Source organism: Mobula birostris, chromosome 3 (genome assembly GCF_030028105.1).
Source record: "Mobula birostris isolate sMobBir1 chromosome 3, sMobBir1.hap1, whole genome shotgun sequence".
NCBI lineage: Eukaryota > Metazoa > Chordata > Chondrichthyes > Myliobatiformes > Myliobatidae > Mobula > Mobula birostris.
In genome coordinates, this window is record NC_092372.1 from 17028298 (window position 1) to 18122060 (window position 1093763).

The 1093763-nt window shown below is 42.9% G+C and overlaps 3 protein-coding genes and 1 long non-coding RNA gene across 5 annotated transcripts; 2 read left to right on the forward strand and 2 right to left on the reverse strand.

Annotated features, from left to right (window-relative positions):
• Window positions 1–29973: 29973 nt before the first annotated feature.
• On the forward strand, window positions 29974–62134 carry LOC140194538 (uncharacterized). The gene is made up of 3 exons (XR_011885236.1): window positions 29974–30070; window positions 30925–31165; window positions 60933–62134. It is a non-coding gene; the product is annotated as an uncharacterized lncRNA (long non-coding RNA).
• A 179844-nt stretch (window positions 62135–241978) lies between these two features.
• LOC140194909 (A disintegrin and metalloproteinase with thrombospondin motifs 12-like) lies at window positions 241979–930463 on the reverse strand. Of its 2 annotated transcripts, none has more exons than XM_072252276.1 (24): window positions 930178–930463; window positions 929665–930023; window positions 820357–820531; window positions 709589–709785; window positions 685599–685682; window positions 670270–670394; window positions 665098–665247; window positions 662134–662277; window positions 638367–638511; window positions 624754–624846; window positions 576361–576506; window positions 556809–556978; window positions 530352–530485; window positions 444599–444719; window positions 381983–382227; window positions 377456–377597; window positions 369056–369182; window positions 364032–364242; window positions 334748–335956; window positions 330070–330222; window positions 323674–323847; window positions 323428–323574; window positions 320149–320305; window positions 241979–242512 (listed from the first exon to the last, which is right to left on the reverse strand). In XM_072252276.1, the coding sequence occupies exons 1-24, from the start codon at window positions 930299–930301 to the stop codon at window positions 242331–242333; spliced, it is 4914 nt and encodes a 1637-aa protein (XP_072108377.1). In that variant the 5' UTR covers window positions 930302–930463; the 3' UTR covers window positions 241979–242330. The 2 variants fall into 2 exon arrangements, with proteins under 2 accessions (XP_072108377.1, XP_072108378.1); XM_072252277.1 differs by lacking the exon at window positions 241979–242512 and adding an exon at window positions 268143–268180.
• A 33943-nt stretch (window positions 930464–964406) lies between these two features.
• Window positions 964407–965957, forward strand: rxfp3 (relaxin family peptide receptor 3). Its single transcript, XM_072251757.1, has one exon. The coding sequence runs from the start codon at window positions 964407–964409 to the stop codon at window positions 965679–965681; it is 1275 nt and encodes a 424-aa protein (XP_072107858.1). The 3' UTR covers window positions 965682–965957.
• Window positions 965958–1002685: 36728 nt separating this feature from the next.
• slc45a2 (solute carrier family 45 member 2) lies at window positions 1002686–1046884 on the reverse strand. Its single transcript, XM_072251758.1, has 7 exons — window positions 1046488–1046884; window positions 1046000–1046176; window positions 1040170–1040516; window positions 1032538–1032681; window positions 1024727–1024850; window positions 1009787–1009992; window positions 1002686–1002910 (listed from the first exon to the last, which is right to left on the reverse strand). Exons 1-7 carry the CDS (start codon window positions 1046882–1046884, stop codon window positions 1002686–1002688), a joined length of 1620 nt encoding a protein of 539 aa, XP_072107859.1.
• Window positions 1046885–1093763: the final 46879 nt, after the last annotated feature.

Consider the following 1093763-nt stretch of genomic DNA (forward strand, 5'->3'; position numbering starts at 1 on the left):
GTGAAATTTATTGCTATGTGGCATCGCAATACATAATAATAAAAGTGGTAAATTTCAGTATGAAGTATATATGCAGCATATACTTTAAAAAGTTAAATTAAATAAGTAGTACTTCCCTCCCCCTCCTATCATTTTGGATCTCCCACTTTCAAATCTCTTATTAGCTCTTCTTTCAGTTTGTCCTGACGAAGGGTCTCGACCTGAAACGTCGACTGTACCTCTTCCTAGAGATGCTGCCTGGCCTGCTGCGTTCACCAGCATTTTGTGTGTGTTCCATAACATATGAACTCGTTTTCAATGACTTTGCAACTCATGTTCTCAGTATTATTTATTACTTACTTATTTATTATTATTTTTCTTTTTATTTGCACAGTTTGTCTTCTTTTGCACATTAGATGTTTTTCTGTCTTTGTTGATTCTATATTTCTTTTATTTCTATTGTATGTTTTCATTGATTCTATTGTAATTCTTTGTATCTATGGTAAATTCTCACAAGAAAATGAAGCAACACACATCAAAGTTGCTGGTGAACGCAGCAGGCCAGGCAGCATCTCTAGGAAGAGGTACAGTCAACGTTTTGGGCCGAGACCTTTCGTGTTAACAAGAAAATGAATCTTAGTGTAGTATATGTTCCTGCATATATGTACTTCAATAATAAATTTAATTTGAAATTTTCTGATTCAGCAAAGGGCACAAGCAAAGAAGGCACTGCACACGTGCTGAAAGCCACAAGAAACCACTTTATTAACATTATAGAAAACGTAATACAGAAAAATCTAATGATAAATGCGATAGAAGTAATACAGAAAACAACTTTTCCGTTGCCTCAGCACACCACCACATAGAAGATTGTATTGGCAGCAACAGACTGGTAGAACATGTGAAGGAGAGGCCTGCATACTCCAAAGCCCCTCGGTCTCCTCAGAAAGTGGAGGCAGCTCTGGCCCTTCTTGTACCCAGCCTCTGTGCTGCAGCTCCACTCAAGTCTGTTGTCAAGGTGTACCCCAGGTTCTCACCACATCCACATCCTTTCAATGGAAGAAATAGAAACCTAAGAAAACCTACAGCACAATACAGGCCCTTCGGCCCACAAAGCTGTGCCGAACATATCCTTACCTTAGAACTACCTAGGCTTACCCATTGCCCTCTATCTTTCATAGCTCCATGTACCTGTCCAGGAGTCTCTTAAAAGACCCTATCGTTTCCACCTCCACCACTGCTACCAGCAGCCCATTCCACACACTCACCACTCTCTGCCTAACAAAACTTACCCCTGACATCTCCTCTGTACCTACTTCCAGGCACCTTAAAACTATGTCCTCTCGTGCTAGCCATTTCAGCCCTGAGAAAAAGCCTCTGACTATCCACACAATCAATGCCTCTCATTGTCTTATACATCTCTATCAGGTCACCTCTCATCCTCCGTCAGTCCAAGGAGAAAAGGCTGAGTTCACTCAACCTATTCTCAAAAGGCATGCTCCCCAATCCAGGCAACATCCTTGTAAATCTCCTCTGCACCCTTTCTATGGTATCCACATCTTTCCTGTAGTGAAGTGACCAGAATTGAGCACAGTACTCCAAGTGGGGTCTGACCAGGGTCCTATATAGCTGCAACATTACCTCTCAGCTCTTAAACTCAATCCCACAGTTGATGAAGGCCAATGCACCTTTTGCCTTCTTAACCACAGAGTCAACCTGCATAGCAGCTTTGAGTGTCCTGTGGACTTAGACCCCAAGATCCCTCCAATCTTCCACACTGCCAAGAGACTTACCATTAATGATATATTCTGCTATCATACTTGACCTACCAAAATGAACAACCTTAAACTTATCTGGGTTGGACTCCATCTGCCACTCCTCAACCCAGTTTTGCATCCTATCAATGCCCCGCTGTAATCTCTGACAGCCCTCCACCCTATCCACAACACCCCCAACCTTTGTGACATCAGCAAATTTATTAACCCATCCCTCCACTTCCTCATCCAGATCATTTATAAAAATCATGAACAGAAGGGGTCCCTGAACAAATCCCTGAGGCACACCACTGGTCACCGACCTCCATGTAGAATGACCCATCAGCAACCACACTTCTGTAAGCAAGCCAATTCTGCATCCACAAAGCAAGATCCCCATGCCTCCTTGCTTTCTCAATAAGTCTTGCGTGGGATACCTTATCAAATGCCTTGTTGAAATCCATATACAATACATCTAGTACTCTACCTTCATCAATGTGCTTAGTCACATCCTCAAAAAATTCAATTAGGCTCGCAAGGCACGACCTGCCTTTGACAAAGCCATGCTGAATATTCCTAATCATATTATGCCTCTCCAAATGTTCATAAATCCTGCCTCTCAGGATCTTCTCCATCAACTTACCAACCATTGAGGTTAGACTCACTGGTCTACAATTTCCTGGGCTATCTCTACTTCCTTTCTTGAATAAGGGAACAACATCCACAACCCTTCAACCCTCCAGAACCTCTCCTGTCCTCATTGATGATGCAAAGATCATCGCCAGAGGTTCAGCATTCTCCGTTGCTTCCCACATTATCCTTGGGTATATCCCGTCCAGTCTCGGTGACTTATCCAACTTGATGCTTTCAAAAAGCTCCAGTACATCCTCTTCCTTAATATCTACATGCTGCAAGTCATCCCTACAATTACTAAGATCCTTTTCCGTACTAAATACTGAATTAAAGTATTCATTAAGTACCTCTGCTATCTCCTCCAGTTCCATACACACTTTTCCACTGTCACATTTGATTGATCCTATTCTCTCACATCTTATCCTCTTGTTCTTCACATACTTGTAGAACACCTTGGAGTTTTCCTTAATATTGCCCACCAAGGCCTTCTCATGGCTCCTTCTGGCTCTCCTAATTTCATTCTTAAGCTCCTTCCTGCTAGCCTTATAATCTTCTAGATCTCTATCATTACCTAGTTTTTTTGAACCTTTTGTAAGCTTTTCTTCTTAACTAGATTTTCAACAGCCTTTTGTATACCACAGTTCCTGTACCCTACTATCCTTTCCCTGTCTCATTGGAACGTACCTATGCAGAACTCCTCACAAATATCCCCTGAACATTTGTCACATTTCTTTCGTACATTTCCCTGAGAACATCTCTTTCCAATTTATGCTTCCAAGTTCCTGCCTGATAGCCTCATATTTCTCCTTACTCCAATTAAATGTTTCCTTGACTTTTCTGTTCCTATCCCTCTCCAATGCTATGGCAAAGGAGATGGAATTGTGATCACTATCTCCAAAATGCTCTCCCATTGGTTCATTTCCCAATACCAGATTAAGTACAGCCTCTCTTCTTGTAGGCTTATCTACATATTGTGTCAAGAAACTTTCCTGAACACACCTAACAAACTCAACCCCATCTACACCTTTCACTGTAGGCAGTTGCCAATCAATATTTGGGAAATTAAAATTTCCCACCACAACAACCCAGTTATTATTACACCTTCACAGAATCTGTCTCCCTATCTGCTCCTCGATGTCTCTGTTACTATTGGGTGGTCTATAAAAAACATCCAGTAGAGTTATTGACCCCTTCCTATTCCTAACTTCCACCCACAGAGACTCCGTTGACAACCCCTCCATGACTTCCTTCTTTTCTGCACCCGTGAAACTATCCCTGATCAACAGTGCCACGCCCCACCTCTTTTGCCTCCCTCTCTGTCCTTTCTGAAACATCTAAAGCCTGGCACTTGAAGTAGCCATTCCTGCCCCTGCATCATCCAAGTCTCTGTAATGGCCACAACATCAAGTTCCAAGTGCTGACCCACGCTCTAAGCTGATCCGCTTTGTTCATAATACTCCTGGAAGGAAGAAGGGAAATGAAGGGAGGTGACGTTCATGGAAGGAGAAAAGAGGGGATGAGCTGGTAACCAGAATGGAAAATGGAAGAAGAGAGGGAGGAAGACATTAGCGGAATTAACGACAAGCAAATTTTGTACTGGTCTGTTATTGCCCAGGCTTTATGCAAACAGGAGATATTTATTTCTGCAGTTTCCCTTGCATCAATGTGTATCCAGGGGCCTACTTGTAATTAGCGCAGTCATTAGGAAAAGTTACATGTATCACAAAGATGCTTCATAATCACAGAATTTGGCAAATTGCCACTGGAATTGGGACGGCAATGCCTATATTTCCAATCCACAGTAAACGTCCTGGAGATAGAGTGTTTAATTAGCATGAAAGTTCTAATGAAAGAACTTAAAGAAAAGGCGGAAGCAATAGAAGACATCAGTAATTTGAATAGGGCCCAGATGCCAGAATTCACAGTGGCTTGCCAAAAAATACTGATGAAATGACCCCATTCAAATGCAGATCTGTTGCCTTCCTCAGGAAGATTACATCCATGGAATACAGAGACATTGTGTCAACATCTCTTTCATTCCTCAGCAGCTATAAAATACAGTTCCACTGGGGAACAATGCAATGTCATTCTAGGATATTCCACTGTTCATCTGTTAAAAAGATTCCAAGAAGAGCTCATAGATATTTGAAGGCCGGTAGAAGGAGCTGACATAGGTTACCTTCCCTAATGTATTACTTCTGTATTGAAAGTTATTTTATAGACCAATTGGGATCTGAATAAAAATAAAGGCAAAGCAATGTAACTGTATCTTAAAATCTTTGAAAGAAACATAAATGTACAAAGAACATATGGAAATGTACAGTGCTGTGCAAAAGTCAGGTACATATACATAGCGAGGGTGCCTAAGACTTTTGTACAATACTGTATTGCACTGTACTGCTGCCACAAAAAAACCCAACAAATTTCATGACAGATGTGACTGATGATAAACCCGATTCTGATCGGGGTCTCTATTGTAGACTGAGAGTGGAAAGGGGTCAGGATGAGGATGATTATGGTTGGGAAAAGAAGAAGGGAGGGGGATGGGGTGGGAAGCACCAGACAGACATTCTGTGGTGATTAATAAACCAATTGTTTGGAATCAAGTGATCTTTCCTGATGAGTCGGGGTGGGTGAGTCTGTCCCTGCCTAACCCCCTAACCCTGGCACTCCTTCTCTTCCACCTTTCCCTCAACCTTCCCACGGCGCTCCACCCTCACCATTCGCAACATCCATTGTTCCCGCCAAATTTACAAACTCGCTTTCTGCTCCATGTTGACAAATACAGTGCTGTGCAGAGGTCTCAGGCATCCTAGCTATATGCTTCTATGTGCCGAAGACTTTTGCACAGTACTATATACATACTTTCGTAATAAATTTACTTTGACCTTTGAGCTTTGAAGAATGTGACAGCACTTTGAGAAGATACAGAGGGGATTTACAAGGGAGTTGCTGGAGCTGCAGGAGTTTAGGTATGAGGAGAATGTGCTTCATTCAAATTGTTTTTGCAACAGAGACAGCTGAAGAAGTATCTACTTTAATTCAGGGTGTGTAAAATAATAAGAAGCTTTAGCAGTGATTTAACAAGGAGGATTACTGAGACTGGAGCTGAAGAATATCCAAAAAGTATGTTGGGGATTTGGGACATTGCCTAAAAGTTTGGTGGAGGGAGAGATGCTCATCACATGACCATAATAGTACCATGTTGTGCAGTTACTGTGTAATATCTGACAACATAAAGGGTTTTAATTAAAACAGTGGGATTAATCTCAGTGACAATTTTTCAAGCAGTGTAGAAATAATGGAACATCTACTGTACTCTCCTTCTGTGCTTCATAATTTCACAATTCCCTGGCTACTTATTTGTAGTTGAGACTTTTGCACAGTATGTAGACACAAGAGGCTCCTCAGATGCTGGCAACCTTGAACAATATACACAAAATATGGGTTGTATGGTAGTGTAGCAGTTAGTGCAGATGCTTTATAGCGCCAGCTGTAAAGTCTGGGTTCAATTCCCCAGCTGCTGTCTGTAAGGAGTTGGTATGTTCTCCCCAAGACAACGTGCTCCAGTTTCCTGCCATATTCCAAAGATACACGGCGAGGGTTAGTGAGTTGTGAGTATGCTGTGTTAGTGCCAGAAGCATGGCAGTACTTGTGGGCTGCTCCCAGCACACTGCAAACAATGACGTAACTGACACACTTCACTCTATGTTTCAATGTACCTGAGGAAAATAAAGTTAATCTTTAATTTTTAAACAACCCGGGAGGGGATATGTGGGGGAGATAAAGAGCTGAAGAAGAAGGAATCTGAGGACAGTGGACCATGGAAGAAAGGGAAAGAAGAGAAGAACCAGGAGGAGGAGAAGGCTAGGTGAGGAGTAGAGAAAGAGCAGGTAACCAGAATGAACAATAGAAAAAGAGGGGAGGAGGGAGGGGGGAAGAAATTACTGGAATTATGGACAACAAATCTTTGCCTGGTCTGTTATTGCCCAAGTTTTTTGCAAAAATAAGCTATTTATTGCTGCAGTCTCCCTTGCATCAGTACGTAGCCAGGGGCTTACCTGTAATTAATGTAGACTATAGGAAAGGTCTCATATATCGCAAAGATGTTTCAAAATCATCGCAGAAATTGACAAGTTGCCACTGGATTTGGAATGGTAATGCATATACTTCCAATCCAACCTGAGTGTCCTAGGGAGTAAAGTGTTTAAGTCAGATGAAAGTTTCTCAGGAAAACAGGAAGCCCCAGAAAACATCAGTCATCAGATCTGTCCTGGGACTAACACGTTAGTCCATAACAAAGAAAGCACGGCAATATCTCTACTTTCTTAGATGTTTACTATTTATCATTATTATTTGAATTGTTTTTTTATATTTGCGCAGTTTGCTTTCTTTTGCACATCGGTTATTTGTCAGCTTTTGTTTCTACATAGATTCTATTGTATTTCTCAGTTCTACTATGAATGCCAAGAAGAAAATGAATCTCAGGGTCGTACATGGTGCCATATTGTATGTACTTTGATAATACATTTACTTTGAACTTTGAAGTTAGAATTTAATTTGAAGGTAATGGGGCCCGGGTGTCAGACATTCATGGTGTACTCTGAATAGATGACATCATCCTATTCAAATGCAGGTCACTTGCCTTCCTCAGGAAGATTACATTCATAGAATACTGAGACTTTTTTCTCCTTCGTTCCTCAGGAGCTATAAAACACAGATTCACTGGGGCACAATGCCATTTTATTTTACAGTATTCCACTGTTCATCTGTTAAAAAAAAATTATCAACGAGAGCACGTAGGTATTTGAAGTCTGGTAGAAAGAGCTGACATGGGTTACCTTTCCCAATGGATTACTTTTAGATTGAATGTTATTTTGTCGACCAATTTCCATCTGATAAAAAAAACAAAGACAAAGCAATGTAGCTGCACCTTCAAAACTTTGTAAGAAATATAAATATACAAAGAAAGAACATATGGAAATGTAGATATAAAAAATTCCACATCTGCTAGAAATCTTGATTGATATACACAAAATATGGGTTACACAGTACTGTAGTGGTTAGCACAGTTGCTTTACAGCACCATCTCTAAGATTGGGGTTTGATTCCCCTGCTGCTGCTTGTAAGGAGTTTATACGTGCTCCCTGCGACTATGTGGGTTTCCTCCCACATTCCAAAGACTTACGGGTTAGTAGGTTAATTGGTCACATGTGTATAATTGGGCAGCGTGGAATCATTGCTATCATCTTGTATGTCTAAATAAATAAATTGGAAAAAGTGAATACATAAGCTTTTACTGCAGTACAAAGTTTTTGTCTGCCTGTTCTAATATTTTAATAGTGTTTTGTCAAATATTGTCTGTTCAAACTTCTGTGAGTTTTTTTTAAAATTGTTTTTCTTTGAAGGGGTTCCATGGTTCTTCTTTGTTTTGTGTCTGTCTCTAGGAAGATAAATCTCAGGGATGTATACTGCATACGTATTTTGATAATAAATGTATTTTGAGGAGCTCCATCAATAGAATTTGTTAGATCTATCTTGTTTGTTACTTGTTACATACATCTGTTAGGATGCGTTCTCCAGTTACCTTATAAGGTAACCATAGCCTTCAGCCAGGAGCAGATGTAATCAGGTGGCTCCTAACCTTCACCGAGTGTTTCAACCCTTATCCACGACACTCTCCAGATGGTGGACCGGCAGTGGTGGCCAAATCACTGCCCATCTGCTCCTGTCTTCTCACCTACTCCAAATTCAACAAGAGGCTTGTTCTGCCTCTTCCCCCATCCTACGAGCTACTTGTTTTTTGCTCCTTTCGTCCAGGCCCAGATCTGACAACAACCACCATACTGATTTGGCTGGGAAACCGCTGCAGCTGATCTCCACAGGGAACAACCATGCCTGCCATCCCTTGTCTTTACACTCCTGCACTAAGGGCTGGTACTTCAAAGCCTTTCTCTCATGGGCCTCTTCCCATCCCTCCTCCCACAACACAGTCAGTTCAACCAGAATTATTTTCTCATCTTTGGTTGACCACAGTACAATGTCCGGGCGTAGGGTTGTGTGCACCACATCCGGGAACTGCAACCTCCCCACACTGACCCACATCTCCCAGGACCTGGCCGTTAGCAGCAGATTGGGCTTTGGTTTTTTGGTTACGAAAGGCCTAGCTCCCTCTTTGATGAAGGTGATGGCCTTCCTCAAATCTGTGCCAGCCGTCCTCTTCTTGCATCTCTCCCGCTCTTGTGTGTCAGCAAGAGCCAGAAGCAACTTATCGTGGCGCCACCTATACCGTCCTTGAGTTAGAGCTGTTTTACACCCGGACAGTATATGGGCCAGTGTCCCCTTTCGACCACAGAGCTTACAGTTCGGGTCTTCTCTCATCCCCCATGTGTACAGATGTAATGGTGAAGGAAGGGTGTCATACACGGATCGCAAGAGGAAGGAAATACGGAAGGGCTCCAGTCTCCATAACTCTGCCCATGAGATCTTGCGCTTAGGCAGATCCCATTTTGTCCAGGCACCCTGGGACCCTTGTTCCACTGCCTTTGAAATCCACTTCTCTTCCTCACGGATCCGTACTTCTGCCTGTATCATGTCTCGCCTGTTCCTTATGCTTGCGTTTCCCCACCTCTGGAAGTGAACTGAGCCGAGGCCTTTCCGCCCGACACAGGGGTTACCGATAATATCTCGCAGCTTCAGAGGACACACTGCCTCCTCCACAGCTACGTTGGCTGCCCACTTACGCCCAGATCTGGTTGTAACGCCTGCTTGCTTTACCAAGACGTCATTAGAATCTCTCAAGCTTAATAAGGCTCTGCATTTTGCCACCTTGAATTCCTCCACAACAGATGACAGGGGAAGCTGCAGCTGCCCAGATCGAATATAAAGGCCCACTGAAGAGAAGCTTGGGGGAACTCCAAACCATCTCTGCAGGTGCTTGTTGGTATTCCTCTCGATGCCCTCTACGGCAGTCATGGGGAACTCATAAAGTGTGAAGAGCCAGAGAAGCCTGGGCAGAATGCTGTATTGGTACAGCCAGGTCTTGAATTTACCCGGAAGTCCGGATTTGTCGATCTTCTTCAGCCATAAGCTTTTACTGCAGTACAAAGTTTTTGTCTGCCTGTTCTAATATTTTAATAGTGTTTTGTCAAATTTTGTCTGTTCAAACTTCTGTGAGTTTTTTTTTAACTGTTTTTCTTTGAAGGGGTTCCATGGTTTTTCTTTGTTTTGTGTCTGTCTCTAGGAAGATGAATCTCAGGGTTGTATACTGCATACATATTTTGATAATAAATGTATTTTGAGGAACTCCATAAATAGAATTTGTTAGATTCTATCAAAGAAACCTGAATAACTTTCCTAGACTGTTTCTATGACTCTGGAGTTTGACGTTTTATAGTCTGTGTTTTTTGCTCATTTTTGCTGTTTTTTATGATTTATTCTTTTTTTATGTGTTGTGTATTTGATGTCTTCTTTAAATGGGTTCCATTTGTTTCCTATCAGTCTGTCGGAAGAGGAATCTCAAGGTTGTATACAGCTTATGTATTTTGATAATAAATGCACTGTGAATCTTTGAAATTTGAACATTTATTATTGTTGGAGTTGACAGGACTGCTGGACTTAATAAATACATTCAGGGATACAAAGTTGGCAACTGATGTATTGTATTAATTATCCACGTTCTTCAAACCTCTATTTCTTCCTTACCTAACGGCGTTGACTCTTTCTGGAATGCATTACAAGTACATGGACAATCTCTAATAACTTATGCAGAGCACACACAGGAGCCTATTAATTGAATGAGAATAACAGGCAAGCCTGTTTATATCTCTATCTGGAGGCACAGAAAATGAACAAAACTGTAAACTCAGCTGAAATTTCGGTGTTTAGTCAAAGTCACTGGGTCAATTGCAATGATTCAATGGCATATTAGTTAACTGTGCAGGCTAAGGACAAATTCTAAAATCTGCTTGGTTCAATGGCATTTCCTCACCAGCAAAAGGAAAAACTTTGTTTTGGAGCTAAATAATTAATATTATTTAAAATATAAGGTTCCTGTAAAGTGGAAGAAATGCAATGGCTCCAAGAAGTCTGGAGATTTGGAGGAAAACCAGAACATCCATGATCTCCCTCATTGTTGAATCTGCATGGTTAATGGTGTGGGCTTATTATTGGCACATGTAGTAAGATATGTGTGGACACGTGGCCAAGTGGTTAAGGCATCGGACTAGCGACCTGAAGGGCGTGAGTTCGAGCCCCAGCCGAGGGAACGTGTTGTGTCCTTGAGCAAGGCACTTAATCACACATTGCTCTGTGATGACACTGGTGCAAAGCTGTATGGGTCCTAATGCCCTTCCCTTGGACAACATTGGTGTCGTGGAGATGGGAGACTTGCAGCATGGGCAACTGCTGGTCTTCCATACAACCTTGCCCAGGCTTGCGCCCTGGAGAGTGAAGACTTTTCAGGCGCAGATCCATGGTCTCACAAGACTAACAGATGCCTTTACTTACTTTTACTAAGATACAGTGAAAAGCTTGTTTTCCATACTGTCATACAGATCAAATCAATACATAATACATAAGGTAAAACAATAACAATATAGAATAAAGTGTAAAATGATGGTTTCTGTACCTCTCTCCTGATGGTTCTCATTGCTACCATCAGGGAGGAGGTACCGAAGCCTGAAGGCACACACTCAATGATTCAGGAACAGCTTCTTACCCTCTGCCATCCGATTTCTGAATGAACATGACCTCACTATTTTTATATTTCTGTTTTTGTTCTACTTATTTAGTCTAAATGTATCAATACTGTAATTCACTTTTTAAAATTTAAATATATTGCATTGTTCTGGTGCCACAAAGGCAACAGGTTTTGCGACATATGCCTGCGAATTAAGCCCACCCGAAGAAACTGGAGTGCAGGTAGATGATAAAATGCACAGTCATAATGAGGAGGATTGTAAGGCCCGTATTCCATTTTATCATATAACAATTACATTGAAGAGTCTAATAACAATGACATAGAAGCTATCCTTGGGCCTGGTGGTATGGGCTTTCAGACTTTTGTATCTTCTGCCTAGTTAAAGAGGGGAGAAGAGAGAATGGCTGGTTTTGATTATGTTAGTTGCTTTCTGAGGCAGTGAGAATTATAGACAAAGTTCATAGATGGGAGGCTGTTTCTGGTGATGTGCTGAGCCATGCCCGCAACTCAGCACCTGTGACTGAGCAATTCTCTATTCCTTCTGTGTGCAGAAAATCAATTTTCAGGATATTATGTGAATGAACAGCCATGCAAGTATTAAAACTGTAAAGGTAATTCAGTGCTGCTTTAGTAAAACAAATTGCTGTACTATACTGTGCAGTCTATCAAGTGTTACAAATACTCTGTCTTATTCGCCCAGTAATTTTGGCTTTAACTTTCACAATGAAAAATAACTTTGTAAACTAAATCAAACTTTAACTTTCTCACAACAGGCTAATATTTGAGGCTGTGTGTTTTAAAGCAAAAAACAGTAACTATGTGGGACTGACACAAATGTGGAACTTAACATTATTTTAGAAAATACTATTATAACTGAAAAACTCTTGAAAATAACTGTAAATGATAATTGAGCAAAATGTGAGGAGAAGTTCGAACCCAATTTCAGCCTTTCCTCACAATTGGTGAGAGAGTGGAGTAGTTAGTGATGGGTCTTTTTCATCTTTTTCCATCCTTTACCTCATTGTCTGCTTCCCTTTTAGTGACCAGCTGAGTTCCACAGGATCTATTCTTGGACCATGCACTTTGTGATTTTTGTAAATGATCTGGATGAGGAGGAGGATGAAAGGTGACCGTATAAGACATTAAGAGACATTGCTATTTGAGGGTTTGGCTCTAGTGGTGCAAGTATCAGCAGCAAATGACTCCCCAGACAACAAACAACCTCCAGGAGCACCACGGCTTACATTCACCTACTAGTGGCCACAACTTAACAGTAGGTGCATAATGGCCTCCTCACATTGCTTCTTTCAGTTTCTTTAACCTTAACCTTTATGCTGCTTTTCAATTAGTATTCCTTGCCTACCAGCCCCATTATTGGAATTCAGATCATCATTAAGTGCCATGTTGTATGACGTGGATAATCAGGTCTTGCTCTCGCTATCCATGACCATGATTGTTCTTGAAATTTTTTTAAAGAAGTGGTTTAGAACATAGAACATAGAATAGTACAGCACAGTACAGGCCCTTCAGCCCACAATGTTGTGCTGACCCTCAAACCCTGCCTCCCATATAAGCCCCCACCTTAGATTCCTCCATATACCTGTCTAGTAGTCTCTTAAACCTCATTAGTGTATCTGCCTCCACCACTGACTCAGGCAGTGCATTCCACGCACCAACCACTCTCTGAATAAAAAACCTTCCTCTAATATCCCCCTTGAACTTCCCACCCCTTACCTTAAAGCCATGCCTTCTTGTATTGAGCAGTGGTGCCCTGGGGAAGAGGCGCTGGCTATCCACTCTATCTATTCCTCTTATTATCTTGTACACCTCTATCATCTCTCCTCTCATCCTCCTTCTCTCCAAAGAGTAAAGCCCTAGCTCCCTTAATCTCTGATCATAATGCATAATTTCTAAACCAAGCAGCATCCTGGTAAATCTCCTCTGTACCCTTTCCAATGCTTCCACATCCTTCCTATAGTGAGGTGACCAGAACTGGACACAATACTCCAAGTGTGGCCTAATCAGAGTTTTATAGAGCTGCATCATTACATCACGACTCTTAAACTCTATCCCTCGACTTATGAAAGCTAACACCCCATAAGCTTTCTTAACTATCCTATCCACCTGTGAGGCAACTTTCAGGGATCTGTGGACATGTACCCCGAGATCCCTCTGCTCCTCCACACTACCAAGTATCCTGCCATTTACTTTGTACTCTGCCTTGGAGTTTGTCCTTCCAAAGTGTACCACCTCACACTTCTCCAGGTTGAACTCCATCTGCCACTTCTCAGCCCACTTCTGCATCCTATCAATGTCTCTCTGCAAACTTTGAAAATCCTCTACACTATCTACAACACCACCAACCTTTGTGTCGTCTGCAAACTTGCCAACCCACCCTTCTACCCCCACATCCCGGTTGTTAATAAAAATCACGAAAAGTAGAGGTCCCAGACCAGATCCTTGTGGGACACCACTAGTCACAATCCTCCAATCTGAATGTACTCCCTCCACCACCACCCTCTGCCTTCTGCAGGCAAGTCAATTCTGAATCCACCTGGCCAAACTTCCCTGGATCCCATGCCTTCTAACTTTCTGAATAAGCCTACCGTGTGGAACCTTGTCAAATGCCTTACTAAAATCCATATAGATCACATCCACTGCACTACCCTCATCTATGTGCCTGGTCACCTCCTCAAAGAACTCTATCAGGCTTGTTAGACACGATCTGCCCTTCACAAAGCCATGCTGACTGTCCCTGATCAGACCATGATTCTCTAAATGCCTATAGATCCTATCTCTAAGAATCTTTTCCAACAGCTTTCCCACCACAGACGTAAGGCTCACTGGTCTATAATTACCCGGACTATCCCTACTACCTTTTTTGAACAAGGGAACAACATTCGCCTCCCTCCAATCCTCCGGTACCTTTCCCGTGGACAACGAGGACATAAAGATCCTAGCCAGAGGCTCAGCAATCTCTTCTCTTGCCTCGTGGAGCAGCCTGGGGAATATTCCGTCAGGCCCCGGGGACTTATCTGTCCTAATGTATTTTAACAACTCCAACACCTCCTCTCCCTTAATATCAGCATGCTCCAGAACATCAACCTCACTCCTATTGTCCTCACCATCATCAAGTTCCCTCTCATTGGTGAATACCGAAGAGAAGTATTCATTGAGGACCTCACTCACTTCCACAGCCTCCAGGCACATCTTCCCACCTTTATCTCTAATCGGTCCTACCTTCACTCCTGTCATCCCTTTTTTCTTCACATAATTGAAGAATGCCTTGGGGTTTTCCTTTACCCTACTCGCCAAGGCCTTCTCATGCCCCCTTCTTGCTCTTCTCAGCCCCTTCTTAAGCTCCTTTCTTGCTTCCCTATATTCCTCAATAGACCCAGCTGATCCTTGCTTCCTAAACCTCATGTATGCTGCCTTCTTCCTCCTGACTAGATTTTCCACCTCACTTATCACCCATGGTTCCTTCACCCTACCATTCTTTATCTTCCTCACCGGGACAAATTTATCCCTAACATCCTGCAAGAGATCTCTAAACACCGACCATATGTCCATAGTACATTTCCCTGCAAAAACATCATCCCAATTCACACCCGCAAGTTCTAGCCTTATAGCCTCATAATTTGCCTTTCCCCAATTAAAAATTTTCCTGTCCTCTTTGATTTTATCCTTTTCCACGATAATTATAAAGGCCAGGCAGCGGTGGTCACTGTCCCCCAGATGCTCACCCACTGAGATATCTGTGACCTGACCTGGTTCATTACCTAATACTAGATCTAGTATGGCATTCCCCCTGGTCAGCCTGTCCACATACTGTGACAGGAATCCATCCTGGACACACTTAACAAATTCTGCCCCATCTAAACCCTTGGAATTAATCAGGTGCCAATCAATATTAGGGAAGTTAAAGTCACCCATGATAACAACCCTGTTATTTTTGCACCTTTCCAAAATCTGCCTCCCAATCTGCTCCTCTGTATCTCTGCTGCTACCAGGGGGCCTATAGAATACCCCCAGTAGAGTAACTGCTCCCTTCCTGTTCCTGACTTCCACCCATATTGACTCAAAAGAGGATCTTGCTACATTACCCACCCTTTCTGTAGCTGTAATAGTATCCCTAACCAGTAATGCCACCCCTCATCCCCTTTTTCCACCCTCTCTATCCCTTTCAAAGCACTGAAATCCAGGAATATTGAGAATCCATTCCTGCCCTGGTGCCAGCCAAGTCTCTGTAATGGCCACTACATCATAATTCCATGTATGTATCCAAGCTCTCAGTTCATCACCTTTGTTCCTGATGCTTCTTGCATTGAGGTACACACATTTCAGCCCTTCTACCTTACTGTCTCTACACCGTTTATTCTGCTTCTCTTTCCTCAAAGCCTCTCTGTATGTTAGATCTGGCTTTACTCCATGCACTTCTTTCACTGCTCTATCGCTCTGGGTCCCATCCCCCTCGCAAATTAGTTTAAACCCTCCCGAACCATGCTAGCAAACCTACCTGCAAGGATATTGCTCCCCCTCGAGTTCAGGTGCAACCCATCCATTGCCTTCTTCTGGGCAGTGTCTTTACAAGATGGGTGACCGCAGCCATTATCAATACTCTTCAGAAACGGTCTGCCTGGCGTCAGTGGTCGCACAACCAGGACTCGTGATATGCACCAACTGCTCATATGGCCATACATCATCTGCTCCCATGGTTTCACTTGACCTTGATCAGGGGGTGAGGAAGATGCTACACCTTGCCCAAGGGGGACCTGCTAGTGGATGGAAGGAATGCCCTACACCTCCTTTGGTTGAGAAGTATCTCCTCCCTGCTACCGTTTTATACTTACATTAAGTATTAAAGTTGGGAAATCATCACAGATTGCAGCTGTATAACACTTAGGTTAGATGGCATTTGAAGTTTTGAGTGTAGTCCTGCTCCTCCTACTACAGGAAGGAAATGGGTTTGGAGAGGGTGGGGTTGACATTCACCAAGCTGCTGCCTTGAATAGAGAGAGTTCTCCACAAGGGCAAAGGCTGAAAGGTAACCTGATAGGAATGTGTAAAATTATGAAAGTCACAGACGGGCACCCACTTTCTTTGTGTAGATGTGTCATGTCATCTAAACTTCGACAAGCTTCTATAAATGCACAGTATAATCCTGACTAGTTGCCTCATGGCCTGGTATGGAAACACCAATACCCAGGAATGGAAAAGTCTACAAAAGGTGGTTGATGCAGCCCAGTCCATCACAGACAAAGCCCTCCCCACCAGCACATTTACAAGGAGCACTGCCACAAGAGAGCAACATCCATCATCGAAGAACCCCACGTTCTCCAATCACTACTACCATCAGGTTCAGGAACAGTCATTACCCTTCCATCATCAGGTACCTGAACCAGTGTGGATAACGTCACGCACCTCAATGCTCGACTGATTCCAGAACCTAGAGGCTCACTTTCAAGGACTTTACAACTTGTTCTCAGTATTATTTATTTGCGCTTATTATTTGCACAATTTGTCTTTTTTGCATATTCATTATTTATCAGTCTTTATTTATGGATACTGTAGGTCTTCATAAATTACTTTGTATTTCTTGTAAATGCCTGCAAGAAAATGAATCTCAAGGTAGTAGATAGTGACATATTGTATAAGTACTTTGATAATAAATTTAGTTTTAAATTTGAAAGAGCACATAGTCATAGGCAGAGTCTCACCTGGACTGTAAACACCAGCTGGGTGGCAAAAAAAGCACAACAGTGTCTCTCCACCTCAAATAACCAAAGAAGTTTGGCATGTGCCCCCTTCTTACAGGGGCACCATTGAGAACATCCTGACTGGCTATATCACCACCTGGTACAGGTACTGTGCCAACCTTGATCGCTGGGCACTGCAGAGAGTGGTATGAGCAGCCCAGTGCATCTGGAGATGTGAACTTCCCTCCACTGAGGATACTTACAGCGGCAGGTGCGTAAAGAAGGTCTGGAAGATCATCGGGGGTCACCAGTCACTCCAACCATAAACTGTTTTGGCTGCTTCCAGCTGGCAAATGGTGCAGCAGCATAAAAACCAGGACCAACAGACGGTGGGACAGCTTCTTTCTACAAGCCACTAGACTTACAAATTCTCATGTCTGTACATTGCAACGGAGTCATAACGCAAAGATTTTTGCTCCCTCACATTGTGGGATGGATGTAAGATTTAAATAAATTCAAATGCTTAATACTCCACCATTTCATCATGGCAGAATTATTATCCCTCTGAACCCCATTCTCCTGTCTTCTCTCCATAATCTTTGACATTCTTGCTAATCAAGGATCTATTAACCTCTGCTTTAAAAATACCCAATGGCTTGGCCTCCACAGACGTCTGTAGAAATGAATTCCACAGAATCACTGCTCTCTGCCTAAAGAAATTCTTCCTCATCTACTGTACGTTCAGACGGGACATTCTTCTATTCTGAGAGAGTGCTATCCAGTCCAGGACTCCCCCACCATACCCTCCACCTGCACGCTACCTAGCCCTACAGTATTCAGTAGGTTTTCCCCTCATTCTTCTAAACTCCAGTGAGTACAGGCCCAGAGCCATTAAACACTCCTCATACGTTAACCCTTTTGTTCCCAGAAAAATTCTCGTGAATCTTCTCTGAACCCTCTCCGATGTCAGCACATTTTTTCTTAGATAAGGGGCCCAAAACTGCTCACAATACTCTAGGTGAGAGGGGAAAAGAGTAAAGGAGGTTCAAAAGGTTCAAAAGTTCATTTTATTATCAAAGTATGTATGCAGAATGCAACTCTGAGATTCCATGAAATACAGAAAAACAATGAAAGTTGTTGAAAGAAAAGATGTCAACCCTCCTCCTGCATGAAAAAGAAAAATAAACAGATCTCACAAACCACAAGCACCCCCCCACCCTCTCCCTTGCACAAAAACTAACAGATTGCCCACTCGGACACAGCAGCTAAAACATTAAATCCCTAACCCTCCAAGCCCCTCCCATGATAAAAACAGCAACAGTACATCAAACCCCAAACTCTCTCACACACAAATATCTAGCAGAATGCTCACATTGAAAAACACCAACAAGGTTCAAATCCCCAACCCCTCCCTCACCCAAAAAAGTAACACATTGCCCAACAAGCAAAAAAACCAGTAAAACTGAAGGAGACCAATATAAACTACCGTCCATATCTCGGATTTCTTAAACATCCTCCATCAGCATCGAGGAGTGTGACAGCTCAAACTTGGACTTTCCGTGGGGAACAACCACCAACCATGGCCTTCATCCACCAACCTATGGCCTCTCAACCTCTGGCCCTACCTGTGAAGAGAGCGATTGCCAACCTGGCATGGCCTCCTGATCTCCAGCCCGATGTGGCCCTTTGACCTCACCACTTCAACCTCCGACCGGCCGTACGTGACCTCTTGACATCTGATTGGATCGGTGAAGAATGACCACTGACCCAGCCCCCTCCACATTAGCCTCAATGGTTTCAATCTTCCTCGACTCTTCAATCAGCAAGGCAATCATAGCCTTGTGCCCCATCTCTGGTCTTCTGATCGGGACAATTCGTGCTTGTGGTCCTCTCCTGGAATTTTCTTGGGGACAGCAGAGCACTGAATCACTTGATTGAACTCTAAGCTGTAAGGCACAGTCTCCAACAGTTTCTGAAGCACAATCAAGATAAAAGAATAAGTAAAGGGTGTAGAAGTAATTGACTATCTAGAAGATGTCACCAGAGGAACCGTTGTTCATTGGCGCAAGCTTAACTGGACTTTGTGAGGTATAATGTTTACACCAAAAACTGTTGGTGTCTGGAACATGCTACCAGGGTAGATGATAAGGCAGATACAACAGCAACATTTAAGAGGCATTTAGACAGACAAATGAACAGGCAGGGAAAAGATGGGATCAAAAGTTCAAAGATCAAAGTAAATTTATTATCGAAGTACATATATGTCACTATATACAACTCCAAGATTCAATTTCTTGCACGTATGTTTAATAAATACATAATTGAACAATAACCAAAACAGAGTCAAAGAAAGACCGCAACAACTGAGGTGTTCAATCAAAGTGCAAAAGGCAACAAACTGTGCAAATACAAGAAGAAAGAAAGAATAATAATAAATAAATAAGAAATAAATATTGAGAATACGAGATGAAAGTGAGTCCATATGTTGTGGGAACATTTCTATAATGGGGCAAGTGAAGTTGAGTGAAGTTATCCCCTTTAGTACAACAGCCTGATCGTCGAGGGGGTATAACTGTTCCTGAATCCGATGTTGTGAGTCCTGAAGCTCCTGTACCTCCTTCCTTGTGGCAGCAGAGAGAAAAGAGCATGTCCAGGGTGGGGGATCCCTGATGATGGGTGCTGTTTTCCTGCGACAACACTTCGTGTAGAAGTGCTCAATGGTGGGGAGAGCTTTATCCGTAATAAAGTGGGCCACATCCACTACTTTTTGTAGGATTTTTTGTTCTGTTCCATGCCAGGCTATGATGCAGCCAGTCAATATACTCTCCACCACACATCCATAGAAGTTTTTCTAAGTTTTAGAAGTCATGCCGAATCTTCACAAACTCCTAAGGAAGCTGCCGTGCTTTCTTCGTAATTGCTCTTACCTGCTGGGCTCAGGCAGGTCCTCTGAAATAACAACACTGAGGAATTTAAGATTACTGACCTTCTTCACCTTTCCTCCTCTGATGAGGATTGGCTTCCTCCTCCTAAGATCAACAGTCAGCTCCTTGGTCTTGCTGACATTGAGTAAGAGGTTGTTGTAATGGTACTGCTCAGCCAGATTTTCAATCTCCCTCCTATATGCTGATTCACCACCTTCTTTAATTCAGCCAATGACAGTGATGTCATCAGCAAATTTAAATATGGCATTGGAGCTGTGCTTAGCGACACAATCATCAGTGTAAAGTGAGTAGAGCATGGGGCTAAGCACAAAGCTTTGTGGTGCACCTGTGCTGATGGAGATTGTGGAGGAGATGTTGTCAATCTGTACTGATTGGGGTCTGCAAATGAGGAAATCAAGGATCCAATTGCACAAGGAGGTATTGTCAGGGTCTTGAAGCTTATTGATTAGTTTTGAGGGGACAGATTGTATTGAATGTTGAGCTGTAGTCGACAAAGAGCATCCTGATGGATGCATCTTTGCTGCCCAGATATTCCAGGGCCGAGTGAATAGCCAAAAAGACTGCAGCTGCTGTGGGCCTAATGTTCTGGTAGGCAAATAGGAGTAGATCCAGGTTGCATCTCAGGCAGGATTTACTATGTTTCATCACCAATCTCTCAAAACACGTCCTCACTGTGGATGTACATGCTACTGGGTGATAGTCATTGAGGCAGGTTACTATGTTTGAAGCAGGTGTGTACCTCTGAATGCCAAAGTGAGACATTAAAGGTTTCATTGAACACTCCAGCCAGTTGATCAACCTTAGTCTTTAGTACTTGGCCTGGTAGCCCGTATGGGCTGAATACTTCTCATGGGGTCACCCTGCTCGCACGTCGACCTTAGAGACTGAAATCACAGGATCTTCCAGGGCTGTGGGAATTTGTGATGTTTTCTCCATGTTTTTATCGTCAAACCATTGAGCTCTACTGGAAGCAAAGCACAGTTGTTGCCTGTGTCACTTGATTTAACTTTATAAGAGATGATCGTATTCAAACCCTGCCACAATTGTAGAGCATCCTTTTTTGATTCAAGTTTGGTCTGGAATTGCCTCTTCATCCATGAGATGGCTTTCTGGAGAAGCTTCTTGTAATTTTCTTGATCACCAGACTTTAATGCCTCTGATCTGGCCTTCACTAGACTGCAGATCCTGTGATTCATCCAGAGCTTCTGACGGGGGAAGACTGTCAGTGATTTTATGGAAACAAACTTGTCTACAACTGTTTTAGAAAAGTCAGTGACAACCATAGTGTATTGATTCAGATCTACAGATGAGTCCAAATTCTCTGACTCAAAACAGTCCTGTAGCCACTCCTCTACCTCCCACAGCCACCTCTTGGTTGTCCTAATCTCCATAGCCTTGCTCTTCAGCTTCTTAATGAATGCAGGCGTGAGAAGGACAGTCACGTGATCGTATTTACCGAAAAGTGGTCTGGGCATGGAAGGGTAGGCATTCCTTTTCTCAGTATAACAGTGGTTTAGTTTGTTGTGACCTCTGGTGCTACAGGTTATAATTAGGTAGGGTTTTCTTCAAACAAACCTAGCTGAAGTGACTGACTATGATCTGAAGTGCATCGAGATGGACTGTTTCTTGTCTGGAGATGGCATCATGCATGGGTATTGGTGAGTCTGCACCTGGAGTACTCCGTGTAGTTCTGGTCTCCTTACTTGAGGATGGATAATACTGGCATTGGAGGTGGTGCAGAGGAGGATCACCGGGTTGAATCCAGAGATGAGGGGGTTAGACTATGAGGAGACATTGAGTCGCCTGGGACTGTACTCGCTGGAATTCAGAAGAATGAGCGGAGATCTTATAGAAACATATAAAATTATGAAAGGGATAGATAAGATAGAGGCAGGGAAGTTGTTTCCACTGGTAGGTGAGGCTAGAACTAGGGGACATAGTCTCAAGATTTGGGGGAGTAGATTTAGGACATAGATTAGGAGGAACCGCTTTTCCCAGAGAGTAGTGAATCTGTGGAATCCTCTGCCCAATGAATCATGGAGGCTACCTGAGTAAATATATTTAAGACAAGGTTGGATAGATTTTTGCATAGTAGGGGAATTAAGGGTTATGGGGAAAAGGCAGGTAGGTGGAGATAAGTCCATGGCCTACTTCTGTTCCTATTTCTTATGTTTTTATGCATCACAAGTGCATGATTATTATCTAGATTATAGATTAGTTTCGATTAGTCTCATGGTGGGCACATATATTGTGGGCTGAATAGTCTATTTCTATGCCGTGTTATGTTCGATGTTGTATCTCATTTTTGAGAGTATCTTGCAGGTTGCTCCATTTTGCTTTCCCTTTCATTTCAGCCGGCTCACTTCTCATCTTTCGATAACACGTGTAACAGTGTGATCTGAAGCTTCAGTAAGGCACCCTGCCGGTAACAAGGCAGTACAATTGGCATTTGAAGTACTGTATATTGTTCATGAAAAAATGGATCAATCATTATCCAGGCTGCTGTTCAATAGCAAGTCACATTACAAAGCATTTTGTTACAGAATATTGTATGTAGTGACTAAATTTAACAGTCCTTTGTTTATCTCAATTTTAATTTGCAATCTGTTAATCCTAATCTAAATATGCATTAATTTAGTGATCAAACTATTCATTTTCCTTTTGCACGATTTGCAGGTAACTCCTTCATTAAATTTTTCTTTCATCTCTGAAAATCAAGTGAAAGTACAAGGCACCTGCTGGGAACTTCTAGCGTTTGTGTTTTTGCTTTATCTTTTGCTTCTGTTTGACTGAACCATTGTAGTCTGCAGCTCTGTCCACTTCTCTCTATAATGGTGAACCAGGAGCAATAAATTGACTTTACTGTACGTGTCACTGCAGTTAATTTTTTGGTGCATTGGAATGGATGTGCTTGATGTCTAGTTTGATGTACAGTGTATTAATCCCTTGTATTGGATTAGGGTAATAAAAACATTTGTTTCATTGACAAATGTTGTGAATTTCCATTTTTTCAAAAGAATATTTTTTTCTCAGTATCTGAATTAGCTTGCCTTCTGCAAATTGTTTGTTTGGTCATTTTTGTTTTGTGTACTTTTTTTCATTGATTATATTGTTTTTTTGTATCTAGTGTGAATGCCCACCAGAAAATGAATCTCACAGTAGTACATGGTGACCTATTCTATAAGTACTTGATAATAACGTTATGTTGAGATTTAAACTTGAATCTTGAACTTGTCCTTGAATTGAGTGGCTAGCCATTCTGTTGTAGAAGGTATTTAATATTTGGTCATATCCTTCTTGCTCTAATAGAAGGATTCTTGCTGACAAGCACTTAAACCCTGAAGCATCTTCTCTCTACCTCTTTGTCTCTCTACCTCTCCTTTTCTTTACCTCTCTGTCTCTCAACCTTTCCATCTCTCTACAATTCTGTCTCCCTACCACTCCATCTCTTTGCCCCTGTTTTAGATTTTTAGCTGTTCCTTCAAATGTACTTCTTTGAAGCTTTTTGTCATCTGCCCTGATAATGAGGGTCAGCCTCTGGAGTTGGAGGACTGCCCGCGTGTGTGTGTGCTTGGGTTGAAGAGAGAGAGGAAAGAGGTTTGTTTTGCTGAAGAAGAGTCCTGAAGAGGTGTCTCGGCCTGAAATGTCGACAGTTCATTGATTTTCATCGATGCTGAGCTGCTGAGTTCCTCCAGCATTCAGTGTATGCAGCTCTGGATTTCCAGAACCTGCAGAATCGTTCATGGTTTTGTTTTGTTGTTGTTGTTGTGTTCTGAGTTGTTCTGCTCAGTAATATGGGCATGCTATGTGGGCACCAGAATGTGTGGTGACACTTGCCAGCTGCCCCCAGCAAATCATTAGGTTGTGCTGTCTGTTAGCACAAACGGCGCAATTCACTGTATGCTTTGATGTACATGTGATAAATAAACGAATCTGAATCTGATTCTTCATGAATGTTTATTTGATAATGCCCCAATTGAAGGGATCTGAAATGTTTTGCTATTTTAAGGACATTAACAAAATGCTCAGATTTCCTGCATCTGCAGTTGTTTGACTTTCATGACCTAAATAAAAGTTGCAGTTATTCATTTTCATTTATTTTTTCCTAATTAAAAAAATATTCAGGGACACAGCAAAGAACAGATCCTTCTGGCCCAACAATCCACTTCACTCAGCAATCTATCTATTTAAACCAAGCCTAATCACAGAACAATTTATAATGACCAATGAACCTACTAAGAGGTACAAATTTGGACTGTAGGAGGAAACCAGAGCACCCAGAGAACACTCGTACAGTTTACAAGGAAACGGACAAACTCCTTACAGATGGTGCCAGAATTGAACTCCGAAATGCCCCAAGCAGTAATGGCATCACACTAACTGCTACACTACTGTGGTGCCCGAACAGGGCATTTCAGTGTATGATTCAATGTACATGTGATAAATAAGTGAATCTGAATAAATGTTTATTTGATAATGCTCCCAGTGAACAGATTTGGGATCATTTGTAAAATTAAGGGTACTAACAAATTGCTCAGACTTCCTGCATCCTAAATGTTAGCTGCAGTTTTTTTTTCTTCTTTTATGTGGTATCGCAAAATGAATGCAGATGGGGTAATACCTGAATTAGAACCATAAAATGCTGTAAATACACTCAGAGGATGTTTTATTAGGTACACTTGGGTGCTTTATTAGGTACATTTGCTCATTAATGCAAATATCTAATCAGCCTATCATGTGACAGCAACTCATCACATAAACGTATGCAAACATGTTCAAGACATGTTGTTGAGACCAACCATCAGAGTCAGTGAAGAAAGTGACTTTGACCATGGTGCCAGATGGGGTGGTTTGAGTATCTATGAAACTGCTGATCTCTGGGAATTTCACGCACAATGGTATCTAAAGTTTGCTGAGAATGGTGTGAAAAACAAATAAAAATCCAGTGAGCAGTAGTTCTGTGGGTAGAAACACCTTGTTAATGAGAGAAGTCAGAGAAGAATAGCCAAATTGGTTCAAGCTGGCAGGAAGGCAACAGTAACTCAAATAACAAAATGTTACAGGAGTTGTGTTACAATTCCTGTACCTAATAAAGTGGCCCCCTAGCGTACGTAAGCAGAAGATCTGATAAAAGGTGATCGATGTTAAACATCACTATAATACTGCCTGAGCATTTCCAGAGCTTTCTGTTTTTGCTTAGGTTTGTAGTTTTGTTTCATTAATAATTGATATTTTCAGAGAATATTTTGTATGCTGCTGAAAAGTCTTCAGTAAAATCAAACAATTTTACTGCCAGTGGCAAGAACAGCATTTGAGTTTCTTTTCCTCAACTACATGCAGTGGTCCTCATTCCAAAGCCGCTCTGTCATCCCTGAATTTTTTCTCCTTTATATTCATGACCTCATTGGTGCTGCTTCCTGCACTAGCGTGGAATGTGTCAATTTGACCTTTATTGCTACTAACTTCTGTCCTGCTCTCAGATCCATCTGTAACATTTCTGATGCTACCACAAAAGATCCTGCAGATGTTGGAAATCCAGAGTAGCACCCATGGAGTTCCAGGGGGACTCAGCAGGTCAGGCTGCGACTACGGAAAGAAATAAACATCGACAGTTTGTTCCTCTCCATTGATGCAGCTGGACCTGCTGTGTTCTTCCAACATTTTGTACATTTCTAACACTTTATTTCATTTAGAGACAGAGTGTGAAGAGGTCTACTCAGCTGTGCGCCCAGCAACCCGTCCATTTAACCTTAGCGTCACCGCAGGACAATTTATAATGACCAGTTAATCTACTAACTGGCATATCTTTGGACTGGAGGAGGAAACCCACACAAATATGTTGAGAAGGAAGGCAAAAACCTGTTTACTGACGCACTGAGCTGTAAAATTCTTGCGCTAACTGCTACCTTACTGGGCCGCCTTCTTTCCCTTTTCATTCTCCATCACAGGAAATAAATTATCAATGGATATTTATGATAAATTCATTGATATCCACAACTATACAACTCCCCAACATACACAAAATGCTGGAAGTGGTAGGTGAGAACTAGGAAAGAAAACCTTTTTTCGAAGCAATCCTTCCCTTTATTTATGGTCTATTGTCCTTTCCATAGATGCTGCCTGACCTGATGAGGTCTCCAGCATTTGTATGTGTGTTGCTCCAGATTTCCAGCATTGGCAGAATCTCTTGTGTCTACATTTCTTCCTAACCTGCCTCTTGTAAGGGTGACACACATCAAAGTTGCTGGTGAACGCAGCAGGCCAAGCAGCATCTGTAGGAAGAGGTGAAGTCGACGCTTCAGGCCGAGACCCTTCGTCAGGACTAACTGAAGGAAGAGTGAGTAAGGATTTTGGATCTTCCCCTCCCCCTCTAACTTTCAAATCCCTTACTCACTCTTCCTTCAGTTTTGGATCTCCCCCTCCCCCTCTAACTTTCAAATCCCTTACTCACTCTTCCTTCAGTTAGTCCTGACGAAGGGTCTCGGCTTGAAACGTCGACTGCACCTCTTCCTACAGATGCTGCTTGGCCTGCTGCGTTCACCAGCAACTTTGATGTGTGTTGCTTGAATTTCCAGCATCTGCAGAATTCCTGTTGTTTCTTGTAAGGGTGCCCAGTTTCTACCAGCTTGCCCCCTTCCTGAAGTCAATACCCCTTCAGTTCACAGAGGTATACAGTAAATTTTTTAAAAAACAGAAAATATGCAGCAATTCAGGCGGGATCTGTGAAGAGAAAAATGAAATAAACACTCTAGGTTTCTGATCCTTCATTCAGGCTATGAAAAATCAGAAATCAAGCATTGTTTTTAAATTGCAGAGAAGGGAGGGGGACAAATGGAGCAAAACAAAATAGCTGTGATAGGGTGGAGACAAAAAGACAGAGAATTAAACAAGAAGTGGTGGTGCTGGGTATGAGAAGGTGATGAGGACATGTTGGTAAAATGTCGTCAACCTTTACCATGAACCCTCTTTACAAGGAATGTAGGATGTTGGATTCAGTGATTTTATAAGGAGTATAGAAATGGGCCTCAGTGAGTTTAATTGAGTGTGGTTTTGAATCTGTTTAACTCTTAGATTAGACTGTTTAATTGTTATTTTGTGTTTAACAATTAATTATCTGCTTGTATTTTATACAATTATTTATATACAAATAACTGCTTACTATGTTTCCTAGTGGTCACAATAGGTATATGATGCATATTTAATATGTTCCCTTGTGGCTATATTGGCATGATTCTGGGAGCTTCTCTCGGTACTGCTTTATTTGAATAGGGGCTATTTTATTGGTTAACCCTTATCTACAAATTTGAATGCAATTTTCCTTATCTATGGGTATAATGAGCTACACCGTGAGGTCTACATCATCTTAGATCTAAGTATCTTTTGACTGTCCCTCTCTTCAATTAGTAGACCACTATTTGTCCATTTTCAACTCCCTCGTTATTCTATTAAGGCTTAGTAAAACAATCATGAAACAACAGGTCTTGTGCCTCTTTTATGACTTCTGAAAACACCTTGGATTAAAACATCAGAATCCAACAGTGGGGATAGTCCCTGGTAAGTTGATATGACTTCTGGAAAACAGCCAGTGAGCCAGATGCTGAATCATCAGGATTTCATAACAACAGTATTGTTTTACTCTGCATTTTTTTAAATTTATCTTCCAACTTACAATTTCAAGTGATTCTTGGTTGTGAGGTCACTACAAACAGTAAAGAAGAAAAGTACAAAGCAAAAATATTCTCTAGTAAACTCCGCAGCAAGAAAGTACAAGATTAAAAACTGGAATGGAACTTAGAGGAAATTTTATTCAATGCCATTAGGTGCAGTAAAAGAAAACACACAGCTGAGATTTTCAGAGCAAAGGTAACATAAATAATCCTTGTGATATGATTCCACTAGAAATGTCATAAGGGGGCAATGGAAGTGGACCCAAATGCAAGACACAGACACTGAAGTACTAGGAGCTGGAGTATGTTTATTAAAAATGCTAGGGAAGCCAAGGAGCAAGGACAAAAAGATAACATGAAAGGGGAAATTTTGAGAGTGCAGAGTTTGTATGTTCCCGTCAGGATTAAAGGCAAATTGAATAGGAATAAGGAACCTTGGTTCTCAAGGGATATTGCAACTCTGATAAAGAAGAAGAGGGAGTTGTATGAAATGTATAGGAAACAGGGAGTAAATCAGGTGCTTGAGGAGTATAAGAAGTGCAAGAAAATACTTAAGAAAGTAATCAGGAGGGCTAAAAGAAGACATGAGGTTGCCTTGGCAGTCAAAGTGAAGGATAATCCAAAGAGCTTTTACAGGTATATTAAGAGCAAAAGGATTGTAAGGGATAAAATTGGTCCTCTTGAAGATCAGAGTGGTCGGCTTTGTGCGGAACCAAAGGAAATGGGGGAGATCTTAAATAGGTTTTTTGCGTCTGTATTTACTAAGGAAACTGGCATGAAGTCTTTGGAATTGAGGGAATCAAGTAGTGAGATCATGGAAGTTGTACAGATTGAAGAGGAGGTGCTTGCTGTCTTGAGGAAAATTAAAGTGGATAAATCCCCGGGACCTCACAGGGTGTTCCCTCGGACCTTGAAGGAGACTAGTGTTGAAATTGCGGGGGCCCTGGCAGAAATATTTAAAATGTCGCTGTCTACAGGTGAGGTGCCGGAGGATTGGAGAGTGGCTCATGTTGTTCCGTTGTTTAAAAAAGGATCGAAAAGTAATCCGGGAAATTATAGGCCAGTGAGTTTAACGTCGGTAGTAGGTAAGTTATTGGAGGGAGTACTAAGAGACAGAGTCTACAAGCATTTGGATAGACAGGGACTTATTAGGGAGAGTCAACATGGCTTTGTGCATGGTAGTTCATGTTTGACCAATCTATTGGAGTTTTTCGAGGAGGTTACCAGGAAAGTGGATGAAGGGAAGGCCGTGGATATTGTCTACATGGATTTCAGTAAGGCCTTTGACAAGGTCCCGCATGGGAGGTCAGTTAGGAAAATTCAGTCACTAAGTATACATGGAGAGGTGGTAAATTGGATTAGACATTGGCTCAATGGAAGAAGCCAAAGAGTGGTAGTGGAAGATTGCTTCTCTGAGTGGAGGCCTGTGACTAGTGGTGTGCCACAGGGATCAGTGCTGGGTCCATTGTTATTTGTCGTCTTTATCAATGATCTGGATGATAATGTGGTAAATTGGATCAGCAAATTTGCTGATGATACAAAGATTGGAGGTGTAGTAGACAGTGAGGAAGGTTTTCAGAGCCTGCAGAGGGACTTGGATCAGCTGGAAAAATGGGCTGAAAAATGGCAGATGGAGTTTAATATAGACAAGTGTGAGGTATTGCACGTTGGAAGGACAAACCATGGTAGAACATACAGGGTTAATGGTAAGGCACTGAGGAGTGCAGTAGAACAGAGGGATCTGGGAATACAGATACAAAATTCCCTAAAAGTGGCATCACAGGTAGACGTCACTTTTAGGGTCGTAAAGAGAGCTTTTGGTACATTGGCCTTTATTAATCAAAGTATTGAGTATAAGAGCTGGAATGTTATGATGAGGTTGTATAAGACATTGGTGAGGCCGAATCTGGAGTATTGTGTTCAGTTTTGGTCACCAAATTACAGGAAGGATATAAATAAGGTTGAAAGAGTGCAGAAAAGGTTTACAAGGATGTTGCCAGGACTTGAGAAACTCAGTTACAGAGGAAGGTTGAATAGGTTAGGACTTTATTTCCTGGAGCGTAGAAGAATGAGGGGAGATTTGATAGAGGTATATAAAATTATGATTTCAGAACTGAACAGCTTGTCTGAAGAGCATTTGATAGCTTTGGTCCTGTACTCACTCGAATTCAGAAAAATGAGGGATGACCTAATCGAATCCTATCAAACGGTGAAAGGTCTTGATAGAGTGGATGTGGAGATGTTTCCTATGGTGAGAGAGTCTAGGACCAGGGGACATAGAGGGACGTACTTTTAGAACGGAAACGTGGAGGAATTTCTTTAGCCAGAGAGTGGTGAATCTGTGCAAAATCTTTGCCACAGGGGACTGTGGAGGCCAAGACTTTATGTATATTTAAAGCAGAAGTTGATAGATGCTTGATTTGTCAGGGCATGAAGGGATACAGGAAGAAGGCAGGCATTTGGAGCTAGAGGGATATTGCATCAGCCATGATGAAATGACAGAGCGGACTCAATGGACCAAATTGCCTAATTCTGAATCTAAATCTTACAGTCTTATGGTCTTATGAAACATTAGTTAGGCCACTACTGGGTATTGAGTGCAGATCCGCTGTTGCCGAGGAAGGAGTGCTGCAGAAGTAAGGAGAGATTGGATAGACTGGGTTTATTTTCCTTGGACCAGAGAAGACCATTTGAGGTATAAAAAATAAGTAGCGGCGTTATCCCCTGATGAGAGATGCCTATAATCAGAGGGCTCTGGATAAGGGGAAAGGAGATTTAGTGCAGATTTCAGGAAGTATTTTTTCTTTCAACCAGAGAGGGCATGAATTGTAGAACGCACTGCCTGAGGAAGTGGTAAAGTTAGGTGTTGTGTATTTAATATTTCAGTAACATTTGAGTAATCTTGTAAATATGTTTTTGATTAAGTATTTGTTATTGAGTTGGAGCTTATAGCTAAGCAGCGACTGTGTATTTAATATTTCAGTAATATGTCTGTAATCTTGTAAATATGTTGTTGATTATGCATTTTGTTTAGATAATTAATTACAGATTATATGTAAAAATAAGCGAATTGCATATGTCATCACACTCCAACATGAAACACACGTGCCTCACTTTAAGTAAAGGACAAATAAAACTCTCATCTCTCTTTGTTCTTCATTTGAATTAGTTTAATGTTTTGGAGTTACAAAACATAACAGCAGGGACTTGAACAACATGAAGAATTAGTCAAATGAAATGTGTGTGGCACAGGCAGTTGCAAACTGAGTGCCTAAGTCTGAGATTAGTATAGACAGGTTATTGATGGCAACCTGGCTAATGTGCACTGAATGGATTTTACCATGTTGTGTGGTTATATAATTAAGTAGAATCAGGGCTTTGATGAAAATGATTCAAACTGGAATTGAACTAATTAATAGCTGCTCAGACGGAAAATCATTTGAAGTAAAAGAAAAGAACATTGATTCATTACACCAGCTGTTACTCTGAAAAATGAGGTATTGAGATTTATGTGTCAACCTGTCCTGCACTTACAGATTTGCTAATTAGATTCACTAGGTGATAATTTCAATGAGGCAATAGATTGCCTTACACAATGACAACTTATGGGCTGCAGCCACCAGTGGGCTCTGTGGACAACTCGATTCCTTGCCGGTCGCTAATTGGAACGTCGTGGAGATCAGAACTTCGGGACAGCAGGTGCGGATGTCAGAGCCCCCTGCACTCAAGGGATCTCCCTCTCTCCCTCCTGATAGGGGTGGAGGGGAAAGTCTGCCGGTTCTCGTGTCAGGTGAGTTTGAATAAGTGTCACTTGAGAGTGTAACATCGAAAGAGTGATATATTGATCTGTGGAAAAGGTGACATTAATGAGAGAGAGAGAGCCTGTGGCATGTTGTAGTGCTGGGGTATTGTCTGCAAATTACGAGGAATAAAGAAAATAAAGAAAAGAAAAATAAGAGGAATAGATAGAGTGGATAGCCAGTGCCTCTTCCCCAGGGCACCACTGCTCAATACAAGAGGACATGGCTTTAAGGTAAGGGGTGGGAAGTTCAAGGGGGATATTAGAGGAAGGTCTTTTACTCAGAGAGTGGTTGGTGTATGGAATGCACTGCCTGAGTCAGTGGTGGAGGCAGATACACTAGTGAAGTTTAAGAGACTATCAGACAAGTATATGGAGGAATTTAAGGTGAGGGCTTATATGGGAGGCAGGGTTTGAGGGTCGGCACAACATTGTGGGCCGAAGGGGCTGTACTGTGCTGCACTATTCTATGTTCTATGTTCTAAATTACAGGCTCTTTGGGGGCTTGGTTATAGCTTATATGGTGGGTGGTGTGTACTGATGTTTCCTACTGGAACAAGTGGGAAGACAGGGAGGGGGAGGGTTGATGCTTTGCTGCTGCTTGTGTGTGGGATAGGGACTGAGAGATTCAACCAACCATCTAAGATCTCCCAAGTTACACAAACTACAAACTGCAAAACCAAATATTCGACAAACAGCTACTTAGCTAAGAGGGCATGTGCCTTCTAAGTCTGCTGCATACCTTCCCAATGGTTCTTTGCGCTAGTCCCAGGAGACAAAGGAAAGATTCTGAGCCTCCCACTTTCCGCGCACTATCCTTATACCCCAGAGATGCCTGAAACCAGACACCAGAGCTGTGACACACAATGCGACCAATTGGAAAGAGCTGCTACAGATTGCAAAAGGGCCAAGCGATGACCGGCATGATGGAAGGGGCTTTACACTGGCAAATAAGCCAACCTCCCACACAATCGATACAGGAGAAGAATTAGCCCATTTAGATCATTGAGTCTTCTCTGCCATTCCATCATGGCTGATTTATTATCCCTCTCAGACCCATTCCCCTGCCTTCTCCCCATAACCTTTGGTGCCCTTACTAATCAAGAACTTATCAACCCCCACTTTAAATATACCCAATGATTTGGCCTGCACAGCATCTGTGGCAATAAATTCCACAGATTCGCCACCCTCTAGCTAAAGAAATTTCCCCATCATCTCTGTTCTATAGGGAAGTTCTGAGGCTGTGCCTCTGGTCCCCCACAATAGGAAACACCCTCTCCACATCCACTCTATCGAAGCCTTTCAGTGTTCAACGAGTTTCAAAGACATTTGCCCTCATTCTTCTAAACTCTAATGAGATTAACTGTTATAACCTCAATCAATTGCTGAATGCTATATTTCAGAACAGTCCAATCCTTCAATCAAACAATTCAAACTGAAGTATGGGAACACAACCATAATCAAACTTCCCAAAAATACAAGTTTTGTACATTAGGGTCCCATTGCCATAGAAAACATCAGCACAGTGGGTCACTCTTCTAATTTGGAGCATGTAAAATGTGAGAAACACTGGCTACCTAGACATACTACATGTCTACACAGTGTAAAATAAAATTAAAACCCCAGCCTATTTAAGACAAAGTTTATGAATTAAAAGATTCATGTGGATAACTAAAACATTTGTTTACCTGTCACAATGGGGGACGTTGATGGCAAACACAAATGCAAGACACAGACACTGAAGTACTAGGAACAGGACTTGACTAGAGTAGGGACGTGTCAGGATACAGACAAGGAGCAGGGACAAGAACGCAGACTTGGGCTAGGACATGGACAAGACAGGGAACCCGGACAAGGAAATATGCACTAGGAGCCTGGGCTTGGGCTCCGAGCCAGAGACTGGACAACGACCCAGAACCTGGGTCTTGCCTCGGGCTCAGGCCCCAGAACCAGGCAAAGACATGACATGACTACAGGACAGGACGTGGCTGGCACTAGAGGCTTGGGGCTTAAGCTTGGAGATGGGCTAGGGTCTTGAGTCTTGGAATGCGACGCTGATAACTCTGAGGCTGGAGCTCGGAGACAGACTAGGAACTGTATATCAACATAGAGCCGGGACTTATCTTTCGAAAAGCCAGGACTTAGCTTTAACATGATACTAACACGAGACTGGACAGAACATAGACATAGAGCCGGGACTTATACTTGGACAAGCCAGGACTCAACTTTATTTCCACACCAAGGTGGGACAGGTCCATCCATCGGATAACGGCAGAATGGCCAGACTGCCCAACAGAGGCAAGGACAAGACAAGACAGGTCCCCCAAAAAGGGCAACGGCAGAATGGCTTGACTTACCCCATGGAGGCGAGGACAAGACAAGACAGATCCCCCTGCAGGGCAACGGCAGAATGGCCTGACTTACCCCACAGAGGCGAGGACAAGACAAGACAAACACCGAAGAATGACAGACAGTTCCATCTCTGCATCGGGGTTGCTCCACTTCGCAGTTACGGCCAGCAACCTCGGCTGGCTATGGAAACAACCGGATCCCCACCTAGCTTGGAGTGGCTGACAGCCACTCAGCTGGCCTGGGAAACGGCGGAATCCATACTGCAAAGACAGCTCCAACTACTGACAGAAAGGCTCCATGAGGCAATGGTTCACCAATGCTGCCTAAAGTTGGCAAGTGGCCACTCAAGTCTTCCACCGGCAGGTTGCTCCCAGAAAACCTTGACAAGACAAACCAGCCACCCACACACAACCCCAAGGTCACTTATATTCCAAGCCCCAAGATGGGAATCAGGTGCCTATGATTAACTCAACCAAAACAAGGGACAGCTGGAAGACCTGGAGTCCTGAGTCCACGAACCAGACCGTGAACCGGAATGCGGACTTTACGGACCAGACCATGACATTACCCAGCATTTTTGCATCAAGAATCCTCATGCTACTGGCAACATTGTCTAAAAATATTAAGTGAATTTTATTTCAGGAGTTTTGCAAAATAAGCATAAAAACACATTTTTTAGTTTGTTGATGCTTATACATAAGGGCACTGTGGTTTGGGCTGATTAGCAGCAACTTCCTATTTAAGGGATGTGACATCATATAACAGTGAGTACAGTCTTTCATTTGAAACGTTTTTGCTCTATTTACATTAATGCTGTTTGGTCTTAAAACATGCAATCAATGGCCACTTTGTTAGGTAAGGTAAACCTGTACACCTGCTCGTTAAACCAAATATCCAAACAGCCAATCATATGGCAGCAACTCAGTGCATAAAAGCATGCAAACGTGGTCAGGTGGTTTCATTGTTGTTCAAACCAAACCTCAGAATGGGGAAGAAATGTGATCTAACTGACTTTGACTGTGGAATTATAGTTGGTGCCAGACAGGGTGGTTGGAGTATCTCAGAATCTGCTGATTTGCTGGGATTTTCAAACACAACTGTCTCTAGCATATACAGAGAATGGAACGAAAAACTAAAAAAATCCAGTGAGCTGCAGTTCTGTGGGCAAAAACACTTTGTTAATGAGAGAGATCAGAGGGGAATGGCCAGACTGGTTCAAGCTGACAGGAAAGTGACAATAACCCATATAACCAAGTGTCACAACAGTGATGTGCAGAAGTGCATGTCTGAATGCACAACACATCAAGCCTTGAAGTGGGCTATAGCAGCAGAAGACCATAAATATACACTCAGGGGCCACAGGAAATACCTAATTCTATGCACAGAATACTGGTGTTGGATATACAGTAATTGTCTTAAGCAATTCTAATGTAAATGGAAGCCTCCATTCCACACTGAATGTGGACAACTGAGCTGAGAGTGTATTTTATTACATCATGCAGGTTTGCAAAATTCAATCACTTACCAAAGAAGGTATTGGAGGAGCATTGTATCATGTTCTTTGCCATTCCAGACAAGGTACCTGGAAGAGCTTCTCCTAATTAAAGTGCATGGTTGATCTGGTATCACTGACATGCTATTACCTGGTGGGTTTGTAAATCTGAGGAGAATACGAAGGCTGGTTCAGGCTGTGGAAAGTTGTTGTCGTGGCGATCTCTTGAGGTCGAGGATGATGGTCTTCATTCCGTTGATCTACTCATGGGCTCTCAAGTGGCTTATGAGTCCAATCTTGGCTTTGAAAGCAGAGCGGGCTTTGGTTGTTGCTGCCTCTCTTTCCATTTTCTTCTCTTTTCTTCTAATTCTCCACATCTGTTGGTTTCGAAAGTTGCTGTTCCTTCTCGGATGATGGCATGCCAGAGTTTCTTTTCCTTGGCATTGGTTTCCCAATTGTTGATGTCGATGTCGATGTTACATTTCTTCATGTTGGCTTTTAAGACGTCTTTGAATCTCTTCTGTTGTCCACCTCTTTTACATTTGCCTTCTTTAAGCTGGGAGTAGAAGATTTATTTTGGCAGACATTCGTCTTTTATCCGAACAACATGACTGCTCCATCTTAGATGGTTCTTGATGACGTAGGCTTCAATGCTTGTTGTTTTTGCTTCATTTAGCACACTGACATTGGTTCTTCTATCTTCGCAGCTGATACCTAAGATGTTTTGAAGACAGTGTTGAAGGAACTTTTCAAGTGCCTTCAGATGTCGTCGGTATGTTGTCCAGGTTTCTGATGCATACAAGAGCGTTGGGATCACCACTGCTTTGTACACTAACATTTTAGTGTCTGTTTGGATGTCACGAGCATAAGACTCTTGTTTAGAGACGACCAAAAGCTGTTCCAGCGCACTTAAGACGATGTTGGATCTCATCATTAAGGTCGATATTGGAGGAGAGGTGACTTCCAAGATATGGAAAGTGGTCCACGTTTTCCAGGGTTGCTTCAACAAGTTCAATTGATGCTTCTATCCAATTTGTCTCAGTTGGTGACAGTTGGTAGATGATCTGGCTCTTCTTGGAATTGATGTTAAGTCCAAGTTTCGTGTGTGCACGGTGAAGGCAGTCAGAATCTGTTGTAGGTGGTTTTCTGAGAGAGCTACAACACTGTTGTCATCTGCATATTGGAACTCGATGAGGAAATTCGTGGATGTCTTGTTTTTAGACTTGAGACGGGCAAGATTGAAAAGTCTGCCATCTGTTCTGTAGACAATTTCGATTCCTGGGGATGGGTCATCCTTGATGACATGGATGATTGTCGCAATGAAGATGTGGATAGTATAGAAGGTATAGGAGGTTACAATGGGACATTGAGAGGATGCAGAGATAGGCTGAGAAGTTACAGATGACATTCAATCTAAAATGTATGAAGTGGAAGGTTGAATCTGAAGGCAGAATATAGGGTTAACAGCAGGATTCTTAGCAGTGTGTAGGGACGGAGGAATCTTGGGGTCAACATCCATAGATCCCTCAAAGTTGGCACACAATTTGGTAGGGTAGTTAGGAAGGTCTTTGGTGCATTGGCCTTTGTTACTCAGGAGATTGAGTTCAAGAGCCATGAGGTAATGTCGCAGTTCTTGAACTAATGTTGGTTTTTCTCTTTGGGGCGAAGGAGGATGAGAGGTGATTTGGTAGATTTGTATAAAATATACTGTAAAAGGCATAGATAGATTGGACATCCAGCGTAGAAAGAGCTAATATGAGGGGGATTTTTTTAATGTGGTTGGATGAAAGTTTTGGGGAGATGGCAGGTAGGTTTTTCACACAGAGTGGTGAGCATGTGTAACTCGCTGCCAGGGGTTGTGGTAGAGGCAGATGCATTAGGGACATTTAAAAGACTCTTAGGTAGGCAATGAATGAAGGAAAAATGGAGGGCTGTAGGAGGAAAGCATTAAATTGATCTTAGACTAAGTTAATAGGTCAGCAGCACATGACCTGTTGAAAGGCCTGTACTGTGCTCTATTCTGGAAGAAAATGGCTCCAGCAAACAATGTGGCCAAGGGTGACATCCTTCAGGTGGGTCACGAAACTACTTCTTTCACTTCAGTTACTTCAGCTTTTGCTTTCAGATGTGGTTCTGCTACTCTTGGAGCCTGTGATCCACATTTTGATGGTGTGTTTTTGGGCAGATTGAGTGATCCGGTGCTTTGCTGTCTCCAGGAGAATTTGGTGAAGTTTCAAGCACAGCATGCAGCCTGGGAGCCAAGAAGCCTGGAGACAGGGTGGGAGCCCACGATCGACTCCACTTCTCACTGACGAAAGTGTCGAGGAAGATTGAAATCAACGAGGACAACAGTAGAAGGCAGGCGGATGGTTAGCACTGTCTGCCGGCATGAGAATGGTCTCTCGCGCACTGCTCCTGGAGGAAGGTGCCTATGTACAAATGATTTCTCTCTCTCTCACGGTGCTGCTGGAGATGGTGCCAGAGTCCACAGGTCTTGGGCAAGGCTTAATCGATGCTACTTGTGGATTGGACTCTGGCGTTCACGTTATAATGTATTTCTGGCTTCTGGTTGCTCCTTTTTGTGTTGCTGGTTTTGTAGAATTTTGATCAGGGCAGATGTGATTATTGTTTTGTATTCTGTGTTTTTTGCTCTTTTTTTGTTGTTTGCACAACTTGTTTTTTTTTGCACATTGGGGGTTTGATTTTTTTTAATGGGCTCCATGAATTTCTTTGTTTCATGGTTGTCTGTGGGATGACAGAGCTCAGGGTTGTATACTGCATACAAGCATACTTTGATAGTAAACATACTTCGAATCTTTGTATTTTTCTATGTTCTATGTTAGCTCACGTCTGTATGAAGAGAAAGCGTTAATGCTTCAGGTTAAAGATCCTTTGTCAGAACACCATTAAAACCTGCAGGGTTCAATGGAGAATACTTTTATTAAAAGATTGAAGTGGTTTTAATGACAAAAACATCCATTTGCCCGGAAAAGCTACCAGTCCGGCACCAGGATGGTACTGAGCTTGATTAGATTGTTCGAGTGTTACTATACAGCTCTGAATCCCAACATTTCCACCACTTCATTTCAATCCTCTCTTTTCATTACAGGTCATCTCTCATTCCATTCAACTCTCCTTTAACAATATGTAATACTTCCTCTCATCCTCTAAATTATTGCTTGAAGGCATTATTCCAGCAACACAGGGTTTCTTGTTTAATTTGTTTCAGTGCTAGATCCATGGTACTCCTGATGATGTCTATTGTTCAGTAGCAAGCACATTGATCTTTTTACTTAGTTTGCATGCCAAGCATAAGTCTATGATATTAATCCATTGTGTTTGTTAATAGTTTTTTCGGTAATTTGAATTGAGAATTACAATTATTACAGAACATAGAAAGAAGAGGACATCGGCATTTAAACATGGAACGCCAACAGTCACTAAAATGACTGCAAATCTTGAAAAAGGCGCTTTTGCTTAGAGTTTCAGAGACTTAAAGGAAAAGAACTCCATCTTTCATATTACTTATTTATTCAGGAATACAGTGCAGAGTAAGCCTTTTGACCCTTCAGACCATGTTGCCCCAGCGACCCCTGACAAACCTGATTAACCCTAACCTAATCACAGGACAATTTTCAATGACCAATTAATCTATCTGGTATGTCTTTGAACTGTGAGAGGAAACCAGAGCACCCGGGGTAGATCCACATATTCCATGGGGAGGATGTACAGAGACTTCTTACAGAACGGCTCTGGAATTGAACTCCGAACTCCAGAACACCCTGAGCTGTAGTAGCATCATGCGAACCACTACACTAATTTGGAGGGAAGGCCTCAAGGTCCCCGGCTTTGCCTGCTGTTGGCGACCGAGATGGAGGTCGAATTGTTGGGATAGAGATGGCGCTCAGTACTCGGTGTCGGAGAGCTGATCAGAGCTCGAAGTTCTCGGATAACTCAGAGTCGGACTGTGGTCGGGTATGCCAGGGGGAGTTTTTCTTCCTTCTCCTGTCTGCGTGAGATGTGGGACATTGGAGAGACTTTGAACTTTTACTGTGCTCACGGACTTCTTCATCAAGTTACGGTATTGTTGCACTGTTGTAACTATATGTTGTGGCGACTCACTTTCTGGCACCCACGAACTGGCTCACAACAGCGCGCGCAGGCAGAGGGCCGGCCCCAAAAAGGGCGCCAGGCCATCTTCACCAGCAGGGGGAAAATCCCGCGCGCGGAAAGGGTCTGGGAATATGCATTCCCCACAGCAGTCCCGCCCCAGGGAGGGCGGGAATGGGAAGGCTTTAAAGCAGGCCGTGAAGTCTGAATAAATCTCTTTCATCGCAACTCTAACTCACCGACCCCGTGTGGTTATTCTAGCGCTGTGTGTAGCACACCGCTACAATTGGTGACCCCAATGGCCCAAATGATATTTGGACCAGAGATGACCGACGCTGCATCTGTTCACACAGTTTCGTTAAAACTGCCAAGCTTCTGGACGCTGCGACCCCAATTATGGTTCGAACAAGCAGAAGCACAATTCTACATTCGGCAGATAACCTCGGAGTCCACTCGCTACTACTACGTGCTGAGCTCACTCGACCAGGAGACAGCTGCACAAGTTGAGGAGTTTATACAGTCGCCCCCGGAGGACGGCAAATACACAGCATTCAAAGCCCTGCTCATAAGGACTTTCGGACTCTCACGGCGCGAACGAGCACGCCGCTTAATGCACCTGGATGGTTTGGAAGACAGGCCGCCGTCAGCATTAATAAACGAGATGCTGGCCCTGGCTGAAGGACACAAGCCCTGCCTCATGTTTGGGCAGGCGTTCCTGGAGCAACTGCCCGAGGACATATGCCTGCTGCTGTCTGATGCAGATTTCAGCAACCCCCGGGAGGTGGCGGCCCGGGCAGATGTGCTGTGGAATGCCAGGAAAGAGAGAGGGGCATCCGTCGCACAGATCACCAAGCCGCGTGCCCAACGACAGACCAGACCAGGCCCGGCAGCAGAGCCTACAAAACCCGGCGACGGAAGTGAGGAGCCCAACGAACAATGGTGTTTCTACCACCAGCGGTGGGGCACAGAGGCTCGCCGCTGCAGACCACCCTGCAAATTCCCGGGAAACGCCAGGGCCAGCCGCCGCTGATGGCTACGGCGGCTGGCCATCAGGACAGCCTCCTGTACGTCTGGGACAAGCAGTTGGGACACCGCTTTTTGGTCGACACCGGAGCGGAGATCAGCGTCTTACCTCCAACGAGTTATGATACCCGCAACAGAGAACCGGGACCCACCCCGAGGGCTGCAAATGGCAGCACAATACGAACCTACGGCACCGCACGGTGCAGCTACAGTTCAGCTCCAGCCGGTTCACGTGGGACTTCACACTGGCCGCCGTGACCCAACCACTCCTGGGGGCGGATTTTCTGCGAGTCCACAGCCTGCTGGTCGACCTGCAAGGGAAGCGATTAGTCCACGCCAAGTTCTCCCTGGGTGAAGCACAGTTGCCAGCCCCACACCTGGACTCCATCACGCTGTCCGACGACGAATTCACCAGGGTCCTGGCGGATTTCCCATCAGTACTGACACCGCAGTTCACGGCAGCCATGCCCAGACACGGAGTACAGCACCACATCCCGACCCAGGGACCACCCCTCCACGCCCATGCTCGAAGGCTTCTCCCGGACAAGCTTCGACTGGCGAAGGAGGAGTTCAAGAAGATGGAGGAATTGGGGATCATACAACGGTCCGACAGCCCATGGGCCTCCCCCCTTCACATGGTGCCCAAGGCAACGGGGGGCTGGAGACCATGCGGTGACTACCGCAGACTAAACGAGGCTACAATGCCAGATCGCTACCCTGTGCCGCACATTCAAGACTTCGCAGCAAACCTACACAGCGTAAGGATCTTTTTCAAGGTAGACCTCGTCCGGGGATACCATCAAATTTCGGTATATCCGGACGACATCCCCAAAACAGCACTTATCACCCTGTTCGGACTTTTCGAATTCCTCCGAATGCCGTTTGGTCTAAAGAATGCCGCACTGACTTTCCAGCGGCTAATGGACGCGGTGGGACGCGACCTGGACTTTGCATTCATCTATTTGGACAACATCCTCATAGCCAGCAGTAGTCGGCAGGAGCATCTGTCCCACCTCCGCCAGCTCTACTCCCGCCTGAGTGAATTCGGCCTTACAATCAACCCAGCCAAATGCCAGTTCGGACTCGACACCATCGACTTCCTGGGCCACAGGATTACTAAAGACGGGGCAACCCTGCTGCCCGCCAAGGTAGACGCGGTCCGCAACTTCCCCCGACCCAACACAATCAAAGGCCTGCAGGAATTCGTGGGTATGGTGAATTTCTACCACCGTTTCCTCCCCTCAGCAGCCCGAACCATGCGACCCCTGTTCACTCTAATGTCGGGTAAGGGCAAGGACATTACCTGGGACGAAGAGGCCGCAACCGCTTTCGTTAAAACCAAAGAGGCCTTGGCAAACGCCGCGATGCTAGTGCACCCCAGAACGGACGTTCCTACTGCCCTCACGGTGGACGCATCCAACACAGCAGTCAGCGGAGTGCTGGAACAACTCATCGAGGGCCGCTGGCAACCCCTGGCGTTCTTCAGCAAACACCTACGACCACCGGAACTCAAATACAGTGCTTTCGACCGGGAGCTATTGGCACTATACCTGGCAATCCGGCATTTCAGGTACTTCTTAGAAGGTAGGCCCTTCACCGCGTTCACAGACCACAAACCGCTTACCTTTGCATTCATGAAGGTGTCCAACCCCTGGTCGTCCCGCCAGCAGCGACATCTGTCCTACATCTCCGAGTACACGACAGACATCCGGCATGTCTCGGGAAAGGGCAACGTCGTGGCGGACGCACTTTCCAGACCTACCATACAGGCCCTGTTCCAGGGTTGGACTATGCAGCACTGGCAGAGGCACAGCAGGCAGACGCTGAGATCCCCAGTTACGGGACTGCAGTCTCCGGTTTGCAGCTCCAAGACCTCCCCGTAGGCCCAGATGAGAGGACCCTATTATGTCACGTAGCTACCGGCCAACCCCACCCCGTTGTCCCAGCAGCCTGGCGCCGGCGGGTTTTCGAGTCCATTCACAACTTAGCGCACCCCTCCATCAGGACAACCGTCCGGCTGGTCGCCAACAGGTTTGTGTGGCATGGACTGCGTAAACAGGTCAGTGAATGGGCCAAAACATGCATGCAGTGCCAAACGGCCAAGGTGCAGCGGCATACCAAGGCTCCGCCGCAGCGGTTCGAACCCACCCGCCGGAGGTTTGACCACATTCATGTGGATATCGTGGGGCCCCTGTCAGTGTCACGAGGAGCGCGGTACCTCCTAACTATGATAGACCGGTTCACTAGATGGCCAGAGGCAGTCCCGCTCACCGACACCACCTCCGAATCCTGCGCCCGAGCACTGATCGCAACCTGGGTAGCCCGCTTCGGGGTACCGGCCCACATTACCTCCGACAGGGGCGCCCAGTTCACCTCCAGCCTGTGGTCGGCTATGGCCAACCTTTTAGGATCTCAGCTACACCACACAACTGCCTACCACCCACAGTCGAACGGACTAGTGGAGCGTTTCCACTGTCACTTGAAATCGGCTCTCATGGCCCACCTGGAGAGGCCTAACTGGGTGGACGAGCTTCCCTGGGTCCTGCTCGGAATCCGCACAGCGCCCAAAGAGGATCTGCACACCTCGTCGGCCGAGTTGGTGTACGGCGCACCCCTGGTCGTCCCACGAGAGTTCATACCAGCCCCAAGGGGGCAAGAGGAAGAACCCACAGCAGTCCTGGACAGACTACGGGAGAGGCTCGGTAACCTGGCCCCCATCCCCACTTCACAGCACGGACAGAGCCCGACCTGCATACCCAAAGACCTGCAGAACTGTAAGTTTCTTTTTGTACGACGGGGCGGACACCGGGCACTGCTACAGCGGCCCTACAAGGGGCCGTTTAAGGTGATCAGGAACAATGGGTCCACGTTCGTGCTGGACATTGGGGGGAGAGAGGAGGTTTTCACGGTGGACCGACTGAAACCGGCCCATGTGGACTTGGCGCAGCCGGTCCAGGCTCAGGCACCGCGGCGCAGGGGCAGACCTCCCAAACAGAGGCCGATCCACACTGTGGACATTGGGGGAGGTATCGCTGGTTCTGGGGGGGGGTTATGTGGCGACCCACTTTCTGGCACCCACGAGCCGGCTCACAACAGCATGCGCAGGCAGAGGGCCGGCCCCAAAAAGGGCGCCAGGCCATCTTCACCAGCAGGGGGAAAATCCCGCACGCGGAAAGAGTCTGGGAATATGCATTCCCCACAGCAGTCCCGCCCCAGGGAGGGCGGGAACGGGAAGGCTTTAAAGCGGGCCGCGAAGTCTGAATAAATCTCTTTCATCGCAACTCTAACTCACCGACTCCGTGTGGTTATTCTAGCGCTGTGTGTAGCACACTGCTACAAAGTTATAATTATGTGGTTTTGTTAGTTTTTTTCAGTCTTGGTCTGTCCTGTGTTTTGTGATAACAGAGCAGAGGAAATATTGTATCATTTTTTGATGAATGCATTACTAAATGACAATAAAAGAGGACTGCGTGTCTTCATAATCTAATCTAATTCGCCCTAATTTTCATTGGTTTTTTCACATATATTTGTTTTGAGACAGCAGGTTGATAAGCCGTATAAAGTTCACATAAAAATGAAATATTAGCCAGTGCCCTATCTTGATGAAGAGTCTCAGCTCAGATCATTGACTGTCTATCCATTTCTATGGATATTTCCCGACCTGCTGAGATCCCACAGCATTTCGTGCCTTTGGATTTCCAGTATACATCTTTGGGATGTGGAAGGAAACTGGAGCACCTGCCGGAAACCCACATGGTCATGAGGAGAACATACAGGTGCCTTACAGACAGCAACCAGAGCAGAACCCCAGTGCTGGCATAGTGAAGCACTGTGCTCACCACTCTGGTACCAAGTCGTTCTTGTACATTCATCATTCCCTGTGACCCACTGATTCTAAATAAGTCCAGTCTTCTTACGTGAAAATCACTTTATATTGATCTTATAATTAACTGTGAAACAAACTGTGATAGGTTTTACACAAGAGGTTTACTGCCAGATGGGGCTTAGTCTAATTGTTTCGTAGTTCAAATACTACAATCCTAGTATATTGACAGAAGATATTTCCATATTTCATTCATGGAAGAGAGAAGCAAGACTGAACAAAGCAATAATATGAGAGTTCCTTAGCTTTGGTTAATATTTAGGAACTGTTGCTTAGAGATCTGAACCCTGAACCTGACTATTAAGATTCAAGGCTCATTTATTTATCCTGAATTTCATTGGAATAGGGTTGTTCATGAACCACAGTCCACCAGTGGGCAGTTATCAAGTAGCTGGGCCAAGAATTGGAGGCAAAATTTTATGTCCATAAGACATAGGAACAGAATTAGGCCATTTGGTCCATTAAGTCTTCTCCTCCATTCAAACATGGCTGATTTATTATCTCTCTCTCAACATTATTCTCCTGTCTTCTCCCTGTAAACTCTGCCTTAGATATACCCAGTTACTTGGCCTCCACGTACCATTGAATTACATAGATTCACCAACCTCTGGCTCAAGGAATTCCTCTCATCTCTTTTCTAAAGGAACATCCCTCAATTCTGAAACTGTGCCCTTTGGTCCTAGACTCCCCCAATATTGGAAACATCCACTCCACACCTGCTCTATCTAGGCCTTTCAATATTTGTTAGGCTTCAATGAAATCCACCCCTCATGCTTCTAAACTTCAGCGAGTACAGGCACAGAGCTACCTGGTAGAGATATGTCTTTACCAAAGGAGGTGTAAGGCTCTCCTCCTCTTCACTAGACTGCAGGTTATCCTTGGGCAAGGTGTAGCACCTACCTAACCCTCCGCCCTGCCCTCCACGATCAGGGTCTTGTGAAGCCATGGGAGCAGGTCGTGGATGGTCGTATGAGCAGCTGGTGCATATCATAATTCCTGATTTTACGACCACTGATGCTAGGCATACAATCGCTAAAGAGTATTGTTAATGACTGGAGTCACTCGTCTTGTAAAGACACTCCCTAGAAGAAGGCAATGCAAACCTCTTCTGTAGAAAAAATTGCCAAGAATAATCGCTGTCATGGAAAGACCAAGATCGTTCATGATCATATGAGATGGCACAGAAACAAACTGTGTAAATACAAAAAATAAAATAATAAAAAATATACATAATAAATAGATAGTTAAATATATAAGCAAACAATTAATAGAGAACATGAGATGAAGAGACTTTGAAAGTGAGTCCATAGATTGTGGGAACACTACGTGATGTGGTGAGTGAAGTTTGGTGAAGCTATCCCCTCTGGTTCCAAAGGTAATAACTGTTCCTGAAACCTGGTGGTCTGGGTCATGAGGCTTGACAGAATTTACTTCAAGGCTTAAGAAAATCCTACCAAACAGATAGTAAAATTATACCAAAGGCTTTAAACACTTTTGCTATACCCATATTAACATATTTTTCAGCTCTTTTGGCATAATATCTTGATCTGCAACCAATCTGGAAAATTTACAAAGAAAAAATAAGAAATAAAATGACAAATTTTAGAAAACACTATGTACACTTGAATGCACTTAAATTAACATGACCTAGAACAGAAGGAAGAGGAGGAATAACAGATATAAAAAGTTTTCACAACAGTCAGATAAAACTTCTAAGGATGTATTTTCATCAACAAAAAACAGCATTCAACACTCCATGTGAAGAAATGCAATTTGGATAAGAAGGACACACCACTAAATTTAAATGAAAACACAATCCAGAAAAATAAAGAAATTATCGCTATTATCACTATAGAAGAAAAAGTTAACCAGTGGAAGAGTATGACCTTCAATGGAATTCATCCCCATGATCTAAGCAGACTAAATGTCAAACACTTGGCTTAGAGCTGGAGACCTCTTCACAGAAACAGAGGAGCTCCTTGTGCAATACAGCACTAACTGATTAACACAAAAAATATCAAAAATACATAGGACTCACAAATTTAAGAAGATAAATGCAGAAAATGCTGCAAGAACCCAGAAAAAATCTAACACATTTCAGGATCCTGAAGCAGTTTAACTCAATCCTGTTTACTTACACAGGCAAGCATCATTCACCAAAATCTTGCTTTAAAATACAAACTCATAAAAGACACTTCACTTTATTATAAATAGAAGCCTGATCCAGTTTTAGAGTCACAGTCCGACAAATTATATTATAACCTATCCATTCAGGGTTAGGTTTTTCACACAGAGAGTGGTGAGTGCGTGGAATGTACTGCCGGCAATGATGGTGGAGGTGGATACGATAGGGTCATTTAAGTGATTCTTACATAGGTACATGGAGCTTAGAAAACTACAGGGCTATGCAGTAGGGTAATTCCAGGCAGTTTCTAGGGTAGGTTACATGGTCGGCACAACATTGTGGGCCGAAGGGCCTGTAATGTGCTGTAGGTTTCTATGGTCTATGTTCCACTATCACAGATAAGGCAATCCATCATGACCAGTCAAATATATTATTACAGAATAAACAAGCAAAACAACTTACTTAATAGATACTGTACAGCCATTCCTGCCACACGTAACATACAGGAGTCAACAAGTGAAGACCAGAAATATGCTGAATTAAAATAGGAAATTAAAAGACTATGAAGCATGAATAGGGTATACATTATCCCAGTAGTAATTTCTACAACTGGATTCATTCCAAAGTCACTACACAATAGCATTAAATAATTAGGGCTACACAGCAATATTTATGTAAATCTCCAGAAAGCCACAATACTAAACACCACTAGAATAATCCAAAAGTTCCTAGCCATTGAGAAATGAGTGTGCTTGGCTATGCCTGTACCTCATGCTTTACCAGCTTGACCTGAGAAAATAATAATAATAAATAAGTAAGAAATAAAGTTCGAGAACATGAGATGAGTCCTTGAAAGTGAGTACACAGTTGTGGGAACATTTCAGTGATGGGGCAAGTGAAGTTATCCCCTTTTGTTTAAGAGCCTGATGGCTGAGGGGTAATCACTGTTCCCGAACCTGGTAGTGTGAGCCCTGAAGCATTTATACCTTCTTTTTGATGGCAACAGTGGGAAGAGAGTATGACCAGGGTGGTGGGGGTCCTTGATGATGGATGTGCTTTCCTGCAACAGTGCTTTGTGTAGATGTGCCCAATGGTGGGGAGGGCTTTACCCGTCATGGACTGGGCTGTATCCATTACTCTTTGTGGGATTTTCCATTTCAGGGCATTGCTGTTTCCATACCAGGCCATGATGCAGTCATTTAATATACTGTCTACTACACATCTATAGAAGTTTTTCAAATTTTTAGATGTCATGCTGAATCTTTGCAAATTTCTAAGAACGTAGTAGCACTGTTGTGCTTTCTTCATAATGGCACTAAAGTACTGGACCCAGAACAGATCCTCTGAAATGATAGCACTGAGGAATTTAAAGTTGCTGACCCTCTCCATCTCCGATCTCCGGATGAGGACTCTGGTGTCCATGGGGGCTCATGGACCTCTGGTGTCCTCCTCCTGAAGTCAATAATCAGCTCCTTGGTCTTGCTGACATTGCTGTTGCAGCACCACTCAGCCAGATTTTCAATCTCCCTCCTCCCACCAAGCCAAGTGCTTCTTGTATCTGCTTCAACCACTTCTTGTGGCAGCTCATTCAAGATACCCATCAAGCTCTGCATGAAAACATTGCTCCTCAGATTCCCTTGAAGTCTTTTCCCTTTCACTATAAATCTGTGGCCCACATTTTGGACCTCTCTCTGCCCTGGGGAAAGGACTGTAACCATTCACTTGATCTATGTCTCTTCTAATTTTAAGTATTTTTAAAAAGTTCTGCCTTATTTTTACATTCCAAGTTTGAAAGCGTGCATCACCAGGATCAAAGGCAGCTTCTGTTCTGCTGATTTCACACTACTGAATGGTATTGGACCTCCCTAGTTGAGCTCTTAACCTCACAATCTATCTCAACTTGCATTTTATTGTCTACTGCACTGCACTTTCTCTGTAACTCCAATACTATATTCTGCATTCTGTTATTGCTTTTCTCGCTCTGCTCCTTCAATGTATTTATGTGTTGAAAAAATCTGAATGGATGGCATGCAAAACAAATATTTTCATTTTATTTCAGTATATTTGTCATTAGTAAACCCATTAACAATTACCAATTAGAGATCCCAATCTCTTAATTTTGGCAAAGATGTTAAGTACCTCCAATGGGCTCAGTCCTAGCCTAGTTAGTACTTTTGAAAATAGTGTTTATGGCTTCAGACACCCTCTCCTCCTCTTCCCCTTTCCATGCCCCACTTTCTCACACTCTTGTCCAGCAGCTCTGCAGTCAAATACTTCCTCTTGTGCCTCTTTCATGTGCACAGCACACTGTGTCTTCCTCTTTCTCGTGTCTGAAAGTATACTGCTTCAGTGTGGCAATGTATTGAGGGCCTCCATTGGCTGGGGTTGACCATGGATGTTACATCCCTTCTATCAATGTGATATGCAAGCCAGGGTAGTACGATATGGAGAGTAAGCTGTTGCCCACGAAGCAGGCTCCCTCTCTCCATGCAGTTGATGAATCCAAAGGAACGGCAGAAACCAGTATAGTCTGGCACCATTGGAATCGCAGGAGTTGCCAGTCAGCATTGATCTCAACATAGGACTGCCTTTTGGACTACAGCTCCAGATTTTTCCTCAGGGTTTACTTCTGAAGACTTCCCCTCGAGTGAGTATAACTACACAGCAGTGGAGGCTTGGAATTAGAGTTTTCCTGCTCCTAGATGAGCTGCCAGCCACACTGATGAGACCCATCAAAGCAACTAGTTTGAAGGCACCGGTAACCTGCATTTGCCCCTTTTCCTGTCAGTAGAAATGGTTCCACTGGACATGAAGGCCAGGAGTTGAACTTGGTTGGCAGAGGTGCACGCCATTGGAAGCATTTAATAGGCAGTGGGAGCTCATCCCGGCTATCATCCATGGTTATACCATCCTTAAGGAAATGGCAATGTGATGACACATATGAAAATGTGTGAATCACACTGCTATGTATTTAATATTTCAGTAGCAATTGAATAATATTGTAAATATATTGTTGATTAAGCATTTTTTGTTTAAATTATCCATTATAGGTTATATGTAAAAATAAGTAAATTGCATACCTCATCATGCACGAGATATCACGAGATATGTGCATGCCTTACTTAAAGTAAACACAAAGTTAGACTCACATTTTGGACTCCCATGGCTTTCTTTGAATTAGTTTAATGCTTTGAAGTTACAAAACGTAACAGTGGCAACAAGGTATTTTTACAATGAACCTAAGATGACTACTCTCCTGCTGAAGCACAGCAATACATTCGAACTGAAAAGGATGCAGGGAGGAACAGCAACTAAATAAAAACAGCGTGGCATGGCATATGCAGAGACAGTCAGGTTAAATAAAAAGCAGCACAGTACATGTTCTTTGGAAGGAAAGACATGATTGATTTTTTTAAAAAAGAAAACTGAAAAATTCACGGGTTCATGTAGAGAGACTACCAAGTGATGATAATCAGAAAAAAAAGAGCAGGTATGGCTGGTAACATTAAAAAAGTTGACCCATTTGATGCCACAAAAGATATCTGGCTCATGTATACTGAGCTCATTCAATACTATTTTGAAACTAATGAAATAGCCAGTGAGAAACAAATACTAATTTTACTAGTGCATTCAGTTTAAAGGCAGACAGTTTGCTTTGAAGGTTAACTGCTCCAACCAAACTAGCAGAAGTGAACTTTGCTGATATTGTCAAAGTAATGCAGGAACATTTACAACAAAAGCAATTGTTGATTGCAGGCAATTTATGTTTCATAAGCAGGATCAAGAAGAAGAAGAGTCCATTTCACCATACGTGCCTGAATTGAAGGGATTTTCTGAGCACTTTCAGTTCAGTAATGGGCTTAATGTTGCACTGAGTGACTACTTAGTTTGTGGAACCTTACACGAAAGCATTCAAAAATGGCTCCTAACTGAAGGACAACTTACATTTAAAAGAGTAGTTGAAATCTCTGTTTCAATGGAAACTGCAGACAGAGGCACCATTGAGTTACAGTCAGGAATAAACAGAATTGCAATATGTAAACAAAACCTAGCCTGGCTAAACAAATCGTGTTACGGTTGTGGCAGGGGCTCGCATTCACCAGATCAATGCTAGTTTAAATGTGAAACATGCAGAAAATGGAACAAAGCAGGACTCATACAAAGAGCATTTCAAACAGATAAAAATAAATGGACAGCATAGAGAAGAGAAAAGAGACAAAGGTCAAGTTATAGTTTCAAAGAGAGCACTAATCTGTATGCTGTTGATGAAAAATCTGATAATGATAGGAGAAATACATCTGCTTAATATGGTTCCAATGAACAATGTTTCCTCAGGTGACATCTTTCAGATAGTCCACAGAATAGTTGATTTCACTTTCTCTACATCTTCTTTTTATCTTACGTGTCTTCCGGGAACTGTTGGAGCTTGCAACTTACAGTTTGGAGATCCACTGCGTGATCTAGTGCTTTGCTATCTCCGAGAAAATTCCAGGAAGTATTCCAGGAAAATTGGTGCGTCCTCGAGGCAAAGAAGCTTAGAGACTGGGTGCAAGCTCATGACAAACCCCATTTCTCACCAATTAGCACGTAGAGGTAGATTGAAACATTGAGGTGAATGCAGAAGCAAGCAAGGATTCAGCACTGACTACCTGCCTCTTGCTCCCTGTTGCGATGGATCTCTTGCTATTGCCAGATTAGGTGTCTGTGCCTGATGGATCTTAGAAAGCCTCTACGTTCGAGTGGTCTCTCTCTCACCCTCGATGCTATCAGGGAATGTTACTGAAGCTCTGCAATTTATGAATCGGACTGTGGACTGCAAAATTGTTTAAATTTGTCTCTATCAGTTCTCTGTCTAGTTTGCATTTTGCGTTTTCACCTGTTCTTTTTGTTGCTGTTTGGCATGATTTGTTAGCTTTTTTGTGAGGGAGGAGGTTAGAATTTGGGTTTGATGTTCTTGTTGCCATTTTGATCAATAATTTTTTTGTGTGAGAGGGTTGGAGGTTTGGGGTTTAATGTTCTTGTCGCTGTTTGATGCAATTTGTTAGTTTTTTGTGCAAACAAGGGCGTTGGGGGTTGGTTTTTGATGTTCTTGTTGCCATTTGGCTCACTTTATGGTTTTTTGTGCAAGGGAAGGGTTTGGTGTTTGGGGTTTGATGTCCTTGTTTCTTTTTGTTGTAATTACAAGATTTTATTTTGTGCTGGGGGGGCGGAATTGACATTTTTCTTTGAACAACTCCATGATTTTCTTAGTTTCGTAGCTATCTGGAGAAGACAAATCTCAGAGTTGTATACTGCATACATACTTTGATTATAAATTATGAACCTTTGACACAGAACTGCGTAGCCTTGAGATTTAATTGTGAAAACTAGCAGTATGGCTTACACCAGAAGTGAATAGCACATTAATTAAAATGGAAATGATCAGTGGCTAAGCTGTTTCAGTCATTACACATAATTAGTTTAAAAGGCATTTCAAAGGTACTAAATTGAAGCCTACTATCCAACTAAGAATGTACTGGAGAAAAGATAACTCTTGAGGGAATAACACTTATAACAGTGAAATACAACAACTAAAAGCCATGGTTGGCTTGATGTGGTAAAAACGGGAGGGCCGGCATTGTGGGGTGTGTTTGACTGCAATAACTACAAATTGATTGGAGATCTATCCACAATTTGCATGCCACATCCCCTGCAACAGAGTCAACTGAAAGCAAATTCAGAAATGCACTGGGTGATGCCACAACTGTCTCCATGATGTACACCATGAACCATTGGCCAACAGAGGGCAAACAGGTGTTGGTGCCAACCTTTGTACCGCATGTTGGAATGAAAATTGGACCAAGGAAGGATCATGAAGCTCAGCAGAATCATGAAAGTGATGAAAGCTCTGGTCTGACTACAGCAATTTTTGTAGGCAGCATATCTGAGTAAGATTCTGATATGTTAATCAGGTAATAATCTGTGAAACGTGGCATGGGTTTAAGATGGAAGAGAGCTTCAGGAAATTTGGAAGCATTTGACATTTTGTGAGTGTAAAGATCCAGAAGCTATTCTGTATGCATTAAGGTTATTGCATGAACTTCAAAATGGGAGACAAAAAGCTGCTTGTAAAGATCTTTGAGGTGATCAAAGCCCAACTGGATGAATGGAACATGGAACATAGAATAGTACAGCACAGTACAGGCCCTTCGGCCCACAATGTTGTACCAACCCTCAAACCCTGTCTCCCATATAAGCCCCCACCTTAGATTCCTCCATATACCTGTCTAGTAGTCTCTTAAACTTCACTAGTGTATCTGCCTCCACCACTGACTCAGGCAGTGCATTCCACGCACCAACCACTCTCTGGGTAAAAAACTTTCCTCTAATATCCCCCTTGAATTTCCCACCCCTTACCTTAAAGCCATGTCCTCTTGTATTGAGCAGTGGTGCCCTGGGGAAGAGGCACTGGCTATCCACTCTATCTATTCCTCTTATTATCTTGTACACCTCTATCATGTGTCCTCTCATCCTCCTTCTCTCCAAAGAGTAAAGCCCTAGCTCCCTTAATCTCTGATCATAATGCATAATTTCTAAACCAGGCAGCATCCTGGTAAATCTCCTCTGTACCCTTTCCAATGCTTCCACATCCTTCCTATAGTGAGGTGACCAGAACTGGACACAATACTCCAAGTGTGGCCTAACCAGAGTTTTATAGAGCTGCATCATTACATCGCGACTCTCAAACTCTATCCCTTGACTTATGAAAGCTAACACCCCATAAGCTTTCTTAACTACCCTATCCACCTGTGAGGCAACTTTCAGGGATCTGTGGACATGTATCCCGAGATCCCTCTGCTCCTCCACACTACCAAGTATCCTGCCATTTACTTTGTACTCTGCCTTTGTACTCTGTTTGTCCTTCCAAAGTGTACCACCTCACACTTCTCCGGGTTGAACTCCATCTGCCACTTCTCAGCCCACTTCTGCATCCTATCAATGTCTCTCTGCAATCTTTGACGATCACGAAGAGTAGAGGTCCCAGAACAGATCCCTGTGGGACACCACTAGTCACAATCCTCCAATCTGAATGTACTCCCTCCACCACCACCCTCTGCCTTCTGCAGGCAAGCCAATTCCGAATCCACCTGGCCAAACTTCCCTGGATCTCATGCCTTCTAACTTTCTGAATAAGCCTACCGTGTGGAACCTTGTCAAATGCCTTAGTAAAATACATATAGATCACATCCACTGCACTACCCTCATCTATATGCCTGGTCACCTCCTCAAAGAACTGTATCAGGCTTGTTAGACACGATCTGCCCTTCACAAAGCCATGCTGACTGTCCCTGATCAGACCATGATTCTCTAAATGCCTATAGATCCTATCTCTAAGAATCTTTTCAACAGCTTTCCCACCACAGACGTAAGGCTCACTGGTCTATAATTACCCGGACTATCCCTACTACCTTTTTTGAACAAGGGAACAACATTCGCCTCCCTCCAATCCTCCGGTACCATTCCCGTGGACAACGAGGGCATAAAGATCCTAGCCAGAGGCTCAGCAATCTGAGCCAGAAAGGCCAGAAAGAAAGGAGTCAATGGAGATCTGAAAACAGAAGGTTTATCAGATGATGTGGATGAGGAAATCAAGAGGAGAGGTCGGATGGTAAAGGGAACAGCAGAAGGATTAATAAGAGAATACACAGATGAAGTAAATGTACCTTCCCAAGATCAAGATGCAGAAACTAGAAGAAGAAGAAAGTTGTCCAGAGCTGTCAGAACCACTTCCTGCAGTCTCAGAGCCAACTCCTACAGCTATTTCCTGAGGAGACTGAGGTCCTTTAACATCTGCCGGACGATGCTGAGAATGTTCTACGAGTCTGTGGTGGCCAGTGCTATCATGTTTGCTGTTTTGTGCTGGGGCAGCAGGCTGAGGGTAGCAGACACCAACAGAATCAAAAAACTCATTCGTAAGGCCATTGATGTTGTGGGGATGGAACTGGACTCTCTCACGGTGGTGTCTGAAAAGAGGATGCTGTCTAAGTTGTATGCCATCTTGGTCAATGTCTCCCATCCACTACATAATGTACTGGGTGGGCACAGGAGTACATTCAGCCAGAGACTCATTCCACCGAGATGCAGCACAGAGCATCATAGGATGTCATTCCTGCCTTTGGCCATCAAATTTTACAACTCCTCCCTTGGAAGGTCAGACACCCTGAGCCAATAGGCTGGTCGTGGACTTATTTCATAATTTACTGGCATAACTTACATATTACTATTTAACTATTTATGGTTCTATTACTATTTATTATTTATGGTGCAACTGTAACGAAAACCAATTTCCCCCGGGATCAATAGAGTATGACTATGACTATGTCTATAATGGGGGAGACCCCAGAACCTGTGATTGTTTCACAGCCGCAAGTCTCAGCTGAGTGATTCCCCCTTGTCAGGAAAGACGTTATCCCACAAGAGTAAGAAACCCTCCACAGCGATTAAATCTTTAGACCTAAATAGGACAATTTAAAAATTGATTATACTGTAGATTTCTGTATAGTAATTGTATTATACAGTATACTGTGTACATAGTTGAGATGTATTCTATATTGAGTTGGTTTATAGATAAGTAGGGAGGAATGTTGTGTATTTAATATTTTAGTAGCATTTGAATAATATTGTAAATATGTTGTTGATTAAGCATTCCTTGTTTGTTTAAGTAATTCATTATGTGTTATATGAAAAAATAAATGATTATGTCAGCACGCTACCATGTAATACATGGGCAGTTCACTTAAAGTAAACTGGAAGTTAGACTCACGTTTCAGACTCCCGTGTCTTCCTTTAAATTAGTTCAATGTTTTGAAGCTACAAAACAGAACATACGCCAACTGCAAATTAGCAATCCCGCAACAGAGCTCATCTTGGTAAAATAGACTCTGCTTTCAGCTGATAATGCTGCTTCAACTGTGCTGCTGTCTCTCTCTCGGTCTCTTCTTAAAGCAATTCATCATCTCTGAAATATTTACTTGCACTTCTCAGAGATTTATAAATGTTCCTGTTTCTGCTGGGTAGCAACACGTTTGGCAGAGTTGAGAACGAATGATCACTTCTACTTCATTGTAATCTGCACCTTCCAGATTATGACATGAACTTGAATAAAATGATTCTATTCAGGATGTAAGCCTATTTGTACCAGGAGACATATCAAGGCAGTGAGTTTGTCATGTACCATGCCAGGAAAAGTAAAAACTGTTTACTATTAATTGTTCCCATCATATTTTAGCACTGTCAAATTTTGCTATTACCACATATCCTTACAATCTAGGGATCAGTGGGCCAAATCCTCTCTGGCTCAATTACTCATCTTCACTAAATGACAATTGACACCGTTTTATTTTATTTAGAGAAACAGGATGGCAACAGGCAATTCTGGCCAAACAAGCCCTCACTGCCCAATTACTGATAAACCTACTAACCCCGTATATCTGTGAGGAAACCCATGCAGTCATGGGGGAATGTAGGATTCCCTACAGACAGTGGCAAGAATTGAACCCCGATTGCTGCCGCTATAATCGGGTTGCACTAACTGCTGTACCACAAACCAATGTACCAAGAGAGAGTTTAAGCGGCTACCTTTGATGTTCAGTCGGATCACCATCAACAAGTCCCCTCACCATCTGCATTCTGAAACATCACATAAGTGCTGTGGCTCCAGGGACAGCTATCCTGTGACATGAGATTAAGCTCTTGATTTTTAATAAAACATCCTATGAGGCACAATGGTGGCACGGTAGTGAGACACACTTTACAATCCTGCCGCTGTCCGTGGCTATGTAGATTTCCTCCGGGTGCTCCAGTGTTCCCCCACATTCCAAAGGTGTACAAGTCAGGGTTAGTAAGCTATGGGAATAGAGACAACAGCAGAATGGAACCCCAGTCACCGGTGTAGTAATAGATTTACACTGACTACCATGCTACCACGCCACACCTAAGGTGCTCGGCTGTAGGTGCCTTTACCTTCTGGCACTATGGGAAAGAGAATTATTTGGTAAGACTCGATAATGATGATCCAAACCAGCCAAGTGGAAAGAAGGTTGATCTTGGCTCAGATGTCTTGCAGGTCAAGTAGTATCGCTACATTTAGACTGTGCAGACATAAATGAAACAGAGGCAAAATGTGTGGCACCACAGCCTAGTAGGAGATGCAGCATTTGAGGCACAAAGGAAGGGGAAAAGGAAAGAAACAAACCAAATTCAAAGGAATAATTTAAACTTAGGGGACAGGGGGAAACTATTAGATTAAGTATATCAGGAACGGAGACACAGACGAAGTGCTGGAGGAACTCAGCAGGCCAGGCAGCATCTATGGAAAAGAGTAAACAGTAAATGTTTCGAGCCGAGCCCCTTCATCAGGACTGGAAAAAGGGATAAGAAGTCAGAATAAGAAGCTGGGAGGAGGGGAGTGGAAGAAGTACAAGTTGGAAGGTGATAGATGAAACCTGCAGAGGGGGAGGGGGAAGTAAAGAGCTGGGAAGCTGATTGGTGAAAGAGATAAAGGGCTGGAGAAGAGGGATCTATTAGGAGAGGGTGGAAGCCCATGGAAGAAAGGGAAGAAGGAGCACCAGAGGAAGGTGACAGGCAGGTAAGGAAATAAGTTGAGAGATGGAAACAGGGTGGGGAATGGGGAAGGAGAGTCGGGGGGGTGAGACATTAATGGAAGTTTGAGAAATCAATGTTCATGCCATCAGGTTGGAGGCTACACAGACAGAATGTAAGTTGTTGCTCCTCCATCCTGAGAGTGGCCTCATCATGGCAGTAGAGGAGGCCATGGACTGAAATGGCGGAATGGGAATGGGAAGTAGAATTGAAATGGGTGGTCACCAAGAAATCCTGTTTTTTGTGGCCGATGGAGCAAAGGTGCTCAATCTACCTTGGAACTCACTGATCTACCAGAGGCCACACCAGAAGCAGCAGATATAGTAGATGACCCCAACAGTCTCTGCCGCATCTGCTCCCAGGATGAGGCTTTTCGCTCCAGGACATCTCAAATGTCCTGTTTCTTTAAGGATTGTGGTTTCCCTTCTGCTGTCATCAATGATGCTCTCACCCACATTTCCTCCATTTCCCAAACTTCGGCCCTCACCCCATCCTCCCATTACCACAACAGGGACAGAGTTCCCCTTGTCCTCACCTACCACCCCACCAGCCTCCGGATCCAGCACATTATCCTCTGCAACTTCCGCCACCTCCAACAGGACCCCACCACTAAACACATCTTTCCCTCTCCACCCCTCTCTGCTTTGTACAGGGATCGTTCCCTCCATGACTCCCTGGTCCACATGTCCGTCCCCACGGATCTCCCACCCAGCACTTATCCCTATAAACGTAAGTGCTACACCTGTCCCTACACCTCCTCTCTTGCCACCATTCAGGGCCCCAAACAGTCCTTCCAGGTGAGGCGGCACTTCACTTGTGAGTCTGTTGGGGTCATCTATTGCATCCGGTGCTCGCGGTGCGGCCTCCACTACATCAGTGAAACCCGATGCAGATTGGGGGACCGCTTCGTCGAGCACCTCCGCTCCGTCCACCACAACAGACAGGATCTCCCAGTTGCCACCCGCTTCAACTCTGCTTCACATTCCCATTTGGATATGTCCATACATGGCCTCCTCTACTGCCATGATGAGGCTAAACTCAGGTTGGAGGAGCAACACCTCATATACCGTCTGGATAGTCTCCAGCCCCTGGGTATGAACATTGAATTCTCCAACTTCCAGTAATTCCCTCCCCCTCCCTTCCCCTATCCCTATATCACTCTGCCCCCTCCCCCAGCTGCCTATCACCTCCCTCATGGTTCTGCCTCCTTCTACTACCCATTGTGTTTTCCCCTATTCCTTCTTCACCTTTCCTGCCTATCACCTCCCTGCTTCCCCTCCTCCACCCCTTTATCTTTCCCTTTACTGGTTTTTCACCTGGAACCTACCAGCCTTCTCCTTCCCACCCTCCCCCCACCTTCGTTTTAGGGCCCCTGACCCCTCTCTCTTCAGTCCTGATGAAGGGTTCCGGTCTGAAACGTTGACTGATCGTTTCCACGGATGCTGCCCTACCTGCTGAGTTCCTCCAGCGTGTTGTGAGTGTTGCTTTGACCCCAACATCTGCAGAGTATTTTGTGTTAAGACTCACAGGTGAAGTGTCGCCTCACCTAGAAGGACTGTTTGGTGCCCTGGATGGTAGTGAGGGAGGAGGTGTAAGGGTAGGCGTGGCACTTGTTCTGCTTGCAAGGGTAAGTACCAGGAGAGAGATTAGTGTGGTGGGACAAGTAGACAAGGGAGACTTGTAGAGAGCAATCCTTGCAGAAAGTGGGAAAGTGGTGGGCGGGGGAGTGTAAGATATGCTTGGTGGTGGGATCCTGTTGGAGATAGCGGAAGATAGGGAGAATTATGTGCTGGACTCGGAGGCTGGTGGGGGGAGATGGTAGCTGAGGACAAGAGGAACCCTCTCCCTAGTGTGGCAGCAGAAGTGCACAAAATGGAGGATCTGCAGGTAAGGGCAGTGTCGTTGGTAGAGGAAAGGAAGTTCCTCTCTTTGAAGGGGGAGGATATCTCCATTGTTCGGGAATGAAAGGTCTCATCCTGAGAGCAGATGTGGTGAGAATGGAGGAAATGAAAGAAGGGAATGGTATTTTTACAAGCAACAGGGTGGGAAGAGGTATAGTTCAGCTAGCTGTGAGAGTCAGTGGGTTCAAAAGGACATCAGTAGATAAACTCTCTCCAGAGATAGAGACAGAGAGACTGAGAAAGAGGAGAGATGTGTCAGAAATGGGCCAAGTAAATTTGAGGGCTGGATGGAAGTTGGAGACAAAGTTGATGAAATCGATAAGCTCAGCATGGTTGCATGAAGCAGCACCAATGCAGTCATCGATGAGGCAAAGGAAAAGTTGGAGAGTGAAGTCCACACATCCCTCCCCACTGTTCTCCCTCCTGGTACTTATTCGCAAACAGAACAAGTGCCACACCAGCCCCTACACCTTCTCCCTTACTACCATTCAGGACCCCAAGCAATCATTGCAAGTGAGGCAACACTTCACCTGCAAATCTGTTGGGGTCATCTAATGTACTCTCCAACATGATGGCATGAACATTGATCTCTCGAAATTCTGGTAAATGTGCCCCCCGCCCGCCACTGCCTCTGCTTCATCACTCCCCATTCCTGTTCCCTTTCCCTTTCTCATCTTAAATCCTTACTAGCCCATCGCTTCCCTGAGGTGCTCCTCCCTCTTTCCATTCTTCCATGCTCCTGTCCTCTCCCTTCTCCAGTCCTTTATCTCTTTCACCAATCAACTTCTCAACTCTTTTCTTCACCCACTCCCCCTCCCAGTTTCACCTATCAGCTGCCATCTAGTACTGCTTCCTCCTCCCTCCACACCTTCTTCATCTGACTCCTTCCCCCTTCCTTTCCAGTCCTGATGAAGAATCTCAGCTCAAAACATCGACTGTTTACTCTTTTCCATTGGTGCTGCCTGACCTGCTGAGTTTCTCCAGCATTTTGTATGTGTTTCTTTTGATTTCCAGCATCTGAAGATTTCCTTGTGTTTGGTATATTAGGAATAGCTGTGCACTTCCTACTATTGCAAACTCAATTAGGGTCTTGGCCCAGAACATAGACTTTTTATCCCTCTCCATAGATGCTGCCTGACCTGCTGAGTTCCTCTAGTATTTTGTGTGTGTTACTCAGGATTTTCAGCATCTGCAATTTCCAAATCTGCCTCAGTTCTTTTATTAGCAAAGGAATTTACATCAAATATAGAAGGGCCTTTGGCCCACAATGTTCTGCTGACTTTTTAACCTACTCCAAGATCAATCTAACCCTTCCTTCTCACATAGCCCTCCATTTTCATCCATATGCCTATCTAGAGTGTCTTAAATGGCCCCATTGTATCTACATCTACCAGGCCCCTGGCAGTATGTTTCATGTACCTACCACTTTTTATTTAAAAAAATAACCTCCTGATACTTTCTTTCAATCACCTTAAAGTTATGCCCACTCATATTTACTAGTTCCACCCTGGGAAGGTGATATTGGATACTCTCTGTTGATCTTATCATCTTGTACACCTCTATCAAGTCATCTGTCATCCTCCTTTGCTCCAGAGAGAAGAGGCCTAGCTCGCTCAACCTATCCTCATAAGACATACAGTACTTTGTAATCCAGGCAGCATCCGGGGAAATCTCCTCTGCACCCTCTCTAAAGCTTCCATAGGCAACCAGAACTGAACACAGTTAAATACTTTGCATATCAAAGTGGCAACTTCAGCTAAGTTCTTGTAGTTTGATCTCCTTTGATCTGATTTCCTTAAGCCCTTTGTATTGACTGGAACTGACATCACTTTGATGTTGGCGGCACATTATCTCAAACTGTGAGTAAATTCTCATCCTGAATTGAGAACACATGCTAATTGGATAAGGATTAGATTTCTTCCTTTAGATGAAAGATAGAGAAAGATTAGCTTTATTTGTCACAATAGCACCAAAACATCAAAGCATGCTGTGAAATTTGTTGTTTTGCATTAATGATCAATGTAGACTGAGAATTGCGCTGAGGGCAGCCCACATTTGTTGCCACATGTCTGGTGCCGACAAAGCATGCTCACAACTCACTACACCTAACTCTATGCCTCTGGAATATGAGAGGAACCATAAAACCCATAAGATATAGGAGCAGAATTAAGCCATTTGGTCCATTGAGTTCCCTTTGCCATTTCCTCATGGCTCATACATTTCTCTTACAGCCCCTGTGCGGTCGGGAATCTTCCGGAGGGAAGGCCTCAAAATCCCCGGCTTTGCCTGCTGTTGGCAACCGAGATTGAGGTCGAATTGTTCGGACAGAGATGGCGCTCAGTACTCGGTGTCGGAGAGCTGATCAGAGCTCAAAGTTTTCGGATGACTCAGAGTCGGACTGTGGTCGGGCATGGCAGGGAGAGTTTTTCTTCCTTCTCCCGTCTATGTGAGATGTGGGACATTTGAGAGACTTTGAACTTTTTACTGTGCTCATGGACTTCTTCATCAAGTATTGTTGCACTGTAGTAACTATATGTTATAATTATGTGGTTTTGTCAGTTTTTTCAGTCTTGGTCTGTCCTGTGTTTTGTGATATCACACCGGAGGAAATATTGTATCATTTCTTAATGCATGCATTACTAAATGACAATGAAAGAGGACTGCGTGTCTTCATAATCTAAAAATCTTCTGCCTTCTCCCCATAAACCTTCATGTCCTGACTAATCGAGAACCTCTGTCTTAAATATACCCAAGGACCTGGCCTCCACAGCCTTTGTGGCCACAAATTCCACAGGTTCACCACTGTCTGGCAAAATAAATTCCTCCTTATCTCCATTCTAAATGGATGTCCATCTACTCTCAGGCTGTGCCCTCTGGTCCAACATTTCCCCACCATAGTGTAACACCCTGGTTACAAATTTTACTGCTATGCTGTAGGTATTTCATTTTAACAGTCTGTTCTGCTTTCAGCCTGTTTGAGTTTGAGCCGAGATAAAGGGCTTTGTTGTTCAATTTAGGAATGTCATATCAGACAATCAGGATGGTGGAATTGGGAGAAGGTTCTAGAGAACTCTGGGTTTTGTGAGGAACTGGTGTGGGTGAAGTTCTTTTTTTGACAGGAGCTTGGAGAAGACAGGAGGAAAGATGGCTGAGGATGATGCTCCTGTTGCACAAGGTGCTTTGTGCAGATGAACAGCTTCAAAGAGGAGGGACCAGTACTCCCGTGGGACAGCCTGTTTGCTCAAGATGGATTTCGAGTGACATTTGGAAGGAGGCGTGTGCTTTCACACAGACCGAGGCTCCAGCACATGAGTTACAGACAACTTCAGGATGAGCTCCAACTTATATGCACATTTGATTGTTTAATTATAATGGGTCCTTTTCATTTTTTCTTTCTTTAATAATTTAATGACTTTAATAATTCTTTGGTTAAGTTAACATACATAAATATAGTTCTTTTATAATTGTATAGAGTGTATAATCTGTTATTTCTTGCCAACGGGCAATGGCAGCTGGGCAGTAAATCACACAGCATTCAAATAAACCAGGATTTGGATGGGCGAGACATCCCATCCTCATGGGTTTGGTGGGACCAGAACAGAACACACCCCAGATGTACGGGGCCCGAGAAAGGTGGGTTTCTTGCTGCAGAGTCCAGTGGCTGTTAACAAAGGGCAAATGAACCGCATTTCCAGAGACACCCAGTAAAAAGAGGTTTCAGTAGGAAATGTCCTCTCCACATCCATTCTGTCGCGGCCTTTCAACGTTTGATAGGTTTCAATGAGATTCTCTCTCATCCTTCTGAATTCCAGGGAGTACAGGCCCAGAGCCATCAATCAGTCCTCGTATGGTAATGCTTTCAATCCTGGAATCATTCTTGTGAATCTCCTCTGAACCCTCTCCAACATTGGCATATCCTTTCTTAGATAAGGGACCCAAAACTGCACCATCACTCCCAGTGAGGCCTCTCCTGTGTCTTAAAAAGCCTCAACATTAGAACCTTACTTTCATATTCTAGTCCTCTCAAAATGAATACTAAGATTGCATTTGCCTTCCTCACCATGGTCTCAACCTGCAAATCAACCCTTAGGGAATCCTGCACAAGGACTCACAAGTGCCTTTGCACCTCAGATTTCTGAATTTTCTGTCCATTTAGAAAATAGTTGACCCTTTTTTCTTCTATCAAAGTGCATGACCATACACTTTCCGACACTGCAACCCATCTGCCGCTTCTTTGCCCATTCTCCTAATCTGTCTAGGTCCTTCTGCAGCCCTGCTGCTTCCTCAAAATTACCCACCTATTTCACGTCATCTGCAAACTTGGCCATAAAGCCATCAATTCTGTCAGCCAGATCGTTGACATATAACATAATAAAAAGCTGCTGGAACACAAACCCCTGTGAAACACCATTAGTTACTGGCAGCAAACAGAAAAGGCTCCCTTTATTTCCACCTTTTGCCTACTGCCAATCAGCTCATGCTTTATACATGATTGTATCTTTCCTGTAATCCCATGGGCTCTTAGCTAGTTAGGCAACCTCATGAGCAACACCTGCCATGCAATTGGTAAGAGGCTTACTGTTGTCACATGTAGTGAAAAACTTTGTTGTGTATGCCATTGATACAGATCCTTTCAAAACATAAGTATCTCAAGGTAATACAAGAAAAAAGCAGTAACAGAATAAGGATGTGGTGTGACAGAGAAAATGCAGTGCCATGATCAATAGGGTTCAAGATAGAATGTGAAGACAAGAGATTGTCTTTATTCTACAAGTGGTCCATTCAATAGTCTTTTAACAATGGGACAAGGTTGCCTTTGAGTCTACAGGCGCATGTTTTCAAGCTGTTGAATTTTCTACCTGATAGGAGAGAAGAGAGAATATCTGGAGTGAGAGGGTTCTTTGATTATAAAAGGAAAACACATTTAAAAGCAGTTTCCACACATGTTTTGCATGACCAGTCATTTTCAGGTCACTGTGTGTTCATCACAATACTAGCACAGGCAACTGCCAGTATAATTGCTCTCCGCATGCTGGACATTCATCTAGGGAAATGTGTTGCACACCGCTCATTTTTCCTGCTCTATGTAGAAGATGGAGTTCCATCCATCATGTCTCTCAATGCTACCCCTTTCTCTCCCCTACTGGCTCCATCCTTCATCTTTCCTCAGTCTAGCAGTTGCCCACTGGACTTGTCTCTCTTCTCTTCAGTCTGGTAAGCCACCGCTCTTAACCCTAATGCAGGGATTCAAGCTGAAACATCAGCCTTTTCTTCTCCCCCGCAGATACTGCTCAATGTCCAGTAACCACGAGGAAATCAGCAGATGCTAGAAATTCAAGCAACACACATCAAAGTTGCTGGTGAACGCAGCAGGCCAGGCAGCATCTCTAGGAAGAGGTACAGTCGACGTTTCGGGCCAAGACCCTTCTTCAGGACTAACTGAAAGAAGAGCTAGTAAGAGATTTGAAGGTGGGAGGGGGAGGGGGAGATCCAAAATGATAGGAGAAGACAGGGCTCCATCCCTCCCCCTCCTGTCTTCAGACAGGAGGGGGAGGGATGTAGCCCTCTCTTCTCCTATCATTCTGGATCTCCCCCTCCCACTTTCAAATCTCTTACTAGCTCTTCTTTCAGTTAGTCCTGAAGAAGGGTCTTGGCCCGAAACGTCGACTGTACCTCTTCCTAGAGATGCTGTCTGGCCTGCTGCGTTCACCAGCAACTTCGATGTGTGTTGCTTCAATGTCCAGTAAACTGTTTGGTGCTTCATTGACAACAACCCTCTTAAATCAATTCTACTTATTAATCAGCTGCACTTTGAAGCACATTGAATATGCTTTCAGGCTATTGTATCATCTGTGCAGTGGAAGGGGGAGATGGAAGGATCTCTGGAGTGGGTAAGACCTTTGATTATATGGCTTCTTTAATGAGAATTATATAGGGAGTCCATTGGGGGAAGCTGGCTTTTATGAAGTGCTGTGCTGCGTCCACAACTCTCTGCAGTTTTTTTACTGTCGTATGCAGAGCAGTTGTCATACCAACCATGAAGTATCTAGATAGGATGCTTCCTATGGTGCATTGTTAAAAATTGGAAATGTTCTTTGTGTCACATAATGAGGGAGACATAAATTATGGGATTCACATTGAATGGCTTAAGGAACTCTCCACAAACAGTCAATGTACCATTATAATGATGATGATTATAACAATAATAATAATACATGTACAAAGAAAATAAGAACAGAAATGACAAATTTTAGGAAACACAATTTCCACTCAAACACACTTAGATTAACAATACCTAGGACAGAAGGAAGAAAAGGAAAAATAGATGTTAAAAATTTACATAACAGTCAGATAAAACTTTTAAGGATATATTCTAAGGAGACGCAACATAAGGATTTTTACTCCCTCATGTTGTGAGATGGGTGTAAGAAATAAAATTCTAATTCTGATTCTAATTCATCAATTAGGAAACTTTGTCACATGGTGTGAGCAGAATTATCTGTAGCTTAATGTGAAAAAGACTAAGGAGCTGGTGGTAGACCTGAGGAGAGCTAAGGTACCGGTGACCCCTTTTTCCATCCAGGGGGTCAGTGTGAACATGGTGGAGGATTACAAATACCTGGGGATACGAATTGACAATGAACTGGACTGGTCAAAGAACACTGAGGCTGTCTACAAGAAGGGTCAGAGCCGTCTCTATTGCCTAAGGAGACTGAGGTCCTTTAACATCTACCTGTCAATGCTGAGGATGTTCTACGAGTCTGTGGTGGCCAGTGCTATCATGTTTGCTGTTGTGTGCTGGGGCAGCAGGCTGAGGGTAGTAGACACCAACAGAATCAACAAACTCATTCGTAAGGCCAGTGATGTGGTGGGGATGGAACTGGACTCGCTGACGGTGGTGTCTGAAAGGAGGATGCTGTCCAAGTTGCATGCCATCTTGGACAATGTCTCCCATCCACTACATAATGTACTGGTTGGGCACAGGAATACATTCAGCCAGAGACTCATTCCACCGAGATGCAGCACAGAGCGTCATAGGAAGTCATTCCTGCCTGTGGCCATCAAACTTTACAACTCCTCCCTTGGAGGGTCAGACACCCTGAGCCAATAGGCTGATCCTGGACTTATTTCCTGGCATAATTTACATATTACTATTTAACTATTTATGGTTCTATTACTATTTATTATTTATGGTGCAACTGTAACAAAAACCAATTTCCCCTGTGATCAATAAAGTATGACTATGACTATGACAATGAAAGCAGTATTCAGCACTCCACATGAGCATATGCAACTCTGATGAGAAGTATGCACCATTAAACTTAAATGAGAGCATGATCCAGAAAAATTAAGAAATTTTCCCTACTGAAGAAAAAGTTAACCAATGGAAGAGCATGACCCTCTGTGGAAGACATTCCCATGGTCTGAACAAACTGGATGTTGACAAGGAAGCAACAGACATCTGGCTCAGAGTTGGAGATCTCTTCCCAGAAACAGAAAGGTTCCTTGTGGCAATAACGGAGCAGCTGGTTAACACAAACAATGATCAAAAATACATATTAAAAGACCAACAAATTCAAAATAATAAATACAGAAAATGCCAAGAGAAATTAGAAACAATCCAACACATTACAGGGTCCTTTAGCATTTTAACTCCATTTGATTACCTACACAGGCACGATCAAGTGACAAACATCATTCACCAAAATCGTGTTTTAAAATACAAACTCATAAAAGACACCATACCTTACTATAAATACAAGCCTGATCCAGATTTAGAGTCAGAGTCTCCCAAATTATATTACAACCAATCTGTTTTACAGGTCGGTCAATCCATAATAACCGTTTGTATACAATATTAAGAGAAAAATACCAGAAATATTCTGAATTAAAAGAGGAAATTGAAAGATGATGGAACATGAACAAGGTATACTGTATATTGTCCCAATAGTAATATCTACAACTGGTATCATCCCAAAGCACTACACAACGGCATTAAACAATTAGGACTACACAGTGTAAATCTCCAGAAAGCCACAATTCTAAACACCGCCAGAGTAGTACAAAAGGTCCTAGCAATTGACAAATGAGCATACTTGGCTATGCCCATACCTCAGCTTTTTCCAGCTTGAGCTGAGAAAAATTCTAAAAATAATAACAATAATAACTTTATTTATATAGCACCATTCTTACATTAAGATGCAGGTTCAAGCTGCATTACATAAATCAATATAGTCATAAAATATGAGACAAAATTAAAAACCATAAGTAAATGTAAACATTATATAGAATAAAATATAATCAAATATACCAAAGTATATAAATATAATCAAAATCAGCAGGCATTAAGTAATCTTATAAGTAGGCCAAATTAAAATAGTAGGTTTTTAGAAATGTTTTGAAATGTTCCATAATACTAGGCTGATGTATCTCAGTTGGTAGAATATTCCAGATTTTTGGTGCATAATAGAGCAAAAGGCTGAATCGCTAGTTCATATATGCTTGGCTCTAGAAACACTAAGCATACCAGCATTTGCAGATGTAAGATTACAATTAAGGACGTAAGGGGATAGACACTCCAAAATAAATGGATATGGTGTACAAATAGTCAATGAGTGCAAATACTGAAGTTCCCAATAGGAACTCCACAGGTCTCATTTGTAAACAAACTCTGCTAAATTTGATTCTTACGTAGTTTTGTACAATTATGCAAACTTCTCTCTGGAACTCACTGTGGATGTTGGTGTAGGGCCTAGCTTGTGATCAGTGCAGCTAAAGTGAATAAATTCTGATTAAAACTGAGAGAAAGTGAGCAACTATTTGAATAAAAATGGACAAAAGAATGTCAACCATATATTGTTGAGGTGAAATTGTATCTAGCCTTGGTTAACATGAAGTTATGGATTTAATAAAATACTGTATATTTTATTAAAATATACTAATTTCTTACAGGCAGCAATGGGAATCAATCCCAATTAGTGATCACTGGTGCAGTTGAGTGACACAGGAAGCATGGTAACGAAGCATTTAGCATAATTGCTTTGTAATGCCAGCGATCATTGATCAGGGTTCGATTCTCACCATTGTTCTATGTTCTTCCTGTGTAATTACATGGATTTCTTCTGGGTGTTCCAGTTTTCTCCCATATTCCAAAGTCATATGCTCAGGGTCAGTAAGATGTGGCCATTCTACGTTTTGGCAACACTTGTGGTCTGCCACTAGGACAATCCTCACTGATTGGATTTGATACAGACAACACACTTCACTGTAATGTTCCAGTGTTTAATGTACATGTGACACAAAGCCAACCTCCATCTTCTTTAACCTTTATATAAGTTTTGTCAGCTCATGGGTTAAAAAAAGCAACTGCAGTTTGGAGATTAAATCTAAGAAAGTTTTAGAGTGACTGGTTATTTTTATGACTGAAGGGAGGTGCACAGTGAGTTTCCTCAGGTTAACTGCATGGACCACAGTTGCATTTGATATACTTATTTGATGTTCAAAGCTCAATCTCAAAACTTGGAAATGTCATGAAAATTGTAAGCACGGAAGATATGAATAGATGTAAGTGTGGACAGATTTATGGAATTGCTGGCAGTTGAAATGGAAGGCAAAAAAATAAAATCAGGTGATGCCCTTGGTATGAAAAGTGAGGAGCTAAATGTTAAACATAGAACATAGCACAGCAACAGCACCCTGAGGCCACTATGTTTTGTTGAACTAATTAGATTAGTAATCAAATGGCCAGCTAGACTAATTCCTTATGCCTAAACAATGTCCATATCCTTCCATTTTCCTGACATTCACTTGCCTATCTAAACGTCTCTTAAAAGTCCCTGATGTATCGGCACCTATGACCACCCCACAAAGCATGTTCCAGAGACCCGTTACTCTCTGTGTAAAAAAACTTGCCCCTTGCATGTCCTTTGAAACTTACCCTCTCACACTTTAAATACATGCCTTCTGGTGTTGGACATTTCAACGCCAGGAAAATGATACTGTCTGTCTACTCTATCTACACCTCTCATAATCGTCTAGACATCTATCAGATCTCCTATTAGCCTCTGCCACTCCTGAGAAAAGAATCTTGTTATAGAATCTTGTTTTAGCCCAGCATCTTGTTATAGAACATTCCCTCTAATCCAGGTAACCTCATCTACAACCTCTCCGAAACCTCAACATACTTCCTATAATGGGGTGACCAGAACTGTATGCAATACTCCAGAAGTGGAGCATTCCCTCGGCTCCTCCCACTTTCTCCAATCCCAAGCAGTAGCCTTCAGAACTCACTTGGGTCTAATCTGTGCCTGCCTCTTCATCGGCTAGGTAGAACAGTCTAGGTTTGAAGCCTTCCCGGGTTTTACTCCCCAACTCTTCCTTGTCTATATTAATGGCTGCATTGCTGCTGCTTCATGCACCCATGCTGAGCTCGTCAGCTTTATCAATTTGCCTCTAACTTCCACCCTGCCCTTAAATTCACTTGGTCCATCTTTGACTTCTCCCTACCCTTTATTGATCTTTCTGTCTCCATCTCTGGAAACAAACTGTTGAAAAATGAGGGAAGTGCAAGACAGATCAGTTCCAATTAAGAAGAAATTTTTGAATGGAAGAAGGACACTACCGTGGCTGACAAGTGAAGTCAGAGCCAAAGTAAAAGCAAAGGAGAAGGCATTCAAGGAAGCCAAGGCTATTGGGAAGATCGAGGATTGGGAAGCTTTTAAAAACTTGCAGAAAGAAACTAAGGAGGTCATCAGGAAGGAAAGGATGATCTATGAAAGGAAGCTGGTGACTAATATCAAAGAAGATACTGAAAGCTTTTTTTTAAGTATATAAAGAATAAAAGAGAGTTGAGGGTAGATAGAGGACCAATAGAAAATGATGCTGGAGATATTGTAATGAGAGACACAGAGGTGGCAAAGCAACTGAATGCGTATTTCGCATCAGTCTTCACAGTGGAAGACATCTGCAGTATACAGGACATTCAAGAGTGTCAGGAAAGTGAAGCATGTGCAGTGAAAATTACAACTGAGAAGGTGGTCAGGAAGCTTAATGGTCGGAAGGTGGATAAATCTCCTGGACCTGATGGAATGCACCCTCGGGTTCTGAAGGAAGTAGCTGGAGAGATTACGGAGGCATTAACAATGATCTTTCAAGAATCAATAGATTCTGGCATTGTACCAGATGACAAGAAAATTGCAAATATTACTCCGCTATTTAAGAAGGGAGGGAGGCAGCAGAAAGGAAACTTTAGACCTGCTAGCCTGACATCAGTGGATGAGAAGTTGTTGGAATCGATTGTTAGGGATGAGATTACAGAATACCTGGAGGCACATGACAAGATAAACCATAGCCAGCATGGTTTCCTAAAAGGAAAATCCTGCCTGACTATCCTACTGCAAATTTTTGAGGGAATTACTAGCAGGGTAGACAAAGGAGATGCAGTGGATGTGGTGTACTTGGATATTCAAAAGGCCTTTGACAAGGTGCTGCACAGGAGGCTGCTTAGCAAGATAAGAGCCCATGGAATTCCAGGGGAGTTACTAGCATGGGTGGAGCATTGGCTGATTGGCAGAAATCAGAGATTGGGAATAAAGGGATCCTATTCTGGCTGGCTGCCGGTTACCAGTGGAGTTCCACAGGGGTCGGTGTTGGGACCGCTGCTTTTTACGATGTATCTCAATAATTTGGCCTATTGTATTAATGAATTTGTTGCTAAATTTGCCAATGATACAAAGATAGGTGGAGGAGTAGGTAGTGTTGAGGAAACAGAGAGCCTGCAGAGAGAGTTAGATAGCTTAGGGGAATGGGCAAAGAAGAGGCAAATGAAATACAATGTTGGAAAGTGTATGGTCATGCACTTTAGAGGAAGAAGTAAACAAGCAGACTATTACTTAGATGGAGAGAGAATTTGAAATGCAGAGGTAGAAACATAGAAAACTTACAGCACAATACAGGCCCTTTGGCCCACAAAGCTATGTTGAACATGTCCTTACCTGAGAAATTACCTAGGGTTACCCATAGTCCTCTATTCTTCTGAGCTCTTTATACCTGTCCAGGAGTCTCCCAAAACAGGGGTCCCCAACCTTTTTTGCACCACAGACCAGTTCATTATTGTCAATATTCTTGCGGACCAGCCGACCCGGGGAGGGGGGGAGGGGGGGTGGGGGGGTGTAGGGTTGCCAACGGACAAGAGTAGCAGTCAAATACATTGTGTTTACCCCTAGAAAGACTACCAGGACAGGGGAGCTTGAAGTAAGTGTTGAACGAACTTCCAGTAGAAGTGGTAGAGGCAGGTTCGATATTATCATTTAAAGAAAAGTTGGATAGGTATATGGACAGGAGAGGAATGGAGGGTTATGGGCTGAGTGCAGGTTGGTGGGACTAGGTGAGAGTAAGCATTCGGCACAGACTAGAAGGGCCGAGATGGCCTGTTTCCGTGCTGTAATTGTTATATGGTTATATGATTATATAAGTCACTTATACGTCAATAGCACCATAACATTTTAAGTAATGTTTGGATATTAAACACACAGCACATATTTTCCCCGTATGAACATATAAAATCATTGCAACACACCAATATCGCTGAATCAGTTGGAGCCCTGGGCTTATTTCCCTGCAAAAGATGGTGCCATCGAAGGGTGACGGGAGACAGCGATACTCAAAGAGGATTCCTTATGTCCAGTCTATTTCGCAATTTAGTTTTCATTGCATTCATTGCAGAGATATGTTGGAAATGGAAGCAATGTTTTCAGTGCTTTCATGGCTATCTCAGGATATTTAGCCTTGACTTTGATCCAGAATGCCAGCAGAGATGTCAAACATACTTTTCAGCCTGCCGTCATTTGCAAGCTCAAGGAGTTGATCTCCTTCCCGCGCTGACATGGATGGCGCGCTGGTAATGACCTCACATGCGTTCAAGCTCAACAGTGTGTGACAGGGAATGGGGAAAGGTGCAGTTGGCTCATATCGCCAAATCATATCGTCTCCTCGCGGCCTGGTAGCACATGCTTTGTGGCCCGGTGGTTGAGGACCGCTGTAAGACCCTATTTTATCCGCCTCCTCCACAGTCACCGGCAGCCCATTCCATGTACTCACCACTTTCTGCGTAAAAAAATTTTAAAACAAATACACTTTTCAACTTTTTGACCACATTTTGACCTATCATTTCGGATCTCCCCCTCCCCCTCCCACTTTCAAATCTCTTACTAGCTCTTCTTTCAGTTAGTCTTGATGAAGGGTCTCAGCCCGAAACGTCGACTGTACCTCTTCCTAGAGATGCTGCCCGGCCTGCTACGTTCACCAGAAACTTTTATGAGTGTTGCTTGAAATTCCAACATCTGCAGATTTCCTCATGTTTGCATTTTTAAATTCACTACTGCGAAGCCTCTTCCGGTGATGCCTACACTGAAGAAGTTTAAATCTTCTCTTCGACGGGAGTTCAGTGAAACCATCTCTCACTGCTCCCCATCTATAATTTCTTCGGCTCTTCAACTTTTCGACCACATTTTGACCTATCATTTCAGATCTCCCCCTCCCTCTCCCACTTACAAATCTCTTACTGCTCTTCCTTCAGTTAGTCCTGACGAAGGGTCTCGGCCCGAAACGGCGACTGTACCTCTTCCTAGAGATGCTGCCTGGCCTGCTGCGTTCACCAGCAACTTTTATGTGTGTGGCTCAAAATGACAACTGTTTGCTGTTTTCCATGGATGCTGCCTGGCCTGCTGAGTTCCTCCAGCATTTTGTGTGTTTTGCTTTGGCATAACTAGAATTTCATAAAGCTGCACCATAATTTCTTCACTTTTGAGCTCAGTGCCTTGACTAAGAAAGGCAAGATGTCATAAGCCTTCCTAACCACCTTATCAACCTGTCTAGCCACTTTCAGGGAGCTGTGAACTTGAACCCCAATGTCCTTCTGCTCATTAACACTGTTAAAGGTCTTCCATTCGGCCGGGTTTAACTCCATCTGCCATTTCTCTGATCATATCTGCAACTGATCTGTATCCCATTCTATTTTTTGCCATTTTCTAATCTATCCATAACATCACCAATCTTCATATCATCTGCAAACTTACAACCCTATCCATCTACATTTTCATCCAGGTCATTGATGTACATCACAAACAGCAGATGTTCCATACAGAACCCTGCAGAGCACCTCCAGCTAGGATAAGTCTCTTCGCCTAATGCCCTCTGTTTTCAATGGGCAAGCGAGTTCTGAGTCCAAGTGGCCAATTCATGTATCTTAATCTTCTGAATCTTCTGGATGAGGATTGTGTGAAGGAACATGTCAAACCCATATAGGCAACATGAGCTACCAAGTGCTCATCAATCCCATCTTTAAGTATTCTCATCAGTAACTTCTTTACCACTGATGAGGGATTCACCAGTCTATAGTTTCCAGGATTATTCTTGATTCTCTTTTTGAAGAATGGAACAACATTAGCTACTTGCCAGTCCTCTAGGGCTAGAGAAGACACAATGATATTGGTTAAAGCCCCAGCAATCTCTTCAATTACCTCTCTCAATAACATAGAAACATAGAAAACCTACAGCACAATACAGGCTGTGTCAAACATGTAACCTGATAACTTGATAACCTGATAACCTGATGTATCCTTACCTTATAACCTGATGTATATATCCCATGAGAGCCCCAGGACCTATCCATCGTAATATTCTTTAAGAGACCTAATACTACCTCTTCCTTTACTTCAAAATACACTGGCATATTAATACTCTCGGCACTGATCTCCCTGTCCTCCACATTATTTTCCTTGGTACATTCTGATGTAAAGTACTCAATAAAGACCTCACTCACATCTTTCACATCCAAGCAAATGTTCTCTCCTTCATCTCCAAGTGGTCCCACCCTTTTCCTTGTTGTCTTTTTGCTTTTGATGTATATATAGGATACCTAGAGATTCTTCTTAATTCTACTTGCCAAGGTCTTTTCTTGGCCCCTCCTGGCTTTCCTAAAACCCTTCTAGAGTTCTTTTCCAGCTTCTTTATAATCCCCAATGGATAGTTAGAAAGGGAATGCAAAAGAAGAAAGATTTTGCTCTGCTTAAATGCAAATACATGTAGTAATAGGATAGATCAATAAAACAGTTACAAAAGCTTATGAGAATCTAAAAAATCTCAATAAGGCACAGATGTACAAAACCAGGAAATAATCCGACATTTATGTTCAACATTAGTAAGGCATGAGCTGAAATATTGTGTCTCACACCTCTACAGAATTCTAGTTAGACCACACTTGGTCTAATTATCGGAAGGATATGGAAGCTTTAGAGAAGGTCCAGATGAGATTGAGCAGGATGCTTCCTGTGTTAGAGAGTATGACTTATGAGGATAGGTTGAACAAGCTAGGACTTTTCTCTTTGGAGAGAAGGAGAAAGAGAGGCGACTTGATAGAGCTGCACAGGATGATGTAGATATATGTTGAGTGGAAACCCTGATATATCTTGCCGGGGGAGGGGGGGGCAAATGGTCTAACGGCAACTCCTTTGCTTGCATCTTTGGAAACAGCTCTATTTCTATCTTTAATATCTCTATTTTTCCCTTTCAAGGTTCTTTTGAAAATCCTGACCTGGAGTTACACGTTGACTTCAGTTCTTTGCGGGAATGGGTTCGGCTCTCGGGATCTCACGACTGGCCGTTATTCGACATGCCGAAGATGCGGCCAAGAAGACGAGCACGACTTCAGGGTTCCGGGATTTCTTGGCTCAAGAGTTGGGCGGACTCGAGTTCAGTCCCTCCACAGGAAACTGGTGTGTCGTGGGAGACGGAAGATCAAAAGCAGCAAGCTAGCTGTGTACCCAGAGACCCAGGTTCATTGGGCACAGAGGTCGGAAAAAGCGACGCAACAGACTTTTAACATCATAAATCTGTGAGTTGTTTGTTATACCTCCCCCTCACTGTGAGATGGGGGACACCTCTTTTTCCCTTATTAGGGAGAGAGAGAGAGCCTGTGGTATGTCGAATTACCAGGTGAACAAGTAGTCTTTGGGGTACTGCAAGTCTGTGTCTTTATTGATGCTTTGCTGCACACTTGAGTGCTCGGTGGGGAGGTGCTGATGCTTTTTTTGCTGGTGGGGGAGGGGGGATTGTTGCTTTGCTGCTGCTTATGCGTGGGGAGGAGCTGGGGGGGGCTTGGGAATTGTAGCATTTAACTGTCATTCATTCTTTGGGGCACTCCTCTGCTTTTGTGGATGGCTGCGAAGAAAAAGAATTTCAGGATGTATATTGTATACATTAAATAAAACCTTTGAACCTTCAAAAATAATTTTAAGGTGATTGGAGGGAAGTATAAGGGGATAGCAGAGGTAGGTGTTTTACATGGAGAATGGTGGGTGTTCATGCTGCTAAGGATGGTGATAGAGGCAGATACATTAGGGACATTTCAGCAACTCTTAAATGGAATCAGAATCAGGTTTATTGTCACTGGCACATGTCATGAAATTTGTTAACTTTGGAGCAGCAGTAAAATGCAATACGTAATATAGAAGTAAAGAAATGAATAAATAAGTTAATCGATTACAGTATATGTATGACTAGATTAAAAATCATGCGAAAACAAATAATATACATTGAAAAAGTGAGGTAGGGCTCATGGGTTCAATGTGCATTTAGGCATCGGATGGCAGAGGGGAAGAAGCTGTTCCTGAATCACTGAATGTGTGCCTTCAGGCTTCTGTATCCCCTTCCTGATTGTAACAGTGAGAAAAGGGCATGCCCTGGGTGCTGGGGGTCCTTAATAATGGAGACTGCCTTTCGGAGACACCGCTCCTCGGCAGCTTCTTTCAGTCCTGTGCAGTAGCCCCCCCACCCCCCATACCAGACAGTGATGCAGCCTGTCAGAATGCTCTCCACGGTATACCTATAGATGTTTTTGACTGTTTTTGTTGACATACCAAATCTCTTCAAATTCCTAATGAAGTATTGTCACTGTCTTGCCTTCTCTACAGCTGCATCAATATGTTGGGACCAGGTTAGGTTCTCAGAGATCTTGACACCAAGGAACTTGAAACTGCTCACTTTCTCCACTTTTGATCCCTCTATGAGAATTGGTCTGTGTTCCTTTGTCTTACCCTTCCTGAAGTCCACAATCAGCTCTTTTGTCTTGACGTTGAGTGCAAGTTTGTTGCTGTGGCACCACTCCACAAGTTGGTATATCTCGCTCCTGTACACCCTCTCGTCACCATCTGAGATTTTACCAACAATGGCTGTATCATCAGCAAATTTATAGATGGCATTTGAGCTATGCCTAGCCACATACTCAGGGGTATAGAGAGTAGAGCAATGGGTTAAGCACACACCCCTGAAGTACACCAGTAGTGATCGTCAGTGAGGAGGAGATATTATCACCAAGCCGCACAGATTGTGGTCTTCTGGTTAGGAAGCTGAGGATCCAACTGCAGAGGGAGGTACAGAGGTCCAGTTTCTGTAACTTCTCAATCAGGATTGTAGGAATGATGATGTTAAGTGCTGAGCTATAGTCAAGGAACAGCATCCTGACATAGATTTGTATTGTTCAGGTGGTCTAAGGCTGTGTGAAGAGCCATTGAGAATACATCTGCCATTGACCTTTTGTGATGATAGGCAAATTGCAATGGGTCCAGGTCCTTGCTGAGGCAGGAATTCAGGCTAGTCATGACCAATCTCTCAAAGCATTTGCTCACTGTCGATGTGAGTGCTACCGGGCAATAGTCATTAAGGTAGGTTACGTTATTCTTCTTAGGCACTGCTATAATTGTTGCCTTTTTGAAGCAAGTAGGAACTTCCGCCTGTAGCAGTGAGAGGTTGAAAATGTCCTTAAATATTCCCGCCAATTGGTTGGCACAAGTTTTCAGAACCTTACCAGGTACTCCGTTGGGACCTTTCGCCTTGTGAGAGTTTATCCTCTTTAAAGACAGCCTAATGTCGGCCTCCGAGACAGAGATCACAGGGTCACTGGGCGCAGCATGTGGATGATAAAAAAATGCAGGGCAATGTGGAAGGAAAAGGATTAGATTGATCTTAGAGTAGGTTTAACAGTCAGCACAACATCATGGGCCAAAGGCCATATATTCTGCTGTGATGGTCTACATTTATGTCTATGACTCTACTTACGTTGATCAGAAAGAATCAAAGTCTTGGCAGGTATGACAGGTAGATGTCCCAGAATCTTCCAGAGTTGAGTGATTAAAGTTGAGCTAGACTGGAAAAGCTGGGTTTATTTTCTACAGAGAAGGGAAAGTGAAATGGAGGTTGAACAAAGCTGCTGAAAGAAAAGAAGGGTTTGGATAGTGTACGTAAAGTGAAACTGTTCCTGATGGCTGAAGGTCAATTAAACATGGGGTCAGTCTAGCAAAAATAGCAGAGTAAGCATTGAGTGTGGGAATTGGGATGTTATCTTCAAATTGATTAAGACGGTGGTGAGGCCAAATGTGTAGTAACATACACAAAATGCTGGATGAGCTCAGCAGGCAAGGCAGCATCTACTGAAAAGAGTAAACAGTTGACATTTCGGGCTGAGACCCATCATCAGATCTGTCCTGATGAAAGGTTGCAGCCCAAAACATTGAATGTTTACTCGTTTCCATAGCTGCTGCCTGGCCTGGTGAGCTCCTCCAGCATTTTCTATGTATTACTTTGATTTCCACCATCTGCAGATATTCTCTTGGTTGTCTTGCAGATGTGTAGTAATGTGTGCACATAACACCAGGATTAGGGTGTAGTGGTCAACAAAGGCGGCTATCAAAGCTTGCAATGGGATCTGGACTAGCTGGAAAAATAGGTTGAAAAATTGAAGATGGAATTTAATGCAAATAAATTTGAAGTGTTGCACTTTGGGAGGACAAACCAGGGTAGGACTTTCATAGTGATGGTAGGGCACCGGTGAGTGTGGTAGAGCAGAAGGATTTGGGAATACAGATCCATAATTCCTGGAAAGTGGCATCACAGGTAGATAAGGTCATAAAGAAAGGTTTTACTTCATAAATCAAAGTATTGGGTACAGGAGTTGGGATGTTATTTTGAAAACGTATAGGATATTGTGAGGCCAAACTTGGAGTACTATTCACTGTTTTGGTCACCTATCCACAGAAAAGATTACAATAAGTTTGAAAGAGTGTAGGGAAAATTTACAAGGATGGTGCTGGAACTTGTAGGCCTGAGTTATAGGGAAGGATTGAATAATTCCGACTTTATTCCTTGGACCGTACAGAATGAGGGAAGATTTGATAGAGGTATTCTTTTAAAAAAATATGTGGGGTGTAGATGGGTGAATACATGTAGGCTTTTTCCATTGAGGTTGGGTGAGGCTATGGCAAGGTCATAGGTTTAAGGTGTAAGGTGAAAGGTTCAACAGGAATCTGATGGGGAACTTCTTCACTCAGAGGGTAGAAAGAGCTGCCAGCAGAAGTGATACATTGGATTGAACTATAACAGTTATGAGAAGTTTGGATAGGTACGTGGAAGGGAAAGGCAGTGGTCTGGGTGCAGGTAAATGGGAGAAGGCAGAAGATCAGTTTCGCATGACTAGATGGACTCTCTGACTCCATGAACAAAAACTCATCATATAAGCATTTAGAACACATAACCTTAAATTCAGATTGATTTGTAATATTTAAAGTGTTATTGGATACATTGAGGAGAAAAGAATTACAAGGGTAAGGGGAAATAGTGCAGTGGGACACTAATTAGATTGAACCTAGTAAAAATGTGACTTAGACAATACTGTATACTCAACCTTCTCATTCTGTGACATACCATTTCATGCTTCTATAAAGCTTTGATGAAAATACATTTCAGCAACAATTCTAACTGCTCAAAAACATTTTCTCTCTGTAATGCTTTTACATATATAAAATATATGCTATCTGTAAACAGCGCACTGAAACAGTACGCAACATTTTATCAGCTGATTCTAACACATCAATTAATGTGTAATACAGAACATGTATTGATTTAGTGCTATCCTAATCTTTAATAAATTTCCACAAAAGCCTTTCATTGATGTTGCATTGATTGTCAGATGGCTAAATATCCTCAGATTCCACCAATATTTTGAAGGAGTAGAGAGGCTACAGAAGGATTTAGATGGGGTAGGAGAATGGGTAAAGAAATGTCAGGAAGTCTATGGTCATGCACTTTGGTAGAAGAAATAACAGAATAGACTATTTTCTAAATGGAGAGACAATTCTAAAATCTGAGGTGCAAAGGGACTTGAGAGTCCTCGTGCAGGATTTCCTAAAGGTCAATTTGCAGGTTGATTCAGTGGCAAGAAAGCTAAATGTGATATTAGCATTCATTTCAAGAGGACTAGAATATAAAAGCATGATGTGATGTTGAAGTTTTATAAAGCACTGGTAAGGCCTCACTTGGAGTATTGTGAAGAGTTTTGGGCCCCTTATCTAAAACGGATGTGATGACATTGGAGAGGGTTCAAAGGAGGTTCACAAAGATGATTCCAGGCTTGAAAGGCTTGTCATATTGATGACTCTCAGTCTGTATTCACTAGAATTCAGAAGAATGAGGGGTAACCTCATTGAAATCTATCGAGTATTGAAAAGTCTCGACAGAGTGGATGTGGAGAGGATATTCCCTATGGTGGGTGCGTCTAAGACCAGAGAACACAGCCTCAGCAAAGAGGTGCATCCTTTTAGAACAGAGATGAGGAGGAATTTCTTTAGCCAGAATGTGGTGAATCTGTGGAATTGATTGCTACAGGTGGCTGTGGAGGCCAAACATTGGGTATATTTAAGGCAGAGGTTGATAGATTCTTGATTAATCAGGACATGAAGGGATACGAGGAGAAGGCATGAGATTGGGGCTGAGAGGGAAAATGGATCAGCCATGAGGAAATGGCAGAGCAGACTCGATGGGCCAAATGGCCTAATTCTGCTCCTAGATCTTATGGTCTTATGTTGCTAGCATTTCACGACTTATAAATAATCAAAAGAAATTTTATGACAATACATTTTCATGTAGTAGAATTACTAATTAAAGCATTATTGGTAATTCTCATTGGTAATTCTGATTACTCATTGTATAATCTCTCATGAGTATTTTAAATCATGCAGAATGCCAGTTTAATTGCAAAGCACTTAATAAAATGCTTTTAAGAAAACAAAATGTGCTAAAAAATAATGTCAACAAGGGCAGTGTCAGTTCAAAATAGCACTGAAACTATTTTTCAAATTCTGCAATATCTCCTAAACATGGTGTTGAAAATGAAAATAAATTACTGGAATAAAATATTACAGCAATTTTCAAAAGGTCAAAATCTAAATATATTTTTCTTGAGTTATTACTTGGGTAATAAACTGCTTACATTAAAAATAGCTTCTACCAAATCTTGAAGCAATGTTCTGCTGGCTACCTTTTCAGAGAATTGTCACTTGGAATTGATGTTAGCCACTGATTAGAATTTGACTTTTGGTCTTCATTGAATTCTAATTCTTCCAGCATACATTAATGGATCAGCCACAAAGAAATGTGATTAATAATGGAACCAAATCTACATTATATTTGTTTATGCAGACTGAAGATGAAAATCTGCTTTGTGTGCTTCCTGCCTGGATTCAACATTGAAACATACTTTAAAGTAAATTTGGAAATGGTCAGCAGGGTAAAGTGGTCTTAAAATTTTCATCAAAATCTCAACCTCTGATATCCCCCTATGAGGCCTTCCGCTGGTCGTGATTGAGCACAGATGTTGCATCTCAGCTGTCTACATGATATCCAAACCAAGGCAGTATGATATGTAGAGCAAGTTATTGCCTATGTAGTAGACTCTCCTCTCCACACAGCTGATGAACCTAAAAGAATGGCAGGACCAGGGTTTGCCAGTCAACATCAAACTTAACGTGGGACTGCCTTACGGATTCCAGCTTTTGATTTTTCCTCAGGATTTATTCCTGAAGCCTTCCCCATGAGTGGATATAGCTGCAAGGCAGAGGAAATTTGAGATCAGAGTTTTCCTTCGACTAGATAAGCTGCCAAGCATGGCTGACAGCTCCATCTGCCCAAAGTGACTGGTGTTAAGGTGCCAGTAACCCACCTCTGCGACTTCTCCTGCCAGTAGAAACGGTTCGGCTGGATCTAGTAGCTAAGCCACAAGAGAAGGCCAGGAGTTTGGATGTCAGAGGCTATTTGAGACGCATACCAACTAATCCTAACCCTATCACTAATGCATGGTCTCGGCCCTAAACGTCGATTGTACTTTTATCCATAGATGCTACCTGGCCTGCTGAGTTCCTCCAGCATTTTGTGTGGGCAACTTTTAATAGGTAGTGGAAGCTTATCCCGACTACCACAAATGTTTAGGAACCCATCCCCCTATACTTCACTCCAATCACTTTAAAAGTATGCCCTTTCATATTAGTCATTGCCACCTGGGAAAAAGTCTCTGGTTGTCCAGTCTATCTATGCCCCATTCCATCTCGTACATCTCTATCAAGTCTCTTTTCACCCTGTGATGGACCTTTACTTTTCATGGCCCTAAAGGCTTTTGCTAAGCTTAGCTTTTTAGGACAGTGTCATGAACTTTCCAAAGGATCACTTGTTGGTGATAAAGTTAAACGTTTTATAAATATTCTTTGCCCAGATTTTTGTTGCCTTGATAGAGTGGATGTGGAGAGGATATTTCCTATTGTGGGAGAGTCTAAGACCAGAGGACACAGCCTCAGAATGGAGGGGTGTGCTTTTAAAATGAAGATGAGGAGGGATTTCTTTAGCCAGAGAGTGGTAAATCTGTGGAATTGTTTGCCACAGACAGCTGTAGAGGCCAAGTCTCATGTATATTTAAGGCAGAGGTTGATAGATTCTTGATTGGTCAGGGCATGAAGGGATATGGGGAGAAGGCAGGAGATTGAGGCTGAGAGGAAAATAGGATCAGCCATGATGAAATAGTGGACCAGACTTGATGAGCCAAATGGCCTAATTCTGCTCCCACATCTCATGGTTTTATAAGAACCAATCTCCAACTCTGAATGTAAATTCCAAGCAGCAATCCGTTTGAAGTTGGAGGCACAGCTTTGCAAAGTGCCAGTTCATGCTGGACAAGAATAAATACTGAGCTATTATTCTGTTTCTTGTAGATATCTTTTTCTAAACTTTGACATTTTTTCACTACTTTCACTAACTTTCACTATCTGCGCCTAAAAAAAACAACCTTACACTAAATTGATAAGCGACTCCAGCCATTTTTTTTTGGTAAAACTAAAAGTCATAACCAACATTTTTTACAGGGAGAATGATAGAAGGGTGGGGTTACAGAAAGAAGAATTCATTTCTCAACCTTCAGTTTCTGTGACAAGCAACTCATTTATCTGCAACTCATTGGTGTGTGTTGGTTTAGAGGAATTGTACCTGTATCTGGAAATCTTGTATTTTGTAATTTGGAAATCTTTATAAATCAGAAATTCTCTGTGAGCGTTAAATGAGTGTTTTAAACTGTCCATCGAAACTTAAACAGGTGTCATTAAAAATCAAATAAACTGTTTAAACTACTTTGTTAGCTGGAAGTGCACCCTCCTTGGCAGGGTGTGGGAACCGAACAGTAAAGCAGTCTGGATTGGCAGCTAAAACTTCGCCAAAGACAGGGGAATAAGCTATTCATTGAAGAGTAGGTAGATACAGTATAATGTTCCTATAGTGAGGGTATTCATAGATATTTATATCAGGTAGGACATTTTTTTTACATCAGGGCTTTGCAGACAGTGAACCCAATAACATCACAGATCTCCATCGCTCCAAAAAGAAAAGTCCCAGCTCACCCAACCCAACCTGAGAAGATATGCTCTCTGTTTCAGCCAGTGTCCTGGTATATTTCATCTGCATTCTCTCCAAAGCTTCCACATGCTTCCTTTAATGAGGTGACTAGAACTGGACACGGTAATACATACAAAATGCCAGAGGAACTCAGCAGGCAACGCAGCATCTGCGGAAAAGAGTAAACAGTCATCGTTTTGGCTGAGACCGTTCATCAGGACTGGAAAAAAAATGATGAGAAGTCAGAGTAAGAAGTTGGGGGGGGGCGGGGCAGAGAGAGGAGGAGAAAGAAGTACAAGGTGGTAGGAGATAGGTGAAATCGGGAGGGGGAGGGGGAAGTAAAGAGCTGGGAAGTTGATGAGTGAATGTGATAAAGAGCCGGAGAAGGGAGAATCTAACAGGACAGTGCAGAAGACCATAGAAGAAAGGGAAGGGGGAGGAGCACCAGAGGGAGGTGATGGGTAGGTAAGGAGATAAGGTGAGAGAGGGAAACAGGAATGAGGAACGGTGATGGGAGGGGCAATTAATGGAAGTTTGAGAAATTGATGTTCATGCCATCAGACTGAAGGTTACTCAGAGGGAATATAAGTTGTTGCTCGTCCAACCTGAGTGTGGCCTCATCACGACAGTAGAGGAGGCTATGGAATGACATGTTGAAATGGGAATGGGAAGTAGAATTGAAATGGGTGGCCACTGGGTGATCTCATATTTTCTGACAGACAGAGCATAGGTGCTTGTTGAAGCAGTCTCCTAGTCTACGTTGGGTCTCATTGATATATAGGACGCCACACTGGGAGCACCAGAAACAGTAGGTGACCTCAACAGACTCACAGGTGAAATGCCACTTTTACCTGGAAAGATTCTTTGCAGCCCTGAATGGTAGTGAGGGAGGAAGTGTAGAGGCAGGTGTGGCACTTGTTCCACTTGCAAGGATAAGTGCCAGGAGGGAGATCACTGGGGAGGGCTGAATGAAGAAAGGAGTTGCGTAGGGAGCAGAAAGTTGGTGGGGGGGGGAGAGGGAAAGATGTGCTTGGTGGTAGGATCCCACTGGATTTGGCACAAGTTATGGAGAATTATGTGTGGGGTGGTAGGTGAGGAAAAGAGGAACCCTATCTCTGGTATGGCGGTGTGAGGGCAGACATTTTGAAAGGAAGAGATGCTGGTGAGAGTAGCATTGATGGAGGAAGGAGGAAAACCATTTTCTTTGAAGAAGGAGGACACCTTAATTGTTCTGGAATGAAAAGCCTCATCCTGAGAGCAAATGTGGTGGAGTCGGAGGAATTGAGAGAAGGAGATGACATTTTTACAAGTGACAGGCTGGGAAGAGATTTAGTCCAGGTAGCTATGGAAGACCGTAGCTTTATAAAAGGTACCTCCAGAGATAGAGACAGAGAGATTAAGAAAGGGGAGGGAGGTGTCAGAAATAGACCAGGTAAATTTGAGGGCAGGGTGGAATTTGGAGGTAAAGTTGATGAAGTTGATGATCTCAACATGGGTGCGGGAAGCAGCACCAATGCAGTCATCAATGTAGTGTAGAGAAAGTGCGGAGTGATACCAGTGCAGGCTTGGAACGTGGACTGTTCCATGCAGTCATGACTACACTTTTGGTTTGAAGGAAGTGCAAGGAGCCGAAAGAGAAATTATTGAGAGTGAGAACCAATTCTGCCAGACAGAGTAGAGTGGTGGTGAAGGGGAACTGGTTGGGTCTGTTGTCCAGAAAGAAGTGGAGGGCTTTAAGGCCCTCCTGATGGGGATTGATGTAGAGAGACTGGACATCTATAGTGAAAATGAGACAATTGAGGTCAGGGATCTTAAAGTCATTGAAAAGACTCAGAGCACGAGAAGAGTCAAGGATGTAGGTAGGAAGGGACTGAACCAGGTGGGATAAAACAGAGTCGAAATATGCAGATATAAGTTTGGTGGGGCAGGAACAAGCAGAAACGATGGGTCTACCTGGAGGTTTGTGGATTTTGGCAGGTTTGTGGATTTTGGGTGGGAAGTAGAAACGTGAGGTGCAAGGTAAAGGAACGATGAAGTTAGTGGCAGGGAATGGGAGATCCCCAGGGTTAATAAGGTCAGTGATGGTGAAGGTGACAATGGCCTGGTCTCCTGAGCGGGGTCCTGTTCAAGGGATAAGTAAGTGTCGGGGTCTAAGAGCATCCTGATGTAGGGTTACGGCCCGAAACATCGATTTTTTTTTCCCATATATGTTGCCTGGCCTGCTGAGTTCCTTTAGTACTTTGTGTGTGTTGCTTGGATTTCTAGCACCTGCAGATTTTCTCTTGTTTATGTCTGAGAGTTGTTCCCTGGCCTCAGCAAGGTAAAGGTCAGTCAGCCGGACTACTATAGCAACCCCCCCCCCATCTGTGAGTTTGATGGTGAGGTTAGGATTAGTGTGGAGAGAATGGCGGGCAGTGCATTTGGAAGGAGTGAGATTAGAATTGGAGAGAGGAGTGCTGACGTTAAGACAGTGATGTCTTGTTGGCAGTTAGCAATGAAAAGGTTCAGAGCAGGCAGAGACCAGGACGGGGTGTCCAGGAAGAAGGGGAGTGTTGAAGAGAGGAGAAGGGATCATCTGTGCGGTCTGGAGAGCCCTTGCCAAAGCAGTAGGCACGGAGATGGAGATGTCCTCCTTCTTCAAAGAGAAGGGCTTTTCCTCATCCGCCATCAACACTGCTCTCACCCGCACCTCGTCCATTTCACGTGTCTGCCTTCACCCTATCCTCCCAACACCTCATCAAGGATAGGGTTCCTCTTGTCCTCAGCTATCACCAAGCCCATCGTTTCCTCCTCCCCACCCCCCAACTTTCCGTTTTCTGCAGGCATCGCTCCCTACGTGATTCCCTTCTCTATTCGTCCCGCCTCACTGATCTCCTCCTGGAAATTATCCTTGCAAGTGGAACAAGTGCCACACCTGCACCTACACCTTCTCCCTCACTACCATTCAGGACCCCAAACAGTCCTTCGAATTGTGGTAACACTTCACCTGTGAGCTTGTTGGGGTCATTGACTGTATCCAGTTCTTCCAAAATGGCCTCCTGTATATCGGTGAGACCTGACATTGATTGGGAGACTGTTTCACCGAGCACCTACGCTCCATCCGCCAGCAAAAGCAGGATCACCTAGTGGCCACTTATTTCAATTCTTCTTCCCATTCCCATTATGACATGTGAGTCCAGGGCCTCCTCTACTGGTGCAAAGAGACCACACTCAGGTTGGAGAAGCGACACCTTATATTCTGTCTTGGTAGCCTCCAACCTGAGGGCATGAATATAGATTCCTCAAACTTCCGTTAATTACACCCCCCCTTCACCATTCATCATTCCCACTTCCCTTTCTCACCTTATCTACTTACCTGCCCATCACCTCACCTTGGTGCTCCTCCTCCATTCCCGTTCTTCTGTGTTTTTCTACAGTCTCCTATCAGATTTCCCCTTCTCCAGCCCTTTATCCCTTTCACCGATCAACTTCCCAGCTCTTCACATTACCCCTCACCTTCTCCCAGTTTCATCTATCACCTACCACCAGTACTTCTTCCTCCGTGATCCCCCAACCCCCGCTTCTCCCACCTTCCTTCTCTGACCTCATCTTTTTTTTCAGTCCTGATGAAGGGTCTTGGCCTGAATCTTCGATTGTTTACTCTTTTCCATGGATTCTGCCTGGCCTGCTGAGCTCCTCCAGCATTTTGTGTGAGTTATATACTGCTTACTGTATTTTACAGCTTTTTTTATTATTAAATATTGCAATGTACTACTGCCATGCAACAAGTATTGTATCATTTCTTAATGCATGCATTACTAAATGACAATAAAAGAGGACTGCGTGTCTTCATAATCTAATCTAATATGCCAGTGACCCGACGCAGACTGGGAGATCGTTTCGCTGAACACCTACGCTCTGTCCGCCAGAGAAAGCAGGATCTCCCAGTGGCCACACATTTTAATTCCATGTCCCATTCCCATTCTGATATGTCTATCCACGGCCTCCTCTACTGTAAAGATGAAGCCACACTCAGGTTGGAGAAACAACACCTTATATTCCGTCTGGGTAGCCTCCAACCTGATGGCATGAACATTGACTTCTCTAACTTCTGCTAATGCCCCACCTCCCCCTCGTACCCCATCCGTTATTTATTTATATACACACATTCTTTTTTACTCTCTCTCCTTTTTCTCCCTCTGTCCCTCTCACTATACCCCTTGCCCATCCTCTGGGTTCCCCCCCCCCCTTTTCTTTCACCCTAGGCCTCCTGTCTCATGATCCTCTCATATCCCTTTTGCCAATCAGCTGTCCAGCTCTTGGCTCCATCCCTCCCCCTCCTGTCTTCTCCTATCATTTCGGATCTCCCCCTCCCCCTCCCATTTTCAAATCTCTTACTAGCTCTTCTTTCAGTTAGTCCTGACGAAGGGTCTCGGCCTGAAACATCGACTGTACCTCTTCCTAGTGAAGGTGCCTGGCCTGCTACGTTCACCAGCAACTTTTAAGTGTTTTGCCAGTGATATTAAACCTGGTTCTGATACTGATTCTGAATTTGATATAATGTGACATATATTACTTTGATCAATAATTTGCTTTGAACTTTTTGAACACTGAAGGGATTCAGTTTTAGAGAAGAGAACAGGATCAGTAATCAGTGCTAGCTGATTGCCGTACTAATCCTCGTCAATTTTAAATGAGGAAAAGTACAAGATGCCAACTCAATCCAGCTATATCGATGGTTATAATGAAGTGAATGAGCCTTCAAGTTCTCATATAGAACAGACTGAAAAGTTCTCAGTCAGTGAGAGCATTATTCCAGTGTGGAAGTGGTCTACAAAGCCATTGCAATGTTAGTGCACAGACCCTTTCATGAAATGTACGGCTATTATTTGTTTATTTATTTATTTATTAAGGATTTTTTTTAGATTATGAGGATACTCAGTCCTTGTTTATTGTCATTTAGAAATGCATGCATTAAAAAATGATAAAATGTTCCTCCAGTGTGATATCACAGAAACACAAGACAGACCAAGACTAAAACTGACAAAAACCACATAATTATAACATATAATTACAACAGTGCAAAGCAATACCGTAATTTGATAAGAGCAGACCATGGGCACGGTAAAAAAAAGTCTCAAAGTCCCGATAGCCCCAACATCTCACGCAGACGGTTGAAGGGAGAAACTCTCCCTGCCATGAGCTTCCAGCGCCACAAACTTGCCGATGCAGCATCCTGGAAGCACCCGACAACAGTCCGACTCTGAGTCCATCCGGAAACTTTGAGCCTCCGTCCAGCCCTTCGACACCGAGCACCAAGCGCCATCTCTGCCGAGCGCTTCGACCCCGCCCTGGCCGCCAAGCAACAAGCGAAGCCGAGGATTCGGGGCCTTCCCCTCTGGAGATTTTGGATTACACATTAGCGGCGGCAGCGAAACAGGCATTTCAGAAGTTTCACCAGATGTTCCTCCGTGCTCTCACGTCTGTCTCCATCAAATCAGGATTGTGCACGGCATCCTACTTGACAGATAACAGATATCATCACTGGAGAGGCCGTGCGCGCACTGCGTCGTGCCACCATCTTCTCCTCCTCCCTTTGTCCTTTCTGTGATACAGTGTGGAATAGGCCCTTCTGCCGTTTCGATCCATGCCACTCCAGCAACCCCACAAGCCCAATTAACATGAATCTAATCACGGGACAGTCTACAATGACCAGTTAACCTAGCCGGTATGTCTTTGGACTGTGAGAGGAAGCCGGACCATCCGGGGTAAATCCACACATTCCACGGGGGAGGAGATACAGAGACTCCTTACAGACAGTGCTGGAATTGAACTCTGTACTCCGGAATGCCCCGTGCTGTAATAGCATCGTGCTAACCACTACACTACCTGCATTCCTAGTGTTGGCGGACACTTGCGTTGAATTGAGCCAATGCACACCACTAAAAATGTTATACAAAGAAAAACGTGCCCCCAGCACAGTGTCTTACTGAAGCACTTGCATCAGATAGGGACCTGCAAATTGTTTTTTTTTTAGTTTTAATCAACTAATGTAATTAGATCAAACATGCATCACATTTTTTACCATCCAAGCTGAAATGGAAAAATTTAGTCTGAATAGCTGAAAGCACACTACAGAAGCTATAGATCTTTCTAAGGAGCATCAGCTCACAGAATTTTGATTGATCTGCAGATCAGTGCTTTATAGTCCCAAGACAGGGTATTCTCAGGTGTAAGCGCTGATTCACACAAGATATTTCGGAGTTTGGTTCAGCTGCAGTGGAGAGGAGAGATGGAAGAAAGACAGCTGTAGCAAAGGAAACACGTATTAAATATTTCAACAATATTTGAGTAATATTGTAAATATATTGTTTGATTAAGCATTCTTGTTTGTTTAATTGATGCACTGCTGCTTATGTGGTGATTATCCGTTGTGTCTAACACTGACGAGAAACCTGTACAGGAGTGTTTTGTAAAGCAGAAAAGCCATTGTATTGGGGCAGTTCCACTCTCTCGACAGAAGTTCAGGTCCAATGGTACACACAAGTGTCACAAGCTGGGGTCTTCCTTGGATGCAGTGGATGTCTTCTGTGCTTTGTCATGCCCTTTGCTCTCCACTGAGCATTGTAGTACCATCTTCCTACCGTTTTCTTTCTTCCATTGGTTTTTGTCTCTTTAACCAATCAACCTCCCAGCTCTTTACTTCATCCCTCCCCTCCCTGTTACACCTATCACCTTGTGTTTCTCTCTTCCCTCCCCTTGCCTCTTAACTCTACTCCTCAGCTTTTGTCTCCAGTCCTGCTGAAGGATTTTGGCCCGAAACATCGCCTCTTTTCCTAGAAGCTGCCTGGCCTGTTGAGTCCCTCCAGCATTTTGTGTATGTTCCCAGCATTTGGATCTCGCTGTAGATCTCATCCACCCAGTCCACGGGAGCTGACTCCGCGTGCTGGGACAGGCATGTTCCTATCTCACCAGGGTATGAGGCCACCAGCTACCCTCACTTGGTTTAGCCCTCCCATCAAAGCGGTGTACTGGGGTCTGGATGTTGTTGCATGCAAGTAGCTAATTGGAGCTGCTGGTGAGAGCCAAGCATCTAGTGGGGATCAATGGTGTGTGAGCTGCCCTGGTAAGCCCCTTCAGCACTGGTGCTACCCCTTCGCAGATGCCCCACTTACCCCATGTAACTCAGGTTATATGTAAAAGTACGTAAATGGCAGACGTTATCACATCACCACATCAACAATATGTGCTTCGACTAAAGTAAAAACGAGGTTAGACTTACATTTCAGACTCTCCATCTTTTACTTTAAATTAGTTTTATGTTTTGGAGTTACAGAACGTAACAATATGGTACAAAATATAAAAGGAAGTGGTTCAGATTATAGATAGGGAAATGTATTTATACAACTTGGCAGCTTAAAGACTGAAAAATGAGATATCAGAGAAGTTATAACATAGCATTCCAGGAAACGTGTTGGATTGGGATGTAGAATAGTTTTTCTTATAGTTTTATTTTCCTATGCTTGTTTATAGTTTTGTAAGGTCATTGGAGAGAGTCCAGAGGAGGTTCACGAAGATTATATTGGGAATGAAGGGGTTAACATATGAGGAGTGTTTGGCAGCTTTGGGCCTATACTCACTGGAATTTAGAAGATTGCGGGGGATCTCATTGAAACCAACCGAATGTTGAAAGGAATAAATAAGGTGAATGTGGAAAGGATGTTTCCTATGGTGGAACTAGAGGGCACAGCCTCAAAATTGAGGAGCAACCCTTCAGAACAGAGGTAAGGAGGAATTTCTTTAGCAAAAGAGTAGTAAATCTGTAGAAGGCTCTGCTACAGACTGCAATGGAAGCCAAGTCCAGGCATATATTTAAGGTGAAAGTTGATCATTTCCTGATCAGTCAGGGCATCAAAGGATATGGTGAGACAGCAGGTGTATGGGGTTGAGTGGGATCTGCGATCAGCCATGATGAAATGGCAGAGCAGACTCAATGGGCTGAATGGCCTAATTCTGCTCCTATGTCTTATGGTCTTAATACACCTACAGGTATACGTGGGTAATTGTTCAGTGAATTTTCCATTAAATATGTTACATTTGCCTCAATATTTTTCTAGAAGCTTCTTATCACAGGTGTCACATGACTTGAATCAGGCTATTTTACTGGTTAATTGTTATCAATGGAATTTCTGTTATCTCTAGTCTGGTATGAGAAGACCATGACAACTTTTCAGTCTGGTCTTTCTTTTGTTCTCTTGTCACTTCTTCTTCATTTTTGTAACACACAGTAAAATGGCCATAAGCAACAAGTCTCATGCTTGACTTCTGAAGGATTGTTGGATTGCTAAAGCATCAGGATCCAACAAAGGCAGGAGATTCAGAATGATTCCCAAAGACAAATTGATCCAGGAGAATAATGGAAAAGAATTTGACTATACAAATGGAGTGAGCTGCACAGCCATGAAGAGTTCAAAGTCAAAGTCAAAGTTCAAAGGAAATTTATTATCAAAAGTATGTACATGTTACCATATACTACCCCGAGATTCATCGTTGTAGGAATTCACAGCAGAACAAAAAAAAACATAATAAAATAAAGAAAAAGCCACAAGCAAAAACTGAACAAACAGTCAATGTGCCAAAGAAGATAAACTGTGATATTACAAAAAAAACTAATAATAATACTTAAACAGGTAAATAAATACAGAGAACATGAGTTGTAGAGCCCTTGAAAGTGAGTCTGTACATTGTGGAATTAGATCAGTGTAGAGCTGAGTGAAGTTCTCCACACTGGTTCAGGAGCCTGATGGTTGAATTGTAATACATGTTCAGAGTTGTCAGAAAAATGTAGTAATAATGCCACCAAACCGTATGCCTTCTTAACCACAGAGTCAACCCGCGCAGCAGCTTTGAGTGTCCTATGGACCCTGACCCCAAGATCCCTCTGATCCTCCACACTGCCAAGAGTCTTGCCATTAATGCTATATTCTGCCATCATACTTGACCTAGCAAAATAAACCACGTCACACTTATCTGGGTTGAACTCTATCTGCCACTTCTCAGCCCAGTTTTGCATCCTATCAATGTCCCGCTGTAACCTCTGACAGCCCTCCACACTATTCACAACACCCCAACCTTTGTGTCATCAGCAAATTTACTAACCCATCCCTCCACTTCCTCATCCAGGTCATTTATAAAAATCACAAACATTAGGGGTCCCTGAACAGATCCCTGAGGCACACCACTGGTCACCAGCCTCCATGCAGAAAATGACCCATCTACAATCACTGTTTGCCATCCATGGGCAAATCAGTCCTTGGATCCCATGCCTCCTTACTTTCTCAATAAGCCTTGCATGAGGTACCTTATCAAATGCCTTGCTGAAATCCATATACACTACATCTACTGCTCTACCTTCATCAATGTGTGTAGTCACATCCTCAAAAAATTCAATCAGGCTCATAAGGCACGACCTGCCTTTGACAAAGCCATGCTGACTATTATGCCTTTCCAATTGTTCGTAAATCCTGCCTCCAGGATGTTCTCCATCAACTTAACAACCACTGAAGTGAGACTCACTGGCCTATAATCCCTGGGCTATCCCTACACCCTTTCTTGAATAAGAGAACAACACCCGCAACCCTCCAGTCCTCTGGAACCTCATTGGTGATGCAAAGATCATTGCCAGAAGCTCAGCAATCTCCTCCCTCACTTCCCACAGTAGCCTGGGGTACACCTCAGGCCACCAGGCAAAGCCTCAAGCTAATGCTTTCCTTTTGACCATGTCTAGATGATCAGCATGCACCTTCTCCAACACTTCAGCTGTCAGCTTGGATGGTCCAACTCTTACTCCCCATATAAGGCAACTGACCTCATGGGCAAGCTTATCCCAGTTCTGGCAAAGATGCAGGAACTGGAGCTTCTGCTGCACGTTCCAGCCATTTGTCTGCAGTGGGAAGGGAATGTGATGCAGAGGTATTGGTGTGTTCACTTCCATCCCACATAACGTAACATGACTGCACCTATACCGTATGGCAAGGACTCACAGGGAAGCTTCACGGGACAACCTGTGTCATAATGTGTGAGTACAGTGTCTGATGTCACCTTTTCCTTTGCCTTTTGGAAAGCCACCTCACACCGCTAAGTCTATTGCCATTTCTTCCTGATCTATAGTAATGAGTTCATAGGGTACAGCATCGTAGCCAGGTCTGGCAGGAACTTTTTTTTGTCTCAAAGTCTCTCGGAAGTCCCAACATCTCACGCAGACGGTAGAAGGAAGAAAACTCTCCCTGCCATGAGCTTCCAGCGCCGCAAACTTGCCGATGCAGCATCCAGGAAGCACCCGACCACGGCCGACTCTCAGTCCATCCGAAAACTTCGAGCCTCCGACCAGCCCTCCAACACCGAGCACCATCTCTACTGAGCGCTTCGACCCCAGCTCCGGCCGCCAGCAACAGGCAAGGCCGAGGATTTGGGGCCTTCCCCTCCGGAGATTCTGGATCACACAGTAGCAGGCGGCAGCGAACTGGGCATTTCAGAAGTTTCTCCAGATGTTCCTCCGTGCTTCTCACATCCGTCTCCATCAAACCAGGATTGTGCACGGCCCCTATTTAACAAATACGATATCATTTCACCGGAGAGGCCGTGCGCGCTGCGTCACGCCGCCATCTTCTCCTCCCTCCCTCCTTGTTATAGTAGTTGATGAATCCTAAAAAGGATCATCACTGTGACACATTGTTTGGCTTGAATTTTCTCTGCACACTTGTGTAATGCTTTGTGCATCAATGGTATGACCACAGTAAGCGGTGCTTGGTTTGAACAATTCACACCTGTCATTTTGTGCTCTGAGCCCATAATCTTGTTAACGCTGTCTTCAGATTTTGGAGATGTTCCTTGTCATTCTCAATGGTAACAATAATGTGCAGGTAACTCTGAGTGTCCACGCAGCCTTATAGCTCATGGTTCATCGCTCTTTTCCATAGTGCAGGTGCAGATGCTCCTCAGAAATAAGCCTGTTATAATGATAACGCCCTTTGGGGGCATCTATGGTGAGAATTACTTCGCACTCCTTTTCCATCTCCCTGTGTTGGTAGGCCTACAACTTGTTGAAGTGTTTTCCTCCAGAAAGGTTTGCAAAGATATCCTCTATCCTGGGCAGAAGGTATGACCTACTTTCAGTACTGGATTGATGGTGACCTTGAAATCACCACATATCCTGACAGACCCATTTTTCTCAGCTACTATGACCACTGGGCTCGCCTTTGGGCAACACTCAACCTTGGAAATAATTCCTTCAGCCTCCATGCAATCAGGTTCATTGGCTATTTGATCACAGATGGTACAAAGAACTTGATGGGCTTTGCAAAACATGGGTGTGGCATTTTCATTTGTCACTATTTTACCCTTGATATGTTTGAGTTTTCAGTGCCATCCTTGAAGATTGCTGTGTCATCATCCAGTACCTTTCTTAATTCACTTTCAGTTGCCTCTTGCAGGGGATGGGGCATGTAAATGGTGGAGGGATCTCCAATCAAGTTGCAATTGTCTCAGCCAATCACACCCCACAATGCTGGCCCTCCTGGTTTTACCACATACAAGCTCAATGTGGCTTGTTGCTTGTTGTATTTCACTATCATTCCCACAAGAATGATCTTTTCTCCAGTGTAGTTTCTTAATTGGATATCTACAGGCTTCAGTTCAGTATGTTTGAAATGCCACTCAAACTCATATTGTGGAATGACTAACGCAGCCGAGTCAGTGTTCAATTCCATTTTAATTAATTTGCCATTCACTTCTGGTGAAAGCCATATTGCGTGTCTATTGTTTGTTTTCATATTGTACTTCTCAAGGCTACTCAGTACTTAGTCAATAGCTTGTGAATTAGTGCTCTGTTTGGAACTGCAACCTGACTTAATCTGTTTCTCTTCCTGGTGCAGTCCATTTATGTTTGTTTGCCCTATATGCTCTCTGTTTGAGTCCGAATTGGTTGCATTTCCTGCAAGTTTCACCTTTAAACCTGCATTGGACTGGTGTATGTGAGCCCTTGATAAAACAGTAACTCAATTTGTTTGGCCTGGCTGGTTTCTGTTTAGGTGTTGCAATTTTCATCATGTTCACTTTCGTTCCTGATTGCAAATCAGTTGTGTCTGGCTGCTGTTTCCATTCTTACTATCAACCAGCCTAGGTGACAACAGGGCTTCGCTTCCAGATGAGCTCAATACTTTTTTATGCTCGCTTTGATCAAAATATGGAGGAACTTTCACAAATTCCCACAGTCCCTGAAGATCCTGTGATTTCAGTCTCTGAGGCTGACGTGCAAGTGGCATTCAAGAGGGTGAACCCTTATAAAGCATCTGGCCCTGCCAGGGTACCTGGTCAAGTAATAAAGATCAGTGCATATCAGCTGGCTAGAGTGTTCACTGAAATTTGTAACTTCTCAGTTCAGCAGTTGAAAGTACCCACCTGCTTCAAGCAGGCGTCACCTACACCAGTGCCTAAGAAGAACGTGGTAATCTGCCTCAATGATTATTATCCGGTAGCACTTACATCACAGTGATGAAGTGTCTTGAGAGACTGGTGATGAAACATATCAACTACTACCTGAGAATCGACTTGGATCTGCTCCAATTTGCCTACCGGCACAACAAATCCACAGCAGATACAATCTTACAAGCTTACCACTCGACCCTGGAACATCTGGACTGCAAAGATACATACAAAAGGATGCTCTTTATCGACTACAGCTCCGTATTGAATACCATCATCCTCTTAAAACTAACCAATAAGCTTTAAGAACCTGGCCTCAATGCGTCCGAAACAAGAATGGCAGAGAGGCTTCACTCCCAGATGAGATCAATTCCTTTTATGCATGCTGTGAAAGGCAGGATAAAAGCATCATGAGGATCCCTGTAGCACCCGGTGACACTGTGATCTTTGTCTCAGAGACCGACATCAGACTGTCTTTCAAGAAGGAGAACCATTGCAAGGTGACAGGCCCCAGTGGAGTACCTGGTGGGGCTCTGAAAATCTGTGCCTACCAACTGGCGGCTGTCTTCAAAGATATTTTCAATCTCTCATTGCAAAAGGCAGAAGTTCCCACCTGCTTCAAAAGGGCAAAAATCATATAAGTGCCCAATAAGAACAGAGTGAGCTGCCTTAACAACTGTCATCCAGTAGCACTCACTGCCAGGGTGATTAAGTGCTTTCAGAAGTTGATTATGGCTAGAATTAACTCTGGTCTCAGCAAGGACCTGAACACTGTAACTTGCCAATTGCCATAACAGGTTTATGCAATATCTTTGGCTCTCTATGTGACTTTGGATCACCTGGACAATATAATACTTATGTGAGGATGCTGTTTATTGACAACAGCTCAGCATTTAACACAATCATTCCCACGTTTCTAATCGAAAAGCTCCAAAAGCTGGGCCTTTGTACCTCCCTCTGCAACTGGATCCTCAACTTCTTTACTGGAAGACCACAATCTGTGTGGATCAGAAATAACATCTCCACCTCACTGACAATCAACACTGGCACACCTCAAGGATGTGCGCTTAGCCCACTGCTCTGTTCTCTCTACACCCTCGACTGTGTGGCTAGGCACAGCTCAAATGCTATCTCTAAATTTGCTGATGATCCAAACACTGTTGGCAGAACCTCAGATGGTGACAAGAAGGCGTACAGGAGTGAGATAGATCAGCTAGTTGGGTGGTGTCACAGCAACAACCTTACACTCAGCATTAGTAAGACCAAAGAACTTATTGTGGACTTCAGAAAAGGTGAGATGAGGGAAAAAACACCAGCCCTCATATAGGTGTTCAGAAGTGGAATGGGTGAGCAATTTCAAATTCCTGGGCATCAGCATCTTTGAGGATCTATCCTGGGCCCAACATATCGATGCAGCTGCAAAGAAGTCACAACAGTGGCTATATTTCATTAAGGGTTTGAGGTGATTTACGATGTCACTTAAGACACTCGCAGATTCATACAGATGTATGGTGGAGAGCCTTCTAACTGGCTGCATTACCATCTGGTATGGAAGGGGTGCGGGCTACTGCACTGATTGAAAGAAGCTGCAGAGGTTTTAAAGTTGTGATCTCAGTCAGCTCCATCATGGGCATCAAGGAGTGATGCCTCAAAAAGATGACATCTATAATTAAAGACCTCCATCACCCAGGGCATGCTTTCTTCTAATTGCTACCATAAGGAAGGAGATACAGGAGCCTTCTTGGAACAGATTCTTCACTTCTGCCACTTAATTTCTGAATGGACATTGAAGCCATAAACACTATCTCAGTATGGAAGGATCAAGTGCTTTCCCGGTGCAAAAGATCTAGTGCTTTCCAGCTAGGTACAAGGATCTATTTTAACCAACATTTTGATGACTAACTCTGGCACTCACATCAGGGATGATGCCAGAGCATATTTAGTCTGGTGTCCCCAGTCGCCCGTCGCTCCTGTTTGTTAGTCTTCATCCAATCAGATTTCCTCTCTCCCACCTTCGAATTCCAGTTCTTACTCAAAGCGAGACTTTCGTCAGAAGTCAGTGTTATCCTTTCACTCACTTAGAACTAACTTAGTTAAGATGACACAATTCAAACCTATTGACCTTAAAACTTCAGAAGAAATTGTTCTACACGTGAAATCCTCCTCCTGTTCACTTGACATTTTACCTACAACCTTTTTTAAAAATGTTTTTTAATTGCATGGCACCAGACATTCTGCAACACTTCTCTTCCACCAGGCTGCTTCCCAAAAACCCTGAGAACTGCAGTTATTAAGCCTTTTCTAAAAAAGAACCAAGATGCTTCAGTAATTAATAACCACAGGCCTTATATCAAACTTACCATGTTTAAGTAAAGTCATTGAAAAGGTTGTCTATCAGCAACTTAAGAGCTTTTTGGCACTAAGCAACTGGTTGGATGTTCTCCGGTCTGGATTTCGACAGCACCATAGCACTGAGACGGTTTTGGTCAAGGTTTTAAATGACATCCGCTTAAACCATGATGATGATAACATTTCAGTTTTGGTTTTACTGAATCTGACTGCTGCTTTTGACACAGTTGACCATGGCATCTTACTGGACAGACTGGAAAACTGGGTGGGGCTTTTTGGTACAGTCCTAAAGTGGTTTAAATCATATTTACAGTACAGGGACTACTTTGTATTGATTGGTAGCTGCATATCTGAGCAAACAAAAATGACATGTGGAGTGCTTCAAGGGTCCATACTAGAGCCTCCTCAGTTCAACATATACATGGTCTCTCTAGCTCAAACCATGGTCAGCAGGGTTCCGGTGATGTCATCACCCAAAATGGCTGTTTAAAATAATAGCTCCTCCGAAAAAACATTATTTTTCCCTGTTAAACCACCAAAAACAAAATCTCTCGATAATAATTGAAATGGTAAGGGGGACAAGAATGGGGGAAAAGGGATAGGAACAAAAAAAGCGCCATTACAGAGCCTGTAAACGAAGAAAATACAGAGAACAGCTCTCTCACACAGGCACATGATGGCGAAGTTAATGCTATCCCTCATTCAAACGAAGAAGCAAGTTCAGCAAAAGTTCTGGAGGAGATACGGGACTTTCATGAAGACATAAAACAACAACTAAACAATATTAAATCTGAGCTCGCCAACGTTAATCAAAAAATAGCAGAAGCAGAGACATGAATTGAAGAGATGGAAGATCGCATTCAAAATGTGGAACATATCCTAAGCAAGATGACAAAAGTGATGAGTCAACAAGAAAATAAACTACTTAACCGAGAAGGGAGGTCTCGACGGAAGAATATAAGGGTATATAATGTTCCCGGAGGAACGGAGGGGTTGTCTATGGTGGAGTTTGTAGAAAAATTACTACGGAACACGCTGGAGATTCCCCCGACTGTGGAACTTGACATCGAGAGAGCACATCGGGTGCTAGCCCTGAGACCCTCTGGGGATAGGGAAGACAAGCCACGGTCAATAATAATCAGATTCCTCTGCTACAAAACCAAAGCAGAGATTCTGCAGAAGGCCTGGGGAAAGAAGAAGGTATTTTTGAATGAGAGATTAATATATTTTGATCAAGATTACCCCCCAGCAGTCCTGCAGAAATGTAAGGAATATTCTGAAGCGAAGCAAGTGTTAGAGCAGAGAAAGATTAGCTTCCAGGCTCCGTACCCTGCTAAACTGCGAGTGTTCTGTGAGAACAGGATGCGGCTGTACCAGACAGTGGTGGGGGCGAGTGCAGAGATGAAGAACAGAGGACTGCCCGTCAATGCGATCACACCGAGGGAAGGCATGGCTGAGCAGCTATCCCGCTCTGCCTGGGAAATGGTGGGAGCACCGAGGAAGCAGGGGATGGGAGAAGAGCGAGAGAAGAATATCAGGGAGAGACTGCGAGTTTTCAGAAGACAGCCCTCACCCCCTCCAGAAGAGCTATAAGGTCTGACTAATCTCAGAAGTGTTGATAAACTAAACAGAAGCCAAATATAACGATACTATATTTATCTCAAGAAATACGTATTACAATGTGGATTTTCTATTTCTCTATTATTTTTTATTCATTCATTCACTCCTTTTTCCTCACCTAAATGGAAACATATATATGGCAGAAATACACAGGGAAGTCTTTTCTATGTAATGGACATAGATTTTTTCACTTATTTTTATGGGCGTTGCAGTGGGGGCCCTCAGCCCATAGGTAGGAGAGGCTATCCCCCCATGGCTAGACGTTTCCTCTAGCTCAGCCCACGGTCATCTACTAGAGAGCTCAGCCTTGGAATCACACCTTTGTTACCTTTTTTTCATTTGTGTTTCTTTGTTTTTACTTGTTCAGGGAGTAGATCGGCCAACTTCTTTTCTGCTAATTTCAGTGATATACTGACAGGTAAATACACATGATTGATGATAAAGTAAAATTCATTTCTTTTAATGTCAATGGGCTGTTGAATCCAATCAAACACAGTAAAATTCAATCTAAAAAGAACAAGCCCATGTAGTATATTTACAGAAAACTCGTTTAAATGATAATGAGCAAGGAAAACTAAAGAGAATGGGCTTCACTAATTTGTTTTTCTCGTCATATAAATCAGGACATAGGAGAGGAGTTGCTATTCTTATATCAAGCAAGCTAAATTTTGGAAAAGTATTGGAAATGGGAGATAAGGAGGGCAGATATATTCTAGTAAGGGGGAATATAGATGGAAATTCAGTTACTCTATTGAATATACATGCACCCCCAGGAAGTGATATTAGCTTCTTCCAGAAAATCACTAATATTATGGTAACGGAAACAGAAGGTCTCTTGATATGTGGGGGAGATTTAAATTTACAATTACGACCAAAGTTAGACTCTTCCAGTAGAAAAACCCATGAAACAAAGTCATTACATAAGAAAGTTAACACACTTTTTGAGGATGTTGGTCTAATTGATATATGGAGAGACCTTTTCCCCGACAGAAGGGATTACACTCATTATTCTGCCCTCCATTCTTTATAGACAAGAATAGACTATTTCGTAACATTGGGAAAAGATAAAGACAAAATAAACACTTGTGGAATTGGGACAATAGATGTAAGTGACCATGCACCTATATATTTATCTGATGATTTTGACCTGTAACCAAAGAATACTATATGGAAACTAAATTCAAGTCTACTCAATGATCCCTATTTTAAGGAACAAATTAAAAAAGAAATTGGTCTTTACTTAGAATTCAACGATAATGGAGAGGTTTCACCTCGCATTCTATGGGATACTCTGAAGGCTGTCTTAAGAGTGAAAATTATAGTGATATCTTCATATAAGAAAAAAATAAGAAATAAAACATTAGAGGAATTACAAAACAAGCTGAAGGAACTAGAAAAAAAATCACAAATTGTGTTTGGCGCAGGAGACATTGGAGGAAATTTTAAAAATTAAGAACAAGATTAATAGCTTGGCTACACAAGAAATCAGGAAAAATCTAATGTTTTTGAAACAGAGATCTAAATCTATGAAAATATTGGCATGGAAACTGAAAAAAAAGATAGCAGAAAATTCAACTCATAGAATTAGAGATCCAAGAACAAAAGTGATCAAAAATAAGCTAAGTGAAATTCAGGAAGATTTTGAAATGTTTTACAAAAACTCTATATTCTGAGGTTCCAGGGGGAAGCATAACCCAAACTGACACTGACTTGAATTCTCTGGAGTTACCCACTTTAAATGAAGAACAAAATAGAACGATGACTGCTGACATAACTGAAGCTGAACTAAAAACTGCAATTAGCAGGCTTAAAATAAGTAAGTCAGCAGGATCAGATCGTTATACGGCAGAGTGGTACAAAGGATTTAAAAATGAGTTAATTCCTGTTTTACTTCCCACGTTGAACTGGGCTCTAAAAAAGGCGCAAACGTCACCCAGCTGGAAGAAGAATATAATCTCAGCTATACCGAAAGAAGACAAGGATAAAATGGAATGTGGGTCATTTAGACCAATATCTGTTCTTAATGTAGATTATAGATTATTTACCTCCATCATGGCCAAACGATTAGAAGAGTTTCTACCTACACAGATACATAATGATCAGACAGGTTTTATACAACAACGCTAAACACAAGATGATATACGAAGGACACTTCACATTATGGATCATATACAAAAAAATAAGTGACTATGGTCCCATACAATCACTAAAAAACTGTATTAAACTAATCACTGTTTGGATGAGCCAAAATTTCCTCCAGTTAAACAAAGCGAAAACTGAAATGATTGTTTTTGGTGTCAAAAAAGAATGATTAAAAGTCAGTGCTCACTTAGAATCCCTGTCGTTACAGACCACAAGCCAAGCCAGAAACCTTGGTGTTGTGATGGAGTCTGTCTTAAAATTCAACTGTCGCATTATGACAATTATAAAGTTGGCCTACTACCATCTTAAAAATATAGCAAGAGTTAAAGGACTTAGGCCTCAGCAAAATCTAGAAAAACTCATCCATGCATTTACCTTCAGTAGGCTTGGCTACTGTAATGGCGTTTTCACAGATCTCTGTGGGGGTGGGGTGGTACAGAAACATAGAAAACCTACAGCACAGTACAGGCCCTTCAGCCCATCAAGCCTTGCCGAACATGTCCTTACCTTGGAAATTACCAAGGGTTACCCATAGCCCTATATTTTTCTAAGCTCCATGTACCTATCCAGGGTAAAAGACCCTATCACACCTGCCTCCACCACCGTCGCTGGCAGCCCATTCCATGCACTCACCACTCTCTGCGTAAAAAAAACTTACCCCTGACATCTCCTCGGTACCTGCTTCCAAGCGCCTTAAAACTGTGCCCTCTCGTGATAGCCATTTCAGCCCTAGGAAGAAGCCTCTGACTATCCACACGATCAATTCCTCTCATCATCTTATACACCTCTATCAGGTCACCTCTCATCCTTTGTTGCTCCAAGGAAAAAAGGTCGAGTTCGCTCAACCTATTCTCATAAGGCATGCTCCCCAATCCAGGCAACGTCCTTGTAAGTCTCCTCTGCACCCTTTCTATGGTTTCCACATCCTTCCTGTAGTGAGGTGACCAGAACTGAGCACAGTACTCCAAGTGGGGTCTGACCAGGGTCCTATATAGCTGCAAATCCCTGAGACATCCGCAGTTCATTCAGAACACTGCTACTGGGGTCCACACTAAGACCAATAAAGTAGAACATATCACTCCAGTTCTCAGATCGCTACACTGGCTTCCTGTCTATTAGAAGATTGACTTTAAAATATTGCTACTGGTTTATAAAACTCTGAATAGTCGAGGGCCAAAATACATCTCCGGTCTCTTGCTGCATTATGAACCTTCCTGAGCTCTCAGGTTGTCTGGAGCTGGTCTGCTTACTGCCCCCAGGTTCAAAACTAAACATGGTGAAGCAGCTTTTAATTACTATGCTCCATATATCTAGAATAATCTTCCAGATGATCTGAAGCCTGCCCCAACTTTAAGCTCCTTTAAATCGAGGTTTAAAACTTTTCTTTTCGCTGTAGCTTTTAAATTCGAAACCCCTGCACTGTAACTTCTATTTATCATATCTATTTTTGTGTGATTTTATTCTCACATATCGTGTGAAATTTGATGTTTGATTTTTATCTCTTGTTCTATGAATTGCCTTGTGTTTGAAAAGTGCTAAACAAATAAACTTGCTTGCTTGCCCCCTGGATATTAACTCATGGAATATCTACCAGTTCTGCTTTATCTGCTTGGAGTTATAGAGCTGCAGAGACAGACTCCACAGAAGTCAGAATCAGCATCAGGTATATTATCACTAACACACAGTATGTCATAAAATTTGTTGCTTTGAGGCAGCTGTACTGTGAAAGACATTTGAAAAATTACATAACTCACTAATCCTCACTGTACGTCTTTGGAATGTGCAGCTGAATTTCTAGATTCCTCTGTTCTATTACACTCCCTGGTGCCCTACCAATCATTGTACAAGGTCTACACTGGTTTAACTTGCCACAATGCATCACCTCACACTTATCTGTATTGAAATCCATTTGCCAATATTGGCCCACTTCTGATCAAGATCTCCCTGTACTGTATGATTATAAATAGACTTACAGTGTTCATTCTGGCTTTTAAGTAACTATACTAATCTCCATTTACCAGCTGTTTGTATATAGCCTTCAACTGCTTGTGTAGTTAATTCAAACACTGACAGATTCTCCAAGTGGTTATATCTGCACACACGTTTCTTTATTTTAAGTGGAAGATAACTAAATTGTTCAAAAATTGAAATATAATTCTGATAGGATCAAACTCGATGGGCCAAATGGCCTAATAAGCTCCTATGTCTTATGGTCTGAAAAATATCTGTAATCTTATAAAATATTCCGCAACAGCCTGCATGATGGGTTAAATGTGTTTGGTATGAGAAAGTAGGCACAATCTGTAGGATCATTGCAGATTAGCTGAAAAACTGGATCATTCTATCTCATGGATGGATAGTCTGTGTTGGAAGTACAGAACAAAGAGAAGGAACTTGGTTTTAATTTTGACCTTGACAGTAGAAAATCAGGAACAAAGTGGTCAATATAAATTTTGGGAAGGGGTGTACTTAGCTGAGGAGAGATAATAATTGAAAAAAATTAAATTAAACTAACAAAATATTGATGAGCATTATAATGAAATACCAGAAGTCAGAAAAGAAAGAAAATTGAAGAATCAGAAGACCTAAAGTAACTAACTTCCAGCATTAAATTATAAAATTGATTAAACTACACAATTGACAAATTTAAAATAAAATTCTAAATTCTCAGAGGGGAGAATTCAACACTAGCAGCCAATTTCCTGCTATTTGCATGACATGAAAGAATTACAGCTCTGATAAAACATCATGAGAATTAATGGGAGCAGAAGGCTTAAGATTAAGGTAAGGAGTGGGTAGGTGCTGCCAAAGTTTGAATGTGCTCAATTACATTGAGAAGAAAGAGGAAGCAAGAGGAGTGGATAAAACCTACTGTAGTTATCTCAGAATCAGAATAATATCACCAGCATCTGTCATGAAATTTGTTGTTTTGAGGCAGCAGTACATTGCAATATATTAGTAATAAAAACTATAAATTACTATATGAAGTATATGTATTAAAATACATTACTTAACTATTAAAAAGAGAAGGGAAAAATGCTGAGGAAGTGTACATGGTAAAATTGTCCGTTCGGACATCTGCTGGCAGAGGGGAAGAAGCTGTTCCTGACATGTTGAGTGTGAGTCGTCAGAAGCACACCCTTCTGATGGTTATTTCACACATATGTAGGCTCCCCAACCAATTTGACTTTGAATGGTCAGATTACTGACGTAGGTAAAGTGAACTCATTTAAAATGTTCAATGAAGAATAAATTTACAAAATGCTTATATCTAATTTGCGGTTTAAAAAATTAACCATTTACTTTGGTAAAACTAATCCTTACCTTAGTCTTCCCATTTTCAAATCTACTCATAATGTAATGTTATTTTTTATTAACTTCTACAAACTTTGAGATTCATTGAGTAATATTCATCAACTTTAGCATTGAAAATTACCATGCAATCAAATTTGCAAATGCTTAAATGATCATATGAAATATCTCGCTCCACAACTTTAATGAACGTATTGGCCTGGTTATTTAATCGTATCCATTAAACTACAAATGAAAGAATTTTATGAACTTATTAAATATTTATGTTACTATCCTACATGAACATTTCACTGACCTTACACATTTGATTATGTCATTTTGCTAAGGCTTTATATTTTTTATATTGTCTCTTAAGTCCATTTGGTTGTGGAATTAAAGTAATTTTTCTTTGCTTTTATTGCATTACTTTTCAAATTTATCTTGATGATCATTTATCTTGGTAATTTATCTTGTATTGGCACATGTCCAAGTGGTTAAGGCATTTGTCTAGTGACTTGAAGGTCGTGAGTTCAAGCCTTGGCTGAGGCAGCGTGTGTGTCCTTGAGCAAGGCACTTAACCACACAGTGCTCTGCGACGACACTGGTGCCAAGCTGTATGGGTCCTAATGCCCTTCCCTTGGACAACATTGGTGTCGTGGAGAGGGGAGACTTGCAGCATGGGCAACTGCTGGCCTTCTATACAACCTTACCCAGGCCTGCACCCTGGAAACCTTCCAAGGTGCAAATCCATGGTCTCACAAGACTAACGGATGCCTATATATGTGGTAATTTGGAGTAATCTTTATGCTCTATAACTCAAATAAATCAGACAAAATTTTCCCAATGCATTGTCTAAGAATATTAGAAGCAGTTTTGAACAAATCCCTATCAACGTTAATAGCATTGGTTTATTATTGTCACATATTGCAAGATACAGTGTAAAGCTTGTCTTGCATACTGTTAATACAAATATGTCATTAATCAGTGTGTTGAGCTGGAATAAGTTAAAGCAATAACAATGCAGAATAAAGTTTAAAAGCTATCAAAAATGCAACGGAGGTAAGACCTTGTATACTAAGGCTATGCCCTCTGTTCTGAGACTTCCCCACTATTGCGAACAGTCTATCAATGTCCACTCTATCTAGGCCTTTCTATATTCAATAGTGTTGAATGAAATGCCCCTTCATTCCTCTAAACCCAAGTGAATACAGGCAGGATAATTAGAAAATAGTCCGCACATTTATTTCGACTATCAAAGTGCATGACTGTGCATTTTCCAACATTGCATTTCATTTGCCACTTTATTGCCCATTCTCCTAATCTATCTAATTCCTTCTGCATCCTACCTTTTTCCTCAACACTATCTGCTCGTCCACCAATCTTGGTATCAAGTCAAGTCAAGTCAAGTTTATTGTCATTTCGACCATAAGCTGCTGGTACAGCACACAGTAGAAACGAAACATCGTCCGTCCAGGATCCTGGTGCTATATGAAACAACACAAAACTACACTAGACTATGTGAGACAGCAGAAGGCTACACTAGACTACGTAAAACAACATAAAGACTGCACTCGACTACAGACCTGCACAGGACTACATAAAGTGCACAAAACAGTGCAGAGCAGCACAATAATTAATAAACAAGACAATAGGCACAGTAGAGGACAAATTACAATATAATAATAAATGATGTAGATGTCAGTCTAGACTCTGAGTATTGAGGAGTCTGATGGCTTGGGGTAAGAAACTGTTGCACAGTCTGGTCGTGAGAGCCCGAATGCTTCGGTGCCTTTTGCCGGATGGCAGGAAGGAGAAGAGTTTGTGTGAGGGGTGTGAGGGGTGTGTGGGGTCCCTCACAATACTGCGGGTACAGCGTGTGGTGTAAATATCTGTAATAGCGGGAAGAGAGACCCCGATGATCTCAGTTGACCTCACTATCTGCTGCAGGGTCTTGCAATCTGAGATGGTGCAATTCCCGAACCAGGCAGTGATGCAGTTGCTCAGGATACTCTCGATACAACCTATGTAGAATGTGGTGAGGATGGGGGGGGGGGGGGTGGCAGTGAGAGATGGACTTTTCTCAGCCTTCACAGAAAGTAGAGACGCTGCTGGGCTTTCTTGGCTATAGAGCTGGTGTTGAGGGACCAGGTGAGATTCTCCGCCAGATGAACACTAAGAAATTTGGTGCTCTTAACGATCTCAACGGAGGAGCCCTTAATGTTCAGCGGAGAGTGGACGCTCCATAGTCTCCTGAAGTCAACAACCATCTCATTTGTTTTGTTCACATTCAGAGACAGGTTGTTGTCTCTGCACCAGTCCATTAGCCGCTGCACCTCCTCTCTGTATGCTGACTCGTCATTCTTGCTGATGAGACCCACCACGGTCGTGTCATCGGCGAGTTTGATGATGTGGTTCGAGCTGTGTATTGCAGCACAGTCGTGGGTCAGCAGAGTGAACAGCAGTGGACTGAGCACACAGCCCTGGGGGGCCCCCGTGCTCAGTGTGATAGTGTTGGAAATGCTGCTTCCAATCCGGACTGACTGAGGTCTCCCAGTCAGGAAGTCCAGGATCCAGTTGCAGAGGGAAGTGTTCAGGCCCAGCAATTTCAGCTTTCCAATCAGGTGCTGAGGAATAATTGTGTTGAATGCTGAACTGAAGTCTATGAACAGCATTCGAACATGTGTGTCTTTTTTGTTCAGGTGGGTGAGGGCCAGGTGGAGGGTGATGGCGATGGCGTCGTCTGTTGAGCGGTTGGGACAATACGCGAACTGCAGAGGGTCCAGTGAGGGGGGCAGCAGGGTCTTTATGTGCCTCATGACAAGCCTCTCAAAACACTTCATGATGATGGATGTGAGTGCGACAGGACGGTAGTCATTGAGGCAGGACACTGAAGACTTCTTTGGCACGAGGACGATGGTGGCAGCCTTGAAGCACGTTGGAACGGCGGTGCTGCTCAGGGAGATGTTGAAGATATCAGTGAGAACATCTGCCAGCTGGTCTGCACATCCTCTGAGCACTCTGTCAGGAATATTGTCTGGTCCAGCAGCCTTCCGTGGGTTGACCCTGCCTAGAGTTTTCCTAACACCGGCCACGGTAAGACACAGCACCTGGGTCATTGGGAGGAGGAGTGGTCTTCCTCGCCACCACATCATTTTCTGCAGACTTGGCAACAGAGCCACCTATTCCATCATTATTATATAAAGCATAAAAAAGAGTGGTCCCAACACCAACCCCTGCGGAACGCCACTAGTCACTGGCAGCCAACCAGAAAAGGATCCTTTTATTCCCACTTGCTGCCTCCTACCAATCAGCCAATGCTCTAACCATGTTAGTAACTTTCCTGTAATACCATGGGCTCTTAACTGGGTAACCAGCCCCATGTGTGGCACCTTGTCAAAGGCCTTATACTATGTCCACTACATCTCCTTTATCTATCCTACTTGTAACCTCCTCAAAGAATTCCAACAGGTTCGTCAGGCAGGATTTTCCCTGAAGGAAACCATGCTGACTTTGTACTATCTTGCCCTGTGTCACCAAGTACTCCATCACCGCATACTTAAAAATTGGTTCTAACATCTTCTCAACCACTGAGGTCAGGCTAACTGGTCTATAATTTCTGCTACCTTCCTCCTTTTTTAAAGAGTGGAGTAACATTTGCAATTTTCGAGTTCTCTAGCACCATGCCAGAGTCCAATGAATTTTAAAAGGTGTTTTCTAATGCCACCACAGTCTTTAATGCTACCTCTTTTAGAACCCCAGGGTGCAGTTCCTCTGGTCCGGGTGACTAATATACCTTTAGGTCTTTCAGCTTTTTGAGCACCTTCTCTCTTGTAATAGTAACTGCACCCACTCCTCTTCCTTCACACACTACAACATCAGGCATACCACTGCTGTTTTCTACAGTGAAGACTGATGTAAACTACTCATTTAGTTCATCAGCCATCTCCTTGTCCCGCGTTATTATTTCTCCTGCCTCATTTTCTAGCGGTCCTATATCCACTCTCATTTAAACATAGAAACATAGAAAACCTACAGCACAATACAGGCCCTTCAGCCCACTATGTTGTGCCAAACATGTACTCACTTTAGAAATTACCTAGAGTTACCCATAGCCCTCTAAGCTCCTCTATCCCTACTTCCAAGCTCCTTAAAACTGTGGCCTCTAGTGTTAGCCATTTCAGACCTAGGAAAAAGCCTCTGGCTATCCACACAATCAATGCCTCTCATCATCTTGTACACCTCTATCAGGTCACCTCTCATCCTCCGTCACTCCAAGCAGAAAGAGCCAAGTTCACTCAACATATTCTCATAAGGCATGCTCCCCAGTCCAGGCAATATCCTTATAAATCTCCTCTGCACCCTTTCTATAGTTTCTAATTCCTTCCTGTAGTGAGGTGACCAGTACTGAGCACAGTATCCAAATGAGGTCTGACCAGGCTCCTATATAGCTGTAACATTACTTCTCAGCTCTTAAACTCAATCCCATTTCTCTTCTATTTTTAACATACTTGAAAAAACTTTACTATCCACTTTGATATTATTTGCTAGCTTGCTTGCATATTTCATCTTTTCCCCTCTGATTACTTTTTAGTTGCTCTCTGTAGGTTTTTAAAAACTTCCCAATCCTCTATCTTCACACTAATTTTTGTTTCGTTTTATGCCCTTTATTTTGCTTTTACAATAGTTTTGACTTCCCTTGTCAGCCATGGTTGTATTATTTTACCATTTGAGTATTTCTTCATTCTTTGAATACATCGGTCCTGCACCGTCCTCATTTTTCTCAGAAATGCATGCCATTGCTACTCTGCTGACATCCCTGCCAGCAGCTCCTTCCAATTTACTTTGGCTAGCTCCTCTCTCATACCACTGTAATTTCCCATATTCCACTGAAATACTGCTACATCAAACTTTACTTTCTCCCTATCAAATTTCAAGTTGAACTCAGTCATATTGTGATCACTAGTTCCGAAGGGTTCATTTACCTTCAGCTCCCTCATCACCTCTGGTTCATTACATAACACCCAATCCAGTATAGCTGATCCCCTAGTAGGCTCAACGATACCTGCTCTAAAAAGCCATCTCATAGGCAGTCAACAAACTCACTCTCTTGAGATCCATTACCAACCTGATTTTCCCAATCGACCTGCATGTTAAAATCTCCCATGCCTACCATAACATTGCCCTTTTAACACGTTTATTGTTTGTTATGTTCTGTGTTGTTCTGCCAAGCACTGTGGGCAACTATGTTGGCGCTGGAATGCGTGGTGACAATTGCAGGCTGCCCCCAGCACATCCTTAAGCCAAACCCAGTCATTATTGGGGGTGTAGAAATTCCCTCGCACTACAAACATACTTAATCTCTCTCCATTGTGATCTGCCAATCAATCTCATTCTGACTCTCATTTTCTCTTTGAAATATTTATTCTCTTTTTCCTACTGCAGAAATGGCTAATATAATGGGGCATAATATTAAAATGATTGAAGGAAACTAGGGGTGATATATTAAGGAAATTTGAGATACTGGAGTATGGGCACATAGATTATAGAAACACGGAGGGCTAACAGGAGGAAAGAGTTAGATTGATCTTGGAGTAAGTTAAAAGATCAGCATAATCAGAAAACTGGGAGGAGAAGATGGTGGCGTGACACAGCGCGCGCGGCCTCTCCAGTGAAATGATATAGTATTTGTTAAATAGGGGCCGTGCACAGTTTTGATTTGATGGAGATGGACGTGAGAAGCACAGAGGAACATCCGGAGAAACTTCTAAAATGCCCGGTTCGCTGCTGCTGCTACTGTGCAATCGAGAATCTCCGGAGGGAAGGCCCTAAATCCTCGGCTTTGCTGGTTGCTGGCAGCCAGGGCTGGGGTCGAAGCGCTCGGCAGAGATGGTGCTCAGTGCCTGGTGTCGGAGAATTGGTCGGAGGCTCGAAGTTTTCGGACGGACTCAGAGTCGGACTGTGGTCGGGTGCTTCCAGGACGCTGCATCGGCAAGTTTGCGGTGCTGGAAGCTCATGGCAGGGAGAGTTTCTCCCTTCTACCATCTGCGTGAGATGTTGGGACTTTCAAGAGACTTTGAGACTTTGTTTTACCGTGCCCATGGTCTGTTCTTCATCAAATTACGGTATTGCTTGCACTGTTGTAACTATATGTTATAATTATGTAGTTTTTGTCAGTTTTTCAGTCTTGGTCTGTCTTGTGTTTCTGTAATATCACACTGGAGGAATGTTGTATCACGTCTTAATGCATGCATTACTAAATGACAATAAAAGAGGACTGCGTGTCCTCAAAATCTAAAAAAAAAACTAATATTCTGGGCTGAAGGTCTTGTACTGTACTGTAGCATTCCATGATCTATAAATTAAATGCTAAATATTTATTGTGTTATTACATACCTCAAGGAGATCTTGTGACTTTCTTGTGAGAATGATGTAATTGTCTTTTGGAGGTCACCTGATGTAATTTTCCCGCATATGTGAGGTCACGTGATGACATGTTCACCATGGGTATAAAAGGGAAGACCTCTGGTGACGCAGTTAGTTTTCCAGCTAGAACGTTAGTCAGTGTCTCTGTTCCGTTGCGTATTTGTTTTATGATGCAGTTTCATTTTGAAACAGAGTGTTACGTTCTATTGTAAGATACAATAGTGCTGGATTGGCAGTTTACCCATTTCTGCCAGATTTGTTGATGTACCTTTTCAGTAGTATTGGAGAGTGAAGACTTTATCGAAGTACAGGACCTGAAGGATTAAGAGAAGTTGGTATCGTTCGGCAGTTTAACAGTAACCTAAATGCTGCTTCTACAGAAAGACCATTACATGAAATACCCTACAACATTACCAGTAAAACCTTTACCAGGGGATTACATACATACTAATCAGAAAACTTTTCACGTCATGGCTGAAAACTGACATTAGAATAATGCATTACATAAGGGAGTTTGTTCTTATGTCTTTATTAGGGTGTTTTTGGGATTAGCATATATAACAAATAACTTCAGCAACGAACTTCAGCCACTAATCTTCAGATCTGAATATGGACTGTAGATTACATCTAACATGCAGCTCTGAACAACAAGTTAATTGTAAGACCAGACAATATTGATTCAAATCTCATTTGAGTGTCTGTAGTGTGGGTGCAGAGAGAGAGGTTTAAAAGAAGCATTGTGTGTAAATAAGGAATTGTCCTTTGATCTTTACCATAAAAAAATGTCGTGTCGTGCCATGTTGTGTCGAGCAGGTCTCTTCCTGCGAAAGGGTCTCAATATGATGCCTGCTGTGTCTCCGGTATATAAGCAAAAGGAAAGTGGATTCATCATTAGCACTCTACTGCTAAACTCAATCTATGGCTTCTTCAAGTTCCACTTGTTTATTTTGTATTTGTCTTCTTTTGCATTTTCATTATTTGTCCATGTACCTTTGCGTGTAATTTTTCATGTGTTCCAGGCGCCCACCAATCTGTAAAAATCTTGCTCTCCCATCTTGTTTGAAGTTACCCCCTCTCACCTTCTATGCATGCCCTCTGGTATTAGATATTTTTACCTTGGATAAAAGATACTCCCTTTCTATTCTATCTATGCTTCTCATAATTTTATAAATCTCTATTAGTTCTTCCCTCAGCCTCTGTCGTATCAGGGAAAACAGCCCAAGTTTGTCCAGCTTCTCATGATAACAAATTCCCTCCAAACCAGCCAACATCCTGTTAAACCTCTTCTGCACCCTCTCCAAAGCCTCAACAGTGGAGTGACTGGAACTGTGTGCAATAATATAAAGCAGCACGTTATGCTGAAAGCCTGCGTTAGCCAAAATAATCTTGGCAAGGTTAAACAGAAAGCACGAAAGGCCTAAAGCAACAATTAACAAATACAGGTGAGCAGGCCCAAATTTATGCATTGTTTGCAGCCTGCAAGTGTTGCTATGCTTCCAGCAGCATTGTAGCATGCCCACAGCTTACTAACCTGTGCATCTTTGGAATGTGGGAGGAAACCAGAGTACGCAGTGGAAACCTACGTGGTTACGGGGAGAATGTACAAACTCCATGCAAACAGCAGTGGGAATTGAATCCTGATCGCTGGCTCTGTGGAGTATTACACTAAACACTGCACTACTGTGCTGCCCATGAGCTGTAGTGACAGCAGAATGGGCTAGTAAGGAACTGTAGTTAAAGGCCTCAACCATTACAAAGCATTTGGCTGCCTTTCATCATTTGTCACTGTTATCCCAGCTGTAACATTAAACTGGAGGGTCCAGAATTCTGGAAGTAGTGCTGGAACTGATATTGATTTATTGTTGTGACATGCACCAGGATATAGTGAAAAGCTTGTCCTAGATTCATAGAGTCCTACAGCACTCTAGCAGAGAAACTGTCCTTTCAGCCCATCTAGTCCTTGCTGACCTGTTTTTCTGCCTAGTCTCAACTACCTGAACCCAGACCATAGCCCCCCCATATCAAACCCATCCACTTTTATATTAAATGAACCCACCTCCACCACCCTCATCACCCACTGGCAGCTCATTCTGTGCTCACACCATCCTCCGAGTGAAGAAGTTCCCCTCATATTCCTCTTAATTTTTTTTTATCTCTACCCTAAATCTATGACCTTTAGTTCTAGTTTGACCGAACCTCAGTGGAAAAAGTGTGCTTGCATTTACTCTATGTATATCCCCCATAACTTTGTGTACCTCTATCCAATCTCTCCTCATTCTTCTACACTCCAGGAATAAAGCCTTATCCTATTCAACCTGTCCATGTAGCTCAGGTCCTCAAGTTCCAGCAATATCTGTGCGATGGTTGAGGAACCACAGAGAAGGTCGAGGTGGTCGGCAAGGAATGTAACTTTCCCCTGTTGCCACTCTACGCCAGAAACATGGATGTGACGCTGAGGTTTTATAAGGTATTGGCCAGTCTGCACTGGACTATTCAGAGGAGGTTCACAAGAATGAAAGGGGTAACATATAAGGCGCATTTAATGGCTCTAGGCCTGTACTCTCTGAAATTTAGAAGAATGAGGGGGGTTCTCATTGAAGTCTATCAAATGTGGAAAGTCTTAGATAGAGTGGTATCAAGAGGATATTTTCTATATTGGGGGAGTCTAGGACCAGAGGGCAGCATGTTGGAATAGAGGATGTCCCTTTAAAACAGAGATGAGAAGGAATTTCTTCATCCAGAGAGTGGTGAATCTGTGGATTTTATTGCCACAGACAGCTGTGCGGGCCAAGTCACTGGGTATATTTAGAAGGGAAGTTGATAGCTTCTTGATTAGTCAAGGTGCCAAAGGTTATGGGGAGAAGGTAGGAGAATGGAGTTGAGAAGGATAATAAATCAGCCATGATGAAATGGCGGAGCAGACTCAATGGGCCGAATGGCCTAATTTCGCTCCTATGCATTATGGTCTAATGGTAACAAGTATTATTTTTTGGAAACTGTTGGTGGCCTTTCAGAGAAGAGCAGTTTCAGCAGCAGAGAGGTTCAGAATATGACTGGTCCTGAGCTACAACAGGGGAGGATGAGGACAAGGACAGAAATATTTCAAATGTCATTAGAAACAGGGATGGTGCCGGAGGATTGGCGTATTACTCATGTGGTTCCATTGTTTAAAAAGGGTTCTAAGAGCAAACCCAACAATTATCGGCCTGTGAGTTTGACGTCAGTGGTGGGTAAATTGATGGAGAGTATTCTTAGAGATGGTATATATAATTATCCGGATAGACAGGATCTGATTAGGAATAGTCAACATGGATTTGTGCGTGGAAGGTCAAATCTTATTGAATTTCTTGATGAGATTACTAGGAAAGTAGACAAGGGTAAAGCAGTGGATGTTGTTTATATGGACTTCAGTAAGGCCTTTGACAAGGTTCCACACGGAAGGTTAGTTAGGAAGGGTCAATCCTTAGGAATTAATATCGAAGTAGTAAAATGGATTCAGCAGTGGCTGGATGGGAGACGCCAGAGAGTGGTGGTGGATAACTGTTTGTCAGGTTGGAGGCTAGTGACTAGTGGTGTGCCTCAGGGATCTGTAATGGGTCCAATGTTGTTTGTCATATACATTAATGATCTGGATGATGGGGTGGTAAATTGGATTAGTAAGTATGCAGATGATACTAAGATAGGTGGCGTTGTGGATAATGAAATAGGTTTTCAAAGCTTGCAAAGAGATTTAGGCCAGTTAGAAGAGTGGGCTGAAAGATGGCAGATGGAGTTTAATGCTGATAAATGTGAGGTGCTACATTTTGGTAGGACTAATCAAAATAGGTAAATGGTAGGGCAATGTAGAATGCAGTAGAACAGAGGGATCTAGGAATAATGGTGCATAGTTCCCTGAAGGTGGAATCTCATGTGGATAGGGTGGTGAAGAAAGCTTTTGGTATGCTGGCCTTTATAAATCAGAGCATTGAGTACAGGAGTTGGGATGTAATGTTGAAATTGTATAAGGCATTTGGTAAGGCCAAATTTGGAGTATTGTGTACAGTTCTGGTCACCGACTTATAGGATAGATGTCAATAAAATTGAGTGAGTACAGAGGAGATTTACTAAAATGTTGCCTGGGTTTCATCTCCGAAGTTACAGAGAAAGGTTGAACAAGTTGGGTCTTTATTCTTTGGAGTGTAGAAGGTTGGGGGGTTCTTGATAGAGGTATTTAAAATTATGAGGGGAATAGATAGAGTTAACGGGGATAGGCTTTTTCAATTGAGAGTGGGGGAGATTCAAACAAGAGGACATGAGTTGAGAGTTAAAGGGCAAAAGTTTAGGGGTAACATGAGGGGGAACTTCTTTACTCAGAGAGTGGTAGCTGTGTGGAACGAGCTTCCAGCAGAAGTGGTTGAGGCAGGTTCGATGTTGTCGTTTAAAGTTAAATTGGATAGCTATATGGACAGGAAAGGAATGGAGGGTTATGGGCTGAGTGCAGGTCGGTGGGACTAGGTGAGAGTAAGAGTTCGGCATGGACTAGAAGGGCCGAGATGGCCTGTTTCCATGCTGTAATTGTTATATGGTTATATGGACTGCAGTCATGGGAAACTCAGTAGGCAGGGCAGACAGGAATAGGACAAGGAATGAGGAAGGTCTTTGAGACAAAGCTTTATTAATGCTACAGTATTTCAATGTAGAAAGCCTAACAGTTAAGGCAAATACTAGAGGTCTAATTAAGGGTATTGGCCCAAAATGTTGTCTGTTCATTCCCCTCCACTGGTTTGTGCAAATTGTAGAGTAATGGCACAATGACTGTTCTCTGACCTTGATATCAAAGACGCAAGTACAGGGAGCATTTTCCTTTTGTGTCTGAGAAATTTGGCAGAAATGGTCTTTCCAAAAGACCTGGGCAGCCAGTCTGTCTGTCTATCAAAGTATGCAGTGCTGAAGGATGCTATTTCACTGACTGTGAAGCAATTAATCATTCCTGGATAAAATTCACACTGCACATAAGAACACAAGTAATACAAGCCGGAGACAGAGAGGACCATCTGGCCTGTTGAGCTGCTCTGCCATTCTGTAAGATTATAGCTAATCTGGCCATGGACATCACCTTTTCCCCATTACCCTTAATTTCCCTGATATGCAAAAGTCTATCTGTGTCTTAAATATGTTTCATGAGGTCACCTCTACTGCTTCCCTGGACGGAGAATTGCACAGATTCACTACTCTTGGTGAAACAAGGCGATATCCCTTAACTCTAGTCTCATCTACCAATGGAAACAACTTCCCTGCCTTTATCTTCTCTTTTATTATCATAATTTTATATGTTTCTATAAAAGCCCCTCTCCAGCGAGCATAGTCCCAGGTCACTCAATTTTTCTTCATAGGCTAACCCCTGAATCAACTGAGTGAACTTCCAAAGCTGGTATATCTTTCTTCAAGTAGGAAGATTAAAACTGTATGCAGGTGTGGCCTAACCAGTACCCTGTACAATTGCAGCATAACCTTCTTGATCTTAAATTCAATCCTGCTGACAATAAAGGCCAAAGTTCACTTGCCTTCTTGATAACCTGTTCCACCTGCAAACAACCTTTTTGTGATTCATGAACAATCCCTCCGAAGTCCCCATGCACAACTTCATGCTGCAATCTTTAACATAACTTATTTTTTAAAATGATCTGATAGTCTATTTTTCTTTCCAAATGGATGACCTTGCATTTGCCAGCGTTGTATTCCATCTGCCAAGCTTTGCCTATCTATATCTCTCTGCAGACCCTCTACATTCTCTGCACAATTTGTTTTGCCACTGAATCTAGTGCATCAGCAAAATTTGATGCATTACACTTGTATCACATAGACACTTGACATGTGGCAAGTTTCTAGTGAGTACATTGACTGCACTTTTGAGCAACAATGCCGAAACAGCTCTTTGAAATATTGAAGTACTGTATTGGCGCATCTCGGAAGATTAATACACCAGCGCTAGCAATGATGGAAGCCAAATGTGGAAGAAAGACAGACCCCCCATGTAGAGATGGCAAACAGAGTTTATACATAGGAGTTCCTGTAGAACATTGGTGGCTCGAACAAGTGACACTGCAAGATGAAGCATTCGCCAAAGCTAGGACCTCGGAATAACTGGCTGCTGAAAAGTACAGGTGACCCAGTCGTCCTGAGCCTATCAAACTAAAGCTAACAAAATTAAACAATTAATGATATAAATTGAGAGCATTCTGACTGCCTGCATCACTGCCTGGTATGGGAACTGTACTTCCCTCAATCGCACAACTCTGCAGAGAGTGGTGCAGACAGCCCAGCACATCTGTAGATGTAAACTTACCACTATTGACATTTACAAAGACGTGTGTAAAAAGGACCCAAAGGATTATTGGAGACCCGAGTCACCCTAACCTCAAACTGTTCCAGCTGCTCCCATCCAGGAAACAGTACTGCAGCGTAAAAGCCAGGACCAACAGGCTCCAGGACAGCTTCTTCCACCAGGCCATCAGTCTGATTAATTCCTACTGACACAACTGCATTTCTATGTTGTATTGTTGTACATATAATGTATTATAAATTACTATAAATTGCACATTTAGATGGAGACCTAACATAAAGATTTTCACTCCTCATGTATATGAAGGATGTAAGTAATAAAGTCAATTCAAATCAAGTCAATTCAATTCATAAATTCAATTAAAGAACAATTAACCAATTAAGGTACTCACGAAGCCTCAAAGCAAAATGCTCTCTGGCTCCCCGTACAGGCCTGGAAAGCTCATTACAGTATTAGGTATTATGCCCATTTCCTTGTATGGCGCTGAGTTTAGAATTCACAATATGAGAGGATTGAATCTTAGAAACGTGGGATTCTCCAAATGGTGGGAATCTTGAGTTACATGCATAAAATGCTGGAGTAACTCAGTAAGTCAGGCAGCAACTATGGAGGGAAATAAACAGCCAACATTTCAGGCTGAGGCCCTTCATCAGGACTGGAAAGGAAGTGGGGAGAAGCCAGATTGAGAAGGTGGGGAGAAGCGAAGTAGTACAAGCTTCAGGTATGAACCCAGGTGAGGAGGAAGTTGGGTGGGTGGGGTGAGGGGGATGAAGTAGAAAGCTGAGAAGTGATGGAGGGGGAGTGGAAGAGGTAAGGGACTGAAGAAGAAGGAATTTCATATCAGGGGATGGTGGATCATAGAAGAAAGGGAAGGAGATGGGGCACCAGAGGGAGATGATGGGCAAGTGAGAAGAGAGGGGCTGAGAAGTGAACCAGAACTGGGAATGAAAAAAGAGAGAAGAGAGAGGGGAGATAAATTACCAGAAGTTAACAAAGTTGCTGTTCACTGCAACCTATGACACTGAAACTTGTGACATCTTGTATGCTGCTTCAGTAATATTAAACTCCGCAAGCACATGCAACTCCAAATCATAACTGGTAAAAGATGTTGTTGTTTACAGTGTATTCTTTGCATTAAACCGTACAGCAAACGTCTGTTAATCCTCTTATCCAGATTCTGGATATCCCAGTGGTTTAGCATCTTGACCATTGAGTGCTGATTGAAAGAGACAATCTGGATCTGTAGATAATGTGGGATATGGGATAATGGACTTCATTAGTTGGGGCATTGAGTACTAGAGTAGGGAGGTTATGCTCCAGCTTTATAAAATATTGGTCAGACCTCAGCTGGGGTACTGCTCAGGGTTGTGGGTACCGCTCCGTAGGAAAGATGTAATAATGGCAGAAAAGGTACAGAGGAGGTTCACCAGGATATAGCTTGGGATAGAGTGTTTTAGCTATGAGGAGAAGTTAGTGGGTTTTCCCAGAAGAGGAGATGGTTAAGAGGCTACATGATGCAGAATTGCCTCAACTGAGCCCAAGCCCATGAGTCCACTGAAGGCTGGAGGCCTGGAGACGGCCTATCCTGGGGTTGGAGGCCTGTGTATGTTTGTGAATTAATGGGTGGGTGGGTGAGAGAAGGAAAGGGGCTTGTCTTGCTGCCTTTGCTTTGTTTTATTTACTTGCATTATTTTTGCTGCTTTTGTGGAAATTTCAGCAAATGTGTTCTATCCGAACAGAGCGCAGGCACTTTGAACAGCCTTTCTACATGCCTGTCACATCAATAAAGTGACAGAGACAGTGTGCAGACCTAGTCCAATCACCCAGGCGGAACACAACAGTTAAAAGTTTAACTCTTGTATAGCCCTTCTGTTCAAGCCTGGGAACCATGATCACGAGCCTACCATGATAAAATAAAGATGCACTGGAAGGATTCTAGGACAACACTGATTATTGGACAGTTATATTACTAACTCTCAAGAATTATTGGCCTTTAACATGCAGATATAATTGGTTATTATCACCTGACATATGTATTATGATTGGTACTTAAAAATGCAAATGATGGGATTCAGAAGTGCACAAGGTTTCGATTGAATCAATATTTGTATGCAACCAGTCAAGTTCAATATAAAAATGACATTTCCGTGTTCAGACTTAAGAGCAGTGGGGTGATAGGGGCCATGCTGTTCTCCTTGTGCACAAGTAAATAAAGAGTGTTTGAGGAATGTGTGTGAGTTGTCAGAGTCCAGTTAATTGGCGCCAACACTTGTGTTGCTCTGCTTAACATCGCAGGCATGCTATGTTGGCGTTGGAATGCGTGGTGGTACTTGTGGGCTATCCCAAGTACAGTACATCAATAGGTTATGTTGCTTGTTAATGCTAACAATGTCGCTCACTGAATGTTTCCATGTACATGTGAATTTGAACCTGAATTTGAAGAATATACGTAGGCTAGGTTTCAGAAAGGAGCTGATAAGCTTCAACACCAGCCTCTCAAAACACTCCATCATTGTGGATATAAGTGCCACTGGGCGATAGTCATTTAGACAGGTTACCATACTCTTCTTGTGCACAGGTACGATTGAAGCCTGCTTGAAACAGGTGGGTACCACACACTGCTGGAGTGAGAGGTCGAAGAGGTTGGGACTAGCTCCAGTAAGTTACCTGGATGGTATGGTACAATGGGACTAGCTCAGGTAGGCTACCTGGATGGTGTAGTATAATAGGCTAAAGGGCCTATTTTTATACTGTTTTTTTCTGATGTAATTGGATGTTTTTCCTCTAAAGCTGGGGTTCCCAACCATTTTTTATGCCATGGACCTTTACCATTAACTGAGAGGTCTATGACCTCAGGTTGGGAACCCCTGCTCTAAAAGATAATCTTTGAGACAACTTGGCATCATTGCCCATTATTAGAAAATATAATTCCAGGTATATTAAATGGACATACAATTTGTTTCAGAGTTAATTGCAATGCCTAACTGGATTATGAATCAGGCACTAGTCTGACACCATGTTTGCAATATTGCAGCCTCGTGAGACATGAACACTCTTCTAATAGCAATTTACATGAAATATTATCATTTAACCTCTCTCCCTGCCAGTATATTATCATTTAATTTGTCATTTTCATAGTTTTCAAGATGTATTATTATACAGGACAATATTTGACTGGATTAATGATTTAGAAATTATGCAATGATACCCAAAAGCAACTAGCAGTGTTCAGTAGAAACAGCAGCTATTAGGGAAATTACAACTGAAAGCCATAACCATTTACCAATAGCAGACTAATTTGACTTGAACAAGGCTGCAGAAATTTGAAAACTGGGCCATCTCTGTCTTGGGCGCCATCCTCCCCAGCACTGATGACATCGTCAAAAGGCGAAGCCTCAAAAAGGCGGCATCCATTATTGAGGACCTGCAGCATCCAGGACATGCCCTCTTCTCATTGCTGCCATCTGGGAGGAGGTACTGGAGCCTGAAGACACACGCTCAACACTTCAAGAACAGCTTCTTCTCCTCCACCATCAGATTTATGAACAGGCAATGAACCAACCTAAGAACACTACCTCACTCTATTTTTCTGTCTCTTTACACTACTTACTTTAATTTAATTTCACACACACACACACACACACACATATATATCTCAATCATTGAGTTAAGGTTTCATCAGTTCTCTGCTACTTCACATATCACCATTTTTCCTGTGCTCACTGTAGCAGTATTGCAATATCTCCAGTCAAGTATAATTTCTCCTAAGGGATTGTCTATTGGTTGGTTTTCAGGTGGCTACAAACACTGATCTAGTTTCTAGTACTCTGTTACAGCATGTAAGGAAACCATTCAGCCTGGAGTCTCTGTGAATCTGTGTTGATCCCACACGGAGCAGTCCAGTAGACTCTGAGGGGAGATTTGATAGAAGTATACAAACTTATACCTAGAGGGGCATAAGTAGGGGAAATGCAAGCAGGCTTTTTCCACTGATGTTGGGTAAGACTAGAACTTGATGAAATTCCCTGGTTTCCTTGGCTGCACAAGTGTAGGGAAAACATTCTCTGGTTCCACCAATCTTGTGAGACTGAGACGGCACTCCCAGCCCAAACCCTGGTTTGTGTGGATGCTGTGTAACTTGCTGCCCCGTTACAAATTAGTGCCACGAAATAACAGACGGCACACTGCATACGATTAAAGGAGATATATTTATGAATCTCAACTTAACTAAAGAGTTAGTAAAGAAAAAGAAAAAGAAAAGGCACATTAGAGTTAAACAGTCAAATGTGCACAAGTTGGATCTCATCTTGAACTTCTCTGTCACTCACGCACTGGGTCGGTCAGCATGCAAGCAGACACCACCTTCTAAATGCCACTCACCATCCATCTGGAACAAATGGGTCTCCCACTGCGTCGTACTGTACGTCCAGTTCTCCCCAGCGTCTTCCCTCTTCATCTCCGGCTGAGCCAAATCTAAACCCCCAAGACCAAACTTAGGGTCCCTCACCAAGAAAGCCTCCCCCTAATTCTACCAACCTAATTGAATGACACACATTCCTCGTCATCCCTTATCTTCAACAATAACCCAAACAGGCTGACAGCAGAACAGACTGCTCTTACAGAGCTGCTAAATCAAATACCTACAGCATAGCAGTGAAAATATGAACCAGGGCATTACATAGAGATGATGAGTTTAGGGTGAAAGGAACATGAGAGAGAACTTATTCATTCTGAGGATGGTGAGAGTGTGGAACGAGCTGCCACTGAAAGTGATGGATGCAGGCTTGATTTTAACATTTAAGAGAAATTTGGCGGGAGGAGAAGATAGCAGCGTGCCGCGCACGCGCAGCTCTCCGGTGAAAATGATATCGTATCCATTAAATAGGGGCCGTGGACAACTCTGATTTGATGGAGACAGATGTGAAAGCACAGAGGAACATCTGGAGAAATTTCTGAAACACCGGTTCACTGCCGCTATTACTGGGCGATCGAGAATCTTCCGGAGGGAAGGCCCCAAAATCCCCGGCTTTGCCTGCTGCTGGCGACCGAGATTGAGGTCGAATCGTTCAGATAGAGATGGTGCTCGGTACTCGGTGTCGGAGAGCTGAACAGAGCTCGAAGTTTTCAGACGACTCTGAGTCGGGCTGTGGTCGGGCACGGCAGGGAGAGTTTTCTTCCTTCTCCCGTCTGCGTGAGATGTGGGACATTCGAAGAGACTTTGAACTTTTTTACTGTGCCATGGCCTGTTCTTCATCAAGTTATGGTATTGTTGCGCTGTTGTAACTATATGTTATAATTATGTGGTTTTGTTAGTTTTTTCAGTCTTGGTCTGTCCTGTGTTTTGTGATATCACACCAGAGGAATAGTGTATCATTTCTTAATGCATGCATTACTAAATGACATTAAAAGAGGATGTGTCCTCATAATCTAAATTTGAATAGGTACATGGGTGGGAGGGGCATGGAGGGCTATGGTCCAGGTGCAGGTTGATAGGACTTGGCAGTCGAATAGTTGGACATGGACTAGATGGGCTGTAGGTCCTATTTCTGACTCTATAGTTCTATGACAAGACTTATTTGCCTACTCTCTGCTGACACTTGCAAACTATTTCAGTTTAAAACCTATCCAGTGCCCATTAAATAGAAAAATTTAATCACCTTTACTACTATACCTGACAGAATTTGATCACGCAGTGTGGAAAGTACAGTAATGTATCAGTTGGCGTAAACTTTACAACTCTAGCGATCGGGGTTCAATTCCTGACTCTGTCTCTGAGGAGTGTGAACATTCTCCTCTGTGGGTTTCCTCTGGGTGCTCCTGTTTCCTCCTACATTGCATGACATACGGAGTAGCAAGGGTTTGTAAGTTGTGAGCATGTTATGATGGGGCTGGAAGCACAGCTACACTTGAAGGCTACACCCAGCATTTCCTCAAACTGTATTGGTCATTGAGGCAAACAATGCATTTTAATGTCTGTTTCAATGTTTCAACATACATGTGACAAAGATAGCTAACCTTTATTTTTAACTCTTTGTCAGTCACCTTCTTTGAATGATGTACAGATGAACCATGGAGAGCATTCTACCTGGCGGCATCACTATCTGGTATGGGCCACTGCACAGGATCAAAATAAGCTGCAGAAAGTTGGTAAGTCAGTCAGCCCTATCATGGGCACTAGCCTCCCAAGCATCCAGGTCATCTTTAAGAAGCGATGACTTAAAAAGGTGGCATCCATTATTAAGGACCCCTATTACCCAGTAAGATAAGATTATGAAGACACGCAGCCCTCTTTTGTTGTCATTTAGTAATGCATGCATTAAGAAATGATACAATATTTCCTCTGTTGTGATATCACAAAACACAGGACAGACCAAGACTGAAAAAACTAACAAAACCACATAATTATAACATATAGTTACAACAGTGCAACAATACCATAACTTGATGAAGAAGTCCAAGAGCACAGTAAAAAGTTCAAAGTCTCTCAAATGTCCCACATCTCACGCAGACGGGAGAAGGAAGAAAAACTCTCCCTGCCATGCCCGACCACAGTCCGACTCTGAGTCATCTGAAAACTTCGAGCCTCCGATCAGCTCTCTGACGCTGAGTACTGAGCGCCATCTCTGTCCGAACAATTCGACTTCAATCTCGATCGCCAACAGCAGGCAAATCCGGGGATTTTGAGGCCTTCCCGACCGCGCAGTAACAACAGCAGCGAACTGGCGTTTCAGAAATTTCTCCAGATGTTCCTCTGTGCTTTCACATCTGTCTCCATCAAATCAGAATTGTCCACGGCCCCTATTTAATGGATACGATATCATTTTTCACCGGAGGGCTGCGCACGTGCGGCGCACTGCTCTCTCTCCTCCCGCCTCCAATGTACATGCCCTCTTCTCAATGCTATCATCAGGAAAGAGGAGCCTGAAGGCACACACAGCTTCTTCCCCTCGACCATCCAATCCTTTAATTGACAATGAATCTATGAACACTACTGCACTACATTTATTTTCTCTGTTAGCACTACTTATTTATCTTCTAATATACTTCTTGCTGTAACTTACAATTTTTATTATGTATTGCAATGTACTGCTACCGGATGACAGCAAATATCATGACATACGCCTAAGATATTAAACCTGAAACTTGATCCCTTAGCCAATGCGAACAGTTCCTTTATCTAAAGTACTCTATCTATATCCTTCATGATGTGAAAAACTTGCATTAGAACTCTTTGCAAAATCCTCTGTGCAAAGGAGAAAACCCAAATTCAAAGTACATTTATTATCAAAGTATGCATGCAGTATACAACCCTGAGATTCTCCAGTCTATTCATGTTTTAAGGTTATACTTTCAGGGTAAATGAAACACTAAAAGACTGGCATATTAATAGAATTAACAGAATTCTGATCATTCTTGTGATGGATATGGTACATAAAAGTAGGAATGCTTTGATATAATGTTAAGGGTTCATCATAATTATCTTACTACTGTATTGATCCTTTAGTTTACAAAATACAGAATATGACTGGATTTTTGAACATCTTTAACCTGCCCTTCTATTTTCAATCAACACACAAGCGTTTCTGCAGCTGCAGGAAATCCAGAGCAACACATGCACACACGATGCTGGGAGAACCCAGCCAGTCAGGGAGCACAAATGAGAGAAATAAACAGTCAATGCTTCGGGCCAAGATCCTTCATCAACACTGGAAAGGAGGAGGGAGGGAGCCAGAGAAGGTGGGAAGAGGGGAAGGAGTACAAGCTGGGGAAGAGTTGAAGACCAACAGACTCCAGCAGAGAGAGAGAGAGCAGTGAGTGAGGTTCTCACTAAACCCCTGATGACGAGAAAATTTAAGCTTCTTCAGGATAGGCACCCCCTTGAAGAGACTTCGCAATGGAGCAGAAAATCATAATCACAAGTGATTCTGCAGATACTGGTAATCCAGATATGATGAATTCTTAACCTCACAATCTACCTTGTTATGACCTTTTACTTTATTATCTGCCTGAACTGCACTTTCTCTGTATCTGTTACACTTTATTCTGCATTGTTATTGTCTTAACTCGTTCTGCCTCAATGCCCTGTGTAATGAATTAATCTGCATGAACAGTATGCAAGACAGACTGTTCACTGTATCTCAGTACATGTGAGAACAATGAACGGATTTCATTTCCAATTCTAATTCCTGAAATCTCTCTGTTCTAGTGCTCTGAGCATTGATTTTGTCTCTTCTTGTCCTTCTACCAGAGTCCATTGTTCCAAATTTTTCAGCAATACATTTCATCTGCTTCTCTGCTCACTTCTTGTGTCCTGTGTCTTTTGCACACGGATTGAAGGCCTTTTATTGATTCTATTATGGATTTATTGGGTATGCCTGCATGAAAATGGATCTCAGGGTTTTATATGGTGATATACTGTAAATGTACTTTGATAATAAATTTACTTTGAATTTTAAACTTCATTCACCTTCCTGGGTCTCATTGAAATCTATTGTTATCATTCTCATAATTCAAGTCTCCAGCTTTTAGGGCACATGCAGATTTGGGAAATGTGCCCTGTATGTCTAAGGGCAAATCATTAAGACAATAAGAACATAAGACATGGGAGCAGAAGTAAACTATTCAGCCCATCGAGTCTGTCCCACTATTTGATTATGGCTGATTTGTTTTCTCTCTCAAGCCCATTCTCATAACTTCTCCCATAACCTTTGACACCCTTACTAATGAAGAATCTATAAACCTCTGATTTACCCAAGAATACCCAATGACTTGGCTTCCACAGCCATCTGTAGCAATAAATTTCACAGATTCACAAACCCTTGCTAAAAAAAAATTCCTCCTCATCTCTGTTCTAAAGAGACTCCCCCACTATAGGAAACATGTCCTCCATGTCCACTCTATCTCAGCATTTCAATATTCAGTCGGTAGCAATGAGATCCCCCCACCCCCATTTGTCTAAACACCAGTGAGTACAGACCTGTTGATAAAAGTACATTGATTATTGATTGTTACCAAGTATTTTTGGAAGTTGACATATACATTGGCTACATTTCCCTCTTACAATAAAAAACTATTAAATAGGACAGATACAAATTGCCTTTAACAAATACATGCTAGCTTTTCCTAATCAATCTAAACCTGTCCAAGTGGTTTTAAATTTTGTCCCTGAGCATTTCCCATGAATTACATTTAAAGTAATTGAAAGATCAGCAAAAAAAAATTGGAATTACTTTCAAGATTCTTAAATAAAACAGGTCAATTAAATGTTGTGACCTAATTCAGAGGATACATTGAAGTGAATTGGCTGCAATTGTTGTGAGAGATGACATTGAAGGAAAATCACAATGTATATGACCACAATCAACTTGCCAATATGACGTTGTTTGGAAATAGAATCTAATCAATAAAATATCTAATTCTTAAGAACATAGAATAGTACGGCACAGTACAAGCCCTTCGGCCCACAACGTTGTGCCGACCCTCAAACCTGCCTCCCATATAACGCCCCACCTTAAATTCCTCCATATACCTGTCTAGTAGTCTCTTAAATTTCACTAGTGTATCTGCCTCCACCACTGACTCAGGCAGTGCATTCCACGCACCAACCACTCTCTGAGTAAAAAACCTTCCTCTAATATCCCCCTTGAACTTCCCACCCCTTACCTTAAAGCCATGTCCTCTTGTATTGAGCAGTGGTGCCGTTGTAATATATTCTTGTAACATATTGTATTCATATTATTTATTTTCTTACATCACTTTTCTATTGACTATGCCAGCTCTCAGAATATCCCAGCAATTTCATCCTCCTCAACTCAACGTTTAAAAATTGGCTTCTTCCCTTCTGCCACAGATTTCTGAACAGTCAATGAACACCACCTTATTATTCTTCTTTGGTACAATTTATTTATTTTAGTAAATTATAACAATGTTTATGTCTTACACTGGATAATAAAACTGATTCTGATTCCTCTATAGTCTAGAGATTGTGAAGTCCTTTTGCACTTCTGAATTTTGAATTTTCTCTGTTTAGAAAATAGTCTGCACCTTTACTACCTCTGTCACAGTACGTTTATGACGTAAATATATTTCTCTACAATATATTCCATCTGCCACCCATTTTTCTGATCTGTCTATAACCTTCTATAGACTCCCTGCTTCCTCAGCACTATCTGCCCCTCCACCTATTTTTGTATTATTCACTAACTTGGCTACATTTGACAGAGGTATACAAAATTATGAGGAGTAAAGATAGGGGCAATGCAGGCAGGCTTTTTTCACTGAGGTTGGATCAGTTAAAGGTGTCGCCAGGACTTGAGGACGTGAGTTATAGGGAAAGTTTGAACAGGTTAGGACTTTATTCCTTGGAGAGTAGCAAAATGCAGGGAGATTTGGTAGAGGTATATAAAATTATAGATAGTGTAGATGCAAGCAGACCTTCTCCACTGAGTTTGGGTGAGACTAGAAATTGAGGTCATGGGTTAGGGGTGAACACTTCAAGGGGAACATGAGGGGAAATTTGGTAGAGGTATACAAAATTATGAGGGGTATAGAAGTTGGGTGAGACTAGAACTGGAGGTCATAGGTTAAGGGTGAGAGGTGAAATATCTAAAGAGAACATAAGGGGGAACTTCTTCACTCTGAGGGTAGTGAAACAAGCTGCCAGCAAAAGAGTGGTTTGGATAAATAACTGGATGGGAAAGGTGTGGGTCAATGGAACAAGGCAGTATTACAGATCAGCATGGGCTGGGTGGGTTAAATAGCCTGCCTCTGTGTCTAGTGCTCTATGAGTCGAGGGGCTATTTACTGATGTCTTTGGGATGCAGAAAGAATCTGGAGCACGGAAAACGAAAACCCAAATGATCACAGGAAGAATATGAAAGTCAGGATTGAGCCCAGTTCACAGGAGGTCTGACAAAGTTGCACTGTTACCAATTTGATATATCACAAATGCAATTAGCAAAACTTCTAAAATGAATAATTTCTGTAGTGAGAAGAACAGAATTAATTATATACAGTAAACACAGGAGATTCTAGAGTCTAGATGGTGAAAATCCAGAGCAATGCACAAAATGCTGGAGCAACACAGCAGTTCAGGCAGCATCTATGAAGAGGAAGTTGATGATTCAAGCTGAAAACTTTCATCAGGACTGGAACGGAAGGGGGCAGAAGCCAGAATTAGAAGTTGGGGGAAGAGAAGAGTTGAAGACCAGCAGATACCACAGAAGGGAGAGTCCTGAGTGAGGGGTCATTAAACTCCCATGATAGGTGAGCCCGGTTGAGTGGGGGAGGTGAGGTGAAATAAAAAGCTGGAAAAGGTAAAGGGCTGAAGAAGAAGGAATCTGATAGGAAAGGAAAAGAGGAAGGGCACCAGAAGATGGTAGTTAGCAGAAGAGAAGGGGTAAGAGGGTAGCCAGAATAAGGAATGGAAAAAGAGAGAAGAGGAAGGGAGGGGTGGAAGGAAATGCTGGAAGTTACAGAAATCAATGTTAATGTTGTCAGTTTAGAGGCTACTCAGATGGAATATGATGCATTGCAAATTAAGTACAAAATTGGCAAAGACAATTATGATTAATAAACTCTCCTTGGACTTCCAGATGGGTACAGGTATCAATGATAACTAATATTTCGATGACAACTCTGCCATCTTCAGGAAGAGGTGCAGTCGACGTTTCAGGCCGAGACCCTTCGTCAGGACTAACTGAAGGAAGAGTGAGTAAGGGATTGGAGGGGGAGGGGGAGATCCACAATGATAGGAGAAGACAGGAGGGGGAGGGATGGAGCCAAGAGCTGAACAGGTGATAGGCAAAAGGGATACGAGAGGATCATGGGACAGGAGGTCCGGGAAGAAGGACGGGGGAGGGGGGAACCCAGAGGATGGGCAAGGGGTATATTCAGAGGGACAGAGGGAGAAAAAGGAGAGTGAGAGAAAGAATGTGTGTATAAAAATAAATAACGGCTGGGGTACGAGGAGGAGGTGGGGCATTAGTGGAAGTTAGAGAAGTCGATGTTCATGCCATCAGGTTGGAGATGGGAATGGGATGTGGAATTAAAATGTGTGGCCACTGGGAGATCCTGCTTTCTCTGGCGGACAGGTTCCCATTCTGACATGTCTATCCACGGCCTCCTCTACTGTAAAGATGAAGCCACACTCAGGTTGGAGGAACAACACCTTATATTCCGTCTGGGTAGCCTCCAACCTGATGGCATGAACATCGACTTCTCTAACTTCCGCTAGGCCCCACCTTCCCCTCGTACCCCATCTGTTACTTATTGTTATGCACACATTCTTTCTCTCACTCTCCTTTTTCTCCCTCTGTCCCTCTGAATATACCTCTTGCCCATCCTCTGGGTCCCCCCCGCCTTGTCTTTCTTCCCGACCTCCTGTCCCATGATCCTTTCGTATCCCCTTTTGCCAATCACCTGTCCAGCTCTTGGCTCCATCCCTCCCCCTCCTGTCTTCTCCTATCATTTTGGATCTCCCCCTCCCCCTCCAACTTTCAAATCCCTTACTCACTCTTCCTTCAGTTAGTCCTGATGAAGGGTCTCGGCCTGAAACGTCGACTGTACCTCTTCCTAGAGATGCTGCCTGGCCTGCTGCGTTCACCAGCAACTTTGATGTGTGTTGCTTGAATTTCCAGCATCTGCAGAATTCCTGTTGTTTGATGCCTGTTTAATGCGGCTCTGGATGTCGTTGTCAGTGCCGCTATCCTCAGAGAGAATGATCCCCAGATATTTGAAAGATGGCACTACTGACAGCTTTTCATCACCAACGGTGACGGCAGGTAGGGTGGGTGGGGCACTGGTACTCCATTGGCAAACCACTTCTGTCTTGGTGGTATTGACAATCAGCCCCATCCTGCTGTACACTCTCACCGCCTCAGCAAGGACAGTCTGAAGATCTTATGGAGTATGGGCCACAAGAGCACAGTCGTCTGCATATTGCAGCTCCAGGACCCGCTCTTACTATGTGATAGTAAGCAATAAAAACCATAAAAGAGATATGATAAATTAAATAATGAGAATTAAATGAGTTCTGCAGGTTCGTAATGTGAAATAAATTACCTTATAGCGTTGACAAATTATTGTTTACACTGTAACTCCATAAGATAAATGGCATGAATCATCAAATGCATCAACCTGTGATCAAATTTAACAGAGTCTTCTCTCATCCCTTAGGGATATTTAAACATTTCTATTGAGAAGAAAAATCAATAAGGGGATGAATAATTAATATTATTCATTAACCCAGCAAGTGGAGAAGTCAAATGTAATACTTAGCTTTCATTCAGCGAAGGTGACTGCATAAACTGACTTGGGAGGAATGACAAGTCATTCTCATGGGAGTTTTGGCTGAAATGAAGCAAATGACAATCCTCATTCCTTTTTGAAGCCGCTGACCTAACGGTAAACTAAGGAAGTTAAATTATGGTCCAGATTAACAGTCAAAGCATGTATGATTCTGAATATCTTCTAATCAAAAATTATGGCCTGTCTACTAGGTTTTCCTTTTCTTTAATTCATTTTGCGATCTAGTTATTACGAGCAAGCCAGCAGTTACTGCATGCTGTAAATACATGAAAGATCATAAAACATAGAAAATTACAGTACACCACAGGCCATTTGGTCCACATATTTGTGTCAGCCTTTTAACCCACTCAAAAATCAATCTAATCCTTACATCCTACATAGCCCTCCATGGGTACCCCAGTAGCATAGCTGTTGGCACATAGCTATTACAATTTGGTGCATTCCGGTGTTTGGAGTTCAATTCCAGCGCCGTTCTGTAAGGAGTGTCCAAACATCGCCCTCCATGGAATACATGAGTTTTCTCTGGGTCCTCCTGTCTCGCCTGCAGCTCAAAGATATACTGGTTAGTTAATTGGTCCTTGTACAGTAAATTGTTCCATGGCTAGGTTAGCGTCAATCAGGTTTGTCAGGGGTTGCTTGGCAGCATGGATCGAAGGGCCAGAAAGGCCTATTCTGTGCTGTATCATTAAATAAATAAAAAGACTATTTTCTTCCATCCATGTGCCAATCTAAAAGGCTCTTAACTGCCCCTAATGTATCTGTCTCCACCACCACCCTGGGCAGGGAATACCACACATCCACCACTCTGTGTAAAACAAACAACCCCTGACATCCCACCTCTACCTTCCTCCAATCACTTTCAACTTATGCCCCGGTGTATTAGCATTTCTGCCCTGGGAAAAAAATCTCTGGATGTCCACTCATTCTATGCCTCATTATCTTGAACACCTCACTATCCTTCACTCCTGAGAATAGTCCCAGCTTGCTTAACCTGTCCTCATCCGACATGGTCTCTAATCCATACAGCATCAAACTAAATCTCCTCTCCACCCTCTCTAAAGCTTCCACATCCTTCCTATAATGAAGCAACCAGAACTGAACACAATACACCAAGGATGGTCTAATCAAAGTTTTATAGAGCTGAAACATCACCTCGCAGCTTTGGAATTCAATCAATCACCCGACTAATGAAGGCCAACACACCATACACCTTCTTAACCACCTTATCCACTTGTGCCATCTTTACTCCTAGTCCCCGAGATCTTTATGTTCCTCCACACTGCTAGAAATCCACCATTAACCCTGTATTCTGTCTGCAAGTTTGACCTTCTAAAGTGCATCACTTCACAATTTTCTGGATTGTACTCCATCTATCACTTCTCAGCCCAGCCCTGCATCCTATCAATGTCATTTTCTAATCTATGAAAATTGTCTACACTACCTACAACACCAGCAGCTTTCATGTCATCTGCAAACTTACTAACCCACCCTTGTACTTCCTCATCCACATCACTTAATAAAAATCTCTAAGAGCAGGAGTCCCAGAACTGATCCCTTTGGAAGACCACAGGTCACCAACCTCCAGGCAGGATATTCTCCAGCTACAACCACCTTCTGCTTTCTATAAGCAACCCGATTCTGAATCCACACAGCCTAGTTTCCCTGGATCCCATGCCGCCTGACGTTCTGAATGAGGCAACCTTGTCAAATGTCTTATTAAAGTCCGTATGCCCCACGTCCACTGCTCTGCTTTCATCGATTTGTTTTCTCACTTCCTGAGGGAGTACCATCAGGCCGATGAGCCCCGAGCTGCCATTCATAAAGCCATGCTGACTATCCCTCATCAAACAGTGTTTTTCCAAATCCTAAGAATCCTCCCCAATAGTTTGCCCACCAGTTACGTAAAACTCACTGGACAATTATACTCAGGATTATCTCTATTTACACTTGTTGAACAAAGGAATGACATTCGCAACCCTCTTATCTTCTGCCGCTGCTCCTGTTGCCAGTGAAGATGCCTTTATAGATGCATATATTCTATTCAGTCAAAGAAAACAATCCAGATAGACTACTCTTGCACATACACTAGGTACACCTGTATACCTGGTTATTATATAAATATCCAATCAGCCAATCATATAGCAGCAACTCAATGCATCAGGGCAAGCCAACATGGTCAGGGCACTCAGCTGTTTATCAGAACAAACATCAGAATGGGAGAAGAAATGTGATCTGAATAACTTTACTCTTGAGATGATTGTTGGTGCCAGAAAAGGTGGTTAGAGTATCTCATAAACTGCTGATCTTCTGCAATTTTCATGAACAACAGTCTCTAAAGTTTACAGAAAATGGTGTGAAAAACAAATAAAAAACATCCAGTGAGAGGCAGTTCTGTGGGTGAGAATGTCTTCTTAATGAGAGAGATCAGAGGAGAATGGCCTGGCTGGTTCAAGCTGACAGGAAGGCAATAGTAACTCAAATAACCACACATTACAACCATGGTGTGCAGAAGAGCATCTCTGAACACACAACATGTCAAAACTTGAAGAGGATGAGCTACAGCAGCAGAAGGCCACAAACATACACCCAGTAGCCACATTATTAGGTACAGGGTGTGCCTAATTGTAATGTATGGATCTACTTCTTTCAGAGCAATGATTCCCCTTAGCACTACACGTGGACTGTTGTCTACACATGCGTATTGATCCGTTGTCTGCACATGCGCTTTGCTCTCTTTCTGTCCCGCTGCAATGTGAATACACCAGTTAAAACCATCTGCCGCATGCGTGCTTTTATACAATTGATATCTAGCTGCACATACACAATAAATTAGTGATGAGTACAAGCATGAACATCAGAAAATCTCACGTACTGCACCGACAGTTCCAGGATGAAGCAGCGAGAGGAAAGAGTTAAACAGTACGGAGCGGGTCATCATGGACGTATGAGTACAACACAGTAAGCAGTGAAAGTGCTGAATTTAAAGCGAAAATAACATGGCAATGGCTTCAGTCGGGAAAGTAGATGAATTTGATAGCACTAATGAAGGCTGGGAGTCATATATTGAGAGGGTTGAACTGTATTGTAATGCGAACAATGTGGTTGAGCAAAAGGAAGTTCACACACTTCTTAGCTAAATGGGTGTAAGAACGTATAGTCTATTTACATAATTTAGCAACCTCTGAAAAGCCAGCAAGCAAGATATTCAGTGAAATTGTAACTATTTTACAAAATCACTTGAGCCCTAAACTGCTGGTAATAGCTGCGGGATTTTGATTTTACAAAAGAAATCAGTCAAAGGATGAAAACATTTCCGAATACATTACAGAACTGCGCAAACTTTCTCAGTGCTGTGACATTAGAGCTGGACTTTCTGATGCATAGAAACATAGAAACATAGAAAACCTACAGCACAATACAGGTACTTTGGACCACAAAGCTGTGCTGAACATGTCCTACCTAGGCTTACCCATAGCCCTCTATTTCTCGAAGCTCCATGTATCCATTCAGGAGTCTCTTAAAAGACCCTATCATTTGCACCTCCACCTTCGCCGCCGGCAGCCCATTCCACGCACTCCACACTCTCTGCGTAAAAAACTTACCCCTGACATCTCCTCTGTACCTACTTCCAAGCACCTTAAAACTATGCCTTCTCTGCTAGCCATTTCAGCCCTGGGAAAAAACCTCTGACTATCCTCACGATTAATGCCATCAGTCAATGCTTTAAGGGATAGGCTTGTATGTGGCATGCATACTCAAAGCACTCAAACTAGGCTACTGGCAGAAAGAGGCCTAACCTTATAATGGGTATTTAACATTGAAATATCATTAGAGACTGCAGCAAAGGATGCAGCAGAACAACAGGAAAAGGGTTTCGAATGTGAAAGGCAGAAAATATCCCTGAACGGTACAAAAAGCCAAAAATGTTATCGATGTGGCAAATCCTCCCATGTTGCAAATGACTTTTGGATCAAAGGAAAAGTTTGCAGGAAGTGGCACAGACAAGGTCACATAGAGACAATGTGCAAGGCAGCCAAAAAGCACTAGCAAAGAGAGAGACCACACTGAGTGAAAAGCCTCACACAAAAATAAGCAAATGCACAATGTAACCAAATGTGAATCAGACAACACAGAGTCTGACAAAGTTGAACTGACATGTCTAGAACTGTATAGTATCGCTGAAGCAGATCAGAAAATCATATGCACCATAATAGATGAGTCTGGTGTAAAACTGAAAATGGAGCCTGATACAGGCTCAGCTGGCTCCATAATTCCAGAGGGTGATTACAACAGACTGTTTTCTAAGATACCATTAGAGAAAACCTCACTGATACTAAAGACCTACACAGGTGAAAAGTGTCTCCCAAAGGCAAACTGAAAGTGAATGTGATTTCTGGAGGCCAAACACAGCAGTAGGCGCTTTAGCTGCTGAAAAGTGGAGGGCCAGCACTTTTGGGATGTGAGTGGTTGAGAAAAATCCAACTAGACTGGCACTCAATCAAAGCTCTCAGTGTGGCATCAACGAGCAACTGCAGCCCAAATGGTAGCACTAACAAGAGACTGTCACAGCTGTTTAATGCTAATGTTTGAGAAGGGTATTGGTAAACTCAAAGACATGAAGGTGAGAGTTGAACTGGATAAAGCAACAGCACCAATATTCCATAAAGCACATCCAGTGCCTTACTCACTATGTCCTAAAGTTGATGCTGAACTTCTGAGTTTGTAGACATTTCATAGATTAGAAAAACTACAGCACAATACAGGCCCTTCAGCCCATGATGCTGTGCCCAACATGTACTTACTTTAGAAATTACCTAAGGTTACCCATAGCCCTCTATTTTTCTAAGTTCTAAGTACCTATCCAGAAGTCCCTAAAAGACTCTGTCATATCCACTTCCACCACCATCACCGGCAGCCCATTCCATGCATTCGCCGCTCTGTGCGTAAAAAACTTACCCCTGACATCACCTCTGTACCTACGTCCAAGCACTTTAAAACTATGCCCTCTCTTGATAGCCATTTCAGCCCTGGGAAAAAGCCTCAGTCTATCCACACAATCAATGCGTCTCATCATCTTTTTCACTGCTAACAGGTCACCTCTTATCCTTCGTCACTCCAAGGAGGAAACGCCAAGTTCATTCAAGCTATTCTCATAAGGCATGCTCCCCAATCCAGGCAACATCCTTGTAAATCTCCTCTGAACCCTTTCTATAGTTTCCACATCCTTCTTGTACTGAGGTCACCAGAACTGGGCACAGTACTCGAAGTGGGATCTGACCAGGGTCCTATATAGCTGTAACATTACCTCTTGACTCTTAAACTCAATCCCACGGTTGATGAAGGCTAATGCACCGTACGGCTTCTTAACCACAGAGTCAACCTACGCAGCAGCTTTGAGTGTCCTATGGACTCGGAGCCCAAGATCCCTCTGATCCTCCACACTGCCAAGTGTCTTACCATTAATACTATATTCTGCCATCATGTTTGACCTACCAAAATGAACCACTTCACACTTATCTGGGTTGAACTCCATCTGCCACTTCTCAGCCCAGTTTTGTATCCTACCGATGTTCTTAGGGAAATGTATGGCAGAAATATGGCAAATGTTCAGGGGATATTTGCGTGGCATTCTGCATAGGTACATTCCAATGAGACAGGGAAAGGATGATAGGCTACAGGAACCGTGGTGTACAAAGGCTGTTGAAAATCTAGTCAAGAAGAAAAAAAAAGCTTAAAAAAAGGTTAAAAAAACTAGGTAATGACAGAGATCTAGAAGACTATAAGGCTAGCATGAAGGAGCTTAAGAATGTAATTAGGAGAGCCAGAAGCGACCATAAGAAGGCCTTGGCGAGCAGGATTACTTATTGTTTAGGAGGACAGCCACAGGGTACTCTCTAGTATCTGACCCTCGTCCTTCCCTCTCCTGACTGTTATCCACTTATCTGTCTCTCGAGGCCCCAGTGTGACTACTTGCCTGTAGCTCCTCTCTGTCACCTCCTCACTTTTCCTGACCAGACGAAGGTCATCGAGATGCATCTCCAGTTCTCTAACATAGTCCCTAAGGAGCTGCAGCTCGACGCACCTGGTGCAGATATCGCCATCCGGGAGGCCGGGAGGCTGGGAGTCTCCCACACTTCCCACATCTCAGTACAGAACACCAACCTCACAGACGTACTTCCTGTTTCTATTCCTCACAGCTAACCTACCTCGCCTTGACCCGTTATTGCCGAAGCCCGAATGAGCCAAAACTCTACCACTCTGCCTCAGATCACCCCGTCGATGACTGCTCCTTTGATGACTGCTCTGCTAGGCAGTGTCTGCATTTTATGCCTGAACCTTCCCTGCTATCTAACTCACGATTGGTGCTCCGGTTATAGCTGCTGATAGGCCACGTACAATGGACAAACACTTTCGGAGCTCCTTTTTTAAATAACCGCCGCCGACCTGCGAGAAATCGCTCTTGTTAAAATTAGAATTCTCTCCAAGGTTGAGTGGAGAAATTGTGATATACCTGTTGTCCCAGTGATCAAGAACGGGAAGGCCAGAGCCGTTTGCATGTGTGTGGATTTCAAAGTGAGCTTCAACCAGGTGTTGACATTTTTGCATCTTTGGCAGACAGGGAGAGGTTTGCAAACATTGACTTGTGAGAAGCCTATCTGCAAATGGAGATTGAGGAGTCAAGCTGGAAATTTCTCAAAATCAACACTCAGGAGGGACTGTTCCATTATAATTGTTTTGTCTTTGGTGTTGCATCAGCTCCAGCAATTTGGCAAAGAGCCAAAGATATCCCAGAAACACAATTTTACCTTGATGACATCATTGTGACTGGCAAAAATGATGAAGACCACCTCCAGAACCTTGGCAAGTGCATGCCAGTCTGAGTCAGTATAGACTGTGCGAAGAGAGAGAAATGTCAGCTTTTCAAGAACGGAATCTCATATTGTGGACATGTCATTGACAAGCATGGCTCACATAAGTCACAAGAGAAGACTCAATCTGTGCTGCAGGCACCCAAACTGGAAAATGTGTCACAACTCAGGTCAGTCTTGGGCCTTGTAAACTACCACCACTGATTTCTCCCTAACATTGCTACAGTGCTCAATCTATTGAATACACTATTGCAAACAGGGACCAAGTGAGAATGGTCAGAAAAAGGTAGAAGAGCATTCAAGGAAACAAAGAGAGTAATAATATCAAATGAACTGCTCACCCACTATGGCCCGTCGCTGGCTATCAGATGTGGACCTCGTGGTGTGGTTCCCTCTAAACTGCACACCAGAGTGTCAGAGAATCTGCATGAGGGACACCTAGGTACAGTCAAGATGAAGAGTCTTGCCCTGGCTGAGGATAGATAAACAGATGAAGACCTGGCCAAAAGCAGTTTGGGATGCCAAAATGTTCAAAATGCACTCCCACAGCCACCATTACACTCATAAGAATTGCTGTCGTCACCATGGCAAAGAGTACATATTGACTTTGCTGGGCCATTCATGCACTTCATGTTTCTGATTGCATTGACTGCTCATTCAAAGTGGCTGAATGTTATACCAATGAAGTCAGCCACATATGACAAATGTTATTTGTCATATACATTAACGATCTGGATGATGAGGTGGTAAATTGGGTGAGTAAGTATGCAGATGATACTAAGATAGGTGGAGTTGTGGATAATGAAGTAGGTTTTCAAAGCTTGCAGAGAGATTTAGGCCAGTTAGAAGAGTGGGCTGAAAGATGGCAGATGGAGTTTAATGCTGATAAATGTGAGGTGCTACATTTTGGTAGGTCTAATCAAAATAGGACATACATGGTAATTGGTAGGGCATTGAAGAATGCAGTTGAACAGAGGGATCTGGGAATAATCGTGCATAGTTCCCTGAAGATGGAATCTCATGTGGATAGGGTGGTGAAGAAAGCTTTTGGTATGCTGGCCTTTATAGATCAGAGCACTGAGTATAGGAGTTGGGATGTAATGTTGAAATTGTACAAGGCATTGGTGAGGCCAAACTTGGAGTATTGTGTACAGTTTTGGTCCCAAATTATAGGAAAGATGTCAACAAAATAGAGAGAGTACAGAGAAGGTTTACTAGAATGTTACCTGGGTTTCATCACCTAAGTTACAGAGAAAGGTTGAACAAGTTAGGTCTTTATTCTTTGGAACGTAGAAGGTTGAGGGGGGACTTGACAGAGGTATTTAAGATTATGAGAGGGATAGATAGAGTTGACGTGGATAGGCTTTTTCCATTGAGAGTGGGGGAGATTCAAACAAGAGGACATGAGTTGAGAGTTAAAGGGCAAAAGTTTAGGGGTAACGTGAGGGGGAACTTCTTTACTCAGAGAATGGTAGCTGTGTGGAACGAGCTTCCAGCAGAAATGGTTAAGGCAGGTTCGATGTTCTCGTTTAAAATTAAACTGGACAGCTATATGGACAGGAAAGGAATGGAGGGTTATGGGCTGAGTGCAGTTTGGTGGGACTAGGTGAGAGTAAGAGTTCGGCACGGACTAGAAGGGTTGAAATGGCCTGTTTCTGTGCTGTAATTGTTACGTGGTTATATGGTTATATCAGCAAAGGATATCTCAGCTTTGAGGACTATCTTCACAAAAACTGGCTTACCAGAACAAATGGTGAGTGACAGCAGACCACAGTATACATCAGAAGAATCCTGTTCATAAGGAAAAATGGCATCAGACATTTCAAGTCAGCTCCTCACCACCCAGCAACGAATGGGTTAGCTGAAAGGTTTATCCAAACCTTTAGGAAGTCCATTAAATCTATGGACAAGAAAAACATTTCCCTACAGCACAAGGTGGAAAATTTTCTTTTTGTGTATCAGAACCCTGTTCATGCGATGACAAATCAAACACCTGCAATGTTGTTCATGAGCAGGAATCTAAGATTTCACTCGGACCTCCTGAAATCAGATCTATGGAGGAAAATGCAGAATAGACAGTTCAGACAGTTGCCAAGTAAATCAACAAGGAAATTTGAAGTTGGACAGGAAGTCCTAGTGCGTGATTACCGAGAAGGTAAGTGGACATCGGGTAGCATAGCTACATAAACTGCACCACTGATGTACACAGGAGATGTTGGAGATCATACATGGAGATGTCATGTGGACCAGATACTGGATTCTCAAATGAAGAACACACCTGAGTCGATTTCATCCAGTAAGTTGGACACATTACAGCCACTGGACTTAGTTCTCAGTGATGATCATGTCAATAACAGCAACGTGACATGGAAAATTGAAAACGTTGTCTTAGACAAGACACCTACCAAACCTGATGCCATTCCACAGCACCAGAGGTTCAATCCTGAAAGAAACAGAGTGCCACTAGAAAGGCTGAAACTTTCGTATAGTGAAGTTAGTTATGGACCATCATTGTGAAAGCACATTTATTTGGAATATGGGTTATGAAAGGGAAATTGAATATTTTGAACATTCCAATTTTATGTTGCATTAAGTGTAAGTGGGAGAAAGTGTAATGTATGGATCTATTACTTTTAGGGCATTGTCATTTCATGGGGAAAGGGAATTGTAACTGGTTATTCTTGAAAGATTCCTTTGAATTTATACTTTAGGCAAAAGTTGCTGATGGTAGCAGAGGGCAGTTTTTACATTCACAGGGCATATAATCATTTGTAACAGAGTTTTGATTTAAATAAATTGAATATCTTCACAGGTAAATCCTGACTATGATTTCAGTCTGCACAGAAACCCTGCATTTTCAGCTTTGGCAGGGTAAAGATTCTTTTTGTTCAGTTTTTAAAATAGTGAAGGTGTTTTTGAGTTGAATGTCACTTTGCTGACAAGGAGAAAGAGGATGTTTGGTTTCTTCAAGTTTCAAGCAACCTCACATCACCTTCAATGGAGCAACCTTGAAAACACAGATTTCTGCATCACAGATCCAAGTGCAGAATTCTACAGGAAGAATTTCAAAGAAAAGTTGTTGGACAAACATGGGAAATAATGGATTGCACTTTTTGTGGATTTTTCACTCATTTTCTTTATGTAATGCCTTGGTTCATAATTTTTTCTCTGTTATGCTGTTCTGTTCTGTGGAAGCTGCTTCTCTGGGTTACTGTTGAAGATAAGAGATAGGAGAATTGTGTGTCTTCCAATTAGGATGGCCAGATTAAGAGCAGGTTTCTCTGGTGAGGATCACTAAGTGTGGGCTTGGGGCTTTTGCTGGGGAAGAAGCGAGAAGACACTGGAGAGGAGAGGTTGTAGGAGTCGACCCGGAGTGGCGCCATGATTTGACATAGACCAGGGTGAGATTGAAGGAGGATCAGCAAAGGGAAACCGTGAGCTCCAACTTGTGAACATTAGACTGTCGGCTGAGTAAGTCTAGGGGAGACAATCTCCGGCCCGGCAAACGTGCGAAATTGAAGCACAAGCCCCCAAATCACCCCGTTTGTGTGGATGCTGCGTGATCTGTTACCCTGTTACAAATCAGTACCACAAAACAACAGACAGTACACCACATACAAATAAAAGATTTAGCTTTATAATTCTTAATTTGACTAAAGGGTTAGTAAAGAAAAAGCAAGTAAGAAAAAGGCCATTTTAATGAAATAGTCTAATGTTCACACTGCTTTGATGAATTCCCCCTCTGAGTATGGCTTTGATGCAGCAGCTATTTTGCTGGCAATAATATAGCGGCTTTGACAGCTCCATCACGAGTCTCTCGACTTTTGGTGAACACTGATTGCTGTTTTTTCAGAGCTGCTTCAAGCTCATTTACCTTTTGCGTTCTGAATCATCCTGCGTACTTGTCATATTTTTCTCTGTGTTCATAGTGTCGTTTGATATTGTACTCTTTTGCCACAGCCACTTGTTGCGAGCATATCAGACACACAGGTTTGCCGTTGACCTCTCAGAAGAAAAAACGATCTTTCCAATTATTGTTGAATATCCGACCCTCAATATCAACTTTTCTTTTCTTGGAAAGCATTTTGAACCACAGCAGCAAACAGTCTCAGCCTTGCTACAGGTGTTACTTATCTGAGTACTCTGTGTGTTTATACTGTGTCTGACTACGTAAGTGGGGCCCTAGTGGTCTTCAGTGCAGGGTGGTAGGTGCTTGAGCACAGCGGGTGGTTAACTGCCGCTCATTGTTTTCTAAGTACACACAACAAGCTGCCGGCACAGCAGGAGGCACAGACAGCGGTGGGAGAGAGAGCGGCTGCCGTACAGATACATAATAAATGGTTGTGAATATACTTTTTTTTCCCCAAATCATCCCGCGGGCTGGATTGGACCCCTTTGGAGTCCGGTAGTTTGACACCCCTGGACTAAACCATACACCTTTGCATCGTGGGAGAAAACAAAAACACCAGAGGAGGCCCAAACTGCTCACAGACTGCGGAGAAATTGAACACAGGTTGCTAGCATTGTAAGTGTTACCGAGCCAAATCATTTTTGTATCTCAAGTCTCATTTTAAGACTGTAAAACTATAAGACATGGGAGCAGAATTAGGCCATTTGGCCCATTGAGTTTGTTCCACCATTCAATCATGGCTGATCCTTTTATCCCCTCCTCAACCTCGCTCCGCCAGCCTTCTCTTCGTAACTTTTGAAGCCATGTCCAACCAAGAATGCATCAAGCTCTGCCTTAAATACACACAACAACCTGGCCTCCACTGCTGCTTGTGGTAATAAATTCCACAAATTCCACCCTCTGGCTAAAGACATTTCTCCACATCTCTGTTTTAAATGGACACTCCTCTATCCTGAGGCTGTGCCCTCTTGTCCTTGACTCTTTCACCATGGGAAACATCCTTTCCACACCTACTCTGTTTAGGTCTTTCAATAATCGAAGGGTTTCAATGAGATCTCCTCTCATCCTTCTGAATTCCAGCGAGTACAGACACAAAGCCATCAAACCCTTTCATTCCCAGAATCGTCCTTGTGAACCTCCTCTGACCCCTCTCCAATGCCAGAACATCTTTTCTTAGATGGGAAGCCCAAAACAGATCACAATACTCAAGGTGAGGCTGCAGCAGTCCTTTATAAAGCCTCAGAATTACATCCTTGCTCTCGTATTCTAGACCTCCTGAAATGAATGCCAACATTGCATTTGCCTTCCTCACTACCTGCGAGTTAACTTTTAGGATGTTCTGCACAAGGTCTCTCAAGTCCCTTTGCATCTCATATTTTTGGATTTTCTCACTGTCTATAAAATAGTCTGCACATTTACTTACACCTCCAAAGTGCATGTCCATGCATTTTCCAACACTGTATTTCATTTGCCACTTTCTTGCCCACTTTCCTAATCTGTCTCAGTCCTTCTGCAGCCTACCTGTTTCCTCAACCCAACATGCCTCTCCACCAATCTTCATATCATCTACAAACTTGGCAACAAAACCATCTATTTCATCATTTAAATCATTGATATACAGCATAAAAAGAAGCAGACCCACACCAACCCCTGCAGAACACCACTAGTCACTGGCAGCCAACAAGATAAGGATCCTTTTATTCCCACTCACTGCATCCTACCAATCCGCCAATGTTCTAACCATGCCAGTAACTTTCTTGTAATACCATGAGCTCTTAACTTGTTAAGCAGCCTCATGTGTGGCACCTTCTGAACGCCCAAATACACAACATCCATTGCATTCTCTTTATCTATCCTATTTGTAATCTCCTCAAAGAATTCCAACAGGCTTATCAGGCAAGATTTTCACTTTAGGAAACTATGCTGACTTTGTCCTATCTTGTCCTTTGTCACCAAGTACTCCATAACCTCATCTTTAATAACTGACTCCAACATATTTCCAACCACTGAGGTCAGACTAACTGGTCTATAATTTCCTTTCTGCTGCCTTCCTTCTTTCTTAAAGAGTGGAGTGACATTTCTTCTTCTCAATCTATTTTGTCCATCATACATTTATCTGTTCGAGTTGTTCCGTGTCGTACGACATGGGCCATCATGGTCTTTACATGACCATGATTGTTCTTGGAAATTTTTTCTACAGAAGTAGTTTGGCATTGCCTTCTTCTGGGCAGTGTCTTTACAAGACAGGTGACCCCAGCCATTATCAATATCTTCCGAGATTACCTGCCTGGCATCAGTGGTCGACCAGGGTTTGTGAAATGCACCAGCTGCTCATAAGACCATCCACCATGACTTCATGTGATCCTGACTGGGGGCTAAGCAGGCACTTCACCTTGCCCAAGGCTGGCCTTCAGGCTAGGGGAATGAAGAAATGCCTTATACCTCCTTTGGCAGAGAGGTATCACCACCATGCCACTCCAAAGCGGGATATATACATAGAACATAGAACATAAAATAGTACCGCACAGTACAGGCCCTTCGGTCCACAATGTTGTGCTGACCCTCAAACCCTGCCTCCCATATAAGCCCACACCTTAAATTCCTCCATATACCTGTCTAGTAGTCTCTTAAACTTCACTAGTGTATCTGCCTCCACCACTGACTCAGGCAGTGCATTCCACGCACCAACCACTCTCTGAATAAAAAGCCTTCCTCTAATATCCCCCTTGAGCTTCACACCCTTTACCTTAAAGCCATGTCCTCTTGTATTGAGCAGTGGTGCCCTGGGGAAGAGGCGCTGGCTATCCACTCTATCTATTCCTCTTATTATCTTGTACACCTCTATCATGTCTCCTCTCATCCTCCTTCTCTCCAAAGAGTAAAGCCCTAGCTCCCTTATATGGTATATATGTTTTAAATTCATAATGGTGAGAAGGGCAAAAGGTAACAAAAGAGAAGATTTGTTCTCCATGAAGGGTGGCATGGCAGTTTAGTGGTTAACGTGACACTTTACAATGCTAGCAATTTGAAGCTGGGGGTTCAATTCCCATCACTGTCTATATGGAGTATGTACTTCTCCCTATGACTAGGTGAGTTTCCTCCAGATGCTCCCACATTCCAAAAGACATACAAGTTAGGGTTAGTAAGTTGTGGGTATGCTATGTTGCTGCCAGAAGTGAGGCAACATTTGCCAGCTGCCCCCAGCTGATCTCAGATTGTATTAGTCGTTGACATAACCAATTGATTTCACAGCCTGTTTCAATGTACATGTGACAAGTAAAGTTAATCCTTATAAAAAATTCTGGAGACACTGGAAGTTTTGTTTCAATGTTAATTTTTACATCAAGCAGTGCGCACCATTTAGAGATCCAGAAATATAATGCATCATGGGATCATAGCAAGAGGATTCGAGTACAGGAGCAGGGAGGTACTACTGCAGTTGTACAAGGCCTTGGTGAGACCAAACCTGGAGTATTGTGTGCAGTTTTGGTCCCTAATCTGAGGAAAGACATCCTTGCCATAGAGGGAGTACAAAGAAGGTTCACCAGATTGATTTCTGGGTTGGCAGGAATTTCATATGATGAAAGACTGGATCGACTAGGCTTATACTCGTTGGAATTTAGAAGATTGGTGGGGGGATCTTATTGAAACATATAAAATCCTAAAGGGATTGAACAGGCTAGATGCAAGAAGATTGTTCCCGATGTTGGAGAAGTCCAGAACGAGGGGTCACAGTTTGAGGATAAAGGGGAAGCCTTTTAGGACCAAGATTAGGAAAAACTTCTTCACACAGCGAGTGGTGAATCTGTGGAATTCACTGCCACAGGAAACAGTTGAGGCCAGTTCATTGGCTATATTTAAGAGGGAGTTAGATATGGCCCTTGTGGCTAAAGGGATCAGGGGGTATGGGGGGAAGGCTGGTACAGGGTTCTGAGTTGGATGATCAGCCATGATCGTACTGAATGGCGGTGCAGGTTCGAAGGGCCAAATGGCCTACTCCTGCACCTATTTTCTATGTTTCTATATAATTTAATTTATTGTCACAGGTAATCTTTAATGTAGTTAGATGTGTCTATTTGCTGAGTCTAACACCCAGTTATCTCCCTTACTTAATACATGCAGCAAATTCTTCAAAAGATTAATTGCTCCCTGCAATATGGAAAATAAAAGGGATTATTGATGAATGACAAAAGGATTATGGGTTCTTTGAGTCAATTGTCCTATCATAATAATGCAGAAACATTTTTTATAAATGCTTAATAATTAAGTAAATTGTTTTACTTATGCTTCAATATACATCAAATTCAAGAAAGGGACAGACATGTACTGTTCTTCAATTCAAAATTCCCTAAATTTTAGAGTCTGACTTATTCGGCCCAGCAAAGCTAGCACCTTGCTCTCTGCCACATCATTAAATTGCAGTCAGCAGTCTGAAATGAACGAATCTGGGAAGATAATTAAGTCCAAGCACATTTAAAATGATGTAAAGTAATCAATACAAAGAATTAGCCCCTCTGATACAGTAGATTAACTATTCTGAGCATGGAGTCACTTTGTCAATTTTTCTTCTTGTTACAGATATTCAAAATATCTAGTATATATAGTAATATGATTTCGATCTCTTTGTATTCATCTTTTGATCCTGATTTTCTTTCTCTCTACTTGATTTAGCAATCTCCTTTATATTTTCTTCTTAATCATCGTTTTGTTTATTTCATAATCCTTCAAAATGACTGGTTGAGGAGATAGACTCTAGCTTTAATTTTTCACCCCAGTCACGATGCCTGACTTTCAATGAAACTGCAATAAGTTTTGAAGGTTAAATCTGCCCAAGACAAGACAAGAGAAGGTGATGGAAACAGTCTGGACCATCAAAGATAAAAGCCTCCCCACCATTGAACACATTTACAAGAAAGCAGCATCCATCATCAAGGACTCCAACCATCTAGGACATGATCTCTTCTCATTTCAATTGGGCAGGAGGTACCCAAACCACCTGGTTCAGAAATAGTTATTACCCTGCAACCATCAGGCTCCTGAACCAACATTGATAACCTCTCAGCTCACCTCTGAGCTGATTCCACAACCTACAGACTCACTTCCAAAGACTCTGCAACTCACGTTAATAGTATTATTTATTTTTTATTTGCACAATTTGTCTTCTTTTGCACATTGGTTGTTTGTCAGTCATTGTATATAATTTTTCATAAATTCTATTGTATTGTACTGTGAATGCCTGCAAGAAAATTAACCTCGGGGTGCTATGTGGCGACATACATGTACTTTGATATTTACTTTGGACTTTGAACATGTAACTTTGATTTAATCCAAAGGTCAGATTTGACCCTCAAGAGTTAAAGAAAACATAGACTCACAAGCAGACAGAAAAGCATGAGCAGAGAGATTGAAAAGAGTTCCTGGCATGAAAAAAGAGACAGAGACAGTGAGGGGCAATGGCACCTCATATTGATAATGGCATCACATAGTGACATTAATTCATTGTGACAAGCACACCAGCTGAAGAGGTTAAAGAGTGACCTCACAAAGCAGGCTTCACATTCACCATGCAAACTCTAGTTGGATCTAACATCAGAATCAGATTTACTGTATTGTCACTGACGTAAGTCGTGAAATTGGTTGTTTTCTGGCAGCAGTACAATGCAGGCGTAACAGATTACTATAAGTTGCAATATTTAAAAAATATAAACAAATAGTTCAAGAAAGGGGTAATGAGGGGTAATGAGTTAGTGTTCATGAGTTCATGGACCATTTAGAAATCTTAATCACAAGAAATACTGCAGATGGTGGAAATCTGCAGATCGGAGATAACTTAATTAAATGGAGCAGTAATCTCTGGGTTATCGCCCGTGCCACGCAGCAGTGAGAGTAAGAATAGGATGACTTGACAGGCGAAAGCAACACACACAAAATGCTGGAGGAACTCAGCAGGTCAGGCCGCCTCTATGGAAATGAATAAATAGTTGAGATTTCAGGTCAAGAACCTTCTTTAGAACTAACTCAGTCCTGCCATCAGATTCCTGAATCAGTCTGAACTGATTCAGAAATCTGACAACAGAAAGGAAGACCTGTTCCTAAAACATTGAATGTGTGTCTTCGGGCTCCTGTAGCTCCTCTCTGATGGCAGGAATAAGGAGAGGGCATGTCCTGAATAGTGAGGGTCCTTCATGATGGATACCACCTTCTTGAGGCATCACCTCTTTAAGATATCCGCAATGACGGGGAGACTTTTCCCTGTGATGGAGCTGGCTGAAAGTGTAACCCCCTCAAACCTTCTTCAATCCTGTGCATTGGAGCCTCCATACCAGACAGTAATGCAACCAGTCAGAATGCTCTCCATGGTCCGTCTGTAGAAATTTGTAAGTCTTTGGAGACCCTAAATCTTATATGCCTTCACAACAGGACTGAAAATCTGGGAAGTTAGGTGGAAGTTCGGTTATAATTTAAGTTTAAAAGAAGGAAGATTGAACTCTACAGACCATGAATAACTGGCTGATCTGATTGACAGTATAGTGGTTGAGTAGAAAATCTGACTAGATTTACTTTATGAAAAGTATATAAATAATAGAAGTATAGGCAAATGGATTATATGGAAGATTGGAGACGTTAAAAGCTTTGTTATGTTTAATAGAAAAAGCCTTAAGAAGCAAAATTAAATTTTTAGAGGCAGAGTAGTCTCAGTACAGAGCATTCTGACACATCTGAACCTGCCATTATCAGATGACTATAATGACATTGCTTTTCGGTCAAGGAGCTGATCTGCCCACTGATCTGCACTTCTTTACTGATTTCACTCGGTATTTGCTGGTAATTCTTGAAGTGATTGCTTTGTACCTTATGTCATGAATATACATATCTGCTTAACATTGTTGTTTGATCTCCCGTGGTATTGAATGGGGTAATTTTAAAGATGGATGACGGCTGTGTTTACATTGTCGCACTCTGAAATCTGAAGCTGACATTTAATCCCTGGTTGAATCACGTTTAATAGGAATGATTCATATTCCATGCCCCTCTCCAAAGTGCTTGAAGGAGAAACTTTGTCAGAGATGAGAAAATAGAGTTGATAATAGATCGGAGATAATTTAATTAAATGGAGAAGTAATCTCTGGGTTATCGCCTGTGCCACGCAGCAGTGAGAGTAAGAATAGGAGGACTTGACAGGTGAATGCATGACTGAGGAACTGATATAGGGGCAGAGTTTCAGATTTCTGTATCATTGGGATCTTTTCTGGAGAAGGTATGACATCTGTACTTGAGGGAGACCAATAATCTTACAGGCAGGTTTGCAGGAGCTATTCAGGAGGGTTTAAACTAATTTGGCAGGCGAACATGAGGGGAAACTTCTTCACCCAGAGGGCCATGACAGCGTGGATTGAGCTGCCAGCACAAGTGGTGCACGTGAGCTTGATTTCAATGTATAAGAGCAGTTTGGATAGGTACATGGATAGAAGCGGTATGGAGGGCTATGGTGCTGGTGCAGGGCAATGGGAGAAGGCAGTTTGAATAGTTATGGCATGGACTAGATGGGCAAAAGGGCTGTACTCTATGACTCTGTGACTGTCAATGGGAATCGGAGTGAAAGGGCTGAGGATGAGAAAGGGTTGGTATGCAGTGTGGAGATGGACTGTGAGGAAGGACGGGCAGATGATAGGGCAAAATTGCAGTCAGTGGGTTGACAGGGGACCAAAATCAAAAAGGGTGATGAATACTGGACTGAAGGTGTTACATTTAAATGTAGATGACCTTGTAGTTAATTTAGAGATTGACAGGTATGATGCTGTGGGCATCTCTGAGTCGTGGGCTGAAAGAAGATAGTAGCTGGGAGCTTAACATCCAAGGATACGCATTGTATCAAAAGGATAGGCGGGTCAGCAGAGAGAGTGGGGTGGTTCTTTAGGTAAAAAATGAAATTAAATACTTGGAAAGAGGTGACATAGGATCAGAAGATGTAGAATCATTGTGGGTAGAGTTAAGAAACTGCAAGGATAAAGAGACCCTGATGGGAGTTTTACAGACCCCTGAACAGTAGCCACGACGTGGACTACAAGGTACAACAGCAGATAGAAAAGGCATGCCAAAATCGCCATGGGGGATTTCAATATACAGGTAAATTGGGAAAATCAGGTTGGTGTTGCATCCCACGAGAGGGAATCTTTTGAATGCCTTAGCGATGGATTTTTAGAACAGCTTGTGGTTAAGCCCACTAGTGTAAAGGTAATTCTGGATTGGATGTCATATAATGACCTAGATTTCATCAGGGAGCTTAAGGAATGAACTGTTAGGAAACAGTGATCATATTATGATAGCTTTCAGACTGTAGTTTGAGAGGGAGATGACAAAGTCAGATGTATTACAGCTGAGTGAAGGGAATTACAGAGGCAAGAGAGAGAAGTGGCACTTCACCCTCCTCATTCTCAATATCCTTTATTCCTGATAGATTTACAAACTCGCTCACCACTTCACGTTGACAACTGCAGTACTGTGCAAAAGTCTTAGGCACCCTAGCTATGTATAGTGTCAACACTGTGTCAGACACCTCTTTTTTCAGGTTTTTCTTTCATTCATCTAGAACGTGGAACATAGAGCACTACAACACAATAGAGGCTCTTTGGCTCACCAAGCACACTTAGAGCATTCGAACCTTCCCCCTGCCCGCAACAGAGCCCTCCAATTTTCTTTCATTCATTTGCCTTTATAAGAGCCTCTTAAATGTTCCTGATGTATCTGCCTCTACCACCACCCATGGCAGTGTGTTGCAATCTGTGTGTGGAAAACCTGCCTCTGAGGTGCTCCCTATATTTTCACCCAAATACCTTAAAGTTATTCCCCTTTGAGTTAGTCAGTTTCGACCGGGGAAAAAGTCTCTGGTTGTTCACCCTATCGATGCCACCTATCATCTTGTACACTTCTATCAAGTTATCCTCCTGTCTCCAAAGAGAAAAAGCCTAATCTATCCTGAATGTGGATAGCCAAGAACCTTTTCAACTACCTGATATACCTTTAGACTGAGATTCCCAGTCAGGGGAACCCTTGCTTTAAGTGATTGAGCCAAACTGACATCATAAAACCAGCCTCATTTTGTTACTTTTTGTGTCATAATGAGATCAGGTGTCATAATCGTGTAATAAACTGATTAAATTTGCGGGAGGAGATCAGTTGAGCTAAAGCTGGAGACAGCACTGCACTGACTGGTTCACTGGTTACCCTGTCTAGGTACAGTATTGTGGTCAGGCAGTGGAAAATTGAACTGAATAACGTTTTGGAAGAAGCTGAAATAATGGAAACATCAGCCTGCAGCTGAGGTGGAAGTCTGCAGATACTGGAAGATTCCTCTCGGTATTTTGTCTCATATTATTTGTTAAGGTCTTAGAGAATAAGGAATACTGTAGCGGATCCACGGTATTGTTGCTAGGTTGGTCAAATAGCTGAATTTGTCATCGCTAGTTCACCTTCCTTGACTATGGGTGTAGGCTAGAACAAGAGGCTGGACAAAACTTGGGTTTTCTCTGGAACATCGGAAGCTGAGGGGAGATCTGATACAGTAAGGGTTTATACAATTATGAGAGGTATAGACAGAGTACACAGATGGTATCTTTTTCTCAGGGTTGAAATGTCTAATATCAGAGGTATGCACTTAAGGTGAAAGGGAGGGATAAGTTTAAGGTAAGTTCAAAGGAGATGTGAGGGCAAGCTTTTACAGAGCAGTGGGCACCTGGAATGTGCTACCTAGGATGGTGGTAGAGGCAGATACATGTGGGACCTTTTGGAGGTATTTAGCTTGCCACCTGAATGTGAGGGAAATGGCAAGTTATGGACATTTTGTAGACAAAAGGAATTAGTTTAGTTGGCCATTTGATTGCTAATTTAATTGGTTTGGCACAACATTGCAGGTCAAAGGATTGTTCCTGTGCTGTACTGTTCTATCACCTTGCTTGAGAGCAGTGTGAGGCCTGAGGCCTGGTAACTGAGCCATACACCTGGGTGTCATATTGGGTCCCTTTTATGTCGGGCACTGCCAATAATATCCCTTTCTCAGGTCAGAGTGGTCTGGAATTGGAGAGGTGGAGGATGTTGTGGGGATGTTTCATTTGTAGCTGTGATTACAGCTTGTTGGAAGTCGGAGAAAAATAAATATCAGATATTGTGCCCTTTTATAATCAATAATTAGAAATTAAAACCTGTTGATAAATTGTTCATAATCGTGTTTTAAACAGAACCCTATCACAGTCCAGGGGAAAGCTGAGCTTGAACATATAAGTTAAATGAGAACAGCAAAGACTCGGGTAAAATGAAGACCAACAAGACAGACGCAGGTATCTGCGGTCCCAAAATCAACAGAATCTATTTTGCATTTTGTAACTTGCACAGAAAATGCAAACCGCAATGCCGCAGCCACAATGTTGCTCATTTTCAAAACTCATTCCTGCTGCTGTCTGTAAGGAGAACATAAGAAATAGGAGCAGGAGTAGACCACCTGGCCCATCGAGCCTGCTCCGCCATTCAATAAGATCATGGCTGATCTGGCCATGGACTCAGTTCCACCTACCTGCCTTTTCCGCACAACCCTTAATTCCCCTACTATGCAAAAATCTATCCAACCTTGTCTTAAATATATTTACTGAGATAGCCTCCACTGCTGAGTTTGTACATTCTCCTCATGAAAGTGTGGGTTTCCTCTGGGTGCTCTGGCTTCTGCCCACGTTCCAAGGATGTACTGTTTGGTCATTGTAAATTGGCTGGGATTATATTGGGTGTTGCTGTACTGGAAAGGCCTATTGCATGTTGTATCTCAATAGATAAATGTTTTTCATTTCCTTGGAGAACTGAATACAAGAGTTGATAAAGTCCTGAACTACCAAGGACAACATTCAGTGCAGACTCAGGAAAGCTAGAAACATCTTCAGATCAATGAACAACACATGGAGATCGAACAAGTACAGTGTCCACACCAAGGTGAAACTGTACCAGAGCTGTGCTCTGTCCACACTCGTGCACAGGTCAGAGTAGGCCACACACACACCCTACTCCTTCAGTGTTGCCAAGAGGACATGGCCACAATCATCACGAGGAAACACTGGAGATGGATTGGGCACGTGATGAGAAGAGAGGCCAAACTCCATCATCAAGACAGCACTTCATTGGAACTCTGAAGAGTGGATGAAACATAGGAGATCAAAGACAACTTGGCACCATATCATAGAGGCAGAAATTAGGACCCTGAACCACACCTGGGGCACAATAGAGAAGATGGCTGAGGACAGACAAACATGGAGGCCAGTAGCACAATGGGCATTTGATTGAAAATCCCAAACCAGCAGTGAAGAAGTCTTGCAGAAAGATCATTATCAGATTCAGAGCTGGAAATGTGTAACTGATAAAGAAAAATAAAAGAATTGAAGATGAAAAGAAAATTGAGAGAGCTCAGTGAGTGAAATGAGGAAAAAAAGTCTTTGCAAGTTGAAGACTCTCATGGATTAGTTGTGCCAAAAAGGAACCATTCCATTTCATCGGCACAAAAGATTCTGCAAATACTGGAAATCCAGAGTTACACACATAAAATGCCGGAGGAACTCAGCAGATAAGATGCATCTGTGGAGGAAATTAACTGTCAACATATTAAGCCAAGACTCTTCATCAGGATTGGAAAGGATAGGAAAGGAAAGAAGGTGGGGGGAGGGGAAGGAGTTCAAACTAGCAGGTGGTAGGTGAAGCCTAGTGAGGGGAGAAGTAGGTAAGTGGGAAAGAAGGGATGAAGAGAGAAGCTGGGAGGTGATAAGCCGGAGACGTAAAGGGCTGAAGAGGAAGGAATCTGATAAGAGAGGAGAGTGGACCATGGGAGAAAGAGAGGAAGTAGGTTGTCAGAAGAAGGTGATGGGCAGCTGAGGAGGCGAGAAGAAATAAGAGGGGAGCCAGAATGGTGGACAGTGGTGGCGCCAGAGATTTTTTCTTGCTGGTGCTACAGTGGGGCTGAATTATTCAGTGATGGTGCTGAGGGATGTATCTTATGGTAATATGTGTTTGCAAGGCCAGACGTTCAAAAGTCAGTTTCAAGCATTATGTGCCTACTATAAATGCTTCTGTTGATTCTCAAGCAACAGTAATTGATAAGTAAAATATAGAAGTGAACTGTGAGTGTTAACAGCATCAGAGACAACCTGGGCTACACAGAGCATAAACAAACAAACCAACAGAGCATCCGACCCACAGCGCACAACATAAATCACGCACCAATCCCGCAATCAGCGTCAAATGCGTGTTTTTCAACTGAAAAGCACAACACTAACCCACAATTTCCACTGCTATTTACGTTACATAGACAGAAAATGCCAAAAGATACACCATTATTAAAGTCAAATAAAGCAAACAACAGATGCAAGGCTTTACCAGGAGTTGGACAAATCATACTCTGACCATGCAATACCTCAATTAATTCGGCTACTGAATTTAAAACAAAAATCAACAGAATCACCACTTGGAAGTCTAAGCAAAACTAGTAGGCTTAATAGCAGTAAATGTAATAGTATAGGATTTGCAGGAAACATAAGGACTATGGGGTATCCACCACAAAATGATAATAATAATCAGCATTAGTCTTGGTCCAAATTTAAAAAAAAAATCAACTGCGCTCACCATTGATGTTTTCAGAGAAGCACAATCCGTCTGTTGTTGTGATTGGTGGCGAAAGCATCAATGATTTTCTGGATGTCAAGTGCTTTGGTCCTCTGGCTGTTTATGGCCAACAGGGCCAAGTTGCTGTTCCGAGCATCGCCGCTGCTATTCCTTAGGTAGTTTTTGAGGCATCTGAGGCAAGAGAAATTCCGTTCGCATGAGGCAGATGTCACAGATAGAGGTAGTGATATGCAGATTAGTTTGTATAAATCTATAAATGCTTCGCGGTAGGGTCTCATTGGAGCTAGAAATTCCATTGTGTCATTCACTGTCTGTCCTTGCTAGAGACTCAACCACAGCTCTCATATACTCACAATTTTCTTGGACAATCTTTGCATGTCCTTTGTCAAGCATATTTCCCAATCTTGAACCGTCTTGTTTTCTCAATCTGGATTCGGCCCATACCTCCATAGCAAACTTATGAGCAGCACTTACATGGTGGGTTTTGAAAGCTGTTGTAGCTTTCCGCCAGTTGCAGTAACCAGTGACAGTGAAGGTAGACTCAGAATGGAAAACATGTCCTCCACACAGGAAATGCCTGCATGCGAAGCAGAACGTAGTATCTTTCGTGATCGAATATTCCAGTCAGTCAAACCAGCCATGAATAAAACTCCTTTGCTGATTGCCAAACTTGTTGCGGGCAGCGAAGGGTACTTTTTCAATGTTGGCCGATGAGGTCCTTCCTCAGGCTGCTGGCTAACATCGCTAACAGTATTCCCACTAGCACGAGGAGCAGCTTCATTCACGTTCTCTTCCGAATCCCGCTCCATTTCTTGTTCCTCTACTTTACCCTCACACTCTTTCAATGAACTGCTGTCGTCCTCATCCCCACTTACTTCTTTCTGCAGTCACTTTTAAATAGAAAAATCTCAGGCTGACACGCCACTGATTCCTATGGATGAGGTTGTCTTCCCACTAAAAATCATTTATGCCACCAAAATAATGCATGTGCCAGGCCCACACTAGCTTGTAAAAGCACAATGTGTGTGCGGCATCCGTTAGTCTCGCGAGACCATGGATCTGCACCTAGATGTATACTATCAATCTCTCGCATGAGTGAGAGTGAGTGACATCACCACTTCAAATAATCTTAGATCAGCTTAACTGATCAGAGGACAGAAACGGCAAGACATTGACAACGAATGAATAAGCAGAAGTGTAGAGTGGACCTGACAGAGTTTATAACTTTATTGCTGCATGGGTGCTATGGTAATTGGGGGCGCTGTTTCACTAGATCAACTGGAGAAACAAGCTGTATTCAAAACTATACAGAGAAAGCAAAGCAGCTGCAATTTGTATTTGAAATTTCAGTAAATTTCTTGGTGGTGCTACGCTGGTGCTATTGCAATTTCTGCTGGGGCTATAGCACCAGCTAGGGCCACCTTAGCGCCGCCCCTGATGGTGGAATGAAAAAAGAGAGAAGCAGGAGGGGAGAGAAATTACCGGAAGTTAGAGAAATCAATGATCATGCTGTCAGGTTGGATACTACCCAGACAGAATATGAGGTGTTGCTCCTCCAATCCAAGAGAGGCTTTATTGTGGCCATGGACCAACATATCAGAATGTGAATAGAAAGTAAAATTAAAATGGGTGGTCACCAAGAACATCCAACTTGTGGCTGACAGAGCAAAGATGCTTGAGGAAGCAATCCCCCAATCTACGTCAGTTCTCACCAGTGAAGAGGAAGCCACACTCAGAGCATTACATATGGTAGATAACCCTGATAGACTCGCAGGTGAAGTGGTGAAGTGTCGCCTCATCTGGCCGTTTGTGGCTCTGAATGGAGGTGGGAGAGGAGGTGTAGGGCCAGGTTTAGCACTTGGCCTACTTTCAGGGATAAATGCCAGGAGGGAGATCAGCGGGGAGGAAGCGGTAGACAATGGAGTCATGGAGGGAGCAATCTCTGTGGAAAATGGAGAGTTGGGGAGGGAGAAGATGCAACTTGCTGGCAATATTTGGAATATATACAGTACTGTGCAAAAGCCATAGGTACCTTTGATATTTTATATGGTTTCAGATGGTATGGCCTCCACTGAGCCCTGGTCTCAACATCATCGAGCTGCCTGGGGTTACCTGGAGAGACAGAAGCAAATGAGACCGCCAAAGTTTGCAGAAGATCTGCGGCAAGTTCTCCAAGATGCTTGGAACAACCTACCAGCTGATTTTAGTGTACCTAAGAAAATTGATACAGTTTTAAAGGTCACACCAAATATTGATTTGATTTAGTTTTTTTACTGTTTATTGCTCTCTACAGTAATTTTTCAGATATTTAGGAACTTTACATTTCAATATTTTTGAAAGCATCTTCACTTTACAGAATTTTTTTACATGAGAGTGAAAGTGTGGAATGAACTGCCAATGAAAGTGGTCAATGTGAGCTCAATTTGAATGTTTAAGGGAAGTTTGAATAGGTACATAGATGGTAGGGGTATGGAGGGCTATGACCCCAGATCAGTGCCAGTCAATGGGAGTAGGTAGTTTAAATGTCTCTGCACAGAGTACGTGGGCCAAAAGGCCTGTTCCTGTGCTTTAATTTTCTATGAATCAGTCATTCTCTGTGCCTGAGACTTCTGCACAGTACTGTAGATAAAGTATTTTAGAAGTTACGAGGAGAGTGGTGCTTGAAGCGGTCTGTATTAGTGAACTTACAACAAATGAAACAAGTGCATGAATTTTGTACCCAGAAGTTTACCAGGCAAACAGAGAGAAAGTTTCAACACTGAACTCAAGGTTTCCTTAAAGGATTTCAGCACGTCTACTATCACTGGGAATGTCATGACTACTCAAAGTGAAGAAGTAGTACTCAGGATAGTCTTGAAAACCTCTGCCATGCAAAGGGAGCACATTAAGGCCTTAAATCTTGACGAAGCAGTGGAAAGAGAGCATTACTTCATTGTACCCTGGCACATCTTACCCCATCTGCAGAAGAATCTTCAAATGGCTTCTATCCCGACTGTTAAACCCACAAAACCAGAAGGCAAACAAGTTGGCATTGAATTGAAGGACTGCTGATGAAGAGGAAGGAAGTTGCCATTGAACCAGAAGAGTAAAGTGCATGCATTTGTACATTAAACACAAATAGAACATAGAACAACGCTGCACATACAGAGGCCCTTTGGCTGACGATGGCTGTGGTAAACACAATGCCACCTTAAATTCAATCTCTCTGCTTGCACATGATTCAAATCCCTCCAGGCCCTACATTGTCATGTGTCTATCGAAAAGGCACTATCACATCTGTTCCGATCACCATCTCTGGCAGCTATTTAAGGCAAAAAGGCTTGCCCCTCACACCACCTTTAAACTTTCTTCTCTTCACCTTAAGCATGTGTCCTCCAGCACCTGGGCATTTCTTACCTTTGAAGAAGAACCTGACTGTCAACCTCATCGAATTGAGTTGAATTGACTTCATTTCTTACATCTTTCACGTACATGAGGAATAAAAATCTTTATGTTACGTCTCCGTCTAAATGTGCCATGTGCAATCATAGTAATTGATCATAATTTATAATAGAACAGTCAATGCGTGAGTTAATCAGTCTGACGACCTGGTGGAAGAAGCTGTCCCAGAGCCTGTTGGACCTGGCTTTTATGCTGCGGTACCGTTTCCCAAGTGGTAGCAGCTGGAGTAGATTGTAGTGGGGATGGCTTGGGTCCCCAATGACCCTACAGGACCTTTTTACACACCCATCTTTGTAAATGTCCTGAATCATGGGAAGTTCCCAACTACAGGTGTGCTGGGCTATCCGCACCACTCTCTGCAGAGCCCTACAATTAAGGGAGGTACAGTTCCCATACCAGGCAGTGATGCAGCCAGTCAGAATGCTCTCAATTGTGCCCCTGTAGAAAGTTCTTAGGATTTGGGGGCCCATACTGAATTTCCTCAACCGTCTGAGGTGAAAGAGGCGCTGTTGTGTCTTTTTCACCACACAGCTGGTGTGTACAGATCATGTAAGGTCCTTGGTGATGCGGATGTCAAGGAACTTGAAGCTGTATACCCTCTCAACCCCAGATCCATTGATGTCAATGGGGGTTAGCCCGTCTCCATTCCTCCTGTAATCCACAACTAGCTCCTTTGTTTTTGCAATATTGAGGGAAAGGATGTTTTCTTGACACCACTGTGTGAGAGAAATGACTTCTTCCCTGTAGGCCACTTCATTATTGTTTGAGATAAGGCCAATTAATGTAGTGTCGTCAGCAAATTTAATTAGCAGATTGGAGCTGTGGGTGGCGACACAGTCATGAGTATACAGGGAGTAAAGGAGGGCCCTGAGGGGCTTCTGTATTGAGAGTCAGACGGTTGGAGGTGAGGGAGCCCACTCTTACAAGCTGCTGGCGATCTGACAGGTGGTACAGGATCCAGCTGCACAAGGCAGGGTCAAGGCCAAGGTCTCTGATCTTCTTGTCGAGCCTGGATGAAACTATGGAAATACTTAGAAACTTCTATCAGCCTCTGCCCCTCCAATAACTACAACCCAAGTTTCTCCAACCTCTCCTTTTAGTTTATATGCTCTAATCCGGGTTGCATCCTGGCAAACTAATTCTATAGGAAATAAAAGGAAATTGCCTTTTAAACTCACAAGCATAGGCCAACAACTTCTTGCTATTGATGTTTCTGTAGCAGGCAATTTCTTTTTTTACGAGGTTGAGTTGCTAACTCAATGCTCAACCCAGCATGGATGGAAAGCGTGCCTAGGGAGACGGCTGGGTTCGAACTTGGGAGCCTTTGCTCCGAAGTCCAGCGCTGATGCCACTATGCCACCAGCCGGCCAAACTAATTCTATATTCATCCACATTCTTCCTGTAATGGGATGACCAGAAATGTACATTATACTCTAAAACAAGGGTTCCGAACCTTTTTTTATGCCATGGATCAATACCATTAAGCAAGGGCTCTGTGGACCCCAGGTTGGGAACCGCTTGTAGAAAGTGCGGTGTAACCAAAGTTTTATATAGTGGCAATCTGACCTTGCCCTGACCAATGAAGGCAAGTATGATAAATGCCTTCTTTACTTCCTTAACTACTTGTATGGCAATATTGTGATGCTCTTCTGCACAATACTGGCAGGTTGAACCAGTCTGACCATTCTCCTCTGACCTCTCTCATTAACAAGGTGTTTTCACCCACTGAACTGCTGCTCACTGGATGCTTTTTTTTTGCTTTTCACACACATTCTCTGTAAACTCTAGAGACTACTGTGTGTGAAAATCCCAGGAGATCAGCAGTTTCCAAGATACTCAAAGCACCCTGTCTGACACTAATTCCATGGTCAAAGTCACTTAGATCGCATTCCTTCACCACTCTGATGTCTGGTCTGAACAGCAACCAAACCTCTAGACCATGTCTGAATGCTTTACTCCACTGAGTAGCGGCCATGTGATTGGCTGATTAGATATTTGCATCAATGAGCAGTTGCGCCTAATAAAATGGCCAATGAGTGTATATGTTAAGATGGCAGCACGCAGAGAGGCAGTGACTACTCTGGCCCCTAATGGTGTTAGCTTTAAATTCGTAGATAGTATTTCAAAGTTTCTAGTTAGGAATTTCAGTCAGCTAAAACTGAACTTTTAGACAAAATTACATTTAATCCGTCAGCTGCAGAGTTAATAGTGGTGCTCAGTGGACAAGGGTTTTCATGGATACCAAGCCTGGCGACTGTGACCAAGCCTAGGCAGTTCAGCTGAGGAAGCGACAGATGCAGGCAGCGCAAACAGAAGCAGAAACAGGACAGAAAGCTGAAGCACTGGCGAGGCTGAGAGCGAACCCAATCAGACTGGCAAGTACCATCACTTTTCCTGACCAACACCCACTTGCTAGATATAAAACGTATTTACTGGGACTGAGAATGAATACAGAAAGAGATGAGAAACTGCTACATTCTGGTTTGCACTGAAACGTGGCTAAACAATAACATGCCTGACTCAATATTTCAACTTGACTGATGAATCTGTTCCACGCAAACAGGAACTCCCTGTCGGGGAAATCCAAACAAGGTGGAATCTATATGTACATTAACAAAGGCTGGTGCACAAACTGATTTTAGTTAGCAGTCACTGTCCTGGGGCAATTGATTAAATGCCGACCGCATTACGTGTTCAGGGAGTTTAATGTTGTGTTCATCACTGTTGCCTTTTTTTCTGCATACCCCCCCCCCCACCACCCCCCGAGCATGAACATCAAGGAGGCACTGGGAGAGCTTTATAAAATCATCATCTCTCTACAAAATCAGCATCCAGATTTTCCCTTCATATTTGCAGGTGATTTCCGTCATGTTAACCTGCAGGACATTTACCCAAATTCCGCTAACACATCACCGTGGCCACCAGAGGAATAAGTAGACTCGACCATGTTTATGCCAACAGACATGGTAGTTACAAAGCCTTCCCACGCCCTCATCTTGGCCTCTCTGCCCACATAATCTCAATGCCAGCATACCAACCACTGCTGAAAAGAGAAGCCAATCAAGAGGACCATCACTGTATAGTGTAATGAGGCAATCTCTATGCTTTAGGTCTATGTTGAACGGATTAACAGGCAGATGTTCAATGAGAACGTCACAAACAGAGAAGACACAGACTTCAAGGAGTATGTAGCCATCTATATCAGTACATGCGTAGACGATGTTGGTACCTCAAGAACGGTTCTATCATGGCCCAACCAGAAGCCCTGGCTGAATGCAGAAGTGCACTCCCTATTAAAAGCCCGGGACCCTGCCTTCAAGCCTGGTGATAGAACAGCTCTCAGAACAGCCAGGAGAAACCTCATCTCAGGCAACAAGAGGGCAAAAGCTGCCTACGCACAGGAACTTCAGGAACACCTGTCCGATATGAGCCCTGACATATGAGGCTGGGCATCAAAGGCATGACTGACTGCTCAAGGAAAAACAGCATCGACTATACCAGTGACACCTCCCTCTCTGAGGCTCTGAACAACTTTTATGCATGTTTCAAGGCATGCAACACAATGCCAGGCATGGAAGTTTACCCTCTCTCAGGTGAGCAGCCACTGTCTGTCACAATAGTAGACTGGTAAGGTGGCTGGGCCAGACAACATCCTAGGCTGAGTACTCAGTGAGTGTGCACAGCAGCTCAATATGCTTCCTGACAGAATCACTCTTTAACAGATGTCTTAGCATCAGTCATGCACCTGGCCCTGACACACCTAGAAAACAAAGGTACTTAAGTCAAATGCTGTTTCTAGGTTTCAGTTCGGCATTCAACACTATTGCCACACAGAACCTGGTGAACAGACTTCTGTTCTAATTACACCACTGTGCAACTGGGTGTTGGACTTCTACTTTTGGGGTAGTGGAAGTATAATTTGTCCATCTGTGCTGATCACCCCATTCTTGACTAAGCTGTTCCACCGTGAACACGATCTGTTATGAGTCAACATGATGCTTTCAGATCAGGTCATGCATAGCACATACCTCCACCACACTGTTCAGGTGTGTTTCTGGGGTACAGGGGCTAGCGACTCTTGTGCCTGTTCTATCACTGAGCAGCAGTAAACCATCTGATTGGCCTATCAGAGTTCTCTTTGGGAACTAGTTGATTTGATCAGTATTTCTGATCTGGCTATTGTTCACAATTGCACTTAATAAAACGAGAAGAACAGACTTCAGATAGTCAAGATGTACAACCGTTTCTCTCTCCACATCATCCTCAACATGGTTGCCCCCCAGGGCTGTGTCCTGAGCCCTTTGCTGTGCACTCTGCTCATACATGACTGCACAGCTAAACACCTGAGCAATCATATAAATGCAGACACGAGGAAATCTGCAGATGCTGGAAATTCAAGCAACACACACAACATGCTGGTGAACGCAGCAGGCCAGGAAGCATCCATAGGAAGAGGTACAGTCAACGTTTCGGGCCGAGACTCTTCGTCAGGACTAACTGAAAGAAGAGATAGTAAGAGATTTGAAAGGGGGAGGGGGAGGGGGAGGGGGAGATCCGAAATGATAGGAGAAGACAGGAGGGGGAGGGATGAAACTGAGAGCTGGAAAGTTGATTGGCAAAAGGGATACAAGGCTGAAGAAGGGAGAGGATCATGGGACGGGAGGCCTAGGGAGAAAGAAAGAGGGAGGGGAGCCCAGAGGATGGGCAAGGAGTTATAGTGAGAGGGACAGAGGGAGAAAAAAGAGAGAGAAAGTAAGAGGAAAAAATAAAAATAAAAAAAAACTAAATAAGGGATGGGGTAAGAAGGGGAGGAGACCCCAAGCTGTTCCCCCACTGGGCCTCCACTACGTTTCCCAACACCTGTCTGATCAGCTGAACAGCTGAGGGAGGGGCTGATCCTCCTGGCACTGCAAGCAATTTAGCTGCCCCCCCCTAGACAGAGAAGATACACTGAAAGCTTTTCCCCAATCTTCTGACACTTGTATGGAAAGCCCCCCAGGCACTGCATTTTACTTCCAGTTGAACCAGATGCATTTTCCCCCGCTTTCAGATAACTGGCAGCTGTCACTATGGGGTAATTGACCATGACAGTTCTAACACCGTCACTAGCCCGCCTACTCAAACTTTCAAACAATCCCTGTCACTCTCCCTCAACCGAGCACTGCCACTCATCTAACAAAAGAGAGATCCATTTTGCCCACGTCTCATACACCTCCAGCCATTTAGGGGTGGACATATCCCAAAAACCAGGCGGAGCCTGCCATAGCTGGAACATTTATTCACAGACACTACCTCCGAATCAGACCACTCTTTCCCCTCTCTCCTAACAATATGGACAGTCCATGGTCCCGCCTCACCTGGGGCACCAATAGACACTGGCAGTCTCACCAGCATTTCGTCAGCGCTGGTCTGAACTCGAACAAAGACCTCTGGGGTACCAACAGCCAGCCCACCCAACACACATGCAGTAACAACCAGCAATTCCACAGAGGCACACCAGCTTTCTGTCCCCGCAGCATGCATAATTTAAAGAGGGCGATCACACAGCTTCCTACAAAAATCCATATCCCAGGTGAGCCCCCACAATGTAGCCCCCTGGGAAGCCTCAGGCTCGCTCAGCTCGCTTCTGTCTAGAGGGAGTAGCCTTCAGCCCCGCCAAACTGGGTAATCAAGTTTGTGTAGATGCTGTGTGATTTAACCCACCATGCCAAATAACAGACAATACACCATATGTGATTAAATGATTACACTTTATAGATCTTACTGGAACTATGTAATTAATAGAGATAAAATATAAAACAAAAGTAAAAGGCACCAAACTTATCAAAGTTCAACCACTTTGTGCACAACCGTTGGAGCTCAATTATCGGAATCTTATTTCCACCATTCGATCCCCTCTGACCTCCTCAACCCGCCACCTGGGACCAACTACGGTGGTCAACCAGACATTCCACACGAGTCTGACCTCGTCTCCTCTCCTCGCCAAAGACCCTGGGCCTCGGATTCCCGCTCGGGGTCCATCTCGTTGGCCAGCTTACAGCATCGCGTCGTCGCTCTCTGTCCCCATCGCTTCTTCTACCCCAAAGCCCACGAGAAACAATAGCTTACAGACACACAAGAAAGAATAACATCTACCCAATCGGTTAGCAAATGAATACAATTCTTGTTATCAGTAATTATAACCCAAAACAAGCTGCTATAGAGAACCACTGTCTCAGCAGTTAACAGTACAGAGAAGCCATTTTATTTATAACATAATAAAGAAGCTATTTTATTAGCCTTAGCAATAACATAAAAGAAGAAACTCCTTACACTTAATACTAACAGACAGACCAATATGGTTCTGGTCAGATGGCAGCAGGCTCAGATGCAGCAACCTTTCTGGGTCCAAAAGGTCCATTTGTTTGTCTTCTAAGTCTATTTTACAATCGCAAGTCACTGCTGGATACTAAGAACATTAAGTACTGCAGGGCTATCCCATCATTGATAGCAATGGACCTGGACTTACTGTGTAGCATTGCTGTGTTGTCACCTGGACTTGGTGTGTATCTTTGTGCTGAGACAGTGCACAAACCAACAAACCGAGTGAATGATTGTCCAGGATATTTTTATTTGGATCTTTAGACCCTGTTGGTCATTAGTAACGTAGAATACAGCAAGTCCAGCTTATTGGTTTAATTGGTGAGATCGACAGCATTGCTTTGGTTGTGGCGAGAACTAAGCCTAGTCCACGGGGTCTCCTGAGACACAGCAGCCTATTGCAATTGTCCAGAGGAAGAGAGCCAAGCCAGTGCGGGAGAGAGCAGGGGCCTTTACTGAGTGCTCTCGAGTCTGTGCTGTGTTAGGGGCTGCCCCCCACCCCGTCAGTGCTGCTCTCCAGTGTTCAATCAGCATTGCCCTCCGGGGTTCCCTTTACACTGACCCCAGTGTTCGCTTGGTACTGTTCCCCGGTGTTCACTCAATGTTCACTCGATACTGCTCTCCAGTGTTCACTTAGTGGAAAACAAACCAGACCAGAACAACCTACAGTCGTGCCACTCAGGGATTTGGGCTATGTTATTATTTTTTCTTCGTGACTATATGTTTTTCTGAAATTGTAACCACGCGTTCTATTTCTGCTCTGTGTAGTGTGCTGTGTGCTGCTTTGCAGCTTGACTCCAGAGGAACGCTCTCTTGTTCGGCTATTTTCATTTATGGTTGAAAGAGAAGTTAAATTGAACTTGAACTTAGTTCTATTCCTAAAACTGTTGGATCCTGATACTTTTATGATCCAAAGATTTTTTAGAAGTCAAGAGTGAGGCATAAAGCTTACTACTTACAATCATTTTATTTAGTGTTTCAAGAGCAGAAAATAAGAAGAAATAGAAGCTGGGAGAACCAAGACAAAGGAAGAAAGCAGTCATGGTCTTCTTCTCTTACTCAGACTAGAGATTACAAAATTCCAGTGATAACAGCGGATAAAATAGTCAGGTTCAAGGGCCATAACACTGGTACTGAAAACTAAGACATTTCCAGTAAAATCCAGAAGCAACTGGAAAATCCAGGAAATCAAGTAAAATACAGGAAATTTACTGAAAAAAATTACTTGTATAAAGGTGGTTATATAAAAATACAAGAAAATATTGGAAACTTAAACTACAAGAAAAATACAAGGAAAATAACTTTGATGGATTGTGGTTGCTATTCTAATAACAACTCCAATCTGTCAGAGCACTACAGCACCGAACTGTTATTCTGCCTTGTCCCATCAATCTACACCTGGACCATAGTTCTCCATACATCTCCTGTCCATGTACTTAGCCAAACTGCTCTTAAGTATTCCAGTCAAGACTGCATCCACTGCTTCCATTGGTGACTTGTGAGTACAAAAGGTCTACCTAGCTTATTACCAGGAGTTCCAGGGGTAAATAGTTACAGTACTATAAAAATGTCTTAGGTACATATACTAGGTGTCTAACGCACATATAGGGTGTCTAACGTTTTTGCCAATGTGGATCGGAGATCAAGTTTGTAAATCTGGCGGGAGCAAAGGATGTTGGTAATGGCGAGGGTGGAATGGCACAGGAGGGGTGTGGGACAGATGGCAGAGAAGGAGTGCTGGGGTGGGGTGAGTGCAGACTTACCCAGCCCTGAGACACCAGGCAAGGTCATTTGATTCTAAAAGGTTGGTTTATTGATCAATACAGAATGTCTCTCTGATGCTTTCCACTTCCTCGCCTCTCAGTTCTCTTTTTCCCAACCATGATTCCCCTTTCCCTGTCCCCTTCCCAGTCTCAATCCACAATAGAAATCCATATCAGAATCAGGTTTATCACCACTCCTGTGAAATGTCATGAAATGTGTTATGTTTTATTGTGGCAACAGTACTTTGCAATATATAAAATTGCTACAGGTTTCCCCCACCATCCAAAGGTAGAGCGTTCCTATGAAACGGTTCGTAAGCCGAAGTGTCGTAAAGCGAAGAAGTAGTTACCATTTATTTATATGGGAAAAATTTGTGAGCGTTCGCCAACCCAAAAATAACCTACCAAATCATGCCAAATAACACATAAAACCTAAAATAACAGTAACATATAGTAAAAGCAGGAATGATATGATAAATACACAGCCTATATAAAGTAGAAATACTTTTCCACAATCATTACTGCACTGTTCTCCGTAGCGAAAATCTCGCGCAAGCGCTGTCAGCAGAAAATCTCACGCAAGGGCTGTTGGCAAAAACACAGCACAAGCGCTCTCCAGTAACCTTTAAGCTATGAAGCTGCCAAATCATACCAAATAACATGTAAAAATATGCAGCCTATATAAAGTAGAAATAATGTGTGTACAGTGTAGTATTACTTACCGGATTTGGTTCAGCGCCGAGCACACTGATGATAGTGTGTTAGACTGAGTCGTCGGAGTTTGGGTGGTGCAGTGGCCCCCACCCTCCAGGCCGCCGACAGATACTGAACCGCGAAGCATGCAGGGGTGCAGTGGTAGCTGGGAGGCATCTAGCACATCTTTAAGAAAAAAGCCGAAATAAACATGCTAATTAATTACGTGTCAGGCGGCACCTAATTAATTAGCATGTTTATTTCAGCTTTTTTCTTAAAGATGTGCTGTGTGCCTCCCGGCTACCGCTGCATTCTCCACGAATTGCGGGGTTGTGGGACACTGGGGTGTCATCTCATCGTCTGTTTCCATTAGGGCAGGCAGCTCATCTTCTCCTATGACTGCCTGCCTCGATGTCGAAGGTCGAGGTTCATCGTCTGCTGTGGCTGATGCGGAAGGCTTGCTTGACTGCTGAGCGTCATGCATTTTTCTATCATACAGTTCTTTGTGAGGACTCAAACCATCCTGCAAATATCCCCTAAACCTACGTACCCTTTCAAAATTCAAGTCGTACTTTATCATTGCAGCGAAAATCTCACGCAGTTGCCTCACGTTCAGTTCCTGGATGACTTCACTTTGGGTCCGTTCGCTACTGTATTCAGTTTCAATTGTTACCCTTTCCTCTTTCAATTGCGTCAGCTCTTCATCTATCGGTTCTTGGTCATGGGATGCCAAAACCTCTTCAACATCATGTTCGTCAGCTTCCACAAGCTAAACTCACTTAGTCCTTACTTCGTTCACCACAATCGAAACGCTTAATTATGTCTAGTTTTATGCTAAGTGTGACACCCTTATGAGTTCTTTTGGGCTTTTCCAATAACTTAGAACCCATCTTGCAAACGGCTGCTCACAGGAACGTGTTTAAGCAATGCCAGCGAGAATGCAGTTCTGAATCCAGGGGAGAGTGGCTGCTCGGGGCGTGCGCTGCCTTTTATCGCGCGCTGATTTTCCCCGCGCGCTGATTTTTTTTCGTAACAGTGAAAACACCTTCTGAAAGCGAAAACAGGGTACTAATGTAGGTCTTTCGTAACAGTGAGGTTTCGTAAAGCAAACGTTCGAAAAGCGGGGGACACCTGTACTGTGCAAAAGTCTTAGGCTCCCTAGCTATATCTATGTGCCTAAGCCATTTGCATAGTACTGTATAATCAGTGGATACATATATTATTGGGAAGCCAGCAATATTTTCAGATCCCAACTGCTCCTCACTGAAACCCAACTAAACAAATCTATCATGAATGCAGAACTTGGCAAGTATGAACAGTAGAAAGGAGGTCTGGCAAAGGTCCAACAACAGCCACTTGGGACAATCCTGTGGTAAAGCAAAGTTCTGATCCAATTTTACCTTGACCTCCACAGAGGGCATAGTACAGGCACAATACTGATGACTGCCTTGGAAAACCTTAGCCTGTGAAAGTTTCATCTACTTTACAGATCATATCCCGGTTTTAGTTCTTTGAGTAAAAGAGCATCTAATGGCCCTTCTAAAGATCATGACCAGATGCCAAAACCACTTTCACCTCCTTTTCCTCCTTTGGACAACTGGTTTTCTGTGTACTTCTTTATCCATTAATGCCATGATGAGACCAAACACAAGTCGGAGGAGCAGCACCCCATATTCCTGCAAGATTGTGCTGGTGAACAATGGCGATGTTCTGTGCGCTATGGACAATACTTCCAAGTATACCTCTTTCAGATTACTCCTTCTGGGTAGTCTCCAACCTGATGGCATAAGCATTGATTTTTCTAACTTCTGATAACCACTCCCTTTTGTTTCATTCGCCTCATTGTTTTCCCCCATTCTGATGACCCTTTCACCTGTTCTCTTCCCTTCCCCTACCCTCACGACCCGTCTATCTCCTCCCTTTGGCTCCCCACCACCTTCCTTTGATTCCATGGTCCACTTTCCTCTACTATCAGGTTCTTTCTTCAGCTCTTTACTTCTTCTACCTACCACCTCCCAGTTTTTCATGTCACTCCCTGTCACAACAACTCTACCACTCCCCCCCCCCACCCCCTCACCTGGTCTCACCTATCACCTGCCAGCTTGAATTCCTCCCTCTCTCCCCATCTTCTTATCCTGGTTTCTATCACCTTCCTCACCAGTCCTGATGAAGGGTCTCGGTCTGAAATACCCGACCTGCATTTTGTGTGTGTTTCTCAAGATTTCTAGCATCTCCAAAATCTCCTGTGTCCCTGTGAAGACTGTGCCCAGCACAAACGTCCATATAGGATGTGGTTCCTTGGAGATTTCTGGGATCACTATCTTCACTGATTGCGGCCCTAAGATCACTTGCTCATACTGACTGACCTGATACACATAGATGACGGCATGTTCAGTTGTAGAGGCCTCTGCGGGTCAAAACAAAGGTGTAATTGTTCATCCTTTGTGTCTATCGTGCAATTGCAAGACACTGCTAGATATTGAGGAAATCAAAAGTTGCAGGTTTGTCCCTCCAGTGAGTCGCTCAGTGGTGGTGGAGCTGGACCCGTTGCGAACCATGTTGTCGCTGGCTACAGCCACCCAAGATGGAAGGTGTTAGAGGCAGTTTACGGTTCAACAAGTGCTGCAAATAATTGTCTTGGATGTCTTTTCTGGTGATTTCTGAACCCCGTTGGACATTGGTCATGTAGAATACTGCAAGTCCAGTTCGCTGCTTCATTGGCGAGGCAAACAGCAGGGGAGCTGCATGGCCTCGGTTGTTGTGCCGATCTGGCACTCCTGCTGCAGCCGCCCAGGGTGGGAGGCGCCGGAGCCTGTATAGGAGAGACCTGCTGGCTTGGGGACCAGCCAGTCCCGTTGGTGCTGCCCTCCAGTGGTCGCTCAGTGGCAGATGAGTTGGATTGCATTCATTTGTGGCTGAACTATGCAGGCTATAACACTCAGGACATGGGATATATGTATTGTTTGTGACTGTATGATTCTCTACTATCATAACTGTATGTGCTATGTGCTGTTTGTGACTATTGGTAATGTATTTTTCACCTTGGCCCCAGAGGGATGCCATTTTGTTTGGCTGTATTGATGTGTATGTTTGAATGACAATTAAGCTTAAATTTGAACTTGATCTTCTTCATACAGACTAAATTATTACACAGCGCATTTAGGTAGAACAAGGTAAAACAACAACAATGCACAACAGAGTGTAAAAGTACAGTGCATGTAAACAATAAGATGCAAGATCATAACAAGGTAGATTGTGAGAACCATAAAGCAACAGCAGCTCCGATGGATAGGTCATGTCATCCGGATGCCCAATTCACATCTCCCCAAACAGATCCTTTACTCCCAGACGAAGAAAAGTCAATGAACCCCTGGTAGGCAAAAGAAATGCTTCAAAGATAACATCAAAATCAGCTCAAAGAGAGCAAAGGAAATGCTTCAAAGACAACATCAAAATCAGCCTGAAGAGATTCAACATCATGTCTCAGTATCTGCTCTAGAGGGAGCTGTTCTCCATGAGCGCAACCTTTGTTGTGCCACAGAGAGCAAGTGAGAGCTGTGAAAGGAGAGAGTGAACAGCCAAAAGACCCAAACACTAACCGCAGCCACCACTTATTTGAGCCTACTCTGCACCAGAATATATGGATCCTGGATTGGCCTCTACAGCCACCTGAGAACCCATCAATAGACAATCCCTTCAGAAACCATCATACTTAACTCATGTCATCGCACCACTACTTGGTTGTGAGGTCAAGAGTCCACTTAATTGTACAAGAGCTCCATTCAGTCAAGTGTCTGATAGCAGTGGGACAGATGTCCTTGAGCCTGTTGGTATATATTTTCGGACTTTTGTATCTTCTATCCAATGGGAGAGGGAAGAAGAGAGAATGCCCAGGCTGGGTGGGTTGTTTGATTATGCTCTCTGCTTTACTGAAACGGTGAAAAGTATAGACAGAGTCCATAGAGGGGGGGCTGGTTTTGGAGATGTGCTGAGCTGTGCCCATAACCCTGTGAAGTTTCCAGCTGTCACGTGCAGAGCAATTGCCATACCAAGCCTTCGTGCATCCAGACAGAATGATTCCAGTGGCACATATGTAAAAATTGGCAAGGTTCAATGGGAAGATGCCAAATGTCTTTAGTCTCCTGAGAAAGTGAAGGCTTTCTCCACCATGACATCTGTGTGGTTTGACCAGGACAGGCTATTGGTGATGGTTACTCCTAGGAACTTGAAGCTCTCAATCTGCTAAACCTCAACACTGTTGATGTAGACAATTTCACATGCACCACCCCACTTCCTGAGTTGTGTGCCTGGGGTTGGAGGAGCCTTGGGCCAACTAATGTGAACAGTGCCCAGTCCAAAAAATGAACTGTGAGCCAGTTGCTAAGTTATAATGTTCACCTTTTTGAACCAGTTTCTAAGCTATAATGTTCGTCTTTTTAAAGCCTCAAGTCATTTCAGAATCAGAATCCCCACATTTTCTTTATTGAATTGTTAATTTAGGGTTTTATTTGAAGTGTGTTTTTTCACCTCTGCTATGTTCTCACATGGTTTAAGTTAGGATTAAGAATCTATATGTTACGATGGACAAGCAAAAATTGACCGGACCCCATCCCACTACACAGTGTCCCAATACACAATAACATGATCTTCATCAACCCACCGTACATAAGATAAAATTTATTTATTTATTGAGATACTGTACAAAATAGGCCCTTCCAGCCCTTTGAACTGCGCCGCCCAGCAACCCTCCGATTTTAATCCTAGCGTAATCACAGGACAATTTACAATGACCAATTCACCAACCAACTGGTACATCTTTAGACTGTGGGAGGAAACCGGAGCACCCGGAGGAAACCCTTGCGGTCACAAGGTGAACATGCAAACTCCTTAAAGGCAGCAGCAGGAACATCAAGATTGACTATGTTAGCTAATCTCAACAGAACACATTCGCAACTATATTAGCTGCATTTTATGGCTTTTTTCCGTTCCTTCTTATATTTGCTACGTAAATCTCCCCTACTTTCCTAAAATCATGGTGGAAGATTGATTGATAATGGTGGACAGCAGGAGTTACAGGTAAAGGCAGGAGGATGGAGACAGAACATAGAACCACACATGAATGGCCCTTCAGCCCACAATGCTGTGCTGAACCAAATACAATGTATATATCCTCCATTTATCTATCTAAACGGCTCTTAAAATCTCTCATGTATCTACCTCTACCACTACCCCAGGCAATGCATTCCAGGCACCCAATACTCTGTAAAAATCTTGCCTCGCACATCTCCTTTAACATTATCCCTTCTCAGCTCTGGTAACCCTGGGAAAAAGATACCATCTGTCTACCCTATCTAAGCGACTCATAATCTTATAAATCTCTATAAGATCTCCCCTCAGCCTCCCCTGCTCCAGAAATAAGAATCCAATTTTGTCCAATCTCTCTTTATAGCTCATGCCTTATAATCCAGGCAGCATCCTGATAAACCTCATCCACATCCTCTTCAAAGCCTCAACATCTTTCCCGTAATGTGGTGACCAGAACTGTATGCAATACTCCTGGTGTGGCCTAACTAGAGTTTTATAAAGATGCAACATAATTTCCTGACTTTTGAACTCATTGCCTCAACTAATAAAGACAAGCATGGCACATGCCTTCTTAACCAGCCTATCAACCTGTGTAGCTACTTTCAGCTATGAACTATGAGCTTGAACCCCAAGATCCCTCTGCTTATCAGCACTGTTAAGGGTCTTGCACTTAACAGTGTACTGTCTCTTTACATTTGACCTAACAAGGTGCAACCCTTCACATTTGGCCAGATAAACTACATCTGCCATTTCCCCACCCATATCTACAAATGATCTGCAAAGAACTGTATTCTCCGCCAGTTTTCTATGCTATTCACAACATTACCAATCTTCATATTATTAAAAATCAGCCACAATTGAATGGCAGATGAGATTCAGTGGGTAAGATGGCCAAATTTTGCTCCTGTATCTTATGGTCTTAAGGTCTAATAGAATTTTACTGATGATAGTTGCCCTCTGCTAAGTTGGCTTTTATGATCCGTTTAATTCTCTTTTGTTATTCAGCAGCAAAGAAGAATCAGCAATTTCAAATGAGTTCTGAACTGGGGACATTCACAAAATGCCACACCTGAGAACTGAAAACCTGAAATATAACATATTCTTGAGAAGGGAAAAGGCAAATGAATGGCCTTGAAATTGTTCAGTGCAAAAATTAACAGAGGAGTATCATACACAAGTGGATAAACTTTAATTAAATTAAAAGGCAGTCAAGCATAAACTAATTTAAGAGAAGTAAATTTAATTAAACTACTGAGCTAAATCTGTTGACTTATTGACAAGGGAGATGCATTATTATTTATTTACATTTCCAATTACCAATCCACAAGCTTCATAATAAATAGAATGACACAGCGAAATAGGAGAGCATCTGATTCCATTTCTAATTTCAGCTGGAATTATTTTTTTTTGCTCTTAAAATAACCTTCAGTAGGTCATAGTTGGATTTATTGTACAGTTTTGGATCACTGGTACAGACCTAGCCCTCAGCAGACTACAAATCTCTTGGTTCATCCATGGCTTTTGGCTTGGGTATGTCCACTATGTTCTTGAAGACGCACAGTTATCCGCACAGGTCAAAGATTAATCTCCGAATATTGTCCAGTCCACAGACTCAGAGTAGTCCTGGAAGCGCTCTACCACCTCCCCTGACCACTGGTGCTGTGGTCTTTAGTCTCTACCTGTAGGCCGGGAGTAAAAGTACAACCAGGTGATCGGACTTTCCAAAGGGAAGGCACAGGAAGCATTCTAGTTGGTGGTATAACAGTGGTCAAGTGTGTTGGTGCCTCTGGTTCCACAGGTGATATGTTGGTGGTAGTTACTCAGAGACTTCTTCAAGCTGGCCTGGTTGAAATACCCACAATGATAAGGAAGGCATCAGGATGCGCTGTTTTGTGACTGCTGATCAGGGTGTTCAGCTTCCCTAGTCCCTGTCTGACATTGACCCAATGTGGAATATACACCACTACCAGAATGATAGCAGAAAGCTCCCTTAACAGATAAAACGATGATACTTTGCCACCAGATGTTCCAGGTCAGGTGAGCAGGATTGAGATAGAAACGCTACATCTGTACACTATGATAGGTTACTGGTAAAGCATACTCCACCTCCTCTATCTTTAAAAGATTCAGATGTCCTGTCTTTGTGGTGAATGGTGAAACCCTTGAGTTGCAATACTGTTTCCAAAATGGCAAGGTGAGCCACGTATCTCTGAAGCAAAGAACGCAGCAATCCCTTATGTCGTTCTGGTACTGCAATCTTGCTCTGAGATCTTCAGTTTTATTTTCCAGGGATTGCAAATTCATTACCACAATTTGTTCGCGGCAATATTACTTTACGTGCTGTGTGTGAGTTATATGTACTGCGTTGTGCACCTTAAGGCTGATTTATACTTGTGCGTCAAATGTACGCCATAGGTACGGCGTAGCTGTGAACCCTACGCTGTATCTACGCTGAACCCTACGCCGTAGCCTAACGCGCACCTCTCCAAAAATGTAACTGCACGTCACGGCATTGAAGATCGCAACAACTGCGATTGGTCCGCTTGGTAGCATCACATTTCCTCCTACGCTGCAATAGCTTGCCATTGGGCGACTGAAGGGCAGGGAAGGAATTCTGGCTGCAATGCTTTCCATAAAGCTTTACAGACCTCCGAAATTACGGAGGACCCTGTGCTTGACGTCAGTTTGTAGCTAGCTGCTACAGCCTGTTGACTTCCACCTGAAGCTAAAACTCGAATGGTGATCGCCAGTCTCTGGGTACACTGTGCATATACTGATGTGAAATAAATGATTGGAGACGATGAACCAAATCGTCAAATCTACCTGCTGACATCCGAAAATATTTGAAGTGCATGTCTCTCAGTGGCCGGACAAGCACAGAAAATTCACCGTCCTTCAGTTTCAGTCGCCATTGTTTGAAGTTTGAGTTTCAACACAAAGAAACTCAACACAGTGGCATAGAAACCCCACCGCCAACTAGCGTTTTGGCGGTGAATTGCAGAGCGATACAGACACACCAATGCACAAGTATAAACACTCACAATGGCGTAGGCCTCTTGCGTAGGCTACGGCATAAACTAATACGCACAAGTATAAATCAGCCTTAACTGTTCAGCATGGACTAGATGGGCTGAGTGGCCAGTCTGAAGGTGGTGCAGCTTGATCTGGAGAACGCTGTTTCATTTGATGGTATACATGTATACAGTTAAGTGACAATAAACTTCAACTTCAATTAGCGGACTCTTTGACATGCACGCCTAGAGAGTCACCAGCTCTTGTGCCCTCTGCTCGCATAGGCATATGATCCAAGAACCCACTGCCCTGGGGAGACTCACTGACAAGATGGGCCACCAGCCCTCATCCTTGTTGATCGTCATCCACTGTGCTTGCTTTCACAACATGCATGGAATTCTTCGTCCTACATCTACATCACTGACACCAAGACAGGGGATGTAGTAGACAGCGAGAAAGCCTATGATGGCTTGCAGTAGGATCTGGACCAGCTGGAAAAGCAACATGACTAACTCTTGCCCTCAAAGGACAAAGTTCCTCAAAGTAGTTTTGTATCTTTGACACTCTTATTATTCATTATGTTTGTGCAGTAGAAAGTTTGCACTGTCTTAAGTTATTTCCTACTCTTAGATGAGTGATGCAGTATCCATGACAACTGGCTGGGCCCACAAGCTGCACCTTCAGTATAATCAGGATTCTGCCAGTGAATGAGCTGGCAAATGCACTGAGTATAATGTTTGCAGATCTCAGAATAGAGGAGCTGTGCTACAAGAAAATAAACTGACAAGAGAAGAAGTGATAAAACACGAGGCTCTTCTCCAATCTCTGCACTAAAATTGATGAGATCAAATCTGTTGATCTTGCTGAAACACTGCCACATCACCCAGAAGCAGGTTGGCAATGCATGTTAATTTTCCAGTCAAGATGACGTCAAACTGTGGGTTCCATCGAGGTCATAGTTCAGATTTAGTTATTTCTGTAAATCGACAGGGATGATTTTTTGACCGAGAAGAGGGTTAGTGGTCATGTTAGGATTTAGGGACTGTGATATAAGGGAGTTAGAGATCAGAGTAGAGTTTAGGAACAGGGATGTGAAGTAGTTAGAGGTCAGGCCAGAGTATAGGCATTTGCTCAGCAATCCATGTACCAAGGTTTATGATGTAGACATTGACGAAGGACATCTGAAGTCCAGGCCTCCACTCTGGGCTTGAAGGCCAGTGATGTGGACACAGAACAAAGGACATCTGGAGTCCATCAAGTCCACTCTGCCATTTCATCATGGCTGATTTTGGATCCCATTCAACCCCATACACCTGCCCTCTCACCATATCCCTTGTTGCCCCGACCAATCAAAAATCTATTAACTTCCACTTTAAATATGCCCATAGACTTGGCTTCTACCACAATCTGTGCAGAGCATTCCACAGATTCACCAGTGTTGGGCTAAAGCAATTCCTCCTTACCTCTGTTCTAAAACATCACCCCTCAACTTTGAGCCTGAGCCCTCTAGTTCTGGATACCCCCACTAGAGGAAACATCCTCTCCATATGCACCTTATCAAGTCCTTCCAACATTCGATAGGTTTCAATGAGATCCCCAAGCATTCTTCTGTATTCTAAAGCTGCCAAACGCTCATCATATGTTAACCCCTTCATTCCTGGAATTATCCTCGTGAACCTCCTCTGGACTCTCTCCAATGACAATACATCCTTTCTGAAATAACGGGCCCAAAACTGTTGATAATTCTCCAACTGCAGCTTGACTAGTGTCTTACAAAGGCTCAGCTTCATCTCTTTGTTTTTATATTCTATTCCCCTTGAAATAAATGCCAAAATTGCATTTGCATTCTTTACCACAGATTCACCCTGAAAATTAACCTCCTGGGAGTCATGTACAAGGACTCCTAAGTCCCTCTGCACCTCTGATGTTTGAATTTACTCCCCATTTAGATAATAGTCTGCACTATTGTTCCTTTACCAAAATGTGTTATCATACATATCCCAACACTGTATTCCATCTGCCACATTTTTGCCCAATCGTTCAATTTATCTAAGTCCTGTTGTAATCACTTTGCTTCCTCAGCGCTACCTACCCCTCCACCTATCTTCATATCATCCACAAACTTTGCCACAAAGCCATCAATTCCACTATTTGAATCATTGACAAACAATGTGATAAGTAGCCATCCATGTCTCATGGTCCAAGATGTCCAATCAAACATCTTCTGAATTCAATAGAAAAGCCATTTCTGAAATCTAGATATGAATGGTGTGCCTTTGTGAGCGAAGATTCCGATGTCTTTCAGACTTCACCCACTAATTCCATCCGTGCTTTGAATTTGGCTGGCCTGTTGTAACTCAGTCCGCTCCGTCACACTTTGTAAACACTGACACTAATTCAGCAGCTTCCGGTCCTCCGGCACCACACCTCTAGCAGAGGAGGACGGAAGTATAATCAGCAGACTCTCTGCTATTCCAACCCCCTTGTTTCTGAACAGCCCAGGCTTGTTTGCAGATCTGTCGACTTATTGGTTTGCAAAGATGCTGAACAAAATTTCTTCTCTCTGATAAGTTACTCTCATCCACTCCACCTGTTCCTTCTGTTCCTACTCAGTTCCCACCTCTCCCCAACCCCCCGTTCCTGCTGCACCATTCCACAATGTGACAGATGGTCTCTCCCTGAGCACCACTTTCCTGCACTAGTCTCAGATGCATGAACACTAAAAGAGTAACCGGAGACAATTGATTTCATCCTTGTTCATATTCAGCCACTGAACTCCAGCAATGCCTGCTAAAAATAATAAATATCAAGATTAACCACATCATAATAAAAATTACACAAATTCCTTCTCATCTTGCTCCTAAATGCCCAACCCTCATCGGGACTGTGACTCTTGGTGATAGAATCCTCAATCGGGGCAGGGCAGGGAGTGGGGAACATCCAGCATCCAGCCATTTTGTCATAACTCTTCTAATTTTGCAAGTCTCCATTGCATCTTAACTTAGGTGTCCTCATAGGAGTGGTCCCCTTCCACAGCCAAGCTGCCATACCAATAACCAGTTCAGTCAGTGTGCAGAACTCACTCGGGCAGAGATATGCTTCCTGAAGTACTTTGACCAGACCTGAACACAATACTCAACACTTGGTCAAGCCAGTGCCTGCTATAATCCCAGTGAGACCTTTCTGCATCTGTACTCCAGCTATCCTATATCGCAGCACAAAATACTGTTTGCCCCTCTAATTGCTTGCTGTACCTGCATATTAATTCGCAGTGATTTGTTTAAAAAGACACCCTGGTCCCTCTGAACATTTCAGTCTGCCCTCATGTAAAATGTGCTCTTCTTTTCTATTTTTCTTTTTAGGACATTTTCCCACGTTCTCTGCCATCTGTCACATCCTCATTCATTCAATTACCCTGTCTACATCCTGTCTAAATGTTCTCTACCAACTTTCACACCACTGACACTGCCATCCAGCTCTGTAACACCAACAGGTTTAGAGTCACAGGGTAATGCAGCATGACTGCCTTCTGTGGTAAAGAAGGCAAATACAATGTTGACATTTGCTTCAAGGGGAATAGAATATAAGAACAAGGAAATAATGCTGAAACTTTATAAGATACTAGTCAGGCCGCATTGGAGTATTGACAACAGCTTTGGGCCCCTTATCTCAGAAAGGATGTATTGTCATTGGAGAGAGTCCAGAGGAGTTTGTGAGGATGATTCTGGGAACGAAGGGGTTAACATATGAGGAGCGTTTGGCAGTTTTGGGCCTGTACTCACTGGAACTTAGAAGAATGCTTGGGGATCTCATTGAAACCTACTGAATGTTGGAAGGACTTGATAAGGAGGATGTTTCCTCTGATGGGGTATCCAGAACCAGAGGGCACAGCCTCAAAATTGAGGGTGATCTTTTAGAACAGGAGTAAGGAGGAATTGATTTCGCCAACGAGTGGTGAATCTGTGGAATGCTTTGCCACAGACTGCGATGGAGGCCAAGTCCGTGGATATATGTAAAGTGGAAGTTGATAGATTTCTGATTGGTCGAGGCATCAAGGGATATGGTGAGAGGGCGGGTGTATGGGGTTGAATGGGATCCAGGATCAGCCACGATGAAATGGCAAAGTAGACTCAATGAGCAGAATGGGCTAATTCTGCTCCTATGTCTTATGGTCCTATGGAATGTAGACCGGCCTGGGATGTGGACATATGATTAAGGACGTAAACACGAGGAATTCTGCAGATGCTGGAAATTCAAGCAACACACATCAAGGTTGCTGGTGAACACAGCAGGCCAGGCAGCATCTCTAGGAAGAGGTACAGTCGACATTTCGGGCCGAGACCCTTCAACAGGACTAACTGAAAGAAGAGCTAGTAAGAGATTTGAAAGTGGGAGGGGGAGGGGGAGATCCGAAATGATAGGAGATGCCCCCCTTCGCCCACACCTCAGCGAGTTCCGCGTTCGCCATGATGCGGAACTCTTCTTCCGCCGTCTCCGTCTCCGAGCCTACTTCTTCGGCAAGGACTCTTCCACCCCCACCGATGACCCCTTCTCCCGTCTTCATCCCTCCTCTTCTTCATGGACACCCCACTCTGGTCTTCTGCCTGCTCTGGATCTCTTTATTGCTAACTGCCGATGGGACATCATCCGTCTCAACTTCACCGCACCTTGTTCCCATTCCAACCTTATCCTTCTGAACACTCTGCTCTCCACTCCCTCTGCACTAATCCCCCCCTCCTGTCTTCTCCTATCATTTCGGATCTCCCCCTCCCCCTCCCACTTTCAAATCTCTTAGTATCTCTTCTTTCAGTTAGTCCTGACGAAGGGTCTCGGCCCGAAACGTCAACTGTACCTCTTCCTAGAGATGCTGCCTGGCCTGCTGCGTTCACCAGCAACTTTGATGTGTGTTATGTGATTAAGGACATATGGAGTCTGTGCTGGCATTCTGGGCAGGGAGCTTAGCAACGTGGACACAGGACGAAGGACATCTGGAGTCTGTGCCGGCTCTCTGGGCTCAAAGGCCAGTGATGCGGATATAGGACAAAGAATTCCATGCATGTCGGGAAGGTAAGCACAGTGGATGACGATCAGCAAGGATGAGGGCTGGTGGCTCATTGTGTCAGTGAGTCTCCCCAGGGCAGTGGGTCCTGGGATCATATGCCCATGCAAGCAGAGGGCACGAGAGCTGGTGATCCTCTAGGGGCGCATGTCAACAAGTCCACTAATTCTAGTTGAAGTTTATTGTCACTTAACCACTCACATGTATACCATCAAATGAAACAACATCCTCCAGACCAAGGTGCACTACCTCGGGACCAATGTACACAATGCAGTACATATAACTCACACACAACACATAAAGTAATATTACCACAAATAAATTGTGGCAATGAACTTACAGTCTCTGGAAAATAAAACTGAAGAGTTCAAATCAACATTGCAATACCACAGGGATATAAGGGATTGCTATGTACTTTGCTTCAGAGATATGTGGCTCACCCTGCCATTTCTGGGGTGTGGTAGACAGAGAGAAAGCCGATGATTGCTTACAGTGGGATCCAGACCTGCTGGAAAAGTGAGCTGAGAAATGACAGATGGAATTTAATGCAGACAAGTGCAAGGTTTTGCACTTTGGTAGTCCGAACCAGGGTAGGTCTTACATAGTCAACGGTAGGGCACTGAGGAGTATGGTGGAACAAAGAGACCTGGGAGTAGAGGTCCTAATTTGTTGAAAGTGGTGTCACTGGTAGATAGGGTCTTAATGAAAGCATTGGCCTTCATAAATCAATGTATTTGGCACAGGAGATGAGATGTTATGTTGAAGTTGTATAAGACATTGATGACGCTTAATTTGGATATTGTGTGCAGTTTTGGTCTCCTACCTACAGGAAAACGTCAACTCAGACCATGAGAGGCCTGCATCAGGCATTTTCATGCCTTACAAGACACAGATTGGAAGTCTGTGTGGGGCGCCACTCCTCGCACAGACTAGAGCAATGTGTGATTAAGTGGCTTGCTCAAGGGCACAAACACGCTGCCACAGCTGAGGCTCGAACTAGTGACCTTGAGGTAACTAGACGAACGCCTTAACCACTTGGCCACGTGCCCAACACAGGAAAGATGTAAATAAAGTTGAAACAGAAAGAATTTACAAGGGTGCTGCTGGAACTGGAGGAACTGATTTACAAGGAAATATTGAATAGGTAAGGACTTCATTTCTTGGAACATAAAAGGTTGAGAAGAGATTTGATGGAGGTATGGAAAATTATGAGTGGTATAGATAGGGTAAATGCAAGCAGGCTTTTTCCACTGAGTTTGGGTGGGACAACAACCAGCGGTCATGGCTTAAGGATGAAAGGTGAAAAGTTTAAGAGGAACTTGGGGAGAAACTTCTTCACTCAGAAGGTCATGAGAGTATGGAACAATCTGCCAGCACAAGTGGTGCATGCGAGCTCAATTTTAATGTTTAACAGGAGTTTGTATAGGTGCATGGATGGTAGGGGTATGGAGGACTGTGGACCCAGTGCAAGTCGATGGGAGTAAGCTGTTTAAAAGGTTTTAGTATGGACTAGATAGGCCAAAGGTCCGACCTCTTTTAGTTCTTTTATATGACTATGTGAGCCAGTAACAATAGATATGATACCTGATAGTTCCCAGTTCTAAACTGCCCAGAACAAAGAAGGAATACGTAAGTAATTCCTTAACTTTTACCATGCCCTCATTCACTTGACCAGCTACTATTCTCCACATAGTAAATGCACGACGCACGATACAATGCAGGTAGAGAACAGATGCATGCCTCCTACACTAACAATTATCACTACATACAGTACATCGAGCATAGAGTATCTCTGACAAAACAGTAAGTGTATATATAAAATAGATTCCAAATAAAACTTTTATAATAGTTACAAGTTTCTTTACTGTCACACTCAAAAATATAAGTCTGGCATGCCTTGAGCTGGGGTTATGTAATAACGCTAACGGAAATGTCAGAATTTGGACTTGTTCACAGCAGCCAGCTTAAACAAAAGGATATGCTGAAGCTAATGGACAGGGTAAATGCCAAGTCTTTGTACGTGATCACCTCAAAACTCATTGACAGAGCAATGTTCCTGGATCACCTTTCACCTTTCACTCTTAACCCATGATCTCTGTTGTACTCCCACCCCACTTCAGTGGAAAAAAACAGGCTTGCATTTACTCTATCTATACCCCTCATCTCACTGGCCTATGAGCGGACTTTATTATTTTTCAGAAATAAGCCACTGGCTAAGTGGGCAGCAAAAACTGAAGAGAACACACATATGCAAAAGTTGTTTTTATAATGATCCATATCTTATTTTTGAACAGTATTGGCTCCATAATGAGCAAAACTAATATTTTTCAGCATTTTGGCAGAGTCCAGAAAACGATAAAATCAAACTGTCACGAAGGAATATCCAATTCCCAAGGCCTACTATGCTTTGCAACTGGATCATGGGCAATCTGTACCTCACTTTCATTAGCTTTGTTTTTTATAGTTCAAGTTTAATTGTCGTTCAACCATACACGAATACCCATGAATACAGCCAAACAAAACAGTGTTACTCTGGGGCCAAGGCGCAAAACACTGTGCCAACATTCACAAGCCGAACAAGCCACATATAGCACACATAAGGTAGCAAGCACTTAGAAGATTTCAGTAAAATACATCACAAAAAAAATACTGAACAACACCCTGAGTCCATGAATGTTGCAACAGTCTGCAATCGAACACAATGTGGCTTGCCTACGACGAGCAAACACTGGGTCAACACCTACTCCAGAGATTGTGGGGAGGGTGGTAGGGATCCTCAACAATTCTTTGGGCCCTTCATCAGCAACGGTCCTGGTAAATGTCACAAATAGGAGGGAGAGAGAGTCCAATCATCCTCTGGACAGTTCTTACTCTAGGATCTTGAAGTCCGATGCCTTCCAACTTCTGTACCACACAATGATGCAACCCGACGGGACACTCTCGATGGCGCTCCTGTTGAAAATTGTTAGCATGGGGGTGGCAGTCCTTGCATGCCTCAGTCTCCTCAGAAGGATTAGATGTTGCTGTGCCTTCCTGCCTGGTGAGGAGGTGTTGTGGGTCCTGGTTAGATTGTGCATTATGTGCACACCGAGGAACTTTGTGCACTTCGCACTCTCCACGGCAGAGCCATTGACGTTTAATAGAGAATGGTTAATCTGTGCCTTCTTGAAGTCCACAATCATCTTCTTTTGTCTTGACCACATTGAGATTTAGGTTGTTAAAAAACTACCTCTGAACATCCCCCTATCTTTTCTCCAAACACCTGGGTATATCTAATTGTAGCTGTTTACAAATTTTAACTCAAATATAATTCATTGGGTGAGACTGCACCTAGAGGTCATGGATTAAGGGTGAAAGATGAAATGCTTAAGGGGAATATGAGGGGGAATTTCTTCACTTGCAGCATGGAACAAGCTGCCAGCTACAAATGTGACGATTTTGATTTCTACGTTGAAGAGAAGTTTGGATAGGTACATGGATTGGAGGGATATGGAGGACTATGGTTAGGTGCAGGTCCATGGGATGAGGCAGATTAATGGTTCAGCATGGACTAGATGGACTGAATGGCCTGTTTCTGTGCTGGAGTGTTCTATGATTCAGTAACTTATTTCAGAGGTGTAGTTCTGGACTAGCCTCACGGGGTGGCGGGGATATCAACATGCTGCTGGTTATCCACTACTGGTTAATTCCAACTCTGCTTGATCACTGACTTTGCACAATTGGGCAAAATCACCTGCCTGTGTAATACTGCAAAAGAGCAATAATTCATGTTTCACACTAAATAGGCTAACAGCTACTCAATGTTTCAGACCCCAGTTTGTACTAACATCCACTTGAGGTGATTGGATGAAAATTTAGTGGCGATGTCAGCAGAAGGTTTTGTTTAACACAGAGAGTGGGTGGGTGCCTAGAACACACTGTCAATCTGATACAGTAGGGACTATTGTGTCTGGGCAGCTACATATCAATTAGATCAAAGCATATACGCGGGGGGGAGGGACGCGAGGTCTGGGCCTGATGTCCCGCTCACCCAGGGAAAGTGAGCATGCAATACATCGCCTCTCCTTTCCCAGTGTAGTGACCACCACGTGGTCACTGTCTGGCCTGCTAGGCAGGAGGCCACTGCAAATGGCCTCTCCTATATTACTGTGTCCGTAGCAACACCTTCTCGCCGGTGCCCCCCGTTTCCACTGAGCTTGCTACGTCATGGCACGACCGAGTGTCCGGCGGTATAACTGGATGGGTAGGCTGGGCTCGTTAGCCTTGGTTGGCAGCCAGCCTAAGAGAAGGACAACTCTGAATCCAAACCCGGGCAGGTGGGGCTCGTTAGCCTTGTCAGGCCATCCACCTCGGAGAAGGACACTCCGACGTAAATCCTATGACCTGAGGACCTCGCTGTCACCGTCCCAGCTTGCTAGGCTATGGCAGATGAACCCCGGGTGTAAAGGGTGGGGCCAGTACCGCGCACACTGCACTCCACCTAAAATACCATTGCACAGGCCGAAGGACACACCCACATCTACGACCATCCTCCCCGACCATTCATCAAGCCCTGCAGCGACGGGAAAGGGGCGAAAACAGCAGGTGGAAGGTGACACTGGAAGCCGCAGTTCCGATCCCGTGCAGGTGGTTCAGGTGTATGGGTCGTCTGATGTTGACCCTGGAGACGACGATATCATTCGGCAGCACCCTGAACGACCAAGCAGCCTTCTCTAGGGACAGCACTGCTTGCTTCACATGGAGAGGGGCCTGGAAAAGGTGGCCTAACCAAAGCTCGTTTTCATTTCCCCCAGTTGGCTAGTTCCCCGCGGCCAACGGGCCTCCTCAAATGCGGTCGAACAACAACAAAAAAAGGAAAGGTACACACCTGCCTCACAAGGAGTGCAAGGACTAAAGCTCGCATGCTGGAACATCCGAACCATGCTCGATACAGCTGACAGTGGTCGCCCAGAACGACGATCCGCTCTAGTTGCGCATGAACTTTCAATGTCGACATCGCTGCTCTCAGTGAAGTCCACTTCCCAGAGGAAGGCAACCTTCAAGAACATGGCGCCAGCTACACCCTCTACTGGTCAGGCAAGCCAGAGACTGAGAGATGCTTTTCTGGCATTGGCTTTATGGTCAGGAACTCCATTGCCTCCAAACTTGAAAATCTGCCAACGGGTCACTCCGACCGCATCATCTCCATGCACCTCCCACTTCGAACCAAGCAGCACGCCAGCACTCTTCAAGCGGATCCTGCAGAAAAGGACAAGTTTTACACTGATCGGAAAAAAATCAGTGGTTGACAACCCAAACTGGCACTTAGCAGCGTTAATAATCAACATGTGCTGGCTTAAGTGCTCAAAGCATGCAGAGGTGAGATACGTGTTTGGATTTGGATGCACTAACGACAGGTATTTCATCCAGGTAAACAAAAAGAAAATCTAAGTCTTTTAGTACCGAGCCCGTCAGCTGTGGAAAGTCTGCGCTGCATTTTTCAGTTCATGCATGCAAACTCAATAAGCCAAACGGGGTTAACACAGCTGTTTCTAGAATATCCTCCGAGCACACAAGCAGCTGATAGTAGCCCCCAACTAGATAATTTTGGAAAAAATTAACTTTGCAGCTAAACGTGCCAAGAAATCTTGGATCTGTGGGATTGGGTAACGATCAGGGATGGTGGCCTTGTTAAAATGTCGGTAATCACCACATGGGCAGTAACCACTATCGGACTTAGGGACCACATGGAGTGGTGAAGCCCAGGGGCTAGTCAAACGACGTACAGTGCAGAGTCTTTCCCTGTCGGCAAACCCAGCCTTCGCGGTTGCCAGCTTTTCTGGATCCAGTCTACGCACGCGGGCATGGACTGGTGGGCCAGTTGTGGGCATGTTGTGCCCGACCCCGTGTTTTGTGACTGTAGTGGAGAATGTGGGATTGGTGAGGTCTGGGAATTCACCCAGCAGTCGAGTAAACTGACACGTGGTGGTGCGTCTGCTTGACAGGTTCCCTGTGTGCCCAAGAACTGTCGATCTTGAGAACTGCCAGCTTGTGAATGTCAAGGACTTTGGCTCATTACCCTGCTCCCCCAGTAATTTCCTCCATGTACGTCATTCGAATAGCCCCTGTGTGGTGCACTCAGACTCCGATAGTCCAAAAGTCAGTAAAAGGTGAGTTTTTAGTGATCAGTATTTATCTTGTTCAGTTGGGTGTTCAAGCAGACTCACCACTCTTGCAGCTGCGGAACTGCTGAGCGACGCTACCACATCGTAGGATTTTGCGTTATCGGTGGTGATTTCTCGCAGAGTGAACGGGCCTCAGCTTGTACAAGCCAAACGACAGCATTTTGCTCCCAAAACTCCACCAGTTTCAAAGTGATTCCATTGGCCGACGTGTTCAATAGCTCTGGAATTATCCGAGAGCATCAGTGTCACCAGTGTAGGTTTTCACAAATAAAACAAAGTGAGGCATTTTATGTTTAGTGAAACCCATAACACATTATATTGAACTTCAAAACCTAAACACAAAAGCATGCTAAAAATCCTTACATAACAACATCATCACATCAGACCTGCCTATTAAAGCAAAACCACAACTCAATGTCAGTGGTTATGAATTATGTACATTTCTCCTAATTACTTTACCCTACAAACCTACTAACCTAAATGTCTTTTGAATGTGAGAGGCAACGTGAGTCATCGAGAGGAAACCCATGTGCTTTACTACTCTGTGTTCTATGTGCTAATATATGAGAGCATATATTCCAATGCTGGATCCCCAATGTCAACTTCAGTCACCTCTTTATACTTATGGCAACGCAAAGGGAAGCCATCTTGGATCTTCTGTGGTTTACCGTTAGATTCAAAGGTTCAAAAGTACATTTATTATCAAAGTATGTATGTAGAATAGAACCCTTCCAACAGATAGTCACAAAACAAAGAAAACCATAGAACTGACCCATTCAAAGAAAAACATCGAACCTTCTCTCTCCATGTGCAAATAAAATATTGCACACAATTGGAACCAAAAAAAAGGGCAAAAACATAGAATATAAAACAGAATTTCAAAAGGCTTATTTCAGTACAGTTCAGCTCAATATTCAGTATCTACTGGGCATGCCAATACAAAAATCACCCAAAAGTAGTAGCAAAAAAGGGTGACCAGAACTAGAAATAGAAAATAGAATACATCATAAACCTGAATTGGAGTCTAAATCTACAATCTGTGTTGATTAAATCTTGCCCCAACACCATCTGCCAACAGCATTGAGGGAGAAAGAGATCACTCAAATCCAATGACCTTCCCTCAGGAGCAGTGAGCGAGAGATGACCATCGGCAGACACCTTGTCCGGCAGCAGTGAGTGAGGGAGAGTATGAGAGGTGATCATAGGCAGACACCTTCTCCAGGAGCAGTGAGTGAGAGAGAGTGTGAGAGATGATCATAAGCAAACACCTTGTCTGACAGCAGTGAGTGAGAGAGAATGTGAGAGATGATCACAGGCAGACACCTTCTCCAGGAGCAGTGAGTGAGAGAGTGTGAGAGATGATCACAGGCAGACACCTTGTCTGGCAGCAGTGAGTGAGAGAGTGTGAGATGACCATAGGCAGATACCTTCTCCTGCAGCAGTGAGTGAGAGAGTGTGAGAGGTGACCATAGGCAGACACCTTCTCCAGCAGCAGTGAGTGAGAGAGTGTGAGAGGTGACCATAGGCAGATACCTTGTCCAGCAGCAGTGAGTGAGAGAGAGTGTGAAATGGTCATAGGCAAACACCTTCTCCAGGAGCAGTGAGTGAGAGAGAGTGTGAGAGGTGACCATAGGCAGACATTTTGTCCAACAGCAGTGAGTGTGAGGCTGGGAGACGGCACTGAACACTCGTTTGCCTTTGCACCCACTTCAATGATTTCAATCTACCTCAGCGCTTTAAACAGAGAGAAGTGGAGTCACTCATGGGCTCATGCCCCATCTCCTGCTTCCTGGCCTACATGCCACATACTTCAGTCACATTCTCGGAGATAGCTAAGTGCCCGACCACCCAATCGGCCCAAAATCACGCCGCCAGAATGTAGATTACAGGCTCTAACAGTAGCAGCCATATTGGAAATAAAAAGATGTAAAAAAAAGTGAAAAGAATTGCTTTGTGGTCTGTCTTGAGGATATTGCCTTTGGTAGCATTGTTCACTGCTGCCATCTTCTCCCAGTTTGCTCTGCATCTTTTTGAAATTAAGAATAGTTTCAGTTTAAGCCTCTAGGTTGAAGCTGTGCCAAATGTTACGTGAATCTCCACAGTACCTCAGCTGCTCTTGGCAGCCATTTATTAATTTTATATCACACTTCATTCTGTGAAGAAACAGAAGCTGTGCCTCTCCTTGGCTTCCTACTTTGAAGGCCAAATATACATTCAGTTGATTTGCACTGCTCACCACATGCTGTGACAGCTCACGTATTACAAGAGGGCCCACTTTATCCTCCCTGGGAACGTGTGTTACTATCAACGTCAGCTTTTATTACCATCTCTAATTGCCTCTGAGAAGGTGATAGTGAACCACTTTTACTTACATATCAATGGGATGAAGTGTTGTCAAAATTGTGAATCTTGACAGTTTGGCCCTGTAGAGTGCTTTTCTGTTCAGATTCAGATGTCTTTCTCATATGTGCGTAGAAACAGGCAGTGAAATATGTCACTTGTGTCAACAGCCAATGCTGAGGGGACAGCCCACTAGTGTCTCCACACATTTCAGAGTCAACATAGCACACCTACAAAGCTTGGCAGAACAACACAGAACGCAACAAGCAACGAAACAAAGACGGAAAGACAAACCACTTTTCTATTTCCCACACACACAGGCAGTTCTCCAACTCCAGGACAGGCTTCTGGGCCGCCAGGATTCGGCCATTGGCCTTCAACTTCCAGATGTTTGATCAACCTTCAGGCCTCCATTTTCGGTACTGGCCACTGGACTAGCTGATAACGGGTCCGCAAATGCCAAGCTCAAACTCTCATGCATCCTGCTTGCAAGGACATCTGATTCCGGGACACTGAGCCACAGGCCTTCGAGCATGGAGCAGAGACCCGGACTGCGTATATCCTTTATCTTTTTGAATATGAAGCAGGGTCCTAGACTGCACATCCCCGTCCCTAAACTCTGTTTAGTGCTGTTGAAATTGGGAATCTCGACAGTTTGGTTCTGCAGAGTACCTTACTAGGGGTTTTCTGAGGCAGATAAGTGCCTACCACAATTTTGTTAGGCCAGAGCCACCAATCAGATGGACTAGAGAAACATCACATACCTTTACATACATTCAGTGGCCACTTAATTAGGTAATAAAGTTCCACTGCATATATGTTTGTCATCTTCTACTGCTGTAGCCCTTTCAATTCAAGGTGCAACATTTTGTGCATTCAGAGATGCTTATCTTCACAGCACTGCTGTAACACATTGTCATGTGAGTTACCATTGCATTCCTGTCAGCTTGAACCAGTCTGACCATTCCCCTCTGACCTCTCTCATTAACATTTTTACCCACAGACCTGCCGCCCACCGGATTTTTTTTTTTGTTTCTCGCACCACTCTGCAAACTCTAGAGACTGTTGTGTGTGAAAATCCCAGGAGACTTAACGAGAGTTTAAACTAGAATTTTTGGGAGTGAGAACCGAACTGAAGAGTCTGGACAAGAGGCGGTTGGCTCACAAATGGAGAAAGCTTGGAGACAGTGTGTGAGGGAGGATAGGCAGGTGATAGAGAAGGGACACGCTCAGACTGACGGTTTGAGATGTGTCTATTTTAATGTAAGGAGAATTGTGAACAAAGCAAATGAGCTTAGAGCGTGGATCAGTACTTGGAGCTATGATGTGGTGACCATTACAGAGACTTGGATGGCTCTGGGACAGGAATGGTTACTTCAAGTGCCAGGTTTTAGATATTTCAGAAAAGAACAGGGAGGGAGGAAAAGAGGTGGGGGGTGTGGCACTGTTGATAAGAGATAGTCATAGTCATACTTTATTGATCCCGGGGGAAATTGGTTTTCGCTACAGTTGCACCATAAATAATAAATAGTAATAGAACCATAAATAGTTAAATAGTAATATGTAAATTATGCCAGTAAATTATGAAATAAGTCCAGGACCAGCCTATTGGCTCAGGGTGTCTGACCCTCCAAGGGAGGAGTTGTAAAGTTTGATGGCCACAGGCAGGAATGACTTCCTATGACGCTCTGTGCTGCATCTCGGTGGAATGAGTCTCTGGCTGAATATACTCCTGTGCCCACCCATACATTATGTAGTGGGTGAGACATCAAGATGGCATGCAACTTAGACAGCATCCTCTTTTCAGACACCACAGTCAGAGAGTCCAGTTCCATCCCCACAATATCACTGGCCTTATGAATGAGTTTGTTGATTCTGTTGGTGTCTGCTACCCTCAGCCTGCTGCCCCAGCACACAACAGCAAACATGATAGCACTGGCCACCACAGACTCGTAGAACATCCTCAGCATCGTCCGGCAGATGTTAAAGGACCTCAGTCTCCTCAGGAAATAGAGACGGCTCTGACCCTTCTTGTAGACAGCCTCAGTGTTCTTTGACCAGTCCAGTTTATTGTCAATTCGTATCCCCAGGTATTTGTAATCCTCCATCATGTCCACACTGACTCCCTGGATGGAAACAGGGGTCACCGGTACCTTAGCTCTCCTCAGGTCTACCACCAGCTCCTTAGTCTTTTTCACATTAAGCTGCAGATAATTCTGCTCACACCATGTGACCAAGTTTCCTACTGTAGCCCTGTACTCAGCCTCATCTCCCTTGCTGATGCAATAGTGTCACGGCCACAGAAAAGGTGGACATCATGGAGCAATTGTCTACTCTGTGGGTGGAGGTTAGGAACAGGAAGGGGTCAATAACTCGACTAGGTGTTTTTTATAGGCCACAAAATAGTAACAGGGATATCGAGGAGCAGATAGGGAAAGAGATCCTGGAAAGGTGTAATAATAACAGAGTTCTCATGGTGGGAGATACTAATTTCCCAAATATTGATTGGCATCTCCCTAGAGTAAGAGGTTTAGATGAGGTGGAGTTTGTTATGTGTGTTCAGGAAGGTTTCTTGACACAATATGTAGATAAGCCTACAAGAGGAGAGACTGTACTTGATTTGGTGTTAGGAAATGAACCTGGTCAGGTGTCAGATCTCTCAGCGGGAGAGCATTTTTGAGATACTTATACTTTATACTTTATTGTCGCCAAACAATTGGTACTAGAACGTACGATCATCACAGCGATATTTGATTCTGTGCTTCACACTCCCTGGATTACAAATATTAAATAATAAAAATATTAAAAATAGTTAAAATTAGTAAATAGTAAAAATTTAAATTATAAATCATAAATAGAAAATAGAAAAATGGGAAGTAAGGTAGTGCAAAATTATGATAGTGATCATAATTCTATCTCCTTTACAATAGCATTGGAGAGAGATAGGAACAGACAAGTTAGAAAAGCGTTTAATTGGAGTAAGGGGAATTATGAGGCTATCAGGCAGGAAATTGGAAGCTTAAATTGGGAACAGATGTTCTCAGGGAAAAGTACAGAAGAAATGTAGCAAATGTTCAGGGGATATTTGTGTGGAGTTCTGCATAAGTACATTCCAATGAGACAGGGAAGTTATGGTAGGGTACAGGAACCGTGGTGTACAAAGGCTGTATTAAATCTAGCCAAGAAGAAAAGAAAAGCTTACAAAAAGTTCAGAGAGCTCGGTAATTTTAGAGATCTAGAAGATTATAAGACTAACAGGTGGAGCTTATGAGTGAAATTAGGAGAGCCAGAAGTTAGCATGAGTTACTGTTGTGCAACACTTTGTAAAAGCAAACCAATCACCGTCAGTGGCGGGAATCGAAACAGGATCAATGATCACTGATCAATTGCACAAACTATGCCAGTGTTACACTATTGAGCCATTCCTATGTTACCTACAGGAGTGTGTTCCACTGAATCTCAGGACGTGTGTGGGACAAGGGGCAGAGGAGTGCCGGGGCAGGGCTGGCCTGGGTGCAGACACACCCAGCTGGAGACACCAGGCAACTCCAAACAATTGGTCATTACAGAATGTCTCTTTGGTGTATCCCGCTCTCTCTCCCAACCATGATTCCCGTCTCCCTGCCCCCTTCCCACTTTCAATCCACAGTAGAGACCCATATCAGAAACAGGTTGATCATCACTCACGTGTCATGAAATTTATTTTATTTTGCGGCAGAGGTACTGTGCAATGCATAAAATGACTACAGTACTGTTCAGAGGTCTAAGGCACCCTGTATATATATTTACACAGTACTACACATAAGCTACAAGATACTGTATGTATTTGGGTTTGTAACAGCAGTAGGTGTATGATGGTGTGACAAAGCACACAAAAGCTAAATAGCAGTTTGTGGCTGATAGAGTTCACATATAAGGTGAATGTCAGGAATGTGTAGACCAGTGTGTTTGACTCCACTGATGGGTTGCTGAAGTGTGGGATTTCTTTGATGATCATGTTCCAAGAAGTGAAGTTGTCAGATTATTTATGGAGCTGTAGTCATGTTTTTGATGCTTTGTTTCTTATGTTCACCTCCTACTGTTGACACTTCTTCACTCCCCAGGAGGGATTGCTGGGCCCTCTGTGCTTATCAAACCACTCTCTTGATCAGTTTGCACCAACCAGCAAATCAGAAATTCAGGTTGAGTGCTAAATCTCTATCCTATTCTGTCATGGTGGGGTAGAACTAGGTTTTTTTATCAACAGGTCTCTGGTTCAAATTCAAGTGCCTTCTACCATGGATGGTTCTGTCTGTTTACGTGTTGGAGGCCAATGGTCCAGGTACAGTTCAATAGGAATGAGCAACTACTAGATGGCTAAAAGTCCTGTTTTGACACTGTAGTGCTTGATTTTATGCTTTATGCTTTGGCTCTTGGTAGGGTAACCCATGCCAAACAGTTCAGAGGGTAGAGGCCAGATGAGGAGTGGTCCACCAGTCCTCCAGGTTCAGAAGTTCAGCTCAGGACTGGCAACCCTGACGGGTAAAACAAACTTGTTACAGAAACAGCAATGAAGAATCCTTCTACACCTGAGTGCAATGATATTCTCGAGTTTTCACCTGGGACTTGCATGACTGACAGTAGTGAAAAGAGAGAGGAAGCTACTGATACGATGAAGGAAGCCCTGAACACCACCAGAGATCGAGGACCTTCACTGTGGCCCTGAAACTCAATGGCGGAATGGCCAGTAACGCACACACTTGTTGAGATTTTTATAGGGGCGGCATGGCAGCATAGCGGTTAGCATAATGCCAGTACAGCACCAGCAACCGGGATTCAGAATCAAGTTTAGTATCACCAGCATTTGCCGTGAAATTCATTGTTTTTGAGGTGGTAAGTAGATATAATAGTTAAATTTTAAGAAGTAGTGAGGTCGTGTTCATGGGATTAATTTCCATTCAGTAATCTGATGGCAGAGAGGAAGAAGCGGTTCCTGAATCATTGAGTGTGTGCCTTCAGGCTGCTGTACCTCCTTCCTGATGGTAGCAATGAGAAGAGGGCATGTTCTGGGTGATGGGGCTTGTTAATGATGGATGCCACCTTTGTGATGCATTTCTCCTTGCAGATGTTTTGGATACTATAGAGGTCAGTGCTCATGATAGTGCTGACTGAACTCATAATTTTCTGCAGCTTCTCTCGATCCTGTGCTGTCACACCCACACCCTCACCCTCCCACCTCCATATCAGATAATGATACAGCCAGTCAGAATGCTCTCCACAGTACATCTGTGGAAATTCTGAATTCCCACCATGACTGTAAGGAGGCTATATATTCTCTCTGTGATCACGTGGATTTTCTCCGAGTGCTCCGGTTTCCTCCCACATTCCAAAGACGTACAGGTTTGTCCTTTAATTGGTCATATGGGTTTAACTGGACAGCATGAGCTCCCCAGGCCAGAAGGACCTGTACTTCCAAACAAAGCTTTCCAAACCTGTGGAATATTTCCCATTAGCATTCGGAAGCAACGAGCTCCCTTCTTTTAGGAAGAATAAGCATGGCAATACTGAGCTAACATTCACATCGGCAAACAATAAACTGTGCAACTGAGGCTGCCTGGATGCTACAATCATGATGATCATGTGGGAGTACCTGCTTTATGAGAAATCTTTACCAGAACAAATTGGATTGTGTTTATCACTCATATTTCCAGCACTTCCCTGTTTCTCTTCTTTTTGTTGGTTATTTCACTCTTCATTCACATCATTTGACCTGGATTAGCAAATCCACAAATTTGCTAATCCAGTTACCAGTCTCCAATCTGAGAGGCAACCATCTACTACAACTCTCTGTCCTCTTACCCTCACACTACGAGTGGGCGTGGCAGGAATAATTTAGCTCTCTGCAATCCAATTATCATCAGAGAGTATCTGCCGAGTACATTTGACCATTGCTCCCTAAAAGTGAGAATTCACAGTCTGCTGGTGCATCAAATATTTTCCATATTTCTTTACAATGTAGGAGGAAGCCAATAAAATCTAACTGCAGGAGGACCTAATGAGGGTGAACAGTATCTGTGAAGAAAAAGAGACCGTCAATATTTTGGGTCTAGATGCTGTATCAGGATGGATACTATACATGGGCATTGGTAATGATAAATACAGTTCTGACCAATCTGGCAGACATCATGGCACTGAGGTGCTCAATACAGGGAATAGGAAGCGTGTGAACTGGCTATGGAACAGCAGAGTCTGCGGGGGAAAATATATTCCCATGGGGGCACCTTAGTTCATATCTGTTTGCTGATTTGCTGCAAGATTTACTCTTTATCTTGTGCTTACTGAGGGCAGTTCATAGCTTGCTCCTGAGCACGCCAACTTAGTTCGGTAACTATGGAGATCATTCCTGCATGTACAATGACATCTTTAGGTATGCAACTGACATAAGACAAACGTCAGCTGTGCTAAAGGAAAGCGTGCATGTCCATTTTTACTGTGCATGCAATGTGCTCTGGAAATGATTGTTAGCCCACTTAAATTGGAGGTCGTGGAATCAGGCACAACACGATTTCTACTGCTATGCTGTGAGGTATTTTATTTCAGCTGTTTTCTGTAAAAGCAGTGCCTTGCTGGTAAGAGTGTTTTGGCTTTGGCTAGAGATAAGGAGCCATGTTGTCCAACTTAGGAATGTTGTGACAGCTGATCAAGATTGCGGGAAGAGCTTTCTGAAGGACAGTGGTCTGGTTTAGGATCTTTTGGTGGGAGCTGTGGAGCGGGACACAAGGGAAGATGCCACAGAATGCCATTCGAAGCAGAGTCCCCATCGTAGGAAGTGCTTTGTGCAGATGAGTAGATCCATGGAGGAAGCGCCAATACTCCTGAGAGAGCCAGTTCATCAAGATGGTCTTTGAGGGAAGTTCAGGCTGAAGTTGGTGCTTTCACTCAGACCATGGGTCCAGCGCGTGAGTAAAGCAATACACCTCCAACTTCTCCCGAAATGAGCTCCAATGTTTATGTGCACATTGGAGTGGTTTAACTGTAATGGACCCTTTTGCGTTTCTTTCTGTAACAGTAAATTTGGTAAATATATTTCTTTATAATTTTATGCTGGTGTACAATCTGTTAATTTTCTGGGGAATGATAACTTTGCATGGAGCAATATTTACACAGCATTCTGTACAATTAATGTTCCTTAATCAGAACATCCCAACATTCCTGTTTGGTTGAACCCCAAATCATACCATAAGACCATAAGATTTAGGAGCAGAAGGCGGCTATTTGGCCCATCGAGTCTGCTCCACCATTCAATCATGGGCTGATCCACTTCATCCTGTTATCCCCACTCTCCTGCTTTCACCCCATACCCTTTCACGCCCTGGCTAATCAAGAACCTATCTATCTCTGCCTTAAATACACCCAATGACTTGGCCTCCACAGCCACTCCTGGCAACAAATTCCACAGATTTACCACCCTCTGACTAAAGTAATTTCTCCGCATCTCAGTTCTAAAAGGACGTCCTTCAATCCTGAAGTTGTGCCCTCTTGTTCTAGAATCCCCTACCATGGGAAATAACTTCACCATATCTAATATGTTCAGGCCTTTTAACATTTGGAATGTTTCTATGAGATCCCCTCTCATTCTCTGAACTCTAGGGAATACAGCCCAAGAGCTGCCAGACGTTCCTCATACGGTAACCCTCTCATTCCTGGAATCATTCCCGTGAATCTTCTCTGAACCCTCTCCAATGTCAGTATATCCTTTCTAAAATAAGGAGCACAAAACAACAAATATTGTTTATGAAAGGTGGCCTCCCCACCGCTGAGTCACGGCGGTGTTCACAGAGTTAGCTAACCAGCCCAGTGAGACGTTACACACACAGTATTACTAAAGGATACAAAGAAGTCTCAATCACTGGGTAACACTTTGTTATAGAATGTCTCTGTTCCTTTACTTATGCTAGTATTATTGATGCTTTTTAATATAATGTTTATGATGATGAGATTCCACAAATCTAAAGTGAACACACTTCATGTACATGGTTCATCTCTGGAATCCCACTGAAAATTGTGAAGTTTAACCCTTCTACATGAACCGAGTACAAATGTGACCACAGTATCAGATTTGCTCTGGAAGTTGGTGCACACAAGCACACGAGTCTTCCAACAAGTGTCTAAAATATAGTTAATGGTATGCAAGCAATAACATTTGCATCTCTGGGCAATCTAAATATTTCAGAGAAACTTGAATAGGTATGTTGGATTGGACTATATAATATTAACTTTCTTATTCTTATTTGTATATATATATATTACTGTACAAATTTTTAGGCATATATATGGAGCTAGGGTGCCTAAAACTTTTGCACAGTACTGTAGTAATTTTGTGCATTGCACTGTACTGCTGCCACAAAAAAAAAATACAAATTTCATGACATATATGAGTCATGATAAACCTCATTCTGATATGGGTCTCTATTGAGGACTGACAACGGGAAAGTGACAAGGAGAGAGGAATTCTGTTTGGGAAAAGGGGAAGGGAGAAATGAGGGACCAGGAAGCACCAGAGAGCCATTCTGTAATGGTCAATAAACCGATTGTTAGGAGTCAAATAACCTTGCCTGGTGTCTCAGAACTGGGTGTGACCGTAGCTACGCCGTGACACTGCCCCCCCCGCCCCCCCCCCCACCCCTGGCTCTCCTTCTCTGTTACCTGTGCCACACCTCTCTCATGGCACTCCACCCTCACTATTCCCAACTTCCTTTGCTCCTGCCAGATTTACCAACTCATTCTGTGCTCCACATTGATATATTCAGTACTGTGTAAAAGTCTTAGGCACCCTAGCTACATACAGTGTTTGTAAAAAGTATTCATGCCCCCTTGAAAGTTCTCATGTTTTATTATTTTATGACATTGAATCTCAGCGGATCTGATTCCGCTTTCTTGACACTAATCAACAGAAAAGACGTTTTCATGTCAAAGTGAAAACAAATTTCTACAAATTGGTCTAAACGTATTATAATTATTAAACACAAAATAATTGATTGCATAATTACTCACCACATTCGAGTCAGCATTTAGTAGATGCACCTTTGGCAGCAATTACAGCCCTGAGCCTGTGTGGATAGGTCTCTATCAGCTCTGCACATCTGGGCACTGCAATTTTTCCCCATTCTTCTTTAAAATACTGCACAATCTCTATCAGATTGCATGGGGATCATGAGCAAACAGTTCTTCTCAAGTCCAGCCACAAATTCTCAATTGGATTGAGGTCTGGACTCTGATTTGGCTACTCCAGGACATTAACTTTGTTGTTTTTAAGCCATTTCTGTGTAGTTTTGACTTTATGCTTGGGGTCAGTGTCTTGTTGGAAAATAAATCTTCTCCCAAGTAGCAGTTCTCTCCCGCAGGATGATGCTGCCACCACCATGCTTCATGGTAGGGATATTGTGTTTTTGATGATGTGTAGTGTTTGGCTTATGGCAAATATTATGTTTAGTCTGATGGCCAAGAAGTTCAGTTTTGATTTCATCAGACCATAGAACCTTCTTTCAGCTGACTCCCACATGACTTCTGGCAAACTCTAGTTGAGATTTCATGTGAGCTTTTTTCAACAGTGGCTTTCTCTTTACCACTCTCGCATAAAGCTGTGACTGGTGAAGCACCTGGGCAACAGTTGTTGTATACGCAGTCTCTCCCATCTCGGCCACTGAAGCTCACCCGGCTCACGTACATCTAGGGGAAAACAGCCTCTGCTCCTGCCAAACTGAGAAATCATGTTTGTGTGGATGCTGTGTAATGTACCGCCCACTTACAAACCCACAACACAAAATGTCAGACAGTACACCGTATGCAATTAAATGATTGAACTTTATGAATCTTAATCTGAATATAGTGTTAGTAATGAAACTAAAAGGAGCCCAATTCTAGGAAAAGTCAAAAGTGCATGTTGGAGCTCACTCATTCGCCATTCTTCCACCATCGATCTCCTCCGAGTGTCGCCGACCTTCGGGCCCTCAGATCCCAGTCCACTCCATCTCGTGGTCTACCAGCTCTCTCCACATGCGTCTTCCCTCTTCATCTCTCCTCGACAAAGACCGCGAGAAAACTTCCTTCCAGATTCACAAGACAGAGCAACAATCTCTGATTGGCTAACATGCATACCACAGTCCTGTTATCTCCAACCATAACCCAAACATTGCTGCTACAGAGAAACCGTTACCTCAACAGTGAACATTACAGAGAAGCCATTACATTAGTAGTGAATCCTTACAGCGTGTTACACTTGGAACTCCTCCAGAGTTGTCAAAGGTTTCTTGGTGGCCTCCCTCACTTGCACAGTCACTCAGTTTTTGAGGCCTGTTCTAGGCAAATTTACAGCTCTTTCCATATCTTGATAATTGACTTAACTGTACTCCAAAGGATGATCAGTGACTTGGAAATTTTCTTGTATCCATCTCCTGACTTGTGCTTTTCAATAACCTTTTCGTGGAGTTGCTTGGAGTGTCCTTTTTTGCTTCATGGTGTAGTTTTTGCCAGGATACTGACTCACTAATAGTTGGAACTTCCAGATACAGATGTATTTTTACCACAATCAATTGAAACACCTTGACTGCAGACAATAATTTCCATTTAACTAATTATGTGACTTCTAAAGCTATCTGGCTGCACCAGTGATGGTGTGTCATATTAAGGGGGTGAATGCTTATGCAATCTATTATTTTGTGCTTTATATCTGTAATTGACTTGTATCACTTCGTGGAGATCTGTTTTCACTTTGACACGAAAGGGTCTTTTTCTGTTGATCAGTGTCAAAAAAGCCAATTTAAATTCACTGTGATTCAATGTTGCAAAACAAGAAAACATGAAAACTTCCAAGAGTGGTGAATACTTTTTATAGGCACTCAATGTGTGCTAAGATTATGCACAGCACTGTAATTACGTATGTAATTGTTCAGCGAGCTTTTTAGTGATCACAGTTGCTTTTGTACCTTCTTGGTTTCAGTGCAAGTATTGAATTACTTGAATGGGGGCTATTTTATAGATTAATTGAAGCAAATTGGTGTAAGGCCCAACCACGCCGGTTCGCTCTTTGTCTTTTTTCTCTTTCCGCCTTCCCCTTCTCCTCACTACTAGCCTCTGCTTTTGCTATTCCCTTTCCTCATTCCTCAGATCTTTTAGTACTTAATAAACACAGCCATGAGCAACAAATTTTATGCTCATCCTTGACTTCCGACGAACCTCGGATCAAAAACATCAGGATATAACAGGTACATGGATGGGAGGGTTATGGATGGCTACAGTCAGGGTGCAGTTAAATGGTACTAGGCAGATATAATAGATCAGCTTGGACTAGATGGGCTGAATGGCCTGTTTCTGTGCTGTCCTATGCTGTAACGTTAAAAATTATACTGTATATGCACTTTGATCCCAAAAAGAGTCAGAATAGAAGAGATCACAGTGGCATCAGGAAAAAAAATGTATATGCTGTGAAGTGTTGTGCTTTGAGTAAACTGGTGACACAGCAATTTCTTTACTGCATTGATATTCCTGGGTTCAAATCCCACTGTGGCAGCTGTGGATTAGAAATTATGTTATTAATCCGGAGGCAGAGTTAAGATGGCGCTGAACGGCGGCTCCTTTGTTTGCATCTTCGGAAACAGCTCTATTTCCACCTTTAATATCTTTATTTTTCCCTTTCAGGGTTCTTTTGAAGACCTTGACCTGGAGTTACTCGTAGACTTTGGTTCTTTGCTGGAATGGGACCCATTCTTGGGGTTTCATAAACGGCCGTTATTGTTCGGCATGCCAAGGGTTCGGCCTGAGAGTCCGGTTCAAATTTGAAAGCCTAAGACCTCGGGGCTCTGGAGACGGGTGGGTTGTGTGTCAGTGTCACGGTAGGAGACTCGTGTGTCATCGGGGAGTCCGGAAAATCTTTCACTCTGGGCCAGAAGACCTGAGATCTTTGTGACCTTCAGGCGCAGAAGTCGTAAAAAGTGACAAAACGGACTTTTTAACATTGTAAATCAGCCAGTTGTTGTTATGTCTCCCACTCGCTGTGAAAATGGGGGCACCTCCCTCTCTCTTATTAGGGAGAGAGAGAACCTGTGGTTTGTCCAATGTTGAATGAAATGAGATAGTCTTTGGGGTAACTGCAAGGTTTGTGTCTTTGCTATCGCCTAGCTCACACTTGTGCTCGGTAGCGAGTGTGTTTTTGGGGGATTGTTGCTTCCTGCCGCTTGTGCACAGGAGAGGGGAGCTGGGGGGGGGGGGTGGACTTTGGAGTTCTCATGTTTAACTGTTGTTCATTCTTTGGGGCACTTCTCTATTTCCGTGGATATTTGCGAAGAAAAAGCATTTCAGGATGTATATTGTATACATTTCTCTGACACTAAATTGGACCTTTGAGTAAATGAAAATATTGCCGTTATTTAATGGTGAAGGGAGAGCTGTCAGATCGCGGCTAGAAACCCATCTGCTTCACTAATATTTTCAGGGTAAGCAGTCTGCTGTTCTTACCTGATCTGAATTATATGTAACCCCATACACAATTCTTAAGTGGCCAAGAAAACCATTCAACTTAAGGAGAATTGGGATAAGCAATATGAACAGGCCTTGCCAATGACGCCCAGGGCTCTGGAAAGCATATCAAATGAGAAGCTTGCTTTTCCTTTTTATAATGGTAACTTTCTGAATCAATGCCATTCCTTAATTTAGAAGATATAGTTAACACAAACTTCTGAAGTTCATAGACTAGCTGAAAGTCAAAAGCTATTCTTGCTGAGTGCTGTTTCCAAAATCGATCTCTCGAGGAGTCGAAATCTGTCTTGGTTATTTACAGCAGAATGAATCCCACTGCGCAGCACAGAATTAGTGTATTCGGCTGTATTCAGCTTAATTGATCATTTTGAAAAGACTTGACTGATAACAAAATAATTGATCAGCCTTTGCAAAATTGATCTGAGTATTTCCTTTCAATAAACTGCTTGGCAGGTTCGGAATTCTTCCACTGCAAGTGATGGTTTACGATCAATAGATTTCAATTAAATTTCTGTTGAAGCCAAGTTGTCTGCTTTGTGTATTTTAAGCATCAATTTTTCCTGTAAGGTCTTCTATTGTTACACTTTGGATTAGACTTCCACTGCTTACTGCGTTTGATTGTGCCAAAAAAAATTGCAACTTAGGCTATTTTCAATAAAGTTAAATGCAATGTAGCGGAAAGATTTTTTTTAAAATGTATTGAGATGTAGCGCGGAGTAGGTCCTGTCAAACCCTCGAGCCATGCCGCTCAGCAACTCCCAATTTAACCCTAACTTAATCACATGACCACTTCCACTGACCAATTAACCTACCCACCAGTACATCTTTGGACTGTGGGAGGAAACTGGAGCACCTAGAGGAAACTCATGCAGAAGGACAAACTCCTTACAGACAGCAGTGGGAATTGAACCCAGGCCAATGCAAATGTAAAGCATAGTTTAATGCGGCTCTGAATTTCGTTGTCAGTGCCGCTATCCTCAGAGAGAATGCTCCCCAGATATTTGAAAGATGGCACAACTGACAGCTTTTCATCACCAACAGTGAAGGCCGGTAGAGTGGGTGGGACACCGGTACTTCATTGGCAAACCACTTCTGTCTTGGTTGTATTGTCAGTCAGCCCCATCCTGCTGTACGCTCTCACCGCCACAGCAAGGACAGTCTGAAGATCCTCCGGAGTATGGGCCATACTCGTCTGCATACTGCAGCTCCAGGACCCGCTCTCTATGGAGTTTGGTGGTTGCATGGAGCCTCCTGATGTCAAAGAGGTTGCCATCTAATCTGACGTCCACTGCCACACCGCTGCTGTCTTCAATCTCGTTGTGGACAAGCTTGGTAACACACAAGAGGAAGATGTTAAGGAGCACTGGAACTAGCACACACACCTGTTTCACCCCTGAACAGGCATTAAACAGGCATCAGCTGCCTTTGGGAGACTTCGGCGTAGAGTCTTTCAGAACAGGAGTCTTCGTCCCTCCACAAAGGTCGCCATATACCAAGCGGTCTGTGTCTCCACCCTCCTTTATAGCTGTGAAACTTGGGTAATCTACAGCCGTCACATCAAGTCCTTGGAGCGCTTCCACATAAGCTACCTCCAGCGCATCCTGGGAATTACCTGGCGTGAGCGGGTGCCTCACACTGAAATACTCATAAATACCAACTGCAGGAGTATTGAGGCCATGATCACCCAGCGTCAGCTGCAGTGGCTGGAGCACGTGATAACGATGCCCCCATGTCGGCTACTCTGCAGAGTGTTATACGGCCAGCTACATCATGGTCAACGCTCAGCTGGAGGGCTGAAGAAACGCTATAAGGATCAGATGAAGAATGCTTTAAGGAAGTGCAAGATCAGACCCGAGGACCTGGAGGATGTTGCTGCTGACCGTACCACTTGGTTACAGCTATATAGGGATGGGTTTTGTATTCTGGAGGTGGAAAGAACAACCAGAAGACGGCAGAAGAGAGCCAGGAGAAATGCAGCCATGGTTGCCACCAGTACAGCATGTACATGTCCCATCTGCAATAGAGCTTGTGGGTCCAGGATAGGACTGTATAGTCATCAACGATCTCACTGTTAAAGGAGTGGACGTCGTCATCTGATTTCATTGGACAACAGAAGAGAGAGAGGGAGAAAGCACAGTGCTAACCACTACATTATCATTCTTCTCAATGGTGATTCTTAACTCACAATTTATTCTAAATTATTTACTTAATCCATTACTTTAAATTACTAATATTTTTATATTAATAGCATACACAGGCAAATGATGCAAAACCATTAACACAAGTGGTGTATTGAGGAAGCTAATCAATCTTCTGCCTGATTTATCACCTGATTATCAGCAAATGCCCTGAAGACCTTTAAAGTTATTAAACAAATGCAGCATGCACAAAATGCTGGAGGAACTCAGCAGGTCACAAGGGATCAAAAAAAGGAATAAAAAGTCAAGGATTCGGGCTGAGACCCTTCACGAGTGCAGTGATAGGTGTTGATTGCCAGGTTAGGTTTCAGGGACAGGGATGTGGGGGAATTAGTGGAGAGGTTGTGTCTGTTCATCTGCTCCGTGTTTGAAGGCCAGCGGTGAGGGTGTGGTTGGATGTCGGCCGGCAACCAGTGAGTTCGTTCAGGGTCCCTTCATCAGCGAGAATTCAGTTTGAGGCGTGGAGTTCGAGGTTCTCCTTCATCATCGTCTGCGAGCCCTTGGTCAATACCAATGATTGACGGCTGATTGGAGGTCCAAATCAAACCCCCAAAGTTGATCAGTGACCTAGGTTGAAGTCCAAAATTTGATTGCAGGTCCAGATCGAAAGGTGAAGATTGATTAGAAGTCCAGAAGTCAAGGCTCCATTTCAGAGCCCAATTCTGTGAATTACTGTGCATCTGCTGTGGAAGTTGGGGCCCAGTGTCTGCAAATCCATGAATCCACTGGAGACTGAAGATGGCCTGTCCTAGCATTAGAGCACTGTGTACGCAAACAGTTTGGTAGGTGGGAGGGAGGGACGAAAGGGGTTGTTTTAGCTGGCATTGCTTTGTTGTTTGTTGTGTTCTGCATTGTTCTGCAGAGCATTCTGAATATGCTATGGTGGCACTGAAATGGGTGGAGACATTTGCAGGCTGACCCCAGCACAGCCTTGGTTGTGTTGGTTGTTAACACAAATGATGCATTTCACTGTATGTTTCAATGCGCAAATTCTAGACTTTTAAAAACTGTTAATATTTAGATGTTATTCAGAATGAGAATCAAGTTTAACATCACTGACATATTTGTGAAATGTGTTGTTTTGCGGCAGCAGTTTAGTGCAATACATAAAAAATATTCTGATCATGTACAGTGGTCCCTCCATACAAGACAGTATTGTAACCAGGTAGAATGCTCTTCACTTTTAACTATTTAAATTTACAACTCTGACTTCCAGCTTAAAATTTTAACTTACGAATATTGCTGATTTTCTGAGTATGTATGGTATTCCTGGATTTTCCACACTGAGTTATTTACCCTTGAACTCCGGGCTTCCTTCTGCCTCCTCTCATTCCAAAAACTTTTCTCCACAATCTACTTATTTACGTGTTTGCACAAAATGAAACTGCACACAAATGAAGAACAATATTGTTACATGTTCTGTGATTCCTTCTGTCCTTTTGAGTATTTTCTGTCAAACATTACACCTATGGAGCCTATAAAAAGTATTCACCACCCTTGGAAGTTTTCATGTTTTATTGTTTTACAACATTGAATCGTGGATTTAATTTGGATTTTTTGACATTGATCAACAGAAAAAGACTTTTGTGTCAAAGTGAAAATGGATCTCTACAAAGTGATCAAAATAATTACAAATATAAAACACAACTTGATTGAAAATGTATTCACCCCTTTAATATGACACACCAAATCATTACTTGCGCAGCCAATTGGTTTTGGAAGTCATATGATTAGTTAAATGGACATCACCTGCATGCAGTCAAAGTGTTTCAATTGATTGTAGTAAAAATACAAATGTATCTGGAAGGTCCAACTGCTCGTGAATCAGTGTCCTGGCAAAAACTACACCATGAAGACAAACGAACACTCCAAGCAACTCTGGGGAAAGGATATTGAAAAGTACAAGTCAGGAGATGGAACAAAGAAATTTTCCAAGTCACAGAATATCCCTTGGAATACAGTTAGGTCAATCATCAAGAATGGAAGAATATGGCACAGCTGTAAATCTTTCTAGAGCAGGCTGTCCTCAAAAACTGAGTGACCATGCAAGAAGGGGACCTATGACAACTGTAGAGGAGTTACAAGCTTCAGTGGCTGAGATGGGAGAGACTTGTGCATACAACAAGTTTTGTCTGGATGCTTCACCAGTCACAGCTTTATGGGAGAGTGGCAAAGAGAAAGCCACTGTTTTGAAAAAAAAGAGTGAGCCAGAAGGCAAGTGGGAGACTCTTGAGTCATCTGGAAGAAGATTCTTTTGTCTGATGAAACCAAAATTGAGCTTTTTGGCCATCAGACTAAACACTGTTTGGCTTAAGCCAAACACCGCACATCATCAGAAACACACCATCCCTACCATGAAACATGGTGGAGGCTGCATCATGCAGTGGGGATGCTTCACTGCAGCTTCACTGGAAGGCTTGTGAAGATAAAAGGTAAAATGAATGCAACAAAATGCAGGGAAATCCTGGAGGAAAGCCTGATGCAGTCTGCAAGAGAACTGTGACTTGGGAGAAGATTTGTTTTCCAGCAAGACAATGACCCCAAGCATAAAACCAAAGCTACACAGGAATGGCTTCTCAGCAACAAAGTTAATGTCCTGGAGTGGCCATATCAGAGTCCAGACCTCAATCCAACTGAGAATTTGTGGCTGGACCTGAAAAGGGCTGTTCACTCACAATTCCCATGCAATCTGCCAGAACTTGAGCAGTTTTGTAAAGAAGAATGCAGAAAAATTGTGGTGTCCAGATGTGCAAAGCTGATAGAGACCGATCCACACAGACTCAAGGCTGTTTGTAATGGCCACTGAGCGTATGATGCAGGAGATGATGAAAAATTTGATTAATTTACAATTAATGCCAATTAAGTTGTTAGCTATTTCTGTGCAATACTGTAGAAACATCTTAAGCACATATACTCTATATATTAAAAGGTAGGGTGCATAAGAATTTGCATAGCACTATATTTGTCAACGTGAAGCAGAGAGCAAGTTTGTAAATCTGACAGGGCAAAGGATTTTGGGAATGGCAAGGGTGGAGCGCCACAGGAGTGGTGTGGGACAGGTAGCAAAGAAGGAGTGTCAGGGGCGAGGGATGGTGCGGGTGCAGTCACACCCAGCCCTGAGACACCAGGCAAGGTCACTTGATTCCAAATAATTGTTTATTGATCATTACAGAATGTCTTTCTAGTGTTTCTACCCTTCCCCTCTCCCTGCCCCCTTCCCACTCTCAATCCTCAATCGAGACCCGTATCAGAATCAGGATTATTTTCACTCACATATGTCATGAAATTTGGTTTTTTTTGCAGTGCAAGTACAGTGCAATACATAAAATTTCTACAGTGCTGAGTAAAAGTCTTGGGCTACGCGTGCACACACGCATGCACACGCATTCTGGCTGTCTACATATATGCAATCTAGTGTGTAAGCTAGGGCATTACATTTATAGAGAGCAAGCTGTTGCCAATATAGCAAGCTCCCCCTCTCCACACAATTCATGAATCTAAAGGAACGGCAGAGGACAATACAATTTGGCACCAGTGGTGTTGCAGGAGCTGGTGAGCTGTTAGTCAGCATTGATCTCAACGTAGTTCTCCCTTAGGGACTCCAGCTCTGATTTTTTTCCTTATGGATTACTCCTGAAGGCTTCCCTATGAGTGTCTATAGCCATAAGGCAATGGTGGTTTGAGATTAGAGTTTCCTTTCTCTTAGATGAGATGCCAACCACAGCCAGCGAGCCCCATCAAACCGAAGTGACTGATTTTAAAGTACCAGTAACCAGCTTTGCCCCTTCTCCTGTTAGTAAAGACAATTCAACTGAGCCTAGTAGCTAAGCCACATATGAAGGCCAGGAGCTGGACTTGGTTGTCAGAAGCTACTTGAGAAGCACGCCTTTGGGAGTGTTTAGTGGATAGTGGAGCTCATCCCCACTAAACCCACTCCCGGCTATGACAACATTAAGGAAACAGAACCTCACCAGAATTAAATATAACACCAAAAAAGCTTTCTTTCAAAGGGAAGTTTCTTCCTCAACTCAAAACCTATAGATGTTACAAATAAATCAGTAAATGCTTAAAAGATTGTTTGCCGGACCCTTCAACCGTGTTATCTCAATTTTACTTTCCGTAGGGACTGTTTGAAGTCCCAAATTTTTCCGACATTTTCTGTTTTAAATTGGTTTATTACTGCCACGTGCACCGAGGTACAGTGAAAAATTTTGTTTTGCATGCCATCCCTATAGATCATTTCATTACAACCATGTATTGTGGTAGCACAAGTTAAAACAATAATAGAGTGCAGAATAAAGTGCTACAGTACAGAGGAAGTGCAGTGCAGGTAGACACTAAGATGCAAGGTTGTAACGAGGTAGACCGAGAGATCAAGAATCCACCTTGTCACACGAGGGAAGCATGCGGTAGTCTGATAACAGTGCGGTAGAAGCTGCCCTCGCACCTGGTGGTACCGGCTCTCGGGAAGGTGAGTGGTTGTTCAGCACCATCTGCATTTGACCGGTCTCCCTCTCCCTGCTGCCAGAGGAATGTGCAGGAGACCTCGGTTCCACGCTGCAATATTTGATTGACACTGCTCGCGGCTGTGGACTCCGCTGGCCATGTTATATGGTTTTTTGGTTTCTGGTTACACCTTTTTTTTTGCTATTCTGCGCAATTTGCTTGGGGTGCTTTGGTGTGGACTGCTTCTGTGGCCTGCAGTCAATGAACGACACAATGCTGATCTGAAATGAACACTCTTAGAACGTTGCGAGGACTCTGCCACTCGGTGTGTAATATTCTGTGTATTATACACTCACTTTTTGCTGTTTGCGTGACTTGTTCTTTTTCTTGCGCGTGGGGAGTTCGGTGTTTTCTTTAAATGGGTTCTGTTGTGTTTTTCCTTGTCTTGTGACTGCCTGCAGGAGGACAAATTTCAGGGTTGTAAGCTATATATGTACTTTGTACTTTGAATCTTTCTGCCTGATGGTAGTGGGAATAAGAGGGAATCGTCCAGGTGGATCTTTGATTACTTTGGCTGCTTTACCGAGGCAGGAAGAAGTGTAGACAGTCCATAAATGGAGGGTGGTTTCTGTGATGTGCTGAATTGTGTCCACAACGTTCTGCAGTTTCTTGCAGTCATAAGCACAGGGGTTGTTTTTCTTGACCTCAGCACTGTTACTATAAACAGGACACGTGCACAGCGTACCCTATACCTCCCTCCCCACCCTCCATTTACTGAAGATATTGACCACCTCTTTTTGTTTTTCTGACCTTGAGAGAAAGGTGGTTGCTGTGACACCATGCTACTAGGCTCCCTATCTCCTTGCTGTACTCTGACTCATCATTGTTTGAGATACAGCCCATTATGATGGTATTATCTGCAAACTCATAGATCAGGTGCACAGAATCTTTGCTTAATAGTATTGGTCCATGGCGTAAGAAAGGTTGGGAACCCTGCTGGAGATGGAATTTGAGCAGAGACTGGCCATGCGATTATGAACGTATGGGAAAGAGGAGGCTGATGTCCCAGCCTCTCGGTGTACCAGTGTTGAGGATAAATTGAGGCAAAGGCCTTTCTCCCTATCCTCATCCATTACAGTTTGGCCAGGAAGTGAGGGATCCACTTGTAAAGGGAGGTGTTGATTCCCAGGTCTGGGAATTTGGTGATAAGTTTTGTGAAGATTATAATATTGAAGGTGGAGCTGTAGTCAATAAACATAGGTGGCTTTCCTGTCCAGATGCTTCAGAGGTAAACGTGTGGCCAGGGAGATGGCGTCTGCCATGGAACTGTTACGGCAGAAGGTGAATGACAGTGAATCGGGGTTGTCTGGCAGGCTGGAGGTGACATGAATGGCCCTTGTCAGAACCATTGGATGATAGCTATGAAGATGTGTACAGTGCCTTTATTTTCTTAGGTACCAGAATGATAGTGGCATAAAACCAGGGCAGAAACCACAGATTGAAGGAGGAGATTAAAAATGACTGCAAGTACTGACGCCAGCTGATCTGCTTGAGCACGTCTTCTAACTTACCCCTTGTAAAGGACTCCACTCCAGATCAGCAGACCACTGTCTCCTGCAACATCTCTAATTTCATCAAATCTGGAGAGCTCCCATCCAAGGCCACCAAACTCATTGTTCCCTCTGCTTATGACTGCTTGCTTCTACCACCTACCCAAGATCCACAAACTGATTATCCACGTAGGCCCACTGTCTCTGCCTGCTCCTGCCCCACTGAACTTGTGTCAGCATACCCCAACTCCATTCTATACCTTCCCACCTTCACCCCTGGTTCAATCCCTTCCAGCTACATCCTCAACACTTCACACTCTCTCAATCTCCTCAACAAATTTCGATAGCCTGGTCCTAATCATCTCATTTCCACCATGGATGCCCAGTCCCTATACACTTCTATACCCCATCAAGAAGGCCTTAAGGCTCTTTCTCGACAAAAGACCCAACCTGTTTCCCTTTCCACCCACCTCTACCTGGTAGAACTGGTCCTCACCCTCAACAACTTCTCTTTCACCTCCTCTCACTTTCTGCAAATTCAATGGGTAGACATGGGCACCCACGTGGGCCCCAGCTATGTCTGTCTTTTTGTTGACTACGTAGAACAGTCAATGCTCCAAGCCTTCCCTGGTAATGCTTTCCACTCTTTCTGTGCTACGTTGATGACTGGATTGGTGCTACGTCATGCTCCCATACCGAGCACCTCAATTTCATCAATTTTGCCTCCAACTTCCTCTCTGCTATATTCACTTTGTCCATTTCTGACTCTTCTCTTTTACTTCTTGATCATCTCTGGAAACAAACTGTCCACTGAAATCTTTCATAAACCTATCAATTTCCACAGCTATCTTGACTATACCTCTTCTCATTCTATCTCCTGTAAAAATGCTATTCCCTTTTCTCAATTCTTTTGCCTGTGCCAAATCTGTTCCCAAGTGAGGCTTTCCTTTCCAGGACATTAGAGATGCAATTTTTCTTCAACCAATGCGTGTCCATTCCTGCCCTCATCAGCATCTCCTCCATTGCTCAGGCATCTGTGCTCACCCAATATTCCTGCCACCTTAACAGGGATAGAATTCCTCTTGTCCTCACCTACCATCCCATGAGCCTCTGCATCCAGTACATCGTTCTCATCAATTTCCACCATCTTCAACAGGACTCTACCACCAAACATATGTTTATCTCTCCCCCACTCTGTTTTCTGCAGAGATCACACCCTCTGTGGTTCCCCTATCCATCCCTCCCCACTAATCCCTATAAGCAACAGAATGCTACACCTGCCAATTCACCTCCTCCCTCACCTCCATTCAGTGCCCAGAACTGTCTTGTATGTGAGGCAACACTTCAGCTGTGAATCTGCTGGGGTCATCTGTTGTATCCGGTGCTCCTGGTGTGGCTTTCTCTACATTGGTAAGGTGCGACAGAAACTGGGGTACTGCTTTGTTGAGCACCTTCAATCCGTCCACCAAAAGCAGAATTTTCCAGTGGCCAACCATTTAATTCTTATCCCCATTCTCATTCTTACTAGTCGGTCCATGGCCTCCTCTTCTGCCATCATCAGGCCACTCTCAGGGTGGAGGAGCAACACCTCATATTCGATCTAGGTAGCCTCCAATCTGATGGCATGAACATGGATTCCCCTTTCCAGAAATGTTTTTCTCTTTTGCTTTCCCCTGCACCTTCCCTTTTCCTCCGATTCCTATTCAAGCTTCTTGCATATTCTCCTCACCTCCTGCTCGTGCCCTCCTCCTTTCTCCTGGGGCTGATTCTCTTCTCTTATCAGATTCCTTCTTTCCAGTCTTTTATCTTTCCCACCCACCTGCCTTCACCTATCACCTTCTAGCTAGTCCTTCTTCCCCTCCCACAAAATATTTTTATTCTGTTTTTTCCCCCCCTTTCTTTCCAGTCCTGATGAAGGTTCTTGGCCTGAACCATTGACAGTTTATTCATTTCCATAGATGGTGCCTGACATGCAGAGTTTCTCCAGCAGTTTGTGTGTGTTTCTCTGCTTTGGATCTAAGGACACAGCTGGGCCAGAGGACTTTGCTTCAGATTTCCAGCATCTTTTTATTTTAAATTTTCATTCATTAGTAAAGTCACATCAGCATTTCTCCTCTTATTAAAAAGTCACACCTTTTCAAAGCAACTATGATGATCATCCTAAATGGATAAATTAAGAGCTGGTGCCTTATTTATTAGGCCTTCCTGGCCCAATGAACCCACGCTACCCAATTACACACATTTTACCTACAAACCCGCATATCTTTGGAATGTGTGAGGTTGATGCTCTGGAGCATGTTGATATTAAGGGAGAGGAGGTATTAGAGTTGTTAAAATACATTAGGGTGGATAACTGCCTGGGGCCTGGCAGAATATTCTATAGGCTGCTCCACGAGATGAGGGAAAAGATTGCTGAGCCTCTGGCAAAGATCTTTATGTTCTTGTTGTCCACGGGAATGGTACCGGAGGATTGGAGGGAGGCGAATGTTGTCCCCTTGTTCAAAAAAGGTAGTAGGGATATTCCGGGTAATTATAGACCAGTAAGCCTGACGTCTGTGGTGCGAAAGCTGTTGGAAAAGAATCTTAGATAGGATCTATGGGCATTTAGAGAATCATGGTCTGATCAGGGACAGTCAGCATGGCTTTGTGAAGAGCAGATCATGTCTAACAAAACTGATAGAGTTCTTTGAGGAGGTGATCAGGCATATAGATGAGGGTAGTGCAGTGGATGTGATCTATATGGATTTTAGTAAGGCACTTGACAAGGTTCCACATGGTAGGCTTATTCAGAGAGTCAGAAGGCATGGGATCCAGGGAAGTTTAGCCAGGTGGATTCAGAATTGGCTTGCCTGCAGAAGGCAGAGGGTCATGGTGGAGGGAGTACATTCAGATTGGAGGATTGTGACGTGGTGTCCCACAAGGATCTGTTCTGGGACCTCTACTTTTCGTGATTTTTATTAACAACCTGGATGTGGGGGTAGAAGGATGGGTTGGCAAGTTTGCAGACGACACAAAGATTGGTGGTGTTGTAGATAGTGTAGAGGATTGTGGAAGATTGCAGAGAGACATTGATAGGTTGCAGAAGTGGGCTGAGAAGTGGCAGATGGAGTTCAACCCAGAGAAATATGAGGTGGTACACTTTGGAAGGACAAACTCCAAGGCAGAGTACAAAGTAAATGGCAGGATACTTGGTAGTTGTGGAGGAGCAAAGGGATCTGAGGTTACATGTCCACAGATCCCGGAAAGTTGCCTCACAGGTAGATAGGGTAGTTAAGAAAGCTTATGGGTGTTAGCTTTCATAAGTCGTGGGATAGAGTTTGAGAGTCGTGATGTAATGATGCAGCTCTATAAAACTCTGGTTAGACCACATTTGGAGTACTGTGTCCAGTTCTGGTCGCCTCACTATAGGAAGGATGTGGAAGCATTGGAAAGGGTACAGAGAAGATTTACCAGGATGCTGCCTGGTTTAGACAGTATACATTATTATCAGAGATTAAGGGAGCTAGGGCTTTACTCTTTGGAGAGAAGGAAGATAAGAGGAGACATGATAGAGGTGCACAAGATAATAAGAAGAATAGATAGAGTGGACAGCCAGCACCTCTTCCCAGGGCAACACTGCTCAATACAAGAGGACATGGCTTTAAGGTAAGGGGTGGGAAGTTCAAGGGGGATATTAGAGGAAGGTTTTTTACTCTTTGAGTGGTTGGTACGTGGAATGCACTGCCTGAGTCAGTGGTGGAGGCAGGAACACTAGTGAAGTTTAAGAGACTACTAGACAGGTATATGGAGAAATTTAAGGTGGAGGCTTATATGGGAGGCAGGGTTTGAGGGTCGGCACACCATTGTGGCCAAAGGGCCTGTAATGTGCTGTACTATTCTATGTTCTATGAAACTGGAGCACCCAGAGGAATCCCAGCCTGTCATGTACACTACTGCACCACCCATATGTCATGATTCGATTACCATTCTCGATTCAAGTGCTCTGTGGCTTTAAACATGATAGTGGGTTTGACGTTTGCAATCCTTCAGATTAACATGCAAACAGTATTCATTTCAATAAGGAAAACACATCTTAAATAAATGCTTTGCTTCAGCACAAATTCATGTTATTATCAACATATTAGCCAAGCAGTTGAGGTGTACAAGATAATAGGAAGCATAGATTGTGTGGACAGCCAGAGACATTGCCGCTGGGCAGAAGTGGCTATAATGAGGTTGTCATTGTAAGGAGTTTTTTATTACACAGAGAACAGCGGGTGTGTGTAATGTGTTCTGAGGGGGCCATTGTAGAGGGAAATACATTAGGAATATGTACGAAACTTTTAGATACGCATACGGATGATAGAAAAATGGAGAACTATGTAGGAGGGAAGAGTTAGACTCATCTTAGAGTAAGTTAAAAGATCAGCATAACATTGTGGGATGAAGAGACTGTATTGTAGTGCTCTGTATTCCAATTCCTGCCAGTTACGCAAGATGAGCAATACGGCAATTATCATTCTACTGCTGAAATGGAATTAATACTTGGATAATTGATGTGGTGATTAAATGCACAGAAAACAAACTCACTGAATTGCAGTGGGGCTATACTGATTTCCCCCTTAAGGAGGAAGTAAATGTTAGAAAACTGAATTATTCATTTAAAAAGATTTTTATTTAAACAATCTTTCCACGAGTTTGGAGATTGATTCAATCTATTACCTCTCCACTTGCCAAAAAAAAATCACAAGCAAGGTAAATTAAGTAATAATTTTTAACATCTCAATAGAGAAGCAGCTGCAAACATGAAGCTCCTTTGATGAAGTCAGAGGTACTCAGCACTGCAGAACTGAAACTGGCCACTCAGCCCATCTAGTCCATGTTGAACAGTTAAGGCTATTTACACTTGTACATACTAGCTTATGCCTTTGTGAGCATTAATACCTGTGCGTTGTTGTGTCTGTGTCACTCTGCAATTCACCACCAAAATGCTAGTTGGCGCTGGGGTTTCTATGCCACTGGGTTGAGTTTCTTCGTGATGAAACTCAGCATAAAGAAACTCAAACTTCGAACAATGGCGACTGAAACTGAAGGAGAGTGAATTTTCTGTGCTTGTCCGGCCACTGAGAGACATGGACGAGGGAATGCATTTCAAATATTTTCGGATGTCGGCAGATAGATTTGACGATTTGGTTCATCGTCTCCAACCACTTATTTCACATCAGTGTACGCACAGTATACTCAGAGACTGGCAATCACCATTCGAGTTTTAGCTTCAGGTGGAAGTCAACAGGCTGTAGCAGCTAGCTACAAAATGTTGTCAAGCACAGGGTCCTCCATAATTTCGGAGGTCTGTAAAGCTTTATAGAAAGCATTGCAGCCAGAGTTCCTTCCCTGCCCTTCAGTCCCCCAATGGGAAGCTATTGCAGCGTAGGAGGAAATGCGATGCTACCAAGCGGACCAATCACAGTTGTTGCGGTCTGCGACGCCGCAACGCGTAGTTACATTTTGGGAGAGGTGCGCGTTAGGCTATGGCGTAGGGTTCAGCGTAGATACAGCGTAGGGTTTGCAGCTACGCCATGCCTACGGCATTCATTTAACGCACAAGTATAAATCAGGCTTTATTCTACCTAGTCTCATTGATGCACACATGGACTATAGCCCTCTCATCCATGTACTTATCCAAATTTATCTTAAATATTGAAATGAAACACACATCCAACACTTTCCCCTGGGAGCTCATTGTGCACTGGCTCCACCCTCTGTGTGACGTCGTCCCCCCTTGGGTTCCCCTTAAATATTTCCCCTTTCATCCTTAACTCTAGTTCTCGTCTCACCTAATTGGAAAAGCCTGATTGCATTTACCCTACCTATAACCCTCAAAGTTTTGTAAAAATACTCTGCAGATGCTGGGGTCAAAGCAACTCTCACAACACGCTGGAGGAACTCAGCAGGTCGGGCAGCATCCGTGGAATCGATCAGTCAACATTTCTTGCTGGAACCCTTCATCAGGACTGTGGAGGGAAGAGGCAGAGGCCCTATAAAGAAGGTGGGGGGAGGGTGGGAAGGAGAAGGCTGGTAGGTGCCAGGTGAAAAACCATAAGGGGAAAGATCAAGGGGTGGGGGAGGGGAAGCAGGGAGGTGATAGGCAGGACAGGTGAAGAAGGAATGGGGAAAACACAATGGGTAGTAGAAGGAGGCGGAACCATGAGGGAGGTGATAGGCAGCTGGGGGAGGTGGCAGAGTAAAATTGGGACAGGGGAGGGGAGGGGGAGGGAATTACTGGAAGGTGGAGAATCCTATGTTCATACCAAGGGGCTGGAGACTACCTAGACGGTATATGAGGTGTTGCTCCTCCAACCTGAGTTTAGCCTCATCATGGCAGTAGAGGAGGCCATGTATGGATATATCCGAATGGGAATGTGAATAAGAGTTGAAGTGGGTGGCAACTGGGAGATTCTGTCTGTTGTGGTGGACGGAGCGGAGGTGCTCGACGAAGCGGTCCCCCAATCTGTGTCGGGTTTCACCGATGTAGAGGAGGCCGCACCAGGAGCACCGGATGCAATAGATGATCCCAACAGACTCACAAGTGAAGTGTTGTCTCACCTGGAAGGACTGTTTGGGGCCCTGAATGGTGGCGAGAGGTGGTGTAGGGACAGGTGTAGCACTTACGCTTACAGGGATAAGTGCCGGGTGGGAGATCCATGGGGAGGGACATGTGGATCAGGGAGTCGCGGAAGGACAGATCCCGGCGGAAAGCGGAGAGGGGTGGAGAGGGAAAGATGTGTTTAGTGGTGGGGTCCTGTTGAAGGTGGCAGAAGTTGCGAAAGATAATGTGCTGGATTCGGAGGCTGGTGGGGTGGTAGGTGAGGGCAAGGGGAACTCTGTCCCTGTTGTGGTGGCGGGAGGATGGGGTGAGGGCCGAAGTGCAGGAAATGGAGGAGATGCGGGTGAGGACATCATTGATGATGACAGAAGGGAAACTACGATCCTTAAAGAAAGAGGACATTTGAGATGTCCTGGATTGGAAAGCCTCATCTTGGGAGCAGATGCGGCAGAGACGGAGGAACTGGGAATAGGTAATGGCATTTTTGCATGTGGCAGGGTGGGAAGAGGTATAGTCGAGGTAGTTATGAGAGTCAGTGGGCTTGTAGAAGATGTCAGTCTGTCTCAAGAGATGGAGACCGAGACATCGAGAAAGGGGAGAGAAGTGTCCGAGATAGACCAAGTGAATTTGAGGGCTGGGTGGAAGTTTGAAGTAAAGTCGATGAAATTGACGAGCTCAGCATGGGTGCAGGAAGCAGCACCAATGTAGTTGTCAATGTAGCGAAGGAATATTTGGGGAGCAGTACCAGAATAGGGCACCAGCCCCCGGCAGGCCATGGACTCACTCGCCTCCGACTCCGACCTCAGTTTTGGGGCCCTGAAGGCTACAGGCTCTGCCACCCCCAGCTCCAGATCCAGCTCGGACCGAATCCTGACCCTCTCCAAATTGGGACCCCTCTTACTGCCTCCTACCTCCTGTCTTATTCCCCCACTACCCTCTTTCCTCCCCACGACGCCCAACCTTCCCCCTACCCCTCATCACCTCCATTCCTCTGATCCCTCATCCACCCCAACCCCACTCTCCCTGAATATCCCAACCCCCCTCTCCCTCCTAAGACCTCCCACTCTTTACCCTCCTCTGACCCCAGCCCCAACCCTTGCCGTGTCTTCACCATCTCCTCTGACCTTCCCCTTTGAGGCAGAGTGTTCTGTCCTTAGCAAGGGCCTCACTTTTGTCCCCCTCCATCCACACCTCAATGAGTTCCGTTCCCGCCATGACGCTGAACTCTTCTTTCGTCGCCTACGTCTCCGAGCCTACTTCTTGGGCAAGGATTCCCCTCCCCCTACTGATGACCCCTTCTCCTGTCTTCAACTCTCCTCCTCCTGGACGCCCTGCCCGGGCCTTCTACCTGCACTCCATCTTTTCATCTCCAACTGTTGCCGAGACATCAACCGTCTCAAATTCACCACTCCTCTCTCCTGTTCTAACCTCACTCCCTCTGAACGCACTGCCCTCCACTCTCTCCGCACTAATCCCAACCTCACCATCAAACCCGCTGACAAAGGTGGTGCCGTAGTAGTCTGGCGGACGGACCTCTACCTCACTGAGGCCATACGGCAGCTCTCTGACACCTCCTCTTACTTACTCCTGGAACAGAACCCCACCAAAAAACATCAAACTGTTGTCTCCCGTACCATCACTGCCCTCATCAACTCTGGAGACCTTCCATCCTCAGCCGCTAAACTCATAATTCCCACACCCCGTACCGCTCGGTTTTACCTCCTCCCCAAAATCCACAAGCCTGACTGTCCTGGTAGACCCATAGTTTCTGCCTGCCCCTGTCCCACCGAACTTGTATCTGCCTACCTGGACTCCATTTTGTCACCCATAGTTCAGTCCCTCCCCACCTACATCCATGATACATCCCATGACCTCCACCTCTTCAATAACTTCCAGATCCCTGGTCCTGACCGCTTCATTTTCACTATGGATGTCCAATCCTTATACACCTCCATTCCCCATCAAGACCTCAAAGCCCTCCGCTACTTTCTGGGCAATAGACCTCACCAGTTCCCCACCACCACTGCCCTCCTTCGGTTGGCAGAACAGGTACTCACACTTAATAACTTCTCTTTTGGCTCTTCCCACTTTCTTCAGACCAAGGGTGTAGCTATGGGCACTCGCATGGGCCCCAGCTATGCCTGTCTCTTCTTTGGTTATGTGGAACAGTCTGTGCTCCAAACCTATACTGGTACTGCTCCCCAACTTTTCCTTCGGTACATTGACGACTACATTGGTGCTGCTCCCTGCACCCATGCTGAGCTCGTCAATTTCATTGACTTCAAACTTCCACCCAGCACTCAAATTCACTTGCTCTATCTCGGACACTTCTCTCCCCTTTCTCGATGTCTCAGTCTCCATCTCTGGAGACAGACTGTCCACTGACATCTTCTACAAGCCCACTGACTTTCATACCTACCTCGACTACACCTCTTCCCACTCTGCCACATGCAAAAATGCCATTACCTATTCCCAGTTCCTCTGTCTCTGCTGCACCTGCTCCGAGGATGAGACTTTCCCTTCCAGGACATCTCAAATGTCCTCTTTCTTTAAGGATCGTGGTTTCCCTTCTGCCATCATCAATGATGCCCTCACCCGCATCTCCTCCATTTCCCACACTTCGGCCCTCACCCCATCCTCCTGCCACCACAACAGGGACGGAGTTCCTCTTGTCCTCACCTACCACCCCACCGGCCTCCGGATCCAGCGCATTATCCTCCGTAACCTCCGCCACCTTCAACAGGACCCCACCACTAAACACATCTTTCCCTCTCCACCCCTCTCCGCTTTCCTCCAGGACCTGTCCCTCCACGACTCTGATCCACGCGTCCCTCCCAACAGATCTCCCACCCGGCACTTATCCCTGTAAGCGTAAGTGCTACACCTGTCCCTACACCTCCTCTCTTGCCACCATCCAGGGCCCCAGACAGTCCTTCCAGGTGAGGCATCGCCTCTGATCTGGGCCAACAATTACGTGTCGGCGGCACCTAGTTAATTAGCATGTTTATTTTGGCTTTTTTCTTAATGTGCTGTGTGCCTCCTCCATTGCATTCTCCACGAATCGGTATCTGTCCGTGGCCTGGGGGTTGAGGTGGTGGGACACTGGGGTGTCATCTCATCGTCTGTTTCCATTAGAGCAGGCAGCTCATCTTCTTCTATGACTGCCCACCTCGATGTCAAAGGTTGAGGTTCGTCATCTGCTGTGGCTGATGTGGAAGGCTTGCTTGACTGCTGAGCCTCGCGCATTTTTCTATCATACAGTTCTTTGTAAGTACTCAAACCATCCTGCAAATATCTCCTAAACCGACGTATCCTTTCAAAATTAAAGTCGTACTTCATCATTACTCACTTGGTTTGGATTGTTATCCTTTTTTTCTTCCAATTGCAGCAGCTCTTCATCTGTCAGTTCTTGGTCATGGGATGCCAAAACTTCTTCAACATCATCTTCGTCAGCTTCCACAAGCCAAACTCATGTTGTCCTTACTTGGTTCACCACGATCGAAACGCTTAATTATGTCTAGTTTTACGCTAAGTGTAACACCCTTACGAGCTCTTTCAGGGTTTTCCGATACCTTAGAACTCATCTTGCTAACGGCTGCTCATAGGCTCGTATTTAATCAATGCCGGCGAGAATCCAGGGGAGAGTGGCTGCTCGGGGCACGCGCTGCCATTCATCGCGCACTGATTTTTTATGGCGCGCTGCTTTATTTTTCATAACAGTGAAAACACCTTCTGAAAGCGAAAACACGGTACTAATGTAGGTCTTTTGTAACAGTGAGGTTTCGTAAAGCAAACTTTTGAAAAGCGGGGGACACCTGTATTACAATGGGATAAACGTCCTTTATTTAAGATTAACCAAGATTGGGAAAAGTTACTCAATTTGACTTTTATGACGGACGATTGGACACAGATTCTGAAGCTGGTTAACTCTTCTTCGATCTGTGCTAGTCATTCACTGATTCAACTTAAAATTGTACATCATTACCATTTGACGAAGGAGAGATTGTCCAAAATATCTCCTAATGTTGAAAGTTATTGTGATAGATGTAAAACTGAGACAGCTACACTGACATGTTTTGGTCTTGTTCTATACTGGAACAATTCTGGAAGTCAGTTTTTTCGACAATTTCTAAAGCACTTAAAATTAATTTACAACCTAACAAATTAACTGCTTTTTGGAATAATTCCTCAAAATCTCTGTGGTATCTGTGTCTGACCAACATGTTATTACATTTGTTACATTGATAGCTAGGAGGGCCATTTTGTTGAAGTGGAAGGATACGTCAGCTCCCATTTTGTCACAATGGTTCTCTCAAGTGATGCTATGTCTTAGTTTGGAGAAAATTAGAAGTCGAACCTTCGAACCTATGTTTGATTTTGAGAAAAGATCGGGTTCATTTGCTCGTTATCATTTCAGCTAATCGATGGATTCTCCATGATCTAATTGTAAATTTTTGATTTTTTTTTTCTTGCTGGCGGTTTGATGTTTATTTTTAGAAGCTTTTTGTATGACGCATGGCTCCAGGGTTAAACACCTAATGGGGTTTTTTCCCCCCTCACTTTTTCTTGCTTAGTAGGGTTTCCCCCCCATTATCACCAAAACTGTTTCAATCTTTTAAATAATGGTTTTTTTTTCTTGAGATATAGTAATGTTGCTTACTTCACTGTACTCATTAATTTTGGATAATAATAATAATAAAAATATCAGAAAAGAAAGGAACTTGTCTAATTAGCTGGAACAGGAAACGTAGTAATTAGGCCCATAGAATTGGTGTTATGTTGTTGTTTGTCTAGCAACACAAATCGACTAATGTTTTAATTCAAGCAACGTAGTTTGCAGATTCAAATTCAATGAATAAATAAATATCGGAAAGCTATTAATTTAGCAAATGAAAGAATGAAGCCATCAGCTTTGTGAGAATCGTGCTGGCTTCCTTTGAAAATGAACACAGTCTGACCTATGTATTCCTTTCAACCCATTGCATTATATCTGCTGAAAATGCCTAGAATATAGATGTATAACAGTGCTACAAGTAAAAAGCATTAGGAATAAAACCAGAGCATCTACCTAATTTTGATCTAGACATTCAATTTGGATACAAGTTCCTTTCACCCTGTAAAGTCATCGTCACTAACAAATGCAGATGTGTGTTAAGTTTCAGAGACTTGGCCAATAATAGCTGGATTCTTGGTGAAGGGGCCCATTATTGAAGCAGGTGAGAGGCATCATCACCATCATCATCATTATGTGCCATATCATATGATGTGGGCAATCATGGTCTCATGACTGATTGTTCTTGGAAAATGTTTTCTACGGAAGTGGTTTGCCATTGCATTCACCTTAACCTGATGGGTGACCCCAGCCATTATTAATACTCTTCAAAGATTATATGCCTGGCATCAGTGATGGCATGGTAGTGTAGTAGTTGAAATAACACTTTACTATACAAACAACATGGGTTCAGTTCCCGTCACTCGCTATAGGAAGTTTGTACATTCTCCCTGTCACTGAATGGGTTTCCTCTGGGTGCTCTGATTTACCCTCTCATTCCAAAGATGTACCAGTTGGTAGGTTACTTGGTCATTGTAAATTATCCCATGATTAGGCTACAATTAAAATAAACCAGGGGATTGCTGAGAGGTGTGGCTCTAAGGCCAGAGGGACATATTCCATGCTCTATCTCAACAAATAATGAAGACTTATGATATGCATCAGCTGCTCATATGACCATCAAGCTCCTGCTCCCATGGCTTCACATGACACTGATCTGGGGAGGGGGCTGAGCAGGTGCTACACCTTGCCTAGGGCGACCTGTAGGCTAGCGGAGGGAATGCTTTACAACTCTTCTAGTAGAGACGTATCTCCACCCTGCTACACACAGCTGACAAGCAAAGTGGTTACATGGCAGCATATCTGTAACATGGGGATGGAATAGCTCTGCCTTGAATCAGAATCAGGTTTATTATCGCTGAAAGACTGTATGATGTGACTTGCCTATCCAGGTAGGTCCACTGTTTCTGCCTGCTTCTGTCCCATTGGACTTGTCTCTGTATAGCTCGACTCCGTTTGATCCCACTTCTGTCTGTCCCTTCCCACAAACATCCACAACACTTCACATGCTCTCAATCTCTTTAACAATTTTGTTCCCTGGGTCTGATTGCCTTACTTTCATCATGGACATCCAGTCCCTATACACTTCTATCCCCCTTCAACAAGACCTTAAAGATCTGTTTTTCTCTTGATAAAAGCCCTTCCTCCACCACCCTCTTCCGTCTGGCAGAACTTGTCCCAACCCTCATCAATTTCTCCTTCGGCCCCTCCCACTTTCTCCAAACTCAAAGTGTAGCCATGGTTACCTGCATGGACTCCAGCTATGTTTGCCTTTTCATAGGCTACGCAGAACAGTCCAACTTTCAACTGTTCCCTGGTAACTCTTCCCAACTCTTTCTGCACTACATTGGTTTTACTTCATGCACCCATGCTGAGCTCATCAAATTTGCCTTGAGCTTCCACCCTGCCCTTAAATTCACTTGGTCCATTTCTGACACTCTTCTCTGGTAACAAACTGTCTACCAACATCTTTTATAAACCTACTGGCTCTCACAGCTACTTTGACTATACTTCTACTCATCCTGTCAGCTGTAAAAATGACATTCCCTTTTCTCAATTCATTTGCCTCTGCTACATCTGTTCCCAGGATGCAGCTTTCCTTTCCAGGACAACAGAGATATCCTCCGTCTTCAAAGAATAGGAGTTCAAAGAATAAGAGTAGGGGTTTCCCTACTCCACTATTGATGCTACCCTCACCTGCAACTCCTCCATTTTCCAGACTTTTCCCTCAACCCATCTTCCCCCCACCTTAATAGGGATAGCAGCCCTCTTGTCCTTAGCTACCACTGCATGTGCCTCCACATCCAGCACATCATTCTCTACAACTTCCGCCATTTTCAACCTGATCCTACTCTCAAATATGTCCTCTCCACTTTCCACAGGGGTCACTGTGTGATTCCCTCGTCAGTTCGTACCTCCTCACTAATCTCCCCTCTGGCACTTACCCTGCAAGCTACACATCCCCTTTCACCTCCTCCCACACCTCCATTCAGGGCCCCAAACAGTGCTTCCAGGTAGGGCAGCACTTCACCTGCAAATCTTTAGGGGTCGTCTACTGTATCTGGTGCTTCCACTATGGCCTCCTCCACATTGGTGAGACCCAATGAAGATTGGGAGGTTGCTTTGTCAAGCACCTTCACCCATCTGCAACAAGGAAGATTTTTAATTCCAATTCCCATTCCCGTTCTGACATGTAGCCCCCACCCAGATGTTCTTATTCAAGCTTCTTCACCCTTCCTTTCCAGTCCGAATGAAAGATCTAGGCCCAAATCGTCAACATTTTATTCCTTTCCATATATGCTGCCGGTCCTGCTGAGTTCCTCCAGCATCTTATATATGTTATGAAATGTGTTATTTTGTGGCAGGAGTACAATAGACATTTTTAAAAATCACTACAATTTATACATAAGTGGATAATGCAAAAGAGGAATTCTGAGGCAGTGATCATGGGTTCATGGACCATTCAGAAATCTATTGGAAGAGAGGAAGAAGTTGTTCCAAAAATATTGAGTGTAGGTATTTAGGTTCTTGTACCTCCTCGATGGTAGTAATGAAAAGATGGCATGTCCCGGGTGGCAAAACCATATCAGAATCAGGTTTATCATCACTCACATATGTCAAAGAAATTGATTTTTTTGTGGCAGCAGTACAGTGCAATAAATAAAATTACTACAGTACTGTGGAAAAGTCCTAGCCAGCTATATATATGCACCTAAGACCTTTGCACAGTATATTAAAACTGTACAATCCTGCCACATCCTGTCGTTAAAGTTGGTGAGCAATCAATTACAAGTAAGAGGCAAGAACAATTGACAAACATGTCTGTCCTCTGTGATGATGGCACCCAGCACGTGAGAACTTGGCCAGTAGGAATGAATGCTTTCTGGTTCACTCCTTTCAAGAAAGTGATAACCATTACTACCTTACTAAATAAATCTGAACTGACGTGATGTGGCATGTGGATGACTCCCTTAACTTGAAGCACTGGCTTAAAATGAGTTGGGAATAAATATGTAGTCAAAAATAGCAGTAACAAGCAAGGCTGACTCTTAGCTGGTTGCTCTCTGCAGTCAAATCCCCCAAGTTAAATATCAGGATTTTGTAAAAAGTATTTATTTCATCTACACGTTACACATTTTCCAATACATGAAGGGAATAGGAATGGCAATGAATGCAAATTTGTTTTGTATTTATTGCAATGGCTCAGATGTTGCTTACTTTTAAATTTAAGACATTTCTATTACTTTGCCTTAATGATGCCATTATTTTGTATTCAGTCACTAAATTCCAGATGTAAAATAGTCTTAGAGTAAATAAGTCTTTCCTTACACCACTTCTCTTACCTTACTTACTGCCCATTGTGCCTCTGGCATTTAGGGCAGCAATGAAGGTCCTCCATTTATGTTTGTCCTTGGCCATTTTCTCAGGTGTGGAGCGCAATAACTTCTCTCATCTTGTCATGGCCAGAATATTAAATTTTTGTCATGGGGCGGGGGGGGGGGGGGAGAGAAGAGAAGTATTGGTGGTGGACCCAGATGCAAGACACAGACACTGAAGTACTAGGAACAGGACTTGATTAGAGACCTGGGACAAGAACACAGACTTGGGCTAGGACATTGGCTTGGCAAGTGGGACCAGGACAAGGAACTAGGAACCTGGGCTTGGACTCCGAGCCAGAGACTGGACAAGGACCCAGAACCTGGGTCTTGACTCAGGCTCAGACCCCAGAACTAGGCAAGGATATGACATGACTACAGGATAGAACGAGAGACTCCTGGGCAAGACGAGGCACATGGTCAAGGGAGAAAAGGAACACAGGAGCCTTGGCCAAGGGAGAACAGGAACGCAGGAGCCTTGGCCAAGGGAGAACAGGAACATGGAACACCAAGCCAGGACCCCTCCTTGGGAACAGGATGTAGGGCCAGGACTCATACACAGAATGATGAACACAAAGAGACAGTTCCCAACACTAGGTAGCGGCAAACAGCTGGACCTATCTAGCAAAGGCATGGACACAGTCCTCAACACAAGGTAGCAGCAAACAGCCAGACCTACCTAGTGAAGGCATGGACACAGAGACAGTTCCAAACAATGAAAAACAGTTCCTTATCTAGACACAGCAAAGCTCTAGTCTTGCTCCAGCAGTAGAACTTGACAGCAATACAGGCAAGGACACAGGCAAGTCTTCAGGCCAAGGCCAAGGCAGAAGGTGAAGGGAAGGGCACAGTCCAGCAACTGAAGCTATCTGTCTGTATCTTGTTTTACAGCAGTTGGCATCCAGCTTAATGGTGCATTACCGCCACCCTCTGCTCCAGAATGTGCACTAGACATACATTCTAAATCCCTTCACCCTTGTGCTCTCTCACCCATGCCCAGCAACCCTTTTAATGTGAATTCCTGCATCCCCAACTCCCTTAATTTATTTCTCATCATCTCTCTCTGTATCCCATACTTCCTGCAACTCAGAACTACATGTTCTACTGACTCCTCTTCCTGACATTCCTCACACAATCCTGTCTGGTGTTTCCCTATCATTTTCAATGTTTTGTTTAATGCACAATGCCCCAGCCTTAACCTAGTCCACACAATTTCCTCTCTTCTGTTTCCATTACCTACCCTAGTAACTGCAACATTCTTTTGTATTTGATATAAATGCCTCCCTTTCCCCTCCCTGTCCCATCTTTCTTGCCACATTCGGTTGACTTTTTCCCAGATTACACACTTAACCTCTGCTTTACTGATACTAATGTGCATTTCCACATTTTCTTTCTTTAACGCCCTCTTTGTCAACTCATCCACCCTCTCATTCCCCTTCACCCCTACATGTGCTGGAACCCATAGAAATTTTACCTGACCTACCTGATTTGCAATTCTTGTAAGTAACTGAAGGACTTCATAAAGTACATCTTGCCGACTGTTTGTGTGAAAAGACCTTAAACTTGCTAGAACTGAGGATGAATCTGAACATATCAATGCTTTAACTTGTCTGGCTTTCTGCACCCATTGCAACGCAACCAACACTGCCAGCATCTCCACTGTAAACACCCCTAACTTATTAGATGTTCTTCTGCTGATTCCAATTTCTTTTGCTAGTATTACCACCCCAAACCCTGTCACTCCTGTTTCAGATTCCTTCGCACCATCCGTATAAATGTGAGTATAATCACTATACTTTTCCATCACATAACAGTTAAATGCATTTACCAAATCTGTTTTATATCTTTCTTTCCTTTTTACCTCTAACAAATGCCAGTCTATGTCAGGCCATACAAGCTTCCATGGAGCTACAACCGGATAAACTACTGAAGGACTTATCCTCAGATCAAATACTCCACATTCTTTCGCAATATCATTCCCTACCCGACTAAAGGTATCCCTCTGAAACCTCCCATTTTCCCAGCACTCCTGCAACACTCCTTTAGTAGGGTGAGAATCATTGTGCCCCTGCAAGTTAGCCCAGTAGTTTGCCATCAGTTGCATCCTTCTTAGTTCCAAAGGCATTATTCCCATTTCTACCTGTAGGGCTGACACTGGTGACGTTTTAAAAGCTCCACTGCACACTCTCAAGGCCTGAGCCTGAATCACATCCAATTTCCTTATAAGAGACCTAGCTGCTGATCCATATACTATATTTCCATAATCCAATACAGATCTCACTAAAGCCACATACATTCTCTTCAAAGCTGAACAACTTGCTCCCCATTCCCTATCAGTCAAACATCTCATCACATTTATTACTTTTTTTACATTCCTCCTCAACTTTCCTGATATGGTCTACCCATGTTAATCGTGAATCAAATACAACTCCCAGAAATTTAAATGATGCAACCCTTTCTAATTCAACCCCATACATTCTTAACTTCTTCCCTACCTCAACCCTTTTCCTGGTAGAAAATACAGTTTGAGTTTTATCTACTGAAAATCTACATCCCCAATCATAACCCCACTCCACCACTTCATCAATTGCTTCTTGTAGTTTCCTGATTATATGGTCCATGTTCCTGCCTCTTTTCCGCAAGGCCCCATCATCCGCAAACAGTGACCTACCTATATCCACTGGTACCTTTGTGAAGACATCATTGATCATAATGATGAAAAGTAACGGGCTAATCACACTACCTTGAGGTGTGCCATTTTCCACTATGTACTGTTTTCATAATTCTGATCCAATCTGAACTTGAATTTTTCTACCAAACAAAAAATCTTTAATTCAATTAAAAACTCTCCCACCAACCCCCATCTTGTGCAGTTTAATTAATAATCCTTCCTTCCACATCATATCATAGGCTTTTTCAATGTCAAAGACACTGCCACTTCTGACTCTCTATTTGCCTGAGCCTTCCTTATTTCAGTCTCTAACATAATCACTGAGTCCATGGAATTCCTTCCCTTTCTAAAACCACTCTGTTAACTTGCCAGCATTCCCCTTTTCTCAAGTTCATATGATAACCTTTGTGTTATCATCCTTTCCATTATCTTACATATACTTGATGTTAATGCAATTGGTCTGTAGCTAGTGGGTTTTGACAGATCCTTGCCAGGCTTCCTTATTGGAATTACTACTGCTTCTTTCCATGCACTTGGTAATCTTCCCTCCTCTCACACTCTGTTATAAAAATGCAGCAACTTCAAGAGCGCTCCTTCTCCTAGATTTTTTAGCATCACAGAGCATATCAGATCTTTCCCTGGGGAGGTTGGTCTCAATCTCTTTATTGCTCTCACCATTTCTGCTAATGTAAATGGATCATCAATTATATCATCTGTTCCTTCCCTCCTGCTTAACACACCTGGGTGTTGGCTCATTATTCTTTCCCTTCTTCTTCTCCCTTCTTCAGACAAATTTTCTGAACTGTGTATCAGTACAAATGACTTGGCCGTGACCTCAGCCTTAGCCCTACTAGAGACTGCAGTTTCCTCCTCAGATATCATTACTGGATGTTCCCATTCCCTTCTATCTCCTCCCATCCTCTTAATCATTCCTCATATCTCTCCCACAGGTGTTTTTCTTCCTACCTTGTCACAAAAACTCCTCCAACTTGCCCTTTTAGCTTGACGTAAGCAACTGCAGCTGACCCCAGGAGCTGTTTATGTAGCCAGCCCAAAATCAGAATCATGTGCCTCAATTAAGGCACACAAAAGGACAAAGGAAAACCGGAAAACCTGGAATATGGATCGATGGACCGGACCATGAACCGGAATGCAGAGTTCACGGACCGGACCATGACAAAATTTGTATTCCTCTGGTCATTGAATCTTTCATTGGAGGCAAATATTTTTCTCTGATTACCCTATCTAAACCAGGGATGATATTGTTTATCTCTACAGATCTGCTCATATTGATCTTTGCTTCACTGATAACAACCCCAGTTTCTCCAGTCCAACCTTACAGAAAAAAAGCTAAGCACTGACACTCCCCAAGGCTGTGTGTTCTGCCTGCTGCTGTTCACACTGCTGATGCATGACTGCGTCGCAGGATCCAGCTCAAACTGTGTCATCAAGTTTGCAGATGACACAAAAGTGGCTGGCCTCGGTGATGACGAGATGGAATACAGAGAGGAAGTGGAGCGGCTGGTGGATTGGCATAAGAAACCAACCTAAGCCTGAACGTGGAAAAGACCAAGGAAGTCATTGTGGACTTCAGGAAGTTGGACATGAACTGTCCCTCTCTGTGAATGTACAGCTCCTCTGTAGAGAGAGTTAAGTTCCTGGGAGTTCACATCATAAATGACCTTACCTGGTTCCTTAATATTACCTTCCTGAACAAGGAGACACAGCAGGATCTTCACTTCCTAAGAAGATTGAGGAAAGCAAGCCCCTCCCCCATCCCATCCTAATTGTGTTTTAATGACTGATGAAGTCCTGACGAAGGGTCCCGGCCCGAAACCTCGACTGTACCTCTTCCTAGAGATGCTACCTGGCCTGCTGCGTTCACCAGCAACTTTGATGTGTGTTGCTTGAATTTCCAGCATCTGCAGAATTCCTCATGTTTACTCTTCTTAGCATCTTCTTTTCCATCTCATTCTTTATTATTGTTTCCATTATCTTACGTACAATACATGTTAAGCTTACTGGTCTATAGTTACCAAGTTCAGTGCAGTCAGCCTTCATACAGTATATACTAGGACAATGGTAGCCCATTTCCAGTCTGTAGGGACTTCCCCAGTCTTCACTGACTTTTGAAAATTACATGTAAGGGGTCTGTACATCTCATCACAGAGCTTGCTAAGTTCCCTTGGATATATGTTCTCTGGCCCTGGAGATTTGTTAACTTTTATTAACTGAAGCAGGACCTAATTTTCTAAGATTTATAAGTCACTTAAAACAACTTTATTTTTCTCTACACTTACTAGCATATTGCTAACAACTTCACAGGTGAATACTTTAGCAAAATATGAGTTAAGAGTATCCTTTGAGTCCTTCTCTGTATTATGTATAACCCCACTATTATTCCAAATATACTTAACTTCCTCCTTGAGTTTTTGTTTACTACTAAAGTATTGTTAAAAAAATCTCTTGAGGTCAAATTTAGCATTATTATTAATATCCTTCTCAGCTTGCCTTTTGGCACTCTGAAATTCCCCATAGCTCTCATACTTTCATATGCCCTATGGTTAATGTCACTACTATTTTTTCTGAATTTCTTATATAGCTGTATAATGAATAATTTATTCATCCAAATAGTTGATATATTGTTTTTATTGTTTCTCCCAACCTTAAGTATGAACATTTCCTGCATTGCGTGTATTACCTCTTTAAATTGACGCCCATTGTTCCACAACTGACTCAACATCAAGCAGTTCCTTCCAGATTAACTTCTGAAGTTTCTGCTGCATCTACACATACTTTGCCTTTCTGAGATTTACTTTAATGGCTTTGGTTTTTACTGATAAACTCCTCCAAAAGAACTTTGAGACTTTACATTCTAGAGCAGAGTCCTTTTCATCTCCATAGATACTAGGGTTCAGCTCAAGTTTTGATATGACCCTGTAGTTTCCTGGTCAAGAATTCTGCCACTATGCTGTGAGATATTTCATTTTAGTAGTTTCTGTAAAAGCAGTGTGTCCTGCTAGGAACACACATAAAAGTTGCAGGTGAACGCAGCAGGCCAGGCAGCATCTCTAGGAAGAGGTACAGTCGATATTTTGGGCCCTTCGTCAGGTCTCGGCCCAAAACGTCGACTGTACCTCTTCCTAGAGATGCTGCCTGGCAACTTTTATGTGTGTTGCTTGAAATTCCAGCATCTGCAGATTTCCTTGTGTTTATGTCCTGCTGGGATAATGTTTTGGTTTCGGCTAGAGATAAGGGGCCACGTTGTTCAACTTTGGAACGTTGTGTCTGCCAATCAGGATGATGGGATCAGGAGAATTTTCTAGTGAGAGCTGGGTGGAGAGAGATTTGTGACAGCCAGTGGTCAGGTTCGTGGTCTTTTGGCAGGAATTGTGGAGAAGAGAAGATCAGTTAGACGACCGTAAGATTCGACCCGACAGGAAGACACTATTGCAAGGAGTGCTCTGCAAGATGAAGGAGTCCAAGATGGGAAGTTCTACCGATGATTGGTGTTGAGACTTTAGTGTCGTAACTGTTATATCCAGCGTTTGGAAAAGATGAGCTCCAACGTTCATGTGCACATTTAGACTGGTATAACTGTAATGGGTCCTATTATTTTTTTTACTTCCTTTAATTTCTATTAGTAACTGTTTGATAAAACTGAAATTGGTAAATATACTTGCTTTATAATTTTATGTTGGTGTATGATTTGTCATTTTTAGCGACCAGTACCTCTGTATTGGCAGTATTTACACAGCATTCACTCAAATTGAGCTTCTGTTAATGGGAACATCCCAAATTACCTGTTTGGTTGAACCCCAAATCATACTAGCCCTAGACATATATTGTTATAAAGGTGGCTTTCTCACCGCCAGGTCACGTGGCTGCTAGCCAAGTTGGCTATCAAGCCAAGTTTGTATACGAGTCCGGTGAGGGGGGTAACAATCTTTATTTGTGTTTCAAAAACACAGAGAACTTTGGCAACAACAGGGGCAGAATCTCCACCAATAATGGAATTGACAGTTCTAATGAAGTACTTTGGAGATGGAGTCACTAAGCGCCACAGCACAAAAACAAGACCTTTGGCCCATCTAGTCCATGCGTCCATTGACGCCCACCTGGACTATAGCCCTCCACAGCCTTCCTATCTACAGTGCTGTGCAAGTCTTTGGCACATATATATATATATATAGCTCGGGTGCCTAAGACTTCTGCACAGTACTGCATTTGACAATGTGGAACACTAAGCGATTTTGAAAGTCTGGCAGGAGCAAAGTATGTTGGGAATGGCAAGGGTGGAATGTGGGACAGGCGGCAGAGGACTGTCGAGGTGGGATGGCATGGGTGCAGGCACACCCAGCCCTGAGACACCAGGAATGGTCATTTGATTCCAAACAACTGGTTTATTGATCATTACAGAACGTCTCTCTGGTGCTTTGCACTCCCTCCCCTCTCCGTTCTCTTTCCCACAACCATGATTCCCCTCTCCCTGCCCCCTTCCCACTCTTAGTCCACAACAGTGACTCATGTCAGAATCACATTTATCATCACTCACTTATGTTTTTTTTCATGAGAGCAGTACAGTGCAATACATAAAATTATTACAATACTGAGCAAAAGTCTTAGACACCTCAGCTATATATGTGCCTAAGACTTCTGTATAGTGATGTATGTACCTATCCAAACTACTCTTTAGTATTGCAATTGAAGCCGTATCCATCATTTCTGCTGGCAGATGGTTCAACACTCTGAGTGAAGAAATTCCCTTTCAATTTTTCCTTAAATATTTCATCTTTCACCCTTGACCTGTGACCTCTAGCTCTTGTCTAACCCAACTTCAAATGACAGAACCTGCTTGCATTTACCCTGATAACTTTGTGTACCTCTATCGTATCTCCCCTCATTCCCTTATGCTCCAGAGAGAAAATAAAACATGCTTACCTCTTCAAACTTACCGTTTAATTCAGGTCCTCATGTCCTGTCAACAGCCTTGTAAATTTTCTCTGTAGTTCCATGTATGTGTGTATAATGTATTTATATATTTAGTGATATAGCGCAGAGTAACCCCTTTCAGCCCCTTTGAGCCACACTGCTCCAGCAACCACCAATACCCCTAATTAACCCTAACCCTAACCCTTTTACAATGACCAAATAATCTACCCAGTACAACTTCGGAGTGTGGGAGGATACTAGAACACCCAGAGAAAACCCACGCTTTCCACAGGGAGTACTTACAGAGACTCCTTACAGGACAGTGCCGGAATTGAACTCTGAACTCCATATCGCCCCGAGCTGTAATAGTATCCTGCTAACCATGATGCTACCATGGTGCTACTTTCAGTCTTTTTTGCTAGACCATAATAAATAATATTTATTTTGATATTCTGACCTCTGCAAGGGACTGGCAGCTGTTGGTGGACCTCGAAGGGCAGCTGAAGTTCCCCAACCATATCGCAGCCACCACCCTGCGACCAGACATTGTCCTAGTGTCTGAGTCTACTAAGCAAGTGGTGCTGCTGGAGCTGACAGTCCCATGGGAAGATAGCTTAGGAAGAGGCCTTTGAAAGGAAGCTCTCCAAGTACGCAGGACTGGTCAGCAGCTGTCAGCAGGCTGGATGGAGAGCGAGGTGTCTCCCAGTGGAGGTTGGTTGTAGGGGATTCGTAGCCCGTTCCTTAGTTAGAGCCTTCAGCATTTTGGGCATCGAGGGAGAGAGGAAGAGGAGAGCCATCCGCAGTACCACCGATGCAGCAGAGAGGGCCTCAAGATGGCTGTGGCTCAAAAGAGGGGAGCTATGGAGTCGTAAGTAGCTAGCCATCTGGACACAAGCTGGGGTCTGATCAGTCCCGGCTGAGTCACCTGTATGATGTTGAAAGACCCGAAACACCCGATGATTCCAGGAACATCACTGAAGATGTGTCCAGAAGCATCAGTAGATGTATGTACACAGCATAAGAAGCAAGGAAGTTTAAATGCAGTCCTTAAATGATACCTGGAGTTTCTGGCAGATTTTGTATAGCCCAGCACAATACAGAATACTGTAAATACTGTAAATCTCTTCTGTTTAATTACAGTTTGTGTAAGAACATAACTTATAAGAGAGGGAATGGGCTCCTCAATTCTACACTGCCATTCGAAAAGAACATGGCTGAACTTACCATTCAGTGGTTATTTTCCATCTCAACTTTGTTGATTACTTGAAAATTAAGGAAATAAACTTAGTTACTGAATTTCCTATGCCCTTTAGTGTAGAGCATTTGAAGAATTCACCACTTCTGAGTGGAGAGGTTTCAGACCCTTATTTCAATTCTAAATGGCTGTCTTATTCTGAGACTGTGACTTCCAGATCACCTTTCGTTCATATCTCAACACGTCTAATGCAGCTATTAACACAAGACTAAGGCTAGGATGAGTTCAGCTCCCTAAGTTCTGGTCACTTTGTTTTAGGAAGGATGTAGAAGCTTTACAGAGAGTACAGAGGAGATTTACCAGGATGCTGCCTGGGTTACAAGGCATGTTTGATAGGAATAGTTCAAAGTTGAAAGTACATTTATTACTAAAATATGTATATTATATACAGCCTTGAGATTCATCTCCTTACAGACAGCCACAAAATAAAGAAACACGAAAAAAACCTGTTTAAAAAAGACTGACGAACACCCAATGTGCAGGGAAATAAACACGTACCATGCAAGCAATATGAGTAAGCGAAAAGCATTCCGAACTGAAGTTCACAAAAGTGAGTTCACAGCCATGAAGCCAGTCATCCCTACTGCTGAACCAGGACACAGCCTCAGTGCAGTGCAGTGACGAGTAAACCTTGTGAGCAGTGAGCTGAACATTGGCCCATCCCTCTCCTCCATCTCCAACACTCTGACCTCTTCAATCTGGTCCGGAGCTTAAATCGGCCAAACTTCGGGTTGTTCCTCACTCTTGGATGCAGGCCCTGCCGCTTGGTTGGGTAAGCTAAGGCTTTTCTCTTTGAAGCGAAGAACGATGAGAGGTGAATTAATAGAGTAGTATAAGATAATAAGAGACATGGAGACAGTGAACAGAGACCTTTTCCCAGTGTGGAAATGAGGTACAATTTTATGGTGATTGGAGGAAAGTATAGGGGGGATGCCAGGGGTTGTTTTACAACAGTATGTGGCGAGTACATGTGGTGGGTGGAGGTGTAAGGTGCTCCTTCTCTCCGCTGGCCTGCAGGTCATCCTTGGGCAAGGTGTAGCATCTGCTTAGTCACCCCTTCCCCACCCCCCCCCACCCCTCGCCGATCAGGGTTATGCAAAGCAATGGGAGCAGGTGGTTGATGGTCAAATGAGCAGTTGATGCCTTTCACAAGTCCTGGTGATGTGACCACTGATGCCAGGCAGACAATCTCTGAAGAGTATTGATATTGGCTGGGGTCACCCGTCTTGTAAAGGCACTGCCCAGAAGAGGGCAATGGCAAACCACTTCCGTAGAACAAATTGGCAAGAGCAATCATAGACATAAGACCATGATCGCCTACGACATATGACACGGCACATGATGATGATGATGATAGGGCTATGTGGAACACTCTGCCAGAGGTGGCGGTAAAGGCATTAGAGATATTTAAGAGACTCCAAGTCAGGCACATTAATGAGATAAAATGATGGGCTATGTGGGGAGGGAAGCATAAAGTAGGTTCAAAGGTCAGCACCAATTCATGGACAATAGGGCCTGTGTTGTATTGTGCTGGTCTGTGTTCTAATTTCTGTTTTTTTTCCATGGGTGCTGTCTGATCATCTGAAAACACAGTAATACTGGAAATCTTCCACAGGTTGGGTAGCATCAGGTGAAATTGGCACAACATTGTGGGCTGAAGGGCCTGTACTGTACTATAATATTCTATCAAATTATGAGACCTTTAATCTGAAACACTGATTTTGCTTCTCTCTACACTGATTTACAGTGTTGGATAGTGCTAGAAGTTTGCCTAGATCCTCCCATCTCTTGAAATGGATTTAAGTTTCCACTAAAAACACACACAAAATGCTGGAAGAACTCAGCAGGCCAGGCAGAATCTACGGAAAAGAGAACATTCGACATTTTGCGCCATGACATTTCAGATTTCCAGATTCTGCAGATTTTCTCTTGTTTAAATTCCATACCCCTGTGTCCAGAGGTGGGGTCCAATCTTGCTGTGCTTTCCACAACCCCATTGATTTTAATAGAGATTCTGGTTCAGGTGACAAAGAGGAAATTTGTATCACTTTAAAAATATATATAATTTTTCCTTCAGTTTAATGTGGTTAATACTTTTTTTAAGTATTGTTGCTTTTTTTCCGATAATCCTTTTTAACTTTCTTCAGTTTTAATTGCTTTTGAATGCCTGGAAAGTCAGAGACATTGGAGAATCATTAGAGACAGTGAAAAAATTCCACCATCCTCTGTGAAGGACATCTTGGGGCAGGTTTCCAGTACTATGCCAGTTAAAACTCAGTCCTACACTAACCACACGTTCTGGCCTCTGGGCTGCAAAGACCAGTGATAAAAATTGCTCTACAACTAAGGTTTGAGAACAATGAGATTGGAGGCAGGAATTCAACGGGGGCTGTGGCCTCCTCTGGCTGCAGTGATGCCTGCCTTCCTGCCTTCTGTAAAACTTCAGTTCTGAATGCCATTTGCTTGCACTTTTGTTTAGTTTTCTCTCTGCAGATTGGATGTTTGACAGTCTTCTTTTTCCCCTATTTTAATGGGTTCTTTTGTTTTTTTTGTGTGTTGTGGCTGCCTGTAAGGAGACAAATCTCAAGGCTGTATAATGTATAGTTACTGTTTGTTACATAGCAGGTGTTTAAGGTGGGAATTAAGGTCCTCCACCTCTGTCTGTTCGTGGCCATCTTCTCTGTTGTGTGCCAGGTATGGTTCATGGTCGAATCCTGGTGGAGCCTCAGAGATACTGTCGCAAACAGATAAAAGATTCTTCAAGCAACACACATCAAAGTCACTGGTGAACGCAGCAGGCCAGGCAGCATTTCTAGGAAGAGGTACAGTTGACATTTCAGGCCGAGACCCTTCGTCAGGACTAACTGAAGGAAGAGTTAGTAAGAGATTTGAAAGATTCTTCATCTCTGTTTCCATAACAATTTTGTTTTCACCAGTCAGGCTGTTAGCACTGAGTTGAACTCGTGAATTGGGAGGATTAGTAGACCACTCTTAGTCTGGCCTCTCCCCTTGTGCTTTGGCTCTCGGCCCTGACCCTCATCAACATAACAGACATCCCACCCAGCAAAAACTCATCTCAGGGAGTAGCAATCATCAATTTGTGGGAGACTTCCAGGAGAGGTGGGATGTCTGCAATAGAGTAGCTCCTTAGCAGCTGGCCAGCTAGTTCAAATAATGTTAGCTATGCTAATGAACGAATGACACCTGTTAAACTCACCTCAACACATCTTTTACAGTCTTAACCCACCATTGGCAATAGAAAAGTCACTGTTGCAAACAGTGTAGCGAGCAACACTGTCATTATTTTGACCCCTATTTGGCAAAAGTACACTTTAGTGTAGTCTGGGGTGACGTATGTTTTATATTTTTTTTGGAACATTCTGCCATGGCGCACACTTGCTCGTGCTCTCTGTCTCGTGGTCGCTCGCGCGCTCTCGCTTGCTTGCTTGCTTGCTCTCACTCTCTCTCGCACTCACTCTCTCTCGCACTCACTCTCTCTCGGTCGCTCTCGTGCTCTTGCTTTCTCTCGCTCGCTCTCAAAAACATTGATTTCTGTGATATTGTGTATAATTTGCAGGCATCAGGGAGCCACTATTCATATGCGGGAGACTCCCGGAACTTCCAGGAGAGGTGGGATGTCTGACATAATTCTCTGGGTCATTGAAGCATGCAAGCTTCCAAACCCAACCACAAAAGGTTGTGGTCCTCTTGTTGGATAATATATACATACTATGATAATAAATGTACTTTGAACTTTGAAACTAGAAAGTATTGTTATTCAAACACGAGACAATCTACAGATGCTGGAAATCTAAAGCAACACACACAAAATGCCGGAGGAACTCAGCAGGCCAGGAAGCATCTATGGAAAAGAGTAAACAGTCGACGTTTCAGGCCGAGACCCTTCATCAGGACTCTTCATCAAGTATCTTATTTTGACTTTACTTCAGATCACACACACCTGCGGTATTATATTTATGTACATTTTGTGTATATTAAAGAATATGGATTAAGTGAATAAAAGTACTGACAAATGCATTCAATTCACCATTTTGCCTTTATAAAATTGAAAACATTGACATTATCAAAATGAATGATTATTGCACAGCACATAAATGTTTGCTTAATGTAATCAATAAAAGTACATTATGCATTACTTGAAATTCATATGGTCTTAAGGATATGTTACAAACATAACGTAAATAATTTCTTCCACAAAATCCTGAATTGATTGCATGTACTTTGAATTCATGCTGATCCTCTTTTGGCAAAAGAACAAGTTATAAATCAAAGCAGTGCACTTACAATCCTATTTCATTTTAATTCATTTTTGCAAATGCCATTTTTAAAATTGCACATAAATGAATGTGTTTTGGTGTTAAAACAGTGTGCTTTCTCTGTGCCCACAAAATTGCTTCCATCACCAGTAGCAAGACTTGTGACCACTCTGTTATCCTGATGTGTTTATGCAAGTTAGTCTCCAGTCAGAACCTTACTCCAGAAAATAACTTCTGCATTACTCTTGAAGTTCCTTTTTTTCTCTCTCTTAAGTTCAAGAGAGTTCAACTGGGTCACTATTCAGATCGTTCATAATGGATGGGAAAACATAATACAAGAGATTCTACTGATGCTGGAAATCCAGATGAACACACACAAAATGCTGGAGGAAGCCAACAGGCCAGGCAGCATCAACAGAAGGGAATAAAGAGTTGACATTTCAGGTGGAGACCATTCTTCAGGACTCATCGTCAAGAACCTTGGCTGGTAACGTCCACTCGTTATTCCTTTCTATAGATGCTGCCTGGTCTGCTAAGGGCCCCAAGCATTTTGTGTTACTCTGGATTTCTAGCATCTGCAAAATTTCTTGTGCTTTTGACTCTCCATTAGAAGCTTGATTTAGCAGAAAACTATTTGAATATGTTTGACACATAGGCCAATATGTTAATACTTGATAAAAAGTCAATTATCTTAAATATTACTTTTTTCTCTTCCACGGCAATGACTGATCCCCTGAAGGTTCCTACATTTTCTGTTGTTTTATTTCTGATTTCTAGCACTTTGCATTGCTTTTGTCCTTTACCTAAAATCCTGTTCACATCACTGTTCAGTACACACAAAATCTGCAGCGGGCGGCATAACTTTAAAATGCACAGTTTGAGTGTTGAACAGAAGACTTACGGAAATCCGTAAGGTGATATTGTGGTAAGATCTGAAAGAGTAAATAATCTTTAAAAGTCTATTTTTATTAATTGTTTTATTTAATAAGATTTTGCATTTATTTTCATCAGCAGACAAAATATACTAAAGACTTATGTGCTGCCCAGCAACACATTCATAGGGAAGGTAAGGCAAGCTGTTTATTGGGGGAGCACCATCATTCAATAGCACCATGTTGCAATTAGATAACTAAAACCGTATACCCTGAAGACTAGAACTGTCAACTGCTGACAGTCAGTCACAACAATAGCTATTAAAGAAATAATTTATCAAAATGAGGCATGCACCGTTGAACATAAAAGAGCAATGTAAAAGAGTTCAAAATTGCCTCTGAATATTTGTGCACCTTATTTATAAAGAACATTTTTATATGGAGTCATAGGAAAATATAGAACAGAAACAGGCCCTTCAGTCCATCTAGTTCATGCTGAACCATTTAAGCAAACTACTCCCATAAACCTGCACAGGGACCACAGCCCTCCATACCTCCTACCATCCATGTATCTATCCAAACTTCTCTTAAAAGTTGAAAGCAAGCTTGCATGCACACTTGTGCTGGCAGCTCGTTCCACACACTCTCACCACCCTCTGAGTGCTAAATGCATGATTTATTTCTTCAACTTATGCTGCAGTGCTTTCATCATCTCCTTGCAACATACGAGGGGTGATTGATGTTCGTGGCCTAAGGTAGAAGGAGTCAATTTTAGAAAACCTAGCACATTTATTTTTCCTACATTTACACACTTAGTCCAGCGGTCGTGGAGCATACGGATCCCTTCTTTGTAGAAGTCGGTGTCTTGGACCTCCAGAGGTGGTCCACAGCAGTTATTAACTTCAAACTTTCTGCATTTTCACTCAAAGAGTGGAACTGCACGTGCATGTAACAAGAGCTGTATAACTCATCTCCTTCTACCTAAGGCCACAAACTTATCAATCACCCCTGCTGTGGACCACTTCTACAAAGAATGGATCCGTATGCTCCACGACTGCTGGACTAAGTGTGTAAGTGTAGGAAGGGACTGTGTTGAAAAATAAATGTGCTAGGTTTTCTAAATCTGACTCCTTCTACCTTAGGCCACGAGCTTATCAATCACCCCTCATATGTTACAGGAGAGATTTTCTGCTTTCAGTCACTCATTTGCAGAAACATCTTTCATTTTCAAGCAAGAATTAGGCCAAGAGGGCTGGATGGTCTGTTCTTGCAGTGGGCAATTGCAGCATTCTTAATATGTGCTAATTTTAATTTCCTTGTTTCCCAACATAGAACACAGGCAAAACAAAGGAAGTAGGAGCAGCTATATAGAGCAGTACTGTCATCTTCAAGCAGTAAACATACGAACATAATTGTTTTTATATTAAAATGAGTAATTACATAATTTTCATTAACAATATAATGATGCTTCAAAGTTGGTTGACTTTTCAATTGAACACTACTGAAGGGATTCCTCAAACAGAGCTGTCATATTGATTTTGTACCATTAGTGTAAATAATTTTTAGTTATTTAATCTAATAGTTAATTAATGGGGTGTATGGGTTGTCCAGGGAAGGGTAGCACCTCTGGTGAAAGGGCTTGTCATGTCCAATCTGGAGCAGCTCACTCAACTTTGGGCCACCAGACACTCAGCTCTCAACTGTGGCTCCAAGTGGCCATTTGCATGCATCAGTGGCCACACCCCAGTACACCACTTTGATGTGCAGGCTAAACCAGGTGACCTCATACTCCAGAAAGTTACGGACATACGTGTACCAGCATGGGAAGTCGGCTCCGGTAGACGGGGTAGATGAAATTGACAGAGAGACCCAAAGGACAGGAAGACGATTTTGCAACGCTCCGTGGCGTGGAGAGCAAAGGGCATGACAAGGCACAGAAGATGTCATGGTCATCCACTGCAACCAAGGAAGAACCCAGTTTGTGACACTTGTTCGTACCACCGGACCTGGACTTCTAAGGTCGAGAGGATGGAACTGCCCCAGAAAAATGGCTTTTCCATTTTAAAAACTCTCCCGTACTGGTCTCCTGTCATTGTCAGCATGACGAACAACGACCATATTAATTAATATCATTCAGATGAGGGTCATTGATCTGAAATATTAGCACTTTGTTTCACTCTCCTCACGTATTTGCTCATCTGCTGAGCATTTCCAGCACTTATCACTTCTATTTTGTAAGAATAGGAGCAGAATAAAGCCATTCAACCCATTGATTCTGTTCCGCATTCTATCATGGCTGATTTATTTTCCCTCTGACTTCATCCTGTATTTTATGTTTTATAACCTATATTCCATATTTTACCATCTGTCCTGCCGGATTTCTAAGCATGGGATACAAGAGATTCTGCAGATGCTGGAAATCTTCAGCAACATACAAAAAGAAATGGGGGAACTCAGTGTGTCAGGCCGCTGCCCTCTATGGAGGGGAATAAACAGTTGATGTTTTAGGTCCAGACTCTTCATCAGGACTAGAATGGAAGAGGACAGACACCAGAAAAAGAAGGTGTGAAGAGGAAAAGGAGGACAAGCTGTTAGGTGGTAGATGAGACTGGGTGAGAGGGAAGGTGGGTGGATAGGTAGGGGAGGGCAGATGGATTAAGCAGCTGGTAGGCGATAGGTGGAAAATGTAAAGGATTGAAGAAGGAGGAATCTGATAGAAGAGTGGGCCGTGGAGAAAGGGAAGGAGGAGAGGCTGCAGAGGAAGGTGATGGGAAGGTGAGGAGAAGAGAAAGGGTGAGCGAGGAGCCCAATGGGAAATGGAAAAAGAGGAAAGTGAAGGGAGAGAAATTACTGGAAGTGTATCTTCCTCACTGAAGAAAATATGAGAAGCAGTATTTTGTTTTATAACGAAGTGTTTTTTAAAATACACATTATCTTTCATGAGCTGTTCCACATCTTAGCATGAACCTATACTTCTTCCCAGATAACAGTGATTATCCTGAAGTACTTTGTGTTGTATTTCAGGGAGATGATAATGTGTTATGCAACATTAATCCTGCTAATTCAAAATAAGTCAAAAAATAGCTGAACAGGAAATATTCTGATCGAATTTCTAAGTATTTTGCCATTGTAAAATTACAGTTGGCTCATTGTGTTCAGGAATCCCAGGGTATAAGGAAAGTGGCAGCAGTCAGCCTTTCAGTACATGAATGATATTCTCCAGTTATCTTCTGTCACTTTAATATGCATATCTGTGTAATCATAACCTCAGTATCTATTCACAAATTCAATTGAAGAAATGTTTCTTTTTAAACAGTAATTATACTTTTGTACTTTAACTCATTTTGTACTACTGTAACTTCTCATTATGTTTAAGTGATTTTTGCTGTTTGTATAGTTAATAATTGATTTCATTAATCAAACAAGCCAAATATTAATTATAACCCCTGTATCAGTAACAGCTCAGCACCCCAATTTAAAATGTACATTCACTGGCCACTTAATTAGGTACAGCTGTACACCTACTCATTAATGCAAATATCTAATCAGCCAATCAAGTGGTAGCAACTCAATGTATAAAAGCACTCTGACATCTTCAAGAGGTTCAGTTGTTGTTCAGCCCAAACATCAGTATGGGAAAGGAATGTGATCTAAGTGACTTTGATCATTTGATGATTGGTGCCAGACGGGGTGGTTTGAGTATCTCAGAAATTGTTGATCTCTTTGGATTTTCATGCAAAAGAGTCTTTAGAGTTTGCAGAGAATGGTGCGAAAAACAAAAAAACATCAAGTGAGTGGCAGGTCTGTGGGTGGAAATTTTTGTTAATGAGAGAGATTAGAAGAGAACGGTCAGACTGGTTCAGGCAGACAGGAAGGTGACAGTAACTCGAATAACCGTGTGTTACAATAGTGCTGTGTAGAAGAGTATCTCTGAATGCACAACACATTGAACCTTGAAGTGGATGGGCACAGCAGCAGAAGACCACTCCTGGTTCCACTCGTGTACCAAATAAAGTGGTAACTGAGTGTACTTTGTGCAACCTTAACTTCTCACTGTATGGAAGTGATTTTTGCTATTCTAAAGATTAAAAATAGAATTCATTAATTACAACAGCGAACAAGCCAAATAGTAGTCCTACCTTTTACTTCTAACCCCTGATCATACATATATGTTTGCATTGGCAACACTTGAGCAGCCCAATTTAAAATGTATTTTAATTAAACACAACAGCTGAAGATGAAATTCCAGAGGAAAGGTTGGGGCTGTCACATCTCTTGATATCAATGTAACTACTTTAGGGAGCTGAATCGTCGATATTGACTCAGAAGAAGGTTGAATTTATATCTTAATTTAGCAACAGCAAGACATTGCTGTATATAAATCCAAGAAAGGCTTATTAGGGAAAATGAAGGACAGCTGGGAATATATTTTTTTATTAAGTACAGTGGTATTGATACTTATTTTCCAGTGTTCTGATTTTAAGGTTGAAAAGGTAAACAAGTGAAACTAAAAAAATACCTTTTGCTCTTGTTGATAATTTTGTAATTAAGAGAGGAATCTGGTAAGCATGAGTGTAAGGAGTGGAGTTTTCGATGAAATTAACTAACTGAACTCACAATGATTAAGAGCTGACAAAGTAATGTGCATTCAGACTGCTTTTGTGCACCTGCGAAGCAAAATAGATATACTAATTTCTTTTTGTCAACCAAGCATTGAAAGATTTTAAAAGCATCCTGGCAATGCCAACAGAAGCATTCAAAAACCTCGTTTACAGAAGTCCATTCCTTGTATTTGAAGTGTAACAGCAAAACAGTCTTTCACGAGCCCGATGAGGCCCCTTGGCTAGTGCCCCGTGCGATTCCCTTTCTTCTAACTGTGGCATTCAATTTTAGGCAGGTTCGACAGCACTGGATTTTGATCGCCACCATGAAGCATCGGCCCAGTTTCTTCAAGGTGAGACAAAATTTTTCTGACATTCTGTCCTTCGTACAGATGTTGCCTGAAAGACAATGTTAACAGTGTTATTTAAACATCTGCAGCAACAACACCACCATCAAGTATCACCCCCTCCCTCCATCAGGTTTGGTTTGTACATCAGCAGAAGAATCACGTCCCAGCTTCTCACTTCACTTACCTTCCTCCTCCACCCACCATCTCTTCACCTGGTCTCACTTATCCCCTGCCAGCTGTACTCGTATCCCTCCCCATGTCATCTTATTCTGGCTTCTTCCCCCTTCCATTCCAATCCTAGTGAAGGACCTCAGCCCAAAACATCAACTGTTTATTCTTCTCCATAGATGCTGCCTGACTTGCTGATTTCCTCCGGTATTTTGTGGGTGTTGCTCTGGATTTCCAGCATCTGCAGAGGCTCTTGTGCACCAGTCTTTGGCTTGTTGTGATATAAACATATGCATGACACATGGGTGTTTGACCCAGCCATGTGAAATGCATATCAATTGAGCCTGGTCTTCCAATTAATGTGATCATGGCTGACGCTCAATCACAGTTAATTTGCATTAGCTTCAGTCTACATTACAACTCGTCACACCGGTAATGCAATGTTGATGCAAATCTTTGACTCAGTTCAGCCACTATGAGCACTGGGACTTTTGGATCACACTGATTAGAAGTTGTGACATATCCATCATCAAAGACCCCCATCATCCAGGCTCTCTTCTCGTTATTATCATTAGGAAGGAGGTACGGGGGCCTTAGGTCCACCAAGTTCAGGAACAGCTCAACCATCAGACTCCCAAACCAGCATGGAAAATTTCACTCACATCAACACTAAATTAACTCCACAACCTATGGACTCACTGTCAAGGACTCTGCAACTCGTGTCCTCAGTAATATTTAATTTTCATTTGTACACTTTGTCTTCTTTTGCACTGGATTGTCTGTGAGTCTTTGTTCATGCATAATTTTTTATGAATTCTACTGTTTTTCCGTGTTTTCTTGTAAATGCCTGCAAGAAATGAATCCCAGGGTAGCATATGATGATGTACAGTACTTTGAACTTTTGACACTGAGGGTAAGCCTCCAGAAGTCCTGACTAAACAGAAGAACGCAAGGAAATGAAGCTGGAGGAGGATATTTGGCCTTCTGTGACTGCTCAACCATTCATCATCGCTGATTTACCTTAGACCACACGACACAGGAGCAGAATTAGTTCATTCAGACTATTGAGCCTGCTCTGCTATTCCATCACGTTTGATTTCTTTTCCCTCTCAACACCATTCTCCTGCCTTCTCCCAGTAAACTTTGACACCCTTAAAAATTAAGTAATTATTAGCCTTCACTTTGAATGTACCCAATGACTTGACCGCTACAGCTGCCCGTGGCAATGAATTCCACTGATTCACTACTCTCTGGCTAAAAAAAAAAATCCTCCTCATCTCTGTTCTAAAGGGACGTCCTTCTAGTCTGAGACTGAGTGCTCTGTTTCTGGACCCTTCTAACGATAGGAAACATTCTCTCCAGGTCCACACTATCTAGTCCTTTCAATATTCAATAGGTTTCAATGAGATTCCCCCCCCCACCCCCATTCTTCCAAACTCCAGTGAATCCAGTGAATACAAGCCCAGAGCCACCAAACACATACCTAGTTGTTAACCTTTTCGTTCCCGGGATCATTCTTAGCAACACTCTTCTGCATCAACCCCATTTCCTTTAATCTCTCAAGTAGAAAAAATAGATCAAACGCTGTCTTGAATAAGAGAAAGTAAATAGACATGAGGCGTGAGTTGGCTGTGCCAGATTGGAAAACCAAATTAACAGGTATAATGGTGAAGCAGCAATTGTTAATGTGGAAAAAAAGCAGATCTAATAGAACAGTGCATCTCGGTGGAATGAGTCTCTGGCTGAATGTACTCCTGTGCCCACCCAGTAAATTATGTAGTGGATGGGCAACATTGGCCAAGATGGCATGCAACTTAGACAGCATCCTTTTTTCAGTCACCACCGTGAGAGAGTCTAGTTCCATCCCCACAACATCACTGGCCTTACAAATGAGTTTGTTGATTCTGTTGGTGTCTGCTACCCTCAGCCTGCTGCCCCAGCACACAACAGCAAACATGATAGCACTGGCCACCACAGACTTGTAGAACACCCTCAGCATCGTCAGGCAGATGTTAAAGGACCTCAGTCTCCTCAGGAAATAGAGACGGCTCTGACCCTTCTTGTAGACAGCCTCAGTGTTCTTTGACCAGTCCAGTTTATTGTCAATTCATATCCCCAGGTATTTGTAATTCTCCACTAAATCAGCAGGATGACACTATTAATGGTTGGAAATTCCACCCGTCAGCTGTTTCGCATAAAATTGGTTCAGATTAGAGAGGCATAGGGAAGGTGACAACAGATAGAATGTCTGTGATAGGGTCCAGAATTTAAAATAATTGGTACCTTGGCAACCAATCTGTCTGCTGCCTCTTACAAAAATGTTCCTCTGTATTTGCCACTCCAGCCCTCTCTGTACCTTGAAACAGGCTTTTCCTCTCTCTTTCTCATTTCTGATGAAAGGCTACAGGACAGACAGGTTAATTATCTATCTCTTCATGCAAGCTGATGGACCTGGTGAATGTTGGTAGCATTTTCTGCTTGTTTCAGATTTCCAGCATTTCCACTCTTTATTCAGATGTTGCAGAAAATTTCAGATAGTTTTAATCATCTTAATTATGTTTCAGAATTTCCTTAGGCAATACAAGAGAAAAGTAGTGAATAGCATAAAATCCAAGCAAGACCCACCCAGTTCCCCTCCACCACCACCCTCATCCGTCTGGCAGGACTGGTCCTCACCCTCAACAATTTCTCCTTCTACTCCTTCCACTTCAAGAGGTCGTCATGGTTCCCACATGGGCCCTAACTATGCCTGTGTTTTGGTTAACTGCATGGAACAGTCCGTATTCCAAGACTTCCCTCGTAATGGTCCTCAACTCCTTCTGTACTACATTGATGGCTGCAAAGGTGCTGTTTCATGCACCCATGCTGAGCACCTCAATCTCCTCAACTTTGCCTCCAACTTCCTCCCTGCCCTTAAATACACTTGGTCCATTTTTGACACCTCTCTCCCCTTTCAAGTTCAAGTTTAATTGTCACTCAACCACTGGGGGGCAGCACCAACTCCAGCTTGCACCCCGTGCCGGTGGAGTGCATAACTCTCCCGGGCAGCTGTAAAAAGGTGACACTGTGGCTTGAGGCCTAGTCCTGAGGCCACACAGCTCCACCACCGTGCCTCTCTCTCTCTCCATCTCTGCAGACAAACTTCTATCAACATCATTTATCAACTTGCTGATTCCCACCCTATCTTCTGTAAAAATAATATTCCCTTTTCCCAGTTCATAGTCTCCACTGCATCTACTCCCAGGATGAAGCTTCCTTTCCAGGACATCAGAGATGTCCTCCTCCTTCAAAGAACGGGGTTTCTCTTCCTCCACCACTGATGCTGCCCTCACCCACACCTCCATTTCTTGGACATTTTGTGCTCACCTTAAGAGGGTTAGAGTTCCCCTTGTCCTCACCTACCACCCCATGAGGTTCCATACCCAACACAACGTTCACAACTTCCACCATCTTCAAAGAGATCTTACCACCAAACACATCTCTACCTCCCCCTGTCCACTCTCTGCTTTCTGCAGGGGGCATTGTCTCTGTGATTCCCTTGTCCATTCGTCCCTCCCGAGTAATCCCTGCAAACGAGAGAAATTCTACACCTGCCCATTCACCTCCTCCATCCCAGCAAGGCAACACTTCATCTGAGAATCTGTTGGGGTGTCCTATTTTATCCTGTGCTCCCGTGCAATGGTGAGATGCAACGTAAACTGGAGGACAACTTTGTTGAGAACCTCTACTCCAACTGTCTGAAGTGGCATTTCCCAGTGGCCAATTATTTTAATTCCTATCCCCACTCTTGTTCTGACATGTTGGTTCATTGTCTCCTCATCTGCCGTGATGAGGGCACACTCAGTTTAGAGGAGCAACACCTCACATCCCATCTAGGTAGCCTCTATGCTGATGGCATGAGCATCGATTGCTCCTTCCTGTAATGTTTTTTTCTCTTTTTTTCTGCTACACCTTTTCTCTTCTATTCCAACTCTAGCCTCTTACCTCTTCTCCTCACCTGCTTATCACCTCCCCTGGTGCCCCTTCTTCCCGTTCTCCTTGGTCCACTCTCCTCTCCTATCAGATTCCTTTTTTTCCTAACTTTGCCTTTCCCACCCTACCTGGCTTCACCTGTCATCTTCTAGCTTGTCCTCCTTCCCCTTCTCCCCATCTTTTTATTTTGGCATCTTCCACCTTCCTTTCCAGTACTGATGAAGAGTCTCAGCCTGAAACATCAACTGTTTATTGATTTCCATAGTTGCTGCCTAACCTGCTGAGTTCCTTCAGCATTTTGTGTGTTGCTCTGGATTTCCATTGTCTGCAGAATCTCTTGTGTTTTTGAATAACATAAAAGTAGACTACTAAACCTTCCACAGAGATGTAAAATGGAAAAGTTAAGCAAAAGTGATCGTACTTTTAAAAATCTGAATTTCTCCCAAACTTGCTTCAATTGATCTTTAGACTCTCGGGCAATAAACTTGGATAAATCATGACATCTAATTTACAATTACAATGTAATAAAAAAATCAAAATATTCACTATTTTTCCCAGGCACTATGAGAAGTAGGTCAGCTGGCGGTGCTGGCTCGAAGGGCCAAATGGCCTACTCCTACACCTATTGTCTATTGTTTATTGTCTATGAGAACTCACACAGCCCTCCTCAGAGCTCCTGAACTTGGAAATATACTCATTGGCCACTTCATTAGTTACACCTGTACACCTGCTCGTAAATGTAAATATCTAATCAGCCAATCAGGTGGCAGCAACTCTAAGCACAAAAGCGTACAGATATGGTCAAGGGGGTCAGTTGTACAGACCAAACATCAGAATGGGGGAGAATGTAACTGACATGGTGCCAGATGGGGTGGTTTGAGTATCTCAGAAAATGCTGAACTCTTGGAATATTCACACATAACAGTCTCTGTAGATTAAAGACAACTGTGTGAAAAATAAAATACATTCAGTGAGCAGCAGTTCTGTGGGTAAAAATGGTTGTTAAAGAGAGAGGTCAGATGAGAATAGCCAGACTGGTTCAAGCTGACAGAAAAGAGAATGATAGCCACATGTTACAATAGTGGTGTGCAGATGAGCTATACATTGAACCTTGAAGGAGACAGGCTACAGCAGCGGAAGACCATGAACATGCATGCAGTGGCCACGTTATTAGTTACAGCAGTTACTAGTAAATTGGGCACAGAGTGTACCAATAAATTTACTTTCTAAGGTAGGATCAATCAAGAAAATACATATCTGGAGCAGCTTTAATTTCTCAGTTATTTCAATATTACAGCAAAAAGATCTGCTGAAATAAATATTCATATAAATTGCTAATTTAAATAAAGATCCTGAGGGATGTTCTCTCGGATTTTCCATGTTATGCACAGTAAATTTAGCAGAAATTAACAAGACTTTAATTATTCTAATCTCTTTTAGATGAGCTGGAAAGAAAATTGCATAGCTCATGCTGTTTTGTGACACCAGCACTGTATGATTGAGGGCCTTATTCTTTGTGTTATTAAACTGAACATATTTCCAAAACATCACCCACTGTAAGTACAAAGAATAATATAACAAATATGTTCTCCAGGAAGCACTGAAATATTTACCTATTGTAAACGGTGTTGTAATGAATAATGTGTCCATTAAAGTGTGCTCAGATAGCAGAGTTTGAATTCAATGTTGTGCTGTGGCGTGACTCTTAAATCATTTCGGTCTTTAGCAGGTAAGCAATTCTATGGAGTAATCCTATTAGTGGCAAGTAATTGCTCATGGACCCTCCATTGTAATATAGACACTTACCCATATAGTTCTTTTGAATATATTCACCAAGCGATTGAACAAAATATTGAGTACAGGTAAACAACAGGAATTCTGCAGATGCTGGAAATTCAAGCAACACACATCAAAGTTGCTGGTGAATGCAGCAGGCCAGGCAGCATCTCTAGGAAGAGGTACAGTCGACATTTCAGGCCAAGACCCCTCGTCAGGACTAACTGAAGGAAGAGTTAGTAAGAGATTTGAAAGTTGGAGGGGGAGGGGGAGATCCAAAATGATAGGAGAAGACAGGAGGGGGAGGGATGGAGCCAAGAGCTGGACAGGTGATTGGCAAAGGGGATATGAGAGGATCATGGGACAGGAGGCCCAGGGAGAAGGAAAAGGGTGGGGGGAACCCAGAGGATGGGCAAGGGGTATAGTCAGAGGGAGAAAAAGGAGAGAGAGAGAAAAAATGTGTGTATAAAAATAAATAATGGATGGGGTACAAGGGGGAGGTGGGGCATTAGCGGAAGTTGTACAGGTGTTGCGATGTTATGATGAAGTTGTATAAGATGATGGTGAGGACTAGTTTGGGGTATTGTGTGCGGTTCTGGTCACGTATCTACAGGAAAGTATTCAGAAAGATTCAAAGAGTCCAGAAAAAATATACAAGGATATTGCCAGGACCTGAGAACTTGAGTTATAGGGAAGGGTTGAATAGGTTAGAACTTTATTAGGGAGTAGGAGAATGAGAGGAGATTTGATAGAGGTATACAAAAGTTATGGGTGGTACAGATAGGGTAAGTTTTTTTCCACGAAGATTGGGTGAGTTTAGAACTAGTCATCGTCACAGTCATACTTTATTGATCCGGGGGAAATTGGTTTTCCTTACAGTTGCACCATAAATAATAAATAGTAATAGAACCATAAATAGTAAATAGTAATATGTAAATTATGCCAGGAAATTATGAAATAAATCCAGGACCAGCCTATTGTCTCAGGGTGTCTGACCCTCCAAGGGAGGAGTTGTAAAGTTTGATGGCCACAGGCAGGAATGACTTCCTATGACGCTCTGTGTTGCATCTCGGTGGAATGAGCCTCTGGCTGAACGTACTCCTGTGCCCAACCAGTACATTATGTAGTGGATGTGAAACATTGACCAAGATGGCATGCAACTTGGACAGCATCCTCTTTTCAGACACCACCGTGAGAGAGTCCAGTTCCATCCCCACAACATCACTGGCCTTACGAATGAGCCTGTTGATTCTGTTGGTGTCTGCTACCCTCAGCCTGCTGCCCCAGCACACAACAGCAAACATGATAACACTGGCTACCACAGACTCGTAGAACATCCTCAGCATCGTCCGGCAGATGTTAAAGGACCTCAGTCTCCTCAGGAAATAGAGACGGCTCTGACCCTCCTCGTAGACAGCCTCAGTGTTCTTTGACCAGTCCAGTTTATTGTCAATTCGTATCCCAGAGATCATGGGCGAAAAGTGAAATGTTTAAGGGATATATGAGGGGGAATTTCTTCACTCAGAGGGTGATGAGTGTGTGGAATGAACTGCCAGCCAGTGGTGGATACAGTTTTGATTTTAACATTTAAGAGATTTGCGTAGGTGTATGAAGGGGAGGAGGATGCAGAACTGCAGACATTGGAAAACCAAAGCAACACACACAAACTGCTGGAGAAACTCAGCAGGTCAAGCAGCGTCTATGGAAATGAATATACAGTCAATGTTTCAGTACTTCCTGAAGAAGGGTCTCAGCCAAAATGTTGACTGTTTATTCATTTCAATTGATGCTGCCTGACCTGCTGCATTCCTCCAGCATTTTGTGTGTGTTGTAGAACTATGGTCCCGGGGGCAGGTTGATGAGACGAGGCAGATCAATAGTTCAGCACAGAATAGCTGGTCTGAAGGGTTTGTTTCCATGCTGTAGTGTTCTATGACTCTAAATCTACCACTGATGCCGCTGTTGTTTTTCCTTTACAAGCTCTGTGGCGCATCAGGCTGCAACCTTGCTGTTTCTTTACCATTTTTGTCTGATTTTTACGAGGCTGAGTTGCTAGCTCGATGCTCAACCAATCACAGATGGAAAGTGTGTAAATAGCCGGCCAGACTCAAACCCAGGACTTCTTGCCTGGAAGTCCGGTGAGGGTGCCACTACACCACCAGCCAGCTCATTGGTGCTGTTAGTGAGAGGTAAAGCAAGGGTCAAATTTTACCATTTGATCAGCTAGGGTGAATGCGGTAAAATTTAACACTCGACCTGCCATTTCTATGCGATCCACAGAGCAGTTTCGTCAGGGTGGAATTAAATTAAAGATCACAGAAATCAGAATCAGAAACAGGTTCATTATCACTGCCAAATGTCGTGAAATGTGCTGTTCAGAGACAACAGTACAGTGCAGTACATAAAAATTACAGTAAATGAGTACACACCAGGAATTCTGCAGATGCTGGAAATTCAAGCATCACACATCAAAGTTGCTGGTGAACGCAGCAGGCCAGGCAGCATCTCTAGGAAGAGGTGCAGTCGACGTTTCAGGCCGAGACCCTTCGTCAGGACTAACTGAAGGAAGAGCTAGTAAGAGATTTGAAAGTAGGAGGGGGAGGGGGAGATCCAAAATGATAGGAGAAGACAGGAGGGGGAGGGATGGAGCCAAGAGCTGGACAGGTGATTGGCAAAAGGAATATGAGAGGATCATGGGACAGGAGGCCCAGGGAGAAGGAAAAGGGGGAGGGGTGGGAAAGCCCAGAGGATGGGCAAGGGGTATAGTGAGAGGGACAGAGGGAGAAAAAGGAGAGAGAGAGAAAGAATGTGTGTATATAAATAAATAACGGATGGGGTACAAGGGGCGGGTGGGGCATTAGCGGAAGTTTGAGAAATCAATGTTCATGCCATCAGGTTGGAGGCTACCCATACGGAATATAAGGTGTTGTTCCTCCAACCTGAGTGTAGCTTCATCTTGACAGTAGAGGAGGCCGTGGATAGACATATCAGAATGGGAATGGGGCGTGGAATTAAAATGTGTGGCCACTAAGTAAATGAGTAAGTAGGGCAGAAGAGGAATAGTAAGGTAATATTCATGAGTTCCAGGATGGTACAGGAATCTGATGGCAGAGGGAAGAAATTGTTCCTGAAACTTTAAGGGTGGGTCTTCAGGCTCCTGTACCTCCCCCTTCATGGTAATAATGAGAAGAGGCCATGTCACAGATGGTAAGGGTCTGGATGGGCACAGTAGTGTCGTGGACAGTGTAACACTGGCTGTAAGATTGGGGTTTCATTCCCATACTGTCTGTAAGGAGTTTGTACATTCTCCCCGTGAATGCATGGGTTCTGTCTGGGTGCTCTCACATTCCGAAAAAGATATACTGGCTAGGATTAGTGAGTTAGGACAACACAGGAGCACAGTGGTTAGCACAATGCTTTACAGTACCAGCGGGCCTGGGTTCAATTCCCGCTGCTGCCTATAAGGAATTTGCACGTTTTCCCTCTGTGGGTTTCCTCTGGGTGCTCTGGTTTCCTCCCACATTCCAAAGACATGGTAGGTTGGAAGGTTATTCAGTCATTGTAAATTGTCCCATGATTAGGCTAGGGTTAAATGAGGGTTGCTGGGTAGCATAGAAGGGCTGGAAGGGCCTATTCCATGATGAATCTTAATAAACAAATAAAACAATAAATAAAAGTTGTGGGCATGCTATGTTGGTGCTGGAAGCCTGGCGATACTTGTGGGCTGCTCCAAACACAATCCTCCGACTCTACTGGCCGTTGATGCAAACATTTCACTAGAAGTTATGATGTACGTCTGGCCTCTCATCTTTAATGATGTCCTCAATGACAGGGAAGGCTGTAGCCCTTTTATAACCAATATCTACATGCCTTGATGCGATTCAAACCCTACTTTACCCAGAGCAGTTGCCGGTCATGAAACAGCCGGAAGGTAAGTTTCAATGTTTTGCACCCAGATTGTTGTAGCTCAGGCATCCATGGACAAACAAATCCAGTGTTTACCTTAACCTGCAGTAGGTACAAGACCATTGTAGTTGTTGCTCCAAGTCTGTCTCTGTTGCCACAACAAAATTAAGGTTCGTCCATCGTCATCGATGAAGACCTCGATGCTCAACCCGGCATGGATGGAAGGCGTGCCCAGGAGCGGCCCAACTGGATTCGAACTCAGGAACCTTCGCTCCCGGAGTCCGGTGCTGATATCACTGCACCACCAGCTGGGATATGATGTTGCCGAGACTAGCACTTGATTTAGATTTAAGTGAGAAAGAGTTGCGCAGTGTCAGCCTCACTCTCTCTTCCCAAATCCCATCTGGATCCAGTGGCAAGAAAAGAGTTGAGACGGCTGGAGATGGGACTAGGTGCAGTGGATGACCAGGACATCTTCTGTGTCTTATCCTGCTCTACGCATTCTGTGACGATTGCAGAGACCGCCTTCTTGACCGTTGGACCTTCCATAGGTCTCGTCCGCTCAATCCGCCGGAGTCTGTCTCTTCACATGCTGGGATAGACAACTCCCTATCTCACCGAGGGTTTGAGACCCGTCGGCTACCCTCACCTGGTTTAGCCAACTTGTCGAAGCCGTTGCCCAGGGTGTAGCCGCTGTTGCATGTAAACAGCTACGGGGTGAGAGCTGAGTGCCAGGTGGGGACCAAAGGTGGACAAACCGCCCTGAAAGGGACGCGACATGTTCCCCCACCAGAGGTGTTTACCCCTCCCTGACACCCCATACATTCCCACAACAAAATATTACATTAAGGACAACGATTATATATCTCTGTTATCTACCTTGCTCTTTTTCCTTTGCACTTTTAATTTCTTTTTGAAACGACAACAAATTTCACAACATATGTCAGACATGATAAACCCAATTCCGATCATAATTTCTTTACCGAAAGGAAAATAACAAGATAACACGAACCTCTGGCATCAGATTGCTGAACAGCGCAATAACATATGAGCAGTACCTTGCTATTCCTCATTTGCACACTCTATATATCTACTTATTGTTAATTATAATCATTTTTTTGTCCAGCACTGTATTTGTGTCACAAAACAACAAATTTGATGACATATGTCGTGATAATAAAACTGATTCTAGTTATGATTCTGCTTATCTTTCCAGATGTCCTGTTTTCAGCATAGAACTGCATAAACTAAGTTTAGATGGAAACTTCTGCTTACTTGGTGACCTCGACTCCAACTCTGATGGTGTTTCTGATCCCCATTTTAAATCGTCACATCATAAGGGGACACTGGTAGGTTTGAGTTTTGAATTAACTCAAATGGTGGAATGGTATCATAGTGGTTAGCACAACGCATTATAATACCAGTGACCCAGGCTCAATTCCCACTGTTGTCTGTAAAGAGTTTGCACATTCTCCCCGTGACTGAGTCGGTTTCCTCTGGGTGCTCTGGTTTCCTCCCACAGTCCAAAGATGTACCATTTGGTTGGTTAATTGGTCATTGTAAATTGTCCCATGACCTGACTACGGTTAAATCTAGGGTTGCTGGGCAGCACAACTAGATGGGCTGGAAGGGACTATTCTGCGCTGTAGCTTAATAAATAAATAAATTACACGTATTCATTTATGCTTTTTGCTTGCGCTTTCACACAAGATTATACATTCAGACTTTTGTTAGTGGGCCTACAAGAATCCTCAAACCATACTTCACTTCAGAGTTGGCACAGAACTTTCCATATCCAAATTTTGTTAACGTTGATACCGGGTCATACATTCAAACCCTGAATCTAATGTAGTGGGGTCTGCTTGTGAAAAATCATCAGCAATGCGTCCAAGTGTACATCAAAGGCATGACTAAAATTTGGAATATTATCTCCATCTTACAGTCATAACAATAGAAATCAGTGCTTAAATGTGTAGAGTAGAATATTAAAGCAAAAAACAGATTACAGGAGCAATTCAGCAGTCAAGTAGCTTCTCTAAAGGGAAATGGACAGTTGCCATTTTGAGTCAAGACCAATTATTTGGACGGTCAGATGAAGGGTCCCGACCTGAAAATCAGATTGTCCATTTCCCTCTGTAGATGACATATGTTCCTGATAAATGTTTTTTTTTTTGCTTAAAATGTCTTATCTCCCCTTTCTGTAAGTATATATAGAGTTATAGAGCACTATAACGCAGAAAGAATCCCTACAGCCCATATAGTCTGCTGAACTGTTATTCTACCTAGTCCCATCTATCCACACCTGCACCACAGCCCATCACACTCCTCCTGTCCATATACATGTCCAAACTGCTCTTAAAATGTTACAACTAAATCGGTACCCACCACTTCTGCTGGCAGCTCATTCTATGCCCCCAGCTGAAGTGATGGATGCGGGTTCAATTTCCACATTTGGATTAGGACATAGATGGGACGTGCGGCTCAATGGAGCTAGGCAGAATACTTGTTAGGTATCCTCTGAATGGGCTTCTGCAATCTATGGGCAAGCGAGTCCATGGGTATGCTAAAGGTCAGGGAGTTATGGTTACTATCTCCAAACGTTCACCCATGGAATTATGTCTCCTGACTACAAGTTGGACAAATTTAGGTTGTTTTCTCTGGAGTGACAGAGAAGGAGGAAGAGGGAAAGAGAATGGGGTAGAGAGGGATAATAAATCAGCCATTATCAAATGGTGGAGCAGACTCGAAAGGCAGAATAGAAGAGGTTTTTTCCTCTTGTCTTCATAACTTTCAGCACGTCGCACAAAGTAAGGTTTGTCTTTCTAGGACCCATCATAAACAAATTCGTACTTCCTCATGTTCTAATTCCACTTCCTCCAGCTCTGCCTACTCAATAAATCTAGCAATGTCCTGCTGTATCATTCTGCTTTCATCTGTATTCTGACATACCTCAACAATAGATTAGTGTTAAATAGGGGGTTGCTGGGCAGTACAGCTCGAGGGGCCAGAAGAGCCTATTCCATGCTGTACTTCTATAAATAATCAATAAACATGTATAAATAATGGAAACAGATCAGATATTGACAGTGTAAGTTGTAGAATAGAGTTTGTAATCACTAACTGTATTTGCATACCAACCAACCTGTCTGTTAATGAGTTCTGTATTGTAGTACCAATTACCTATTTTTTGTCAGTAGAGATAATTCAGATTGCTTCCCCATCACAGAAATAAGAGCACAGACAATATAACAATGTTTCCTGATTGCATTAGCATACACATAAACATGAATCCTATGATTTGGAGTATATATTGCTGTAATAGCCTATATTTAAACGGATCCTTGTTAAGGCAATTGTTCTTGTTTGTCCTGAAGATAGTGTATCATGGCAGTGCAAGGCAAGGTGATTGGAGGAACGTATGGGGTGGGATGTCAAAGGTAATAGGTGGCGGAGTGGAGGTATGTCTCTCCCAAAGGAAGAGTAAGGCTCTCGTTCCCACTGCTAGCCTGCAGGTCACCCTTGGGCAAGGTTTAGCACCTGATTAGCCCCCTGATCAGAGTCACGTGAAACCATGGCGACAGGTGGTGGTAAATGCAGGTTCTTTTTTAACATTTAAGAATAAATTGGACATGGATGGGAGGTGTATGGAGGGATATGGTCCGTGTGCAGGTCAGTGGGACTAGGCAGTAAGTGGTTCGGCACAGCCAAGAAGGGCCAAAAGGCCTGTTTCTGTGCTGTAGTTTCTATGGTTTCTATGGTTCTGAGCTGCTGGTGCATATCACAAGTCCTGGATAAGCGACCACTGACGCCAGGCAGACAATCTCTGAAGAGTATCGATAATGTCTGGGGCGGGTGTGTAGGATGCGCTGCCAGAGGTGGCGGTAGAGGCAGATAAATTAGGGACATTAGATAGGTATATGGATGGTAGAAAAAGTGAGAGCAATGTATGAGGGAAGAGTTAATCTTAGAGTAGATTAAAAGGTCAGTACAGCTTTGTTGGCCAAAAGGCTTGCACTGTGCTGTAGTTCTATGTTCTATTACATCTAGCATCAGCGGCTGCCCAATCCCCTTTCCCACTCTTCAAATTATTGAGTACTGGTGGTTTATGAGTTTACCAGAGATAAATCTTGTCCTTACTTACAATCTCTCACTCATTTGGACCTTTGCTGAATAGCATTCGAAGGCCTCAAGCCCTGCCTCAGTTCCCACTCTTCCTGACCCTAACAGCATGGAAGGTACTTGAGTCCGGGGAAATACCCTCCCCATCATCGAGGACAGCTTTCAAAGGCAGAGCCGTAAGAAGTTGGCATTCATAATTAAGGACTCTCACCATCCAGCACGTGCTCTCTCCTCGTTACTACCACCAGGGAGAAGGTACCGAAATCTGAAGACGATCGTTCAACATTTCAGGAACAACTTTTACCCTCTGCACTCAGAATTCTGAATGGTCCATGAACCCAAGAACATTATCTTACTATTCCTCATACCCTTTTTATTTATTTATTATTTATAAGACAAAGGAGCAGATTTAGGCTATTCAACCCATCGAGTCTGCTTCTCCATTTGATCATGGCTGATTTATCTTCCCTAACAACTCCATTCTCCTGTCTCTTCCCTGAAACCTTTGATATCCTTACTAATCAAGAACCTATCAACCTCTGCTTTAAATATACCCAATGACTTGGCCTCCACATTGTAACTTATGGTAATTTTTATGTTGACGTTGCAGACTGAAACATTGAAACAGTGAGCTGTTGGTTTCCCCTTTGCTGTGGAAGGAGTGATAGCTCTCTCTTCCTCGTTAATGTGAGAGTGAGAGAGAGAGAGAGAGAGAGAGAGAGTGAGACTGAGGGATGTTGCACTGTTGGGAAGAACAGTGTTTGTTGATAGACTCTAGATCATGGTCTCTTTGGAGTCTTTGCTATTGGTTGCAAGTTGGGTGGTGGGGTGGGGGCTGATGCCTGTGCTGGAACAAGTGGGGGAGGGTTGATGCTTTGCTGCTGCTTGTGCATGGGAGGGGGGTTTGGGGTTCAAACACTTTTCTGTCATTCGTTCTTTGAGGTTTTCTGTTTCGTGGACATCTATGAGAGTAAGAGAGAGCATATCAGGTTGTATCCAAACCATTAGTGAAAAGGACAAAGAGTAGGGGTTCCAGAACAGATCCCTGTGGAACACCACAGGTCACTGACCTCCAAGCAAAATATGGTCCATCTACGACTACATTCTGCCATCTGTGGGCAAACCAGTCCATGGCTACGCTAAAGGTCAGGGAGTTGTGGTTACTATCTCCACAATGTTCCACCATGGAATCCTGTCTCCTGACCACAGGGAGGACAAATTTAGGTTGTTTTCTCTGGAGCAGCAGAGACTGGGGAAGAGTGCAGGAGATTCAATCCTGAGAGTCATTTTCTTGTGGGCATACTCAATAAATCAATAATAGAATAATAACCATAATAGAATCACTGAAAGACTGCAACAACTTGGGCATTCAACCCGTGTGCAAAAGACACGAACTGTGCAAATACATGAAGGAAAGAAATAATAATAAATAAATAAACAATAAATAATTGACAGCATGCGATGAAAAATCCTTGAAAATGAGTCCATAGGCTGTGGGAACATTTCAAAGATGGAGCAAGTAAAGTTGAGTGAAGTTATCCTCTTTGGTTCAAGAGCCTAATCATTAAGGGGTTCCTGAACCTGGTGGTATGAGTCCTGAGACTCTTGTACATTCTTCTTGGTGATAGCAGCGAGAAGAGAGCATGACCTGGGTGGTGGGGGTCCCTGAGGATGGAACCTGCTTTCCTGCAACAACTTTCTGTGTGGAGGAGTTGAATGGTGGGGAGGGCCTTATCTGTGACGAACTGGACCATACCCACTACTTTTCGTAGGATTTTCCAATCAAGGGCATCAGTGCTTTCATACCAGGGTGTGATAAAACCAGCCAATATACTTTCTACCACACACCTATAGGAGTTTGTCAAAGTTTTAGATGTCATGCTGAACCTTCACGAACTTTTGAGGAAGTTGCGGTGCTGTCGTGCTTCCTTCGTAATTACATGTAGGTGCTGTACCCAGGCTGAGCACTTATGTGGAAATCTAAACCCGGCACTTATAGCCCATTCCCACTGCCACACGGATTATACCCCATTACAGACTCCAGACCCCAAATCCTCGGCTTTACACACTTCTATTCTTTCCTGTTCAGTTGTGATGAAGTGCCTTCAACCTGAAATATTGCCCGACTCCATCCACACAGGTAGAACTTGATACAATGGGGATACAACAGCACAGAGACAAGCCATTTCTGTGAAACAAGAGGATGCTGAACTATTATTATTATTCTGCTTAGCTCCAGTGACCTGCACCTTAACCATAGCTCTCCGTACCCCTCCCACCATGTACTTATCCAAATTTCTCTTAAGTGGTGCAATCGAACCCGCATCCACCACTTGCGTTGACAGCTCGTTCCACAATCTCACCACCCTCTGAGGAAGAAGATCCCCCTCCTGCTTTCCCCTTTTCACCTTTTACCCTTAACACATGGCCTCTGGTTCTAATCTCATCCAACCTCAGCAGAAAAAAACATGCTTGTATTTACCCTATCTAATCCCCTCATATGTTCTGTTGAATATTTCCAAAAGTTTCTGTTTAGTTTTGTTTTAGATTTCCGGCGCCTGCGGTTGTTTTGATTTTATTTCTTTGTATCTTAGGTTGAGATACAGTGTGGAACAGGCCCTTCTGGGCCAACGAGCCGCACTGCCCAGAAAACCATCTGTTTAACCCTAGCTTAACCACTGGACAATTTACAATGATCAATTAACCTACTAACTGGTATGTCTTTGGACTGTGGGAGGAAACGGGAGCACCTGGAGGAAACCCACACATTCCTTACAGACGGTATCAGAATTGAACACCGAACTCTGACACCTCCAGATGTAATAACATCATGTTAACCACTGTGCTGCCATGGCAACCAATTTTCATTTTATTTGACACCTTATCCTACCTGCTCCATACATGGTAACAAAAGTGAGTGAATGGTAGAATAGGATAAGCAATAGGAAATCATTTACGGCTTGACAGAAACATACAAAGCAGAAAGTTATATTCAAAGGTGATAGCACGAGCTTGGCAAGCATGCAGCATTTTTGTGAGAGTTCAAAAAATCAGCCTCTGATTTATTAAACTCAAAGGTTTTTCAAGCTATTTCTCCCTTGACCATTTACTGACAAAACAGTGAACTCCATTCTAACGAGCAGGTGGATTATGATAATTACACAGCAATAACTTAAATATAGGATAGGTGTAAGTCACTGCAGGGCAAACTAGTTAACATTTTGGAATCATAATACATTTAAGATAGATCATATTAGGTTGCAGAGGAGATTTCATGTGAGCTTCATGAGAGCCGATGTTTAAAGAGCATTTCTTCGAGCCTATGTAAATGACATGGCAACAAGAAGGAAATGATCAGCAGTTCAGTTTTGCTGATGGAAGAGAATGCCACAGAAGCAAACTATGGTATTTGATTTGGTACATGAATGAACAAACACATGCTGAGTGAGCATAATTTTTCCAAAATTAAAAATAATACACTTTGGAAGAACTTCCTGGCAGATGCCAGACTGAGATGCCAAACAAAATAGCAGAAACAAAACGTAACTAAATCTTAGAGCAGGAAGATTAAGGAGATATTTTCTTTGAGGTTTCCTTCATCTTCTACTTCAGAGAAATGCAGCGGAACTGCTAAGGAAGTGCTTTGAATATCCATTCTTAGCTATTCACAGATACTCAAGGGATTCTGATGATCTAGGCCAACGAACAGTGCAAACATCAACCAGAGTGGAGAATGTCCTTTAGCGATGACCTCTTGTAGATATTTGCTCTTATGCGAGGCTTCATTGATGGTTAATTTATTGTCAAATTATATATATTATGTACAGCATATATAGTCTTCTAGGTTTAGAGGTTCAGCTCAGGGCTAACTACCCTGACTGGTAAAAACAATTTTTTTATGGAAACAACAATGAAGAACCCTTCTACATCTGTGTGAGATGGTACTCCTGAGTCTCCACCCAGGATTTGCAGGACTGACAGTAAAGAAAACCAAAAGAAAGCTACTAACGTGATGAAGTAAACCCTCTACACCACCAGAAATTGAGGACCTTTATTGCAGCCCTAAATGCCAGCGGTGTAACGGGCAGTAAGTACGTGTGTGTGTGTGTGTGTGTGTGTGTATATATATATAAAATTTCTGGATTTACTGGCTTATAGAGAAAGATAAATTGGCTAGTTGTCTCAGAAACAACCTGGTATTCAATGTCAGCAAGACTAAGAAACTGATTGTGGACCTCAGGAATGGGAATTCAGGAGAATGCACACCAGTCCTTAGTGAGGGGTTAGCAGTGAAAAGAGTGAGCAGATTTAAGTTCATGGGTGCCAACATCTCAAAAGATCTATCCTGTGCCTAATACATTGATGTATTAATACACCAGGTGTCTACTTCAATAGTTGGAGGAGATTTGTTATGTTACCAAAGACTTGTAAATTTGTACATATGTACAGTAGAGAGGACTCTGACTGGTTGCAGAGCTGGTCCGAGAAGCGGCAGATGGTGTTCAACACAGAAAGGTGTGAGGTCATTCATTTTGGAAGGTCAAACTTGAAGGCAGAGTACAAGGATAATGAAATGATTCTTGGCAGTGTGTAGGAACAGAGAAATCTTGGGTTTCATGTCCAAAAGTCCTTCGAAATCGCCATGCAAGTTGATAAGGTTGTTAAGAATGCATATGATATGTTGGCCTTCATTTGTCAGGTAATATTGCAACTCTATAAAGCCCAGGTTAGCCACACTTGGAATATTGTGTTCAGTTCTGGTTGCCTCATTTTAGGAAGGATGCAGAAGCTTTAGAGAGGGTGCAGAGGTGACTTACCAGCATGTTGTCAGGACTAGAGGGCATGTTTATAAAGATAGCTTGAGCAAGCTAGTGTTTTTCTCTTCAGAGCACAGGATGATGAGAGATGACTTGATAGAGGTGTACAAAATGGATAGATAGAGTGTATAGCCAGGGTGGAATTGGTTAATACCAGTGGGTCTAATTTTAAGGCTTTTGATATGTACACTTGGAATTTGTTTCTGTCATTATATTTCAATCAATTTAGCTATACATTATCAAACAATGGACCTGTTTATTAAAAATTGGGTCCAACAAACACTTGGCCACAATTTAGGTTCAAAGGCTTTTCACAAAGTGCAACCAACAGTGGGATAGGAAGGGGTGGAGATTTCATGAACCAATTATCACCTGTTGGCAATGGTTCGTACATGATAGAGATCAGAAAAATAGTTGGAATACAAATAACTAGCATGAAAAAGATGATAATGTATGTATTTATTTAGAAATTTGTTTAGCCAGAGGATGGCAAATTTGTGAAATTCATTGGAAGCAAAGTCATGGGATATGTTTAAAGCAGAGGTTGGTAGTTTCTTGATTGGTAAGGGTATCATGGGGATAAGGCAGGAGAAAGGGGTAGAGAGGGAAATATAAATCAGAGATAATTAAATGACAGAGCAGACTCAATGGGCCAAATGGCCTAATTCTGCTCCTATATCTTTTGGTCTTACAGTCCTGTGAATTAATTACTTCTTCAGAATTAAGATCTTTGTTCAAATCTATGTTCGAATAATATGATATTTAATGACTGTTCTGCAATAAATGCAAATGTCATTTAGATTTGCAAATATTGGGTCCATGAACAAATATTCCAATATCTCTGATAAAATCTAAGCAAATCCATGCTGAATCCAATTGAGATTTCTTTCTTTGAACTATTATAGTTGTGTGAACTTCTTATTGACCCATATCCATCAGTAATTCTCAGGTTCAATTCTGATGTGTAACATTACAGCTAAAGCCATTAAAATAATGCATGCTCACTTACTAACACATCAAACATCAGTTCTCTGACACAGTGGTGTCAAGAAAACAACCTCTCCCTCAGTATCACAATAACAAAGGGGCTGGTTGTGGATTACAGGAGGAATGGAGACAGGCTAACCCCTATTGATGTTAATGGATCTGGGGTTGAGAGGGTAAACAGCTTCAAGTTCCTTGGTATCCACATCACCGAGGACCTCACGTGGTCTGTACATGGCAGGTGTGTGGTGGAAAAGTCACAACGAAGCCCCTTTCACCTCAGACGGTTGAGGAAGTTTGATGTGGGCCCAGAAATCTTAAGAACTTTCTACAGGGGCACAATTGAGAGCATCCTGACTGGCTGCATCACTGCCTGGTATGGGAACTGTACCTCCCTTAATCGCAGGACTCTGCAGAGAGTGGTACGGACAGCCCAGCGCATCTGTAGATGTGAACTTTCCATGACTCAGGACATGTACAAGGACAGGTGTGTAAAAAGGGCCCATAGGATCACTGGGGACCCAAGTCACCCCAACCACAATCTATTCTAGCTGCTACCATCCGAGAAATAGTACTGCAGCATAAAAGCCAGGACCAACAGGTTCCGGGACAGCTTCTTCCACCAGGCCATCAGACTGTTAAACTCACGCTAATTTGAGTGTACTCCATATTACATTGACTGTTCTATTTACTATAAATTACTATGATTGCACATGGCACATTTAGATGGAGACGTAACATAAAGATTTTTACTCCTCATGTTTGTGAAGGCTGTAAGAAATAAAATCAATTCAATTCAAAACAGGCAACTGTTTGTGAGAAGTGAGGCAAATCTGCACATTGACGAAAAAGACTGGGAGGCAGAACGGAAAAGGATTGGTTAGACTAAGTGGCTTTTTTTTCCTTTTAAAACATTGTTGTGTATTTAATATTTCAGTAATATTTGAGTAATATTGTAAATCTATTGTTTGAGTAAGATTTCTTCATTTGTTTAAATAATTCATTATGGGAAATTAATTATGTGAATTGTATACCACATCACATCACATCAGATGTGGGTGCCTCATTTAAAGTAAAAACAAACTGAGACACTATTCCCAGCTCTGGGTTTTTGCTTTCAATTAATTTTATGTTTTGGAGTTACAAAAAATAACAAGTATAATCCTTGAATGTAAGGTTCTTGATTAGTCAGGGCATTAAAGGTTACGGGGAAAGGGGAAAGGCGGGAGAATGGGGTTGAGATGGATGATAAATTAGCCATGACGAAATGGCGAAGCAAACTCAAAGTTCAAAGTAAATGTTATTATCAAAGTACATAGACGTCACTATATACTACACGGAGATTCATTTTCCTATGGACATACTCAGCAAATCTACAGAACAGTAACTATAACAGAACCAATGAAAGATCAGCCAAAGTGCAGAAGCCAACAAACTGTGCAAATGCAAATATAAATAAATAGAAATAAATAACGAGAACATGAGCTAGTGAGATAGAGTCCTTAAAGTGAGACCATTGGTTGTAAGTACACCTAAATGATAGAGCAAACGAGTGTAGTTTTATTCAAGAGCCTGATGTTTGAGAGGTAGTAACTGTTTTTGAATCTGGTGGTGCAAGTCCTGAGTTTCTTGTACCTTCTAACTGATAGCAGCAATGAGAAGACAGCGTGGCCTGGGTGATGGGGATCACTGATGATACTAGGCCAAGATGCAGCTACTCAATACACTCTCCACTACACATCTGCAGAAGTTTGTCACAGTTTTAGATGTCACGTTGAATCTCCATAGACTCCTAAGGAAGTAGAGGCATTCCCAGGCTTTCTTTGTAATTGAACTTACATGCTGGGCCCAGCACAGGTCCTCTGAAATGGTAATAACCAGGAATTTTTAAGTTGTTAACCTTCTCCACCTCTAATTCTCCAATGAGGGCAGGCTCGTGGACCTCTGGTTTCCTTTCCCTGAAGTCTATAATCAGTTGCTGACATTGAGTGAGTGGTTGTTGTTAGGACACCACTCAGCCAGATTTTCAGTCTCCCTCCTGTGTGCTGATTCATCACCACCCTTGATTCCGCCACAACAGTGGTGCCATCAGCAAACTTGAATATGGTATTGGAGCTGTACATAGCCACACAGTCATGGGCGTAAAGCAAGCAGAGCAGGGGCAAAGCCCATGGATCTGTGGTGGAGCTGTTTTGATGAAAATCGTAGGGGAGATTTTGTTGGCAATCCAACCATGAACACAGACTCAGTGGCCACTTTATTAGGTACAGGAGATCCCCAATAAAGTGGTCACTGAGTGAATGATTGATTTAATCATAATAATTAATTAAAACATATGCACACACAAAATGCTGTAAGGCTCAACAGGTTAGACAGCATTTATACAGGGAGATGCATTTAGTTCAGAATCAGGTTTATTATCACCGACATTAAAGGCATCTTGCGAGATCATGGATCTGCGCCTGGAAAGTCTTCACTCTGCAGGGCACAGGCCTGGGCAAGGTTGAATGGAAGACCAGCAGTTGCCCATGCTGCAAGTCTCCCCTCTCCACGACACCGATGTTGTCCAAGGAAAGGGCATTAGGACCCATACAGCTTGGCATCAGTGTTGTCGCAGAGCACTGTGTGATTAAGTGCCTTGCTCAAGGACACAACACGTTGCCTCAGCTGGGGCTCAAACTCACGACCTTCAGGTCGCTAGTCCAATGCCTTAACCAAATGGCCACGTGCCCACACATCACCGACATACGTCGTGAATTTTAAACATGAGAAATTCTGAAAGTGCTGGAAATCCAAAGTAATACACACAAAATGCTGGTGAAACTCAGCAGGTCAGGCAGCATCTGTGGAAATGAATAAAAAGTCAACATTCGGGCTGAGACCCTTCTCCAGGACTGGAAAGGAAGGGGGAAGACGGCAGAATAAAAAGGTGGGGGAGGGAAAAGAAGATTGCTAGAAGGTGATCGGTGAAGCCTGGTGGGTAGGAAAGATAAAGGGCTGGAGAGGAAGGAATCTGATAGGAGAGGGGAGTGGACTATAGGAGAAAGGGAAGGAGGAGGAGACCTGGGGGAGATGATTGACAGGTGAGAAGAATTAAGGGACCAGAGTTTGGAATACAAGAAGAGGGGAGAGGGAGGGAGTTTTTTTTTAACTAGCAGGATAAACCAATATTCATGCCATCAAGTTGGAGGCTACCTAGAATTGTGTTGCTTTGTCGTGTCTTGAGGCAGTATATTCTTCTGATTGTATATAGTCTCTTCAGTTCAAAGTACATTTATTATCAAAGTATGTATACATTATACAGCCTTGAGATTCACCTCATTACAGGCAGCCTAAAAATTAAGAAACCCATAAGACCCCATTAAAAAATGAAGACTGTCAAACACCCAATATGCAGAGAAAAAAAAGCAATCTTGCTCTCAAGTTGAAACATATACTTTTATATTTTATACCTCTTGTAGTATAAACCAACCATTAATTGGCCTTCCTAATGACTTGCTGAACCTTCTGTGTTTCAAGACAAAGACTCCTAGGTACTTTAGTATCACATAATTCAATGTCTCACCTCCTTTAAATTATCACTTGCTTTTTCATTTGTCCTTTCAATGGAGATAATTACTTCTCAACATTATGCTCCATCTGATAATTTCTTCCCCACACAGTTAATCTATTTATATCCGTTTGTGTCTACATCACAACCTGTGAGCATCTTTGTACCATTTACACAGAAAGGCGGGATGACTGGAGATGGGAGTTGGGGCCAAGGCAGCAGAAGGGCTTGCCACTAATCACAGAGCAATGAAAATCAGGCATGCCCAAGAGGTTCGAACTGCTGCCTGCAGGAATATCAGATCATTGCAGAACTGAAAGAGGTTTAAAGGGCAAGGCGGACCTGGTTGCCAGTGACCTCAGAATTATTTGTTAAATGCAGCATCCATCATCAGAGATGCTCACCACCCAGGCCATGCTCTTTTCTCGCTGCTGCCATCCCCAGGTAGAAAGTATAAGAGCCTCAGGACTTGCACCAGCAGGTTTAAGAACAGTTACTACCCCTCAACCACCAGGCTCTTGAACAAAAGTGGATAACTTTACTCACTTGCCCATCCATTGAGATGTTTTCGCAACCAATGGTCTCACTTTAAGACTCTTTATCTTATTTCATGTTCTTGCTATTTATTGCTATTATTTATACTTGCATTTGCACAGTTTGTTGTCTTCTGAACATCTCACTGATGCTGTTGTAATCACTATTCTATAGATTTGCTGAGTATGCCCACAGGAAAATAAATAAATTACGTGGTGACACATATGTATTCTGATAATATTTTGAAATGCAACATGATGCAAACTAAAATATAGGTGGCTGAATTTTGGTTGCACTTTTACAGAGTCATAGTCACAGAGCGATACAGCGCAGAGCAGACCACGGCATTCACCCAGCTAGTCTCAATTTCCTGAATTCAGCCAGTATCCCTCTACAACCCTCCATGTACCCATCCTAGTGCTTCTTAAATGATACTATTGTACCTATCTAAAGCACGTCCTCTGGCAGCTCATTCCATATACTCACCACCCTCTCAAAGAATTGTCCCTCATCTTTCCCTTCTCACCCTAAATCTATGCCCCCTAGTTTTTGGCTCCTCTGCCCTGGGGAAAAGACGGTTACCTTACCTGTGCTTCTCATAAATTTAAATATTTCGAAAAGGTCATCCCTCATTCTCCGACGTTCCAGGCAATAGAAACATAGCCTAGCCAATCTCTCCCTATAACTCAGGCCCTCTATCCTCGGCAACATTTAAACATTTTCTGCATTCTATCCAGTTTACCCACATCTTTTCCACAACAAGGTGACCAAAACGGTAGACAATACTCAAAGTGCAGCCTTACCAGTGATTTACACCCCTGCAACATAATATCTCAACCCCTGTACTCCATACTCTAACATTGGTTCAGCGTGGGCAAGAGCAAGTAATGTCTATGGTTAGTGGTCAGGTCATTTGATTGTCCAGTCTCTCCTTTCGCAGCTGCTGTTTGTTCTCTGTGGCAGAGTCGAGGTCGTTCTCATCTACCACAGTTCCTTCTTGAATAAATTTTCTGCAGATTTATTTATTGAGTGCAATGTCTTTCGAATTTTTAGATGTTATTTTGAATTTCTTCATCCTGATGTCGATGTTATCTTTGAAGCATTTCCTTTGCCCAACAGGGGTTCGCTCACCTTCCTTCAACTGGGAGTAAAGGATCTGTCTGGGGAGACGTGAGTTAGGCATCAGAATGACATGACCTATACATCGGAGCTGGTGTTGCTCAATCCAGGTGGAGATGCTGTTCATTTTGGCCTCCTCCAGTATGCTGGTGTTGGTATGTCTGTCCTTCCAGCTGATCCTCAAAGTCTTTTGTAAGGTTTTTTGGTGTTAATGTTCCAGGGACTTTAGTTGTCTCCTGTGGGTGGTCCATAATTCAGCTCCATACAGTAACGTAGGAAGAATGACTGCCCTACAGACCAAAGGTTTTGGTTGAACCTGCAAGACACAGTCTTCACGGGCTCTTTTCCTTAGTCTTGCGTAGACTCCACATGCACTTCTCTGGCGATGGTTAATCTCTGAGTCGACGTCTGCTTTTGAGGAGAGAATGCCGCCAAAGTAGGGAGAGTGGGCTACATTTTCAAGAGTGATATTATCATCTTTTACGGAAGGCTGGATAAATGGCTGATTGGACAGTGGCTGATATACCTGGCTGATCAGCCACCTGGCATGTACCCCACCATGCTGCTATCTTTGAGCCTGGTGTATGTACTGGGTGCAGAAGTTATAAGGCTAGTGAGCATTCAACTACTATGGTAAGATAGATTTATCACCTCACAATCTGCTTTCTGGTGACCATGCACCTGGTTGCCCAACTGCACTGCAGCAACTTACCAGCAACTCTGATACTGTTTTCCTTTGCGTTACCTCAATGCACTGATGCGATGAAATGATCTGTATGGATGGCAGGCAAAACAAAATGTTTCACTCCACCACAGTTTTCGTGACAATAATAAGTCAATTTATCAATCTACCAATATTCCTTGTTCTAAAATTCAATGCCTGGTTCTGGGTATACTAAATTCTAAAAAAATGTTCAATTCTCGGTACTCGGGACTTTGAGACTTTTTTTTTTACTGTGCCTATGGTCTGTTCTTTATCAAATTACGGTATTGCTTTGCACTGCTGTAACTATATGTTATAATTATGTGGTTCTGTCAGTGTTAGTCTTTGGTCTGTCTTGTTTTCTGTGATATCACTCCGGAGAAACGTTGTATCATTTCTTAATGTATGTATGCATTTCTAAATGACAATAGAAGAGGACTGAGAGTTCTCATAATCTAAAAAAAAATGTAAACTGTGTTCCAAGAAGATTACACCACATTTATCTCACGGTAACTGATATAAAAGATATTAAAATTGACCATGAGAATGAGAGCATTTTAAGCTGGAAGGTAATTTCTGACATTTAGTTGAATTCTGAGAAAATGGAGATATTCAGGAGGGAAGGGAAACACATAGTGCAGAGCACCAGCAACACAGGCAGGACGCTGAAAACTCAAGAGCAGAGAGCTTCTGAAATGTTGCTATATTTTCAAAGCTTTTAGAAGAGAAGTGAGCCTGAGGCAGTCAGAATGGATGTATAAAATATGACATTTATATAGGCAGATTGACATTAATAGCGACATCATGCCATACATCTTCCTGACACTATTTCTTCTTTTCCCTGTAAATACCCTCAAGAAAATGAATCTCAATGTAACACACAGTGGCAAGCAAAAGTTTGGACACCCCCGGTCAAAATTTCTGTTACTGTGAATAGTTAAGTGAGTAGAAGATGAACTGATCTCCAAAAGTCATAAAGTTAAAGATGAAATGTTATTTTCAACATTTTAAACAAGATTAGTGTATTATTTTTGTTTCGTACAATTTTAGAGTGAGAAAAAGGAAAGGGGCCCCATGCAAAAGTGGGGGCACCCCAAAAGATTTCAGCTCTCAGATAACTTTTACCGAGGTCTCAGACCTTAATTAGCTTGTTAGGGCTATGGCTTGTTCACAATCATCATTAGGAAAGGCCAGGTGATGCAAATTTCAAAGCTTTATAAATACCCTGACTCTGCAAACCTTGTCCCAACAATCAGCAGACATGGGCTCCTCTAAGCAGCTGCCTAGCACTCTGAAAATTAAAATAAATGATGCCCACAAAGCAGGAGAAGGCTATAAGAAGATAGCAAAGCATTTTCAGGTAGCCGTTTCCTTAGTTCATAATGTAATTAAGAAATGGCAGTTAACAGGAACGGTGAAGGTCAAGCTGAGGTCTGGAAGACCAAGAAAACTTTCCAAGAGAACTGCTCGTAGGATTGCTTGAAAGGCAAATCAAATTTGACTGCAAAAGACCTTCAGGAAGATTTAGCAGCATGGAAGAGTCATCAGAAGAAAACCTTTCCTGTGTCCTCACCACAAAAATCAGCATCAGAAGTTTGCAAAGGAACCGATGAAGTTAAAGTAGAACTTTTTGGCCACAATGAGCAAAGGTATGTTTGGAGAAAAGAGGGTGCAGAATTTCAAGAAAAGAACACCTCTTCAACTGTTAAACACGGGGGTGGATCAATCATGCTTTGGGCTTGTGTTTCAGCCAGTGGCACGGGGAACACTTCACTGGTAGAGGGAAGAATAAATTCAATTAAATACCAGCAAATCCTGGAAGCAAACATCACACCATCTGTAAAAAAGCTGAAGATGAAAAGAGGATGGCTTCTACAACAGGATAATGATCCTAAACACACCTCAAAATCCACAATGGACTACCTCAAGAGTCGTAAGCTTAAGGTTTTGCCATGGCCCTCACAGTCCCCTGACCTAAACATCATCGAAAATCTGTACATAGACCTCAAAAGAGCAGTGCATGCAAGACAGCCCAAGAATCTCACAGAACTAGAAGCCTTTTGCAAGGAAGAATGGATGAAAATCCCCCAAATAAGAATTGAAAAACTCTTAGCTGGCTACAGAAAGCGTTTACAAGCTGTGATAATTGCCAAAGGGGATGTTACTAAGTACTGACCATGCAGGGTGCCCAAACTTTTGCTTCAGGCCCTTTTCCTTTTTTGTTATTTTGAAACTGTAAAAGATGGAAATAAGAAAGTAATCTTGCTTAAGATATTAAAGAAATGTGTCATCTTTAACTTCATGCTTTTTGGAAATCAGGTTGTCTTTTACTCTTAGCTATTCACAGTAACAGTAATTTTGACCAGGGGTGCCAAAACTTTTGCATGCCACTGTAAATGTACTTTGATGATAAATTTAACTTGAACTTTAGTATCATTTCTATCTATTGATAATGCTGATTTTAATTCATCATTAGCTTTGCTGCTGCACTGATACATGACTTTCTCAGGTAACAAATGAGTAAATAGTACGATAGGACTATTTGGTTCATGGCATAAAGCAGCTGATGTAAATAGCTTTGTTTTTGATAAAACTAATTATCAAAGTATTTTGGGTAAATTGAATGAGGTTATTTCTGTTGTGCATATAGGTTTTCACAGGGATCAGCAAAAAGTGTTCATTTAGACCATAGGACAGAAATAGGCCATTTGGCCCATTGAGTCTGCTTCACCATTCCGTTTAGTCATACAATAGTTACAGAACACTACTTTTCCCCTTTTCTATCATTATAATCCTTTCGACTTTTTAAACTATTCAGTTTTGTTATTCATTTAATTATGGTATATGAATACTGTATTGGAAATATAGGGTGGCTTCACATAACATTTTGTGCAGTATGTAATGGAAAACAGTCAGAAGACAAGGAATTTACAGCTCAGTTTGTTGCTGAGTTTGCTAAGTTAGTTTCTGATGGAAATTTTAAGTCCCGAGCAGGTCTGCTATGCAGACAAGACCACCTTATATTGGCATTGTACTCCAAGGCAAACACTGACTACAGAGGATGCATAATCACACACAGGTTCTAAAGCATCAAAAGATCATGTCACCGTGTTGGGCTGATCTAACGCTGCAGGAGCCCCCAGGCGCAAGTTGTTAGTCATTGTCAAAATTTACGTCTCAGAGCTTTCAAAGGTATGAAGCAGCTTCCAGTAATTTGCCAGTAAAGATGGATTACAACATGCATTACAATGTAATGGTTTGAACATTACTTTGTTCCAGAAGTGAGAGTTCATTATGACTCTGTTGGTCTGGACAAAAATTGTAAGATAATACTGACTTTAGATAACTGCTCTGCGCATCTAAAAGCAGAACACTTGATAAAGAATAATCTTTATGGTATCTGCCTGACACCTAACTGTATGTCATTAATTTAACCCCTGGATAATCGCACATTAGGCTCTTTGAATGCTAAATATCACTCATTGTTTATGAAGCGGCTACTGAGTGCAAATGAGTCTGGCAGACCAGTACAGGAATTTGCGAAAGAATTTGCCATTTCTTTTTTGTGCAAGGATGAGGTGAATCACCAAGCGGGTTAGAGGTGTTTATTTATTTAATCCTAACCTAAACACCTGTGATTCAGCAAAGTCACTAATCCGGCACTGCACAGGTCCCAATCATTCCGGATTTGTGGTAGTCACCCTGCACTAGTATTTATTCTCCATTTTTCAGTTTTCCAGACATGCAACAAGACATGAAAGAGTCATACAATACCATGCAAATGTCTTAGGCACGCTAGGTTTTTAATTTGTATGGTTTGCGATGGTATGGTCTCCACAAAGCCCTCATCTCAAAAACATCAGGGCCGTCTGGGATTATCTGGAGAGACGGAAGCAAGTGAGATAGCCAAAGTCTGCAGAAAAAAATCAGGGTTGTATTACGGTGATCTGCAGTATGTGCACTTTGATAATAAACTTAATTTGAACTTTAGGCTCTTGTTCTGGTCTCACCCAACTTGAAGAGAAAAAGCCTGCAAGCATTCACCCTATCAATATGTCTGATATACTCAGCAACCACTTTGTTAGATATACCTGTACACCTACTCATTAATACAAATATCTAATCAGCCAATCATGTGGCAGCAACTCAATGTATAAAAGCTTGCAGACATGTGTAATGTACTGTAAGGTTTCACTACTAATGTAATGGCCTCTGTAATGCTTCACTGCCAATGTAATGGTTTCTCTGTAGCAACAGTGTTTGGGTTGTGACTAGAGATAACGGGGCTTTTGGAATATGCACCATCCAATGAGAGGCGTGTTGTTTCTTTCTTGTGTGTCTGAGAGAAGGTATTAGCGGTCTTTGGTCGGCGAGAGAGAGGAAGAGAGAAGCTGCGAGTGGAGAGAGAGTTGGTAGACTGCAGGACGGAGTGGACTTGGAGTGAGGGTCCAGGGGTCGATGACGTTCGGAGGAGGTCGATGGGGAATTAATGGATGGAAAATCATGAGCTCTAACATGCACTTTAGACCGTTTCATTAAAATGAGCCCTTTTCTTTTGTTTTCTTTACTAACCCTATAGTCAAATTAAGAATTATAAAGCTCTATCCTTTAATTGCATATAGTGTGCTGTCTGATATTTTGTGGTATGGATTTGTAACTGGGCAACACATCACACAGCATCCATGCCAACAAGATTTCTCAAGTTTGGCTGGGCGGAGGTTGTCTTCCCCTAGACTAACGCGAGCTAGCCGAACTTGAGGGTTACACATGGTCAAGAGGTTTAGTTGTCGTTCAGACCAAACATCAGAATGGGAAAGAAATATGATATCAGTGACGTTGACAGTGGAATGATTGTTGGTGCCTGACAGGGTGCTTTGAGTATCTCAGAAACTACTGATCCCAAGGATTTTCACACACCACAGGTTCTGGAGTTTACTTATAATGGTGTGATAAAAATAAGACATCCTGAGAGCAGCTGTTCTGTGGGCAAAAACGCCTCGTTAATGAGAGATATCAGAGGACATTGGGCAGACTGATTCAAGCCGACAGTAACTCAAATAATCATGTGTTATGACAGTGGCAGAAGAGCACGTCACATCAAGCCCTGAAGTGGATGGGCTATATAATGGCAGAAGGCCATGAACATTTACTCAGACGACACTTTATTAGGTACAAGTGGTATCAAATGAAGTGGCCACTGAGTTAACTTCTAGCGACATAGAAACCTAGAAAACCTACAACACAATACAGGCCCTTTGGCCCACAATGCTGTGCTGAACATGTACTTATTTTAGAAATTGCCTAGAGTTACCCATAGCCCTTTATTTTTCTAAGCTCCATGTACCTATCCAGGAGCCTCTTAAAAGACCCTGTTGTATCGACCTCCACCACCGTTGCCAGCAGCTTATTCTACTCACTCACCACTCTCTTAAACTTACCCCTGACATCTCCTCTGTACCTACTCCCAAGCGCCTTAAAACTGTGCCCTCTCATGCAAGCCATTTTAGCCCTGGGAAAAAGCCTCTGACTATGCACATGATCAATGCCTCTCATCATCTTTTAAACTTCTGTATACTTCTGTAACACCTGCCCTCTTTCTCCTGAGCTCCGGGGAGTAAAGCCCTAACCTATTCGACCTTTCCCTATAACTCAGGTCCCCGAGTCCCACAAGGTCCTTGTAAATTTTTCCTGTACTCTTTCAAGCTTATTGATTTCTTCTTGTAGGTGGGGGATCAGGACTGCACACAATGCAGCAAATCTGGTATCACCAGCATCTTAAACAACTTCAACATCACACTCCAAGCCCTGTGCTCAGTGCCCTGATTTCTGAAAGCCCAAGCGCCAAAAGCTGTATTTATGACCTTATCTATCTATGATGTCACTTTCAACAAACTATGGATCTGTATTTCTTTTTATTCTGGCATCTTTCCCCCTTCCTTGCCAGTCCTGAAGAAGGGTCTCAGCCCGAAACATCGGCTGTTTATTCATTTCCATTGATGTTACCTGTCTAGCTGAGATCCTCCAGCATTTTGTGTGTGTTGTTCTGTGCCCCCAGGTCTCTTTGTTCTACTGCACGTCTCAGTGCGCTACCATTAACTGTGTAAGTCCTGCCCTGGTGTGTCTTCTCAAGGTGCAACACCTCACACTTGTCTACATTAAATTCCACCCACCATTTTCCCAGCTGGTCCCAATCCCACTGTAAACTTTCATATAATTCCTCACTGTCCACCACACCCCAAATTTGCTGATCCAGTTTACTACATTATCATCCTAATTTTTAACATAGATGACAAACAGAAATGAAACCAACACTGATCCCTAATCTGATCTAATATAATCTCATCTCCAAGGAATACAGACCAAACTGTCTAGACTTAATTAATACAACATCCCTCTCAAACCAGGGAGGGTTGTTTTTCCTCTCTGCATCTTGTAGCGCATCGGGCAGCAACCTTGCTGTTTCTTTGGCATTTTTTGTCTGTTTTCTTTTACGAATCTGAGTTGCTAACTCAATACCCAACCCATCATGGATGGAAAGTGTGCAAGGAGGCAGCCTAATTCGAACTCGAGATGACTTGCCTCGAAGTCCGGTGCTAATGATACTACAGCATCAGTCGGCATCCCAAGGATAGGCTTATTGAATCTACTTTTATTGATTCTTCATCATTCATATAATGGAAACGTGGACTGGATATATTGTACTTTATATACTTCTTATTCACCTATTTGACCAGTGGACTGAATGATAAGGAGAGCCTGAGGGGACTGGTGACCCACTCTTACTCCTGTTTCTTGTGCTCTTCTGTCGATGATCCTAAACCATAAGGCCATACAACGTAGGAGAAGAAATAAAACATTTAGTCCACTGTATCTGCTCCACCATTCCATCATGGCCGATTTATTATCCCTCTCAACCACATTCCCCTGCCTTCTCCTTTGACACCCTGACTAATCAAGAACCTATCAACTTCTATTTTAAATGTACCTAATGGCCTGGCCTCCACAGCCATCTGTGGCAATGAATTCCACAGATTCACCAGCTAAAGAAATTCCTCCTCATCACTGTTATAAAGGGACATCCTTCTAATCTGTGTACTCTGGTTCTACACCCCCCCCTCCCCAACTTAAAGCAACATCCTCTCTACATCCACACTAACAAGGCCTTTCAATGTTCGATAGGTTTCAATGAGATCCCTCCCTCATCATTGTAAACTCCAGTGAATACAGTCCCAGAGCCATCGAACAGGTCCTCATACGTTAAACCTTTCATTACCAGACTCATCCTTGTGAACATCCTCTGGACTCTCACCAATGTCAGTACATCCTTTCTTAAATGAGGAGCCCAAATCTGCTCACAATACTCCAAGTGCAGTCTGACCAACGTTTTATAAAGCCTCAGCATTACATCCCTGCTTTTATATTCTAGTCTTCTCGAGAAGAATGCTAATATTGCATTTCCCTTCCTTACCACCAAATCAATCTGCAAGTTAGCCTTCAGAGAATCCTGTACGAGGACTCCTAAGTCCCTTTGCACCTCAGTTTTGGACTTCCTTCCTGTTTAGAAAATTATCTATGCCTGTATTCCTTCTACCAAAATACATGACCATACACTTCCCTACACTATATTGCATCTGACATTTCTTTGCCCATTCTCCCAATCTGTCCAAGTCCTATTTCAGACTCCCTGCTTCCTCAACATTATTTGCTCTTCCACCTAAAACTTGGCTACAAAGCTGTCAATTCCATCATCAAAATCATTCACATATAATGTGAAAAGAAGAGGTCCCAGTACCAACCACTATGGAACAACATTAGTTACTGCCAGCCAACCAGAAAAGGCCCCCTTTATTTCCACTCTTTGCCTCCTGGCAGTCAGCCATTCTATCCAAACTAGTATATTTCCTGCAATATGTTGGGCTCTTAACTTGTTAAGCAGCCTCACATGCGGCACTTTGCCAAAGGTCTTCTGAAAATTCAAGTATACAGAATCCACTGATTCTCCTTTGTGTATCCTGCTTGTTATTTCCTCAAACAGTTCAAATAGATTTGTCAGGTAAGATTGCCCTTAAAGAAACAATTCTGACTTTGACCTGTTTTATCATGTGCCTCCAACTACCTGGAAACCTCATCCCTAATAATAGATTCCAACATCTTTCCAACCACTGAAGTCAGATTAACTGGCCTATAACTTACTTTCTTCTGCCTCCCTCCCTTCTTAGGGTGGAGTGACATTTGCAATTTTCCAGTCCCCCAGAACCAGGCCAGAATCTAGAGATTCTTGAAAAATAATTACTAATCCCTCCACAATCACTTCAGCCACCTCTTTCAGAACCCTGGGGTGTAGTCCACCTGGTCCAGGTGACTTATCTACTTCTAGACCTTTCAACTTCCAAGCACCTTCTCCTTAGTCACAGCAACGACACTCACTTCTGTCTGCTGACACTCTCAAAATTCTGGCGTACTTTTTGTGTCTTCCACAGTGAAGACTGGCTGCAAAATACTTAAGAAGTTTGATCGCCACTTCTTTCTCCTCTGTTGCTACCACTCCAGCATCACTTTCCAGGGGTATGATGTCCACTCTGGTCTCCCTTCTACTTTTTAAATAGCCAAATAAAGCTGTATTTTAAAATCCTATATTTTAACTTGTGGAGAAATGTTACATTATCACCCCTATGCACATTGTCATGTTCAGAATTTCTATGCAATCAAATAGCTCAATGCTGTTGCTCACTTCTTATCTGAATTCCTCACAATTTGATTAATTTAGCTCTATGAAAAACCGTGAGCGTTAGTATGAAGTATTTAATCTAGCTGTAATAATTAACAAAAATTATCTGAAAAGCATCCCAAATGAACAGTTCACCAGAAGAAATAAAATACTTGTAACAAATGGGAGTTAAAAATGTAAGAGATTTGACAAACATTGAACAAGAGAACTAAACAGTAGTATAATGATATGGATTTTATATGTCCTTATCACAAAACTGTTAATTAATTGGAATACAGCAGCATGTGTAATTATTCAACTTCACTCCTTTTTGTAAGAGATTTTGTTCTGAATTTTAATTTCCTTACTTTCAGGAATGATGAGTCAAAACTGAAATCACTACTTTCACAAACTAGGTCAGTAACTGCATTCATTTAAATGTAATTATTTATACATGCATATATTTTATATTTGACTCTTGTCAGCTTTTGGATTACTACTGGTAACTTGGCTCCCATTTCATTCTATTTTTGTCAATAATTAATATCATAGATTTTGTTTTAATTCCTTTCATTGTAGGAGAATGATATATGAAGATATTTCATGGATTCATGGAGACAGTCGTAGATTCTATTGGTAAGACCACAGATATAGCAGTAAAATTAGGCCTTTCGGACCACAATTCTGCTCTGCCATTCCATCATGGCTGACTTATTATCCCTCTTCACCGCATTTTCTTGCTTTCTCCTTGTCACCTTTGACACCCTTCCTAATCTGGAACCTATCAAACTGGACAAAGAGCACACCAATCTCCTGCTGCATACAAAAATCTGGTGGCTTAGGAGAGGAAGAGTTCTCAACAGGATGCTTGAGTTGAAAGGCGAATTGCAGGAGTACTTTCAAGAAAATCGTAGGCCAGATTTTGCTGAGTATTTTGAAGATGAAGAATGACTGCAGAAACTAGCCTACTTAGCAGACATTTTTTATCATATGAACCAGCTGAACAAGTTTCTGCAAGGCCCTGGGAAAAAAACTGTTTTGACTTCAAGTGACAAAATTCTTGGATTTAAAAGGAAACTGAATCTTTGGAAAAATCATGTTGCAAAAGGAAATCCTGAAACATTTCCACTGCTCCTTGGGCTTGAGATTGAGGAAGGATCAGAAAGTCTCCAGTCTTATTAGTGTAATGGCTTCTTTGTAATGTTTCACTGCTAATGCTAATGTAATGGCTTCTCTGTAATGTTCACTGCTAAGGTAATGGTTTCTCTGTAGCAGCAATGTTTGGGTTATGGCTAGGAGATAACGGGATTTGGTATGCAGGGGTAACCAATGGGGAAATGTTGTTCTTTCTAGTGTGTCTAGGAGCCGGGTTTTCGCGGTCTTTTGTCGAGGAGAGATAAAGAGAGAAGACGCGTGTGGAGAAAGCTAGTAGAACACCGGATGGAGTGGACTGGGATCTGAGGGTCCGAAGGTCGGCGACGATCGGAGAAGATCGATGGTGGAAGGATGACTACTGAGTGAGCTCGAATTGGGACTTTGACTTTGACCTGGGCCCTTTTTTTTGTTTTGTTTATTTTCATTACTAATCCTATATTCAGATCCAGATTCATAAAGATTCATAAAGTTAATTGCATATGGTGTACTGTCTGATATTTTGTGTTGCGGGTTTGTAACTGAGTGGTACATTACACAGCATCTACACAAACGTGATTACCCAGTTTGGCGGGGCCTAAGGCTGATTCCCCTAGACGAACGTGAGCTGGGCGAGCCTGAGGGTTACATTGAAAATGACCAGGAAGAACTGCAGAATGAAATTGAACAGTATTTTGTCACCCTTTCAATGCAAGTATATGATTGGGAGAGAGACCCTTTCTCTGAATCTTCTGCTCTGCCTGAGAACTTGACTTTGGAGAAGAGGAAGAACTTTGTAAGCTGTAGCTGATCATGCACTCAAGATGAGAATTATTGACTTGTCGTTGGGCAAGTTCTGGAAAGAAAAGTATCCTGCCATTCATAGGAAAGCAATGAACATTTTGTTGCAGTTTTCGACTTCTTACATCGGCGACCAAGCTTTTCCTTGTTAACAAGCATCAAAAACAAGGATAGAGGTCATCTTATTTCAATTCGAAGGTGAAATCCGTGTGTGCTTATCTCACATTCTATCCAGAATTGAGTATTTGTGCAGCAAAAAACAAGCAGAGGTTTCACATGCTAGGTCTATATTTGAGCCTGATCATGTCACATAGTAAGAAAATGTTTTTTCAAAGTCTTGTATAAAATTGTGTGTAACAGTCTTTGCCCCCCTGACTCCCGTTGCCTAGGGTGAACAGCGTCAACCCCGCTAAACAGTACAAATGCGTTGGTGTGGATAAGGTGTGAGTCGCCCAATGATCGGCCACGATACAAGTATGGAACAATATACAAAGTGCGAGTGAAGAATTATACTTTATAGCAAATTTTTGGTGATGGATTAGTAGCAACAACTAAAAGAAAAGGCGCCACATAAGTAACTTATCAGTCTTGTGCACATAATATTTTAATATGTTGGAGCTCATGCCTCCGATTCCATCTTAAGTTATATTTTCATTGATGTTGCTTTGGCTTATAGTTTTTAGTAACTTTACTATTCAACATTGTCAATAAATTTTCATGATGTAAATTGCATTAATTAAAATCAATTTCCAACATTTACTTAAGTTAAATCTACTGAATCTATCTTGAGAAAAATTAAATCCCATTTTGGCTTAAGCCAGTTATTTAACAAAAATTTATTATGTTTGCCTTAGGAGTTTTTAAAATTTATGAAAGGAAAAGAAAGAGATTAATTTCAAGAAAGGTGAGCTAAGATTAACTAACTCTTTTTTTCAAGAAAGGTTGGCTAAAAATTCATTCTCTACTCAAAAGAGCAACGACAATTATTTTTGGATTATGATATCTACAACTTCTTGACCAGGCTAATGAACTGTGAGCTGTAGGTATAATAATTTTTATACCGGGGTTCCCTGAGATTTGAAAACTATTTCAAGGGCTCCTCCAGGGTGATACGGTTGAGAAAAGCTGTTCTAGACCATGCGCCCTTCACACTGCTACTATAGGGTGGACAGCACAGAAACCTTAGGTCCCACATCAACTGGTTTAGGAACTGTTACTACCCTACAAACATCAAGCCTCTGAACCTTTGTGGATAATGTCATTCACCATTACTCTGACCTGATTCTACGCTTTGCATACTCAATTCCAAGGACTCTTCTGGTAAGATGGTAAAAAAACTCCTGGTAAGATGGTGGCGCATTTGAACACAGCGACCTCTTGGGGGCCAACCAAAGGAGCACTTTTCTTTTTAAAATGTGTTTTTTATGATTGTAAGACTATACTAGACTCCAAGAACAATGAGTACCGCATCAGTAGTTGTTTTGAGCTGCCGGCCGAGGTGTTGATGGAGCTGGCGGACGAGTCAGAGAAGGAGAAGCTGGCGTTCGGCTCGGAGAAGGGGAAGCTGGCAGATGGCCAGAAGAAGGGGAAGCCAGTGCTCGACCAGGTGAAGGAGAAATCTGCGCTCGGCTGGGAGAAGGAGAAGCTGGCGGATGGCTGGAAGAAGGGGAAGCCGGCGGAGGTTTGGAGGAGCTGATCTGGGTGTAGATCGTGCTGCTGCTACTTGAAGACATCAGAGTTGGTGCGTGAAAGAAGCATGCAGCTTAACCATGAGTGACTGTCTTGGAGGTTTTGCTTGCAATCGCAAGATCCTGTTGCTCTCTGACAACCTGAGATGCCGCAGGCCTGTTTCCCTTGTTTGGTGACAAGACAGGCGATGAGGCAGCAACGTGGTCTCAGCTGTAGTGAGAACTAGGTCTCAAGTGAGCTTGCCTGCCGCTGCAGTCCAGATGAGATATTACTGGAGGTGGTGTCACATGGAGTCTGTGCGTTGTTGGGAACTGGCCTCTCCCATCAGTGCTGCCCTCTAGTGTTTGACTGGTGGAAGGGCAGGCTGGACTGCCAGGAGCTGTACCATCAATTTGCATGTCGCTCAGCGACTTGGACTACACGTGTTTTCTTGCATAACAATGCGTGTGTTTTTTTTCACTCTCTCTCGCTGGCTTGAATGTTTGTTATACACCTAGGCCCCAGAGGAATGATGTCTCATTTGTCTGCATCCATGTATGGTCTGAATGATAATTAAACTTGATTTGACATGATTTGATTTACAACTCAAGTTTTTAGTAATATTCTTATTTGCACTGCCTGTCTTCTATTTCACTTTGGTGTTTGTCAATCTTAGTCTGCTCACATATAATTTTTCAAAAATTCATTTTTTTTCTTTTTTCCTGTAAATGCCTACTGGAAATGAATCTTGAAGTGGTATAATTAATAATTAATTATATTTAAGTTTCTGAGTAATCTGACTCTAATAATCTAGTATATTTTTCAGTACCTATCTCCTTACACCCCTAATCATAATCTTAGATCCACGAAACACACACAAAATGCTGGAGGAGCTCAGCAGGCCAGGCAGCATCTACGGAAAAGAGTCCAGTCAATGGTTCAGGCCAAGACCCTTCAGCAGTACTGCAGAAAAAAAAGATGATCTGTGAATACTGGTTTGCTTGGTGTTCCAAGAGCCAAGCACATAAGAACTGTAGGCAGCAGGCAGTTTAAATGGTTTGGCATGGACTAGAAGGGCCAATGGGTCTATTTATGTGTTGTACTTTTCTATGACTCCATAACTCTAACTGCTGATGCAGCCTTTTGCTCTCATGCAGTAAAAATCTGGAATACTCTACCAACTGAATTATGTCAGGCTAGTAGTGTGGAATATTTAAAAACATTTCTAAAATCCTACTTCTTTAAATTGGCCTACTTATAGGACTACTTAATGCTTGTTAATGTTAATTATATTTATATAATTTGGTATATTCAATTACATTTTATTCTACCTAATGTTTGCCTTTAATTATGATGTTTAATTTTGTCTCGTATTTTTAGGATGGTGTTGTTTTAACATTGCAACCTATTTAAAGCACATTGAAGCTGCATCTTAATGTTTGAAAGATGCTATTTAAATAAAGTTATTATTATAATTATATATGATAACATGTAAGCATATATATGCTTTGACAATAAATTTACTTCAAACTTTTATAATCAGAAGAGCAGAGTATATGTTGAACATCAAAGGAAACCAGCACTTTGTAGGGTTACAATACGACCCCTCTTGTTTACTGTATGCATAAAATGTTCTGAGCCTAACTTGTGTAATGTGATCTTCCCTTAATAATTTTTATGTAATATGCGACTGTAAAGTAGATTACAAATTTGCATTTATTAAGTTCATAATATTCAGCAAGATCTGTACCTCATGTTTGCAGTCTATTTTCTTGGAGCTAATAGATGCCATCTATTAACCCACCATAGTTGTGCCAAAGACCTAATTTGAAATTCTGAAATCATTCTGAATTACATATGCATGCTAATTCAAGTACTAAATCTATAAATATGAGAGCTCATACATACATTTACACAAATCATTTACAAAGACCCCCTAGAAAAAGTGATGTTAATCCTTTTACAAGATTATCTTATTTTGAGACTCAGTCTTTTGAAACTCTTCCTAGCCTACATAGAAACATAGAAAACCTACAGCACAATACAGGCCCTTCGGCCCACAATGCTGTGCCGAACATGTACTTACTTAGAAATTACCTAAGGTTACCCATAGTCCTCTATTTTTCTAAGCTCCATGTACACGACATGCTTTGACTGTTTCTGAAACATGGGCTCAATTTTATTGCAAAATTTCCCCACTATACCAAACTTTCAGTTTATTTCATAAACAATTATTTGTGGTCTTCTGCTGCTGTGGTCTATTCACTTCAAAGTTCAACATACAGAGATGCTCTTCTGCACACCACTGTTGTAACACATGGCTAATTGAGTTACTGTTGCCTTCCTGTTAACTTGAACCAGTTTGGCCATTCTCCTCTGAATTCTCTTAGTAACAAGGCATTTTCATCCATAGAACTGCCACTCACTGGATGTTATTTGATCCACCATCCCATCTGCCATCAACAATCATTCCAGTCAAAGTCACTCAGATCATATTTCTTCCCCATTTTGATGTTTGGTCTGAACAACAACTGAACCTCATGACCATGTCGGCATGCTTTTATGCATCGAGCTGCTGCCACATGATTGCCTGATTAGATTATTGTATTCATGAACAGGTCTGTCAAAACTTGGAGAAACTTCAATATATGTTTGATGGACAGTATATTGATTGGTTGAATCATGGCCTGGTATGGAAACACCAATGCCCTTGAATGATAATGCCTACAAAAAGTATTGGATGCAGCCCAGTCTATCACTCATTGTGATCTTGGTGAGGAGGTAAAGCCCTCCCCACCATTAAGCACATCTACATGCAGTGTAGTCACAAGAAAGCAGCATCCATCATCAAAGGCCCCCACCATCCCGGCCATGCTCTCTTCTCCCTGCTGTCATCAGGAAGAAGGTGTAAGAGCCTGAGGACACACACCACCAGGTTTAGGAACAGTTACTACCCCTCAACCATCAGGCTCCCGGACTGGATGGGATAACTTCATTCAATTTCACTCGCCCCATCACTGAGCTGTTCCCACAACCTATAGACATACTTTCAAGGACTCTTCATCTCATGTTCCCTATGTTTGTTGCTTATTTATAATAATAATTACTATTATTTCTTTGTTCCTTTCTGTTTGTATTGGTACAGTTCATTTTTTTTTTGCACATTGGTTTTTGTCTGTCCTGTTATAGAACATAGAACATAGAACAGTACAGCACAGGAACAGGCCATCTGACCCACAGTGTTGTGGCGAACCAGCTAGAAAGCAAATCAAAAACATCTAAGCACTAATCCCTCCTACCTACACAATGTCCATACCTCTCCATCTTCCTTGCATCCATATGCCTATCCAAACATCTCTTAAAAGCCTCTGAGGTATTTACCTCTACCACCGTACTAGGCAGTGCATTCCAGACATCTACAGTAAAAACACTTACCTCTCACATCCACTTTAAATCTACACCCCTCTCACCTTCCATGCACGCCTTCTGGTATTAGACATTTCAACCCTGAGAAGCAGATACTCTCTATCTATGCCTCTCAAAATCTTGTAAACCTCTAGCAGATCTCCCCTCAGCCTCCAATGCTCCGAGAAAACAACCCAAGTTTATCCTGCCTTTTGTGATAGCACATGCCCTTTAAATCGGGTAGCATCCTGGTAGACCTCTTCTACACCCTCTCCAAAGGTTGGCACACTTTCTATAGACGGGTGACCAGAATTGTACACATTACTCCAGATGTGGCCTAACCAAAGTTTTATAAAGTCACAACACAACTTCTGGACTAACAAAAGCAAGCATTCTATAAGTCTTCTTAACCAACGTATCATAGAAACATAGAAAATAGGTGCAGGAGTAGGCCATTTGGCCCTTTGAGCCTGCTCCGCCATTCAGTATGATCATGGCTGATCATCCAACTCAGAACCCTGTACCAGCCTTCCCTCCATACCCCCTGATCCCTTTAGCCACAAGGGCCATATCTAACTCCCTCTTAAATATAGCCAATGAACTGGCCTCAACTGTTTCCTGTGGCAGAGAATTCCACAGATTCACCACTCTCTGTGTTAAGGAGTTTTTCCTAATCTCGGTCCTAAAAGGCTTCCCCTTTGTCCTCAAACTGTGACCCCTGGTTCTGGACTTCCCCAACATCGGGAACAATCTTCCTGCATCTAGCCTGTCCAATCCCTTTAGGATTTTACACGTTTCAATAAGATCCCTCATCAATCTTCTAAATTCCAACGAGTATAAGCCTAGTCGATCCAGTCTTTCATCATATGAAAGTCCTGCCATCCCAGGAATCAATCTGGTGAACCTTCTTTGTACTCCCTCTATGGCAAGGATGTCTTTCCTCAGATTAGGGGACCAAAACTGCACACAATACTCCAGGTGTGGTCTCACCAAGGCCTTGTACAACTGCAGTAGTACCTCCCTGCTCCTGTACTCGAATCCTCTTGTTATGAATGCCAGCATACCATTCACCTTTTTCACCGCCTGCTGTACCTGCATGCCCACTTTCAATGACTGGTGTATAATGACACCCAAGTGTCGTTGCACCTCCCCTTTTCCTAATTGGCCACCATTCAGATAATAATCTGTTTTCCTGTTTTTGCCACCAAAGTGGATAACCTCACATTTATCCACATTAACTTGCATCTGCCATGAATTTGCCCACTCACCTAACCTATCCAAGTCACCCTGCATCCTCTTAGCATCCTCCTTACAGCTAACACTGCCGCCCAGCTTCGTGTCATCCGCAAACTTGGAGATGCTGCATTTAATTCCCTCATCTAATTCATTAATATATATTGTAAACAACTGGGGTCCCAGCACTGAGCCTTGCGGTACCCCACTAGTCACTGCCTGCCATTCTGTAAAGGTCCCGTTTATTCCCACTCTTTGCTTCCTGTCTGCAAACCAATTCTCTATCCACATCAATACCTTACCCCAAATACCGTGTGCTTTAAGTTTGCACACTAATCTCCTGTGTGGGACCTTGTCAAAAGCCTTTTGAAAATCCAAATATACCACATCCACTGTTTCTCCCCTATCCACTCTACTAGTTACATCCTCAAAAAATTCTATGAGATTCGTCAGACATGATTTTCCTTTCACAAATCCATGCTGACTTTGTCCGATGATTTCACCGCTTTCCAAATGTGCTGTTATCACATCTTTGATAACTGACTCTAGCATTTTCTCCACCGCCGATGTTAGGCTAACCGGTCTATAATTCCCCGGTTTCTCTCTCCCTCCTTTTTTAAAAAGTAGGGTTACATTAGCTACCCTCCAATCTTCAGGAACTAGTCCAGAATCTAAAGAGTTTTGAAAAATTATCACTAATGCATCCACTATTTCTTGGGCTACTTCCTTAAGCACTCTGGAATGCAGACCATCTGGCCCTGGGGATTTATCTGCCTTTAATCCCTTCAATTTACCTAACACCACTTCCCTACTAACATGTATTTCTCTCAGTTCCTCCATCCCACTGGACCCTCTGTCCCCTACTATTTCCAGGAGATTATTTATGTCCTCCTTAGTGAAGACAGAACCAAAGTAGTTATTCAATTGGTCTGCAATGTCCTTGCTCCCCATAATCAATTCACCCGTTTCTGTCTGTAGGGGACCTACATTTGTCTTAACCAATCTTTTTCTTTTCACATATCTTTAAAAGCTTTTACAGTCAGTTTTTATGTTCCCTGCCAGTTTTCTCTCATAATCTTTTTTTCCCTTTCTGAATTAAGCCCTTTGTCCTCCTCAGTGCGAGAGGGAGGATAGGCAGGTGATAGAGAAGGGACGTGCTCAGACCTAAGGTTTAAGATGCGTCTATTTTAACGCAAGGAGTGTTGTGAACAAAGTGGATGAGCTTAGAGCGTGGATCAGTACTTAGAGATATGATGTGTATGATGTGGTGGCCATTACGGAGACCTGGATGGCTCAGTGACAGGAATGCCAATTTCAAGTTCCGGGTTTTAGATGTTTCAGAAAGGACAGGGAGGGAGGCAAAAGAGGTGGGGGTATAGCACTGTTGATCAGAGATAGTGTCACGGCTGCAGAAAAGGTGGGCGTCATGGAGGGATTGTCTATGGAGTCTCTGTGGGTGGAGGTTAGGAACAGGAAGGGGTCAATAACTTTACTGGGTGATTTTTATAGGCTGCCGAACAGCAACAGGGATATCGAGGAACAGATAGGGGAACAGATCCTGGAAAGGTGTAATAATAAGAGTTGTCGTGATGGGAGATTTTCATTTCCCAAATATTAATTGGCATCTTCCGAGAGCAAGGGGTTCAGATGGGATGGAGTTTGTTAGGTGTGTTCAAGAAGGTTTCTTGACACAATATGTAGATAAGCCTACAAGAGGAGAGACTGTACTTGATTTGGTATTGGGAAATTAACCTGGTCAGGTGTCAGATCTCTCAGTGGGAGAGCATTTTGGAGATAGTGATCATAATCCTATCTCCTTTATAATAGCATTGGAGAGAGATAGGAACAGACCAGTTAGAAAAGCATTTAATTGGAGTAAAAGGAATTACCAGGTTATCAGGCAGGAAATTGGAAGCTTAAATTGGGAACAGCTGTTCTCAGGCAAAAGAAGGGAAAAGTAAATGTGGCAAATGTTCAGGGGATATTTGTGTGGAGTTCTGCATAGGTACATTCCAATGAGACAGCGCAGTTATGGTAGGGTACAGGAACTGTGGTATACAAAGGCTATAATAAAGCTAGTCAAGAAGAAAAGAAAAGCTTACAAAAGGTTTGGAAAACTAGGTAATGTTAGAGATCTAGAAGATTATAAGGCTAATAGGAAGGAGCTTAAGAAGGAAATTAGGACAGCCAGAAGGGGCCATGAGAAGGCCTTGGCGGGCAGGATTAAGGAAAACCCCAGGGCATTCTATAAGTATGTGAAGAGCAAGAGGATAAGACGTGAAAGAACAGGACCTATCAAGTGTGACAGTAGGAAAGTATGTATGGAACCAAAGGAGATGGCAGAGGTACTTAATGAATACTTTACTTCAGCATTCGCTGTGGAAAAGGATCTTGGTGATTGTAGTGATGACTTGAAGCAGACTGAAAAGCTTGAACATGAAGATATTAAGAAAGAGGATGTGCTGGAGCTTTTGGAAAGCAACAAGTTGGATAAGTCACCGGGACTGGATGAGATATACCCCAGGCGACTGTGGGAAGCGAGGGAGGAGATTGCTGAGCCTCTGGCGATAATCTTTGCATCATCAATAGGGACGGGAGAGGTTATGGAGGATTGGAGGGTTGCGGATGTTGTTCCTTTATTCAAGATAGGGAGTAGTGATAGCTCAGGAAATTATAGACCAGTGAGTCTTACCTCAGTGGTTGGTAAGTTGATGGAGAAGATACTCAGAGGCAGGACTTATGAACATTTGGAGAGGCATAATATGATTAGGAATTGTCAGCATGGCTTTGTCAAGGGCAGGTCGTGCCTTACAAGACTGATTGAACTTTTTGAGGATGTGACTAAACACATTGATGAAGGAAGAGCAGTGGATGTAGTGTATATGGATTTCAGCAAGGCATTTGATAAGGTATCCCATGCAAGGCTTATTAAGAAAGTAAGGAGGCATGGGATCCAAGGGGACATTGCTTTGTGGATCCAGAACTGGCTTGCCCACAGAAGGCAAAGAGTGGTTGTAGACGGGTTATATTCTGCATGGAGGTCGGTCACCAGTGGAGTGCCTCAGGGATCTGTTCTGGGACCCCTACTCTTTGTGATTTTTATAAATGATCTGGATGAGGAAGTGAAGGAATGGGTTAATAAGTTTGCTGATGACACAAAGGTTGGGGGTGTTGTGGATAGTGTGGAGGGCTGTCAGAGGTTACAGCAGGACATTGATAGGATGCAAAACTGGGCTGAGAAGTGGCAGATGGAGTTCAACCCAGATAAATGTGAAGTGGTTCATTTTTGTAGGTCAAATATGATGGCAGAATATAGTATTAATGGTAAGACTCTTGGTAGTGTGGAGGATCAGAGGGATCTTGGGGTCTGAGTCCATAGGACACTCAAAGCTGCTGCACAGGTTGACTAGGTGGTTAAGAAGGCGTACGGTGTATTGGCCTTCATCAATCGTAGGATTGAGTTTAGGAGCCGAGAGGTAATGTTGCAGCTATGTAGGAGACTGGTCAGACCCCATTTGGTGTACTGTGCTCAGTTCTGGTCGCCTCACTACAGGAAGGACGTGGAAGCCATAGAAAGTGTGCAGAGGAGATTTACAAGGATGTTGCCTGGATTGGGGAGCATGCCTTATGAGAATAGGTTGAGTGAACTCGGTCTTTTCTCCTTGGAGCAACAGAGGATGAGAGGTGACTTGATAGAGGTGTATAAGATGATGAGAGGCACTGATCGTGTGGATAGCAGAGGCTTTTTACCAGGGCTGAAATTGTTGCCACAAGAGGACACAGGTTTAAGGTGCTGGGGAGAAGGTACAGAGGAAATGTCAGGGTTAAGTTTTTTACTGAGAGAGTGGTGAGGGTGTGGAATGGGCTGCCGGCAACAGTGGTGGAGACGGATACGATAGGGGCTTTTAAGAGACTTCTGGTTAGGTACATAGAGCTTAGAAAAATAGAGGGCTATAGGTAAGCCTTGTAATTTCTAAGGTAGGGACATGTTTGGCACAACTTTGTGGGCCGAAGGGCCTGTATTGTGCTGTAGGTTATCGATGTTTCTATAAAATTACTTTGAAGTTTTGAACCTGGGTGTACAGGTGTAGTTAATAAATTACCAACACGCACTCAAGCCTCCCCACTGTCATACTTATTAATTCTTTGCCTACTTTCTCTGGATTCAGGCAAAAATTCCATCCTGTGCACTTAAGTGTTCTTAGCCTCTTCCTAGTTACAATCTTGTTTTAAAGGTAAAATGCCTTGGAATTCTATTTAATCTTGCTTGTCACAGTAATTTCAGGGCTTTATTTTAAAGCTTCCTGATTCCCTGTTTTCTTATATATTCATCACGGGCCCTTTCCAACATCAGCTTTCTAAACCTTACATTTACTTCTCCTTCTTTTTGACCAAAGTTGTAACACGTCTCATGATCCAAAGTTTCCAATCCCTGTTTTTCTCCCTCACAGGATTATGCTAATTCTGAATTCCAACCTGCTTGTCCTTGAATGGTCCCCTATGCCTGATTTGGACTTGTCCATTAACAGATGCTCTCTGCAGCTCCTGCCAAATGCTGTTACAATTAGCTTTTTTCCAAATTAACGTTTTCCCCAAGGACCCTTATCCATTAACTATTTGAAAACTTATAAAAGTATTATCAATGTTACCAACTTGCTCCCACTGAAGCTCTAGACATCTGGCTAGACTCAGTTCCCAACAGAAGGGAACATTCTACATATACTGCATCAATAACCCCTCCTGTGGCATCTATTTGGCGAAATTCTTCCCTATGTTAGCCTATGGCACCAAGGGAGTCCGAGTCAATATTGGGGAAATGGAAGTCATAAACTATATACAGTGTCTCATTGCTTTTGCATCTGTCTATGATGCAAGAACGTTGAGAAGGTTGTTAGATTGTAGAATGAGCTGCCAGCACAACTGGTGCGTGTGAGCTTGCTTTTGACTAAGTTTACGAGAAGTTTGGATAGGTACGAGGATAGTAGGGGTATGGAGGGCCATGGTCCTGGTACAGGTCTATGGAAGTAGGCAGTTTAAATAGTGTTCTGCAGAGACTAGATAGACTGAAGGGCCTATTTCTGTGCTGAACTTTTTCCATAATCTTAATGGCTTAATAAATTCCAATAGTTTACATGCTTCTTCTCATTAGAAGCATCCAAAAGTATTTTACGATCTTAACAATTATTTCACCTTGTTTATTTAAAGGGTTTAGTTCACTAACAAAGATTCTATTCAGTAATTTTGCAGATGGAGTTAATTTATTCCTTATTTCGAGATACAGCACGGTAACAGGGCCTTCCAGCCAATGCGTCCACACCATCCAATTACATTCATGTGACAAATTAACCTACTGACCCATACGCCTTTGGAATAAGAGAGGAAACCAGAGCATCCACAGTCACAAACGCCTTACAGACTGCAGCGGAACTGAACCTGGGTTGGTGGCACTGCAATAATGTTACACCGACCGCTACGCTGATGTCCCACCCTGAAGAAATTTGTTTTTTCTCTTTTTCCTCCAGCCCTCTCCCCCTTAAAAGTCCTAACTTTAGAAATCATAACGCACCTTTTCAAATAATTTCTAACTTGTATCTTCTGGTGGTGAATTTCAGAGTTATTATTCTCAATTATTTGTGAACAAATAGTTCCCAATCTTCAGTTTTATTTGATTAAAGTGCAATGAGGGGGCAGAATATTAACTCTAACTGAAATGCAAAATTTATGCATCAACATAGCCTTGGGAATTTATTATTTCCTCGGGAAAGGTGTGAAGAAGTGATTGGTTAATGATACATCCTGCGTTTTGTAACTGTAAGAACCACTAGTGTTTTAACTCTACTAATTAGCTTCTCACATGCATTATGAACCATACACTATTCTACGTCTGAACATAAAGCAGAAGCAAAATTTGGATTTGAATAACATTACATCTATTATGCATGAATACACAGAAAATATTCACTTTATAGTAGTCTTCATCTTCATGAAAAATCTTCATGAATAGAATATTCTGACCTCCTTTGTACCACACCCATTAATGCTATAGCCATGTACATTAATTCATAGTCATTGTTTGATCTCCATAAACTTATTTAAATTTCCAATCTGTTAAAGAATTCATGTTTTGACTACAAGGAGTTTTCAGTATTACATTTTGTAAAACAAATAGACTGGTTGGTATCCATTTTAGAGATGCATTTATATCTAAAATACGTCCCCAACATGTGACTAAAAGCCGTACTGGTGAGGTTATTAGGGCCACAGGAAGTATGGGTAGATCTTGGATTCACCAGGATGCTCCCTGGGTTAGAGATCATGTCTTAGGAAGAAAGGTTGAGTGAGCTGGGGCTTTTCTCTTTAGATCGAAGGAGGATGAGAGGTGGAGGTGTACAAGAAGATAACAGCCATAAATTGTGTGGATAGCCAGCATCTTTTTTCTTGGGCAGCAATGACTTCCCCTTCAGATGACTGGAGGGAAGTGCAGGGCGAGATGTCAGAGACAGGATATCTTACACAGAGAGTGGTGGGTGCATGGAATGCACTGCATGGGCTGGAGGTAGACGACGATGCATACAATATATATACAAGATTACTCCAATATTATTGACATATCAAGTACACAAGGATTACATTTGGTAATAAATTTACGTTGAGCTTTGAACATTTACCTTGCAGTAGGTTAAGAGGTCAGCACAATATTGTGGGCCAAAGGACCTGCACTTGTTTGCTACGTTAGCATTCACTTTGCGGTGAAAAATCAACAACTATTCTTCAACTTCTATTTGAAGACTAGACTCTACTTGAATAGGGTTGGGGTTCGCGTTCTTTCCATCATTTCCCACTATGGGTTAAATCTGATATTCAGGTATCTCTAGTTCATTAGACCAGATCTCTGGTAATTAACTTAGAGTCATCCTTTAGAGTTATCTATTTATTTTTTCTATACATTTACATCTCCTAATTGAACTCTCCAGCATGACTTTTACACTTTTTCCATATTAATGTGCCACGGTTCATTTAGCTGCTTTCTTGCTTTTGAAGATTTATGTATGTGAAGCTCTAAGTATTTCATTTATACAATACTGCCTGTGGGTTATTCCATGTTAATGGGCTCAAACTTCACTCCTTCACATTAGCTTTTATCTAGTTTTCATCAAGCTATAGTTCCCCTTTCATGTTGGCATCAGAAAATTAAAAATCCAGTCATGTCAATATTTTCAGAAGGACTTGTGTCAGACAGAAAATGCACTGCGATGAACCAAAGCTTGTTTGAATTTTTTTTGAAATCTGAGTTTTTACTATAAATAGTTCTTACAATGTGATGAGAGTTCAAAGTAACTTAATCATACTTCGTGTATGGATTCAGATCTGATTACTGGACTAACTACTGTAGATAGACGTGGGAGGACTGTGACTCATGTATGGTTATGGAAATGAATCTGGTAGTGCAGCAACATTACTCAACGGGCAGTAGGCAGTAAGAGGTCCTTTAAGTCACAGTTGAGAGGTCTATTCTACTGGGAAAGTTTAGAAGAGGGATAACTGGAATGATAAGCTTCAAAGTGGCAGTGTTTATGTCAGCACTGAACATGGAACATACACTCAGTGGCCACTTTATTAGGTACACCTGCTCGTTAATGCAAATATTTAATACGCTAATCATGTGACAGCAATTCAATGCCTGCTGACATAGTCGAGGGATTCAGTTGTTGATCAGTCCAATGTCGGAATGGGGAAACAAATGTGATCTAAGTGACTTCGACTGTGGAATAATCATTGGTGTCAGAAGGGGTGGTTTGATTATCTCAGAAACTGCTGATCTCCTGGGATTTTCAGATACAATGGCCTCTAGTGTTTACAGAGAATGGTGCAGAAAACAAAAAAAAAATTCAGTGAGTGACAGTTCTGTGGGCAAAAGTGCTTTGCTGATGAGAGAGGTCAGAGGAGAATGGCCAGGCTGGTTCAAGCTGACAGGAAGGCGACAGTATCTCACATGACCACATGTTACAACAGTGGTGTGCAGAACAGCAACTCTGAAGGCACAGCACGTTGAATCTCGAAGTTGATAGGCTGTACAGTTGCCCTTAGAATAGTACAGCAACTCAGACAGCAAGTCAAATGATAATGTTTAATTCATGCCTATCTCAGACAAATTATTTTTAGCAAGTAATTTAACTATCAGTGAGATCAATTCTTCAAATAGAATTTGAGGAATATTTGTTGACCTTTCACCAAGAAGTGAATGCAGTTCTCATTTGTAATCGGCTACAATAGAAAACATAAAATCGGAATGAGCTGCTTCTCTACATTTGATAGCTAAGCTTGTTTAACTCAAAAATCATGCTCCATCAATCTCTTTCTGAACCAGAGGGAATAACTTCACTCGCCCCATCACTGAACCATTACTGATTTGCTTTCACTTCATGGTATCTGTATTTATTGCCAACATGTTTATTATAAATGTTTGTATTTCTTTCTTTATTTGCACCATTTGTTGTCTTTGCACACTAGTTGCCCACCCTGTTGGCACAGTCTTTCATTGATTCTACTATGGTTATTGGAATTATTGAGCATGCTCGCAAGAAAATGACTCTCAAGATGGTATATGGTGACATATAGTATATTCATATTGATAACGTATCTACTTTGATGTGTATAAAGTATAAACGATAAGCTGTTTTTGCAGTACAGAATGTAATTAAATCATGCATTCATATTCTACCAAAATGATAAACAATCATGGGTTTCTTCAATCTAGCTTTCAGGTTTAATCCAGGATATTCCACATTGATAAATAAGCATTTCCTTACAGAATATTTGACCGATTTTCCTCCTTTCTCACAGATTCCACTATGAATTACCTCAAAAATTTCATAATAACCCCTCCTTTCAAACATTCTTCCTAATCTGCATGCACCACCGTTGTCAGGAACGATTGTCATGGTGGGATGTGACACAGTTACAATTGCAGATCATGCAATTTGAAGAATTACGACTGCAAGCAGGTTAACTTATCTGCCAGTTTTTTTCTTGACATATTCTCACAGGGTAGAAAAAAGTGATCTTTCCTACCTACCTGGCTTCACCTATCACCTTCTGGCTTGTCCTCCTTCCCCTCCCCACATCTTTGTATTCTGGAGTCTCCCCCCGCTTCCTTTCCAGTCCTGAAGAAGGACCTCATCCTGAAATGTTGACTCTTAATTCATTTCCATAGATGCTGTCCAACCTGCTGAGTTCCACCAGCATTTTGTGTGTGTTGCTTTGGATTTCCAGCATCTGCAGTCTTTCTTGTATTTAAAAGTTATATATTTCTAATAATGTTACATTAAAAAATTGTGTGCTATGGAACAGGCAGGTGTTAATTTTCATGAAGCAATTCTTGCCTGCCAGTTTATAGCTAAATTCATTGGTCTGGATCACTGATGCCATGATAATATTGGTGGGCAGGAATACATAAAAACAATTCTCTGCAGATTGCATGCTGTTTATCTAAGTGAAACATTTTGAATGGAAGCACGTAAATTTCTCAGCCATACATAGAATTAATTTAATCTATTTAATATAGTACTCTAAATGTTGCTACTCATTAAAATTCTTAATCAAGATTCAAGATTCAAAAAACTTTATTGTCATTTTAACCGTACATCAGCTCTGCAGGGCAGAATGAGACAGCGTTTCCCAGGAGCAGGGCAATCATAACATAACAAACACAACACTAAATAATAAACATAACAATAAATAGTAAAACATAACAGCCACATGTCATCTAAAATCAGTTATAAGTGTCCAGTGCAAGTTAAAAGTGTCCAAAGCAGAGTCAGGTGGAGCAGCTATTTAGCAGTCTGACTGCCTGCGGGAAGAAGCTGTTTAGTAGCCTTGTGGTTTTAGTTTTGATGCTCCTGTAACGTTTGCCTGATGGCAGAAGAACAAACAGTTCATGGAGAGGGTGTGAGGGGTCTTTAATGATGTACCATGTCTTCTGGAGGCATCGACTCTGAAAGAGGTCTTGGACAGAAGGTAGGGAGACCCCAGTAACCTTCTCTGCTCCCCTAACCACACTCTGCAAGGCTTTTTTGTCGACAGCACTGCAGCTGGAGTACTAGGTTGTGATGCAAGAGGTCAGTACACTCTCAACCACTGCTCTGTAGAATGTTGTTAAGATGTTAGTGGGGAGTGATGCTTGTTTAAGCTTCCTCAGAAAGTGCAATCTCTGCTGGGCCCGTTTCACAATCCCAGTGGTGTTCCTGGACCAGGTGAGATTGTCCGAGATCTGCACCCCAAGGAACTTGATGTTTTCCACTCTCTCCACTGTGGAGCCGCTGATGCTGAGGGGTGTGTGCTCAGGCTGAGACCGTCTGAAATCAACAATCACCTCCTTGGTTTTGGTGACATTAAGCATCAAGTTGTTGTCACTGCACCAGCTCTCAAGGTGTTTGACCTCCTCCCTGTAGATTGTTTCATCATTTTTGCTGATGAGCCCCACCAATCTTTCCATCTTCAATATATTGTCATATGACTTATCTCTTCTCTGCTAAATAAGCTAAAATTCTGCATTTCTATTATATCACAAGACTTCTTACATTGGCATTAGGCCCTATGTTTGATTGCCAGTGCTAATATGGCTCCAGTATTTTACTACACGAAAGAAGAACACGAGAAGCTCAATGAACTGGCTGGCCTCAGTTTTTTGGTGCAGCTTTTTAAAATAATTATTCATAATTTGTAATACAGCTTTCATCTTCTCTAGGAAGCTGTCCAAAGGGAACAGAACTTGAGCAGAGTGAGCTTCATGTCTTTTACTGGAGACTTTGATAAATCCTTTTGGAATCAACTTTCTTTACTGGGTAAGATAAATCTACACAGAAACTCCTGGGAGCTGCTTCACATCACAGTGGAATTCTCTGATGGTTAAGTGAGAAACTAAGTTTAATAAAGAAGTGATAAAGGGTATATTAAGTCAAATCAAGTCAAGTCACTTTTTATTGTCATTTCGACCATAATTGCTGGTACAGTACACAGTAAAAACGAAACAACGTTTTTCAGGACCATGGTGCTACATGAAACAATACAAAAACTACACTGAACTATGTAAAACAACACAAAAACTACACTAGACTACAGACCTACCCAGGGCTGCATAAAGTGCACAAAACAGTGCAGGCATTACCATAAATAATAAACAAGACAGTAGGCACAGTAGAGGGCAGTAGGTTGGTGTCAGTCCGGGCTCTGGGTATTGAGGAGTCTGATGGCTTGGGGAAAGAAACTGTTACATAGTCTGGTCGTGAGAGCCTGAATGCTTTGGTGCCTTTTGCCAGATGGCAGGAGGGAGAAGAGTTTTTATGAGGGGTGCGTGGGGTCCTTCATAATGCTGTTTGCTTTATGGATGCAGCGTGTAGTGTAAATGTTTGTAATGGTGGGAGGAGAGACCCCAATGATCTTCTCAGCTGACCTCACTATCCACTGCAGGGTCTTGCGATCCGAGATGGTGCAATTAACGAACCAGGCCGTGATGCAGCTGCTCAGGATGCTCTCAATACAACCTCTGTAGAATGTGGTGAGGATGGGGGTAGGAGATGGACTTTTCTCAGCCTTCACAGAAAGTAGAGACGCTGCTGGGCTTTCTTTACTATGGAGCTGGTGTTGAGGGACCAGGAGAGATTCTCCGCCAGGTGAATACCAAGAAATTTGGTGCTCTTAACGATCTCAACGGAGGAGCTGTCAATATCAGTGGAGAATGGTCGCTCTGTGCTCTCCTTAAGTCAATAACCATCTCTTTTTGTTTTGTTCACATTCAGAGACAGGTTGTTGGCTCTGCACCAGTCTGTTAGCCGCTGCACTTCCTTCGGGATGGTAATCGTTGAAGCAGGACAATGAACACTTCTTCGGCACAGGGACGATGGCGGCCTTGAAGCACGTAGGAACGAAGGCACTGCTCAGGGAGATGTTGAAGATGTCAGTAAGAATCTCTGCTAGCTGGTCTGCACATCCTGTACGCACTCTGCCAGGAATATTGTCTGGTCCAGCAGTCTTCCGTTGGTTGACCCTGCACAGGGTTCTCCTCACATTGGCCACGGTAAGACACAGCACCTGGTCGTTTGGAGAAGGGGTGGTCTTCCTCGCTGTCATGTCATTTTCTGCCTCAAAATGAGCGTAGAAATTGTTCAACGCATCTGGGAGGGAGGCATCACCAGCACAGGCAGGTGATGTTGTCTTGTAGTTGGTGATGTCCTGAATGCCCTTCCACATGTGCTGCGTGTTGCTGCTGTCCTGGAAATGGCTGTGGATTCATTGGGCGTGTGCATGCTTTGCCTCTCTGATGGCCCGGGACAGTTTGGCCCTCGTTGTTGTTAGGGCTGCCTTGTCGCCTGCTCTGAAGGTGGAGTCACGGGTTCTCAGCACTGCACGCACCCCCGTGGTCATCCATGGCTTCTGGTTAGCGCGTGTAGTGATGGTCCTGGCCACAGTGACGTCATCGATGCACTTGCTGATGTAGCTAGTCACTGATGCTGTGTACTCTAAATTGGTAGAGTTGCCATCGGTTGCAGCCTCCCTGAACATGTGCCAGTCAGTGTGCTCAAAGCAGTCTTGAAGAGCAGAGATGGCTCCTGCTGGCCAGGTTTTCACCTGCTTCTGAACTGGTCTGGAGCGCCTGACGAGCGGTCTGTATGCTGGGATTAGCATATCAGAGATGCGGTCTGAGTAACCGAGGTGGGGGTGGGGCTCCACCTGGTACGCATCGGGAATGTTTGTGTGAACAAAGTCCAATGCATTCTCCTCTCTCGTTGCAAAGTCCACGTTCTGCTGGAATCTGGGGAGCACTGACTTAAGGTTCGCATGGTTAAAATCTCCGGCGACAATAAACAGTCCATCAGGGTGTGCGTTCTGCATTGTTATAGCTGGAGGTGATAATATGGATAAGCTCCCACTACCTATCAATTGATCCTAGTGGCATGCGCCTCAAATAGCCTCTGACAACCAAGTCCAGCTCCTGGCCTTCATGTGGCTTAGCTATTAAGCCAGGTGGAACCATCTCTACTGACAGGAGAAGGGCAAAGGCATGCTACTGGCACCTTAAAACCAGTCACTTTGGGCAGATGGGCCTCATCAGTGGTGGTTAGCAGCTCACCCAGGAGCAGGAAAACTGATCTCAAACCTCTGCTGACTTGCACCTATACCCACTCATGGGGAAGGCTTTGAGAGTAAACCCCAAGGGAACAATCTGGAGCTGCAGTCCCTAAGGCAGTCCTACTTTTAGTTCAACGAGGACATGCAACCCCTGGACACCGCTGGTGTCAAACTGTATCGGTCTCTGCCATTCCTTTGGGTTCAACAGTTGCGTGGAGAAGGGGTGTTTGCTACACGGGCAACAGTTTGCTCTCCATGTTGTCCTGCCCTGACATGCATATTTCGACAGCTAGGATGCCACCTCCATGGTCGACCCTGACCAACAGAGGCCTCATTCTCATTAAATACAATATAGTGTAATGGAGAATAAACAACAATTTCTTCCCTATGGCTATCAGAATCACTTCTTTAACAGACTTGTCCCATTGGCGCTGATCTTATCTAATCCAATCTGATCTAATATAATCTGATCTGATCTGATCTAAACTAATCCGATCTGATCTAATCTACTCAAATCTAATCTGATCTAGTCTGATCTGATCAAATCTAGTCTGATCTAATCTAAAATTTAACCCAAACCTAAAAGATACAGTTTAGCTTTATTTGTCACATGTACATCAAAACATACAGTGGAATGTGTCACTTGCTTCAATAACCGACACGATCCAAGGATGTGCTGGCGGGACAGTCTGCAACTGTCGCCATGATCTTAGTGCCAATTTACTAACCCTAACCTATAGCTTTTAGAACGGAGATGAGGAGGAATTTCTTTATCCAGAGAGTGGTGAATCTGTGGAACTCTTTGCCACAGGCAGCTGTGGAGATCCAGTCTCGATGTATATTTAAGGCAGAGGTTGATAAATTCTTGATTCTTGATTGGTCAGGGAATAAGGGAACATAAGGAGAAGGCAGGAGATAGGGGCTGAGAGGAAAACTGGATCAGCTATGATAAAATGGTGGAGCAGACTCAACGGCCTAATTCTGCCCCTATACCTTACGGCCTTATGTTTTTGTGGTATGGGGGGAGTAAACTGGAGCACCCAGGGAAGCCCACGTGGTCACAGGGAGAATGTATAAACTCCTTACAGACAGCGGCTGAATGGAGCCCAGGTTGCTGGCACCGTATGGTGTTCCACTAACTGCTACACCATCGTGCAGCCTCAACCTAACCTAATCAATACATTAAAACCTTAAACAAATCGATGAAAAATATCATCACGTGACAAGACGTGGAGTTTTAACCTGTAGTTTGAATTTTCAAGGCACACATCATAGCACCATGTCAGAGGGTTTAGTTGACAGAAAACGTTTTGTGCACGTCTTGCATTTCACCCTCCTCACTTCATTCCCATGAGCTGCTTGATGTTATTTTTAGTCCTCTTCACTGGTATGAAGCACACAGCTCTTGTTCCCTTAAGGTACAGTTCAAATGCTTATACTTGTCCTGATTTTTAACTTCCACATTCCTTGTTTACATACTTCCCACAAAGACTTGGATGATACCCGGAGAATGGATTCCTCCTTTTCCGATGTCAGTGGCAGTCAGGTATCACTATAAAGGAAATCCTTGGCGATGAACATCAACGATTTCATCAAACTACAGCCTCCAAATCAACTTATTCATTGCCGCTGGGAAAGGCAGCTCTCTGGCACACCATTCTCACTGCATCGGCATATGTCAGTGATAAAAAACCTGATTCTTATTCTGATAGATGTTACCTTCTTGATGCATTACCTCAATCACTCCGGTCTTTGCATTTTAAGGTTGGAAAAATACCGACATTTCAATAAAAAGTTTAATAATACTTCTCATTAGCGAACCTGAAAGTGCCAAAGGTCCCTACTTGTGAGTTTATTACACGATGAACAGTTCCCAAGTACTAGAACTGCTGCAATGCATCAATTTAATATCAGAGAATGTACACAGTATACATCCTGAAATTTTACTGTTTGCAGCCATCCATGAAACAGAAGGCCCCCAAAGAATGATGGCAGAAAATGTTAGAACCCCAACCCCCCCAGCACAAGCAACAGCAGAAGCATCAACCCTCCCCCTTTCCCCTCCCCCCACTTGCTCCAGCAAAAGCATCAACCCCCCACCTCGCTTCCACCCCCCCCCCCCGGCCACTCACCATGCAAGCAACAGCAAATCCTTGATTTCTGATTTTTTTTGTTTTATGTGATATCTGAACCTCACTGGTAAGGCAAATATTTAGCTCCCACTCCTAACAGTCTCTGATCTGTGAGGCTTGTTGCTTATTGTCAGAGAGCAGATAAGATCTTTACTTCTGTGTGTCTGGAGAAAAAGAGGCGCAAGTCAGTAAAATGTCCTTTCCCTGAAGGTGGTACCTGAGAGTATACCAATGACTAAAAACATTTAATTATGCTTATTTTTGAGTCTTCACATAGAGTTAAAAATACACTTGGATTTAACTGTCCTGTGCTATCACCAGTGGGATCATCAGTTGATCTGCCACCTGTCTTCAGGAGTTTCGGCCCGCTTATGATTAAGCCTCCCTCGAGCTGGTGGGCCAGCAGTGCTAAAGCACCACCTCCCACTGGTGAGCTTAAAAACTTGGCATCTGCCTCGATCAGTCACTTCCATCCAACAGATAGTCTGCTCCTTCGGGTGTCTATGCAACTACTGAAGGGTTTGCAAGATATGTATACACTGTCTGACTATCTGCCCCTCTGGACATACTTGGTCCACACCCATGCTGATCCTTTCTCTGCTGCCTCAGCTACAGCCCTGCTGGTTGATTTGATCTCTAGTGGCCACTGACAGTATACCAATGACTAAAAACATTTAATTACGCTTATTTTTGAGTTTTCACATATAAACATCGTAAATGAAAAGAATTATTGTAAGATTAGTGAAAGTAGGTGGTTGGTGATAGGTGGAAACTCAGAGAACTGCAGGGTCTATTTCTGTGAGATATCTCTCCATCATTTTTTGATTCTAACGTACAGAACCTACATGAACAGTTGTAAATGGTGACACCCGCGTTTAAGATTTCAACCAAAAACAGCTCATATGACAATGTAGACCTCTCTTGGATATGCACTGTAATGTTAGCTCAGATCTCTGTACTCAGATGTCAGATGATGACCTTGAACTTCCAACCATCCAACTCAAGAAGGAAGATTGTTACCAACTAGGCTGTAACTGGCACAAGATAAGGTCAGCTTCCAAACCAAAGTATTTTAAGTTTGTACTGAAGGCCACAAAATCTCAATTGCCACATTCATTCAGAAACAGAAAATCTAAATATAGAAACGTAAGATGCTGCCATTCTGAAATAATCATCATCATTACCTGCTGTACAGTTTGACATAGGCAATCACTGTCTTTCCATGACTACGATTGTTCTTGGCAATCATTTCTACAGAAGTGGTTTCCCGTTGCCTTCTTCTGGACAGTGTCTTTACAAGATGAGTGACCCCAGCCATTATCAATACACTTCAGAGATTGTCTGCCTGGCGTCAGTGGTCGCATAACCAGGACGTGTGATGTGCACCAGCTGCTCATACGACCATCCACCACCTGCTCCCATGGTTTTACGTGACCCTGATCGGGGGCTAAGCAAGTGCTATAACTTGCTCAACGGTGACCTGCAGGCTAGCGGAGGGAAGAAGCGCCTTACACCTTGTTTGGTAGAGATGTTTTTCCATCCTGCCACTTAAGTGAAATGAAAACAGAAAAATACTGGAGATACACATCAGAGTATCTTTTAATAAAAGGTCATCAACCCGAAACGTTAATTGTTTCTCTCCCCAAAGCTGTTGCCTGACTTGTTGAGTATTTCTAATGTTTTTTTTGTCCTGTTGAAGATTCTTGACCTGAAACATTGATTGTTTATTCCTCTCCATTGATGCTGCCCAATTTGCTACCTCCAGTATTGTGGGTGTGTTGCTCAAAGCTTCCAGGTTTACAGAATCTCTGTGTTATAATTATTTATGTTTTTACTTTAGATGCAATATTTTATTTTTCCATAAGGATATAAGCAGCACTGAAATCTGTAACAATTTTAGACAAGACAAATCAAATTACCTCTTAGACAAGAAGTAATCAAAACAGATTAACAACAGATGCTGTTCCTGGACAACAGCTCAGCATTCTACACCATAATTGCCTCCAATCTTGACCGGAAGCTCAGAGACCTCAGCCTGCAACCCGCCTTGTATCATTTAATGTTAGAGGATTAAACTCTCCCTACAAGTGTTCAAAGGTTTTAGATTTCTTACGCAGAAAGAAAATAGGTATCGCGCTGTTACAGGAAATGCATCTTAAACCTAATGACATTCCCAGGGTTCAAAACCACTTTTATAAACCCGCTGCGGCATCAGCTGATGGTACTCGTACGAAAGGAGTTATGATATTAATGAGACATAGTATTAATGCATCAATTGAAAGGACTGTCTCCGACAATGAAGGACGTTTAACTTTTTGCTGTACATCTATTCAGGGTAAAAAAGTTGCATTCATTAGCTTATATGCCCCAACTATATTCGAGGTTGAATTTTTTCCCTCAATTACCTCACAATTACTGAAGTTAAGTGACTACCAACTATATGTTGGTTCGGACATGAATGCTTTGGTAAACATTAACCTCGATAAATCTTCTTCAACTATATCAAGCTCTCAAGAATCTGCTACCAAAGCACTTAACCTTTTTCTAACGGATTTAAATTTAACTGATGTGTGGAGGGTGCATAATCCATCTGCTAAAGACTATACCTTCTTCTCCACAAGACATAAAACCTTCTCTTGGATGGATTACATTCTTATATCCTCCGGTTTGCTGCCTTTGGTACACTCAATAGAATTTTTGCCCAGACATCTATCTGATCACAACCCAGTCATATCTATTTTTAATTATGGCAAAATTAAAAATAAGGCTACTAGGAAGAGGTTTAACTCCACCCTTCTAAAAAAAAATGACAAATTTCTAACACAACTGAGAACAAAACTGAGGGAATTTATAAATTTAAATAAAAATAGTGTCTCGGATGTGACAGTGATTTGGGCCTCCATCAAGAGTTTCTTACGAAATAACACTATATGGTTCAGTTCTCACTTACATAAAAGCTGGCTTCAAAAGATTTCCACCCTAGAAGAAGAATGTAAGGTTTTGGAGAATGATCTCAAAAGAAGATACACCATAACAAAAGAAAACGAGCTCAAAACAAAACAAGCAGAATTAAATGATTTATTAAGACGCAGGGCAGAATATATGATCCACATAACCAAACATACCTTTTACGCAGAAGGCAGCAGACCGAGCCATCTTTTGGCACTAACGCTCAAACAACAGGAAGCTAAAAGCTCTACACCAGCGATTAGATGTGCTAAACATGGAGTAGTATCTTCAACAGAGGAAATAAACGAGACATTCAAGAATTACTTTAAAGAACTGTATACAAGTGGCTCAGTTCTTTCTGAGAATAACTTCACTGATTTTTTTTAGTGTATTAGACCTCACTACGTTGTCATTAGAGGACATCAAAACTCTAGACTCTCCTATTACACTGGATGAGCTACTCAAAGCAGTCAAAGCTACAAATAAGGGCCGTACACCAAGTATAGATGGCATACCTGTGGAACTTTACCTGGCATTTTGGGATATTCTTGGACCAGTATGGTTAGAAACATTAAATTATGCTTTTGGAAATGGCGCTTTCCATAGAGATCTAGACACAGCCCTGATCACAGTTATACTTAAGTCCAGTAAGGACTCCTTGGAGTGTGCCAATTACCGTCCAATCTCCTTGATAAATGCCGACCTCAAGATATTTTCCAAAGTCTTAGCCAGTAGACTTGAGACAGTTGTTGGGAAAATAATTAGCCCAGATCAAACGGGCTTTATCAGGGGGCATCTCGCATCTGATAATATTTGCCGGCTCTTACACATACTGAGTGCAACACATAAAATCCCGCTTGCCTGTGGCCTGCTATTTCTAGATGCTGAAAAAGTGTTCGATTGTCTTGAATGGCCATATCTCTGGAGCGTTCTAAAAGAATTTAAGTTCGGCGATAAATTTATCAGTATGATTCAAACACTGTATGCTAATCCTTCAGCCTGGGTATGTGTAGGAGGAGGTTTCTCAGAGTTATTTGAAATAGGAAGGGGCACATGACAAGGGGACCCTTTGTCTCCTTTAATTTTTACTATATCTATTGAACCGCTTGCACATTTAATTAGAAACTCTCCTCAGATCTCCCCTATTACAATAGGTGCAATATCACATTCAATATCACTTTACGCGGACGACACATTAGTTTATATGGCTAATGTTCAACAAACTCTCTCCTACATTTTAAAAACACTGGAGCAATTTGGATTTCTTTCAGGATACAAAGTTAATCTGTCAAAATCAGCACTGATGCTGATTAATACAGATAAAAGTAAGAAGTCTCTCCCTCCCCAGATTAATGTTACAAATGAGGTCCTCTACTTGGGTGTTAAAGTTAATACTTCCCTATCGACTATGGCTAAAACAAATTACTCTTTAATTTTGAAAAAAATATAAGAAGATATTAATAGATGGAGACACCTGCCAGCATCAGTCCCAGCCCGTATATCGGTCATTAAAATGAACATCTTACCCCGCATTAATTTTATCATCTCAATGATCCCACTTGCACCTCCAGCAGGACATTGGCAAAACTGGACTCCTTACTACGATACTATGTTTGGAATGGTAAATGACCCAATATAAAATGGTCAGCTCTACAATTCAAAAAGTCAGATGGGGGAGTGGCGTGTCCAAATTTTAAATTGTATCACTGGGCATTTGTATTAAAAAGTCCTAGCTATTGGCTGGAGAAGGATAAAGTTTCATCATGGAAAAATATAGAACAAGAGCTAATAGTACCAATAAGGTTGAAGGACTTTCTCCTTATAGGTATGTCTACCAAAAAATGTGATTTGTATTATGGTCCAATTTTAACCCATATGTTACAAGTGTTTAGAGCAGCAGAAAAATTCCTAAAATTTAAAAGCCAATGGTGCAAATCATCTCCATTATGGAACAATAATTGTTTTCTATCTGGGGGGAAATCATTCACTAACAGAACTTGGGAGGATAAAGGTATTACTACTCTTCAAGATATAAAATGGGGTAAGTACTAACCTTAGCTTTCAAGAACTGATATCTCTTTATAATATTGATAAACACTCTCTTTTCTTCTACTTTAGAGTAAGATCAGCTTGTAAAGCCTACGGCGTTCCCTGGGGGTCAGGTTTAAAGGACCATCCCATTTTAAGTTGGATACAAAGTGCTTCAGGACAGGTAGTGTCATATATCTAATATATGCCCACATCAGGAATGAAAGCCTGGGATAGGGACATATCTGAACTGGGACAAGACTTAGACTGGGATGCAATTTGGGATAATGTTGTTGGTGCTTCGAAAAACCCAAATCATTGGTATATACAATTGAAATTTTGTCATATAGCATATTTAACACCGAGAATTAGTCATCAAATGGGACTGGTTCTTGACCCATATTGCTCATTTTGCCCCCACGGAACCCTTGGCTCTTTTATACATGTAGTATGGGAATATCCAGGGGTTTTTGGTTTGTCGGGGAAGGTTATCAGTACTCTTACAGAACTAACAGGGGTACAATTACCAATGGACCCCGCTGTACATCTTCTAATTGATGACTCACACCTTTCCCTTACGGAAAAAACACGCAAAGTCTGACTGGCAGGCCTGACTGCAGCTAAGAAGATTGTAGTCCAGCGTTGGAAACCTCCTCATGATATTTCAAATACTCACTCGCTTTTTGGACATTTCTTACCTGGAACTATCATCAGCAAGAGTAAATGATGCACGACCAAACACAAACTTAATGTTGACAAATTTGATATCTAACTTAAAAGATCTTTTGTAAAATAGGAATGCCTTGTCTGTGTCGTCAGTTGGTTGGTGGAGGGGAGAGGGATGGGGGGGGAGAGGGGTGGAGGGGTGATGGTGATGAAGGTTGGGGGGTGGCTGGGTTAAACAGTCAAAATGTAATTGGCAGTTGGTTGTACTGAATGTAATTTGTTGGTATTGCAGTAAAAAATTAGTAAAAATAAATAAAATAAAATTCTACTGTATATCCATCCAGTCCTGGAGCCTTAGCTGATTGGAGAGAGGATATAGCCCTTGCTATTTCCTCTTGTTTAATAGGTGCATCTAATGTATTCATATCTTGAATAGAGATTTTAGGTATATTCAATTTTTGCAAAAAACTATTCATAAAGGTAATATTATCTGAAAATTCAGACTCATAAAGATTAGAGTAGAAATCCATAAATATCTTATTAATTTCATAAGGATCTACCGTTTCGGTTCTATCAGGTCTCCGTATTTTCAGGATCTGTCTTCTAGCCATATGCGCTTTTAACTGACCAGCTAATAATTTGCCTGACTTGTCTCCATGTATATAAAATTGGCTTTTGGATTTAAGAAGTTGCTGTTCAATGGGAAAAGTCAAAAGCAAATCATGCTGTGTTTGGAGTTCCACTCTTTCCTTAAAGAGATCTTCACTAGGCATTAGTAAATAAACGTCATCTATTTTTTTAATCCTATTAGTAATCAGTAAAATTTCCACCTTAGTTTTCCTTCTTGAACCCACCGAATAGGAAATTATCTGTCCTCTAAGAAAAGATTTCATTGCATCCCAAATAACCAAAGTTGACATTCCCTGAGTTGTATTTAATTCAAAAAAGAGAAATTTGCTCTTTAATAAAATTTACAAAAGTTGAATCTTGTAACAATGAAATATTAAATCTCCACTGAGGTATGTGAATACTCTCAGAGAGCTCCAAAGTTAGCTTCATAGGTGCATGATCTGACAACGCAGTCACATCATGTGCACATTCAACAACAGAGGGCACCAATCGCGTATCCAACAAAAAATAATCAATTCTTAAATATTTATGGTATACATATGAAAAATGAGAAAAATCTTTTTCTTTAGGAAATTTAAATCTCCAAATGTCGACCAGACCATATTCTAATAAAAAAGAATTAATACAAGTTGCAGCTTTATTAGGAAGCAACGGATTGGTGGACAATCTGTCAATCGACGGATTGAGACAGCAGTTAAAGTCACTGCCCATAATCAACTTACATTCATTTAAATTCGGCAATACAGAAAATAGTTTCTTATAAAATTCAGGGCTATCTATATTAGGTGCACATACACACACCAAAGCCACCTTTTGACCACATAACAAACCAGTGACAATCAAATATCTGCCAACAGTATTAAAATGAACAAAGGGATTTTTAGAATTAATAAAAATAGATGCCCCTCTTATTTTATTTACTGATAAAGAATGAAATAAGGGTCCCTTCCAAAATTTGAAAAAGTGATTTTCATCCTGACTGCGGACATGAGTCTCCTGCACAAAAATAATATCTGCATGAAGTGTTTTTAATTTCTTAAAAATCTTTCTGCGCTTAATAGGTTGGCTCATACCATTTAAATTCTATGTTATATTAATTTTATTAAGATCCATATTTAAAGTTTAATTTTAAAATTTTATAAAGTAATCTAATGCGCAGGCGCAGCCTAAATTGGAAGAAAGGGCGAAGCATGACTCGATCAGAAAGAAAAGCAAAATGATTGACAAAGAAAAACCCCTCAGGATTGCCCAGTCAAAAAAAAAACTAACCTAATTGCCCTACTTAAAGAAAATGATTGACAACCAAAATTTCATTTTGAAATTGTTCTATCAGGGACCAGGCTCTGTGTTTTAGGGACAATCATCGAGGTAGTTAGAAAAAGCATTTTTGTTTTTTTGTGTGTGAAAAGTCTGAACTAGTCAATGCAGGCAGCAATCCTAGCCATTGGACTGTCCACCAATTACTATAAGCTTTGTGAATCCATGAGGCCATATGACTGTTAGACATAGGGGCAGAATTAAGCCATACGGCTCATCGAGTCTGCTCTGCCACTCCATATAGCTGATTTATTATGCCTCTGAATTCCACTCTCCTGCCTTCTCCCTGTAACCTTTGACACTCAAGAACATACCAACTTCTGCATTAAATATACCTAATGATTTGGCCTCCATAGCCATTTCTGGCAATGAATTCCACAGATTCACCACCCTCTGGATAAAGAAATTCCTCCTCATTTCTATTCTAAAGAGAATAAAAATGATAGAATACGTCTTGTATTCTAAGGCAGAGCTCTCTGGTCCTAGATACTCTCAATCTATTTTCCTCATCCACACATATTTGGTCGATTTCAATGACATTTCCCCCCCCCCCCCCATACTTCTAAACTCCACCAAGTGCAGGCCCAGAACCATAAAATTTTCTTCATACATTAACTTTTTCATTCCCATGATCCTCCTCTGGACACTATCCAAAGCCAGCACATCCCTTCTTAGATAAGGGACCAAAATTGCTCACAATACTCCAGTGCGAATCAGTCACAGCTTCCTTTTACTTCCTCCCAACAGCATGCTTCAAAGCGCCGACTTTGCATCAGGAAACAAGTTATTACGTCATGGGTAGCAATGCGCGAAACAGGCCTTTTGACCCATCTCATCCAAGCCTACCAAGATGCTATCAAGGCTAGTCCCATTTCCCTGTAAACCCAGACTCTCCAAGTTCTTATCTAAATACTTCAAGTATTATGGTATCGGCCTCAACCACTTCCTCTGGCAGCCTGTTCCTCATATGCACTACTCTCTGCATGAAGATGTTTTCCCTCAAGTATTGTTCAAACCTATTCCTCTCACCTTAAACTCATACCCTCATGAGAGGCATGAGTTTAAGGTGAGAGGGATAGGTTTGAACAGTACTTGAGGGGCAGCATCTTCGTTCAGAGGGTAATTTGATTCTCTTTTAATGGAAAAATGACCATGTTGTTACCTTGTACTTCATCTGTGAGTCTGTTGGGGTCATCTACTGCATTTGATGCTCCCGGTGTGGCCTCCTGTATATCAGTGAGACCCAATGTAGATTAGGAGACCACTTCGCTGAGCACCTGTGCTCCGTCTGCCAGAAAAAGTGGGATCTCCCAGTGGCCACCCATTTTAATTTCACTTTCCATTCTCATTCCTACATATCCATCCATTGCCTCCTCTACTGCCAAAATGAGGCCACAGTCAGGGTGGAGGAGCAATACATATTCCATCTGAGTAGCCTCCAAGCTGATGGCCTGACATCGATTTCTTGAACTTCTGGTAATGTACCCCCCCCCCCACTTCTCTATTCCCCATCCCCTTTCCCTCTCTTACCTGATTTCCATGCCTGCCCATCGCCTCCCTCTGCTGCTCCTCCCCCCTTTTCCTTCTTCCACAGCCTTCTGTCCTCTCCTATTAGATTCCCCCTTCTCCAGCCCTGTATCCCTTTCACTAATCAACTTCCCGGCTCTTTACTTCACCTCTCCCTCTTCCGAGTTTCACCTATCACCTTGTGTTTCTCCCTCCCCACCGCCCCCCCTCACCTTCTAACTCTGACTCCTCATCCTTTTTTCTTCAGTCCTGCTGGAGGATCTCAGCCCAAAACATTGACTGTACTCTTTTCCATAGATGCTGCCCGGCCTGCTGAGTTCCTCCAGCATTTTGTATGTGTTTCATGTTCTCATCTTATCTATGCCCCTCATGGTTTTATACATCTCTGTAGGGTGACTCAAGTCTCCTATGATTCAAGGAATAACAGAGTATTCCTTATTCACTGGATTTCAGAAGAATGAGGGGTGACCAAATTGAAACCTATCGAATGTGGAAAGGCCTCACAGACTGCATGTGGAGAAGATATTTCCTATCGTGGGAGAATCTAAGACCAGAGGGCACAGCCTCAGCATAGAAGGGTGTTCTTTTAGATCAGAGATGAGGAGGAATTTCTTTAGCCACAGAGTGGTAAATCTGTGGAATTTATTGCCACAAGCAGCTGTGGAGGTCGTCTTTATTTATATTTAAGACAGGGATTGATAGATTCTTGATTGTTCAGGGCATGAAGGATTGGGAGTGAGGGAGAAAATGATCAGCCATGATGAAATGGCGGAGCAGACTTGATGTTCCAAATGGCCTAATTCTTTTCCTTTATCTTATGGTCTTATGGAATACAGGTCTGCCCAACCTCTCCCCATAACTTAGGTCTTTGAGTCCTTGCAATATTCTTGTAAATACATACACAAGAATTTCTGTAGATGCTGGGAATCTTGAGCAACACACACACACACAAATCTGGTGGAACTCAGCAGGGCAGGAAGCTGCTTCATGGAAAGAAATAAACAGTCAATCTTTCATCATTCCATTTGGTTACCTCTCAAACAAACTCCAGAAGATATGTTGTCATGATTTCCTACACTGAAACCCATACGGAATATCCTATCCAACCCTTGTCTATCTAAATACATGTAGATCCTGTCCCTCAGAATCCTCTCCAGTAAGTTACCAACCACTGATATCAACGTAACTTGCATTTGATTCTCTGGCTTGTCATTGAGAGTACTACATTAGTCACCCTCCAATGTTCTTCCTGGGTTTTCTGCAAGGTCTGATGAAGATCGGGCTCTGGTGATTTATCCACCTTAAAGTGCTTTAAAACCAATTGTACCTCATGGGTGATGGGCAGGAGATATGTCTCCACCAAAGGGAAAAAGCGTGTGCGAGCAAGGAGGCCTACAAACCTGACTCAGTTACACCAGTTCTGTCTGGAGGAATGGAACAAAGTTCCAGCAACTTATTGTGAGAAGCTTGTGGAAGGCTACTCAAAATGTTTAACCCAAGTTAAACAATTTAAAGGCAATGCTACCAAATACTAAGAAAGTGTATATAAACTTCAGACCCACTGGGAAGTGATGAAAGAAATAAAAGCTGAAATAAATCATTCTCTCTACTATTATTCTGACATTTCACATTCTTAAAAAAAAGTAGTGTTCATAACTGACCTAAGACAGGGAATGTTTTCTAGGATTAAGTGTCAGGAATTGTGAAAAACTGAGTTTAAATGTATTTGGCTAAGGTGTATGTAAACTTCTGACTTCAACTGTTGAAAAATACAGAATGGTACAGGCCTCTCAACCTATGATGGTGTGCCTTTGAACCTACTCAGAGATTAAGCTAACCTAGCCCCTCATTTTTCTTTCATTCATGTGTCTTTCTGAAAGTCTCTTAAACCTTCCTGATGAACAGTCTTGGCCTGAAATGTCTACTGTTTATTCCCTTCCACAGATGCTGCCTGACCTGCTGAGTTCCTCCAGCATTCTGTGTGTGTTGCTCTGGACTCCAGCATCTGCAAAAGCTCAGCAGGCCAGGCTGCATATCTGGAGAGGTAAATAGGGTTAAGCTTTAACATCTGGAAATCCTTGTTTCTCCTATCAGTTAGTCAAGTGGTTGCAGTGGCTGCTGTTATCACAATCATGATAGATTTTTTATGTCTTCACCCACCCAATGCATCACTGAGGCAAAATTCAGACGTAACCTATCTGCCTGCACCAGGTAGTCTGGGCTGCTGGACCTATCACTGTAATCATCAGCAACATGGGAGTTTCACACCAAAAGCCCTATTTACCACCAAACCTGCTGGAAAAGGTTTGCAGGACATACAGTAGCAGGTTTGCCAGAGAAAACCATGAAAAATATTTGTAGTATTTACCTGAGCTAATGTTGTGGAGTGAGAGGAGTAAACGTTCTTTGTCACCACATTAGGTGAGTACTTAGATACTATTTTCACAGCTTCCATCATCTACCTTTTTATTATCCTGTTCTCACCTCTGCCTCGTCTTCCCCACTTCCACTTCCCAAACAAAGCATCAAGCCAGAAATTGTCTCTGGAATGGAGCAACATTTGGCTCTCTCCATATCCTTGCCACCTTCCATAAGCATTGACAATATTCTCACCAACTTTGGTTGGGAGATGTTTCATGTCTGTTCATGAAGCACCATGGGCCTTACGCTGCATTTTGTTATGGGGGTTGAACTCACGCCAGCAGATCACGTTGAACACATCCTAGTTACATTAGGGGCCGCCTTTGTCTTCTTGGGCATTAGCTTGTAACTGGATCACAGAGAAGAAGAACAGCTGGAACATAAGAGTGTATGTGTCTGTGCACAATCATTACCCTGTTTCAGTGATAAATAAAATACGAAGACAAAGAGTCACAGCACATAAAAGGCCCTTCAGCCTACCATTCCATGCTATCGGCAGCCAGAAAGGAAAATTGCACAGATTTCACTCTTTTTCTGCAGGGCATTAATACATTAATACATCGAAGAGACCAGTGATTCACAGTGTGATCCAACAGTGCTACCTGCACAGACAGTAATTTTAGAATTCTTCTTCAGGCCTACATAACATCCTGATGCCGTAGACAAGATTGTGCAGGTATAAATCTTGTGAAGTTTGTTTCAGAAGAAGTGACTTGCAGGTCATCCCATGGAAGTCCATTTTAGATAAGCTGCCTATCCATCGTTCACGTGGGCTTCTCCTCTACACATCTACTACCACAGCTTGCAAACCTCAGCAGATCCCGGACATGATTGCTTCTGAACACAGAACCCTTATCCTTCTAATGCCAGCCCAACCTGCACGCAACATGTCTCCTCAATCTTGGCCTAATCCGATCCTGACCAGACCCCTAACATTCCAATCATGGATTCATTTCTATAGTTCTGACCCCTGATTCTCTCCCAGTCTTCCCCTCATGCCCAAACTTCTCTTCCATTTGACCCTTCTCTGACCCATGTTTAGAATTCTCTGCCGGTGTGTAGAATTTCTGAAGAGAAGTCCAATCCTGAAGCAAAGCCCAACAACAGCTTCTCAAGTGGAGCAATTGTTGGTTTGATGCTTTGCTATTATTTAATGCACGTAAAAGGGCACTAAATCAACTTATGGGCAAATGCATTTAATTGAACATTTGATAGATGTATGCTATTGCTAGAGCAAAAGATTATATTGTGCATAATGCATAACAAATGCACTGTATTAAATACCTGTTTGACATTCTTGTACCTTTGGCATTCTACAAAGCATAGAACATATGCCATATTTAAGTTTGCTAATGACACCACTGTTGTGGGCTGAATCAAAGGTGCTGATGAATCATATGTAGAAGGGAGATTGAGAATCTGGCTGAACAGTGCCACAATGACAACCACTAATTCAATATCAGCAAGACCACAGCGCTGATTATTGACTACAGGAGGAGGTCCATGAGCCGGTCCTCATCAGGATATCAGAGGTGGAGAGGATATCCCTATAGCTTGAAAGAAAACCGGTGCTGCCCATGGATCACAGCACCATAACTTATGTGCTTGCACATTGCAAAGCAACACGCACTGAAGGTGTATTCCCAGTAAGTCCAGCACCAGTCCCAGGATTTCTGAGCTGCGGTGCGAGACGCACTTCATATCTGGCCTGTCAGAAGCTTCATCTTGCAAAGCTGGTCCAATGAGAATGCAGCCTAGGTGCAGATTCAACCTGAAACATCAGCAATTCCTTTCACTCCACAAAAATCTGCTCGACCCGCTGAGTTCCTCCAGCAGATTGTTTCTTGCTCCATATTACAGAGTGACTGCTGACCACTCTGTCTCAAAATGAAATTCAAAGTAACTTCAAAATAAATATTTTATGAAAGTACATAGATTACACCATTTACTCTCTTGAGGTTCATTTTCTGGCAGGATTCACAGTAGAACAAAGAAATCAGAATCAGAATTATGTTTAACACCACTGGCATATGTCATAAAATTTGTTGTTCTCTGCAGCAGTACTTCGCAATACATATTAATAAAAAATATAAATTACAGTAAGAGTACACATTAGAAATAGGTAGTGCAAATACTGAGGAAGTATTCATGGGTTTATTCTCCATTCAGTGATCTGATGGTGGAGGGGAAGAAGCTGTTCTTGATGCATTGAGCGTGTGTCCTCAGGTTCCTGTACCTCCTTCCTGATGGTAGCAATGAGAACAGGGCATGTGCTGGGTGATGGGGGTCCTTAATGATGGGTGTCGTCTTTTTGAGGCATCGCCTTCTGAAGGTGTCCTAGATGAGGGGGAGGCTAGCCCATGATGGAGCCGGCTAAGTTTACGACTTTCTGCAGCTTTTTCTGCCCCTCCATACCAGAATACAATGCAAAATCAGAATCAGAATCAGGATTAATATCACCCATATATGTCGTGAAATTTGTTAACTGAGTGGCAGCACGGCAATACGATACGTGATAATATAGATAATATACAGTATAGGTATATATATGGATATTAAATAGTTAAATTAAAAACAGTGCAATAACAGAAATAATAATAAAAGTGAGGTAGTGTTCAATGTCCATTTCGGAATCAGATGGGAGATGGGAAGAAGCTGTTCCTGTATCGCTGAGTGTGTGCCTTCAGGCTTCTGTACCTCCTTCCTGATGGTAACAGTGAGAAGAGGGCATGTTCTGGGTGCTGCTGCCTTTCTAAGAAACTGCTCCCTGAAGATGTCTTGGATACTACAGAGGCTAGTACCCATGAGGGAGCTGACTAATTTCAGAAATTTCTGTAGCTTCTTTCCATCCTGTGCAGTAGCCACCCACCCCCCCCAACCCCCAATACCAGACAGGGAAGCAGCTTGTCAGATTGTTTTTGAGTGTTTTAGGTGACAATCCAAGTCTACTCAAGCTCCTAAAGAAATATAGCCACTGTCTTGCCTTCTTTATAGCTGTATGAAGATATTGGGACCAGGTTAGATCCTCAGAGATCTTGACACCCAGGAACTTGAAACTGCTCACTTTCCCTTCTGATCCCTCTGGGAGGATTGGTATGTGTTCCGTCGTTTTACCCTTCCTGAAGTCCACAATCAGCTCTTTTGTCTTACTTACGTTGAGTGTAAGGTTGTTGCTGCAACGCCATTCCACTAGTTGGCATAGCTCTCTCCTGTACGCCCTGTTGTCACCACCTGAGAATCTACCAACAATGGTTGTATTGTCAGCAAATTCGTAAATGGTATTTGAGCTATCCTAGCCACACAGTCATGGGTATATAGAGAGTAAAGCAGTGGGATCTACTGGTGCACAAGAGATTCTGCAGATGCTGGAAATCCAGAGCAACACACACAAAATACTGGTGGAACTCAGTAGGTCAGGCAGCATCTATGGAGAGGAATAAACAGTTGATCTCTCAGGCTTGGATCCTTCATCAGGACTGGAATGGAAGGGAGAAGAGCCAGAATTAGACGCTACGGGGAGGGCTAGCTGCATCGATATGTTGGAATCAGGCTAGGTCCTCAGAGATCTTGACACCCAGGAACTTGAAACTGCTCACTCTCTCCACTTCTGATCCCTCTATGATGATTGATTCGTGCTCCCTCATCTTATCCTTTCTGAAGTCCACAGTCAGCTCCTTGGTCGTACCGATTTTGAGTGCAAGGTTGTTGCTGTGAGACGACTCAACTAGCTGGTATATCTTGCTCCTGTACGCCCTCTCGTCTCTATCTGAAATTCTAACAGTAATTGTATGTTGGCAAGCTTATGGATGGTATTTGAGCTGTGTCTAGCCACACAGTCGTGGGTGTAGGGAGAATGGGCTAGGTAAGGTGCCCCAACGAAGAGTATCAGGCAGGAAGAGATGTTATTTCTGACCTGCCCAGACTGTGGTCTCCATTGAGGAAGTCAAGGATCGAGTTGCAGAGGGAGGTACAGAGGCCCAAGTTTTGGAGCTTGTTAATTAGACTGGCAGGTATAATTGCATTGAACTTTGAGCTGTAGTCAATAAACAGCAACCTGATGTAAGTATTACTTTTGTCTAGTCATCCAAGGCCAAGAGGAGAGCCAGTGAGATTGCATCCACTGTAGACCAATTGCAGTGATTGGCAAATTGTACTGGGTCCACGTCCTCGCTTATGCAGGAGTTAAGTCTATCCATGACCCAACTAATCAAAGCACTTCATCACCATAGTCATTGTAAAACTATACGCACACAAAGACTGACAAACAGCCAATGTGTAAAAGAACACAACCTTTGCAAATAATAACAATAATAGATAGATAAATAAATTAATAAATTGACAGATAAACAGACAATAGGTAAATAGACAGACAGATAATAACTACTGAGAATATGAATTGTAGAGTCCTTGAAAGTTAGTCCATAGGTCATGGAATCAGTTCAGAGTTGAGGTGAGTGAAATTATTCACACTGGTTCAGGAGTGATGGTTGAAGGGTTGAAGAATTGATTGTTAATGTGGGTGGAGCAGATTGCTAATTTATTTAATATCTTATATTTTAATCAATATTTATTAAATATCAAATATAATATATTGATATGCATCTGATATTTAACCGATATTTATGTTAGTATGTTAAAGTAACATCGAAAATTTCTTTATTCATTTACATCCTGAACATGCCTTTTATTTTATCATTATTTTTGTGTTAAATAATTATTAATTTCTGTATATTCAACAGTTTTTGAACATCTCTAATTGAAAAGGCCTTTCCCATGACCTGCCCAAAGACCATCAAAGCAGCTCAGGTTGGCGGGTTCTCAGGATCACTCACCAGACTCAGATACCAACTGCCGATTATTGTTTTGCATAGGGCAGCCACAGGTTCAAAGTTCAAAGTTCAAAGTTATTAGTAAAGTGTACTATATACTATCTCAAAATTCAATTTCATGCAGGCACCTATGTGAAAAAGTAATACCACAGAGTTTATGAAAAATTATACATAAACAGACCAAGACTGACAAACAACCAATGTGCAAAAGGAGACGAACTGCCGACAGATGCAAAAACGTAATATAACCTTAAGAATGTAAGATGTAAATCAGGTCAAACATGAACTGACTCAATCCATAAGCTTAGAATGTGTTAAAGTAAATATAGCTTTAGAATGGTTTTAACCAGGAACTTCAAAGACTTCATCAAAATCACAATAAAAATGAATAATTGTTGATGAGAGTGTGGAAATATTATACAGGTCTCCTGGGGAAAATATTTGTTGTCCTACTGTTTTCTTGTAAATACAATATGTGGGCACGTGGGTTAAGGCATTGGAGTAGTAACCTGAAGGTTGTGAGCTCGAGCCCCAGCTGAGGGAACGTGTTGTGTCCTTGAGCCAGGCACTTAATCACACATTGCTCTGTGACGACACTGGTGCCAAGCTGTATGGGTCCTAATGCCCTTCCCTTGGACAACATCGGTGTCGTAGAGAGGGGAGACAGCAGCATGGGCAACTGCCGGTCTTCCATACAACCTTGCCCTGGAGAGTGAAGACTTTCCAGGCGCAGATCCATGGTCTCGCAAGACTAATGGATGCCTTAAAACAATCTTTTAACAGAGTTTCCCCTGTTTTGGGAATCCCCTAAGACAAGGGGTTCCAATCTGGGGTCCACGGACCCCTTGGTTAGTGGTAAGACATAAAAAAGATTGGTCTAAAAGGTTCAATTACAATCATTCACATACCATTGCACTTCAAAAGCACTTTGTTATAAAATATAACCTGAAAGATAATGTATAAATTATTTTGTTCTATTACTCTGCATTATTGTGCCTCACTATTTGATCTATTTGCATGTTCAGTCTCTAGGTACTCGAGTAAAATAGCTGCAGCCAGTGATTTACGAACATCTTCAACCTGGTTAATGGCAGTTTTCTTAGCTGTTGGGAGTAACGGATGGATTTTGAGATCCCTCAAAGTTGCTGTGCAAGTTGATAATGAGGTTAAAAGGCGTTTGGTGTGTTGGCTTTCATTAGTTGGGGGACTGATGAAGCATAACACACCATGTGCCTTCTTAACCATCCTATCTACTTGCACAGGAATGTTGAGCTCTATAAAATCCTGGTTAGACTAAACTTGGAGTATTGTGTTTAGTGTTATGGCTAACATGAGAGGGCACAGTTTTAAGGTGCTTGGAAGTAGGTGCAGAGGAGATGTCAGGGGTACGTTTTTACGCAGAGAGTGGTGAGGGTGTGGAGTGGACTGCCATCGACGGTGGTGGAGGTGCATATAGTCATAATTATAGTCATAGTCATACTTTATTGATCCCGAGGGAAATTGGTTTTCGTTACAGTTCCACCATAAATAATTAAATAGTAATAAATCCATAAATAATTAAATAGTAATATGTAAATTATGCCAGGAAATGTCCAGGACCAGCCTATTGGCTTAGGGTGTCTGACCCTCCAAGGGAGGAGTTGTAAAGTTTGATGGCCACAGGCAGGAATGACTTCCTATGACACTCAGTGTTGCATCTTGGTGGAATGAGTCTCTGGCTGAACGTACTCCTGTGCCCAACCAGTACATTATGTAGTGGATGGGAGACATTGACCAAGATGGCATGCAACTTAGACAGCATCCTCTTTTCAGACACCACCGTCAGAGAGTCCAGTTCCATCCCCACATTACTGGCCTTACGAATGAGTTTGTTGATTCTGTTGGTGTCTGCTACCCTCAGCCTGCTGCCCCAGCACACAACAGCAAACATGATAGCACTGGCCACCACAGACTCGTAGAACATCCTCAGCATCGTCCAGCAGATGTTAAAGGACCTCAGTCTCCTCAGGAAATAGAGACGGCTCTGACCCTTCTTGTAGACAGCCTCAGTGTTCTTTGACCAGTCCAGTTTATTGTCAATTCGTATCTCTGGGTATTTGTAATCCTCCACCATGTGCACACTGACCCCCTGGATGGAAACAGGGGTCACCGGTGCCTTAGCCTTCCTCAGGTCTACCACCAGCTCCTTAGTCTTTTTCACATTAAGCTGCAGATAATTCTGCTCACACCATGTGACAAAGTTTCCTACCGTAGCCCTGTACTCAGCCTCATCTCCCTTGCTGATGCATCCAACTATGGCAGAGTCATCAGAAAACTTCTGAAGATGACAAGACTCTGACTCCTGGATAGGTAAATGGAGCTTAGAAAAATAGAGAGCCATGGTAACCCTCAGTAATTTCTAAAGTAAGTACGTGTTCGGCACAGCAATGTGGGCCGAAAGGCCTGTATTGTGCTGTAGGTTTTTTATGTTTCTAAGTCTCATTATCAGAAGGATGTGGAAATCTTAGAGTGGGTGTCAAGGAGATTTACCAGGATGCTGCCTGGACTGGAGAACATATCTTATGTGGTAAAGTTGAGAGAGCCAGGGCTTTACTCTTTGGAGGGAAGGGGGATGAGAGGTGAATTGATATAGGCATACAAGGTCTTAAAAGGCATAGATCGCGTAGACAGCCAGAGACTTTTTCCCAGGGCGGAAATGACTAACACGAGGAGGCATAATTTTAAGGTGATTGGAAGGAAGTATAGAGGGATATCAGAGATCGTTTTTGTTTACACTGGTGGCTGCGTAGAACTCCCTGCCAGGGGGGTGGTAGAGACAGATACATTCGGGACATTTAAGAGTCTCTTTGGTAGGCACACAAATGAAAGTAAAATAGCGGGTTATGTAGGAGATAAGGGTTAGATTCTTCCTAGGTTGGCACATGGTACTGAGTTATAATGTTCTACGTTTTAAGGGATATGGTGTTAAGACAAGAAACTTTTTTAGAGGTTGGAGTTCTGGTCTGAAGAGCTGAATGTCTACTTTTCTCTTTCTATCCTTCGGTTTGTCTCAGATTTCACTCTCCTATTAAGGCGAGACTCGATTCAAGTGTCAAACTAAGGGTGGTGAATCTGTGGAATTCATTGCCACAGATAGTTGTGGAAGCCAAGTCATTGGGTATATTTAAAGCTGAGGTTGACAGGTTCTGGATTAGTCAGGCTGCCAAAAGTTAGAGGGAGAAGGCAGGAGAATGGGGATCAGAGGGAAAATAAATCAGCCATGAACAAACGGCAGAGCAGACTTGATGGGCTGAATGGCCTATTAATGCTCCAGTGTCTTAACGTCTAAAATTTTAGGGACGTATGTGCTTGAGCTTGCACCAATCCCTGCACAGGTTTACTGTTTCATTGTAAGGAGAGCTGACAGCATTTCCTGTAAGCTACAACACAAAACATTCAACTTCACTGACAGAAACGCTGCCTTACCCTTTTTATTGCCGCACCTTTGTTGGTTGCACACCTGTACCGCTCTGGGTGGTGGTTTCAGCTGACAGGTGCTGTTGTCTTCCTGTATCTCACTAGTTTCCATGTTCATACACCTCACCGTCCGGTGCTGTGACCCTCCTCCGCAGGATGCAGAGCACTGCAGTATTGAAACGAGTATCTATATAAATAATACTGATACAACAAATGATAAACACAATGCTGGAAATTCAGAGTAACATAGACACAAAATGTTGGAGGAACTCAGCAGGTCAGGGGGCATCAATGGAAATGAATAAACAGTCGATGTAGCGGGTGAAGACCCTTCATCGGGATTGGAAAGTAAGGGGGAAGGGTGAGGTAGGGAGGGGAAGGAGTACAAACTGGTAGGTGATAGTCAGACTAGGTGAGGGGGAAGATGAGTAGACGGGCCTCTTCCCCCTTCCCTTCCAGTCCTGATGAGGGGACTCGGCCCGAAATGTCAACTGTTTATTCCCTCCATAGATGCTGCCTGATCTGCTGAGATGCTCCAGCATTTTGTGTGTGTGTGTGTCACACTGATACAATAAAGCCTTCTCTCTTCACTCACATGAATGAAGTATTCCATTTGTCCTGGTGATAGAAGCACATTCATAACAAGAAATAAAAATGGAGACACAGCCAACGGCAGATGTCGAAATCTGAAACAAGAACAAGCTGCTGGAAGAGTTCGGTGAGGCAAGTTGCATCTGTGAAGAGGAAAAGGAAGGTTACTGTTTCAGCTCTAATTCAGGCAGGGTTAGGAAGAATGAGAGATGAAAAGGTTTTAAAATGGAGAAAAGTACAGAGAGGAAAATAGAATGATAAAATAAGCAGAAGGAGCATTGGAGAATGTTAGAGAGGTGTATAAAATCCTGAGGGGTATAGAGAGCGTGTACGAGCACAGTCATTTTCCCCAAGGTTGGGGAATCTAGAACTGACTGTGGAAATAATATTCACCATTTGTTCTAATTAGACCCACTAATTTTCTGTCTAATTTCTTTACAATCTAACAGATGGTTTCTCATTAGATAATGTTAGCTAATTAGAACAAATGGTGAATATTATTTCCACAGTCTGGTCCTGATGAGTCTGTGTTTAGTAGCTGCATGATCTGCCAGGTTCAGCAATGTGTTTCAGTGATGGAAAATCCGCTATCCTTATCTGGCCCGTCTTGTACGTGATCTCAGTTGTTGGCCCTGAAATGTTAACTAGTTCCTCTTCCCACAATGATGCTGACGTTCTGGGTTCCACCAGTGTTTCTGTTTTGATTTTAGATTCCAGCATCTGTAGACTTCCAAGTAAATCATTATGTTTGAAGCGGGGATGAACAACCAATGTTGGGCATCTTGACCCCAGCAAGAATGAAGGTAAATACCTAACTGTTCAAATCTCTCTCACCTAGAGTCAGAATGTGTATAAAATGTTTGAGGACATACTGGAGACCTAAAGAGACCATGACGTTATTGTAGTAGTATGAGGAGGGCCTCCGTTGGTCAGGGATGACCATGGATATTTCATCCTAGCTGTGCAGATACGCAAGCCTGGGCAGTATGATATGGAGAGCGAGCTGTTGCCCATGAAACAAGCTCCCCCTCCCCCTGCATGTGATGAACCCAAAGGAACAGCAGAGAATCAGAATCAGGTTTATTACCACCGGCATGTGATGTGAAATTTGTTAATTTAGTAGCAGCAGTTCAATGCAGTACGTTATAGAAAAAAAAAATCAATCAATCAATCAATCAATTACAGTATCTGTATATTGAATAGATTAAAAGAATGTGCAAAAAACAGAAATACCGTATATTAAAAAAAGTGAGGTAGTGTCCAAGGGTTCAATGTCCATTTAGGAATCAGATAGCAGAAGGGAAGAATCTGTTCCTGAATCACTGAGTGTGTGCCTTCAAGTTTCTGTACCTCCTGCCTGATGGTAACAGTGAGAAGAGGGCATGCCCTGGGTGTTGGAGGTCTTTAATAATGGACACTGCCTTCCTGAAGACGTCCTGGGTACTTTGTAGGCTAGTACCAAAGATGGAGCTGAGTAAATTTACGACCCTCTGCAGCTTTTTTCAGTCCTGTGCAGTAGCCCCCTCCCCCCCATACCAGACAATGATGCAGCCTGTCAGAATGCTCTCCACGGTACATCTATAGAAGTTTTTGAGTGCATCTGTTGACATGCCAAATCTCTTCAAACTCCTAATGAAGTATAGTATAGCCCCTGTCTTGCCTTCTTTATAACTACATCGATATGTTGGGACCAGGTTAGGTCCTCAGAGATCATGACACTCTCTCCACTTTTGATCCCTCTATGAGGATTGGTATGTGTTCCTTCGTCTTACCCTTCCTGAAGTCCACAATCAGCTCTTTTGTCTTACTGACATTGAGTGCCAGGTTGTTGCTGTGGCACCATTCCACTAGTTGGCATATCTCACTCCTGTACACACTCTCGTCACCACCTGAGATTCTGCCAACAATGGTTGTATCATCAGTGAATTTATAGATGGTATTTGAGCCACATAGTCATCTGTATATAGAGCACAGAGCAGTGGACTAAGCAGTTTGGTACCTGCAGTGTCGTAGCATTGAACTCAACGTAAGACTGCCTTAAGGACTCCCTTGGATTTTTCCCTCGGAGTTTACTCCCAAAAGCCTTCCCCATGAGTGGGTATAGCCACAAGGCAGCGGAGCTTTGAGATCAGAGTAGTGGTAAATCATTAGACATTTTCCATTGATCAGGATGATGCCTGAGAAATTCAGAAGTAGCACAATTTGGTGGACTTTCTTGTATGTAACTGCGTACTGTAAATTGGTAAAGACAAGAGATTCTGCAGATGTTGGAAAGTAATACATACAAAATGTTGGAGGAACTCAGCAAGTCAGGCCTCAAGGATTCTACACCTTCCAATTCAATGTTACAGCTTTCTAAGGGTTTAATTTTATTTTTTTACCAAGAGCCATGCCACCCCCCTCTGCCTACCTGCCTGTTCTTTCGTTACAATTTGTATCCTTGGATGTTAAGCTCCCAACTATAATCTTCTTTCAGCCATGGCTGACAACTATAATCTTCTTTCATCCACAGCCACGATGATTAACGTAACACACAAAATCCAGAAATTTTGTGTGTTATATGAGAAGTTCAAATATGAAGCAACGATGGGCCAAATAATAACCTTCACATCTTGAATTGCTTCAAGCATGTATTATCCCAATCACTGTCCTAAAGTCACAGAAAGTTAAGTGGCAAGCACTGAATGTTTCACCCACCTTGCTCCAGCTGCCAGCCACCCACTCAGCACATGGCTGAATATTGCAGGCTGCGGTTGTCTCAGGTTGAGCTTTAAGATGGCATTGCTTGTGTTCCGCACAATAAACTGACCGTTGTTGGATCCCAGTGCCACATGTCTTCGAACACTGGAGGCAAATGCATGTAAGAAAAAATTATATTTATTTTATCCATTTCAAAAATCAATTTCCATAGTATGATCAGAATAGAACAACTGATTCAGTCACCTCACTCCAAGCAGAAACGTTCCATTCACTGCAGGCCTTTACATTACAGTTGAGACTTGTGATTGGTTTGGCTCCTAGCAACTGGCAGTGGAAAGGTCGCAGGAGTCTTTTGTCTCGAGTGTCCAGACACTGAAGATCACGGGTTTTGATTCCACCTCCACAGTTCTCTGAGCACTGCAATGTACCAGTCAAAGAATAACAAATAAAAAAAGTTGATTAATAAGCTTGAAAGAATGCAGAGCAAACTTACGTAGATGTTGCCAGGACTAGAGTTATGGAGAAGGTTGCAATGGAATAGGACTTTCTTCCCTGGAGCACGGGACAATGAGGGGAGATCTTATAGAGGTATACAAAATGAAGAGGGTTATAGATAGGGTAAATGCAATGCAGTATTTTCCACTCAGATTGGGTGAGACTGAAACTAGAGGTCATGGGTTAAGGGTAAATGGATGTTAAGAGGAATCTGAGGGGGATCTTCTTCACTCAGAGGGTAGTACAAGTGTGGAACAAGCTGCTCGTGGAAATAGTAGAGGTGAATTAATTTGTAATACAAGAAAAATTAGTATCAAAGTCAAATTGAAAGTGCATTCATTATTAAAGTATGTGTACGGTATATGTCACCATCAATATTCTCTTTAATTTTTTTTTACCTTGCTCTGAGCAAGAAACTTTACATGGTCTGAAAACCGCACAGCATTTCAAATGTTTTTTTTTTGTAATATGCATACTATGAAGACTTAAAATAAAAATTTAAATCACATGGTTTTGATTTTATTTATTAATTGAAGGGTGTAATGAAATACAGTACAACAAAGAAAATCTTTCATGTTTTGTAAACTTCATTGCGTCTGTCTTTATAACAAGTCCATTGTCTATAAACACAATCCAGATTAGTTTTGCATCCAGATGAAAAATATGTCTTGATCCTTTTGAGATCATGCAAATGTTCCACTTCTAGTCTGCTTCTGGACTTACAGTTGATTGAATTTGTAAGACTGAATCCATGTTCGCAGTCAGCACTAGAAGCTTGAAGTGGTCCAACAATGTCAACAAGAATTGACAGTTCTTCAGACTATTCGTTTCTAAGGGCATTATAGCAGCCACTTAAAGAAACCAACACTGTTTAGAGACTACTGACAGGGGAGTGGTGGGGGGGGTGGGGAATGGGAGTTAATCCTGTATGACACGCCTTCCATCCAATGCAATAACAACAAGGCTCCAAAGTTGAAGAATATATTCGAGTTTTTATTAAGCAACTAGCAAAACAATATTGACGTGATAAAAATAATGGAACTAAAACTAGCGATGAACAAAATAAACATCTTAGTGTACTGTGCTTAAGCTTTTGTCAATGTAATTAAGCTAACTGAACTAGTTTTAATGTAATTAAGTGATGTTTAAGTGGTCAACAAAGAAGATATCACCCCGACTTACTCCCTTAGCTCTCGACTAAACTTCCAAAGACAAACGCATGAATATGTAACTAAAACTCTTCGCTTTTTCCACACCCCCACCCACGTAACTAACTACCATAATAAACATGCAACACAAAATTCAATGCAGATAGAAAATAGATACATGGCTACTACAAACATAATTCAACATATCAATGAACATCGTAAATGAACCAGTTTTAACTTTCTCAGAAAGGACAAATTTCAAATCAGAATCAGAATCAGGTTTAATACACGTTGTGAAATTTGTTAACTTGACGGCATCAGTACAATGCAATACATGATACATATAGATAAAAAACTGAATTGCAGTAAGTATATACATATGTACCGAGAGGAGGTCCTGAAGAAAGATTACTGGGAGCTAGGAAGAAAATTGAAAAGCCGGACCTCCAGAGTAATAATATTAGGATTGCTGCCTGAGCTGCGCGCTAATGATGGTAAGAATAGCAGAATTAAGCAGATGAATGTGTGGTTAAGTAACTGGTGTAGGGGGCAGGGCTTCAAATTCTTGAATCATTGGGATCTATTTTGGGGAAGGTATGACTTATACAAAAAAGATGGATTACACCTGAACCCAAAAGGTACTAATATCCTGGCGGGATTGTTTAATAATGCTGTTAGAGAGGGTTTAAACTAAGTTGGCAAGGGGAAGGAAACCAAGGTGTTAGGGTCAAGGAAGAGGAAAATAGAAATAAGTCAAAAATACTGTGCAGCAAAGATGGCAAGAAGGACAGGCCGAAGAATATGCAGGATAATTTGCTGCAAAGTAGAAATATAGCAAAATCAGCAATAGATACTGATCTAAATGTACTGTACTTAAATGCACGCAACATTAGAAATAAAGTGGATGACCTTGCTGCACAGCTGCAGGTTAAAAGATATGACACTGTGGCCATCACCGAGTCATGGCTAAATGATAGATGTGATTGGGAGCTGAATATCCCAGGATACACAGTGTACAGGAAGGATAGGAAGGTAGGTAAAGGGGGTGGCATGGCCCTGATGGTAAGTAACAATATCAAATCAATAGAAAGAAGGGACATAGGATCAGAAGAGGTAGAATCCTTATGGGTAGAATTAAGAAATGGCAAGGGTAAAAAGACACTAATAGCAGTTATATACAGGCCTCCAAACAGCAGCCAGGATAACTACAAGTTGCAGCTGGAAATAGAAAAAGCGTGTCAGAAGGAAAATGTCAAGATAATTATGGGAGATTTTAATATGAAAGTGGACTGGGAAAGTCAGGAAGGTAATGGATCTCAGGAGAGGGAGTTTGTAGAATGTCTACAGGATGGCTTTTTGGCAGCTTGTCCACCAGGGGACCGGCTGTTTTGGATTGGGTGCTGTGTAACGAACCTGAGGCGATTAGGGAACTGGAGGTAAAGGAACCTCTTGGAAGTAGTGATCATAATATGATTGAGTTCAGTTTCAAATTTGAAAAGGAGAAGCTGGTATCAGGTGTATCGATATTTCAGTGGAACAGGGGAAATTACAGTGGTATGAGAGAGGAACTGGCCCAAGTCGATTGGAAAAGTAAGCTAAATGGAGGGACGGCAGAGCAGAATTGGATGAAATTCCTACAAGAAATAAGGAAAATGCAGGAAAAATATATTCCAAGAAAAAAGAAAATCATAAATGGAAAAATGGCACAAATGTGGCTAACGAGAGAGGTTAAGGCAAAAATAAAAGCAAAAGAAATGGCGTACAAGGAAGCAAAAATTAGTGGGAAAAATGAGGACTAGAAGACTTTTAAAAACTTACAGAAGGAAACTAAGAAAGTCATTAGGAAAGAAAAGATGAATTATGAAAGGAAGTTAGCGATTAACATAAAAAAGGATACTAACGAGTTTTTTTAAATATATGAAGAGTAAAAGACTGACAAGGGTAGATATGGGACCGATTGAAAATGATGCTGGAGAAATTATAATGGATAACAAAGAGATGGTGGAGGAACTGAATGAGTATTTTGCATCAGTCTTCACAGTGGAAGACATGAGCAATATACCTGATAGCCAGAGGTATCAGGGAATAGAATTAGGTACAGTCAAGATTACTAGAGAGAAAGTGCTTGGGAAGCTAAGTGGACTAAGAATAGATAAGTCTCCCGGTCCGGATGAGGTGCACCCAAGGGTTCAGAAGGAGGTGCCTTTGGAGATTGTGGAAGCATTGGAAATGATCTTCCAGGAATCAATAGACTCTGGCATGGTTCCGGAGGACTGGAAGGTCGCAAATGTAGTTCCGTTTTTTAAGAAAGGAAGGAGGCAGCCAAAAGAAAATTACAGACCTATTAGTCCGATGTCGGAGTTGGAAAGGTATTGGAGTCAATCCTCAAGGACGAGGTTATGAAATACCTCAAGGTGCATGACAAGATAGGCCGAAGCCAGCACGGTTTCATGAAGGGAAGATCCTGTCTCACCAACCTATTGGAATTTTTTGAGGTAATCTCGAATAAGATTGACAAGGGAGAGGCTGTGGATGTTGTGTATTTGGATTTTCAAAAGGCCTTCAATAAGGTGCTGCATATGAGGCTGCTTAATAAGATGAGAGCCCATGGAATTATAGGAAAGAGATTGAAATGGGTGGAGCATTGGCTGATAGGCAGAAAGCAAAAGGTGGGAATAAAGGGATCCTATTCTGGTTGGTTGCCGGTTACTAGTGTTGTTCCGCAGGGGTCGGTGTTGGGGCCGCTTCTTTTTACAATGTATATCGATGACTTGGATTATGGATTAAATGGTTTTGTGGCTAAATTTGCGGATGACACCAAGATAGGTGGAGGAACAGGAAATGTTGAAGAAATGGAAAGGTTGCAGAGAGACTTAGTCAGTTTAGGAGAGTGGGCAAAGAAATGGCAGATGAGATACAACGTTGACAAATGTACGGTTGTACATTTCGGAAGAAGAAATAATAGGGCAGATTATTATTTAGATGGGGAGAAAATTCAAAAATCTGAAGTGCAAAGGCACTTGGGGGTCCTTGTGCAGGATACCCTAAAGGTTAACCACCAAGTTGGATCGGCGGTAAGGAAAGCGAATGCTATGTTGGCATTCATTTCAAGAGGAATAGTGTATAAGAGTAAGGAGGTGTTGATGAGGCTCTATGGGGCATTAGTGAGACCTCATTTGGAATACTGTGTGCAGTTTTGGGCCCCCTATCTTAGAAAGGATGTACTGATGTTGGAGAGAGTTCAGAGAAGATTTACGAGGATGATTCCTGGAATGCAGGGGCTAACATATGAGGAGCGTTTGTCGGCTCTTGGATTGTATTCATTAGAGTACAGAAGAATGAGAGGGGATCGCATAGAAACATTTCGAATGTTGAAAGGTTTGGACAGAATAGATGTGGAAAGGTTGTTTCCCTTGGTGGGTGAGTCCAGGACAGGAGGCCATAGTCTTAGAATTAGAGTTAAAACAGAGATGAGGAGAAATTTTTTTAGCCAGAGGGTCATGGATTTGTGGAATTCGTTGCCACATATGGCTCTGGAGGCCCGATCATTGAGGGTGTTTAAGGAGGAGATTGACAGATATCTAACTAGTCAGGGTATCAAGAGATATGGGGAAAAAGCCGGAAATTGGAACTAGATGGGTGAATAGTTTAGCTCATGGAGGAGCTGCGGAGCAGACTTGATGGGCCAAATGACCTACTTCTGCTCCTTTGTCTTGTGATCTTGTGATGTATATAAAGTAGTTAAATTAACTATTTTATATACATATAAAACAGAAATTGAAAAAAGTAGTGAGGTGGTGTTCATGGGTTCACTGTCCATTCAGAAATTGGATGGCAGAGGGGAAAAAGCTATTCCTGAATCGTTGAGTGTGTGCTTTATGGCTTCCTGATAGTAACAATGAGAACAATGCATGTCCTGGATATTGGGGGTCCTTAATGATGGACTTTCTGATGCACTGTTCCTTGAAGATCTCTTGGATACAATGGAAGCTCGTATCCATGATGGAGCTGACTAGTTTTACAACTCTCAAATATCGACATAGAAAAGAAAATGCCATCTGTGCAGTGATGAAGGCTATGTGCTTGGGAGCATTTCAGTTACTGTGCAGCTGCACGTGGTCATGATCTACAACCTTGAGATTAATTTTCTTGCAGGCATTTATAGGAAAATAAAGAAATGCAATAGAATTTATGAAAACCTAGTCAGAAACAAGGACTGACAAGCAACCAATGTGCAAAAGAAGACAAATTGTGCATTAAAAATAAATAGATAGATGTAAAATAATAATAAATAAATAGATAGATAAATATATAGATTATATACATAAATAAATAGACAAATATGTAAACACGAGAAAGTCTGCAGAGGCTGGAAATCCAAAGCAATGCACACAAAATGCTGGAGGAACTCAGCAGATCAGGCATTATCTGTAGAAATGAACAGATAGCTGAAGTTCAGGCCATGACCCTTCTTCAGGACTGGAAAAGAAGGGGGAGATGCTAGAATAAAAAGATGAGGGGAGGGGGATTGATTTTTTTTTAACCGGAAGGAGAAATTGATATTCATGCTTTCAAGTTGAAGCCTACCCAGATGAAATATAAGGTGTTGCTCTTCCAGCCTGAAGGTGGCCTCACCTGGGCACAAGAGGAGGCCACGGACCAACATGGTGGCATGGGAATGGGAATTGAAATCTTCAACCACTGGGAAGTTTCACTTTTGGGGGATGGAGAGAAGGTGCTCAATGATAAATAGGTACACGGATGGCAGATATTTGGAGTGCAGGTAGATGGGACTTGGCAGAAGAACAGGTCAGCATAAACAAGATGGCATGAAGGGCCTGTTTTTGTGATGTAGTACTCCGTGACTCTATGATTGCTTAAATGGATTTCAATGTCCTCTGGATAATGGGACAAACTGGGTCAGGTTGTGGGTGATGGTGATGGAGCAGATGTTAACACAAAAGCCTTGTTCTCTTTGCAATTTCCCCTGGCTCACCTTGCTCCAGTTACCTATTTTCCACATAGCGCATGGACGCACGAAGCATCTCCGAGCAGGGACCGGCTTCTTTGTCTCTTCACAGTCGGATTCTTCATTAGTACTGCACTCCACCTGCCTCCACACAGCCCCAACTCCACACGTGGTAGAGCACTGCACACAAAGTAGTAGAGAAATGAAGCACACAAAACCATGGCAACAGAAAATGGGCACAGCAGTTTGTTAAATGTTCAAGTACCATAAATATACTGTAAAAATTGGTCTTACATAATGAATCTGCAGTTGCAGCAGGAATCAATGTTCTACATCTGTGTATCAGGCACATTCTAAAGGTGTGTCTCACATAACCAAGCAATTCCACTACAAAACATCTGAGGATAGAAGCATACAGTTCTGTGGTATATGCACTTCAGCTTTGTCCTATGGTACAGAAATATTGTTCCATAATGCTACCTCCTGGGCAAACTGCTTCTTCCAAAAGCTCCCTTCTGGAAGAGCAAAAGTGCTATTAAAACAAAAACTGGAACCCATCTTAAAAGTTTCTTCCTCCAGGCAGTCAACCTGATCAACTACTCTGTTTAGACCCCAATGCCACCCCCACCTGTTACACCAGTCACAGCACTTTAAACCACTTTTCATAATGCATTGTAAATACATGCTGATATTTATGTATTTATACACATTTTATTCCCTATCCATACCTTATTTTTGTATAACTGTAATTTTATATTTTAGACAGTTCTTTATAATTATTGATTGTTGCTGTTTTTTGTTACCTGTTGTGCCAACACAGCACAGCAAATTCCTAATACATGGAAATGGCAAATAAGGTTAATCCTTGATCCTTATGATCTCTGTATCTTTCAAATCAGGTTTTCTTTTGACAATCTGTATAGAATTTTTAAATGTTTGCTGCTCAGTGGTTGCAACAGTATCCCATTCAATTTTCCCAATGCTACTAGCAGACTCCAGACAATTTGTGTTGATCATCACGAAGGGTAAAATGATGTGTACTGTATATACCCCGCTTGTATTTTCATCATCGTCATTATGTGCCACATCATATCACCTGGGCAAACATGGTCTCATGACCATAATTGTTCTTGGCAATTTTTTCTACACAAGTGGTTTGCCATTGCCTTCTTCTGGGCAGTGTCTTTACATGACAGGTGACCCCAGCCATTATCAATACTCTTTAGAGATTGTCTGCCTGGAGTCAGTGGTCACATAACTGTGACTTGTGATGTGCACCAGCTGCTCATACAACCACCCACCTCCTACTCCCATGGCTTCACGTGACCCTGATTGGGTGGGGTGGGGGGCTACACATTGCCCACAGATGACCTGCAGACTAGTGGAGGAAAGGAGCACCTCACACCTCCTTTGGAAGAGATGTATCTCCATCCTGCCATCTGAAATTGTATTTTACTCCCTTCAAAACCTACAAAGGTGACACTGATTGCAAACATTATTTGAAGTAGAGTGTGACCCCCCCCCCAGCCCAGAAGATTTAGTTGCAAGTACATTCAGTTGCCACTTTATTAGGTACATTAGGTATTTCTGTATGCTTATGCTCTTCTGCTGCCCATCCAATTCAAGATTCAAAAAGTTCTGCATTCAAAGATGCTCTTCTGCACACCGCTGTTGTAACACGTGGTTATTTGAGTTTCTATTGCCTTCCTGCCAGTTTGAACCAGCCTGGAAATTCTCTTCTGGCCTCTCTCATTAACAAGATATTTTTGTCCACAAAATCCTACACAGGGTTTTTTTGTTTTTGTTTTTCGCACCATTCTCTGTAAACTCTGGAGACTGTTGTGTGTTAAAATACTAGGGGGTCAAAAGCCTCTGAGATACTCAAACCATCCCATCTGGCACCAACAAACATTCCACAGTCAAAGCCACTTAGATCACATTTCTTCCCCATTTTGATGTTTGGTCTGAACAACAACTGAACCTCTTGACCATGTCTGCATGCTTTTATGCATTGAGTTGCTGTCACGTAACTGGCTGATAAGGTAACTGCATTAACAAGCAGCTGTACAGATGTACTTAATAAAGTGGCCATTGAGTATATAAATAAAGCTAACAAATTATTTGTCCTTGGGATTGATTAGCTTTTGCTTTGGCTGTTGAGCACTTCAACCAAACTCGCCCCACCTCCCAATCGGCAATGTGTTCAATGTGTTTAATGGTGGCTTCCATAGGGAAGTTTCCAGAGCTGCCTTCAGCCACAGTCCTTTATTATAAAGGAGGAAGTGAAAGGTATTCTCACTCTCTGCTCATGGAAACTTCCTTGCTTTCTTATCTAATACAGGGAGAAAGTTATTGACCTAAATTTCTGGTTGCCTCACTACAGGAAGGATGTGGAAGCCACAGAAAGAGTGCAGAGGAGATTTACAAGGATGTTGCCTGGATTGGGAAGCATGCTTTATGAGATCAGGTTGAGTGAACTCGGCCTTTTCTCCTTGGAGTGACAGAGGATGAGAGGTGACCTGATAGAGGTGTATCATATGATGAGAGGCATTGATCATGTGGAGAGTCAGAGGCTTTTTTCCCAGGGCTGAAATGGATGCCACAAGAGGACACAGGTTTAAGGTGCTGGGAAATAGATACAGCGGAGATGTCAGGGGTAAGTTTTTTACGCAGAGAGTGGTGAGTGCATGGAATGGGCTGTCGGCAACGGTGGTGGAGGTGGATATGATAGGGTCTTCTAAGAGACTTTTAGATAGGTACATGGAGCTTAGTAAAATAGAGGGCTATAGGTAAGCCTAGTAATTTCTAAGGTAAGGACATATTCGGCACAACTCTGTGGGCCGAAGGGCCTGTATTGTGCTGTAGGTTTTCTATGTTTCTATGTAAATTACAGATCAATAGTGAATAAAAAGATCATCCTCCCTATGATCTTCATTCCCAGAATTCACTAATCACATATATTTAACATTTTTATCTTTTATTTTTATTCTAAATATTCATATATTTAACATAGTATTATTAAAACCATTATATTTAGCTAGCATGAATTCAGCCTGATTAGGTTCATTTACACTTACAGTGCTCTTTGACAGAGTTATATTTATTTCACTTCCGAGATGGCTTAGTGTTAATTTGACTCGACAGCCACACATCCAGGGATGAATTTAATGTTAGAATTTAGTTTATCACTTGTATTACAAAAACATTCTGCCTAATACATTTTACAGTAGATGTAATTCCTCAGATTGAAATGTTTCTTTGCTGCAAGGAAAAGTCTATTACAGCTTTTGACAGCTAGTCTGTACTGCCCATTTAGAAGACAGTAATGGAAAGGCCGTTCATGATGCAAATTTCTTTTAATAATTACACTATAGAGAAATTTATCCGTCATAGTTGGAAGAACATCATGGGGAAATTCTGGATGTGCGGTTAAGAGTTGAGGATCAGTGATCCAGAAACTTCAGTTTTAATCTTATGACAAGAAATGCTTGAAATCTGGATCAATGCACGTGAAATGCTGGAGGAACTCAACAGGCCAGGCAGCATCAATGGAAGCGAGTGCAGTCGACATTTTGGGCCAAAACCCCTCAGCCCCAAAAGTCGACTGTACTCTTTTCCATAGGTGCTGCCTGGCCTGCTGAGTTCCTCTAGTATTTTGCGTGTGTTATTTGGATTTCCAGCATCTTGTTTGTCATACATTAAACACGTCATTTGCATCAAATCAAACCAGCCTGGATTGTGCTGAGCAGTGTGCAAGTGTTGCTACACCTCCAGTGCCAACACTGCATGCCCACAAATCACTAATCCTAATTCGTATATCTTTGGAATGTGAGAGGAAATTGGATAGTAAGTCTGGAGGTGGCAGCGGCAAGGATGAGAGTTGCAGGAAGCAGGAAGCCAGCAGTATTACAGAGGTAAGAGTAGCTTGCATCCCCATTGATCCAAATTATTACAGAAAGAATCCTGTTCCCCTTCACGCAGCCCAGGAGACAAATGAGATCTGGTTATAGTTGTGACAAAGTTTTATTTTCCTTCTCTCATTGTTTAGCTGGTGTGAACGAGTTGAGAGAGTGAAAGTAAAGTGGAAAGGCCCAGATAGGGTGGACATGGAGAGGATGTTTCCAGTAGTAGAAGAGTCCAGTACCAGAGGGCAGAACCTTGGAATACAAGGACAACCCTTTAGAACAGATGAGGAGGAACTTCTTTAAACAGAGGATGGTGAATCGGTGGAATTCATAGCCACAGGCAGCTGTGGAGGCCAAGTCACTGGGTATACTGAAAGTGGAGGTTGATAGGTTCTTAGTTCGTCAGGGTGTCAATGGCTATGGGAAAAAGGCAGGAGAATGTTGCTGAGAGGGATAATAAATCAGCTGTGAGGGAATGGTGAAGCAGATTTGATGGGTGGATGGCCTAAATCTGCCCCTATGCCTTATGGTCTTAAAAGTTCATTCAGATAGTTCAGGGAAGAAAATCTGGTGCCTTTGCCACAGCCTGTCTTGTTCTTGTTCTTATTCTGGACCCTTGACTGTCTTCTGACATCATCAGCGAATTCAAAGGGTAATAAATGATAGATGGTAAATGCTGGACTCTCCAGTCATGAGCTCATCCCAAAAACAAATAAATCAGAAGATATATAAGACTTTCAAAAGTATTAAAACTTGATGTATCCATAAACTATAACAGATTTATTTATATGAAGACCTACCTCACTCCAGTTCCCAACTTTCCAGAAAACAGTGCCTGTCCTAGTTAGGTTCTCAAAATCATCGTTATCTATTGTAACATTAGTCGATATTGTTGCAGGCACAGTATTCTTCAAGGGTGCTCTAGTGGTTGAGTCCGCTGTGGAGAACAGAAATGTATTTCCAAATGGTTTTGAGAGATTTACCCAAGATGAAGGTGTGGTACCAGCTACATTAGAAGTTGTAAGCTCAAAGGTGACCTGCGGCCTGTTGTCACCAGGAAGAGCTGGGTTATCAGTAGCACTGGAAAAGTGATTGGCATTCAGCATCTTCAGTAGTTTCAGTTTAAGTCGGTCAATAGTTGCTTTGACTTCTGGATCTACTTTAAATTTTGAAAGATTTATTTTTCTATGATTAAAACCTGGAGAAGCTGCTGTTGCATTTGGCTTGACGGCGTATGTCCTACTGGGTGTTACTGTAGTCATAAGTGTTTCCTGTGTAGCACTGAGCAATGTAGATTTATCACCATACACAGGGGCTGTTGGTGTTTTTGCAATTGTATCATCAGATCCATCTGTTACAATAGAAAGCTCAGGACCTTCTGTAAATGAGGGCAGGTAAGCAATCTCTTCAGTGGTGACTTGATCATCTGTAGAGATACCAACGTTTTCATCTGCGGTGTTTTGTGTAGCATTCACAGTTTGAGTTGTATGTGTGATCTTTCCGGGTTCAAGAAATCTCTTTCCAATGTTAGTATTACCCTTCCTGGTTAGATCCTGATGGCTGGGATTAAAGTCATTGTCATAGTGTTTATTGTACAACACTGTGTTGTTTTCCCCATTGGGCTCGAGTTTGTTTTCCAAATTCATCTGATCTCTTGTTGTGGTAGATGTAGAAGTCGCAGGATCCATGTCAATAGGTGGCTGCATAGTGATGTTGAAGAGAAGTGGTTGTTCGGTTGTGATAAGCATCTGTTCGTAGTTAGGTTGAACTTTACCATCTGAGTGATTTAGACCATATTTAGGCCACAGTTTGTTAGGGAAGACTTTGTTAAAAATCTTGCCGCCTTTGGGCTTCCATGGAGGAAGGAGATTTTTCTTATTGACAGGACAGCTCCTTAAACCACATAAGCCTTTAGTATTTGGCCTTTTGGATATATTACAGAGCTCCTTATTAATCAAGGTGCATATTACCGTCCGTGTGCGGAATCCACCCCCACATGTAGCTGAACACTGAAAAATAAATAGCAAAAATCAGAAGAGGCCTTCTAAATATATGGAAAACAGACTGAAATATAAACACAGCCAAAAATTAGCCCTTTTTGAACAATATTGTCATATAGATTAAAATTATTGAGGAAATAATACTCCTCTATGTCTGATTTCAATCATTTGTGTACCACTTCTTAGCTTTGTTTAGGCCTCTCTTTATTATCTATCTCTCTAGGTATATATGTATGTATCTATGTATTTATATTTTGAGATCATCAAGAACCTCTCAACCTCGACTTTGAGCCGCACCACCCAGCAATTCCTGGGATTTAATCCAAGACTAATCACGGGACAAATTAAAATGACCAATTAACTTATCAAATGGGTCATCTTTGGTCTGTGGGAGGAAACCCATGCAATCACGGGGAGAACGTACAAACGCCTTAGAGGCAGCCGTCTATTAATATTTCTAAGAATTTCTGAAATTATTCCCAAATACTTCCTTGATTTGTAAGGACATCAAAAGTTATGGGGAGAAAGCAGGAAAATTAGGCTAGGATTACATTGGGGGATTGTTGGGCAGCATGACTTGAAGTATTTGATTTTATCTCAATAAAATAAAATGAAAAAATAATGGGTTTGACAGGGATAATAATAATTCAGCCATGATGGAATGGCTGATTCATTGGGCCAAGTGGCTGAATTTTGTTCCTTTGCCTTTGTGTTGGGCACGTGGCCAAGTGGTTAAGGCGTTCATCTGGTTATCTCAAGGTCGCTAGTTCGAGCCTCAGCTGTGGCAGCATGTTTGTGCCCTTGAGCAAGGTGCTTAATCACACATTGTGCGAGGAGTGGCGCCCCACACAGATTTCCAATCTGCGACTTGTAAGGCATGAAAATGCCTGACACAGGCCTCTCATGGTCTGAGTCGGCGTTCCCTCCCCTCCCTCCTTATGGTCTAATAACAGAATATTAAACAAGCATTTCATTCTGCATGAACTGTTTGGTTGGCACATCTATTGTTTTGCTCAGTATGATTTACAGCAGTGCTTAGAATACACCTCACATTTCTGGTGCATTCGAGCAAAAAATGGATAAATGACTGTGGCGAACAAATGAAGGAGCAATGATCAGTACAGCTGACTCACATTAATATCATGAATTAACATTTCTAAATCAGTATTCAGTATCTCCAAGCCAATGAAATCCACAGACAACATGCAGCCAGAGTGTTCACTTCGTTGAGCTTTTATAAGGCATGAGTCAACCTGACACAGAGTATTGTGAACAGTTTTAGGCCCCTTATCTGAGAAAGGATGTACTGGCATTGGAAAGGAGCCAGAAGGGTTCACCAAAGGCCTGGATAGAACGGACATGGAGAGGATGTTTCCTGTAGTGGGGGAATCTAGGACCAGAGGGCACAGCCACAGAATAGAAGGATGTCCATTTGGAACAGAGATGAGGAAGAACTTCTTTAGCCAGAGTGCAGTGAACCTGAGGAATTTATTGCCACAGACGGCTATGGAGGCTAAGTCGTTGGGTATACTTAAAGCAGAGATTGATAGATTCTTAATTAGCAAGGCTGTCAAAGGTTACAGGGAGAAGGCAGGAGAATGGGGTTGAGAGGGATAATAAATCAGCCACGATGGAATGGCGGAGTAGACTCAATGGGCCCAATGGCCTAATACTACTCCTGTACCTTATGGTTTTATAGTCTAATGTTAGAGATACACTATGTTCTTTTATATCATTTAATTAATAATATATACTTACAATTTATTTGAAATAACTTTGAATGATGATAAGCATGAATTTTGTCAAGCAGATTTCAAATCAGTTGAATGGGATTGAAATGATGAAAAGATAAAAGTCATTAAAACAATCATTACCAAAGAATAGAGTTATTAGAACACATTTAGCTTGTATTTAACTGGGAGGAGGAAGGATGCAGCCCACAGAACTGCTGCCTAGCAGCACGGGAGATCCAGGTTCAGACCTTAGATGCTATTTGGGGGGATTTGATGCCCTCTATCTGACCACATGAGTTTCCTCTTACCACATCCCAAAAACATGCTTCTCAACTCTCTCCAATGTCAGCATATCCTTTCTAAAATATGGAGCACAAAACTGCACACAATACTCCAAGTGTGGTCTCATGAGTGCCTTATAGAGCCTCAACATCACATCCCTGCTATATTCTATATTTCTAGAAATGAATGCCAACATTGCATTCCCTTTCTTCACAATTGACTCAACCTGGTGGGTATCTTGCACAATGACTCCCAAATCCCTTTGCATCTCTGCATTTTGAATTCTCTCCCCATCTAAATAATAGTCTGACCATTTACTTCTTCCACCAAAGTGCATGACCATACACTTTCCAACATGGTATTTCATTTGCCACTTCTTTGTCCATTCCCCTAACCCCTAAACTATCTAAGTCTCTCTGCAGGCTCTCTGTTCCCTCAACACTACCCACTCCTCCACCTATCTTTGTATCATCATCAAATTTAGCCACAAATCCATTAATACCATAGTTCAAATCATTGACATACATCATAAAAAGCTGCTCTACAAAGCCATCTCGTAGACATTCAACAAATTCTCTCTCTTGTGATATGACACCATCCTGATTTTCCCAATCCCCTTGCATATTGAAGTTCCTCATGACAATTGTGGCATAACCGTACAGCTTGGCTACTATTTGGAGGCTTTTATATGACTTCCATAATGTGTTTTACCTTTGTACTTCCTTAACTCCATCCACAGAGATTCAACATTCTCTAACCCTATGTCACCTCTTTCTGAAGATGTAATTGCATCCCTTACCAACAGAGCCACACCACTGCCTATGCTTCCTACCTGTCCTTTCGATACAAAGTATGTCCTTTGATGTTGAGCTCCCAACTATGACCTTCTTTCAGCCATGACTCAGTGATGCCCACAACGTCATACTGACCAATCTCTAATTGCGCCATGAGTTTGTCCACCTTATACCAAATGCTACATCCATTTAAATACAGCACTTTCAGTCCTGCATTCTTTGCCCTTTTGAATTTTGCCTCTGTGGTACAATTTAACTCTGCTCTATCTGCATTTGTTCCAAACATTAGCTTGTCCTTCCTTACATTCATGTAACACCCATCGCCTATTTGTAAACCTGCTGGCTCATACTCAGCTCTATCATACTGGTTCCCATCCCCTTGCCATATTAAATTAGACCACTCCCAAGGGCTCTATTAAAACCTGCCCACAAGAATATAGGTTGCCCCCACTCAGATTCAAGTGCAACCGTCCCTTTTGTACAGGTCACACCTGCCCCAGAAGAGGTCCCAATTATCCAGAAATCTGAATCCCTGTCCCCTGCTCCAATTCTTCAACCACACATTTATCTTCTACCTCATTCTATTCCTATCCTCACTGTTGTGTGGCACAGGCAGCAATCCGGAGATTACTACCCTTCAGGTCCTGCTTCTCAGCTTCCTTCCTAACTCCCTGAATTCTGTTTTCAGGACCTCCTCCCTTTTTCTACCTATGTCATGGTACCAATATGTAGCACGACTCTGGCTGCTCACCCTCCCTTGTCAGAATATGGTGGACACATTCAGACAAATCGCGGGCCTGGCACCTGGGAGGCAAACTACTGTCCAAGTTTCTTTTTTGCGTCCACAGAATCGTCTATCTGCCCCCTGACTATAGAGTCCCCTATTACTGCTGCCATCCTCTTCAGTTCCCTACCTTTTTGAGCCACAGGGCCAGACTCAGTGCCAGAGATTCCCCCAGGTATGTTGTCCTCCCCAACAGTACTCAAAATGGAGTACTTATTGTTGAGGGGGACGGTCACAGCATTGCTCTCCACTATCTGACATTCTCCCTTCCCTCTCTTGACAGCCACCATTTATCTGTCTCTGGTATCCTCCTGTAGCTCCAGTCTATCACCCCTTCACTTTCCCTGACAAGCCAAAGGCCGTCAAGCTGCACCGAGCAATGCTAGCATTCATTCTGAGAGGATTAGAATATCAGATCAAGGATGTAGTGCGAGGTTTATAAGACATTGGTCAGATAACACTTGGAGTATTGTGAGCAATTTTAGGCCCTTCATCTAAGAAAAGATGTGCTGGCAATGGAGTGGATCCAGCGGACATTCACCAGAATGACCTGGAAATAAAAAGATGAACATATGAGAAGTGCTGATGGCTCTGAGCCTGTACTTGCTGGAGCCAGAGGGTGGTGAACCTGTTCAATTCATCGCTGCAGGTAGCTGTAGAGGTCAAGTTGTTGGCTATATTTAAAGTTGCGGTCAATTCATTGAGGCCAAGTCATTGAGGCCAGGGTATGGTGAACCTGTGCAATTCATCAGTGCAGACAGCTGCAGAAGTCATTGAGTATATTTAAAATGGAGGCTGATAAGTAAGTGTGTTAAAGGTTACTAGGAGTAGGCAAGAGGATTGGGTTAAGAGGGAAAATAAATTATCCATGATCAAATGGCTGAGCTGTCTCAGGCCAAATGGTCTAATTCTGCTGTGTTGTTTTATGTTCTTATGGGTTTACATGAATGCGAGGCACAATTCTGCCAATGGGGAGACCTGCAGAAGTGAAAAGTGCTAGCAAAGACCCAGAAGGGGAACATAAAGAGAAAACAATGTGAGAGGCAATGAAACCAACACAATATTTTCTAAAGATACTGAGATCCCACCACACCACCAGGTTCAGGAACAGTTACCATCAGGGTCTTGAACCAGAGGGGTAACTTCACTTGCCCTATTATTGAAATATTCTCACAACCTATGGACTCACTTTCAGGCACTCTTATCTCATTTTCCTGATATTTATTGCTTATTTATTTATTATTATTATCTCTTTCTTTTTTGTATTTGCACATTTCATTGTCTGGTTATATTAGCCCACTGGTTGAACACCCAAAATGGTGCGTTCTTTCATTGATTCTGTTATGGTTATTATTCTATAGATTTATTGAATAAGCCTGTAAGAAAATGAATCTCAGAGTTGTACATGGTGACATATATGTACTTTGAGAATAAATTTATTTAGAACTTCAGAAAGAGTAAGAAGTGGGAAATTGGGCCCATTCTGGATATATTCATTCATGACCACCATGCAAGTACAAAGCAAATTTGATTATATTTGTACTTTATACCCATTTTCATGTTATGGAAGGTTAAATCAATTATTAACCTATTGAAAATAATACATCATGAAGAATATCCAAGACCCGGTGGCTTCCATTCTGGAGCATGAAAAGAATTAAGAGAATGAGCTACAGGTGTGTAATGATGTCTTAATTATACAGAAAATGTTCTGAAATTTGCCAATGCTATTCCATTATTGAAGGTTGAGAGATAATGAATCAAATCAGTGTATCATTCCAGTTTGACATCACTTTTGTCACATTCAATCATGCTTCATTCAGTGGAGTATGACATTATACGAAGTGAAGATCATTCCTACAGTGGTATTTATAGAACCCGTATCCAGGAACAAACATTACCTATTAAAGTTAAAGATGTCCCTTTGTTTAGCTATGAATCAATTATCCAAAATTGGGTTAAAAATGAAAAAACGGTAAATAATGAAGAATCAATTCCATTGTTAAGATGGTTTGAGGTTAAAGCTAATTTTAACAGGATATGACTGGATAATAAATTGTTAGAAAGTCTCATGCAATTTGATGCTGGAAGATCAGACCTTTAAAGCCAGAATCTGAAAAAGTATTTTCAGAAAATATTAAAAGGAAATATGGAAATTGAGTTATAATGGATATTTCTTATTTCTTGGGACTGTAATAATGCTCAATCCTAAACTTTTATGCGTATGCCTAGATTGACGGTGAAATCTCAGATGCCACAGGCATAAAACACACTGGCATCATATGAATGCTAGTGTAAAAATAAGTAAATCAGCCATGATTGAATGGCAGAGCAGGCTCGATGGACCAAATGGCCTATGTCTTATAGTCTTCTGGTCTACTACACTGGTTAAAGTTGACACAGCTGCTTTGAGAGGCAGTAGCAATTATACACCCAGTGGCCATTTTATGAGGTGCCTCATCAAAGTTGCTGGTGAACGCAGCAGGCCAGGCAGCATCTCTAGGAAGAGGTACAGTCGACGCTTCAGGCCGAGACTCTTCGGGTCCTTTCGGGTCTCGGCCTGAAACGTCAACTGTACCTCTTCCTAGAGATGCTGCCTGGCCTGCTGCGTTCACCAGCAACTTTGATGTGTGTTGCTTGAATTTCCAGCATCTGCAGAATTCCTGTTGTTTATGAGGTGCCTCCTGTCCCTAAAAAAGTGGCCACTGAGTGCATGTTTGTGGTCCTCTGTAGCCCATCCACTTCAAGGATCAACACATTGTGCTTACAGAGATGCTCTTCTGCACACCAATGCTGTGATACGTGGTTATCTGAGCTACTGTCACCTCCCTGTCAACTTGAACTAGCCTGGCCATTTTCCTCTGATCTCTCGTCCACAGACTTGCCACTCACTGCATGCTTTTTTGTTTTTTGCGCCATTCTCTGTAAAATCTAGAGACTGCTGTGTGTGAAAATCCCAGGAGATCTGCAGTTTCTGAGATACACAAACCTCCCCATCTGGCATCAACAATCATTCCAAAGTCATAGTCACTTATATCATATTTCTTCCCCCATTGTAATAAGAGCTCAGCAGGTCAGGAAGCACATATGAATTGGAATAAACAGTCAACGTTTTGGGTTGGGACCCTCTTGGGCTGAGATGTTGACTGTTTACCTCCCATCCATAGATGCTGCCTGACCTGCTGAGCTCCTCCAGCACTTTGTGTGCATTGCTCTAGACGTCCAGCATCTACAGTAGCTGTTGTGTCTTCCCCTATTCTGATGTTTAATCTGAACAACCCCTTAACTATGTCTGCATGCTTTTATGCCTTGAGCTGTTACCATATGATTGGCTGATCAGATATTTGCATTAATGAGCAGGTGTACAGGTGTACCTAATAAAACGGCCACTGGGTGTGTATCACTACCTCCATTAGTGTGGCTTTCCACAGGCAGATTTTAGATGTTGTAAATAAAATCAATGGGCATTCTTTTATTGTTCAATTAATATTTTTGTAAATAATCACTGGAGAATATACTGATCTAAAAAAGTAGTATTCAAATACATTTATTCATTACATTTTGAAGCCTCTGCTAACAATCCATATTTCAATACAAACATTTGGAATGTATATGGTTTTTTTGGGACTCCTGAAGCGTTTTGGTGGCTCTTTGACAAATCTAAGGAAAATAATAACATCCCTTTGATACATCATACGCCACTGATGATGTTTTGAGTAGGAGGCCACAGATTCTTGTGGAATTAAAACTAAAATTAGATGCTATTCTGAAGGGCCACTTATGTTCTTTTTCCTGCTGAATAGGCTTTAAGACCGGTGGTTAAGCAGACTTGTAATATGATGTGAAGCAATTTGACTGTAAATGCATTCTATTTGGAAGAATGACATAAGCATTTCTTACTGATGAGAAAAACAAGTTATATATAATTACTGTTAGACCTGCTTCATAATTAGCTCACAAAAAGGATTCGGAAGTTCAAAATTCTGAATCCTGAAGTAGTTAGTCTCCTATAATTTGAATGAATGATGTACAGTGTAATCTCACCACAGCCTTGGCTGAATACTGCATATCAGCCCAATCAAGTTGTATTCGATTTTTGTTTCTTACCAATGTATGGCAATTGCCAAATAAATGCAATTATTTAAAGCAGTTAAGATTTACAACATTAAATTAGGGTTATTTACTTTTTATTTGACAGGTGATTATATGAAGCTTTTAATGGTAAGTGTAATTTACCCACACCCTTAATTTTGTGGATTAACTTTATTTGTTGAATTGATTAAAACAAGATATAATCTGCCAAATATACAATAAGGTTTGTATATTTGAAATAAATAATCCTTTTTATTTCTAGCTCCTTGCATTCCCTTCAAGCTCTTATGATTAAACAAGTTCTCCACTCAGTTCCCATCATATAATCTTTCCCTTGTGCCTTTTTGATACAAGATAATATGGAGCTATTGGACTAGGCAGAGTAACAGGTCGATATGGAATAGATGGGCTGAATGGCCTGTTTCAGTGTTATAGTGCTCTATGACTATGACTGTATTAAGATAGCAATATAAAGGCACATGGTCATGCAATCTTGCACTGATTGATACTAAATTAGGGGATCTTGATGAGCAGATAGAGCTGAAACTGGAGAGGGTTCAAAGGAGGAACACGGAAATTATTCCAGGATTGAATGGCATCTGAAGAGAGTTTGATGGCTGTACACCTGTATTCATTGGAATTCAGAAGAATGAGGGGTGACCCTATTGAATGGTGGAAGGCCTTGATAGAGTGTATGTGGAGAGAATGTTTCCTATGGTGGGAGAGTGTAAGACCAGAGGATACAGGGCATTCTTTTAGAATGGATATGAAGAGGAACTTCATTAGCCAGAGAGTGATGAATCTGTGGAATTTGTTGCCACGAGCAGCTGTGGAGGCCAAATCTTTATGGATATTTAAGGCAGAGATTGATAAATTCTTGATTGACCAGGGCATGAAGGGATATGGGGAGGAGGCAGGAGATTGAGGCTAGGAGGAAAATTGGATCAGCCTTGGCTTAATTCTGCTCCTACAGTATACCTATGGTCTTATGAAGCAGGTTACAATGAATTACAAAGGGATCTCCATCAGTTATGGAGAAAGGCCGAGGAATGGCAAATGGATTTCAACTGGATAAGTGTAGTGAAGCATGTTGAGCATTCAAACCAGGGTGGCGAGGTGGAGATACACCTCCTTTAGCCTGCAGGTCACCCTTAGGCAAGGTATAACACCTGCTTAGCTCCCCAATCAGGGTCATGTGAAGCCATGGGAGCAGGTGGCGGATGGTCGGATGAGCAGCTGGTGCAGATCACAAGTCCTAGTTATGCGACCACTGACGCCAGGCAGACAATCTCTGAAGAGTATGGATAATGGCTGGTGTTAGCCGTTTTGTAAAGACGCTGCCCAGAAGAAAGGAATGACAAACCACTTCTGTAGAAAAATTTGCCAAGAACAATCTTGGCCATGGAAAGACCATGATGCCCACGTCATACGATACCACACATCATGATGATGATGACATGTACAGTGAATGGGAGAGCACTGATAAGTATTATGGAACAGAGGGATCTGCGAGTACAAGTGCACAGTTCACTGAAAGAGGCTGCAAAATTAGACAGGGTGGTGAAGAAGGTGTTTAGCATGCTGGCCTTCATGAGTCAGGGCATCAAGTTTAGGAGCAGGGGCATTATGTTGCAGTTGTTGAAGTTATTGATGAGACGGAACTTGGAGTATTGTGTACAGTTTTAGTCACCCAGAACATTTGGTGCAATTCTACTCTGCCATTATAGAGAGCATCCTCACATTAACCATTACTGTCTAGTTTGGTGCAGCATTCTCTCAGCATATACAAATACTGTCAGGTCAGCAGAGAAGGTTATTGGCTGCAGTCTACCATCACTGCAGGACTTGTATGTGTTCAGGTCAAAGAAGTGGGCCGGAAAAAATCATTGCAGACACTTCCCACCTTGTAAATCGCCTTTTCCAAAAGCTCCTCTCCAGAAAGCACTAAAACAAAACTTCACACTACCTTAAAAGTTTCTTCCTCCAGCAGTTAACTGAATCAGCTATTCCAGTAGCTCCCTACCCCCTATATCTATTACTTCAGTCATGGCACTGCACTGAAAACAGTTTAAACCACTTTTATAATGTTCTTTCTCCCTTCCATCCGCTGAGGACATTTATTAGGAGAGCTGCTTTCTCTTTAACTTTCTACCATCATGCAGGAGATTGATGCATAAAAACAAAAACAGTCAAGATGGGAAATAGTTTCTTCGCCAGGCTTTTGGGCTTCATATTTGGCATCATTGATTAATCTGTTCTGTACCTTACAGTATTTAATTTATACACTTTAGTTCATTATTTATGCACGATGCATCTGCAGATTTTAGGCTTACCATCATGTATGTGTCTTATGTGTAATATTGTGCTTTACACCCTGGTTCAGAGAAACATTGTCTCCTTTCTATATACAGTCAATTATATGATTATATACATTAATAAACATATATATAGTTAAATGATGATAAGCTTGACTTGACTTACACTGTACATACGTATGATTCCTAAATGGACATGGAACCCGTGAACACCAACTCACTTTTTTTTTAATATACTGTATATTACTTCTGTGTTTGCACTATTTTTAATCTATTCAATACACATGACCCGGCTGGTGGCGTAGCAGCATCAGCGTCGGACTTCAGGACGAAAGGTCCCAAGTTTGAATCCAGCCGGCTCCCCTGCACGCTTTCCATCCGTGCTGGGTTACAAGCTGGTGATCTCTTTGGAAACTCACCCGGTAGAAGGCAATGGCAAACCACTGCGGTAACTTGCCTCGTACGCGGTTCCCCACTGCGTCAGAGAGGCATGGAGGGAAATTGTCTGCTAACCGGAGAAACTCCGGATGCGATGTATCTTTCCTTTTAATATATATACATTTATACTTACTGTAATTGATCTATTTATTTATTTAATTTCTATATTATCACGTATTGCATTGAACTGCTGCTGCTAAGTTAACAAATTTCGCAACACATGCTGGTGATAATAAACCTGATTCTGATTCTGACTCTGACAGTATCCCGGCCGTTGAAACATTGGTGAGACATTTTGCTATCATAAATACTCCTGAAAATACAATTACTTTATTACAATGAGTACACACAATATGCAATGCGTGTAGAGCTTGCACATTCACATGATCGCAAACTGATATACATGTAATTGCAATGCATGAAATGGTTTGTGTGTGATGCTTTTATAGCTGTTCTAAAACCTGGACAAACAAGATAGAAAACTTTTCAGCTTACATTGCAGGCAACAATAGTAATTGACTTGAACTATGAATTGAAATAATAAATATAAGTGATTATAAAATAATGGTGTGAGAGAAGGAAATTTCATCGTGATTTTCATGATCAACGGCCCAAAATCCATAAGATACACCCAAAAATATACAGGAAGCAAAATTTTTATTGTTATTGAACCATACATGAATATCCATAAATACAGCCAAACGAGACAGTGTTACTGTAGGGTCAAGGTTCAAAGCACAGTACCAACAGTCACACACAACACAAAGCACACATAACACACACAAGATAGCAAATACATGTAAGATACCAGTAAAATAGAGCCACACAAAATAATATCCAGATCCTGAGCCCATGAATACTGCAGAAACCTGCAGTCGACCACAATACAGCTTGTCTTCTGCCAAGCGAGCATTGGCGGGGGGGGGGGGGGGGGCGGTGAGCAGCACTGACTCTGACAACTCTTTCTTGGCAGCTGTAAGCAGGCAACACCACAGCTTGAGTCCTAGTCCTCACGACAACCAAGGCCATGTAGCTCCCCCACCATCCACCCTTGCTGTCCACCAGCATCAGCAAATTAGATTTGCAGCATTCCACATTAACAATATCCAAAAGGATCTTGAGATCACAAGAAAAGCGACTCAGACTGTTGTTTGCTATTAGACTGCATGCCTCCTTCTCGCACTGACTCCTCTGAAGTCTCTCTGATGTAAGCAGCAACACCATCTGCACCTTCCAGCTCCTTTAGGTTCTCCTCCAATTAGCAACTCACTGATGGGGTAGAACTCCAGCACTTTAAGTTCTTAATGTCTAGCTGGACCTTGCGGTCATAAAAATATGCTTAAAAAGGACAGCAACACCTTTTGTTGATCATGTAGGAGCCGCTGTGATCGAATGTGCTGCCATCTTATGAAAAGCCAGAAAACTAAGCTATGTGGCATTAGCCACTGATGTCGAACCTCCACTGCAGCGTAAACCGAAACCACCACATATCCTGACTAAGGATTCAGAGGCTTAGAGATCTGCCCGTGCAAGCTGTGACTGGAGCCATCACATTCCTGATTTATTTCATTCCTTTCTGGCTTTTCTCGACACCGTGGTACATTTGCTTGTCTATTTGCTCCGGGGCTGTGGGTGCTGTGGCAGCATAGTGACTGGTGTAATGCCTTACAGCACCAGAGACTGTGGTTCAATTCCCACCTCCGTCTGTGAGGGGTCTGTACATTCTCTCTGTGATCGCATGGGTTTCCTCCCGGTTTTCCGGATTCCTCCAGATTCTAAACACGTATGGATTAGTGAGTTTGTAAACTGTGGCTATACTACATTGGCACAGGAAGCCTGACCCAAGCCCCCCGGCACGTCCTCGCAATGTGTTAGTCATTATTGCAAACAGCAAATTTACAGTATGTTTCCGAGTACAAATTACAAAATAAAGCCAATCTTAATCCAATACTAATTAAAATTAATAGTCATAAAATCAAGATTTTTCTTTCCTCTCCCTTCACAGTCTACCTGATTTACCATCTCCGGTTTCTTAGTTTTATTTCAGATTTGCAGAACCAACCCACCTTGGATATCCTCGCTTCTCCCCTCTTCCACTGGGCAGAGCCTGAAAGTACATACCGCTAGGCTCAAGGACAGCTTCTACCCCACAGTTTGAAGAATATTATAGGGTTCCCTGGTACAATAAAAACCCTCTTGACCTCTTGCGTGGCTAACCTTCTTATATTCTTGCACTAAATTTTCTCTGTAGCTGTTAGACTATTCTGCATTGTTGCCTAGTTTCACCATGTTCTACAACAATGCACAGTGGAATGCTTTGCTTTGGATGAACAGTGTGAAAGGAAAGCTTTCACTGTTATCTTAGTATACATGACAGGAATAAATCAGATCCAAATCCATTTCACAAAATTCCACAATATTTGCATTTGTAAGTCTGCTCTCAGAATTACACTGAACCTGCTTCAGACTTGAGAGGAAGTTGGGATTGACATCTTTTGGTTACACAAACTGTGGCTTCCTAATCAGAACAGAGTCAGTGGTGTATATTACACCAAAAGGATGTTATTTTCTCTAGATATGTCAAAGGACCACTGAAATGCTTCGGGAGCCTCGAGTAATGAATATATAAGACCCTAAAAAAAGCAACAGAGTCAGGCCATTTGGCCCACCATTCTGCTCCACCATTTCATTCTGGCTGGTCCATTTTTCCTCCCCAATCTCCTGTCTTTTCTACGTACCCCTTCATGTCCACAAAACCATAAGACATAGGAGCAGAATTAGGCAAGTCAGCGCATTGAATTTGTTCTGTTATTCTATCATAGCTGATCCTGGATCCCACTCAACCCCATACATCTGCCTTCCCGCCATATCTTTGATGCCCTGACCAATCAGGAAATTATCAACTTCTGCTTAAGTATTTCCACGGACTTGACCTCCATAGGATCATCGAGGAAGTCAAGAAGAACAACCTACCAGCCGTGCTTACTTACATCGATTTTCGCAAAGCTTTTGACTCCATTCACCGAGGTAAAATGCTGAAGATCCTGAATGCTTATGGAGTGCCAGACCATCTACTGAGAGCAATAGAGTCCAGCTATACCAAAACCATGGCGAAAGTTGTATCACCAGACAGAGAAACAGCAGTGTTCGAGCTCCTAGCTGGTGTGCTGCTAGGAGACACTCTGGCACTCTACATCTTTATAATTGTCCTTGATTACGCTCTGCGTCAAGCTACCAAAGATCATGACAAGCTTGGTTTGACAATAAAACCAAAGCAAACCAAAAGGGTCAGACCAGTTACACTCACAGATCACGATTTTGCAGATGACATAGTCCTGCTCTCTGACCAGATGGAGGAAACACAGCAGCTACTGACAAAGGTGGAGATTGAATGCAATAAAGTTGGACTTCAGCTAAACGCTAAAAAGACAGAGTACATGCCGTTTAACTGCGACGAAAGTACTCTCAAGACTGTAGAGAATGATACCATTAAGAAAGTCTTTGACTACAGGTACCTTGGGTCAAGAATGATGAGTTCGGAGAAGGACATAAAGATACGGAAGGCGCTGGCGTGGAGGACTATGAACGACATGAAGGAAATCTGGAAGTCGAACCTGATCAGAGGGCTTAAAAAGAGGATTTTCATAGCAGTCATAGAGTCCATTCTCACATACGGATGCGAGACGTGGACACTCACCAAGATGATGCAAAAGTCTCTGGATGGTTGCAATACACGAATGCTCCAGACGGCTCTTGATGTGAGTTGGCAACAGCACATGACGAACCTCGAGCTCGGTGACAACCTACCGATGCTCACCACTAGAATCTAGGCGAGAAGATGCAACTAGCGGGGCATGTCTATGCCACCCCGAGCTACCTGCCAGCCTAGTCATCATGTGGGAGCCCAAGCACGGGAGGATGAATCCTGGACGCCCTCCCAAGACTATGGTCAACACGCTCCTAGAAGACAGCGGCGCGGCTAATGTAGATGAACTGAATACACCGATGAAGGGGAGGGAGAAGTGGAGAGTCCGTCATCGTGATCGACACCGGCCCCCTAGGCCTCAGTCGACGTAGTAGTAGTAGTAGACCTCCAGCACAGTCTGTGGCAGAGCATTCCACAGATTCACTACACTGTGGATAAATAAACTTCCTCCTTACCTTAGTTCAAAGGTTGCCCCACGATTTTGAGGCTGTGCCCTTTAGTTCTGGATGACCCACCCACCCCGTCCATCACCACCATAGGAAACATCCTCTCCACATCCCCCTAATCTAGTTCTTTCAACATGCAGTAGGTTTCTATGCGATTCCCCCTGCATTCTTATAAATTCCAGTGAGTATGAGCCCAAAGCTGCCAAACATGCCTCATATGTTAACCCCTTCGTTCCCGGAAACATACTCGTGAATCTCCTCTGGAGTTTCTCCAATGGCAACACTTCCTTCCTGAGATATGGGGCTCAAAACAGTTACCAATCCTCCAAGCGCGGCCTGACTAGTGTCTTATAAAGCCTCGGCAATATCTCCTTGGTTTTATATTCTATTCCCCTTGAAATAAAAGCCAACATCGCATTTGCCTTCTTTACCACAGAGTCAACCTGTAAACTAACCTTCTGGGAGTCTTGTATGAGAAATCCTAAGTCCTTCTGCACCTCTAATGTTTGAATTTTCTCCCCTTTTAGATAATAGTCTGTCTATTGTTCCTTCCATCAAAATGCGTTATCGAGTATTTTCCTACACTGTATTCCATCTGCCACTATTTTACCCTTTCTTCCAATTTGTTTAAGTCCTGCTGCAATCATATTGCATCCTCAGCACTACCTACCACTCCAGCCATCTTCATATCATCCGCAAACTTTGCCAAGACCCCGAAACGTCGACTGTACCTCTTCCTAGAGATGCTGCCTGGCCTGCTGCGTTCACCAGCAACTTTTATGTGTGTTGCTTGAAATTCCAGCATCTAAATCATTGACAAACAATGTGAAAAGTAGCGGTCCTAATATTGATGCCTGAGGAACACCAACAGTGTTGTAAATTTATTCAGCAGATCACTCTTGATCCAAAAATCTTTTTGAAACTGACTGAACCGACGATGTGCAGTTATATCATTCTGAAGATACCATAGAAACCATAGAAACTACAGCACAGAAACAGGCCTTTTGGCCCTTCTTGGCTGTGCCGAACCATTTTCTGCCTAGTCCCACTGACCTGCACATGGACCATATCCCTCCATACACCTCCCATCCATGTATCTGTCCAATTTATTCTTAAATGTTAAAAAAGAACCCGCATTTACCACCTCGTCTGGCAGCTCATTCCATACTCCCACCACTCTCTGTGTGAAGAAGCCCCCCCTAATGTTCCCTTTAAACTTTTCCCCCCTCACCCTTAACCCATGTCCTCTGGTTTTTTCTCCCCTTGCCTCAGTGGAAAAAGCCTGCTTGCATTCACTCTATCTATACCCATCATAATTTTATATACCTCTATCAAATCTCAACTCATTCTTCTACGCTCCAGGGAATAAAGTCCTAACCTATTCAACCTTTCTCTGTAACTGAGTTTCTCAAGTCCCGGCAACATCCTTGTAAACCTTCTCTGCACTCTTTCAACCTTATTTATATCCTTCCTATAATTTGGTGACCAAAACTGAACACAATACTCCAGATTCGGCCTCACTAATGCCTTATACAACCTCATCATAACATTCCAGCTCTTATACTCAATACTTGGATTAATAAAGGCCAATGTACCAAAAGCTCTCTTTACAACCCTATCTACCTGTGACGACACTTTTAGGGAATTTTGTATCTGTATTCCCAGATCCCTCTGTTCCACTGCACTCCTCAGTTCCTTACCATTAACCCTGTATGTTCTACGTTGGTTTGTCCTTCCAACGTGCAACACCTCACACTTGTCAGTATTAAACGCCATCTGCCATTTTTCAGCCCATTTTTCCAGATGGTCCAAGTCCCTCTGCAGGCTCTGAAAACCTCCCTCACTGTCTGCTACACCTCCAATCTTTGTATCATCAGCAAACCTGCTGATCCAATTTACCACATTATCATCCAGATCATTGATATAGATGACAAATAACAATGGACCCAGCACTGATCCCTGTGGCACACCACTAGTCACAGGCCTCCACTCAGAGAAGCAATTCTCTACCACCACTCTCTGGCTTCTTCCATCGAGCCAACGTCTAATCCAATTTACCACCTCTCCATGTATACCTAGCGACTGAATTTTCCTAACTAACCTTCCATGCGGGACCTTGTCAAAGGCCTTACTGAAGTCCATGTAGACAATATCCACTGCCTTCCCTTCATCCACTTTCCTGGTAACCTCCTCGAAAAACTCCAACAGATTGGTCAAACATGACCTACCACGCACAAAGCCATGTTGACTCTCCCTAATAAGCCCCTGTCTATCCAAATGCTTGTAGATTCTGTCTGTTAGTACTCCCTCCAATAACTTACCTACTACTGATGTTAAACTCATCGGCCTATAATTTCCCGGATTACTTTTCGATCCTTTTTTAAACAACGGAACAACATGAGCTACTCTCCAATCCTCCGGCACCTCACCCATAGACAGCGACATTTTAAATATTTCTGCCAGGGCCCCCGCAATTTCAACACTAGTCTCCTTCAAGGTCCAAGGGAACACCCTGTCAGGTCCCGGGGATTTATCTACTTTAATTTTCCTCAAGACAGCAAACACCTCCTTCTTTTCAATCTGTACAGTTTCCATGGTCTCACTACTTGATTCCCTCAATTCCATAGATTTCATGCCAGCTTCCTTAGTAAATACAGACACAAAAAACCTATTTAAGATCTCCCCCATTTCCTTTGGTTCCGCACAAAGCCGAACACTGTGATCTTCAAGAGGACCAATTTTATCCCTTACAATCCTTTTGCTCTTAATATACTTGTAAAAGCTCTTTGGATTATCCTTCACTTTGACTGCCAAAGCAACCTCATGTCTTCTTTTAGCCCTCCTGATTTCTTTCTTAAGTATTTTCTTGCACTTCTTATACTCCTCAAGCACCTGACTTACCCCCTGTTTCCTGTACATTTCATACAACTCCCTCTTCTTCTTTATCAGAGTTGCAATATCCCTTGAGAACCAAGGTTCCTTACTTCTATTCAATTTGCCTTTAATCCTGACCGGAACATACAAACTCTGCACTCTCAAAATTTCCCCTTTGAAGGCTTCCCACCTACCAATCACATCTTTGCCAGAGAACAACCTGTCCCAATCCACGCTTTTTAGATCCTTTCTCATTTCTTCAAATTTGGCCTTCTTCCAGTTCAGAACCTCAACCCTAGGACCAGATCTATCCTTGTCCATGATCAAATTGAAACTAATGGTGTTATGATCACTGGAACCAAAGTGCTCCCCTACACAGACTTCTGTCACTTGCCCTAATTCGTTTCCTAACAGGAGACCCAATATTGCATCCCCTCTAGTTGGTCCCTTTATATATTGATTTAGAAAACTTTCCTGAACATATTTTACAAACTCTAAACCATCTGGACCCCTAACAGTATGGGAGTCCCAATCAATGTATGGAAAATTAAAATCCCCTACCACCACAACTTTATGTTTCCTGCAGTTGCCTGCTATCTCTCTGCAGATTTGCTCTTCCAAGTCTCGTTGACTATTGGGTGGTCTGTAATACAATCCCACTAATGTGGCCATATCTTTCCTGTTTCTCAGCTCCACCCATAAGGACTCAGTAGACAAGCCCTCTAATCAATCAAACTCTCTTGAATTTCTGCCTCAACTTGGGTAGGTTGTACTTCAAATGGATTCAAATTCCAATCCGGGATACCGAGGTTTAACAGGTCATTAAATCTTTCTTGCATATCCTTGTGTATCTGCTTAAAATGTTTCACATAAATGGTAAGGTCATCGTCCTTCAGTGCCTCTGCGATCATCTTCAGGTTTGGAAATTGTAAAAATTCCCGACGTCCCATACTGTGGCAATAGACTTCGAGTATCTTAAGAAAAGAAACAATGGCTTCCTTACAATCTACGAGGTTACAGTTTTTGCCCTGTAAAGTTTTGTTTAACAAATTAAGTTTCTGAAAGATATCTGCCAGATAAAATATGTCCGCCTCAGCATCAATGAGTCTTTCTCCATGCTCTTTATCAGACATGAAGGAAACTGTGGTGTCCCAGAGTGTAACAAAACGTTGAAGACAGTTTCCCTTGGAAAGCCACCTCACCTTGGTATGCAGCAACAGCGTCCAGAAGTCTTCATCATTTTCTTCACACAGCTGCCGGAAAGGACGATCCTGAAGGGCATGGGATTTGATGAAGTTTACAGCCTTTATGACAACTGAAAGCGAAAGATAGAGACGTCCTCCTAAGTTTTTAGCTGCTAGGTGATCCTTGTGAATGATGCAATGCATAGTAAAGACAGAAGGTCTAACTCCTTTTAGATGGGCGATGAATCCTCTGTATCGACCAACCATAGGAGTGGCACCATCAGTTGTACAAGCAATTATATTCTCCATTGGAATATTGTTCTCGCTTGAGTAACTTCTGACTTCTTCAAAATTAGACAGTCCCTTATATCCGTTTTAATCCTCCTGGCAAACATCAGTTTGTTTCCATTCCAGAATCTCACATAAGCCATGAGAAGAGCATCGTTATCTTGTAAAGTAGTTTCATCTAATTTTAAAGAGAATTTCTTGCCATCTCATCAATCCTTCTGGCAACAGTAGAATTACTCAAAAGAATTGCCTGAATTGTTTCTTTGGCACTCAAATTCATGACATCAGATATTATTATGGACACTGAGGGCCGGATAAGTGACTCACCAACGTTCTGAGCATTTCCAGTTTTAGCAATCAGTTTACTGAATACAGCTGACACTTTTTTTTCACCAAGGAACTCATGGGTAGAATTATTTCTGAAAATAATAAGTGCGCGTGTAGCCCCCGCTGGCCACCCTCAGGGTCGCTTGGCTCGCTGTCATCTAGGGAAACAGCCTCGGCCCCGGCAAACTGGATAATTTGTTTGTGTGGATGCTGTGTGAGGTACCCCACCCTGCCCAAATAACAGACAATACACCAGATACGATTAAATGATTTACAGTTTATAGATATTACTGGAACTATATAATTAAAAGAGAATAAAATATAAAAGGAAAATAAAAGGCGCCACGCTTATCAAAGTTCAATCTCTTCGTGCACAAAAACCGTTGGAGCTCAAGGGCCTTCTTCTTCACCCTGTGACCCCCTCGGACCACCTCGACCGGCCGCCTGGGACCAACAACGGTGGTCGACCAGGGACGCTCCACACGAGTCTGTCTCCGTTTCCTCTCCTCGCCGAACGTCCCGCTCGGGGTCCGACTCAGTTAGCGGACTCACAGCACCTGGTCCATCCTCTGTCTCACTCTCCCGCCTTCTGCCCCAAAACCCTGCGCATACAGTATCTTCAAACACACCAAAACCATAACAACTATCCCAATTGGTTAATAGCACTCTCTTATCACACTCTAAAGGAAAAACAAACTGCTAGCGCAAACTTTCTCAGCGTTTAACACAACATAGCCGCATTCCCCAGATTAACATAACAAAGACGCCATTTTAATTAGCCTCTGCAGTAACATAAAAGTCGAAACCCCCTTACACGCGAAATACAGATACATTACTGACAAAAAATGCTGTCACCCGGAGCCAGGGATTTTTTTTTTCGGTGACTTCATATGCAGAAATAAACACTTTTCACAACTTACCTTAATGTATAATATATCCAAACACATATACTTTAAAGTTACTAGGCTAAAAAAGGCATAGCAAGACACACTGATCTTCTGAGAATGAAGTATGGCGATTATGGATGCGAGAACCCTTGATTGAATACGTTGACCTGGTGCAGTCTGATTCGCAACTGGCTCTGAAGTGAGGCTGTGTGGGAGAAGCTTAAGCAATAAATTTACCCGGTGCACCAAATTCAAACGGTGTGTTGGAAAGACATTATAAATAGGAGGGAAAGTATTGGCTCCAATGAAGGCTGCTGCTTGGGTATTTCATCAGTTCAGTTACCAGGGCCCCCATAAACCCTTGGGGCTCCCCTTCTCACAGTTTTCAGTTAGTGGTCCCCTTCAAGTGTGCCAGGGCCCCCAAGGGGGCCATATGGCCCCTGTTGAGTATGGCTGCTGTACACGATCCACAACACCCCCAACCTTTGTGTCATCAGCAAACTTACTAACCCATTCCTCCACTTCCTCATCCAGGTCATTTATAAAAATCACGAAGAGTAAGGGTCCCAGAACAGATCTCTGAGGCGGACCACTGGTCACTGACCTCCTGTCTACAACCACTCTTTGCCTTCTGTGGGCAAGCTAGTTCTGGATGCACAAAGTAATGTCCCCTTGGATCCCATGCCTCCTTACTTTCTCAATAAGCTTTGCATGGGGTACCTTATCAAATGCCCTGCTGAAATCCATATAGACTACATCTACTGCTCCTGCTTCATCAATGTGTTTAGTCACATCCTCAAAAAATTCAATCAGGCTCGTAAGGCATGACCTGCCCTTGACAAAGCCATGCTGACTATTCCTAATCATATTATACCTCTCCAAATGTTCATAAATCTTGCCTCTCAGGATCTTCTCCATCAACTTACCAACCACTGAAATAAGACTCACTGGTCTATAATTTCCTGGGCCATCTCTACTCCCTCTCTTGAATAAGGGAACAACAACCACAACCCTCCAATCCTCTGGAACCTCTCCCGTCCCCATTGATAATGCAAAGATCATTGCCAGAGGCTCAGCAATCTCCTCCCTCACCTCCGACAGTAGCCTGGGGTACATCTCATCTGGTCCCGGCAACTTATCCAACTTGATGCTTTCCAAAAGCTCCAGCACATCCTCTTCCTTAATATCTACATGCTCAAGCTTTTCAGTCTGCTGCAAGTCTGCACTACAATCACCAGGATCCTTTTCCATAGTGAATACTGAAGTAAAGTATTTATTAAGTACCTCTGCTATTTCCTCCGGTTCCATACTGATGCACTATCAATTACTCCAAAAGACTGGAAGTAGAGTAAATACTGAAAGGCTTTTATTAACAATGAAATGGATCCATGTCCATGCTGTATGTCTGTCCTGGGCTGTGGGAGGAGCAGTAACACAATTGTCTTTATTCAGGGGTCTGTGGGAGGAGCCACAGGATCAGTCAGCAGAGGGCCGTGTCCAGGCATGTCCAGACAGTTACAACCTATATATATATATATGGTTTACCACACATACACACTTTCCCACTGTCACACTTGATAAGTTCTATTCTTTCACGTCTTATCCTCTTGCTCTTCAGATACTTCATTCTACAAGTACTTGTAGAATGCCTTGGGGTTTTCCTTAATCCTGCCCACCAAGGCCTTCTCATGGCCCTTTCTGGCTCTCCCAATTTCCTTCTTAAGCTCCTTCCTGTTAGCCTTATAATCTTCCAGATCTCTAACATTACCTAGCTCTCTGAACCTTTCGTAAGCTTTTCTTTTCTTCTTGACTGGATTTACTACAGCCTTTGTACACCACGGTTACAGTACCCTACCATAACTTCCCTATTTCATTGGAACATACCTATGCAGAACTCCACACAAATATCCCCTTAACATTTGTCACATTTCTTCTGTACCTTTTCCTGAGAACATCTGTTCCCAATTTAAGCTTCCAAGTTCCTGCCTGATAGCCTCATAATTCCAATTACTCCAATTAAACGCTTTTCTAACTTGTCTGTTCCTATCTCTCTCCAAAGCTATTGTACAGGAGATAGAATTATGATCACTATCTCCAAAATGCTCTCCCACTGAGAGATCTGACACCTGATCAGGTTCATTTCCCAATACCAATTCAAGTACAGTCTCTCCTCTTGCAGGTTTATCTACATATTGTGTCAAGAAACCTTCCTGAACACACCGAACAAACTCCACCCCATCTAAACCCCTTGCTCTAGGGAGATGCCAATTGGTATTAGGAAAATTAAAATCTCCCACCACGACAACTCTGTTACTATTACATCTTTCCAGGATCTGTTTCCCTCTCTGCTCCCCGATGTCCCTGTTACTATTGGGCGGCCTATAAAAAACACCCAGTAGAGTTACTGACCCCTTCCTGTTTCTAACTTCCACACACAGAGACTCCGTAGATAACTGAAAAAAAAATTTTGGTATTCTACTTTATATTATTGGCTAGTCTGTCCTCGTATTTCATCTTTTCCCTTCTTATACACTTCTACTTGCCTTTTCTTGAATTTTAAAAGCTTCCCTATCATCCAACTTCCCACTCCCTTTTGCTACCTTATATGCCCTTTCCTTGACTTTTATGCAGTTCTTAACTTCTCTTGTCAGCCACGGTTGCCAACTCCTGCCATTTGAGAACAACTTCTTCTGTGGGACATATTTATCTTACATCTTATGAACTGTCCCCAGTAATTTCAGCCCCCTCTGTTCTACCGTCATCCCTGCCAGTATCCCCCGCCAATCCATCTGTGCAAGCTCCTCTCTCATGCCTCTGTAATTCCCTTTATTCCATTGCGATACTGTACATTTGACTTATGCTTCTCCCTCTCAAATTGCAGTATGAATTTAATCATATTATGATCACTGCCTCCTAAGGGTTCCTTTACGTTCAACTCCTTAATAAGATCTGGGTTATCACACAACACCCAATCCAAGGTAGCCTTTCTTCTAGTAGGATCAAGCACAAGCTGCTCTTTAAAACCCACTTGGTAGGCATTCAGCAAATTCCCTCTCTTGCGATCCAACACCAAGCTGATTTAAGTTCCCTCTCTTGCGATCCAACACCAAGCTGATTTTCCAAGTCCCCTTGCATATTGAAGTAATGTGGCATTACCTTTATTACATGCCTTTTCCAGCTCCCTTTGTAATCTCAATGCTATATCTTGGCTACTATTTGGAGGTCAATTTATGATTCCCATAATGGTTTCTTTACCCTTGTTGTTTCTTAACACCATTCACAAAGATTCAACATTTTCTGTCCCTATATCACCTCTTCTAAAGATGTAACTTGTCTCTGAGCAACAGAGCCACACCACTGCCTATGCCTTCCTGCCTGTCATTTTATTAGAAAGTATATTCTTTGATGTTAACCTCCCAATTCTGGCCTTCTTTCAGCCACAACTCAGTGATGCCCACAACATCATGAATGAATTGAATGAACGAATGGATTGATTTTATTACTTACATCCTTCACATATATGAGGAGTAAAAATCTTCTTGTTACGTCTCCGTCTAAATGTGAAATGTGCAATCATAGTAATTTATAATAAATAGAACAATCAATATAACACAGAATACACTCAAATCAGCATGAGTTAATCAGTCTGATGGCCTGGTGGAAGAAGCTGTCCTGGAGCCTGTTGGTCCTGGTTTTTATGCTGCAGTACCATTTCCCGGATGGTAGCAGCTGGAATAGATTGTGGTTGGGGTGACTCAGGTTCCTAATGACCCTACGGGTCCTTCTTACATACCTGTCTCTGTAAATGTCCTGAATCATGGGAAGTTCACCACTCTTCGCAGAGTCCTGCGTTTAAGGGAGGTACAGTTCCCATACCAGGTAGTGATGCAGCCAGTCAGGATGCTCTCAATTTTGCCCCTGTAGAAAGTTCTTAGGATTTGAGGGCCCATACCAAACTTCCTCAACCAAGGTGAAATAGACCATGAGTTTGTCCACCATATTCCAAATGCTATGCATATTTAAATACAGCACCTTCAGTCCTGCATTCTTCGCCCTTTTGAACTTTGCCTCTGTGGTACAATTTAGCTCTTTGCCCTGTCAGCAATTGTAGCCAATCATTGTCTTGTTCTTCCTTACATTCATGTTACACCCATCATCTACTTGTAAACCTGCTGGCTCATTCTCAGCTCTGTCATAATGATTGCCATCCCCCTGCCGTATTAGTTTAAGCTACTCCCAACCGTTCTAGTAAACTTGCCCCTAAGAATATTGTTCTCCTTTGGACTCAAGTGCAACCAGTCCCTTTTGTACAGGTCCCACCTTCCCCAGAAGAGGTCCCAATTATCCAAAAATCTAAATCCCTGCCCGCTGCTCCAATTCTTCAGCCACACATTTATCTGCCACCTTCTCTTTTCAGAGTATTCTGGATGTGTTCAGAAACATTACGGACCCTAGCACCTGGGAGGCTAACTACCATTCGTGATTCTTTTTTGTATCCACAGAATAGCCTATCTGTCCCCCTGGCTATAGAGTCCCCTATTACTGCCACCAGCCTCTTCAGCTCCTGACCCTTCTGAGCCACAGGGCCAGACTCAGCACCAAAGGCATGACCTCGCTTGCTTTCCCCAGGTAGGTCGTCTCCCCCAACATAACTCAAAATGGCCACAGGAGTGCTCTCCTCTAGCTGACGTTCTCCCTTCCCTCTGCTGGCAGTCACCCATTTTTCTGTCTCCTGTAGCCTTGGGGTGACTACCTCCCTGTAGTTCCAGTCTATCACATCTTCACTTTCTCTAACAAGCCGAAGGTCATCGGGCCGCATCTTCAGTTCCCTAACATGGTCTCTATGGAGCCGCATCTCAATGCACCTGGTGCAGATGTGGCCATCAGGGAGACTGGCAGTCTCCTGGAAACCCCACATCTCAACAGAACACTGGCCCAGCAGACATACCCCCTACTCTCTCAAGATAAGGAAAAAGAAGTAAGAAATTAGGAATGAACTTACCTACTTTGCCTCCGCCTGTTCTGGCCGAAGTCTTGTCGAACCAAAGCCTTACCACTCTGAATCAGACCACTCCCACAATTACCACTCTGCTCATCGTGTCCTGACCAATCAAGAACCTATCAATCTCTGCCTTAAATATACATAAAGACTTAGCCTCCACAGCTGCCTGTGGCAAAGAATTCCACAGATTCACCACTCTCTGACTAAAGAAATTCCTCCTCATCTCTATTCTAAAAGGATGCTCCTCTATTGTGAGACTGTGTCCTCTGGTTTTAGACACTCATACCATAGGATATACCCTCTCCATATCCACTCTATCAAGGCCTTTCACCATTTGATAGGATTTAACAAAGTCACCCCTCATTCTTCTGAAATTTGGCGAATAGAGGCTCAGAGCTATCATGCGCTTTTCATATGACAAGCCATTCAATCCCGGAATCATTTTCATGTAAATATCCATTCCAAATGTTTGTAACAAAATATGTATTGCTAACGGATGCTTCAAAATGTAATGAATAAATGTAACTGAATATAGTTTTTTGCTTTAGTATATTCCCCCGTGATTATTTATACAAAAATGAATGATAAAGGAGTAATCGTTGATGTTATTTAGAACACCTAAATCCCACCAGTGAAGAGAAGCCACTGACATATAATTGCTACCACCTCCCAAAGCAGCAATATTAACCATAGCCAGTGCAGTAGACCTTGAGAGTATTTGACATAGGAGAAAATTACGTCATATGGGCCTATTAAGTCTGTTTCGCCATTCAATCATGGCTGATTTATTTTCCCTCTTGATCTGTGTCAGATTCATCATAGGAATGGTGTAAATGTGCATGCAGCTGATTGACTGTGGGCCTTCCTACGTGCGGTGTGCTCTCTTTTTTGGCACTGGCTTTCAGGTACACGTTATTTTTATCTCAGCAGGCCTGGTTCGGCACTCTCACACTGCAAGTTGCTCAGCTTGTTGCTCAGCTTGTACTGTTACTAATGTGGCTCAGTCATAATGTTTAATTTTACTACTCTGTTGTCATTCTTGCTCCGTGCCTACATAACACATCTCAACCCTGTTCTCCTGTCTTTTCCCTGTGACGATTGACGTCCTTACAACCAACTCACTGTTTACAGCAGTCAATCCCCACGGTAAATGCTCTCAGTACAACTGCTGAGCAAACTTCAGTGAATTCACAGCTTTGATGTTTTGTTGTTTTACTTATGAGAAATGCTTTCTCAAAAAGCAGCAACTCAAAAATCAAACTAAAAGTAACCTGTAGTATTCAAAGTGACCCTTCCTGATTCAGTTTTATAAATCTCTAGTTAAGCTGCACCTGGAGTATTGCATACAGATCTGGTCATCCCACTATAGGAAGATATTGAGGCTTTGGTGAGGATGCAGAAGAGGTTTACCAGGATGTTGCTTGGATTAGAGGGCACGTGCTATAATGAGAGGTTGGAAAAACGCGGGTTGTTTTCTCTGGAGCAGCAGGGGCTGAGCAGAGATCTGATAGAGGTTTAAAAGATTATGAGAGGCATCATGTCTTTTTCCAAGAGTTGAACTATCTAATACCAGAGGGCGTGCATTTAAGGTGAGAGGGAGGAATTTTAAAGGAGATGTGAGGGGCAAGTTTTTTTTACACAGAGTGTAGGGTGCCTAGAAAGTACTGCCTGGGGTGGTGGTAGAGGCAGGTACATTATGGACTTAAAAGAAACACTTAGAGAGACACATGAGTGTCAGGAAAATGGAAGGATATGGACATTGTGTTGGCAGAGGGGATTAGTTTAGTTGGCCATTCGATTACTAATTTAATTGGTTCGGCACAACATTGTAGGCCGAAGGACCTGTTCCTGTGCTGTACTGTTCTATAATCCAACTATATTGGTAGGTATTGGAAATACTGTAAGATAAAGTAACTCATTTCCTGATTGATCAGAAATCGCCCATCCAAAACCCACCTTATTAGAGTTGAGGTTAAAAGTTAAATCAAAAGTATGGCTAATTGATGCAACAATTAGTGCATCAAAACATCCCAACTTTCTGAATTCATTATGAGGAAATGGTTGAATCAAAGCTTCACTAACGTGTATAACTTACTCTGTGGATACTATCGACCATGTTAAATTACGCATGAATTTACATTGTATTGCACATGAATTCACATTAAATTATGCATGAATTTACATTAAATTGCACATGAATTTCATCTCAATCTTTTGTGCTACATACCTAATGCAGACAGCTCATTAATTAAAGCACTTCAAGCCATTTTTACTAATGTTTTTCGATAAATTTATCCAAAATTGTATAAAAATAGGTAATGTCTTTTAGAGATACAGTATGATATAATAGGCCTTCTGGCCCAACAAGCTTCTGTTACCTAATTACATCTCTATGACAGGCAGCACGGTAATGTAATGGTTAGAACATTTTTACAGTTCCAGGGACCCAGGTTCAGTTCCTGCCATTGCCTGTACATTCTCCCTGTGATTGAGAGGATTTCCTCCAGGTGTTCTGGTTTCTCCCACAGTCCAAAGACCTACCAGTTGGTAGGTTAATTGATTATTGTAAATTGCCCTGTAATTAGGCTGGGATTAAAATAGGGGATTGCAGGTCGGTGAAGGGCAGGAAGGACCTATTCCTTGCTGTATCTCACTTAAAATTTTTTTTAAAAACTACTAACCTATTTGGAATCTGGGAAGTAACCCGGGTGTCTGGAGAAAACCCATATGGTCATGGGAAGGATGTATAAACTCCTTATACGCAGTAGCATGCAACTCCATATAGACTTACAGATAACCTGGGTCACTGGCGCGGTACACTGTGACGCTAACTGTGACGCCCTATGTATTATAATACACTTCACTTTTAATTTAGAAAGGATACATAAATGAAAGCATGAACATATTGTACTTGAGAAAAATTGTGCCTTACTTCACTCCAGTTGCCCACGGTCCAGTTTGAAGGGCACGAGATGTCTCTGTTGCACGGCATTTGAGTCCTTGGCTTTAGAAGTTGCTTGCACTCTGAATTGGGGAGAGCTTGCTCCTCTGTCCCCACGGTGCGAGTACAGAGAACTGTGCGTTTCTTGATGCCAGCGTTTCCACATGATGCTGAGCATTCCTGCCATTCACCAGTCCACCATCTGCACAGAATGAGGAGACAGATGCAAGAGACGTCACAGGTCCAAGATGGACTTCATCAGTTTAAAAGAAGGTTCAGTCTGAAATAATTTTGTGTATGACCTTCATTTTTTTTTATAAAGTCAGGATTTTACTGTAACTTTTTTAAGATGTGGCATTGAAGTGGCTTTTTGCTTAAAACTCCAGCCCAAATAAAATTGGTATTTATTTATTTATTTTTATTTAGCGATACTGCATGGAACAGGCCTTTCCAGTCCAACAAGCTGCACTGCCCAGCTTCCACTGGCGTTTAGGGCAGCAATGAAGGTCCTCCATCTCTGGAGGTGTTCAGAGCTTCCTTCATCATGTCAGTAGCGTCCTCTCAGTTTTCACTGCTTTCAGTCATGTGTCCTAGGTGGAGACTCAGGAATACTGTCACACTCAGATATAGAAGGATTTTCCGTTGCCATTTCTGTAACTATTTTGTTTTATCAGTCAAAGTTGTTGGCCCTGAGCTGGACCCCTGAACCTGGAGGACTGGTGGACCACTCCTAGTCTGGACATTCTACCCTTCAACCTGTTTGACATGGGTGACCCTACCAAGCGCCAAAGCATAAAGCCATATTCCAGCTGACATAGCTCTCCGGGTCATTGAAAACATCTAAACCCAATGACAATTTGTGGTCCTCTTGTGGTCCCATCTATTTAACACTAGCCTAATCACAGGACAACCCACAATGACCAATTAACCTACTATTTGGTACGACTTTGGAATGTGGGAGGAAACCGCAGCGGTCATGGGGAGAATGTAGAAGCTCCTTGTCGACAGCAATGGAATGGAGTCCAGACTCCAGACTGCCCTGAACTGTAATGGCAACGCACTAATTGCAACTCTACCGTGGCACCCAAAAGTGGATGCTGTAATAGACCTGAGCAGCCAAGGGGAAATCAATGTGGTTGCAAACACAACATACAGACAACCTCCGAGTTCAGGTCTCTGCCACTGTGAAACAACGGCTCCATATTTTAACCAAATATCACTGGATTTTCTGAGAATCCATAGTCACGGACTGGGAGGATCAGAAATTATTAATTTCTCCGGTATTTGGCTGCATTTTCTGCTTGTCTGTGAAAAAGTATCAATTTCATCATAACCTTGTTGATGCACCAAGAAATATAACCATGGTGGTAACTAGAGATGTATTTGACCATAAGGCTGTCATAGCCTGGGATGGTAATGGGGACAAGCTCCCACTACCTATTAAATGCTCCCAATGGTGTGCGTCCCAAATAGCCTCTGAGAACCAAGTCCAGCTCCTGGCCTTCATGTGTGGCTTAGCTACTAAGCCCAGCAAGACCATTTCTAATCTCAGAAGGAACAAATGCAAGTTACTGGTGCCTTGAAACCAACTGCTTATGAGAGATGGGGCTCATCAGCCACAATTGGCAGCTCACCTAGAGGGAAAACTCTGATCTCAAACCTCCACTAACTTGCAGCTGTACCCACTCATGGGGAAGGCTTCAAGTGTAAGCCCCAATGAAAAATCCAGAGTTGGAGTCCCTATGTTGAGTACAACACTGACCGGCAGCTCCTGCAATGCCACTGGTACCAAACTGTATCAGCCTTTGCCTTTGGTTTAGATTCATCAGCTGCATGGAGACGTCAATGGCTGTATGGTCAACAGCTTGCTCTCCATATTGCACTGCCCTGGCTTGCGTAGCACATAGACAGCTAGGACAAAACATCCACGGTCGACCCCCATGAAGCACCTCAGTATTTGACCATACAAGTTACAAGATCCGTGCCCATTTTTGAGGAGACACTTCTGACATTCAATGCCAGTGTTGCTGAAAGGTGGAAGTGGTGGATATAGCCTAGTCCATTACAGGCAAAGCCTTCTCCACCACTGAGCATATCTTCAAGGAACGCTGCCACAAGAAAGCAGCAACCATTATCCAGGCCATGCTCTCTTCACGCTACTACCGTCGGACAGGAGCTAGAGAAGCCTTAGGTCCCACATCAGCAGGTTCAAGAGCAGTTATTAGCAGTGTGGATAATTTCAGTCACTACAACTGTGAACTGATTTTACAACCCACAGACTCTTTCAAGGACTCTTTACAATTCATGTTCTCAGTATTTTTTTCTTATTTGTACAATCTTTCTTCTTTTACACATGGATCAGTCTTTTTTATGGATAGTTTTTCATAAATTCTATTGTATTTCTTTATTTTCCTGTAAATAACTGCTAGGAGAATACATTTCAAGGTAGTATATGTGACAGATGCATATGTACTTTGCTAATTAAACTCAGAACTCTAAAATCATCAAAGAAAGAGCACTCATTTAGTGGAAACAGCCACAGGTGAATGTACATAAAAGTTGCTGGTGAACGCAGCAGGCCAGGCAGCATCTCTAGGAAGAGGTGCAGTCGACGTAACCTGACGAAGGGTCTCGGCCTGAAACGTCGACTGCACCTCTTCCTAGAGATGCTGCCTGGCCTGCTGCATTCACCAGCAACTTTTATGTGTGTTGCTTGAATTTCCAGCATCTGCAGAATTCCTGTTGCTTACAGGTGAATGTACCCTTGTTTAATGGAACTAGCCCTACCTTCGAACATAGAATATAGAAATCTACAGCACATTACAGGCCCTTTGGCCCACAATGTTGTGCCGACCATGTAACCTGCCACCAATTCAGTGATTTATAGTGGAGAGTATATGCAATGCTGTTTTCAATACCTTATGGTGAGGTGGATGTACATTTCTAACGAATGAAATGCAAGATAATCCTTCCCTCTTCTATCCCTCAGGTCACCCTAGGGCAAGGTGTAGCACCCACTTAAGGCTGCTTTATACTTGTGCATGTTAGTCTACGCCGCAGCCTACGCCATTGTGAGCATTTATACTTGTGTGTTGGTGTGTCTGCGTCGCTCTGCAATTCACCGCCAAAACGCTCGTTGGCGGTGGGGTTTCTATGCCACTGTGTTGAATTTCTTCATGTTGAAACTCAACATGAAGAAACTCAAACTTCAAACAATGGTGACTGAAAATGAAGCAGGGTGAATTTTCTGTGCTTGTCTGGCCACTGAGAGACATGGACGAGGAAATACATTTCAAATATTTTTGGATGTCGGCAGGTAGATTTGACGATTTGGCTCATCGTCTCCAACCATTTATTTCGCATCAGTGTACGCACGGTATACTCTGAGACTGGCGATCACCATTCGAGTTTTAGCTTCAGGTGGAAGTCAACAGGCTGTAGCAGCTAGCTACAAAACGTTGTCAAGCACAGGGTCCTCCATAATTTTGGAGGTCTGTAAAGCTTTATGGAAAGCATTGCAGCCAGAGTTCCTTCCCTGCCGTTCAGTCCCCCAATGGGAAGCTATTGCAGCGTAGGAGGAAATGCAATGCTACCAAGCGGACCAATCACAGTTGTTGCGGTCTGCGTCACCACAACGTGTAGTTACATTTTTGGGGAGGTACTCGTCAGGCTACGGCGTAGGGTATGGCATAGGGTACGCAGCTACGCCGTACCTATGGTATCAATTTGACGCACAAGTATAAATTGGCCTTTAGCCCCCGATCAGAATCACTGGCTTAGCCCCCTTATCAGGATCACGGGAGCAGCTAGTGGAGATTTGTACCAGCAGCTGGTGGATAGTCGTATCAGCAGCTGGTGGATGTCCCGAGTCCTGGTTATGCGATCACTGACGCCAAGGGGACAAGCTCTGAAGAGTGTTTTACAATGGTCTGGGTCACCAACTTGTAAAGACACTGCCCAGGAGAAGGCAATGGCAAACCACTTCTGTGGAACAATTTGTCAAGCACAATCATGATCATGGATAAGGCCACGACAATACAACACAGCACATAATATTGACGGTGATACTTTATAAATACAAGTGTAATTGCACACAGCTTAGGTTCCACATAGTCAGGTAATAATGTAGACTCTAAGCTATGGGAGCACAATTAGGCCATTTAGCCCAGTAGGTCTACTTCACGCTATAGGCAATAATAATACATGTTAAACTATTATATCATATATCTTATATCACATGATATCCTATCACATATAAATTAATAATACATAATGTAATAAATATACAATAAGGGGCTTGGGAGTCCTTATGCAGGATTCCCTAAAGGTTGACTTGCAGGTTGAATCAGTGGTATGGAAGATAAATGCAATGTTAACACTCATATTCAGCATGGGTGTAATGCTGAGGCTTTAAAGGGCATTTCTCATACTTTATTTGGAGTATTGTGAAACAGCTTTTCAAAGAAAGGATATGCTAGCTTTGGAGAGGATCTAGAAGAGATTCACAAGAATGATTTTGGGAATGAAAGGTTAATGTATGAGAGCATTTGATGGCTCTGGGATTGTACTAGACAGTATTTAGAAGAATGTGGGGGGGGATCTCATTAAAACTTATTAAATACTGAGTGGTCTATATAGAGTGGAGGTGGAGAGATTGTTTCTTATAGTGGTGGAGTCTATGAGCACAGTCTAGGACTAGAGGACCACAGCCTCAGAAAAAAAAGGATGTCCCTTTAGAACAGAGATGAGGAAGATTTCTTCAGCCAGAGGGTGGTGAAATCTGTGAAATTCATTGCCACAGATGGCTGTGGAGGCCAAGTCATTCGGTATATTTAAGGCAGCAGTTGATAAGTTCTTGATTATTCAGGACATCAAAGGTTACAGGGAGAAGGCAGGTGAATGGGGTTGAGAGGAATAATAAATTAGCCAGGATGGAATGGTGCAGAAGACTCGATGGGCTGAATGGCCTAATTCTGCTCCTATGTCTTATGGTCTTATAATGTACAATTTATTACCTGGCAGGGCAATCCATTTTGTTGCATTTTCGTTGTCTGTCATCAGGGCGAGTCCTTGGATTGCAGAACCTGTCTTCCACAACTCTGGGTGTCTTTTCCACACATCGAACAATTTGGCGCTGAACTCCTGATATAACAATAAGTATATTGCATTAATTTATATCTTTATAAATGTCAGAGTCGCGCCCAACTCCAAGGACTTACAGAACAAGCAACACTGACATTTTGCAGTTTTGCTGTCAACTAACCAATCTTACATGAAGTAATGTCATAAGAAAACTGGTTTGCGCTGTAGCATTTTGAAGTTTCCCGGTGTTCTAACTCTCCATCTTTATTTGCTATTGTTCACATTATGTGCTGGCAGTGCAGAGGCTGGTGACAGAAGAGTATTGAGGTAGCACCTAGAGGAGCATAGAAATCAGAAAGTTTTTGTTGTTTTTTCTAGCAAGCTGAGACAGGAGCCTGTTAAAATTCTGAGCACCCAGGCAGCAGGATAATCAGGCAAAATATATTGGAATAATTGGAATTGGAATTGGTTTATTCCTGTCATATTTACTGGGTGGTGAGGTGGCGATACATCTCTACCAAAGGAAGTGTAAGGCGCTCCTTCCCTCCTCTAGCCTGTAGTCACCCTTGGGCACCTGCTTAGTGACCCTCCCCGGATCAGAGTCATGTGAAGCCATGGGAACAAGTGGTGGATGGTCGTACGAGCAGCTGGAGCATATAACAAGCCCCAGTTATGTGACCACTGAAGCCAGGCAGACAATCTCTGAAGAGTAGTGACAATGGCTGGGGTCACCGGTCTTGTAAAGACACTGCCCAGAAGAAGGCAATGGTAAACCACTTCTGTAGAAAAATTTGCCAAGAACAATCATGGTCATGATGGTCATAACTGCCCAAGTCAAAAGGCACGGCACATAATGATGATGATGATGATATCCACTGAGGTAACAGTGAAAAGCTTGTCTTCCCTATTGTTCATACAGATCAAATCATTACACAGTGCACTGAAATAGTACAAAGTAAAACAATTAAAAGGGCATACAAGAACAAACATTTGTCCTGACAATGGATGTTAATCATTGTTGCCTCAAGCTTGTGCACAATAAACATGGGGTGCGTGCTTAGTCTGCTGCTCAGCTCTCTACACTCATAACTGTGTGACTAGGCACAACACAAATGACATCTAAACACAAAATATTCTGTGGATGCTGGGGTCAAAGCAACATGCACAAAATGCTGGAGGAACTCAACAGGTCAGGCAGCATCCGTGGAAACGAACAGTCAACGTTTCGGGCTGAGATGTTGACTGTTCGTTTCTACAGATGCTGCCCGACCTGCTGAGTTCCTCCGGCGTTTTGTGTGTGTTACAAATGACATCTATAAATGTGCCAATACCCCTCTTGTTGTTGGCAGGATCTCACATGGTGAGCAGGAGGCATACAGGATTAAGTTAGATCATTGCAACAACAATCTTGCACCCAACATCAGTAAGACCAATGACTTGCTTGTAGATTTTGGGAAAGGGAAATGGAGGGAAGCCACACCAGTCCTCATCGAGGGATCAGCAGTGGAAAGGGTGAGTAGCTTTAAGTTTGTGGAGCCAACATCTTCCAAGACCTATCCTGGACCCAATATATTGAAGCAATTACGAAGACGGCAGACAAGCGGCTATATTTCAATAAGTAGAGTTCATGAGTTCATTGTCCATTCAGAAATCCGATGGTGAAGGGAGAGAAGCTGTTCCCACAATGTTGAGTGTTCGTCTTCAGGCTCCTGTACCACTTCTCTCTCCGCATAGACAGAGTGGATGTGGCAAAGTTGTTTCCCATGATGGGGGAGTCTAGTACGAGAGGGCATGACTTCAGAATTGAAGGGCACCCTTTCAGAACAGAAATGCGAAGAAATTTTTTTAGTCAGAGGGTGGTGAATCTATGGAATTTGTTGCCACGGACAGCAGTGGAGGCCAAGTCATTGGGTGTATTTAAGGCAGAGATTGATAGGTATCTGAGTAGCCAGGGCATCAAAGGTTATGGTGAGGAGGCAGGGCAGTGGGACTAAATAGGATAAAATGGATCAGCTCATGATAAAATGGTGGAGCAGACTCAATGGGCCAAATGGCCTACTTCTGCTCCTTTGTCTTATGGCCTTATGTACCACTTCTCTGATGGCAGTAATGAGAAGATGGCATGTCCTGTGTGGTGTTCCCTCGACTTCCCCTTCCTGAAGTCTACAAGCAATTTCTTGGTCCTACTGATGTTGAGTGCAAGATTGTTGTTGCAATGATCTAGCTTAATCCTGCATGCCTCCTGCTCATCAGGTGAGATTCTGCCAACAACAGCACTGTCACTGGCGATTTTATAGATGTCGTTTGCACTGCGCCTAGGAAAATTGGTATGGCATCAAAGGCTCTTGTAAATTTCCTAAAGAGGTACCGTGGAGAGAATTCTGACTGTGTTGTATCACCATCTGGTATGCAGAGGTTCGGAAAATGCTGCAGAGGGTTGTAAACTCAGCCAGCTCCCATTATGGACAATAGCCTCCCCACCATTATGGACATCTTCAAAAGGTGATGTCTCAAAAAGGCAGCATTCATCATTAAAGATCCCAACTACCTAGGATATGCCCTCTTCTCATTACTGCCATCAGAGAGGAGGTACAGGAGCCTGAAGACAAACGTTCAACATTTTTGGAACAGCTTCTTCCCCTCCACTATCAGATTTCTGAATGGACAATGAACCCATGAACACTACTTCACTATTATGCTTTTATAGGGTGGTGAATTTGTGGAATTTGTTGCCACAGGCGGCTGTGGAGGCCAGATTATTGGGTGTATTTAAGGCAGAGATTGTTAGGTCCTTGATTGGACATGGCATCAAAGGTTACGGGAAGAAGGTTGGGAACTGGGGTTGAGGAGGAGATAAAAAAAAAGAATCAGCCACGATTGTATGGTGGAGCAGACTTGATGGGCCAGACGGCCTAATTCTGCTCCTATGTCTTATGGTTTCATTTCATACTGTAAGTTATGGAATACTTTATGTATTGCTGCCACAATACAACAAATTTTATGACATATATCAGTCTTAATAAACCTGATTCTGACTGTGAAATCATACAGGTTTGCTCGTTTATTGTCCAAGCTTTCTGATAAAGATAACTCCAAAGTGCAAGTTATTAATTTGCATTACCATTGATTGAATAAAACTAAATTTTCTTTTCTGGCAATGCTAATTTCTGATTATTTTCTGATAAAACATTCTGACAAAATACTCAAAGGCTAACACAGCTAGAAAACAGGCTGTCTCCTAAACATTACCCATTCTGTCATCCGTGAGTCAGACAGTCTTGAATGAATTACATTGTGATAGATGTGGGTTTAGACCCAATGGCTTCCTGAAGGAAGCATTCAGACTTTTCTTCTGTCAAGTTTTATAATGAATATTTGTATTATCATAGTGTTCACAGCCAAAGCACATAAAGGAGTGCCAGTGTAGTCACAGCCAAGTTCTTCAAAGCCAGAAATCGCTGTCAATGGGTCTAGTACAAAAGGAACCTTTACAGAAATGAAGTGTGTAATATGATTTCTTGAACAACAGGAATTCTGCAGATGCTGGAAATTCAAGCAACACACATCAAAGTTGCTGGTGAACGATCAAAACGGCGATTGCATGTGTGTGTCTCTTACTCACTCTTCCTTCAGTTAGTCCTGACGAAGGGTCTCGGCCTGAAATGTTGACTGTACCTCTTCCTAGAGATGCTGCCTGGCCTGCTGCGTTCACCAGCAACTTTGAAATATGATTTCTTGAACAGCTTTGCATCTCCCTGGCTAAGCTTCCTAAGGATGGTTCATAAAGAGGTCTCTTCTCTCTCTCTCCCCTCACCTTTTTCTCTCTCTCTCTCTATCCTTTTATTTCTCTACCTCTATCTCTCCTCTGTCGCTCTCTCCACCCTCACCTTTCTCTTTCTCTCTGCCCTTTCACTTTTCTTTTCCTCTCTCATTCTCCCTCTCCTTTTTCTTTCCTTCTCCGCCTCTCACCTTTGTCTCTCTCTCTTTTTCTCCTCACTTTTGTCTCTCAACCCTCACCCTTTTCTTTCTCTCTCTCTCTCTCTCTCTCTCTCTCCATCTTATGAGGAACGTTTAACAGTGGATGACAAAAATTGCAGTCACCGCACTCTACATCATACAGTACAAACTTTTAACAGTTTTTATTATAAATGCAATCAACTAAATCGTAAAACCTATTTAAAACTAGAGTGACACACTCTAAATTCTGGAGGAACTCAGTAGGATGGGCAGCATCTATGGAAATGATTAAATAGTTAATGTTTTGGGCCGAAACCATTCTTCAGGACTGGAAAGGAAGGGGAAAGATGCCAGAATAAGTATGGGGGGAAGAGGGGTAGGAGGACAAGCTAGGAGGTGATTGATGAAGCCAGGTGCATGGGAGAGGGGAGATGAAGTAAGAAGATGGGAGGTAATAAGTGGAAAAAGAAAGGGCTGGAGAAGAAGGAAACTAAAAGGGAAGGAGAGTGGACCATGGCAGAAAGGAAAGAGGAGGAGCACAGGAGGAGACGATAGGCAGATGAGGAGAAGAGGTAAGAGACTAGGGTGGGGAAATGAAAAAGGGGAATGGGGTAGGGGAAGAAAAAAATTACAGGTTGGAGAAACTGATGCTCATGCTATCAGGTTGGAGGCTACCTAGATAGAATATTAAGCGTTGCTCTTCCAACATGGGAGTGGCCTCACCATGGTAGAAGAGGGGACTATGGACTGACATGTCAGAAGTGGAATGGGGATAGGAATTCAAATGGTTGGCCACTGGGAAATTCAGCTTTTTGCAGATGGAGGTGAGGTGCTCAACTAAGCTGTCCCCCAATTTACGATGGGTCTCACCAATGTAGAGGAGGCTGCACTGGGAGAACTGGATACAGTAGATGACCCTAACAGATTTGCAGGTGAAGTGTTGCCTCACCTGAAAGGACTGTTTGAGGCCTGAATAACAAAAGAGCAAAAATTCATTTAAAGAGAAGTGTGATGCAAGGGGGAATTAGTCGATGTCAATTAGTCAATGTTTCATAAAACAGAAAATATTGCGGTGTTACATCTGCCAGTTTAATTTTATCTAGCCTATACATTCATTCGAGCCAGCTGGTGGTGTAGTGGCCTCTGCTTTGGACTTCAAGAAGAAATGGTCCTGAGTTTGAATCTGGCTGATTCTTTTCACGCTTTCCACCTGTGCTGAGTTGTACGCCGAGCTAGCAACTCGTCTTCGTAAAAAAAAGTCAAATGCTACAGAAACGGCAAAGATGCCACCTAATGCGCCTCATGGCTTGAAAAGGGACAACAATAAAATACCCAGTGGCCATTTTATTAGGTACTCTTTTATGTCAATGTAAGTATCTAATCAGCCAATCATGTGATACCAACTCAATGCATGAAAGCATACAGTTGTTCAGACCAAACATCAGAATGGGGAAGAAATGTGATCTAAGTGATTTTGACTGTGGAATAATTGTTGGTACCAGATGGGGTGGTTTGAATATCTGAGAAACTGCTGAACTCCTGGGATTCTCTCACACAACAGTCACTAAAGTTTACAGAGAACGGCATGAAAAATAAAAGACATCCACTGGGCAGCAGTTCTGTGGACAAAAATGCCTTGTTAATGAGAGAGGTCAGAGGAGAATGGCCAGACTTGTTCAAGCTGACAGGAAGGTGACAGTAACTCAGATAACCAGGCATTACAACAGTGGTGTGCAGAAGAGCATCTCCGAATGCACAAATGTTCAAACCTTGAAGTGGATGGGCTACAGCCGCAGAAGACTGTGAACATACACTCAGAAGCCACTTTATTAGATACCTCCTGTACGTATCTCATATTTTTACTGAGAAGCAATGTGATACGTATGTGTTGGTCAATATGCTAGTTTAATAGATTAATATTGATAACTGCCAATTTCACCTCACACTGAAAACATACTGCTTTCATTATTAATCAAAAATCATCAATAGATTCATCATTTCAATCTTTTACATTTGAGTAAACAGAATTTGTTGCAAATGTTTTTCTTTTAAATATAATACACCAACAAAATGAACATCATTTAAAACAAAAATTATATTATATATTGACTCATATTTACTTCTAATATTTTGATAAGTAAATATATAGTGCTCTATCATTTTATGTAAATGCTGCCTATACATATCTAAGTTTTGCTTCAAATACAAACCTATAAAAATGAAAATAAATCTTGACAACTAAGGGTCAATAAAATCCATTGAAATGATTAAAAATATAAAATTTGAATGATTCCAAACACAGTTATGTAACGAAAGTTACAGAGGGACTTTGACAAACTAAGCAGAGATATCTATGGACATATTTCTTTGGGGGAACTTTGAAATTATTCACTTTGATTCTGAAAAAAGACATGATATATTTTTACTGCTTTGAGGACAGGAGGTGCAGAGGAGAAATGGATTACATATTCTTGTATGGAAATCACTAAAAGCACTTGCTCATCCATAAAGAATTACAAGGAAATCCAATAGAATGACTTTTCTTTCAAGAATCGAAATCAATTGTGTACAAATAACCTGTTATTCCTGAAAAATTTGTTCAGATCCCAGTGTAGCAGTGCTTGGAGGTGAGATTTTACAGAATTATTTGAATCATATCATATTTAAAGGATTAAATCATGAGTTAGGTTATAGAAACTGATTTGATTTCCCTTCAATTCAAAAAGATTAAAGGGGTAAAACAAAATAAAGGTGTAAAATGATTTGCTGAAGCAAGTTACGATAGATGCTGAAAATATAGGTAAGATATACAATGTTGAGAATACACAGCAGGTCAGGCAACACCAGTGAAGAAGGGGGAGTTAAAATTTCAGAGCAATCACCTGTCACCATGGATGCTGCTGAAGTGATTTGATTGAGTCATTGGAAATTATATCAAGCAGTGGGGGAATACAGAACAAGAGGGTATCGTGCTGATTGAGTCGGGGCAGTGAAATAATCGGATATCATTAACACCAGAGATTCTGAAGATGCTGGAAATCCAGAGCAACACTCACAAAATACTGGAGGAACTCAGCAGGTCAGGCAGCATCTACAGAGAGGAGTAAACAGCTGACGTTTTGGGCTGAGACTCTTCATCAGAATTGGAAAGGAAGGAGGGAAAAGCCAGAATAAGAAGGTGGGGGAAAGGGAAGGAGTACGAGCTGCAAGCCATAGGTAAAACCAGCTGAAGGGAAGGTGAGTGTGGATATCTTTCACTCACATGGATATCTAGAAAATGCCTCTCCGAATATAGGAGGATTTGCAAGACCGAGAACAATAGATATTTCTTGGCATCAATAGTCACAGAACAAAGATTGATAAATGAAGCTACAGGTCACATTAGCCCCAAATGATGGAACGGCATTGTGGGTTTCTATAGTTATTTCCGCCCATAAGATCCTACGCTGTTTTGTCAACGTAGTCACACGATTCTGATATGAAGTAATTTCCTGTATTTAGACCCAGTGAGAATTAATGATAATATCACATTTCAATCGCTATTTTAACCGCACTCAAAACATGCTTACAGAACCATCTGATGGAATTACTCACTGATCTGTAATATATAAAATAATTAATAATAAAAATTGATTCATAGTAATCCAAGGCTATGAAGGGGAAGAACTTCTTCTCTCAGAGGACTCTGGATAATAAAACAATACACTTAAGGTTGGGGTAGACTCCAGGGGCTTCAAACGTGAAGGGATTGGACAGGAAAATTGAGCTAATGTGAAAGATCAAATCATTATATTATTGTATACTGGAGCAGACATGGGTTGGGGCACATGGCCGGTTCCTTTCTTGTTTTGTCGGTTCTTAATAACAGGATGCTCCAAACCGACTAAGTCTGGGATACAGATAAAGTTCAAAGTTCAGAGTGAATTTTATTATCAAGGTACATACATGTCACCAAGTTTGCTGATGACACCACCATCGTGGGCCGAATTAAAGTGATAAAAGTGAAAGTTTTGTTTTAGGTTCTCTGAGACACTGGATGTGTAATGGATGAAACTTTGTTTCAAAAATTTGTAGAGTGACAACTCCCAGCTCCGTGCCCCCCCCCCACCCACTGGCACAGGATAAATCACCCAGGCACTGCATTGTGAGATATACACTCAGTGGCCGTTTCCCTCCCAGATAGTCCTCCATTTTTCTTTCATTAATGTGCCTATCTAAGAGTTCCTTGAAAATCCCTAAAGTATCTGCCTTTACTGCCACCCCGGCAGGTGTTACACATACCCACTACTTTCTGTTAAAAAACCTACCTCTGATATCCCCCCTATACTTTCCACCAATCACCAAAATTATGCCCCTCATACTTGTCAGTGTTTTACCTTGTCCACAAGGGGCGCTGCATGCTGTCCAAGCTCCATATTTCCAGAAGAACTCTGGCTGACTAATGGTGTTCTCTTCCTCTGTATGTTTCTTGATAGTGTACTCATATCGGACTCCAGGATTCGTTTCTTGGAACAGTAGCTACAATTTACCATTTTAGTGTTAGTGATAAGTTGCAATGAAAAACCAAACATCCACTTTGTAATATCCTGCACACTTGGAACAGTACTTTGCAAAAGTTTTGGGCTCATATATATAGCCAGGGTGCCCAAGACTTTTGCTCAGTACTGTACTAGTCAATGTGGAGCGCAGAGTGAGATTATAAATCTGGCGGGAGCAAAGTATATTAGGAATGGCGAGTGTAGAGAACCGTGGGTGGGGTGTGCGTCAAGTGGCAGAGAAAGAGTGCCGGGGGGTGGGGGAAGGGGATGTCACAGGTGCAGACGCACCCAGCGCTGAGATACCAGGTAGGGTTATTTGATTCCAAACAATTGGTTTGTTGATCTTTACAGAATGTCTCTCTGGTGCTTCCCACTTCCTCCTTTCCCAACCATGATTCCCCTCTCCCTGTCCTCTTCCCACTCTCAGTCCACAACAGAGACCCACATCAGAATCAAGTTTGTCATCACTCACGTATGTCATGAAATTCGTTTTGTTTTTTGCGACAGCAGCACATAAAGTGCAATACATAAATATGGTGGGGGGGGGGAGAGAGAGAGAGAGAGAGAGAGAGAGAGAAAGAGAGAGAGAATGAACAGAAACAGGCCCTTCAGCCCATAAAGTCCATTCCAAAACCATTTACATTCCTCCTCTCATTGACCAACACCATAGCCCTCATGCCCCTACCATCCAAACTTCTCTGAAATGCTGAAATCGAGCTCACATGCACCACTTGTGCTGGCAGCTCATTCCACACGCTCACAACCCTCTGAGTGAAGAAGTTTCCCTTCATGTTCCCCTTAAACTTCATACCTTTCACCCTAAACCCATGACCTTTGGTTGCAGTATCACCCAAACTCAATGAAAAAAACGCAAACACGAGGAAATCTGCAGATGCTGGAAATTCAAGCAACACACACAAAGTGCTGGTAGAATGCAGCAGGCCAGGCAGCATCTATAGGAAGAGGTACAGTCTTGACAACTAAGGGTTGTACGAAGACCTGATGAAGGGTCTCAGACCGAAATGTGGACTGTGACGCCACTTGAAACAAATTGTGTACAGTACCTGTATACCCAGATCTCTTTGTCCTGCCACATTCCTCAGTGCCCTACTGTTCATTGCATAAGACCTACCTTGGATGGTCCTACCGAAGTGTAAAACCTTGCACATGTCTGCACTAAATTCCATCTGCCATTTTCAGCCCATTTTTCCAGCTGATCTGCAAGCCATGGTAGCCTTCCTCACTGTCCACTCCACTGCCCCCGCCCCATTTTAATGTCACCCGCAAATTTGCTGATCCAGTTAATCACATTATCATCCAGATCACAGACATAGATAACAGACAAAAATGGACCTAACATTGATCCCTGAAGCACACCACCAGTCACAGGTCTCCAATCAGAGAGGCAATCCTCTACTAATACTCTCTGGCTTCTCCCACAAAGCCAATGTCTAATCCAATTTACTTCCTCATTTGGATTGCAAGCAACTAAACCTTCTTGACCAGCCTCCCATGCAGGACCCTGCCTTTCCTAAGACTTTTGCTCAGACCTGTACGTAAGAGTCTCTAAATGTCCCTAATGTATTTGCCTCTACAACCATGCCTGGCAGCAGGTTCCATGCACTCATTACTCTTTCTGTGAAGATCTTATCTCTGAGAACCAGCCAATACTTTCCTCCAAGTCACCTTAAAAATTATGCCCCCTCTAGAGACAAGGAGCGCAAGTATTTGAGAGAAGCCTTGAAAGCTTGCGGCTACCCTGACTGGGCCTTCTACAAGACAGCAAACAATAACCAGCAGGGACATCAGCCCAACAGACAGAGGTAAGGAGTAAAGCAGACAGAAAAACACAGTCATCCCAGACGTAGCTGGAGTTTCCGAGAAGCTCAGAAGGATTTCCAACAAACACCAAATTCCTGTGATTTTCAAACCTATAAACACACTCAGACAGAAACCCATCCACCCCAAGGATCCTACACCCGAACATAAAGAGAGCATAATTTATATGCTGTCCAATGCAATGAGAACCCACAGATCTGTATATCGGTGAGACAAAACAACCACTTCACAAACGGATGGCTCAACATAGGAGGGCTAACACCTCAGGTCAAGAATCGGCTGTATATCTACACCTACAGGACAGGGGACACTCCTTTGATGATAACATTGTGCACATTTTGGACAGGGAAGACAAGTGGTTTGAAAGAGGGATTAAAGAAGCCAAATTCATCAAACTGGAAAACCCGTCCCTGAACAGAGTGGGTGAGGTACACCACCAACTATCAGCTACTTACAATGCAGACCTAACATCTCTACCCTGGCGTCTCCACAACAGTTCACACCTTCATTCATGTAAAGGTAGGATTAATGATCCTCTCATTACCTCTATGACTCTTAACAACCCTCATGCAATCGCTATACAGTACCTTTAGACAACTCACTGAGTTTATAAGCCGGAAGACTACCCACCATGGATCAGAACTGAAGAAGCCAATGAGTGGCGAAACATCTTCTAGACAACACAACAAGCCCAGTTGCCTTGATTTACTACTGCTTGATAGACAATGACCTGGATGACTGAGAACCTTCATAGACATAGGCCCCCTTATATTAGCAATTTTACACCCTGAGAAAAGGTATTTGGTTGTCCACTAGAATTATGCCCCTTATCATCCTGTACACCTCTATCAAGTCACCTCTCATCCTCCTTCTCTCTAAAGAGAAAAGTCCTAGCTCCCTCAACCTATCCTCTTTGGACACGATCTCTAATCCAGGCAGCATTTTGGTAAATCTCTGCACCCTCTCTAAAACTTACACATCCTTCCTATAATGAGGCAACCAGAACTGAATACAATATTCTCATTGTGGTCTAACCATGGCTTTTTAAAGCTGTAACATTACCTTGTGGCTCTTAAATTCAATCGCCCGACTAATAAAGGACAACACACCATATGCCTTCTAACAATTATATCAACGTGAAGTTGATGCTAAGTAAAGGAAAGACAAAGATGGAAGGGAACAGCTTGATCATTTTGTTGGTGATGGTATACACTTTTCTGCAAATGTCTATCTGATAAGCAGCTTTCTACTTTGTGTATCGGAGAGTTTCACTTTTTATATAATCAATTTTAGATGTTCAATAGTTGTTTTAATCTCACATCATAAGCCTTTTTCTTAAATATTTCAAACAGAAAATTGCTTCTGACAAAACAATGATGACTCATCTCATTCACCTCATCTCTTATACTTCAGGAGATCTGAAGGTTCTGAAAGTCACTTCAGAATCTCCTTTTTCAAACAATTAAATACTAAATTGTTTGCAGCTATGGCTGTAATTTAAAAACCTGTCAGAATTTTGCACATAACTGGATATATACCGGAGCAACAAATGATCTATTGGAGGAACCCAGTGGATCATGCGACATCTGTGACAGGAAACATCAGGTTGGCTCAGTGGACCTCACCAAGCCAGGGGACAGTTGGAAAAGGAAAAGAGCTGAAGAAGAAAGAATGTAATTGGTGAGGACAGTGGATCATGGAAGAAAGGCAAGGAGGAGGAGAACCAGAGGGAGAAGATGGGCAGGTGAGGAATGAAAAAAGAGAGGAGGCAAATGGCTGTCCATCACTTCCTTCTGGCTCCCCACCAGCTTCCCATTATTTCATGGTTCACTCTCCTCTCCTATCAGATTTCTTCTTCTTCTCCAGTCCTTCTCCTCTTCCACCTATCCCCTCCAGCTTCATACTTCATTCCCCTCCTCCATCACCCATCCACCTTCTCTCTCATGTTCCCCTTCAACTGGTCTCACTACCAGCTCAAACTCCTCCCTCTCTCCCCCACCTTCCTATTCTGGCTTCCAACCCCTTCCTTTCCAGTCCTGATGAAGGGTCTCAGCACAAAACTTCCATTGTTTATTCCCCCCTGTAGATGTTGCCTGAACTACTGGATTCCTCCAGCATTCTGTTTGCATGTGTGTGTGTGTGTGTGTGTGTGTGTGTGTGTTACTCAACATCTTCAGCATCTGCAGAATCTCTTGTGTTAATGAACAGGTAGAAAGTTATTTTGTGCCCATGCACACTTCAGTCTATTAGGCACACTGTGTTCATTAACCAACAGATACTGTAAATACAGGATTCTGCAGATGCTGGAAATCCAGAGCAACACACACACAGCAGGTCAGGCAGCATCTACGGATGGGAATAAACAGTTGACGTTTTAGCCACGACCCTTCATCAGGACTTGTCTCCTGAACATCAGTACAATACACAGTAAATGCTGTAAAACTAAGATTATCTTGAATTAGCACTGGAAATTTACCAGTTTTGCCAGTTTGATTACTTTACAGCTTTTGCTCAAGCATGAATTACCTGTATCCAGACAGGTTCTTTTGTGGGTCCTGGTGCAGTTAGATTTTCAAGATTACCATTTCTTTCATATTTAAATATTGTCCCTGCTGCATTGTAGTCTCCATTCCACTGAATTATAAACCCTCCGTTGAGGAAATATTTCTCTGGATCTTCACTTCTCAAGGCTAAGAAATTGCCTGCTTCAGCTATCTCTTCCACCCGAATATCCCTCGCTCCCTCCGGAATCAGAGCCACGTCGACGTAACCTGTAATGAGAACAGAATGAGACTCCGGAGAATTTTGTTGAATCTTAAAAGCTGAATCTGCTTCTCCTTCTGCATAAATTATATTTAAACTGTATTAAGCTTCTGTTATTAGGGAAAGATATCACCGTGATGCAGTTAATTACTATTCTTCCTCATGGTACCAGAGACCTGCATTCAGTCCTGACCTCTGACATTGTCTAGGAAGAGGTACAGTTGGCGTTTTGGGCCGAGACCCTTCCTGGCCTGCGGCGTTCACCAGCAACTTTGATGTGTGTTGCTTGAACTTCCAGCATCTGCAGAATTCCTTGTGTTTACCTCTGACATTGTCTGTGTATCTGGTTGAGTTGGCATGGTTGTGTAACGCTATTACAGCACCAGCAGCCTGTTCAATTCCTGCTGCTGTCTGTAAGGAGTTTGCAAGTTTGCTCTGTGACCACATGGGTTTCCTCTGGCTGCTTTGGTTTCCATCTACATTTGAAGGTAGGTTAACTGGTCACATGGGTGTAATTGGGCATCACTGGACTGAAAGAGCCTGTTACCGTGCTGTATCCATAAATAAATATCTTTATTTTGTAAAAGATGTAATGTAGCTTCATTAAACTTGATTTTTTTTGTGCGTGGGGAGGGTTGATGTTTTCCTTAAATGGGTTCCATGGTTTTCTTTGTTTTGTGGTTCTCTGTGGAGAGGGTGATTCTCAAGGTTCTATACTGCATACATACTTCAATGATAAAAGTACTTTGAACTTTGAACACTATAGGCAGCTGTTGTTCCATGAAGGTTGGCTTACTCTGACTGGAAATTAAAATAATGTGAGGTAATGTTGCAGCTCTATAATCCCCGCTTGGACAACACTTGGAATATTGTGTTCAGTTCTGATCAACTCATTTTAGGGAGGATGTGGAGGAGATTTACTAGGATGCTGCCTGGGTTAGAGAGCATGACTTATGAGGATAGGTTGAGCGAGCTAGGTCATTTCCCTTTGGTGTGAAGGAGGATGACAGGCAATTTGATATGTGTACAAGAAGAGAAGGACATAGATTGAATGGACTTTCTGAGGACAGCAATGGCTAATACCAGAGGACATAACTCTGAAGTGATTGGAGGAAGGTATTTGGGGGGGGGAGGGGATGTCAGAGGTAGGTTTTACATTTTTTTTCGCCCTTAACTCCGAGTGGAGTCATCAGAACGCCGTCATGACGGCATAGAGAGTGGTAAGTGCTCTCTACATTCAAACATCAGTGGGACTTAGGAGGCCTGGTTCAAGACTCTCAGAAGGTTAATTGACAGATTACGTCTGTGGTAAAGAAGGCAAATGCAATGTTGGCATTTATTTCAAGGGGAAGAGAATATAAAAACAAGGAGATAATGTTGTGGCTTTATAAGACACTAGTCAGGCTGCACTTAGAGTATTGTCAACAGTTTTGGGCCCTATATCTCAGAAAGGATGTGTTGTCATTGGAGAAAGTCCAGAGGAGGTTCATGAGGATGGTTTTGGGAATGAAGGGGTTAACATTTGAGGAACATTTGGCAGCCTTGGGCCTGTACTCACTGGAACTTAAAAGAATGTGGTGGGATCTCATTGAAACCTACCAAAAGCTGAAAGGACTAGATCGGGTGGATGAGGAGAGGGTATTTCCTGTAGTGGGGGTATCCAGAACTAGAGGGCACAGCCTCAAAGTAGAGGGGTAACTCTTTAGAACAGAGGCAAGGAGGTTATTTTTTAGCCTGAGAGTAGTAAATCTGTGGAATGCTCTGCCAGAGACTGTGGTGGAGGCCAAGTCCACGCGTATACTTAACATGGAATTTGGCCTTTTCCTGATCGGTCAGGGCATCAAAGGATGTGGCGAGAAGGCAGGTGTTGAGTGGGATCTGGAATCAGCCATGATGGAATGGTGGAGCAGACTCGATGGGCTGAATGGCCTGATTCTGCTCCTATGTCTTATTATTTTATGGTCTTATGCCTGGAACACACTATCGGGGTGGTGATAAGAGACAGATACAGTCGGGACATTTAACAGACTGTTAGATAAGCATATTGATGAAAGAATAATGGAGGGCTATGTGGGAGGGATGGGTTAGACTGATCTTAGAGTAGTTTATAATGTTAGCACAACCTCACAAACCAAAAGGCCTCTTCTGTGCTTTAATGTTCTATGCTCTGTTCATTTCCTTTGCAAAAATTTCAACTTTTTTGTCGTTTCTTGTTAGATATTTTACATTACTTGTAACATTTTACATGATGTCACAGCAAGTGTTACTTAGTTTCAATAAACATATAAAAAGAGTTCTGTTGGGACAACTCAACAGTATTGTGGTTAGTGCAATTGCTTTACAGCACCAACAAGCACTGATAAGGGTTTGAATCCTACCACTGTCTGTTAGAGCTTATACGTTCTCCCTGTGTTAGCACGGGTTTCCAACAGATGCCCTGGTTTGCTCCCACATTCCACAGGCAAACTCCAGTGAGTACAGGCCCAGAGTCATCAAACTCTCCTCATTCCCAGACTTCACTCATTCTGGCAAACCTTTCCTACATCCTCTGAATGCCAGTACAACCTTTCTCAGCTAAGGGGTCCAAAATTGTTCTCAATACTCCAAGTGCGGTTTGACCAATTCTGTAACTACCCTCAGTATTACATCTTCGTTGTTATATTCCAGTCCTCTCAAAGTGAATGCTAAGATTTGCATTTGCCTTCCTCACCACCAACTCAACCTTTAAGTCTAACTTTAGGGTATCCTGCTCAAGAACTCCCAATTCTGTTTGCACCTCTGATTTCTGAACTTGCTCCCCAATTTGAAAGTAGTCGAATCCTTTATTCATTCTCCCAAAATGTAAGACCAAACACTTCCCTACACTGCTATTTCTTCACCCATTCTCCTAATCTGCCTAAGTCCTTCTGCAACACTATCCCTGCTTCCTCAACATTACCTGTCCCTCTACCTACCTTTGAGTTGTCTTTAAACTTGGCTACACAGCCATCAGCCCCAAAATATTGGAGAAGATTTGAATTTTTAAAGGAAACATAAAATGTAAAAGCGAAAGAATGACTTGTAAAAGGAAATGATTCACAGCTGCCAGAAAACAGCAGAAGCACATAAAGCTTCAGGACAGAATGTCATATTTACAAGATTGATGAATAAATTGGCAGAGATTAAATAGGAAAGGGAAACAGGGAAGGGAAAGACTGACAAAGGCATTGCACAAGAGAGATGGAATAATAGAAACACTCATCAAAAGATGATTACTGATTAAATAGAGTGATTGCAATAGAGTGGCAGGCCTGTCAGGACGGGAATGCAGAGGATTTTATCATAATTGTTTGAACTGTACTGTTCATAATCCTGAGCCACAAATAAGGAGAGAAACTTCTAAGACTTATTTAAAGATCAGATGGACCTTGACAGTATGTAGAAATAGAGTTAATTGGATAACTTCTTCAGGGGGAGTAAGCACTGTCACATCCCGGTGAATAAGTTTGCAAGATGAATTGAAGTTTTTCTACTATGCTAATTACATAAAATGGGAGACATTTCCAGGATGAGGAGAGCCAAAATCTATCAAATCAGATCATTTAAGGCACTTTACTGGGAAAAGTAATGCAGGTACCATTGAGGATATTAAATAGTGAAGAAAAGTAGTAAAATATAATCCTCAAATTTAGGGATCATTGAACATACAAACAGAATGAGAGACTGCGAAAGGGATGGATTGGTTGAAGACCATGGCCTGCTCTAGCTGCTCCAGGCTTCGTGTCTACAAGCTCAGCGATGGTTTGCTCCAGTCTCCGTTGCATTGAGGCTGAGACTGTAGCTAGGGCCTGCTCAGACTGCTCTGGGCTTCATGTCTATGGACTCGCTCTTGTTCTGCATGCTGTTGCTTGCTTTTATTGTCTGGACGATTTGTGTTCTTCTTTCCCTCTCTGCACACTGGGCGTTTTTTTGTCTTTTTTAAATGGGTTGTTTCAGGCTTTTTCTTTTGTGGCATCCTGTAAGGAGGTGAGTCTCAAGGTTGTATAATGTATACATACTTGGATAATAAATGTTCTTTGAGCTCTGAACTTTGGAAGTACCTTGCATCCAATGGGATACTCAAGAGTTAACGGTTTGTTTCTATCGTCCTTCCTACACATAGAAACAACATTGGCTATTCTTCAGCCCGCTGTGAATAATGAGGATACAAAGATCTCGGATCTAAAGTGTTTTAAATGATTCCCGGATGTTTTGTTGCCTCCCGAGTGCGAGGGTCAGAGATATCTCAGATCTAGTCCACAGCATTCTTAACTGGGGCGGTGAGCATCCAGAGGCCGTGGTCCTTGTCGGTACCGATGACGTGGGTAGGATGGGTGACAAGATCCGGCAAAGTGAGTTCAGGGAGTTAGGTGCCACGTTAAAGGACAGGACCTCCGGGGTTGTGCTCTCAGGATCGCTATTCACGCCACGTGCTAGTGAAGCCAGAACTAGGAAGGTCATACAGTTTAACATGTGACTAAGGAGTTGGTGCAGGAAAGACAGCTTCAGATGTTTGGATCATTTGACTCTCTTCCAGGGAATGTAGGATGTGTAGAGAAGGGTCAGTTTGCACCTGAACTGGATGAGGACTAGTATCGTACAGGGAGGGCTTTCTAGTGCTGAATGGGGGGATTTAAATGGCAGCTGCAGAGGATGGGAATCAGAGCACCTGAACAGGCAGTGGAGTGGTTGTGTAGGTTATTAAGCCTACATACAAGTTCAGGAATCAAAATGTTGAACATGCTGGGACTGAGGTTCTCAGCTGCGTATATTTCAATGGAAGGAGTATTATCGAAAAGGCGTATGAACTTAGGGCATGGATCAGCATGGAATTATGACATTGTAGCCATTAATGTGAGACTTGGTTGCAGGAGGGGCAGGACTGGTAGCTCAATGTTCGGGGGTTCCATTGTTTTAGGTCTGACAGAGTCTTGCGAGACCATGGACCATGGATCTGCGCCTGGAAAGTCTTCACTCTCCAGGGCACAGGCCTGGACAAGGTTGTATGGAAGACCTGCAGTTGCACATGCTGCAAGTCTCCCCTCTCCACAACACCAATGTTGTCCATGGGAAGGGCATTAGGACCCATACAGCTTGGCACCAGTGTCGTTGCAGAACAATGTGTGATTAAGTGCCCTGCTCAAGGACACAACACATTCCCTCAGCTGGGGCTCGAACTCATGACCTTCAGGTTACTAGTCCAATGCCTTAATCACTTGGCCACGTGTCAACGTCTGATAGAGTAGGAGTGATTAAAGGGGAGCGGTGGCATTACAAGTCAGGGAAAATGTCACGGCAGTGCTCAGTCAGGATCGACCGGAGAGCTCATCTAGTGAGGCTTTATAGATACAACTGAGGAATAAGAAAGGTACGAACACGCAAATGGGATTTTAATCCCACTACATAAATTACCTACTATTCCTCAGGGTTTAGAGGAGCAAATTTGTAGGGAGCTCACAGACTGTTGCAAGAAACATAAGGCTGTGATAGTAGGTGATTTTAACTTTCTATATATTGAGTGGGACTTCCATACTGTAAAAAGTCTGGATGGGAAAGAGTTTGTCAAATGTGTCCAGGATAGTTTCCTTAATCAGTACGTAGAAGTCCCAAAGAGAGAGATTATGACACTATCTCCTATTAGGGAATGAGACAGGACAGATTACAAAAGTTTGTGAAGGGGAACTCTGCATCTAGTGATCATTATGCCATTAGCTTCAAGGTAGTTATGGAAAAGAACAGGTCTGGGCATTGGGTAGAGGTTCTAAATTGGAGAAAGGCCAATTATGATGCTATCAGACAGGATCTGGGCAAGTGTGGATTGGGATAGGTTATTTTCTGGCAAAGGTATGCTTGGTAAGTGGGAGACCTTCAAAAGTGAAATTTTGAGAGTGCAGAATTTATATGTTCCTGTAAGGATAAAAGTCAAGGATAGCTGGATTTTGGAACCTTGGTTTCCGAGAGATATTGAGGCCCTGGTTAAGGAAAAGGAGGATATGCACAGTAAGCATAGGCAGGTAGTAAAAAAGGAAGTACTTGAGGAGTACTAGAAATGCAAGAGAACACTTAAAAAGAAAATCAGCAGGGATAAAAGAAGACATAAGGTTGCTCTAACGGACAAGGTGAAGGACCTTCTACAGATATATTAAAAGCAGAATGATAGCAGGGACAAAATTAGTCCTCTGATCAGAGTGGTCATCTATGTGTAGAGCTGGAAGAGATGTGGGAGATCCTCAATGGGCTTTTTACATTTAATTGGGAGGTGCACTCAGAAACTACAGAAGTGAGGCAATCCAACAGTGAGGTCATGCACATCATACAGACTACAGAGGAGGAGAGGTTTGCTGTCTTGGGGCAGGTTAGGGTGGGTAAATCCCCAGGAACTGACAAGGTGTTCCCTTGGACCCTGTGGTTCAAAGGTTCATTTATTATTGAAGTATACAACTCTGAAATTCTTCTTCTACAGGTAGCCATGAAACCAAGAAAGAGAACAAAGGCAGCACAATCAGCAACTCTCAAATACCTCTCACTGCACAAAAAAAACAAATAAAAATGGAACAGGCACAATCGAACCCCAAATCCCCCTCCCCGCACTAAAAAAACAAGAAAGATTGGGCAAAATACACATAACATAAATAACTATAAGACAAAAAAACTGTCTACAGTCCACGTCCACATCTAAAACACAGAAAACCTGGGAACACTCTCCAGGCCCAGTGGCAAACTTCTCCTCTCTATAGCAGAGCGATCAAGAGATAGGCAGTCAGCGTTCACCCTCCACATTCGCTTTGATTCTTTGATCTCCCTCATCACTTCAATCAGCGCACAATGGAAGCTTTCATTGGCGAAATGGAGTCAAACATTGGCTTGTGCCCCATTCCGCAGTCTGCCTGCCAGGAAGTTCACGCAGGCTGCCTCGGACTCCCGGAATCTTCTCAGAGACTGCAGAGCGCTGAAGCACCCAAACAATCTCCAAACTTCTGCATGCACTTTGATGTTTCAGTCTCCATTGTCACTTTAATTGGCGAACAACGGAAGCTTTAATCGGCGAAATGGAGTCAAGCATTGGCTCCTGCCCTGTGCCGCAGCCTGCCCATGCTCGTCACCTGTCTCCCAGAATCCTCTTGGAAACTACAGAACGGTGGAAAACTCGAACAATCTCTAAACAGCAAATCACAGGCTCCAACAGCTCCAGAATCACATCCAAGACAAAAACAAATGTAAAAGGCATAAAAGAAGTGAAATATACGGTTTCATAATCTATCCAGAAGATGTCGACTGAAGGAGTGTCGTATGCAGGTGCCATCTTGACCAGAAGGCTGTGGCAGACTAATGCAGAAACTGCAGGGGCCCTAGCAGAGATATTTCAAACATCCTTAGCCTCAGGTTAGGTGTTAGAGGACTGCAGTACGGCGAATGCTCTTCTACTGCTTAAGAAAAGCGCTTAGATTAAGCCAGGGAATTAGAGGCCAGTGAGCCTGACATAATTAGTGGGATAAGTTATTGGAAGGTATTCTGAGGGACCAGATATATAAGTATTTGGATAGAAATGGAATGATTAGGGATAGTCAACATGGCTTTGTGTGTGGTAAATCAACTTATAGAAACTTTTGAGGAAGTAACCAGGAAAGTTGATCAAGGCAAGGCAGTTGATGTTATCTACATGGACCTTAGCAAGACATTTGACAAGGTTCCACGTGGGAGGATGGTCAAGAGAGTTCAGTTACCCGGCATCCAAGATGAGGTAGTAAATCTAATTAGACGTTGGCTTTGTGGAATAAGCTAGAGAGTGGTGGTAGATGGTTGTTTTTCTGACTGGAGACCTGTGACTTGTGGTATGCCACAGGGATCGGTGCTGGGTCCACTGCTGCTTGGCATCTAGATCAATGATTTGGATGATAATGTAGTAACCTGAGATCAACAAATTTGCAGATGACACCAAGATTTGGGTGTAGTGGACAGCGAGGAATACTATCAAGGCTTGCAGCGGGCTCTGGGCCAGCTGGAAAATGGCAGATGGAATTTAATGCAGACAAGTGTGAGGTGTTGCTCTTCAGGAGGGCCAACCAGGGCATTGAGAGTGTGCTGGAACAGAGGGCTCTGAGAATAGGCCAGTCAGTTGATCAGTACAGGTCTTTAGTACTCAGCCCGCTACCCCGTCTGGACAGTTTGGTTTACGTGTGTTCACTCTCCTGAAGAATGCTCTCAGATCAGCCCCAGAGACTGAAATCATGGGGCCACAGGGGGCTGTGGGAGTTCATGAAAGTGCATCCGTGTTTTGACAGTCAAAGCAAAATTAAAAGGCATTGAGCTTATCTGGGAGTGAAAGCTTATTGTCACCTGTGTTGCTTGGTTTCACTTTGCCGGAGGTGACAACATTCAAGCCCCTGCTACAGCTGTTGAGCATCCTTCAGTGATTCACGTTTGGTCAAGGATTGTCACTTTGTAAGTGAGATGGCTTCCCAAGGATCAAACCCGTACCTCTTGCATTTTAATTGATCACCAGACCTGAATCCACTGATCCTCAGCAGATTGTGATGTCATGGTTCATCCTGGTTGGGGAAGACGCTGAATGATTTTGTGGGGACACACTCGTCTACGACTGGTCTATAAAACCCGTGGTGTATTTGTTTAGATCCTCTGATGAGTCCTTGAGCACGGCCCAGTCCACCTACTCAAAGCAATCCCATAGCCGCTCCTCTGTCTCCCGTGACCACGTTTTTGTTAGCCTTATCTCTGGAGCCTTGCTATTTAGCCTCTGCCTGTATAGAAGTAGGAGGAGGGCAGCCAAGTGTTCACATTTCCCAAAATGTGGTCTATGTTTCCAATAGTAGGCAATCCTTTCGGTAGTATAGCAGTGGTTAAGTGTGTTGGGACCCTTGCTGCAGAAGGCGATATGTTGATCTTAATTGGACAGATAGTTCTTCAAACAGGCTTGACTGACGTCTCCGACAATGACCTAAAAGGCTTTGCGGTAGACTCTTTGTTGTTTGCTGATGGCAGCACTCAGTACCTGCAGCGGCTGCTTAACATCAGTCTTTGAGTGGTAAACTGCAGTCAGGAACACGTGGCAGAACTCTCCTGATAAGCAGAATTGTCAGCACTTAATCATTAGATGTTCCAGGTCAGGGGAACCAGAGTGTGACAAGACTGCTGCATCTGAGCGTGACAGAGTTTATCATGAAACACAGACCCCAACCTTTTGCCTTCTTTGAAGCAGCAGTCCAGTCTATCCTACGTATCTGAGTTCCAAATCCGGCGTGAGCCATGTCTCCATGAAACACAGACCGCAGCAATTCCTCATTTCCCACTGATACAGAAATCTTGCCTTCCTGTTTTTAAAAAACTACCTCTAACATCTCCCCTCAACTTTCCTCCAGTCACCTTAAACAGATACCCTCCTCTGGTATATCCTCCATCTGGAAAAGGGTGCTGGCAATCCATAATATCTTATATACTTCTATCAGGTCACCTCTCATCCATTCCCTTGAACTTTCCAGATGAACCAAAGCTTGATAACATTCACAGAGCAGATCATCACAGGGGGGAGATCGTCGACTCAGACCATGAGAGGCCTGCGTTGGACATTTTTACGCCTTACAAGGCGCAGATTGGAAGTCCGTGTGGGGCGCCACTCCTCGCACAGACTAGAGCAATGTGTGATTAACTGCCTTGCTCAAGGGCACAAACATGCTCCCTCAGCTGAAGCTCAAACTAGCAACCTTGAGGTAACTAGACGAACGCCTCAGCCACTTGGCCACGTGCCCAACACTCTCTCATCACAGAGCTCTTTCTGTATCTTTATTGGAGCTATGTTATGTAATGTAAGATAAGACAAAGTGGGGCAGGATGGTAGTGTAATGGTTAGCACAATGATTTACGGCCCCAGCAACATGGATTCAATTCCTGCCACTGCCTGTAAGGAGTTCGTACATTCTCCTCATGACCTACAGGTTTATTCCTGGTGCTCTGGTTTCCACCCACATTCCAAAAAAAACTGTACAGGTTAGTATGTTGTGAGCATGCTATGTTGGCACTGGAAGAAAAATAGAGAGTTACGGAGTAGTGTGGGTTTAGTACTTTTTTTTAGTAATATATGGATCGGCACTACATCGAGGGCCAAAGGGCCTGTACTGTGCTGTAGAATTCTAGTGTCTAGAAGAGTGGTGACACTTGTGGGCTTCCCCAGCACAATCCTCAGACTGTGTTAGTCAGTGACGACAATGGCATATTCCACTGTATGTTTCAATGTGCATGTGACAAATAAAGCTCATCTTTAATAATATACAAATTAACAAATTACAAGAAAATATAACATATAATATGCATAGCTTTGTAATAGGTGTCTCAGATATTTTGAATATTCCCAGGCCAGAAGGTCCTCAAAGTATTGATGATATTACAATTTTTCAAGGGGACTTTGAGAACATCTTTGAAGTATTTTCTTTTGCTATGATGGAGCTCAGGAAGGTGCCAGAAAAGGGCCAGCAACATCATGAAGGATCCCATCTATCATGTTCATGGACTGTTTGTCCCACTCCCATCAAGGAGGAGGCTATGTAGCGTTCACACCAGGACGACCAGACTCAACAAAAGTTTCTTTCCTTAAGTAGTAAGACTGATCTACAGCTCCACCCACTAACCCACCCCGCCACACCCCCACCACTACTTTACATTTCCTGTCGGAGTCACCTAATGTGCGTCACCCTATGGATATACAATCTATATACACAAATTACCATTTGTGTGTGTATATATATATATATATATATATATACACGTATATATGTAAGGGGTTTCTTCTTTTGTGTTACTGCTAAGGTGAATAAAATGGCTTCTTTGTTATGTTAAAAATAAAATGGCTTCTCTGTGATGTTAACTGCTGAGACAGTGGTTCTCTCTCTAGCAGCTTGTTTGGGTTATATTACTGATAAGAAAATTGTATTCATTTGCTAACCGATTGGGATAGATGTTATTCTTTCTTGTGTGTCTGTCAGCTATTGTTTTCAGGGACTTTGGGTCAGAAGGCATGATGGGGACAGAGAGAGGAGACGCGATGCCGTAAGCTGGCCGATGGGACGGATTCCGAGCGGGAGTCCGAGGCCTAGGGTCTTCGGTGAGGAGAGGAGACGAGGACAGACTTGTGTGGAGCATCTGGTTGGTCCCAGACGGCAGGTCGAGGTGGTCAGAGGGGATCGAATGGTGGAAAGAGAACCCCGTTAATTGAGCTCCAACTGTTGTGCACGAAGTGGTTGAACTTTGATAAGTTTGGCACCTTTTACTTTCCTTTTATATTTTATCTCTATTAATTACATAGTTCCAGTAATATCTATAAATTGTAATCATTTAATCGCATATGGTGTATTGTCTGTTATTTGGGCAGGGTGGGGCACATCACACAGCATCCACACAAACTTGATTACCCAGTTTGGCAGGGCCGAAGGCTGCTCCCCTTAGACGGAAGCGAGCTGAGCCAGCCTGAGGCTTACCAGGGGGCTACATATATATATACATATAATTTATTTATTGATTGATTGATTGATTGTGTTCTTTATCTTCTTGTTTTTTTTTTGGTTTTTTGTGATACATCAGAATCAGAACCAGGTTTAATATCACCTGCATATACTGTGAAATTTGTTAATATACCGGCAGAAGTACAATGCAATACGTGACAAATATAGAGAAAAACTAAATAAATGTATTGCAGTAAGCATATTCAGATCAGATCCGGAGTAACAACTAATTTGCTCTCCTTTAGACTTAATGTACTGGAAATGGCAGTAATCAATCTCGAAATCTTGAATAGAAAGTGCCAGTTTCAGAAATTTTGTGCCAGGTAAGTGAACATTGTGGCCAACCAGATGGCTAAGAGCAATTTGAAGTTCAGTGGCTGGGATGCTGGACTTGAGAGAATGCAGGCGAATCTGCAGAGGATTTGCAGAATTTGAAAGTAAAGAACCCTGCTCAAAAGAAGAAAAATGACTCCACATCAGGGGCTCTGAACCTGGGGTCCACAGCCTCCTCGGTTAATGATCGTGGTCCATAGCGTAAAAATGGTTGGGAACCCCTGATCTAGATGCATTTTTTAAATTTATTCATTTACAGGATTTGGGTATTGTCAGCTAAGCCAGCATTTATTGCCCATCCCTAGTTGCCCTTGAGAAGGTGGTGATGAGCTGCCTTCTTGAACCGCTGCAGTCCCTGAGGTGTAGGTACACCCACAGTGCTGTTAGGGAGGGAATTCCATGATTTTGACCCAGCGACAATGAAAGAATGACAATAAGTGATCAGAGGGCGGAGCTTAGTCAAGATGGTGCTAAACAGCGACTCCTTTGTTTGCATATTCGGAAAGAGTTCTATTTCCACTTTTAATATCTCTGTTTTTCCATTTCAGGGTTCTTTTGAAGACCCTGACCTGGAGTTACACGCTGACTTCGGTTCTTTGCAGGAATGAGACCCCCTCTCAGGGTCTCACAACCGGCTGTTATCCGTCATGCCAAGGGCACCCCCTAAGTTCAGCTCACCTTTGGAGGCCTAGGATCTCTGGACTTGAGACGGGCAGATCGAAGGTCGGTGTCCCGGACCAGTGTGCTGTGGGAGCTGGAAGATCTTTGGCTGTGTGCCCAGAGACCTGAGATATTTGGGCACAGAGCTTGGAAAAAGCGACGCAACAGACGTTTAACATTGTAAACCAGCAAGTTGTTTGTTATGTCTCCCCTCTCGCAGTGAAATAGAGACATCCCTTTCTCCCATATTAGAGAGTGAGAGAACCTGTGGTACGCTGAGTACTGGGTGAACGCAAAGGCTTTGGAGTACTGCAAGTCTGTGTCTTTGCTGTTGCTTTTGCTGCACACTTGAGCGCTCGGTGGCGGGTGCTGACGCTTCTTTTTGCCGGTGGGGGGGGAAGAGGGGCTTGCTACTTGCTGCCGCTTATGCACGGGAGGGAGAGGAGCTGGGGTTCTAACGTTTAACAGTCATTCATTCTTTGGGGCACTCCTCTGTTTCATGGATAGTTGCGAAGGAAAAGCATTTCAGGATGTATATTGTACACATTTCTCTGACATTAAATGTGCCTTTGAAACCTTTGATGGAGGGATTGGATGCTTGTGGAAGCGGTACCAACCAAGTGGGCTACCTGGTACTGGATGGTGTCGAGCTTCTTGAGTGTTGATGGAGCTGCGCTCATTCAGGTGAGTGGCAAGTATTCCTTTACACTCCTGAACTGAGCTTTGTAGCTGGTGGACAGGCTTTGGGGAGGTGAGTTACTCGCTGCAGGATTCCTAGCCTTTGACCTGCTCTAGTAGCCAAGGTGCTTATATGGCTAGAAGTAATTAAATAGAGGGAAATCATTGCTTAGTAATGTGAATAGGAAAAGAAATAAAGAATTTAAGTATAAAAAGCTGCAATTTAATATTCTTTCAAATTCTGCATTTCAGTATGACTTGCTGACTCATAATATTTAACTTCTAAAACTTTGTTATTGTGTTTAATAAAGCTAACAGACATAACTTTACATGGGTTCATCCACTAGGTGGCAGTTAGGAGCAGCTCCTTTGATTACTTGATTCAGAACCAGATAACCAGATCAATGAGAACCAGGTTCCGATTTGTATGGCATATACCATGAAACTTATTGTTTTCTGGCACCAGTACAGGGCAAAGGCATAAAAATCTGTAAATTACAGAAATAAACAAAATAAATAAAGGAATAACGAGGTTGTGTTCATGGATTCATGGTCCATTCAGAAATCAATTGGTGTGAGGGTAGGAGCTGTTCCTAAAATGTTGAGTGTGGGTCTTCAGGCTCTTGTACCTCCTCCTTGATGGAAGTAATGGGAAAAGGGCATGTCCTGGATGATTAATAATAGATGCTACCTTCTTGAGGCAATGACTTTTGAGATGCTTGAGTTAGTGTCTTTGATGGGGCTGGTCGAGTCAACAACTGCCTGTAACTGCTTTCAGTCCTGTGATTTGGCGTCTCCACACCAGGCCGTGACACAGTCCACCCGGCAGAATCCTCTCCAAAGCACATCTGTAGAAACTTGCTACAGTCTTGGATGATATGCCAAATCTCCTCAAATTCCTAGTTAAGTAGAACCTCCAACACATTTGTGACGCAGACTACGCATTTCACTGGCTGTTTCGAAACTTTGATATACATGTGACAAATAAAGCTGTATCTTTATCTTAATAATAGTGTCCTAGCTTCTAAATTCTCTGCCCTGATCAGTGAAGGAAAATGTGCCATATACCTTCTTCACCACCTTGCCTGTCCGGGCATCACGACTGGTTTGGGTTTGGGTCTTTGCGTACTTTGAACGGGACACAACTACGGACACAGCAGAGAAAGAAAGAGCAGTTCTGTATTTGCAGTTCAGTCATATTGGAAATATTTGGATCGGAATGGAGGTAGCGAGGCATTTAATATAATGCCCGTGACCCAGGTTCAATTCCACCACTCTCTGTAAGCATTTCTTATGTCCCCCCCCCCCCCCGGTGACACTGTGGATTTCTTATGTCCCCCACCCCGGTGACACTGTGGGTTTCTTATGTCCCCACCCCGGTGACACTGTGGGTTTCTTATGGGTGCTCCGATTTCTTCCCACAGCACGCTAGTTTGGCACAGCCCTAGCACAATCCTAGGAATTTGTTGTTCGTTGACACAAATAAAGCATTTCACTGTATGCTTGACCTACATATGACAAAAGTTGTTAATCTTACACCTTGAAAATAACCCTTTTTTTTTATTTAGAGATACAACACAGTAACAGGCCCTGCTGGCCCAAGTAGATTAGATTAGATTAGGTTCAACTTTATTGTCATCGTGCCGAGTACAGATACAAAGCCAATGAAGTGCAGTTAGCATCTGACCAGAAATGCAAAGAATAGTGTTATTTACAAAATAACTGCAAATAAAAAGTAAGTGTTCACAACACGCTGGAGGAACTCAGCAGGTCGGGCAGCATCCGTGGAAAAGATTGGTCGACGTTTTGGGCCGCCCGAAATGTCGACCGATCTTTTCCACGGATGCTGCCCAACCTGCTGCGTTCCTCCAGCGTGTTGCGAGTGTTGCTTCACTCCCAGCATCTGCAGATTATTTTGAGTTTAAAAAGTAAGCGCTAGAGCACACAAATATAAAAGTACTGAGACAGTACAATGTGGGTGCAATACTGCGCTGCACTGCCCAATTACACACATGTGACGAGTGAACCTACTAACCTATACACTTTGAAATGTGGAACAAAACCAGAGCAACTGGATGAAATCCACATATCACCAGGAGAAGGTACAAGCTCCATACAGAATGCAGTGGAATTGAACGTAAGTTGCTCATTTCTGTAACAGCGCTAAAGGAATTGTTATACTAACTGCGACACTACGTGCCACCCCTAAATCCACCTGTGTGTATATGCAGAACAACTTGTGTGTACACTTGGCGGTCAAGATGAGGGCAAGAGGTACAGTACTGTGCAAAAGTCTTAGACACATTTATGCAGACAGGGTGACCAAGACTTTTGCACGGTACTTGTATTTGTCATCATGGAGTGGACAGCAAGTTTGTGAATCTGGCGGGAGCAAAGAATATTGGGAATGGTGAGGTGTGGGACAGGTGGCAGAGAGGGAGTGCCCGGACTGTGGTGGCATGGGTCCAAACACGCCCAGTCATGGGACACAGACCAAAGTCATTCAATTCCAAGCAATTAGTTCATTGATCATTACAGAATGTCTCTCTGGTGCCTCCCACTCCCTCCCCTCTCCCTTCCCCCTTTTCCCAACCACAATCTCCCTGCTCCTTTCCCACTCTCAGTCCACAATAGAGACCCATATCAGAATCAGGTTTATCATCACTCACATACGTCATGAATCTTGTTTTTATTTGCGGCAGCAGTACGGTGCAATATATAAAATTACTACAGTACTGTGCAAAAGTCTTAGGCACCCTTGCAATATATATGTGACTTTTGCAGAGCACTGTATGTCTTATGGTCTAATGAAAGAATCCAAGCCAAACAAATTGAAAGAGAGAGATAAATGTAAATAAGCACAGTAATTCAACATTATTCTCTGTGTACAGTAGCACAAAATTTGAGCAATGAGATGAGATACTGATGAGCTGCTAGTTTCTGTAGACTAATATTCTATAAATATCATTAAGGAAAAAGTATTCACACTTATGCACTTCTTGACCCTAAATGTCTAACAATAATACAAAGCCAATTAAACATCTTTTGAGTTATAGGCAACAGTTAAATCGAAACTGGTCTCCAAATTGCACCTAGCTAGATCTTACAAACAGTACAGTGCAATACATAAAATTACTACAGTAATATGCAACAGTCTTAGGCATCCTTGCTATATATATATATGTGCAGGAAAATTTTACACAGTACTGTGCTTAATTTCTCATGACTACAGAGCTAAACTGCACATACAGTACTTCTAAAAGTGGTTGCTTTTCGCATTGGATCTTTGTCAAATAAAAAGCATTGCAATCAAAGAAGGCTTTTAGACTGAAATGCAGATTATTATTTCAATGGCCATAACCTTCCACTGGGACTCTACATAATATGCTGGTGCTTCTTCTTCCCTTTGCTCCCATGCAAGCTCCAAGAATAAGATGAAGGACAATCTCACTAAATTCCTAATGGGCTCAATGTAGAAAACTGATCAGTTTCAAAAAAACTTTGGTTTTGAATAGCTTCGCCTTTCCTCGGAAAAAATGAAGAAAAGGAAATTGAAGGTAAATGTCAAAGAAGGGCTTAAAAGAAAACATGACGGCCACAGAGGAGCTTAGAAATTCACTAGCAAGCAAGGAGGATGAGAGGGGAAGCTGAAAACTGTACAGTGTGCGTACATGGAAATTCAGACTTAAAGGCAGAAAACCGCATGAAAGCCTTATCTACTGACAGAAGATCAAACAGAGTACACAAGGAATGACTTCAGAGGCTGATGGATAGAAACATGGCTAGTGACGCGCACTGTGTAAAGGGGAATTTTTCATGGGAGTCTCAGATCTGTTATGCATCCCAATCAATTAGATTACTGTTAAAATCCCACTGCTGCTGATTTATAATGTACAGTATATACAGAACTGTGCAAAAGACATAATCTCATATATGTTATTCTCTTGATGAAGGCCCAAGTTGAGCAGTTTTTAATTGATTCTATTATAGTTATTATTCTATAGATTTATTCCCACAAGACAATAAATCTTCGGGTTGTTTATGGTGTACTTTGTATTTTGCTAATAAATTTACTTTGATGTAGCGAAGGTGCCTTAGACATTTGCACAGTACTGTATTTGCCAGCATGGAGTGGACAGTGAGTTGGCAAATCTAGCAGGAGTAAAGGATGTTGGGAATGATGAGTGTGGAGCACCGCTGGAGGGCTGTGAGACCGCAGGCAGACAAGGAGTGCCAGGGCGGGGTGATGGGGTTGTTGTTGGCATGGGTGCAGATTCACCCAGCCCTGACACACCCGGAAAGGTAACTTGAAAACAAACAATTGGTTCATTGATTATTACCGAATATCTGTCTGGTGCTTCCCAATCCCACCCTTTTCCCAACCATAATTCCTCTCCCCCTGCCGCCTTCCCACTCTCAGTCCACAATACAGACCCATATCGGAATCAGGTTTATCATCACTCACATATGTCATGAAATTCATTTCTTTTTTGAGGCAGCAATGCAGTATAATACGTAAAATTACTACGGTATCATGCAGAAGTCTTAAGCACCTTAGCTATATATATGTGCTTAAGATTTTGATGGAATTATGATGTAGTGGCCATTACAGAGACTTGGCTGGCACCAGGGCAGGAATGGATTCTCATTATTCCTGGATCTCAGAGCTTTAAAAGGGATAGAGAGGGCAGAAAAAGGGGTGGAGGGGTGGCATTACTGGTCAGGGATACTATTACAGCTACAGAAAGGGTGGGTAATGTAGCAAGATCCTCTTATGGGTGGAAGTCAGGAACAGGAAGGGAGCAGTTACTCTACTGGGGGTATTCTATAAGCCCCCTGGTAGCAGCAGAGATACAGAGGAGCAGATTGGGAGGCAGATTTTGGAAAGGTGCAAAAATAACAGGGTTGTTATCATGGGTGACTTTAACTTCCCTAATATTGATTGGCACCTGATTAATTCCAAGGGTTTAGATGGGGCAGAGTTTGTTAAGTGTATCCAAGATGGATTCCTGTCACACTATGTGGACAGGCCGACCGGGGGAATGCCATACCAGATCTAGTACTAGGTAATGAATCGGGTCGGGTCACAGATCTCTCAGTGCGTGAGCATCTGGGGGACAGTGACCACCGCTCCCTGGCCTTTATAATTATCATGGAAAAGGATAGAATCAAAGAGGACAGGAAAATTTTTAATTGGGGAAAGGCAAATTATGAGGCTATAAGGCTAGAACCTGCGGGTGTGAATTGGGATGATGTTTTTGCAGGGAAATGTACTATGGAAATGTGGTCGATGTTTAGAGATCTCTTGCAGGATGTAAGGGATAAATTTGTCTCGGTGAGGAAGATAAAGAATGGTAGGGTGAAGGAACCATGGGTGACAAGTGAGGTGGAAAATCTAGTCAGGAAGAAGAAGGCAGCATTTCATGAGGTTTAGGAAGCAAGGATCAGATGGGTCTATTGAGGAATATAGGGAAGCAAGAGAGGAGCTTAAGAAGGGGCTGAGGAGAGCAAGAAGGGGGCATGAGAAGGCCTTGGTGAGTAGGGTAAAGGAAAACCCCAAGGCATTCTTCAATTATGTGAAGAAAAAAAGGATGACAGGAGTGAAGGTAGGACCGATTAGAGATAAAGGTGGGAAGATGTGCCTGGAGGCTGTGGAAGTGAGCGAGGTCCTCAATGAATACTTCTCTTCGGTATTCACCAATGAGAGGGAACTTGATGATGGTGAGGACAATATGAGTGAGGTTGATGTTCTGGAGCATGCTGATATTAAGGGAGAGGAGGTGTTGGAGTTGTTAAAATACATTAGGACAGATAAGTCCCCGGGGCCTGATGGAATATTCCCCAGGCTGCTCCACGAGGCAAGAGAAGAGATTGCTGAGCCTCTGGCTAGGATCTTTATGTCCTCGTTGTCCACGGGAAAGGTACCGGAGGATTGGAGGGAGGTGAATGTTGTTCCCTTGCTCAAAAAAGGTAGTAGGGATAGTCCGGGTAATTATAGACCAGTGAGCCTTACGTCTGTGGTGGGAAAGCTGTTGGAAAAGATTCTTAGAGATAGGAGCTATAGGCATTTAGAGAATCATGGTCTGATCAGGGACAATCAGCATGGCTTTGTGAAGGGCAGATCATGTCTAACAAGCCTGATAGAGTTCTTTGAGGAGGTGACCACGCATATAGATGAGGGTAGTGCAGTGGATGTGACCTATATGGATTTTAGTAAGGCATTTGACAAGGTTCCACGCTGTAGGCTTATTCAGAAAGTTAGATCCAGGGAAGTTTAGCCAGGTGGATTCAGAATTGGCTTGCCTGCAGAAGGCAGAGGGTGGTGGTGGAGGGAGTACATTCAGATTGGAGGATTGTGACTAGTGGTGTCCCACAAGGATCTGTTCTGGGACCTCTACTTTTCATGATTTTTATTAACGACCTGGATGTGGGGGTAGAAGGGTGGGTTGGCAAGTTTGCAGACGACACAAAGGTTGGTGGTGTTGTGGATAGTGTAGAGGATTGTCAAAGTTTGCAGAGAGACATTGATAGGATGCAGAAGTGGGCTGAAAAGTGGCAGATGGAGTTCAACCTGGAGAAGTGTGAGGTGGTACACTTTAGAAGGACAAACTCCAAGGCAGAGTACAAAATAAATGGCAGGATACTTGGTAGTGTGGGGGAGCAGAGGGATCTCGGGGTACATGTCCACAGATCCCTGAAAGTTGCCTCACAGGTGGATAGGGTAGTTAAGAAAGCTTATGGGGTGTTAGCTTTCATAAGTCGAGGGATAGAGTTTAAGAGTTGCGATGTAATGATGAAGCTCTATAAAACTGGTTAGGCCACACTTGGAGTATTGTGTCCAGTTCTGGTCACCTCACTATAGGAAGGATGTGGAAGCATTGAAAAGGGTACAGAAGAGATTTACCAGGATGCTGCCTGGTTTAGAAAGTATGCATTATGATCAGAGATTAAGTGAGCTAGGGCTTTATTCATTGGAGAGAAGGAGGATGAGAGGAGACATGATAGAGGTGTACAATAAGAGGAATAGATAGAGTAGTTAGCCAGTGCCTCTTCCCCAGGGCACCATTGCTCAATACAAGAGGACATGGCTTTAAGGTAAGGGGTGGGAAGTTTAAGGGGAATATTAGAGGAAGGTTTTTTACTCAGAGAGTGGTTGGTGCGTGGAATGCACTGCCTGAGTCAGTGGTGGAGGCAGATACACTAGTGAAGTTTAAGAGACTACTAGACAGGTATATGGAGGAATCTAAGGTGGGGTCTTATATGGGAGGCAGGGTTTGAAGGTCGGCACATTGTGGGCCGAAGGGCCTGTACTGTGCTGTACTATTCTATGTTCTATGCTCTATTTTTGCATGGTATTGTACTTGATATGACTAGAAATCTAAGTTCAGCATGATGGCTTCAGTAGGAAGGATGGTTTCCTCCTCCTGAAGTCAATAATCAGCCCCTTAGTCTTGCTGGCACAGAGTGAGTGGTTGTTACTGTGGCACCACTCAGCCTGATTTTCAGTCTCCCTCCTAGATGCTAATTAATCCCCACCTTTGACTCGGCCTATGACACAGTGGTGTCTTCAGCAAAGTGGAATATGGCACTGGATCTGTGTAAGTGGAGCGGGGGCTAAGCACTCAGCCTTGCGCTGCACCTGTGCTGATGGAGATTGTGGAGGAGATGTTGTCAATCTGTACTGACTGGGGTCTGCAAATGAGGAAATCAAGGATTTAATTGTACAAAGAGGTATTGAGACAAAGGACTTGAAGCTTATTGGTTGGTTTTGAGGGGATGATAGGATTGAATACCGAGCTGTAGTTGATGGAGATCATTCTGATGCATGCATCCTTACTGTCCAGTGTTCCAGGATTGAGTAAAGAACCAATGAGGTGGCATCTGCTGTGGACCTGTTGTGCTGGCAGGCAAATCTGCGAGGATTCAAGTCATTTCTCAGGCAGGACCTGATATGTTTCATCACTAACCTCTCAAAGCACTTAATCACTGTGGATGTAAGTTCTACTGGACAATCGCCCGAGCTGTAATAATGTCATCCTAACAGCTATGCTACCGTGGTTTAGCCATGTGGTATAATGCCCTCCCTCCCCCGTCCTCCTGACTCTGATCAGACAAAGGTTGTTTCCTGCCTGGAACTAGGCAGAATAACTAGCAGATGAGCTTGTGACAGGACGCACTGTTTGATCCAATCAATTCATTAGAGAGACAGTGTGGCAAACAATTGCATTGATTCTCAACAGCGCTACAGGGCTATTAAAACAAAAAATTCACACCATCTTAAAAGTTTATTCCCCAGGCAGTTAATCTGGATCAACCATTCAGTTAGCTTTCTTCACTCCTCCTCTATGTACTACCTCAGTCACTGCACTGTAAACACTTTCAACTACTTTTTATAATGCTGTTTACATTGTAAGTACATACTGGTATTCATGCACATTTTATTCCATATCCACACTTCAAACTTATATAATTCCCGCCGCTGCCCATAAGGAGTTCTCCCCGTAAACATGTGGGTTTCCTCCGGGTGCTCCAGTTTCCTCCCGTAGTCCAAAGACATACTGGTTGGTAGGTTAATTAATCATTGTAAATTGTCCCATTATTAAAGTAGGATTAAACGGGGGATTGCTGGGCAGCGTGGCTTCTAGTGCTTAAAGAGCCTGTTACACACGATATCTCAATAAATAAATAAATAAATAAAGCTTTATTCTTTACAGTTGTTGACTGTTTTTTTTTGTTGCATTTCAGGCCAACACAGCATAGCAAATTCTTAATGAATGTAAATGTATACGGTGTATAAAGTTGATCCGTGATTCAATAACATCTCAGACACAGATACAGAAAATTATTCAGGTACAAATAGGCTGAGATGCCATCTATTTAAAGTGTTAATTACTCGGGCCTTACTGATGACTTAAACTGATAAGAATGAAGGAGAATGCTAAGCGTTAAGGTGTTTGCCGCATTTCTGCCCTTAACAGTACCAAAGTTCAAAGTACATTTATTATCAAAGTATGCATATGTCAGCATGTACTATCCCGAGATACATTTTCTTCCAGAAATTCACAGTGGACCATAGAAATACAATAGAATAAATGAAAAACTACACAGGAAGACTAATAAGCAACAAATATGCAAAAGAAGTCAAACTGTGAAAATACAAAAAAAATGATAACAATCAATCAATCTAAGAGCACAACTTGTGGAGTCCTTGAAAGTGAGTTCCCAGGTTGTGTTCTGTAATCAGTTGAGTGTTGAGGAGAGTGAAGTTATCTGCACTGGTTCAGGAGCCTGATTGTTGATGGGCAATAACTGTTCCTGAACCTGGTGGTGTGGGGCCTAAAGCTCCTGTACAACCTTCCTAATTGTAGCAGCGACAGTGAGCTTGGCCTGGATAGAAGGATTCCTTGATGATGCATGCTGCTTTCATGTGGCAGAATTCTTTCTTGATGTGCTCTGTGGTGGAGAGAGCTTTTGCTGTGATGCACTGGGCTGTAACCACCGCTTCTTTAATGTTTTTCATTAATAGGCACAGGTGTTTCTTTACCAGACTGTGATGTAATTAATAAGGATACTCTCCACTGTGCATCTATAGAAGTTTGTCAATATTTTAGATAACAATTGACAATAGACAATAGGTGCAGGAGTAGGCCATTCAGCCCTTCAAGCCAGCACCGCCATTCACTGTGATCATGGCTGATCATCCACAATCAGTACCCTGTTCCTACCTTCTCTCTATATCCCTTGATTCTGCTATCTTTAAGAGCTCTATCTAACTCTTTCTTGAAAGAATCCCGAGAATTTGCCTCCACTACCTTCTGAGGCAGAGCATTCCACAGAACCACAACCCTCTGGGTGAAAAAGTTTTTCCTCAACTCCGTTCTAAATGGTCTACCCCTTATTCTTAAACTGTGGCCTCGGGTTCTGGACTCCGCCAACATCGGGAACATGTTTCCTGCCTCTAGCGTAACATAGCATACCAAATCTGCACAAATTTCCCTGAAAGCAGAAGCACTGTTCTGTGTTCTTTGAAATAGCAGTTACGTGCTCCTCTGATACGGTAACACCCAGGAATTTAAAGTTACTGACCATCACCAGCAAAAATTGTGTCCTTAACTGTGAGAATCTAGGTCAAATCCATTTACAATGAGGTGTAATTTTCATCAACATAGCGAGGAATGTTAGTTCAAGGACATTTACCTTGAAGTGTTGGTATCTCACACCACTACAGGAGTTTACCGGCACAACTTTTGACAACAGCTGAAAGTGTGAGCAGATTCAGAGACTAAAAAGTCTCGGCTGTGAGTAATGAGTTTAAGAGCTAAAATGTCAGTCTTGCCTGTGTTTATGCAAAAAGCACATCTTATACAAGAAATTGCCTTTTATAAGGAACAGCCTGTCAGAAGCATTACTAGAATTGTCATGTAAGCTGCCTTCTGGGGCTTATAATGGAAGCAAGCTGCTGGATAAAATTTATGAGATTTCTAATTGTGACTAGCTGATTGGAAGCTTGCTGAGAATTCTCCATTTAACATAGTGTTAATTTCATTTGAAGCCAATGACACATTTTACTGTATGTTCCGATGTACTTGTGACAAATAAAGCTAATCTTCAAGTCGTTAAGCAAAATCTTCAATATCTCTCTGGGGATCTTCCCAGGCAGACACTCAGTTGTCACATTAGTTAAGTTTCTATGTTTAAGAATTACACTGTAGTTTTTAAGTGAACACATGGACGGGAAATACAGGGAATATTCCAGTGGTTAGATAGCACTACTGACGACAGGAACAGAATTATGGAACGTTCATCAGTAACAATGACAATTTTGACCAACGATTAATAATCAGAAGTTCTATCTTTTTTTAAATATCAATTGTATGTCTCTAAGAATCACTAATAATGTTCTTTTCCCCGCACGACACTTCCTTTGTAGCAGTTGAACATTATTCTGCATTCTGCACTATTCAGCTCAATGCACTGTGTGATGATTTGATCTCTATGAAGAGGTTGCAAAGATAGGTATTTCACTGTACCTTGGTTTGTAGAACATAAAACATACAGTAAGTACAGGCTCTTCTGCCCATGATGTTACGTCGACCCTTTAACCTACTCCAACATCAGTCTAACCCTTCCTGCAAACATAGTGCTCCAGTTTTCTTTCAGCCATGGCCGTATCTAACTGTCTTTTAAGTTCCCCAAATGCATCTGCTTCTACAACCATGCCCAGCAGGTCATTCCACACACCCACCAATCTGTGTAAAATACCCACCACCGGATCAGCTCTTTACTTTCCTTCAACTACCTTAAAATTCTGTCTTTTTGTGTTAGCTGTATCTACCCTGGGAGAAAGTCGCTGGCTGTCTATGCCTCTTGTCATCGGAGTGATCTCTATCAAGTCACCTACTTTGCTCCAAAGAGAAAAACCCAAGCTCCCTCAATCTATCCTCATAAAACAAGCTCTCTAATTCAGGCAACATCCTGCTAAATCTCTTCTGCAGCCTAACACTTCCACATCTTTTCTATAATGAGGTGACCAGAAATGAGCACAATACTCCAAGTGTTGACTAACCAGGGTTTTATAGAGCTGCAACATTACCTAATGGCTCTTGAACTCAGTCCCCCTACTAATGAAGACCAGCACAGCATATACATTCTTAACCACTCTTATCAACTTGTGCAGCAATTTTGAGCGAGCTATGGACCCAAAGATACCTCTGTTCATCCACACTGCTAAGAAACCTTTCTGCCTTCAAGTTCAACCTTCCAAGTGCATCACTTCACACTTTCCTCACACTGTGTTTTGATTATGTGACAAATAAAGCTACTCTTATTCTTCTCTTCTTTACTCGCCTTTACCCATCACCAACAAATTCCTCTCGCTGGTTCCCCTTCACACCCCTAACCTTTATTCCATGGTCCACTGTCCTCAACTATCAGATTAGATCTTCTTTAGCCCTTTGTCACCTTCACCTATCACTTCTCAGCTTCGTAACTCATTCCCAGTAACCTAGGCCCAGTCTGCAAGTGTCACCATGCTTCTGGCACCAACATAGCATGACTACAACTCACTAACCCTAACTCTATGTCTTTAGAATGTGAGAGGAAACTGAAGCACGTGGAGGAAACCCCCATAGTCATGAAGAGAATGTACAACAGTGGCAGGAATTGAACGCTGATCAGTCATCACTGGCACTGTAAAGCGATGCAATAATTGCTTCACAAATATAAACATTTATAGTGAACAGTTATTACCCTACAACCGCCAGGCTCCTGAACCACTGTGAAGAACTTCATTCACCTCAACAATGACCTGATTCCATGACCTACAGACTCACTTTCAATGACTCTGCAACTCAGTGTTATTTATTTACTGCTGTTTATTACTTGCATGGTTTGCCTTCTTCTGCTCAGTGTCAGTCTTTGCTATTTATAGATTTTCATAAATTCTAATGCATTGCTTTATTTTTTCTGTGAATGCATACTAGAAAATGAAATTGGGCTTTCAGAAGTTTGAGAGGAGGGGTTTCACTCAGGCCCACTGTCAGTATCAGATCATGGCAGTGTAATTGAACTCTGACCAGAGACCGATCTGCATTTGGGATTGATTAGCAAAAGCAAATTAAAGGAAGGCAGGAGCAAGCGCAGTGGCCATCATCAGAGTGGTGATCTTGAAGGTTTAGCTATTCAAGGCTTCAGTCAGAGAAAACAAAGAAAAGAGAAGCTCTAGGTTAAGTTGTTTTTTCCTACCCTTCTTTATATCTGCTCAGCTAGGACAGTAGAGATGCCAGGCAGGATAGTAAAATGCTCCTCATTCAGGAAGTGGGAAGGCAGAGAGACCCACAGTGTCTGACGACTACAACTGTAAGAAGTGCATACAGTTGCAGCTTCTAAAAATTCACGTTAATAAGTTGGAGCTGGAACTGGATGAATTCCAGATCCAGTGATAGATAGGACATCTAGAGAGGTAGTTACACCCAAGGTGCAGGAAACTGGGTGACAGTCAGGAAGGAAAAGGGGTTAAGGAGTCGGTGCAGAGTACCCCTCAACATCACCTTCAACATCACCTTCAACAGCAGATATATCCCTTTGGATACTGTTGGGGTTTTAAACTAACAGAGGAAAGTCTCAGTGGTCAGGTCTCTGGCACTGAGTATGGCTCTGTGACTAAGAAGGGAAAGGGGGAGAAGAGGCACATGGTGCTGATATGGGGTTCGTTAGTTAGGGGAAAGGACAAGACATTCTGCCACATCCAGCATGAATGGTGGGGACAATCAAACAACTCACTGGAGGAGGAGGCTCCACAAATATCCCCATCCTCAATGACAGAGGAGCCCAGCACACCTGTGCAAAGATAAAGCTGGGACATTTGCAACAATCTTCAGTCAGAAGTGGCAAGTAGATGATCCAGCTTGGCCTCCACCAGAAGTCTCCAGCATCCTAGATGTTGGTCCGCTGCCAATCTGATTCACTCCACGTGACATCAAGAAATGGCTGAAAGCACTGGATACTGTGAAGACTACGGGCCCAGACAAAATTCCGGCAAAAGTCCTGAAGACTTGTACTCCAGAACTTGCTGCTCCACTCGCCAAGCTGTTCCAGCACAGCTACAACACTGGCATCTACCCGGCAATGTGGAAAATTAATCAGGTATGTCCTGTACAAAAGAAACAGGACAGGTCTAACCCAGCAAATTACCGCCCTATCAGCCTACTCTCAATCATCAGCGAAGTAATGGAAGGGGTCACCAACAGTGCTATCATGCAGCATCTGCTCGGCAATAACCTGCTTACGGATGCCCAGTTTGTGTTCCATCAAGGTCACTCAGCTCCTGAACTTCAACATCTCCTTCATCCAAACATGGACCAAAGAGCTAAATACCAAAGGTGAGGTGAGAGTGATAGCCCTCGACATCGAGACAGCATTTGACCAAGTATGGCAGCAAGGTGCCCTAGATAAAACGGAGTTGATGGGAATTAGTGGGGAAACTCTCCACTGTTTGGAATCATACCTGACAGAAAAGGAGATAGTTGTGCTGGTTGGAGGCCAGTCATCTCATCCTCAGGACATCGCTGCAGGAGTTCCTCAGGGAAGTGTCCTAGGACCAACCATCTTCAGCTGCTTCATCAATGACCTTTCTTCCATCATAAGGTCAGAAGCGGGGATATTCACAGACCATCGCACAATGTTCTGCACCATTCGTGACTCCTCAGATAGTGAAGCAGTTCATACCCAAATGCAGCAGGGCCTGGACAATATCCAACAAGTGGCATGTAACATCCAAGCTACGCAAGTATCAAGCAATGACCATCTCCATCATCTCTTGACATTTAGTGGCATCACCATCATTGAATCCCCTACTATCAACATCTTGGAGGTTACCATTGACAGGAAACTGAACTGGTCTAGCCATATTTATATTGTGGCTACCAGAGCAGGTCAAAAGCTAGGAATCCTGCAGTATGTAACTCACCTCCTGACTCCCCAAAGCCTGTTCACTATCTACAAGGTTCAGTTCAGGAGTGTAATGGAATACTTGCCACTCACCTGAATGAGTGCAGCACTATCAACACTCAGGAAGCTTGACACTATCCAGTACAAGACAGCCCTCTAGATTAGTGACACTTCCACAAGTAATCCAATCCCTCCACCACTGACGAACAGTTGCAGCAGTGTGTACTATCTACAAGATGTACTGCAACAACACACCAATATTCCTAAGACAGCACCTTCCAGACCCATGACCACTGCCATCTAGAAGGACGAGAACAGCAGATACCTGGGAACACCACCATTTGGAAACCCCCCTCCAAATCACTCACCATCCTGACTTGGAAACATATCGCCATTCCTTCATTGTCGCTGGGTCAAAATCATGAGATTCCCTCCCTAACAGCACTGTGGGTGTACCTACACCTCAGGGACTGCAGCGGTTCAAGAGGGCAGCTGATCACTACCTTCTCAAGGGCAACTAAGGGATGGGCAATAAATGCTGGTTTACCTGGCGATGCCCACATCCTGTAAATGAATAAATAAATAAAAACCTGTGTGCAAGAACGAGATTCTCAGATGGAAAGTTGCCTGGGTCAAGGGTCCAGGACATCTTAGATCGAATCCTGAACATTTTTAAGTGGCAGAGTGAACAGCCGGAGGTCGTGGTCCATGTAGGCATCAAAGACATGGGTAGGATGAGTGGTGAGGTTTTGCATAGAGAGTTCTGGGAGTTAGGTGCTAAGTTAATGGGAAGGTCCTCCAGGGTTGTGATTTCAGGATTGCTACTTGTGCCATGTGCTGGTGAGGCCAGATATAGGAAGATTATGTAGTTCAACATGCGGCTAAGGAGTTGGTGAAGGAGGGAGGGCATAAGAGCTTTGGATCATTAGGCTCTCTTGCAAGGAAGGTGGGACCTGTACAGAACGGACAGTTGCACCTGAACCGGAGGGGGTCTAATATCTGAGTGGGAAGTTTTGTAAATGCTGCATGGTGGGGTTTAAACTATAGTTGCAGGGGAGCAGGAACCAGGGTGCCAGAACAATTGGTAGAGAGATTGTGGAGGCAGATATAGATAAGAGTTCAGACAAAGTCAGGAATCAAAAGGTCGAACATGGTGTGACTACTATCTTGAGCTGCATATATTTCAATGCATGAAATATCATAGGAAAGATGGATAAGCTCAGGGAAATAATCAACACTAGAGGGCTGGTGTTACCAGTCAAGGAAAATGTCACGGCAGTTCTCCATCATGACAGACCAGAGAACTCAACTAGTGAGGCATTATGGGTGGAACTGAGCAATAAGAATGGTATGACCATGTTAATGGGACTATATTACAGACCACCCAACCATCCTCGGGATTCAGAGGAACAAACTTGTAAGGAGATCATAGTCTGTTGCAAGAAGCATAAGGTTGTTAGAGTAGGTGACTTTAACTTTCCACATGTTGACAGGGAATCCAATACTGTAAAAGGATTACTCTGTCAAATATGTTCAGGAAAGTTTTCTTCATCAGTACCTTGAAGTCCCACAAGACAGCCTGTGATATTGGATTTGCTATAGGGAATGAGACAGGGCAGGTGAAGTTTGTGTAGGGGAATACTTAGCATCCAGTGATCACAATGCCATCAGTTTCAAAGTAAATATGCTAAAAGATAGGTCTGGTCGCAGGTTGAGATTCTAAATTGGAGAAGGGCCAATTTTGATGGTATCGGAAATGACCTGACAAGTGTGGATTGGGACAGGCTATTTTCTGGCAAAGGCCTACTTGGAAAGTGGAAGGCCTTCAAAAACAAAATTTTGAAAGTACAAAACTTGTATGTGCCTGTCAGAATAAAAGGTAAAAATATAGAAACATAAAAGGTAGAAAACCTACAGCACAATACAGGCCCTCTACTGAACACGTACTTAAGATAAAACAAGTGTAGAGAACTTTGGTTTTCAAGAGATATTGAGGTCCTGGTTAAGAGAAATAAAAAGGTACATAGCAAGTAAGAACAAATGAGGTGCTTATTGGGTACAGGGAATGCAAGAGAACACTTAAAAAAAAAATCACGAAGGCAAAAAGAAGACATGAAGTTGCTCCAGCAAACAATGTGAAGGAGAAATGAATTGAATTGAATTGACTGTATTTTGTACGTCCTTCATATACAACAGGAGTAAAAATCTTTACGTGACGCCTCTATCTAAATGTGCAATCATAGTAATTTATAATAATTTATAATAAAATACAACAGTCAATGTAATATAGAGTACATTCAAATCAGTGTGAGTTCATCAGTCTGATGGCCTGGTGGACAGATATGTTAAGAGCAAAAGGATTGCAAGGGATAAAACTGGTCCTCTGAAAGAACCAGAATAGTAGCCATGTGTGGAGCCAAAACGGAGGGGCGGTCACGGAGAGAATGATCCCAGCGGAAACCGGAGAGGAGAGGGGAGAAGCAGATATTGCTCATGGTGTAATCCCATTGGAGATACTGTGGGTGGTGTAGTCGCATAATGGCTAGCATAACGTTTTACAGTATCAGCGACCCGGGTTCAATTCCTGCTGCTGTCTGTAAGGAGTTTAATCATTCTCCTGTGACCACATGGGTATCTTTCGGCCTGTATCCTTTGCTGTCTGTAAGGAGTTTAATCATTTCCCTGTGACCTTTGGATACTCCGGTTTCCTCTCATGGTCCAAGGACATGCCAGTTGTTAGGTTAATTGGTCATTGCAAATTGTCCTGTGATTAGGCTAGGGTTAAATTAGGGGTTGCTGGGCAGTGTGGCTTGAAGGGCCAGAAGGGCCTATTCCATTATGTATCTCAATAATACATTAATAAATAAATAAAATCCTCTTGGTGTTCCAGCTGAGTACAGGTATCGATTATAACCGGTGTTTCAATGAAAAACTCTGCCATCTTCATCAGGGACGATGCCTGGGCATGCCAGTAGTATTTATACCCCCATCATCCACCCCTCCTGATTGGTTAGTCCTCATCCAATCAGGTTTCCGCTGTCCAACCTTGTTTATAGTCAAATTCCAGTTCTTACTTAGAGCAAGACCTTTGTCTTTGTTAAAAATTTTTTCCCTAGTTTGATTTCAATGCTTCTTTCACCAGGTGGTCCCAAGAGCCATTAGTGTGGCACAATGGACGTGAGCAGCTGAGGGACCTTCATTCACAAAGTAGGGGAGATTTAAAAGTTTCAGCCCTTTTGCACTATTGAGGGTGGATCAACAGAATCCTTGAAAACTTTTAATCGATAAACTTTGGTCAGGCAATGATCACAAAGCGGGATCAGACTAGCCATTATCTAACTCAATGGTAGAAAGGTCTTGAAATTGGATAGTTTACTTCTCTCCCTGTAAAAGTGCAGCAGATCCCAGTTGTCTGCATTAAATTCCACCTGTCATTTTTCAAGCTGGTCCAGATCCTGCTGCAAGCCTTGATGGTATTCCTCACTATCCACTGCACCCTCAATCTTGGTGTCATCTGAAAACGTGCTGATTCAGTTAACCACATTATCATCCAGATCATTGATATGGATGACAAACAACAATGGATCCAGCAGCAAACCACTAGTCACAGGCCTCCAGTCCGAGAGGCAACCATCTACTACCACTCTCTGGCTTCTTCCACAAAGCCAATGTCTAACCAATTTACTACCTCGTCCCGAATGTTGGTAAATCCATCGGGATGAGAGTCGGATCAACACAGTAGGATCTGAATTACTTAGAAGAGGAACAGTCAGTCAGAAATATTCATCAAAAAGAATTAGTTGAGTAAACTAAGTATTCATACGGGAATATAAGGTACTTCCAGTGCAGATAGCTAAAAAGATATACTCCCAAGCCATAAACGAAGTGGAATGTAAGTATATGCATAAATCATGTCAGACTCTTTTATAAACTCTGTTGTTGTTAAAATGAGTCAAAATCTGCTAGAATGCACTGGCTGTTCTCGTTCTTCAAGGTCAAAGATGGATTCTGCTGAGGGCTGATGGACACGTGAACCGATGACAGGAAATCAGGGATCATGAGGAACGATGGAACTGATAGCCTGTTTCTTACACCAATGAGATTTAAGGTTTAAGAATGAAACAGATAAATAATGGAGAAGGGAAATTGATGAATTGGGGTCATAGAGGTATTGAACATGGATAATGACGTCAGAAAGTTGAACTTGAAGGCAGAATGGGTGGATGGTTAATGACTGGATTCTTAATAGTGTCGAGTCCACTTCAAAGACTCACACAAGTTGACCCTTGGCTACTGAAACATCAAATGAAAACCATTAAAGGTTTTATGATATAGAACACAGATACAACAACAACAACAATTTCCATGTGAGTGAGAGAGAGCAAGAGAGAAAGCCAAGGCAGAGAAAGAGAGAGGGGGAGGGAAGGAGGGAGAGAGAGAGATGGGAGAAAGAAAGAGGGAGAGAAAGAAGAGGGAGGGAGAGAGAGGAACACAAGAGGTTCTGCAGATCAACACACACAGGAGAAACTCAGCAAGTCAGGCAGCATCTATGCAAATGTACAAACAGTTAACATTTTGGGTTGAGACCCTTCTTCAGGACTGGCAAGGAAGGGGGAAGATGTCAGGGTAAAAAGGTGGAGGGAGGGGAAGTAAGATAGCTAGAAGGTGATAGGTGAAGCCAGGTGGCTAGGAAATATATAGAGCTGGAAAGGAATGAAACAGATAGGAGAAGAGAGTGGATCTTAGGAAAGGGAAGGAGAAGGGGACCCAAGGGTAGCTGGTTGGCGGGTGAGAAGAGGTGAGAAAGCAGAGTGGGTCATAGAAGAAGAGGGGAGGGAGAGGGTATTTTTTTACCGGAAGGAGAAATCAATGTTCATGCCATCGGGTTGGAGGCAACCCAGACAGTGTTGCTCCTCCAAACTGAGGGTGGCCTCATCATGGCACAGGAGGCCATGGACCGAAACGTCGGAACAGGAATGGAAAACTAAAATGTTTGGCCACTGGGAAGTTCCGGTGCATCTAGGACTTTCAATTTTCAATAAGTTCCTTTGAGATCTCCTCTTATTCTTCTGAATCTGGAGAGCACAAGACTAGAGCCATATCAGGTCTGACAAATGCCTTATAAAGCATTAGCAGTATGTCCATACTCACTACTGACTCAACCTGCAAGTTAACCTTTAGAGACTCCTGCACTAGGACTCCCAGGTCCATTTGCAGTAACATATAAAACCATTTTTATTTCCCATGTTCATTGTAACCTCTCATTCTAAAACTTGGATTAGTGTCTGAAAGAAATCTCATTTAGTGGTAACCATGATGCATAAGTCTAGTTTGATTGCATATTTATTTATTTCTGTTAAACAGAATTTTTTGTTATTGAATGCAACAAGCTCAATTATGGACTGAAAGGAACCGGAACTTTGTAGGAACGCAGAAGAGAACTGAATAAGGTTAAATCTTCTATATTATCAGCAAAGGGCATCTATGACTTTGTCCTATGCTTGACTCAAATTCACATCTGCTTTCTATTTGGAGAAAATGATGAATCTGCAAAAGTGACTCACACAAACTCCGATGTCACTTGGCACTTTAATGTGTCTTTTAGAGTGCAGTCCCTTTTGCAATTTAAGAAACACATTAGTGAAATTGCTCGCACCCTGTTCTCGCAGGAACCAATTTGATAATGACCGGGTAATCTGCTTTAGAATTCTCATTGAAGAATTAATATTGGCCAGGGCACTGCAGAAAATTCCCTGCTCATTTTCAAGTGGATCCACCCGATCTTTGACATCTCCTTGAGAGAAGTGTTGGGCTACAGTTCAGAATCAGAATCAGGTTTAAAATCACCAGCATAAGTTGTGAAATTTGATAACTTATCAGCAGCAGTACAATGCAATACATGATAATATAGAAAAAAAGGGAATTACATTAAGTATATGTATGTATATTATAGAGTTAAATTTAAAGTAGTACAGAAACAGAAATAGTGATTTTAAAAAAAAAGTGAGGTAGCGTTCATGGGTTCAATGCCCATTTAGAAATCAGATGGCAGAGGGAAGAAACTGTTCCTGAATATGTAGCATGTATCTGGTAGAAAATGTGGTCGACAGAGCAACATTCACTACAGTGTAACTCTGTCATCTTACTTCCGCAGAAAGTCATTGAGTCATAGAGCACAACAGCACAGAAACAATCCCCTTGGCCCATCTAGTTTTTGCTAAACCGTTATTCTGCCTAGTGTCATTGAACTGCACATGGACCATAACCATCCATGTCCCCCACCACCTCCATAAGTTTGAACTTATCCAAACTTCTCTTTGAAGTTCCAATTGAACTTGAGTAAAATTGAATTAAATATTTCACTTCTCGCTCTTAACCAATGACCTCTAGTTCTAGTCTCACCCAACCTCAATGGAAAAAGCCTGTATGCATTTACCCCATCTACACTTCTCATAAATTTGCATACCTCTATCAAATCTCCCCTCATTCTTCTAAGATCCAGGGAATAAAGTCCAAACCGATTCAACCATTTTCTGTAATTCAGGTTCTTAAGCCCTAGTAACATCCTTGTAAATTTTCTCTGTACTCTTTCAATATTATTGATCTCTGTTCTGCAGGTAGGTGACCAAAACTGCATAGAATACTCCAAATTAAGCCTCATCAACATCTTATATAACTTCAACTCCTATACTTAATATTTTGACACCACTTTCAAGGAACTATGGATCTATATCCCTAGATCCCTCTTTTTTTTACCGCACTCCTCAGGGCTCTACCGTTCACTGTGTAAGTACTACCCTGGTATGACCTCCCTAGGTACAACACCTCCCACTTGTCTGTATTAAATTCCATCAGCAACTTTTCAACTGACTTTTCCAGCTGGTTAGATCCAGTTACAATCTTTGATAGTCTTCCTCGCTGTCCAAAGTCCTTCAGATATCAGGTTGACTTTTACTCTGATTTTATTTGTTTGTGATTAATGTTGACTACTTAACAGATAGAGCAGGAGGTACCTGCTGGAACAGGGGGTAGAATAGCATGTAAAGATCACAGATAAATACTGCCTTTATTTGTCACGTGTGCATCGAAACATCAAAACACACAGTGAAATATGTCATTTACTTCAATCTGAATAAGTTCTGGGCCAGCCCACAAGGGTCACCAGGCTTCTGGTGCCAACACAGCAAGCCCACAACTTACTAACCCTAACACGTATGTCTTTGGAATTTGGGAGGTAACAGGAGCATGTGGAGGAACCAACACGGACATGGGAGGAACATACATAAAATTGAACTTCAATTGCAGATGTCAGGTGGACTACTGCTGCGTATGTAAGGCCTCAATGTGCTAATGATACATAACCTTAAGGTCCTTGATTTCATCTGCATGGTCCTTCTCCACTCTGAGGGACAGGGATTTCCAGGAGTTGGTGGGGATGCTGTATCCCTGGAAGAAGGCTTTGAATACACTCTGTAATATTTTCCTCTCTCATCCTAGTAATCTCTTTCCATCACAGAGACCAGAAAGCAGTGTGACAGCTTCAAAAGTCTAGCACATTGAGCTTGCCAATGGTATGGGCTCAGTAGTATATTTCTTTTAAAGGTTAGCTTTATTTGTCACATGTATATCACAACATCGAGTGAAAGGTGTTGCTTTTGCGCCAATGACCAACAGAACTCAAATATGTGTTGGGGGCAGTCCGCAGAAGTCGCCATGCCTCTGGCACCAGCAGATTATGCCCATAACTTACTAACCCTAATTTCTACATCTTTGGAATGTGGGAGAAAAGTGGAGCACCTGGAAGAAACCCATGCAGTCACAGGAAAAACGTACAAACTTCTTACAGAACTGAACCTCAATCTTACAGCTGCCACTACCATGCCACCAAATATCAATAGAAAGGATGCTGTCTAAATAGCTTTCTTCTGTACTTAGTAATTTAATACTATGATTGGCATGGAAGATGTCAGGGACCCTCCTTCCAGAGAACTTGGAAGGCTTCCAGGTGACAACATTGCTGGCAGTTTTCAGAGAGACCTTGAGATACCTTCTGAAGAAAGTCTACCTTTAAAAAAAAGTGTCAGAGTCACAGAGTGACCAAATGGGCCCTTTTGCCCACTACTAGTGTGCTGACCACAAAGTACCTATCCAGATTAAACTGTTTTTCCAAACCTCAATGAGTATTTTTCCATAGCATTTCAAGTGGTCATCAAAAGATTCCTAAACCTTGTATCTGCCTCCATGTTACATGGAGCTTAGAAAAATAGAGGGTTATGCATTAGGGAATTTCTAGGCAGTCTCTAGAGTAGGTTACATGGTCGGCACAACATTGGTGGGCCGAAGGGCCTGTAATGTACTGTAAATTTCTATGTTCTATGTCTCCCTCAGGCAGTGCATTGGTTGCTCAGCAGAAGACAAGCCATATTGTATTCAACTACAGACTGCTGCAACATTTATGGACACGGTGACTGGGACTATTTTTTTTCTTGTGTGACTTTGTACTTATATGTGCCTTGTACTGTGTATGACTGTTGTTATTGTGTTTTATACCTTGGCCCCGGAGGAACACGGTTTCGGTTGTCTGTATTTAAATATGGTGAATGACATACCTGAACTTGAACTTCAGCCTGAAATCACTCTTTAGAGTTAATTTTTCTTTCTATTAACTCACATGGCCGTTCACCTGTCATTACAAACTAAAACTACATGTAGTTACTGGTTACTACTTACTAAGTTTTAGGCCAATGCTGACTCACTTTGAAATCCTTGTCCCTAGTCGGACCAGTCTCCTGTTTCTGGAAATAATTCTCCCTTATTTAATTAAACTGCTTGTGGTTCATTGCTCTCCTAACTTGGAGAATTGCCAAGGTTACAGCAGTGTTAAATGAGTACAGATGTACTGCTAATCTATGTAATAGCTATTCATCTTCTAAAGTAATTAATTTGTAAACTGCTTTTATTTCAAGGTCAGGCGATGGCTTGTAAATTCAAGTTTAGTTATTCATAACTATAGAACATTTCTGCTTTCTGTCAAGCAAAAACAAATGTTCCTGTTGTTGAAATATTCATTCTGGCTCATTGGTAGAACATAGAAAATTACAGCACCACGCTTTGGCCCACAATATTGTGCTGTCTTGTAACCAACTCTGAGATCAATCTAATACTTCTCTCCTACACAGCGCTCCATTTTTCTTTCATCTGTATGTCTGAGAGTCTCTTAAATATCCCTAATGCATCTGCTTCCACCACTGCCCCTAATAATGCATTCCAGGCATCTACCATTCTTTGGAAAGATCATACCTCTGACATTCCTCTATACTTCCCTCCAATCACCTTAATATTTTGACCCCTTGTATTAAACATTTCCATCTTGACAAAAAAAGTCTCTGGCTGTTGATTCAATCTGTGTCTTTTATCATCTTGTACTCTATCAAGTCTTTCAGTCATAGTGATAGAAAAATACAGCACAGAAACAGGCCCTTCAGCCCACCTAGATCATGCCGAACCATTAATCTGCTTAATCCCATCAACCTGCGCCCAGACTGTAGCCCTCCATAACGCTCCCATCCATTTCTCTACCCAAATTTCTCTTAAGTGTTGAAGTCGGCCTTGCATTCACCACTAACGCTGGCAGCTCATTCCACACTCTCACCACCTTCTGAGTGAAGAAGCTTCCCCTCAAAGTTCCTTTAACATTTCACCTTTCATCCTTAACCCATCACCTTTAGTTTTAGTCTCAACCAACCTCAATGGAGAAAAAGCCTGCTTGCGTTTACGTATATATACTCCTAATAATTCTGTATACCTCTATCAAATCTCCCCACAATCTCCTACACTAGGGAATAAAGCCCCCAACTATTTACCCTTTCCCTGTAACTCGGGTACTCAAATTCAGGGAAAATCCTTGAAAATTTTCTCTGCACTTTTTTCAATCTTCGTTACATAGTGGCAAAAACTAGACACAATACTCCAAATTATGCCTCACCAACACCTTAGACAACTTCCACAATCCATCCCAACACTTGTACTCATGACATTCATTTATGAAGGCCAATGTGCCAAAGGAAGTCACCTCTCATCATCCTTCACTCCAAATTGAAATGCCCTAATTCACTCACTCTATCCTCATAAGACATAAATCAGAATCAGAATCAGGATTAATATCACTGGCAGATGCTGTGAAATTTGTTGTTTTGCAGCAGCAGTACATAGTAATAATAATGAAAAAAAAATTCTAAGTTACAATATGCAGCTCATATAAAAATATTATATTAAATAAGTAGTGCAAAAAGAAAGCAAAAAACCGTGAGGTGGTGTTCATGGGTTGGAGGGGAAGAAGCTGTTCCTGAAATGTTGAGTGTGTGTCTTCAGGCGCCTGTAACTCCTCCTTGATGGTAGCAAAGAGAAGATGGCATGTCCTGGGTGAGCGAGTCATTAATGATGGATGCTGCCCTTTTGAGGCATCATCTTTTTCCGATCCTGTGCAGTGGCCCCACCGTACCTCTCACAATGATGCAACCAATCAGAATGCTCTCCACGGTACATCCGTAGAAATTTAGCACAGTCTTCGGTGACTTAGCTGTACACCTCCGAGTAAACATCTGAAATTCTGCCAGCAACGGTTGTGTCATCAGCAAATTTATAGATGATGTTTGAGCTGTGCCTAGCTATATTGTCGTGGGTGTAGAGCAGGGGTCCCCAACCTTTTTTGCACTGCGGACTGGTTTATTATTGACAATATTCTTGCGGACCGGCCGACCTGCGGAGGGGTTGGGGGTGGGTAGGGTTGCCAACAGACAAGAGTAACCGTCAAATACGTTGTGTTTACCCCGAGAAGACTACCATGACTATGAAACCTTGCGTGGGCACCAGTGCGCATGCGTGAACATGCCGATTTTTTTCCTACATATCGTCTTTGGCGATTCTGTTCGGCGGGGGGGGGGGGGGTGTGAATCACAACCGGAATATAGGCGATAAGTGGCTAATAGACTCAATTTCATTTCTAAAAGGGTTTATCAAACAAATTTATTATTAAACACACAGTGCATATTTTCCCCGTATGAAGATATAAAATCATTGCAACACACCAATATTGCCGAATCAGTGGGAGCTCTGGGCTTGTTTCCCTGCAACAAGACGGTGCCATCGAAGGGTGACGGCAGACAGCGATACTCGAAGGGGGTTCCTTATGTCCAGTCTATTCCGCAATTTAGTTTTCGTTGCATTCATTGCAGAGGTATGTTGGAAATGGAAGCAACGTTTTCAGTGCTTTCATGGCTCTCAGGATATTTAGCCTTGACTTTGATCCAGAATGCCGGCAGAGATGTTATGTCAAACATACTTTTCAGCCTGCCGTCATTTGCAAGCTCGAGGAGTTGATCTCCTTCCCGCGCTGACATGGATGACGCGCGGGTAATGACCTCGCGTGCGTTCAAGCTCAACAGTGTATGACAGGAAATGAGGAAAGGTGCAGCTGACTCCTATCATCAAATCATATTGTTTCCTCACGGCCCGGTACCGGTCCACGGCCAGGTGGTTGGCGCCTGCTGGTGTAGAGAGTGTAGAGCAGTGGGCAAAGCACACATCCTTGAGGTGCGCCAGTGTTGATTGTCAGCTAGGAGGGGATGTTATTACCAATCCAGACAGACTGTGGTCTCCCGGTGAGGAAGTCAAGGATCTAGTTGCAGAGGGCAGTACAGAGGTCCAAGTTTTGAAGCTTATTGTTTAGAACTGAGGGTATGATGATGTTGAATGCTGAGTTGTAATCAACAAACAGCATTCTGATGTAAGTGTTGCCTAGTCCAGGTGATCCAAGGCCAAATAGAGAGCCATTGAGAATGCATCTGCTGTAGACCTTTTGTGGTGATCGGCAAAATGCAGCAAGTCTAGGTCCTACTGAGGCTGGAGTTGATTCTGGTCGTGACTAGCCTGTGGAATGACAGTGATTTAGTGTCACAGTGTGATACAAGTATGTGTTGGTGGTAGTTGCTCAGATACTTCTTGAAGCTGGCCTGGTTGAAATCCCTGCAATGATATGGAAGGCATCAGGATGTGCTGCTTGTGACTGCTGATTGTGGTGCACAGCTCCTCTAGTGCTTGCCTGATGTTGGTCAGAGGTAGAATGTACACCACTACCAGGATATGGCAGAAAACGCCTCGACAGATAAGACGGACAACACTTGGCTGTTGTGTGTTCCAGGCTGCGTGAGTTGGATTGATGAAGAACTGACACATCTGTGCACCACGATGAGTTAATCATAAAGCACAGTCCACTTCATCTACCTTTAAAAGAATGAGCTGTCCTGTCTGCAGAGAATGGTGAAGCCATCAGACTGAAGTGCTGCACCTGAAATGGTAGCAGTGAGCCTTGTTTTCGTGAAGCAAAGTACACAACAGTCCTTAATGTCCCTCTAGTTCAACAACCTTGCTCTTGGGTCTTCAGCTTTATTTTCCAGAGACTGTGCATTCAGCAGCAGGATTGTCGGAAGTGTGGGTCTAAGCCTCTGCATTTCAGTTTACCTATGGACTGACTCGTCCTTTGCACTTCCATTTTCTTAAAGGGGTACTGCACTCATGACCTGACTCTGTAGTCCAGGATTCACCACTTCTGAGTAGCAAAATATTTTTTAAACATCTTAAAATGAAGTCCTGCCGAAGGCTTTCGGCTCGAAACATCGACTGTACTCTTTTCCATAGATGCTACCTGTCCTGCTGAGTTCCTCCAGCATTTTGTGTGTGTTGATCTTAAAATGATTACTGAACTACCCAAGGCTATGATCGTGGATTTCAGCTGTAGTAGTACTAACTGGATTCTCTAATCCGGACCATCCTGATGAATCTCTGTTCCACCTCTTAAGCTTCCAAATCCTTATAGTTAGTTCTGAACAATGTTAATTTTCAGCTTGGATGCATATAAGGTCATCCAGTTTACTCAGAGTACCAACTTCTTACCAGTTCACATAAATTCAAAGTTCGAAGTTCAAAGTAAATTTATTATAAAAGTACAAATACGTCACCATGTACAACACTGTGATTAATTTTCTAGTGGGTATTCTCAATAAATCCATTATAGAATTATAACCATAATAGAGTCAGTGAAAGACCGCATCAACTTGTGTGTTTAACCAGTGTGCAAAAGACAACAAACTGTGCAAATAAAAAAGAAAAAAAAAATGATAATAAATAAATAAGCAATAAATATTGGCAACATGAGATGAAGAGGCTTTATAAGTGAGTCGATAGGTTGTGGCAACATTTCAATATTGGGGCAAGTGAAGGTGAGTGAAATTACCTCCTCTGATTCAAGAGTTACCCCCCCTTTGGTTATAGCAACACACATCAAAGTTGCTGGTGAACGCAGCAGGCCAGGCAGCATCTCTAGGAAGAGGTACAGTCGACATTTCGGGCCGAGACCCTTCGTCAGGACCCGTCCTGATGAAGGATCTCGGCCTGAAACGTGTCCTGACGAAGGGTCTCGGCCTGAAACGTCGACTATACCTCTTCCTAGAGATGCTGCCTGGCCTGCTGCGTTCACCAGCAACTTTGTTGTGTGTTGCTTGAATTTCCAGCATCTGCAGAATTCCTGTTGTTTCCCCTTTGGTTATATTCTGCTTTTCTACTAAAGTGGATCTCTTTAAATCTGTCTGCATTATATTCCATCTGCCACATTTCTACACTCTTATCTGAAAATGGCCTAGAAATACATCTGCAGCTGATGACACAAAATGCTTTCATATGTAATCACATTCATGCAGAATACTCTGCCCCCAAACCTCAAAGGTTTGACCTACATACAAATCCACCATCTCCCTGATGAACACTTTCCTCTCACTGATGCAGCTCTTCTTCAGAGTCTCACAGCTATTCACAGAAACATAGAAAAATCTGCAGCATACTACAGGCCCTTCGGCCCACAAAGCTGTGCCGAACATGTCCTTACCCTAGAAATTACCTAGGGTTACCCGTAGCCCTCTATTTTTCTGAGCTCCATGTCCCTGTCCAGGAGTCTCTTAAAAGACCTTTTATTTTCAAACACCAAATTGATAACCAGAGATAAAATATTAGGCATTTAACTTCTTGCAGCCTCCTTTCCATTCACTGAATAGATTACTTTCCCAACTAGCCTTAATTCATCCAAAACATTGTATACAGTATGCTTTATCCACTCATTAAAATCATTGATATTTACAATAAAGAGCTGATGCCCAAGATGCATTCCCTTTGGAACACAATATTAAATAGGTCACAGCACATCAACTTGATGTTACCAGTCTGAAAATTCTTTTGGTCATACAGTTAATTTCTGTATGCTGCAAGATTAATCAGAGTGCAGTTTAGAGAGTAATCCAGAGACTGCATTTTGTGAGCCTCTACATACTATCATACCAGTACAACGATATCTAGGTGTCCTTGTTCATCAGTCATTGAAAGTAAGCATGCAGGTACAGCAGGCAGTGAAGAAAGCAAATGGCATGTTGGCCTTCATAACAAGAGCAGTCGAGTATAGGAGCAAAGAGGTCCTTCTGCAGTTGTACAGGGCCCTGGTGAGACCACACCTGGAGTATTGTGTACAGTTTTGGTCTCCAAATTTGAGGAAAGACATTCTAGCTATTGAGGGAGCGCAGTATAGGTTCACGGGGTTAATTCCCGGGGTGGCGGGACTGTCATATGTTGAAAGATTAGAGCGACTGGGCTTGTATACACTGGAATTTAGAAGGATGAGAGGGGATTTGATTGAAACATATAAGATTATTAAGGGATTAGACACGCTAGAGGCAGGAAACATGTTCCCAATGTTGGGGGAGTCCAGAACCAGAGGCCATAGTTTAAGAATAAGGGGTAGACCATTTAGAACGGAGTTGAGGAAAAACTTTTTCACACAGAGGGTTGTGGTTCTGTGGAATGCTCTGCCTCAGAAGGCAGTGGAGGTCAATTCTCTGGATTCTTTCAAGAAAGAGTTAGGTAGAGCTCTTAAAGATAGCGGAGTCAAGGGATATGGGGAGAAGGCAGGAAAAGGGTACTGACTGTGGATAATCAGCCATGATCACAGTGAATGGTGGTGCTGGCTCGAAGGGCTGAATGGCCTACTCCTGCACCTATTATCTATTGTCTATTTTCAACCATAACCCAGCAGAACCTCCAAGAGGACCAGAACCTTGTTGTGGCTTGGAGGCTTGGGTGCCTCATTGATCCAGAGAGCTATGCTGGCTGGAGTCAGGGTTTTATGCTTTGGCTCTTGGTAGGATCACCCACGCCAAACCTGTCAAAGGGTAGAGGACAGATTAAGAGTGGTCCACTGGTCCTCCAGATTCAGGAGTTCAGCTCAGGACTAACAACCATGACTGGCAAAACAAAACATTTATGGAGACAGCAATGAAGAATCCTTCCACATCTGAGTGCAATCATATTCCTGAGTCTCCACCCAGGACCTGCATGACTAACATTCGTGAAAATCGGGAGAAGCTACTGACCATGATGAAGGAAGCCCTGAACACCGCCAGAGATGGAGGACCTTCATTGCTGCTCTAAACACCAATGGTGTAACAGGCAGTACGTGTAATTCAGCAGAATTGCAAGCTCATCAGAAGCCACTCCCTAGATTTACACCTGGATGAGCAATGCCAACCAGATGCTATGGATCTATACGTGGACGATGATAATTGATGCTATGAAATGATCCTTATGGATGGCATGTAAGGCAAAGTTTTTTATTCTATCTCAGTGCATGTTACAACAATGAATGAATTTACCAATTGATCCTCCCCAGGCCACCCCAATGTTTTCAATGGTGAGGGAACTTCCTCAACCTTAGCATTAGACAGGCAACATAACTGTTGGAAGTTACATTTGTGGCTACAATGAAAAACACCTATCACCTTATTAAATTTTCCTTTACACTGACCATATTCATTTCCTCTCAGATTGTTTGAGTAGAATAGAATTTATCATCATTGCTCAGGACGAGATTGCGGTGCTGCTCCAGTCCATGCAAAACACGTATTTACACTGCATGCGGTACGGTTTAATTAAATACGATAGGATGAGAAGCTGGGCTGAGAAGAGGCAGATGAGGTTCAACCCAGAAAAGTTTGAAATAATTCACTTTGGAAGGTCAACCTTGAAGGCAGTATACAGGGTTAGTGGCAGGATTCCTAGCAGTGTGGAGGAACAGAGGGATCGTAAGGTCCAGATCCATATATCCCTCAAAGTTGCCATGCTAATTAATAGGAACATAAGAAGGTCAGTGGTCTGGTGGTTTTCTATAGACCAGGGGTCCCCAACCTTTTTTGCACCACGGACCAGTTTAACATTGACAATATTCTTGCGGACTGGCCGGCCAACCGCGGGGGTGGGGGGGGAGGGGGAGAGGTGGGGGGGGGATGGGATAGAGTTGCCAACTTTTTCACTGTTTGCTCCCGAGAAAGACTACCATGACCATGAAGCCTTGCGCGGGCACCTGTGTGCACATACATGACATGCGCATCGGTGTACATGCCGATTTTTTTCTACAAATCGTTTTTGACAATTCTGTTCAGTGAAACTACACTGTACATACATTATTTCTACTTTATATAAGTTGTGTATTTATCATATCATTCCTGCTTTTACTATATGTTAGTGTTATTTTAGGTTTTATGTGTTATTTGGTATGATTTGGCAGGTTATTTTTTGGGTCTGGGAACGCTCAAAAATTTTTCCCATATAAGTTAATGGTAGTTGCTTTTTTGTTTTATGCCATTTCAGCACGAAAGGTTTCATAGGAACGCTCTACCTTAGCGGGGGAAATACGGGACAAGGGCGGTCCCGTATGGGACAAACCAATTTAGCCCAATATACGGGATGACCCGGCTAATACGGGACAGTTGGCAACCCTAGTGGGGGGGGGTGGTGTAAATCACGACCGGATTATAGGTGATAAATCAACTGTAAGTCACTTAAAAGTGGCTAATACACTCAATTTCGTTTCTAAAAGGGTTTATCTAACGAATTTAATATTAAACACACAGCACATATTTTCCTCACATGAATATAGAGATAAGTCAATTATAAGTCACTTATAAGTCAATAGCATCATGACATTTTAAGTAACATTTGGATATTAAACACACAGCGCATATTTTCCTCGTATGAACATATAAAATCATTGCAACACACCAATATGGCTGAATCAATGGGAGCCCTGGGCTTGTTTCCTGCAACAAGACGGTGTCATCGAGGGGTGATGGGAGACAGCGATACTCGAAGGGGGTTCCTTATGTCCAGTTTATTCCGCAATTTAGTTTTCAGAACACTGCTATAGTCGACGGATTACGTTCAAGAGCCAGGAAGTATTGTTGGAGCTGGTTAGATCATCCGTGAAGTATTGTGTTCAGTTCTGGTCACCGCATTATAAGAAAGATGTGGAAGCTTTGGAGAGGGGTGCAGAGGAGGCTTACCAGGGTTCTGACTGGATTAGAGAGAATTTCTTAGGAAGAGAATTTGAGTGAGCTGGAGCTTTTCTCTTTGATTTGATAGAGGTGTATAAGATGCTGAGGGATACAGGAAGAATAAATCGCCAGACATTTCCCCCCAAGATGGAAACGACTAATATGATGTGCATATTTTTAAGGTTATTGGAGGAAAGCATCGGGGGCGGGGGGTGTATTTCAGAGGTAGTTTTTTGAACACCAGAAGTGCTGGGCATGTGGAACACACTGCCAAGAATGGCGTTGCAGGCAGATACATTAGAGACATTTAGGAGACTCTTAGATAGATACATGGATGAAAGAGCAATAGAGGGCTATGAGGGAGGGAGGGGTAAGATTGATTTTGGAGTAGGACCTGAACTGTGCTACAGCTGTTCTATGATGTATGCTTCAGAGACTCCTAGACCACAGTGTTTGATGATTTTCCCATCTTCACACAGGATATCGGAACATCCCACCTGCTGGACATGGGCTAAGCCCGAAACTCCTCCAGAAATCCGTCTGACTGACCCTCAGTACCCTGACTATAAATCCAGCAGGTGCCACTTCCTCTGGGAACAACGAATTCAGGTAAATCTTTCCTTCTGACATTACAACGACAGCTGGAGCTAAGTGGATGCAAGAGGCTGCAAATGGATAAATAGCTACCAGTTTCACATCTGGTTGTCAGGCTAATGATTGAAGGTGATTGTGAGTGTCATGGGAGAGTCAGATAGCGTGAAGATGTTCAACAACTCAAAGCTGGGTTTTTCTGAAATATTGCAATTGCAATTGTCATTGTGGAATCACACTTCCCTCCATAAATTCTGCTCATCACCATCAATTCCTTCCTTGCTTGATAAGGAATGGCATGGCACAGTGAGGAAGGGAGGCAGAGTAGCATAGCAGTTTACAGCACCAGCGACTGAATGATCAGGGTTCAATTCCCACTGCGGTCAGTATGTACGTTCTCCCCATAACAGTGTGGTTTCTTCCGGGTGCTCTGGTTTCACCTCACATTTCAATAAGAAAAAAGAAGTACAGGTGAGGGTTAGTAAGCTGTGACCATGCTACATTGGCACGGGAAGAGTGGCACCCAGCATATCCTCAGACTTGACACAAATGACACAGTTGACTGTACGTTTTGATGTAAATGTGACAAATAAAACTAATCTTTTCAAAAATTTGTTTAACCATATGATGCAAGTGATAATAATAAACTAATCCCAAATCCAATTCTAACGCTTTTAACTAACGTTCGTATATTTAATTGTGTAGGTTTTCACTTTTACTTTCCAAATCTATTTTCAATGATTACATGTCATTTAATACTGCTGCCTTCTTGTGACATTGCCATGTAGGCTTGTGTCAATAAGCTTAGTAGTTTTTGCAGGCTGACAGTTCTGAACACCTATTGTCTGTCAGAAGCTGCAGGAAGCTCATAACACCCAGGCTCAGAATTTGAACTGACTCCATCTAAATCTGTTGCAGAAATACCTATGATCCCCTGCTTGCTTCGTCAAGGTGATGACTACAGTATTGAGATATACATTATATACATGTATGTAGTTAAATGACAATAAACCACTTGACTTGACACTTGATCTTGTTAGTGCCAAGACCCAATTAAGTGCCAAGGTGACTGATCATACAAGGTTAAAATCAGATGAACCAAACAGAGACTAAGTTATTGGTTTGTGGATCACCTGAGTTCAGTCCACAGGAGTGACTTTATCCACTTACCTCCATCCTGGTCCACATTGTTCGATCTGTCTGAAGCCTCCAGCATTATCACAACAAGTCCCAACAAAACCTCATCTCCTACCTAGGTATGCCACAGCATTCCAGACTCGATATCAAATTCTCCAACTTTAGGTAACTCATCCTTGCTTTCTATATTGCAACTGGCCTTGTTGCAAGTCATCTAACCTGTTGTTTTGGCTCAGATTTCCTCTCTCCATTGGATAGTCTTTAGGGCATGTCCCACATCATAACAAAGAAGTATAACTTGATTCAAAGTTCAAAGTAAAGTTAATATGGTATGTCACCTTATACTACCTTGAACCATAGACTCATAATAGAGCACAGAAACAAGTCCTTCGGTCCATTTAGTCCGTGCCAAACCACTTACCTGCTTAATCTCATTGACCTGCTCCAGGACTATACCCTGCCATCCATGTATCTATCCAAACTTCTCTTAAATGTTGAAATTAGGAGGAGAAGATGGCTACATGACGCAGCTTGCGCGGCCACTCCAGTGAATGATATCTGTAATCTGTCAAGTAGGGTGCCGTGCACAATCCTGATTTGATGGAGACAGACGTGAGAGAATGGAGGAACATCTGGAGAAACTTCTGAAATGCCTTTTTCGCTGTTACTGTGTGATCCTGAATCTCCGGAGGGGAAGGCCCCAAATCCTCTGCTTTGCTTGTTGCTCGGCGGCCGGGGCGGGGTCGAAGCGCTCGGCAGAGATGGTGCTCAGTGCTCAGTGTCGGAGGGCTGGTTGGAGGCTCGAAGTTTTCAGACGGACTCAGAGTTCGCTGGGGTCGGGTTCTTCCAATGAATCGACAGTTGTTGGTGCCTGGAGGTTTATGGCAGACAGAGTTTCTCCCTTCTGCTGCCTGCTATCGGGGACTATTGGGAGTTGATCGGAAGTTTGAGACTTTTTTTTTAACCGTTCCCATGGTCTGTTCTTTATCAAATTATGGTATTACTTTGCACTACTGTAACTATATGTTATAATTATGTTGTCTTGTCAGTGTTAGTCTTTGGTTTGTTCTGTTTTTTTTGTGATATAACTCTGGAGGAACATTGTATCATTTCTTAATGCATGCATGCATTTCTAAGTGACAATAAACGAGGACTGAGTATCCTCATAATCTAATCTAATCGAGTTTGCACACACCACGTGCCTGCAGTTCATTTCACATAAGGCTCCTCTGCTTGCAGGCATTTATAGGAAAAAATTGGAATACAATAGAATTTATGAAAATCTATAGAAACAACTAGTGTGCATAATGAAGACAAATCGTACAAATAATCAAAAATAGAAATAAATAATACTGAGTTATGGAGTCCTTAAAGTGCGCCTATAGATTGTGGATTCAGTTCAGTGTTGAGGGGAGTGAAGTTATCCACACAGGTTCAAGAGCCTGATGGTTGTAGGGTAATAACTACAACATTATCTTATTTTGTCCCACCCTAACAGAGATTTTCCCTTTGTTCTACCCATCCTTCACCTCCTTCTGTGCTAACCAATACCAAGCTGCAGTCTCTTTAGCCTAGTTGTAATGAAGTGTCTTGAAGCTGAAAAGTTAACACAGTTTCCCTCTCAATAGGTGTTTCCAACCCACCAAATCTCTTACTATCTCTTCTTTCATTTAGACCTGACAAAGAGTCTTGGCCCGAAACGTCGACTGTACCTCTTCTTATAGATGCTGCCTGGCCTGCTGCGTTCACCAGCAACTGTTATGTGTGTTGCTTTCCAACCCGCCAGTTGCATCTCAACATTTTCTGTTCTCATTACTGATAAGGACACTATCTCTTCTGCAAAACTTCTCATGTGCATTTGAATGTGTTTCTGAAAATGACTGACCCAGGTCACCTCTCCCTGTCATCTTGTGGACCCTCGTTACCAGCAAAAAATATCACTGGAACAACAATGTGAGAGAAACAAAACCATGCTGTGTTGAAGCAAATGAAGCTATCTACTCTCAGCCAGAGAAACAACAACAGTTTTTTTCAGTAGCTCAGTAACCTACAGTACTGTGCAAAAAAGTGCAAAATTTTCAGCCCATTTTTTCAGTTCATCCAAATCCCGCTGCAAGCTCTTTAGTCTTCCTTGCTGTCCACTAAACCCCCAATCTTGGAATTATCTGCAAAATTACTGATGCAGTTAGCTACATTATCATCCAGATCATTGATATAGACGACAAACAACAATGGACCCAGCACACCACTAGTCACAGGCCCCCAGTCCAAGAGGCAACCGTCTACTACCACTCTCTGGCTTCTCCAACAAAGCCAACGTCTAATCTAATTTATTACCTCATCCCAAATATTGGTAAATCCCTCAGGATGAGAGTTGGATCAACACAGTAGGACCTGGGGGGCATCATGTGATGACGTGGGATTGAGACGTGTAAATCCAGCGCTCCCATAAAAAATTAGCAAAGTATCGTTTAAACAAAACAAAGTTAATACTTTCCGAAAACTATTTATAAACTTTACAAGATTACTTTACGATATGCCTCCTAAACCGCAACAGAAGAAGTCTGTTGTTGCGAAGCCGCCGCGAGATGGGAAGAAAAAAGGGCCTACTGCAGCGATGGAGCCTCAGACTCAGGTTGGATCTCCTTTGGAGGAGATGCATTCTATCCCCACCGTAGAACAGGGAGCAATGGTCTCTCGGAAGAAGCTGCCGGAAATGCGCATGCGCAAAGAAGAGCACATGCGCAAATCGACACAACTCAAACTACAAGAACCGACAACCACTGCAACTGAAAGTGACTCAGAGTCAGAATCGGATACCGCAGAGAATACAGATGAAGAAGAGGAGGAAGAACTGGAAGAGATTGGAACTAAAGGAGATGATGGAGATGTTACGTACCCCGTAACTGGGTTGCCAAACCAGCAGAAATGGATCACTCAGTTGGAGTCTGGATTACTAGAACTGAGAAAGTTTTATTAAAGAAACAAGCAACACAGTACTCTAATCAAAAGAATAATGAATGCAACAGTTCAGCAATGATAAAGATACATGTACACAGAATTAAGATAACAGGATCAATCAAGCTCTATCGTTGTCTAGGGGTAAATGACCAGTTTCAAAGTGACGCAAAGTTCAGTTCAGTTCGCAGTAATCGCTGCCGTGGGAGATGGACAGTGTGGGGGGAAGGAGAGAGAGAGCAAAAACGAATGAATATTCAAAACGGTTTCCACACAGACCTTCGCAGTCAGCTTTCGGGCGAGTCCTTTGTGATGTCATCTGAGGTCACCGACCATGACCCCTCCGTTTCCAGATACGATCGTTTCTCTGCGGTGAACCCGGCACCCAGGCAAGGGTGGACACACACCAGGTTCCCACCGATCGTGCCTTTCCACCCTGTGCATCTATGGCCTGGTCCCGCAACCGGCCTTCCAAAAACTTCCCACCGACTTGTGAGAGACGCACCGCTTCCAGGGTCTCGTTACCTCGGGTGTCGTGTGTGTCCTGCCTTAGCGAACCTGTCCCTTTTTATCCCCCTGCTGGGGTATCGCCTGTCCATCACTTCAAACAGTTCAGGGTTCAAAGGGGGAGCCGATCTTGACAGCTCTCTCCTTCCGTTACTCTCTCCCGTCCCTTCATTAACATCTCCAAATGCTGCTCCATTGTTTTCCTTATCTCTCTCTCTCCTGAAGACAGGTGGCAGACCAACTGCTGATCCCACTGGTGCCAGCACAGGACAGCTAACATCTTAATCTATGTGTATTCTCATCACAGAGACATGAGAGGCTTTATTGCAATTAACGGCTGAACTAAGAAAAGTAAGAGCAGAGCTTAGAGACATGAAGGTGTGCTATAATAAAGCTATGAAAAGACAGGATAAAATGGATAAGAAGCTTCAGAAGATGGAAAGAAAAATGGAGCATATTAATGATAGAGTGGAAAAAACAGAAAATGATCGGCTTGTCTGGAACACGGAAAGAAATCGACTCTTGGAGAAAGTGGACATTTTGGAAAATTTTAGTAGATGTAATAATATTAAAATTGTTGGTCTTAAAAAAGGTATGGAGGGAGGAAATCCAATAAAATTTTTTCAAAGATGGATCCCGGAAGTTTTGCAAATGAAAGAGGACCGATCAATTGAAATTGAGCGGGCACATAGAGCTCTAAGACCAAAACCAAAAGATGACCAATATCCACGAGCAATTTTAATAAAATTCTTAAGATTTCAAGACAAGGAAAGGATTCTACAGGCAGCTGCCCAAGCTGCCAAGAATAGAAAAGGGCCATTGATGATTCAAGGGAACAAAATTTTTTTCTACCCTGACATAAGTTATGAACTTTTGAAGAGAAGGAAGAAATTTAATCCAGTGAAAAAAATCCTATGGGATCATGGTTATCAATTTATATTGCGTTATCCTGCAACCTTGAAGATTTTTTTGGCTGGTGGAGAAAAAAGATTTTTTGATGATTACCGGAAAGCGGAGCAGTTTGTGCAAGACTCTGAATATTCACCAGATATAAGAACAAAACTAGGGGAGCGAGATGGATTGAAGAAGAAGACTGGGTCAAAGAATGGACTTGTTGGATTTTTGAAGGCGGATGAATATATAAATATATTACTAATTATATGAGGGAGGGGAAGTAAGGTTAAAATTTGAGGAATACTAGTTAGGAATAGTAACATTAATTTTTTTATATATATATAATTTTTTTTGTTACGGGGGAGCTGGAAGAAGCACTGATCAGTTGCTATGCTAATCATGTGTGCAAGCGTGGCTCTAGCCACGACCCGCAAAATGGAGGGAGGTAGTGTTGTGTATCTTTTCATTCACAACATTAGTGGGGGGGTATTTTGTTTTTTCTTTTTTATATATCTCATCTACCTTCTTTTTTTCTTTTTGCCTGGATGATTGGGAGGGAAACACATAGCAACATGGTGAAGTTCAAAGAGATTCCCCAAAGAACTATGAGAGTTGAGAAGCTAAGTAATGTTTTAGATTGGAGTAACTTTGTTAAAAATAATGACTAATTTATTGAATTTTTTGAGTTTTAATGTTAATGGGCTTAATGGACCAGTGAAAAGAAAAAGAATCTTATCACATATTAAGAAAATGAAGATAGATTTACCCTTTTTACAGGAAACGCATTTAACAGAAACAGAATATTAGAAATTAAAGAGAGATTGGGTGAGTAGTGTTGTTGCAGCTTCATTTAATTCAAAAGCGAGGGGAGTAGCAATTGTTAAGTCAAAACAAAAATGGGAAACAGATCTGAATATTAATATTGATGAAACAAATTGGTCAAGACTGTGCCTTGACAGTATGACAAATACAATAAATGTTCGACTTAGATTAGTACAATATAAATTGTTACACCAATTATATATTACACCACAAAAAATAAATAGATTAAATTCAAACCTATCCGATAAATGCTTTCGGTGTAATCAAGAAATTGATACTTTTTTACATTCTACTTGATCTTGTTTCAAAATTCAACCCTTTTGGATAAATTTAAGAGTCCTATTGGAACAAATTACTGGAACTCAACTTCCACATAACCCTGTATTATTTCTACTAGGTGATATTGAAGGGATCAAGCCAAAACTTAAATTGAATAAGTATCAGAAAGAATTTATAAAAATTGCATTGGCAGTAGCTAAGAAGACTATAGCTGTTACTTGGAAATCTAATTCGTATTTAAGTATGAATCATTGGAACAATGAAATGGCTAGTTCTATTCCACTCAAAAAAATTACTTATAATTTAAGAGATAAATATGAAACATTTTTGAATATCTGGCGCCCTTATTTACAAAAGATAGGATGGCATATTTAATTGCTCCGATAAAGATCTTGGTCCCTTGGGGAAACTAACGAATAAGTATACTAAATTTATTTTGAATTCCATGGTGCATGTGGAAACCTTCCAATACCCAGGCGGTTCTTCTTTTTTTTCTTTCTTTTCTTTTTAGGTAGGACTACGTACGGGGGGGGGGGGGGCGGGGAGGGTTAAGGGGAGGGGGAAGGGTAGATATTATCTTTCTATGTATTCATTTTGAAAATTTAATAAAAATTATATTAAAACACAGTAGGACCTGAATTACTTTGTAGAAGAAGTCAGTCATAAATATTCATCAAAAAGAATCAGTTGAATGAACAAAGTATTTGTACAGAGAACAAAAGATAACTCCAAGCTGATAAACCAAGCAGGAGTCACAACAGGATTGAGCTGAAAGTGGGCCTCCAACTTGGCCATAGACCAGGCAGTGAGCTCCCTGCAATTGAGAGATTTCATCAGCAGCCCATGCCTGGGATGACTAGGCCTTGGCTCTACACATTTCCAATGATGGGGGAGAGCAAGTGCAAGGGACAGTCATGACATGGTCCAAGCAGGGGTATGCAACCACGAGAATGAAAGGTGGTTATCGAAGGTGGTGGAGTTGGGGATCACAGTGCGCCTGGGTGAAATAGTATCTTGCCAAGCGCAAGATCACTTGGGCAGAGCTTGAGAGACTGGAGCCCTTCCATATTTCTTTCCTCCTGCACTCCAAGTATGATGCTTAAAGAAGAGGAAGTACTGGCACTTTTAAGGAATATAAAAGTGGATAAATCTCCGGGTCATGACAGGATATTCCCTAGGACCTTGAGGGAAGTTACTGAGGAAATAGCAGGGGCTCTGACAGAAATACTTCAAATGTCATTAGATCGGGGATGGTGTCGGAGGATTGGCGAATTACTCCTCACGTTGTTCCATTGTTTAAAAAGGGTTCTAAGAGTAAACCTTGCAATTATCGGCCTGTGAATTTGACGTCAGTGGTGGGTAAATTGAAGGAAAGTATTCTTAGAGATAGTATATATAATTATCTGGATAGACAGGATCTGATTAGGAACAGTCAACATGGATTTGTGCGTGGAAGGTCATGTTTGACAAATCTTACTGAATTTTTTGAAGAGGTTACTAGGAAAGTTGATGAGGGTAAAGCGGTGGCTGTTGTCTACACGGACTTCAGTAAGGTCTTGAACAAGGTTCCACACGGAAGGTTAGTTAGGAAGGTTCAATCATTAGGTATTAATATTGAAGTAGTAAAATGGATTCAGCAGTGGCTGGATGGGAGACGCCAGAGAGTAGTAGTGGATAACTGTTTGTCAGATTGGAGGCCGGTGACTAGTGGTGTGCCTCAGGGATCTGTACTGGGTCCAATGTTGTTTGTCATATATATTAATGATCTGGATGATGAGGTGGTAAATTAGATTAGTAAGTATGCAGATGATACCAAGATCGGTAGAGTTGTGGATTATGAAGTAGGTTTTCAAAGCTTGCAGAGGGATTTAGGCCAGTTAGAAGAGTGGGCTGAAAGATGGCAGATGGAGTTTAATGCTGATAAATGTGAGGTGCTACATTTTGGTAGGACTAACCAAAATAGGACATACATGGTAAATGGTAGGGAATTGAAGAATGCTGTAGAACAGAGGGATCTAGGAATAATGGTGCATAGTTCCCTGAAGGTGGAATCTCATGTGGATAGGGTGGTGAAGAAATCTTTTGGTATGTTGGCCTTTATAAATCAGAGCATTGAGTATAGGAGTTGGGATGTAATGTTGAAATTGTATAAGGCATTGGTAAGGCCAAATTTGGAGTATTGTGTACAGTTTTGGTCACCGAATTATAGGAAAGGTGTCAACAAAATTGAGAGTACAGAGAAGATTTACTAGAATGTTACCTGGGTTTCATCTCCTAAGTTACAGAGAAAAGTTGAATAAGTTGGGTCTTTATTCTTTGGAGTGTAGAAGGTTGAGAGGGGACTTGATAGAGGTATTTAAAATTATGAGGGGGATAGATAGAGTTGACGTGGATAGGCATTTTCCATTGAGAGTGGGGAAGATTCAAACAAGACGACATGAGTTGAGAGTTAAAGGGAAAAAGTTTAGGGGTAACATGAAGTGGAACTTCTTTACTCAGAGAGTGGTAGCTGTGTGGAATGAGCTTCCAGCAGAAGTGGTTGAGGCAGGTTTGATGTTGTCATTTAAAGTTAAATTGGGTAGCTATATGGACAGGACAGGAATGGAGGGTTATGGGCTGAGTGCAGGTCGGTGGGACTAAGTGAGAGTAAGAGTTCGGCACGGACTAGAAGGGCTGAGATGGCCTGTTTCCGTGCTGTAATTGTTATATGGTTATATAACTAGGACGTGATATGTACCATCTGCTCATATGACCATCCACCATCAGCTCCAATGGCTTCATGTGACCCTGATTGAGGGGTTAAGCAGGGGCTACACCTTGCCCAAGGGTAAACTGCGGCTAGCGGAGGGAAGGAGCGCCTTATACCTCCTTTGGTAGAGACATATCTCCACCCCATCATCCAATTTACTACCTCATCTTGAATACCAAGCCACTGAACTTTCCAGATCAACCATCCATGCAGGACCTTATCAAATGTCTTGCTAAAGTCCATGTACACAACATCCACTGCCTTGCCTTCATCAACTTCCCTGGAAACTTCCTTGAAAAATTCTATAAGATTGGTTTGTTGTGATCTATCACACACAAAGCTCTGTTGACTGATTCCTAATCAGTCCCTGTCTAAACAAATATTCATATGTCCGGTCCCATAGAATATCTTCCAATAACTTTCCCACAATCAATGTCAAACTCAGCAGCCTATGAGTTCCTGGTTTACTTTTAGAGTCTTTCTCAAGCAGCTGTAAAAATAAACCAGGAAACTATAGGTTTACAGGAATTGTAGCTGAGTTTTGGAAATCCTTTGTCCTTTCTGTTTTAGAAGTGGTTTAAGATAGAAATCCTTGGTGTGTTTTATGAAAGTTGTGTGGATTTAAATGTGTATCCTTGAAAATAAACAAACTGTGTTTTTAACTACTTTGTTAGCTGTAAATCTCCTTGGTAAGGAGGAGGGACTCACTGTTCAAGTAGTGGGTATTGGCAGCTAAATTCGTTGTGGAGAATAAACAGGGAAGTGAACTAGTCTTTGAAGATTGGGTAGTTACAGTATAATCTTCCTTTAGTGAGAGTACTCATGGCTATTTAATCTGATTGGGATTAAAGTATTTACTTGTGTTTAGAATTTAGCGGTCAGCAAATCCAATATCATCACAAAGCACATTATTTTTCTGCAATGAAGCTATTTCTGAAAGATCACACAGTGATAAAAAGTAAGCACAAATATAAATTTCTATATTGTTTATTTAATCATTTAGAGACACAGCATGGTGTCAGGGCCTTCTGCACAATTACACACATGTGACCAATTAACATACCAATCCATAAGACCATAAGATATAGAAGCAGAATTAGGCCATTTGGCTCTATAGAGTTTGCTCCACCATTTTATCATGGCTGATCCTTTTTCCCTCTCAGCCCCAATCTCCTGCCTTCTCCCCGTATCCCTTCATGCCCTGATGCATCAAGAATCAACCTCTGCCTTAAATATATCCAATGACTTGGCCTCCACAGCTGCCTGTGGCAATGAATTCCACAGCTTCACTGCTCTCTGACTAAAGAAATTCCTCCTTATCTCCACTCTAAAAGGACGCCTCTCTATTCTGAGGTTGAGTCCTCTGCTGTGTCTTTGGAATGTAGGAGGAAGCCAGAGAACCTGGTGGAGACCCATATGGTCACAGGGAGAACATACAAATTCATGGATCTCAGGCCCTGGGTACTGTAATAGCATTACACTAACCACTATGCTACCATGCTGCCTGCAGATCGTGGGGCTACATTAATCTTCTGTCAGTACTACAACAAAAACTAGGAGAAATCCTGAACTTTTCTGTATCTAGTCTCAATTTTTCCAATCTAATCGACAAATAAGTCTGCAGCCAGATGTGATAATGCATTGAGATACAATTGTTTAATTTCCACCACTGCCTGTAAGGATTTTGTACATTCTCCCCATGACCACGGGGTTTCCTGGGTCGAAGGGCAGGTTCAAATCAAATCAAGTTTAATTGTCATTCAAACCATAAATGGATACAGCCAAACCAGACAGCATTTTTGAGGGGCCAAGGTACAAAAACATATATATGTAATCAGAATAATGAGAAAGGGGCAAAAAAGAACACAGTTGTGTACATTTTTAGACCAAGGTACAGAGGAAATATCAGGGGTAAGTTTTTTTACGCAGAGTGTGGTGACTGCGTGGAATGGGCTGCCAGCAACGATGGGGGAATCGGATATGATAGGGTCTTTTAAGAGACTGCTGGATAGGTACACGGAGCTTAGAAAAATAGAGGGCTATGGGTAACCCTAGGTAATTTCTAAAGTAAGGACATGCTCAGCACAGCTTTGTGAGCTGAAGGGCCTGTATTGTGCTGTAGGCTTTCTATGTTCTATGTTCTAAGCTCCTGAGCAACATCCCGCAAATTGGCGGATGGATCCTGGCAGTCCAGCCTGTAATCCATCCAACCGCCACTGGAAGGCTCCATGGTCAGGAGAGGCCACCACCCCCAACCGAGCCCAGACGCCGCCCTACAATGCAAGCCCGAGGACTGAGGCCTAGTCCTAGTTACAACTGCAGCGACACTACCTCCTTACTGCTTGCGCACCTCCACAGCACCATTCCTATACTGTGCTATTCTACATCCTAATTACAAGGAAGGCAAGCCAGCAGCTCTGCTTCATTAGTAGTTTGAGAAGATTTGTTATGTCACCAAAGACTCTAGGAAATCTCTACAGATGTACAGCGGAAAACATTCTGACTGATATGGAAGCTCCAATGTATAGGTCCTACCCTGCTTTAACCTACTAAAGTGTAACCTCACATTTGTCCAACTAAGATTCCATGTGTTACTTTTTGGTCCATTTACTTAACGTAATCTCTCGCTTTGCCCATGATGCCACCAACTTTGGTGTCACCCAAATGCGGCCCAGATGTGCTACGGACGAAGAACCCAAGACAGGTGTGAAAAAGCTGGTTGGGGTTCAGGACTGCGGGCCAGATGTGCAGCAGGATATGGGAGCTGGAAATGGGAGCCAGGCATGCGTTGGGGTTGAAAGTTAGGAACGTGGGCCTGATCAGCAGCCAGAGTTGAGAGCTGGGAAAGGAGACTGGAAAATCAGCCAGAACTGGGTTTTGGAATGTGGGCTGGAACTGAAGCAAGAGTAGGGGTCACCAGCAGGCTATCACTGATGGAAGAGAGGCAGGAGCCTGAGGACTCAGGGATTTAGGAACAGCTCATTCCTCTCTGCCATACATTTCCAAATGGTCCATGAACCCATGAGTTGTACCTCATGATTCTATCACTCTTGCACCATTAACTTTGTAATGTTATGCCTTTGCACTGTACTGCTGCTGCAAAACAGGAGATTTCACACTGGATACACTCAGTGGCCATTTTATTACCTTCCTGTACCTAATAAATTAGCTACTGAGTGCACTTTTATTATCTTCTGCTGTGGTAGGACATCCACTTCAAGGTTTGAAGTGTAGTGCATTCAGAGATGCTCTTCCGCACATGGTCATTTGAGATACTGTCACTTTCCTGTCAGCTTGTACCTGTCTGACCATTCTCCACTGACCTTTCTCACTAACAAGCTATTTTCAACCACAGAACTACCACTCACTAGATTTTTTTTTTGTGTTTTTCGCACCATTCTCTGTAAACTCTAGAGAATATTGTGTGTGAAAATACTAGGAGATCAAAAATCTCTGAGATACTCAAACCACCCCGTCTGGCACCAACAATCATTCCACAGTCAAAGTCACTTAGATCACATTTCTTCCTTATTCTCAAACAACAGGAATTCTGCAGATGCTGGAAATTCAAGCAACACACATCAAAGTTGCTGGTGAACGCAGCAGGCCAGGCAGCATCTCTAGGAAGAGGTGCAGTCGACGTTTCAGGCTGAGACCCTTCGTCAGGACTAACTGAAGGAAGAGTGAGTAAGGGATTTGAAAGTAGGAGGGGGAGGGGGAGATCCAAAATGATAGAAGAAGACAGGAGGGGGAGGGATAGAGCCAAGAGCTGGACAGGTGATAGGCAAAAGGGGATACGAAATGATCATGGAACAGGAGGTCCGGGAAGAAAGACAAGGGGGGGGGACCCAGAGGATGGGCAAGAGGTATATTCAGAGGGACAGAGGGAGAAAAAGGAGAGTGAGAGGAAGAATGTGTGCATAAAAATAAGTAACAGATGGGGTACGAGGGGGAGGTGGGGCTTTAGCGGAAGTTAGAGAAGTCGATGTTCATGCCATCAGGTTGGAGGCTACCCAGACGGAATATAAGGTGTTGTTCCTCCAACCTGAGTGTGGCTTCATCTTTACAGTAGAGGAGGCCGTGGATAGACATGTCAGAATGGGAATGGGATGTGGAATTAAAATGTGTGGCCACTGGGAGATCCTGCTTTCTCTGGCGGACAGAGCGCAGATGTTCAGCAAAGCAGTCTCCCAGTCTGCGTCGGGTCTCGCCAATATATAAAAGGCCACATCGGGAGCACCGGACGCAGTATATCACCCCAGTCGACTCACAGGTGAAGTGTTGCCTCACCTGGAAGGACTGTTTGGGGCCCTGAATGGTGGTAAGGGAGGAAGTGTAAGGGCATGTGTAGCACTTGTTCCGCTTACACGGATAAATGCCAGGAGGGAGATCAGTGGGGAGGGATGGGGGGGAACGAATGGACAAGGGAGTTGTGTAGGGAGCGATCCCTGCGGAATGCAGAGGTGGGGGGGAGGGAAAGATGTGCTCAGTGGTGGGATCCCGTTGGAGGTGGCGGAAGTTACGGAGAATAATATGTTGGACATGGAGGCTGGTGGGGTGGTAGGTGAGGACCAGGGGAACCCTATTCCTAGTGGGGTGGCGGGAGGATGGAGTGAGAGCAGATGTACGTGAAATGGGGGAGATGCGTTTAAGAGCAGAGTTCATAGTGGAGGTAGGGAAGCTCCTTTCTTTAAAAAAGGAAGACATCTCCCTCGTCCTAGAATGAAAAGCCTCATCCTGAGAGCAGATGTGGCGGAGACAGAGGAATTGCGAGAAGGTGATGGCGTTTTTGCAAGAGACAGGGTGAGAAGAGGAATAGTCCAGATAGCTGTGAGAGTCAGTAGGCTTATAGTAGACATCAGTGGATAAGCTGTCTCCAGAGACAGAGACAGAAAGATCTAGAAAGGGAAGGGAGGTGTCGGAAATGGACCAGGTAAACTTGAGGGCAGGGTGAAAGTTGGCAAAGTTAATAAAGTCAACGAGTTCTGCGTGCGTGCAGGAAGCAGCGCCAATGCAGTCGTCGATGTAGCGAAGGAAAAGTGGGGGACAGATACCAGAATAGGCACAGAACATAGATTGTCCCACAAACCCAACAAAAAGGCAGGCATAGCTAGGACCCATACGGGTGCCCATAGCTACACCTTTAGTTTGGAGGACTAATCTTCCTTATTCTGATGTTTGGTCTGAACAACAACTGAATCTCTTGAATTTGTCTGCATGCTTTTATGAATTGAGTTGCTGCCACATGATAGGATGATTAGGTATTTGCATTAACAAGCAGGAGTACAGGTGTACCTAATAATGTGTCCACTGAGTGTACCAATTATAACATATCTGATTCTGATTCTGAACGTGGAGCAAATATGCATTTGGTTGGAAATGTGGACCAGGTGTGTAAATGGAACCAGGGGTCAAATATGTGACCTCCAACCTGAAGGTAGGAACATTGGTTTCTCCTCCTCCCCCTTCTCTGTTTTTCCATTTCCCATTCTGGCTTCCTCATACCTTTCTTCTCACCTGTCCATCACCTCCCTCAGGTGCTCCTCCTCCTTCCCTTTCTCCCATGGTCCTCTCCTGTCAGATTCCTTCTTCAGCTCCTTACCTTGTTAATCTACCTTCCCCCAGCTCCTTACTTCAAACCCCTTCCCCCAGTCACCCACCTTCACCCTCCCCTGGTTTCATCTATCGCCTGCTAGTTTGTACTCCTCCCCCTCCTCCACCTTCATATTTTGGCTTCTTCCCACTTCCTTTCCGGTGCTGGTGAAGGGTCTCAGCCTGAAATATCACCTGTTTATTCCTCTCCATAGATTATTCCAGAATCACTGGGTTCCTCCAGCATCTCGTGAGTGTTGCCAGGGTTGTGAACTAGTTTTGTGGTGGGTGACGAGGATGGGAACCAGGTGTGTGGTCTGAGTCAAGGTCGGGAACGATGTGTGGCTGAGACCATGGGATTGTCATGTGGCCAAAGCTGTGGGTTCACTGCATCCATTAGTCTTGCAAGACCATGGATCAGCGCCTGGAAAGTCTTCACTCTCCAGGGCGCAGGCCTGGGCAAGGTTGTATGGAAGACCAGTAGTTGCCCATGCTGCGAGTTTCCGCTCTCAACGACACCAATGTTGTCCAAGGGAAGGGCATTAGGACCCATACAGCTTGGCATCAGTGTTGTCGCTGGGGCTCGAACTCATGACCTTCAGGTCGCTAGTCCAATGCCTTAACCACTTGGTCATGTGCCCACACTAGGCATTCGTCTAGTGATCTGAAGGTCGCTAGTTCGAGCCTCAGCTGTGGCAGTGTGTTTGTGCCCTTGAGCAAGGCACTTAACCACACATTGCTCTAGTCTGTGCGAGGAGTGGCGCCCCACACAGACTTCCAATCCACGCCTTGTAAGGCGTAAAAATGTCCAACGCAGGCCTCTCATGGTCTGAGTCGACGTTCCCTCCCTCCCTCCTACTATTTATACCCCTCATAATTTTGTATAACTCTATCAAATCCCCTCTCATTCTCCTATGCTTTAAGGAATAAAGCCATAACCTATCTAAATTTTCCCTATAACTCAGGTCCTCTTGTCCTGGCAACACAGAGTCATAGAAAGGTACAGCACAAAAAAAGGCCCTTTGACCCATCTAGTCTGTGCTGAACCATTTATACATCCTTAAAAATATTCTCTGTACATTTACACCTGTAGGTAGGTGATCAGAACTGCACACAATACTCCAAATTAGGCCTCACCAACGTCTTACACAACCTTAACAGAGCATCCTGGCTCCTGGAATCAATAAGCCTATTTACGTAGGCCAACATGCCGAAAGCTCTCTTTATGGCCCCATCTACCTGTGACTCCACGTTCAAGGAGTTATGGATCTTTATTCTTAGGGAGACAAACACAGGCAGCTCGAATAACCTCAGGTTTACAGAGAGGAGAATGGAAAATGGTAACCATTGTGATGATTGTCTCCAGGGTGGCGCAATAGCACAGCAGTTGGCACAGCGCTTTAAAGCGCCAGCTGTAATCTTGGGGGTCAATTCATCTCACGGTCTTTAAGAAGTTTGTCCTTTCTCCTCATGATCAGCCGGAATTCCCCCAGTTGCTCCAGTTACCTCCCATATTCCAAAGACGTACCAGCCAAGCCCGGCACATGATTTGATATTCAGCCAGTATAAACCAGACTTACAGTAGGAGCTGGTGGTGCTGGAAACCTGGGCTACATATTCACCAGTAACAAGTACCAGCAGAAAAGAATCTCTCAAGCCAATGTGAGAGTCAAATGGAAATATTCACAGAGCACAAAGTGCACAGGAAACTGTCCACATTCTCTTAAATATTAGCAATTGAACAGTCAAGAGATAAAATTGTTGATCAAATTTTTACCTAATCCTTCACTCTCTTCAAAGGTCTTCTTTACTGTCTGACAAGAAGAGCCATTCCCATGGCACACCCCACATTGATCTTCAGCTGCATTCGATTCTATTTCATAGTCACAGCCGACAGTCTGGAATAAACAGACATAAGTGATTTAATATATATTCAACATCACATCATAGATCTGTAAAGTCATTCAGCATTGAAGCAAGCCACTGGAGACACGCAGCTGGCAGTATAAAAGTCTTTATTCGGCACACACAAGCTGACAGCATTTGGAGTCACTCTGGAAAGAGGCTCCCTAACCCAACGTTACCACATTTTTATCTGCTAAAGATCAAAGGTAAAAGCAGGACAATTCTATATTTACAATGCATTCCATTATGCTTCCTTTGAGTTACATATAATTTTCAAACACCCAGATCTTCACACCAGCACATCTAAAATGTATGTTAATCACCGCTGTCTCTGAGCTGCATTCATGCATATTCAGATATCTCAGGTCCATGGGGTGTTTCCTGGTCTGCAATCAACCCCAGTCTTCAGCTTGAGATAGACCATTGTTTTAAGCTGCATTTTAAATTCATTGTACTATCCACATTCACATCTGCTATTTGCTATTTTCTATGACCCCAAAATACGTCCTAACACAGCCCATCGACATTGGCCATTACATGCATCATCATGCTCACTGGTTCTTTGGGTTAGATCAGTAACCATACTTCCCATTCAGATTCACTTACTTATCAGAACATACGGTGAAGTGCATTGTTCGTGTTACAACCAGTCAGCATCTGCTGGGGGAAGCCCATGAATGCCGCCACACATTCCAGTGCCCACATACCATATCCACATGGCAGAATGGCACAGAATACAACAACCAGCAAAACAGCGCGCACACAAGCTGCTGGAGGAACTCACTGGGCCAGGCAGCTTCTATGGAAAGGACTAAACACCTGACGTCCCAGGCCAACAAAACATGCCCACATGCTACTGTGTTGCTTTGGATTTCCAGCATCAGCAGATTTGCTTGTGTATGTGGAACAGTAAATCAAGCTCCCACCCACCCACACACGTGGACAGCCCTACAACTCAGCCTCCATCCAGGCTTCAGCCATTAACTGGTAACTGTCTTTGAAAAACTTAAGTTCACAGAATTTCAGGAATGTTTTCTTTCCTTTAGTTTTGTTAGCCGGTTTCATACTTATAAATTGATTGAAGCTCTTTTTCTCCTTTAGCTGTGTCAAGGGTTCTGACATGAAAATTATTTTGAAGTGATCACATCCTTATGGAAGCAATCACAAAACTGCCGAAAATTCCAAACAATTGTGACTAAATTGCTCAAGGAACTGTAAGATCGAGTTTAGAGGAGGTTACATGCATCGCTAAGCCTTTTAGAGTGTGCTCCTGAGGTTAAAATGTGCTGTTGGAGCTAAGTAATTGATTACTGCTCTATATTGGAAGCAGGCATTTCTCTTATTGTGACTGAACGAAGGAAATGAAATCTAGTTCATTCTTTAACACCTTATTGTGAAAAAGAATGACTATAAATTAATTAATATTTTTTTCAAAATCTGCCTCCATTGGTGATTTTCTGGGGTCTTGCTATAAAACAATGCGATAGCAGGAGTTAATACTCAATCTTTATAAAACGCTGCTTATGGCACACTTGGAATATTGTGTTCTGTTCTGGTCACTTCATTACAGGAAGAGTTTGACAGCTTTAGAGAGAGTGCAGAGGAGATTTACCAGGATGCTGCCTGGATTGGAGACGATGTCTTATGAGGATAATCTGAGTGAGCTAGGGCTTTTCTCTTTGGAGCAAAGGAGGATGAGAAATTTCTTCCAGTTTACGATGGCACTGGTGAGACACTGTGATGCCTTACTGGCAACAAACAAGTCTACTAACTATTAATCGAACGATTTCTGGACAATGATTACTGCAATCAATAGCCTGTAACTTCCATTTCAGAGTTGAGCTTTTGCAACTCCTTTATGACCTGACATTTTCATGGTGTGAACTGAAGTCTCAGAAGTACAGAAAGGTTGTAGCTTGGCATATAAGTCAAAGCAGTGGAGCCCAGGCCCGAGAGCAAGAAACGAGCCAATGTGTGGCCACGGTTAGAGTGAGGCAAGGTGAGCTGAGGTGAGGCAGAGGCGAGGCGGCAGGGTTTGGGCCAAGAGCGAGGAACAAGCCGATATTTGACCAATTTAAGCACCAGGCCAGATTGGAATGGTCGGGTTTGGGACGAAGTGAGGGGGCAGGGCCCATACCGGAGAGCGAGTAATGAGTCAATGTTTGGCTGAATTAAGCAGTGAACTCACTTTCATGAAGTTTAGTTCTGAATGTTTGCAAAATTTGTTCTTTTTTGCATATTAGGTGTTTGACAGTGTTCGTTTTTAAAGGGCTCTATTGGATTGCTCTCTCTTGAGGCTGCCTGTAAGGAGATGAATATCAAGGTTGTTTATCGTATGTATACTTAAATTAATGAATGTACTTTGAAATTTGGAGGTGACTTGAATATGGTGTACAAGATGATAAGGGGTATAGATCGAACCAGAGACTCTTTTCCAGGGTAGAAATGGCCAATATGAGGTGGTATGATTTTAAAGTGATTAGAGGAAAGTATATGGGGGTTGTCAGAGGTACGGCTGTTTCTAACACAAAGAGTGGTGGGTGCATGCAACACCCAGCCACAGGCAGTGATAAAGGCAGGTATATTAGGGACAGTTAAGAAATTCTTAGATAGGCATATAAATGAAGGAAAATGGAGGGCTGTGTGGGAGGGAAGGAGGGGTCAGATTGAATTTGAACTAGGTTAAAAGGTTGACACAACATTACTGTCCAAAGCTTATGCTGTCTTCTTGCTGCTGCCATCAGGAAGAAGGTACAGGAGCTTCAGAGCTCACACCATCAGGTATTACCCCAGAACCATCAGGATAATACCATAAAACCATGAGACATAGGAACAGAATTAGGCCATTCAGCCCATCAAGTCTGTTCCGCCATTCCATCATGGTTGATCCCAGATCCCACTCAACCCCATACACCTGCCTTCTCGCCATATCCTTTGATGCCCTGGCCGATCAGGAAACTATCAAGTTCCTCCTTAAATATACCCATGGCTTGGCCACAGATTCACTACTCTCTGGCTAAAAAAATTTCTCCTTACCTCTGTACTAAATAGTTGCCACTCAATTTTGTGGCTGTGCTCTCTACTTCTAGATACCCCTACCAGAGGAAAAGTCCTCTCCACATCCACCCTATCTAGTCCTTCTAACATTCGGTAGGTTTCAATGAGATACCCCAAATTCTTCTAAATTCCAGTGAGTACAGGCCCTAAACTGCCAAAGGCTCCTCATATGTCAACCTCTTCATTCCCAGAATCATCCTCGTGAACCTCCTCTGGGCTCTCTCCAATGACACTTCCTTTCTGAGATAAGGGGCCCAAAGATCCTGAACCAGAGAGGATAACTTCATTCAACTTCATCTCCCCATCACTGAAATGTTTGCTCAACCCATGGACTCACTTTGAAGGACACTTCATCTCATGTTCCCAATATTTGCTGCTTATTTATTGTTATTCATTCCCTCTTTTGATATTTGCAGTTTGTTGTCTTCTGCACTCTGGATGAATGCAAAGTTGGACAGTCTTTCACTGATTCTGTTATGGTTATCATTCTATAGATTTATTGAGCATTCCCACAAGAAAATGAATATCGGGATTGAATAGGGTGACATATATGTACTTTGATAATACATTGACTTTGAACTTTTGAACCAGACTGTGCTGTGGTGTTCTATGTTCCACGAAGCAGGTCTGTTAAGGAAGCATTGAGTAGTCTCAGGTCGATAAATGGGAGATCTCAGTAGCAGACTAGATAGTGCTGCTGTCACACTGTTCCACCAAACTAACTTTGACCTAATCCAGTGTGTTGTCCATACGCAATTTGCACTTTAACTACATGGGTTTCCCCCCACGTTACCAATCTCTTGTTCTTTGAAATGCTCATGGTTCTTCAGCCCACTCAGTCTCCACTAATCATGAACCAACCAGTCACCCAAACCACGTATTGATCACATCTTTATTTCACCATATTTTTATTGAACGCCCCCCCCCCCCCCCCCCAGATTTTACCACTCTCCCTCAATAGAGTGATTTACTGCGGCCAGTTAACCTATCAGCCTGCAGGTCATTGGGATGTGGGAGAGAACTGGCACAGAATCAGAATCAGGTTTATTCTCACCAGCATGTGCTGTGGAATTTGTTAACAGCAGCAGTACAATGCAATACATGATAATATAGAAAGAAAAGACTAAATAAGTAGATCAATTACATTAAGTATAAAGGCATCCGTTAGTCTTGCGAGAGCATGGATCTGCGCCTGGAAAGTCTTCACTCTCCAGGGCGCAGGCCTGGGCAAGGTTGTATGGAAGACCAGCAGTTGCCCATGCTACAAGTCTCCCCTCTCCACGACACCAATGTTGTCCAAGGGAAGGGCATTAAGACCCATACAGCTTGGCACCAGTGTCGTCACAGAGCAATGTGTGATTAAGTGCCTTGCTCAAGGACACAACACGTTCCCTCAGCTGGGGCTCGAACTCATGACCTTCAGGTAGCTAGTCCAATGCCTTAACCACTTGGCCGCGTGCCAAGTATATATATGTGTTTATTAAATAGTTAGATTAAAAATAGTGCAAACAGAAATAATATATCAAAAATCAGGGAGAAATCCGCGTGCTCAGAGTGATAACATGCTAAAACCACACAAAGAGAACCCTCAATCAGGAACTGAATCTTGGTCTCTGTATCTGCAGGGTATAAAGCCGTATGAGCCTGGAAACAGCTGATCTCATCCAATCTCAGCGTGACATAGGCTCAGGCATTGTGAGTGCTTGCATGGGAGCCCACCTGGGGATAGGCCTTTCAGGTGACACGATCGCATCATGGCTCAATGATTTACAGCACCAGTGATGAGTGTTCAATTCCCACAGCAGCCTGTGACGAGTTTCTACATTCTCACTGTGACTACATGCGCTTCCCCGGGTGCCCTGGAGTTCTCCCACATTCCAAAGCCATACAGTACCGTGCTAAAGTCTGAGGCACATATATACAGTATATAGCTGGGGTGCCTATTGACTTCAATGGATCTGGGGTTGAGAGGGTGAACAGCTTTTAAGTTCCTTGGTATACACACTACCAAGGTCTCACTTGGTCTCTACATACTGGCTGAAATAAAAGTGCCTCTTTCACCTCAGATGGTTGAAGAGGTTCGGCATAAGTCCCCAAATCCTAAGGACTTTCTACAGGGGCTCAATTGAGAGTATCCTGATTGGCTGCATCACCGCCTGGTATGAGAACTGTACTTACCTCAGTCAGAGAGTGGTGTGGACACCCAGTGTATCTGTAGATGCGAACTTCCCACTATGCAGGACATTTACAAAGAGAGGGGTGTAAAAAGGACCCAAAGGATCATTGGGGACCCAAGTCACCCCAACCACAAACTGTTCCAGCTGTTACCATTCGGGAAATGGTACCACAGCATTAAAGCCAGGACCAACACGATCCAGAACAGCTTCTTCCACCAGGCTAACAGACTGATTAATTCACACTGATACAATTGCATTTCTATGTTATATTGACTGTCCTGTTTTACAAACTATTTATTAGAAATTACTAAAACTTGTACATTGCCCATTCAGATGGAGGCATAATGTAAAGATTTTTACTCCTCACGTATGTGAAGGATGTAAGAAATAAAGTCAATTCAATTCAATACTGTATTTGTCAATGTGGAATGGAGAGCCAGTTTGTAAATCTGGCAGAAGCAAAGGATGTTGGGAATGGTGAGGGTGGAGTGCCGCAGGAGGGGTGTGGGACAGGTGGCAGAGAAGGAGTGCCAGGGGCGGAGGGTGGCACGGGTGCAGATACACCCAGCCCTGAGACAAAAGTACAAGTCATTTGATTCCAAACAGGTGGTTTATTGATCATTACAGAATGTCTCTCTGGTGCTTCCCACTCCCTTCCAAACCATGATTCCCCTCCCCTTCACAACAGAGACACATATCAGAGTCAGGTTTATCATCACTCACATGTTATGAAATTATTTTCTTTGCCACAGCAGTACAATGCAATACAGAAAATTATTACAGGGCTATGCAGAAGTTTAAGTCACCCGAGCAATATACTGTGCCTAAGACTTTTGCATGGTTATTGTGTGTCTTGTGATCTTAGGTTCATTAATTAAAATAGATTGCAGGGAATTAGTGACTATATAGTTCATGCTATCCCTTCCTTTTTAAGCAGTAACATTTGCAAAACTTGAAACACATCCAGCTCTCATTTCAACAATTGCTTCAATCTTACCTGTTGCCAAAGATAATATCGTAATTCAATTATTGCCAACTGTGCAATAAAAAGTTGCGAGCATGTAACCAGTTATGAAGTACGTTGCTCACGTCCTCTGACTTTCTGTCACATCTGTAACTTGTTTAGCCTATGCATTTGGATCAAATCTAATCTCATAATTCATTTAATCAAACCTCTGCAGTTTTATCCTTTATCGAATTGAAAGGAGACACTTCACAAGCCTGTCACTTCTCGCTCCAAGTTCAGTGAAAGCCATATTATAACTTTTCCAGTGTCTTCTCAGCACACAGGACTTGATATGCTTAAATTGCCAAAATCTCAAAACAATTTCTGCAGGACTTCACCAAAAAACAATCAACATGCTAAACCACTGACCTTATGACATCCATTACGACATGGATGGGAGCCAGCAGAAGAAGGGATTAGCTGATGCAAGATAGGGAAATATGCGTAGCTGATAGGGCGGTTCTGGGAATCTGCACAGGCTCAATGCACTAAAATGCCTCCTTATTCAGTACTAAAAATGAGATCTTAAACTCAACATGAGAGAAAAGCTGAAATATGCTCCATTCACGAGTCTCCAAATGGAAAGTGCTTTCGACTGGGTGATTACAATCATCCTTTTTTCTGAGCTGCAGGCTCTTGTTAACCATAAATTGAAAATGGATCATGCACAATAAATCCCAATTGTTACTGCTGGACCACTGGTAATGGAAAGCTAAGTATAAAGTTATTCCTTTAAATAAGCAATTGAGATATCAGTAATTCATTTCATTTCACTTCCTTCATTCATTCGTTCAGTTAATCAATAAATTATTTCACAATTCAAGATTGTTTAATACCATTTCCAGTATACAGCTATAAAGGAGAACAAAATGATTATTGTTCGGGATCTGCTGCAGCACAAAAACACAGTAAGATAAAGAACACAACAAAAGAAATATAAATACTTGAAATAGCTTATATAGATTGATTGTATGTCCATAAAGAAATGCTCGGCACAGGACTGTCTGTATATGAGGTGACCAACAAGAAATGATAAAGTAGTTGTGGTTGGGGGTGTGGTGGGGTGGCTTAGTGAGTGGAGGTGTTGATCAGCCTTACTGCTTGGGAAAGTAACTGTTTTTCATTATTTACTTATTAATTCATTCAGTAGCCATGAACTAAATTAACTTAGCAAGTTGTGAAATTGGTCCAACAGGTGAAAGAAAGGCAGATGATAAAATTAAACAGAGGTCATCTGCAATGTCTAGGTACTAAAAAATCTGCACATTACCGAGATTTGACTAGAAATAAAGGATCGCTATTGAGTTCTGACAGTGTTAGTAGAATCTGGTATTGGAACATCTAAGAATTGAAGAAATATATGGTAGACAATTGTTCTTGCAAAAGCAAAGTAAGTTTCAGAATTGCTGGGAAAGAAGTAGTGTTGAAACATTCTTCTTGGCAGAGTGGAATTTTAGATAATTATTTGAATCTCTCTTTATCCCAGCAAATGATTCTTAGTTCCCATTATATTTTACCATGTGATAGTGTCATATTCTGATGCTTTTTCATTAAAAGGTCATTTGGAAATTAAGAATGAGGTGCAAAACACGTTGCTTTTGACATTTTATTAAAAGTTACAAGATTAAAGAAGATGAAGAGAAAGGAATGTGGTAGGAGAATTAAGAAAGAGAAAGAGTAAAGGGGAAAAGAGAGTGAATAGAACTGGTCCGGTCTTCTTACACCAGATCACAGATAACAGAAGATTCTTAAGGTTGTTATAGCTGGGGATGGGGGTAGTGGAGATAGACTCCCACTGCCCATTAAATGCTCCCAATGGTCTGTGTCTCAAATAGTTTTGGACAACCAACTCCAGCTCCTGGCTTCCTTGTGTGGCTTCGCTTCTAAGCCTGACAGAATTGCTTCTACTGACAGGAGAAGGGACAAAGGTGGATTGCTGAGGCCTTAAAACCAGTCGTCCCAGGCAGATGGTACTTGTCAGCTGTGTTTGGGAGCTCATTTAGCAGAACGAAAACTGATTTCAAACCTCTGCCTTATGCCTATACCCACTCACGGGAAAGGCTTTGGAAATAAATCCCAAGGAAAAATTTGGATCAGGGATCCCTAAGGCAGTCCGATATTGAGCACAATGCTGACCGGCAACTCTTGCGACTGGTGCATGTATCGGGCTCTGTACTTCATCAGCTGCTTGGAGAGGGGGAGCCTGCTACACGGGCAACAGCCCTTGTTCTTCATACTGTACTGCCCTGGCTTGCATATCAACTATGTAGTTTGCTAGGACACACATCCATGGTTGACCTCAACCAACAGGGGGCCTTCTTAAATAACAGTAAATTCCATTGAAATTTCCACAGATTAAATCACCAGATTCAAGTAATGTGATATTGGCCACTTAAAGCAAGAAGTTTCCAAAAAACTACAAGGGCAATTTATAATGGGCTGGATTAATCAGACCCTATATTTCGAATGTCCAGGAGATGAGGTAACAAGCGTACAAGCATAGCAAAGTAACTTAAGCCTAATTTATTATCATAAAATAGAAAGCATGAATAAGCCACACAAAATACTAAGTAGCAAGTCAAAAAGATTTCCACAGATATTTCAGACCTCATGATTCGTAGTCACCACTTGCTTGTCGTTGCTGTCACGGAACTCTGAATTCTGATCCACTTGTGAAACCACCGCTGGGTCCTAGGCACTGACTGCGATTACTGGCCCTTGGTTGAAGTCCAACGAAAACCAGAAAGGCACCCCCATAAATACGAGTTTCACAAGCACAAGGAGATCCAGAAACACACAAACTCTTTCATATTTTGTTCACAACAGCCTGTCTTTTTTCAAACACATCCTGTGTCTATTAACACAGTGCTCATAAATGATCTGATGTTGTAATAATCACTCCTTGCACTATAATAGCAAACAACACTCCTTTGCTCTTACAGAAGTCCATGAATGTCTACACACATGCAATAAGCTTGAATGCAGACACTAAGAAAGAATCCTTCAACCTAGTTCTCAAAAGTTACAACAGACATTAACAGAGCTACAGTTTTTACCTTGTACGGTCACTTCATAAACATGACACACTAACAGACCCATGTGTTACAAGATCAGAAAGAGTTAAATTGTTATTTGACCTTCCAGACATTCAAAGTTTTACAAAATTTAATATAACTTTAAACACTAGAAAACTCACTGAACAGTCCTATGCATATAGGTGATTATATAAGAGCATGTATAAACACAGGGATGTTAAACTACAAGAAAATTAACAATTCTAAACAGCCTCCTACAAAAATAGTCTGTAACACCACCTAGATGAGAGTGCCAAAGTAAATACAAATATTGTGTGGGACATCAGTATAATACCAGAGTCTAAAAGGAAATCTTAGTTCAGATTCAGCTAGGGAAAAGTTGCAAGAAAATTTTAACAATGGAGTTATACTTTATTGTCGCCAAACAATTGATACTAGAATGTACAATCATCATAGCGATTTTTGATATATTCTACACGATAACGAGAGAAAAGGATAATAAAGGATATTGCGAGTCTGCCAGGGAAGTCAAAGGCTCAATGTAAGCAAAGCCATTGTTATTGTCTTGATTTGCTCTGTGTTACTGTTTGTATTGTTCTGTGTCATGTATTATGTTACAATGCTGTTCTGCTAAGCATTCTGGGCATCCTGTGTTGGTGCCGAAATTTGTGCCATCACTCATAAGGCTGCCCCCAGCACATGACTGGGTATTGGGATTGTTAATGCATATGATACATTTCACTGCATGTTTCCATGTACAGGTGATGAGTAAATCTAATTCTGAATCTAAATAAACAGTGAATATAATTCTTTGGAAGGCAGACTTTGTAATACTGACTTCCAAGAAGGTTACAATGTTGGTGCAAGTAGGAGGTCTGATTGCCAATGACATTACATAGAACATAGAATAGTACAGCACAGTACAGGCCCTTCGGCCCACAATATTGTGCCGACCATCAAACCCTGCCTCCCATATAACCCCCCACCTTAAATTCCTCCATATACCTGTCTAGTAGTCTCTTAAATTTCACTAGTGTATCTGCCTCCACCACTGACTCAGGCAGTGCATTCCACGCACCAACCACTCTCTGAGTAAAACAACTTTCTCTAATATCCCCCTTGAACTTCCCACCCCTTACCTTAAAGCCATGTCCTCTAGTATTGAGCAGTGGTGCCCTGGGGAAGAGGCGCTGGTTATCCACTCTATCTATTCCTCTTATTATCTTGTACACCTCCATCATGTCTCCTCTCATCCTCCTTCTCTCCAAAGAGTAAAGCCCTAGCTCCCTTCATCTCTGATCATAATGCATACTCTCTAAACCAGGCAGCCTCATGGTAAATCTCCTCTGTACCCTTTCCAATGCTTCCACATCCTTCCTATAGTGAGAGGACCAGAAATGGACACAGTACCCCAAATGTGGCCTAACCAGAGTTTTACAGAGCTGCATCAGTACATCGCGACTCTTAAACTCTATCCCTCGACTTACGAAAGCTAACACCCCATAAGCTTACGTAACTACCCTATCTAACTGTGATGCAACTTTCAGGGATCTGTGGACATGTACCCCCAGATCCCTCTGCTCCTCCACACTATGAAGTATCCTGCCATTTACTTTGTACTCTGCCTTGGAGTTTCTCCTTCCAAAGTGTACCACCTCACACTTCTCCGGGTTGAACTCCATCTGCCACTTCTCAGCCCACTTCTGCATCCTATCAATGTCTCTCTGCAATCTTCGATGATCCTCTACACTATCTAGACCACCACCAACCTTTGTGTCGCTTACAAACTTGCCAACCCACCCTTCTATCCCCACATCCAGGTCCTTAATAAAAATCACAAAAAGTAGAGGCCCCAGACCAAATCCTTGTGGGGCACTACGAGTCACAATCCTCCAATCCGAATGTACTCCCTCCACCACGACACTCTGCCTTCTGCAGGCAAGCCAATTCTGAATCTACCTAGCCAAACTGCCCTACCATGCCTTCTGACTTTCTGAATAAACCTACCGTGTGGATCCTTGTAAAATGCCTTACTAAAATCCATATAGATCACATCCACTGCACTACCCTCATCTATATGCCTGGTCACCTCCTCAAAGAACTCTATCAGGCTTGTTAGGCATGATCTGCCCTTCACAAAGCCATGCTGACTGTTCCTGATCAGACCATGATTCTCTAAATGCCCATAGATCCTATGTCTAAGAATCTTTTCCAACAGTTTTCCCACCACAGACATAAGGCTCACTGGCCTATAATTACACAAACTATCCCTACTAACTTTTTTGAACAAAGGGACAACATTCACCTCCCTCCAATCCTCCAGTACCATTCCCATAGTCAATGAGGACATAAAGATCCTAGCCAGAGGCTCAGCAATCGCTTCCCTCGCCTCATGGAGCAGCCTGGGGAATATTCCTTCAGGCCCCGGGGACTTATCCGTCCTAATATATTTTAACAACTCCAATACCTCCTCTCCCTTAATATCAGTAATGCTCCAGGTCATCAACCTCACTCATATTGTCCTCACCGTCATCAAGTTCCCTCTCATTGGTGAATACCGAAAAGAAGTATTCATTGAGGACCTCACTCACTTCCACAGCCTCCAGGCACATCTTCCCATCTTTATCTCTAATCGGTCCTATCTTCACTCCTGTCATCCTTTTGTTCTTCACATAATTGAAGAATGCCTTGGGGTTTTCCTTTGCCCTACTCAGCAAGGCCTTCTCATGTCCCCTTCTTGCTCTCCTCAGCCCCTTCTTAAGCTCCATTCCTGCTACCCTATATTCCTCAATATACCCATCTGATCCTGCTTTCTAAACCTCATGTATGCTGCCTTCTTCCAACTGATAGGTTCTCCACCTCACTTGTCCCATGGTTCCTTCACCCTACCACTCTTTATCTTCCTCACTGGGACAAATTTATCCCCAACATCCTGAAAGAGATCCCTAAACATTGACCACATGTCCGTAGTACATTTCCCTGTAAAAACATCATCCCAATTCACACCCGCAAGTTCTAGCCTTATAGCCTCATAATCTGCCCTTCCTCAATTAAAAATTTTCCTGTCCTCTCTGATTCTATCCTTTTCCATGATAATGCTAAAAGCCAGGGAGCGGCAGTCATTGTCCCCCAGATGCTCACCCACTGAGAGATCTGTGTCCTGACCCGGTTCATTACCTAGTACTAGATCTAGTATGTCATTCCCCCTGGTCGGCCTGTCCGCATACTGTGACAGGAATCCGTCCTGGACACACTTAAGAAACTCTGCCCCATCTAAACCCTTGGAACTAATCAGGTGCCAATCAATATTAGGGAAGTTAAAGTCACCCATGATAACAACCCTGTTATTTTTGCACCTTTCTAAAATCTGCCTCCCAATCTGCTCCTCGGTATCTCTGCTGCTACCAGGGGGCCTGTAGAATACCCCCAATAGAGTAACTGCTCCCTTCCTGTTCCTGACTTCCACCCAAACTGACTCAAAAAAAGCATCCTGCTACATTACCTACCCTTTCTGTAGCTGTAATTGTATCCCTGACCAGTAATGCTACCCCTCCTCTCCTTTTCCCCCCTCTCTATCCCTTTTAAAGCACTGAAATCCAGGAATATTGAGAATCCATTCCTGCCCTGGTGCCAGCCAAGTCTCTGTAATTCCATGTGTGTATCCAAGCTCTCAGTTCATCACCTTTGTTCCTCATGCTTCTTGCGTTGAAGTACATGAACTTTAGCTCTTCTACCTTACTACCTTTATTCTGCTTCTCTTTCCTCAAAGCCTCCCTATATGTTAAATCTGGCTTTACTCCATGCACTTCTTTCACTACTCTATTGCTCCAAGTCCCAACCCCCTCGTAAATCAGTTTAAACCCTCTCGAACCACGCTAGCAAACCTACCTGCAAGGATATTGCTCCCCCTCAAGTTCAGGTGCAACCCATCCAATCTGTACAGGTCCCACCTTCCCCAGAACAGATCCCAATGGTCCAAAAATCTAAAACCCTGCCCCCTGCACCAACTCCTCAGCTATGCATTCAACTGCCATCTCCTCTAATTCTTATCACTATCACGTAGCATTCTGGATTTTCAAACAATTTTGTCAAGATTTGACAAGTGAGATGATAGATTTGTTCACGTCTAGCGAGATTGGCAGGTGCAACTTTAGCTGAATTTGTAATAAGTTAGATTCTCACAGATAGGTGGCACAGTAGCGTACAGTGAGCACAACATTTGACAGTACAGGTAACTTGGGTTCAATTCCCACCGCTACCTGTTTGTATCTTCTCTCAGTGAGCTTGAGGGTTTCCTTCGGGTGCTCCAGTTTCCTCCCACAGTCTAAAGACATATCAGTTGGTAGATTAATTGGTCATTGTGAATTGTCCTGTAATTAGACTAGGACTGAATTAGAAGGATGCTGGATGGCACAGCTCGTAAGGCCAGAAGGGCCTGTTCTGTGTTGTATCCCAATAAAGATCAATATAATACAAATAAATATAGATGGAGGATGTCATAATATTAGTGGCTGAGCATAGTGATTGATTATTGTTGAAGTCCTGCAGGAATTGAGGCCATTGTGTTTTGAGGTCTTGGCACTTTAAGCATAACAAGTGCAGTCTGCAAAGAAGACCCTGGAAAAGATTTAATGGGTGTTCACTAAACTTGGAGCTCTGAGTGACAGGCTTAATGAGGTATCTCCTTTCAATCTGATAAACGATATAACTGCAGAGGTTTGATTAAAACAATTAGGAGATTAGATTCAATCCAAATGCATCGGCTAAACAAGTTACAGATGTGACAGAAAGTCAGAGGACATGCACAACATACTCCATAACTGGTTACATGCCAGCAACTTTTTTTATTGCATAGTTGGCAATAATTGAATTGCATTATCGTCTTTGGCAGCAGGCAAGATTGAAGCAATTGTTGAAATGGGAGCTGGATGTGTTTCAAGTTTTGCTAATGTAGTTGTTTAAAAAGGGAGGGGTAGCAATGGACCATACAGACATTAATTCTCCACAGCCTGTTTTAATCAATGACCATAAGACCACAAGATATACAGTACTTTGCAAAAGTCTTAAGCACGTGTATACAACTGGGATGCCTAAGACTTTTGTACAGTACTGTAGTAATTTTATGTATTGTACTGTACTGCTGCCACAAGAAAACAAATTGCATGACATATGTGAGTGAAGATAAACTTGATTTAGATTCTAATGTGGACTGAGAGTGGAAAGGAGGTAGGGAGAGGGGAATCACAGTTGGGAAAAGAGGAACAGAGAGGGGAGGGAGCAGGGAGCACCAGACAGACATTCAATAAATCAGTTGTTTGGTATCAAATGACCTTGCCTGGAGTCTCAAGGCTGGATATGATGGTAACCGCCCCACCCCTGGGACTCCTCTGCCACCTGTCCCAAACCCTCCGGCAGCATTCCACTTTTACCATTCCCAAATCCTTTGATCCTGCCAGATTTACAAACTCGTTCTCCACTCCACGTTGACAACTACAGCACAAACTTATACTATATTACGCACACAAAATATATATGTGCTGAAACCTTTGACCAATACTGGAGAAGCAGAATTAGGTGATTTAGCCTGTCGAGTCTGTTTCGGCATTCCATCATGACTGATTTATTCTCCCTTTCAGCTCCATTCTCCTGCCTTCTCCCTGTAACTCTTTTTTGCCCTGACTAACCAAGAACCTATCAAACTCTGCTTTAAATATACCCAATGACGTGGCATTTACAGCCATCCATGCCAATGAATTCCAGAGAATCACCGACCACTGGCTAAAGACGTGCCTCTATTCTGTGGTTCCAGACTCCTCCACAAAAGGAATCATCCTCTCCACATCCACTCTATCAAGGTCTTCCACCATTTGATGTCTTTCAATTAGCTCACCCCTCATTCTTCTGAATTCTTGTTAATACAGGCCCAGAGCCATCAAACACTCTTCATATGACAAGCCATTCAATCCTGGAAACATTTTTGTGAACCTCCTTTGAACCCTCTCCAGTTTCAGCACATCCTTTCTAAGATAAGGGGGCCAAACCTCCAAGTCAGGCCTCATCAGTGTTTTATAAAGTCTCAACATTACATCCATGCTTTTATATTCTAGTCCTCTTGAAATGAATGCTAACATCACACTTACGTTCCTCACCACAGACTCAACTTGTGTTAAATTAACCTTTAGGGAATCCTGTGCAAGGACTCCTAAGTCCCTTTACGTCACAGTATTTTGTATTTTCTCTCCATTTAGAAAACAGTCAACCATTTCACTTTTCTCTATGAAAGAGTATGATCATACATTTCCCGACACTGCATTCTGTCTGCCATTAGTTTGCCCATTCTCCTAATCTGTCTAAGTCCTTCTGTAGTCTCTCTACTTCCTCAAAACTACCTGTGTCTCCACATATCTTCATATCATCTGTAAACTTTGCAACAATGCCATTAATTCCATCATTCAAATCGTTGACATATAACATAAAAAGAATCGGTCCCAACACAGACCCCTGTGAAAACCACTAGTCACTGGCAGCCAACCAGGAAATGCTCCCTTTATTCCCACTCTTTACACCCTACCAATCAGCAACTGTTTATTCATGCTATAATCTTCTCTGTAACACCATGGGCTCATAGCTTAAGCAGCCTCATGTGTGGCACCTTGTCAAAGGCCTTCTGAAAATCTAAGTACACAACATTAACCAATTCTCCTTTGCATATCCTGCTTGTGATTTATTAAAAAGAATTCCAACAGATATGTCAGGCAAGATTTTCCCTTGAAGAAACCATACTGAATAATGTTTAAATAGAAATTTATTATGATAGTACGTACACATCACCACATACAACCTTGAGATTCTTTCTCTGAGGGTATACTTAGCAAATCTCTAGAACAGTAACTGTAAACAGGATCCGTAAACCGTAAACAAACTGCAAATAGAGATAAATAAATAGCAATATAAACAAGATAATAAAGTGTAGTTATCCCCTTTTGTTCAGGATCCTGACGGTTGCGGGGTATTAACTGTTCTTGAACCTGGTGGTGCAAGTCCTGAGGCTCTTGTACCTTCTAAATCAAGTCAAGTCACTTTTTATTCTCATTTTGACCATAACTGCTGGTACAGTACACAGTAAAAACGAGACAACGTTTTTCAGGACCATGGTGCTACATGAACAATACAAAAACTACACTGAACTACGTAAAACAACACAAAACTACACTAGACTACAGACCTAGCCAGGACTGCATAAAGTGCACAAAACAGTGCAGGGATTACAATAAATAATAGACAATAGACAATAGGTGCAGGAGTAGGCCATTCAGCCCTTCGAGCCAGCACCATCATTCACTGTGATCATGGCTGATCATCCACAATCAGTACCCTGTTCCTGCCTTATCCCCATATCCCTTCACTCTGCTATCTTAAACAGCTCTATCTAACTCTTTCTTGAAAGAATCCAGAGAATTGGCCTCCACTGCCTTCCTAGGCAGAGCATTCCACAGATCCACAACCCTCTGTGTGAAAAAGTTTTTCCTCAACTCCAATCTAAATGGTCTACCCCTTATTCTTAAACTGTGGCCTCTGGTTCTGGACTCCCCCAACATCGGGAACATGTTTCCTGCCTCTAGCGTGTCCAATCCCTTAATAATTTTATATGTTTCAATCAGATCCCCTCTCATCCTTCTAAATTACAGTGTACACAAGCCCAGTTGCTCCAGTCTTTCAACATTTGACATTCCCGCCATCCCTGGAATTAACCCACTGAACCTATGCTACACTCCCTCAATAGCAAGAATGTCCTTCCTCAAATTTGGAGACCAAAACTGCACACAATACTCCAGATGGGGTCTCACCAGGGCCCTGTACAACTGCAGAAGGACCTCTTTGCTCTTATACTCAACTCCCCTTGTTATGAAGGCCAACATGCCATTAGCTATCTTCACCGCCTGCTGTACCTGTATGCTTACTTCCAGTGACTGATGAACAAGGACTCCCAGATCTCGTTGTACTTCCCCTTTTCCCAGCTTGACACAATTCAGATAGTAATCTGCCTTCCTGTTCTTGCCACCAAAGTGGATAACCTCACATTTATCCACACTAAACTGCATCTGCCCACTCACCCAACCTGTCCAAGTCACCCTGTATTCTCATAACATCCTCTTCACATTTCACACTGTCACCCAGCTTTCTGTCATCTGCAAATTTGCTAATGTTACTTTTAATCCCTTCATCTAAATCATTAATGTATATTGTAAATAGCTGCAGTCCCAGCACTGAGCTTTGCAGTACCCCACTACTCACTGCCTGCCATTCTGAAAAGGACTCGTTAATCCCTACTCTTTGTTTCCTGTCTGCTAACCAATTTTCTATCCATGTCAGTACCCTACCCCTAATAACATGTGCTCTAATTTTGCCCACGAACCTCCAATGTGGGACCTTATCAAAGGCTTTCTGAAAGTCCAGGTACACTATATCCACTGGCTTTCCCATGTCCAATTTCATAGTTACACCCTCAAAAAATTCCAGAAGATTAGTCAAGCATGATTTCCCCTTCGTAAATCCATGCTGACTCGGACCTATCCTGCCACTGCTATCCAAATATGCCGCTATTTCATCTTTTATAATTGACTCCAGCATCTTCCCCAGCACTGATGTCAGACTAACTGGTCCATAATTGCCTGCTTTCTCTCTCCCTCCTTTCTTAAAAAGTGGGATAACATTAGCTACCCTCCAATCCGCAGGAACAGATCCTGAATCTATGGCACATTGGAAAATGATTACCAATGCATCCACGATTTCTAGAGCCACCCCCTTAAGTACCCTGGGATGCAGACCATCAGGCCCTGGGGATTTATCACCCTTCAGTCCCATCAGTTTACCCAACACCTGATGTGAATCTCCTTCAGTTCCTCCGTTACCCTAGGTCTTCTGGCCACTATTACATCTGGGAGATTGTTTGTGTCTTCCCTAGTGAAGACAGATCCAAAGTACCTGTTCAGCTCATCTGCCATTTCCTTGTTCCCCATAATAATTTCACCTGTTTCTGTCTTCAAGGGTCCAACTTTGGTCTTAACTAATTTTTTCCTCTTCACATACCTAAAGAAGCCTTTACTTTCCTCCTTTATATTCTTGGCTAGCTTATCTTCGTACCTCATCTTTTCGCCCCGTATTGCCTTTTTAGTTATCTTCTGTTGCTCTTTAAAAGTCTTCCAGTCCTCTGGCTTCCATCTCATCCTTACTATGTTATACTTCCTCTCTTTTATTTTTATACTGTCCTTGATTTCCCTTGTCATCCATAGTCGCCCCTTAAAATCTTTCTTCCTCTTTTGAATGAACTGATCCTGCAGCTTCTGTATTATTCCCAGAAATACCTGCCATTGTCATAATAAACAAGACAATAGGCACAGTAGAGGGCAGTAGGTTGGTGTCAGTCCAGGCTCTGGGTATTGAGGAGTCTGATGGCTTGGGGGAAGAAACTGTTACATAGTCTGGTCATGAGAGTCCAAATACTTCGGTGCCTTTTGCCAGATGGGAGGAGGGAGAAGAGTTTGTATGAGGGGTGCGTGGGGTCCTTCATAATGCTGTTTGCTTTATGAATGCAGCGTGTGGTGTAAATGTCTGTAATGGCGGGAAGAGAGACTCCAATGATCTTCTCAGTTGACCTCACTATCCGCTGTAGGGTCTTGCGATCCGAGATGGTGCAATTTTCGAACCAGGCAGTGATGCAGCTGCTCAGGATGCTCTCAATACAACCTCTGTAGAATGTGGTGAGGATGGGGGTGGGAGATGGACATTTCTCAGCCTTCGCAGAAAGTAGAGATGCTGCTGGGCTTTCTTTGCTATGGAGCTGGTGTTGAGGGACCAGGTGAGATTCTCCGCTAGGTGAACACCAAGAAATTTGGTGCTCTTAACGATCTCAGCAGAGGAGTCGTCAATGTTGAGTGGAGAGTGGTCGCTCCGTGCTCTCCTGAAGTCAACAACCATCTCTTTTTGTTTTGTTCACATTCAGAGACAGGTTGTTGGCTCTGCACCAGTCTGTTAGCCGCTGCACCTCCTCTCTGTATGCTGACTCGTCGTTCTTGCTGATGAGACCCACCATGGTCGTATCATCGGCGAACTTGATGATGTGGTTCGAGCTGTGTGTTGCAGCACAGTCGTGGGTCAGCAGAGTGAACAGCAGTGGACTGAGCACACAGCCCTGGGGGCCCCCGTGCTCAGTGTGATGGTGTTGGAGATGCTGCTTCCGATCCGAACTGACTGAGTCAGGAAGTCTAGGATCCAGCTGAAGAGGGAGGTGTCCAGGCCCAGTAGCCTCAGCTATCCAATCAGTTTCTGAGGAATGATTGTGTTGAATGCTGAACTGAAGTCTATGAACAGCGTTCGAACGTATGTGTCCTTTTTGTCTAGGTGGTTTAGGGCCAGGTGGAGGGTGATGACGATGGTGTCGTCTGTTGAACGGTTGGGACGGTACGCGAACTGCAGGGGGTCCAGTGAGGGGGGCAGCAGGGTCCTGATGTGCCTCATGACGAGCCTCTCGAAACACTTCATGATGGAAGTGAGTGTGACGGGACGGTAGTCGTTGAGGCAGGACACTGAAGACTTCTTCGGCACAGGGACGATGGTGGCAGCCTTGAAGCATGTAAGAACGATGGCGGAGATGTTGAAGATGCCAGTGAGAATCTCAGCTAGCTGGTCTGCACATCCTGTAAGTACTCTGCCAGGAACATTTTCTGGTCCAGCAGCCTTCCGTCGGTTGACCCTGCACAGGGTTCTCCTCACATCGGCCATGGTAAGACACAGTACCTGGTCATTTAGAGGAGTGGTGGTCTTCCTCGCCGTGACGTCATTATCCACCTCAAAACGAGCATAGAAGTTACTCAATGCATCTGGGAGGGAGGCATCACCAGCACAGGCAGGTGATGTTGTCCTGTAGTTGGTGATGTGCTGAATGCCCTTCCACATGCGCCGCGTGTCGCTGTCCTGGAAATGGCTGTGGATTCGCTGGGCATGTGCACGCTTTGCCTCTCTGATGGCCCGGGACAGTTTGGCCCTCGCTGTTGTTAGGGATGCCTTGTCGCCTGCTCTAAAGGCAGAGTCCTGCGTCTTCAGCAGTGCACGCACCTCCGCAGTCATCCATGGCTTCTGGTTAGCATGTGTTGTGATGGTCCTGGCCACAGTGACATCATTTATGCACTTGCTGATGTAGCTAGTCGCTGATGCCGTGTACTCCTCTAAGTTGGTAGAGTTGCCATCGGTTGCAGCCTCCCTGAACATGTGCCAGTCAGTGTGCTCAAAGCAGTCTTGAAGAGCAGAGATGGCTCCTGCTGGCCAGATTTTCACCTGCTTCTGAACTGGTCTAGAGCCCCTGACGAGCCGACTGTATGCTGGGATTAGCATATCAGAGATGCGGTCTGAGTAACCGAGGTGGCGGTGGGGCTCCGCCCGGTACACGTCGGGAATGTTTGTGTAAACAAGGCCCAACGTGTTCTCCCCTCTCGTTGCAAAGTCTGTATACTGATGGAACTTGGGGAGCACTGACTTAAGGTTCGCTGGTTAAAATCTCCGGTGACAATAAACAGTCCATCAGGGTGTGCGTTCTGCAGTTTGCTAATAGCCCCATACAGTTCACAGAGCGCCTCCTTAGCATTAGCGCTGGGGGGAATGTAGACACCGACTATAAAGACAGTGGTGAATTCCCGTGGCAAATAAAATGGTCTGCATCTAGCAGTCATAAACTCCACTAGCGATGAGCGGTATCTTGTAACCAGCACAGAGTTCTTGCACCATTCCGTATTGGTGTAAACACACAAGCCACCACCGCGCTGGCAACAGTGAGAAAAGAGCATGGCCTGGGTGGTGAGGATCTTTGATGATGGGTGCTGCTTTTCTGCAGTAACATTCATGTAGATGTGCTCAACGGTTGGGAGGGTTTTACCTGTAATGTACTGGGCCTAGATCCACTACCTTCTGTTGGATTTTCCACGCAAAGGCATCGGTTGCCATACCAGGCCGTAATGCAGCCAGTCAGCCCACTTTCCACCACACATCTGTAGAAGTTTGCCACGGTTTTTGATGACATGCCAAATCTAAGGAAGTAAAGGCCCTGATGTGCTTTCTTCCCAATTTTATTTCTGATGGGTCCAGTTCAGCTCCACTGAGATTGCAGCACCCAGGAATTTAAAGTTACTGACCCTCTCCACCTCTTATCCTCCGATGATTACTTCCTCATGGACCTCTGGTTTCCTCTCCTGAAGTCTACAATCAGTTCCTTGGTTTTATTGGCACTGAGTTAGAGGTTGCTGTTATTACACCACTCAGCTAAATTTTCAATCTCCCTCCTGTATGCTGATTCATCACCACCTTTCATATAGCTCTCAACAGATGTGTCATCAGCAAATCTGTATAATGTGTTGGAGTTGTATTTAGCCACACAATCATAGGTGTTATGTGACTGGAGTAGGGAGCAAGTACACAACCCTGCAGTACTTCTTGCTGATGGAGATTGTCGAGATGTTTTTGCAAATTCAAACAGACTGGGGACTGCAAATGAGGAAATCTAGGATTCAATTGCAAAAGCGGGTTTTGAGGCCCAGGTCTTGGAGTTTACTGATTAGTTTAGAGGGGATGACAGCATTAAGTGCCAAGTTGTAATCAATAAAGACCATCCTGATGTACGCATCCTTGCTGTCCAGATGTTCCAGGGCTGCGTGAAGAGCCGACGAGACAGCATCTGCTGTAGACTTGTTGCTGCGGTAGGTGAATTGCAGCCAATCCAAGTCGCCACTCAGACAGGAGCTGATTTGCTTCAACACTAGCCTCTCAAGACACTTCATCACGGTGGATGTAAGTGGCACTGGACGGTAGTCATTTATCCAGCTTACCACACTCTTCTTGCACACCGGTACTACTATGTCCTATTTTATCACATCTCCAGGTACCCCGAGACCTCATCCTTAATAACTGACTCCAACATCTTCCCAACCACTGAGGTCAGACTAACTGGCCTAGTATCTTTTCTTCTGCCTTTCTTGCTTCCTGAAGAGCGGAGTGATATTTGCAATTTTCCAGTCTTCCGGAACCATTCCACAATCAAGTGATTCTTGAAAGATCATTTCTAATGCCTCCGTAAACTCTTTGGCCCCCTCTTTCAGAACCCTGGGGTGTACACCATCTGGTCCAGGTGACTTATCTACCTTTTGACTTTTCAGTTTCCTGAGAATTTTCTCTCTAGTTATGATAACTTCACACACTTCATGCCCCCTGACAACTGGAACTTCAACTATACTGCCAGTGTCTTCCACAGTGAAGGTGGATGCAAAATACTTATTCAGTTTGTCTGGCATTTCGTTGACCCCACTACTCTCCAGCATCGTTTTTCAGCAGTCCAATATCCACCCTCGCCTCTCTTTTACACTTTACGTATCTGAAAAAACTTCTGGTATCCTCTTTAATATTATTGGCTAGCTTACTTTTGTATTCCATCTTTACTTTATTAATGACTTTTTTAGTTGCCTTCAGCTGGTTTATAAAAGCTTCCCAATCTTTTAACTTCCCACTAGTTTTTGCTCAATTATATGCACTCTCTCTCGCTTTTATGTTGGCTTTGACTTCTCATTAGCCACAGTTGTGTCATCTTGCCTTAAGAATACTTCTTTCTCTTTGGGATACATATTTTTCCCATGCCTTTCAAATTGCTTCGAGAAATTCCAGCTATTGCTACTCTGCCATCATACCTGCCAGTGTTCTTTTCCAATCAGTTCCGGCCAGCTCCTCTCTTATGCTTCTGTAATTCCCTTCACTGTAGTACTGATCCATCTGACATTAGCTTCACCTTCTCAAATTTAAAGGTGAATTTGATCATATTACGATCACTCGCCCTAAGAGTTCTTTTACCTTAAGCTCTCCCATCAGTTCTGGTTCATTGCACAACACCAAATCCATAATAGCTGATTTCACCCCTCCCCCCCTTGTGGGTTCAACCACAAGCTGCTCTAAATAGCCATCTTGTAGGTATTCTAGAAAAGCCCCCTCTTGGAATCGTGTACCAACCTGATTTTCCCAATCTACCTGCATATTGAAATCCCCTGTGATTATTCTAACTTTGCTCTTTTGGCATGCACTTTCCATCTCTCATTGTAATTTGTAGCCTACATCTTTACTACTGTTTCGGAGTCAGTATACAACTCTATACTAGTCAGTATACAATACGAAACTAGGCATGACAACCTGCCGCAGAGTACTGAAATGTTACGTTTATCCAGTTATGTTATATGGCTCAGAATGTTGGACAATATATAGAAACATGAGGAAACGAATTGTAGCAGCAGAAATGTGGTTTTTGAGGAGGATGTAAAGAATATCATGGACAAAAGGAATATCTAACAAGGATGTCATGAAATGTATTAGATCATGAAAAGGCAATGTAACTTGGACCTGTGATTAGGAAAGAGGAGTTAGAATGCACGGTAATTATGGGAAAGATTGAAGGGAAGAAAGCAAGAGGAAGGCAAAGACAAATGATGATGGAGACAGCAGCCAGAGAACTAGAAATGAATACCAATCAATGAGTTGATCCACTTGATCCGGAACAGGAGTGTGTGGGCCATGGCAGTCAAAGCTCAAACTGGGTATGGCACCTGATGATGATGAGGATGATACAACTCCCCTCAGGGACTTTTTATCCTTGCAGTTTCTTAGCTTTATCCACAATAATTCAACACCTTCCGACCCTATGTCATCTCTTTCTTATGATTTGATTTCAATTTTTAACCAACAGAGCAATGCCGCCCCCTCTGCCTTCCTGCCTGTCCTTTCAATACAATGTATCCTTGGACATTTAGCTCCCAGCTATAATTTTCTTTCAGCCGTGATTCAGTAATGCCTACAACATCATACATGCCAATCTGCAATTGTGCTACAAGTTCACCTACCTTATTTCATATGCTGCACGCATTCAAATGTAACACCTTCAGTCCTGTATTCACTCTTTTCAATTCTGCCTACCTTTTATGTTGCAACTCATCCTGTTGACTGCAGTTTTGCCCTATCAACAGCCTCCCCTCACTACACGTTGCATCTGTTTGTAAACCAGCTACCTCATCTTCAGCACTATCATCCGCCTTTCCTATACTTTGTACATTGAAATATACACAGCTCAGGACATTAGTCGCACTGTGCTCAATCTTCTGATTCATAACTTTGTCCGAGGTCTTACCAACACCTGCCTCCACAATCTCTCCACTCATTTTTCTAGCACCCTGGTTCCCATCTCCCTGCAACTCTAGTTTAAACCCCACCATACCAACATGTATTTTCTTTTATAAGGGACCCAAATCTGCTCACAATATTCCAAGTGTGGTTTGACCAATGCTTTATAAAGCCTCGGTGTTACATCCTTCCTTTCTTTATTCTCAAAATGAATGATAACATTCCATTTGCTTTCCGTAACAAGCACTCCATTTGCAAGTTCACCTTTTGGAAATCCAACACAAGGATTCCCAAGTACCTTTGCATTACCAATTTTTGAATTTTCTCCTCATTTAGAGAGTAGTCTTTATTGCTTCTTCACCATACACTTCCCTGCACTTTATTCCATCTGCCACTTCTTTGCCAATCTGTTTAAGTCCTTCTGCAGACATCCTGCTTCCTCAACACTAATTAGCCCTTCGCCCACATATCTTCATATCGTCCACAAACCTCGCCACAATCCCTTCATCCAAAATAGTTCAAAGTTCAAAGTAAACAAGAGGAATTCTGCAGATGCTGGAAATTCAAGCAACACACATCAAAGTAGCTGGTGAACGCAGCAGGCCAGGCAGCATCTCTAGGAAGAGGTACAGTCGACGTTTCAGGCCGAGACCCTTCGTCAGGACTAACTGAAGGAAGAGTTAGTAAGAGATTTGAAAGTGGGAGGGGGAGCGGGAGATCCGAAATGATAGGAGAAGACAGGAGGGGGAGGGATGGAGCCAAGAGCTGGACAGGTGATTGGCAAAAGGGATACGAGAGGATCATGGGACAGGAGGCCCAGGGAGAAGGAAAAGGTGGGGGGGGGGAACCCAGAGTAATGGATGGGGTACGAGGGGGAGGTGGGGCATTAGCGGAAGTTAGATAAGTCAATGTTCATGCCATCAGGTTGGAGGCTACCCAGACAGAATATAAGGTGTTGTTCCTCCAACCTGAGTGTGCCTTCTATATATTGGAGAGACCCGACGCAGACTGGGAGACCGCTTTGCTGAACACCTACGCTCTGTCCGCCAGAGAAAGCAGGATCTCCCAGTGGCCACACATTTTAATTCCACATCCCATTCCCATTCTGACATGTCTATCCACAGCCTCCTCTACTGTAAAGATGAAGCCACACTCAGGTTGGAGGAACAACACCTTATATTCCGTCTGGGTAGCCTCCAACCTGATGGCATGAACATTGACTTCTCTAAATTCCACTAATGCCCCATCTCCCCCTCGTACACCATCCGTTATTTATCTTTATACACACATTCTTTCTCTCACTCTCCTTTTTCTCCCTCTGTCCCTCTGACTATACCCCTTGCCCATCCTCTGGGCTCCCCCCCACCTTTTCCTTCTCCCTGGGCCTCCTGTCCCATGATCCTCTCATATCCCTTTTGCCAATCACCTGTCCAGCTCTTGGCTCCATCCCTCCCCCTCCTGTCTTCTCCTATCATTTTGGATCTCCCCCTCCTCCTCCCACTTTCAAATCTCTTACTAATTCTTCCTACAGTTAGTCCTGACGAAGGGTCTTGGCTTGAAATGTCGACTGTACCTCTTCCTAGAGATGCTGCCTGGCCTGCTGCATTCACCAGCAACTTCGATGAAAGTTCAAAGTAAACTTGTTATCAAAGTACTTATATGTCACCACATACAACTCTGAGATTAATGTTCCTGTGGGCATACTTAGTATATCTACGGAATAGTAAATATAACATGAATGAAGATCAATTGGAGTGCTGAAAACCTGTCATGGTCCGGATCGGGATCCCTTTAAATTTACTTTGTTTATGTTACGCTCCGGACCGTTGACTCCCTGTTTCCCTTTGGTTCCCTGTTTTCCCGTGTCCCTTGGCCTTGGTGATTAGAGGCAATTTACTCTCGGCTGAACCGATAGTTTATAGTCTCCGGCTTTCAGCTGTTCGGCGTGTGAGCGTTTGCAAAGTCACCAGAGGTATGGCGTGCCAATGCCATCTGGCCGGAGCAAGCCCAGTCCCCGCCCGAAGCGAGTGCCGGTAATTCGCCTTTCCTCACCGGAGCAACTCTGTCCAGTTACCTCGCCAAAGCGAGCCTGCAAAGTTTCCTCACCGAGGTGGGTCCGTCAGTTAACCCGCCGGAGGGAGTCAAGAACCGCTGTCTACTGTTCCCAGGCCGAGTCAAGAGCTCACCACTACCCGGAGGCTCCAAGTCAAGTCCTGGCTCCGGTGGCATCCAAGTTCCGAGTCAAGTTCTGGCCCTGGCAGTCTGTGATTCCTGTCCTACCCCGCTGTTTGAATCCCATCTCTGCCCCTCTCGCCTCTAGCCCTCGTCTGCAGCCCTCACCTGCACTTTGGTCTAGTTCTATTGCTGGAGCTAGATAGGTACTGTCTGGTGTTCTTTCGTGTTGGTCTTGTCTTGTCCTCGCCTCTGTGGGGTAAGTCAGGCCGTCTTGCCGTTGCCCCGCGGGGGGTCATGTCTTGTCGTGTCTTGTCCTTGTCTCCGTGGGGTAAGTCAGGCCGTCTTGCTGTTGCCCCGCAAGGGGTCATGAGTCCCAGCCCTATGTCCTGTACCCAAGGAGGGGTCCCGGCTCTCTGTTCTGTGTGTGAGTCCTGGCCCTATGTGCTGTACCCAAGGAGGGGTCCCGACTCTGTGCTCTGTGTATGTGTCCATGTTCCATGTACCTGCTCTCCCGAGATCGAGGCTCTGTTTTTCCATGTTCCTCCTGTCCCTAGCCCATGTCATGTCCATGCCTGGTTCTGGGGTCTGAGCCCGAGGCAAGACCCAGGTACTGGGTCCTTGCCCAGTCTCTGGCTCGGAGTCCATACCGTAGCCTCTTCATGTCGCCGCTAGTTCTGGGATCCTATTCCAAGTCCTAGCCCAGACCCCTAGCCCCAGCCTAGTCGTAGTCCTGAGTCCTTGTCCAGTTCGCTAAAAATGCAAATATAAATAAATGGTAATATATAATTACATGAAACAACAAGAAAAAGAGTCATTAAAGTGAGATCATTAGTTATAGGAGCGTCTCAATGGATGGACAAATGAGTGTAGTTATCGCCTTTGTTCAAGAGTCCAAAGGTTGTTGGGTAGTGACTGTTCTTGAACCTGGTGGCGCAAGTCCTGAGGCACTTGTGCCTTTTACCTGATGGCAGCAGCAAGAGAAGAGCACGGCCTGGGTGCTGAGGATCTCTGATGTAAGATACTGCTTTCCTACAACAGCGTTTCATGTCGATGTGCTCAATGGTTGGGAGGGCTTTACTCATGATGTAATGAGCCAAATCCACTACCTTTTGTAGGATTTCCTGTTCAATGGTTTTGGGGTTTCCAAACCAGGCCATGATGCCACCAGTCAATACATTCTCCAACACACATCTGTAGAAGTTTGTCATAATTTTTGATGCCATACTGAATCTATGCAGACTCCTAAGCAAGGAAAGTTGCTACTGTGCTTTCTTCACAATTGCATTTACGTGCTGGGTTCAGGACAGGTCCTCTGGCATAGTAACACCCAGGAATTTAAAGTTGCTAACCCTCTCCTTCTCTGATGCTCTGTTGAGGACTAGCTCATGGACCTCTGGTTTCTCTCTCTTGAAGTCTACAATCAGTTCCTTGGTCTTATTGACATTGAGGGAGAGGTTGTTACTATGACACCACTCAGCCTTATTTTCAACCCCCCCTCCTGTATGAACCACATTTGATTGGGTCCACATCAGTCACCTCTCAGGCAGGAGCCGATATATTTCATCACCAGCCTCTCAAAACATTTCATCACTGTGGATGTAAGTGCAACTGGATGACAATCACTGAGGCAGGTCATTACACTCTTCTTGAGCACCGGTATGGTTGAAACATGCTTGAAGTAAGGTTCAAAGATTAAAAGATTCAAAGTACATTTATCATCAATGTATGCAGTATCCAACCCTGAGATTCATCTTCCTGCTGGTACCGACGAAAAAAAGAAGCACCATGGAACCTGTTCAAAAAAAAGGTCAAACACCCAACATGTGAAAAAAAGAACAAACTGCACAAATGGCAAAAAGTAAGCAATATTACACATGAAACGGCAGAGTCCTTGAAATTAGCTAGGATTCTTCAGTTTCGCGCTGTGTATTTCACTGATTCAGGCCACAGAGCCAGTCCACGCTGAAACACTATGATCAAATCATACAATATACCAAAAAAAGAGTAATCAGAAGTCAGATACGCATGTAACATGAATCGCAGAGTCCTCCAGAAATCAGTCCACAGCCATGAACTGTGCAGATTAAGTTTTGCAGCCTGGCACCCAAAACTCCTGCATTAGTAAATGAGAGGGCAAGGAAGATCAGTCAACTGCAGGCGGACGGTGCTAAAAAAACGCTTGCCTTCCCCTCTAGTCCTTGTCCACTTCATTCCTGCTCGATGCCTTAATTAGTCAGGAGTAATGAAGCCTATCATGGGTTTGTGCTCTGCTTTTAGACTGCACACTCTGCTCTCAACCTTGCCAAATTCCCCCGGAGACAGCAGAAGTGTCAGATTGCTCAGTCAACCCAAAAACATATCATCAAAATGTAAATTACAGGCTTCAATTGTACACAGTTTAGTAGTAGAAGCATATTTAAAAGAAGAAGAAGAAGTAGTTGTGTTGTGAATTGTCTGCAGTAGCTTACATTGGTTGCTGGCACCATCTTGTCTCATTGACTTATAACGTGAAAAAAAGTGGTTCCAAAACTGACCCCTATGGAACAACACTAGTCACCTGAAGCCAACCAGAAAAGACCCCTCTTATTCACACTCTTTGCCTCCCTGTCAGTCAACCAATCTTCTATCCAGGCTAGCATCCTTCCTGTAATACCATGGGCCCTTAGCTTGTTAAGCAGGCTCCTGTGCAGCACCTTGTCAAATGCTTTCTGAAAATCCAAATAAGCAACATCCACTGACTCATCTTTATCTATCCTGTTTGTTATTTCCTCAAAGAATTACAACAGATTTGTCAGACAAGATTTCTCCTGAAGGAAACCATGCTGACATTGGCTTATTTTATCATGTGTCTCCAAGCACCCTGAAAGCTCATCATTGATGATAGTCTCCAACATCTTTCAAAACACACAGCCAGGCTAACCGGCTTAAGATTTCGTTTCTTCTGCCTCCCTCCCTTCTTAAAAGACTGGTGTGACCTTTGCAATTTCCAGTCCTCTGGAACCATTCCAGAATCTAGTGATTCTTAAAAGATGCCTCCACAATCTGTTCAGCTACCTCTTTCAGATCCTTGGGGTGTAGACCATCTGCTCAAGGTAATTTAATTACCTTTTGACTTTTCAGCCTTGTAAGCACCTTCTCTTTAGTAATAGTAATGGCACTCATCTCTCCCCCCCCCCAACACTCTCTCATTTCTGACATTCTGCTGGTGCCTTCCTCAGCGAAGACATTAGAAAAGATTTTAGAAAGTCTGTTCTTCGTCAAATGATAACGATGTACAATTTTAAATTGAATCATTGAATGGCTAGCACAAATTGAAGAAGAGTTAACCAACTTCAAAATCCACATCCAATCCTCCGTCATAAAAGTCAAATTGAGTTCCTTTTCCCAATCCTGTTTAATCTTAGATAAAGGATGCTTATTCCATTGTAATAACAAATTATAAATTAAAATTAATCTACAACCTAATAAATTAACTGTGCTTTTTGGAATAATTCCTCAAAATATTCATGGTATCTCTGTGTCTGACTAACACGTTACTGCATTTGTTACATTGATAGCTAGGAGGGCCATTTTGTTGAAGTGGAAGGATACATCAGCTCCCACTTTGTCACAATGGTTCTCTCAATGATGCTATGTCTTAGTTTGGAGAAAATTAGAAGTCGAACCTTTGAACCTTTATTTGATTTTGAGAAAGGATGCTCATTATTATCATTTGAGCTAATTGTTAGATTTTTTCCACGATCTAATTGTAAACTTATTGGTATATTTTCTTTTCTTGCTGGCGGTTTGATGTTTATTTTTAGAAGCTTTTTGTATGACGCATGGCTCCAGGATTGTACACCTAATGGGTTCCTTTTTTTTCCCCTCACTTTTCTGCTTAGTAGGTTTTTGTTGTTATCACAATTTGTTTTTCAATCTTTAAGATAATGTCTTTTTCGAGACAATGTAAGCATTGTTACTTTAATGTACTCGTGTTATATCTTTTGTATAACAATAAAAAGATTTGAAAAGAAGGAAAGAAATTCACATAGATCACATTTCTTCCCCATTCTGATGTTTTTTTAAACAACAGCTGAACCTCTTGACCATGCCTGCATGCTTTTATGCACTGAGTTACTGTCATATGATTGGCTGAGTAGATACTTGCATTAACAAGCAGAGGTACAGGTATACCTAATAAAATAGCCACTGAGTACTTGCGTGCCATCTGAGAAAATATATCGCCGTTGTCCAAGAAGGTGACTCACCTCCATATTTTTTAGAGAAATTAGTGAGACAGGGTGACAGAGGGAAACAGGAATGGGGAATAGTGAAGGGGGGCATTATTGGAAGTTCGAGAAATTGATGTTCATGCCATCAGCTTGGAGACTACCCAACTGCCCAGCTCTTTACTTCACCCCCTCCCCCTCCCAGTTATACCTATCAACTATCACCTTGCACTGCTTCCTCCCCTCTCCCCACCTTCTAACTCTGATCTCTCATCCCTTTTTCTTCCCAGTCCCCATGAAGGGTTTTGGCCCGAAACACTGAGTGCTTACTCTTTTCCACTGATGCTGCCTGACCTGCTGAGTTCCTCCAGCATTTTGTATGTGTTGTTTTGGATGTCCAGCACCCCAGATTTTCTCGTGTTTCTGATTAAGGGCCATTACCTTTCAGGACACGCCCTCTTTTTGTTACTGTCCTTAAAAAGGAGGTACAGGAGCCTGAAGACCTACATTCAATGTCTCAGGAACAGCTTCTTCCCCTCTGCCATCAAATCTCTTAATGGTCCATGAATCTAAGATTAGTGCCTCGATATTCCTCTTTTACACTATTTATTTCTTTCAATTTAGAACAATTTTTATGTCATGAACAACAACAAACTTCACAACACACTTGAGTGATAACAAACTTGATTCTGATTCATAACAGGGGTGAACTGAATTCTGTGATTGAGCACTGACATTGAACTGACTAACCTATATGTGGGCGTTCAGCCAGTGTTGAGACGCCTGAGTTGGGTACAGAGAGACAAATGATGGAAGAGGGTTTCTGCTACCTGCGAGATGATATAATCTGAATATTAGCTGATATAACCAGGCAGATAGGGCACAACAGCTGGTGGTTGGCAGCTCATCTAGGAGAGGGGAATCTCTGAACTCAAACCTCTGCTGTCTTGCAGGCATACCCACTCATGGGGAAGGCTTCAGGTGTAAACCCTGAGGAAAAATTCAGAGCAGGGGTCCCCAAGGCAGTCCTACATTGAGTTCGATGCTGAATGACAGCTCCTGCGATGACGCTGGTGCCAAAATGCAACGGTCTCTGCAGTTCGTTTGGATTCATCAGCTGTGTGGAGGGGGGAGTCTGCTACACGGGCGACAGCTTGCTCTGCGTATCACACTGCCCTGATTTGTGTATCTTTGTGCCTTTCTTCAAATGATTGTTGCTCCAGACTCTTTTGTACAGCCTGCCGAATGCCTTGTTTGCCTTTGCCAGTCTGCTGTCAATCTCTTTGTCAATCTTGGCATCTGACGAGATGGTGCACTGGTGGACTGTCCTCAGCTCTACCTCACCAATGGTGATGCAGGGAGGGTGGTAATCCTCCTGGGGTGCGGGCTGATGAAGAACTTCTGTCTTCTTCAAGCTGGCTTCCAGTCCGAAGAGCTCGGCAGCCTCTGCGAAGCAGGATGTTATACGCTGCAGGGCTGTCTCTGTGTGGACAAGGGCAGCATTGTCTGCACGCAGCAGCAGGTAAAGAGCCGTGGTACTGACCACCCTCCTGTACAGCTCCGAGTCGTGGGTCACCTACCGTCACTACCTACGACTCCTTGAGCATTTCCACCAGCACTGCCTCCGCACCATCCTCAACATCCACTGGAGTGACTTCGTCACCAACATTGAAGTCCTCGAACAGGCGGAGGTCACCAGCATTGAGGCCGTGCTGTTGAAGACGCAGCTGCGCTGGGCAGGGCACGTCTCCAGGATGGAGGATCATCGCCTGCCCGGGATTGTGCTGTATGGTGAACTCTCCACTGGCCACCATGACAAAGGGGCACTGAAGAAGAGGTACAAGGACTCTCTGAAGAAATCCCTTGGTGCCTGTCACATTGACCATCGCCAGTGATCTAATCTAGTCTCTGATCGCGAGGCCTGGTGACACACCATTCACCAGTCTGTCTCCTCCTTCGAGAACGCACGCAGGGCTGGCATTGAGGACAGAAGGAGAAGGAGGAAGAACCGTGACACAGCAGCACCAAACCCAGAACAGAATTTTCCTTGCAGCCGATGTGGTCAGGCCTGTCTGTCCCGTATTGGCCTCGTCAGCCACCAGCCAGCCTGCAGCAGACGTGGGCAGCCCCCCTCCTAAATCTTCATTCGCGAAGACAAGCCACGATGATGATTTGTGTATCAACTTAATCTGGGATTAAGTACCATCACATACTAAAGGGCCAGACAAATAATATACAGTTGTTTCTTAAATCAGAATTAAAATCAGGTTTATTATCACTGACATATGCCATGAAATTTGTTACTTTGCAGCAGAAGTACAGTGCAATACATAAAAAATTACATTACAATAAAAAATGGCACAGTAGGGTAGTGGTTGGCACAATGTTTTACAGTACAGGTGACCTGGGTTCAAATCCTGCTACTGTCTGTAAGGAGTTTGTACATCCTCCCTGTGACGGCATGGGTTTCCTCTGGGTGCTCCAGTTCCCAATTTCAACCTAAAGACGTACCAGTCCGTAGGTTAACTGGTCATTGTAAATTATCCTGTGATGAGACAAGGGTTAAGTCACAGGTTGCTGGGTCCCACAGCCAAAAGGGCCAGAAAGGCCTGCACTACGCTGTCTCTCAGTAAGTAATAGAGAAACAAACAAATAGTGCAAAAAGGAGAGCGAGAAAAACTCCATAGTGTTCATGATTCATGGATGTTCAGAAATCGGACGACAGAGGGGAAGAAATTGTGAAAATGTGAGTGTGGGTCTTCATGCTCCTGTACCTCCTCCCAGACAATGGTAATGAGAAGAGGGCTTGAACTGGATGCCGAGGGCCCTTAATGATGAATGATAACTTGTTGAGGCACCAACTTCCGAGAGCTCCTCGCTCGTGCCCAAGATGGTGCCGCTGATCCACCACTCTCTGTAGCCTCTTTCAATCCTCTACACCGGAGTCTCCACAGCGACAACCAGAATCAGGTTTAATATCACCGGCATTTGTCATGACATCTGTTGTGTGCAGCAACATATTGCAATACATAATAATAAAAAACCTGTAAGAGTGTGTGTGTGTGTGTGTGTGTGTGTGTGTGTAAGAATATATATTTTTAAAGTTAAATTAAATAAATGGTGCATTAAGCAGAAAAAAAGTAGTGAGGTAGTGTTCATGGGTTCAGTGTCCATTCAGAAAATTGATGGCGGAGGGGAAGAAGCTGTTCCTGAATCACTGAGTGTTTGTCTTCAGGCTCCTGTACCTCCTCCCTGATGATAGTGATGAGTACAGGACATTTCCTGGGTGATGGGGGTCCTTAATAATGGATACTGACTTCTTGAAGACATCCTGGATGCTGGGGAGGCTAGTGCCCATGATGGAGCTGACAAGAGTTCACAACTTTCTGTAGTTTATTTTGGCCTGTGCGGTGCCTCTCTCCCGCCCCAAATACTACACGGTGACGCAGCCAATTAGAATGCTCTCCACAGTACATCTGCAGAAATTTGAGAGTGTGTTTGGTGACGTACTTAATCACCTCAAACTCCAAATGAAATATAGCCGTTGATGTGTCTTTTTTGCAACTGTGTCAATATTCTGGGCCCAGGATAGATCCCCCAGAGAAGTTGACACCAGGAGTCAGTCAGAATCCTCCCCATGATACTCACCATCTGTGGAAATTAACGAGAGTCTTTATAACATGTGAAATCTTCTCAAAGTCCTAATGAAGTATAGCCACGAGTGTGCCTTCTTCCCAATTGCATCAATATGTTAGCCCCAGGACAAGACCTCTGAGGTATTAGAGAAATTCAGGTTTGAAGCTTATTGATCAGTGTGGTGGTGTTGATCCCTGGGCTGTAATCAATGAACAGGAGCCTGTCGTAGGTATTGTTGTTCAAGGTCCAGGGGAGAGTCACTGAGGTTGCATTCATTGCGGACTGGCTGTGGTGGTTTTCAAATTGCAGTGGGTCTAGCTCTTTGTTCAGGCAGGAGTCAATTCTAATCATGACTAAACTCTCAAAGCACTTCATCACAGTAGATATGAGTGCTACCTTCAAACCATTTATTTCCCTTTTATGCCTTCTCTTCCACCACCTAATTAGCTTATGTCCATCTGCTTAATACCATGAGGATGTTATAGCACTCATTAACATAATCCTCATTACTGTACATCCATCAGCTATCGCCTGCAGTGCTCATACTGAATTGTGAAGGTTCTCTCATTATGCTTAATGGAGCATGGGCATTGTTAGTCTTAAATAAATGTATTCTCTCCATTAGCTGCCATTTGAAAAATCAGTTAAATAGATTTGAGAAATTAATTACTCGAGGCTCTATGTCAGAGTGCTACAGAAACACCACAGTTTACATTGCTAAGTGCCCTGAAGATCCCCACTTACTCAGAAAAGTGGAAGAGTCAAATAATAGGTGTTTCAATCTCTCTTGCCCTGGCTGTGGATCATGGGACATAAAACTCTATCCACCTGCCAAAAGCGGAAATTCTCGGTGGTCAAATGTTTCTAGGTGGCCATTTTGATTTGCATTCCCATCCATGGCCTCCTCTTGTGTCACAATGAGGCCAACTTCACAGCGGAGAAACAACACTTTATATTCCGTCTTATCCTCCAACCTGATGGGCTGAGTATCGATTTCTCCCTCTGTTTTATCTATTCTTTTGTGACTAAACACATGGATGAAGGAACAGCGGTAGATGTAGTGTACATGGATTTCAGCAAGGCATTTGCTAAGATACCCCATGCATGGCTTATTGAGAAAGTAAGGAGGCACAGGATCCAAGGGGACATTGCTTTGTGGATCTAGAACTGGCTTGTCCACAGAAGGCAAAGAGTAGATGTAGTCGGGTCATATTCTGCATAGAGGCCGGTGACCAGTGGTGTGCCTCAGGGATCTGTTCTGGGACCCTTACTTTTTGTGATTTTTATAAATGACCTGGATGAGGAAGTGGAGGGATGGGTTAGTAAGTTTGCTGATGACACAAAGGTTGGAGGTGTGGATAGTGTGAAGGGCTGTCAGAGGTTAGAGCGGGACATTGAAAGGATGCAAAACTGGGCTGAGAAGTGGCAGATGGAGTTCAACCCAGATAAGCGTGAAGTGGTTCATTTTGGTAGGTCAAATATTATGGTAAGATATAGTATTAATGATAAGACTCTTGGCAGTGTGGTGGATCAGAGGGATCTTGGGGGCTGAGTCCATAGGACACTCAAAGCTGCTGCGCTGGTTGACTGTGTGGTTATATAGGACCCTGGTCAGACCACACTTGGAGTACTGTGCTTAGTTCTGGTCGCCTTTTCTGGTTGGCTGTCAATGACTGGCAGTGTTCCACTGGGGTCTGTGTTGGGACCACTTCATTTTACGTTGTGGCCAGGTTTGTAGACAATATGAAGATAGGTGGAGGGGCAGTTAGTTTTGAGGAAGTAGAGAGACTACAGAAGGACTTAAACAGATTAGGAGAATAGGAAAAAAATATGGCGGATCGAATAAAGTGATGGGAAGCGTATGGTCATGCACTGTGGTGAAAAATAAGAGTAGACTATTTTCTAAATGGAGAGAAAACTCAAAAATCTGAGGTGCGAGCGGACTATGGAGTCCTCATGGAGGATTCCCAAAGTGTTAATTTTCAGGTGAGTCCGTGGCATGGGAGGCAAATGCAATGTTAGCATTCATTTCAAGAGGACTACAATATAAAAGTGAGGATGTAATTTTGAGGCCTTATAAAGCACTGGTGAGGCCTCACTTGAAGTATTGTCATCAGTTTTGGGCCTCCTATCTGATAACGGATGTGTTGACATTGGAGAGGGTTCAAAGGAAATTCACAAAAATCATTCTAGGATTGAAAGGCTTATTATAAGAGGAGCATTTGATGACTTTGAGCCTGTGCTCACTGGAATTCAGAAGAATGAGGGGAGGATCTAATTGAAATATGTCAAATGGTGAAAGGTCTCAATAGAATGGATGCAGAGAGGGTGCTTCCTATAGTGGGACAGTAGAGGACCAGAGGCCACAGCCTCAGAACAGAAGGATGTCCCTTTAGAACACAGATAACAAATTTCTTTAGTCAGAGAGTGGTAAATCTGTGGAATTTGTTGCCACAAGCAGCTGTTAAGGCCAAGCCATTGGGTATATTTAAGGCAGAGGGAGATATATTCTTGATTAGTCACGATATAGAGGGGTATGGGGAGAAGGCAAGAGATTGAGGTGGAGAGGGGAAATGGACCAGCCATGACGAAATGGCGGAGCAAGCCTAATTCTGCTCCTATATCTTATAGCCTTAATGTCTTATTAATCCTGCTTTCTGCCTTCAGTATTGACCTTCAAAAATGATTCACTTCCCACACTCTTGAAATCTGCACTTACCTTTGTATCATCACTGAAGCTTTTGATTGTCTCCCACATCCATATCCAAGTTGTAAGACAATAACACCATAAGACATAGGGACATAATAAGGCCAAGAGGTCTGCTTCACCATGCACTTATGGCTGATTTATTTTCCCTCATAACCCCATTCTCCTGCCTTCACCCCATAACCTTTGATGCCCTTACCAATCAAGAACCTATCAACCTCCATTTTAAATTTACCCAATGACTTGGCTTTAGTAAGCCAAGCCATTGGCTGTCTGTGGCAATTAATTCCACCAATTCAGCACCCTCTGGCTAAAGAAATTCCTTTTCATCTCTGTTCTAAAGGGATGTTCATCTTTAGGAATCCTCATTATCTAGCTCATACACTCTTCCAATTACTACCATCAGAGAGTACATTACAAACTTATACAAACGTTTGTATATGTATGTAACATTAGTCCCAAGCCAATCCTTGTTGGTCACCACTAATTGCAAGCATCTAAGTGCAAAAACAGCCCTCTACCATCACCCTCCTTCTCCTAATTCCATCAATTTTGGACCCAGTTTACCAACTCATACAAGGTTCCAAGGGCTATAACCTTTTGAACCAGTCTTCCATGTGGAACCTTGCCTTACAAATGCCTCACCTCTCTCTTACGTCCTGCAACAATTGAACAACCTTGGTTAGAGCCCCAGCTAATCCTTTCTTTTGCCTCCTCGAGCAGCCTGGGATAAATATCATCCAGTTCTAGGAACTTATCAGCTCTAAGACCGTTAAGGCATTGAGTACCTGTTCTTTATTTATGGAAATCTGCATGGGACTTTCACCTACTCCTGTAATGAATTCTTGATCCAAAAGCATAGTAAAACAGTCGGGAAACAGGATCATCAGCCCATGATGTATGCACTGACCATGCCAACTTTAATCAATCTCACCTGCCTACACATGGTCCACATCTCTCTATTCCCTTCCTGTTTGTGTGCCTGTCTAACTGTCTTGTGAATGTTACCAACTTATCTGCTTCCATCACAACTGTGGCAGTACCCTCCAGACACCCACCGTTCCCTCTGTAAGAGGAACTTGCTTCATAAATCATCCTTAAACTTTCCTCCTCTCACCATACAGTTATGCCCTCTAGTATTTGAAATCTGCACCCTGGGAATACGACCATCTACCCTATCCATGTCTGTCATAATTTTGATTTAGTTTGCTCCTTAGCCTCCGAAGCTCCAAAGGAAATCTAATGTTTGTCCATCTGCCCCTTATAGCTGATACTCTCCCATCCAGGCAACATACTGGTGAATGTTTCCTGCTCTAATTGAGGTAACATACAGGTGAACCTTTCCTGCTCTGATCCAAGCAACAGACAGGTGAACCTTTCCTGCTGTAGTCCAGACAACATACTGGTGAATCTTTCCTGCACTGTTTCCAAAGCCTCTACTTCCTACCTGTAATGCAGAAATCAGAAATGAACACAATGCTCTAACTGGGGCCTAACCACAGTTTTATACAGTTGGAACACGACTTCCTGACTTTTACACTCAATACCCTAATTATTGAAAGCAAGCAAGCCATACACATTCTTTACCACCCTTACTAATATCTGTTTCCTTTTCCAAATCTGATGAAATGTTTAACTAGAAGCTCCCTTATCATTTCTGGCTCCATGCACAGATCACCTGTGTAGCCTCTAATGGGTTCTACATTTCACCTGGTTATCCTTTTGCCTTTAAAATCCTTATGGAATGTCTTCAGACTTACTTTAATCTCATCTGCCAGTGATATTTTATGACCCCTCTTAGTCTTCCTGATTTTCTTTTTAAATACTCCAGCACCCTGGAGATTTTTTACTCAGGGAGTGGTTGGTGCGTGGAATGCACTGCCTGAGTCAGTGGCGGAGGCAAATACACTCGTGAAGTTTAAGAGACTACCAGACAGGTATATGGAGAAATCTAAGGTGGGGGGTTATATGGGAGGCAGGGTTTGAGGGTCAGCACAACATTGTGGGCCGAAGGGCCTGTAATGTGCTGTACTATTCTATGTTCTATGTTCACCCTGTCCAACACTCTTCACCATCATTAGTTTTCCCTACTCATTATATGCTTTATTTTTTTCTCTTTGTCCAGTCCTTAATATCTCTCAAGATCCAGGTTTCACAATTCTTACTAGAGTACTGTGTAAAAGTCTTAGTTCATAAGACCATATGATATAGGAGCAGAATTACGCCATTTGGCCCATCAAGTCTGCTCCACCATTTCATCATGGCTGATGCATTTTGCTTCTCAGCCCCAATCTCCTGCCTTCTTCCCATAGCCCTTCATGACCTGACCCAATCAAGAACCTATCAACCTCTGTCTTAAATATACCCACTGACAGCCTCCATATATATATTTATATCTCTTTGGCATATATATATAGGCTGCCTAAGTCTTTTATACAGTACTGTTGTAATTTTATGTATTGCACTGTACTGCTACCACAAATAAAAACTAATTCATGACATACGTGAGTGATGATAAACCTGATTCTGATATGGGTCTCTATTGTGGATTGAGAGGGGGAAGGGGGCTGGGAGAGTGGAATCATGGTTGGGAAAAAAGGGAAAGGAGAGGGGAGGGAGCAGGAAGCACCAGAGAGATATTCCATAATGATCAGGAAACCAATTGTTTAGAATCAAGTGACCTTGCCTGGTGTCTCAACATCACCATGTCAACAGAAATTTGGATGAGCTTTAAGTACTGTCCTTGGCAGCGATTTGCATATCCCTGCAGAAGTCAGGGCTGCTGCTTTCAAGGGTAAGTGAATGATTACTGGGTTGTTATGGCCAAACAAGTTCCGTGACCTGGAAAACTGAACAAATATCCTGTCGGAATCAAATTATTGCTGTTGAAGTTTTTGAATGCCCTACTTTTATTTATCTTGCATCTCACCTAACTTCCTCCATCATTTTTGCTTGTTTACAGTAACATACATTGTAATCACTATTGTTGCTTCAAGGCTATCACACTTGCCAGGAGACCAACGAGCAATTAACTGTTATAATGTGTATATAAAGTTCCATTGATGATCTGCAAAGAATCTTTAAATAAAATTCATGTAATTCCTCATGTATCAAATTTACTGAAATTCCTGTTGGGTGAGGTCTTTCATTGATTCTATTATGGTTATTGGATTAGCAGAGTATGCCTGCAAGAAAACAAATACCAGGGTTGTATATGGTGACACACAGTGCCTATAAGAAGCACCCATCCTCCATGGAAGTTTTTGTGTTTTATTGTTTACATTGAATCACAGTGGATTTAATTTGGATTTTTTGACACTGAAAAACACTCTTTCGTGTCAAAGTGAAAACACATCCCTACAAAGTGATCTAAATTAATTACAAATATAAAACTCAAAATAATTGATTACAGAAGTACTCACCCCCACCTCCTTAATATGACACACCAATTTATCACTGGTGCAGCTAATTGGTTTTAGAAATCACATAATTAGTTAAATGGAGATCTGTTTTTGGAGGCCTGTATGCAGTCAATATGTTTCAATTGATTGTAGTAAAACTACACTTATATCTGGAAGGTCCAAATGCTGGTGAGTCAATATTCTGACAAAAACTACACCATGAAGACAAAAGAACATTCCAAGCAACTGCACAAAAAGGTTGTTGGAAAGCACAAGTCAGGAGATGGATAGAAGAAAATTTCCAAGTCACTGAATATGCTGAAAAATGTGAGGTGCTACATTTTGGTAGGACTAATCAAAATAGGACATACATGGTAAATGGTAGGGCATTGAAGAATGCTGTAGAACAGAGGATCTAGGAATAATGGTGCATAGTTCCCTGAAGGTGGAATCTCATGTGGATAGGGTGGTGAAGAAAGCTTTTGGTATGCTGGCCTTTATTAATCAGAGCATTGAGTATAGGAGTTGGGATGTAATGTTGAAATTGTATAAGGCATTGGTAAGGCCAAATTTGGAGTATTGTGTACAGTTCTGGTCACCAAATTATAGGAAAGATGTCAATAAAACTGAGAGATTACAGAGGATGTTTACTAAAATGTTGCCTGGGTTTCATCTCCTAAGTTACAGAGAAAGGTTGAACAAGTTAGGTCTTTATTCTTCGGAGCGTAGAAGGTTGAGAGGGGACTTGATAGAGGTGTTTAAAATTATGAGGGGGATTGACAGAGTTGACGTGGATAGGCTTTTTCCATTGAGAGTGGGGGAGATTCAAACAAGAGGACATGAGTTGAGAGTTAAAGGGCAAAAGTTTAGGGGTAACATGAGGGGGAACTTCTTTACTCAGAGAGTGATAGCTGTGTGGAACGAGCTTCCAGCAGAAGTGGTTGAGGCAAGTTCGATGTTGTCGTTTAAAGTTAAATTGGATAGATATATGGACAGGAAGGGAATGGAGGATTATGGACCGAGTGCAGGTCGGTGGGACTAGGTGAGAGTAGGAGTTCGGCACGGACTAGAAGGGTCGAGATGGCCTGTTTCCGTGCTGTAATTGTTATATGGTGATATGGTTATATCCCTTGGAGTACAGTTAAGTCAGTCATCAAGAAACGGAAAAATACGGCATAGCTGTATATCTCCCTAGAGTAGACTATCGTCAAAAACCGAGTGACCATGCAAGAATATCCATTGGGAGTACAGTTATGTCAATCATCAAGAAATGTAAAGAATATGGCATAGCTGTAAATCTGCCTACAGCAGGCCATCCTCAAAAACTGAGTGGCTGTGCAAGAAGGGGACTAGTGAGAGAAGCCACCAAGAGACCTATGACAACTCTGGAGGAGTTGCAAGCTTCAGTGGCTGAGAGGGGAGAGACTGCGCATACAACAACTGTTGCCCGGGTGTTTCACCAGTCGCAGCTTTATGGGAGAATTGCAAAGAGAAAGCCACTGTCGAAAAAAACTCACATGAAATCTCGGCCACAGTTTGCCAGAAGGCCTGTGGGGGATTCTGAAGTCAGCTGGAAGAAGGTTCCATGGTCTGATGAAACCAAAATTGAGCTTTTTGGCCATCAGACTAAATGCTATGATTGGCATAACCAACACTGCACATCATCAAAAACACACCATCCCAGCCATGAAACATGGTGGTGACTGCATCATGCTGTGGGGATGCTTCATTGCAGCAGGTCCTGGGAGGCTTATGAAGGTAGAGGGTAAAATAAATGCAGCAAAAGACAGGGAAATCCTGGAGGAAAACCTGATGCAGTCTGCAAGAGAACTGTGACTTGGGAGGAGATTTATTTCCCAGCAAGGCAATGACCCCTAGCATAAAGCCAAAGCTACAAAGGGATGGCTTAAAAACAACGAAGTTAATGTTATGGAGTTGCCAAGTCAGAGTCCAGACCTCAATCCAACTGAGAATTTGTAGCCGGAAGTAAAAAGCGCTGTTCACTCACAATCCCCATGCAATCTGAGCAGTTTTGTAAAGAAGAATAGGGAAAAATTGCAGTGCCCAGATGTGCAAAGCTGATAGAGACCTATCAACACAGACTCAAGGCTGTAATTGCTGCCAAAGGTGCACCTACTTAATACTGACTTGAGGGAGTGAAAAATTATGTAATCAATTATTTTGTGTTTTATATTTGTAATTAATTTAGATCACTATGTAGAGATCTGTTTTCACGTTGACACGGAAGAGTCTTTTTCCGTTGATCGGTGTCAAAAATAGTCAAATTAAATCAATAAAACATGAAAATTTCCAAGGAGGTGTGAATACATTGTATCAGCACTGTATATGAACTTTGGTAGTAAATGGACTTTGAACATTGATCTGCAGGAGGCCAACATGAACAGCTTCCCACCACAATAAAGCAACACCATCTCCAATGGATAGGTCATGCCATCAAAATGCCTATCTTGCATCTCCCCAAACAGATCCTTTACTCCCAGCTGAAGGAAGATTAGCAAACCCCTGGTGGGCTAAGGTAACACTTCAAACGTATCATCAAAATCAGTCTGAAGAAAATCAACACTGCGTCTAAAAACTGGGAAGACGTTGCACTCAATGGAGGAAATCTGTTCAAGAGAGAACTGCGCTACATGACAGTGACCTGCGCTGCGCTGCCGATAACAAACGGCAGCTGTGAAAGAAGAGAATGAGCATCCAAAAGACCCAGCAACCAGAGCCACCACTTGCTCTTGGCCTCACCAAGAATATGTGGATCCTGGATCAACCTTTACAGCCACCCGAGGACCCACCAACAGACAACCCCTTAGGAAAACAACTTACACAGCTCGAGTGATCATACTGCTACTACGTCCATATGACTTAAATCTAATAAATTCTGATGTATGCCTCAGTAAGGATTCTCTAATCTGACGAGTTGAAGAGCTTCACTGTTATCTGTACTGGATTAGACAGGTAGTCTCATTTAAAAACCCACATAATCTCTGTGGACAGTTCCTTCGCCACTAGCCATGAACTGGGACCAATGTGAAAAACATTCAAATGATTGCTGATCTTGTAGACATTAAAAATCTTGTCACCTTTCGAGACATCTATTTTCAAGGCACTACTTCCCTGTAGAGCATTTGAAGTTACACAGTCATGTGCCTGGTTAGATTTTAATATTCTTTTCAGAATGTGACTCTGTAGTGCTACTGCCTCAAAGTTTCAGGGATCCAAAGTTGATTTTGACCTTGGGTTCTATCAGGGTGAAATTTGTATGATCTCTCCATGATCCGAATACTCCTGTTTCTTTCCCACGTCTCACAGGCGTACTGGTAGCTTATCTGGAGGCTATATAAGACCTATTTCCGTCAGTTAATGGATCAAAACAGTAATGATGGGCATGCATGAAAAAGATTACACCTGTGACGGGCATTCTAATGAAGGGTCTTGGCCTGAACGTGGAGTGTTCTTTCCTCTCCATAGATGCTGCCCGACCTGCTGAATTCCTCCAGCATCTTGTGTGTATTGATCTGGACTTCCAGCAACTGCAGAATCTTTTGTGTGTATTCTCACTTCCTCCCCCCATCGACAAGAGGTACAAAACCCTAAAGTACAGATAACCCAGCCTTAAGGACAGCACCTTTCATGTTGTTATAAAACTATTGAACTAACCCTTTGATGGACTTTAATGGACTGGTGACCTTACTACCTCTTTCATCATGACCATGCAGCTTATTATTTTCCTAGACGCCAGTGGAGTATGAGATTTGTTATGTCACCAAACATTCGCAAATTTCTACAGATGTACCGTGGAGAGCTTTCAAACCGGCTTCGGGGGCGGGGGGGGGGTGTGGTTGCTACTGTGCAGGATTGAAATAAACTGCAGTTAGTTGTAAAATTAGTCAGCTCCATCCTGGGCACTAGCCTCCATAGTGTCCAAGACATCTTAGAGAAGTGGTGCCTCAAAAAGTTGGCATCCATCGTTAAGGACCCCCATCACCCAGGACATGCCCTCTTCTCATTGTTACCATCAGGGAGGAGGTACAGAGGCCTGAAGGTACACACTCAGTGACTCAGGGACAGCTTCTTCCCCTCTGCCATCTGATTTCTGAATAGACATTGAACTCATGGACACTACCTCACTTCTTTTTTTAGTTTTCTATTTTTGGCACTGCTTACTTAATCTTAACTATTTGATGTATTTACTTATTTAGTTAGTTAGTTTAGCTATATATGTATATTTACTGTAGTTCACAGTTTTTTCTCTATTATCCCATATTGAATTGCATTGTTGCTGCAAAGATAACAAATTACATGACATACTGTACGTCGGTGGTAGTAAACCTGATTCTGAACTGCACTTTTTATGTAACTCAAACAGTTCATTCTACATTCTGCCACTGGTTTTCCTTTGTACTTCCTCCATACATGAATGTTGCAAAAAACAAAGGAGCTCGTTGTTGATTATAGGAGGAATGGAGACAGGCTCACCCCTATTGACATCAATGGATCTGGGGTTGAGAGGGTGAACAGCTTTAAGTTCCTCGCCATACACATCACCAAGGATCTCACGCGGTCTGTACATACCAGCTGTGTGGTGAAAAAAATCATAACAGTGCCTCATTCACCTCAGATGGTTGAGGAAGTTTGGTATGGGCCCCCAAATCCAAACAGCTTTCTACAGGGGCACACTTGAGAGCATCCTGACTGGCTGATATGGGAATTGTACTTCCCTCAGCCGCAGGACTCTGCAGAGAGTGGTGCGGACAGCCCAGCGTACCTGTAGTTAAGAAATTTCCCATGATTCAGGACACTTACAGAGACAGGTGTGTAAAATGGGCCCAAAGGATCATTGGGGACCTGAGTCACTCCAAACATACACTCTTCCAGCTGCTACCATCCGGGAAACGGTACCTCAGCACAAAAGCCAGGACCAGGGAAGGCCATCAGACTGATTAATTCATGGTGATACAATTGTATTTCAATGCCATATTGACTGTCCTGTTTTACATACTATTTATTACAAATGACTATAGATTGCACATTTTTACCCCTCATGTATGTGAAGGATGTAAGAAATAAAATCAACTCAATTCAATGTGCTAAAACCATCCATATGGATGGCATGCAACATAAAGTTCATCACTGCAACTTGCTATAATAAACCATTTTACAATTTACAACTATGGTTCAGTGAAGTTTGCCCTGAGGTGGTATCAATTTCCTCCAGGTGCCGCAGTTATAGAGTCATAGAGCACTACATCACTGAAACAGGCCTTCACCTCATTTGGTCCAAGACAAACTATTAATCTGTCTCGTTCCATCGACTTGCACCTGGAATATAGCCCGCCATTCCCCTCCCATCCACACACTTACCCAAATGCTCTTAAATGTTGAAATTGAACCCACATCCGCCACTTGCACTGACACTTCACTCCACACTCTTACCACTCTCTGAGTGAAGATGTTTCCCCTTCATGTTCCCCTTAAAGATTTCACCTTTCATCCTTAATCTATGACCTTGAATTCTAGTCTCACCCAACCTCAGTGGAAAAAGCCCACTTCTATTTATCCTTGTATACCTGTCCTGAGGTTGTATATCTCTGTCAAATCTCCTCTCATTGTTCTAGGGAATAAAGTTCTCCAATCCTGGAAACATCCCTGTAAATTTTCTCTATACTCTTTCAATCTTATTTACATCTTTCTGCAGGTAGGTGACTGAACTGCACACAATTGTCTAAATTTGGCCTGACCAACATCTTATACAGCTTTAGCATAACATTCCAATTCCTGTACTGAGTACTTTGATTTATGAAGGCCAATATGCCAACAGCTCTCTTTATGACCCTATTGATCTGTGATGTGAATTTCAAGGAATTATACACCTGTACCCCAGATCCTTTGGTTCTGCCACATTCCTTAGTGCCCTAAACTCACCATATAACACCTACACTAGTTTGCCTTTCCAAAGTGCAACACTTCACACTTGTCTGCATTAAACTTCGTCTGCTATTTTCAGACCATTTTTCCATCTGGTCCAGATCCTGCTGCAAGCTTCGATAGCTTTCCTCACTGTCCACTTCTCCCAATCTTGGTGTCATCCGCAAATTTGCTGATCCAGTTAACCACAGTATCATCCAGATCATTGATATAAATGACAAACAACGATGAACCCAGTACCAATCGCTGCAGCACACCACCAGTCATAAGCCTCCAGTGAAAGAGGCAACAATCAACTAACACTCTCTGGCTTCTCCCTCGAAGCCTACAGTACGTATAATCTAATTCACTATCTCATCAGATGGCAGATGGCGTTCAATCAGGATAAGTGTGAGGTGATGCATTTTGGAAGGACAAACCAGAAGGCTGAGTACAAGGTTAATGGTCAGTTACTTAAGAGTGTGGATGAACAGAGGGCCCTTGGGTTTCAAATCCATACATCCCTCAAGGTCGCTGCACAGGTTGATAGGATAGTTGAGAAGGCCTATGGGATGCTAGGCTTCATTAATAGGGGGACTGAGTTCAAGAGTCGAGAGGTCATGTTGCAACTCTACAAATCTCTAGTGAGACCACACTTAGAGTATTGTCTTCAGTTCTGGTCACCTCACTATAGGATGGATGTGGAAGCTATGGAGAGGGTGCAGAGGAGATTTACCAGGATGTTGCCTGGATTGGAAAACAAGTCTTATGAGGCAAGATTAGCAGAGCTGGGACTTTTCTCTTTGAAGCATAGAAGGATGAGAGGGGACTTGATAGAGATCTACAAGATTATGAGAGGCATAGATAGGGTGGATAGCCAGTACCTGTTTCCCAGGGCACGAATAGCAAACACCAGAGGGCATATGTACAAAGTTAAGGGAGGAAAGTTTATAGGGGAGACATCAGGGGTAAGTTTTTTACATAGAGGGTTGTGGGTGCCTGGAATGACTTGCCAGGGATGGTGGTGGAGGCTAAAACATGAGGGGTATTTAAGAGCCTCTTGGACAGGCACATGGATGAAAGAAAAATAAAGGGTTACAGGGTAGTGTAGGTTTAGTACGTTTTTTTTAAGGAATATATGGGTCGGCACAGCATCGAGGGCCGAAGGGCCTGTACTGTGCTGTAGTATTCTAGTGCCTGGTGTCATCCTGAATACTGGGGGCAACCGAACATTCATGATCAACCTCCCATGCAGGACCTTGTCAAAGGTCTTGCTAAAATCCAGATAAACAACATTCACTGGCTTGCATTCATCAACCTTCTTGGTAGCTTCCTTGAAAAACTCCAAAAGATTGGTTAGACATGACCTACTAAGAAGTTGAGTATCCCTAATCAGTCCCTGTCTATCCAAATACTTACATAAATGGTCTCTAACAATAATTTCCAATAATTTACCCACTACTAGTGTCAGGCTCACCGGCCTATCATTTCCTGGCTTATTCTTAGAGCCTTTCTTAAGCAATAGAGCTATTCTTCAATCCTCTGGCAGCTCACACAAGGCTAAGGATGTTTTAAACATCTCTGCTAAGGCCCCTGCAATAGGTTTCGATCCACATCGCAAAGAAGTGTGGGTTGAGAGGATAATTGGCCATTGTAACATGCCCCTTTGTGTAAGTGAGTAGCAGAATCTGGGGGAGTTGACGGGCATGAGGGGAAAATCAGACAGGATTACTGTATGATGAGTGTTTGATGATCAGCCAGTCACTGGGCTGAAATGCCTGTGTATGTGCCTGGCAAATCAGAATCTATCACAGCTATAGCTTGACCAGGGGCACCAGAAAAATAATCTCATCAAGCCAGCTGTGAAATTAAAATATATGCAATCAACACATCTGGAATAAAACTCTCACATCAATGATTATTATTTCTTTCTTTTTGCACTTGCATATTTCTCCACTCTGGTTGAATACCCCAGTTGGGCAGTCTTTCATTGATTCTGTTATGAAACCATAGAAAAACTACAGCACAGAAACAGGCCTTTTGGCCCTTCTTGGCTGTGCCGAACTATTTTCTGCCTAGTCCCACTGACCTGCACACGGACCATATCCATCCTTACACCTCCCATCCATGTATCTGTCCAATTTATTCTTTAATGTTAAAAAAGAACCCGCATTTACCACCTTGTCTGGCAACTCATTCCATACTCCCACCACTCTCTGTGTGAAGAAGCCCCCCTTAATGTTCCCTTTAAACTTTTCCCCCTTCACCCTTAACCCACATCCTCTGGTTTTTTTCTCCCCTTGCCTCAGTGGAAAAAGCCTGCTTGCATTCACTCTATCTATACCCATCATAATTTTATATACCTCTATCAAATCTCCCCTCATTCTTCTACGCTCCAGGGAATAAAGTCCTAACCTATTCAACCTTTCTCTGTAACTGAGTTTCTCAAGTCCCGGCAACATCCTTGTAAACCTTCTCTGCACTCTTTCAACCTTATTAATATCCTTCCTGTAATTTGGTGACCAAAACTGAACACAATATTCCAGATTTGGCCTCACCAATGCCTTATACAACCTCATCATAACATTCCAGCTCTTATACTCAGTACTTTGATTAATAAAGGCCAATGTACCAAAAGCTCTCTTCACGACCCTATCTACCTGTGATGCTACTTTTAGGGAATTCTGTATCTGTATTCCCAGATCCCTCTGTTCTACTGCACTCCTCAGTGCCTTACCATTTACCCTGTATGTTCTAATTTAGTTTGTCCTTCCAAAGTGCAATACCTCACACTTGTCTGTATTAAACTCCATGTGCCAATTTTCAGCCCATTTTTCCAGCTGGTCCAAGTCCCTCTGCAGGCTCTGAAAACCTTCCTCACTGTCCACTACACTTCCAATCTTTGTATCATCAGCAAATTTGCTGATCCAATTTACCACATTATCATCCAGATCATTGATATAGATGACAAATAACAATGGACCCAGCACTGATCCCTGTGGCAGACCACTAGTCACAGGGCTCCACTCTGAGAAGCAGTCCTCTACTAGCACTCTTCGGCTTCTTCCATTGAGCCAGTGCCTAATCCAATTTACCACCTCTCCATGTATACCTAGTGTGATGCCAAACAAAGCTACCGGACGATTGATGCTAATGAGAGAGATAAGAGACACTGGAGAAACATTCAAAATGCTAATAAGAGAGGAGAGAGGGATTAACGGAAAAGAAACACAATTCAGAATATTGACAGATCGGTTGCTTTGAACCTGAACTGTTTGAAGTTTGATGGACAGGTGATACCCCAGCAGGGGGATAAAAAGAGCAGGTTCTCTAAGGCACGGGACACCACGAGACCACAAGACAATGAGACCCTGGAAAGAGCGGTGTGCCCCCACAAGTGGTGGGAATTTGGAGGTCTGGTTCGCGGGAACCGACCATAGGCTCACAGGGCGTAAAGGTATGATCGGTGGGAACCTGGTGTGTGTGTCCGCCCTTGCCTGGGCGCCGGGTTCACCGCGGAAGAACGATCGTATCCGGAACGGAGGGTTCACAGTCGGTGACCACAGCGGGATAGAAGACATCAAAGGTCTGCCTGAACCAAATTGCATCCCCCCGCCAACAGTACAACAGCGATAACTATGAACTGCACTAAGCTGAAATGAACTCTGTGTCACTGTAAGACTGATCATTTTACCCCTAGACTGCGATAGAGCTTGGTTGATTCCTATTACCCTAGTTCTGGGTATAAGTGTGTATTATCATTGCTAACCTGTTACATTTATATCCTTACGATTAGAGTACCGTATTATTTGTTTCTTTAATAAAACTTTATTAGTTCCTAGTAATCCAGACTCCAACGAGTGTTCCATTTCTGCTGGTTTGGCAACCCAGTTACGGGGTACGTAACACTAGCGGCTGAATTTTCCTAACTAACCTCCCATGCGGGACCTTGTCAAAGGCCTTACTTAAGTCCATGTAGACAACATCCACTGCCTTCCCTTCATCCACTTTCCTGGTAACTTCCTTGAAAAACTCCAATAGATTGGTCAAACATGACCTACCACGCACAAAGCCATGTTGACTCTCCCTAATAAGTCCCTGTCTATCCAAATAGTTGTAGATTCTGTCTCTTAGTACACCCTCCAATAACTTACCCACTACCGACCTCAAACTTACCGGCCTATAATTTCCCAGATTACTTTTCGATCCTTTTTTAAACAACGGAACAACATGAGTCACTCTCCAATCCTCCGGCACCTCAAGGGTAGACACTGACATTTTAAATGTATCTGCCAGGGCCCTTGCAATTTCAACACTAGTCTCCTTCAAGGTCTGAGGGAATACCCTGTCAGGTCCTGGGGATTTATCTACTTTAATTTGCCTCAAGATAGCAAGCACCTCCTCCTTTTCAATCTGTACAGTTTCCATGATCTCACTACTTGTTTCCTTTAATTCCATAGACTTCATGCCAGTTTCCTTAGTAAATATAGAAGCAAAAAGCCCATTTAAGATCTCCCCCATTTCTTTTGGTTCCGCACATAGCCGACCACTCTGATCTTCAAGAGGACCAATTTTATCCCTTACAATCCTTTTACTCCTAATATACCTGTAAAAGCTCTTTAGATTATCCTTCACTTTGACTGCCAAGGCAACCTCACATCTTCTTTTAGCCTTCCTGATTTCTTTCTTAAGTATTTTCTTGCACTTCTTATACTCCTCAAGCACCCCGTTTCCTATACATGTCATACAACTCTCTCTTCTTCTTTATCAGAGTTGCAATATCCCTTGAGAACCAAGGTTCCTTATTCTTATTCACTTTGCCTTTAATCCTGACAGGAACATACAAGTTCTGCACTCTCAAAATTTCTCCTTTGAAGGCTTCCCACTTACCGATCACATCCTTGCCAGAGAACAACCTGTCCCAATCCACGCTTTTTAGATCCTTTCTCATTTCTTCAAATTTGGCCTTCTTCCAGTTCAGAACCTCAACCCTAGGACCAGATCTATCCTTCTCCATGATCAAGTTGAAACTAATGGTGTTTAGATCACTGGAACCAAAGTGCTCCCCTACACACATTTCCTTCACTTGTCCTAACTCGTTTTCTAACAGGAGATCCAATATTACATCCCCTCTAGTTGGTACCTTTATATATTGATTTAGAAAACTTTTCTGAATACATTTTACAAACTCTAAACCATCTAGACTATGAAAGGAAGTTAGAAAATAATATCAAAGAGGATACTAAAAGCTCTTTCAAGTATATAAAGAGTAAAAGACAGGTGAGAGTAGATATACGACCAATAGAAAATGATGCTGGAGAAATTGTAATGGGAGATAAGGAGATGGCAGAGGAACTGAACGAGTATTTTGCATCAGTCTTCACTGAGGAAGACATCAGCAGTATACCGGACACTCAAGGGTGGCGGGGAAGAGAAGTGTGCGCAGTCACAATTACGACAGAGGATGTACTCAGGAAACTGAATAGTCTAAAGGTAGATAAATCACCCAGACCAGATGGAAAGCACCCGCGTGTTCTGAAGGAAGTGGAGATTGCGGAGGCATTAGCGGTGATCTTTCAAAAGTCGATAGATTCTGGCATGGTTCCGGAGGACTGGAAGATTGCAAATGTCACTCCGCTATTTAAGAAGGGGGCAAGGAAGCAAAAAGGAAATTATAGACCTGTTAGCTTGACATCGGAGGTTGGGAAGTTGTTGGAGTCGATTGTCAAGGATGAGGTTCCAGAGTACCTGGAGGCATATGACAAGATAGGCAGAACTCAGCATGGATTCCTTAAAGGAAAATCCTGCCTGACAAACCTATTACAATTTTTTGAGGAAATTACCAGTAGGCTAGACAAGGGAGATGCAGTGGATGTTGTAAATTTGGATTTTCAGAAGGCCTTTGACAAGGTGCCACACATGAGGCTACTTAACAAGATAAGAGCCCATGGAATTATGGAGAAGTTACATACGTGGATAGAGCATTGGCTGATTGGCAGGAAACAGAGAGTGGGAATAAAGGGATCCTATTCTGGTTGGCTGCCGGTTACCAGTGGTGTTCCGCAGAGGTCCGTGTTGGGGCCGCTTCTTTTTACATTGTACATCAACGATTTGGATTATGGAATAGATGGCTTTGTGGCCAAGTTTGCTGATGATACGAAGATAGGTGGAGGGGCCGGTAGTGCTGAGGAAATGGAGAGTCTGCAGAGAGACTTGGATAGATTGGAAGAATGGGCAAAGAAGTGGCAAATGAAGTACAATGTTGGAAAGTGTATGGTTATGCACTTTGGCAGAAGTAATAAACGGGCAGACTATTATTTTAAATGGGGAAAGAATTCAAAGTTCTGAGATGCAACGGGACTTGGGAGTCCTTGTACAGGATACCCTTAAGATTAACCTCCAGGTTGAGTTGGTAGTGAAGAAAGCGAATAGAGTATAGGAGCAGGGATGTGATGTTGAGGCTCTATAAGGCGCTGGTGAGACCTCACTTGGAGTACTGTGGGCAGTTTTGGTCTCCTTATTTAAGAAAGGATGTGCTGATGTTGGAGAGGGTACAGAGAAGATTCACTAGAATGAGAGGGTTAACATGAGGAACGTTTGTCCGCTCTTGGACTGTATTCCTTAGAGTTTCAAAGAATGAGGGGAGACTTTATAGAAACATTTCGAATGTTGAAAGGCATGAACCGAGTGGATGTGGCAAACTTGTTTCCCATGATGGGGGAGTCTAGTACAAGAGGGCATGACTTAAGGATTGAAGGGCGCCCATTCAGAACAGAAATGTGAAGGAATTTTTTTAGTCAGAGGGTGGTGAATCTATGGAATTTGTTGCCATGGGCAGCAGTAGAGGCCAAGTCATTGGGTGTATTTAAGGCAGAGATTGATAGGTATCTGAGTAGCCAGGGCATCAAAGGTTATGGTGAAAAGGTGGGGGAGTGGGACTAAATGGGAGAATGGATAAGACTCGATGGGCCGAATGGCCGACTTCTGCTCCTTTGTTTTATGGTCTTAGACCCCTAACAGTATGGGAGTCCCAATCAATATATGGAAAATTAAAATCCCCTACCACCACAACTTTATGTTTCCTGCAGTTGCCTGCTATCTCTCTGCAGATTTGCTCCTCCAATTCTCGCTGACTATTGGGTGGTCTATAATACAAACCTACTAATGTGGCCATACCTTTCCTATTTCTCAGCTCCACCCATAAGGACTCAGTAGACAAGCCCTCTAATCTGTCCTGCCTGAGCACTGCTGTAACATTTTCCCTGACAAGCAATGCTACCACCCCCGCCCCCCCCACCTTTCATTCCTCTGCCTCTATCACATCTGAAACATCGGAACCCTGGAATATTAAGCTGCCAGTCCTGCCCATCCTGTAACCAAGTTTCACTAATTGCTATAATGTCATAATTCCACGTGTCAATCACGCCCTCAACTCGTCCGCCTTCCCCGCAATACTCCTAGCATTGAAATGTATACACCTCAGAAGATTTTTACCACCACTCACAACCTTTCTATTTGTGGCTTTGCTTGAACTTTTAACATCATTTATTTTCACCCCAGCCACACTGTCAGCTCTGGCAGTCTGGTTCCCATCCCCCTGAAAATCTAGTTTAAAGCCTCCCCAACAGCACTAACAAACCTCCCTGAAAGGATATTGGTCCCCCTGTATGTAGTTCTAGTGTAACCCGTCTCTCTTGTACAGGTCCCACCTGCCCCAGAAGAGGTCCCAATGATCCTGAAATCTGAAACCCTGCCCCCTACACCAGCTCCTCAGCCACTTGTTCATCCTCCAGAGCATCCTATTCTTACCCTCACTGGCACGTAGCACAGGTAGCAATCCTGAGATTACCACCCTCAAAGTCCTGCTTTTCAACTTCCTACCAAGCTCTCTATACTCACTCTCCAGGACCTCCTCACTCTTCCTTGCTATGTCATTGGTACCGACATCTGGCTGATCACCCTCCCACTTCAGAATGTCATGCAAGTGATCAGAGACATCCTTGACCCTGGCACCCGGGAGGCAACAAACCATCCTGGATTCTCTGTCACAACCACAGAACCTCCTATCTGCACCTCTAACTATCGAGTCCCCTATCACTACCGCTCTCCTCTTTTTCCACCCTCCCTTCTGCACTGCAGAGCCAGACTCAGTGCCAGAGATCTGGCTGCTGCAGCTTGTCCCAGGTAAGTCATCCCCCGCAACAGTTTCCAATGCGGTATACTCGTTGTTGAGGGGAATTGCCACAGGGGAACCCTGCTCTGCCTGCCCTTTCCTCTTCTCTCGCCTGAGAGTGACCCAATTTCCTGTGCTCTGCTCCTTTGGCGTAACTACTTCCCTGTAGCTACGATCTATAATCTCCTCATTCTCCCAAATGATCCAGAGGTCATCCTGCTCCTGTTCCAGTTCCCTAACGCAGTTTGTTAGGAGCTGCAGCTGGATTCACTTCTTGCAGGTGTCATTGTCAGGGACACCGGAGGGCTCCCTGACTTCCCACATCCTGCAAGAGAAGCATTCCAACATCCTGCCTGGCATTCTCTCTACTCTATACAATCGGGACAAAAAACTTAGCGGAACCTACCCTGGCCTCTTCCCGTTCTCGCCGAAGCCTGTTGAGCCAAAGCTGTCCCGCTCTGACTCAGTCCACTCTGAGGATGGCTGCTACAACGATGGCCGCTGTATATGGTGGTTTGTTTTTACACCTTGGCGTGCTACGTCACGCGCCTGCGCAGTGCAGACCCTTCTCCCTGAGCAGAGTTTAAAAAAAACTTTTTCTACCTGATTTCTTCACACCCTTCCTCTCAGCTGCTTGCTTCGACTGGTTATTTTTCTGTAGTTTTATTAAATATGCTCGCAGAAAATGAAATGGTTGTATATGATGACATGTAAATACTTTGATAATAAACTTTACTTTGAACTTCGATCATGATTGTTATGAAATTCCATCCACTAAGTTAATGACCTTCAGGGAAGTAAATCTGCCACCCTTGTATGGTCAGGCCTATCAATGTCTCCACACCCGCTGATGTGATTAACTTAAAATAACCCAACAAACATTTCATTTTGGTGGTGGGGGGGGAGATTATGAATGCATAATAACTGCCCTCCTTGTCAGTAATGGCAACGTTCCTGGAAATGAGCATTAAAAACAAATCAAGGTTTAGGACATCATGTCAGGGCCCTGAGGCAACAGACAGCCATGGAATATTTCATCTGCAGTTCCCTGTGTTGCTGGAAGCAGCACTCGGGCTTGTCAGAGAGGGAACAATGCAGATAGGAGAAGAAAAACATAGAACAGCACAAGAACAAGCCATTCAGCCCACAATGTCTGCGCCAAATACAATGCCAAATTAAACTAAATCTCCTTTACCTGTTACATGAGAAATGACAGTGATCTTGAACCTAAATGGTCCAGGGATCTGCTGTGACACCCTACTGGCCTGTCAGTCATAAGATTCTTTCTGAAACGAAACCATAAGCCCATATGACATAGGAGGAGAATTAGGCTGTTCTGCTCCTTCTTTCAACCGTGGCTGACTTTACTTGCTCTCTCTGGCCCTTTCTCCTGCCATTGCACTACTCCCTGTTACTATTGATGCTGAGGACGTGGATGTGGTGAGGACCCATAAGTACCTGGGGGTGCACCTGGACAACAGACTTGAGTGGAGCACAAACACAGAGGCTGTGTACAAGAAGGGCCAGAGTTGTCTCTACTTCCTGAGGAGACTGAGGTCCTTGGAAGTATGCAGGCCTCTCCTTCACATGTTCCACCAGTCTGTTTTCACCAGTAGAACCTTCTACGTGGTGGTGTGCTGGAGCAATGGCATCAACGCGGATGATGCCAACAGGCTCAATAAACTGGTTAGAAAGGCTAGCTCTGTATAGGAGTCAAACAGGACACACCGGAGGCTGGGGTAGAGCAAAAGACCCTATGGAAAGTCTTGGCAATTCTGGACAATGTTTCTCACCCTCTGCGTAGCTGTACAAAGGCGCACTTTTAATAATAGACTAAGACAACTGCGCTTCTTCTAGGATTGCTCTACGAGGTCGTTCTTACCCTCGGCCATTAGACTCTATAATGAGTCAACCTATAGCCAGGGAAGAGATGACCCCCTTCTGATAGACTATTTGAAGTAACTTTTCTTTTATTCTTTCTTGCTCCTTTTCTAATATTTGCATATTTGTATACCTGTGCACCAGTAATGCTACTGTGACACTGTAATTTCCTTTGGGATCTATCTCTCTCTCTATCTAATCTTGACCTGACTAATCAAGATCTCATCAACTTCTGCTTTAAACGTACCCAATGATTTGACCTCCACAGCTGTCTGTGGCAATGAATTCCATAGAATCATCACCCTCTAGCTGAAGAAATTCCTCTTCATCTCTGTTTTAAAGGGATGCCCTTCCTTTCTGAGACTCCTCCATGATTGGAAACATCTTCTTCATGTCCACTTTATCCAGCCCTTTCAATATTTTGATCCTCCAGGACCTGGATCAACATTTTGACATCGGCTACAGGCTTGCATGCTTCAAGGACACAATCAAGCAATGTCAGCTCAGGGCAATCCAGGTTGTGGCTGTGGACAAGAGGCCAGACAAAGACTGATCCAACCCTGGCTCCCAAATGGACAAACTCGTGTCTGCCCCTCCCGGCCCCGACGTTATCATGCCATACCAAACAACAAATACTCTGTTCATATTTGAATGTGCATAGCCTATGGAATAAGATAGATGAACTTGTAGCACATTTGCAGATTGGCATGTATGACGTTGTAGGCACCAGTGAACTAAGGATGAAATAAAATTATAGTGCGGAGCTTAATGTTGAAGAATCACTAGATTCTGGAATGGTTCCAGAAGACTGGAAAATTGCAAATATCATCTACTCCATGACGGAAAAGAGGCAGAAGCAAGGAAATTATAGGCCAGTTAGTCTGACTTCAGTGGTTGTGAAGATGTTGGGCTCGATTGTTGAGGATGTGGTTTCGGGGTACTTGGAGGCACTTGATAAACTATGCAGTAGTCACCATGGTTTCCCCAAGGTAAAATCTGTTGTAATTCTTTGAAGAAAACAACAAGCAGGATAGACAAAGGAGAATCAGTTGATGCTGTTATTTAGATTTTCAGAAGCCTTTTACAAGGTGCTACACATGAGGTTGGTTAACAAGTTACGAGCTCACGGTACGACAGGGAAGATTCTAGCATAGATAAAGCAGTGGCTGGCTGGCAGGAAGCAAATAGTGGGAATCAAAGGAGCCAATGATTGTTGGCTGCCAGTGACTAGTGGTGTTCCACAGGGGTCTGTGTTGGAACTGATTCTTTTTATGTTATATATTAATGATTCGGATGATGGAATTGATGTTTTTGTTGCCAAATTTGGAAATTATACAAAGATAGGTGGAGGAGCAGGTAGTTTTGAAGAAGTCAAGAAGCTACAAAAAGACTTAGACAGATTAGGAGAATGGGCAAAGAAGTAATAGATGGAATACAGTGTCGGGAATTATATGGTTATAGTCATAGTCATAGTCATACTTTATTGATCCCGAGAGAAACTGGTTTTCATTACAGTTGCCCAACCAAGAATAGAGTATAAATATAGCAATATAAAACCATAAATAATTAAATACTAATATGTAAATTATGCCAGGAAATAAGTCCAGGACTAGCCTATTGGCTCAGGGTGTCTGACCCTCCAAGGGAGGAGTTGTAAAGTTTGATGGCCACAGGCAGGAATGACTTCCTATGACGCTCAGTGTTGCATCTCGGTGGAATGAGTCTCTGGCTGAATGTACTCCTGTGCCCAACCGGTTCATTATGTAGTGGATGGGAGACATTGCCCAAGATGGCATGCAACTTGGACAGCATCCTCTTTTCAGACACCACCGTGAGAGAGTCCAGTTCCATCCCTACAACATCACTGGCCTTGCGAATGAGTTTGTTGATTCTGTTGGTGTCTGCTACCCTCAGCCTGCTGCTCCAGCACACAACAGCAAACATGATAGCACTGGCTACCACAGACTCACCACAGTTATGCACTTTGGTAAAAGAAATGAAATGGTTGACTATTTTCTAAATGGAGAGGAAATATAAAAAAAAACTGAGACACAAAGGGACTTGGGAGTCCTTGTGCAGGATTCCCTTCATGTTAATTTGCAGGTTGAGTCTATGGTGAGGAAAGCAAATGTGATGTCAGTATTCATTTCAAGAGGATTAGATTATAGAAGCAAAGATGTAATGTTGAGACTTGATAAAGAACTGGTGTGGCCTCACAGAGTACTGTGATACCATTGGTGTGAAACTGTATTGGTCTCTGCTCTTCATTTGGCTTTATCAGCTGCATGGAGAGGGAGAGCCTGCTGCATAGGCTTGCTCTCCGTATTGTACTGTCCTAACCTGCATATCACATAGACAGCGGGGACACAACATCTATGGTCAACCCCAGCCAACGGAGGGTCTTTCTCAAAGGCTCACTGAGCAAATACTGATGCAGATAACTCTTATTAAGCACATATTTCAAATACCTGTGCTAGAAAAGCTCATGCAAACATGTCAGTAAAGAACAAAGCTGCAGCTAATGAAATACTTTGGTTCTGATTCAATTTGGGTTGTGACAATACTTGCAGATGCAAGTCATCAAATAAAGTTTTCATGATCGTTTTGCTGTAGATGGTGAGGTCATCTTTTTAAGCTTTTAAGACTATAAGACACTGTAAATCAGGCCATTTGGCCCATCAAGTGTGCTCCACCATTCGATCATGACTGATTTATTATCCCTCTCAAGCCAAATCTCCTGCCTTCTCCCTTATAATCTTTGATGCCCTTACTAATCAAGAACCTATCAAGTTCAAAAAGTTCAAAGTTTAAACTAAATTTATTATCGAAGTACATATACGTTACCATATACAACCTTGAGATTAATTTTCTTGTGGGCATACTCCATAAATCCAATAAGCAGAATGGAATCAATGAAAGACCACACCAACAGGGCAGACAACCAATGTGCAAAAGATTAAACCTATTAAGCTCTGCTTTAAATATACCTGACTTGGTCTCCATAAAGGAAATCCACGTAGTCACAAGGAGAATGTACAATCATTACAAACAGCAGCAGGAATCAAACCCCAATTAGTGACCGTTGTCACTGTAATGCATAACTGCTATACTACCATGTACCAGAGAGTATAAGAGGTGAGAGGGGAGACTGCAAAGGGGATTTATGAAGCAAGTTCTTTTTACAGGAAGAGGTGGGTGCCTGGAATACACTGCCATGGAAGTAATGGAGGAAGATACAATTTTAACATTAGACAGGCAAAGGAACAGTCTACGGCGACGATTTCCACAGATTCACCAACCTATTGATTCTATGAACACCTCCATGAATGAAAAAGATTGAAAAATTATTAAAGCATTCTCGCTATTAGATTTCTCCTGCTTCTGGATGTTTGATTTCATTCATCCTCTAAGAAGGCAAAGTTAATCAAGAGGCAAATTATACATGGCGTATGGTCCAAGCAGGTCTTACTGCTTGCCTTGGATTTTACAAAGTACTTGACAATGATATTTGCATTCATCTCAAATCAGAAAACATCTTTATCAAGCTGAGTGAGGTTTAACAAGTCATCGTATGTGAAAGCAGACATTTAGTATTTAACCTTTTACATCACAGCCATCAAGTTTAATCAAATTTAAACTATTAATCTAATCTTTCAGTTATTGGAGTTCTGTTCTGTATTTTTATGAGGCTGATATAATTTATTCTTGGAGATTGTCTGTATCCCTTACGGCTGGTTACGTGACAATATTTTTAATCTTAATATAGCAATTCAATAAGGCTGGATCACAGATTCACGGTGCCAGAACAACATCCATAGATCATTACTTCATATGAGATAAACTTTTCATTGTTTTGTAGATGTGAATCACTTCGCAACCATTTGCTGAAGACAGCAGGAATGACATAATGATGGTGCAGATTCATTACAAAAGACCAATAAAAAGAACAATAATATAAAAATAATTAAGCCAGACTCATTCATTCGTTATTGTGTCATGTTGTGTGACATAGGCGATCACGGTCTTTCCATGACCATGACTGTTCTTGGCAAATTACAGAAGTGATTTACCATTGCCTTCTTCAGGGCAGTGTCCTTACAAGATGGGTGACCCAACCCATTATCAATATTCTTCTGAGATTGTCTGCCTGGCATCAGTGGTCACATAACCAGGACTTGTGATATGCAGCAGCTGCTCATATGACCATCCTCCACCTGCTCTCATGGCTTCATGTGACCTTGATCAGGGGCCTAAGCTAGTGCTATACCTAGCCCAAGGGTGACCTGCTGGCCAGGGAGAGAAGGAGCACCTTAACTTTCTTTGGTAGAGACGTATCTCCACCCTGCCACCCTTATCCCATTACTAACCCGGGTCACCCAACCACAATCTATTCCGGTTGCTACCATCCGGGAAATGGTACTGCAGCATAAAAGCTGCAGGCTCCGGGACAGCTTCTTCCACCAGGCCATCAGACTGATTAACTCACGCTGATTTGAGTGTATTTCTATGTTACATTAGCTGTTCTATTTATTATAAATTATTATGAATTACTATGAATGCGCAGTTCACATTTAGAGACGTAACGTAAAGATTTTTACTCCTTATGTATGTGAAGGATGTAAGAAATGAAGTCAGTTCAATTCAAGTCAATATCTTTAAAGATGATAATGGGGAGAAGGCAGGAAACTGAGTTTGGAAGGGAAAATAAATCAGCCATGATGGAATGGCAGAGGAGAATCGATGGCTGGATATTCTAATCCTGTTCCTTGAACTTATGACATTCTGTCATAAAACAATCAATGCAAAAAAAATATATATATATACACACACACACACACACATATATACATATACATATACATACATACATATATACACACACACACACACATATATATACAGGGCTGATCATACATTTTAATCGGTAAAAGTATCAAGAACAAGCAAATAAAAAAAAACTGTAGTTAGTAATAATCGCAGAAGTTGTTGAGACCTAATTTAGAGTAATGTGTGTGGTTCTGGTCACCTATCTACAGCAAAGATATCAATAAAATTGAAAAAGTACAGAGAAAATTTAGCTTTTATTTATTTAGTAATACAGCATGGAGGAGGCCCTTCCAACCCTTTGAGCAGCACCACCCGGGTAACCCAATTTAATCCTAAACTCTATCCTAATCACTGGACAATTTGCTGCTAATTAACCTGCTAACTGGCACATCTTTGGACTGTGGGAGGAAACTGGAGCGCATGAGGAATGCCCTCGCATTCCATCGGGAGGATATAAAGAGACGTCTTTGTAAGGAGAGGATGCTGGGATTGAACTCTGAACTCCAATGCCTGAACTGTAGTAGCATTGAGCTAAACATGACGTTACCACGGTGCACAATTTACAAGAATGTTGGCGATAGTTGAGGACCTGAGTTATGGGAAAAGGTTGAATTTATTAAGGTTAGGACTTTATTCCTTGGAGTGTAGGAGACTGAGGGGTGATTTGATAGAGGTATGCAAAATTATGCAGGAATATTGAAGAGAAATTTGGATCAGTACGTAGATGAAAGGGGTGTGGAGGACTATGGTCTGGGTGCCAGTAAATGGGACTAGGCAGATTAATAGTTCAGCATGGACGTTATGAGCTTTAGACCCTTTTTCTGTGACTCCATGACTCTTTGACTCTATGTACACACATATATATATATATGCAGTACTGTGCAAAAGTCTTAGGCACATATATATAGCTAGGGTTTCTAAGACTTTTGCACTGTACTGTATTTGTCAATGTGGAGTGGATAGCAAGTTTGTAAGCCTGGCGGGAGCAAATGATGTTGGGAATGGTGAGGGTGGAGCGCCATGGGAGGGGTGTGGGACAGGTGACAGAGAAGGAGTGCTGGGGTGGGGGGTGGTGCGGGTGCAGACACACCAAGCCCTGAGACACCAGGCAAGGTCACTGGGTTCCAAATAATTGGTTTATTGATCATTTTAGAATTTCTCTCTGGCACTTCCCACTCCCTCCCCTCTTCCTTCCCCTTTTCCCAACCATGATTCCCCCCCTTCCCACCCCCTTCCCACTCTCAGTCCACAACAGAGACGCATTTCAGATTCAGGTTTATCATCACTCACGTGTGTCATGAAATTTGTTTCTTTTTGCAGTAGCAGTACAGTGCATTACATAAAATTACTACAGTACTGCAGTATTGTGCATAAGTCTCAGGCATCCTAGGTGTGTGTGTATATATATACACACACCTTATACACTACACTACTTTTGCACACTACTGTACATACATGCAGGGGAAATAATACATTTTAAATAATAACATGCATCACGGACTTGCAAATAGAAGAAAAAACACCTGTAGTTAGTAGTAATCACAAATATAAACTGAAAATCAATTCTGGAAATACTCAGCAGGCAGGCTTCCAAGTATGGAAGGATAACCAGAGCTAATATTTCAGGTCAAAGACGCTTTGCCACACTGGGAAGAGACACAAGAACGTGGGAGAGTGAAGTTGGGGATGGTACAAACAGTATAACCAAGGGTATAAGCTATAATATGTGTGACCATGGGCATCGGCTGTGAATAAGCTAAGAACAGGAGCAATCAGAGAGTGAGAACATACACAAATGAACACAGAACAAAAGAAATGCAAAGTGCAGAGGAGGAAGCCATGCTTGGCAGGTTAGACTGGGCATGTTCTCCACTCCCACAGGGAAAGGTAAGAGTAAAAAAACACAAAGTAGCTGAGCCAATATCACAAGTAGATGACTGATACAGACAGTGAAATAACGAGGAGTCATGGCGAACTGCAGAGGCAACACACAGAACACTGGAGGAACTCAGCATCTGTGGAAGGAAATGGACAATCAGCGATTTGGGTCAGGACCCTTCATTTGGAGGGTGTAGAGTTCAATGGGGATGGATTGGATAGGGCATTGTAGTCGGCGTAGACCCATTGGGCTGATGGACATGTTTCCTTGGTGTGGAACTCTCTCTATGTCTCTGTAGCTCAGTGGATCAAGCAGCGTCTGAGGAATCACAATTTTTGTCAATTTTTACAGGTCACTGGGCTGATGGACATGTTTCCTTGGTGTGGAACTCTCTCTATGTCTCTGTAGCTCAGTGGATCAAGCAGCGTCTGAGGAATCACAATTTTTGTCAATTTTTACAGGTCAAGACCTTGCAACAGGACTGAGAGACTAGACGGAAGATAGACAGTACATAGAATTGAGAGGGAGGGGTGACACCAAAGGCTGGTAGATGACTGGTGGAACCAGACTGGAGGGTTAGATGATGGAGAGATGGGAGGAGGTGGGGATGGTGGAAGAAGTGAGCTGAGGCAGAAGCTGATGGTGGCAGAACAAGAAAAGAAGTTGAGCAATGGATCTGTGGGGGAGAGAGGTAAACTGCAGGTATAGGTAACAGATTGATTAAAGAAGAATTGTGGCAATTCAAGTCAGTCTTTCACCAGTATCTTCCATTCTCTGTGCAAGACTTTTCCATTCTGCAAAACCTTTATACATGAAGAACATTTTATTCATGCTGGTGTCTGGAAGTATACACTCAGTAGTCACTTTATTAGGTACACCAGCTTGTCAATGCAAATATCTCATCAGCCAATCATGTGGCAAGAACTCAATACATAAATGCTCACAGACATGGTCTGGAGCTTCAGTTGTTGTTCAGACTAAACATCAGAATGGAGAAGAAATGTGATCTAAGTGGCCTTGACCGTGGAATGATTGTTGGTGCCAGACGGGGTGGTTTGAGTATCTCATGTGGGAGAATCTAGGACCAGAGGACACTGCTTCAGAATAATAGGGCATCCTTTGAGAACAGAGATGAGGAGGAACTTCTTTGGCCAGATAGTGGTGAGTCTGTCGAATTCATTGCTGTGGAGGCCAAGTCTTAACGTATATTTAAGATAGAGGTTGATAGATTCTTGCTTCGTCAGTGCACAAAGGGATACGAGGAGAAGGTAAGAGATTAGCGCTGAGAGGGAAAATAGGATCAGCCATGATGAAATGGCATAGCAGACGATGGGCCAAATAGCCTAATTCTGCTCCTGTATCTTATAGTCTTACGGAAACTGCTGATCTCCTGGGATTTTCATGCAGAACAGTCTCTACAGTTTACAGAGAATGTGCAATAAACAAAAAACGTCCAGTAGGCGTAAGCGATAAAACCTTGTTAATGAGAGAGCTCAGAAAAGAATGGCCAGGCTGGTTCAAGCTGACAGGAAGGTAACAGTAACTCAAATGACCATGGATTACATGAACCATGGTGTACAGGAGTGAGATATGCCAACTAGTGGAATGGTGCCACAGCAACAACCTGGCACTCAACGTCAGTAAGGTGAAAGAGCTGATTGTGGACTTCAGGAAGGGTAAGACGAAGGAGCACATACCAATCTTCATAGAGGGATCAGAAGTGGAGAGAGTGAGCGGCTTCAAGTTCCTCGGTGTCAAGATCTCTGAGGATCTAAACTGGTCCCAACATATCGATGTAGTTATAAAGAAGGCCAGATAGTTGCTATACTTTATTAGGAGTTTGAAGAGATTTGGTATGTCAACAAATACACTCAAGAACATCTATTGTTGTACCGTGGAGAGCATTCTGACAGGCTATACCACTGTCTGGTATGGAGGGGCTACTGCACAGGATTGAAAGAAGCTGCAGAGGGTTGTGTATCTAGTCAGTTCCATCTTGGATATTAACCAACAAAGTACCCAGGACATCTTTAGGGAGTGGTGTCTCAGAAAGGCAACATCCATCATTATAAACGGCTGCACCCAGGGCATGTCTTTTTCTCACTGTTACCATCAGTTAGGAGGTACAGAAGCCTGAAGGCACACACTCAGCGATTCAGGAACGGCTTCTTCCCCTCTGCCATCCGATTCCTAAATGGACATTGAAGCTTTGGACACTACCTCACTTTTTTTTAATATACAGTATTTCTGTTTTTCGCACATTTTTAAAAATCTATTCAATATACATCATTAATTGACTTGTTAATTATTATGCTTTTATTTTATTTATTATTATTTTTTTCTCTCTCTCTGCTAGATTATGTATTGTATTGAACGGCTGCTGCTAAGTTAACAAATTTCACATCACATGCCGGTGATAATAAACCTGATTCTGATTCTGATTACAATAGTAGTGTGTGGAAGATTACCTCTGAATGTAGAACCTCGTGGTCATTTGAATGTAGAACATGTAGAACCTTGAAATGGATGAAGTGGAAGAGGCAGAAGATGAAGAACATACATGCACAGGCCACTATATTAGGCATAGGAGGTACTTTATAATGTAGCTACTGAGTGTATATTTGCAATATGAACTTGAAATATTTGTGGAAACGGATAACATTACTGAACTAGTGTCAGTGTCAGAAGGCAGTGCAACAGTAGCACAGCGGTTACCGTGACACTATTACAGGTTTGTACATCCTGTCCCAATTTAGTGGCTTATTGTCCCATATACTGCAGGTGAAGGGAATCCCAGCTATTTTCTTGATTTGTTTTTGATCTTTGTGAGTTGTCCTACTGATTTAGTCTTACTGATTTAATCAATGACATTTATGAGACTGGAATAATACCAGAAGAGATGAAAAAAATCAATATTTATCACTCTTCCTAAGAAACCTGGAGCAATAGAATGTAAATTACATAGGACCATAAGTTTAATGAGTCATATCACCAAGATACTTCTAAGAATTTTGATGACAAGAGCTAAAAGTAAGATACGAGCTGAAATAGGTAAAGAACAATGTGGTTTTGTGAAAGACAAAGGAACAAGAAAGGCAATATTGACGTTATCAGAACGAGCTATTCAAGTGCAAAAAGATTTGTTTGTTTTATCGACTACACAAAAGCATTTGATGAAGTGAAGCACAATAAGTTATTTGAAATATTACAGAAAACTCTAGATCTAGATTCAAAAGACCTCCGCCTAATCAGAAATCAGTACTGGGAACAAATTACCGCTGTAAGAACAGACGGAGAATTGAATTGAATTCAATTCAATTGAATGACCTTTATTGTCATTATACATAGGTACAATGAAACTCTGTTTGGCTTCCTCTCAGGTAATTAAATAAAGCGGTAGATAAAAACAAGACAGTAATAGAAAAACAGTATTAAATAGATAAGTAGCAGAAAATAAGTTGCAGCAGCACCAGAATATCACAGTAATGCACAAAGTGCCGCTAGTGCAAGTATTTGAGTCCCTGTGTGTGCATGTGTGTGCTCACAGTTTCAATCATTGTTCTGTGGGAGTGGTGTGATGGAGGCCACAGAAGTGTGTCAGTTTATGAAAACCAAGAAAGGTGTTAGACAAGGGTGTGTTTTCTCCCCTGATTTGTTTAATGTGTACAGTGAAACAATATTACAAAAAATAAGGGACATCTTGGGAATCAAAGTTGGCGATGAAAACATCAGTAATTTCAGATATGCCGATGGCACTGTGTTAATTGCAAGTACGGAGGAAGAACTACAAAACTTAATTGATATAGTTGTTGAAGAAAGTGCAAAAATGGGTCTATCAATCAACTGCAAAAAGACAGAATGTATGGTGATATCCAAAAAGAAGGAGAATCCTATCTGCAGGCTGAGAATAAACGGGGAAGACATAAAACAAGTACAGAACTTTTGCTACTTAGGTAGCTGGGTGACATCAGATGGCAGGTGCGACACAGACATCTAAAGAAGAATAGGGATGGCAAAAGACACCTTTATGAGAATGAAGAGTATACTGACCAATACTAAACTAGGCATGACAACCCGCCTCAGAGTACTGAAATGTTACGTTTATCCAGTTATGTTATATGGCTTAGAATGTTGGACAATATCTAGAAAAGAACTGCAGCAGCAGAGATGTGGTTTTTGAGGAGGATGCAAAGAATATCATGGATGAAACGAATATCTAACATGGATGTCATGAACAGAGCAAACACAAAAAGAGGAATAATGTAAGAGATCATGAAAAGGCAACGTAACTTCATTGGACATGTGATTAGGAAAGAGGAGTTAGAATGCACGGTAATTATGGGAAAAATTGAAGGGAAGAAAGCAAGAGGAAGAGAAAGACAGATGATGATGGAGACAGCAGCCAGAGAACTGGAACTGAATACCAATGAAGTGATCCACTTGACCCGAAACAGGAGTGTGTGGGCCATGGTGGTCAAAGCTCAATCCGGGCATGGCACTTGATGATGATGATGATGAGTTGTCCTAAATAAGTGGCTGCCCCGATTAACCAATAACCCAATTAACTGGAATCCACTGTATATTTTTTGGATAATATTGTCACAATGTTTTGGGGAATGCAACATATTGTTTTATCAAACTAGAACATCATACAAACTGATTCAAATTCAAACTAATCTAGCTTCTCATATAGTGAGAAAACAAGCCCAAACTTTATCTAATGAGATATTCAGGCCTGTTCAGGGCACCAGAGAGTGCTGAGCTCTGAGATCTTTAGAGCATCTGTATAGGTTAATTGTTGTTTAATAAGAGTCATAATCGAGTTCCTTATGTTTTTTTCTCGAGCAACTCGTTCCTTGTAATGAGGTCTCCTGGTGCTTTCTGGATAAGCTTGTTAAATTTATCTTGACACACTTGGGGCTTCCATGTTAATTGTATTAATTAAGTGGACACCCAATTAGCGGGTCTCGGCCTGAAACGTCGACTGTACCTCTTCCTAGAGATGCTGCCTGGCCTGCTGCGTTCACCAGTAACTTTGATGTGTGTTGCACTAATCACGGGGACCTAGTTTTGAGAATACTACTTCTCACAAAGTTGCTTGGCTGATCCAGCAATGTTCTGTTGGAATTATTATGAATAAACTTCCCATCGCTGTCTCTCCTCTGCACTTGGGTTCTGATATTGGCAGTGCACATCATGACACATAGGCAAAGGATTCATACCGGGGGAAAGAACAAGTTTGACTCCCAGTGATGACTGCCCCTTAAAGCAGTCTTAAATTATTTAGTTTTTATTACATTAACACTTGGAGAGTATGGAGTTTGTACAAAAAATACTTACAATATTGATTAAAACCATAAACAGATTATACTATTTCTTACTTTTTATGAAGTATTTTTCAGAGACAGGCTCACTGATGTCAACAGGCCATCATTATTATTTCATAACAAACTAACGGTTGGTCTTGGTGATTTCCGCTCAAATTTCTTCAGAAATAAAACATTTATTTCAGAGTTTGCCATGTGAAAATATTTAGCTGCACCTTCATTTTTACTTCAAAAGGCATACACAATTATCTCTTACAATTGTTTTTTTTTAATAATTCATGTGGAATTCTAAAAAAAATGTTTGTGATATGGCTTGAAGGATAACTTTGCACACTTCCCACTTTTCAGAATCAGAATCAGGTTTATTATCACTGGCATATGACGTGATATTTGTTAACTTAGCAGCAGCGGCTCAATACAATACATAATCTAGCAAAGGGAGAAAAAAAACAATAAATAATCAAGTAAATCAATTACCTATATAGAATAGATTATTTAAAAATGTGCAAAAACAGAAATACTCTTCATTTAGGAATCGGATGGCAGAGGGGAAGAAGCTGTTCCTGAATCGCTGAGTGTGTGCCTTCAGGCTTCTGTACCTCCTCCCTGATGGTAACAGTGAGAAAAGGGCATGCCGTGGGTTCTGGAGGTCTTTAATAATGGATGCTGCCTTCCTGAGACACAGCTCCCTAAAGATGTCCTGGGTACTTTGTAGTCTAGTGCCCAAGATGGAGCTGACTAGACTTTCAACCTTCTGTAGCTTATTTCGGTCCTGTGCAGTAGCCCTGCTGGGTCAAAAAGACGACAAGCTAGAAAATGTTCATGCTACTCTTTTTTTTGGTGTCAAAATGATGCTGTGAGTTACCCTTTTCTGTTCAGGAAAGTAGCATTAAAAGTGTAAGGTACAGCTGTGAGATTTATTGAACAATTCCTGTGTGGTGCTGTGCCAAAAATGGCATGGCATTAATTGTAATGCTAGATGTGTTGCTAATAAGCACTGCTCTCAACATGTAGCACTGCTGGGGAAGTCTGTGCAGGCAGCTTTTGAAAGGGAGATGCCACAATGTTAGGAACACCCTACAAGCTACAATAAAGCTCTGCTACTGAATGAGTGGATGAAGGAGAGTGGGAGAGTAGTCTGAGGGATCAGAAAAACCTGACAATTGCTTATAAACTGATAGGGAGAATGCTCTGTGTTCAAAGGGGCAGTGGAGACTCCAAGTTTCCAACCAGACACTCCTGGCAAGGAATTGCCAGGGAAGTTCCTAAAGTGGAGTGCTGTTTATGAAAGCTTGCACCTTGAGGAAGCCTGAAATGCAGGGAAATCCCCGTGCTTGCGGGCTGAAGAGGATGCAGAGGAAATCTGGAAGCTGGGGGAGAGAGGGATAGAGAGAAAGAGGGGGAGAGAGATGGAGAGTCAGAGAAACAGAGAAATAGTGAGACAGAGGGTCAGATGTATAGAGGGTGCCAAATGCTTGACAATGATGGTAGGTCATAGGATGCAGAGGGAAAGCTGCAGGGAGAAGCAGTGAATGAATTGTGCACACAGGTGCTTCTGGCTGGAACCATAGACGGAGTTCTCTTGGGACAAAATAGCAACAGGCAGGAGTACCAAGGAAGTAAGTGTGCAGTACTGAAGATCCCTTCTGAAAGAGCAAAACAGAATAAACAACAGAAAGAGATTAGTGAGAGAGGGACACACTGAACACCCAAAAAGAGGAGGGGCTGCCATCAAAAAGAGAGGAGGAGAACTTCAAAGTCAGCTTGCCTTGAAAGGAATTGATAGCAGAGTCATAACATGGAGACTCAAGAGATGATGGATGTTGGAATATGCGGCAAAGAGACATCTGCTGGGAGAACTCAGTGGGTCGGCGGTCAGTGTTACCAACCTTGGTTTTTGTATTTTCTGCTTTAAGCTTATTTGTCTCTGCTCCTCTTACCTCAAGACAGCTTCTTAAATGAATCCTCAGAGCCGGATTTGGGAGTCCTCATGCAGGATTCCCTAAAGGCTAATTTGCAGGTTGAATCGGTGGTGGGGAAGACAAATGCAATGGTAGCATCCAATTCGAGAGGACTAGAGTATAAAAGCAAGGATGTAATGCTGAGGCTGTATAAGGCACTGGTGTCTTCACTTGGAGTATTGTGAGCAGCTTTGGGCCCCTTATTTCAGAAAGGATTTACTGACATTGGAGATGGTTCAGGGGAGGTTCACGAGAATTATTCCAGGAATGAGAGGGTTATCACATGACCAGTGATTGCAGGCTTTGGGCCTGTACTCGCTGGAACTTAGAAGAACGTGGGGAGGTCTCATTGAAATCGAATGTTGAAAAGCCTAGGGAGAGTGGATATGAAGAGGATGTTTCGTTTGGCGGGAGAGTACAGGGCCAGAGAGCACAGCCTTAAAATAGAGGGATGCTCATTTAAAATAGAGATGAAGGGGAATTTCTTTTTTAACTGGAGGATGGTGAATCTGTAGAATTCGTTGTAACAGGCAGCTATGGAGGCCAGTGGAGGTTGATAGGTTCTTAATTAATCAGAGCACCAAAGGTTAACGAGAGAAGACAGGGTTGAGAGGGAAATGGATCAGTCATGATGAAATGATGGAGCAGACTCAATCGTCCAAGTGCCGTAACTCTGCTCCTATCTCTGATGGTCAGCTCACTGTTCAGGCATTGTTATCAATTCAACTCCCTTTAAGCACGTCAAGCTAGAGCTTTTCTCTTTGGAGAGGAGGATGAGAGACGTCTTCATAGGTATTTATAAGATGATATGAAGCACAGACTTACAGCCAGCGACTTCTTCCCAGTGCAGAATTGATAAATGCAAGGGGGCACAATTTTAAGGTATACGGGGGGGCGGGGGGAGGAATGTCAGAGGTAAGTTTTTTTTTTACACAGAGTGGAGGGTGTGTGAAACTCCCTGCCACAGCTGGTGGTAAAGGCAGATATATTAGGTGCATACAAATAACTCTTAGATAAGCGCATGGATAATTGAAAAATAAAAGGCTGTGGGGGAGAAAATGGTTAGATTTATTTATTTATTGGGATACAGTGTGCAGTAAGCCCTTCCAGCCCTTTGAACTGTACCGCCCAGCAACCCCTGATTTAACCCTAGGCTAACCATAAGACAATTTTCAATGACCAATTAACCTACCAACCAGTACGTCTTTGGACTGTGGGAAGAAACCAGAGCACCCAGAGGAAACCTACGCGGTTGTGGGGAGAACATAGGATCTCCTTACAGGCAGTAGTGGGAATTGAACTCGGGTCACTGGTACTGTAAAGTATTGTGCTGACCACTACGCCACCGTGCTGCCCCAGTTGATTGGCCCCAATTTTGCCTATTTTGGGTGTGTTAGTGGGAAGATTGAACATCATAGGCCAAAGTGCATGTACTGTACTGTAGTGTTGTATGTTCTATGTCCTTCTATATAATGGTCTATGGCAATTCCTTTATAAAACTGTCTTTGTATGTCTTGCTTGGCTTCAAAGCTGAGCATTGTTGAAAAGGTTTGCCACTGGAAAACTCGCCAGTACATACCACTAAAAGTGGTGCGACATAGACTGCTGCGTCTTCCTTTACTCACTCTGTTGTGCTGCATTCCAGCTTCTGACCTTAACACTGGAGGACATTTTCTAACCTGCTTCTCTCAAGCATTTTCTTATCTTCTCTGCTACTTTGGCAAGACGTTGACTTATTTCACAACCACTGTTGCTTTCTGAGTGCATTTTCACTATCAGAATGTTGAATGCATATTATCCAGCATTTTGTGTTTGTTCCTCATCATTTTGCCTATGTGAGATGCTATTTGTGTTTGTGTAACATCCTTCTGCAACTCATTTAATGGGCTGTCATTGTTGATTTAATCATAGAATGGTATTGCACTATATAGGCTCTTTGGCTCATGATGTTGTATCAACCTACAGTACTGTCCAAAGGTCTTAGGCACATGTACAGTATGTGCTTTAGGGTACCTAAGACATTTGCACAGTACTGCAGTTGCTAATATGGAGAAGAGAGCAAATTTGTAATTCTGGAGGGAGCTAAAGATGTTGGGAATCGTGAGGGTGCAGTGCCACAGGAGGGATGTGGGGCAAGTGGCAGAGAACGAGTGCCAGGGACAGGGGGTGACCCAGGTGCAGACACACTCAGCCCTGAGACATCAGCCAAGGCCATGTGATTCCAAACAATTGGTTTATTGATCATTACACAATGTGTCTCTGGTGCTTCCCACTCCTTCCTCTCTCCCTGCCCCTTTTCCCAACCAGGATCCCCTTCTCTCTGTCCCCTTCCCACTCTCTCTCTACAAACGAGACCCACAGCAGAATCAGGTTTATCATCACTTACATGCAGTATGTCATGAAAGTTGTCCCTTTCCTCCTATCGGGGTGTATTCTGGAGATATGCAATATAGCAAATATTAATTTCAACAGCAACCAGTCTTCAGATCTGAATATGGATTGTGGGTTGAATTTAAAATGCAGCCAGGAGCAACAGTCTTCCTGGAACTGCATGTTAGAGTAAATTGCAGAGCAGGAAATATCCAATTGTCCTGAGATGTCTGCATATGCATGAATGTAATCAAGACCCCATTGCACGAATACACCTCAGAGACCACAGTAATTAACATTCATTTTGGGTGTGTTAGTGGGAAGATTGAGGTATTTCAAAAACTATATGTAACTTAAAAGAAGCATTATGAGGGCATTGTAACTATAGAAATTGTCCTATTACCTTTGTTCTATAACATATAAAAATGTGCAAAAATGTTGGGTCAAGTAGCCTCTCTCTCTCTCAAGTGAATCCAAAGACTGTTAACTTATGTGTAGCCTGAATAATGATTTTTTTTATCTACCAGCTGCATCTCTGGTGGCTTCGTTCAGTCAAAACATCTCCCACACACCCGATAATCCTCCATTTTTCTGGCATCCAATTGTATATTTAAAAGTCTCTTAAATGTTCTTAATGTGTCAGCAGTGAATTTCTGCTGATCTAAGAGTCTCCTGGACTCTGAGATTCTAAACGGCCAGAGGGCATAGCCTCAGAACCCAGGTCCCATTAGAACAGAAATAAGGAGGAATCTCTTTAGTGAATGGATGAAAAACTGTGGAATTCATTCCCACAGATGGCTGAGGAGACCAAGTCATTGGGTATATTTAAAGCAGAGATTGATAGATTCTTGATTAGGATGGACATCAAAGAAGATCTGGGTGTCAGAGGTGGGATTTCCAGGAGACTTCTAGGCTCACCAATAGCCACAATAGCACCAGCTGCATTGAGATGCAGCTCCTACAAGACTGGGTTAGGGAACTGGAGCTGCAGCTCAATGACGTTCGGCTTGTTAGGAAAGCGAAGCAGCGATGGATAGGAGCTACAGAGGGGTAGTCACCCCAAGGCTACTGGAGACAGATAAATAGGTGACTGTGAGGAGAGGGAAGGGAGAGCATCAGATATTCACTTTTGCTTCAGTTTCCACTACGGAAAAACTTTGCTTCAGCATTCACCATGGAAAAGTTTTGCTTCAGTATTCACTACGGAAAAGCTTTGCTTCAGTACTCACTACAGAAAAGGATCTTGCCAATTGTAGGGATGACTTGCAGTGGACTGAAAAGCTTCAAAATATAGATATTAAGAAAGAGGATGCGCTGGAGCTTTTGGAAAGCATTAAGTTGGATAAGTCACCAGGACCACACAGGATGTACCCAGGCTACTGTGGGAAGCGAGGGAGGAAATTGCTGAGCCTCTGGCAATGAACTTTGATTCATCAATGAGGACGGGAGAGGTTCCGGAGGATTGGAGGGTTGTGGATGTTGTTCCCTTATTCAAGAAAGGGAGTAGGGATAGCCCAGGAAATTATAGGCCAGTGAGTCTTACTTCAGTGGTTGGTAAGTTGATGGAGAAGATCCTGAGAGGCAGGATTTATGAACACTTGGAGAGGCATAATATGATTAGGAATAGTCAGCATGGCTTTGTCAAAAGGAAGTCGTGCCTTACGAGCCTGACTGAATGTTTTGAGGATGTGACTAAGCTCATCGATGAAGGCAGAGCCGAAGATGTAGTGTATATGGATTTTAGCAAGGCACTTGATAAGGTACCCCATGCAAGGCTTATTGAGAAAGTAAGGAGGCATGGAATCCAAGGGGACATTGCTTTGTGGATCCAGAACTGGCTTGCCCATAGAAGACAAAGAGTGGTTGTAGACTGGTCATATTCTGCATGGAGGCCAGTGACCAGTGATGTGCCTCAGAGATCTGTTCTGGAACCCCTACTCTTTGTGATTTTTATAAATGACCTGGATGAGGAAGTGGAGGGAGGAGTTAGTAAATTTGCTGATGACACAAAGGTTGGGGGTGTTGTGGATAGTGTGGAGGGCTGTCAGATGTTACAATGGGACATTGATAGGATGCAAAACTGGGCTGAGAAGTGGCAGATGGAGTTCAACCCAGATAAGTGTCAGGTAGTTCATTTTGGTAGGTCAAATATGATGGCAGAATATAGCATTAATGGTAAGACTCTTGGCAGTGTGGAGGCTCTTGGGGTCCAAGTCCATAGGACACTCAAGGCTGCTACACAGGTTGACTCTGTAGTTAAAAAGGCATACAGTGCATTGGCCTTCATCAATTGTGGGACTGAAATTAAGAGCCAAGAGGTAATGTTGCAGTTATATAGGACCCCGGTCAAACTCCACTTGGAGTACTGTGCTCAGTTCTGGTCAACTCACTGCAGGAAGGATGTGGAAACCATAGAAGGGGTGCAGAGGAGATTTACAAGGATGTTGCCTGGATTGGAGAACATGCCTAATGAAAATAGGTTCAGTGAACTCGGCCTTTTCTCCTTGGAGCGACGAAGGATGAGAGGTGACCTGATAGAGGTGTACAAGATAATGAAAGGCATTGATTGTGTGGATAGTCAGAGGCTTTTCCCCAGGGCTGAAATGGCTAGCACGAGAGGGCGTAGTTTGAAGGTGCTTGGAAGTAGGGGAGATATCAGGGGTAAGTTTTTTACGCAGAGATTGGTGAGTGTGTGGAATGCGCTGCCGGCGGTGGTGGTGGAGACAGAAACAATAGGGTCTTTTATGGGACTCCTGGATGGATACATGGAGCTTAGGAAAATAGAGGGCTATGGGTAAAGCCTAGGTAGTTCTAAGGTAGGGACACTTTCAGCACAGCTTTGTGGGCTGAAGGGCCTGTATTGTGCTCTATGTTTTCTATGTTCCTATAGTGGCTAGCACCCCTGTGGTCATTCCCCTCAGCAATAAGTACTCCATTTTCAGTACTGTTCGGGGGGGAGGGGGTGGGTGGAAACAACCTGCCTGTGGGAAGCAACAGTGGCCGTGCTTCTGGTACAGAGTCTATCAGAGTCTATCCCTGTGGCTCAGAAGGGTAGGGAACGGAAGAGGATGGCAGCAGTAATAGGGGACTCTGTAGTCAGGGGACAGATAGGCGATTCTGTGGATGCAAAAAGGTAACATGGATGGTAGTTTGCAGCCCCGGTGCCAGGGTCTGCAGTATCCTGAAAAGGAAAAGCGAGCAGTCAGAAGTCGTGGTACATATTGGTACCGACATAGGCAGAAAAAGGAAGGAGTTCCTGAAAAAATATATGGAGTTAGGAAGGAAGCTGAGAAGCAGGACCTGAAGGTTAGAAATCTTGGGATTACTGCCTGTGCCACGCAACAGTGAGGATAGGAATAGAACAAGGTAGCAAATAAATGTGTGGCTGAAGAATTGGGGCTGGGGGCAGGGATCCAGATTTCTGGATAATTGGGATCTTTTCCGGGCAGGTGGGACCTGTACAAAATGGACGGTTGCCCTTATCCGAGGGGGACCAATATCCTTTTGGGCAGGTTTTACGAGAGCTCTTGGGAATGGTCTAATTTAATATGGCAAGGGGATAGAAGCCAGTATGATAGAGCTGAGTATGAGCCAGCAGATTTACAAGTAGATGATGGGTGTTACATGAATGTCAGGAAGGACAACCCAACGACTGGGTACAAATGCAGACAGAGCAAAGAGTTAAATTGTACTACAGAGGCAAAATTCAAAAGGGCAAAGAATGCAGGACTGAAGGTGCTGTATTTATTTCATGTAGCATTCAGAATAACGTGGACGAACTCATGGCACAAATAGTGATTGGTCGGCAATCACTGTTATGGGTATCACTGAGTCATAGCTGAAAGCAGGTCATAGTTGGGAGTTCAACATCAAAGGTTATATTTTAAATTGAAAGGACAGACAGGAAGGAATAGGCGGTGGTGTGGCTCTGTTGGTAAGGGATGGTATTATATCTTTAGAAAGAGGTGACATAGGGTCAGAGAATATTGAATCTATGTGGGTGGAGTTAGGAAACTACGAGGGTAGAAAAACATTATGGGAATCATATACAGGCTCCAAATAGTAGCCAAGATGTGAGGTTGAGTTTGCAAAGGGAGCTGGAAAAGGCTTGTAATAAGGCTAACGACACAATTGTAATGGGGGACTTCAATATACAAATGGTGGCAAATCAGATTGCAAGAAAGGGAATTTGTTGAATGCCCATAAGATGGCTTTTTAGAGCAGTTTGTGCTTGAGCTTACTCAGGGAGGAGCTATCTTAGATTGGGTGTTGCATAACAACATAGATCTTATCATGTAAAGGAACACTTACGAGTCAGTGATCATGATATGGTTAAACTCATACTGCAGTTTGAGAGGGAGAAGCATAAGTCACAAGTATCAGTATCGGAATGGAATGGAATAAAGGGAATTACGGTGGAATGAGAGAGGAGCTGCCCAGGTGGATTGGAGGAGGATACCAGCGGGGATGACAGCAGGGCAGAGATGGCTGAAGTTTCTGGAAATAGTTCACAAGGCACAGGATAGATATGTTGCACAGAAACAGTAGTTCTCAAAAGGCAGAAGGAGGCAACCATGGCTGAAAATGGAAGTTAAGTACTGCATAAACGACAAGGAAAGGGCATATTAGGTAGTAAAAATGATTGAGAAGTTGGATGATTGGGAAGCTTTTAAAATCCAACAAAAGGCAACTAAAATGGTATAAGAAGGGAAAAGATGAAATATGAGGGCAGGCTAGTCAATAATATAAAGCATGATACCAGAAGTTTTTTCAGTTATATAAAGAGTAAATGGGAGATGAGATTTGATATTGGACCACTGAGAAATGACGCTGGTGAAGTAGTAATGGGTGACGAAGATATGGCAGGTGAACTTACTTAGCATCAATCTTCACTGTGGAAGACACGAGCAGTATGCCAGAGGTCTGGGAGTGTCAGGGAGCAGGAGTGAGTGCCGTTGCTATTAAAGGAAGAAGTACTAGGCAAACTCAAAGTTCTTAAGGTGGATAAGTCACTTGGACCAGATGGACTACATCCCAGAGTCCTGAGAGAGGTTGCTGAAGAGATAACGGATGCATTAGTCCATTAGTCAAGGACTGGAAAATTGCAAATGTCACTCTACTCTTTAAGAAGAAAAAAAAGAAAATTATAGGCTAGTTAGCCTAACAATGGTTAGGAAAGTGTTGGAGTCTATCATTAAGGATGAGGTTTCAGGGTATTTGGAGATTAATGATAAAATCAGTCAAAGTCAGCATGGATTCTGCAAAGGGTAATTTTCCCTGACAAATCTGTTAGAGTTCTTTGAGGATGTAACAAGCAGGGTGGATAAAGGCAAGGCAGTGGATGTTATTTATTGGATTTTCAGAAGGCATTTGATAAAGTGCTACACATGAAGCTGCTGAACAAGATAAAATCCAATAGCGATACAGGAAAGATACTGGCATGAATAGAGGAATGGCTGACAAGCAGGAGGCAGTGAGTGGGAATAAAAGGGGCCTTTCTGGTTGGTGCCCTGTGGCTAGTGGTGATCCTCAGGGACCACTACTCTTCAGATTGTTTGTCAATTATTTGGATAATGAAATTGATGGTTTTGTGGCAAAGTTTACAGATGACTTGAAGATAGGTAGAGAAGTAGGTAGTATGGTGGAAGCAATGCAATTGTAGCAGGACTTAGACAAATTGGAAGAATGGGCAAAGAAGTGGCAGATAGAATACAGTGTTGGGAAATGTATGATAATGCATTTTAGTAAAAGGAACAACAGTGCGGACTATTATCTAAATGGGGAGAAGGTTCAAACAACAGAGGTGCGAGACTCCCAGAAGACTAATTTACAAGTTGAATCTGTGGTAAAGAAGGCAAATGCAATATTGGCATTTTTTTTCAAGGGGAATAGAATATGAAAGCAAGGAGATAATGATGAGCCTTTATAGGACACTAGTCAGGCTGCACTTGGAGTATTGTCAACAGTTTTGGGCCCCATATCGCAGAAAGGATGTGTTGTCATTGGTGAGAGTCCAGAAGAGGTTCACAAGGATGCTTCAAGGAATGAAGGGGTTAACATATGGGGAGCATTTGGCAGCTTTGGGCCTTGTATTCACAGTAATTTAGAAGAATGTGTGGGGATTTCATTGAAGCCTACTGAATGTTGAAAGGACGAAATAGGGTGGATGTGGAGAGGATGTTTCCTGTGGTGGGAGTATCCAGAACTGGATGGCACAGCCTCAAAATTGAGGGGCAACCTTTAAGAATGGAGGTAAGCAGGAATTTTTGTTAGCCAGAGAGTAGTAATTCTGTGGAATGCTCTGTCACAGACTGCGGTAGAGGCTAAGTCCATGGCGGAAGTTGATTGTTTCCTGATTGGTAAGGACATCAAAGGATGTAGCGAGAAGGCAGGTGTTTAGGGTTGAGTGGAATCTGGGAGCAGCCATGATGGAACGGCGCAGCAGACTCGATGAGCTGAATGACCTAATTCTGCTCCTATGTCTTATGCTCTTATGTTCTAAGACAGGAGAATAGGGTTGAGGCGGATAATATATCAGCCATGCTCAAATTGTGCAGCAGGCTTGATGGGCTGAATGGCGTAATTTTGCTCCTATATATTGTGGTCAATTGGTCTTGTCAGAAGTGTAGTGCAAGCAATCATCAACAGTACTCTCAATGGTACTTTTGACAATAATCTGCTCATCAACCAGATCCCCCTCTGGACTCCTCTCGCTGCCTCTGTAGAGCAGCCAACGTAATCAAAGACCCCACCCAACCAGGACATTTTCTCTTCTCCCATCAGGCAAAAGATACAAAAGCTTGAAAGCACATACCAACAAGCTCAAGTATAGGTTCTACCCCACCATTATCAGACTCTTCGATCGACCTCTTGTATGATCAGATTCCTTCTCATTTCTGTTCTAAATGGGTGTCCCTCTATCCTGAGGCTGTGCTCTCTGGTCCTAGACTCACCCACTAGAGGAAACATCCTCCCCACCTCTACTCTATCTAGGTCACTCAACATTTGATAGGCTTCAATGGGATCTCCCCTCATTCTTCTAAACTCCAGTGAGTACAGCCCCACAGCCATCAAATGCTCCTTACAACTTAACCCTTTCATTTCAAAATCAATCTCGTGGACCTCTCTGGACCCTCTCCGATGCCAGCACATTTTTTCTTTTATGTAATAGGCCCAATATCTGCTCACAATACTCCCAGAGTCTGACCAATGCTCAGCATGACATCCTTGCTCTTATATTATAATCAACTCAAAATGAATGCTAGAACCCTGTACGAGGGCTCCTGAGTCCCTTAGCACTTCTGCTTTTGGAATGTTCTCCCCACTTAGAAAATAGTCTACGCTTCATTCCTTCGTCAAAGGTGCTTGGCCATACACTTTCCTACACTAGATTCCTACCTGCCACTTCTTTACCCGTTCCTACATGGGCACTAACCTCCCCACCATCAATAGGGAACTCTTCAAGAAGATGGCATGATCATTGAGGATCCTCACTCACCAGGACATGCCCTCTTCTTATTACTACCATCAGGGAGGAGGTTCAGGAGCCTTGGGACACACACTTTAGGAATAGCTTCTTCTCCTCCACTATCAGATTTTTGAACAGTCTATGAACCCATGAAAACTCTCTCATTATTTTGCTGTTTTTGCGTGGTTAATTTAATTTTTACATCTCTTCCTGTAATTTAGAGTTTTTAATGTATTACACTGTACTGCTGCTGCAAAACAGCAAATTTTACAAGATACGTCAATGATACGTCTGATTCCAAATTTGACAATCTATACCTCGTACCAGGGAAGCTTGATGTAGATTTTAATGAAAAACATATGCATCATGTAGGTTTTAAAAGTCCACCAATCTTCTTCAGCAGAGAATTCATGCAGAGTTCAAAACCAAAAACTTTGCCAAGCTATTTTTTCAGACAAGTACTATAATTGGTTTCCTGGGGAATACTAAACATTTCTTCTCATTGTGTCTTGCAGACTATATTAATATATTCTGTAAATAAAATAAGTATGCTTTGAAATTCTTTGCCATAACACATCATTAATTATAAGTTTTCATAAGAGCAAGATGACTTCTTGGATTGAGATGGTACCATTTTCTATAAAGAAAATAGAGATGTCAAGGTGAAGATCAAAGTCTAAGCAAAGAGTGTTTCCTAAATTTGTAAAGAAGGAATGAGATATGATATACAAAGGAGTAGACATTGCAGCCAACCCTCAAGATACTGAAGACTGAAGAAAGTTAAAATGGAGGAAGAAAGCCATTCCACAAAAGAAATCAAAAAATAAGATGAAGATTAGCTTTATGTGTCACTTGTACATCTAAACATACAGTGAACTAGATCATTTTCATCAGATCAACTCAGCAAGGATTGTGCTGGGAGTCTGCAAGTGTCATCACACCTCCTGTGCCAGCATTGCATGCCCACAACTTACCAACCACATCTGCATGTCTTTGGAATGTGGGAGAAAACTGCAGCAGGGAGGAAATGTATGCAGTCACAGGGTGTGCCTGGAGAGCACGGACAGTAGCGGGATTTGTACCCTGACCTTACAGCTGACACTGTAGAGCAATTGTGCTAACTGCTACACTGCTGTGCCAATGTATTTCCATCCAATGGTCAGCCAGCTGGCAGGGAAGACTAGCAGTCTTGGCAAAGGTCCACAGTAGTGAGGATGGGAGAACCGAATTATTACTGATTGGTATATAAAGGGATCAGTTGCTGGTATCAGAGGAACTGAGGAGACTGACCTTGGAGAGGAAACAAAATTAGTGCACCAAATGAAAATTTAAAAACTGGGTTAAAAGAGTGCAAATATTAGCACATAAAGAGTTGACTATATTGTAAAGATAGCAAGTTTCCAATTAGTTTGGTGTCTTACTTTTCCTTCACTTCAGGCAGATGGGACTAGGTGTGAGTAAGAGTTTGGCACAGACTAGAAGGGCCGAGATGGTCTGTTTCCATGCTGTAATTGTTATATGGTTATATGGTTATGAGTATTGCAAATAGCATAATGCTATTACAGCACCAGCAATGAGGGTTCAATTTCTGTCACTGTCTGTAGGGAGTTCGTACATTCACTTGGGCTTCCTCCCGGTGCTCCAGTTTCCTTTCACGTTCTAAGGACGTATGGGTTGTGGTTCGCAAGTTCTGGGCACAGGAAGCATGGCAACACTTGTGGGCTGCCCCCAGAACATCCCAAATGTGTCGGTCATTAACACAAATGATGCATTTCAGTGTATGTTTTGATGTTTCACTGTACGTGTGACAAATAGAGCTCATCTTTGTCTTTGCTGTCCTATATGAACACTAGAACATAAGAAATAGGAGCAGGAGTAGGTCAACCAGCCCATCGAGCCTGCCCCGCCATTCAATAAGATCATGGCTGATCTGTCTGTAAACTCAGCTCCATCTACCTGCCTTTTCCCCATAACCCTTAATTCCCTTACTATGTAAAAACCTATCTGTTTCTTAAATATACTTAGTGAGGAAGCCTCAACTGCTTCCCTGGGCAGAGAATTCCACAGATTCAGCACTCTCTGGGAAAAAGTTTCGCATCATCTCCGCCCTAAATCTTCTCCCCTGAATCTTGAGGCAATGTCCCCTAGTTCTAGTCTCACCTACCAATGGAAACAACTTTTCTACTTCTATCTTATCTATCCCTTTCAAAATTTTGTATGTTTCTATAAGATCCCCTCTCACTCTTCTGAACTCCAGAGAGTATAGTCCCAGGCGACTCAATCTCCTCATAGGTTAACCCCTTCATCTCTGGAATCAACCTGGTGAACCTCTTCTGCACTGCCTCCAAAGCCAGTATATCCTTCTGCAAGTATGGAGACCAGAACTGCACACAGTACTCCAGGTGTGGCCTCTCCAGTACCCTGTATAGTTGCAGCATGACCTCCCTGCTCTTGAATTCAATCCCTCTAGCAATGAAGGCCAACATTCCGTTTGCCTTCTTAATAACCTGTTGTACCTGCAAGCCAACATTCTGCGATTCATGCACAAGCACTCCCAAGTCCCTCTGCACAACAGCATGCTGCAATCTTTCACCATTTAAATAATAATCTGCTCTTCTAGTATTCCTTCCAAAGTGGATGATCTCGCATTTACCAATGTTGTATTCCATCTGTCAGACCTTGGCCCACTCACTTAACCTATCTATATCCCTCTGCAGACTCTCCACATCCTCTGTACAATTTGCTTTTCCACTCAGTTTAGTCATCAGCAAATTTTGCTGCGCTACACTCAGTCCCCTCTTCCAAATCATCAATGTAAATGGTAAATAGCTGCGAGCCCAGCACCGACCCCTGCGGCACCCCACTCACCACACACTGCCAACCAGAGAACCACCCATTTATACCAACTCTCTGTCTTCTATCAGTTAACCAATCCACTATCCATGCCAATACACTTCCTCCGACTCCATGCATCCGAATCTTATTTATAAGTCTCTTGTGCGGCACCTTATCGAAATCCAAGTATACAGCATTCAGCTGTTCCTCTCTATCCTCTGCACTCATTATGTCCTCAAAGAACTCCAGTGGTTTGTCAAACAGGACCTGCCCTTTCCGAATCCATGCTGCGTCTGACTAATGGAACCACTCCTTTCTAAATGTTTCGCAATTTCTTCCTTAATGACAGCTTCAAGCATTTTCCCGACTAGTCGTTAAACTAACTGGCCTATGGTTGCCTGTCTTTTGCCTCCATCCTTTTTTAAAAAGTGGCGTGACATTTGCTGTCTTCTAATCCACCAGGACCTGCCCAGAGTCTAGAGTGTTCTGATAAATAGTTACCAATGCGTCTACTATAACCTCCGCTAATTCCCTCAGCACCCTGGGATGGATCCCATCAGGACCTGGGGACTTATCTACCTTCAGGCCCTCTAGTTTGCTCATCACTATCTCTTTAGTGACAGTGATTTTATCGAGGTCCTCACCTCCCATTTCGTCCATAACATCCTTCTTCGGCATATTAGACATGTTGTCCACCGTGAATACCGACGCAAAATAGTCGTTCAATGTCTCAGACATTTCCTTATCACCCAATATCAATTTCCCCTTATCATCTTCCAAAGGACCTACATTGACTTTAGCCACCCTATTCCGCTTTATATATTTATAAAAACTTCTGCTGTCTGCTTTTATATTTTGTGCTAATCTACTTTCATACTCAGCTTCCCTTTCCTAATTTCTTGTTTAGTTGTTCAATAAGCACAGAATTTTCATCTTTTTCACAAATGGATCCAATTCCTCACTGAGAATATAGGTACTACTAGAAGAAAATAAATTGAAGTTATCCATTCATAATAAGATCCCATTAGATATGAAATAAACTGTATTCTTACAACTAGCTATGTACCACTGTAAATGAGAAATGGTTTTGCATTGTATTACCATTTTTCCAGGACCGACAGCACTGTGCAAAAGTCTTAGGCACCACAGATTTTCTTTTATATGGTTTCAGATGGTATAGCCTCCACACAGCCTTGATCTCAATGTCATCGAGACTGTCTGGATTACCTGGAGAGACAGAAGCAAGCGAGACAGGCAAACTCTGCAGAAGAACTACAGCAAGATCACCATGATTCTTGGAACAAACTACCATCCGATTTTCTTATAAAACTGCACGACAGTGTAACTAACAGAATTGAATCAGTTTTAAAGGAAAAGGGTGGTCACACCAAATATTGATTAGATTTAGTTCTTTTTACTGTTTACTGCTCTTTGTAGTATATTTTTTGATAGTTGAAAACTTTTTAATTGATTATTTCTGAAAGCATCTTTGCTTTACAGATGTTTTTATATATGCCTAAGACATTTGCACAGTACCGTGTGTGTAAAAATGGATCATCTGTGAACTTCAGTGAGATGTTCTCTAATGACCAGTGACGAAGAAGATACGTGTAGACAGCAATGACCTGTTTAGGATCTTGATCATTCAGGCAGGTCTGACACAGATTCGATCAGATTGTACCCAGCAAATGAATGAGAGAGAAAAAACAATACAGTGAGCATGAGAACAACTGAAAGGAATGTTCTGGTAATCTAACTTCAATCTGTGATAACTCACAGATCATTTTAATTCCAATTCTCATTCCCATTCAAACATGTCGATCTATAGCTCCTCTTATGCCAAGATGAGGTCATCCTCAGGGTGAAGCAACAACAGCTTATATTCCGTATGATTACCCTCCATCCTGATGGTATGAATGTCAACTTCTCCTTCTAGTGAACAAAATTTCCCCCCTCCTTACCTTTATTCTCCACTCTGACGTTTTATGTCTTTGCACCTCCCTATTACTTCCCTCTGGATCCCCTCCTCCTTCCCTTTCTCCTACTGTCCTCTTATCTTCTCCTCTCAGATTCTTTCTTCTCCAGCCCGATCTTTCCCACCCACCTGGCTTCACCAATCACCTTCCAACCAGCCTCCTTCCCCTCCCTCCATCATTTAATTCAAGCATCTTCCCCCTTCACTCTCAGTCCTGAAGAAGGGTCTCTGCCCAAAACGTCGACTGTTTACTCATTTCCTGCCTGTGTGGTTGAGTTTCTTCAGCGTTTTGTGTGTGTTGATTTGAATGTTAAGGATGACTAGGAGTTAAAATTTTACCACATTGTTTGTCACGTCACAGAGCTGAGGAAAAGTTTACATAAAGGAAACACACCCAACTATACCTTACATATGCCATTGATGCAGATATCCCTGCTGTTTATGGCTTCAGTGCATGATGTCCCATCAATCACTGTGTCAAGCATTTTCTCAGAGAACTGTTGATCAACGGGCCGACAATGCAGTTCACAGGGATTAGCTTAAAGAATGAGAAGATGTTGTTTATAAATCAGCTAGAAGAGTGGTTAGAGCTGTACGAGCAAAAACTGATGAAGTGATAAATAATTTATTGAGGTTGTTTGTTTCCCTCTCTTGTCATTCCTCTTTCAACAATATTTGTTTCTCTGTAATTTTGTCGCCTGATCAACAAAGCATATCATTCCCTGGGAAACCAAAAAGATAATGGAAAAATAAACACAAAGAGATTCTGCAGATGCTGGAAATCCAGAGTAACACACACAAAATACTGGAGAAATTCAGCAGGACGGGCCCAAACCGTCAGCTCTTAATTCCTCTTCAGATAAACATGAAACACTTTAGTATCAGTTTGTATAAAGCCAATTAAAGTTAATATAGACAATTATTTAACAAACACGGCATCTGCAGAATTTATTGTGGTTATCAATTACTTATTGAGTTCACTATAGTCAATGTCCAAATATAATATACAGTATCTCTTACTGTGGTGTTACTACCATTGGGGAGGAGGTACAGGAGCCTAAAGACTCACACTCCACTATCAGATTTCTAAATGGACCATGAATTCATGAGTACTTCCTCATTATTCCTTTTTATTTTACTAGATATTTTGTAATTTATTGTAATGTATAGTACTATGTATGTATATACATAGCTGAGCCCAACATATCCTTACCTGAGAAATTACCTAGGGTAATTAACCATAGCTCTCTATTTTTCTAAACACCATGTACCTATCCAAAAGTCCCTCAAAAGACCCTATCGTATCCACCTCCACCACCATTGCGGGCAGCCCATTCCACGCACTCACCACACTCTGCGTAAAAAAACTTACCCCTGACATCTCCTCTGTACCTACTTCCAAGCACCTTAAAACTGTGCCCTCTCGTGCTAGCCATTTCAGCCCTGGGAAAAAGCCTCTGACTATCCACATGATCAATGCTTCTCATCATCTTGTATACCTCTATCATGTCACCTCTCATCCTCCATCGCTCCAAGGAGAAAAGGCCAAGTTCACTCAACCTATTCTCATAAGGCATGCTCCCCAATCCAGGCAACATCCTTGTAAATCTCCTCTGCACCCTTTCTATGGTTTCCACATCCTTCCTGTAGTGAGATGACCAGAACTGAGCACAGTACTCCAACTGGGGTCTGACCAGGATCCTATATAGCTGCAACATTACCTCTCGGCTCTTAAACTCAATCCCACGGTTGATGAAGGCCAATGCACCGTATGCCTTCTTAACCACAGAGTCAACCTGCGCAGCTGCTTTCAGTGTTCTATGGACTCGGACCCCAAGATTCCTCTGATCCACCACACTGCTAAGAGTCTTACCATTAATACTATATTCTGCCATCATATTTGACCTACCATACCACTTCACACTTATCTGGGTTGAACTCCATCTGCCACTTCTCAGCCCAGTTTTGCACATCAATGTCCCGCTGTAACCTCTGACAGCCCTCCACACTTTCCACAATACCCCCAACTTTTGTGTCATCAGCAAATTTACTAATCCATCCCTCCACTTCCTCATCCAGGTCATTTATAAAAATCACGAAGAGTAGGGGTCCCAGAACAGATCCCTGAGGCACACCACTGGTCACCGACCTCTATTGTGGACTGAGAGTGGGAAGCAGGTAGGAAGAGGGGAATCATGGTTGAGGAAAGGAAAAGGGAAAGGGTAGGGAGCGGGAAGTATCAGATGGATATTCTGTAATAATCAATAAACCAGTTGTTTAGAATCACACGATCTTGCCTGGTGTCTCAGGGCTGTGTGTGTGTGCACCCACACCACCCCCGAACCCTGGCACCCCTTCTCTGCCACCCTCTCGCTGTGCTCCACCCTCCCCATACTGAACATCCTTTGGTCCCGACTGATTTACAAACTCACTCTCCGCTCCACATTGAAAAATACAGTATTGTGCAAAAATCATAGGCACCCTAACTATATATATATGCGTCCAAGATTTTTGCATAGTACTGTATGTCATTGCACTGTACTGCTGCTACAAAATGGCAAATTTCACACCAGATAAGACAGTGATAAGAAACCTGATTCTGATTACATAGATCAATACAGCACAGGAACAGATACTCAGGCCCACAATGTTGTGCCAAACCAGATTAAATTAATAAATTAGTAATCGAATGCTCAACTAAACTTACCTTTTTTGCCTATACAATCGCCATTCTGACATTGTTCATTATGTCTGAAATTATTAAGTGGCGTGTCATATGATTGTTTTTGGCAAATTTTTCTACAGAAGTGGTTTGCCACTACCTTCTGGGCAGTGTCTTTACAAGACGGGTGACCCCAGCCATTACCAATACTCTTCAGAGACTGTCAGCCTGCTGTCAGTGGTCGCATAACCGCGACTTGTGATATGCACCAGCGGTTCAACCAACCATCCACCACCTGCTTCCATGGCTTCACATGACCCTGATCAGGGGTATAAGCAGGTGCTACACCTTGCCCAAGGGTGAGCTTAAGGCTAGTGGTGGGCAGGAGTGACTTACACCTCCTTTGAGAGAGACCCTAATGTCTGGAATACAACATTGGAAAGAGTCCAACTTTAAATATCTTCCAATAAAAATATAGTTGAAGAATATAAATTAAGAAAGAAATAACAACTTCATAAATAATTACATTCATTGTGGATTTCACAAAGGGGAAGTTAGTCATACACACTCCAGTCCTCATTGACAGGTTGGTGGAAAGTGTAAGCAGGTTCAAGTTCCTAGGTGTTAACATCTCAGAGGATCAATTCTGGGCACAACATATTGCTACAGTCACCAAGAATGCCACAAGCAGCTCTACTTCATTAGGAATTTGAGGACATTTGGTAGGTTAGGAAGGACGCTTACAAATTTCTACAGAGGTACTATGTAGGGCATTCTGACTGGTCGTCTCGCAGCCTAACGTGGAGGCTCCAATGCACATGAATGCTCATCTCGCAGCCTAATGTGGAGGCTCCAACGCACATGACTGGTCGTCTCGCAGCCTAACGTGGAGGCTCCAACGCACATGACTGCTTGTCTCGCAGTCTAACGTGGAGGCTCCAATGCACACGACTGCAAGAGGCTGCACAGGGCTGTTGACTCAGCCATCTCCATCATGGGAACAAAGCTCTTCACCATCAAGGACATTTCTAGAGGAGATGCCCCAAGAAAGCATAACCAATACAAAGGACCCTTAACAACTGGGACATGCCCTCTTCTCATTACTACCATTTAGGAAGATGTACAGGAGCCCGAAAACACACATTCAATGATTCAAAGAAACCTTCTTTCTCTCCACCATCAGATTTCTGAATGGCACATGAACCCATAAATGCTATCTCATTATTCTTTTTTTGCACTACTTATTTTTGTTATTTATAGTAATTTTAAGACTTCATACTATACTGCTGCCACAAAATACAATGATCCTCTTCCTTCCCTTTCTTCCATTGTCTTCTCCTATCAGATTCCCCTTTCTCCAGCCCTTTATCTCTTTCACCAATCAGCTTCCTAGGGCTTTACTTCACCCCTCCCCTCCCGGTTTCACCAATCACCTGCTACATTGTACTTCATCCACCCCTCCCCCACCTTCTTACTCATCTTTTTTCTCCAGTCCCGATGAAGTGTTTCAGCCCAAAGCATCAACTGCTTACGCTTTTCCATAGATGTTACCCGGCCTGCTAAGTTCTTCCAGCAGTTTGTGTGTGTTGCTTTGGATTTCCAGCATCTGCAGATTTTCTTATGTTTACAATATATCAATCATAATTTGAGCAAACGATCATCAGAACTGTAAAGACCTGTCTTAGGGTCAGTCTTAAAATATATTCAGTGGCCACATTGTTAGGTACACCTTTACAACAGCTCATTAATGCAAATATCTAATCAGCCAATCATGTGGCAACAACTGGTTTAATGTGGCAGTTTAAATGGTTTAGCATGGACTAGATGGGCTGAAGGGACTGTTACTGTGCTGTACTTTCCTATGGCTCTAACTTAGTGCATTAAAGCATGCAGACATGGTTCAGATGTTCAGACCAAACATCAGAATGTGGAGGAAGCATGATCTTAATGACTTTGACCATGAAATGATTGTTGGTGCCAGATGGGGCGGTTTGAATATCTCAGAAACTGCTGATCTCCTGCAATTTTCACACACAACAGTCTCTAGAGTTTACAGAGCAAGGTGTGAAAGACAAAAAAAAAATCCAGTGAGTGGCAGTTCCATGGGCAAAAATGTCTTGTCAATGGGAGAGTTCAAAGTAAATTTATTGTCACTGTACATACAGTATCTGTCATAATATACAAACCTGAGATTTGTTTTCTTGCTGGCATACACAGTAAGTCCAAAATAATAGGCATCCGTTAGTCTCAAGAGACCATGGATTTGCACCTTGGAAAGTTTCCAGGATGCAGGCCTGGGCAAGGTTGTATGGAAGACCGGCAGTTGCCCATGCTGCAAATCTCCCCTCTCCACGCCACCGATGTTGTCCAAGGGAAGGGCATTAGGACCAACACAGCTTGGCACTGGTGTCGTCGCAGAGCAACGTGTGGTTAAGTACCTTGCTCAAGGGCACACACGCTGCCTCAGCCAAGGCTCGAACTAGTGACCTTCAAATCACTCAGCGAACGCCTTAACCACTTGGCCACACGCCAACCACAGTGGAATCAATGAAAGACCGCACCCAACACACGGACAATTACAGGTGACCAATGTGCAAAAGAAAACAAACTGAACAAATACAAAATTAAAAAATAATAATGATAAATAAGTAACCAATAAGATGCCAGAGGAGAATGGCCAGACTGGTTCAAGGTGACAGGAAGACAATAGTAACTCGAATAACCACATGCTACAAGAGTGATGTGCAGAAAAGCGTCTCTGAACATATCGAACCTTGAAGTGGACGGGCTACAGCAGCAGAAAACCACAAACATACACTCAGTGGCCAATTTATTAGTTACGGAGGGTACCTAATAAAGTGGCCACTGAATGCATGTACATCACACATGGCTTTAGCTGAACAACTAATGACAGTATAGATATAACAAGTTGAATGGCCTCATTTGTGCTATGGTTGCTTCTTTTCTATTTTCTAATATCACCCAATGGCATATCTTGGAGTAGGAGGCCTATGTGGGTGGGTGGGAAATAGGCCTGTTTGTCTGCCATTCTCTTGGTTTGTTGTTGGTGCTGCCTGTGCTATTCTGCTGAACATTACGGGCATGCTATGCTTGCGCTGGAATCTCTGACAAAACTATGTTGTGACTGTCAATGAAAGTCAGAAGTCACTGGAGACACACAGCTAGCAGTACGGAAGTCTTTACTCTGCACACACAAGCTGACAACATTATACCACATTTTTATATGCTAAAGATCAAAGGTAACGGTAGGACAATTCTATATGTACATTGCATTCATAATGCTTTATTTGAGTAACGTATAATTTTCAAACACCTAGATCTTCACACCAGTGCTCAAGACACCCTAAATTAATGTTAACACCACTGTCTCTGAGCTGTATTCATTCAAATGCAAACATCTCAGGTCAATGGAGTATTTCCTGGTCTGCAATGAACTCCAGTCTGCAGCTCCAGAAAGACCAATGCTCGAAACTGCATTTTAAATTCAATCTGCAATCAACATTCACATCTGAAGACTGGTTGCTGTTGAAATTAATGTTTGCTATCTTCCACAACTCCAGAATATGCCCTGGCAGCTGCCCCCAGCACATCCTTGGATCGTTAACGCAAAGTCACATTTTAAGTTAGGTTTCGATGTCCATGTGAAAAATAAATCAAAGCTGAGCAACAGCAATGGATAACAGTAATGAGGTCAAAGTGCTTTAGTTGCCACACTAGTTTATCTGTGCGTCAGTACTTATCAATATGTTATACACGCTCAGTAATGTTCAAAAATATTTTACAAATATCCACAGATGATATCCTTCAAAAGCTATGATAGTGGCTATACAGCTTTGATCTGTGTGAATAATTTAGACAGGAATGGAGATATAATTATTCAAATTACTCAAGGAAAGAACAACCAGAGCGCCCTTTGTAGCGTTTAAACGTGCAAAGGGAAAGCTTTCTTGTAAATCTGATATTCCTCCCTCCACCTCCCAAAAGCAGAACTTCCCAGTGGCAAGCACTTTAATTATCTTTCCTATTCCCGTTCCGACATGTTGGTGCCATGATGAGGCCACCCTCAGGGTGGAGGGGCAACTCTTTATATTCCATCTGGGTAGCCTCCAACCTGATGGCATGAATATCGTTTTCACTTTTCACCTCCCCTCTCCCTTCTTCTACTCCCCCTCTGGCCTTTTACCACTTCTCACCTGCCTAACACCTCCCCCTGGTTCTCCTCCTCCTTCCTTTTTCCCCTCTCCTATCAGATTCCTTCCTCTCCAGCTCTTTACCTTTCCGACCATTCTGGCATCTCCTACCACCTTGTACCTATTCCTCCCCTTCCCACACCTTTTTATTCTGTTGCCTTCCCCCTTCCTTTCCAGTCCTGAAAAGATGTCTCCGTAAGACACAGGAGCAGAATCGGGCCATTCAGCCCATCAAGTCTGCTCCGCCATACCATCATGGTTGATCCCCGATCCCACTCAACCCCATACACTTACCTCCTCGCCACATCCTTTGATGCCCTTGCCAATCAGGAAAAGATTAACATCCACCTTAAATATACCCTCAGACTTAGAATTCTACAGATTTACTACTGACTAAAAAAATTCCTCCTTACCTCTGTTCTAAAAGAACACTCCTCAATTTTGAGGCTGTGCCCTCTAGTTCTGGATACTCCCCCCCACAGGAAACATCCTCTCTGCATCCACCCTATCTAGTCATTTCAACATTGGTAAGTTTCAGTGAGATCCTCTAATTTCCAATGCCTATCGCTCCTCACGTGTTGACTCCTTCATTCCCAAAACCACCCTCATGAACCTCCTGTGGACTCTTTCCAATGACAACACATCCATTCTGAGATATGGGGCACAAAACTATTAACAAGACTCCAAGTGTGGCCTCACTAGTGTCTTATAAAGTCTCAGCATTATCTCCTTGTTTTTGTATTCTTTTTCCCTTGAAATAAATGCCAACATTGCATTTGCCTTCTTTACCACAGACTCAACCTGTAAATTAACCTTCTGAGAATCTTGCACGAGGACTCCTAAGGTCCTCTGTACCTCTGATGTTTGGAACTTCTCCCCACTTAGATAACAGTTCATACTCTTGTTCCTTTTACCAAAATGCATCATCATACATTTCCCAACACTGTATTCCATCTGCCACTTTTTTACCCATTCCTCCAATCTGTCAAAGTCCTGCTGCAATCACATTGCTTCTTCCTCAGCACTACCTACCCCTCCACCTATCTTTGTATCATCCACAAACTTTGCCAAAAAGCCATCAATTCCATTAACCAAACCATTGATAAACAATGTGAAAAGCAGCATTCCCAATACTGACCCCTGAGGAACACCACTAGTCATTGGCAGCCAACCGGAAAAGGGCCCTTTTATTCCCATTCACCTTTCCCTGCCAGTATCTTTCATGTAAAGCCAAGGGAGTTTAATCTTGTTAAACAGCCTCATGTGTGGCACCTTATCAAATGCCTTCTGAAAAGCTAAGTAAATGGCATCCACTGCCTCTTCTTTATCCACCCTTCTTGTTACTTCCTCGAAAAACTCTAACAGATTTGTCAGGCAAGATTTCCCTTCCCTTTATGTCTCGGCCTGAAACATTGAATGTTTATTCATTTCCATAGATGTTGCCTGACCTGCTGAGTTCCTCCAGTGGTTTGTGTGTATTTTTTTTTATTTAAGTTATACTAATATTATTATGGAAGATCATGTTGCATCAGCCCCACTGGCAAGGACTGCAATCTGTGGTCCACACTTGCCCACACTTAGGTATGTCAGCACCTATCTCTTTGGTCCTCAAAATCCAAAATTCCACAGCAAGCTGCAAGTCCAGACAGCGACCAGGCAACAACCCTTTTTTCGTGGAGAAATCCAGCCCACAGAACACTTTGAATAGAAGGCAAAGATTGGGACAGAGTTTTGTCTTCCAAGAAATTATATTAAGTGTTTTTAATGCTCTTAACATACTGAAGCATTTAATAAATAAAATTAAAGTTTTTTCTTAAAGATAAAGATTAGCTTTATTTGTCACATGTATATTAAAACATCAATTGAAATGTGCTGTTTGTGTTAAATCAAATCAGCAAGGATTGTACTGAGGGCAGCCGGCATGTGTACAAAATGGCTTTCAAGGATCTTCAAGGGTCAGCGGAGGTGAAATAATCGAAGCTTATTCTTCAGTCAAGTATTTTCCTCTTTTTGATTTAAATTCCTACTGCTTCCAAGACAGATTTTTTTTAATCATTAGTAAATCGTGGACGTAGGAACATAGCATGCCCACAATTTTCTAACCCTAACTGTACGTCTTTGGAAAGTGGGAGGAAACCACAGCACCTGGGGGAAACCCAGGCAGTCAGGGGCAGAATGTCCAAACTCATCACAGACAGCAGCGGGAATCAAACCCCGAGGAGTGAAAATAACAATTGTAAGAAAATGTAATCCGGAGAATACGTTTATCATGTTGCAAAATGTGTTGTTTCGTGACGGCAGCACAGTGAAAAATACCAAACTTTATGTTCATGGGAATTTGACGACGGAGGGGACGAAGCTGTTCCTAAAATGTTGACTTCTGTACCTCCTCTCCAGTGACAGTATTGAGAAGGGGGCATGTCACAGATGGTGAGGGTCCTTAATGATGGATGCCTTCTCTTGAGGTACTGCCATTTGATAATGTCCTCAATGACAGAGGGGGTTGTGCTGACTAAATCTACAACCCACTACAACCTCTTGCAGTTCTGTGCATTGAAGCCTCCATACTAAACTGTGATGCAAATAGACAGAAAGCTCTCCACGGTGCATCTGTAGAAATTCGCTAGAGTCTTTGGTGACATACCAAATTTCCTCAAACTCCTAATGAAATACAGCTGCTGGTATGCCTTTATATAATTATTAGTCCATGCGTTAAGTTTCAGTGAGCACACACAGTTAGGTACATACTTCAGTAAGGAACTACAGGCAGCTCTATCTGGCCCCTGTGGTTGAGCAAACACACACAGAGGTAGTGAATACAGTATCACAACAGAACAAACAATTATTTTCAGAGATTTGATTGTCTTACTACATTGTAGCTATTGACTTTCTCCAAGTGGACCACAATCTTGTCATAGTTTGGAGGCTTGTGTGCCTCAGTGACCTGGAGAGCTATGCTGGCTGGAGTCAGGGCTTTATGCTTTAGTATGGTCATCTGGTCGATTGGTCCTCCTGGTTCTGGGTTTCAGCTCAGGGCTAACAACCCTGAATGCTAAAACAAAACTGTTACGGAAACAGCAATGAAGAATCCTTCTACATCTGAGTATGACGGTATTCCTGAGTCTCTAACTGGGACTTGCATGACTGACAATAGTGAATACCGAGAGGAAGTTACGATCACGATGAAAGAAGCCCGAAACACTGCCAGAGATGGAGGAACTTCATTGTTGCCCTAAACACCAGTAGTGTAGTGGACAGTAAAGTAGAGATAGAGAACTGTTGATTTCAAAACTTTTAGCTGTGGAACAACTTACTTTTGAATTTTAATTTGATATCAAATTTTATTTTCTAATATCTGCTAATTTTCTAGTAATACCAAATTAAAAGAACATCTTTACCTCTGCTGCTCTGGTTACATATTACTTTTGCTAATTAATGCAAGTAATCTTTAGGATACAGATCTTTAGATAGCTAACTGGAGCAGTTTTGATGGGCTGAATGGCCTAATTCTGCTCCTACAGTCCTGTGCAGAAGTGTATAGCCTAAGACTTTTGCACAGTACTGTATTTGTCAACATGAAACAGAGAGTGAGTTTGTAAATCTTGTGGAAGCAAAGGATGTTGGAAATGGTGAGGGTGGAGCACCGCGGAAGGGGTGTAGGACAGGTGGCAGAGAAGGTGTGTCGGGGCACAGGGGTGATGCAGGTGCAAAGACACCCAGCCCTGAGACACCAGGTAAGATCATTTAGTTCCAAACAATTGTTTTATGGATTATTAACAGAATGTTTCTCTGGTGCTTTCTGCTCCCCCCCCCCACTTCCCTTTTTTCCAACCATGATTCCCCTCTCCCGGTCCCTTTCCCACTGCCAGTCCACAATAGAGACCCATATCAGAATCCGGTTTATCATCACTCATGTATGTCATGAAATTTGTTTTTTTTTTGCAGCAGTACAATGCAATACATAAAATTGGTAGGGTACTGTTCAAAAGTCTTAGGCACCCCAGCTATATATATGTGACTAAGATTTTTGCACGGCACTGTATGTCTTATGGCCCAATGAAAGGATTCTAGCCAAACAAATTGAAAGAGAGAGATGAAGAAAAATAAGCACAATAATTCAACATTATTCTCTGTATACAATAACACAAAATGAGATACTGATGAACTGCTACCTTCTGTAGAATCATATTCTATAAATATCATTAAGGAAAAAGTATTTACATTTTTGTACTTCTTGACTCTGAATGTCTTACAATGATTCAAAGCCAATTAAACATCTTTTGAGTTATAGGCAATAGTTACATCGAAACTGGTCTCCAAATTGCACCTCGCAAGGTCTTATAGACAGTAATGAGATAAAAATTTCTCAGAGGTTAATAGCAAAGGCAGCACTACAAATAATTAATGAATCTTAATGTGCAGCCAGCAAAACTGTATTTCAGAAGGGAAACAGAGTTCCCTCCTCCAGGAAAAAGACCATAAGACAGGGGCTCCCAAACCCCTTGCTTAATGGTATTGGTCTGAGGCATAAAACAAAGGTTGGGAACCCCTGCCATAAGACGTAGGGCAGAATTAGCCATTCAGCCCATCAAGCCTGCTCCACAATTCCATCATGGCTGATTAATTATTCCTCCCAACCCCATTCTCCTACCTTTTAGCTATAACTCTTGAGACCCTGACTAATCAAGAAGCTATCAACAACCTCTTTAAAAATACCCAATGACTTGGCTTCCACAGCCATCTGTGGCAATGAATTTCACAGATTCAACACTCTCTAGCTAAAGAAATTCCTCCTCAAATCTGTTCTAAGGGGATGTTCTCCTATTCTGAGGCTGTGCCCTATGGTCCTAGACCCACCCCAATACAGGAAACATCCTCTCCATGTCCAATCTATCTGGGCTTTCCAATATTCACTGAATTTCAATGAGATGCCCCTCTTTCCTCTAAATTCCAGTAAGTACAGGCCTTGAACGATCAAACACTCCATCAAAAAGTCTCTAACTGTCTTGTCTATGCCCCTCAAATTTTATAAACCTGAATACAGTCACCCTATATTCAAGTGAGAATAAAATGCAATGGAATTCCAGAAGAACAGTGAAGTGGAAAGAAAAAGAAGGTGGAAAACAAAACTAAGTTTCATCATAGAGGAAAACATTTTTGATTAGTTTTAAAGCTACACATCAGATACCCAAGGCACCTTTGTATATTATTCTCCAAATTCCAAAACTAATTTTGAATTGGATGCAGACTTTTAGCTGTTTTGTAATTTTTCATTCAGCGCTAGATAAAGATATGTACAGACCTTACAGGAGAATATTAAATTGGAGCAGGGCAGACTGCAGAGTTTTAGGCAGGAACTAGAGAGAGTTAACTACAACCTACTATTTTGGGTAAGTCCACACCTGACATGTGGAAGGTGATTAAGGAGCAACTACATTGGAGTTCACAACAAGTATGTTCCGGTAAGAAGGATGGATGAGGTAAGGCAACCTTGAATATTGAGAGAGGCAGTGAGTTTAGTCAAGAAAGAAAAAGAAACAATTGTAAAGTTTAGGAAAAGAAAATCAAACAGATCTCTTGAGGATTATAAAGAATCTAGAGAAGAAGATATACTGTTATATATGAAAGATACATGTTTCATGAATGATACTAATATTTTTGATAACATAAGACATGAAGAGCTTATGTCCTTCAGCAGTTGGACATTGATAGGAACGAGGGTGACACGGTAGTGTAGTTGTTAGCACAATGCTTTACAATACCAGTGACCCGAGTTCAATTCCCGCGGCTGCCTGTAAGGATTTTGTACGTTCTCCTCGTGACCGTGTGGGTTTCCTCCCACAGTCGAAAGACCTACTGGTTGGTAAATTAATTGGTCATTTGTAAATTGTCCTGCGAATAGACTCCGGTTAGACTGGGTATTGCTGGGCAGCATGGCTCGAAAGGCCGTTAGGGCCTCGGCTGCGTAGTATCTCAATGAAATAAATAAATGAATATTCAGAATCATCAGAAACATGTATTGGGAACAAAAAACAGGGAAAGAGTTGAAATTGTGACCGAGTGATTTTGTCCAGATTAAGAGGGGAGTCAGTCGTGATTGTGTTTTCTCGCCCGACCTATTCAAGAGAAAAGAGGAGATTCCAAGAGAAATTAACAGTATTGCAGGCATCATGATTGGGGGATACAATCTGAACCTATGGTACACAGACAACACAGTGCTGATAGCTACTTCTAAGGAGAACTCCAAGAAATACTAGATAAAGTTGTTGAAGAAAAGTGTAAAGAGAAGATTGACCACCAACTGCAAGAACACCAAATGTAAGGTTGTCACAAAAAAGGAAGAAATACAGAAATGTGAACTGAAAGTGGCCAACAAAACAATCAAACAAACATGGAAGCTCAGTTACTTAGGGAGCACGATAACATCTGACCGTAGGGCTCATGTTGAAATTAGAAATATTGGCATTGCCAAATGTACATTCAAGCATTTGAGCAGATACAGGTCTCCCCCGCTTTTCGAACTTTCGCTTTATGAAACCTTGCTGTTACGAAAGACCTACATTAGTTACCTGTTTTCGCTAACAGAAGGTGTTTTCACTGTTACAAAAAAAGCAGCGTGCAAAAAATGCAAAAGATGAAAAGTGCATGCCCCGAGCAGCCAAGCTCCTCCCCCAGAACTGCATTCTAGCCGGCATTGCTTAAACACGTGCCTGTGAGCAGCTGTTAGCAAGATGAGTTCTAAGGTATCGGAAAAGCCTGAAAGAGCTCGTAAGTGTGTTACACTTAGCGTAAAACTAGACATAATTAAGCTTTCGATCGTGGTGAACAAAGTAAGGACAAAGTGAGTTTGGCTTGTGGAAGTTGACGAAGATGATGTTGAAGAGGTTTTCGCATCCCATGACCAAGAATTGATAGATGAAGAGCTGATGCAATTGGAAGAGGAAAGGATAACAATCGAAACCGAATACAGTAGCGAATTGCCGATTGCGTCGCCTCTGATCTGGGCCGATCTGGCACCTAATTAATTAGCTTGTTTATTTCGGCTTTTTTCTTAAAGATGTGCTGGGTGCGTCCCGGCTACCACTGCATCCCTGCATGCTTTGTGGCAATGTATCGGTCGGCGGCCTGGAGGGTGGGGACCACTGCACCACCCCAGCCTCCAACGACTCAGCCTAACACACCATCATCACTGTACTCGGCACTGTCTTCCAGATTCTGGTAAGTGATACTACACTGTACATACATTATTTCAACCTCACATAGGCTGTGTATTTTTGTGTTATTTGATATGATTTGGCAGCTTCATAGCTTAAAGATTACTGGAGAGAGTGTTTCTGCCAAGAGCGCCTGCGTGAGATTTTCGTTACGGAGAACAGTGTGGCAATGATTGTAGAAAAGTGTTTCTACTTTATATAGGCTGTGCATTTATCATATCATTCCTGCTTTTACTATATGTTACTGTTATTTTAGGTTTATGTATTATTTGGCATGATTTGGTAGGTTATTTTTTGGGTCTGCGAACGCTCACAAATTTTTCCCACATAAAATAAATGGTAATTGCTTCTTCACTTTACGACATTCCGGCTTACGAACCATTTCCTAGAAACGCTCTACCTTCGGATGGCGGGTGAAACCTGTACTAAGGAATAACATAATCTCAATGGGTATGAAACTCAAGAGTGTTGTGGTGCTGCGTTCATTCCACACTAACATATGGAAGCAAATGTTGGGCAGTATCAAAGCAAAATGAGGGAAGAGCTGAAGTTGCAGAAATGTGGTTTTTGAGAAGAATGATGAAAATATTATAAAAGGACAGAGTACCAAATGAGGTAGGGTTGCGAAAGGTCAGAATAGGAAGGTTGCTGATATCATCAATCAGGAAACAGCAGCTGGAATTCCTGGGACACGTGCTGAGGAAAGAGAAACTCGAATATTTTGCAGTGACAGAAAAAATTACTGGAATACAAGTCACAGGCAACAGCGCATGACATTCATGAGTTGCATTATGGGATGGACAGGCAAAAGTTTTGAATAACTTATTAGAACTTCTCAGATTAAAGAGAGATGAAACACTATGATCACCCATATCATATGATGGGCAAATAATGATAATGATGAGAGAAGAAAAGAAGAGAATTAAGCAAGCCAGGAACGTCCATGCAAAGGTCTTGGCAAGTAGGAATAAAGAGTAAATAAGGCATCAAGGACATGAGAGTAAATAAGGAGAGAGGAGGACAATTCAAGGACATGCCATTGGAGGCATAATGTGGTTGAGGTTCTAAATGAGTAAATTGCATCAGAACTTTCCAAGGGGAAGGATATAGAGGATGTTGAGTTCAGTAAAAAGCATGTTAATATGCTGTGCATTTTGAGATAAAGAGATCATAAAACCATCAGTTACAAGAGCAGAATTTGGCCATTCAGCCTATCAAGGTGACTCCACCATTCCATCATGGCCAATTTATTATCCCTCTCAACTTGAATCTTCTGTCTTTTCCCTGTAACCTCTGACAACTTTACTAATCAAGAACCTATCAACCTCCACTTTAAATATACCCAATGACTTGGCATCCACAGTCATCTGTGGCAATGAATTCCACAGATTCACCACTCTCTGGTTAAAGAAATTCCTTCTCATTTCTGTTCTAAAGGATGCCCTTCTATGCTGAAATTGAGCCTTTGGTCTTAGACACCACCACGATAGGAAACATCCTCTCCACATCCACTCTAACTAGGATTTTCAATATTAGATAGGTTTCAATAAGATTCCACCTCATTCTTCTAAACTCCAGTGAATACAAACTCAGAATTATCAAACACTCCTCATATATTACAGTGAAAGGTTTTTGTTTGCAAGACATTCAGTTGTATTATGCCACATACAAGCACACAAAGGAAGTTAAAAGAAAAAAAATAACAGAATGCAGAATATATTTCCAGTAAGATGGTGATACGCTCAGATGCAGTGACCATTCCAGGTGCAATCAATTTGTTCCTTTGTTCATTTTGTACATCTTACTTTCGATCACAAGTCACTGCTGGACACTAAGAACATTGAGTACGGCAGGACTATCCCATCAGCGAGTTGCTCTACAGTGTTGGGGCTGGATTTATTGTGTACAGTTGTTGAGTTGTCACTTGGATTTGTTGCGTAGCATTGTGCCGAGATGGTGCGCAGTCCAACAAACAGAGCGAGTGATTGTCTTGGAGATTTTTATTGTTTTATGTTCTGTGTTCTGTAGCTAAATGCCCACATGGCTGTATGATCCACGATACATGCAGAAAACTTTGGATGTGAAGTTAAGCTGCAGCTGGGCAAGATATTAATGTCACATGCTGGTGACACTCACTGTCAGAATCCTATCTGGGACGATGTCAGCTTAGACACAGTGGCCCCTCTGGGTCCAACCAAAGGTCCTTTACATCTTCTTCACAATCACAAGGCACTACTGGATATTAAGAACACCACGTACTGCAGATCTATCCCACTAGGGAGTTGCTGGATAGCAGTGGATCTGGACTTGTTGCATACCATGTTGCAGTTGCTTCAACTACCCAGGGAAATGTCACTCCACCTTTTAAGAAAGAAGGAAAGCAGCAGAAAGGAAAGTATAAACCAGTTTGCCTGACCTCAGTGGTTGGGAAGATGTCGGAGTTAATTGTTAAGGATGAAGTTATGGAGCACTTTGCGACACAGGAGATGATAGGACAAAGTCAGCATGGTTTCCTCAAGGGAAAAATCTTAACTGATGAACCTGTTGGAATTCTTTGAGGTGATTGCATGTAGGATGGATAAAAGGGATACAGTGGATGTTGTATACTTGGACTTTCAGAAGGCCTTTGACAAGGTGCCATGCATGAGGCTGCTTACCAACTTAAGAGCCCATGTTATTATAAGAAAGATACTAGCATGGTTAGAGCATGGGCTGATTGGTAGGGGGCAGCGAGTGGGAATAAAAGGATCCATTTCTGGTTGGCTGCCAGTGATGTTCCACAGGGGTCGATGTTGGGACTGGTTCTTTTTTAAGGGGTATATAAATGATTTAGACGATGGAATAGATGGCTTTGTTGCCAATTTTGCAGATGACATGAAGATTGTTGGAGCAGCAGGTAGTGTTGAGAAACAGGAAGGCTGCAAAAGGACTTAAAACAGATTAGGAGAATGGGCAAGCAAGTGGCAAATGAAACACAATGCTGCAAAATGCATGGTCATGCACTTTGTTAGAAGAAATAAATGTGCAGACTGTTTCCTAAATGGGGAGAAAATCCTAAAATCCGTGATGCAAAGGAACTTGGAAGTCCTTGTGCAGAACAACCTAAAGGTTAACTTGCAGGTAGAGTCGGTGGTGAGGAAGGCAAATGCAATATAGCATTCATTTCAAGAGGTCTAGAATACAAGAGCAGGGATGTGATGCTGAGGCTTCATAAGGCACTGGTGAACCTTCACCTTGAGTACGGTGAACAATTTTGGGCTCCTTATCTAAGAAAAGATATGCTGGCATTGGAGAGGGTTCAGAGGAGGTTCACAAGGATGATTCCGGCAATATAAGGGTTATCATATGAGGAACGTTTGATGGCTCTGGGCCTGTACTCGCTGGAATTCAGAAGGATTGGGGGGGGGGGCCTCACTGAAACCTTTCAAATGTTGAAGGCCTTCACAGAGTAGATGTGGAAAGGAAGTTTCCCACGGTGGGGGAGTCTAGGACAAGAGGGCACAGCCTCAGCATAGAGGGGTTCCCTTTCAAAACAGAGATGCAGAGAAATTTCTTTAGCCAGAGGGTGCTGAATTTGTAGTATTTGTTGCCATGGGCAGCTGTGGAGGCCAGGTCATTGGGTGTACTTAAGGCGGAGATTGATAACTTTTTGATTGGCCACTGCTTCAGAGGTCATGGGGAGAAGGCTGGGGAGTGGGGCTGAGGCAAGGGAAAAAGGGAACAGCCATGATTGAATGGCAGAGCAGACTTGATGGGCCAAATGGCCTAATTCTGCTCCTACGTCTTGTGGTCTTATAGGAAGAAGGCGTCAGAGGTGGTGCACTATCCAATGGATTGTGTGGAACGTTTCTGATGTGATCGCAAGACCCTTCTTGCTACTGGTTAATCAAGAATACTAGGCCCTCACTCATGCCTCACGGTCACCTGTTGTGCCCGCGGAGGAAGAAGGCAGCAGAGCTGGCTGTGTACTGCTGGGTTGGTGGCTGGCCCCTCCCATCTGTGCTGCTCTCAAGCATTCACTCGGTGGGAGACAAGCTGGATTGTATTCACCTGCAGCTGCTCTGTGTGATATGAGGAACTGCTGTGTGCTTGTTCTTGCAGAAACATGGCTCCAGGACAACATCCATGCACCACCAATCTACAAGCCATGAAACGCAGAGACTTGGGCTTCATTATTTTACCTTTTAAATATTTATTTTGTAACTCTATGTTTTATTGCTATCATAATTATATTTGCCATATGTGCTGTGTGTGACAGGGTTCTGCGGTTTGCGCCTTGGTCCCAGATTAACGCCATTTCATTCTTGTGTAAGGCTGAGTGACAGTTGAACTTGCACTTCAACTTTCCTCGGATGGTTGTTATGGCAAAAGATAATACAAAGGTCCAAGTCACCACCTTCAGTGATTTGTGTTCAACATGTTTGTCACTAAAACTGAAAAAGAGCTTCTTCTGAGACAGCTGACAACGTTAGCTCTTGAAGGATCAGAAAAGGCTGCAGAAAGTTGTAAACTCAGCCAGCTCCACCATGGACACGAGCCCATCCCCAGCATCTGGGACATCTTCAAAAGGTGGTGCATCAAAAAGGCAGCATCCATCATTAGGGACCACCATCACCCAGGACAGGCCCTCCTCTCACTGCTACCCTCAAGGAGGAGGTCCAGAAGCCTGAAGACACACACTCAATGTTTCAGGAACAGCTTCATCTCCTCCACCATCAGGTATCTAAATGGACAATGAACCAATGAACATTTCCTCTGATTTTTTCCCCCTCTCTTTTTCCACTATTTATTTAAGTTACTTATTGTAACTTATATTTTTTTTATTACTACGTATTGCAATCTACTGCTGCCGCAAAACTGTGCAGTGTGCTGGGTGCCCACCTCCCACCCCCCCCCCCCAAATCAGCATTAGCCGGTGATATTAAACCCGATTCTGAAAGTACCATACATATTTCTAGACGAAGTGCTACAATTATATTGAGGGACTGCTTTCACATTCCTTGAATTACGACAGGCTCGAGATAAATTTTGAGTTCACCCTATGGAGTAATGCTGAAGGGAAAATGAGTTTCAAAATCATCTGTCTATAGCAGCTCAAAACATTCATGAACACGATGCACAATTTTCTCAAATGAAAGTGGGTCCTTGAAGGCTAAAATAAAATATACCCACATAGCTAACAGCGTCTGTCTGCTGTGAAAGAAAAGAGAATCCTTCAAACTCTCTCTGGAAGCAGGGCTCACTGCCCATTGTAATCAGGGGCAACGTTGAAATAGAACAGAGAACAGCATGGAAGAATCATTTTAATGTCAGGTATTAAAACTCTTATATTTAAAATACAGTGCATTTTTGTTCTCGTGAGTCCAATTTTAACAGATCAAGGCAAAGTGACCAACAGTTTTCAGACCATGCGATATAGGAGCAGTATTAGGCCATTTGACCTATCATGCATGCTCCATCATTCATCATGACTCATCCATTTCTTTCTCAGCCCCAATCTCCTGCCTTCTCTCCATATTCCTTCATGCCCTGACTAATCAAGAATCTATCAATCTCTGCCTTAAATATACCCAATGGCCTGGCCTCCAGAGATACCCGTGGCAACGAATTCCACAGATTCACCACTCTTTGGCTAAGGAAAGTCCTCCTCATCTCCGTTCTAAAGGGACGCCCCAATATTCTAAGGCTGTGTTTTCTAGTCTCCACCATAGGAATTATCCTCTCCACATCCTTTGATTCGAGGCCTTTGCTTCAGAGTTCAAAACTTCAAAGTAAATCTCTTATTGAAGTATGTATATGCCACCATATACAACCCTGAAATTCACTTCTTTGCAGACATTCACAGTAGAACAAAGGAATACAATAGAATCAATGAATAACTACACACAAAGACAGACAATCAACCATTGCTCCAAAGATTCAGAATCAGGTTTAATATCACCAACATATGCTGTGAAATTTGCTAACTTTGCGGCAGCAGTACAAAGCTAAATATACACGCTAAATATAATCAGAATGCCTTCCATGGTACATTTGTAGAAGCTTTTGAGTGTTTTAAGTCACAAACCCAATATCCTCAAACTTCTAATGCAATATAGCCGCTGTCTAGCCTTCTTTATAGCTGAATCAATACAAACACCGATCTCGATTTACAGCTGGACAATACAAACACCTATGTTAGGCTGCTGTTCATTGACTATAGCTCAGTGTTTAACACCCTCATTCCTATAGTCCTGAATGATAAGCTACAGAATTCAGGCCTCTGTACCTCCCCCTGCAATTGGATTCTCGACTCCTAATTGGAAAACCACAATCTGTGCGGATTGGTAAAAATACCTCCTCTTCGCTGACAATCAACACTGGTACACCTCAGCGTTCTGCACTTAGCCCACTGTTCTACTCTTTCTATGCTCATGACTGTGTGGCTCAGCACAGGTCAAATGACATCTCTGAATTTGCTGCTGATATTGTTGGTAGAATCTCAGATGGAGACAAGGGGGTGTACAGGAGTGAGATATACCAGCTGGTTGAGTCATGTTACAGCAACAACCTTGGACTCAACGTCAGTAAGATCAAAGAGCTGATTGTGGACTTCATAAAGGGTAGGACAAGGGAACATGAACCAATCCTCATAGAGGGATCAGAAGTGCACAGAGTGAGCAATTTCACATTCCTGGGTGTCAAGATCTCTGAGGATCTAACTTGGTCCCAATAATTTGATGCAGTTATAAAGAAGGTAAGACAGCAGCTATATTACATGTGAGTTATGCTTCTACCTCTCAAATTACAATATGAATTTAATCATATCATGATCACTGCCTCCTAAGTGTTCCTTTACATGAAGCTCCCTAATAACATCTGGGTTATTACACAACACCTGATCTAAGAGCCTTTCCCCAAGTAGACTCAAGCACAAGCTGCTCTAAAAAGCCCATCTATCAGGCACTCAACAAATTCCCTGTCTTGCGATCTGATACCAATCTGATTTTCCCAATCCCTTTGTGTATTGAAGTCCCCCATTACAATTGTGTCATTACCCTTATTACATGCCTTTTCCAGCTCCCTTTAGAATCTCAACTTCACATTTTGGCTACTATTTGGATGCCTTTTTATAATTCCCATAATGTCTCTTTTTTGTCTGTCAAGGTACCATATCCGATGCAGACGTTGGTGACCATGGTTTTCCATATAGATCTATCCCTCGTTCTTTGGATGACTTCCATTTCCTCGATGTGTAGCCACTTGGCTAGACTTCTGATGTACATAACCCGTGGTCTTCCTCTAGGTTTGCTCCCCACGATCTTTGCAGAGACTATGAGTTTTTCTAGTTCATCTTTCCGCATGATGTGTCCTAGGAATCTGAGTTGTCTTTCTCTTATTGTTGGTATGAGTGATCTAACTGCTTGGGCTCTTCTGAGAACTTCTTCATTTGAAGTGTGTGTGGTCCATGATATTTTTAACATTCTCCTGTAGAACCGTAATTCAGCTGCTTCTAGTCTCTTTTCCATTGCTGGGGAAATGGTCCAGTATTCACTTCCATAAGTCAGGATAGAATAAATGTAGCACTGCAGTATTCTGTTTTTAGTGTACGTGCTCATCCTTCTGTCTGTTAATATGGTCTTCATTTTTTGGAAAGCTTCTTTCGCCATTGCTATTCTGTATTTGATATCTGTGTCACACTTGCCATTACTTGTTATTAGGCTGCCAAGAAATTTGAATTTGTTGACTTGTTTGATGTTTGCATTTCCGATCTTGATCACACATTGTGGGATGTTTGTCTTTCTGGAGATGACCATGCTTTCTGTCTTCTTGGTGTTGATTGGGAGGCCTCTGCGATTACTTTCTGCTGCCACTATAGTGAGTAGTTCTTGAAGTTTTATTTCTGAGTCAGCTATTAGTACGATGACTCCTGGGTATGAGGATAAACTACCCAAATTTCTATATGTATTTCAATCGGTTCCAATTTTTATCCCAAAATCTTTTTTCGATAATGTTGATTCAAAAATTTCCTCATATATATGGCAGAACAAAAATCCTAGGTTAGGTAAAAGGTATTTACAGAAATCTAAAAAGGAGGGGGGGCTTGCCCTCCCGAATTTTAGATTCTATTATTGGGCAATTAATATCCGATATTTAAAATTTTGGCTACGACATTGGGTTAATCTTGAATGTAATTCATTACAAGGGTTTTCTTTGGGTTCGATTTTAGGAACTTCGCTTCCTTTTACTTCTTCTAAATTGTATAAACAAATGAATAATCCAATAGTTAAGCATACTTTACGTATATGGTTTCAATTTCGAAGACTTTTTTGGGTTTAATCAATTTATTTTAGCAAGTCCTATTATATCTAATTTCCTTTTTCAACCTTCCAGTATGGATCAAGCTTACTTTGATTGGAAAACCAAAGGTATAGTACGTTTCCATGATTTATTTTTGGATAATTGTTTCACGTCTTTTGATCAACTTTCTAATAAATATAACTTACCCAGATCTCATTTTTTTAGATATCTACAGATTAGAAACTTTTTAATTACTGTTTCTCCTAATTTTCCACACTCATATCCAATGGACACTTTGGAAAAAATTTTAGATCTAAATCTCTCTCAGAAAAGTATTGTAGCAATTATATATAATATAATTATGAATTTATGTCCTGATGTTTCCAATAAAATTAAAGCTGATTGGGAAAGAGAACTTAAAAAAATGGGGAAAAATTCTTCAATTGGTTAATTTATCTTCTATATGTGCTAAACACGTGTTGAAACAAAAGAACATCTCTATCATCCAAGTATATGCACCCACAATGGCAAGCTCAGAGGAAGAAATTGCTGCCTTCTACCACTTCCTAGACAAAGCACTAGAAGAATGCAAATCACAAGAAGCCATCATAGTCATGGGCGACTTCAATGCAAAAGTTGGTGAGGGAAGAAAAGACCATATTGTTGGAGACCAGGGTTTGGGAGAAAGAAATGAAAGAGGAGAAAAGCTTATATCATGGTTTTTTTTTACCCTTGCAGTTTCTTAACTGCACACACAAAGATTCATCATTCTCTGACCCTATGTCAACTCTTTCTAAAGATGTAATTCCATCTATTACCAATAGAGCCACACCTCCACCTATGCCTTTCTGCCTGTCCTTTCAATACAAAGTATAACCTTTGATGTTAAGCTCCCAGCTACGGCCTTCTTTCAGCCATGACTCAGTGATGCTCACAACATCATACTGACCAATCTCTAATTATGCCATGAGTTTGTACACGTTATTCAGAATGCTACGTGTATTTGAATATAGCACCTTCAGTCCTGAATTATTCACCCTTTTGGTTTTGCCTCTGTGGTACAATTTAACACTTTGCTCTGTCTGCATTTGTACCCAATCATTGGCTTGTCCTTCCTTACATTCATATTACATACCACCTCATTCTATTCCTACCCTCCCTGTCACATTATGGCACAGGCAGCAATCATGAGATTACTACCCTAAAATATCTTTTAGATTACTGCCCAAGACATCTTCCAGGAGCAGTTCCTCAGAAAGGTAGGGTCCATTATTAAGGACTCCCATCACCCAGGATATGCCCTCTTTTCATTGTTAGCATCAGGAAGGAGGTACAGAATCCTGAAGGCACACACTCAGCAATTCAGGAACAGCTTCTTCCCCTCTGCCATCAGATTTCTGAATGGACATTGAACCCATGAACACAACCTTTTTTATGATTTCTGTTCTTGCATTATTTTAAATTTAACTAATTAATGTACATATATATATATACTAACGGTAATTATTTACTTATTTTTTCTATATTTATCATGCATTGCATTGTACTACTGCACTAAGTTAATAAGTTTCACAACATACGTCAGGCGTATTAAACTTGATTCTAATTCTGTTCAATGTTGCGACCAGGTTAGGTCCTCGGAATCTGAGGTCCTTGAAAGTGAGTCCATAGGCTGTGGAATCAGCTCAGTGCTGAGCTGAGTGAAGCTACCCACAATGATTCAGGAGCCTGTTGGTCCTGAACATGGTGGTGTGGGACCCCAGCCTCCTATACCTCCTTCCCAATGGTAGTAGTGAGAAAAGAGCATGGCCTGAATGGTGGGGGTCCTTGATAATGGAAACATCATCATCAAAGATCCTCACTACCCAAGCCACGTTCTTTTCTCAATCCTGCCAGGTTGAAGATACAAGAGCCTCAGAACTCGCACCACCAGGTTTGAGAACTGTTACTACCCCTCAACCATCAGGGTCTTTTACAAAAGAGGGTAACTGCACACACCTATTAAGTTGCTCCCACAACCACTGATCTTTATCTTGCTACTTCATGCTTTCGTTATTTATTGCTGTTTACTTACAGTTACATTTGCACAGTTTGTTGACTTCTATGCTCTTGCTCTTTTGTTGATCCTCTTTACAGTTACTATTCTATAGATTTGCAGAGTATGCCCGCAGGAAAAAGAATCTCAGGGTTGTGTGTGGTGACATGTATGCACTCTGATAATAAATGTTACTTTGACTTTGATGATGATGGAACTAGGGATGGCAATTAAACGCCGGCTCAGTCTGTGAAGCCCACAGCACTTTTCTATTTTCCCTTTTCTATTTTCTATTTATGATTTATAATTTAAATTTTTTAATATTTACTATCGATTTGTACTCCAGGGAGCGCGAAGCGCAGAATCAAATATCGCTGTGATGATTGTACGCTCTAGTATCAATTGTTTGGCGACAGTAAAGTATAAAGTATAAGTATATGAAGTATAAAGTAAATGTGAACAGAAAGTAGAAATTCTGAAGTACAAAAGAATTTAACTTCTCAGGTGGCAACAAATCTATTAGATACTGACTGAAAAGGTTGACACAGGAGGTTTTTCTCAACTTGTGAATATAATGGAAGTGCACTCTGTAGGAATTTTCATCCGCCAGTGTCAATGGGTACAGCACAGCACTGACTTTTTCGTTATATGATCAGCCTTGACAAGAGGGGAGCTCTGTACGAGTCAGTGGTGGCTCCGCAGCTCTTCACTTTATACGTTAAATATCTGCATGAAGGAGTTGAAGGCATTGTGACCAAGTTTGCAGATGACACTGACTGGGTGGAAGAACAGCTATTGTCCGACAGACAGGGAGTCCACAGCTTCAAACGGTGGTAGAGGGAGTATAGCATAGGGCAGTATGGGTTAGATACTTTGGAAGGAAGAATAAAGATGTAGGCTGTTTTTAAATGGGGTGAAAATTAAAGATAAATAGGTAAAAAGATTATTTTTATTTGTTGCATATATATCGAAATGTATAGTGAAATGTATCATTTGCAACAATGACCAACACAGATTGAGGATGTGTTTGGAGCAGCCACGATTTCGGTACCAAAATAATCTTAACTTGTATATCTTCGGAACATGTGAGGAAACTGGAGCATCCAAAGGAAACCCACACAGTCACGGGGAAAATGTACAATATCCTTACAGGTAACAGTAGGAATTGAGCCCCAGTTGCTGATCGCAGGTGTTGTAAAATAGCATGCTATCCTCCATGTTACCACAACACTCATAATTCTGTAAGATTCAAGATTTTGAGGTGCAAAGGGACTTGGGAGACTTGGTTCAGGATTCCCTCAGGTCGAGTTGGTAGTAAAGAAGGAAAACACAATGTTAGCATTCAATCTGAGAGGACTAGAAAATAAAAGCGAGGATGTAGGTCGCACCACATTTGGAATATAGTGAACAATTTTGGGCCCCATATCTAAGCAAGGATTTGCTGGCATTGGAGAGGGTCCAGAAGCGGTTCACAGCAATAATCTTGGGATTGAAAGGGGTTACATATCACATGCGTTTTGCAGTGTGTCTCTGGACCTGTACTCAGAGATCAAAAGAACGGGGAGGGGGGAGGGGGAGAAATCGCATTGAAACCTACCCGACACTGAAAGGCCTTGATAGAGTGGACGTGGACAGGATGCTTCCCATAGTGGGGAGTCTAAGATCAGAGGGCACAGCCTCAGAATAAAGAGGAATCCCTTTAAAACAGAGATGAAGAGGAGTTTCTTTAGCCAGAAGGTGGTGAATCTGAGGAATTCATTACCACAGACGGCTGTGGGAGGTCAAGTCAATGGGTTTATTTAAGGCAGGGATTGATAGATTCTTGATTGGTCAGAGGATTAAGGGTTATGCGAAGAAGACAGCAATAAGAGTGGTAGGGTAGCATAGTGGTAAGTACAATCAATTTACAGCGTCAGCTGTAAGTTCGGGGTTCGATATCTAGCACTGTCTGCAAGGATTTTTCATGTATCCCCGTGATGACATGGGTTTCCTCCAGATGCTCCAGTTTCCTCTCACATTCCAATGATGTACAGGTTAAGGTTAGGGTCGGTGAGTTGTGGCCATGTTACGTGAGCACCAGACACATATGATACTTGTGGGCTGTCCAGCACAATTCTTGCTGATTTGATATGACATAAACAATGCATTTCACTGTATGTTTCGACGTACATGTGACAAATAAAGCTAATCTGTCAATATATCTTTCAAACAAGGTTTTTTAAAAAAATCAGCCCTGATTGAATGGTAATGCATGCACAATGGGTCAAATAGGATACATTTCAGTCCTTAAGATCGTAAGATATAGGAGTGCAAAACAGGCCATTTGGCCCATCGAGTCTGCTCCACCACTTCATCATGGCTGATCCATTTCCTTCTCAGTCCCAATCTCCCACCTTCACCCCATATCCCTTCATGTCTTCATGCATGCACTTTGGATGAAATCCATATAAAATACATACCAGGATTAAGGACTGGGATCCATGTGTAGAGTTCATTTTTGTAAAGAACTGTGTCAAACTCGCTGCACTGCATCTGACGGAACGTGGGTGTTTCGTGCTGACACGGAGTTACGTTACAGATACGGTATCGTTTGCGTTTTCCAGTACAGTACTTCCCTCCAAACTTTGGACTGAATGAAATAAAAATAACTTAGAAAGACAATAATGATGTAGAACAGAACAGTAATGCCCACAATGTTGTGCTGAACCAATTAAATTAGTAATTAAATGGCTAACTAAACTAATCTCATCTGCCTACCCAAGGTTGATAACCTTCCATTTTCCTCACTTTCTTGCGTGTACCTAAACATCTCTTAAAAGTCCCTCAAGTTATCTGTTTCTACCATCACCCCAGGAATTGCAATCCAGACATTCACCACTCACTGTGCAAAAAGACCTGCCCTCACATCTTGTTTAAAATTACCCCCTCTTACCTTAACTACATCTACTTTGGTACGCAACATTTCAACCCTGGGAAAAGATACTCCCTGTCTACTCTGCCTTGCCTCTCATAATCTTATAAACCTTTATCACATCTCCTCTCAGACTCCACCACGCCAGAGAAAACAACCCAAGTTTGTCCAACCTCTCGTTATAGCACGTGCTCTCCAATCCAGCCAGCATCCAGGTAAACCTTTTCTGCACCCCCTCCAAAACCTCATCCTTCCTTTAGTGGGGTGACCAGAACTTTATGTGATACTCTAGAGTTACATCTCTCAATTCTACACTTCGTTAACACTATCCTGGAGTACTTGTAGAAAGTTCTCCCCAACAAAAGCGTTTTCAAAGTTCAATGGTCAAAGCAAATATATTATCAAATTATGTATATGTCACCAGAGACTATCCCCGGGATTCAGTTCTTGTGGGCATTCACGGTAGAACAAAGAAATGCAACAGAATCAATGAAAAACTACACAGAAAGACTGACAACCAATCAAAGACAGACAAGCATCCTTTGCAATGAACAGTGAGAAATCTAAGCACACAAAATTCGCATTAATGTGACACCCCCTCATTCTCACAACATTTAAGGTGCATCAGGGCTGATTGATCTCCAAGAGGACCACAAACCTGTCATTGGGTTTCGAGGCTTGTGCGCCTCATAGACCCGGACGGCTATGCTGACTGGAGTCACGGTCTTGAGTTTTAGCTCTTGGTTTGGTCATCCATGTCAAACAAGTCAAGGGGTAGAGGCCAGACTAAGAAATGGTCCACCAGTCCTCCAGGTTTGGGGATATAGCTCATGGCTAACCACCCTGAATGGTCAATGAAGATTGTTACGGACCCAGTAATGAAGAATCCTTCTACATCTGAGTGCGAGGGTATGGAGAGGCAGAGATTGCGGCCCCAAACACCAGCAGCGTAACCGGTACTGAACGGGCTGATTACAGTTTCAGAGGAAGCAACAGAGTAATGAGATTCCACAAAATGCAATGACAAAAAATAATCAATGGCATGAATGACAGATTATCTACTTTGCTAATGCTGGATAAGAGATAAATACAGGCACTTGTGCTGGCCACTTTAGAGGAGCACATTAATCAGATATATTGTAAGCACCAATGCACACAGTCTTAATGTGGTTAAAGGGCCATTTCACTGCTAATCTCCAGTTTATTCTCTGACCTGCACCTTCCCTGTGGTAATTTTCCATCAATTTTCCAGGAAGGTCCAAAATTACCACAGAACAGAATTGAGGAGGAATTTCGCGAGCCAGAGGGTGGTGAATCTGTGGAATTCATTACCGCAGACAGCCATAGGGGTTAAGCCATTGAGTAGATTTAAAGCAGAGGTTGATAGGTTCTTGATTAATAAGGGCATCAAAGGTTATGGGGAGAAGGCAGAAGAATGGGGTTGAGAGAGAAAATAAATCAGCTTTGATCAAATGGTGGAGCAGACTTGATGAGAGGAAAAGCCTAATTCTGCTCCTTTGTCTTTTGGTCGTATGTCAGTACATCTGCCATAATAAACTAATATCAATACCCAATCCATCATTTCACAACCCCAGACTTTCTCATGATGTTTTACAAGCCTTTCTGATGAAAAGGCATCAACTTGAATCTTTGAACACCAGTTCTCTCTCAGCCCATGCTGCCTGACTTGGTGATTTAAGTTTTTGCTTTGCAGCCAAAATACTTTTCCAGTAGGCAGAGAAGGCTGGAGAAAAAAGAAAGGAAGCAATAAAGAGGGTCAGAAAGGAGGAAAGAAGAAAAAGAGGAAGAAATATGCATGAACTACTAATTCTGTCTTTCACTCCCTCCCACTGTGATCACCAAATCAGAAGATTCATGACTACGTCTTTGATCCTAATGAATGCTATTTGCATCCACAATCCAAGGAGATTTACTCATGACTTCACTATGCTTTCTTCCGAAAAGTTTATCCATCTAATTACTTTCTTCGTATCTACATTTAGAAAAGCACAATTACTGACTAAACCATAGTGACATTAGTTTATAAAGTAATGGATAAGCTTAAGCCACACAAATCCAGTCTTATGTCTTAAGCATTCATTTGTGAATCTTCATAAAACAATCTCATAAATTTTCATAATCCTTTCTCCTGCTCATGGTCACTGAAGGTGTAATTCCACTAATCCGATGGAACAATGCATAATAATTGTAAATATAAGAATTTATAAAAATGTTTGAAATGCCACTTACAAAGCACAACCTGCTTTGCATCATAACGCATTCTGTTTTATCCTGAGTATTGTCCAAAGCACAATCAGCACCAGCAGATGACACCATTACAGTCAAATTGTATTGTTTTCACAGGGAACTACAGGTGGATTATATTTAAAATTATATTTCAATCTAACGTTATATTTCATTTGACACTTTCTTGCCCATTCCAGTGCACAGGTTCAGAGGCATTGGTGGCAATGGAAGGCAGGTGGAGCACCACCAAACACAGTGAGTTCTTTCTCCAGTGTGGGGTATTTCTTATCTTTTATTTAAACCATAAAGGAGAGATAGGGTCTAGCGGAGCAGTCATAATCAGAGTGTAGGCTAGAGTCAGAGAAGGAACTTAGAGGCTTCGACGAGAAGAGGCTGAGACCAAAGAAACAGGTAAGAAGGTTAGGTTTTCCCTTTCATTATTGCTGATTTGGTCTTGGTTGCCCATCGTACTTTGCAGGCAAGATGGCAGATATGGCAGTGGAATGCTCCTCCTGTAGGATGTGGGATTTCATGGAACCTGATGGTCTCCCTGATGACTACACCTGAAGGAAGTGCAGCCAGCTCCAGCCTCTGAAAGACCGCATTAAGGAGCTGGAGCTGGAGCTGGATGAACTTAGGATCATCCTGGAGGCACAGCAATTGATAGATAAGACTTTTGAGCAGGTGGTTACGAGTGCAGAATTCAAGAAGTAGATGGGTAAAGGGAGAAAGTGCAGGGTCCCCCTGTAGCCAGTATCTTCAGCAACTGGTATACCCCTTTGAATACAGACAAGGGGGATGACCTATCTGGACAAGGCAGCAGCAGCCAGACCAATAGCATTATGGTCAGCTCTGAGCTTCAGAAGGGTATGGTGAAGTCTGGTGAAACAATACTCATAGGGGATGCATCAGTTAGAGAGACAGATAGGAGATTCTGTGGCAGCAAAAAGAGACGCTAGGGAAGTGTGTTGCCTACTGGGTGCTAGGGTCCAGGACGTCTCTGAGTGGTTGCAGAATATTCTTGAAGAGGAGAGTGAGCAGCCAGGTGCCACGGTACATATTGGTACCAATGACATAGGTAGGAAGGGTAAAGGTCCTGCACAATAAGTTTAAGGAGTTATGCAGGAGGCTGAAGAGCAGGACCTCCAAGGAGGTAATATCTAAATTACTCCAGTGCAACAAGTTAGGGAAGGTCAGCACAGAAAGATCGATGAATGAGTGGCTGAGAAGATGGAGCAGGGGGTGTGTTGCAGGGGAGGAGTGTGCTGGGCTTCAGATGTTTCAAAAAGGACAGGGAGGGAAGCAAAAGAGGTGGGGGTGTGGCATTGTTAAGCAAGGATAGTATCACAGCAGCAGAAAAGGAGGAAGTCATGGAGGGATTGTCTAGAGTCAGTGTGGGTGGAAATCAGAAACAGGATGGAGGTAATAACTCTACTGAGTATTTTTTATAGGCCCCCCAATACTAACAGAGACACCAAGAAATAGACAGAGAGGCTGATTCTGGAACAGTGCAATAATAATAGGGTTGTTGTGATGGTGACTTTAACTTTTCTAATATTCACTGGTATCTCCTTAGAGGAAGGTGCTTGGATGGGGTGGAGTTTGTTAGGTGTGTTCAGGAAAGTTTCCTGAAGGTTTATGTAGCTAAGCCTACAAGAGGGGAGGCTGTACTTGATCTGGTATAGGGAAATGAACCTGGTCAGGTGTCAGATCGCTCAGTGGGAGAGCATTTTGGAGGTAGTGATCACAACTCTATCTCCTTTACAATAGCGCAGACAATTTGGAAAAACATTTAATTAGGGTGGGGGAAATATGATGCTATTAGACAGAAACTTGGGAGCCTAAATTGGGAGCAGATTGTTTAAAATTTATTCATTTATGGCATGTGGATGTGGCAAGCTAAGCCAGCATTTATTGCCTGTCCCTAGTTGCCCTTGAGATGTTCCTGGCGAAGTGCATGGCAGGAATGTGGCAAATGTTCAGGGGACATCTGCATGGTGTTCTGCAGAGGCATGTTCCATTGAGGAAGGAAAGAACAGTAGGATAAAAAATCCATGGTGTACAAAGGATGTAGAAATCTAGTTAAGAAGTAAAGAAAACAAGTCTACGAGTTCTACGAGTCTGTGGTGGCCAGTGCTATCATGTTTGCTGTTGTGTGCTGGGGCAGCAGGCTGAGGGTAGCAGACACCAACAGAATCAAAAAACTCATTCGTAAGGCTAGTGATGTTGTGGGGATGGAACCGGACTCTCTGACGGTGGTGTCTGAAAAGAGGATGTTGTCTAAGTTGCATGCCATCTTGATGTCTCACCCACTACATAATGTACTGGGTGGGCACAGGAGTACATTCAGCCAGAGTCTCATTCCTCCGAGGTGCAGCACAGAGCGTCATAGGAAGTCATTCCTGCCTGTGGCCATCAAACTTTACAACTCCTCCTTTGGAGAGTCACACACCCTGAGCCAATAGGCTGGTCCTGGTCTTATTTCATAATTTACTGGCATAATTTACATATTACTATTTAACTATTTATGGTTCTATTACTATTTATTATTTATGGTGCAACTGTAACGAAAACCAATTTCCCCCGGGATCAATAAAGTATGACTATGACTATGACTAAAAGCTTATGAAATGGTCAAGAAACTCAGTACTGGTAGAGCTCAAGAAGATTACAAGGTTACCTCAAAACTGCTGCACAGGTTTACAGTGTTGTTAGGAAGGCGTATGGTGTGATGTAAGAATAGATGGAGAAGTGAGTCAGTTTAAGAAAATCAAGAGAGGCATTAGACAAGAGTGTGTTTTCTCCCCTGATTTGTGTACGGTGAAACAATATTACAAAAAATAAGAGAGATCTTGGGAATCAAAGTTGGCGGTGAAAACATCAATAATTTTAGATATGCGGATGACACTGTGTTAATTGCAAGTATGGAGGAAGAACTACAAAACTTAATTGACATAGTTGTTAAAGAAAGTGCAAATATGGTTCTATCTATCAACTGCAAAAAGACAGAATGTATGGTGATATCCAAAAAGAAGGAGAATCCTATCTGCAGGCTGAGAATAAATGAGGAAGACATAAAACAAGTACAGAACTCTTGCTACTTAGGAAGCTGGGTGATATCAGATGGTAGGTGCGATATGGACATCAAAAGAAGAATAGGGATGGCAAAAGACGCCTTTACTAGAATGAAGAGTATACTGACCAACACTAAACTAGGCATGACAACCCGCCTCAGAGCACTGAAATGTTACGTTTATCCAGTTATGTTATATGGCTCAGAATGTTGGACGATATCTAGTAACATGACGAAACAAACTGAAGCAGCAGAGACGAGGAATTCTGCAGATGTTGGAAGTTCAAGCAACACACACAAAAATGCTGGTAAATGCAGCAGGCCAGGAAGCATCTATAGGAAGAAGTACAGTCGACGTTTCAGGCTGTGTGTGAAGCAGCAGAGATGTGGTTTTTGAGGAGGATGCAAAGAATATCATGGACGAAACGAATATCGAATGAGGATGTCATGAACAGAGCAAGCACAAAAAGAGGAATAATGTATGAGATCATGAAAAGGCAATGTAACTTCATTGGACATGTGATTAGGAAAGAGGAGTTAGAATGCACGGTAATTATGGGAAAAACTGAAGGGAAGAAAGCAAGAGGAAGACAAAGACAAATGATGATGGAGACAGCAGCCAGAGAACTGGAAATGAATACCAATGAATTGATCCACTTGACCCAAAACAGGAGCGTGTGGGCCATGGTGGTCAAAGCTCAAACCGGGCATGGCACCTGATGATGATGGTGTGATGACCTTCATTAACCGTAGGATTGAGTTCAAGAGCCATGAAGTAATGTTACAGCTACATAAAAACTTACTTCAGAATCAGAATCAGAATCAGGTTTATTATCATCAGCATGTGTTGTGAAATTTTAGCAGCAGCAGTTCAATGCAATACATAATAAAACAGAAAAATAATAAATAAGTAAATCAATCACAGTATACGTATACTGAATACATAAAAATTGTGTAAAAACAGAAATAATATACATTAAAAAATTGAGGTACGGATCACAAGTTCAATGTCCATTTAGGAATCGGATGGCAGAGGGGAAGAAGCTGTTCTAGAATTGCTGAGTGTGTGCCTTCAGGCTTCTATACCTCCTACCTGATGGTATCAATGAGAAAAGGGCATGCCCTGGTTGTTGGGCGTCTTTAATAATGGACGCTGCCTTTCTGAGACACTACTCCTTGAAGATGTTCTGGGTACTTTGTAGCCTAGTACCCAAGACAGAGCTGACTAAATTTATGACCCTCTGCAGCTTCTTTTGGTCCTGTGCAGTAGCCCACCGCCCCCGCCCCAATACCAGACAGTGATGCAGCCTGTCAGAATACTCTCTGCGGTAAATCTATAGAAGTGTTTGAGTGTTTTTGTTGACATACCTAATCTCTTCAAACTCCTAATTAAGTATAATCGTTGTCTTGCCTTCTTTATAGCTGCACCAATATGTTGGGACCGGGTTAGGTCCTCAGAGATATTGACACCCAGGAACTTGAAACTGCTCACTCTCTCCACTTCTGATCCCTGTATGAGGATCAGACCCCACTAGGGAGTACTGTGCTCAGTACTGATCACCTAATTACAGGAAGGATGTGGAAACTATAGAAAGGTTATGAGAACAGGTTGAGTGAACTTGGCCTTTTCTCCTTGGAGTGACGGAGGATGAGAGGTGACCTGATAAAGGGGTATAAGATGATGAGAGGCATTGATCATATGGATAGCCAGAGTCCTTTTCCCAGGGCCGAAATGGCTAACATGATTGGACATAGTTTTCAGGTGCCTGGAAGTAGGTGCAGGGGGGTATGTCAGGGTAAGTTTTTCCACACAGAGAGTGATGGGTGCATAGAATGCATTGCCAATGATGGCGGTGGAGGTGAACACAATAGAGTCTTTTAAGAGACTCTTAGATAGGTACATGTATGGAGCTGTGAAAAATAGGGAGCTATGTGGTAGGGAAATTCTAGGCAGCTTCTAGAGTAGGTTACATGGTCAGCACAACATGGTGGGCCAAAAGGCCTGAATATGCTGGAGATTTCTATGTTTGATGTTTTATATTCTTCTAATCTGTCCAAAACCTTCTGCAGTCTACCTGTTTCCTCAACACTACCTGCTCCTCCACCAATCTTCATATCATCTGCAAACTGGGCAACACAGCTATCAACTGCACTGATCATTGAGCTACAGCATAAAAAGAAGTGGTCCTAACAGTGACACCTGCGGAACATCACCAGACACTGGCAGCCAAGCAGAAAAGGATCCTTTTATTTCCACCCAGTACCTTTTAACAATCAGCCAATGTCCCAATCGTGCCAATAACTCTCCAGTAATACAATGGGCTCTTAACTAATTTTTGCTTTGTTGTACGCCATGGCCTTTGCTTTTTCATTAGCTTTGGCTTCCCTTGTCAGCTACAGTTGTACTATTTGCGGGGAGCCTCGGTGCGACTCGACTAGCAGCAGTACTGTCAATGGATACGATTAAATATTCCTGTTTCAGCCTGTTACAGCTAAAAAGTACAACTGTTTCCAAGGTCAGTACAGTCAACAAAGATGTCTCAAAGAACTATCGCTGCTTAAAACCGACGGAAACAACACAGTTCATGGTCGGAAGGGCCCACGGAGTAAACCTCAGAGAAACCATGGGCGAAGATCAGGATTACAAGTGCATTTAAGGAAATGGGGTTTTAAACTCCCTACACTGACGATCTTGCTGGCGAACGTGCAGTCTCTGATGAATAAAATAGATGATCTCAGAGCCAGAGTGCTGAATCAGAGGGACATTAGAACCGCGTGTATCCTTTGTTTCACAGAATCCTGGTTAACCCCTTCCATACCGGACGCAGCGATTTAGATCAACGGGTTTACTGTACAGTCAGGAAAGATCTACAGAGTCTCACAAAAGCAGAGGTGGAGGTGTATGCCTCATGGTCAACTCTTCTTGGTGCACAAATATATCAGTGCTGTCCCAATTCTGCTCACCAGACCTGGAATATCTAGCAGTAAAGTGCTGTCCTTTTTACTTATAGCGGGAGTTCTCTGGGGTCATATTGGTAGCAGTTTACATTCCACCTCAGGCCAATATCAATCAGGCTTTAGATAATCTGAGCAATGGGATCAACATGCACAAAACAGCACACCCTAACGCCTTCACCATGGTTTTGAGAGATTTTAACAAGGCCAGTCCGAAAAAATCACTAACCAATTACCATCAACAGAGCACTTGCAATACCAGACGAAACAACACACTGGACCATTGTTACACCCCCATCAAGAATGCCTACCGTGCTATTCCACGCCCTCACTTCAGGAAGTCTGATCACCTGGCTGTACTTCTACTCCCTGAGTATAGGCAGAGACTGAAGACTGCAGCACCAGCAGTGAGGACCAAGAAGGTATGGACAAGGGAAGCACAGGAGCGCCTACAGGACTGCTTTGAATCAGTGGACTGGACTGTATTCAGGGATTCATTTTTGAATCTGGATGAGTATGTTGCTGTTGTTAACGACTTCATTAAAACCTGTGTGGATGAGTGTGTGCCTACAAAGACTTACTGTACATTCCCAAACCAAAAGCCGTGGATGAAACCAGGAGGTATGTCGTCTGCTGAAGGCTAGATCTGTGGCATTCAAGTCTGGCAACCCAGGCCTGTACCAGAAAACCAGGTATCATCTGCGGAGGGCTAATTCAAGGGCAAAGGGACAATTTCAGACGAGGTTGGAGGCAATATCAGATGCACGGCAACTCTGGCAGGGACTGCAAGACATTACTTCCTACAAAGCGAAACCCAATAGTATGATTGGCAGCGATGCTTCACTACCAGATGAACTCATAGATCATAGAACATAGAATAGTACAGCACAGTACAGGCCCTTCGGCCCACAATGTTGTGCCGACCCTCAAACCCTGCCTCCCATATAAGCCCCCACCTTAAATTCCTCCATATACCTGTCTAGTAGTCTCTTAAACTTCACTAGTGTATCTGCCTCCACCACTGACTCAGCAGTGCATTCCACACACCAACCACTCTCTGAGTAAAAAAACCTTCCTCTAATATCCCCCTTGAACTTCCCACCCCTTACCTTAAAACCATGTCCTCTTGTATTGAGCAGTGGTGCCCTGGGGAAGAGGCGCTGGCTATCCACTCTATCTATTCCTCTTATTATCTTGTACACTTCTATCATGTCTTCTCTCATCCTCCTTCTCTCCAAAGAGTAAAGCCCTAGCTCCCTTAATCTCAGATCATAATGCACACTTTCTAAACCAGGCAGCATCCTGGTAAATCTCCTCTGTACCCTTTCCAATGCTTCCACATCCTCCCTATAGTGAGGTGACCAGAACTGGACACAATACCCCAAGTGTGGCCTAACCAGAGTTTTATAGAGCTGCATCATTGCATCGCGACTCTTAAACTCTATCCCTCGACTTATGAAAGCTAACACCCCATAAGCTTTCTTAACTACCCTATCCACCTGTGAGGCAACTGTCAGGGATCTGTGGACATGTACCCCGAGATCCCTCTGCTCCTCCACACTACCAAGTATCCTGCCATTTACTTTGTACTCTGCCTTGGAGTTTGTCCTTCCAAAGTGTACCACCTCACACTTCTCCGGGTTGAATTCCATCTGCCTCTTCTCAGCCCACTTCTGCATCCTATCAATGTCTCTCTGCAATCTTTGACAATCCTCTACACTATCTACAACACCACCAACCTTTGTGTCGTCTGCAAACTTGCCAACCCACTCTTCTACCACCACACCCAGGTCGTTAATAAAAATCACGAAAAGCAAAGGTCCCAGAACAGATCCTTGTGGGACACCACTAGTCACAATCCTCCAATCTGAATGTACTCCCTCCACCACCACCCTCTGCCTTCTGCAGGCAAGCCAATTCTGAATCCACCTGGCCAAACTTCCCTGGATCCCATGCCTTCTAACTTTCTGAATAAGCCTACCATGTGGAACCTTGTCAGATGCCTTACTAAAATCCATATAGATCACATCCACTGCACTACCCTCATCTATATGCCTGGTCACCTCCTCAAAGAACTCTATCAGGCTTGTTAGACACGATCTGCCCTTCACAAAGCCATGCTGACTGTCCCTGATCAGACCATGATTCTCTAAATGCCCAGAGATCCTATCTCTAAGAATCTTTCCCAACAGCTTTCCCACCACAGACGTAAGGCTCACTGGTCTATAATTACCCGGACTATCCCTACTATCTTTTTTGAACAAGGGAACAACATTCGCCTCCCTCCAATCCTGCGGTACCATTCCCGTGGACAACGAGGACATAAAGATCCCAGCCGGAAGCTCAGCAATCTCTTCTCTTGCCTCGTGGAGCAGCCTGGGGAATATTCCGTCAGGCCCCGGGGACTTATCTGTCCTAATGTATTTTAACAACTCCAACACCTCCTCTTCCTTAATATCAGCATGCTCCAGAACATCAACCTCACTCATATTGTCCTCACCAGCATCAAGTTCCCTCTCATGGTGAATACCGAAGAGAAGTATTCATTGAGGACCTCGCTCACTTCCACAGCCTCCAGGCACATCTTCCCACCCTTATCTCTAATCGGTCCTATCTTCACTCCTGTCATCCTTTATTTCTTCACATAATTGAAGAATGCCTTGGGATTTTCCTTTACTCTACTCGCCAAGGCCTTCTCATGCCCCCTTCTTGCTCTTCGCAGCCCCTTCTTAAGCTCCTTTCTTGCTTCCCTATATTCCTCAATAGACCCAGCTGATCCTTGCTTCCTAAACCTCATGTATGCTGCCTTCTTCCTCCTGACTAGATTTTCCACCTCACGTCACCCATGGTTCCTTCACCCTACCATTCTTTATCTTCCTCACCGGGACAAATTTATCCCTTACATCCCGCAAGAGATCTCTAAACATCGACCACATGTCCATAGTACATTTCCCTGCAAAAACATCATCCCAATTCACACCCGCAAGTTCTAGACTTATAGCCTCATAATTTGCCCTTTCCCCAATTAAAAATTTTCCTGTCCTCTTTGATTCTATCCTTTTCCATGATAATTATAAAGGCCAGGGAGCGGTGGTCACTGTCCCCCAGATGCTCACCCACTGAGAGATCTGTGACCTGACCCGGTTCATTACCTAGTACTAGATCTAGTATGGCATTCCCCCTGGTCGGCCTGTCCACATACTGTGACAGGAATCCATCCTGGACACACTTAACAAATTCTGCCCCATCTCTACCCTTGGAACTAATCAGGTGCCAATCAATATTAGGGAAGTTAAAGTCACCCATGATAACAACCCTGTTATTTTTGCACCTTTCCAAAATCTGCCTCCCAATCTGCTCCTCTGTATCTCTGCTGCTACCAGGGGGCCTATAGAATACCCCCAGTAGAGTAACTGCTCCCTTCCTGTTCCTGATTTCCACCCATATTGACTCAAAAGAGGATCCTGCTACATCATCCACCCTTTCTGTTGCTGTAATAGTATCCCTGACCAGTAATGTCGCCCCTCCTCTCCTTTTTCCGCCCTCTCTATCCCTTTTAAAGCACTGAAATCCAGGAATATTGAGAATCCATTCCTGCCCTGGTGCCAGCCAAGTCTCTGTAATGGCCACTACATCATAATTCCATGTATGTATCCAAGCTCTCAGTTCATCACCTTTGTTCCTGATGCTTCTTGCATTGAGGTACACACATTTCAGCCCTTCTACCTTACTGTCTTTACACCGTTTATTCTGCTTCTCTTTCCTCAAAGCCTCTCTGTATGTTAGATCTGGCTTTACTCCATGCACTTCTTTCACTGCTCTATCGCTCTGGGTCCCATCCCCCTCACAAATTAGTTTAAACCCTCCCGAACCCTGCTAGCAAACCTACCTGCAAGGATATTGCTCCCCCTCGAGTTCAGGTGCAACCCATCCAATCTGTACAGGTCCCACCTTCCCCAGAAGAGATCCCAATGACATAAAAATCTAAAACCCTGCTCCCTGCACCAACTCCTCAGCCAGGCATTCAACTGCCATCTCCTCCAATTCTTACCATCTCTGTCACGTAGCACTGGCAGCAATCCTGAGAACGTCACCCTTGAGGTCCTGTTCTTCAGCCTTCTGCCTAATTCCCGAAACTCAACACCTTCTATGCACTCTTTGAAAGGGAGAACACAACTACAGCTGTGAAGATCCCTGCTACACCTGATGACACTGTGATCACTGTCTCAGAGGCCGATGGTAGACTCTCTTTAAAAAGAGTGAACCCCCGCAAGGGAAGAGGTCCCAATGGAGTATCTGGTAAGGCTCAGAAAACCTGTGCCAACCAACTAGCAGGAGTATTCATGGACATTTTCAACGTCTCACTGCTACGGGCAGAAGTTCCCACTTGCTTCAAAAAGGCAGCAATTATATCAGTGTCAAAGAAGAATAATGTGAGCTACCTTAATGACTATCACCCGGTAGCACTCACATCGACAGTGATGAAATGCTTTGAGAGTTTGGTTATGACTAGACTGAACTCCTGCCTCAGTGAGGACCTGAACCCATTGCAATTTGCCTATCGTCACAATAGGTCAACAGCAGATGCAATCTCCATGGCTCTTCATACAGCTTTAGATCACCTAGACAACACAAACGTCTACGTCAGGATACTTTTCATCAACTATCATTTTTTAGGCATCCGTTAGTCTCGTGAGACCATGGATTTGCGCCTTGGAAGGTTTCTAGGGCGCAGGCCTGGGCAAGGTTGTATGGAAGACCGGCAGTTGCCCATGCTGCAAGTCTCCCCTCTCCACGCCACCGATGTTGTCCAAGGGAAAGGCACAAGGGCTGATACAGCTTGGCACCGGTGTCGTCGCAGAGCAATGTGTGGTTAGTGCCTTGCTCAAGGACACAACACGCTGCCTCAGATGAGGCTCGAACTAGCGACCTTCAGATCACTAGACTGACGCCTTAACCACTTGGCCACACGCCAACACTCATCGACTGTAGCTCAGCATTTAATACCATCATTCCCACAATCCTGATAGAGAAGTTGCAGAACCTGGGCTTCTGTACCTCCCTCTGTAATTGGATCCTCAACTTCTTAACCAGAAGACCACAGTCTGTGTGGATTGTTGATAACATATCCTCCTCGCTGACAATCAACACTGCATCTCAGGGATGTGTACTTAGCCCACTGCTCTACTCGCTGTATACACATAACTGTGTGACTAGGCATAGCTCAAATACCATCTACAAATGTACTGACAATACAACCATTGTTGGTAGAATCTCAGGTGGTGATGAGATGGCGTACAGGAATGAGATATGCCAACTAGCGGAATGGTGCCGCAGCAACAACCTGGCACTCAACATCAGTAAGACGAAAGAGCGGATTGTGGACTTCAGGAAGGGTAAGACGAAGGAACACATACCAAACCTCATAGAGGGGTCAGAAGTGGAGAGAGTGAGCAGTTTCAAGTTCCTGGGTGTCAAGATCTCTGAGGATCTAACCTGGTCCCAACACATTGATGTAGTCATAAAAAAGGCAAGACAGCGGCTATACTTTATTCGGAGTTTGAAGCGATTTGACATGTCAACAAATCCACTCAAAAACTTCCATTGTTGTACTGTGGAGAGCATTCTGACAGGCTGCATCACTGTCTGGTATGGAGGGGCTACTGCGCAAGACTGAAAGAAGCTGCAGAGGGTTGTAAATCTAGTCAGCTCCATCCTGGGCACTAGCCTACAAAGTACCCAGGACATCTTTAGGGAGAAAGGCAGTGTCCATTATTAAGGACCTCCAGCACCCAGGGCATGCCCTTTTCTCACTGTTACCATCAGGTAGGAGGTACAGAAGCCTGAAGGCACACACTCAGCGAATCAGGAACAGCTTCTTCCCCTCTGCCATCCGATTCCTGAATAGACTTTGAAGCTTTGGACACTACCTCACTTTTTTTAATATGCAGTGTTTCTGTTTTTGCACATTTTTTAATAATCGATTCAACATACGTAATTGATTTACTTGTTTATTTATTTGAAGTATGTCGCTTCCAGAATTATTTCCAGTTAGCAGACGATTTCCTTCCACGCTTCTCTGACGTACTGGGAAATCGCGTATGAGGCAAATTACAACAATGGTTTGCGATTGCCTTCTGCCGGGCGAGTTTTTTTAAACAGATCACCATCTCTTACTGGAAGCCACTGGATTCGAACTCGGAACCTCTCAACCCGAAGTCCAGCACTGATGCCACTACACCATCAGCCGGCCTGTTTATTTATTATTATGTTTTATTTTATTTATCATTATTATTATTTTTTCTCTCTCTGCTAGATTATGTATTGTATTGAACTGCTGCTGCTAAGACAACAAATTTCACGTCACATGCCGGTGATAATAAACCTGATTCTGATTTTGACATTTGAGTATTTCATCACTTTTGGAATACATCTATCCTGCAATATCCTCACTTTTTCCAGTAACTCACACCATTGCTGCCCTGCTGTCATCCCTGCCTTCATCTCCTTCCAATTTACTTTGGCCATCTCCTTTCCCATACCACCATAATTTCCTTTACTCCACTGAAATAGTGCTATGTCAGACTTTACTTTCTCTCTATCAAATATCAAGTTAACTCAATCATATTGTGATCACTGGTTCCCAAGAGTTCTTTTGCCTTACGCTCCCTAATCAATTCCAGTTCATTACATAGCACGCAATCCAGTATAGCTGATACCCTCGCAGGCTCAACGACAAACTGCTCTAAAAAGCAATCTCTTAGGCGTTCAGCAAACTCACTCTCTTAAGAGTGACCATTACCAATCTGATTTTCCCAATTGACCCATATGTTAAAATCTCCCATGACTACCATACCATTGCCCTTTTGACTCACCTTTTCTATTTCCTGTTGTAATCTGTGGTCCACATCCCAGTCACCGATGGGAGGCCTGTACATAACTGCCATTGAGGGTCCTTTTACCCCTGCAGTTTCTTAACTCAACCCACAAGGATTCAACATCTTCTGATCCTGTGTCACATCTTTCTACCTATTTGATGCCATTCTTTACCAGTAGAGCCACGCCACTCCCTCTGCCTACCTTCCTATCCCTCCGATACAACGTGTAACCTTGGACATTCAGCTCCCAACTACAACCATCCTTCATCCATGATTCAGTGATGGCCACAACATCATACCTGACAATCTGTAATAGTGCAACAAGGTCATCCACCTTATTTCTTATACTCCACGCATTGAGATACAACACCTTAAGTACTGTATTTTCTACTCTTCTTGATTCTGTAACCTTGTTAGCTACAACTATATCCCATCACCTGCCTGTCCTTCCTGACAGTCTGACTGCACACTAACTTTGCTTTCTTACCATCTGTCCTATCCTGAGTCCCTTCACACCAGTTACCAATCCCCTGCCAAGTTAGTGTAAACCCTCCCCAACAGCTCTAACAATCCTGCCCATGAGATTATTGGTCTCCCTCAGGTTCAGGTGCAACCAGTCATACCTCCCCCAGAAGAGATCCCAATGATCCAAGAACCTGAAGCCCTGCCTCCTGCACCAGCTTCTCAGTCAAGCATTATTCTGCCAAATCATCCTGTTTCTACCCTCACTAGCATGTGGCACAAAGCAGCAATCCAGAGATTACTTACTCCCATGGAGTTCCTGCTTCTCAGCTTTCTAACTAGCTCGCTAAATTCTCTTTCCAGGATCTGTTTGCTCTTCCTTCCTGTGTCATCGGTACCAATATGTAACGAACAGAAGTTAAAGAAAATCAGAAAAACCCTACATAAAGAGAAAAATGAAGATCTCAACATGTATTGTTAGAGTGGATTCATCAGCATTGGAGGAACATATGCCACTTAATATTACGCTGATCATGAAACAAGCAAAAATCTGTCATGATAAATTGAAAATTGAAGGTTATTGTGAATCTTTAGCAGGCTGGTTGCAGAAATTAAAGAAAAGGCACAGCATTCAATTTTTAAAGCATCTGCTGATCACAAAGCAGCAGAGAAGTTCATTGATGAGTTTGCCGAGATCATCACTGTTGAAAACCTAACACCAGAACAAGCCTACAATGCTGATTGTTTTTCTCCCTTACATAAGTAAGATTCAGATACAGTGTACTGTAACCTTCTAATCTAAGACGGCATCGTAGGTGCAGACTGAAAGCCTGCCATTGTTTATTGTTGTTCAATAGCTGATTCAGCTATTCTCCAATGCTGTTGTACTGCTTTTGTTAGTCTGTATACATTATATTTTCATTATATTAATGGAATGGAATGGTTTTTGCTGTTAAGTACATATGAGTGATGAACAAGTGTAAGTCCAAGACTGCTTACCGGTAGCACGTAAATTCAGAGTCGGAAAAGATGCCAATCCCAAGCTCTCTCATTATGTGTTCCAAAATCCAAAACTTTAAGCACTTCTGGCCCCTGGCTTTTCAGAAAAGGGGTATTCAACCTGTATTAGGCCCTCTGAATGTTCATATAATTTGTCATTAGATTGAAAGCAAAGGGGCTTTGTTAGGAATGAACTGTCCTTTCAGCCGGACAATATCATGATAATCCAAAAATCAATTTCATTCATTTATCACAGAGTTTCTGGAGTTTTTAACTCCAGACAATCACCTGTCTCTCTATCTTCCACCATCGAGTTTATGGTGCATAAGAACTAGGAGCACAAGTAGTCCCTCTGGCCCATTGAGCTTGCTCTGCCAATCAAGAAGATTGTAAGTCTATAAGACATAGGAGCAGATTTGGCCATTCTGCCCATCGAGACTGCTCAACCATTCCATCATAATCAGTAAGATCATAGCTGATCTGGCCGTGATGGGAAAGGTGGCTTAATTCCGCTCCTGGGTCTTTTGCTCTAATAGTCGTTTTCTTTTTGCACATTGGTTGTTTGTCAGTCCTTGTTTGTGTGTAGTTGTTCATTGATTCTATTGTATTTCTTTGTTTTACTGTGAATTCCTGAAAGAAAATGAATCTCAAGGTAGTATAATGCTGACATACACATACTTTGATTCTAAATTTACTTTGAACTTTGAACTAATTTGCATCTTCACATTCTTTATAATCTTGTGAAATTATTCAAGAAATAAAGTCATAGAAAACAACAGCATAGAAACAGACCCTTCGACCCTTCTAGTCCATTAACATTTAAACTGCCTACTCCATCCACCTTCCCCCGACCCCTCCATACCCCTTCCATCCATGTATCGATCTAAACTCCCCTTAAATGTTAAACACAAAATCGCACCGACCACTTCCACTGGCCACTCGTTCCACACTCTCACCACCCTCTGAGAGAAGAAGTTTCCCCTTAAACATTTCAGCTTTCACCCTTAACTTATGACCTCTGGTTGCAGTCTCACTCAACCTCAGTGGAAAAAGCCTGCTTGTATTTACCCAATCGATAACCCTCATGATGTTGTATGCTTCTATCAAATCTCCACTTAACCTTCCACATTCTAGGGAATAAAGTTCTAACCTATGCAATCTTTCCTTGTAACTCGGGTCCTCCCATCTCAGCAAAAGCCTTGTAAATTTGCTTGGAACGCACCACTGGGGGCGGTGGCTGAGAACGAATCAAGAGAGATATTTATAAGACTCTTAGATTGGCACATGGATATAAGAAAAATGGAGGATTGTGGGATGTGTAGGAGGGAAGGGTTAGATTGATCATGGTGTAGGTTAAAAGATTGACACAACATTGTGGCCCGTCCTGTCCTGTACCATTCTATGTTCAATGAAATCATATGTGAAGCTATTAATAAAAAAAAGAGAAACTGGTGCAAAATTAGGTCATAGATACAAGAGATTCCACAGATCATAAACACGAGATAGTCTGCAGATGCCAGAAATCCAGAATAACACGCACAAGATGCTGGAAGAACTGTCCGACCTGCAGCATTTAGCAGGAGTAGGTCAATCGGCCTCTGTCCCACGTTTCTGTTTGTTTTCACCCTACTCTCTCACTCTGTTACTGTTCAAATGTCTGTCAATAACTTCCTTGAGAACATTCAATGACATCATTAAAAGTTCTCCGGGGTGGAGAATTACCATAAAGCGTGACACAGAGAAGGAACTCCTCAAAGGACTGTAATAAATTTGTCAACCATTTCCATCATAAAATCATGCTGAATATTTGTTGCATGATTATTTTTAAATGACCATTCATTATTAACTCCTTAATAATGGATGTCAGCTTTTCCCTCAAAGACATATATTGAGCTAATTGACATATAATTTCAAGCTTCTGTTACATTAGACTGAGTACTTGTGTTGAATCAGCAGTTAATCTTTTGGGAGCTCTGCAACATCTGCCATCAGATTCCTAAATAGATATGAACCCGTGAACATTACCTCACTTTTTAAATATATATCATTTCTGTTTTTGCACGATTTTTAATCTATTCGATATACATATACTGTAATTTATTTATTTGTTTATTTTTCTTCTAAATTATGAATTGCATTGAACTGCTGCTGCTAAGTTAACAAATTTCATGACACATACCGGTGATATTAAACCTGATATTGATTCTTTGGACAACAAGCAACACACATCAAAGTTGCTGGTGAACGCAGCGGGCCAGGCAGCATCTCTAGGAAGAGGTACAATCGACGTTTCAGGCCCAGACTCTTCGTCCGTCCTGACGAAGGGTCTCGGCCTGAAACGTCGACTGTACCTCTTCCTAGAGGTGCTGCCTGGTCTGCTGCATTCACCAGCAACTTTGATGTGTGTTGCTTGAATTTCCAGCATCTGTAGAATTCCTGTTGTTTGCGTTTCTGATTCTTTGGCCCTGATAAGCCGGCATACTCACACAGGATTGCTGCAATGTCTCTCTGCTGCTTGAACACCTGCTCCACAACTGCGTGTGCAATGCGACCAGGAGCCCCAGGACCCCCATCCTCCATCGACAGCCTCTGGCCGGTTTCCAACAGCCACACACTCACTGTTAAAGCACCACTGAAAGAGAAAACGATTGACCTTAAAATAAACTGAATTGCAAAGACTTTGTAATTCATGCCTTGAAAAGTAGGTTGCTCATTGTATTCATTGAACTAGCAAGGACACGTCTACAATTTTACATTCTGCAGTTTTTATCTTCACCTGTTTGTGCTTTGCGGCTAATTCCCCTCATTAATTTACCAGCTAGAAAACTTCATCAATAGTTTATTCCAGTAGAAATCCTGACCTTATCTTTTGATCTATCCATCCGTTCTCCATCAATTATGCAATATACAATTAACTTTTTCCAGACCTTTAGACATAGGAGTAGGATTAGGCCATTCAGTCCATCGAATCTGCTTCACCATTCCTTCATGGCTGATTTATAATCTCTCTCAATCCCATTCTCCTGCCTTCTCCCTGTAACCTTTGACACCCTGACCAATCAAGAACCTACCAAACTAATCAGAATCAGGTTTAAGATCACTGGTGTACATTGTGAAATTTGTTGTTATGTGGCAGCAGTAACATAATACATAATAAAGCAATATATAATAAAAACTGTAAGTTACAGTAAGTACATATACAGTATATATATTAGTTAAATTAAATAAGTAGTGCAAAAAAAGTACTGAGCTAGTGTTCATGGTAGCGATATCCATTCCGAAATACACCCAATAACTGGGCGTCCATAGGCGACGCTGGCAGTGAAATCCAGAGATTCATCATCATCTGGCTAAGGAAATTCCCCTTCATCTTTGTCAAAAGCAGGGGTCCATGGCCCTCTTGCTTAATGGCATTGGTCAATGGCATAAAGAAGGCTGAGGATCCCTGTTCCAAAGGGATGCTCTTCATTAAGTACCCTCACCATAATAAATCAGCCGTTATAGAATGGTGGAGGATACTTGATAGGCTGGATGGCCTAATTCTGCTCCCGTCTTATTGTCTCACTCTAGTGGGAAGCATTTTCCTTCTCCTCCTCAGTAGTCAACCAGCGCAGTCCAGTCAAGCCAACTGAGTTACCTGCGGTAAAGGAGCTACACAATTGCTTGGCAATCTTCATGGAGTACAACGTCAGCCTAAAGAAATTGTGTTCTGATGCTGGTGTATTATCTTTATGTAAGGGAGATGAAAATATATTTCAATACTGGTTTCTGAAAATTACCTTTAAGCTGATGCAGTCAGCCAGCAATGGTGCCCCTCCTCCTTCCCTTTTTCCCATGGTTCACAATCCTCTCCTATTAGATTCCTTCTTCTTCAGCCCCTTACCTCTTCCACATATCACCACTCAGGTTCTTAATTCACCCCCATCCCCATTCTCCCTCACATGGTTTCACCTATCACCTGCTACCTTGCAGCCTTCCCCTCCCTCCACCTTCCTAATCTGGCTTCTGCCTCCTTCCTTTCCAGTCCTGAAGAAGGGTCTCAGCTCAAGACGTCAACTGTTTACTCCCCTCCACAGATGCTGCTTGACATGCTGAGTTTCTCCAGTACTTCTTTTGTGTGTTGCTGAACATAGAACATAGAATAGTACAGCACAGTACAGGCCCTTCGGCCCACAATGTTGTGCCGACCCTCAAACCCTGCCTCCCATATAAGCCCCCACCTTATATTCCTCCATATACCAGTCTAGTAGTCTCTTAAACTTCACTAGTGTATCCGCCTCCACCACTGACTCAGGCAGTGCATTCCACGCACCAACCGCTCTCTGAGTAAAAAACCTTCCTCTAATATCCCCCTTGAACTTCCCACCCCTTATCTTAAAGCCATGTCCTCTTGTATTGAGCAGTGGTGCCCTGGGGAAGAGGCGCTGGCTATCCACTCTATCTATTCCTCTTATTATCTTGTACACCTCTATCATGTCTCCTGTCATCCTCCTTCTCTCCAAAGAGTAAAGCCCTAGCTCCCTTAATCTCTGATCATAATGCATACTTTCTAAACCAGGCAGCATCCCGGTAAATCTCCTCTGAACCCTTTCCAGTGCTTCCACATCCTTCCTATAGTGAGGCGAACAGAACTGGACACAGTACTCCAAGTGTGGCCTAACCAGAGTTTTATAGAGCTGCATCATTACATCGCGACTCTTAAACTCTATCCCTCGACTTATGAAAGCTAACACCCCATAAGCTTTCTTAACTACCCTATCCACCTGTGAGGCAACTTTCAAGGATCTGTGGACATGTACCCCCAGATCCCTCTGCTCCTCCACACTACCAAGTATCCTGCCATTTACTTTGTACTCTGCCTTGGAGTTTATCCTTCCAAAGTGTACCACCTCACACTTCTCCGGGTTGAACTCCATCTGCCACTTCTCAGCCCACTTCTGCATCCTATCAATGTCTCTCTGCAATCTTTGACAGTCCTCTACACTGTCTACAACTCCACCAACCTTTGTGTCGTCTACAAACTTGCCAACCCACCCTTCTACCCCCACATCCAGGTCATTAATAAAAATCATGAAAAGTAGAGGTTCCAGAACAGATCCTTGTGGGACACCACTAGTCACAATCCTCCAATCTGCATGTACTCCCTCCACCACCACCCTCTGCCTTCTGCAGGCAAGCCAATTCTGAATCCATCTGGCCAAACTTCCCTGGATCCCATGCCTTCTGATTTTCTTACTTTTTGGAACCTTGTCAAATGCCTTACTAAAATCCATATAGATCACATCCACTGCACTACCGTCGTCTATATGCCTGGTCACCTCCCCAAAGAACTCTATCAGGCTTGTTAGACACGATCTGCCCTTCACAAAGCCATGCTGACTGTCCCTGATTAGACCATGATTCTCTAAATGCCCAGAGATCCTATCTCTAAGAATCTTTCCCAACAGCTTTCCCACCACAGACGTAAGGCTCACTGGTCTATAATTACCCGGACTATCCCTACTACCTTTTTTGAACAAGGAGACAACATTCGCCTCCCTCCAATCCTCCGGTATCATTCCCGTGGACAACGAGGACATAAAGATCCTAGCCAGAGGCTCAGCAATCTCTTCCCTCGTCTCATGGAGCAGGCTGGGGAATATTCTGCCAGGACCCAGGGACTTATCCGTCCTAATGTATTTTAACAACTCCAACACCTCCTCTCCCTTAATATCAACATGCTCCAGAACATCAACCTCACTCATATTGTCCTCACCATCATCAAGTTCCCTCTCATTGGTGAATACCAAAGAGAAGTATTCATTGAGGACCTCGCTCACTTCCACAGCCTCCAGGCACATCTTCCCACCCTTATTTCTAATCGGTCCTACCTTCACTCCTGTCATCCTTTTTTTCTGCACATAATTGAAGAATGCCTTGGGGTTTTCCTTTACCCTACTCGCCAAGGCCTTCTCATACCCCCTTCTTGCTCTTCTCAGCCCCTTCTTAAGCTCCTTTCTTGCTTCCCTGTATTCAATAGACCCATCTGATCCTTGCTTCCTAAACCTCATGTATGCTGCCTTCTTCCACCTGACTAGATTTTCCACTTCACTTGTCACCCGTGGTTCCTTCACCCTACCATTCTTTATCTTCCTCACCAAGACAGATTTATTCCTAACATCCTGCAAGAGATCCCTAAACATCGACCACATGTCCATAGTACATTTCCCTGCAAAAACATCATCCCAATTCACACCTGCAAGTTCTAGCCTTATAGCCTCATAATTTGCCCTTCCCCAATTAAAAATTTTCCTGTCCTCTTTGATTCTATCCTTTTCCATGATAATGCTAAAGGCCAGGGAGCGGTGGTCACTGTCCCCCAGATGCTCACCCACTGAGAGATCTGTGACCTGACCCGGTTCATTACCAAGTACTAGATTTCCATCATCTGCAGAAGCTCTTGTAATTAGGTTTTGAGTGTTGGACGATTGGCTAATTTTGTTAATTCATTTAATTTTAATTTATTTAATTCATTTTATTGAAAATTTTAATTCATTTAATGGAGGTCACTGTCCGGGCTAGCTTAGGGATTTGAAGCCAAAAGAAACAGAAATGGAATTATCTATTTGACATCTTGTACCTGCTTAATCATTCAATTAGATCACTTTAATCTTTTATTTCAGCACCATATTATTTTACTAACCCCATTTTCCTGATTTTATTAGTATCAACAGATTAGATTCTCTCGACAGAACTTCCACACCACTTTGGGAGGGAGACTTCCAAAGATTTACTCATATCACAGTGAGGAAATTTCTTTGCATTCTAGTCTTGAATAGATGGTCCTTTATTAAGAATCAATGGCCTCTGTTCTAGACATTTCATTCATTGTGTATATGTCAGTGATTATAAACCATGATAAAATACATAAAACAGATAATACTCGTCCTGTGCCCAGCCGGGGGAGGGTGGTCTGTAGCTTCACAATCCCCATTCTCCCCGACATTTTACAGACGAAGTTTATCTACTCTGGCACCTGCTAATGAGATACAGCTGGACCATGTACTACGGGTGATATCCATCAATGGCCGTGATACAGGAAGAGGTGAGAAACATCCTTGGTATAGAGTCAAAGCTGCATACACAGAGTCCAGTCCAAAAAGTTGCCTGCTGTGCGGGAATCCATCAGAGCCTAATGTGTGCGTAGTGCCATCAGAGTGTGAAGGAGGGCAAAGACAGAGATTTGGGCTATGGTGCTGGAATGAGAGGGCAGGGCGAGCTTACCAGATAAAAGGCCCCTCCTCTCTACCTGGTGGTGCTGTTGTCCCAGACACAAGTGGGCGTTTGGAGCTTCGCTGACTGGCGGCTCTGTAGTAAGCGTATAAGTTGTTTCTCCACTGATGCTCACACTACTGGGGAGTTAAGGAAGCTCTACCTAACTGCCTGAGTTCCGGAGACGTCTGTGAGGAGGGTCTTGCAGGCTGAAATGGTCCTGGGAATGGAACTGGGGTTCTGGTTGATGATCTCGAGTAACGCTGTTTCGTTTGGTTGTATTCATGGGTACTCATGTATGGTTGAATGACAATTGAACTTGACTGAGCTGAACTGAAATTTGCTGTTTGGCGGCTGCATTACAGTGCAATACTAAAAAGCCCTGCAAATTACAACAAGAAATTGGTATTAACATAGAATATAGAAATCTACAGCATATTACAGGCCCTTCAGCCCACAATATTGTGCTGACCACGTAACCTACTCTAGAAACTGCCTAAAATTTCCCAACTGCATAGTCCTCTATTTTGCTAAACTCCATGTAGGGTCTTAAACGACCCTACTGTATCTGCCTTTACCACTGTCACTGGCAGTGCATTCCACACACCCACCACTCTCAGTGTGGAAAACTTATCCCTGACATCCCATTATACCTTCTTCCAAGCACCTTAAAACTATGCCCCCCTTGTGTTAGACATTTCAGCCCTGGGAAAAAGCCTCTGGCTATCAACATGATCAATTCTTCTCATCATCTTATACACCCCCATCAGGTCACTTCTCACCCTTCGGCACTTCAAGGAGAAAAGGCCAAGTTCACTCAATCTATTCTCATAAAGCTTGCTCTTCAATCCAGGCAAAACCCTTGTAAATCTCCTTGAACTTGGCCTTTTTCCCTTGGAGCGACCGAGGATGAGGGGTGACCTGATAGAGGTGTATAAGACGATGAGAGGCATTGATCGTGTGGATAGTCAGAGGCTTTCTCCCAGGGCTGAAATGGCTAAACACAAGAGGGCACAGTTTTAAGGTGCTTGAAAGTAGGTACAGAGGAGATGTCGGGGTAAGTTTTTTACGCAGAGAGTGGTAAGTGCGTGGAATGGGCTGCCGGCAACAGTGGTGGAGGCAGATACGATAGGGTCTTTTAAGAGGCTCCTGGATAGGTACATGGAGCTTAGAAAAATAGAGGGCAATAGATAACCCTAAAGTAAGTAAGTTCTCAAGTAAGTATATGCTTAGCACAGCATTGTGGGCCGAAGGGCCTGTTTTATGTTGTAGGTTTTCTACGTTTCAATGTCTCTATGTTATATGCTGTCGTCAACCTTGACATGCCAAAATGAACCACTTCACACTTATTTGGGTGCAACTCTGTCTGCTACTTCTCAGCCAGATGGTTTGAGATATGTCTATTTTAATGCAAGGAGTATCAGTAAAAACACAGATGAACGTAGACCATGGAGCAATACATGGAACTATGACGTTGTGGCCATTACAGAGACTTGGGTGTCTCAGAGGCAGGAATGGCTGCTGAGTGTGCCAGGCTTTAGATGTTTCAAAAAAGACAGGGAGGGGGGCAAAAGAGTTGGGGGAGTGGCATTGCTAATCAAGAATAGTATCACGGCTGCAGAAAAAAGGAAGTCATGGAGGGATTGTCTACTGAGTGACTGTGGGTGAAAATCAGAAACAGGAAGGGGGCAATAACCCCAATGGGTGTCTTTTACAGACCCGCAATAGTAACAGAGACATCAAGGTACAGATAGGGAGGCAGATTCTGGAACAATGCAATAATAATAGTTTTGTTGTGATGGGTGATTTTAACTTTCCTAATATTGACTGACATCTCCTTAGAGCAAGGGGTTCAGAAGGGTGTGTTAGGTGTGCTCAGGAAGGTTTCTTGACACAATATGTAGATAAGCTAGCTAGAGGAGAGGCTGTAGTTGATCTGCTATTGGGAAATGAACCTGGTCACGTGTCAGAACTCTCGGTGTGAGAGCATTTTGGAGGTAGTGATCACAACTCTATCTCCTTCACCATAGTGCCGGAGAGGGATAGGAGCAGACAATTTTAATGGGGTAGGGGAAATATGATGCTATTTGGCAGGAACTTGGGAACATAAATTGGTATTTTAAAAAATAATTTCATAAGTAGTGAAAAAGAGAAGTCATGTTCCCAAGTGAATAGTGAGCTGGTGTTCATTGTCCATTCAGAAACCTGATGGCAGAGGGGTAGGAGCTGTTCCTGGAATGTAACTGATAAATCAAATAATGTACATTGAGATACTGATGAAAAGAAAATGTTTACAATCCAGTTTTGAATAGGACAGCCTTTAATACATACAATTTATTTTTTATATTTATACTGTTTAGTTGCATCTAATTCTAATTTATTAGTCTGAGACGTTCTAATGGACTCTGACATTACTGGGAATTGTTACAGAATTAAGCACTCTGAGCATCGTTTTAGCATGATTTCCTGGCTTTGAACTTCAAAACTAACGAAGCTTGTTATAAACCTAATTTCCTGTATGTGTCTTTGGGCCATTGAGCTAAAAACTACTAAATGAACTGATGGTCAACCTGTGTTTACATCAGTAACTCTCAAATACTGTACACCATTGGGACGGTGGTACATTTAAAAGTGAATTGGTGAGATACCATGCAGTGTGAAGGATGGCAGTGGTGAGTAAAACCTTCTGAACAGAGACTGGGGAGAACATCAGTGACCATTTTTGCTCCTCTGGAGGCACTGTGGTGTACACAGTTGCTAATGCTGCTACCTCACAGTTCAAGGGACCACCAGTTCAATCCCAACCTTGTGTGCTACGTCGTGGAGCACTCCTCTGTAACTATGACAACTGGGATAAACACCGTAAATCATAAACACAGGAGATTCTGCAGATGCTGGAAATCCGCAGCACTACACACAAGATACTGGAGTAACTCAGCAGGTCAGGCAGCATCTATTGAGGGGAATAAGCAGTCGACATTTTGAGCAGAGACCTGACCTCCTACTGTCAGGCAGAAGGTACCGCAGCATAAGAACCAGAACCCTCAGGCTGGGTAACAGCTTCTTACCCCAGCCTGTAGGACTTCTTAACACCCTGCTTCCACCACCCCCAAACTTCCCAACTCACAGACACACCCTCACCTTGCACTGGTCAGTTTTCATCCGTTATTGCTGCTGTTTCACATATTTTTATGACTGTTTGTTTTATTATAATAGAGTCAGTAATATTACACTGGCTTACAGAAACATGGACCTCACACTTTAGGTCAACCTGTCGATCTCTGGGCCGTGCCACTCAGGGACTTGTGCTAATATTACTTGTGACTGTGTGTAATGGATCGTAACTACATGCACTGTGTTTGCACAATGGCCCCAGATGTTTTGTTCAGCTGTATTCCGTACATGTGTCCAGGTGGATAACAATAAACTTGAACCAAACTTGATGAAGAGACCTGATGAACGGTCTTGGCCCGAAACATCGACTAGTTATTTCCCACCATTGATGCTACCTGGCTTGATGGGTTTCATCAGCATTTGGTGAGGTGCCATACATTGCTACTTGGATAGGATAATGGCAAAAACTACGTGTAAGAAGAGTTGATGAACATGTGATGGGGAATACAACCTAGGGTTACAGGTAAATAAAGAGGGGTAAGTGGACGAATGACAGTGTTCTGTTAGCAGCTAGCATGCTACTATTCAGCTAAATAGTCTTCTTCAGTTTCACAATATGTATGTAGTTGTACTAAATCCTATCAAATCAGCTGTTAAGTTGTCTTAATATCTTACAATGAAAAATTTCTAATTATTTATCTGGCTCTTACAGAACTTCTTTAGTTCCTTAAGGTTATTTTAGTTGGGAATGCCTGTGGGGATAGGCTATTAAATGTTCTCAATGGCATGTGTCTCAAATAGCCTCTGACAATCAAGTCCACCTCCTGGCCTTCATGTGTGGCTTAGCTACTAAGCTCAGCGGAACCGTTTCTACTGATAGGAGAGAGAGGTGAAGGCGGGTTACTGACACGTTAAAACCAATTGCTTTTGGCAGATGGGCCTCATTAGCCATGGTCAGAAGCTCATCAAGGAGAGGGAAAATTCTGATCTCAAACCTCCAATGCCTGTGTCTATACCCACTCATGGGGAAGGCTTCAAGAGTAAATCCCATGGAAGAATCTGGAGCTGGAGTTCAACATTGACTGGAAACTCCTGCGACACTGCTGGTGCCAAATTGCATTGGTCTCTGCCGTTCCTTTCGACTCATCAGCTGCGTGGAGAGAGGAGCTGCTGCATAGACAACAGCTTGCTGTCCATATTCTACTGCCCTGGCTTGCATACTGACTTGTGCTTACAGCTAGGACGTAACTTCCATTGCGACCTTTTAGGGAACCGATTTTGACAGATGTGACGGATATTGATGTAAAAATTTTAAGTGTTGTAATTCAATTTGATGGCAGAGGAAAATGTAAATAACATGTATGATAGTCTGAGTGGTGAGTTGGTTACGGTAAATTGTGAAATTATATTAAAATGTACAGTATGCTCTAAGCAATGGGTAATGTTTAGAGAGTTAATACATAGTTAACAGAAATCATGTACAGAAGCCTCAGGACATGTACCAGATTCAGGAAGAATTACTACGTCTCAGCCATCAGGCTCTTGAACTAAAGGGGTTCAACTCCACTTGCCTCATCACTGAAATGTTCCCAAAACCTACAGACTCACTTTCAAATTCTCTGTTTCACAGGTACTCGATATTTAACGCTGATTTTTTTATTAGTATTTCTTTTTCCTTTCTTCATGTATTTGCACAGTTTGTTGTCTTTTGCACGCTGGTTGTCTTTCACGGATTCTATTGGATTTACTGAGCAGGCCCACAATAACATGAATGTCAGTGTTGAATATGGTGACATACTGTATATGGACTTTGATAATAGATTTACTTTGAACTTCGATAGCCGACAAAACACAATGGGAAAGAAATGCAGTTATGATTAATGAGAAAAGCTGAAGACAGCATTAGATTAAATGAAAAGCCTTATGACATTGCATTGACTAATAAATGGAAAGATTGAAACAATAGAAGATCAAGAAATTGGTAAGGAAAGGAAATGAGAATACTAGTTTAATCTATCAAGAAGCACAAATAGAATATAAAAGCTTCTATAGATGCGTAAAAAGGAAAAAAAAGCAGTAAATGTCAATCAACACACACAAAATGCTGGTGGAACACAACAGGCCAGGCAGTATCTATAGAAAGAAGTACAGTCGACTTTTCGGGCCAAGACCCTTGCAGATTCCACTGAAAAATAATTATTTTGGAAATGAAGAAATTCCACGGAAATTAAACATGTCTTGCTCTCTGTCACGGTGTAAACTTTCGGAAAGCAGTTGTGATCAGCTGAACGGGGGTATAAGAAGAGGTGAAAGAAATTGGCATTGGAAATAAATTAGTGTTGGGGAAATTAATGAGGCTGAAAACTGATACGTTATTAAACCAAAGGAAAGTGCGTGGTTTGAGGGGTATATATAGGTGTAGATTATGTATCAGTTAACAGACAGAAACCAGAGAGTAGGAATAAATGGAATATTTTTGGGTTGGCAGACCATGACTAGTGGGTGTTGCAGGATATGTAGAAAAACACATAATCATCACTTTAGTTGAAAAGAACACAGAACATTACAGCATAGTACAGGCCCTTCAGCCCACAATATGAGCCAACCTTTTAAACTACCCCAAGTCCTTCCCTCTTACATCATTCTCCATTTTTCTTTCATCCATGTGTGTATCTAAGAGTCTCTTAAACACCACTAATATATCTGCTTTTATCACCACCCCTTGCATGTCATTCCATGCATCCACTACTCCGTATGTCATTACGTACCTCTGACTTATTTCTTAAAAACCCCTATACTTACCTCCAATCAACTTAAATCTATGCCCCTCATATTAGCCATTTTTGCCCTGGGAGGAAAGTCTCTGGTTATTCACTCTATCTATGCCTCTTATTATCCTGTACTCCTCTATCAAGTCACCTCTCTTCCTCCTTCGTTCCAAAGATTAAAGCCCTAGCTCGCCCATCTTCATGAGACATGCCCTCACTCCAGGCAGCATCCTGGTAAATCTCTATGTCCTCTCTAAAGCTTACACATCCTTCCTATGTTGAAGAACAGAACAAAATACTCCAAGTGCGATCTACCTCAATTTTACCTCATGGCCCTTGAACTCAGTCCCTCAACTAATGAAGAGTTACACACTATATGCTCTGTTATCAACTTGATCAAGTAGAAAGGCAAGAGTATTTTCTTTTAAATTATGAGAGAGTTGTCATTCAGGGGAACCTGGATGTCTTTGCACATGTTATCACTGAAAACCAGTGTGTGGGAACAAAAATCAATGAGGAATGTAACCATGATGTTCACCTTTATTTGAGCACAGGAGACAGCTTGCACTATGTAAACAGGGACATGCTGAGTCCATATCTGGAGTAGTATTCATCGGCCTATTTCCCCTCCGATGGAAGAATATGTCTTTGAAGTTCCCTGGATTCTGAGATCAAAAATCACCCTACATGTCGTGATTCAGCAGATTGATGCACTGTATGTTCTTGAATTTTGAAACATGTGAGGTGGTGGGAATAAACAAAATTCCTAAGGGGATTGCCAAGTTAAATGCAGGGATGTTTCCCTTGCTGAAGGCATAAAGAACCAGCTATTTTAAGTATCAAATTAAGCCATCATTCATTTATAACTGAGACATGAAGAAATGTCTTCACACACAGGGTAATGAATGCTTGGAATTTTCTGTCCAATAGTTCTGTTGATGCTCAGTTACTGAGTATATTCAAGAAAGTGACAAAGGAATTATTGGACATTAAAGGAATCCAGAGATGTGGCATCATGAAGGAATATATATAACCGAAGTTAATGACAAGCCACAATATTATTGCTAAATGATCTCTCTCCTGTTCCTAACATTCTTACCCTCTAGAACAAGGGTTCCCAATCTGGGGTCCATGGCCCCCTTGTTTAATGGCAAGGCCCAATGACATTAAAAAAAAAGGTTGTGAATCCCTGCTCTAGAAAGTGAAATGCTTCATAGCTCTGGGCAAGCAAGAGTTTAGATCAGAGCATGAAACAAAAGATGAAAGATACAAGAGACTGCAAGTGCTGGAATCTGGTGCAGGAAATAAACAACTGGCAGAAAGTAGGTGGAACAGCAACTGTGGAGACAAAGTTTTGGTTAATGCTTTGAGTCAAGATGCTGTATCTGGATTAACAAAAAATGTAACTATATCAAAATAATCAGTTATCATACGAATGTGAGCAGAAATCTCAGCTGGAATACAATGCATAGATTATTGAATAAGAGTAATACTCCAGAAAAAATATCCCAACTAATTTGCAGTTCTCTATCGGACATGATGATGCACTGGGTTCTGGGACATATTCAATTTCAAGAGGAGCCAGGTTAATTCAGATCACACAGAAACTTTGCTTTCTCTATCCCTTATTAATTTTAATGGATGGGAAACCACAGGGCATCTACCTACATTTGCACAGCTGAGAATATAAACACCAAAAGTAACTCACACTGCAGTGACTGTGATCATCTTAACAGAGACATATTCTGTAATGTGTCCATTGCAAGGTGTAAACTTGAAGTTCATGTCCGCTGGAAAGAAATGGGTAAACAACCAGAGCCGCTCATTTCTTTGTAATTCTGAGTTATTTTCAATGCCCATTTTATCCTATGAGAATATTAAAGTTCAAACTATATTTACTATCAAAGTATACTAACTATAGTACTGTGCAAAAGTCTGAATAAACAACCTTGAAATTTGTCTTCTTACAGGAAGACACAAAAAAACAAGAAACCTAATAGAACCCATTAGAAAAATCTGTCAAATGCTGAATGTGTGGAAAAAAAAACTAATCATGCAAGCAATAACTCAGAACTAAAGTTTGTGAAAGTGAGTCCACAGCCACAAAGTCAGTTCATTGCCGAAGATGGTCCAGGAGCCCTTTAGTTGCAGGCCACAGCTTCAGTTCAGTGCAGAGACAAGAAAATGTTACGGCGCAGCAAATGAACACTGGCATGTCTCTCACCTCCGGACCCAACATCACGACCTTTTCAATCTGGCCCTGTGCTTAAACTGGCCAAATATTGGCTCCTGGCTCGCTCTCGGGCCTGGGCCCTGCTGCTTCGATTTAGCCCCAAGTCCACTCCCGCAATAGTAAAACATCAGCTCGTTCTTCATTCTTGGCCCAATTCGGTCGGTACCTGCTGCAGTGCCGAAACCGTTCTTTACCTTCGAGAGTCCAGTTCACCAAATCCCCCAGGACACCACAAAATGGAAAACCACTGGCTATTATTGCAGCGATCATTGTGCACAAAATGTGTGATTAACAGAGTAGTTAGTAGTTTTGTCTGCTGCCATTAAAGCGCTGATTTGTCTCACCAGCGCCATCTTAATATGCACTTGTATGAAATGAAATGTAGTGAACCTGACTTGTAGGAGAGGTGGCCTGGGTGACACCACAGAGAAATTTAGGCCAGGTCTTGAACTTCTGGCAATTAATCTACACTCCCATTTCTCCCATTTTGACTCCCTTCTTAGCCTTTCTCATCTCCTCATCATCAGCCTATCACCTCCCCCCCAGTGACCTTCTTCCTTCCCCTTCTCCCATGGTCCACATTCTATCCTTTCAGATTCCTTCTTCTTTTACTTTTCCCACCTACCGCCTCCCAACTTCTCATCTCGTTCTCCCTCCCTCAGCCACTTACCTTTCAGATTGTACTCCTTCCCTTCACCCTTCCTTCCACCTTCCTGTCCAGACATAATGAAGGTCTCAGTACAAAATGTTGACCATACTGTTTATTCATTTCCATAGATGCTGCCTGACCTGGTGAGTTCCTCCAGTATTTTGTGTGTCACTTTAACTATTCCATGGAAGTCTGCTCGAGTGTGAAATTAAACACCAGTCTGAACACATTCCAAGCATCCGTGAACACGAGAGATCCCGTAGACGCTGGAAATCTTGAGCAATACGCAGAAAATGCAGCAGGGCCTCAAGAAGTTAGGGCTTCACCTATGGAGGGAAAAAAAGCGTAGACACTCCTTTCTGCTGAAGGGTCTCAGCCCAAAATGTCAACTATTCATTTACCTTAATAAATACAACCTGACCTGATGAGTCCTAACAGTCTGTGTTACAACTACATCGTGTGGGTGACGAGGTCAATAAGGTACTCCTTCCCTCTGCTAGCCTGCAGGTCACCCTTGGGCAAGGCAGTGCCTGCTTAGTCCCCTGATCAGAGTCACGTGAAGCCATGGGAGTGAGTGGTGGATGGCCATATGAGCAGCTGGTGCTTATCACGAGTCCTGGTTATGTGACCACTGATGCCAGACAGGCAATCTCTGAAGAGTAGCTATAATGGCTGGGGTCCCCTGTCTTGTAAAGACACTGCCCAGAAGAAGGCAGTGGCAAACCACTTCTGTAGAAAAATTGCCATGAACAATAATGGTCATGGAATGGCCAAGATTGCCCACATCACACGACAAGGCACACACTGAACAAGCATACTGTGAAGGCAAATCTGCAATAGAGATAGAAGATCAAGACAACCTGAAGGCACCTGTGTATCGCCACATCTGATATTTCATTTTGAGTGGAGTTTTGATACCAACATGGCATATGTAGCACTCATACACAGTGACCAATTTATTAGGAACCTTCTTCACCTAATAAAGTGGCCACTGAGTGCTCATCTGTGGTCTTCAGCTGCTACAGCCCATCCACTTCAAAGTTCAACATGTTGTGCATTCAGAGATGCTTTACTGCACACCACTATTGCAACATATGGTTATTTGAGTTACTGTCACCTTCCTGTCAGCTTGAAGCAATCTGCCCATTGTCCTCTGACCAAGGCATTAACAAGGCATTTTCACCTACAGAACTGCCACTCACTGGATTTTCTTTTGTTTATCACACCATTCTCTGTAAACTCTAGAGATTGCTGTGCGTGAAAATCCCAAAAGTTTCTGAAATACTCCAATCAGCCCGTCTGATGCCAACAAACAATCCACAGTAAAAGTCACTTTGATCGTACTTCTTCCCCATTCTGATGTTTGGTTTGAACAACAACTGAACCTCTTGACCATGTCTGCATGTTTTAAGCATTGAGTTGCTGTCACATAATTAGCTGATTAGATATTTGCATTAATAGGCAGGCTACCTAATAAAGTGGCCACCGAGTGTATCACAAACAAGCAACCGCAAACAGGAGAGAAGATTTCCTTCCTCGTAAGATATCCAGAACAGATGGCTTTTGATTGGCACTCAGCAGGTCCAGTTTTATGAGGGTTGTGAATACACCCATTTTGCATATTCAAACACACATTTCCAATGTCCTGCACCAACAATGGGAGTCTGTAACCTCCCTGCACATGCCCCCACCAAGCCCCGATGTTCACACTAACTTTTCATGTCAATCATTTGAATTTACATTCCACACCACGACAGTGCGATTTAAACTCATAAGGGTCTCGGCCTGAAACGTCGACTGCACCTCTTCCTACAGATGCTGCTTGGCCTGCTGCGTTCACCAGCAACTTTGATGTGTGTTGTTTGAATTTCCAGCATCTGCAGAATTCCTGTTGTTCAGGTTGAATGCCTGGTCTTGTGGCTGCTAATTTCAAATGCAAACCACAACCCTAAAAGAGCCTGTGGATTTCCTAAAGTGTTTTAAATTGTAAACGTCGAAAGGGTGCCAGTGGCAGATACCAAAGGACTTTATTCTGAACCAAGAGAGCTGTACAAACCTGTTCTTACATGACAGCAATGTACAGTTGCCTCATTATTGCAGAATACAAAAACTAAGAGGACCAAAGACTCTCTCTCTTCAAGTCTTTACATCAGCTGCTGCTGAATGAGATTCCTATCTAATCCTTGGAGAAGGAAAATGTGTTTTCATAATGAGTAACACCTTCAAACTACTGCCAGAACTCAGCAGGTCAGGCAGCACCCATGCTTCAATGTTCCACAACAGTTAACATTTCGGGCCGAGACCCTTCCTGATTCTGCATGGTCTTGGACCAAATGTCGACAGTTTATTCCTCTCCATAGATGGTGCCTGTCCTGCTGAGTTCCTCCTGCATTTTGTGTATGTAACTCTGGATTTCAAGCATCTACAGAATCTTATAAGCACAAGAAACTCTGCAGATGCTGGAAATTACGAGGAACACCCACACAATGCTGGAGGAACACAGCACGTCAGGCAAAGCAGGGCTGGGTAAGGACATGGTCAAAGAGTCTGAGAGCAGTGGAGATCACAGAGAGAGAGCAGTGAGATAGGATCCCGCTGAACTCCCATTGGAGGCAAACGTCACAGACGGGGAGCAGTGAGAGAGGGTCCAATGACCTGCCGAAAGCAGAAATCACAAAGGGAGGGGGAACCACACAGATCATATGGCCTGAACTGCTGAGTTTGTGTGTGTCAATCCACAGAATTTCTCATGCTTGTATTTTCATAAATTCAGGTTAACTGACATTTGCCAATACACTGGTATTCCACAACACCAGTTTTTGATCTTGAGCCTAAATACTGTTAAGAACTTAACCTTTCTTACACTTAAAAAAAATAAGCTGGCTCCTGAATTTGTTAACATAGAAACATCCCCAGCGTGGGGAAGACTGCACAGGTTAGCAGAGAAACTACCTGGATGCATAACAACTTGGTACAGTAACTGCTCTGCATGACTACAGAAACTGCAGAGTACGGACACAGCTTCGCACATCAGCTGAACCTGCCTCCCCTCTATGGACTATCTATATTTGTCACTGTGCCAGTAAAGCAGCCACCATGAGCAAAGATCCCAGCCATCCTGGACATTCTTTCTCACACCTTTCCCATTAGCTGGGAGATACAAGAACATGAAAGCATGAACCACCAGGCTCAAGGACAGTTTCTATCACATTGCTATCAGGCACTTAAACAGAACTCCTGTACAATAAGATGGACTCTTGGCTTCATAATCTACCTTGTTATGATCTTGCACTTAATTATTTACCTGCACTACATTTTTCCAGTAGCTTTTACACTTTATTCTCTGTTATTATTGTTTTACCTTATTTTAGCTCAATGCACTGAGTAATGATTTGATTTATGTAAACAGTATGCAAGACAAGTTTTTCACTGTATCTTGGTACATGTAAGATGCACCTATGGGTGTACGCAAGCTTCTTGCAGTAAGAACCAGTAACAACACTAAATACCAATGACAGAGAGGGGAATACCATCTTTTATCACATCCAAAAGGAAACCTATGTTCATTTTCCCACCCATTAACATAGTTCTCAGCCCTGTACTTCAGTTTCGAGCAGACACCCTATGTGTGTACTGGATTTCTTGCAGTAAGGATCATCATATATCCCCTTAATACTTTGCTGGATTTGCATATTATTTTTCAGTGATCCATGGGTAAAAACATACCTAGTCTCTGTCAACTGCAGCAATCTTTAATCTCTTACAATTTACAAAAAAAGTTGTATCTCTCCATTCTTCCAAAGACCTCACATTTTTTAATACTCATTTTGCAATATTTTTAACCGTTCATTTTGTCTCCATTACTTGATCTCTCTCCATCCTCCAGGCAGCCTGCACTGCCATTTAGCCTTGTTTATGCCCAAAGCTTGGATCTATTAAACTTGATGTTGGCAGGTGGAGGTACTTTTCTATCGAAGGAGGTATAAGGCGCTCCTTCCCTCCGCTGGCCTGCAGGTCACCCTCAAGCAAGGTGTACCACCTGCTCAGCCACCGATCAGGGTCATGAGAAGCCATGGGAACAGGTGGTGGATGGTTGTATGAGCAGCTGGTACAGATCACAAGTCCTAGTTATGCGATCACTGATGCCAGGCAAAGAATCTCTGAAGGATATTGGTCATGGCTGGAATCACCCTGCTTTTAAAGGCACTGCCCAGAAAAAGGCAATTCTGAAGAAAAACTTGCCAAGAACAATCATGGTCATGGAAAGGCCATGATTGGCTATGTCATACGACACAGCACATAAAGAACAAATGAACTATTAAATACTCCATTCAGTCCTCTGCAACAGGCTTCACCCATGTCCTCACCGGACTGCAGGCATTATTGTCTCGTCCTCACTAGGCTGCTGGATGTGAGCTTGCCAGTGAGTGTTGATTGCAGGGTGATCTTTCTCTCCTAAGATTGTGTATCAGCTGTAAGACAGGCACATTCTATAAAGTGTACCATTTGTGTTTGCCAGTCCTTATAAATCAAATATTCTCACTACTTTTGTGCACTTTCTGTGGTCTATTCAACTTCGTTAATAAAGCATTTTCGTTATGTTTGTATAATGAATCAATGTCTTCTAGAATTGTAGACTGCAATAAAATGTGTATGCAGTTATTATATGGAACTCCAGAATTATTGCAAATTAAAAACCCTTGAGATTATTTTTTTTATTGAGGAGCCATGGACTGGGCCAAAATAATAATTAAAAAATGAAAGTGACTCATTTTATGGAATAATTGATGGCAACTGGTCTTATGACATTATGTTCTTGAATGTTATGGTTTATTTGCACTGCACTTTCTCTCTTACTGCAACACTTTATTCTGGATTCTGTTATTGTTTGCCTTCTTCCACCTCAATGCATTATGTAAAGATTAGATCTGAAGGAACACTATGCAAGAAAAGTTTAGCACTGTATCTCGGTACATGTGACAGTAATGAACTAATTTGGTTCCAAAACACACCAGTGGCCACTTTGTTAGGTATACCTGCTCATTAAGACCATAAGACTATAAGATACAGGAGCAGAATTAGGCCATTTGGCCCATCAAATTTGCTCCACCATTTCATCATGGCTGATCCATTTTTCCACTCAACCCCAATCTCCTTCCTTCTCCCTGTATCCCTTCATGACTGGAACAATCAAGAATCTATCAACCTCTGCCTTAAAAACACATACAATCTTGGCCACCACAGCGGCCTAGGGCATAGAATTCCACAAACTCGCTGTTCTCTGGCTGAAGATATTCCTGTGCATCTCCATTCCAGAAGGATACTCCTTCATTCTGCGGCTGTGCTCTCTGATCCTAGCCTTTCCCACCACAGGAAACATCCTCTCCACATCAAGGCTTTCACCATTCGATAGATTTCAATTCGGTCACCCCTCATTCTTCTCAGTTCTACAGAATTCAGACAGAGCCATCAAATACTCTTAGTATGACAAGTCATTCAATCCTGCATCGTTTTCATGAACCTCCTTTGAACACTCTCCAGTTTCAGCACATCCTTCCTAAGATAAGGGGCCCAAAACTGCTCACAATACACCAAGTGAGGCCTCACCAGTGCTTTATAAAGTCTCAACATTACCTTCTTGCTTTTATATTCTAGCCCTCTTGAAATGCAAATTAATCAGAATCAGAATCAAATTTATTATCACCAGTAGGTGTCGTGAATTTGGTTAACTTAGCAGCAGCGATTCAATGCAATACATAATATGGAAGAAAAAATAAAATAATAATAAATCAATCAATCAATTACAGGATACATATATTGAATAGATTAAAAATTGTGCAAAAAACAGAAATAATATTAAAAAGTGAGGTATTAATGCAAATCATGTGGTAGCAACTCAATGTATAAAAGCATGCAGACGTGGTTAAGAGTTTCAATTGTTGTTCAGACCAAACGTAAGAATGGAGGGGTAATGTGACTTTAACCATGGAATGATTGTTGGTTCCAGACAGGGTGGTTTGAGTATCTCAGAAACTGCTGATCTCCTAGATTTTCATGCACTACAGAATCGAGGGTTTACAGAGAAACAGAAGAACACCCAGAGTGTGCCAGTTCTATGGGCAAAGTCGTAGGCAGCTGTCGATCCCAGGGGATCATGGGTTTGCGCCTCTGGTGGACTGTGCCCTCTCCAGGGCGCAAGCCTGGGTGGGAAGGGTTAAAGAACTGGCTGTTGCCCATGCAGCGGGTTCCCCCCCCTCCACGTCACTGATGTAGTCCAAGCACAGATACAGCTTGGCACCAGTGTCAGAGGTTGCCAGAGTGAAGTTGTAAACAACATCAAACTGCCTTATGGACCCCGGCTCCGGATTTCTTCCTTGGGGTTTATTCCCAAAGCCTTTCCCATATGTGGGTATGGCCGCAGGACAGCGGAGGTTTAATAAGGAGTTTTCCTTATTAAGCGCTTTAGAAATGAGAGAGGTCAGCGGAGAATGGCCAAACTGGTTGAAGCTGACAGGAGGGCGACAGTAACTCAATTAACCACATGTTGCAATGGTGGTGTGCAGTGGAATAGCTCTAAATGCACAACACATCATACCTTGAAGCAGAAGACTTAAAAGTGGCCACTGAGTGTATACGACAGGTTTGTGTGATCCAGCAACCCATCAAGCAGACTGGCAAAAGAAACCTCTACCCTTTTGAGCTTTGAAGTTGATCATAAAGGAGTCATAGATTTATAAAGAGATTTTAAAAAGAAGGCTTGTATTTAATCCATGTCTTTCAGTATATCAAATAGCACATCTCAGTCCATGGAAATGTTTTTGATGTGAAGTCACAGCAGCAATGTAGGAAGGAATAATAAGGTGTCAAGAGATGCTTTGAATAAAGGGAGAAAAGTTTCTCAATTATAACCCCAATCAGTCACCCCACGGCACCGCGTTTTTCCACAGGATCACATCTAAATCACAGTCCAGAGCAGCATAATATTTAAGTTTTGATTTTTCTCAACTGAGTTGGCAGAAAAGCATCAGGTCTACCAGGAGAAAATTCGGTAAGGTTTGCTGCCATCTGCTAACTGTTATCCAATGATGCTTGTTAAACATGTCTGTATGCAAACTTTGAGAAAGCTTGGAGTTGGTTTGGTATGACTCGCAGGTTCAGGTACGGTTGATATCCTTCAAGCATCAGGCTCCTCAACCAGAGTGGAGAACTTCACTCACCTCAACAGCAAACTGATTCCACAGCCTATGGACTCTAGTACTCATGTTCTGAGTATTATTTATCATTATTGTTGTATTTTTATTTGTTTTCAGCTTAAGCTGGTAAAACCTGAGGTATGGGCATAGCCAAACGCACTCATTTCTCAATTGCTAGGAACTTTCAGACTATTCTACAGTTGTTTAGTAACATAGCTTACTGGAGATTTACATAAACATTGCTGTGTAGGCCAAATTGTTTAATGTGATTTGTGATGATACCAGTTTTAGATATTGCCATTGGGACAATATGTACCCTACTTGGTCTTTCAATTTCCTCTTTTAATTCAGCATATCTCTGGCATTTTTTAGTTATTGATTTTTTAGTTACTGATTTGACATGTTTGGAATGGCTATATCTATTAAGCAAGTTGTCCTTGCTTATTTATCCTGTAGTATTCTATCTGGACAGTTATTATGGACTAATGGATCAGTTGTAATATAGTTTGTAGGATTCCAATTCTAAAACTGGATCAGGCTTGTATTTATAGTAAGGTATGGCGTCTCTTATGAGTTTGTATTTTAAAATGAGATTTTGGTGAATACCTATGTAAGAAATCAGACTGAATTAAACTGCTGCAGGATCCAGTAATGCGTTGAATTGTTTCTGGTTTCTCTTGGCATTTTCTGCATTCATCGTCTTGAACTTGTTGGCCTTTTATTGTGTATTTTTGATTTTTTGTGTGTTAACTACAAGGAACCCTCTGTTTCTGGGAAGAGATCTCTAACTCTGAGCCAGGCATTCAATGCTCCCTTGTCTATATCTAATCTATTTCGATCGTTGGCATGTCTTCCATGGAAGGTTTATTCTATTGGTTAACTTTTTCTTCTGTAGTGATAATTTCTTTTTTCTGGCTTATGTTTCATTTGAGTTTAGAGGTGTATACTTCTTATCAGAATTGCATATGCTCATGTGGAGTGCTGAATCCTGTTTTCTTTGATGAAAATTTATTCTTAGAAGTTTTATCTGACTGTTACATTACTGCTTTATCCCTCTTCCTCCTTCTGTCCTAGATAGAGTTAATCTAAGTGAGTTCAAGTCAAAGGTTAAGTGTGAAAGGTGAAATATTTAAGGGGAACATGAGCGGAGAAGGTGCTGAGAGTCGGGAACATGCTGCCAGTGGAAGTGGCGGATGCAAGTTCGATTGCAACATTTTAGAGAAATTTGGGTAAGTACACAGATGGAAGGGTTATGGAGGGTTGTGGTCTACGTGCAGGTCGAAGGGATTAGACAGAATGGTTCAGTTCAGCATGGACCAGATGGAACAAAAATCCTGTTTCTGGAATGTAAACTTCAGTGACTTTATTTTCCATTCATTGTTGTTTTAGCAATGTGACATTGGATCACTGATAACACCCTTGCCTCAGAATTAAAATAGACAATAGACAACAGGTGCAGGAGCAGGCTATTTGGCCCTTTGAGCCAGCACCGCCATTCACTGTGATCATGGCTGATCATCCACTATCAGTACCCCGTTCCCACCTTCTCCCCATATCCCTTGACTCAACTATCTTTAAGAGCTCTAACTCTTTCTTGAAAGTATCCAGAGAATTGGCCTCCACTGCCTTCTGAGGCAGAGCATTCCACAGATCCACAACACTCTGGGTGAAAAAGTTTTTCCTCAACTCCAATCTAAGTGGCCTACCCCTTATTCCTAAACTGTGGCCTCTGGTTCTGGACACCCCCAACATAGGGAACATGTTTCCTGCCTCTAGTATGTCCAATCCCTTAATAATCTTATATGTTTCAATCAGATCCCCTCTCATCCTTCTAAATTACAGTGTATACAAGCCCAGTCGCTCCAATCTTTCAAAATATGACAGTCCCGCCATCCCAGGAATTAACCTTGTGAACCTATGCTGCACTCCCTCCATAGCAAGAACCTATGCTGCACTTCCTCAAATTTGGAGAACAAAACTGCACACAATACTCCAGGTGTGGTCTCACCAGGGCCCTGTACAACTGCAGAAGGAGCTCTTTGCTCCTATTCTCAACTCCCCTTGTTATGAAGGCCAACATGCCATCAGCTTTCTTCACCGCCTGCTGTACCTGCATGCTTACTTTTAGTGACTGATGAACAAGGACACCTACATCTCGTTGTACTTCCCCTTTTCCTAACTTGACACCATTCAGATAGTAAACTGCCTTCCTGTACTTGCCACCAAAGTGGATAAACTGCATCTGCCATGCTTCTGCCCACCCACCCAACCTGTCCAAGTCACCCTGCATTCTCATAACATCCTCCTCACATTTCACACTGCCATCCAGCTTTGTGTCATCTGCAAATTTACTAATGTTACTTTTAATCCCTTTATCTAAATCATTAATGTATATTGTAAATGTACATTATATGTATTGTAAATATACAGTCAGTCAGCTAGCGCACTATAAAAGAAGTTTCGTCTAGCAAGGCGGCTATTGTCAGAGCTGAGAAGGAGAGGAATCATGGGCTTTTTCAGTTTTTTTTAAATGGCCAACCAATTGGGAGTGGAGGAGCTGAAGACAGTCGGTCAGCGAGCACACTATAAAAGAAGTTACGTTGAGCCAAGCAACCATCGTCGGAGTGGACTGAGTCAGAGTGGGATGGCTTTGGCTCAAGAGGCTTTGGCGTAAACAGGCAGAGGCGAGGGTAGGTTCCGAATTTCAGTCCTGGGTATGACTCTAAACTGCAACCGGTGATAAGGCTCTGACTGGGGACTTTCAGAGCTTTGGGGAAAGTGGAGTTACACCTCAGTCATTCATTGCTCCCAGGGCTGCTCTGACCCGAAACGTTAGCACCTGCAAGGGTTCCTGGTCAGGATATGAGCGAAGGCCAACGGCAGATCCGGCAGGTTCAGTAACTGAACTTAGGACAGAGAAGGCGGATGAGCTATGACCTCAAATGTCAATGGCTATAGTACAGGCGGATGAACATTTGGGAAGAGAAATGGCGATTTCTTTAGTTCGCCCAATGGTAGGCAATAGCAAACCACCATTGCTATTTGCTAAGAAAACCATGGTCAAACTCACAAAATGTATCACACAACAACAGCGTCAAGAGGATCTTCAAGACAATTCTGAAGATGTTTCGCTCGGTTGGGTTGATTCTGGCCAGTGGGGGATCCCCGACCGTCATCAAACTACTGCTCATAAAATCAAAGTAACACAAAAGAAAATTGTTGCCACTTGGAATGTAAGAACCCAGTATCAAGCAGGAAGATTGGACAATGTGATAAATGGAATGGAAAGACTAAAGATTAACATCATGGGAATTAGTGAAGTTCGTTGGATAGGTGCTAGAACATGTCAGATTAGAAATGTAATACTAGTTTATTCCTGTTGAACATCCCATACTAATGGATTAGGAATTCTTATGGATGAAAAAAATGGCAAAAAGTGTTTTAGGACATTGGGTAATATCAGAAAGAATGCTCCTTGTTAGATTCAGAGGAAAACCATTTGATTTAGCAATTATACAGGTATATGCACCAACAACAGATGGAACAAATGCAGATATAGGTAAATTCAATGAAGAGCTTGAACAAACAAAGAATGGATGCAAATCTCAAGATATTCTTATTGTCACCGGAGACCTAAACGGTAAAGTAGCACAAGGTGCTGATGGAAATACAATAGGAAAAATTGGACAAGTGGAAAGAAATAAAAGAGGTGAGAAATGGGTAGAATGGTACAAGATGAATAATCAGGTCGTTATGCATACCTACTTTAAAACCATCCAAGACGCTTGAGGAACTGGAAAAGTCCAGTTGATAACACTAGAAATAAATTGACTTTATTACTATAACCCAAAGATTTCTGAGGAAGGTGGGACCTGTACAGATTGGATGGGTTGCAGCTGAACTCGAGGGGGAGCAATATCCCAGCAGGTAGGTTTGCTAGCATGGTTTGGGAGGGTTTAAACTAATTTGCAAGGGGATGGGACCCAGAGCGATAGAGCAGTGAAAGAAGTGCATGGAGTAAAGCCAGATCTAACATATAGAGAGGCTTTGAGGAAAGAGAAGCAGAATAAACGGTGTAAAGACAGTAAGGTAGAAGGGCTGAAGTGTGTGTACTTCAATGCAAGAAGCATCAGGAATAAAAGTGATGAACTGAGAGCTTGGATACATACATGGAATTATGATATAGTGGCCATTACAGAGACTTGGCTGGCACCAGGGCAGGAATGGATTCTCAATATTCCTGGATTTCAGTGCTTTAAAAGGGATAGAGAGGGGGAAAAAGGGGAGGAGGGGTGACATTACTGGTCAGGGATACTAATACAGCTACAGAAAGGGTGGGTAATGTAGCAGGATCCTCTTTTGAGTCAGTATGGGTAGAAGTCAGGAACAGGAAGGGAGCAGTTACTCTATTGGGAGTATTCCATGGGCCCCCCTGGTAGCAGCAGAGATACAGAGGAGCAGATTGGGAGGCAGATTTTGGACAGGTGCAAAAGTAACAGGGTTGTTATCATGGGTGACTTTAACTTCCCTAATATTGATTGGCACCTGATTAGTTCCAAGGTTTTGGACAGGGCAGAGTTTGTTAAGTGTGTCCAGGACGGATTCCTGTCACAGTATGTTGACAGACCGACTAGGGGAATGCCGTACTAGATCTAGTATTACGCAACAAACTGGGTCAGGTCACAGATCTCTCAGTGGGTGAGCATCTGGGGGACAGTGACCACCGCTCCCTGGCCTTTAGCATTATCATGGAAAAGGATAGAAACAGAGAGGACAAGAGAATTTTTAATTGGGGAAGGGCAAATTCTGACGCTATGAGGCTAGAACTTGTGGGTGTGAATTGGGATGATGTTTTTGCAGGGAAATGTACTATGGACATGTGGTTGATGTTTAGGGATCTCTTGCAGGATGTTAGGGATAAACATGTCCTGGTGAGGAAGATAAAGAATGGTAGGGTAAAGGAACCATGGCTAACATGTGAGGTGGAAAATCTAGTCGGGTGGAAGAAGGCAGCATACATGAGGTTTAGGAAGCAAGGATTAGATGGGTCTATTGAGGAATATAGGGTCGCAAGAAAGGAGCTAAAGAAGGGGCTGAGAAGAGCAATAAGGTGGCATGAGAAGGCCTTAGCAAGTAGGGTAAAGGAAAACACCAAAGCATTCTTCAATTATGTGAAGAACAAAAGGATGACAGGAGTGAAGGTAGGACCGATTAGAGATAAAGGTGGGAAGATGTGCCTGGAGGCTGTGGAAGAGAGTGAGGTCCTCAATGAAAACTTCTCTTCAGTATTCACCAGTGAGAGGGAACTTGATGACGGCGAGGACGATATGAGGGAGATTGATGTCCTGGATCAGGCTGATATTAAGGGAGAGGAGGTGTTGGAGTTGTTAAAATACATTAGGACAGATAAGTCCCCAGGGCCTGATGGAATATTCCCCAGGCTGCTCCACGAGGCGAGGGAAGAGATTGCTGAGCCTCTGGCTAGGATCTTTATGTCCTCATTGTCTACGGGAATGGTACCGGAGGATTAGAGGGAGGCGAATGTTGTCCCCTTGTTAATAAAAGGTAGTAGAGATAGTCCGGGTAATTATAGACCAGTGAGCCTTACGTCTATGGTGAGAAAGCTGTTGGAATAGATTCTTAGAGATAGGATCTATGGGCATTTAGAGAATCATGGTCTGATCAGGGACAGTCAGCATGGCTTTGTCAAGGGCAGATCGTGTCTGACAAGCCTGATAGAGTTCTTTGAGGAGGTGACCAGGCATATAGATGAGGGTAGTCCAGTGGATGTGATCTATATGGATTTTAGTAAGGCATTTGACAAGGTTCCACACGGTAGGCTTATTCAGGAAGTCAAAAGGCTTGGGATCCAAGGAAGTTTGGCCAGGTGGATTCAGAATTGGCTTGCCTGCAGAAGGCAGATGGTCGTTATGGAGGGAGTACATTCGGATTGGAGGGTTGTGACTGGTGGTGTCCCACAAGGATAGGTTCTGGGACCTCTACTTTTCGTAATTTTTATTAACGACTTGGATGTGGGGATAGAAGGGTGGGTTAGCAAGTTTGCCGGTGGCACAAAGGTTAGTGGTGTTGTAGACAGTGTAGAGGATTGTCGAAGATTGCAGAGAGACATTGATAGGATGCAGAAGTGGGCTGAGAAGTGACAGATGGAGTTCAACCCGGAGAAGTGTGAGGTGGTACACTTTGGAAGGACAAACTCCAAGTCAGAGTACAAAGTAAATGGCAGTATACTTGGTAGTGTGGAGGAGAACAGGGATCTGGGGGTACATGTCCGCAGATCCCTGGAAGTTGTCTCACAGGTAGATAGGGTAGGTAAGAAAGCTTATGGGGTGTTAGCTTACGAAAGTCAAGGGAGAGAGTTTAAGAGTCCCGAGGTAATGATGCAGCTCTATGAAACTCTGGTTAGGCCACACTTGGAGTACTCTGTCCAGTTCTGGTCGCCTCACTAGAGGAAGGATGTGGAAGCACTGGAAAGGGTACAGAGGAGACTTAGAACATAGGACATAGAATAGTACAGCACAGTACAGGCCCTTCGGCCCACAATGTTGTGCCGACCCTCAAACCCTGCCTCCCATATAAGCCCCCACCTTAGATTCCTCCATATACCTGTCTAGTAGTCTCTTAAACTTCACTAGTGTATCTGCCTCCACCACTGACTCAGGCAGTGCATTCCACGCACCAACCACTCTCTGAGTAAAAAATTTTCCTCTAATATCCCCCTTGAACTTCCCACCCCTTACCTTAAAGCCATGTCCTCTTGTATTGAGCAGTGGTGCCCTGGGGAAGAGGCGCTGGCTATCCACTCTATCTATTCCTCTTATTATCTTGTACACCTCTATCATGTCTCCTCTCATCCTCCTTCTCTCCAAAGAGTAAAGCCCTAGCTCCCTTAATCTCTGATCATAATGCATACTTTCTAAACCAGGCAGCATCCTGGTAAATCTCCACTGTACCCTTTCCAATGCTTCCACATCCTTCCTATAGTGAGGTGACCAGAAATGGACACAGTACTCCAAGTGTGGCCTAACCAGAGTTTTATGGAGCTGCATCTTTACATCGCGACTCTTAAACTCTATCCCTCGAATTATGAAAGCTAACACCCCATAAGCTTTCTTAACTACCCTATCCACCTGCGAGGCAACTTTCAGGGATCTGTGGACATGTACTCCGAGATCCCTCTGCTCCTCCACACTACCAAGTATCCTGCCATTTACTTTGTACTCTGCCTTGGAGTTTGTCCTTCCAAAGTGTACCACCTCACATTTCTCCGGGTTGAACTCCATCTGCCACTTCTCAGCCCACTTCTGCATCCTATCAATGTCTCTCTGCAATCTTTGACCATCCTCTACACTATCTACAACACCACCAACCTTTGTGTCGTCTGCAAACTTGCCAACCCACCCTTCTACCACTACATCCAGGTCGTTAATAAAAATCACGAAAAGTAGAGGTCCCAGAACAGATCCTTGTGGGACACCACTAGTCACAATCCTCCAATCTGAATGTACTCCCTCCACCACCACCCTCTGCCTTCTGCAGGCAAGCCAATTCTGAATCCACCTGGCCAAACTTCCCTGAATCCCATGCCTTCTGACTTTCTGAATAAGCCTACCGTGTGGAACCTTGTCAAATGCCTTACTAAAATCCATATAGATCACATCCACTGCACTACCCTCATCTATATGCCTGGTCACCTCCTCAAAGAACTCTATCAGGCTTGTTAGACACGATCTGCCCTTCACAAAGCCATGCTGACTGTCCCTGATCAGACCATGATTCTCTAAATGCCTATAGATCCTATTTCTAAGAATCTTTTCCAACAGCTTTCCCATCACAGACGTAAGGCTCACTGGTCTATAATTACCCAGACTATCCCTACTATCTTTTTTGAACAAGGGAACAACATTCGCCTCCCTCCAATCCTCCAGTACCATTCCCATGGACAACGAGGACATAAAGATCCTAGCCAGAGGCTCAGCAACTCTTCTCTCACCTCATGGAGCAGCCTGGGGTATATTCCGTCAGGACCCGGGGACTTATCTGTCCTAATGTATTTTAACAACTCCAACACCTCCTCTCCCTTAATATCAACATGCTCCAGAACATCAACCTCACTCATATTGTCCTCACCAGCATCAAGTCCCCTCTCATTGGTGAATACCGAAGAGAAGTATTCATTGAGGACCTCGCTCACTTCCACAGCCTCCAGGCACATCTTCCCACCTTTATCTCTAATCGGTCCTACCTTCAGCCCTGTCATCCTTTTTTCTTCACATAATTGAAGAATGCCTTGGGGTTTTCCTTTACCCTACTCGCCAAGGCCTTCTCATGCCGCCTTCTTGCTCTTCTCAGCCCCTTCTTAAGCTCCTTTCTTGCTTCCCTATATTCCTCAATAGACCCATCTGATCCTTGCTTCCTAAATCTCATGTATGCTGCCTTCTTCCACCTGATAGGTTCTCCACCTCACTTGTCACCCATGGTTCATCACCCTACCATTCTTTATCTTCCTCACCGGGACAATTTTATCCCTAACATCCCGCAAGAGATCTCTAAACATCGACCACATGTCCATAGTACATTTCCCTGCAAAAACATCATCCCAATTCACACCTGGACTTACCAGGATGCTGCCTGGTTTAGAGAGTATGCATTGTGAGAGTATGCATTATGATTAGAGACTGAGGGAGCTAGGGCTTTACTCTTTGGAGAGAAGGAGGATGAGAGGAGACATGATAGAGGTATATAAGATATTAAGAGGAATAGATAGAGTGGATAGCCTGCGCCTCTTCACTAGGGCATCAGGGCACAGTGGTGGAGGCAGATACACTAGTTAAATTTGAGAAACTACTAGACAGGTATATGGAAGAATTTAAGGTCGGGTGTTATATGGGATGCTGGGTTTGAGGGTCGGCACAACATTGTGGGTTGAAGGGCCTGTACTGTACTGTACTATTCTATGTTCTATCTTCTATGTTCTAGAAACTGAGTGACTCAATGCAAAACATAATCCAGGTGTAGAGGTAATAGTGACCATAACCCAGTAGAATGTCATGTAAAAGTAAAACTTAAAAAACTAAAGAAGCAAAAACCTAAACAATCCCTTGACTACTTGCAATTAATTAAAGAAGAAAACTTAAGACAAAAATTTACAATTGAAGTAAGGAAGAGATTTCAAAGTCTAAGAATAGAATCTGTTGAAGATGATAGTAATCATGTAGAAATTAAATTTAACTCTCTGAAGGATGCCTTGGTAAAATCAGCAAAGTCAGTGATTCCTAAAAAAGAAAAAAACACAAAGAATAAATGGATGACAGATGAAGTCAAAAATCTAATGGAAGAAATGAGACGGAAGAAAGCAGATCCTATGGAGTATAAGTCCTTAGATAAAAAAATTAAAAGCTCATGTCAAGAAGCCAAAGAAGAATGGTTAAACCAGGAATGTGAGCAATTAGAAAGAATCCCTATTACTGATCCAAAAAAGTTACATCAACAAATCAAGAATATCACTGGTAAAAAGCTCCTCTGTTCTTCAGGTGGATGTTTGAAAGCAAAGGACAGTACCATTATCATGGAAAAAGATGAGATTATGAACAGATGGACTGAGTATATTCAGGCATTGTTTGAAGACGATCGAGGAGGAAAACCAGAAATTAAGAAAAACATTGAAGGTCCAAATATTTTAAAATCTGAAGTTCGTAATGCAATAAGTAAGATGAAGGAAGGAAAGGCATCAGGTCCTGATGAATTAGTAATAGAACAAATTATTGCCCTTGAAGATTATGGAATTGAAAAACTTACTGATTTAATCAATGACATTTATGAGACTGGAGTAATAGCAGAAGAGATGAAAAAATCAATATTTATCACTCTTCCTAAGAAAGCTGTAGCAATAGAAAGTGAATTACATAGGACCATAAGCTTAATGAGTCATATCACCAAGACACTTCTAAGAATTTTGATGACAGGAGCTAAAAAGTAAGATACAAGCTGAAATAGGCAAAGAACAATGTGGTTTTGTGAAAGACAAAGGTACAAGAATCGCAATATTGATGTTAAGGATACAATCAGAACGAGCTATTCAAGTGCAAAAAGATGTGTTCGTTCGTTTTATCGACTACACCAAAGCATTTGATAAAGTGAAGCACAATAAGTTATTTGAAATATTACAGAAAACTCTAGATCTAGATTCAAAAGACCTCCACCTGATCAGAAATCTGTACTGGGAACAAACTGCCGCTGTAAGATAGAGAAGTGAGTCAGTTTACGAAAATCAAGAGAGACGTTAGACAAGGGTGTGTTTTCTCCCCTGATTTATTTAATGTGTACAGTGAAACAATATTACAAAAAATAAAAGACATCTTGGGAATTAAAGTTGGCAGTGAAAACATCAATGATTTCAGATATGCAGATGACACTGTGTTAACTGCAAGTACAGAGGAAGAACTGCAAAACCTAATTGATATAATTGTTGAAGTAAGTGCAAAAATGGGTCTATCTATCAATTGCAAAAAGACAGAATGTATGGTGATATTCAGAAAGAAGGAGAATCCTATCTGCATGCTGATAATAAATGGGGAAGACATAAAACTAGTAAAGAACTTTTGCTACTTAGGAAGCTGAGTGATATCAGGTGGCAGGTGCAACATGGACATCAAAAGAAGAATAGGGATGGCAAAAGACACCTTTAGGAGAATGAAGAGTATACTGACCAATACTAAACCAGGCATGACAACGCACCTCAGAGTACTGAAATGTTACATTTATCTAGTTATGTTATATGGCTCAGAATGTTGGACAATATCTAGTAACATGAGGAAATGAATTGTAGCAGCAGAGACGTGGTTTTTGAGGAGGATGCAAAGATTATCATGGACGAAACGAATATCTAACGAGGATGTCATGAACAGAGCAAACACAAAAAGAGAAATAACGTATGAGATCATGAAAAGGCAACGTAACTTCACTGGAGATGTGATTAGGAAAGAGGAGTTAGAATGCACGATAATTATGGGAAAGATTGAAGTATTAAAGATTGAATTATGGGAAAGCAAGAGGAAGACAAAGTCAAATGATGATGGAGACAGCATCCAGAGAATTGGAAATGAATACCAATGAACTGATCCACTTGACCCGAAACAGGAGTGTGTGGGCCATGGCAGTCAAAGCTCAAACTGGACATGGCACCTGATGATGATGATGATGATGATATTGTAAATAGCTGCAGTCCCAGCACCGAGCTTTGCGGTACACCACTAGTCACTGCCTGCCATTCTGAAAGGGACCTGTTAATCCCTACTCTTTGTTTCCTGTCTGCCAACCAATTTTCTATCCATGTCAGTACCCTACCCCCCATACCATGTGCTCCAATTTTGCCCACTAATCTCCTATGTGAGACCTTATCAAAGGCTTTCTGAAAGTCCAGGTACACAACATCCACTGGCTCTCCCTTGCCCATTTTCATAGTTACATCCTCAAAAAATTCCAGAAGATTAGTCAAGCATGATTTCCCCTTCGTAAATCCATGCTGACTCGGACCGATCCTGTTACTGCTATCCAAATGTGCCGCTATTTCATCCTTTATAATTGACTCCAGCATCTTCCCCACCACTGATGTCAGACTAACTGGTCTATAATTCCCTGTTTTCTCTCTCCCTCCTTTCTTAAAAAGTAGGATAACATTAGCTACCCTCCAATCCACAGGAACTGATCCTGAATCTATAGAACATTGGAAAATGATTACCGATGCGTCCACGATTTCCAGAGCCACCTCCTTAAGTACCCTGGAATGCAGACCATCAGGCCCTGGGGATTTATCAGCCTTCAGTCCCATCAGTCTATCCAACACCAATTTCTGCCTAATGTGAATTTCCTTCAGTTCCTCCATTACCCTAGGTCCTCTGGCCACTATTACTTCTGGGAGACTGTTTGTGTCTTCCCTAGTGAAGACAGATCCAAAGTACCCGTTCAACTCGTCTGCCATTTCTTTGCTCCCCATAATAAATTCACCCGTTTCTGTCTTTAAGGGTCCTACTTTAGTCTTAACTAATTTTTTCCTCTGCACATACTTAAAGAAGCTTTTACTATCCTTCTTTATATTCTTGGCTAGCTTACCTTCGTACCTCATCTTTTCTCCCTGTATTGCCTTTTTAGTTGTCTTCTGTTGCTCTTAAAGTCTCCCAATCCTCTGGCTTCCCGCTCATCTTTACTATGTTATACTTCCTCTTTTTTATTTTTATACTGTCCTTGACTGCCCTTGTCAGCCACGGTCGCCCCTTACTCCCCTTAGAATATCTCTTCCTCTCTGGAAAGAACTGTTCCTGCACCTTCTGTATTATTCCCAGAAATACCTGCCATTGTTGTTCCACTGTCATCCCTGCTAGGGTATCTTTCCAGTCAACTTTGGCCAGCTCCTCCCTCATGGCCCCATAGTCCCCTTTGTTCAATTGTAATTCTGACACTTCCGATTTTCCCTTCTCCCTCTCAAATTGTAGATTAAAACTTATCATATTATAGTCACTACCTCCTAATGGCTCCTTTACCTCGAGTTCCCTTATCAAATCTGGTTCATTACACAACACTAGATCCAGAATTGCCTTCTCCCTGGCAGGCTCCAGTGCTAGCTGCTCTAAGAATCCATCTTGGAGGCACTCCACAAACTCCCTTTCTTGGGGTCCAGTACCAACCTGATTCCTCCAGTCTACCTGCATGTTAAAATCACCCATAACAACCATAGCATTACCTTTGCGACATGCCAATTTTAACTCTTGATTCAACTTGCACCCTATATCCAAGCTACTGTTCAGTGGCCTGTAGATAACTCCCATTAGGGTCTTTTTGCCCTTACAATTTCTCAGTTCTGTCCATACTGACTCTACATCTCCTGATTCTATGTCACCCCTCGCAAGGGACTGAATTTCATTCCTCACCAACAAAGCCAATCCACCCCCTCTGCCCACCTGCCTGTCCTTTCGATAGGATGTGTACCCTTGAATATTCATTTCCCAGCCCTGGTCCTCTTGCAGCCATGTCTGTGTTATTCCTACAAAATCATACTTGCCAATTTCCAACTGAGCTTCAAGCTCATCCTTATTTATTTCTTATACTTTATGCATTCATATATAATACTCTTAATTCATTACTCCCCTCACCTTTCACATCAATTCCTATTGCACTTGGCCATACTCTCAGATCCCTTCCTGAGCTTTCTGCCCTATTAATTCTATTGTCTTTAACTTTTCTTATTCTCCCCTTCCCTTTAACTCCATCCTTACATTTCCAGTTTGTCTCCTCCCCCGCATTACTTAGTTTAAACACACCCGTGAAGCAGTGGCAAACCTGCCTGCCAGAATGCTGGTCCCCCGCTTGTTAAGATGCAACCCATCCCTCTTGTACAATTCATCCTTACCCCAAAACAGATCCCAGTGGTCTAAGAATCTAAACCTCTGCTCCCCGCACCAGCTCCTTAGCCACACATTCAGATGCCCTATCAAGCAACACACATCAAAGTTGCTGGTGAACGCAGCAGGCCAGGCAGCATCTCTAGGAAGAGGTACAGTCGACGTTGAGTCCTGACAAAGGGTCTCGGCCTGAAACGTCGACTGTACCTCTTCCTAGAGATGCTGCCTGGTCTGCTGCGTTCACCAGCAACTTTGATGTGTGTTGCTTGAATTTCCAGCATCTGCAGAATTCCTGTTGCTTGCAGATCCCCTATCTCCCTGTTCCTGCCCTCAGCAGCACAACGAACTGGAAGCAAACTGGAGATAACCACCTTGGAGGTCCTGCTTTTCATCCTTCTTCTGAGTTCTCTGAAGTCACGCTGCAGAATTTCTTTCCTCTTCTTCCCGACGTCATTTGTGCCGAAATGCACTACCACTTCCGGCTGTTCTCCTTCACCCTTGAGGATGCCCTGCAATCGGTCCGTGACGTCCTGGATCTTGGCACCAGGGAGGCAACACACCATCCTTAAATCCCGCCTGTTGCCACAGAAACCCCTTTCTGTACCTCTCACTATGGAGTCCCCTACTACCACGGCTCTGCCTGACGTCTGTCTCCTCGGCTTTGCTTCAGCGCCAATTTTTGACTTGCAGACCTGTCTGCCTCTCAGACTGGTATCATCTTCTGTCCCAACAGCTTCCAAGAAGGGTGAACCTGTTTACGAGAGGCGCATCCCCCGGGGTCTCCTGTACTTCAAGCATCCATCCCTTCCTCATCGTCGCCCCCCTTCTCTCTTCCGGTATCTTCAGTGTAACGATCTCGCTGTAGGTCCTGTCCAGAAAACTCTCGTTTTCCCAGATGAACCTGAGGTCATCCAGTTGCCTCTCCAGTGCCCCAACACGGTCCTTCAGGAGCTGAACCTGGACACACTTTCCACAGTTGTAGCACCATCAGTGTCCTTGACCTCCCACATCATGGAAGCATCACACTGAATCAGTTGACCTGTCATTTCTTCACCACTTCTCACCCTCTCCAACTGTGGCGTGGTCTCCTCCCTCAGCCTCCTCACCGAAGACTCTCGAACCAAAGACTCTTGGTTCCCGCTAAATCCAGAATTAAGCATTGGTTAATCTCATGACTCCACTACAGTGTTAAAGCCGTACACTGCTGAGGTTTTAAAAGCGGAAAAGAACCTTTTCCCATGCCAGTAAATGAAGAAAAAAGTAAATTTCTCAGTTTCCAGGGCAGCAGTCATTCTTTAGCCATATACACCAAAACATAAGCAGCACACATAAACTGCTTGAGGAACTCAGTCATGCACAAACCAACAGCATCACTGAGGAGAGTAGTACTCTGCAGACCTAAAGAACAAATTGAGCTACGCGATAAACCCAGAGTGATCGACAAAATACAATGCGAGGACTGCAGCAAACATTACGTCGGCCAAACTGGGAGAAAACTATCCACAAGGATCCAAAAACATCAACTAGTTGTCAAACGGCATGACCAACTCTCCCTTGTCTCTACCTGTGAAGATCGAGAGGGGCACAAATTCGACTGGGCATCAGTGAAAGTTATTGCGCAAGTGAACACACAGCATGGATGAAAATTCATAGAAGCATGGTTTTCCACAAACAATTTTATAAAGAGACATGTAGAAATCGATCCTATTTATAAGCCATTGTGGGTAAATTTCCAGAAAACGCACAGTGTTCACCACACAACCAATCAATGACAAGACCCGCTCCCTAGGTCACAACTGAGTTTCTATAAGGATGACCAATCAACTGTAGATAAGTATATAAAGCCAAGCATTTGGAAGATACACCACAAACGAACAATGCATTGATGATGTCTCCTCATGTGGTGATGAAATGTTTGCAAATGGATTGCCAAGACCGCAGAGCAACTGAACCCAACTATGGAATTTTCTGTTTTCAGTGGTCTGGCATGAGAAGACCACAGATACTTTTAGTCTTTGGCTCTTTACTTTGTCTCTCTCAAGGCCTCTTCTTCTTTTCTTCTTTGCTCTGATAATACTAAATAAAATAACCATAAGCAACAAGTTTTATGCATCATTCTTGACTTCTGAAGAACCTTTAGATCGCAAAAGCATCAGGATTCAACAGTTGTAAGTTTAAAACCTAGTCCAGATCTACAATGCCATGGTTGATCACTGCTTTTACCATTTATCTCTCATGTACTTGTGTGGGTGGACATTAAACAACCAGTAAGTATACTCGATGGAATGAAAAGTTCCAACATTCCTTCCGCAATATGTACAAATAATTCACTAAGAATTCCATTCTCTGGAACATAAAAGTTACGTATTTAAATTTAGTCCAAAACTCAATTCAGTCAGCAAAGAGTACCTTCACTGCTCACACCAGCATTGGTTCTTCAACTTATACCATCCAATTATTCCCCAACTTGTTTATTTATTATTATTTTTGTATTTGCACATTTTGTCTTCTTTTGCACATCGGTTGTTTGTTAGTCTCTGTGTGTAATTTCTCACTGATCTGTTGCATTTCTTGAGGTAATCAGTTTCATGAACAATTATTACCCTTCATCCACCAAGCCCTTGAACAAAAGGGAATAACTTTACTCAACTTCACTTGTCCCATCATTGAACTGTTCCCACAAGCTTTGGACTGACATTAAAGGAATCTTCATCTCAGGTTCTCAATTATTGCTTATTTTGTGTTATTACTAATTCTTTCTTTCTGTCTTTGCACAGATTTTTGTCTTTTGCACGGTGGTTGAACGCCCAAGTTGGTGCGGTCTTTCATTGATTGGTTATTATTCTAATGTAGACTTGTTGAGTATGCCCGCTAGCAAATGAATCTTAGGGTTGTTAATGGTGGCATATATGTACTTTGACAATAAATTTATTTTGAAATTTAAACTTTTGATTTCTTTGTTTTACTGCGAATGCCTTGCAAGAAAATAGATCTTAAGGTAGTATATGGTGACATAAATGTACTTTGATAATAAATCTACTTCAATTAAAAAATTAAGCCGACATTGTATTCTGTGTTGGAAACTGATGCTATTTCAACAATTTGCTGATGTATGTACAATAAAGGGTGCAGTATATTTCTCTGATCATAAATGCAAGATATAAATTACATGATCATTTCTTTTATTAAACATTAAATTCTAACATTATTTACACTGTTCAATCCAAATTCTAAGAAATTTAAATTTCTCAGTGAAAAATCTAGTTTGATTTATTGCGAGAAATCTGCATTTCTTTATTTTATTCCTTTTTCTTACATGTGTCTCTAACATAGCTCTACAATCCTCGTTCCATCTTGCTGTTCCAATACTGGCATCCCTGTTCACTATTCCATGCAATTCCTCCTTAAGTGAACAACAGATGGACAAGGACAAATGAGGCATCCCACAGGCAGATGCAAAGGTTTAAATGTGGGAGGGGAGGAATGTATGTGCTTAGAATGACCCTGAACAGTTCCTGGAATGAACGATACCCCAGTGATTACTCAAAGTCAGAGTTAAAGCTTAACATTGGTAAAAGGAAATTGAACAATTCCGGGCTGATGCAAAGTGATGAAGATTTTACAACAGGTTATTTCACACAAGTTTCTTACACTATTGAGTTGCACAGACTAGGATGGTCAAGGTCAATGTTGCACTTTTTTTTAAATACATTTTCTTATTATTTTCTCTTTTCTGGGTTCCTTAAGGTTGTCATAGCTTGGAATGCTAGTAGGGATGAGCTCGACACAGGATCTTGAGAATATTTGGTATGTCTCCAAAGTTTCTACAGCTGTACTGTGGAGAGCATTCTAACTGGCTGCATTGCCTTCTGGCTGCGGTGGGGGGGGCGGGGGGGGGGGGCTACTGCACAGGATCGAAGTAAGCTGCAGAGAGTTATAATCTTAGTCAGTTCCATCACAGACAACAGCCTCCATAGGTTCCAAGATATCTTCAAGGAGCGATGCCTCAAAAGGCAGTGTCCATCATTAAGGGCCCCCTCCAACCAGGATATGCCCCCTTCTCATTGCTCCAAACAGAAAGGAGGTATCCAAGCCTGAAGGAACACACTCAACGATTCAGGATCAGCTTGTTCTCCTCTGTCATCCTGTTTCTGAATGGACATTGAACCCATGAACATTATCTCACTACTTTTTTTATTTTTGTTTTTTGCACTACTTACTTAACTATTTTATATATATATATATTGACGACCATTTGGTTCATTCTGACAGACGAGGAAGCTCTTTAACTCAACAACCGTTTTATTGTGATAGACACAAAACAGACTGGGCTCCACAACCCGGAGAGTGAATCCCCACCAGTCTCACACAGACAGGGGAGGTGACCATCACACACCCCGGTTACAGATAGGGTGACCCACAAATACACAAGAAATAACTGTATAACCCGAGCTAAAATATAACAGTAAACAAACTGGAACTTCCCACCATAATCCCACAAAAGCATTTTAACACAACAATAAACAGTACTGGTCATTAGAAATGCGGGGCGGGCTGTCAACCACACCCCACCTCAGAATGTCACAATATTACAGTCGGCCCTCCGTATCCACGGGGGTTTGGTTCTGGGACCCCCTGCGGATACCAAATGCCGCGGATGGTCAAGTCCCGTATATAAAATGGTGTAGTGTATGCATATGACCTACGCACATCCTCCCGTATACAGGTTTCCCCCGCCATCCGAAGGTAGAGCATTCCTATGAAAGACGAAATGTCGTAAAGCAAAGAAGCAATTACCATTCATTAATATGGGAAAATTTTGTGACCGTTTGCAGTCCCAAAAATAACCTACCAAATCATGCCAAATAACACTTAAATCCTAAAATAACAGTAACATATAGTAAAAGCAGGAATGATATGATAAATACACAGCCTATATAAAAGTAGAAATACTTTTCCACAATCATTACTGAACTGTTCTCCGTAGCGAAAATCTCACGCAAGCGCCGTCGGCAGAAAATCTCACATAAGCGCTGTTGGCAAAAACACTCTCTGCAGTAACATTCAAGCTATGAAGCTGCCAAATCATACCAAATAACACGTAAAAATACACAGCCGATATAAAGTAGAAATAATATATGTACAGTGTAGTATCGCTTACCGGAATCGGGACAGCACTGAGCACACTGATGATGGTGTGTTAGACTGAGTCGTCGCAGGTTGGGTGTGCAGTGGCCCTCACCCTCCAGGCCGCCGACCAATACATTGCCGCGAAGCATGCAGGAATGCAGCGGTAGCCAGGAGGCATACAGCACATCTTTAAGAAAAAAGCCAAAATAAACAGGCTAATTAATTAGGTGCCGCCCGACAAGTAGTTTTCCACCCAGATCAGTGCCAATTTCCGATTGCGTCGTCTCTGATCTGGGCCAACATTTACGTGTCGGCAGCACCTAATTAATTAGCATGTTTATTTTGGCTTTTTTCTTAAAGATGTGCTGTGTGCCTCCCGGCTACTGTTGCATTCTCCGCGAATCGGTATCTGTCCGTGGCCTGGGGGTTGAGGTGGTGGGACACTGGGGTGTCATCTCGTCATCTGTTTCCATTAAAGCAGTCAGCTTATCTTCTCCTATGACTGCCCACCTCGATGTCAAAGGTTCAGGTTCGTCGCCTGCTGTGGCTGATGTGGAAGGCTTGCTTGACTGCTGAGCCTCGCGCATTTTTCTATCATACAGTTCTTTATAAGGACTCAAACCATCCTGCAAATATCCCCTAAACTGACATACCCTTTCAAAATTGAAGTCGTACTTTATCATTACTCATTCAGTTTCGATCGTTATCCTTTTTTCTTCCAATTTCATCAGCTCTTCATCTATCAGTTCTTGGTCATGGGATGCCAAAACCTCTTCAACATCATGTTCGTCAGCTTCCACAAGCCAAACTCACCATGTCCTTACTTCATTCACCGCGATCGAAACGCTTAATTATGTCTAGTTTTACGCTAAGTGTAACACCCTTATGAGCTCTTTCAGGCTTTTCCGATACCTTAGAACTCATCTTGCAAACGGCTGCTCACAGGCTCATGTTTAAGCAATGCCGGCGAGAATCCGGGGGAGAGCGGCTGCTCGGAGCGCTGCCTTTTATCGCGCGCTGATTTTTTATCGCGCGCTGCTTTTTTTTCATAACAGTGAAAACACCTTCTGAAAGCGAAAACAGGATATTAATGTAGGTTTTCGTAACAGTGTTTCATAAAGCGAACGTTCGAAAAGCGGGGGACACCTATACTTTAAATCATCTCTAGATTACTTGTAATACCTAATACAATGTAAATGCTATGTAAAATAGTTATTATACTGCATTGTTTAGGGAATAATGACAAGAAAAAAAGTCTGTACATGTTCAGTACAGACACAGCCATCGTTGCTCTTCCGTGAACCCCAAGCAGCGAGAGTGGCGAAAAGCGAATAGCATATAGCGTTCAGGGACGAGGGAGATGTCCTCCTTTTTTAAAGAAAGGGGCTTCCCTTCCTCCACCATCAACTCTGCTCTCAAATGCATCTCCCCCATTTCACACACATCTGCTCTCACTCCATCCTCCCGTCACCCCACGAGGAATAGGGTTTCCCTGGTCCTCGCCTACCACCCCACCAGCCTCCGGGTCCAACATATTATTCTCCGTAACTTCTGCCACCTCCAACGGGGTCCCACCACTAAGCACATCTTTCCCTCACCCACCCTTTCTGCTTTCCGCTGGGATCACTCCCTATGCAACTCCCTTGTCCATTCGCGCCCCCCCCCCCCACCATCCCTCCCCACCAATCTCCCTCCTGGCACTTATCCTTGTAAGCGGAACAAGTGCTACACATGCCCTTACACTTCCTCTATTACCACCATTCAGGGCCCCAGACAGTCCTTCCAGGTGAGGCGACACTTCACCTGTGAGTCGGCTGGGGTGATATACTGTGTCTGGTACTCCCGATGTGGCCTTCCATATATTGGCGAGACCCGTCGCAGACTGGGAGATCGTTTCGCTGAACACCTACGCTCTGTCTGCCAGAGAAAGCAGGATCTCCCAGTGGCCACACAATTTTAATTCCACATCCCATTCCCATTCTGATATGTCTATCCACAGCCTCCTCTACTGTAAAGATGAAGCCACACTCAGGTTGGAGGAACAACACCTTATAATCCGTCTGGGTGGCCTCCAACCTGATGGCATGAACATTGACTTCTCTAACTTCCACTAATGCCCCACCTCCCCATCGTACCCCATCCGTTATTTATTTATATACACACATCCTTTTTCTCTCTCTCTCCTTTATCTCCCTCTGTCCCCCTCACTATACCCCTTGCCCATCCTCTGGGCTTTCCCTCCCTCCCTCTTTTATTTCTCCCTAGGCCTCCTGTCCCATGATCCTCTCATATCGCTTTTGCCAATCAACTGTCCAGCTCTTGGCTCCATCCCTCCCCCTCCTGTCTTCTCCTATCATTTTGGATCTCCCACTCCCCCTCCCACTTTCAAATCTCTTACCAGCTCTTCTTTCAGTGATACCTGACGAAGGGTCTCGGCCCGAAACGTCGACTGTACCTCTTCCTAGAGATGCTGCCTGGCCTGCTGCGTTCACCAGCAACTTTTATGTGTGTTGCTTGAAATTCCATCATCTGCAGATTTCCTTGTGTTAGAGTTTTTATTCCCTTAGTTTTGCATGTTAAAAAAGGCCTTATCTAAAACTGAAGGTTTAAAAAAAGTTAAAATGGATATTACTGAAAAGAACAAAGTTATTTAAGTCAAAAGATCTGCGAAACTGATGTATGTCTAACAGTGGGACTAAGATCTTGTCTACCAATCTTAGAAAACAAAAAGGGAAGAGGAGCTCCCAGTAAAGAAGCCAAAGAGAACGCCTTTACCGAGTTCTCCTCCAAGTCCAACCATGAAGGAGAGCTCTACATATCTATACAGTGAATCCAAAACGTAATATAACGAATATTAATTGCCCAGTAATAGAGTCTAAAGTTTGGTAAGGCCAAGCCACCATCTTTTTTAATTTTTGCAGTCAAGGTTTACTCATTCTAGAGCTTTTATTATTCCAGACATATGACAAGCTCATAGAATTTATTCTATCAAAAAATGTTTTTGGGACAAAGGATGGAACAGCTTGAAATGTGTATAAAAATATAGCATTTATTCGACCAATTATCAACATCATCATAGGCGAGCATTTGGAAAGCATTTGTTGTGTATATTCAATTAAAGGAAAAAAATTATATTTATATAGTCTTTAAAATTTTTAGTAATTTTAATATCAAGATAGGTAAAATAATTTGAGCAATATTAAAAGGTATTTGATCATATTGATCTGAATAATTATTAATGGGAAATAATGCATTTTATGTAAATTTAACTTATATCCAGAGAAAGTACTAAATTCAGTAAATATGGATAACATAGAATGAATAGATTTCCTAGGGTCTGAAATGTAAACTAATAAATCATCTGCGTACAACGGAACCTTATGTACTTTATCCCCTCTCTTAATACCCTGAACAGATTTGGAATCCCTAAAAGTGATAGCAAGTGGTTCTAAAGCCAAATTAAATAATAAAGGGCTAAGAGGATAACCCTGATGGGTTCCTCAAAATAGCCTAAAATAAGGAGATTTTTGATTGTTAGTTATAACCGCAGCCATCAGGGCTTGATCAGTTTGATCCAGGAGATAAATCCCGGACCAAAATTAAATCTCTCCAAAACCTGAAATAAATAAGGCCATTCCACCCTATCAAAGGCTTTCTCTGCATCAAGAGAGATAATACATTCAGATTCTTTAACTGAGGGAGAATAAATATTATTTAACAAACTTTGAATATTAAAATGTGAATACTTATTTTTAATAAATCCAGTTTGATCATTTGAAATAACAGTAGGCAAAATATTCTCAGGCCTATTAGCCAGAATCTTAGAGAGAATTTTAAAGTCCACATTCAATAAGGAAATTGGTCTATAGCAGGCACATTCAGATAGATCTTTTCCTTTTTTAGGAATCAATGAGATGGATGCCCCATAAAAAGTTTTCGGAAGATTCCCAGAGGATATAGAATCAGTGAAAGTTTGACATAGATGTGACGTAAGAATTTCCGTAGAAGTCTTATAAAATTCCACTGTATATCCATCTGGTCCCAGAGCTTTCCCTAGTTGCATAGAGGATATAGCCCTAGCTATTTCCTCTTGTTTAATAGGTGCATCTAATGTGTTAATAGCTTGAATAGAAATTTTAGGTATATTTAATTTTCGCAAAAATCTATTCATAAAGATAGTATTATCAGAAAATTCAGATTTATAAAGATTAGAATAGAAATCCATAAATATCTTATTAATTTCATGAGGAGCAAATGTTTCAGTTCTATCCGATCTACATATTTTCAAAATCTGTCTTCTGACCATATTTGCCTTCAACTGACCAGCCAGCAACTTACCTGATTTATCACCATGTATATAAAATTGACTTTTGGATTTAAAAAGTTGCTGCTCAGTGGGGAAGGTCAAAAGCAGATCATGCTGTGTTTGGAGTTCAACCTTTTCCTTATATAGATCTTCACAAGGTCTTACTAAATATGCTTTATCTATCTCTTTAATTTTATTAGTAATCACTAGAACTTCCGCTTTGGTTTTCCTTCTTAAACCTGCTGAATATGAAATTATCTGTCCCCTAAGAAAGGATTTCATCGCATCCCATATAACCAATTTTGACATACCTTCAGTTGTATTAAGTTCAGAAAATAAAGAAATTCATTCCTTGATAAAACTAACAAAAGTTGGATCTTGTAACAATATGGGATTCAGTCTCCACTGTGACATTTTCAAAACATTATCAGAAAGCCTCAAAGTTAATTTCATAGGTGCGTGATCCAACAACACGATGACATCATACGCACAATCGGCAATAGAATACAGCAATCGTGTATCAAGAAAAAAGTAATCAATGCTTGAATATTTATAATGCACATGTGAAAAAAAAGAAAAATTTTATCATTGCTTGTATCTCCAAATATCAACCAAACCATATTATAATAGAAAAGAATTAGTACAAGTCGCCACATTATTAAGAAGCAACGGATTGGTTGATGACCTGTCAATCGACGGGTTAAGACAGCAGTTAAAGTCACCGCCCATAATCAACTAATATTCATTTTGATTCGGGAGTGTGGAAAATAGCTTCTTTAAAAATTCAGGACTTTCTAGATTAGGTGCATAAACACACATCAAAGCTACCTTTTGACCACATAGCAAACCGGTGACAACTAAATATCTTCCAATCAAATCAGTAACAGTATTAAAATGTACAAAATGTATTTTAGAGTTAACAAAAATAGATACCCCTCTAATTTTATTTATTGATAAAGAATGATATAAAGGTCCCTTCCAGAATTTAAAAAAGCGATTTTCATCCTGTCTCCGTACGAGTTTCTTGCGCGAAAATAATATCCGCATGAAGTGTCTTTAATTTCTTAAAAATCTTTTTACGCTTAATAGGATGATTCATGCCATTCAAATTCCAAGAAATTATATTAATTTTATTAGCATCTATGTTTAAGATTTAATTTAAAATTTTATAAAGAAAGCTATTGCGCAAGCGCAAATTAGATCCAAAGGAAAAAAACAGCACTGACTTGACCAGAAGTGACAACATGATTGATACAAGATATAACCTCTCAGAACTGCCTAGCTGAGAAAAAAACTACTCTAATAGCCCCACCCCTCTCCCCCAAAGACCAAGAAGCCATCGAATAGAAGGATGGCATGCTAACCTATGACCCTAACCCCAATCTCCATTTTGCAGCTATATTAACAAAGTTATATGCTTACACCACCAATTGTAGACATAATAAAAGAGATGAACAAATTTCAAATATTGTAATTGTTATGTCTAACAATAGCTAAAACGTAGTTGGCGACAGCCATCTTAAATTCATCTAAAGTATATTAATCATCTATTCAGAAAAGGATAAATCCAAGCAAATAATATATTCCAACTGAATTTTTTTTTAAAACTTACAAATCACTAAAAAATAAGTAAGTATATATATATATACATCAAACCTAGAGCTATATTAATATTAAGGCAAGCAAGAACAAAAAATTAAATCAGCCAGGTCCTGTGCGGAGATCCATAAAACGTAGAACAAACTTTCCTCAAGGCATCTATAAACATCTCCCAGCTCAGGACTGCCTACTCAAGTTGCATTCAACTTAGACTTAAACCCCTTAATAAATTCCCAACTTTCATCTGGAGAGTTAATCTTTTGTGGCTGAGAGTCAGGCGGGGAAATAATCAAACGTGCCGGATAACGGGAGCGACGGGCAACATTTTATTTTATATAATTCAACCATCAGTTCCCGGTATTTCCTTCTTTCGGCAAAAATCGCCGGAGCAAAGTGCTCCACTATTCAAACTTCTGTTGCATTGTAGATTAGCTTACCCATTTTTCTTGCATCTCGAAGTATAGCTTCTTTGGTTGTAAAGTAGTGCAAGCAAAGTATCAGTGTCCGTGGACGTAGTTCGGGTGAGGGCTTAGATTGTGGGATTCGATGAGCTGTATCAAGTACAGGGTTTGCTTCAAGAATCTCGTTAAAAAGTGAATATAGTATATCGGAAAAGAACTTTAACAGGTCACTGGTTTCAGTGTTTTCAGGCAAGCCCAATATACGTAAATTCCTCCTGTGCATTCTGCCATCTAAATCAATCGTCTTTTTCTTCATTCTTGATAATTCCAAAGTAACTTCATTAATTTTCTTTTCCATAGATGACATCTTCAATTCTTGCTCGTTAATAGTTTGCCTAAATAACTCCTGTTCCCTCTCAATTCGATGAGTAGTCTGTTTGAGCGTCTGAAATTGAAAATCCAAATTCTTCAAAGGTTCTTGAACAGTAGAGATGGATTTTTCAAGCTTCCCGTTAGCATCCATCAGTTTATCAGTCTTAGTGTTAAGCCAACCAAATTCAAGTTTCATATTTTGTATTGAAGAGAGTATTCTTTCTAAAGTAGAAAGTTCCTCCGATTTCTTTGTTTGTTCTGTTTGTTCCGTTTTGGGAAGGGTCTTGTCGCCTCTCAATTCAGTACCAGGTCGACTTGCTGCCGTCGTAGTTCAGTAATAAATCCTTCAACAAAAATAGTGAATCTTCAAACTTAAAACAGATCTACCAGTGGAATGTAAGATATAAAAATTAGAGCCGCGATGAAAACGCGTCTCACTCCATTCGCTGCAAAATGGAGTCTGGATTCTATTTCTGATGCTCCCAATGGCATGCATCTCAAATAGCCTCTGACAACCAAGTCCGGCTCCTGGCCTTCACATGTGATTCAGCTACTGAGCCTGGCAGAACCGTTTCTACTGACAGGAGAAGGAGCAAAGGCTGGATACAGGCACGTTAAAACCAGTCGCTTCAGGCAGACGGGGCTCGTCAGCCGTGGTTGGCAGCTCATGTAGGAGAAGGAAAACTCTGATCTCGAACCTCTGCTGCCTTTCAGCTGTACCCACTCATGGGGAAGGCTTTGGGAGTAAACTTCAAAAAAAAATCTGGAGCTGGAGTCCTTAAGATGGACATATGTTGAGTTCAAAGCTGTGTGCCAGCTCCCGCAACACCACTGGTGCCCAACTGTATCGGTCTCTACTGTTCCTTTGAATTCAGCAGCTGCGTGGAGAGGTGGAGCCTGCTGCCTGGGTTGCATATCACATAGCAGCTGGGACGCAACATCCATGGTCAATCCTGACAAATGGAGGGCCTCCTCTCTTACCCAGTCCCTAATGTCCGATTACATACCAGGACACAGATTCATATTTGCTGATCCACTTGGCATACTTTGCCTAAATTGCAATTTTCCTCAAACAATCGGCACAGTACAGACTCTTTGGTCCATGATGTTGTGCCAAACTTCTAACCTACCCTAAGATCAATCTAGTCCTTCCATACCACATACCCTTCCATTTTCTTTCATCCATGTGCTTCATTTTAGTTTAGATTAGATTAGATTATGAGGACACTCAGTCCTCATTTATTGTCATTTAGAAATGCATACACTAAAAAATGATACAACATTTCTCCAGAATGATATCACAAGAAAACAGAGGACAAACCAAGCCTAAAACTGACAAAACCACATAATTATAACATATAGTTACAACAGTGCAAAGCAATACCATAATTTGATAAAGAGCAGACCATGGGCACAGTAAAAAAAAAGTCTCAAAGTCCTGATAAACTCATCATCTCATGCAGACGGCAGAAGGGAGAAACTCTCCCTGCCATGAACCTCCAAGCGCCGCCGACTTGCCGATGCAGCACCACTGGAAGCACCCAACCGCAGCCAACTCTGAGTCCGTCTGAAAACTTCGAGCATCCGACCAGCCGCTTCTACACAGCCTCTCCAAGCACCATCCTCTGCCGAGCGCTTCTTTGAGAGTTTCTTAAATGCCCCTAACTTAACTAAATCTACCACTACCCCGTTAGCACATTCTACACACCCATGACTCTCAGTATAAAAAAAATTTACCTTTGACATCACCCTGATACTTTCCTCTAATCATTTTAAAACTATGCCCACGTGTATAAGCCACTTCAGTGCTGGGAAATGTGCTGGCTATCCAATCCATGCTCTTGTCATTGTTGACACCTCTATCAAGATACCTCTCATCTTCCTTGCTTAAAAATGAAAAGTCCTAGCTTGCTCAATCTGTCCTCACAAGACACGCTCTCTAATCCAAGCAGCATCCTGGTAAAACTCCTCTGGACCCTCTCTAAAGTTTCCACATTCGTCCTGTAATGGCGTGACCAGAACTGAACACAAGATTCCAAGTGTGGTCTAACCAAGGTTTTATATAGTTGTAATATCACAAGGTACAGCATCTGGCTCACCAGTTAACGTTTCTTGACTACAGAAGGAGAAACCAAAGATCCATGAGCCAGCCCTCAATAGGGAATTGCAGGTGCGGAGGGTTAGTTACTTTAAATTCCGTGACATTATCATATCAGAGAATCTGTCCTGGGACCAACGCACAAGCCATCACAAAGAAGGCACAACAGTGCTGCTACTTTTGTAGAAGTTTGTACAGCTTCGGCATGTCATCTAAAACTTTAACAAACTTCTATAGATGCACAGTGGAGACTGCCCTGACAGTTTGCATCATGGCCTGGTACAGAACCACCGATAAATGGTGACACATTTGTACTTTGATAATAAATTTACTTTGAACACTTTTCATACCTTTTTCTCTCCACAGCTAGTCCCGTCTGCTGCAGCATCCAATTTAGAACGACAACTGCCATTCACCGAGCACCAGAGTGTCTGACAAATGTTCTGTCAATGCAAACAAAAGGAGTGTTATGATTGAAGTGTTAGTTTCTGAGATTTATCTGCTCCGAATCAGTGATGAACTTTATCCATGCCAGATGAATTATAAAACACGGAGTGTGCGCGCGCTGCTGGAGGAAGAAAGCCTCGATCTCGATCTCCCACTCCCTCATTCTCACTCGATGGTGGGGGGGTAGTGAGGCAACACGACAGATTGCAAGCTTTTGGTCCCTCTGTCGCTCATCTGTTGCAGGAGTGACCTCTCTCGTCCTCGCTAGTAAGAGAGAGCCTGTCTGAGATACCAAAGTGTTGGGGCATAGACTGTCATTTTCAGATGGACTCCAGCTCGAGGTCTCTTTGGGGGCTTTGCTATTGCCTGCATGGTGGGTGGTGGTGGTGGGGTGGGGGGGTTGGTGCTTTTGCTGGAGCAAGGGGGGGAGGGTTCATTCTTTTGCTGCTGCTTGTGCATGAGAGGGGGAGGGAGGCTTTGGGATTCTGACGTTTCTGTCATTTGGCTTTTTTTCTGTTTCATGAATGTCTGCGAAGAGCAAGAATTTCAGGTTGTATACTGTATAGATTCACTGATATTAATTTGAACCATTGAACACTGGTTAAATCATTGCTGGACTGTCATGCTCAATTCTGGTCATCACATTTTAGGAAACACATTCAAGTGTTCAAAAAAGAAAACAGTCATATGTCAGGACTGTTAGCATTCATTTCCAGAGGACTAGAATATAAAAGACAGGATCTAAGGCTTTGTAATGTATTGGTCAGTTGACACGGAGTATTGCCAGCAGTTTGGGCACCTTATCTAAGAAAGGATGTGCTGGCATTGGAACTGGTCCAGAAAAGGTTCGTGAGAATGATCCCAGTATCGAGGTGGGGAAGGGTGAATGGCAGATGGAGATGGTGTGAATAGTACTGGAAGAAATTGGTGATAGTTGGAACTGACAAAAGGCTAAAGGTGACTGAATCTGGCAAGATGACAGAGGAGGCAACTACTGTGAAAGGACATTAGTAAACAGTTTCCCTTCCATTCTCTTCAATCTAAAATGGAATTACCACAGAAATGATTCAACCAAGTACCAAATTTCAAGACTGAATAAGATAGATATGTATTAAATACTTGCTGTCCAAAAGAAAATATAAACATTGATCTTGCAATTGCAAATACTTAGGAATATTATTGCTGAGCACTAGTTCAACAATGGATTGTCAACACAGATGTCAATTATCTCTCCAGTAAGTCTCACAAAAACATAATATCATCATGCACCTTTATTACTTGCAAGGGAGAAGTTGACCTCCACTCCCACTAGGGGTGGTAAGAGATCTCCAACACCATTTACAAAGTGTTCTTTTTACACGTAAGAATGAGGTGAGGTTACTATTTCCAGCAAGCTCAGTCCTTCCGATACAGTTGTTGTACTCTACCATCTGTGGTTTACTCATCTCTGCTGCTTATTTCTACAGTATATTAGGTGCTGCAAGTGACGTATTCCTTTGGTAAGCAAATTTCTTGTGGCCAAGTACATGTGAAGCAACATATTAGTTTAGCATTCTGGGATTTGTACAATTCCGTTTTGCTATAACAAATGATTACAAGAAATACAAAATTCAATACTGGAGATATTTCATCACAGACCAGGTATTATTCTAAACCAAAATTGTTCCAGACAGCCAAAAAAAGATGGCAGAGAATCTCTACTTGCAAATTCATGCTATATTTCTTCATATTCATACTAATCTACTCTGTCCCTTCACTTAATGCATGTCACCACAGGTCAATCTTATTATCAGTTGCCTCCACATCACACTGCAGAGACACAAGAGAATGTAGAAGCTGAGACTGGCAGCAGTGCAGAAGCTGATAGAGGAGCTCAGCAGGGCAGGTAGCATCAATGGTGGGAAATGAAGAGGCGACGTTTCAGGCCAAGACCCTTCATCAGGTCTGAGAAGGAAGAGGGCAGGTTTTTTAAACCACAAGATTCATGCCACATGATTGTGAGCTTGAAGACTGTTCACTCTACTCTATCAAAGAAGGAAAACAACGGAAATGAAGGAATGGTGATCTGTTGGTTATGATTAATCAAAGCAATTACCACTACTCCCACTGCTTTTAATATTTTGTAATGCATCCAGCAGGATACCCCAGAAAAAAATGCTTTCTTTTATAACTGTATGCTTTGTTAAACTTGAAAGGAATCCTTTGTGTAGGTGTATATATTGTTCATTCTGAATAGTCAAAAGGAATCACAGATTCTGGGGCCTGGACAGCTCCGATAATGCTCAGAAATTTTCGGAAGTAAAAGCCACAGTGTTGTTTTTTGACAGCTCTCTCATGCATCTGAACCTCAATTAATTTTGCTTACAGAAGCAAACCTGATTACTTTTATAAATTACTTGTTCTCTCTGCTTCGAAGAAGATTCCGAGTTACTTTATATATCATTTATGGATGCAAAGATTCTGCGTGGTTGGCCTTTTCCTTCCAAATATGCATCCCTAGATACTTCAGCTTTCAAGAGAAGTATTTTTTTTTCATGGATTCTGACAAACCCTTTAAGAACCTGGAATAATTCAACTGCATAACATCAGATTATTATTTTACAAACCAAGACGGTCGCTTTCTTCAGTTCTATATATGAAAGATAAAATTCATAACAAAGCTTAGCTCCCATCAAGCACAAAGATTTACCTTGCATTTTCAAAACAGAATTGCTTCGGATTAATTTTGCTTCATTGCTAGCTAGTTACCGATCATGATCAAATGTACAGAATGATTTTGCATAACTTGATTATAAGAATCATTAGATTATATTGTAAACATGAGAAAGTCTGCAGATGCTGGAAATCCACAGCAACGCACACAAAATGAGGTGTTTCACTGTTATGTTTTGATGTACGTGACAAATAAAATTAATCTAATATAATCTAACACACACTTCAATGCGTTTATACATTGTATAGCTGATTGTATGAATGGCTGATGAGATATTTGCATTAAAGTGGCTACTGAGTGTATTTCCCATATCCAAAATCAGAGCATGAACAAGGAATAAAAACGTGGTTCTGGATCTCATCCTGTATTTGAGAATAGTAGTTTAGCAAGCACATTAAAATGATATGAAGGGGGAACACGCCAACATTTACAGGAAGATGAGCATGATCGAGAAATAGAGTGGAGGTTGAAGCTGCAAATGGCAGGTAGGAAAGTAAACTGGATATCCACACTGACCGTAACTCAGAGATCCTGTAAGAAATTACTGGAAGGAAATCTGACGCATTTGTTTCTTCTCTCCACGGCAGGCTGTGGGGATAGCTTGCTGACAAGCTGTCAGGCAGCAGGGAGAAGAGACACGCAGGTTAAGGTATTTTTTCTAAATCAAAAGCAGATTTTATTATCTCTGACAAACGTCATGAAATTTGTTGTTCTGTGGCAGCGGTAACGTGCAAGATATAAAAATTACCGTATGTTACAACAAACAAATTGATTTACTACAAAGCCAGAGTCTTTTCCCAAGTACTGTAACTATATGTTATAATTACGTGGTCTTGTCAGTGTTAGTCTTTGGTTTGTCCTGCTTTTTTTGTGATATCACTCCGGAGGAACATTGTATCATTTCTTAATGCATGCATGCATTTCTAAATGACAACATACGAGGATTGAGTGTCCTCATAATCTAAAAAAAATCTAAAAGGTGGAGATGGCTAATGCGAGGGGTATAATTTTAAACTGCATGGAGGTAATGGGGGGGGATGTCAGAGGTAAGTTATTTTTTCAGAGTGTTGACTGCATAGAACATGCTGCCAGGGGTGGTAGTAAGAGGCAGATACATTAGGGACATTTAAGAGACACTTAGATAAGCACAGGGATGAAAGAAAAATGGAGGGCTAGGTGGGAAGGAAGGTTTTGATGAAAGATCTAAAGATACAAAGTACATTTATTATCAAAGTATGGATGCAGTATAGAAACCTGAGATTTGTCTTCCTGCAGACACCCACGAAACAAAGAAACACCACGGAACCCGTTCAAGGAAAACATCAAAGACCCTACATGCAAAAAAAGAACAAACCATGCAAACAGCAAAAGCTATATTGACTGTTCTGTTGTATATCTTACTGTACATACTATTTATTTCAAATTACTATAATTGCACATTGCACATTCAGACGGAGACGTAATGTAAAGATCTTTACTCCTCATGTGCGTGAAGGATGTAAGAAATGAAGTCAATTCAATGAGCGAATAACACACAGAATATTAAACATCAAAGCATAGAGTCCTGGAAACAGTTCAGGAATATTCAGTTTGGTTCAGTTCAGTTCAGTTCAGCTCTGTGTTCATTGACTGTAGACAGCAGAGCCAGTCTGCCCCGATCAAAATCGCACAAAATAGCAATGAAAAAAAAAATATGGACAACCAGAAACCAGACACACATATAATATGAACTGCAGAATCCTCTACAAACCATGCCGATCAAACTTTGCCCACAGCCCAAGACCCTTGTACCTTCCCCCAGCAGCAGCAAACAAGAGGGAGAGGGTACTCGGTCAAATGCAGGCAGACAGTGCAGAACACCCGCTCGCCTTCCGCTCTTGTCCTCGTTGATTAATCAGCATGATCGGCAAGAAGTGAGGTCGATCATGAGCTCAGGCTACATACTCCGTTCCAAACCTCACTGAGCTCTCTTAGAGACAGCAAAGCACCAGATGGCTGAATTGGCCCGAAAAATGTAAATCACAGATTCCAATTGTGTGCAGTTTAGTAGTAGAAACATATTTGAAAGAAAAAGTAATTTCATTAACTGTCTGAAGGGTGTCGCCATTGGTCGAATTGCTCGCTGGCGCCACCTCTTAGAGTAGATTCAAGGATCAACACAACATTATGGACCAAAGGGCCTATACTGTGCTGTACTGTTCTATGTTTTATGGTCTAAATAGTGCAAAAAAGGAAGAGTGAGGTAGGGTTCATGGGTTCACAGTCTGTTCAGAAATCTGATGGCAGAGGGGAAGAAGCTGTTCCAAAATTATTGAGTGTGGATTATAAGGCTCTTGTATCTGCTCCCTGACAGTAGTAAAGAGAAAAGGGAATGCCCCAGGCGGTGATCAACCTTAATGATGGATGTCACCTTCTTAAGACTGCCTTTTGATGATGTCTGCAAAGGCAGGGAGGCTTGTGTCCATGATAGAACTGGCAGAGTCTACAACCCTGTGCAGTCTCTTTGATCCTGCATATTGGAGACCCCATACCCAGGCAGTGATTAGATTAGATTAGATTCAACTTTATTGTCATTGCGCCGAGTACAGATACAAAGCCAATGAATTGCATTTAGCATCTGACCAGAAATGCAAAGAATAGTGTTATTTACAAAATAACTGCGAATAAACAAGTGCTACAGCACACAAATATAAAAGTATTGAGACAGTACAATATGGATGTAATACTGCTTAGCGCTGTGGTGTAACCAGTCAGAATGCTCTCCATATGGTACATCTATAGATGATGTACCAATTCTCCACAAACTCCAAATGAAGTATAGTTGCTGGCATGCCTTCTTTCTGATGCATCAGTATGTTGGCCCCAGGATAGATCCTTTGAGATGGTGACAGGCAGAAACTCAAAGCTGCTCACACCTTGGTGAGGACTTGTAGGTGTTCTTCTGACTTCCCCTTCCTGAAGTCCACAATCGATGTCATGTGCAAGGTTGCAGCTGTGACACCACTCAGCCAGCTGATCTATCTCATTGATGGGTTGTGGGAGGCTTCTGATCAGTCATGGGAGATCCAGATCATTGGATCAAGTGGGGTTTGAAACACAGAGGCAAAAAGACCTTCAGATTTTGGGAAGGTAAGCCAATTGCTTAAGAGGTGGCAGGAAATCATGTTTGATTCCTGCGTATAATCAGCTCTGGAAAGTCATTTATCAACAGGATATGCTCAAACCCGAAATATCATTTGGAAGTTGTTAAATCTCAAAGTTCATTACAAATTAAATAAGTAAGCATAAGTGACCATCATTGAGATATGTAAATAACTCTGCAGATGATATGGTGGTGGTGGTGGGGGTGAGAAAGTTGCATTTGGGAGTCAGACTTTCGATTTTGAGACTTTAACTTATTGTCTTGTTGAGATCAAACTCCAGTCTGAGATGACAAGCTCCAACATGATCAATAAAGCAATTTATATGGAAAATTGAGGTACTAACTGCAAACAATTTCAGTGGCAGTAAGGATATCATTATCTTTGGATAGTAGTTAAGGCAGAGTTGGGAGCAGACATAACTGGAGGGTATTCTCACTGTGGAACACAGACAATAAGAGAGTTTTACGGCAGGAAAAATGATCGAAATAAACATAGCTAATGCAGATGTGTCATTTGGAAACTCAAAGGTTAGAAGTTGAGTTCAGTATGTTTCTGCTACTCTGCTCAATACTACCTACCCATTTTATGCCTTGTCTCTAAGAAAAGAGCATCTGTGACATTTACCTACCTTCTTGTGTTCACAAAGCATTATAAATTTTTTGGGTTTTGCTACCTTGGTTGGTATTTAAGAAGGGGACATGGGAAAATCTTGGAAACTATAGACCAGTGAGTCTCATGTCAGTTGTAGGAAAATTGCTGGAGAAAATTCTTAGAGATGGGCTATATGAGCATTTGGAAACCCACAAGCTAATTAGGGAGAACCAGCATGGCTTTGTGCAGGGCAAGTCAAGTGAGTTTTTGACAAGGTAATGAGGGAGATTGACGTAAGAAGAACAGTGGATGTTGTCTACATCGATTTTAGAAAAGCATTTGACAAAGTACCTCATGGGAGGCAAATTCAGAAGATTAGGATGCATGAGGTCTGTGGCAAATTGGCTGTTCGGACTCAGAACTGGTTTGCAGAGAAGACAGATGGTAAAGGTTGAAGGGACTTATTTGAGCTGGAAGTCTCTAATTAGTAGCATTCCACAGGGATCTGTGTGGGACCTCAGCTGTTTGTGATGTATATAAATAACTTGGATGAAAATGCAGATGGGTGGGTGAGTAAGTTTGCAAATGATACAAAGATTGGTGGAGTTGTGGACAATGCTCCCTCTAATTTGTAATGACCAGTGTGTGCAAAAATCTTGCGCTGTGCAATTTTTTGCCCAGTGACAACAGCATGTGCGCACTGAATAATTTCTTTAACAAAGATAGTATAAATAAGCCATTATAAAATCTACGGAAAAACCATCCCAAACTCCACGTTGTCAACACTGCGCATATCTGAATTCGGAAAAGGAAATGCAATTGCCTACAATCGTGAAATATACTTAACATGCCAACGAGATAGGTGACAACTTTTTGTGCACAGTTTAAGCAACACACACACAAAATGCTGGAGGGACTCATCAGGCCAGGCAGCATTTATGAAAAAAAGTACTGTCGGCGTTTCGGGCCGAGACCCTTCGGCAGGACTGGAGAAAAAAAGCTGAGGTGTAGATTTAAAAGGGGGAGGGGGGGAGAAGAGGGAAGGGAGAACCACCAGGTGATAGGTGAACACTGGAGGGGGAGGGATGAAGTAAAGAGCTGGATAGTTGACTGATGAAAGTGACAGAAGGCCATGGAGAAAGAAAGAGGGAGGAGGAGCACCAGAGAGAGGTGATGGGTGGGCAAGGAGATAAGGTGAGAGAGGGAAAATGGGATGGGAAATGGTGAGGTGGCAGGGGTGGGAATTAGTGGAAGTTTCACAAGTTAATATTCATGCTATCAGATTGGAGGCTACCCAAAAGTAATATAAAGTGTTGTTTCTCCAACCTAAGTGTGGCCTTATTATGACAATGGGGGAGGCCATGGATGGACATATCGGAATAGGAATGGGAACAGGACTTATAATGGGTGGCCACTGGGAGATCCCGCTTGTTCTGGCAGATGGAGCACAGATGCTCAGCGAAGCCATCTCCCAATCTACGTCATAGATGCTGCCTGGCCTGCTGAGTTCCTCCAGCATTTTGTGTGTGTTACTCAGATTTCCAGCATCCGCAGATTTTCTCTTGTTTGTGCGCAGTTTCAAGTTCCATTGCGCGTTAGTGACAAAAGATGTGTGCGCGTGCGCGCGCACACACACACACACACACACACACACCTTAGGGGGAACATTGGTTGTGAATACTGTGTAGAAGATGGCAAAGAATACAACACAATATGGATCAGTTGCAGATGTGGACAAAGAAATATCAAATGGAGTTTAACCCCAGATACCTGTAAATATCAGCCTCTATCTAGCTCAACCCAGTGAACGTGCAATGCTCTACCTTGCTATGACATGGTAACCACTAAGTGGATGATCTTCCCAGCTTTACGACAGGCACTGTTGCTCTGTTTCGATGCTGACTGAATGATCTCGTTCCCTGAATGACAACAAGGAAGTATCCTCTGGTATGTCTCTCAGGTCTTACTGTATTTTTTTTCCTCAGTGCACTGACAAGGCTGTGAAAATCAGCTGCTGTAATACTTCAATTGCATTGCATGGAGCAACTAAATATTGCAATTTGTATGGCAATGCCAGGTTCAGCTCTTCAAACAACCAACCATTCCTTAGTCCTTCGATCCACTGTAAGTATATTCCAAAGTACACATTTAACAATAGAGATCAATTTCAAAAATTAATTTTATTAGAGTTAGAAAGACATAATCATAGAACACTAAAGCATAGAACCAGGCTTTTCTGCCCATCTACTCCATGTCGAACTACTCTGCAGCCTAGTCCCATTGACCTGGACCCGAACCATAGCCCTCCATATGCCTCCAATTCATGTACAGTACTGTGTAAAAGCCTTAAGCACATATGTAGAGATAACGTACCCATGTCTTTTCCACAGTACTGTAGTAATTTTATGTATTGCACTGTACTGATGCTGCAAAGGAAAAACAAATTTAATGACGTACGTGAGTGATGATAAACCTGATTCTGATATGGGTCTCTATTGGGGACTGAGAGTGGGAAGGGGGCAGGGAGAGGGGAATCATGTTTGGGAAAAGGGGAAGGGAGAGGGGAGGGAGCAGAAAGCACCAGGGAGACATTCTGTAATGATCAATAAACCAATTGTTTGGAATCTAATGACCTTGCCTTGTGTCTCAGGGCTGGGTGTGTCAGCCCACGTGCCACTCTAGTCCGCTCCGGCACTCCTCTGCCACCTGTCCCACACACTCCTGCAGTGCTCCACCTTTGCCATTCACAATATCCTTTTCTCCCGCTGGATTTACAATCTCGCTTTCTGCTCTACGCTGAGAAGTATAGTACTGTGCAAAAGTCGTAATCACCCTAGCTATCGATATGTGCCTACGATGTTTGCACAGTACTATATCTATCCAAATTTCTCTTAAATATTGAAATTGATCCCACACCCACCACTTCCACTGGCGGCTCATTCTACACTCTCACTCCCCTCTGAGTGAAGAAGTTCTTCCTCATATTCACCTTAAACATTTCACCTTTGACACTTAGCCCATGACTTCTACTTTTAGTCTCACCCAAACTCAGTGGAAAAAGCCTGTTCTATTACTGCTAATAATCGTGTATAACTCTACATAGAACATTACAGCACAGTACAGGCCTTTTAGCTCACAATGATATGCTGACCTTTTAACCTATTTTCAGTTCAATCTAACCATTCACTCCTACGTAGCCCTCCATTATTCTATCATTCATTATTACATCACCTAACTATAAATATCTTAAATATCCCTAACATATCTGCTTATACAACCACACCTGGCAGGGCATCTGATGCACCCAGCATTCTCTGTGCAAAAGAACCCGTCTCTGACATCCTCCCTATACTTTCCTCCAATCACCTGAAAATTATGCCGTTTCATATACTCGCTGCAATTTGCCTAATACCTCAATAGGTCTACAGCGGACGCGATCTCATTGGCTCCCCATGTGGCCTTGAATCACCTGGACGATACAAATACCCTATGTCAGGGTGCTATTTATTGACTACAGCTCAGCGTTCAACAGCAGCATTCCTACAGCTCTCATCAAAAAGCTACAGAACCTGGGCCTCTGTACCTCCCTCTGCAACTGAATCCTCGACTTCTGAAGTGGAAGACCACAATCTGTGTGGATTGGAAATAACATTTCCACCTTGCTGACAATCAACATTTGCGCACCTCAGGAATATGTGTATAGCCCACGGCTCTACTCTCTCCACACACATTACCGTGTGGCTAGGCATAAATCAAACGCCATCCGTAATCTGCTGACGATACAGTCATTGTGGGTAGAATCTCAGATAGTGACGAGAGGGCATACAGGAGCAAGATATACCAGCTAGTTGAGTGGCGTCATAGCAACAAGCTTGCACTCAACATCATTAAGACCAAAGAACTGACTGTAGACTTCAGAAAGGGTAAGATGAAGGAACACAAACCAATCCTCACAGAAGATCAGAAGAGGAGACAGCGAGCAATTTCAAGTTCCTGGGTGTCAATATCTTTGAGAATCTAATCTGGACTCAACACAACCCCTTCAAGTCAGTATTTAGTAGATGCTCCTTTGGCAGCAATTACAACCTTGAGTCCGTGTGGCTAGGTCTCTATCAGCTTTGCATATCTGGACAATGCAATTTTTCCCCATTCTTCTTTACAAAACTGCTCAATCAGAATCAAGTATCACTGTGATAATTGTACGTTCTAGCACCAATTGTTTGGCGACAATAAAGTATAAAGATTGCATGAGGAGCATGAAAGAACAGCCCTTTTCAAGTCCAGCCACAAATTGGATTGAGGTCTGGATTCTGACTTGGCCACTCCAGGATATTAACTTTGTTGTTTAAAAGCCATTCTAGTGTAGATTTGGCTTTATGCTTGGGGTCATTATCTTGCTAGAAAACAAATCTTCCCCCAAGTCACATTTCTCTTGCAGACTGTCCAAGTTTTCCTCAGGATTTCCCTGTACTTTGCTACATTAATTTTACCCTCTACCTTCACAAGCCTTACAGAGCCTGCTGCAGTGAAGCATCCCCACAGCATGATGCAGCCACCACGTTTCACGGTCGGGACTGTGTGTTTTTGACTGTGTGGTGTTTGGCTTATGCCAAACATAGCGTTTAGTCTGATGGCCAAAAAGCTCAATTTTGTTTCATCCAACCATAGAACCTTCTTCCAGCTGAAATCAGGGTCTCCCACATGCCTTCTGGCAAACTCTAGCCAAGATTTCATGTGAGTTTTTTTTCCCCAACAGTGGCTTTCTCTTTGCCACGGTCCCATAAAGCTGTGACTGGTGAGGCACCCGAGCAACAGTTGTTGTATGCAGTTCCTCCCATCACAGCCACTGAAGTTGGTAACTCTCCAGAGTTGTCATAGGTCTCCTGCTGGCCTCCTTCACTAGGCCCCCTTCTTACACAGTCACTCAGTTTTTGAGGACAGCTTGTTCTAAGCAGATTTACAGCTGTGCCATATTCTTTCAATTTCTTGATGATTGATTAAACTGTACGCCAATGAATATTCAGTGACTTGGAAATTTTCGTGTATCTACCTCCTGACTTGTGGTTTTCAATAACCAGAGTTGCTTGGAGTGTTCTTTTGTCTTCATGGTGTAGTTTTCGCCAGGATACTTACTCACCAGCAGCTGGACTTTACAGATACAGGTGCATTTGGTGACCTCTATTTAACTAATTATGTGACCTCTAAAACCAATTGGCTGCACTAGTGATGATTTAGTGTGTCATATTAATGGGTGGGAGGTGAATACTTATGCAATCAATTATTTTGTGTTTTATATTTTAATTTATTTAGATCACTTTGTAGAGATCTGCTTTCACTTTGACACAAGGGAGTCTTTTTCTGTTGATCAGAGTCAAAAAAAGCCTAATTAAATCCAGTGTGCTTCACTGCTGTAAAACAATAAAAAGGAAAGGTATGTCGCATTCGGAGTTTCTCCGGTTAGCGGATGATTTCCCTCCACGCCTCTCTGACGTAGTGGGGAACCGCGTACGAGGCAAGTTACAGCAGTGGTTTGCCATTGCCTTCTGCCGGGAGCGTGTTTCCAAAGAGATCACCAGCTCGTGCTCCAGCACAGATTGAAAGCGTGCAGGGGAGCCGGCTGGACTTGAACTCGGGACCTTTCGTCCCGAAGTCCGACGCTGATGCCATTATGCCACCAGCCGGGTCTGTAAAACAATAAAACATAAAAATTTCCAAGGGAGGGTGAATAATTTTTATAGGCACTGTAATTTTTATAGGCACTGTATGAATTACATATACATACTGTAATTCACAGCTTTTTTCCCTCTGTATTATTATGAATTGCATTGTACTGCTGTCACAAAGTTAAAAAATTTCATGACATCTGCTGGTGATATTAAACCTAATTCTGATTCTGATTAGCCAACTCCACCCTTGGATTTCAATTTAACCACATTTCAACTTATCCTATAATAACAACAGCTTTATATTTTACCAACTACACTGAAACTGAAACATTGTTACTTATTTGTAAAATTATTTGTGTTAGGATCTTTTGGCCAACTCTATCATCACTTGAACAATTGTATCGTTCCCATTCTTCTAAATACACACATTACACAGGTTACATAACTGGGAACTGTCTGTGATTTGATTCTTCGTAACCTCAGGAGTGAACAATTTCAAAGAAGGTTGATTAACATGAATATTTACTTATTGTCTTCCCGATGAGCTGTTCTGTTCTTGAACCAACCAGCAGTCATGACTATAGTTCAGAAACTTTATTATGACTCTGATAATGTTTCACTAAAATGGACTGTTCCTGTTCTAATTGCTTTTTCTGTGTAAAAATTGTTTATAATCGACATTTACTTTGTTTTGTGTGAATGATGTTATGACCTTGTAACACTGCTACAAATGAGCTTTTCAATGCACTAGTGCATATGTGTACTTGTGCATAAGGTAATGAAAATAAACTTGAAATTGAATTGTGTAGTCACAATGGCATAGGATTAAAATGTCCGAAATCTAATGGGCTTGTTTTAATGGGCTCAGGTTATCAATGGATGTTTTATTGATTGAAGTATTTTACAAGCAAAAATGAAAGACATTGCTTTGATAGTTTACAAAGCAATTCTCTTAACCAGCCCCACAATGTGACTGTCAACATATCTTTGAAAAGGCAATTTAAATTCTATGGAAAGGTTACATGTAAACACTTTTAAATCTATTAGCTGCTACCTCTTTTCCATTACTTCTGAAGGTGTTTGTATTTGCATAACTATTTTACAATCATTTTAAGTTTTGCATAAACTCAGACTTCCATAAGTCATGTTTTCTGTAACATGGGAAGCCTCTATATATTCTTGTCTGGTGTGTAACTTGTTTTGATAACTTACCCCTTCACCCATCACAATTTTTTCCAAGGAATCTATCACCTTTATTTTTAGAAATACCGTACACTTAGAAGTAACACTGGGCAATTTTTAAGAAAAGTGAAAGATCTCGGTGTCTGACCTGAGCTATAGTCTTATCCACTTCCATCTGCCACTCACATTCTTAGCAACACATAAAATAGGCTGTAACTTACATCCATTTCCTCACAGAAAGTAGAGTTGGGTCCGTACTGGAGTTGACATTGATGATGGACGTCATACAGCACTCCTGGAGCAATGGTGGGAACCACTAACGCCGGTTTAGTTGGTCGATCACTGAGACAGAAACCCCAGCCCCGACTGTGGGTATAAAAACAAAGAAAGCTCAAGGTGGAATACTTAATGAGCAGGAGCGCCAACAGGCAAAGGCGGTAATGGCTAATTTACATTCTCTGCCAACAAACCCCTATGAGTGAAAATTAGCAGAATTTTCCATATAATTGTTAGCGACTTCTCCTGAGGCACCTTCAGGATAAGAACTCCTATCTCTTCCAAGGATCACCTGCACTCTTGCAGAATCAGAATCAGGTTTAATATCACCGGCATATGTCAGAAAATTTATGAACTTTACAGCAGCAGTACAATGAAATACACGATAAATAAATACAGAGAAAAAAAATGCTGACATACATTAAGTATGCACAAGTAGTGCAAAAAAAGCAGAAAAAAATAGTGAAATAATGTACATGGGTTCAACGTCCATTCAGGAATCAGATGGCAGAGGGGAAGAAGCTGCTCCTGAATCATTGAGTGTGTGCCTTCAGGCTTCTGTACTTCATTCTAGACTGTAACAATGAGAAGAGGGTGTGTCCTGGGAGGTGGGGATCCTTATTGATAGATGCTGCCCTCCTAAGGCACCACTGTTTGAAGATGCTGTGGACACCACAGAGTCTAGTACCCATGACGGAGCTGACTAATTTGCAAGTTTCAGCAACTCACTTCAATATTGTGCAGTAGCTCCCACCCCACCCCCATACTAGACAGTGATGCATCCCGTCAGAACATTCTCCACGGTACAGTTGTAGAAGTTTTCAGATGTTTTAGTTGACAAACCAGATCTTCTCAAGCATCCAATGAAATATAGCCTCTGTCTTGGCTTCTTTATAACTGCATCAATATGTTGCATCCAGGTTAAGTAGTTAGAGAAATTCACACTCAGGAACTTGAAATTGTGCCCTCTCTCCACTTCTGACCCCTCTATAAGCATTGGTTTGTGTTCCTTGTCTTACCCTTTCTGAAGTCTACAATCAGCACTTGGTCTTGCTGACATTGAGTGTAATGTTGTTGCTGTGACACCACTCCACTAGCTGGTATATCTCGCTCCTGTACACTCCTTCATCATCATCTGAACTTCTGCCAAAAGTGGTTGAATCATCAACATATTGGTAGATGGCATTTGAGCCATGCCTTGCCACACAGTCATGGGTGTAGAGAGGGTAGAGCAGTGAGCTAAGCAGTGCCAGTGTTGATTATCAGCAAGGAGGAGATGTTATTTCCAATCCGCACAGACTGTGGTCTTCCAGTTAGGAAGCTGAAGATCCAGTTGCAGAGGGAGTCTTAGCACTCACACTGAAGTGAAGCATGCAAAGTCAGTTCCCTCTGCATTAGTACACAGAGAACCTTCCAACACAGTTACAGGCCCTTTAGCCCACAATGTGGCCCTGACCTTTTAACCCACTCCAAGATCAATCTAACACTTCCCTCTAACATAGCCCTCCATTTTTCCATCTTCCATGTTCCTCAGACTAGAAAAACAGAGAAAATGGGAGAGCAAACAAGATTCCCGCAAGCTGTCATGAGCTGCCAACGAGGCTCCAAGGCTGGAGGAAACTTGCTGCATTCATAGAAGCAACAATATTCCCAGGACTGACTGCCCCATCAGATGTACTCCAGTAAGGTTACGGGTGAAGTCCTCCATACCCTGAGCTCATTGCTTAGAAATAACATCTCCTCCTCGCTGACAATCAACACTGGTGCACCTCGGGGATGTGTGCTTAATCCACTGCTTTACTCTCTCTACACCCATCACTGTGTGGCTAGGCACAGTTCAAATGCCATCTACAAGTTTGCTGATGATACAACCATCAGAATCTCAGATGGTGACGGGAGGGTGTACCAAGCTGTAACCTAAGGCATCAATGGTATGATCTCTGCTCTCTGCGGCAGACCTCAGAAATAAGCTTCTTCCTGGCCAACTGATCGCTCTTCACTCCCACCTAGTTGATCCCGCTCCACTCGAAAAAGATAATATCTGCGTTGATTCAATCTAGACTGTGGCTGAACGCCATTTAGTTTTGTATCATGGTGGCCTTGCCGTCACTTTCACTCACAGAGCCTAATCGTGTTCCCTTGTTCCAGACTTTCCCACTAGCAAAAAGCAACAGAAAATCTGCAGATGCTGGAAATCCAAGGGATGGCAGGACTTTCATATGATGAAAAACTGGATTGGCTAGGCTTATACTCTCTGGAATTTAGAAGATTGAGGGGGGATCTGATTGAAACGTATAAGATCCTAAAGGGATTGGACAGGCTGGATGCAGGAAGATTGTTCCCGATGTTGGGGAAGTCCAAACGAGGGGTCACAGTTTGAGGATAAAGGGGAAGCCGTTTAGGACCAAGATCAGGAAAAACTTCTTCACACAGAGAGTGGTGAATCTGTGGAATTCTCTGCCACAGGAAACAGTTGAGGCCAGTTCATTGGCTATATTTAAGAGGGAGTTAGATATGGCCCTTGTGGCTAAAGGGATCAGGGGTTATGGAGGGAAGGCAGGTACAGGGTTCTGAGTTGGATGATCAGCCATGATCATACTGAATGCCGGTGTAGGCTCAAAGGCCTGAATGGCCTACTCCTGCACCTATTTTCTATGTTTCTATGCAACACACACAAGATTCTGGAGTAACTCAGCAGGCCAGGCAGCATCTCTGGAAAAAAGTACAGTCAACCTTTTGGGCCGAAACTCTTCGGCAGGACTCAAACATCTATCTTGGTAAGTATCTTCCTGATGAACCATCTCAGACCGAAACATTGACTGTTCATTCCCCCTCTGTAGAGGCGGTGGGGGGGAGAGGAGGGGGGAGAGGAGGGGGGAGAGGAGGGGGGAGGGAGGGGGGGAGGGAGAGACTCGGCTGAATAATAGCTCAGCTCAGACTATATTGGCCAAGCAGCCTGTTTCTGTGCTGAGCAACAGACAACAAAATGCTGGAGGAACTCAGCAGGCCAGGCAGCAACCATGGAAAAGAATACAGTCCATATTTTGTGCCAAAACTCTTTGAATTTCCAGCATCTGCAGATATTCTCATTTGTGTCTGTGTAGTAGTGCTTTAAGACTTTATGGTTCTATGACCTTCAAGACTGAACCACTAACCACAGCACAGCCACCACTTACTCTTGCCCACACAGAATATGTCAATCCCGATCAGCCTGCACAGCCACCCGAGGACCCACCAGTAGACAACCCCTTAGGAGAACATCATACTCAACTGGAGTTGATCACGTTACTACTATGAACCAACAAGAAGCCTAGTGTGGCCTAACCAGAGTTTTGTACAGCTGCATTATTACCTGGCAGCTCTTGAACTCAATCCCCCAACTAATGCAGTGTCTGAAGGGGTACTCCAGAGCTGGCATGGAAAATTTGTGTAAGATGCACAAAAGTTCCTTAAAAACTGAGCTCCAGCTGCAATATCCTTCTGCATCGGAATACTTGTCTGCCTGTGTGATTACTCCTTTATTTCAGCATACTCTCTGTAAAGAAGTGTGTGTACTTGTGAGAACCTCTGATGTTTTAAGGACATGCACAGCAAGGGTATGCAGTCTGTAGGCTGTGCGAAATAGTGAAGACAATATTGGATCTGTTATTCTTCCCTCTTGCAAAAAAAAAGTAATTGTAGTGATTTTCTTTCGATTTGCAAGAAGAATATCAGAGAATAGCTAGTCAACCAGTGACAGATAAAATACACCGAGGACTGAAAATTCTAAAAAGAGCTCATCTCTTTGATGAGAGTTGTAGAACATAATAAGAGGCAAAGGCAAAGATTGAGTGAAGAGTCAGAGATTTTTTCCCCCAGGGTGGAAATGACTAATATCAAGGGACATATTTTTAATTTGATTGGAGGAAAGTATAGGGGAGGATGTCAGAGGTTTTTTTTTTCCCCACACGGAACATCCTGCCAGGGGAGGTGGTAGACGCTGATACATTCGGGACATCTAAGAGTATCTGAAATAGGCACCTAGGCATAGAAAAAAACAAGCAGTGTTATTGTGGCAAAATCACACCAGACTATATGGCCTCTCAGAAATATTACCAGTCACACACTACCAGACATTGGACATCCCTATATCAACATGGACAATCACTAATTTCAGTAATTTGTAATTTAGTCTGCAGGGGTTATTTCTGGACACCAAAACAATAAATACAAAACAAAATATTTTTCAATGGATATATATCTAATGGTGTGGCACTTGGCTACAGGGAACATTCATGTTATGTCTCTATGATGTGTTGCCGCAGAATATTACAACTATCTGAATCCTGGGCACAGCAGAGGGCCTCAAAAGGTTACGGGGAGAAGGAAGGAGAATGAGGCTGATCAAATAGCGGAGCAGGCTCGATGGGCTGAATGGCCTAATTCTCCTACGTCTTATAGTCTTAAAATGAAGGGTTATGTAGGAGAGAAAGGTTAGATGGACCATAAAGTAAATTCAAAGGTCAGCACAATATTGTGGGTCGTAGGGGCATTACCGAGCTGTAGCGTCCCATGTTCTACATGGGTTCCATGCTGGAATTAAACAGCATCTTTGCATCTTTGGTAAGAAGATGACCTTTCATCTGGACTGAAGAAGAATAGAGATTAAATGCATTTAAGGCAGTATCACAACCAGAGCAGAGCAAATCAAAATGCCTGCACGAAAATAGATCTCAAGGAAGTATATGATGACATTGTGTATCAGCACTTCGATAATAGAGTTACTTTGAACTGCTATGAATCAATGCATATCCTATGTGGTAAGAAAAGGCTGGAAGAAAATGGTGTCAGCAAACAATGTGACCGGGGACGACATTCTCCAGACGAGTCAAGAACCAACTTCCTTCACATCCTTTTCATTCAAAAGTGATTCTACTACTGTTGAAGCTTGTGATCCACAGCTTGGTGGTGTGTTTTCGGGCCTATTGAGCGATTTGACACTTTGCTGTTTCCGAGGGTGGCGTGTGGCCTCAAGGCCAGGAAACCTGCAGACTCATGATCTCTCGCTGATGAAAGTGTTGAGGAAGAGTGAAATCATCAGCGTTGGTGCTGAAAGCAAGCATGTGTTCGGTGTCATCTACCAGCCTCTTGCTCCCTGCTGCCGGAGAAAGGTGTTTGCATGTGATGGTCTCTCTCTCCTTCTTGCTCGACGCTGCAGGAGTCCTGGTTCTTAGACACGGTTTAATCGATGCGGTTGCAGATTGGACTCTGTAGTTCATGTTATGATGTGTTTTTTTTTGCCATTTGCATGATTTGTTTTTTTTTATTTTTGCACATGGGGGTGGGCAGGAAGGTTTGATGCTTTTCATTGAACAGGTTCCATGGGTTTTCTTTGTTTCGTAGTAGTCTGTAGGAAGACGAAACTCAGGGTTGTATACTGCATACATACTTTGATAATCAGTGTACCTTGAGCTTTGAAATGATCGACGTGAAAATTTCATCTTCATCCCACATACAATGAATATTGCTGGTTACAGCTGGAATGATAGCGAATGGCAGCATGTGTAGGGCATCAGTATCACACACAGTCCAAACAGTGAAATCCAATCAACCAGCAGAAGGAGAAAGCAGTGTTAATTAAAATGACTCAGTGCAGAAAGATGAAGAATAAAAAGTCGTGTGTTCAGCTTCAGAGTGAAAAGCCAAGGAACATGCAGAGCATTTAGAGCAATGTAAAATGGATGAGGCAAAGGAGAAATAACAGTAAATGAAAAACTGTCATTGCTACAATTTGGGAGTCTCAGTGGACACAAAGTCAAGTGAAGCTTGCTGTGACTTATAAATCTCAAAAGCATCACACTCTCATCAAATATGTACAGATATTAACTTTCATTTGCAGTTTTCCATTTACCAAATGCTATCATTGGATGTTTAAAAAGATTAGCTTTATTTGTCACATGTATACTGAAACACACAGTGAAATGCACTGTTGGTGTCAAATCAAATCACCAACAATCATGGTGGGGGCAGCCCGCACATGTCACCAAGTTTGCAGAGCGAATGTTCCATGCCCACAATCTGCTAATCCTAACCAGTATGTCTTTGGAATGTGGGAGGAAACTGGAGCACCAGGAGGAAATCAATGAGTTCACGTGGAGACAGAGGTAGGAATTGAGCATGATCTTACATCTGCACTGTAATAGTTTTACTTTAACCTTGGATCACCTGGACAAAAGCAGTATCTACACGTCAGCCTACTGTTTATTGATTATATCTCAGTGTTCAACACAATCATACTCGCAGTTCGAATTAACGAGCTCCAAAGCCTGGGGCTCTGTTTCTTCCTCAAATGGATCCTTGACCTCCTGACTGAGAGAGCATAGTCAGTGCAGATTAGAAATAACATCTCCTCTTCACTGACGGTCAATACTGGCACACTTCAGGGATGCATGCTTAGCTCACTGCTCTATTCTCTCTACAGCCATGCCTGTGTGGCTAAGCACAGCTCAATCACCACTATAAATCTAACCATGACACATCTATTGTTGGCAGAATTTCAGATGGTGGCAAGGAGGCATACAGGAGTGAGACAGATCAGCTGGCTGAGTGGTGTGGTAACAATAACCTTGCAGTAAATGTTATTAAGACCAAGAAATTGACTATGAACTTCAGGAAGGGGAAGTTGATGAGACAAACACTAGTCCTCATCAAGGGATCTGCAGTGGAAAGGGTGAGCAGTTTCAAGTTCCTGGGTGTCAAGATCTCTTAAGATCTGTCCTGAACCCAACATATTACAAAGACGGTACATCAGCTAAACTTCATTAGCAGTTTGAGGAGACTTGGTATGTCATGAAAGACTCTCGCAAATTTCTGTAGACGTACCATGGAGGTCATTCTAACTGGTTGCATCAGAGCCTGGAATGGAGGGAGCACTGCACAGAATCAGAAAAAACTACAGAAAGTTGTAAACTCAGCCAGTTCCATCACAGACACTAGCCTCCCCAGCATTAAGGACACCTTCAAAAGGCAATGCCTTAAAAAAACAGCATCCATCATGAATGACCCCCATCACCCAGGACATGCCCTCTTTTCATTGCTACAATCAAGGAGGAGACACAGGAGCCTGAAGACACACACTCAATGTTTCAGAAACAGCTTCTCCCCTCTGCCATCAGATTTCTGGATGCACAATGAACCCATGAAAACTACCTCACCCTTTTCCTTTTTCTCGCACTTTTTTATTTCTTAATTTACAATGGTGCTAATAAGTATATGAAACTTGTAGAATTTTCTGTTTCTGTATAAATATGATCTAAAATGTGATCAGATCTTCACATAAGTCTAAGAACTAAATAAAGAGAACCCAATTTAAAAAAAATACAAAAAACATTATACTTGTTTCATTATTTATTGAGATAAACGATCTAATATCACATGTATTTGTTGGAAAAAGTAAGTGAAGCTTTGCTTTCGGTAATGGGTGTGACCCCCCCCCTTGTACAACAATAACTTCAACCAAATGTTTCCGGTAACTGCTGATCAGTCCTGCACATTGGCTTGGAGGAATTTTAGGCCATTTCTCCTTACAAAACTGCTTTACCTCTGGGACGTTGGTGGGCTTTCTTGCATGAACTGCCTGCTTCAGGTCCCTCCACAACATTTCTATAGGATAAAGGTTAGACTCGGCCGTTCCAAAACACAAATTTTCTTCTTTTTAAACCATTCTGTTCTTGATTTACTCTCGTCTTTTGGATCATTGTCTTGTTGCATTACAAAACTTTTATTAAGCTTCAGGTGGTGGACTGCTACACTGACATTCTCCTATAAAGTATCTTGATATAATTTTGAATCAATTGTTCTCTCAAAGATTCCAAGCTGTCCGGGCCCTGAGGTAGCAAAGCAGCCCCAAACCACGATGCTCCTTCCACCCATGCTTCACAGTTGGGATAAGGTTTTGGTGTTGGTGTGCAGTGCACTTTTTCCTCCAAACACAGCAAAGTGCATTTCTGCAAAAAAGTTCCAATTTTTGACTCATCTATCCATAGAATATTGTCCCAGAAGCATTGTAGAATATCCAGATGGTCTTCTGCAAACTTGAAACATGCAGCAATGTTTTTTTTTGGAGTGGTTTACTCCATGGCATCCTTTCATGAACACCATTCTTGTCCGTGTTTTTCTTACAGTGGACACGTGAAGAGAGACTTCAGTTAGTTCCAGAGATTTCTGCATGGCCTTTTGCCGTTACCCTTGGCTTCTTTTTCACCTTCAGCATTGCATGTTGTACTCTTGGTGTGATCTTTGCAGCATGCTCACTCCTAGGAAGAGTAGCAACAGGACTGAATTTCCTTCATTTGCAGACAATTTCTCTTATACAAATGTTAAGAAACGCTTTTGAAGCCTTTTCCAGCTTCATGTATCTCTACAATTTTTCTTTTAAGGTCCTCTGAAATTTGTTTTATTCGAGGCATGGTGCACATAAACAGGTCTTTCTTCAGAAGAGCAGGCTCTGTCAGTAATCTAACTTTGTGTGTCTTTTTTTCATAGGGCAGGGCATCTCTACAACCCACACCTCCAATCAATCTCATCTCCTTGAATGGAACACCTGACTCCAAATAGCTTTTGTAGAAGGCATTACCCCCGAGGTTTACATACTTTTTCCAACAAATACATGTAATATTGGATATTTTTTTCTCAATAAATAAATGAACAAGTGTAATTTTTTGTCTCTTTATCTAGTTTTACAATTTATGTGAAGATCTGATCACATTTTAGGTGATATGCAGAAATAGAGAAGATTCTACAGGGTTCACAAACTTTCTAGAACCACTGTATTTTCATATGTTTCGTATTATATATATATTTATTATTATGTATTGCAATGTACTGCTGCAAAACAACAAATTTCATGACATATGCCAGTGATATTAAACCTGATTCTAACCGATATGTTACTGTGCTGCCTCATAAAGAAGACAATCATATCAGATTCAACACACACACACACACAAAATACTGAAGGAACTTAGCAGGTCGGGCAGCATCGGTGGAAATGAATAAGGAGCCGACATTTCAGGCCGAGACACTTTCTTCAGGACTGAAAGGGAAGGAGGAAGACGCCAGAATAAAAAGGTGGAAGGAGGGCTAGCTAGAAGGTGATAGGTGAAGCCAGATGGGTGGAGAAGGTAAGGGGCTGAGAAGAAGGGATCAGGTGGGGCAGGAGCATAGACCAGGTGAGAAGAAACAAGCACGGGCACCTCAGGGAGGTGATAAGCCAGTAATGAGAAGAGGTAAGAGGCCCAAGTGGGGAATAGAAGAAGAGGGAATGGGGACAAAGAAAATGACCAGAAGGAGAAATTGATGTACATGCCTTCAGGTTGGAGGCTACTTATATGGAATATGAGGTGTTGCTCTCCATCCTGAGATTGGCCTCACTGAGGCAAAAAGGGAGGCCATGGACTGTTATATAAGAATGGGAATGGTGAAAAGAATTAAAATGGTTGGCCACTGGGAATTTCCTCTTTTAACAGATAGAGCTCGACAAAGCGGACCCTTATTTTACATCAGGTCTCACCAATGAGACCGCATTGGGAGCAACGGATACAATAGTCGGCCGCACAGATTTACAGGTAAAGAGTTGCCTCACCTGGAAGGACTGTAAGGGAGGAGGTAAATAGGCAGGTGTCGCATTTCTGTCACCTGCAGGGATATGTGACAGCAGGGAGATTAGTGTAGAGGGACAAATGGACAAGAGAATCACAGAGCAGCGACCCCTATGAAAAACAGAGGTGGGGGGGGGGAGAGAAGAGGGAGGTACAGATATGTTTGGTGATATCAAGCACATATCACATCAGGTTTCCATTCCTTCCCTGGCTGTAATTTTACTTTGTTTAAGGCTGTTTCACACTTTATGTCCTCTCTGCTTCACTCCCACTCAGTACTTGTAAGGAAAAGTGTCAGCCTGACGAGAAAACCAATTATTATATTACTGCAAACAGAAGGGTTTCAGCACGAAACATCGACTGTACTTTTTTTTCCCCATAGATGCTGTTTTTCATAGAGTTCCTCCAGCATTTTGTGTGTGTCATTTGCATTATATTACTGCACATGCTGTCACCCATACAATTTTATTACATGCAACTCAGAAGTGCAGTGTTTTGATACTCCAACCACCATTATGAAGGCATAGCTTTCTTCACTGCTCAATAGTTTCCGACTTCAAAGTTCAAAGTACATTTATTATCAAAGTACCATACATCACTCTAGTTCATTTTTTGCAGGCATTCACAGAAACAAAGTATGATGGAACTAATGAAGAACTACAAAGACTGATAAACAACCAATGTAGGAAAACAGAACTGTGCAAACACAAAAAAAACCAAAAAAAGCTGATAGGGATGGTTAGATAAATAACATATCAAATCTCTACATGGGAAGGTTACCAGTGGCGATCAACCATGACTGCTGTTATATTAGAGAGCGAAAGCCCTGCAGCCTCACAGAATGAGATTGCAAATTAGTGCTGAATTTGGGACAACTCATGAGATAAAAAGATTTAAACCCACTGCACCATTCCATACTACGTCTACCCTTTACTCATGAAAAATTTAAACAAACTAACAAATATGCAAAGCAGTCCCTGCACTTCAATTCTCAAATGGTAAATTCAATCCGTCAGATCCAAAATCCTTTGTAAGAAATGAAAGGCGTTTGATTTGCGGAAAGCCATTAGGAATTACTTCAGTTATCTCTTCAAACATCCTAATTATTCAACATAAGCCAATCATTTTATGATCAGCTTGATTATTTTGAAGAGCAAATGCAGTGTTAGAAGTACCCGACCACTCAGACCGAGGAGTGATTGACAAATAGACTGACTGACAGGTTCGTAGATAAAAGGAAAACAGAAGGCTATGTGGGAGGGAAAGTTAGACTGAACTTTGAGCAGGTTAAAAGGTCTGGACTGAAGGGTCTGAACTGTGCTGTAGTCTTCTGTGCCCTTAAAGGTCAGCATTAGCTGTCACATGTACAATGAAACCTCGGAACATGCAGTGAAATGAATCTTTTGTGCCGGTTTATGAGACCACAAGACATAGGAGCAACATTAGGCCATTTGGCCCGTCTAGTGTGCACTGCCCTTCCAACATAGGTGATATATTATCACTCTCCTGCCTTCTCCCGGTATCTTTTGACACCCTGATGAATCAACAACCTATTAATCTCCACTTTAAATGTATCCACAGACTTGGCCTCCACAGCTGTCGTTGGCAGTGAATTCCACAAATTCACTACCTTTTGGTTAAAGAAATTCTCCCCCCCCCCACCCCCCGCCGCCATCTCTGTTCTAAAGGGACATCCTTCTATTATGAGATCAGGGAGATCTGCGATTTATGTTCTGAGATCAGCCCACAAATGTTGTCATGCTTCTGGCTCCAACATAGCATGCCCACAACTCACCAACTCTAACCATACGTCTTTGGAATGTAAAGCTATGTGGTGACGGGAGAATGGATAAACTTTTTACAGACTGCGGCAGGAATTGAAACCCCGATGGCAATCCCTCCCACTGTAAGGCGCCACTCCACACACACTGTCTCTCTCAGCAATGTACGATGGTCTCTGTTCTGGACAGGAAACAGGAAGTATGAACTGAAGGGCCACCTTACTGCAGCTGCACGGAGACCCCAGCTTGAATTTTGTGTGGAATCTTGGACTCCTTATCCGAGGAAGGAGGTTCTTGCCGTGGAGGGAGTGCCCAAAAAATTACAAAGGGAACTGAATAGAGGAGATGTGACCTTCTGTGTCAGTCATTAATGAGGCTGTGCTTCGAGTATTGTGTACAATTTTGGTGACTATGTTTAGGAACAGCTTCTTCCCCTCCAGCATCAGATTTCCGAACGGTCCATGAACCCATGAACACTAAGTCACTATTTTACTCTCATTTTGCATTTTTTAAATATACATTTCTTATTCCAACTTCTTTTTTTAAAAAAGGCATCCGTTAGTCTTGCGAGACCATGGATCTGCACTCTCCACTCTCCGAGGTGAAAGTCTTCACTCTCCAAGGCGCAGGCCTGGGCAAGGTTGTATGGAAGACCAGCAGTTGCCCATGCTGCAAGTCTACCCTGCCCCTCTCCACGACACCAATGTTGTCCAAGGGAAGGGCATTAGGACCCATACAGCTTGGCACCAGTGTCATCACAGAGCAATGTGTGAGTAAGTGCCTTGCTCAAGGACACACCACGTTCCCTCGGCTGGGGCTTGATCTCACAACCTTCAGGTAGCTAGTCCAATGCCTTAACCACTTGGCCACATTCTCACACAATATTCCAACTTAGAGTATAATTTTTCTACATTACACAGGACTGCTGCTGCGAGAACACAATTTTCATGACTTCTTTCAATGATGATAAACCTGATTCTTCTGATTCTGACCTTGTAATAGGAAAGGTGGTTAAATTAGAAAGTGTGCCGGAAACATTGACGGGGACGTTGCCAGGACTAGAAGGTCTGAGCTCAGGGTAGAGCTGTAGATGTACTGTATATAGATTTCAGCAAGGCATTTGATGAGGTACCCCATACAAGGCTTATTGAGAAAGTAAGGAGGCACGGGATCCAAGGGGACATTGCTTTGTGGATCCAGAACTGGCTTGCTCACAGAAGGCAAAGAGTAGTTGTAGATGGGTCATATTCTGCATGGAGGTTGGTGACCAGTGGTGTGCCTCAAGGATCTGTTCTGGGACCCTTACTCATCGTGATTTTTATAAATGACCCTGATGAGGAAGTGGAGGGATGGGTTAGTAAATTTGCTGATGACACAAAGGTTGGGGGTGTTGTGGATAGCGTGGAGGGCTGTCAGAGGTTACAGCGGGACATCCATAGGATGCAAAACTGGGCTGAGAAGAGGCAGATGGAGTTCAACCCAGTTAAGTGTGAGGTGGTTCATTTTGGTAGGTCAATTATGATGGCAGAATATAGTCTGAATGGTAAGACTCTTGGCAGTGTGCAGGATCAGAGGGATCTTGGTTAGGACACTCAAAGCTGCTGCACAGGTTGACTGTGTGGATAAGAAGGCATACGGTGTATTGGCCTTCATCAACCATGGGTTTGAGTTCAAGAGCCGAGAGGTAATGTTGCAGCTATATAGGACCCTGGTCAGACCCCATTGGAATACTGTGCTCAGTTCTGATAACCTCACTACAGGAACGATGTGTAAACTATAGAAAGGGTGCAGAAGAGATTTACAAGGATGTTGCCTTGATTGGGGAGCATGCCTTCTGAGAATAGGTTGAGTGAAGTTGGCATTTTCTCCTTGGAGCGGCGGAGGATGACAGGTGACCTGATAGAGGTGTATAAGATGATTAGAGGCATTGATCGTGTGGATAGTGAGAGGCTTTTTCCCAGGGCTGAGATGGCTAACACAAGAGGGCACAGTTTTAAGGTGCTTGGAAGTAGGTGCAGAGGAGATGTCAAGGGCAAGTTGTTGTTTTTTTTAAAACACAGAGAGTGGGTGAGTGCATGGAATGGGCTGCCGGTGACGGTGGTGGAGGCGGATATGATAGGGTCTTTTAAGAGACTCCTGGATAGATACATGGAGCTTAGGAAAATAGAGGGCTATGGGTAACCCTAGATTATTTCTAAAGTACATGCTCAGTACAGCATTGTGGGCCGAAGGGCCTGTATTGTGCTGTAGGTTTTCTATGTTTCTGTGTTTCTATATTTCTAACAGAATGCAGAAGACAACAAACTGTGCAAATACAAAGAGAAGAAACAATCAAAATAAATAAATAAGCGAGAAATATCGAGCACCTTTTAAATCTACACCTCATCTTTTTTTTTTCTCCAGTCCTGCCGAAGGGTCTCAGCCCAAAACGTCGACTGCACTTTTTTCCGTAGTTGTTTCCTGGCCTTCTGAGTTTCTCCAGCATTTGGTGTGCACTGCTCGGATTTCCAGCATCTGCAAATCTTCTCTTGTTTTGTTATGAATATCAAGAACATGAGATGAGGAGTCCTTAAAAGTGAGTCCATTGGCTGTGGGAACATTTCAATGATGGAGCAACTAAAGTTCAGTGAAGTTATCCCCATAGGTTCAAGAGCCTGATAACTAGTTATTAGGTCTAGTTATTAAGCTTAGTTTTGACCATCTGAAGAGTGGGTTTTAATTTTCGACCAAGTTCTTAGGTTTCATATCAAAGAAGACATGTCTTCCCTACTTTGTGTCAGTCAATACAGATAAAATGCTGGAGGAACTCAGCAGGTCAGGCAGCATTACCCTCAAAGAAATTGCTCATATCTGACAGACAAAAAAAGATCAATTTACAGACACTTCTCTGGAAAAGAATATTTACATAACCCAGGGTGTGCCCACATTTCTTCTTAAAATTGTACAGACCACAAGGTGAATTGGGGATGACATCGGATCTAGCTTCTAGGTCAAATCACTGGGAAGTTTGAGGTGATTATGACATAATTCCTAATAATTTTCTCAATTCAAATGTCTTCTTTCAGAAACAACAGTAAGAAATTTGTTTGAATTCTACAACTAATCCTTTGAAAAGTATGGAAGTGCTGGGACTGCAATGGGTATTTAATAGTAGGTCTGAATATTTCATTCATAAAAATGTAGAGTAGATGTGGAATGGAATGATGTCACAGGTAAAATTCCAAGGGGATGAGACAGGTCAGATCTTCCCAACCAGAACAGGTACTTACAGCCGCAAACACGAGGAAATCTGCAGATGCTGGAAATTCAAGCCACACACATCAAAGTTGTTGGTGAACGCAGCAGGCCAGGCAGCATCTCTAGGAAGAGGTACAGTCGACGTTTTGGGCCGAGACCCTTCGTCCTGACGGCCCCAAACGTCGACTGTACCTCTTCCTAGAGGTGCTGCTTAGCCTGCTGTGTTCACCAGCAACTTTGATGTGTGTTGCTGGCACTTACAGTCTTGGGATGCTGGGTATGTCAATTAAAATCAGGAGAAGCTTCTTCAGCCAGTGGTGGGGGAATTCTCTATTGCAGAAGGTGATAGGGAGTAGGTCATGAAACTATTTATATAGGAGGTAAATATATCTCTTAATGCCAAAGGTATCCTGTAACATGGGGAGAAGGTGAAAATGGGAAGGAGGAACTCATTAATTTGTTTATTGTCCCAAATTCCAGTATCTGCTGGCTAATAGAAGGGGGCATAAATTCAAGCCGATTGGAGGAAAGTATAGGAGGGATGTTAGAGAGATGTGGGTGTATGGACGCTCCACCAGGGGAAGTGGAAGAGGCAGATACATCAAGGGCATTTAAGAAGCTCCTAGGTAGGCACATGAATGACAGAAAAATGGAGGGCTCTGGGAATAGATTAAAAGATCAGCACAACATCGTAGGTCAAAGGGCCTGTACTGAGCTGTGATGTTCTTTGTTCAGACTTCAGCCTTGTGTGTCTCTGAAGCTGGGGAAAAGCTTACGGAATTGGAATAGGTTTATTAAGTAGATGATCAGAATCGGGTTTAATATCACCGGAGTATTTCGTGAAATTTGTTGTATTTGCAGCAACAGCACAATGCAATACATGATAATAAGAATGTGAATTGCAGCAATTATATATACTTGATACATAAGTTAAATTAAATAAGTAGTGCAAAATAGTAGTGAGGTAGTGTTCATGGTTTCAGAAGTCTGATGACAGAGGGGAAGGAGCTGTTCCTGAATCGTTGAGTGTGTGCCTTCAGTAATGTGCCGAATGGAGGTGCAGGCCAGAGAGGCTGAATGGTCCTCTGCCATGCCTATTTCTTATCCCTCTCATTTATACTTTCCTTTCTCTTGGTTTTGTGAATGTTGCCACTGCCACCACTATTAAATATACTGAATCTCACCAGGTTCTTCCCTCAATTTTTCCAGGATTTGATCTTACAACCCTGGCATTCTACAAATAATTCACTGCCTCCAATACATGTCCTGATCTTTCACGTGTTATGAATAACCAACCATGTTTGGCAATTGGTGCAGCAGTCACCCACAATGGCAGCTGCAGAAATGTCATTTGACAGATCTGTTATTTCCTCATTTCACAATTTACTCTGATATTTCTGCCCCAGCTTATTTCTGAAAGTCTGAGTCAATCTCTAATGCAATGTACTTTAATACCCCTGCAGGCTCTCCAACGTTTCTCGCTTCTGACATTCTATAGATTATCCTTCAGAGTTTTGCTCAAATCCTCCCTTTTGCTGGTTTTAATCTGCAGCTATATGATCCAATGAAGAGTAATCTTCTCTAATGACCTTTCAAAAAAATATGGTCATTTAGTTTACTTTAAACATTTCCACTGCAATTTGAGAGTTCAGGACACAAGTATATAGAGGCTTAAACTTCACGGAACAAGGGTCAATGTGTTCATTAGGTTCTGGAACATTCATCTGAATGGAAAGGAAAAGCTAAACTTGTCAATACACTGGGACTTCACAAACCACTTTACAGCCTGTGAAATAGTTTGCTTCATAGGAAGTGAACCAAATAGATTGCAGACAGCCAGGTGATACTGGCAGCAATATGATCACGACCGAATAACATGCTTCAAGTAATTGAAGACAGGGATACCAAATCATCCTCAACAAAACAAAAGCTACTGGGCTGCAACAGCAATCAGGCTTGACTTCACAACTCAAGCCCATCAGTGAAAGAGATGCAACACACACAAAATGCAGCAGGAACTCAGCAGGTCAGGCAGCAATGCCAGGTAGAGTCGCATTAGGGACAGGCTTGTATGTGGCGTGAATAGTCAAAGCACTCAAAACAGGCTACTGTCCGAAAGAGACCTAATCTTAAAACAGGCATTGACCATCACTGTATCGGTTGAAGCTGCAGCAAAGGGGGCAGCAGCACTACAGAAAAGGAGGTTAGACAGTGAGCAACACACACAAAATGCTGGAGGAGCTCAGCAGGCCAGGCAGCATCTATGGAAAAAAAGTACAGTCAATGTTTCGGGCTGAAACCCTTCGGTACGAGATACCATGCTTCCACTCAAGGTGTGACAGAGTAGGCATTTAGTGTTATGAGTCTTCAATTTCTCTACCCGTTCCAGTGCAGGGGAGCTCTGCAGTACTTAGAGATCAATGGTGCGCTGCCAAAACTCATCTTCTGTCAGGAACTGTACAGGAGGTTTGACCCAAAGGTAAAGCAGCAGAGATAATTTAGTAGTAAACGATATCTTACTAATAAACTGCAATACCTGCAGGGAGCTCAGGATAGAAACAGGCTGTAAAAATGTATAAACTCAGTCATCTCCATCACGGGAACCAGACTTCAAGGAGCGATGTTTCAAAAAAGGCAGCATCCCAGAACATGAGCTCTTCTCATTGTTACCATCAAGGAGGTGGTACAGGAGCTTGAAGGCACACACTCACTAATTCAGTTCTGCCCTTCTTCCCATCTGCTATCCTATTTCTGAATGGACATTGAACCCATGAACTCTCCCTCACTACTTCTATTTCTTTTTTTTTGCACCATTGATTTAATTTAACTTTCTAAATATTATACATACCCGCTAAGGCAACAACTATGGCTCAAGTGGGTTCTTCAGAGCATATCCCCGTGCTAGTGAAGTTGGATGTTCCAGTTTACCGTACAGGAGGAAAGTTTGGTGTTACAACAAAGCCAACTTTTGGGATCTGCGTGATCATCTTTCATCAACTGACTGGTCCAGCATTCTGAAAGACAAGGACCCTGAGAAGGCTTGCACCAAGCTTACAGAAGTTATATGTGAAGCCACGGACATTCACATTCCCAGCAAAATTGTTACTAAGGAGACTGGCGATAAAGTATGGTTTGATGACAAGTGCAGACAAGCAGCAAAGAAGTAACGTCGTCTCTACTGCCATCTAAAGAAATGTAACACAACTGCTAATAAGGAGAAGTTTGCACAGGCTAGGCAGTCATACAATCAAGGAGACAGACAAGCCAGAAGAAACCATAACATCAAACTCAAAAATGACTTAACCAGTGGTAAGCTTAACAGTAAGAAGTGGTGGAATGCTGTGAACTCCCTCTCTGGAAGAACAGGCCACTCTGACATCCTTGTCATTGAGCACAATGGGTCTGTACATGCAACAGCAAAGGATAAGGCCAATGTTTTCTGTCGGGCTTTCGTAGATAAATGTCACAAATGCTAACGACCAGCCACCAGATGTCAAGCACCTTGCTACACCTCGCTGAACAAAATCATCTTCAAACCTAAACACATCAGCAAAATTATGTAACAGCTTCAGCCTGATAAAGCATCTGACCCTGACCAGATTCCAACTAGGGTCTTAAAGGAATGCAGTACAGAACTTGCAAGTCCTCTCTGCCGCCTCTTCCAGCTATGCTTCTCGAGTGGTGTATTCCCGGAACAATGAAAAATAGCATCAGTAACACCAGTACACAAGCAGGATTCCAGAGCTGATCCTACAAATTACCACCCCATATCCTTACTCAGTGTCATCAGCAAGGTAATGGAAGCAGCAGTCCACAAACAAGTTCAGAACTACCTAATCGGTAACAACTTAATTTCAAGTAGGCAGTATGGATTTAGACCTGATCACAGTACAGCCAATCTCCTCACCACCTTATCTCAAACGTGGAACACCTTCTCAGACAAAGGTGGAGAAGTGTGTGTCATAGCCCTGGATATCAAAGGAGCATTTGACAAGGTCTGGCATAATGGACTCTGTGTTAAGCTGAGATCCAAAGGAATATCTGGAAAGCTGCTTAGATGGCTGCAGAGCTATCTTCATGGACGGACCATCAAAGTTGTTATCTCCGGTCAGGTCTCTGATTCTTCAACCATCAATGCACCTGTACCACAGGATTCAATACTTGGTCCACCTGTTTTCCATCTTTATTGACGACTTGGTTGATGCATGCAGTAACGAGCTATACCTCTACGCTGACGACTCCACACTATTTGCTCCAATTAGAGCAGGAGAGAGTAATACAGTGGCAGCAAGCCTGAATAGGGATCTTGACAGGATGAAAGCCCGGGCAGACGACTGGAATGTCACCTTTGAGCCTATTAAGTGCAAGGCGATGGTGATATCTAGGAAGAGGAATCCATCTAACCCCGACCTGTATTTTGGGAACTGCAAGCTAGATTTAAAGATGGAGCTAGTAATCCTTGGTGTTAATATTGACAGCAAGTTGGTGTGGGATAAACACCTTTCGACTATTTCAAGCAAGGCTCAACAAAGGCTTGCAGCTCTGCGGTAAGTAGCATCCAAACTAGACAAAGAGGGCAGAGCCACGGATTACAAAGCCCAGGTACGAAGTATCGTGGAGTATGCCTGCTTATCATGGATGAATGCCTCACAGGGTGTCCGCAGCCAGCTTGACTCCATTCAAAGAAAGGCTCTCAGGATTATAGGTGTAGATGAAGCCTCAGCTCGTGAGAAGCTAGCCATCAGTAGCTCACACCACAGACGACAGGTTGCTGCAGCTACTGTGCTATACAAAATGCACACCAGCCACAGCCCTGCAGACCTTCGCACCATGCTGCCTCCATCTTATGAGAGACGGCGCACCACACAATCAAGTTTATCTATGCTTGCTCATGCTGTTTCTATGCCTGATGCGAGAACCTACACACTGGATAGAAGCTTCCTTCACTGTGCTATCAGAATTTGGAACAGCCTTCCAGATGCTGTGGTTGGAAACATCTGTGACGATGGGGTGCAAGCCTTCAAGAGTCGAGTGCACAAACACCTATCCTCTCTGGGAGGGAAGTCACATGCTTCTTCATAAGCTATCATGAAGGCGACCAGGATGGCAGTGCTTGGTTGTTGGTAGGTAGGGTTAATACCTGACTTTCAAGAGCACTTGTGAGTTATGTTCCAGCTAGACTTAGTCCTTAAACTGCTGGAGAACAGCGCGGAAAGAACACGTGCTGTTTTCTCCCGGTAGGGATTAGTTTTTAGTTCCAAGTGCTCCTGCCATGCTTTGTCACCCTGCAACCCTATCCTTCAATCTCTTTGAATTATGGAGGACAGCATGTGTATAAATGTCTCTGTCCAGCAGACTTCATCATGATCATGACTCTAGTATTTCTACTATTCTTTAATATTTCTTAATTGTACACATGATTTTTTTGTTTTCTATTGCTGAGCAGCAGTGAACCATCTGATTGGCCTATCAGAGTTCTCTTTGAGAACTAGTTGACTTGATCAGCATTTCTGATCTGGCTATTGTTCACGATTGCACTTAATTAAAAAAAATACAGTGAAGGTCATTTGACAGATCTGTTATTTCCTCTTTTCTCAATTTACTCTGATATTTTTGCCCCAGTATATATAATAGATACACACACATCTCACTCTAATTATTTACAGTTTTTATTATACTGTAATAATAACAGTATAACAATGTATTGATGCCACATAACAACAAATTTCACGATGTATGCCATTGATATTTAATTTGCTTCTGAATTAACAAGCTGTAAGGGACCACAAGATAAGAGAGAACCAATACTGAACTCGACAGGCCAATAAGTAACTGAAGTCTAGGAGCAACTGGATGAGGCTGGCTAGAATATTTAAGACCAAAACACATAGGAATAGAATTAGCCATCTGGTCTATCGAGTCTGTCCCGAGTCTTCTTCCCATAGCCTTTGATACCATGGCCAAATCAGGAACCTATCAAGCTCTGTCTTAAATATACCCAACGACCTGTCCTCCACAGCTGCCCGTGGTAACAAGTTCTACACACTCTGGCTAAAGAAATTGCTCCACTGTTTTAAATGGACGCTCCTCTATCCTGAGGCTATGGCCTCTTGTCCTAGACTCTCCTACCATGGGAAACATTCTTTCCACATCTACTCTGTCTAGGACTTTCAACATTTGAAAGGTTTCAATGAGATCCCCTCTCATCCTTCTAAATTCCAGTGAGTACAGACCCAGAGCCATCAAACGTTCCTCATATGATAACCCTTTCATTTCCAGAATCATCACTGTGAGCCTCCTCTGAGTCCTCTCCAATGTCTGCACATCTTTTCATCGATAAGGAACCCAAAACTGTTCACAGTACTCAAGGTGAGGCCTCATCAGTGCCTTATAAAGACTCAGCATCACATTCCTGCTCTTGTATTCGAGACCTCTTGAAATGAATGCTGACATTGCATTTGCCTTCCATACCACCAACTCTACCTGCAAGTTAACCTTTAGGGTGTTCTGCATAAGGGCTCCCAAGTCTCTCTGCATTTCAGATTTTTGGATTTTTTACCCATTTGGAAAATAGTCTGCATATTCATTTCTTCTACCAAAGTGCATGGCCATGCATTTTCCAACATTTTATTTCATTTGCCACTTTTTTGCCCCCATTCTCCTGATCTGTCTAAGTCCTTCTGCAGCCTACCTGTTTCCTCAACACTACCGGCCCCTCCACCAATCTTCGTATCATCTGCAAACTTGGCAACAAAGCCATCTATCCCATCACCTAAATCATTGACATACAGCATAAAAAGAAGCGGTCCCAATCCAGACCCTTGCCAAATGGGCTGCCGGAATGACACCAAACGCCCGCAAAGCTCGGCTTTTAAATGAGCACCACCGCCACCAACCTGCAAGAAACCTCATCACTGTGCGCTGCTCCCGCCGCTGACTGGGCTGCTGCCAGCATTGTAAAGCGTTGTGCTAACCACTACGCTACGGTGGCTGGCCAAACAGGAGGGAAAGCAAGAGGAAGAAAGGAGGGAGAAGGAAAAGACTGAGGAAGAGGAAGGAGGAAGACAACACAGTCTCAGGTCAGTCCATGTCTGAACAACATACAATATCAATGCCAACAGACACAACGTTAATTACTCATTAGTTACTTTGTTTTCTTTATTTATGTCAGTGACCTTCACAGTTCACAAGGCCATTACGCCAAAACAAAATGCAGTACATTTAGACATATGAAAACATGCCATATAATGCAGAAGTCTCCACTAGTCGATGCCTTTTCTTAATGTCAGTCTTCCACCTGCCTTTTAAGGCTCTGTTCCAACATGGTGCTATTTTGGAGGTCTATGGAACAATGTGTATACTAACATCAAGAGGCAATGTTTGGTCTTAAAATCTTACGCAAGGTTCACAAAAATTCTTTGCTCCATTACATTGTATGCTCACTGATGTATCACTGACGTAGGACATGGATTTGTTGTTCTGTGGCAGCAGTTCAGTGCAATACTTAAAAACTTGTGTAAAATAGTGATGTAGAGTTCATGGATTGCAGAGAAATCCGATGGTGGAAGAAAGGAGCTGCTCCTAAAATGCTGAGTGTGCATCCACAGGCTCCTCTACCTCCTCCCTGATGGTAGTGATGAGAAGAGAGAGCATCTTCTGGATGGTGAGAGTCCTTCGTGATGGATGCAGCCTTCTGGAGGCATTGCCTTTTGTCAACTCTCTCGATGGAGGAGAGTTTAGTGTTCATGATGGAGCTAGTTCAGTGTACAACCCTATACAGTTTTCTCCAGCCTTGTGCATTTGTACCTCCAAACAGTTTGAATGCGCTCCATGGTACATCTGTAGAAATCTGATGTAGTCTTTGGTGACGCGCCATATCTCCTCAAACTCCTAACGACGTATAGCCTCTGGTGTGCCCTCTTCGTGACTGCATCAATCTTCTCTGAGGATGGGCACCTTATCCTGGCAGATGCTTGTGAGTCCGAGATCCCGACAGCGATAATATCTGAAGCTTAGCTCCTGGTAGGGTCAGCCCCAGTAGTAAGGTCAAGGGGGTGGATCCAGGCAAAGAGTGATCCAAGCAAGACCCCAACATTGGAGCTGGTGGAAGATGACGACACATCACAACGGCAGGGAAAGCTGCAGCCGTGAAGGGCCCCCAGTCGTCTTAGATACCATGCCACTGGACCTTGACCCTAATTTTCCAGGGATCGTGTGGTGGCTGCCCATGCATCAGCCTTCCCATATTATAGCCATGCACAGGCATTCTCCATTAAGGGAATAACCCCTTGGGAGAATGTCATACTTGACTCGAGTGTTTGTGTTGGGTCCAGGATAGATTTTCAGAGATGCTGACACCAGGGAACTTGAAGCAAAATGCTCAAATATATAATGCAATTCATGCTGCGTTCCCATCAAACTCGTTTTGTAAGCCACCGTACCAAACTCAAAATCCGAGTCCTCCCCAGAAAAACGTGTGAGCTGGTACTCACCCCATCCTTTCCTTCTGCCCAAAGTGCAGGCTGGTCACAGCTTATCATGAGTGGATACTACCAATAAACTAACTTCAAAATCATGCACAGCAACTGTTTCCACAAGGTAAAATATCTTATAACATTTAATACTCTTTTTTTAATGTATTAATCACAAAAATGCTGCTTATTGATTGAGCTTTGAAGTAGAATTTTAAAGGTACCTCTGATTTTCATTTTTGTTCTTTCTTGAGATACCAGACATTGCAGACTACGTGCTGTTCAGCAGCCCAACTGTCAAAATCCTAACAAAATTTCAGGAGGTATTACAGATAGTGGGTTCTGCTCTTATCATTTTAGAATCCACCAAAGAAAATCTGAAAAGAATTTCAAGATATTCTGCAGCTTTGCAATTTTTCATTTGCAATCGTTCCTCCCAGTTACTTCTGCTCCATAAAATTGTCTCCCGCCATGTCACAGCAGAACAATTTTCTCCATGAAAAATGAGGCAAGTTGTAGGCAAAAACAAAAAAAAATTGAGGACTATCAAACTATAAAAATGTCAGGTATAAATTAGTGACTCACTCCAGGAACCGTGTGATGTAATCTTTGCTGCAAGGTGACCAAATAAGAGGAGACTGATCATACTGCAGTTGTCGTGACATAATGAAATGCTGAGAGTCCACGGGTTCACAGTCATTACCCTGACCATCATGCTGGATTCCAAAACTGCAAAGATAACAGCAGGAATTTCATAAGCTACATCAACAAAGCTGTATACATTCTTTCAGGAAGTTTTCAAATTATATTCTGTTTTCTTATTGCAAATACTTTTTATTTATTTCTAAGGAAAATAAATGACAACATTAATTAGTTGGAGAAGCAACACCTCATATTCTATCTGGGTAGCTTTCAATCTGATGGCATGAGCATGAATTTCAAAGTTCAAAGTAAATTTATCATCAAAGTACCATATGTCACCATATATAAACCTGACATTCATTTTCTTGTGGGCATTCACAGTAAATACAATAAGCACAATAGAATCAATGAAAGACTGCACATAACAAGACAATCAATGTGCAAAAAACAATAAATTGTGAAAATACAAAAAGAAATAATAATAATAATAAATAAATATTTAGAACATGAGATGAAGTGTCCCTGAAAGTCAGTCTATATATAGGTTGTGGAGAATGGTTCAGTGATGGGGCGAGTGAAGTTGAGTGAAGCTATCTCCTCTGGTTCAGAGCCTGATGGTTGAGGAGTGTTAACTGTCCCTGAACCTGGTGTTGTGGGTCCAGAGGCTTCTAATGGCAGCAGCAAGAAGAGAGCTTGGCCTAGATGATGGGGGGCTTTGATGATGGGTGCCACTTTCCTGTGACAGCACTCCATATAGACCTACTCAGTGATGGGGAGGGATTCACTAGTAATGGACTAGGCCATACACACTGTCTTTTGTAGGATGCTCTGACCAAGGGCATTGGCGTTTCCATACCAGGCCACGATGCAACCAGTCAATATACTCTCCACCAGATATCTGTAGAAGTTCTCTAACTTCTGGTAAATTTTCCACCTCCCCCTTCCATTCCCCTCTCTGGTTCCCCCCCTTACTTCTTTCTTCCTCTCACCTGCCTATCACCCTCCCTTGATGTTTCTCCACCTTCCCTTTCTCCCATCGTCCACTCTTAACTCCTATTAGTTTCCCTTTTCTTCAGCTCTTTAACTTTTCCACCTATCACCTCCCAGCTTCTCACTTCATCTCCCCCCCACCTTCACCAACCATCCCCCTCACCTGGCTTCACCTATCACCTTCTGGCTTGTACTCTTTCCCCTCCCCCACCTTCTTATCCTGGCTTCTTAGGCTTTTCCTTCCAACCCTGATGAATGGTCCTGGCCAAAAATGTCAACTGTACATTCCCCTCTACAGATGCTGCTTAATATTCTGAGTTGCTCTAGCATTTTCTATGTGTTGCTCTGAATTTCCAGCATCTGCACAATCTAGTGTTTTTCGATATATTTTCAATTGCTTTCATTTCCCTCCTCATCGGATGTTCATTAGTCTTTTTTTAAACAGGTTCTTTTTCTTGTTTTCTGGCTACCTGTAAGGAAAATAATCTCACAGTTGTATAATTTATACATACTTTGATAATAAATGTACTTTGAACTTTGAATTATCCTCATAATATTTTAGAACATACCATGACCATACACTCCCATATCATAATGGCTTTGAGTTACAGAGTCATAGAGCACTATAGCAGAGAATAAATTACTTGTGGCCCATCTAGTCCAAGCCAAATTATTATTCTGTCTATTCTCATCAACTTGCACCTGGACCATAGCCTTCTACACCCCTTCAATCGATGTACTTAGCCAAATATCTTTCAAAATGTTGAATTCAAACCTGCGTCTACCACTTCTACTGGCAGCTTGTTCCACATTCTCACCAACATTTGAGTGAAGAAGCCTCCCCTCATGTTCCCCTTAAATATTTCACCATTTACCCATGACCTGTAGTTCTAGTCTCACGCAAGCTCTGCTAGCATTTACCCTATCTACATCCCTCACTATTTTGTATAACCATATCAAAGCTGCTCACTGCACTTGTAGAGAATGTGGCCGAAACAAAAAATCAGGCAGAGAAAAAACATTGCCGACACTAACAACCCGACAAGCTGCCTTTTCCAAAAGATCCTATCTGGGAAGCAGTACAGGGCTATTAAAATAAAAACTTCACACCATCTTAAAAGCTTCTTTACCCAGGTAGTAAATCTGATCAATCATTCCAACCACACACTCCTCTATCTACTACTGCCATCACTGCACTACTTCAAACCACTCTTTTATAATGCTGTTTACATTGTAAATACATGACGCACATGCATGCACAATTTCATCTCTACAGATTATTTTTAGATAATTTTTTATTCTTATAATTGTTGACTGTTGTTGTTTTTGTTGCATGTCACACCAACACAGCACAGCAAATTCATAGTACATTTAAATGTATTTGGTGAATAAAGTTGATTCTTGATCTTCTATTGCACCCTCTGATTCTTTTTCTTTATTTATTCATTGAGATACAGCGAGGAATAGACCCTTCCAGCCCTTCGAACCACTCCGGCCAGCTATCCCCTGATTTAACACAACCACCAATTAACCTGACAACTAATACACCTTGCACCATGGGAGGAAACTGGATCACCTGGAGAAAACCCACGTGGTCATAGGAAGAACGTACAAACCCCTTCCCCTTAGAGGCAGCTTTGTGATACAGTTAACTGCCAGCACACCAAGGTGTGACTACTTAAGTTGGTTCAACTTTTTGCTCTCCTAATGTCACGGCACAGTGCTTGATACTGGCTAACAACCAGTGATGAAAATGCAAGGTAATTTTAATCTTCAGCAGCTGCAGTACAGTGGAGAGGCTCTCGATGGAGAGAAGCTTATTCAAATAATTCTAACTAATCCTGTAGTGGCAAATCTACATAGCTGAAATGAAATCTGTACATAATTACACACACTGCTTTATAAGAGAAGAGATACCTGTGGCCAATCTCATGTGCGATGGTGAATGCGACTGGCAAGCCAGAATCCTCATTAATATTACAGCTTCGATGTGGTTGGCACATTCCTGAGACATGAGACAGCCCTAACGTTTCACAAGGACGATTCATCCCAGCACAGAGATCCTTCCTACAAACAAAAGGTAGTTAGCTCACTTAAAAATCAGCCAACTTGTCCTCAGATGCTATGACTTGAAAACGCACAAGTACTTCTGTAGATTTTTATGCCACTATATGCTGCCAATTTTATCAGCATTAACTGGAATGTAACCGTGTAAACAAAACACATACCATATTTCTTCTATTAACTTCACTTTTTTCAACAGAATAATTCAAAATCATCTTATGCATCAAGCAGAAATAGTTAGGAAAATATTTTTTTTCAATTTTTAATGTAACACATTGTTATATTAAAAGCGTTCAGAGACATAACACAAACATTTTACACTCAGTAGCCACTTTATTTGGTAAAACTGTACACCAGCTAGTTAACACAAATTTCTAATCAGCCAATCATATGGCAGCAACTCAAGTCAGGTCATGTCAAGTTTGCCATTTAACTATATATATGTGTATACTATCAAGCAAGACATTTTCTCTGAACCAGGGTGTAAAACACATAACACACAACTACTTATACAAGTAAGGATAAAACCTACAGATGAAAAAACAAACTAAAGCACAGAGATTAAATATTGTAAAGCACAGATTAACCAGTGACACTTCGAATGTAATGTGGCAGGGAGTTCAGAAGCTCCAGGTAAGAAACTGTTTCCCATCCTGACCATTCTTGTTCTTGTGCATTGGAATTTCCCATCTGATGGTAGAAAGTCTAAGAAACTGCTGAATGTCCAAACCTCTAGACCATGTCTGGATGAAAGCTTGCAGGCAGCGTCAAGAGGTTCAGTTGTTTTTCAGACCAAACACCAGAACAGGGAAGAAGGGCGATTAAGTGATTTTGACCTTAGAATGATTGTTGGTGCCAGATGGGATCAAAATCAGGTTTAATATCACTGGAATATGTTGTGAATTTTTCTGTTATGTGGCAGCAGTACAGTGCAATACAAAGTAAAACTGTAAATTACTACTGTATATACAGTACCTATGAAAAATATTCATCTTCCTTGGAAGATTCCATATTTTATTGTTTTATAACATTGAATTACAGTGGATTTAATTTGGCTTTTTTGACACGGACCAACAGAAAACGACTCATGTCAAAGTGATAACAAACTTCTACTAATTGGTCTAAGTTAATTACAATTCTTTAACACAAAATAATTGATTGCATAATTACTCACCCCTGTAAGTTAGTATTTAGTAGATGCACCTTTGGCAGCAATTACAGCCTTGAGTCTGTGTGATAGGTCTCTATCAGCTTTGCACAGCACATCTGGACAATGCAAATTTTCCCCATTCTTCTTTACAAAACTGCTCAAGTCCTGTCAGATTGCATGGGGATAATGAGAGAACAGCCCTTTTTATGTCCAGTCATAAATTCCAATCCGATTGAGGTCTAGACTTTCACTTGGCCACTCTAGGACATTAACTTTATTGTCATTAAGCCGTTCCTGTGTAGTTATGGCTTTATGCCTAGGGTCATTGTCTTGATGTGAAAAAAATCCTCCTAAGTTATGGTTCTCTTGTAGACTGCATTAGGTTTTCCTGCAGGGTTTTCCTGTAGTATGCTGCATTCATTTTACCCTCTACCTTCATAAACCTTCCCGGGCCTGCTGCAGTGAAGCATTCCCACAGCATGATGTAGCCACCACCATGCTTCACAGTAGAGATGGTGTGTTTTTGACTGTGTGGTGCTTGGCTTATGCCAAACATAGCGTTTAGTCTGACGGCCAAAAAGCAAAATTTTGGTGGTTTCATCAGAATCTTCTTCCAGCTGACTTCACAGTCTCCCACATGACTTCCGGCAAACTCTGGCCAAGATTTCATGTGAGCTTTTTTTTTCAACAATTGCTTTCTCTTTGCCACTCACCCACAAAGCAGCGACTAGTGAAGCACCCGGGCAACAGTCGTTGTATACGCAGTCTTTCCCATCTACTCCTCTAGCGTTATCATAGGTCTGTTGGGGGCTTCCCTCAGTAGTTCCCTTCTTGCACGGTCACTCAGTTTTTGAGGATGGTCTGCTTTAGGCAGATTTAAAGCTGTGCCATATTCTTTCAATTTCTCAATGATTCACTTAACTGTACTCCAAGGGATATTCAGTGACTTGGAAATTTTCTTGTATCCACCTCCTGACTTGTGCTTTTCGATAACCTTTTCCGCAGAGGTGCTTGGAGAGCTCTTTTGTCTTTACCATGTAGTAGTCACCAGGGTACTGATTCACTGCGGTTAGACCTTGCAGATACAGGTGTATTTTTACTACAATCAGTTGAAACACTTTAACTGCACACAGGTGATCTCCATTTAACCAATAACGTGACCTCTAAATTGGTTGAACCAATTGGCGTGTCTGATTTGAAGGGGTGAATACATATGCAATCATTTATTTTTTTTTGTTTTATATTAATAATTAATTTAGATCACTTTGAAGAGATTATTTCACTTTGACACGAAAGAGCCTTTTTCTGTTGATCAGTGTAAAGAAAAGCCAACCGTGATTCAGTGTTGTAAAACTCTGTGGTTAAGACGGTGTATTGGCCTTCATCAATCATGGAATTGAACTTAGGAGCTGAGAGGTAATGTTGCAGCTATATAGGACCCTGGTCAGACCCCACTTGGAGTACTGTGCTCAATTCTGGTCACCTCACTATAGGAAGGATACGGAAACCATAGAAAGGGTGCAGGGGAGATTTACAAGAATGTTGCCTGGATTGGGGAACATGCCTTATAAAAACAGGTTGAGTGAACAAAGCCTTTTCTTCTTGGGGCGATGGAGAATGAGAGATAACTTGATACAGGTGTATAAAATGATGAGAGGCATTGATCATGTGGATAGTCAGAGGCTTTTTCCCAGAGCTGAAATGGCTGCCACAAGAGGGTACAGGTTTAAGGTGCTTGGAAGTAGGTACAGAGGAAATGTCGGGGTAAGTTTTATACGTAGAGAGTGGTGAGTGTATGGAATGGGCTGCCGGCAGCAGTGGTGGAGGCAGAAACGATAGGATCTTTTAAGAAACTCCTGGATAGCAACATGGAGCTTAGAAGAATATAGAGGGATATGGATAAAGCCTAGGTAGTTCTAAGGTAAGGACATAGAAACATAGAAAACCTACAACACAATACAGGCCCTTTGGCCCACAAAGTTGTGCCAAACATGTCCCTACTTTAGAAGTTACTAGGCTTACCAATAGCCCATTTTTCTGAGCTCCATGTACCTATCCAAAAGTCTCTTAAAAGACACTAACATATCCGCCTATCGCATGCACTGGCTTCCTGCCTTTTGATCACTCAGCTGGGGAGAGAGGAAAGCGTGCCGCGATGCCTGGAGAATGGTGCCCAGCTTTTCCGCATTTTGGATGTGGACTTGGATTACAGACTTTTTTTCAGTCTTATAGTTTTTAACATTCTGTGTTTTTTGCCCAATCTTTCTCAATTTTTTTGCGCGGGAGGAGGGATCTGCGGGTCGGTGTTTGTTCCATTTTTGTTCTTCTTTTGTGTGGGAGGAGGGATTTGAGGGTTGATGCGCTGGTTCCATTTTGTTCTTGTTTTTGTGTGGGAGGTGGGATTTGAGGGTTGATTGTGCTGCTTTTCTTTTCGTTTTTGGTTTCATGGCTACTCGGAGAAGAGGTATTTCAGAGTTTATATTTTGATAATAAAAAAAAATAAATAAAATGATCCTTAACTTCTTGCTTCTCCATCCCTGTTGGAAAATTATTTCACTCACTGGACAGTGATACATTGCTTGAAACAACAGAAATCCTTGTGATATTCAAGCAGTACGCACGTACCACATGGAGACATGCACTCTGCACTGCCATGGACCTAACATGGGGAAACAGTTGAAATCTTAAGTCAATGTACCTATAGTATAAACTTATGGGCATGATGGCCTCTTCCCACACCATTAATTTCCATGATTCTATCACTTGTTTGTTCACTACGTACCTTGTTGTATGACATAGGTAATCACGATCTTTCCATGACCATGATTGTTCTTGGCAAATTTTTCTACAGAAGTGGTTTGCTTCTGGGCAGTGCCTTTACAAGATGGGTGACCCCAGCCATTATCAATATCCTTCAGAGATTGTCTGCCCAGCGTCACTGGTTACGTAACCAGGACTTCTGATGTGCTCATACGACCATCCACCACCAGCTCCCATGGTTCACGTGACCCTGATCGGGAGGCTAAGCAGGTGCTACACCTTGTTCAAGGGTGGCCTGCAGGCTAACAGAGGGAAGGAGTGCCTTACACCTCCCTTGGTAGAGACGTATCTCCACCCCACCACCCACACAATTCTATACCTCATTCAGCTCTACCTAGCAGGAGTATTTAATTTATACTGTCTTTGTAGTAATCTAAAAAGGTGACAAAACAAATCGATGAAGGTAAAGCAGTGGATGTGGTTACTTACGGCGTTTTGGCAAGGGCTGTTCTGTTCTATGTTCTATAGTATGTAATGTACGCCACTTTTCAGTTACTTAAAATTCACCTGCAGAACATCAGCAAAACTAGGACTTCTGGGCACCACGGTTGGGAGCAAACCAAAGTCCTTCTCCCACTCTTTCAGTGGATAGTGTGTTGGTGCATGTGCATGCGTGAAGGAGGTGGAGTACTGGAGGTAGTTTAGATCTGGACATGAATAAGCTTGAAGGAGAAGGATAATATATAAGCATCCTTTGTTTTTAGATACCGGAATCATGCAAGTTTACCTGCTGACAGTGAACCTGGAATTTGCATTGGTCCAGCAGGAAAATATGGAAGTGCCCCCCCACCAAGCAACCTGCCTGTATGAAGGCAAGCTGTAGGGCCCCATCCTCTACACCAGAGGCTCTCAACCTTTTTTATGCCATGGACCAGTACTATTAACCCAGGGGTCTGTGAACCTCAGGTTGGTAACTCCTGCACTGCACTATTACCCTTGCTGGTTGTGATACCAATAATACACAAAGCAATTTTCTCTTTAAAAAATCCAGCCCTTTGTGCTATTCGTCTACTGAGTTTGATTTTCTATTATAATTTATTTGAAAAAAAACTAACCGAGTCAACAACACGGCCACATCATGATGATTTGGGCTGGAGTCACTTTTAGGATTGATGTTCTTTTGCCACTTGCAGAAACTGGAAAGCGTATGGTCAGCGTGATGAATGATCTTTAGCTCCTTCTGTAAAAGATTGCAACAAAGTTACTCAAAGAAAACACGACTAGAAGCAGCAATTTAATGAATATAATTTATGTAAATGAACACAACAAGCTGTTTTGTAGAACTTCTTGAAAATATTTTATTTAGTATTTATTTAGAGATACAGTGCAGAACAAGTCCTCTGGCCCAATGAGCCAAGTCACCCTGCAATCCAACTATTTAACCCTAGCCTAATCACAGGACAAATTACAAAGACCAATAAACCTACTAACTGGTTCATTCTGGACTGTGGGAGGAAACTGGAGCACCTGCAAAATATCTACGCAGTCATGGGGAGAGCGTACAAACTCCTGTTGGAGTATTATCAACAGTTTTGGGCCCCATATCTCAGAAAGGAAGTGTTATCCTTGGAGAGAGTCTCGAGGAGGTTCACAAGGATGATTCTAGGATTGAAGGGGTTAACATATGAGGAGCATTTGGCAGCCTTTGGACCTGTACTCAGGGAAATTTAGAAGAACGCAGGGGATCTTTTTGAAACCTATCAAGGTTTAAAGAAATTGATAGGGTGGATGTGGAGAGAATGTTTCCCTTGGTGGCGGTATCCAGAACTAGAGGGCACAGCCTCAAAACTGATGGGTGTCTTTTTAGAACAGAGGTAAGGAGGAATTTTTTTAGCCAGAGAGAAGTGAATCTGTGGAATACTCCACCACAGACTGTGATGGAGGCTAAGTCCATGGGTATATTTAAGGCGGAAGTTGATTGTTTCCTGATTGGTCGAGGCATCAAGGGATATGGCGAGAAGACAGGAGTATGGGGTTGAGTGGGATCCAGGATCAGTCATGATGGAATGGCAGAGCAGGCTAAATGGGCTGAATGGCATAATTCTGCTCCTGTGACTTATGGTTTTATGGTCTAATCCAGGTCAGGCCTTTCAATGTTCGGTAGATTTGAATGAGACGCCCATCGCTCCTCATACATTAACCCTTTCATTCCCAGAATCAATCTCATATATCTTATCCGAAATGTCTCCACATCCTACCTTAGATAGAGGCCCAAGACTGCTCATGGTACTCCAAAGGTGGGCTGAGCAATATCTTGTAAAACCTCAGCATTACATCTTTGCTCCTGTGTTCCAGTCCTCTCGAAATGAATGCTAACATTCCATTATTAGTGGAGTTAACCTTTAGTGAATTCCGCACAAGGGCTCTCATGTCCCTTTGCAGCTCTGATTTCTGAACTCTATCCACATTTAGAAAATAGTCTATGCCTTTATTCCTTCTACTAAAGTGCATGACCATACCCTTCCCTATACCGTATTTCACCTGCCACTTCTTTGCCCAGTCTCCCAACCTATCCAAATCCTTCTGCAAACTCCCTGCTTCCTCAACACTATCTGCCCCTCCACCTATCCTTACATTATCTGTGAACTCAACACCACCCACTGCGGAATACCACTAGCCACCAGAAGCCAACTGGAAAAGACCTCCTTTATTCCTACTCTTTGCCTCCCGCCAGCCAATCTTATATCTATGCTAGTATCTTTCTTGTAATATCAACTTCACCTGTGGCACCTTATCAAAAGCCTTCAGAACTTTGAAAAATGAAAACTTTAAGGGGAACATGAGGGGAAACTTCTACACTCAGAGAGTGGTGTGAGTGTGAAATGAGCTGCCAGCACAAGTGGTGGATGCTATTGTGATTTCAACATTCAAGAGAAGTTTAGACAGGTACATGGATGGGAGGGTAAGGAGGGCTATGGTCCAGGTGTAGGTGGATGGGACTGGGCAGTTTAAATGTGCAACACAGACTGCATGGGCCAAAGGGCCTACTGTAGTTTTCTGTGACCCTATGGCTCTAACCACCAACAAACAACATCCACTGACTTACTTTTATCAATCCTGTGTGTTACTTCCTCAAAGAACAGCATCAGACTTGATAGGCAAATTCTCCCTTTAAGGAAGCCATGCTGACTTTGGCCTATTTTATTGTATGCCTCCAAGTGCCTCAAACTTTATCCTTAATAATGGACTTTAAAATCTTGCTGAACACTAGAGTAAGGCATCCTGGCCTATAATTTTCTCTCTTTTGCCTTCCTCTTAAAGAGAGGTGTGGCATTTATAATTTTCCAGCCCTGAGCTGGAGTCCATCTGGTCAACGGGACTTATCCACTTTCGGACCTTTCAGCTTCCCAACCACTTTTCGTTAGTAATCGCAACTACAGTCACTTCTGCCCCAGACATGCTCAAATTTCTGGCATACTGCTGATGTCTTCCATAGTGAAGACTAATGCAAATTATTAATTCAGTTCATCCACCATTTCTTTGTTCCCATTACTACCACTCCAGTGTCATTTCCAGCATCCAAAGTCAATTTTTGCCTCTATTTATATAACTGAAAAATCCTTTCGATATCCTCTTCTATATAATTGGCTAGTTGCATTTATATTTCATCTTTTCTCTCCTTAGTGGATTTTAACTGCCTTCTGTTAGTTTTTTATAAGCTTTCCAATCCTCCAGGTTCCCACTGTTTTTATTTTGCAGTATTGTATTCCCATCTTTTGCTTTTATGCTGTTTTTGACTTCCCTTGTCAGCCACAGTTGCTTCATCCTCCTTCATTGGGGTTAAATAATTCGGTGTCCCGTGAAGTACTCCCACAAACTCCAGCCACTGCTACTCTACCATCATCTCTGCTAGAGTCCCCTTCCAGTCAACCTTGGCCAGCTCCTCGCTCATTCCTCTGAAGGTACCTTTACACAATGACCTTTACTTCAATGTATTTTAGTTTTATTTGGATAAGCAATACAATTTTACAAAGAATAATTCCCGCCACCACCATGGGAAAATTTCAATATCGAATACTGAGGTAAAGTGTCAAAGTAAAGATGTTAGGTATGGAACGCTATCAAAGGACAAGTTTGCCTTCTGGATAGGAATAGAGAATTTTTCTTGCAACAAATAAGTAAGTACACTCAAACATCAAAGGTTTCCACAGTCTACATATTTGCTCAAAGCATGATTTTCTTTAAATCTCTAACACCTCAAATATTTTCCATTATAGAAACATACCTCTTGCTTCATTTCTCTTGTATTACACCTTCACTACAATGAACCTTTGAATCCGAGTAGCTGATCTGGACTGAGTACACTTATTCTGTACTTGGAAAGGTGGTCTTACCTTCAGCCTGATTTAATCCTTTCATAGTGAATATATATTTCAATAAATCACTCTGATTCTGTATTACATTTTATAAAGACATTTAATTTCCATTGGCGTGTCTAGGAATAGGGTTTCACTTCCCTTTGGCTTTCCAAACATGTGTTTCACATGGTCCACTTTGATCTCCAAAAAGAAATTACTGAAAAAAATTACTGAACTGAGCAAAATACATCACAGATAATTCCGGTGCATTTTGAACACTGCACTAAACCGGGACATCTTACAGCTGATGCCTGAACGCCTGCTTTTGAGGCAATCAGACCTTAAAAGTATCTCTCTCCATGACATCCAATAACCAACTGCAGAAAAGTTTGCCTTGGAGTTAAGGGAAACCATAGGGAGAGATGGATGTAGCATTCTCCAGCATCTGCAGTTACCTCATACATATTGTAATGCACCTTAGGAACCTTACTTCCTAAGTGACCTCACGCAGTGATAGCTACAAAGAGTTCAATCTGTCAGACATCAAAGCATCTGGTGCTGGCCTACATAACATAAAGCTTTGTGATCTATTGAGAGAACACAGAGTGATGCTTATACAGAAGAATCAAGGCTTTAAAGAGGGTAGAAAAGTGAAATATCGTAGCCCAATGGGAACTGATTTAGTTGTGTCTCTGCTTAACTGTTGAGGGGTACTCCTTGTTTTCAGTGGCTAATAAATAAAAGTTGTAAAGTGCATCTAAAAGCACCAATTTACTTTGGTGATTGTGGAAATGGTCACTGCACAGGCAGTAACATCTTCAGCAAAAAAACTAACTGCATGAAGAGCACCACGCACAAAATGCTGGAGGAGCTCAGAAGGTCAGGCAGCATCTATTGAGGGGAACAAACAGTCAATGATTCGGGCCGAGATCCTTCACCAGGACTTAACCCGAAACATTGACTCTTCATTCTTTCCCAACGATGTTGCTGGCATTTTTGTGTGCTTCTCTGGAATTTCAGTGTCTGTGGGTCTTTTGTGTTTATGATTTGCTGGAAAAGCATACGATTGATTAGGATCTTTGCAGGACAGGAATTGCTAATGACCTGCATCTCGAATATAGACCCATAATTCCTTGAAGTGCCCTCACAAGTAGATACAGTAGTAAAGTGAGCTTTTGGCATATTGGCCTTCATAAATCAGAATATTGAGTACAGGAGTTAGATGCTATGTTGAAGTTGTTTCAGCTGTTGACAGAGAAAACTTACAAGGATGTTGTCTGGACTCAAAGACCTGAGTTATAGGGGAAGGGTGAATAGGTTAAGACTTCAGTTCCTGGAGCGTAGGAGAAAAAGGGGAGTTTTGATAGAGGTAGAGAAAATCACGAGGAGTTAATACATTCAGGAATTTTCCACCGAGGTCAGGTGAAGGGAGAAGCAGAGATCATAGGTTAAAGGAGAAATACACAAGGGGAACCTGAGGAGGAACTTCTTCACGCAGAGAGTGGGTGGATAGAGAGTGAAATAAGTTGTCAGAGGAAGCTTGAATGCAACATAAGTGTGAAGTATGGATGGGAGGGGTATGGAGATTTATCTTCTGGGTGCAGGTCAATGGGACCAGGCAGGATAACAGTTCACCACAGAATAGAGAGGCTGAAGGGCTTGTTTCTGTGCTGCAGTGCCCTATGACTCTTTCAGAACTGAGGGTAGAGGGGGAAGATAGACAGTCAAAAGAGGAGACGGAGAGACACGGAGCAGTGGGGCAGGTGCTAGTAGGTGAGTAGGGCTGAGGGTAGCGGACAGAGATAGCCAGGTGGATTTGTGGAGTGCTAGAGCTTGAGTACAGAAGCGGGTGGGTGATAGATGGAATAAACAAGTAGAAGGGCAGACAGAGCTACGGCCAGGGAGACAGGGGCATGAAGGTGGAGGTGGAGGTGGAGGCGGAAGGGTGGTAAGTGGGGACGCAAAGGCTACCAATACTGGAATCTGATAAGTAGAGGAGATGATCATGACAACTATTAGAGGAGAGGTGAAGGGCAGTTAGAACCACAGGGGAGAAGGGAAACAGTGGGTGAAGTGTGTGGGTAGTAGTTCGATAGAACCATGAGGGAAACGGGGATGAAAATGGGTGATGAAGGCTACAGGGGAAGGGCGAGGCAATGGAAGATTGAGCAAAAACAGGAGCAGGTGGATCTGGAGGTTCTGTCTTTCAGGAGCACACCTAAAGTGCTAGAGAAACTCAGCAGGTCAGGCAGCAGTAAGGAGAGAAAGAAACAGTCAATGCTTGCAAAGAAGGTAAGTGACTGGAGAGAGATCAGTAGGGAGGGATGAGAAAACAAAGGAATCATGTAAAGACCATTTATCCTTGCAAGTGGGTCAAACCTCCTCACTCCCCTCCATCGCATAAAGACCATTTATCCCTGCAAGTGGGTCAAACCTCCTCACTCCCCTCCATCGCATAAAGACCATTTATCCCTGCAAGTGGGACAAGCCTCCTCCCTCACCTTGACTCAGAGGACCAAACAATCATTCCAGGTGAGCCAACACTTCACCTGTGAGACGCCATGTAGAGTGGGGAACCATTTCATTGAGCACCTTCACTCTGTGCACACAAAAGGCAGAATTTCGCAGTGGGCATCCATTTCCATTTTATGTCCCATTCCGACATGTTGGTTCATAGCCTCCTCTACTGTCACAATGAGGCCAAACTCAGGTTAAAGGAGCAAAACCACATTTTCTGTCTGGATATCCTCCAACTCATGGCATGAACATCGATTACTCCAACTAGTGGAAATTTCTCCCTCCTCCCGCTCCTCTTTGTTTTCCATTTCCCATTCTGGTTGCCCTCTTACCCGTTTTCTCTTCTCCTCACCTGCCAATCACCCCCCTCCGGTGCACTACCACCCTTCCTTTTCTCCAATGGTCCAACATCCTCTCATATCAGGTTCCTTCCTCCAGAGCCCTTTGCCTTTTCCACCTATCACCTCCACGCTTCTCACTTCATCCTCCCTAAACCACCATCCTCCTCACCTGGTTTCACCTATCACCTGCAGTTTGTTCTCTTCCCCTTCCCCTCACCGTCTTACTCTGGCTTCTGCTCCTTCCTTTCCAGTCCTAATGAATGGTCTAGGCCAGGAACATTGACTCTTTATTCTTCTCCATAGATCAGGGGCTCCCAACTTTTTATATGCCATGAACCTATAACATTAAGCCCTGTGGAGCCCAGGTTGGGAACCCCTGGTATAGATGCTTCCAGACCTGCTGAGTTCATCCAGCATTTTGTGTATGTTGTTCAAGATCTCCAGAACCTGCAGAATTTCCTGCATTTAGGATCTCTCCTTCAGCTCTCCACGAAAGTTTTCTATGATCACCTTCTACATTTCAGATTCCAGCACTTGTAGACATTGTATCTGTACTTATTGCCCTCCAACAGTTCACCCCAAATTCACACTCACCTCCCTCATCTCCATTTTCGCTTCTTGTCCTTGTCTGTTTCAAAGGATCCCCTGCACGCCTCCATCTTCCAGCTCCACCTCTCCACTGCCCCAGTTTGGCCTCACTGACCATTCAATTCTCACTCCTCAGTCCACCGTATCAGGCTACTCTTCCTCGTCTCTCTAAACCAGCTACCCTCCCTCTGAACTCCTAATCTTGCTCAGGGTCTTCCTCTCCTCCACCGATGCTGCTGAATTCACTGAGCTCCCTCCAGCAGTTTGCTTCTTCCTCTACATTCTGGAACCTGTAGTGTCTTGGGCCTCCTGGTACATAATTACCAGCACAACTGACGCTGGGCAAGCATTACCTGTGCAAAAGGGAACTGGGTTTAGAAATAGCTGAGTCTATTTTGCCAGCATGATCTAACCCACCAAGAACTGCATTCACGCTCAGTTTAATTATCACTGAATAGCAAGAGAGTGTAGAGGTTGGCACAGTGGTTTGCGTAATGCTTTACAGCTCCAACTTTAAGATGAGAGTTCGATCCCCATCACAATCTAAAAGGAGTCTGTATGTTCTCCCCATGACCATATGTTTTTCTTCCAGGTGCTTCGGTTTCCTCCCAGATTCCAAATATGTACAGATTAAGGTTAATAAATCCTGGTCATGCTACGTTATTGCCAGAATCCATAACGACACATGTGGGCTGCCCTCAGCTCATCCTTGGATTGTGGTGATCGTCAAAGCAAAATTACACATTTCACTCTGTGTGTGTGTGTGTGTGTGTGTGTGTGTGTGTGTGTGTGTGTGTGTGTGTGGATGTGCCTAATGCGCCTGTGACAATTAAAGCCCACCTTTAATCTTTAACAAACCACAACTGGACTTCCGGTCAAGATGGCGATGGTTTAGCCGCTAAAAGCTATCGCTCCATTCTACTTCTAATCTCTGCACTCCTTCTCTCCCTACTTTTTTAACTCTGAACTGTTAAACTTTTTATTCTCCCTCCTGCCTGCGAACACGCCTGTTTTACACTGGCTTCAAAGACTACCAAATCGGGGAAAAAAGAAGTTCCAGTGGCCGGCTTCTCGGGCAAAAACATTATCTTGATATTAGAACAGCATCAACAGGATATAATTACTGAATCTAAGTCTTCCTTCAGTTCGTTGGAATTGAAATTGGATCAGATTAAATCCAAGGTGGAGGATCATGCCCAACGTTTATCACATCTCAAGTTTGCCATGGATGATTTAGACTGCCGTTTTAAAGAGTTGGAAAACGTTTGTTCCAGCTTGAGCGATCATAACAGCAAGCTTGTGTCCAAAGTTACCAACCTAGAAAGTCGGAGCAGATGTCAAAAGCTACGTATTCTCGGCTTGCCAGAGTCTATCGAAAGTGGATCCCCCGCTGAATTTTTCTCCACTTTGCTATGTGAGATTTTTGGGAACGACATACTTTCGACCCCGCCCGAGATAGACAGAGCTCATCGTACCTTAGCACCTAAGCCGGAGCTGGGGCACAGGCCAGCCCCTGTAGTTATTCGTTTTCATGGCTACCAGATTAAAGATCTCTCGGTTAAAGAAGCCCGTCGGAGAGGGAAGTTGGAATACAAGGTTCAATCAATTTGTGTTGTCAAGGACTATGCTCACCAAGTCCTGAGTCTGTGAGCCGAGTATAAAGGAGTCATGGAAGAACTATATAATCGTGGATTCAGGCCTTCCCTTCGATTTCCAGCTCGCCTCCAAATATCTCTTACTAGTGGAGGCAAAAAGTGGTTGAACTCGGCTACAGAAGCTCAGAAATTTATCGATAGCCTCCCTGTTACTTCAAGTCCCTCAGATTCAGTTTGATTATTTATACTGGTGGAGAAGTACTTTTTTTTCCTGATCTTTCTTTCTTAAGTCAGTAAATTTTTTTTCATAGTTTCTCGCAGGTAGGTCACTAGGTAAAGTCTGGCTACTTGTTTTTATATTTTTTTCTTAAATACTAGTTCACATCTTTTTTTGGTTTATTACCTTGAGTTAAGCTTAACAAATTATGGTTTTTCTTTTCACTATGTATAACTTTAGTTTGTAGTGCTAAAAGTTTTCTGTTTTTTAATTGATAAAAGATGGAGCTGATGACAATGTTAAGAGACAGGAAGTTGGATTATGGGGTAACTTTTTTTTAAGAGCTTGCTGCTGCTTTTCAGTAGCTCTCTTGTTATGGGGTGTGAGGGGGGGAGGGAACTCAAATGCCAATATTATTCATAGAACCTTTAGATACTTGTATTATTCAGGACATATTTCTGTCCTGTTTTTCTTGTCTGATACTTTTGGCCGAGAGCTGTTACTCAAATTTCTGTTAATGCTTTTGCCTAATATCCTCTACCTTTTTTTTAAAAGGACAATGGTTAGTCCGTTGAATTTTGTAAGCTGGAATGTTAAGAGATTGAACCATCCCATTAAAAGAAGGAAGGTGTTTTCACATCTTAAACAGCTTAATACAGCAATTGCTTTTTTGCAAGAAACATACATCTGCAGTTCTGATAACTCTCGCCTCATGTCAAGATGGGTGGGGCAACACTTGCATTCTACTTTTTAGGATAAAGTCGGGGGGGGTCTCAATTCTTATAAATCAAGATGTTCCCTTTGAGCTTTATAACAAAGTATCCGATACAAATGGTCATTTTATTATTGTCTCGGGGAAATTATACAACACACCAGCAGTCTTGGCTAACTTACACGCTCCCAATTCAGATGATGTGGAGTTTTTTGATCATTTTTTCTCTTTATTGCCTGAGCTGAGTTCATATTCTCTCATATTGGGCGGTGATTTTAATTGTTTTAATCCAGTTTTGGATCGATCGTCCTCTATTCCTAGACTACCAAAATAAATCTGCTTTATCAATTCAGTCTTTCCTTTCCAATTATGTCATCTCCGATGTATGGCATTTTCTCCATCCAAATGAGAGAGATTACTCTTTTTTTTCACATGTCCATCACACTCTTACTAGAATTGATTATTTTTTAATTGATAATCAGCTGATTCCATCTGTTCGCTCTTGTGACTATCAGAGTATATTGATGTCAGATCACGCCCCAGTCACCCTGCCAAAAATTCTTCCTGGTTTCCCCCAAATGAATAAGCATTGGCATTTTAATCCGACCCCGTTGTCGGATAATGATTTTGTAAAATTTATGGAGGACCAGATAACTTTTTTCTTTAAATACTAACACGTCATCTGGAACCTCAAGACAGGTTGTTTGGGACACTATGAAAGCATATCTAAGGGGTCAAATAATTTCATATACTGTGAATTTGAAAAGAAAGATCCATAAAGAGCGATTAGATCTGGTCAATCAAATTAAAGCAACAGACCAACTATATGCCCAGACCAAAAATCAGGAGTTGTATAAGAAACGAGTGGAACTTCAAACTAAATTTAACCTTATTTCCATTCACCCAATTGAATGCCAACCTTTGGAAAGTAAGAGCCGGTTTTATATCCACGGTGATAAATCTGGTAAATTTTTAGTTAACCAAGTAAGACGCTGTAAAGTTAAACAACATATTACAAAAATTCGAATGGGAAATGGGAACATTATCTTGAATTATTCTGAAATTAATGACACGTTCAAGAATTACTATTCTCGACTCTATACTTCTGAAACTTTAAATGATAATATTTCTGTTGAGCATTTTTCAAATAGTTTAAACATTCCTATGCTTTCTCCTGATCTCAAAGCAAAACTGAATGAGCCATTATCCTTAGAGAAAATATCCTCAGCTATTTCTGTACTGCAGTCTGGTAAGTCTCCTGGACCTAACTTCTTTCCTCACTGCTTTCACCTCAACTAATTTTAGTTTTATCCGACTCATTTAAACAAGGTAAGTTGCCAGCATCATTTAATGAGGCATGTATCATTCTTTTAGCGAAAAAAGGCAAAGATCCATCAGAGTGTTCTTCTTACAGGCCAATTTCTTTGCTAAATGTTGATGTTAAAATTTTGGCTAAAGTTTTGGCCCCTAGATTGGAGAACATTCTACCCTTAATTATTTCTGAAGACCAAACTGATTTTATTAAAAATCATCTCCTTTTTTTTAATATACAGCATCTATTTAATATCTTATACTCACCTTCAGCTGGGATTCCTGAATGTGTTATTTCTCTAGACGCGGAGAAAGCATTTGATCGTGTGGAGTGGTATTATCTTTTTAGGGTTTTAGAAAAATTTGATTTTGGACAAAGTTTTATTACATGGATTAAATTGTTATATTCACACCCCACTGCTTCTGTCTTGACCAACTCTCAGCAATCCCAGCCATTCAACCTTAAACGTGGCACCCGGCAAGGGTGCCATTTAAGTCCCTTACTTTTTGATCTGGCCATAGAGCCACTGGCGATTGCATTTCGTAGCTGTGCTGAATTGACGGGGATTTGGAGGGGGGGGTGTTGAGCACGAAGTCTTTCTTTATGCTGATGAACTTTTACTTTTTATATCAAATCCGACTACCTCCTTATCCCCAATGTTTTCACTTCTTAACAAATTTAGCCAGCTTTCCAGATACAAGCTTAATTTACGTAAGAGTGAACTCTTTCCAATAAACAGAGAAGCACAAATATTAGAATTTCATAACCTCCCTTTTAAAGTAGTAAATAATCAATTTACTTACCTTGGCATTACAGTAACAAGGAATTATAAGCGTCTTTTTGAAGAAAATTTCACTAATCTTTTAAACCATACAAAACAAGAGTCCAGTACAGTGGTCACCCCTGTCTTATGTCTATGATAGGTCGAATTAATGTTGTTAAAATGTATATCCTTCCTAAATTTTTATACTTATTTCAATCTTTACCGATTTTTATTTCTAAAGCTTTTTCTGACTCATTAGATTCTATTATTCTGTCCTATCTATGGAAGGGCAAACATCCCAGACTAAATAAAGCTCACCTTCAAAAACCTAAAAGGGTAGGTGGTATGGCTTTGCCCAATTTTTGTTTATATCACTGGGCAGCCAACATACGTTGTCTTATCTTTTGGTCTTACTTTTATAATCAGTCTAACTGCCCAATATGCATGGCAATGGAGTTGAACTCTTATAAGAATCTCACCATTCCTGCACTTCTTGGAGCTGCACTTCCTTGCCATCTGCCTAAATCAGTTGTCAATCCTGTCATCAGACACACTCTGAGAATGTGGGCTCAGTTCAGAAAACATAATGGTCTTCACGGTTTCTCTCTCTCTCTCTAGTCCTATTCTACATATCATCTTTTTCGGTCTTCTATGCAGGATTTCACATTTCGAGACTGGCACAGAAAGGGCACTGCGTGCTTTGAAGATCTTTTCACAGGCAATTGTTTTGCAACTTTTGAACAACTGTCTGTAAAGTTCAACCTATCCAACACTCATTTCTTCAGATATCCCCAAATTAGACACTTTATCAACCGTTTAATACCAAACTTTCCTGAGGTATCCGATAAAATGTTGTGGACTTGTTTCTTCATATAAACCCACTGGGTAAAGGTTTAATATCTACTATTCGAAATATGTTAGCGATTTTGAGGCGAGCCCCCTTTGACAAAATTAAAACTGCTTGGGAGCATGATTTAAATTTTCCTCTGTCCGACAAGGTTTGGGATTCAATTCTCAAGTCAGTTAATTCAACTTCTTTACGTGCTCGCCACTGCCTTTTACAGTTCAAGGTTGTACACAGGGCTGATATGTCTAAATTATCACGGTTCTATCCTGATATTCGTCCCTATTGCGACGAGTGTAAAGGGGGTGAGGCTTCCCTTATTCATTTGTACTGGGCTTGTCCTAGCTTGGAGAAATTCTGGAGAGATGTCCTTTTAACTTTATCCCATATACTTAATTGCTGTTTGGAACCTAACTCTCTGATTACTCTTTTCGGCACCTCGGGAGAAGTTGACACGCACCTGAGTCCAGCTAAACGTCGTACATTGTCTTTTGCCTCTCTTTTGGCCAGACGTGTAGTCCTTCTTAAATGGAGAGATGTTGCCCCACTCACTCATGCTCAATGGCTCAGATACATTATGTCCTCCATGAGAGTATAGAGGAACATCTGGAGAAACTTCTGAAATGCCTGTTTCGCTGCTGCTGCTGCTACTGTGTGATCCAGAATCTCCAGAGGGGAATGCCCTGAGTCCTCGGCTTTGTTTGTTGCTTAGCGGCCAGGGCAGAGCGCTCGGCAGAGATGGTGCTCCGTGCTTGGTGTCAGAGGGCTGGTCGGAGGCGCAAAGTTTTCGGACGGACTCGGAGTCGGCTGTGGTCGGGTGCTTCCAGGATGCTGCATCGGCAAGTTTGCAGCGCTGGAGGATCATGGCAGGGAGAGTTTCTCTCTTCTACCGTTTGCAGCGAGTGTCCTCATAATCTAATCTAATCTAATCTTTTTAAGGTGAATGGAGGAAGGTTTAGGAGGAGTGTCAGAGGCAGGTTTTTTACATAGAGGGTGGTTGGAGTATGAAACACAGTCAGGTGCGGTGGTAGAGGCAAATGCTTTACAGACATGTAAAGGACTCTTAAATAGGCAAATGGATGAAAGTAAAATGGAAGATTATGTGCTTAGGAGGAGGAAAGTGTTGGATTAATTATGCAGTAGGTTTATATAGGTCAGTACAGCATCTCAGATGTGCTGCACTGTTCTATGTTCTAGTAAAACCACAGCGAGAAGAAACATTAATTCAACATTAGCTTAAGTGGTGACTAATCAGATATTATTTTATTATCACTGCCTTTATACCATTCCTGAAGTTCCAATTAAAGCTGGGATTCTTCCCATTCAGCTTCCACTCACTCCCAGAATTAATCCCATAAGGGACTGACATTTAAGCAGCTGGAAACTAACTTAATGATTTGTTTGATTACACTCCAGTTCTAACCATGGAAACACATTGAGGTATAAATGTAATGTACTGCCCGTGACGACTAGAATGTGTGTTTTCAGATTTGGCTAAGGGTAGTTTGTTGCACAGACCATTTTGTGCATTGCACAAATGGAAATTTTATAGATAGATTTCTTCAGATTTCTCACTACTGTAAAATTATGAAATTGACCATTGCTTTTAGAAAGTGCATAAAACTTGCTGCATTGTAGACTGGTTGATTTGTTATAAATATATGCTTAATTTATTTCAAGTTAATGAAAATATTTATAACAATTTGTTTGATACACAGCCTCAGAATAGAAGGGCATCCACTCAGAATGGAGTGATAGTTGGAGAGTCTGGGGCACAGCCTCAAAATACAAGGGCATCCCTTTAGAACAGCGATTAGGAGGAATTTCTTTAGCTAGAGAACGGTGAATCTGTGAAATTCATTCACAGCTGACTGTGGACGCCAAGTCATTGGGTATACTTAAGGCAGACTTTGATAGATGCTTGATTAGTCAGGGCACAATGGAATATGGGGAGAGGCAGGAGATTGGGGCAGAGAGGGAAATAGATCAGCCATGATGAAGTGGTGGAACAGACTTGTTGGGCCAAATGGCCTAATTCTGTTCCTATATCTTCTGGTCTTATGGTCATATTCTTCAAATATTATTCTGATTTCCTGTTTTGCTTATCATATACCATATGACAGCTGGCAAGCCTTCCATGTGTTTTTGACCATAGCATTCAGAAACAAGCAAAATATCAAGGTCATCCGATCACAAACAAAAGAAAATCTACAAATGTTGGAAATCCAAGCAACACACACAAAATACTAGAGGAATTCAGCAGGCCCGGCAGTATCTAGGAAAAAAGCACAGTCGACATTTCAGGCCCAAACCCTTCAGCAGGACATATCAGGGGCACATTAGATATAGATTCCTTGGAGTAGCATTATTGAGAAGAAAATGATTTTTAATTAACAATAGAGTGGCAGTACAATTAAGTAGTGGTGAGTGTAATGCTATTACAGCACTAAAGAACCAGCTTCAATTCCACCTCCGTATGTAAAAAGTTTTTGTACGTCCTCCCTGTGACCGCGTGGGCTTTCTCCAGGTGCTCCACTCTCCTCCCACACTCCAAAGACATAGAACATAGAACAGTATAGCACATGAGCAGGCCATTCAGCCCACAATGTTGTGCTGAACTAGCTAAAAAGCAAATCAATAATACCCAAATACGAATCCCTCCTACCTACACCATGTCCATATCCCTCCATCTTTCTTATATCCATGTGCCTATCCAAACATCTCTTTAGAGCTTCTAATAGATTTGCCTCTACCACCATACCAGGCAGCACACTCCAGGCATCTATGACTATCTGAGTAAAACCTGACCCTCACGTCCCCCTTGATGTACGGATGGGTGGGTTAATTGGTCACATGGATGTAACCGGGCAACACCAGCTCATTGGCCCCAAAAGGCTGTACCTTTAAATTTTAAAAAACCTGTATCTCTAAAACATAAAAAACATAATAATTCAGAACTGAGAAAAACATATTTAGAAATACGATCCTCAATAAAATGTCAAAGCTTACAGCATCCAAAAGAGATTACATTAAAAAAAAGACAGATAATTAATAATCATTCCTTTGAGTTTAACTCAAACATAAATAAATCATTGATTTAAAGTTATTTTTAAAAACTACACACATTTATTTAAAAAACCTAATTTGATTAAATAAATAGTTGAAATGAACAAAAATTTAAGTAAGAATACAAGTACCTCTTCTTCTTCCAGTAAAATGAGTCTCACCAACACAATGTGGATTGCATTGCCAATACTGGGATCATGGAACAAGCTTGCAACCTGTGGCAATGTCATGAGAGAGAAATTAATTGGTTCTTCAATGCAGAAGCCTAACACGGAGTGAAATACATTTCGCTTTAGGGAATTTTTATTCAGTCACTGCTTCCTCACCTTAACCTTAATTAATGAATGACTGGCATTCTATTTCTTGCATGAGTTCCATGGCATTGTTTTGCCTTTCACATCTTATTACAAATACAATATAGTATAACAGTAAATTGAGCCCTTCACGAGCATCAACCTATAAGAATACAAATCAAGAGCAGAAAGTATTAGTCCATATTTGATGGGCATGCATATGAGGAGACAAATGCCTCCTCTGCTGTTGGATTTTGTCATTTCAAACTTCTACCATTACCACCCCCTCCCCCGATGACACCACCAATGTCAGCAAGACCAAGGAACTGTTTATAGACTTCAGCATAGGGAAACCAGAGATCCAGGAGACAGTCCTCATTGGAGGATCAGATGTGGAGAGGGTTAACCACCCTAAATTCCTGGGCGTTACAATTTCAGAGGGCCTGTTCTGGACCCAGTACATAAGTGCAATTGCAAAGAAGGTCACTACTTCCTTAGGAATCTGCAGAGATTTGGCATGACACCCAATACTTTGACAAACTTCTACATATGTGCAGTGGAGAGCATATTGGCTGGCTGCAACACAGCCTGGTAGGGAAACAGCAATGCTTTTGAATGGAAAATCATTCAAAAGGTAGTGGATTCAAGCCAGTGCATCATGGGTAAAGCCCTTCCAATCTCTGAGCACATCTACATGAAACGCTAGTCACAGGAAAGCAGCATCCATCGTCAGAGATCCCCACCACCCAAGTCATGCTCTGTTCTCACTGCTGCTATCAGCGAGAAGGTCCAAGAGCCTCAAGACTTGCTCCAGAGGTTTAAGAATAGTTACTACCCCTCAACCAGCTAGCTCTTGAATAGAAGGGGATAACTACACTCACTTGCCCCTCATTGAAATGTTGCCACAACCAGTGATCTCACTTTAAGGACTCTTTATCTCATTATTTTGTTTCCTCACTTTTTGTTGTTATTTATTTATATTTTCATTTGCACAGTTTGTGGTCTTCTACACACTGGCTGATCTTTTATTGATCCTGCTATAGTTACTATTCTATAGATTAACCTAGTATGCTCACAGGAAAGTGAATTTCAGGATTGTATTTGGTGACAGAAATGTATTTAGATAATTAAATTTACTTTGAACTTTGAAAAGCTGATGCTTCAAAAAGGCAACATCCATCTTTCAGGACCTCCAGCAGCCAGGGCATGCCCTCTTCTCATTGCTGCCATCAGGAGTGAGGCACAGGAGCCTTAGAAAACACAACACTTAAAGAACTACTTCCTCCTCTCTGCCGTCAGATTTCTGAACAGTTTATGAACCCACGAGCTCTACCCTCACTAGTTTGCTCTCTTTCTGCATAAGTTATTATATTCATATATTTCTTATTGTAACTTAGTCATTTTTTTATATACTGCATGTTATTGTTGCCACAAACCACAAATTTCGCAGCATATGTCAGTGATAATAAACTTTACTTTGATTGTGAATCTTCCAACAAAAACACACATTTGCACCTTCAAATAACATTCTAGTCACTTTTTAGGTGTTTAATCAAACAAAATCTGACACTTAACACATACAGAGATATCAAGAATGATGTTCAATAACTGTTGAAAGAACTCAATTATAAAGCAGCTCACAGTAAGAAAGAGAAATGCAGAGATGGAGGGTTTCCTGATTCTTTCTTGTTCTTTAAGAATAGACATCAATAATGAAAGAATCAATATCTGTGATGCTTAACAGCCTATCTCTTGCAAAAAGAACATCAAGCATAAAACATCTAACAGAGAGCATAAAACATCCATCGGGTGGCTCATTAGCACAATGCTTTACAACAGCGGTCCCCACCGGGCCACAGAGCATGCACTACTGGGCCGCGAGGAAGCGATATGATTCGGCGATATGAGTCAGCTGCACCTTTCCTCATTCCCTGTCACGGCCACTGATCAGTCATTACGCACGCGAGGTCATTACCCGCACGTCATCCGTGTCAGAGTGGGAAGGAGATCAACTCCTCGAGCTTGCAGATGACGACGGGCTGAAAAGTATGTTTGACATAACATCTCTGTCGGCATTCTGGATCAAAGTCAAGGCTAAATATCCTGAGATAGCCACAAAAGCACTGAATACGTGCTCCCATTTTCAACGTTTTTCTGCGAAGTGGAGTTTTCTGCAATGAATGCAACGAAAACTAAAGAGTCCGGCCCTGTAGCTCAGAAGGGTAGGGCAAGGAAGAGGAGGGCAGTTGTGATAGGGGACGCGATAGTAAGGGGGTCAGATAGGCGATTCTGTGGACGCAGTCCAGAGACCCGGATGGTAGTTTGCCTCCTTGGTGCCAGGTTCCGGGATATTTCTGATCGTGTCCAAGATATCCTGAAGTGGGAGGGTGAGGAGCCAGAGGTTGTGGTACATATAGGTACCAATGACATAGGTAGGAAAAGGGATGAGGTCCTGAAAGGAGAATATAGGGAGCTAGGAAGGGAGTTGAGAAAAAGGACCGCAAAGGTAGTAATCTCGGGATTACTGCCTGTGCCACGCGACAGTGAGAGTAGGAATGCGATGAGGTGGAGGATAAATGCGTGGCTGAGGGATTGGAGCAGGGGGCAGGGATTCAAGTTTTTGGATCATTGGGACCTCTTTTGGCGCAGGCGTGACCTGTACAAAAAGGACGGGTTGCACTTGAATCCTAGGGGGACCAATATCCCGGCAGGGAGATTAGCGGGGGCTACTGAGGTGACTTTAAACTAGAATGGTTGGGGGGTGGGAGTCAAATTAAAGAGGCTAGGCGTGAGGAGGTTAGTTCACTACAGAGGGATGGGAACCAGTGCAGAGAGGCAGAGGGGTGTAAAGTGAGGGTAGAAACAAAAAGTACTATGGAGAAAAGTAAAAGTGGCAGGCCAACAAATCCAGGGCAAGCATAAAAAAGGGCCACTTTTCAGCATAACTGTATAAGGGCTAAGAGAGTTGTAAAAGAGCGCCTGAAGGCTTTGTGTGTCAATGCAAGGAGCATTCGTAATAAGGTGGATGAATTGAAAGTGCAGATTGTTATTAATGATTATGATATAGTTGGGATCACAGAGACATGGCTCCAGGGTGACCAGGGATAGGAGCTCAACGTTCAGGGATATTCAATATTCAGGAGGGATAGACATGAAGGAAGGGGAGGTGGGGTGGCGTTGCTGGTTAAAGAAGAGATTAACGCAATAAAAAGGAAGGACATAAGCCGGGAAGATGTAGAATCGATATGGGTAGAGCTGCGTAACACTAAGGGGCAGAAGACGCTGGTGGGAGTTGTGTACAGGCCACCTAACAGTAGTAGTGAGGTCGGAGATGGTATTAAACAGGAAATTAGAAATGTGTGCAGTAAAGGAACAGCAGTTATAATGGGTGACTTCAATCTACATGTAGATTGGGTGAACCAAATTGGTAAAGGTGCTGAGGAAGAGGATTTCTTGGAATGTATGCGGGATGGTTTTTTGAACCAACATGTCGAGGAACCAACTAGAGAGCAGGCTATTCTGGACTGGGTTTTGAGCAATGAGGAAGGGTTAATTAGCAATCTTGTCGTGAGAGGCCCCTTGGGTAAGAGTGACCATAATATGGTGGAATTCTTCATTAAGATGGAGAGTGACATAGTTAATTCAGAAACAAAGGTTCTGAACTTAAAGAGGGGTAACTTTGAAGGTATGAGACATGAATTAGCTAAGATAGACTGGCAAATGACACTTAAAGGAATGACGGTGGATATGCAATGGCAAGCATTTAAAGGTTGCATGGATGAACTGCAACAAATGTTCATCCCAGTTTGGCTAAAGAATAAATCAAGGAAGGTAGTGCACTCGTGGCTGACAAAAGAAATTAGGGATAGTATCAATTCCAAAGAAGCAGCATACAAATTAGCCAGAGAAAGTGGCTCACCTGAGGACTGGGAGAAATTCAGAGTTCAGCAGAGGAGGACAAAGGGCTTAATTAGGAAGGGGAAAAAAGATTATGAGATAAAACTGGCAGGCAACATAAAAACGGACTGTAAAAGCTTTTATAGATATGTAAAAAGGAAAAGACTGGTAAAGACAAATGTAGGTCCCCTGCAGACAGAAACAGGTGAATTGATTATGGGGAGCAAGGACATGGCAGACCAATTGAATAATTACTTTGGTTCTGTCTTCACTAAGGAGGACATAAATAATCTTCCAGAGATAGTAGGGGACAGAGGGTCCAGTGAGATGGAGGAACTGAGCGAAATACATGTTAGTAGGGAAGTGGTGTTAGGTAAATTGAAGGGATTGAAGGCAGATAAATCCCCAGGGCCAGATGGTCTGCATCCCAGGGTGCTTAAGGAAGTAGCCCAAGAAATAGTGGATGCATTAGTGATAATTTTTCAAAACTCGTTAGATTCTGGACTAGTTCCTGAGGATTGGAGGGTGGCTAATATAACTCCACTTTTTAAAAAAGGAGGGAGAGAGAAACCGGGGAATTATAGACCGGTTAGCCTAACGTCGGTGGTGGGGAAACTGCTGGAGTCAGTTATCAAGGCTGTGATAACGGCACAATCGGAAAGCGGTGAAATGATCGGACAAAGTCAGCATGGATTTGTGAAAGGAAAATCATGTCTGACGAATCTCATAGAATTTTTTGAGGATGTAACTAGTAGAGTGGATAGGGGAGAACCAGTGGATGTGGTATATTTGGATTTTCAGAAGGCTTTTGACAAGGTCCCACACAGGAGATTAGTGTGCAAACTTAAAGCACACGGTATTGGGGGTAAGGTATTGGTGTGGGTGGAGAGTTGGTTAGCAGACAGGAAGCAAAGAGTGGGAATAAACGGGACCTTTTCAGAATGGCAGGCGGTGACTAGTGGGGTACCGCAAGGCTCAGTGCTGGGACCCCAGTTGTTTACAATATATATTAATGACTTGGATGAGGGAATTAAATGCAGCATCTCCAAGTTTGCGGATGACACGAAGCTGGGTGGCAGTGTTAGCTGTGAGGAGGATGCTAAGAGGATGCAGGGTGACTTGGATAGGTTGGGTGAGTGGGCAAATTCATGGCAGATGCAATTTAATGTGGATAAATGTGAAGTTATCCACTTTGGTGGCAAAAAAAGGAAAAAAGATTATTATCTGAATGGTGGCCGATTAGGAAAAGGGGAGGTGCAACGAGACCTGGGTGTCATTATACACCAGTCATTGAAAGTGGGCATGCAGGTACAGCAGGCGGTGAAAAAGGCGAATGGTATGCTGGCATTTATAGCGAGAGGATTTGAGTACAGGAGCAGGGAGGTACTACTGCAGTTGTACAAGGCCTTGGTGAGACCACACCTGGAGTATTGTGTGCAGTTTTGGTCCCCTAATCTGAGGAAAGACATCCTTGCCATAGAAGGAGTACAGAGAAGGTTCACCAGATTGATTCCTGGGATGGCAGGACTTTCATATGAAGAAAAAATGGATGAACTGGGCTTGTACTCGTTGGAATTTAGAAGATTGAGGGGGGATCTGATTGAAACGTATAAGATCCTAAAGGGATTGGACAGGCTAGATGCAGGAAGATTGTTCCCGATGTTGGGGAAGTCCAGAACGAGGGGTCACAGTCTGAGGATAGAGGGGAAGTCTTTTAGGACCGAGATTAGGAAAAACTTCTTCACACAGAGAGTGGTGAATCTGTGGAATTCTCTGCCACAGGAAACAGTTGAGGCCAGTTCATTGGCTATATTTAAGAGGGAGTTAGATATGGCCCTTATGGCTACGGGGTTCAGGGGGTATGGAGGGAAGGCTGGGGCGGTGTTCTGAGTTGGATGATCAGCCATGATCATAATAAATGGCGGTGCAGGCTCAAAGGGCCGAATGGCCTACTCCTGCACCTATTTTCTATGTTTCTATGTTTCTATGTAAACTGCGGAATAGACTGGACATAAGGAACCCCCTTCGAGTATCGATGTCTCCCATCACTCCTCGATAGGACGGTGTTGTTGCAGGGAAACAAGCCCAGGGCTCCCACTGATTCAGCGATATTAGTGCGTTGCAATGATTTTATATGTTCATACGGGGGAAATATGTGTTGTGTGTTTAATATCCAAATGTTACTTAAAATGTTATGATGCTATTGACTTATAAGTGACCCTATAACAATTACAGCACGGAAACAGGTCATCTAGTCCGTGCCGAACACTACTCTCACCTAGTCCCGCCGACCTGCACACAGCTAATAACCTTCCATTCCTTTCCTGTCCATATACCTATCCCATTTTTTTTAAATGATAATATCGAACCTGCCTCTATCGCTTCTACTGGAAGTTCGTTCAACACTTACTTCAAGCTCCCCTGTCCTCTCCTGATAATTGACTTATCACTATACTCATGTGAGGAAAATATGTGCTGTGTGTTTAATATTAAATTCGTTAGATAAACCCTATTAGAAACAAAATTGAGTGTATTACCCACTTAACGCCTATATTAGAGTAGTGATTAACACCCCCCACCCCGAACAGAATCGCCAAAAAGGATTTGCTGGGGCGGGCGGGGCGGGAATCGGCAGGTCACAACACACATGTGCACTGGTGCCCGCGCAAGGCTTCATGGCCATTGTAGTCCTTCTGGGTAAATAACGCATTTGACTGCTACTCTTGTCCGTTGGCAACCCTACCCCCACCCTCTCCCCCCGCCAGGGTCGGCCAGTCCGCAAGAATATTATCAATATTAAACCGGTCCGCAATGCAAAGAAGGCTGGGGACCCCTGCTTTACAATACCAGCAACCCAGGTTCAATTCCTGCTGCTGTCTATAAGAAGCTTGTACACTCTCCCCATGACCACGTGAGATTCCTCCGGGAGCTCTGGTTTCCTCCCACCATCCAAAAACATACCGTTCGGTAGGTTAATTGGTACATTGTCCCATGATTAAGCTAGGATTAAATTAGGGATTGATGGGCAGCATGCCTTGAAGGGCCATAAGGGCCTATTCTACGCTGCATCTCTATAAAAAAAATAAACAACAGTACAGGCAGTACAAGCCCTTCAGCGCATGATGTTGTGCTTACTTTTTAACCTACTCTAAGATCAATCTAACCCCTCCTTCCCACACAACCCTCTACTTTTCTATCATCCATGTGCCAATCGAAAACTTTCTTAAATGTCCCTAATGTACTTGCTTCTACCACAACTCCTCATAGTGTGTTCCACATACTCTCAATGTCCATGTTAAAAAAAAACCACTGACACCTCCCCGATACTTTCCTCCAATCACCTTAAAGTTATGGCCCCTGATGTTAGCCATTTCCACCCTAGGAAACGAGGAAAAAGTCTCTGGCTGTCCATTCAATCTATACCATTTATCATCTTGTACATCTCTGTCAACTCATGCCTCATCCACCTTCGCTCCAAAGAGAAATGCCAAACAGCTGAGCAGACATGTTTCCATTTTACCATGGAATGTGGATGTTACTGGCATACCAGGTTTAATTACAAATCGAGTAGCTTGCTGGGTCATTTTGGAAACCAGTTAGGATTTAACTACACTGTCTATAGACACACATAGGACAGAGCTGGTGCACATGCATCTGAGAAAATGGTTGATTACGGATAGGCAGCATGGCTCAGTTCATGGGAGATCATGTATTGTGGGCCAGACTGAGTCTTCTGATGATGTGACGAAGGAAGTAAGTAAGGAAAATGCAAGCAGGCTTTCTCCACCAAGATTGGGTGGGACAACAACCAGAGGTCATTGGTTAAGGGTGAAAGGTGAAAATTTTAAGGGGAACATGAGGGGAAACCTCTTCACTCTGAGGATTGTGAGAGTGGGTAACGAGCTGCCAGCACAAGTGGCACCTATAAGCATGATTTCAAAATTTATGAGGAGTTGGGATAGGTACATGGATGGTAGGGGTATGGAGGGCTATGGTCCCAGTGTAAGTCGATGACAGTAGGCAGTTTTGCATGGACTAGATGGTCTGAAACACCTGTTTCTATGCTGTACTTTTCTATGACTATGACAGGACAGTAGTTGTGGTCTCTAGATTCCAGTGAGACCTTTGGTCAAGTTTCAATGTTTGCTGGTCTGGAAGACTGGCTTGATGGTGAAAATGGAGACTAGAGGCTCGTGACTAGAGGTGTACTTCATGGGTAGGTGCAGGGGCCAATGCTGTCTGTCATTCATATCAGCCACCTAAATAAGAATGTGGAAGGCATGATAAAAGATTTTCTATTTTCTTGGATGAGGAACAGGAATGAGCAGACCCAAGAACAGCTTTTTCCCTGTGGCTATCAGACTTCTAAATCAATCACCTCCTTCACATCCCCTTCCTGGTGGTGTTGCCAAATTATACGACCCTCTTGGTTATTCTGAGATTGTCAAGTCAGTGTTTCTGTTTTGCAATACTTCAGACTGCACTGCCATCGTTAAATTCTGTTTAATTCTGTTGTGTTGCGTTTATTGTTCAATTCGTCATTGCCAGGTCAACTCTGTACTCTAAGTGTCTCGCACGAGCAATGAATTTCATTGCTCCCTGGAGTATATGACGATGAACTAGGCTGAATTGGAATAAGTTACTATAATTAATGCATTTTATGACTTCTATTAAAACTGAGCTCTTTCCACTCCCGTGGATGTACATCACCACGTTAGTTGACATCCCTAAGGCCTGAACTGGTGCGCTGCATATTAAACACGTAATATAGTAGCACATAAAAGATTATGAAGTAAGATCACAATGTTAATGAGGAATGCATCCAACATTATCTGCATCCCTCAGTAGTGTACATTCTCATCACATGCAGTTCAACTCTCTGAGTGAGCTCAGAACTTGTAACAAACAGTAGGATACGTGGATTCTTGTTCAAAGGTTCAATGGTTCATTTTTTATCGATATACAACTCTGAGATTCTTCTTCCCCAGATAGCCACAAAACAAAGAAAAATCACGGAAGTAAGTTCAAAGAGAAACAGCAAACCCACACCTCCCCCATTTCCCTGCACAAAACACGAAAAGAACATCAGCAACCAAACCACCCCCCGCATGAAACTTAACAAGAACACCAGCCCCCAAATTCACCTCCCTCGCATAAAAAACACAACAAGAACATCAATCCCCCCCGCCGCAATCACCCTACCCTGTACAAAAACACAATAAGAACATCAGTCCCTGTGTATGTGAATCATCATTCACATACACAGGCACATGCTGGCCAATTATGACACTACGACTATTAGGCTATTAACAATACGGATTTCCCTCATGAAGAAAAGCGGCTTCAGGAGGATGGCAACATCCTTGTAGAGCAGCATAATCAAAAATCTCACCCACCCTGGACTCTTTTCTCCCTCTTTCATTGGACAGGAGAAAGCACATAGCACTAGGCTCTAGGACAGCTTCTTGAGGGGGGCTCAGTAGTGTAACAGTTAGCATAACGCTTTAAGCACCAGTGAACTAGGTTCAATACTGCCACTGTCAGTAAGGAGTCATCCATGACTGTATGAGTTTCCTCCAAGTGCTCTGGTTTCCTCCACATCCCACAGACATATGGGTTGGTAGGGAGGGAGAGAATGCCCAAAAGACCAGATCAAACGTCCAACCGGACCGATCAGCAGGCTGATGACCAGGGCTAGATTGAAATGATTATACCTCAAGAAGCAAAAAATACAATGTTATTGTCGATGCAATGAAGGGCAAGGAAGTAATGTCAGTTAATGAGGCAAAAACGGGATGTTATACCATCATACAGCACAAAATCAGGCCCTTTTACCCACTCTGTATGTGTTGACCGCCAAACACACAGTCAAAGTTCAAAGTAAATTGATTATCAAAGTACATGTATCTCACTACACACCCTGAGATTCACTTTCTTGCGGGCATTCTCAGTAAGTCCAAGAACATAACAGAAACAATGAAAAACCACCACCCAACAGGTTGGACAAACAGCCAATGGGCAGTATACATTGTATTTATACATTTAAAACAAATTGTATTAAAATGAGCAGATATGAAAGAAAAAAAGAAAAAATAGACAGATAGATAGAAAGAAAATTTGAGAACATGAGATGAAGAGCCCCAGAAGAGCTGTGTTCTGAATGGAAAATCCTTCAAAAGGTAGTTTGTCCATGCCATATGTTGTGGGAACAGTTCAGTGATGGGGCAATTGAAATTATCCCCTCTAGTTCACAAGCCTGATGAGTGAGAGGTAATAACTGTTCCTGAACCTAGTGATGTGAGTCCTGAGGCTCCTGTACCTATTTCCTGATGGCAGCACTGAGAAGAGAGCATGACCTGTGTTGTTAGAGTCCTTGATTATGGATGATGCTTTCCTATGACAGTACTCCATATCGACGTGCTCAGTGGTGGTGAGGGCTTTACTGTAATGGACTGGGCTGACCCACCATCTTTTATAGGATCTTATTTTTTGTAAGATCAATAAGCGACATAACCTGGGTCCCTGTACCTCCCTCTGCAATTGGACCCACAAACTGTGCGGATTGGTGATAATATCTCCTCGTCGCTGATAATTAGCAATGGCGCACCTCAGGGGTGTGTGCCTGGCCCATTGCTCTACTCACTCTATACCCATGACTGTGTGGCTAGGCATAGCTCAAATACCATCTACAAGTTTGCTGATGATACAACCATTGTTGGTAGAATCTCAGATGGAGATGAGAGGGTGTACCAGCTAGTTGAGTGGTGTTGAAGCAACAACCTTGCACTCGATGTCAGTAAGACAAAAGAGCTGATTGTGGACTTCCAGAAAGGTAAGATGGGGAAACATGAACCAATCCTCATAGAGGGATCAGAAGTAGAGAGAGTGAGCAATTTCAATATCCTGGGTGTCAAGATCTTTGAGGACCTAACCCGATCCTAACATATTGATGCAGCTATAAAGAATGCAAGACAGAGGCTATATTTCATTATGAGTTTGAAGAGATTTGGTTTGTCACTTAAATTAAGTACAAATTTCTACAGATGTACCGTGGAGAGCAATCTAACTGGCTGCATCACTATCTAGTATGGAGGGGCTACTGCACATGATCGGAAAAAGCTACAGGAGTTGTAAAAGCAGGCAGCTCGATCTTAGGTACTAGCCTCTGCTCAAGGAGCAGTGCCTCAGAAAGGCGACGTCCGTTGTTAAGGACCACCAACACCCAGGACGTGCCCTCTTCTCATTGCAACCATCAGGAAGGAGGTACAGAAGCCTGAAGAGACACACTCAGCAATTCAGGAACAGCTTCTTCGCCTCTGGCATATGATTGCTAAATGGACACTGAACCCATGAACACTACCTCATTTTTTTAATATATCATTTCTGTTTTTGCACTATTTTAAATCTATTTAATATACATGTATATACTTACTATAATTGATTTACTTATATTTTCTTTCTATATTGTCATGTATTTCATTGAACTGCTGCTGCTAAGTTAACAAATTTCACAACACATGCCGGTGATAATACAATTTGAATCTGAATTTATCTGAACATATTTAAATCTTACATCTGTCCCATGATGTGAGGAAGAAAAAATCTTTGTGTTATGACTCCATCACAATGTATAGACAAGAATTTAAAAGTCTAATTGTTTGTAGAAAGAAGCTGTCCCGTAGCCTGTAGATCCTGGCTTTAATGCTGCGGTAGCATTTGCCAGACAGAAGCAGCTGAAATAGTTTATAGTTGGAGGTGACTGGTGTTCCTGATGATCTTCCAGGTCTTCTTTCTGCACCTGCTGTTGTAGATGACCTCAATGGAGGGACGTTCACATCCACAGATGAGCTGGACTGTCTATACCACTCTCTGCAGTGCCCAGCGATCAAGGCTGGTGCAGTTCCCATACCAGGCAGTGATATAGCCAGTCAGGATGCTCTCAATGGTGCCCTTGTAGAATATCTTGAGGATTTGGGGGCCCATGCTAAACTTCTCCAATTACCTGAGGTGGAAGAGACACTATTGTGCTTTTTTTGCCACACAGCCCATGCGTACAGTCCAGGTGAGATCTTCAGTGATGTGTATACCAAGGAACTTGAAACTACTCACCCTCTCATCTGCAGTCCCATTGATGCTGATTAGGGCAAGCCTGTCTCCATTCCTGCCGTAATCCACAATCAGCTCTCTTGCTTTTTAGACATTGAGGGAGAGGTTGTTATCTTGGCAACACTGTATCAGGGCGTCAACCTCTCCTCTGTAGGCAGTGTCATCACTGCTAGAAATAAGGCCGATCTATGTCATGTCATCTGATCGGCATATTGGAACTGTGTGTGGCAGCACAGTCGTGGACGTAAAGGGAGTAGAGGAGGGGACTCAAGACACAACCTTGGGTCAGAGGGGCAGAGGTGAGGGAGCCCATCCTTACCACCTGTCGGTGATCCGATCAGAAGTCTAGAATCCAGCTGCACAAGGCGGGACGCAGACCGAGCTTTCTCAGCTTCCTGTCAAGTCCGGAAGGAATTATAGTGTTGAAGTCCAGGCACAGCATTATGATTCTGGTTCTAATTCTGATTTTCTGTTCAGGGGCATTGGTGTTTCCATCTCAAGCTGTGATGCAACCAGTCAATATACTCTCCATCACACATCAACAGATAAAAGTTTGTCAAAGTTTTAGATTTTATGCCAAATTTTCACAGGCTTCTAAGGAAGCCCCTAGGGGCTATGGTTAAGACTAGGTAGTTCTAAGGTAAGGACGTGTTCAGCAATGAAGTAAAGGTGCAGTGGTGCTTTCTTTGCAATTGCACCTGCATGCTAGGCCCAGGAGAAATCCTCTGAAATGACAACACCAAGGAACTTAAAGCAGCTGACCCTCTCCACCTCTCATATGCCAATGAGAACTGGCTCATGGACCTCCAGTTTCCTCCTCCTGAAGTCAACGATCAGGTCCCTGGTCTGGCTGACATTGATTGAAAGGTTGTTGTTGAGGGACCACTCAGCCACAATGCCGATTCAGCACCACCTTTGATTCAGCCAACGATAATGGTGTCATCAGGAAACTTAAAAACTGCACTGAAGCTGTGCTTGGCCTCAGTCTTAAGTATAAAGCGAGTAGAGCAGGGGGCTAAGCAGACAGGCTCGTGGTGGACCTGTGCTGATGGAGATTGTTGTTGCCAATCCAAACTGACTGCAAGTGAGGAAATCGTTGAGGTATTGAGGCCAAGGTCTTGAAGCTTATTGATTAATTTTTAAGGAGTTAACAGTATTGAATGCTGAGCTGTAATCGATAAACAGCATCCTGATGTGTGCATCTTTGCTGTCCAGATGCTCCAGGATTAAGTGAAGAGCCAATGAATCTGCTATTGACCTGTTGTGCCAGTAGGCAAACTGCAACAGATCCAAGTCATTTCTCAAGCAGGAATTGATATGTTTCATCACCAACCTCTGAAAGTACCTCATCAGTGTAGATGTAAGTGCTACTGGATGATAGTCATTGAAACAGACAAATCCTTCACTAATCTCATGTTATTCTCCCTCAACTTTGCACTGTAATCTATGATTATGGGTTCATAGGAGGTTCAGGAGAATGATCCTGGTAATGAATGGGTTAATAAATGAGGAGCATTTGATGGCCTTGGGTCTTGAGCTAGAATTTAGAAGAATGAAAGGGATCTCGCTGAACCCTATTGAAAAATGAAGGGCTTAGATAGATTGGACATGAAGTGGATGCTTCCAATAGTTGGAGAGGGTAGGACAAAAGGACACAGCCTCAGAATAGAAGGACATCCCTTTGGAACAGAAATTAGGAGGAATATCTTCAGCCAAAGGGTGATGAATCTGCGGAATTCAATGTCACAGACAGTTGTGGAATCCAAGACATTGGGTACATTTAAAGCAGAGGTTGACAGGTCCTTGATTAGTAAGGATGTCAAAGGTTATGGGGTGAAGACAGGAGAGTGGGGTAGAGAGGAATAATAAATCAGTTATGACTGGATGGCAGAGCAGATTCGATGGATAAAATGGTCTAAATCTGCTCCTAGGCCTTATGGAATTATCTACATAATAGATGCAATTAACATTTGCCAACCCATCTGTGCAGCTTTTGGTGATGAGACTGCCTGAGGAAATCAACACAGTCACAGGGGGAAAAACTGATAAGACAACACCAGAGGACAAGAGGTCAGGAATCTGTAAAACTGCGCTGTGCCTTTTGTACACATGGGAAAGAAGTGACCACGAGAAAAGTCACTGCATTACTGTAAGCAAAAATGTTGGAACGTGAATCAAGGAAAATAGATTTCGGCTGGAGGCTCACAGCTGGACTCAGTGAAGTTCACAGTCAGAAACAGCATGGCTACATTCTAACTGTGTTCACTTGATAGTAATCAGACTGTTTTCCTCACCTTCGGTCATGCTATGAAAAATATTTGCAACACCTTTGTCAACACCTTGCTGACATCAATTAATTGTCTGAGGTCAAAAGGATTCAGAGCTTCAAGTTCCTCAGAGTGAACATTGACAACAGCCTGAGCTGGTCCAACCACATACTTACCACAGCCAAGGAAGCTCACTAGTGCCTCTACTTCCTTAGGAGGTTAAAGAAATATAGCATGTCACCTTTGACTTTCATTGTTATTCATGGATCCCGTTTACAGTTACTATTCTATAGATTGGCTAAATTTGCCCCAAGGAAAAAGAATCTCACGGTTGTATGTGGTGATATGTATGTACTCTGATAATAAATTTTACTTTGACCTTTGACATTCACTAATTTTCATCAATGCACCACAGAAAGCATTCTATCTGGATGCATCAATGGTCTGATTTGGCAGCTGTTCTGCATGTGACCACATGAAACTGCAGAGAGTTGTGGTCACAGCTCAGCAAATTGCGGAAAAGTATCCAATATAATTAAGACCATAAGACCATAAGACAAAAGAGCAGAAGTCGGCCAGTCGGCCCATCAAGTCTGCTCTGCCATTTTATCATGAGCTGATCCATTCTTCCATTTAGTCCCACTCCCCCGCCTTCTCACCATAACCTTTGATGCCCTGGCTATTCAGATACTTATCAATCTCTGCCTTAAATACATCCAATGACTTGGCCTCCACTGCTGCCCGCGGCAACAAATTCCATAGATTCACCACCCTCTGGCTAAAAAAATCTCTTCGCATCTCTGTTCTGAATGGGCGCCCTTCAATCCTTAAGTCATGCCCTCTCGTACTAGACTTCCCCACCATTGGAAACAATTTTGTCACTTCCACTCTGTCCATGCCTTTCAATATTCAAAATGTTTCTATAAGGTCCCCCTTCATTCTTCTAAACTCCAAGGAATACAGTCCAAGAGTGGGCAAACGTTCCTCATATGTTAACCCTCTCATTCCCAGAATCATTCTAGTGAATCTTCTCTGAATCCTCTCCAACGTCAGCACATCCTTTCTTAAATAAGGAGACCAAAACTGCCCACAGTACTCCAAGTGAGGTCTTACCAGTGGATTATAGAGCCTCAACATTACATCCCCGCTCCTATACTCTATTCCTCTAGAAATGAATGCCAACATTGCATTCGCCTTCTTCACTACTGACTCAACCTGGAGGTTAACTTTAAGGGTATCCTGTACGAGGACTCCCAAGTCCCGTTACATCTCAGAACTTTGAAATCTCTCCCCATTTAAATAATAGTCTGCCCGTTTATTTTTTCTGCCAAAGTGCATAACCATATGTAAGGGGTTTCTTCTTTTCTGCGTAGTCTAATTAAAATGGCTTCTTTGTTATGTTTTAATTGAAATAGCTTCTTTGTTATGTTAACTGCTGAGGAAGTCCTCCCGATAGCAGTTTGTTTGGATTACGTTACAGATAAGAGGATGAACAAACCAATTGGGATGGATGTTATTCTTTCTGTGTGTCTGTAAGTTATTGTGATGCACGGGATTTTGGCAGAAGGCGGGAGAGAGAGACAGAGGGTGGACAAGGTGCTGTGAGTCTGCTAACGAGGTTGGACCCCGAGCAGGAGTCCGAGGTCCAGAGTGTTCAGCGAGGAGAGGAGACGGAGACACACTCGTGTGGAGTGTCTGGTCAACCACCATTGTTGGTCCCAGGTGGCAGGTCGAGGTGGATCGAGGGGATCACAGAGTGAAGAAGGAGGGTCCTAAGCTCCAACTGTTTGTGCACGAAGAGATTGAACTTTGATAAGTGTGGCGCCTTTTAGCTTCCTTTTATATTTTATTCTCTATTAATTAAAGAGTTCCAGTAACATCTATAAACTGTAAATCATTTAATTGTACCTGATGTATTGTCTGTTATTTGGGCAGAGTGGGATACATCACACAGCATCCACACAAACTGTTACCCAGTTTGGCGGGGCTGAGGGCTGTTTCCTAGACGACGGTGAGCTGAGCGACCCTGAGGCTGGCCAGGGGGGGCTACACATACATTTTCCAACATTGCATTTCATTTGCCACTTCTTTGCCCATTCTCCCAATCTATCCAAGTCTCTCTGCAGACTATTTCCTCAGCACTACCGGCCCCTCCACCTATCTTTGTATCATCAGCAAACTTAGCCACAAAGCCATCTATTCCGTAATCCAAATCGTTGATGTACAATGTAAAAAGAAGCGGCCCCAACACGGACCCCCTGTGGAACACCACTGGTAACTGGCAGCCAACCAGAATAGGATCCCTTTATTCCCACTCTCTGTTTCCTGTCAATCAGCCAACGCTCTATCCACGTATGTAACATTCCCATAATTCCATGGGCTCTTATCTTGTTAATTAGCATGTGTGGCACCTTGTCAAAGGCCTTCTGAAAATCTAAATATACAACATCCACTGCATCTCCCTTGTCCAGCCTACTTGTAATTTCCTCAAAAAATTGCAATAGGTTTGCCAGGCAGGACTTTCCTTTATGGAAACCATGCTGAGTTCTGCCTATCTTGTCAGATGCCTCCAGGTACTCCGTAACCTCATCCTTGACAATTGACTCCAACAACTTCCCAACCACCAGTGTCAAGCTAATAGGTCTATAATTTCCTTTTTGCTTCCTTGCCCCCTTCTTAAATAGCAGAGTGACATTTGCAATCTTCCAGTCCTCTGGAACCATGTCAGAATCTATTGACTTTTGAAAGATTATTGCTAATGCCTCTGCCATCTCCACAGATACTTCCTTCAGAACACGAGGGTGCATTCCGTATGGTCCAGAAGATTTATCTACCTTTACACTATTCAGCTTCCTGAGTACTTTCTCTGTTGTAATTGTGACTGTGCACACCTCTCTTCCCTGACACCCTTGAGTGTCCAGTATACTGCTGATGCCTTCCTTAGTGAAGACAAATGCAAAATACTCATTCAGTTCCTCCGCCATCTCCTGATCTCCCATTACAATTTCTCCAGCATCATTTTCTATTGGTCCTATATCTACTCTCACCTGTCTTTTACTCTTCATATATTTGAAAATGCTTTTAGTATCCCCTTTGATACTATTTGCTAGCTTCCTTTCATGGTTAATCTTTTCCCTCTTAATGACCTTCTTAGCTTCCTTTTGTAAGCTTTTAAAAAGTTCCCAATCCTCTGTCTTCCCACTAATTTTTGCTTCCTTGTATGCCCTCTCCTTTGCTTTAACTTTGACTTTGACTTCTCTTGTCAACCACAGTTGCATCCTTTCATTGTTTCACTCATTCTGGACATTCTCTCTTCTTCCCCTTTCATCAGGCAGAAGATACAAGAGACTGAAAGCACATACCAACAGGCTGAAGGGCAGCTTACATCCCGCCATAAGAAGAATATTGAATGGTTCTCTAGTAGAACAAGATGGACTCTTGACCTCACAAATTTCTCTCAGTGTGACTTGGCACCTTACTGTTTACCTGTACTGCACTTTATCTGTGCTGTAGACACTTCATTTTGCACTGTTCCACTATTTTATCATGGCTGATCCATTTCCCTCTCAACCCGATTCTCCTGCCTTCTCCCCGTAGCCTTTCACGTCATGACTAATCAAGAACTTATCAACCGCTGCCTTAAATGGACCAAATGACCTGGCCTCCACAGCCACCTGTGGCAATGAATTCCACAGATTCACCACCCTCTGACTAAAGAAATTACTCCTCATCTCCATTCTAAAAGAAAAGAACTTTTTTACTGTGCCATGGCCTGTTCTTCATCAAGTTATGGTATTGTTGCACTGTTGTAACTATATGTTATAATTATGTGGTTTTTGTTAGTATTTCAGTCTTGGTCTGTCCTGTGTTTCTATGATATCACACCGGAGGAATAATGTGTCATTTCCTTATGCCTGCATTACTAAATAACAATAAAAGAGGACTGCGTGTTCCCATAATCTAATATCCCTTATTAAGAGGGTGTGCCCACTGGTCCTAGACTCCCCCACCAATGGAAGCATCCTCTTCACATCCACTCAACCTGCCTTTGACCATTCGATAGGTTTCAATGAGATTCCCCCCCCCACCCCCGTTCTTCTAAATTCCAATAAATACAGGTGCAGAGCCATCAAAACACTCCTCATATGATAACACTTCCACTCCTGGAATCATCCTTGTTAACATCCTCTGAGCCCCCTATAATGTCAGCATATTTCCAAAGTCAATTACTTAACTTATGTGCTCTGCTCAACCCAATTTCTACTCCCTTCCATTTTTTTGGGAATACCATTCCTCTTCATTTCAAACTGGGTTTTATGCAAGGCAGGGATGGAACAGATAGAAACAGATGTGGACAAAATTTTCCTTTATCACTGATATCATGAATGGTCCTGATTGGTACTGGCTTATCCAGAAAATTCAGAGCTTTAATCCACTGTAAGGATCCAGTGAGTTACAGGGCCTGGCTTGGAACTAAGTTGAAGAAATGCCACACTCTGGGCAAATTAGTTAACATGACCCATGGGGAAGAACAACGAGATGAAAGCGATTTCATTTAGTTTTCTTATGAAACTTGACAGTCGTCAGAACTAGGGAGGCTAACACCTGGAGTTGAATGAACCTAATAAAAGTTCTTCAATCCAAGCGTTGGCTCTGTTCCCCTCTCAGGAGATACTTTCCAATTTGCTGAATATTTTCAGCATTTATTGTGTTATACTGTTTTCAATTTCTACAAATGTACTGTGGAGAACATTCCAACTGGTTGCATTACTGCCTGAAATGCAGAGTGTTATAATAGGCTGTGGATGGATGTAGACTCATCCAGCTCCATCATGGGCTCAACTCTCTTCACCAGGGAGGACATCTTCAAAGGTCAGTGCCTCAAGATGGCAACATGCGTCATTAAGGATCCTTGCTATCCAGAGCATGCCCTCTTCTCATTACTACCATCAGGGAGGAGATAAAGAAACCTGAACACCCACACTCAAAATTCTATGAACAGCTTCTGCTCCTGTGCCATCAGAATAGTCCATAAAGCCATGAACACAACTTCACTATATCGCTTTTGCACTACCTGTTTATTTTATATCTTATTGGGGTTTCTTGTTTTGTGGATGACTGTGAAGAGTAAGAATTACAGGTTGTATATTGTATACATTCTCTGATATTAAATTGAACCATTTGACCCATTTAAATTAGAACTAACAGCAATTTTTAATGTATTGCACTGTACTGTTGCTACAAAGCAAAAAATTCACAACACGTCAGTGATAATAAAACCTGATTCTGAAAAAGATTAGAAAATGTTAAAAATTTCTTTCTCAAAACAGGGAAAATTAAAATCTCTCAGTAAACTATCCTTTCATCAGTTATTTTGCAATATTTAAGAAAAGTTTTGAAAACTGGCAAGACAGGAAGCCATATGGCCTATTGCAGGGGTCCCCAACTTTTCTCCTACTGTGGACCGGTTTCATATTCATATTGACAATATTCTTGCGGATCGGCCGACCGGGGGGGGGGGGGGGGTAGGGTTGCCAACGTACAAGAGAGCAGTCAAATACGTTGGGTTTACCCCGAGAAAGACTACAATGACCATGAAGCCTTGCGCAGGCACCAGTGCACATGCGTAACTTGCAGATGCGTTTGTGTGCCCATTTCTTAAAAATTGTTTTCGCCGATTCTGTTGGCGGCAGGGGGGGGGGGGGTGTTAATCACGACCGGAATATAGGTGATAAGTGGCTAATACACTCAATTTCGTTTCTAAAAGGGTTTATCTAACGAATTTAATACTAAACACACAGCGTATATTTTCCTCGCATGAATATAGCGATAAGACAATTATCAGGGGAGGACAGGGGAGCTTGAAGTGTTGAACGAACTTCCAGTAGAAGTGGTAGAGGCAGGTTCGATATTATCATTTAAAGAAAAATTGGATGGGCATATGGATAAGAAAGGAATGGAGGGTTATGGGCTGAGTGCAGGTCGGTGGGACTAGCGTTCGGCATGGACTAGGAGGGGCGAGATCACCTATTTCCATGCCGTAATTGTTACATGGTTATATAAGTCACTTATAATAGCATCAGAACATTTTAAGTGACGTTTGCATATCAAACACACAGCTTATATTTTCCTCGTATGAACATATAAAATCATTGCAACGCACCAATATCGCTGAATCAGTGGGAGTCCTGGGTTTGTTTTCCTGCAACAAGTCGGTCCCATCGAGGGGTGATGGGAGACAGCGATACTCGAAGGGGGTTCCTTATGTCCAGTCTATTCCGCAACTTAGTTTTCGTTGCATTCATTGCAGAGATATGTTGGAAATGGAAGCAACGTTTTCAGTGCTTTCCTGACTATCTCAGGATATTTAGCCTTGACTTTGATCCAGAGTGCCGGCAGAGATGTTATGTCAAACATACTTTTCAGCCCCTCCTGTCTTCTCCTATCATTTTGGATCTCCCCCTCCCCCTCCCACTTTCAAATCTCTTACTAACTCTTCCTTCAGTTAGTCCTGACTAAGGGTCTCGGCCTGAAACGTCAACTGTACCTCTTCCTAGAGATGCTGCCTGGCCTGCTGCGTTCACCAGCAACTTTGATGTGTGTTGCTTTTCAGTCCGCCGTCATTTGCAAGCTCGAGGAGTTGATCTCCTTCCCGCGCTGACATGGATGACGCGCGGGTAATGACCTCGCGTGTGTTCAAGCTCAACAGTGGGCATGACAGGGAATGAGGAAAAGTGCAGCTGACTCATATCGCCAAATCATATCGCTTCCTCGCGGCCCGGTGGTTGGGGACCGCTGGCCTATTGTGATCCTTCTAGTCCAAATAAAGCCACACAATCTAATCACGGTTTAGGCCTGTAGGTCACTTCACCTAGGTATACATCCAGGTACTTTCTTTGGGTCAAAGACTCGAAGAATGGAGTTCCTCATTCAGGGCAAAGACGAGAAGAGAGGACTTCTCTTCACCCAGAGTTATGAATCTTTGAAACTCACTACCCAAGAGATTACGGAGACTCAGCTACAGAGTACATTTAAGGCAGAGATCAATAAATATTTCAATATTAATGGAATCAAAGAATATCAAGCTAATATGGGTGAACATACAGCTATAAACATCAACACGAGATTCTGCAGATGATGGAAATCTTGAGCAACACACACAAAATGCTGGAAGAACTCAATATGCCAGTTTCCAACCTTGGAGAGGAATAAACTTCAGGATATCGTGGATGGAATGTTTCTGATCGCGTCCACAATATCCTTAAATGAGAAGGAGAACAGACAGAGGCCGTGGTCCATATTGGTACCAATGACATAGTAGGAAAAGGGAGGAAGTCCTGAAAGCAGACTACAAGGAGTTAGGAATTAAGCTGAAAAGCAGGACCATAAATGTAATCTCGGGATTACTGCTTGTGCCACATGACAGTGAGTACAGGAATACAGTGAGGCGGAGGATAAATACGTGGTTGACGGATTGGAGCAGGGGACAGGGATTCAAATTTCTGGATCACTGGGACCCCTTTTGGGTCAGGAGTAACCTATACAAAAAGGACAGAATGCACTTGAATCCCAGGGGGACCAATATCCCAGCAGGGAGGTTTGCTAAGGCTATTGGGAAGAGTTTAAACTAGGATTGCTGGGGGGTGGGAACCAAATTGAAGAGACGGAGGAAGAGGCGGTTGGCTCAAAAACAGAGAAAGCTTGGAAAGAGTGTGAGAGGGAGGATAGACAGGTGATAGAGTAGAGACGAGCTCAGACCAATGGTTTGAGATGTGTCTATTTTAATGCAAGGAGTATTATGAAAAAAAGCAGATGAGCTTAGAGCTTGGATCTATGATGTTGTAGCCATTACAGAGGCTTGGATGGCTCCGGGGCAGGAATGGTTACTTCGAGTGCCAGGCATTAGATGCTTCAGGAAGGACAGGGAGGGAGGCAAAAGAGGTGGGGGCGTAGCACTGTTGATCAGAGATAACATCATGGTTGCAGGAAAAGAGGAAGACATGGAAAGATTGTCTACAGAGTTTCTGTGGATGGAAGTTAGAAACAGGAAGGGGTCAATAACTCTTCCAGGTCTTTTTTATAGACCACCCAATAGTAACAGAGACATTGAGGAGCAGATAGGGAGACAGATTCTGGAAAGGTGTAATAATAACAGGGTTGTCTCTGGAGGGAGATTTTAATTTCCCAAATATCAATTGGCATGTCCCTAGAGCGAGGGGTTTAGATGGGGTGGAGTTTGTTAGGTGTGTTCAAGAAGGTTTCTTGACATAATATGTAGATAAGCCTACAAGAGGAGAGGCTGTACTTGATCTGGTATTGGGAAATGAACCTTGTCAAGTGTCAGATCTCTCAGTGGGAGAGCATTTTGGAGATAGTGGTCACAATGCTATCTCCTTTACCATAGGGTTAATAAATTTTGGAGATAGTGGTCACAATGCTATCTCCTTTACGATGGATTAATAAATTTGCTGATGACACAAAAGTTGGGGCTGTTGTGGATAGTGTGGAGGACTGTCAGAGGTTACAACAGGACATTGATAGGATGCAAAAATGGGCTGAGAAGTGGCAGATGGAGTTCAACCCAGATAAGTGTGAGGTGGTTCATTTTGGTAGGTCAAATATGATTGCAGAATATAGTATTAATAATAAGACCCTTGGCAGTGTAGAGGATCAGAGGGATCTTGGGGTCCGAGTCCATAGAACACTCAAAGCTGCTGCACAGGTTGACTCTGTGGTTAAGAAAATATACCATGCATTGCCCTTCATCAATCATGGGATTATGTTTAGGAGCCAAGAGGTAATGTTGCAGCTATATAGGACCCTGGTCAGACCCCACTTGGAGTACTGTGCTCAGTTCTGGTGACCTCACTACAGGAAGGATGTGGAAACCTTAGAAAGGGTCCAGAGGAGATTTACGAGGATGTTGCCTGGATTGGGCAGCATGCCTTATGAGAATAGCTTGAGTGAACATGGCCTTTCTTCCTTGGAGCGACGGAGGATGAGAGGTGACCTGATAGAGGTGTATAAATGATGAGAGGCATTGATTGTGTGGATAGTCAGAGGCTTCTTCCCAAAACTGAAATGGCTAACACGAGGCAGCACAGTTTTAAGGTGCTTGGAAGTAGGTACAGAGGAGATGTCAGGGGTAAGTTTTTTACACAGAGAGTGGTGAGTGCGTGGAATGGGCTGCCGGCGACGGTGGTGGAGGCGGATATGATAGGGTCTTTTAAGAGTCTCCTGGTCAGGTACATGGAGCTCAAAAAAATAGAGGGCTATGGGTAACCCTTGGTAATTTCTAAGGTAAGGACATGTTCAGCACAGCTCTGTGGGCCGAAGGGCCTGTGTTGTGCTGTAGGTTTTCTATGTTTCTAAACAGTCAACGCTTCGGGCTAAGACCCATCCTCGGTACGGGAGGTCCTGACAAAGGGTCTCAGCCGGAAATGTCAACTGTTTCTTCCCATCCATAGTTGCTGCCTTGGTAGGCTTGATGTGCAGAATCACATATGTATGACTCTATTTCTAGGAAATTACAAGCCCAGAAAATTCATTTAACCTTACCATATTTACTATAGTAAAGATGTATGACTGCACATTTTCGCTGCCATGGTATTCTATCATTTCAGTGTCAGCAACCACTAATGTCTCGACCCATCGTTCTTTGCTGATTGATCGCTGGGAGATTCTGCGTCCTTTCCTATGAACCTCTTCCCAACTCTCTCTCTGTCTCTCTGGCTTCAGGATATTATTGAAAGAATCTGTTAATAGAGAGAAAAAAAACGCATATTAGCAATACACACCTCAGATTTTATTTTTTTCAAGATACAGCATGGTAACATGCCCAATGAACCTGCGCTGCCCTATTACACCCTTGTCACCAATTAATCTACTAACCAGTACGTCTTTGGAACGTGGGAGAAAACTGGACCACTCGGAGGATACCCACACACATACAAACTCCTTACAGACAACGTTGGCAATTGAAGCTGAGTCACTGACATCTAGTAGCATTACGCTAACGGCTCTGCTACTACTGCGGAATCCATTGTGTCAATGTTTATGGCTGATCTTTTACCATATTAGCCCAATATTCATTGATTCCATTGATATCTACAGATATATTGATCTCTGACTTCAATATACTCCGTCGATAAGTATTCACAGACTTCTGGGTTGTATGTTTCAAAGATTCATAACTCTGGGCAACAAAAAAGTTGACTTCAAGTGATCAGTCTGTTCTTCTCCTCACAGGTGCTGCCTGGTCTGAAGAGATTTCAGAAAATTTCCAGTTTTATACCATTGTATTCACACTTCAAAACCTCCAACTTCACTCCTGACCCAAGTCTCTCTCCCACGGAGAATGAAACCATTCTTAAACAAGTCCCAAACCAGACTCAGTGGTCACTTTACTAGGTACCATCTTTACCTAATAAGGTGGCCAGTGAGGGTCTATCTGTGGTCACCTGCTGCTGTAGGTCATGCATTCAAAGGTTTGACATGCATTCAAAGATACCCTTTTGCACACCACTGTTATAACGTGTGATTATGTGAGTTACTGTCACCTTCCTGTCAGCTTGAGCCAGTCTGGTCATTTTCCTCTGACCTCTTTCATTAACAGAACTGCCACTCTCTGGAATTTTTCATTTTTTTACACCATTCTCTATAAGCGCTTAGAGACTGTTGTCTGTGAAAATCCCAGGAGGTCAGTATTTTCTAAGATACTGAAACCACTCCAGCTGGCAACAACAATCACTCCACGGTCAAGATCACTTAGATCACATCTCTTCTCCATTCTGATGTTTGGTCTGAACAACAACTGAATCTCTTTACCATGTCTGCATGCTTTCATGCATTAAGTTGCTGCCATATAATGTTTTTGATTAGATATTTGCACTAACAAGCAGGTGTACTGATAAACAAGGAAGTCAGTATATATACCTTAAATGTCAAATGGATAGCTTATCTTATCAGCCACAATAAAATGGCAGAGCAGACTCAATGGGCCAAATGGCCTAATTGTGCTTCTATATCTTATGGTTTTATAGTCTTCCAATTACCTCCAACCAATCCAAAAGCTTATTTGACTATATATTGTTTCACACCGATAGCCTTTGCCCTCAATGAGTCTCATGATATTTTTCAATAAACCTACATCCATGTCCTGTATTTTATCTTTATATTTCTTCCACTTTCCTTTGCCCTGTGTCTACCCAACTTCCCACATTTCTGTCAGAAGGATGAGAGTGCATCTAACACAACTTGGCAGGCAGGGAAGATGCACCCACAGGTGAATAATCGACAACCAGGGTCGATATTTGCAGAATAAGAGGTAGACTGTTTAGGATTAGAATGAGGAGAAACTTATTCATTACAGAGGTGGTGAATCTTTGACATTTTCTATCCCGGAGAACTGTGGAGACTCAGATGCTCAATTTATGCCAGAGAGAGACTGAGAGATTTGTGGATATCAATTCAGGTAAGAGATATAGGGGTAGGACAAGGCTACCGTGTTGAAATGGATCAGAAAAAATCTCAGTGAACAGTAATGCAGGCTCAAAGGACCGGATGGTCAACCCCTGCTGCTATTTCTTTTATCTTTATGGCCTTTGCTCGGTGTAGATGGCCAAATCAGTGCTTTTTCTCCTCTTTACTGAAGCTGAATCTAAACTGATTGGAATCTTTTCAGGCATGGAATTATAGGATGAACTATTTTACTAAAGCATAAATTTAGATCAAATACATGAGACGTACTTTCAACTGAAATGTTAGAATAGATCCGGCGATACAACGCAGTCAGTAGGGAGCCATGTTCAAACCTTGAAATGGAATGCTTCTCCTTATCTTTGCTTACTGCTGAGAACATTGAATTGGGAAATTTACTTTTTTAATGAAAAAGAGTTTAATATTAATGACGGGGAAGCTGAATATCTACTACCTCCAGTCAGCAAACATTAGAAGGACCTTCTAAATGGAGATTTAGTGGCAAGCACTAGGGCAAGGATGTAGAGGCCCCTGGTGAAACCCTATCTGGAGTTCTGTACACATTTAATAGTGAAATCAGGGAGTTATCTGCTGATAATCTAGGTTATGTTGATACCAAGAAGGATGAGAATGCTGAGGTGCTTGAAGAATATTAGGGTGGATAAGTCCCCTGGGTCTGATAGGATATATCCTTGGTTTTTGAGGGAGGCAAGACAGAAGACTGCTGGGTCCTTGGGACTGGTGTCTTTGTATCCTCACTAGCAACAGGTGTAAACAGTAACAACAGCAACTCTAGCCCAAGAAACTGGAGATTAGACAATGTTGTTCACCTGTTTAGGGTGGGTAAAAGAGACAAACCAGGAAATTATAGGCCAGTGACTCGTATATTAATGGTAGGGAAGTTACTGAAGAATCATAGCAAAAGGATCTACTCAATCTGGTAAAATACAAATATATCACAGAGTGTCATAGGAAGTCATTCCTGCCTGTGGCCATCAAACTTTACAACTCCTCCCTTGGAGGGTCAGACAGCCTGAGCCAATAGGCTGGTCCTGGACTTATTTCATAATTTACTGGTGTAATTTACATATTACTATTTAATTATTTATGGTTTTATTACTATTTATTATTTATGGTGCAACTGTAACAAAAACCAATTTCCCTCGGGATCAATGAAGTATGACTATGACTATTCGGGATAGTCTACATGGCTTTGTGTGGGGAAGGTCTTGTCTTACAAAGTTTATTGCTTTTACTGAGGAGGCGATGATGATGATTGATGAGGGTAAGGTAGTGAATTTTCTATACAAAGACATTGGTAAAGCTTTCGACAAGGTCTCACACGGTGCGATAATCTGGAAGATAAAGACACATGACACCAATGGAGACTTGCTAAAGTAGATGCAGAATTGGCTTGGTCTTAGAAAATGGAGGGCAGAAGTGAGGGGGTATTACTCTCTTTGGAGGTCTGTGACCAAGAGTGTTTCACAAGGAACGGTGTTGGGAACTCTATTGTTTGCGACATAGATGAATTATCTGAATAATATTGTTTGTTGTCTGAACTGTAAATTTCCAGCTGGCACAAAAGTTGTAAGAATGTGTAGACTGAGAAAGGTTGTCCAAGGATTCAGCAATATAGACAATCAGAAATGTGAACAGAGAAATGGCAGACAAGTATGACTTTTTGCATTTTTGTTAGTCAAATGTAAGAGGAAAGTATATAGTAAATGGTAGGATTTTTAGGAGTACCTGTGTACTCATATTGGGGCACAAGCCCATTGTTCAGCGTGGACTAAATGAGTCAAAGGGCCCATTTCTCTGCTGCAGCACTCTATGACTCTCTGAAAGAAACAACACAAGTAAATAGAGTAGAGAAAATATACGGCAGGCTTGTCTTTGACAGTTGATATATTGAGTTTAAAAATCATCACCATCTTCATTATGTGCCGTGTCATATGACATGAGCGATCATCATCTCATGACCATAAGTGTTCATGTCAAATTTTTCTACAGAAGTGGTTTGCCTTTGCCTCCTTCTGGGCAGTGCCTTTACAAGATGGATGACCCCAGCAATTATCAACACTCTTCAGAGACTGTCAGCCTGGTACCAGTTGTCACATAACTAGGATTGTGATATGCACCAGCTGGCTCAAAGACCATCCACCACCTGCTCCCATGGCTTCAAGTGACCCTGATCAGGGAGGAAGGGGTTAAGCAGGCGCTACACCATACCCTAGGGGTGACCTGCAGGCTAGCGGAGGGAAGGAGCACCTTACGCCTCCTTTGCTAGAGACTTATCTCCCACCAGCCACCCAAGAGTATAAGATTAAGGAAGCATATTAACTTTGGTTGGTCAGGTCACATTGAGAGGACTGTGTGCTATTTTGATTACTACATGCAGAAAGAATGTGGAGGTTTTGGAACAGTTGCAGAAACAGTTCATTGGGACACTGCCTGGATTTGAAGTATCACCCATAAAGAGAGCATAAACAACTTTTGATTGTTTTAGACTGTAAGGCATTGGAGTAGAATTAGGCCATTTGGTCCGATCATGGCAGATTTATTATTACTCTCAACCCCATTCTCCTACCTTCATCTCAGTTCTAAAGGGTTGCCTCTGAGGATTAGCCCTCTGGTGCTAGACTCGTTCACTGTTCAAGAGGCTCTTAGATAGGGATATGAATGTAGAGGAAAGGGAAGGATTGGTCATTGAGTTGGCAGGAGAAATTACCCTTTGATTACTAATTGAAGTATTTTGACTCAACATAGTGGGCTGAAGTTCCTGTGCTGTTCTGTTCTATGTTCTAACTTCAGCTGGAGTTCCACTAACAGTGTGAACAACCTGGCCCTTGCACACAAATCCTTTTGCAATAAAGACAAATATAGTGTACCATTGTAATTACAGAGTCCTTGCTTTCAACAATTGAGAGGCATGGTTGAGATTGAAGTGGATTGGCCATGTTAAAAAAAGAGAGCACTTCAAACATTTCCTTAAATGTACATTCAGGTTTCCAATTTGTGCTTCTGAGATGGACACTCACATATTAGGCTGGGATAGTTATGAAATTTGATGCTTGGCACCTTTTACTTCTGCCACTCCAACACTGCGTCCCCATCATGAGAGGTGGAAATGGGCAAGGCCGGCCAACAGGGCTCTGCTGAAGCTGTGTGGGACAATCCCCTGTAGTGTGGATGCTATGGATTGCAAAACGCATTGATGAACTCCAACCATGCTATCGATTTCAGAGGCTGATGGATAGTATGAGGAGGAGGTGCTTGCAGCCTTACAGCAAATAAGGATAGATAAATCCCCCAGGCCTGACATGATATTTCCTTGGACCTTGACAGAGACTAGTGTAGAAATTGCAGGAGCCCTGGCAGAAATATTAAAATTTTTTTAACCACGGTGTGCGGTGCCGGAGGATTGGAGGGTAGCTCATGTTGTTCCACTTTTTAAAAAAGGCTCCAGAAGTAAACCAGGTAACTACAGGCCGGTGAGCCTGACATCAGTAGTAGGTAAATTAATGGAAGGTGTTCTGAGAGATCGGATATACATGTATTTGGACAGCCAAGGGCTGATTAAGGATGGTCAGCATGGCTCTGTGCGTGGTAGATCGTGTTTAACAAATCTTGTAGAGTTTTTTGAGGAGGTTACCAGGAAAGTAGATGAAGGAAAGGCTGTGGATGTTGTCTACATGGACTTTAGTAAGGTCTTTGACGAGGTCCCACAGGAGGTTCAGAAGGTTCAGACATTAGGTGTCCATGGAGAGGTTGTAAACTGGATTCAAAATTGGCTGTGTGGGAGAAGACAGAAAGTGGTAGTGGATGATTGCTCCTCAGACTGGAGGCCTGTGTCTAGTGGTGTGTCTCAGGGATCTGTGCTGAGACCATTGTTGTTTGTTGTCTATATCAATGATCCAGATGATAATATCGTAAATTGGATCAGCAAGTTTGCTGATGACACTAAGATTGGAGGTGTTGTGGACAGCGAGGAAGGCTTTCAAAGCTAGCAGAGGGATCTGGAGCAACTGGAAAAATGGGGCAGAAAATGGCAGATGGAACTTAATGCAGACAAGTGCGAGGTGTTGCATTTTGGAACGACAAATCAAGGGAGGACATACACAGTAAATGTTAGGACACTGAGGAGTGCGGAGGAACAAAGGGATCTGGGAGTTCAGATACATAATTCCCTGAAAGTGGCGTCACAGGTAGACAGGGTCGCAAAGAAGGCTTTTGGCATCCTGGCATCCTGGCATCCATAAATCAAAGTACTGAGTATAGGAGTTCGGATGTTATGGTGAGGTTGTGTAAGACATTGGTTAGGCCAAATTTGGAGTATTGTGTGCAGTTCTGGTCATCTAACTATAGGAAGGATATCAGTAAGATTGCACAGAAGATTTACTAGGATGTTGCTGGGGCTTCAGGAGTTGAGTTACTGGGAAAGATCGAACAGGTTAGGACTTTATTCCTTGGAGCATAGAAGAATGAGGGGGGATTTGATAGAGGTTTACAAAATTATGAGGGGTATAGACAGAGTAAATGCGAGTAGGCTCTTTCCACTTAGATTAGGAGAGATAAATATGAGAGGACCTGGCTTTCACCCTTTCACCCTAGTGAAAGGGGAAAGGTTTAGGGGGAACATTAGGGAGAACTTCTTTACTCAGAGAGTGGTGGGAGTGTGGAATGAGCTGTCATCTGACATGGCAAATGTGGGCTCACTCTTAAGTTTTAAGAATAAATTGGATAAATACATGGATGGGAGAGGTCTGGAGAGTTATGGACTGGGTGCAGGTCAATGGGACTAGTGGAATAAAGTTTCGGCACAGACTAGAAGGGCCGAATGGCCTGTTTTCTGTGCTGTCGTGTTCTATGGTTCTATGGGAGGCCATTGATGATCTATGCTCCACTTAAGAGCTAAGATCCTAATGCAACTCAACCTTTTACTTCTGACACTGCCGGGAGCAGCTTGAACTACTCAGATAGAGCACAGCTTCCTGCCTTTGTTATCATTTTCATACAGCGCAGAGAAAAGCACTTAGGTCCAACAATTCCAGGTAAGGTTGTTCAGCAGAGCATGAATTTGTACCACAAAGTTTCTACGTCCCATAGGGGACAACCACTTACTGAATCCATCAAGCATCAACTTTATTCACCATATAATTTACATGTATTGGGAATTGGCTTTGATGTGTTGGCATGCTATAGAGCAAAAAGCAACAACATCAAAAATTAAAAACAGGTGGATGTCTGGAATGCACTGCCTGGTCTGGTGGTAGAGACAAATACATTGGAGGCTTTTGAGAGACGTTTAGATGGGCACATGAATATGAGGAAGATGGAGGGATATGGGCATTGAGTAGGGAAGAGAGATTAATTTTGGGGCATACTTTTAATTTACATTTTAGCTGGTTTGGCACAACATTGTGGACTGAATGCCTGTTCCTGTGTCTATGTTCTATGTGATCATGGTCACAGGAAGACAACCGTCACACGTCATGTGACACAGCACATAATGAACTTTCTGCTGCCTCCCACCCTTCTTAAGTAGCAGAGTAACATTTGCAATTTTCCAGTCATCCGGTACAATGCCAGAATCAATTGATTCTTGAAAGATCATTGTTAATGCCTCCGCAATCTCTCCAGCTACTTCCTTCAGAACCCAGGGGTGCATCTCTTTAAGCAACAGGTCTGAGGTATTTGAGAGGGTGGAAGTAACAGATTTTAAAGTTCAAAGTAAATTTATAATCAAAATACATTATATATCTCTATATACTACCCTGAGATTTGATTTCTTGCAGACATTCACAGCAGAACAGAGAAATACAAAAGAATCAATGAAAAATTACACACACAAAGACTAACAAACAACCAATGTGCAAAAGAAGACAAACTATTGCAAACACACATAATTAGACAGACAGACAGATAAATAAATAAATGCGTGCATACATTGTCTTCCTGTGACCATGATCACATAGAACATAGACACAGGAACAGGCATTCAGTCCACAATGTTGTGCCAAACCAGCTAAAATGTAAATTAAAAGTATGCCCCAAAACTAATCTCTCTTCCCTATTCAATGCTCATATCCCTCCATCTTCCTCATATTCATGTGCCCATATAATGCTGAGAATATGAGTTGGAGAGACCACAGACTGTGGAATCAGTTCAGTGTTGAGGTGAATGTTAACCATGCTGATTCAAGAGCCTGATTTGCTTAAATGAACACTAGTGAGGTCAGTTGCAAACGCTACCCAATTTGTTCCCAAAAATTGTAGCTGGGTGTCAGTAAGCCAGGCATCCCACCTCTCCCGGAAGTTCCGGGAGTCTCCTGCATATCGATAGTGGCTCCCTAACGCCCGGAAATTATATACAATATCCAGGAAATAGATTTTTTTGAGAGGGCGAGAAAGAGCGAGCAACCTGATTGGTCTCTCTTCGTGCTAAGAGTGGTCCCCAACCACCGGGCCGCTAGGAAACAATATGATTTGGCGATATGAAACGATATGAGTCAGCTGCACCTTTTCTCATTCCCTGTCACGCACTGTTAAATTTTAACGCACGCGACCCAAGACGTGCAAAGGAATGGGTCCATGACCCATTTGTGAATGTCCCCAGTGAATCATCCAGGTCAGCGCGGGAAAAAAAATCAACTCCTTGAGCTTGCAAATGACGGCGGGCTGAAAAGTATGTTTGACATAACTTCTCTGCCGGCATTCTGGATCAAAGCCAAGGCTGAATATCCCGAGATAGCCATGAAAGCACTGAAAACGTTGCTTCCATTTCCAACATATTTCTGCGAAGCGGAGTTTTCTGCAATGAATGCAACGAAAACTAAATTGCGGAATAGACTGGACATAAGGAACCCCCTTTGAGTATCGCTGTCTCTCATCACCCCTCGATAGGACCGTGTTGTTGCAGGAAAACAAGCCCAGGGCTCCCACTGATTCAGCGATATTGGTGTGTTGCAATGATTTTATATGTTCATACAAGCTTTCACCCTCAACCTATGAACTCTAGTTCTCATCTCACCCAACCTTACGGGGAAAAAAAAATCTGCTTGCATTTACACCAAATGCTGAGTTCCTACAGCATTTAGTGTGTGTTGCTTTGGATTTTCAACATTTGCTGGCATATGCCCAATCTAAAAACCTCACAGTCAAAGATGAAATTTTCCACTTAATAAATTTACAAAAATTCCTTGTTATCAAACTCAATCAGATGCTACCAGCATGTCAAGAGCCAGCATTCATACCTCCTTTCTGAACACTCCAATCTTTTTCTACTTCTGGACCAACATTGCTGTCAGGTTTGGAGCTACATAGTCCAAGAGGTATTCCAGCCAGACCCAGAGTGCAGATTATTGGTGAGGAGCTTCTACCAGTTGACAATGTGATTCATCGTTTGATTAAGATTGACAATAGGCCGAATGGAATTGAAATTCGGGAATACAAGGACAATTTCTTGTGCTGCTGGTAGCTGCACATTTCATAAAAACATTTTGAAACTTGATTCAGCTTTTGTGGGACATTACAGACAGATAGTTGTTGACAACGATTGCTTTCATTTGTTTCCTGATGTGAAAGGAATTGCCGAAAGTTTAGACCTTAAGATGATAAAACATAGGAGTAGAATCAGTTCATCCGGCCCTTCGAGCCAACTACACCATTCCGTCGTGTTTGGTCTATTTTCCCTCTCAACCCCATTCTCTGCCTTCTCTCTGTAACCTTTGACACCTGTACTAGTCAAGAATCTATCAACTTCTGCTTTAAATATACTCTATGACTTGGCCTCAACAGCTGCCTGTGGCAATGAATTCCACAGATTCACCACCCTCTGGTTAAAAGGATGTTCTTCTATTCCAAGACTGTGCCCTCTGGTCCTGGACTCCCCCACAACAGATAACATCCACTCCACGTCCACTCTGTCTAGGCTTCTCAATATTCGATAGGTTTCAATGAGAACATCCCTCATTCTTCTAAGCTCCAGTAAGTGCATGTCCAGAGCCATTAAATACTCCTCATACATCAACTCTTTCATTCCTAAGATCATTCTTGTGAATCTGCTCTAGACCCTCTCCAATGCTAGCACATCCTTTCTGAGATAAGAGACCCAAAACTGCTCACCATATTCCAAATGCAGCCTGACAAATATCTTATAAAGCTTCAGCTTTACCATCTCATTGTGTCTGTGATGGTTATTACATCAGGATGAGATATCACCTTGGCAATTCTGCTATAGATGCTTGAAAACACATGATAATGTTGATGGAACTTCATCAATGAAGCAGGGTTTTCTCATTATCCATCCTCCCCGTTACTTAACAAATCAAAAGTGAAACAACAGAGTTTTGCTCTATGCTTATAGAATTGTTAAACACCATCTATAGCATGCAAAGGATTTAAACATCCTGCTTTTGATGGCTGTCACCCATAGCAATCATTTGCTAGAAAGCATACAAAGGATATATATCAGGGGCCAGCATAGTCAGTTCAGTTGCACTCCACTGTCATACATGTTAAACACTTCTGCTGATTAGCTGCATAAAATTGTATGTTCTAGCTCCACCAAATTAAATTTAACATATCAGAAAACAAACTGCTGCAGGAACTTAGTGTGTCAGGCACCATCTGCAAAGAGAAATAGACAGTCGATGTGTCGGTGAAGACCTTTCAATGTTCAACATTCAAAGTAAATTTATTATCAAAATACATATATATCACCATATACAACCCTGATACTGATTTTCTTGCAGACATTCACAGTAAATGCAAAGGAATCAATGAAAAACTACACAAAACTATGAGGGACAAACAACCAACATGCAAAAGACAACACATTGTGCAAATGCAAAAAAATTTAAAAAGACATAATAATAATAAATATATATTATTGAATATATGAGTTGTAGAGTACTTCAAAGTGTGATTATGGAATCAGTTAAGTATTGGGGTGGGTGAAGTTATCTCCTCTGGCTCAAAAGCCTGATGGTTGAGGCTAATAACTGTCCCCGAACCTGGTGGTGTGGGACCTGAGGCTCCTGTACCTCCTTTCTGGTGGCGAGAGCCAGAAGAAAGCATGGCAAAGGGAGGCTGATGAACACTTAAAAATGTCAGCCAGTCTATCAGGAGGATTACAGAGAGAGGGAGAGTATTGAATATAGGACAGAAACTATACCATCTAGAACTGTGAAATAGAGAGCAAATTAGTGAGGTACACAGAGATACACTGCAATCAGCGTGGTTTCCTTCCTGGAAAATCTTGCCTGACAAATCTATTGGAATTCTTTAAGGAAATAACAGGCAGGATAGATGAAAGAGAGTTAATGGACTTGGTCTATTGGATTTCAGAAGATCTTTAACAAGTTGCCGCACATGAGGTTGCTTAACAAGAACCCAGACAAGAGAAAATCTGCCGATGCTAGAAATCTAAACAACACACACAAGATACTGAAGGAACTCAGGAGGCCAGGCAGTAACTATGGAAAAAAGTACAGTCGGCATTTCGAGCCCACCCATGGCATTACAGGAAAGGCACTCACAAGGATAGAAGATCAGCTGACTAGCAGGAGGCAAAAAGTGTTAACAAAGGGGGCCTTGACTCATTGGCTGCCAGTGACTAGTGGTGTTCTGCAGAGGTTGTTGTTAAGACCAATTCTTTTCACGTTATTTGTCAATGATCTGTATGGAATTGATGGCTTTGTGGCCAGTTTACAAAGGATACAAAGATAGGTGGGGGTGCAGGTAATGCTGAGGAATCAGGGAGTCTGCAGAAGGATTTGGACAGATTAAGAGAATGGGCAAAGAAGTGGCAGATGGAATCCAGTGTCAGGAACTGTATGGTCATGTACTTTGGTAGAAGAAATAAAGGTGTAGACTATTTTCTAAATGTCAAGTAAATTCAGAAATCAGAGATACAAATGGACTTGGGAGTCTCAACCTGGGGTCCACGAACCCCTTACTTAATGGTATTGGTCCAATGTATAACAAAGTCCGGGAAGCCCTGCCCTAAAGGTTAACTTACAGGTTTAGTTGCTGGTGAGGAAGGCAAATGCAACATTAGCATTCATTTCGAGAAGAGTAGAATATTAAAGTAAGGATATAATGCTGAGGCTTTATAAAATATTGTTTAGACCACACTTGGGGTATTGTGAGCAGCTTTGAGCCCTTTATCTGAGAAACGATGTGCTGGCATTGGAGAGGATCCAGATGATATTCATGAGAATGCTGCCAGGAGTTAAAAGGTTAACATATGAGAAGCATTTGATGACTGCGGGCATGTTTTCACTGGAGTTTACAAGAACGGAAGGCTGGGGGTGGGGTGGGAAACAGGGGATCACATTGAAACCTATTGAATATGGAAATTCTACAACCAGAGAGTACAGCCTCAGAAAACATGGGCATCCTATTGCAACAGAGATGGGAAGGAGCCAGCGGTGGTGAATCTGTAGAATTTATTGCCGCAGACAGCTGTGCAGGCCAAGTTATTGGGAATATTTAAAGTACAGTTTGACAGGTTCTTGATTATTCAGGGTGTCAATGGTTATACACAGAAGGCAGGAGAATGTGGTTAAGAAGGATATTAAGCCCCCCTTGATGGAATGGCAGCTCTGCCACAGATAGAGCTGTGAGAGGAAGAGAAAACAAGAGAAAATCTACAGGTAACACAAATAAAAGTTGCTGGTCTGCAGATTTCCTCGTGTTTGCGTTTGAAAGTCTACAGGTGCTGGAAATCCAAGCAACACACATAAAATGTTGGAGGAATTCAGTAGGCCAGGCAGCACCTATGGAAAAGAGTTGACGTTTCACGCCGAGACCTTTGGGCATAGGGCTAGCAAGCCCATCCTGGAAAAGCCCAGTGCTACAGAAATGCCAACAGATGCTCCAAAGACCTCATGCCTGGGAGGGGACGGATCTTCGAAGATGGATGACACCAGGGGTTAAATTAAAAGACAGGGCCATGAGAGAGGAGTCTGCCGAGCTTCTGTCGACAGGGGTGATGGGCTGAAAAGATGTAATGGCAGAACGATTCGATGGGCTGAAAGACTGAATTCTACCCCTATGTCTTATGGTCTTATATGTCCTAGCTCCAACTAAATGAATACTTGGGCATCAAAAAACAAACTGCTGGAGGAGCGCAGAGTCTCACGCAGAATCCGTGGAGGGAAACGAACAGCTGATGTGTCAGTGAAGACCTTTCATCTGTTATTGGCAAAGAGACGCCACTGAAGCCTTATAAATGCCAGCTATTGTGTCAGGAGGTGTAGAGAGAGGGAGAGTGTTGAATAAACGAGAGAAACAAAAACGTCTGGATTGTGAGATACAGAGCAGATACTGTTAATCTTAAATAAAGTAGAATGCTGGAAAAACACAACAGGTCATTTAAAAGGAGGAAAAATAGGCTTTGAACACATGCTTTTAATACATACTGTATACCACTGACTACAGGAGCTGGGATGTACTGTATTTGTATAAGACGCTGGAAAGCTGACATTGGAATGTTGTGTGCAGTTGTGTTCACCTGCTTACAGGAAAGATATGAATAAGTTTGTAAGACTGCAGCAAAAATTTACAAGTATATATGTGCTGGGACTTGAGGACCTGAGTAATAGGGAAAGATTGAATAGGTTAAGACTTTATTCCCTGGAGTGAAGAAGAAGGAGGGGAGATTTGACAGAGGCATACAAAATTATGAGGGGTACAGACAGGGTAAATGCAAGCAGGCATCTCCACATAAGGTTGGGCGAGACTAGAACTAGTGGTCGTAAGTTTCAGGTAAAATGGGAAATATTTAATGGGAACCTGAGGGGGAGATTCTTCACGCAGAGGGTGCTGTGATTGTGCCATGAGCTGCCAGCAAAGTGCTGCATGTGGATTCAATTGCAATATTTAAAGGAGATTTAGATGAGAGAAGTATGGAAAGCTCTGGTCCAGGACAGGGAAGGTGAGACTAGGCAAAAATAAACAGGTCACCATGGATTAGATGGGCCAAAGGGCCTGCTTCTATATTGAAGTGCTCTACTGCTACATATATACATTGATTATTCTAATAAGGAGACTAATTCTATATATTCTGTACTGTGCAAAGGTCTTTAGCACAAATATATACCTAGGGAGGCTAAGACTTTTGCACAGTACAGTAGTTACGTATTGCACTGTACTGCTGCCGTAAATAAAGACAGATTGCATAAGTTAGTCCTGACGAAGGGTCTCGGCCTCAAACGTTGACTGTACCTCTTCCTAGAGATGCTGCCTGGCCTGCTGCGTTCACCAGCAACTTTGATGTGTGTTGCTGGAATTTCCAGCATCTGCGGAATTCCTGTTGTTTGCATAACATATGTCAGTGATGATAAACCTTATTCTGATATGGGTCTCTATGGTGGACTCAGAGAGAGGGGAATTATGGTTGGGAAAAGGGGAAAAGAGAGGTGAGGGAGTGGGAGGCACCAGAGAGACATTCTGTAATGATCAATAGACCAATTGCTTGGAATTAAATGACCTTGCCTGGTATCTCAGGGCTTAGCGTTTTTGTACCTGTGCCACCCTCCACCCCGGCACTCCTTCTCTGCCGCCTGTGCCACACCCCTCCTGTGGTGTTCTGCCCTCACGATTCGCAACATCCTTTGCTCCTGCCAGATTTACAAACTCACCCTCCGCTCCACATTGACAAACACATTACTGTAATAGGCCTGGTATGGTCTTACAAATGCCCTGAGTACCTAAAACATAATTTCTTATTTTTATCTAATTTCATCATCAATGAACATAGGAAAGGTACGTCGCATCCGCAGTTTCCCCGGTTAGCAGACGATTTCCCTCCGCGCCTCTCTGACATAGTGGGGAACCACGTACGAGGCAAGTTACAGCGGTGGTTTGCCATTGCCTTCTGCCGGGCGAGTCTCCAAAGAGATCACCAGCTGGTAACCCAGCACGGATGGAAAGCGTGCAGGGGAGCCAGCTGGACTGAACTCGGGACCTTTCGTCCCGAAGTCCGGCACTGATGCCACTACGCCACCAGCCGGGTCATCTTAATAAGCAATATATTATGTTAATATGTGTAATTACCTGCAAATCTTGGACATCAGACTTTTGCAAAACTGTTACCGGGACACCCAGACCACTCTGCACTTTCACTATTTAGAAATTTTTTTTATTTCTCCTATCAAAATAAGTTTGAGATTGGCATGATAGTGTAGTGGTTAGCGTAGTGTTAGCAGAATGCCATCAACCCAGATTCAATTCCTCTGCTGTCTGTAAGGAGTTTGTACGTTCTTTCCGTGACTGCGTGAGTTTCTACTATTTTGTTAAGCCATTCAACTTTAAATAACGTTCTTTGCGCTTCACACCCTTCGCTTCTTTTGAATTCGACATAGTGAATCAATATTTTTCCCAATAAAAACTTTGTAAGCTATCTACAGGATTTGAAATAGATCTTTGTAAACTTTACAATATGAACACTGCCGCCATGATGCAGCTGTACAAACCGGAACAGGATAGGTGAGGTGACGTAAATTAGTGATGTGCATTGTGGTATTTGAAAAACCAACCAACTAGTTAACAGAAACAGTTAGCTAAAAGATTATTTTCAATAAGTATAATTATTAACTACTACATTATTTTAGGTAACCAACGTTTTGTGCGCACATTAATTTCCTTTGTGCGCTGGTTGAAAAAGGTGTGTGCGTGCACACACGTGCACAGCTTAGAGGGAACTATGCATATGGGTGAGTAGAATAATTGGTCACATGGGTGCAACTGGGTGTTGTGGGTTCGTTGGGTTGGAAGGACCTATTACTGTGTTATTTCTCTAAATAAAATAAATTTTAAAAAATGGGAATTTTGACATTTTCCTGCATTTCACTATATTTGCCAGATTTTTTCCACTTAACCTGTTACTGCAATTTCCAATTGTGTGGGCTGGCATAGCACCATGGCTTGTCCCTCAATTTTAAATGACAATTAGAGGCAACCACCTTAATATCACATCTCAGAGAAGCCAATCTCCTTCCTTCAAGGACATTGGGAGTCCAGATGGATTTTTTATGACTAAATGGTATTTTCATGATCATCATCACTGCTACACTTGCTCTTTAATTTCAGATTCATTTAATTGACTGCATTTAAGTTGTCCAGCTGCCAAGGTGGGAATGGAATTTATGTTTTCTGGATCATTAGCCCAGGACTTTTAGATTACTCATCAACACCCATATTCCTTGAGTAGAGTGAGGTCATAATCCATTAAATGTATTCGTTCTGCAATGATGTTCGTAGAGAAACTTCTCTTTGGAGAACAGCAAAATATAAGCTTGAATCCACAATCCTCATATAAGTTAATTTGTTATATGTCATGTTATATGACCATGATTGTTCTTGGCCATTTTTTTTTTACCATTGCTTTCTTCTCGGCACTGCCTTTACAAAACAAGTGACCCCAGCCATTATCAGTACTCTTCAGAGACTGTCTAACTGGCATCAGTGGTCACTTAACCAGGACTTGTGATATGCACCAGCTGCTCATACAACCATGCACAACCTGCTCCCATGGGTTCATGTGACCCTGATCGGCGGCTAAGCAGGTGCTACACCTTGCCCAAGGGCAACCTGCAGGTTAGTGGAGGGAAGGAGCACTTATACCTCCTTATACCACCAACCTAATCATACTACATTTATTATAAAACAATATGTTAAACAGATAAATTTCCATTAGTTCAGTGGTTTGGTTATCACTGCAATAAATATTTATTTTTACTTTATTTAGAGATTCAGCATGCTAACAGGCCTTTCCAATCAACCTTCTAACCCGTATGTTTTTCATCTGTGGGAAGAAACCAGAGCACCCAAAGGAAACCCACACCGTCATTGGTGAGTACGTACAGACTCCTTAGAGACAGCGGTAGGATTTGAACCCAGGTTGCTGGCTATGTAATAGCGTTACGTTAACCTCTATGCTACTTTATATTTTATACTTCATTGTCGCCAAACAATTGATACTAGAATGTACAATCATCGTAGCGATATTTGATTCTGCACTTCCCACTCCCTGGATTACAAATCGATAGTAAATATTAATAATTTAAATTATAAATCATAAATAGAAAATTTTAAAAATGGAAAGTAAGGCAGTGCAAAAAAAAAAGGATATTTGGAGCGTACGGCCCCGATCCGGGTCAGGATCCGTTCAGCAGTCTTATCACAGTTGGAAAGAAGCTGTTCTCAAATCTGGCCGTATGAGTCTTCAAGCTCCTGAGCCTTCTCCTGGAGGGAAGAGGGACAAAAAGTGTGTTGGCTGGGTGGGTCATGTCCTTGATTATCCTGGCAGCACTGCTCCGACAGCGTGCGGTGTAAAGTGAGACCACAGACGGAAGATTGGTTTGTGTGATGTGCTGTGCCGTGTTCACAATCTTCTGCAGCTTCTTCCGGTCTTGGACAGGACAACTTCCATACCAGGTTGTGATGCACCCGAGAAGAATGCTTTCTACAGTGCATCTATAAAAATTAGTGAAGGTTTTAGGGGACAGGCCAGATTTCTTTTGTTTTCTCAGGAAGTAAAGGCGCTGGTGGGCCTTCTTGGCAGTGAACTCTGCTTGGTTGAACCAAGTCAGGTCATTTGTGATATTGACCCCGAGGAACCTACTGAGCTGCAAGACAATGTAATTTTAATGCACTTTGTTGGAGAAGGAGCTTAGAAGAAGAGAAAGCAAAAGAGAAAGCGCAAGAGTGACCACGAGAGAGAGTGAGAGCAAGCAAGAGCACGCGAGCGAGAGAGAGAGCGCAAGCAAGCGAGAGCGACCACGAGAGAGAGAGAGAGAGAGAGAGAGAGAGAGAGAGAGCGAGAGCGCGCCATGGGAGAGTGTTCCAAAAAAGGAAAATATAAAACGTACATCACCCCAGACCACCTAAAGTGTACCCCTGCCTAATAGGGGTCAAAAATAATGACATTGTTGCTCGCTGCGCTGTTTGCAACAGTGACTTTTCCATTGCCCATGGTGGGTTAAGACTGTAAAAGACGTGTTGAGATGAGTCTAACAGGTGTCATTCATTCATTAGCATAGCTAACATTATTTAAACTAGCTGGCTGGCTGCTAAGGAGCTACTCTATTGCAGACATCCCACCCCTCCCGGAAGTCTCCCGCAAGTTGATGGTGCTACCTCCCTGAAATGAGTTTTTGCAGGGTGGGATGTCTATCATCAGAAGGCACAAAAATCAATTGGAAGTGTCAGGACAATCAAATGCCCCCAGCTGACAGCATCAAAACCAAATCATCGACTCAAAGTGGCTCCATTTTGCAAAGAATAAAGCAATCATTACAAATCCGTTAAACACCACACACAAAACGCTGGAGCAACTCAGCTGATCAGGAACCATCCATAGGATGAATAAACAGTCCATGTTGCAAATATGTTGTGGCCCTGGTCATTATCTGCGGGCTGCTCTAACTCAAAATCGCCCAAAATAGCAACAAAAATAAAAGGAGCTACCAGAATCCAGAAACACATCATAGCATAAACTACAGAGTCCCATCCACAAACAGTGTTGATTAAAACCTGCCCCAAGTCCAGAACTCTGGCACCATTGTCCAACAGCATCAAGGGACCATTCAAAGACAGGGAGCAACAAGTGAGAGGGAGAGAGACTGTCACACGCCGGCATCTTCCACCAGCAGCAATGAGCAACAGGCTGGTAGATGGTGCTTGCCTTCCACACCTGCCTCAATGACTTCAATCTTCCTTGGTTCCTTCATCACCGAGATCGATGATAAATGGAGTTGGTCACAGCCACATGCCCCGTCTCCAGGCTTCTTGGCCTTGAGACCGCAGGCTTTACCCTAAACCTCAGTGAGCACACTCAGCAGCTACAAAGTGCCAGATCGCTCAATCAGCCTGAAAACACCCCACCACCCCAAAATCTAGATCACAAGCCACAACAGTAGTGGAACCACATCTGACATAAAAGAAGTGAAAGAAGAAGTTTTGTGAACCATCTGAAGGATGTCACCCTTGGCCGTGTTGTTCGCTGGTGCCATTTTCTTCTGGACACTGGCATTCTTGCACACATCCCAACAATGGGCCATTACACCACACATCTTACATATTGCCCTACAACCATCAGACTCCTAACCAATGTGGATAATGTCACTTAATACAACTCAGAACAGATTCTATCACCTACAGTATCACCTCACTTTCAAGGCCTCTTTCCAACTCACCTTCTCAGTATTATTTTTTATTTACACTGTTTGTCTTCTTTTGCACATTGGTTGTTTGTCTGTCTTTGTCCCTTTATGAATAGTTTTTTTTCATATATTCTATTGTGCTTACTTGTTTTCAAAGTAGTATATGGTAACATTTATGCACATTGATAATAAGCTTACTTTGAGCTTTAAACTCAGAACAACCTTCACACACAAAATGCTGGAGGAACTCAGCAGGTCAGACAGCACTTATGGAAATGAATAAACAGTCGACGTTTTGGGCCAAGACCCTTCATCAGGTTTGGAAAGGAAAACGCCAGAATTAAAAAGTGGGGGAAGGGAAGGAGGCTACCTAGAAGGTGATAGGTGAAGCCAGGTGGGGAAGAAAGGTAAAGGTCTGGAGAGGAAGGACTCTGATAGGAGAGGAGAGTGGACCATGGGAGAAAGGAGGAAGAAGCAGACGCAGGGGGAAGTGATAGACAATTGAAAAGCTGGAAGAGTTCAGCGTGGAAATAGAAGAAGAGGGGAGGAGGAGGGAAAAAAATCTTACTGGAAGAAGAAATCAATATTCATGCCATCAGGTTGGAGGCTACTCAGACAGAACATAAGATGTTACTCCTCTACCCTGAGGATGGCCTCATCTTGGCACAATGGAAGGCCATGGACTAACATATCGGAATGGGAATCGGAATTAAACTGTTTGGCCACTGGGAAGTCCTGCTTGTGGCGAATGGTGCAGAGGTGCTCGATGAAGCAATCCCCCAAATTTCCAACGGGTTTGGGTTTCACCAATGTACAGGAGGCCACATCAGGAGCACCAGATACAATGGATGGCCCCAGCAGATTCACAGGTGAAGTGTTGCTTCAACTGGTAGGACGGTTTGGGGCCTGAATGGAGGTGAAAGGGCATGTGGAGCACTTAGGCTGGTTGCAAGGATAAGTGCTGGGAGGGAGATTAGTGAGTAGGGAGAAATGGACTGGGGAAAACAAATTTGTTTTCTGTCTTCCCCAATTCTGACCCGAACTTGCATGAAATGTAGTGTCTTTCCATCGACTACAAACCGCCTGCTGCATGTTTCCACTATATTCTTCTTTTAATTAAGATCTGCAGCATCTGCAGTCTCTTTAATTTTCCTATCCTCAGGCAGACCTGCTGCATGCAAGTCTGGATTGCTTCAGTGTCTGAGCAATTGCAAAAAAGTTTGAACAGCGTTCAATCGTCACCCAACAGTTTCACTTCCACCTTATAATGCAGGGAAGCTCAATGATACATCAGCTGAAGGTGTTTGGGCCTGGCACATTGACCACAGGATTTGATGGTTAGTCTTCAACAGCCATCTCCATCTTCATTAGTGTTAGATATGAGTCCAGTGATTGATCCCCATTTATGTCTTTTCTATTTGGACTCCTTTGTGACATTCTGCCAAATGGTGTCTGAACTTCAAGGGCAATCAATTTCACAGGACCTTGGGGATTCTGCTGGCATCAAGGCGATAATAATTTCTGGAGCTGAGGAATCTTAGCAGAATCCAAACTGAGTTCCAATCTCCAATCCTGAAATGGTGATTACCACTCTTTCTATCATTGAGCTAATTACCAGGAGATTGAGAGCACAATAAATGATAGGTACAGTGAAACACCACTGGCACTAACAAACAACACAAACTGCTCATAAGGAGACAAATCTCAAAGCTGTATAATGAATACATGCTTTGGTAATAAATGTACTGCGAACTATGAACAACCTAAAATTGTGAATGTCTATTGCCACACATTCTGGTGTCAATGCTCAGCAGAACAACACAGATCACAGTCAAAGTCAAAGTACACTTATTATCAAAGTATGTGCACAATATACAACCTTGAGATTTGTCTCCTTACAGGCAGCCACAAAGCAAAGAAACCCAACAGAATCCATTAAAAAACAGACTTTCAAACACCCAATGTGCCTATAAAAAACAAGTCATGTAAACAGCAAAAGCAAACAACAGAAGTTCATGAAACTGAGGCTGCGAAGCCAGTCATCTCTGCTGCTGATTCAGGAAGTCCATTAGTTGCAGGCCTCAGCCTCAGCTCTACAAGTCTCTACAAGTAAATGTTGCAGTACACGGCAAGTGACAAAACAACAGCAGCAAAACGAGCCCCTTTCCTCCCTCTCATCCACCTACCCACACATACACACAGCCCTTCAACCTCAGGACAAGCCACCTTTGACCTCCAGCGGACCTGAGGATGTGCAGGCGCCCGGCTTTGGCTTACATAGAAACATAGAAAACCTACAGCGCAATACAGGCCCTTCAGCCAACAAAGCTGTGCTGAACATGTCCCTATCTTAGAACTACCTAGGCTTTACCCATAGCCCTCTATTTTTCTAAGCTCCATGTAGCCATCCAGGAGTCCCATAAAAGACCCTATTGTTTCTGTCTCCACCACCACAGCCGGCAGCGCATTCCACACACTCACCAATCTCTGCGTAAAAAACTTACCCCTGATATCTCCTCTGTACCTACTTCCAAGCACCTTCAAACTACGCCCTCTCATGCTAGCCATTTCAGCCCTGGGAGACAGCCTCTGACTATCCACATGATCAATGCTTCTCATCATCTTATACACCTCTATCAGGTCACCTCTCATCCTCCGTCGCTTCAAGGAGAAAAGGCCGAGTTCACTCAACCTATTCTCATAAGGCATGCTCCCCAATCCAGGCAACATCCTTGTAAATCTCCTCTGCACCCCTTCTATGGTTTCCACGTCCTTCCTATAGTGAGGCGACCAGAACTGAGCACAGTACCCCAAGTGGGGTCTGACCAGGGTCCTATGTAGCTACAACATTACCTCTCGGCTCTTAAACTCAGTCCCACGATTGATGAAGGCCAATGTACCGTATGCCTTCTTAACCACAGAGTCAACCTGCGTAGCAGCTTTGAGTGTCCTATGGACTCAGACACCAAGATCCCTCTGATCCTCCACACTGCCAAGAGTCTTACCATTAATGCTATATACTGCCATCGTATTTGACCTACCAAAATGAACCACCTCACACTTATCAGGGTTGAACTCCATCTGCCACTTCTCAGCTCAGTTTTGTATCCTATTACTATCCCGTTGCAACCTCTGACAGTGCTCCACACTATCCACAACACCTCCAACCTTTGTGTCATCAGCAAATTTATTAACCCATCCCTCCACTTCCTCATCCAGGTCATTTATAAAAACCACAAAGAATAGGGGTCCCAGAACAGATCCCTGAGGCACACCACTGGTCACTGGCCTCCATGCAGAATATGACCCATCTACAACCACTCTTTGCCTTCTGTGAGCAAGCCAATTCTAGATCCACAAAGAAAGGTCCCCTTGGATCCCATGCCTCCTTACTTTCTCAATAAGCCTTGCATGGGGTACCTTATCAAATGCCTTGCTGAAATCCATATACACTACATCTATGGCTCTACCTTCATCAATGTGTTTAGTCACATCCTCAAAAATTCAATCAGGCTCATAAGACAGGAGCTGCCTTTGACAAAGCCATGCTGACTATTCCTAATCATATTCTGCCTCTCCAAATGTTCATAAATCCTGCCTCTCAGGATCTTCTCCATCAACTTACCAACTACTGAAGTAAGATTCACTGGCCTATAATTTCCTGGGCTATCCATACTCCCTTTCTTGAATAAGGGAACAACATCCGCAACCCTCTAATCCTCCAGAACCTCTCCCGTCCTCATTGATGATGCAAAGATTATTGCCAGAGGCTCAGCAATCTCCTCTCTCACCTCCCACAGTAGCCTGGGGCACATCTCATCCGGTCCCGGCGACTTATCTAACTTGATGCTTTCCAAAAGCTCCAGCACATCCCCTTCCTTAATATCTACATTCTCAAGCTTTTCAGTCCACTGTAAGTCATCCCTACAATCGCCAAGATCCTTTTCCGTAGTGAATACTGAAGCGAAGTATTCATTAAGTACCTCTGCTATTTCCTCCAGTTCCATACACACTTTTCCATTGTCACACTTGATTGGTCCTATTCTCTCACGTCTTATCCTTTTGCTCTTCACATACTTGTAGAATGCCTTGGGGTTTTCCTTAATCCTGTCCACCAAGGCCTTCTCATGGCCCCTTCTAGCTCTCCTAATTTCATTCCTAAGCTTCTTCCTGCTAGCCTTATAATCTTCTAGATTCATCTCATTACCTAGTTTTTTGAACCTTTCATAAACTCTTCTTCATGATTAGATTTACGACAGCCTTTGTACACCACAGATCTTGTACCCTACCATCTTTTCCATGTCTCATTGGAATGAACCTACTCAGAACCCCATGCAAATATCCACTGAACATTTGCCACATTTCTTCTGTACGTTTCCCTGGAAACATCTGTTTCCAATTTATGCTTCCAAGTTCCTGCTTGATAGCTTCGTATTTCCCCTTATTCCAATTAACACGTTGAAGCTGCACCCTCTCTAACATGCTGGTGAAGAGAGTTTTATTTGGGTTTTTAGCGCCGGAAATAGTTACATTCCGACGAGTCTCATTAGCGGGACAGAAGCATGGTCGCATTGTTTATTCCAGGGACCAGCTGATTGAGCTTATGCCAGCCAGTTTAGCGAGCAGAGCGGCAGACACCCCTGCTGAAATCTGGAGGAAAACACACAGAGGATGCAGAGGGGGATCACAAGGGCAAGGAAAGAGGACCGGGTCGAGACAACAGAGACTTATGGAGAACAGCAGTTCGGTGGGTCATAAAATGGACGAGTTCACGGCGCTAGCCAGGCGTCAGAGAACATTTCGGGAGTGCAGTGTTACGTGTTTTACTGGAACTGGGCTGCATGAGGACATATCCGATCAAATCTTTTCCATGGACGGCTCCAGACGGTTCGGGCTGACTGGAAGTGCACTGAGAGTGGTAAGTGTAAAAGAGTTGGGTGCCTACTGTTCTGGTTAACAACAGATGGTGCAATCTGGGTCATAGTACGATCGAGGAACGTGCTTGTAGACCGGATATTGAACTTTTTACTGTTGGACCCCGGCCATATTCCACCGAGATACAACACTGGGCATTCCAGGAGGTTGCTCCTGCCTGTGGCCATCGAACTTTGCAGCTCCTCCCGTGGAGGGTCAGACACCCTGAGCCAATAGGCTGTTCTTGGACTTATTTCCATCTGGCATAGTTTGCATTTTGTTGTTTGAGTGTTTGTGGTTTTTGTATTGCTATATTTATGCTCTGTCCTTGGTTGGTGCGGCTGTAATGAAACCCAATTTCCCTCGGGATCAATAAAGTATATCCATCTATCTATCTATCTATCTTTAAACGTTTCCCTAACTTGTCTGTTCCTATCCCTCTCCAATGCTATGGTAAAGGAGACAGAATTGTGATCACTATCTCCTAAATGCTCTCCCACTGACAGACCTGACACCTGACCAGGTTCATTTCCCAATACCAGATCAAGTACAGCCTCTCTTCTTGTAGGCTTATTTACATATTGTGTCAAGAAACCTTCCTGAACACACCTAACAAACTCTACCCCATCTGAACCCCTCACTATTGGGAGATGCCAATCAATATTTGGGAAATTAAAATCTCCCACCACAACAACCCAGTTATTATTACTCCTTTCCAGAATCTGTCTCCCTATTTGCTCCTCGATATCCCTGTTACTATTGGGTGGTCTATAAAAAACACCCAGTAGAGTTATTGACCCCTTCATATTCCTAACTTCCACCCACAGAGACTCCATAGACAACTCCTCCATGACGTCCTCCTTTTCTGCAGCCATGACACTATCTCTGATTAACAGTGTCACGCCTCCAACTCTTTTGCCTCCCACTCTATCCTTTCTGAAACATCTAGAGCCTGGCATCTGAAGTAGCCATTCCTGCCCTTGCACCATCCAAGTCTCTGTAATGGCCACAACATCATAGCTCCAAGTGCTGACCCACACTCTAAGCTCATCTGCTTTATTCCTGATACTCCTCACATTAAAATAGACACATCTCAAACCATCAGACTGAGCGTGTCCCTTCTCTATCACCTGCCTGTCCTCCCTCTCACACTGTCTCCAAGCTTTCTCTATTTGTGAGCCAACCTCCCTTTCCTCCATCACTTCAATTCAGTTCCCACCCCCCAGCAATTCTAGTTTAAACTCTCCCCGACAGCCTTAGCAAACCTTCCCGCCAGGATATTGGTCCCTCTCGGATTCAAGTGCAACCCAACACTTTCAGTACGCTGGATGAACTCAGCAGGTCGGGCAGCATCAGTCAGAAACAATGAGTCGACGTTTTGGGCCGGAACCCTTCGTCAGGACTGAAGAATGAAAGATGGAGAAGGATTTGAAGAATGCTTGTAGCGTCAGTTGAAAGACCAGTAATTTGAAAGACAAGGGGGTGGGGGAGGGGAAGCATTAACGTCATAGCCCTGAAAACAATGGGTGGTAGAAGAAGGAGGCGGAACCATGAGGGAGCTGGGAGAGGGGGTATGGACATATCTGAATGGGAATGGGAAGCAGAGTTGAACTGGGTTTCAGATATGTCCATACATGGCCTCCTCTACTGCCATGATGAGGCTAAACTCAGGTTGAAGGAGCAACACCTCATATACCGGCCAAGTAGTCTCCAGCCCCTTGGTATGAACATCGAATTCTCCAACTTCCGGTAATTCCCTCCCCCTCCCTTCCTCTATCCCTATTTCACTCTGCCCCCTCCCCCCCGCTCCCTCATGGTTCCGCCTCCTTCTTCATTGTTTTCAGGGCTATGACGTTAATGCTTCCACTCCCCCACCCCTTTGTCTTTCAAATTACTGGTCTATCAACTGAAGCTACAAGCATTCTTCAAATCCTTCCCCATCTTTCATTCTTCAGTCCTGACGAAGGGTTCCGGCCCGAAACGTCAACTCATCGTTTCTGACCGATGCTGCCCAATCTGCTAAATTCATTCAGCGTACTGAAAGTGTTGCTTTGATCTTTTACAGCGTCTGCAGATTATTTTGTGTTTTCAAGTGCAACCCGTCCTTTTTGTACAGGTCACACCTGCTCCAGAAGAGGTCCCAATGATCCAGAAATCTGAACTCCTGCCCCCTGCTCCAATCCCTCAGCCACGCATTTATCCTCCACCTCATTCTATTCCTATACTCACTGTCACGTGGCACAGGCAGTAATCCCGAGATTACTACCTTTGAGGTCCTGCTTCTCAACTTCTTTCCTTCCTCCCTGTAGTGTTTTTTCAGGACCTCCTCCCTTTTACTACCTATATTGTTGGTACCAATATGTACCACAACCTCTGGCTGTTCTCCTTCCCACTTCAAGATGTCGTGGATGCGATCAGAAACATCCCGGACCCTGGCACCTGGGAGGCAAACTACCATCTGCGTTTCTTTCCTGCGTCCACAGAATCGCCTATCTGACCCCCTAATTATAGAGTCCCCTATCACTGCTGCCATCCTCTTCCTTTCCCTACCCATCTGAGCCACAAGGCCAGACTCTGTGGCAGAGGCGTGATCACTGTTGCTTCCCCCAGGTAGGCCGTCCACTCCAACAGTACTCAAGCAGGAATACTTATTGTTAAGGGGGACAGCCAATGGGGTACTCTCTAGTACCTGCTTCTTGCCCTTCCCTCTCCTGACTGTTAAGGACTTCTCCATCTCCTGTGGTCCCAGTGTGACTACCTGCCTATAGCTCCTGTCACCTCCTCTCTCTCGCTGACCAGACGAAGGTCATCGAGCTGCAGCTCCAGTTCCTAACATGTTCACTAAGGAACTGCAGCTCGACTCACCTGATGCAAATGTGGTCGTCCGGGAGTCTCCAGGACCTCCCACATCTGACACCGAGCACAGAAAGCTGGCCTCACACACATACTTTGTCTTTATTTTAAACAGATAACCTACCTGGCCTCGACCCTTTATCACTGAAGCCTTCCTATTCTGTTTCCCTCTACTCCGACCCCCGCTGCTCAGACGCCCGCTCTGTAAAGATGCCTTCCTTTTAAACTCTTCCCGCCGTTCTCACTGGCCGACCTCCACGTGCTTGCGCAGTCGTGCTCTGTTCAAACCGCTGAAGAAATAACTGTCACCTTTTCAACCCTGCCCGCTTTTAAACTCTTGCCGCCGTTCTCACCGGCCGACCTCCACGCGCTTCCCAGCAGACTCGCAGAGACCTGCACATCCAGGCTGCTGCAGAATTCCCAACTCTGATCGACCATTGGGCTTCGATCTTCTGTACTGACCCCAGCACTCACTGAGGACTCTGGATGAGGACCTCAGACACTAGGCCTCAAACATCAGATTTGCTGATGACAGGACACCGAACACTAGGCCTCAGATTCGTGAGTCTATGGGATCACCAATCCTCATGTCTCCTGCCTGAATGGAATTCCGGGAACCCACCAAAGACTTGCTGATTGGTGTGGGGGCTGATGGAAAAAGATAGGAGCACTTGCTGACAAAATATCTCTGGGCAAAATTTTCCACATTGTTGGGAATATTCCATTGGTGCAGCTAGAGTGGAACAGGTGATGAAGAGACACTTCTTTGTAAGTCTGTTGGGGCCACCTACTGTATCTGGGTAGCCTCCAACCTATTCTGGTAATCTCTACCCCCCTCCCTTCTCTCTCTTTCCATTCCTATTCTGGCTCCCCACTACACTAACAAGAGAAAATCTACAGATGCTGGAAATCCAAGCAACACACACAAAATTCTGGAGGAACTCAGCAGGCCAGGCAGCATCTAGGGAAAAAAGTACAGTTGGAAAAAACAAGGGTATCAAGCAAGACCTGAAATGTCGACTGTACTTTTTTCCATAGATGCTGCCTGGCCTGCTGAGTTCCTCCAGCATTTTGTGTGTATGGCTCCACAATCACCCTTTCTCTTCTCTGCACCTGCCTATCACCTCCCTCTGGTTCGCTTCTCCCTTAGACAATTGTCCTCTCCCATCAGATTATTTCCTTTTCAGCCCTTTATCTCTTTTTCCACCTATCACCTCCCAACTTCTCATTTCATCCCCCCTCCTCCATCCATCCACCCTCCCCCTGACCTGGCTTTACCTATCACCCTACCAGCTTGAACTCCTTCCCCTCAGCACCCACCCCACCTTTTCATTCGGACTTCTCCCCCCTTTCTTTTCAGCCTGATGAAGGGGGTCAGCCCAAAATGTTGACTCTATTCCTCTTCATCGACGCTATCTGACTGCTGAGTTCCACCATGAATCAGTTTGGTTATATCTGCACTGTTGCCAAGGTATTGTTAAAGCCTACTGTTGGTTTATCCTTGTACTCAGCCACCACTTGGTGACCTGAGGACAAATGCTGCTGTGACACAAGCTGGGGCCTGATCACAAGCCGGGGCCTGGGTGAGGGTATCTGATGTTCATAGACCCAAAACATCTGAGCACCCCATTACATCACTGATGATGTGCCCAAGCTCATCCTAGGATATATCTCGGTATCTTAAATACATGTATACTATATAAGTTCATCTTACATATTTATATTTATTGTGTTCTTCATGCTTATTGTGTTTTTCATGCCACATCGGATCTGGAGTGGCAATTATTTTGCTCTCCCTTACAGTTGATTACTGACGACTAATGAAAATGCTCGTGAAGGAGGGCGGAGTGTAGGATGATGGCACCTAAGGGCGACTCCTTGCATCTTCAGAAAGAGTTCTATTTTTATCTTTGATATCTCTTTTTTCCCCTTTCAAGGTTCTTCTGAAGACCCTGACCTGGATCCGCATGCTGATTTCAGTTCTTTGTGGAAATGGGACCCGCTCTCAGGGCCTCACGACCGGCTGCTTTTCGATATGCCAAGGACACGGCCCAGGAGACAAGCGCCCCTTTGGCTGCTGGATTTTCGTGGCTCTGGAGGCGGGTGGATTGGAGGTCGGTGCCGCTGTCACCTGATGGGTGGTGGGAGTACACGGAAGATCGAGAGCAGCAAGCTGGCTGCTGGCTGTGTGCCCAGAGACCCGAGTTCAGAGAGCTCGGAAAAAGCGATGCAATAGACTTTTAACACCATAAATCAGCGAATTGTTTGTTATGTCTCCCCTCTCGCTGTGAAATGGGGGCGCCTCTTTTCGAGAGAGAGACAGACAGACAGACAGACAGACACTGTGGTTTGTCGAATTACCAGGTAAACAAGTCGGCTTTAGGGTACTGCTAATCTGAGTCTTTACTGATGCTTTGCTGCAAACTTGAGTGCTCGGTGGAGGTTGCAGATGCTTTTTTGCCAGTGAGGGAGGGAGGTTGTTGCTTTGCTGCTTCTTATACATGGAAGGGGGGAGCTGGCGGGGGGCTTTGGGGTTCTAACATTTAACTGTCATTCATTCTTTGGGGCACTCCTCTGTTTTCGTGGACGTTTGTGAAGAGGAAGAATTGCAGGATGTATATTGTATACATTTCTCTGACATTAATGTACCTACTGAATACCTATTGATAGTCATCTTGAATGTGAAATTGGTGCAGAAGCAGGTCTTTTTACCCTTCAGACCTCCACCACTATTCACCAAGCTCGTGGCTGATCATTCTCCACGATGAAGTTTTCCAGCACAGCCACTAGACCTGCTGCACGCTGTCGGAGCTGTGCTGCCAGGATGATCAGTGACACGACCCACCCAGCCAACACACTTTTCGCCCCTCTTCCCTCCGGGAGAAGGCTCAGGAGCTTGAAGACTCGTACAGCCAGATATGGGAACAGCTTCTTTCCAACTGTGATAAGACTGCTGAACAGATCCTGACCCAGATCTGGGCTGTACCCTCCAAATATCTGGACCTGCCTCTCGGTTTTTTTGCGCTACCTTACTTTCCATTTTTCTATTTTCTATTTATGATTTATAATTTAATTTTTTAATATTTACTAAATTTTAATAATATTTGTAATCCAGGGAGTGGGAAGTGCAGAATCAAATATATCTGTGATGATTGTACATTCTAGTATCAATTGTTTGGCGACAATAAAGTAAAGTAGTTCACTTATTATCCAAAAGTCTATTTGATCCCTCTTTCAAACTAACTGAAAGACGGGGTTCCTCTGTCCTCAAGATTAAAAACTACTAAGGTTCAGCACCCTCTGAAGGAGAAAATATTTCCTCATTACAGTCTTGAACAGCATTCACTTTATTTTCAAACTGTGCCCGTGGTCCTGGGACCCTCAATCAGAGGATATCCAGTTGATGTCCAGGATATCCAGAACATTACAAGCCCTTCAGCCCATGATGTTGTGCCAACATTATAACCTACTCTAAGGTCAATCTAATCCTTCCTTCCTCCATTGCCCTCATTTTTCAGTAAAATAGCACTTTAATAAATAAAATGGAAGGCAGCTAGTGTGCTGCCAGTGTTATTTTATTTTTATTTTTATTTAGAAATACAGCAGGGACCAGGCCCTTCCGGTCCAACGAGCCACACTACCCAGCAACCCACAATCCTAATCACAGCACAATTTGTAATGACCTATTAACCTACCTACCATTACATCTCTGGACTGTGGGAGGAAACCAACGCAGTTCATGAGGAGAACACAGAAACTCCTCACAAACAGTGCCGTAATTGAACTCTGAACTCAGGAAGGCGCCTGAGCTGTAAAAACGTTATGCTCGCCATTGTACCACCATTGTGCCAGGAACGTTCCACAGATCATAGGGAATGGGGAGAGAGAGCCTGCTGGGATACCAAAGGGCTGGCTGATGGACTGTAGTTTTGATGGACTCAGAATCGAGGTCTGTTTGAGGGGCTCCGCTGTCGCCTGCATGGTGGGAAGTGGGGGGGGGGGGGGTCGGTACTTCTACTGCCATGAATGAGGGGGGGGGGTCGGTACTTTTGCCACTGCTTGTGCGAAGGGTGAGGAGGGGGCTTCAGGGCGGCGATGTTTCTATCACTAATTCTATGGGATTTTTCTTTAGTGGATGCCTGTGAAAAGTACTTATTTCAGATTGTGTACTGTATACATTCTCTGATAGTAAATTAATCTTTGAACCTTTGATCTGTTCTATAACCTCAGGCATATAAACCAATTAATTACGATGGATAAAAACAGATAATTAATAGAGTTGTTGGGATCACTCCAGAGGAAAAAATTCAAATAAACCAACAAGTTTCAAATAAAGTTTCTTTATCTACAAATATCTTGCGGTCTATCACTCCAATCACTTCATGGACTTGTTTGAGCTTACAAACAAAATCCCAGCAGAGAACAGCTTTGCAAACACTTTAACACAATGCAACAAAAGAGACAAAACACACCTTCCAAATATTGAAAGAAACAACAGTAGGTAGTGGTGCCAAATAATCTGCTTCTATTTGGCTGTAAATGGAATATATTCAGACAGTAACCTTGCTTTGAAAAGCCTACTCATCCAGCATGAAGCATCACTAGAAATCTGCCAACAGAGTGGCAGATGTAGCCTTTTCCATGGAGATCCCTCTTCCCTCTTACCAAGTCAGAACCATTTCATGGCCTCATGCATTAAACAGAGAAAAAAAAATTCAAGCCTTTCAAAGCACCACTTTGATAAAGAAAAGCAGGAAGGATTTCCCAGAGGAAAGAAATGTGCCAAGAGGACATTGCCAAGTGAAATTAAAGCACCAGTATTCAATTTCATTTCATGAAATATTGTGCACATTAAAGTTAATTTTGATCCCTTGAGCTTTCCAAACTACACACAGTGGCCTTCATGGTCTTCTGCTGCTGCAGCCCATCCATTTCGAGGTTCGATGTGTTGTGCATTCAGCGAAGCTCTTCTGCATACCCCTGTTATAATGTGTGGTTATTTGAGTTACTGTCACCTTCCCCTCGGCTTGAACCAGTCTGGTCATTCTGCTCTGATCTCTCTCATTAACAAAGATGCTTTCACCCAGAGAATGCCACTCACTGGCTGCTCCTTTTTTGTTTGTTTTTTTACACAATCCCCTGTAACTCTAAAGACTGCTGTGCATCAAATTTCCAGAAGATCAGCAATTACTGAGATATTCAAACCCCTCTATCTGGCACCGACTGTCAAAGTCATTTAGATCACATTTCTGATGTATGGTCTGAACAACAGCTGAATCCCTTGGCCATGTCTGCATGCTTCAATGCATTGAGTTGCTGCCACATGATTGAATGATTAGATATTTGCATTAACGAGCCAGTGTACAGGTGTACACTGAGTGTATTTTCTGCATTCGTATTGACCTTTTAATCCAGTGTATTCTGTTTTCACTCTGGCACAAAGTAGACAGTGGTAGGAAAGATAAATCAATCTATCCAACTCCTTCCATCCAGAGGCGATCAGGAAATACCCAATTGAAAATCTAACCACCCACGTTGACCCTTCACTATCCTGCCATGAATGGCATTCTACAAGTGAATATCCTTAATGTGAGGAATATTATTTTGAGGTAAATTTCTTCACGGTATCAGTCCTCAAGGCAGGGTCAAATTAAACTTAATCTAAGGAACTATGAAAACTCTTAGGGCCGCAAAAAGGAGAAAGTAACAAAGCAATTGTGGGCGCATTATTTGAACCAATCCTCAAAAACAAATCATGTCACAGTTTGAACCAAATGCAATTCCTGAGGTGGGGAGCAGTTAAAATTAAGAAAAATTAGAGATCCTCTTTAATTTTGATCTTCAGCTGCTGTTATTTTGCAATAGAACCATGATTGAAAATAAAGTTTCCTTGATGTTTATTCTCTCTGAAAAATTCAATACATTTAACAAGTTAATTGAAATAAATTACCTTTCAAATTTCAGTTTTTAGGAGGAGAATTAGACCTTTCAGCTGCTCTACCATGTGGTCATGACTAATTCATTTTCCCTCTGAACCACATTCTCCTGCCTTCTTCCCTTAACATTTAACACCTTTATTAATCAAGAATCTATTAACCTCTGCTTTAAGTATACCCAATAGCTTGGCCTCCACAGCCTTCCATGGCAAAGAATTCCATAAATTCACCACCCTGTGGCTAAAGTAACTCCTTCTCATTTCTGTTAGACCATAAGGCATAGGAAAGAATTAGGCCATTTGGCCCATTGAGTCTGCTCTGTTATTTCATCATGGCTGATACATTTTCCCTCTCAATGCCATTCTACTGCCTACTCCCAGTAACCTTTCACACCCTTATAAGTAAGAATCTATCAACCCCCACCTTAAATACGCTCAATAACATGGACTCCACAGTGGCCTATGGCAAAGAATTCTATATTTTCATCACCCTCTAACTAAAGAAATTTCTACTCATCTCAGTTCTAAATAGTTGTCCCTCTATTTTGAGGCTGTGCCTTCTGGTCCTAGACTCCCCCACCACAGGAAACATCCTCTCCACATCTACTCTATCGAAGCCTTCCAAAATTTAATCAGGTACCTCCTCATTCTTCTGAATTCCATGAATAAAGGCCCATGACCATCACATGTTACCCATATGATAAGCCTTTCATTCTTGTGAACCGCCTCTGAACTCTCCAATGTCAGCACATCCTTTTTCAGATAAGGGATCCAAAACTTCTCACAACACTCCAAGTGAGGCCTCAACAATGCTTTATGTCTCAGTATTACATCCTTGCATTTATATTCTAGTCCTCTCGAAATGAATGCCAACATTGCATTTACCTTCTTTACCCCCAACTCAACCTGAAAGTTAATCTTCAGGGATTCCTGCACGAGGACTCTCAGGTCCCTATGCACTTCAGGTTTTTTAATTTTCTCCCCATTCAGAAAATAATCTATGCTTTTAATTTCTTCTACCAAAGTGAATGACCATACAGTTCTCAACACCGTGTTCCATCTGCCACTTCTTTGCCCGGTCTCTTAATCTGTCTGTCCTTCTGCAATCTCCCTGCTTCCTCATCACTACCTGCCCCTCCACCTATCTTCATATCATCTGCAAACGAGGCCACAAAGCTATCAATTATATCATCCGAATCATTGACATATAACACAAAAAGAATCGATCCTAACACTGACTACTGCAGAATTCCACTAGTCACTGGCATCCAACCAGAAAGGGCTCCCTTTATTCCCACTATTTGCCTCCTGCCAATCAGCCAATGCTCTATCCATGCTTGTATCTTTCTTGTAGTACCTTGGGCTCTTATCCTCCTTAGCAATCTCATGTGTAGCACCTGTTAAAGGCCTTCTGAAAATCAAACATTTACCAATCCTCTTTTGTCTATCCTGCTTATTATTTCCCCAAAGAATTCCAACAGCCTCGTCAGGCAAGATTTTCCCTTAAGGGAACCATGCTGACTCTGGCCTATTATTATCTATTCCAAGTACCCTGAGACCTCATCCTTAACAATTGACTCCAACGTCTTCACAACCACTGAGATCAGGTTAACTGGCCTATAATTTTCTTTCTTCTGCCTCCCTCCCTTCTTGAAGAGTAAGGTGACATTTGCAATTTTTCAGTCCTCTGGAAACATGCCAGAATCTAGTGATTCTTGAAAGATCATTACTAATGCCTGCACAATCTCTTCAGCTACCTGGAGTGCAGTCCATCCAGTCCAGGTGACATACATCTTCAGACCTTTCAGCTACCCAAGCACCTTCTCCTGAGTAACAGCAACTGCAGTCACTTGTACATCCTTGACACAACCCTGACACTCCTGTACATCCAGCATAGTGCCTTCCATAGTGAAGACTGATGCAAAAAATACTCATTCAGTCTGTCTGTCATTTTCTTGCTCTTCATTACTACCTCTCCAGCTTCATTTTCCAGTGGTCCAATATGTACTTTCACCTCTCTTTTACTCTTTATCCGATTTATTTCATTTATCTGAAAAAACTTCCAGCATCCTCTTTGATATTATTGGCTAGCTCACCTTCAATATTTCATCTTTTTCCCCCGTATGGCTTTTTTACTTGCCTTCTGTTGTTTTTCCAATCCTGTAAGTTCCACTATTTTTCCCACGGTTTCCAACATTTAACAGAAATTTGGAGGTATATGGATGGGAGCAAGTTGTGAGGGGGGTGCAATGGTCCAGGTGCAGGGCCTGTTTCTATGCTGTAGTATGGTATGGCTCTATGAATAGATTTTATACTAATGCTTCACCCTGCAAGAAAACTACCAGCATCCATCACTTCAGAGTTTCAAACAAGTTGAAGCTTTTGCAAACATGTTCAGCTACAGGTGTCCTTTGAAAGATCCATCTCGGTTCCCTCAGAGAAGCTTGGCTTTCATTGACTTAAACCACTCTAAACAAAGTCAATGAATGGCTTAAAACTGGATAAAAAGGACCAAACAACATCTAGGTTGTAGTACTGAAGAGTGGTACTGAAAGGCTAGTTGTGTTTTGTGTTACATATACAAAATTCTGGAGGAACTCAGCAGGTCAGGCAGCATCTACTGAAAGGAGTAAACAGTCAAGCTGAGACCCTTCATTGAAAAGGAAAGGTGAAGCAACCACAATACGAAGGCGAGGGAAGGGGAAGGACACAACCTGGAAGGTGATAGGTGAAACCGGGTGGGTGCGGGAGTGGGATGAAGTGAGAAGCTGGGAGGTGATAGGATCAAAACTTAAAGAGCTGAAGAAGAAAAAAATCTGATAGGAGAGGAAAGTGAAAGGGAAGGAGTAGGGGATCCAGGGGGAGGTGATATGCAGGTGAGGAGAAGAGAAAAGTTAAGAGGGGAATGGAAGAAGAGGGTTGATGCCATCAGACTGGAGGTCCCCAGTGTCCCCAGATATCATGGATATCTTGTGACTGTCTTATGACCATGATGTAATTGAGCAACTTATGAGCACGAGGTAATGGTCACGGGATGGTGGGGTGATGTGATTTTCCCGCCAGTGTGAGGTCACGTGATGACATGTTCTCACCAGGTATATAAAGGGAGACCCCAGGTGTGACGCAGTTAGTTTTTCCAGTTGCATTTTAAGTTTAGTTCATTATATTTAATTTGTCAGATACTCCGCTATGCTGTGTATTCGTCTTATGACGCAGTTTCGTTTTAAAGTGGAGTTCTACTTTCTACTGTAAGTAGTACTGGACAGTGAAGACCTTACCAAAGTACAGGAATTCGCCAAGTCGAGTAAAGCTGATATCGTTTGGCTGTTTTGGAGAGGATCGACCTTTATCGAATCTTCGTTCAAGAAACAGTGACCTGCATTTTGAGATATCCTCTGCTAAAGCAGGAAGGATTGCACAGTGTCTATTCTCCAGAGGAAAAGGTCAGTTCCTTTAAGCCATTTTATTTCCGTCGTCGTGAATCCTGCGGACAAGGCAGGTTCCGGCTGGGATCAGCAATAACGTCATGTCTTCGAGGAATTCTTTACTTCAGGAAAGTCTCTCCTAATTGACTCTATAAATCTCTTGGACTTTCGAATTTACCATTCTAAGAACTGTGTTCAAATTTACCACTGTAAGAACTGTTTTCGCATTTACCCTTTTAAGAACTGTTCCAGAGTTGCCGTATAGCAGTTAACTTCCGGTTAAGTTAGTCGTTTAAATACATTTCGCTATTTTTGAGCAGAGTTTAATAAACGTTTGTTTGTTTTTATAAAACCTGACTCAATTCTATATTCATTGTTGCTGGTCACGTGACACCAGACAGAATATAAGGTGTTGCTCCTTCAACCCAAGAGTGGCATCATTAGGGTAATAGAGTAGGCTGTGAACAGATATGTCAGAATGTGTGTGGAGATTGGAATTAAAATGAATGTGTGTTGTGGATGGAGTGAAGGTGCTCGACAAAGCATTGTTTTCTGTGGTTCTTTGAAATAGTTCAGTTACGACACTGACACATTCATTAGACCATGGAAGATAGTCCAAGTGTATTTTGTCCACGAAATGTCAGACAAATTGAATCAGGTGTCTGCTGTCCAAATAGTCTGCTCTCAATCACAGACTAATTGGTAGTGTAATAGAAAGTGTCATTCACAATGTATCAAACAGCACACTGACTGCCCAATAAAGGCAGCACGTCGAGTACTGGTTAGCGTAATGCTATTACAGTGTCAGAGACCGAAGTTCAATTCCAATGCTGTAAAGAGTTTACATGTTGTCCCTGTGACTATGTGGGTTTCCTCTGGATGCTCCAGTTTCCTTCAACATTCCAAAGACGTACGGGTTAGTAGGTTATCTGATAACATGGATTTGATTGGCCTGCACAGGATTGTTAAGTTGCTGGGGTGTGTTACCATGCTGTATATCTTAAAATAAGTCATTTTAGTCAGTATCACTCAATTCCAGTTCTTACCCCAAAATATAGACTCTGAATTTGACACATGAAGGGGGCAGGGAATGCAGTTCAAGTTCAGTTTATTGTCATTCAACTGTATGTAAGTATTCTGCAAATGAAACAATGTTCCTCCAGATCAAGGTGCACAACACAGTACATATGACTCACACACACAACACAAGAGGTAATATTATCGCAAATAAATTAACTGAGACTTTAGACCAAGTAGGTAAAAACAAAATTAATGGGCTTTGAAGAAAAAACATTCCAAAGCCTGCAGTCACAGTTTGCTGAAAGAAGATGAATTGTGGTTGCAGAGAACTAAATATCTCAAGCTCGGTGTAGTGTCAAGAGCCCAATCATGTCCACCCACTTCATTAGTGTTTCCCTTCCAGCATAAGCTCAGGAGTGGAAGTGATCAATGGGAATTGTACAGTATTTCATTACAACTGCAACTTCCCAGCTAATAATGCATTTCATGCAGGCATACATAAGCTTCTAGATAACATTCAGCTCCAAGCTGATAAGTGACAAGGAAGATTCAAGCTAAATAAGCAATAACCTTCCTCAATGAGAAAGTCTAACCACAACTGCAGAGGGGGGCACACTTGCCAACCCCATCACGAACACAAGCCCCCTACCAATGAGGACAACTACAAAAAGCCAGTGTTTCAAGAAAGTGGTGTCACCAATAAGAACAACACGATTGTTGGCAGAATTTCAAATGGCAAAGAGGGGGCATAGAGGAGCAACATAGATCAGCTGGTTGAGTGGCGTCACAGCAACAACCTTGCACTCAATATTAGTAAGACTAAAGAAATGCTTGTAGACTCCAGGAAGGGGGAGTCAAGGGAACACACCAGCTTTCGTCGAGGGATCAGAAGTAGAAAGGTTGAGTAGTTTCAAGTTCCTGAGTGTCAACATCTCTGAGGATCTATCCTGGGTCCAACATATTGATGCAATTACAAAGAAGACATGACAGCAGCTATATTTAATTTGGAGTTTAAAAAGAATTGGTTTGTTTCCAAAGACACTTGCAAATTTCTACAGATCTACCATGGAGGGCATTCTAACTTGTTACATCATCACCTGGCATGGAGGGGCCACGTCACAGGTCCGTAAAAAGCTGCAGAAAGTTGTAAGCTTTGCCAGCTCGATCATGCCACCAGCCTCCTCAGCATCCAAGACATCTTCAAAAGGGAATGCCTCAAAACATGGCACCATTATTAAGAACCCCATTACCCAGGACATACCCTCTTCTCATTGCTACCTTCAAGGAGCAGGAACAGGAGCCTGAAGACACACACTCAATGTTCTGGAACAGCTTTTTCCTCTCCACCATCTGATTTGTGAATGGAGAATGAAGCCATAAACACTACCTCAATATTTTTCCTCTCATTTTGCACTACTTATTCAATTTAATTTATATATACTTCTAATTGTAATTTATAGGTTTATTACTACATATTGCAGTGTACTGCTACTGCACAACAACAAATTTCACATCATATCCCAGTGATACTAAACCTGATTCTGATTCTAGCTGTTGTTCTCATTGGGGACAAAGTACAGGAGCCTGAAGACCCACACTCAATGTTTTAGGAACAGTTTCTTCCCCTCCACTATCATATTTATAAACGGTCCACAAACCTATGAATGCTACCTTCATTACCCTCTTTTGCACTATTCATATATTTATCTAATAATTTGGTAACTTATAAACACACGACATTCTACAGATGCTGGAAATCCAGAGTAACACACACTAAGTGCAGGAGGAACTCAAGAGGTCAGGCAGCACCTATGGAGAGGAATAAAGTGCCAACATTTCTGGCCAAGACCCTTCATCGTGATTTGGTAACTTATGGTCATTTCTACGTCTTGTGCTGTGCTACTACCACAAAGCAAAAAATTTCATGATATATGTCAGTCATAATTCATCTGATTCTGATACTCAATGGTATTCCACTGACAAGATCTATCATCACTTTGTTTTATGGGAAGGACGTTATGAGAAATGGAGGTCATTTAAAGGTGAAATTTTGAGAGTACAGAATCTTTATGTTCCTGTTAGGTTGAAATAAAAGTTTAAAAGTTTGAAAGAGCCATGATTTTCAAGGGATATTGGAAACTTGGTTCGGAAAAAGAGAGATATATACAATAAATATAGGCAGCATGGAGTAAATGAGGTGCTCGAGGAATATAAAGAATGTAAAAAGAATCTTAAGAAAGAAATTGGAAAAGCTAAAGGAAGCTACCAGGTTGCTTTGGCAAGTAAGGTGAAAATAAATCCAAAGGGTTTCTACAGTTACAGTCACAAGGATAGTGAGGGATAAAATTGGTCCCTTAGAGCAGCGGTCCCCAACCACCAGGCCGCAGAGCATTTGCTACCGGGCCGCGAGGAAACGATATGATTTGGCGATATGTGTCAGCTGCACCTTTCCTCATTCCCTGTCACGCCCACTCTTGAGCTTGAACACAGGCGAGGTCATTACCCGCGCATCATCCATTTCAGCGCAGGAAGAAGATCAACTCCTCGAGCTTGCAAATGACGGCAGGCTGAAAAGTATGTTTGACATAACATCTCTGCCGGCATTCTGGATCAAAGTCAAGGCTAAATGTCCCGAGATAGCCACGGAAGAACTGAAAACGTTGCTTCCATTTCCAACATGCCTCTGCAATGAATGCGACGAAAACTAAATAGACTGGACATAAGGAACCTCCTTCGAGTATTGCTGTCTCCCATCACCCCTCGATAGGACGGTGTTGTTGCAGGGAAACAAGCCCAGGGCTCCCACTGATTCAGCGATATTGGTGTGTTGCAATGATTTTATATGTTCAGTCGGGGAAAATATATGCTGTGTGTTTAATATCCAAACGTTACTTAAAATGTTATGATGCTATTGACTGATAAGTGACTTATATAACCATATAACAATTACAGCACGGAAATAGGCGATCTCGGCCCTTCTAGTCCGTGCCGAACGCTACTCTCACCTAGTCCCGCCAACTTGTACTCAGCCCATACCCCTCCATTCCTTTCCTGTCCATATACCTATCCGATTTTTCTTTAAATAATATCAAACCTGCCTCTACCACTTATACTAGAAGTTCTTTCAACACTTCAAGCTCCCCGTCCTCCCCGATGATTGACATCACTATATTCATGCAAGGAAAATATGCGCTGTGTGTTTAATATTAAATTCGTTAGATAAATCCTTTTAGAAACGAAATTGAGTGTATTAGCCCCTTATTATCAATATTCCGGTCGTGATGAACACCCCCCCCCCAAACAGAATCGCCAAAAACGCTTTGCAGAGAATAATATCAGCAGGTACACGCATGCACAGGCCACGCATGCGCACTGGTGCCTGCGCAAGGCTTCATGGCCATTGTAGTCTTTCTTCGACTGCTATTCTTGTCCGTTGGCAACCCTACCCCCCGCCCCCCGGCTCGGCCGGTCCGCAAGAATATTGTCAATATTAAACCAGTCCACAGCACAAAAAAGGTTGGGGACCCCTGCCTTAGAGAATCAGAGTGGACAGCTACATGTGGAGCCAAAAGAGATGAGGGAGATTTTGAACAATTTCTTTTCTTCGGTATTCTCTAAGGAGAAGGATATTGAATTGTGTAAGGTAAGGGAAACAGATAGAGAAGTTATGGAAACTATAATGATTAAAGAAGAGCAAGTACTGGCGCTTTTAAGGAATATAAAAGTGGATAAGTCTCTGGGTCCTGACAGGATATTCCCTGGGCCCTTGAGGAAAGTTAGTGTGGAAAGAGCAGGAGCTCTGACAGAAATATTTCAAATGTCACTAGAAACTGGGATGGTACCGGAGGATTGGTGTATTGCTCATGTTGTTCCATTGTTTAAAAAGAGTTCTAAGAGAAAACCTAGCAATTATCGGCCTGTGAGTTTGACGTCAGTGGTGGGTAAATTGATGGTAAGTATTCTTAGAGATGGTATATATAATTATCTGAATAGACAGGGTCTGATTAGGAACAGTCAACATGGATTTGTGCTTGGAAAGTCACGTTTGACAAATCTTATTGAATTTTTTGAAGAGGTTACTAAGAAAGTTGATGAGGGTAAAGCGGTGGATGTTGTCTATACGGACTTCAGTAAGGCCTTTGACAAGGTTCCACATGGAAAGTTAGTTAGGAAGGTTCAATCATTAGGTATTAATACTGAAGTAGTAAAATGGATTCAGCAGTGGCTGGACGGGAGACGCCAGAGAGTAGTGGTGGATAACTGTTTGTCAGATTGGAGGCCAGTGACGAGTGGTGTGCCTCAGGGATCTGTACTGGGTCCAATGTTGTTTGTCATATACATTAATGATCTGGATGATGGTGTCACAATGGGAACGGACCCAAATGCAAGACACAGACACTGAAGTACAAGGAACAGGACTTGACAGGATACAGTCAAGGAGCAGGGACAAGAACAAAGACTTCGGCTTGGACTCCGAGCCAGGGACTGGACAAGAACCCAGAACCTGGGTCTTGCCTCGGGCTCGGGCCCCAGAACCAAGCAAGGACATGACATGATTGCAGGACTGGAGGCTGGGGTCTTGAGGCATGAGGCTTGGAGGCAGGCTTGGGGTCTTGAGGCGTGAGCCTTGGAGGCAGGCTTGGGGTCTTGAGGCTTGGGTATGGACTCTGAGCCAGAGACTGGGCAAGAACCCAGAGCCTGGCACTTGACTCAGGCTCGGACTCCAGAACTAGGCAAGGACAAGACGAGGCTACAGGACTGGACGTGGCTTGGGTGAGGAACTCCTGGGTTGGGCGGGACGCAAGGACAGGTAAAGGCACATGGACAGGACTCGGATAGGACTGGACTAGGCACGGACTGGACGAGGGCCTTCAGGAGCACAGAGCCTTGGACTAGAAGAGATGGGAGCACGCAGCCTTGGACTAGAAGAAACAGGAGCACAGAACACAGAGTCGGGAAACCTCCTCGGGAACAGGACGTAGGGCCGGGACTCATACACTTAACACAGAGCCGGGACCCCTCCTTGGGAACAGGACGTAGGGCCGGGACTCATACACAGAACGCTGAACATGAAGAGACGGATCCCAACACAAGGAGGCGGCAAACGGCCGGACCCACCCAGCGAAGGCGAGGACACAGAGACAGCTCCCAACACTAGGTAGCGGCAAATGGCCAGACCTACCTAGTGCAGGCATGGACAGAGAGAGACAATTCCACACTACGAAAGACAGTTCCTTATCTAGACCTAACAAGGCTCCGGTCTTGGTCCAGCAGTAAAACTTCAGCATTACTGGCAGGGTATCCAGGCTAGGTGAGCAGGCAGAGAGTCAGGTGAGGTATCCAGGCAGAGAGTCAGGGGAGGGCAGAAAGACAAGGAGGGGAACAGGACAGTCCAGCAGGGAATCCCTGCTTTGCAGAGGTGTTTATATCTCAGCCCCAAAACGAGAATCATGTGCCTACAACAGACACTGGGGAAAGCCAGAAACCCTGGAACAAGGAACCACGGGCCGGACCGTGAACCGGAACACGGACCGGACCATGACAGATGAGGTGGTAAATTGGATTAGTAAGTATGCAGATGATACTAAGATAGGTGGAGATGTGGATAATGAAGTAGCTTTTCAAAGCTTGCAGAGAGATTTAGGCCAATTAGAAGAGTGGTCTGAAAGATGGCAGATGGAGTTTAATGCTGATAAATGTGAGGTGCTACATTTTGGTAGGATTAATCAAAATAGGACATACATGGTAAATGGTAGGGCATTAAAGAATACAGTAGAACAAGGGGATCTAGGAATAACGGTGTATAGTTCCCTGAAGGTGGAATCTCATGTGGATAGCGTGGTGAAGAAAGGTTTTGGTATGCTGGCCTTTATAAATCACAGCATTGAGTATAGGAGTTGGGATGTAATGTTAAAATTGTACAAGGCATTGGTAAGGCCAAATTTTGTGTATTGTGTCATCGAATTATAGGAAAGATGTCAACAAAATAGAGAGAGTACAGAGAAGATTTACTAGCATGTTACCTGGGTCTTAGCACCTAAGTTACAGAGAAAGGTTGAAAAAGTTGGGTCTTTATTCTTTGGAGCGTAGAAGGTTCAGAGGGGACTTGATAGAGGTATTTAAAATTATGAGGGGGGTAGATAGAGTTGACGTGTATAGGCTTTTTCCATTGAGAGTAGGGGAGATTCAAACAAGAGGACATGAGTTGAGAGTTAAAGGGCAAAGGTTTAGGGGTAACATGAGGGGGATCTTCTTTACTCAGAGGGTGGTAGCTGTGTGGAATGAGCTTCCAGCAGAAGTGGTTGAGGCAGGTTCGATGTTGTCGTTTAAAGTTAAACTAGATAGATATATGGACAGGAAAGGAATGGAAGGTTATGGGCTGAGTGCAGGTCGATGGGACTAGGTGAGAGTAAGTGTTCGGCACAGACTAGAAGGGCTGAGATGGTCTGTTTCTGTGCTGTAATTTTTATATGGTTATGTGGTTATATCATTATCCTGAGGAGCACCAATGATGGGAAGCTCACAGGACCAGTCGTATAAAATTACTGCAGCTCCAAGGGTGGTTCAGAAGCTGATTATCGAGTGAGAAGTTGCTCACTTCCTGAGCCTCAGACCCTTTCCACTGAGAAGAACAAGGGTAATAGGTGCAGAGAAACAGTACCATCAGCAGATATTTCTTGAAGTTACACACCATTCGGACCTGCTTACCTATCACTCTTCCATGAGGACCACAACCTCATCGTTGAGTTTGGAGGCTAGCATGCCTCAATGACCAGGAGAGCTACATTGGCCATAGTCAAGGCCTTGTGCTTTGGACCCTGATAGGGTCTTCCATGCCAAACAGGTCAAAGGGTAGAGGCCAGACTAACAGTGGTCCACCGGTCCTCCAGGTTCAGTGGTTTAGCTCAGGGCTAATAACCCTCACTGGTCAAAAAAATATTGTTACGGAAACATAACTGAAAGAAGCCTTAACTGCTGCCCTAAACAGCAGCGGCATAAAAGCCAGTAATACTTATCACCGATCTTTCATTATCGGTGGTTTAAAACGCTAGAACGTGCCTTACTTAGCATGGTAATGTATCCTCCCCAAAAGGGCTGCAAGGAGGCAGCCCCTCCCTTCTTTCTGAAGTAACCAAAGGGCAATAAAATATTGCCAGCAATATCCATGCCTCAAAAAGTAAATTATTAAAAATAGCATTTGCAGCACTATTTGCATACAAAATAAATTATAATTTATAAAATCTTTCTTGACAAAACTCAAGCCAAATGCAGGCACACATTCCCATTTCTTTTTAAAGTACCTAGAAGTCATTAAAATTGACAATACATTAATGCAATGCATCTGTGCATTGCCCAGAGCCATCTGCTTAATGGGTGAACGAAGGTTAAAATGTTAATAATATGATGTAGGTCGAGCACTGAAGAAATTAATTCACACCTAAAATCGCTGCATCCTTCGACAGGAAAAGCCATAATGTTTAATGAAATGGAAAGAAATGTTTGAATAAGTAAAGACGTTTTTCCTCAGATTCCCCTTAAACATTTCACCTTTAGCCCTAAACCTATGACCTCTAGTTCTAATTCACCCATACTGAGGAGGAAAAGACTGTAACGAGCGATCAACAGCTATTCAGTGGGGTTGCTTAAGTCAAGAACATATGCTTGTACTAGATCTTACACATTTGCTTATTTAGAAGTTAGTGCATGACGCGTATATACACACATATATAAAAATGGATTTAAAGGTTATCAAATCTCCTGAGCCAAACGGTGCAAATCCAGCAGTCCTGACAGAGACAACGATGGACACGCACGGAACACTGTCAGTAATGAGTACATCATTTAGCACTAAAGATACTCTGGAGGAATGAAAGTCTATAAACCTTCAGATTTAGAATCAAAATCAGGATTAATATCACTGGCGTATGTCGTGAAATTAGTTGTCTTTGCAGCAACAGTACATTGCAATACATAATAATAGAGAAAAAACTGAATTACAGTAAATATATATATAAATTAAATAAGTAGTCCAACAATAGAAATGAAGAAATAGAGTAGTAGAGCTCATGGGTTCAATGCCCATTCAGAAATCGAATGGCAAGCAGGAAGAAGCTGGTCCTGAATCGTTGAGTGTGTGGCTTCAAGCTTCTGTACCTCCTTCTTCACGGTAACAATGAGAACAAGGCAAAACCTAAGTGATGGGGGTCCTTAATGATGGATGCCACCTTATTGAGGCATCGCTCCTTGAAGATGTCCTGGAGAGTACAGAGGCTAGTGCCCATGATGGAGCTGACTAAGTTTACAACTCTCTGCAGTTTACTTCAATCCTGTGCAGTAGCCCCCCTGCCATATCAGTCAGTAATGCAGCCAGCTCTCCATGATGTATCTGTACAAATTTTCGAGTGTGTTTGGAGAAATACCAAATCTTCTCAAACTTCTAATGAAATATGGTCGCTGTCATGCCTTCTCTGTAGCCGTATCGATATGTGGGTCCAGGTTAGATCCGCAGAAATACTGACACCCAGGATCTTGAAATTTCTCACCTTTTCTACTTCTGATCCCTCTATGAGGATTTGTGTGTGTTCCCTCATACCCTTTCTGAAGTCCAGAACTATCAGCCAGTTAAGTGGTGTTGTAGCAACCTTGCGCTCATTATAAACTGATAAAAATATGACTCAGACATTTACAAATGTAGTCCAATAACACAGGTTAAAATATTAAAGTATAGCTAGAAAAATTAGATGCTCAAAACTAGTTTGATTTGATATGTTTTGAAGGGAAAGACCAGTTAAAAGAGAAGGTGGGAAATGATTTGGTTAAAAAAAATGTGAGAAAGACCAGATCAAAGTTGCTGGTGAATGCAGCAGGCCAGGCAGCATCTCTAGGAAGAGGTACAGCCGACGTTTCAGGCCGAGACCCTTCGTTAGGACCAGATGAGGGTTATCCTGGAAAATGATCTGCCTCCAGGTTCCGAACTCCTAATGATTCATATCTCTGTGCAAATGTAAATGTTTGAACTATTTTATATGCCAACATGATTAATAGAAAGCGAAGTCAAAGAGAGGCTTACTATAAACACAAGGGATTCTGCAGATGCTGGAGATCTTGAGCAACATGCACAAAATGCCGGAGTGGTCCATGGAAGAAAGGGAAGGAAGATGGGAAGGACAAGTGAGGAGAACAGAAGAAGTATGAGAATAACCAGAATGGGGAATGGAAAGGGTGGGGGGAGAAGAAATTACTGGAAAAATTTTTGCAGATATACCATGGAGAGCTGGCTGCATCACTGTCTGGGGGAATCAATGTTCTTGCATCAATAATGTATTAACTCATTTTAGGTCAACGATGATTAACAACTAATCAAAATTATTCCAGCAGATCATAACACTTCTGAATGGGACTTTAAAAATGAGGGTGCAAGATGGGTAATGTGGAAGAGAAACACTGAGAATACAGATGCTTAAACAAAACTTATCAGAACTAAGACAGTTCTGGTCACCACACTAGAGATTTGGTGTGACAGCAGTAAAGAGAACAGATTCTCCAGGACACCATCTGGGATGGAACAGTTCAGTTATGAGGAGAGACTGGAAAAGCTAGTTTCTGTCGTGTGAGAGTCTAGGACCAGAGGACACAGCCCCAGAATAGAGGGATGTCCCTTTAGAAGAGATGAGGAGGAACTTCTTTCACCATAAGATGGTGAATTTGTGAACATCATTGCCACAGATAGTTGTGGAAGCCAAGACATTGTTAAAGTGGTGGTTGATAGGTTCTTTATTCGTAAAGGCGGTAAAAGTCACAGGAAGAAGACAGGAGAAGGGGGTTGAGAGAGATAATAAATCAGCCACAATCCAATGGCAGACCAGACTCAATAGGCCAAATGCCCTAATTCTGCTCCTACGTCTTATGCTTCTGACTTCTGGTCATCAACATCTGCAGCTGATGAATCCAAAGAAACAGCAGAGACCAATAGAGTTTGGCACCAGCGACATCGCAGGAGTTTTCCTTCTGCCACATGAGCTGCCAACCATGGCTGAAAAGCCCCGTCTGCCCAAGGCAAATGGTTTTACAGCACCAGTTACCTGCCTTTGCCCCTTTTCCTGTCAGTAGAAATGGTTCCTCCAGGCTTCGCAGGTAATGCGCACATGAAGGCCAGGAGTTGGACATAGTCGACAGATGCTATTTGAGATGCACACTATTGGGAGCATTTAATACGTACTGGGAGCTTATCCCCATTACCACCCCCTCCCCCCCCACCCCGGCTATAACAACCTAAAGGAACCAAGTGAGTGCATTGATGGAACATGATAGTTACAAGGTTGTGATCTTCTAACCCAGGGGTTCCCACCCTTTTTTTATGCCGTGGAGCAAAAGGTCAATGGACCTCAGGATGGGAACCCCTGTTCTTAACTTTGCCCTATGAAGTAAATTCAATGTAAGGTTTGAACAGAATATTGGAAGGCCTGGATAAACTGGACATGGAGAAGATGTTTCGAATAGTGGAGGAGTCTCGGAATGGAAGGGCGTCCCTTTACAACAGAGATGAAGAGGAATTTCTTCAGCCAGAGGCTGGTGAATCTGTGGAATTCATTGCCACAGGTGTTTGTGGAGGCCAAATCAATGGGTATATTTGAAGTAGAGGTTATAAGTTCTCAATTAGTAAGGGCATCAAAATTATGGGGAGAAAACAGGAGAATGGGATTGAGAGAGAAAATAAATCAGCCATGATTGAATGGTGGAGCAGACTCAATGGGCTGAATGGCCTAATTCTCCTCTTATACCTTATGGTCTTTTCTCCTTGGAGTGGATAAGGTTAAGAGGAAACATGATGGAGGTTAAGAGAGGACATAGGTTGAGGTATGGGGATAACTGATTTAAAGGGGATTTGACGGGGACCTTTTTTTTACCCAGAGTAATGAAAAGAGTGCGGATGCCAAGGTAACATGGCAGTTATCGCAACGCTCTTACAGCGTGTGGAGTTCCAGAGTTCGGAGTTCAATTCCAGTGCCATTCTGTAAGGAGTCTCTGTACGTTCTCCCTGTGGAATACATGAGTTTCCTCCGGGTGCTCCGGTTTCCTCCCACAGTCCAAAGACGTACCAGTTAAGTTAACTGGTCATTGTACATGGATTCGGTTAGAGTTAATCGGAGTTGTGGGGCTGCTGGAGTGTCGCGGCTCCAGGGATGGAAGGGCTTACTCCGTGCTGTATCACTGAATGAATAAATGCATACATACGAGAGTGAACAACAGCATTATTAGATTAGATTATTAGAAGTCTAGATGGGAACTTCAATTGTCTAGGCATAGAGAGCTCTGGGCAAGCCGCTGGATGATGCTGGGGAGAATAACATGGAGAAACGATAAAGGGGATAGAGTACTAACGAGGAGTGTCACGGACCAAAATCTGCTGTTCATCAGCTGCATGGTAATCATATCTAAGATTCCATATTAATGTAATGGATGACATACAGAGCATCTCTCTGGCCAGAGTGTGAGATATCACCAAGTTTCTGACAAAGTAACTTCAGAAAAATATTGGTCGTTGCACTAAAATTTTAAAACAAAGATTTCATAGCTCCATTTGTCATATATACATTTAAACACACAGTGAAATGCATCAACAGCAAATACAGTGGGCAAGTGTCACCACACTTCCAGCACCAACAATTTACTAACTCTAACCACAGCCAAAGGGAGAACGTGCAAACTCCACAAAGGCAGCAGCAGAAATCAAACCTCAGTGAGCGCTGGCACTGTAAAATGACTGACCTGTCTGCTCTATTATAGTAATATTGGTAATTACCAGGGGAAGCCAGCACACTTTGAATGCTATTTGTGTTGGCTCTGGTTTATTTTTGGCACATGTACCAAGATACAAAGACAAACTTTAGCTTGCATGCCATCCTGGCAGATCGTGCCGTACACAAAAACAAATAAGCGAGAGAGCAAACAGAAAAAAAAACGCAGACTGGAAATCCTATTTCCACTCTATGGCTTAGTCTTTGATAGAAAAGCGCAATAGCTTAAATTCATTTTATGCTTCCCAAGAGACATGATTTGGAAAGCCAAATTTTCCTGCAAACATGAATCCTCACAATTCTTCCTTTGTTAATTGCAGAATTAGTATTAGTATCAGTTCTTCTTTCATCAAAACCAGTTTCCCAATAGATTTGAGTTCTCCACAAATCCCTGCTCTGCTGCTGCTGAATACACTGAATCACATAATCATTGAGTTCTATTTACATGCTTTTTGTGACATTTACAATGCCAAATCCCAGCAGATACAGATACAGATACCCAAAGAATATTTTACAATATGAAGGAAGTATGTTGGATCAGGGTTTGAATCATAGCTATCCTTAATGCTCAAGTTTTAGAAGTCACACTGCACATGAAGTCTTGTGAGCAGTCTTGGATCCTTTATTAGACCATAGATCACAAGAAATAGGAGCAGTGTTAGGCCATTTGATCCACCAAATCTGCTCCACCATTTCATCATGGCTGACCCATTTTCCCTCTCAGCCCCAATCTCCGGCCTTCTCCACATGTCCCTTCATGCACTGACTAATCAAGAATCTATCAACCTTTGCCTTAAATATACCTGAAGACTTGGTCCCCACAGCCATCAGTGGCAACGAATTTCACAGATTCACCACTCTCTGGCTAAAGAAATTCTTCCTCATCTCCATTCTAAAAAAAATGATATAGGATGCCCCCCTGCCTTATACTCTCCCACCTTTTCAAACATCCTCTCCAAATCCACTCTATCGAGGCTTCACAACATTCAATAGGCTTCAATAACATCACCTCTCATTTGTCTGAATTCCAGTGAGTACAGGCCCAGAGCCATCAAACGCTCTTCATATAACAAACCTTTCAATCCCAAAATCATTTTTGCGAACCTCATTTGAACCCTCTCCAATGTCAGCACATGCTTTATTATATAAGGGACCCAAAACAGCTCACGATAATCCAAATGAGGCATCACTAATGCCTTATAAAGTCCCAGCATCACATCCTTGCTTTATTATAAGAAAGAATGTGATGGCCGTGGAGAGGATCCAGAGGAAATTCACAAGAATGAGCCTAGGAATGAAAGGGTTAACATATGAAGAGCAATTGATGGCTCAGGGCCTGTACTTGCTGGAGTTTAGAAAAATGAGGAGTGATCTCCTTGAAACTTATCAAAAGGCATAGATAAACTGGATGTGGAGAGGATGTTTCCTATCATGGGACAGTCCAGGACCAGAGAGCACAGCCTCAGAATAGAAGGACATCCCTTTATAACAGAGATGAGAAGGATTCATTTTAGCTAGAGGGTGGTGAGTCTGTGGAATTAGTTGTCACAGGTGCTATGGTGGCTAACTCATTGGATTGATTTAAAGAAGAGGGTAGGTTCCGGTTTAGTTAAGGGCATTGAAGGTTATGAAGAGAAAGCAGGAGAATGGGGTTGGGAGGGTTCAACCATGGTGGAATGGCAGAGCAGACTCAACGGGCTAAATGGTCCGATTCTACCCCCATGTCTTCTGCCACTTGCAGGTTCAGTTTATGTTTTAATGAAAAACGATCACAGCTGAACATTGCATTTTCTGATACAGAGTCTGTAACTCAACCTGTTTTATATCCGATGTTTTTTCCACTGATGGTGCTTGAGCTGCTCGGTGCTTCCAGCACTTTCTGGTTTTGCACTGCCTGCTTGGAACATGAAGTCTTAGGTCGCAAAAGATTTCTTTCTATTTAGGTAGAGTAAAGAGACTTTAGTATAGAAGTCTTGCAGAGCCTTTCAATGGTCGCACAGCAACGTCATTACCTTTCAGCCACAGGACCGCTGAAGAAAACTTCAATACCAACCACCAGCCTAATCCCAATGTGTCAGACACTGTTCTTTGTCTAAAAAGATTAAAATATTAACTTTATCTGTTACAACAACATCTAAGCATTGAAATATACACTGAATTGTGCCTTTAAGCATCAATGACCAACACACCTGAAGATCCGCAGGGGGCAGCCCACAAGGGTTGCCACACTTCTGGCCCCAGCAAAGCATTCCCATAGCTTATAACCCTAACCCATACACTTTTGGAATTTGGGAAGAAACCAGAGCACCTGGAGGGAACCTATGTGTGGAAAGCACAAACTCCTTACCAACAGTAGCAGGTGTTGAACCTGGGTCTTCTGGTCACTGGCACAGTAAAGCACTACACTAACCGCAATGCTACTGAGTTGCCACTCTGAGGTACATTATCCTCTGCAGTGGACATAGAAACATTTTGAGTTTGCAATGAGGATGTCAGTGCTGGGCATGGGGGTAGGGGAAAGTACAGGGGCCATTTGGATCTCCCCCTCCCCCTCCCACTTTCAAATCTCTTACTAGCTCTTCTTTCAGTTAGTCCTGACGAAGGGTCTTGGCCCGAAACGTCAACTGTACTTCTTCCTATAGATGCTGCCTGGCCTGCTGCGTTCAGCAGCAACTTTAATGTGTGTTGCCTGAGTTAATTGCTGTTTGTTTTAAGATGCAGCAAAAAATGCTCGACACTAATTAATAATTTTTAACAGCATGAAAGAATCTGTCGAGAATGGTGGTTCATTGTTTCAGGCTTTTGTACATTCTGCCTAATGGGAGAGGAGAGAAACATAGAAACATAGAAAATAGGTGCAGGAGTAGGCCATTCGGCCCTTTGAGCCTGCACCACCATTTATTATCATCATGGCTGATCATCCAACTCAGAACCCCGCCCCAGCCTTCCCTCCATACCCCCTGACCCCCGTAGCCACAAGGGCCATATCTAACTCCCTCTTAAATATAGCCAATGAACTGGCCTCAACTGTTTCCTGTGGCAGAGAATTCCACAGATTCACCACTCTCTGTGTGAAGAGAACGTCTGGGGCGGCTAGGGTCTTTGATTATCCTGGCTGCTTTACCAAGCAGCAAGAAGTATAGACAGAGTTGTGATGTACTGAGCTGTGTCCACAATTCTCTGCAATTCCCTGCAGCCATGGACAGAGCGATTCCCATACCAGCCCATTACACATACAGATAAGATGCTTTCTATGATGCATCAATAAAAATGGTGACGGTCAAAGGGAACATGCCAATCTCAGACAACTCAACCAATTTTGCCTTTTAGTCTTACCTTCTTATATTTTAGAACCTAATACATATAAGCATATTAAGCTTTGATTTACTGAAGGTTAAGAGGCCGTCATTACTATTTAATTCTGTGTGACCGACATAAATTGGTTTATTAATGGTAAATTAATCAGTTTATTACTGTACTAAGGTTCAGTAAAAAATTTGTCTTGCATGTCATCCACAAAGATCAATTCATTACACAGTGTATTGAGGTATGTAAGATAAAACAATAACAGAATAAAGTATTACAGTTACAAAGAAAGTGCAGGTAGACAGTTTCATTACAAATTCATTTTTCTGTTCTACTGCGAATGCTAGCAAGAAGATAAATCTCAGTGAACTTGGACTTTGACATCAGGGTTTACTTTGAACTTTCTCTCTCTCTCTCACACACACACACACACACACACACACCTTTCTCTAACTTGCCTCATTAATCGATTAACCACTCAACTATGTAGATTAGGCAAGTATATCGTGACATAGCCTCTGTGGCCACTTTATGTCTGTGGTCTTCTGCTGCTGTAGCCCATCCACTTCAAGGATCAACGAGTTGTGTGTTCAGAGATGACCTGCTCACCACTGTTGTAATGTATTGTTATTTGAGTTATTGTCGCCTTCCTGTCAGCTTGAACCATCTTGGTCATGCTCCTCAGACATTTTCATCAACAAGGCATTTTCACTCACAGAACTGCCACTTACTGGATTTCTTTTTTTGTTTTTCACACCATTCTCTGTAAACTCTCAAGAATGTTGCGTGTTGAAATCCCAGGATATCGGCAGTTTCTGAGATTCTCAAACCACCCCGTCTGCCACAACAATTGTCAAAGTCACTAAGAACACATTCCTTCCCCATTCTGATATCTGGTCTGAACAACAACTGAACCTTATGACCATGTCTGTATGCTTTTATGCATTGAATTGCTGCCACGTGATTGGCTGGTTAGATATTTGCATTGACAATCAGGTGTACAAGTGGAACTAATAAAGTGTCCACTGAACGTATATATGGTGGTTGTTCGTCCATCGTTGACGTCGATGAGGACCTCGACACCATTATGATGGTGTCAAGACTAGCGCGTGATTTGGATTTAAGTGAGGGAGAGTTGCGCAGCGTCAGCCTCGCTCTCTCTTCCCAATTCCCATCTGGATCCAGTGGCAAGACAGAGTTGAGACGGCTAGAGATGGGACTAGGTGCAGTGGATGACCGGGACGTCTTCTGTGTCTTGTCCTGCTCTACACGTTCCACAACGCTTGCAGAGACCGCCTTCTTGGCCGTTGGACCTTCCATAGGTCTCGTCCGCTCAATCCGCCGGAGTCTGTCTTCACATGCTGGGATAGACAACTCCCTATCTCACCGAGGGTTTGAGACCCATCGGCTACCCTCACCTGGTTTAGCCGACTTGTCGAAGCCGTTGCCCGGGGTGTGGCCGCTGTTGCATGCAAACAGCTACGGGGAGCCACAGGTGAGAGCTGAGAGCCAGGTGGGGACCAAAGGTGGACTAACCGCCCTGAAAGGGACACGACATGTTCCCCACCAGAGGTGCTACCCTTCCCTGACACCCCATATGTATATATACTTCAATAATAAATTTACCTGATAATGTGAGGTAAGAAATCAGAGAGGGCACCTTTTGCCCTATCGCCTTCCTCCTCTCTTTGATAAAACATCTCTTTCCCAGTTCTAATGGTTTTTGATTGGAAGCATCAACTCTTTCTTTTCCATATCCGCTGCCTGGCCTGCTGAGCGCCTCCAGAGTTTTCTGCTTTTATTTGAGGGAAGTGAAGACTTGGCAATGATACTAACTTTGACAATCTAGAGTCCAGATAATAGTTATATACTGCCTTGATTCGATTACTTTCTTACCATTATTCTCAGATGCCCATTGGTCAAATTAAAATCTAATAAGTAAAGCACACCTAATCATGTTAAATAGATCATCTGAATTTTGAGATTAGATTTGAAACTTGTACGTATCACCTGCTCTCTGCTGTTACTTATTGTTTTCATTTTTACACACTGGCCCCATTTTATTTGATTTGTTCACCGATTCTGTCGTCAACTGACTCTCTGACAGTGGTGTCTGAAAAGAGGATGCTGTCCAAGTTGCATGCCATCTTGGACAATGTCTCCCATCCACTACATAATGGACTGGGTGGGCACAGGAGTACATTCAGCCAGAGACACATTCCACCGAGATGTAGCACAGAGCGTCGTAGGAAATCATTCCTGCCTGTGGCCATCAAACTTTACAACTCCTCCCTTGGAGGGACAGACACCCTGAGCCAATAGACTGGTCCTGGACTTATTTCATAATTTACATATTACTATTTAACTATTTATGGTTTTATTACTATTTAATCATTTATGGTGCAACTATAACGAAAACCAATTTCCCCTGGGATCAATAAAGTATGACTATGACTACTATAACTGCTGTCAGTATAAATGGAGCAATACAATGAAGTGCTGGAGTAACTCGGTGGTGGAGGCAAAGGGACGGTCAGTGTTTCAGGTCAACACCCTGCATCGGGTCTGAAAGTGCAGAGGGAAGGTCGCCAGTATTTAGAAATGAGAGAGGGGGTGTGACAGAGTCAGGGAGGTGACAGGTGGAAGCAGAAAGTGAGGGAGGGGAATAATGGATCCAGGTGGAGGGAAAATGGTCACTTTTTTGGGACAGAAGAGTCTAAAAGAAGAGTTTAAGGTGAAAGTGGAAAGATTTGAAGGGAAACTGAGGGGTAAGTTTTTCACCCAGAGGTTGGTAGATAGATGGAACAATCTGCCACAGGAAGTGGAGAGATGGCTACATTTACAATGTTTCAAAGGCATTTGGACAGGTACACAGATAGGTTGAGAGAGATATTGGCTGGATATCAGCCCCACAGACAAATGAGACTAACTCAGATTGGCAGCTTTGTTAGCATGGACAACTTGGGCCACAAGGTCTGATTCTGTGCTGAGTTCTAAAGTGAGATGCAGGTCAGTGTTTTTTTTACACAGATTGTGCTGGGCACGTGGGGTGTGCTACCAGGAGTGGTGGTGGAGAAGGCAAATACTATACAGACTCTTAGATGAGCAGAAACAGATTCAGGTTTAATATCACTGGCATACATCATGAATTTTGTTTTTTAGCAGCACCAGCACTTTGCAAGACATAATAATAAAAACTATAAATTACAGTAAGAAGTACAGTGTGTATATATATATACACTGAGAAAGCATTCATGGGTTCCTTGTCTGTTCAGAAATCTGATTACGGACAGGAAGAAACTGTTCCTGAATCATTGAGTGTGTGTCTTCAGGTTCCTGTATCTCCTCCTTGATGCTAGCAGTGAGAAGCGGGCACGTCTGGGTGATGGCATCCTTAATGATGGATGCCGCCTTTTTGAGGCATTTCCATTTGATGGAGTCCTGGATGCCGGGAAGGCTAGTGCCCATGATGGAGTTGGCTAAGGTTACAACTTCCTGCATTCTGTGCAGTGGTCCCTCCACAGCAGATGGTGGTGCAACTGGTTAGATTGTTCCCCACGGTACATCGGTAGAAATTTGCAAATGTCATTAGTAACAGACCAATTCTCCTCAAATTCCTTATGAAATCTCAGCGCTGTCATGCTTTTTTTTTGTAGTTGCATCAATATGTTGCTGCAAAAGCACTCAACCAGCTAATCTATCTCACTCCCTTATGCCTCTTCATTACCATCTGGCAAATTTATAGATGGTGTTTGAGCTGTGCCTAGCCACACGGTCATGGGTGTAGAGACAGTAAAGCACATAAATATGCAGAGAATGGAAAGATGTGGACCTTGTGTAGGCAGCAAGGCTTAGTTTAGTTAAGCATTTAGTTACTGGTCTAACCAGTCTGGCACAACATTGTGGGCAGAAGGGCCTGTGCCTGTGTTGTCTCATTTTCTCTCGAAATTTATGACCATGTCTCTATAATAAACAGAATACATCTTGTAAAATAATGCAACAATTCCAAATACTTGTACTTGTACAAATCATTCCTGTTGTTTCATCAACAGAACTGTAAAGACTTGGCTAAAAATCTGTTCTTCACAGACCTGACCACAGTGGCGTGTATTCGTCTGGACAGTGGCATGCTTTATCCTAAGAAGATTTACTGCTATCTGATACACAGGCTACACCTATTCCTCTATTCCTCAAATCAGCTTTTCAATATCTAACAGGAATATCTTCATTAATGTCTTGAATCTTGGCGGTAAAAGCCAATTTTATGTGGCGTGTGCAAGTCACAAGAGATTCTGCAGATGGTAGATGTCTTGAGCAACACACACAAAATGCTGGAGGAACTCAGCAAGTCAGACTGCATTGGGTTTTATCTGGAGAGGATGGATGCAGGTTCCTAATAAATCTGGTCATATGGCAGTATCATTTTGAAGTATTCAATAACTATTTAAAAATATAAAGATATGAACTATTACAGATGACTTATTGAAGAATAAATAAAATATAACCGCCAATAATCACAAAACATTCAAACAATTTTAGGCCCTCACTGGGTTACAAATGCATTACTCCTTCCCTCCACTAGACTGCAGGTGTAGCACCTATTTAGTAACCACCATCTGCCCCACAGCCCGCACTCCCGATAAAGGTTCACAAGACCATAAGACATAGGAGCAGAATTAAGCCATTCAGCCCATTGAGTCTGCTCCGCCATTCCATCATGGCTGATCCCAGATCCCACTCAACCCCATACACCTGCCTCCTCACCATAACCTTTGATGCCCTGACTGATCCTGAAACTATCAAACTTCACTTTAGGTACACCCACGGTCTTGGTCTCCACAGCTGTCTGTGACAGATTTACTACTCTCTGGCTAAAAAAATTTCTCCTTACCCCTGTCCTAAAGGGTCACCCTCCATTCTGAGGCTGTGCCCTCTAGTTCTTGACACCCTCTCCAGATCCGGCTATCTGGTCTTTTCAATATCTGGTAGGTTTCAATGAGATCTCCCCCTATTCTTCTAAATTCCTGAGAGTACCAAATGTTCCTCACATGTTAACCCCTTCATTCCCAGAATCATCCTTGTGAACCTCTGCTGGACTCTCTCCAATGACAATACATCCTTTTTGAGATATAGGGCCAAAACTGTTGACAATACTCCGTGCAGCCTGACGAGTGTCTAGATAACCCTCAGCGTTATCTGTTTGCTTTTATATTCTATTCTCCTTGAAACATCTCTCTTCTTTACCACAGACTCAACCTGGGAGTCTTGCACGAGGACTCCCAAGTCCATTTGAAACTCTGATGTTTGAATTTTCTCCCCACTTAGATACTAGTCTGCACCTTTGCTCCTTTTACCAAAATGCATTATCATACATTTCCCAACACTGTATTCCAACGGCCACTTTTTAGCCCATTCTTCCAATTTTTCTGAGTCCTCCTGTAATCGCATTGCTTCCTCAGCACTACCTACCCCCCCACCTGTCTTCGGATCATTTGCAAACTTTGCCACAAAGCCATCAATTCCATTACCTAAGTCATTGACAAACAATGTGAAAAGTAGCAGTACCAATACTGACCCCTGAGGAACACCACTCATCACTGGCCAACCAGAAAAGGTTTCTTTTATTCTCCCTCCTGCCTGTCAGCCATTCCACTATCCATGCCAGCATCTTCCCTGTAACGCCATAGGATTTTATCTTGTTGAGCAGCCTCATGTGTGGCACCTTATTAAATGCCTTCTGAAAATCCAAGTAAGTGACATAAATAGCCTCTCCCTTGTCCACCCTAGTTGTTACCTCCTCAAAAAACTTTTCTTGTCAGTAAAGATTTCCCTTTACAGAAACCATGCTGACTTTGATTTATTTTATCATTAGTCTCCAAGTACCCTGAAACTTCATCCTTAATAACAAGACTCCATTACTTTCCCAACCACTGATGTTAGGCTAACTGGCCAATAATTTCCTTTCTTTTGCCTTTCTCCTTTCTTCAACAGTGGAGTGACATCTGCAATTTTCCAGTCCTCCAGAACCATGCCAGAATCAAGTGATTCTTGAAAGATCATAACCAATGCACCTGCTATCTCTTCAGCAACCTCTTTCAGAACTCCTTAATGTAGTTGTAGTCCATCTGGTCCAGATGACTTATCCACCTTAAGACTTTTGAGTATGCCTAGCACTTTTTCCTTTGTAATTCCAATGACACTCACTCCTTCCTGACACTCATGGACCTCTGGCACACTGCTAGTGTCTTCCACAATGAAGACTGATACAACGCACTTATTAAGTAAATCTGCTATTTCTTTGTCCACCATTACTACCTCATCAGCATCATTTTCCAGTGGTCCAATACCAACTCTCACCTCCCTTTTACCCTTTATATAACTGCTTTTTATTATTGGCTAGTTTGCCCTCATATTTAATCTTTTCCCTTTGTCTGTAAGGAGTTTCTACGTTCTCCCCATGACCGTATGTGTTTCCTCCAGGTGTTCCAGTCTCCTCCCACATGCCAAAGACGTAGGGTTACCGTTAATGAGTTGTGGGCAAGCTACGTTGGTGTTGGAGATTTGGCGGCACTTTCTGATTTGATCTGATGCAAATGATGCATTTCACTGTGACTTTTGATGCATATATGACAAATAAAGCTAATCTTTAATATTTAGTCATGGTTACTCTAACAAATGATTTTCTGTACTTCCAATTTGTAGACAAAATCAGCTTAGGGATATCTGTAAAAAGAAAATTGGTTCATATCCAGGGGATTACTGGTAGCAGCATTTAAGCAAATTGTTGTGAGTGGTCATTGTAGTGGGCATCGAATTGTGACTCTATGACTAAATACAAGTAATTGAAAAACCTAACATGCTTTGTACAGTTTGGCTGCACAGCCACTCTCGTCAGTTCAAATGAATGGGTTCACAGATCTTGAGACCGTGGCAAGCAGTTTCCCCAGTGTAAATACTGGTGAATCCAAAAAAGTCCTTTCTTCACTGTTTAATTCCATTGAAAACAGCAGCAGGGCAGAGCTGGGTAATCGCTCTCAAGGGTTAGACAGCGGAATCGGGATTTCCCTATTCATCTGGAATTTGTGAGCTCGATGACATATTCAGGACTGAAGTGCCAGCAGCTTTTCACAGAAAGAAAAGGTTTCTCTTGCATTACATTGAAAACTTTGTTTACGTGTAAGTTCTTCACTGATTCTACTGTACTGTGAATGCCTACAAAAAATAAATGTCAACGTAGTAAATCACAAAAACAAGAAAATCTGCAGATGCTGGAAATCCAAGACAATGCATACAAAATGCTGGAGGAACTCAGCACGTCAGACAGCATCTATGAAAAAGAGTAAACAGTCGACATTTTGGGCTGAGACGTTTCTTCTGGACTGGGCCCAAAATGTCATCTGTTTACTTTTCTCTATTGATTCTGCATGACTTGCATTTTGTGAATGTCAGGCTACTAGATGGTGACATACTGTACACATAATTTGACAAGAAATTTACTTTGAAATTTCAGCCGTCTTCCAGTCGAATCTATCTAACTCAAACAATATGCCAGTCAGCATGAGATCGCATAGTTTACCTTTGAAAGCTTCAAAGTGTACTAAGTCACTTTTTTCTTTACAGAATGGAATCATAGAATAATGTTTACAAGCACGGATACCCGGGTACAACACCAAGTGCTTTTGTTGCCATGAGAACATTTATCTTGCCTCTGGGTAAATCTTTGTAAATGTTTTGCTGATTTGTTCAATAATAAAGTTACTTTGCACATTGAACTGAAGAAGTGCTATAGTTTTTGGGATTCAACAGAAAAATTGCCCTACAACCAAAAGACCCCATGCCATAATCAACGCGGCAGCTGAACAATGCTTTCCTTCACATTAAAAACAAATGCAGCATTTCCAAGTTTCCAAGCAGAACTGATGTGAATTCTGACCAATTATTTTTCTCACACTCACGAGCCAGGCTAAATGCCACTTTTATAACCATTTCAATTAAAGTTAGGCCACATGAGATTTCCACACTCTGCTTGTTTCTGATGATTTGTCAAATTATGAACCTGTCAGGAGTTATTAAAATCAGTGATTGTTTTACAAGGAAGGGGAAGAGATGAAGCAAATTACAGCAAGACCAGAACAATATAAAAAAGTTGCACCTCCCTCATTATTTCTCTCAACAGTGAAAAACGCTTATTGTCTTACAGCCACACAAAGGTCTATTTATAATCAACTACTCCTTGATTTGTCATTGAGTGATACAGCATGGTAAAGACCCTTTGGCCCACCTGACCATATTTAGCCCATTGTCCTCTTAACCGCTCCTATCAATGTACTTGTATAGTTGACTTTTAAATGTTTCTAATGTGTGACATTGCATGGCAGAGTGGGAATAAATCTCTGCCAAAGGTGCTCCTCCCTCCACTAGCCTGCAGGTAACCCTTGGGGAAGGCGTAGCACCTGCTTAGCCCCCTCGATCAGGGTCACGTGAAACCATGGGAGCAGGTGGTGGATGGTCGTATGAGTAGCTGGTGCAGATCACAGTTCCTGGTTATGTGGCCACTGACCTGAGAGGTGTATCAAGAGAAGCATAGAATAGATGAGAGCAGGTCATCTTTGTTCCCAGGGATGTATTATGGTTTAAGATCAGAGGCAAGAGATTTAAAAGGGACATTAGTGACAATTTCTTCACACAAAGGATGGTGCGCATTTGGAATAGTATCTGAGGTGGGAACATTCATCGTCAAGACATGCGCCATGTCTTTCCATGACCATGATTGTTCTTGGCGAATTTTTCTACAGAAGTAGTTTGCCATTGCCTTTTTCTGGGCAGTGTCTTTGCAAGATGGGTGACCCCAGCCATACTCTTCATAGACTGTCTGTCTGGTGTTAGTGGTTGCATAAGCTGGACTTGTGATTTGCACCAGCTGCTCATACGACCATGGGTGACCTGTAAGTAAGCAGCAAGGAGGAGCGCCTTAAACCTTTTTTGATGGAGACATATATCCACTCTGCCACCCAACCATTGGCAGGAGGCATAGACACCTCAGGTCCCACACCACCAGGTTTAGGAACGGTTATTCCCTCAAGTCATCAGACACCTGAACCATTGTAGATGACTTAATTCACTACTCGTCTGTACTGCTTCTAGAATCTAAAGAGATTTTTGTTTTTACAGAGTCTTGAATGTCTCAGGGGGAGGAATGGCTGCTGAGTGTGCCAGGCCTTAGGTGTGTCAAAAAGGACAGGGAGGAAGGCAAAAGAGGTGGGGGCATGGCATGACTAATCAGGAATAGTGTAACGGCTACAGAAAACCAGGGATTATCCAATGAGTCAGAAACAGGAAGAAGGCAGTAACTCCACTGGGTGTTTTTTTATAGACCCCCAATAGTAACAGTGACATCAAGAAGCAGATAGGGAGGCAAATAATGGTGCAATAATAATAGGGTTGTTACGATGGGGGATTTTAACTTTCTAATATTGACTGGCATCTCCTAACAGCAAGGGGTTTAGATGAAGTGGAGTTTGTTAGGTGTGCTCAGGAAGGTTTCCTGATGCAATAAGTAGATAAGCCAACTAGAAGAGAGGCTGTAGTTGATCTGGTATTGGGAAATGAACCTGGTCAGGTGACAGATCTCTTGGTGGGAGAACATTTTGGAGGTAGGGATCACAACTCTATCTCCTTCACCATAGCGCTGGAGAGGGATAGGAGCAGAAAATTTGGGAAAACATTTAATTGGGGCAGGGGGAAATAAGATGCTAATATGGCAGAATATAGTATGAATGGCAGGATGTTTGGCAGTGTGGAGGATCAGAGGGATCTTCCGGTCTGTGTCCATAGGACACTCAAAGCTGCTGCACAGATTAACAGTGTTGTTAAGAAGGTGTATGTTGTGTTGGCATTCATCAACCATGGGACTGAGTTCAAGAGCCGTGAGGTAATGTTACAGCTACATAAAACCTTCGTCAGACCCCACTTGGTGTACTGTGTTCGGTTCTGGTCACCTTATTACAGGAAGAATGTGAATACTATAGAAAGAGTACAGAGGAGACTTACAAGGATGTTGCCTGGATTGGACAGCGTATCTTATGAGAATAAGTTCAGTAAACTTGGCCTTTTCTCCTTGGAGCAACAGAGGATGAGAGGTGACCTGAGAGTGGTGTATAAGATGATGAGAGGCATTGATTATGTGGATAGCCAGAGGTTTTTTTTTCCCAGGGCTGAAATGGCTCACATGAGGGGGCAGAGTTTTAAGGTGCTTGGAAGTAGGTACAGAGAAGATGTCAGGGGTAGGTTTTTCACACAGAGAGTGGTGGGTGCATGGAATGCACTGCAGGCAGCGGTGGTGGAGGCGGATACAATAGGGTCATTTAAGAGACATTCAGCTCTCTATTTTTCTAAGCTCCATGTACCTATCTATGTTGTAGGGAAATTCTAGGCAGTTTCTAGAGTAGGTTGCATGGTCAGCACAACATTGTGGGACGAAGAGTCTGTAATGTGCTATCATGTCTGCGGTTGTGTGCTGGGGCAGCAGGCTGAGGGTAGCGTACACCAACAGAATCAACAAACTCATTCGTAAGGCCAGTGATGTTGTGGGGATGGAACTGGACTCTCTCACGGTGGCGTCTGAAAAGAGGATGCTGTCTAAGTTGCATGCCATCTTGGACAATGTCCCTCATCCACTACATAATGTACTGGGTGGGCACAGGAGTACATTCAGCCAGAGACTCATTCCACCGAGGTGCAGCACAGAGCGTCATAGGAAGTCATTCCTGCCTGTGGCCATCAAACTTTACAACGCTTCCCTTGGAGGGTCAGACATCCTGAGCCAACAGGCTGGTCCTGGACTTATTTCATAATTTATTGGCATAATTTACATATTACTATTTAACTATTTATGGTTTTATTACTATTTATTATTTATGGTGCAATTGTAATGAAAACCAATTTCCCCCAAGATCAATAAAGTATGACTATGACTATGACTAATGTGCTGTATATTTCGACATTCTATGTTCTAAAGAATCACTTTCAAGGACTCTTTGCAACTCACGTTCTCAGTATTATTTTTGTCTGCACAATTTATGTTCTTTTGCACATTGGTGTTTGTCACTCTTTGCTCATGTATAGTTTTTTTCTAAAATTATATTGTATTCCTTATCTTTCAGTCACTGTGTGCAAAAAACTGAATATCAAGACAGTATACGGTGACATATACTGTACCTACTTTGATAATAAATTTACCTTGAGCCTTGAAATTTGAATAATGAAGCAGTATTCATAGGTTTACAAAGCATTCGGAAATCTGATAGTGGAAGGAAAAACACTGTTCAGATATCAGTGTGTGAGTCTTCAGGCTCATGTACGTCCTTCCTAATGGTAGGACTAAGAAGACAGCATGTACTGGATCAGAGGCAGAATCAGGTTTATTGTCACTGGCATGGGTCATGAAATTTGTTACCTTAGCACCAGCAGTTCAATGCAATACATGATAATATAGAAAGAAGAATAATAAGTATATCAATTACAGTAAGTATACATATGGACATTAAATAGTTAAATTAAAAATAGTGCAAAACAGAAATAACATACGTAAAAAAGTGAGGTAGTGTTGATGGGTTCAAGGTCCATTTAGGAATTTTATAGCAGAGGGGAAGAAGCTGTTCCTGAATTACTGAGGATGTCCCTACATTCTAACGGTAGCAATGTGAAGATGGCACATCCTGAGTTATGGGGGTCCTTAATAATGGACACGGCCTTCCTAGACACCAGTCCCTGAAGATGTCCTGGATACTATAGAGGCTAGTGCAGCTCCTTTTGGTCTTTGTGTAGTAGCCACCCTCACCACTCCCCCACCCCTGTAGCAGACAGCGATGCAGCCTGTCAGAATGCTCTCCATGGTACATCTATAGAAGTTTTAAGTGTGTTAGTTGGCAAACCAAATCTCTTCAAACTCCCTATGAAATGGAAGGTAGATTCTCCAGATTAAGGGTCATCAAAATTAGTTAAAAAGTGATTTGTTATCTCAGAAGTTCAGAATCTTTAGAGTTCTCTTTACTTGAAACCTGTACATGGAGCTTTTGGATAAATTCAAGACCAAGATAGATCTTTGGACAATCAGGAGAAGTGGTAAATGGACAGCAGAGAGGAGATGAGCCCAAAAATCAGATTAGTTTATTACTGGAGTTTTGAAGAATGGAGGGAGATCTCACAGAAACCCATCGAATATTGCAAGACCTAGATAGAGTGAATGAGCAGTGGATGTTTCCGATAGAGGATAAGTCTTGGACCAGAAGGCAAAGTCCCAGAATATGGGGACATCGTTTTAGAAAAGAGACAAGGAGGAATTTCCTCAGCTAGAGGTTGCTGAATTTGTGAAATTCATGCAACAGATGGTTGTGGAGGCCAAGTCATTGGGTATATTTAAAGCAGCGTTTGATAGGTTCTTGATTAGTAAGGGTGTCAAAGTTATGTGGAAAAGGCAGAAGAATGGGGTTGAGAGCGATAATAAATCAGCCATGGTAGAATGACACAGACTTGATAGGTTAAATGGCCTAATTCTGCTCCTATATCTTATAGCTTTATAATCTTATGGTCCAATCTGATCTCACTGAGATATTCAATGAAGAATAATCCTTTTAAGTATAATTTTAATTGTCTCTTATATTATGATGGAGGATCAATAGAGAACATCCTAGACAGGATACAGCAAACTGAACCAGCTGTGCATTTCTATGGCATATACTAATAAACAGTGGTTGAGAGCAGACAAGCACAGCAGCATTCCTGACTTTCTCTTGCAGATACAGAGATGTTCTCAAACTCCCAAGGTTGTAGGCTAATTGACTGCTATAACTTGAGCCCATGGTTGGCAGGGTGGAGATGCGTCTCTACCAAAGGAGGTGTAAGGCACTCATTCCCTCCGCTAGCCTCCAAGTCACCCTTGGGCAAAGTGAAGCACCTGATTAGCCCCCATACAGGATCATACGAAGCTATGGAACCAAGTGGTGGATGGTCGTATGAGAAGCTGATGCATATCACAAGTCTTGTTTTTGCAAACACTGATGCCAGGCAGACAAATTCTGAAGAGTATTGATAATGGCTAGAGTCACCCATCTTGTAAAGACACTGCCCAGAAGAAGGCAATGCAAGACCCTTAAACCCTGCCTCCCATATAACCCCCCACCTTAAATTCCTCCATATACCTGTCTAGTAGTCTCTTAAATTTCACTTGTGTATCCGCCTCCACCACTGACCTAGGCAGTGTATTCCACGCACCAACCACTCTCTGAGTAAAAAACCTTCCTCTAATATCCCCTTTGAACTTCCCACCCCTTACCTTAAAGCCATGTCCTCTTGCATTGAGCAGTGGTGTCCTGGGGAAGAGGCACTGGCTGTCCACTCTATCTATTCCTCTTAATACCGTGTATACCCCTATCATGTCTCCTCTCATCCTCCTTCTCTCCAAAGAGTAAAGCCCTAGCTCCCTTAATCTCTGATCATAATGCATACTCTCTAAACCAGGCAACATCCTGGTAAATCTCCTCTGTACCCTTTCCAATGCTTCCACATCCTTCTTATAGTGAGGCACCAGAACTGGACACAGTACTCCAAGTGTGGCCTAACCAGAATTTTATAGAGCTGCATCATTACCCCATGACTCTTAAGGCACGTCCACACTACGCCGGATAATTTTGAAAACGAAGCTTTTTCTCTTCGTTCTGACCTTCTGTTCACACTGAAACGGCGTTTTCATCCCCCGAAAACGGAGATTTTCAGAAACGATCTCCAAAGTGAATAAATCTGAAAACGCCTAATATCCGTTGTAGTGTGTTCAGGGTAACCGGAGAGATTTAAAAACGCTGTCATGACAACACCACAACAACAATGCTTTTTCTGCTTCTGTTTGGTACTGCGCAAGCTCTTATAACACACAGTCGGTGTGATCGGCGTGAGAGTTAAATTGTAAAGTGAGCTTTTTTGACTATTTAAAAACGCTGTCATGACGTGCTGGAACAGATGGCCGCAGCGCAGCATTTCGTTGTTTTCTTGAACGCAACCACCTAACTATTTCAGAACAGATGGCAACGAGACTGAAGCCAGAAGAGTTAGAAATGTACTCACCAAATACTTTGACCCATAGCTTACTGAATAAATAAGTATACTCACTTTGCCCTGTTTTCTGTCCTTGCTTGTATGAAAGGTGGTTTACCTATTTATGCAAGTGCTTCTCTGACAATAGTTGTGTAACAGCCTAATGTAACGTTGTATGGAAATATAAGATAACACTGATGCAGACATGCTTTATACATTTAACAAGGTGCTTTATTAATGCAACAGAGTTAGTCAGTTTTTCAACGTTCATCGTCAGCTGGGTCATACTGTCCGTGAACTCCCTGTCGGTTACCTCCATACGCTCCAGTATTTGTTTTTTTTAGTTTTAAGTCCCCCTGCGCGAGAGCCAAGAGCAAGTCCTTTTAAGTTTTTCTAGTTTGTAACTGGACAAGTGTGCACCAAGTATACCGTTTCCTCTTCGCTTGTTTTCTGTGTGTCCTGCGCATGCCCAGTAGGAGGAGATTCACCCAAATATCCATCCAATGTAGACGGAGATATTTTGAAAAACGCTTAGTGTGGACACCTGTCGTTTTTACTCAAAACCGGCGTTTTCAAAATTATCCAACGTAGTGTGGACGTAGCCTTAAACTCTATCCCTCGCCTTATGAAAGCTAACGCCCCATTAGCTTTCTTAACTACCCTATCTACCTGTGAGGCAACTTTCAGGGATCTGTGGACAAGTACCCCCATGTCATACAACATGGCACTTGATTTGATGATGACGATGATGATGACGATGCTACAGTGTCTGAGACATAGAATCTTCAACGAGTTTGCTATCACTGATAACTGCTCAATTTCAGATTTTATTTATTTACAGACACAGAATGGCAACAGGCCTTTCTACCCAAATACGCCCATGTGAACAAAGAACCTACTAACCCATACGTCTTTGAAATGTTTTGGAAACCGAAGCACCCGGAGGAAGCCCACACAATCACATGGATTACGTACAAACTCCTTATAGACAGCAGCGGAACTGAATCCAGTTACTGGCTCTGAGATAGTGTTTACTAACCACTACCTACTGAGCCACTTCTGTCAATTGTAAACATGCATCAAATGTCCCCTCACTGTTATTTTTGGAACATTCCATTTAGTATGGAAGCTATTGTTATTTTATAACAAGGCAGTGTTATAATCCTAATGGGCCGAACACTCTTGAGTTACAGAAGGAACATAACATATGAAATTGGAGAAGGAGTAGGCTATGTCAATGGTCCCCAACCTCCGGGTCACGAATCATGCAGGGGTGCAGCGGTAGCCAGAGTACCCAGAACATCTTTAGGAAAAAAGCCAAAATAAACAAGGTAATTAATTAGGTGCCGCCCAGCACGTAAATGTCGGCCCAGATCAGAGGCGACTGCTGATTTCACTTGCTGTACACGATGTTCACTCCTCTTTCCAGGGCGCTGGAGCCTTTAGCTGTTCCATTGGGGGGCCCCAGAACTGTTCCATTGCTTGATCAATTTAAATGCCAGCCCAGACAGGCTGAAAAGACAGGGCTGTCAGGATCCAGGCGACATGTTGATTCTACACAAACTTCTAATAAAGTATAGGCACTGCCGTGCTTTCTTTGTAATGACAGTTACGTGCTGGTCCTAGGACAGAACCTCTGACACTTCTCAGAGAGAGAAATGTTGCTCCTTAATGCCGAAGAATTTAAAGTTACTGACCCTCTCCACCTCAGTTCCTCTAATGAAGACTGGCTTCTGGGCAGCACCTAATTAATTAGCTTGTTTATTTTGGCTTTTTTCTTAAAGATGTGCTGGATGCGCTCCAGCTACCGCTGCACCCCTGCATGCCTTGCGACCTGGTATCAGTGGCCCCCTTTAATCCCACTCTTTACCTCTTGCCAGTCAGCCTATCTTCTCTCCATGTTAGTATCTTTCTTGTAATACTATGGACTCTGATCATGTTAAGCAGCTTCATGTGTGGTATCTTGTCTAAGTTCTTCTGAAAATCCAAATAAACAATATCCACTGACTCTCCTTTGTCTATCCTGCCTACTATTTCCTTAAAGAATTTCAATAGATTTATGAATCAAGATTTCCCTTCAAAGAAACCATGCTGACTTTTGCCTACGGAGGGGATTTCTTCTTTATGTTAAAATTAAAATGGTGTCTTTGTTATGTTAATCTTTTAAGCTGCTGCGTATGTGAATTAAAATGGCTTCAGTGTTAAGTTAAATACTGAGAGAGTCTCTAGCTAGCAATTTGCTTGGGTTATAACAGATAGCAGATGTACTTTCAGCCAATGGGTGTTCATGTTATTCTTTCTTGGGGGTAGAAGTGATAATGGGGTGATAATGCTGTCTCATATGGCTGGGAACCAGGGGGTTTTGGCGGGGAGTTGGAGGAGAGACCGTGAGGACGATGGACGTGCGGGGAAAGCTCAGGTTGATCACTCCGGGTGGTCGCATGCTGTGAGTCGACGGGGTCAGAGTGGTCCCGAAGAGGTCCCCGAGCTCCAACGTGTGCACGAAGAAACTGAACTTTGAAAAGTCTGGCGCCTTTTCCATTCCTTTTTTTGTATTGAACTTCTATTAATCTCATAGATTTAGTAATATCTATAAAGTGTAATTGGTAAAACGGACATTGTGTGCTGGTTGATGATTGATGTTTGAAGCTGAATCCGGTAGCAGTTGTACAGCAACTGGCATAACCGGGAGACCAGGTGAGCGGCGGACGGGGTTTCCCCGAGATAAATATGAGCCAATATAGCTGAGCGTTACACCTATTTTATCAAGTGCTTCCAGGTACCCTGAACCTCAACCTTAATAATGGACTCCAACATCTCCCCAACCTCTGATATCAGGCTAACTAGCCTATAAATTCCTGCCTTTCGCCTGCCTCCCTCCCTTCATAAAGAGTGGAGTGACATTTGCAATTATTCAGTCTTCCGCAACTACTCCAGAACCTAGTGATTTTTGAAACATCATTACTAATGCCTCCACAATCCCTTCAGCCACCTCTTTCGGAACTCTAGGCTATAGTCCGTTTGGTCCATGCAGCTTAGCTACCTTCAGACCTTTCAGCTTCCTAAGCATCTTTTCCTTAGAAATAGCAACAACACTCACTTCTACCCCCAACACTGTCGAATTTCTGGAATGCTACTGTTTTTTTCCCCACCATGAATAATTATACAGTTTATCTGCCTATCACCCCCCATTTACCCCCAATATTCAGTAGGTTTCAATGAGACCCACCTTCATTTTTATAAAAATTCAGTGAGAACAGACCCAGAGCCATCAACGCTCCTCATACATTAACCCTTTCAATCCTGGGATCATTCTCATTAACCTCCTCTTGCCTTTTACAATCCATTTTAGATATGGAGCCCACAACTGCTCACAATACTCCAAATGTGGTCAGCATTACTTCCTTGTACTTGTATTCTAGTTCTCTCAAAATGAATTGATCTAACTAATGAAAGTCATAAACAGCTCAATTATGTTTTTTTTTGCACTAATAATTATTGGCACAGATCTGGATGGTAAATAAGATTTTTTTCTCTCTCTCACAGGATACCCAAGATTTGTAACACTCCATCTGAATCACAGAAGTTGACTTACAGGAGGAGACCTTCCAGCCCATTGCGTCTACACTAGCTGGAATCAGAGTGGATTGATTGTAGCTTTTGGTCTCCAGCCCCGATTGATAATGGCATATCAAATCCCCACTTAAGCAAATGACATCTGATTATTTACATTAAGCTGCTAAATATACAGTTAGCTTAATTTATTAAAATATGCATTTGTTTTTTTTCTAAGCAGACAGTTCATTGCAGCACCATGTGGCTTATTTTAGCATTATTCTTGTTGAATAGGTACTTCCTGTGGTTTAGATCCAGTGACGGAAATGACTGTGATTCAAATGCACAGTGCTCACTTTATTAGGTATACCTATACAACTGCTTGTGAATACAAATATCTGATCAGCCAAACATGTGGCAGCAACTCAATGTATAAAAGCTTGCAGACATGGTCAAGATGTTCAGACCAAACGCCAAAATGGGGAAGAAATGTGACCTTGGTGACTTTGTCCGTGGAATGAGTGTTGGTTTCGGACTGACTGGTTTGAGAACCTGAGAAATTACTGATCTCCTGGGATTTTCACACACACCAGTCTCTAGAGTTTATAGGGAACATTGCGAGAACAAAAAAAACCATCCAGTGAGGTTCAGTTCTGTGGGCGAAAATGCCTTGTCAATGAGAGAGCTCAAAGGGGAATGGCCTGACTCATTCAAGCTGACAGGAATGCGAAAGTAACTCAAATAACCATGTATTACAACTGTGGAGCCCAAAGAGCATTTCTGAACACACATGTTGACATTGGAAGTGGATGAGCTGCAGCAGCAGAAGGACATGATTATGTATTCACTGGCCACTTTTTAAGTACTGGAGTGTAAATCGGGGTTCAATCCCCACCACTGTCTGTAAGGAGTGGGTACATTCTCCCCTTGACCCTGTTGAATTCCTCCAGGTACTCCAATTTCCTCATTTCAAAAACATGCAGGTTAGGGTTAGTGAGTTGTGGGCATTATATGTTGGTGTTTGGGGCATAGCGACTCTTCCAGCCTGACCCCACACATATTCGGATTGTGTTAGTCGTTGATGCAAATGACACATTTCACTAAAAGTTTTGATCTTTAATCCATTTATTTTATTTAGAGATACAGCAGGGAATAAGCTTTTCTGACCCTTCAAGCCCCAGCAACCAGTGACAACACTGATTTGAAACGAACAATCACAGGGCAATTTACAATGACCAATTAACTTACCCAAAACAACTTTGGAATGTGGGAGGTAACCAGAGCACCAGGGAAAACCCACGTATTCCATGGGGAGAATGTACCAGAGATTCCTAGCAGAGGACACTGGGATTGACCTCTGAACCCCAATATCACCAGCTGCAATAGAGTCACACTAACCTGTATGCTACCATGGCACCCAATTTGATTTACATATGACAAAGGAAACTAATATATATCTTCATCCTTAAATGCAGTAATGGCTTCAGCCTTCCCCAAGCTTCCAGGCAGTGAGCTCCACATCCCCTACACATATTCAGTAGAACAACATTTTGCTCAAAAGTCATTAGATCCTTTAGCTAGTTAAACCTATACCACTAAATTGATTCCATAAATACTTTCAATTCTCTATCAAGGAGCCAGTCTGGCCTCAAGAGACTCAACTCTACCTGTAAAAAAGTATTCACCCTCCCCGCCAGAAGTTTTAATGTTTTACTGTTTTACAACAGTGAATCACGGTGGATTTAATGTGGCTTTTTTAATGCTGATCAACTAAAAAAGACACTTTCATGTCAAAGCGAAAACAAACCTCTACAAAGTGATCTAAATTAATTACAAATGTAATACACAAAATAATTGATTGCATAAGTATTCACTCCTTTTAATGTGACACATCAAATCATCACTGGTGCAACTAACTGGTTTTAGAAGTCACATAATTAGTTAAATGGAGATCACTGTGTGCAATCAAGGTGCTTCAATTGATTGTAGTAAAAATAGACCAGTATCTGAAGCTCTAACTGCAGCTGAGTCAGTATCCTGGCAAAAACTACACCATGAAGACATAAGTACACTCCAAGCAACTTTATGAAAAGGTTACTGAAAAGCACAAGTCAGGGAATACAAGAAAATTTCCAAGTCACTGAATATCCCTCGGAGTACCGTTAAGTCAATCATCAAGAAATGGAAAGAATATGGCTCAGCTGTAAACCTGCCTAGAGCAGATCATCCTCAAAACCTTGAGTGACTGTGCAAGAAGGGGTCTAGTGAGGGAGGCCACCAAGAGACCTATGACAACACTGGAGGAGTTACAAGCCTCAGTGGCTGAGATGGGAGAGACTGCGTATCACAACTGCTGCCTGGGTGCTTCACCAGTTGCAGCTTTATGGGAAAGTAACAAAGAGAAAGCCACTGTTGAAAAAAACTCACATAAATCTCAGCTAAAGTTTGCCAGAAGGTATGCAGGAGAATATGAAGTCAGCTGGAAAAAGGCTCTATGATCTGATTTAACTAAAACTGAGCTTTTTGGCCATCAGACTAAAAGCTATGTTTGACGTAAGCCGAACATCACAGATCATCAAAAACACACCATTCCTACCATGAAGCATGGTGGTAGCTGCATCATGCTGTGGGGATGCTTCACTGCAGCAGGCCTTGGAAGGCTTGTAAAGGTAGAGGGTAAAATGAATAAACATAGAACTGTACAGCACAGTACAGGCCTTTCGGCCCACAATGTTGTGCTCACCATTTAACTATCTTCAAGATCCACCTTCCCTCCCATGTAGCCCTTCTTCTTTCTTTCACCCATGTGCCTATCAACGAGTCTCTTAAATGTCCCTAACGTGTTTGCATCTACCACCATCCCTCACAGTGCATTCCATACACCCAACACTCCCTACGTAAAAAAACTACCTCTGATATCCCCCTCTACTATCCCCTCAACCGCAAAGTTATGTCAAGATCTTTCTGACTAGACACTTGTGCCTACTGCCAAAGAAACATAGAAAAACCTACAGCATAATACAAGCCCTTCGGCCCACAATGCTGTGCCAAACACATACTGACTTTAGAGATTAAATAGGGTTACCCATAACCCATTATTTTTCTAAGCTCCAAGTACCTGTCCAGGAGTCTCTTAAAAGATGCTATTGTATCTGTTGTCGTGTGAGCATTATTAAAAGTAAGTTCATACTAATTAGGATAATAGGGGGTTTTACTTCCGGTGTGTTTTGTATATAGTGCTCCTACCATACCATACGGGTTGTGAAAGCCTCTGTATATAAATATCGGTTTTGACGTTCGAGATAAAGTCGTTCTTTTGGGCATGAAATTGTCGAGTGGTCCTTTTTCAAAGTGGAAGTTACCACATATTTTTGTCGACGAGGTGAACTGGTTTTGTGGACGTGTTGGCATGTTTCGAACGGGAGCAGCAGCACCGATAAGGAGCCTCGCGTTCAGGTGGCTACGTTGGGGACTATCAGTAAACTTGTGGAGTTAACGGAGGACTGGCTGAAGTATGAGGAAAGGTTGGGACACTTTTTCTGTGCTAATGGAATTACTGAGGAGGCTAAGAAGCCCTCTATTCTCGTGAGTGTGGTGGGACAAAGACTTACAAGCTAATAAGGAATTTAGGCACACAGCGGAAACCGGGGGACATTCCATACGACGAACTGGTCAAGCTTGTGGGGAACCACTGCAATCCAAAACCTTCTGTGATAGTCCAACGGTGTAAGCTTCACAGCCGTTTCAGGAAGCCAGGTCAGTCTGTGGCCAATTTTGTGGCCGAGCTTTGGCAGCTGTCAGAGCATTGTGATTTCGGAGCGGTGTTGGATGACATGCTCCAGGATAGCTGGGTATGCAGCATTAATAATGATGGCATACAACGTTGCCTGCTAGGGGAAACCCTACCGTTGACTCTCAAGAAAGCTTTAGAGATTGCCCAAGGCATGGAGATGGCTGCTAATAATGTCAAGGATATCCAGAGACTGTGTTTTCATTGGACAGGCTGTCAGAGACACCTGTAAAGGCGACCCAGAGCAGGCAGTGGACAGAGAGGGACCTAGTCCTGTCCCAAATCAAGACTTTCCTTTTACAAGGGTGGCCAGAGTCGTGGAAGGAGAGGAACTGAGGCCTTATGCCAAACGCAAGGCAGAATTCAGTCTGCAGGATGGCTGCATTTTCTGGAGGGGGTGAGGGTCATTGTGCCTTCCCCTGGCCATTCACAAATTGTGGAGGAAGTTCATGAGGCTCACCCAGGAGTGTTTCCGATGAAAAGCCTTGCAAGATCCTACGTTCGGTGGCCAAGAATGGATCAGGATCTGGAGAACAAGGTAAAATCATGCACACAATGTCAGACTAATCAGAATATATCACCATCAGCTCCTTTGCACCCATGGGAGTGGCCAGACCACCCCTGGGCTGGGTTACATTTGGACTTTGCTGGCCCTTTTATGGGGCAGATGTTTCTTGTAATGGTAGATGCACATTCCAAATGGATCGAAGCTCAGATCATGAGCAACATCACAGCCCCCTCAACCACAGACACGCTCAGACAAGTGTTTGCAGTTCACGGGTTGCCTGACACTCTGGTCACTGACAACGGCCCGACGTTCACCAGTGAGCTGTTCAGTGAGCTCATGCAGCAGAATGGCATTCATCACATTCGGACAGCACCTTTCCACCCAGCCTCAAATGGTTTGGCTGAGCGGGCTGTCAGACAGTGAAGGAAGGCCTGAAGCGGATGAAAGGGGACTCTGTTTGCATTTGGCTTTCACGTTTCCTGTTTAAATACCGCCTCACGCCGCAGAGATGCTGATGCATTGTAGGCCCCAGTCAAGATTGGACCAGCTGCGTCAGGACATGAAGGCAAAAGTGAAGAGAAAGCAGGAAAAGCAGGATGAGGGACATGATCAACATGCGCGAGAGAGACAGTTAAAACTGGATGACAATGTCTATCTGAGAAACAATCAGCAATGGCTGCCTGGGGTTATTCTTAAGCAGAGTGGTCCCGTCTCCTATGTTGTTAAGCTGACTGATGGGCGTGTTTTCCACAGACATCAGGACCATGTGCGCCTGCGTCATGATACCGGCTCAGAGGCAAACAGTTCCATGGTGTTTCCATTTGTGAGACAGACTACGGTGGAAACACGTCCACCAGTGACTTTGCCAGAGGGCGAGACACTGGCAGAGGAGTCGGGGTCCCCTGAGGAGGATGAGCATTCTCACACAGACACACAGATCCCTCTCATGCCCCCAAAACCAGATCCACCCAAAACACCATCACCAGCAGTGCTTGCTGGGTTACCAGGGATAGTGCGCAGATCACAGCGCACTCGTAAACCTCCTGACAGACTGAATCTTTGACAAGACAGTTTTTTGTTGTTGTTGTTAGATTGAATGTTGAATCTGTCACGCCTTCCAGATGTTTTCTATTAGTAAACTGTTGCTGAGATACTAGTACAAGTTTTCAGGGGTATGCAAGTTAATAACACCAGTTATTATTTCCTAGTTTTTTACATTTGGGAAATGTTGGATTTTAAAGGAGGAGAAATGTTGTAGTGTGAGCATTATTAAAAGTAAGTTAATACTATGTACGATAATGGGGGTTTTACTTCCGTACTTTTTACTTCCGGTGTGTTTTGTATATAGTGTTCCTGCCATGTCGTATGGGTTGTGAAAGCCTCTGTATATAAAGATCAGTTTTGACGTTTGACATAAAGTCGTTCCTTTGGGCATGAAATTGTCGAGTGGTCCTTTTTCAAAGTACAAGATACGACAGTATCCAGCTCTACCACCGTCACCAGCAGCCCATTCCACACACTCACCATCCTCTGCGTAAAAAACTTGCCCCTGACATATCTTCTGTTCCTAACTCCAAGCACCCTAAAACTGGGCCCTCTTCTGTTAACCACTTCAGCCCTGGAAAAAAGCCTCTGACTATCCACACGATCAATGCCTCTCAACATTTTATACACCTCTATCAGGTCACCTCTCATCCTCCGTTGCTCCAAGGAGAAAAGGCCAAGTTCACTCAACCTATACTCATAAGGCATGCTCCCCAATACATGTAACATCCTTGTAAATCTCCTCTGCACCCTTTCTATAGTTTCCAAATCCTTCCTGTAGTGAGGTGACCAGAACTGAGCACAGTACTCCAAGTGGGGTCTGACCAGGGTCCAAGATAGCTGCAACATTACCTCTCAGCTCTTAAATTCAATCCCATGGTTGTTGAAGGCCAATACACCATATGCCTTCTTAACCACACAGTCAACCTGCACACTTGCTTTGAGCATCCTATGGATTTGGACCCCAAGATCCCGCTGATCCTCCACACTGCCAAAAGCCTTACCATTCATACTATATTCTGCCATCATATTTGACCTACCAAAATGAATCACCTCACACTTATCTGGGTTGAACTCCATCTGCCACTCCTCAGCCCAGTTTTGCATCCTATCAACATCCCGCTGTAACCTTTGACAAACCCCCACACTATCCACAACACCCCCAACCTTTGTGTCATCAGCAAATTTACTAACCCATCCCTGCCCTTCCTCATTGATTAGACAATCAAGATTTGAATAGCTCAGACTCAGCAGAAAGCAGCTGATTGGGTAACTGAGGTCAGGTGACCAAGCATTTTGAAAAGCTGAAACAAATAAATAGAGTAGTAGCCCTGTTTTTGCAGGGAAATATACTATGGACATGTGGTCCATGTTTAGAGATCTCTTGCAGGTTATAGGGATAAATTTGTCCCGGTGAGGAGGGTAAAGAATGGTAGGGTGAAAGAACTATGGGTGACAAGTGAGGTGGAAAATCTAGTCGGGTGGAAGAAGACAGCATACGTGAGGTTTAGGAAGCAAGGATCAGATGGGTCTATTGAGGAATATAGGGAAGCAAGAAAGGAGCTTAAGAAGGGGCTGAGAAGAGCAAGAAGGGGGCATGAGAAGGCCTTGGTGAGTAGGGTAAAGGAAAACCCCAAGGCATTCTTCAATTATGTGAAGGAAAAAACGATGACAGGAGTGAAAGTAGGACCGATTAGAGATAAAGGTGGGAAGATGTGCCTGGAGGCTGTGGAAGTCAGCGAGGTTCTCCATGAATACTTCTCTTTGGTATTCACCAATGAGAGGGATCTTGATGATGGTGAGGACAATATGAGTGAGGTTGATGTTCTGGAGCATGTTGATATTAAGGGAGAGGAAGTGTTGGAGTTGTTAAAATACATTAGGACGGATAAGTCCCCGGGGCCTGACGGAATATTCCCCAGGCTGCTCCATGAGGCGAGAGAAGAGATTGCTGAGCCTCTGGCTAGGATCTTTATGTCCTCGTTGTCCACGGGAATGGTACTGGAGGATTGGAGGGAGGCTAATGTTGTCCCCTTGTTCAAAAAAGGTAGTAGGGATAGTCCGGGTAATTATAGACCAGTGAGCTTTACGTCTGTGGTGGGAAAGCTGTTGGAAAAGATTCTTAGAGATAGGATCTATGGGCATTTAGAGAATCATGGTCTGATCAGGGACAGTCAGCATGGCTTTGTGAAGGTCAGATCATGTCTAACAAGCCTGATAGAGTTCTTTGAGGAGATGACCAGGCATATAGATGAGGGTAGTGCAGTGGATGTGATCTATATGGATTTTAGTAAGGCATTTGACAAGGTTCCACATGGACGGCTTATTCAGAAAGTCAGAAGGAATGGGATCCAGGAAAGTTTGGCCAGGTGGATTCAGAATTGGCTTGCCTGCAGAAGGCAGAGGGTCGTGGTGGAGGGAGTACATTCAGATTGGAGGGTTGTGACTAGTGGTGTCCCACAAGGATCTGTTCTGGGACCTCTACTTTTCGTGATTTTTATTAACGACCTGGATGTGGGGGTAGAGGGGTGGGTTTGCAAGTTTGCAGATGACACAAAGGTTGGTAGTGTTGTAGATAGTGTAGAGGATTGTCAAAGATTGCAGAGAGACATTGATAGGATGCAGAAGTGGGCTGAGAGGTGACAGATGGAGTTCAACCCAGAGAAGTGTGAGGTGGTACACTTTGGAAGGACAAACTCCAAGGCAGAGTACAAAGTAAGTGGCAGGATACTTGGTAGTGTGGAGGAGTAGAGGGATCTGGGGGCACATGTCCCCAGATCCCTGAAAGTTGCCTCACAGGTAGATAGGGTAGTTAAGAAAGCTTATGGGGTGTTAGCTTTCATAAGTCGAGGGATAGAGTTTAAGAGTCGCGATATAATGATGCAGCTCTATAAAGCACTGGTTAGGCTGCACTTGGAGTACTAGTCGCCTCACTATAGGAAGGATGTGGAAGCATTGGAACGTGTGCAGAGGAGATTTACCAGGATGCTGCCTGGTTTAGAGAGTATGCATTATGATCAGAGACTAAGGGAGCTAGGGCTTTACTCTTTGGAGAGAAGGAGGATGAGAGGAGACATGATAGAGGTGTACAAGATATTAAGAGGAATAGATAGAGTGGATAGCCAGCGCCTCTTCCCCAGGGCACCACTGATTAGTACAAGAGGACATGGGTTTAAGGTAAGGGGTGAGAAGTTCAAGGGGGATATTAGAGGAAGGTTTTTTACTCAGAGAGTGGTTGGTGCGTAGAATGCACTGCCTGAGTCGGTGGTGGTGGCAGATACACTCGTGAAGTTTAAGAGACTACCAGACAGGTATATGGAGGAATTTAAGGTAGGGGGTTATATGGGAGGCAAGGTTTGAGGGTCGGCACAATATTGTGGGCCGAAGGGCCTGTACTGTGCTGTACTATTCTATGTTCATCCAGGTCATTTATAAAAATCACAAGAGAAAGGGTCCCAGAACAGATCCCTGAGGCGCACCACGGGTTACCAGCCTCCATGCAGAATATGACCTGTCTACAACCACTCTTTGCCTTCCGTGGGCAAGGCAATTCTAGATTGACAAAGCAAGGTCCCCTTGGATCCCATGCCTCCTTGCTTTTTCAATAAGCCTTGCAGGGGGTACCTTATCAAATGCCTTGCTGAAATCCATAAACACTACATCTACTGCTCTACCTTCACCAATGTGTTTAGTCACATCCTCAAAAAATTCAGTCGGGCTTGTAAGACACAACCTGCCTTTGACAAAGCCATTCTGACTATTCCTAATCATATTGTGCTTCACCGAATGTTCATAAATCCTGACTCTCAGGATCTTCTCCATCAATTTAAGAACCACTGAAGGAACACTCACTGGTCTATGGTTTCCTGGGCTATCTCTACTCCCTTTCTTGAATAAGGGAACAACATCTGCAACCCTCCAATCTTCCGGAACCTCATTGATGATGCAAAGATCATTGCCAGAGGATCAGCAATCTCCTCCCTCACCTCCCACGATAGCCTGGGGTATATCTTGTCCGGTCCCGGTGACCTATCCAACTTGATGCTTTCCAAAAGCTCCAGCACATCCTCTTCCTCAATATCTATGTCAGTCCGTTGTAAGTCATCCCTACAACTACCAAGGTCCTTTTCCATAGTGAATACTGAAGCAAAGTATTCATTAAGTACCTCCGCTATACACACTTTTCCACTGTCACGCATGATTGGTCCTATTATCTTACGTCTTATCCTCTTGCTCTTCATATACTTGAAGAATGTCTTGGAGTTTTCCTTAATCCCGCTTGCCAAGGCCTTCTCATTGTGTCTAACAAGCCTGATAGAGTTCTTTGAGAAGGTGATAAGGCATATAGATGAGGGTAGTGCAGTGGATGTGATCTACATGGATTTTTGGTAAGGCATTTGACAAGGTTCCACACAGTAGGCTTATTCAGAATGTTACAAGGCACGGGATTCAGGGAAGTTTGGCCAAGTGGATTCAGAATTGGCTTGCCTGCAGAAAGCAGAAGGTCATGGTGGGGGGAGTGCATTCGTATTGGAGGGTTGTGACTGGTGGTGTCCCACAAGGATTGGTTCTGGGACCTCTACTTTTCGTGATTTTTATTAATGACCTGGATGTGGGGGTAGAAGGGTGGGTAGGCAAGTTTGCAGATGACACAATGGTGGGTGGAGTTGTAGATAGTGTAGAGGATTGTCAAAGATTGCAGGGAGACATTGATAGGATGCAGAAGTGGGCTGAGAAGTGGCAGATGGAGTTCAACCCAGAGAAGTGTGAGGTGGTACACTTTGGAAGGACAAACTCCAAGGCAGAGTACAAAGTAAATGGCAGGATACTTGGTAGTGTGGAGGAGCAGAGGGATCTGCGGGTACATGTCCACAGATCCCTGAAAGTTGCCTCACAGGTAGATGGGGTAGTTAAGAAAGATTATGGAGTATTAGCTTTCATAAGTCGAGGGACAGAGCTTAAGAGTCGCCAGGTAATGACGCAGCTCTATAAAACACTGGTTAGGCCACACTTGGAGTACTGTGTCCAGTTCTGGTCATCTCACTATAGGAAGGATGTGGAAGCATTGGAAAGGGTACAGAGGAGATTTACCAGGATGCTGCCTGGTTTAGAAAGTATGCATTATGATCAGGGATTAAGGGAGCTAGGGCTTTACTCTTTGGAGAGAAGGAGGACGAGAGGAGACAGGATAGAGATATACAAGATATTAAGAGAAATAGATATAGTGGATAGCCAGCACCTCTTCCCCAGGGCACCACTGCGCAACACTAGAGGACATGGCTTTAAGGTAAGGGGTGAGAAGGTCAAGGGGGATATTAGAGGAAGGTTTTTTACTCAGAGAGTGGTTGGTGCGTGGAATGCACTGCCTGAGTCAGTGGTGGAGGCAGATACACTAGTGAAATTTAAGAGACTGCTAGACGGGTATATGGAGGAATTTAAGGTGGAGGGTTATATGGGAGGCAGGGTTTAAGGGTCGGCACAACACTGTGGGCCAAAGGGCCTGTACTGTGCTGTAATATTCTATGTTCTATCCCCTGAACATTTGCCACATTTCTGCCGTACATTTCCCTGTGAACATCTGTTCCCAATTTATACTTCCAAGTTGCTGCCTGATAGCTTCTATTTTCCCTTACTCTAATTAAACAATTTACTAATTTGTCTGTTCCTGTCCCTCTCCAATGCTATGGTAAAGGAGATAGAATTGTGATCAGTATCTCCAAAATGCTCTCCCACTGAGAGACCCGACTCCTGATCAGGTTCATTTCCCAATATCAGATCAAGTACAGCCTCTCCTCTTGTCAGCTTATCTACATATTGTGTCAGGAAACCTTCCTAAACACACCTAAAAAACTCCACCCCATCTAAACCCCTTGTTCAAGGAGATGCCAATCAATATTTGGGAAATTAAAATCTCCTAACATGAAGACCCTGTTATTATTACACCTTTCCAGAATCTGTCTCCCTATCTGGTCCTTGATGTCCCTGTTACTATTAGGTGGTCTATAAAAAACACCCAGTAGAGTTATTCACCCTTTCCCGTTCCTAACTTCCACCCACAGAGACTGAGTAGACAATTCCTACATGACTTCCTCCCTCTCTGCAGCCATGTCACTATTTCTGATCAACAGTGCCACACCCCCACCTCTTTTGCCTCCCTCCTTGTCCGTTCTGAAACATCTGAAGCCTGGCACTCTAAGTAATCATTCCTGCCCTAGAGCCATCCAAGTCTTTGTAATGGCCACAACATCATAGCTCCAAGTATTGATCCACACTCTAAGCTCATCTGCTTTGTTCATGATGCTTCTTGCATTAAAATAGACACACCTCAAACCATCAGTCTGAGGGCATCCCTTCTCTATCACCTGCCTATCCTCCCTCTCACACTGTCTCCAAGCTTTCTCTATTTGTGAGCCATCCTCCCTTGCCTCCATCTCTTCAGTTCAGTTCCCATTCCCCAGCAATTCAAGTTTAAACTTTCCACAATAGCCTTAGCAAATCTCCCTGCCAGGATATTGGTCCCCCTCAGATTCAAGTACAACCCGTCCTTCTTGTGACTCTAAGAGAGGTCCCAATGATCGAGAGATCTGAATCCCTGCCCCCTGCTCCAATCCCTCAGCCTCGAATTTATCCTCCACCTCACTCTGTTCCTATACTCACTGTCGCGTGGCACAGGCAGTAATCTCGAGGTTACTACCTTTGAAGTCCTGCTCCTCAACTTCCTTCCTAACTCCCTGTAGTCTGTTTTCAGGACCTCCTCCCTTTTCCTACCTATGTCATTGGTACCACGACTTCTGGCTGTTCACCTTCCCACTTCAGGATATCGTGGGCGTGCTCAGAAACATCCCAGAACCTGGCACCTGGGAGGCAAACTACCAACCGTGTTTCTTTCCTGCGTCCACAGAATCGCCTGTCTGACTCCCTAACTACAGAGTCCCCTGTCACTGCTGCCATCCTCTTCCTTTCCCTTTCTTTCTGAGCCACAGGGCCAGACTCTGTGCAGAGGCTCGGCCACTGTTGCTTCCCCCAAGTAGGTCATCTCCCCCAGCAGTACTCAAGCAGGAGTACTTATTGTTAAGGGGCACAGCCACAGGGGTACTCTCTAATATCTGACTCTGCCCTTTCCTCTCCTGACTTACCCACTTATCCATCTCCCGAGGCCCCGGTGTGACTACCTGCCTAGAGCTCCACTCTGTCATCTCCTCACTTTCCCTGACCAGACGAAGGTCATCAAGCTGCATCTCCAGTTCCCCAACCCAGTCCCTAAGGAGCTGCAGCTCGATGCACGTGGCGCAGATGTGGCCGTCCGGGAGGCTGGGAGTCTCCCAGACTTCCCACATCTGACACCCAGTACAGAACACCAACTTACAGACATACTTCCTCCATATGCTGGACTTAAAAAGTGCTGTTTGCTCACGATCCCCAGGCAATCTGACAGAGCTTGATCAGTTTTGTAAAGAAGAATGGATAAAATTTGCACTGTCCAGATGTGCAAAGCTGATAGAAACCTAACCACACAAACTTCAGGATGTAATTGCTGCCAAAGGTGCAACTAATAAACACTGACTGAAAGGGGTGAGTAATTGTGCAATCAATTATTTTGTAGAACCATAGAACCATAGAACATTACAGCACATAAAACAGGCCATTCGGTCCTTCTAGTCTGTGCCGAAACTTTGTGTTGAATAATTGTAATAAATTCAGGCTACAAACAAATGATTGTAGAATTTTATTTTCACTTTGACACGAAAGAGTCTTTTCTATTGATCACTGTCAAAAAAGCCAAATTAAATCCAATATGATTCAATACCATAAAACGATAAAACATGAAAACTTCTTTGATTCCAGTGAACAGGTACATAACAGCAAATTTTACAACATATACCAGTGATATTAAACCTTATTCTAATGGAAACGTCATGCATACTTGATCAATGCTATAATCCAAGTCCTTCTCCAAATTGCTACTTCTCTATTCATGACCTATTCAAACTTTGAATATTCTTTCTTACATCATCTTGTAATCTTGCACATAATTGCCATAGTTTGCAGAAATTATTTTTTCTTTCATTTGAAAATATCTGTTACCAAATCTTGTCATTTCTCTGTCAGTAGCCCCTCAGGGTTATGGATGACAAGGTTCCTACTGCGGTAAAAATTGGAAGATGCCTGTCTATGATTTCCTTTCGATAGCAGTGACCGTTGCAAATGACATAAATCATTATAGACTAACTCGACAGAGAATCTCCAGTGACCAGTGACTATGTTTTTCTCCTGTAAAGCATAGAAGTATGTTGGATTTCATTTGTACTGATGTTGAAAGTCATATTCAGTATGATATGAACAGCAGCTCAGTAGGGAGAAATCCAGTTAGTTATAATCACACAAACATTCCGAACATATTCACTATTGAAACCAGTAGGAAGTCATTAATCTAATGTTAAGGAGCATAAAATACATGAACAAAGGAAAAGCTTATCAACGTCTCATTAACTGGAGAATTTCATTAGATGCTTCAAAACACTTCTAAAAACCTACTTTTTTGCTTGACCTACTTATAGAATTACATAAACCTTTGTAAAAAGTAGCACTTTATATTCCATCTAGGTAGCCTCCAACCTGATGTCATGTATATCGATTTCTCCTTCTATGAAAAAACATTTTCTCTCAACCTCCCCTCTTCTTCTGTACCCCTCTCTGGGCTCTTACCTCTTCTCACCTGCCTCTCACCTCACCCTGGTGCCCCTACTTTCTCCTGCGGTCCACTCTCCTCTCCAGCCCTTTACCTTTCCCACCCACCTGGCTTCACCTATCACCTTCTAGCATTCCTCCTTCCCTGCCCCATCCTTTTTATTCTGGCATCTCACCCTTCCTTTCCAGATCTGAAGAAGTGTCTTAGCTTGAAACATCAACTGTTTATTCATTTCCATAAATGCTGTCTGACTTGCTGAGTTCCTCCAGCATTTTGTGTGTGTGTTACTTTGGATTTCCAGCATCTGCAAACTTTCTCGTGTTTAGTATTACCTAATGCCTATAACAGCCCTGCGATAAACGTGCCTGCCGACTATCCACACTATCTATGCTTCTTATCATCTTAACCCCCTCCAAAAGTCTACAAGTCTCTCTACAAGTCCATCACCACCAGGACTACATGTCATTCCGAAGCTTCTTTCCTGTAGCTATCCAGCTTCTCAACAAAATTCACTCAGGTGTAATATCCTACCTGTCCCTGCACAATATCCGTTAAATAGTCTTTCCTGCTCTCCTTGTTCTGTTGATAATTAGAGAGTCTGTTGGTATGTCAGAATCAGAATCAGGTTTATTATCACCGACATGTATCGTGAAATTTGTTAACTTAGCAGCAGCAGTTTAATGCAAAACATGGTAATATAGAAAGAAGAAAAAATTAAGTAGAAGTATATATATATATATATACACACACACACACACACACACACACACACACAGTGGCATGCAAAGTTCTGGGCACCCCTGGTCAAAATTTCTGTTACTGTGAATAGCTAAGTGAGTAAAAGGTGAACCAATTTCCAAAAGGCATAAAGTTAAAGATGACACATTTCTTTAATATTTTAAGCAAGAAAACTTCTTTATTTCCATCTTTTACAATTTCAAAATAACAAAAAAAGAAAATGGCCTGAAGCAAAGATTTGGGCACCCTGCATGGCAGTACTTAGTAACATCCCCTTTGGCAAGAATCACAGCTTATAAACACTTTTTGTAGCCAGCTAAGAGTCTTTCAATTCTTATTTGGGGGATTTTTGCAGAAATTTTGACCAGGGGTGCCCAAACTTTTTCATGCCACTATATATCTATACACACACACACACACATATGTGTGTGTGTGTTTGTGTCTGTCTGTCTGTGTGTGTATGTATATATATATATATATATATATGTGTGTGTGTGTGTGTGTGTGTGTGTGTGTGTGTGTGTGTGTGTGTGTGTGTGTGTATATATATATAAAAGATCTCACCGTTAAAGGAGTGGACGTCGTCATCGGATTTCAATGGACAACCGAAGAAGAGATATTGAATAAATTTAAAACAGTGCAAAAACAGAAACATTATATATTAAAAAAGTGAGTTTCTGTTCATGAGTTCAATGTCCATTTAGGAATTGTATGGCAGAGGGGAAGAAGCTGTTCCTGAGTCGCTGACTGTGTGCCTTCAGGCTTCTGTATCTCCTTTCTTGTGGTAGCAGTGAGAAGGAGGCTAGCCCTGAGTGAAGGGGGCCTTAATAATGGACACCACCTTTCTGAGGCACCGCTCCTTGAAGACGCCTTGGGTACTACGGAGGCTAGTACCCAAGATGGAACTGACTAATTTTATGGCTTTCTGTAGCTTCTTTCAGCCCTGTGCAGTAGCCTCCCCATAGCCGGACAGTGATGCAGCCGGCTCACATTTCTTTAAGTTTGATTATTGGAGTTTGTGCACGACACTGTTCTGCTAATTGTTGATTGCTCATGACTGTTTGCAGTATTGTCTTGTAAACTGTATTTTACTATGGTGTTGTCTGATATGGTATTCCTGATATGTCCTGTGTTTTACGCTTGGCACTGAACCACAGTCGATTCTGGTACATTTCACACACTGGCAAGAAAGTAATTCTGTTTGTGATTCTCCTTCAAGTCACCTCTTATCCTCAAAGGAATGTCCCAGTTTGAAGATGAAGCATTTACGACCACATGGGTCTGCAATGGGAGCAAGACCTGGACTCACAGGCTAGCAAAAGTAAGTATTGTATGAAACAGCACTGCCACAAGAAAGCAGCATCCGTCATCAAAGACCCCCAACATCCAGACCAAGCTCTATTCTCACTACTAACATTGGGCAGGAGGCACAGGGGCCTTTGGTCCCACTCCACCAGATTAAAGAACGGTTATTACCCATCTACCATCAGGTTCCTGAACCAGTGTGGATAACTTCACTCACAAAAACTTTGAACTGATTCCACAACCTATACTCATGTATATCGGTGAGACCCGACGTAGATTGGAAGGCCGCTTCGCCGAGCATCTAGGCTCCATCCGCCAGAAAAAGCAGGATCTCCGAGTGGCCACCCATTTTAATTCCACTTCCCATTCCCATTCTAATATGTCCATCCATGGTCTCCTCCACTGTCAGGATAAGGCCACTCTCAGGTTGGAGGAACTACAGCTTATAATCCGTCTGGGTAGCCTCCAACCTGACAGCATGAACATCAATTTCTCAAACATTCTCCTTTACCATTTCCCAATCCCTCTTCCCTCTCTCATGTTATCTCCTTGCCCGCCCATCACCTCCCTCTGGTGCTCCTCCCCACACCCCCCATATTTTTATTTCTTCCATGGCCTTCTGTCTCTTTCACCAATCAACTTCCTGGCTCTTTGCTTCATCCCTCCCCACTCCAAGTTTCACCTATCGCCTGGTGTTTCTCTCTCCTCTCCCCCACCTTTCAAATCTACTCCTCAGCTTTTTTTCTCCAGTCCTGCTGAAGGGTTTCAGCCAGAAACATCAACTGTGCTCTTATCCACTGATGCTGCCCGGCCTGCTAAGTTCCTCCAGCCCACAACCTATGGACTCACTTTCAAGCACCCTACAACTCATGATTTCAGTATTATTTATTTATTTTTATTGGCTCAATTTGTATTCTTTTGCACATTAGTTGTCTGTCAGTCTTAGTCTCTGGATTTCCTTACTTTTTTGTAAATGCCTGCAAGAAAATGAATCTTAAGATGTATGTCACCGTCATCATTATGTGCCGTATCATATGACATGTGCAATCATGGTCTTCCATCTCTCTTTAATGTCTCTCTGGGGAAGAAACCCTTCATGTTGCTTGTCTAATTTTTTTTCTCTATCCATGACCATGATTGTTCTTAGCAAAATTTTTCTACACAAGTGGTTTACCATTGCCTTCTTCTGGGCAGTGCTTTACAAGACAGGTGACACAAGCCATTATCAATATAGAAACATAGAAAATCTACAGGACAATACAGGCCCTTCAGCCCACAATGCTGTGCCAAACATGTACTTACTTTGGAAATTACCTAGGGTTACCCATAGCCCTCTATTTTTCTAAGCTCCATGTACTTATCCAGGAGTCTCTTAAAAGACCCTACCATATCTGGCTCCACGACCATCGTCGGCAGCCCATTCCACACACTCACTACTCTCTTCATAAAAAACTTACCCCTCACATCTCCTCTGTACCTACTTCCAAGCACCTTAAAAATGTGCCCTCTCACGCTAGCCATTTCAGCCCTGGGAAATAGCCTCTGACTATCCACACAATCAATGCCTCTCATCGGCTTATACACCTCTGTCAGGTCACCTCTCAACCTCTGTTGCTCTAAGGAGAAAAGGCCGAGTTCACTCAACCTATTCTAATAAGGCAGGCTCTCCAATCCAGGCAACATCCTTGTAAATCTCCTCTGCACCATTTCTATAGTTTCCACATCCTTCTTGTAGTGAGGTGACCAGAACTGAGCACAGTACTCCAAGTGGTATCTGACCAGGGTCCTACATAGCTGCAACATTACCTCTCGGCTCTTAAATTCAATCCCACGGTTAATGAAGGCCAGTGCTCTGTACGCCTTCAGACAGAGTTTGTCTGCCTTGTGTCAGTGGTCGCATAGCCAGAATTTGTGCACCAACTGCTCATATGACCATCCACCACTTACTCCCATGGCTTCACATGACCCAGATAAGGGGGTGGGAGGAGTTGCTAAGCTTTGTCCAAGGGTGACCTACAGGCTAGCAGCGGGAAAAACATATGCAAAAACAAAACATATACATACTTTGATAATAAATTTTATTTTGACTTTTGACTTTGGAAATGAGCAGCTGACTGACTTGATTGTTTCTCTACCCTCATAGATTACTTAGGAACAGGAAATACAAGATTGATATAGGTGCAGTTGTATGGCAGGTGGAAAGTGCAAACATTCAGCTTATGGCTGACTGCCATTTTACATAAGCAAAGTACAGTGTCTTGCAATGAAGGCCCGGGTGATTTTCTCGGGCCAGCAGCGAAGACCTGAGGCTGATACACTAAAAATAAAACGCTGAGTAATTTGGTCCAAAAGCAATTAGGGTGACGCTATTAAATGTCTACGAAGTTTCTGAATCATCCAGGTCATTGTATATCAAGTCAGAACAATTGGACTTACTGTGTTGTCCAGATGACACCTTGCCACTCACCCAAGAGGCTTCTTCTGTTCTGGTCCACAGAGGGTATTTTTCTGGTTTATAAACTCTGTAGGTATAGCAATCACCTGATGGTCATTAAGAGTCATAGAGGTAATGAGAGGGTCTTATCTTTACATGAATGGAGGTGGGGGTGGAGACACTGGGGTAGAGATGTTAGGACTGCACTGTGAGTAGCTGATAGGCAGTGTTGTACAGAAACTCATCCACCCCAAGGATCCTACACCCAAACATAAACAGAGCAATATTGTATATGGCATGCTATCCAGAGCAATCAGAACCGCACAGATCTGTATATCGGTGAGATAAAACAACCACTTCACAAACGGATGGCCTAACATAGGAGGGCTAACACCTCAGGTCAAGACTCGGCTGTATATCTACACCGAAAGGGCAAGGGACACTCCTTTGATGATAACATTGTGCACATTTTGGACAGGGAAGACAAGTGGTTTGAAAGAGGGATTAAAGAAGCCAAATCCATCAAACTGGAAAACCATCCCTGAACAGAGGGGGTGAGGTATGACATCACCTGTCAGCTACTTACAATACAGTCCTAACATCTCTACCCCAGCGTCTCCACAACAATTCACACCTTCATTCATGCAAAGATAAGATTAATGACTCTCTTATAATCTCTATGACTCTTAATGACCCTGAGATGATTGCTATACCTTTCAACAACTCACAGAGTTTATAAACCAGAAAACGACTCACCATGGATCAGGACTGGAGAAGACTTTCGGATGAGTGGCGAAACATCTTCTAAACAACACAGCAAGTCCAGTTCCCTTGATTGACTGCTTCTTGGTAACACTATGAAGGCACCAGCAACCCAAGTTCAATTCTGCCACTATCTGTAGAGAACACAGAATATTAAAGCACAATATAGGCCTTTCAGCCCACTATGTTGTGCTAACTTTTTAAACTATTCAAGATCAATCTAATGCTTCCCTCCTACGTAGCTCTCCATTTTTCTATCATCCATGTGCCTATGTAAGAGTTTCTGAAATGCCCTTGATGTACTTGCCTCTACCGTCACCCCTGGTCTTCCATCCATTTAGCACTCCCCTTGTAAAGTACCTACGTCTGACATCCTCCTGTACTCTCCTCCAATCACCTTAAAATTAGCTCCCCTTGAATTAGCCATGTCTGCCCTGAGGAAAAAGTCTCTGGCTATCCATTTGACCTGTGCCTCTTATCATCTCATACATTTTGTACAAAGGAGTTTGTACGTTCTCTGTGACTGTGTTTGTTCATTCTCCAGGTTTCCTCCCACATTCCAAAGTCGCTCAGGTTAGCGTTGGTCACATGGATACAACTGGCCTCTTTGGGCTAGGAGGGCATGTTATCATGCTATATTTCAAAATAAGCAAAATAAATAAATAGAGCTTCCACAGGACAGGAAATCAATAGGGGGCAACTTCAATATATTCCGCAATACAAACTGGGTAAAAATTTCTAACTACACAACCTCCAAGAGCAGAATGTTAATATTTCACATGCATTTTTGCATTGCTTTGGAAGGATTTCAGCCTCGTCTCCAAACACCATGCCAAGCATCACTCATCACACGGGATGAAACCATCAGAACATTTCACATCGAATAAGCACTAATCCATCAAATTAGCAACAGCATGAATGCTAACATGTCAGGGCACTGCATACTCATATTTCAAATGTTTTCTTCCCCCCCCCAAAAGAAGCCTCCCAGTTGCTTTTAACTTCAGTCAGCTCCCCTAGCCCAATTAAATGGCAAGCTTCAAAATAATTACCAAAAGTATTACTAGGATTTATTGTTCCATTTTTTTTTTATTTATGTAACTATGCACATCCTCATGCAATTTATCACACAAATTTACTTAACCTTTACTGCTGATGTTACTGTCAACTGCTTCATTACACTATATTGTGGAATGATTATAAAAAGCCAATTACGTAATGTTGCAAGACTTTTTAATATATTGCAATACATTTAAAAGTATTGCAAAATTGTGTGGGGCAGTAAATTATGTCTGCTTTTCAATTACTTGGATGTTGAATAATTTACAATATAAGAATGAAAACAATTTGGAAAGAAAAAAATCTTTCATCATGTTTTAGTAATTAATCTTAGTTACTGCCCTTCAGTTTACCAAATACAATCTGATTGAGGAATAAACATTAGCAAAGAACTAATAAACTTCATCAAAGTGTCTACTGAAATGTCTAAGGAGAGAGCAGGAGAGATCTCACTTTAACATCTTACCCATTGGTACACCTTTCCCTCAATATGACACAATCATCAATCTATAGTTACGACTGGAACACGAATCCTATGACTCGGAGCTACCCAGAGATTGAGCCGTATGAGTAACCTCTTCGACACTAAGCATACTCTCATCTACACCACAAGTAACTTGCAAATTAGAAGACGTATTTTGGTGACGAGATGGAGATACATCTCTACCAAAGGAGGATTAAGGTGCTCCTTCCCTCTGCTAACTTGCAGGTCACCTTGGGCAAGGGTGTTACACCTGCTTAGCCCCCCGATCGGGGTCATGTGAAGCTATGGGAGCAGGTAGTGGATGGTCATATGAGCAGCCAGTGCATATCGCAAGTCTTGGTTATGCGACCACTGACGCCAGGCAGACAATCTCTGACAGTATTGATAATGGCTGGAGTCAGCCGTCTTTTAACGGCAAAGGCAATGGCAAACCACTTCTGTAGAAAAATTTGCCAAGAACAATCATGGTCAAAGACTGTGGTTACCCACGTCATTCAACACGGCACAGAATGACGATGATGATGATACTGGTGATGCAGGCACATGGAAAACAAGCACTGAAATAATGGACAAAGATGTTAAGTTCCATTTTGCTGAGAATCTGACATGATTCAGTTTTTAAGTACACAAAATTCTGCAGATGCTGAAAAACTTGAGCAACACGCTCAAAATGCTGGAGGAACTCAACACTCCTGATGAACATAAAGCATAGCACACAGAACAGTACAGCACAGAAACTGGCACTTTGGCCCACAATGTTTTGCCAAACCAATTAAATTTACAATCAAGTGGCCAACTAAACAAATCCCTTGTGCCTACACAAAGTTCCTATCCTTCTGTTTTCCTCATATTCAAGCATCCTTCTAAATGTCTCTTTAAAGTTCCTAATGTATCTGCCCCTACCACCACCCCAGGCAGTGCATTCCAGGCACCCACCACACGTAGTGTAAAAAAAAGTCCCCCACACATCTCACTTGAAACTCTCCCCTCTCACCTTAAATGAATGCCCGCTGATATTAGACATTTCAACACAGGAAAAAAGATATTCTCTGTCTACTTGATCTATGCCTCTCATAATCTTACCAACCTCCAGCAGATCTTCCCCCAGCCTCCACCACTCCAAAGAAAACAACCCAAGTCTGTCTAACTTCTTGTTATAGCACATGCCCTCTAATCCAAGCAACATCCTGGACCCTCACCAAAACTTCACATCCTTTCTATAAAGGAGCGACCGCAACTATAAGCAAATTTCCAGATGCTGCCTAACTGAAGTTTTATAAAGCTGCAATGCAACTTCCTGACTTTTGAACTTAATGGCTTGACTAATATAGGCACGTATATAATATGCCTTCTTAACCACATTATCAACCTGTCCTGACGAAGGGTCTCGGCCTGAAACGTCGATTGTGCCTCTTCCTAGAGATGCTGCCTGGCCTGCTGCGTTCACTAGCAACTTTGATGTGTGTTGCATCAACCTGTGTAGCCACTTTCGGGTAACTGAATTTGGACACCAAGATCCCTCAGCTCATCAACACTGTTAAAGGCCTTGCCCTCTCAAGGTGCAACACTTCACATTTGACTAGGTAAAACTTCATCCACCATTTCTCCACCCAAATCTGCAACTGATCCATATTCCACTGTATTGTTTGTCAGTCTCCTACGCTATACACAACACCACCAATCTTTGTATCAACTGCAAAGTTACGAACCTACCCGTCTATATTTTCATCCAAGTCATTTATATACGTCGCAAATTCCCTTCGATCAATGTCCTCTGTCTTCTATGAGCAAGCCAGTTCTGAATCCAAACAGCCAACTTTAATTTACCATGGATCCTATGCATCTTAACCTTCTGGATGAGACTCCCATGAGGTCCCTTGCCAAACACCTTATCAAAATCCACGTAGACAACATCAATTACCCTCATCAACTCAACAAAAACTCAATCAAGTTAGTAAAGCATGACTTGCCCCACACAAAGTTATGCTGGCTCTCCCTACTTAGACCACGGCTTTCCAAATGCTCGTAAATCCTATCCCTAAGAATTCTCTCAAGTAACTTTTCTACCACTGATGTGAGTCTCACTGGGCTATAGTTTCCAGAATTAATCCTGGTTCCCATCTTGAATAACGGAGCAAAGTTAGCGACTAGCCAGTCCTCCGGGACTACACCTATGGCTAGAGTGGACATGAAGATATTGATCAGGTCCCCAGCAATCTCATCTCTTGCCTCGCTCAGTAACATGTGCACATCCCATCTAGCCCTGGGGACTTATCCACATTAATGTTCTTTAAGTGACTCAACATTACCTCCTCCCTTACCTCAAAACGCCCTGGCATATAAATATACTCACCACTGATTTCTCTATCCTGCAAGTCCTTCTCCTGATGTAAGATACTCATTAAGGGCTTCAGCCACATCCTCTGCATCCAATCAAATGTTCCTCCCATTATCTTTGAGTGGTCCCACCTTCTCCTCAGTTATCCTCTTGCTCCTGATCTATGTACAGGACGCCTTGGGATTCTCTTTAATCCTACTTGCCAAGGAATTTTCATGGCCCCGCCAAGCTTTCCTAATTCCCTTCTTGAGTTCTTTTCTGGCTTCATTATAATCCTCAAGGGCTCTGTTTGATTCTAGCTTTCTAAACTCTGCATATTTTTTTTTCTTCTTGACTATATACATCACCTCTCTCTACATCAAAGGTTCTCTTACCTTGCCATCCTTGTTCTTCCTTCTGACTGGAACATACCTGTCCTGTACTCTGTGCAGTTGGACGTTAAACATCCTCCACACTTCGGATGTGGACTTGCCCAAAAACAGGCATTCCCAATTAGCTCTCCCTAGTTCCTGCCTGAAGCTTTCAGAAATTACCCTGTTCCAATGTAATACTCCCCTGCAAGGTCCATACTTATCCTTATCTAAACCTATCATAAAACTTAAGGAGTTGTGGTCACTGATCCCTAATTGCCCACCCACTGAAAGGTCAATCTGGCCAGGCTCATTACCCAACACCAGAACCAGAAACAGCCCCTCCCTTAGTTGGACTATCGACATATTAATTTAAGAAACCTTCCTGGATACACCTTACAAATTCTGTTCCATCCAAACCTCTTGCACTCAGAAGGCAGCAGTTAATTTTAGGGAAGTAGAAGACCCCAGTGACAACAACCCGACTGTTTTTACACCTTTCCTTAATCTGCCTGGATATCTGTTCTTCAATGTCCCAGAGGTCTGCAGTAAAATCCCATCAGAGTGATTGCATCCTTCATATTTTTGAGTTCTACCCTAAACTCAGTGGACAAGCCTTCCATTATGCCCCTCTGAGCGGAGCTGTGATTAGTAGTGCAACTCCCCCCTCTGCACTTCTAACTTCTTTTCTTTCATTTCCAAATCATCAAGACCCTGGGATATTAAGCACCCGTTCCTGTCCCTCTCTCAGCCAAGTGTCTGTAATGGACACAACATTGTAGTTCCATGTACTGATCCATACTCTAAGTTCATCATATATACCCATGATATTCCTGGCATTAAATTACATACACTTCAAACTATCCATTCCATCATTTCTATTACTTTTTGTTTCTGCCTGTTTTTATTGGCCCTGACATCTACTTTCCTCTCCATCCCTCCACTTTCAGACAAGGCGCTCTGGTTCCTATCCCCCTGCCAAACTAGTTTAAACCCTCCTGAGTAACACTAGCAACCATTCTGGCCAGGATATTAGTTCCCCTCCCGTTTAGTGCAACCATCCCTCTTGTACAGGTCAACCCCTGCCCCAAAAGAGGCTTCAAACATCCAACAATTTGAAACGCTGCCCCCTGTTCCAGTTCCTCAGCAATTCATTCATCTTCACAGTCATCCTATTCCTGCCCTGACTAGTACATGACACCGAGAATAATCCAGAGATTGCGGCCTTGGAGGTCCTGCTGTTCAGCCTCTCCCCTAACTCCCTATACTCACTGTGCAGAACCTCTTCCCCCTTCCTAGCTATGTCACTGGTGTCATTATGTCATGAAGGTGTCAGCCTGAAACACCAAGGGAGGTGAGGAGAAGAAACAGGATAAGAGGGTAACTAGAATGGGGAATGGAAAAAGAGAGAAGGGGAAAGGTGTAGATATGATCAAAAGTTAAAGAAATCAATGTTCATGCCATAAAGTTGGAGGCTACGCAGACGGAATATAAAGTGTTGCTCCTCCAACCTGGGTGTGGCCTCATCGTGGCAGTACAGAAAGCCACGCAGCGACATGTTGGAATGGGGCTGGAAAGGCAAGTTGAAATGGGCGGCCACCAGGAAATGCCGCCTTTGAGGCAAACAGAGTGAAGGTGCCAATACATTTCTTGACTTTTGAGGTTTGAGCTGATAGCCGCATCCAACAGATTTCAGTAACCTTCTCTTTACCAAAGCTCAGAATCTCAGATACGGACAGATACAAAGCAGGTCAGAGGTTTGTTCATGGAATGCTCTTGGCTGATACCACCCATTGCTGAGAGATCTTTTGCCATCCCTCCTCATATCACCTTACCCGCTTATGCCGCTCTGCGTGACTGTTATTTATCCAAACACAGAAGGCGGGGCTGACTAGTACGCACTTGTCTCTGAGCAACTGTTTTCTATAGAGCTTGAAATGAATGAAGGGTAATCCACAAGCTGCAACAATGGTCTCTGTAAACATCTGAAACTTGAAGCAACTAAGAAAAACATTGGAAACTTGATGCTGTATATCAACCGGTATCTATGATGAATATAGCTGAGCACCAAGGGTTCTTCCTTGTGCTATATATTATGTTGAGCTGTGCGCAGTTAAGAGTTGGTTCACTTGAAGCAAGTTTCTTCAAAACAGTAGCTTAATTAGTGAGACAGACTGACTGACATAATTATCTCCCTGCTCATCATTACTTCTGGTGAACCTTAGGTGTGTAACCTTTAATCCCTTTCTCAACAGCGCACATGGCCAGTGCCCTGATATGCAACTACTTTTGTGAACATGAACCCTAATGAAAGAGGTCTGCTCTAACTGATCAAGGGTCTCGGCCCAAAATGCCGACTGTACTTTTTTCCATAGATGCTGCCTGACCTGCTGAGTTCCTCCAGCATTTTGTGCGTGTTGCTTGGATTTCCAGTATCTGCGGGTTTTCTCTTGCGTGTGATGTTCATTCTGTTGAACTGTGTTACCATCTGTTGAGTTTGGAAAGGTTATAATTGCATGAATATTAATCGGGATGCTCTTTGCTTCCTGAATAGGTTTGTTTGTTTATTTATTTATTGGGATACAGCACGGAATAGGCCCTTCTAGCCCTTCATGCCCTGCCACCCAGCTAACCCAGCCTAATCACAGGACAACTTACAATGACTAATTAACCTACCAATCGATACGTATTTGGACTGCGAGAGGATACCAGAGCACCTGCAGGAAACCCCGAGGTCGAGGGGAGAACATTCAAACTCCTTACAGACAGTGGCGGGAAATGAACCCAGGTCGCTGATACTGTAAATCGTCTACCCAATCTTTTGAATATTTACATTTACATCTGGCACAGATGTCTTCCCTAGTCTTCTTGAGTATCTGTCCAATGTAATATTTCTGGGCCAGGCACCTTGTTCTCCTTTAAGTCAGGTAGAATCCTTTTCCATCCTGCCTTCACACATTCATGGATGTAACAGTTCATGCCCCCAATATTGTTTACTCCTAGTTTTTTTGCAATTGCACTATGTGTCTTCTTTTGCACATTGGTTGTTTCTGTGTAGTTTTTCATTGATTCACCTGTTTCCTTTTATCTATCGAAAAAGTCCGCCAAAGAAAATGAATCCCAGGCTAGCATATGGTAACATATACAGTGTCTATTAAAAGTATTCACCCCCCTTGGAAGTTTGCATGTTTTATTGTTTTACAACACTGAATCACAGTGGATTTAATTTGTCTTTTTTGACACTGATCAACAGAAAAAGACTCTTTTGTGTCAAAGTGAAAATAGACCTCTACAAAGTAATCTAAATTAATTACAAATATAAGACACAAGATAATAGACTGCAGAAGTATTCACCCCCCCCCCCTTTAATATGACACACTAAATCATCACTGGTGCAGCCAACTGGTTTAGAAGTCACATAATTAGTTAAATGGAGATCACCATGTGTAGTCAGGTGTTTCAATTAATTGTAGTAAAATTAATCCTGTAGCTGGAAGGTCCAATTGCTTCAGCTTCAAGGAAGCAGTGCAATTTCATCAGCATTGATCACAAATGAATATTTAAATCATAAATAGGGATCTTATCTGAAGATTTTTACTGATGGCTTAGTGGACCTAGAGAGCAGTAGGGCAGGATTTGGGATGTATGTATCTCAACTTGGAGTTAAGGTTGGTCACCGGGTTTCAGATGGTGTTTCTGTCTTTGCAACCGAATTATTAGCAATCCTCTGGGCCTTATGGTAGATGGAAGACTCTTGACCACGTAGGGTTATCATCTGTTCCGATTCTGTTGCTGCCTTAGAGTCTATAAAAGGGAGTAAATCAAAAGCTCATCCTGAAATAGTTATTGAGATTCTCTTAGTGCTGTTTAGAGTAGGGAAGATGGGTTATGCAGTTAGGTTTTCATGGATACCTGGGCATGCTGGGGTGGAGGGAAATGAAATTGTGGATGGCATTGCAAAGTCTTCCTTACAAAGCAGGTAAGTAGAGATTAGAGTTTCCCCTAGGCAAAGCAGAATTCAGAAGTAGGATTAAAAAAGGTATAGTGAAGAAATGACAGGAGGATTGAAAGAATGAATTAAGGGGCAGGCATTATTTTTCTAGTCACCCACTAGTTAAAAAGGTCTCAGACTGTTACCTTTTAAGTCATAGAGATATGGTGAAATTTACAAGACTTAGGTTGTGGCAGTGTGGGCTAAACTATTATTTAAAGATAATAGGAAAACATTCTACTGGATTATGTGACTGTGGTAGTCCAGAGACAGTTCAGCATGTTTTGCTGAGCTGTAATCGATACAAAATTGAAAGAAGCATGTTGTTCAAGAGGCTGTCCGGCTTAAATATATTTTGGTTTTCTATTAAATCTTTGTTTGGCCATTGAGAGAATCAACATCTGACTGAAGAGTCTATCATTCAGTTTATACGTGAGACTAGGTTGTATTCGAGAATTTGAGTTCCTTGAAGTTCTATAATTAATTATACATCCTGCAGAGGGCTGTAGTACGCCTAGATGCGTCTAAACAGCCGGAAATAGAAGAAGAAGGAGGTCCAATTGCTGGTGAGTCAGTATCCTGGCAAAAACTACACCATGAAGACAAATTTACGCTCAAAACAACTCTGCAAAAAAGTTATTGAAAAGCATAAGTCAGGAGATGGATACAAGAAAATTTCCAAGTCACTGAATATCTGTTGGGAGTACAGTTATGACAATCATCAAGAAATGTAAAGAATATGGCACAGCTGTAAATCTGCCCACAGCAGGCCATCCTCAAAAACTGAGTGGCTGTGCAAGAAGGGAACTAGTGAGAGAGGCCACCAAGAGACCTATGACAACTCTGGAGGAGTTGCAAGCTTCAGTGGCTGAGAGGGGAGAGACTGCGCATACAACAACTGTTGCCCGGGTGTTTCACCAGTCGCAGCTTTATGGGAAAGTGGCAAAGAGAAAGCCACTGTTGAAAAAACCTACATGAAATCTCAGCCAGAGTTGGCAGAAGGCATACGGGAGACTCTGAGATCAGCTGAAAGAAGGCTCTATAGTCTGATGAAACCAAAAGTGAGCTTTTTGGCCATCGGACTAAAGGCAAGGTTTGGTGTAAGCCAACATCACACATCATCAAAAACACACCATGAAGCATGGCGGTGGCTGCATCAGGCTGTGGGGATGCTTCACTGCAGCAGGCCCTGGAAGGCTTGTGAAGGTAGAATATAAAATAAATGAATGCAGCAAAATGCAGGGAAATCCCGGAGGAAAACCTGATGCAGTCTGCAAGACAAAAGCGACTTGGGAGAAGATTTGTTTTCCAGCAAAACAATGACCCCAAGCAAAGCCAAAGCTACATAGGAATAGGTTAAAAACAATGGTTAATGTCCTGGAGTGGCCAAGTCAGAGTCCAGACCTCAATCCAATTGAGAATTTGTGACTACACTTGAAAAGGGCTGTTCACTCACAATCTCCATGCAATCTGTGTTACGTACCCCGTAACTGGGTTGCCAAACCAGCAGAAATGGATCACTCAGTTGGAGTCTGGATTACTAGAACTAAGAAAGTTTTATTAAAGAAACAAGCAACACAGTACTCTAATCAAAAGAATAATAAATGCAACAGTTCAGCAATGATAAACACACATGTACACAGAATTAAGATAACAGGATCAATCAAGCTCTATCATTGTCTAGGGGTAAATGACCAGTTTCAAAGTGACGCAAAGTTCAGTTCAATTTAGTTCAGTTCAGTTCGCAGACAGTGGGGGGAAGGAGAGAGAGAGAGCAAAACGAATGAATATTCAAACGGCTTCCACACACAGACCTTCGCAGTCAGCTTTCGTGCGAGCCCTTTGTGATGTCATCTGAGGTCACCGACCGTGACCTCTCCGTTTCCAGATACGATCGTTTCTCTGCGGTGAACCCGGCACCCAGGCAAGGGTGGACACACACCAGGTTCCCGCCGATCGTGCCTTTCCACCCTGTGCGTCTATGGCTTGTCCCACGACCAGCCGTCCAAAAACTTCCGACTTGTGGGAGATGCACCACTTCCAGGGTCTCGTTACCTCAGGGTGTCGTGTGGGTCTTGCCTTAGCGAACCTGTCCCTTTTTATCCCCCTGCTGGGGTATCGCCTGTCCATCACTTCAAACAGTTCAGGGTTCAAAGGGGGAGCCGATCTTGACAGCTCTCCTTCCGTTAGATTCTCCCGTCCCTTCATTAAATCTCCAAATGCTGCTCCATTGTTTTCCTTATCTCTCTCTCTCCTGAGGACAAGTGGCAGACCAACTGCTGATCCCACTGGTGCCAGCCCAGGCCAGCTAACATCTTAATTTATGTGTATTCTCGTCACACTTCCCCCCTTTAAGGATTTTTACCGGGGTAAAAATTACAAACATGAATACGTTATTTGATACACACAAATACACATCTTTATCAGCTATGTGGCTAATACAGCGAATTTGAAGTTGTCAACACCTGGCAGACAGTCAGCCATCACATTTTCTGTTCCTTTTATATGTGTTATTAATAATCCCTTAGACCAGGCTCCAACTTAGCAAACTTCATAGTGGCCAAAAACACTGATGAATTGCGATCAATGTAACCTCTCATTGGGTTTCGTCCCGGACCACAATAACAAGGGTCGTCCCATTCCGACTTAGTTTTCTCTCGCAAGGGCTTAGTAGGAGGGGGAGGGGCAGTAACCGCAGAGTTTTTGGAAAACTTCCTACAGTACCCCACCATCTCCAAGAGCCTTCTAAGGGTCCTCTTGTCTGTCGGGGTTGGGATGTCAGAGATAGCCCACACTTTAGCTTGCATCGCTGCCAGCTGCCCCTGTGTCACCACAATTCCCAGGTAAGTGACCTTCATGTGGCCGAACTCATTTTTTTCAAGGTTCACTATCAAGCTGGCTTCAGACAGTCGTATTACATCGCCAATACACACCTCTGTGTTCGTCAGCCTTTTCATCACTGAATTACTCATTCTATAGGACTGTTGCTCGCTAGGCTGGCCTAGTTAAACAAACATCACCCAACGTCCCAGTTCTTTGCATCGCCTCGGGACAATCAAACACACGTGTGTGAGTCATTTAATTACTTCTCCTAAAGAGTCGCTTTGTTCGGGGATTAAGGGAGAGACCTTATCAGCAGAGCTGGCCAAAACAATAGCCTTCTCCCATCTGGTCGATACCATACTCATCTTTTCAAAATGTTTTTTTCTCTTATCAGGGGGACCCTAGCTTCATTGATTTCCGCGCTAACACCGACTGGGTTTGTTAGAATATCAAAAGCCTGTGACCGTCTCAGTTCGCATCGGCCATAATCAATAACATCCTTCCTCCAGTGCAGCCGGTAAACCTCTTTCATGATTCCACCAACTGTTTCCTCCAGCACCTCAAAATGTCCACCGAGGGGTACCTTGTGGGCCAGGTTAAAAATCTCATCCCCATAACTCTTTTGCACCACCCCCCATTCCTCATCTGCGGGTACAGCACTTGGTCTCCCTTTCTTCCTTAGCACTTCCTCCTCCACACAATAGCCTACTAGTTCCCTTGTTAATTCTGTGTCAGCGAGAGCTGCCTCCGCCAAAACCATCAGCCCCTCGTCCCGCTCCTGCGCCTGCACAAATTCTTTCCTGGCTAATGCTAAGTCTGTCTCAGCTCCCTCACTACCTCTTGTTTCACTACACTCCTTCTTTTCACTTTCTACCCCCTTCTCGTACAAGGCTGGCAGAAACGTCTCAGCTAAATTTACTACCGTGATGAACCTGTGAGTCCATGGGCGGGGCCTCAATGCTGGCAGGCTGACCTGTCAATCTCACTGCTGGGAACACGATCCCCCCGACGAGGTCATTACTGAGCAAGACTTCCACGCCTTTCATCGGTAATTCGGACCTCACCCCGATCGTGACTAGTCCAGAGACCAGGTTGCTTTGTAAGTGTATCTGGTGCAAAGGGACTGCCTCTGTCCCTTCCCCAATACCTTTGACCTTGACCTCCCCAGTCTGGGTCTCTGAGCTAAACTCTAATACACTCTTCAGTATCAGTGACTGACACGCTCCCGTGTCTCTCCAGATCTGCACTGGAACTGGTTTTAACCCCCCTCCTTCACTGACACCAATCCGGCCGAGATAAACTTCTCGCGCCCTTCCTGAACTTTGGCAGACCTGTCTTCTCCTAGCGGTTCGATTACCAGCTCGATACAGCCAGTCAAAATCCCCGTTTTTCCTTTTCCCGTCTCCTTCTTTGGGGCAAAGCACCTGGACGCAAACTGTCCGACTTTCCCGCAATTATAACAGATGACCCCAGGAGACTCCCTACCAGACTGCTCCCGGTCTACCTTATCCTTCTCACTAGTCCCCGGCTTACTTTCTGACTTTTCTGGCGGACTCTCCCCGCTGTCCTGACTACCCTTCTGGTAGCCTTTACTCGGGGCAAACTTCATTTTATGTGTCAACGCATACTCATCCGCTAACTTAGCAGTTGTGGCTAACGTGGCTGCCTCTTTCTCATCTAGGTAGGGTCTCATACCCTCAGGGACACAACCTTTAAACTGCTCAATCAGGATCAGCTGTAGCAGTCTGTCATAATCCCCCTCTATCCACTTCGAGGCACACCAACGCTCACAATATGTCTGCATCTCACGGGCAAACTCTAAATACGTGCGGTCCCACTGCTTCCTCGCATTCCGGAACCTCTGCCGGTATGCCTCCGGGACCAACTCATAAATCCTGAGGATGGCCTCTTTCACCACCTCATACCTCTGGGCATCTTCTGCGGACAAAGCTGAGTAAGCTTGTTGGGCTTTCCCTTTCAGTACACTCTGAAGCAAAACAGCCCACTTATCCCTCGGCCAGTCCTGACTTGTAGCAACTTTTTCGAAATGGAGAAAGTACCGATCCACGTCGGTATCATCAAATGAGGGAACCAGCCTAACCTCCTGGGTCGCCTGGAACCCTCCACCTTGGTTCAGCACAGGCCCCTGCTCTGCCCTTATCTTTAACTTCTCCAGCTCGAATTCCCTTTCCCTCTGTTTCTCCTCTCGCTCCAACTGTCTCTCTCTCTCTCTCCTGCCTTTCTAACTGTTTCTCTTTCTCCCGCCTTTCTAACTCTCTCTCTTGCCTTTCTAACTCTCTTTCCTGCCTTTCTAACTCTCTCTCCTTCTCTTCTCGCTCCAACTGCCTGTCCCTCTCTTTCTCTTCTCGCTCCAACTGCCGTACCCAGAACTCGTGCTCGGGTCCCAGTTTTTCAAGCTGCACCTGTACCGCGTCTCCAGCAGGTTTTTCAATAGACACCACCTCCAGCTCCCCTTGGGGAAACACACCTTTAGATACATAGTTCTCTACGATAGCTCTGTGTATCTCCTCTCTCCTCACTGTCGACTTCCCCTTTGCAAGATTCAACCGTTTGGCCACAGCTACCAATTCTGTTTTCCTGGCATCCTCTAATGCCTCCAAGGTCGGTGCCTTTATAAATTCCTCAGCCTCCATTTCTGCTGTTTGTCCATCCCAAATTTAGCGTTCAAAATCGCAGACGAGAACCCCACTTATGTTACGTACCCCGTAACTGGGTTGCCAAACCAGCAGAAATGGATCACTCAGTTGGAGTCTGGATTACTAGAGCTAAGAAAGTTTTATTAAAGAAACAAGCAACACAGTACTCTAATCAAAAGGATAACGAATGCAACAGTTCAGCAATGATAAACACACATGTACACAGAATTAAGATAACAGGATCAATCAAGCTCTATCATTGTCTAGGGGTAAATGACCAGTTTCAAAGTGACGCAAAGTTCAGTTCAATTTAGTTCAGTTCAGATTGCAGACAGTGGGGGGAAGGAGAGAGAGAGCAAAACGAATGAATATTCAAACGGCTTCCACACACAGACCTTCGCAGTCAGCTTTCATGCGAGCCCTTTGTGATGTCATCTGAGGTCACCGACCGTGACCTCTCCGTTTCCAGATACGATTGTTTCTCTGCGGTGAACCCGGCACCCAGGCAAGGGTGGACACACACCAGGTTCCCGCCAATCATGCCTTTCCACCCCGTGCGTCTATGGCTTGTCCCGCGACCAGCCATCCAAAAGCTTCCCACCGACTTGTGGGAGACGCACCACTTCCAGGGTCTCGTTACCTCGGGATTGTGTCTTGCCTTAGCGAACCTGTCCCTTTTTATCCCCCTGCTGGGGTATCGCCTGTCCATCACTTCAAACAGTTCAGGGTTCAAAGAGGGAGCCGATCTTGACAGCTCTCCTTCCGTTAGACTCTCCCGTCCCTTCATTAACATCTCCAAATGCTGCTCCATTGTTTTCCTTATCTCTCTCTCTCCTGAGGACAAGTGGCAGACCAACTGCTGATCCCACTGGTGCCAGCACAGGACAGCTACATCTTAATTTATGTGTATTCTCATCACAGTAACTACACTTGAAAAGAGCTGTTCACTCACAATCTCCATGCAATCTGACAGAGCTTGAGCAGTTTTGTAAAGAATGGGGAAAAATTGCAGTGTCCAGTTGTACAAAGCTGATAAAGAGCTATCCACACAGACTCAAAGCTGTAATTGCCTCCAATGGTGCATCTACTGAATACAGACTTGAAGGGGGTGAATACTTATGCTATCAATTATTTTGTGTTTTATATTAGTAATTAACTTAGATCACTTTGTAGAGATCTGTTTTCACATTGATGTGAAAGAGTTATTTTCTGTTGATCAGTGTCAAACAAAAAACAAATTAAATCCACTGTGATTCAATGTTGTCGGACAGTAAAATATGAAAACTTCTAAGAGGTCTGCACAGTTTTTATCAGCACTGTACGAGCTTTGATAATGAATGTACTTTGAACTTTGAAATTTAACAATGGAAAATCTCGTAAATGCTTTTTCATTCTTTTGTTTTAAATTCACTGCAACTGGTGTTTGAAAATTTTACCAACTTTCACCAATTTGCCTCTACTGCTGCTGGGATCAATAATACCCCACAGGAATAATCAGTCCCATGCTGTATACCTACTGGAGCTGAATGAATCACCTCCATCAACAGTTCAAATGCTCTTAAGACATGCTAAAACAAAGCTGTTATATATTCTGCCAAGAAGCTGATAAAAAAGATAGAATATCAATTGATATGAAGAGCAAAATGTAATCATCACCACCCCATGTATTTAGAGATGACGTGACTAAACTCCTTGCCTGTGCTGCTGCTGTGCTAAAAGGCAACTACACACACTGCAGTTACCGGAATATATGGTTGATATTATTTCTGGATTACGAAATGTGCTAAAGAAACCTCAGAGGCCATAACTAAAACAGCAGGCCTTAAAGAGAGGATAAAATCACTTTCTTGAGTAACTTGAAGGGCCAATAAAGATAAAGATTGGCTTTATTTGCACATGTGCATTGAACTGTTGAATCATTCAGTGAAATGCATCCTTTGGCATCAACGGCCAACACGGTCTAAGGATGTGCTGGGGGCGACCCGCATGCTTCTGCTACTGATATAGCATGCCCCCACCTTACCAACAATAACCCGTTTATCGTTGGAATGTGGGAGGAAACTGGAGCGCCAGGAGGAAACGCATGTGGTCATGGAGAAAATGTACAAACTCCTTACCATAATACGGTATGAAACAGGAGTAGAATGAGGCCATTTGGCCCATCGAGTCTGCTCTGTCAGTTCGTCATGGCCGATCCAGTTTCCCTCACAGCCCTAATCTCCTGTCGTCTCCTCACATGCCTTTCATGCCCTGATCAATCAAAAGCTTAACAATCTCTGTCTTAAATATACCCAATGACTTGGCCTCCAGAGCCACCTGTGGCAACAAATTCACAGATTCCACAGGCTTACAGGTGGCACTGGGAATTGAAACCCGATCACATTCAGTGTGCTGTAAAGTGTTATGCTAACTGCTGCACTACTACTGTGTCGCTCTTTACACTACCTTGCTGCCCTTACACTAGAGTGTTGCTATGGATACCCAGCTGCTCTCAGGGTGCCATTAAACATGGAAGGGTATCACTTGGGCCAGGTGGACCACATTGGCTTTCTTTGAAGTGAACCCATTCACTTCCCACTCCTACCCTCAATTCTGCCACTTTATTTCCCTCAAGAGCCCATATAATTTCCTTCTGAAGTCGATATTCATGTCCACTTCCGTCGTGACGGCAGGAAACACATTCCAGGTCACCGTCACTCACTCGGCAGAAATGCCCAGACTTTGAATTTGTGTTCCCTAGTCTGAGGATACTCAGCTGAGAGGAACAAATTTTCTTTGCTTTCTGTATCAAAACCTGTCAAAATGTTATGTGATCTCTTTAAATCTTTCCGCCACCTCCTTTGCTGGAAGGAGAATACTCCTTGCTTCTCCACAAACTGTAGCCAAGTTCCCTCAGACTGTAGCCAAGCTGTTTCAAATGATAACCTTCCATATTGTAATGACTCCCCGAAAGCAGTCTGGGTACCCATAGCAACAGACACAAAACATTTGGGGAAGTCAGCAGGAAAAGCTGCATCTATAGAGAAGAATAAACAGTGGCTATTTCAGGTCAAGACCCTTTAACAGGACTGAAAAGTACAGAGGCAGAAGCCAGAATAAGAAGCTGGGTGGAGGGGTGGTTGTACAAGTTGGCAGGTGTTAGGCGAGACCAGGTGAGGGCAAAGGTGGGTGGAATAAACAGTTGACGTTTTAGGCCGAGATCCATCATCAGACCTGAAATGGTAACTGTTTATTCCTCCTTCTACTACCCATTGCGCTTTCCCCTATTCCTTCTTCACCTTTCCTGCCTATCCCCCTCCCTGCTTCCCCTCCCCCACCCCTTCATCTTTCCCCTTACTGGTTTTTCACCTGGCACCTACCAGCCTTCTCCTTCCCACCCTCCCCCCACCTTCTTTATAGGGCCTCTGCCCCTTCCCTCTTCAGTCCTGACGAAGGGTTCTGGCCCAAAATGTTGACTGATCGTTTCCACAGATGCTGCCCGACCTGCTGAGTTCCTCCAGCGTGTTGTGAGTGTTGCTTTGACCCCAGCATCTGCAGAGCATTTTGTGTTAACTGTTTATCCCTCACTATAGAGGTTGCCTAACCTACTGAGGGCCTTCAGCAATATGTGTATGTGTTGCTCAAGATTTCAAAGTGCATTTATTGTCAAAGATTTCCAGCATCTACATAATCCGTGATTATCCACAGACCCTTGACTCTCTCATGAATAGAATTTTGTCCTCCATTTAGGGCCTGCTGTTTCAGTGATGGAAGCTACTGACACAATGAAAGAAGCCATGAACGCCACCAGAAATGGAGGACCATCATTGCCACCCTAAATGCCAGCAGCGTACAGGGCAAAAGAGAGAATGCTAATGAAGAAATGTGACAGCCTAGTGGTATGGCACCCAGACAACAATGTCAGCAAAACAGGTGATCACTCTCCTGCTTACAGCAACAGTGCTGAGGTTGAAAGGGAGTGAAAGTTTCAAGTCCTTAGGAGTCAACATCACCAATAGTCCATCCTGATCACGGCCAAGATGCCAGGCCCATGAAAGCTCAGCAATGCTTCTCCTTCCACAGGGGGCTAAAAAAATTCAGCATGTCCCTGTCAGCTCTCATTAATATCCACAGGTGCACCAAAGAAAGTATCACAACTTGGTATGGCAACAGCTCTGCCCATGGCTGTAAAAAACCGCAGAGAGGTGTGGACACAGATCAGATCATCACGAAAACCAGCCTTTCCTCTATGGATACTGTCTAGGCTTCTTATTGTCTTGGTAAAGCAGCCAGCATAAAGACCCCACCCACCCCAGATATTCTCTCTTCTCCGTCCTCCCCTCAAGCATAAGTTACAGACGTCTGAAAACACCTACCACCAAGCTTAAGACAGCCTCTGTCAACTGTCTAAGGCTACTAAATAATGGACCTGTTGGATGATAAGAAGGACTTGTGGTCTCGTCATGGCCTTGACCTTATCCTCTGCCTGCACCGCACTTTATCTGAAAAACTTTATTCTGCATTTTGTTATCACTTTTCAGTTGTACTCTTCCAAGAGGACACAACCTTGTCACTGGGTTTGGAGGCATGCGTGCTTCAATGACCTGGACAGCTATGCTGGCTGGAGTCACGCCTTTATGTTTTAGCTCTTGGTCGGGTCACCCATGCCAAACAGATCAAAGGGTGGAGGACAGACTAAGAGTGGTCCACCGATCCTTCAGGTTCAGGGATTCAGATCAGGGCTAACAACCCTGACTGTTAAAACAAACTTGCTATAGAAACAAGGATGAAGAACCCTTCTACATCTGAGTGCGATGGTATTCCTGAGTCTCCACCCGGGACTTGCGTGGTTGACAGTGGTGAAAACCGAGAAGAAGCTACTGATATGATGAAGGAAGCTCTGAACACCACCAGAGATGGAAGACCTCCATTGCTGCCCTAAATGCCAGTGACATAACAGGCAGTAAGTCTTCCCTTTGTACTACCTCCAGGTACTGATATGATGCAATAATCTATGGATGGCAGGCCATGACGTTTTACACTGCGTCCTGATACATGTGACAATAATACAACAGAGGGATAGACAGGAGAAGGTGGAGCAGCCATTGAGGTAATGTAATTGCAGCAGAGAAACATACATATTCATGATGAAAACCGATTGAGGAAGAATTCAAACTTGAATCTAGTCATGGAAGAAAGCCAAAGAGATAAGAAGTGAAAAGATAGGGGGATACCAAGGCTATACCAAACATGAGCTTTTCACTGCATCTCAGTGATAATAATAATTTATCAATTTACCAATTTCTAAACCCTTGTTTGTTCCAAAGCAAAGTATATTCAGGTTATCGTTAATCTGTATAAAATTAGACCAAAGGGATTTGTTGCAGAGGTCAAGTCACTGGGTATATTTAAGGCAAAGGTTGATAGGTTCTTGATTGGGTCAGTTCATGAAGGCAGGAGATTGGGGCTGAGAGTAAAATTGGATCAGCTTTGATGAAATGGCAAAACAGACTCAATGGACCATATGGCCTAATTTTGACCCTATATCTTATGGTCTTAAGACATAGGAGCAGATTTAGGCCATCCCACCCATCAAGCTCTGTTATTCCATCACGGCTGATTCGTTATCCCTCTCAACCCCATTCTCATGTCTTCATAAAATTAGCTTTCAAAAAATTTAGATTTTTTAAAAATCAAGGGCCATGATCATTTCCAATTCTTCATCCACATGTGATTTATTACCTCAGAAGAAGGAAAGCCACCACTAATTGCTCAGCAATTAATACTGGCCAGCTGACATGGACACTGGTAATTTTGCCGAACAATTCTAGTCTCCGCATAAGCTACTCATTTAACCAGAGAATAGAATCAGGCTCACCAACATGTAGAAATTACTGGAAACACCTCAGCAGGTCAGGCAGCATCCGCAGAAAGAGAAATGGTTAACTCCTCCGATCTGAACCACGCTCCCTGATCTGCTGAGTTTTTCTAGCATTTTCTGTTTATAGAGTCATAGAAAGTGACAGCACAGAAGTGGGATCTTCAGCTTATCTAGTCCGTGCCGAACCATTTAAATGCCTAGACCCATCGACCTGCATCCAGACCATAGCCATCCACATGCCTATCCAAATTTCTCTTAAACGTTGAAATTGATCTTGCATGTCCCACTGGCACTGGCAGCTCGTTCCACACTCTCACAACCCTCTGAGTGAAGAACTTTCCCCTCACGTTCTCCTTTATATTTCAGAATATCTGAAATATCCGACGTTTCCTTGATTTTCCTAGAGAAAATGCAACTTTAATTTTGAATGTGTTATTTATGTAAAACATGGTGCTGCTTGATTTGGAAGCTTTTTAAGGCGAGGTCTTCTCTAGCAACTCATGCTTATATACTTAAATCTCGTATATTCCTTGCCACTTTCTAAGCCCAACATGGAAGGATTTATGAAGACTAATCTCGGTGATCAGTTTCATTAACCTTATTACATAATCTTCTCTGATTTTTTTTTGTTTGATGTGCAGCAAAAAGTAGAGAAAAAAAGTTAGGCTGTAAATATAAGACTTTGCTGGAACATAGTACGTTGAGCAGAGAGTTGGACAACTAGAGCAATGTTTGAAATTTCTGTTAATTACCTCAAAATCTGCTTCTTCTCTTTGCTACCCCTGGAGGGAAAGTACAGGGATTCAGGGATTCTGATTATGAATAAGTTTACTGGGCCTGATCTGACTATGTATGCAGAATGGGTGCCTACAAGCAGACAGGAGCCTCAAGCTAATGTAAGGAAGAATAACCCAACCCAGTCTGCTGCAATATATCCCAAGACAGGACTGTTATTTTTTAATCTGCTTAATCTCTTTGAAGAACAAGTACAGTTCAATTTGTACAAAATCTGTTACGTAAATATAAAATACAATTAAATAATATCCCATCAGCACTAATACTAAGCACAGACACAGGTGTGCAATCAAATTAACCTGTTTTAATATACATTTGTGCTTGACTTCATCCAATAATGAAAGCAAATACGATGATAGATAAAAACAATAATCTAAGAAGTATCCATTCTGCACAACTTTCTCCCACTGGGCTGCTCAAATTTCATAGGCTCTCTAGAGAGTTTCTAATCAGTCAGGGTTATTCTTTAGAGGCAATAAAGAGAGGCTAGAATCTTCCCACAGGAAATGCAAGAGACTGCAGATGCTGGAAACCTGGAGTAACACACAAAGGTCTCGAGGAACTCAGGGGCCAGGCAGCATCCATGGAGGGAAATGTACACACATCCATGAAGGGAGTTGACTTTTTGAGCCAAGATCCTTCATCAGGGCTGGAACAGGGAAGATAGCCAATATTAAAAGGTGGGAATAAAGGGTGGAACAAGAGCTGGTGGGTGTGGGTGGATGCAGGTGAGGGGGTTGATAGGCAGGCAAGGGAGCGAAGAGAGTGGGAATGATGTCGGAAGCTGGAAGGTGATAGGCAGAAGTGACAAAGGGCTGAATAAGATGAAATCTGATAGGACATTGGATCATAAAATAAAAGGAAGGAGGTAGGGAGGGGAATCAGTGAGAAGAATGTAAGAATGGTGGGTAGATGGAGAGGAGGAGGAGGGGAGAAAGATAGGGTGATGGGGACCAGTCAAGTCCATGTAATTCCATCAAAATAACTTTTGAACCTCAGCTGTACACATCATCTCCTTCATAAAGCAGCTCCTTTCTCTTACCACTCACAAATACGGACAAGCAGCACTTTCTACTCTGGTAATAATCTTGTATTTTCCTTTCTCTAATTATTCCTCACCTCATGAGATTGTGTAGATCAACTGTAGGCTTACCTCGTATTCCACAGGCCCCTGTGCTCCCAGAAGGGAGTCCATGGTGCTTTCTCTGAGAGTGTGGAGAAACTTGTCTCTTGTAAATAACATGTGGCTGCTGTTTCTCGCTGCTTTGTGGGTGGCTGTGTATTGGTTCAATAAAATAGTCTTCACTGTGTAGACGGAAGAAACCATGCTGCAGAAAAAAAAACAGAATTAAAGTTCAGTTCAAATATTACAGCATTGCTTTAACTTAACAAAAAAAAACTTCCTTTCAGCAAGTGGAAGAGTTTAATGATAAAGGCAACTGCCAGTGAAATGAAAAAGTCTGTGTGCATTTACCCTATCTATAACCCTTCTGGATAAATAGAAAACAACGAGGGTAATAGGTGGGGTAAATACAAGTAGGCTTTTTCCATTGAGGTTGGGTGAGACTACAACTGGAGGTCATAGGTTATGGGTGAAAGGTAAAATATTTAAAGAGAAGCTGAGGAGGAACTTCTGCACTCAGAAGGTAGTGGGAATGTGGAATGAGGTGCCAGCAGAAGTGGTGGATGCAGGTCGAATTTCAACACTTTAAGAAATGGATGGGAGGGATATGGAGTGCTATGGCCCAGCTTCAAGTCGATGGGACTAGGCAGATTAACATTTCAGCATGGACTAGACGGGCCAGAGGGTCTGTTTCTGTGCTGCAGGGCCTTATGACGATGAGTCTAGTGTGGCATACAGGAAGCATAGACCCTGTGAAAAGTCATATGGATCAGCAAGTCAGTGCCAAAATGTACACATTTAAACAGCAGTGATTCTTCCTGAGGTTTACCACAGTTATCTGATCAATATGTGTACATAATTGATTTGACAGTTTGAAAAAATGTCTCTGATGTCTGATGTAAGTTTCAAAAGCAGATAAAAAAAAGCATCAGGCTCAGGTTTCAGCTCAGTTCTGATGCCCTGTGGCTAGGTTGGCAGCAAACATGTCAGGATTCAATCCATCTTTTCCTTTCCTGTGTAGCCCCCTGGTAAGCCTCAGGCTCGCTCAGCTCGCTTCCGTCTCGGGGGAGCAGCCTTCAGCCCCGCCAAACTGGGAAATCAAGTTGTTGTAGATGCTGTGTGATGTACCCCACCACGCCAATTAACAAACAGTACACCATATGCGATTTACCGAATACAATTTATAGATCTTACTGGAACTATGTAATTAATAGAGATACAATACAAAAGGAAAAGTAAAAGGCAGCAAACTTATCAGAGTTCAACCATTTTGTGCACAACCGTTGGAGCTCAATTAACGGGGTCTTCTTTCCACCATATGATCTCCTCCGACTTCCTTGACCCGCCGCCTGGGACCAACCACGGTGGTCGACCAGACGCTCCACACGAGTCTGTCCTCATCTCCTCTCCTCGCCAAAGACCCTGGGCCTCGGACTCCCGCTCGGGGTCCGGTCCGTCGCCCAGCTTACAGCATCGCGTCTCCTCTCTCTGTCCCCATCATGCCTTCTGCCCCAAAGCCCGCGAAAAACAATAGCTTACAGACACACAAGAAAGAATAACATCTATCCCAATTGGTTAGCAAATGAATACAATTCTCATTATCAGTAATTATAACCCAAAACAAGCTGCTAGAGAGAGAGAACCACTGTCTCAGCAGTTAACATCACAGAGAAGCCATTTTATTTTAACATAACAAAGAAGTCATTTTATTCACCTTAGCAGTGACATAAAAGAAGAAACCCCTTACAGCTGTATTTCACGAGAAAAAAAATCACGAGCAATTTCATTAGAACATTGAAACTGAGCCAGTCAAATCTACAAAGATCTGCTATAAAAGATTTCAACTTAATGTATTCTCCCAGCACACCTCGATCTTTTTTCATGTTGTTGATGTTTAGAAGGTAACAAATTTAATAGAAAGGTACAACATATGATTAGGAAGACAAATGCCGATCGGTGGGTCCCGGGATCAAATATTAGATTAGATTAGATTCAACTTTATTGTCATTGTGCCAAGTACAGATACAAAGCCAATGAAATGCCGTTAGCGTCTAACCAGAAATGCAAAGAATAGTGTTATTTACAAAATAACTGTGAATAAAAAGTAAGTGCTACAGCACACAAATATAGAAGTACTGAGACAGTACAATATGGGTGCAATATTGCTTAGCGCTGTGATGTGAGGTTCAGCAGGGTCACAGCCTCAGAAAGAAGCTCTTCCTGTGCCTGCTGGTGCGGGAGCGGAGGCTCCCGTAGCGCCTACCAGGTGGGAGGAGAGTAAAAAGTCAATGGTTAGGGTGAGATGCATCCTTGATAATGCTTTTCGCCCTGCCCAGGCAGCATTTATGGTCGATGTTCTCAATGCTGGGCAGTTTTCACCACACGCTAGAGTGCTTTGCAGTCCGATACGGAACAATTGCCATACCACACTGAGATGCAGTTGGTGAGTATGCTCTCAATGGTACAGCGGTAAAAGTCCGTCAACATCCTGGGACAGAGGTGAGCTTTCTTGATACTCTGCAGGAAATAAAGGCGCTGTTACGCCTTTTTGATCAGGATGGAAGAGTTCAGGGACCAGGTATATCCATGTGAATACCTGAATATCCATGTGAACAGGAGGCACGGAAGTCGATGAGTCGGCAAGTCTGGAGTTTGAGGCCTGGAGGTTGACACTGAAAATCAAAGCCTGTAGGTCGATCAGAGGGCCAGAGGTTGAAGCCTGGAGGCTGAAGACTGAAGACTTCTCCTGGGATTGGAGGACTGTGTGCTGTTTGTGTGTGTAAAAGGGCTAGTTTTGCTGCTCACAACAGGAATTCTGCAGATGCTGGAAATTCAAGCAACACACATCAAAGTTGCTGGTGAACGCAGCAGGCCAGGCAGCATCTCTAGGAAGAGGTACAATCGATGTTTCAGGCCGAGACCCTTTGTCCTGACACGTCAACTGTACCTCTTCCTAGAGATGCTGCCTGGCCTGCTGCGTTCACCAGCAACTTTGATGTGTGTAGTTTTGCTGCTGTTGTTTTGATTATCATTCTGTTCTAAGCACCCAGGAAGAACATACAAACTCTTTACAGACTGCAGTGGCAATTGAACTCAGGTCACTGGCACTGTATGTGTTATGCTAACCATTACACTACCTGCCACTCCCAGCCAGGCATTCACTCCCAAGAGGACAGTGTGGGTTCAATAGCTGAGCACATGCAGTACAAAATTAATGGATCTGAAGATATTAAGGAAATTAATCCAAATAGGGTTCGTGCAGGCAATGGTGCTGAAATAAAAAAGTGGGATAGAAAAGATACTAACTTTCACTTTGATAAATGGAATATAGATTTCAATATTTTAGAATTTATTGTGGTATAATACATAAGATAGCTTGTTGCTTTCGCATAATGTGGACCACAATGTGCAGTTCTGTTCAATCACATCGAGGAAGGCACAATTTAAATGACAAGCACCATGAAAAAGACTGGTGGTGTTTCAGACCAGTCCTCCAATGAAGGCCACGGGATACTTTCGTGATCAGGATTAATAGCTAGTAGGAGGGACAAAGTATAGTTTGTTACAGGTGTGACTTCTCTCTCCCTCGCTAGTGAGCGAGAGCCTGTCTGAGATTCCGAAGTGTTGGGATGGGCTGCAGTTTCTTGATGGACTCTAGATCATGGTCTCTTTGGGGGCTTTGCTATTACTTGCACGGGAGGGGACGAGTTCGGTGCTTTTGCTAGAGCAATTGGGGGGGGGGAGGGTTGATACTTTTGTTTCTGCTTGTGCATGAGAGGGGGAAGGGAGTACTTTGGGGTTCCCATGCTTCTGTCATTTATTCTTTTGGGTTCTTTTCTGTCTGTGAAGAGTAAGAATATTGAGTTGTATATTGTATACATTGTCCAATATTAATTTCAACCACTGAACCATGGAACTGCATGAAATATATCCCAACAATGCTTCTTTACTGAAATGAGAGATTTATTCATTCTTTCTTTAAACAATAAATGCATTGCATATCATTCAGATCATGGGACAGGAGGTCCGGGAAGAAAGATGGGGGGGGGGGACCCAAAGGATGGGCAAGGGGTATATTCAGAGGGACAGAGGGAGAAAAAGGAGAGTGAGAGAAAGAATGTGTGTATAAAAATAAGTAACAGATGGGGTACGAGGGGGAGGTGGGGCATTAGCGGAAGTTAGAGAAGTCGATGTTCATGCCATCAGGTTGGAGGCTACCCAGACGGAATATAAGGTGTTGTTCCTCCAACCTGAGTGTGGCTTCATCTTTACAGTAGAGGAGGCCGTGGATAGACATGTCAGAATGGGAATGGGATGTGGAATTAAAATGTGTGGCCACTGGGAGATCCTGCTTTCTCTGGTGGACAGAGCGTAGGTGTTCAGCAAAGCGGTCTCCCAGTCTGCGTCAAAATAATGCTGGTGTGTGTATTGACAAACAACTATAACATTATTAAATACATCCAGAAAATAGGTTTCACAATATTCTTCATTCCTAATAATACCAAACACCAATTTCAATGTTTAATTTCAATTACAGAAGGAATACTGCATACAATATCAGGGCAACTTCATACCCTTCAGAAAATATCATAAGATCGTTATCATCCACCTTCTTCAGATCTGATGTATAACCATGGTTAACCATCTAAAGAATGGCATTGCTTAACAACGCATCACTGACTTACTAGTGCTCTACCGAGACTTTATCTCACGTTCTGCGGTTCCTCTCTTATCTGAAGTCATCTATCACAGATCAGATAAGCATCTACACCTGATAATCAGAGCACTGCACTGCCATCTTTCTGACAGAAAGAAATTGAAGTGATGCAGTAGATTATTAACACACCATCAAATTGCTGTTTACAATGGCTAACTTAAAAAGAAAAAAAATACGACAGCCAACTTATGCAAAATGTGATAGAGTCAAATGGCATCTCCACAAAGCTTTGAGCCATCAAGATAATGCATTGCTAAGAGAATTCAATGCCTACAAGGTACCTGTAGATTAGCTTTAGTTGTCACATTTACATCAAAATATACAGTCCTGTGTAAAAATCTTAGGCACATATCTATAACTAGGGTGCATATTACTTTTGCACAGTACTGTATTTGTTAATGTGGACTGTAGAGTGAGTTTGTAAATCTCGTGTGAGCAAAGGATGTTGGGAATGGTGAGGGTGGAGTGCTGCGGGAGGGGTGTGGGACAGGTGGCAGAGAAAGAGTGCCAGGGGCAGTAGGTGAAGACACACCCAGCCCTGAGACACCAGGCAATATAATTCCAAATAATTGGTTTATTACAAAATGACTCTCTGTTGATTCCCACTCTCTCCCCTCTCCTTTACCCCTTTTCCCAAACATGATTCCCCTCCCCCTGCCCCCTTCCCACTCTCAGTCCACAATAGAGACCCATATCAGAATCAGGTCACTCAATCACTTGTGTCATGAAATTTGTTTTTTTTGTTGCGGCTGCAGTACAGCGCAATACATAAAATTACTACAATACTGTGCAAAAGTCTTAGGCACCCCAGCTATATATATGTGCCTAAGACTTTGCAAAGTACGATACAGTACACATCATTTGTGTCAACAACCAACACAGTCCAAGGGTTATCCTGGGGGCAGCCCCCAAATGTTTCCAGGCTTCTGGCACCAACATAGCATGCCCACAATTTAATAAGCATACATCGTTAGATGGAACGTAGGAGAATGAGGGGCGATTTTACAAAAATGTCTAAACTTACAAGATACAGTAACATTCTATTCCTCTGGACAGGGAAATCCAAAACTAGGGAGCACAGATTTAGGAGAAGGGAAAGAGACCTGAGGGGCAACTCTTTCACACAGAGGGTGGTGAGTGTATCAAATGAGCTGCCCGAAGAGGCAGTTGAGGCAGTTACAATACTATAATTTAATAAGCACTTTGTAAATGGGCGGGTAGAGCTTAGGGGATATGGGCCGAGCACAAGAAACTGGCACTGTCAGGGTGGGCACTATTGGGGTGAGCACTGTCGAGGTGAGCACTGTCAGGGTGGGCCCTGTGGTCAGCGTCGACTCATTGAGTTGAAGAGACTGTATCAATGTTATATTGCTCTATGATTGTATAACTGTCCTGTACACTATGGCATTCGCCACAGCCAAGCACTTGGCCCATAAGGATGTCTAATTTACTATTTCTCTTTTTCGTGTTTCTTATTAAATGTCACTCTTTTCAATTTATTGTTTATTTAAACTAATACAATTTTTTAATCCCTTCTAATCTACATCTGTTAACTTGGCCACGTTTACATTCCCAAATGCAGACTTGAAAATGATACATTTCATTTCTTGATAATATAAATCGATATTGGGCAGAAAGGCAGTGTAGTGGCTCGAGTAATGTTTTACAATGCCAGCGGTTGCGATTCAATTCCCGCCACTGAATGCATAACTTTGTATGTTCTCCCAATGAACATCTCTGGGTACTCCGCTTTCCTCCCATGTTCCAAAGACATTCAGGTTAGTCAGGGTTAGTGAGCTGTTCGGACAATTGAAATATTGACCCAGGTAGACTGGGGGCTCCTCTCTCCGCGACGCTCAAGCTGTGAGGCTGCCCCGGCTGCTGTCCCTTGTGTCTGGGAACTTCGTAGCAATTTGCCCTGCTAATATAATGAACTGGAAACCGAGGCTTTGGGCCTGCTCTTGGGATTTGGATCTAAGGTCTAAATTTGGTTCAGAATGCTGTTGCTCGCTTCTATTGTTTGCATGATTTGAGTTTTTCCTCTCTCTCTGTGTATTGGGGGTGTTTCGTTATTTTTTAAAATTGCATTCTTTTGCATTTCTTGCTTTGCGGCTGCCTCTAAGCAAACAAATCTCAACATTATATAATTTATACATTCCTTGAAAATAAGTGTACTTTGAATCTATGAACTCAGTCCCCTGGCCTATGTTTATACTTCAACTATGCCCTGTTTTGTTGACCAGACAACAATGATCACATTTCATAAGAGAATTGTTGGTTGGATGGAAGTGGTTTAGGAGATTTAAGAACATGATAAACTAAATTAAGAAAAAAGTACTTCCATTTAAAAGATAACACAAAGACAAGCACAGGAAACCTTACAAGAAAACCTTGATAGAGTTTTTGAGAAGCGTATAAGGTGTTGACTTTCAAGAGTCGAGGGACTGAGCTCAAAAAACATGATATATTATTATAGATCTACAAGGCCTTGGTTATTCTACACTTGAAGTATTGTATTCAGTTCTGGTCCCTTGGGAGTTTAAGACAGCATGCAGAGATTTAGCAGGATGTGGCCTGGATAACAGAGAATGTCTTATTTCAATAAATTGAGCAAGATTGGGCTTTCTCTTTGGAGTGAAGGAGGATGAGAAGTGACTTGATAGAAGTGTATAAGATGCATAAATCATGTGGATAGCCAAAGACTTTTTCCATGGTAGGATTACAAGGGGGCAGAATTTTAAAGTGATTGGAGGGAAATAAAGAGGGGGGTGATGTTTTATTTTTACACAGTGAGTGGTGGGCACATGGAATGCCCTGCCAGGGGCAGTGGTAGAGGCATATACATTATGGGGCATTTAAGAAATTCTTAGACAGGCACATGGATAAAAAAAATGGAGGGCTATGTGGGCAGGAAGGATTAGAGTAGAATAGACTAAAAGTGGGCACAACATGGTGGGCCTGAACTGTGCTGCAGTGATTTATGTTCTATTTATTTATTTGGAGATACAGCACATTAACAAGCCCTTCCAGGCCAATGAGCCCACGCCACCCAGTTATACCCATGTGACCAATTTACCGACTAACCTATCCATCCTTGGAAGGTGAGAGGAAACCCACACAGTCACAGACAGAATATACAGACTCCTTACAGACAGCAGCCTTTCTTAAGCTTCCATATCCTTCCTCTACTAAGAGGGCCAGAACGGAATACAATACTCCAAGTGTGGTCTAACCAAACTTTTACAGATCTGTAACATTGGCTCATGTTTTTTTCAGCTCAATCCCTCGACCAATGAGGCCAACACAACACATGTCTTCTTAAAAACTCTATCAAAGTTTTCTTGGAAGATTTTCTACCCTTGCCTTTGTTCTATCGTTTAAATAAAAGTATTTTTTCTTAATTTAACTTATCGTGCAAAATGTCCTAAACTACTTCCATCCAACCAACAATTCTACTATGAAATGTGATTATTGTCATTTGGTCAACTGCCCACAATTAAACCCAGGTTGCTGGTGTTGTAATCACATTATGCTAACTGCTACTCTACCATGCTGCCCCCACCCAACGTAGCAAAAAAGTTTGCAATGAAAAGTGAGAGTGGATGTGGAAGGCATGAGACTGCAGTTAGATCTTTATTCCCCATTACTGAACTCCCAATGCCAATTAAATGACAAGCTTCTTTCCTCATTCTCTAATTAAGCATCTTAATGACCCATGTGTAATCACTAGCTTTCTCACTGCACAGCAACCAGACGGCAGAGTCCACAGATTATAAGTGATGACAAAACTGCATAAAGGTGCCAATTATAGAATTTAATATCAAATGGATATTAGAAAACAAATCCTCTTACTATTGGAAGACAGCTCCTGGCCCTGTTGCAGACCTGATTTGTGGTAATATTTAGGATTTTGAATCCAATGGGAACCTCTTTCTAAACTATATATTCAGACTCCACACGAAAAATGCATTTCATTTTAATTCCCCAAGAACTCCGAGAAAATGGCTATCCTCCTCAGTTGAAGTACCTTTGCTGTCAACTACCCATTATTCTGGGTCCCCTCTTAGCACTACAAATGACTAACAGAAGGTAAAAGAGCTTTTTAATGAGTGCATATTTAATGGTGCACATGCTAAATTAAATTGGTGAATAAATAAATCAGTTTTAATTAAGGCAAGGTATTTTGTGATAAGTGGAACATCTCCTGATTTTTCAAAGCTTCATCATCTGCAAAAATAAGTTCTGGAATACCCACAATACAGACAATGATTTTCAACTGAATCAGTGGTAACATTACTATATGTTTGATGGGTGCTTTTAAACATTGATGTTAGAATGCTCTCCATAGTACATCTGTAGAAATCCTTTGGTGACACACCAAACCTCCTCAAACCCCTAATGACATATAGCTGCTGATGTACAGTCTCAATGGTTGAATCAGCGTATTGGTTTATCATGTGCCAGGGTACACTGAAAAACTTTATTGACAGTGCCATCCACACAGATCTTTTTTGTCGCATCTATTATGCATTGAGGTAGTACAAGAGACAGCAATAACAGAATGAAGAATAAAGTGTCACAGTTACAGAGAAAGTACATACAGTATATGTCACCATATACAACCTGAGCTTCATTTTCTTGCGGGCATACTCAATAAATCTATAGGATAATAAATAAATCAGAATCAATGAAAGCCCTCACCAACTTGAGCATTCACCAAGTGTACAAAGGACAACAAACTAGCAAATACTAAAAGAAAGAAATAATAATAATCTCTGGCTATCCATCCCATAGGATGATGATGGTTCCTTTCGGTCAGTTAGTGGGGTGGTACCCCACTCCTCAGAAAGGAACAGCGTGTGCATGAATGGATTTTAGGTGAGTAGGGGATTGCACAGGTCCAGACCCACCCTCTCAACATCCCCTCCCAGATCCAGCGGCATGGTGGGGTTCAAGACGGCTGGGGGACGTTCTATTGCAGTGAATGGCCAGACCAAGCTTCAATTCAAGGGATGCCCTTTCCGCGCTTCACGGCACGTGTTTGCTAGATGGCCGTTGACCCTACGAGAGGGTTCATCCGCCCTTTGACAGGTCTTGTTTTTCATCCTGCAGGGTGTTTAGCCACCCTCCTCACCAGGCAAGCCTGGTGAGGGAGCTGGTTTAGTCACCGACCACCCGACCATGCGACAGGTAGTACTGGGTTACATGGTAGCAGTAGTACTCAGAGGAGTGACCTGACATCCAATAATATAAATAATCCAATGATAATAAATAAATAAACAATAAACATTGAGACCATGAGATAAAGAGACCTTGAAAGTGAGTGCAAGCAGACAATAAGGTAATTTGTCAACATTTAAAAAAGGCAACAAAAAAGGAAGAAGAGATTAAGTAGAGAGTAGATGTTGGTTACGATTGTGGACTTCAGGAATAGGAAGTAACCACCAGTGGTCATTGGTGGTCAGCAGTAGAAAGCACGAACACGTTTAAGTTCCTGGGCATCAATTTCTCAAAGCATGTACCACTGGCCCATCACACTGATGCAATCTTGAAGAAGGCATACTAGCAGTTCTACTTCATTTGGAGATTGAGGAGATTTGGTATGTCACCAACAACTGGCAAATTTCTATGGATGCAATATGGAGAACATTCTGACTGGTTACACAGAAAAAGGCTGTATAGGATTGTTGACTCAGCCAGCTTCATCACATGCACAACACTGTGACCATCGAGGATATCTTCAAACAGTGGTACTATTCCTCTTTCACACTATTTATTTATTTATCTATTTATTTATTGTAACTTGGAGCAATTTTTATGTCTTGCACTGTAGTCAGGTACACAAGACAACAAATTTCACAAATGTTTGTCGGTGATTAAAAAAACCTGCTACTGAATTACTACTGACACAAATCTTCAGCGCATTTCTTCAGCAGGATAAGCACTCCTACACTCCCAGGTTTAATACTATAAGAAGTACTTAGCTGCTTGCCACAAAAGAACAAAATTATCTATGACACCTCTTAGGAAGGGTGGAGGAGAGGAGGGGGAGGGAATGTCTCAGACCATGAGAGGCCTGCGTCAGGCATTTTCATGCCTTACAAGGCACAGATTGGAAGTCTGTGTGGGGCGCCACTCCTCGCACAGACACTAGAGCAATGTGTGGTTAAGTGCCTTGCTCAAGGACACAAACACGCTGCCACAGCTGAGGCTCGAACTAGCAACCTTCAGATCATTAGACGAACACCTTAACCACTTGGCCATGTGCCCAACTAACTTGAAATATTGACTGTTTTTCTTTCAGACATTCTGCTTGACTGGTTTGAGTTCTTCTAGCATTTCTGCTTTCATCCCAAGTTTCAGAATCTACAGTTTTATCTGTTTTCCATCAATGAGACTTTGTCAACCATATATACTCAGTGGCCACTTTATTAAGTACACCTGTACACCAGCTTGTTAATGCAAATGTCTAATCAGCTAATCATATGACAGCAACTCAATGCATAAAAACATGCAGACATGATCAAGAGGTTAAGTAGTTGCCCAGACCAAACATCAGAATGGGAAAGAAATGTAATCTAGGTGACTTTGACCATGCAGTGATTGTTGGTGCCAGATAGGGTGGTTTGAGTATCTCAGAAACTGCTGATCTGGGATTTTCACACACAACCATCTCTAGAGCAGGGGATCCCAACCTCTTTTATGCTAATTGTAGGACCCCCTGCTCTAGAGTTTACAGAGAACGGTGCGAGAAACAAAAAAAATCCAATGAGCGGACGTAAAAGCCTTGATAACCAGTGATGTCAAGAGGAGAACGACCAGACTGGTTCAAGCTGACAGTAACTCAGAAAGCCACGTGTTACAACAGCAGTGTGCAGAACAGCATCTCTGAACATACAACACGTCGAACTTTGAAGTGGATAGGCTACAGCAGCAGAAGGCTACACTGGGTTCCAAGTCTGTACTTGATAAAGTGGCCACTTAGTGTACATTCTTCAATTAAAGCACTGGTGCATCTCGCTGTTTCTATTTTGTACTGAATCGGTTCAGTTAATGTGCGAAAAGAACACAACAACCTGGCAGAAGGTTTGAATTATATTATCAAAAAACAAAAGAAAATAGTTGGCAAATATAAGTAGAAAAGTTTCCCTTGATTTTCTAGGGAAATAATTCCCTTGATAGCATTCCCCTACCTGATTCACCATCTCTATTCCAGATTAGCTTCCCTTCTTGGGACATGGATCTTTAAATTCATCACATTAATAATTCAGAATGAGAATTGTAAACCTGTCTTTCTCCATTATACTGCTCATAAGTGTGGGGGAAAACAAAGACCTTTCCAGCAAAGTGATTTATGTCCCAGTTATCTTACAAGGCTGATGTCAACAGCAGGTTTGACGTTGATGCCCCTGCTGCAAAATAAACGAGACAGATCTGGATGCTGGGACCTTGAGTTCTCAAGCAGTTAGGCTTTCTCCGAATTTCTACAAATGCAGTGACACACTGGAAAACTATTAGAATTGCAGAAGATTCTTCTGCCTGTCACACACACAAAATGCTGGAGAAGCTCAGTAGGTCAGGCAGCATCTATGGAGAGGAATAAACTGTCGAAATTTTGGGCCAAGACCTGCTTACTCCCCTCCACAGATCCACAGATGCTGTCTGACTTGCTCCAGCATCTTATGTGTGTTGTTCAAGATTTCCTGCATCTGTAGAATCTCGGGTCTTTAAAATGATGCAGACTAGGCACATGGTCTCTTCTCATTGCTGCCATCAGGAAGAAGGTACAAGAGCCTCAGGACTCACACAACCAGGTTCAGGAACAGTTACTATCCTTCAACCAGCAGGCTCTCCAACTAAAGGGGTAACTTCACTTAACTTCACTTGCCTCATTATTGAAATGTTCCCAAAATGTTCTGTGGAATGCTCTGCCTCAGAAGGCAGTGGAGGTCAATTCTCTGGATGCTTTCAAGAAAGAGTTAGATAGAGCTCTTAATGATAGCGGAGTCAAGGGATGTGGGGATAAGGCAGGAACGGGGTACTGATAGTGGATGATCAGCCATGACCACAGTGAGTGGCGGTGCTGGCTCGAAGGGCCGAATGGCCTACTCCTGCACCTATTGTCTGTTGTCTATTAAAACCAATGGACTCACTTTCAAGGACTCTTCATCTCTTATTTATTATTGTTGTTTTTTTCTTTTTGTCTTCACCTCTACAGATGCTGCCTGACCTGCTGAGCTTCTCCAGAAGTTTGTGTGTGCCACTCTGGATTTCCAACATTCTGCAGAATTTCTTGTGTTTATGGTTCTCTGCTTGTCACCAAGCTGATTGCTTGTGCAGGCTGGTAATGTCGTCTCTCCACTGCTGACGTGTATGAATCTTTCCCAGCCACGGCAGCAGGCCTTTGAAGTCCCGAAAGAGGTTGTAAACTGAAACAAATCCACAGGCATGGCTGCACAAGCTTGGCTATCAACTGGTAAAAAAAATACAAACACCCCGACTGTCCAATTGGCTTAACAGCAGAAATTTCAGCTCTTGAAGCAATGAGTTAAAAATAATTTTTGAATTTAGATCCTAATATGAGTAACCCATCCTGGATATTATTTCGTGCTGCATCATGTTTTCTGTGCACTTTGTAAAAGGATTTAATCAACACCGTTCAGGTCATGCAACCGACTTGAGTTTGTTCCAGAGATGACGCACCTGGGCCAACAGCACAACAATTTCTGTGAAGTCCAAAACATGTAAAATAAACGTGATCACCAAGATGGTTGCTTATATGCCGCTTCAGGGAAACAAGCCTTTTAGAACATCCAACATAGAACATTAGAGGTCAGTACAGGCCCTTTGGTCCACAATGTTATGCCATCCTTTTAACCTACTCTAAGATCAATCTAACCCTTCCCTCCTACACAACTCTCCACTTTTCTATCATCCATGTGTCTATCTAAGAGTTTCTTAAATGTCCCTAATTTAACTACCTCTACCACTACTACTGGCAGCATGTTCCACGCACTCACGATTCTTTGTGTAAAAAAACGTACAACGAACATTCACTCCTATACTTTCCTCCAAACACCTGAAAATTATGCCCCTCATACCAGCTATTTATGACCTGGGAAAAAGTTTCCGTCTATCCATTCAGTCTCTTATCCACTTAGGCCTCTTATCATCTTGTACACCTCTATCAAGTCACTTCTCGTTCTCCTTCTCTCCAAAAGAAAAAGCCCTCGCTCATTCAATCTATTCTCATAAGGTGTGCTCTCCAGTCCAGTCAGCACCTGGCACATCTCCTCTGTACCATCTCTAAAGCTTTCGCATCCTTCCTTCCTATATATAATAAGGCAGCCAGAACTGAACACAACATTCAAGGTGTAGTTAGCCGAGGTTTTAGAGAGCTGCAGCATTCCCTTTCTGCTCTTCAACTCAATCCCCTGACTAATGACTCCTAAAGCACATACATACACTTTCTTAACCACCCTACTAAATTGCATGGCAACTTTGAGGGATCTATGGACGTGGACCCTAAGACCCCCCGTTCCCCCACACTGATAACAACCCTTCTATCAACCTCCCATTCTGCCTTTAAATTTTACCTTCCAAAGTGAATGACAACTTTTCTGGCCAACAACTGTCAAGATCAACATCTATACCCTCTGGCAATTAAGGCACCACCACAAGTGGGTTTTGCAGTTGATGATATTTGTTTGCCTGCCAATGGACCCTTGCCTGAATATCTCCCTGACTAGCAACTTCCCACCCTCCCAGAGCCCCCACTCACCCATTTCAATTGCCTTAATGTGAAGTAATGAACTCCTGCCAATAGCCAAACTCAATTCTTTTAGACGTGACTCATATGCCACTCAACCAAAGCTGTGATTCGTTGTTCAAAATCCCAATGGGGGCGGTATCACTATTACAGTGCCAGTGACGTGGGTTCAATTCCACCCCTGTCTGTAAGGGGTCTGTACATTCTCCCCACAAATGCACAGGTTTCCTCCAGGTGCTTCGGTATCCTCGTACTTTCCAAGGACATATGGGTTAGAGTTAGTAACTAGTGGATATACTAATGTTGGCATCAGTAGCATGACAACACTTACGAGCTGTCCCCAAATGCATCCTTGGACCGTGTTGGCCATTTGCGCATATGAAGCATTTCACTGTATGTTTCAATGTACATGTGACAAATAAACCCATTTAGAATGGAGATGAGCAGGAATTTCTTTAGATAGAAAGTGGTGAGTCTGTGGAATTTGTTGCCACAGGGAACCGTGGAGGCCGAGTCACTGGGTACATTTAAGGCAGAGATTGATAGATTCTTGATTGGTCAGGGCACGAAGGGATACCAGGTGAAGGCAAGAGATTGGGACTGAGAGAGAAATGGATCAGACGTGATGAAATGGTGGAGCAGACTCGATGGGCCAAATGGCCTAATTCTGCTCCTATATTTATGGTCTTGTGGTCTAATCTTAGCTCCCTAATCTTCCCTCATCCGCCTGTTCCCCATTCAACAATATTGATCGGCATGCTTTAAGTCATTGACCTCTGCTACAATCATGACACGAGAGGCCTCGAGTGCCAGAAAGTATTGTTTAAGAAAGAATGGTCCAATATACTAAATCACTATAAGCATCCTGCACGACGCCAGTACAATGCACCTATAAGACATCAAAGAATTCTATTGTACTTATATAGTGCTTTTCTGTAGTACAGGAACCTCTGAAGGCCTTGAATATATTCAGCACTATGATGTCCCATGTTATACCTCCAAGCATTAGTTTTTATATGTAATTTCTCTTGTTATGGAAGTAAATACAAATGGCAAGCTTACACAATACTGTGTCCCTTAAACAAGAAGTATAACTGCAAGCCAAATGCTGTAGCTGGGCTTCTTTTAATGGTGCCATAGGATATACAATCAAACAAGAATCAAATCTGAGATTTTATTAGAAAGACCATGTCTCCTAGAACAGGGGTCCCCAACCTTTTTTGCACCGCGGACCGGTTTAATACTGACAATATTCTTGCAGACCGGCCGACCCAGGGGAGTAGGGGGGAGTAGGGTTGCCAACGGACAAGAGTAGCAGTCAAATACGTTGTGTTTACCCCGAGAAAGACTACAATGACCATGAAGCCTTGCATGGGCACCAGTGCGCATGTGTGACCTGCGCATGCACCTGCTGATTTTTTTTTCCTGCAAATCATTTTTGGCGATTCTGTTTGGGGAGCGGGGGGGCGGTGGTGATGTTAATCATGACCGGAATATTGGTGATCAGTGGCTAATACACTCAGTTTCGTTTCTAAAAGGGTTTATCTAACGAATTTAATATTAAACACACAGCGCATATTTTCCTCGCATGAATATAGTGATAAGTCAATTATCAGGGGAGGACAGGGGAGCTTGAAGTAAGTGTTGAACGAACTTACAGTAGAAGTGGTAGAGGCAGGTTCAATATTATCATTTAAAGAAAAATTCGATAGGTATATGGACAGGAAAGGAATGGAGGGTTATGGGCTGAGTGCAGGTCAGTGGGACTAGGTGAGAGTAGCGTTCGGTACGGACTAGAAGGGCTGAGATGGCCTGTTTCCGTGCTGTAATTGTTATATGGTTATATAAGTAAGTCAATAGTATCATAACATTTTAAGTAATGTTTGGATATTAAACACACAGCACATATTTTCCCGTATGAACATATAAAATCATTGCAACACACCAATATCGCTGAATCAGTGGGAGCCCTGGGCTTGTTTTCCTGCAACAAGACGGTCCTGTCAAGGAGTGATGGGAGACAGCGATACTGTACTCGAAGGGGGTTCCTCATGTCCAGTCTATTCCGCATTTAGTTTTCGTTGCATTCATTGCAGAAAACTCCGCTTCACAGAAATATGTTGTAAGCAACGTTTTCAGTGCTTTTGTGCCTACATCAGGATATTTAGCCCTGACTTTGATCTGGAATGCTGGCAGAGATGTTATGTCAAACATACTTTTCAGCCTGCCGTCATTTGCAAGCTCGAGGAGTTGATCTTCTTCCCGCGCTGACATGGATGACGCGTGCGTAATGACCTCACGTGCGTTCAAGCTCAACAGTGGGCGTGACAGGGAATGAGGAAAGGTGCAGCTGACTCATATCGCCAAATCATATTGTTTCCTCGCGGCCCGGTAGTGCATGCTTTGCGGCCTGATACCGGTCCGCGGCCCGGTGGTTGGGGACCACTGTCCTAGAAGGCAGCCTTCCTGTGATATGGAGGAACTACAATGGTGTTTTACCCATAGCATTCTAACCTCAAAGCAAGTTCTATTACCTTATGATCCATATTCTATTATCCATGATCTTACTGAATGGCGAGGCAGGCTCAATGGGCCAGATGGCCTACTCCTGCTCCTATTTCTTATGTTCTCATGTTCTATTACTTAGCTAAGCTAACCCTCAAAATGGAGGTGTAATCTTCATTCATTACCACAGCCAACTGTAGAAGACAATTCACTAGGTATATTTAAAGTGGAGGCACCTTTATGACTCCTGCAACCCCCGATGACCCTATGATATCCGTCCCTGAGGACGATGTGAGAGCATCTTCAGGAGGGTGAAGCCACAGAAAGCATCTGGCCCAGACAAGGTACCTAGCCAAGTACTGAAGACTTGTGCTGATCAACTGACTGGAGTGCTCACTGATGTCATCAACCTCTTGCTTCGGCAGTTTGAGGTACTCACCAGTTTCAAGCAAGCCTCAATAATACCAGTGCCCAAAAAGAATGTGGCGGCCTGCCTTAATGACTATCATCTGGTAGCACTCACATCCACGGTGATAAAGTGCTTTGAGATGTTGGTGATGAAACATTTTAACTCCTGTTTGCGAAGCAACTTGAATCCACTCTAATTGCCTACAGGTCAACAGCAGATGCCATCTCACTGGCTCTTCATTCAACCCTGGAACATCTGGAAGTGAAGATGCATACATCAGGATGCTCTTCATTTGATACAGCCCAGCATCCCTTCAAAACTGATCAATAAGCTTCAATGCCTCCTTGAGCAACTGGACCCTCAATTTCCTCACTTACAGACCCCAGTCAGTTCAGATTGGCAAAAACATCTCCTCTGCAATCTCCATCAGCACAGGTGCACCACAAGGTCAGTGCTTAGCTCCCGGCTCTACTCGCTTTACACTTACGACTGTGAGGCTAAGCACAGCTCCACTGCCATATTCAAGTTTGCCAAGGACACCACTGTGACTGGCTGAATGGAAGCAGTGATGCAAACAACACATTTCACTGAATGTTTTGATGTACATGGGACAGATAAAAATAATCTTTACATCATTAATCTTTCTGAAGACAGATTTTGTTGGACAGGCATAATATAATCTTATTCTCCATGTGTGAGCCCAAAGAAAGTATAAATGGATGATTCAATATCTACAGGCATTGACGTCTACTCTATAAATTTGCTGATGACACAACTGATGTGTCAGAATCTCCAATAGTGATGACAGAGCGTACAGGAGCTGATGGAGTGGTGTAGCAGCAACAACCTTGCACTCAACGTCAGCAAGACCAGAGAACTGATTGTGGACTTCAGAAAGGGTAAGGTGAGGGAACATATACCAGTCCTCACAGAGGGATCAGTAGTGGAAATAGTGAGCAATTTCAAGTTTCTGGGTGTCAACGTTTCTGAGGATCAATCCTGAGCCCAAAATGTTGATACAGCTACAAAGACAGTGGGTATATTTTTTTTCTCTGTTATTAAGTATTGCAGTATACTGCTGCTGCAAAGACAACAAACTTCACCACATACGCCAGTGGTATGCCTGGAGGAAACCCACACAGTTACAGGAAGAATGTACATACTCCTTACAGACAGAGGCAGGAATTGATCCCTAATCAGTGACTACCAGCACTGGAAAGTGTTGCGTGAGCTGCTACTCAACTGTGCCACCCAATTGATTAACAAAACTGAAAGCATTTGGTGTTAAAGCATTAGAGCTACCACCACCATAATAATAGCACAGAAAGCTGCAATGTAATTCATACTTCATAAACAGAAATGGTAGCAGTGTTCCAGACAGCTCAGTCTTATCTAGGGTTTACAGCTGATATAAAACAGTCATACCCTTCAACAAATTCTCAATGGTTAACATGCTCACTGATGACAGTTTCAGACTGGTATCTGTGGGTTGCAACTTTGTTATTAAGATTTAATCAAAAAATACAAAGGCGTGGAAGTTATTTTACAGAAGACTGCATCTTGCATTCACTTCTGTGTTAAAAGCATTGTGTACAGTACGAGTCGCTACTGGAGGGTGTACCCCACAGATACACCAATGGAATTCCACAACCAAAGTGCTTCAGTCTTGAGTGCACTATGAAGATTGGTCTCTCTTTTTACTAGTCAGGGTTGTTAGACCTGAGGCAAATGCCTGAACCTGGAGGACTGGTGGACCACTCTTAAGTCTGGTCTCTATCCTCTGACCTGCTTGGCATGGATGACCCTATCAACAGCCAAAGCATAAAGCCCTGACTCCAGCCAACATAGTTCTCCGGGTCATTGAGGCACGCAAGCCTCCAAACCAAGATAAGGTCGAGGTCCTCTTGGAGGATTAGCAAAGAAGCTGCAATGTAATTCATATTTCATAAACAGTAATAGTAGCAGTGTTCCAAACAGCTAAGTCTTATCTAGGTTTACAGCTAATGTAAATAAATTCTTCAACAAATTCTCAAAGGTTAACATGCTCACTGATGGCAGTTTCAGATTGGAATCTGTAGGTTGCAACTTTGTTATCAAGATTTAATCAAAAATATTAAGTTGAGTAAGTTATTTTACAGAAGAGTGCAGCCTGCATTCACTTCCGATGGTATTAGAGGGAGTGCCTCACAGATCACCAATAGGATTCCACAACCAAAATGCTTTAGTTATGAGTACAGTACAAAGATTAGTCTAGTATTCTCTTGGATGTTTTAAGTAGGTTGTTTAAGATGATTATGAGAGAAACTATTTAGTGTAATGGAAGAACAGAACCAGTATAGCCTTAAAACAAGAGTTCAGGAAGCTGCAATTCCTCCTTCGGCTCCACTCACTTCCTTCAAACCAAAGGTGTAGCCATGGGCACTCGCATGGGTCCCAGATATGCCTGCCTTTTTGTCAGCACATGGAACAGTCTGCATTCCAAGCCTACACCGGCATCGCTCGCCATCTCAGTCTAGTCTTTCTCCCCAATTCTTCCAACGCTACATCAATGACTGCACTGTTGCTGCTTCCTGCACCCATGCTGAGCTCATCATTTTCATCAGCTTTGCCTCCAACTCCCACCCTGCCCTTAAATTTACTTGGTCCATTTCTGATGCCTCTCTCCCCTTTCTCAATCTCTCTGTCCCCGACTCTGGAGACCGTCTATCTACTGATATCTTTTATAAACCTACTGACTCTCACAGCTATCTGGACTAAACCTCTTTCCACTCTGCCACTTGTAAAAATACCACTCCCTTCTCTCAGTTCCTCTGTCTCTGCCACATCTGCTCTCAGAATGCGACTTTTCATTCAGAACAATGGAGATGTCCTATTTATTCAAAGAAAGGGGCTTCCTTTCCTCTAACACCAGCACTGGATTTCCAGCATCGGCAGATTTTCAAGCCCTTTGAGCTGCACTCCGCAGCAACCCCCAATTTAACCCAAGCATAATCATGGCAGTTTATAATGACCAATTAACCTACCAACAGGTACTTCATTGGACTGTGGGAGGAAACCGGAGCACTTGGAGGAAACCTACGTGGTCACGGGGAGAACGTAAAACTGCTTTACAGGCAGTGGCGGGAAATGAACCCAGGTCGCCGGTACTCTAAGGCATTGTGCTAACCACTAAGCCACCCTACCTTGCCATGGATAATTAAAAATAAGGCACACTTATCCCAAAAAAAACGATGAAGATGTTACAACAGAGACTGACTGACTTTTGTAAGTCAGGTGTCAAAGGTTATGGAGCCAAGGCAAGTAAAAGGATATTAAATAAAAATTAGCCAGGATCTAACAACCAACACAATATTTGTAAGGGACTAAGTATCCTGGAATGTCTGGAAATACACAGAACATCACAGTAAGACTTTTGTGTTGTATCAGATGTATAACCTACTCTAAGATCTATCTAACTTTCCCTCCAACATAACCCTCCATTTCTTTTTCATCCATGTGCCCACCTAAGAACTTCTTAAATGTCCCTAATGTATCAGTCTCTACCACCACTCCTGACAGGGCATTCCACACCCCTACCACTCTGTGTAAAAAATTTACCCCTGATGTTCCTTATACTTTCCTCCAACTATCTTCAAATTATGCCTCCTTGTATTAGCCATTTCTATTATGGGAAAAAGACTCTGGCCATCCATTCTGTCAATGCTTCTTATCATTTTGTACACCTCTATTCTCCTCTCATTCTCCTTCACTCCAAAGTTAAAAGCCCTAACTCGCTCAACTTATCCTCATAAAATATATTCTCAAATCCAAGTAGCTTCCTGGTAGAACTCGTCTGCAACTATTTTTTACATTCGTTGATGCATGTTTGTTAAAAGCCCGTTGTACCTTGGCTGAGTGTTAAAGACCAAACAAATAGCTTGTTGGCTGCTCACATCAAAAGTGATCAATCAATTTGATATCATTAGATTACCTGGAACTAACTCTATTTTAAACAAAAACAGAAACATCTTTTTCAACAAAATCCAGTACAATGACATTCACGTAAGAGATGGTACAGAAGCTGAAAATCCCCAGCAACACAAACAAAATGCTAACACAAGGAAATCTGCAGATGCTGGAATTTCAAGCAACACACATAAAAATTGCTGATGAACACAGCAGGCCAGGCAGCATCTCTAGGAAGAGGTACAGTCGACGTTTCGGGCCAAGACCCTTCGTCGGGAGTCACTGAAAGAAGAGATAGCAAGAGAGCAGGTCGATGGAGGGGAATAAAAAGTTGACGTTTCAGACTGAAACTCTTCATCTGTCCTGAAGAAGGGTCTGGGGCTACAGCATTAACTGCTTATTCCTCTCATTGATGCTGCCTGACTTGCTGAGTTCCTCCAGCATTTTGAGTGTGTTCCTCAGAAAATATTACATTTCTACTTGCATCTGCTGAAAATAAACAAAGTAATTTTATATTAAAGCAAAATTGTCTCAAAGATCACACACAAAATGCAAGAGGAACCCAGCAGGTCAGGCAGCATCTATGGAAATGAATAAGCAGTCAATGTTACAGGCTGAAACCCTCCTTTAGGATCAAAACCTGGTACATAGGACACAGAGCTACAGGTATAAGTATCAAAGCAGATGTACATATGAATAAGTACTATTTTATTATACTTCATTTAAACTTTGCCTGGATTATGACTCAACTTATGAAGTACAAAACAAATCCCTTAAATATTTTCAGTTAATTTTTACTTGACTTACATGAGGACACACACTGCTTTAAATAACTGTACCAGAATTAAAGTGAAGAACATTTGCAATACACGAGGACTGAGTGGGTGGATTTTATAATTTAACTGATGACTTAAGGGTTGATCACTTTTCAAAATGGTTTAATTTTCAGGCTTTAACTACTTTCTATCATGATCATAAAAGTATGTTGAATTTTACTTTTCAGCATAAAATTCTAAATTTTAAGCTCAACAGCTGTAGGCTCAATAGGGAACCTAGTAAACACAGGAGGTCAGTGAACATTCATTTATAGACACTTTGGCACTTTAGCAGTTATTGATGAGTTATGTTTCCCTGGGTTTCCATTTTGCTATCACAAATACTCATGAAATTATAATTACTTTATTATGAGTACACACAATATGCTATGCACATCAACGTGATTGTAAACCGAAGTACAGTACCTACAAAAAGTATTCAGCTCCATTGGAAGTTTTCATGTTTTATTCTTTTACAACACTACAGGAAGGATGTGGAAACCACAGAAAGGGTGCAGAGGAAATTTACAAGGATGTTGCCTGGATTGGGGAGCATGTCTTATGAGAATAGGTTGAATGAACTCAGCCTTTTCTCCTTGGAGCGATGGAGGATGAGAGGTGACCTGATAGAGGTGTATAAGATGACAAGAGGCATTGATCGTGTGGTTGGCCTGAGGCTGAAATGGCTAACACGAGGGGGTATAGTTTAAAGTGCTTGGAAGCTTATACAAGGGGGATGGCAGAGGTAAGCTTTTCACACACAGAGTGGTGAGCGTGTGGAATGGGCTGCCAGCGACGGTAGTGGAGGCAGGTACAATAAGGTCTTTTAAGAGACTCCTGGATAGGTACATGGAGCTTAGAAAAATAGAGGGCTATGGGTAACCCTTGGTAATTTCTAAGTTATGGACATGTTTGGCACAGCTTTGTGGGCTGAAGGGCCTGTATTGTGCTGTAGGTTTTCTATGTTTCTATGTTTGTTTTAACATTGAATCACAGTGGATTTAATTTGGCCGTTTTTGACACTGATCAACAGAAAACGACTCTTTCATATAAAAGTGAAAACAGTTCTCTACAGAGTGATCTAAATTAATTACAAATATAAAACACAAAATAATTGATTGCCTAAGTATTCACCCACTTCAAATCAGTATTTAGTAGATGCACCTTTGGCATTGAGTCTGTGTGGACAGGTCTCTGTAATGCTTTGCAAATCTGGATTTTGCAAATTTTTCCCCAATCTTCATTACAAAACTGCTCAAGCTGTGTAAGATTGGATGGGGACCATAAGTGAACAGCCCTCTTCAAGTCCGTCCACAAATTCTCCATTAGATTGAGGTCTGGCCACTCCAGGACATTATCTTTGCTGTTTTTAAGCCATCTTGTGCAGATCTGGCTTTTATGCTTGAGGTCATTGTCTTGCCGAGAAACAGATCTTCTCCCAAGTTGCAGTTCTCTTGCAGACTGCATCAGGTTTTCCTCCAGGATTTCCCTGTATTTTGCTGCATTCACTTTACCCTCTACCTTTACAAGCTTTCCAGGGCCAGCTGCAGTGAAGCATCCCCACAGCATGATGCTTCACAGTAAGGATGTTGTGTTTCTGATTATGTGCAATGTTTGGCTTACACCAAACATAGCAATTTAGTCTGATGGCCAAAAAGTTCAATTTTGGCTTCATCAAACCACAGAACCTTCTTCCAGCTGAATTCAGAGTCTCCCACATGCCTTCTGGCAAACTCCAGCTGAGATGTCATTTGAGTTTTTTGCCATTCCCCTTTAAAGCTGTGACTGGTGAAGCACCCGGGCAACAGTTATTGTATGCACAGTCTCTCCAATCTCAGCCACTGAAGCTTGTAACTCCTCCAGAGTTGTCATTAGGTGTCTTGGTGGCCTCCCACACTAATCCCCTTCTTGCACAGTCATTCAGTTTTTGAGGACAGCCTGCTGTAGGAAGATCTATAGCTGTGCCGTTTTCTTTCCATTTCTTGATGACTGACTTATCTGTACTCCAAGGGATATTCAGTGATTTGGAAATTTTCTTGTATTCATCTCCTGACTTGTGCTTTTCAATAACCTTTTTGTCTTTTGGAGTGTTCGTTTGTCTTTATGGTGTAGTTTTTGCCAAGATACTGACTCATCGGCAAATGGACTTCTTCATCTTCTTCTAACTTCTAATAATGGTTGACAGTCCAATAATGCATTATTGCCACCAATTGGACTGAAGTGTGGTTTAGCAAGTTAGGAAATAAAACCCATACCAGTTCTTTATCAACTGAAAACTAAATTACCCCAAAGAGCCTCAGAGATTTTAAATAATGAAAGACAAATTTGTGAATTAAAGTCACTTCGATAACTTAGTAAAATTAGCAAATGAATACTGTCTACCCCCAAAGCTAGTAGTGCAACCTGCATTTGCTTTCTTTCAACCTTGTACGTTTTACATTGTAAAATAATGTGTTCAACTGTTTCATAATGATAACAACTTCTACACATCCCACAGTGATGTTTTCCAATAACATATAAGGAATAACTAAGCACAGTATGCCCAGTTCTAAGTTGAATCAATATAAACCCTTTCCTTCTTGTCTTACTCCCTTCTCCCATCAATCCAACAGTTTAATGCATTCTGTAAAGATGTCTCCCTTATGCCCATTATCCAACAAGTGTTGCCATAATCCCCTAATTCTTAGCCCCACCAACCCCTTAGCTTCTGATTTGCTAAGTGGAAGGTTTATATCCACAGGTGAACTTTTAACAGCATTTTTGGCCAAACAATCAACCCGGTCATTGTCCTCAACACCTCTACATACAGGAACCCATAAGAAGAGGACATGTAGAACCAATATTTTGAATATGAAATAAAGTTTCAAAGCAATTGGACTTTCCAGATCCAGGTGTATTTTTACTACAATCAGTTGAAACACCTGGACTGTACACAAGTGATCTCCATTTAACTAATTATATAAATTCTAAGTAAAGGACAGAGCTTAGTTAAGAGTGGTTGTGGAAAGAGAGAGTCGAGTTGTGACTGGAAAATGGCAGAGAGAGAGAACATCAAGAGCCAAGTTGCTGAAGGAAGTTTTTGGCGAGAGTGGAAGTGAACTAGAGATGGAGGTTGGCGGGGAAGAGGAACGGAATGGCAAGAGGAAGAAAAGAAAGCAGAGGTACGGAATATCAAACTCTGAGGAGTCAGCGGATGATCAAAGCAGGACCGCAAAACAATGGAAAGAAGATGAGATTAAAACAATTATAAAACTAAGCGAAGTCATTTGGTGATTGGAACCCAATTCGTTTGACGAAGATGCTCAACAAAATTTTAGGCAAGATTAAAGGAGCAAAGATTTTACGAAATGGATCGCTTTTAGTGATTTGTCGGGATAGTGCTCGGCAAGGTAAAGTGGTAAGATTATGTAAAATAGATGGCAAAGAAGTACAATGCTCAATACCCAACAATAGAAAGTGGACTAGGGGAGTTATTTCGGGGATACCAACAAAAGTTACTATGGATGAGATTAAGCAGAACTTAAAAGGAGCAAAAATTATTGAGGCCAAACGTTTGGAAGTTACAAGAAACAGGAAAAAGTGTGATAGTTTATCAGTAATGATTAACTTTGATGAAGAGAGATCGCCGACTAACGTTTACTTTGGGTATATGTGTTATGCAGTTAGAATATATATACCACCGCCTTTAAGATGCTATAAATGTCAGAAATTCGGGCACATTGTGGCGGTCTGCAGAGGAAAACAAAGATGTGGGAGATGTGCTGGAGAACATGAATATGGGAAATGTGAAGCGGGAGCTAGGCTGAAACGCTGCAATTGTGGCGAGGAACACAGCGCAGCTTATCGAGGGTACATTTATAGCAAGAAGGCGGCTGAGATACAATATATAAAAGTAACTCAAGGAATCAGTTATGCAGAGGCCGTGAAAGCATTTGATGGAAAAAAGGCTGTCAAGCAAACAAATACAGGGAATAATAAACTGGTGAATTGTGAGAGCTGTAATATGAAAAATAAGGATACACTATTAATGAGTAGAAAGAAGTTCGTACTTTTTATGGTGGATGCAATTAATTGTTCAGCGCAAACAAGCAAAAGAACTGAGAAAATTAAAATTATCATCAAGTCTGCAGAAAAGTATCTTGGTATTAAAGGGATTAGGTGGGAAGAAGTCAAAGAAACGCTGAATGGAGGATCCAACAGTTCACAGGCAGGGGAGATGGAACCTTAATGGCAGTATATTTATCGCAAATGGTCAAGAATTTAAGAAATGTTTCAGAATTTAAGGAAAATCCTCAGATTTTATGGTTGAAGCTCAGGGTAAATGCGCAGAACTCCAACAACAAAGAAGTACCCAACAAGAACAATGGTGAGTTGGAAAGGGATTGGAAAATGGAGGAAGTTATTACAAGGATACAAAAGGAAAAGGAATTTGTTGCAAAGTGAATTATCTACGTTCAGATTATAAAGTGAAAACATGGAAGCAAATGAAGAACTCCAAGGTCTCAGTAAACAACTGCAGGCTACGATTCAAGAAAAGGAAAACATGAAAAGCAGATAGACTTGGAAAAACAACAATTTTTAAAGCATAACGTGCCATAATTACCACTCTTTAACAAGACGATTTTAGTCTTACAAGTAATGTAGCTGAAATCAATGTAACTGAGGTAATGCAACTACGTAAGAACGTGACAAAATTAGGGAAGAATAGCAGTTTGCGGCATTATCTAATGAGCACATTAAGCATTCAAGAGGAATTACAACTACAGAGTGATGCTAATAGAGAACTGCAGGCTGAATTAGATGGTCTAAAGTAGAGAACTCCAGGACATATTTGGTTGGAATACCACAAGTCTAGCAGGTGGCGGTAATGCACTGAAAACTGGTTGCCAACCGCCATAAAACAAAAAAAGAAGAGCTTAGTTAAGTAGAAGGCAGATCTTAGTCATGATGGCACTATATGGCAACTCCTTTGCTTGCATCTTTGGAAACAGCTCTATTTCCATCTTTAATATCCCTATTTTTCCCTTTCAGGGTTCTGTTGAAGACCCTGACCTGGAGTTACACGCTGACTTCAGTTCCTTGCGGGAATGGGACCCATTCTCAGGGTTTCAGAATTGGCCGTTATTTGACATGCCAAGGACGTGGCCTAAGAACTTAGCTCGCCTTCAGAAGTCCAAGATCTCGTGGCTCTGGAGACGGGCAGATCGAAGGTCGGTTTCCTGGCAGGAGATTGGTGTGTCACGGGAGTCGGAAGGTCTCTGGCTGTGTGCCCAGAGACCTGAGTTCTTTGGGCACAGAGCTTGTAAAGAGCAATGCAACAAACTTTTAACATCATACACCAGTGAGTTGTTTGTTATGTCTCCCCTCTCGCTGTGAAACAGAGACATCTCTTTCTCCCTTATTAGGGAGAGAGAGAGCCTGTGGTATGTCGAATACTGAGTGAACAAGTAATCTTTGGGGTACTGCAAGTCTGTGTCTTTGCTGTTGCTTTGCTGCACGCTTGAGTGCTCAGTGGTGGGTGCCGGCCGCTGCTTTTTTTTTGCTGGTAGGGGAGGGGGGATTGTTACTTGCTGCTGCTTACGTGTGGGAGGGAGAGCTGGGGGGACTATGGGGTTATAACATTTAACTGTCATTCATCCTTTGGGGGTACTCCTCTGTTTCCGTGGACAGTGTGAAGAAAAAAACATTTCAGGATGTATATTGTATACATTTCTCTGACATTAAATGTACCTTAGAAACCTTTGAAACCAATTGGCTGCACCAGTGATGAACTAGTGTATCATACTAAAGGGGTGAATGTTTATGTAATCCATTATTTTGTGTTTATATTTGTAAATTATTTAGTTCACTTTGTAGAGATTAGTTTTCACTTTGACACGAAAGAGTCTTTTTCTGTTGATTAGTGTCAAAAAAGGCCAGGTTAAATCCACTGTGATTCAATGTTGTAAAATCATAAAACATGAAAACTTCTAAGGGGAGGGGTGAATATTTTTATAGGTACTGTAGCTGTAAACACATTACATTTTTATAGCCTTACAAATACCTGTCCTGCCATGCAGCATCCACCCTGCCGAAGCACGCTTAGTAATATTTTTTGGCTTCCATTGTGGGCAACATTTAACTGACATGAATATTGAATTGAAATAACAAATATAGGCAATTTCAAAATAAAAATAGTGTGTGATAGGGAAATTTCATGATAATTTTCATGATCAGCAGCCCATAATCCATACAATACACCCAAAAGTATTCAGAAAGCATAACCTTTATAGCCTAGTGTAGTCAATAGTTCTGACTGCAAGGTGTTTATGACATCTTGAACAGTATTGGAATTGGGAATAGAATTGGATTATTATTGTCACATGTACCAGGGTAAGCAGAATGAAATAGAAATGGTACGACACTTCAATAGAAGTATCAGAGCACCACCTTTGAAAACACTGAATCAAAAACTGACTGCAGAAGCTACAAATGTAATCCCTTCTCTGTATGCAGGATGAATAATTGCTTGTATGCTTCTGAACAAAATGACTTAACATAAAGCAAAAGTGAATCAGCCAGTGTATTCCTACACTGGAATGGAAACTACTGAGAGGCTCTGTGGAGTGCAGTAGAACATAGGGAACTGGGAATCCAAACCCATAATTCTTTCAAAGTGGCATCACAGATAGATAGGGTCATAAAGAAAGCTTTTGACACATTGTCCTTCATTAATCCAATTATTAAGTACAAGCAACCTGTTATGTTGATGTTGTGTAAAATGTTGGTGAGGCCAAACCTAGAGTGCAGTTCTGGTCACCATCTACAAGAAGGACATCAATAAGCTTAAAAGAATGCCGAGAAAATTTACAAGGATGTTGCCAGGACTTAAGGGTCTAAGTTATAGGTAAAGGTTGAATAGGTCAGGAGTTTGTTCGCTGGAGGGCAGAGCAGGAGACTTAGGGGAGATTGTATACAGTTAAGCAAAATTATGAGGGGTAGGGTAGAATGAATACTTTTAACCCTCAGGTTGAGTGAAACTGGAACTAGCGATCATTAGTTTAGGATGAAAATTGAAATATTTCAGGAGAACCTGAGGGAAAAGTTCTTCACCCAAAAGGTGGTATGAGTGTGGAATGAATTGCCGTCAAATTTCTGAATGGTTCATGAACACTACCTCACTGCTCAGCTTAATTTATTTCCATTATACCACTGTCACAAAACAACAAATTTCACAAACTACTCTCAATGGCCACTTTATTAGGTATATCTGTACACCTGCTCACTTATACAAATATCTAATCAGCCAATCCTGTGGCAGCAACTCAATTCATACCAGCATGCAGACTGGGTCAAGAGTTGTTCAGAGCAAACATCAGAAAGGGGAAGAAATGTGATCTAAGTGTCTTGGACCATGGAATGATTGCTAGTGCCAGATGGGGTGGTTTGAATATCTCAGAATCTGCTGATCTCCTGGGAAGCAAATGGGCTACAGCAGCAGAAGATCATGAATAGATACTCAGAGGTCACTTTATTAAAGTGCCTACTGAGTGTATGTCAGCAATAATAAACCTGATGGAGCGAGTCCAGAGGAGGTTCACGAGAATGAATTGTCAAGAGTGGATTGGGACAGGCCGTTTCTGGCAAAGGGTGTACTTAGTAAGTGGGAGGCCAAAAAGTGAAATTTTGAGAGGACAAACCTTGTATGTGCCTGTCACAATAAAAGGTAAAGATAGCATGTTCAGGGAACCTTAGTTATTAAGCGATATTGAGGCCCTGGTTAAGAAAAAAAAAGGGATGTGTATAGCAGGTATAAACAGATCAGATCAAATGAGGTACTTATGGAGTATAAAAAATGAAAGAGAACACTTAAAGGAATCAGGAGGGCTAAAAGGAGGCACAATGTCGCTCTAACAGACAAGGTGAAGGAGAGTTCTAAGGATTCTACAAATATATTAAGTGCAAAAGGATTGTAAGGGACAAAACTGGTCCTCTGGAAGATCAGAATGGTAATCTAGGCACGGTGCCAAAAGAGATGTGGGAGATCTTAAATGGATTTTTTTACATCTGTATTTACTTGGCAAATTGACACAGAGTCTATAGAAGTGAGGCAAAACAGCAGCGAGGTCATGGACCCTGTACAGATTACAGAGGAGGAGGTGTTTGCTACCCGGAGGCAAATTGGGTAGATACATCCCCAGGGCCTGACAAGGTGTTTCCTCAGATCCTACAGGAGCCGAGTGCAGAAATTGCCAGGGCTGTAGCAGAGATATTAAAATCATCTTTAGTGACAGGTGAGGTACCAGAGGACTGGAGGATAGCCAATGTTATTCTGCTGTTTAGGAAAGGCTCTAAAAATAAAGCAGAATTTATAGGCTGGTGGGCCAATAAGTTATTATAGGTATGCAAAGGGACCGGATATATAAGTATTTGTATAGACATGGACTGATTATGGATAGTCAGCATAGCTTCATGCATGGTAGGATGTGTTGAACCAATCTTATAGTTTTTCGAGGAAGTTACCAGGAAAGTGGATGAAGGTAAGGCAGTGGATGTTGTCTACATAGACTTCAATAATGCATTTGACACGTTTCTGCATGGGAGATTGGTCAAGAAGGTTCAGTCGCTTGTCATTGAAAATGAGATAGTAAATTGGATTAGACATTGACTTTGTGGGAGAAGCTAGAGAGTGGTAGTAGAGGGTTGCCTCTCTGACTGGAGGCTGACTAGTGGTGTGCCGTAGGGATCGGTGCTGGGTCTTTTGTTGTTGGTCATCTATATCAATGATCTGGATGATAATGTGGTTAACTGGATCAGCAAATTTGCGGATGACAATAAGATTGGGGGTGTAATGGACAGCAAGGAAGAGTATCAGAGCTTACATCAGGATCTGGATCAGCTGGAAAAACGGCAGATGGAATTTAATGCAGCCAAGTGAGAGGTGCTGCACTTCGGTAGAGCCAGCAAGGGTAGGTCTTACACAGTGAACGGCCGGGCACTGCTCTGGAGACCTATTTGCAGAAAAGATGTAAATAAGGATGAAGCGGTACAGAGAAAGTTTACAAGAAATTTGCTGGTTCTGTAAGACCTGACTTATAAGGAAAGATTGAATAGGTTAGGACCTTATTCTTCAGAACACAGAAGATTCAAGGGAGATTTGATAGAGGTATACACAATTATGAGGAGTGTCAAAAGGGTAAATGCAAGCAGGATTTTCCATTGAGGTTAGGTGGGACTGCAACTCGATGTCATGGCTTAAGAATGAAAGGTGAAAATTTTAAGGGGACAGAAGGAAAAACTTCTTCACTCAGAGGATTGTGAGAGTGTGGAACTTGCTTGTTGCATGCAAGCTTGATTGATGATATAATGATTCTAGGAATGAAACGATTAATGCATGACAAGTGTTTTGTGACTCTGGGCCTGTACTCACTCAAAAGAATGCAGGGGAATCTCACAGAAACCTATTGTTTATTGGCAGGCCCAGATAAAATGGATGTGGAGAGTATGTTTACAATAGTGGGGGAGTCTAGCACCAGAGGGCACAACCTCAAACAGAGAGACATCCACTTAGAACTGAGGTAAGGAGGATTTTCTTCTGCCAGAGGGTGGTGAATCTGTGGAATTCATTGCCACAAGCAGCTGCGGAGGCCAAGTCATTGGGTATATTTAGTCATAGTCATAGTCATACTTTACTGATCCTGAGGGAAAAAGATTTTCATTACAGTTGCCCCAACCAAGAATAGAGTATAAATATAGCAATATAAAACAATAAATAATTAAATAGTAATATGTAAATTATAAATTATGCCAGGAAATAAGTCCAGGACCAGCCTATTCGCTCAGGGTGTCTGACCCTCCAAGGGAGGAGTTGTAAAGTTTGATGGACACAGGCAGGAATGTCTTCCTATGACGCTCTGTGCCGCATCTCGGTGGAATGAGTCTCTGGCTGGATGTACTCCTGTGCCCAACCAGTAGATTATGTAGTGGATGGGAGACATTGTCCAAGATGGCATGCAACGTGGACAGCATCCTCTTTTCAGTCACCACCGTCAGAGAGTCCAGTTCCATCCCCACAACATCACTGGCCTTACGAATGAGTTTGTTGATTCTGTTGGTGTCTGCTACCCTCAGCCTGCTGCCCCAGCACACAACAGCAAACATGATCGCACTGGCAACCACAGACGAAAGTGGAGGTTAATAGATTCTTAATTAGCCAGGGTATCAAAGTTAAGAGGGAGAAGGCTGGAGGATTGGGTTGAAAGGGACAATAAATCAGCTGCAGAAGAAAGGCAGAGCCCGCACAATGGGCCAAATGGTTACATTGATGAGAAGTGAAGCACTGTCTTTCAACAGACTGCAGAACACTGGGGCATAGTCAGAGGGGAAGAATGAGTCCTTCTGTGGACTGTTTCAAAAACGTGGCCTGGTAAAATCTTCTATTTATCCAGAATCAGCATGTGCATAACCTGAAGTCATTAGTGAAGACCTTACTAGAATATAACTTGACTGACCCTGCTGAGTTTGAACAAACTCGCTAGACTAAGATGGGATGATTTGTTTGAAAGAAATAGTATTTGGCAGGAGGAGTCTTTATTAATTATTCCAGCTAAATGTCCTTCTGCATAATCAGTAATCAGATGCGAACAGCTCGGATATCTCTCGCGTTTAAGATAAATACTGTTTTTGTACATGTGGTGACGACTTTCAGGAAAGATGCATAAGAGCCAGAAGCAAGTTATGGGGAGAAGGCAGGAGAATGGGGTTAAGAGGGATAATCCAGCCATAATGGAATTCAGGATGAAACTCAATGGGCCAAATGACTTAATTCTGGCCCCAAGTCAAAGTTCAAAGTAAATTGATTATCAAAGTATATATTTGTGACCATATACAACACTGAGGTTAATTTCCTTGTGGCATATGTAAATCAATTGGATTTCAATAACAATCTGATCATTTATGGTCACTAACACTGGTGCCAGCTGAAAAATCCCATCATTTATGAAATTACTAAATTTAAATTACCCTGTTGCCAATGGATTTGAATTCATATCTTTGGATTACTAGTAATTTCAGAATTAGTCTCAGAATCAAGTTTATTATCACTGACATTTGTCATGAAATTTGTTCTTTTATGGCAGCAATACAGTGCAATACATAATATATACTACAAGTTATAATAAGAAATATTTTTAAAAGGTAGTGCAAAATGAGAGCAGAAGTAGTGAGATAGTGTTCATGGGGTTAATGGACAATTCCATTCGTGGTCACGTGGTGTGATGAAAGAACACAACATAGCCTCCTTCACCTCAGATGGATGAAGAAGCTCGGTATGGGCCACCAGGTCCTAAGAACTTTCCACGAGGGGGCACAAGTGAGAGCATCCCAACTGGCTGCATCACTGCCTGGTATAGGAACCGTACTTCCCACAATTGTAGGACTCTGCAGAGAGTGGTGCAGACAGCCCAGCGCATCTGTAGATGTGAACTTCCCATGATTCAGGACATTTACAAAGACGGGTGTGTAAAAAGGGCCCGAAGGATCATTGGGGACCCAAGTCACCCCAACCACAAACTGTGCCAGCTGCTACAACAGTACTGCAGCGCAAAAGCCAGAACCACTTCTTCCACCAGGCCATCTGACTGATTAACTCATGCTGATACAAATGAATTTCTATGTTATATTGACTGTCCTGTTATACGTACCATTTATTATAAGTAACTATAAATTGCACATTTAGATGAAGATTTAACATAAAGATTTTTACTCCTCGTGTATATGAAGGATGTAAGTAATAAAGTCAATTTAATTCAATTTCAGAAATCTGATGGAGAGTGACATAGTTAATTCAGAAACAAAGGTTCTGAACTTAAAGAGGGGTAACTTTGAAGGTATGAGACTTGAATTAGCTAAGATAGACTGGCAAATGATACTTAAAGGATTGACGGTGGATATGCAATGGCAAGTATTTAAAGATCGCATGGATGAACTACAACAATTTTTCATCCCAGTTTGGCAAAAGAATAAACCAAGGAAGGTAGTGCGCCCGTGGCTGACAAGAGAAATTAGGGATAGTATCAATTCCAAAGAAGAAGCATACAAATTAGCCAGAAAAAGTGGCTCACCTGAAGACTGGGAGAAATTCAGAGTTCAGCAGAGGAGGGCAAAGGGCTTAATTAGGAAGGGGAAAAAAGATTATGAGAGAAAACTGGCAGGGAACATAAAAACTGACTGTAAAAGCTTTTATAGATATGTAAAAAGGAAAAGACTGGTAAAGACAAATGTAGGTCCCCTACAGATAGAAACAGGTGAATTGATTATGGGGAGCAAGGACATGGCAGACCAATTGAATAATTACTTTGGTTCTGTCTTCACTAAGGAGGACATAAATAATCTTCCAGAAATAGTAGGGGACAGAGGGTCCAGTGAGATGGAGGAACTGAGCGAAATACATGTTAGTAGGGAAGTGGTGTTGGGTAAATTGAAGGGATTAAAGGCAGATAAATCCCCAGGGCCAGATGGTCTGCATCCCAGAGTGCTTAAGGAAGTAGCCCAAGAAATAGTGGATGCATTAGTGATAATTTTTCAAAACTCGTTAGATTCTGGACTAGTTCCTGAGGATTGGAGGGTGGCTAATGTAACCCCACTTTTTAAAACAGGAGGGAGAGAGAAACCGGGGAATTATAGACCAGTTAGCCTAACGTCGGTGGTGGGGAAACTGCTGGAGTCAGTTATCAAAGATGTGATAACAGCACATTTGGAAAGCGGTGAAATCATCGGACAAAGTCAGCATGGATTTGTGAAAGGAAAATCATGTCTGACGAATCTCATAGAATTTTTTGAAGATGTAACTAGTAGAGTGGATAGGGGAGAACCAGTGGATGTGGTATATTTGGATTTTCAAAAGGCTTTTGACAAGGTCCCACACAGGAGATTAGTGTGCAAACTTAAAGCACACGGTATTGGGGGTAAGGTATTGATGTGGATAGAGAATTGGTTAGCAGACAGGAAGCAAAGAGTGGGAATAAACGGGACCTTTTCAGAATGGCAGGCAGTGACTAGTGGGGTACCGCAAGGCTCAATGCTGGGACCCCAGTTGTTTACAATATATATTAATGACTTGGATGAGGGAATTAAATGCAGCATCTCCAAGCTTGCGGATGACACAAAGCTGGGCGGCAGTGTTAGCTGTGAGGAGGATGCTAAGAGGATGCAGGGTGACTTGGATAGGTTGGGTGAGTGGGCAAATTCATGGAAGATGCAATTTAATGTGGATAAATGTGAAGTTATCCACTTTGGTGGCAAAAATAGGAAAACAGATTATTATCTGAATGGTGGCCGATTCGGAAAAGCGGAGGTGCAACGAGACCTGGGTGTCATTATACACTAGTCATTGAAAGTGGGCATGCAGGTACAGCAGGCGGTGAAAAAGGCGAATGGTATGCTGGCATTTATAGCGAGAGGATTCGAGTACAGGAGCAGGGAGGTACTACTGCAGTTGTACAAGGCCTTGGTGAGACCACACCTGGAGTATTGTGTGTAGTTTTGGTCCCCTAATCTGAGGAAAGACATCTGTGCCATAGAGGGAGTACAAAGAAGGTTCACCAGATTGATTCCTGGGATGGCAGGACTTACATATGAAGAAAGACTGGATGAACTGGGCTTGTACTCGTTGGAATTTAGAAGATTGAGGGGGGATCTGATTGAAACGTATAAAATCCTAAAGGGATTGGACAGGCTAGATGCAGGAAGATTGTTCCCGATGCTGGGGAAGTCCAGAATGAGGGGTCACAGCTTGAGGATAAAGGGGAAGCCTTTTAGGACCGAGATTAGGAAAAACTTCTTCACACAGAGAGTGGTGAATCTGTGGAATTCTCTGCCCCAGGAGTTCATTGGCTATATTTAAGAGGGAGTTAGATATGGCCCTTGTGGCTACGGGGATCAGGGGGTACGGAGGGAAGGCTGGTGCAGGGTTCTGAGTTGGATGATCAGCCATGATCATTATAAATGGCAGTGCAGGCTCGAAGGGCCAAATGGCCTACTCCTGCACCTATTTTCTATGTTTCTATGTTTCTATGGTAAAGGGTGTTGCTGAAATGTTGAGTGTGTGTCTTTAGGGTCCTGTCCCTCCTCTCTGATGGGAGGGCATGTCCTGCGTGTTGGGATCCTAAATGAAGGATGTCGCCTTTTTGACAATCTCCTTGACGCTGGGGAGGCCGGTGCCCATAAGAAAGCTGGCTGAGTTTACAACACTGTGCAGCCTTTTCTAATTCTGTTCACTGGAGCCTCTATACCAGACAATTACAATGCTCTCCACGGTACATCCGTGGAAATCTGCTAGAGTCTTTGATGACATAACAAATCCAAATCTCATCAAACCTTCTTTCTTTGTAACTGCCTCAATATGTTCGATCTTATCCATTATGGCATCAACACCAATATTTCCACACTGTCATTTTGTATTAACGTAAAGACAACGGATATAAAAGACCTGCTACCAACATACACTGTACCAACATCTGTTGTCAATGTCGATATTCTAACAGAACGAAGAATAGACATGGAAATGAATCTAAAGGATGAGGAACACAACAGTACAATGAATGTTGAACTAATTTGGAGAATAGTTGCTATGCAGGGTCAGCGACAGAAAACTATCTGCAGAGTAGAATGGAATTATTTGACTTCTGCCAGTGAACGAAGAGATAATTTGAAAATTTCTCAGCTTACAGAGAAACCTCCAACTTTATAGAAATAGAAATACTTCCACTCCAAGTACTTAAATGAAAATTGTCGCTTGTGGTCAGCCTGTTCATGTCTTAAAAATCGCAAAATGTTTGTTAAGCAGAAGGTTTACGTGAAAAGCTACAAATTAATCCTTTCCAAAGAACTGGAGGAACTCAGCAGGTCAGGCAGCATCTATGGAAATGAATAAACAGTTGATGTTTCGTGCCGAGACCCTTCTTCAGGACTAGAAAAGAAGGGGGAAGACGCCAGAATAAAAAGGTGGAGGATGGGATGGAGGCATGAGAGAAGGTGATAGGTGAAGCCAGGTGGGTGGGAAAGGTCAAGGGCTGGAGAAAAAGGAATCTGATTGGAGAAGAGAGTAGACAAAAGGAGAAAGGTAAGGAAGAGGGGACCGGGGGGAAGTGATAGGTAAGTGAAAAGAGGTAAAAAGTCAGAGAGGGGAATAGAGGAAGAGGGGAGATGGGGGGGGGGGAATTGTTTCACTGGAAGGAGAAATCGATATTCATGCCGTCAGGTTCCTTTCATTTTTATTTCTGAAATCATACAGAGTCTACCCCTTTGAAAACACCCAGGCCCTGGAAAATTAGACAAGGTACACGAAGCAAATCCCATCTCATCAATCACTTTTCTAATTGAATGTGCTTTTGAAACACATTATTGTGCTCTTTCACATCACTATAATTAATTCCCTGTCTAACTGAACCACAGCACGAAAGGACCTCCACAACATTTGGATAGTATCCATCATTTCAATCATGGTACAGACAGGGGAATTTCATGACACTATCAGATATCAGCACATTGAAGAGACCCGCTTTGTCACTGAATATGTCTAAGAGCTGGAATCTGTTATCACACTGTCAAATTTTACCAACCCCTTTCACTCATTCACACTGAAACAAATTACAATAGAAAAGCATTTAATGTCTCTTTCAATCTGCTCTGAAAATAGAAAGGCTCACTTTTTTAATAAGACCCTATCACAATCTCAAATCATCTCAAAGAACTTCACTGTCAATAAGGCACTTAGGAAGACACTCCAACGTTACAGTGCAAAGGGACAGTCAGCTTGCACTGAAGAAGCTCACACAAGTGCCAATGTGATTACTTCAAGACAGAGTTAGACTCAGGGATAAATGTTGTACACGATAAAGAAAGAACCCGCACATCGCTTAGGGGATGGGAAATAGTCGATGGACAGCGTGGTAACGTTGAGATTAGTGTAACGCCTTACAGAGCAGCAAACTTTCTATCGCAATTGGGGCCACTGTCTTTGAGGAATTTGTACATTCTCCCTGCAACCGCAAATGTTTTCTCCCACATTTGAAAGAAGTACGGGTTGGATTAGCATGTTGTGAGCATGGTAACACATCCTCCGAATGTGCTGGGCCTTGTCACTTATGACACATTTTTGATGTTTTGATGTATGTGTGACAAATAAAGCTAATCTTTCTTCCTTTATTTCTAAATCTATTCACCCCACAGCCACCACTTTGAAACAGCACCACTTTATGCCAACCTAGGGTTTAATGTCTGACCTAGAAATTAAAATCTTTGACAGGTCAGCATTCCCTCAGTAAGGAATGGAGATAGGTGTCTGTACTCAAATCTTTGGTAATAGATAATCTGTTGTAATAGCTGGGGGGTGGGTGGTAGTGGGGATAAACTCCCATTGCCTATTAAATGCTCCCAATGGCATGCGCCTCAAATAGCCTCTGACAACCAAGTCCAGCTCCAGACCTTCACATGTGGCTTAGCTACTAGGCCCAACAGAACCGTTTCTACTGACAAGAGAAGGGGTAAAGGCAGGCGACTGGCACCTTAAAACCAGTCACTTTGGGCAGATGGGGTTTGTCAGCTGTGGTTGGCAGCTCATCTAGGAGAGAGAAAACTCTGATCTCAAACCTCCGCATCACACATAGGGAAGAAGGTTGAGAGGGGACTTGATAGAGGTATTTAAAATTATGAGGGGGGATTGATAGAGTTGACGTGGTTAGACTTTTTCCGTTGAGAGTGAGGAAGATTCAAACAAGAGGACATGGGTTGAGAATTAGAGGACAAAAGTTTAGGGGTAACATGAGGGGAAACTTCTTTACGCAGAGAGTGGTAGCTGTGTGGAATGAGCTTCTAGCAGAAGTGGCTGAGGCAGGTTCTATGTTGTCGTTTAAAGTTAAATTGGATAGATATATGGACAGGAAAGGAATGGAGGGTTATGGGCTGAATGCAGGTCTGTGGGACTAGGATAGGGTAAGAGTTCGGCACAGACTAGAAGGGCCGAGATGGCCTGTTTCCGTGCTGTAATTGTTATATGGTTATATGGGCAAACCCTGAGGGAAAAAATCCAGAGCTGGAGTCCCTAAGGCAGTCTTACATTGAGTTCAAAGCTGATTGGCAACTCCTGTGATACTGCTGGTGCCAAACTGTATCAGCCTCTGCCGTTCCTTTGGACTCACCTCTTGTGTGGAGAAGGGGGAGCCTGCTACATGGGCAACAGCTTGCTCTTATACTGTACTGCCCAGGCTTGCGTATCTAGACAGCCAGGATGCAATAGCCATGGTCAACTCTGACTAACTGAAGCCTCACCTCACTTCTCAAACAGAGCATCAATTTTCTAATTTAAATACAGATTATGAAACGCAGCTTCAAGTGACAAGTTGACATCAATACTGGAAAAAACTGTAAGTGATACCATCCCAGAGCTGCCAAGATAGGTCCAAATACCTTCTTCTCATTACTAGCATCAGGAAGAAGGTACAGGAGCCTGAAGACCCACACTTAACATTTCTGGAAGTTCTTCTTCCCATCTGCCACCAGATTTCTCAACAGACAACGAACACTATCTCACTATCTTTGCAAACACAAGGAAATCTGCAGATGCTAGAAATTCAAGCCACACATATCAAAGTTGCTGGTGAACGCAGCAGGCCAGACAGCATCTCTAGGAAGAGGTACAGTCGACGTTTCAGGACGATGGGTCTCGGCCCGAAATGTCGACTGTACCTCTTCCAAGAGATGCTGCCTGGCCTGCTGCGTTCACCAGCAACTTTGATGTGTGTGGCTCACTATCTTTGTTCTCTTTTTGCCTTACTTATTTAATTTAGGTACCTACCTCCTGTACATAATAAACTGCCCATCCTCTTCAAAGTAGACATGGTGCAAGTTTAAAGATGCTCTTCTGCACACGTGTGGTTGTAACCCTGTTTAACTGATTTTATTTTATAGCATTTGAGCTCTTAATTATGCACTGTCATTCCACATTCCTACTATTGATATATACATGCTAGCAGTGCTTAGCGCATCGCTTCACTGCGCCCGCCAGCAAACGCATAGTTCTAACACATGGTTATTTGAGTTACTGTCTCCTTCCTGTCAGCTTGAACAGTCTGGCCATTCTCCTCTGACCTCTGTCGTTGACAAGGTGTTTTCACCCACAGAACTGTCACTGACTAGATCCTTTTTTTTTGCACCACTCTCTGCAAACTTCACAGACAGTTGTGTGAAAATCCCGGGAGATCAGCAGTTTCTGAGATACTCAAACCACTCTGTCTGGCACCAAGAATCATTCCACGTTCACAGTCACTTAGATTATATTCCTCCCCATTCTAATATTTAGTCTGAACAACAAATGAACCTCTTGATCGTGTCTGCAAGGTTTATGCATTCAGTTGCTGCCACATGATTGGTTGCATTAACAAGCAGATGTGAGGTGTACCTAATAAAGTGGCCACTGAATGTATCGGCAGACAGTATAAAGTCTGTAAACAGTAATTTCTCAGTATTCCACTGTATTGTTGCCACAAAATACATTCCCACTACCAATGATCTCACTTTAAGGACTCTTTATCTCATTATCTCATGCTCTCATTATTGATTGTTGTATTTAGATTAGACTATGAAAATATTCAGTCCTCATTTATTGTCATTTAGAAATGCATACATGGATTAATAAATGATACAATGTTCCTCCAGGGTGATATCACAGAAAAACAGGACAAACCAAAGACTAACACTGACAGAACCACATAATTATAACATATAGTTACAGCACTGCAAAGCAATACCATAATGCGATAAAGAACAGACCTTGGGCACGGTAAAAAAAAAAGTCTCAAGTCCCGATCGACTCCCGAGTCCCCGACAGCAGGCAGCAAAAGGGAGAAACTCCCTGCCATAAACCTCCAGGCACCGACAACTGCAGATGCATTGGAAGCACCCGACAACAGCCGACACTGAGTCCGTCCGTCCGAAAACTTGAGCCTCCAACCAGCCCCGCCAATACAGCCTCCTAAGTGTCATCCTCTGCCGGGCGCCTTCGACCTCATCCTGGCCACCGAAACAAGCAAAGCCGAGGATTCGGGGCCTTCTCCTCCGGAGATTCTGGACCACACAGTAACAGCGGCAGCGAAGCGGGCATTTCAGAAGTTTCTCCAGATGTTCCTCTGCACTCTCACGTCTGTCTCCATCAAATCAGAATTGTGCACAGTCCCCTACTTGGCAGATTACAGATATCATTCACCGGAGAGGCCGCGTGTGCTGCGTCACGCTGCCATCTTCTCCTCCTCCTCCTTATATTTGCATTTGCACAGTTTGTCTTCTGCATTCTAGTTGATCTTTCATCGATCCTGTTATAGTTACTATTCTATAGATGTGCTGAGCATGCGTGCAGGAAAACGATTTTCAGTGTTGTACATGGTGACATAGATGTACTTTGATAATAAAATTTATTTTGAACTTTGAATAGCTGTGAACATCATGCAAGAGACAAACGTAAGCTGATCATGGCAGTGGTCAGCAAAGTGACAGAGCTGCTGCCCGACAGCTCCAGGGTGCCAGGCTTAACCCTGGACTCTGGTGCCATCTGTGTGATATTTGTACATTGCCATTCCGCAAGTGACCCAGTGGGTTCCCCAAGTGTTTGGGTGTTTACAGTGGCTCCCTCTGATCTGATCTTTGAGCGTGGTTTTAACAGAGGAGGCTAATTCAAAGTACACGCTGCACATCTGACAAATGAAGTCAGGGATTTGTCTGCTTGTGAGAGATATTTATTAGTCCTATTGTGGGCAATTAAACACTGTATAGTGTCTGTGGGAACCAAAGGTGCAAAGTTAGTGCAGCAGTTAGCATGATGCTCTTATAGCTCGGGGTATTCCGGAATTCAGAGTTCAATTCCGATACCATTCTGCAAGGAGTTTGTACGTTCTACCCATGGAACGTTTTCCCCGGGTGCTCCATCTCCTCTCACTGTCTAAAAAGATACCACGTAGGTTACTGGTCATTTTAAATTGTCCTAGCATTAGGTTAGGGATGATCAGGTTTGACAGGGATTGCTGGGACAATGTGGCTCAAAGGGCCGAAAGGGCTTGCTCTGCACTGTTCTGCTAAAACAAAATAAATAAAAATTGAAATTGATCTCTTTCCTTTCCTGGTCATACACCACATTGTCAGATAGCAGGATTAAAATTGGGAATGGCTTCAAGTGCCTATGTGACAAGGTAGATCCATTTCGCTGGAAGAGATGGAACATACCATCATAAGCAGTAGGAGCAGAATTGGGCCATTCGGCCCATCCAGTTTGTTCTATCATTTTATCATGGCTGATATATTTTCCCTCTCAACTCCATTCTCCAGCTTTCTCCCTGTAACCTTTGACGTCCTTACTAACCAAGAATCTATGAAACTCCACTTTGAATATACCCAATGATTTGGCCTCCACAGCCGTCTGTGGCGATGAATTCCACAGATTCGCCACCCTCCTCATCTCTGTTCTAGAGATGTTCATCCATTCCGAGGCTGTGCCTTCTGGTCCTAGACTCTCCCACTATTGGAAACATCCTCTCCATGTCCACTCTGTCCAGGCCTTTCAACATGATACTTTTTGTCAGTTTCTGAAATTGTGCTACACTAGCTCTCTATTCCTCCAGAATTCAGTCAGTTTAACCCATTTTAGTTTTTGGCAGCTGAGCACTTAATTATGCATTGTTATTTCACATTGCTACTACTCATATAGTAGGGCATCGCTTTACAGCATCTGTGATCAGCAGTTCAATTCCCGCTGCTGCCTCTAAGGTGTTTGGACGTGACTGTGTGGGTTTCCTCTGGGTGCTCTGGTTTCCTCCCACATTCCAAAGACCTAAAGGTTAGGGTTAGCGAGTTGGAGGCATGCTACGTTGGTGCCAGAAGTGTGACGACACTTGCATTCTGCCCAGCACAAACCTCGTTGATTTGATTTCACTCAAGTGACACATTTCATTGCGCGTTTTGATGTACATGTGAAAAATAGAGCTTTGATCTTACGTGTGAAAAATATTCTCTTGAAAAGTGAGTCTCAGTAGGAAGAGAACAAGACTGCTTAATAACTGGGGAGGGAAAGGAAGAAAAGTGAATTTTATGTCAGGATGAGTGGTTGCAACACTCTTTTACCATCAGATCTCACATGAACAGAAGTGGAGGACGGTATAGAAAGCTGTCCAAGAGGTCAAAGGTGCAGGATAGTTGGAGGAGAAACTGTTTGGAATTGCTGATGTCTAGCTAAAAGGAAGCTTTGTTGTTTGAAAGAAATCAAAATATAATGCTGGAGGCATACTGGGAGTAGTTCATGCAGATGGCTCACAGGGGTCAAAGGTCAGTCATCCAGGACTGGAAGTAACCAGTAACAGGGTATTACTGGGCCCTGGTCAACCTCAAAGAAAGTTTAAAAATATTACCTAACACTGGTGGATAAATTTATCAAATAAAAGCAACTGTCACAAATATGCTAGTCAAAAGTGTTCAGTCAGTAACAATGTTCCTACTAGTTTGTAGTGACCAGTGTGCGCAAAAAATCTTGGGCAATTTTTTGCCCATTGACAACAATATGTGTGCACTGAATTTTATATATGGAGGTATTTATTTTAACAGCTAGCAAAACATTGTCAATAAGAACATTGATCTCCTCTGGGTTTGATTGTTTTCACTCTTGTTCATCTGCACTCTCACAGAACAGGCCTGTAGTGGGTAATGAAGGACTTTCTTGCCAGAGCTTTTGCAGACTGACCGAATGTGATTGGCTTGCTAAATGATACTTTAAAAAGTCAGGTTTCCAAATATCACTCCACTTCTTCCCACTTGCAGATTCTCCGGTTACTTTTACATCGCAACAGTACACACAGGCAACACCAGTTTCTGTATAGTACATTAATATTTCTCATAGCTACATGTTCCTGAACTCATGAGCTTTCGGTGTAGCAGTTTCTACCGTTTCATTAAGCATTCTGTATTAAATGAACTAGCGGTTCTTCTGTGTTTCACGTCCTTTGCTTCTTTGGAATTCAACATACTGAATCAATAATTTCTTCAATAAAAACAATATAAATAAGCCAGTTCTAAAACCTGCAGACAAATCATCACAAATTCCACATTGTCAACACCGTCCATATCAGAAACCGGAACAGGAAATTGTGAAATATACGTAACATATCAACGAGGTAGAGGGTGACAACCTTTTATGCGCAGTTTAAATTCCTCTGTGCCCTAGTAGCTAAAGATGTGTGTGTGCACACATGAGCACACCTTTGAGGGAACACTGGTCAGTAATTGTGCCATGAACTGATAGACAACTAAAAGTCCAAAGGATGGTTTCGCCAGCCCAAGATAAGCAAGTCAGTGCACAATGAATTAGATCAACAACAATAAAGTAATCTGGGTTATATCCTCAAGAGCTGCTGTCTCAAGAAAGCGACATCCATCAATCAACAAAGACCAAAAGTCAGTGATTCAGGAGCAGCCTCTTTCCCTCCATATCAGATTTCTGTACAGTTTTATGAACCCATGGGCACTACCTTATTATTTTTCTTTGATGCACGATTGATTTATTTTGAAAGTTTTAGGAATTTTATGTTTTTGCACTGTGCTGCTTACAACATATTTCACACAGGAAAGCAGCATTCATCATCTGGGACCCCGACCATCCAGGACAGCCTCTCTTCTCATTGCTACCATCAGGAAGAACACATGGGGCCTCAGTAATCACACCACCAGGTTCAAGAACAGTTATTGTCTCATCAGGGCTCTTGAACAGAGAGGATAACTTCACTTGCCCCATCACTGAACAGGTCACACAAACTGTCGACTCACTTTCAAGGACTCTTCACCTCATGTCCTTGATATTTATTGTTTATTCATTATCATTATTATTAATAATGTTTTTATTTCTATGTTTTTACTGTGATTGCTCGCAAGAAAATAAATCTCAGGGTTGTGTATAGTGGCATACTACATATGCACTTTGATAGTGAATTTACTTTGAAGTTTAAAAGTGAGCTCATAGTTTGTGGAATCAGTTCAGAGTTGAGGTGAGTGAAGTTATCCACTCCGGTTCAGGAACCTGATGGTTGTAGGGTAATGACTGTTCCTGAACCTGGTGCTGAGGGAACTAAGGCTCCTGTACCCCCAGCCCAACAAAAGCAGTGAGAAGAGAGTTTAGTAAGATTGTTTAATCAGGTGGAATGTAATTCAAAGTTATGTCTTTATTGCAATAGCTGACACCGATACCAGACAAGAAAAGGGGGAAAAGAACATAAATACAGTTTGTTCAGGCCAGAAGGGAAGAAGTGTTAGATCAAAGCAGAATCTGCATCTTCTTTTCGGTTTATGATGGTTCAAAGTTCAATGTAAATTTATTATCAAAGTACATATATGTCACCATATACTACCCTGAGATTCATTTTCTTGTGGGCATACTCAATAAATCCATAATAGTCTCGATGAAAGACCGCACCAACTTGGGCATTCAACCAGTGCACAAACTGTGCAAGTAAAAAAAGGAAATAAATCATAATAATAAGTAAATAAGCAACGAATATTGAGAACATGAGATGAGGACTGCTTGAATATAAGTCCATGGTGAAGTTTAACCTCCCAGCCACCAAGGGCAATGGTTGATTTGCTCAGTCACTGAATGTCAACACTTACTGTGTCATGGTCCGGTCCGTGAAGTTGACATTCAGGTTCAAGGTCCGGTCCATCATTTCTCATTCCAGGTTTTCCGGTTTTCTCTTGTTCTGTTGGGTGCTCTAATTGAGGCACCTGATTCTCATTTTGGGCTGGCTACATAAATAGCTCCTGGGTTTAGCTTCATCTACTGGACTGTTCCCTTCCCTTCCCCTCTCCTTCCTCCTGAAGCCTTAGCCTTAGCCTTAGCCTTAGCCTTAGCCTTAGCCTTAGCCTTAGCCTTAGCCTTAGCCTTAGCCTTAGCCTTAGCCTTAGCCTTAGCCTTAGCCTTAGCCTTAGCCTTTTGCCTTAGCCTGCAACCTTGCCTGCATTACTGTCAAGTTCTACCACCGGAGCAAGACTGGAGGCTTGCTGTGTCTCGATAAGGAACTGTCTATTGTTGTTTGGAACTGTCTCTGTGCCCATGCCTTTGCTTGGTATGTCTGGCTGTCTGCCGCTACCTTGTGTTGGGATCTGTCTCTGTGTCCACGCCTTTGCTAGGTAGGTCCAGCTGTTGTGTTGGGTACTGTCTCGTTGTGTTCAGCATTCTGTGTATGAGTCCCAGCCCTACGTCCTGTTCCCAAGGAGGGGTCCCAGCTCTGTGTTCCATGTTCCTGTCTCTCAAGTCCAAGGCTCTGTGTTCCCATGCTCTAGACCAAGGTTCTGAGCGTCCAGTCCTTGTCCAAGGCTCGAGGTTCCTGTGCTGCCAAGGCCAAGTCAAAGCTTCGTGTTCTCGCCTAGCCCAGGAGTACCTCATCCTGCCCAGGGAAGCCTCGTCCAGTCCTGTAGTCACGTCATGTCTTCGCCTAGTTCTGAAGTCCAATCCCAAGTCAAGACCCAGGTTCTGGGTCCTAGCCCAGTCTCTGGCTCGGAGTCCAAACCCAAGCCTCGAAGAACCCAAGCCACATACAGTCCTGTAGCCACGTCATGTCCTTGCCTAGTTCTGGGGTCCGAGCCCGAGTCAAGACCCAGGTTCAGGGTCCTTGTCCAGTCTGGCTTGAAGTCCAAGCCCAGACTCCTAGTTCCCAGTTCCTTGTCCTGGTCCCGCTTTCCTAGTTAAGTTCTAGCCCAGGCCCTGTCTCCTAGTCTCGTCCAGGGCCTGTGTCAATGTCCAGCGTCGTTTCTTCCCCTCTTCCATTGCTTTCTTGACAAACCTAGTCCTGTTCCTTGTACTGTGTCTTGCATTTGGGTCCAATATCAACGCCCCTCCTTTATGTGGATTGACCACCAGAATGAGGTCAGCTTGTAACGAGGATACTGGTCTAATCTCTCAAACCCCAGCAAAGATAGATAGATAGATAGATTTTTAAAGGAGCTTCACCAGAGAATTAGGAAGTCTCCATTCTGATTTGTCGTTTACCGGAAGTCGCTTGTCAGGGCATCTGCAGATTCTGAAGTAACACTGCAAGCATGGTGGGCTTGCTATGCTGGCGCCGGAATGTGTGGTGACACCTGCAGACTGTCCCCACACATCTTCGGTTGTTAACAAATGATAGATTTCTCTGTTATGTGATAAATAAATGGGTCTGAATCTGCTGGAGATGACAGAGACACTGGCGCGCTCATGTTCCATGTTACCTGGATCTCTTACACTGCCCTTCAATTCTTACTGGCGGAACTGAAGAAGTCCCACATAACAAATTCACCAGCCCAACCTCTATTTAAATTCCATCGCATCGCCAATTAAAATAAACAATCTGTGATCACATGCTACCTCTGCCCTTTTCTGATGGCTTATGATGAGCAGTCAATTAGGATTATCCTTTTCACATTAAACGCCAATAAGCAGCATTCTAATACCACAAGGACGGTTTTTCAATTTCTTTGGTATCTCTAATGTCTAAGGCTACGCCAACTCCTTTCATACTTACTTACCTCCTGTTACGCCACGGGTGTTTAGGGCAGCAATGAAGGTCCTCCATCTCTGCCAGTGTTCAGGGCTTCCTTCATCGTGTCAGAAGCTTCCTCTCGGTTTTCACTACTGTCAGTCACGCAAGTCCCAGCTGCAGGTGGAGACTCAGGAATACCATCACACTCAGATTTATAAGTATTCTTCATTGCCGTTTCCACAATTTTGTTTGACCAGCCAGGGTTGTTAGATCTGAGCTGAACCCCCGAACCTGGAGGGTCAGTGGACTACTCTTAGTTGCATCTCTACCCTTTAACCTGTTTGGCATAGGTGATCCTTCCACAAGCCAAAGCATAAAGCCTTGACTCCGGCCAGCATAGCTCTCCAGGTCACTGATGTATGCAACACCTCCAACCACAACAAGGCTGAGGTTCTCAGAGGAATCGAGCCACTACACGTCCGTAAACGGAAGAACTTCTGTAGAAACTGGAAATCCAAAGCAATGCACTCAAAATGCTGCAGGAACTCAACAGGTCAGGCAGCATCTAAGGAAATGAATAAAGAGTCAGTGTTTCAGACTGAAACCTTTCATCAGGACTGGAAAGGAAGGATGCAGAACACTACCATGTTGTTGTAGGTCCTATCATTTCATTCATCACGTCAATGTTATTTTTGTACCAGCTGCAATATTTTGCACTTTCTAGTTCTCTGTAGACTTCAATTTAACTGCCATTGGCGTTAGTATGCTTCAGTGCACTTCACAAAATTGTGCTTTTAACTAGAATAGGCCCATAATCTATCAAGAGGCTGTGAAAATAACTAGTCAAAAGAAACACTAATTATTTTTCTTATATTTGTCGAATCATGGGTCCTAAAGTTTCTAGCAAAAGATTCTCTCTGAATCTCTCTACTGATTACAGGGCAATGTTATTCATGTAGCTACACACATTTTGACCTGTTCCCAAGTTGAAGGCTTCTGGTGACTTCATCTCCTTTGTGTTGGCTTCAAACTAGACGTAAAAGAAAATCCACAACAAAGCGGCTTCCTTTAAAAATAATGACTCTGAAACACCTTGACTTTTAAACTTTCCTTCCTGCTTTCTAACCCTTCCATTAATTCATTCCTTCCTTCCTCCTTTTATCTGTAATCTCCTCAGGCCTGCCTGTCCTCAAAGATTCTAGCACCAATTATGACAACAACTTTAGTTGGTGTGTGTGTGTGTGTGTGTGTGTGTGGGAAGAGAGAGAGGATGAGGTGAACATCAGGTGCCATTAAAAGTCCCATTGTCTGGCATTCATCAGGCAATCAGCATCTATGGACAGGAACAAACAGTCAATGTTTCAGGACTTTCAAATTCGTTCTTCAGCCCTTTACCTTTTCCACCTCTCATCTTCCAGCGTATTACTTCACACCTCCCCCACCACCTGGTCTCACCTACCCCTTTCTAGCCTGTACTCCTTCTCTTCCCCCACCTCCTCCTTCTGAATTCTTTCCCTTTCTTTTCAATCCTGATGAAGGGTTTCCACCAGCAACGCTGACTCTTCATTCCTCTCCACAGATGTTGCCTGGCCTGCTGCGTTCTTCCAGTGTTGTGAGTGTGTTGCTCAAGATCTCCAGCAACTGTTGTGTTATGGCAGTCTCCTAGAACTATTTATCTCTATTTCTTCTCTTCATACACTCACTAAAGCGCATTAACAGACAAAGATTTAGTCACCTACTCTGAAAACGTTTTGGGCAAGTGTCACTTTTTGTTTGATAATGCATCTCAGGATGTTTTACTGAGTGAAATATTTGAAGGGAAACCTGAGGGGGAACTTGTTCACTCAAAGGGCGGTGCAAGTATGGAATGAGCTGCCATTTGTGGTCTTGACTGCAACATTTAAGAGAAGTCTGGATAAGTGCATGCATGAAAGGTGTATGGAAGACCATGGCCCAGGTGTAGGTCAATGGGGCCAAGCACTTTACCAGTTTGACATGGACTAGATGGGCAAAAGCTCCTGTTTCTGTGCTGAATGACTCTAAAAGTGCAGAGATAGTATTTGTTGCTATTGCTGTTCTGGATTTACATGTTGAACATTTTGGACGAATTTCGACTATTCCTTGATGTGGTCATCTTAGTCACTTTCCTTGTCATCTCAAGACCCTGTTGGTCATTGTTCATGTGGAATGCTGCAAGTCCGACTCACTGATTTATTGGTGGACTGTGGGGGAGCTGTGTGGCACAGGTAGCACCGGGGACTAGGCCCCAAGCCACGGTGTCGCCTGTTTACCGCTGCCCAGGAGAGAGGCGTCAGAGTTAGTGCACTCCACAGGAGGCAGTGTGGTGCAGTGTCCAAGCTGGAGTCAGTGCTAACCCCGAGTGGTCGCTTGGTAGAAGAGAAGCTATATGTGGTCGACTGTAGATTTCTGCAACATTCATGGACTCAGTCTTGAATTATATTTTCTTGTGTGACTGTATTTTACTGAAATCCTATATGTGCTTGCTGTCTTATATGTGCTAGGTGTGCCTTGTGTTGTGCGTGACTGTTGATTCTGTGTTTTTGCACCTTGGCCCTGGAGTAACACTGTTTCGTTTGGCTGTATTCATGTATCGTTGAATGACAATTGAACTTGGTCTTCAACTCCCACAGAACTGTCTGGAGCCGCAAATCAGATGTCTGGCCTGCAGACCAGCAAGGACGAGGCTTCCCTGCAGGCAGAAGGTACGAGGGTCAGTGATCCACTAGGTAGAAACATAGAAACCCTGCAGCACAATACAGGCCCTTCGGCCCACAAAGCTCTGCCGAACATGTCCTTACCTTAGAACTACCCAGGTTTATCCATAGCCCTCTAGGTACACAAATTAGTAGGACCAAGGGTGAGACCTAGTGTTTGGATCCTGTCATCGGTGAGTCCGGCACTCTCAGCCTGGCGTTCAAGTCCACAAGTTCAAGTTTATTATCATCTGGCTGTACATGTATACAAGCAAACTGAACGATGTTCCTTCAGGCCATGATGCTCCCAAACATATATCACACACAGCACACAAAACAAAATATTAAGATGAATAAGTTAATAAAATACAATTAAAATGCAAGTAGTGCACAGCACAGGTAAACAGTAAACAGCACCCTGCCCTAGTGACGAGATCTCAGCGGTGGCAAGGTGTCATTAGTCTTACAACCTGAGGCAAGAAACTGATACCCAAGGTCATCAGTGAGTCCTGAGTCAATACCGAAGTTGAGCCCAAAGGTCAATCAGAAGTCCAGATGAAAGCCTGAAGGTCAAATAGAAGTCCAGAAGTCAAGGCCCGAGACGGCAAGTCTCTACAAGTCTGCTGGTGAAGCACGTCCCAATGTCTGCAAATCCACGAGTCCACTGTAAACTGAAGATGACCAGTCCCAGGATTAGAGGGCTGAGTTTGTGTAATTTTATGAACATCCCGATAGTTGCTGCATGGGTGGGTGGAAGGAATGGGGCTTGTTTTGCCGTTATTGCTTTGTCACTTGGTATATTTTGTTTTACTGTGTTCTGTGTTGTTCTGCCGAGCATAGTGGGCATGGTATATTGGGGCTGGAATGTGTGGCTTCACTTGCAGGCCGCCCCCAGCACATCCTTGGGTGAGCTGGCTGTTAGCACAAATTACACATTTCACTGTACATGGCAAAACTAAATTTGAATCTTGAATCTTGATCTAGTCATATTGTCGTGCACCTTCCAATTTTAGTGGAGCATTAAGGAATGTTAGAAATGACCATATTTTTGTTGTCCTTGTTGCAAGAACTGGCTCCAGAACATGGGAGGCTAGGCAACGGTTTCTAAGACAGTAATGAACTCTGCACAGTTGGAGCTTCCAAAGGAACAGAATTCTGTGCTTAGTTCAGTCTGCAAGACGAACTTTGGTGGACCTCGGCAAGAAACTTAGCAGTTGGAAACTGATGAGCTGAACTCTATGCACACATCCCCATGTGTAAAATGAAGCAGTTCTTAATCGAAGATATGCCTTGACATAATGGCTCAATAATGAATGTGAACAGTGATGAGGGATGGTACGTGTGAGGCTTTAGCAGTTATCTGAGCACAACAAATTATCGTATCCAACTGTACTAAAAGACCATAAGAAACAGAAGCAGAATTAGGCCACTTGGCCCACACAGTCTGTCCTACCATTCGATTATGGTTGATTTATTATCTCTCTCAACCAATCATTTGGCCTCAACAGCCATCTGTGGCAAGGAATTCCACAGATTTACTACCCTCTGGCTAAAGAAATTCCTCCTCATCTCTGTTACAAATGTATGTTCTTCTATTCTGCAGCTGTGCGCTCTGACCCTAGACTCCCCAACTCTAGGAATCACCTCTCCACGTCCACTCCATCTAGGCCTTTCAGTATTGAACAGGTTTCAATGAAATTCCCCACTCCCCCAACCTCCAGTGAGTACAGGCCCAGAATGATCAAATGCTCCTCATACATTAACCCTTTCATTCCCAGGCTCATTCTCGTGAACCTCCAAGTGAGGTCTGACCAATACCTTACAAAACCTCAGCTGTATGTAAGTAAACATGCTAATGGATTCCCATTAGTCACAACCTCCCACTTAAAAAAATATATCACTTGTATCTGGTGAGTTCCACTTATGACTTTTTAATCACCTCTATGTTTTATTAAATAAAGAAAAACATCTCAAAAGAGAGTGATTATATGAATTTGCACTTGCAGACCCCACAGTCTGACAAGGCCAATTAAAAAAGCATTATCTCTTTGGTTTTCTTCTCCATTGTACATGATAATACTGCTAAGAGATTAAATTCAGGCAGATGTCTGACTTAATGTACTTGGACATTTCAGAAGCACAAGTATTGTAAGTTATGTAAATGTATTTCAATATTTCTGGTATGTTTTACAATTTGGCAAACATTCAAAAGTAATTTTAAATTTACTTAACCATCTGTCATTTGTTCTGATTACCATAAGTAAAACAAATTTCTGATTCAGATTCATTTACTTATCATACGTACTTCAAAATTACAGCCAACACATCCAAGGATGTGCTGCACACAGCCCACAGGATTTCCCATATATTCCAGGTCAATAAAGTATGCCTGCAATGTTTATCAGAACAAAACAATCAAAACAATCCCCTTCGCACCCATCCATCCACTCACAAACACAGACAGCCTCCTTTCACAGAACAGGCAGCCTCCCTGCCTGGCCTCACAGACTCACAGACCTCCAACCTCCGGACACTTTGGTCTCGACCTCACAACTCGCCAACTTCGGTCAACAACCTTCAGGATTCCGACCATTAATCCTTGCGCCAGATGGTCAGGCCTGCAGAGATCGGGCCTCCCCACTTTAGTCCTCTGCAGACTCACAGACCTCCAGACTTACCAACTTCAGTCTTTGCCCTGCAGGCTTCTACCTCTAGACTCGCAGATCCCTTAACTTCAACCTCCACCTCTGACCTCTGGGTATCAACCCCAGGTTTTGGTATTCCTAAAGCACTTTCAGCACAGCAAGGCATTCTAAAGTAATTACAGGACTGTTCCCAAACTAATTTGATGCTATTATGACAACAATGGCTTTTACTCTTCCTTCGCAATTCAAACACAAGGATATATAAAAATTTTCTCAAGACTTCCTTTTCCCCTTATAGAAGTTATTTTCAAAGCTAACATTTTACCACATTATTATCTTTACATTTTAATATTCTAATTTGATATTATTCTCAAATTTTATTAACATATGAAAGGAAGCCATTCAAGGACCCAATCTTCTCCAATGCACAAGGGAATGAGAAAACTCTGTTTCAGCTCCAATAATTTCAAACTGGCAAATTCAAAATGAAGTACAGTACTTAGACACATACATCCCTAGGGTGCTTAAGACTTTTGCACTGTACTGCTGCCGCAAAAAAAAAAGAATTTCATGACATATGTGAGTGATGATAAACATGATTCTGATATGAGTCCCTATTGTGGACTGAGAGTGGAAAGGGGGCCGGGAGAGGGGAATCATTGTTGGGTAAAGGAGAGGGGAGGGAGCAGGAAGCACGAGAGAGACATTCTGTAATGATCAATAAACCAACTGCTTGAATTCAAATGACCTTGCCTGTGTCTCAGGCCTGGGTGTATCTGCAGCTGTGCCACACCACCCCCCCCCCCCACCCCCCCACCGAGCTCAGGCACCCCTTCCCTGTCACCTATCTCAGACCCCTCCTGCAGCGCTCCACCCTTGCCATTCCCAACACACAGCAAATGCCAAAGGAACTCGGCAAGTTAGGCAGTATCTATGGTAATGAATAAACAGATTTTCAAACTCTCTCTGCTCCACGTTGACAAATACAAAGGTCTTGGGCATCCTAGCTGTATATATGTGCCTAAGACTTTTGTGCAGTACTATAAGTATGTGCCTTGCTGAAAGGGATAAAGGGCTGGAGAAGAGGGAATCTGATAGGAGAGAACAGAAGGCCATGTAAGTTACCTGCCCATCACCTCCCTCAAGTGCTCCTCACCCTTCCCTTTCTTCCATGACCTTCTGTCCTCTCCCATAAGATTCCCTCTTCTCCAGCCCTTCCTAACTAACTTCCCAACCAATCAACTTTCCCACTCTTTACTTCACCCCCCCCCACCCGGTTTCACCTATCACCTACTACCTTAAATTTCTTCCTCCCCTCCCCCCAACCTTCCTACTCCGACTTCCCATCTTTTCTCCAGTTCTGATGAAGGGTCTCAGCCCGAATCGTCGACCGTTTACTCTTCACTATAAGTATGTGATTTACGATGTGAGCACAGTACATAGCGTAGCGGTTTGCCCAGTTGTTTGACAGCGTCAGCGATCACCCATCAGGGTTCCCACCACTGTCTGAGAGGAGTTTGTATGTTCTCCCCATCACCATGTGGGTTTCCTCTGGGTTCTCCAGTTTCCTCCCACATTCCAAAGATGTATGGATTAGGGTTAGTAGGTGCCAGAAGCCGGAAGCATGGTCACAATTGTGGCTTGGACATCCTGGTCATCGATGCAAATGGCATATTTCATCAGTCCTGATAAAGTGTCTCGGCCAAAATGTCAACTATCTATTCATTTCCATAGATGCAATCTTACCTGCTGAGTCCTTACAGCATTGTGTGAGTGTGTGTGTGCTGCTTTGGATTTTCAGCAACTGCAGACTTTCTTGTGTTCATGACACATTTCAAGTCAAGTCTAGACATCATAATATATTTATTATCAATGGATACTTTACACATCGGGTAGATGAAGCTCGTCAGCCTGGGAAGGCAGTCCATCTAAAAGAGGGAAAACTCTGACTTCAAACAGCTGCTGCTTTGCGGCCATACCTACTCATCGGAGAGGCTTCGGGAGTAAACCCTGAGGACAAATCCGGAGCTGGAGTCCCTAAGGCAGTCCGACGTTGCCTTCAACCTTGTTCTGGCAACTCCTGCAACGACACTGGTGCCAAGCTATGTCGGCCTTTCCCCTTCCCTTGGACAACAATGGCGTCGTGGAGAGGGGAGACTTCCAGCATGGGCAACTGCCGGACTTCCATACAACCTTGCCCAGGCCCGCGCCCTGGAGGGACAATTGCAAGACTTTCCAGGTGCAGAGACTAACGGATGCCACCATACTTTACACAACTTTGAGATTTGTCTACTCACAGGCAGCTACAAAACAATGAAACCCAACAGAACCCATGAAAAATTGCCAAACACCCAACGTGCAGAGAAAATAGAGAACAACACACCAGGTAAACGATAGAAGTAAGCAAACAGCATTCAGAACCGAAGTTCACAAAAGTGAGGTCACACTGTGATCGTTGCAGGCCACAGCCACATTTCAGTGCAGAGGTGAGTAAACCTCAGAGAGTAACGAGTTGAAGTTCAGCACGGAGACGAGGAAACCTTGCAGAGCAGCGATTTGAAACGGCCTGTGCCTCGCCTCTAGCTCTGACACCCTGCCTTTTTCAATCTAGCCTGCCTCTTAAACCGTTCAGACCTTGCTCTCAGACCCAGATCCTGCCACTCTGATATGCTCTCGGGCTGGTACCCACCAGCCCGTACCCAATTTTCCCAATTCCCTTCAGCGTTTAAATCAATCACACCTCGGATCCTTCCTTGCTCTCAGGACCAGTTCCGCGCCCTCCCCCTCAACCCTGCATTGACTCTGCTCATCTCACCACAGTTCTGCCGAATCAAATTGCCTCCCAGTTCATCCAGGAAAGGCCAAACGTTGGCTCATTTGCCTCCCTCCAGTTCAGACCCAACACCTCGATTCAGAACATACACACTACACCACAGCCATCCCGCACCTTCGAGACTTCAGTTCCCACTGCAAAAATGTCGGGACGTACAGCCGGTTCTAAAGCTCAATTCTGACAACAAAGTTACAGTCTATTGTAATTTGCTGTGATTGCTTAGCATAATAAAAGTGTAACTAATGAAGTATTTAGTTGTTTTAGTTGTTTTATTTGTCAGCAGTAGGCAGTCGCTGAGCTTCACCAGTGCCATCTTAAGCCGGAACTGTATGTTTCTAAGTACATATGACAACTAAAGCTAATCTATCTTATCAGCTTTTCCCAGGTGGGTGTCAAAAGTTCCAATGATTTCATTTTGATTAAGAGTGTGGGAGTTGCATTTAAAGTCATAGAAAGCATTTATCCTTCAGTAACATCACATCTTTTTGTCAAAAGGTTTTACAGTTGAAGTCAGAAGTTTACATACAACTTAGCCAAATACATTTAAACTCAGTTTTTCACAATTCCTGACATTTAATCCTAGAAAACATTCCCTGTTTTAGGTCAGTTAGGATCACTACTATATTTTAAGAATGTGAAATGTCAGGATAATACTAGAGAGAATGATTTATTTCAGCTTTGATTTCTTTCATCGCTTTCCCAATGGGTCAGAAGTTTACATACACTTTATTAGTATTTGGTAGAATTGCCTTTAAATTGTTTAACTTGGGTCAAACGTTTTTGGTGGCCTTCCACAAGCTTCTCACAGTAAATTGCTAGAATTTTGTTCCATTCCTCCAGACAGAACTGGTGTAACTGAAACACGAGAAAATCTGCAGATGCTGGAAATTCAAGCAACACACACAAAATGCTGGTGAACACAGCAGGCCAGGCAGCATCTCTAGGAAGAGGTACAGTTGACATTTCGGGCTGAGACCCTTCGTCAGGACGAACTAAAAGAAGAGATAGTAAGAGATTTGAAAGTAGGAGCGGGAGGGGGGAGATCCGAAATGATAGGAGAAGACAGGAGAGGGAGGGATGAAGCTAAGAGCTGGGAAGTTGATTGGCAAAAGGGATACAGAGCTGGAGAAGGGAGAGGATCATGGGATGGGAGGCCTAGGGAGAAAGAAAGGGGGAGGGGAGCCCAGGGGAAGATGGAGAGCAGGCAAGGAGTTTTTGTGAGAGGGACAGAGAGAGAAAATGAGGGGGTGGGGGGAGGCATAAATAAATAAATAAGGGATGGGGTAAGAAGGGGAGGAGGGGCATTAGCAGAAGTTAGAGAAATCAATGTTCATGCCATCAGGTTGGAGGCTAGACAGGTTTGTAGGTCTCCTTGTTCACACACGCTTTTTCAGTTCTGCCCACAAATTTTCTATCGGATTGAGGTCAGGGCTTTGTGATGGCTACTCCAATACCTTGACTTTGTTGTCCTTAAGCAATTTTGCCACAACTTTGGAGGTATGCTTGAGGTCATTGTCCATTTGGAAGACCCAATTGCGACCGTGCTTTAACTTCCTGGCTGATGTTTTGAGATGTTGCTTCAATATATCCACATAATTTTCCTTCCTCATGATGCCATCTATTTTGTGAAGTGCACCAGTCCCTCCTGCAGCAAAGCACCCCCACAACATGATGCTGCCACCCCCATGCTTCACGGTTGGGATGGTGTTCTTCGGCTTGCAAGCCTCACCCTTTTTCCTCCAAACATAACGATAGTCATTATGGCAAACAGTTCAATTTTTGTTTCATCAGCCCAGAGGACATTTCTCCAAAAAGTGAGATCTTTGTCTGCAAACTGTAGTCTGGTTTTTTATGGTGGTTTTGGAGCAGTGGCTTCTTCCTTGCTGAGCAGCCTTTCAGATTATGTCGATATAGGGCTTGTATTACTGTGGATGTAGATACCTGTCTACCCGTTTCCTCCAGCATCTTCACAAGGTCCTTTGCTGTTCCTCTGGGATTGATTGGCACTTTTCACGCCAAAGTACGTTCATCTCTAGGAGACAGATTGCGTCTCCTTCCTGAGCGGTATGACGGCTGCGTGATCCCACGGTGTTTATACTTGTGTACTATTGTTTGTACAGATGAACGTGGTACCTTCAGACATTTGGAAATTGCTCCCAAGGATGAACCAGACTGGACATCATTTTCTGACCTCAATGCGATAGAAGATTTGTGGGCAGAACTGAAAAAGAGTGTGTGAACAAAGAGGCCTACAAACCTGACTCAGTTACACCAGTTCTGTCTGGAGGAATGGAACAAAATTTCAGCAACTTACTGTGAGAAGCTTGTGGAAGGCTACCCAACACGTTTGACCCAAATTAAACAATTTAAAGGCAATGCTACCAAATACTAACAAAGTGTATGTAAACTTCTGACCCACTGGGAAAGTGATGAAAGAATTCAAAGCTGAAATAAATCATTCTCTCTACTATTATTCTGACATTTCACATTCTTAAAATAAAGTAGTGATCCTAACTGACCTAAGACAGGAAATGTTTTTTAGGATTAAATGTCAGGAATTGTGAAAAACTGAGTTTAAATCTATTTGGCTAAGGTGTATATAAAGTTCTGACTTCAACTGTATATGGGTGATAATAATCCTGATTCTGATTCTGATTTTGCATTGCATTCTGGCATGGAGGGGCCACTGCACAGGATCAGAAAAAGCTGCAGAAAGTCGTAAACTTAGCCGGCTCCATCATGGACTAGCCTCCTCCTCATCTAGGTCACCTTCAGAAGGCGATGCCTCAAAAAGACGACATCCATCATTAAGGACCCCCATCACCCAGCACATGCCCTGTTCTCAATGCTATCATCAGGAAGGAGGTACAGGAACCTGAGGACACATGCTCAATGCATCAAGAACAGCTTCTTCCCCTCCATCATCAGATCACTGAATGGAGAATGAACCCATGAACACTTCCTCAGTATTTGCACTACCTATTTATCTCTTAATGTGTACTCTTACTGTAATTTATAGTTTTTATTAATATGTATTGCAAAGTACTGCTGCAGAGAACAACAAATTTTATGACATATGCCGGTGATGTTAAAACTAATTCTGACTCTGATTTCAAAGTTGCTGGTGAACGCAGCAGACCAGGCAGCATCTCTAGGAAGAGGAGCAGTCGACGTTTCAGGCCGAGACCTTTCGTCAGGACTAACTGAAGGAAGAGTGAGTAAGAGATTTGAAAGTTGGAGGGGGAGGGGGAGATCCAAAATGATAGGAGAAGACAGGAGGGAGAGGGATGGAGCCAAGAGCTGGACAGGTGATTGGCAAAAGGGATACGAGAGGATCATGGGACAGGAGGTCCGGGAAGAAAGACGGGGGGGGGGGGAACCCAGAGGATGGGCAAGGGGTATATTCAGAGGGACAGAGGGAGAAAAAGGAGAGTGAGAGAAAGAATGTGTGTATAAAAGTAAGTAACAGATGGGGTACGAGGGGGAGGTGGGGCATTAACGGAAGTTAGAGAAGTCGATGTTCATGCCATCAGGTTGGAGGCTACCCAGACAGAATATAAGGTGTTGTTCCTCCAACCTGAGTGTGGCTTCATCTTTACAGTAGAGGAGGCCGTGGATAGACATGTCAGAATGGGAATGGGATGTGGAATTAAAATGTGTGGCCACTGGGAGATCCTGCTTTCTCTGGCGGACAGAGTGTAGGTGTTCAGCAAAGCGGTCTCCCAGTCTGCGTCAGGTCTCACCAATATATAAAAGGCCACATCGGGAGCTGCTCTGGATCTCTTTATCGCTAACTGCCGACGGGACATCAACCGTCTCGACTTCATCACACCTTGTCCCCATTCCAACCTCACTCCTTCGGAACGCTCTGCTCTCCACTCCCTCCACACTAATCCTAACCTTATTATTAAACCCGCCGATAAGGGGGGTGCTGTTGTAGTCTGGTGTACTGACCTCTACCTTGCCGAGGCACAGCAACAACTCGCGGATACCTCCTCTTATTTACCCCTCGATCATGACCTCACTAGGGAGCACCAGACCATTGTCTCCCACACCATCACCGACTTTATCCGCTCAGGGGATCTCCCATCCACTGCTACCAACCTTATAGTTCCCACACCTCGCACTACCCGTTTCTACCTCCTACCCAAGATCCACAAACCTGCCTGTCCTGGCCGACCTATTGTCTCAGCTTGCTCCTGCCCTACCGAACTCGTTTCTGCATACCTCGACACGGTTTTATCCCCCCTTGTTCAATCCCTTCCTACCTACATTCGTGACACTTCTCAAACTCTTAAACTTTTCGATGATTTTAAGTTCCCTGGCCCCCACCACTTTATTTTCACCATGGATGTCCAGTCCCTATATACTTCCATCCCCCATCAGGAAGGTCTCAAAGCTCTACGCTTCTTTTTGGATTCCAGACCTAATCAGTTCCCCTCTACCACCACTCTGCTCCGTCTAGCAGAATTAGTCCTTACTCTTAATAATTTCTCCTTTGGCTCCTCCCACTTCCTCCAAACTAAAGTTGTAGCCATGGGCACCCGTATGGGTCCTAGCTATGCCTGCCTTTTTGTTGGCTTTGTGGAACAATCTATGTTCCGTGCCTATTCTGGTATCTGTCCCCCACTTTTCCTTCGCTACATCGACGACTGCATTGGCGCTGCTTCCTGCACGCATGCAGAGCTCGTTGACTTTATTAACTTTGCCTCCAACTTTCACCCTGCCCTCAAGTTTACCTGGTCCATTTCCAACACCTCCCTCTCCTTTCTAGATCTTTCTGTCTCTGTCTCTGGAGACAGCTTATCCACTGATGTCTACTATAAGCCTACTGACTCTCACAGCTATCTGGACTATTCCTCTTCTCACCCTGTCTCTTGCAAAAACGCCATCCCCTTCTCGCAATTCCTCCGTCTCCACCGCATCTGCTCTCAGGATGAGGCTTTTCATTCTAGGACGAGGGAGATGTCTTCCTTTTTTAAAGAAAGGGGCTTCCCTTCCTCCACTATCAACTCTGCTCTTAAACGCATCTCCCCCATTTCACGTACATCTGCTCTCACTTCATCCTCCCACCACCCCACTAGGAATAGGGTTCCCCTGGTCCTCACCTATCACCCCACCAGCCTCCGGGTCCAACATATTATTCTCCGTAACTTCCGCCACCTCCAACGGGATCCCACCACTAAGCACATCTTTCCCTCCCCCTCTCTCTCTGCTTTCCACAGGGATCGCTCCCTACGCGACTCCCTTGTCCATTCGTCCCCCCCATCCCTCCCCACTGATCTCCCTCCTGGCACTTATCCGTGTAAGCGAAACAAGTGCTACACATGCCCTTACACTTCCTCCCTTACCACCATTCAGGGCCCCAAACAGTCCTTCCAGGTGAGGCGACACTTCACCTGTGAGTCGGCTGGGGTGATATACTGCGTCCGGTGCTCCCGATGTGGCCTTTTATATATTGGCGAGACCTGACGCAGACTGGGAGACCGCTTTGCTGAACACCTATGCTCTGTCCGCCAGAGAAAGCAGGATCTCCCAGTGGCCACACATTTTAATTCCACATCCCACTCCCATTCTGACATGTCTATCCACGGCCTCCTCTACTGTAAAGATGAAGCCACACTCAGGTTGGAGGAACAACACCTTATATTCCATCTGGGTGGCCTCCAACCTGATGGCATGAACATCGACTTCTCTAACTTCCGCTAATGCCCCACCTCCTCCTCGTACCCCATCTGTTACTTACTTTTATACACACATTCTTTCTCTCCTTTTTCCCCCTCTGTCCCTCTGAATATACCGCTTGCCCATCCTCTGGGTTCCCCCCCCCCACTGTCTTTCTTCCTGGACCTCCTGTCCCATGATCCTCTCGTATCCCTTTTGCCAATCACCTGTCCAGCTCTTGGCTCCATCCCTCCCCCTCCTGTCTTCTCCTATCATTTTGGATCTCCCCCTCCCCCTCCAACTTTCAAATCCCTTACTCACTCTTCCTTCAGTTAGTCCTGACGAAGGGTCTTGGCCTGAAACGTCGACTGCACTGCTTCCTAGAGATGCTGCCTGGCCTGCTGCCTTCACTAGCAACTTTGATGTGTGTTGCTTGAATTTCCAGCATCTGCAGAATTCCTGTTGTCTGACTCTGATTTCTTTGTTCTACTGCGAATCCTGCAAGAAAATGAATCTCAAGAGAGTAAATGGTGTAATCTATGTCCTTTTATAAAACATTTATTTTGAAGTTACTGCCAGAGTGGTCAGTAGATGCTGTAATATGGAGCAAGAAACAATCTGCTGGAGGAACTCAGTGGGTCCAGCAGAATTTTGTGGAGTGAAAGGAATTACTGATGTTTCAGGTTGAATCTGTACCTAGGCTGCTTTCTCATTGGACCAGCTTTGCAAGATGAAGCTTCTGATGGGCCAGATATGAAGTGCGTCTCGCACCGCAGCTCAGAAATCCTGGGACTGGTGCTGGACCTACTGGGAATACACCTTCAGTGCGTGTTGCTTTGCAATGTGCAAGCACATAAGATAACTTTTCACAATCTTAATATAGTGTTCCTAACTGACCTAAGACAGGGAATGTTTTCCAGGATTAAATGTCACGAATTGTGAAAAACTGAGTTTAAATGTATTTGGCCAAGGTGTATGTAAACTTCTGACTTTAACTGTATTTATTGATAAATAAGAGTGTGGAACAAGCCCTGCTGGCTCAACAAACCGCACTCCCCAGCAAACCTATTTAACACGAGCCCAACCACAGGACAATTTACAATGACCAATTAACCTGCTAACCAGTATGTCTCTGTACTGTGAGAGGAGATTGGAGCACCTGGAGGAATCCCACGCGGTCACAGGGAGAACGTACAAACTTGTTGCAGGCCATGGCGGAAACTAAACCTGGGTCATCTGTGCTCTAAAGTGTTGTGCTAACCACTGCACTACCATGCTGCCCTGATGGTGCCAACACCTTATATTTCATCTGGGTAGCCTCTAAACTTTGGCATGAATAGCGATTTCTCCTTCTAGTTAAAACATTTATTTCCCTGCCCCCCTCCACCTTCCTTTATTCCCCACTCTGGTCTAATACCTTTTCTCACCTGCCTATCACTTCCCCGGGTCCCCTCCTCCTTCCCTTTCTCCAATGGTCCTCACCACTCCTATCAAATTCCTTCCTCTCCAGCCCGTTACCTATCCCACCCTGCAGGCTTCACCTATCACCTTCTAATTATCTTCCTTCCTCCCTCCCACCTTTTTATTCTGGCTTCTTTCCTCTTCCTTTCCAATCCTGAAGCTCAGCCTGAAACATCGACTATTTATTCATTTCCACAGATGCTGCCTGACCTGCTCAGTTCCTCCAGCATTTTGTGTGTGTGTTGCCCTGATTATCTGTCACTACTTTCCTAAGGTCATTACTGCAAGTCCATTTTTCATTCTAGGATTTTCAATCATACTAAGGCCGACTTCCATTACACTACCAAACCACAAAACAGTGGTAATTAATGGTGCAAACACGAGGAAATCTGCAGATGCTGGAATTTCAAGCAACATACATAAAAATTGCTGGTGAACGCAGCAGGCCAGGCAGCATCTATAGAAAGAGGTACAGTCGACGTTTCGGGCCGAGACCCTTAGTCCTGACAAAGGGTCTCGGCCCGAAACGTCGACTGTACCTCTTCCTATAGATGCTGCCTGGCCTGCTGCGTTCACCAGCAATTTTTATGGTAATTAATGGTATATTTTTCTTTCTTGGGATCTTGTTGTGTACCAAATGAGTTGTTGCTTTTGCCTGTGTAATGTTATCAGCTGAAGCCAGTAATTCATTTAATCGATGTGGTATTCAGAATAACCTAAAATATGCAAGTCACTAGATAAAACTGATTCTTTCTTTCTTTCTTTGAAGTGCAATAGAAATAGCAATTAGACGAAGATAAAGAGGACAAGCCTTTCCCAATTTAAACATTTTAAGCAAGTCAGGGCAGCTTTAGGCAAATCTGGTAGACGAAACTTGTGTTCTTAATTTGTCCAAAATAATAATATTACTGTACACAAAAAGAGGGGCAGGAAAGTGCAAACCACAGTTTCTGCATTTTTAAGCTTGTAGCAAAAATAACGCGCCAGGGAAAACAACTTGAATGAAATTGGTCTGGTCTACTGTAAAATGTCAATCAGCTCGGTCTGGTAATTCAGTCCTAATGCACAGTTTCAAGCCCAGTTGTCAATAATTCCTTTCCCACGACGGATGATGCTCAACCCACTGAATTCCTCCTGCAGAGAGTTCTTTGCTTCTGACTCCAGGATCTGCAGTCTCGTGTCTTCTGATCAGAATTGATCAGCTGCAACTCGCACAAGCTGTTCTGGGATAATGATGAGATTATCTAACTTGTGATTGAAGCATGGATGAAAATCACCAAGTTCTTTTTCAATGTTATACTGTGGGATCTTCAACTCCTGCCTGTATGTGCTATCACTTACCTCACAGAGTAACATAGCCTTGATCTAAAGATTTTTTAAAGATCAGCTTTATTTGTGACATGTACATCGAAAAATACTGCGAAATGTGTCGTTTGCATCAGCGAACAACACAGTCTGGTGATGTGCTGGAGCAGTCACAAGTGTCGTCACACCTCCAGTGTCAAAATACCATACCTACAATTTACTAATCCTAATCTGTAATGTACATCTAATAGAATTTAATAGATTTAATATTTTATCCAAAGGCACATTGCTCCTTTATTGCCATAATGATACTGCAGTCTAGCTATCTTTGCTAATAGAATTAGATCTCAATACAGAACAGAAGCAAGCCCTGTATCCCAACTTGTCAATGATGACGAAGGTGCCTCTCTGAGGATTGCCACCTTGTCATGGTGGGAGAGGCTTGTGAGTTCCTGAGATCCTAAGAGCAATGCCGCCTGGAGTTTAGCCATCTGCCGCTTCATTCCTGGTAGGGTCACCCTGGCGGTAGGCAATGTGGAGGATCCAGACAAAGAGTGATCCAACCAAGATCTCAATGGTGGAGCTGGTGGAAGACGATGACACATCACCATGACAGGAAAGGCAGAGGAAGGCTGCGGCAGTGGGAGGTCTCCAGTTGTCTTGCACCCCAGGCCACTGGACCCTGACCCTTATTAGTCAAGGACCGTGTCTACATATCAGCCTCCCCGCATTAAACAAAGTTACACACAGGCATTCTCCATTAAGTGAATCCATCCTAACATTCCTGTTATGTGAGTCCCAGAATGGCCTCTACAGGCACCTGAGGACCCACCAATAGACTGCCCCTTTAGAAAACATCTCTCTCGACTCAAGTGGTCACCAAAGCTACTCCCTTTTGCCTTTATTCGGCATTTAGCCCTCTAAACCAGGGGTCCATGGACACTTTGATTAATGATACTGGTGCTTGGCCTTTAAAAGGTAGGGAACCCTGCTCTAAACCTTACCTGTCAAAATGTCTTTTAAACATTGGCAATATATCTGCCTCTATCACTTCCTCTGACAGGTTGCTCTTCATACAGACCAGTCTCCATGTGGTGAACTTACTCCTCAGGTCTGTTTTAAATCTTTAGCTTCACACCTTAAGCCTCCAGCCTTTAGCTTTATTTATTGAGATACAGTGTGGAATGACCGTGACCACCGACCTTACCTATACTGCACAAGGTTTTGTAAAGTCAGCCGTAAGCCCCCTTTGCTCCAGAAAAACAGACCCAGTCTATTCTGTCCCTCGTTATCACCCAAGCCCTCCTGTCCCAGTGATATTCTTGTGAATCTTTTCCGCATCCTCTCAAGCTTATTCATGATATTAATTTTGCTTAGCAATCAGAACTTCATGCAACAATCCACGTGGAGAACATACAAACTCCTGTAACTGACTGCACGTGTTTACTCCAGGCATTGCTTTTAGAACAGAATAAGGAGCAATTTTTTTTAGCCAGAGAGTAGTGAATCTGTGGAATGCTCTGCCACAGACTGCAGTGGAGTTCAAGACTGTGAGTATATTTAAACCAAAAAAAAAGATAGTTTCCTGATTGGTCAGGGCATCAAAGGTTATGGTGAGAAGGCAGGTGTATGGGGTTGAGTGGGATCCGGGATCAGCCATGATGGAACGGTGGAGCAGACTCGACGTGCTGAATGGCCTGATTCTGCTCCTATGTCTTACTTGCTAACCTCTCTATCTGCGTCACCAATTTCTAAAGGGATAAAGATTATCTTTATTTGTTACATTGAAGCATTGAAACATACAGTGAAATGCGTCCTTTATGTCAACAACAAACAAGCCAGAGGATGTGCTGGGGGCAGCCTGCAAGTGTTGCCAAGTTCTTGGCGCCAACATACCATGCCGGAAACTGATTTGGAATGCGGGAGGAAAGTGTATCACCCAGAGGAAACCTATGCAGCCACAGGGAGAAAATATAAACTCCTTTCAGTCACCGGCAGGAATTGAACCCAGATTGCTGTAGTGTATTACCCTAACTGCTACGCAAATGTACCCCTAGGTCTGCAACACCCCACAAGACCCTCCCATTCACTGTGTAGGTCCTACCTGCTTTAACTTTGCAAAATTTGTGGGATTGAGTTTAGGAGCCAAGAGGTAATGTTGCAGCTATATAGGACCCTGGTCAGACCCCACTTGGAGTACTGTGCTCAGTTCTGATCACCTCACTACATGAAGGATGTGGAAACCATAGAAAAGGTGCAGAGGAGATTTACAAGGATGTTGCCTGGATTAGGGTGCATGCCTTATGAGAATAGGTTGACTGAACTCAGCCTTTTTCCCTTGGAGCAACGGAGGATGAGAAGTGACCTGATAGAGGTGCATAAAATGATGAGAAGCATTGATCGTGTGGATAGTCTGAGGCTTTTTTCCCCAGGGCTGAAATGGCTAGCATGAGAGGGCACAGTTTTAAGGTGCTTGGAAGTAGGTACACAGGAGATGTCAGGGGTAAGTTTTTTTATGCAGAGAGTGGTGAGTGCGTGGAACGGGCTGCCGGCGACAGTGGTGGAGGTGGATAAGATAGGGTCTTTTAAGAGACTCCTGGACAGGCACATGGAGCTCAGAAAAATAGAGGGCTATGGGTAACCCTGGGTGATTTCTAAGGTAAGGACATGTTTGGCACAGCTTTGTGGGCCGAAGGGCCTGTATTGTGCTGTAGGTTTTCTATGTTTCCATGTTTCTAAAATGCATTACACTTGTCTGAGTTAAATTCCATGTGCCATTTCTTCAGTCTTCAGAAACCATAATTTTTTTTTCCAATTCAGACACAATGTCAGCTCCATCATGGGCACTAGCCTTCCCAGCATCCAAATCCCACCTTCAAGGAGCGATGCCTCAAGAAGGTTGCATCCATCATTAACGACCCCCATCACACAGGACATGCCCTCTTCTCATTGTTACCATCAGGAAGAACATACAGAAGCCTAAAGGCACACACTCAGCGACTCAGGAAGAGCTTCTTTCCCTCTGCCCTCAGATTTCTGAAAGGACGTTGAACTCATGAAAACCAGCTCACAACATTTTATTTCTCTTTTTGCACGATTTAAGTTTACTTTTTTTAATATATATACTTACTGTAATCTAGTTTTTATTTTGTATTTGCAATGTACCGTTGCCGCATAACAACAAATTTCATGCCATATGCCAATGTTAATTAATCTGATTCTGAATCGTGACTGATTCTGAATAATTACCTCATTTTCAAGACTCAGAAAATCTACAAACATTATTTAACAGAAATAAGTATAAAGTGTAACAGTTTTATGAATTGAAGTGTCTTATTTAACATTTGTTGCTGCATTTTCACTGGATGCTTGAAGCAAGAGCTGTAGACTTTCTACTTCGACTTGTAAAACTTGCCTTGGGAATGTTTAATAAGCAATGTCGAAGAAAGTAATTCTCATCTATAAAAGATGATTGTTTTCATAACATGCTGCTATAAATGGATGCCTCTCATTGAATTCCTATCAGTAAAATAAGAAACTTTAGAACCTGTGGTGCATTAAACACTCATACTTGAAAGAAATGCGGCTGAGAATCCACACAGTGGTCCAACTGCCAGTTTCACAAAAACATTCAGGTGAAAAGGTGAAACAGCTGATCAGTGAAAAAACTTCTGTTCTTTATAGGTCAACCAATGCTTTGTACTACGTTACATAATGATACGCTATTCTCTGTCCCATTGAGCAGGAGGTGCAGGAGACTTACAAACAATTATTATCCGTGTATTATTTGACGTGAACTGAGGGTCAGAGTTGACCACGGATAACGCATCCTCGCTGTCGAGATAGGCAAGCCAGCGCAGTACGATATGAAGTGCAAACTGCTGCCCATGTAGCAAGCTCCCCTCTCCATGCATCTGATGAACCCAAAGGAACTGCAGAGACCGATATGGTTTGGTAAGGAACTTTCCCTCAGGATTTACTCCCAAAGCTTTCCCCATGAGTGGGTACAGCTGCAAGGCAGCAAAGGTTTGAGATCAGAGTTCTCCTTCTCCTAGGTCAACTGCCAACCTCAGTTAACAAGCCCCATCTGCCCAAAGGACTGGTTTAAGGCACCAGTAACCCGCTTTTGCCCCTTCTCCTGTCAGGAGAAATGGATCCACCGGGCTTAGTAGCTAAGCCACACGTGAAGGCCAGGAGCTAGACTTGATTGTCAGAAGTTATTTGATACACATGCCATTGGAAGCATTTAAAAGGTAGTGGGAGCTTGTCCCTGTTACCACCCTGGCTGTAAAAACCTTCAGTATTATTTACTTATTTATTAATATAGTAAAATGGAACAGTAATTTAGTGGATGACACCAAGATTGACATGTAATTGACAATGAGAAAGGCTATCAAAGCTTGCAGTGGGATCTGGATCAGCTGTAAAAATGGGATAAAAAATGGCAGATGGAATTTAATGCAGGCCAGTGTGAGGTGTTGCACTTTGGGAGGATCAACCAGGGTAGGACTAAGCAGTAGGGCATCCAGGAATGCAGGAGAACAGAGGAATCCGGCAATATAGATCCATAGTTCCTTGAAAGTGGCATCACAGATAGGTAGGATTGTAAAGAAAGCTTTTGGCATATTAATCTTCATAAATCAAAGTACTGAGTACAGGAGTTGGGTTTTTATGTTGAAGTTGTATAAGAAGTTGGTGAGGCCAAATTTAGAGTACTGTGTGTAGTTCTGGTCACCTATCTAAAGGCAAGATATCAACAAGATTAAAAGAGTATAGAGAAAATTTACAAGGATATTGCTGGGATTCGAGGACTTGAGATATAGGGAAAGGCTGAACCAGTTAGGACTCTATTCCCTGAGACACAGGAGAATGAAGTTCAAATTAGTTCAAATTCATTTTCAAAGTATGTATACATATGCAAAACAAGGAACCACGGTAGAATTATCTTTTCTGCTGACCTGATAGCAGTTACTGCTTACGTTTCATATAATCGAGGGATAGAGTCGGAATCATAATCATAAAACAGGCCCCTCAGCCCATCTAGTCTGTGTTGAACTGTTGCCTAACTCCATCAACCCACACCTCCATCATTGTTTTATGTCTTCAGAAGGGTCCTGGTGTAGTGTCTCAGCCTGAAACATTGACTGTTAGTTTCCCTCCATAGATGTTGCCTGACCTGCTGAGTTCCTCCAGCAATTGTCTGTGTTGCTATGGAAACTTTACAGTTTGTTCTCTCAGCCAAGTTGTTGACAAAGGCTAGGAACAGCTGAGAGGGCCAATCTTCTTAGTTATTTCCTCAAAACACTCATTCAAAATTTGTTAAGTTATGAATTTGCCTCTGTCAGAAGCAATCATTTTGTTTGGGTCTTTGATCTTCCACCTCAAATTCAAAATTTCCTATCTTTTTTTTCTCTTAGAGTTTAAAGTTCAAAGTACATTTATCATCAAAGTATATATACTACATACAACCTTGAGATTCACATCTTTCAGAGTAACTTCTGCCCTTCTGTGAATTTGGATTCTTTCGCATCTGTGGCCACAGGTAAATAACATTGTGTGTTTGAAAATGCTACTTCCAGTTTCGGTGGCTGTGAACAGCAGATGTGTAGCAAGAAGGCAAAATCTTAGGAAGTTCAGCTGGCATAATTTGATGTGGTGACATATCTTAAAACCACTATCAGTAACGTATGCACCCAGCATCATGTAAAATGTAATTGAGAAGGGAAGCTAAAGGAGAAACATGACTTCTAATCCTTTGCATATGATTCAGTGATACTGGTAGTCGTAAGAACCAGAAACTGTTAATCCTCCAGTATCCTGTCACAATCTTATCAAACCTCTATCATAAGAACTACCAGAAACTTCTATTTTCAATAACTATAAGCTCACTTTCATCTATTCTATTTGCAAGTGATGATTTACCACAATGGATTCCAGTACTTAACCACATATTAGTATGTGCTTAATGCAATCCATCTTCCTCTCAGCAATGCTGAACTCGTTTTCTGTGCAGGCCAGCCTTGGCAATGATCAGCATGTGCAAATTTGATAACACGGTCAGCATTTTCAGTACCTACCAAAGACCCATTCAAAATGTGTCAACAGGCTTTGCTGAAGAGGAGAAGCATTTCACAGAAGACAAAGCCAATCTTATATCAAAACATACAGTGAAAGGTTAACAATCTGGATCCAGAACTGGCTTGTCCACAGAAGGCAAAGAGTGGATGTAGACCGGTCATTTTCTGCATGGAGGTCGGTGACCAGTGGTGTGCCTCAGGGATCTGTTCTGGGACCCTTTCTCTTCGTGATTTTTATAAATGACCTGGATGAGAAAGTGGAGGGATGGGTTAGTAAATTTGCTGATGACAGAAAGGTTGGGGGTATTGTGGATAGTGTGGAGGGCTGTCAGAGGTTACAGCGGGACAGTGATAGGATGCAAAACTGGGCTGAGAAGTGGCAGATGGAGTTCAACCCAGATAAGTGTGAAGCAGTTCATTTTGGTAGGTTAAATACAATGGCAGAATACAGTATTAATGTTAAGACTCTTGGCAGTGTGGAGGATCAGAGGGATCTTGGGGTCTGAGTCCATAAGACACTTGAAGCTGCTGTGCAGGTTGACTCTGGTTAAGAAAGCATTCGGTGCATTGGCCTTCATCAATCTTGGGATTGAGTTTAGGAGCCAAGAGGTAATGTTGCAGCTGTATAGGACCCTGGTCAGACCCCACTAAAGAGTACTGTGCTCAGTTCTGGTCACCTCACTACAGGAAGGATGTAGAAACCATAGAAAGGGTGCAGAGGAGATTTACAAGAACATTGCCTGGATTGGGGAGCACGCCTTATGAGAATATCTTGAGTGAACTTGACCTTTTCTCCTTGGAGCGACGGAGGATGAGAGGTGACCTGATAGAGGTGTATAAGATGATGAGAGGCATTGATCATGTGGATAGTCAGAGGCTTTTTCCCAGGGCTGAAATGGCTAGCACGAGAGGGCACAGTTCTAAGGTGCTTAGAAGTAGGTACAGAGGAGATGTCAGGGGTAAGTTTTTTTTTACAGAGAGAGTGGTGAGTGCGTGGAATGGGCTGCGGGTGACGGTGGTGGACGCGGATACAACAGGGTGTTTTAAGAGACTCCTGGACATGCTCATGGAACTCAGAAAAATAGAAGGCTATGTGTAAGCCTAGGTAATTTCTAAGATAAGGACATGTTTGGCACAGCTTTGTGGGCTGAAGGGCCTGTATTGTGCTGTAGGTTTTCTGTGTTTCTATGTTTCTAACCAATACACCAGCGTGTGTGTGGGGACAGCCCGCAAGTGTTGCCACACATTCGACAACATAGCATACCCACAATGCTTTGCAGAACAACACAGGACACAACAAAACAGCACAAGCAACAAAGCAACAACAGCAAAACAAGCTCTGTACCTCACAACCCACCCCCAAACACACATACACAGATCTCTAACCCCAAGACAGTCCATATGCTTCATCCTTCCACCTCCTGCGGGCTAGAATTCAGATTTGAATTTAAATGGGGACACCAAGACATTAGGCCTTCCACTACCCCAGTGGACTTGCAGATTTGTAGATCTGGGTTTCAAACAAATAGGCCTCGACTTCCAGACATCTGATTCTACCCTCAGGCCTTAATCTTCAGCATCGACCAAACGTTCCATCGCGAACTAGGGACCTGCCAGTGACCGGACCCTGAAGACTGAGCCTCGGAACTCTGGTCTCACTAATTTATGAACCTAGGGGGTCATCAGACATCGATCCCCCTGCCTGCTTGGGACTCCAGAATCTGCTGTCACTTTGCCACTCCTGGGGAGCCACCAGCCTTCGTCCATACTGGTCTGTCGTCCGGACAACCTGGCCTGGTCCATGGATGTCCCCCATCCTTTGTTGTTGTGTCATTGTCCTTTGAACTTGCAGCGGAGACTTAAGACTCCGGTCTATCCTCCAGTTACCCCACATCCTTGTTCCTAAAACCTTACCCTGAGCCCCGACTCCCCTCTCTGCAAAACTATTTCCAAGAATGCAACAGAGAGTGCAGCTCAGCAGCATCTTGAGCATTTCTTTATTTCAGAATATAAAACTACAAGTGTTGCCTAAATACGAGATGAGAACTGTATTTATTTGGGTTATGCAGAGAGTACCTTCTCAGCTATCACAGGATCAAGAGGTTGAAATAACTAAAATATTGTTATGGAGACAGTGATTTAAAGGCAAATGATGGGAAAAAGGAGAACTAATCATTAAATCAATGGCCAAAGGTGCAGTGTATCAGTAAAAGTATTGATTTATTATTGTCACATGTGGCAAGATCCAATGAAAAGCTTGTCTCGCATACTGTTCATACAGATCAGATCATTACACAGTGCATTGAGCTAGAATAAGGTAACACAATAACAATGCAGAATGAAGTGTAAAAGCTACAAAAAAGGGCAGTGCAGGTAAACATTAAAGTGCAACATCATAATAAGGTGGTTCCATAGGGTTGCCTTAGCCAGGGATGGTCATGGGAATCAGCTCCCCCCACCTATTAAATGCTCTCAATGTCCTGCATCGCAAATAGCCTCTGACAACCAAGTCCACTCCCAGCATTCACGTTTGGCTTAGCTACTAAGCCCAACAGAACCGTTTCTACTGATAGGAGTAGAGGCAAATATAGTATTCTAGCACCTTAAAAGCTGTGGCTTTGGGCAGATGCGACTAGTCAGCCGTGGCTGGCAGCTCATCTAGGAGAAGGAAAACTCTGATCTCAAACGTCTGCTGCCTTGAGGTTATACTCATGGGGAAAGCTTGGAGAGTAAACCCCGAGGAAGAATCCAGAGCTGGAGTCCCTAAGGCAACTCCTGCCGGTGCCAAACTGCTATTCCTTTGGACTCATCATCTGCATGGAGAGGGGGAGACTGTTGCATGGGCTTGCTCTCTATATTGTCCTTCCCCGACTTTTGTACTGGCTTGCATACACAGCTGGGAAGCAACAGCCATGGTCAACCCTGACCAACGAAAGGTAGATCGTGATGCCAAGACTCCATCCGAACGTACAAGAGGCCCACTCAAAAATCTGATGACAATGAGATTTTTCTTCCCATTCCCCAGTGGTGTGAATAACCTACTTTGTTTGATCTCTTGAGAGAGTGACAACTCAGCCTCTGATAAACTTAGATTACTTCAGCCATGAGTTTGACCGTCTCATAGCTAAAATGAAAGCAAGTGTTTAAAAAGGTCAGAAAGATACATACATTGTTCAGATAACGCTATTTTTAGAAGTTTTATTTTATGCTATCTTATTATTAAAGATGCAGGCTACTTGAAAGATTCATAAACAAACTCTGTATGTATTTGTATCAGTAGTCATTTTTTGTAATGTGTGGTCATTTAATTATTTCAGCTTGACACAAAATTACACAGTTATTTAAAGTCAAACACAGTGATATATCCAGCCAGCTGCTGGTGTAGTGGCATCCACACCGGACTTCGAGGCAAGTGGGCCCAGGTTCACATCCAGCCAGCTCCTTGCACACTTTCCAACTGTGCTGGGTTGAGCGTTGAGCTAGCACCTCGGCCTCGTAAAAAAACAGACAAATCTAAAGGAACAGCAAGGTTGCCACCCAAAGCACTGAGAGGAACAGCAACAACTGTGATATATCTTCCATCACTAAAGTAGAATGTATGAATTTTTTAGATTCTTTATACATGACACAATCTTTCAAGAGGACCACAACCTTGTCATAGGGTTTGGAGGCTTGCACGCCTCAATGACCTGGAAAACTATGCTGGCTAGAGTCAGGGCTTCACGCTTTGGCTCCTGGTAGGGTCACCCATGCCAAACAGGTCAAAGAGTACAGGACAGACTAGGAGTGGTCCACCGGTCCTCCAGGTTCAGGAGTTCAGCTCAGAACGAGCAACCCTGACTGGTTAAACAAAACTGTTACAGAAACAGCAATGAACATTCCTTCTACATTGAAGTCCAATGGGATTCCTGAGTCTCCACCCAGGACTTGCATGATTGACAGTAGTGAAAATCAAGAAGAAGCTACTGACATGATGAAGGAAGCCCTCAACACCATCAGATATGAAGGACATTCATTGCTGCCCTAAACTACTACTACTACTACGTCGACTCAGGCCTAGGGGGCCGGCGTCGGGTACGATAATGGACTTCTCCCTCTCCCTCATCAGTGTGTTCAGTTCATCTACATTAGCCACGCCGCTGTCTTCTAGGAGCGTGTTGGCAGGCAGCTTGGGGTGGCGTAGACAGTGCCCCACCAGTTGCAGTCTTTTGGCCTTAATTTTAGTGGTAAGCATCAGTAGGTCGTTATAGAGCTCGACGTTCCTCGTGTGCTGTTGCCAACTCACGTCAAGAGCCATCCGGAGCATTCGTGTATGGCAACCATCTGGAGACTTTCGCATAGTCTTGGTGAGTGTCCACATCTCGCATCCGTATGTGAGAATGGACTCTATATGATCCTCTTTTTAAGTCCTCTGGGCAGGTTCGACTTCCAGATTTCCTCCATGTCGTTCATAGCCCTCCACGCCAGGGCCTTCCGTGTCTTTACGTCCTTCTCCGAACTCATCATTCTTGACCCGAGGTACTTGTAGTCAAAGACTTTCTTAATGGTATCATTCCTTACAGTCTTGAGAGTACCTTTGTTGCAGTTAAACACCATGTACTCTGTCTTTTTAGCATTTAGGGGAAGTCCAACTTTATTGCACTCAATTTCCACTTTTGTCGGTAGCTGCTGTGCTTCCTCCATCTGGTCAGAGAGCAGGACTATGTCATCTGCAAAATCGAGATCTGTGAGTGTAACTGGTCTGACCCTTTTGGTTCGTCCTGGTTTTATGGTAAAACCAAGCTTGTCATGATCTTTGGTAGCTTGACGCAGAGCGTAATCAAGGACGACTATAAAGATGTAAGGTGCCAGAGTGTCTCCTTGCAGCACACCAGCTAGGAGCTCGAACACTGCTGTTTCTCCATCTGGTGATACAACTTTCGCCATGGTCTTGATATAGCTGGACTCCACTGCTCCCAGTAGATGGTCTGGCCCTAAACACCAGCAGCATAACGGGCAATAAGTAAGTAATCATGGCACAATACATAAGACTTACTGAATAGACATCAACCATCAGGCTCCTGAACCAGTGTGGAAAACTTCACTCACCTCAACACTGAAATTATTCCACAACCTATGGATTCACTTTCAAGGACTCTACAACTCATGTTCTCAGTATTATTTATTTATTTTTGTATTTGCACAGTTTGCCTTCTTTTGCATATTTGTTGATTGTGTGTAGTTTTTCATTGATTCTGTTGTATTTCTTTGTTCTATTGTGAATGCCTACAAGAAAATAATTCTCAGGTGCCATATATGTACTTTGATAATAAATTTAATTTGAACTCTAAATATATATTAATGTACTGAGAAGGGGAGTGGTAGAGTGGGAGGGAATAGTCTTTGTGTCCATGACTCCAAGAATTCCTAATGGAAGTCACACACACAAAATGCTGGAGGAACTCAGCAGGCCAGGTGAATCTACAGACTGTATTTATTTAGCAGTACAGCACAGAGTAGGCCCTTCTGACCCTTTGAACCACACCACCTCCATTATCCCAAACCTAATCACAGGGCACTTTACAATGACCAGTTAACCTACCCAGTATGACTTTAGACTGTGGGAGGAAATCAGAGCACCAGGGATGGACTGTTACAGAAGAGACTCCTTACAGAACGGAAACAACAGGAATTCTGCAAATGCTGGAAATTCAAGCAACACACATCAAAGTTGCTGGTGAACGCAGCAGGGTCTCGGCCTGAAACGTCGACTGCACCTCTTCCTAGAGATGCTGCCTGGCCTGCTGCGTTCATCAGCAACTTTGATGTGTGTTCCTTACAGAACGGCACTGGAATTGGGCCTGCACTCTGAAATGCTAACCACTACAATACCGGGCAAACAGTCAAGCATTCTGTATGTGTTATTTTGGTTTTCCAGCATTTGTGGAAACTCTAGTTTTTTTTCCAATTCTTATCAGAACTTGCACTGAATTTAATCCATTGCCCCTCTACCCAAAAGGACACCTTCCCATCTTGTTCTCAACTGCAGCAATTGGAAATCTCCTCACAGAAGGAAGGAAGTTGAACCACAATGTCACCGTGGATCTTCGTTACATCTGCCAGGTGGAATATCAGCACCAAATAATCAGATGGGGGATCTCAGCAGGTCGAGCAGCATCGATGGGGGAAAGCAGCTGCCGATGCTTCAAATCAAAGCACCAGGAGTGCCTTGCTTCCCGAGATACCGAAGCAGTAATTCCAAAGAGAAGCATCACTTGAAAGAGCTCCTGCTGTTCTAATTTATTTTTCATTACAGATAGGCGACAACATCTCCTCACTGATAATCAACACCAGCGCACTTCAAGGATGCACTCTAAGCCCACTGCTTGCCTCTGTCTACACTCATGACTGTGTGGCTAGGTGCAGCTCAAAGGCCATCTATAAAATTCACTAAATGACACCGCTGTCTTTTGCAGAACCTCAGATGGCAACAAGAAGCAAAACAGATCGGTTGCTCAAGTGGAGTCAGAACAACCACCTTGCACCCAATGGATTGTGAACTTCAGGAGGTGGAAGTTAGAACAACACACACCAATCCTCATGGTGTGGGGGGGGGGGGGCGGGATGGTCAGCAGTGGAAAGAGTGAGCAGTTTCTAGTTCCTGGGAGTCACTGTCTCACAGGGTCGATCCTAGGCCCAACATATTGATGCAATTAAGTTCTAAGTTAATTTATTATCAACGTACATACAGACTATGTCACTTATATATAAAGGAATGCCAGCAGCTATACTGCATTAGGAACTTGAAGAGACTGGGTATGTAACCAAGGACTCAAGCAAATTTCTACAGACGCACTGAGGACAGCACTCCCACTGGTTGCATCAATGTCTGGTGTGGAGACCTCAACAGACAGGATTGAAAGCTGCAGAGTGCTGGAGACTCTGACAGCTCCATCACGGGCACAGCCTCCATCAAAACGACCCTCACCATCTGGGACATGCCCTCTTCTCATCAGGAGGGGCTAAAAGAGCCTAATGATATGGACTCAACATTTTAGGAACAGTTTCTTTCCTTCTGCCATCAGACCTCTGAATGTTCCATGAATGCAATATTTATTTATTTGTTATTTTTATGGCTCCTCTCCACACTTTGTGCCGCATCAGGCTGCAACCTTGCCCTTTCTTTGGCATTTTTTTTTCACAAAGCTGAGTTGCTAGCTCGATGCTCAACCCAGCAGTGAGTGTCCAAAGCCATCAATTGGTCCTCATGAACCTCCTCTGAGCTCTAACAACAACACATCCTTTCTTAAATAAGGGGCCCAGAACTGCTCACAATACTCCAAGTGAGGCCTCACCAGTGCCTTATAAAGCCTCAACCTTGCTTTTATATTCTAGTCCTCTTGATATGAGTGTTAACATTGCATTTGCCTTCCTCACCACTGACTGAACCTGCAAACTAACCTTTAGGGAATCCTAAACAAGAACTCCAAAGTCCCTTTGCACCTTGGATTTTTGAATCTTCATTCCATTTAGAAAATAGTCTACGCATTTATTTCTTCTATCAAAGTGCAAGACCATACACTTCCCGACACTGTATTCCATCTGCCATTTCTTTGCCTGAACATGGTAATCATGTCCTGACAAAGGGTTTCGGCCTGAAACGTTGACTGGACCTCTTCCAATAGATGCTGCCTAGCCTGCTGCGTTCACCAGCAATTTTTATGTGTGTTGATGGTAATCATTTCTATTTATTTGAAATTTAACAGAAATGCGAAGAAATTTTTTTAGTCAGCGGGTGGTGAATCTATGGAATTTGTTGTCACAGGCGGCAGTGGAGGCCAAGTCATTGGGTGTATTTAAGGCAGAGATTGATAGGTATCTGAGTAGCCAGGGCATCAAAGGTTATGGTGAGAAGGCGGGGGAGTGGGACTAAATGGGAGAATGGATCAGCTCATGATAAAATGGCGGAGCAGACTCGATGGGCCGAATGGCCGACTTCTGCTGCTTTGTCTTATGGTTCTTTGTCACTTTGAACTTTAAGAAAGCCTTCATATATAAATTATATGACAGCAATTTTGTTTTTACTTATTTTTGACTTTCCTCTCACTTGCTTCATCATTTCAGGGCACTTGACAATCTCAGGCCTTTCATTCATGTAACTGTATAACTTGCCTTTACTTTTGGTCATTTTTAAGAGAGTAATATACAGAGAAACATCCAGCTTTTTTTTTTAAACTCTTTCACAACACCTTCACTATCTTTGAGCCATTGCAGTTCTTGGCAAGAATGATTTAGGATTTCAAGATCAAGGTCAAAGTCAAAATAATATTTATTATCCAAGTATGCATATGTCACCATCTCCATGACATTAATTTTCTGTCAGGCCTTTAAATGAAAATAAACAAATGTAATAGAATTTATGAAGAACTATACACAAGCAAAGACTGACAACCAATGCAAAAAAAGACAAATTGTGCAATTAAAAAGTAGCTAAGTAACACTGAGAACATGAGTTGTAGAGTCCATGAAAGTGAGTCCAGTTGTTGTGGAGTCATTTCAGTGTTGAGGTGAGGGAAGTTATCCATGCTGGTTCAGGATTCTGATGGGTGAAGGGTAATAACTGTTCCTGAACCTGGTGGTGTGGATGGTCCCAAGTGTGGGTGCCTCCTTCCTACTGGCAGCACTGAAAGGAGAGCATGGCATGGATGGTGAGTCTCCTTGATGACGGATACTGCTGTTTTCTGGCCGCACTCCTTGTAGATGTGCTCAATGGTGGCGAGGGTTTTGCCTGCAATGGACTGGGGTATGTCCACCACTTTGTGTAGGCTGCAAAAAATGCAGTGGAGTCTGGAGCTGAGCAAGCCCCGTAGACTGCAACTGGAGCTTATAGGATATTGGTAAGTGCCACTTGAAAAAGGGTTCAGTGAAATTTTCCATGACCATGCTAATGGAAGTGGGTTGATAGGATGATAATTTTCTTGTTTTTAATGGAATACCTGTTTCCTGCCTTACTGATCTCTGGTTGACAAAGGTATGTGTTTGCCCAAAGGTAGTCTTAAAGGTGCTGCTGTTACGTTAACAGTGAAATTGCTTTCTCTGTCCAAGAACTTGAAAGGGCAACACTGTTACACATCTGGTAGAACTGCTGCCTCACAGCCAAAATTACCCGAGTTCAATTGTGATCTCCAGTGCTGTCTGTGTGGAGTTTGCACGTCATCACTGTGCTCAATGAGTTCCTCAAGATCCTACATAACCATATAACAATTACAGCACGGAAACAGGCCATCTCTGCCCTTCTAGTCCGTGCCGAACTCTTACCCTATCCTAGTCCCACCGACCTGCACTCAGCCCATAACCCTCCATTCCCTTCCTGTCCATATATCTATCCAATTTAACTTTAAACGACAACATCAAATCTGCCTCAACCACTTCTGCTGGAAGCTCGTTCCACACAGCTACCACTCTCTGAGTAAAGAAGTTCCCCCTCATGTTACCCCTAAACTTTTGCCCTTTAACTCTCAACTCATGTCCTCTTGTTTGAATTTCCCCCATTCTCAATGGAAAAAGCCTATCCACGTCAACTCTATCAATCCCCCTCATAATTTTAAATACCTCTATCAAGTCCCCCCTCAACCTTCTACACTCCAAAGAATAAAGACCCAACTTGTTTAACCTTTCTCTGTAACTTAGGAGATGAAACCCAGGCAACATTTTAGTAAACCTCCTCTGTACTCTCTCAATTTTACTAACATCTTTCCTATAATTCAGTGACCAGAACTGTACACAATACTCCAAATTTGGCCTTACCAATACCTTAGACAATTTCAACATTACATCCCAACTCCTATACTCAATGCTCTGATTAATAAAGGCCAGCATACCAAAACCTTTCTTCACCACCCTATCTACATGAGATTCCACCTTCAGGGAACTATGCACCGTTATTCCTAGATCCCTCAGTTCTACTGTATTCTTCAATGCCCTTCCATTTACCATGTATGTCCTATTTTGATTAGTCCTACCAAAATGTAGCACCTCACATTTTTTCAGCATGAAACTCCATCTGCCATCTTTCAGACCACTCTTCTAACTGGCCTAAATCTCTCTGCAAGCTTTGAAAACCTACTTCATTATCCACAACTCTACCGATCTTGGTATCATCTGCATACTTACTAACCTAATTTACCACCCCATCATCCAGATCATTAATATATATGACAAACAACATTGGACCCAGTACAGATCCCTGAGGCACCGTCCTCCAAAATGACACACAGTTATCCACCACTACTCTCTGGCGTCTCCCATCTAGCAACTGCTGAATCCATTTTACTACTTCAATATCAATGCCTAACAATTGAACCTTCCTAACTAACCTTCCGTGTGGAACCTTGTCAAAGGCCTTACTGAAGTCCATGTACACAACATCCACCGCTTTACCCTCGTCAACTTTCCTAGTAACCTCATCAAAAAATTCAATAAGATTTGTCAAACGTGACCTTCCACACACAAATCCATGTTGACTGTTCCTAATCAGACCCTGTCTATCCAGGTAATTATATATACCATCTCTAAGAATACTTTCCATCGATTTACCCACCACTGACGTCAAACTCACAGGTTGACAATTGCTAGGTTTACTCTTAGAACCCTTTTTAAACAATGGAGCAACATAAGCAATACACCAATCCTCCGGTACCATCCCAGTTTCTAGTGACATTTGAAATATTTCTGTCAGAGCCCCTGCTATTTCCACACTAACTTCCCTCAAGGTCCTAGGGAATGTCTTGTCCGGACCCGGAGACTTATCCACTTTTATATTCCTTAAAAGTGCCAGTACTTCCTCTTTTTTAATCGTCATACTTTCCATAACTACCTTTCTTGTTTCTTTTACTTTACACAATTCAATATCCTTCTCGTTAGTGAATACCGAAGAAAAGAAATTGTTCAAAATCTTCCCCCTCTCTTTTGGCTCCGCACAAAGCCGTCCACTCTGATTCTCTAAGGGACCAATTTTATCCCTCATACCCTTTTGCTATTAACATAACTGTAGAAACCTTTTGGATTTATTTTCACTTTACTTGCCAAAGCAGCCTCGTATCTTCTTTTAGCTTTTCTAATTTATTTCTTAAGATTCTTTTTACATTCTTTATATTCCTCGAGCACCTCATTAACTCCAAGCTGCCTATATTTATTGAAGATCCCTCTCTTTTTCCGAACCAAGTTTCCAATATCCCTTGAAAACCATGGCTCTCTCAAACTTTCAACCTCCCCTTTCAACCTAACAGGAACATGAAGATCCTGTACCCTCAAAATTTCACCTTTAAATGACCTCCATTTCTCTATTACATCCTTCCCATGAAACAAATTGTCCCAATCTACTCCTTCTAAATCCTTTCGCATCTCCTCAAAGTTAGCCTTTCTCCAATCAAAAATCTCAACCCTAGGTTCAGCCCTATCCTTCTTCATAATTATATTGAAACTAATGGTATTGTGATCACTGGACCCGAAGTGCTCCCCAACACATTCCTGCCCTATCTCATTCCCTAACAGGAGATCCAACACTGCCCCTTCTCTCATTGGTACCTTTATGTAATGCTGCAAAAAACTACCCTGCACACATTTGACAAACTCCAAACTATCCAGCCCTTTTACAGAATGGGCTTCCCAGTCTATGTGTGGAAAATTAAAATCTCCCACAATCACAACCTTGTGCTTACTACAAATATCTGCTATCTCCTTACAAATTTGCTCCTCCAGTTCTCGGTCTCCATTAGGTGGTCTATAATACACCCCTATAAGTGTCACAACACCTTTCCTATTCCTCAGTTCCACCCAAATAGCCTCCCTAGACGAGTCCACTAATCTATCCTGCCAGAGCTCTAGTTTCTTCTCATGTCCCATGGATATACAAATTGGTAGATTAATTGGCCACCATCAATTGCCGTTGGTAAACCCCCATCTGCTATTTTAGGGGGCAGCAAGGTAGCGTAACAATATTAACATAACCAGCTACCTGGCTTCAATTCTCCCACTGTCTGAGGAGTTTGGACATTCTCCCCACGACCCTGTGGGTTTCCTCCAGGATGCTGCAGTTTCCTCCCACATTCCAAAGATACACAGCTCATTGGTCACATGACCATAACTGTGCAGCTCGGGGTCATTGAGCCGAAAAGGCCTGCTTAAGGTCTGTATCTCTAAGTAAAAATAGATAAAAGTTGGAGGAATTTGGGGACGGAGCTGATGGGAATGGAGGGAAGATAGAACAAGATGAGTGTAAAAGTACACTTGGTGATTGACGCAGATTACGCTTGTTTCCATGCTGCTTGACCCCCTGAAAGGGAAAGCGAGCAGTGATAGGGCATGAGACGATTCTGCATCATCAATTCCCTTTAACAAATTTTAGCAGTCATGAATAATGCTGGTACTATTAGCTCTAATTTCTGTTAAATAAAGAAAAAAAAGTCTCATGTCTGTAAAAAAGAACAAGGCTACCTGCAAAAAAAGCCCACCTACATATAAACCATAACTGTAAGATCCAGGGTAGTTTACCAAGGCTGCAGCTTGGAAAGTGACTTTACACATAAGAGGGTATACTTGAAGACTGCACTTTGCTGACTTTCATGAAGTTTATGTAGTTTGAATATGATATCCATTCTTGTAATGACATGAAGAGTGTTGATGTGCCTTACATTCCAAAGAGTGCAAAAAATGATCACCGTGGTAAACACCTGCCTGCAATTCCTCCCCCAGAAAACTGACTCACACAGCAATCTGACTTCAGTCTCCAATGGCATAACTTACTTGGTCCTAAACCCTGTAAACGCCTACCTGACAGAACTCTGGGTGCATCGTCACCACGGGGGACCCCAATAGCTCAAGGAATGGGCTCTCCCTGTCAGCTCTTTACTCCTCTCCATGAATGCCCAGTTCCTCCAACATTTTGTGTGCATTGCTCAGGCCTTCCAGCATCTCAGAAACATAAAAACATAGAAAACCTACAGCACAATACAGACCCCTCGGCACACAATGCTGTGCCGAACATGTACTTACTTAGAAATTACCTAAGGTTACCCATAGCCCTCTATTTTTCTAAGCTCCACGTACCTATCCAGCAGTCTCTTAAAAGACCTTATCGTATCCACCTCCACCACTGTTGCCGGCAGCTTATTCCGTGCACCCACCACTCTCTGCATTAAAAACTTACCCCTGACATCACCTCCGTACCTACTTCCAAGCACCTTAAAACTCTGCCCTCTCCTGATAGCCATTTCAGCCCTGGGATAAAGCTTCTGACTATCCACACGATCATTGCCTCTCGTCATCTTGTACACCTCTATCAGGTCACCTCTCATCCTCTGTCGCTCCAAGGAGAAAAGGCCGAGTTCACTCAACCGATTCTCATAAGGCATGCTCCCCAATCCAGGCAACATCCTTGTAATTCTCCTCTGCACCCTTTCTATAGTTTCCACATCCTTCCTGTAGTGGGGTGACCAGAAATGAGCACAGTACTCCAAGTGGGGCCTGACCAGGGTCCTTTATAGCTGTAACATTACCTCTCGGCTCTTAAACTCGTTCCCATGATTGACGAAGGCCAATGCACTGTATGCCTTCTTTATTGTGTGCAGTTCTGGTCACCGAACTATAGGAAGGAAATCAGTAAGATTGAAAGAGTGCAGAGAAGACTTACTAGGATATTGCCGTGTCTTCAGGAGTTGAGTTACAGGAAAAGATTGAACAGGTTTGGACTTTATTCCTTGCAGCATAAAAGAATGAGGGAGGATTTGATAGAGGTTTACAAAATTATGAGAGGTATAGACAGAGTAAATGCGAGTAGGCTCTTTCCACTTAGATTAGGAGAGATAAATAAGAGAGGACATGACTTTAGGGTGAAAAGGAAAAGGTTTAGGGGAAAATTCTGGGGAACTTCTTCACAGAGAGTGGTGGGAGTGTGGAACAAGTTGCCATCTGACATGGTAAATGCGAGTTCACTCTTAAATTTTAAGAATAAATTGGATAGGTACATGGATGGGAGAGGTCTGGAGGGTTATGGACTGGGTGCAGGTCAGTGGGACTAGCAGAATAAAGTTTCGGCACAGACTAGAAGGGCCGAATGGCCTGTTTTCTGTGCTGTAGTGTTCTATGGTTCTAACTACAGAGTCAACCTGTGCAGCAGCTTTGAATGTCCTATGGACTTGGACCCAAGATCCCTCTGATCCTCCACAATGTTAAGAGTCTAACCATTAATGCTGTATTCTGCCATCACATTTGACCTACCAAAATGAACCACCTCACACTTACCTGGGCTGAACTCCATCTGCCACTTCTTAGTCCAGCTTTGCATCCTATCAATGTCCATGTTGTTGCATACCAAATGGTTGCCATGGTAATGTGCTATGAGAGGGGAATGATGGTCAGGTAACATGACCATGAACGAATGCTCATAATGCAAAGATTGTTTCATGGTTATATTACAAGAATTGAAGTCGGAGTTCTAAATCACTGATCTGGATACATGAGCTTAAATCACACCAGGGCATCTGGAGAGCTTAAATTCAAGAAACTGATTAAATACATTGTCTTTAAATGTTAAACATAAAATTTTGAATTTGTTATTGCTTTATTATTGTGACATGTACTGAGATCCAGTGGAAACCTTGATCATACAGATTACACACATCAAAGTTGTGTTTTTAAAATTCATACAGATTAGATCATTACACAGCACATTGAGCTACAACAAGGTAAAACAATCACAATGCAAAATAAAGTCTAAAAGCTACTGAAAAAGTGTAAAAAGGGGAAAAGATCATAGCGAGGTAGATTGTGAGGTCAAGAGTCCAACTGGGAAACTATTTAATAATCTTAAAGGAGTGGGGATGAGGCTCTCCTTGAGACCGGTGGTACATACTTCCAGGCTCCCTTAAGCTTTTTAGAGATACAGCCTTTCTGACCGAACGAGCCCACGTTGCCCAATTACACCCATGTAACCAATTAACCTATTAACCTGCACGTCTTTAGAATATGAGAGGAAACCAAAGCACCCGGAGGAAAATCACACAGTCACGGGGGGAACATACAAACTCCTTATAGACAGTAGAATTGAACCCTGGCCATTGGCGCTGTATCCACTATGCACTGTTCCAACGCATCATCTGCCCGATTAGTGCAAAAATAATGATATTATTTTCCTTAAAGTTGTCATAACCAGAGGAGGTATTGGGGATAAGCTCTCAATGACACACGTGGCAAAAAGCTTCTGACAACCTAGTCCAACTCGCAGCGTTCATGTGTGGTTTAGTTACTAAGCCCGGTGGAACCATTGCTATCACATGAGAAGGGGCAGAGGAGAGCTACTGGTGCCTTAAAACCAGTTGCTTCATCTTGTCAGCCATGATTGGTGGTTCATGTTGGAGATGGAAAACTGATCTTAAACCTCCGCTGCCTTGGGGCTATATCCATCCATGGGGGACGCTTCGGGAATAAACCCCGAGAAAAAATACAGGACTGGAGCCCCTAAAGCAGACCTATGTTAAATTCAATGCTGACTGACAGCTCCTGTGATACCATTGGTGCCAAACTGTATCAGTCTCTGCTATTCTTTTGGGTTCATCGGATGCGTGGAGAGGGGCAGCCTATTTCATGGGCAACAGTTGGCCCTCCATATCATACTGCCCAGGCTTGCAGATCAGACGCAGCATCTATGCTCGCCTCCAACCAATGGATCATTCAGATGCACAGCTGTCTTACAACCTTTGCTGTACTTGAATTCCATACGCAAAGTTAATGGAACAGGAACCTTTATGAGAGTGTGTTCATAGACAATCGCCTGGGGTGCTGCAAATTAGTAATGCTGACAAAACTCAGGTGAAACAAAGTGATTGAGTCACAGAGCACTAAAACACAGAATCAGGCCCTTCAGCCCATCTAGTCCATGCCATTCCCATCAATCTGAACCTGAACCACAGACCTCCAAACCCCACTCTAAATTTCTCTTAAATGATGAAATCGACCTCGCATCCACCACTTCCACTGGCAGCTTGTTCCACACTTCCACCACCCTCTGAGTGAAGAAGTTGCCCCCAATATTCCCCTTAAACATGTCAACTTTGACCCTATCAACATCCTGGGAGTTACCATCGACAGGAAACTGAATTGGTCTAGTGATATAAACACCGTGGATGCTGAAGCAGGTCAAGGTCTAGGAATCCTGTGGTAGGTAACTCACCTCCTGACTCCCCAAAGCTTGTCCACCATCTACAAGGCTCAGGTCAGGTGTGTAATGGAATACTCGCCACTCTCCTGGATGAGTGCAGCTCCATCAGCACTCAAGAAGCTCAACACCATCCAGTTACAAGGCAGCCCACTTGATTGGTTCCCTGCCCACAAGCATCCAGTCCCTCCACCATCAATGAACAGTTGCAGCAGTGTGTACTATCTACAAGATGCACTGCAACAACACCCCAAAGTTCCCAAGGCAGCACCTTGCTTACCCACAACCACCACCATCTAGAAAGAGAAGAACAGCACCTGGGAACACCACCATTTGGAAACCCCCCTTCAAGTCACTCACCAGCTTGACTTGGAAACATATCGTCATTCCTTCATTGTCACTGGATCAAAATCATGGAATTCCCTCCCTATCAGCACTGTGGGTGTATCTACACCTCAGGGACTGCAGCGGTTCAAGAAGGCAGCTCATCACCACCTTCTCAAGGGCAACTAGCGATGGGCAATAAATGCTGGCTTAGCTGACAGTACCCGCATCCCGTAAATGAATAAATTAAAAAAAAACATAATCTGTATTTTTGGTCTCACCCAATCTCAGTGGAAAAAGCCTGCTTGCATTTACTCTCTATATACCCCTCATGATTTTGTATACAAGATTTAATAGACACAGGCTTTTAAGATTTGTGAGTGTGTGAAGATAAGGGCACATTAAACTGAATCAGGGACAACCTATTTGGATTCCCATGGCTGCTCCGCTATTCAATAATATAAAGGCTGATCTGTTATCTCTATGCCACTTTTCTGCACTAATTCCATGTCCTTAAATCCCTTAATATCTAAAAATCAATACTCAGTGACAGAACTACATCTGCACTCTTAGGCAGCAAATTCCAAAGATTAATCACCTCTGGGTGAAAAGAACTTTCTTCTCATTCTTGTCCCGAATTGCCAATGCCTTGATCTGAAAATGTGCTGGAGGACATACAGCTACGATAGCTCAATGCAAGTCTGGGCAGCTGTCTGAACCCACCCTCATTCTGCCCAGTGTTCTTTTCTTTGCAAAATCTTTGTCAACATTTAAGAAAAATGCTTCACCACCTGTGATATTAATTAGCTTGTTTTGAGTAATTTGTGCAATGGAATTTCTGATCTACACCCTAATAAAAAGTTCCCGAGGTAAGGGAGATTTAAAGCAGCACTCTTGGCTTTTATCTAAACGTAGTAGTAGTCTTCTTCTTCTTCTCCCCCTCCCTACTGGAGCATAGACCACTGACCACAGCTCGCCAGAGTCCAAAAGGTTAACTGGCACTGTGGCTTCCGCTTTCACCTCATGACTTCTAGGCAAAGATCCTTCCACTCCAAGGAATGAGGTCTTCGGAGCTTCTGTTGGTGTTTCTGTGGCTCGGGGTTTTTACGGAATGCGGTTGCTAGCCCAATGCCCGTCCCTCCTCCTTTCACAGCTGGGCTGGGGACAGTCTAACACAGTGATCCTTAACAAATCTGTCCCCAGCTTTGAGGTAACTGCCAAATATATCTGCTCTGTGAGAGGAATCTCATTCAACTCAGGTTTCCAGAGCAACAGGAAGTTCAAAGTTAGATCTTTGAGGGTTAATAGTACATTGTACCATTGGCCAATAACACCCATGTCATCTTATCACAGGACCCACAGAGAAAACAATTCATCTTAGAATATAGAATATTACAACACAGTATAGGCCCTTCCCTCCCACAGAGCCATCCATTGTTCTATCAACGTGTCTATCTAAAAGTCCCTGAAGTATCTGCCTCTAACCTCACCCTTGGCAGTGCATTCCATGCACTCACCACTCTGTGTAAAAAACCCATCTCCTAAATATACCCTACATCCTTCTCCAATCACTTTAAAATAATACCCCCTTATATTAGCCGTTTTTCACCCAGGTTAAAAAGTCTCTGACTGACCACTCAATCTATACTTCTTATTATCCAGTATACCTCTATCAAGTCACCTCCCAACAACCTTCACTCCAAGGAGGAACACCCAAGCTCACTCAACCATTCCTCATAAGACATGCTCTCTAACCCAGGTAGCATCCTGGTAAATCTCCTCGGCACCCTCTCTTCCACGTTCTTCTTTTAATGAGGCAACCAGAACAAGACTCCAGGTGTGTTCTAACCAGAGTTTTTTTAGATTGAGTTCACGGTTCTTGAACTCGACCTTCCAACTAATGAAGATCAACACACTATACAATTTGTTAACCACCCAATCAACTTGCATGGCAACTTTGAGGGATTTATGGACTTGAGCAGACGTGGCAGATGACAGAAGGAGATTTAGGACACTTTTCACAGCTGTTTGAAGAATAAAGTTTAATTTGTAAAATTTTGACAAGTTAAAACACAACTTGAGGGGGTGGGGGAGGAGGGGATACAGGTGCGTAGCTGGTAAAACTGCTACCTCAGAGTGCTAGAGACCGGAATTTAATGCTGACTTTGGATACTGTCTGTGGGGAGTCTGCATGTTCTCCTTGTGGCTGCATTGATTTCCGCAGTGCGCTCCAAATTTCATCCCAAAGGTGTGCACATGGGTTGCCCCAAGCACACAGGTGAGTCATAGGTTCTGGGGAAAGTTGAGCGGAAGGTAGAAAGAAGAATGAAATGGAATTAGTATAGGATTCCCAGGGTTGAAATGTCTAATTCCACAGGACATGCATTGAAAGTGAGAGGGTTGGTAAGTTTGAAGGAGACATGCAGGCCTAGTTTTTCTTTTATACAGGTAATGCTGCATATCTGGAATGTAGTTGCCTGGGATAGAGGTGGAGAAGTCCAATATGATAGACGTGTTCAAGAATCTCAAAGATAGCTACGTGAATGTTGAGGAAATAGAAGGATATGGATGTTGCGTAGGCAGAAGTGGTCAGTTTAGTTGAGCATTTGATTAGTAATGTAATTTGTTCAGCACAACATCATTGTCCACAGAGCCTGTTCCTGTGCAATGCTGTTCTATGTTCTCTGATCAGAGTATTTAAGTGGTTGGTGGTTAGTGCAGACTCTGTGGGACAAAAAGTCTACTTTAGTTCTGTATGACTCTAATTCTACAACCCATTATTTCATTCCCCAAAAACAGCAAAAAAATTCCAATAAACAGAACCAGGTTCATTATCACTGTCATATGTTTTCTATCGTTTTCTTTGAGAGCTGTCAGACCATCTGGTATGGGGGCAGGGGCACTACTGCATAAGATCAAAATAAGTTGTGGAAACTTGTAAAATTAGTCAGCTTCATCATGTGTACTAGCCTCCAAAGAATCCAAGACACCTTCAAGGTGATGCCCATCATTAAGGGCCCCCACCACCCTGGACATGCCCTCTTCACACTGTTACGATTGGGAAGGTGGTACAGAAGCCTGAAAGCACACACACAGTGATACAGGAACAGCTTCTTCCCCTCTGTCATCTGATATATAAATGGACACTGAACCAATGAACACGTGCTCACTCCTTTTTTTTATTCCAGTTATTTTGCACTATTCATTTTAACTTAGCTATTTAAAAGATATATACAAAACAAAATACTGTAAGTTACAAAAACAAATAGCACAAAAGACAAATAGAGGTAGACTTCACAGGCCATTCAAATACCTAACAGCGAAGGGGAAGGCGCTATTCTTAAAACATTAAGTGTGGATCTTCAGGCTCTAGGATGTTTAACTATATGATGCTGATAATGTGCAGCATCCTTTAACTTTTAGAGGCATTGAACTATCATTCATTGGTGGTGGGGTGGAGATACACCTCTACCAAAGGAGGTGCAAGGCGCTCCTTCCCTCTGCTAGCCTGCAGGTCACCCTTGGGCAAGGTGCAGCACCTGCTCAGCCCCCATCAGGGTCATGTGAAGCCACGGGAGCAGGTGGTGGATGGTCGTATGAGCAGCCGGTGCAGCTGGGTTCCAAAGGAGCGGGTAGGGTTGAGGAAACGGAGCCTGCAGAGAGACTTGGATGATTAAGGGGAATGGCTAAGAAGTGGCAAATGAAATACAATGCTGGAAAGTGTATGGTCATGCACCTTGGTGGAAGAAATAAACGGGCAGTCTGTTATTTAGATGGGGAGCGAATTCAAAATGCAGAGATGCAAAGGGACTTGGGAGTCCTTGTGCAAGATACCCTAAAGGTTAACCTCCAGGTCAACCTACAGGTTGAGTCGGTTGTGAAGCATTCATGTTGGCACTTATTTCTAGAAGTATAGAATATAAGAGCAGGGATGTGATGTTAAGGCTCTATAAGGCACTCATGAGACCACACTTGGAGTATTATGTGCAGTTTTAGGCTTATTTTAGAAAGGATATACTGACATTGGAGAGGGTTCAGAGAAGATTCATGAGAATGATTCCAGGAATGAAAGGGTTACCGTATGAGGAACGTCTGGCAGCTCTTGGGCTGTATTCCCTGGAGTTCAGGAGAATGAGGGGGATCTCAGAAAAACATTCTGAATGTTAAAAGGCTTGAACAGATTAGGTATGGCAAAGTTATTTCCCATGGTAGGGGAGTCTAAGACAAGAGGGCAGGACTTCAGGATTGAAGGGCATCCTTTTCAAACTGAGATGCGGAAAAATTACTTTAGTCAGAAGGTGGTAAATCTGTGGAATTTGCTGCCATGAGCGGCTGTGGAGGCCAAGTCATTGGGTGTACTTAAGGCAGAGATAGGTTCTTGATTAGCCAGGGCATCAAAGGGTATGGGTGAAAGCAGGGGAGTGGGGATGACTGGAAGAATTGGATGAGCCCACGATGAAAGGTGAAGCAGGCTCAATGGGCTGAGTGGCCTACTTCTGCTCCTATATCTTATGGTCTTATGGACAAGGCACAGAAGACATCAGGGTCACTCACTGCAACCAAAGAAGACCCCAGTTTGTGACGTTTGTTCGTACCACTGGACCTGGACTTCTGAGGACAAGAGAGTGGAATTGCCCCAGTGCAACGGCTTTTCCACTTTAAAAATTCTCCTGAACAGGTTTCGTATCATTGTCAGATACAATGGATAGCCACTATCACTCATGAATATATAAATACTGTAATCACAAGACCATAAGACATAGGATCAGAAGTTGGCCATTCTGCCCATCAAATCTGCTCCACTATTCCATCATGACTGATTTATCTCTCTCACCCTGTTCTCCTTAATTCTCCCCATCCATTGACGAACTAATTATGAAACCATCAACCCCCACTTTAAATATACCCAATGACTTGACTTCCAAAGCCGCCAGTAGCAGTGAATTCCACTGATTCACTACACTCTGGCTGAATAAATTCCCCCTCATCTCTGTTCTAAATGGGCATCTTTCTAGTTTGACACCGTGCCCTCTGGTTCTAGACTCACCCACTATAGGAAACCTCCAGACCTGTCAATATTTGATAGGTTTCAAGGAGAACCCCCCCTCCCCCACCCAAAAGTGAGGTTGATGTTTTGGAGCATGCTGATATTAAGGGAGAGGAGGTGTTGGAGTTATTAAAATACATTAGGACGGATAAGTCCCAGGGGCCTGACGGAATATTCCCCAGGCTGCTCCACGAGGCGAGAGAAGAGATTGCTGAGCCTCTGGCTAGGATCTTTATGTCCTCGTTGTCTACGGGAATGGTACCGGAAGATTGGAGGGAGGTGAATGTTGTCCCCTTGTTCAAAAAAGGTAGTAGGGATAGTCCGGGTAATTATAGACCAGTGAGCCTTACGTCTGTTGTGGGAAAGCTGTTGGAATAGATTCTTAGAGATAGGATCAATGGGCATTTAGAGAAACATGGTCTGATCAGGGACAGTCAGCATGGTTTTGTGAAAGGCAGATCATGTCTAACAAGCCTGATAGAGTTCCTTGAGGAGGTCACCAGGCATATAGATGAGGGTAGTGCAATGGATGTGATCGATATGGATTTTAGTAAGGCATTTGACAAGGTTCCACATGGTAGGCTTATTCAGAAAGTCAGAAGGCATGGGATCCAGGGAAGTTTGGCCAGGTGGATTCAGAATTGGCTTGCCTGCAGAAGGCAGAGGGTCATGGTGGAGGGAGTACGTTCGGATTGGAGGGTTATGACTAGTGGTGTCCCACAAGGATTGGTTCTGGGACCTCTACTTTTCATGATTTTAATAATGACCTGGATGTGGGGGTAGAAGGGTGGGTTGGCAAATTTGCAGATGACACAAAGGATGATGGTGTTGTATATAGTGTAGAGAATTGTCAAAGATTGCAGAGAGACATTGATAGGATGCAGAAGTGGGCTGAGAAGTGGTAGATGGAGTTCAACCCGGAGAAGTGTGAGGTGATACACTTTGGAAGGACAAACTCCAAGGCAGAGTACAAAGTAAATGACAGGATACTTGTTAGTGTGGAGGAGCAGAGGGATCTGGGGATACATGTCCATAGATCCCTGAAAGTTGCCTCACAGGTAGTTAGGATAGTTAAGAAAGCTTATGGAGTGTTAGCTTTCATAAGTCGAGGGATAGAGTTTAAGAGTCGTGAGGCAATGATGCAGCTCTATAAAACTCTGGTTAGGCCACACTTGGAGTACTGTGTCCAGTTCTGGTCGCCTCACTATAGGAAGGATGTGGAAGCATTGGAATGAGTACAGAGGAGATTTACCAGGATGCTGTCTGGTTTAAAGAGTATGCATTATGATCAGAGATTAAGGGAGCTAGGGCTTTACTCTTTGGACAGAAGGAGGATGAGAGGAGACATGATAGAGGTATATAAGATATTAAGAGAAATAGATAGAGTGGATAGCCAGCACCTCTCCCCCATGGCACCACTGCTCAATACAAGGGGATATGGCTTTAAGGTAAGGGGTGGGAAGTTCAAGGGGGATATTAGAGGAAGGTTTTTTACTCAGAGTGGTTGGTGCGTGGAATGCACTGCCTGAGTCAGTGGTGGAAGCAGATACACTAGTGAAGTTTAAGAGACTACTAGACAGATATATGGAGGAATCTAAGGTGGGGGGTTATATGGGAGGCAGGGTTTGAGGGTCGGCACAACAATGTGGGCCAAAGGGCCTGTACTGTGCTGTACTATTCTATGTTCAATGTTCCATTTTGTGTGGAGGGATGGGGGAGGGGTTTTGGGTTGAAGATCGGGATGCCATTCTTTTATGTACAGGCGAAGTGGGTTTGATGTTTCTCTCTGAACAACTTTCATTTCTTTGCTTGTTTCATGGCTAGCTGGAGAAAACAAATTTCAAAGTTGTATATGGATACATGCTTTGATATAAATCAACTTTTGAATAGACCTTTCCGGCACTTCAAACCACACTGTTCAGCAATCCCCTGAATGTAATCCTAGCCTAATCACAGGACATTTTACAATGACCAATTAAACTACCAAATGGGAATTCTTCAGACTGAGGGTGGAAACTGGAGCACCTCGAGGAAACCCATGCGGACACAGGGAGAACGTACAATCTCCTTACAGGCAGCAGTGGGAATTGAACCCAGGTCACTAATACTGTAAAGTGTTGGGCTAACCACTACACTACCGTACAGTGTGTTTCTTGTTTTCACTGTGAATGCCCGCAGGAAGATGAATCTCAAGATTGTATAGGGTGACATATATGTACTTTGATAATCAATTTATTTTGAGCTTTGAACTTTGGCAATCTAAACACTCTACAAACTACTAAAAGTATTTCACCACTTTTGGGGAAGCCTGAGATCATGAAAAGCAATGCAAGAATTCAGTATTTTCTGTCTCTTTTCAGTCTCCTGCATGCCCCAAGTTAAAATTAAAACAATATTTATTATGAATAGAATGTGTGGGCAAGAAATCAATCAAAAATTCAACAATTCCTGAGCCTCTTCTGGGACTAGTATGATCATCTTCTTAACTCAGTACTCAATAGGACGGGCACTCAGAAACAATAATGAAACCACACATTAGAATTGTGTGTCAAATTAGATCACAAGCCCTAATGGTATGAATAAATGCAAGAGGTTCCAAATTTGCTGAAAGTCCAGAGCAACAAACACAAACTGCTGTAGGAACTCAGAGGGAAGACAGAAGACAGAAGAAGCCAGGGTAAGAAGATGGGGAGGGGAAGGAGAACAAGCAGGCTGATGATAAGTGAGACCGTGTGTGTGGGGGAGGGGTGAATGAAGTAAGAAGCTGAAAGGTAATTGGTGGAAGAAGTAAAGAAGAAGGACAGAAGAGCTTTGACCAGTGGACATCCGGACATAGGAAGTTTTCAGAGGAGGGAATTTCAATTAGGTCCACTCCTGAGAACTAAAAAGGCAGCAGTGGGTTGCTACAATGAAGAAGAGCTTTGATCAGTGACAAATCAGCATTTAATCAGCAAGAGCAAATTAAAGGAAGGCAGGGGCAAGCGCAGTGGCCATCATCTCAGTGGACAGAGTCAGAGTGATGATCTTGAGGCTTCAGCAAAGAGAGGCTTCAATCAGAGAAAGAAAACGAAAGAAAAACTCGTGTTTTTTTCCTTCCCTTCTTTATACCTGCTCAGCTAGGACAGCACAGATGCCAGACAGGATACCAGAATGCTCATCTTAAGGGGCATAGGAAGGCAGGGAGACCCCCAGTGTCCCTGATGACCACAACTGCAAGAAGTGCATCCAGCTGCAGCTTCTAACACTTCGCATTAAGGAGTTGGGGCTGGAACTGGATAAACTCCAGATCATTCGAGACACTATGCGGGGGTGATAGATAGGCATATAGCAAGGCGAACTGAAACCCATTTAAGAACATAGAATAGTACAGCACAGTACAGGCCCTTTGGCCCACAATGTTGTGCCGACCCTCAAACCTCAAACCCTCCCATAAAACCCCCCCACCTTAAATTCCTCCATATACCTGTCTAGTAGTCTCTTAAACTTCACTAGTGTATCTGCCTCCATCACTGACTCAGGCAGTGCATTCCACGCACCAACCACTCTAGGAGTAAAAAAACCTTCCTCCAATATCCCCCTTGAACTCCCCACCCCTTACCTTAAAGCCATGTCCTCTTGTATTGAGCAGTGGCGCCGTGGGGAAGAGGCGCTGGCTATCCACTCTATCTATTCCTCTTAGTATCTTGTGCACTTCTATCATGTCTCCTCTCATCCTCCTTCTCTCCAAAGAGTAAAGCCCTAGCTCCCTTAATTTCTGATCATAATGCATATTCTCTAAACCAGGCAGCATCCTGGTAAATCTCCTCTGTACCCTTTCCAATGCTTCCACATCCTTCCTATAGTGAGGTGACCAGAACTGGACACAATACTCCAAGTGTGGCCTAACCAGAGTTTTATAGAGCTGCATCATTACATCGTGACTCTTAAACTCTATCCCTCGACTTACGAAAGGTAACATCCCATAAGCTTTCTTAACCACCCTATCCATGTAAAGCTGCCCGACACCACAACAACCACTCATCGCTCGGAGCGAACACACCTGCCACTGTTGGTGAGTACTGTACACCCTAGCATGTTAACTTTCTATGATCTATTACATTGACTATTACCTTAAATTGACTAACTATAATACAAATGTTGCTTTGTAGTACTGCTTTTGTGTTGTATTGGTATGAAAATGTAAATAAATTACAGATAAAACATATTTAGGAAGCCCTCTGGAACGCATCCCTATTTTCTCCATTTAAATAATTATTCACATTATGCGACTTCACGTTACGCGTCGACTGCAAGGAACGTATCCCCTGCATATAACGAGGATAAGGTGTATAATATTATTGTGTAAAGTTCAAGATACCCCTTCTCTCTGCCTCAATAAATTTGCATCAGAGTTCCGGGAGGGTGCAAAGTGTATTGAAGCTGAGCAGTCTAAGTGTGAAGGAACAGAGGGATATGGGGGGAGGATCCAAGTCCATAAATTCCTCAATGTTGCCACACAAATTGATAGAGTGGTTAAGAAATAGTGTGATGCGTTGTCCTTTGCTAGTTCAGAGACGGAGCTCAAGAGCCTTGAGTTAATGTTACACCTCTATAAAATTCTGGTGTGTTCAGTTGCTGGTTGTCTCTTTATAGGAAGAATGTGGAAGGTTTAGAGAGAGTGCAGAGGAGATCTGCCAGGATGCTGCCTTGATTAAACAACATGTCTTATGAGGAAACGTTGAGTGAGCTAGGGCTTTTCTCTTTGGAGTGAAAGAAATGACAGGAGACCTGATACAAGACATAACGGAGAAGAATAAGGTCATCTGGCCCATCATCTGCTCTGCCATGTCATCACGGTTGATCCATTCTCCTTCTTAGCCCCAATCTCCTGCTTTCTCCCTGTATCCCTTCACGGCCTGACTAATCCAGAACCTATCAACCTCTGCCTCAAATATAGCCACAGCCTCCGCAGCCACCTGTAACAATGAATTCCACAGATACACCACGCTCTGGCTAAAGGAATTCCTCTACATCTCCATTCTAAAAGGGCGCCCCTTGATTCTGAGGCTGTGTCCTCTAGTCTTAGACTCCCCCACCATAGGAACGATCCTTACCACATTCACTCTACCAAGGCCTTTCAACATTCTATAGCTTTCAGTAAGGTCACCCCTCATTCTTCCTAATTCCAGTGAATGCAGGCCCAGAGCCAATAAACATTCCTCGTAACTGTACAAGATGATCAGATGCATTGATATCGGAAGACCAGCACATTTTTCCGACGGCGGCAATGGCTAATATAGAGGATATACTTTTAAGGTGACTAAATAAAGGCATCCATTAGCCTTGCAAGACCATGGATCTGCGCCTGGAAAGTCTTCACTCTCCAGGGTGCAGGCCTAGGCAAAGTTGTACGGAAGACCGGCAGTTGCAAGTCTCCCCTCTCCACGACACCGATGTTGTCCAAGGGAAGGGCAAGGGCCAATACAGCTTGGCACCAGTGTCATCGCAGAGCACTGTGTGATTAAGTGCCTTGCTCAAGGACACAACATGCTGCCTCGGCTGGGGCTCGAACTCACGAGCTTCAGATCACTAGTCGAATGCCTTAACCCCTTGGCCACGTGCCCACACAAGGTGACTAGAGGAGAGAATAAGGGGAATGTTATGGTTTCTAGAAGAGGTACAGGGGAAAGGTCAGAGGAAGGTATTTTACACAGAACAAACTCGTAAGAAACTCTTAGGTACATGGAATGAAGAAAAATGGAGGGCTTTGTGGGAGGGAAAGGTTGGATTGATCTTAGAGCCATTAAAAGGTTGAAACAACAGCACTCTACTGTTCTCTTCTATGCCCCATGTTCTTTTTCAATATTTTTATTGATATTATATAAATTACATGAATACAAATATAAAATTCATAAGGATACAAGCAAATAATAAAAGTTACATTACATTTAAACCACAGTAACATGATCACAGTATCGCATATTCCAAATCAATCATGAATAAGATTGAATTATGAAATGAAATAGCATAAAATAATTGTATTTTCTTAAAAGAAAAATCTACCCCCACTACCAAAATGAGCTGGTTGGTTAAAAAAAAGAAAAAAGAAAAATACCTTACCATATGATATTATAATAATAATGGCTCAGATCCATACTTTAATAACAGTTCAAAGATTGTGAAAATAATTCAGAAAGGGTCCCTATAACATTAGAAAATCATGTTTAGAATCAGAAATTGAACAACAAATTTTCTCTGGATCAAAGCACAACATAACATCAGATAGTCATTGAGCATGAGTGGGCGGGGTGGCCTCCTTCCATTTCAGCAAGATCGCCCTCCTGGCCATAAGAGAAATAAAGGCCAATACCCGCAAGTTAGATGGCTTCAGTTTTGTAGCACTATCCTCAACAATACCAAACAAGGCAGTCAAAGGATCGGGCTTAAAGGTAACATTGAAATGTGTAGAAAAAGTTTGAAATACATCTTTCCAGAATTTTTCAAGGCTCGGACATGTCCAAAACATATGAATTAGTGTAACCACTCCATTAGTACACCTATCACAGTAAGGAGAAATACCTGCGTAGAAACGGGAAAGCTTTTCTTTAGACATATGAACTCTATGTACCACTTTGAATTGTAATAAAGAATGACGAGCACATAATGATGAAAAATTAATCAATTTTAAAATAATCTTCCAGCTCTCATCAGATATGAAAATCTGTAAATTCTTTCCCAATCTCCTTTAATTTTATCTAAAGAGGGCTTTTTCAGTCCCAACAGTAGACCATAAATATAATATGCCCCATGTTCTAATATTCCTCCCAAGATTTGTCCAGTATTTATTCTGAGTCTCTTGTAAATAAACATAAGTGGAAGCGTTTACTGCAAGTAAACCAATATATTTCTTGTTCTGGAAGCAATTAATAAATCAATGGATTGTGCCTTGTAAGCAAAGAACATCAATTTGTTAAGATCACCATTAAACAGCTGCAGCAATATTTTGATCAACACTGGTGAGAGATTTTCCACATCCTCGATGCTAAATCAGACCAAGTGTTAACTCCAGTAACAAAACGAAAGCTTGATAGATAAGGAATGACTGTTATGGTCTCCTTCAGCATCTGTGACCCTTGGCAGATCAGATATTCCATCTGCTTCCATTTACGCCCTGTGTCCTTTGGTGCGATCCAGGGTTGTTCGTCACATTTTCTGGCTTGCCGGCGGGAGTACATGCCAGATGTCAGGGCTATCCCAACATCAGCCAGGAGAGAGGAGGGGATAAAACCCGGGTCACCCGCCAAAATCCCTGAATGCAGTATCTCATAGCCAAAATGGAAGTGTTCATTGAACAAGACCACTAGCAACGATGAACAACAATAATTAGCCCTGAGTGACAGTGTCATGAAGCACGAGATGTCTGGCACTACCCACACTGCCTTGGTCCACCTGCATAAAGTGGACATCACACATTCACGCGAGGCAAATAAGTTAATTATTTAACACTGATGTTAGTGAGTAAGAGGTTTCAATTGCTTTCTAAAACAGTAATACTTGCTCTTCTATAGGTTCTTGATTAGTAAATCCTACGGGGAGAAGACAGGAGAATGAGGTTGAAAGGGATAATAAAGCAGCCAAAACTGAATGGTGGAGCAGACTCCATGGACCAAATGGCCTGATTATACTCCATATGGCTTACTGTTCCATCATCTTATACCAATATTAACAATAACAGTAATCTCAAAGTTCAGAGAAATTTATTATCAAAGTACATATGCGTCACCATAAACAACCCTGAGATTCATTTTCATGCAGGCATACTCAATAAATCCATTACAGAGTAATAATCATAACATAATCAATGAAAGACCGCATCAACTTGGGTGTTTAACTAGAGTGCAAAAGACAACAAACTGTGCAAGTTCAGACAGCAAGTAATGAGAATAATTAAAAAATAAGCAATAAATATCGGGATCATGCGAAGATTCTTTGAAAGTGAGTCCGTAAGTTGTGAGAACTTTTCAATGATGGGCAAGTGAAGTTAAGTGAAGTTATCCCACACCCTTCTGCAAATTATGAACATTTCAGAGGCATAAGTAATTCCACATCAATGTATTTTTACACATTGGTCCAGCAAGCATTTTCTGGCTTGCTGACAGGAGAACATATCAGGTGCAGGGCTATCCCAATGTCAGCCAGCAAAGTGAAGGAGTTATACTAAAGCCCAGCACATCTGCCATAATCCCCGAGTGTTTAGCCCAGACAATGAGTAAAAATTTTCCTCATGGCTAACACTAACAGATCAATATAGGAGGGGTGGATACAATGGTTACAAAACATTTAAATTAGGCATTCACCGAATGCAGGGGTTCCCAACATTTTTTTTGTCATTGACCCCTATCATTAATTGAGGGGTACATGGACCCCAGGCTGGGAACCCTTGGTTTAAGAGGAGTATTTTGAACAGAAGAAACTCCCATAGATTTTTTTTACCTTATTCAAAGACCTAGTGCAGTTACACACTTCATGGCTACAGCAACTTGTACTTTGAGATGCTCATTTCTTCAAGCATAAACTCACTAACTACAAGCTATGCACACACAAAATGCTGGAAGAAATCAGCAGGTCAGGCTGCATCTATGGAGAGGAATAAATCTTCATCAGGACTGGAAAGGAAGGTTTACAGTTCTCTCCTGTGAGATTTCTTCTTCAACCCTTTGTCTCTTCCACCTATCCCCTCTCAGCTTCTCATTTCCTCCCCCCTCCGCTACCCACCGTCCCCCTCACTTGACTTCACCTATCACCTGCCAGCTTGTACTCCTTCCCTTCCCCCATCTTCATGTTCCAGCTCCTTGCCCTTCCATTTCACTCCCGAAATGTCATCTGTTTATTCCTCTCCAGAGATGCTGCCTGACCTGCTGAGTTCCACCAGCATTTAGTATATGTTGGTCTGGATTTCCAGCTTCTCTTTGTGTTTATAACTAGGAGTTACCTTTATCAGCTTGTTAAAAGATATTGTTGATTATTATGAATAAAAAGCTGACAGACATCCCATATTGACTAGGAAAAGTAATAATGATTTATGGAAGATCTGATTTCAGCAGGAAATCAGCTCAGAATATCGACACTACTACTATGTTGACTCAGACCTAGGGGGCCGGCGTCAGGCACGATGATGGACTCTCCACTTCTCCCTCTCCCTCATCAGTGTGTTCAATTCATCTACATTAGCCGCGCCGCTGTCTTCTAGGAGCGTGTTGACCATAGTCTTGGGAGGGCGCCCAGGGTTAATCCTCCCGTGCTTGGGCTCCCATATGATGACTAGGCTGGCAGGTAGCTCAGGGTGGCGTAGACAGTGTCCCACTAGTTGCAGTCTCCTCACCTCGATTTTAGTGGAGAGAATCAGTAGGTTGTTATAGAGCTCAACATTCGTCATGTGCTGTTGCCAACTCACATCAAGAGCCATCTGGAGCATTCGTGTATAGCAACCATCTAGAGACTTCCGCCTCGTCTTGGTGAGTGTCCACGTCTCGCATCCGTACGTGAGAATAGACTCTATGACTGCTATGAAAATCACACAGATGGATACTAAACCGAGGCTCACCAGAGACAAAGATCCCAGTACCACTATTTAAGCAGTGCAGTTAGTGCGACGTCATTGCAGCTTGGGGTGTTAGAATTCAGAGTTCAAATCTGGCATCCTCTGAAAGGAGTTTGTACATCCTCCTTATGGAATGCTGGGTTTCCACCCACCGTCCAAAGACATACCAGGTAGGTTAAATGTAAATTGCACCGTGATTGGGTTAGGGTAAAATCAGGGTTGTTGTGGCTTGCTGGTGGGCATGGTGCAAAGTGCCTGGACAGCCTATTCTGACCTGTATCTCTAAATACATAAAATACATAAAAGACATCTTCTGCTGGTTATGATATAAACTGTCACTTGTTGTCATTGACTGATCAGTGAGTTTCTAACTGTTAGTATTTGCTTTCTTGGTACAGAAAACTTTCATCAAGAGTGAACAGGAGGAAGAAGCAGTAATGTTTATTTTGTAAATCAATTGCAGGTTACACTCCAAATATGTTCTTATGGACACTCAGTGGCCACTTCATTAGGCACACCTGTACACCTGTTCATTAATGCAAACACCTATCAACTAGCAGCAACTCAAGGCATAAAAGCATGCAGACATGGTCAAGAGGTCCAGACCAAACATCAGAATGGGGAAGAAATGTGATCTGCCATAGAATGACTGCTGGTGCGGTTTGAGTATCTCAGAAACTGCTGATTTCCTGGGATTTTTATGAACAACATTCTCTAGAGGTTACAGGGAATGGAGCGAAAAACCAAAAAAAAATCCAATGAGCAGCAGTCCTGTGGGTGAAAATGCCTTGTTGATGAGAGAGGTCAGAGGAGAATGGCCAGACTAGTTCAAACTGACAGGAAGGCGACAGTAACTCAAATAACCACACGTTACAACAGTAGTGTGCAGAAGAGCACCTCTGAATGCACAACACGTCAAACCTTGAAATGGATGGAAACAGAAGTAGAAGACTGCAAACATACACTCAGTGGCCATTTTATTAGGTTCAGGAGATACCTTGAAAAAAAGTTCCCACTGAGTGTATATGATCTTTATCTGCAATTGATAAAACATATACGGGTGTCCCCCGCTTTTCAAACGTTTGCTTTACGAAACCTCACTGTTACGAAAGACCTACATTAGTACCCTGTTTTCGCTTTCAGAAGGTATTTTCACTGTTACGAAAAAAAATTCAGTGCGCGATAAAAGGGAGCGCGCCCCAAGCAGCCACTCTCCCCCGGATTGGGAACTGCTTTGCTTTAACACGAGCCTGTGAGCAGCCGTTTGCAAGATGAGTTCTATGGTATCGGAAAAGCCTGAAAGAGCTCATAAGGGTGTTACACTTACAGTAAAACTAGACATAATTAAGCGTTTTGATCATGGTGAACGAAGTAAGGACAACGTGAGTTTGGCTTGTGGAAGCTGACGGACATGATGTTGAAGAGATTTTGGCATCCCATGACCAAGAACTGACAGATGAAGAGCTGATGCAATTGGAAGAAAAAAGGATAACTATTGAAACCGAATGAGTAAAGATAAAGTACGACTTTAATTCTGAAAAGGTACGTCAGTTTAGGAGATATTTGCAGGATGGTTTGAGTCCTTATTAAAGAACTGTATGATAGAAAAATGCGCGAGGCTCAGCAGTCAAGCAAGCCTTCCACATCAGCCACAGCAGACGACGAACCTCAACCTTCGACATCGAGGCGGGCAGAGATAGAAGAAGATGAGCTGCCTGCTCGAATGGAAAGAGACGACAAGATGACACACCAGTGTCCCGCCACCCCAACCCCCAGGCCACAGATACCGATTCGCGGAAAATGCAACGGTAGCCGGGATGCACACAGCACATCTTTAAGAAAAAGCTGAAATAAACATGCTAATTAATTAGGTGCCGCCGACACGTAATTGTCGGCCCAGATTAGAGACGACGCAATCGGAAATTGGAACTGATCTGGACTGACAATTACGTGTCAGGCGGCACCTAATTAATTAGCTTGTTTATTTCGGCTTTTTTCTTAAAGATGTGCTGAGTGCATCCCGGCTACCGCTGGACCCCTGCATGCTTCGCGGCAATGTATCGCTCGGCGGCCTGGAGGGTGGGGGCCACTGCACTACCCAAACTCCGACTCAGCCTAACACACCATCATCCATGTGCTCGGCAAGCTATCTTCCCGATTCCCATAAGTGATACTACACTGTACATACATTATTTCTACTTTATATAGGCTGTGTATTTTTACATGTTATTTGGCATGATTTGGCAGCTTCATAGCTTAAAGGTTACTGGAGAGAGTGTTCTTGCCAACAGCGCTTGCATGAGATTTTCTGCCAACAGCGCTTGTGTGAGATTTACTGCCTACGGCGTTTGCGCGAGATTTTCGCTACAGAGAACAGTGCAGTAATGATTGTGGAAAAGTATTTCTACTTTATATAGGCTGTGTACTTATCATATTGTTCCTGCTTTTACTATATGTTACTGTTATTTTAGGGTTTATGTGTTGTATGGCATGATTTGGTAGGTTATTTTTGGATCTGCGAACGCTCACAAATCTTTCCCATATAAATAAATGGTAATTGCTTCTTCACTTTACGACATTTCGGCTTACGAACCGTTTCATAGGAATGCTCTACCTTCGGATGGCGGGGGAAACCTGTATATGCAGCTGTCGTAGTACAATCACTCAAGTGGAGAATGATATTCTCCTTAGGGGTTGTCTACTGGTGGGTCACAAGATCACAAGACAAAGGAGCAGAAGTAGGCCATTCGGCCCATCAGGTCTACTCCACCACTCCACCACGAGCTAAACTATTCTCCCATCTAGTTCCAATTTCCAGCTTTTACCCCATATCCCTTGATGCCTTGACTAATTAGATACCTATCAATCTCCTCCTTAAACACCCTCAAGGATCGGGCCACCAAAGCTGTATGTGGCAATGAATTCCGTAAATCCACAGACCCTCTGGGTCCTCATGTGGCTGTAGAGGCTGATCCAGGATCCACATATTCTGGTGCAGTGTGGGCACAAGTAAGTGGCGGCTGTGGTTAGCGTTTAGGTCTTTTGGTTGCTCAGTCTCTCCTTTCACAGCTGCCGCTTGTTCTCTGTGGCACAGCGGAGATCATTCTCATGTAGTGAAGCTCCCTCTTGAACAGATTTCTTCTGGCTGCACCTATAGTTTTTAAATGTATTGTTGAATTCCTTCAGCCTGATGTTGATGTTATCTTTGAAGCATTTCATTTGCCCATGAGGGGCTCGATGACCTTCTTTCAACTGGGAGTAAAGGATATATTTAGGGAGACGTGAGTTAGGCATCTGAATGATATGACCTATCCATCGGAGTTGGTGTTGCTTTATCATGGTGGAGATGCTGTTCATGTTGGCCTCCTCCAGTATACTGATGTCAGTGCGTCTGTCCTTCCAGCTGATCCTCAAAATATTGAGAATCGTTGGTGGTATTGTGCCAGGGCTTTCAGGCACCTGATAGTTACATCTCAAGCTCTTGGCTCCACTGTTTTTCTTCACCAAAACATTGCCGTATTTAATAAATGGCTGCATACTGTCAATAAACTCACAGCACTTAACATAGTCTCAACAACTTGCATTAAAAGCTCTATTTTGCCTAAAACCTGCTAGCCTGGAAATGGTAGCACACCATTAGGGCACACTAAGAATTTGTTGCCCAGTGCGCCAATAATCACTGTGATTCCCAACAGGGGCACTTACATGTCCTAAGGGGGCATTAGGGGAAATAGAAATAATTGGGGGGGGTTCAAAATTCTTGGGGGGGGGCAGTAAGCAGCACTCTAATTTAAGGCATGAGACCTGACCGAGTGTTAGTAGAGCAGGCACTTCCAAAAAAAAAGGCTGAAGCACTGGAAAACAGGGAGAACCATCGCTCTGCGGGCGGTGAGCACACGTCGTCACAATACATCTGAATCTTAGCAATCTCATCCAACTTTACCAACCAAACAGACATTACTGGGGATGCATCAATTAGCAACCAGGGTGCCCAACAATTCCCCCTCAATCACAGCACAGAACGAGTTCATGCAATTTAATAGTTGGTAAGTCAAGTACACCCTCTTAACTTCCTCTACAGATCTACAGAAAGCAGGTCGTGCAATGATACAGTGCTGGCCAGAACCAAATGGTGAAATAGAAACAATCAGTGAACCTGCCAACTCCAGATTCCTCTTGAGCTGTTCAAAGCAACATTGGCTTCATACGTGTAGACAAGAACTATCTTTGGGGATTATGAGACCTTATGTGATTGGTCAATCATGCTAAATGTAATAGTATAAAGGTAACTTGCCGAACACCAGCTCTATTCCGACTAACATTCGGATTCCAATCTGAATCCTTGTCAACGTAACTTTCGCTGTTCTGATCATCTTCCATCTTTGCCTCGCTGTTCCTTTGCGTGCCACTACCATTGTTCCATCCGTGTCAACTCGCTGCCGGTGTCAACATCCACTATGGTTCCCATTTTGCCTTCATGTTTTATTTTAATTTAGCCCCGTATGACACAATCTTGAGTCTGAAGGCGGCGAAGCCTTGAATTCTAATCCTGCTAAGAAACAGAAGCTACAGAAAGGGCATCAATATGAAGTTACATCCCTGGAGTATGGTTTTATTCCGTTCTCTTCAGATCAGCGACGCCTTATTTGTCTTATTTGTAAGATGAAAGAAGCATTTGAAAAGCATTGCACACTGGTGTCATTTGCTCAAGAAAGCTAAAAATAATCTTGATAGTGGCCTCATTGCTTCTTATAACATTTCCAAAATGATAGCAAAGTGTGGAAAATCTCACACAATTGGTGAAAGATTAATAATGTCTGCTGTATCAGAAGTGATCACCATTGTTCTCAAAATAGATAACTGTACAAGGCATTGTTAATGGTATATATATGATTTATCGAAAATAATATGGAGAGATTCTCTTCTGTAAAAAGTTAAAAGCAAATATCAACAGAGAATCAATTTACAATGAGCTCAAAATGTATATTGAGGGTAAAAGTATCCCAATTAGGAACATGATTTCTTGTGCACCATATATGATAGGTCACCATGCTGGTTTACTGGCATTTATGAAAAAAGAAATTCCAAGTCTGTTTGCCATTCATTGTGTAATTCATCGTCAACCTCTCAGCCAAAAACCTCAGCCACTGACCATTTTCAAGCATGACTGTTGTACTATCTGCTATCGACAAAATTAAAGTTCATCCATTAAATAGCAGAATATTTCATCAGTTATGCTAAGATAATGATGAAGAGTTTGAATGCTTGCTTCCTCACACTGAAGTATGCTAGCCATCAAAAGGATGTTGTTTAAAATATTCCTTTGATCTCTTTGACGCTGCGGTTAAATTGTTGCTCAAAGTCAAAAAGAGCTTGGGAAACAAGATTGAACAAGATTGTAGCTCATCATATTGACAAAATGAGTAAAGGCATTGAGTGTCAACTATGCACAAAGCTACAAAAAAATAGAATTTGGGATTTAACTGGATGAGTCAACTGTGCGAGACAACAAGACATTGCTAATGGCATATGCGTAATCTATCAAAAATGGAAAAGTTTATGAAAAGATTCTCTTGTGTAAAAGGTTTTTAAAGAATCAACAGAGATTCAATTTACGACAAGCTCAAAATGTATATTGAGGATAAAAGTACTGTATTCCAATTAGAAACATGATTTCATGCGCAATATATGGAGCACCAATATATGATAGGCCACCATGCTCTTTTCGTGGCATTTATGAAAAAAGAAATTCTAAGTCTGATTGCAATCCATTGTATAACACATCATCAACTTCTTGCAGCCAAAAACCTCAGCCAGCAACTTTATCAAGAATGATTCTTGTAATAGCTGTTATCAATAAAATTAAAGTTCATCCATTAAATTGCAGACTATTTTGCCAGTTATGCCAAGGTAACGATAAAGACTTTGAATGCTTGCTTCTTCACATTGAAGTGTTATGGATGTCAAAATGCTGCTGCTTAAAACGTTTGTTCTTTTTAACACTGGCTGAGTAAATTTTTGCTCAAAGCCGACAAGAGCATGGGCAACAAGATTGAACTTCTACGTGCAAATGTGGCATATCTAGCCGATCTGTATGACAAAAAGAAAATTCTAAATATTAAACTGCAGGGTGAGAAATTCAATTCAGTCCAGGCAAAGAGCGCAGTGTCCAATTTTATCGGAAAGTTGGAAATACATAAGCAAAACATTGGGAGAAGGATGTTCTCACAGTTTCCCTGCATAGAAATTACGGCATTCTCTTTCACAGATGGCGCTTTGCAAGAGTACTGCTTACACCTGTAGTCACTAAATAAGGATTTTCAGAATCAATTCAAGGATTTGAATGATCTTGAAATTCCAAACAGAGTATTTAACCCATTTCTTTGCAAGGTGGAAGAACAGGAAGAGAGCTTACAACAAGAAATTATCGAAATTCAGAATGATGAAGAAGCAAAAAGGCTGTTCAAAAATGTCAGCTTTTGTGGTATGTGGCTATACTGTCATATGAAGTTTCCTGGCCTTTGGAGAAAAGCCAAACTGCACTTCATTGCATTTCCATCCTCCTACCTTGTTGAACGAGGCTTCAGTGCAGTGAACCACATACCCACAATAAAACGGAAACCGCTTGGACATTGTTATGCTTGGGGACTTACGGCTTTTGCTGTCATAACTTGAACCAGATATTTCAATTCTTGCTAAAAAAAAATCAAGCTCAAGGGTCACATTGATATTGAAGCTGCAGTACAGCACACAGGTAACGTATAAGCTAGGTTTAAAGACAAATAAAAAATTAAAGTAGAATCATTTTCTCGTATGTTAGACATGTTTTTACACTATGGGGTCACCAGAAAGTATATTGTGCCTACTAAGAGTGTTGGCAAGCATGAAGGTGCTTTGGGGGGTGTTGAGCCAAAACGGGTTAGGAAACACCGACTTAGGTCATAAACTCACCAGTGCTGCAGCAAAGCTCTGTACTAACCGAGGCCCAGGCTTCAGATTCTGATGAATTGCCACCCAGGCCAAGTAAGTTCCTGGGCAGACCTTAAGACACAGGAGCAGAATTAAACCATTCGACCTATTGATTCTGCTCTGCCATTCGAGGCTGATTTATTAACCCTCTCAAACCCATACTCCTCACCTCTGATGGAGGTGTTGATCAGCCTGACAGCGTGAGGGAAGTCACTTTTTTTTTTGAGTAGAATGGAAGCTGAATCTGAGTATAGGCTGAGGGACTGCAATACATCTCAAGAGGCGTCTGCTGACCTGTCAGGTATTTCAGGCATTTTCTACTTTCATTTCAGATTTCCAGCATCTCTTTTACCATACTGAAGTTACCTGTACGGCGCACCTTTGCCTGTGGCGTGAAAAATAAACCCGGAGCTGAGACGCAAACCGCGCCGTGGAACGGTGCAGGCACAGCTGGCTTTATTGTTGAAACGTGGCATACATCAAAATGAATGTTTGTCCACCAAATCAGAAAATGTTGGATGCACTTGGCATGTGCTGAAGGGGACTGACCAGTTTCCCTGACCAAGTACTAAGTTCATAACGTGTGATCCCGGGATTTGGTTTCGAATCTCCTTCTTTTCGACACTTTCTGTGCGAATAATTATAATTTATAAGGAAAAACCCTGAAGCATCTGATTATTTCTGGTGATTGGTGTGACTTGGCAGTTTCAGAGCTGAGAACTATTAATGCATACTTGTTTTAAATGGTTTTGAAGAGAATGGGTAACTGTCCCGCCTCTAAAGAAATTCGTCATTTCACTCGCAGAGAGTTTGAACCATACGAGTTAACCCACGCCTTGCCACTTACCAGTCCTTTGCAGGTGCTCACGGCAGCCGCGCCGCTCCCCAGTTTTGGATGCTGCACTTTGCCCGTGAAATGGCACGTGTTCACCGTGGGGCCATGAATCACGGCACCAGTTATGTTCCCGTACCTTTTCTCAAGGACGAATCCCGGCGAAAGAAAGGGTTGATTCACGGTCAGGTTAAAAAACAGTTTTTGCCCTCGGAGAACAATTTGGTAAAAGACGTGGTCGCCCCGCTTTCTGAGGTCCCGCCTTCCAACGTGATTGACATAGTGACTGACGTCCTGCGAGAGAAAAGTTCCACTTTCGTCCACTTTGACGGGATGAACTATTTCATAATTCTGCAAAGTCTTAATAAACTTTTCTGAAAAGAAGAAAAAAAACAGCGGGTAATTATGAGGATCTCCAAGCTCCAGTGACGGTACCAGCGAAGCGTTTAGTTGCACTGACGTTACAATGCCATTAATAATGGTATGGGTGTAAACTGAGGATCGGGATATTTTAGAAAATTCACAAACCTTGTTTTTCGCCTGCAAAATGCAAACTGTCCGGCGGAACGCTGCCGTGACTTGTTGCTGGTAAACCAAGGAGCTTAAAAATAAAAAGAATGGATATGATGAAGCGCTCTCCCGCACGGAGCATGATTCAGTTAAAAGTTGCATCTATCTACAGAAGGTCCTGCAGAGAGATAGTGAGCGTGTGGAATTGATGCACAGGCCCCATCTCGGGTCGGCAACGAGGAATGAAGATAGGCGAGAGTGACTGGACCCAAGATTTTAAAAAAAAACACGATCGCTAGGGGAGGAGAGATATAAACTTTTATTTTTTTTCTCTTGGAAGAAGAGGGAGGGTTCGATAACTGCCCATGGCAGTTCCAAGAAAAAAAAATCCCTCTGCATTAACTCCTGCTTATATGAACGTGTTTGCAGTTTTGCGCAAGTTAACGCACGCAGTGCAGTTCTACACGCGCCGTAACACAAACCATTTCGCACTCTTCCCCTCCCCCGCCCGCTGCTCTCTTTTAAGATGTCTCCTTTTTTGGCTCTTTGCATTTAAAACGCAAGGTTCACACGTTCAAATGTCTCAAAGTAAATTTATTATCATATAGAACCCTGAGATTCATTTTCTTGCTGGCATTCACAGTAAATACAAAGAAACATGATGAAATTGATGAAAAACCACGCACAAAACAGATGGACGAACAATCTGCGAAAGCCAACAAACTGCAAATACAAAAGCAAAAAATGATAAATAAACAATAAATAGCGAAAACATGAGATAAAGAGTCCTTGAAAGTGAGTCCATCGGTTGTGGGAACATTTCAGTAATGGGCAGTGAAGGCATCCTCGCTGATTCAAGAGCCTGATGATTGAGGGGTAATAACTGTTCCTGAACTTAGTGGTTTGGAACTTGCGGCTCCTGCACCTCCTTCCTGATGGTAGCAGCGAGAAGAAAACTTGGATGGTGAGGGTGTTTGATGATGGATACTGCTTTCCTGTTACAGCGCTCCACATAGATGTGTTATTTCGTGTTTGTAAGAAGAGGAAAATCAAATTGCAAACGTTTGAAGGGCGCAAACTTAACCAGTTGCTGTCATCACAGGAGAAACATCTACAGATTTCTGTAGACAGCTATATTTTTTGCCTTTAGCGATGGGCTTTAAATTACATCTCTCCTTTCTCTCCTTTTTCTTTCTCTCCTCTTTCTTTCTCTCCTCTCTCTCTAACGTCAATTACAATCTTCTTGCATCAAATGTGATTGATGCTGACTGTCTTCTCTGTTAACAGCAGCACAAGTCGTGGCCACAAAGGGCTTTCCCTAGCGTCTGAACGTGGGCAAGTGTTCCACGACAGATTTTATTTAGTCAGGGCTCTGACCTCCAAATCCCACGCTAAACAGAAGAGAAATGATGTTTACTTTATCAAATCAATCTTAGTTACATGGTTACATCAGCACCATCCTCTAAGAGTCACTATTTTTTCAGGAAATGTAGCCTGTCCGGGTTAGAACGGAGACCCAGCCAAGGTCCCCTTCACCAGCACTCTCAGTCCACTGGCTGAACTTGTCCTTATATTAGACTTTTTTTTAAATATGTAGTTACTTTCTCCAGACCAAAGATGTAGATATTTTGTGACGGATTCAGATTTATCACGTATACAGAACTGTTCAAAAGTGATTGGGAAAAGGGGGAAGGAGAGGGAAGCACCGGAGAGATATTCTGTAATGATCATAAACCAACTACTTGCAATCAAGTGACATAGAACATAGAATAGTACAGCACAGGCCCTTCGGCCCACAATGTTGTGCCAACCCTCAAACCCTGCCTCCCATATAACCCCCTACCTTAAATTCCTCCATATACCTGTCTAGCAGTCTCTTAAACTTCACTAGTGTATCTGCCTCCACCACTGACTCAGGCAGTGCATTCCACACGCCAACCACTCTCTGAGTAACAAAACCTTCCTCTAATATCCCCCTTGAACTTCCCACCCCTTACCTTAAAGCCATGTCCTCTTGTATTGAGCAGTGGTGCCCTGGGGAAGAGGCGCTGGCTATCCACTCTATCTATTCCTCTTATTATCTTGTACACCTCTATCATGTCTCCTCTCATCCTCCTCCTCTCCAAAGAGTAAAGCCCTAGCTCTCTTAATCTCTGATCATAAACCCTAGCTCCCTTAATCTCTGACCTTGCCTGATGTCTCAGGGCTGGGTGTGTCTGCACCCATGCCACCCACCAACTCCCCCCCCCCCACCTTGGCACTCCTTCTCTGCCACCTGTCCCACTCCCATCCTGCTGCACGCCACCCTCGCCATTCCCAACATCCTTTGCTCCCACCAGACCTACAACTCACTCTCCACATCACATTGACAAATACAGTGCTGTGCAAAAGTCTTAGGCACTCTAGCTATATATATATTGTATTGCACTCTACTACTGCTACAAAATAAAAACAAAATTCATGACATGTGTTGTGACAGATAAACCTGATTCTGTATATACTTGAATGTCCTCACATCTATTTCAGGAACAGACATTCAATACAAACCCAGGAGTTCTCAAAGCTAAAACACGAGGAAATCTGCAGATGCTGGAATTTCACGCAACACACACAAAAGTTGCTGGTGAATGCAGCAGGCCAGGCAGCATCCAAAGGAAGAGGTACAGTCGACGTTTCGGGCCGAGACCCCTCGTCAGGACTCTCTAAGCTAATCTCAATTGTGCTTCCGTTCACCTTCTTGCTTGTACTGATTCCATGTCATTTTCCCATTTTCCAGTGTATTTCCCCCACACAGTTATGTCTGAGATGTTGTCCTTGCTGAATCATGACTACTTCTCTGCTATGATTTTCAGAGCCCTTGATTATATTTCAATTATTGTCCACACTTCTGTTCCACTCGGACAGAGCAAGGACAGAGATTCCTCTGTCCTCACTTTCACCACCCCAGTCTCTGTTGTTTTGTATTCTCATTCTCAAACTGCCTTCATTGCGTAGTTTTTCTTCATTCATTCCTTCTTGTGCATGCGCACACTCACACACAGGCACTGTTCCCATTAATGCATCAATCAGATGACTTCTACAACCCATTCCCATGGCAACACTCACACCATCCCTCTCCCACCCTCTTTGCAAAATAAAACTAAATTGCCATCTCCTTTTACCCACTCATGACAAAGCTTTTTAACTGGAAACATATAAGTCTTCTTGTCTTTCCACAGATGGGCCTGGCCTGCTAAGAGTTTGCGACATTTTCTGATCTTATTCTGTACTTGTACTATAAGATCATACATAAAAGAATCTTATGTGTATATTGCCACACTCAAAGTTATTTGCACATTGTGTTTTATAGGATTGCCTTTATATTTATTCTGTTTGTTGTGTATTTTTCTGCTGCATTGGATCTGGAGTAACAATTATTTTGCTCTCCTGTACACTTGTGTACTGAAGAACGACCCGCCAAGAGGACCACAACCTTGTCATTGGGTTTGGAGGCTTGTGTGCCTCAATGATCCAGAGAGCTATGTTGCCTGGAGCCAGGGCTTTATGCTTTGGCTCGTGATAGGGCCACCTATGCCAAACAGGTCAAAGGGTAGAGGCCAGAATAAGAATGGTCCACTGGTCTTCCAGGTTCCAGGGTTCAGCTCAGGGTTAACAAACCTGACTGGTTAAATAAAACTGTTAATGGAAACAACAATGAAGAATCCTTCTACAGCTGAAGGCAATGATATTCTTGAGTCTCCACTCAGGAATTGCATGACTGACAGTAGTGAAAACTGAGAGGAAGCTGCTGACGTGATGGAGGATCCCTGAGCACCGCCAGAGAGGGAGGACCTTCATTGCCGCCCTAAATGCCAGCGGCATAATGGGCAAAGCACACTGAAGAACAACAAAAAACAATCTTGAATCCTGAACTACTTTGACGCTCTGAGTATCGAACTGATCGATATGAATAGTATGAAAGACAAGTTTTTCACCGTACATGTAACAACAATAAACCAAACCTATGGATACAAACGAATCTTATATATATACACAGCAACATTCGAATAGTTATTTGTACTTTGTTTTTATAGGGTTGCTTTTATATTTATAATTGATCTGTTCTTGATGCTTATTGTGCTAAAATGCTGTGTCAGATCCAGGGTAACAAGCGTTTTGTTCTCATTTACACTCGTGCACTGAAGAATGGCAATAAACAATCTAACTATCTAATTATTAACTAACCCTGTAGATATAATTTGCAATGTTGTTGTTTGACAACCTGAAACTATGATTTAAATAGTAAAAAAGTTATGAAACATTCTCTCTCTTCACTTCTGCATGTGCCCTAGTCTTGTTGAAGGTTCAGATTACAAGGGTTTAAAAGCTTATTTTCACGAGTGTGTAGCATTGTGTAGCTCTGCCCTTGAACAGACACAAGCACAATAGACCAAGTACTCTCTTTTTGTATAATATGTTTCTATACAGCCAGAATAGCCAGTTCAATTGACTTCCTGACCACCTTGTTGTGCATACAGAATAGGCGCAGCCTTAAGAGAGTTAAGACAGCCTTGCTGTCTTAATGCTGTAAAATTAAAATTGAAATGGAATTTTTAAAAAATGTTTTTGTGCATCAGTGTATAACTGCTTTACTACAAAGCAATTTCAGATCAATATCTGGAAATTATCATTTATAAGACCATAGGTCATAGTTGGGGTATAGGGGGCGCAGGATAGAGGTAGTACCTTTGATGTCTGGTATGTTGCTCCCTACTAGACAAGGTGGACAGCATCACTGGTCCTCATCCATCTCCTAAATCTCTCACGTGTTGGCTCCAAGCACCATACCCCGGTAAACCACTTCAGCTGGTGGGCTAAACCACATGAAGGGTTGGTGTTAACACAGCACCACTGGGCAAAAGTCTTCCATGATGAAGTCACCGGCCAGGATGGAAAGGTTCTCAGATGAACTATAACGGCCACGTGTTCACAACCAAGGCGAGCCACCTAGTTGGAGGAAATCGGCTGTGGCCAAACCTGGAGAGGGATGGGCTCCGCCAGGTTTCAGATGCCCAAGACACGCTGCATATGAGCACACCAAACTGGTGCAAAGCTTGTCATGACAGCACCCCGACGACTCCACCTGGAGTTAAGGGCACAAGAAGAAGTCATAGGTGCAGAATTAGGCTATTCCCCCAGACCCGGCGACATGCTTGTAAATTTTCTCTGCATTCTTTCAACCTTATTTACATCTTTTCTGTAGGTGGGTGACCAAATCTGCACACAATACTCCAAATTAGGCCTCACCAATCTCTTATACAACTTCAATGTAACATCCCATCTCTCGTCCTCTTTATTTCAAAGAGAAGAGCCCTAGCTCTCTTTGGAAACTGTAAGAAGTATAAAAGCACTCTCTAAAACAATTCGAATAAACCAGAAGCAGACCTGCATCAATGAAGTGTCCTTTCTCGAATAGATTTAGTGGAAAATTGAAATATGTCTTGTCTATTACACGTCAGGCTAAGGAATCTTTTAGCTCCGTTGTTATGTGAACAGATATCAGTCATGAGAGTCCCCTGGAGGCGGATGTGAGGAAGACGCTTAACTGGTGCAAAAAATCACAGTTGGTGGCTTCCTTGGAAAGGCACCAGCCCAGGATTAGAATTTATTAGTTGTGGCGAGTCGCATTAATGATTTCAAACAAAACCACCATGGAGTTTTGTTATTCTGTGATTGATTGAACTTCTCTCATCCTCCCTGTCAGGGTCACTTGCAAACTCAAGTGCAGGAATCATAGAAACCTCCGCAATTCAAACAAAACAAAAGGTTTACTACAGAAGTAAACCAGCAAATCTAACAAGAACCTAGGCAAACTTTACAGACTCTTGAAGAACTCAAATCACTCACGATATAGAGAAGAACTTGGTCAGAGTTTCACCAGATAAGGATCCACAATGACCCAGCAAAGAGGGGTTGGCAAACCTCCCTGAAATACACTCGGGAGCACAGAGGAATTCAGCACCAATCAGACAGCCCCAGTGTCCAGACGAAACAATAACTCCCACAGACAACAGCTTCAATGCAAGACATTGAAAATCCCATGGTAATTTGATAATACTTCATTAGAGGTATACTCTGATGCTTCATTAGGAGCCTGAAGAGATTTGGTATGTCAACAAATACACTTAAAAACGTCTATAGATGTATCATGGAGAGCATTCTGACAGGCTGCATCACTGTCTGGTATGGGGGGTGGGGGGCTACTGCACAGGACTGAAAGAAGCTGCAGAGGCTCGTAAATTTAATCGGCTCCATCTTGGGTACTAGTCTACAAAGCACCCAGAAGACCTTCAAGGAGCGGTGTCTCAGAAAGGCAGGGTCCATTATTAAGGACCTCCAGCACCCAGGGCATGCCCTTTTCTCACTGTTACTGTCAGAAAGAAGGTACAGAAGCCTGAAGGCACACACTCAGCGATTCAGGAACGGCTTCTTCCCCTCTGCCATTCGATTCCTAAATAGACTTTGAACCTGTGAACACTACCTCACTTTTTAATATATATTATTTCTGGTTTTTGCATGATCTTTAATCCATTCAATATACATATTCTGTAATTGATTAACTTATTTATTTATTTATGATTATATATTTTTCTTTTTCTATATTATGTATTGCATTGAACTGCTGCTGCTAACTTAATAAATTTCGCGACACATGCCAGTGATAATAAACCTGATTCTGATTCTGACTTACCAAAATTGCATAAAAGTGATAAATACAAAAAGAGCTTAACAATCCTCAAATGAGACACCTGCAAAACAAATTGAAAACTGAGAGCTAGTCCAAAGACAAACAATTCGACATACAAGGTAAGCAACCCAAGGAGCACTGCATACCCACGAGGAGATAATGAAAAAATACAATTCCCCCACTAACGAAAAAACTTTTTTAAAAATGATCCCTGGGTGGGACAGAACACCGCCCCCCCCACCCCTACACACACTCTAAAGCTGACTTCTGGAAGCTTAGGGCCATTGAGATGAAATCAATGAAAATCAGTAATCAGGTCAGGATCCACAATACCCTGAATCAGAACCCACCCCTCTCCCCCGGGCAATACCACCCCCCCCCCCCCCAAATCGATTAAATACTGGAACAGCACCTTAACTTGCCTGGATTCAAGCAATCTGTGGACAGTGCAAATCGGTTCTCCATCTGTGATTCTAGGAGTGGGGAGGCTTAGGAGTAGGGGCTAAAGGGCTACAGAGTACAGGTTTAAGTTTAGTGACGTGAAAAGTGGAATGGATTCAGAGAGACCTGTGAATTACAGGATTGATCTCTTAACAATTTTACTGGGCGAGGAGCTAATTTATGGGTTTCTACTTTCAGGGAAGGTCTTAGGTAGAGAGCTAAACTCACTGACCCGCACAAAAAGAAGGACTCAGTCATCTCCTCCTGTTGGCATGGAATTGCTGCCTCACTGAAGTAAGGTCCAAGGTCCTCTCAGATTTAAGCTGTTGCTACTTACAGCACTCAACAAACTGTTTCACAGCTGGAACACCGATTTCCACATCCTGCTTAAGAAAGAGAGGAGGCTTAAACCCAAATTGACATTCGAATGGGGACATGTTAAGCGAAGAATAGTGAAGGGTTTAAAGAGCTATCTCTGCCCAAATGAAATGGTCGCTGCAAGAGGATTGGTTACCAGAAACAAGGCAACAAAGAGTGCATTCCTAATCTTGGTTAGTCCTCTCAGTCTGACCACTCGTCTCTGGGTGAAAACTGGAAGAAAGGTTAGAAGGAGCTCCAATAAGTTTACAAAATGCTGGTCAAATCAGGGAAGTAAATTGTGGGTCCCTGACAGAGATAATATTGGAAGGAAATCCATGTATACTGAACATCTACTGCAATAAAAGGCCTGCAGTTTCACTAGCTATGGGCAATTTAGTAAGGGGAAAAATTTACAAGCCTTGGAAAATCAATCAGCAACAACTAAAATGACAGTGAAGGAGAGTGAAGGAGGCAAACTAGTTAAAAAATCCAGAGATTGATGGGTCCGGGGCAGGAGGGGATGAGGAGGGGATAGAGACGACCCTAAGGAGGAGAATTTGAAACTTTGGAATGGGCACAAATGTCACAGGCTTGGACAAATGACTTGATGTTCCTATTAATACCAGGCCACCAATAAAGTTGTTTTATAAATTAGGGTGCATGAAATCCCAGGGTGGGCTGTTATCTTGGATGTGTGCCCCCATTTGAGGTCCTCCGACCAATGTTTTGGGTGGCACAAAATGGCGACGAAGGGGAACATTACTGGGAACTAGATTATTCCCCTTGAGTGCCTGTCTGACATGAGAATCAATAACCCAAATGACAGGAGCCAAACACTTATTCTCTGAAAGTATCAACTCCACCTATCTATCAAACTGGGGGATCAAATTGCCTAGATAGACTGTCGGGCTTTAGGTTCTTAGAACCCGGATGCTAAGTAATGACAAAATTAAAATGGTTAAAAACAATGCCCAACGGGCTTGTGGTGAGTTAGGTCTCTCAGCATTCTGGCTATAAGCTAAATTCCTGTGATCCATCCATACAACAAACGATGCTCAGCTCCTTCCAACTAATTCCACTACTCTTCTAACAGCCAACAACTCCCAGTTACCTGTATCATAATTGGACTCGGCTGGAGACGACCATTTTGAAAAGTGAGCACAGGGATGCAGTTTTTGTTATCCATGGTGGACTGTTGGGACAAGACTGCTCCTACTCTGATGTTGGAAGTACAGACATCCTACCTCTCCCGGAAGTTCCGGGAGTCTCCCGCATATTAATAGTGGTTCCCTGATGCTCGCAAATTATAGACAATATCACAGAAATCAATTTTTTTGAGAGAGAGCGTGCGAGAGAGAGAGCGCAAGAGCGAGAAGGCAAGCGAGAGAGAGAGCGAGAGCTAGAGAGCTCCAAAGAAAGTCAGAGTGGCAGAGTGTTCCAAAAAAAGAAAATATAAAACGTACGTCACCCCAGACTACACTAAAGTGTACCCCTGCCTAATAGGGGTCAAAATAATGACAGTGTTGCTCGCTGCACTGTTTGTAACAGTGACTTTTCTATTGCCCATGGTGGGTTAAGACTGCAAAAGATGTGTTGAGGTGAGTATAACAGGTGTCATTTGTTCATTAGCATAGCTAATGTTAATTAAACTAGCTGGCCAGCTGCTAAGGAGCTACTCTATTGCAGACATCCCACCTCTCCCGGAAGTGTCCTGCAAATTGATGGTGCTACCTCCCTGAAGTGAGTTTTTGCAGGGTGGGATGTCTAGAAGTGTCCACCTCAACAACAAAGGGCAGATCAGGGTAGGGTGGACGCAATATGGGAGCAGTGGCAAAACAATTCCTAAGGCCATTAAAGGCTGTGTCAGCCTCTGCTATCAACTGAAATGACCCAACCTTTTCTCAGTAAGATTAATCAGGGGAGCAGCCACGGAACTACAGTTCTTAATGAATCTCCTATAAAGGTTAGCAAACCCCAAGAGTCTTTGAATCTGCTTGACAGAATTGGGAGTGGGCCAGTCCCGAATAGCATGAGGTCTATCCGGATCCATTAATAAGTATTGTGTTCAGCAACCGAGAGGCGTGTCTTTCACAACTGCACAGGTTCCACAGCACCTGGCGAGTAGGCCGGCGAAGGGTCTGTAGGAAGAAATTGTTTATTTCGTGGAGGGCGAGGATAGGTAGGATAGAAGCTGGGATATCATCTGGAAAAAGATTGTATCATTTCTTAATGCATGCATTACTAAATGACAATAAAAGAGGACTGCATGTCCTCATAATCTAATCTAATCTAATCCTTGCACCACTCTGTTCTGACAGAAGGATGTCTAGATAAATTGCTAAACTGATTAGCCAATAAGGTCTGGTAAAGGATCGCAAGCCGCCAGTTCACCTTTAAGATTGTTGTTGAGCCCTTCTAAAACATGGCCACTCCACTGTTCCATCTGCTCTCTAGATCGAAGTTCTGAATTTGATTGAATAGTCAGCCACTCTCCTTGACCCCTTTCTTATGTCAAGAAGTCTCGCAGCCGGTTGCTGCCCACCGATGGGGTGATTAAACACTTTCTTTAGGGTGCTGATAAATGGACCAATAAAGAAGCACTCAGGGACCTCTATCCCCCATTTAATTGTTGCTCATTCCAGTGCTTTACCAGACAGCAGGGAAATAATGTAAGCCACTTTACTTCGGTTGGTAAGAAACTTGCGCGGCATTTTTACAGTTTGTTGTCTTCTGCACTCTGATTGAAAGTCTAGTTTGGTAGTCTTTCATTGATCCTGCTATACATTCTACAGACTTGCTGAGTATGCCCACAAGAAAGTAGATCTCAGGGTTGTATATGTGAAACGATAACATAAATAAATCACTAATAAATATCGAGAACATGGGAGGAAGTGTCCTTGAAAGTGAGTCCATTGGTTATGGGAACATTTTAATGCAGTGAAGTTATCCCCTTTGTTCAAGAGTCTGATAGTTGAGTGGTGGTGTGAGTCTTACCTTCTTCATGATGGCAACAGCAAGAAAAGAGCATGTCCTGGGTGGTGGGAGTACTTTATGATGGATGCTGCTTTCGTGTGTGTGTGTGTGTGTGTGTGTGTGCACACACGCGTGCCCCTAATTCTGGGTAGAGTCGTCATGACAAGCTTTTTTTTTTGGTGTGCTCATCGTATGGCGTGTCTTGGGCATCTGAATCCTGGTGGACCCCAAAACATCTACAGGTTTTTTTTCAACCCAGGCACGGACGGAGAGTGTGCAAGAGAGCTGGCCGGATTCAAACTCGGGACCTCTCTCGCCCCACTATGCCACCAGCCGGCTGCTTTCCTGTGACAGCATGTTATGTAGATGTAGCGTTAATCTGTTTGACTCTGAGTGTAAATGGTCCTGTCATAGTCTGGATGTAAACTAGTGAATTTATGTTCTCTTTCTTCTCCCAGAGGGGCAACACTAGCAGAAACCATGGCATCTGGGTGAGCACAGGGAAACGAAGGCTTTCACCACATGAGCCAGTGATGAAACCATGAGTGATCAGTCCACAATACAAGCCCGAGACAGCAGATCCCAACTGCAATTGAAGCTATGGTCCTCAGGTCAGTCCCTCTGTATCCCATCCATCTCTCAGTGACAGAGACTACCATTCCCCTCCAGGTTCGACTGAATGTGATCACTCAGGTTCACTGTGGTTGGAAACCTCCTCTCACCAATCAGGACCTGTTCTATCCCATCCATCCCAAGGTCTGAGGGTCACCTGTCCATCCCAGGGTCTGAGGGTTCACCTGTCCATCCTGGGGTCTGAGGATTCACCTGTCCATCCTGGGGTCTGAGGGTTCACCTGTCCATCCTGGGGTCTGAGGATTCACCTGTCCATCCTGGGGTCTGAGGGTTCACCTGTCCATCCTGGGGTCTGAGGATTCACCTGTCCATCCTGGGGTCTGAGGATTCACCTGTCCATCCCGGGGTCTGAGGGTTCACCTGTCCATCCTGGGGTTCTGAGGGTTCACCTGTCTATCCTGGGGTCTGAGGGTCACCTGTCTATCCCAAGGTCTGAGGGTCACCTGTCTATCCTGGGATCAGAGGGTTCACCTGTCCATCCTGGGGTCTGAGGGTCACCTGTCCATCCTGGGTCTGAGGGTTCACCTGTCCGTCTGAGGGTCTGAGGGTTCACCTGTCCATCCCGGGGTCTGAGGGTTCACCTGTCCATCCTGGGGTCTGAGGGTCACCTGTCTATCCTGAGATCAGAGGGTTCACCTGTCCATCCGGGGTCTGAGGGTCACCTGTCTATCCTGAGATCAGAGGGTTCACCTGTCCATCCCGGGGTCTGAGGGTTCACCTGTCCATTTCGGGATCTGAGGGTTCACCTGTCCATCGTGGAGTCTGAGGGTTCATCTGTCCATCCTGGGGTCTGAGGGTTCACCTGTCCACCCCGGGGTCTAAAGGTTCACCTGTCCATCCTGGGGTCTGAGGGTTCACCTGCCATCCTGGGGTCTGAGGGTCACCTGTCCATTCCGGGGTCTGAGGGTTCACCTGTCCATCCCGGGGTCTGAGGGTTCACCTGTCCATTCCGGGGTCTGAGGGTTCACCTGTCCATCCTGGGGTCTGAGGGTTCACCTGTCCATCCTGGGGTCTGAGGGTTCACCTGCCATCCTGGGGTCTGAGGGTCACCTGTCCATTCCGGGGTCTGAGGGTTCACCTGTCCATCCCAGGGTCTGAGGGTTCACCTGTCCATCCTGGGGTCTGAGGCTCACCTGTCCATTCCGGGGTCTGAGGGTTCACCTGTCCATCCTGGGGTCTGAGGGTTCACCTTTCCACCTCTAAATTTGTTTCTACTTTGATTTATTTCTAATCTTACAAGTAGCCATTAATGTGTGTCCATGGGTTTTTGTCATCCTGACCAGTTCTGCCTGTATTTGTTTGTTCCGATTGTTTCTCAGTGAAATTTGATGAGTTCTCCACATCTCTGCTTTGGCATCAGGAACCGACCCTGCTCCAGCTCCAGGCTCAGCTCAGCCTCGCTCGGAGTTACCACGCTGACACTGGAGAGGGCCCAGTCCGCGCAGAGTGGGAGGGGCAGGTTAAAGCCGCTTGCCGAGCAGGCCCTTCTCCCCGAGGCTACACCGCCGGGTAAACCTCAGTACTCACTGGTATCAAGACCTCCCAAATAGAGGAAAGGCCCTTGTCTGGCGCCAGCTGGCTCTGTGGAGCCTCTACTCACTGGTACCAGAATCAGGTTGGTTCCCCCAAACCCAGACAGCTACTGTTGGTGTCTCCTTCACCAGGGGCACACATCCTGCCCTCTGGTGGCACCAATCCAGCCCCAGGACCTTGTTCTCTGGTTGGTGACAGCTCTTTTGGGGAACAATCCTCTTTGACTCACCCCACTGGGGGCGCCCGGTTTGTGGGTGGGTTAATTTGTGAGCGGGCAATCACAGGGCTCTTTATGCGACTGCCCCCTCCCCAATGTGGAAAGCACCCAGAGCCGCTCTCTATCCGGGGGGTGGCATTTGGGTTCCTCGGGCTGGCACACCCAGGGAGGGTATGTGGGCCCCAGAGACCCCTTCCCTGAGCGGCAGGGGCTCAGACCAGGGCTGAGCTCCTTCGGCCCCGGTATTTGTGAGCTCGGAGCTGGATAGCCGCCCTCATTCCTGCTCCCAGGGATTCTCTTTCAGCTCTCCCCCACTGCTGGTTCACCCAAAGGAAGCTTCCCGAGGGCCCCTCGTCTTCGGGAGCCCAGCAGGAGTCTGGGTGTCATGACCTCCCGTTGTTTCGGCTGATGTACTGAACACAAGGGTGATCTGAGTCTGGAACTGAGGGTCCGGAAATCCCTCCGTTCTCCCGCCCCCCCGAAATGTCTCCTCCCAATCCACATGCTCCTGCAGCTCAGGTTTTGCAGGTAAGTTGACATGGCAACTGCTGCCAGAGTGAGGAGCACCTTCTGACAGCACCCACTGTGGCAACCTCGGTGAAAGAGCAAGGGCTGTCGTCCTACCCGCCTGATGTCTCCAATTTGTCTGCCCTTCCGCCTTGGACATCTCCCAGCTCCTGTGCTAAGGCAACAGAACCCTCAGGAGATCCCTCACTGGCACTCAAGGATTGGAGACTTGGCTCTTTAATTGCTTTGGACTTCATCCTTGACCCCTCCACCAGCCTCTCCAAGTCTGTGCCCGAACTCAATGTCCTTTGTGCTACGCAGACCCTTCATTCTGGATTAGGAATGAGGGACCAGCTTCTGCAACTAGTCACCTCTGAGACCGTTCCATCTCCATCTTCCCAAGCACTGATCCTGCCTCAGTCACCCAGCACTGAGCTGGTGGAGTGAGCTATTGTCAGTGACCTCAAGGGGAATCACCAGGGTGGCTCGGTCCAGTGCTTGGCTCCAGGAGACCCAGGGTACTGAGAACCTTCTGCTTTCATGCCCTTTGACCCCCATGTTGCTCACAATGTGGATTGGCCTGACCCTAAGTGGGCCCACAGGCAGGTGATGTGATGGCCTGCAACCATCCACACCCAGGGAGAGTCATCCTGAGGCCTTAGAATGGCCCTCTCTCCACTGGGAATATCTTCACAGATCTCCTGTGTCACAACATCTGATTGAGCTGGTGTCCCAGGGGTGCCCAGCTTTCACAGGACTCGGTGCTGTGGCCCTCACGTCCTTCAGATGCTTCGCACCTGTGTGGGGTGGGGGCACATTCAGGACCCATAGGTATCTGGGCCGCTGGGCGTGGATATGTTGACCTGGTGTTTCCACAGGCTAGGAGAGTGAAGGGTTCAGTTCCAGACTCAGGGTGGGGTTAAGTCAGTGTGTCTCCAGATAGACAGTATGTCCAGAGTGCGGGCTCTGCAGCTGGACTGGGACCCCTCCTGGGTCTGTCTCGGTGACACACTGCTTCCCATTTGTGCCTGAGCAATGGGTCACACCTTGGCCACATCTGCCGGGGTTGGACAATCCAACAGCTGGCTCCCTCAGCTGCTCTCAGCTTCACCCTCACGATCCACACGGAGGCAGTCTAGGTCCCCTCTGCATTCAGGAGGGGTTAGCAGGCTAAGCAAGCTCCTCGTATCCCCGGACAAATTACCATTCTACTCGGACCTCAGGCCCCGCGTCCGAGGTGCTTCTCCCGCTTCTGATGCTCAGGGATGTCCGATCTCCAGGATGCTACCGGAAGGTGCAGCAGCTGGTGGTCCTGGTTAACCCTTTCCTGGCCTCACTAACAGTCCCATACACCCTTGTGTTTCACTACTCCCAGGCCGGCTCTGGAGCCCCAGGAGAATGCCAACTCGAGCATTAAAGACAAGCCTACCTTCTACAGGGAATCTCTTCAATCCAACATACTCCACACACTGCTGGACACTGTCCAACTGTACCTTAGAGTGAGGAAGATGGACTCTGTGAGGGAATGGGTTCTGGCTCCAGGGACAAATTGTGTGTTATCCTGGAATACCATGGCCAGACCCAAACAGGAGCTGAATGATCAGTAAGTGGACCTCGACCTTTCAGCTTCTGACTGATGCTCTGGCTGTTTTAGGATGGAATGTCCAGTAGTTTCTGGGATCCCAGCCACGTGGTGTTCATGGGGAGCACTCACTTTGATCATAACTGTCCAGGACACTTCAAGCCTCTCTTCCCAGCCAGGCCCCTCCTCCCTCCTCTTCCCCTGGGCTATTTGGTTAGCCACCAGCAGTGTGTGGAGAATGCCCGGGGTGAAGATCAGCTCCCTTGTCAGCTGGTCCTTTGTTCGCTGTTACCTCGTATGCTCCTCTTCATCTCTTCATTCTTCAGGTGACGTGGCATTCTCCACTCCCCCCCCCCCCCACCAGCTGTCCATTTGGGTTTTGTGGGGAGTGATGAGTCTGTTTGTTCCTCTTTCTGGGTTATCTTTGGGTGTCAACAAGCTGAGTTTTGGAGTGTACTCGCAGTTCCACCAGCACGGGAGCCAAGAATGGAGGGGAAAAGTACCAGGGTGTGGCCTCTATAGGAAGATTATCCAAAACACGTCTTCACACAGAGATCACACCTGAAGATATTTTCCACAAACTGTACCGATGCTTCCCTTCACCCACCATCCCACCTACCAATCACTGGGAGCAAATGCTTCACCCAATCACTGCTGGTCTGGAGCTCTGGTCCAATCAGCACATCCTGCCATAAAGGAATGGTATCAGCCCTCAGCCAATCAGCAGCTGTCACATTAGCACTGTAGGACAGAATGGGGGAGAGTTTCGAACCATTGATGGATGTTGGAGTTCAGTCTGGCTGTTGTTCAAGGGATAGGATGGGAGACTATTAAGACCAGACACTGAGCTCAGAGGCATTGAGAGAACATTACCCACAATATTGTTTCAATGATTTACTGTCATTTAAAAATAAAGTGTAATTGACCATCTCTGGAGTGTTTCATGATTTGAGCCCAGAGTGATGGGAGACAGTAGAGTAACACATATAGAAAACACAGATACACACAGACACACACACATGAGTTGAGAGTTAAGGGGCAAAAGTTTAGGGGTAACACAAGGGGGATCTTCTTTACTCAGAGAGTGGTGGCTGTGTGAAACGAGCTTCCAGAAGAAATGGTAGAGGCAGGTTCGATTTTGTCATTTTTAAAAAATTGGATAGGACAGGAAAGGAATGGAGGGTTATGGGCTGAGTGCAGGTAGATGGGACAAGGTGAGAGTAAGCATTCAACACAGACTAGAAGGGTTGAGATGGCTTGTTTCTGTGGTGTAATTGTTATATGGTTATATGGTTATATAAACACACAAAACACAGGCACACACACACACACAGATCTCACATACATATATATATATATATATATATACATAGCACACACCAAACAGAAAAATATTGATACTGGTTTATTACTGATACATGTACAGTGACAATTTTGTCTTGCATACTGTACATCCAGATGCATTGAGTTAGCATAAGGTAAAACAATAACAATGCAGCATAAAGCGTAGCAGCTACAGAGAAAGAGCAGTGAAGATAGATAATAAAGTGCAAGAACATACCGAGGCAGAGTTTGAGGCCAGGATTCCTTTTATTATACAAGCAGTTCATTCAAGAGTCTGATAACAGTGGGGTAGAAGCTGTCCTTGAGACAGGTGGTATGTGCTTTCAGGCTTTTGTAACTTTTGCCCGATATGAGAGGGGAGAAGAGAGAAAAGTGAGGTGGGTTGGGGGTCTTTCACTGAGGCAGCAGGAAGTGTAGACTGAGTCCGTAGAGGGGATATTGGTTTCCATGATGTGCTCAGCTACGTCCACAACACTCTGCAGTTTGTTTGTGGCGAGTGGGTATCAAGCGCATTTTATTCCAACCACAAGAGGCCCAAATGCTCTTGCCCCCTTGGGTCGACCATGAGGAAGCCACACACTGAAACAGAAGCAAAATTGTTAGGGGTGTAGATTGGGTAAATGCAAGCAGGCTTTTTTCCACAGAGATTGGGTGAGACTAGACCTAGAAGTCAAGGTTTAAGGGTGAAAGGTGAAAGGTTTAAGGAGAACATGAGGGCTCAGAGGGTGGTTAGACTGTGGAATGAGCTGCCAGCGGAACTAGTACATGCGGGTTCAGTTTTAACGTTTAGAACATAGAACAGTACAGCACAGAAACAGGCACTTTGGCCCACAGTGTTGTGCTGAACCAACTAACTGTGTAATCAAATGGCCAACTGAACAATTTCCTTATGCGTACACAATGTCCACAACCCATCATTTTCCTTATATTCATGTGCCTATCTAAATCCCTAATGTGTCTGCCTCTACCACCACAGCAGGCAGAGTATTCCTTGCACCCACCACTCTCTGCATTAAAATCCTGCCTCTCTCATCTCCTTTCAAATTACTCCCCCTTACCTTAAAAGCATGGCTTCCGGTATTAGACATTTCGACCTTTGGGAAAAGATACTGTCTGTCAACTCTGACTATGCCTCTCATAATCTTATAAACCTCTATCAGATCACCCCTCAGCCTCCACCTCTCTGGAGAAAACATCCCAAGTTTGTCCATCCTCTCGTTGTAATCCAGGCAACATTCTGATAAATCTCTCCAAAGCCTCGACATCTTCCTATGATGGGGTGACCAGAATTGCATGCAATACTCCTGATGCGGCCTAACTAAAGTTTTATAAAGCTGCAACATTAACTTCCTGGTTTTTGAACTCAGTGCCTCAATGAATAAAGGTAAGCATGCTACATGCCTTCTTAACCACCCTGTCAACTTGCCCAGCCACCTTCAGGGAGCTATGAACCCCAAGATCCCTCTACACATCAATGTCGTTAAGGGTCTTGCACTTAACAGTGAACTGTCTTTGTACTTTTGACCTGCCAAGGTTCAATACTTCACACTTGGCTGGATTGAGCTCCAATTTAAGAGAAATTAGATAGGTACATGGATGGAGGGGTGTGGAGGACGATGGTTCAGGTGCAGATCAATGGGACGAGGCAGCATAATAGTGCAACACAGTCCAGATGGGCTGAAGGGCCTGTCTCCATGTGTCCTGTGACTCCAAGCGTGACTGATTATGATAATCATGGCAGAAGAAGCAATCCTGCGAGTAACAGGGGAAGGCACATCATCAACAACAAGGTAATTATTGGGAAGAGAGTTGAAAGAAACTTTGCTTTTCAGAGTCAGGAAAGAATTGGGAAAGCTGATTTTCTTGCAGAACCCATCTGATGGCACAAAGATTTTTATTTTAACACTTGAAATATGCTTCCACATGTCTCACATCTTCAATCAACAGGGAAAAGTGCCACAACCTCCCTACTTAGGTTTCAGTTAAATTGCCAGAGAAGAGTTTTATAGAAGAGATGTGCCTTTGATAGTGGAGTGTGCTGAAAAGGAAGATGGCCAGATCCAGATAGAATATCACCAAAAAAGATAATCAGTTTTAACTACAGGTAGAGATACTATTCAGGAAGATATTATCTGTAAATCAGTGAATCATAGACATTTCCAAAATTTCTACAAATGCTTAAATATATAATTAATAACTAAAGCAAATGTAATATATCAGAGTAAATAGTTTCATTTCTATCTACACTAAATCTCACTCAATGTTTTTGGAACAGATTCTTCCCCTCTGCCATCAGATTTCTGAAAGGACATTGAACCAACTCATGGACAATACCTCACTAATGTAGCTGTCTTGTTTAATTTTTAAAATTTTCAATTTTATTTTATTGAGATACCGTGTGGAATAAGCCCTTCCAGCCCTTCAAGCCGCACCACAAAGCACTCCCCCGATTTAACCCTAATCTAATCACAGGACAATATACAATGACCAATTAACTTGCCATCTGACACATCTTTGGACTGTGAGAGGAAACATATGCAGTCATGGAGAGAATGTATAAACTCCTTACAGGCAGTGGCAGGAATTAAACCTGGGTCGCCTGTACTGTAAAGCATTGTGCTAACCACTACACTACCATGCAAACAGTATCATTGTTATGTATAATTTTTTTTACTATTGTATTTCTGATTCCTAAATGGACATTGTAGCTTTGGACACTACCTCACTTTTTAATATACAGTATTTCTGTTTTTGCATATTAAAAAAAAACAATATACATAATTGATTTATTTGTTTTATTTATTATCATGTTTTATTTTATTTATTATTACTATTTTTTCCCTCTCTGCTAGATTATGTATTGCATTGAACTGCTGCTGCTAACAAATTTCATGTCACATGCCAGTGATAATAAACCTGTTTCTGATTCTGTATAACAACAATTTTCACAACCTTGTCAGTAATATTAAACCTGATACTGATTTTGATTCTTAAAATTTGGAGGACCTGCCCAGTGCAAAATCCTGCCACAGATTCCTACAGCCTCCAGTTTATTCCTGGGAGCTCGTTAAAGCAACCGATTAAAAACAGCAAGAAAACTAATAAAAGATGGGGTCCATAACTTCCACAAAACCATCTACTGTGTATTCTTAATAAAATTAAAATGGTTTCTGATAACCCCCGTGTCTTCCGTTATTTGAATAGAAATTGAACTCCCCTCGGATCATTAATGTTTCATGGAAAAGGATCCTTCCTATTCAGTAGCAGAACTGAGCTCCAAAGCAGTTTCCTAGTGCTGGACCTTGTTTTTCAGTGATCTTTGACTTTTTTCAACCCTTGTCCCATGGCTCCTTGTCATTTATCAGATCATTATCCCTCCCACGTAACCAGTACAATAATATGATCGACCCAGCATGTTCCAGGCAGCCAAGCTCCCTGTAAGTGATGCATGGTACAAGTGAGGTGCAAGTGGGGGGGTAGACTGGGAGGAGAAGCACCTCACTAAGTCCTCATTATAACATCCCACAGTGCTTCTGAAAACAAAACACCATTTTCGCTCCAAGGACACTTCTATTTACATTATCAACAAGTGGATCATTGGGGTGGCTAGAAAATCTTTCGCTGTGGGTGTAAAGACCCGAGATCTTTGCAATCTTCTGGCAGAAAGCTCGTAAAAAGTGATGAAACTTACTTTTTAACATTGTAAACCAGCAGGTTGTTGTTATGTCTCCCGCTCACGGTGAAAATGTGGGACACCTCCCTCTCTCTTATTAGGGAGAGAGAGAACCTGTGGTTTGTCTGAAGCACCTTCAGTAACTCCAAGAGACTGAAGTAGGGTAAATACTGAAAAGCTTTTATTTGCTGTACAATACGACTTCCATGCTGAGTGTCTGCCCCCTGACTGAGGGGGAGGGGCAAGGCGAAATCACCTTTATTCAGGGATTTGTGGGAGGAGCCACAGGGGCAGTCAGCAGAGGGGTGTGTCCAGACAGTTAACCCAGTTACAACATATATATGGTTTACCACATTGTCAAATGCCGGATGAAATGCGATAGTCTTTGGGCTAACTGCAAGGCTGTGTCTTTGCTATCGCCTAGCTCACACTTGTGCTCAGTAACTGGTGCCCTTTTTTGCCGGGGGGGGGGTGGTTTCACTACCTTGCTGCTGCTTATGTGCGGGAGCGGGGAGCTGGGGAGACTTTGGGGTTCTCAAGTTTAACTGTCATTCATTCTTTGGGTCTCTTCTCTGTTTTTGTGGATGTTTTGCGAAGAAAAAGCATTTCAGGATGTATATTGTATACATTTCTCTAACACTACATTGAACCTTTGAGAAACTGCAAGGGGTTGCGGACACAGCTCAGTGCATCACAGAAACCAATAAATCTGTGTCCATTTCCCCCTGCCTCAGTAAAGCAGCCGGTATAATCAAAGACTCCACCACTCCAGACAATCTCTCTTCTCCCTTTTACCTCACCAACAACACCTGAAAATTTCTGCAGTTGTACCATGGAGAGCACACTAACTGGCTGCACCTCTGTCTGGTCCGCAGGGCGGGCTACTGTTCAGGACTGAAGTAAGCTGTAGAGAGTTGAAAACTCAGTCAGCTCCATCATGAGCACTTAGCCTCTGTAGTATCCAGAACATCTTCAAGGAGCGATGCCTTAAAAAGGCAGCATCCATCATTAAGGACCCCCATCACCCAGGTCGTGCCTTGTTCTCGTTGCTACCATCAAGAAGAAGGTGCAGGAGCCTGCAGGCACACACTCAATGATTCAGGAACAGCTTCTTCCCCTCTGAATTGACATTGAACCCATGAACACTACCTCACTACTTTGTTTATTTCTATTTTTTGTGCTATTTATTTAATCTAACTATTATATATACATTTTTACTGTAATTCATAGCTTTTTCTCTATTATTATATACTGTACTGCTACCACAAAGTCAACAAATTTCACAACATATGGGGGTGATATTAAACCTGATTTTGATTCTGATTTTACATACAAAAGTCTAAACGCACGTACCACCACTCTCAAGGACAACGTCTACCCTGTTATTTTGTAAAGACTATTGAATAATTCCCAATTTGATAAGTTGGAACTTCTGACCTCACAATCTCCCCAACCACTAACCATGGCCACCACTTACTCATCTCCACACTTCACCAGAACATGTGGATCCCAGATCGGCCTCCACAGACCCCTGAGGACCCATCAGTAGCAACCCCTTAGCAGAACTGGAGTGAGTGCACTACTACCTTGTTATGACCTTGTACATTGATGTCTACTTGCACTCACCTTCTCTGTGGCTGTTACACTCTCTTCTGTGTTCTGTTATTAGAGCATAGAAAAGAGACCAGTACAGCACAGGTACAGGCCCTCTGGCCCTCAATGTTATGCCAAACCAGCTTAAAAAGTAAATCAAAAAAACCCCGAAAAATAATCACTCCTACCTACACAATGTCCATATCCCTCCATCTTCCTCATATTCATGTGTCTATCTAAATGTCTCTTTAAAGCCTCTAATGTAGTTGCCTCTACCACCATGCCAGGTAGTGCATTCCTGGCATCCACAACTCAAGTCAAGTCAAGTCAAGTTTATTGTCATTTCGACCATAAGCTGCTGGTACAGTACACAGTAAAAATGAAACAACATTTCTCCAGGACCCTGGTGCTACATGAAACAACACAAAATGACACTAGACTATGTGAGACAGCACAAGGCTACACTAGACTACATAAAACAACATAAAAACTGCACTCGACTACAGACCTACACAGGACTATATAAAGTGCACAAAATAGTGCAGGACAGTACAATAAATAATAAACAAGACGATAGGCACAGTAGAGGACAAATTACAATATAATAATAAATGATGTAGATGTCAGTCTAGACTCTGAGTATTGAAGAGTCTGATGGCTTGGAGGAAGAAACTGTTGCACAGTCTGGTGGTGAGAGCCCGAATGCTTCAGTACCTTTTGCCAGATGGCAGCAGGCAGAAGAACTCTCTTGCTCCTCACATCTACTTTGAAATTACTCCCTCTCACCTTAAATGCATGGCCTCTGGTATTAGACTTTTCAACACTGGGAAGAAGATACTGTCTTGCCTGCTCTATCTATGCCTCTCATAATCTTATCAGATCTCCCCTCAGCCTCCGTCGCTCCAGAGAAACCAACCCAAGTTTGTCCAGCCTCTCATGATACCACATGGCCTCTCCACTAGGCAGCGTCCTGGTAAACTCCTTCTGCACCATCTCCAATGCCTTTACCTTGTACTACCTCAATGCACTGTGTAATGATTTGATCTAAAGGAGCAGCAAGCAAGACAAGCTTTTCACTGTACCTCATTGTAAAAACAATGAACCAATTCCAATTCAGAACAGATTCAGGAGCTCAAAACTGGGTTGCTGTGCATTACTGTGATCATCGGTGTCAGCAGAAATGCACTCCTCCATGATCTATAACCCTGTGCTCTAGCAAATTCTTCGCTCTATTATTACCATCCAGCCAGGAAGTCAATCCTGGGTTCATGAGAATTGCAGACAGGTGCTCTGTTGGAAATGCCAGCAAAGAACAGATGTAATGGTCAGAGCTAAGCAACCTCACAACCAATAGCATTACACGCTGAAGGTCACTGGAGGAACCCAGCGGGTCAGGCAGCATCTACGGAACTGAACATGCAGTCAACTTTTCAGGTCGAGACCCTTCCTGAGGACTGAGAAGGATGATGCCAGAATAAGAAAAGTAGTTGGAGGGGAAAGATGCTAGCTGGAAGGTGATAGGTGAAGCCTATTCTGTGGGAAAGGTCAAGGGTTGGAGAAGAATAAACCTGATTGGAGAGGAGAGTGGACAATAGGAGAAAGGGAAGGATGAGGGGACCCAGGGGAAGTAATAGGTGAGTGAGAAGGTGGTATGTCAAAGTGGGGAATGGGGGGGGGGGGGAGGAGAAATCAATATTCATACCATCAGTTTGGAGGGTACCCAAACGGAATATAAGGTGTTGCTTCTCTACCCTGATGGTGGCCTCATCCTGACATAAGAAGAGGTCATGGATTGACACCTCAGAATGGGAATTGAACTGTTTGGCCACTGGGAAGTCCTGCTTGTGATGGATGGTGTAGAGGTGCTCAACGAAGAGGTCCCCCAATTTATGACAGGTCTCCCCAGTGTAGAGGGGGCTACATCGATAGTGCCAGACCCAATAGATGACCCTAGCAGGTTCACAGGTGAAGCGTTGCCTCACCTGGAAGGTCGGGTTGGGGCCCTGAATAGAGGTGAGGGAGGAGGTCTATGGGCAGGTGTAGCATCTAGACACAATAGATCAGATCAAAGTTCTGCCATCCAAATACATCTAGTGATTAGTGGTGGATAATCAATCAGCTAACAGATGGGTGAGGCTCTGGAAATAACTCAATAATGGTCGAGTACAGCATGTCAGTGGGAAAGAAAGGAATGAAGCATTCACCGCTATGTTCAGCCAGAATAAATGAACCATTTTGGCTTCTTCCTGCAGCCCCCATCTACACAAGACCAGACAACACACCAGTGTTAATGCCAGAGATATGAACTCCAGAATTACACAATGCCATCTACCTATCAACGTTGAAACTTGTTCAGATATGTCCAGTTCAAAAAAAAAGCAGGACAAATCCAACACACATAGTTGCCACCAAATCAGTCTGCTGTCAATCATAGGAAAATGGAGAAAAGCTGTCCTCGACAGATGCTATCAAGCAGCACTAGCTCTCCAATGCCTGCTCATTTGTGTCCAGTTTGATCCTTGCCAAGATCATTCAGCTCCAGGTCTTATCACTCCCTGATCCAAACATGAGCCAGTTTCTGGGAGAGAGAAGCACAAAGCACACCCCCTCAAGCCAACAACCTGACTTTCCGAAGGCCGACACCAAGTGCATAAGCAGACGGACAATACCCCAACCTCTCTGGTCCAAGGTCTGATCACGAGACAACACGGACACTTGTGCTGTGCCCATGCCGACAACTCAATAGATTCTTATCAGCAGTGAGCAGACCCAGATCCATTAGATCGAGTAACAACCACCAGACCCATAAAAAACGTTTAATTTCAAGTGGTTTAAAAAAGGGGAATGACAATCGCTAGTGAGGGAGAGAGCCTGTCTGAGATGTTGAAGTGATGGGATGGACAGTAGTTTTTGATGGACTCCAGATCGTGGTTTCTGGGGGGGTTTGCTATCACTTGAATGGAGGGTGGTAGGGGTTGATGCATTTTGCTGGAGCAAGATGGGGAGGGGAGGGGACGGGAGTGGGTGATGATTTTGCTGCTGCTTGTGCATGGGAAGGGGTGGGGGGGGTTGGGGTTCTAACATTTTCTGTCATCATTCTTTGGAGTTTTTCTGTTTCATGAATGTCTGGAAAGAGTAAGGATTTCAGGTTGAATACTGTATACATAGAACATAGAATAGTACAGCACATTACAGGCCCTTCGGCCCACAATGTTGTGCCGACCCTTAAACCCCGCCTCCCATATAACCCCCCCATCTTAAACTCCTCCATATACCTGTCTAGTAGTCTCTTAAATTTCGCTAGTTTGTAATTTCACTACATTCTCTGATATTACATTGAACCATTAATGTGCGGGACCCCAAAATTCAGAGATGCACCCTTTCCTATTGGTCACACATGCCTTTTAACCACACCTCAGAAGCATTAGCGGACTGCTGTGGACTGGGTTTTTCCCATCAATGCACATATGCGGAGATGATACTTCAACTGAGTCAGAAGAGATTCTGCAGCTACCGAACATCTTAAGAAGCGTTGCACAATAACACTGGAGGAGCTCAGCAGGTCAGGAGAGAAATAAACAGTCGATATTTCGGGCCTAGACCCTTCATCAAGTGCTTGCTTATTATGTGGTGTGATGGATGGCAAAGCAGTGGAAGCTTGTGCTTATTTTGTCTGACATTCAATTATGGAAAATATTTGTAGTTTCCATTATAAAGCTTTCCAGACTTGTTCATATTGAAGATTACTGTCACTCAACCATATAGATGCATTCAGCTAAACAAAACAACATCAATTGTTTCTGAAACCCTGAAGTAAATTGTGGTAAGCTATCACCACAAACAATGAAGAGGCAAGCAAATTCAAGGGATGAGCCATGCAGGTGCATTGCAAAGTCGACACAGTTGGAGTGAGCGATTGGGAGAGGAGGAGTCAAGGCGGAGGAGGTTCGATGCCCATCCGACTAACTGGGGTGTGAGGTTGGGTTGCTCTAAGGGCTAAGCTGATTTGGAGAGATCATGACCAGCTTCTGGCCGGGTGGTGAGGTCTGGGCCCCAAGCATTTCGCTGTGGTGGGGCTCAATTCCTAATGCAAGGCACGATCTGCTGTTTGGACAATTTAAACGCCGACCCAATTAGACCTGAAAGGCAGGGTGTCAGGATCAGAGGCAAGAATCGAGCTGATTTTGCTTGACCTCCTGCAATGTTCACTCCTCTCACCACGACGCTGAGCCTATGTGTCTGCCTGGATGCTGTGCTTTGCATCTGCGAGCTTTGCAGCAATTAGCTCCACTAATATGATGAACTGAGACTGAGTCTTTGGGCCGACTCTGGGCTATTCTGGGGATTCGATCTAAGGACTCAATTTGATTCGGAATGCTGTTGGTTGCTTCTAGTGTTTACATGACTTGTATTTTATTTTTCTCTTTCTCTACGCATTTAGTGTTGGTCTTTGACTTTTTCTTTTAATTAGATTCTTCTGGATTTCTTGATTTGTGGCTGTAAGCAGACAAATCTCAAGATCTTGTGTAATTTGTACATTCTTTGATAACAAATGTACCTTAAATCTTTGAAAGTGCAATGCACAGTGCATATATCACATACAGAAAAAAATTATATAAACAGATAATAAATGTGTAAATGGACATAAAGTGCATATACCCCATATAGTTAAACATACAACAGTATAGTGTTACGGGTGCTGTCAGAAGTAATGTGTACTGAGTATTAGCTAGGTGTTCAGAAGTCCCACAGCCTGGGCAAAGAAGCTGTTACCCAGCTGAACAGTTATTATTATACTGCGATCCCTTTTGCATGACGGTAGGAGGTCAAAGAGATGCGGGGCGTATGTGTAAGCGTAACTCTTCAGGAGTGCTCTAAGTCACAGTTTATTACACAGAACTATTAGTAAAGATGATTAAAAGATTGATTAAAGAGTTCAGTTATGCTGTAATCCTGCAGCAGATCAGTATCCCGACGGGACAACATTGCCCCCTAGCTTTCAAACCTGGCACAGTTTTATGAGTGAACTGGCGTTTACTGGGTGGGAGATCTTCCGGCCATACACTTAACATTGCTTTTACTTAATTCTTTACTTTGATTTTTTACTTAATTCTTTCCTTTAACTTTAGTCTAACATTTTAATAACTTCTTTTCTGAACTGTTGGTTCTTTCAATTTTGTTTCTCGCTTGCTATCCCTTGTTTTAATTCGTCTCTGTGAAAGGGTTGCCCTCCTCAGCACGCCGAGCTTTAGCTCAGTATTCATTTTAAATCGCAGTCTGTGTCCGCAGTGAATCAGTAAACCGATAATAAATCAGTCACTTCCCTGCGCGAGCCTTTGATAAATGAATCGAGTCACAAAGTGGTCCTCTTTTGAAGCAGAAATCCTCATTGACATGAAATGCTGATCCTACAAAAAAACAAACCTATAAAATATTGAAATAACTAGTTATTTTAATAGAAATACTGAAAAGTTATTTTTATTCAGATTTCGAAATCCGCAGGGTTTTGCTTATGAAAAAAGAACATGAAAGCTGATAACTTGAAACGAACGCATAATCCAGTTTGCTGTAAATTACTCGCGCCCCAGTCGCGGTTTGCGGGCTGGGCTGACTCTCGCAGGGCAGAATTCGAATAGAACCAATAATTGCCGTGTGCCGTCATTGGGAGCGGCGTAAACGGCACTTTAAGAGTTAAAGGAATTTTGCGAGGTGATCGAGACCAACATTTGTTCTTAAACCAGTTTTTACACTCCTTAAAATGGATTAAACAATTAGAAAGCAGAGGGGGCAGGCGGGAGAGCAGGGTGTACGAATGTGACAGGGATACAGAGACCAGCTGCGTTGGTCAGCAAAAGAGAATGCCTGGTCTCCTTGAGCCGAACGACCTCCTTCTCCCACTGACGGTGTGGAAAGTAAAGCATTTCAGTGAACCACCAAAAGAGTGCCTGAATTATGAGTTCATTTTCGGGGTTTTTTATTTTGATCAGTTGCAATGTCTAAACTTTATTAGGAGTTTGAGTAGATTTGGTATTCAACGAATACACTCAAAAACTTCTATAGATGTACCAAACTTCTATAGATGTACCGTGGAGAGCATTCTGACAGGCTGCATCACTGTCTGGTATGGGGGGTGGGGGGGGGGGAAACGATACTGCACAGGACCGAAAGAAGCTGCAGAGGGTTGTAAATTTAGTCGGCTCCATCTTGGGTACTAGCCTACAAAATATCTCAGAAAGGCAGCGTCCATTATTAAGGACCTCCAGCACCCAGGGCAAGCCCTTTTCTCACTGTTACCATCAGGAAGGAGATACAGAAGCCTGAAGGCACACACTCAGCGATTCAGGAACAGCTTCTTCCCCTCTGCCATCCGATTCCTAAATGGATACTGAATCTTTGGACACTAACTCACATTTTTTAATATACAGTATTTCTTGTTTTGCACGTTTTTAAAAAATCTATTCAATATACATAATTGATTCACTTGTTTACTTATTATTTTTTGTTTATTATTTATTATTTTCTTCTCTGCTATATTATGTATTGCATTGAACTGCTGCAAGTTAACAGATTTCACCTCACATGCTGGTGATGATAAACCTGACTCTGATTCTGATGTTAAGTGTTCTGCTGTTACACGGAGCCCACAACGGGCGCCGCAACTGCCACGTCCACGCCAACCTGTTCGCCCATTCGCAAGCATTAGCCCGTCCTTACGCACCCTACCTCGTTGAGTGTCTGAATACAGTAATAATATCTGATTCCACCATCTCAACTGGCAGGCGTGCCGATTATCAATCTCTCTTCGTGCAAAAATAAACATCCTCGAGATTAGGTTCCCTTTAACACTCGCTCCACTGAAACCTATCAAGTGTTGAAAGTTCTCGATAGAGTGGATGTGGGGGCGGGGTGGGGGGGGGGTGAGTCTAAGACCAGACGGCCCAGCCTCAGAATAGAGGGGCATCCACTTAGAACGGAGATAAAGAGGAATCGCTCTAGCCAGAGAGTGGTGAATCGGTGGAGTTTGTTGCCACAGGCGGGCTGTTAGCCCTGAGATGAACTCTCGAACCTGGAGGACCGGTGGACTACTCTTAGTCTGGCCTCTACCCTTTGACCTGTTTGGCACGGGTGTCCCTACCAAGAGCCAGACATAAAGCCCTGACTCTGGCCAACATAGCTCCCCAGGTCATCGAGGCAGGTAAACCTCCAAGCCACGACAAGGTTGTGGCCCTCTGGGGGCGGGGTTTAGGGTCAGAGTTAACAGATTTCGCAGAGATCTGAAGGGAACTTTTCTCACCCAGAGTAGTCAGTACCTTGAACATCATGCCAGAGAGAGTAGTGGACTTCAAGTTATTGACCGCATTTAAGGATTGTCTGGATCAGCAGTTGCCAATCCTTTTTAATGCCATGGACCTCTACCATTAACTGAGGGATCTATGGATCTCAGGTTGGGAACCCCTAGTCTAGATGGTCTCATTGCACATGGATGAAAGGAAAATGGAGGGCTATGTGGGATGGAAGGGTTAGATTAATCTTGGAGTAGGTTAAAGGGTGGGCACAACCAAAGAGCCTGGGCTGTGCTGTACTGTTCGATATTCTATGTTCTATGATCACTTGAATAACTTGGAGGCATGGAAGACAATGGGCCGAATGCTACAAAATGCAACTAATATGGATGAATACCCACTGGTTGGTGTCAATGTGATGGGCTGAATGGTCTCCTTCCATGCTGTGTGACTTTACGACTTACTTATTTATTCCTTTATTTAGAGATACAGGATGGAACAGGCCCTTCTGGCCCAATGAGCTGCACCACGCGGCAACCCACCAGCCTACTCACTGGACAATTTACAATGACCAATTAACCTACTAACTGGTACATCTTTGGTCTGTGGGAGGAAACCAGAGCACCCAGAGGAAACCTCTGCTCTCATGGGGAGAACACACAGTAAAAACATCTACAAATGACGCTGGACTTGAACTCTGAACTCCGGAATGTCTGAAGCCATAATACCATCATGGTAACTCTTACACTGCTGGGGCACCCTATCTTAGCTACTCAGTTCTCAATGTTACAATTAGTTCTTCCCCGAACACTTCCCTGGCAGAGTAGCCCAATCCCTCGCCACTCACCATGTAGAAAAGAAAGGATCATCAATTGTTACTTCCGGGTAGATATGATATTGGCATAAAACTCTGCTTATGTTATCCAGGCTACCTTCAGTCATTCACCATTTATCAATGACCTTTTGCCATCTCTCCCTCTCTTCTCTCTCTCTCTATTTCTCTCAGTCTTTTAGTATAGTTTCAATAACAGATAATTCACATTTCATTCAGTTGATGCACAACCACTCCAGTCCAAAAGGTAAACAGTTATTGGTATCAATTTCCACATGATGGGTTGGACTAGATAGGTTTTGATAGGAACATTAAAATCTAAGAAATAGAACTAGGAGTAGACCATTCAGTAATTTACGCCTGCTCTGTGATTCCACAAGACAATGGCTGATTAATTATCTAGGATCAAAAATCAACTTTATTCACCATATAGACATTTATGTGTACTGTATTCAGAAGTTGCTGTGGTGTGTTGATCAGGACACGATATGCAACATAAAAAACATTTAGCAATTACAATGATAAAAAATTATATAAAAATAAATACTTATATATAAAAATGAAATAGCTAATAAAGTTAGAGGTTAAAGAAAGGATATGGAAGAAAATGTGCATAAAGAAATACCTCAGTGTTACCCTCCTGCATTAACCTTGGACTGTTTATTCCCTTTGAAGTCCAAAAATATATTTATCTACTATATGTCCTAAGTATACTCACTCCCTGAACCCCCAGACCTCTCCTGCATGGGAAGTTCCAAATATTCAGTCCCCTCTGTGTGAAGAAATTTCAGAATTTAGTGGTTAACCCATACTTTCAGACTGACTCGTGGTCCTAAGCACTCCCACAAGGGTCTCATCATCCCTGCTGTACTCAGTCAAGCCCCGTGAGAATAATTTTTGCTTCAGTGAGATCACCTCTCATTCTTATAGACTGCATACCTGATTAATTCGTCCTCAGTGAACAATTGCCCATCCCAGCCACCACTAACTAATCTGATTTGATCTGACCTAAATGGCACATTTCACTGTATGTTTCGATGTATGTACATGTAACAAATAAAATTAATCCTAATCTCAATCTTTGGTAAACCATTGTTACACTTTCTTTATTGCATTCATATCCTTCTTTAGGTAGGAAGACTGGAATTGTATGAAATATTCTGGGTGTGGTCTCATCGTCAGGTAAGACATCTTTGCTATTCTAATCAAATCTTTTTGTCAAAAAGGTTTTATTTATTGATAAATAGAGTGTGGAACAACCCCTTCCGGCTCAACGAACCACACCACCCAGCAAACCTATTTAACACGAGCCTAATTGCAGGACAATTTACAATGACCAGTTAACCTTCCAACCGATATGTCTTTGGACTTTGGGAGGAAACTGGAGCAAGTGGAGGAAGCCCACACAATTCATGGGGAGATTGTACAAGCTCCTTACAGACGGTGGAATTGAACTCCGAACTCAAGCTATAATACCATTATGCTTGGTGTGTCATAGAGTCATAGAAAAGTACAGCACGGAACCAGGCCCTTCAGCCCATCTAGTCCATGCCAAACAATTTAAAGTGCCTACTCACATTGACCTGCACCAGGACCATATTCCTCCATGATTCATGTACCTATCCATGTCATTGGCCTTTTGAATTACTTGCAGTATCTAAATGGTCCCTTGTGGTGAATCATGTACAAGAACTCCCAAGTCCATTGATCTTTTAAGAGGCTCCTGGATAGGTACAGGGAGCTTAGAAAAATAGAGGGCTATGGGTAACCCTAGGTAATTTCTAAAGTAAGTACATGTTCAACACAGCATTGTGGGCTGAAAGGCTTGTATTGTGCTGTAGGTTTTTCAATGTTTCTATGTTTCTAACGTCATCTTTTTATTTCTCACTATTTAGAAAATACTCAATATCCTTAAACTTTTGAACAAAGCAGACAACTTTTATTTTGAAATATGTCCCATTTTCTGTGCCTGGCCCAATTGATATAATCTGTCTAAATTGTACTGGAACCTAATGCATCCTCCTCACAACCCAGGTTGTTATCTAGTTTTAACTCATCAATTGTCTTGAGTATCACAGATAGTCAAAATAATTGACATGGACTGTGAACAGCTGGAGTCCCAAGTAGATCCTAAGCCACCCGACTAATTACCTTCTTCTAATCTATAAAAGGGTCTTTTGTTCTTAATCTTTGTATTCTCCTGGAAACTCGGTCTCCAGTCCATGACAATATATTCCCTCAATCCTGTATATTCTGTTTACGGACCACTCATGTGGCCTTTTGAATGCCCAAATATCAAAGTAAATTTATTATCAAAATATGTAATGTCACCACCTGTCAATTCATTTTCATGCAATTTTACCAGGGAAATGTGGGAATACTATAGACTTTATTAAAGCTATGTATAAATGAGAACTGACAAGCAAAAAATGTGCAAAAGAAGACAATTTGTACATATAATAAATTAATTACTAGATAAATAGACAGACATAGATAAATAAATAAATAAATATTAATGAGAACATGAGTCGTGGAGTCCTTGAAAGTGATTGTGTAGGCTATGGGATCAGTTCAGTGTTCATGTGAGCGAAGTTATCCCTGCTGTTTCAGGAGCTTGACGGTTAAGGGGTAATAATAACTGTTCCTGAACCTGGTGGAGTGGGACCTAAGGCCCCTGGACCTCCTGCCCAGTGTTGGTGAGCATGGCCTGGATGGTGGGGGTCCTCGCTGGTGGATGCTGCTTTCTTGTGGCTCAGTGGTGGGGAGGGCTTTGCCTGTGATGGACTGGTTTGTATCCGCCACTTTCTGGAAACATTTTCCTCCACATTCATTAGTTCTCCATTACTTATTCTGCCAGTTACAACGTCAGAAGCTCTAACAGCTATTATTCCCCTTTTATGAATCCAGTCTGCTCAACTCTGTTTCTATGTGCTGCATAACAACTTCCATAATTACAGTACAGATTTTAGTATTGTTCTGCCACCTCGTCAGTTTGAAAACTTTATCAACTTCTTATCTGCAGAAAGTTTGGTACATTCTTTGGAATCTTGGAGGATGTCAATCAATACGTCCACTCTCTGCAAAGACTCCGCGTTCACGGTCACCAGATAGGAAGGATCTATCGCCGTTCACGCTTATAAAGTCTATTTTGTTGATGGCTGAATCGAAGTGGGATGTCAGTGGATAATAACATAAGCCAGGAAAATAGATCATAAAATATTACAGCACGGTACAGGCCTTTCGGCCCATGATATTGTGCCTACATTTAAAGCGGTGATTGATGGGTTCTCACATCGGTCAGGGCGTCAAGGGTTACGAGGAGAAAACGGGGGAATGGGGTTGAGAGGGATAATAAATCAGCCCTGATGGAATGGCGGAGCAGACTCGATGGATCGAATGGCCTAATTCTGCTCCTACGTCTTAAGGTCTTAAACAGAGGGATAAAACGAAGTACGTTTTGCCCCCTGGAACATGACAGAAAACCTAAGGAGTTTAAACTTTGTGCGTGGGAAGGTGTCAAACAACGAAATGAAGCTACAGACATAAAAACGCTGGAGGAACTCAGCAGGCCAGGCAGCATCTATGGAAAAAAGTACAGTCGACGGTTCGGGCCGAAACTCCGGCAGGACTAGGGCAAAAAAGCTGAGGAGCAGATTTGAAGGGTGGGGGAGAGGAGAGAGCAACGCCAGGCGATAAGTGAAACTCTGAGAGGGAGGGATGAAAAGAAACAAGCTAAGACTGACAAACACAAGGCTGCCGGTGGTGGGAATCGGGAAAGTAAGAAAATACTGGGTACACTTAGTAGATTAGGCACGACTATGGCTAAAGAAACGGAGTTACCGTCGACGGCCGTTATCACAATAGCAGCGCAAACATACATCCCATTTCATAATCGATTATATCAATTCCAGGGGGTGCATAACCCTTCAAGTACACGAGGCAGCGCCGAGTCCAGTATCAATGTGTTATTTTTTAAAAAAAAGGTCTTGGCATCGAGACGTTGTAACACAAATAATTGTCATTTTACATATGAAGAAGGATGTTTGCAATTACAATATTTCAAATATATTAATTACGAACCCATGCTATGCATTAGTGGCTTATTCGCTCCAAGTTACCATATAACCTCACAGTGCAGGCAGGGTTTCAAAGTGACGCTTCAGTTTTAAAAGGATCGCGGCTGCAGCAGGTTCGCACATTTACTCTTTCGAACTCACTACACCGCACACCCGGCTGAATGCTTATCCGTCGCAAAGTAAACCTGACGACGCAGTGTCATTTGGAAAGGAAGGCTTGAGTTCGGAGGAGGAATTGATCTTTCTGTGCATGTAATACCGCGCAGCCCTTCAGGAGTGAAACGTTTTAGCATCCCAGAGATGGAGAGCATGCGCGGGACCCAGATTCCTACTTGCTGGCGTCATTTGACGGAGGGCGAGGAGCGAGATATAAGGATGTGTCCTCCTGGCTTGGTGAGTACTTTCCGACTGGAGTCCGTCTCAAGGAAAATAAAAGCGACCAGCTCCGCGAGTCCCGGCGAATTAGAAATGGGATGGACGCCAATTTCATCCCAAGCAATCAATCCTCCGCTCTGGAGGGAGTATTGATAGACAGGGACAAAAAGGAGATGCTTCCTAATTACTTCCTTGAGAAACTTCTGGTGTTCGACAAAAACAACCAGTCTCTACACGAGCTGCTGAAGTATTTTGACGGGGACGAGCCAGGCATCATTGGGAGTGGTTCTCCCGCCATGCGGATCACCATCTCCATTGTTTACTCGATGGTGTGCGCCTTGGGGCTGGTGGGCAACGTGCTCGTGCTGTACCTGATGAAGAGCAGGCAGGAATGGAAGAAGTCCTCCATCAACCTCTTCGTGACAAGCTTGGCAGTGACGGATTTCCAGTTCGTCTTGACCCTTCCTTTCTGGGCAGTGGACACCGCCTTAGACTTCAGCTGGCCCTTTGGGAAGATCATGTGCAAAATCGTCACCTCAGTCACCACCATGAACATGTACGCCAGCGTGTTCTTCCTGACCGCTATGAGCATTGCGAGATACTGGTCAGTGGCGTCGGCACTGAAGCCCAGGAGGAGATTTTCCGGATGCTCCGCTAAGTGGATCAGTGTCCTGATCTGGATGTCGGCGATCTTAGCTATCACCCCTCAAGCCGTATTTTCCACAACCAAAACGTTCTTTAACGAAGAGTTTTGCTTGCTTAAGTTTCCAGAACATAACGGCTCCACTCAGTTCTGGCTGGGCGTGTACCACATTCAAAAGATCTTGCTGGGGTTCGTGGTCCCGTTCATCGTTATCACCGTCTGCTACCTGCTCCTTCTACGTTACGTAACCAAGAAGAACATCGGCAGTTCCAGCACCAAGAGGTCAAAAGTGACCAAGTCGGTCAAAATCGTTGTCCTTTCCTTCTTCATTTGCTGGCTTCCCAATCAAGCCTTGACATTCTGGGGTGTCCTGATCAAGCTCAACGTCCTTCACTTCAGCAACGAATACTATAACACGCATTCCTACATCTTCCCCATCACCATCTGCCTGGCCCACACTAACAGCTGCCTGAACCCCGTTTTGTACTGCCTCATGAGAAGGGAGTTCAGGAAGGCGTTGAAGGGAATGTTCTGGAGGGTGACCTCCCCGACCATTATAAACATGCGCCCCTTCACGGCCACCGCCAAACCAGAGCAGGAAGATCAGAGGCACGCCATAATTCCGATAAACTCCGTGCCGCCTGAGATTTCATACTACCCGCCAGGGGTTGTAATGCACAATAGTCAATATGACATCTTGCCAGCCAGCTCTGCGGAGCGCCGTTATTAGAAGTGTTAGTGACACGGTTACATTGCTCTGTTTTCCAAAACGATCTATTTCTTGTGTTTTTTTTTAAATGATTGTAAACGGATCCGGTGGTGTAAGTCTGTCTCCGTTTTATTTACATGTTATCTCACAAACGCCAGTTATTACCGTAATACGATGCTAGTCCATTCATCGATGGGGAGCAGCTTCACGCGCGTGTTCAAACTGCAGCGGTTCCCACTAATAATATAGAATTTACTCTTTTTTTCGGGATAAGGTGCCCTTTCCCAAAGAGCCGTTTGTCGCCTATATTAAGGTAGCCGGACAGCGACCTAGCTTGTCATAAAACCGGCATCGAAATATTACCAAACCAACGCACAAGTCTCTCGCGAATTGTTGTGAAATCCGATTAGAAACCGGATCGAAGTCACTATGCAACATCAAAACCCAATATCTTGGGGGAATCTGATTGGTATTTTAGAAGCATTGATTTAATTTTCCCCAAAATGGTTCATAAGCAGCGAAATGCAACAAATATAGAAACATGACTCGGGCAAACTCGAATAAAGTATGATCCTTTAAACAAATTGAACAGATTTATACACTAAGTAGACACTTTATTAGGTATGAAGTGACCGCTGAGTGTATGCTGATGGTTTCTGCTGCTTCACTTATCCACTGCAAGCCTCGACCTGCTGTGTGTTCAGAGACGCTCTTCTGCACGCCAGTGTTGTAGCGTGTGGTCATTTGAGTTATTGTCGTCTTCCTGTCAGCTTGAATCATTCTGGCCATTCTCCTTAGACCTCTCTCATTAACGAGGCGTTTTTGCCCGCAGACTACCGCTCAATTGACTTTTTTTTTGCCCCGTTCTCTGTAAAATGTAGAGACTGTTGTTCGTGAAAATCCCGGACGATCAGCAATTTCCGAGATACTCAAACCAACTGGCACCAACAATCATTCTACGGTTAAAGTCATTTAATGACATTTCTCCCCATTTCTGAAGTTTGGCCTGAGCTTAATTATGTCTGAATGCTATTATGCATTGAGTTGCTGCTATATGATTGGCTGATGAGATGTTTGAATTAACGAGCAGGTGTGCAAGTTTACCAAATAAAGTGGCCAGTGAGTATAACCGAATAAATAATTGCACGATAAAAATCTACAGTGTGATTGGTTGTTATGATCTGTACACGCGCCCATGTGCAAAATCGTGTCAATCTGGAATTCAAATTACGACCAATGTTATTGGAAACTGTAGATTGGCTTAGTCCCTTTTCAATGTGAGATCTTTTGTACTTTTCCATAATAATCCTCATTGTGAACATTTGTCTAGGCCTCCCAGATCATAAACCTTCGGTAGTGACTTCAAATTTTAATAATAAAATTAATAATGATAATTATCAATAGAATCGATATATACAGTAAATGACATGTAGTCTATAAAAACTTGAGGGTAGCATGTTTGATAGAATATGACTTTGGTATATCTGCCCACTATAATGTTTTTAATTGTTTAATCTTTTTACCCATTTTTAGTTTAATTTTTGCTGGTACTGAGGTTTCCAATATATGGATACAGTTATTATTGTATAACAATATTGCACCTTTCATTTTAGGACCTATGTGAAATCTAAAGTTTCTGGCCACCATTTACACAATGCTGTCTTCATACTGTCACTCATTTGTTAAAATTAGAGATAAGACAATCATATTGATCACCTTATAATGTACTTCATGGTTGTTTTAACAGAATAGGTTAATTTAACCTTTTACTACCATTTACATGGTTTTTAAAATTTACAAATACAGAGCAGAATAGACACTTTTGGCCCAACAAGCTGCGCCTCCCAACAACCCCTTAGCCTAATCACAGGAGAATTGTTCATTAACCTACTAACCCAAACACCTTTGGACTGTGGGAGGAAACTGGAGCTCCGGGGGGGGGGGGGCGGGGGGGGGGAGGAAACCAGGGTGAATGTACAAACTCCTTACAGACCGCACCAAATTGAACTCTGAACTCTGATGCCCCAAACTGTAATGGTACCTCGCTAACCATGGTGCCTGCCCCCACTACCCCCCCGCCACCCCTCCCCCCCCCCAATTTCAGGCTTTCATTGACAAGTTTGATAACACCACTCAGGAGTCAGAGTCAGGTTGCTAATGTAACAATAAGGTAGTAAATTCTCCAGAGTATATCCTAACACACTTTGTGTATTATATGCTACAGAACAGCAGTCAGAAATTACAATTAATTAAAAAATCAAACCTATCAGAATTAGGTTTACTATCACTGGCATATGTTGTGAAATTTGTTGGTATACAGCAGCAGTACATTGTAATAAATAATAAAACTGTAAATTACAGTAAGAAGTACATAAATATTTATTTTTTAAACAAGTTAAGTTAAAAGTAGTGCAAAAAGAGAAACAGAAGGTAGTGAGGTGGTATTCATGGATTCAATGTCCATTCAGAAATCTGATGGCAGAGGGGAAAAAAGCTATTCCTGAATGGTTGAGTGTGTGCCTTCAGGCTCCAATACCTCCTCTCTGAAGGTAGTAGCAATGATAAGAGGGCATGTTGTGGGTGATGTATCATTAATCGGGGTCCTTATTGATGCATTGCCTTTGAAGGTGTCCAGGATGCTGGGGAGCCTAGTGCTCATGATGGAGCTGAGTTTTCAACTTTGATGGAGTGGATGTGGAGAGAATGTTTCCTATGGTGGAGAGTCAAAGACCAGAGGACACAGCCTCAGAATAGAGGGGCGTCCTTTTAGAAAGGAGATGCAGAGTAATTTCTTGAGCCAGAGTAGGGATTCTATGGAATTCTTTTGCCATATCTGCTCTTAAAGCCAAGTCTTTATGTATATTTAAGGATAGATTCTTGATTCATCAGGGCATGAAGGGATACGGGAGAAGGCAGGAGATTGGGGCTGAGACGGAAAATGGATCAGCCATGATGAAATGGTGGAGCAGACTAAATGGGCCAAATGGGTTAATTCTGCTCCTATATCTTGTGGTCTTTCCACAACTTATTTCGATACTGTGCGGTGCCCCCTCCCCATACCAGACGGTGATGCAGCAGATTAAAATGCTCTTGCAGAGAAGTAATTTTTTTTATTTCTTTTGCAGCATCTAATGCCCAATCCCTAAATGCCCTTGAGAAGATATATTAGAGACGTTCTTTCTTCAATCACCCCACTTTGCCAGGTAAATAGTGGGCATATTTATAAGAGGATCTGGTTATTGGTGGTGCTGTTCCCAACAGTTTACCGCCTTTGTCCTTTCATGGATACGGGATGTGGTTTTCGGAAGGGCAGTCAAAGGAATCCTATCTAGTTGTAACTGTGCATTTTGAAGAAAGTGCACACTGTAACCTTGGGGGATCTAATATCAAGGAACTGCACACTAAGTTTGTGTAAAGTATGAGAATCACACTTGTTATTATGTCCTGAATGTGAAGTGTTCTATAGTAGAATCGATGGGCTGAATGGCCTCCTATGTCTTTATGGTCTTAGTTGCTGACTGCACCCATTCAGCCAATTGAATGGTATTCCACCATAGTCCTGACTTGATCTTGTGGATGGTGCACAAGTCTTTGAGAAGTCAGAAGTCACTCACTGCAAAATTACCAACTTGTTCTCAAAACCATCATGTTATGGCCAAGGAATAAATAGTTAATGTTCCGGGCTAAGACCCTTCTTCAGGGTCTTGATAAGGGGTCTTGGCCCTAAACGCCGACTGTTTATTCCTTTCCATAGATGCTGCCTGACCAGCTGGGTTCCTCCAGCATTTTGTGTGCGTTACTCTGGATATCCAGTATCTGCAGAATCTCTTGTGCTTACATTATGGCCAACCTTGCTGAATTTGTGGTCAGTGTTAATGTTAGATTTTATGAACATAATAAATGTCAAGGAGAGTGATAAAATACCCTTTTGTTGAAGATAATATGCAATATATGATAATGTTGAATGTGCAGGAGAATATTAGGCTAACATAAATGTGCTCAGGTATACTATCCTTCCGGAATATAAAATCTGTCATATTTACTGTCTTCATTACCATGTAACGACTTGCTTGATTCATCAATGAGTATGGTAAGAATCATTAACTTCAAGAAATAAGAAAAGGGTGAATGAAACAGAAGTTATTTTAACATGCTTTGTGTCAGCTTTAGCTTAATTGTTTCATCAGGGAATTCAGAGGATCAGAAATTGAGCTGGTTTTTCAGCCCATTCACATTTTGTTAATGTGAATAGAGTGTAATATACAATGAGATATAAAAGTGGTTTGATCACTCAATAGACATTAACTGTACCAAAAATATTAATTATGAGGGGTATAAATAGCATTAATACTAGAAGGCTTTTTCTACTGAGTTTGGACGCGACTAGGACTAAAGTTCATGGTTTAAGGATGAAAGGTGTAAAATTTGAGGTGAATCTGAGGGGGAATTTCTTCACTCAGAGGGTGATGTGAGTGTGGAACAAGCTGCCAGTAGAAGTGGTGGATGCAGGTTTGATTGCAAAACTTAAGACCAGTTTATACAAGGACGTGGATGGCAGCGGTTTAGAGGGAAATGGTGTAGGTTCAGGTGGATGGCATAAGGCAGATTATCAGGTTGGCATGGGCTAGATGGGCCGCAGTTTGGATAAGTATTTGGATTGGAGGGATATGGATGGGCTATGGTTCAGGTGCGAGTCGATGGGACTAGGCAAAACAGTAGTTCAGCACTGACTAGAAGGCAGGAGATTGGGGCTGAGAAGGAAAATGGATCAGCGATGATGAAATGGTGGAGCAGACTTGATGGGCCAAATGGCCTAATTCTACTCCTATATCTTCTGGTTTTATAGATGGGCCAAAGGGCCTGTTTCTGTGTTGTAGTCCTCTATGACTATCATAAACAAAAACACGAAATAATATTGGTATCAACACAGCATACATAAGTATGTCTGAAGATCTACACTATGAGCTTGTGCAAAGCAATGATTAGCATTGTTTTTATTACTGTTTGTATTGATAAATCAATATACTAAGAAAACGAATCTTCCAGTCAGTGAGCTCTGTAAACCACTTGAATGGAAAGAATTGGTAGAGCTATATGGAGGGGGTGAAGAAATGGGTTCAACTGAGGTGTTCTTACATCGAATGGTCTCAGTGGGCTGAATAGTTTTCTTGCCTGCTGTAGCATCTTGCAATTTCCTCTGAACAAATTATTGCATTTGTATTTTAATGTGGTAGTTCTCAGATTTATTATTAAGGGAGTTTTGATCTTTATTTTAAATAATACGATTGAATTTCTCTGCCTGGACTTTACTAGAGTGCACCACCTGGTAGTGTTTAAAAAAAAAAATCCTTCTTTCACAGACCTTATCAGGTTCAAGGCACAAGTGATCTTGAACATAGTATGGCCTGGTTTGTTTTCATCTCTTCATGCTAGTAGTTTGTTGATGGACTTTCTCAACAAGCAAGAAGCCCCATATCTGTATGTAGAGACCAAAATTGAAATGGCCACCACAACTCTGGAGGTGATGTGTATTCATATCCAGATTATCCATATGAGACTACACTTGACCGCAAAAGAAAACATATCTATGATTTACACCATCTCCTTATTGGTTAAGTGTTAAATGTATTTACGGTTTAGATTCTGGAATAATAACAGTCCCGATGAAGGGTCTCAGCTCGAAACATCAACTGTTTATTCCTGACCAGCATTTTGTGGGCGGGTGTGTTACGCTGGATTTTCAGCATCTACAGAATCTCTTGTATTAGAGTCTGCAATACACCACCAGACTATTAATGGTGTTCAAATGAAACCTCTATAAATAGCTAAAAGGAAAGAATTTTCAGAGCTACATGAATGGTGTGGATAAATGGGACTAGCTAGTTTGTTCTTATACTGAGGTCATGAGCACTTAATCAGCTAAACTGCTTTAACAGACACGAAATGCTGAGGAACACAGCAGGTCAGGCAGTAGCTATGGAAAGGAATGAAGAGTCAACATTTCAGCAGTTTTTTTGTAATTCTCTTGTAACAAAGAATGTATCTACTTAACACGAAATACTGGAGGAACTCTGCAGGTCAGGGCAAAATCAATAGAAGTGAACAAACAGTTGATGTTTTGGGCTGAGACCCTTATTGATGACTGAAGTGGAGGGGGAAAGGCACCGGGATAAAAAAAAGTGGGGGGAGGGGAAGAAGGCTAGCTAGATGGCGATAGGTGAAGCTTGGTGGGCAGAAAAGGTAAAGGGCTGGAGAAGAAGAAATCTGATGGGAGAGGAGAGTGTATCAGAGGAGAGAGGCAAGGAGGAGGGGACCCGGGGAGAGCTGGCCCTCTATTTAATTGAGAAAGGTATTTTGGTCTTTATTTTCAAAAATCAAATCAAATTCCTTGCTTCGGTTTTACTGGAACGTGTCACTTGTTATCCAATTTGCCTCCTATTGGATGGAGTTTTTCATTCATATATATAAGTATTAATAAATTTACTCCAGGCAGTTGCTGGAAATGTGAGCTGATAATAAGTCAGCAGGAACAGTAGGGCAGTTGAAACCATGGTGAACAGCCAGAGAGCATTTAATTTAATGAATGAGACTTAGCGTTGAGAAAGAAACACAGGGCTGAAGCAGAAGGTTATTAATGTGGCTTTAGTCAATGTTAGATCAAATACAGAAGGGGAATTAAAAGCAAAAAAGCAATTACATTGGAAGAAAAAGATAGAGTTTACTTCCTACAAGGATGTTGTCAACAGATACGATCGATAATTTCAAAAATAATTGGTTAGATACCAGGGTGGGGGTGGGGAGGAGAATAAACATGAGTTCAAGTTCAAATGTATGTTCAGTCAACCATACACATGTATACAGCTAAACAAAGTATTGTTCCTCTGGGGCCAAAGTGCAAACTCAGTACATATAGTCACACACAGCACATATAGTTATGTGTTGGATCATTAGGTTCTAATGATAGAGCAGGGAAATAAAGTTTACTGTGATGTGTAGAATTAGCATGGGTTTGTTGATTTGAATGGCACCCTTCCGTACCAGACTCACTTTATCACTAAGAAAATAATAATTGTCATGTGATTTTTAAAATAAATCTTAAAACGATTCACATCCTGTGGGAATGAGAGGTCAAAGTCAATTCCTCATTCTTGGAAAATGAAAATTAAATAGAATATAATTGTTCATTGGCTTAACACTGATGAAATGATGGAGCAGACTTGATGGGCTGAATGGCCTCATTCTGCTCCTATGTCTTATGGACTAAATTGACTTTCTGTGACTAGTTTAATGGATAATGAATGAAATGTAGCTACTTCAGAAAAATTGTAGCCTTATTCTGGCTTTCTTTCTAGTCCTGATGGAGGGTCTCGTCTTGAAACATCAATTGTTCGTTCCCCTCCATAGATACTGCTTGACCTGCTGAGTTCCTCTAGCAGTTTGTGTGTGATACTTTGGATTTCCAGCATCTGCAGAATTTCTTGTTTTTAAAAATCATAGAAATGCTGTTTTCTAGAAACTAGTAAGGGACAGTGTAAGTACGTTAGCAGTTGAAGATAATTTCCACAGGATGCCTTACTAGCTTATTTGCATAATTTTTAAAATCAAATGTTGTTACATATCATTATCATTTAATACGAAAATCTGGACTCAAATTTATGCATCAAAGTGTTTGAGTTATCTCATCCCCACTGGGATGTAGGTCAACCTTTGAAAATAACACATTATCCTCTAGCAGTGTGAAGTGCTGTATCCAGTTACAGCTTAAAATTACTGTGTATTCTCTGCAGGTTTGTTTAAAAACTCTGGTATAGTTTGGTGTTGAACTATTGTACGTCATGCCTGTTGCCATATGTAAAAGAAAGACTATAGGTAAAGTAGATCTTGGAGAAGCTTGGTAAATCCTGACTGTAGAAAAGCAATTTTGTATTGTATTCCGATGAAGGGTCGCGGTCCGAAAGATCAACTCTTTATTCCTTTCCGTGGATGCTGCCTGATCTGCAGGGTTCCTACAGCATTTTGTATGCGTTAGTACCTCTTATAGACTATCTTCATTATTGCATAAATTATTCTCTATACGTATATCAAATATTTTCCTTTGTTAAGTGATGGGTACTGAGTATGGTTTTGGGGTGACATCCGAGTAAGAAAGGCTTGGTCCTGATCCACATTAGGATTTGACCACTGACTGAGGGAACACAATGGTATTGTATGGTTGATGGGGTAACTCATCCTTTGACTGATAGACTGTGGAAGGTGCTCTTTGCCCTTTTAAATGGACATTAATTATCCCACGTTACCATGCAAAAAGCAAAGAAAACTAGTCAATATTTATTCCTCCATCAATATTACCAAACCAAATTTATTATGAGTTGTATGTTCTTCATGTTTGTGAAACTTGCCTGAACAAAAATTCAGATTCTGATTTCATATTTATTTATTTAACATACAGTGAAACATGTCATTCATGTTAAAAACTGACACACCTAAGGATGATCTGGGGGCATCCTGCGAGTGTTGTTACACATTCTGGTGCCAATTCAGCTGCTTCAGTCACCCAGAGCAACAATGACTCACAAAATTGTTCTGTGAATTGGAGAATATTAGCAATGTGATGGAAGCAGAAATACCCACTCTTTTGTCTTACCAGGTTTCTAAGAAAATTGAGAATGAGCTTCTTTGATTTGTATAGTCACATGTTGCAGCAAGAGTAATTCAGGCAAGTGGATTGCAAGGATGAATTAATAGAACAGTGATTGCTAATTAATCCCTTGTTCTGCATGTATATTAAAATAGTGCCTGTCTTTGAAGTATATGCCAAAAATATTTGCTTCAGTGTATTAAGAGTGAATAAATTGCAGTCGTTTTAGACAGTTATGTTTCATGTGTGATGTTATTCATCATCAAATAAACCGAAAGTGCATCAGAAAGCTCCATATAAATTCCAGTTCCTAACTCTTCATGATCAATTATAATCATGATTTTTATTATGCATTTATATGATACATATTCTATCATGTTGTGCAGCAGAGAAAATTGATCAATGATAGTACTGGAGAAGTCACAAAGGGTGAGGCCACTCATAAATTGGGGGACCGCTTCGTCAGGTACCTCCACTCCATCTGCCAGAAGCAGAATTTCTTGATGGTGAACCATTTTAATTTAAATTCCTATTCCTATCCAACATGTCGATCCATGGGTTCCTCTTGTGCAAAGATAAGGCCACACTCAGTGTGGAGGAGCAACGCCTTGTATTCCGCCTTGGTAGCCTCTGACCTGATGGCATGAATATCGATTTCTCCTTCCAGTAAAAACATTTCTTGCCTCCCCCTCCTCTGTTCTTCTATCCCCCACTCTGGCTTTTTACCTCTTCTCACCTGCCTATTACTTCCCCCTGAATTCCCTCCTCCTTCCCTTTTTCCTACTGTCCACTCTCCTCTCCTATCAGCTTCCTTTTTCTCCAGTCCTTTACCTTTCCCACCCACCTGGCTTCACCCATCACCATCCAGCTAGCCTCCTTCCCCTCCTTGATTGAGGCCAGGATTATACTTGGTAAGATTTCAGTGAGAAAGCTTTGGTTCAATTAAAGTAGTAAATAATAGATATTGAATTTCAAAGCCCTATGATGTCCCATTAACTCTGCGTTCTGAATAAAGTATTCTTGAAGTCATTGTCAATGAAGTAGCCCAGTCCGGCACAGACAAAGCCCTCCTCACCATTGAGCACATAGAGTCATTGAAAAGTACAGCAGAGAAACAGCCCCCTCAGTCCACCTAGTGCAATGGTCCCCAACCTCCGGGCCGCGAAGCACGCAGGGGTGCAGCGGTAGCCGGAGCGCACCCAGCACATCTTTAAGAAAAAAGCCGAAATAAACAAGCTAATTAATTAGGTGCCGCCCAGAAGCCAGTCTTCACTAGAGGAACTGCGGTGGAGAGGGTCAATAATTTTAAATGCTTCAGCATTAAGGATCGACGTTTCTCTCTCTGAAAACTGTCAGAGGATCTGTCCTGGAACCAGCACGTAATTGTCATTACAAAAAAAGCACGGCAGCACCTATACCTAATTAGAAGTTTGTGTAGATTCAACATGTCACTTTGATCCTGACAGCCCTGTCTTTTCAGCCTGTCTGGGCTGGCGATTAAATTGACCAAACAATGGAACAGCTAAAGGCTCCAGTGCCCTGGAAAGAGGAGTGAACATCGTGTAGAGCAAGTGAAATCGGTAATCGCCTCTGATCTGGGCCGACATTTATGTGCTGGGCAGCACCTAATTAATTAGCTTGTTCATTTTGGCTTTTTTCCTAAAGATATGCTGGGTGCACTCTGGCTACCACTGCACCCCTGCATGATTCGCAGCCCGGTATCAGTCCGCGGCCCGGAGGTTGGGGACCACTGATCTAGTCAATGCCAACACACTTAAACTGCCTACTCCCATTGACTTGCACAGGGACCACAGCTCTTCCCACTCCTACCTATCCAAACTTCTGATGAACGTTGAAATTGAGCTCACATGCACCACCTGCTCTGGCAGCTCATTCCATACTCTCCTGACCCTCTGAGTGAAGAGATTTTCCCTCATGCTCCCCTTAAACTTTTCACATTTCACCCTTAACCCATGACCTCTAGTTGTAGTCCCACCCAACCTCAGTGGAAAAAGCCTGTTACATTTACCCTATCTATATCCTTCATAGACTTGTATACCTCCATCAAATCCCCTCTCAATAGTCTACATTCCAAGGAATAAAGCCCTAACCTATTCAATCTTTCCTCATAGCACATTTACAAGAAAGTAGCATCCATCCATCATCAATGACCCCCATTATCCAGACAATGCTATCTTATCGCTGCTGTCATTGGGAAGGAGGTACCGGAGCCTTACGTCCCATGAAACCAGCTTCAGAAACAGTTATTATGCTTCAACCATTAGGCTCCGGAACCAATATGAATAACTACGCTCACCTCAACGCTGAACTGACTCCATAAACTATGGACTCACTTTCAAGGACTCTACAACTCATGTTCTCCGGTTTTTATTTATTTACTTTTTTGGCTGGTTTGACTTCTTTTGTATACTGGTTGTCAATCTATGTATTGTTTTTCATTGATTCTATTGTATGTCTTTGTTTTACTGTGAATGCCTGCAAGAAAATTAACCTGAAGGCAGTAGGTGGTAACATATACATATTTTGATTTTTAAAAAAATTGAATGCTGCACTTTGAACTTTAACATTGAAAGGACAACGGATTAATAAGTAGTCGGTTGCCACAGTAACTCATACAAAATGCTGAAGGAACTCAGCAGGCCATTCAGCAGGTATGGAATGAAATAAACTGCTGATCTTTTGGGCTGGGACACTTCATCAGGACCTCAGGTTGTCGGGATTTCAGTTCTTGGCCATGATGTTAACTGTTGATTCATTTCCATAGATACTGCCTGACCTACTGAGCTCCTCAAGCATTTTGTGTGTGTTACTCTGGATTTCCAGCATTGGGAGAATCCCTTGGGTTTATAGTTACTTGCCAGTTTTTGGTATATGTTTTAAAAATGTGGATGCATGATGCATATTATCTTATATATTTTCTGATAAGACTGTGAAAGTCTTCAGTTCAATTCTGCAAATGAAATTAGTTATTTCTGACAGTCCAATTCTCAGCAGTGTGACTGTCAGCTTGACTGTCAGGACTGTCAGCCTGACTTTTGTGCTTAAATTCCTAATCAGACCCACAATCTGATTCTGAGCCAAGGGTGCTGAAAGAGTTATAACAATCTGCAGCATGCTTGAGATGAGGGAGGAATTTTATCTAAAGAGAGTGGAGTTTGAGTTCAATCATGTGAAGGGCAGGGTTAAGTTCATGAATCCTTTAAATGCATCTGAAAGGTGAATCCAATTAACCTTTCAATGTTAGCTGCAAGGAGATCGATCCACGATCCAATGGAGTATTGCAGAGATTTACTCATGCACAGTGAACCGACTTTAACATTTTAAAAATTGCACGCCAAAGTGTAAATATTTAATTTGTCCCCCCCCAACACCATCGCCCCTTGGGGCAGCTTGGTGACTGTCTGCAGGGTCCAGGAACCTAATGAAGGTTCTATTTAGAATCCCACATATTGGCCTTCAACCAATCGATCACTGTGTTGCCACAGTGACAGGATAACTGCATCCCCTGGGGTGTCTCCATGGCAGTGAAGGTAGGTCATCCATACCCAGCTAAGGTGTTAACAAACAGCTCTGCAAAATACATGTGAAGTATAAAGGTACTGTACCTCAAAAAATATATATATACGGTTTTGCAAAACGAAATTGTCATTTAAGTTCAATAGGTACATTTAATGTCAGAGAAATGTATACAATATACATCCTGAAATTCTTTTTCTTTGCAAAAATCCACAAAAACAGAGGAGTGCCCCAAAGAATGAATGACAGTTAATGACTGTTAGAACCCCAGTTACCCCCAACTCCCCCTCCCACACACAAGCAACAGCAAGGCAATGACCCCCGCTCCCCTCACCAGCAAAAAAAAGCATTGGTTCCTCCACTGAGCACTCAAGTGAGCAGCAAAGCGTCAATAAAGACACAGACTTGCAGTACCCCAAAGACTACTCATTCACCCGGTAATTCGACATACCACAGGCTCTCTCTCTTTCTCCCTAATAAGGGAAAAAGAAGTGTCTCTGTTTCACAGTGAGAGGGGAGACATAACAAACAACTTGCTGATTTATGATGTTAAAAGCCTTTACCGAGTTCTGTGCCCAGAGAATTGGCCCCGAAGCTCAGGTCTCTGGACACACGGCTGGCAGCTAACCCACTGCTCCCGATGTTCTGTGTTCTCCCACGACACCACAGTCAGGGGCACCAGCCTTGAATCAGCCCGCCTCCAGAGCCACGAAAATCTGGCATCCTGAAGGTGTGCTAGTCTTCCAGGCCGCGTCTTTGGGATTTCAAAAACCGGCTGGTCGTGAGGCCCCGAGAACAGGTCCCATTCCCACAAAGAACCAAAGTTAGAGTGTAATTCCAGGTCAGGGTCTTCAAAAGAATCTTGAAAAGGGAAATAAGAGATATCCAGGGGTGCAGTGCTGCTGGAGTTCACCGGAGCACCGCTCCGGCACCTCGGTAAAAAAAAGTCAAAATAAACAAGCGGGGAATTTAACAGCAGCTGCATATTAAATAGAGGGAATTTTACGGAAGCTGGGGTTGGGGAGAGGGGGTGGTGGTTGGTGGGGAAAATACCACTAATAATATTAGGATATTTGATCATTTTTGGTGAAATCCTGGAGCTGTGACCGTTTTGTGAAATTCCTCCTCACTCGACTCGTTGTCCCAGCATACCCTGCTGTAGCCTCCCGCCATTTCACAGATCCTCAGTCTCTCCCCAGTACTCGTTGTTTGAGCATTGTTCTCCGCGAAAATAAAAACCTTAGATTTTTTGAAAAGTAGCATGTCGCTTGCTGAAGTGAGTCATAAGGTCGGTCAGAACGAATCGAGCATTCGTACAATAAAGCAGAAAGAAGCTGAAGTTCGTGGAAGTGTTAGTGCCACCCCTACAATGTCAAAAATGGTCTCTCTGATTCGTGACAAAGTGCTTGCAAAGACTGAGAAAGCATTAAGTGTGTGGCTAGAGGACATGTCACAGAAGCATATCCCTGTTGATGGCAAAATTATGCGTGAAAAGCTCTTAGCCTCTATGAGCACTACTGTGAGGTGGTTGAGGAGAACGAGAGGAAGGAGCTTAAAAAAAAAATGTTGATCACAAACTATCAAAAGCTCACACTGCTGCTCTAAGTGTTGAAAATATAGCCAGTGAAGATGCTCTTGGAAAATTATGTGACACCATTAATGCTTCGCATCTAAAGACAACTTGTTCAATTTTTCGTTCTGCATATTATTTAGCTCTGAATGACAGACCACACTCTGATCACTTTGGCTTATTAGAACTTCAAAAAAAAATGGTATTGACATTGGAATTGGACTGCATTCCTGCACTAGTGCTACAGATATTAATGGTGATCAACCCGATGTAGTGAAACAAGTACCACAGTTTTCCACCTTTTCCACCTTTATTAGTAGCGAGCTACGTGAGAGAACCCTCCTTCTGCACTCTCACAGAGTCAGCCACGGAAGTCTCTCTGTGGAAGCACAGAGATACCATCTTTATCACGTAGGCAGAAAACAATTTCTAGCTAACTCCCACAGTCATATTTTCAGCAACAGTGATAGTCCGAAACAAAGACCACTTAATCACCTCAGACAAAATAGATATTCCTTTCAAGTAAGTGGATTATTGATACAAAAGGACAATCAGTTTGATAGACACTCCAGCCACTTTAATTAAGAAAGGAATGCCTTACCTGGTTTGTTGGAGTCAAAATTTAATTACAAAGATAAGAACATCCACCAACTTTTATGCAAACACGAGGACATCTGCAGATGCTGGGATTTCAAGCAACACACATAAAAGCTGCTGATGAACGCAACAGGCCAGGCAGCATCTCTAGGAAGAGGTACAGTTGACGTTTTGGGCCTTCGTCAGGACTAACTGAAAGAAGAGATAGTAAGAGATTTGAAAGTGGGAGGGGAAGGGGGAAATCGGAAATGATAGGTCTGTCTGCCTGTCTGTGTCTTGTTTTATGGCGGTTGGGATCCAGCTTAATGGTGCATTACCGCCACCTTCTGCTCCGGAATGTGCACTAGACATATATTCTAAATCCCTTCACCCAATCTCGCGCACACACACACACACACACACACACACACACACACACACACACAAAACCTACACGTTACCCTCCCATCTTTGACCAACCTAGTACCCTATTCCTGTTTATCCGTCATATCCTATAAAAAACCCCTGTACCCCTTAAGAATGCTAAAAATACCCTAACCTGTGCTCTCTCACCCATGCCCAGCAACCCTTTTAATCTGATCTCACTCCAAAGAGCAGCTGCTCAAACACGCTGCAGCTATTCTCAAACCAGAATACACAGACTCAACCTTAACTATTATGTACAGGAATCTGAGAATCTCCTTAAGAATTTATCACAGAGATAATTAATCAAATAGCTATTAATATGAAAAAGAAAATTTCCCAGCATATCAAGCAGATAAATGGCAAATTTTCTGTTCTCATTGATGAATCAACAAGCCTGAGCATTAGGACTAGTAGTTTATTTGAAATATGAAAGTGATAAGGAAGGCGATCTCCATTTTATGTTTTTAGATCTGATTGAACTGCCTGATCAGAAAGCTCCAACTATTGCAAAGCATCTATTGAACTGTCTCAGTAACCATGGGTTTGATGACTCTTACTTGAAACAGAACCTTGTAGTATTTGCTAGTGATGGGGCGAGCGTAATGCTTGGTGTCAAATCTGGTGTTGCTACAATTCTCAAGGAACATTACCCTGATGTGATAATTTGGCACTGTCTTAATCACAGATTAAAACTTGCAGTAGGTGATTCGGTGAGAGAAGTTCATGGAATAAATTATTTTCAATCATTTATGGACAAATTGTACTCTGTTTACAGTAGATTACCTCTAAATCAAAAGGAACTGTCTGAATGTGCCTCTCAACTAGAACAACAAATTTGCAAAATAGACCGTGTTCTGGGCACCAGGTGTGTAGCTAGCTCATTTCGAACAGTTTCAGCAGTGTGGCAAAATTATGAAGCACTGTGTTTTCATTTTGAAAAAGCAATGAGGGATGAAACAAGATCTGGAGTGACAGAAAAACCTGTTAAGGTCTGTTGAAAAGACTCTCTTCAGAACAGTTTCTATTGGACCTAGCTCTAATGTATGACACACTGCATGAACTTGTTTACTGTCAGAGTGTTTACAGAAACGCACTGCTACGATTGTTTATGCAGACAAACTGATCCAATGGAGCATAAGATCACTGAAAGACCAACCTGGTACAAAAACTCTAGAAGCTCAAGAGGCAGTTGAAAAGGGGAAGTTTGGAGGAATTACCAAAACAAGCACCAACAAAATTGTCTCCATTATTTATCTACAGTTTCTTACTAGTCTTATGAACAACTTGCAGCACCGTATGTTCACGGCAACATCCTTGAAAGGTTCTCAAACTTCTAAACCTCAAAGTATGTATAAATCCCTGCTAAATAAAACGTGTGTCCTTGATAAAGATAACTGGCCTGCTGAAATACCGTCTAATTTTGGAGAAGCTGCAATATCATCTCTCTGTAAGAGATTTAAGCTTTCTTCTTCCTCTGTAATAAATGCCTTTAGAGATTATGCGGAGGATCGTGGATGCCGCATCCCCCCGGATTTACGCCCATTACTGAGCTGTTCACAAGTTATTCCTATTAGTACTGCTGAGTGTGAGAGAGGATTCAGTCACATGAACTTGATAACAACAACAACACGCTCAAGAATTCTCATAAATCATATATCAGTGCTAATGTTTGTTAAACTACACGGACCTCCTCTAGTTCAGCGGAATCCTGAGCTGTATGTCACATCATGGCTGTGGTACCACAGATCAGCAGATGACACCAGGACAAGAGTTGCTTCAGACCCCCCAACACATATTATGCCTGACCCTTTGTGGAAATTATTGTGAAACTTCTCACTGGTGGCATTTGGTAAATAGATAATTACTTCTAAATTGGTAAAATACATGATTACCGTCTTTTTCTTTACTTGATAATTATATTTTATGATAATTAGTGAGTGCAACCGTGCAATACTTTGTCATATTATTAAATTAAGTATTATATGTTTTATTGTACCAGTTATACACTGAAATGTAGTGATAGGCTATAATCTTGTTAATGTCTTCACTATCACTATATTTCTGTGGAGCTTCGGAATTCATATATTTCTTTCATCTTGGTTTAGTGCTCAACGTTATAAGAAGCTCTATTCATATATATATATATATATATGTCACACCCAATTTGTGTACCTGCTCATCACATGAATGGGGCAAGGAAGTTGCCCAGTACACGAAATGAGCAGATACACAAATTGGGTGTGACATGAGTATAGAGAGGATATAGGAAATGGCAAGCATTTTGTCAGCTCTGGCACCTAAAAAATTAGCACTGCACCCCTGGAGATATCAAAGATAGAAATAGAGCTGTTTCCGAAGATACAAGCAAAGGAGTTGTCATTTATTCTCCTTTGTATAGCTTTTTATTTGCTTTCAATACTTACCACTTCAACGTTTTTGAATTCCAAACTTTGTATCAGTCTGAAAATGTTTTTACACAGAGCCCATCTCTTATGTATCCAGTGTGGTTTTTCCACTTAGAGCTATTCAGCGGCTCCATCAGGATTTAATGCTTCCCTCAGTGCTAAATGTGGAAATGTGCTAGTCTGCAATATGCAGTTATGGAGGTTGGGTGGACGACAACTAGAGGTCATGGGTTAAGGGTGAAAGGTGAAAAGTTTAAGGGGAACATGAGAGACAACTACTTCACTCTGAGGGTCGTGAGAGTATGGAATGTGCTGCCAACACAGATGAAGTGAAGTTTGGATAGGTACATGGATGTGTGCTCGTCCATCGTCGTTGATGAAGACCTCAACACCATTAGTCAAATGATGATGGTGTCAAGAGTAGTGTGTGGTTTGGATTTAAGTGAGGGAGAGTTGCGCAGTGTCAGCCTCACTCTCTCCTCCCAATTCCCATCTGGATCCAGTGGCAAGACAAGAGTCGAGATGGCTGGAGATGGGACTAGGCGCAGTGGATGACCAGGACATCTTCTGTGTCTTGTCGTGCTCTACGCGTTCTGCGATGCTTGTAGAGACCGCCTTCTTGACCGTTGGACCTTCCATTGGTCTCGTCCGCTCAATCCGCCGGAGTCTGTCTTCACATGCTGGAATAGACAACTCCCTATCTCACCGAGGGTTTGAGACCCGTCGGCTACTCTCATCTGGTTTAGCCAGCTTGTCGAAGCAGTTGCATGGGGTGTGGCCGCTGTCGCATGCAAACAGTTATGGGGAGCCACAGGTGAGAGCTGAGTGCCAGGTGGGGATCAAAGATGGACAAACTGCCTTGAAAAGGATAATAGACAATAGACAATAGGTGCAGGAGTAGGCCATTCGGCCCTTTGAGCCAGCACTGCCATTCACTGTGATCATGGCTGATCATCCACAATCAGTATCCAGTTCCTGCCTTATCCCCATAACCTTTGATTCCACTATCTTTAAGAACTCTATCCATCCCTTTCTTGAAAACATCCAGAGACTTGGCCTCCACTGCCTTCTGGGCAGAGCATTCCGCATATCTACCACTCTCTGGGTGAAAAAAATTTTCCTCAACTCCGTTCTAAATGGCCAAACCCTTATTCTTAAACTGTGGCATCTGGTTCTGGACTCACCCATCAGCGGGAACATGCTTCCTGCCTCCAGCCTATCCAATCCCTTAATAATCTTATATGTTTCAATCAGATCCCCTCTCATCCTTCTAAATTCCAGTGTATACAAGCCCAGTTGCTCCAATCTTTCAACATATGACAGTTCCGCCATCCCGGGAATTAACCTTGTGAACCTACACTGCACTCCCTCAATAGCAAGAATGTCCTTCCTCAAATTTGGAGACCAAAACTGCACACAGTACTCCAGGTGTGGTCTCACCAGGGCCCTGTAAAGCTGCAGAAGGACCTCTTTGCTCCTATGCTCAATTCCCCTTGTTATAAAGGCCAGCATGCCATTAGCTTTCTTCGCTGCCTGCTGTACCTGCAGGCTTGCTTTTAGTGACATGGATGCGACATGTTCCTCCACCAGAGGTGCTACCCCTCCCTGACACCCCATACACCCTGGTACATGGATGGTAGGGATATGGAGGGCTATGGACCCGCTGTAGGTCAATGGTAGTAGGCAGTTTAAATGCTTCAGCATGGACAAGATGGGCCGATAGGCCTATTTCTGTGCTGTACTTTTCTATGACTCTGCGACTCCAAAGTATAATATTTTAGCAGGGGTCAATGTCCATCAATGGAGGGGGACAGTAATTTTAAATTCCCTGATATTAGCATTTCAGAGCATCTGTCTTCTGTCCTGGGTCCAGCAAGTATGAGTGACATGTAGATTCGGCATGTTATCTAAAACTTTGATGGACTTCTATAGATGTGTGGTGGAGAGTATCCGAGCTGGTTGCATCATGGCTTTGCATGGGAACTCCAATGCCCTTGAATGGAAAAGTCTACAAAGGTAATAGATACAGCCCAGTCCATCACGGGAAAAGCCCTTCCCACCATCGAGGGAGCACAGCTATAAGAAAGCAACATCAAGCATCAAAGACCTCCACCAGCCAAGCCATGCTCTTCTCCAGCTGCTGTCATTGGGAAAGAGGTACAGGAGCCTTAGGTACCACACCACTGGCTTCAGATACAAATATTACCATACAACCATCAGGCTCCTGGACCAACATGGATAACTTCATTCGGCTCGACACTGAACTGATTCAAGACCCTATGTATTCACTGTCAAGGACTCTATACTCATGTTCTAAAGGATGTATGTACGCATTTACTTACAGTACTGTGCAAAGTCGTAGGCACATATATATAGTTAAACTGCCTCAGACTTTTCCACATACTGTAGTAATTTTATGTATTGCACTGTACTGCTGCTGCAGAAACAGCCAAATTTCATGACATATGTGAGTGATGATAAACCTAATTCTGATATGGGTCTCTATTGTGGTCTGAGAGTGGGAAGGGGGCAGGGAGAGGGGGGAATCATGGTTGGGAATGTGAAAGGGAGGGGGAAGCACCAGAGAAGCATTCTGTAATGATCAATAAACCAATTGTTTGGAATCAAACAATCTTGTCTGGTGTCTCAGCATCTGCACCCGTGCCACCCCCTACACCTGGCACTCTTCCTCTGCTACTAGTCCCACACCGTGCCTGCAGCACTCCACCCTCACCATTCCCAACGCCCATTGGTCTTGCCAGATTTACAAACTCGCTCTCTGTTCCACATTGACAAATACAGTACTGTGTAAAAGCCTTAGACACCCGAGCTACGTATATATGTGCCTAAGACTCTTGCAAAGTACCGTATGCATTTATTAATTGCCTTTTGTATTTGCATTATTTGTCTTCTTATGAACATTGACTGTCAGGCTTTGTCTGTAGGTTTACATTGATTCTATTGTATTTCTTTTTCTACTGTGAATGCCTGCAAGAAAATGAATCTCAGTAGTATATGGTGATATATACTTAATGCGTAATAAATTTACTTTTCGGACCCTGATACTTTGTTTTGCACCATGCTGGATTCAGAAGAACACAATTACACAGAACACATTAAAGTTATGGAGAAATCGGGGAGAGGTTCTGAAATGGTCAGGGACCGGGAACGATTGATCAACATAAGTCTGAGAGGGTGGAAAAGGCTATTTTCAATAACAATGTTTGAAATAGATGACTGCGACAGATTAATATTTGAAATACTAGGCTGTAATGAGCCTGTTTGGAAGATTTGATGCTGCTCAACAAACTTGCATTGAGTGTTATTGGAACAATGTAGGAGGCCAAGGACTGAGTGGGAGCAAGATGATAATTAAAGTGATAGGCAACTGGGAAACTCAGCATCCTCACCCTTAGGATCAATATTATCAATATTATTGGTGCGAAGCTGCCCTCGATCCAGGACTTATAAGCATCTAGAGTCAGGAAGCGAGCAAGCAGCATCATTGTAGACCCATCACACCCTGGACATCACCTGTTCCAACTCCTTCCTTCTGGAAGGCGCTTTACATCACTGTATGCCAGGACAAATAGGTATAAGAACAGTTTCTTTCCGTATGCCATCAGTCTTATGAACCCTTGAATTTTAGTCTATTATAAACCAAGTCCACCTGTACATACACAGGTACACCTAATTGTATATAATTCACGATTATTTGCACTATTGTTTTGTTGCTTTTTGATTCTGTACAGTGAGAGCTCAGGGAAACCGGCATCAAATTCCTTGTATGCATCCACATACTTGCAGATAATAAAGGATTCTGATTCTGATCAATATCCTTAAAGGTGGCAACAGTAAGTGATTTAATTCAGTTTCAATAGTTACAATGACATGGTTTACTTTTATACTTGGGTTGACAATGCTTCCTCTGAATTGCATATATACAGTGGGAGACACCTCTGAAAGTTGAAATACCTTGGCTGGAACACCTTTCTGAACTTACATAATGGTGCAAATTTCTTAAACCCATAGTTGGTGCAGGGCAATTGACACAACCTCATTGTCTTTACGATTGGCTGATGCATATGCAATTTATTTGTCTGTGGAACAGCCCGTGTTGGTAACTTTAATCTGCTGTTTGCAATTTACAATTAAAAATTGAAGACTAATTGCAAGCTTCCTGAGCTTATTTACATTTACAATAAGAAGTGAAGTCTGGTTCTGTTTAAATGAATACCCATGTTCACATATACCCCAGGGGACAGGCAGATCAGAGTCGATGCATTCCACAGGAGGGTGTGTGGTGCGGTGTCCAAGCTGGAATCAGTGCTGCCCCTAGTGTTCACTTGGCAGAAGACAAGCTGTATAGTGTTCGACTGCAGACTGCTGCAACGTTCATGTACTCAGGATCTTGGACTATATATTTTGTGTGACTCTATTTTACTGATATTTTAAATGTACTTGCTATCTTATATGTGCTATATATGCTTGTGCTTTGTACGAATGTTGGTACTGTGGTTTGCACCTTGGCCCCAGAGTAACGCTGTTTCATTTGGTTGTATTCGTGAGTATTCATGGATGGTTGCATGACAATTAAACCTGAACTTGAAATTGAACTTGATAACTCCAAAATACTCCCTAACAGACATTACTGTTGTATTGACTTTATGAAATAAATTGGAATTTTTTTTATTGACACATGTACCAAGGTATAGTGGAAAACTTGCTTTGCCCACTGTCCACAGAGATAATTTCTTTACAACAGTGCATTGAGGTAGTTGAAGATAAAACAAGAACAGAATGCAAAATAAATTACAGAGAGAATTCAAGGTAGGTAAGCAGTAAGGAGCAAGGTCACAAGATAGATTGTGGGGTCAAGAGTCTGTCTTATTGCACTAGGGAACCAATCAGTAGTGTTATCACAGAGAGAGAAGCTGCCTTGTATCTGTTGGTATCTGCTTTCTGGCCTTTGTCATTTTAATACTTTATACTTTATTGTCACCAAACAATTGATACTAGAACGTACAATCATCATAGCGATATTTGATTCTGGGCTTCCTGCTCCCTGGATTACAAATCGATAGTAAATACTAAAAATTTAAATTATAAATCATAAATAGAAAATAGAAAAATGGAAAGTAAGGTAGTGCAAAAAAAAACAAGAGGCAGGTCCAGATATTTGGAGGGTACGGCCCAGATCCGGGTCAGGATCCGTTCAGCAGTCTTATCACAGTTGGAAAGAAGCTGTTTCCAAATCTGGCCGTACGAGACTTCAAGCTCCTGAGCCTTCTCTCGGAGGCTTTTGTCTGCCTTTGGGGTGTATGGGGTGTATGGGGTGTCAGGGAGGGGTAGCACCTCTAGTGTGGGAACATGTCGTGTCCTTTTCAAGGTGGTTTGTCCACCTTTGGTCCCCACCTGGAACTCAGCTCTTACCTGTGGCTCCCTGTAGCTGTTTGCATGCGACAGCGGCCACACCCCAGGCAATGGCTTCGACAAGCTGGCTAAACCAGGTGAGGGTAGCCGACAGGTCTTAAACCCTCTGTGAGATAGGGAGATGTCTATCCCAGCATGTGAAGATGGACTCCGGCAGATTGAGCAGATGAGACCAATGGAAGGACCAACGGTCAAGAAGGCAGTCTCTGGAAACGTCGTGGGATGTGTAGAGCAGGACAAGACACAGAAGAGTCCTGGTCATCCACTGCGCCTAGTCTCATCTCCAGCCATCTAGACTCTGTCTTGCCACTGGATCCAGATGGGAATTGGGAAGAGAGAGTGAGGGTGACGCTGCGCAACTCTCCCTCACTTAAATCCAATCACGCGCTAGTCTCGACACCATCATAATGGTGTCGAGGTCCTTATTGAAGTCGACGATGGATAAACACATCTGCTTTCTGGTGTTTGTATCTTCTGCCCAGTGGGACAAGGCAGAAGCAAGACTATCTGAGGTGGGGAGTTTCTTTGATTAAACTGACAGCTTTTCTGAGCATAGACAGATCCACAACTGTCAGCAGTTTCTTGCGAATATGGCAGAGCAGTTGCCATATTAAGTCATGATATATCAGGAAATCCTTTCCAAGAATCAGAGATGCCCTTGTACTCCACCACTGATGCTGCCCTCACCCATATCTCCTCCATTTCCTGGACAACCCCATCTTCTCGGCACCTTAACAAGGATAGATTTCTTCTTGTCCTCACCCACCACCCCATGAACCTTTGCAATCAACACACCATTCTCCGCAACTTTCGCCATCTTCAATTGGATTCTACCACCAAGCACATGTTTACCTCACCCCCTCACTCTCTGCTTTCCACAGGGATCGCTCCCTCCGTGATTTGCTTGTCCATTTGTTCCACCCTCACTAATCTTCCTGCCAGCTCAAATCTCTGCAAACAACTGAAACGCTGCACCTGCCCACTTACCTCCTCCTTCACCTCCAATCAGGGCCCCACACAGCCCTTCAGGTGAGGCAACACATCACCTGCAAATCTGATGGGATCGTCTATAGTATCCAGTGCTCCCGATGTGTCATCCTGTACATCGGTGGGGTCTAATGTAAATTGAGGGAATGCTATGTCGAGCACCTCCATTCTATCCGTCAAGAGCAGAATCTCCTGGTGGCCAAACATTTTAATTCCTTTCTCCATTCCTACTCTGACACGTCGGTCCATGGCTTTTTCTTTTACAACAACGATGTCAATCTCAGGGTGGGGGAGCAACACCTCATATTCTGTCTGGGTAGCCTTCAACCTGATAGCATGAACACTGATTTCTCTGGTAATTTTCCCCCTTCCTCTTCACTCTTCTATTCTCCATTCTGATCTCTTACATCTTCTCCTCACCTGCCTCTCACCTCCCCCTGGTGCCCCTCCTTTTTCCCTCTCTCCCAAGGTCCACTGCCCTCTCACTTCAGATTCCTTCTTCTCCAGCCCTTTATCTTTCCCACCTACCTGGCTTCACCTATCATCTTCTATTTAGTCTTCCTTCCTCTACACCCACCTTTTTATTCTGACGTCTTCCACCATCCCTTATGATTCTGAAGAAGGGTTGTGTTCTGAAACATCGACTGTTTATTCATTTTCATAGATGCTACCTGACCTGCTGAGTCTGAGTGTGTGTTGTTCTGGATTACCATCATCTGCAGAATCCCTTATGGAACATAGAACATAGAAATGTTCTATGCTCCATAAAACATAGCACATTACAGGTCCTTCGGCCCATAGCGTTGTGCCGACCATGTAACCTACTCTAGAAACTGCCTAGAATTTCCCTAGCGCATAGCCCTCTGTTTTTCTAAGCTCCGTGTACCTAAGTAAGAGGTTCTTAAAAGACCCTATTGTATCCGCTTCTACACACACCGCCAGCAGTGTATTCCACGCACCCACCACTCTCTGTGTGAAAAACTTACCCCTGACATCCCCTTGGTACCTACTTCCAAGCACCTTAAAACTATGCTCCTTCATGTTAGCCATTTCAGCCCTGGGAAAAAAGCCACTGGCTATTCACATGATCAATACACAAATACTTCTCCGTGGATTGTCACCTTGTCGCGGTGGAGAGGCTTGTGTGGTCCTGAGATCCCGAGAGCGATGCCGTCTGGAGCTATGCTCCTGGTAGGGTCACCCATGGCAGTAAGGTCGAGGGTGAGGTCCCTGACAAAGAACAATCCAACCAAGACCTCAACGGTGGAACAGGTGGACAAAGTTACTTTGAACTCAACGGCTGTGGAGGTGGATGAAGGCTGCAACAAATCTATCAGCTCCAATCGTCGTGGTTTTCATGCCATTGGAATCAGTTGGTTGATTTGTGAAGTATTGTGTGCTTCTTGGAGTGCAACATCAAGTACACATTAAACAAATACACGCACAGGCATCTTTGCTCTGTGGGCCACTTCTTCAAGTCTTTCAGCTATCGGGGGAGGGCGACAGGAGTAGGCAATGTGTAAGATTGGACTTATAAGCCACCTGAGAGCCCATAAGTATATTAACAGAATGAAGACCATCATCCTCAACCTCGAGGGGTAGCCACGACGGCGGCACAAATCTTAAACTCCTCTATCAGGTCACCTCTCATCCTCCAAGGAGAAAAGGCCAAGTTCACTCAACCTTTAATCATAAGGCACGCTCTCCAATCCAGGCAACATCCTTGTAAATCTCCTCTGCACTCTCTATAGTATCCACATCCTTCCTGTAGTGAGGTGACCAGAACTGAACACAGTACTCCAAATGGGCTCTGACCAAGGTCTTATGTTTATATATCAAGAGAGGATGCTTTGTATAAAAATTGGAGAATGTCAAAGTAAGCATGCCAAAATTGTTTAGCCTCCTGAGGAAGTAGAGCACTAGGTGAGTTTTCCTGGCCATGACGACTATGTGGTAGGACTAAGCCTGGCTATTGGTGATTTTCTCCCTTTGGAACTTAAAGCAGGAGTATGAACACCACCTGCTTCCTAAATTCAATGACCAACTCTTTTGTTTTGCAAATACTGAGAGAAAGATTTTTGACATGGCACCATGTCACTAGGCTCTTTAGCTCCTTCATGTACTGACTCATCATTATTTGAGATACGGTCCACTATGGTGGTATCGTATACAAACCTGTTAGAGCAGCATCTGACCGCACAGTCATGAACGTACAAGGAGTAGAGTAGTGCGCTGTCTATCCTTACTGACTATGGTCTGCTGTTCAGAAAGTCAATGATCCAGTTGCAAAGGGAGATGCTGAGTCCCAGGTTGAGGAACTTGGAGATGAGATTGTGTAGAATAAACCAATAAACAGAAGTCTAACGTAAACCAGCCTCTCCTCCACGGACATGAGAACGGGAGGGGGGAGAAGATGGCGGCGCGAGGGCAGTGCACGCGGCCTCTCCAGTGAATGATATCTGTTATCTGTCAAGTAGGGGACCGTGCACAATTCTGATTTGATGGAGACAGACGTGAGAGCATGGAGGAACATCTGGAAAACTTCTGAAATGCCCGCTTCGCTGCCGCTGCTACTGTGTGGTAACCGGAATCTCCGGAGCAGAAGGCCCCGAAAACCTTGGCTTTGCGTGTTTCAGCGGCCAGGGCGAGGTCCAAGGCGCTCGGCAGAGGATGGCGCTCGGGAGGTTGTATCGGAGTTGCTGGTCGGAAGCTCAAAGTTTTCGGACTGATGGACTCAGTGTCGGCTGTGGTCGGCTGCTTCCAAGATATCGGCAAGTTGACGGTGCCTGGAGATTTATGGCAAGGAGTTTCTTCCTTTTGCCACCTGCTATCAGGGACTCAGGAGTCGATCGACTCGGGACTTGGAGACTTTTTTTTTACTGTGCCCATGGTTTGTTCTTCATCAAATCTCTGCTGTAACTATATGTTATAATTATGTGGTTCTATCAGTGTTAGTCTTTGGTCTGACCTGTTTTCTGTGATATCACTCCGGAGAAACATTGTATCATTTCTTAATGCATGTATGCATTTCTAAATGACAATAAAAGAGGACTGAGTGTTCTCATAATCTAAAATGCTGGAAATCCAAAGCAATGCACACAAAATGCTGGAGGAAATTGGCAGGTCAGGCAGCATCTATGGAAATGAATAGACAGTTGATATTTTGGGCTGAGACCCTTCTTCAGGACTTCTCCTCCATAGGCACTCTCTACACTTTTCACTACCTCAGTAAAACAGGCAACAGAATCAATAACCCCACCCGACTATTCTCGGTTCTCCTCTCTCCTATTGGGCAGAAGAAACACAAGACTGAATGGAAGCACCAACAGGCTCAAGGACAGCTTCTGTTCCACAGTTAAAAATCTACTAAATGGACCTAAGATGGACTTCACAATCTGCCTCGTTGTGACCATAAGACCATAAGACAAAGGAGCAGAAGTAGGCCATTCGGCCCATCGAGTCTGCTCCGCCATTTTATCATGAGCTGATCCATTCTCCTATTTAGTCCCACTCCCCCACCTTCTCACCATAACCTTTGATGCCTTGGCTACTCAGATACCTATCCATCTCTGCCTTAATTACACCTAATGACTTGGCCTCCACTGCTGCCCATGGCAACAAATTCCATAGATTCACCACCCTCTGACTAAAAAAATTTCTTTGCATTTCTGTTCTGAATGGGGGCCCTTCAATCCTCAAGTCATGCCCTCTCGTACTAGACTCCCCCATCATGGGAAACAACTTTGCCACATCCACTCTGTCCATGCCTTTTAACATTCGAAATGTTTCTATGAGGTCTCCCCTCATTCTTCTAAACTCCAAGGAATACAGTCCAAGAGCGGATAAAGGTTCCTCATATGTTAACCCTCTCATTCCCAGAATCATTCTAGTGAATCTTCTCTGTACCCTCTCCAACGTCAGCACATCCTTTCTTAAATAAGGAGACCAAGACTGCCCACAGTACTCCAAGTGAGGTCTCACCAGCGCGTTATAGAGCCTCAACATCACATCCCTGCTCCTATACTCTATTCCTCTGGAAATGAATGCCAACATTGCAATCGCCTTCTTCACCACCAACTCAACCTGGAGGTTAACCTTAAGGGTATCCTTAAGGGTATCCTGTATGAGGACTCCCAAATCCCATTGCATCTCAGAACTTTGAATTCTCTCCCCATTTAAATAATAGTCTGTCCGTTTATTTCTTCTGCCAAAGTGCATAACCATACATTTTGCAACATTGTATTTCATTTGCCACTTCTTTGCCCATTCTTCCAATCTATCCAAGTCTCTCTGCAGACTCTCTGTTTCCTCAGCACTACCGACCCCTCCACCTATCTTCGTATCATCAGCAAACTTAGCCACAAAGCCATCTATTCCATAATGCAAATCGTTGATGTAGAAGTGGCCCCAATACGGACCCCTGTGGAACACCACTGGTAACCGGCCCCCAACCAGAATAGGATCCCTTTATTCCCACTCTCTGTTTCCTGCCAATCAGCCAACGCTCTATCCACGTATGTAACTTTCCCATAATTCCATGGGCTCTTATCTTGTTAAGTAGCCTCATGTGTGGCACCTTGTCAAAGGCCTTCTGAAACTCCAAATATACAACATCCACTGCATCTCCCTTGTCTAGCCTACTTGTAATTTCCTCAAAAAATTGTAATAGGTTTGTCAGGCAGGATTTTCCTTTAAGGAATCCATGCTGAGTTCTGCCTATCTTGTCATATGCCTCCAGGTACTCTGTAACCTCATCCTTGACAATCGACTCCAACCTTACCGCCTACCTGCACTACTCCTTCTCTGTAACTGTTACACTTTATTTGGCACTCTTTTATTGTTTTCTCTTGTACAGTAATATATTTTGTCATGAGATGTTTTTCAACTGTACACAAAGTTTACAAAGTTTATCTACTGTACCTCAGTACATGTGACAATAAACCAATTTACCAATTTGGTGGCAGGGTGGAGATACATCTCTATCGAAGGAGGAGTAAGACGGTCCTTCTCTCCACCAGCCTTCGGGTCACCCTTGGGCAAGGTGTAACACCTGCTCAGCACCCCACCCCACTCCCCAATCAGGGTCATGTGAAGCCATGGGAGCAGATGTTGGATGGTCGTATGAACAGCTGGTGCATATCACAAGTCCTGGTTATGCGATCATTGATACCAGAGAGACAATCTCTGAAGAGTATTGAGAATGGCTGGGGTCACCTGTCTTTTAAAGACACTGCCCAGAAGAAGGCAGTGGCAAACCACATATGTAGAAAAATTTGCCAAGAGCAATCATCATGATGGGATAATGCTTACCCACGTCATATGAGACAGCACATAATGATGATGATGACCAGTTTGGTTCCTGATCACATCTAGTGGCTTGGGTGCTTCAGACACAGAAGATCCTCTCTCTAATTCCCATCTCACCACTGGCGTTTTGGGCAGCAATGAAGGTCCTCCATCTCTGGCAGTACTCCGGGCTTCCTTTATCATGTCAGTAGCTCGGTTTTCACTATACTGTCAGTCATGCAAGTTCCATGTGGAGACTCAGGAACACCATCACACTCATGTGTAGAAGGATTCTTCATTGCTGTTTCCGTAACAGCTTTGTTTTACCAGTCAGGGTTGTTAGCCCTGAGCTGAACCCCCGAATCTGAAGGATTGGTGGACCACTTTTAGTACGGTCTCTGCCCTTTGACCTGTTTCGCATGGGTGACCCTACCAAGAGCCAAAGCATAAAGCCCCGACTCCATACAACATACAATAGCTCTCTGGGTTACTCTGGCACTCAAGCCTCCAAACCACAACAAGGTTGTAGTCCTCCTGGAGGACAGAAGACCCAAGCACATGATAATAGCATTGCATAGGATCAGTCTGCACTCTGAACATGTTTGGCAGTGATGCTGTGTAGTTACTACTCTTCCTAATTCTAACATAATTCCACAGAGAAATACACTAATCTGTTTCTCACTGCAAACCCCTGAATGTTTGAACACTGCGGGTCCTGCATGTCTTCACTCAGTACTACAGATATTCCTTGTATAGACATCAGGCTTCTCGCTAGCAGATGGAATGGGGCTTTTATTTTAATGACAGAACCAATATTCTCAAATTGAATTTGTTCCTGGCAAATTTTATTAGGGATTACACTCGATCAAATTAAACCTTTCTGACACTATTTTCTGTTGGAAAATAAACCTAGCAAAGATAGATTTTCTCATTTACAGCTCACAATCTTCCATGCTCTATTCATGAATTAACTCTTTTCCAGTAATACACTCACTCACTCTATGAGATACACCAGCTCGTTAATGCAAATATCTAATCAGCCAATCATGTGGCGGCAACAAGGCATAGAAGCATGCAGACTTGGCCGAGAGATTCAGTTGTTGTTCGGGCTGAACATCAGAATAGGGGGAAAATGTGACCTAAGTGACTTTCCACAGTGGAATGATTGTTGATGCCTGGTGAGGTGATTTGAATACCCCGGAAAGCTGCTAACTTCCTGGGAATTTCACGCATAACAACCTCTAGGATTTACAGAGAATGGTGCAAGAAACAGAAAACATCCAGTGAGCGACGATTCTGTGAATGAAAATGCCTTGTTAATGAGACAGATCAGAGGAAATCGGCCAGACTGGTTCAAGGTGACAGTAAATCAAGCAACCACGCGTTACAACAGTGGCGTGCAGAAGAGCATATCTGAACGTGCAACATATTGCTAGGCAGCCTAGTAAAGGTTAATAATCAAAAGGACACACAGCAGCAGATTTTCTTTTGCACGTTATTCATATTAGACTTCCAGGAGAAAATACAAAAATAAAACCTTATCTGTTATTATATAGCCAGAAGAACTTTTTAAAATTAGATATCTCATCTTAGAGAACGCCGCTTCAGGTATTTTCTTGAGCTATTGATTAATACCAGAGAACATTAAGATTACTTAGTTCAAAAACCATATATTCAGCTGTATGAAATACAAAATGAAAAAGCTTTATTTTAGCTGAGGCAGATAATGCTTTGGTACAAAGGGTTTGTCTTTAATAAAAGAAACACAAACTGCTTACTTTATAAAATATGATTTTGTGTGTAATGTAAAAATTGTCAAAAACTATGAAAGGATTGGACATTGCAGATAAAGGCAAGTTTTGTGAAGTCAAATCTAAAAAATAATGTAAGAGGATTGGAACAGGGATATCAGTCATTTCTTTACATCCAGAACTTCCAGTGTTAGAAGAACTATATCACCTCAGGTTATATAATGCATTAGGGACATTCTGATTAAGGCCATTTACTCGAAGAGTAAACATTGATTGGATTACTTAATCTATTTTGTAAATTATACAAAGTTCAAAGTACATTTATTATCAAAGTATGTATAAATAACACAATCTTGAAATTCATCTCCTTACAGGCAGCCACAAAACAAGAAACCTGAAAGAACCCATTAAAAAAAAGACTAACATGCACCCAATGAGGAAAGAAAAACAGACATTGTGCAAATAATGAAAGCAAGCAACAGTATTCAGAACTAAAGTGACTCCAATAGACACGAAGCCCGGAGCAGGCTCATTGCCATGGAGAGTGGAGCAAATGTCGTGGAGCAGCGAGCAGAACTGGCTTGACCCTTGCCTCTGGTCCTGACACTGAGCCAGCCTGGCATTTAAATTGTCCAAACAACGGGCTATCGCTCATTCTAGGAATTACGTGTTCTACACACCCACCATTCTCCGGCATTCCCTCTATACATTCCTCCAAACACCTTAAAATTATGTCCCCACTTATTAGAGATTTAGCGGTACATATGAGGGACTGGACAACTCTCTATAATTTTGCATTATTTTAAAGTGTTTATTAGTCATATGCACTGGCAAAATGGAAGTCACATTTCTGGTTTCTTTTTAAAGGATTACAACTTGGCAAGAACAGTGCAAAGTGAGGTTAATGGAAAATCTGAAGAGATGTATTGTGGACTGCAGAACCATTTTCCCAGATTTAACATGACCATACAACGCCAAAAATCTACCTCGTGTTTCAAAATAAAATTTCATAAAAAATGAGCAAGATTTTCCCATGGCATTGTATTTTTTTTACAATCACAATTTATTCCTGATGAAGGGTCTTGACCTGAAATGTTGACTGTTCATTCCTTTCCTTACATGCTGCCTGACCTGTTGAGTTTCTCCAGCATTTTCTGTGTGTTGCTCTGGATTTCCAGCATCTGCAGAACCTCTGGTGTTTATTGTTTTTTTTTTAACATTTCTTTTCTCCATTGTACACAAAGGTTTGCCTCACTGACTTCTCCAGGGTGAATTAATCAATACTGATTATTTTCCCAAATAGGAATTGGTGGAATGGCAGAGATGGTTAGAGAGCACTAATCCGGAAATCAGGAGATCAGAGACTCCCATTAATTTAATAAAGTAAGTTATAAATATCTTAATTGTACAACCTCATGATTTTCTTATTAGCTTCCAATTTAGGTAATCAGCACAAGTAAATGAGAGACACGATTTGATGAAACAATTTTCAGCAGGCCTTTCTGGATCAATCAGCAACATTCTGTGAAGTATTGTTGCTTCAACAATCTAAGACAAACAGGTGAATCTTGAACTGGGAATTAAAATGGCTGGCTCTCAATCTGGATAGCTTAATTCTTTTTTATCAGATTTAAGGCCAGTATGTCTGTTGATCAGAATTTTTTTCCCATTGAAGCTCACATCAGCTAAAAAACATAAGACGTAGGAGCAGAGATATGCTACTTGGCCCTCCGAGTTTGCACCGCCTTCTCTTATTTCTGATTTATTCTCCCTCTCAACCTCATTCTCCTACTTTCTCCCCATAACCTTTGACGCCCTTACTAATCAAGAATCTATCAAGCTCTGTTTTAAATGTACCCAATGACTTGGTCTGTACTGCATGCTGTGGCAATGGAATTGAATTTAGGAGCTGAGAGATAATGCTGCAGCTATATAGGACCCTGGTCAGACCCCACTTGGAGTACTGTGCTCACTTCTGGTTGCCTCACTACAGGAAGGATGTGGAAGCCATAGAAAGGGTGCAGAGGAGATTTACAAGGATGTAGCCTGGATTGGGGAGCATGCCTTATGAAAACAGGTTGAGTGAACTCGGCCTTTTCTCCTTGGAGCGACGGAGGATGAGAGGTGATCTGATAGAGGTGTATAAGATGATGAGAGGCATTCATCATGTGGATAGTCTGAGGCTTTTTCCCAGGGCTGAAATGGCTGCCATGAGAGGGCACAGGTTTAAGGTGCTTAGGAGTAGGTACAGAGGAGATGTCAGGGGTAAGTTTTTTACACAGACAGTGGTGAGTGCGTGGAATGGGCTGCCGGCAACGGTGGTGGAGGCGGACACAATAGGGTCTTTTAAGAGACTTTTAGATAGGTACATGGAGCTTAGAAAAATAGAGGGCTATGGGTAATCCTAGTAATTTCTAAGGTAGGGACATGTTCGGCACAGCTTTGTAGGCCGGAGGGCCTGTATTGTGCTGTAGGTTTTCTATGTTTTCTATGAATTCCCCAGATTCACCACTTTCTGGGTAAAGAAATTTCTCCTCATCTCTGTTCTAAAAGGCTGTTCCTCTATTCTGAGTTGTGCCCTCTGATTCTCAATTTTCTCACAATGGTAATCATCCTCTGCACATCCACTTTATCCAGGTCTTTCAATATTCCAAAGGTATTCAATGAGATCCCACTCATTTTTCTAAACTCCAGTGAGTACAGGCTCAGAGCCATCAAATGCTCCCCATACGTTAACCCTTTCATTTCTAGAATCATTCTCATGAACCTCCTCTGGACCCTCTCCACTGTCAGCACATCTTCCCTTCGATAAATGTCCCAAAACTGCTCACAATACTCCAATGCCTTATAAAGCCTCAGCATTACATCCTTGCTTTTATACTATAGTCCTCTTGAAATGAATACTAACATGACATTTGCCTTCCTTACCATTGACTCAATCTGAAAGTTAACCTTTAGGGAATCCTATACAAGCACTTCTGAATTTTGAATTTGCTCCTCATTTATAAAATAGTCTACACCGTTATTCCTTTTGCCAAAGTGCATGATTATACATATCCCTACACTATATTCCATCTGCCACTTCTTTGCCCTGCCTCCCAATCTGTTTAAGTCCTTCTGCAGACTCCACGTTTCCTCAACAGTACCTGTCTCTTCACCTATCTTTGTACCGTACACAAACTGGACTACAAAGCCATCAATTCTGTCACCCAGATCGTTGACAAATAACAAAAAAAAAGAAGCAGTCCCATCACCCTCCTCTGTGGAACACCAGTACTCACTGGCAGCCAATCAGAAAAGGCTCCCTTTATTCCAAATCCTTGCTTCCTGCCAGTCAATCAATCTTCTATTCATGTTTGTACTTCCTTGTAATATGTGGATTTTAATCTTGTTTATCAGCCTCATGTGTGGTAACTTGTCAAAAGCCTTATGAAAATCCAAGTGAACAACACTCACTAACTTTGTATCCTGCCTGTTATTTCCTCAAAGAATTCCAACAGATTTGGCAGGCAAGATTTCCCCTTAAGAAACCATCCTGACTCTAGTCTATTTTATCGTGTACCCAAGTATCCCAAGAAAACATCCTTAATAATGGGCTCCAACATCTTGCTGACCACTGAAGTCAGACTAACTGGCCTAGAATTTCCTGTATTGTGTTTCCCTCCCTTCTTGGAGTGCAGTGACATTTGCAATTTTCCTGTCTTCTGGAACTATTCCAGCATCTAGCCTCCACAATCTCTTCAATTACCTCCTTCAAAACCCTGGGGTGGAGTCCACCCAGACTTTCTGACCTTCACACTTTCCATTTTCCTAAGCATCTTCTTCTCAGTGAAAGCATCAACACTCACTTCTGCCGCCTGATAGTCTTGAACTTCTGGTATACTGCTAGTGTCTTCCACAGTGAAAACTGATGTAAAATACTTACTAAGTTCATCTGCCATTTCTTTGCCCCAATACCTGTTCGGTGTCATTTTCAAGCAGTCCAGTATCTTCTCTCACCTCTCTTTTACTCTTTATATATTGGAAAAAGCTTTTGGCATCCTCTTTTATATTATTGGCTAGCTTACCTTTGTATTTCTTCTTTTCTCTCTTTATGGTTTCTGTTGGTTTCCTCAGGACTCACACCACCAGGTTCAAGAACAGTTACTACCCTCTGCAATCAGGCTCTTCCACAGAGACAACTACACTCATTTGCCCATCGTTGAAATATTCCTACAACCAATGATATCACTTTAAGAGCACTTTATCTCATTATTTCATGTTCTCATCATTTATTGCAATTTACTTATATTTGTACTTGCACAGTTTCTGGTCTTTTGCACTCTGGTTGATCTTTTATTGATCCTGTTACAGTTATTATTCTATAGATTTGCTGAGTATGCCCACAGGAAAATGAATCTCAGGGTTGTATGTGATAACTTATATGTACTTTGCTAATAAATTTACTTCGAACTTTGACTTTGAAAAGTTTCCCAATCCTCTAACTTCCCACTAATTTTTATTATATTATATGCCCTCTCTTTTGCTTTTATGCTGTCTATGACTTCCCTTGTCACCCACAGTTGACACATTCTCCCTTCTGAATATTTCTTCCTGCACGTTCAAAATTGCAGGACATTAAATTTATATATTGAATATCCTGCATTGTGCAGTATTCCCATCCTCATCCCTATCACCAGTTCCCAACCCCCTGACAAATTAGTTTAAACCCTCCTCAACAGCTCTAGCAAACCTGCCTGCAAGGATATTTATCCCTCTTGAGTTCAGATGTAACCTGTCCTTTTTGTACAGGCCATACCTTCCCCAGGTAAGATCCCAATGATCCATAAATCTGAATGCTGGCCCCAGTTCATCAGCCACCCATTCACCTGCCAAATCATTCCATTCTTACCCTCACTGGAGCCTGACACGGGCAGCAATCCAGATATTACTATTCTTGAGATTCTGATTTTCAGCTTCCTACCTAGCTCCCAATACTCTCTCTTCAGGACCTCATCCCTTTTCCTATCTATGTCTTTGGTACCAATATGTAGCACGACCTCTGGCTGTTCACCTTCAGAATGCAGTGGACCGACCAAAGAAATCTCGGACCCTGGCACCTGGAAGGCAACATACTGTACCATTCAGGTGTCTCTCACATCCACAGAATCTCCTGTCTGCTATGGAATCTCCTATCATTATTTCAATTCTCGTCTCCCCACTTCCCTGTTAAGCTACAGAGCCCGACTGGTCACTGTGGCTCTCCTGTGGTAGTTTGTCCCCTCTAACAGTATCGAAAGCAGCACACGTTATTGAGGGGAACATCTACAGGGGTACTCTGCACTGGCTGCCTATTCCCTCTCTGACAGTCACCCAGATAGTTGCTTCCTGCATCTTAGAGGTTACTACCTCCCTGTAGCTCCTATCTATCACTTCCTCATTCTCCCATAAGAGCAGAAGATCACTGAGTTGCAGCTCCAGTTCCTTTACGTGGTCCCTGAGGAGCTTCAGCATGATGCACTTCATGCCAATGTAGTTATCAGGGAGACTGGAGGACTCCTAGAGTTCCCACATTTCTCACAAAGAACATAACACTAACCCTGGACCCACTGGCTATGTACTAACAGACAAGAAAAAAGAAACAAAAACTTATAAGAAATTTACTTAGAGCTTTTGCCACTTCTTGGCCAAGCCTCTTGAGCCAAAGCTTAACTGCTCTAACACTGGCCCACTCACACAATGGCTGCTCAGTTTACATTTGTTTTATTTTTGGCCTTTGCTAAGTGTCTAATAGATTGAAGCCTGAAGAAATACAGTGAAAGTCCCTGATCTCTTGTTATACCTTGCGCTGTCTTTCCTCAAGTGAGTGCTTGCAGCCCGACAATATCCTATAGAAGAGATCCTATTGAGATCCTATTAAGATCCAAGAAAAGCAAGCAGTCCCTCTTCCCTCCGGGAGAATGCTCAGGAGCTTGAAGATCTCGTACGGCCAGATTTGGGAACAGCTTCTTTCCAACTGTGATAAGACTGCTGAACGGATCCTGACCCGGATCTGGGCCGTACCCTCCAAATATCTGGACCCGCCTCTCGGATTTTTGCACTACCTTACTTTCCATTTTCTATTTTCTATTTATGATTTATAATTTAAAATTTTTAATATTTACTATTTTTTTACTATTTTTAATATTTTTAATATTTAATATTTTAAATCCGGGGAGCAGGAAGCGCAGAATCAAATATCGCTGTGATGATTGTACGTTCTAGTATCAATTGTTTGGCGGCAACAAAATATAAAGATCTAGTTAGGATCATTTGTCATACTGTGCCTGAATCAAGGCAACACTGGAGTCACTGGGGAAGGCACAGGTAATAATTTGGAGCATTTAATGAAATTGAGAAAACAAAATTATCACAGTTTTGCATTCCTTCCGCTCATCTCAGTCAACGTAGTGAACAAATACTGAAACAAAGCAACAGCCCAAAAAGGAGATGGCTGACGAAGTGATCATCACAACTTTCACAGTGCCAGCCAGGTTTACCAGAGCTCCGACTCCTGCTCCGACTAGGATTTGTGCTAACTGTACCATGGAGGTCAGGGCAGCGCAGTCAATACCTTTACCCCTACTTTCGTTCAAAGCTGCCCTGTCATTTTTTCTTTCAATCTGAAAACAGAAAAAGACCACATCAATGTGCAATGCTATACAATTTTATGGACACAACTTTCCAATTTCAAGGACAAGCCCTGTAAGAACACAAGAATATAAGAAACGAAAGAGTGGGTGTTTATTTGAAAAGCATTAAATGTGTTGGAGCGTGGCCAAGTGGTTAAGGCGTTCGTCAAGTGATCTGAAGGTCACTAGTTCGAGACTTGGCCAAGGCAGCATGTTGTGTCCTTGAGCAAGGCACTTAACCACACATTGCTCTGCGACGACACCGGTGCCAAGCTGTGTGGGTCCTAGTGCCCTTCCCTTGGACAACATCAGTGGCATGGAGAGGGGAGACTTGCAGCATGGGCAACTGCTGGTCTTCCATACAACCTTGCCCAGGCCTGCGCCCTGGAAACCTTCCAAGACACAAATCTATGCTGTCACGAGACTAACGGATGCCTATAAGTAAAAATGTTTAATCCTCCCCATAGATGCTGCTCAACCTTCTGAGTTCCTCCAGCATCTTGTGAGATTAACACACACAAAATGCTGGAGGAACTCAGCAGGTCAGGCAGCGTTAATGGAGAGGAATAAACAGGCAACATTTCAGGCTGAGACCCTTCCTCAGTCCTGAATGGGATGCACTGCTGTGGGTGGTGGTAGGGGCAGCTATATTAGGGAGGTTTAACAGACTCCTAGGTGGGCACAGGGATGAAAGGAGAATGGAGGACTACGTGGGAGGAAAGAGTTAGATTAATTTTCAAGCAACACACATCAAAGTTGCTGATGAACGCAGCAGGCCAGGCAGCATCTATAGGAAGAGGTACAGTCGACGTTTCAGGCCGAGACCCTTTGTCAGGACTAACTGAAGGAGGAGTGAGTAAGAGATTTGAAAGTGGGAGGGGGAGGGGGAGATCAAAAATGATAGGAGAAGACAGGAGGGGGAGGGATGGAGCCAAGAGCTGGACAGGTGATTGGCAAAGGGGATATGAGAGGATCATGGGACAGGAGGTCCGAGGAGAAAGACAAGGGGGGGGAGGAACTCCCCCTCCCCCTCCCACTTTCAAATCTCTTACTAACTCTTCCTTCAGTTAGTCCTGACGAAGGGTCTCAGCCTGAAACATCGACTGTACCTCTTCCTACAGATGCTGCCTGGCCTGCTGCGTTCACCAGCAACTTTGATGTGTGTTGTCTGAATTTACAGCATCTGCAGAATTCCTGTTGTTTGCGAGATTAATTTTCAATTAAGTTAAAAAGGTTGGCACAAGATTGGGATCCAAAGGGCTTATATTGTTTTATGTTCTAAGAGTGAGATATACTGGTTCACCATTATTAACTTCACAACCTCAAAAAAGTCAGCAGATCCTTTCATAAAGTCCATTCTAATTCTGCTTAACTCTATTACTCTCATTTAAACAGTGGGCTAACAGTTCCCTGATTGCTTTAATCCCCCTTTTGTAAAAACTTAGGTTACATTTGCAGCCCTCCAGTGAAAGGAATAATTTCAGAATCTAGAAAGTTTTAGAAGCTGAAAAAAATAATTCAATTACTAAAATATGCTTTTCTTCCAGGAGAGCCAACATAGGCCTGGATAATTTTTACCATGTCAATGACACTAATTAAGGACACATTCTGTGAAAAACACACCTTTTTGGTGATTCTCTGGTAAATTATGATTAGACAAGGGATGACTTATACTAAAAGGGCTAGAATTGAGAGCAAAAATCTCAAAGAAAGCTACCAAATTACAAGGAATTTCATTACACAAATATGTAGCAGCACGTTTCCCTGTGTTCACCAGTAAGATCTGCTTCATACTACAGAGCCCCAGTGTACAGACAGGTAAAATCAGTCACTTGCAAAGATGGTCATGCCCATTTTGACTCTTTTAAATATGGAATTCTATACTGCTGAAATTGAGCAAAAAATTATAGTTGATCTTCTAAAGAACTTAGGCATAGAAACATAGAAAACCTACAGCACAATACAGGCCCTTCGGCCCACAAAGCTGTGCCAAACATGTCCTTACCTGAGAAATTACCTGGGGTTACCCATAGCCCTCTATTTTTCTGAGCCCCATATACCTGTCCAGGAGTCTCTTAAAAGACCCTATCGTAACCACCTCCACCACTGTCGCTGGCAGCTCACTCCACGCACTCACCACTCTCTACGTGAAAAACTTACCCCTGACATCTCCTCTGTACCTACTTCCAAGCACCTTAAAACTGTGCCCTCTCATGGTAGGCATTTCAGCCCTGGGGAAAAGCCTCTGACTATCCACACGATCAATGCTTCTCATCATCTTATACACCTCTATCAGGTCACCTCTCATCCTCTGTCGCTCCAAGGAAAAAAGGCCGAGTTCACTCAACCTATTCTCATAAGGCATGCTTCCTAATCCAGGCAACATACTTGTAAATCTCCTCTGCACCCTTTCTATGGTTTCCACATCCTTCCTGTAGTGAGGCGACCAGAACTGAGCACAGTACTGTAAGTGGGGTCTGACCAGGGTCCTATATAGCTGCAACATTACCTCTTGGCTCCTAAACTCAATTCCATGATTGATGAAGGCCAATACACCGTATGCTTTCTTAACCACAGAGTCAACCTGCGCAGCAGCTTTGATTGTCCTATAGACTCAGACCCCAAGATCCCTCTGATCCTCCACACTGCCAAGAGTCTTAACGTTAATACTATATTCTGCCATTATATTTGACCTACTAAAATGAACCACATCACACTTATCTGGGTTGAGCTCCATCTGCCACTTCTCAGTCCAGTTTTGCATCCTATCAATGTCCTGCTGTAACCTCTGACAGCCCTCCATACTATCCACAACACCCCCAACCTTTGTGTCATCAGCAAATTTACTAACCCAGCCCTCCACTTCTTCATCCAGGTCATTTCTAAAAATCATGAAGAGTAGGAGTCCCAGGATAGATCCCTGAGGCACCCCACTGGTCACCAACATCCATGCAGAATATGACCCGTCTACAACTACTCTTTGCCTTCTGTGGGCAAGCCAGTTCTGGATCCACAAAGCAATGTCCCCTTGGATCCCATGCCTCCTTACTTTCTCAATAAGCCTTGCATGGGGTACCTTGTCAAATGCCTTGTTGAAATCCATATACACTACATCCACTGCTCTACCTTCATCAATGTGTTTAGTCACATCCTCAAAAAAATTTAATCAGGCTTGTAAGGCATGACCTGCCTTTGACAAAGCCATGCTGACTATTCCTAATCATATTATGCCTCTCCAAATATTCATAAATCCTACCTCTCAGGATCTTCTCCATCCACTTACTGACCACTGAAGTAAGACTCACTGGTCTATAATTTCCTGGGCTATCTCTACTCCCTTTCTTGAATAATAGAACAGCATCTGCAACCCTCCAATTTTCCGGAACCTCACCTGTCCCCATTGATGATGCAAAGAGCATCGCCAGAGGCTCCATACAATCGCCAAGACCCTTTTCCGTAGTGAATACTCAAGGAAAGTACCCATTAAGCACCTCTGCTATCTCCTTTGGTTCCATACACACATTTCCACTGTCACACTTGATTGGTCCTATTCTCTCACATCTTATCCTCTTGCTCTTCACATACTTGTAGAATGCCGTGGGGTTTTCCTGAATCCTGTCCGCCAAGGCCTTCTCATGGCCCCTTCTGGCTCTCCTAATTTCTTTCTTAAGCTCCTTCCTGATAGCCTTATAATCTTTTAGATCTCTATCATTATCTAGCATTTTGAACCTTTTGTAAGCTCTCCTTTTCTTCTTGACTAGATTTACAACAGCCTTTATACACCACGGATCTTGTACCCTCCCATCCTTTCCATGTCTCACTGGAACGTTCCTACTCAGAGCCCCATGCAAATATCCCCTGAACATTTGCCACATTTCTTCCGTACTCTTCCCTGAGAATATCTTCCCAATTTATGCTTCCAAGCTCCTGCCTGATAGCCTCATATTTCTCCTTACTCCAATTAAACATTTTCCTAACTTGTCTGTTCCTATCCCTCTCCAATGCTATGGTGATCACGATCTCCAAAATGCTCTCCTACTGAGATATCTGACACCTGACCAGGTTCATTTCCCAATACCAAATCAAGTACAGTCTCTCCTCTTGTAGGCTTATCTACATGTTGTGTCAAGAAATCTTCTTGAACACACCTAACAAACTCCACCCCACTTAAACCCCTCGCTCTAGGGACATGCCAATCAATGTTTGGGAAATTAAAATTTCCCACTGCAACAACCCTGTTATTATTACCCCTTTCCAGAATCTGTCTCCCTATCTGCTCCTCGATGTCGCTGTTACTATTGGGTGGTCTATAAAAAACACAGACTGAGTAGACAACCCCTCCATAACTTCCCCCTTTTCTGCAGCCGTGACACTATCTCTGATCAACAGTGCTACGCCCACACCTTTGTTGCCTCCCTCCTTGTCCTTTCTGAAACATCTAAAGCCTAGCACTCAAAGTAACTGTTCCTGACCCTGAGCCATCCAAGTCTCTGTAATGGGCACAACATCATAGCTCCAAGTACTGAGCCATGCTCTGAGCTCATCTGCTTTGTTCACAATACTCCTTGCATTAAAATAGACACATCTCAAACCATTGGTCTGAGCGCGTCCCTTCTCTATCACCTGCCCATCCTCCCCTCTCGCAGTGTCTCCAAGTTTTCTCTAGTTGTGAGCCAACTGTCCCTTCCTTTGTCTCTTCAGTTTGGTTCCCACCCCCCAGCAAACCAAGTTTAAATTCTCCACAATAGCCTTAGCAAACCTCCCCGCCAGGATATTGGTCCCCCTGGGATTCAAGTGCAACCCATCCTTTTTGTACAGGTTACACCTGCCCTAAAAGAGGTCCCAATGATCCAGAATCCCTGCCCCCTGCTCCAATCCTTCAGCTACACATTTATCCTCCACTTCACTCTATTCCTATACTCACTGTCGTGTGGCACAGGCAGTAATCCTGAGATTACTACCTTTGAGGTCCTACTTCTCAACTTCCTTCCTAGCTCCCTGTAGTCTGTTTTCAGGACCTCCTCCCTTTTCCTACCTATGTCGTTGGTACCAATACGTACCACAACCTCTAGCTGATCACCTTTCCACTTCAGGATAAATGGACGCGATCAGAAACATCCCAGACCCTGGCACCTGGGAGGCAAACTACCAGCCGTGCCTCTATCCTGCATCTACAGAATCACTTGTCTGACCCCCTAACTATAGAGTCCCCTATTACTGCTGCCATCCTCTTCTGTTCCCTACCATTCTGAGCCCACAGGGCCAGACTCAGTGACAGAGGTGCAGCCACCGTTGCTTCCCTCAGGTACGTTGTTCCTCCCCCAACAGTACTCAAGCAGTATCTGCCAGTTAACAACACCTCAGGTGAATTAACCACTTTGAAGATAATATTTACTTTAACATGTTTATACTTTAACAAAGGAACAAATTACCTTGAATCTGATTTTACGGAAAAATATGCATACCAAAGCAAAGCTTGTATTCTGATTTCATTAAAGAGTTATGCCAAGGCAAGTTTCTACCAAAGCATGGTTCTACAAGGCAAGGTTAACTGGAGGTGCAAAGCCTGGGACTGGAGACCCACCCTGGAGTTGGAGGACTGTCTGCGTGTTGAGGGCGGTGGGAGGAAAGAGGCTTGCTTGTTGTGTTCTGTGTTGTTATGCCAAGCATTGTGGGCATGCTGTGTTGGCACCAGAATGTGCGGTGACAGTTGTGGGCTGCCCCTCCAGCAAGTATATTTAGGCATGTTGGTTATTAACACAAAAAGCACGTTTCACTATGTTTCCATGTACATGTGATAAATAAGTCTGAAAAAAAAAATCTGAATCTGAAGATGCACACTTAATGGCCAGTAGCCACTTTCTTAACCTGTACACCTGCTCGTTCATACAAATATCTAATCAGCCCATCATGTGGCAGCAACTCAATGCATAAAGGTATATAGACAGAGTTAAGAGGTTCAGTTGTTGTTCAGACCAAACATCAGAATGGAGAAGAAATATGGCTGAAGTGACTTTAACTGCTGGATGATTATTGGAGTCAGATGTGGTCAGAAAGTGCTTATCTACTGGGATTTTCGTGCACAACAGTCTCTAGAGTTTATAGAGGATGAAGCAAAAAACAAAAAAACATCCAGTGAGTACCAGTTCTGTGGATGAAAATGCCTTGTTAATGAGAGGGGGCAGAGGAGAATGGTCAGACTGGTTCAAGCTGACAGGAAGGCAAATGTATCTCAAATAATCACCTGTTATAGCAGTGATGTGCAGAAGAGCATCTCTGAATGCAAAGCACATCACACCTTGCAGTGGATGGGTACAGCAGCTGAAGACCAGAAGCATACACTCAGTGACAACTTTATTAGGTACAGGAGTTATCTAAAGCTGCACAGTAGTGAAGTGGTTAGCACAACACTCTACAGTACAAGCGACCCAGGTTCAATCCCTGGAAGGAGTTCGCACGCTCTTCCCATGACAACAGGGTGCTCCAGTTTCCTTCCACAGTCCAAAGATGCACCGGTTGGTAGGTTAATTGGTCCTTGTAAATGTCCTGTGATAAGGCTCAGATTAAATCAGGGCTTGCTGAGCGGCGTGACTCAGAGGGCCGGGAGGTCCTATTCCACGGTGTAGCTCAATAAATAAATAAATAAACCAACTAACTAACAAATAAAGTGGCCACTGAGTGTATTTTGTCTTTATTCCCACTTGCACAGCTACGGATAACTTTAAATCTTCTAAATTCTTAGGATTTATGACAGGGAGCACAGGTTCCCATTGAGTAGAATTAGATTTAATTTGCGTTCTCAGAACAAAACAAAATGATTCTGATTCATTACAATCTCCACCCTTTCTCTTACGTTTCATTTCTTACCTTCTCTTTTTTGTGGTACTCAGCTATCAAGTTAAAGGGAATGGTGTAAAGTGTACTTGACATTGCTCCAAATAATGCAGAAAGAATCAGGGTGGAGAGAACATTAGGAAAGAACGCAATCAATCCAGTTCCAATGCCAAACAGGACATAGCCCAAAAAGTACAGTACTTTCAATCCAATTAGAGGAATAAGGATCTTCTGTGTATCTGGAAGTATGAAGAAAGACACAATTAAAACCATAAGGCTATAAAATATAGGAACAGTACACCTCACATGCTGGAGGAGCTGGGCAGGTCAGGCAGCATCTATGGATGGGAATAAACCATCACCGTTCTGGGATAAGACCTTTCATCAGGACTGGAAAGGAAGAGGGAAGAAGACTTCCATCCAGAGATGCTGCCTGGCCTGCTGAGCTCCTCCAGCACATTGTGTGTATTGCTCTAGATTTCCAGCATCTGTAAAACCTCTTGTGTCTAAGATACATCAGCAAAATAAGGCCATTCAGCCCATTGGGGCTACTCCACTATTCTATCATGGATGATTTATTATCCCTCTCCACCCCATTCTCCCACCTATTCCCCATAACCTTCGACACCCTTACTAATCAAGGATCTATTAACCTCTGCTGTAAATATACCCAATGACTTGCCATATCTGGCAATTAATTGCACTGATTCACTACCCTCGGGCTTAAGAAATTCCTCTTCATCTCTTTTCTATTGGGATATCTGTGTATTCAGTGGCCACTGGATGATGCAATACTAGTCATTTGAAATTATCACAGAAAATATTAAACAAATATTAGTGACAGTTATGGAAATGAAAAATGGTTCACATTTTGTTACGATAATCTATTAAAATTCATCAGAATTATGAGATCTAATTATGTGCTATATTTAATCTGCTGACCCAACTGACAGCCCTGACATTTCAATGGACTGGATTATGTTGGGACAACCCTGGTGCTTTGGTCAGATGGGACTCGTCAGCCGTGGCTGGCATAACAGCAAGGTGAAGGAAAACTCAAATCTCAAACCTCTGCAGCCATGCAGCTTTACATACTCATGGGGAAGCCTTTGGGATTAAACCCCAAGGAAAAATCCAGAGCTGGAATCTCTAAGGCAGTCGGTTGTTGAGTTCAATGTTGATTGGCAACTTCTGTGATGGTGCTGGTACCAAACTGTATCAGTCTCTTCTGTTCCTATGGATTCATCAGCTATGTGGAGAGGGGGAGCCTGCTGCCTGGGCAACAGCTTGCTCTCCATATCGTTCTGCCCTGGCTTGCATGTTGACTACGTAGACAGCTAGAACGCAACATCCACGCTTGATCCTGACCAAAGGCCTCAACCGGGTGCTCAGAGTCGTCCATAAGACTATAAGACATAGGAGCTGGATAAGGCCATTCGGCTATTTCAGTCTGCTCCGCCATTCCATCATGGCTGATTTATTATCCTTCTCAACACTATTCTCCTGCCTTCTCCCCATAACACGTCACCCACAGCCCATGCACTTGCCTGGTCTTGATGCAGGAGCCCCCATCTCACTGGCCTTCATCTGTATAACTCTGTTAGGCTGAGATGGTCTCATTGGTCTCAGTTGGCATGGTTCAGAGGCCGTCGCATTTGAAAAATTACTATTAGACTTTAACAATATCCCAAGGGGTGAAGCTTTGCCATTTGTCAAAACAATCTAAGATTTTAACTGCTCTTAAATCTCCTGACATTGAAAACACATAAAACACTTAGAAACAAACAATAGCACTTTACAAATAGTTTTAAAAATGCATACCTTCCCTCTAGAATTTTAATTTTTAAGCTTAAATCTTTCGTGAACTCCTACATAACAAAACAATGCGCTGATTTACGGTCTGTCACACCACTTTTTTTCTGAGTTCTCCTACTGGAGAATCAGCAACAAACTCTCCTCCGCCAACGAGAGAGAGAGAGCAATTTGCCAAGTACTTGGAACTTTGAAGACCACGAAAGGAGTATTGTGAGCAGTTTTAGGCCCGTTATCTAAAAAGGGATGTGCTAGCATTGGAGAGGTTCCAGAGGTGGTTCAAGAGAATGATTCCAGGTATGAAAAGGTTCATGAATGAAGAGCATCTGATGGCTCTGGGACTTCATTCGCCTGAATTTAGAAGAATAAGAGGAGATCTCATTGAAACCTATCGAATATCGAAAGGCTTGGACAGAGTCAACATGGAGAGGATATTTCCTATAGTGCGGGGTACTAGGACCAGAGGGCACAGCATCAGAATACAACAATGTCCCTTAAGAACAGAGATGAGGAGGAATTTCTTTTAATAGAGGGCGCTGAATTTGTGGCGTTCATTGCCCCTGATGACTGTGGAGGCCAAGTCATTGGGTATATTTAAAGTCAAGGTTGATAGGTTCTTGATTATAAGGGTGTCAAAGATTACAGGGAGAAAGCAGGGGAATGGGGTCATGAGGGATAAATAAGGCAACCATGATGAAATGGCGATGAAGACACGAATGGGCTGAGAAGCCCAATTCTGCACCTCTGTCTTATGGTCTTAACTATCCCAGTCACGCATGCTAGAATGGAAGCCCCACTGTCACCAGGTTCCTGCTGCCAAGAACACTCAGCACAAACTTTACAATGTTAAGTGTCTCTGCCACTCAGACACATCAAAAAACTATGAAAGATATTGTGTACAGAATCTAGATTGACATGGTTATAAGTTCCCAGATATCCCACCTCTCCCGGAAATTCCGGGAGTCTCCCGCATATGAATAGTGGCTCCTTGATGCCCGCAAGTTATATACAATATCACGGAAATCAATTTTTTTGAGAGCGAACGAGCGAGAGAAAGCAAGAGAGAGCGCGAGAGCGACCACGAGAGAGCGCAAGAGTGCGAGAGAGAAAGCAAGCGAGAGAGCGCGAGAGAGAAAGCAAGCGAGAGCGCGCGAGAGAGTGAGAGAGAGCGTGAGAGAGAAAGCAAGCGAGAGAGAGCGTGCGAGAGAGAGCGAGAGAGAGCAAGACAGAGAGCGCAAGAGAGAGCGAGTGAGAGCGCGAGAGAGAGTGCATGCCATGGCAGAGTGTTCCAAAAAAATATAAAATGTACGTCACCCCAGACTACACTAAAGTGTACCCCTGCCTAATAGGGGTCAAAAATAATGACAGTGTTGCTCGCTGCACTGTTGCAACAGTGACTTTTCTATTGCCCAAGGTGGGTTAAGTGACTGTAAAAGACATGTTGAGGTGAGTTTAACAGGTGTCATTTGTTCATTAGCATAGCTAATGTTATTTGAACTAGCTGGCTGACTGCTAAGGAGCTACTCTATTGCAGACATCCCACCTCTCCCGGAAGTCTCCCGCAAACTGATGGTGTTACCTCTCTGAAATGAGTTTTTGCAGGGTGGGATGTCTGAGTTCCCCGGTGACGTGCTAGGTCGATTGTAGGGTTGTGCCTGCACATTTGCCTGAATGCAGAACATTATTTTCAGGAATCAAGAATTTTAATATAAATGTGATACTAACCATAGGCACAGCAAATTAACATAAAATTCACAAGTTAACAGAACTGAATTATGTCTATCTTACGTTAAGAGAGAAGACTTGGTAGTCACTGACAAAAATAATGTTGAAATTTGGAATCAAGATGACTTTATTCAATAGGAAAATAAAATACATCTGATTTTATAGAATATTACAGCACATACAGGCCTTTCGGCCCACCATGTTGTGCTGACCAAATCTACTCCAAGATCAATTTAATCCTTCATTCCTATATAGGCCTCCTTATTTCTATCATCCCAAGAGTTTCTTAAATGTCCTTAATGTGTCTGCACCTTCACCACCCCTGGCAGAGCACTCCTCCGCCCCGGACTCTCTGAGTAAACAACTTACCTGTGACAATCCCCCTATACTTTCCTCCAATCACCTTAAAATTATCCTCCTTATACTAGCCATAGTTACCAGGAGAGGTTGGGTAGGCTGGGACTGTTCTCCCTAGAATGTAGAAGGTTGAAATGTGACTATATAGAGGTTTATAAAGCTATGAAGGGCATTTAAGGTGTCACGATTACAGCTCAGGTCCTGACACTATTACAGCTTAAGGCATTCCAGGATTCAGGGTTCAATTCCCGTGTGGTCTGTAAGGAGCTTGTATAAACCACATGGCTTTTCTGCAGATGCTCCAGTTTCTTCTGACAAGCCAAAAAATGTACCGGTTAGCAAGTTACTTGGTCATTGTAAATTGTCCTGCGATTAGTCTAGTGTTATACAGGTGGGTTGCTGGGCAGCGTGGCTCATTGGGCCAGAAAGGCCTGTTCCACACTAAATGTATAAAAATAAATAAATAAATATCGTAGGTAATCCCAGGGTAGGGAAGTCTACAATTCGAAGGTATAGGTAAAGGAGAAAAACTAATTAAATGTGATCTGAGGGGCAAAGAGGGTTATGGGTATATGGAATGAGCTGCCACAGGTGGTAGTGGGTGGTGGGGACTGTATAATAAAAACATTTAAAAACTGCTTGGATAGGTACATAGAAGGAAAGGTTAATAGGGACATTGGCAAAGCTTGTTAAACTGTAAACGGGCATCTTGGTTAACATGCATGCGCAAGGCTGAAGGGCCTGGTCTTATTTTGCATAATTCTGTGAATCTGTTAGTCTCTTGGTGAAATTTAAAGATACCTAATTAATAGTCCACATGCCGAAAAAAAATACAGTGGATTCCAGTTAATTGGGTCACTGAGAGATCAGTATATTTTGGCCCAATTTAGCAGCTGCCCCAATTAGCCGAAGTTTCATGGAAATAATTAGAAACGTATAAAAAAGACAAACTATCATTTAACTGAGTAACAAACTATGTATTTAAATGAAAGGCAGAACAAATTAGAACACCACTAATACTACTGCAGTACTATAAAACTGTGTACCAGTTCTTATTAGTTACCGATGGAAGGATTAATCCAGTGTACACTTCTTGATTGACTGTAAATGAATGCAGACATCTAGTGTAGATAAGTACCTTCATATAATCCTTTCAGTGATCGTATCCTCCAAATCTTCATTTTTATTGTAATATTCAAGATAATTGTCAATACCTTCAAATTCTTCATAGTTCCTAACTTGCTGAAGGAGCAAAATCATTTCATTTTCACTCCCCACTGTTTCTGGCATCTCCAAGCTTGAATACTTGAAACCACTGCGAGCAAAACAGTTCTGAATTGTTTTACTGCTTATTTATTGCCATCTATCAGTGACAAATATCACTACTTTTTGAACCCAAATGCACACAACTGACACTATTTAAAAACTTCTCGCTGTCAGCACAATGTAGTGTTTAATGGCCTCACAAGTTTCACGCATCTGATGCGAGTTAGAAACTTACTTGGCAATAGTCTGCTACCCCAATTAAGCAGCATTTTGCCCCAAATAAACAAAAGGAATCCCAGCTATTTTTTCAATTAGTTTTTGTTCTTTAAGAGTTGGCCCAAATAAGCGACTGCCCCGATTGACCAAAGGCCCAATTAACTGCAATCCACCGTATGTGATACAAACTCCATGAATGCTGTTGAAATAGCTGAGGGTGAAACAAAGGTCTCCTCTGAACAAACACATCAAATGCAATGTGGTCATCAATATTGCCAAAGAAACCTTGAAACCCTTGGCCAAATTGGTAGGGTGCTTTTCAGAAGAGAGCAAAAACTGAAACGTTGACGAAAAATGATTGCTCTCTCTCTGCAGATTGTGTCTGACCTGTTGAGTAGTTCCAAGTTTTCAGTTTTTATTTCACAGTTCAGAGGAAGCTGTAACCAATGCTTATAATTCCAGAGACTTAGCTAATAGGTCCTGACGAAGGGTCTCGGCCTGAAACGTCGACTGTACCTCTTCCTAGAGATGCTGCCTGGCCTGCTGCGTTCACCAGCAACTTTGATGTCTGTTGCCTAATACCTGAGGCTTAGGGTTAAACTAAGAAGGGAGTTTAGACAAATTTGAACTTCTTAACTTTGTTCAAGAATTTTTTTAACAAGTTCTAAATACACTTAGTAGCTGCTTTATTCGGCACCTCCTGTATCCAATAAATTGGCCACTGAGGGTATGTTCATGATCTTCTGCTACTGTAGCCCATCCACTTCAAGGCTTGACATGTTGTGCAGTCAGAGATCCCTTGCACACCACTGTTGTAAAGCATAGTTGTCACCTTCCTGTCATCTTAATCCTGTCTGCCTGTCCTCCTCTGATCTCTATCATTGACAAGGTATTTTCGCCCACAGAACTGCTGCTTACTGGATGTTTCTGTAGTTCTCACACCATTCTCTATAAACTTTAGAGACTGTTGTGCATAAAAATCCCAGAAGATCAGCAGTTTCTGAGATACTCAAACCACCCCGTCTGGTGTCAACAATCATTCCACGGTCAAAGTTACGTAGACCACATTCCTTCTCCTTTCTGATGTTTGGTATGAACAACAGAACCTCTTGACAAAGTCTGCGTGCTTTTATGAATTCAATTGCTTTTACGTGATTAGCTGTTTGCTTTAATGAGCAGGTATACAGGTGTACCTAATAAACTGGCCATTGAGTGTAGGCTTATAATATTGTTGTGTTAATGCCCAGAGAACAAGGATAAATTAGAATGGCTAATTTTTAAAGTAATATAAGGAAGTCAAAATACAAATGGCCATTAATTTATGGAGCCTAAATTCAGGAATAATTTATTAGTTAAAATAAAGACAATTGGATGGAAGAATTAACACAGTTAACTATTTCTCTGCATGTTGGAATTAAAAACAGTTGAATTGAAAAGTACTGAATCTATGGAATTCATTGCCACTGGAGATTGTGGAGGCCAAGTCATTGGGTATATTTAAAGTGGAGGTGTCAAACATTACGGGGAGAAGGCAAGAGAATGGAGTTGAGAAGGGTTAATAAGTCATGATGGAATAGCAGAGCAAACTCAATAGGCTTGAATGTCTTAATTCTTACAGTCTTATGGAATATCTTCCTTCATGAATATGTTATAACTTGACAAGATGACTCTGAATCTCTGGCTCATGCATTTTGCACGTAGTATTCTACCTGTGTGAGAACACAGTTGCTTCTTAGGGCTTTTAAAAAGACTGGATGTTACAGCAAAACCTTGTTTCAATTCCATAACAGGACAGGCTTTTAAGTGCTCTGATCAACAATGTGTTATAAATTCCAGTGGTAATCTAGCATGACCATTTCTCTGCAACCTACATTTCTGTCAATTTCGTAACTTGATTTGAAAAGCCACCTCAGCTCAATGAATGTGTAGTTCACATTCAGCACTTCTTTATCCAGAAATACGGAAGCCTCAGACGCTAATCTGCCGAACAATTTCCTGTAGTTGGAGAAAATTGTTGTGGTTTATGTAGAAAGTACATAGAACCACAGGAAACAGGCCATTTGGCCCTTCTAGTCTGTGCCGAAACATTATTCCGCTAGTTCCATTGACCTGCATCCAGTCCATAACCCTCCAGACCTCTCCCATCCATGTATCTATCCAATTTATTCTTAAAACTTAAGAGTGACCCTGCATTTACCACGTCAGATGGCAGCTCGTTCCACACTCCCGCCGCTCTCTGAGTGAAGAAGTTCCCCCTAATGTTCCCCCTAAATCTTTCCCCTTTCACCATAAAGCCATGTCCTCTCATATTTAAAAACGTAAACAACAGGAATTCTGCAGATGCTGGAAATTCAAGCAACACACATCAAAGTTGCTGGTGAACGCAGCAGGCCAGGCAGCATCTCTAGGAAGCAGTGCAGTCGACGTTTCAGGCCGAGACCCTTCGTCAGGACTAACTGAAGGAAGAGTGAGTAAGGGATTTGAAAGTTGGAGGGGGAGGGGGAGATCCAAAATGATAGGAGAAGACAAGAGGGGAAGGGATGGAGCCAAGAGCTGGACAGGTGATAGGCAAAAGGGATACGAGAGGATCATGGGACAGGAGGTCCGGGAAGAAAGACAAGGAGGGTGGGGGGGACCCAGAAGATGGGCAAGGGGTATATTCAGAGGGACAGAGGGAGAAAAAGGAGAGTGAGAGAAAGAACGTGTGTGTAAAAGTAAGTAACAGATGGGGTATGAGGGGGAGGTGGGGCATTAGCTCTTGGCTCCATCCCTCCCCCTCCTGCCTTCTCCTATCATTTTGGATCTCCCCCTCCCCCTCCAACTTTCAAATCCCTTACTCACTCTTCCTTCAGTTAGTCCTGACGAAGGGTCTCGGCCTGAAACGTCGACTGTACCTCTTCCTAGAGATGCTGCCTGGCCTGCTGCGTTCACCAGCAACTTTGCTGTGTGTTCCTCTCGTATTTATCTCTCCTAATCTAAGTGGAAAGAGCCTATTCACATTTATTCTGTCTATACCCCTCATCATTTTGTAAACGTCTATCAAATCTCCCCTCATTCTTCTACGCGCCAAGGAATAAAGTCCTAACCTGTTCAATCTTTCCCTGTAACTCAACTCCTGAAGGCCCGGCAACATCCTAGTAAATCTTCTCTGCACTCTTTCAATCTTACTGATACCCTTCCTATAGATAGGCGACCAGAACTGTACACAATACTCCAGATTTGGCTTCACCAATGTCTTATACAACCTTCCCATAACATCCCAATTCCTATACTCAATACTTTGATTTATGAATGCCAGGATGCTAAAATCCTTCTTTACAACCCTGTCCACCTGTGATGCCACTTTCAGGGAATTATGTGTCTGAACTCCCAGACCTCTTTGTTCCTCCACACTCCTCAGTGCCCTACCATTTACTGTGTATGTCCTACCTTGATTTGTCCTTCCAAAATGCAACACTTCACACTTGTCTGCATTAAATTCCATTTGCCATTTTCTGGCCCATTTATCCAGTTGGTCCAGATCCCTCTGCTAGCTTTGAAAGCCTTCCTCGCTGTCTACAACATCTCCAATATAGTCCAATATACTCTAATAACGCCTACAGTATAGTCCATTCTCACTATAAATGAATTTTCCGAAGTTTCACTTGGGGTCATGGTCAGAGAGCACCTCAGCACAGAAACAGGACCTTCAGCCCATCTAGTCCATGCCAAACTATAATTATATGACTAGTTCCATTAACCTGCCCTCCATACCCCTCTCATCCATGTATGTATCCAATTTACTCTTAAATGTTGAAATCAAGCTTGCATCCACTATTTGTGTTGGCAGCCTGTTTAACACTCTCACCACCCTGAGTGAAAAAGTTCCCCCTCATGTTCCCCTTAAACATTTCACCTTTTATACTTAATCTATGACCTCTAGTTCTTGTCTCACCCCCCCTCAGTGGAAAAAGCCTACTTCCATTTACCCGATCTATACCACTCATATTTTATATACAGTACCTCTGTCAAAGCTCCCCTCATTCTCCTATGCTCCAAGGAATAAAGTCCTGACCTATTCAACCTTTCCCTATAACTCAGAACCTCAAGACTTGGCAACATCCTTATAAATCTTTTTCTGTAGTTTTTCAATCTTATTGATAAATTTCCTCTAGGTAGGTGATCAAAACTGGACACAATACTCCACATCTCTAGGTAGGTGATCAAAACTGGACACAATACTCCACATTAGGCCTCACCAATGTCAGAAACTACTTCAATATAACATCTCATCTCCTGTACTCAGTATTGTGATTTATGAAGACCAATGAGCCGAAAGTTGTCTTTACAACTCTACCTGTGATTGCACTTACAAGGAATTAAGTATTCCCAGATCCCTCTGTTCTACCACACTCCTCAGTGCCCTACCGCTCACTGTGTTAGTCCGACCCTGGTTTGTCTCCCAAAGTGCAACACCTCACACTTGTCTGCATTAAATTCCATCTGCCATTTTTCCAGCTGGTCAACTTCTGCTAAGTTGTATCAGGTAAATACCATAAAGTGCTAATGGTAATGCTTCTTCTCACCAAGCTCAACCGATCAACTCGAAGTTAACAATCACTGTATTCATTATATTTTGAACAAGAGAGAATCTGCAGATGCTGGAAATCCAAGCAGCACACACAGGATGCTGGAGGAACTCAGCAGGTTAGGCAAGATCTACGGAAAAGAGTACAGTCGACATTTTGGGCCGAGACCCTGTAGCAGGAATTAGGAAATAAGAGGTCATCAAGTTAATAACAGCTGCCGTACCTATTCTATTTATCTGCTTCGTTCCTAGTAATCAAATGATGATCCCCCCTCCTGACCAGACATGTACACTAATCTCTCACCCCGCCACTGGGTTCAACACCAAGGTCATGCTCTCTTCTTGCTGCTGCCATCAGGAAGAATGTACAGGAGCCTCAGGACTCACACCACCAGGTTCAGGAACAGTTACCACCCGTCACCATTAGGCTCTTGAACCAAAAAGGGATAACTTCACTCAACTTCACTTGCCCCATCATTGAAATTTTCCCACAACCAATGGACTCCCTTTCAACAATTCTTTACTTCATGTTCTCAATATTTGTTTCTTATTTATTTATTATTATGATTTATTTTTTGTATTTGCTGTCTTTTTGCACATTGGTTGAAGACCAAAGTTGGTGTGGTCTTACATTAATTCTATTATGGTTATTACTCTACTAAGGATTATGTTGCGTATGCTCACAAGAAAATCAATCTCAGGGTTCTTTAGGTGATATATATATGTACTTTAATAATAAATTTACTTTGAACTTTGAATTTACAGCAGCTAATTCACCTACCAACTAGGACATTTTTTTTTTGTTTTTTTTTGGGAGGAAGCTCAAAAGGGTCATGGGGGAGAACATGCAAACTGCACAGAGGAAGCAGTGGAAATCAGAATTGAATCCTGGCCACTGTAGAGCTATGAAGTAGATACAATACCTGCAGTGCTGCTGGAAAAAAAGTTAATCCATCTTTAACTCATGCTCCTGTGGTGCACTTCCATCGGGAAGGCACAACAGAGACTATATTACCCGAGGTGCTTAAGGAGAGCTAATCTGCCTCAAAAAAATGCCGGCCAGCATTTATCAATGTGTGGTAGAGAGCATACTGACATATTGATTGACAGTGTGGTACTCCGGCTGTAGCAAGACAGATCACAAAGCACTCCAACGGGCGATTGGGATGGCTCAGCACATCACTGAGACTCAACTACTGGACCTAGAGATAATCCACAACTCTCGATGCCTATGATATGCTCATAACATCATTAAAGACCCATCCCATCCCGGACACTGTCTGCTCAATCTCCTGCCATCTGGTAGTAGATACAAGAATCTTAGCCAAGATAGTAATGCTGAAAAGCTTTGCTGTTTTTCAGTATCCTGAGGGCTGATGCGCAGCTGAATAATGCTACAGCCCGGCTTGCCAATACCTTTGAGTGTTATGGACTATCAAAGTCACTTGCTGCACGAAAATATGGAATTTTTTTTTAATTAAGCCATACTGCATGCATTGTAAATATCTGTTATGCATGGACTGGAGTGGCACTGCAATCTTCTTGTCTTGAGCAATGACAGTAAAGTTCTATTCTGTTCAAAGGCAATCGCCTAAATGCAGCATCTCTGTCAACGTAGAACAACAAGCTTTTAAGGTGCAGCATCTGTTAGCTCCCAGAGGACGGGAGACTGCTGATGAGGGACATTTGTGTCCAATGTGAGCCACACTGTACTCACAAGTAGCTTTCTGTTACTAAGTAAGAACATCCTGAGGCCATGATACCGTTCCTTTGACAGGAACATGCATCTCCCACGTGACAGAGACTGGAAGACACAAGTTGTTTTCTGGCCTCTCTCTGTGCCTCCAGTAGGTATTGATATTGGAGTTGGTTCATTATTGTCACATGTATCACGACACAGTGTAAAGCTTGTCTTGCATACCGGTCAAGTCCTTCCCAGTGAGTTGAGGTGGAACATAGTGAAATGGGAACAAGGAACTAGGTAAGTCACCAACATTTTCTATGTGTTGTGTGTTGTTCTAGATCTCTTGCATCTGTGGAATCTCTTGTGTTTAAAACAATAGCAATGTAGAATAAAGGGTAAAAGCTACAGAGAAAGTGCAGTGCAGGTAAACAATGCAGTGAAAAATCATGAGGTAAATAGTGAGGTCAACAGTCCATCTTGCCATCCAGGAGGTCCTTACAAGGGTTGAAATGTCAGACCCTTGAGAGTGAACGTGCCAGAATTATTGCTGATTGCAACAAAGAGGAGTGTGTGACCTCCAGACTAGAACAGATAGCCTTCTGGGCCCAATCTCTTCCATTGCACCCGTTAACACAATCAGCACTTTCACTCGTGGTCCCCTCCCTCCAATGACCCCCTCCTTCCCTGGCCAGACTTCCCTCTTTTTGCCCTCCTCTGCAGAGACAAAGCAGATGACAGTTGTACTTTGGAACGGATACGCCTTTTGAGTGTTGCTTGTGCGCAGATAGTAATGAAGGCACTTACTGTTGGCCAGATCAAACAGGATGCAGTAAGGGCCGGCGAGGTAGGGTAGGTGTTAGCACAACGCTTTACAGTGCCAGTGACTAGGGTTCAATTCCTGTCGCTGTCTGTAAGGAGTTTGTACGTTTTCCCCATGACTTTGTGTGTTTACTCTGGTTGCTCCAGTTCCCTTCCACATCCCAAAGACATACGGGATAGGGATTAGTAAATTGTGGTGCCAGAAGCATGGCAACACTTGCGGGCTGCCCTCAGCACACACCCACACACCTGGCGCTGGTGACGCCTTTCACTGTATGTTTTGATGTACATGTGACATACAACAAAAAAACTAATCTTGATCTTATCTTTAATGATTGAAATATTATCAGCAGCCAGGTCTACACATTGTAAATAGGAATTGTGCCTGATGTGATTTGGGACTCAGTGGCTCCTTCGTATATGATGGTCTCTTTGCCACTGATGGACACTGTATATACAAACATCCTGCACTTGATCCCATGTGGATAGCCTCTCTCATCCTTTCCTGTTTTTACCTAAATAGAGGCGATGAAAGGCACTGAGTTAGACTGTGTAAAATGTGTTGCCCTTTTCCTTCCCCCTGCATCCCCTCTCTCCTCCATGGCAACCACAGAGTGCGTTGTGTTTTCATGGCTGCCCTGGGGGGTGCGCTGTTCACAGATGATGCTCTTCTGTACCTGATATGCTGCAGTGTCCGACACTATGTCCTCCTGTTGGGAATGGCGCAGGGCCCATTCTAATATTACTGTAATGCTGCTCTAAATCTCTTTCTGGCTAATCTCACATTTTTGTCTGTGGGAGATCCAATACATTAGTAAGAAACATGGCTCTTTATGACATCAAAGGAAAGTAACATCCCATTTCTGCTCCTGCTTGGTCTGTTTTTGTAGTAGATGACATTCTTCATTTATCCCTGGTGAATTTTGCTACCCAGCAATCTGAGATAGATTTTCATGTATTCAGTACTAGGGAAATCCACGTTATTGTCGGGGTTTTCTGCACTATTTACTTATTTGAAATTTATAAAAATTTCATGTCTTTGCATTGTACTGCAGCTGCAAAATTGATTTCACAATGTATTAAGACAGCAAAGATAAACTTGATTCTGACTATGATTCAGTTTTCAGATATTTTTGATGGAATATTGAGAAAATGAAACATGTGGTGCATTATTGCCTCTTTAAGTGCTTATCTGATCATTGGAGTCATTATCAATTGTGCTGTGGCAGCAATAGAACTTGAACAGAACAGCACAGGAACAGACCCAGTAATCAATGAAATTAGTAATCAAGTGGCCTACTAAACTGATCTCTTCTGCCTACAAAATGTTCATTTCTTCCATTTTAAGAGAAGTTTGAATAGGTACATGGATGGTAGGGGTATGGAGGGCTATGGTCTCAGGAATGGGAAGAGGTAGTTTAATTGATTTGGTATAGGCAAGATGGGCTGAAGGGTCCGTTTCTGTGCTGTAATTTTCTATGACTCTATATTAAAAAAAAAGTGATTTGCCATTGCTTTCATCTAGGCAGTGTTACCCCAGCCATTATCAATACTCTTCAGAGATTGCCTGCCTGTTATCAGTGGTCACATAACCAGGACTTGTGATCTGCACCAGCTGCTCGTACGACCTTCCACCACCTGCTCCCATGGCTTCACTTGACCCTGATTGGGAGCTAAACAGATGCAAAACCTTGCCCAATGGTGACCTGCACGTTAGCAGAGGGAAAGAGCACCTTGTCTCTCCTTTGGTAGAGTCATATCTCCAACCCTCCACCTATAAACATGCTTATCTAAACGGCTATTATAAGTCTCTAATTTATCTGCCTTTACCACCAACCTAGGCAGTACATTCCAGGCACCTACTACTCTCTGTGTAAAAAACTTGCTCCTCACATCTCCTTTGAAATTACCCCTCTCACCTTAAATGCATGCCCCTCTGGTATTAGACATTTCAACCCAGGGAAAAGGATACTGTCTGTTTACTCCTATTGATGCCTCTCATAATCTTATAAACCTCAATCAGATCTCCCCTCAGCCTCCACCGCTCCAGAGAAAACAATCCAAGTTTGTTTGACCTCTCATGATAGCACATGCCCTCTAACCAGGCAGCATCCTGCTTCTGCGTCCTCTCCAAAGCCTCGACATCCTTCCTATACATGAATCGCGAAGAAAAAGCTATCTTTGTAGAAGAATTGTGGTATTTGAAAAGATAAAAGTAATGCAGTTTGGATTTGAAGAATGCAATTAAACAATTAAAAGCATACCAGCACAAAAATATTGTGTTAGATGTGCTTTCTTGAAAAATTAAATTTACTAATTGATTATTATGCAGCTGAAAATATATATTACCCATTAATGATTTAAATGCAAGAATCAGTAATGTTTATCAGACTGGTCTTGATGTTTATGATCACAATACTTTAAATTTTCTAATGGTATTTAAGATGAACAATTCATATGTCTGCAACATTAGTGAAAACAATGACACTTAGCAAATTTACATTAAAAGATACAATTTAAGACTTACATGAATAAACTGCTGAGAATATTGCATTAATGCACAAGCCCCAACATCCCACTTCAACACCTCGCTCATAGATAATGTATGCGGTAGTATTGTGCTCAGCATGTGGATCACCATCATACACAACCTAAAAGAGTTAAGTAAGGAGATACAGGGAAGACGTTATTATAAAAGCACAAACCTACTGTCAGAATCAGGTTTATTATTACTAATATATGTTTTGAAACTTGTTTAGCAGCAGCCTCTTGACTCTTCTGGTCAAGATGGCACCTGTGTATAACACTCCTTTGGTCAACATCTGTCTAGATCATGAAGCCATCTTTTTCACTTCTGTTATGTCTTTTATATTTGTTTCTTGTCTTGGATGTGATCCTGGAACTGCTGGAGACTGATTTGCTCTTTGGTGATCATTTGGGTGCTTCAGCACTCTACAGTCTCTGAGATTCCAGGAGGCAGAGACAGCGTGAGTGAACCTTATGGTGAGAAGGCTGCAGGATAGTGTGTGAGACAGATATAGCTTCCATTGTTCACTGATTAAAGTGACGAGGACAAGTGAAACATCAAGACAAGTGTGGAAGTCTGGAGATCGTTTGGGTGTTCTCGTGCTCTGCAGTCTCTGAGAGGATTCCAAGAGGCAGAGGCAACGTGTATGAACCTCATAGTGGGCAGGCTGCAGGACAGGGCGCAAGTCAATTTTTGGCTCCATTTTGCTGATTAAATCTTCCATTGTTCGTTGATTAAGGTAATAAAAGAGATTGAAAGATCAAAGCAAGTATAAAGGGTAAGCCTTTTGATCGGTTGCTCTGTACTGCAGAAGGAACAGTCTGCTGCTGCACCTGGAGAATGTTGCCCAGGTTGTATTCTGCGTTTTGGATGTGGACTTGGACTGTAGGCTCTTTTTCCAGCCTTATAGTTTTTATATTTTGTGTTTTCTCAGTCAATCTTCTCAGTTTTTGCTTTGTGCGAGAGATGGGATTTGGGGTTTGATGTGCCAGTTCCATATTTTTTCTTCTTTTTGTGGAGAGGTGAGATTTTGAGGATGATCATGCTGCCTTTCTTTCTTTGGTTTCATGACGACCCAGAGAACTGAAGAATTTCAGAGTTGTACACCTTGATAATAAATGAACCTCTAAGCCTTAGAGCAGTACAGTGCAACAGATAAAATACACTATAAGTCACATGAAGAAATTATACAAAATAAATGAGTAGCGCAAAAAGAGAGAGAAAAATACTGAGGTAATGTTCATGGACAGTTTAGAAATTTGATGGCAGAGGGGAACAAAGTTGTAACTAAAATGTTGCATGTGTCACTTCAGATCCTATACCCCCTCCAGGATCAGAAGAAAGCATGGGCTAGGTGGTGGTGGGGGGGTCCTTATGATTATTTATTTATTTAGAGATGCAGTGTAGAACAGGCCCTTTGGGCCCAATGAGTTGCACAATGACCAGCAACCCACCTACTCCTTAGACAATTTACAATGATCAATTAAACCTATTACTCTGTGTGTCTTTGGACTGTGGGAGGAAGCTGGAGGAAACACACGTAGTTCACAAGCAGAAAGTACAAGCTCCTTACAAACAATGCTGGAAATGAACTCCATTGAATTCCAATGCTTGGAATTATTTCAAAATGCCCCCCATGGTAATAGCATCGCTCTAACCACTATGGTAACATTGCAGCAATGCTGATGTATACTCGGACAAAATTGTTATCCACGTAGAATGTGAAATAAATAAAAAAAGTCTTTTTCTTTTCGTTAAATAATGAATAGCTCCAGATAGGATTAAAGCTGAGATAACTCAGAATGTAGAATTATACCAAGAGTGGTAAGGGAGAAAACTTGCAATTTGAAAACTTACGGTAACCTGAAATTCTTCTTCAGTTTATTTTCTATTAATTTCTAGATCAACCTTAGAATGTAGAGATATGTAAAACATGTGCTAAGACCATAAAACCATAAGTCATCAGAGCAGAACTAGACCACTCAGCCCATCAAGTTTCTGCACCATTCCATCATTGCTGATTCATTATCCCTCTCAATCCCAGTCTCCTGCCTTCTCTCTGTAACCTTTGATGCCCTGACAAACCAATAGCCTATCAATCTCCACTCTAAATATACCCAGTGCCTTAGCCTCTGCAGTCGTCAGTGGCAATAAATTCAACAGATTCACCACCCTCTGGCTAAAGAAATTTCTCCTCATCTCTGTTCATCTCCAAGGGCTGCACATGCACTGTAAGCAACTTTGAAATGTCTTTTATACAATCCTGTTGTGCCTTTGCAATCTTACAATCAATATACTGTGTGTTTGTTGGGTAGCCAATTCAATCAACAACCAATAATGAGAAATAAAAACACAAATGCTGGAAACGCATGACAGGCCAAGCAGCATCCGTGAGAAGCGAACCAAGTTTTCAGGTGAAAGATTCTTTATCAGAACAGGAAAAGTGAAAAAGACAGATTTGTTTGAAGTTGCAGAGGAGGTGCTAGAACAGTCCAGACCCTTCGACCTACAATGTTGTGCTGACATTTTAACCTACTCCAAGATCAATCTGACCCTTCTCTCCCCCATAGCCCTTCATCTTCCTATCATCCATGCGCCTGTCTGAGAGTCTCTTAAATGTTCCTAATGTAATTGCCTCTACCACCACCCTTGTAGCACACCCACCACTGCGTGTAAAAAACCTACCTGACATCCCCCCACCCCATACTTTCCTCTGTAAAATTGGGCCCCCTTGTGTTAGCCATTTCTCCCCTGGGAAAAGGTCTCTGGCTGTCTACTCTACCAACGCTTTTTATCAACTTGTACACCTCCACCAAGTCACATCTCATTCTCCTTCGAAACATTCAGCAAAATGTGTCATTTTGTGTAATCCACCAACACAGTCTAAGGATGTGCTGTGGGCAGCCCAAAAGTGTCACCACATTTCTGGTGCTAAAATACATATACCTACAGAATCAGAATCAGAATCAGGTTTATTATCACCGGCATTTGACGTGAAATTTGTTAACTTAGCAACAGCAGTTCAATGTAACACATAATATAGAAGAAAAAAAATAATAAATAAGTCTTATTCAGTATACTTTATACAGTATACGTATATTGAATAAATTAAAAATCGTGCAAAAAACAGAAATACTAGAAATTTAAAAAAAAGTGAGGTAGTGTCCAAGGGTTCAATGTCCATTTAGGAATCAGATGGCAGAGAGGAAGAAGCTGTTCCTGAATTGCTGAGTGTATGCCTTCAGGCTTCTGTACCTCCTATCTGATGGTAACAGTGAGGAAAGGCAAGGCAGCGTCTATGAAGAGGTGCTGGAGGTCCTTAATAATGGACGCTGCCTTTCTGAGACACCACTCCTTGAAGATGTCCTGGGTACTTTGTAGGCTAGTACCCAAGATGCAGCCGACTACAACTTACTAACCCTCACTGACCTGTACATCTTTGGAATGTGGGAGGAAACCAGAGCACCCAAAGGAAACCCACACAGTCATGGAGACAGCACACCAGCTTCTTACTGACAGCAGTGGGAATTGAACCTCCGATCACTAGCACAGTAAAGCATTATGCTAACTGCTACATTAGCATGCCACCCTTTTGCTACTTTGCTTATGTTCTCTTTTAGCATCTCCTATTTCTTATCTCATTCTTCTCTGCATTTTTTAAAATTTGGTTTATTTCCTGCTATATTACAAACATGGTATTTCAGAAATTTCAACTGGAGGGCACTGGGATTTAAAACTAACCAAACTCTATGAGAAGAAAGCATATTGCCAGGCTGATGTAAATGCTGCAGTGAGGATACATGAGGCACCTGAGCTGAAACTTAAATCTAACTTCCGTCTCTCTGTTTTTGTCTCTGTCTCTTTCTCTCTCTCTCTATTTATCCTAGTTCTGATTATGGGTCTTTGATTCAAACTGTATAAATTTTCTGCTGAGTGATTTCAACACATCTCTTGTTACCTGTTTCCTTTCCCCATTCTGGCTTGCCTTTTGCTCCTCCTCCTCACCTGTCCATCATCTCCCACGAGTGCTCCTCCTTCCCTTTCTCCCATGGTCTACTCTCCTCTTCAATCAGATTCTTCTTTCTTCAGGTCTTTCCCTCTTCCATCTATCAGCTCCTAACTTCTTAACTCAACCCCTCCCCCACTCACCCACCTTCCCCCTCACCTGGTTTCACCTATCACCTGCCAGCTTGTACTCCTTCCCCTCCTCCACCTTCTTATTCTGGCTTCTTTCCCTTCTTCCTTTCCAGTCCTGATAAAGAGTCTCAGCCAGAAATGTCAACTGTTTATTCCTCTTCATAGACGCTGCCTTGCCTTTCTTCAGCATCTTGTGTGTGTTGTTCTGGATTTCCAGCATCTACAGAATCTCTTGAAGTCATTATTTCAACATATTTTTTGTTTTAGATTTCCAGAACCTGCAGTTTCTTTGATCTTCATTTATGAAAGAAAAGTTCCTCCTATTTGCTGTTTCTAGTAAAATCAACATTCACATTACTACTTTGTTACATAATCTCCTTATTGGTTGAGTTGGTAACTCTCAGTTAAGATGATGATAAAAAGGAACTTAAATCTCATTTGAAGCCTTTGATCATTGAATCTAACCAGTAACTTCAGTATCATACTCCGAAGACTTGGATGGATGCTCTGTACTTTGGGTGAAATATTACGCCATTTCTATGTTGCCATTTGAAGAACAGCGATGAGTTATTCTGTTCTGGTCAACATCTTACCGTCAACCAATAGGAACTTCCCCTGTACCTGGTTTTGAAGGTGACACAGAGGAGGTTCACCAGTTTTATTCCAGAGGTGAGGGGGTTAGCCAGTCATGAGCCCTGCAGGCCTCTGCAGTGAGCTGTAGAGCAATGGGCTTCTCATCTTCTCAAGCACCTGTATTTGTTAATTGTTGTCTTAACTAGAGTTATTAAGTCCTTGTGCTTTCTGTTTAATCTTGTCAAGTTAATTGTGACTGACATGGGTTTTCTTCTTCTTCTTTTTTTGTTTTATGGCGGTTGGCAACCAGTTTTTCAGTGCATTACCACCACCTGCCAGATTTGTGGTGTTCCAACCAAATATGTCCTGAAATTCTCTACTTTAGACCATCTAGTTCAGCCTGCAGTTCTCTATTAGCATCACTCTGTAGTTGCAATTCCTCGTGAATGCTTAATGTGCTCATTAGATAATGCTGCAAACTGCTATTCTTCCCTAATTTTGTCACATGTTTTCATGTAGTTGCATTACCTCAATTACACTGATTTCATCTACATCACTTGTAAGACTAAAATCGTCTTGGTAAAGAATAGTAATTATCTCATGTTATACTTTAAAAATTGTTGTTTTTCCAAGTCTATCTGCTTTTCATGTTTTCCTTTTCTTGGATCGTAGCCTGCAGTTGTTTACTGAGACCTTGGAGTTCTTCATTTGCTTCCATGTTTTCACTTTATAATCTGAATGTAGATAATTCACTTTGCAACAAATTCCTTTTCCTTTTGTATCCTTGTAATAATTTCCTCCATTTTCCAATCTCTTTCCAACTTAAAGTTGTTCTTGCCAGGTACTTCTATCTGTTGTTGGAGTTCTGCACATTTACCCTGGGCTCCAACCATAAAATCTGAGGATTTTCCTTAAATTCTGAAACAATTTTTTTAAATTCTTGACCATTTGCAATAAATATACTGCCATTAAGATTCCATCTCCACTGCCTGTGAACTGTTGGATCCTCCATTCAGCATTTCTTTGACTTCTTCCCACCTAATCCCTTTAATACCAAGATACTTTTCTGCAGACTTGACGATAATTTTAATTTTCTCAGTTCTTTTGCTTGTTTGCGCTGCACAATTAATTGCATCCACCATAAAAAGTACGAAATCCTTTCTACTCATTAATAGTGTATCCTTATTTTTCATATTACAGCCCTCACAATTCACCAGTTTATTATTCCCTGTATTTGTTTGCTTGAAAGCCTTTTTTCCATCAAATTCTTTCACTGCCTCTGCATAACTGATTCCTTGAGTTACTTTTACATATCGTATCTCAGCCGCCTTCTTGCTATAAATGCACCCTCGATAAGCTGCACTGTGTTCCTCGCCACAATTGCAGCGTTTCAGCCTAGCTCCCACTTCACATTCCCCATATTCATGTTCTCCAGCGCATCTCCCACATCTTTGTTTTCCTCTGTAGACTGCTTCAATGTGCCCGAATTTCTGACATCTCTAGCATCTTAAAGGCGGTGGTATATATATTCTAACCGCATAACACATATACCCCAAGTAAACTCTTCATCAAAGTTAAACATTACAGATAAACTATCACACTTTTTCCTGTTTCTTGTAACTTTCAAACATTTGGCCTCAATAATTTTTGCTCTTTTTATGTTCTGCTTAATCTCATCCATAGTACTTTTTGTTGGTATCTCCGAAATAACTGCTCTAGTCCATTTTCTATGGTTGGGTATTGAGCATTGTACTTCTTTGCCGTCTATTTTACTTAATCTTATCACTTTGCCTTGCTGAGCACTATCCTGACAAACCAGTAATAGTGATCCATTTCATAAAATCTTTGCTCTTTTAATCTCGCCTATAACTTTGTTGAGCATCTGTCAAACGAATCGGGTTCCAATCACCAAAAGACTTCGCTTAGTTTTATAATTGTTTTAATCTCATCTTCTTTCCATTGTTTTGCTGTCCTGCTTTGATCATCCGCTGACTCCTCAGAGTTTGATATCCCGTACCGCTGCTTTGTTTTCTTTCTCTTTCCATTCCGTTCCTCTTCCCCGCCAACCTCCATCTCTAGTTCACTTCCACTCTCGCCAAAAACTTCCTTCAACAGCTTGGCTCCTTCCTTGACGTTCCCTCTCTCCGCCATTTTTCAGTCAGCCGGCTTGACCCAATGCTTCCAACACACACTCCCCGGCATGGGTTTTCTGCATGATGTGATTATTTGAAACAGGCTCCTGATTAGTGTTCATTGTGGAGTTCTTGTGTAAAGAACAATTTGTCTTACAGTGTTGCTCAGCCACGCCACTGATGTTCAGTTGGTATTCCTATCTATGTATAAACTTTCATTTCTGTCTCTACTTGGGAGTCACCATTCCTCCGCATGAGTTCAATTGTTGCCAGCACTCACCATGGCATTGGCCAACGAGGAGAGATTGAGTAACCTGGGACTATACTCATCAAAATTCAGAAGAATGAGAGGGGATTTTATAGAGCAATATAAAATTATGAGAGGGATAGATAAGATAGAGACAGGAAAATTGTTTCCATCGGAAAGAGAGGCTAGAACTAGGGGACATTGCCTCAAGATTTGAGGAAATAGATTTAGGTTAGAGAGAAGGAGAAACTATTTTTCCCCAGGGAGCAGTGAATCTGTGGAATTCTCTGCCCAGGGAAGCAACAGCGGCTACCTCATTAAATACATTTAAGACAGAGTTGGATATTCTTTTGGCATAGCAGGAGAATTAACGGTTATAGGGAAAAGGCAGGAAGGTAGAGCTGAGTCTATGGCCTGATCAGCAGATGGCAGAGCAGACTCGTTCCTATTTCTTATGTTCTTAAAACCGTTTAAAACGATAGCTAAGTCCATTGAACCTTGCTACTTACAACTAAAATTCATTGCTAAGGAAAATTCTGGTGTGTCATACATACCAAATAAATACATGTAAGTACGCAAACACTGGAGAAATTAGTGTACACGTTACTGTGATTTATGAGTTTAGCTATTTTAATGTGTCCTATTAAGGAAACTTGTTTATAAGTGTCAAAGATAATCAGACATTCAAAATCAGCATTAGCCGATGCTGCATTTTATTTTACCTGTCCCATGAAGTCAGTGAAGAAAAGCATAGTGGAGAGAAATGCTGTCCATCCTATGAGGTGACTAATACACAAGCAGCGATATTGAGAAGGCATATTGAGCAACGTCTTCATCAAGGATTTTAGGGTCATACGTCCTTGTACCTGGAAAAAAAACCACCAAATTTGAGAAGCTGGTTACTCTTGGGTTATTTTCTTGGGACCGGCAGAGGCTAAGGAAAGATTCAATCAAGGTTTATAAGATTATGAGATGCATAGATGGAATAGAGAGGGAGTATCTCTTTCTCAGGGTTGAAATGTCTAATACCAGAGGGTAGATTCAAAGGAGATCTGAGGGATATGTTTTTTACTCAGAGTGGTGGATGCCTGGAATGTTTTAAAACACTGCTCAATCCACTTTCAGAAATCACCTCAAAAATATTACTCACATATTGTGAAGAGTTAGAACACAGAATACAGAAAAACTATATCACATTACAGGCCCTTCGGCCCACAATGTTGTGCCAACCATGTAACCGACTCTAGAAGCTGCCTAGAATTTTCCTACCGCATAGCCCTCTATTTTTCTAAGCTCCATGTACCTATCTAAGAACATCTTAAAAGACACTCTTAAAAGTCCTCTACCACCTTCGCTGGCATTCCACAAACCCACCACTGTGCGAAAAACTTACCTCTGACATCTCCCTTGTACTTACTTCCAAGTACCTTAAAACTCTGCCCCCTCATGTGAGCCACTTCTGCCCTGTGAAAAAGCCTCTGGTTATCCACACGATCAATGCCTCTCATCATCTTATACACCTCTATCAGGTCATCTCTCATCCTCTGTTGCTCCAAGGAGAAAAGGCCAAGTTCACTCAACCTATTCTCATAAGGCACGCTCTCCAATCCAGGCAACATCCTTGTAAATCTCCTCTGCACTCCTACAGTATCCACATCTTTCCTGTAATAAGGTGACTAGAACTGAACGCAGTCCTCCAAGTGGGGTCTAACTAAGGTCTTACATAGCTGTAACATTATCCCATGGCTCCCGAACTCAATCCCACTGTTGATAAAGGTCAACACATCACACACCTTCTTAACAACACTGTCAAACTGTGCAGCAGCTTTGAGTGTCCTATGGACATGGATCTCAAGATTTCACTAATCCTCCATACTGCCAAGAGTCTTACCATTAATATTATATTCTGTCTTCAAACTTGACCTCCTGAATTGAACCACTTCACACTTATCTGGGTTGAACTCCATCTGCCACTTCTCAGCCCAGTTCTGCATCCTATTGATGTCCTGCCGTATCCTTTGAAAACCCTCCAGACTATCCACAACTCCCCCAACTTTTGTATCCTACCATCCTTTCCCTGCCTCAATGGAACATACCTATGCAGAACGTCATGCAAATGTTCCCTGAACATTTGCCGCATTTCTGCTGTGCATTTCCCTGAGAAAATCTGCTCCCAAGTTCCTGCCTATTAGCATCATATTTCCCCCTACCCCAATTAAATGTTTACCCTTATCCCTCTCCAGTGCTATGGTAAAGGAGATAGAGTGGTGATCACTACCTCCAAAATGCTCTCTCACCGAGAGATCTGAAACTTGACTAGGTTCATTTCCCTATACCAGACCAAGTACAGCCTCTTCTCTAGCTAGCTTATTTGGATATTGCATCAGCGAACCTTCCTGAACACACCCAACAGACTGCACCCCATCCAAACCCCTTGCTCTAAGGAGTTGACAGTCAAGATCAGGAAAGTTAAAAATCACCCTTTACAACAATTCTATTATTATTGCACCATTCCAGAATCTGCTTCCTTATCTGCTCCTTGACGTCTCTGTTACCATTTGGGGGGACTATAAAACACACAGTAGAGTTATTGCCCCTTTTCTGTTTCTGACTTCCACCCACAATGACTCAGTAGAAAATCCTTCCATGACTTCCTCCTTTTCTGCAGTCATGATACTATCCCTGATTAGCAGTGCCATGCCCCCACCTCTTTTGCCTCCCTCCCTGTTCTTTTTGAAATATCTAAAGCCTGGCACACTCGGCAGGCATTCCTGCCCCTGAGTCATCCAAGTCTCTGTAATGACCACAACATTATATTTCCATGTACTGATCCACGCTCTAGGTTCATCTCCCTTACTCATGATCCCCCTTGCATTAAAATAGACACATCTCAAACCATCTGGTTGAGTGCTTCTTTGGTCTATCATCTCTAGTCAAGAAGAAAAGAAGAGCTTACGAAAGGTTCAAAAAACTAGGTAATGATAGAGATTTAGAAGATTATAAGGCTAGCAGGAAGGAGCTTAAGAATGAAATTAGGAGAGCCAGAAGGGGCCATGAGAAGGCCTTGGCGGACAGGATTAAGGAAAACCCCAAGGCATTCTATAAGTATGTGAAGAGCAAGAGGATAAGATGTGAGAGAATAGGACCTATCAAGTGTGACAGTGGAAAAGTGTGTATGGAACTGGACGAGATAGCAAAGGTACTTAATGAATACTTTGTTTCAGTATTCACTACAGAAAAGGATCCTGGTGATTATAGGGATGACTTGCAGTGGACTGAAAAGCTTGAGCATGTAGATATTAAGGAAGAGGATGTGCTGGAGCTTTTGGAAAGCATCAAGTTAGATAAGTCACTGGGACCAAACGAGATGTTCCCCAGGCTACTCTGGGAAGTGAGGAAGGAGATTGCTGAGCCTCTGGCAATAATCTTTGCATCATCAATGAGGACGGGAGAGCTTCCAGAGGATTGGAGGGTTGTAGATGTTGTTCCCTTATTCAAGAAAGGGAGTAGGGATAGCCCAGAAAATTATATTTTATAATTTATACTTTATTGTCGCCAAACAATTAATACTAGAATGTACAATCATCACAGCGATACTTGATACTGCGCTTCGCACTCCCTGGAGTACAAATCAATAGTAAATATTAAAAATTTAAATTATAAATCATAAATAGAAAATAGAAAAGGGATTATAGACCAGTGAGTCTTACTTCAGTGGTTGGTAAGATGATGGAGAAGATCCTGAGAGGCAGGATTTATGAACATTTGGAGAGGTATAATATGATTAAGAATAGTCAGCATGGCTTTGTCAAAGGCAGGTCGTGCCTCACGAGCCTGGTTGTATTTTTTGAGGATGTGACTAAACACATTGATGAAGGTAGAGCCGTAGATGTAGTGTATATGGATTTTAGCAAGGCACTTGATAAGGTACCCCATGCAAAGCTTATTGAGAAAGTAAGGAGGCATGGGATCCAAGGGGACATTGCTTTGTGGATCCAGAACTGGCTTGCCCATAGAAGGCAAAGAGTAGTTGTAGACGGGTCATATTCTGCATGGAGGCCGGTGACCAGTGGTGTGCCTCAGGGATCTGTTCTGGGACCCCTACTCTTTGTAATTTTTATAAATGACTTGGGTGAGGAAGTGGAGGGATTGGTTAGTAAATTTGCTGATGACACAAAGATTGGAGGTGTTGTGGATAGTGTGGAGGGCTGTCAGAGGTTATAGTGGGACATTGATAGGATGCAAAACTGGGCTGAGAAGTGGTAGATGGAGTTCAACCCAGATAAGTGTGAGGTGGTTCAGTTTGGTAGGTCAAATATGATGGCAGAATATAGAATTAATGGCAAGACTCTTGGCAGTATGGAGGATCAGGGTGATCTTGGGGTCCAAGTCCATAGGATTCTCAAAGCTGCTATGCAGGTTGACTCTGTGGTTAAGAAGGCATATGGTGTATTGGCCTTCATCAATCATGGGATTAAGATTAAGAACCGAGAGGTAATGTTGTAGCTATTTTGGACCCTGGTCAGACCCCACTTGGAGTACTGTGCTCAATTCTGGTTGCCTCACTACAGGAAGGATGTGGAAACCATAGAAAGGGTGCAGAGAAGATCTACAAGGATGTTGCCTGGACTGGGGAGCATGCCTTATGAGAATAGGTTGAGTGAACTCGGCCTTTTCTATTTGGAGCGACGAAGGATGGGAGGTGACCTGATAGAGGAGTACAAGATAATGAGAGGCATTGATTATATGGATAGTCAGAGGCTTTTTCCCAGGGCTGAAATGGCTGGCATGAGAGGGCATAGCTTTAAGGTGCTTGGAAGTAGGTACAGAGGAGATGTCAGGGTAAGTATTTTTTATGCAGAGAGTGGTGAGTGTGTGGAATGGGCTGCCTGAGACGGTCGTAGAGGCGATAGTGATGGGGTCTTTTAAGAGACTCCTGGATAGATCCATGGAGCTTAGAAAAATAGAGGGCTATGGGTGAGACTAGGAAGTTCAAAGGTAAGGACATGTTTGGCACAGATTTGTGGGTCGAAGGGCCTGTATTGTGCTGTAGGTTTTCTATATTTCTATGTTTCTATCTGCCTCATATACTCCCTACAAACTGTCACTACTTATGCGCCAACTGCCCCATCCTCTCCCTCTTCACTTCGGTTCCCATCCACACCTCCCTCCCCGGAAAATCTCATTTAAAACCTCCCCAGTAGCATTAGCAAACCTTCCTTCCAGGATACTCGTTCCCCTCCAGTTCAGGTGCAATCTGTCCCACTTGTTCATGTCACATCTTCCCCAGAAAAGGTTCCAGTGATCCAAGAACTTGAAACTCTTCCCCCTGCACCTGCCTTTGTCATTGGCACGAACATGCACCACAACCTCCGGTTGCTCACCCTCCCCTTCGAGAATATTCTGCAACTGCTCAGGGACGTCCTGGATCCTAGCATCCAGGAGGCAACACACTATCCTGGTGTGTCTTTCGCTGCTGCAGAATCTCCTGTCTGTTCCCCTCACCACTGAGTCGCTTATGATTATTGCTCCGCCTGACTTCACCCTTCCTTCTGAGGCTCAGGCCCGACCGCAATGTTATTGATATGGCTGCTGCTGCAGATAGGTCATCTTCCTCGGCAGTATCTAAAGGAATATACCTGTTGCTGAGGGAAGGGCCACAGGAGGACCCTGCACTGACTTCCTTTTCCCTTTATCTCTCTCAGTGTTCATCCATCTACTCCCCGTATTCTGCCCTCTGGGTGTAACCACCTGCTCAGAAGCCTTATCTATCAAATGCTCTTCCTCCCGGATGATCCTAATTTCATCCAGCTCCAGCTCCTTAATGCAGTCTTTCATGAGATGTTGGTTGCATTTCCCGCAGGTGTAGTTGTCAGGGAGACTATCAGGTTCCATGAATTCCCACTTTCTACAGAAGGAGCACTCCACTGCCATATCTGCCATCCTGCCTGCACTGTACAATGGGCAAATCCTCTAACCTGTTTCTTTAGCCTCAGCTTCTTTTCGTTGAAGCCTCTTGAGTCAAAGCCTGACACTCCCACTCTCACCGCTGGCCCACTCCCAACAATGGCCACCCCACTTGCCCCTTCTGTACTTTGATCTAATTCGCAGTGCTATGCTCCCGAAGCCGATTGGACCTCTGGAATGTACGAACACCTGTGAAGCTCTCTTTTTATACTGGCTTCGCCGACCTGCAAGTAATATCTTAGAAATGCTCTGCTCCCGACATTGATTGGACCTAATAAATGTATTTATATGCAGAAATAGTTTGTGGAGTTGGAAGCCATGTGTGTAAATCAAATAGAGTCATAGAGTACTACAGCAGATAGACAGCCCATTTGGTCCAAATAGTCTGTGCAGGTTGGTTTTCTGCCTAGTTCCTCGAGCTACACCCAGACCTTAGCCCTCCATATTCCTCTCATCCCTGCAGCTCACTTCCCCTACGAGATCTGCAGCATTTCACAAAAAAAAGCCTGGATAAATCACAGCCAGAACTCTCAATTAACTGATCAGAAACAGAGAGTTTGTTATTGGCTTTTAAAACATAGATTTAATTGGTTATTAATATTTGAAATATGCATTATTATTGGTACTTAACCAATCATAATGCATATTTCAGGTATTAATAATCAATTAATTCTACGTGTTAAAGGCCAATAATACTTGAAAATTAATAAAATAACAGTTCAATAGTGAGTATTGCCTTAGAATCCTTTGTTTGTATCTTGATTTTGTCATGGTAGGCTCGGTGACCTTCATTCCCAGGCTTGAACAGAAAGTCTGTGCAAGAGTTAGGCCTTCAAGGGCTGAGAGAGTGCACCATCCCAGTTTATCATCTGATATTTGCCTTTGTGAACTTCACCACATAGAAAGGCTGTACAACGTGTCTGAGCCCTGTACAGTTAGCTCATATTTTAACCCTTGCTTTGCTGAAATTTCCAGTGTCACATTGCTGAAGATGACTGGAGTTAATTTTAAGTATATCACTTCAAGAGGGCTACACTGCAGTTAGTCCAGTTTTCTGTAAAGTCAGCAGAAAGCTTATATGTCTTCTGTAATAAGCTGTGTTTGCTCTGCCTCTTAAATAGTCTCCGTTTTCTGAGTAAATAAACTTTGTAAGCAGCGTCATTTGTCCTAACCCATCTCCAACAAATTGCCGTCAAAAGGCAGTCCAAACCAAAGCAAATGCAAATACTCTGTAGATCAGGCAGCATATGTGGAGTATGAGAAAGATTTAATTTTTCTGATGGATGATCTCTCAACAGGTCTTGGAAAAGAAGACAAAGTATAAAGAATATTTTTCTTCTTATCTTCACACAGGTACTCTGCTTTGAGTTTATTGTGTAACTGCGTCAAAACAATTGTGCAAAGTCAAAATTTCTGGAGTTAAAATAACATTCTGAATCTATTTTTGAGTTTGCCATTATATTTAAGAAGAATTATCAGAATTCTTGCTAATTCCTAAATTAAATTATAGAGCGAAATCTCCATCAAATATACACTAGTAAAGGCACCCGTTAGCCTTGCGAGACCATGGATCTGCGCCTGGAAAGTCTTTACTCTCCGGGGCGCAGGCCTGGGCAAGGTTGTATGGAAGACCAGCAGTTGCCCATGCTGCAAGTCTCCCCTCTCCACGACACCAATGTCGTCCAAGGGAAGGGCATTAGGACCCATACAGCTTGGCACCAGTGTCGTCGCAGAGCAATGTGTGGTTAAGTGCCTTGCTCAAGGACACAACACGCTCCCTCAGCTGGAACTCATGACCTTCAGGTGCCTTAACCACTTGGCCACGTACCCACAAAATAAAAATATACACTACTACAAATAGAATTGGGCTGGTTTGCCTATAATTGGGTGATTGATTGCATGAAAAAAATGACAATATACAGCTAACACTCTCCTGATGAAGGGTCTCGGCCCAAGATGGTGGCTTTTTAATCCTCTCCATAGACGCTGACTGACCTGCTGAGCTTCTGCAGCATTTTGTGTGTTCTTCTGGATTTCCAGCATCTGCAGGGTCAGTTGTGCTTACAGTCATCATCATCATTAGGTGCCATGCCACATGATGTGGGCAATCGTGGCCCCTTCTACAAAAGTGGTTTGCCATTGTCTTCTTCTGGACAGTGTCTTTAGAAGACGGGTGACCCCAGCCATTATCAATACTCTTCAGAGATTGTCTGCCTGGTGTCAGTGGTTGTATAATCAGGACTTGTGATATGCACCAAGGATAAAGATATCCCTGCATGAATTAGAGACACAATTTTGCATGGATAAACTACATTAAAACTCATTTTCTCTCCTATCAATAGAAGTAATATTTAAATTTATTGTAGAAGTTGGAGAAACATTATTACCTTGTCATCTTGTGGTTTATTGCAGGCGATAAGCCAACCATTTTCTAATTTTTTCACCGGTGACAAAGGTTTCAGATTATCGACACACGGATCATGAAGATCATCTTTATGACTTCCAATGGTTCCATAGTCTGTGGTATTATCTCCCAGCAAATATGATTCCTTAGCATCTTCTTCCTCACCTAAAGGAACTTCTGGTATGCTGCACAGATGTATGGTCAGAAATGTAATGAAAGTTACTGCGGCAAAAACATAAATAACTTGATATTCGGATCCTAAAACACGTCCCAGAGGAGTACTCTTCCATTCTATAGCACCCACTATGTAGCCCACAGCACCTCCAATACCTGAAAAAACACAACATAAAATTACTGAAATTTATAAAAATGGAGTAATAAACATCCCTTTGTCTCTTAAGTAGCAAGAACTGTGATTATGAGGAAGTTAGATTGGAAGGTCCAATTTAACTGAACGCAATAGCACAATAAAGGGTAAGGTAATAATACTACGCAAACACGAGGAAATCTGCAGATGCTGGAATTTCAAGCAACACACATAAAAGTTGCTGGTGAACGCAGCAGGCCAGGCAGCATCTTGACGTTTTGGGCCAAGACCCTTCGACAGGACTAACTGAAAGAAGAGCTAGTAAGAGATTTGAAAGTGGGAGGGGGAGGGAGAGATCCAAAATGATAGGAGAAGACAGGAGGGGGAGGGATGGAGCCAACAGCTGGACAGTTGATTGGCAAAGGGGATATGAGAGCATTATGGGACAGAAGGCCTAGGGAGAAAGAAAGGGGGAGAAGGGAAGCCCAGAGGATGGGCAAGGGGTATAGTGGGAGGGACAGAGGGAGAAAAAGGACTGAGAGAAAAAGAATGTGTGTATATAAATAAATAAATCACGGATGGGGTACGAGGGGGAGATGGGGCATTAGCAGAAGTTTGAAAAGTCAATGTTCATGCCATCAGGTTGGAGGCTACCCAGATAGAATACAAGGTGTTGTTCCTCCAACCTGAGTGTGGCTTCATCTTGACAGTAGAGGGGGCCGTGGATAGACATATCAGAATGGGAATGGGACGTGGAATTAAGATGTGTGGCCACTGGAAGATCCTGCTTTCTCTGGCGGACAGAGCGTAATAATACTATATTCCTTAAGGTTGTCATAGCTGGGGTGGTAATGGGGTCAAGCTCCCACTACCTATCAAATGACCCCCCCCTCCCACCATGATGTGTGTCTCAAATAGCCTCTGACAACTAAGTCCAGCTCGTGGCCTTCACATGTGGCTTACCTACTAACCCGACGGAATCATTTCTGCTGACAGAAGGGGCAAATGCGAGTTATTGGCACCTTAAAACCAGTCGCTTCAGGCAGATGGTGCTCATCAGCCGTGGTTGGCAGCTCACCTAAGAGAAAGACATCTCTGGTTTCAAACCTCCACTGCATTGCGGCTATATCCGCTCAAAGGGAAGGCTTCGTGAATAAACCCTGAGGTAAAATCCAGAAATGGAGTCCCTAAGACAGTCCAACATTGGCAACTCCTGCAATGCTGCTGATGCCAATCTGCATCAGCTCTCCACCATTCCTTCCGATTCATCAGCTACATGGAGAGGGGGAGCCTACTACACGGGCAATAGCTTGCTCTACATATCGTACTACCCTGGCTTGTGTGTGCAACACCATGGTCAACCCTGGCCAACAGAAGGGCCCTCTCTCTCTGTCTCTCTCTCTTCCTCTGTAAATGATGTCAATTAACAGATGGACCTTCATGTTCAAGTCATTGTTTCCTGATAGTGGCAGCACAGGTAGACAGGTGGTGAAGAAGACAAATGGTGTGCTTATGTTCTATGGACATAGAAAATAAAAGTTGGAGCATTACATAAGACCATAGGACCATAGGACCACAGGAGTAGAATTGGGCCATTTGACCCATCAAGTCTGCTCCACCATTTCATCGTGGCTGATCCCTTTTCCCTCTCAGTCCCAGTCTCCTGCCTTCTCCACATATCCCTGGGAGACCTGACTAATCAGGAATCTATCAACCTCTGCCTTAAATATAATCAATGACTTGACCTCAAAAGCCACCTGTGGCAATGAATTCCACAGATTCACCACTCTCTGGTTAAAGAAATTCCTCCTTATCTCCATTCTAAAAGGACGCCCCTCTGGTCTGAGGCTATGTCCTCTGGTCTTAGACTCTCCCACCATCGAAAAATTCCTCTCCACATCCACTTTATTGAGGCCTTTCAATATTTGATAGGTTTCAATGGGAGTCACCCCTCACTCTTCTAAATTCCAATGAGTACAGCCCCAGAGCCATCAAATGCTCTTCATATGACAAGCCTTTCTATTGCAGAATCATTATTGTGAACCTCCTTTGAACCCTCTCCAGTTTCAGCATATCCTTTCTAAGATAAGGGGCCCCAAACTGTTCGCAATACTCCGAGTGAGGCCTTGTCAGTGCTTTATAAGGTCTCAACATTACATCTTTTTATATTTTAGTTTTGAATTCTTGCTTTTATATTTTTACATTGCAACTTCATTGCGATTTCATTAGCTAGACTGCACTTGGAGAACTGTGTGTGGTTCTGGTTGTCACATGTCAACGAAAATGAGCTTTAATAAGAAGGACAAACAAGAGAAAATATGCAGATGCTGGAAATCTGAGCAACACACAAAATGCTGGAGGAACCCAGAAGGCCAGGCAGTATCAATGAAGAAAAGTACAGTCGATATTTCGAGCTGAAACCCTTCGGCAGGACTGGAGAGGAAAAGCTGAGGAGTAGATTTGGAAGGTTGGTGGAGGGGAGAGAGAATTGCCAGGCGATAGGTGAAACATGGAGGTGGAGGGTTGAAGCAAAGAGTTAGGAAGTTGATTGGTGAAAGAGACAGAAGGCCATGGAAGAAAGAAGAAGGGGAGGGGGAGGAGCACCAGAAGGAAGTGATGGGGGCGGGTGGGGGGAGGAGATAAAATGAGAGAGGGAAAAGGGGACGGAAAATGGTGAAGGGGGGCATTACTGGAAGTTTGAGAAATTGATGTTCATGCCATCAGGTTAGAGGCTACCCAAACAGAATAGAAGGTGTTATTCCTCCAACCTAAGTGTAGCCTTATCCCAACAGTGGAGGTGGCCATGGATGGACATATTGGAATGGGAATGGGAAGTGGAATTAAAATGGGTAGCCACTGAGAGATCCATTTGTTCTTGGCGAAGCAATCTCCCAATCTACGTTGGGTCTCACCAATATACAAGAGGCCATACCGGGAGCCCCGAACACAGTATTTGACCCCCAACAGACTCACAGGTGAAGTGTCACCTCACCTGGAAAGACAGTAGTGAGGGAGGAAGTGTAGGGGCAGGTGAAGCACTTGTTCCACTTTCAAGGATAAGTGCCAGGAGGGAGATCAGTGGGAGGGACGAATGGACAAGGGAGTGGTGTAGGGAGCGATCCCTTCCCGCCACGCTACCGGGTATAGGGTTCCTCTTGTCCTCACCTACCACCCCACCAGCCTCCACGTCCAGCAAACAATTCCCCGAAACTTCCGCCACCTCCAACTGGATCCCACCACCAAACACATCTTTTCATTCCCCCCACCACCACTTTCTGCTTTCCGCAGGGATTCACCTTCTCTGCTAGAGCTACCTCATGTCTTTTAGCCCATCTAATTTCCCTTTTATGTGATCTCTTGCACTTTCTTTAATCCTCAAGTACGTCATTTGTTCCTGTCTGCCTATACCTGCTATGCACCTTTCTTTTTCTTAACCAGGGCCTCAATATCTCTCAAAACCCAAGACTCCCTATACCTGTTATCCTTTCCTTTTATTCCAACAGGATGTCCCAATCCACTCCATCCTTTCTGATACAATCAAAAATGGCCTTTCTCCAATTTAGAATCTCAACCAGAGGACCAGACTGATCCTTTTCCATAATTACCTTAAAACAAATAGCATTATAAGACCATAAGACAAAGGAGCAGAAGTTGGCCATTCAGCCCATCGAGTCTGCTCCGCCATTTTATCATGAGCTGATCCATTCTCCCATTTAGTCCCACTCCCCCGCCTTCTCACCATAACCTTTGATGCCCTGGCTACTCAGATACCTATCAATCTCTGCCTTAAATACACCCAATGACTTGGCCTCCACTGCTGCCCGTGGCAACAAATTCCATAGATTTACCACCTCTGACTAAAAAAATTTCTTTGCATTTCTGTTCTGAATGGGCGCCCTTCAATCCTTAAATCATGCCCTCTCGTACTAGACTCCCCCATCATTGGATGGTCTACAATGCAAGCCCATTAACATGGTCATACCTTTCTTATTCATTAGTTCTACCCATAAAGCCTCACTAGATGAGCTCTCCAGTCTGTCCTGAGCGTGCAATGTCATGTCATTTTCCCTGACCAGTACTGCCACCTTTTCCCCTTTAATCCCTCCCACTTTATCACATCAAAAACAATGGAACCCTGGAAGATCAAGCTGCCACTCCTGCCACTCCTGCAATTAAGTCTCAGTAATGGATAAGAGTCATATTTCCACATGCCAATCCATGTCCTAGGCTCATCTGCCTTTCCTACAATACTCCTTGTATTGAAATATATGCAGCTCAGAACATTAGTCACTCCAAGCTCGACTTTACAATTCCTCAAATTTTATGTAGACTTAAAAAAGTCTTTCTCTACAACTGCTCCACTATCTGTTCTGGTGCTCTGGTTCCCATCCCTCTGTAACTCTATTTTATGATTATGAGACTAAGCACAGCTCCAATGCCATATGTAAGTTTACAAATGACACCATTGTCATTGGTCAGATCAAAGGTGGTGATGAATTTACTTCAACTTCAGAGATATTAGCTTAAGTACAATAATGGTAGTGTTTTAAAATGGAGATATGGGCAGAGGTGCTATAGTAATGATAATTTAAGAAGGAGACATGGGCAGTGGTTCCTTAAGGTTTTTATAGCCAGGGGTGGTAATGGGGATAAGCTCCCAGCACCTATTAAATGCTCCCAATGGTGTGCACCTCAAATAGCCTCTGACAACCAAGTCCAGCTCCTGACCTTCACATATGGCTGAGCTACTAAGCCCGGAGGAACTGTTTCTACTGACAGGAGAAGGGGCAAAGGCAGGTTACTGGCGCTTTAAACCAGTCGCTTTGGGCAGATGGGGCTCATCAGCCCATAGTTGGCAGCTGGTGCAGGAGAAGGAAAACTCTGATCTCAAACCTCCGCTGCCTTGCGGCTATACCCACTCATGGGGAAGGCTTCAGGAGTAAACCTCGAGGGAAGAGTCCAGAGTTGGAGTCCCCAAGGCAGTCCTATGTTGAGTACAATGCTGACTGGCAACTCCTGTGTCACTGCTGGTGCCAAACTGTATCTGTCTCTGCCGTTCTGTTGGGTTTGTTCACAGGGTGGAGAGGGGGAGCTTGCTACATGGCCAACAGCTTGCTCTCCATATTATTCTGCCCTGGCTTGCGTAGCTGGACAGTTAGGATGCAACATCCATTGCCGACCCTGACCGACAGAGGCTTCAGCAGCTCAGCCTGTATGGGCAGAGGTACTACACTATAATGATGGAAATTAACACAAGGATCTAAATCATTTCTGTAAACCCAACCATTCCATTATCTCGACATTCCTGGAGATAACATGTAATTAATTTGATAACAGTAATTTCAGAAATAATACAAGGAATGCGCTCCGTTCCGTTTGAAAGTGAGCATCTGAATTTTCTTTTGCCCTCTGGTCGGCAAGATCACGAGTTAAGTTCTGCTGAAGTCGAGAAACTCGTGACAATTACACAGGGCCAGCTGAGAGGATTACATCAAATGGGACTCACCAGTGAGCAGTGCATGCAACTGTAAGCCCCTCTCTTTGTCCTGATGCGAGCAAACATCAAATAGATAAGCTTTGATGGGGCCGTCGATGAAATCTGCGGAGAAGTCGAAGATGACCACACCAAGAACAGTTATCAGTATACTCCAAAGTTTTTCTTGTCTCCTGTGTTTAATGACGGCTAAAATAACATTCCAATCAGTTAATTAACGTCAGATTTATTCTATTTCGCACAATTTTAACACATTAGATTTGTAGTTTAACAATACTTAAGAGTATTACGTCCGCACCTTAAACTAGTTATTACACAGTTAAAGACCAATTCAGGCATGTAAAACAAGAAGATTCCAGCGTACAAAACAAAACACTAATATTGTCGTTAAATATTTAAAGATTCTGTAAGAATAACTAAGTCATAGCTGCAGTTCGGCAACTTTTTGTCTCGTTCAACTTCGCACGAATATGTATTTTAAAAGTTTTACTGATACTCGCCTGTTACCAAGGCTTCTCCGTTAAGAAACAGAGTCATCCCCACCACCAGCAGGATCCCAATAGCCAAAATGTAGGGTCTCCTCCTGCCCCACCTGGACCGGCAGTAGTCGCTGGCTGAGCCGAAGATGGGCTGGAGAATAAAGCCCAGAATGGGACTGACGAGCCACACGATGCTGTAAAGACTATTAGGCAGTCCCACACTCAGTAGCACCGGGGTCACAAAAGCCGCCTCAGCGGCGTAGCAGAACTCCCTCCCAAACATCGCCGCGCTGTGCATGAGGAGCCTCACGGTGGATCTCTTCGGGGGCTCCGCGGGGTCCGCTTTCAATCGGCCGCATGTCTGCACCTGAGATGGGAATAACTGGGACAACTCGCCCCGGGTGGTTGAGCAGGTCATAGTTCCTCTTTCCCTTCCCCGTGTTCTCCCGCGTCGACGGCAGAAATATGTACGATTCTGGTACCCACTAATGACGCGCTTCTTCCCAGAAACCTGAAGCGATGGGGAGGAGGGATTGAGGGTGGGGATAGTGGTTGGGTCAGTCTAAGGATTTTTTTTTTGACCTATCACACATGTAAATACTTTTATAAATACGAGGAAGTCTGCAGATGCTGGAAATCCAAAGCAACAGATAAAAAAAACGCTGGGAGAACTCAGCAGGTCAGGCAGCATCTATGGGAATGAATAGATAGTCGACGTTCGGAGCAGAGACCCTTCGTCATAACTTTCATGTGTGTATAAAACTCTAGCACTCTGCAACTATTTCATAGTTTCTTGAATACTCACCTAATGAAAACTTTAAGCGTTTGCTGCGTGGGGTTTATGATCTGCTCTACAATGATAAATTGATATTATCAAATTCATTTTTCGTGATCTGAGCGACATAGATTCACTGACAAGAGATGCAAAGCCGATTTGTGGCCGTCAGTGTGTGTGTCCTTGACAAACGTTTGTTCTCAACTTTTAATACGTGTCTCTGGAACGACTATCTCAAAATGCTGCGGTAAGGAATTCACTTTAGTTGAGATTAGATAAACTTTCTCCCATGTAGATCGGAACATCAATACGTACACTGAAATGCGTCGTTTTCGTCAAAGCCAACACAGTCCGAAGATGTGCTGGAGACAGGCCGCAAGTGTGGCCACGCTTCCGGCGCCCCCGGTTTACTAATACTAACCCGCCCATCTTTGGAACATGAGAGGAAAGAGGGGCACCTGGGAAAAAAAACCCACAAGGTCACGGAGAGAACGTACAGACAGCAGCGGGAAGTAAACCCTGATATTCCGATCCTTGCTGCTGTAAAGCATTACACTAACTCCTACGCTACCGTGCCGACCTGTTTGAAACAGATAGATATTGTAAGATAGATACATGAAGAAATACACCACCTTACACGACTCTGATATACTGTACCCAGACACTGCTCGAGGTTTACACCTTTCAATGGACATGGGATCCACAGTGACTGATCCTTTGGATTCAGAATTGGTTGGGCCACTGAAGACAAGGGGTGGTAGTCCATGAGTTCTGGTTGGAGGTCCACATTCTGCAGGGATCCAGGCAGGATATACACTCATTCTGCTGAAATAAATATTTCAGACAGGGTGAAATCAGGATTACTGTGGGGATGATTTGCAGAATTTATGCCAGCAGCCTTTCTTTCTGGATACTGTCCAGGACTGGATCCTGACTGCCAGACTAGGTAAAAACATCTTCCCTAAGCTTGTGAGAATGAATACCCTGCCACCACTGAAAACAAGTCCCAACATATTGATGTAGTTATGAAGAAGGCAAGACAGTGGCTATACTATATTAGGAGTTTGAAGAGATTTGGCATGTCAACAAATACACTCAAAAACTTCTATAGATGTACCGTGGAAAGCATTCTGACAGGCTGCATCACTGTCTGGTATGGAGGAGCTACTTCATGGGACTGAAAGAAGCTGCAGAGGGTTGTAAATCTAGTCAGCTCCATCTTGGGTACTAGCCTACAATGTACCGAGGACATCTTTAGGGAGTGGTGTCTCAGAAAGGCAGTGTCCATTATTAAGGACCTCCAGCACCCAAGGCATGCCCTTTTCTCACTGTTACCATCAGGTAAGAGGTACAGAAGCCTGAAGGCACACATTCAGTGATTCAGGAACAGCTTCTTCCTCTCTGCCATCTGATTCCTGAACGGACATTGAATCTTCGGACACGACCTTACTTTTTTTTAAATATACAGTATTTCTGTTTTTTTAAACAGAAATCTATTCAGTATACATAATTGATTTACTTGTTTTATTTATTATTATTATATTTATTATTTTTTAATGTTATTTATTACTATTATTTTTTCTCTGCTAAATTATGTATTGCATTGAACTGCTGCTGCTAAGTTAACAAATTTCACGTCACATGCCGACGATAATAAACCTGAATCTGATTCTGAAGTGTTATCGCAAGGACAGCGAGCTGTTTACTGTTTACTGTACTGTTTATCTAAGCTGCACTTTACTACATGAATTTTGAAGTATATTTTATTAATTTATTTATAGTATAATACTTTGATTACGCATTGTGAGATATATATGTTTTGTGGGTGCTCCCTGTTCTAGAGGCAAGTTGTTTCGTTTGGTTTTATATATAGTATGTACAGTCAGATGACAATAAATTTGAACTATTCCTTTGCACTTTTATCTGTGACATTTTGAACTCTTCGCCATTTTGACAGGTTCTACTTTTCCAAATCAAACTTGCACTGTAGATCTGGACATATATAAGCAAAAATCAGAATTTGCACAAAATTCAGGAGCACTAAGAATGGCAGTGCCTTTACTTCATTAGGAGTTTGCAAAGATTGGACATGACACCTAAAACTTTGACAAACTCCTATAGATGTGTAATGGAGAGAATACTGATTGGATGCTTCACAGCCTGGCACGGAAAGAGCAATGTCCTTGAATCGAAAATCCTACAAAAAGTAATGGATATTGCCTAGTCCATCACAAGTAAAGTCCTCCCCTTCATTGAGTATGTTTACACGAAACGCAGTTGCAGGAAGGCAGCATCCTAAACAGGTACCCCTGCCATCCAGGACATGCTCTCTTCTCGCTGCTGCCAGCAGGAAAAAGGTACAGGAGTATCAGGACACACAGCACCAGGTTCAGGAACAGTTATTACCCCCCTATCATCAGACTCTTGAAACAAAGGGGTAACTTCACTCAACTTCACTTGTCCCATCATCGAATTGTTTCAACAACCAATGGACTCACTGTCAAGGATTCTTCATCTCATGCTCTCAATATCTATTGCCTATTTATATAATATTATATTTCCTTTTTCTTTTTGTGCAGTTTGTTATCTTTTGCACATTGGTTGAATAACTAAGTTGGTGCAGTTCTTCACTGATTCTGTTATGATTATTATTCTATGGATTTATTGAATAATCATGCAAGCCAATGAATCCCAGGGTTGTAAATATATGTACTTTGATAATAAGTTTACTTTGAACTTCAAAATTTCTTTTTCTGGGATATGAAGAATAGTTTCAATTCTATTTAGGTCTTTTCCTTTAATTCACTTATCAGTACATCCTTCGACTTCTCCATGGATTGTCACCTTGTCGTGGTGGAGAAGCTTGTGTGGTCCTGTGATCCCAAGAGCAATGCCATCTGGCGCTATGCTCCTGGTAGGATCACCCATGGCAGTAAGGTCGAGGGTGAGGTCCCTGACAAAAAACAATCCAACCAAGACCTCACAGTGGAACAGGCGGATGAAGTTACTTCGAACTCAAAGGCTGCAACAAATCCATCAGCTCCAATCGTCATGGTTTCCATGCCATTGGAATCAGTTGGTTGATTTGTGAAGTATCGTGTGCTTCTTGGAGTGCAACATCAAGTACACGTTAAACAAATACATGCACAGACGTCTTCGCTCTGTGGGCCACTTCTTCAGAATGAAGACCATCATCCTCGACCTCGAGGGATAGCCATGACGACAACATCCTTCGTACTGCCGCATCAGTTTTACAGACAATTTCTGCTGTGCTCCAGCTCCACTTGCTATCTTTGACCCTTTTCCTCCCTTTTTCTTCCCTTTATGGATCTCTCTATTTATATTTCAGAAGACAGTTGTTGAGTTACTCTCCACACTTCGTGGCGCATTGGGTGTCTTGCTATTTCTTTAGCACTTGTCTGTTTTTTAATGAGGCTGAGTTTGCAGCTCGATGCTCAACTCAGCATGGATGGAAAGTGTGCAAGGAGCTGGCTGGATTCGAACCACTACCCGCCTCGCTCAGAAGATAGACAAGTCATAAACCTTGGCGTGTAATGGCGGGGCAGTGATTAGTATACCACTCTTACAGTGTCAGTGACTTGGTTTCAATTCCATGCTGCCTGCAAGGAGCTTGTACCCTCTTTTTGTGACTGCATGAGTTTCCTCCCATATTCCAAAGACGTATGGATTAGTAAGTTAATTGGTCACATGAATGTAATTGGACAGCATGAGCTCACTGGGCCAGAGGGGCCTGTTACCATGCTGTATCTCTAAATCTAAACCAATTCTATTACAGGCCTATGGTTGGTAAGGTGACAGATTACAGACACAGGGCATTTAAAAATGTGCGAGGGCTAATAAGGCAAATCTAAAAAAATGATATGTCATTGGGGAGTATTAAGGAACAAATGGACTGCAGTGTACAAGGATTCCTGAAGAAATATATGAAGTGATGCAGAAGGCCTACACAAATATTGTCTTCCTTAGCCAACTTTAACCGGCACACCAATAGTGAGTTGCAGGGCTACGAGAGAGGAGGCAGCGCACAGGTCCGGGAGCGAAGTTCAAAAGGGGAAAGCTTCGCGGGAACTCGGCTATAACCGTGCACCAATCATGTGTTGGAGAACAGGGAAGGTTCAGGCATAAAAGAAAGGCACTGCATAGTGGAGCGGTCATCGATGGAGTGGTCTGAGTCAGAGTGGTAGGGCTTTGGCTCATTCAGGCTTCGGTGAGGTAAGTGGGTAAGTGGACTTCATTTCTTTCTTGCATTTTTTGAGGAATAGAGAGCATGTCTGTAGTGTTAGCGCCTTGCTCTAGGTGTCAGATGCGGGATTCCTGGGAATCTTCCAGTCTCCCAGATGGCCGCATCTGCACCAGGTGCACTGAGATGCAACTCCTAAGAGACTGTGTTAGGGATCTGGAGCTGCGGCTTGATGACCTACAGTTTATGAGGGAAAGTGAGCTGGAGATAGATAGGAGCTACCAGGAGTTAGTCACCCCGAGGCTGCAGGAGTTAGATAAGTGGGTGACTGTCAAGGAAGGGAAGGGAAGAGCTCAGATAGTAGAGAGCACCCCTGTGGCCATCCCCCTCAGTAATCGTTATCTCGTTTTGGATGCTGTTGAGGGGGGTGTCTTGACAGAGGATGACCACAGCGATCTGGTTTCTGGCACTGAGCCTAATTCCGTGGTGCAGAAGGGAGAGAAGAAGATGAGGAAGGCGGTAGTCATAGGAGGTTCCATAGTGAGGGGAACAGACAGGAGTTCTGTCAACCTGATAGAGATACCAGCATGATGTGTTGCCTCCCAGGAGCCAGGGTACAGGATGTCTCAGATCGGGTGCAGAGTATTCTGAAGGGAGAGAGTGAACAGCTGGAAGTCATAGTACATGTTAGCACCAATTACATTGGCAAAAAAAGGGAGGAAGTCCTGAAGAGAGAATTCAGGGAGTTGGGTAGGAAGCTGAAAAGCAGGGCCATCAGGGTAGTAATCTCAGGATTCCTGCCTGTGCCACGTGCTAACGAGCGCAAGAATGGAATGATCAGGCATATTAATGCGTGGCTGAGAGACTGGTGCAGGGGGCAGGGCTTTGGGTTCCAGGATCATTGGAGCCTCTTCTGCGGGAGGTACGACCTGTATAAAAAAAACGGGTTATACCTAAACCCAAAGTGGTCCAATATCCTAGCAGGCAGGTTTAGTAGAGCTGTTAGGTAGGGTTTAAACTAATTTGGCAGGGCAATGGGAACTGGAGTGATAGGGCTGAGGAAGAGGGAAACAGAAAAAAAAATCACAGATAGCGTGCAACAGAGATGATAGAAAGGGAAAGTAAAAGATGAGGCATAATCACAGCCAGTGGGATGACTTACAGGGCAATAGAGGCATGGTGCAGTAAGCAACGAACACTGGACTGAAAGTGTTATATTTGAATGCACACCGCATAAGAAATAAAGTAGATGATCTTGAAATTCAGCTACAGATTAGTAAATATGACATTGTGGCCATCTCTGAAAGTTGGCTACAGGATGGCTGCCAATGGGAGCTGAATGTCCAAGAATATATGATGTATCAGAAAGATAGGTGAGTAGGCAGAGGGACTGGTGTGGGCCTGTGTATAAGAAATAATATTAAATCACGAGAAGGGAATGACATAGGAGCAGAAGGTGTAGAGTCTCTATGGGTTGAGTTAAGAAATGGCAAGGGTAAAAGGATCCTAATGGCAGTTGTATACAGGCCTCCAAACAGCAGCCAGAATGTGGATTACAAATTACAGCAGGAGATAGAAAAGGCATGTCAGAAGGGCAATGTCATGATAATCGTTGGGGATTTTAACATGAAAGTGGATTGGGTAAACCAGGCCAGTACTGGACCTTGAGAGAGAATTTGTAGAATGTCTAAGAGATGGCTTTTTAGAACAGCTTATTGTTAAGCCCACGAGGGGATCGGCTGTGCTGGATTGGGTGTTGTGCAATGATCCAGAAGTGATAAGACAGCTGAAGTTTAAGAAACCCATAGGGAACAGTGATCACAATATGGTTGAGTTCACTTTGAAATTTGAGAAGGAGAAACTAAATTCCAATGTGTTGATATTTCAGTGGAATAAAGGAAATTACAATGACCAGAGAGGGGAACTGACCAAAGTTGACTGAAAAGGGACACTGGCAGGAAGAACAGCAGAGCAGCAATGGTTGGAGTTTCTGCGAAAAATGAGGGAAGTGCAAGACAGATATATTCCAAATAAGAAGAAATTTTCGAATGGAAGAAGGACACTACCTTGGCTGACAAGTGAAAGCCGAAGTAAAAGCAAAAGAGAGCATACAATGAAGCCAAAGCTAGAGGCAAGAGAGAGGATTGGGAAGCTTTTAAAAACTTGCAGAAGAAAACTAAGAAGGTCATTAGGAAGGAAAAGATGAATTGTGAAAGGAAGCAGGTGACTAATATCAAAGAAGATACTAAAAGCTTTTTTTAAGTATATAAAGGGTAAAAGAGAGTCTATATAGATCGATATAGGGCCAATAGAAAATGATGCTGGAGATATTATAATGAGAGACACAGAGATGGCACAGGAACTGATTGCATATTTTGCATCAGTCTTCACAGTGGAAGACATCTGCAGTATACTGGACATTCAAGAGTGTCAAGGAAATGAAGGACATGCAGTGAAAATTATGACTGAGAAGGTGCTCAGGAAGCTAAATGGTCTGAGGGTGGATAAATATCCTGGACCTGATGGAATGCACCCTTGGGTTCTGAAGGAAGTAGCTGGAGGGATTGCGAAGGCATTAACAATGATCTCTCAAGAATCGGTAAATTCTGGCATTGTACCGGATGACAGGAAAATTGCAAATGTAACTCTGCTATTTAAGAAGGGTGGGAGGCAGAAGAAAGGAAACTATAGACCTGTTAGCCTGACATCAGTGGTTGAGAAGTTGTTGGAATTGATTGTTAGGGATGAGATTACTGAGTACCTGGAGTTACATGACAAGATAGGCCAAAGCCAGCATGGTTTCCTGAAAGGAAAATCCTGCCTGACTAACCTACTGCAATTTTTTGAGGAACTTACAAGCAGGGTAGACAAAAGAGATGTCGTGGATGTGGTGTACTTGGATTTTCAGAAGGCCTTTGACAAGGCACCACACATGAGGCTACTCAGCAAGATAAGAGCCCATAGAATTACAGGGAAGTTACTAGCATGGGTGGAGCACTGGTTCATCGGCAGAAAACAGAGAATAGGAATAAAGGGATCCTACTCTGGCTGGCTGCCGGTTACCAGTGGAGTTCCACAGGGGCTGGTGTTGGGACCGCTTCTTTTTACGATGTATGTCAATGATTTGGACTATGGGATTAATGGATCTGTGGCTAAATTTGCTGATGATACAAAGATACATGGAGGAGTGGGTAGCGTTGAGGAAATAGAGACCCTGCAGAAAGTCTTAGGTAGTTTAGGAGAATGGGCAAAGAAGTGGCAAATGAAATAAAATGTTGGAAAGTGTATGGTCATGCACTTTGGTGGAAGAAATAAACAGGCAGACTATTATTTAGATGGGGACAGAAATCAAAATGCGAGATGCAAAGGGACTTGGGAGTCCTCATGGAGGATACCCTAAAGGTTAATCGCCAGGTTGAGTCAGTGATGAAGAAGGGGAATGCAATGTTGGCATTCATTTCCAGAGGTGTTAAATATAAGAGCAGGGATGTGATGTTGAGGCTCTATAAGGCACTCGTGAGACCACACTTGAAGGACTGTGTGCAGTTTTGGGCTCCACATTTTAGGAACGATATACTGACATTGGAGAGCATACAGAGAAGATTCACAAGGATGATTCCAGGAATGAAAGAGTTACCATATGAGGAACGTCTGGCAGATCTTGGGCTGTATTCCCTGGAGTTCAGGAGAATGAGAGGAGGATCTCATTGAAACATTCCGAATGTTGAAAGGCCTGAACAGTTTAAATATGGCAAAGTTACTTCCCATGGTAGGGGAGTCTAGGACAAGAGGGCACGACTTCAGGATTGAAGGACTTCCATTTAGAACAGAGATGCGGAGAAATTACTTTAGTCAGAGGGTGGTAAATCTGTGGAATTTGTTGCCACGAGCGGCTGTGGTGCCAAGTCATTGGGTGTATTTAAGGTAGAGATAGATAGATTCTTGATTGGCCAGGGCATGAAAGAGTATGGGGAGAAGACATGGCAGTGGGGATGACTGGGATAATTGGATCAGCTCATGATTGAATGGCAGAGCAGACTCGATGGGCTGAATGGCCTACTTCTGCTCCTTTATCTTATGGTCTTACAAAGCATTGCCTAGGTCTGGTGGTTGTAGATGGTTCATATTCTGCATGGAGGACGGTGATCAGTGGTACTCTGCAGGGATCTGTTCTGGGACCTCTCCTCTTTGTGATTTTTATAAAAGACCTGGATGAGGAAGTTGGAGGGTGGGTTCATCAGTTTGCTGATGACACAAATTTGGGAGTGTTGTGGATATTCTCGAGGGTTGTCAAAGGTTTCAGAGCGACATCAATAGGATGCAGAACTGGGCTGAGAAGTGGCAGATGGAGTTCAACACAAGTAAGTGTGAAGTAGTTTATTTCAGTAGGTCAAATTTGAAGTCAGAATACAAGTGTCCCCTGCTTTATGAACGTGCGCTTTACGCCACTTCGCTTTTACGAAAAACCTACATTAGTACCTGTTTACGCTAACCGAACGAGGATTTTCACTTTTACAAAAAGCAAAAATAGTGTTCAGCGTTTGTTTTGCAGTGAGCTGTTATAGAAAAAGACTACCATGACCATGAAGCCTTGTGCGGGAGGTGCGTGTGCATGCTTGTATGTGCCGATTTTTTTTCCTACAAATCGTTTTTTGGCTAAATCTTCCCGATCCTGTTAAGTGAAACTATACTGTACATACATTATTTCTACTTTATATAAGCTGTGTATTTATCGTATCATTTCTGCTTTTACTATATGTTACTGTTATTTTAGGTTTTATGTACTATTTGGTATGATTTGGTAGGTTATTTTTGGGTCTGGGAACGCTCAAGAATTTTTCCCATATAAATTAATGGTAATTGCTTCTTCGCTTTATGCCATTTCGGCTTAAGAAAGGTTTCATAGGAACGCTCTACTTTCGTAAAGGGGGGGGAACCTGTATACAGGTAATATTAATACTATGACTCTTGGCAGTGTGGAGGATAAGCGAGATCTTGAGGTCCATGTCCATAGGACACTCAAAGCTGTTGTGCAGTTGACAATGTTGATAAGAAGGTGTATGGCAGCGGTCCCCAACCACCGGGCTGCGGACCGGTACCGGACCGCAAAGCGTATGCTACCGGTCCGCGAGGAAACAATATAAGTCAGCTGCACCTTTCCTCATTCCCTGTCATGCACTGTTGAACTTGAACACAGGGTTGCCAACTGTCCCATATTTGCCGGGACATCCCGTATATTGGGCTAAATTGGTTTTTCCCATACGGGACGGCCCTTGTCCCGTATTTCCCCCGCTGAGGTAGAGCGTTCCTATGAAACCTTTTGTGCTGAAATGGCGTGAAGTGAAGAAGCAATTACCACTAATTTATATGGGAAAAATTTTTGAGCGTTCCCAGACCCAAAAAAATAACCTACCAAATCATACCAAATAACGCATAAAACCTAAAATAACAGTAACAGATAGTAAAAGCAGGAATGATATGATAAATATACAGCCTATATAAAGTAGAAATAATGTATGTACAGTATAGTCGGGAAGATTAAGCCAAAACCGATTTGTGGAAAAAAATCGTCACGTATGCGCATGCACACAGTGGTGCCTGCGCAAGGCTTCATGGTCATGGTAGTCTTTCTCGGGGTAAACCCAAGTGTCCCGTACTTGACTGCAACTTTTGTGCCTTATTTGGGAGTGAGAAAGTTGGTAACCCTAACTGTAAAAGACATGTTGAGGTGAGTTTAACCCTACTTGAACACCCCCTCCCCCCGCCCCCCCCCCCCCCCCCAGTCGGCCGGTCCACAAGAATATTGCCAATATTAAACCAGTCTGCACTGCAAAAAAGTCTGGGGACCCCTGGTGTATGGTGTGTTGGCCTTCGTCAACCGTGGGATTTAGATCAAGGGCCATGAAGTAATATTGCAGCTATATAAGACCTTGGTCTGACCCCACTTGGAGTACTGTGTTCAGTTTTGGTTACCTCACTACAGGAAAGACGTGGATACCATAGAAAGGGTGCAGAGGAGATTTACAAGGATGTTGCCTGGATTGGAGAGCATGCCTTATCAGAATAGGTTGAGTGAACTTGGCCTTTTCTCCTTGACGTGACGGAGGATGAGAGGTGACCTGATACAGGTGTATAAGGTGATGAGAGGCATCGATCGTGTGGATAGTCAGAGGCTTTTTCCCAGGGCTGAAATGGCTAACATGAGGGGGATGTTAGAGGGAAGTTTTTCACACAAGAGTGATGGGTGCATGGAATGCACCACCAGTAAAGTTGGTAGACGCCGATACCATAGGGTCTTTTAAGAGAATCTTAGATAGGTACATGGAGTTTAGAAAAAATAAACTTTTGAAGAGTACATGGCCCAGCACAGGAACAGGCCATTCGTTCCACAATGGTGTGCCAAACCAGCTAAAAAGAAAATCAAAAACACCCTAATACTAACCCCTCCTAGCTACATCAAAGGTTCAAAGGTTCGTTTATTATCAAAGTATACAACTCTGAAATTCTTTATTTTTTCCGGGTAGCCATGAAACCACAAAAGAGAAAGAAAAAGATAAGAAAGGCAGTACAATCATCAACCGCCAAATCCCATCCCCCCCGCAAGAAACAAACAAAACAGAACAGACATGTCAACCCCCAAATCCTCCCTCCTGCACAAAAAAACGAGCAAAATGAATGAGGCACATCAACCACTAAATCCCTTATCCTGCAAAAAAAAAAGAACAAATATGGATTAGGCACATCGACTCCCAAACCCTTCTTCCTGCACAAAAAAATGAACAAAATGGATCAGGCACATCCACCCAAATCCCCCTCCCCCCACAAAAAACCTGAGAATATCAGGCAAATAACACAGAATATAAAAACTATATGGCTGAAAAATAGTCTATAGTCCAAAGTCCAAATCCAAAATGCAGAAAAAACCCGGACAATACTGTTCGGGCCTGGACCCAGCAGCGGGCTGTCTGATACAGAGCAACCAATCAAAAGACAGACAGCTAGAGCTTGCCCTCTGCACTCGCTTTGAAGCTTCGGTTGACGTTGTTGCTTTAGTCAGTGAATAATGGGAGCTTTAATCAGCAAAATGGAGCCGAACATTGCCTTTCGCCCTACCCTGCAGTCTGCTCGTTATGAGGTTTGCATACGCTGCTTCTGCCTCCCAGAATCCTTTCAGAGACTGCAGAGTGCTGGAGCACCCGAGCGATCTCCAAACTTCTGCACTCGTCTTGATGTTTCAATCGCCCTCATCACTTTAATCAGTGAACAATGGAAGCTATAATTGGCTCATGCACCATCCTGCAGCATTCTCGCCATGAGGTTCACTCACGCTGTCTCGGCCTCCTGGAATCTTGGAGACCACAGAGCACTGAAGCACCCAATCGATCTCCAAGCTGCAAAACACGGGCTCCGACAGTTCCAGAGTCACATTCAAGGTGAGAAACAAATGTAAAAGACATAAAAGAAGTGAAAAAATGGTTTCCTGATCTATCCAGAAGATGCCAACCAAAGGAATCTTGTACGCAGGTGCCATCTTGACATGAGGTCTTGTCCATACCCATATCCATGTCTATATCCCTCCATTTTCTTTACATCCATGTGCCTATACAAATGTCTCTTAAAAGCCTCTAATGTATTTGCCTTTACCACCATACCAGGCAGCACGTTCCAGGTATCCACTTAACCCTGGCATCCCCCTTGAACCTAACCTTTCTCACCTTCACTGTATTCCCTCTGGTATCAGACATTAGGTAGTCTCTGCCCACTTTATCTATGCCTCTTTGTAAACCTCTATCATATCTCCCCTCAGCCTCCGGTACTACAGAGCAGTCAACCCATGTGATAGCACAAACCCTCTAAACCAGGCAGCATGCTGGTAAACCTCCTCTGCACCCTCTCCAAAGCCTCAACATCCTTCCTAGATTGGGGTGATGAGAACTGTACGCACTACTCCAGATATGGCCTAACCAGAGTTTTATAAAGAAGTTGCAACGTAATCTCCTGACTTTTGAACTCAGTACCTTGACGAATAAAAGCGAGCATTCCATATGCAGCTAATTAGATTAGCTTTCCTCAAAAAGAAACACAACCTTGTCATGGTTTGGAGGCTTACATGCTTCACTGATCTGGGGAGTTATGTTGGCTGGAGTCAGGGCTTTATGCTTTGGCTCTTAATGGGGTCACCCATGCCAAACAGGTCAAAGGGAAGAGGCCAGACTAAGAGTAATCAACCAGTCTTCTGGGTTTGGGGATTCAGCTCAGGGCTAACAACCCTGACTAGTCAAACAAAATAGTTATGAAACAGCAATGAAGCCTCCTTCTACATCTGAGTGTGATGGTATTCCTGAGTCTCCACCTGGGACTTGCATTATTGACAGCCACAGCATAACGGGCAGTAAGTAAGACCTATGTTATCCAAAGTTAAGCTAATGCCCTCTTTTCCCCTGCATTTCCAAAAACCTCTTACTCAGTGGTTCAGAACTGCAGATGCTGGAAATCTGAAATAAAAACAGAAATTTTTCAAAACTCTCAACAAGTCAGGCAGTATCAATATAGCTAATTCAGGGCTGTTGTTTCGGACAAAGGGTCTTTGATCTGAAATGCTAATTCTGTTTCTCTTTCCTGAGAGACTCCCTGACTTGTCCAATGTTTTATTTTGTTTTGTTTTTATTCCAGTGGATCACCCAGTTTTATTCTCACCCCAGGTCAATAATGCTGAAAACACTCATATGTGCCTCTTGTTACCTGCAGGCCACAGTATCTGCAAGCCCTCACCATTCATTTCTCACTTTGCACATTCCGTGAACTCAACATCATGATGAATCCTTCTGCCAATATCCCAACTTGTCCCAAACCCATTACTCCATACTCATTAACTTAAAATGGTCCCTGCTCTAGCAACAGGTCACTTTGAAATAAATTCATCTTTCTTTTCAAATTATTTCTGACCTGAGACCTCACTCTCTGTCACCTACCCCAACTCTACAATCCTTTGACATTTCAGAACTCCTCCAGTTTTGATGTCTTATGCACCTCGAATTTTAATTACCTTTGACGGTTGTCCAACATTCTGAATTCACACTAAAACTATTCACTTGCTATCTTGTCTCTCCTTTCAAATCATTCCTTAAAACCCACATGTTTGACAAGTTTGTGATCATCTATTCTAAGTCTGTTTTATCCTCTTTACAGAAAGAAAAATACATTGTATTACAAAACAGATAAAGAAAATTTTAATTTGAATAATGTGAATATTACAAATCATCACATTCTCTAATTTTGACCAGGAATGCATCATAGAACACAGAACACTGAACGGTACAACACAGTACAGACCCACGATGTTGTGCTGACCCTTTAACAAGTTCCAAGATCAATCTAACCCTTCCTTCCCACATAACCCTCTATTTTTCTTTCATCTATGCCTAAGAATCTCTTAAATGGCCCTAAAGTGTCTGCCTCCACTACCCCTGACAGTGCATTACAAGCAGCCACCATTCTCTGTGTTAAAAAAAAACTGCCTCTGTCATCCCCAGCAAACTTTCCTCCCAACACCTTAAAGTTATGGCCCCTTAGCCTTTTCCACTCAGGGTAAAAGTCCACATGATCTGTAAGCACAAGAAATTCTGCAGATGCTTGAAATTTAGAGTACACATTTCCCCCGCCATCCAAAGGTAGAGCGTTCCTATGAAACGGTTCGTAAGCCGAAATGTCGTGAAACGAAGAAGCAATTACCATTTATTTATATGGGAAAATTTTGTGAGCGTTCGAAGACCCAAAAATAACCTACCAAATCCATGCCAAATAACACACAAAACCTAAAATAACAGTAACATATAGTAAAAGCAGGAATGATATGATAAATACACAGCCTATATAAAGTAGAAATACTTTTCCACAATCATTACTGAACTGTTCTCCGGAGCGAAAATCTCACGCAAACGCCGTCGGCAGAAAATCTCACACAAGCGCTCTCAGCAAAAACACGGCGCAAGCGCTCTCCAGTAACCCTTAAGCTATGAAGCTGCCAAATCATACCAAATAACACGTAAAAATACACAGCCGATATAAAGTAGAAATAATGTATGTACAATGTAGTATCACTTACCGGAATTGGTAAGTGAGCACTGAGCACACTGATGATGGTGTGTTAGGCTGAGTCGGAGTTTGGGTGGTGCAGTGGCCCCCACCCTCCAGGCCACTGACCCGATACGTTGTCGCGAAGCTTGCAGGGGTCCAGTGGTAGCCGAGAGGCACACAGCACATCTTTAAGAAAAAAGCCAAAATAAACATGCTAATTAATTAGGTGCCACCCGGCATATAATTGTCGGCCCAGATCAGTGCCGATCGCTGATTGCATCGCCTCTGATCTGGGCCGACATTTACGTGTCAACGGCACCTAATTAATTAGCATGTTTATTTCGGCTTTTTTCTTAAAGATGTGCTGTGTGCCTCCCGGCTACCGTTGAATTCTCCGCAGATCGGTATCTGTCCGTGGCCTGGGGTGGTGGGACACTGGGGTGTCATCTCATCGTCTGTTTCCATTAGGGCAGGCAACTCATCTTCTATCTCTGCCCGCCTCGATGTCGAAGGTCGTGGTTCATTGTCTGCTGTGGCTGATGTGGAAGGCTTGCTTGACTGCTGAGCCTCGCGCATTTTTCTATCACACAGTTGTTTATAAGGACTCAAACCATCCTGCAAATATCCCCTAAACCGACGTACCCTTTCAAAATTAAAGTCGTACTTTATCATTACTGATTCGGTTTCGATTGTTATCCTTTTTTCTTCCAATTGCATCAGCTCCTCATCTGTCAGTTCTTGGTGATGGGATGCCAAAACTTCTTCAACATCATGTTCGTCAACTTCCACAAGCCAAACTCACTTAGTCCTTACTTCATTCACCACGATCGAAACGCTTAATTATGTCTAGTTTTATGCTAAGTGTAACACCCTTATGAGCTCTTTTAGGCTTTTTCGATACCTTAGAACTCATCTTGCAAACAGCTGTTCACAGGCTCGTGTTAAAGCAATGCTGGCGAGAATGCCGTTCCGAATCCGGGGGAGAGCGGCTGCTCGGGGCGCGTGCTGCCTTTTATCGCGCACTGATTTTTTTTTTGCGTGCTGCTTTTTTTCGTAACAGTGAAAACACCTTCTGAAAGCGAAAACAGGGTACTAATGTAGGTCTTTCATAACAGTGAGGTTTCGTAGAGCAAACGTTCGAAAAGCGGGGGACACCTGTAACACCTACAAAACACTGGAGTAACTCAGCAGGTCAGGCAGCATCTATGGAAAAAAATAAAGAGTCAACGTTTCGGACTGAGACACTGGTCTCTTACACGTAATCTGTGCCTCCTATCAGAATCGGAATCAGGTTTATTATCACCGGCAGGTGACGTGAAATTTGTTAAGTTAGCAGCAGTAGTTCAATGCAATACATAATCTAGCAGAAAAAATATAATAATAATAATAAAATATAAAAGTAAATCAATTATGCTATATGGATAATGAAGATTTTAAAAAAGTACAAAAAACAGAAATACTGCATATTAAAAAAAAGTGAGGTAGTGTCCGAAGACTCAATGTCCATTTAGGAGTCGGATGGCAGAGGGGAAGAAGCTGTTCCTGAATCATTGAGTGTGTGCCTTCAGGCTTCTGTACCTCCTCCCTGATGGTAACAGTGAGAAAAGGGCATGCCCTGGGTGCTGGAGGTCCTTAATAATGGATGCTGCCTTTCTGAGACACCGCTCCTTGAAAATATCCTGGGTACCTTGTAGGCTAGTACCCAAGATGGAGCCAACAAAATTTACAACCATCTGTAGCTTCTTTCGGTCCTGTGCAGTAACCACCGCCCCCCCCATACCAGACAGTGATGCAGCCTATCAGAATGCTCTCCACAGTACATCTATAGAAATTTTTGAGTGTATTTGTTGATATGTGTGGGCACATGGCCAAGTGGTTAAGGCATTGGACTAGCTACCTGAAGGTCATGAGTTCGAGCCCCAGCCGAGGGAACGAGTTGTGTCCTTGAGCAAGGCACTTAATCACACATTGCTCTGTGACGACACTGGTGCCAAGCTGTATGGGTCCGAATGCCCTTCCCTTGGACAACATTGGTGTCGTGGAGAGGGGAGACTTGCAGCATGGGCAACTGCTGGTCTTCCATACAACCTTGCCCAGGCCTGTGCCCTGGAGAGTGAAGACTTTCCAGGTGCAGATCCATGGTCTCGCAAGACTAATGCATGCCTTTACTTTACTTTACTTGTTGACATACCAAATCTCTTCAAACTCCTAATGAAGTATAGCCATTGTCTTGCCTTCTTTATAACGGCATCGATATGTTGCGACCAGTTTAGGTCCTCAGAGATCTTGACACCCAGGAACTTGAAACTGCTCACTCTCTCCACTTCTGATCCCCCTATGAGGATTGGTAGGAGTTCCTTCGTCTTACCTTCCTGAAGTCCACAATCAGCACTTTCGTCTTGTTGACGTTGGAGAGGTGTATCATCTCCTACACCACTATCAAGTATCGTATTTAAAATCATTCATAAACCATAGAACAGAAAATCTATTTGCCAATAATAGTACAATATTTCACACAGTCTTATCCTAGTTAAGTTATTTGCGGAATGGGGATGGGAGTATGAGGGTGAGGATTATTGCATGTCTGTGTGTGAACTGCACCAGAAGATAACTACCCACCAAAATATTACTATAGGAGGAATTGCAGTAACTTTGCAGAAAACCAGTGAGGAATTAAACACAAAATGGGACAATAATGGTTGGTGTTGATGAGCAGGAAGCAGATTTAGCCACTGATGGTACTGACTCATAGCAAAATAACATCGGAGATTGTTAAATCAGGAGATGCATGGTGAGCTTATACTTCAGATTGGAGGATGGTATGATCATGTCGAATGAAATGCATTTTGCACTGTAATCTGCTGCTCAGCATGTGACAATACCACACACATTTCCAGTAGCAACTTCAGTTACTCTACGTAAACCCTGCTGCCTCACTTGAGCTCTGCCACAAGAATGTTGCATTGTAAAGAGACTGTTGCTGGAATTTTGAACTTTACAATGAGGTGATTTTCAGTTTGCTGCTTGTTGTATAACTTTTCCTATTTTCCTTCAATATCAGGCAGCTGTGGAATGGATGACGAGTTCATTTTTATCCATTATATATTCCTGCAAACGTCAATCATTCTCACTTAATTCCCTTTATAAGAAATGTCCTAATCAGAGTCAAACCATGCTATATAGGACCCTGGTCAGACCCCACTTGGAGTACTGTGCTCAGTTCTGGTCGCCTCACTACAGGAAGGATGTGGAAACAATAGAAAGGGTGCAGAGGAGATTTACAAGGATGTTGCCTGGATTGGGGAGCATGCCTTATGAGAACAGGTTGAGTGAACTTGGCCTTTTCTCCTTGGGGTGACAGAGAAGGAGAGGTGACCTAATAGAGGTGTATAAGATGATGAGAGGCATTGATCGTGTGGATAGTCAGAGTCTTTTTCTCAGGGCTGAAATGGCTAACATGAGAGGGCATGGTTTTAAGGTGCTTGGAAGCAGGTACAGAGGAGATGTCAGAGGTAGGTTTTTTACACAGAGAGTGGTGAGTGCATGGAATGGGCTGCTGGCAACACTGTTGGAGGCGGATACAATAGGGTGTTTTAAGAGCGCCTGGATAGGTACATGGATCTTAGAAAAATAGAGGGCTATGGGTAACGCAAGGTAATTTCTAAAATAAATACATGTTTGGCACAGTATCGTGGGCCAAAAGGCCTGTATTGTGCTGTAGGTTTTCTATGTTTCTATGTAAAATCTGGTTTATTATCACCGATATACATTGGGAAATTATTATTTTGCAGGAGTAGGACTGTGCAATACATAAAAATTACTGTATACAGTGTGTATATATATAGTATATTCATTCAGTTGCCACTTTATTAGGTGTATCTATGCACTTGAGTTTAATGGAAATATTTAATCAACCAATCATGTGGCAGCAACTCAATGCATAAAAGCATGCAGACATGGTCAAGAGGCTCAGTTGTTGTTCAGTCCAAACACCAGAAAGAGGAGGAATGTGATCTAAGTGACTTTGCCTGAGGAGTGATTGTTGGTGCCAGGTGGGGTGGTTTGAGTCTTCCAGAAACTGCTGATCTCCTGGGATTTTCATGAACAGTCTCTAGAGTTTACAGAGAATGGTGCAAGAAACAAAAAAAAAAAGCAGCAAGTGAGCATCATTTCTGTAGGAAAAAATGTCTTGTTAATGAGAGAGACCAGAGAATAGCCAGGCTGGTTCAAGCTGACAAGAAAGTGACCGTAACTCAAATAATCACGCGTTACAACACTGGTGTGCAGACGAACATCTTTGAGTGTACAGTAGTCTATGTCAAATCTTGAAGTGGATGGGCTACAGCAGCAGACAACCGTGAAAATACACTCATAGCCACTCTATTTGGTACTGAATGTATGTTTGTGGTCTTCTGCTGCCTTAATCCATCCACTTCAAGGTTTCATATGTGCAATCTCAAGAGCGACGCCGTCTGGAGCCTAGCTCCCGGTAGGGTCACCCATGGCGGTAAGGTCAGGGGGAAGTTCCACGTAAAGAGCCATCCAACCCAGACCTCAATGATGGAAATAGACAAAGAGGATGACGCATCACAATGGCATCGAAGATGGAGGAAGGATGCAACAGTGAGGGGTCCATAATCTTCTTGCAATCAATGCCACTGGACCCTGACCCTGACTTGTCAAGGACCATGTGGTGACTGCCTGTGCGTCAGCCTCCCCACGTTAAGCAAAGTCACGCACAGGCATTCTCCATTAAGGGAATCTACCCTAAGTATGTGGATCCCAGACTGGCTTCTACAGCCACCTGAAGACCAACCAATAGACGACTTGAATGATCGCATTACTCAGTTCAAGTTCAGTTTATTGACATGCAACCACACACATGGAAACTGCCAAACGATACAACATTCCTCTAGCCCACAGCGCACAACACAGTTCATATAACTCACACACACGGCACTTAAAGTATCACCACAAATAAATTAACAGATAATAAGGTGCATTGACAACACAAGTTTAAAAGTGGATAGTATAACGCTGCCAGCACTTCATATGTGATGAGGCCTGGGTGGTGGCAAGGAATTCGGTAGTGTTATGGCCTGGGGGAAGAAGTTGTTTCCCTTCCTAACAGTTCTTGTGCTAATGCTGTGGTACCTCCTGCCTGATGGTAGGGGTACAAAGAAATTGTTGGACGGATGGGAGAGATCATTGACAATGCTAAGAGCCTGTGTACACAGTGGTCTGGATATGTACCTCAGCTGGCTGGACTACTATTACAAAAATGCAGGCAAATTTCTCTTCACATCCAAGACAAGTAATCTCCTTCAGTTAAAATCATTATAAGATGAACAATCAGTTGAGTGAAAGGTTAGTAGAGTTGCTGCTGTGAGAAGAGAAGGTAGTGAATAAGAATTCAGTGCAATTCCATGTGGTACAATAAACAGAAAAACACCAATATAATTGACGAACCAAGATGTGATCAAGATGGCGCCAGTGTACAACACTCCCTTGGTCAACATCTTCCAGATGGTAAACAAAAATAGTCTTTTACTTTTTTTTACGTCTGTTTTTCACCTTAAATGTGTTTCTGGGACTGTTAGAGACTGTGATTTACAGCTTGGAGATTGTCTGAGTGATCCAGCTCTTTGGTTCCAGGAAGCGAGCGTATACTCAGACAGTCTCGATGAGAAGAAACTTCAAGATAGGGGACGAGCCGACGTTCGACTCGATTTTGCATTTAAAGTGTCTATTAATTGCCGATTAAAGCATCGACGAAGGCTGGGACATCGAGGCGAATGCAGAAGGCAAGTGAGACCTTCAGCACCAAGAGAAGGAGTCTGTGGTTGGCCTATTGCTTTGTGGCGTGCTGTGGCAGGCAGGTAGGCTCCTCTGTCTCACGTGGTAATCGCCTCTTTCCATGAATGTCGGTGATATCATAGGATGGTATCGTGGTTCTGCGTTTTGGATTGGACTATTGCGTTTATGGACTGTGGACTTTTTCAGACTCATGGTTTTTATTCTGTGCTTGTTATCGCCCGTTCCTTTTCCGTTTTGTGGTGCGAGGGAAGGTTGCTTGGGGTTGATGTTCTGTTAGTTTTTTATGTAGGGGAAGGGTTGCTTTATGGGGTCGATGTTCCTGTTCCATTTTGTGTGAGGAGAGGGGAGGTTGGGATGTTTGATGACTGTTTTTTATATGGGGGGGTGGGTTTGATGTTTCTCTCTGAATTACTTTCATGTTCATTCATTGTTTTGTGGCTATCTGGAGAAGATGAATTTCAGAGTTGTATGTGGATACATACTTTGATAATAAATGAACCTTTGAATCTTTGAACCCTTGAACCTAGTATTTCACATAATTAGGGGATATTGAAATGGAAGTCTTAACACTATGAGATATTTTACGTTGAATCGTAGACACTGAGAGATGATCTTATAACGATGGATAAAATCATGACAGGTATAGACAAGATGAATCCACATAGGGTTGGGGAATTGAAAACTAGAGGGCATAGGTTTAGATATGAGGGGCAAGATCTAATAGCAACTGGAAGACCAAATTGTTTACACGGAGAGTGATACAGTATATGGAATGCACAAGAGAAGAGTTGGTAAAAAATAGAATGTGAACAAATGCTTCTTAGTAAAGTGACTTAAGACCACAAGACATAAGAACAGACTTAGGCCATTCGTCCCATCAGCTTGACTCTACTCCACCATTCCTTCATGACTGATTTATTATTTTCCTAACATTTCCCTGGAACCTTTGACACCCTGACATCTGCTTTAAATATACCCAATGACTTGGCCTCCACAGCTGTCCTGGTAATGAATTCCACAGATTCACCACCCTCTAGCTAAAGATCTGATAACTAAAAAGAGAGATTCAGTGGGGACAAAACGAGATTTCTGGCACTGTATGTTTCATTAAGGACAAATAGAAATTATGGCAACATTAGAGAATCGTGGATGAACAAGGTTTTTGAAGGTTTGATCAGGAAAAATGGGAAAGCATGTGGCCAGTATAGTCAATCTAGGGACGTCTGGTAAGACAACAGTGTGTGTGAAGGCAGCGGCCTCTCGAGGGCCAACCAAAGGTGCTTTCATCTTTGTAAAATTTGTTTTTACGATCCAAAGACTCCAGGAACTTCAACTACTGCAGGGCTACTCCATCAGTGAGCTGCTTGTTGATCGGAGTAACTGGACTGGTGTCGGCAGCAGAGCAGCCTGGATGTTAGAGAAGGTGCTGGCCGGGGTGTCAAAAGGGCTGGCTGAGATGTCGGAGAAGGAGTCGGTCGGGTTATCGGTAAAGGAGAAGGTCAGGATATCGGAGGAGAACGTCGCGATATCGTGAAAGGTGTCGGACAGGATACTGGAGGGGCCTGCTGGGAGGTTACCAGTCTGGGTGTGGAACAACTGAGCTGGCTGCAGACCGTGTTGCTGCCTGCTTTTCAAAATCATCAAAGTTGGTGCAGTATAACTGTGGGAGATTGTCTCGGACATTACACTTGTGATCGCAAGACTCTGTTGGACAGTGATCATGTGAGTTGCCGCAGGCCTGTTACCCTTGTCTGCTAAAGGGACAGATGTTGGGACCTGTGTAGCCTCAGTTGTAGTGAGGACTAGGCCCCAAGCCTCGGGACTTGCCTGCTACAGCTGACGGTTGTAGTGAGGACTAGGCCTCAAGCCTCGGGACTTGCCTGCTGCAGCTGACGGTTGTAGTGAGGACTAGGCCTCAAGCCTCGGGACTTGCCTGCTGCAGCTGACCAGGTGAGAAGAAGTGGAAGTGCTACAGCATATTGTCCGGGCTTGGCTGTGGGCTGGCCTCTCCTGTCAGTGCTGCCGTCCCCTCTCCGAGCGGTGGAATGACAGACTGGATTGTGTGAGTCTGCACACTGCCGGAAGACTGCCGGACATTGTCACTCAGGGTCTTGGACTAAATATATCTGTTATTTTTTGACTGAAATGCTTCTTTGCTCACTATTTTGAATGTTTTACACCCTGGCCCTGAAGGAACACTGTCTCATTTAGCTGTAGCTATATATGGTTTGAATGGTGATTAAATTAATTTGAATTCCTTCAGAAATATAGAGGATATTGAAAACTGCTTTTCTCCCATTTAAGACCTTGTGGACTAAACTTCCTAATAAATTGGTCGGTCAATTGGTAAAGTGGTGAATCAATTTACCGATTTACCAATTTAAGGTTGGAAGATTGAGAGAGAAAACAAAATATATGGACCAAGGTAGCATTAGGGTTTATCAGGGCAGATCAAGGACATGATGACAGTGGGGGAGAAGTTGTTGTTGAACCTCGTGGACAGGTGGCTTCATTTGTTACCAGTACTTCATATCTTCCCTTCATCATGTATTGGTTTGCTTTGTTGCACATTTCCTAAATAAATTACGCCTTATTTTCATTTGCCATTTTTAGAGTCATAAAAAAGCACAGCACATGGACCTTTCTATCCAGCCTTTGGGTCTCTGGTGGAATTAGATAGGTGCAGTTGGCTAACACTGTCATGATCTGTTAGCAAAGGGAGACGATAGTAGAACTGGTTTCAGGTACACTGCCCCCTAGTCCTTGGGAAGGCCAATGGATATCTGGGCTTCTTACACTCCAAAATCTCTAGCTGGTGGATACTGCAGAGGAAGAGAGAAAGAGAATAGATGACGTTAAATGGCATGCTTATAGAAAATAATAGTTCTTTGTCTACAGTACATCTACCTGATAACAATAAAGATAGTAATTAGGCAACAAAAACAGAAAATACTCAGCTTGAAATTTGAACCTCATTTCCCATTCCTCAGATGCTGGCAGACCTGTTAACTAGGATTAGCCAGAATTTCTGGCTTATTTTTTTGAGTTCCAGCATTTGCAGGTTTGTTTTGATTTTTCAGAGGGAAAAATGTTGCGAGCTTACAGGAGGGGAAAGAAGTCACTGATATAGTAAGGCACCTGAGAATCATATGGAAAGAAAGCCCGCAGTGCTTTGTTGTAATTCAGTTCAGATAGACAGTCTAGTGACTGAAAACCAGGAGGTAAGATACACTGACACAAAGACAGATCCAATTTTAATTATAGCATGATCTAAAGGTTTATAGATGAGGTTTATTTGTCACATGTACAGTGTCACACATGGCCTGATAGATAACATATATGAGATTAGATATTAGATTTATGATATTAGATTAGATTAGATTAGATTTAACTTTATTGTCATTGTGCCGAGTATAGATGCAAAGCCAATGAAATGCAATTAACATCTGACCAGAAGTGCAAAAGAATAGTATTATTTACAAAATAACTGCGAATAAAAAGTAACTGCTACAGCACACAAATATAAAAGTACTGAGACAGTACAATACGGATGCAATACTGCTTAGCGCTGTGATGTGAGGTCCAGTGGGGTCACAGCCTCAGGGAAGAAGCTCTTCCTGAGCCTGCCGGTGCGGGAGTGGAGGCTCCTGTAGCACCTACTGGATGGGAGGAGAGTAAAATGTCCATAGTTAGGGTGAGATGCACCCTTGATAATGCTTTTCACCCTGACCAGGCAGCATTTATGGTAGATGTTCTCAATGGTGGGCAACTGGGTGCCGATAATCCGAAGGGCAGTTTTCAGGACCTGCTGGGATGCTTTGCTGTCCGATACGGGACAATTGCCATACCGCACTGAGATGCAGTTGGTGAATATACTCTCAATGGTACAGCGGTAAAAGTCCATCAGTTTCCTGGGACAGAGGTGAGCTTTTTTGATGTTCCGCAGGAAATAAAGGCGCTGTTGCGCCTTTTTGATCAGGATGGAGGAGTTCAGGGACCAGGTGAGATCCTTGAAAATGTGGACACCAAGGAATTTGAAGCTTGATACACGCTCCTCTACAGCTCCATTGATGTAGATGGGGACATGAGTGTGGCTCTTAGCATGCCTGAAGTCCACAATAATCTCCTTGGTCTTCTGGATGTTAAGGGACAGGTTGTTATCGGCACACCACACGGCCAGGTGCTGGACCTCGTCCCTGTAGGCTGTCTCGTCATCCCCTCTGATCAGGCCAACCACAGTGGTGTCATCTGCGAACTTGATTATGGAAGTTAGAACCGTGTACAGGAACACAGTCATAGGTGAAGAGGGAGTACAGAAGAGGGCTCAGCGCACAGCCTTGAGGCACGCCGGTGTTCAGGGTGAGATTGGATGAGGAGAGGTTGTCTAACTTAACAGATTGGGGTCTGTTAAGTTAACGCAGAGGACGTGAGAGTAATGAACCAACACCAATAGCAATACCAATCAGAGGGGAGAAATGAAGCCTGGGCTAAGGGTTTGGGGCATCATGGTAGTTTAGTGGTTAGTATAAAACCAATACAGCACCAGTGACCTGGGATCAATTCCACTATTGTCTGTAAGCAGTTTGTATGTCCGCCCCTTGATTATGTGGATTTCCTCTGGAGGCTCCAGTGTCCTCCCACGTTGCAAAGAAGTATGGATTGGTAGGTTAATTGTAATATTGGTGTATTTGGGCAGTGTGGGCTCACTGGGGTGGCAGGGCCTGTATCTCTAAAATAAAAAAAAAATAAAATCTGGCAATTGAATGAGAGACCTCCAGGAAGGAATTAGTCAATAGTTTGATAGAGGTTGGTTACACACCTAGAAAATTAAAAACAGCCTTCTGACAATAAATCAAGGAATTTGATGCAGAAACAAATGAGTAAGTGGGAGCCTTAATGTAAAAATTGAAATCACTAACCATGGATATACAGTACTGTGCAAAAGTCTTGCATACATATGTATAGCTATGGTGCCTAAGACTTTTGCACAGTACTGTAATTGTCAATGTGAAGAGGAGAGCAAGTTTGTGAATCTGGCGGGACCAAAGGATGTTGGAAATGGCAAGGGTGAAGCACTGCGGGTGGGGTGTGGGACAGGTGGCAGAGAAGGAGTGCTGGGGTGGGGGTGGTGCAGGTGCAGACACACCCAGCCCCGAGACACCAGGCAAGGTTATTGATTCCAAACAACTGATTTATTGATCATTACAGAATGTGTCTCTGGTGCTTCCCACTTCCTCCCGTCTTCCTTCCCCTTTTCCCAACCATGATTCCCGTCTCCCTTCCCCTTTTCCCAACCATGATTCCCGTCTCCCTGCTCCTTTCCCATTCTCAGTCCACAATGGAGACCCATAGCAGTGCAATACCCATAAAATTGCTATCGTGCTATGTGGAAGTCTCAGACACCCTAGCTATATCTTACATCTAGTGATTCAGAAGGCACAATGAGGGCCTTCACTGAGAGTCATGGGGTGCAGTGCTTAATGTTCAGATGAATCAGTAAAAGCTGTCAAGATGCGATGGATACAGCCCAGTTCATCATGGGAAAAGCCCTCGTCACCATTGGGTGCGGCCACAAAGAGCGCGGCCACAAGAAAGCAGCATGCATCATCGAGGACGGCACTATCCAGGCCATGCCCTCTTCTCGCTACTGCCATCAGATAGGAGGTACAGGACCCACACCATCATTTCCAGGACCAGTTATTACCCTTCAGCCATCAGCCCCCTGAACCATCCTCTGAACTGTTAACCGCACACAACCTATCGGCTCACATTCAAGGACTCTACAACTCATGTTCTCAGTGTTATTTATTCATTATTATTATTTGTTTCTTTTTACATTTGCCCAGTTCATCAGCCTTTGTGTGTAGTTTTTCACTGATTCTATTGTACTTCGTTATTGTACTGTGAATGCCTACAAGGAAATGAATCTCAATGTAGTATGTGGTGACATATATGTACTTTGATAAAAAATTTACTTTGAACTTTGACGCGGGAGACTGAAGATGCACCCACAAGGTTCAACAACAGCTTCTTCACCACGGCCATCATGTGTCCATTCCCCTGTGTCTCTGTGGATATACTTCTGACCAGTTTTACTGAATCATTTGAACTGTCATTGTTAGAGAGACCAGAGGGGAATGAGGAAAATTTTCTTCCATCCAGTGGACGGGTAGGGGATTGGGACACCCCTGTCTGAAAAGGTGGAAAAGGCAGACAACCTCACTACATTTGGGTATAGATTGAAGTGCCATGTCCTGCAGGATTATGGACCCAATACGGGAAGATCAGATTAGAATTGATAATCTGATGGGCTGAACAATCTCCTGTATTGGAAGTTATCAATCATTTTATGGCTTCTACCCGTGTCCTTGTTACCTCAAAATCTGAATTTCTAGTGTATTCCTTACTCACCTTTCTCAATTTATCCTCTGTAATTTTGAGGTAATCTCGCACCCTTTCAAGAACATCTGAATTGCCCCTCAGTCCTGTACACCAGTCACCTGCCGACCCACAGTGGCTGACACTTAAATGATTAAAAATCTCTGGTTCGTGTTTTGGAGACCTGTGCGGACGGGGGGCACAAGGGCAGGTGACCCCCTGCGTACACGGGTCGGCAAGACTGGAGTTCGAGGCCTCGTGTTCAAAGTTCCATCACGGGCGAGTCTGCCCAGAAGAAGACAATGGTAAACCCCTTCTGCAGAAAAATTTGCCAAGAACAATCATTGATAAGGAAAGAGAAAAGAATATGACCAGCAGCACGAAAGGGGTCTTCCCACAGGCAAAGAGCAGATTAAAGACAGCTGGATGTCCATTATTTCCCACGTCATACGACATGGCACATAATGATGACGGTGATGATATCTATGAAGATCAGGATGTTATTACAAATCAGCTCACCAATACTTGGAAGATATTTGACTGACAGGGTGGATGCTAATATGAAGTATTCATGGATTTTAGTATAACAGACTTCATGCTGTGCTTCCATTTAGGACATAGCCCACCGTTGGCCTTCACTGCCTAGCATTTTTAAATCTTATATAACTTCTGCAAATTTAATACAAAATGCCATCAGACAGTGTAGAAGCAGCTTCACAAATGGGTGCTTGTAAGTCCTCAGATCAAAGTGTCTGTCTGATGTACTTTAACCAAGACGTTAAACTGTATGGAAAACCATAACAGATCCTTAATTAAGCATAGAGATCACACGTAAGTTCTTCCTTTTTATTACCATGCACGTTATTGTGTCATGAAGGAGATTTGGGAGAAAGCTTTTAAAAAGCTAGGTCGTGGAAGAACTGATTATTGAGTTTTGTGACAGTCACACCACCAGAGGCAACACAAAGTTCTGTGGTATAAAATGACGTAAGTGGTACATTTTTGTGATAACTGGCAGAAATGGACTATTATTCTGTTAATGAAAGGCATCCGCTTACCATTTTGGTTTTCTTTAATAATACTGAGAATTATAATTGCATATATGAGCCATGAAATCTCTGAGTGTTTTGATTATATTCGCAAGAGAAATTTATTGGGCCGTTAAGTATTCCTTTGATGGTTGTGCTTTTTCTCAGAGAAATGCAAGCTCCTGGAGGAACATAGTTTTCTAGGTATTTGAATGGAACAAAGCAAGGAGTCTTGCCTAATGATCAAGGTAGGGGTGGAATTTAACAGTCGGCAGGAGGTAAAGGAGCAGGTATGTTGACAATACATAGAGAGGTGAAAGAAAACACAAGAGGTTCTGCAGATGCTGGAAATCCAGAGCAGCACACACACACACACAAAATACTGGAAAGGAAGGGCCAGGAAGGCAGAATAAGAAAGTGTTGGAAGGGGAGGAAGACAAGTTGGCAGGCATAAGGCAAAACTAGGTGAGGGGGAAAGTGAATGAAGGGTCTCAGCCTGAAATGGCGACTGTTTATGAACGATCATTGTTAATGCTTCCAGCATTTGTGAGGTGTAAGAAAATTTGTGTTATAGTAGTAGGAGAAATCAACTTCCCCTTACCCCTTCCCCCATTAACTGAGATCATCTTAGTCAGAAAGGAGACAGCTATTCTAGAGAAGGGAAAAACAGGGATAAACTTAAGGAACACCAGAAGTGTGTGGAGGGCCTTTGGTTATGCTGTCTGCTTTAAGACTATAAGACCATGAGATTTAGGAGCAGAGGTAGTCATCAAGTCTGCTCTGCCGTTCAGTCATGGCTGGTCCAATTCTACCAGTCATCCCAACTCCCCTGCATTCTCCCTGGCCAATCAAGAACCTATCTATCTCTGCCTTAAATGTACCCAATGACTTGCCCTCCATAGCTGCTCGTGGCAACAAATTCCACAGATTTACCACCCTCTGACTAAAGTAATTTCTCCACATCTCTGTTCTAAATGGACGTCCTTTAATTCTGAAGTCATGCCCTCTTGTCCTAAAATCCCCTACCATGGGAAATAACTTTGCCATATCTCATCTGTTCAGGCCCTTTAACATTCGGAATGTTTCTATGAGATCCCCTCCCTCATTCTCCCGAACTCCAGGGAATACAGCCCAAGAGCTGCCAGATGTTCCTCATACGCTAATCTTTCCATTCCTGGAATCATTCTCGTGAATCTTCTCTGAACTCTCTCCAATGTCAGTATATTCCAACAAATTCCATAGATTCACCACCTCTCTAAAGAAATTTTTTTAGCCAGAGGGTGGTGAATCTGTGGAATTTGTTGTCACAGGCGGCAGTGGAGGCCAAGTCATTGGGTGTATTTAAGGCAGAGATTGATAGGTATCTGAATAGCCAGGGCATCAAAGGTTATGGTGAGAAGGCGGGGGAGTGGGAATAAATGGGAGAATAGATCAGCTCATGATAAAATGGCGGAGCAGACTCAATGGACCGAATGGCCGACTTCTGCTCCTTTGTCTTATGGTCTTATGTCCTCTCTAAAATAAGGAGCCCAAAACTGCACACAATACTCCAAGTGTGGTCTCATGAGTGCCTTATAGAGCCACAACATCGCATCCCTGCTCTTATATTCTATACCTCCAGAATTGAATGCCAATATTGCATTTGCCTTCTTCACCACCAACTCAACCTGGAGGTTAACCTTCAGGGTATCCTGCACAAGGACTCCCAAGTCCCTTTGCATCTCTGCATTTTGAATTCTCTGTTCATCTAAATAATAGCCTGCCCATTTATTTTTTCCACCAAAGTGCATGACCATACACTTTCCAACGTTGTATTTCATTTCCCACTTTTTTGCCCGTTCCCCTAACTATCCAAGTCTCACTGCAGGCTCTCTTGTTTTCACAATACTACCAGCTTCTCCACCTACCTTTGTATCATCGGCAAATTTATTCACAAATCCATTAATCCCATAGTCCAAAACATTGACATACAACGTAAAAAGCAGTGGTCCCAACACTGACCCCTGTGGAAATCCACTGGTAACCGGCAGCCAGCTAATATAGGATCCCTTTATTCCCACTCTCTGCTTTCTGCCAACCAGCCAATGCTCCACCCATGCTAGTAACTTCCATGTAATTCTATGGGCTATTATCTTGCTGAGTAGCCTCCTGTGTGGCACCTTATCAAAGGCCTTTTGAAAATCCAAGTACACCACATCCACTGCATCTCCTTTGTCTACCCTGCTTGTAATTTCCTCAAAAAATTGCAGTAGGTTGGTCAGGCAGGATTTTCCTTTCAGGAAACCATGCTGGCTTTGGCCTATCTTGTCATGTGCCTCCAGGTACTCCGTAATCTCATCCCGAACAATCGATTCCAATAACTTCCCAATCACTGATGTCAGGCTAACAGGTCTATAGTTTCCTTTCTGCTGCCTCTCACCCTTCTTAAATAGCAGAGTAACATTTGTAATTTTACAATCAGCCCGTACTTGAAAGATCATTGTTAATGTCTCTGCAATCTCACCAGCTACTTCCTTAAGAACCAAAGGGTGCATTCCATCGAGTCCAGAAGACTTATCCACCCTCAGACCATTAAGCTTCCTGAGCACCTTCTCAGTCATAATTTTTACTGCACATACTTCACTTCCCTGGTACTCTTGAATGTCTGGTATAGTGTAGACGTCATCCACTGTGAACACTGATGCAAAATGCGCATTCAGTTTCTGTGCTGTCTCCGCATCTCTCACTACAATATCTCCAGTGTTATTTTCTATTGGTCCTATATCTACCCTCAACTCTCTTTTACCCTTTATAAACTTAAAAAAGCTTTTAGTATCTTCTTTGATATTAGTCACCAGCCTGCTTTCATAATCCATCTTCTTCCTAATGACCTTCTTAGTTTGCTTCTACAAGTTTTTAAAAGCTTCCCAATCCTCTATCTAGCCTCTAGCTTTGGCTTCTTTGTATGCTCTCTTTTGCTTTTACTTTGGCTTTCACTTGTCAGCCAAGGTAGTGTCTATCCCAGCATGTGAAGACAGACTCCGGCGGATTGAGCGGACGAGACCCATGGAAGGTCCAACGGTCAAGAAGGCAGTCTCTGCAAGCGTCGTGGAACGTGTAGAGCAGGACAAGACGCAGAAGCGTCCTGGTCATCCACTGCGCCTCGTCCCATCTCCAGCCGTCTAGACTCTGTCTTGCCACTGGACCCAGATGGGAATTGGGAAGAGAGAGTGAGGCTGACGCTGCGCAACTCTCCCTCACTTAAATCCAAATCACGCGCTAGTCTCGACACCACCATTATGGTGTCGAGGTCCTCATCGACGTCAATGATGGACGAACAACAACAGTGTCCTTCTTCCATTCGAAAATTTCTTCTTATTTGGAATTGTCTTGCACTTCCTTCATTTTTCACAGAAACTCCAGCCATTGCTGCTCTGCTGTCCGTCCTGCGAGTGTCCCATTCCAGTCAATTTAGCGGGTTCCCCTCTCCTTTATTCTACTGAAATACCAACACATTGGAATTAGCTTCTCCTTCTCAAATTTCAAAGTGAACTCAATCATATTGTGACCACTGTTCCCTAAGGGTTCTTTAACCTTAAACTCTCTTATCACCTCTGGATCATTGCACAATACCCAATCTAGCACAGCCGATCCCCTAGGCCTAGTAGGCTCAACAACAAGCTGTTCTAAAATGCCATCCCTTAGACATTCTACAAATTCTCTCTGTTGAGGTTCAGTACTGGCCTGGTTTTCCCAATCCAACTTTCATGTTAAAATTCCCAGTGATTATCATGACATTGCCTTTCTGACATTCCTTTTCTATCTCCTGGTGTAATTCGTAATCCACATCCTGGCTGCTGTTTGGAGGCCTTTATACAACTGCCATTAGGGTCCTTTTATCCCTGCTATTTCTTAACTCAACCCATAGAGACTCTACACTTTCCCATCCTATGTCATCCCTTTCTAAGAATTTAATATTATTTCTTATGCACAGGACTACACCATCCCCTCTGCCTACTAACCTATCTTTCTGCAGCAATAACCTATTTACTGCGGCGGCAAGATATGTAGACAGGGTATTGAGGAACTGAAGCCACAGTGTATAAGTTCAAGGATCGTTGTTGGAGGCAGCAGAGGTGGACAGGGTGATGAAGAAGGCATTCAGGATAATAGCTTTCATTAGTCAATTCAGAGTAGGAACCCGTCATCCAGGGCAAGCCTTGTTCTAATGGCTACCATTAGGAAGAAAATTAAGAAGCGCGAAGGCACACGCTCATCGATTCAGGAACAGCTTCTTCCCCTCTGCCATTCAATGGACACTGAACCCATGAACTACCTCACCAGCAAGAGAATATCCGCAGATGTAGGAAATCTGCCCAGCAATAAAGAAGGGTCTCCACCTGAAATGTTGACGGCTTACACTTTTCCATAAATGCTGCATGACCTGCTGAGTTCCCCCATCATTTTGTGTGTATAACACTACCTCACTACTTTTTTAAATTCTATTTTTGCACTACTTATTTATTATAACTCTTTAAGATACACAGTGCCTATAAAAAGTATTCACCCCCTTGAAAGTTTTCATGTTTTATCTTTTTACATGTTTGAATCACAGTGGAATTAATTTGACTTTCCTTGACACTGATCAACAGAAAAAGACTCTTTCATGTTAAAGTGAAAACAGATCTCTACAAAGTAATCTAAATTGATCAAAAGAATAAAACATGAAAACTTCCAAGGGTGAGGGGGGGGGGTGTGAATAGGCACTGGTAATAGGTGTGAATATATTACTATAATGCATGTTTTTCCCTATTATTATGTACAAATGTTTGTATTACATTGTACTGCTGCTGCAAAGTCAACAAATCTCACAACATATGCTGGTGACTTAAACCTGATTCGGAAACATTGGTTATCCTACTAACAGTATGTGTAGTTCATGTTGTCACATTATAGAAAGGATGTGGTTGCACAGCAGAGCAACCAGAGGATATTCACTAGGATGTTGCTTCTGAATAAAGGCCATGATGTTGAAGGGTTCCGACCAAGGGCTGGCATATGGGAAGAGTAGAGATGGATATTTGAAGATTAGTTCTACATGGTGGGACAAAGAATCTGTTTCTGCATTGCATAATTCCACAACTCTATAACTATGAGGACAATGATCACTTTTTAAAAAATTTAAGTGCAATCATGAACAATAGCCAGATCAGAAATGTTGATCAAGTCAACTAGTTCTCAAAGAGGGCTCTGATAGGCCAATCAGATGGTTCACTGCTGCTCAGCGATAGAACACAAAAAAATCATATGTACAATTATGAAATATTAAAGAATAGTAGAAATACTGGAGTCATGATGATCATGATGAAGTCTGCTGGAGAGAGACATTTATACACATGCTGTCCTCCATAATTCAAAGAGATTGAAGGATAGGGTTGCAGGGTGACAAAACGCGGCAGGAGCACTTGGAACTAAAAACTAATCCCTACCGGGAGAAAACAGCACCTGTTCTTTCCGCACTATTCTCCAGCAGCTTAAGGACTAAGTCCAGCTGGAACATAACTCACAAGTGCTCTTGAAAGTCAGGTATTAACCCTGCCTGCCAACAACCAAGCATTGCCATCCTGGTCCCTTTCATGATAGCTTATAAAGAAGCACGTGACTTCCCTCCCAGAGAGGATAGGTGTTTGTGCACTCGACTCTTGAAGGCTTGGACCCCATCGTCGCAGATGTTTCCAACCACAGCATTTGGAAGCTGTTCCAAATTCTGATAGCACAGTGAAGGAAGCTTCTATCCAGTGAGTAGGTTCTCGCATCAGGCATAGAAACAGCATGAGCAGGCATAGATAAACTTGATTGTGTGGTGCGCCGTCTCTCATAAGATGAAGGCAGCATGGTGCAAAGGTCTGCAGGGCTGTGGCTGGTGTGCATTTTGTATAGCACAGTAGCTGCAGCAACCTGTCGTCTGTGGTGCAAGCTACTGATGGCTAGCTTCTCACGAGCTGTGGCTTCATCTACACCTATAATCCTGAGAGCCTTTCTTTGAATGGAATCAAGCTGGCTGAGGACACTCTGTGAGGCATTCATCCATGATAAGCAGGCATACACCATGATACTTCGTACCTGGGCTTTGTAAACCGTGGCTCTGCCCTCTTTGTCTAGTTTGGATGCTACTTACCGCAGAGCTGCAAGCCTTTGTTGAGCCTTGCTTGAAATAGTGGAAAGGTGTTTATCCCACACCAACTTGCTGTCAATATTAAAACCAAGGATTACTAGCTCCATCTTTAAATCCAGCTTGCAGTTCCCAAAATACAGGTCGGGGTTAGATAGTTTCTTCCTAGATATCACCATCACCTTGCACTTAGTAGGCTCAAAGGTGACATTCCAGTCGTCTTCCCAGACTTTCGTCCTGTCAAGGTCCCCATTCAGGCTTGCTACCACTGTATTACTCTCTCCTGCTCTAGTTGGTGCAAATAGTGTGGAGTCATCAGCGTACAGGTATAGCTCGTTACTGCATGCATCAACCAAGTCGTTAATAAAGATGGAAAACAGAAGTGGCCCAAGTATTGAACCCTGTGGTACAGGTGCATTGATGGTTGAAGAATCAGAGGCCTGACCAGAGATAACAACTTTGATGGTCCGTCCGTGAAGATAGCTCTGCAGCCATCTAAGCAGCTTTCCAGATATTCCTTTGGATCTCAGCTTAACACAGAGTCCATTATGCCAGACCTTGTCAAATGCTCCTTTGATATCCAGGGTTATGACACACACTTCTCCACCTTTGTCTAAGAGGGTGTTCCACGTTTGAGATAAGGTGGTGAGGAGATCCGGTGTACTGTGATCAGGTCTAAATCCGTACTGCCTACTTGAAATTAATTTGTTACTGAGTAGGTAGTTCTGAACTTGTTTGTGGACTGCTGCTTCCATTACCTTGCTGATGACACTGAGTAAGGATATGGGGCGGTAATTTGTAGGATCAGCTCTGGAATCCCACTTGTGTACTGGTGTTACTGATGCTATTTTCCATTGTTCTGGGAATACACCACTCGAGAAGCATAGCTGGAAGAGGTGGCAGAGAGGACTTGCAAGTTCTGCACTGCATTCCTTTTAAGACCCTAGTTGGAATCTGGTCAGGGCCAGATGCTTTATCAGGCTGAAGCTGTTGCATAATTTTCCTGATGTCTTTAGGTTTGCTATATCATTTGTCTTTGATAATTAAACATTGATCCTATTCATCTGACAGTTGGAGGATATGCAGTTAAAACACCCTGAATGAATTTCTCCTGGAAGTATCAGAATCCTACATTGCAGACTTTTGACCATACTTAAATCTTACTGGAGTCAGACCAGGATTTGAGAAACCTGCCTCTACTTCAGTTACATCCCAAGTGATAGAACACAAAACCTCGCTCTTAGCAACATAAGGTTTTAAGATAAGTATCTGAATTCTTGGTTAGGAGGGGTTTAAATTGAATTAAGGTAGTGACAAGATGAACTCCCTCAGAATATCAGGGTAATGTTTTAGGTATCCATTGGGAGCTTAGTGTGATTTTCATCATAGGGTGACTCAGAAGCAGAAAAAGACCCTTACTCTTGCATACATCTTTGGAAAATGGAAGGAAACTAGAGCACCCAGAGGAAACCTACACGTTCATGGGAAAAACATACAAACTCCTTACAGACAGCAGCGTGAATTGAATGCCAATCGCTTGCACTGTAATGCGTAATGCTAAGTACAATTATGAAGAGTGGCTGGTAGCGCCTCTACTTCCTTAGAAGTTTGCGAAGATTTGGCATGACATCTATAACTTTGACAAACTATAGAAGTGTAGTGAAGAGTATATTGACACATTGCATCACAGCCTGGTATGGTAATACCAATGGCTTGAATGGAAAATCCTAGTGAAGGTAGAGGATGCAGCTCAGTCCTTGATGGGTAAAGCGCACTCCACCATTGAGCACATCCACTTAAAACACTGTTGCAGGAAAGTAGCAGCCATTATCAGGGACCCCCACCACCCAGGATGTGCTCTGTTCTTGCTGCTGCCATGAGGATGAAGGTACAGGAGCCTCTATACATAACACCACCACCAGGTTCAGGAACAGTTATTACCCCTCAAACACCAGGCTCTTGAACCAGAGGGGATAACCTTACTCAGCTTCACTTTCTCCATCATTGAACTGTTCCCACAACCAGTGGACTCACTTTCAAGGACTCTTCATCTCATGTTCTCGATATTTATTGTTTGTTTATTTATTATTATCATTTCTTTCTGTATTTACACAGTTTATTGTCTTCTGCACACTGGTTGAACGCCCAAGTTCGTGCAGTCTTTTATTGCAGACAAGAGAAAATCTGCAGATGCTGGAAATCCAAGCAATACACACCAAATGCTGGTGGATCTCAGCAGGCCAGGCAGCATCTATGGAAAGGAGTACAAGCCAGAAAGTTTCGACCTGAAACATTGACTGTATTCTCTTCCATACACGCCGCCTGGCCATGCTACGATCCTCTAGCATTTTGTGTGTGTCACAGTCTTTAATTGATTCTGTTATGGTTATTAATCATAATCATAATATTTATTGAGTATGCCCACAAGAAAATGAATCTCAGAGTTCTATGCAGTGACATATATATACTTTGATAAATTACTTTGAAATTACTTTGAATATGGTCTGCCCTTAGCGCATATTTGGACTGATTTTCATTGACGCAAATAATGCATTTCACTGTATGTTTTGATGTAACAGGATAAATAAAGCAAATCTTTTGATCCTTAATCTTTGATCTTTGCTACCATCAGACTCCTGGTTTTGGATTTATTTAAGGCTAATTTTTTTACCTTTAATTGATCAGATTAAACTTTTGTTTACTAAATGGTCACCAATGTCTCTATCATTGATAGGTCGGATTAATGCTATCAAGATGATTATTTTACCTAAATTTTTATATTTATTTCAAGCAGTGCCAGTTTTTATTCCGAAATCCTTTTTTGACAAAGTTAATTCTAAAATCTCTTCCTATACATGGCAGAATAAAAATCCCAGGATAGGTAAAAGATACTTAAAGACGTTTAAAAAGGAGCGGGGTCTGGCATTGCTGAATTTTAGATTTTTATTATTGGGCAATTAGTATTATATATTTAAAATTTTGGCCATGGGACTTTGACAGAACTTTAAATCCACATTGGGTAAATCTTGAATGTAAATCTTTACAAGGGTTTTCATTGGGTTCTGCTTTAGGGAGCTCGCTTCCCTTTTCTCTTTTTAAATTGCATAAACAAATAGTTAACACAATAGTAAAACATACTTTACGAATATGGTTTCAATTTTGAAATTTTTTGGGGTTGAATCAATTTATTCTTGCAAGTCCTATTATATCTAATTTGTTTTTTCAACCCTCTATCATGGATCAAGCCTATTTAGCTTGGAAAACTAAAGGTATATCAAGATTTTGTGATCTATTTTTGGATCATTGTTTCATGTCTTTTGAACAGTTATCTAACAAATACAATTTGCCTAGATCCCATTTCTTTAGATATTTACAGATTAGAAATGTTTTAAATACTATTCTTCCCACCTTTCTGAATTTATATTCATCGGATATTTGGGAAAAATTTTAGGTTTAAATCCTTTTCAGAAAGGTGTAATAGCAAACATATATAATAAAATTATGAAACTACGTCCAGACGCATCTGATAAAGTTAAGACTGATTGGGAAAGGGAACTGAAGATTACTTTACCTATTGAAAAATGGGAAAAAATTCTTCAGTTAGTTAATTCATCCTCTATATGTGCCAAACATGCGTTGATACAGTTTAAAGTAGTGCATAGGGATCACATGCCCAAGGATAAATTAGCTCGTTATTACTCTCATATAAATCCTACATGTGATAGAGGTCATTCCGAGATATCTTCTTTAACTCATATGCTTTGGTCATGTCCTCTTTTAAAAAAATACTGGAAAGATATCTTTGATATTATTTCAACTGTTTTGAGTATTGATTTACAACCCCACCCTATTACTGCAATTTTTGGTTTACCAATGATAGAACCAAATCTTTTAACATCTTCAGCTTGTTGGATGATTGCATTTCTTACACTAATGGCCAGAAGATCCATTTTGCTGAATTGGAAAGAGATCAATCCCCCTACCGCATGATTGGCTGATTAGATATTTGAATTAATGAGCAGGTGTAAGATGTGGCCATTAGGTGTACATTTCAACGTGAAGATGTTATGTGATTTGGAGAGAAACCTGAAGACATTGGTTTTCCTATCTCCTCATTGCCCTTTGTCATTCTTGATGACAAGAGCTTGAGGTTTGCCAGGTGCTGCTGGGTGAGATGTGTCTATCCATCCCATCACACTTTCTAAGCCACACCTCCCTGATATAGAGCTGAACATGCAATCTCCCCTAATTCCAATGAGTCCATGTACTGATCATGTTGTTTGTAAGCACTGATTACTGCTCCGCCTGTTTGCTGACATTCCAGTAGGGGACATCCATTCAACCAGAGGCATTAGAGGCTACCCTCAGGTGCATGTTTAAAGCGTTCCACTCCGAACACATTTTGAACATGGGGGGATTGGAGTGTCATCAACTGTCTCCAATACACACCTTAATGACATTAACAATGCAGACGTCTTATCAGTTTTCAGGAGCGTGAACCCACAGAAGTCATCTGGTCTGGATGGTCATGTCCTTAGATTCTGTCTAGGTCAGTTGGCAGGAGTATTTGCAGATATTTTTTAACCTCTGTCCACTTCAGTCTGAAATTCCCACCTGCTTTAAGATGACCACTATCACCCCGGTATTTAAGAAAAAGAAGATAATTTGACTACTGCTTGATGGCTCTGACACCGATTGTCATGAAAGAAGCTGGTCATGGCATGCATCAGCTCCAGTCTCCCAGACACCCTCGACCGATGGCTATTCATCTCTTCCCAAAACGGATCCATGATGAAAGCCATCTCCTTTGCCCTGAACCCATCTCTGGAGCACCTGAGCAGTAAAGACACCTACATTTCACTATTGTTTATTGATTCCAACTCCACCTTCAAGAGTCACATCTGGAATGGTGCCTTTAAATCACTGCACTCCTGAAACAACAGACTATTTCCTTCCCATTCATTATCAACTTCCTGCTGTCATTTACTGTGTTAATGATGTCACTCCGATTCCCATACTGCCAAATTACTGCTCGTTTTCCATCCTTTTTTAGCCCTGTTTACTTGCACATAATTAATAAGCCTTTGTGTTATGGTAACTGTTTCCTCAAGACTTTTTCTTTTATTCAGCTCAGCAATGTTCATATTGCTAGAAGAATAACTTAAATACAATTTTCAAAATTAGTGGGGAGGTGGGATTCATTTTACAACCTCTTACAGGCAGCACAGACACAATGCATCTTGCAGCATAGACAATGCTATGAAATATGAGAATAATAAAAATGTTCTCTGAAAAAAATAGGTTAAATGTTAATGGCAGGATTCTTAGCAGTGTGGAGAAATAGAGGGATTTTGGCCACACAAATGGATAAGCTGGTTAAGAAGGCGTATAGTGTGTTGGCCTTCATTAGTCGGGAAACTGATTTCAAGAGCCTGAAATCAAGAGCTCTATAAAACACTGGTTAGACCACACTTGGAGTATTGTGTTCAGTTCTGGTCGATCCATTATTGGAAGGTTGTGGAAGCTTTAGAGAGGGTGGAGAGGATATTTGTCAGTAAATTGTCTGGATTAGAGAGTATGTCTTATGAGGAAAATCAGAATCTGGTTTAATGTGTTACGTACCCCGTAACTGGGTTGCCAAACCAGCAGAAATGGACCACTTAGTTGGAGTCTGGATTACTGGAACTAAGAAAGTTTTATTAAAGAAATAAGTAACACAGTACTCTAATCATAAGGATATAAGTGCAACAGGTTAGCAATGATAAAACACACATGTACACAGAACTAGGATAATAGGAATCAATCAAGCTCTACCGCAGTCTAGGGGTAAAATGATTAGTCTCAAGTAACGCAGAGTTCAGTTCAGCTGAGTACAGTTCGCAGTAATCGCTGTTGTGCCATTGGAGAGAGAGAGTGAATGCAAATATTGATTCAACAGACCTTTGATGTTCCCCGCAGCTAGCTTTCAGGTGAGCCCTTTTACTGTCTTCGGAGGTCACCGACTGTGACCCCTCCGTTCCGGATACGATCGTTCTTCCGCAGTGAACCCGGCACCCAAGCAAGGGCAGACACACACACCAGGTTCCCGCCAATCGTACCTTTTCACCCTGTGCGTCTGTGGTCAGTCCCACGACCAGACCTCCAAACTCGCACCAACTTGTGGGGGCACACCGCTTTTCCAGGGTCTCGTTATCTCGTGGTGTCTGTCGTGCCTTAGCGAACCTGTTCCTTTTATCCCCCTGCTGGGGTATCGCCTGTCCATCAAACTTCAAACAGTTCAGGTTCAAAGCAACCGGTCTGTCAATACTTGGAACTGTGTCTCTTTTCGTTAATCTCTCTCTCCTCTCTCATTAACATTTTGAACGCTTCTCCCTTTGTCTCTCTTATCTCTCTCATCAGCATCAATCTTCTGATAACTTGGTTTTTCGTCACACCCCTACCCTTCAAAGGATTTTTATGAGGGTAAAAATTATAGGCATGAATACATTATTAGGTACACACTAATATACAGGGTCATCAGCTATTCGGCTAATACAGAGAACTTTAAGTTGTCAACACCTTGACAGACAGTCAGCAATCACATTTTCTGTTCCTTTTATATGTTTTATTTTAATAATCCTCTAAGACCAGGCTCCAACTCAGCAAACTTCATAGTGGCCAAAAACACTAATGGGTTGTGATCAGTGTAAATTCTCAATGGTTTCTGTCCCGGACAAATATAACAAGGGTCGTCCCGCACAAACTTCGCATTCTTTTGCAGGAGCTTAGTAAGAGGGAGGGTAATATCCGCAAAGTTTTTGCAAAACTTCCGATAGTACCCCACCATCCCCAAGAACCTTCTCAGGGCTCTCTTGTCCGTCAGGTTGGGGACTTCAGAGATAGCCCGCACCTTAGCCTGCATCGGTGCCAGCTGCCCCTGTCTTACCACAAATCCCAGATAAGTGATCTTTCCGTAGCCGAATTCACTTTTTGCGAGGTTCACTGTCAGGCTGGCTTTAAACAGCTTTTTAAACAGCTCCTCCCACGTGTCACTCCAGACCACTAAATCGCCAATATACGCTTCTGCGTTCTTTAGCCCTTTTGTCACTGAATTAATCATCCTATAGAGGTGTTGCTCACTAGGCTGACCTGATGTGACAACACCACCATGTCCTGGTTCTTTGCATTGCCTCGGGACATCCGGACATCCGTGTGCGTGCCGTTTAATTAGCTTTATCGGCATCTCGCTTTGTTCGGGGGTTAAGTGAGAGAACTCATCAGCAAAGTTGGTCAAAACAATAGAGTTCTCCCACCTGGTCAGCACCATACTTATCCTTTCGAAATGGGTTTTCCCCTTATCAGGTGGCACCCTAGCCTCATTAATTTTCGTGATAACCCCGACTAGGTTTGTTCGCCTATCGTGGCAAGCTGTTAGCATATCAAAAGCCTGTAACTGTGTTAGCTCACGTCTACAATAGTCAATAGCATCCTTCCTCCTGTGCGGCCAGTAAAACTCTTTCATGATTCCGCCAACTGTTTTCCTCCCCCCAAAATGTCCACCAAGGGGTATCTTGTGGGCCAGGTTAAGAATCTCATCCCCATAAATTTTTGGCACCACCCCCCCATTCCTCATCTGCGGGCATGGTACTTGGTCTCCATTTCCTCCTTAGTACTCCCTCCTTCACATAATAGCCCACTGGCTCCCTTTTTAATTCTGCTTCGGAGAGAGCTGTCTCCGTCAAAACCATCAGCTCCTCGTCTCGCCCTGTGCCTGTATAAATTCCTTCCTTGCTAATGATAAATCTACCTTAACTTCTGTTTCACTACACTGCTTCTCACTTTCTAACCCCTCCTGGTACAAGGCTGGTAAAAATGTCTCCACTAAATCTACATTCGCTTTGGCAGCCTTTCTGGACATGTGCCGAGTCACTGCGCAAACGAGATAAACCTGTGAGTCCATGGGAAGTCCTCAGTCCTGGCAGGCTTGCTTGTCAATCTTACTGCTGGGTACACCTCTCCGCCGGTGAGGCCATTACCGAGTAAGACCTCCACATCTTCCATCGGTAGTTCGGGCCTCAGCCTGATCATGACCGGTCCGGAGACCAAGTCACTTTTTAGGTGTACCTGGTGCAAAGGTACTGCATCAGTCCCTTTCCCAATGCCTTTTATCACCCTGACCTCCCCAGTCTGGGTCTCTGAACTAAAGTCTAACACACTCTTTAATATCAATGACTGACAAGCTCCAGTGTCTCTCCAGATCCGTACTGGAACTGGGTTTAACCCCTCCTTCACCGACACCAATCCAGCCGAGATAAACCTCTCGCGCCCTTCCTGAACTTTATCAGACCTCTTCTCCCCTAGCGGTTTGTTTACCAGCTCAATACAGCCAGTCAGAACCGTTGTCTTCCCTTTTCCCATCTCCCTCTTTCGACTGGCTTTCCCACAATTATAGCATACAACCCCAGGAGACTTCCTACCAAACTGCTCCTGGTCTACCTGATCCTTCTCACTAGTCCCCGGCTTACTTTCTGACTTTTCTGGCGGAATCTCCCCACCCTCCTGACTACCCTTCTGGTAGCCTTTACTCGGGGTAAATTTCACTTTGTGCGTTAATGCATATTCATCCGCTAACTTAGCAGTTGCGGCTAAAGTGTCTGCCTCTTTCTCATCTAGGTAGGGTCTTATACCTTCAGGGACACAACCTTTAAACTGCTCAATCAGGATTAGCTGTAGCAGTCTGTCATAATCCCCATTGACCCCTTTCGAGGCGCACCAATGCTCACAATATATCTGCATCTCACGGGCCCCACTGCTTCCTCGCATTCCGGAACTTCTGCCGGTATGCCTCTGGGACCAACTCATAAATCCTGAGTATGGCCTCTTTCACCACATCATACCTCTGGGCATCTTCTGCGGACAAGGCCGAGTAAGCTTGTTGGGCTTTTCCTTTAAGTACACTCTGAAGCAAAACAGCCCACTTATCCCTCGGCCAGTCCTGACTTGCAGCAACTTTTTCAAAATGGAGAAAGTATCGATCAACATCGGCCTCCTCAAATGGGGGAACCAGCCTAACCTCCTGGGTCGCCCTGAACCCTCCACATTGGTTCTGCATGGGCTTCTGCGCTAGCGTCATCTTTAACTTCTCCAGCTCAAATTCCCTTTCCCTCTGTGTCTCTCTCGCTTCTCACTCTAACTGCTTGTCCCGGAACTCGTGCTCGAGTCTTAATTTTTCAATCTGCAGCTGTACTGCTTCTCCACCAGGTTTTCCCATGGATACCACCTCCAGCTCCCCTTAGGGAAACACACCTTTAGATACATAATGCTCTATGATAGCTCTGTGCATCTCCGCTCTCCTCATTGTCGACTTCCCCTTAAAAAGATTCAACCCTTTGACCACAGTTGCCAATTCTGATTTCCTGGCATCCTCTAATGCCTCCAAGGTTGGCGCCTTTAGAAATTCCTCAATTTCCATTTCTGCTGCTTGCCCTTTCTTTCTTTCGGGAATTTTAACCCAATCAATTTTACCCAGTCCCAAATTTGGCTTTCAAAATCGCGGACGAGAACCCCACTTATGTTACGTACCCCGTAACTGGGTTGCCAAACCAGCAGAAATGGACCACTTAGTTGGAGTCTGGATTACTGGAACTAAGAAAGTTTTATTAAAGAAATAAGTAACATAGTACTCTAATCATAAGTATATAAATGCAACAGGTTAGCAATGATAAAACACACATGTACACAGAATTAGAATAATAGGAATCAATCAAGCTCTATCGCAGTCTAGGGGTAAAATGATTAGTCTCAAGTGACGCAGAGTTCAGTTCAGCTGAGTACAGTTCACAGTAATCGCTGTTGTGCCATTGGAGAGAGAGAGCGAATGCAAATTTTGATTCAACAGACCTTTGATGTTCCCCGCAGTTAGCTTTCAGGCGAGCCCTTTTATTGTCTTCGGAGGTCACCGACTGTGACCCCTCCGTTCTGGATACGATCGTTCTTCCGCAGTGAACCCAGCACCCAAGCAGGGGCGGACACACACATCAGGTTCCCGACCGACCGTATCTTTCCACCCTGTGCGTCTATGGTCGGTCCCATGACCAGACCTCCAAACTCGCACCAACTTGTGGGGGCACACCGCTTTTCCAGGGTCTCGTTATCTCGTGGTGTCTGTCGTGCCTTAGCGAACCTGTTCCTTTTATCCCCCTGCTGGGGTATCGCCTGTCCATCAAACTTCAAACAGTTCAGGTTCAAAGCAACCGGTCTGTCAATACTCGGAACTGTGTCTCTTTTCATTAATCTCTCTCCTCTCTCATTAACATTTTGAACGCTTCTCCCTTTGTCTCTCTTATCTCTCTCATCAGCATCAATCTTCTGATAACTTGGTTTTTCGTCACAAACGTTACTGGCTACGTCATGGAATTTGTTGTTTTGTGGCAGCCGTACATTGCAATACATAATAATAATAATAAATGCTTATAAATTATAGTAAGCATACAATGAAAAAAATCAAAATTAACTAAGTAGTGCAAAAAGAGAATTAAATAAAGTGAGATAGTGTTCATGGGTTCATTGTCCATTCAGAAATCTGATGGCAGAAGGGAAAAAGCTGTTCCACAGATGTTGAGTGTGTGTCGTCAGGTTCTTATACCTCCTCCCTGATGGTAGCAATGAGGAGAGAATACGTCCTGTATGGTGAGGGTCCTTAGTGATGGATGCTGCCTTTTTGAGGCATCATCTTCCTAAGTCGTTCTGGATGCTGAGAGGCTAGTGCCCAGAATGGAGCTGGCTGAGTTTACAACTTTTTGCAGCTTTTTCTGATCCATGCAGTAGTCTCTTCATATCAGTGATGCATCCAGTTCGAATGCTCTCCACGGTAGATCTGTAAAAATTTGCATGTCTTTGGCAACATATCAAGGGTCCTCAAACTCCTAATGAAATACAGCCACTGTCTTGGCTTTTTTGTAACTGTATCAATATGTTGGGCCCAAGATTGAACTTCAGAGATGTTGACACCCAGGAACTTGAAACTGTTCACCCTTTCCACTGATCTCTCAGTGAGAACTGGTATGTGTTCCCTCAATTTACCTTCCTGAAGTTCACAATCAGTTCCTTGGTCTTACTGATGTTTAGTGCAAGCTTGCAGTTGCGACACCACTCAACCAGCTGATCTATTTTGCCCTCGTATGCCCCCTCTTCATCACCTGAAATCATGCGAATAATAGTTGCGTCATCTGCAAATTTATAGAATGGGATTTGGGCTGTGCCTAGCCACACAGTTGTGGGTGTAGAGAGAATAGAGCAATGGGCTAAGCACACATTCTTCAGCTACGCCAGTGTTTATTGTCAGCGAGGTACAGAGGCCAAAGTTTTGATTCAGCTAGGGTTTTTCTCCTTGGAGTGAAGGATGATGTGAGGAGACTTGGTAGAGGTTGTACATGATAAGAGGCATTGATAGAATGTACATCCAAAAACTTCTTCTCTGGGTGGAAAAATTAATATGAGAGGGTATACTTTTAAGTGATTGGAGGAAATTATAGGTAGGATTTGAGAGGTAGGTTTTGTGCACAGACAGTTGTGGGTGTGTGGAACACGCTGCCAGGGGTGCCATAGAGGTAGATACGTTAGGGACATTTGACAGACTTTTAGATAGGCACATGGATGATAGAAAAATGGAGAACTATGTGGAAGGAAAGGGTTCAATTGATCTTAAAGTAGGTTGGAAGGTTGGCACAGCATCATGGGTGGATTGGTCTGTCCTATCTTCTAGGTTTCCATCAGGGAAACAAGAATTTTAGCAGACTTTGCTAACAAGGCGAAGTTTGGATTTACTGAGTAATTATTGAAGAAATTCATGGCTAATATGAAGTGTTGCCAGAGCTGAATTAAGACAGTAATTGAGGATTTTGCAACATTGATAACTGCAGAAAACATAATAGTGTAAAAAATGAGTTTCTTTGTCAAAGGTATTCATGCAGATATAAATCCCTGCAACCTAAAACAAATATAATTCCAGTAACGTCGCCTCAAAATTTATTTCTGGGTTGACCAAGTCTGGAAGGAGCAGTGACTGGCAAGGGGAAACACCAGTGACTGAGGGTTAAGTTGACAACAGCCTAGTACACTTTCAGATCAACACACATAAAAGTTCACTGACACTTTCAGATCGATAGATTTTGTATTTGTATTACGTTTGTCCAAAGCCGAATAAACAGTTAGGCTGCGTGTTCATTTGATTTGCCATGAGTTCAGCTCAGGCAGCAGTAGTGGACCCTGTCACCACCTGGGTTTCCTAATTGCAAATAAAGCAATTGAAATTACTGCTTGTAATGTCCATGTTTTCAGCCCTTAAATATTGAAAGTTTACGAAGTACAAATATACTCCATGGCCGTTTTATTAGGTATACACAGCACCTGCTCATTAATGCAACTATCTAATTTGTCAAAGTTCTTAAGGTTGTCATAGCCAGTGGCGGGGTAGGGGTGGGGGGTAGTGGGGATAAGCTTCCACTACCTATCAAATGCTCCTAATGGCGTGCATTTCAACTAGCCTCTGACAATGAAGTCCAGGTCCTGGCCTTCACATGTGGATTAGCTACTAAGCCTGGCAGAACCATTTTTACTGACAGGAGAAAAGGAAATCCAGTTATTTTGGGCAGATATGGCTCATCAGCTGTGGTTGGTACCTCACGTAGAAAGAAAACTCTGGTCGCAAACCTTCACCAGCTTGTGGCTATACCTATGCATGGGGAAAATCTTGGGAATAAAACCCAAGAAAAATTCTGGAGCTGAAACCCTTAAGGCAGCCCTACGTTGAGTTCAACGCTGACTGGCAATTCCTGCGACGCTGCTGGGACCAAACTGTATTGGTCCCTGCTGTTCTTTTGGATTTATTAG

Bases quoted from the DNA above. Each gene is read 5' to 3' on its own strand.
- slc45a2 (XM_072251758.1), bottom strand. From the start codon at position 1,046,884: ATGACCTGCTCAACCACCCGGGGCGAGTTGTCCCAGTTATTCCCATCT. The intron at 1,032,682-1,040,169 runs GTAATAATGTTT...TTTTTTTTCCAG, and splicing joins ATAAACCACAAGATGACAAG to GTACAAGGACGTATGACCCT. The intron at 1,002,911-1,009,786 runs GTAAGAAATGAA...TTCTGTTTTCAG, and splicing joins AGTACCACAAAAAAGAGAAG to ATTGAAAGAAAAAATGACAG.
- rxfp3 (XM_072251757.1), top strand. From the start codon at position 964,407: ATGGACGCCAATTTCATCCCAAGCAATCAATCCTCCGCTCTGGAGGGA.
- LOC140194909 (XM_072252276.1), bottom strand. From the start codon at position 930,301: ATGCTCCGTGCGGGAGAGCGCTTCATCATATCCATTCTTTTTATTTTT. The intron at 930,024-930,177 runs GTTTGTGAATTT...TCTTCTTTTCAG, and splicing joins TTTTGCAGGCGAAAAACAAG to AAAAGTTTATTAAGACTTTG. The intron at 820,532-929,664 runs GTAAGTGGCAAG...TTTTTTCTGCAG, and splicing joins TGAGCACCTGCAAAGGACTG to CATGGTTTCTTCCGTCTACA.